This window comes from Ursus americanus, chromosome 17 (genome assembly GCF_024610735.1).
Source record: "Ursus americanus isolate L20-20 chromosome 17, mUrsAme1.1.p, whole genome shotgun sequence".
Lineage (NCBI taxonomy): Eukaryota > Metazoa > Chordata > Mammalia > Carnivora > Ursidae > Ursus > Ursus americanus.
Genome location: NC_142143.1, coordinates 7,963,249 through 9,075,347, shown reverse-complemented (window position 1 = coordinate 9,075,347; position 1,112,099 = coordinate 7,963,249). Strand labels below are relative to the sequence as shown.

The window sequence follows — 1,112,099 nt, the reverse complement described above, 5'->3', positions numbered from 1 at the left end:
CGCAGGGACATCCGGCCACACCAGGAGTCCCGTGGACACTCGTGAGCCGTCTTCACGAGATTTGCTCTCTCGCATGTCCGGCCTCCATCCGGTCCTCTAATTGTCACACACGGACCCTGCAGCTAAGCTGCACGAGGCTCTTGGCGGGTGTCCCCACCGGCGGTGGCATTGGTAGTGAGACCTGTCGGGGGCCGTTGAGGCCCCTGGAACGTCCTCGGAAAGGACTCTTGACATGACTGACTCCTTCCTGTCGTTCAGGCCTCGGGGCAAATGCTAGAGGGAGGCTTGCCCTGGTCCCACCCAACCGCATCCCGCCCCATCTCCCTGTGAAATCTGCTTCACAGAAACCACCTGACATCTCTTGCTTGTTTATCTGTGTTGTCTGTCCCACCTACTAAGATGTCCCCTCTATGCCGGGGGGGGGGGGGGGGGGGGGGGGGGACTTTGTCGGCTTTATTCCATTGGGTCCCGGCCCCAGGGTCAGTGCTAGCCACAGAGTAGCCCTCACGTACATGTTAAATGAATGGGTGATGAGCTGTGTGACCTTGGACGAGTTACTTGACCATGCTGAGCCTCCGTTTCTTCATCTTTTCAAAGATTTTATTTATTCATTTGAGAGTGAGAGGACGAGCAGGGGGAAAGGCAGAGGAAGAGGGAGAAGCAGACTCCCCAGTGAGCAGGGAGCCTGATGCGGGGCTCGATCCCAGGACACTGGGATCATGACCTGAGCTGAAGGCAGTGACTTAACCAATGGGGGCACCCAGGTGCCCCCACAACCAATTTCTTAATGAGATTGCCCGACAGGCCTGAGTGCCCATAGCTAGGAGAGGTAAGAATTGCATTGCCCTACAGATGTGTGAATGGACCAGAGCGTGAGCTCAGATTTCTGCCCCTCTCCCCCCACGAACCCCCCACACATACACTCCGAACTCCTGTATACTGAAGGCTCCACCCGGGGCCTCCCATGGGGCAGGTATACTGGCAGCTTCCCCCAGGAACCCAGACGTCGGGGAATGGGTGTGTGCGGCTTGCCTCATCTCGGCCAAAGCCCAGAGGGAGGCGATCCGCTGGGCTCCTAAGCGTTTCTTCCAACAAGGGCATCTTTCATAATTTTTCCTTCTGGGCCCCCTATTTTGAAACCAAACAAGGACGCAGATCACTGCCAATCCAGACAGGCTCGGCATGAGCACGCGCTTTGTTCCCACGCAGAGGTGATGTCAGCCCCGAGCAAAGACAGGCACTTGACATTTCCACGAGCCTGGGCAGCCTCCTCCAGGACAGACAGTGTCTGGCAGCCGGCTCTGAGGAATACGGACACCAGTTCACAGACTCCACTCCTGCCTTCGGGACCCCCAGAGCGGTCAGAGGACCCCAGGCCGTGTAGATCGTTGTTTGTACCTTCCTGCCTTTGTTCCCCCAGGTCACCGGGTGGGCTGGGGCAGGGACAGGGTGGGCCTCGGTGCTCCACCCATTGCCTCAAGGCCACAGCCCCAGACCGTCTCCACACCTTGCGTGATCAAGCTCCTATGCTTGTCACCTCAGCAAAGCTGTCCTGTGGTCCAGACAGGGCTGAGCTCAAGAACTTTCCATAGCTCCAGGCTCCAGCTTCCCAGCACCTGCTGTGTTGGAGTCACTCGTGTGCTTGCTCCTTCCTCTCCCCCAGCCATGAGACCCCCCCTGAGCCCCCTCCACCTGAGACTCTCCTCCAGGCATCTCAGGAGCCCGGGGCTAATCCCTGGGCGGAGTTCAAGAAGTCTCAGAGGAACATGGACGGATAGATGAATTGCCTGGAGAAGGGCTTCTGGAACTTTAATGCAGGAAATGTCATTACCTTATAGAAAACTACTCCTATCCCAGCACTCCCAGAGTTTTGGGGGGTTCTAAGAAATCAGGTGTCTCCATTTATTTTGAATATTGAGGTGAATTCTTCAGTCAAATTCGTAATATCAAATGGGTTTTTTTAGTAGAAAAGCAACATTTTTAAAAATATACGTTTAGCATTTAAAATGACATTATCAAGTCACTTGCTTTAAGAAGTGCACCACGTCAGCCGTGCGGACCTGTCGAGCTCGGCACACCCCAGGGAACCCAGTGGTGGCCAGGCTGAGGGGCTCAGGAGGCCCTCTTAAGACTCGCCAATTGCTGAGTGCCAACTGGGAACTTTCAAGGCCTTCATTCCCCAGGGGGGCCCTCATTGGCTGCCCTACACACCCAGAACCACTGGGCAGGATTTGTGTCTGAAGGTTTACTGGGTCCTACAGTTAGCCCCCCCGTACAGATGTGGAGATAAAATACAGACAGGTTAGGGAGTCGGGGCAGAGATTTGGGGAGACAGATGTCTGCTCAGGCCCAGAAAGAGCCTCCCAACAGTGTCTGAGGTGGACATGGTCTCGCTGGCTGCCTGTGAGAGGTGAGGAGCTTCCCGTCAGCTCTGGTGTGCGAGGAGAGGCCGTGCCGCCCAGCACCTGAGGGGCTGGGGAGGACCAACCCGCAGGCCCCAGCCTGGCTGCACGTCAGGGCTGTGGGGCGACGAAGACCAGTGTTTACGACAAGGACAGATTCCTTGGCCTCGCCCTTGCCTCGGAAATCAGAACCTCCCGAGGGAGGCCCGTGAGTTTGGGATCTGACGAGACTGGAGGCTCTTGACCGGAGGCTCTTGACCGGAGGCCGGGCTGGCCACCCTCTGCCATCCTGCCTCCTCCATGTGGCCTTTCATGATTTGGTGTTTCTGGAAGTCCCGCCTCTGTGTGCCCCTGGACAACCTTGGATGAGGACCAGAAACTCCAGAAACTCTCTGATCCCAGTGTCTTCTCCAAATGGAGGTTTACAGCTCAGCTTTTTGTAAAAACAAAAACCACGACCACTACTGTCTAATGAGTTCTCACTATGTGCCAGGCACATGCCTGACACGCAGTGTCTCCTGTTGCAGTTAACAGCTCAGCAAGGAGTAGATCCCAGAAGCTCCCCCGAGAGAGAAGGAAACCCGGACTTGGGACAAGCAAGCTGCCCAAGATCACGTGGGATCAGGGACTTGAACTCAGGACTCTTCTCTCTGCACCACGATGCTTCCTCATGATTTTCAAAGGCCCTTCCTGGGGTTTGACGGGGAAGTCTCCATGCCAGGTTAACCTGATGGAACATTCTAACACCCCCCAGGGCAGGAGGGAAGCTCTCACACCAAGGGCCCTCTGAGACCTGAGATCGTTCTGGGGTTTTGTCACCCGATCTGACTTGTCCCTTGGGATTGGGGACAAGGGAGGTACTAAGCCTTTCCCAAGCCGTGCCCCTCAGCTGCAGACCCGGCAGGAATCAGCCACAGCCTGTCCTGAGGAGCTCACAGCCCGGGGGTACCCCTGACCAAAACTTGGGGGGCTCCTGGAAGGTTGCCAGGAAGAAGTGGAGCTGCATCTTGAAGAAGGAGCAGGAGTCGCCGGGTGAGGGAGGAGAAGGCAGCCCCTGATGACAACGAGAAAGGCAGGAGCACAGCCTGGGGGGTGGAGGGCCTGTGGGTGGCAGGCAGGGGGGCTGGCGGGGCCATGGGATTCAGGCCATCCTTTCTCCAGAGGCTCGAGGGAGACGGTACACTTTGGTGGGGAGCGACAGGGTGTGTGGGAGGGACCTGAGAGGGCAGTCAGGCGGTGCAGATGGCACAGGTGGCTTACCAGTCCCTTCGGAGGGGACCGGCCCCTCGGACTGAGCCCCAGCAGGACCTGGGAGATGTGCGCACCAGAAGCTTCTATGACTTTGAGGAAGGAGTATGATGCTGACAGGCATTTCAGGCACCAGGAAGAAGCGTTTTCAGACTGTGGGGTGGTTCTGCCACCAGGTCCTTTGGCCCCCACCCCCAAAGGACCCCAGCCCCCAACCTGCACCCTCCTGGAGCCAGATCAGCTCTCCCCAGCCTCTGTGAATGGGCCAGACCCTTCATGCATCTCTTGGCCGATGCTTTCCCTGGTGCCGGGGAGGCCGTTTCCCCAGGGTGAGAACTATTCATTCTTCAGGACGTGGCTGGTATCCGCTCCCTCTCCAGGCATGCCTTCCCCTGCTCACCCTCTCCCAGGGCATCCCTGCCTGGGGGCGGCGGTATGGACCCATGGACACTGGTCTCGGGGTGCCAGCAATCTGCGCAGGGCTGAAGGGAGCAGGACCCAGCTGTCCTGAGGGAAGGAGCGGCACCCCACTCGGAGCGGCCAGGATCTCAAGCAGGTGGTCGACCCTGGGCTGGGGCAAAGCCACGTTGTGACTTTGGTGAGTCTCTTCTACCACAAAATATTAGACATTGTACTTTACAACTGCTGTGGTATCAAGACACATGGATTAATTATTACATAGTAAAGCATTTTCTTTGAACCAAAAGTTAATCTTTCTCTTCTGATTGGAAAGGAAGTAAACAATTTCTGCAGGCCCCTAAGAGTATGGTGGGTCTGAGGCGCTGTCTGCCGTGAAGTGAAATCAGCACAGCCACGTGGGGCCAGCAGGGCTCAGTCACGTTGCCCCCAGTCAGGGGGCCTGCGACTGAGTCCCGTCCCAGGCTTGCTGAACTTCCGAGCACCCCTGGGGGCTCAGAGCCAGGACAAGGGGCAGAGAAGGGCCAGAGACCTGTGGCAAAGGAGACATGGAGATGAAAGGGGAGGATGTCCCCTCCCCCTCCCTGATCCTCATCTCCCGGCCTAGCCCCAGTCTCTATCTCCTTCCCCACCACGTGTTCTTCCCTTTCTTCTCCAGCAACAAAGTGTGCTGGGCAGCAGCCGTGTGCACCTTGGGGGGCTGTGGCTGGGAGGCAAAGACAGAGGAGGTGACCAGAGGTGACGCAGCTGACCTCCTGCCCTGGAGGGGCTCACAGTCTCTGGAGATGACCAACCAGCCCTGAGCTCCGGCCAGACTGAGTCCTGAGACCCAGGCTGAGGGGGGACCCTCCTGGAGCTGGCCTCCGGGAAGCTTCCCCAAAGTGGGGGGCTGGAATATTTCTAAAGGACACAGGCTTCGTGGGACTGCCTGGCTAGTCTTGGCCCGACAGCTTGGCTAAAGATGGCAGATTGAACACATGCACCGAATGTACCCCCTCCCTGAACCCCAGGAAGACTACGGAGAGTGTGTCTTCTTCCTTTTGTTCTAAGGTGTAGACACAAGAACGAGTAAGCAGGACAGAGACCCTATCTGTGCAGGGCTGAAGCCGGGGAATTAAGTGAGTGTAGAGGGGGCTGAGTTCGGGGCTCAGAAGAGCCATGTCCCAAAAGAGCTGGGGCAGGGGGCTGAGCCCCAGCGTGAGGAACCCCACACAGCCAGCAAGGGCTCAGCCCCAGCTGGCAGCCCCAGGTGGGGATATTGGGTGGGGCCAAAAGAAGGAGCAGTCAGACTCCCAAATCCCCTTCCAGAAGGTGACGGCTAGGCGGTCACCCACCCCAACCCCAGTGGAAAGCTGGAATTATGTCTGCTGATGGTTAGCCAGCTGTCCCTGGCCTGGGGGTGGGGCATCGTTCTGAAAACAGGGAGCCAAGTGCCAGGGCTTTCTGAGTGCTGGGGTCTCGGTCCCCTGTCCCCTGTCCTACTCCCAGCGGCAGCCAGGCCTTTACCCCCCAGGCAGAACCCTGAGGGTCCTCTCCAGAGAGTCAGATCCTCCCAAGAATAAAGTCCTAAAAATACTGACATGCTGGGGCGCCTGGGCGGCTTAGTCAGTTGAGCATCTGACTCTTGATATCAGCTCAGGTCAAGATTTCAGGGTTGTGGGATCGACCCTCGCAGAGGGCTCTGAGCTCAGCGGGGAGTCTGCTTGTCCCGTCTGCTTGTCCCGCTCCCTCCGCTCCTCCCACCCCCGCCTCTCACAAATAAATGAATATAATCTTCAAAACAAAAATACCGACATGGGGCGTCCCCCACAAGTGCCCCACCCTGAGCTCCCTTCAGTGGTGCTCAGGTGTCCATGGTAACGCACCCTGAAGACCCAGGTGACTCCGTAACAACGTGTGTCCGGAACTCTGAGGCATGATGAAGGCAAATGTTAAAATGACAAAAAGAACCAGCCATGACCATGTGACTCAGCAATTCCAGCCCCAGGAAACGACAACATGGAACCACACAGAAAGTACATGCAAATGTCGGCATTGGCCTCACTCAGGTAGCCAAGGCGGAGACAAGCCAACTGTCCATCCGCGGGGTCGGCAAGCGGCGGTGAACCCACCGGCACGACGGGGTTGTCGGAATGAGGCTCTGACACCAGCCACAACAGGGATGGGCCTTGAGGACGTTGTGCTCGGTGAGAGAAGGCAGACATCAAAGGTCACACAGTGTCTTATTCCCTTTAAATGAAACGTCTGGAATAGGCAAATCCCTAGAGACAGGAAGCACATTAGCGGTTGCCAGGGGCAAGGGGAGGGAGGGTGACGAGTGATTGCTTAATGGGCGTGCTTTTCTGGGGCGATGAGAAACTCGGAATCTAGACGCAGGTGGTGGGGACACAGCGCTGCGAAAGCGCTCAGGCCCCCTTGGAACTGTGCACTTGGAAATGGTTGATTGTATGTTACGCGAACTTCACCTCAATTAAAAATAACCAAGAGAACAGCCAAGTCTTCCGAGCCCTAGGCGGCTCCTCTAGGCTTGGAAAGCACCTGTCTGGATTGACCTGCTAGGTTAAGCATCCGACACAAAACAGGCGAGCCAGAAATGCCATGTTAGATTCGCCGGCGGTCGCATTTTAAAAAGGAAAAAGGAACAAGTGAAATTAATTTTAATGCTATTGTTTCTTGAACCTGGTACAGCCAAAGCGTGATCATTTCAGCATATAATCAACATAAATCCTACAAACAAGATCAGTCCTTCAAAGTAAGTCTTTGAAATACAGGTGTATTTCCCCACGCAGGACACCAGAATGCAGCCAGCCCCGGCCCGGAGCTCATGGCTCGTGCTCACCCCACCGGACGGGGATGGGGCAGCTCCAGGGTGTCCCACACCAGAGTCTCGGGACAGAAGCTGCAGAGTATGAGCGTTTAAAATTTCGTGGGTGTTGAATCTGTGAATTAAACATAAATTGACCATAATCCTATTTAGGGTCATCTGAACGATCACTTTAAGAAATAAGTCCATATCAAACATACAATTACAGTGTGATTCAGAGATCGCCTATCTGGGTATACACCCCAAAGAAGTAAGGACAGGAGCTCGAAGAGATAGTAACGTTCACAGCAGCGTTATTCAGAATAGCGAAAAGGTGGAAGCAACCACTCACTGATGCCCACGGAGGAATGAACGAATGGAAAAGCCAAATGTGGTGTATACATACAAGAGGATGTTATTCGGCCTTAAAACGGAAGGAAATTCAGGGGCAGCGGGCTGGCTCAGCGGGTGGAGCACCGGACTCTTGATCTTGGAGTCGTGGATTTGAGCCCCACGTTAGGAGAGTTTACTTAAGAGAAAATAAAAGCCAGGGAACTCTGACATCGCTACAACGTGCGAACCTTGAGGATGTTAGAGTAAGCGAATAAGCCCGGCACGAAAGGACAAATACTGTAGGGTTCCCTCATACGCAGAACCTGGAGGAGTCAAGTTCACGGAGACAGGAAGTGGAATGGTGGTCGCCGGGGACTGGGGGAGGGGCATGGGGAGTGACAGACGGGACTGTTTCCGTGTGGGAAGACGAACAAGTTCTGGAGACGGGTGTTGGTGCTGGTCGCATAATGACGTAATAACGTACTTGATGCCGCTGAACTTCACCCGCAGAAATGGTTAAAATGGTAAGTTTCATCTTGTGTATATTCTACCACAATTAAAACAGATACATCCCGCCACTGACCCCATGTGTTTGGGGTCGCGTTGACCAGCGTGGTTGAGACTATAGTCACTGGTGGGGAGAGACGGTGCACAGCTGAGGGGACTGCGCGAGAGCGGCTCAGGCGCTGACCCAGCCGGGGCCCCAGAGGGTGGGGGACAGGGAGGTGATCAGAGGCGGCTCAGGGAGGAGTGAGAAACCCCCCCTTCAGAACCACCCCATCTGTGCCGAGACCCAGCAGGGTCCTCTCCTGTTGTCAGTTTATTTTTCTTTTTAAGATTTTATTTATTTATTTGACAGAGAGCAGGAGAGCACAAGCAGGGGGAGCAGCAGAGGGGGAGGGAGAAGCAGGCTCCCCCCTGAGCCCAATGCGGGGCTCAATCCAGGACCCTGGGATCATGACCTGAGCCGAAGGCAGTGGCTTCACCAACTGAGCCACGCTGGTGCCCCTGCCCCTCTTCTTTATATTCGGTTCTGTAACTTTCCTTTGGTTTTAATGTCGGAGGCCAACATGAGCGTGGGAGGCTTACACCTGGCTCTGTGTCTATGCATAATGAAGAAACACTGTAATAAAGTGATTGAAGACAACCCCAGGATCCATGAGAAATACTCTCTTTAAAAGAGCGTTCATGCTTTGCCTGGTTTCGAGTCATGCTGTGACTTGGCTTCTAGGTTTGTGTCCCTTGAGGCACGGTCATCTCTGCATCTCCATGGGGCCAGCACCCGGGCCAGTCTCAGAACTGTTTCCTGAGTGAGCGCGTGAGTGTGTGCAAGCATAGAGGAAGGAGGACTTGGTGGGCAGGAGGAGGCAGGGAGCAGGAGAATCAAGGAAGGCTTCCAGGAGGTGGGGGAAGGAGGAGTGGAGTTTGAGGAGTGGAAGATGGGGCGAGGCCGGCATATCTCAGGGCCAAGCACCAGCCCTGGCCCAGAGAACGTCTAGGGAATGAGAGAGGGCCCCAGCCCTGCCCTGCGGCGATGTCATACCTGGGACCCAGCCTGAGCCCAGCCGTCAGGGGTGGTGGGCCAAGGGGACCTCCTTCCCCATCACATACCCCACCAGGGAGTTGGCCCCCAAGTCCCTCCTCCTCCCCCACACCTGGACAGTATCACCTCCTCTTCTAGCCCCACCCCACCTGGCCTTGCCTCCGTCACCCCTGGGACTGGCCTCCAGCTGCCCTACTCCACGGCCATTCATTCTTTCAGTAAATATGCCTCGGGTGCCTGATTAGAACTGCATAGATGAGGAACAAAGCTACGGCCCTGCCCAGGGAGAGAGAGCAAACGAGGAAATAGCAAGTATATCATATGACAGCGAGCAGCAACAAGTGCGGAAAACAAAAGAAACCAGGGCAAGGGTCCTTGTGCCACCTTCTCTGGGCCTCGTCCACAATCCAGGCCCCTCCCGGGATGGCTGCCCCGCTTCCGGAGGGCCTGGTTGGGCCTGCTGTGAGCCGCGCACCTCGCCCACCCGGCAGCCTGGGTGAGAAGAGAGCCACGCTTCATGTGGCCACAGGGAAAGGGAGCCTCAGGGAGGGCAAGGGTGATGCAGCTTAGAGGGGTGTTCCTGGGGCGTGGACCCGGGTCTCTGTCCCCACTTGGCAGTCACATACACGGCGTGGCTTCAGAGCCTCAGCATCTCCTGCAGGATGGGCTCAAGGTTATGGGAGAGAACACTGCAGGGATCAGTGGGGCCCAGCATCCCCTGGGGCAGCTGGAAGGGGGCGACCCAGGGAGGGAGGAGTGACTGTCATCCCGGCCTGATGGAGAAGCAGCCTAATCCCGGCTCCAGCACCGGACACCCAAATCTCCCAGGCGTTTGCCAACACGAAGGTAGGAGGCCTGGCCTGTGCCCACCTCCCTGTGGGCCAGGAGTCCAGGTAACAGACGGCCCCTCTATGGCCTCAGGGTCTGCCAGGTGACCCTCGGTGCTGCCTCCTGCCCACGGGGCCCAGTGCCTGTAGGACTAGAGGTGGAGGGGACAGACAAGGCTGCTTCATCGATTGCAGAATCTCCCTGCTCTGAGCTGAGTGCTGGAGGAAATGGGGCAGGAAAGCAGGAGATCTGGGACGCCTGGGTGGCTCAGTCGATTAAACGTCTGCCTTGGGCTCAGGTCGTGATTTCAGGGTCCTGGGATGGAGCCCGGGGTCGGGCTTCCTGCTCACTGGGGAGTCTGCTTCTCCCTCTCCCTCTGCCCTCCTCCCCCCCGGCTCGTGCTCTCTCTCTCAAATAAATAAATAAAATCTGGAAGGAAGGAAGGAAGGAAGGAAGGAAGGAAGGAAGGAAGGAAGGAAAGAAGGAAGAAAGAAGGAAAGAAAGAAAGAAAGAAAGAAAGGAAGAGGAAAGAAAGAAAAGAAAAGAAAAGAAAAGAAAAGAAAAGAAAAGAAAAGAAAAGAAAAGAAAAAAAAAAGAAAAGCAAGCAGGCGGTCTGAAGTTCAGGGCTGGCTCCATACGGGCCAGCTCCTGGTCCTCCAAACCTCCCCGTGGCTCAGTTCCACTTCTATGAAGTGGAGCTGGTCCTTCCCATGGTGGTTGGAGGAACAGATCACGGTGGGGAACCTGTCCTCTGTGGGTATGAGTGGGTTTTTTTTTTAAGATTTTATTTATTTATTTGACAGAGAGGCAGCAAGAGAGGGAACACAAGCAGGGGGAGTGGGAGAGGGAGAAGCAGGCTCCCTGCTGAGCAGGGAGCCTGATGCAGGGCTCGATCTCAGGACCCTGGGATCATGACCCGAGCCGAAGGCAGACGCTTAACTACTGAGCCACCCAGGCGCCCCTATGAGTGGTTTTAAAGTTGGTGATGATCTTGGTGGCAGTGGAGAAGTGGCCCCTGGAAATGGGGGGTGGGTCGCCGGGGCCATGTCACATCCTCCCTTAAGCCCCAGAGAAGCCATATTTCCTCTGTGCCGCTGAGAACGTGATCAGGAAGCAGCTCTGGGGGCCTGGGGGCGGGGCCTAGCAGGATGGGATTCCAGGCTCCATCCATCGCTCTCCTGCTGTGTGGCGTGGGCAGGTCACTACTGTCTCTGGGCCTCGGCTTCCTCTTTGGGGTCTGGTGATGAAGATAGCTCAGGCACCCGGGCCCCCTAGGGGCTAGCCTGAGAACCCAGTTGCTTTGACCCACCCACCCTCCTGGGGCGAATGACAGAATCTGCTTAGGCAGCCCTGGCACCCACCCAGTCACCTTCCTGTGCAGAGATGACCAACAAGATAAAGCGAGGCCAGCGTGTGGGGACACGGCTTCCAGGAGACGGCAAGCAGTGAGCAGCGCGTCTGTCACAGGCAACAGGAAGGAGGGATGGGGGATGGGCAGGGCAAAGCTGGGCACACAGGTTGATGTGCCCCCTCCCCCACTGGGGACAGACCATCTATGGACAGCAGTGGTGGTGGCTCCGGGGTGGTCTTCGGGGGGTCCTGGTAACCCCCCATCTCTATCAGCCCCAAGTAGACCAGCTCACTATAGAGGGCAGTTTAAGAAACATGCCTTCCAGGGGCGCCTGTCTGGCTCAGTGGGTAGAGCATGCGACCCTTGATCTCAGGGTCATGAGTTCGAGCCCCACGTGGTGCCTAGAGCTTACTTAAAAAAAAAAAATACATGCCTTCCTTAAGATCACCCAACCCTGCACGAGCCCTTGGTCCCACAGTCCCCTGGGGGTGGACCGCATGCCCCACTTTCTGGCAGTTTCTCCATAGGAGAGCCAGAAACAGGCTGGTGGGAGAAGGGGAAGAGCCCAGGGAGAAGGGGGGCGGCTGTGGGTTGGGTGGTGCTCTGCTCTGGGCTGGTGGGCTCCCAGGACCCTGGGTTCTGTGGACTTGCAGAGCCCGTCCACACCTTGCCTCACGAAGGTGACCCCAGCGGGGGACAGGTGGGCAGCAGGGGTTTGGTGGCGTGCGCCGCCCCTCGGCCTCGGCTGGTGGCCGCCACTGACTCATCTGTATCTGTCCCAGAGCAGGAAGGACCAAGGTGGGGTGGAAGGAGGACAGGTGTGGAGCCTCCAGGGCCAGGGTGGGTCACCTGGTGTCTCCAGGTCCCTGGAGATTTCGGCCCCCTGGGGAGGGGTCTGCTTGATTCAGTCCTCGAACACTCGTCTACTCAAAAGACCCCAACTCCAGGCACCCGATGACTCCCCTGAGATGGGGGAGAAGAATGGCCTTCTGTGCCGGCCACACTCCATCCACCTCGGTGGAAAGCAGTAGGACCGGTCACAGCACCGTCAGGACGAGGCCATCATTCTGCGGGGCAGGGCTGTTGGCCCAGGGGCCCTCCGGGGAGCCAGAGGGGCCAGGCCTCCACTCCTTGCTCACGTGTCTCAGGCACGACCTCTGGGGCCATGCCGTGGTCTCTTCTCCACACTCATTCCCTCTGCACCCCGCCCCCGTTCCCTGAGTGTCGGTATCCCTGCTCGGGGAGACCAAGTCCCAGTGTTCCTTGCCCAGAGCACCAGCGGAAGCAGGACTTGAACCTGGTCTGGCATGTTGCCTGACCCTAAGATTGCAGAAACAAGATTTCATGACTTAAGTGTCATCAGTTAACTGTTGCAGAGTCGTAGGGGGCGCCCCACCAGCCTCCCTCACGTGCCTGGGACTGCAGCAGGCCTGGCTCGGCAGCCAGGGGCGGGCAGGGCCTCTCTCCTCCCTTCATGGTTTCTAGGGCTTCTTCAGCGTGGCCTTTCTCTAGTGAGGTCCTCTTACTTCCTTATGTGGCTCTGGCTTAAAGCTGGAGGAAATGGATGCTATCAAGCCTGGAGTCTCTCGGTCACTTCCAAGTCATCCTCTCGGTCAACGGACATCACACACAGGCTACCCAGACACCAGGGGAGGCAAGACGGTGGACCGCGTGGCTGAGTTAAGGGGTGGGAGGCATTGTTGGCAGCATTCCTCCACCCAAGGATCCTGTCCTCAAAGTGGGCCTCTGCCTGCTGTCAGACCGCTGAGTTGACGGTGACCCGTGGGGACGCAGAAGAGGGAGGGCCCAGGAAGCTCCAGGGCCTGGATGCAGGGGGACGAGAAGGCAATGCTGGCCCTGCCCAGGCCCAGGGGGCCCAAAGGCCCCAGAGCCCTCTCTCTACAGGCCTCTGGGTCTTTCCCTCCTTGGCCCTAGCTGCCCTGCTCCCCAGCACCCGCCCCAGGGTAAGGCGGCTGAGCCCCAGGGGGGAATGAGGCCGGGCCTGCTCACCTTGTTGGTGACAACACCCGACAGGCCCTGCCTGCCGTGGCCCTTGCCTTCCGCCCGCCCTGCCCTGGGCCTTCCTGATGCGGAGAAACTTCCTCCCAGCCCCACCCCAGCCTCACGGGTTCTGAAAAAATGTGGGCTCTGGATAGCAAGGTTCACTGGCTGGAGCGGAGGAGGCCATGCAAATCCTTGCCTCACCTCCGCCCTCCGCCCTCCGAAGTCCTCAGGAACGGCACCGTGGCCGCCCAGCGCCGGCTCTGGAGTTCAGTCCTTGCCCTGCCACTCCTGAGCTCTGTGATCTTGGGAAAGTTCCTTACCTCTCTGTGCCTCAGTTTCCTCATCTGAGAAATGGGAAAAGAGAAAGGCAGGCGTGACCACTCTGCCACTCTGCGCGGGCTGTGCTCCAAGCACTTTCCATCCAGCAGCTCAGACAACCCTCCTGACAGCCCCGGGGCCGGGGTGCGCGCCTCTCCTAGTTCACTTTACAGCTAAGGAGTTGAAGGCACAGAGAGGTCAAGGACTTGCCTCGGGTCACAGAGTTAATCCCCATTCCAGAGCCCACACTCTCTCCACCCCCAAGTGCCTGCTCCCCACTTCCTAATTCCTTTTCCTAATCATTATGGTAAAATACACGTCACGCGAACTTGACCCTGCGCAGTTCCGTGGCGTGCGCAGTTCCAGCCCTCTCCAGAGCTCTTCGTCTTCCCCAACTGAAACCATACCCTTTATTTGTTTTTTAAAAGGTTTTATTTGTTGATTTATGTTAGAGAGAGAAAAAGAGAGAGAGCACGAGTGGGGGGCAGAGGCAGAGGGAGGGAGAAGCAGACTCCCTGCTGAGCAGGGAGCCCAATGTGGGACTTGATCCCACGACCCTGAGATCATGACTTGAGCGGAAATCAGAAGTCGGACACTCAACGGACTGAGCCACCCAGGTGCCCCAGAAACTGTACCCTTTAAACAATCATTCCCCATTCCCCGGCCGTCACCGTTCTTCCTGTCTCCATGAACTTGACTCCTCTAGGTACCTCGTGTAAGTGGAGTCATGCGCTATTTGTCCTTTTGTGACTGGCTCCTTTCGCTTTGTGTTACATCTTCGAGGTTCGCCCGTGTGGCGGCACGTGGCAGCATTTCCTTTCTTGCGAAGGCTGAATAATATTCTGATGTATGGACCGTTCACCCTTGGGCTGGTGGACCCTTGGGCTGCTTCCACCTTCTGGCTATTGTGAATAAAGATGCTATGAACATGCGTGCATCAGTATTTGTTCAAGACCCTGCTTTCAGTTTTGGGGTGTATGGACCCAGAAGTGGAATTGCTTTATCATATGATAGATGCGTCTATGTCTTATTTTTTGAGGAACTGCCATACTGTTTTCCCCAGCAGCTGCACCCTTGTACCTTCCCTTTGGCAAGTCACAAGGGATCCTGATTCCTTCTTGTACCCCAGGGGAGCTCCAAGCCCTAGGGAGCCCTGGCAGCCCTGGTGGGTGCCTGGCAGGGCTGGAGGTGGTCCAGCAGCTCCTGGGGGGCATGCAGGGCAGGGCAGTGGTGCTGGGAATTCTGGTGGGCACCGAGACAGCCTGGCCCGCGGCATCCCCTCCCATGGACACTGAACTCTGGCCTCTGTCCCTGGGCTCTGCCCTTTCCCATCCCCACTCTGCCAGGACAGGCCACCCTGGGGCAGGAGGGATGAAAGGGTCCAGTGCAGGGCACTTGTCTGCATTGGCAGGCTTAAGGCCATAGGACGGTCAGACCTCCGGGGCAGGAGGCTCCCTGCACAGCTGGGCCCCACCCTGACCTGCTGTGTGCCCTCCACCATCCCCCATCCGAATATCCCCTTTCCCTGGCATGGGTGACCTCTTCCCCTCCCAGGAGTGGCACGACTTGTGGGGACAAGTTCAGAGAATTGGCTTTGTGACCTGGGAGAGGCACCCATCTACTCCGAGGAATTCCCAAGGCCAAGCCCCTCATTGTACAAGTGACTCAGTGAGTCAAGGGGTGTGGACTGTTCTAGAACCCTGGCTCCTAACTCCCACCCCAGCTTTCTCCACAGCCTGCCCATGCCACCAGCACCCCCCCAGAAGGTATAAAGCCAGCAGGCCCTACAAAGTCTGGACTCACTGAAGATCCTTGTCCCAAGCTGAGCATGGGTACTCTGCCCTCCAGAGAAGGAACCAGAAGCAGGGTGTCTCTTCTGCACAGGCCCCAGCCCTGGCAGGGCCTCTTCGCATCGTGGGGCCCCAACCTCTGTGGCCCCAGCCCAGGCTAGAGGCAGGGGTCAAACATGCTGAAGGATGGCAGTGCCAAGCCTAGGCAAGTGGTCTGGGCCTCAGGGCCTTGGGCCGTGTGCACAGCCATGGTTGAAGGCCATGATTACGGGTCTTGTGCTAGTAGCCAGCTTCTTATGGTCCTGGGCAGACCCCAGCCGCTCTCTGATCCCTGTGTTCTCACTGGTGCCATGGACTAGCCTGGAACTCCATGGCCTTGGAGGGAGTCTCCCAGCAGCCAGTTTCTGGGCACTGAGCGCCTGTGAGCAGAGCGGTATGTGGTAATAATGGCACTCACTATGTCCTAAGCACTGAACACGTCTGAACTCACTCATCCCTGACAATAATCCCACCCGGGAGATACCCTTCCTCTTCTCCTGATTCCAAAGGAGAACTGGAGGCACAGAGAGATGAAAATGGCCCCAAGCAACAATGATAGTGGAACTCAAGCCCTGCTGTCTTTATCCGCGTTCTAATCCACAGTCTTACACCGTCACGTGGCTGAGCTGTCCGTAAACCAGAACTTTCTGAGCACCTGAGCCTCTCCAAGCAGCGAGTGCAGCCGCTCACAGGAGGTGTGCAAGGGCGGCTAGTCAGCCCCACCACAAAAGCCAGTTGCATAAACTGGGGGGCAGGCCGTTAGGGGCCGCGGAAGGCCTTCTGTGTGTCTGTGCTAGTCAGGCCACAGCGAGGGGCGGACGGGGAGAAAGGGAGTGCAGCGGACATGGAAAGGTCTGGAATGTCTGTCACAGGAAGAGTCACTCAAGAACCTGCGAGGAGTGGTGGAGTGACTCCCCCCAAATTTCTGCAGGCCCGCGGTGCCAATGGAGACACTGGCTTGCTCTGACCCGTTCCAGGCGGCACGATCCAGGATCTCTCGCAGCAGAAGCTGTCCCAAGGTCCGTGTGCACCAGACGCCGCAGGAGATGCCCTTGGGGCCCCACCCAGGTTACGGGTGAGGCTCAATCCGCCACCTCGGGTACTTCCCACAGCCTCAGGCCTCGACAGTAGCTGGGTTTTGCTGGTGGACTTCTCTCTTCCTCCAGTTCCGTCCAACAGCCGGGTTGCAGCCACACAGCCTTGACCCTGACCGAGGCTCCCGGCAGCACCCTGTTGTTCAGATTTCTGGCTGTCAGAAGGACAAGACAACCTGCTGACCCGAGGCGCCTCCCAGACCCCTAGTGCGGTCAAGGGCTCAGCTCAGCTGCGGGGTGGATGGAAGCTCGCTGAAGGTTCCCAGGAGCCAAAGCTGCTGTAGGATGGACAGGCCGTGACTCAGCATTGCTCTGCTCGTGCCTCACGTCTGTTGATGGCGTTTCAAGGCCCCTTTGCAAAGGCAGGTGCAACGGGGCGCTGGGAGGCAGGAGGAGGGTTCTGGGTGGGCCGTGCTTTGCCCTGCCCTCCATGTGGTGGCCCTGTGGAATGTTCTCCTGTGAGGTTGTGGGGAGTGCCCAGCGGAGCTTGTGGGCGTAGAGGCGTGTTCTGTGTGCGTGCACGGGGAGTGTGTCTGTGGGTCTGTGTATACGAGGCTACGGGTGCCTGTGTGTCTCCCAGTGGGTGCTGTCGCCAGCAGATGGGGGCCTGCCCCATGCACGTGGGGGGTGTGCACACGCCTGTGGGTGTGGGTGTGTCTACATGTCTCCCCTGGTGTGACCCAGCCCCGAGCCTCGCTCCAGCAGGCCACCGTCCTGGGCTGGCCGCAGGCTGCAGTGGGGGGCACTTGCCCAGCTTTCACCTGTGTCCTTGGAGCTTGTGGGAGTCCTAAGTCTGAATTACTCCCTACACACACACACACACACACACACACACACACACACACACACACACATCCGTCTCTATTTTCTAGCTGTGACCCGTCCCTTCCCCACCCATTCTCATCCTGGATGCCCTTTCCCCTGTCTTGTGCTATTTCTAAATCTGCCCCAACCTCTGAGGCCTGGCCGAGGCTGCCTCTCTGGCTCATCCACTGGTCTGGGTTCCCCTGGGGGCAGGGGAGAGTTTGGTTCCTCTCTCCTGCTGCAGCCCGGAGCCTGGAGCTTGGCATACAGTAGGCGCCCAGTCAGTGAGTGGCTGTAACACCGCCCCGCCATGTGCTCGCCTTCCTCTCTCTCTCCGTGGGGTTGGCTGTGGTGAGGGAGATCTGGCAGAGGGGATCTGGCGCCTGACAGCGCGAGCACTGGCTCTGGGGTCCAGGTCCTGGCTCTGCCTCCGAGCCATTGAGTGGGCTGTGTCGTTTCCTCACGGGGAAGGAGGAGGGCTTGCAGACAGAGCAGCCTCCGGAGTTTCTAGGAGAGGTTGCCAGGGCCCAGCCAAATGTGCAGCTCATGGTACCAAGGGCGACTGGCGTCCTGGGTCACATCCATTTGCAACTACGCAGCGGTCCTGGCCCTGAAAGGAAGGATGTTTCAGTCTCAAGGTCTCCCCTGCCTGGAAGGCCGGTGCTGTGCTCTCTGGGTTCCCGCCTCTCTAACACCCCCCACAGTAGACACTACCCATGCGGGCCAGGTGGTCTGAGGCTTATGTGACAGTATTTATTGAACACTTTCTGCGCGCTGGCCTGTGCCAGGTGCTGGGGTGACAGGACAGACAGATCCGTGCCCTGGTAGGGGTTATGTTCTTGGGGGGCAGTGGGGAGAAAAGCAAAAGAACAAGAAACGTAGGAAGTTACCTTACATGCTAGATGGTCGGAAGTGCCACGGAGAAAGGAGGGCAGACAAAGGGATCAGGGAGTTGTACCCAAGGGCGTGCTTGGGGAGGCCCTGCATTTGCACTGAGACTGGAAAAAGGAAGAGCCCCATGGTTACCTGGGGGGAAGAGAGGTCCAGATGGAGGAAACAGCCAGCACACAGCAGGCCGATAGCACAAGGACAGCGTGGAGGGAGAGGGCCAGGGAGGCACCGACCTAGACCGGGCAGGGACTTATACACCCCCCAAGGCACTCTGACCTCACTGGGGCTGAGATGGGAGCCACAGCGTGATTGAAGCAGAGGAGGGAGGTGATGGGATTTGTGCCTTCCAGGGTCACACTGACCGCTCTGGGAGGGGAGCAGAAGCAGGAACAGGTGTGGCGAGGCTACTGCAAGGACAGAGCCCAGAACCACGGAGGGCTGACTGGAGTCCCCACTCAGGGAGGAACACCAAAGAATTGTGCAGGAGAGCCTGGCAGTCCCTTACCCGGGTCCTGAACCCTTTGAGAATCCAATAACAAGTGCAGACCCTCTCCCAAGAACCATGCATGTGTGCGCACACACGTTCACACAAGCAAGTGCACGATCCCATCCACGAGTACATAGGCTAACACCCTTGTTTATACGTGTGACACGTGCCATGCGACGGGGAATCTCAGGAGATTCCTGGCCCCCCCTCCGTCTAATCCATCCCCTCTACTTGACGCGTGTGGAAACTGAGGCTTGTAGAGAGATGAATTGTCCAAGGTCACCCAGGCAGCGGGACCTGGCCCATACAAACCTGGAGCCATCAGGGACCCCTGCCTTAGAGCCCTCTGTCTCCCAGCGCTGAGCGAGGCGCTAGGGCAAACCCCATCACTCCTTGTGCCAACGAGGCCAGGCTGAGAGGCTGGGATCCTGAGCGCTTCCTGTCTGGTATCCTGGCCTCCTTGTGGGGCCTTTCTGGAAGCACTTTGGCACAGGATGAGATGGGGTTTGCCCTGGAGGCTGGGATGGATGAAATGAGTACTTAGAGATGGGCTGACAGGGTGGGAAGGGCACTGCAGGCAGAGTCCAGGGGCAGCAAAGGCCTTGAGGTAGGAACTCCCCAAATGGGGCATGAGCCAGCCCTCTGGGAACCAGAAGTCACAGTGGCCTCTGGGGGGAGGACACACCTGGGTTGGGTCTTGAAGGATGAGTAGAAGATTTGCCAGAATTTCTGGGCAGAAAGACTAAGATATGCCGAGGTGCAGGGCGGGAAAGGTTGGAGAAAGGGCAAACATTTCGGCAAGCATTTCTGAGGGCTGCCTGCGGTGTGCTTCTGGGAAGGGCTCATTCATGAATGAGTGGAGGGAATGCAGGTGGGGGAGGGCAGGACAGGCTGCCAGGTCTGGTGACCTCATCCAGCAGGTGAGAGAGAAGGGAACCAGAGCCCTGCTGGCAGGCCACATGCGGTCAGGCAGCCACCCTCGAGCCCATTCTGCAGGTGAAGACACCAAAGGCTTGGAGCCAGCTCACCCTGCCTACGGCAGCGCCGTGCTCCCTGCTTGCCAGGAGCCTTGGCAGGGCTGGTGCTTGGCCCTCGGCAGGGGTCAGGGACTCCTCTCCTCGGGGACCCAGGGCCAGGAAAGAGATGACCCAGGGAGGGAGGAACGGGGCTCCCATGGGCCAGGCAGCAGCTGCGGGAAGGGATAACAGACCTAGCAATTGTTCACGGAGCCAAATCAGCCCCACGTGAAAGAGAGCTTGCTGGGCTGTAAGGTGACGCCTCCTGGGGCTGGCTAATCTTGTATCGGGGCTGCTTTCAGCTTCCAGGCTCTCATAGCTTCCTCGTCAGGCAGTGCGGCCCTAGAGGAGGGGGTGGGGAAAGAGGGCCACCTACCACCCCCCTCAGCCTCCCCCACATCCTCTCTGGCAGAGAGGACAAGAAGTGAGTCAGGAGGGAGAGGTGGGAGGTGGGTGATTATTATGGGCGGTGATTATTCCTATTTTACAGAAGAGGAAACTGAGGCTTAGGGACTTGAAATCATTGGGACACGCAGGGGAGCTGGATTAATCAGTCACGCCAGTGTCCCGCTTCTCCACCCGCCGAGCACCTGCTGTGCCAGACTTCTGTCACTGCTGGAGAAGAAAGAGCGTTGTCTCTGTGGTGGGCTCCCCGTGTTGGGAGGGCGGAGGGGGGGGGCCCGGTGTGCAGGCTCTGCCTGAGGCCCGTTGTGCGTGTGACTGAGCAAGTCCCTAGTCATCTCTGTCGGGCTGGGAGGGCGGGCTGGCCGCGCACACAGCCCCCACCCCTCGCTGAGATTGCCGGAGGGCAGACGGAGGCTGACTTTGGTATGGCCCTACCAAGGCTGACTCCCTTGTGGCCTCGCAAGAAGCTTGGAATCTAGAAAGGTCAGGAGAACAAAGACCTGAGCAGTGGGGGGAGGGTGGAGCACAGTAAGCGGCCCCCAGAGTTTGCCTGCTAGCTGCAGGCAGGGCAATCCCACACTTGCCCCTCTACCCAGCTGCCCTGGCGGCTGCCTTAGCCCTGCGTGGAATTCAGAGCACCCACATGTGGGTGTGGGTCTATCCCCACACATGAGGGATACAGGATACAGCTCCCTGAAGCAGGGCCTTGGGAACACAGCTTTCCTCAAGGGGCCATTTTCAGACAGGTTGAAATGAACAATCGCTGTGTTTTTGAATGACAGGTAACATGACTCAAATGGCATTAATAATTTTTTTTTCATGGCCAATATTTATTGGGTGTCTCCCCCCGGACCCAGCTAAGGGTGCTCAGGAGACAGTGGCCCTGCGGTCACCGTGCCGGCTAAGACAGCCTGGCTGGTAGCCCTGAGGGGGGCACCTTATGGACAGGGACCCATTTCACCCTCTGGGGTACTTGAGGAGGGAGGCTTTCTTATCCCCATTTCACAGATGAGGAGACTGAGGGGTAAGCCACTTGCATGAAGACCCAGACCCAAGCCAGATCTCTCTGGTTCCTGAACCCAGTTACCCCCGAACGGTGGGACCCTCCCCACAGATCCTTACTTTTCAGTCCATACCACAGGCAGGGCCTGGAGGCTCAAGGACAAGAGAAAACATCAGTTTCACACCTTATTTTAAAAAACCAAAAGGGAGACAAGCTATAAACGTAATGGTTTGGTTTTTAGGTCACAACAAAATGGCTTCACATCAGATGAACTGCATCCAAAAAAAAAAAGGTCATGAAGGAAAGTGGGTGCCCGTGGCTGGGGCTGGGAGCTTCCTTTCCCCTGGACATCTTTCAATAATTTTCAGATTTGTGCTGCGTGTTGCTATTATCTGCTCACCCAAATCAATTAAAAATTTTCAAGGGACAAAAACGCGTATTTGTGGCTCAGGCCTTGATCCGGACTTTGTTGGCTCATAGCCTTGGGAGCCAGAGCTCATCACGGGAAGAGAGAGTACACACTGGGTGAGAGATGAATGCTACTGGCTGCTCCCTGTGAGCACCCCAGCACAGAGAATGAATGAGAGAGTCCCGCAAACCCAGGTTTGAGTCCAGGCTCCAGGGCCTCCCAGTCTTGTTACCTTGGGCACCCTTTGATGGGAGTGGTGAAAATGGAGGGATACGATTTCGTTCCCAGTTTGGTGCTCATGGGCCAGCTTTGAGGTTTCCAAGATGCCCAGAGCAAGCCAGACCTGAAACAGTGCCTCTCTCATGAGCCAAGGGATGCCCAAGTTGGTGCAGGAGAAGCCAGGGGAGGAAGGGCAGATTCTCCCGGGGAAGTCAGGGTCCAGGAAAGTGTCTCTGTCTCTGGGTTGGCCCTTTCCAGATGACAAGAGTCCCCAGGCAGAGAGGCACAGGGAGAGGCAGGAGAGACGGAGGTGAGCCTGTGTGAGCAGGAGTGAGGGTTCCCCTGGGAACCTTTTCCGCAATGGAAAGAAAAGGGCAGAGAGTCAGCTGGAAGAGCAGGTAGGTAGGGAAGAGGACGCTGACATTTGGGGGTAGAATAGATGGGATTTGCAGGGAATGACAGATACCTGAGGCAAGTGAGTCATGAGGATGTTACTAAGGGTACAGGGTTGTGCTTAGAGTGATACCAGCTGGGAATGATTTTTTCATTTTCAAATAATTAGGAAAAGCAAAAAAAATAAGGTTTCACACACAGGAAAATTACATAAAATTCACACTTTAGTGTCCCTACTTTAGTGTCCCTAAATAAAGTTTTATTGGAACAGAGCCATGCTCGTTCCTTCACATACTGTCTGTGGAGGATTTTCTGCTGCAGGGGCAGAATTGAGTGGTTGAGACAGAAACCCTACAGGCAGCAGAGCCTAACATATTGACTAGCTGGCCCTTACACAAAACAGTCTGCCTACTCTAGGCTTAGAGGGAGTCTCCATGGAAAGGAGGGCTGAGGGTGAGGCTGGAGAAGAGACAAAGTCAGGTCACCAGGGCCTCCTGCCCTGCCCAGGCACTGAGCTTAAGCTGAGGGCAAGTGGGAGCCATTGAGGAGGGGGGCGGGAGTGACCAGCTCAGATGAACGTTGGAAGAAGGGTCACTGACTTCTTGGCAAAGAGAAATGAAGGTGGGCAGGGGGCACCTAGAGCAGGAAGCCCAGCCCAAGGCAGCTCCAAAGGCCGAGCAAAGGCCAGTAGGCCTCCTCCTTGAGGACATTTGCTGGGACCTAGCGGTGAGGCGTCTCGCTGCCCTCCCCACGCACCTTCGCCTATAGTTCAGAGCCGAGCTCACTGTATACCCAGGGTGCCCCGCAGCCGGGGCGGAAGTGACTGCCTCACCCGGGAGTCCCCGAGCGGAAGGAACTGCCAGAAGGGCGGGAAGCACGTGGAGGCCACCTCAGAGCCCCAAGCAAGGTCAGGAGGAGCCAAGGTATGAAGTGGTGGGCGCTCGGAGAACCACTGGTGGCCAGATGGCAGGAGAGGAGGCTCAAGAGGTAGGCAGGGCGTGGACCTTGGGGCTTTGAGCGCCTGCTGAAGGGCGTGGGGGAGGGGAGGTTTCCGCCCAGATGCCCCAGGATCGGAGTCACTGGAGCGGGCCTGGGGGGAGAGCGCACAGTGGCTCTGGGCTTATACATACATGTACGCGTACGGGAGGGGGTCGGAAGGATACAGGCAGACAAAGGCCCGTGGCCCCAGGTCGGTATACACTGGCCACCTACGCAGACACACAGACCGGTGGAGACTCGGTCAAAGGCCTAGTAGCGCTGTGCCGGCACCACAACAGAAGACCAGGCCTCCACACAGGATCCTAGATGCGTGGACGCATAAGCACAGCGGCCCAGAGTCACGCACGCACACGAGCCCTAGGAGCCCCTCCACATGGTCTCAGATACGTGCACACAATCACGGTCCAGGTACACGCGGGCACAGCCGCCGGATTCACACACACACCATAACGCAGATGTGCACGCCCAGACCCTCCCGGGAACTGTAGGTCACACAGCCCCATGCACACTGTAAAACACAGACGCACACGTCCACGCACGCACAGAACCGGCCACGCAGACCCATGCACACACCAGACAGACACACACACTCTGACCCGCCCCGCCTCCCATCGCACACAACAACCGCCCAGGACGCACCGGGCCGTGGGCCGGCGCACGCACGGTCACAGGCAGGGGCGCGCACACACACACATTTGATCGCACACGCGGGAGGCGCGGAGCCGCGGCGGCCCGAGACTGCAGCCCGAGGCGCCCCCGGCCCGGCGCGGCGCGGCGAGCGGAGCGCGGCTGGCGGCGGAGGGGAGGGGGCTCCGGTGGGGGTGGGGCGGGGGCCGGAGCCGCCGAGCCGGGCGGGAGCGGGCACCTCTGCGCGCCGCGCTCGGGCCTCGCCTCCGCACCCCCCGCGCGCCTCCCGGGGGGCCCTCCCCCGCGCCCGTCCGCTCGCCGGCCCCCAGCCGCGGCCCCGGGGTGCAGCCAGGCGGCCGCGCCGGGCCCGCGGGACGGGGTGGAGGTGGGGGCGGGGGGCGGGGGGCGGGGGGCGGGGATCGGGGCCGGGCCGGGGCCGCGCCGCCCGCGATGCCGGGCGCCCGCCGCAGCCGCCGCCGGAGCCCGGGATGGGGCGAGAGGCTGCGGCGGACGCCAGCATCTCCCCGCCGGGGGCCCCGGGGGCCGCGGAGCCGCCGCCGCCGCTGCTACCGCCGCTGCTGAGACCCAGCGGGCGATGGGTGAGTTGACCCTGGCGTCCCGGGGGCCCGCGCCGCAGCCCCGCCATCCCCGCACTCCCGGCCCTCCGCCTCCATCTCCGCGCCGCCGCCTCCGCGCTCGCGGCGCCCCCAGTCACTGCTCCCACGGCCCCCTCCCTGAGCGTGACCCTAGGGGCGGGGGCGGGAGCACGGGGCCGGGTGGGGGGGGGCTGGGGGGCCGAGATGGGGGGCGGGATGCCGGGGCGGCTACTCCGCGCCGGCGCCCCCTCCCCCAACCCGGCTGCTCCGCGGAGCTTTCCCCGGCCCCGGAGGGCAAAGCCTCATCCCTGCGATCCCCTCCCCCGGCCTGGGCGGGGGGCGTCCCCGAGGCGTGGGGCTCGAGCGGCGCTTTGTGAGCTGTGCACCCCCCCTCCCCTCCGCCAAACCGCCGGCGCGGCGAGGGGCTGGGGGTGGGAGGCCTCCGCGCCCGCCTTCCCCACCCCCCCGACCCAGGGCTGCGGCGGCGGAGGCCCAGGCGCGGTCCGGGAGCAGGGCGGGTGCGGGGGCTGGGACTGGCTGCTCGTGGCGACCAGGCAGAGGGGAGTGGGAAGAGCACCCCCGGTTCTTTGTGGGGGGGGCTCCCGCTCTTTTCACTGCACTGCCCAGGGCGGGGGAGGGAACCTGGTTGGGGGAGGGCGCTATAAATATCTGCAAATAGTGAGTTCTGGAACCGGGGGTGGGGAGGGGAGCGCGCTTGGGTGTAAGTGGGAATGGTGCTGCCTGAGCTGGGGTGCTGTGAGAAGCAGAGATGGGTCTCAGCCAGCCCCGGTGGCCTGAGGTCAGGTGACTCTGCCAGCTCGGGAAGACTCCCTATAAGGTGTGTGGGCAGGAATACTATCCCAGAGAGACCCCTCCATGGTCCCCCATGAAACTGGCACTGCCCCCATCCCCGATGGTACTCCTTCTCACTCCTAGGACACCAGTCCAGATCTGCCCCGATGGGGAGTCGCGGGCACTGGCGCCTCACGTCCTGGGGCAGTTACTAAAGACCCAGGCAGGGGGCCTCCGAGAGCTGAGGAGATAGGCCCAGGGTCCTCTGGAAGTTTGAAAGAGGTGCTGTCAGCCCAAGGAGGGGAGAGAACTTGCTGGAAGAGTTGGCTTGCTCAGGAGAGGAGGAAAGGGCGCTCTAGGTAGGGGGAATGGCAGGAGCCGCAGCTCGGAGATGGGAGTGCCCGGTGTGCGTGGAGAGCCGGAGGGCGCTGCTGGGCTAGCTGGGTGAGGTGAAGAGGGGAGTGCCCAAGCTGAAGGGAAGGAGGGCCGGTGAGGTGAGGTGGCAGGCCCTACCAGGGAGCTGGCGCTGGCTCCTGAGGATGGTGGGGAGAGGATGGGGCTGGGAGTGCTGCCATCTGGCTCGGCACCCCGTCCTGAGTCTGCCCGGTTCCCCTGGTGCGGTCACGGCTGCCTGACCCACATCTGGGCTCCCTCTTACTGTGGTGGCTGGGCCGCCGCAAGCCAGTCCGCTTTCTGAGGCTCAGTTTCCACATCTGTCAAATGGGGAGAGTCCGCCATGGGATTGTGGAGAGGTGTGAATGAGGTGGTGAGTTTAGGGTGCCCAGCGCCTGAGGAGTAGTGGGGAAGTCCCCTGTCTGCTGTGTCAGGATTATTACCTGGAAACCAGGGACACTGATGCATGCCGGTGGTGAGAAGGATCAGGTGAGGGCCGGATGTGACGGGGGGGGGGGCGGGGGGGAGTAAAAGGCCGGGGGGAATCGCATGTCCACGTCCTCACGTTATTCTGGGAGTAGAGAGGAGCAGAGGGCATGGCTGGAGTGGGGTGGTCTGCACAGCCAGCCTATTCTTGTCCCCACGGGCACGTTAGCCGTGGCATTCAGCAGACCCTGCGGTGTTCCCCAAGGCCAAAGCCTCCTTGTTCTCTATGCTGTACCCCCTCCTGCTAGCCAGCTTTAGCCCTGCACATGGGGAGCAGGGCTCCCTTCCAGAAGGTTCTCCAGACATTGAGACCAACAAACACAATGACCTCCTGTGAGGGGCAGTGTCATGGGCAGCCAGGTGGAGAGGACACAGACCTTACCCCCAGGAGAATGGGATCTAGCTGGGCAACAAATACCACTGGGCATCCATGGTCTCTTGCCTAGCCCTGTCCTGGCTGCTTAGGGGCAGGGGGAGGGTGGCAATGATTGCACCATGGGACAGTCAAGTACAGAAGTTAAAAGCAAGGATTCCAGATCCAGTGGCCCAGGTTCAAGTCTTGACTCTGCCACTTCTTACTGTGTGACTGTAGACTAGTGATTCTGCCTCTCTGGGCCTCAGTTTCCTTGCCTCTGAAATGGGAATGATGCACACCATTGCTATTGGAACAGCGTGGTTCCGTTTCTAGTGAGCATTCAGAATGAGTCTCCTGGTTCACCCCTGCCTCCTTGGAGACAATCCAGCCTGCTCGGGAGATAGGTGTCTCCCTCGCCGTTGTCTTCCTCTTCTGTCTGTGAGTCCCTCTAGGGAGAGGCCTGCCTTTCTGTGTCCATTGCTGGGGCAGGGGGCAATGGTATGCTGGCAGCAGACTCTGGGAGAAAAAAGGTCCCTGATGAACAGTATTGGCAGGTTTCCGTGGTGTAAATCTTCCAGCAAGGCCCGCTTGAAGCTATACCAACAGCTTATCCGTGTCATGGTGGGAGCTGGTACCTGCCAATTTCAGCACCCAGGCATTCAGTAGGTGCTTAACAAATGGCGGTTGAATGAGGAGAGAAGGCTGCAGAGACTGTTGGTTGGGTAGACTTGGGGAGCTACCAGGCCATACTGTAGCTGGGCGGGGGTGGGGGGGAGGGCATTGGACAGGTTGAGGGCCAGACCAGATCACTCTGAATAAGGACCCACAGTGAGATGCAGGGCAAGGGGGAAGGAGGGCTGGTGCCCCCCTTCCTGGGAGCCTTCACACCTCTGACCCTGCCTCACTTCTGCTCGAGCTCCCCTTGACCTTGGCCTGGTTTGGGCTGTCTGCACAGAATGACCCAGCTGGGTCTCCAAGCTTCAGCGTGACAGAGCTCTGAGATACGGTCCAGATAGGCCTCAAATGTCAAATTCTGTTCCTTTGCTTATGCTGTTCCCTCTGCCTGAATGTCTGTTCCACCCACCTCTTCCAATGTCCCCTGAAACTCTGTCACCCTTCACAGGCCGCCTCCATGGTGCCAGCCCTCCACCCCAAATCACACAGACCCTTGTCCCCTTCTGCCGTCACCCCCGGCCTTAGAGCCCCTCTCGGGCACACTGTCTACCCATCAAAATACCAATACCTGACATTTATTGCGTCTCTACAGCAACCCATGACAGAGGAACCGTGATAATCCCCTTTGCAGATGGGGAAATCGAGGCACAGTGTCTTGTTAGTGATGACCCATCCTTCCCGTCTGCGCTGAGCGTCCGTTGTGCAGGGAAGCTCCTTGCTGTGGGCCGGTGAAGCACATCTGTCTCATTGATGTGTTTGCTTTTACGTGTTCAGCCAGGCTGTGAGCTCCACGTCCTACAGGAGCTCGAATGAATGAATGAATGAATGAATGAATAAGTGAATGAATGATTGTCAGCCTCAGGCAGTGGCCCTGTCCTTCTCCCTGTTCTTCCCCTTTCTTCATTCCTGTTGGAGGAGACTGACCCTCAGGAGGGCAGCCTCAGACCACAGAGGGACCCGCTTATCCACACCTCCTGGAAGGGGAAGTGAGGCCCTGGGCGGGGCCGGAAGCAGGCATGGTGGAAAGGCAGTGGACCACCCTCCTGTGGTCTAGAATGGGGCCACACGGGCCCATGGCCCTGCTGGGAATCCAGGAAGTGAGCAGGGTCCCAAAATACTTTTTCTTGCACCGCCTCAAGTGGAAAGTCCCCTATGGGCTCGCTTACTTTCATCTTTTCTGTACAAATAAATTTGGAACAATGGGAATCATTCACGTACCGCATTACTCGGTTGTTTTACGAACTTAGAGCTTATTTGGCTCAAGACTGTGGTTCCCGCTGAAGTAGGAGTCCCCGGGGAGGGGCCGGGCGAGGGCCAGGACAGGAGGCCGGCGCCCTGCTGACACTGGGGCCTCCTCCGGGTCTGCCCTCCAGCTGCCCTCTCTGGGCAGGCTGGGAACTTCCCAGAAGGAGCAGCCCAGATGGGGGTCTGAGCGAGGGAGGGCGGCCAGAGGCAGTCTCCAGGATTCTGGCTGACACAGACCCGTGATGGATGACTTCCCAGGCTGTGCTACCCCACCTTGACCTCTGAGTCAGAATCAGTGCTGCTATTTATCGAGCACTTACTATGCGCCGGGCGCTGGGCCAAGCACTTTGTCTGCACTATCCCAGCAACACCTCCTAACTTCCCTAGAAGTACGTACTATTATTACCCGCATTTGGCAGTTTGAGGGTGCCTGGGGCCCGGGAATCAGGGCCAGGAGGGGGCAGGGCTGGGATCGTATCCAGCCTGTAGGACCCCAGCGCCTGACGGGGCTCCGAGTCTAGGCCCCTCAGTCGCTCGGAGGAGAACGCTCTCTGAAGCTTGGACACTCGAGACAGCCACTTCGTGTGCTGGCCTCCAGGCCACCGTCCTTGTAGCCCTGGCACCACTCCCTTCTTTCCCATTGTCCTGGGGCTCTGTCTCTGGAAGCCCTGCTCAGCCTCACCTGGGCCGCTTGGGGAAAATACATATTTCCCAGGCCCCACCCCAGCCCGCTGAGTCAGAATCCCACCGTGGGAGGAGGGCTGCAAACCCAGTTTTTAAAATGCTCTCCTGGGGCTACAGAGGTCTGTGGACTCCGAGAAGGCCTGCCCAGCCCGGTGGAGTCCAGGCCTCTTCAAGAGACCCTCTTGCCCTCAACCCAGATTCTTGGGACCCTGCTCCCCGACCTGTGTTCTCAGCCTCTGTTCCCTGTTACCCTAACCCAACTCTGCATGTACGACATTGACCCCCCACATCCCTCTGTCCAGACACCTGCTGCCGTTTCTTCTGGAGACAGGTCCCAGCTGGCCATGGACCCCACGTAGCTTGCTTAATACTCTGGACAGATCACTCACGGCCCCACTCTGGCTACCCCGGGCCTGGCACACAGCCTGGGTGAATCGTGGCTGAGGGACGGTGGCCGGGGAAGGAGGAACAGGGAGGGCTGCTGATGGCAGGGGAAGAGCTGGGCTTCCAGGCTGGGCCACACAGGCACTCTGGAGGCTGGCCCCTTGCCTGGCATGGAAAAGGCATTTGATAAATATTTCTTAGGTATTTGTTGAACGGTGATGGTGAGAGTGGCAGGTGCAGGCCCCTTCCGGAAGCCGCGCAGATTGGCGGGTTTAGGAGACAGACTGAGGGGGCGCCTTCCCAATCATCTCCTAGGACTGTGATCGTGAATGGTCGGAACTCATTGACGGCTGTAATGGGAGTGAGATGCTGGTGCTTCCTTGCGTGATTTCATTTCAGTATCACAGGAGCCCTGGGCAGTGGTGCTCGTTGCGTTGTATGGAAACTGAGTCGTGGACAGGGCCGGGCAGGCGACTTGCTGGGCTCACAGCCAGGAGGTGGTTCTGCAGTCTGGAGCCTTGCCCTTTGAGCTAAACAACCAATGACTGTACAGCTCTCCGTCGTGTACAAAGCACACACCGCATGGGCTCGGTTGCTTCCAGCAGTGGCTTGGAGCTTTGGCTCTAGGTTTTCAGCTATGCCCGTATCCCGGAGTCAGCAAACCTGCCCCCGAGGGGCTGTCTATATCTTGCGGGGTAGTGGTGGGGCGAGAGCCCTCCTCCAGGCCGGCGGGAGAGAGAAACAAAGAGGCGTGTGTTGGGGGCTCTGGCACACCGAAGGTGTTTAGAAGCCCCTTTGGTTAGTGAAGGCAGAGCCAGGCTTTTGGTCCCATCTGGTCCTTGGAACAGTCCAGGATAGGCCGAGGCCCATAGAGTGTGGGTGGCTGGGAGGTTTGGGAGTGGGGCAGGCAGATTCTGGCTCTGCAGGAGGGACTGGCCCCAAAGGGCCCTCAGGCAAACCCCCTCTTGGGTGTCGAGGGCTGCCCCTGGGGCCTGGCATCTCACTGCTGTCAGAAATGCTTGGGGCCACACCTGGGTACGGGCAGTGGCCCTGTACTCGCCACTGGGGGGCACGTAACAGAATCCGTGGCCCCTGCCTCCGGGCACTGGCAGCCCCACCTAGACCGGAAATCCAGGTGCTAGCTTTCCTGGCCTTTGCCGAGGCTGTCCCTCTGTCTGGAAGGGCCTTCCCCTCCTCTCCTGGCAGATGCTGGCTTATCCCTAAAGAGCCCCCCCCCAGGAAGCCCTGCCTGACCCCCACCCCAAGGGCTCGAGGCTGACCCTCCCAGCCCAAATTTCTATCTGTCTGCTCCACAGGATGCTGAGAACCTTGAGGGAAGGGCAGTCTGCCGAGGGCCTGGTTAGGTGCAGGGCCTTGTCCGAGATGGCAGTGGAGGGGACAGAGAAAGCTGCTGTCAGGTGCAGCCCAGCTCAGGTGACTGTCACCTCAGCCCAGACGAGGGCCAGGCTGAGGAGCCTTGAGGCCATGTAGCCAGCCAAATATGCCCATTTCAGAGAGGGAACATAGGAGGCCCCAGGTGCTTGGGACTGACTGAGGAGTACCCCAGAGAGTGGCTGATAGTCCCTTTGTGGCTCGAGAAGGAGTAGAGCCCTAGGCTGTGTGGCCGCACCCCTCCCCCTCCCCAGGCTGGAGTGTTTCTCTCCAGGATCCAGGTCAGTTCTGGGCGGAGGATGGGAAGAAGCCCAGGAGAGCAGCCTCCCCGGGAATCAGGTCTGCACTCGCTCTTCCCGTGTGGAGGACCAGGCTCCTTAGAGGAAGTGCTTGCTGTCCCAAACTCGGCAGGAAATCCATGTGGATAGTTCATTCCAGCAAAAAGGTGCACAGGAAAAAAGGTCTGTGAGAACTTAGGCCCAGAGGTTAGCTCAGGGGACGGTGGGATGGTGGCTAATATTGTCCTGTTGGCTTTCGCGGTGATTTTCTCAAAATTTCCAGGACCTCTGCGACACCTTTATCATCAGAAAAAGGAAGTTATAATCTGAAGGAGGGAGGGCTAAGAAAAGATGCCCTGAGAACTGCCAGCTCCCCATTTGTTTGAATCTGGGGTCACCACCCGTGGGTGACTTCCAGAGGGACCAGTGGGAGCTGCCCGGCCCAGGCACATCCCCCGGAACAGGGTCACCTGGGTGTTTCTCGAATTCTTGCAGAGGGGGTCAGTGAGAGAGTCCCGGCGTGGGGCTTCTGGGATGTGGCACCCTGAAAATCCCATTCAAACCTCTGACCTCCTCCCTACGGTGCCTCGGGGCCCTTGCCTTCCCACCTGCCCCCAGCAAGCCGGCCCACTCCACGCCAGGTGCCGAGGTCCGCCTCCCCCAGCCGGAGGTGGCCCCGGGGTGTTTGCTTCACCTCCATCCCAGTGCCCCGGGGTGTACATCACTGTTGACTGCCTTTCTTCCTGACTTCTGCCCCTAAGCGCCTTTCCAGGGGTCCTACCTTGTAGAGGTGATATCTGTCCTCACTGCTGAGCCCTGATCCTGGGTGAGGATGTCATCGGTCTGTCTCTCCCCCAGGCCCCTGCCCCTGTGCCCGGTACAGAGCTCTCATGCATTCGTTCAGCTGTGCCCGGCCCGGGTGCCAGGGACACAGATCTGCTGACTTCAGGGTGACCGCGTGTGTGTCTTTGCGCGTAGGTTTTGTGCACGTCCCCTGCCTGTACGCACAGCGTGAGCAGCTCCGTTATATGACCTCTCGTCCTTTCGGCGGTGCCCGTATGTAATCTGCCCGTACCTCCGGCCCACCGGTTAATTCATTCAGCAGGTGTTTATCAGACACGCGCTAAGGAGGTGCCAGGCCCTGAGCCTAAAGAAACGTGACCCAGGGTCTCTGTCCTTGGGAAGTGCTGTCTTGGGGGCTGTTGCAGTGCAGACTGGTGAGGGCCCGGGCCAGCAGGGCCAGGGGTGGTCGAAGTGCCGTCCTGGAGAGACGGGGGGCAGGGTGGGGCAGGGCGTTCCTGCCCAGCTGTGGGTACGTGCTCCAATCCCCTGCAGCCCTGGGATCTGGGGCCTGGGAACAGCGTTCGGGCCCTCCTTGCTGCTTTTGCGGCTCTAAAGCAGCCCTGAGGGCCGACGGAGTTGGAGCGCAGGCTCCTGGGCTGTGAGTCGTCCTGCTTCTGCTGGCAGGCAGGAGGACCTGGGGTGCAGAACTTTCTGAAAGAGAACCTGGGGACCAGACCCCAGAACACAGCATCAAGAAGGTAGCACCCCTCGATTCAGACCAGAGAAGCTGGGTCACGGAACTTAGAGGAGGAAAAGGGAACAGCAGGCCTTGAATGCAGCTCTTCCAGAACCTGGGCCATTGATGTCAGCTGGAAGCTGGAGGGTCGGATCCCCCAGTGGTCAGTGGGGAAACTGAGGTGGTCCAGGGATGGAGAGGTCTGGAGCATGGGTAAGCGTCGTACACGTCTCTGCTCAGGTGCAGGGCCTTGTCTCTTGACGTACAGTCTCTGCTGAGCTGGGCCCTCCCCATAGCTTGCTGCTGCCTGACCTCGGGCGAGGCCTGTCCCTTCTCCAAGCCTCAGTTTCCCCATCTGTGAGATGGCTGTATAACAAGTGAGATGAGATGGAGCACTTCACTTGGGAAGGGGGTGCTGCCCTTGGTGCCCAGGCTCTTCCTGGGAGTTCATGGTGTGCTTGAGGCCCAGACCCTGGCCACCTGCCTCCTGGAATGACCCTGTCCCCTGGTGATGATGGGCTGCTCACTGCTGTTGCTTCTCTCCTTCCCCACACTCAGTGGGACATTTAGGCACTCACGGGCCTTTCTTGGAATGGCCTCTGGATCTAGCAGGTGGGAAGGACTGAGTGATCAAAGGAGCAAGAACAGATTGGTGGCTCCGTATTAAGGAGCAGGGGCCCGGTGCCTGCAGCCCTACATGGTGTCCCCTGCCATTTGGTGGGGGCTTCCTGAGTGTCCCCAGTGGAAATGGTCAGGGCAGGGGTGGGCCGAGATTAATCAGGGAGGAAAAAGAGAAAGTGCTTATGTTCGCGCGGGCTCCCCAGGTGCCCAGAGTGGCAGAGCCAAGCAGCTGTGCACCTGCTCCGGCCCCTGCACTCCCCCAGGAGGGGGCTTGGGCTGCTCCGTTCCCCGAGCTCTGGAGCTGCAGGCTCCGGGCCAGGAGCAGCCGCGTCACCTCCCCAGATCCCTGCGAGGACCCTGCAGGTGGGTGTTACCAGCCTCCCCTTATATGCCTTTGAGAGAGTTGGGTCCTAGAGCTCTGGGTGGCAGAGCCGAGGTTCCAGTCCATTCTTTAACTCAGCAGCGGCTCGTGGCGCCCCTGCTGCATGGCAGGCATGGTGCTAGGCGCTGAGCACCCAGGGGTGAACTGCACTCCCTTCGTGTTTGGGCTTCCTCCTCCCCGGGCTGCCTTGGGCCCATCAGCCATTGTGTTGCTCTGAAGGCTGGAGTCCTTTCCCGTGCCCCCCCCCCACTGCCCTCGCATTGCAAGGGACCCCATCCCATTCATGTAAATGAGCCACCTTATCTGGGTGTGCTTTGCGCAGGCCGATCTAGACTTTTCCAAGCCCCAGCCCAGGCCTCAAAGCCCCACAGCGCAGCACGGCCTGCAGGTGCAAGTGTGTGGGTTTGGGGGGAGGGTCATGTATTCATTCAAAAAGCCAAGGTCAGCACCTCCTTTGCATCAGGCCCAGAGCTGGGGCCCCAGGGGAGTCAGGCAGCACTGCCCAGTGTGGAATGAGGAGCCCTGGGGGGCAGGCCAGGGGCGCCTGGAGAAAGTGCGGCTCAGCTGAGCCCACCTGGAGACAGGGAGTGAAAGATTACACAGGAACTGGACCCTCCTACAGGATCTGGACTTTATCCGAGGGCAGGAGTTCCAAGCTGGGAGGGGCGGCGTTGGATGTGGCTTTTGCTTGGTTCATGGGGACCAGGCCAGGGGCCTGCCGGGGAAGGCCACTGCTCTTGTCCAGGTGAGCCCTGATGGCAGTGCAGCCAGCATGGGATGGCGGCGCAGGCGGACAGGTGCAGTGAGAAGTATCAGAGCATGGAATAGATGCGCCTGGCGATAGACGTGTGAGGTCAGCAAGGGGGAGGATTGAGGATGACTCCTGGGCTCCTGGCCTGGGCAGCTGGGTGGATGGTCACATCACACTGAGGCCCAGGAGGAGGAATGCTGGGAATGCCCGAAGTCGTCCCGGCGTCCTTGGACGCCAGGCTCAGGTCACAGGTTATCAGCTCAGGTTATTGGGGCAACTGTTTGAGTGAGTGCTTTGTGCCTGGTTTTGCAGCCATGGGTTCCAGGCAGGATGAGAGCCGACCCTAAGGCCAGGCCGCTGCCCTCCCCTCCCCTTGGCCTGGCCCAGATCCCACCGGGTCTGCTCCTTAACCCGTGGCACTCTGGGCTCTTGAGTGCAGTTGGACCCCCCGCCTGTGCCCTGTACACAGGGGCAGGAACCCATGAGAGCACCTTCACTGCTGCCTGGGTACGCGGGACGGACCTCTGCAAGGGCACTCCCCCCCCCCACGCAAGGGCATTTCCCCCCACCCCCTACTCCCCAAGGTCCAACTCTGGAACAAAGCCTATCTACGCTGTGGCTTGAATCTGTGGCCCTCCTGGTTCCGTGCAGAGAAGGCCCCCATGAAGACAGATGAGGCGTAGGGCACATCCTCCCTTCCCTTCCCCCACCCTTAAGCCTCCGGGCTGGAGATGGAGCTGAAGCTCCGCACTGAAGTGGCCCTTTGTACATTGTCCCCCTGGAGGATGGGGGAGCCTGGTGGGCGGGGCTGGCACTGCCGGACACCCTGCACTGATCTCAGCAGGGCTGAGGAGCGAGATGGGGCGTGGGGGGGGGCGCTTTCTCTGGGCCTGGGAGCAGGACAGAGCACCCTGCTAGGTATGGTAGGCACTGGCCAGGCCTGCGGCCCCAAGCCCCCCAGACTAGACGATTCTTGTCGCTCAGTTTGTCATCACTTGTCTTGAGAGTTCGGTAGTCACGCAACAGCTGTTTCTGGAGCGTCTGCTCCGGGCCAGGCTTTGTCCGAGGGGGTGGGGAGCAGCGGAGACCAGTGACCGGTGACTGAGGCTTACGATGACCCTGCTCTCCTGCTGTTGACATTCTGAGCGCTTGGGTGTGGGTGGGGGAGACGGACCACTAACATGTAAACAAGGAGACAGCTAGCTTCCGCAGTGGTTGCGGGGGAGCAGATGACCTGGGGAGGGGACAGCCACTCTAGCTGGTGGGGGGGGGGGGCTGTCTCTGAGTAGGCAGCTACATTCCAGCCAGAGGAACAGCCGGGGGGCGGGGGAGGACCCTGAGGATGAAAGGTGGGGACTGTGGCCAGAGCCCCGTGGACAAGGGAGTCGAGGGCATCCAAGATTCAGGGACCAGATTGGCAGGGCCTGTGGGCCCAGAGAGGAGTTTGGGTTTCAGTTTGAGCCAGAACGGGGGGTGGATTGGGTGAGCATAGGGTCTTGTGGGATGGGGTTGAGCGGGGGGTGGGGGGCATGTGGCCTGACGGGGACTTTGCAATGACAGAATTTGTGGGGCCCAGTGCCAAATGAAAATGTAGCGCCCCTCATTCAAAAAGAAGGCCGGTGAGGAGGAGGAGGCCTGGGGCTGGGTCCTGAGAGCAATTGGAGGGGGTGCCAGCAGTCCTTGCCGTGCCCCCGCCGGGCACATGGGGAGGCTGTGTGGGAGGGGCAGGGGATGAACTTCGGCTCAGGATCTCAGAGGACTGGTCTGTGTCGAGGCTTTCTGGATGCGACCCTGTTTAGTCCTCATGGGGTGAGGGGCTGGGATGGTCCCACAGTGCAGAGGGCGACTCTGAAGCCCAGGGATAGTCAGTGACCCGGAAAGCACTCGGCCCAGTCTTACAGGCCTTGCTTTTTTCAAGGTGATCTCCATTCCACGGATGCGACAGCTGAGGCCGGGCAGAGCTGCCCTCCAACCCTGCCCCCTGGGCTTGTCTCCTCTCACTTCCTGCTCTGCTCTGGGTGGGCTGGGGGGGGGGTTATTTGGGTCTGGAAGTACAGCAGTCTCTGGGGAGCCTCAGGGGGCTCAGGGTGAGGGGGGCAGTGTAAGCGATAAGCCTCCATTGGGTCTGGGTCAGTCGGCTTCGTGGAAGGACTGGTGGCATATCCTTTTATGAGTTAGAAGAATCTAGGTTCTTCTCTTTCCTCTACGTTGGCTGTACTGTTAATGATTAATAATCTGCCTGATTAATAGTCACAGGCTCCGGCTACCCCTCTGGCTTCCTCGGCCCCACCCTGGCTGGACCCTGCTTTCCTCTTTCTCCTTTTCCTTCCTGGCACCCCAGACCCAGCCCTGCCCCCCTTCCAGCCATAGACCCCAGCCAGCACCCCCGTAGAGATTATAGCCCCCCCCAATGCCCTTAGGCAGTCCTTTCAGCCGGGCTCACCTGGGCCTTCAGCAGCGCTGCCGGGTGGGCACCTGACACTCGCACGCACGCCCTCACCACACTGACCTCACCGTCCTGCACCGGGAGCAGGACTCAGGCGCTCATACCTGCAGGGCAGGCAGCCTGGCCGCCAGGACGTCTCTCTCCAGGCTAACAGGGCCTTCTGAGTGGGCTGGGGTGGAGAGCAGCTCCCCAGGGGAGGCAAGGGCTAAGCTGGGTGTGCAAGAGGAGTCCCCCAGAGACTCCACGTGCATCCCCCGACCCAGCAGTATGGAGGCTGGAAGCTCTGTCCCCAGCCCGCTTCTCTGCCGGGATCCGATTTATGTCTTCGCTCTCGTAAGAAGGAGCCGGGAGAGGGTAATTCCCACCACAGGAATGAATGCCTTGCTCATGCTGACTTGGGCATGGGGCCAGGCAGTACGGTGGCTGTTTGGGGGGTCTCCTCTGGGCCCCCAGTTTCTCATCCATGGCCAGCCACACAGAGTTCAGCCTCTGCTGGGGCTCCCAGAGAACCCTTCACCCCCAACTGTGTCCCCCCCCCGTTGCCCCCCCATTCCCCCCCCCCCGGAACCATTGAGTATGGAGCCCACTGACAGATGAACAGTGCAGGGTCTCTGAGGGGCAGTCAGGATTCAGGCTCCTCTCGCGGCCCCCCACACCCCCACTTTGTGTGAGACACTGGGTCCCACTGGAGAGACTACTTCCCAGCTTTTCCGCCGGTACCACACTCCTCCCATTTCCCCTCCGTGACCCACTGAAAATGCCCAGCGGTCCCTTGGGAGTCTGGGAACAGTTCAGGGTGACCTTCCATCTAGCGAGGGAGGAGGCGAGGCTCCAAGAGGAGGTGGGCACGCGGTTTACCAAGCGCCAGGCACTGACAGGCCCCCTCACCTGGAAACTGAGCGCGGACACCCACGGCCTGAGCACCTGGCCCCAGGGAGCACTCCAGCAGGGTGGGGCTGCTCTCACTCCCACCGGGCTACTTGTTTCTACCTGGGACAGATGCACTGCAGCCCCGGGAGGTGAGGTGACTCAGCTAGGAAGAGGTGGGGCCAGGAAACTTGCCCAGGTGAAGGCCAGAGCTGGTGCCAGGCCAGGCTGTCCATGTAGCCACCTAACTGCCACCTGTGCTTGGCCCGGGGGGCAGGAGACAGCCTCCAGGGAGAAAGCCACTGTCATCAAGTCATAAACGCCAGACACAGGGTTGCGGCAGCTGGGAAGGGACACTGTGGGGTGCCGCTGCGGGGACGCAAGGCAGGTACCGGGTCAGGTGAGGGGAGGTGGGCCTGTGGGGGTGGAGTGGTAGGGAGCAGGGGGCCCTAGGATTGGGTCCGACACCACTCACAGGGTGAGCCAGGCTGGTCACTCGGATCCCTGAACTGTTCCTCATCTGTAACGACAATGGGGGCCGGCGTAGGGACGCAGTTAGAGAAGGGGGCTGAGGCAGTTAGCACCCTGCCAGAGGGCAGCTGTGGGACAGGCCTCAGGCACCCGCTCCTCTTTCCCCCATTTTTTTTTTTTTTTTAAAGATTTTATTTATTTATTTGACAGAGATAGAGACAGCCAGTGAGAGAGGGAACACAAGCAGGGGGAGTGGGAGAGGAAGAAGCAGGCTCATAACGGAGGAGCCTGATGTGGGACTCGATCCCAGAACGCCGGGATCACGCCCTGAGCCGAAGGCAGACGCTTAACCGCTGTGCCACCCAGGCGCCCCCTTTCCCCCATTTGGTGACAGGCTGATGAAGGGCTGCTGTGGGTGGGGGCGTTCGCCATCCCCAGGCCATGCAGCTGGGCCCAACTGGCTGGAGGCCAGGGTCAGGCTAACAGCAAAGTACACAGAACCCCCCAGAGCGGTGGGTGCAGTTGGTGCGGGACCCTACCTTGCTCATCTCAGAGTTCCGGGCCAGCAGGGCTGGGGAAGAAATAATGGGCCCAAGGAGAGCAGTACAAGCATGAGCCAGGTCTTCCGACAGACTGCAGGCCCCCTAGAGCCTCCTGAAGTCCAGGCCTCACCAGAGAGGGTTCCTGACTTCTTGGAGCACCAGACCCTGAGTATTGGAGATCCCAGCACCAGACCCCATCCAGGGTGATCTGTCCTTACTGGCATCAGGTGGGAAGGGGCTCTGGGGTTCCTGCGGCCTTTCAGGAACCCTGGGCTCTGTGAAACGTGGTTTTATCGCACTGTAATCTGGCCTCAGAGAGCGCTACCCTGGGGGGCTCACACCATTACAGGTAGAGGGCAGCCTCAGACAGCGGGGAGTGTGGCCGTGCAGCTCTCCTGGGCACAGGGCTCTTGAGACTGGTCACCTGCTGGGGGCCAGGGAGGTGTATGACACACAAATGGCAAGCTGCGGGTTCCTGCTGGGGGCCAGGGTGGAGGCGGGAGGGGCCCTTGCCCTGGGCAAGGCTGAAGGCAGCAGCCTAGAGCTTGCCCCCTGAATGAGGACCCCTAGAAGTGGTGAGTGGATGTGAGTCCCAGGCAGGTCCCTCAGCCCGTCTCTTCACCACCCCATGGCTGTGAGGAGACCTAGAGTAAGGCACACAGTGGCTGGCAGCCGGGCCATTCAGTAAGTGCCCGCTGCCATGAAGGTGATGATGATGGAGGAGTCGCCTTCTGGGAGGAATGCTCCAGACCCACTGCTCCCCAGACCGGTCTAGCCCAGTTCGAGGGTTTAGCTGCACCCCGATTACTGACTCAGGAAGGTGGCCCTGAGATGGAGTGCCCAGGCTCCTGCCTAAGCCGCCCCTGAAGTGTGGGCTGTCCTCACCAGCCCCGCTAGGCTCCACAGACTCAGATCCACCCCAGCCCCTGGGTGCCTTCCCACCACCCCCCCCGCCCCAGCCCCCAGCAGGACAGCTACAGCTCTCGGTTCTTCATCCGGCAAATCCATGACTGTATGTGGCCCTGCGGACGGGGACACAGCCAGATCCCTGTGCCCAAAATTCCACCTTCGTGCGCATCCCTTTGGCTTGTCTCAGACATTTCGCTGCATGTCTGGGCTGGGCCCCATGCTGGGCGCCGGGAACACAGGGTCAGCCTGGCTTGGAGAATCACAGTGTGGGAATGGAATGAGCCCGACCGGGACAAGGCCAGTCGCTGATGAGGTTTACTGCGACGGGAGCAGAAGCGGGGGCTGGAGGCAACATGATCTCTGGCTTGGAGGCTGCCACCCCCTCCTCCCACCTCTTCCGCAGCAGCAGGGACGCATCCACATTCCCTCCCTGGACCACTGAGGGGACACAGGCAAGAGCCACGGCCCGCTTCTGGCTTGGCTCTTCCCCAGGCCCCGGCTGTGCGTGTGAAGCCATCGGAGCCCTTACAGCCCTTCTGAAATGTACGTCCACCTCCGCCCGGCTGGGGTTTCTAGATCTTTTTTTAGTATAGAAGTTTTTCTGCAAACAGAATCTTAGGAGAAGCTCTAATGTATGAAATTGAAAAGCTGAGAGCATCTTTTTGATGGTTTGTGGGGGGGCTGTCCCAGGCCTCATTACCTCTCCCCGTTGTCATCTGGTCCCAGGAGCACCCTGGGGGTTCCCCAAACCTGGTTTGGGGACACCAGTTCTCAGTGCCCACAGAGCCCTTTCCGTGGGATTTTGGTCTGTGTGAGCATGTAGCCCCTCTTCCCCTCCCCAGAGCCACCCACCACGAGTCTCTGCTTCCCCCTCAGATGCCTCAGTCTCCCTCCTGTGGCAAACATTCCTCACACGCCCCTCACCAGATACTGTTTCATCCCTACCGGGTGGTCGAGCAGCCAGGCAGTGTTCCAGACACTTTAAATACACGAAATCCTCCCCACAGCCCTGTGAGCTGAACACCACGGCTCTGCCTCACTGCCTCCAGCTGCCTCTGCACGGTGCGGCCCAGCCCCCTGCACCTTCAGGTGCTCCCCCCCCACCCCAGGGCTCGTGCTCAGCAACCTGTGGCTCTGCTTCTCCCCTTCCTCCTTCCCAGACCTTCCCCAGCTCCCACCTCTTGCCCCTGAGGCTGGGACCCTCCTTGCGCTCCCTCCCTCTGTCACCAGTGTTTAAGGAGCATCTCCATAGCAGCTCACTGGCATTCCCCACCCTGGCCCTCTGTCCCAGGCTGGATGCCCCAGGCTGCCTCCTCGCCTTCTGCACCACAGCTGTCCCGATGCATCCTCCCCTCTGCTCCTGCTGCCTCCTCCCAAGCCCAGCCCCACCGTTCCCACAGGGCTGGGGGCTGTCAGCCCAGCCCCCTGCCCCCTCCTCCCTGGTCCCGTCGACACCTGCGCACTCCAGTTCAGCAGCAGCTAGCCTGTGTGGCTATTAAACTGGAATTCAAATTCAGTTAAATTATAAATGAGTTCTCCATTTCCCAGTCCACATCAAGTGCTCAGTAGCCACGGGGGGGGGGGGTGGGGGGTGGCTAGCGGCTGGTGTGTTGGACAGCGCCACGGAGCTGTTCCCACCATCCCGGAGCGTGCTGCTGGCGTAGGGCTTGGAGCTGGTACTGGCTACCCTCAGGCCCAGGCTGGTGGGGTTGCCGCGTGGGTATGCACAGGTGAGCAGAGGTTGCTTTGCCCTCTGAGCTTCAGTTTCCTTATCTGTAAAATGGGGATGAGAAGTCCTACCTCCAAGGATGGCTGGGAGGGTCAAGTGTATGTAAAACATTGCCGACATCTAAGCGCGTGATGAATGGGGGCCGTGATATTAACATGAATGAGGCAAGGTAGGGGCAGATCTCAGGAGGCAGGGGTCACAACAGCCATGAGCCTCTGTGCTGGACAGTGGGAGCCACTGCAGGCTTCTGAGCACAGCCACCCCATTGGATGATGCCTGAGCGTGACTAATCTGTCAGCCTCCAGCACTGTCCAATAGAACCTTCTGAACTGGTGGAAGTGTTTGTTTCTTCACGACCCATGGGCCTCTGGGGACCAGACGCTTGGTGGGCCAGTGGAGAGCTGAGGGCAGGTCCCAGCCTTGGGAACCAACTTTCTCAGGCACATGCTAACCACTCTGTGGGAAAGTTCTCAGGCAGCTGGCAGGGGGCTGGAATCAGGCGGAGTGGGGAGGGGTTTGGAGGAAGGAGAGAGGGCCAGGGCACTTGGGCTGGTTGTGGGGGAGGGGGAGGGGTGGGGCTCACCATGGAAAGGGCTCCTGGGCATGGGCATTGGGCTGAAGCTTCAGCCAGGCCCCTGCCTTAGAGCTAAGCCAGCAGAAAGAGTAGGGCCCAGATCCTTGTGCCCCAGGGAGTGGCCTGGGCGCCCCATCTGGCTGGTCTAAGAACTGGCTCCTAGTGTAGCTGTGCCTCTCCTTTGGGCCTTGGTTTCCTTATCTGTGGATGGGAGCAGCAGCAGCTCCCCACCTGCCCCATGGTGAACAGGGTTTGCCAGGACTTTCCAGTTACTGGGCAGCTGGGGTCCTTGGCCAGGGTTGGCCCTTTAAGCTGACTTCTCTCTAGGGATTGCCGCGGTGCAGAAGTCCTGGGGACTGAGGGTCGGTACACCAGGCCCTCCCTCAGCCAGGCCGTTTGTGTTCAGCCTGGGGCAGAACCCCCAGATCTGCAGCCCTGCTGGGACCCAGGTCTACCTTGTTGGCAGGTGCAGGGTGTTTGGGGAATCTTGGTTCCCATCTGCTTCATTCCCACAAGCCCTCTGTAGCTGAGCGAGTAGCTTAACCTTGAAGTGTCCATTTCCTCATTTACAAAATGGAAACTCACATACCTTCCTCCAGGGTGGGCCCCAGGAATGGGACCCTAATTTCTCCAGCTGTTTCAGGGGCAGTGCCTGGCACACTGCAGGTTCTTGGGACATGTCCACCAGTAGCCTGGGTGATGCGCTGGCTGGGCGGTGACCCCCACGTGTAGGCTTGACCCGTATGGAGCTCTGCCTGATGGATAGGAGCTGAAGGAATGAATAAAATGATGAGAGCTAAAGAAATAAACACAGGGTCAGTTGTTTCTTTCATCTTGCCAGAACTCTGGAATTGGTCACTCCGTAGCTGCCGCCTCTTCCCACCTTTCTATGTGGGATCGTGGAACCTCACATTAGAAGGACCCTTATTTAGCCTCAGAGTCTTCTGATTCCTCAGGCGCTGACTTGCTCTGCCTAACCCCAGGGAAAGACCCGGAAGCAGTAGTGGAAGCTCCAGGGAGGCTGATTTAGGTCAACAGGAGGAAGAATTTCGACCAGCCCAACATGCTTGGAATGGGTGGCACTAAGACTTGGACAAGCAGAGGCCAGATGGGCACTTGGCAGGGGCACTGGCCTGGGGTGAGAGTTTGGACAATATTCTTACTCCTGGGCGCTTCAGACCCTGGGAAGGAGTTTGGACCCTCTGTGGGACTCCAGATTCCCTGGGCTCTGAAAGCCAAATGAGTCATTGAGAATGCCCTGTAGGGTGATGGGTGCCAGTCAGTAGGAAGCAGCCTTCCGGTTGGCTGAGTCCTTTAACAACGTGGTCCAGCTGCAAGGCCTGGTGTGTTCAGTCATGTCATCTGCATTTGGTTGCCTGGCAGGAAAGGCAAATGGAAGGAAAGAAATGCATTTTTTAGAGCCATCTACCAAGTGCTGGGGTGCATGCAGGATGCTTGGATACCGTGGCTCATCCAGATCTCCCACAGGACTGCAAGGGAGAGGATATCTTCCTTCTGCATCTAAGACTGAGGATCAGAGAGGCTAAGTAACTTGCCTGAGGGCACACAGTAAATTACAGCACTGGGATTCAAACCAAATCTTCCTGACTTCTAATGCCAATGAAGGCCAATGTTCACTGAGCACCTACTATACGCTTAGGCACAGTTACTAGTCTTTTGCATGGATTAATTCATTTGTTATACCTCCATTTTACAGAGAAGGGGAACTGAAGCTGGGAAAGGTAGGATAACTTGCCAAGGTCAGAGGCAGTGTTCAGATCTGACATCGCAACCACTGTGCCTACCCTGTGTCTTAGGCAGAGTTTGCTGCAAAGATGCACTTCCTGCCTGCCTCACGGAGATGGGCAGAGGCCTTGGGTCATATAGGATAAGACTGGAATGGGGTGGAGGTGAGCACAGGGAGGCAGACTTGAGCTCAGAATCAAGATTCCCTTCCAAGCAGATGAACTGATTAATGGACAGAGAGGTAGTGAGGGTGTGTTCAAAGGTGCTCCCAGGCTGGGAGTTGTAGATGGGCCAATTCCTGCCCAAGAGTAGAGATAAGGTGAGCTGTGCAACCTCCAGGATTTCCCCCATGGACATTTCCAGAGCGTCCTGACCTCTTTGCTGCCAGACACAGACCACAGCTGGTCCCTGCTCCCAGTGTAGGAGTTGAGTGCCCCATGGCTGTTCCAGAACGGAGGACACCAGGGATTAGGTGTCATGAGGCAGGCACGGGAGGGGGCCAGAGGATGGTGGGCAGGGGGAGTGGCCATTAGGACATGAGCCACGGAACCACGGAGGAGGCTGGCAGGGCCAGTGAGAGGCTGGTGGAGGGCATTCCCAGGGCTGAGCTAGGACCCTGGTCAGCGCCGCCTAGCTCAGGACCATGGAGAGCTCCCCAGGAGCCTCCTGTCACTCCGCTGACAGCTGTCAGGGTGTGTCTGCATCCACGAGGCTACTGCCAGCCTGGCCAGGCCCACAGTCATAGCCTGTGGTCTCCAGGGAGCACCTGTCCTCTCTGGCCAAGAGCCTCCACTGGACTCAGCCTGAGCCCTGACCCCGAGATCATGGATGGGTTGTCGGGTTTGGGCTCATTTGCTTTCCTCTCTCACCCAATCAACCTTCAAAGCAGAGCCCAAAGAAAGAGGGCACAAGGGGAAGAAGGAAGAAGTAGGAAGAGGGAGGGAAGGAAGAAAATCTGCCCAGGGGCACCTTCTGGGACATGGCCACAGCCACAAGTCAGCACAAGAAGAGGAAGCCCAGTGTGGGCTGATCCTGCCACCATCCTGGGTCAGGATCAGCCTTAGCCTCCCCCATCCCTGAGTATCTGGCTACCAGGAAGCACCCAGCCCATCCCCCACCACCTTCATGCAGGAGACCCAGGCCCCTGAGGTTGGGTACAACTCATGGGGAATGTGTGTGGCGGGGGGGGATTGGGCTGGGGAGGCTCCTAGAGGGCCTGAAAGTTCTTCCTCCTTTCCCCGGCGCCCCCAGAAGCAGGGCACCCTTCCCCAGCCCCCCCACCGTCAGGCTCGGGTTCTGCCTAGGCTTCATTTGCTGAGCCCCCACCCTGCTCCTTGCTCCTCTGAGACAGGACAGCACCCACCAAGGCCCAGGCCTTGCCAGTGGCTCAGCTCCAAGCCTTTACTCCTGCCGCGCCTCCACCCAAAGGTTCTCTCTGCCAAGCTGGGATACAGCAATAGGAGTAAGAAGAGTTGAAGTTTTATTTCGTACTCACTATGCGCCAGGCTCTTTACATGGATTATTGAACTCTTGTTTTATAGATGAAAAGGAGGAGGAAAGTTGTGAACTTGCCTAAGGCTACACAGATAGGAGGTGACAGAGCCAGGATCTGGAGTCTTGTTCGAGAGTCTGTGTGCCTGGAAGTGATGGTGAGCACATTGAGGAGGCCCAGGGCAATACAGGGTTCTTTGTTGAGCACCTGCTGTGTACCGCTCCCTGCCCCAGGGATCTGGTAGTCCAGCTGGGGAGATGGACATCAGGAGAGGTGAGCTCAGCATGGTGAACATTGGGAACAGGGCAGGGCTATAGATTGGGCTCTCTGATTTGGTGTCTCATTTGAACAGGAATGATTATACCCATTTTATAGATGGGGCAGTTGGAGCTCAGAGAGGCCAGTCTTGAGACTCAGGTTGACGGTGGCTGTGTAAACCCAGAGGCTGATGCACGGAGTCAGGAAGAGGGTTGGCAGAGTTCTGGGTGGTTCTTCCAGGTCCTAACCTGGGGCAGAAGCCACTTGGTTTCAAGAGAGGCCAGTCCTGACACAAAACAAGCACCAGAGAAATATTCAGTGACTTTTACTGAAAGGAGTAAGGGCTTAAGTATGGCCTCTGAGCTGCCTAAGGTCATCCTCAGCAGCAGGAAGGACCCGGACAGGGGTTTTGTCCTCAGGGAGCTGCCTGCCTAGGCCTTGGAGGGCAGTGGGCCAGCTCATTAGAGACCCCAAGTCCTTCCTCAGCTAACCTTGCTTCCCCAGGACCTGGGGTCCTGAGTTCCTGGAGGGGCTCAAGCTAATGCATGCCAGCAAGCAGGAGTAGGGGGTGGAGAATGGTGAGCTGGGCAATGCCCTCCAACCCAGCTCCTTCTCCCAGAGCCCACAGGGGGACGTCAGAGCCGAAGCATTGCTCACCCCACCCCCATCCACCCTGTGAAGCTTCTAGACCAAGCGTACTGTGGAAAGGACATGAGATTTGGATCTAGAGACCAAAGTCAACAGCCAGACTCTGCCATTAGCCGGCGATGCGAGTGGCCACGCCCCTCATGCAGCCTCAGTGTTTGCACCTGCTGCGAGGGCCCGCAGAGACGGCCTGACTCAAAGCCCAGCTCTGCCGTTCATCATCTCCACAAAGGCTGCTGAGGGGCCGCCCCCACCCAAGTCAAAGGCTTCTCCATCCTTCTAGGTCCTGACTCCTTGCTTACACTTCACGTCCAGGTCTTGAGCAAATCCAACAGAACCTGAGCACTTTCTGCACCCCCCCCCCCACTGTGGTTCAAGCCTCCCCCACCACACCTGGAAGGTGCTGGGGCCTCCTCGCCGCGCTCCCTGCTCCACCCTGCAGGCAACCGTGTACTCTCCACAGAGCAGCCTGAGTGAGTCTGTGCAGACCAGAGTCTGGTCATGTTCCTCCTCTGCCCAGAATCCTCCTGTGAAAGCCACGTTTGCTGCTGTGGCCCCAGGCTCTGCGTGATCTGGGCCTGTCCCGTCTTTCTTCCTCCTGAGCGCTGGCTGTTCCTTATGCCCAGAACCTTCTTCCCCTGCCCCCTCGTTGTCTTCAAGTCTCCGTCTTCTCAGGGAGGCCTGCACTGAGCACCCTGTTTGTCACTGAACCCACTCCGCCTCCTAGCCTTTACCCAGCTTTTTCTCTGGAGCATGACTTTTTCTAATGTGCAGTGCTACTTGACTCACTGATTTCTAGTTTATTGCAGTCCCTTGTCCCCCCACCCCCGTGTGTGCTGCATGGAAGTGGGAGTCCTTATCTGCCTTGTCTGCTGGGCTCCCAGGGCCTGGCACAGTGCCTGGCACACTGCCTGGCACACAGTGGGCTCTTGATAAGTAGTTGCTGCGTGAGTGGATGATACGGGTCAGGTGAGCACCCTGTGGGGTGTTGTGTGGGTCAAATGTGATGGTGGCTGTTCCATCCTCTGGGTTGTCTTCCCTGGTCACCAGTAGACTCTTTGTGGATGTCACCCTGCTTGGGTTGAGCGTGGCAGACGGAGGGGCTCAGGACAGGTTTGCCAGTGGGGGAAAGCCCACTGTGGACCCCACAGAGTCTGACCCTTACTAATTGTGTGACGCTGGGCAAGTTATATCATCTTTGTGGCCTCGGTGTTTTCATCTGTAAGATGGGGATGACAGTGGTACCTGCTTCGTGTTGAGAGGATCCAGTGAGGTCTAGTGTGGCATGTGCTTGGGACAGTCAGTGGCTTGTAAGCGTCAATGACCGTCAGCTTTATTGTTACACTTGATGGGTTCTAGGCGAAGCTTTATCATGGAGGTAGATAGAAACTGCCAGCTGGGGCCTGATTCGGTTCCGCGGATTTAGCGCACAGCGGGGCCACGCGGAGGGATGCATCTCAGCTGTGAGGAGGGGGGCGGTGCTGGCACGGGAACAGAACTATCCTCATGGCCTTTGGGAAAAGTCTCGTCATCTTTCTGAGTCTCCGTTTCCCCGTCTGTAAAATGGATGGTTGCACTAACCTCGCAGGTGGGTGAGATTTGCATGAGACCTCAGGAGCCAATGCTTTGTTTACTCAGTTTCCTATTTAGATGCCACTCAGTCAGAAAAAAAGTATTTCAAGCACTTATTAAAATACATGAAGATAAGATAAAAAGGGATCAGGCCCAGAGGAGTAGGAGTGAAGCTCGAAGTGACAGTGTCCCAGAAAATCTGGCCTGGGAGGCACTGAGTTGCTCCCGGCCGACCCCCTCGCGTTTCAGTGTTGCCTGAGCAGCCCGAGTGGTGAGGGAGCCACACACACTTCCTTGATCGTCTGCAGCCAGCCAGGCTCGGGCCTCATCAAAGGGCCTCACTCTGAAAGCTCCAGTGAAAGGGGGATCCCGGGCACTGGTGAGTCTGTCCTCCGAAGGGCACATGTGGCCAGGTGCTACCAGATCCTGAAAGCCAGCCTGCTAGGGCATCCAAGGGGCAGCTGGGTCAGGGTGACCCCGGTAGGGGCCCTTCACACTCAGCAGGGCCACTGCTGCTTGGGGAATGAGTGGCAGCGGCAGCCTGGCCCTGCCCTCCACCGCTCATGGGCCGGTTCAGCCTAACTACGGCCAGAATTGGGGTGTGCTCCGCAGGGGCAGGTTCCAAGTGGGGAAAAAAGAGGCTGCCAGAAGGATCAGGGCTGCCTTTCTAAGTCCTCAGGGCCCTCTGGCCGGTCAGTCTGGAAGCTTCTGCTGTGCTGACCTTTGTCTGCAGTGTTGCTGATGCCTGGTCTCTGCCACAGCAGGAAGTCCTATCTACCCGTCTTTATTGAGCCTCACCCCGTTGCCCCTCCACTCACCCCGCTGGCCTGGTCTGTGTGGTCTCACTTTGGCAGAGTAGGGCTGGGACCCATTATAGAGAGAGAAGCAGCCCCTCCCTCCCGCCTTCCCCAAAGCTGGTGTAGACAAGCACCCCCCCCCCAGCTGACGTTCAACAGAGGCCAGACCCCCAGCCCCCATTGTCCTGCCTGCCTGCCGGCAGTCAGCTGTGCCAGCCACCCTCGGGCAGGCTCCCGGAGTACTGGGCATTCAGACTGGAGGAGGTGGGTCCCTTGGACCTGGTAGTGCAAGTACCCTGGCTAGTGGGCTTGGTGGCGACTCCACTGTTCCTCACCACGTTGCTCGGGACTCCTCACCATCATCAGGCAGGGAAGGGGCTGGAGCACAGGAGTCAAGCCACCCAGGTTCCTGCCCCAGCTTGGTAACATCAAGCAGGTTCCTGAAGCCCCCTGGGTCTGGGTTTCCTCCTCTGTAAAATTAAAAGGTTGGCGGAGGTGGTTCTTAAACTTTGTTCTAGATCAGATGTTTCGTCATTCTGTGCCTTATGACCAATAGCTTAGAGAAAATTATGCTGGAATCTTCCAGCCTTGAAAGGATGGAAGTTTATTGAGCCACTGCTGCCCACCGGGAACATGATACCCATTTCACGGGTGTAGAAACGAGGTTTAGAATGGTCAGGAGCCTTGCTTAAGGTCACAGAAGTTTGAAGCCAAGTGTGCATCTTTCCACTCTCCCCTGCTGTCCTCGGAGTTAGGAAGTGGATGGGAGAGTATGGCAGCAGGGCACCCAAATGACCCAGAGAAGTAAGAAGCCCCAGAAAGGAACATGTGAAGGGAAAGAATGTTCTACGTGGAAGGACAGTGCCTCACTCACGGGGATCTATGGGAGGGAAAATGAAAACACCAGACACCAAAGGCCGGTTTCTGTCCTAGTCCCTCCCGAGACTTCGGTAGATCATCCAACCAGGTCATTGGTCCTACTTGGCCCAGTGGGTGTAGCCTCCCAGCCTGCCTGCCCCGCTCCCTGGGCTCTAGGACAAAAAGAGCTGGAGTATTATAATCCGAAGCGCATTCTTGCTTCATAGGTTCATTCATGAGATAAATAGCACATATGAAATAGGTATAGACTTTCGTTAATAGTAATGTGGCCATTTCAATTTTCCAGTTACGACAAATGTACCGTGGTGGTGTAAGACATCAGCCATGGGGGAGACCAAGCGAAGAGTGTAAGGGAGCCCTGGGTTCTACCTTTGCAACTTCCCGATACGCTACAAATACCCTACAATAGAAAGTTTACCTAAATTGTAAAAAACAATATACAAGGCTCTCCATCCCACAGCTATAAGCTAATTGATAAATCGAACTGTGTAAGTGAGTAGAAAAAATGGTTATACTCAGGAGTCACTCATGAGTAGAGAGTGATTCATTCAAAATACCCATGGAATAGTGTGTGGGATTTAAAAGGAAATGGTAGATTTATTACTACTGATGTGAAAATCTCTTTAATCTATCATTGATTGAGGAAAACAACTTGATTGTACCTAATATCCAATATGATATTTATGAAAAATATGAAATCAACAGAAATATTGCATATAAACCCAGCAACACACCTCAAACAGATCAAACTATTTATGCCTGGAGATCGCTCTGGTAAAGGGGTAATGAAGGGGAACTTTTCTTTTAAATATGTTAGAATTAAATGGATTTCCTTGAGACCTGTGAATTTTTTCAGTAGGAATTAAAAAGATTTGTCAGGGGCATCTGGTGGCTCGGTTGGGCATCTGCCTTTGGCTTGGGTCATGATCCTGGGGTCCTGGGGTAGAGCCCCGCATTGGGCTCCCTTCTCAGAGGGGACTCTGCTTCTCCATCTGCCCCTCCCCCCTGCTCATGTGCGCTCGCTCTCTCTCAGATAAATAAGTAAAAATCTTCTTATTTATTTATCTGAGAGAGAGAGAAACAGCCAGCGAGAGGGGGAACACAAGCAGGGGGAGTGGGAGAGGAAGAAGCAGGCTCCCAGCAGAGGAGCCTGATGTGGGGCTCGATCCCAGGACTCTGGGATCACGCCCTGAGCTGAAGGCAGACGCTTAATGACTGAGCCACTCAGGTGCTCCAATACATAAAATCTTAAAAAAAGATTTGTCCACATATCCACGAAAAGGGGGGGGGGAGGGAGAGAGAGAGAGAGAGAGAGAGAAGGAAGGAAGGAAGGAAAGGAAAAAGGAAAGAGGAAAGCACCCTGGGAAGGGCGTGGGGGGGCCCCCCGGTGTCTGCAGTCTGCAGCCCACTCTGCCCCTCCCTTGGGGCACGTTCTGCACTGCGGAGCTGGGCTCTTCCCAGGCTGCATTGTTCCTGGATCAAAGTCTAGCGATAAAGCTGAAGCTGGTCTGGGCCGGGTAAGCAGGCCAGGTGGAGAGCAGGCTGCAGAGGGGGTGGTGTGGTGACCTGGTCCTCTCTGAAGGGAAGGGCTGCGGGAACAGGGAAGAGGATGACCTGAGCCAGGAGGGGAATTTCCTTGATGCCTCGCCTTCCAGGGGTACTTGCTACAGCAGGTTGGACTCACAGGCTGGACTCCGGGGACCAGGAGGTGACTTCCTGCAGGGGTGCCAGGCCCTGGCCAGGATGTTCACAGACACGGTGGCGGCAAAGGCCTCCTCAGGTTCCCTCTCTTAGGAGAGGGCCCTCCAGCTCTGCTCACGCGGGTCTGCAGAGCCGTGACCAGTGTGCTCTATCCCTCTCTCCTGCAGGATGAAGATGAGACGCTACAAGCTCTTTCTCGTGTTCTGTATGGCCGGCCTGTGCCTCATCTCCTTCCTGCACTTCTTTAAGACCCTGTCCTATGTCACCTTCCCCCGAGAACTGGCCTCCCTCAGCCCGAATCTCGTGTCCAGCTTCTTCTGGAACAATGCCCCCGTCACGCCCCAGGCCAGCCCGGAGCCGGGCAGCCCCGACCTGCTGCGAACGCCGCTCTATTCTCACTCGCCCCTGCTCCAGCCGCTGTCCCCAAGCAAGGCCGGCGAGGAACTCCACCGGATGGACTTCGTGCTGCCCGAGGACACCACGGAGTATTTCGTCCGCACCAAGGCGGGAGGCGTCTGCTTCAAACCAGGTACCAAGATGCTGGAGAAGCCCCCCTCGGGGCGGCCCGAGGAGAAGGCCGAGGGTGCTGACGGCTCGTCGGCCCGGGGCCCGGCCCGGCACCTGCTGAGCGCCCGCGAGCGCCTGGGGGCCCGCGGCCCGCGGCGCAAGTGGGTGGAGTGCGTGTGCCTCCCGGGCTGGCACGGGCCCAGCTGTGGCGTGCCCACCGTGGTGCAGTACTCCAACCTGCCCACCAAGGAGCGCTTGGTGCCCCGCGAGGTGCCGCGGCGGGTCATCAACGCCATCAACATCAACCACGAGTTCGATCTGCTGGACGTGCGCTTCCACGAGCTGGGCGACGTGGTGGACGCGTTCGTGGTGTGCGAGTCCAACTTCACGGCGTACGGGGAGCCGCGGCCGCTCAAGTTCCGCGAGATGCTGACCAACGGCACCTTCGAGTACATCCGGCACAAGGTGCTCTACGTCTTCCTGGACCACTTCCCGCTGGGCGGGCGGCAGGACGGCTGGATCGCCGACGACTACCTGCGCACCTTCCTGACGCAGGACGGCGTGTCGCGCCTGCGCAACCTGCGGCCCGACGACGTCTTCATCATCGACGACGCCGACGAGATCCCGGCGCGCGACGGCGTGCTCTTCCTCAAGCTCTACGATGGCTGGACGGAGCCCTTCGCCTTCCACATGCGCAAGTCGCTGTACGGCTTCTTCTGGAAGCAGCCCGGCACGCTGGAGGTGGTGTCGGGCTGCACGGTGGACATGCTGCAGACGGTGTACGGGCTGGACGGCATCCGCCTGCGCCGCCGCCAGTACTACACCATGCCCAACTTCCGCCAGTACGAGAACCGCACCGGCCACATCCTGGTGCAGTGGTCGCTCGGCAGCCCCCTGCACTTCGCCGGCTGGCACTGCTCCTGGTGCTTCACGCCCGAGGGCATCTACTTCAAGCTCGTGTCCGCCCAGAACGGCGACTTCCCCCGCTGGGGGGACTACGAGGACAAGCGGGACCTCAACTACATCCGGAGCTTGATCCGCACCGGGGGCTGGTTTGACGGCACGCAGCAGGAGTACCCGCCGGCCGACCCCAGTGAACACATGTACGCCCCTAAGTACCTGCTCAGCAACTACGCCCAGTTCCGTTACCTGCTGGACAACCCCTACCAGGAGCCCAAGAGCACAGCGGAAGGTGGGCGGCGGAACAGGGGTCCCGAGGGAAGGCCACCCGCCAGGGGCAAATTGGATGTGGTCGAGGGCTAAGGCTGCATGATCTTACAGGGCCAGTGGCAGGGTGGGGGGTGGCGGCTGCCCCTCCTGATATTTTTCTGCCTCCCTCTGCCGTCTGGCTGGTTCTTGAGAAGACCAGGAGTGCATGGGTGGAGGAGTCTTCCCTACTCGGGCCCTTGTGAATCAAGGGTCAGGCCTGTGAGCTCACAAAACATCCTTCCTCATCAGGAGAGGGGAGTCCAGCCCTTCAGTCCACCAAGAGCCCTGTGGCCGGGAGGTGCCAGCCGGGAGTGCATGATGGTTTCTGGGTAGCAAGGGAGGGCGGGCAGGTTGGGGAAGGGAACCTGCAGGAGCTCCCCCAGGGCCACCAGGGGGGAGCTGCGGCCCCTGCCGGGAAGAAACCTACCATTTGGCCTCCTGGGGCTTTGGACCTGTGGCGGAAAAGTGGACGTGCCAGGAGGTCCTGGGGCTCTGTAAATAGATGCTTTTGGGTCCAGGAGGAAAAGGGGACACCAGGGTGGGAGGGGATGAAAAACAGCAGCCAGCTGGGAAGACTTGCGGTGTCCTCAGAAGAGCTGAGCCAGAGGGAGCTGAGAGCTCTGTCCCATGGGTCACCCCTGTGCTGGATGGCACCTGTGGGGTAGGCGGGGATCTGTGGAAGCCCAAGGAGTCTTCCTTTTGGTTCCAAACCTGGCCTTGACATTCCTTCTTTCTTTTTATATTGCTATTTTGTGGGCTGCCCACTCAGCCCTTGCAAGGCCAAGAGTCCAGTTCTCAGGGTGGGATGGGAGCCCGAGGCTGGACCATCAGCCAGCCTAGTAGGTCGGGCCTGGGAGGGGGTGTGGGGGAGGAGGCAGTTCACCATCACCCCTTCCCACTGAAACGCACAGCCGCAGCTCCCCACCGTCTCTGGTCGAGTCACCCTTGTGCCCCTCCTTGGGGCTGGCTAGAACCGGGAAGGGCCCACGGGGCTGCCCTGGGCCCAGAGGGACTTGAAGGCCAGCTGTATGTCGTCTCATTCCTCTTTGCGATTCTAAGCTGCTTTAATTGAGACCCCAAAATACAGTGGTTTAAGCAAGACAGGCTTGTTTCCAGCCTAACTGTTAAGAGAGGGATGGTCCAGACCCAGTAAGGCAGCTCTGCTTTCCTTCACGTGCACCTTCTGATTCTGGATAGAGTGGTTGCTTCAGCTCCCACCATCACATGTGCATCCCAGTCCAGGGGAAGCAGAGAAGGGCAAGAGAAGCACATGCCCTTTCTTGTTAAGGGCCTGAGCTGGAAATGGCATGGTCACTTCTGATCGCATCTCACTGGCCAGGTCTTAGTCACATGGTCACAAGTAGCTGCAAGGAAAGCTGGGAAAGGTAGTCTTCAGCCACATGCCCGGCCTCAGCTTGAGAGTTCTCTTAGTAAAGGAAGGAGGAGAGAATGGAGAGAGGAGACAAGGAGCATCTCTGGCACAGAGGAAGGGGGATGGGGAGAGAGTATAGGAATGACTAACGAAGTCCTAGGATGCTACTCTCAGTTCAGAGCTCCTAGAAGCACCCGCTCGTCTCCCCACTCACTGCCAGCCCAGGGTTGGAGGGCAATTAGAGCCTGTAGTTGTAGGAGGGGTGACACAGCCCCCTGCCGAGGCCCCGTAGATGTTCACCCAGTGATGCCAGGATGCAGAGGCTGCCCGTGGAACGGTACATGTTTGTGCGTGTGTGTGTGTGTGTGTGTGTGTGTGTGTGTGTATTTATGGGCATGTGTGCATGCTTGGTGTGTACTTGTACATGTCTGTATTGGGGTGTCCCTGTAAATATATGCTAATGTATGGATGTGGGGGCAGGGCCCAGGCCTCCCCTTCCCCAGGACCTGGAGCCTGCGGCCACACCTCCTTACAACTCCCCCAAAGTGACTGAGGCAGAAAGCCCTTGGGGAGCCTAGAAAGCAAGGCTAAAGGGGGTGCGGGGTCTGTCTGTCTGTTCGTCTTTCAGTCCAAGGAAGGAGAATCCTCCTGACCTGAGGGCTGAACAGCTGAGAGCTCACTACCTCCCCAGCCCATCTTGGTCCCAGCCATGTCCTTCCAATCCATCCCACCCAGCCTCCAGCCTGAACTTTCTCTGGATGTCTTATTGGGGTTTCCTGATGGGCCAGGAGAGACGGTATCTCCCTTACCATAGCTCTGTCCAAGGAAATGTTGTGTGGGCGTGGCCTGGGGAGCTGGCTGCAGAGCAGTCTCGGTGGGCAGGCATGAAGCAGGTGGAGGGGGCTCGCTGGCCTCCACTCTCCCTCCCCAAGGGGGTCTGTGGCGTGCCCTGAGGGAACTCCTCCCTTGGAGTTACAGCAATTGCCCTCCCAGTCCCTGTTGGAGCTGAGAAGTGGCAAAAGAGGTCAGAATGTCCCTGTGGCTCTGGGCCAACCCAGGCCAGGGCCTGCCTTTCCAGCCACCTTGCTCACCTCCTGGACCAGCATTCTGGGGGCTCCTGAATCGTGCCTCAGCCCCAGCCCAGGGCGGGCTTCCTCGTCCCTTCCTCCTGGCACCCTCAGCTGTCTGGGAAGCCCCCTCCCCAGGCTGGTGGGGGTCCCTGGCCACCAGTTCACCAGCTCCAGGGCAGGGGAAGGAGAAGTGGGGGAGCCCAGACCTGCCAGGCTCCCCCTTCCCTCTCAGACCCAGAGCATGGTCGTGGTCACTGCCATGGGGAGACCTGGCCATTGGGTAGAGAGGGCAGCCATCGGGGAGGGGGGCAAGCCGTGGAGTTGAAGAGTTTCACTTATACTCATATCATACACTGGGAATTTTGGGGGGGCAGGGGATCCCTGGGCCACTCCCCCAGTATGAAAGGAAACCAAACTGTGAATGGGAGTGCGGGCGCACTGCTAGCCCTGTCGCCATCACCAGGTGTCTTTCCCTGGGAACCACTGGCCCTGTGACCTCTAGACTCAGGAGGCTCAGCCCACTCAAGGTCATGTCAGTTCTCGAGGGCAGGTTTGCAGGGGCGGATGTGAGAGAGCTGTGGGGGCAAAGGTGACAGGTGGGGAGGGGAGACGGAACTTCTCCAAGCAGAAGACGGGGCCCTGGGAAATGTATAATTTAAGGATGCCAATGATAATAGTATTATTTTTTTTGTAAGGGAAAATCAATATGTACATTCTGAAATCATTTTCTCTGTAAATGGTTGGATTTCATTTCACCCTTAAAGGGATGCTCTAAGAAAAAGATAATATTAATAATAAAAACAGCTACAAAGTCTGAAAAGTACGCGTGTGGGGCCAGTTTGGGGGTGCTCTGGGTCAGGGAGGGGTGCAAGGGAGTGGTTCTGGTCTTAAATACTGCCTCACCGCCAGGGCTGGGCCAGTGGGGTGCGAGCGTCCCCACGGACCTGATGGCTGCTGGGGAGAAGGGGGACACGTGGAGCCCCTTCACTGAGGGATGCAGTCTCACAGGCACGCACGCACGCCGCCAGGGGTGCGTCCTCCCCCACCCCACCCACAGCTGGGGGAAACGCTGGACGGGAAAGTGCTAGGAGGAGGGCCGCAGAAAGAAGAAGTGGGCCCAGGACTGGCGACATCCACCCTCCGGGGTGGGCCGGTCCCCCTTGGAACTCCAGTGAAGGCTCTGCTGTCTCTGCCCAGAGGGGAGCTCTTCCCCCTAGTCCTGCTCTCAGGGCATCCAGACAAGCGCTCCTGCCTCAGCCTATCACAGGTTCCTTTTTTTTTTCTTAAAATTTTATTTTTTTAAGCAATCCCTACACCCAACATGGGGCTGGAACCTACAACCCCAAGATCAAGAGTCACATGTTCAACCTACTGAGCCAGGCAGGTTCGAAGGTCACACAGCCACTGGCGGGCAGAAGAGGGACCGCACCTGGATCCCCAGCACTGGTCCTGTCGCCAGCCCTTTCGGGTGGATGAGGATGGCAGTGTCTGTCCTGTGGACTTGTGCTCTAATACTGCCTGGGGCCATGGAAGGTGGGGGGCTTCCTGGAGGCTTCCTCTAGGCCCATGGGTAATGGTATTGTCCTGGGGAAGGAACCCTCTGGGTATTTTCTAAGGAAAGTCTCAGAGATGGTGGGAACGGGCACACTTTGACCTCTGCCTCGGTCCCCTGTGGGGTGGCTGGGCAGCTACCCTGTTAGATGGGGAGACCGAGTCTGGAGACAGGAGAGACACTGTTGGTGGCCATAGCAGGGGCCAAGTGTCCTCTGAGCACCCACATGCCTAACTCAGACGCCTGGGCTCTGGCCACACTCCCAAAGCCCAGGAAGGCGCCTGCTGCAGGTGCTTGGGGTAGGGGGGTGGGAAGTGGGATTCCACAGGACTTCGGGAGAGTGGAGGAGGTGCAGACATCCACGGAGCCAAAAGAGGGTGATGGGACCCCTCGCTATTTGAGATCACGTGTCTAACCGTTAAGTCACGTCCCAGAGTGAATCATCCTCATCATAGACGTTTACCGACATTATTTATTAGGTGCCTATTTTGTGCCAAACTCTAGGCTAAGAGACTGCCCATTTGACAGCTGTGGAGGGAGGCTGGGACACGTTAAATAAGGCGGTGAATGCCAGAGTGCCCTCCCTGCGTCAGCACCCACGGGGGAGGCGGTGGGGTGGGGGGAGGTGTGGACGTGGGGGAGGTGGAGAGGATGGCAGTGAGGCCCGTTCTCACATTCAAACACCATCCGAGCTCTTAAGCCAGGCAGGGTGCCGGGTCAGGGGACACAGAGCGAGGCCCGTCCCTGCTCTCAGGGACCACCGCCAGTGGGGAACAGCAGCTGGCCAGCCCACCTCGGCACGGTCAGGTGAGGGCTGCCGTGAAGTCATCAGAACCCAGGAGCTTGGCACAACTGTCTCCCTCACCTGGCCGTCCAGGAAGGTGTGGGGGTACTGACAGGCTCCGTGGCCTTGGGGGGGATGCATATTCCCTCCAGATTCAATCTCCTGTCTAAAATTGGTCCATAGAAGCTTTCAGAGCTTACCATCCAGAGGGTAACAAAGTACAGGGAAGGGCTCTGCAGACTGTAAAGCCCCATCAGGATGGGGGAGACAAGAGCTGCAGTGGGGACTGTGGTCAACACCCATGTGGTTGCTTTCCAGCTTGGGGCTTGAGCTGTGGGCAGTGAAAACCCCCACATCCTGAAGGCCCATCCTCCTGGAGCCCATTGGGAGTTCCCACCCAGGCACCCCAAATCATGGACTCTCCACAAATTTCTGGTTACAGTTCAAAGCAGTTGAAAAGCCTTGCCCGGGGCCGGCCCCCTGGGCAGCATCCTTGGCCCCTCACATGCTGGTCTAGTGAATTCCCAGGCACTCCCTTGTAGCAGGAAACTCACTCTTGTAAATTGCAATAATTGTTAAAAGTTTTATGTCTCAGTTTACTCCATCAGATACTTACTGCTTCAACACGAACCACCCTGAAATTTAATAGATAAAACAGCAATTTATTTGCCGACAGTGCCACAGTTTGATCCGGGCTCAACTGAGTGGTTCGATGGTTCTGCGCAGGAGCACGTGGGCAGCCGCTGCAAGGATGTGCCCACCTGCTCAGGCCTGACCTGGATTACTGCTGACGAAGGGATACAGCGCAGAAGAACGAGCCCGTCAGCCGGTCAGTGATCGCACACCAGACGAGGGGGACATTAACACAAACGGGGCCCCTACCTCCGGCCTCACAGACTCACTGAGGTGAGACGCTGAGGACCTCACGTCACCTCTGAGGTCTCCCACTAAAAAAACATTGCTTGAATCTAATCTCAAGGAAGCATCACACAAACTCAAGTTGAGGAACAATCTGCCCCCAAACCTGACCTCTCCGTGCTCCTCATTTCCTGTAACCCTGTCCTGCAGAAAAAGTCCCACCCTACAACGGTACCACAAACCACCTTCGAACACCTAGACTGCTGAAAGCTGCTAGAGACAAACCGTCAAGGGCAGTACAAGTCATTGCCACCGTGGCCTCGGCACATGGCCTGGTTGTTCCCATCACCCCAGCTGACCACCATGGTGTGTGAGCCCACCCAAGACCAGAAGAGCTTCCCAGCCGAGTTCAGCCTAAACATTAACCCTAAACAAGAGCTCAATTGCTTTGGCCACTGGGGGGGTTTGTTACACAGTCTAATTGTGGCCGTAGGATGACTGACAGAGTTTGCTTTCAGTTAGTGACAGAAGTGAGGAAAGCAAAGAAGAAATTTATCAGCTTGCTCACAGGTTAGCTTAGTAACAGTAAAGCCTTCAGGTACAACTCGAGGTGGAGCTCACTGTCACATTGTCATCCAGCTCTCTCTATGGCTCAGCTCAGCTCTACTTCCTATCTCATGTGGTGCCTATTCCCAGACAGCCTTAATCCTCATGCCTGCAAGATGGCTGCAGCAGCTCCGGGCCTCACAGCATCTCATCTTGTGTCCTTAGCACAGAACAAACAGAGCTCCTTTCCCTAAAAGTCCTGGGCCTGCATTTCAGTGACTTAGATAAAGTTACGTGGTCGTCACTGGACCAGTCAGTGAGACTGGGGAAGGCAGAATATGCTGATGAGCTTAGATCTTCCAGAGGAAGGAGGATGCCCAAAGAAACGTGGGGTGCAGAAGTCACCACCAGCACAACCTCAGCTGCCTCCACCAGGTCTTTCACCAGCCCTCGGCCAAGTCCATCTCCTGCGTGCTCAGCTGCGAAATGAAGATCTTCATGGGACAGGCCTGCGGAGTGGTGGTGAGTGTGCTCAGAACTTGGAACAGAGCCCAGGGCAGGCGGAGAGCCTCAAAACTGTGAGGCATAATCATGACTACGGCCTTGCCCTCTGTTCCCTCACGTGGTGCGTCTCATGCAGGGCCACTCATCCCTTCTCCACACTCCCCCAGCCTCTGCGGCTTCCTCTTCTTCCTTCCTGATGGTCCTTCCTGGTTGCCTTCCTGGGATCCTTTTACCCCATGCACCCCTTCAATAAGGGGGCTCCCCGGCTTAATCTTGGGCCTACTGCTCTGCCTACTCTTCTTGATTCTGGCCCAGGTGGCTCTGACTCAGTCTCTCCAGGGAGTCCTCCCTCCTGAGCGTCCAGCCCGTGGATCCCACAGCTTGTTGGATTAGTCCCCAAGGTGCCAAGGTCGCTTCAAACACCATGCAACCAAATGAATTCAGCTCCCCCCCCCCACGGCTATTCTCCCTGTTCCGTATTGGTACGGAATGATAGTGTACCAGTGCCATAAATGATACCTCATCTAGGGATGCAATAGCTGGAAATCTGGGAGTCATCCTTGAATTCTCCCCAATAGTAGCTACCATTTATTTAGTGCCTACTGTATGCCTGAAACTCTGTTAGATGACCACCCACGGTCCAAATCCCAGATCCCCACTTGCTAATCCATGACCCTGGATCTGTTCCTTAGAATTAAGCCCTCATTTCAGCATTTGTAAAGTGGAGGTGATGACTCCTACTTCGAAGTATTGAGGGCTTAAATGACGCATGAAAAGCAGCAAGCACAGAGCTGGGAACACAGTAGGCGCTCAGTAAATGCTGGCTGCCACGGTCATTTGCAGTCACTCTTCTCGGGATCTCTTCCGACCAGAATTTCTTAACTGTGCATTTTGGCGGGATTAACGCACACACACACGGATGTGCACACTCACACATGGACGCACGCAGCTCCTGAGGTGCCCCGAATGGCTACACCGGTTGGTACCCCCACTGCCTGGTCAGGGCGACGACTTCAGGGATGGAGAAGTGGCCCGATCCAGGCTAGTGGTAAAGAAGAAAAAAAATGGCTGGAAGCTCCTGGAAAAGTTCTTTTCTTCAAGAATGATGGGAAAAGAGCCCCACCACCAGAAGTAAGAGGGAGGAGCATATAGCTTATAGCATCGGCTGCTGGGGGGCGCCTTACCCCAAACCCACAGTGAGCACTTGTCAATTACGGGAGCCCATAAATTCCCTTCGTGAGACACACTTTGAGCTGGGTTTTCTGCTACTTACAACCAAAAAGCCTTCTCACTTCTCTAAAGAAAACCTTCCTCTCTTGAGTTCATGCATGCTATTCTCTTGGTCCAGAGCCTTCTGCCGCCATTGTGTACCTAACTCTTTTTCACTTTCAGGCTCCACTCACGTGTCAGGTTCTCCAGGAGGCCTTGCTGGGAAGGCCCTCACCTCTGCCTCCCCACGCCCAGGTTAGGTGCAGATCCTCTGTGCTCCCGTTATGCCTAGAATGTCTCCAGCACTGCCCTTTCCACGTGGTTTTAGGATCGTCTGCTTTTGTGTTTGTCTCCCACACTTGGGAGTAAACAGTTCCTGGCACAAACTCAACAGCTGTTTATGGAATAATGCTGCTAGTAAGGGAAAGCCCTGGGATTTGAACCCAGGACCGTCTCCTATGCCATCCAGTACCCCCCACTTCCCAGATACCCTGCTCTCTGAATGCCCCACTCTGCCTGACCGAGTGCTGGGCGTCTGTCACATACAGCGTACCTGCCCACCCGCGGGCAGGACACATTCTAGGACCCAAACTTCCTCCTCTGTAGGGCTCTGCCCACAGAATTAGCTGCCCCCCACCCTCGGCTCAGTTACTGGTCCAGCCTGGCCAGGACTTGCCATTTCTGTCAAGTTGTCACACTGCCTCCGTCCCCATGGCATAACGAGAACCTTTGCAGTGTCCTGCCGGGCAGCCTTTCTGAAGACCCAGCATGCCTCACGCCAGGCCCCAGTTTCTATGCTCTGCTTTCTAGAGATTCACATGGGGTAAGGGCGGGCCCTCGTCCGCGTGACTGTCCATCACATAGTCAAAAATAACTGTCTCCATTCCCTAGTCAAAAATAACTGTCTCCATTTCCTGATCTGCTCTGCCGTTCGGTCCCCTGCTGTCCAGTAAAGGGACTTATAGACTGTTCACTATTTGGCTCTACGAATACTGGCCAGGGTCTGGGGTGCAGGCTGGTGGTGGGAAGGACACACAACATTCTTGAGATTTGTAGGAGGCAGAGAGCCTCCTGACTCAGCTGTCCAGCCCATTGTGACGTCCTGGAGCAGAGGCCTGAAGCGGGGGCACTCGGTTCTATAAAGCTCTCGAAGGGTCCCCTTGATCACCAGCATTTAAAGCAGTCTGATGAGGATGCTCAGAAGAAATTTTGTTTTCGCAAATTAAATTCATCTCTCAGGAAGCCCCCAGGCTAATGCAGTTCGGTGCGTGACCCCACTCTACGACAATTAGTCTTTTTGGTCTGACACCACCCCCACCCCCACCCCCCGTATCCATGCCACCTCTTGCCAGTACTTACCTTTCAGTTCGACCCTGCACTCACTCACTGACTGTGCACCGTGACAAGCCCCAGGGAAGATACAGAAGTGAAGACACATTTTCTGCCATCTAGGAGCTCAGAATCGATTGTGAGTAATCGATTGCGGTTTCTCGACCTCAGCACTAGTGACAGCATGGCCAAATAATTCTGTATTGGGGGGGGGCTGTCCTGTGCATTGCAGGATATTAGCAGCATCCCTGACCACTACTTACTAGATGAATCCACTCCCCCAAGTGTGACAACCAAACATGTCCCCAGATATTGTTAAATGTCCCTGGGGGGAGGGGAATAAAATCACTCTTGTGGTTAAGGACCACTATAGTAGCAGTATACAACTGTTAAGCACCTACTGTATACACGACAGGCACTTTGCATACATTACTTTGTGTAATCTAAATGGTATTTTGCCGGGAGGGGGGGAATTCTTCCTCTTTACCAGGCTGCAAGATCATGGAGGTGGCGAGGCAAGGATTCGGGGAGATGAAGGGTAGAAGTAAATTGCTCAAAGGCACACAGCTCCCAGTGGGAGTTCGGATCGGGGCTTCCGCCAGCCTTCTCACGGTGCTGTGCTGCCTCCTAGTGGGAGAGCCAGGAACGTCCACAACCAGTGGCGTGAGCCCGCCCGCTCTTCTTCCCTTTGTTCCCGCTGGACAGCGGCTGGGAGTTGAGGCAGCATACGCAAGCACACGCCACAAAAATGGAAAGATGTATATAGCTAATTAGAATCACAGAAAATTACGAAGAGAAAAGAAAACCAAGACTAGGAAAAATACACAATGACGAGGGCAATGCTAGGGGAGCATGCCAGTGTGAAAGGCGTGCAAAACAGAGGCGTGAGTACTGTTCTCCCCTTTTGCAGCCGAGGGGAAGGGCCCGGAGCTTGCACAGGATGTGGCGGAGCGTGGAGGGTGAACACCTCTGGAGCAGCTGCTGCGACACAGCGGGGCTGGGCGTGTTTTCCTCACCTGTGTGTCCCCAGCACTAGGCCTGGGCCCAGCAGCGCTCACCGGATCCCCCTGAACTGTCCCGACCCGGTGTGCACATAACCACTCACCCTTCCCCGGGCGGCTGAACCCCAGACCCCACTTCCGTTAATAGTAGATGGTGATATCCACCCCCTGGCACATCCCCAGTCGGGCTCCAAGACCCTGGCACTCTGGCAGACCGGGGCTGCCGCCTTCCTTAGTCAGGGTTCTCCTGTGCCCCTCCGAGTCACCCAGTGTGGAGGCCCACCACTCTGCGACAATGGGAGACTTTGCCAGTGTCATCAACACCCTTAGAATTTACCGAGCACAGCCCAGTTTTGTCTCATTGATTGGTAAGAGGGGCCTCAGGCCTGCTTGTTGCTGCCTGCTCTTCCAGATGGGTAGATGTTTCCTCCCCTGCCCATCTGATATGAGAAGGTTGTGAGAGCGGCCTCCCCGCTGGGAGCCATGTTCAGAAAGGGTTCCTCCCATTCTCTAGCCTGTGCCGGGCTGCGGGGTTGCAGAGACACCCGGGGGAGGAAAGAAAGGCTCTGCTGCCGATCAGTGAGCATGAGGACATCGGGGGGTCAAGTTCGAAGACTCAAAGGACCAAGAGCATGTATAAACATCACAACTCATCCTCTAAACCGCAGTCAGGGTCATCCCAAATTCTGTGTATCCGCTGGAATACATCTTGTTTTAGTTACTGTGTCGCCATATGCCCCAGACTCTGACCTGGAAATGCAGAAATCATGCCTTGCCCTTCCTTCTCCCTCTTCCAGTCTCCCCTGGCCAGTCCAGCCTCAAGACAGGGCCACTGCCAACCCATACAGGCTTCTTGCAATCTGGGAAAGGCATCCCTTCCCCAAGACATTTTATTTCCACCTATTGGAAAATTGCCATAATGTACTGATTTCATGAGAACAAGACACTTCACTGCCTTCTGCCAAAGAAATGTCATAGGAAACATACAACTCCACAAGGTCTATGATGTGAAAGGTGCCCCTTGGATGTGGTGCCTTGTGCAGTGTGTAACGTGAACAACCAGACCCAGCAGCCCTGTCTGTACCTTACAGATCTGATCCTATCACCACCCGTTCCCAACTTTAAAATAGTCTATGGCTCCCCATCACCTCCAGTGCGAGGTCAAAGTTCTTGATGTAGCTCCAGGGAGTCTTGCTATTTTTCATGCTTCCTTGTCCCACCTGCTTGGACAGGGTAGAAATCTTACTGAAATTCACCTACAGGCTCAGCAGCTCTATTCATGACATGGCTTGGTTTGAAGAGGTGAGCTGGGCCAAATCAGAGGAAGCAGGTTGGAAAGGAGACAAATGGCACAGGTGCAGAGAGAAGCAGCCATGAGATCAGCCTCCAGGAACTGGCACTCGTCGTCCCTAGGACAAACCCAACCTGAGTTGGTCTCAGTGGAGCTCTGAACCCCCAACAACTCAGAGAAGCCCTATCAAAGCTGTGACTTGGGAGAGGTCACACCGACCCAGGAGTCAGCAGATTTGAACTAGTCATAATATTCTGAAGACCTGAAAATGGGGTCTTCAAATACACACAGGAATTTAGCATATGATAAAGATGACACTGGGGGAAAGAAAGATTATTTCATAAATATCTGACAGCCATTGAGAAGAAAGACTACAATCCCTACCTCACTCCTTACAACAGAGTGAATTCCAGGTGAATACAGCAAAGATATAAATTTTTATTTTTTTATTTTTTTTTATTTTTTATTTTTTTTAAAGATTTTATTTATTCATTTGACAGAGAGACAGCCAGCGAGAGAGGGAACACAAGCAGGGGGAGTGGGAGAGGAAGAAGCAGGCTCCCAGTGGAAGAGCCCGACGTGGGGCTCGATCCCAGAACTCCAGGACCACGCCCTGAGCCGAAGGCAGACGCCCAACGACTGAGCCACCCAGGCGCCCCAAGATATAAATTTTTAAAAAGTACGATCTGGCCAGTCTCTTCTCTTCCTGGGTGTCTGTACAGCTCTGTGTGTGTGTGTGTGTGTGCGCGCGCGTGTGTGTATGCATGCACGCATAAGTGCAGGTGCGCTGGAGCCAGCAGGGAGGGGCTGAATGGATAAACTCTCAGGTGTCTAACAGCTGTGACCCACAGGAGGCCTCAGGTCTCAGAAGACTCAGCAGACCACAGGAGCCCAATGGGTAATGTAACGTAAATGAGAGAGCACCCGTGGATGAGACAATAGGGCATAGTGGCGATTGGGGTGAACTGGGGAGCTCAAACTCTGTCCAAAGGTGGCAGCTGCTCCTCAGCATAAGTTGAGAACCCAGTGCTGCCAGATTATGAGTATTTGAGCAAACCTGGAAAGCTGTCTTTTGTAATTTTCTGGGTCTTGCAAAGCTCTTTGTGGATCGAGGAGAACAATTCTTGGCCCAGTCCAGCATGTAGGCCTCCAGTTTGCCCCTGGAGGAGGTGGAGGCTGTAGTCAGCTTGAGTGGTGCTGCCTCATTGGTAAAGTGGGGACACTGCTATCCAGCCCTCGCAGGACCACAGTAGGGATCAGTGGGTATAAATAAAGGACGGAAAGGGACATTGACGACATTCACAGAGCAACTGCTGTGGGGGGGGGGGCGCACTGTACTCAGCCTCACCACTCTCCTGTGTTCTGAAATTCACAGAGGCGGCACACGTGGGCAGAGGAGAAGCTGGGATCTGGGCTCCAAGCCTGCACATCTGCCAGCCCCGGCCCCGCTCCTGCACCTGCCAGAGGGAGGGTATTCAGTGAATGAGCTTACCTTCCCCGTGCCCTGTTCAGCACCACCTGGCACAATGTGGACAGCAAAGCTTTCACAGGCTAATTGGGGAACCTCACTCCTATCCAGGGATATCAGGTTTTAGTCTGGTGAATACAGGATCGATGACCTCTGATGACAGCAAACTCCATTAGGAGGGAGGCAGCTCTCTCAGAGTGATTTCCAGGTCCCTGGCCAGCTCACATCCCGGAGCTTCGCTGATCCGGTTACAGCCAACTCTTCCATTACTCCATCAGCCCAGGGAAAACAGTCTCAATTTTATAAGGCATGCTGCTGGGCAGAATAAAGAGCATAAGACTGGTAAGACCCCGGTCACAGGGACTCACCCTCTCTGCCTTCTGCCCGGAAGCCTGGGGCTGCCCTTCATGCCCCCCTTTTCCTCCCCTCGCCCCCTGGGTGAGCAGCATCTGTGACTTCATTCCAGGGAGGGCTCACTCTCTCTGGGGCTTTCAACTCCTCTGCCTCCCCGCCCCTCCTCAGGCTGGAACAGGTACCAGCCCACCCCGACCCCACCCCACCTACTTTTCCTCCCTCCAACTGGCCTCTCCTCTCACCCCTTCCCCTCCCAGCGAAGTCACAGTCTCCCTTTCCACCCTCCCATGTACTCTTTCACCCCTGTGCCCTCACTGAAGTGACACAGTCTGGGACCAGGCCCTAACTGGGCAAGGCTGGTCTCAGACTGGCGGGAGTACTGGGCTCTGTGGCCACATCCTCCTCTCCCCAAGCCTCCAGGACACCCCTGTCTTCTGCAGTGTCCTCTGCTTCCTCGGCCTTAGATGTCAGTGGCCCCAGATCTCCCCTTCTGTGTCCTCTTCCTCCACCCTTGCCCCAAGTGACTTCATCAACCCCGGTGACCGTTTAAGCCCTACAGCGGAGTTCAGGTCCTAGTTCTGCCACTTATGGCTCTTCAAGCTCCTGTCTCCTTGGATGTAACTGGGGCAGTGACAGCCTTATCCCCGCGCAGCTGTAATGGGGGTCAGGCGATTGTGCGTGCACACAGCATGGGCACTCAGGAAGAGCCGTGCTCGCTCCTACTGTCTGCTGAGGGCTCTCTCAAGGGGCGCCGCAGTGGCCTGGGGACCGATCTGCCACAGGTCTCAGCCCATCAGTCTAGTCCCTGTAAAGGCACCAGGCTGCCCTTTCCCAGATGGAAGTCTGAGCCTGGCACAAACTTCCCCTTTGCTGTTGGCTCAGGGTCAAATGCCTGCTGGGGCCTGCTGGGGCCTGCCTTCCTCCCCAGTCTCACCTTAGGCCTCTCCTTCCTGACTTCTCCGGCTCTCGTTCTTTGCAGTGGGCAGAGACCCCATCCCCTGCCTGGACCACTCCTGCCCCCGTACCATCACCTGAACTCCCCAAGGCCTCAGCCACAGTTTTATTTCCTCGTTACAGATATACCCTTAATACATACACAGATACACACGGCTTCACTCTCACTCCACTTAGTTAGCATGAGTGGCATTTCAAGGTGATATCACTTAGGTACTTTAATTAATCCATATATATATATATATATAATTTTTTAAAAAGATTCTATTTATTTATTTGACAGAGAGAGAGAGAGACCATAAGCAGGGGGAGCGGTGGAGGAAGAGGGAGAAGCAGGCTCTCCACTGAGCAGGGCGCCTGACACGGGGCTCGATCCCAGGACCCTGGGATCATGATCTGAGCCAAAGGCAGACGCTTCACCAACTGAGCCACCAAGGTGCCCCTAATTAATCCCCATTTAAACTAAGACTCAGAGCAGTTGAGAACCTTGCTAAAGGTCCCCCAGCTATCAGGTAGCAGAGCTGGGATTCAAACCCATGACTGACTGCAGACTAACAGTGCCCGCACAACAGCCCAAAGCGCACCTTGCTGGCTATCATTTCCTTCCCGGGAAACCTCAGCAGGCTCGCCATCCAGCTTTGGGTCTCATCCCTTCGCCTTCGCCTCCCTACCCAGTTGGTGCCCACCCAACCCTGCTTCTGCACTGGATCACAGGATCTTCTGGATCCCACAGCACCTGCAAAGGCTCCTCTCTGAGCACCTGTCTGCACACCTGTCTGTGCACCTGTCTGTGCACCTGTCTGCCTCCCCCCGGACCCTGGCCTTCTAGAGGACAGGAACTGCATGTTTTACTTCACATTCCCACCTCTAGCCCTGGCTCACGCTAGGTACTCACTACATGCTGAACGACAGACTGCTTGGGAACAACAGTGTCGATTCTCATGGGTCGTTCAGCAAAAATGTTTTGTTCGTTTCATGCCAGTATCCTGCCTTAGCCCTCTGGGGCCCAGACCCTTGACCACGGAGGCTTTCCAGGGCCGGAGGGTCACAGCTTGAGACTCCCCGAGTTCCTGCCCTGGAACTGATATCCTGCGTTTCCAGAGTCTGCTTGTGGGCCAATATTCCCATGTACCTATCTGCTCACGAGGGCGGGGGGAGCTTATAATAATACAAGCCTCCACTTACTGTGTGCTCACCAGGTGTCAGGCTCCCAATGACACCTTGCACGCCCTCTCACATTTAATCCTCAACAACCCAAGGAGACAGTTCTTTTACCTCCATCTCCAGCTCACAGATGAGAAAACCAAGGCACACGAAGCTCAGGTCACTTGCTCCATGCCCACCACCGTCCCACTGCCTCTTTCAAATTCAACTGGATTTGATTGGCCTGACTTGGGGAAATGGTCCCTCTTTCCCAGGCCCTGTCTTTCTGGAAAACATTCATTCATTCATTTGTTCATTCCATAATTAAATATCTACTACTGGAGTGAGTCACCGCTCTGGTGAACAAGGGCTTCCCACTCGCCCTCCATCCGTGACCCCATAAGATGCCATCGCCAACATCCAGATGTGCGACTGGGGGTTACACCAAAGCTGCAGTATCTGGGAGATCCCAGAGGGTCCCTTGTCCCATCCGCCCGGCGGGGCCCTGACATTTGGGTCAGTGTTCCTCGCCAAGGATCTTGGGCCTACAAAGGCACCATGGATGCACGTGGGTGCCAGATGCTTGCCTCACTGCCCTCCCCCATTGTCATGGGAGCACTGGGAGTAGGAATGAGTGCTGTCAGTCTGAAAGTAAAGAGAAGACCCAGAAGAGTCTAGGGGGAGCTGATCTGAAAGGCAGGCCCCCAGGGAGCCTCTCCCCTTCCCTCCTAAAAATAATATTCTACAGAGCAGGAGGGTCAGGAGGGATATGAAAGGTCACCTGGTCTTCCAGCTGGAAATGTCACCAATTAGATTTATTTGGGTCACAAAATTATTTCTTTATCGAGCAAAGTAGGGCAGCCTGGAAGGGTGGAAAGAACACGCGTTTTGGGTTAAGACAGACACAGGTTCTACGGTGAGCCTCTCAGTTGCCTAGCTCAGAGTCAGAGAAATGGGTAAACCTCTCTCAAGTCTTGGATTTCCCATCTATAAAATGGGGATAAAGATGCCTACCAGACAGGACCATTGAGATTAGACGTAATACAATGTTTGTAAAGCATTCAGTCCCGATGTGTGCACACAAGAGGTGCTTCCTAAAGACAGCTGGAAGTGCTAGGTGCTCCCATGCTGTGAGTGTGAGGGGAGATGATTGCTGAATTTCATCCTGGTCTCCCCATGCCAAGCTGGCCCTGGGGGATTGAGACCCTAGCCTAAGGGCCCCGACTCCACACCACCACCAGCGCTCCTAAGTCTTAAGCCTCCCTCCTTGAGGCGCCCAACTGGGCCCTCCCTTTCCCAGAAGCCCTAGGGGTTCACCACCTCTCCAGTGCTGCCGGGCTCCCTCTAACACAGGGAAGTCGCCCCTCATCTGAGTGGAGACCTGAGGCCCCTGGTCTCAACCTTCGGCTAGCAATCTGGAACACTTTGAACAGGCCCCTAGTTAAGCTGCTGGAGGGAGGCAGCAGAGCCGCGGCTCAGGCAGAGCCCTGAAGCCATGGTGACCCTTCTGTCTCACACCCCACAGGAGCAGTGGCTCTCCCTCCAGAGACTTCCAGGATCTGACTACTTCCCTGCACTGCCGCCTCCCTGGTTTGAGCCCCTGTCCTGTTCCCCAACCCCACCCCGCCCCGGGGTTCTGTCACAGCTTTCTGACCAATCTCCCTGCTTTAGCCCTTGATGCATTCCGTCCTCCAGCCAGACTGATCCTGTGGCAATGGAACTCAGGGACCCTTTGCACAAAGATGGAGCCGAAAGTGAAGAAGAAAGCTCCTGCTTGTCCGAAAGCGGAAGCCATAACAAAGGCTCTGAAGGTCAAGAAGGCAGCACTGAGGGGCGCCTGGGTGGCACAGCGGTTAAGCATCTGCCTTTGGCTCAGGGCGTGGTCCCGGCGTTATGGGATCGAGCCCCACATCAAGCTCTTCCACTATGAGCCTGCTTCTTCCTCTCCCACTCCCCCTGCTTGTGCTCCCTCTCTCGCTGGCTGTCTCTATCTCTGTCGAATAAATAAATAAAGTCTTTAAAAAAAAAAAAAAGAAGGCAGCGCTGAATGATGTCCATGGCCACAAGAAAAAGGGAAGATCCACATGTCACCCACTGCATGTAAGACAGCCGCCCCGTCCGCCCCACCACACTCCCTTCATCCCATCCTCTCACCCAGCGGCGGTCCTCCCAGCTGGTTTGACCTACTGTGTCAGCCCTGGCTAGAAGACAGAACTCCATCTTTCCTTGCCCTGCAACACCTGTGGCAGTGCTTGGCCTATTAGAGACCCCTGACAAGGATTTGTTGCAGGAATCAATGAAGTGGCGGGGCAACTGCTCCCTAAGTGCCCACCTGCCCCTCTAGATACGTTTTAATTCTCAGGAGTCCCAGGCTGAGGTTAGGGAACTTGGCAGAGGGCAATCCTTAAGTGGTGGAGCTGGAACTGGGAGTCTCCAGGGGCCAGACTCCAAACCTTCCTTCCTTGGCCTCACTGGGCACCATGGAGATGCTGTGGGGAGGGGACCTAAGGATTCCGTAAGACCTGGGTCCTGCCCTCGAATCTAGTGAGAGACAGAGAAGCAAATGCATAAATTAAATAACAGTGCCTGGCACGTAACTGGTGCCAATAAATACATTTTGTTGTTGAAAGGGTTAGGAGCCCCAACAGCAGTGTGCAGATATTTCTGCGCAGCCCTAAGGAGGGGACCGTGTCAGACACCTGATGAGGAAGGTGCTGGAAAAGTCTTCCGGAGGGAACATTTGAGGTGGACCTTCAAGACTAGGAGTTTGTCAGGAGCCAAAGGGTCTGGGGAGCAGGAAAAGCACGGAGAGATGAAAAGAAAGCGAGCTGAGACAGCGATCTGGACTTGGAGGAGCTTTGAAAGCTAAGACAGAGGATATTATTAGTGTCAGAAGTCCCCAGGTACCCCCATGGCCCCAGCCCGAGCTCGGCAGTCGGTGCTGGGGTCTGGCCTGAGCCTCCTGACCCCGCAAGGCGGGCAGCAGGTGGAGGCCTACCTCACACAGTGGCCAACCCGGGTCCTCCGACACTCTGCCCACTCCCGCCCACCGCACCGCCCCCCTCCCGCAAGGCAGGACCCGAACGGCCCCCGAGGGCCGTCCTTAGTGACGTCACACACGGAGGCGGGACGGAGCCCGCCTGAGGGGGCGTGGCCCGACGAGGCTCCAAGCCCCGCCCCGAGAGAGGTCTCGGCGGGGAAGAACGGAAGTCCTCCCGCCTCCGCCCGCCCCCACGCTCCCTTCAGTCCCTCCCCTCAACTCCGTGCGCAAGGTCGTGTCCCGGAAGCGAAAGGGCCATGTTGGTGGGTGACCCCGGGAGAGGTACCGGGAGAGAGGCGAATCCCGAGGAGTGGTAGCGCGCGCAGTCCGCGGGTGAGTGAGGGGAGGAGCGGGGCCAGGGGTCCGGAGCTCGCCGAGCCTCCGCTCAGGGCAGCGGCCGGCGCCCCCCAACCTGGCCACTGGGGGTCTCGCCTCACACCGCTCTGGTTTTCCCCTGGGAGGCCGCTCTGTGGTCCCGCCCCAGCCTCCGGAGGCCACCAGGGGCCCCCGAGCCGGCCTGCCCCAGCTCGGGGTCTCCCCATCCCGCCTCGGCCTTGGCCCCCCAGGGTCGAGGCAGGAACTGGGAACCGACCAGGGCTCAGTCGCCCAATTGCCGAGCGACCTTGTAGTAACAGCCTTCGCGTGACAATCGCCTCAAACCTCATAAAGCACTTTTCCTGTTGATTTTCTGGATTCGTCTCTCCCACTCCGGGAGGCGCTTGGGGCCGAGGGGAGCTCTTCTACAGTTGAGGAAAAAAGGACAGGGACGGTGGCTTGCTCAGGCTCGCGCAAGAAGTTAGGCCGGACCCTGGATGGTAACTTGACTTTGGGCCCAAAGTTCAGATCTTTTTACCAAACACCTACCCCATTCAGTCTCATTCTTTATATCTGAAATAGAGGTGATCATTTCTTCTACATAGGGACGTTGATTCTTTCATCCAGCTTATTTGGGGGGGGGGGCTTATATGTGCTGGGAAAGTTTGTAGAGCACCCGAGCAAATGGTTAACTGTCCTTACAGAGGCAGGCAGAGTTGGGGTCGGGAATGCAGCTCTCAGTTCCAGCTGTGCGCCTGTGGGCAAGTTACTTCCCTCTGGGAGCTTCAATTACCTCCACTTAAAATGGGGATAATGACACTGGGCTTTCTAGATAGAATGAGATAAACGACATTCTGTGGATGTTCTTGGAACATGCGTGGTATATAGTAAACACTCAGTAAGTGTTCATTGTCATTGTTCGGAGCCTTGAGTACCCCATAGGTTCCTTAATTTAAATGTGGTAATGGATGACAAAGCATTTTATAAATGACACTCTGTACATGTGTAAAGGTTTATGGTTACTGAAAGGAGATGGTGGCAGGTTATGTGTAACTAAATCTAGTATTTATTGAGTACTTAAACCAGGCTAGGCCCCACTAGAAATAGCTAACCCTGATCAAGTGCTTGGTATGTGCCTAGCACTGTTCTAAACACATTTACATATGGGCAGAATACGGTCTTAATCCTCATTTTACAAATGGAGAACTGAGGTGAGCACAGAGGTTAAGAAACTCTCGTGAGTGGTGGTGCCACTCTAGACCACCCCTTGTGGTGAAGTTCTGTTATAGATGCTTTACGTGGGTTATCTCACGCAGTTCTCAGAATAACCCCAAGCAGTAGGTAGGTACTCCTTAACATAATATCATCTTCATTTGACAGCTGAGGAAGCTGGTGCTCAGAAGGATTAAGTACTTTGCCCAAAGTCATACGGCTGGTCAATGGCAGAGCCAACATTGAAGCCCTGGCCCTTCAGCATAACCTGTACTTTCCCAGAAGAGGGGATTGAGAGGCTGGGGTCTACTCCGAGACCTGCCCCTAAATCATGGTGTTACCTTGTCAGGTCTCTGAGACCCAGATTAAGAATTCCTGCATCTTAGATAGTCTTTATAGCCCCTTCCACCATTAATTCTGATTCTAGGCTTCTGTTTTTTCCCTTCTGCTTATAGCTTGACGCCCAGCCACTGCCTGTCCCCCATGGCCCCATGGAGCCGAGAGGCGGTGCTCAGTCTCTACCGGGCCCTGCTGCGCCAGGGTCGAGAGCTTCGCTACACTGATCGAGACTTCTACCTTGCCTCCATCCGCCGTGAGTTCCGGAAAAATCAGAAGCTAGAGGATCCTGAGGCCCGGGAGAAGCAGCTGGAAAAGGGCCTGGTCTTCCTCCACAGCAAATTGGGGGGGATTATTTAGGATCCCCTCCTTTCCTCTCTCATCCTAATTCCAGGGGAAAGAGGACAAAGGTGTCTTCTGTAGACACTCCTGCTCTTTCCCATCCCTACCTCACAGATGCAGTAAGAAGCCTCAGGTGGGTAGACACTTAATCCTATAGGTGTCTTTTTTTCTTTTCTTTTCTTTTCTTTTCTTTTCTTTTCTTTTCTTTTCTTTTCTTTTCTTTTCTTTTCTTCTCTTCTCTTCTCTTCTCTTCTCTTCTCTTTTCTTTTCTTTCTTTTTTTATGCAGGGGCCCCAGAGAGGGGACCCTTTCTTTTTAGTGACCATAGTCACTAGAAATCAATGGAGGAAATACAGACGTTAACAGAAGTAGGTTTCCTTATTGAGAAAAAATAGGCCCTGAGTTTCAGGCCCCACCAGAACAGAATGAGTATCACCATTTTATTTCATGGAACATTTTACATCTAACATTTTACGAAAATGTTAGAAAAGATATTGGTTAAAACTATTAGAGTTCAGTTCTAGGCTGGCTCATTTTCCAGTGGATTCAGTTACCTTGTGGGTCAGATCATACTCCCCAGGCATAACTAGATTCTGTTACAGCACGGTCTATAAAGCAAGCATAGCGTGTAGACTGCAAAGGACCGTGTCTGGGTTCAAATTCTGGCACTGCTGCTAATAGCTGTGGGATTTAGGGCAAATCACTAGACTTTTCCAGGCCTCCATTTCCTCATTTGTAAAATGGACAGAATGGTACCTTCTTTGTCCAGTTATTTTGAGAATTAGATGAGACTGTGCTCACACAGCACTTAGAATGGTGCTTAATAGTTGGTATGTTAGTTCTGTTTGCTCCTGATAGTGTTATCAAGAAGTCCCGCTCTAACCTAATGAGTATATTTAATTCAGCAGCTTTTTCAGAGGGCCTTCTATGACCCTGGCATTGTGGCAGGCTCTGAGATAAAGACGAATGGTATGGCCCATCAGGGGACTCGGTCTAATGTGGAGATGAACAGGAAGTAATTCCAGTGGGAGCAGCTCTGTAGCAGAGGGTCATATAAAGAGCTTGGAGATGGGGCTGAGGACAGGATTCTGCCTGAAGTAGGTTGGTGGTAGGGGGATCATAGGTGGCTGTAGAAGAGGGGACGTTTGAGGACTGCCTCAGATGAGAAATAAAAGCTTTCCGGGCCGATGGGCAAGAATAAGCAAATACGGCGGTGGAAACTGCACTTGGTAGTCTGGAAACTTGAGTCTGCTGTGGCTAGAATGGCACACCTGTATGGCAAGTGGCTGGAGTTGAGGCTGGGCCAAGTAGGCAAGGACCCTGACTCCCCTATTGAAGAGATGGGGACCGTCACAGCTTTGGGAAGCAAGGGAAGGGCACAGAAGAGAGACTGTGGCAGTAGCAGTGTGGAGACATTGGTAAGAGACACTAGAGGCAGTAGATCTGGCAGATGCCACAGAGCAATGGAGGGGGTGGGGTGGCCTCCGGTCAGTACAGTGTGCGCAGCAATGCGGCTTGGTGACCAGGTGACTGAGGCTGGAGGAGGAGAAAGGAAAATGAAGACTGACTGAGGTGCAAGGCTTGCCAGCTGGGTGAGGGTGCTGTTTTTGATGGAGAGGGCTAGTGGGCGGGGGGAGCGGGGAACCTTACGTAATGGTGTTTGGTTCGCTTCAGCCACTTAGGTCAACTGGCAGACTGGCCTTCAGCGGTGGGGACGGGGGAGGGCTGATGCCCATGGGAGCCTGCCTGCACAGGGAGGGGTAGCGGATCTGGAGGGAACTAGTGAGGTATCGAGTCTTCGTGTTCTTAATCTAGTGTGACTGTGAGTTGGGTTATAGATCGCCATCACCGTCTCCTCAAAAAACCAGAAATAACCCCATAGGGTTAATAGCTCATTTGTGCAATGACCATGTACAATGTGTCAAACATTGCTGGCCCTGGGGACAGGGCAGTGAGTGCCAGAATGCCTCCAAGAAGTGTGTGGTCTCCTGGTTAATAGGAGATGTGAGCAGCTGGGGTTGCAAGAACAAGAACTGTTCTGCTCATGGAAGCACCCTCCTCTCGCAGGTCAGCAGGTCTTGACATCGCCCCGTCCTTGGATGTGGGGAGCACATCGCGCTAGAGGAGGATGGGCCTTCTCCAGTCTACCCAACTTACTAGCTTTGGTCTCAGGCCCAGAGTAGCGTCAGTGTGCGTTTTAGAGGTCATTCTTAGCTCCAGCTCAGAAGGAAAAATAACTCAGGATAGTCTGGATTGCCGACTGCCTTCTGGAAGTTGACCTTTTGTCCTGTGGATAGAAATTGTAAAAGGCTTAATGATACCCAGTATTTGTGGAGTACTTCTACAGTTTATAAAGTGTTCATGTACAGTATTTTTGTAGATGTTTTTTTTTCTCACTACAACCTTATGATTCAGGCCATGCAGGCATAATTATCCCCTTTTCATAGCTGAGAGGTGGAGTAATTTAGGAAGTCACCCAGCTAATAAGTTAGGGCCCAAAGACTCATCCTCAGGATTTCCGGCTCGAAAACTCAGGCTCTTTTCTATTATGCTACATCACTGCCTGGTTCTTACCAGTCATCACATGGGTTCAGGGAGGCCCAGTCATCCAGGCTGTTTCTGGCTTTTGCTTTGGGGGGGGGGGTGTGTCCTGGTCCTGCTCCATCCCATTCAAGGAGGTGCCTGCATCCAGGGGTTTTCTCTCTTATAAATATATCAGTAAAGGTTCTCTTGTTGTTTTAAAAAAAAAAAACAGTGGTCGTTGTTACGTGTGGGGAGCTGTGTAAAGTTCTACTTTGTCCTGATTGGATACTCGGCCTTGGCTCAGTTTGATCTGCCCCGTCTCTCTCTCAGTGGCCACTGGAGGGAGGGTGAGTAGCATTTTCGCCTGACCCCACCTGTAACATAGTTGAACTCTTCTCCCTGGCCTTGCTTGCTCTTTGCATATTATGAAGTGGGACTGTATTTCAGTTGGCCAAGTAGTCTTCCATTATGTCCCTAAACCTGAAGCTTCTACTGACTGTAAGAGGTAGAGAAAAGTGCCACCAAGGTTGTGAACTCTAGTTAGGGAAAAATATTTTTGGACTCGACAGTAACTCTTCCTTAATAACTCAGTTGCTGGAATAAGTAGAGTCTGGAATCTTTCTTTCTTTCTTGGGGAGGGGGAGGATAGAGGCAAGGGGCAGGAGATGTGAAGCCAGCAATACCCATTTGCAAGGGTATTAGAAAGAAGGTTACTTACACGAAAACGCACCTAGGTATCCCGTCTGTCTCTCCTCCCATTCTGGGTGTGTTGGGACTCTGGCTGGCGTACAGCTGGTTTTCCCTGTGTAACTCCTTGTGAACTGGCCACAGGAGGTAGGGGGGAGAGTAGCAGTGGTGAGAACAGTACTCAGATCTGAACCACTTGGCCATCCTTTATCTGTGTGGGGCCCAGGGTTCTAACTTGCTGGGAATCGGGCTTGTTTGGGGACGTGGGGAACTTCAGTCAGGACGACTCCATTGTTGCTGAGGGGCACAGGTGCGCTCCCCTTGCTTGAGCGCTGGACGAGAGGCCAGCCTCTTTCGTATGGAGCCCATGAACTCCCTTTTAGGTGACCGCGTTTTTAGTTTATTTTCCAAGTGCATTTGGGCATTTGGGTTTTGTTTGTTTTTTCCCCCAGTTAACAGCCAAGTTTACAGTGTCCTTGGCATTTATTCTCGGTGTCACAGTGCCAGCCTCCCCTAAGCTTCTTGTAGCCCCCTGGACACTGTCCCCAAGAAGCAAAGCATTTGTCAAGTGGGAGTGTCCAGAGAGAGTTATTTTCCCTTCGGACCTTTCTCATGTATAGATCTGCGGTTATGTCTCTGTGTGTAGTGGTTTGGTCCATGTTATTTCGTGGTTTGTTTGTTTTTTGTTTTTTGCAGAAAGTAGAATAGGAAAGTTTGCGGTGGGTAACTGTGATAAACGTGATAAGCAGCTGGGAGTTCTGAGTTGTGGAGATGACTGTGCCGTTCCCTGTGGCTAGGACCTCTGGCGAGTCACCTCCCTGTGTGTGAAGTGACAGCATGGACGTGGACGAGCATCTTCTATCCTCACCTAGTAGATGAGACCTCCTCACATTCACCTTATAGGAAGTAGTAGCCACAGGATCAAAACATGATCTACATTATCTGATGGGAAGGGAGAGGGTTGAATTGCACGGTCGGGTACTTCGTGCTACCATAAGAAGGGACCGACAGTGAGCTAAGGCTTTCTAGATCTAGAATCTTAGTAGATTGGTGGAGAGGTTTTTTCACAGTTAGCGTGATCCATTCTTCCCCCTTGCATGCAGATATGTCATGAGACATGGTGTCTCTGTCTTGACCCTAGAGCCTGCAGTGCTAGAGGCAGGAGGATTTGGGTTGCTGGAATTCACAGAACACCCTGTATGTGTTGGGAGCTGGCCTGATGGGGGAGAGGGGGAGGGATGGCTCTCGAGGCCCCATGTGGTGATGGCTGTGTTCTGCCTTTGTCCTCAGGTGAGCGATGGCAGGCTCTGGTGAGCGCAAAGGCAAGAAGGATGACAATGGCATCGGCACGGCCATTGATTTCGTGCTCTCCAACGCCCGGCTGGTGCTGGGGGTGGGTGGAGCGGCCATGTTGGGCATCGCCACACTGGCAGTTAAGCGGGTAAGTGCGTGCAGCTGGGGCCAGAGGTGGGCGAGGGGGTGAGGCTGCTTCTCCAAAGTGGAGCTGACCTGGAATGAGGCTCCAGTGCTGCCAGTGGGAGCGTGAGCTGGTCATGTGGCATTATAAGATGAGCCTTTGGGAGAATTCCCTAAGTCCGCTTCTAGGACTCTGCCTTACAGAAATCGTTGGAGATACAAATAGGTCTATCCCAGCGAGTAAAAAATGGCAAATAACTAAAATATCCTTCCTTAATTACTTTATTTAAAATAGCAACACTCCCACCACATATGCACTTCCTAATTCCCTTTCCTACTCTATTTTTCTTAACATTTATTTCTGCATACTTCACATTTAACTTGTTAATTATATATTACCTGTATCCCTCCACTGGACTGGAAACTCCATGAGGGCAGGGTTGGGTCTCTTTGGTTTACTGCTTTATCCTGTGTGCCTAGAACAATGCCTGGCACATAGTAGCCACTCAATATCCATTAAATAAGTGACTCCGTGTCCAATGTTATAGTACATTCATAAGGTACAATATTGTATAGTCAGGAAAGGTACCGTAATATTGGACCCTGGTTCATTTTTAGTGGCATGGGGAAATGATAAAAGTGATCAGTGAAAAAAATCCAGTTCCAAAAGTATATATAGAGTCAGATCCTAATTTCTATAAATGTATATTTCCAGAAAGAACTAAACCAAAATATTAACAGTTGTCTTTGTGTTGTGATGTTATGGTAGATCAGTTTCTTATTTGTATCATTTAGTATTTCCTAAGATTTTCTGCATGTAGCAAAGTATTGCATAATCTAGGCTAAAAGTTATTGAAAAATAGTAGTTGAACTCCCGAGGGCAGAATTGCTGAGAAGAAGGAAAACGGACAGGAAGCTACCTATGCCGGTCCTCTGCTGTTTCAGATGTATGAAAGGGCGATCAGTGCCCCTACCAGCCCCACCCGCCTGAGCCATTCAGGGAAAAGGAGCTGGGAAGAACCGAACTGGATGGGCTCCCCCCGGCTGCTGAATAAGGACATGAAGACAGGCCTGAGCCGGTCCCTGCAGACCCTTCCCTCAGACGCCTCAGCCTTTGACACGGGTGAGGAAAAGGCTGTTGCCCCCCTGGGACTTCTCTCTGGGCTCTCAGTGCTACGTGTGCCTTCAGCAAACGCTTCTCGAGCACATGTGTGCCAGACACTGTGCTAGCACCTGCCTGTGGTGCCAGGCCCTCCTCCTTTCCAGGGCCAAGGCAGCTGTGGATGAAGCAAGCATGGGAAGAGCTCACGTGCCTCTCTCTCTTGCCTTGGCAGATACATTCTGCCCGCCCCGGCCCAAGCCATTGGCCAGGAAGGGCCAGGTGGACTTGAAGAAGTCACGACTCCGCATGTCCCTGCAGGAGAAACTTCTTTCTTACTACCGGAACCGGGCAGCCATCCCTGCTGGCGAGCAGGCTCGGGCCAAGCAAGCTGCTGTGGACATATGTGCCGAGCTCCGGAGCTTCCTGCGGGCCAAGCTGCCCGACATGCCACTTCGGGAAATGTACCTGAGTGGCAGCCTCTATGATGGCCTGCAGGTAACAAGGCAGCTCCCACGAAGGGCAGGGTTTGGTGCTGACCAGGCTGCTTCTCAAGAGCATAGTTGGTATGAAAGATCAGCGTCCCAGGCTTGCCACAGAGACCGAGCTCTTCCTGCTTCTGAATTCTGCCCTCTGCAGTAGCACTCGTTGGGTCTTGTTCTTTTTTCTTCTTCTGACGGACGTGGGTTTTGTTTTGTTTTTGAGATACTATTTATTCATTTGAGAGAGAGAGAGAGTGAGTGAGTGTGTGCATGAGTCGGTGGGGAGGGGCAGAGGGAGAGGGAGAAGCAGGCTCCCTGCTGAGTAGGGAGCCCAATGCGGGACTCGATCCTAGACCCCAGGATCATGACCTGAGCCGAAGGCAGACGTTTAACAGACTGAACCACCCAGGCGCCCCTGACAGACGTGGGTTTAAATCCTCACTCTAGGGGCGCCTGGATGGCTCAGTCATTAGGCATCTGCCTTTGGCTCAGGTCGTGATCCCAGGGTCCTGGGATCGAGCCCGCATCGGGCTCCCTGCTCAGTGGGAAGCCTGCTTCTCCCTCTCCCACTACCCTCTGCTTATGTTCCCTTTCTTGCTGTGTGTCTCTCTCTGTCAAATAAATAAATAAAATCTTAAAAAAAAAAATCCTCACTCTATTTGAATTGATAACTGTGACATGAACAAATTCATAGTTTCCTTTATTGTTGGGGGTAAATGTGATGGTGGGACCTGTGTTTGGGGATGCTTGTCTCTTGAGCAGATCAAGTCCCTCAGAAGCTTTTTAATTCTGCCCAAATAGGTGGTGACAGCTGACCACATCCAACTCATCGTGCCCCTCGTGCTGGAGCAGAACCTGTGGTCTTGTATCCCTGGTGAGGACACCATCATGAACGTCCCTGGCTTCTACCTGGTTCGTCGTGAGAACCCAGAGTATTTTCCTCGTGGTAGCAGTTACTGGGACCGCTGTGTTGTAGGGGGCTACCTCTCCCCAAAGACAGTGGCAGACACGTTTGAGAAGGTAGTGGCTGGCTCCATCAATTGGCCAGCCATTGGGTCCCTCTTGGACTATGTCATCCGACCAGCACCACCCCCAGAAGCCCTGACTTTGGAAGTGCAGTATGAGCGTGACAAGCATCTTGTCATTGACTTCCTGCCATCAGTGACCCTTGGTGACACTGTCTTGGTGGCCAGACCACACCGGCTGGCTCAGTATGACAACCTCTGGCGGCTGAGCCTGCGTCCCGCAGAGACGGCACGCCTACGGGCTTTGGACCAGGCGGACTCGGGCTGCCGATCTCTGTGCCTCAAGATCCTCAAGGCCATATGTAAGTCCACTCCGGCTCTGGGCCACCTCACTGCCAGCCAGCTCACCAATGTCATCCTCCACTTGGCCCAGGAGGAGGCTGACTGGTCTCCAGATATGCTGGCCGACCGATTCTTACAGGCCCTGCGGGGACTCATCAGCTACCTGGAGGCCGGGGTCCTGCCCAGTGCCCTCAACCCCAAGGTGAATTTATTTGCAGAGCTCACTCCTGAGGAAATAGATGAATTGGGATATACTCTCTATTGCTCATTGTCTGAGCCGGAGGTGCTGCTGCAGACGTAGGGCAGGTGAAGGCCACGGTGGGCCTCAGGTGGTCAGACCCTGGCTTCTCCGTTAGAAACACGTGGCTGCATAGTTGGTGCCTCACAGGGTCCCTAGGTGCCTCCTATCTTGCTGGTCATCGCCCCGTCACTTCATGCTGATCAGAATGCCATCTCCTTGTCTGCTGTTTCCTCAGCCGACCCTTTCTGTTTTGGTTACCAAACACCGTGCTCCTGCCCCTCCCCTCCCCCTTGCTCCAGGCTCATTTTTCTGGAATGAAAGGAGATGGTGGAGCATTGGCCGGAGCTGGTGTTTTACATTGTGGCCCAGGTGTTCTGTCTGCCCTGCCCTTTGGCCTGTTTCTTTTGTGTCTTCTCTGTCTTTTCCCTTGTTCACGCCTTCTGTTCTGCTCTTTCGCCTGGAGCGGATCTGCCTAGTCAAGATGTTGCCTTTTTGTTGAATGTCACCGAAGAGTTATGAACGCACGTTTCGGAGCTGAGCTCTGCAGAGTGAGTGAGTGCCCAGACAGTATTTAGAGTTTCTGGGGGTAAAGCGGGCAGAAGAGCCGGCCTCTGACCCAGATTCCTGGAGGAGAAGCCCATTTCCTCCACCTCCTGACCAGCTCCAGTTCCTAAGCGCTGAGGTCTCACGGGAGCGCTGTTACTGACCCATGCGCAGCAGTGAGGCTCAATATAAACTGGGTGCAGCGTTGCCAGGAGATTGTGTTCTTTAGTGGCCACCAGTGAGTGCAGTGGGGACGCTGGCGGTGGTGAAGAAGGCCTGGAGAAGGCTGTGCGCGCCTTAACCCAGATCAGCGCTGCCGCATGAGCAGCGAGGGGATGAGGAGGGAGGGAGGGGGCTGTCCGGACAGCACCTGTGCACAAGTGCTGTTGTTCAGCCCCTTCGTTGCCTTATTGCCAATTAGGATGAGGCCTTCAAAGACACAGCCTTTGTGCTAGAGGTTGAAGGGAGGTTGGCAGGTGGCAAACACTGGCTGAACAATCCAGTCACCAGTTGAGGCGTGGCGACCATATTTCTTCCCTGTGAGACCCTGCCTTTCCAGGATGTTGCCTGAGTGCAGGAACAGGCCCACAGCCAGCCCCTCATTCCCCAGTGTCCGCCATAGGAATGTGAGAGGGCGTTTGCTGAACTGTCCAGGCACCGCCAGAGGCCAGAGGGTGAGCGAACGTGCGCTGACCTCTTTCCCGTCCTGTCTCACCCCACACCTAGGGAGACTGGTGCTACCCAGGAAGAGCGCGCATGGATAAGACACATAGGAGAGGGAGATGGGGCCTCCTACGTTCCGCTCAAACTGCACTGCGTGTTGCAACGTAAAAAGTATCCTGAGGGTGGGGAGGAGGGTCTCATCCACATCGTCAGCGCATCTTCTTGTTCTGTGCTTTTTTCCTGTTCGTGGCAAGAAGCCAATAATAATTCTGTTTCTGATCTGCCCATCCAGTATTTTATTCTCCCATGAAGTTTTATTTTTTCTCTTCTTACTACCTCTCCATCAGTGAGATTCTGGTGAAGCTCTCCGCAGCTGTCTCATTCCTTCCCAATGACAGCAGCATGAAATGACTCTTTAAATAGCATTGAAACCTCAGCTACCCTTTGAATTTACGGTAGAGATTCCTGTCCCCTTCTTGTCATGGATTAGAAGGTTGCGAACTAGGGTTAACTTTGGCTGTATCTGGAAAATTTTCCTGCTTCTCTCAGAGATCTGCCAAGGCTCCTTAAAGTGGTTCAGTTGTTCGTATGAAGCTGTTGAGAGAGAATGAAAAATAGAAAGCCCAGAACCCTGAGAGATTCTCCATCCTGGCTGTTCACCAGAATCAGATTCGAGTTTAAAGAAAATCTCTGTGCCTGAGCGCTATCTAAGTGACTGGGACAGAGGGCACGGGGCGGGACCCGGCATCGGTGGTCCCGTACACCCATCTGGTATCCATCAGAGGGAAGGGAGAGGGGAGGTTGCAAGAGCATGGATTAGTCTTCATTGAGATAAAGGATTTGGTTTTCCTAATTTATTATAGGACCTAGTTTTCCCAGGCTGGCATCTCTGACTAAATTCCATATAAAACATTGGAAGGAGAGCTGAAAAAACAAATGGTTTTAAAGACTAAGTCCCCAGTTATCAAAGCCAAGTGTAATTGTGATTTGATTTTATCTCCTTTCTTAAAAAGCATCTTCCTAAGGGCGTCTCTGTCTCTTAACCATGTTTCACAAAACCCAAAACTGTAATTTTTCCATTTCACAAGCAAGAACCACCTGGAAGTCCTCAGAACTAGAAGCAGTGGGAGTTCTTTGCCCTGGTCCTGGTGGGTTTGCTGACTGAGGCTGGGCCAGCCTTGTAAAACATGGAAGATAGTCCAGTGCTTGGAGATTCTTGGATGGAAGAGGGCAACATTCTGCCCCAAACCCGACCCCCAGCTCCGCCCCCCTCCGTCCAAATTTTTTAATCTTTGAGGAAGGACGTTGTGCCTTTCCCTGCCATTCTGCCTTTCTACTCAGTAACTCCCACCTCTGCCTGAAGTAATGGCATCTCCTACTTCTCCATCTGGACATTTTTTTTTGCACCATCTAGGTTAGCAAACCATGAGTTAGCCTAATGCTTAAAAAATAGACTCATTGTCTTGAGAAGCCTAATCAATTCCAAAGCATATTTTGGTTTTTTCTCTGTTGTCCCTTCCTAAAAAATGAGTTCAGGATAACAGTATTTTATATGGTTGGTTGTGACTTTTTTTTCCCCCTCAAATAAATAATCAAAAACTAATGTTTGGAAAAGCTGTGTTGAGGCCTATAATCTTTCCTCCTCGGTCTCAGCCCCTGGTGGCCACCTTGTTCACACTCTAGATTAGCTGACATTGCCACCTTGTACTCCACTCAAGCTGAGAACTCACTTTTTTTTTTTTTGTATAAGATTTTATTTATTTGAGAGACAGAGCACAAGTAGGGGGAGGAGCAGAAGCAGAGGGAGGGGGATAAGGAGACTCCCTGCTGAGCGGGGAGCCCGATGTAGGGCTCAATCCCAGGACCCTGAGATCATGACCAAAAGCTTTTTTTTTTTTTCTTTTTTTTTAAAGTAGGCTCCACCCCCAGCATGGAGCTCCACGCAAGGCTTGAACTCAGGACCCTGAGGTCAAGGGCCAGATGCTTAACCGACTGAGCCACCTAGGTGCCCCTTGAGAACTCACATGGTTTTGATAAGGAATCAGCTTCAGGATCACAAGATCCTGGAGAGGCCCCAGGAGGGGTTCTGTAAGTAGGGAACCCCCCATGTGTCTTAGTCCTCTGCCATGGCACACCTTCCTTGATACTGTGACCCTGGCTGAAAACTGCTCACAGGGTTGGTCAGCACTGTGCCCTTCCTGCTAAAGCTCAAGGCCAAAGACAATGGTAAGGACACTTGGGACTAGAGCTGTCAGGCTGTGGCCCTTTTACACACCACTGATTTTAAGTGGCCAAAACACCAGATGTGGGTTCTGAGACTGTGTCCAGCCGGTTTACCTTTTCATTCGGATCACCTTGTAGTCTTTAAATCCTTGGTCCCTGAGGCCGAGTCCACATCTTGCCTTCCAGTCACTTGCCTGCCGCTCAGCAGCAGTGGATGCACTCAGCAGGTAGATCTGGAATCCGTCACCGGTTTCTGTCCCACCTTGGCTAGGTGCACCTAGAAGCAGCTGAGCCCTGAGACCTGGAGAACTATCTTTTTTCTCCTTGAGGGAGGAAATAAAGCTAGGGAATGTGAGGACCTTCCACAGCATGGAAAGAAAAAAATAAAAGTCACCTTTCCAACAGCTTTGACTTCTGTGTATGGTATGAAACATTTTCTTACAGGGGTGATCCTGCTTCTCTATTTTCAGCCAGGAGAGCCTTTGAAGTGCTTGATCTGGGTCTCCACGATAGAATGGACGGGACAAGCTGCCACTGGAGTCATTCGTCTGTGACCTCTGCGGTGTCAAAACTGGGGCGATGTTACTTTCTTTAATTCTCAGCCTTCTGCATGGTTGTCTGTAAGGAGGCACTGGCAGGTCTCCTGACAACAGCAAAAGGAGGATGTGCCCCATGGGTCCGGAGTTACACCTTGGAAGACTTGTGTAATGGCTCAGGGATACTTAACTGACTTTGCACTGAAAGTCTAGACAACTTCGTTATATCTTGACATGCGTGATTCTCCAAGGCAGTAGAAAAACCATTCTTGTCCCAGTATGCAGTGTACTTTGCATGTACCAGTTGTTGCTGCTTTCAACTCAGTCAAGAATAGAATAGAAGGCCCCTGAGGATGATGTAAGGGAGATGCGGAGTGGGGAGCTCAGGATCAGAAGACCTGAGTTCTAATAATGGTAATAATAGGCAACCATTTATTAAGCATTTACCAGCACTTTGCTCCGTGCTTTCCATATATGACCTTCATTCTAAGGATGAGGACACTCATCATTAGCCTCAATTACAGATGAGGAAACTGGCTCAGCAAGGATAAACCGCTTCACCAGAATGTCTCAGCTACTAAACAGAGGAGCCAGGAATCTTGGGTTTGCCTCTAAAATCTGACTTCTAAGTCCTGCCATGTGTGTGTGACTTTGGGCCACACACCTCGTCCCATTAGTTCTCAGTCTGGCCTAAAGAAATCTTTGGACTAGCTAGACTGAATCAAAGCAATGGATGGTCTGAAACACATCAAAGACCGTGTTTTCCCAATTTTTTGGCCTCACAGCCCTCCTACAGATACTTCTATGGCCCACTGAAATGGAGGTAGAAACTCAAGGTTTCTGCCCCTACAGGGCCTGACTCTGAAGGAGACAGGAGGATGATGGAGACCTTTCTTGGCACTCCACAGCTCCCCAGTAGAGAGCAAGTTGCAGGCCTTGACCTGGACTGTTGCTTCCAAATACACGAACCTCCGCAAGTGGGCTTGGGTTCTCAAGCTCCCCCCACCCCCATATTAGCGCCATTAGGCGGACTTGCTGGGAAGTGGTTACGATACACCTGCCAGTTGCAGAATTGGGTGACAGATACCAGTTTAACAAAATCTGTTGGCGGAATTGCATCTGCATACACCAAAAGAAGTTCCCTTCTGATAGACTGCATACTTTTAATAGAAGAGCAAACATTTTAGCAGGCTGGGTATGTAAAAATACCCTAAATTGGGCTAGAGATTATGTATCTTCCCGACTGGACTTGAGAGTTCACGGTAAGGATGCAGACAGAGGTGGCCCTTGATAGTAGGTGCGCACGGAGCGTTTGAGGACCCGACTGAGGTCGTCGGTCTCACCCCTTTCAGCTACTTAAGGACTTGCCTGTGGTTAAAACGCACACGAAATGCCACTTCCTTTTGCCTAGTTTCATCTCGGGCCTTAACTTGGTCGCTAATTCGGAGCTTCACGGAGGGCAGTAGGAAGGGACCACAGGGGCCGGGGCCTGAAGCATCCCGGGGAAGGAGCCAGGGCAGTCACGAACGGGTACGGGTGTGCCGAGCTGAGGAAGTCACCGCACAGGGGATTCACCCACACGAAGCCATAGAGGACAGAGCACAGCGGCGGAAACCGCACTGGCCAATCCGCCTCTTCCCGCTCAGACCAGGCCTCCCTTACTGAGCAGCCCGCCCACCTCGGGGACCGAGCCAATAGAAAATCGAGATATATATGACTCACCATGGCTAACCAATCAGCTCGACGCTCGCGCTCCGTCAGCAACTCGCGCGATAACCGGGCGGCCTGGGACTTCACAGTAAAAACCTTCCTTGAGCTGAAAGACTTCTCTCCCCGCCCCCAAGCTAACACCGGAAACGAGGTGTGTCTGAAGAATCCCTCCGCGCTCTCCGGCGGCAGAGGGAAGACTGACTCTTTGATCTTAATAGCCTTGCAAAGTAGTGCGCCTTTCTCCTTTCTTGAAACCTTGAAAAGAACTCCTGTTCTCTTCACAGCTACAACCTGGACATAAAAGTCGCGGGTTGGACACGGTAGGGGGATCTGATAGAAGAAAACTTGTGGGTGGGAGGCGCGGGTCACGTGACCGTGGCGGAAGGATGTGCAGTGTGATGCGTCCTCGTAGAGGCAAAGTCTATAAAGGACCCTTGGACGGCGCGCAGCAGCCATTTCTCTTCCTCCCGCCCATAAATGTAGTTCTTCTCAGCAAGTGCGCCCCTTCCCGCCTCCAGTCCCCCCAGGGTCCGCGGCCGCCATGGCGTATTAGAGGCAGCAGTGCCTGCGGCAGCATTGGCTTTTGCAGCGGCGGCAGCAGCACCAGGCTCTGCAGCGGCACCCTCCAGCGGCTTAAGCCATGGCGTAAGTACCGGGACCGGGCCGCCCCGGCTGTGCTCCCCTGGGTCGGCGAGGGCAGTCAGCTCGCTTGGGCGCGGCCTGCGGCCGGGCGGCGTCGCGGAGGGGGAAGCGGTTTTACGAGCGCCCGGGACGCGTGACCCCTGTTTGGGTGTCCTCGAGACGCCGACGCTTCTGGGTAGGGAGACCGCGGCCCGGCGCCGGGGAGGGAGAACCTCCTTGGCGGCCCCTGAATCTGGTGGCGTCCCCACCCCCTCCCGGCGCCCCGCGAAACGTGGCAGGGGCCAAGATGGCGGCGGGGCAGGACGGTGGCGGCGGCAGCGCGGCGTGAGTCACGGGCGGGCGTGGGCGGGGCCGGGCAGCCCTGGCCGTATTTGGACATGAGCAGGGCGCGCCTTCCTCTGGCGGCGGGCGGGGGGGGGGGCGCGGGGAGCGGCTCTGCCCCGAGGGCGTCCATCTTGTGCGGCCTGACCGGGCCGTGGGAAGGTGGACGCCATGGCTCTGGGGCCACGTGTGCCGGATCCTCTCCTTCCAAGGGGAGTTCCAGTTTCGCCATCCTCGCCCCGGGACGGGGAGATGACCTTCCCGGACCGGCTGATGTCTAAGGGGACTTGGTTTCTCATTCCTTGTCAGGCTTCTCACGGCATCCAGCAGCAGCGTTGCTGTAACCGACAAAGACACCTTCGAATTAAGCACATTCCTCGATTCCAGTAAAGTCCCGCGACATGGCCGAGATGAGTTTCCTGAACAGCGAGGTGTTGGTGGGGGACTTGATGTCCCCCTTCGACCAGTCGGGTTTGGGGGCTGAGGAGAGCCTGGGTCTCTTAGACGACTACCTGGAGGTGGCCAAGCACTTCAAACCTCATGGGTTCTCCAGCGACAAGGCTAAGGCGGGCTCCTCCGAATGGCTGGCTGTGGATGGGTTGGTCAGTGCCTCAGACAACGGCAAGGGTGAGTGAGAGTCCTTCCTTCCTGGGGTTTGGTCCAGGGGCTTGTGCCGCAGTGTACGTCTGACTTCACTGGTTCTGTCTTAAATCTTTTGCAGAGGATGCCTTTTCCGGGACAGATTGGATGGTGGAGAAAATGGATCTGAAGGAGTTTGATTTTGATTCTCTGTTCAGTATAGATGACCTGGAAACCATGCCAGATGAGCTTTTGGCCACGTTGGATGACACGTGTGATCTCTTTGACCCCCTAGTCCAGGAGACGAATAAGGAGCCCCCCCAGAGCGTGAACCCAATTGGCCATCTCCCAGAAAGTTTACCAAAAACAGACCAGATTGCCCCCTTTACCTTCCTGCAACCACTTCCACTTTCCCCAGGGGCCCTGTCCTCCACTCCAGATCATTCTTTTAGTTTAGAGCTAGGCAGTGAAGTGGATATTTCTGAAGGAGATAGAAAGTCAGACTCTACTGCCTACATTACCGTGATCCCTCAGTGCATAAAGGAGGAGGATGCCCCCTCAGATAATGACAGTGGCATCTGTATGAGTCCTGAGTCCTATCTGGGGTCCCCCCAGCATAGTCCCTCTACCTCCAGGGGCTCTCCAAATAGGAGCCTGCTGTCTCCAGGTTCCCATTGTGGTTCTGCCCGCCCCAAACCCTATGACCCTCCTGGAGAGAAGACGGCAGCAAAAGTAAAGGTCGAGAAACTAGATAAGAAGCTGAAAAAGATGGAGCAGAACAAGACTGCAGCCACTAGGTACCGCCAGAAGAAGAGGGCAGAGCAGGAGGCCCTCACTGGCGAGTGTAAAGAGCTGGAAAAGAAGAATGAGGCTCTGAAAGAGAGGGCAGATTCTTTAGCCAAGGAGATCCAGTATCTGAAAGATTTGATAGAAGAGGTCCGAAAGGCAAGGGAGAAGAAAAGGGTCCCCTAGTCGGGGTAGTCAGGAATGTGTGTGCTTGTACATAGGCTTGCGCTGAAGCTGTGTGTGTAATAAATTATTTTGTAGTGAAAGTACTGCTGAACTGCTTGCTTGTTTCAGTCCACCTTAGCCTGGTGGTTGTGACCAAGGCGAGGAGGGTGGTTCAACCCTGTTGGGCCATAGGTGAGGACCATTGGTGCTTCTGTTGGACTTGGGGGCTGGAGAGAGTTGGACTTCGGGCTCCTGCAGGTGGTGTGCTATGGGGGTGGGGAACTTCACCCTGAGGGAGCTGGGTGACCGGGAACAACAGCTGAGGCTGTGGCCTGATCAGCATTGTGACTGGTTTTCTAAGTTCCAGATGGTGGTGCCACCTGAGTGCATAATGTGATTAAATTTCACTTCTGATTTTTACAGTTAGTCCTTCCCGGAACTGTAGAGAAAAGTAGGTCTTCCGTTTCTGCTGGAATGAGCTGTTGAAAGAGTTGGGATTGAAGGTGTAGCTTGCGGAAGTTCCTGGCCAGAGCTGGGTTCAAAGGCTGGGAGACGGGTCCATAGGTGATGTCAGGACAGCACCAGGAAGCCTCTGTCTATGCATCCTGGGACTCTAAAGTCAGATAAAGCAGTCGTTTTGTCTTGAGTCTGGGCAGGTCACCTCTCCCTTCCTGGCCTGTGGGGCTAGCTCTCCAGGGAGGGCCCGTTTAGTTCATCTGAATGGCAGTGCAGACTCCCCAAGAGTGTGGCCCCAGGCAGTGTTTGTTTAAAGCACCCAATGTGCATTCTCATAGTCCCTGTGGTGACCTCGTGCGCCATTTCCCCAGTGGGAACTAGGTGCCCGAAGAGGCCTGATCCATTTTGCCTTTTGAACTTGGAAGCACATGGCCTGTGAGGTCTGCAAGGGGTGAGGAGGCCCACATGGCCCTGACTTGCTTCCCAATGCCCAGTGTGGAGAGTGGGAGAGCCCTTCTGTTCAAATGCAACCAGGTGTGACCCGGATGAGAATATTGTTCAGGCACCAGAGGGAGTGGAGGTCCTGCCCTGAGATTGTAGAGTTCATCTATGTGGGGATTTCCTGGTTAGAAAAACATCCACTCAGCTGCACACATGGTGTTACGAAGTTCTATTCAAAATACTTTATAGGGGCGCCTGGGTGGCTTAGTTGTTAAGCGTCTGCCTTTGGCTCAGGGCGTGATCCCGGCGTTCTGGGATCAAGCCGCACCCTACGCTAGGAGCCTGCTTCTTCCTCTCCTGCTCCCCCTGCTTGTGTCCTCTCTCTCACTGGCTGTATCTCTGTCAAATAAATAAAATCTTTAAAAACAAAACAAAAATATAATAAAGATTTTAAGTGAACACATACAATGTGGGACTCAACCCCAAGATCAAGAGTCCAGCAGGTGCCCCCGCAAAATGCTTTTCCAAAGACTCCCCTCATGGCCATTTTACAGATGAGGGAACTAAAGCTTGGAGAGATTGAATAACCTGCCTGGGGGCCAAGTGGATTCAAACCCAGCCCGTCTGACTCAAGTGTGCACCTAGTGTGGCTGCAGAATTGCTTACAGGGAGGATTATAGGGGGACCCTGGACACATCAAAGCTGGGGGTTCAGAGAAGGCACATGTGGTTGCTCACGTGGTGTTACGGATCAGTCACAAATGTGGAGCTTTCGTACGATCACCTCAATTCTCCACGCAGCTCACAGCTGGTGGTTTGGGTGAGGAGCTGGAGAGAGGAAGCCCATGGCCACTGCTGAAGGCCCGCACGTGAGCACGACTGCCATCTGTGATCCCTGCTCTATTCCTCACTTCAGTGTTGGGACCTTAAGAGTCTTTTTTTTTTTTTTTAATCCAAGATAGGAAATAAAAATCTACAACCACAAATGCTGCTTCCTTCTGCCCACCCCCAACAGTGTCATGCTTTGCACAACGGGCAACTGCCCGAGCCTGGGGCATGTGGGCTGGGGGCAGGAGGACATGGAGAGTTGAGAGGAGGTGAGAGAGACCACAGCCTCGGAAGTGACCCAGCCACTTTGATGCATCTAGTGCCAGTGGCCCTTGGGAGACAGTGGCCCTCTCCTCCATTTGACAGATGGGAAACCTTCCCCTGGGGTGCCCTGAGGGGCAGTGCCAGCTGGAGGCCCAAGGCCAGGATGCTGAGCTATGCCCCTTCCCAGGCCCCTGTGGCTAAGGACTCCCCAAACCCAAAAGGCAGGGATGGGATGGATAGCAAAGGTCCTTGTGGGCATGTAGGCTCAGACCACACTCAACCTTAACCCTCCTTCACTCTTCGCTGTGCTCTAGCCAAGATGACCTTCCTGCAGTTCTCTGCTAAGCTCATTCCTGCCTCAGGGCCTTTGCACTTGTTCCCTCCGCCTGCAAGATTTTTCCAGGGCTGCTTTCCTCTCATGCAGGTCTCATATGTCACCCCAAAGGCCTTCCAAGATGACTCTGCTTCAGCTAACATCCCAGCCCCTCTGCTTTACCGTTTTACTTTCTACATAACCTTTCTCTAGTTGAACCTATTTGCATATATGTTTGTTTTCTAGTTCCCATTCTCAATGACAATGTAAGGTCTTTGATGGCAGAGATCTTGCTGTCTTGTTCATTCCCATATTTCCAGGACCTACAACAGTGCCTGGCAAGTAGTAATTACAACTGACAGTTACTTAAGAGCTCTGAAGCATGGCTCTGAATTCTTTCTGGTTGTTGGCTCTTAATCCGCATTAGCCACGGTAAGGAGGGTCTTACGATTGCACCTTTTGTAACAAGGCAAGCCTGCAGGTGGACACTGGCCCAGGGACAGCTGTATAGACCATGACAGAGGCCTCGATCAGCCCCAGTGCTTGAGAGCGCCACACAGAGGGAGTGGAATGAGACTGAGGTCCAGCCCCACTGCTGTGGGGCCTGCTAGGCCTTGGTCAGCCCCAGGGCTGGGCTCTACCCCTGCTGCCCTGGGGGAGGGGCTGCTCCTGGTTTAGCGCCAAGCCCTCTGCTGCCCACACCTGGAGGCTGCGGCCGCTCTGCTCTCAGCACTGCGTGCCTGTTTTGCCCTGAGATCAGGAACAGGCCTTCGTGTTTCTGCAAGTATTCATGAACACCTGCTGTGGGCTAGACATTGTTCTGGGGCTGAGGATTCAGTGGTGAGGAAAACAGACAAAAATCTCTGCTCTCGTGCTGGCAAGGGAGACCGCCAACAAGGCATCTAGCGTGACACGGCAGTGGGCACGCTGACTGCTGTGGTGGGGGGGGGGTTGCCCAATTAAGACGGGTGTTTAGGGAGGCAGAGCCGGCAGGAGGCGAGGGAGTAAGCCTTCAGTGTCCGTGGCGGGGGTGGGCACATGTGGTCCAGGGCCTTGTTGCCTGTGATGGGACTTGGGGAGTCCCTGCAGCAGGAGTGATAGACTGGTTGCTATTTGAAAAGGGTTCCTCTGACAGCCTGTGACTGGCCGGGAGGCAGGGACAGAGGCCCGGGCTGGGCTCAGCACAGGTAGTGAGGAGAGCTGGTCAGGAGGGCCTGGATAGATTCTAAAGGTCAAGCCAGCCCGGCTCCGATGGCGGGTGTGAGAGGGGAGACAGAATGGTGGCTGAGCAGCTGGAAGGATGGAATTTCCATTTCTTGAGATGGAGACAATCAGGCGAGGAGCAGGGTTTTCATTTCAACTCTCAGACGCTGGCCGAGGGCGTGTCTGGTCCTGGCAAATCTCTTCAACACGCAGGTGGGGACGAAGGGGGCAGCGGACTGCAGCAGACTTCGAGGCCAGAGACCAGGAGGTCCAGCTGGAGACACGAAGCCCCCGTAGCGGCACCTGAGTGCGGGCACACCTGTGCCAGGCACCACGTGGTGAGGGGAAGGCAGCTCAGGGTCCAGCGGGGGGCCACAGGTGGGTGCTCACACCAAGTAGAAAGTGACAGCTCCAGGAGTCAGGACTGTGAAGCTGGGTGACCTCAGTGGAAGGAGCAGGGAAGGACTCTTGGGTAGGAGGTCACAGCAGGCTGCCTGGAGGAAAGGGTGCCTGTTCTGGGCTTCAAAGGATTGGGAGGCTGTGAATGTAGAGAGCATGGGGAGGTGTCCCCAAGAAAGCTGGCCCCGCAAACCAGCAAACTCACCAACAGGCACGTGCCATGAGTGCCACAGTCCCGTCTACCCATCCAAGAGGGCTCCCCGCCCCAGCTCTGCAATAGGAAGTCACCTATTGGGGACCCACCCAGCTCCTGCAGGAACTCAAGCCTCTGTCCACACAGACTCTGGTCAGGCCTGGTGGGCAGGCCCGTGGCTGCGCCCTAGCCAGGTGCCACGGGGCAGTCCTGCCCCACTCTTGCCCCGCCCCTTGGCCAACCCTTCCAGTCGTAAAGCACCAGGAAGTGCGAATGGCTCAAATGGCCCACGCCACTGGGGAAATCACAGGAGCCTTGGCTGGGCCCTCCCACTGGCCACCAGGTGAGTTCCTCCAGCTTTGCTCAGCGTGGTCCCAGTCTGTCAGCTGCCCCAAACCATGGCAGACGCAAGTGCTTCCAGGTGCCTTGTACTCACTCACAATGTCTCCATGGAGAAAGGCCTCTTCCTCCCGTCTTTTAGACCCGGCGTGAATGTGGCAACTCAGTGTCCTCTTATTTGAGCCCTGTCCCTTCCTTTCCTAGCTGGTCCATCAGTCACCAGGTCTTGGAGCTCATGGTCAGAACCCCCCATCCTTGACTTCTGCACACCCCTCCCCTAATGATGGCACCCCCCCCTCCTCTGGGGCCTCTACCAGCCTCTCCCGGGCCCTCTGCCACCTTCTAAGCCCTTGCACCCGAACTGTCCAGGGTGACTGTTTTCTCTTTTTTAAGACTTTATTTGAGAGAGCGAGCGAGAGAGCGAGCGAGAGAGCGAGAGCGAGCGAGCACACAAGCCGGTGGGGGGGGGTAGAGGGAGAGGGAGAAGCACACTCCCCACTGAGCAGGGAGCCCGACGCCAAATTTGATCCCAGGACCCTGAGATCATAACCTGAGCCAAAGCCAGACCCTTAACCAACTGAGCCCCTGTCCAGGGTGACCATTAAAAGTAGGTCCCAGAGTCCTACCCTGACCTACTGGACCAGCATCTGAGTGAGCACCAACTTTGGTCACTCAAGGGGAGCACGGACAGCCACCTTACTAGTGCCACACAGTACAAACGGAACGTTAAGAATTATTGGAAACCCACCAGCAGAGAAGTGGCAGAACCCTGCTCTCACACCTGCAAACTCCCTGCCCCAGAGCGGGGCCTGTCACTCTACACCTGGAAAGGGACACCTGTAGGTGATTGGGAACAGTAGGCGTGTCCTTGTCAGTGAGGGGCCCTGGAGCTCAAGGGCTGCTCAGTGCCGTTCCAGGACAGGGGAGCCGGCTTCTTGCTGAGCAGTGTGGATGAAGGGACGGAGCCTCCCAGCACATCCACGTTTGCCTCTCCCCCCTCAGCGGTCATGAAAGCTCAGCAGGCAGGAGCGAGAAAGTGAGAAATACCCTTTCCCTTCTTTGGAACAAGCCCATCTGAGGAAGGGGGGTCCGTAGGGGTTTGGAGTCACAGCCCCCTCCTCTCCTGCCCTGCTGGCCTCCTGGATGGATGGTCCGCTTCCTGCTGGGATGCAGGACACCTGCAGACAGGACGGGCTCCAAGTCTGCCTTAGCCAGGTCCACGATCACCTGCTGTCCCCACTAAGGATGGAAAGCTAGTTAACAACCAGGAGCAGACCCCCGGGGCAGTGTGTGGGGGTGTGGAACCTTCTCCGCTCTGGCCAGAAGGACCCACTGTGGGGTTGGCAGACTACAGCTCCCCAGCCGGCCCAGCCACACAGTGAGCAGAGAGTGGGATGGAGCTGCCCGAAGGCATCCAGGGCCCTCTTCTCCATGCAGAAGGGGCTCCTGGACTTCCAGAACTTGTCGTCTCCTCCACACTAAAGACCCATCCAGTCAGCACATGCGCTCACCCAGGCACTCGCTCACCGTGTACCCGTCCCTGGCACGTGCCTGCTGGAACGGGGCCAGCCTGCCCTCTCATGGTGGTGGAGCCCCGACCCCAGCCCCAGGCACAGATCTGAGCGTGATGCTGTTTCTTGAGGGCACCTCCTGAGTTGCTCCCCTACAAGAGCACAAGCCTTGGGTGGCAGGGCAGCCGCACCCTGCTTCCTGAACCCTGAGTCGGCCGCCCTGGAACAAAGCCCCAGCCGCAGTGGATACTACTCTGTCCCAAGGGCTGCCTTGTCAGCTGCGGCCAGCACGACCAGGGGAGGAGGGCTCCTCTAAGTCCATCAGTAGATGCTGGGTGCTCTCTAGGGGCTCAGCTGCCCTGGGGCTGGACAGGAGGACTTCTGACTCGGAGCCTGAGGAACCATAGGGGATGGCGAAAAGCCCGTTGGTGTCAGAGGAGACAGGAGACACCCCATAAAGCAGATCGGCAGCACACACACTGCTCTTGGGTCCACGTTTATTAGAACCTGGAAGCCGGCCCAGCAGCCTTCCTACTCCTAGGGGTGTGGCCCCGAGGGCCTAGTAACTGGCCTCTCCTAGCGAACAGCCCAGAGGCCCTACTTGGGCCAAAGCAAACAAAGCACTCAGAAATGTTTTCTAGCAGGTAGATGGCTCCTCCTGAGCCTGCAGATGTCAGCTCTGGTCCGAGTGCATATCCTCCCTTGGGGTTCCGGCTCCCCAGCTCCACACCAGCCACGCTGCCCTGGCTCCTGGAGCCACCAGAGGCTGTGAGGTCAGAGGAGACTGGGCCTCAGTGCCTTTCCCACTGTGTCTTCCTGGGAGCCTAGCTGCCGAAATATTCCTGCTGGAACTTCTGGAAGTCTTCCTCAGTGAACACAGTGCCCTCAGCCTTCTTCTTCTTCTTCGTCTTGGCTACAGGCCGGTCACAGGCCTTGCGGCCTCGGTTCTGGCGCACGATCTGGGGATGGGGTGTGTGTCAGGATCCCTGGGTGGTATCTTCTGGCACATGAGGGACTGCCCCTTGGGGCTGCACAACCTAGCAGACCTGACTAAGTGCTACCCTCTCACAGCACCCTCGAGGTGTCCTGGGAGGCAGGGTATACCATTCCCACGCACAGAGGAACAAACCGAGGCCCACAAGGGTCACAGGGGAGTAAGGCCAGGCCCAGCTTCCCAACAGCCCTGCTCTGCTCTTCGCCTTCCAGAGGGGTGGCCCAACCTCTGTGCTTAGGGCAGAGACTCCCATGGGTCCCAGAAACAGCCCTGGCTCTCCCCACCCAGGTTCTGCCCCACAGCCCGCCCCTCGGACAAACCTGCCGGGTGACTGACTCTGCCACCGTGGTCCTCGCACTGGTCATAAACTTCAGGTTTACTCCCAGGTAGCCTCGATGCTCTCGCTTCTGGAACTCAGCTGTGGATGGCAAGCAGGGAGGCATCATTTCAGAGGGACTCCCTGGAAGCCTCTGGGTCCCCTCCCGACAGCTCTTTCCCAACCCCCCACCAGCCCTGCCAAAGGCCCTGTGTCCCCTGACTAGGTTAACTGCAGCACCCTGGGCTCTTTTCTGTCAAATCCACTCTCCATTCGATCCTACTGAAAGCATCCCCACCCCCCCACCCCAGCCCCCGGCTCCTCGATGCTCAAGCGACTTATGCAACAAGTCACAGTGTCTGACACTGTTCTAGATACAGGGCATACAACAGAAAACAGAGCAGACACTCCTGCCCCGTGGAGCTTACGTTCCAGAGCCAAGAAAAACATGGTAGACAAGGTAAATAGTATTTGAGAGAGTGATACGTTTTATGAAGAAAAACGAGAAATGAGGAACAGCAGGGACAGAGCTTGCCATTCTAAATAGGAGGGTCTAAGCAGGCTTCAGTGAGATGACGTCTCAGCAAACACTCCTGGGAGAGTGTGCGGCTATGGGGGGTGGGGGGGAGGGCATTCTGAGGAGAGGGAACAGCCAGTGCAAAGAACCTGATGAAGTGCGATTAATGTGTATGGAGAACAGAAAATGGCTAGAATGGGGAGGGGAGAGCAGTAGGACATGAAGATGGGGGGGGGCAGACCACGTGGCGCCTCAGTAGGTACCGAGTCTGACGGAAGCCACTGGAGGGGGTGGCGCCAGGAGAGACAGGTCCGACTTACTGCTTCACCGGAATCACTCCGGCTGCCGCGGTGAGAACAAGATTACCGGTGGGGCAGTGGAGGTTAAGAGGCTTTTGAAATAATCCAAGCAAGAGAGGGCACGGCTCACACGGAGGTGGCCAGAGCGTCCCCTCATCATCCGTCAGGTAGCATGACAGGGTGTGGGGACAAGGGCTGGGATGCGGGAAGTGACACCTGGCATCCTATGCCCCTGTTTCACACCAACATCACTGCTGCTTACACGCGTCTCCCTTTCCTGCCTCCTCACTGTTGCTCACACTGTCTCCTGCTTGGAATTCACAGTTCTTCCAACAAATACCTCAACACCTCTTATGTACCAGGCTCCAGGGTTCAAAGACACACGAGGAGCTCACCGAGCCCCGCCACACGTCAAAAGACCTCACCATCCAGCCCACACCTGTCCTTCCTCAAGTCTGTCCCTCCCGTTATGAGGTATCCTATTTTCCAAGATGCTCTGCTAGAAACTGGGCTCTTCTTGGTGTCTCCCTTTTCCTCCATCCTTGCAGCCAATTCACCACTGAAGCCCAGCAATGCTCCCTCTCTTCACCACATCCCCCCCTCCCCCACACAGGTATCCCTGAACCATCGCTGCTGCCCAGGCCACAGGGCCTCCCACCCGAATGGAGTAGGTAAGAGCGAATCTCTGCAGACACACTGACCGGTTTCCACCTGTGCTATCGGGCCAGTGCCTGTTTCTGCATCTGATAAATGGGGGTCATAATAGTACCGACCTGACAGGGTCGTGTGAGGGACCAAAGGAGGGTACATTTATTTATACAGGGTTTCGAACAGCACCAGGCACGCAGAACATTCACGGCTTGTTAAGCGCTTCATCTCTGACTCCCGTCCACTATGTCACCTTTTCCAGGTATCTTTCTGGCCAATTCTCAAAGCAACGAACTTCTTCCTAACTCTGCACGAGCTATTTTCTCTAGAGCGCTCATTCCCCTGGCTCACACTTCCTTAAAGTATGGGTTTAAATGTCGCTTTCGCAGAGCCGGCTGATTTGGCTTTTTACTCTAAGGTCCTCCCGGAGCACGCCCGTCTTACTCCACAGGCCTCATCACACTTGGCAATGACTCTCGACCTCCGAAACTCTCTGGTGCTTGTCTTCCCACTAGGGCAGCAGCCCATGAGGGCCGGGACGACGTGTTTCGTCCACCTCCGTACTCCCAGGACCCGGCTCTGCGCCTGGCGCACACCAGCTCTTCCAGAAATGCCCGGCCACCCTTTCAAGCTCAGCCTCCAGGGCCCCCTCCTCCAGTGTGCCGCCCCGTCCCCGAGCTCACCGAGCGCGTCCTTAGGCACCTTTCCCTTGGCCGAGTTCCGCAGTTTCTGGGCTTGGGTCGCCTTCGCCTTCCGGGTCCGCTTTGCCGGGGCCCCGCTCGGCTTGGCCTGGCCTGGTGCGGCCCGGGGGGCTGTAGGGTAAGAGAGAGAGGAGCGGACCCGGGTCGGAGAGCGCACAGGGTTTCCAACCCACCTGGGCCAAGCCTGGCTTGGATCGTCCCGTACCCTCTGGGCTCCTGCCCGCCGCCCCTGCCGTCCTCCGCCCGTGCTGCGCGTCCCAGGCCAGGCCCTCCTCACCCTCCGGCGCCCCCAGCAGCTCCAGGCCTCGCCGCAGCAAGGCGGCCGACATGACTGAGCTTAACTCCGCCCACACACTCACGCTACTTCCGCCTTGGCCGCTCTCGCCCGTCGTCTCGGCGGAAACCGGAGCGAGAGCAGAAGGTTCCGGAGTAAGCGGGCGGAAGTGCCTGCCTGCCTTAGGACGCATGCGTTTGGGGTCGCCACTTTACCACGGAGAGGAAATAGGGGCGGGAACTGGGGGCGGAGCCAACCTGCAGAAGGACGTATTTGTTATCCAATCCCAACCCAACCGGCCTCTTGCTCAAAGGCCCCTCCTTCTTCTAGAAGGCGTCCATAACGAGCCCTGGCTGGTTGGTGAACCGTCCGGAGTCCCGCAGCTCCGTAGTGGGCGAGGCCGGGGGCGGAGCGAAGTGTTCGTATTATCAATTTTTTCGAAAAATGGAAGTGTATAACCGGATTTTTTCACATACATCAACATATCGCACAGGTCAAGTATGGCATGAGAATCCAGCTGTCTTCCATTAAGTCAGACATGAAAGACATTTGCAAAAAATGCAAAACCGGATCAGTGTTTTCCCGCTATTTTGTTTTGTTTTGGAAACTACAGCTATTTTCATTTGAAATATTTAACATAGAGCAGGCAAAAAGAGCATGTATGACAACGTCACTGGGCTATAGGGTCCCCCACGGCCCTTTATTTATAACATGAAGTGGGTTTGCTATTGTTTTAAAAAATGAATTAATAAATGTATTAACTTACTACCTTTTAAAAATGAAAGATTCCTCAGTTTTAATTTCTAATATGGTAAATATCAGTAGGTATTTACACATGGTAGAGCTCTTTGGGATCCGGAACTTTTGTAAGAGTCTCAAGAGTTTCTTAGACGAGAAAGTTTGAGAACTTCTGGCCTAGAAATTGCTCTTCGTACAGTGGGGAAGAATCCTGCGTTGTTCACAGTTCCATCTGCAGCTAGCCCAGTACCTGGCATGCAGAAGGCACTCAATAGATGTGTGGTGAATGATGAGGGATATGATTTAGGGCCTTTGGTATGGCCTATGCTGTTGAGGGGGGCATGGCAATGACTCAGCTGGACATTCCTGGATGAACCTCACTGTCTAACCTCCATGAGCTAGTCCTGGGGGTAAAGAACATCTAAATAGACGTTAATCATAGCACAGGCTCTGTTAAAGTACTGTTTACATTTGTTAACTCATTTACCTCCCACCACCCCTAACTCTGAGGTAGGAGCAACTGTTCCCCTGTTTTACAGATGAGGAAACAGTGGCACAGAGCCAAGGAACCTGTCCAGGTCACACATGTTGGTGCTGGGACTCAAGACACAGAGGCCGAGTGTGTGCGCGTGTGTGCTGTATCTTGCACCAGCCTCCCAGGAGAGAAGTGCGGCGGTGCTGGGTGGGGCCTGACAAGCCCACAGGATCAAGAGATCTCCGGAGAAGAGGAGCAGCTCATGTGGGTGGGGTGAGTCCCAGGAAGGAGGACCCCTTAGTGAAGGCACTTTCCCTGGGACAGGAGTGGCCCCAGAGGGGTGAGCAGGGAAGGGTGGGAGTTTTTTTTGTTGTTGTTTGTAAAGATTTTATTTATTTGAGAGAGAGAGAGAGAAGCGCTCCCGCAAGAGCAGGGTGAGAGGCAGAGGAAGGAGCAGACTCCCCGCTGAGCAGGGAGCCCAATGCGGGGCTTGATTCCAGGACTCAGGGGTCATGACCTGAGCCCAAAGCAGGGCTTAGCGAACGGAGCCACCCAGGCACTCCAGGGAAAGGTGCTCTAATTTGCATCCAGCTCCATGAATTTGCCTTAAGGACTGTTGGGGGTCATGCAATCCAGTTACATTGTCAGACATGCTCTTTTTCTCTGCTTCTAAAATAGTCAGATTTTCTCATGCTTATTGTTGATTGCCTTTCCCCCCACCCACACCCCACTGTAAGCTCTACAAGGGCAGGACTTTTGTTTTGTTCATAGTTGTATCTCTAGTTCCTGGAACATATAGTAAGCACTCCATAGATGTACGAATCAGATGGATGAAGGCGGAGTTTGGGATGACTGTGGGAGGCTAGGTAGAGAAGTACAGGTGATTGTAGGATGTGTGAGTATGTCTCTCAGGATGGCCAAGCACCAAGCTCTATCATATTCCCTTCCTCCTCCCGATCGGGGATGGTCAGCACACGGTCCCCAGGGTGGAGGAGTTCTTTGTATTCCAATGTCCCAGTGAACAGGGACGCCACGGGGGGGGGGGGTGGATTGAGTTCCTGCAGCACCCTCAGCTCAACCCGTTGTTCAGCGGACTGTGGAGGGGCCAGGAGCCCTCTTCGGCCACTAGGTGGCGCTGCAGGACAGCTTTCTTGCGCCGCGCGCCTCCGCGATCCCCGTTGGGCTTTCGAGGTAGAAGTGTGGGGTGGGGACACCCTACGGCCTCAGCTGGCTCTTTGCAGCCAGCACCGCGTGGCCCCGGCTTCCTGCCACCTCTGCCTTGCGGCCTTCCCAGACGGGGCTGGACACCCCTCGTGGGCCTGCTGAGGTCCAGCCACTAGGCTGGGCCGGGCAGTGGTGGGGGTCGCGCGGGGCGGGGGGAGGGGGAAGGAGGAGGAGGCTCCCCTTTGAAAAGGGGTGTAAATGGCAGCAGGTGGGCACTCACTGTGGGGAAGGCTTCAGTGACCCTAGCTAGGCATTCCCTTAACAGAGAGTGCCTCAGTTTCCCCATCTGTTAAATGGGGTTTAGCTCCCTAATACGGTGGGAGTGTGGAGCTGGTAGATTAATACCGGTGAAGCATCCAGAACAGGGACTGGAGGCTAAGAACCTAGCGACTATTTGCGGTGAATTATTACAGAGGTGCCCTCCCATTCTGGGCAGGAAGGAGGCACCCAGGAGGCCTTCCTATCCCCTATCACCTACTTACCCCATCCCTGTCTCCTTTCTGGCCTTCCTGGAACCAGCTTCATGTCACCAGGCTTCAGGGGGACCAAAGGCTCAGAGGGAGGTGAGGTGTTCTGCAAGGTCACACGGCATTTCAAGAGCAGAGGCAGGACTAGAACCGGGGTCCCTGAGTCCTGAGTAAGAGTGCTTTGACTACGTATGAGTGTGTGTGTGTGCAAGTGTGAGTGTGTGCTGGGGGGACACCTGGCATCCTGTGCTTTGCTTTTGCTTCTCTCTCTCCACCTTTTTTCTGTCTCTGTGTGTCTCTCTCCTTGTCCTTGTCTCTGGCTCTCGTCCTTCCCTCTGTGCCTCCGTCCTCCCTTCCCTGTCCCTGAGTCCTCTCTCCATCTCTCCCTCCCCCCCCAGCCCCCAAGCTCCTGGCCTCTCTCCACCTTCAAATTGAAAACCCAAATTGGAATTTCCAATTGCCTTTTCTGAGTGGTGATTGCCAGTCTCTGCGTGTCCAGCCCTCCCTTGTCTGTGCCGGCCCTGAGTTATTGCCAAGTCCCCTCCCTCTCGCCTCCGCCTCTGACTCCTGCCCTCTGTGGCTTTGAAGTGTGTTTACCTGAGAGCTCCAGAAAGAATCCATTTCTGCCCTGTCTGGGTCTCAGCTGATGTGTGTGTGGGGGGGGGGGCGCTTCTTTCAGGCTCTCATCTCCCCCGTCCCTCTCGGGGTCTCTTGGGCTGTCTTTTCTAAAAGGTGATGGCTTGTGTCTCATATTTCGTTCCCTCCTGACCACGCTGTCACCAGGCAGTCACTCCTCAGTTTCTCAGGTCAAGGGCAGAGCTGGGGGAGGGAGCGTCCCCAGGTGCCCGAGGCTGACAGGTCTGCTCTAGGTCCCACAGACTGGGCTCACCCCTTCCTTCTCTGGGCCTGTTTCCTCCTCTGCGAGTTGGGCTTGGAGATGTATTGTCCAGCCCTCCTCCCAGGGCTGAGGGCGGGGCGGGGCCAGAGCGTCTGCATTCCTGGGTCCTGAGGTCTGGGGGGGAGCTTGGGTTCTGGAGCCGGGCTATGCAGGTTGGAATTCTGGCTTTTCCACTCACTAGCTGTGTGACTTTGGGTAAGTCGCATAACCTCTCTGTGCTTTGGTTTCCTCATCTGTGAGTTGAATGTAATAATAGTTCCTACCTCCCACGGAGGGTTGCCATGAGGATTGAGTGCAAAGAGCTTAGAAAGGAAAACTGGGCACAGAGTAAGTGCCATATGTTTGTAAATAAATGATGGCTGTAGGTGCCAGCAGTGTGTTTTGGGGACCTGTGCCCACGTCCGTGTGTATGACCTGCGCAGGTGTGTAGCCGCTGGACCTCCGTGCTGTTGTGAGCAGCACAGGGGGAGTCTGGGGCTACAGAGAGAAATGCTCAGGAGCCTGGAGTCGGCAGGTGTGCGTTCAAACGCAGCCTTTGCCACTTCTCAGCGTGTGGCCTGGGGAGGCTACATCATTTCTCTGAGCTTCGTGGGGTTTGTTGGGACTGGTGGTGCCTCTCTCCAGGTCTGTTGGAGGGTGCAGTGAGGGGCTGCGTGGAAAGCTCAGCGCTGGGCCGGACCCTTAATCATCTGTTCACTCAGCAAACACTGGCTGAGCGGTAAGCCCCAGGCGGTGTGCCGGGGGTGGGGGTGGGGTTCCAGGTGGAGGAGGGGCTGGGTGACCTCACACATTCCTGTTACACTCTTAGCAGATGCCCCCTGAGGGTCTGTGTTTATGAGCCCAGGGTTTTCAGGGTTCAGGCTGGTGGCCCAGACACAGGCTGGAGGGACAGCAGCCCCATCTGGGGAGTCCAGGCAGGGGTAGAGTGGCTTCTTTTCAACGATTTGAAAAGGTAAAATTGTTGACATGACCGATGTTAAGAACTTAGTAGATACCCAGGAAGAATCTGCTGGAAATCCACCATGGAGATCAGAGGTCAGACAGCGAGTCTGGGTGGGGGTCAAAGGTCGGGTGTGTTGCCTATTAGGCTTGATCCTGACCCATCAACACAGCTCTGCCTCTAAGTTGCTCTGAAGGCTTGGTATGTCCTTCCCCACTTGGGCCTTAGTTCTAGGTAGGAGGGTCTCCCAGCCCTGCCAGGTCCCCAGGGCCGCTGAGATGTCAAGAAGTTACAGGGAGAGGAAGGGTGAGCTTGGAAGACTCAGGGGAAGACTCGAGTGGTCTTCAGCAAGCCAACACCCCTTCCCTGGCCAGCTTGTACCCTGAGAACTCCCTAGCAGGGACGGAGTCAGATGGTGGGGGGTCCCAGAGGCGGAGTAGATGGAGCCCAGACTCTGGGAACTTGGCCTCACTGTGAGACCATGAATAAGTCCCTTCTCTCCTGGGAAGGGGGTGGAAACAGGCTCCAGGAGAGCCGAGGTAGTGAGTGTCAGGGCAGGGCTGGGCAGAGAGGGTTGCTTTCGGGCTCCCAAGGGGAAGGGCAGGGTTCTGTCCCTTCAAGCCTCAGCTTTTTAATTCTAATTACATCTCCATTAAAATGCAAATTCCCAACAAATGCAGGAATGGAGGCCCTGTTGTCATGGCAACTGGAGTCTGGGGGTGGGGAGTGGGGAACCGGTCTTCATCTCCATATCCTTCCTGACCAAGCTGGGGGTCCCCCAACTCGCCCCATCAAAATCAGTGCCTCACCCACAGCTTAGGGGTCTCCTACCCTGAGGCTGGGTCTTCAGGGAAGAGGAGCTGGGTAACTGCACAAATCATTTCCCCTTCTTGGCCTCAGTTTCCCCATCTGTGAACTGGGTATAACATTATAGGCTTCTCTTGTAGGGTCATCCTGGGAATTCACTGTGTAGCAGGGGTGGCTGGGTGGCTCAGTCGGTTGGGCATCTGCCTTCGGCTCAGGTCATGATCTCAGGGTCCTGGGATGGAGCCCCATGTGGGGCTCCCTGCTCAGCAAGGAGCCTACTTCTCCCTTTCCCTCTGTCACTCCCCCCTGCTTCTGCTCTCCTGTGCGCTCTCTGTGGCAAATAAATAAATAAAATCTTTAAAAAGTCACTGTGTAGGACATCAGGGAAGGGGGAGATGCTGTTTAGGGTACTTGATGAAGGTACCGGACCCTTCCCCGTGTGGCTCAAGGTGTGTCCTGTCCTGGAGTTCTGGCATCTGTTCCATCCGGGCTCAGGGAACCTAAAGATGGCCTGGGAGTGAACTTCAGGTGCCGGGTAGGCTCCATTCTTCAGGCTGAGGCGTCCCCGACACCAATCCTGTCGCCATTTGACTTTATGCTGTTCTTCTCTTGTGCAGGCGATAGGGATACCTAAAAACAGAGGGGTGTGTGTGGATCTTTCTGCCCTGATTGACTCTGAAAATAAGAGAGGATAAAGAAGGGAAAGGAGGGATGCCTGGGTGGTTCAGTCGGTTAAGTGTCTGCCTTCCGCTCAGGTCATGATCCCAGGGTCTCAGGATCCAGTCTGGAGGTGGGGCGGGCACCCTGCTCAGCTGGGTGTCTGCGTCTCCCTCTCCGTCTGCCAGCCCCTCTACCTGCTTGTGCTCTGTCTCTCTATCAAATAAATAAGTAAATAAAATCTTTTAAAAAAAAAAAGAAGGGAAGGGAAAAGAGAGTTGGCAAAAGAAGTAGGAAGGGTTGAATGTATGGAGGATGAAGTGATTTCTCTTTTTGCCTCTGCAGCTAAGAAGCTCGAACTGAATTGTAGGATTACTGTGTTACTGTGATAAATGCTATTGGTTACATTATTGTCTTACATTACTATATTATTCAACTGTAATAAATGGTTATTTTAACTTTCTAATACATTTAGTTCCCTTCTGTTCCCTAAATTATTTCTGATCTCTTATTTTACTTTTTAAGAAATCCTCTTTAGAAAAAGCTGGGAATGTAAATTATAAATTAACAATGTTGACAGAAAGAATGAGCATGGGTTGTTCTTTGCAAACCTTTCAGTCTCTAAACCTCTAGGTGATTGTGGCCTTGTGCTAAGTGCCAGGAGGGGACGGGTGGGGATGGTCGGGTGTGGCTGTGAAATGGGGCCGATGATTGATTTTGAGTTCTTCACAGGAGGCTGGGGATAATCCATCCCAGCAAGAGCAGGGGTGGGGTGAAGGGGATGGTCTTGGAGGGGCGGGTTATTGAACAAGGTGGGGGCTTAGTTCCCAGATGCGGCCAGAGAATGTGCATCAATTCTCTCACCACTCAAGACAGGGTAGTACTCTGTTTCCCCGTCTCCCCTCCCTCTGCCGCAGCTTCCTTTGCTATTAGGCAGGGCCAGAACCAGCTCTCGCTGATGGAATGTTGGTGGAGGGGATGACGCCACTCTGGGCCTGGCTTGGCTCTTGAAAGCATCCCTTGCAATCTCCAGCTCATGTTTCTTGCTACCATGTCCCGGGTACAATGTGCGGTGGATGGCAGGCCACCATCCAGTGGGACTATGGCACACATAAGCGGTAAACTATTGTTCTGACAAAGCTCTGAGATTTCGGGATCTATTTGTTATGGCAGCGTCGTCTGTGGTATCCTGACTAGAACACCTACCAGTTCCCCTCCTGAGAGTCCCCCGGGACCTCCCAGGAGGCTGGGCTGGGGCTCTGGCATGATCTGTGTCATCCCTTGTTGATGTAGGAAAGATGTTGGGGTTTGGAGCCGATGGCCAAGAAAGAATTCTTGAGACGTCTTGGGTGTAAAGGTTTTATTAAAGCATGGGGGCAGGACCCGCTGCCCTGCAGTTGTGAGGAGTGGCTGATTATATAGTTTCAAGTTGGGAGGGGCTTAGGGAGAGCATAAGTCTTTAAGGAATTTGGAAACAAGGTTTCCAGGATCTTGAGGGAGTTAGCTATTTTTGGGAAAAGGTCATTTATTACTGTCTAATAAAACCTTAGTCATGAGACCCTTCAGATGTATATCAGTGGGTGTTATGTTTGGGGGATGATTGCCAACATGTATCTTGGGGTTTAGAGATAAAGGAAGTTTCCAAAGGAATTTTTCTATGTTAAAGTAGACTGACAGGATCCTGGGGGTCAGGCTAAGATTGCCTTTTGCCCTTCGCAAAGTATTAACATCGAGGCAGCTGAGTTCCTAGATGAAGGTCACTCCCTGTTTCAAGGACTTGTCAGTGGACTGTAGGGAGGAAGGAAATTTAATTTTTCTTTTGCCTTTATTTCCCACATCACTGTGAACGCCCCAGTCCCCTGAGGGTTCAGGCTTAAAGATTGCAGAGGACCATGGAGCCTCGGCCTTGGAGCCTCTGCTTCCCTGACCAGGAGCTTGAGCCCTGTGGGTGTCCTGAGCCTCCAGCCAGGCTGCTGGGTCTTCCTCAACCACAGAGGAGGAAACCTGAGGGTCCCAAGATGGCTTGGGGGGCATAGAGAGGAACAAGGGTCAGAGGCGGGGGCTTTCATCCTGGTCCCGCATGTCCAGAACAGTCAGCCCTCTTTGGGCCCCCTTTGTCAACCTAGAGAAAGCATGGAAAGGTCTGAATGTGTTCACCCCACACTGGTGGAGTTGAGGGTGCAGGGGACGGGGCTGGGCAGGTCGTGGGGACTTCTCTGGACCTCAGGGCCCCTAACTGGGTGTGTCCTGAGAGGCCACGTCTAGGTGAAGACCAGGAGTCAGGAGGCAGCCAGGGGGAAATCACAGGGTATCAGAGGAGGAAGCGGAGTTAGAGACTGCACTCAAGAGGGGCCAACTCCTTCCATCCCACCCTACCTGGTCCAACCCAGCCAATAGTCCCTGAGTCTCTGCTCTGTGCTCACCCTGTGCTGGTCTTTCGAGACACAGAAGAATTGTTCTGTCCCTACCGTCAAGGAGTCTGGTGGGAAGATTGGCCAACAGTACCCCTTGAGTTGGTGTGATGAGGGCTGGCAGGCAGGAGGGAGAGGAGGGCAGGGAGGAGGCCATCTGTTGGAGGCCTTATTTCTCTGAGGGTGAGACTGGCTATATATTTATAGAGTCCAGTGCAAAATAAAAATGGGGGGCCCCTTGTTCCGAAGTTACTAAGACAGTGACAGCAGAGCATTAAACCAACCATGAGGCCTTTTGGTGTGTGTGTGTGTTGGGGGGGGGAGGGAACCCTGTGTGACTGCACCGGTCACACCCCACTGATGCTGTCCTGCCCCGAGGCATGGGGAGCCTTGGGGTTTCAGCTTGGCTGCACATCCCCCACCCCACCCACCCCACCCCAGTTAACATGCTGCTGCCAGCACAGCCTGTGGGGCCACACAGTCTGCTTCAGAGCCGGCTGGGACCAGGGGCCAGAGACTTATGCTGCCTGTGCCTCAGTTTCCTCATCTAGAAAATGAAAAGGATAATAGCACCCGCCTTCAATGGTTGTTGTGAAGATTGTTGTGGGCTGATGCTCCTGTTCGGTCCTGTGTCTTGGGCCTGGGGCAGTAATCACTGCACAGGTGGGGGCTATTTAAATTATTGCCCCCCCCCCGCCCCTCCATGCTGCTCTTCTCCACAGAGCTTAGAGAGAGCGAGCACAAGCTGGAGCGGGGGTGGGGGGGGAGCAGAGAGAGAAGCAGACTCCCCACTGAGCAGGGAGCCCGACTAGGGACTTGATCCCAGGACCCCGAGATCATGACCTGAGCCACCCAGGCATCCCTTACTTCTTATTCTTATGTATTGTCTGTCTTCTCAATCACAATATAAGGAGCGCAGGGCTTCCATATATCTTGTTCTCGCTGTAGCTGTGGAGCCTCCAGTGCTTTCTGGCACATAGTAGGTGCAGACAGATGTTTGTTGAGTGAATGAACGAATGTCAAGCCATTTGTGTAGGCAAATAATGATTGAGCCCCTACAAGGTGCCAAGGATCTTCAGGGATTTCAGCCTGAGCGAGGTTCGAGACACAAAGTAGGGGAGCAGGGGTGCAGTGTGCATGAGAGGTGGTAAAGCCTGGAGGGGCGTGTCAGGGAGCACACACAAGGTGGTTGCACAACCACGGAAGGTTGGTTGTGTGTCTGTAACCTGTCACAGGGAGCTCACTCTTCAGTGGGGAGCCTGTTCCCTGGCAGATTTGGGAAGTTCTCCCCAAAGCTGGGGTGCAGGCTGCCCTCAGTGCCTATAGTGTCCACCAGCTTCTGTGGTCAAGTTCATGTCCCTGGAATTGCCCAGAGGGGAGGCACAACCTGGTCTGAGGACAGTGCACCTTGGCAGCCTTGCTCCAAGAGGGAGTCCTAGAGCGGCCACCCCTTGCTGGGGCCCTGGCATGCTGGACACTGGCAGGAGATGTCCCAGAGGATCCTGGCAGCTGGACTCAACTCCTCTCCTGAGAAACAGGTACAAAGAGGACTGGTGAATCCACGGCTGTTGGTTGAGCCACCCAAGGCTACATAGCCTCCCTGTGAGCTCAGACCTCCCTAGGCTCTCCATGGCCTCCTGGGCATGTCCTCCTGCTCCTGTGTGTCCCACAGACCTCTCAGCCTCAACTTGTCCCAGATGGAGCTCGCTCTCCTCCCCCAAACCTGTTCCTTCTCTCCTTTCCTCTGTCTCACCCCAGCCAGAAACGGGGGTGCCATTCTCCCTTTTTTCTTCACCCCACATGAGAGGAGTCATCTGTCCTGTAGATTCAGACTTCTAAATCACCCTCCAGGGGCTCCTGGGTGGCTCAGTCGGTTAAGCATCTGCCTTTGGCTTAGGTCAAGATCCCACAGTCTTGGGATGGAACCCTGAATCGCATCGGTCTCCCTGCTTAGCCAGGAGAATCTGCTTCTCCCTCTACCCCTCCCCCCTGCCTGTGCACTCTCTCTCTCTCACTTGCTCTGTGTCAAATAAATAAAATCTTAAAAAAAAATAAATCACCCTCCAGACTCTCCCATCTCTTCACCCCAGGACTATGTCACAGCGCAGATTACCAGCCCTTCCCAACACCGCCTCCCCTCTGCCATCAGGCTTGCCTCCTTGAGATATCTCCTCGGGGCAGGAGTTGCTGGGAGGTGCACTTGGGGGGGGGGTAGCTTTTCCTGCCCAGGTGGTGGTCCATGCGGCCTTTGGGGCCTCTGCTGCCTCATCTGCCTGCCTTCGGGTTGGTAACACCCCTTCTTCCCCATACAGACCAATAGTGCTTGGAGGCCCACGTACAGACAGGCTCACGGGCCCCATCAGTCCTGAGGGTGGGAGGCTAGGCTGTGACCCCACCCAGGTCTGGTCCCAGGATCAATCCTTCTTCTGACTCTGCCCTCCCTTATTCTTTGCCAGATGACCTCCTCCTGCGTCCTCCCAGGCCTGCGTGGTCCATTGCCTCCCACCTCTTCCCTGATACTCCTCAAGGGAGAAAGCAGAACATGGTGGTTAAGGGCCTGACTATGGAGCCAGCTGCCCGGGTTCAAATCCTGGCTCCCCCATCTATGGGCTGTGCGACCTTGGACAAATTACTTAAAACTCTCTGTGCCTTAGTTTCCTCATCATAGCGTTGTGCTTAACGATAATGCCAACGCTGTAAGTTATTGTGAGGGTTAAATGAACATATTCTAAGAGCTTTATGAATGTAGCTATCATGTTTTGGTGCCCATCCATTCACAGAGCATTTTTCCAGTTAATATCTGGTCCTCACATTTAATCTGTGACACAGGTGTCAGACCCATTTGAGAAATGTGGAAATTGAGATCCCCACCTACTCAGTGCAGTGGGGGTCAGACCTGGCTGTGAGTTCAAGCCTTGTCATTTCCCACGTGTCTTGGGGGGCCTCCCCTTTTTGACTCTGTTTCCTGATCTTTAGAATTAGGGTTATAAGCCTTACTTTGCAGGATTTTGAGAACCCACCAGTTCCTCACTGCATGACCTTTAGCCAGGTTATTTGCCTCTCAATGCTTCAGTCTCCCCATCTGGAAAATGGGTCTAAAGCTGTTGGGAAAGTTAAATGAGTTAATATGTGGAAGTACTTCGAATGGCGCCTAGCACAAAACAAAGACTCCATGTTTGCTATTACTATTATGATTATTACTCATTGAGGAAATTTGCACATGAGCACAAGATTTCCTAAACATTTCCAGGAGGTTCATCCTGGAGTGTCAGCATCTTGGATTAGACACCCCCTGGGATTCCTTGTCAGAGATGGGTGTGTGTGTGTGTGTGTGTGTGTGTGTGTGTGTGTGTGTGTGTTAGAGACCCCTGTGGGGGTGGGGCTTGTGGGCAGGGGCTTCAAGACAGGAAGAGCACTGTTGAGTCCTGGTCATGCCTTTTATCTACCTTGTGGCCTTGGGCAAGTCACTTCCTCTCCTTTGAGCCTTTATTTCCTCTTTTGCAAAAAAGCAGAGGGTAAAACTGTGAGGTTAAAGTTAAGTCAGATAAAGTGTCTGAGGAGAGAAGACCTTCAAGAAGTGATCACTATAATTACAATGCTCCAGTACATGGTAATCCACAACCAATTCCTTGGCTGTGTGGATGAGGACTGTCTTTTAAAATACCAGGAGGGGGCTTTCCTCTCTGGCCCTTGCTTCCTCCCCCAGCTGCCTCCCTGACCTCTGCCCAGCATCCTGCTTGTCCCAAAGCCCAAGTCTGATGGAGGGATTCCCTGCAGGGGAAGTAGGAGGCACACACAGTCCCAAAGGAAAATGGGACCCTGGCTTCTCCTTCCTTCTCCAAAACAGGAAAGGAAATCCTCTATTCCTCTTGGGAACTACTGAGCATTTCCTCAGACTCCAGCTCAAAGCTCCTCAGAGACCCAAAGAATTAAAGATGTAATTAAATTAGGAATCGTTCATTATTTGAAGGCTGGGAGACTCTGGCAAGTAGAGTTGTGGAGAAGGGGAGGTGGGGCCATCTTTCTGCCAGGGCCAGAGAGTCTCTCCTGAGGGGCCTGCGTGGCCAAGCTGGGGCCTGGGGTCCTGAGAGAGAGAGCTGGCCTTTTCCCCGCTTGCTCCCACTCAGAAGAAGCTCCCTCCAGTCTCGGGCAACTTCAGGAGGCTCATGATCTCTTTGAACAACCTAGCACAGATCCCTCCCCATTTTGTCTCATTTTGCAGCCTCAATTTTCTCATCTGCAAAATGAGGCAAAGTAGGAAGGGAAGATGATATTAAATGGTCTTTAAGGTTGTCTTAGGTACTAAGTTTCTATCTAAGAAATTGGAGACTTCTCCCTCTGAACACCTGTGATACACTCCTTGCTCAGGGAGTAAGTGTGCAGGGATGAGACAAGTGTAACTGGAGCATTGGGGGGCAGGTGTGTGCCAGGGAACAAGGCTCCTGAGCCTGGCATGTGATGCGGAAAGAGAGGGTTAGAGCTGTTCCACATTCCCAGAGGAAATCAAAGATTTTGAAATTGTCAGAAATGTGATGTAGCTGTGAGGAGTCCATGAAACAGCTACGCACCCTGGGAAACAAGTCACGGCTGTTTGTTCTGACAGTGTGAAAACTCACAGCCTTTTCACCAAGATGGGTCATAAAAACACAGGAAAACTAGAAGTGCTTTGGTTCAACTCTGCTGAGGATGTTACTCCCAGCCTGCCCAGTTTCCGCCCTCTGGCCTGGATTCATTTGTGCGTGTCAACACTTGCCGAGCTTTGCAGACATCTCACTCCGCCTTGGTTCCTCAATTTGTCAGCCATCTTCACTTACGGTGTTCCTCTTGGTCACTGTGGTTATTTGAGAATGATGTCAAAGAAGAAATCGCTCTCTCTCCCTGAAAACCTCTGGCTGGGGCCACTTCCGTCACAGTCCCTCTCCTTTGTCTCCTTCTGCCCCCTCCAATCCAACACCACCTCCCCCTCCAACCCTACTGGACTGCTGGGAGAGGTCTGGGTGGGAGCCCACACTATCTAGGCTGGGGAGAGGCGGCGGGAGGTTCAGCACCACGGACAGCGACATGGACGCGCTCAGCAGGAGGTGACACTTCCCGCTTATGACTGGGCCGGGTGGGTGGCCTTGAATGCTGACTCAGGAGGTCGGGCGGCCGCATGGAGCTTGGCTGGGGGGCTGATGTTGTCAGAGTAGCTGTCCACAGGCCCAGAGATTATTTTTCCGATGGAACTCTCGCCTTTGTTCCTCAGACTCTTGACTATCCCATTCCGCATCCTCCCCCAGCACACACCCAGTTCCATTTCTTCCTTGCTCTGCAGGCCTCTGCTGTGCTCTCTCTCCCTCCCAGCCCCACTCTTCCTTCTCCAGCCCCCAGCCTGCCTGCCCCTGGGCACTCGGCCCCACCATCCCAGGCCCCCACACCTGGCTCCTGGGGGAGTTTCTGGCCTGGCAGTCACAGGAGGATCTGGTGTGGCTCATCTGCTTGCATGCTGTGTGACCTTGGGCAAGCGTTCTGCCCCCGCCCCCCAACCTGACCTCCTGGCTTCAGAAAGGGGCGGTTTAGACCATGTCGTTTTTGAGCTTGGAGCCAAACCCCATGGTCAGCTCTTGGCAGCCACTACCCTGGTGGGGAGAGCTGTAGGCAAGGGCAGGATGTGTGCTGACTGCTGCAGGAGGACGTAGACAGAGCCCAGAGGGCTGAGGAGAGGGAGAGGCAGGGGCTCCAAGGGTGTTTGTGTGTGTGCTGGGGAGGGGAGGCGAGGGCGGAGGGAGAGCGCAGAGAAGCTGCTGGACTAGAACAGAAGAACCCCTTAGCCTGTATATTTAGCTCATCGAGGTATATAAACAGAAACCTGGAGCGGACTCAATGCTCCCCCCCAAGCGTGAGTCATCAGTGCTGCTGCAGCTAAAGTTAGGCTCCAATCACAGGCTCCCTCCCCTCTCCCCTCTCCCCCTTCCCCTCTCCTCTTCCCCCTCCCCTCTCCCTCCCCTTCCTCACACCATCCCCTTCCTGCCTTCTAATCTCCTTATCTCTTCTCCCTATCTCTCCCCTCCCACCTTTCTCCCTAAATCTCTCCTCCTGGATGCTTTAAACTCCATCCCTCCCTGATCTGCCCTTCCCCTTGCATGCTCTCTCTCTTTTCCTTGATTTTTCCCCCATTTTCATTCTTCTCTTTTTCTTCTTCCTCTATCTCTCTGACACTTCAATATGTCTTTCCCTCTTCCTGAGTGCATTTGGGAAAGGGTATTTTTACTCTTGCATTTGTGTTTGTTTGAACTTAGTAATAATAACATGCATGTGTCTGTGTGTACTTGAGAGGGGGTGTGCATGTGTCTGTGTGAATTTGTGCCTTGGCGAGAGGGTGTATTTAACAAAAATGGCATCTGTTTGGGTGTACGTGTGAGGGTGTCTGCGGTGTTTGTGAGTCTGTGTGAATGTGTCAGTTTGTGTGTCTGTGTGAGTGCACACATGGGAATGTGACGATTGTGTGTCAGCGTCTCTGTGTTTCTTCCCTTTTTGGGGAAGGGCAGCTCTGTGCCCCAGAGATAAGTGCGCAGGGTGAAGTGGAGAACCCCTTCCCCAGTTTCCGCCGGGGTCTGTGGTGCAGGAGGATCTCTGGCCCTTATAGACTGCAAGCAAGGCGGCTGCAGGCTCTAGGTGTTCTAGAGAATGGACCCAGGCTTGGCTTTTGGGCCCTGCCACTTTCTACTGTGTGACCTTGGGCCAGTCTCTTGGCCTCTGTGGATCTTGCTTCTGCATCTGCCAGAGGAACGTAATGACCCTGCTCACCTCGCCAGGCTGGGGACAGGGAGCAAGGGAATTCATGGGTGCGGAGGGCAGGAGGATGGTGGTGAGGACAGGCTGGTCCCTGGGAACCCCAAGGCCTCTGTGATAGGTGTATGCTCTTCTGCCTCAATGGGGCTCATGCTGCCTCCCCAGACTTTTGAGACAGAACTGGAGGCTGGATGTCCCCTCTGGAAGTGTTCCCCCATCTTAATCAGTGGATGTCCACTCCCACCTACCAAACACATCTTGAAAGCTGCTCTCTGCAGGGAACCTCCCCAGATATCTGTTGAGGTGGACATCTGCCTCCTCCATTGCTCCGTGGGCCCCTCTAATACCCTCACCATCATCCGTGTCTCTGCCTGCAACATGAGGATTCCTGGAAAGGATTTACAAAAGGGAAGAGGCATGTACTTGTCAGTGTGTGTGCTCTGGGGGTGGTGTAGGAGAGGAAGGATGAGAGACAGACAGCAGGGGTGAGTAGGGGCCGAGTGGCTGGTTGGTCTGTTTTAGCCCCGGCTCTGCTCACCCAGAATGGAGAAGTGTCTGGGCCTTCAGCTGGGTCAATTCGCTCAGACTTTGGATCGGGTTGAGAAAGCCAGCAGCTAAGGTGGGGACTGATGAACAGCGCCCCTCCGGGTGCATTCTCTCCCAGGCAGCCAGGCTGATCTGTCACCACTGCAAATGACTCCATCATCCTCACTCCCTTCGTAGGGAGTGAGGTCTCCAATGCTTTATTTTTCTCTATAGGTTGATCATCAACTGATGTCCTATATATTTCATGTATTTATCTTATGTTTTTTCTGACTCACCTAACTCCAGTATAAGCTCCATGTGGACAAAGACTCCATTTTCTTCACTGCTTTGCCCCCCAGGGCCTAGAATTGTGCCTGACACACAGTTGGGGCTCAGAAGGAGCTGCTGAAGGGGTGCCTGGGTGGCGCAGTCGGTTAAGCATCTGACTCTTGATTTTGGCTCAGGTCATGATCTCAGGGCTGTGAGATGGAGCCCCGTGTCTGGCTCCCCGCACACAGAGAAGAGTCTGCTTGAGATTCTCTCTCCCTCTGCTCCTCCCCCAGCTCCCACACACATGCGGTCTCTCTCAATAAATAAGTAAAATCTTAAAAAAAAATGGAGCTACTGAAGAGACAAAGATGCCCTGCCATAGCTTCCTGTGTGATAACCATTCATTCATTCATTCATTCAGCAGACCTCTGGTACCTACACTGTGCCCCACTCTTTTCAGGGCTCCCAGCCTGGCAAGGGCAGAGCAGAGAGGCAGGCAATCAAGACTGGGCGGGGCAAAGGGGAGCAGTGGAGTACGGGACCCCTGACTTGACCTGGTGTGACCCCAGAGGAAGAGGAGGCAATGTCTCAGCTGGGCTTGAGGATTCGAAGGCACTCTCTAGGTGGAGACATTTGATTATGGCTCTTTCTATCCATGCCCCCCACCCCCCACCCCGTCCCGGCCCCAGACCACTGCCAAACAGAGGGCAGCTGGGGATTATTCTTTAAAACTCAGAGTTGGCATCAGCACAGAGCAGGCCTCACGCTGGGGAACTAGTTCCGTGATCCTTAGCTCTGTGATCCTTCCTGGGGGTATGGGGTTGGGGGGGGGGTTCCAGTTTTAACAAAGATCAAAATCCGAACAGCCCTGATGGTGAAATTTCTGGCACTCTGAGAGGCTGAGGGGCTGCCTACCCTGCCTCTGGGCAAAGCCAGCCTGCTCCCCAAAATGCCCATCCTGAGCACCAGGGGTCAGAAGGTTGCAGAGGCCAAGGCCAACCTGGGCCAGCCTCTCCAGCCCTGAGCCAGCTCGCACCCGCACAAACCCATACTCTTCTCTCCTTGATGGTGACATTGAAGGTGGCTTCCTGAGGCTGGACTGCTGGGGTGCCAGCCTTTGTCCAGCCAAAGAGAAAAGGAAGAGTTGCCTGCTCTATTATTCTTTCTCCAAGCAGCGGGAGCAGCAGAGAGAGAGGGCGTGAGAGCACGTGCACGAGCGCGAGAGACACACAGGCACAGAGCATGAGGACAGGGAGTGGGACAGACAGGGAGCCAGACACACTGGGGGACAGAGGAGTGAGAGAGAGGAGGGGGATGGAAGAAGAAAGATGGAGAGAGTCAGAGAAAGGAGAAGAGAGATAAACAGCCCGGGAGGAAGGGAGCAGCCAGGAGGAACAGAAGAAGGAGAAAGACACCCACAGAGGCAGAGGGAAGAAAGCAGCGGGTAGGGATGCCCAGAGCTGAGCTGATTTCTCTCCGTGCCTCCCCTCTCTTGCTCCTTGGGGCTCCACTGCTCCACCCTGCCTGAGCTCAGCTCCCTTCACCTCCCCTGTCCCCCCCTGTCCTGTCTCATGCTTCCATGCCTCCCTGATTTCTCTTCTCTCCCTCTCTATGCCCTGTTCACCCCCGCCATAGCGTCTGCCTTCCCAGGCTGGGGAGTTTCTGGGAGCCAGGCTCTGGGAAACATCAGACACCACCATCCACCCAGAGAAGGACCAGAAACCAGGGCCCTCCCTCCTTCCTTAAGTTTCCAAGTCCTGTTCTTCTGCCCTCTGAAACATCCCTCAAATCTGTCTTATCTCTCCCATCAGCAATACAGCCAGGTAAATGCAGACCCCCATCTTGCCCTCTGCAGTCAGCTCACACAGCACCCAGGCAGGGCCTCCTCAACAAGCCTGGCCTCGCCACGCCCCACCCGCACTTGCCTCAGCCTGGCAGTCAGAGACTTGGCCTGGCCAGGAGGGACTTCCCCTTGTCCCCACAATAAGCCTTGCTCCTTCGTAGCCCCAGGCCTTTTCTCCTGCTGTTCCCCCTGCCTGGAAGTCCTCTGATGCTCTTACTTGCGCACGCCCCACCCTCCCTCCAAGCCTTCACGCAGCAGTCACGTTACTGTGTGACGTCTTCTACGACCTTCCCACGCCAGGAATGATGGTTTCCTCTTCTACTCCACTTAACCTGGGCTGTCTCAACATGGCTGTTCCCCACTGGATTGGGTTTTGTCATTGCTGTATATCCAACACCTGGCACATAGTAGGTGCTTAATAAATGTCACTGAGCAATCATCCGGGGTGACTGATGGCATGCTGCATCACCTCTCATGACCTCAAGCTCCTCAAGTCAGTAAAATGGACCTGAAAATGACTGCTCAGAGCCCTGGCATTCAAGAAATGCACTCAGCAAATATTGAGCACCTACTGGATGCCAGGTCCATCTGTAGGCCAGATGTTGGGAGGCGCCAAGGGGATGATGTGCCACTGGTCAAACACCAGTCAAATGTGATGGGGGCTTCTGGTGTCTCTGTCTGCGGTGGGAGTTTGGGCGGTTCCCCGTGGCAGGTCTTCGTCTGACATTCATGCTGGAGTAAACCCGCTGCCGCTCCATCCTCGTCCTTGCTGGGTGTAGGCTGCCGGGGTATCAGCACCCTTTCCAAATGCGCCCAGACTGGATGCTTCAAGCCCCATCCAGAAACTTCTAGGGCATCAGTGGCCTTCTTTGGCTGAGAGTCAGGGACCTCCCACGCTGCAAGAGCCTGAGGATCCTGTGATCTACCCCTTTCCTTCTGTTTGCCTCCAGCCGCCTTCCTGGGCAGGTACGAGAAGGATCTCTGTCTCTGTCTCTCTGTCTCTCAGTCTCTCTCTCTCTCTCTCTCTCTCTCACACACACACACACACACACACACTCACTCTGGCATGGAATCCTGCATCTGTCGCTCATTAGCTGAGTGACCCTGGATAATTTACTTAATTTCTCTAGATTCTGGTTCTCCCATCTATAAAACGAGCTTCGCGCAACCTCTCACCCAGAACTGTTGCCAGGATTAAGTGGGCAAATGGAGTAAATAGGCACCGGGCAGTGGGGAGGGAGGCTCCCCCAGCTCCTTATTTGGGTAAGAGGCCCCAACCTCACCCTTCCTGCCTGGGCAGGATTCCTGTGGCCACAGGACCCTGCCCTGCAGGGAGGCTAATGTCCTCCTGGGCTTCTCTGATTTTGACTTTGCTCCTGCCAGCCTAGTTCAGTTGGGGGATGGACTGGCTGGTCCCAGGGCTGGTCGTCCACATCGGCTCCGATCTTGACATCCACAAACTGGACATCCACTTGCACTAGGGGTGTGTGTGTGTGTGTGTGTGTGTGTGTGTGTGTGTGTGTGTCTTGCTGACTTTCCAGGGGGTTGGCAGGGGGAGGGGAACCAGCTCTCCAGCCATGCAAGCTGCTCACGTCGGAGTCCTCCATCCCTTTCTGGGGGGCCCCCTTCTGTGTGACCCCCGCCTCCTCCATTTTGCAGGCTCTCCTCCCCTCTCCCTTCACTCTCCACACTTTCCCTCTGAAACTTCCTTTCTTCTCCCTCCGCCAATTCAGCCACTACTCCTAGACTGTGCTCTTGGGCTCTTGGAACCCATCCCTCTGCATCCAAACCCCCTCCCTGTTTTAGCTACAGCGTTTCTGGACCTTTCATCTCAAACATCCTCCGGCCCTGGCACAGGCCTGGTACCCAGTACACGCTTGATAAAGGCTTTCAGAACATTGAAGTTCATTTTCTGCCATTGGTTTTCTCCTCACAGTGGGCTGCTCCTGGGGCCTGGTCCTCACGTAGGTGTTCAGTTGCTGCTGGGCGCGGAGAGCAGTCCCTTCCCACGCCCTGGGGGGAATGTGTTCTGAAGGGGAACAGGGTGGCCTACATGAGGGTATCCCTGGCCAGGTCCCTTTCGACTCTGAATGGTGGGGCCACTCTGCCAGTTTGGAATCCTGGACACTTTAACTCTTAGAATTTTTGAATCTTAGAATTCAGAACCCAAGTTAGGAGCCCAGATTCTGGAGCTGGATGCCCTGAATTCAAACAGCAGCTCTGCCGTTTACTGGCTGTGTGATCTTGAACAAGTTACCTGACTTCTCTGTGCCAGTGGCCCCTCATCTCTGAAACAGGAGTGACGATTTACACGATTGTGGAAAGAATTAAATGCGTTAATATTTGTCGAGGGCTTAAACCAGGGCCTGGCACAGACACAAGCTTTGTGTTTGAGAAACAGATCAGTGTGGATTTGGAGGCCATCGGCATCTTTGTCTCTGTGTGCTTAGGGTCTTTGCTCCTGGAAGGGACCTCATCTCGCGTCCTGGAGCAGGAATTCTGCCCCAGTTTTCTTCTGCCCCAGCTTGCTTACCCTCCTTAATAGATTCTCCCGACCCTTCTAGCCACTTCCATTGCTGGAAAGTTCTCCTGGGGATGGAAGTGAGCCTGGGCTGCTCCCGGAGTAGGGAGGGAGGCCCTGGTTGGTCTTTGGTCCCAGGGGCGGGGAGGGGGAGGGGATGGGGAGCCTGGCCCAGCTGTCAGCTCAGGTGGGTGCACGAAGGGACTCCAGGCCGGGGTCCACCCTGCTGTCCTGCAGGCCCCTTGCTCCCAGGGCACGGCAGGGCCTAATGAGTATGTGCGGCTGCTGCAGCCTTCTGCAAATACCAGACACAATATAAATAGCAATAATGAATAAATGAAGCTCCTGCCGCCAGCGAGGGCCTCTGGGAGGGACTGCTGCAGCCTCGCCTCTGGCCGAGACCTGGAGGTGCAATCCCGTCCGCCAGCAGGTTTGAGGGTCGCCCCTCATCCCCACTTCTTCTATGACCTTTAGTCTGTCCACAGCCTCCCTGCGCACAGAGCTCACCTCTCCTGAGGCCAGAAGAATGGAGGAATGAACAATGAAGGCGTCAAGTATTTCGGGTGGACATAGAGCGGAACTTTCTGCTAGTGTGGCTGCTTGAGGGTGGCTGGGGAGGGGTGGTAGTCCTGTGAGGACCGGGGAATGCACTAGAATCATGGAGGGAAGCAAATTTCTCCTTAAATATGAAAGAGGACTTTGAACGATCCAGAGGTGCTCAGGGAGCAAAGCGGCTGCCCGGGGAAGTGGGGAGCTCAGTGTCACCCCGGGTATGCAGGCAGGGGCTGGGCGGCCACTTTGGGAGGCTGGAGCTGAGAATTCATGATCTGGCGGCTTCTCAAGGTCCTGTCCAGTCTTTTGAACTTTATGAAAATGTTGCCAGAGGACAATGGAGAGAAAGTGAGCAATGTTTGGTAGCTTCTCCCTGACTTGCTGTCCGATTGCTGTCTGCTGTCACTCTCCCGGGCCTGGGGCTTTCTGCTGGGCACTCAGTGGGTCAGGCCTGGAGTGCCTGCCCCCACCACCTTGTTTTTTACCCCCATGCCTTTGCTTGTGTCCTTACTTCCTCCTGGAAGCCACTTCTCCACCCATCACCTCTCCTCTTATCTCAGTGCCATACGAGCATTCCAGGCGCAGCGTGAGCCTCTTGCCTTTGGTGAGGTTGTCCCTTGAAGACTCCTGATCTGATGCCCACTCCGTTCAGAAATCGCCCCATAAATGGACTCCTTCTGGCCTGCTTACTCCATATGATGAGACGCCTCCTAGCGTAGGCGTGCCTACAACACCTTTCACGGTGCTCTGGTGACAGAGGTTTGTCCTGTCTCCCTGGACAGATTAAAGGATAGGAAGAGACGACTGTTCGCTGAGCACCTACTAGGTGCCAGGGATGGTGCTAAGCCCTTTATAGACTGTTCTTCTTCTGCAAAGTGTGAACTTTTATCTCCCTTTCGCAGATGAGGAAGCTGAGGCTCAGAGACTTGAAAGGGCTTCCTCAGTGAGGAAGCCACAGAGCTGGGATCAAATCTGAGTGCCCCTTCCTCCACAGGTCTGCCCATCTCCCAGGCCAAGTGGCCCCAGGGCAGGCCTCAGTAACGTCAGTATCAGCACCCTCCCCCATCCCCAGGCTAATGCAGGACCCCCTCCCCCCCCAATTTTCCAAGGAGGTGAGGTGGAGTTGGAGAGGGCTGAGCTGAGTGCCTCTTATATGCTTCAGGCTCTTGTGACCCAGGCTCCCCAGGGGAAGTGGAGAGGCTAGGGGCATTTGAAGCTGGAGAATGAAGCCTCTGTTCTACTTGGGAGCCCTCTTGGAAGCCTTCCTGGAGGAGGTGACCTTTCAGCCAAGCCCTGAAGGTTGGGAAGAAGCACTGATGCAGATCAGCGGGAAGCTGCCTGGGCCGAGGAGCCACCTCTGGAGTCCCATCGTAGCCTGCTCCACCATTTAAGAGCTGTGGCCTCAGCTGGGCAGCGCCTCTGTCGGGCAGTGGGGGAGCCCCCCTCCCCCAATCTCACAGTACCTCAGTGAGAATCCAAAGTGTTACGTGGATAAGCAGGGACCTGGGACACAAGGGTGGTCAGTAATGGGCGTTCCTCCCTTTTTACGCATGACGCAGCCCCCTCGATAGGACCCTCCTCCAGGCACGACCCTGAATTTTAAGGAGGTGGCCCCAAGGCTTGGGGCTTCCTGCCCTCTGGGGAGGAGCGGGGGCTCACCAGCCGCTGCCGTGAGTCTGTCTGTCGCCTCCACGCCTTCCCCCTCCAGCGTCCCGCGCCTGCAGCTTTCCCCGAAGACATTTGGTGTCAGTATAAGGACGGCTTTGCCTCGCACGCGGCGCGGCTCGGTCTCGCCGCCGCCGCACGTCCCCGCACCGCCGGGCGCTCGGGCTCCTCCGCAGCCCCCGCCGCGCGCAGACCCCGCGCCTCAAGCCCGCGGCCGGAGGCGCGAGCCGAGCAGAGCCGGGCGAGGGACCAGCCCCAACCCCGCGCCGCCGCCGCTTGGTCCTCGCCGGCCGCTTGCCGGCCGCTGGATCTCCGCAGCGCCCCCGCCCCCGGCCCCGGAGCGCCGCGCTCCCGCCCGCCCGCCGCGCGCTCCAACTCCGGCGCGGTCCGCCGCTCGTCCGCGCCGCCGGCTTCTCGCCGCCCGCCCCAGCCTCGCCGACCCTCCGCCGCCCGCCGTCTCCTCCCGCCATGGCCCGGGCCCCGGGGCCCGCCGCCCACCGCCCGCCGCCCCGCGCGCCCCAGGGGCTCAGCTGATCCTGAATTGGCGGGGGGGGGGGGGCGGCTGGCGGGGCCGGGGGTCCCCCCTCGATTTCCGGCTTCGGGGGCACGCGGCGTCCCCGCGTCTCTAACCCGGACGACCCCCTGCTGCCCTGCCAAGTCCATGCCAAGGTAGGTGGGGGTGGGGGTGGGGGGGAAGGCAGGGAGGTCTCCGCTCTGAGGCCAATTTCTTCGAGCGGGTGCTTTCTTTACTGAGGCGTTTATTTGTTTATTTCTGGGGACCTGTTCCCCCCCCCCCCCGACACATGCGTGCCCATCAGGTCGGCCCCCATCGCGTGCTTTCGGGCAGGTGCCTTGGGAGGAAGGACGGGAAACTTTGACCGGTCCCTTCTCCAAGGCCACGAAAGTTCTCTCGGTGCCAATGCTGAAGCCGGCAGAGCCAGCGCTGCAGAAATTTATTCAACAAGTCAGGCTGCCGGCCGAGGGGGCAGTCTGTGTCTGTCTGTCCCGCTGCCCCACCGTTGCTGCGGCTTTGCGGCCAGCTGGACCAGGGCTGGTGTCAGTGTCCAGAGGGCTGAGCTGGGAGTATTAGCAAGGGGAGAGTAGCAGCAGGGGGATTGAATGGGGGAATCCCAGGGAGCCGTTAACTTTCCTGGAGCCAGAGGTGGTAGTGGGCCCCCTCCTGGGCCAGCACCCCCCCTCCGGGGGTGCTCAAGGCTTCGCTGCGTGAAGCCAGGCCAGGGGCTGGAGCCGGGACTCTAGGGGGTAAAAGGAATCCTCAGCAGGTTGGGGCTGGTTATATAATGAGTGTTTATGATGATTGGGTTTTAATTGTGTGCTGGGTGGTGATGGGGGGGTGTGGGGGGCAAGAGGCCTTGACAGGGAGTGGGGAGGCCTCTTGGGGGGAGGCATGATGTCTGGGGGAGGGGGCTTTTGGATGGGCCTAGGCTGAGGCACCAGTCAGCCCCTCTGCTTGTGTCTTTCTTCTTCTTTCCCGGGTCCTGGGGCCTCCTAGTCGGGGATGAGACTGGCGTGTGGGGAGAACCCTGAGCTATATTCTTTTGGCTGTGCGAGTCTGTGTTCTGGGTCCAGGTGTGTGTGTGTGTGTGTGTGTGTGTGAGAGAGAGAGAGAGAGACAGAGACAGAGAGACAGAGACAGAGAAAGCTTGCTTGCGTCTGTGCCTGTATGGTGTGATGGGGTCTGACACGCCATGTGAGGAATGCCCTAGGGCTGGAGTCTCAGGTTGGCCTGAGCAGGGAGCCAGTCCGTCCTTCTGTCTCTCACCACCCTGAGGATTCGCCCAGCAGATGCTGGCACCACCCAGGAATGGGGACGCTGTGGAGACAGGGATGTGGGTCCATGGGCTGGGCCCGTGGGAAAGGGTCTGGCCCAGGAGTTTGGGCCTGCTTCCCGAGGCTGCGATCTTCAGGCCCTGCCCACACTGTCAAGTCACCTCTTGGATCAATATTTCCCCTCAGCCCCAAGGACTGGCTTTGGAAACTCTCGTCCACCCTTCAGGATAAACTTTTTGTTCAGACTTCAGGACCTGGGCTGGGCTGGGGACAGGGTGGGGAGTCTAGCTACCTCCCTGTCTCCTTCCCGCCTCCTCCATCAAGGCTGAGCCAGAGGGAGGGGATGCCAGTGGGTGACAGGGTAGGGCGACACAGAGTGGGGACCAATTCTGAGGCTGCAGTCGGGGGAGGAAGAGGAAGAGGGAGGAGCACATCCTGGGAGGTGGTGCTGAGTTGGTCTGGCACCAAATTCACAAGCCCAGGCACACACACACCAGGAGGGCCTGGGCGCCACACCGAGTCCCTGCACTCTCTTCCTGGCTGTTCAGAGCAGCCCAGCCTGCCCCTGGGCACCCTGAGGGGCAGCTCTGGGGAGGGGCTACAGGCTCTGCAGAAGGCCCCTCCTGGCCTCCCCCCCATTCCAGGTGCTTCTGAGAGGGCATCTTCTAGGCCCACCAGAGGGCACCAAGCAGCAGTACCTGAGTCCCTGTGCCCTGACTCCCCTTGACCTTGGGTGGGAAGGTGGGGGCAGAGAGTGAGAACCGCTCCTCTCTCACCCTCTTTCACGGGCTCCAGACAGACTCCCCCAGAAAGCCCACAGCCAAGCTGGGAGCAGTTTTAGGGACTGCTGTGATCGCAGCTCCGCAGCTCCTCTGTGTCCTGGACCCGGATCCTCAGGGGCGTCGCCACCTGTGACTCTCCCAGGCCCCTTCATCATGCCCCCTCCACTGCCGGCTCTGCCGCCCTCACCCCACACCCCAAGTGGGACTCCCGGGGGCCTCATTCCTCCCAGGAAAGTCTGTTTCTGGACACCACTCGGTTCTCCCCCACCATGGAACAGCTCCCGCCCCCAGGCAGCTTCTGAGTGCTTTCCAAGGTAACAAAGCGGCTCTTGTGGGGCTCCTGGATTCCCGTCTGTCTCCCCCTCTGCCTGCTTGTTCTCTGAGGTGCCCAGCCCCCAGCTCAGGGTGCTCAGACACTACGTCTGGAAAGATGGGATGCCAGGCTGGGTGTGGGGGGCCCAGGGAGCCCCTACTAGGCTGCATGGAGAGCAGGGTCCTCCTTCCCTCTTCTCCATCCCTTTTCCTCCTCCCTGCTTCCTTTCTCTTCCTTCCTTCCCCACACCTCCTTTCTGACCCCTTCCCTCCCTCCAGTTCTTTTCTGCAGAATGCTTTCTTCAAACACGTTCCCAGGATCTGCTCTTGCCTTGTGCCCGCAGCTGAGGGAGCTCTGCGTGCACAGGCCGTGCGTCCGTGCCCTTGGTCTATGGTCTGGGGCTCTCTGTAACTATGCGCGTGTGGGTCTAAGGGTCTGCAGATCTGTGGGCGTATGTGTCTGTGAATCTGTGGCTGTGTGGATTTGGGGATCTACTGGTCCGTAGGTCCGTGGGCCTGTGGATCCTGATATCCAGGAAGGTGTGGGCTGAGTCTCTCCCCCTCATGGCTGCCAGCTTGAGGAAGGAAGAAAACATGCCTGATTTCCTTTTCTCTCTCTGACATTTATTAAACACCTACTATGTGCCAAGCCCTGTTCTGGTTACTGGGGGACATAGCAGTGAACAAAGGGGAGCAGACCAATTCTGTCCTATTGGAGTTCTGTGCCCCTGAGAGGGGGCCCGGGGCTCCCCTCTGCTGGGTGCTGTGTGGGCATATGGCGACAGGGCCTGGCTGTCTCTTGTGCCCTTGCAGGGGATAATGGGGCTCTGTGTGGTATGTAGGTGGGCAGACTGTGGAGGGCTTGAAGGCACCAGGTGTTGGGATGTCCTTGAACAAGCGTGAGGGGCTTGGAGGGGGGCTCGTTGAGCAGGAGAGGATAAGAGGGAAGTGGTTTCTCCAGGTTGGAGGCCATGGTCTTTTGGCGCTGGAAGTCAGCACAGACCTGGCCCTGCCTCACGAAACTTCTCCCTTCTCCGAGGCCCTGCTTCTGCCAGTTCCCCCTCTTCCTGAACTCTGGCCGTGGTGGTCTCACTGATGATGCATTTTGAGAAGAATGTCAGGCTTTTCTCTCCTCGTCACTGACTGCAGGCCCTAATGAGCTAGTTCTCTGTTGGTTCTCCCTGGACCACTCAGCTCTTGTCCCTGGGGAGGGGGGGGAGAGACATGAGCACGTTCTCGATCATGGGCATGGCCCAGAGAGGGAAGGCACTTAGCATCATGGGGGGAATCGGCTTCTTGTACAAGGGGGACAATACCGTCCACCTTAAGGGATTTTTGTGAGGCTTAGACATGTCTCTGCAGTGCCTCCGCATGGGGCCTGCTATAGTGAACCGAAGCTGTTTTTTCTCGTGAAGGTACTTTCCAGTTCTTTCCCCCTATTTGCTATCCCTTTAGTGAGGTAGCGAAGGAGTCCCGTTCTGCATTTTATACAGGAGGACACGAAGCTTGGTGAGACCGTGACCTCCCTCCAGGGACCACATTCCCTCTTAGTTTTTAGCTGAAGTAAGACCCAAGGCCCTCGTTACAGCAGAATGAGTAAAAAATGATCAGCAGAGTCGCCTGCTGGGAAATGTTCAAACACACTGATGGAGATTCAGATACAGGCTCGCTGGCTGGCACTAGTCTAAGGCTGAGAGCTGGCAAACAGTGGCGAGGCCTAGTGGCAGGCATGTGGACAGGCGCCGGGGGCGGGGGGTGCGCGTGCTGTATCGTCCTGTTCTCCGCCTGGTCTGGATGACCCTTTAAAAGGTGACATGGATTTGGGCCTTCCAGAGCCAACTCTTACCTCTTTCACTTAGTAGCCCTGGGAAAATCCCTTAGCCTCTCTGTGCCTCAGTTTCCTTACCTGTAAAGTGGAGAGAGCAAAAACACTTACTTCGCTGGGTTGTAACGAGGTGCCTGGCACACAGTATGTGCTCAACTAATAATGTCAGCTGGGACTCTTGGCAGCCATCACGGGAGGGGCTTCCGATCCACTCGTCCAACACTGCAAAGCTGGGAGGGCTGGCTGTTGATTTTGGTGACAGGACCAAGATGACTATGCAGGCTCGGTGGGGCAGATCAGAGGAAGTTTTAAGTCAGGTCGTGCATCTGGGGCCATACTCGAGCCATTCATCTTTAGGCTAGAGGAGACTTGCTTTGGCTGTAGTTTCTCTGAAGAGGATCTGAGGGCTCCAGTAGACCACATGCACCCTAGATGCTGCAGTCTGACTGGCTTGCCAGCCAGGCTCTGGGGCTCCCAGGCTGCATCAAGAGACGGCCCCACTGCAGAATCAGGCGGGTGACCTCTCTGCTCTACTCCGGGTTATTTGGTGTCGATCTGGTCCTGCCCTTGCAGGGGAAAGTAGGCAAACTTGAGTCTGACTGGGGTTGGGTCCCAAGGAGTAGATGATCTGGAAATGTCACCCAAGGAGTGGTTGAGGGAGCTGGTGACAAGAGGCCCGGGGCAGATGAGGCTCCGGGGTGGGCGGGCTGTCGTCATGCATCTGCAGGGCTGTCATGCGGAAGAGGGAGCAGACAGAGGGTTCCAGGGGCTCTGGGATGCTGGCTGGAAGATTCTGGGAGGCACGTTTCCCGCAGCCTCACAGACTTCTATAGGCCGCCAGATGCAGGTTCTGCATCGGTGAGCGTGTGTGTGTGAGTGTGTGTCCGTGTGAATATGTGAGCGTGTGAGGTCTGTGTGAGTAAACACTGTGTGTCTGAGTGTGAGAGTACATGTCCGGTTGTGTACATCTGTGAGTGTGTGTGTTCGTGTGGGTGGATGGGTGTGTGTGAGTGTGAGTATGCCTGTGAGTGTGTGGTCGTTGTGCGGATGAGCACGTGGTGACCAACTACGCCCCTTTGGGGATCCCATTCTTTTCAGAGACTCCCTGCATGGAGATCTGGGGCCCGTAAGAGGCAGGCACTGTGTCTTTGAGTCTCTGAAGTTGTGGGATTCTGGAATTGCATGGCGACGGCACTCACAGGCAAAGGAGACCGTCACGGGGCCCGCTGTGCGCCAGCCCAGTGTCTGGTGGTGCGGCCAGTGCTCCTGTGCGTGTCACCCCACTTCATCCTCTCGGCAGTCCTGCCACAGCACAGTCTCACCTTCACTTTATAGTCAGGGTCACCACGGGCCACCGCCAGGCTGAGTGGGGCGCCAGGGGGGACGTGGTTTCAGAGCTGGCACTACACGTCAGGTGTGGCCTCCGGCCTGTGCTCTGAAATGCCTCGCTATAGAATCCGAGGTTATTGTAGAGAATATGTTGGGCCTTTAAGGTTCTGGCTGATTTGAAGATACTCTGATTCTGAGATTCCTAGATCCTAGTGTTCCCAGAATGAATTTGTTGCTTATTCTCCTAGCTGCGACATTTAGCTGATATGTGGTTGTTGATAAAGGGATAAACAAGTTGTCTGCCTGTGTGTGCTGGTGAATACACAAAAACACACATGTGTGCATATGCGGGCACACACACACACACACATACACACTCGCGCGCACACACACACACACACACACACTCACACACACACTCGCACAGGGCCTGGGGTGACCATGCGAGGCCTCACGTCTTTCTCCATCAGGGCTCTGAGCTCTGCAGACACAAAGCTTCTCCCCGCCACACTCCTAGGGCTCTGGAAGATTCTGGGAGTCAGATTTCCCCACAGACATGGAGGGTCTTTGTCCACAATGGGGCTCTCGGCTGCACCGGCAGCTATATCAGCACTGTCTGGGGACTCAGCTTGGGACGGAATGTCTGGTTCCAGGGCATCTTTCCCTGTCCCAGGGTGGTGTCTGTGAAGATTCAGTGCTTAGGCCCGGGAGTGGCAGACCTGAACTGGGACCTTGATTCTGCCCTTTACCAGCTGAGTGACGATGGGCACTGCTGGACTTCTCTGGGCCCCAGTTTCTTTCTCCATAAAGTGGGAATAAGGATGGTTTGTTCCTTAGGGGGCTGTGGTGGAAATTGACATAAATGATGCATAGAAAGCCCTTTGCTCATTGCCCAGCACAGAGTCAGACTCAGTCAGAGCCTCTGTGATGCTGTGGTGGTGGTGGTGATGGTGGTAGTGGTGGTGGTGATGGTGGTGGTGGTGGGGGTGGTGGTGGTGGTGATGGGGGTGGTGGCAGTGATGGGGGTGATGGTGATGGTGGTGGTGGTGGTGGTGGTGATGGTGGTGGTGGTGGTGGTGGGGGTGGGGGTGGTGGTGGTGGTGGTGATGGGGGTGGTGGTGGCGGTGGTGATGGGGGTGGTGGTGGTGATGGCGGTGGTGGTGGTGATGGTGGTGGCGATGGCGATGGTGGTGGTGATGGTAGTGGCGATGGCGGTGGTGGTGGTGGTGGTGATGGTGGTGGTGGTGATGGTGATGGTGGTGGTGGTGGTGATGGTGGTGGTGGTGATGGTGATGGTGGTGGTGGTGATAGTGGTGATGGTGGTGGTGCTGGTGATGGTGATGATGGTGATGATGATGATGTTGGTGGTGATGGTGATAGTGGTGATGGTGGTGGTGATTATGGTGATGATGATGTTATTGATGGTGGTGATGATGGTGATGGTGATGATGATGATGGTGGTGCTGGTGGTGGTGATGGTGGTGATGGTGGTGATGATGATGGTGGTGGTGGTGATGGTGATAGTGGTGATGGCGGTGGTGATTACAGTGATGATGTTGTTGGTGGTAATGGTGGTGATGATGGTGATGATGATGGTGGTGGTGCTGGTGGTGGTGGTGATGGTGGTGGTGATGGTGGTGGTGGTGATGGTGATGGTGGTGGTGGTGATAGTGGTGATGGTGGTGGTGCTGGTGATGGTGATGATGGTGATGATGATGATGTTGGTGGTGGTGATAGTGATAGTGGTGATGGCGGTGGTGGTGATGGTGGTGGTGGTTATGGTGATGATGATGTTATTGATGGTGGTGATGATGGTGATGGTGATGATGATGTTGTTGGTGGTAATGGTGGTGATGATGGTGATGATGATGATGGTGGTGGTGCTGGTGGTGGTGATGATGACTATGGTGATGATGATGTTGTTGGTGGTGATGGGGGTGATGATGGTGATGATGATGATGTTGTTGGCGGTGATGGTGGTGGTGGTGGTGGTGGTTGTGGTAGTCATGGCAGAGAGAGGGCTGGGGTGGCAGCCTCTGGGGATGGCATAGGTGGTCTCATGCATGCTTGGACATCTACCTTCATGGGTCTTAGAGAGCCTTCCCATCCATGTCATGTGGGGCCCACTGACGCAGGCAGGAAGAGGGCTGAGCTTTATGGAGAGAAAGGCTGAGGCTCCAAGAGGCTGGTGGAGTCAGGAGTGGGGGGGGGCGTGTTTCAGACACAGTGAGGTTCTGCTCCTGCGCCTGCACTTGCTCACGGAGGCCAGTCCAGTCACCACACCACGGCCTGGTGGCACCCCCCCACCCCGCCCCGGGAGTACTTAGAGGGAGGAGGCTCAGAGTGTGGAAGCAACTCAAACTCTGGGGCCAGAGGGACCTGAGTTTGAATCCATCAATGCTGTCACCTAAAGCCAGTCCTCTCATCTCTGTGAGGCTCCATCTGCAGACAGGTTGGAGCCCAGGGGGGCCCTGCTGCCAACCCCTCAAGAGCTTCCAGCCATAGGCAGCGGGGCAGCTGGGGACAGGAGCAGGGCTTCAGGCACAGGGCAGAGGGGATTGGGACCATAGGGAGCAGGTGAGAGGGTGGCACCCTGAGTGGGCACTGGGGGAGCAGGTGAGAGGGTGGAGGCTGGTGGGCACTGGGGAGCAGGTCAGAGGGTGGAGGCGGGATGGGCATGGGGAGTGGGTTGGGGGTGGTGGCCTTGGCAGTGGTGGTCTTTAGGAATCCCACAGTGAGGCGAGAGAGGTGTGAGGACAAAGGACTACAACAGTGTGACACCCTTAAACAGGGCCAAGTGATGCAAAAAGCAAGTTAGGACAGAGTGGGCGGAGCTGAGAGCGAGGAGAGAGCCGGTCATGGTTCTAGAGGCCACGGCAGCTCTTTGCACCCATGCGGTGGCAGGAACGGTTTGGTGGTGCTGGACGGGGTGGCATCGGGGCCAATGCAGGGCCAGGCTTTTCTGCCTCCAAAATATGCCTCAAATCCACCCCGTTCCTCCCCTCTACCCCAGTATCCCAGGCCAGGCCAGCCCGTCCTTCCCGGCTCCTTTTGGCCCTCCGTGCCCCACCCCTGCCCCTCCACTCACTCTCCCTTCAGCCCTCAGAGGGAGACCGGAGCTCAGCACTCCCTGCATTGAACCTTCCTGTGGCCTCCTGTTGGACTTGGAGTAAAGTGCAAACCCCTTCCATGGGCTCACAGCGGGGGACAGCCAAACACTCCCCTGCACCCCTCCCTGCCCTCGCCTGGCACACTGGCCTCATTTCTCTTCCGCATAGGCACCGAGCTTGTTCTCTTCCCCATAGGCACTGAGCTTGTTCTGGCCTCCCCGTCTCTGCACATGCTGTGCCTTCTGCCTGGAGTGCTCGTCCTGCAGAGCACGCGTGGCTGGGGCCTTCTGCTTCCTTGTTTATCTTCGGGGTCTCTTTCCTTCGACAAGGTGCCTTCCCGCCTTTCTCCCTCGTGTGTTTCCTTCCCAGCACATGTTATTAACTTCTTCAACAAATATTTGCTGAGCACCTCGCGTGTCGCAGGCACTGTTCTAGGCACGGGGGGGCGGTTTACGAAGCGGACCACAGTCCCTGCTCTCCTACAGCCTTCTTTCAGGTTGGGCAGACAGGCGCGAAATCATAAAGATATAAATACATAAATTATACGGTATGTTTGGTGGTGATAAGGGCTCTGGAACCCAGAGGGAGAGAAATTAATTGACTGGCGTGTCTCTGTCCCTCGCTGGAACGTCAGCCGATAGGAGGCCGGCGCCAAGTCTGCCTTATTCACGGGCGTGGCTGCAGCGCCGGCCCGGTGCCTGCACGCAGTAGGCGCGCAGCAGCCAGTTCCTGGACAAATGAGTGCGTCGTCAGGCCTGGGGGAACGGCGCGGGAGAAGGAGGAGAGGGTGTTCCAGGGAGAGGGGACGGTGTGAGCAGACGTCTGGAGAAGGCAGCTGGTGCTCCAGGGCCTGAGGAGGTCCGGCGTGGCAGAGCAAGGGGCCGGCAGAGGCACGGTGGGCGCAGAGGCTGGCCCTGCGGGGGGGGGGAGGGGGCAGGCCGGGAGCCACCCCAGGGGGGATGTTTTGCAGCCCAGGGGTTGACACGTGGCAGGCCAAGTCGCCTGCAAGCTTATGTAAGGCCCATGGCTGTTTTTTCTGGAACTCAGAGCAAAGCCTGGAGCTTGGGAGAAAACTCTGCCTCCCTGACCAGCCGGGTAAAGTGGCAGGAGGTGCCAGCTCCCGCCTGTTGCCCCTGGGAGCCAGAGGAATGTCCAACCGCATCAGCTCTGGGCAGCTCAGCAGCCGCAGGCAGCAGTCTGCTGAGCACCCGGAGCTTAGGTTCCGTCTCCCACTCCCGTTGCCCAGCCGGGTCCTGTCAGGGTCCTAGGGCCCGGGAGACCCCCGTGCGGGATGATTTGGGGACGGCTGACCTCTCGGATGGGGTGGGGGAGGGGGCAGGCCATGACGAATGGCTGTCCTTCCTTCTTCGCTGTTGGCCGGCTGTGTAGAGGGGGCCACGTGAGGCCGTGGTTAGTCGTCACCGAATCTGGAGGGCCAGTGCTGGGACTCTGGCGTCTAAGCGTGCCCTAGCCCTGGTGCGCCACTTCCTTCTCTGGGTCTGTTTCTCCCTCTGCATAGGAGCGCTCTGGGGTTGGTGGGAGCGTCAGACGAGACCGGGATGTGGGAGGCCCCCTGAGCTGAAGTCAGGAGCCGCTATGTAATTGGCCGAGCTCATTGCCAAATGAGAACGTGGGGGCCCCCTGATCACAAATGATGAAGAATTTCAAGTTGGTGACAGCCAAGCATGAAACCCAGAGCAGGGCCCTTCTGAGCGTGGAGCCCTGAGTGGCCGCACTGGTCACACTCCCAGGAAGCCAGCCCTGGTGGCGTTCTCCCTCTGCTGTCACCGGGCTGCGTGTCTGTCCTGTCCCTTCCCTTCTCTGGGCCTCAGTGTCTCCAGCTGTAAAGCAAAGAGGTGGGTGTGTAAGGTCCCTGAGTTCTCACCTTTGTGAGGTGGTGGGTGGGATCCCTGGGCTCCATTGTAGGTCTCAGCTCAGGGGTCACTGCCTCAGGGAAGCCTGCCCTGATTCCCTCCTGGCTTGCCCAGCTCCCTTGGTGTCTGGCTCCACAGGCTTCCCACCTCTCCTTTGTTAATGTCTGTCATCCTCGCGATGATGTCTGACTTTACAGTAACTTCCCTTCATTTCTTGCAAATTTTCTTGTCTTCGATGATGTAGTAAATATACAACTGTAGTCTCATAAAAACGTAACAAAACCCGACTAATATCACAACTACATTCTAGGTAGGTTTTATTCTTCTCACTCTTTATCTCCCCAAACTGAGGCTGCAAGAGTTGACCAGACTTGCCCCAGGACCCCTCCCTGGAAGTGGATTCCGACTCGGGTGCCTCGGGGCCCTCAGCTCTCTCCTAATCCTCGTGGCAGAGTAAGGGCGAGGGGCCGATGGGGCCTAAGGCTGCCCTGTCTGGGCTGCGTGCCCTGCGGGGGGAAGGCGGGGTGGGGGCGTGGGTGCCTGGCAGCCCCTGCCACGTGCCACCCTTCTTCCTCCCCCAGGGCTCCTTGCTCAGCGCCGACATGGCCGAGAGCTCCCCGCCGCCCTGTTCCTCTGCCGCTGCCCCAGCAGCTGAGCCCGGAGTCACGGAGCAGCCGGGGCCCCAGAGCCCCCCTCCCTCCCCCCCAGGCCTGGAGGAGCCCCTGGATGGAGCCGATCCTGAAGTCCCTCACCCGGACCTGGCGCCTGTTGCCTTCTTCTGTCTGCGACAGACCACCAGCCCCCGGAACTGGTGCATCAAAATGGTGTGTAACCCATATCCTTTGTGTGGGGGGCCGGGCTGCTCCCTGATGGAGCCCTGCCTGCCACCCCGTCCTCTGGTTCGGAGGCCGAGCTGGTGGTGGTGGTGGTTGGTGAGCTCAGATGGGGGGTCTGGGGGAACATCGGGGCACGGAGGGCGGGGGGACGGATGAGGACCTGGCGTCCCGCTGACATGAACATTCTGGAAGTTGTTGACGACTGTGGAGTTTGGCTGGCTCAGAAAGTCCTCAGGTGTGTGCCCCAGGTCTGCGCTGGGACAGGGGTTGCAGGGTTAAGTCAGACCCTGACCCAAGGCTCAGCTCCCAGGGACAGAGCCATTTGCCTGATGGTGGCCATAAGGGTGATGAGAGCCTGATGGGGACCCTGTGAGCGTGGACCCCGAGGCAGCGGTAAGCAGCCTCCTCACAGATCTCCCTGCCTCCGCTCGCTGCCCCTGGACTGCTGGTGTGGGCCCTGCCTCAGACCCTTCGCAAAGTCCTAGCCCAGCCCACTGGGCCACCTTACTTCTTACCAGCTGCTTCCCCTGTGTTCTTCCACACCTCAGGGCTTTCTCCCAGGCTCTTCCTTTTGAAATGCTTTTCCTTGCCTTCTTCACCTGGTAGAATCTTTCATTGCATCCTTCAGAGCACAGCATGTCACCCCCTCAGGGCAGCCTGCTCTGATCCCCCCTCGGCCTCTCCATTTGTTGTCTCTCCCTAGCTGTGGCCTTCTGCATGTAACATCTGCCTCCTCCAGGGGCCTGTCAGGTGAGCAGGACATGGACCGAGCCTGCCTCGTTCGCTGCTGGACCCCAGCCCCCCAGCCCCCTGCCCCCCAGCACGGTGCCTGATACACTGGGCGTGCTCCTTCAGTGCTCACTGGGCACGTATTGGCAGTGTCTGAGCTGAGTCCCCAGTATTGAGCGGTGGTGGAGAAGACAGTGGGGAGGAGGGTACATCAGGAGCAAAGGCCTGGAGAGAGAGCATCCGAGGCCAGTCTGTTGTGGTTGGGGTGGAGGAGGGAGGGCCAGTGTGGGGGGGGGGAGAGGGAGGCTCGTGGGGCTGAGTGAGGAGCTGGCCCACGTTCTCAGGGCAACGGGACCAGGCAAAGTTTATAGCGGGGTGTGATGTGGAGTGATCAGTGTTTTAGAAGGACTGACTGCTCAGTGTGGTGTGGAAATGGATCTCGGGCTGAGCTGGGGGCTGGGGGCCGGGGAGGAGGAGGCTTTGGGACCCAGATGTGGTGGCCCCTGGGTTTGGGGGCCTGCCAAGCAGAAGAGTCTCTGTCAGTGCTTGAGGCCACACAGGGTAGTGCCTGAGCTCAGCTCTGGACACCTGGGCTACCTGGGGTGCAGGCTGGGGCGGCAAGGTGGCTCCCAGAAATGCTGGGGAGGCAGCCATACGGAGCACTGGGCTGCTGGCCTCCCTGCTGTGGAGGGGGCTGGGTGATGACCTTAGAAACCGGATGGTCTCTGTTGGAGTGGGTGGAGTGTGGGTCTGGGTGCCCTTAGCCGGGTGGAGGGCCAAAAACCAGGTGTTCCTTCTGTAGGACGGCCCGGGTTTCAGGCATGGTTAGAGCGTCAATAACTTTGTTCACCCAGCGCTCACTGACATCAGCCCTGGAATGTGGAGGACCGAGAAATACAGCTCGCTGCTCTGCCCTGAGGGGCTCCCAGGAGCGGGGCGGGGAGGGGGGGGACACGCAGGCACCATCCACAGGAACACTAGTTCTTTTTTTATAATATTTTATTTATTTATTTGAGAGAGAGAGAGAGAGAGGACGAGCAGGGGGAGCGGCAAGCAGAGGGAGAGGGAGAAGCAGACTCCCCACTGAGCAGGGAGCCCCATGTGGGCCTTGATCCCAAGACCCTGAGATCATGACCTGAGCCGAAGGCAGATGCTTAATGGTTAAGCCACCCAGGCGCCCCAGGGACCAGTATTAATACAGTATGTTGGGGAAACCTTAGGAGCCTATAGCATGTGAGCTGGGGGTGGGCAGGCCAGGGAAAGGGGGACCACGGGAGCTTTGGGCCTGTGAGGAAGAGAAAGGCTCACTAGAGGACCAGGGACACAATGGAACCGTGTCACAGGGACTTTGCCTGGGTGGGACTAGGCTTGATTCTGGCTCTGCCATTTGGGTGCTGTGTGACTCTGGGAAAGTTACTTTACCTCTCTGAGCCTTGTATGGTCTAGACAGTCAAGACCTAGGCTGGGCTGGAGGCAGAGGCATGGCTCAGATGACCTTGGCCTGGGAGTGTGACCCAGCTCACTTCTGACAGGCCCTGGCGCATCTGGCTGGGCAGAAGCAGCACAAAGCTGGCCCCAATGTCTCAGAAGCCCTTGGACGGAGAGCTCATCTGAGTCCCGTCTACCATAAACTGGATGTGTGACTTTGGGCAGCTCCTTCTCTCTGAGCCTCAGTGCCTCTACCTAAAAAGAAGGATGAGATGGTCTCCTCTGGCCCCGGGAGCCTGGGGTGCTAGCCATACTTGCCCTTCCCCCGTGATCTCAGGCACTCTGGGCCCTGGTCACTGAGCAGCCCACAGAGACCCTTCCAGGTTGCCACATTTCTGGTGTGTTAGGCAAACAGTGTCCCCGGGGTCCTCTGGCCTTTGTCCTCACCATCTGTCTGGGCTCTACCTTCAGCGCATGTGGGAGCCTGGGGTTGGGAGCCGTCGTGGGGCTGGCCCCCGGAGGGGAGGGAAGGGGTCCTGCTCCTGGGCCGAGCTGGGCTTGGTCCTCCTCTGTCTCAGGGAGAGCCCTGGGTCCAAGTGTGTGGAAGCCACGTGGGGGAGGAGTGCTGCCAAATTCAGCCCCCTCCTTCGGGAAGGACTCCCCAACCCTGGGAGCTGCTCAGAGCATGTGGGGCTCCCCAGGCCCCGTGACAGGCTGCTGAGGCTGGGGTGAAGGGGGCAGGTGATTCGGGTCTCTGCCTGAACTGGCTGCCTCGCTTCCAAGTTCCCTTCTGGACCAAAGAGCTGATGACTCCGGAGTGGAGAGCTTCTGAAGTGGCAGGTCTGGGACTCTCAGACTTGGCTTCTGTGATTGTGTCTCAGGGTTCAGAGTTTAGATGTAACGCTCGCTGACAATGAAATTCCAAGCCTCTGTGATTCAAAGCCTGTAAAGGTCTGTGTTTCGTGTTTTATTTTATTTTATTTTATTTTATTTTATTTATTTATTTGACAGACGGCACATGTACAAGCAGGGGGAGCGGCAGGCAGAGGGAGAGGGAGAAGCAGGCTCCCCACTGAGCAGGAAGCCTGATGCAGGACTTGATCCCAGGACCCTGAGATCATGACGTGAGCTGAAGGCAGATGCTTCACTGACTGAGCCGCCCAGGCGCCCCAAGTTCTGTGTGTCAAAGAGGGTGTGAGTCTAAGATTTGGCGGCCTCGGTGGTTTGTGTTTGGAAGTCCAAGGACCCGAGATTCTAGGCTTTGTGAATAGGGTGGTTCAGCGCTCAGATTTCATAGCCTGAGTTGGGCCCGTGGGAGAGAGGCCAAGGCCGGTTTCTGCACATGCAGGCCCAGGTGACCTTGGTCGGTGTCATTAGGTGCCCTGGATCAGAGCCTTGACCGTGGCTACGCTCAGGCTGGGCTTTAGGGTCTTGGGGTGTGTGTGTGGGGTGTCTTTGATCAGGTGCTGAGGGCTCTAGGATTCTTCCCTGGCCAGAAACTTCCCTTCCCCGCCTTCTCCTTGGGAGGGAGCTCCGGGAAGGGTCTGCGCTTAACCGGGTGCTCCACGGTGGGGACCCTGTTGGCATTTTGGGTGTGGCACCAGTTTGTGGTCCCAGCTGTCTTGCATATTACAGGATATTTGGTGTTCTTGGTCCCTAAATATTAGGCGGTAGTGGCTCCTCATCTTTGTGACAACCATAAATGACCATTCCCGTCTCCAGACTTGGCACGATTCTGCTTCCCATCAAGAACCCAAAGGAATGATGGACGTGTCCGCGTCAGGGTCAGGCTGGCGGCAGCAGCTCTCAGGCCCAGCAGGCCAGGGCAGGGCAGGACGGCAGGGTCTGCTCAGAAAGACTGTCCCGAGCACTAGCGTCCCTGGTGCGTGAGGGGCCCTGGCTCAGAGCCAGTTGTCCTTTGAAACCGGGTGCTCCCTGACTCAGCTCCTCCCCAGCCCGGAGCTCAACCCTGAGTCGCCAAGAGGCTGCTGGGACTGAGCTGGGCGGGCTCGCCAGCGGGTTGGGAAAGGGCCCCTCCCCCAAACGTCAGCACTGCTCCCTGCAGGGCCTGGGCCTGGAGCAACGCATGCCAGCCAGGGTTTCAGCAGGGAAGTCTCCAGGTCTGAAACGTCGGGGGCATTGGTCGCACTGTTTGACTCATGGGTAGGTGGCATGTGGAAAATGCTGGGGACCTGAGTCAGACAGACCCAGGGGCTCATTCTGCCTCTTATTTGCTGTGTGGGCATGGGCCAAGTTTTTTTTTTGTTTGTTTTTGTTTTTAAGAATGTATTTATTTATCTGAGAGGAAGAGAGAAAAAGAGCGCGAGCAGGGGGGAGGGGCAGAGGGAGAGGCAGAAGCAGACTCCTCGCTGAGCAGGGAGCCCAACATGCAGCTCCATCCCAGGACCCTGACTGGGATCATGACCTGAGCCGAAGGCAGGCGCCTCACCGACTGAGCCACCCCGATGCCCCCATGGGCCAGTTTTTTAACCTGAGCCCCGTTCTCCCTGCTGTCAAATGGGGGTGGTGTACCCCCTTTCAGGTGTGCAGTACCTGAGACGAGTGTGAACGTGGAGTTCCGTAGACTAGCGACGCTGCCGCCCATGTCGTTATCACTCTGCTCACCTGCGCTCACAGGTGGACGGGGCCTCGCGGATAATAGAGCAAACGCAGCAGATGCAATGAGTCGTTAGGCATCAAGCCTTCAGGGGATGTTGTTTCCAGGGAAAATCAGATTCGATCTCTGTCACTTAGGGGAATTTGTGCCAGTTACGCCGCTGGCCGTCACGCCCTCATCCCCGCACACGTTGCCAGTAGGATGCCGGACCCTGGCAGCACGACCCATCAGCTGGAAACCTACCTATTTCCTCCCCCGGCGTCGATGTGGGAGCCCTTCTTGGGAGCCGACCCGGCTGTGTGTGGGAGAAGGGCCAGTGGTGGGCTGTATTTGCTCTGGTTTTCCCGGCTCTGTAATGGACGATTGCAGGTGTTTGGAGATGACTCCTTGGAAGCACCCAGCAGTGTGTCCAGCACAGAGGAGGCGCTCAGGGTGACAGTAAGGGCTGGCACTCCTGGTGCTCAGCGCTCTGCTGCCTTGACAGCTGTAGCCACCCCCAGAGGGGCTGTCACAGCCCCCTTTCACACACAGGGAAGGTGAGGCTCAGAGAGGCTGAGTAACTTCTATCCCGCGTTGCACAGCCAGGATGTAGTAGGGCTGGGATGAAAACCTCGATCTCTCTGAATCCCCAGCCTCAGCTTGTATCCAGGACACTGAGGCCACCTGCCGAGTCTGGAGAAGTGCCCGGTTCTCCACGCTCCCCCCGGGGCGGGGAGATTTGTCCGCAGTCCCAGGAGGCAGCAGGGAGGATCTCCCTGGGTTTTAGCATCTACATCCGGCAGCCGCCTCTGTGGCCTGCCGGGGGCCATCCCCAGAGGGGCGTGCAGCCCCCTTCCCTTTGGGCTCGCTCCAGGGCCGCTGCCTCCCCTGCACCTGCCAGCGCTGAGCCAGCCCTTCTGCTGTGGGGCGAAGCAGCCATGCATGGTGGGGAAGCCAGTGGGCCGTGAAGGCGGCCTCTCTGCTGGGCAGGGCTGGGAGGAAGGAGACTTGGATATGTCACCCCCACCCCACCCCCCGACCCTCCGTCTCCCTGTCTGCAGGATGGGAGAGTTGGACAGTGAGGTTGGGAAGGGGCTGGTGGGGAAGCCACTTACGGCCCTCCTCCGGAAGCATCTCCGCGGTGTCTGCGGGGAACACCTGGGCGCTGTGTTCCTTGTGGGTGGGCCCCCTCGCTCTGTGCTCATGGCTGTGGTCCTGGCTCTCATCCGTCCCTCCGGCCCCCTTCTGTCTGCTTCTGCCCCCCTGCCTGACTCCAGCCCTCTGCTTGCTCTTGCTTCGAAGTCCACCTGGCTGAGAACCCCTCTGACCTTGCCTGTCACTGGGTAGGATGAGGGCAGGGCCCACAGTCTCATCATAACTCAAGCCTTGTGCTGTTCGTTCTGGGGGTTCAGCATGTTTGCTGGAGGTGAATGGGCTCTTGTTCATCTCTCACCCATTCGTGAGATCATTTGACAAGATCATTCGACAGCTATGACCATTTTGTGCAAGGGAAGGTGACTCCGACTCCGTGGGAGAGACGTCAGTCCGAAGCCCCTCCAGAAAAGGCACCTGTGGGACGGCGATGAGGAATGATGGTGACCCAGGGCGCCGGCGGGGCCTGGAGAGGGGGGTCCAGGAGCAGGTGTCTCTGCCTTGGGATTGGAGTTGGGAGAGGGCTCCAGTGACCCCAGCGATTGTGACTTGCAGGAGTGTGAGTGCAGACCTGCTCCTGGCTTCTTGGCCAAGAGGCCTTGGCCTTTGCTGAGCCTCTGTTTGCTCATCTGTGAGGTGGGGCCACAGCAATCCCACATTGGGAATGTCAGGGGGTTAAGTGACAATTCTAGGGCAAGCGCTGGCTAGACTCCTCCAATGGTTAAGTGCCAAGCAGCAGCTGTGGGCACACTGGGGCCAATGGGGGGAGCTGTGAAGAACCACCTGGGGTGGTTCAGGACAAGGGTCCTGAAGGTGGTGGCAGCTGCACTCCCAGTCTTTGACGATGGTCTGAGAAGCCTGTGGGCCTGGCTGCCAGGGAGAGAGGTGTCAGTGGTGTGTGTGTGTGGGGATGTGCTGGCTTCTGGGGGATGGAGGGCACGATGGGTGGGCAGTGGGAGGAGGAGAAAGCCTGGGGAACCCCAAATGTGGTGGAGGAGAAAAGGGGGTGTCACCTGCAGGAAGACCGCTCCCATCACTCTGCTGTGCCCCATCCAGTCACTTGGGCCACCCCCCATCTCTGGCCATGCTCCCTCTCAGTCTCGCTGCACCAAACGGGGCCTCCGGCCCTCCAGATCAAGGCCTCTAGGACCCTTCTGAGGGTTTTTAACCATCAGGAAGCCCTGCCTTAATCTAACCTCCATCCCTCCCGGCCTGAGCCCGTTCCCTCTGCCTGGGTTGTTGGGAACATCTGAGTTTTCCCATCTCCTTCTGTCTAAACAGCCGGCTCCTGGGATCTCACCCCAAATGCCCACTGACAGGGTGGGCATGCCCTCCCTTCCCCGCACAGCGAACAGAGCACCCACCGGGGGCCTGAAGTTGTGCGACGTGGCAGTCACCCCTGCCCTGGACCCAGTCTCTCCTCCCCCCCTCACCTTCCTCCTCAGGGCCTCCTGGGGCTCCCTTGCGTGCGTTTGTCACCCACAGAGTGCTGTGTGCCCAGGAGGGGCCGTTGTCTCCCTCCCTGCCTGCCTCCTTTCATTTGTTTACTCATTCTTTCCTCACTCAAACACCTCCCATGGCTCCCTGTCACCCCCAGAATAGTCTCACTTGGCCTGGATTTGGGTCCCCCTGGGCTGTCCTCCAGCCACCTTCCTGCTCTTTCCCTTCATGCTTCCTGTTTCCTGACGCGCCTTCCTTCCCTGCCGTGGCTTCTGCTGGGTCTGCGTCCCAGATGCCCTCTCCCCGCCTCCACGGCTGCAGATCCCACCGGCCCCCCAGGCCCAGCTGCCTGGCCCCCAGCTTCAGGAAGTGTTCCTGGATCCCCAGCTTCTGCCTCTCTTGACCCTGCAGCTCTTTATCCTACAACTTTCTTCCTGCCTCAGGGGAATGGTTTGTGGCTGGCTTTGTCTCCTCCATCCAGGGGAGGCCCCAGAGGGCATGGCCTGGGGCTCTCACTGTTTACTCTGTGGCCCAGCCTGGGCCTGGCGCTGATGGGCTCCTGCCTCGCTTTCCAGTTCATTCACTACTTCCCTGCCCGCCATGGCCTCTCAGATTCTCTTAGCACCTTCCGTGAGGGGGCAGGCCGGGAGTTTGCAAACCCCCGTTCTACAGCTGGGGAGACTGAGGCCCAGGAAGGGAGCATATCTTGCCCAGGGGCACATGTTGAGATCAGAAAACCAGGGCAGACTAGGGCCCCGCATTCTAGACTCTGAGGCTGGGGCTGTACCTACCTGGCCTGCTCATGGCTGAGGGAGGAGCTCTTGAGGGGAGGGTATCCCCTCCTCCTTTGGCCTGGGGCTAATGGGAATGCCCAGATGGGTGGCCAGTGTTGCTAGAAGCGGCAGCACATGTCTGGGAAATTGTTTTCCCCCAACTGGTGTAGAGAAGGTTTGTTTTTCTCAGAGGTAAAGGTCAGCATCAAGCTGTGCCCTAGGGATGCTTCTGGCGACCAGAGTGGTGGTTGCACTCTCGACAGGTCAGCAAGGTGGGCCGGACAGCCAGTTGGAGGAGTCTGGCTGGGCCAGAGAGGGACTGACCCTCAGGGGGAACCTCTGGCAGCATCCCATGGAGATTTCTGTGCAAAGAGAGCTATGGGCGAAGAAGCTGCCCCTGATCCAATCTGGGGGCATTGGTGAAAGCCTGCCTGGAGGAGGGGGCATCTGGCCTCGGTCTTGATGCATGAGTAGGAGTTTTCCAGAGCACAGTTGAGGGATAGTGTTGCAGGCAGAAAGAACAGTATAGAGGAGTGAGTTTAGTGTGGCTGGAACAGGGTGAGGCACGTGCTGGAGAGCAGGTGTCAGATGCCAGTTTAGACTTGTTCTTGACCTTGTGGGCACTGGGGAGCCATTGGTGGGTGTCCAGCAGGGATGCGATATGAGTAAATTCATTTGTTAGAATGGGCACTCCTGGAGCAGAATGGAGGATGCTTGAGGGAAAGAGAGGCCTGGACACCAAGCAGGAGACTTCTGAAGCAAACGTGGGTTGGTGATTGTTGATGGATGATTGATCGATTGATTCAGCAAGTGTTTACTGAAGCCCAGCTTCACAACAGCATTGGCCACTGTTCTACACTTGAGTGGAGGTGGCCTCGGGCTGTTTAGCCGTGTTGGGTGGAGCCTCGGACTACCAGGCCCGGATCCTCAGTGGTGACTCTGAGGAGTCCCTAGCCTGACGGGCGAGGCACAGGCCGACCCACATTATACTCCTATGAAGCAAAGTGGGCTATAGGCTGGGTAGGGGGACCCTCGGGGGGCCGTGGCCACCAGGAGGGGAGAGTGGTCAGTCTGTCCTGACTGGAGATGCCGCAGGACCCTTCTGATGAAGAAGGAGGCCCCCAAGCCAGGGCAGGAGAGTGTCTGATGGGCGAGAGGTAGAGGGAGGGGATGGCATCCCCGCTGAGGAAAGTGCTTCCTCAAGGGCTCTGGAGTCACCCAGGATGCTTTTAGCAGCCTGGTGTGTGGGCTGGGAGAGGAACGGGGTGGGAGCTGAGCAGGAAGGTCATTTGGGGTCCAGATTTGGAGGACAAAGGGGGAGAGTGCACCGGGAGGGCACTGGCGTTCGCTGAAGACCACCTGTGTGTTGTGAGCATTCCACCTTCCCCGCAGCTCAGACGGCTCTAGGAAGCCCCAGAGAAGTGGAGTGTTCCTCCAGAGCTGGGGTGGCTGAGGGGGCTTGGGCGGGAGCCCAGGGCGTGCGCAGCCCTGTGAGACCGGACCGCAAGGCTAGTTGTAATTGAGAGCAAGCAGGAGAATTAGAAAGAGGGCTGGCTGGCTAATGAAGTGTCAGCCCCCTCCTGGGGCATTTAAAACATGATTGGGTTTTTATTCGTCCATCCTGCCCGGGCTTCAGTGTCTGTGTCAGAAGCCAGCTTCGACCTGCCACCTCCCTCGGACCGCCTCGCCATCCTGTTGGGAGACAAACGGCCCCGTTTGTTTCTCTCTGAGAGAAATCGATCCGTCTTTTTAATCAGCCAGAATGTCTCCCTGCTAATCTGTCTCCAGCTCTCCCATGGGGCTGCTTTCCACACTTCTGGCCCCGTCTGCCCTGCAGAGCTGTGCTCTGGTCTCCCCCTTTTCTCCCCAAGTTCAAATCCCGACACTGGCGCTTCCTGCTGTGTGATGCTGAGCAGATAGCTTGACCTCTGTGCGCCGCAGTTTCTATCTGTCTGAGAAAGCAGGAGGAAAAGACTTGGCTGACTACGAGGTGCTGTAGGAATGTGAGGGCTTGGGGTGCTGGCAGGGAGGGTGCCCAGGGTCTGCACCTGGCTTCCCCTGGAGAGTGGCAAGAGAGGCTCTCAGCTGCACCCCTACGTTGAATGAGGAGATGATTGGGGTTGACTGTCCCCCAGGGTCCAGTCTGGGTTCTGCCAAGTGCAAGCTCCATGACCTCAGGCAGGTCAGTCCTCCTCTCTGGGTGTCAGTTTCCTCATCTATAAAATTGTGGGGTGCGGGAGGTTAGGCTGTGTCAGTGATTTTCAGTTGGGATGATTTTGCCCATAGATTTGGCCATGTCTGGAGGCATTGTTGGTTGTCACAACTTGGGGAGGGTGTGTTACCAGTTTCTAGTGGATAAAGGCCAAATGTCCTACAATGCATGGGACAGCTTCCTGCAACAAAGAATTATCAGGTCCTAAATGTCAATAGTGCCAAGGCCAAAAACCCTGGCCCAGGGGGTTCCTGGGATCTCCTGCAGGAGTGAAAGTGTGGGCACAGCATGGAGCCCAGGGCCTTGGGGTGAGGAGGGTGGAGACTGAGAGGGGGAATCTCTGAAGGAGGAAGAGAGGACAGTGCTGAGTCCCAAACTGAAAGCTTCCTGTGGTCATATAAAGTTGGGTTTGAATCTAGGAGCTGCCATATACTAGAGTGTCATATTTCCGACCATCTTCCCGTACACCCACCTGTCCATCTCCCCCACTCACCAATCCGTCTGTCCATCCATCCATCCATCCATCCATCCATCCATCTTTCCATCTCTTCATCCATTCATCTGCCCATTGACCCATCCTCCATCTATCTAACCTTTACAGTCATGCGTTCATTTCCCCCTTCCCGATCATCCACCCATTCAGTCATCCATAGACCCAAGGCCCCACCCCCACGCTCCTATCTATCCATCTATCAACCCATCCACTCATCCATCCATTCACTTGTTTGGCAGATACTTGTTGATCAACACCCCTGCCCCAATCTCTCATCCACCCTGCCACCTGTTCAATGTCCAGTCAAGCCCTCTTCTTGTACTATTTACAAGGCTTTTTGTACCTGACTTGTTCTCTTCACCTTCTAGACTGTGAGTTCCTTGAGGACAGGCTCCATGTTCCATTAATGCCTGTCTCTTCTTAGGCCTTGGCCCTCAGCTTTGCACATAGTAGGTGTGCAACAAAGCTTTCAGTGAAGTGCATCCTAGCAAGTAAGGTTGGACGTGGAGGTTGTGTGCACAGAGATGAGGCCGACCAAGAGCACTTACACAAAGAGCCTTCAATGTTAAGCCAAGCAGTTTGGAAATTCTCCGGAAGGCAGTGGGGAGCCACGGAAGTTGCTTCTGGAGGAACCCTCTGGTTGTGCCTGGAGGTTTTCTCAGAGGAAGCAAGGCTGGAGGAGGAAGGAGGCTGTTTCAGAGTTGGGGGTGAGGGAGTACAGCCTGCCCGGGTGGAGATGCAGATTTGTGGATGGAAGGGAGAGATTTAGGTGGTGAAGTGGACAGGTCTCTGAGCGGGACAAGGGGATGAGAGGGAGGGAGTCTCTGGAGGGTTCTCATCTGGACAACTTCCAGCATTGGTGGGTGGTTGGGAGACATCATTCACTGGGGGTGGGACATGCAGAGAACTTGGTGACCTGGGGAGAATATGACCTACCCCATTATGATGAATTTGAGGTTCCCAGAGACATCCTAGGGAGTGTCTGTGTTGCTCGGCAGTGAGTGGGCCTGGGGCTGGGACAGATTCTGGACCTGGTCAGCTCGCCCACCACCATCTTGGTGCAGTTGGGGCCATGGAGCGGAGAGGGGAGACCAGAGGGTGGGAAGCCTGCGTTTGAGGGACTGAGCCAAGAAGTAGGAGGAGGACCTACCCAGGGCCTGTGGTGTCCCTGGGGCCCAAGGGGGAAAGAGTTTCTAGAATAAGGATCTTTGCCTGGGGTTCGTGAACTTGGAGGGGGACAAGTTGCACATTTGTTTTCACTGGTGTCTGAGTGAAACTGAACGTTTCTTTCGATCGTGAACAGAGGTGACAAACCACGGTGTGATTAGTGGCAGTCGCTGGGACTCACTAGTCCCGCTGCGGTGGTTGTGCACCTCCTTGCTGCTCCACAGCCACACATGCCAGACCTGCCACTGGCTCTGGCTCTTCGTCGTGTTGATAATGAATCTCGTGTGGTGTCCATCCCAAGTTTTTGTGTGTGTGTTTTTTTTTAATGTTTTGACAACTATTTTAACATAACTGGCTTCCTGCCTTTCTAATTCGAGGCATTAGAAATATGTATGCATTAAAAACATGATTCTGAGAAGGGGCTCATGAACTCCCCCAGGGGGTGCGGAGAAGCCTCGGAACTGCATTTGCGGGAGAGTGGGCTGGCCGTGGCTGGGGCGGCTGGCCAGATGGGCGAGGAGGAGGGTGCGCATGCGTGATAGCACGTGCAGGTGCCGGAAGGGCCGTGGTGCTCCGTGGGAGTGCATCTGTGCACCCGAGCTCGTGTGTGGTCACTGGCAGGCGGGGAGACGGGTGATGGAGGACAGGCCCCCAGGAGACCGAGGGAGAATGTCATCACCCTCTGTCCGTGTCTCCACGAAGTGTCTGCCTGTGGGTGTTGGAGGGCAGGCTCTGCATCTTCTCCATGTGGGGTTCCCAGAGCCACTGTGGGCCAGACAGGGGGTCTCGGTGAGGGGGTGCCGAATAAAATAATAGTGAGTGATGGATGTTAAAAGGGAGAAGAGGGGGGTTCAGGGTGGGAAGGGAGGCTGCAAATCCATCCAGCACAGAAATCCCTCCTTAGGCTCCTTGATACCTCCAGGTGATGGAGACCTCACTCCTTTCGGAGGCTGCTGTGCTGCTGAGCACAGGTAGGGCTCTGGGCACAGAGGGATGGATACCCTCTGCCCTGGGACAGCACAGCCTGGTTGGTGGTGAGAAGCCAGGACACACCACACTCAGTTCGATAGCTGATATAAGGGGGGGGACATCCAAGACATTGTGAGGGCCCAGGGGAGGCATTTGTACCCCCTGCCTAAGACTCCAGGAGGGTTTCCAGCAGGCACACCTTCTTTGGGGGTGGGCTCTTGAGGCTGGGTCAACCCTCAGACGGTGGGACCCTGGTCCCCAACAGTCTGCCCTGCCCTCCCCTTTTCTTCAGCAGGGGCTGAAGCCTCCCTGGCTGGAGTTCCCATCCCATGGACCATCCGCCCTGGGTTTTTTTCCAAGCTGGCAGCCCCTGTTCCCTCACCTCCCCCACTCCGGCTGTCTGCACTGGGCACCGAGGCCTGCTGGGCATCTGGGAATCAGAGACTTCGGCCAAATTCAAAGAGTTCTCAAATTAAGGGGCCTCTAAGAAGTGAGATTGGGGGCAGGGACTAGGAAGGAAGGGAGCACTCACTGCCTCATCTCGCCCCTGTAAGGGTTCTCAGCCCACCAAGACTCTAGCATAAAAGCAGAACCAGTCTGGCCCAGGGAGGGCTGTGTGTCATGTAGGGAGCTCCCCACTGCTGGAGGCATGTAAGCAGAGAGGCCTAGGACCATCTACCCAGCAAGTCTGTCCACTTTATGGAGCAGCTTTCTGTCCCAGCTCAACCAGCGGGTGACCTTGGGCAAGTATCTGGACCTTCATTTTTGTGTCTGTAAAGTGGGTGTAATAACCTCTGCATTGCCTGTCTCCTGAGGTTGCTATGGGCATGGGAGGAATGAATCTTTCTTTTTAAAGAGAGGGAGAGAGAGAGATTGGGGGAGGGGCAGAGGGAGAGGGTAGGAGAAAGTCCCAAGCAGTCTCCCTGCCCAGCAAGGAGCCCGACGGGGGTCTCACAACTTTGAGATCATGACCTGAGCTGAAATTGAGAGTTGGATGCTTAACCGACTGAATCACCCAGGCGCTCCGGAAGGAACAGATCCTTAAATAAACAGGAGATAGGATGGTGTGAGGTTCAAAGCCCTCACTAGTTGTGGCCTCAGCACGGCAGTCACACTCTCCCTTGCAGGGCTGTGATGAAGGTTGACTCGGCGAGGGGGTGGGGTCTGTGACAGTTACCCTCCAGCAGGTGCTTGTGTGGCTTTAATTGTTGCATTTTATTTTTCCTTAGAGCAGTTACCTTTCATCATTTTCTGTTGTCCCCAGCTCGGGGCTTGAACTCATGACTGAGGTCAAGAGTCGGCAGCTTAACTGACTCAGCCGCCCCGGCGCCCCTGTGTCGCCCTGTTTATTGAGGTAAGGTGTACTGGCAGTAGCGCTCGCAAGTCTTTGTGTCCAGCTCAAGGCGTTTTCCCATATAAATACACTCCAGTGACCGAACTCAGGCCAGCAAGAACATCTCCGAAAGATGGAGAGCGCCCCGGAAGCTCCCTGGTCCCCCACCCCTGATGGGTGCTCCCCCGAAGTCACTGCTGCTCTGAGCTCTTTCGCTGCCAGGTTAGCTTTGCCTGATTTTTCGCTTTATAGAGTTGGATTCACACACTCTTTGCTCTTGGGTGTCCAGCTTCTGTCACCCAGCGTCATGCCTGTGAGCTCCGTCTCTGCTGTTCTGTGTGTCAGTGCTTTGCTCTTTGTCATTGCTGGGGATATGCCACCCAACGGACGTGCCGCCAGCCTTCTCAGCCTCGGCCCTGCTGGCCTGTGGGGCGGGTAGTTCTTCATGATGGGGCTGCCCTGTGGCTTGTGGGATGTTTGGCAGCGGCCCTGGTCTCCACCCACTGGATGCCAGTGCCCTGCCTCCCCGTCCTGGGGCAATCAAAAATGTCTCTAGACAGGGCCACATGTCCCCTGGGGGTGAGAATCATCCCTCCGTGAAATCTGCTGCCCGACTCCTCCTCCCGGTGATGCACACGGGGTTGTTCCCAGGTTGGGGCCGTTATGAACAACACATTCCGGCACAGGTCTTTTTGTGGACTTCTGTCAGAATTTCTCCAGGGTAGGCACCCAGGAGTGGCCTGGCTGGCTCCTAACAGGGGCCTCTGTTTCGCTTTAATAGATGCCAAGCAGCTTTCCAGAGTGGCTTTTGCTCATAAAAACAAGTCAAATGAATACGTTAATGAATTAGTGAATGGATATGCTCTTTGAAGCGAGGGTCTAGAGTATAGTTCACATTCAGAATGGTAGCCGCACATCATAGCTGGGTCCTAGGCCAAGGACGTGCTCTAGGTACCTCCAGGGCAGGAGTAAGCCTGGTTCATCTCAGAGCCCTGATGTACAGGCCAGGTATACAACAGGAGCTCCGTGGATGCCTGTGGACCTGGCCTTGTAGAGGCCATCCTAAGAACTGGGATCGGGAACCTCAGGCCCCAGCCTTTGAAGACTGGAGGCCTGAGCTCCTTCCTGGGGCTCACTGAGGACCAGTAAGGGAAGGACCCCCCACGTCGGGGCTGGCTCACCTTCCCTGCCTCTCTGGTCCAGGAGGATGCAGCTTCCAGCCCTTTCTTCCACTTGATTTATTTAGACAACTGAGGTGCACCCTGGGAAATGGATCAGATTTCAGATTTGACAAAAATAAAAACAAATTTGGCTGCCTCAGCCAAACCCAGCACTTCTGCCCCCATCCCCCCCCAGCCCTCCGAATTACAGAAACTGTGACTGTCATCTGGGCCTTCAGCATCGAGGGAGGGTGGTAGTCACCATGGTAACCGTGCTGGCCTCCGGCTCTGGCTCCTGGAGAGGAGGCTGCCCTCAGGGGCCTGCTGGGGCGTCAGGCACGGTCCCTCCATCCGGTCACTCTTTTCTCTGGGAAGTGGCAGGTTTGGGGAGGCCCTTGACCTGGTTGGCTTCCCAGGTGACCCTGTCCTTCCAGTTTTCAAGACAGCAGCTGGGACATGGAGTGGAGTGACGACTCTGGTTCAGCGGGACTTCTTACTGCCTGGGGGCCTTGAGACCAGCACCCTCCCCTTGTGGGCTTCCCTTCCCATTAGCTCCTCCTGGTGGGATAGTCCCTCCTCCCAGCCATGCAGGGGTGTCGTCTTTCCTGACTCCCAGCCTGCGGTGACCCCGGCCCAATCAGGAGGAGACGATGTGGGCGAGAAGGAAAAAGCAAATATTCCACGGAGCACATGCCAGTCGAGGGCCTCTCGTGTTCCAGGCTCTGTGCCTGGGGGCGGCAGGGCACGTTGCTGGGAACATGGGATTAGGAGTCAGCAGGGGGCAGATTCAAATCCTGCCGCTGTCACGTAACAGCTGTGTGACCCAACGTGGCTGCGGCTGGAGCCCTTGGAGCCCCAGCTCCTTCTCAGCTTCCTTATCTGTCAGATGGGGAAAATGGTAGCACGTGCCAGTTTTAGGGGACTTTGCTGAAGTTCGGGGGGCAACTCTGCATTGCCAGGCCTGAGCTGCTTGATTCTTTTGAAAAGGCTGTTAGTGAAGATTCAGCCCTTGGGAGGCAGACAGGGGTCCGAAGGGCTGTGGTAACATCTCTTCTTCTTTGTTCAAGGTCATACTAGGGAGTCAGCAGGTAACGTGAGCAGGGGATTTCAGTTCTCTGCTGGTGAGGTGGCATCCCCCCTGCGCCCCCCGCCCCCCCAACAAAGCCAAAGAATGGGAGACTCCGGGCCCTGTTACAGGAGAGGCTGACCAAGAGAGGGCTTTCCCTGCTGCCCAGCACGTGACGAGCCCTGGTCCCGAGTCCACGGCTACACAGGCTCTGTGTTCTGCGGGGTCTGGGCTCCGACCCTCAGGGGCTTGCCGCAGGGTTTAAATGAGATAGTACGAGCTGTGGGACTGGAAAGCTCCTTGGCAAGCAGACATTCGGGAGCACTTGAGAAGCGTTTGCCGGTGTTCCCACAGCCACTGCTGCTAACCTGGGGCCTGGCACACAGCAGACGCTCAGTATATGCTCTTCGCTGCTGTGCCGTGAGGCCCCGAGGACCACGGGAGGCAACGCCTGCAGAGCATGGGGGACGCGGTGGGGGCTGGCCTCCTGGGGCTGAGCCTCGTCCTGGGGCCGGGGGTGGGGTGGTAGTGTGTTGGGGGGTGGCTCTGCAGCCCCCAACAGCCCTTTGTTTCTTTCTTCCCCAGCTGAGGGGCGTCTGGGAAGGTTTTGTCTGCCAAGGAAGCTCGGTTGGGTCACCATTGATCTGTTCCCCCATCCCCGTTCCTCAGAGGTGCCCGTGGCTGCCCGTCTTGGGTCAGACCCCGTGGCCGTGCTAAACAAGTACTACACAAGCAGAGCCTGGACCTTCGGGGAAACACGGGGTGTTTGGTGTCTGTCTGAAATCCAGCCGCGGCTCAGGGACCCCGTGCGGGGGAGTCTGTTGTCCGAGGGTCCCTTCTGCTCCTGGCTCCCTGTGTTGCAGGCAAGGCTCTCTGTCCCTCTGTTCCCCAGCTGCGCGGTGGGGATTGGATTAGTTGCTTCCTGAGGACCTTGGTGGGATTGTTCTGTGACGGAGGTCACTCTGGCAGGAGCGAGGGTCTGGCCAATGAAGCAGGCAAGGTGACGGGGTCCCCGCTGCACGGGCTCAGTGCCAGGCAGGTGGCTTTGAGCCTCGCCGTGAGAGGCAGTGAGAGCCACTGAAGACGCTGCCCTCGTGGAACCAGCGCTCAAGTCTTGGCCTGCCTTGTTACCTAGAAATTCTTCCTGCCCTCTTGGGGCCTCCGTCCTCCCTCAGATGGTCCCAGAACCCCGGAGTTATGCCTGACTGTGCTCTCAGAGTTCCTCACTGCTTATGACTAATGGTGGAAACATTAGGCAGTGGGCCAGGCCATGGACTTACATGGCCTGGAGACCTTGACTCCCTCTGACAGTCCTCCTTCCCCACGCTGCGTGGTCTGGTTTGGCTTCAAGGAGGGCTGGTGCCTTTGATCCTTGAGCCAGTGGGGAGTATGTCAGGAGCTGTGGGCAGCAATGCCAGCTCTGGCCTGACTTCTGAGACTCATGGGCTCTTGGAAAGGGCCCAGGCTCTGCCATCTGGGATTTCCCCGAGTGCCTCGGGGCAGGGCTGGGACTGTCCACCTCTGAGTGTCTGAAGCTGAGCAATCTAGAGGTGAAAGCCACTCCATCTGCCTCCTCGAGGGACTCAGTGCCGTAGGCGACAACAGAAGCAGCACTACACAGTGGCTCTGGGCACCACTGAGTCAGGTCCTTTGGGCTGCTTACTGGCTGTGTGACCTTGGGCAAGTCACTCCAGCTCTCCAGGCCTGTTTGCCCATCTGCCCCCAGTGAGCTGTGATGAGAGCCAGGGCCATGTCCCTAGGGACTTGGCACACAGTAGTCATGGTTACTGCCAAGTTCATTCCTGTGGTACAAGCTAGACCATGTGGGTAGGGAGCACTTCCAGGGAGGAGGCTGAGCCACCACCTTGTGAATGGGGAAAGGTGCTTCAAGGGAAGTTTCAAGAAGAAGGGACAAATGAACTGGGCTGTGAAGGATGAGTAGGAGTTTGCCTGGTAGAGACAGTAGAAGGAAGTGCATGCAAAGGGTATGCTTGGGGGCAGCAGGAAGTTCAGAGCATGCCAAGGCCAGTGGGTGGGAGATAAGGCCAGAAGAATTCATTGAGTTAAGAGTGTAGGCAGCCTTGGGTGTCAGGCTCAGGAGGGTGGAGGAGCCATGGAAGGTTTCTGAACAGGGGAAAGGTATAATCAGAGCTGCGTTTCAGGCAGATTAATCTGGCGGTGGCCACATGGCTTGGGGGCAAGCAAAGCAGGCTCTGGTTCTGAATCTCAGCTCTGTCCTTTTCCAGTTGGTGACCTTGGGCAAATCAGGTTCCCCTTTGTGTCTCAGTCTCCTCATTTCTCGGTGGGACTTAGAAACAGCACTCTGAGAATTAACTAAGGTGACGCTTGCAAAGCGCTCAGATGGTACTGGGCACACAGCACTTGCCTGGTGATTACGTGGGGGCAGATTGGAAGGGCAGAGACCGGAGCAGGAGGCTGGGGGCTGCTGTGCAGGGTCCAGGTGAGAGACACTGGGGATGGTCTGAGGCCTCGGGGGAGGGAGGTGGAAGTCACAGCAGAGACAGGCCATGCATCATGGAGGAGAGCACTGGCCTTGGAGTCCAGCAGGCCCGGTGTAAAGGTCAGCTCTGGTACTTCCCAGGTGTGTGACCTAGGTGAGACCCTTCGTTTCTCTGAGCTTCTTTTTCCTCATCTGTATAATGGGCCTGCTGACCTCCATTACTCAGGGCCCCGGTGAGGAAGAAGTGGGGGTTTCCGGCTCCTGGGAGATACCTGCTAAGTGCACTTTGAACTTGAAGCTGGCAGGGAGGGCAGAGGGAGCAGAGGAGGCAGCTGGGAGGAGAGAAAACGTGGCAGGCAAGGGGAAAAGCAAGGGGGGTGGGGGATGTTCACTGGTAATTAGAATGCTTGAACTTCAAAAAAGTTAATTAATGACAAAGCTGCTGCTCAGAGCAGTGTTCAGGCTGGAAGGGGCCTGGCAGAGACTGCAGTTAATTACAGGCTGTGGCGGGAGAGTGGTGGTGGGGTGGGAGGGGGGGGGTAGGAAGGAGCAGGGCCGGGCGAGGAGGGTCTGAAGGAGAGGTAGGAAGGAAGGCAGCATCCCAAGGTGAGCAAGGGCCCGGGGATGATAGGGAGGCTGTTGCCAGGGAAACCAGGTCCCATGAGGCAAGAAGAGGTGTTCACCCCCAGGGGGTGGGGTCTGGCGTGTGGCTCCGTCCCAGCTTATAGCAAGGGGCCAGGGTTTTCGTTTGGAGACACATGAGAATCACTGGGTGTCAGAGTGGGCAGGACCCATGGAGATTTACTTATTCATGCAGCAAATATTGACTGAGCTCCTACTAGATGCCTGTCACTGTTAGAGGTATGAATGCAAAACCCCTGTCCCCTTGGAATGGAGGTTCTAGCTGTGGATAAAGACGACGAGCATGCCAACAAGACAACTTTAGACACAGAAGTGCCTCAGAGGCCCTGCCTAAAGCTGGTGGCTGCGGGAGACTTTCTGCCTGGCCAGGCCTGTGGAGGCTGAGTTCCATCCCTCTTGGTGTAGAGGCCGGGAGGGCCTAGGCTCAGATATTCCAGAATCCGGGGATGAGTTCTAACCCCAGCCACGGAAGAGGAGGGAAGGACAGAGGTGTCCAGCCCATCCCAGCCACACTGCACGGGCGCTCTGCCAGCTCCAGTTCCAGGCCTGGGGCAGACATGGAGGAGGCATAGGTCAGGGGAGGGGAGACGTGGTCAGAGAAGGGAGGCAATGACAGACAGAGGGGTGGACAGGCAGGGATAGTCCAGAGATGGCCGGTCAGCTGGGCCTCTGTGGACTTCTCCCCTCCTGGCTCCAAAGGGAACACTCAGGCTGGGGCAAGGAAATGGGGGAGGGGTCCTTGCAAGCAGTGGCTTAGAAGGATTTGGGTTCGCTGGTGACTCTGGCCCTGGCAGCCATGTCTGTTGTGAGGTGGGTAGGCTGGTCTTTGGTCTCCAAGGTCTTTGAAAACTTGGGCATATACCCACTCAGGGGAGGCATCTGGGGGGGAATGGGGTGTATGCCTGTGTTTGTGGTGGGTGGGGTGTAATATTCCAGGGTGCATTCAGCCCTCCCTTGGCTACAGTCTTCCCGACTGTTTTGTCCTTGACTCGGTGTGCACATGGTTTGAATGTGTCAGCATGCTGGTGATCCTGCTGAACTGCGTGACACTTGGCATGTACCAGCCCTGCGACGACATGGACTGCCTGTCCGACCGCTGCAAGATCCTGCAGGTGAGGCGGCCTGCCCTGCCTGGCTTGCTATGCCCCGCCCATGTGGCCCCGCCCCACAGCCGTACCCCTCCCACCTGCCCCACCCGCCATCCATGCCCCGCCCACAAGGACCCGCCCCCACCAGCCATGCCCCACCCCGCCTGCCATACCTCGCCCTCCATGCCCCACCTCACCCTCCATGCCCCGCCCCGCCCTGCCCGTCACACCCCGCCCTTCCTGCCATATCCCTCCCACTCGCCCCTGCCCCACCGTGCCAGGCATACCCCTCCCACCCACCCTGCGGGGCCATGCTCTCCTTGGCCTGTTCTAGTTCAACTAGCTGTCCTGTTCATCACTCCCAGCTGGTCTTACCCATTCCCCTTCTTGATTCTCTCTCCCCTCCATCTCCTCTACATTTTGGAGGCTCTGCCCTAGTCTAGGCCCCCATCTGTCCCCACCAAGTGCCTCCCCAAGCCTTTTCCTGCTCACCCCAAATCCAGACTGACCATACTGCCCCATGCCAGCAGAGTGCCAATGACCCTGATACCCTTCTGCCCAGAGCCTGTCCTTAGCTCCCTGGTACTCTTGGAATAAAGCCCAAGCTCCGTAACTTGCTGTCAGTTCCGGTCAGGAGCCAGCCTCCTGTATCTCTCCTGTTTTCATCTCCCAGGTCCAGGTGGGGGCCTAACCTTGGGTACCTGACATGACCCCATGCAGCACTGGTCTACCCCTAGTGCAGGGTGTTAGGGTTATACCCATTTTACAATGTGTATAAACATCCTCATCCCATGTCCTGTTCCTGGGCAAGCCAGATTCTTCCTGGGAGGAGTTGCCCTCTCCCTCCTATGTTCCCACAGGACTTAGCAGTTCTGAGCAGCCCCTGAGCAGCCCAGGGTCTCAGAACCCCCTGGGGCACTTGTTAAAGATCCAGACTTGGCTCATCTCAAACCTGGAGAATCAGAATCTCTGGGGTGGTGGGTCTTGGGTCTGAGAGGCTGACAAGCTCCTCTTCCAGCCTCAGGCCCCTGGGAGGAGTGAAAAACGATTAGCCTCAGTGGGTACCAGGCTGGCTTCCCAACTGGTTGGTGAGTTTATCAGGGACTCTTTTCTATGTTGGTGACACCCAGCCTCCATCCCGGCACACAGGAAATGGGCCCATTGATTCTGGAAAGAGGAATTCCACCCAGGCCCTGTCCTCAGGAAATATCTACTCACCTGAGCCCATGCTTAGGGACACATGTGGGGCCTCCTTTCTAAACAGAGGAAGGCAGCCCCGAAACCTGCCTGGAGGGGTGTCAGGTCTGTTTTGAGAAAGCTCCTTCCGTGTGGGCTTTGGAATCAGATAGACTTGAATGTCAGTTCTGGTTCTGCCACTTATCTTCTGTGTGACCTGGGGCAAGTTGCTTGACCTCTCTGAGTCTGTTTCCTCCCCTAAAATGGGGCTATCCATGGGGTTGCTGTGAGAATTAGGGAAAAGAATGCAGGTCAGATATCTAGCCCAGTGCTTGGTCATTGTTATTAGGGAGAGCCCTTTGCCCTGCCCCCATCCGGGTCTCTTGTCAGTAGGCCTGACTTTTGGGAACAAAAGAGTGGGCTGTATGACCTTGGGCATGTTCATTCCCCTTTCTGGGCCTCTGTCTCCTCATTTGTGAAACGACTCCATTGGACCAGGATCTCTGAGGTTCTCTTCCTGCCCAAGGGGAGATGTTTCCAGGTCTTTTCCAGGTCCCTCGTGTCCATGCCTTCATCCCCATCCCACACTGTGGCTCAGAGCCTGAGGTCCTGCTCCAGAGCCTCATCCTGTCCCTTGCTTCTTGCCTTCCTCCTGCCCCTGCAGGTCTTTGATGACTTCATCTTCGTCTTCTTTGCCATGGAGATGGTGCTCAAGATGGTGGCCCTGGGCATTTTTGGCAAGAAGTGCTACCTTGGGGACACATGGAACCGACTGGATTTCTTCATTGTCATGGCAGGGTAAGTAGTGCACATCCGACTGGTCTTAGCCTCTGGGGCACACCAGGCATAATTTAATTAATCTGTGGGGCTTCTTGGTGATAATAATGAAGCTGCATTGGGTGGGGCCTTCCTGGACCCCTGGGGTGGGAGGAATGATGGCCCTTTGCTGAATGGCCCCGACAGACAAACTTCCTCCCCTCTCTGGTAAGACGCGTGTCCTCCTGCACTGTCAGCTGATAACTGGGTCTGTTTCACACTAACTGCATGACCTTGAGAAAGCCTCAGTTTCCTCATCTATAAAATGGGGATAAGTATGGCTGTATCAAATTGAGCACCCGATCAATGTTAACTATTATTTTTTTTAAAGATTGTATTTATTTATTTCACAGAGAGAGAGAGAGCACAAGCAGGGGGAGCGGCAGGCAGAGGGAGAAGCAGGCGCCCCGCTGAGCAAGGAGCCTGATGCGGGGCTTGATCCCAGGATCCTGGGATCATGACCTGAGCTGAAGGCAGGCGCTTAACCAACTGAGCCACTCAGATGCCCCGATGTTAACTAATATCGTATTACCCTAAATCGCTCAGCAGGTCCGAGGTAGAGCACAGACTCAAGCCCTTTATGAGTTAGCCAGGTTACGACTTAGCCCATTGGGTGCATTTTGGACCCTGCTTTGTGCCTTGTTCCTGCTTTCCTGGGTCCAACCGGGCTGGTGGCGACTCACGCGTTCCCCTAACAGCCAGGGCTTGAATGAGGTCCTCTGAGGCATCAGCACTGTCCTGGGTACGGGGTATGAAGGACAGCAGACGCAGAACAGGCCTTGTCCTTCCCAGCTGCTGTATGGGGAGAGGCATGCAACAGCTCTGGAGGTGAACATACCACACACACAGAGACAAGGCTCTGGGAAAAGCGCTGTGGTTTTCTGAGAGCATCTCTGAGCCAGCGTGGCAGCTTTGGGGCTTGAGGACTTTCCTGAGGAGGTGACGCACAAGAGCTGAAGGACAGCAGGTGTCAACCATGCCCAGTAATGGGTCAACAGAGCAGCACTGAGAAGGGGGAGAGACAGAGAGGGAGAGGGAAAGGCTGGAGGCCTGTGGGTGTGCATGTGAGTGTGCCTGGGTCTGTGACAGTGCGAATGTTCATGTATGTGTGTCAGTGTGAGCGCGTGCGTGCGCGGTGCCGCTGAGAAGGGCCAAGGACGGAGGACGGCACGCGGCCGAGGTGGGAAGTCGGTACCACCAAGTATACGCTGAACTCCTCAGGGATGTTCTGAAATGAGATGATTTGTCCACTAGCATTTAAAAAAAAATGTTACACCTCACCTCTGCTAAGCACCCTTCCCTAAGAACAGAGTTCAACTTCACTGTGTATTACGTGGACCTCGCTGGAAGCTGTGCTGGGTTCATGTGGTTTCTTGGGAACTGTGCCACTCCCTTTGTCAAGTCCTTCATTGTCCTTCTCATTCTGCTTTGGCTGGAGGCTGTCCTTAAGTCATTTTTGTTGTTGTTGTTGTTTTTTTTTTTTTTAAAGACAAGGTGTTTGGATAGTGTCATTTTTCAGTCTTGTCTGTCCAAACCTACGTTCCTTTGATCTTCTTGTGCTAAAGACAGTTTTTTTAAAAAATATTTTATTTACTTGTTTGATGGAGAGAGAGACAGCCAGTGAGAGAGGGAACACAAGCAGGGGGAGTGGGAGAGGAAGAAGCAGGCTTCTAATGGAGGAGCCTGATGTGGGACTTGATCCCAGAACGCCGGGATCACGCCCTGAGCCGAAGGCAGATGCTTAACGACTGCGCCACCCAGGCGCCCCCGAAAGACAGTTTTTGTCTGCACTGCTCTGGAGTCATAATTTCTCTCCTCAGAGCCCTGCGTGTGGTCTCATTCAAATCCACAAACTCGAATTGCGGGTGAGTCTGGGACAGGTCTGACTCTTCTTCCTGGCTTTCTCTCTGCCAGAAGCTTGTAGGGTTTTCTCCTTACCATCAGAATTCGGACAGTTCACGAGGGCAAGTCTAGGTATAGGATTGCTCCCTGGGGGGCCTTTAGAACTGGTATTTTCCTTCTAGTCAGAAAAATATTTCTTTCATTGCTTTTTTGGTTCTTGCCCATTCTGCTCTGCTGTCTGCTGGCAGTCCCGTGAAGTGGATGTTTCCCTTCTGTAGCTATTCTCTGCGTTTTCCCTCTTTTCCCTCCAAGGTTTCACCTGTACTAGAGGAGAATTCCTCGGCTTGTCTTCTGAATCACCACTGATGTCCTGTTCTCCAGTTGCTGCCCCTCCTGGAATCGTCCATCTCCCCTGCGTCTTGTTAATTCCCAAGATCATTTCTTGTTCCTGGGTTTCTTGGACCCGTTCTTGTTTTATGGATGCAATATTCATTCGACTCTCATCTTATAGATACTAAGTAGGCTTCTTGACAGTCCTTTCCTGACCTCAAAGTCAAAGTATAATTTCCAAGGAGTTAAAAAAAAAGTGACCTACACACAAATCTTAAAAGGTACGTGATTTACTCACCTCATTAATGAGGAACCAGCAGGATGGTAATCAGCAGAATTAGGAAAACAGGTATTGGAGAGAAAACGTGGTGATGAGAGAGTTAGGTTGGAATCAAATCTGGTTAACGACCTACAGGGTCATAAGACCATAACTTCAGGGGTTATCTTTTCTGTTGCACAGAAATCACTTACAAAACTGTAGGTTAACGTGATTTCACAGCAGCCAGACCTTTAATTAACAGTAAATAGTGAATGAAACAGAAGTATATTCCCCTCGATAGTGAAATAATCTTTAGCTGGGTCTGTTAAGTAGTGCTCCAAAATGACATTGTGAGAGATACTGCCCTCCCTGGGCCTTATTTCCAAGTTTTCGGGTAATTTTTCTTGACTCTTGTTTTGGGGAAGGCATTTGCTTTGCTGGTCCCACTCCATGCCTCCTAGGAGCACCCCCACTCTGCCCTTTTGACTTGAAGAGTCTCTGTTGCTTACCAGTTCCCCCCTCTGCCCATCTTTAGAGATTAAGACAGTGAAGACCCAAGCTGAGCAGAGTGAGGATTGGTGAGGGCTCTGGTATCTTCTCTCGGTGCTTGGGTTGGGGGTCCATAAGCCAGCGTACCCCTGGGGGTGGGGGTGGGGATGGGGTGAGCAAGGGTTGCGTGCACGCGCAGTCACATAGGGCCCCGTGCCTGACTGAATGCTCTGCTATCACCGTTTTGAAATTCTTAAGAAGTTTTGAATGAGGGCCCTGCGTTTACATTTAGCACTGGGTCCCACAAATTATGTAGCTGGTCCTGGTTGGGGGCAGGTTCAATGGAGACTTTTTTCCTTGAGTCATGAATGCACTCAGGTGACCCAGACCTGTCTTATTCTCAAGGTCCTCCTGGTCCTATGTGCCTAGGGATGGTGTGGGTGCAGAGGGCAGGATGGGAAGCCACAGACCGAAGCTCCTGAGCCCAGCCCCCCAGTCCCAGCCCGCCTTGGTGCTATAAATGTTATGTTTCCTGAGTAACGGGCCTGACATCCCAAGGACGTTTTCTTCCTTCCTGCTCCTCCCCTTCCCCAAATTACTGTCTCCTTTTTCAAGCTGTGGAGGAGACAGTCTCCACGCTGGAAGGTTCCTTCGAGGTCAGAGCCTTCATCTGCACATCCAATCAGCCCCTGCTTGCGTGCTGCTGCTGTGGGGAACTCACCTGGCAGCCGATCCCAAATGGGGACGGCCTGATGTGCTAGAAAATGCTTTCTTTCACTGAGCTGAATTTGTCTTCCCATAGCTCCCATCTGATGGGAACATTCATTCGCTTATTCGTTTACAAAATCAGCATTTATTGAGCACCTACTACACGCCAGGCCTTGTGCTGGATTGGGGGAGGGCGTCTGGGTTGAACGAGACAGATGCCATTGTGATCTCATAGTTTAGAAAACAGATATAAAACAGAGAATATGATTCTAAGTAAATTCTAGATTGGGGTCAGTGCTGTTGCAAGGAAGTGTAGAGGACCTTGAGGTTGTGGAACAGGGACCTGATTTACATAGGGGGGTGGCGTGTGCTCCCTTAAGAAGAGAGTCCCGGGGGTTGAGTAAGAGCTGAACAGGCAGAGGGTGGGGGTAGGGTGTCTCAAGGAGAGGGGACAGCATGCAGAGGGCCTCAGGGGCTGTTTGGGGAAGGGGCGTGAGGGAGATGTTGGAGTCTAGGGATCCCCGGGGTGGGTGGGTGCTGAAAGATGAGGACCGAGGGAGGCAGGGGCCTGATCGCACAGGGGGCCCAGGGCCTACAGGTGGGGACGTCTCTGACAGACTCATGACAGTCCTTCAGAATTTGGAAGGCGGTTCCTTTACTCCTTGAGGCTCCCTTTCATTTTTCTTTTTCTTTTTTTTTTTTAAGATTTTATTTATTTATTTGAGAAAGAGAGAGAGAGGATGAGTGGGGGGAGGGGCAGAGGAAGAGGGAGAAGAAGACTCCCTGCTGGGCAAGGAGCCCAATGCAGGGCTCAATCCCAGGACCCTGAGATCATGACCTGAGCCGAAGGCAGATGCTTAACCGACTGAGCCACCCAGGTGCCCTCCCTTTCTTTACATGAAATGTCCCCAACATCTGCCACCATTTGTCAAAGGACAGGTGAGGCAGCCTTACCTGCTGGGCTCACTTGAGGCTGCCATGGTGTCTGGCTGGAGGTAGGTCCTCAGCCACCCAGTGATGACTCATGGGGCAGAGAGAAGGGGCTGTCCTTGTCCCAGTACCACATGGTGACCTGTTGAGTGGCTGTGCTCCCTGCCACCCCCTGGGTTGTGTTCACTTTCCAAGCCACGTCTCTCCCACCCTGGAACTAAACACAGTTGACCTTTCCTTAATCCAAGTACCAAACTTTGCAATTTTTGCTATTAATTTCATCTTACAGTGATCTCTTGGAGTCCTGATTGAGTCACTCATTACATTTACTTCCTGTGCTCCATCAGCTCAGGATAGTGAGTCCCGTGGCAGCTCACTAGAGACTTTTTCAGTGTGTGACAAACCTCCAGTAAGCATTGGGTTATAGTTGAACTCACCTCCCTGTCTTATTTAAACTACACTTTTCTGCTTTTGTCTATTAGGGGGTCATGAAATATTCAATGGCATTATTGTTGAACTTGAGATATTCTTTATTTCTGTATCTCCCTTGGTACATTAGACTGGTAATTCTACCTCCTCCCCTCACCAAAAACATGAATGGCCATTGCCATCTATGGGGAGGGGCCTGGGCACTTCTGTTATAAGCTTCCCCAAGAATTCCAATGATGATTCTCTTAGGTGAACCAGGGCTGGGGGACTGGGCTGCAGGGACCTTTCCAGAATGAGGCTGAGCCAGAGCCTTGCCAAGGGCACGGCTGGTGTGGACCCCGCCTTGAATGAGTGCAGGGAACAGGAGCTGCCTTGAGTCGGAAAGCCCTTGAAAGCTTCCCACACTGACGGCATCCCAGACAGCGCCTCGGTGTAAGAACGTGGAGCAGCTAAGGGGTGAGTATGAACAGACCAGAAACGGGCAGCCAACCTCTCCACTCCTCAAACGTGCACAGCTTTGCACCCCTTCTCAGTGTTCCTGAAAATTCAAGGAGCAACAGGATCTCTGGGATACATGTTAAAATGCAGATTCCCGGGCCTCCCTCCAAGGATCCAGACCCAGGGAGTATGGAGGGCCTAGGAATTTGCATTTTAACCAAATGCCCTGGTGGCCCCGATGCAGGTGCTCTCATTCATTTGACCCTCAAGATGCCCTTGACTGGGAGCGCTTCAAGTGGAGATGACGATTCCCAGTTCTGGGAACCCCAGAAAGGGGACGAAGCACAAAGAGGGCCCCCTCTCTGATCTGGGGCCGGGATCTGAGTTAATTCTCATGACAGGTAGACGTACTTCGTGAACAGAACTGTGAGGACTCCCCCTAAGAATTTCTATCATCATTAAAAATATTAGCACAAATAGCAGTAATGTCAGTAACTTAGCCTCTCAGCCAGGGAGCGAGAAGGAGGGGCTGGCCAGTGTCCATCATACCCTGGGAATCTCTTCTCCTGAGTGAGTGAGTGCACACAGGGAACAGCTTGCCCACCCTGACTTTTACAGACTCTCGGGAAACAAAATGTCAATAAGAATTGTTCCTCAACCCTGGCCTGGAGCTTTCTAAAAAGAGCAGGCAGCCACGTCCCCTCTGCAGTTGCTTGCTGAGAGTTCCTTTTGTCCGAAGTGCCTGTCTGTGGTTCTTTAGAAAGCAAAGGGAATTGAATCTTTCTAGGCTCCATCCAGGGGTGTGATTAAAAAGTAAGAGCATCTACTGTTGACTGAGTACTCACTGTGGGCCCAAGCTGTGCATTATCTGGCTTAATCTTCAGACTGGCTCTGTGAGGGACAGACCGTGGTCAGTCTCATTTCCCAGATGAGGCACGGTAACAGGGAGAGAGACCTGCCCACTCATGAGCTGGAAAGGGAAAGGGCCAGGAGGTGAACCCAGGGAGCTAGGCTTCAGAGGCTGGGATTGAGTCCTGGGTCTGTGTAACTTGCTGGGATGCATTTGGCTGCAAGTAACAGAAAACTCAACCAGTGGTGGCTCGAGCAAATCCTGGGGTGTTTTTTCCAACATAACATGAAGTTCTGAAGTCAGTGGGTGCTGATGATGGCTTTGTAACCTGGGGGCTAACGTCTGTGATTTTCCAGGCCTTTCTTTCATGGTCACAAGATAGTTGCTAAAGCTGTGGCCCCATCTCTGCATGGAAGGAAGGGAGGATGAAAGGGAACAGGGCTATGCCAGCCACGCCCATCCACTTGGATCAGGAATATGTTTTCTTTTCTAGATCCTTCCCCCGTGCTAGCACACTTGGCCAAAATTGGGTCTTGTGGCCATCTTTAGCTGCAGAGATAGCTAGGAAAATAGAAAACATCATTGAATTTGGCTCAGTCAACCCAGAATTGTTCCCTGGGGCCAGGCAGGATTGGAAGAAGAGAGAGTACACATTACACGGGCAACTTTCAAGAGTGTGCCACATTCCTCTCCTAGGGCCCGAGTTTCTCTGTTTGCTCTTGGCCAAAGCTGTGGCCCTACCATGTTACCAAGCCTAGTTGGAGCCTCCAGAGCTCTGCCTGGGCTGACAGGGCAGGGTGTGTGATCCGTTGAGAAGTGTAAAGTCAAATCCAACCCATGCAGGCCGTGCAGAGGCCTGTCCCTGCTCACAGACTGGGCTGCGGTTATGGGTGTCAGAGTGCCATCATTGTGGCTGTTTCCAGAAGCCTTTGGAGCTGGCCTCCCTTCTGCATGACTGTGTGCATCATCTGTGAGTCAGGGAGTCATTCCTTACGTCAGCAAGGCCAGGGCACCCTCCTGGGCTTCACGTCTTTACATCTTGATTTATCCTGGGCTCTACAGGTCTGTCTGCTCCAAGCGCTGGGTGCTCTGAGGGCAGGGCTGAGGCTGACTCATCATCCCAGAGTCCCCAGAGCTTGGCTCTGGGCCAGCATGGAGGGGGGGTCTCCGTGACTTGTTTGTTTGGAATCTGTTGTGCCCAGGCACTGTGGAGCTGCAGGAGGGGATATCTGGGGCCATTTTCTTTCTTTTCTTTCTTTCTTCCTTCCCTCCCTTCCTTTCAAGATTTTTTATTTATTCATTTGGGAGAGAGAGAGAGCGAGAGAGAGCGTGAAATTATGAGTAGGGGGGAGGGTAAGAGGGAGAGGGAGAAGCAGACTTCCTGCTGAGTGGGGAGCCCAACGCCAGGCTCAATTCCAGGACCCCAGGATCATGACCTGAGCCCAAGGCAGACGCTTAACTGACTGAGCCACCCAGGTGTGGGGCCACTTTCTTTAAGCTGAACTGGTGTTGGGTGGGTGTGGACCTGGGAAGATTCCAGTGGGAACCTTGGGGTGGATGGTTTTCTCATTTGCTTGTGGAGTAGAGTGGATGAGAGCGATGATAACCACTCAGGTTTGTTTCCATGGAAACAGGATGCTACGTGCTGTGAGGGGTGAGGGCTAAGTCACCAGAGATTCTCAGGCCACAGGCTGACAAGCCAGACACCAGTCAATCATGAATCAGGAAGGCCTCTCTCGGTTACATGGGACAGAAACCTACTGATCCTGGTTTAAGGGAGTTTATCGTTTCCTTTGCTGAAGTCGCGGGGTCTCGGGCTTCAGGGCCCATTTGATCCAGAATCCTGGAAGAGATCACTAGACGCTGTGTCCTTCCATCCTACAGCTCTTCTTCGTTACTCTCTGCTGACATACGCCCCGGCAGCTTTCCTCTGGGGGTGCGGGTGGCAGAGGGCAGCCCAGGCTCAGAGCCCACTCTCTTGGATTCACTGGAAGGGGACCTTCCCTTTCACAGTAACTCCAAGGAGTGTGGAACGCAGCTTCCTTGACTTGGATTGGCTGGCGTGGGTCATGTGCTCATTCCTGAACCAATCACTGCGGCTGGGATGAGGCTGTGCTCTGATTGGCCAGAGCTAGTCAGGGCCCACCCCCTGAAGGGGGTGTGAGTCTGGTCCCACCCATGCCGCGTGGCCCGAGAGTGGGGAGCATAGACTTTGTAAAATGCCAGGACTGCTCCCCTAAGAGTGGAGAAGAGAGCTCCAGGTAGGCAGAAATCAGCAGAAATCAGTGGTTTACCAGAAGTACTGTTTACTGACTGCGCCGTGCTCTCTTAACGTCCTCGCAATCCCGAGAACTTGGGGGAGGGGGTGGTTAACCCCATGTTGCAGATATGGAAATGGAGGTTTAGAGATAGCAGCAGCTGGCCCCAGCTCGCACAGCTCGTATGGGCCAGATCTGGGATGTGCTCCCATACGGCTCGCCCCAGATCCCGTGCTGACTCATAGCATGAGGGGTTTTACCTTTTCAGAGGCCAAAATATTCCAGTCCATCTGCCCCTGAGGACATGGGCATCTTCACCAGCCCTCAGAGGGCTGCCGGGTGAGTCCTCTGAGAGGGACATTTACCCCCAAAGTCTGGGGGAGCCCAGAGTGTCTCTGTCTGGTTCCCAGCAGCTGTGCCCACTGGTCGTACCCAGACTATTCCGGTGCAATCATGCTAAATTTCACGAAGAAGACATCGTGAGGCATATTTGGGACCTATACTTAAAAATGATGTGTGATTGTTTATCTGAAGTTCAGACTTAACTGGGAATCCTGCATTTGTGTGGCAACTCTACCCAGTGATAAAGTCACTGGAGTGTTGTCACCTGAGTGGAGCCTTGTCTAGAGAAGATGTGGGATCTCCGGCTGCTGCAGCCCCTAGGGCTACCCCGGATCCCACCTGCCTGGGGTCTGCGTATGCAGCCTTTCCTTTGACTTTGTGGCCCCAGATCTTTCCTTGACTCTGAACTTGGCCTGAGTTGGCTTCAGAGCATCAGTTTCTTTAACAGTCAAACGGGCTTAAAAACCCGTTCTCTGGTTTTATAGGATTTGTGTGAGGATGTATGGGCGGAAGTGACCCGTAAGTCAGAAGAAGGTGCTGGCCAAGGTCAAGGGTTAGTGTTATTGCTCCCTAATTCTCTCTTTCCATTATTTCCTCCCTCCCTCCCTTCCTCCGTCCCCTGAACACCTACTATGTGCTAAGTGCGGGGTCGCCGTGTAGGCTGGTGATCTAGTTCTCCACTAGAGCAAGCCTGAATCATCACAGAGCTGCCTCCTGACAGATGATCTGCCATTTCCAGCATCTCAGCTTCCTTTCCATTAGCTACATCTTAAATTACATTTTAAGAAAGCCCCCGTGGGCCCCTTGCAAAGATTGAGGAAACACCCTATTTTTAACAGCAACACACAGAAATCATCTCCTGGGAGGGGTATTTCCTGGAAAGACGTTAAATCTCAGTCATTTTATGTTGCTTCTTGTCAGCTCCGAGCTTTTTTTTTTTTTTTTTTCCTTGATCTTGTCCCTCAAGTTATGTGTTTGACAAGCGGGAGTGGAGAGCCTGCCCCTAAGCCAGGTCCTGAGCTGGACACTGGGCACCCGGCTGGGACTCTGAGCCAGCCCCTGCCCTGAGGAACCGGGGCACAACAGAGCACAGGTCAGAGCCAGAGGTGCCCTCCTAGAGGACAGTGGGACACAAGGCAGGCGAGCTCAGTTCAGGGGTGGGATCCGGAAAGCACAGAAAGGCCCTCCAGGTGGGACTGGCAGGTTGCAAAGGCAGGCAGGCTGGAAAAAGCCCGGTGCACTGTGGGAACATGAGATGTGCAGGTGCTCCTGGAAGCCGTGGCAGACAGTGCTGGGGTCATGTCAGAGCTGCTGGAAGCCCTTCCTGCCTGGGCTTTCTCAGGCAGGAGGTGGGGTTCAGGGAGGGGTTTAGGCAGGCCCGGGGGATTCGTGCCAGAATGAGGCTGTGACAGAGGAAGGAACTGCCGGCGCTTCTTTGGCTTCTCCTTGCGCCAGGCCCTGTTCTTTTTTTTTTTTTTTTTTTTTAGATTTATTAATTTATTGGAGAGAGAGCAAGAGCATGCGTGAGAGAGAGAGCGAGAGTGTGTGCAAGTGGAGGGGGGTCGGGGGGCAGACAGAGAGAGGGGGGAGAGAAACTTAAGCAGACTCCCTGCCGAGCGCTGAGCCTGACATGGGGCTCGATCTCACAACCCTGAGATCGAGACCTGAGCTGAAACCAAGAGTAGGACACTCAACCGACTGAGCCACCCAGGCGCCCCGGGGCCAGGCCCTGTTCTAAGCCCTGAATCCATATAGGAACACATTTCATTCTCCCCACACCCCTGGGAGGTCAGTTCAGGGACTTGCCCAGGGTCACATGGTACACTAGCAAGAGTGCTGGGGTTGGGATCTGGGCTCCATGCTCTAACCATTGGGAGAAACTGCCCCCAGGGGTGCTGGCCCTATTCCATGTCCCACCATGTGTGGTGGGCTTCCTGGCCCCCTGACTGGCTGAGGGGTTGCTTGGGAGCCAGAAGGCGGCTGGCCTGTTGCCTGATGAGGAGGGGGGTGGGCTGGGCAGAGCTCCTGGATCCCACACTCCCTGGCTGTGTGACCTGGGCTCCTCCTGAATCTCAGCTTCCAAATCTGCAGTGGGGGCCATAATCCCACCATGGGAAGATACGTACAGTGCTCAGCACATAGCGCTCAGGAACCCCTGTGAATCTGCCAGGACTCAGAGTCGTCAGTGAGAGAAACCGAAGGCAAATGGGGCCCAAGCCCCAAAGGGAAGGTATTGGCTTGCAGAACTGGAAAAAGCAGAGGGCAGAGCTGGGATTCGGATAGAGGGAGTACTCAAACCATATGGTCAGGATCCTGCCTCTCTCCAGCTCTGGACTCAGCCTTCTTTTCAGTTGGCAGAATTCTTCGGCCACCATGGAGGCAAGATGGCCCTTAGTGCTTTAGCGTTTCCAGGCGGTGGCGTAGCCAAGGAGAGCCCTCTTCCCTGTAGTCCCAGCTCAACAGCCAGGCTGCCCCTCATGGCTCACCTGGGGTCCCACGCCCGTCCTGAACTAGTCAGGGTGTCCACCGGTTCACCTGGCCTGGGTCTCGGGGCCTCTCTTGGGGGCCAGGGGATCTGGGGGTGGGGGAGGGAGGCTCCTTAGCAGGAATAGGTAGCATTGTGCCCTGGGGAGCGCGTGTCTACTCTCCCCGCCCCCTCTGGCTTGGTTGCACCTGAGCCCCTCTCCTCAAGGACAAGCCTGGAACTGGGTTCAGCTACTCTCCTGCTGGGGTGATGTCAGGACAGAAGTGTTCGCTTTAAAGCAGAATTACTTACCTAATTAGGCGCTTGGGAGCTGGCAGGAGGTAGTGGGGGTTTTTGTTGATTTTTTTTTTTTTAGACTTTTAGCACTAAAGCTGTGTGATAAAGTAACTGTGTAATTAGGAATTAATTTCTCACTCCCATAAGTGATGTCTTACTTGGGGCCTGGGGGAAGTCAGCCCAGTGGTTATTCACCCATTGAATGACCTTCTCTTTTTTGGAGGGGGGTCTCCCACAGCTGTCGTCCAGGGTGGGGGGAGGAGGAAGGAGGTGGCGTCTTTCGTCACACGCGTTATTCGTGCTCAGTAGATCCCTGAGTGCCTACTGTCTGCTGTGTGGGGCTGGTGCAGGGGTGTGTCTCAGAAGGAGGGGGTGCATGGCCAGCCCGGCACCCCTGTGGTCCCATTCTGAGGCTCACTCCACAGAGTCTCTCAGGGGGTCCCGATTGTGCCCCAATTGTCCACAGCAGTGACCCGCTCACGAACAGCCCCTCACTGGCTTTTCTCTGTTTCCTCCCCTCTCTTGCCACACACCTAGGGATCACCTCTGGAGCTCTTGGCTCAGGGTCTACTTTGGGGGAACCCACGCTAGACAGGAGGTATGAATGGAGTGTGGAATAAGCCAGAGCAGAGAGGGGTCAATTCAGCCTGCGGTGTATGGAGGGGGTGAACAGGGGCTTCTTGGAGGATATGGTCTTGAAGGAAGGCTGGGAACAAGGGGGAAGGGGCACTGAGCAAAGGGAAGGGGGCAAGAACAGGCTGTATTGGGGGAGCTTGACAGGCCTGGGGTGATGATGTCTCAGATGTATGGAGTAGGAGCAGGGGTTGGGGGAGGGGAAGGCCAGAATGGAGGGCCTTGTAGGCCATGGTCAGGGGCTTAGACTTTGTTTTGAGGACAGTGGGGAGCCAGTGAGGGTTTAAGTCAGGGAGTGGTACAGCTAGATTTGAATTTTAGGAAGTTTTAGCTGACAGAAGAAGAGGTGTGGGGGGAGGAAGCAAGAGACAGGAGAATAGTCAGGAGGCTGCTGTGGCTGTCAGGAGAGAGGGATGGTGACTGGACTAGGGCAGGGGTCGGGGAGCTATGAGCAGACTGTCCCAAGTTGGTGCACAGAGTCACTGTCAGGACGATGTGGTTCCGGGGGATAGACTTAAACCTACGGTTCCACTCTCCTAGCTATGTACTCTGTCCGTCTCTCTCCATCCTGTCCAATGTCCCCCTTTCTATCCTCTTCCCTCAGAGAAGAATGAGAACTCCTGGATTCTCCACTGTGCACTTACTATGTGTTCTTTATCACTGAATGCATTTATACCCTGTCTTGTTCCCCCGGACAGGAGACGTTGGTGCAATATTACACCCCCAAGTAGACATATAGAAGAGAGGGTTGAACCTGGGAGAAATGTTTAGGCAAATGGATTTCCTGGAAGGATCTTTCTTGCTGCTAAGAACTCAGTAACTCATCACCTTTCCCTTTTTGACTGGACTGCCAGGAAGTCCAGAGCTAAGATCCTAACACTAAATTCTCCAAGAAATTTCTCACGGGAGGTTTTTAGTGGACACCCTGAGGGCTGCAAGGGATGAGGTCTCAGGGGTATTTTTGCAGTAGACCGCAGAAGGTGTGTTCCCACACTGAGGACCTGGAAGGTCGGGCAGGGGGAAGGGAAAGGGTGGGCCAGTGCATCTCTCTGGGCCTGGCAGGCAGTGGCTGCTTCAGCCCACTTCAGAGACGGGCATGAGTCTGCTCAGCCTCCCAGGAGCCGCTTGGGATCTGAGAGGTGCTCAGACCCTAAAGCTTCCTAACTCTGGCTACTCTCGGGCCTACATCCTGTGCCTCGCTCAGAATCCAGGCGCCAGTCCCCTTCTTGTTTTAGAGAAACACAAAGGGAGAGCTTGAGCCTGCCTTCTCACCCCGAGGCCGGGCATCTGCCTATGTTTCCTATGCTTGGTCCCGGCCTATCCCGGGGCAGGGTCGGGACAGGGGGGCAGCCTCACGAAGTTCCAGTCTCCCACGGGTTCTGCGGGGGGGGGGGGGGAGGACATGGGGCCAGTGGAGCAGCGTGAGGCAGGGCCGGGGCCAGGCAGGGTTGGCCTGAGGGCGCCCATCCTGGGGAGCCCTGGTCCAGGGGAATGTGGGGGAACGGTGTGGTAGGTTCCAAGCAATGGGGGTGGGGTGCTCCAACGGCCTAGCGCAGGTAAGGAATGAGAACTGCCTGGCAGGCAGTAGGCCCTCAAACACCGTGTGCTTTCCTCTGTCTAGCCATCCGTCTGTGAAGCATCTCTTTATTTTTATTGTGAGACTTCGTGGGGATGGGAACAAATCCTGGGCTGTCACCTGCCAGGGCTCAGCAGGTGTGCCCTGGGGCTCCCGAAACAAAGGCTCTGAGTGTGTTCAGTCTGGCAGAGGCTGGGAACCCCCACCCCAGCCTCCCCAGCAAAGCATTCACTGGGCCTTGGGGGCCCAGCTGTGCCCAGGGCATGGGCACCCTGCTGGCAGGATGGAGGGAACGGGGAGGAAGGAAGAGGGCGAGTGGGGGAGGGGCCGGGGGAGGAGCTGGCTGGAGCTGGGCATCTCTCCTAGGCCTGGGGTGTGTGTGTGTGTGTGTGTGTGTGTGTGTGTGTGTGTGTGCCCGAGCCAGTGTGAGCGCCTGTTTGTGTGCCTGTGTGTGCCGCCCCCACAGTGCCTTCATCACACCCGTCTCCCTGGCTGCCTGGAGAGCTCTTTCTACAAAATATGAAAATGACAGTTGGCTCACCCACGCACGGAATCCTCATACAGCTCCACTCCCGCGGTGCCCCTTCACACATCACCCTCTCTCCTCACCCACTGCCCCTGGGCCGGCCTCAGCCTGCAGCACCCTCTCTACCAGGCTGCTGTCCCAGCACCCCTCCCTCCTCCTCCTCCCCCCTTCCTCCTCACTTCTGCCTCTTCCTCCTCCCTCTCTCCTCCTCCCCTTTTCCTCCCCTCCCCCTCCTGCCTTCTCTTCCTCCCCCTCCTCCCCCCCCAGTTCCTCCCCCTCCCTCCTCCTCCTCTACCCCCCCTCCTCAGGTCCCCCAGGTCTCCGTCTCTAGTTCTAATTCTCTGTCACTTTTTTTTTGGTCACGCCCCCTCTTCTGAATTTGGGCTGTGGTAGGAGTGTGTGTGGATGAGGGTGTCCAAGGAGTGAGTGTGTGTGTGCACCGACGGTTGCGTGCAGGTGTGTGACTCTGCGTGTGAGAGAGAGTGCGCATGGGAGCCAGAGCCTGTGCCCCAGAAAGCTGGGGGAGGGATGGAGGCATTTCAGGCAAAGAAGCTTTCACTCAATTATTCTTCAAGCAGCGGGAGGGGGCGGGGGCTTCACAACAGTTGGACAGGTTTGCATGGCGTGTAGGAAAAGCCTTCACTTCCCCACTGATGGTAGTGACAGGTGGAGCTGGCAGCCATGCTGGGGCCCTGGCGGGGAGGATGGGGGGGGCGAGGAGGGGGAGGAAGGGTCTGGTGAGCGGCACCGGGGGTGTGTGTGTCTTTCAGAGGGGGAAAGCAGGGACAGGTAGCAACTGAGTAGGTAGGATCTGGTAGAAGCCAGGAAACCAGAGGGGACCCCAGAGATCTGTCTCCAGTGGAGATCTGGGAAGACTTCCTGGAGGAGAAAAAGTGCCTCCAAGGCGGTTCAGGGCCGGTTGCATGTGGAGGGAGAGGCCCTGAAGGAGAGAACTCTGGCAGCCGTGAGGGCTCCGGTGTCGTCTTTGCCTTTGGGTCTTTCCCTGGCTCAAGTGGGTACTCCTGAGTCTTGGGGCCAGCTCTGAGTCATTCTTGGGCCTGTAGCACCCACACTGGCTTGGCTCATCGCGGACTCTGGTGTGGAAAAAGTTCCAGGACATTAGGGGCATCTGCCAGGATCTGTGAAGCATGAGTCGGGTTTCATGCACAGAGATGGGAGAGGCGGCACCCCAGGCGGAAGGGATGGTGGGTGCAAAGGCCTGGCGTGGGGGGTGCAGTGAGCCCATGAGGCTGGAGCCTGGGTGCCTTGCAGGGAGCGTGCCCAGGAGAGCGTGGATTTTTCCTGCAAGCGAAGTACAGTGTGTCTGTCCCATCCCCGGAGGTGCAGCCTGGGATACCTGGACTGGGTGAGCCCGTGGTTGGGCTCAGAGGCCTGACAGGGAGGGGCAGGTGTGGTGTGAGCCTGGCTGGGCAACCTGGGACATGTCGCCTCTCTCTGGCTCCTCTTCTCATCTGCAACTCTGAGCATCTAAGCCACTCTTGCTGGGGGCCTGCGACTCCGGGAGGTACAAGGACTGCGGGCTCGGCTCTGGGCCTCTGCCGGCAGCCAGGACTTGACACTAAGACTATGATCTTGCCGTCTGGTCATCACGGGGCTCAGCCAGGGGTCTCCCCGCGCCTTGGTTCTCCCCTGCTAGCCTTCCCTGGTCCAGAGGCTGCTGGGAAGCAAGGGCAAGAGTCATCTGGCACCGTGCTGGGCACTCAGTGGGGACCCAGGGCTCCTCCGTTTGCTCTGCCCCTACTGCATTTACTGGAATCCCCAGGGCGGTAGGAGGCAGATGCCACCAGGTCCCCTTACAGAAGAGGTGACAGCCCAGGCCACACAGCTGAGTGGGCCATAGCAGGGATTCTGACCCTGGATGCCTCTCCCCTCGAGGCAGCTGTGGGCACAGATGGGCCCTGAGTGTCCCTCCTGCTGTGTCCCTCACTCTCCCCCCTTTCTCTGCAGGATGGTCGAGTACTCTCTGGACCTTCAGAACATCAACCTGTCGGCCATCCGCACCGTGCGCGTCCTGAGGCCCCTCAAAGCCATCAACCGTGTGCCCAGTGAGTTGGCTCCCTGACCCTTGCCCCTCCCCCCCCGCCATTCCTGCACGAAGACAAGACTGACCAGCATCTCCCAGTGTCTGTGCTGGGCATGGGGTCCTTCAGTGACTGCACAGATGTGGTCCTGCTCCCACCAGGCTCACGGGCCCGTGTTTGGGCCTGAATGCGCTGGAGGGCGGTCCTGGCACCTCTGAGCCCCGAGAGAACTTGAATGGCAGCATCCTGGGGAGACTGGCTTTCCAGGGACAAGGCTCCTTGTGGGGGGCGGTGGTTAAGGGGGACACGCGTGTGAAAAGAAGCTGCTTGGTTTGAGAGAGAGCATCATGCCACCTTTCACTGGGGAGGGGACTCCTCACTTGTGCTGACTTAGAACCCAAGCTCCATCACCCGACCACGTCAGGACCCACCCATCCATCTGTCTGCCCACCCCCCGGTGTTGACAGGGTATGTTATAACAACAAGCCCTGACGTCTGCCCAGATTCTTAGTTTCCAGAGCTTTTCCATCTCCATGGTTTCTCGTGAGCCTTATAATCCCTCCGTGAGGGCGGTGGGCTGTTCTCATGGAAAACTGAGGTGAAAAGACCGAGACTTAGAGACACAAAGTAACTTGCTCTAGAGGCCTCCTGACTTCCCAAGCAGTGTTCTTTCTACTGCCCTGAGTTAGGAATGGGATGGGGGATGGGGGAGGAGGAGGAGGGAGTGCCCGGCCTGCATGGGACTTCAGCCCTGTTAGGGAAGGACAGGAAATTTTTTTTTTTTTTAAGATTTTATTTATTTATTTGACAGAGATAGAGACAGCCAGTGAGAGAGGGAACACAAGCAGGGGGAGTGGGAGAGGAAGAAGCAGGCTCATAGCGGAGGAGCCTGATGTGGGGCTCGATCCCATAACGCCGAGATCACGCCCTGAGCCGAAGGCAGACGCTTAACCGCTGTGCCACCCAGGCGCCCCAGGACAGGAAATTTTATGAGTACCCGCCCACCTCCTGTGTAGCATTTGACGTACTGATGGCTGACTTAATCCTCTCGACAACCTGGGTGAGGCTCAGAGAGGTGAAGCGGCCTGCATGATGTCACACAGCAATTCAGTGGCGGGATAGGGGTCTGCGCAGAGTTCCATGTGCTCTGAGCCCATCTCTTTCCCTGGCTCTATCTGAACCCCTGCTTCCCTTCCTTGCCCGAGCCTCAGTTTCTCTGTCTGCAGAAGAGGGGAGGTCCCCTGGCACCTCTTCCTCCTCCACAGTAAGAGTGGTCCTCATTCCCCCAATTCGCAGCCCTGGGGCCTTGGAGATTTGTCAACTGGCCCACCCAGCCAACCTCTCCACAGCCCGTGCACGGTGAGTGCCTGTGGGGCTGGCCTGACTCTGGGCAGGCCTAGTAGGGCAGTGGAGACCATGCTCCAGGGGATTTGTGGAGCAAGATGGGTGGTCAGACGGTAGCTTCATTCTGGGCAGGTCCGGGCAAGGTACGGAGGGGGTCCTGGGGGCGCTGGGGTCTCAAGGCCGCACATACAGGGTCACCTCCCCACATATGAATGTTGACATGATAGGAACCCTGAGCGCTACCTTGAAGGTCCTGAGGGAAGTGTGGGGAGGCATGGGTGGGGTAGGGGTGGGTGATGAGGAACAAAGCTGTGGGGGGTGTGGGGAAGGAGCAGCTCAGCGCTACCCCCTTGGTCCCCTCCCACTGCCCTGGGGAGACTCCCTTGGGGGCAGGGCAGGGAGGTACCAGCTTCTCTCTGTCCTTCCCACCCCCACCAATCCCACAAGGCTCCTTAAAGATAAGCTAGTTCAAAACTGTCTTTAGCCCATTGGACAAATGAAGAAAATGAGGCCCAGAGAGGGCCGTGAGCAGTCCAGGGTCACATAGCAGGCAGCTTGGAGCCCAGGTGTCTAACCAGTACACCTGCCACAGTGTGTGTTCCCTCCCTGATGCCTCACCACCCTTTACTGGGGAACTGGCCACGAGATGGACTTCCTTCCGCCCACAACTATGCCTGGTACATGGAAGTCGCTCAGAAAATATGTTACGTGGACATACTGGGCAAATGTATTGAGCAGCAGTCCTGTGCCAGGGCCACGGTGCCATCAGTGCTCAGACAGAGAGGTGCCCAGGCATTGTGGACCATGCGGGCACAGTGTGGAGAGGGCAGGGGCTGGTGGTCTGCGACAGTGTCCGAACTGAGACCCAGGGCAACCCGGGGATTAACTAGGCCAGGAAGAGCTTTGGAAATGCCTAGCAGGAGTGAGCAGCATGGGTGGGGGCAAGTTGGCCCTAGAACGGCTCCAGGACTGTGCGTGAGTGATGGCTGGGACCAGACGGGGCAGGACTGAGAGAGCACATGCCTGGAAGGCCCAGGCCTCACCTTGGGGAGTTATGGGGGAAGCCTGAGCAACCTCAGAGGGAGGGCATGGGAGGGGCCACATTTCTCTTGCCCATCGCTCCCCCCAGCCCTCCCCATTGCTGTCCCAGGGGAAGCAGGGCCAGCTCTCAGGAGGCAGCCACCCTGTGTCCACTGTCGCGCCCCAGGGCACAGAGCCCACAGGCTGGGACCCCTTCCCAGAGACATGTATGCAGTGCGGGGGGCATACACAAGCGTTTGTCCACCATCCTGCATTCTGAATCTCCAGGTCTCAGGAACAGTGATGTGATGGGACATTTGAGAAGAGAAGGTGGGGGGGGCAGGGTGTGGGTCTCTCTCTATGGGGGGGTTCTGTACATCCATGTGTGTGTGCATGGGGGTATGAGGGTCTCTGTGACCACAGGAGACCACGTGTGTGTACATGCGTGTGCGTGTGGGGTGTGTGGCACCCGTGTCTCTCCCTGGCCCCCCTCCTCCCTCTTCCACAGCCCTGAGTGAGGAGCTCATTAGGCAGCTCCTGCCTGTGGAGGTCACTTCCCGGTCCCAGCACCAGCCTCCCTGGTTCTCTGGAGAAGGGCCGCGAAGGGCCCTGCGCTCCCGAAGGCTCCAATTTTGGAGGCTGCTTGGCCCGCAGAGCCCAGAGAGGGGTTCGGGTCCTTCCTCAGGGGCCTCCCGCCTGCTAATAGGCGTGACTGGGAGGCCCAGGAGGCCGGAGTTGGGGAATAGTTTCCTGCTTGAGCTGACTGCACCTCTCAGCTGACAGAAAGAATCTCACGGTCTCAGAGCCTGGCCTGGGGGAGCGTTGGGAGCACAGACCCTCTGGGAGCCAAAATATACCCAGTGCGTCCCCTCCCCCATCTTAGAAGCCACCCTGTGCTTCCCTTGGAAAGAGACCTTCAGATCAATTCGTATGGATGAGGAATTTAACAGGAGCCTCCGGCTGCTAGAGCAGGTGGTTTGGTCCATCCCCTTCTTTATGGGAGGGGCAGCTTTGGTCCCAGGTCCCACGTCCTCTGCCCAGAGTCACCACGGAATGGTGGCATGGAGAGGGGGCATGAGTTCTTAGAAGTGCCTCCTAGAGAGATTTGGTTGGTTGCCTCCTTTCTTTCTAAATGTTTCCCTGCCCTGGGGACTGGCTCTTTTCAACAATAGCCTGTAGCTTTCAATGGTGCCACTAGATGGCAGGCTAGAGAGCCGGGAATAGTGAAATGATGGGTTATTAATTGCAAAACCGCGGAGAATGGGTAGCTCCTTGCAATTGAAAAAGTATAGCAATGGCTGCAAAGCCTCAGCACGATCTGCCAGGAAGACGTAGTTGGGTTGTCAGGGAATGCAAGTTCTGGTTGTTGGCTCTGCCAGGAGCCTGCTGTGTGATCTGGGAAGTCCCTCGGTGTCTCTGGACCTGTTTCTCTACTTGCACAAAGCAAGAGGAGGACTGGATTCGATGTGTTGTTCTCAACTTTGTCCAGGATGGATGGGGCACCTGGGAGTCACGGTGCTGTTTACAAACCTAATAAAATATGTCCATCCACCCTACCATGCAGGTCTCTGTCCTGGCCACTCTGCCTTTGATGGATAAAGGGTAGCACAGCGTGGAGGAGAAGGTTGGGGAGGGAGGGAGGGAGGAAGAGAGGAAGCACCAGACTGTGAGCCAGGAGGCTGGGTTCTGGCTCCTTGCTGCGGCCTTCATAAGTCACTGTCCGTTTCTGGGCCTTGCTTGGCAAGATGGGGCTGATTATTTCTAAAAGAGCCCCGTCCTGGCACCAGGCAACTCCAGGCCTGCGCCCCCGGTAAGTCGGTTGCAGTGCCTCCCAAAGCCCCTTGGCCACACCATTTAAGTATAAAAAGTGCCTTTTTTTCTCCAGTAAGAAACTAGGGCAGTTACTGCTAGGCTCTGAGCGAGCTGGGTCTGAGCTGCGGGCCCACATCTGTACCTGACTGACCACCATGCACCTCAGCCCAGGCTGTGGAGAGGGGTGGGAGGGAGGCCTGGGGAGCACGGGGGCAGCTGCTGGGGATGCTGAGCCTGGCCTGGGCCACTGCCCGTCCACAGAGCCCTGTCCAGCTCACGGTCCCGGGTTCAGCAATCACCCACGGCTGTGCAGGGGCCTTTGGGCTGCGCCCGGGGTGGGGGCGATGCAGAGAGGTGGGGACACGCTCCCAGGGCAGGGCCCATGGACAGGGAGGAAGCCACTGTCAGGTCCCAGCTGTGGGACCAGGAACTGAAGCTTTGCTCTACACCGACAGGCCCAGGTTCGAGTCTCAGGCCTCTACTTGCCCGTCGTGGGACCTTGGGCATCCATGCTCCTCTCCCGGCCCCCATTTCCCCAACAATAAGATAGGGTTAATAATACTGATTTCTATACAGTTTTGTAAGAATGAAATACTATAATGTGCGGAAAGAGTTTAGCACAGAGCTCGGTGTGCAGTAAGTGGTCAGTAGGCGTTACTATTGGGAAGATGGTGCTGGAACACTGAGGACAGAGGGCAGGGGCATTAGGGCATCTTTGCAGAGGCTGATTTGGGGAGACAATCACCAAGTGCACAGAGAGCTGGGGAGGGGGTTTTTGGCAGATGGACCTGCAGGTGCAAAGGTGGAGAAGAAGGGCTGTCTAGGACATGTCGGCTGGGCAGGGGGCTGCAGACAGGGGCAGGTGGGAGGTGAACTTTCCACATCCTCTAGGGATTGACCAAGAATGATAAATGGCTGAAATCCACCAAGGGCTTTCCGTGGCTACTTCGTTTTGTTTCCTAACAGCCCTAGGATGGTGGTACCGTTACGATGCCCACTTTACAGATGGGGTAATTGAGGCACAGGGAGGTTGAATAAACTGCCCAGGCCACGCAGCTGGCTGGGGGCAGAGGTAGGATTTGAACCTGTGCTCACATGATCCCCCAGGCCTTTTTGCTCCTTTCCACCACCCCCTCCCTCTCCCCGGAACTTGTAGGTGCCCCAGTCAGCCACCCCGTCTGCAGGGCATCAGGGAAGTCCCTGCCCACATCCACGGTCAAAGCAGAAGTGATGTCCTCAGGACCCTTCCCGAACACCTTTCATTGGCAGAGCACAGAGCTCCTGGGGTGCGGGTGCTGTGGGACCTCACAGGGACAAGTCCAGCAGGAGGCAGGGAGGCACCGTGGTTAGTAAAGAGTGTTGCTGCCAGGATTCAAAGCTTGGTCCTACGTTACTTAGCTTTGGGATCCTGGGAAAGTTCCTCTCTTGCTTCGGTCCTCTGTCTGCACAGTGAGGATGGCACATAGCACCTCCGTGTAAGTTTGTCTCCGCACCAGGCATTGAACAGGTGCCCAGCCCCCTCCCTGCTTCTCTCACGGAGGGAGGTTCCCGGTGTTGGGGCTACAGATGGCAGCATCCAGAGTAGTGAGACCGGGGTTTGCGCCTGGGATCTTGGCCAGTGGCTCCACCTCTCAGACCTCAGTTTCCCCATCCCTGAAATGGGGTCCCAGCCCTCCTTTGCTAGACCGTGGGGCCGCAAGATGTCCACACAACATCTGCTTCTGGGAGGTGCCCGTACCAAACATTGATTGTGTGGGATTCTTATACCCTTGGGATCTTGGAATTAGCCTTGCTGACGGAGAATCTTAGACTCATCAAGCCTCAGAATCCTAGACTCTTGGTTTCAGGGATCCTCAGAGCCCTGGTTTCAGAATGAGAAGTCTTTGAATGATCTGGTCTTGCAGGCACGTCTTCGATTGCCTGTCAGGCTAAGGGGCCCTGGACTCATGGCTGGCACCTTGCCCCTTACCCCAGGCCTGCTGTGGCCCTTTCTGCCCAGGCTCATGCCCAGCTGGGTCGTGGTTAGGCCCGCAATGCTGAGGATAGACGAAGAAGGCCCCAGGATTCCTTCTTGGACCCTGCCTTGCGAGACATCTGTTGGAAAGGAAGCTGGGAGACTCACTTGGAAACAGAGTTTGCATGAAAATCTCAGCAGTTTCACCGAGAGTGTGTGTTTACTTGGGCCTTGGGGATAGCTGAAGGAGGCTCCCACCCCAGGCCATACCTTGGACTTCAGGGCTGTCTGTCCTTGGCACCCACAGGGCCTCCCAGAGAAAGTACTGGCAGCCCCCATGGGGAAGGTAGGGAGGGGAGGAGTGTGGCAGGGGACAGAGAAGGGAAGACGGGTGGAGGGGCCCGATTTCCCCGGGGCTGCTGCTGTCTCAGAAGAGATGGAGATAGGTGGGAAAACATCTGGCCCGAACATCTAGCGAGAACCTGACTTGAGAACAAGAAGAGAAGCCAAGTGTGTGGAAGGAGAAATGCTTGGGGGTGGGAGCAGGGTGAAAGCTCTTCTTTCTCTCCCCCAACATCAAGCTCGAGGTCTACTCTACAAATCAGGAGGGAGCAATTCCTGGGGAGGATACCAGGTCAAGGGAGTGGGCTACTATGTATTCATTCATTCATTCATTCACTCACTCACTCATTCATTCATCCAAAGTAGCACCTACTAAGGGGCCATGGAGGTTTAGACGCAGCCCCTTCTCTGCAGGCAGATATTCAAGCCCGGATCTGTGGGCCAGTGGGACAGGTGCTCTGATGGAGGCAGCAGGGGGTTGGGGGAAAGGGTCACTAACATGTATTTTGAGGAGGTTTTACAGAGGAGATGGGGACAGGACATTTGAAGAATAAGTGGGAGTTCTTTGGGCCATAGTGGGTTTGGGGACCTACCATGCGACAGGGGCTAGGACCACCCCCTAGGCGTGAGCACTGTCCTGGGATGGAGGGTGTCGGGGTGGCATTTGTTTGCAGCTCAGGAGTGGGCACTGAGGGCCCCTCATCGGCCCCTAGGCTCCTTCCCCGCTGGGCTGCGGCCAGCAGCTGTGTCCTCAGCAGCACGGCCGTATGCTGCCTGGCCCGGCCTCCTCAGCGCCCACTGTGCCCCTGATTAGTTGGCGGTGGCGGTGGCAGGCACAGCAGACGGCCTCTCCCGGTCGCTCAGCACCCTCCGCTGACCTAGCCAGACCAAAGAGGGGGGGAGCCCCTGGGCCAGCCGCAGCCTCGGCCCCTTTTGCCCTCAGCCCGGCACCCTTTCTCCTGGCTGCGGGCTGTGCCCCTGGCAGAGGCTGGCGCGGGTCCGGCTCTTTCTGCTTGAGCCGGCCTGGCAGAGCGGCTGCGCTAATCTGGGCTGACAGCTCCTGTCTGCAGACAGCACCCTGGACCCAGGGGAGATGCCCGTCAGGAAGCGCCGCCCTGTCCCTCTCCCTCCAGCTCCCCCACTGCCACCAAGGGCCTCCTGCCCGGCTGCTGCCCAGCTTCCCTTAGAGCAGGGGGTCTGGTCGAGGGGTTCCCGGTGTAAAGGGGTGAAAAGCTTGAGCAGCTCCATCAGTTTGCCCACCTGCCATCTGTCTCCTGCCAGCTCCCAACTCTAAGTGCCCCCTAGAGAGTGTACCCCGAGGCCGCCCACCCGATAGTCCTAGGCCATACTCCTCTCCCCTAACCCCAGACCCCACGAGCTTATGAAATGCCTTCACATAGATGTCCACCAGGCACTCCAAACACCCCGTGTCCGAACGGAGTCCCGTGTCCCCGTGACGGCGGCTCCATGGCTCTGGCCGCAGGCCCCAGACCTTGGAGATCCCCCGACTCCTCTCTTCCTCCACCCCCACATCCCATCAATCGCTTGACCGTCCGAAAGCTCCAGCGTTTAGCCGTATCCCCAGCCTCCACTGTCACTGTCATCTGGACCCAACCAGATGCGGATTATCGTCATGGCAGGTGAGCCATGGCTGGGGAGGAAAGATGGACGGGAGGCACAGTCCCCGTGACACTCACACAGGAAGCGGCGTCTGGTAGGGAGGACATGGGGACGGCACGAGCAGAGCCACGTCTCCTAAGGGCCCCCCTCAGCGCTCCCCATTTCTGTCTCAGGGGAAGGGCTGTCCTCAGGAGGCAGCCACCATATGGCCACTGTCACATCCCCTGGCCTTGGAGCCCGCAGGCCGGGCCCCCTGCACCGAGATGTGTGTGCGTGTGCCAGGGCTCACACACGGGCGATCGTACACCATCCTACAGGCTGTCCGCTTCTAGGTCTCCAACTTCCACCCCGGCCCCCCAGAGTCCATGCTGCCCTCACAGCCGGGGGGCCCTTTCAAACCCTCCTCAGACCGTGTCTCCCTTCTGCCCGTGACCCTTGGGGGAGCAGAGGCTAGAGTTCTCGCCCCTGCGGGGCAGCCCTGCTCCACGCCCCTCTTGCTCACTTCCCTTCAGGCACACTGGCCTCCTGGCTGTTCCCTGACCATGCCCGCCTCCTCCCCACCCCTGGGTCCTGGCCTGGCTGCTCCACCAGTGCCTGGAGAGCTGTGCCCCAGGTGCCCGTGCTGCAGACTCCCTCAGCTCCTGGGAGCCTGTGTCCTGTATCCTCTCGCCAGCCAGGCCTCTCCTGGCCTCTGGTTTATACTGACCCTATCCCTGGCCCAGCTTGGTGCTCCCCATCCCTTTCTCCTCCTCCGCCTGCTGTTTCCATAACACTTACCACCCAACAAATGAGGAAATGGACTTATTATGTTTGTGGTTTTCTGTCTCCCCCTCCCCCATCTAGCATGTCCACCTCTAGGGGGCAGGGGACTTGGTCTGTTTATCCATTTGTTTGTTTTAACTGATGCATATCTAGAGCCTAGAACAGTGCCTGGCATGTAGTAGGTCCTCACTAAATATTAGCTGAATGGCTCCTTCTGCCTACCCATCACTCCTTTATGGCCGTCCTTGCGGGGTACCACTCTGTGCCAGGCCCTGGGCTGGATTAGAGGATGCAGAACACCCCTTAGGGGACTCGTGCTCAGGACACTGTCCATTTTGGGGGGCGTGGGTAGAGCCATGAACTGGGGAAGGCCAGGAGCATCAGAAGTGCTGTGACAGAGGGAGGGCGGGGGCCGTGGTGTTCATTGCAGGGGTATCAGCCCAGCCTGGGGACCAGAAGAGATGACCACTCAGCTGAGGTCTAAGAAAGGAGGAGGGATGGCCTTGTGAGTGTGTGTGAGGGCTTCCCAGGGGCTGGCGGGGGATCGGCCTGGCTGTGTCACACCAGCCTGGGGCCCTGCGGCCCTGGGGAGTGGACCCGACACTATTGCCCAGTAGTAACAGGAACCCTCGTGGTGGACGTGGGGTAGGGCCATGTAGGTGGGGGCACAGTGTGTGCAAAGGTGCGGAGTAGGGACGCTGGGGCATCGGCCAGTCTGGCTGGAGCAGCAGGTGTAGGTGTGGCCTGGTGGACAGAGGGAGGCGTGGCTGGGGGGAGAGGCTGGGGCCTGTGAGTAGGGGCTGGCGGGTACTTTCCCTGTGGGGGTGGATGGACTGCCGGCAGTTTCTGCCTTTGGGGGCTTCTCCTCTGAGGTATCCTGAGCCTGTGCTTTTCTTGAGAGGCTGGCTGGATTATCTTCTGTAGGTGAGGCCACTGGGGTCCAGAGAGGGCAAGCTCTGTCTCAAGGCTGCCCAGCCAGGACTGACACCCACATATCCTGTCCTGGGTTGGTGCTCTGGGGACTCACCAGAGTAGAGACTGCACTGGGTTTCCTGGGGACTCTGGGGTCCTCTTTCCTTTCTTGGCTGGGGGATCAGAGCCTTCAGCCATACTCATGCAGTTGCCTGGAGCCTGTTCCTGGACTCTACCCCAGGCTGAAGGTCCAAAAAGTCACACTAAGCAGGCAGAACCAGATAAGCTCATCCCGAGAGATGGCGAGTGAGAGCCTGGGGGAACTGGAGGCAGGAAGGCTTCATGACTAACTGGGGGTGGAAATCAGAGAAGACTGCCTGGAGGAGGAGGGCTGGGCTGGGGATAGGTGTAGAGGGACATGAGTAGGAAGGATGGTCTGAGGCAGACGTCTCTGTCTCCGTCGCTTTTGGTCTCTCTTTCTCTCCATTTCTTGTTCTCCCTCTCCTCTCTGCCTCCATCTCCTGTGCCCAGTGCCAGGGGAACTGAGGGCAGAGAGGAACTGTCCCACTTGCCTTAGCTAATTACTTGACTGCGGGTGTAAAAGGAGGATTAGCCGGGGTCTCGTGGGGTCCTCCCTGACTCCCTAATCCTGTGGCCCCTTTTCCCTGGCACGGAAACGATGGATTCGTTCTGAGTCCCTAATTAGCTAATTATGCCTTGGCTCAGTGGCCCTGGGACTCCCTGGGCCCAAGGGAGGGCTTGGAGTGAGCTGGGGCCTGGCTCGGCAGAGGGAAGAGGGGAGGGGGGATGGGCTGCCATTCAGGGAAGCAAGCCTGGCAGGTTTTGAGGAGCCTTTCAGAATTTCAATATCCTGGAGAACAAGGGAAATGTAATTAATTGAGCAACAAAGGCCGGCCCAGGGGAGCAGCCGGGGAGCAGCCAGGCTGGGACTGTGCAGAGCCACCGGCTTCCTCGTGGCCTTTCTGACCCAGCCTCTTCTCACGTGGCTGCTGGCCGCCAGTGCTTGCATCCTGCCTCTGTCCCCGTCCTCTAGTGCCCCGTCCAAGGGCTCGCCTGCTCAGAATCTGCCCATGGGCCTCCCTGACCGGCCACCTAGCACAGAGCCCCGCACTCCTTAGACTCCGCTTTGCAGTCACCCCCAAGCATGGCCGCGATGCACTCTCTGAATGGTCACATACCCTTGTGCCTTTGTCACAAGCTCCTGTCATCCTGCAGGGCCCAGCTCCAGTCCCTCCAGGAAGGTGCCCAGAGCTGCCACCACTTCCCAGGCTTGGTTGTGTTTCCCAACAATGTGGTTCCCCCGTCCCCCCGCTGCTAGACTGCAAGCTCTGAGGGGCTGAGATGCGGGAGTGTTCATGTTTGGATTCCCCCGAGCCCAGCACCGTGCTGGGCACGGCATTGGGAAGTGTTCTTTGGGCGAATGAACGATGGGGCACCAGGAAGGCCTGCAACTGGCTAAGGTCACATTTGGGTGGGTTTGGATGGATTGCAAGGGTGCTTGGTCTGTTTCCTTGCTTCCCTCCCCTGCATACCCTTGCCTACCCTGTTGGGGGTGGGGGTGGGGTATTGAGCCCTCACTAGCCCTGGCCTCCTCTCAACTGGAAGCCACAGCCTGCAAGGGAGCCCCACGCCCTTTCCTAGGAGGAGGCTGACCTAGTTTTGTGGGGAGGGAGGATGGGGTAGGCATTAATTATTGATTGGAAATCACGCCACACAGAGCTCGTGATGTAAATCCCAAATAATTACCCTCGTTAACAACCACCTTAGCATCATCCCTGGAATAAATAAAAATCCGGAGAGGGCGCCTGTTCTCCTTGTCACCATCTTTTCATCCTCCCCTCTCCAGTCTTCCATTCTTTCCTCATGACTTATCACATCATTCAGCAAATATTGGCTGAGCCTTTGTTCTGGGCTAGGACCCGCTGGGTTCTGAGAATGCTGACCAGACACAGGCCCTGCTCCCAGGAGCTTACAGCCCAGTGGAAGTGGCAGGAGGGTAAACATAATTATACACTAGGGCTAGAAGATTACCTAGTGAATGGGGCCTCCAAGGTTGTGCAGTATGCAACTTATACAACTGTACAAGGCAGCCTAGGTTAGGTCAGAGGTGCTGAGATTGCCCAAAGCAGAAGAGAGAGGGATGAATTCCACCTGGGATGCAGTGAGAAGGGGTAGGGGAAAGCTTTACAGAGAGAAAGTAGAGCTTCAACTGGGCTGTGGTGGGTGAATAGGGATTTGCCAGGCATAAGAGACATGGAAAGGTGTTCCAGAAAGAACAGCATGAGTAAAAGCACGGAGGTGTGAAATCCCATGGTATATTTAGGGAACTTCGAATAATTTGGTATTGAGAGAGAAATAGGCATAGGTGAAAGAGAGAGAGAGAGAGAGAGAGAGATTAAGCTGGAGAGGTAGGAAGAGTCAGACCTCACAGGATCTCAGAAGGTAGGCATTCAAGAGTGATATACCAGCTCCTGACCCACTTTGGGGCCACAGACATTTGTGTGGACCTTCTCCCAAGAAAAATTCATGATGTCGTACTTGTACATTTTATAGCAATTTCATAAGGTTTATGGACCTCCTGCAGTCCTTCCAGACCTTTCTGTCCTGGGTTCTGTTTTCCTCTGTTTTCTGTCTTGGGCTCAGGAATCGCCCCTGTTCTGTCCTGGGCTCTGTTTTCCCTGGGCTGGCTTCAGTCATAGGCAGGTGCTGCCCTGCTAAGGCAGGATGGTCCCAGCAGCGGTCCCAGCAGGTCCAGGCGTAACTCTTCCTGGTTTGCAAGCTCTGCAGAAAGTGAGCGTTTCCCTCCCCATGTAGTTCCAGCACAAGACTCAGGGCGGACCCTTATTGGTCCCGGCTGGGGTCACATGCCCATTCTGGACCAACCCCTGGGGCTAGGGGAACAGAATGTGCTCATTAGCCAGGCTCAGGTCATGTGATCTCCATGGCAGCCCAGCCAAACCACAGGGACTGGAGTGGGGGAGTGGGGCTGTTTTGTTTTGTTTTGAAGATTTATGTATTCATTTGAGAGAGCAAGATAGAGAAAGGGTGTACCAAGCAGGGGGAGGTGAAGAGGGAGAGGGAGAAGCAGACTCCCCACTGAGCAGGGAACCCAATGCAGGGCTCAGTCCCAGGACCCTGAGATCATGACCTGAGCCGAAGGCAAATGCTTAACTGACTGAGCCACCCAGGTGCCCCACGGGGCTGTGTTCATAGGACCGGGAAAGGAGGCCGGGCCAAACCACAGAGGTGACCCATCTGCCTGGGGTTTGTACTCCTGTGGATTCTCCAGTTACTGGGGTGGCTGGATCTTCCTCTGTGGAGCCAAGGGGGAGTGGGTGGCATACAAACAGCTAATGAGGTCATGATGATGGATGACATCACCCAGACTTGAGAGAGCAGGTCCGTTTCACAGGTGGGGGCTGGGGGTGGGACTGAGCCTGTGGAAAGGGAGAGGGCATGGAGGGTGTGGATGGTGGTGTGGATCAGCCCAGGGCAGGAGGGGCAGAAGGGCAGGATGGGGAGGTAGATGTGAGGGGTGCTAAGTGTGTGGGGGTGGGGCTGCAAGCTGTGGGGTGGGAACACCGGGGTTTGCTGAGATTTGGGTGTAGGCCTGGAGCTGGGGGACTTTCTCAGGGTGGCTGCTGTCTTCTTGGACCCCTTTGCTGAGAGGCCTTGTCTACCAAGAGGGGAAGGGACTGGCTCAAGGTCTCATGGCCAATAGGGTAGGATTTGAACCTGGATCTGTCTAAAAATCAGAGACTGCATGCTTTCCACAGGCCTTCTATTCCTACCTGCCGGGTTTCAGGATGTCAGGCCCCTCCAGGGTATAACTGATATATTCTGCTCCCCTCCCATACCTGCCTGAAGCCCCCCTCAGTCACCCTGACCTCCCCCCCCCAAGGGACTCCTGTCTCCATTCCCATTACCCCTTTTCTCCTTTTCTTGCCTCTGGCTTGGCTGATTCTTTGCAGCTGTTCCTCAGGAAGGAACGGCGTCTTCTGCTATCAGGCCAGATCTGAGTCCACCGCGGGCTGGCTCTCTGTAGGTTGTCCAGGAGCTCTGCCTGGTTCTATCATGGGTGGGGTGGGGCAGCAGAGTCGTTCTGGTTGGCTGGTATGACTGTATCCTGGCATGTTCGGGGAACCAGTGGCTGCCCCAGCGATGAAGAACATTTGGGAAGCATTCATTAGGCACCTACTGTGCTCATCTGGGTGGGTTATGGGCAGAGTGAGATGAGCCAGCCTCGGTCTCAGGCTGCCAGGTAACTGAGGGTTGCGGAGGGAATGCCAGGTGTGGTGTCAGGACACCTGGTTTAAATCCAGACCCTGCTGCTTCCCAGCTGTGCGACTCTGGGCAAGTAGCTTCAGTTCTATAAGCCTCCAGTTCTTCTTCTATAGAATAGGGGTAATATCACCAGCCTCACAGAGCTGTCCTGAAGACTGAGGGAGATTACATTTGTCCATTCCCAAGAAGAGAGTTTGGCATATCAGTGGAGCTCCATAAATAAATAGCTGCTTATTCATCCAGAATCTGGCGGAAGTGTGGTGGGGTCCAGAGCCATTTCTGTGGCCTCTGCGTGGAAGGGCAGACACCAAGGAGAGTGTCTGTCTAATGGCCACTGAGCAGGCTGGGAACAGTTGGGAGCCCCTGCCCGTGTGTCCCCACCTCTCGTCCCAGTGCCCCCTCCCTGTTTCTCTGAGCCTGCGCTCCCCCTCTGCCCTTGGGCCCTCTGCTCCCAAGTCTGACGGTCTCTCCACCCTCCCCCGCTCACAGGTATGCGGATCCTGGTAAACCTGCTGCTGGACACGCTGCCCATGCTGGGGAACGTCCTCCTGCTCTGCTTCTTTGTCTTCTTCATCTTCGGCATCATCGGCGTACAGCTCTGGGCGGGCCTGCTGCGAAACCGCTGCTTCCTGGAGGAGAACTTCACCATGTGAGTGTAGCCCCCGCCCCCCATGTGGGCAGGCTACCCTCAGGGCAGCGACTGTCGAAGCCGTCTAAACAGAAGCCAAGCTTTGGCGCTTGGAGGAGTTGGGTTGAGCTGTCTGAGAGATTTGGCATCTCCAGAATCTCCCGGGGAGGGGAGAGCCGCATCTTGGAGTGTACACACCTACACAGATGCGTTTGGACAGGAGCGGGCTACCAATTTACCGTGCGTTAGCGCGTTCCTGCCCGGCACCGGGCCCGGGGAGACAGAAATAGGGGAGTGTGCTCATTCAGCCTCTCACTCGGCAAAAGCACTCAAGTGGCTGCTCTTGCCAAGCCCGTGCTCAGCGCTGAGGCCCCAGCAGAAGACGGAGTTGCTGTCCTTGGGGAACGGGGCACAGATGCCTCTGCGAGTGGTTCTCGTGGACCGAGGACGTCTGCCGGAGGCATGGGGGCACTGCCCCATGGCGTGGGCTGAGCTTTCTCCCTCGCAGCCTGTCAGTTACGGAGGTGAAACTAAACCCGAGAGCCGGGGTGAGCACTGGGGAGGGGCCTGGCTCTCCTGCCCATTGCTGTGGGGACCGGTGGGGTACCTGGGTAGACCAGAGAAGGGGCACCCTTGTGGGAAAGGCCCTGTGGGAGGCGTGGGGGGTCTACACTTGTGTCGATCACTTGGAAGAGGTGGGCTCTGAGGCAGCAGGAGAGAGGGGCACCTGCTTCTCCTGGTCTCGGCGTCAAAGATGGAGATGTGCAGGTGTGAGCTCTCAGCTTTTGGGGTTCAGGACACGTCCAGACCCCTCTGTCCCACGTGGATCTTTCCCTTGGGCATTCCGTGGCCACCCCCGTTCTCATTGTCCCACTGCAGCCCCAGTGTCACCACCCTGCTGGAGGCCTTCCCCCCCCCCCACTGCCCCCCGCTCCCAGACACTCCATTGCCTTATCCTGCTTGATTTCCTCTTGGCACCATCTCTGTCTGAAATTACCTCCCTTGTGAGTTTATTCTACTTGGTTGTTGAGCGTCTCCAGACTGGTTTACTTACTTGGTTAACAGTGATGAAGTGCCCAGCGTAACAGGTGTGGTTGAGGTAATGCTTAAATTTGACCCCATGTGGAGGCCAGGCGACCGAGGTTAAGAGCGGAGTATCGGCTAGAATTTGAACTCAGGTTCCCCCGCCTGCAGAGCCCGCTGTGACTGCCCCTGGTGAGCCTGCTCCAAGCATCCCTCCAGGCGCAGAAGCTCCTGGGGAGACCCCAGGTGGTCGTTTTGGGGGTTCTTGAGCTCCCAATCAGGACAGTATCGCCCAGCTAGGAAGTGGCAGGATCCAGAATGTGAGCCCAGGACTGGTGTCCTCTGCAAAGCAGCTGGTCCCTTCTTCCAGATTCTGTCGAAGCATTAACATGCATGCACATGACCGTTCACATCCCAGACAGGTTTTCAAAATGCGAATTGCTCTGACAGTGAGGCTTGAGGGTGTTTTCACACCAGTGTTTCTTACTCCATGGATAAACAACAGTTCGTCTCGCCAGCCCCTGTTGATGGACCTTGCATGGTTTCCAAGGTTTGGCTCTTGCGTAAAAGAGCGCATCACGCACACGTGTGACCCTTATATGCACACGTGATCAGTGGCTAGGCTCGTAATTGCTAGTCAAAGTGTATGTCTATTTTTATACTTCTTTGGTGAAGATACAAATTGCATGCGGTAGTGGGCACAGCTATTAAGCGTACAGCTTAGTGAAGTGTTCCGTGGGTCTGCGCCAACGTAAGGCCACCCGGGGGGCCCCCTCCTGCCCCTGGCCGCTTCCCGTCCCTGTCACCCCAAAGTAGCCACTATTCTGACCTCTCTCACCATAGATTTGTGTTGCCTGTTTCTGAGGTTTCTTTCAGTGGCGTCTTTAACACCTTTGTGTCTGCTTCTTTGGCTCAGCGTAACGTCTTTGAGATTCACCCACGGGCTTGCGGGCGGCAGTCGTTTTTTTGGTTTTCATTGCTGTGGGTAGATATTGAGCAAATATACAAGTACTTATTTTTTTCAGTCCACTGTTGATTTGGGCTGTTTCTGGGTTTTTTGGCTCTTGTGACTCATGCACATTCTTGTACATATCTTTGGTGGATAGAGCTGTCCTTTCTTTGGGTAAATACCCAGGAGTGGAATCACCAAGGGTGCACGTACGTTTAGCTTGAGCAGATTTTTGTCAAGCGGGTTTCCAGACTGGCTGCACTAAATGTCTGCTTGCAAAATCTGAGAGTTCAGGGGCCCGGCATCCTTAGCAACATTTGGGATTGTCAGTCCTTTTAATTTTAACTATTCCAGTGAGAGGGCAGTGGTATCTTATCGTGGTTTTAATTTGTACTGCCCAGATGTCTAGTGAGGATGAGCCCTTTTTGCGGGCACACGGGCCATTCATGCATCTTCTTATGCAGGGTCTGCTACGGTCTTTGGCCATTTTTAGCTTGCGTTGTCCTTTCATTATAAGTTTGTAGTGGTTGGTTCTTTGTATTCTGGATTTGTGTCCTTTGGTGGCATATATATATATATATATATATATCAGATATTTTATTCCAGCCTGTTCCATTTTCACTCTCTTCATGGTGCTGTTGCATGAACAGAAGCTCTTAGTTGTGATGAAGTCCAGATTATCAATCACTGTTTTAATATTGCTTTTCGTGTCCAGTTTAATCCTTTCTTAACCCAAGGTGATGAAAATATTCTCCAACGTTTTCTCTTAGAAACTTTCCCATTTTATCTTTCACATTTAGGTCTGTATTCCATCTCAAATAATTTTTAGTATGGTACACGGTTGGGCTCCAGAGTCCCTTTCTATAAGGATGCCCGACTGTCCCAGCACGTTGATTGAGAAGTCCATCCTTTCTCTGTGGAGTTGCCGTGGTGTCTTTGTGACCGGCAGGTGGCCATTTGTATTCGGGGTGGATGCGTACATGTTAATTGTTGGTGGATGTTGCCAAGTTGTCTTCTAAAAAGGTTGTATTCCACCACCAGCGTGTGTGCACGTCTGTTTGCACTCGCTCTTTTCTGCACTCAGTACTATCAGCCCGGAAACATTTCTGTTTGTATGTGTGTAGAATGATCTCGATGTTGTTTTTGTTTGCATTTTCCTGTCATTAGTCAAGTGATCATCTCTTCTTATATATTGGTATATTGGCCCCCCCTTTTTTCAAGTACATTGGCCATTTTTATTTCATTTGTGAATTTTTTTTTCTTTGCATTTTTATGTCCTTTTTTCCCTAGTGGTTATTTTTCTTTTTCTTACTGAGTTACAGGAGATTTTAATATGCTGTAGTTATCTTTTATTTGTGTTTTTTTTTTAAGTTTACTTATTTATTTTTTTTAGTAATTTCTGTACCCAATGTGGAGCTTGAACTCACAACCCTGGCATCAAGAATCGCGTGCTCTTTCGACTGAGCCAGCCAGGCGCCCCTCTTTTATTTGTGTTATATGTTCCCAAGATTCATCCCAGAGGAATGGCAGTCGCTAACTTGTTTTTGTAAATAAAGTTTTATTGGAACACAGCCATGACACTTGTTTAACTATTTCCTATGACTATTTCACATTACAATGATGCAGTTGAGTAATTGGCACAGAGACTATATGGTCTGCAAAAAATATTTTCTTTCTTTCTTTTTTAATCCTTTATTTTGACAAGTACTTTTTTTTTTTAAGATTTTATTTATTTATTTGACAGAGAGAGAGGTAGCGAGAGAGGGAACACAAGCGGGGGGAGTGGGAGAGGGAGAAGCAGGCTTCCCGCCGAGCAGGGAGCCTGATGTGGGGCTCGATCCCATCATGACCGGAGCCTAAGGCGGATGCCTAACAACTGAGCCACCCAGGTGCCCCTGCAAAAAATATTTTCTATCTGGCCCTTTGCACAAAAACCTTGCCGACCTCTGCTTTATCCCAGTTTTTTGCTTATCTTTTTACTTAGTATGCTCTCTTTTGTCTCATAGAAATTTTACATTTGGGACTGCCTGGGTGGCTTAGTCACTTAAGGGTCCAACACTTGATTTTGGCTCAGGTTATGATCTCAGGGTCGTGAGCTCAAGCCCCACATCAGGCTGCATGCGGGGGCATGGAGCCTGCTTAAGATTCTCTCTCTCCCTCTCCTTCTGCTCCCCGCCCACCTCCCCACCCCCACCTCCTCTCCTTCTCTAAAAATAAAAAAAAGAAAAAGAAAGGAAGAAAATTTACATTTATATATAGTCAATCTTGACCTTTTCCTTTGTAGCATTTGGATTTTGTGTATTTTATCCAGAAGGCCTTATATATCTTGAGTTAACAAAAATGTTCCCTGTTCTCTTGTAATATTTTTGTGGTTATGTTTGTTTCATTTATGATTTTTAATCCACCAGAAGTTTATTATTTTAAATTATATAATATATTTTACTTAACCTAATGTAACCCAAAGATTATTATTTTCTTTCTTTTTTTTTTAAGATATATTTATTTTAGACAGAGAGAGCACAGCAGGAGGGGCAGAGGGAGAAGGAGAGAGAATCTCAAGCAGACTCCGCGCTCAGCGCAGAGTCTGACATGGGGTTTGGTCCCAGGACCCTGAGATCACTACCTGAGCCAAAACCAAGAGTCAGACGTTTAACTGACTGCACCACCCAGGCACCCCAAAAGATTATTATTTTCAATGTGCAATCAATATACATAATTAATGAGATAACTTACATTCTTTTTTTCTTTTAATACAAAGCCTTCAAGAAGTTTATTTTTATATATAGTGTGAGGTAGGGATGTGGCTTTATTATTTTCCAAACAGATAGCAATTATCTCAACACCATTTATTGTTTAGTTCTTCTATTCCCCATGGATCTGAAAAGGTGTTTCTGTAATAGACTATTCTGTTTTATGTGTGGGTTTGTCCCTGTGCTCTGTGGTGCTCCACGAATCTTTCTGTTCCTGTTGCAGTACCACACTTTAGTAATAATTGTAGTTGTATTTTGCTCTCTTGTCGGGTTGGACTCCACTCCTCTTTCTCCTTTTAAAAAATTGTCTTGACTCTTCTCCCATCCAGATAAATCCTAGAACCATCGGGCCAGACAAAAATACGTTGGGATTTTGATTGGATTGCAATGAATCATTGTTTAACCCCACAGGATGGGTAGGGCAGTGATTGTCAACTCTGTCTCACAGAGGAGGAAATTGACAGTCCAAGAGAGGAAGTTAACAGTCCAAGGTCACACAGATGGGAACGGGTGGGCCAGGCAGAGGGTCAGCTTCTCATCTGTTGGATCGGTAAAAGTCAGCATTTGTGGATTAAACACGTACTCTGGCCTGACCAACGGTGTGTGGGGACTGGGGAGCCTGAGACTCCGTCCTTGCCCTAACAGAACTGCAGCCTCCCAGAGAAGCTGGGTGCGTATGCCCCAGGAGCAATATGGGGGTGTGTGCAGGACACAGTCCCGCGACAGGGGACCAAGGACTAGCCCTTAGGGAAGGCTCCCCAGTGTGGCCGGGGTTGGGGGGGCACCCTGGAACTGAGCACACTGGGTCAGTGGGAGATTTTTCGACCCTGGGGAAGGGTGTCCTAGGTTGGGGAACAACATGGCAAAGGCCTGAAGGCAATGACAGGACCTGTTGGGACAGTTCTGCCATGCTACGTCGCCTCTGCCCTTTCTGCTCTGCCTGGTGGTGACCCGTCCCCCTTCTCCCCTTTTTCCCACTGTCCCCTGTGGGCAGACGAGGGGATGTGGCCCTGCCCCCCTACTACCAGCCAGAGGAGGACGACGAGATGCCTTTCATCTGCTCCCTTTCGGGGGACAACGGCATCATGGGCTGCCACGAGATCCCCCCACTCAAGGAGCAGGGCCGTGAGTGCTGCCTGTCCAAGGATGATGTCTACGACTTCGGGGCAGGGCGCCAGGACCTCAACGCCAGCGGGCTCTGCGTCAATTGGAACCGCTACTACAATGTGTGCCGCACGGGCAGCGCCAACCCCCACAAGGGTGCCATCAACTTTGACAACATCGGCTACGCCTGGATCGTCATCTTCCAGGTGAGGCCCCGCAGGCCTGGCCCCAGCCCCTGTGCCGCGGCCTGGGAGACCCGAGTCCGGTGCGGTGAGGGGTGGAGCAAACAGCTTCTGGCATGGAGGGTTTTGTGCTAGGGGTTTCACTGAAATCTGCCCAGCTTGCTGGCACACTGGGCGTTATCATGCCCCGATTACAGACAGAGCAACTGAGGTTCGAAAGAAAGGAAGCAAGCTGTTTGAAGATCCCATGCTATTTAATGGAGAATCGGGATTTTTAATCCCGGTCTGAATGACCCCAAAGCCTGTGCTCTTTGTGGAATCCCAGGTGGCCTGGGGGCAGATGGATCCCAGTGGGGAGGTCTGTTTCTAGAAGGGAGAGGCCCGACTCACGCCTTGTTCGAGGGGCTGACCGGGCAAGGCCCATGCTCAGGACCTGGGGGCAAAGACATTCCTGGTGGAGGTACTGCTCCAGCAAAAGCCTGGGTGCAGGGAAGCCCTGGGGTGTGCAGAGAGCACCGAGAGCTGTTTGTCTATTTGGGCAGGGTCTCTTGGACGGTTCTTTTGATCAGTCAGTAAGAAATACATTTTACTCCGTGCACGTGGAGACGTACGCTCACAGAGCAGCGTTACCGTTACTGCGTGTATAGGGCTTTACTGCCCTGCGTGGCCCCCGTGTGCTGCAGAGGACAGGGATGGGCTATGTGGAGGGAAATAGGGCTGTGGGACCTTGGATGCACTGCTTGATGTCTCTGTGCCTCAGTTTTTCACCTCTAATGTCGGAGTAATGACTGCTCTGAGAAGAAGCCAGGTGATGTGAGCAGAGCAGTCAGCCCAGCGTGGAGTGAGTGCTTGGTCAAGGTCACCTTCCTCTGCCCTCAGAAGGAAGAACAGGGCTGGAGCAGAGGGTGGTGGCTGAGAAGCCCCGAGGAGACGGGAGGGCCTTCCCCATGGTGGCAGCTCTGTGCGCTGTGCTGCTCTGTGGCTTTGCTCTGAGGAGCAGTGAGATCACAGACTTCAGAGCTGCAGGGTGTGATGTGATGTGAACACAGCCCGGCGGCTGTGTTTGGAGACCCTTGGCCCCGAGGGGGTGAGTGGGCTGCCCAGGGCCCCCTGCTTCCAGCCCTCCTGCCTTGGTGTGGGAGACTGGAGAGGGGTGGGCTCTGGAGCAAGAGGCACCAGGCTTAAGCCTGGCTGCCCGCCTTCCTGGCTGTGTGACAGTGGGCAGAGACTCTAACCTCTCTGAACTTCCGTCTCCTCACGTGTGTACCGGGGTAAGGCCGGCTGGCCCACGGAGCCTTGTGCAGAGTCCAAGAGGGGATGTGGACCAGGCAGCCCGGCACATAGTAGGGCGTTGGCCTGGGGCGCCGCCCCCCGTCTCAGGCCCGCTCCCCGCTCTGGCTGCAGGTGATCACTCTGGAAGGCTGGGTGGAGATCATGTACTACGTGATGGACGCTCACTCCTTCTACAACTTCATCTACTTTATCCTGCTTATCATAGTAAGTGTCAGGGGGCTGGGGCTCTCTGGGCACGCTCCGGGACCCATGCACCAGGGATGGGGTTGGGGGGTCCCCAGGGAGCTGCACAGAGCCAGGAGAGCTGAGTGGGAGGGAGCAGGAGGGTTATTTTTTTTTTTTTTTTCATTTTATTGTTAAGTAATCTCTACCCCCAGCGTGGGGCTCAAACTCACAACCCGGAGATCAAGAGTCTCGTGCTCCGCTCACCGATCCTGCCGGGCTCCCCAGGAGGGGCAATTTTTCAATGCCTCCGAGCACGGGTGATGAAGGGACTCGTCAGGGCGGCGGCGGGAAGCATCCGTCACTTTCTGTTGCTTTCATTCCTCATTTCTGGGCAGTTAAGTCCATCTAGTTGCTCCTGCTCGTGTTTCTCTGCCTCGTGGTCGCTGGGAATGCATTCTTCTCCTGACCTTAGCCAGGTGCGGCCCCTGGATGGGAGCTTCTCTAGGGCTCCAGCGGACTCCTCTTTTTCCTGGGGTGGGAAGAGGAGATGGGGGGGCCGCTTCCTCAAGGGGCGTCCGGAAATTCTCGGAGGGTTTCCTACCTCTCTGCCTTATGGGGGTCGCTTGGCGGTGGACAGAGCAGGGCCCTCCCCCGCTGGCAGCCCCTCCTGCCTCCGCCCCCCCCCGCAGTCTGTCCAAAGCGAGCTCATCCACCTTGTCATGCCCGCCTGCCTGCAGCTTCAGCCCCAGCACAGTCCCCCAAATGTCAAGGTGATTCACTCCTGGGAGAGTCATTGCTGGCTTCCTGCTGTTGTGAGGCTGGGTTTTCTGGCGTCCTGGTGGTGGGAGAGGGCACGCTTGGCTCTCTGGGGCAGCACCCCTTTCTGAGCTGGTGGGACCTTGACCTGGGGGTTCAGGACAAGCTGGCAAGTGACCTGAGACATACCTGCTGTTGGCTTTGCTCTGATGCCTTCCTGGGGAGGCTGGGGCTTTGGACCCCTAAGGAGACAGCCAGATAAAAGGAGTGGGGTCCGGGCTTCATTCAGCATTGCCGTTCACCCACTGGTCTGTCCATTGCCCCAGCACAGCCAGGGAAGCCTGCGCTGCTTGGAGCCCTGAGCTAAGCACTGGGAACTGAGCAGTGAGGTGGGCCTGGCTCTGCTCTTGAGGAGCTCAGTCTGGGGGCAGGGGCTGGGGGTGGGGGCGGAGATGGGCTACAGCTGACAGTGACCAGACAGGTTGTTAGGAGCCATGACAGAAGGAAGCCTGAGAGGCTGAGGGAGGACAAAGGATTTCTCTAATCTAGCTTGGAGGAGGGAGGGGGGAGTGGGAAGCTTCCCCGAGGAGGCGATACCAGGATGGAGCCTTAACGGCTCAGGACAGGCGGCCGGAGGGGAGAACATTCTGGGCAGGGGGCTGCGTGCAGAGACCTTGAAATGGACAGGAACCCGGGGGGGGGGGGGACCTCAAACCACTGGGGTTGCTAGAGGAGCCTCGAATTTCAGAGAGGAGCTGGAGAATGTGGTCTGCCCCTCCGGATGCAGTTAGGGGTGGGAACGTGGGGTTGGCGACTCCCAGCGTGACCCAAGTTAGGCCCCTTAGCTCCCCCGGCCCGCAGTAAGTGGGGGACAGGGATGGCACCTCAGGCTTATGGGCTCTCAGGAAGATTGGAGGAGACAGAGCCTGCGGCCCGGCACACAGGAAGCGCTCAGTAAGTGAGCCCTGCTCCTATTACCACTGCTGTTATTGGGTCCCAGGTGGCCCTGTCACAAGAGAGGGGCCCTGGCAGGGGGCTAAGGATGCTGAGTTCTCCAGGAGCTGGGAAGGGCCCTGAGAGCAGAGCCTGAGCGACCGTGCTGTCATTCTGCCCTCACAACCCTGGCCCCACAGGGCCACCAGCCCACTCTGTTCCTCAAGTGAGGAGCCCCAGTGAGGCAAGAGGTCCTCAGCCCTCAGACTCAGGTCCCCAGTGCTCCCCTGTTTGGAAAAGTCTTAAGCTTGTCTTTCCTGAGCCTTCAGCTTCCTAGATGGGAAAATGGAGGTCCAGAAGGGATGGGGGTGGGGGCCAGGGCCATAGGGCAGCAGCTGTGGAGACAGGCTGGGTAGAAACCTGACAGGTGTGAGCTCCCCGAGGGAAGGGGCTGTGCCCTCTCCTTCCTCGTGACCCCTGACACAGGCCTGGTGTGGAGCAGGGCCCCAGGAGATGCTTGTGGAAGACGTGACCAAGAGAGCCAATGAGGGACATCTTACCAGGGAATTTTTCCAGAGTCTTCCAGCCAGGAAGGCCTCCCCTGATAACCCGGGAAGCCCAGCTTCCTATCTGTGGCCTGGGGGACAGGAGGGAAGGTTGAATCAGTGGCTGGGGCTGGGGCCTGGAGGAGGATGAAAAGCCATTCCCCTTGCTGGCAGGGCCCGTGGATCCCGTTCAAAGGCTCAGCAAAGGCCAGGGGAGGGGCCTGCCCTCTGGAAACCAGGGCAGGAAGGCTCCGCTCCCTGTGGTGGGCACTGGACCTGGGCCCTGAGTCATGAGGTGGCAGGATTCCTAGTGCTAACGAGGTGGCCTCTCCCCACCTCCTCCATCCAAGCACGGATAAAGCCATACAAGTAAATGCTTTCTGAAGGAACCTTCTCTTTTGTCTGGATGCCCAATTGAGGCCAAAGTCAAGCCAGAGTGAGGGCAGGGCTGGCGTGGGACTCAGGGCCTGGGTTGCCTGATTGGGGCTCGGCCTCCCTCCCTGGCCTCAGCACTGGTGTCCCAGGTGGGAGGGCAACCGTGGCCCCCGGGGCTGAGGGCCTGGGGAAACGGGCTTGGAAGCAGGTCCCAGTGGGGCCTGGGGAGCTGCCCAGGTCACCGCCGTCCTGGGGCCCTGGCCTCCTGTCGGAGCAAGGCCTCAGCAATCTTTTCCTGTCCCTATCTGTGCCCGTGCCTCTCCGTCTCTCTGGGCCCTCCACCCTCTGCTCCTCTCTCTCCCTGCCTCCTCGTGCCCCGTCGCTCTGTGTCTCCCGTGCCCTCCGCTCCTGTACCCTCTGAGCCTGTGTCACTCCCTCTCGTTGTTTCTCCTGTCGTCTCTCTGTACTCCTGGCCATCTCCATCTGCCTCCTGGCTCTGTCCCGTCCCTGTCTGGTGTCTCGGATCTGTCCCTGCTCCACCTCCTGTCTTCCTTTCGGCCTCTGTGTCCCTCTGCTTCTCGCCCTGCCTCTGTCACTCTGGCTCCACCTCTGTCCCCCCCCCCGTTTCTCTTTCTCCTTCTCTTCATTTTCCTCTCCCCCACCTCTGCCTCCCCCCACCCATCCGTCCCCTCTGTTCCTGTCCCTGTCCTCTCCTCCCGTTGGTCACAGGTGGGCTCCTTCTTCATGATCAACCTGTGCCTCGTTGTCATAGCGACCCAGTTCTCGGAGACCAAGCAGCGGGAGCACCGGCTGATGCTGGAGCAGCGGCAGCGCTACCTGTCCTCCAGCACGGTGGCCAGCTACGCGGAGCCCGGCGACTGTTACGAGGAGATCTTCCAGTACATCTGCCACATCCTGCGCAAGGCCAGGCGACGCGCCCTGGGCCTCTACCAGGCCCTGCAGAGCCGGCGCCGGGCCCCGGCCCCAGGGGCGCCCACCTCCGCCAAGCCCGGGCCCCACGCCAAGGAGCCCAGGCTCTACAGTAAGTGACCCTGCCCCCCATAGTCCCCCCACCACGGCCTCCAGGCCAGCCACTCAGGCCTCGTGTGCCTCCAGCCGGGGACTCAGAGACATGCCCCCCGCCCCATCTCCTCAGGGCCGGCAGAGCTGTCCAGCAGGTGCAGAACCCAGGCCTTCCCTCGGACTGCCAGTCCATGCCCCTTGTTCCCTTGTCCTCGCTTTCCTGACTGCCTGCCGGGGCCTGGCCTGAGCTGGCCTGGGGCAGTGGCGGGGTGGGGGGAGCTCAGCACCCCACCCCCTGGAGGAATTCCCTTCGGATCCCAGTGTGTGGTCTCATGCACTCAGGCCCCACCCCGGGATTCACACTTGAAAGAAATGAACACTTGTCCATCCTGGCTGGTAAAACTTTGAAATTCCCCTCCACTTGGCCTGCCTCTCCCCCTACGCGGGTTCCTGTGGCCCCCCCGCCCCACGCTTGCTAGCACACCAGAGCAGTGACAACCGGCCACCTGGAGTACAGGGGCTGTGGCCCCCACCCTGCAAAGGCGTGGCGTGTTAGGAACACCTGTGCCATTTTGTGATCTGTCTCCGGGCTGTTAGGCTCAGAAAGGGCTCTCCATTCATTCGCTCGTCTGTTCTAGAAAACAGTCCTGAGAAGGGGGCTGAGCGAGTAACAAGATCCCGTTTTCGGATGGGAAAACTAAGGTCCAGATAGATGAAGGGAGTCGCTTAAGGTCACACAGTGTGTCAGTGACAAAAACAGCATCAGGGATGTCAGAGTTGCGTTTGCTGAGCCCGCCTCCGGAGGAAAATTAACGCTCCCACTCCCGCAGAAGGCAGTGAGCTCCCCGGGAGAAGGGCCCCAGCCCCAGCTGGCCCCCCCCCCCCACTGGTGCTGCAGAAGTCAGCAGGGACTGGACTGGAGAGCAGGTGAACGCTGTGTGACCCTGGGCAGCCTGGGCCCCTCTGTGGGCCTCAGGCTCCTGTTCTGTAAAGTGGAGGCTGAGGGCTCATGTGCAGTGGGAGTCAGCCACCCCCAGGCCCTGCTCCTGCAGCTCTGACGTCCTGGGAATCTGAGATTCTTGGGAGGCAAGTGGAGAACTGGTGCTCAGAGCTGCCGCCCACCCATCCTCGGGCGCCAGCCGTCCAGGCATGGTCTTGGAAGAGGCTCCAGGTGGCCCGTGGGCTGGCCCAGCACGTGGACGGGGGAGCCAGGGTCTGGGCAAGGCTGGGATGTGGTGTTCCTGGGTGACGCAGGGAGGGGCTTCCTGCTACTGCCCCCACCTTCTCCAGGGAACCTGTGTGGAGGGAAGTTCAGGGGGGTGTCTGGAGGGAAAACTTGTCCCCTGCCCTGGGGCCTCCGTGCCTTCCCCCTTCCCTGGGAAACAAGTTTCAGGGGGCCCAGCCCCACGTACAAGTGGGGCTGAGCAGGGCTTTGCTGGGATGGGACCGACCCCTGCGCTTCTGGCTGCCTTACCCCGGCTCCGGGGGGATGAATCAGTCCGAGGGCCTCGTCTGGGGCGTTGGGAGATATTTGGAGGCAAAGTCTGGAAAGGAAGGGTAGGCATTACATGTTTTTCTTTCCCTTTAATGTTATTTATTTATTTATTTATTTATTTATTTATTTATTTATGGCTCACACAAGCGAAACACCTTTATTCTAGGAAAATATAGGCAAACATAAAGAAGAAACCAAACCACCCAGAAAGAACCTCCCTGACACTTCTCTGAAATGGTTCACAGATCACAGAACTGTAATCCAAAACCGGCCCAGGCTTCTGAAACTCTCCCTGGGGCAGCAGAGGGGATGGAACCTTCTGCCCTCCACTCCCTGCTGTGCCTTCTGCCCCCAGGAGCCAACCCCGACTCTCAGCTTGGGAGGAGGGACGTCTCAGGGGGCTTCTAGAGCAAGGGTCTGCCCCTGCCCAGGGCTCTGGCCTCCTTTCCTCCCCGGGACACAAGCCCCACCTTAGGGTGGGAGAATGGAAGATGGAGAGGCCACCTAGGCTCCCATGAGGGGCGTCCATCCTCCATACCAGCCTGGCTCTTCTAGAAGCTCTTCCTCAGCCATTTGCCCAGCTCCGATGTCAGCAGGCAGGATGGTGGGAGGGCTGGGCCTCGGGCCGGAAGTGATGGCGCGAAGAAGGAGCACAGACAGGCGTGCCCCAGGTGCTGTTCCAGACACACCACACGCAGCCGCAGTGGAACCCTTCCCACAGCCCGGCAAGGAGGTGCTCCTAGTCATGGCCTTACACGGGGCAGACAAAGCCCAGAGAGGTGAAGCCAGTCCCCCAGGAAGCACAGGCCCCTCGGCCTCCTGCTGGGAGAGCAGAGTCTGGAACCCAGGAGCTTGAAGCACACACAGGGCTGTGTCCCAGGGTTAGGTTGGGGCCTGGTGTGGGCAGAGACTGCTGCCCCTGAGACCCTCCAGCCTGTGCGACCTGAGGCAACACCCCTGCCTTGTGTTTGCTTTGCAGAGCTGTGCCCTCAACACCGTCCCCTGGACCCGACGCCCCACGCGCTGGTGCAGCCCATCTCCGCCATGCTGGCCTCCGACCCCGCCAGCTGCCCCCGCTGCCAGCAGGAGGCGAGCCGGCGGCCCTCGGGCCTGGGCAGCACCGACTCGGGCCAGGAGGGCTCGGGCTCTGGTGGCTCAGGCGGCGGCTCGGAAGAGGCCGACGGCGACGGAGCCCGGAGCAGCGAGGATGGGGCCTCCTCAGGGCTGGGGAGGGGGGATGAGGAAGAGCAGGCGGATGGGGCCACCCGGCTGTGCGGGGATGTGTGGCGGGAGACCCGAGCCAAGCTCCGAGGCATCGTGGACAGCAAGTACTTCAACCGGGGCATCATGATGGCCATCCTGGTCAACACCGTCAGCATGGGCATCGAGCACCACGAGCAGGCCAGTGGCGGCGGGCGCCGGGTGCAGGGCTGGGCTCGGGTGTGGAGGGAGGGCTGGGTGCTTGGGCCCAAGCCGGCCTCACGCAGCCCGGGGTGTGGAACGCCCCCTGTGTGTCTGTCTCCCAGCTCACGGGGACTGGGTCCTTAGTGCCCAGCCCCCGGCCCAGCCCAGAGGAGGAGAAGCTCTGGGTGTCTGCCCAGCAGGTGAGCGAGTGAGCGAGTAAGCGAGGGGAGCCACACTAGTACTGGGACTGCGGGGTTCGGCTCCAGCTCCTTTTTCCTGAGCAGCTCAGCCTGGACACCAGGCACCCACGGCCTGTCCCCTGTCAGCTCCTGCCAGACCTGACTTCCAGCTGTCACCTTTCCCAGTGAGCCCCCTGTCCATTCTCCCCCAGACAGGTGGAGTGAGCCCTGCCCCAAACTGCCACAGCTCCCTGTTGTCCTTGGCACAAAATACAGACCTTTCTTCTGACAGCCAAGCTTCCTCTGGGGGCAGTGCCTTTAGCCGGTAGGACATCCTTGTGTCCCTGACACCCCCCACTTAGTCCACCCTCCACCCAGCCCCAAGATACTGAGAGTGGCCCCGAGGTGACCGTGCAAGGATTGTCCCCTGTCTCCCTCCTCCACTAACCCCATGGTTTCTTCCGTCCTCAGCGCTGGGTATGTAGCGCGCAGAGTGGGTGTTGGCTGAGTTGAATTGTGTGTCCCAGGCCCCTTGGACCATCGGGGATACTGCTGGAGCTTTGGGGGTGAGGGCAGTTCAGAGACAGGGTCCCCATTTGTTAGCTAGTGACCCTGAGGCCTAGAGAGGGGATGTGACTGACCTGAGGTCCCACAGCCAGTGAGGAGTCAGATCTGCACCCACATCTTTCTGTGGCAAGACTGGCACCCCTGCAGGGCTTAGAATGAGGTCCCCCTTTGCTTCCGTGCCGCCTTCTTTCTGCGGCAGCCCTCCACCCGCCCGCCGCTGCCGCACCCTGGGGTGGGCCACACTCTCATTTCCCTCTTCATTAGCTCTCCAAGCGCTGGCTTCATTCAATTTACTTAAATGCGGCCCCTGGGGCTGCGGCGACACTCTGTTCAGAGCTGCTGGTTTGCCAGCCATTCTGGCTTAATTAAAAAGGTCTCTGGGGAGGACTGGGGGAAGGCTCTCTGCAGGGTAAAGCTGGGGAGATAGGCAGCCCAGACCCCCCTCGCCTAGGGTTCAGACTTCTGGCCTTTCCTGGCCTAGGCATGCCGGGGGCGGGAGTGGGGGCAGAACCCTGGCGAGACCTGCGGTCCCCAGAGGGGGGCCCCGTGGGGGACGAGGTGATGTCGGGGCGCTGGCTGTCACTTCTGAGCGGGTAGCAGAGAGGGACTTATCACAGTGCTCCTGCCGTGGAGCCTGGGCACTGTTCCCACCAGGCCTTGTGGGAACCGGCTCGCGAGAGCCAATTTTCTAACACTCAGGAATGTCGAAATCCTGTTTTTAAACAGTTGGTAGCTTGAAATCGGCCATGGTGGGAATATTTACACCACGGAAATCGGCATACGCTGCGGATCAGGGCAGTTTGTCAGAGGCCTGCTTGTTGGGGTTCTCTGAGTCACTGCCTCTCCCCCTATCCAGTGGCCCGACCTCAGGGGCTCCCTGCCCGGCCTCTACCCCACATGCCTCCTGCCACCCCCCGCCTGGGCTCCTCTCCTGGTTCTGCGACTGGCCAGCGAGGGGGCCTTGGCAAGTCCCTTGGCCTCCCTCAGCCAGCGGCTCCATCTGGAAATGGGCGCATGGGCCCTGGTCACAGAGTGGCCGGGGGATTAATCAGGAAGCCCGGCACGTAGTCGATGCTCACTGATTTGCGACCACTGATGACTCTTCTGTTCGAGCCTCACATCACCACCCTTGGGGTGAGGTTACCTTCTGCTGTCTGGGGCCTCGGAAAATTAATTAATTAATGAAAAAGCGAGGGGGAGGGAGAATTTTTTAAAAAATGTTCTTTTTAAAGCAGCCCTGAGTGGCAGCCATTGTTCTGCCGAGCTCTGCGCAGGGCCTGCTGTGGGCCCGCTGGCATTTCTGCTCCACTCCCCTCGGCGCCCAGACACCGCTTGGCGGGAAACGGTCCGCCCCCGTGTTTATTTTGAGCAGCCCTGTCTGAGGTGGTGCCTGCAGGGAGAGGTAGCCCAGGGCCGCTGGGAGGCGCGGAGAGCGGGGAGGAGCAGGAGAAGGCGGGTGAACGCACACAGCCCCTTTCCTGCAGGGGTGGTGACCGCAGAGGGGTGGCATCGCTGGGGCCTGGCAGGGAGCCTGGCACGGCTGTGGGGGTGCTAGAGAGTGAGAATGGGGCAAAGCCTGGGCATTGCTCTCCTGCTCCGTCTGCCATCCCTGCCTCCGCGGTCATGGCCGCTCAGACAAGAGATAAGATTGTGGGTGCGCCTGGCCTTTAGGTGGCCGTGGTTGCCCCAATCACAAGGGATCCCAACGTCCCAGGTTCCTCATGGGCAAAGACACTGTTCCTTGCAGGGACTGGCCTGGGAGGAGGTAACTGGTAAAAGGGGCATCATCCAGGCAGGGGCCTGCTTGTGACCCAGGAGGTGGTCAGATGGTGCTGAAGTCTGCTCTCCTGAGTAGCCCAAGGGAAGAGAGGGGACGCCCAGAACGGTCTGTGACTGAGGCTACATGACAAGCGGGTGGGTGGGGTCAGCTTGGGGGGGGGCGCAGATTCCTCCATCACTACCTGCTGTCATGTGTTGTCACATCCCCCCCCCCGTTGTGATCCTCATGGCAGCCCTATGGGGCAGGCAAGGCCACTGTCTTATAGCCACTGAGCAGATGGGGAAACTGAGGCCTGCCCAGATGACACAGTGAGCAACTGTCAGAGCAGGGCTCCAGGATGCTGAGACAGAGGCAGAGGCTCCACAAAGCGGATAGGAGGCAGTGGGAGGCCTGTCCGGGAGGCCTGGCTCCGGTGGCAGCTTCTCCCTCTCCCGGGACTCACCTGTCCAGGCGCACGACTCCTCCCAAGCTGGGCAACCTGCTCTCAGCCCATCCCGTCCTGGAACTGAAGGGTGGTCACTGAGCTGGACAACAAGAAACAGAGGGTTAGGCTGACTGGGCGGCAGGGCTGGGGTGCACACAGCCTCCTAGAGCAGGCTGGGGCATGTCCACTGCCCCTGCTCCCAGGGGACTGCATTCCAGGCTTCTAGATCAGTGGATGGCTCAAAGCAATCTTTATTTTCCCTTCTGCAGCCAGTCTGGCATGACTCTGGGTAGAGGAGGATGGGCTGGCTTAGTGCCCAACATTCCAGCTCTGTGGGGGCTTAGGGGAGAGAGCCAACATAGGCTGCAGTCATGGAAGGCTTCCCAGAGGCAGTGGCACTGGAGATGGATCCTGAAGGTTGACTAGGAGTGCATCAGTGAGACGAGGAGGGACAGGTACAGGGACCAGGAGCACAGGCATTCCCCCAAAGGACCCTGAGCCCTCAAGGAGGATGTGCGCAAAGGGCAGGAGACAGCCCAGGAGGCTGGAGGTGCTGTCCATCTGCAAAGTGTCTTAAGGCAGGCTTTGTCCTCAAGGCAGTGGGGAGTCACAGAAGGCTTGTGAGCAGGGCAGTGACATGTCTGTATGCTGAACTGTAGCCTCAAGTCAGAAAAGTGGGGCAGTTGAAGCTGTCAGGGCCATGGGGGGGGCAGGCCTGAGGGAGAATTCCTTGATTCAGATTGAGATCCGATTCTATCACTTCCTGGCCCTGGCCCTGGCCCTGGGCAGTCACTTCCCTCTGAGCCTCAGTGTCCCCGTCTATAAAATGGGGATACTGTGGCGTAAAGTTCGAGGCCTAGATGAGATAATTCATGGAAAGAGCTTGGTGCCGACTGGTGTGGGGGGAGACCCTTAACACCAACTGCCATCACCAGCATGGGGTGGTACCGGGCTCCACGGTGGACAGCCGAGGGGCCCCTGCCCGGCAGGATCCTTACTTACCCCTGCAGAAATGGCCAGAGGCTGGGCAGCCTCGTGCCTCCACGCCTGGCGTCAGGCCAGGAGGAGCGGGGCCCCTGACCCTCTCCCTCCACCTTGGGCCCCCAGGTTGCAGCCCCTCCTTACCTGCCCTCTTCCCTCCTGCCTCCAGCCTAACGTGGTTTTCTGCCCTTTGTCGCCTCCCTCTTCCACTGGGTGGGTCTCTGCCTGGCTGTCTGTCTGCCTGCTGTCTCTCACGCTCCTGGCTCCTTCACCCACTCCTGCAAGGTCCCAGTCTTGGTCCTTCCTTATGTTTTCATGTGTGCTTTTCCTTGTCTCCTCTCTCCACACCCCCCCTTTGCCTCTCACTCCCCATGTCCATATTTGTCTGTCTGTCCACCTCCCTTACGGCTGACCCCCTCCCTCTCCACACACCCTCCTCCTCCATCTCACAATGCAGAATAGTCGGTGTTCGTCCGTGTGTCTCCCGCTCGCTGCCTCTCTCCCAGAAAAATGCTTGCGGGAGTGATGGATGGTCCATTAGAGGAAGATTAACAGGTGTGCGCTTGACTAGAGAAACAGCTGCTGTAATTGGGGGGGGGGCGGGGGCGAGCAGGTGACCTTTCGGGAGAGCGGTTGCTCCCCGTCAGTTGCGGGCGGGAGGGTGTGTGGCCCAGAGCGGGTGATTGTCATTACGGACTGTCAGCAGCCCCGTTTTCCATCTCTGCCCGCGTCGTCGTTTTGGCGGGCTGGGAAGTTGGCGGCTCCGAGCAGCGTCTGGGCCCTGGCTCAGTCACGGCTACCAGGCCCGACCCCTCCCCACCGAGGGCCCCTCTCAGGGTCCCACTCCACTTTCAGGGCCGTTTTGTGAGTCAAATGTAATTACAGATGGAAATGGGGCCTTCTCCTTTTCTCTGGGCTTGAGAGGAGCTGGCAGTTTTATTAGGTTTCCCAGGCACTGGTCGGAAGTGGGCGGTTAGATTGGTTTTTCCCCCCCTCTTCTCCTTTTAACCCAAATGGAATCACAGTCAGGCCCCGGAGGCACCCTGTTGCCTGGTGGAGGGGCTGGGCTGGGGGTGGGGGCGCCGATGGATGGCAGCTCTCTCACCTCCCCGCTCTTCCTCTGGCTGCTCCCTCGGCCTAGACACCTTCTCTTCCCCTCCCTGTCACTGCCCCCCCCCTCAGCTTTGGGGTCTCTGCTGAGACGTCACTTCCTCCAGGAAGCTGCTTCTGACTGCAGGATTGCTGTCCCTCAAAGCACCCTCGACTTTTCTCTGTTTTTAGCACCCACCGACTGTTTGTCAGCTTGGGTGCTGGGCTTTGCCACCAGAGCCCGCGCTTCCTGGGGGGCAGGGACAACGTCCCGATGCACTCACCACTGGCCGCCCTGGGTAGCGCACGCCCGGCCCGTAGTGACCGCTCAGCAGACCTGTGGCACGCCTGAACTGTGGGAACGGGTGACGGCACAGATGGATGCGTTCTGGTGGGCTCTGTGTGTGTCTGGGGATGGCGTCTGACTCCGATGTGTCTGATTCCGTGGCTCTGCCTCATTCTGGCTGGGTGGCTCAGAGCAAGTCCATTCACTTCTCGGAGCCTCCATGCCCCCCTCTGTGAAGTGGAGATGCCAACAGTGGCCTTGCAAATTGTCCGAGGGTCAGTAATTGTGTTGGGTGTCGAGCTCAGCATGGGCACGCGGTCAGGCCTAAACAACGGCCCTTCCGTGCTCGGTGACTCAGGCAGGAGCATCGTGGCTCGGTGGTGAGCAGAAACCATACACTTCCCAGTGCTAGAGGGCTCGTGGAAGAGGGGCTGGAGCCCGTAAGGCGCTTGGTGGAAAGGTCCGGAATCAGTGTCATCTTATTTCACCCCCTCGTTTCATGGATGAAGAAACTGAGGTGGGGGGGTGCCCCTGGAACCCTGTCTTTAAGTTACGGCCCAGAATGTGGCCTGTTTTATACACAGCAGTGCTCACATGGTTCCATTTGTAGGGTGTCGCCTGCTGCTAAAAACCAGGAACTAATCATCTTTGGGGTCAGGGGGTGGCTCTCTGGTCAGGGGTTCTAGTCCCCTTCTGCCTGCTGGAGACTCTAACCCCTGACCTCCAGGGCTCTAGTGTCTTCCACTGAGAAGTGTGTGAAGTAAGGCCCCTCGACCAGGGTGCTCGAGTACAGGAAAGAGCTGGCGTGGCACACAGTAGGTGCACGGATTCTGTCTTCTCTTCACAGGGCACAGTGCTCTCCAGCCTCCCACAATCCTGAGCTGACCATTGCCGGGGAGGGGGAGAGTGGGGGAGGGCTCAGTAGGGTGGTCTGCACAGGCAGGGGTGAAGGGCGGGAGCCTTGGAGCCGGGCTTCCTGAGTTCGCATCCTGGCTCTGCTCCTTCCCTGGCCTTCTCTGAACCTGCCTCCTCCTCTGCAGAATAGGGTCTAGTGCGGGATGAAGGGACACGAGGCCTGTCAAGTTCAAAAACAGGTCCTGCACGTGGGAAGTGCTTCCTAAATGGGGTCACGGGCAAACAGGGACTTTCTAGCAATGGCTGGCCTGTCTTCTTGCCCTGCTCTGCATCCAGCCACGTGACCTCAAGTCGGCTTCTGAGCCTGTTTTCTGATCTGTAAAATGGGTGTCACGATGGCTCCCTCGGTGCACAGTACTAGCGTCATTTCCAGATGCGTGGAAGGTCAGCTGGTGGGGTCCCACCATCTCAGTGGACCCTTAGGACAGCGGAGACGCAGCTGGGTTGTAAGGTTCTCGAGGCCGTTGTGCTCCAGCAAGGACTCTTCCTGCCTCCCTGGGGGTCCTGGAGCCCAGGGGCATCCAGAGACAATCCGTGGCTGTGCTCTGGCCTGACCGGGTCCCCGTCCCCTGTCCCAATGCCTCCACAGCCCGAGGAGCTGACCAACATCCTGGAGATCTGCAACGTGGTCTTCACCAGCATGTTCGCCCTGGAGATGCTCCTGAAGCTGGCCGCCTTCGGGCTCTTCGACTACCTGCGCAACCCTTACAACATCTTTGACAGCGTCATCGTTATCATCAGGTGCTGCCCTGCCCCCCACAGGCTGCGGGCCCAGAAGCCCGGGGTGGGGGGTGGGGGACCTAAGGCACCGACCCCGGCCGGGAAACAAACCGTGTAAGAGCACAAAGGAAACCAGTTACCCCCAAACACAGTTACCAAATATTTAAACATCTGTCCTTCAGTAATATACGCACTTCTCGATTCATGCATGAAATAGCAAGATCTCGCGGCAGGTCTTGTGACTCCATCGTTCCCAAGAAAGGATGAGTATAAGTGATATTTGGAGATCTGTCCATCAACGGTTAGAAGATACAAAAATATCAGCGATTTTGACTGGTCAGAAAGTCATAGGGACTGCTAAGTTGTCTGTGGCTTGTTTACATTCATAACCAGAAGATGGTTGAATCTCAGAGAGAGGTCAGTGGGGAGACCTCCTGAATTCCAGCCGTAGACTTCTCGTGGGGGGTGTCCATGGACTCCGGGTCAAGAGCCCCTGACTTAGAGCATGCCCTGGAGCAGCAGTGACCCGTGAACCGTGTTGTTCGTGGGATGAATGAAGGAATGAATGGAAGCTCTCCGTCTCTCCGTCCTCCCCGGCCCCCCCTTTGCCCTCCTCCCCTCCCCGCCCTCTGTCGATCCCTCCCGCCTCTCCCCCCCACCCCCCGCCCCCGCTTGCCCCGCCAGCATCTGGGAGATCGTGGGGCAGGCAGACGGCGGCCTGTCGGTGCTGCGGACCTTCCGGCTGCTGCGGGTGCTGAAGCTGGTGCGCTTCATGCCCGCGCTCCGCCGCCAGCTCGTGGTGCTCATGAAGACCATGGACAACGTGGCCACCTTCTGCATGCTGCTCATGCTCTTCATCTTCATCTTCAGGTGAGCCCCGCCCGCCCCGGCACCACACGGCGGGAGCCTGGGGGAGCATGGCTGGGCCGGCTTCCCCGGGAGACACCCTGCAGCTGGGTGTGAATCCCGACACCATCCCTTAGTCCCCGACGGCCCGGGGCGAGTACTTGGCCTCTGAGCCTCAGTGTTTGCGTCTGTAAAATGGGGCCGGTGCTGCCCCCTGCCATGTTACCGGGTGGTTGTGAGAATGAAACGAGGTGGGTGGGCCCCTTGAGCCGCCTCCATTCCTCCCCCAGCATCCTTGGGATGCACATTTTCGGCTGCAAATTCAGCCTCCGCACAGACACGGGAGACACGGTCCCCGACAGGAAGAACTTTGACTCCCTGCTCTGGGCCATCGTCACGGTGTTCCAGGTGAGCGACAGCATGTGTTCCTGTGTGTCAGGGGAAGGGGCTTCTCCCAGGACCGCTGCTTCGATTACTTTTCAGAGGTGGCCCCGTGGGGAAGCCAGAGAAGACGGGTGACCTGCCAGGGAGGCCCCTCAGTTCTGGCCTCCAGCAGACAGGTCTGGGTGCGGGGTCAGGCTGGCATTGCACTGGCTCTGGGAGCCGGAGCGACCGCCTGGTGCCCATCCCTGCCCCTCCACTCCCGCCCCAAGACTGGGGCACCTTGGGGTTCTCCTCCGAGACTATTTCCCCACATATAACCGAGCCATGACTGAATGAGTGTGCGCATCAAGGGCTGGCACACGGTGCGGGGGTGGGGGCAGGAGGAGGAAGGGTGGGCTCGTGCAGGGGCCGGGGGTAATGAGCAGATAGTGTGTGGAGAGGATGGGGCTGTGGGGAAACAGCCAGGAAGGACACCCATCAGTGGGGAGCGAGAGTCAGGGCAGCAAGTGTGGGCTGTGTGCGAGCTGGGGCCCGTGGGCAGAGCAGTGGGTGTGTGAGCGAGGGGCCAGGTGGGCGCACTGCCAGCTAGGACCATGTAATACAAGGTCCCTGGCCGTGCCCAAACGCGTGTAAGAAGGTGCTGTAGGTGTGCGTGGGCTGCACCATGCCTGTGGCTCTGCCACCCTGTGGACTCCATCTGCCCTCGGGTTGGGCTGGGGCTTGGGGGTACCCCAGGGCTGAGCTGTGTTCCCCCTTCCCCCACAGATTCTCACCCAGGAGGACTGGAACGTTGTCCTGTACAATGGCATGGCCTCCACCTCCCCCTGGGCCTCCCTCTACTTTGTCGCCCTCATGACCTTCGGCAACTATGTGCTCTTCAACCTCCTGGTGGCCATCCTGGTGGAGGGCTTCCAGGCAGAGGTGACTGCAGCCCTCGCAGAGGAAGCACCCCCATGGGGCCTGCACCAGACTGGGTGTGGGGGGGGGAGGGCTGCGACTCAAACATTGATCGGGTAACAAGGTCCCAAGGAGGGGGTTGCCAATTAGGTGGTGAGCTTTCTATCACAGGAAGCATGCAAATGGAGGCTGCATCTCGGATCCCTGCCTCTCCCCCAGGGGTGTAGGACTAGGTCTCTCCATTTCTGAAATTCTAAAGCCCCTAAGGTCTAGATCCTGCCTCCTCCCTTCTCTGAGGCTTAGGGGATACCTGCAGTCAGGCAGATGCGGGTTTATGGCCCAGGTCCTCGTGAGCTTCTTGCTTTCCTTTTCTGAGCCTCAGTTTCCCTATCTGTAAAATGCGGGTGAAACACCCATTGAAAAATTCTGGAGGGAGGGAAGGGCTGAGCCAACCTGCATTCCAACAAGAGGGATGTCTCCCAGGGTGATGCCAATCGCTCCTACTCAGACGAGGACCAGAGCTCATCCAACATGGAGGAGTTTGACAAGCTTCAGGAAGGCCTGGATGGCGGTGGAGGTAAACAGGTCTCCACTGGCACCTAGGGGACCAGGACCCTTCCCCAGAGTTTTGGGTGGGTGAAGGGCACAGCATCGGGTTTCCCCTCAAGCCCAGGGTCCCAGACTGCTAATTCTCTGTGGTTCACTTACCTTCATAATGGAAAGAAACACGCAAACCCCCCAGAAGAGGTCAGTGACATTCATAGCCCTCCTGAATTCTAGCCACAGAGGGAGCCGCAGTTCACCGTCACCCCTCCACAGTGTGGCCTGTTGGGAAGAGCCCCCGGGCCTCAGGACACTTGGATTCTGGTCCTGTTGGCACCACTGGGGAGCTTGGAACAAGCCTCCCCCACCCAGGGCCACTGTTATCGTTGGTACGTGGGCGGGACCGTCTTTGCCTTGCTTCCTGAAGTGGGCCCAGGAGTGAGGTTCCCAGGCTGGGTGAAGCTTGGGGCTGGCACTGAACACAGGAGACAAGGGATCCGCTCATCCAAAAAGAAAGCTGACGTGATGAGCTCCGAGGAGCAATGTAGAGAATCGTTGAGTCGTTCTGTTATACACCTGAAACCACTATAACACTGTATGTTAACTATACTGAACTAAAATAAAAAAACTTAGGAAAAAAAAAAAAAGCAAGCTGAGAGCTCTCCAGGAAGGGTGGAGGAGAGGCACATGGCATGGGGTCCAACCGGGAAGGTGAAGGAGGTCTCCCCAGAAAGACTCCATTTCTGTTCCCATCCCTGTCTCTTTGTCTCATGACTTCTGCTCTTGTTCTTTGTTTGTCCCCGCTTTCTGTCTCCATCTCACCCCTCCAGATCCCAAGCTCTGCCCAATCCCCATGACCCCCAATGGGCACCTGGACCCCAACCTCCCGCTGGGTGGACATCTGGGCCCCGCCGGGGCAGCCGCCCCCGCCCCCCGCCTCTCGCTGCAGCCAGACCCTGTCCTGGTGGCCCTGGGCTCCCGCAAGAGCAGTGTCATGTCACTGGGCCGGACGAGCTATGACCAGCGCTCCCTCGTGAGTCCTTGTGGGGTGCTCTGGATGCGTGCTCCCTGCTGGGGTGTGTGGTGAGGGACCCAGGGGAGAAGTGCCTGTCAGTCCAGCCTCAGGCTGGTGCCCAGGTTTAGGGGACCAGACTCTCCCGTTAGAACTAGGCAGGGACCATGTCCGTTGCATTCCTGGGTACTCAGTGGCAAAGTAGGATGCGGCAACAAAGAATGAATGAGTGAGTGAATGAATGAGTAGTGCCAGTAGGTCCCTTATGGAGAATTAGGTTTGTATCTTGGCCACAAAGTGCAGATAAAGAGCTGGGCTTTGGGTCAGGCATACCAGAGCTCAAATCTGGCCTCTGCCATTTTCAAGCTGTGTGACCACGAGCCAGTTACAGCCCTCTCTGAGCCTTTTTCCTTACCTGTAAACTGGGAAGACCACCCTAACCTGCTGTAGCTTTCTCAAGGGAAGTGAGGTGGTGGGAGGAGATGTGGCCACATCCTAGAGGTGCCCACATGTCTGTGAGTGAGAGCCAGGCAAGGAGAGGACCCCTGGGGCCTAGCCTGTTCTGTCACCCACTCGCCAGGCCGGTGGCCCTCTTAGGGCCTCAGTGGGTGTGCAGGCTGCCTTCAGCCCCAACAGTGGCTTGTGCGTGTGGTGGCTTCCTTGCAGTCCAGCTCCCGGAGCTCCTACTACGGGCCGTGGGGCCGCAGTGGGGCCTGGGCCAGCCGCCGCTCCAGCTGGAACAGCCTCAAGCACAAGCCGGTGTCGGCGGAGCACGAGTCCCTGCTCTCGGCGGAGCGCGGCGGTGGCCCCCGGGCCTGCGAGGGCGCCCGGGATGAGGGGCCGCTGCGGGCCGCACCGCTGCACGCTCCGCACGCCCACCACGTGCACCACGGCCCCCACCCGGCGCACCGGCACCGCCACCACCGCCGGACGCTGTCCCTCGACACCAGAGACTCGGTGGACCTGGCCGAGCTGGTGCCTGCCGTGGGCGCCCATCCCCGGGCGGCCTGGCGGGCGGTGGGCCCGGCGCCTGGGCACGAAGACTGCAACGGTAGGATGCCCAGCATTGCCAAGGATGTCTTTACCAAGATGGACGACCGCCGGGATCGCGGGGAGGACGAGGAGGAGATCGACTACGTGAGTGGGGCTGGGGGCCAGGGGCCAGAGACGAGGGTCGAGGGTCGGCGGGGGCGGGGCCCGAGGGGCGGGGCTAGCGCGGGACAGACGCCCCCCCCCACGTGAACCCCCACCCTCACCCCCAGTAGAGAGCCCCTCCTTCCCTGCCTGCCCTGGGTGGGGCGAGGGTCCTGGCCTCGCTGGGAGAGTTCGCAGGTCATCCAGTGGCCCCAGTTTGGTGTATGGCTGGTGTGGGCGGAGACGGGCAGCTCTGCGCAGTGTTGACCTGTCTGCACTCCATCCTCGCCTTGCCAGACCCTGTGCTTCCGCGTCCGCAAGATGATTGACGTCTATAAGCCTAACTGGTGCGAGGTCCGCGAGGACTGGTCTGTCTACCTCTTCTCCCCCGAGAACAGGTGGGCAAGTCCAGGCTTGGTGTGAAGGCAGAGTAGGGGGCTGGCATGGCTGGGAGGGAGAGATTTCTGCCAAGCCAGGCAAAGCTATTGGTGGAGGGTGTTCTGTACCCCAGAGGACCCTCCTGGTCCAGTGGAGGAGGTTCTGCCAGGGAAGGGGAGGATCTATGTGTTCTAGATCCCTAGTCTGGGCCATTCTTGTGCTGGCACCATGTTGGACAAATCCTCACGTAGCCTGGGGTGCTCCCATCTGGAAGGGGCATCAGTAGGCCTCCTGGAGGAGGAGGCCTTTGTGCTAGGTTTTGGAGGCAGAGAGCATTCCAGTAGGTGAAGCAGGGGTTGTGGTCCAGGTAGAGGGAGCAGTGTGGGGGAAGGCCCTGGGGGCAGAAGCAGAGGGTATCAGGGAATGTGTGTCCGAGTGGCTGGAGGTTAGGGCTCGGAGATTTGCAGCAGTGTTTGGAAGGCCTTGAGTGCCAGGGCAAGGCGGATGCCCTTTCTCCTGCGGTGCCGGTTTTTGCCGTGTGCTCAGGGGAGGCCGCTCCAAGGGGGCACCCTGAGCAGCCACAAAGTCACCACCTGTTGTGTGGCCAGAGAAGAGAGATGTCAGCTCCGCTAAGCCATCCTAGTCCCCATGTGTGCCTGGGCCCTCTGCCTTTTTCCGGCTGAGGCGAGGGGCAAACTGACACTCACGTGATGCCCACCCCTCCTCGCCCAGGTTCCGAGTCCTGTGTCAGACCATCATCGCCCACAAGCTCTTCGACTACGTCGTCCTGGCCTTCATCTTTCTCAACTGCATCACCATCGCCCTGGAGAGGCCCCAGATCGAGGCTGGCAGCACCGTGAGTGGCTGCGGCCTTCGGGCAGGGCAGGCGACAAGGCAGAGGGGCAGGCCCCTAGGGCCTGCCTGGGATATTGTGCAGGGCTTGGGGGGCTGGGAGAGCTCAGCCAGACCCAACACCAAGCACCATGGACGGAGGTGTGGTAGGAAGGAGCTTGCCTTGGGGCGGGCGGGGGGGACGGACGCCTCCTGAGACTGTACAGCAGGGTGCCCCTTGGCTGCAGGCTAGAGCCTGAGCAGGTGGCAGAGCAGCTCTGGGAGCCCCTGGGCCCACGAGAACTCTCTTCTTTCAGGAACGTATCTTCCTCACTGTGTCGAACTACATCTTCACAGCCATCTTTGTAGGCGAGATGACGCTGAAGGTAGCTCCCGGCTTCACCTGGGACCCTCTCCCACCCCCGGCTTGGGGACCCTGGTTCTGGACGAGCCTCTCCAAAAGCTTGTCACTCACCTGCCCATCAGCCACATTCCGCGGGGGGCCTGGGAGGCCCATCCCTGTTAGGTGCCAGCCCCTGGGTTGGGCTCCAGGGACCCACAGGGTGTCAGCCACGTCCTCACTCTGCAGGAGCTCACATCCTGCGAGAAAGGCTCATGTAGGAAAACATTTACCGTGTAATGTGGGTACCTGCTGGAGGTGTGGGGCGCAGGGGAAGGATTCCTTTCCGGATGCTTCCCAGAGCGCCTGGCTTTGAATTGGGTTTGCCAGATGTGCGGGCAGCAGGAAACGGGGTGGCCCGCTGGGCCTGTGTTTCAGGGGGTGGTGGGGCACGTGTCCCCTGCCAGACCATCTGCCCAGCCCTCTGCCTGACTGGTCCCCTCCAGCCCCACCTGACCTTGCCCCGCCCACTCGCTGAGGCTAGCCACACCCCGCCCCGTCCCCAATCACCGAGTCCGGCTGACTCCGCCCATCGCCCCGCCCCCAGGTGGTCTCGCTGGGCTTGTACTTCGGTGAGCAGGCGTACCTGCGTAGTAGCTGGAACGTGCTAGACGGCTTTCTCGTGTTCGTGTCGATCATCGACATCGTGGTTTCCGTGGCCTCGGCTGGGGGAGCCAAGATCCTAGGCGTCCTTCGGGTCCTGCGGCTCCTGCGCACCCTACGCCCCCTGCGGTGAGGACTCCTCCCCCGCGGATGGGGAAAGCCCTGCACAGTCTAGTGAAGCCCCCCGGGGGTCTAAGTGGACCCCTCGCTCCGGCCCTCCTTAGCCGTTCAGTCCTCTGGTAGCACATGCCAGATTAGCGGGGACAGGGACCAGGCTGTTGATGTTGTTCCTGGGGGAGGAGCCTGGAGACCCTGGCAGGAGGAGGGTGCTGGAAAGGCGGGGCTGAAGGTAGCCCACAGGACTGCTACCCACTTTGTGTGTGTCCCTGGGTGGCTCACTGCCATCTCGAGCCTTCAGTCTCCAGATGATGGTGAGGTGTGGACCCCCAGGGGATGGAGTTAGGGCATAGTGCCCTGCTGTACATATAGCTCTGGGGTTTGGGGTTCTCTGCCCTGGTGACTCTGGGCAAAGTGGGTGCGATCTCCAGACATGGCTGTGGGCTTAAGATGCCTCTGGCCCCTGTCTGCCTCCAGTGTCATCAGCCGAGCCCCTGGTCTGAAGCTGGTAGTGGAGACCCTTATCTCTTCCCTCAAGCCCATTGGCAACATCGTCCTCATCTGCTGTGCCTTCTTCATCATCTTCGGCATCCTGGGGGTGCAGGTGAGGGGTGCTCAGGCTGGGCAGGCACTGGGGTGAGCTTCGTGGTCAAGGAAGAGGCTCCACATTCCTGTTCAACTCTCCCGACCTTGTGTTGACCAACCTGGGGGCTCAGGTGGCCCTAGTAGAGCACCCACGACCCTCCCAGCCTCGAGCTCCCAGTCCAGGGAGCGGGGCAGACACAGACTTCAATGTCGGAGTGCAAAGAAGGCTGGGTAAATGGGATCACAGGGGTCCAAGCTACACAGAAACACAGGGCTGGGCTGGGGGCGAGAGGAAAAACATCCTGGAGGAAGTGGCCTGGGCACTGGGCCTTGAAGGAGAAGTGATTCCACACTCTGTCTGCGGGTGGAAGGTGTTTCAGGGGAGAGTGGGCAGATGTGTGGGGGTGAGCTCAGGAGCTATATGGCTGGTGCAGAGACGGGAGCCAGACGGTGGGCTGGGCCCCAAGGTGGGAGAGACCTGGAATGGCAGCTAAGAAGTTGGGGCTAGTTTCTTTGGGGGTAGAGACCATGGAGAGTCTCTGACACAGGCAAGGCCTTGAGCTAACTGGGATTTTGGCTTGGAGCCAGGAATAGGATGGGGCCTTAGGGCTAGACAGGGAGGAGGAATGAGGCACATCATAAAAGTGTGTGACGGGGGGATGGCCAGAATGACCTGGGCCCTCTGGGGTCTGAGCTAAGCTGAGACCTTCCTTTTTCTTGTCTGAGTCCTGAGCTGAAGCCCCCAGGCTCCTCGCCTGGCCCTGTGTTCGGGGTGGAGTGTGGAGGAGCTCTGGGCACAGGTGTCCCTTGGGGCTGCTGAGAGATCTGTAATAGCCACCTGGGCAGGAGGGCTTGACGTGACTCCATGTGGACAGTGCCCCTTCCAGGCAGAGTGCTTGGGTCCCGAGAGAGGGTCCCTTTACTTCTCTCTCTCACCCTTAGGGATATGCAGGCAACTTTCTCCCGTGGAGTCCCTGCCCACATTCCCAGTACTAAGGTTTGCGAAAGAGCCCAGAAATCAGACAGACCTTCCTAAACCTCATACGACTTTGGGAAAATTACGTAACACCACTGGGCCTCAGTCTCCTCATCCGTGAGATGGGCTGAGAGTAGCCCTACCTCACGTTGGGGAACTTGGTGAGATGGTGTGGCCCAGGTTACGGCACAGAGGAAGTGGGTCCCTTTTCCGACGTGCATCCCCTACCCCTGGGAGCACTGGCAGATGGATCCGCTAACCCTGTGGTCCTTCCCCCCAGCTCTTCAAGGGCAAGTTCTACCACTGTCTGGGTGTGGACACCCGCAACATCACCAACCGCTCTGACTGCGTGGCCGCCAACTACCGCTGGGTCCACCACAAGTACAACTTTGACAATCTGGGCCAGGTGAGCGCCGCCCACATACCCCTGCCCTGACCCCGCCCCCCAGCGGATGGGGGTACAAGCTCTTCAGCGCCAACAGCCCGGGATCACAGATCAGGCTGGGGTCCTGCTCTGCCAGGACTGACCCTGTGACTTCTCCTGTCCAGGCTCGGTTTTCTCTTCTGCAAAATGGGTGTGGGTGGAACTCACTTCACAGGCAGCGTGAGGCTTAGAGATCCTGAGTGCAGTGTCTCAGAGTACATGGGCTTAGGAGGTGCTGCAGTGAACATTGGTTCCTGGCCCCCACCCCCTACCCCGGAGACCCTGACAGGAGTTCTAGAGACAGCCAGACCTGGGTGTGAATCCCAGCTCTGTGCCACTTACTGTAGGTGTGGGCTCTCTGAGCCTCAGTTTCCTTGTCTGTAAAATGGGAATGTGATGGCCTGTCAGGCAGGCAGTGGTAACAAAGTATAGCAAGCCCCTGGCCCAGGGTGGGTTTCCTCCCCCAGCACCCATCTACTCTGCTCTCCACCTCAGTGGGTGGTCAGACCCCCTGCCCAGTTCCTGCCTTTCCCTTGGTCCCCTTTCCTGGGGGCCTGCTGGGTGTGGCCCATCAGGTAGTGCCCTGGATAAGAACCCCCAGCGGGCTGTCTCCAAAGAGCTTCATACCCCCCGCACGTCCCTCCGCCCCACAGCTGCTGTTTCTTGAGGGCCCGGCCAGGTGGCTGGGTATGATCAGATGGGGAGTGCCTTCCCCAGGTCGCACAAGGAGGGAACGGGATCTGGGTCTGTGGGACCCCGGGCCTGTGTCCTGCTCCTCTGCCGGGGACCCTCTGGCTGGATGCCATGGGAACTCTCACCTCACATGGCCGGGGGTCCCACTCCTCATGCCCCCTGAAAGAGGAGCCATGGGGCCGTAGAGAAGCAGCGAGTGGGCAGGGAAAGGGGGTCAGGAACTGGGACACAGAAGCTCCCCCAGCCCCTCCGGATGTTCCAGAAGCAGTGCCTTTCAAGTTGTTAACGACTCAACGGTTGATAAAACAGAGGTTTAAAAAAGATGATGTTCCAGGAAGCTGAGGGAAAGCCTGTGGGGGCATTTTATGAGCTTGTTCCCGACTCCCTGAGCTCAGTGCCAGGCCCCGGGCCCTGTTCCCCTGGAGCATCTCTAGCACTTTCCCATCCCGGGTGTGCTTGATGCCAGGCTGACGCCCCTGGAGCCAGAGGTCAGGTGTTCTTAGCGCATATTTGGGGGAGTTACAGCACGGCCCAGGGCCTTTGGCTGCTCGCTGGGCCACTCAGGCAAGTCGCGGTGTCTGCGGTCCGGTGCCCTTGTCTGCAAATGGGGAAGCGATAGCAGCGGTGTGTGCCCCGGGCCCAGGCTCTGCACTTCAGGCCCCTGTGATCCAGAGCCCACAGGAACATTTGCCCCTTGGCATGTGAGGGCCTTGTGTCCCTCCCTGGCCACAATGTCTCCTTCTGTGTCCCTTGCTCTGATCTCCTGGGCCTGAGCCCTTTTCAGGCAGCCCTCAGCACCATTTCCAACTGGAAGGGGAGAGGAGGACTCTGTGCCCCGGGCACGGGGAAGGAGGGGCCCGTGTGGGGCAGGAGACCCATCCCAGAACCCCACTTCGCTTCCCCGGGGCCCTGGGCCACAACCAATGAGCGAGTGTGCTGGAAGTTCCAGGGAGCTTCTGGAGTGGGGTGTGTGACCTCTGGTCAACCGCTGGTGGTCGGGGCTCTGCAAGAACGGCACTGGTGCCGTCTGGCTCAGGAAGCCTTTATTGAGTACCTACTGTGTGCGAGGCACTGTGCTGTTGCTATAGGACCAGCCCATAGTCCTGTTGAGGGGACACGAGGGTGCCTTGGCCTGCCATCTGTGTAGGAACCTTCGCCAGTGTCTCCTAGGCACTCCTCCATTTGAAGTCTCGCATTAGTTTGTTTACAGACAAGGAAGCTGGGGCCCAGAGAAGCTGAGGAACTTGCCCCACGTCACTCAGCCCGTGAGTGGCAGAGCTTGGGCGGTGCCCATGGCTCCTGACTTCTCTCGTAAGCTCCTGTTTTCAGATGCTAGAGGCAAGCTTGGGGTGATGGTGCCAGAGCCCCTCATGTTTGTCAGGAACCTTCTAGTTTCAAGTCTCAGCAGACCTGGCAAGCAGGCACTTAAGCATTAGTTACATTCTGTGGGCGAGGGGACAAGAGCCCATGAGTTTTCTTGAGTTCATTTTCAGAACCGAACCCAGGACTCCTGGTCTAGTGCTCCTCCACCCGTAGCAGTGTCCACAGGGTATGTGGCAGGCACATAGTAGGTCCTCAGGAATGGTTTGTTGTCATCTCAGGGAAGGCCTCTTTGTCTCTCTGCCTCTTGAAGGCAGAAAAATGGAGAGCTGTCTGCACCTACCACCCCAGGCCCTCCCCTTCCTGTGTCTTCCAGGCCCTGATGTCCCTCTTTGTCCTGGCCTCTAAGGACGGCTGGGTGAACATCATGTACAATGGACTGGACGCTGTTGCTGTGGACCAACAGGTGGGGGGGGGCTGGGGCCTGGGCAGAGGGCAGTGGGGGAGGGACATGGTGTCTCTGAGGCCCAGTTGTCTAAAACTGGCATCAGCGGGACCTACAGCCCAGTGTCTCCCCCTGTCAGCCATGGCCCATCCCTCGCCATCCTAGCCTGAATCCTCCACCATTAAGGTGCTCTTGGGTAGCGTAAGTCAGGGTTGCATTTGCTTCACAGATCCCCCTGCTGTGCAGGAGAGCATGCCACGCTGGCTTCTGCAGGGAGGGTCAGAGCCTTGTGGGTCTAGAACCAAGTGCAGGAGGAGGAGAGGGGCTGAGCCAGTTGGCAGAGGGACAGCAGGGACAGGCCCGAGGTGAGAGAGCCCCACGTTCAGGGAGTCGTGAGTCGAGGGCAGGAGGTGGTGGAGGGACTCGGCAGGGCTGGAAGGTCAGGAGGCCCTTGTGTGTCCAGAGCAAGGGCTGGAGTTGAGCTGAGGGCAGTGAGAGTCAGTGAGCGTGTTACAGCCGGGGTGGGCTTGTGGGAGCTCCCCGAGGCTCAGCACCGCGGCGCCCCACCGCCTGCCTCACCCCCTCTGCTCCCCGCAGCCCGTGCCCAACCACAACCCCTGGATGCTGCTCTACTTCATCTCCTTCCTGCTCATCGTCAGCTTCTTCGTGCTCAACATGTTTGTGGGCGTCGTGGTGGAGAACTTCCACAAGTGCCGGCAGCACCAGGAGGCCGAGGAGGCGCGGCGGCGCGAGGAGAAGCGGCTGCGGCGCCTGGAGAAGAAGCGCAGGAGTGAGTGGGTGGCTGCGGAGGGCGGGGCCTGCCCTGCCTGCGCCTAGATCCTCACCCTCCCAGTGCAGCGGCCAGGGGCCTGGGTCTGACCCCAGCCTCTGGGCCTCGGGGGCTGGAAGGGAACAGAGGGTCGACTCTGGGCCCCTGGCTCTGCCCCTTCCTTCAGCATCTGCCTGTCCAGGTGACCTGATCCCCTGTTGCTGTCCACGAGTCCACTGGTAACCCCCTGGTGGCCAAAGGCTTGGATGCATAGCCCTGAGCTGTGGGACCCCCGTTTTCCCCCCAGCAGACCCGGAGCCCCTGCCATGGGCATGTTTGGGGTAGATGGGAACAGTCATTGTCCTGTCCTCCCCCACCTCTTATCCTTTCGCCTTGTGTGTCCCCCACCCCCTGGCTGGGCGGAGGAGACCTAACTCTGATTCTCAGGGCCTGGAGTGTTCTGACATCTCTCCCCTTGCTTCCTCCCTCCCCTGTGCTGTTCCATGTGCTCTGTTCCCCCACCTGGGCCCCAACCCTCTGTGGTCTGTGCCATTTCCCCACCCCCTGCCTCCCCCACAGAGGCCCAGCGGCTGCCCTACTATGCCACCTATTGTCCCACCCGGCTGCTCATCCATTCCATGTGTACCAGCCACTACCTGGACATCTTCATCACCTTCATCATCTGCCTCAATGTGGTCACCATGTCCCTGGAGCACTACAATCAGCCCACGGTGAGCCCCGGGCCCAGCCCCACCCTGAGGTCACATGGTAGGGTTGGGTCCTCAGTAGGCCCCAGGGACAGGGTGAGGCAGGAGGGTCTGAGCAGCACCCCCATTTGGGGCCCTGTGCTCAGGAAGCTCATGGTCAGGTAGGACAAATGAGAGAAAGGGAAATGTCACTTGTTCCTGGTGAGTGGGGAGGTGTGTCATTTGGGCCCAGCCTTGAACATGGGTACCAGTGGTAGTGATGTGTGCAATGTGACACTTCAGGACAACACAAATATTAACTCTAATGCTCACAGCAACCAAAGTTGGGGGAGAAGCCTTTCTACAGATTTTGTAGAGGAAGAAACTGAGGCTCAGAGGAAATAATGCTGCCCAGATTACTCAGCTTATAAGTAGCAGAGCCAGGACTAGAACTCAGATTTGCATTTAAGGCCTACCACGTGGCCTCCACTACTGCCCGGGCGTATGGAGCCTGGGGGAGAGGCATTCCTGTGGCCAAACCATTGGAAGCAAACACTGGCATGGGGGAGAATGACAAGTTCCCAGCAAGTTGCCTGCAGCACTTGTGAGGGGCATGTAGGGACAAATGCATTCTAAAAGCTTCAACATATTAGAGCCGGGTGAAGCAGAGCCTCCAGGTGAGGAATTGGTATCTTATTTTAAATGACAGGAGAGGTGTATTATAAATGCAGGGAAAGGAAGGCAGCCATTAGCAGAATAAACAGTAACGGTAGACCTTCCAAATTAACATGAAGAAGTAGGGTAACAATACCAAATATTTCTTGTGTGCCCAGCACTGGACTATTACTTTACTTAATTTGTACAGCAACTTTTTGAGGTAGGTAATGTTATCATCCCCCATTTATAGATTTGGGAACTAAATCCCAGAGAGGTCAAGTGACTTGCCCAAGGTCACCTAGTGAATAGGGAGTGTGTGCTGGGCCAGGAGTCATATCTAAGTAGCCTGGTTCTTAACCGTGACCCTTAACCATTGCCTCATACTGCCTCCAAAGAGGGCTAACTGGACCAAATCAGCAGATATAGGGAAGAAGAAACAGGAATGTAAAACAAATAGTGCACATTAATTAAAATAGAGGGAATTAAAGCAGATAGAGAAGCCATTGCATTAAATGTGAATGGACTAAATTCTCCCCTTAAAAAGCAGAGACTTTCCGAGTGGAGGAAGGTGGGCGGCAGGTCATGGGGTCTGGATCATGCTTCTCTTTGCACTCCATAGTCCCTGGAGACGGCTCTCAAATACTGCAACTACATGTTCACCACTGTGTTCGTGCTGGAGGCTGTGCTGAAGCTGGTGGCGTTTGGGCTGAGGCGCTTCTTCAAGGATCGGTGAGCAGCGTGGCTGGGCTAGGGCAGCATGGAGTGGCCTGCGGGATGGGGAAGCAGTCCTGACCCCTGGGGAAGCCTGGAGCATCCGGAGGGGGGGAACCAATACATGGGCACTGACGGCGAAGGCCCCCAGGTGCTGCCTGTAGCTCTGAACAGGAAGTGATTATGGTCCCACCAGGTGGATGCAGGGCATTCTCCCACCTCTCTTCAGCTCATCTCTCATGGGTCCTCCATAACTCACAGGCAGAACAGGGCATACCTCATGCTAGTTCTTTTCAGAGGAAAAAGTGAGGTTCAGAGAAGTTGATGGACTAGACCAAGGTCACATGGAGGGAGCAGCTGGCTCAGGATTCCGATCTAGAAGTCATAGCTCATTCTTCCTCCTCTGCAGAAGGCCAGAGATGTTTATTTAGCCTAGTTAGCTCTTGCTTCAGGGACTGGAGGCTGTTGGGGGCAGAGAGGGAGTCAGACCCAGTGGGGTCTGGTGGGGCTAGTAGGGAGGGTGGCCACACATCCCCGCGGGGCATAGTAGGAGGGTGGAGACCTGGGATGCTCCTCCCAACCTAGGCATTTCTAAACCAGAGTACCCCTCACCCTGCCTCCCATCCCTGCCCTCCTCTGCCCGGCCGAGCAGGTGGAACCAGCTGGACCTGGCCATTGTGCTGCTATCCGTCATGGGCATCACGCTGGAGGAGATTGAGATCAACGCAGCACTGCCCATCAACCCCACCATCATCCGCATCATGCGGGTTCTGCGCATTGCCCGGGGTGAGGGGCAAGGGTGATGGGGTGGGGGGCAGGCAGGGGGAGGGGCATGTGGGCATGACGGGCCTCCTGCTGAGCAGGGAGAACAGCAGCCAGGAGGAGCACTTATCAGACACACACACTTGCCCCCTGTGTGTACACACTCACGTGCCCTTGTCCACAGACCGCTCTGTCCAGCACACCGCCCACTGTCCACACCCGCCTCCTGTAACACCATGACCCATGTGGACCAGTCTCAGGTTGGGATGAAAGGAACTCAGGGCATCTGGGAAGACACCGGGAAGTAACTCTAGTTCCTCACGGGCATGGGTCCAGCACTGGCTGGGACGCACAGTCCCCAGTGCTTCTTACAACCTTCGCTTCCCCCTCACCCCAAAACTGGGCCTCTGCTCCTTTCACAAACCTGCCTCAGTGCTGGCACGGGTGCCTCTTGCTCTTCTGCTCCCCCACCTGCAACAGCTTATCGCCTCCAGGCTCCCGGGGCGGGGAGGGGGGGTGCGGAGAAATTCAGCACGGAACACTGGAGCCCTCTTTAGCCAGAGGGAAGGGAGAAATGTGGGCACTCGGGCACCGTGGCTCATCTCGGTGAATTACGGGCTCACGGACACACTTCGGTCCCACCGTGTGTGTGTGCCGTCCTTCTCTTGGACACATTCACAACAACATCCGCACCTTGTGCACGCGTGTCTTTGTGCACACCCGTGTTCAGCGGCACCCACCTACGTATGGTGCGGCATCACAGAGCGGTCCCCTTTGCTCACACGCTCCTCCGGCGTCTCCCTTCTCCTCCTCACTTACGCACGCGCACCCGCGCACCCCCGCTGCCCTGGGCTGAGTGCGCGGGCGGGGTGTCGCCCGCAGTGCTGAAGCTGCTGAAGATGGCCACGGGGATGCGCGCCCTGCTGGACACCGTGGTGCAAGCTCTACCCCAGGTAAGAGTCCCTCCTCCTGGGGGCCCGCCAGGCTGGTGCCGGTGTCTCACAGGCCCTGACTTCCCTTCTCCAGCTGGCCCTGAGCCCGGGGCTGTGATAGAGGGAAAGGGCCCCCTCTGCCTCTTTCTTCCTGATCAAGGGCTCACAGTGCCCGCTCTGTTCCTGGCCCTGAGCTGTGCGCTGAGGACCCATATGCGGCCCTCAGGAGTCTCCAGGCTGCCTCAGGGCCGTGTGGGGAAGGGGGGGGGGGTCCTGACACTCCTCGGGGAAATCAGGGAAGACATCAGGGGACTTTGAGCTTGACCTTGCAGGGGGGCTTGGCAGGAGGAGGTGGTGATGTGAATGGGAGGTTCAGATATGACATGTTTGGTGGGGACAGTATGAGACCCTGACCCCGGGTGGAAACCCTAGGAAGTAGGAAATCACACCCCTCCCCCCACCTCCATCCCATTGGCCAGTGGAAGGGAGAGAGGGTCAGGGCCACAGAGGGTGCGTGTTTCATCCTCTGGGGAATTCCGCAATCCCAGTGCTCCCTTCCCCCACTGTCCTGGCTCCTTAGGGCCCCCCTCCTCCCTCCCCCCAGGGTGGCCTCTGCTCTGAGGTGAGCCTCATACACATTCATTTATTCATTATGACTCATCTAGTCTTCAGGAATTTTAGGCATCTTACAAAAAGGGCACGAATCCAGCACGATAAAAATGAGGATAAAAGATTAACAGCCCTGGGAAGGCGGGAGCAAGGCTAATTGTCTCAGGGACAGGGGCTAAGGATGCTAGAGTTCCGCTCTCAAGTTTGCTGTGGGCGTCCCAGCAGCCCCCTTACACAGGGAAAGCAGCGCGGCTCTCCTCAGGTCTGGAGGGAAAGCAAGCAGGGGTGTTCATTCGAAAAGGTGTGGTTTTTCCTAACACGAAACCCCTTCGGAGGAATTTGTCACATGGAGATGCCCAGGAGGTCCCAGCTTCAAGTAGGAAACATAATAGTAATTACAGTCACATCAGCACTTGAAGAGACACACGTGCCAAGTACCACGTAGGATGGGGGACTCACCCTCCAAATGTATTAGCTGCCATATAGACATTGGACATTTTCTCCGTTCTGTGTAAAGTGCTATGAAAATGACACTTCCCACCAGGCTCTGCCCCATGCGGAGGGAGGAGGCAGCAAGGAAGGCTCCTCAGAGGAGGTGACCTGTGACCTGGGCTTTGAGGGATGGGGCAGAGGCATTTACCAGGTAAAGCCAGAGAGAAGGTGTTCCCTGTAGGGAGAACAGAATATGCAAATGTGGTCTGGTTTCCAGCTGGCCGGAGTCTGGGGTGGGAAGATCAGGCTGGGAGGGAGTCCAAGGGGCTAGGTCACAAAGGGCTTCGATGCCAGGACAGCAGACTCGGGCTTTATCCTGTGGGCAGTGGGCATCGTGAGAGGTTCTGGACAAGGGAGGCCTCCAGCAGAGCTGCCTTTTAGGAGTGGGTGGCAGGAGAGGCTGGAGGCAGGGAGGCCAACGAGCTGGCTCTGGGAGACGCTGAGGGTGAAGGAGGCACTGAGGGGGAAGGTGAGGTCCTTCCTGGTTAAGAAGCGCTGCTCACCTGGGCCTGCAGAGGGTGGGAAGCCGCCCTGAGGGCCAGGGCCACGCTCACTCCCTTGCTCGTAGGTGCTCGGTAAGTGCTTGTACTGCTAACGAGCGAGCATCTTTTAATTAGGCACAATTGGTGTGATTGTACAACAGCTCAGAAGGAAATCCTCCTCTGGAGCAGAGAAACATTAGGAGGTTGTGGTTAACATGGTTTAGTTTTCAACAATTAATGCAAACCCTCTTCTGATTCTATTCATGCAGGCCTTCTGAGGGTTCCAGGAGATATTCCATTTCTAGGGCAAGGATACGTTCGAGCCTTATCTTATCCATAGCATGAGTTACAGGCGGTCTCCAGCGTATGGATGGATTTGAAATAGGTTTATAATCTGGGGTATTTTGTTCCCACAGGAGCCGTGGGATGGGGGTGGCTGGGTTTACAGGAAGCTTCTGGGGCTCACAATCCTGCCTGATTCCTCTGCTCACTTCCCTCCATGGCCAGGCCCTGCGCTGGCCGGAGAAGGCAGATCCGACTTAATCCAGTCATGTCCCTGCTCTCAAGGACAGAGCATGGTGACAGGGACACACGGGTTACTCTCACACTGTCAGACTGCTTCCTGGAGGGATCCGGGCAGGCGTCGTGGAGGAAGCAGCATGGTTGCTGAGACACACACCCCCCCCCCCCGCTGTCTGCATGCATTCGTGGGACGTGACCTACCACACGCGTGTGTGGAAGAGTGATTGTGTGCACGGGGTCAGCCTGCTGGGTTTGAATCCCAGTCCTCCCACTCACTAGCTGTGTGACCTCGGGCAAGTCACTACACCACTCAGGACGCGTCTTTCTCATCTCAAGAATGGGGTAGCATGTAGTTCATAGATCACTGCGGGGAGTAAGCGAGCTAATGCATCAGAAGTGCTTGAAACCGGTGGCTCAGGGGAAAGGCTCTACATGCATTTTGTTACTCTGCCCCGTGCTGGACCTGGCCTCCCCCGGGAAGCCACTGCGGGGGTGGCAGCCCTGGGCACAGAGCCTGACCCTCAGGGTGGCCCCGCCCCCTGCTCTCCCCCGCAGGTGGGCAACCTGGGCCTTCTCTTCATGCTGCTGTTCTTTATCTACGCCGCGCTGGGCGTGGAGCTGTTTGGGAAGCTGGGTGAGTGACTCCCGCAGCAGGCCTGGGCTGGCCAGGGGGCGGAAGGGCCCTGGGGGAGGGCCTTAGCAGGGTGGAGAAGCTGGAGACACCGGCAGAGTGTCACATCAGGGTCTTTGTATCGGGGAGATGCCCCCACAGCAGGCCTGTGGGGGGACGGGGGGGTGACCCTTGGCCATTGACCCCCTCCCCCGGGGTGGGTAGTGGCCTCTGAGTGATGCCAGCCTGGACCCAGCTGCATACCCTCGGCCTGTGCAGTGGACCCCTGACTTGGAGACCCCCAGCTGTCTGACCTCCCAGGATGCCCCCTCTGGCCCCATGTGCCAGTGGCCGTCCTGAGCCAGCACCGCCCCAGTGAGCAGAGCGGGCAGGGCCCAGGCCGAGGGCGACACAGCTCATGCCGAGCCAGCCCTGCACAGGGTTGGTTTCAGAAAGTGAGGCTCCCTTAGGGGCTGGCCCTCATCCCTGCATCTTTTCTCTCAGGACCTGATCCACAAGTGAGGGGAGGAGCCAGGCTCCCCAGAGTCTGAGGGCCAGCTTGCGTGCCCCTCCCTGAGCCTCAGTTTCTCCATCTGTGGGCTAGACACAATCTACACGCACCTCTAAGGATTGGGGATCCTGAGATGAGGCTGGGAGGCCCTGGTGCAGGGCAGGCTGGGCAGGGGCCTCTGTAGTGGGACAGGGCTGACCTCTTCTCTCCGTTCAGTCTGCAATGATGAGAACCCATGCGAGGGCATGAGCCGGCATGCCACCTTCGAGAACTTCGGCATGGCCTTCCTCACGCTCTTCCAGGTCTCCACTGGCGACAACTGGAATGGGATCATGAAGGTACCTGTGGGCAGGCTGGGGAGGGAGCAAGCAGGCTGGGTTCTGGGGGTGAGGGTCCTGACAGCTAGGGCTCCCACCCAGTACTCCACTGCATGCAGGAGGGGAGTGCAGGGCTGCGGGATGCCCAGGGAGCTGCCTGGGGCTCTGAAGCCCAGCGAGGTGGAGATGAGCCCGGAAAGCGTTCTCCGTCCACCCCCAACTGCTGCTCTGGGATCAGTGCTCGGATTCTCGGGGACACGACTCCGCCCAGGGCCAGAGGGACCTTGGGGCCCATAGCCCAGGGCCGGGGGCTGCAGGCACCGCGCGTCCTCGCCCGGTGGAGAGCCCTGGCCTGGGCGGGGCTCACGGAGGGCAGAGGTGAGGCCGCGGCCCTCACGGAGCCTCGCCCCGGGCGCAGGACACGCTGCGGGACTGCACCCACGACGAGCGCAGCTGCCTCAGCAGCTTGCAGTTTGTGTCGCCGCTGTACTTCGTCAGCTTCGTGCTCACGGCCCAGTTCGTGCTCATCAACGTGGTGGTGGCCGTGCTCATGAAGCACCTGGACGACAGCAACAAGGAGGCCCAGGAGGACGCCGAGATGGACGCCGAGCTGGAGCTCGAGATGGCCCACGGCCTGGGTCCCAGCCCGCGGCCGCCCGCCAGCTCCCCGGGGGCACCTGGCCGGGGCCCAGGCGGGGCGGGCGGTGGGGGCGACGCCGAGGGCCGCCTGTGCCGGCGCTGCTACTCTCCGGCCCAGGTGGGCAGGGGTGCAGAGGGCGGCACCACGGGGCTGGAGGGGCAGCCGGGCTTCCGAGGCCTCAGGCAGAGACCTGGGTCGTTTTGGGCCCCGCCCTGTTCGGCTCCGTTGATGGGGTGACCCTGTGATGAGGGGGCTGGGCCCCGCCCACCCCGCAGTCCCCCTGGACCCGGCCGATAATCCCGCCTGTCCCCACCCCGTCCCCGTCCGCCTAGGAGAACCTGTGGCTGGACAGCGTCTCTTTAATCATCAAGGACTCCTTGGAGGGGGAGCTGACCATCATCGACAACCTGTCCGGCTCCATCTTCCATCACTACTCCTCGCCGGCCGGCTGTGAGAAGTGTCACCATGATAAGCAAGAGGTAACAGCGGCTCGGAGGGCGCTGCGCCTTGTGCTGGGTGCGGCGTGGAGCCTGGTAGGGGCCAGCCCAAGGGAAGGGCCTGGGCCGACTTGACCGACGCTGTTCAGCTTCAAGGGGCAAGTGGACCAGCTTTGGAGTTCATAGTCCATGGCGATGAGGCTGCCCTCGGGCCGGCCCCAGCCTAGCACTGTGCCGACGGTGACGCCATCGTGTTATCCCCCACCCCCTGTCCAGACTGGGCCCCCTGTGCATGGTGGCATAGCGTCCGCGCTCAGCAGATCTCTGCCCCTCTAACCACGTGCCTGTGTCTTTCTGGAGGACCGGGCCTGCCCCATCCCAGCCCGCGGGCTGACCTGAGGCGGCCACTTCTCCTGCAGGTGCAGCTGGCCGAGACGGAGGCCTTCTCCCTGAACTCAGACAAGTCCTCCTCCATCCTGCTGGGTGATGACCTGAGTCTGGAGGATCCTGCAGCCTGCCCACTCGGCCCCAGAGACAGCAGGGTGAGCAGCCCCAGTGGGCTAGTGGGGCTGTCTTTGCAGGCTGACGCTGCTGCTTCCCAACGCACCAAAATGTAAGCGGCACCTTCTGAGTGACGGGCCCTCCTCTCTTGTCGGTCAGTGGGGCTCAGGGCAGTGGGGCTCAGAGAGGTGGAGCGATTGACCTGAAGGCCCACAGCAGCAGGCCCAGCCAGGACCCCAGTCATGGCATTCAGCGGCCTCAGCTACTCCTTGTTTCTTTGGATATTTTTTATCCATTTAATAGGGGTTGTTCCAAGCAGGACAAACTCATGGTGGGGGGTGGAGGGGTGCTCGAGGCTGAAGAGGATGGAGGAGAGGGGCTCCAGAGACAAGCACCTACTATGTGCCGGCTTGCACTCAGTTTGTCTGTGTGCCAGCTGTTGGCATTAGGGATGACTTGGCCCATTTAGCACTTGAGTAAATGCGGGGGCTCTGAGCAGTGAAGCGGCTTGCTCTCCTCACCCAGCTTGGTCCCCAAGCTCTGCCCCTGAGATGGGCCATCTGAGGAGGCCCAGAGACCCGGAAGGGCCATGGTTCATCTGGCAGACTTAGGCAGAAGTCTGCCGCTGGGCTTGTGACCTCAAGGCCGAGAGCAGCTGTGGAGGGAGAGGCACTGCCTGGACTGAGGTAGGGATGCGGCCCTGCCTGTGAGAGCCTCTTTTCCCTGGATTGCAGGGCAGCCTGGGTCTGGCACTACTGTCCCCCTGGGCCATCGTCCATCAGCTCCGGCTTCCAGTCCCCTCCCTGCCCTCTGCATCCCCTCCCTAACTCCTGTAACCCCCACCACCCCCACTCAGCCCCTTCCTGCATCTCCCTGCACCCCTGTGCTGCTCTCCCACACAGGGTGTTGGGGTGCACTGTTTCTGGGGCCTGACTGGGCCTCGGCAGGTGTAGTCGGGTTTTATTCTAGGCTCATAGAGCAAGTCATAGGGGGTCCATCTGCCTTGGAAGGGGGCCCTGAGGCAGCTCTGGAAGGAGCTTGCTGGGCAAGGGTCACCTTGGGCTGCAGGCCTGAGCAAAGGCTGGGCCCAGGGAGTGCCGGAAGGACTGCCAGCCAGCTTCTGAGTGCCAGACCCAGGAAGGAGGGCTTACTCTCTCATTTATGGATGTGGACGCCGAGGCTCGGCTAAGGGAAGGGGCCTGCCCACGATCCTGCTCACAGGGAGGCCCCTGCAGCCGCTTGACCTGTCTTCTGATACCTTCACCAACTTGGACTTGACTTTTGCACTGCGCCCGGGTCTGTACCAGGCGCTTGGCTGCAGAGACAAGGAAGACCCTTGGGATCTCAGGGCCAAGCAAGGAGTGAGCAGGAAACTGCAACCTGCCTGGGACACCAGAGAGGGCTTCCTGGAGGTGGGGCCCTTTCACCTGCGTTTTGGAAGATGACCATCGTTGGCCAGGTGGAAGAGGCGAGGAGAAGGCCATCTTGGGCAATGAGAGTGGCCCGAGCAAAGGGCTGTGGAGCAGGGGCATAAAGGCAGCTGTGGCAGGCTCCTGTCCACCACCCTAACCCGCCTCTCTCTCTTTCATGCAGGCTGAGCCAGACATACCTGAGCCCATGCACGCAGGAGAGGTGGGCGAGTGCTTCTGCCCCTTGTCCAACACGGCTGTCTCGTCGGATCCTGAGAACTTCCTGTGGGAGAGGGAGGCGGTCCCGTCCAATCCCGTCCGGTCTTGGCTGAAACAGGAGAGCAGCCGAGGTGAGGGGGGGAGCCCCCATCGGCTCCCTACAGCCCCGATCTCTGGCGACTGTTTCAGAGGGGCTGGCTGAGTGTTTTTCTTAGTGTCTCTGCCCAGACAATTATATTGAGTCCAGAAAGAACCAGACAGTTAACGGACAATAAAAGATGGGACTCTCAGGTCTGATACAACAGTGATAAAAGAGCCAGATAATACAGAGAGGTGAGATAATAATTATCTGGCAACCTGGTCTAATGGGAGATTCATGCTGAGCTCCTAGGAGCTGTGGTGAAAAGGGAAACGGGTCACACATGGCTGTTATTAAGCAGAAGGAAAGCTGCCAAATTATTGCGGTATTTTTCTAGAGCTGAATTTGAGAGGTGTTTATCCCACAGATCTTCAGATAAGGTGATTTCGAACATCGGAAAGCCCACTGTAAAGTGTCCTGAAATTTTTCCTTCCACCCTACCCTCAGCGTCCTGTGTTCATGCTTTGGGCTTGTGGCTGGGCTGTGGGCAGAGGACAGAGGACCTAGTTCCCTTGTTCGTCACTCGGGCTCACCTTCACCTCCAGTCCTCTTGGAGGGTGATGGGAATCTGGTTCCACAGCACTGGCTGGGGAAGAGGGCAGAGAGATGAGCCCAGCCGTAGAGAGACCCCCAAGACCCTGAGCCCACCCCAGATACTTTCTCAAAGGCCTGGCATCGAGCTCATTGCAGGAGCTGAGGGTGGAGTGATTTTTGTAAGGACTCTCCCTAAAGCCAATGGCCTTGATGGCCGAGCTGCCAAGACCCCAGACTTCCTGGACCAGAGTCAGGGCACAGGACCCAGGAGCCATTCTGGTTGAATAAAATCCCATCCCCTTTAGTTAACCGTTTGTGTATTCCTTAAATAATAAGACGGCAAAGCATAGGAAGCCCTCCTCCCCCGCTGGGACATTCAAGCTGTCCAGCCCGGGGTCCCTGTCTCGAAGAGGAAGGAACTCAGGGATCCTCGAGCCTGGGTCCACTGGCTCTGAAAGCTTGTCTTTGCCCAGTGGCCAGGAATCAGAGCGGCTGGCTGAGTGTTTCTTTCTGGCTTTCGCAATGGACACACCGACTCTCAGAGCGGGAGACTTGCCCTCGGTTCCACAGCCAATTTGTGAGGAAGCCCTCTGCCTGCTGGCCTAGAAGGCACCCTCCAGGGGCCCACCAGCTGAGCCCACTCCCCAGCCCCCTCTCCTCCCTCCCCAGCTGCGCCTCCGAGGCCCTTCTCCCCGGATCCCTCCAGCCCGCTCCTGCCCATGCCTGCGGAGTTCTTCCATCCTGCGGTGTCTGCCAGCCAGAAAGGGCAGGAGAAGGGCCCTGGCGCTGGGACCCTCCCCAAGATCGCCCTGCAGGGCTCCTGGGCATCCCTGCGGTCACCGAGTGTCAACTGTAGCCTCCTCCGGCAGGTATGGGCACCTCCCCGTCTGCAGGAGCTTTCCTGCTGGGGGACATCTGAGTCAGGGTGGAGAGGGAGGGGCAGGTCTGGGGGATGGGAGGTCTGGCTGGTAGGATCACCTGTACCGCACTGGTCAGGGCTGCATCCTGGGCATGCAGAGGGCACGGAGCACAGGGCAGAAAGGCCACGCTGTTGAGGGGGGTGGGGTACCAGGGTTTAGGGAGAAGCAGGAGCCGCCCCGGCTCCCACAGTGTGCTGGAAGCAGAGCTGGGCCCGAGCTAGTCCTGCTGCTGGTCCCAGCTAGGTGCCAGGCTGTATGCGCGGCTCAGAGGCTACAGCGGGCAACAACACGAAATCCCTGTCTCATGGCTTACAGTGTACTGTTCAGTGTATGTGTTGCAGGGGTGCGAGACGAGAGATGGTCCGCCAAAAGAAATGCATAAAACCCGTAGTCTATTTGGGAGTGATACATGCTAGGGAGAACATCGCACCAGGAAGGGGTTATGGGGGGAGCAGTTCAAGGCTCTGGGAAGGTGGTGAGGGGTGAGGTACATGGGTGTCTGGGGAAGGGATTTCCAGGCAGCAGTGGCCAGGGGGGAGGGGTCCAGGGGGGAGGGGGAGATCGAGGGGGAGGAGGGTGGGAAGAAAGTTCCCCAGAGGGCTGGATTGGGGTCCTCAGGCCACCGTGTGAGTGCGTTTAAGTAAGAGGACTCTGGTTGACAGCCGAGGACCCAGGAACGGGGTGGGGCAGGGAGTGCAGTCCGAGGCCACTGCCAGGGACCACCATGAGGGCCACCAGAAGCTGGGATGGGTGGTACTGTAGTGGAGGGGAGAAGCACTGCCATCCTGGGTGTATTCTGAAGGGCGTTCCTGAGGGATCGGAGGGGCTGCATGTGGCCGCGTCTCTGGGATGGGCAGCCTGCCCCAGCCGAGGGACTGGGGACACCCACCGGCCCTCAGCCCTCGTTGCCACCCCCCTCCCCAGGCCACAGGGAGCGACACGTCGTTGGAGGCCAGCCGCAGCAGCTCGGCGGGCAGCCTGCAGACCACGCTGGAGGACAGCCTGACCCTGAGCGACAGTCCCCGGCGCGCCCTGGGGCCCCCCGCGCCCGCCCTGGGCCCCCGGGCCGGCCTGTCGCCCGCCACCCGCCGCCGCCTCAGCCTGCGGGGCCGGGGCCTGTTCAGCCTGCGCGGGCTGCGGGCGCACCAGCGCAGCCACAGCAGCGGCGGCTCCACCAGCCCGGGCTGCACGCACCACGACTCCATGGACCCGTCGGACGAGGAGGGCGCGGGCGGCCGGGCGGGCGCGGGCGGCGGGGGCGCGGGCAGCGAGCACTCGGAGACGCTCAGCAGCCTGTCGCTCACGTCCCTCTTCGGGCCGCCGCCGCCGGGGCTCACGCCCGCGCGCCGCTTCAGCAGCACCAGCAGCCTGGCCGCCGGCCCCGGCCCCGGCCGCCCGCGCGCCCCCGCCCGGCCCCGCCGCCTGGCCCGGAGCCCCTCCTGGGCCGCCGAGCGCCGCAAGGACGCGGGCCGCGCCGCCCCAGCGCCCGAGCCGCAGCCGGCCCCGGGGGAGCGGCCGCCGGGGGACGCGGCGGGCAAGAGGAAGAGATGAAGGCGGCAGGGGCCGCGCCGGACGCCCCGTCTCACCTTCTTTTACCTCAGGAGCCCGGGGGCAGGCAGCAATACTTGGGCCGCAACCTGGGCGTCGCGCAGGGGCCCGCCGCGCCAGGCCGCCGAGAGGGTGGGCTTGAGCGGGGCCTGGGTTGGCCGAGGTTCGGCCGTGGCCCCGGCCGTGGCCCCCAGCCGTGGGCCTTCCCGTGCATATACATATACATATATATATGCATATATAGAGAGAGAGACAGACATATATATTTATTTATTTTTTTTACTGAGAGCTTATGATTTCCAGAAAGTGCTAAAGTTGGGGGGAGGGGGGTGCGGGCTGGCGCCTGGACGGGGCTTTTGCCTGATGCTTAGGACCCGGGCCAGACCTACCCCAGGGCAGATGGTCCAGCTGGGGTGTCAGCAGCCGGGCTCTTTGGTATCTCCCCTGGGCTGGGAGTTGCTCTCAGGCCTCCGAAGTTTCTGCGCCTGGGGAGACAGGCTCAGAAGAAGAGGTGAAATTCAGGGTGCGTTTTTTTTTTCCTTTAAAGAAGAAACGCCGCTAAGATCCTCCCCCCACGTATTGGGGTGTCTGTCTTGTTCCTGACTGTCTAGTTGTTGTGAGCAGTCTTTTGTAGACGCCCCAAAACACACTTTTAGTCAACCAGTTAGATGTCTTTCTTTAGGAAAGTCAGGGGTGAATAGTCGTAATTTCTTAGGGCGGGGTGGGGGTGGAGGGCAGCTCCAAGGCTGGGCAGGGGCCTCAGCCAGTGGACAGGGCACTTCCAGGGGTGGGGTCTGCCGTGGCTTTGCCCCCCGGGGAGGCCGAGGGCAAGCATGGAGGCAGCAGGAGAGAGGAAGGGTAAAGGGTATTGAGCAGGGCATGCAGACGCTTGGAAGCCAGGAGTCCCCGCCTGGTCTGTGCTGGCCAGGCTGCCCTGCGGGTGCCCTGGGCTAATGCAGTCAGTGGTGGCCGTTACTTACCACCTTTTATCTGTCCTCCAGGTGGGCTCTGAGCCATGGTCATTCCAGGAGGTCGTGCTCCGCCCCCCCCCCCGCGCCCCTGAGCTGCTCTGCCCCCTCCAGTAGAGTTCAGGGGAGAACAGGATTCTAAGCAGGGGTGGGGGCACCTGCCTAGCCCTGGGACCAGCCTCGCTCTCCTGCCCCCACCACTTTCCCAGGCTCCAGATCAGGTTACACTCTAGCAGTGCTTCCCAAATGGGTTCACAGTCGGGCATTTTTTCTTTGAATAGATATGCATTTATTTCAGTATTTATTAGGAAATAAACAGTACATTGAACCCATGATTCCACAGACATTGCTCAGGTCGAGGGAAAGTCTTCAAAAGTGAGTGGATTTAAGGTCTCTTTAAAGAAGACGATTGGGAACGTGGTGGTAGAGGCGGTCTGCAGACAGGCGGAGTCCTGGGGTGGAAAATGCTGCAAGTTGGGGAGACGCTACACTTCCAGCAATAACCGGGCCCTTTGCCTTTGTGAGCTCTCAGATGGCTTCAGCAGGGCCCTGCGGAGGGGCCCTTGTCCTCGTTCCCAGACCCTGAACTTAAAGAACTTGACTTTGGGCCAGGCTGGCAAGTGGTACTGGGGGGTTGGCTGCTTGGATGGGCTCTGGGTACCTTCTGGGCGCTTGGGGCCTGGGCACTGCAGCAAAGGGAGGAGGCGGCGAGCGACTCAGGCTTTGCGGTCTGCAGAGCCCTGCCTTTCGGAGCCGGTCCGGGGAGTGGAAGGGTGGGCAGGCCCACTTCCCACATGAGGAAACTGAGGCCTGGAGAAGTTGAAGTGGCCAGCTCAGGGTGCCTCCGTGCCCTAGAGTTCTGCAGGGGGCCAGAACCTGGGTATGTGGGGTAGGGAAGAGTGCACCCAGTGGTCAACAGGAGTGGGGGCCAGAAGGCGGAAGCTGCCTGCGGGTCTCTGCTGGCACCATGGAGTGGGCCAGCGCGGTGGTCAGACCCGAGTCAGCCCTCTGGAGCTTGGCTCTCCCCCCCTCGAAGTGTGGATGGTGGGCCGCTGTACGGATACCAAGGTGATGCCCAGGCACTGAACCCCCTCCCAGGATAGCAGCCCCCAGCGGGATGGTTGTCTAGCTTCCCTCTCAGGGAGCAGCTGGACCTGGGGTCCTGCCCGCTGCTGCTCCCAGCAGCTCTCAGCTGGGTCGGGGGAGGCTGGGCCCAAGTCCCAAGCTGCCTGCTCTGGCGAGCCTTGTGCTGGCTTCCCTTGCTTGCTGTTTTGGGGTGGGGGTGCTCATCTGGGGAAGAAGAGGGCCCAGGTGCTCTCCCTCTCTCTCCCTCCCAGCGTGGCGCTGGGCCCGAGCCACCATGGCTGGAGGGGAGGCCGCACGCACATTAGGTGTGCATGCCAGCACGTTCCTGGAGGGACGTGGGTGCTGGAATGCTGAAGAGGGATGTGGGACCTGGAAAGACCCAAGTAGAGGATGGATTGGGGTTCAAGGGGTTGGCCTCTGACACCTGTCAACAGCGTCCGTTTTCCGGGCCTGCGTGTCATCTTCTTTAATCTTCATGGCAGCCCCGAGCGGTGTGCACTGCTCTTTCACACACAGAGAAGTGACGTTCCGATGTCACCAGGTGATAGGTGCCTGGGCAGGGAACACACCGTGGTGTGTCTGACATGAAGCCATCCCTTTATCCTCATCCTTGCAGCCCCGGAATGAGCAGACACATGGGGAGGGCAGTCTAGGCAAAGGGACTGGCCCCAGCGAAGCCGGGCAGGACAGAGCAGGGTGTGTCTAGAGGTGGGAATAGCTGAAGGTAGAGGCTTGCTCAGGGGTGGGAGGGGCTGTGGTCGTGGGAGAGGGAGCTTATTCCCCGGGGGGCTCCAGACGCTGTTCCCAAGCACTGGGCTTTGTTCTGGGAGCTACAGGAGTTAGGGGATCAGGGAAGCCGTGATCGGCTGGCTGGGACAAGCCAGAATGGGCGAGGGCGGGCTGAATGGCCCCTCTGCCCTCCTGTTCCTGTGACCCATTCATCACAAAAGCACAAACGCGCCCTAACGCACACGGATCTGGCCCCAGGGAGAGTGGGGAACTTGGGACGGGACTCCCCAAGCCGTCTGTTTGCAGGGCTGTACGGAGTGGTGGCTGCCAGGAACCTTGGCATCTGCGCACATGGACCCAAGACCTGATGGGGCCGTGGCCTACCCCGGCCGAACCCTCTTCCTGTCCCCTGCCCAGCCTTCTTTGCACCTGGCAGCTCCCTAAAGGATAAAGCGTGCACAGTACCACCCCTTTGGCCTGTCTCCCCCCGCCCCGCCCATCCTTCCCCTGGAGCCTTTTGTTTCTAGGGCCATGTCTGGCCCTCTTTGCTGCGCTGTGTAAGGGCTTGGGGTCTTAGAAGCCGCTCTTTAGCCCAGATACACATACTCTTTTTGTCTTTGTGCAATAATCAGTGTTCCTGGTGGAGCCTGGGCTTGGCTAGGGCCTGGGGCGGAGGCGGAGGTCGCTGCCTCCAGGAAGCCCTTGGCCCGGCCCTGCCGCTGTGACTATCGCACTCTTGAGTGGCTGTACAGTTTCTATGGTGAGAATGAACTTCCCTCCTAGTTGCTGACGGCGCTGGTCCCTGCAGGCCCAGATGGCCCAGGCGTAGAGAAACCAAGTGGCAGCTGCCACCATGTTGTTTTGAATAAAAACCCAGAAGCCTATTTCAGAAATTTTCCGTGTGCCTGTGCTTTTCTTTCTTTTGCAGGGTGGTGCTGAGCTGGGGGTTTCCCGGGGTGGGGTGGTGAGAGGTTCTCCATCAAGCTCGAGCTGTGGGGCTTAGGGCGTGTGGGACCTAGAAAAATACCCTATGGGAGGGTCTTCTCCCGCCTGGGGTCTGCTGGGCCGCGAAGGGGGTGGAGCCTGGCTCTCACGCTCTGGTTCTGTAGCTAAGATGCTGGGCCTGCGTGGGAGGGTCACACAGGAGAATAATCGATTCACCTTTGGCACTGCTAATGGAATTCCTATCATGGGTATTAGGATTCTCTTGGCTGCAAAGGACAAAAGCCCAACCTGAATGAGCTTAAGAATAAAAGAAAAAGAGAGAGGGAAGGAAAAGAGAGAGGAAAGAAAAAAACAAGGAGCAAACAACTCGTGGTTCAAGAGATGGAGCTAGCTTCAGGTGTCGTTGGATCAAGCCCTCCAACTATGTTACTAGGACACAGGCTCTCTTCAGCTCTTGGATCTGCTTCCTTCTGCATTTACTCCCCTCCCCTCCTAGTGGCCACCAGCCGCCCAGGCTTAGGGGCTGTCTACCCATCCCCCGAAGAATGAAAGCTTCCCTCCCTGACAGTCTGGCCAAGTCCCAAGTTGGCTTGGGTATGTGCCATGGAGACGCCACGCTCTGATTGGTCAGGCCTGAACTCTGGGATCCAGGGGATGGGGGTGGCACACCTGCCTAAGACCAGGAAAGGGACACACTGCCCGAGAAAGATTGCTGTGCACTTGCTGGGAGGAGGGAATACACCGGGCTGGGGTTTTGTCCCTGGGAAGGGTAGCTGTCATTGCTGCCCTCTTAGGTGAGGCAAGAGGCCCAGAGAGGTCCAGAGACTGGGCATCGACAGGCTGGGAGAGCAGAACAGCCAAGCTGGCGGCTAGAGGGCCTGCCCGTTCCCATCAGCCTCATCTGGGCCTCTTCTTGTCCCCCTTATGTGTCCTTTCTCTCCTCCTCAGAGGCATGGCTGGGCAGGGACACGGGGACCTCGGGATCGGGTATGACCTCCAGTGCCGCACCTCCATCTCTGAGGCCCCGCCCACTCTAGAGAATGGGGTGAGCCAAGGCCACCCTTTGTCCTCTCACCCCTGTGCTCCCCGTTTTTGTCTTGTGATCCCTTTCTGGTGGCTGCTGCCGCTCTTGGACCTAATCGAGAAATCATCCAGGTTCCTCAGAGGGACCCGGACACTGCGCTCCAGGCCGACCGTCCACCTGCTCAGAGCCCTGCACTTTCCTGCTCTGGGAGTCTCGGGGGGCTCCTTAGAGGCCTTTCAACCGGGGGAGGGGGGTGTCTGCCTCCCTGTCGACAAAGCAGTGGGGCCCCGGGAGAGAGGGCCGGGCTGAGGTTCATGCATGTACACATGTGCCCCTGAGTGTAGGACCCGCACTGGCCACGGTGCCTGGATCTGTGACAGCAGGCCTGGCCCCGGCTCCTGGGCCGCCTACCCTCTCCAGACAGGGATCTTACCCCCATTTTCACATGACAAAGCTGGGTAGGGCTCGACAGAGCAGGCCTCCGAGTCCAAGGGAGGCCCAGGCCTGTCTGAACCATGTGGCCCTGGGCCGGCCAGCTGCCCACCCTGAGCCCCACTTCTCACCTGTGAGGCCTGGGTTAGCCGCCCAGCTGGGGATCTTGGGCCAAGAGGTCCCCACGGAACCCGGGCTCTGGGGGTGATCCCTGGTTCCAGCCCCTCCTCTCCCAGCCCCTTGAGACAGAGCTGCTGGACTCCCCCACCTGGCACCTCAGCCTCCACAGATCCCAGATCCCTAGATGGCCTTCGCCCATCTCCCAGCCTCTGCTGAAAACCAGGGCGCTGGCCTTGACTCCTCGCTCTGCCTCGGCCGCCATCGACCCATCCCCAAACCTGCCCTCCTACCTGCCGTGAGCCTCTCCGGGGCGCCCTTTCCCCTTCTCCCCACTCTGCTGCCTGCTAAAGTCTCAGCATCTGGGGGGACCGTGTCCGGTCACAGACCTCCCAGAGCCAAGGCCAGCTCCTCCGGTCCACAGCCCCCAGCAGCCGGCACCGTGTTCCCACGGGGCCCAGTGGACCCCTCACTTCTCCACGGCCCTGGGCTGCCCGTGAGATAACATCCTGACCCCTCGGCAGGTGTACCCCCATCACTGCCTCGTTTCCTGCAGCTCCCCTTCCAGTCTTTGCTCCTGCGGTGTCTGTCCTCACCCTGCCATTGCCTCCTTGTTCCAGGACGCTGGCGGCCAGGCCTGTCCTCGGCTGTCCTTTCCCAGGCTTTACCCTCCCTCTGAGGGCCACCCGTGCGCTGCCCACCCCACAGCTCTACCCCAGCCCAGGCCTCTCTCTCTGCCTGTGACCTCTCCCGGCTGCCTGCCAGAGGGAGGGCCCAGGTCTGGGTCAAGAGGGGCAGGTGAGCGGGGCCCCGCTCAGCTGGCAGACCAGAGGCCTCAGGCACATTCTGGCTCCTTTCCCTCCACTAATCCTTAGGAAGATGACAAGGTGACTAACAGCAGCTAGTGGGTCCTGCCTGAGCCGGCTGGGCACTGAGTCCCCAGAGAAGATCCCAGTATGGCCCTGCCTGCGGTTCCTTGCACGTGGGTCCCACCCACGGTGCCCGGGCCCTACTGCTGGTGTGACCAGTGTTGGGGGACCCAGGCCTCGTGGTGGCCACCCCTTGGCTGAGTGGGCACCCTCTTCCCTCTCTGTCACAAACACTGCCTTGGCCCTGAACACCTGAGCCTTGCTCTGTAGGACCAGGCCCACCCGCTAGCCTCACCTGTTCCCTTTCTCCCCTTCCCCTGGGTCACTCTCACTTACCCCTTCAGGCCTCATCTCAAATGTCACTTCTTCCAGGAAGCCTCCCCCCGCTGCTCCATGGCTTTGTCTGTTTCCTGACTGAGTCCCAGCTGCAAGGCAGTGACCACAGCCCCTCCTCCCGGCCCAGAGCTTGGGGCCAGGCTGGGCCTCAGCAAATGTCAGCTGCGTGCCTGTGTCTTGGAAGCAGACGCGATTTTGAAAACCAGCTAAACCCTTCCCTCACGTCTCTACCAGAGGCAACGGAGGCCCAGAGAGACGGAAGGATGTGCTCTGGGTCACACAGGGAGGCGGTGCTGGGGGTGACTGTCACCTTTGCCGCGTGGCTCCCTCCAGAGCTGCTGGGGCCCTTGGGAGCCCAGCGCTGCTCTGCTTTCCCCTCCCTCATCCGTTAATAATGGGATTAAAAGCAAGTTGCTGCCAAGGAGAGAGACTGACTTAAAAACAAACAAATGACACCCAAGAATACTTTCAGGGAATGAAAAACTTCAGCCACCAGCACTTTTTACTTTGACCTGAATTCATGAATTTTAACCAAATAAGCACTGGCACGTCAGGTATTCACGTGTGTACCATTATGCGAAACCACTGTTATGGCTGTGATGAAAATTAGATTCTGACTCGGTGGTGGTGTTCCCGGAGGGAGGCCTCCTCTGGTTTCCAGCGCTGTGACCTCCGATTGCCGTTGCCATGGGAACGTGGCTGCCTCGGGACTGTGTGGACAGGAGGCTGGTCCTGTGGGGAAGGGCAGCCGACAAGGTTGGGCTGGCCTGCGTCGGACCTGCAGACCCCATATCTGGGCCAGGCCAGGGGCAGCTCTGTTTCCTGGCGAGGCAGCCCTGAGCCTCAGAGGACAGTGGACGAGTCGCCAGTGGGAGGCGGCAGGGTGGGCAAACATGGCAAACCCACAGTGCCCCCAGACCACCCACATCCTCCGGTTCCCCTTCTCGACTGCCCCCCCCAGGGTGACACCCCTTCTGTCCTTCAGAAGGTATTTGCTGAGCACTTGCTATGTGCGAGGTCTGTGTCAGGTGCTGGGGTGTAGGGACAGGTCTGGGCCCCCGTGAGCCAGCATCTCAGTGTGGGGGACGTTTAATGAAGAGCAAACAGACCCATGAGCAAGGCTGTCTCAGAGCCCGGCCAGTGTCAGGAAGGCAATGGAGCAGGCGATGTGTGTGACGGGGAGGGGCTGCGGGAGGGGGAGGGTCCTTCCACCCTAGTGGTCAGGGACGGCCCCCCAGAAAAGAGTCCAGTGAGCCAAGGCCTGGAGGAGGAGAGGGAGACGGCCATGCAGAGGCATCAGCGACCCTTCACACAGTAGGTTCGACAGATAATGTAGGACACATGGTTAAATTTGAATTTCACAGTTAAATTTTAAACTGCGAATAATTTTTTAAGCGGAAGTGTGCAATATTGGGGACATACACTAAAAAGTAATCTGTTATCTGAAGTTTGAATTTTTATTGGCTGAATCTGGCAAGCCTGTCAGAGAAGGGAAGGGACTCACCTGGGCCATGGGCGGTAGAGGTGGGCTGCATCCCGCCCATACACCTGCCTCGGTTGCCCTGGAAGGCTGCTCATGGTCTCCCTGCCATGTCCCCTCTGACTCTGCACCCAGAAACACTCTCTGATCCTGTCTGTGCCTGCCCCACCCGTGCAAGGCTCTCTGGGTGCTCTGGGCCTCCCCCCCAAACCAGAGTGGCTTCCTATCCCATCCCCCTCCCCTCTGCCTCCTTCACTGGGCTCTGTGGACTTCAGCCTGCAAGCCCCAACTTGGGCGTTGTCACGCGGGGACACGTCCTGCCACTCCAGGCTGTCCCCACGCCCCGCCGACTCTCACGCAGCCCCTCACTGTGGTTTTTTTTTTTTTTTAAAGATTTTATTTATTTATTCGACAGAGAGAGAGACAGCCAGCGAGAGAGGGAACACAAGCAGGGGGAGTGGGAGAGGAAGAAGCAGGCTCAGAGCGGAGGAGCCTGATGTGGGGCTCGATCCCATAACGCCGGGATCACGCCCTGAGCCAAAGGCAGATGCTTAACCGCTGTGCCACCCAGGCGCCCCCTCACTGTGTTTTTAAGTTAGCCATGCATGTTTTTGCATTGTGGTAAAAGTACACCTGAAACTTACCATTGTCACCGTGTTTGAGTTTACCCCCGAGCGGCATTAGCACTCACGACGCTGTGCCACGGACACCACCATCCGTCTCCAAAATTGTTCGTTCTCCCAAACTTAAACTGTGCCCGGCAAACAGCATCTCCCCGCCCCCAGCCCGCTTTCTGTCTCTAGGAACCTGACGCCTCCAGGGACCTCATCGAAGTGAAATCACCTGGGGATCGTCGTTTTGCGACCCGCTTACTCCAATGAGCTTCGCGGCCTCAAGGTTCACCCGCGGCGGACCACGGACCACGGGTCCGTGTCCTTCCGTTTTACAGCTGAGTGATCACTGGCCGGACCAGGTTCTGGGTCTTTGCTGAGGGACACCTGGGGTGTTTCCAGCTTCCCCTGTGAGGCGTCAGGCTGTCATGGTCACGATGGGCAGACGTCTGCTCGCGTCCCTGTGCTCAGTGTTCTGGGTGCGTGGCCAGGAGTGGGGCTGCTGTACCGCGTGGTCAGTCCATGTCCAGTCGTTCGAGGAGCTGCCCTGCTCTTTTCTGCAGCCGCTGCACCATTTTAGACCCCACGCAGCTCCTGGCTTGGATGTGAGGCCGGGCAAATCCTGGGAGAGCTCATGGAGAGCTCATGGATGGGGTTTTGGCCTCCTTCCCCCTTTCCCTTGCCCTCCCTGACTTTCTGGCACTCTCCGGCCTCAGGGGAGCTGTGTCGCTTTCCCTGATGGTTCTCCACACTTCCTGGGTTTTATTTCCAAAAGCCCGAAGGGGAGCTTGGTGAGTTTTCGGGGAGGGAGGAAGACGGGGGGAGGGGCGGGGGGCGGGGGGCAAGGCTGGCCCCTCCAGCAGATGAGTCCTGAGCTCCATGCGTGTGGGGACTGGGTCTGTGGTCTGACCCCAAGAGGAGTGGCCATGGGGAGCCTCCTCCTGGCCAAGAACCATCACTCTAGAAGGCCTGAGCTCGCGGGCCCGCAGGCTCAAGGGGCAGAGGATCTGCCTGGCGTGGGGGACAGCCCCAGAAATGACCGGGTCGATTCTGGGAGAACAGAGAGCTCCTGGGCCAAGACTCCTCCTTCCACCCTGTTGAGCTGACACGTCCAGACTGAGGTGGGTGGCAGTGCCCGCTGGGCTGTGCCCTCTTCCCAGGGACTCAGGTCTCATCTCCCCCTGTGCAGCTGCCTGGGGACCCCGAGCCAGCTCCTGCTGCCCGTGGCGGGGCAGGGGGCCAGGTGGGCAGCTTCTGGGGTCTCCTTATCTTCAGGCCAAGATGTAAGCCCCTGGAGGATGTGGCAGTAGGGGCGGGGTGCTGGAAGGAGGCCCCCCCCCCCAGGTGCTGCTGCTGCTGTTCTGTGTCCCCTGCATTTCAGTCTCTTCCTGCCCTTGTCCCTCAGTCATCTCTACTGTTCACTCCTCCCTCTCTGTCTGTGTCTCTCTGTCCATCTGTCTCTCTGGTTGGTCCTCTGGGCCTCTGCTGTTTTCCCTGGCCATTTCCCTCCTATTTACAATAACAGAAATCACACCTCAGACCAAGACAAGCTCCAGGTTCCAGGGAGGGAGACTGCACTCCTCTCCAGCTAAGCCAGGGGCGAGTCACAGAGGGGACCTGGTTCTGTGCTCTTTGTCCTCACACGGTGCGTTTGTCTCTTGCCTCCTGTGTCTCCGGTGAAGTTAAGGGCACTTGAGACAAGAGTCTTTCCTGCCATCAGCCCTCTGGGTGACCATGGCCCAGAGTCACCCTCCCTGGGCCAATGAAGGGACAGCCCACCGTGCTGGTGCTGAAAATGACGAGTAGTCTCCTGGACAAATGGAGCCATCAGGACTTGCCAGCTCAAAGTAGGAGGAGGTGAGCTCCTCACCCCCACCCTGGGGCACCCATATTGGGGTGTTCCCCATAAGCACTTCTTCCTGGGAGGATGGCAGAGGCAAAGATCAGGACCTCAAGGCCCTGGTCAGCTTCGGGTGAGGGAAGAGCACCTTCCTACAGGGGGCCTTGGTGAGGGACACAGACCCAGGTCGGCCACCGGGGTCATCTCCCAGAGCCAGATGTGCGTTTGGAGAGAGCTGCCAGGAAGGCCGATCTGGCTGGCAATGGGCAGGCCATGGTGTCCCCCCTGAGAGTGCTGTAGGCAGCTCCTCGGCTGGTTCACAAGGATCCTGCCTCCTGGTCCCCAGGCCCGTGTGTAATGACCTTCTCTTGCATGTGGGCTGGACCTAGTGACTTCTTCCCAATGAATAACAAATGTAATGGGAGGTCACTTCTTCAGCCTAACGCTCTCCCACCTGAGCTAGTCCAGCTGGGTGGCAGGGCTCGCTCCGGGGACGTCACTTCTGAGACTAGGCCACAAAGAGCTTCTGGCTTCCCCTGAGCAGGTGCCCTCTTGTCCCTTGTCACTTACTTCCTCTGGTGAGAACTGGCGGCCGTGTCATAAGAGGCCGCCTGACAAGCAATTGAAAGGTGACTTCCTCTGGCCGACATCGGGAGGCGGGGTATGAGGCCCCCAGTCCTACAAGCTCCAGGGAACCGAGCCTGCCAACAGCCGCTTGACTGAGCTTGGAAGCAGGTCTCCCTCTCCCGAGCCCGGAAGCCAGCCCGCAGCCACAGCCAACAAGCCGGTTGCTGCCGCAGGAACCAGAGGGCCAAGTCAAGCCTTCAGAAACAGTGAGACCATAAATGTGTTGTTTTAAGCGGCTGGACTTTGCAGTGATTCGTCACGTAGCCTTTGGTAACGGGTCCAGGTACGTGCCGCGCTGCGTTATGAAGTCGCATCTTCAGTAGGTGAGATTCTGCTAGAGGCAAACGACTCCAACGTGGAAAAGACAATCAGGACAGTGGTCGCCTCCGGGGAGCAGAGGCAGGACTGACTGACGAGGGTCACAGGAATCTTTCTGGGAATCTTTCCGTTCTGCCGGGGGTTTATGCAACACGGGGATACGCCTTTGTCAAAATTCAGGTGACTTTCAAGATTTGTACATTTCATTGTATGTAAATTTCACATCCAAAACAGTAAATGCTAAAGGATTTAGGGGGAACTGGACTGATGTCTTCGATTTGCTTTGAAATGCATCAAAAAATAAATGGATCTGTGGGTAGATATTGATAAAGCAAGGATCATTCAATGTAAATGGCAGAATTCTACCATTGAGGTATATATGAGGGTTCACTAAAATTCTTTCAAGTTATGCTGTGTGTGTGAAATTTTCATAGTAAAATGTTGGGAAAAATGACTTATTTAGCAAATACACAGTGCTTCACGGGAGAAAATTCGAATAACAGCATTGTGGCTGGATCAAGGTTGGTTTTGTGCGAGGTGCCCGATGGGGCTCTTTCACGGGCATGACTTCATTTCATTCTTACAGCCAGTGCACAAGAAAGCAATGATGCGTCTGAACTTACAGATGGGGAAACTGAGGCATGGAAGAGCTACTCCATCAGGGTTGTGCAGTGAGCAAGCGGCAGAGCTGCGATTTCTCCAGGTCTGAGTGCTCAGAAGGGTTGAACTGTGTCAGCCTAGGGATGTCCTTTCTCTCTGTGCCTCAGTTTCCCAGTCTCTGATGCAGAGATGCAAACTGCCTTGTGGGTGAAATCAGGTAACAGTGGCTGAGTATTTCGAGGCTCTGTCCTCCAGGCTCTGCGGTGTAGCTGCGGGAAGCTTGTGGACACTTAGGCACGTGGACTTCACCTCTGTGCCTGGCTTCCTCCATGAGAGCAGATGCACAGCCGGTGTGGCCGCCACGACTGGGAGGCACCATTTGGCTCAGCCTGCCCTCCCTGAGAGGCGGGACTCCTTTCTTCTGGGTCAGTGGCTCGGACGCCTGCCCGGGGCTCCTGGGTGCCTCACTCCCACGTGGTGGGGTCCCACATGTGGAGGCGAAGATGCCTCACCACCGTCCTTCCTTTCACAAGACGAGGGCTGCTCAGTCCATCCGCAGCCCAGGCCGGAGAGGAAGACCTCTGGGTCCCTGCTCCTGAAAGTATCGATGAGGCATAGGAAACCCTTCCCTGAGTGCCCCAGTCCCCACAAATATGCATTTTTAAGCTGTTTCGGCCAGTTCAGAGAAGCAGGAGAGGACAATAGCATGGCCCATGACTCTGGTGTGTGCCCCTACCTGAAATTCTTCTCCACCCCTCACACCCCCAGAATAACGTTCGTTGTTACGTGCCCCATGTCCCCACAAGCTTCTCTAGGCAAGGACAGAGGAAGGGACAAGAGCCCAACCAGTAGGTGCTGGACCCACGGACCGGAACCTGGTCACGCACTTCTGGTATGCCTGGGGCTTCTCAGCCCTTCGCCCTCATGTCAGCCTGGAGAAGTGGATGTCACTGTTCCCACTTCTGTGGTCAAGGAAGCAGAGGCTCAGAGAGGCAGAGTGACCTGCCCAGGGCCCACCGCCAGGACTCCAGCCCTGACGAGCCTATGCTAAAGGCTGTGTTCTTTCTGGTTGGCTCTGCAGGTCCTAAGGAGAATGTAAGTGAAAATAAACTATCCTTCCCGGGTGTCTGTGGGCTTCTGTGTATTCATAACAGCTTCCCCACTGCTCTTTAATCCTAAAAACGCAGAGGCTCTACTCCAAACCAGGGTAACCGGAGGAGGAACAGTTTTTTTCTGGAGTGTGGGGTGGTGACCCAAGTAGGTCCCCGTCCAGGTCAGAGGGCTGGTCCAGGCTGCGGGGAATCGGGGTGTGGCAAGGACTCCGTGGGCTGACCCCGTGCCCCAGGGACCTCCACGGGCAGCAATGGATGGAGCTGGGTCCACAATCCGCCCCCAAGCTCAGACCTCCTCCTCCCTCTGGGATTTACGTCCTGGGGAACGTGGGGAGGGCAGGAGGGGAGGAGGAGATGGTGGGTTTTTAAGGGGCACTTTGTTTCCCCAGAACCTGGCCTCCCGGGTGGGTAGTCATGGAGTGAATGCTGGTCAGGCACAATCCACCAACGGTCCATGTCCTGGGGCGGTTCGTGGTGCACGGGGAAGGTTGCAAAACCTCTCTGCTCTGCCTCTCTCAGCTGGGCTCTGCCGGAGAGAGGTCGGGTGCTGTAACGTTCCAGAGCAAAGTGCAGAATCTCAGCTTCTCTCCTCAGCTTCACCCTCCCTTTCCCCCAACACTGCCTGGTGGCCCTGAGCACTCCCCAAACTCACCAGGGCCTGTCCCAGCTCCCTGCCTTTGCCCGTGCTGTCTTCCACCCTCTGAGCAGGGTCTCCGGCCCCTCCTTTCTGTCCTCAAGTGTGCAAACCCCCGGACCCAGCTCGCACAACACCTGCCCTGAATCTGTCCGTGGAATCAGCCACACCCTTGTCTGGCCCCATGGCTTTCCTCCTGTCCTTCTCCCCGGGGACGCTCCGAGTTGCCATCTTATAGGTGTCAAAATCTCCCGAGAGAGTGAGTGACAATCTGAAGGAAAGGGACTGCCCCTCAGAGCTGGGGGACAGAGCAGCTCTCGAGACTGTGGTCTGGTCTAGGAGGCCAGGCAGCAAGTGAGGGAGGGCAGTGTGCCTGTCAGCTCCCAGCAGGGACCCCTCCTTGTCCCTGCAGGCCGTGCCCCGCCCAGGGTAGGGGTCCCGATGCCCATCATTTGGCCTGCCGCGTCACTGTAGACCCTGACCCGGGAATGTTGCCAACTGCTAGTTCTCATTCCTGGAAGGAGACTCTGCCGTGATTCGAGGTTTGTGGCCTCTTGAGGGCATGTCTGCACAGTGGGTGGCCCAAGGACTCCAGCAGCGGTCAAGCAAGGTGCCGTCTGTGGAGATGAGGTAGGTCTTCCAGCATAGGGCAGGCCTCGACGCGCTGCCAGCTGGGGCCCCTCCCTGCCAGGTGGGCCAGGCTGCCCCTAGAGTCCCCCTTGCCTGCACTCAGAGCAAGGCCCACCTTGCTCTCTGCCCCAGTGTGCTTGTGGGTACCGCTGGTCCAGCCCAACAGGCTCTGGAAGCTCAGCCCGAATAGGCTGCTGCCTGAGTGGCCACAGCCCCTGCCTTCACCCCACTGCACCTGTCATCCCCTTGTCCTGGGGTCGCCTGTGTCTGCCTCTATGTCCTCAATACCCAGGGCTTCCCTGAGAGTCGGGCCACATCTAAGTGGTCTGGGGACTGGGAAGGAGGACCAGGCCATTATCTTGTTCGCAGTGCCAGTGAGCCCCTCCGTCTCCGTGACGGGCAGTCCTGCCTCCTGGGAGCGGGGCCAGATAAAAGGCTTGAAGTCCCTAAGCCCCGACAAGGTGATGTGTGTAACGGCGAACTGCGAAACGATTGTAAGTGGGGCATGAATTCTGGCACCCTGGTGGACTGGTGTGTCGGTGAATAAAGCTAACTGCGAGGTGGGTAAACCCCTCAGTCCCCGCTCACGGGGCATCTGCGAAGGTCGACCGTTCTTCCAGAAGTGACTGGAGAGGCGGGCTCACCCATCGTGGGGCTCCGCCATCCTCACTCCTAGGGTCGTGTGGGAGGTTTTCAGGGGCCTGCCCTGAAACGGTCACAGTGTCCAGAACACAGTCACGTGACCATGCTTAGCTGCAAGGGGTAGGGGGCTGGGGGCGGGGTCTAGCTGTGAGCCCCAAAGGAAGATGAAATGGTTTGGTGAAGAGTTCTGCTACAGTCCGATCTGTTGGTGGCGAGGGGGTGGGGGTACCGGACACTCTCTGGCTGTAAAACACCTAAAATGCAGGAACAGTTACCACAAACCCTATTCAATGTGTAGCTAAGTTTGCAAGGAAGGAAGTTCCTGAGCCAGACATGACTGGACAGCAATCGGAAGCAAATGCTGACCTCTGGGGACCCCCAAGGCATTTGCCCGAAACAGGAGCCTAGAACCTTGGGTTTTAACCACAACCCAGGGAATGGAAGACCCTATTTGGTCTTGAGCTCATAAAAGATCGAGAGTAGGAAGTGAGACCCTCACCTGAAGCTGGGACCGTCAAAGTGGTGCGCTCAGTGTAAGGGAAGCCTCTAAGAACCAAACTACCAGCAAAGAGAGACAACAAGGACACTCACTCGTCCTGGCGTCTGCAATAAATAAAGATACCTTCCTTCCTAAGGGTGCGTCAACTCAGGTTAACCTTCACTGGGGACAGGGGTCCAAACTTGTCCACTGAGTGGTCCAGAAAACCCCAAGCCAATGAACGACCCTTAATTGGTATTGGGTTGGCAGACTTCCCCGCACACAGCCTGGGCACCCTCTCCTCTTCTGGGTCCTCCCGGGTCCCCGAAGTGCAGCATCTTGCTCGAGGTCTCCAAGTGCAAAAACCCAGAGGCAGACAATCCATGATGAGTTCCGGTCAGCCCAAACCACACCTGCAAAGCCAGATCAAAAGACTTCAGATGTTCGAATGATCTGAACTAGAATAAAAATAAATGAGTTAGAAATATTTAAAGAAAGAAGGATTGAGACCATGGATAAGGAAAAAAAAAAAAGACTATGGAAGTTATCAGAAAGAGATGAGGAAGAGCCAAGTCAAACTTCTAGAAGTAAAAAATGGTATAACTGAGACATAAAACCTGATGGACGGATGGGTTGAATGGCAGCAAACGGACCCAGCTCAGGAGGGAATCAGGGATGCCAAGATGGGGTGGAAGCAGCGACCAGAATACGTAAAGCAGGACAGAAGAAAATGATACTGAAAATATGAATCTCGGGCCAGGAGGTGGGAGTTTAGAGCAAAAAGAAATGGGGCCCATCTATCTGGGGTTCCAGAAGGAGAAGAGAATGGACGAGAGTCATGATTCAAAGAGGTCATAGCTGAGAATGTTCCAGAATTAATAAAAGATGTGAATTGCAATCCAGGAAGCATAATAAATCCCAAGTGAGGGATAAAGAAAAAAATGCCACACTCGGCTCCATCACGGTTGCAGGACAGCAAGGAGAAGACTTGTCAAGAAGCCGGAGGGACAGACAAAATGAACCACACCTAAATGGAGGACAGGCTGGAACGTAATTATCACCAAAGACGAAAACAAACAGAACGGTTGGCCACCTAGATCCGTATCAAGTAAAAATATCTTCCAAGAACGGGAGGAAGTCACCTTCAGACAAAGACAAGTGAGTGCAGCTGTCACGGCCCCTCGCGAGAGTCCCATCTGAAGCCCCGTGACTCCTGGAGGAGGGGGGGATCCCAGAGGCAAGAACGGGGAGCAAAGGGGAAGTGACTTTCTAGAGTAATCTCCAATTGGGGGGATACAATGGATAAAATGTCAATGAGATGCTGATATTTCTCATGATGATTATTTTGATGCTTTTTGAAGAAATACGAAATAGCGAATTTATTCACAAATGTTTCTGCTTTGCCTGCTCCCAAACGCACCCTGCCAGCCTGCAGGGTGATAGAGCCCCTGGACAGACCCCGGGAAGTGCTTCCAGGCCCCACACTCATGGCCAAAGGAGACAATTCCCAGGACGTTGGCTCCCTTGGTGTGGGAACGCACCCCAGCCCTGTGGGTCTCACCGAATCACCTGGGGGGCTTGTCGCCGGCCGCCTGGCCGAGGCCCCACCGCAGAGTGGCTGATGCATTCCGAGAACCTGCATTTGCAACAAGTTCCCGGGTACTGCTTGTCCCAGACCGAGGTTTGAGGACACTGCTCTAGCCTACAGTCTCCGAGTCTCTCCAGTCTGTTGCAGGGTTAGCACGCCTCCTCCAGGAAGCCTTCCAGCATGCGTACCTCATCAAGCAAGGACTGTGTTTTCATCGTTACCTGTTCAGAACAGAGCAGATGCTAAATCAACTTTAGTTGGATACCTAACTGACTTTATGAACCTGAAAGAAATCCCCCCAAGAAGTCAGTGACATACACGCACCTTACACACACCCACACCTTTTCTCTTCGCCAGAGTTACTACATCTTCTCCACCCCTTAGTAGGCCTTCCTGAGCGCTGCCTGTGTGCCAGGCTTGGCGCTGGATGTCAGTCGGGCCTGTTGCCCAGTGCGCAGGACATGTAGGGCTCCCCAGGGACTACGGCCTAGGTGTTATCTCTAGGTATGGGCTCTTTGGCCCCGGGATGCTTCTAACTGCCCCCCTGCCTCCAGACCCCCGATGCACCCTGCTCCTGTCTCCACACTGAAGGCCATGCCCCTTAGGGGTTGGTGTAGGGTCCTGAGACGTTCTTCTTCTCCTCCTCTCCACTAAAGCTGTCAGTTGCCTGGCAGGGGGAGTGAGTGGAACGCCACGGGCAATTGATCCCAACCAGCTGAAGACGTCCCCGTTCCAGGAGAAGGCCCCGCTGACAGGAGCACCAGCTGCCAGGCTGGCGGGACTCCTGGAGGAGCAGCTGTGAGCCCCTTGCCCGCCAAGGGGGAGGGAGGACAGTGCTGGGCACGTTGGGGGAGCACGACTCCCCCCCACCCCTGGGAAGGGCTACAGTTTCTGTCCCTGCCCAGAGATGTGCCCAGAGGCTTCAGGGGTCGGGGGCGGTGGGTAGCCTGGGGGTGCCCCGGTGGCTGATTTATGAGGCCAGATTAAGAAGACTGGTGGCCTGTCCTTCGCCAAGAAAGGAGTCTCTTTGCCGACCTCTGAAGGGCACGACCGTGGAGGAGGAGGAGCTCCGCAGAGCGCAGTTCAGGGGAGTCATGGGGAGTAATGGCTTGAAGCAGCTGAGTTTCAGGAACTGATACCTTGGCTGTGAAATCTGTCGAGGCTGGAAGCCAGCTCTGGCAGGAGGAGATGGGCCCACTTTCTTGGATGCGGGGGATCTGGCCGGCGCACGTGGGAGAGGTGCACGCTGGGGGGGCTCATCGGATTCAGCCCCAGACCGTTTCCCTGAAGTCCTAATTGTGCGATTGGCCCCCTCTCTCTGGGCCTCCTAATCCCCACCGGCGCTGGGAGGGTTAAAGCTGGGGCAGCAGCGGCTGCTGGGGGGCCTCGAGCAGCCAGGGGGCGGGGACCCCATAAGCGACACTTGTCCTTGTCCTAGGCCACTCCAGCGCAGCGTGGGGCTCCCTCTCCCCTGATGTCCTTTGCCCATGGGGGGCCACGCAGGCACCACAGCAGATGCCCAGCAGGGCGGGCGTTCAAACAGGGAGCAGGGTGACGCCAGAGCCCAGCTGTTCAGGGTCCCTGACGGACTGACCCGTGCGGAAAGCACTGGTACGCCGACCTTGCCACCTTGCCACGTTTCCAGAAATCTCTGAGAAGCACCCCGGAGCCTGAGGAAGTGTGCTGCCCCTTAGGACTCACAGCTCTCCTGGGTGAGCCGTTTGAGCTTTCCTAAGCTAATCACCGGGCTTCCCGGTCCCTCGGCTCCCTTGGCGGCAGCTGCTGGCCCACGCAGGGTCACTTGCTGAGTAACTGGACGGCGTGTGCGGAGGAGAGCTTCTTCGCTGGAGGAAACAGGCCTTGAGTCAGGCTCTGACTCAGTGCCCAGCCCGAGGGGGCACAGGCTGTGCTGGCCGGGGACGCCCGGGGGAAGGTGCAGGGGCCTGGGGAGCAGGGGCTGCAGGGCCCCGTGCAGGGCCTCCTCCCACCTGCCAGCTTCTGGGGCCTTTGCTGTTTCACTGGGTCTTCATGAAGCCCCTGAGGCAGGACCCGGTTCTCCCCATTTTGCAACGAGAGGGCCGAGTGTCCAGGGAGCTAAAGTTATGTCAAACACTGGGTCTGGTTTAGCCCTTAGTAGGTGCTCGTATGTGCCCCCTGTCTTCTGAGGACCAGCGGACTGTTTCCCTGGGTCCTGCTGAGACCGCTGGGCTGAAAAACACAGGGGTCCTCCTCCTGCAAAAACCTCTCCAGGGAGGGTCCCTATGGGCCCCTGGCACAACTCACTTTGATCACTGTCTCCCTGGACAGTCTGATCTGGCCTCCTGTCCTGCCCACCTCCAGGCTCCTCCCAGAACAGCCGCCAGGTCCTGCGTCCCCTCCCCCTCCTGCTGCCCGCCCCCCCCCCGCCTCCCCCACTGCCCCCACAACTTTCCTGGCCTTCAGAACAATCTTTGGAACTTTCTTGCTGTCTGACAGCAGCGTTTGGAATGTGAACTATTCATTTGTGGGATTTTTATTCGCCCATGAAAATTAGTGTTCAAGGGACAGGGAGTGAGAAAGAAGTACTCAGAGCAGGTCTCAGCCCTGGGTTCCCGGGATGAGCTTGGGCTCCACGGAGTTCTAAGCGGATCTGGGGGTAAATTCCTCAGCTGCATAGCTGATGGGCGGGCTAAGCAGCCCCCGCCCCGGGAGATTTGTATTCAGACAAGGCTTTGGGGGACAGTAATAAAAAATGGGGGGTTGGCGGGGGAAGTCTAACACGTCCAAACAAGATTTCTCATTAGTTTGAAAGATGGACCAGGACCTAGGTCTGTAATGGAGAGAATGGATTGTGTCCTGATTAAGTTGTCTGGAACGCGGAAATAGCTCGGCAGCTCCTGTCCTGACCTTCACAGAGGTCCCCAAATACACCACGCTTAAGCGCGAAGTCGCTCTGCCCAGTGTGGGGTGGCTTTAAGATCCCCCATTAGCCTCGCCCAGCCAGCATCAGGCCCCTGGAAAGGAGGGGAGGGTGCTGGGTGAAGGGGCCCCACCGTCTGCCAGTGGGGGTGCAGCCAGGGCTGGCCCGGCTTCTCTCCTGGCCTCGGTGTCCAGCGTCCCCGCAGTCGGACAGCGGCCATCATCAGATCAGCCTCCTGCCCCTGGAGGGAGGAGGCTGCTCTCAGCCAGCACCCCTTCCTCCCCTGCCTGCCCCTTCCCTTCCGGGAGAGCAGCTGGCTGCCTGCTGAGCGGCTGAGTGAGTCGGGGAGGCCTGGTGCCTGCAGGCCGGGCAAGGATGCCCTCACCCCAGCCGGCCCGGGCGCCCGGTGCTCTTTTAATTGGAGCGGAGAGCATCTCTGCCTGGATCCTGTGGAGTTGGACCACGTTGCACAAGAAGTCATTTCTCAGCCCATGCCCGTCTTCTTCCTGGAGAAAGGTCTTGAAGTGCCTAATAAGCAGCACGAAAGCTGCTCAGGTGGTTCCAGTGCTGCTTTGTCGGTGACACCTGCTACATAAAAATGATAAGGGCCATGTATCTTCTGTCTTTGGAACATGAAAGCGGACTCTTAGGACTGCTGCTCTATGTTAATGGCATTTCTGTTACCCGGAGCTGAGTAGCGGCACCCTACAGTCCAGAGGCAAGGCCTCTGGGGACAGCCTGTAGTGATCCTTAGAGAAGGTTCCACACGCTCTTCAATAGTAACCAGGTTTAATAGCTGTGGGGGCCTCCCCTCCCCCTGGCTCTGAGGGTGGGGCCCGCATGGCTGCCTGCCTGCTTTCCCCAGGTCTCCTGCCCTTGGCTCTCCACGCTGCTGCCCCTGCCGGCTGAAGCCCACCTCTGTTCTGGGACCTGCCCTGGCCTCTACTTCTCTGTGCTCAGACCCTGAGCCAAAGGGAACTGAGCTTCAAGCCCTGAGAATTTTGCTTCCTGCCTCCTGAACATCTCTGATGTCCTTCCTCCCTGACATCAGCTGCCCTCTGCTCACTCTTCCAGCCTTCTCTCTGCTCCCTATTTCGAAAATTCACGCTAGCTACAGTGCCCCACACGGCTCATTTTGTTCCTCTTCCCACCCTTCCTTCTGCTGGTCCCTCGGCCTGGACGCCCTCCCCTCCCCAACTCCCTGGGCTTCGCTGAATGAGTGCCTACCAGTTTTATAAGTGTCTGCGGCGTTTCCTCCTCCAGGAAGCCCTCCAGAAGCTGCAAATCAACCGGCTCTCAGCACACTATGTTTTGTGATTGCTTGTTCTGGACCCGCCCCCGTGTCGAATCTCTGCAGGAAAGCTACTTCTACCCAAACACCAGCCCATGAGGCTCCCTGTCCCTGCCACTCCCAGGGCCCCTGCTCCAGATAGACCCTGACTTCCGTCCAGATGGAGCCTCCAAGCCAGTGTGAGAGGATTGTCCAGCAGCAGCTGGGACCCTGAAGGAGGGTGGATGGCCCGGAGAGCTCCCAGGGACGGGCTCTGCTGTCTCCCTCCCTGGAGCCCAGCTGTCCTGAGGGAATGAGGGTGTGGTGCTGGGCGCTGGGCTCAAGGGAAGGGAGCTGAAGCCCACCTTGGCTAGCAGCCCTTCCCCCCAGATCCCACTTGGTTATGGCTGCTCTCAGCTGGCATCTTTTCTTTTTTTTAAGATTTTTATTTATTTATCAGAGAGATAGAGAGTGAGAGAGCGCTCAAGCAGGGGGAGTGGCAGGCAGGCAGAGGGAGAAGCAGGCTCCCCGCTGAGCAAGGAGCTTGATGGGGACTCTATCCCAGGACCCTGGGATCATGACCTGAGCCAAAGGCAGACGCTCAACTGACTGAGCCACCCAGGCGCCCCTCAACCAGTATCTTCTTACCCACTGGAGAGGACCACTCAGCTCCGAGAGTCCCTGTCCCCAGCACACCTGCCTGAGAGTCTCATCATCTTAGTTTTCATCACATCATCTCATGGGGGGGCCTGGGAGAGGCCCCAGGGGCACCAGGATGCAGATCCATCTGGAACCCCCTTGGGCAAGTAGCCCCCAGATTCTCAGAGCCCATGAGCGGTGAAAACAAGGCTCCAGATGGCGTCCCTGAGCACAAGGGTCACATACGTGCCTTGAATGCTCCCATCTTCCCTGGAGGTGTCCCGGCACCTGTCGCAGTGATGGGCAGGATGAGGTTGAAAAATACCAGGTTGGGAGAAAACCTTTTTATTTTCTAACTGATATAAGCCTCAGCCACAATGTGCCCCTCTAAGACATGCTGTTCCCTGTTCCCACACTGCAGAGCCGCAGAAGGATAATAAACCATGAGCATTCCCCAGCGAGGCTGGGCTGTCGCCTCTTCTTCATTACCCCATTGCCTCGAGGTCCCAGCAGGGGACTGCAGCCTGGTCCTTCCTGTGTTCCTTCCATTTCTCAGAATGCTGCTGGTGCAACCCCAAACCACCCCACTGCTGAGACCAGAGGGGCCCAGGGTGCACACTTCGTTCTGGGGGGTTGGACTGGGGCTTCGAGGTAACTCGATACAAGTGGAGGGGATGTGGGATTCGAGTCAGTAACATCGGTGTTGGCCTCAGTGGACTCAAAGTCAAGACCCAAGGTGACACCCAACCCTGTCATTTCTTGGCAAACATTGGACCTCTCGGCCTCTGTGTCCTGATTTCCAGGGGACCGTGGGCTTGGCGCTTCCCCACAGGGTCCGGGTGATGCTCCTGCAGGGGTGGCTGTCAGCACTGGGGGGTGAGCAGAAGGGGACAGTCGGTCTGCGCCCCAGGAGCCCACAGCCAGGTGAGGGAAGCATCAGAGTCAGCGTGTTGGATCGGAAGGAGCAAACCTCTCTTGACCCAGTTTAAATAAAGTGCGTGTGTGGTCAGGATCAGGGGGACAACCTGGAGTTGACTGCAAGGAGAGAGGGCATCTCTCCTGGCCTCTCTCTAATCTGCCCCAGCCCCTGCCCCTCTCTGCACGCCAGCTCCACACCCACGCGACAGTGCTGTTTCTGTTCTCCTGTGACTTAGCCTCGCGTCTGGCTTTGATTCTCGGCTCCAGCTCTATACCCCCAGGACCAGCACCGTCTCCCCGCCGCCTCACTGTCTCCAGATTCCCGGGATGGGCGTCCCTATAGCTCTGTGGGACTGGGGTGGGCAGGGCCTCATCTCCTGGAATGGAGGGAGGACTCCCTTTACCACCAAGGGCACAACAAGATCTGTTCGGAAGGTGTGTACGTGCATCTCGAGTACAGACAAAGAGACATGCAGACAGTTCATTGTGGGAGCCCAGGAGCAGCAGAGGTCCCGTGTGTGTGTGTGTGTGTGTGTGTGTGTGTGTGTGTGTGTGTGTGGCCCAGGGGTTTTCACAGAAGCTTTAACCTGAGATCACAGTTCCTGAAAGCTGGACCAAGCCTTCTATGAATCCCTAGCACCAACACCAGGCCCAGCCGGAGGAGATCACGAATGAATGAATGAATGAATGAATGAACGAATGACAATCAGCACATGGGTAGGCTTGGTGGTGAGGCCTTCATGGGGTTCCTGGGGACAGGAAAGTGGACAGGCCAGGCGGGGCCAGCCTCCAACACCCAGTAGGCTGTGGGCTGACTCAGCGGGGAGCAGAGAGCCCATATGACCTTTGACCCAGCAATTCTACTTCTAGGACTTTACTCCAAGGAATTACTTACTTGCACAGATACACAAAGCTGTTTACTACAGCATGGAAGTCACCTAAATTTCCATCACAATGGGATTGAAACACTGCACACCGCAGGGCACTCCCACAGTGGAGCACAGGCAGGCACCGTGGAGAGGATGGAGCGGGTCTGCGTGCCTGGGAGGGAGAGGCTGCCAGATGCTTTGTGAAATGACAAACAGCTTGTGTAGGAAAAGCGGGGGCGGCGGGGCGGGTGTGACCTCACCCGGGTGCAGAGAGGTTTTCGGGGAAGAGGCTGGGAAGCTGGGGAGGCATTCTAACTTACTGTAAACCTTTTTGCTTTTCCTCTTTTTATTTCTGCCTCTGTTAAAAAACAGTTATTAAAAACGGACTAGAACAAAAACAAAGCTTGTGCGGCACCTTTCTGGAGGGAAGGACAGGCTCCTGCCCTCGAACACGCAGGCACACGGGTCAGCATGGCCGTAGAAACAATCGCACGACCACCAGCGGTTGTGTCCTGCAGGCACCGGGCCCGGGTGTGGTGCTCGGCCACCTTCACATGCCAGCTCACCGACTCCTCCGAAGATAGCGGGTCACGAGCACTGCCAGGATCCCCATTGTACAGACAAGGAAGCAGAGGCTCGAGGGAGTGGAGCCTGGGGTCTACATGACATGACGGGCGGCAGCAGAAAAGGGACTTGGAACCCAGGCCTGTCTGATCCCAGTCTGTGCTGGTTCTCGGAGATGCCGAGGGCCCCAGATACACAGTGGACACTAGGACGAGCCGGTGTGGGCCGTGTCTCATACCCGGTCACCCACCCATGGGGGCTGGAGCCCACTGCTGCCTGAACCGTGGCTAGCCCTGGACCCCAGAGCTGGCCACATGGGGCCTGGGGGAGGCTGGGACCGAGAGCTTGTATTGTTTCCACCCAGGGGAGGCCTCAGCCTACCCTCTGCTCTGTGACTCGGGGGCACAGAGCGCGCCGAAGCTAGATGCCGGCTCTGGTTAGGGATGGTCATGGTGACTCCTCGCCAAGGCCTGCCTGGTGGCATCTGCGTCTGGGGGACTGAGTCCTAAGGGAATGTCCTGCCTGTGTGTGGCCTGGGAGGTGGTGGCTTTGCAGAAAAGATTTGCTGTTTCCTCTAAATGTGTTTTTACCACGCAGAGGCAAGGAACATAACGAACTTGCTTGCTAGTTGCCCTTGAGAAACGAGGGGTCCAAAGGAAGCAAGGGAGGGGTCTGGGGAGAAGGCCTAGGATTCTCTCCCTGGGAAAGCCTTACCTGCACCCCACACTGGGCCATCGGCTGGCTGTGGCCAATTGCCTCCGTGTCCAGCAGACACGACTGCAGAGGCGGGCTTGGGGACTGCATGTTGAGCGGGGTGTTTGCTATGGAACCGGGTCAGAGCACGAGCTGGCGGGACTCGATTTATTTAGAAGAATTTGGTGAATTCATGGTTTTTAATAAAGGTAAGTGCAAAGCAGGACAGACATGAGTACTTCTGTTCTTCAGGGCTTGTGAGTTACCTGTGAAAACACGCGGGACCGTCTCCCCCCTCTCCCTGCCCGTGGCCGCCCCACGGCCCTGAGATGCTGGGGCGTAGTTAAGCAGGGATACGTAATATTTATTTATTTTTGTTGGCTGGACTTGGTTGGATTTACCACATTCAACTAATATTTCTTATTGGCTACCACCCAGTCCTCCCCTTCTGTTCCCCCTCAACCACTCTGTCCGCCTGCCTCCCCCACATTCCACCTTCCTTCTGGGCCCCATCCGATTGCTGTGACTTCGAGAAGCAGGGCCCTGCACCCGGGATTTTGGACAAATGAGTGAGAGGGACTGCTGCAGGCTGGCCTGGCTCTCCGTGGGGCAGGTGCCCCCTCTGGGGTCTGAGGATCCAGAATCAGTCTGGCAGCTTCTTGATTGAACACCCTTGCTCAGCAGTCAGCTCATATTCTCTGCACACCAGATCCTGTGCTCGAAGGTGGGGAGGGGGGAGCAGTGAGCAGGAACACGAGCCCGCCTCCTGCAGTCTGGCCCAGGGGGCTGTGGTGCAGGGCTTGGCGCCCCTGCAGGCCTGAAGGCCGAGGAAGGCAGGGCTGGTGTGGTGGACACTGTCGTTGACTTGGGCCACCCAAACCCAGGCCTGTGGCTACAGGATGCTGCACTCTCTCTCTCTCTTTTTAAAGATTTTTATTTGTTTATTTGAGAGAAAGCGAGTGAGTGAGAGAGTGAGCGCAAGGGTGGGGGGAATGGCAGAGGCAGAGGGAGAAGCAGACTCCCTGCAGCAGGGAGCCCAACATGGGGCTCGAGACCAGGACCCTGAGATCATGACCTGAGCTGAAGGCAGGCACTTGACCAACGGAGCCATGCAGGTGCCCCACGCTCTGCGCTCTTGAGTCTCAGTGGGGTAGGGTGAGAAGACCATCTCCTCTAAAGGAGCTGAAAGAACTGGAAATTCACTTTTCCTGCTTCCCGTGCAGCTGGGGGCCCCTCTCTCCCTGGTGTCAGTCGTGTTTGCTGCAGAAAGTGGCCTCGGTGTGACTACAGGGTCTCCGGATCACGGAGAGCAAGCTCCATGTTGGACCAGCCCAAAGGCACCGTGTGGAGCAGTGTGGGTGTGCTTCTGGAAGCTCCCCCCCTCCTAACAGTGCTCTTTCAACACGACTATTTCCGCTTACTAATGCAGAGTCAGTTTCTGTGCTTACGGCTAAGAGCCCTGTTGGCACCGGGGCTGGTATTGGCTCGTTCCTGTGCCCTGCCCCTACCTACCCTTGTCCCAGCCTGGCACGGGGCCTTGCGCCCCTCAGTCCTTGACAAATGTATGGGCTTGCTTTGCTTGCTTGTTTGGTTTTTAACATTTATTGGGCACCAACCAAGGACCACAGCCCGTCTACACACAGGATCCCGTTCACACGTGCATTCTGCGTCCACACGGGGTTGTTCTTCCTACTGAGCTCTGGGGAATGAAGTCATCCCTTTTGGGTAAAGGGCAGGGGAGAGCCTGTGTCCCCGGAATGGAGAGGGTGTCCCTAAAGGTGAATGATCGGGAGCAGCGCGTATCCTCAGAAAACCGGAACTCAGGAGGCGGACTTTCTCGAGTCTGCGCTTTTAGGAAGGTGTGAGCTCCTAGGAGGTGGGCTGGGATGGACAGGGAGCTGGCAAGTTGGAGAGAACTTCCCAGCACGCGTGCACACACACACACACACACGTGCGCGTGTGCATGATCTTTACCTTTTAATTGAGGTAAGTAATATATACAGGGAGGGATGTGAAGTACAAAGTGTACAAGTCTCAAACAGCTTACATATGTGCACACGTGTGTAACCATCGCCTACATCAGCACATGGGACAGCTCCCCACATGGCCGCTCATGCACTTCCCGGCCAATCCCAGCCACCCCCAGTCCAGGGAACTGCTGTTCTGCTGCTCGTTTTGCCCATTCTTGAACTTCCTATGAATGGAATCATGCAATGTAGTCTTTGTGTCTGACTTCTTTCACTCAGCCTCATGTCTGAGATCCAGCCACGCTGCTGTGTGCCGTCCGGTGGTTCCTCTTCATCTCTGACGTGTTCTTTGCTGTCCAGGTAGAGCACAGTTCTCCTATCAGTGACATTGGCCCATTTCTACTCTTTGTCGATTACGGATATGGCTGCTATATGGACCTTTTCCTCTTAGGTATAGATCCAGGAGAGGGGTCGCTGGGTCATAGGGTAGGCATGTGACAGTAACCAGTGGCGTGCTTGTAAATGTCTAACCACCAGCTCTTGGGGGAGAAAAAAAAAATCACGATTTGTAGTGTTGGCCAATTTCCATGGTGCACATAATTTTATGGCTGATTTTAAGCTACCCACATGAGGTCATCACACCCAGAATTGGAAAGAGATGCAGGCCACCAGATTTTGGGGTCCATATGAATTGGCTCAAGAATGCCACTGAGCCTCTTCCTTAGGAACTCGTTCTAGTAGCACAAGGCCTATGATCCAGAGACAAGTCTGCGCAGCGTAACACGGCCCATGCAAGGCATGTCACACAGTACGCTTCCATTATTTTCCAGTCGTCACACCTGCCCATGCTTTGGGCAAAAGGGCAAGGGTCCGCCTCTCCCTGGAGCGTTAAATGGGGAAATGCGCTGAGGTCAGTGTGCCTCTGGCGACAGGATCAGGGAACCAACCATCCCCAAGGTGAAATGTGGTGAAGAGCTGCTCCCCTCCCCCAGAAGAGTCCTTTTGATGCCAAACTTGGAGGATCTAGGTCTTATCATTATGAAGGAAAGTGAAAATCCTTATAAAAACCGAGGCTCAGAGAGCTTAAGGAGGACAAGAGGGGGGCCAAGTTGAATGCCACCTCTACAGCTGGGTGCTTGGGAAGGAAATACCTAATGTCAGAGGAATGAGTCTCTCATGATGACATTTCAGGCTCCCCTGCAGGCCGGTCAGGCAGAGAATGGCTCTGCACCCCTCAAATGACACCCCAAAGCTCTCCTGCTAGGCTGGGCCTGGCCAGCCAGGCCTTTCTGCTTCATTTGATTCCCCACTGTGCAGCCCCGATGGTATTTTACGGGCGATAAAAAGCCAGCCCTCAATCAGCTGGAGTGTGCAGAGACTTTTCAGCCCAGGCTGTTAACAAACTCGCTGCACAGAGGACCTGAAGCCGCCACTGAGGACACATCTGTTCCCCAGAAGCACTCCGTGATGGTCTTCCATCTCCTGGCCCTCTGTCTCCGCCTCGGTGGGGGGTGGGGGTGGGGGTGGGGCTTGATTGAGTGCTCTGTGTCTTCCCAGCCACCTCCCCTACCGGCACGTCTTCCCCCATTCCCTGTGGCTGCCCAGCAGCTGCTGACACGCCCCTTGACTCCCCCCCAACTTCCAGAACTGTCCTGGCTTCCCAGTGCCTGCAAGAGGAAGTCCAAACTTCTGCATGCGTTGTCTTAAAGGGTCTTGCAGATGGTGCATGTGCCTGCTTTCCAGCACATCTCCTGTCACTCAGCAGCTGGCCCCTTCCCCCAGACACTCTGCATCGATGCACCCCCCGCCCTCCGCCCCGTGCCCTCTGTCTTGTGGGGGCTCCACCAGCCTGTGCTGGCCCCACGTCTCACCTGCTGGAGCCCAGCCGGGAGGACGCAGCTCAGACAACAGCTCTGCTGTGAAGTCTTCTGGGACGTGCCAGCCGTCTCCCTGTCCCTGGCAGAATTAGTCACCCCACCCCAGTGGGGCATGGCTGACTCTAGAACAGTCCACAGGGTGCTAACAGGAAGGAACTGTCTTTAGTCTGCGCTCAAGGTCACAGACAGGTTACCTTCGTCTTGGTGTCCTTGGGGCAGAGCCTTGAGCCTGGCACTTAGAAGCACTCAGGACACGTCCCTGGTTTATTTCAATTCAGTGACAACATATCCCTGTGCTCAGGACCACCGTCAGGACGTTCCTGCCTGAAAGCCGTCCAGCAGAGGGCACGGGATGGAATGCCAGTCAGCATCTTGTCTCCGAGAAGGTGTCCCCAGGCTCTCCCGCGGAGGCAGCAGTAAAAGGAACTTAGTCACGGGTTCCAGCTGCACTTGACCCCCATGTAGAAGCTGAACTTCTAGAACGATCTCCTTTCCTTTCTCTGTCCCACCTCGTCCCACTGGATGGCAGCGGGGCCGTGTGCTGAGGGAACTTCACAGCCATACTCATCCGTGTGGCTTCCTGCCTGTGTGATTGCGTTTAGGATGGGGCGGACTTTCCCCTCCTGTGGAGACACTGGATCAGAGGGCCTGGCCCACCCTAGGTGCTGGGCCAACAAGGGCCTCTGTCACTTCGCTGGCCCTCTCTGGTCCGGGCCTGATGTGCTCCTGCCCCGGCTTTGACACTGTCTCACCTGAGTGCTTCACATGTAAGTAAGAAATTTCCTTCCGTCACATTCTGATCTCCTCCTACAGAAAGGCCAGGAGGAGTCAGACTTGGTGGTTCACAGTGGGGAGATGGGGCTTTTTTTTCCTTCCTCTGTCTCAAAGTGGGTAAATGTGACTATACCACTCCCCTGATCTTGTCTGAGCCGCTGCTGGAAGCTGCTGGATGCACACAGGCGGGGAACGAAATACAGTGGAAAAGTGAACAGCAGCCTGAACAGCGGAGGAAGTCCTGCGGTTCGCGTTGGCCACCAGGACGTCTCGGGGCGGTGGCAGGAGGAGGCCGGCGCTCGGGGGGCTTTGGTCCTGTTTGTCCCCCCAGGAGCCTGGCCCAGGGCAGTCCCACCCGCCACACCAGGTGTTTGTGCTGATTTCCAAACGTTGTTGGAGGCTCAAATGAAATAACGTGTGGAAAAAACACTTTTCCATCGGAAAAAGACGAACACTGCATGATTTCACTTACAGGAGGTCCCCAGAATAATCAACTTCACAGAGACAGAAAGTAGAACGGTGGTGGCCAGGCGCTGGGGGAGGGGGTGGAGAGTTCTCGTTTAACGAGCACCGACTTTCAGTTTGGGAGGTGGAAAAGCTCTGTAGGTGGACGGTGGTCACACCACGATATTGAGACAGGGAAACGGAGGGGACCCCATGAAAGACTGCGTTTTTTGCTGCCTCTTCTTGCTGGGACCTGCTACCCCCACCTCACGCACACCTTGCAGAGCATGGAGTGTCCATCCTCCTCGTAAAGGTCAAGGATTTAATGATTTCCTTGGGTTCTTCCAGCACAACAGATAACATCCAAGCAGTGACCAGGCAGCGTCGGCACGAACGTTTTCCAAGACCGCTGACTCACCAAGACCCCTGGCTCCGGGCGTCAGTGACTTGTGGGGACACCTCAACATCCGTTCCTGGATGCCTGAGAAGACAGGGCACTTGACCATCGTCCTCAATACCAACCCCAGACCCCGTGCAAAGACGAGACTCCCTCTTCTTTCCTTCCTGAGGCTCCCAGATACTCTGTATCTACTCTCTCTCTCTGTCTTCAGTAAACTCTGCTCTCACTTCGTCTTGGCACGCATTTGATTTCTATCCTGTGCGAAGCCAAAGACCACCTCGGCTGGCCCTGCGGGAACCCCTCTGGGTCCTCGGACCCAGCCAGCCTGCATCAGTATGAAGGTATTTAATGCCACTGAACTATACACTTACAAATGGCTAAAATGGTCAGTTTTATGTTATGTATATTTCACCACACACAAAAAAAGTGTGACAGCTGCTTTGGGAGTAAAAACGGAAGGGAGGAAACATACACTTTATTTCTAGGGGGGAAAAAGGGGTGTGTGTCTGTGGGTTTCTTTTAAACAGATGACAAGTAAAATAAAGGGAAATGAGAAAACTTTAGAAGGAAGGTTGCCAGCTTACGAGGTGGTTTTTATAGCCTCTGGGTCAGTGTCCTTCACTTCGGAGAAAAGCTGATATTGCTTGTAACATTTTTAAAGGTCAAAACCAAGCAGAACGTCAGCCCACTGCCTAAATGCATGATAATAGCAAATTTAAAAATTAATTACAGGGTCTCTCCTGCTGACACCTGGCAATGGCTCAGTTGGTACCGAGCCGAGAGGGGCCACTCACAGGTGCCGCACCGCTCGGGAAGGCTTTCACTGTCTGCTTCTATTCTCAGGAGCAGCTCAGCTCTGCCTCATGACATTGTTCCCAGACAACAATACATTTTGAAATGAAAAATGTTCTAATTGGACACAAAGGAGACACCTTCCAGATTCCGAGGCCAAACGGGAATAAAAACTCTACTTAGCTGAGGGCAGAAGGCAGAGCAATTCAGGGAGGGCGTCTGGGGAACTCTGAATCATCTTCAAACTTCCCCAGGCTACCCAGGCACCTTTGAAACACAGCATTGGGGAAGCAGGTAGAGCCCAGGGCTGGGGAAAATGCACCGTGGGGCACCAAGGACTTTTCCAAGGTCACCAACTTAAGTTCTCCCAAGCACCTTGTGGGTTGTTACCATCTCTGTTTTCCAGACAAGCAGCACTGTGCGTTCAGGGGCTCACAGAACCTGCCCAAAGTCATCAGCTGTAACCGACAAGCCCCGCTGGATTCCATCCTCGCATGGCCTGATGGGAAGCGGCAGGAAGATCCAGGTTTCACTTCAAGCTTCTATCTACAGAGCCTTGGGTAGGTGTGTGTCTTCGTTCACTCATTCTGAAAACGGGGATAATTTCTATATCAGTTCAGCTAGGCTCTGCTGCGGGGACATCCTCAACGCATGCCAACCAACACACACCCAGGTTCGACGCGTCTTGCCGGCCAGCCTGGGACTCTGCTCCACGTCTCCTTCTTCTGGGACCAGGGCCAGTCCATGGCAGGGAATATGGCACTTGTAACGGAAAGGCTTCGGCCATGTTTTAAGTGACTTGGCCACACCGAACCTCTGGAGATGGGGGGTAGGAAATGCAGTTTTGCTTCCTGCTGGGGAGGTGGGGAAGCAGACTTACTGTGCGTATCACAAACTTGCTTCGCTAGGTCGCTGTTGGGACAGAGAGGAAATTGTATATGATGCATTTTGTAAACCGTCAAGTTCTCTATAGCGCCAATTACACACTTAAAATACAAATGTAAATTACAAATGTATGATAATTGTTGTTGTTACCGATCTTAAAATCCTTTGTCTTTCACGCCATCCAAAAATCAGCCTTGATTGCCAGCGCCAAGTCGTGGGGGCCGTTCTCTCCCCATCAGGATAGGAGGCGCTGAGCAGCCCTGGGGGCTGGGACCAGGCTCGCTGCATTCGACTTCTGCTGTGCTGTCTGTCATTAGGTTTTTTTCTTCCTCTGCTGAAGTTTCTATCATTATCCAATCCCACAGCCTCAGAAGCATCAGAATTTTAATAGACTTGGGCCCCAGAGCCTGAGAGCAAACGCTGCGATGCACAGCTACAGATGGAAAGTGCTGGGTCTGTACCTCGTCACATGAACGCTGTGGCGCTTACACCATTCCCCGGGACCTCAGGGCCCCACAGGGCGATTGAGAAGTTTCTGGGAAAACATCCGGTGGTGGGGTGCCCGTTTAATTGGCTCTGTTTTGCTGTCCCTGGTCCTGTCCCAAAGTTACGCCATAGGTTGGATACCAGAGCTTTAGAAAAAAACCATCGAGAAAGATTTTGACAACCCCTAACAGTTTCCAAACGTCTGTCCAGAGGCTTGCGTTTGCAAATGTGGTTTTTCTCTCCCTCCACACAATCCCCTTCCCCCGCAGCTCTTCCTCCACCTTTCCAGCTGACGTCTTCTTATCTTTCTCATTGCGCTCCCCTACGCACCCCACCCCCAAGGTTCTTCCTCTTTGCACCCCTGCTCTGAAAGGATGTGTAGTGTAATGTAGTTACGAGCACGCTCCCTTGGCTTCAGGCCGACCCAGGTGTGATTCCTGCCTCGGACTCTTACTGGCCTTCCTTCTGCCTTTGGGCCATTCCTTAACCTCTCTGAGCCTGATTTCCTCACCCCGGCGTCGGGAAGGCAATGCTTAGCTCACAGAACTTGGTGTGACTTTCAGCCTTCCCTCTCCCTCCGCCTCTCTCGCTGGCTGCCCTGGCTTGAGGCCCACACCCCTGTCCTCTCTCCTGGTAGCTCACCTCGCGGGGCGCTGCTCAGTCCAGCACCAGGAGGGCCTCACTCCCCAGAGTCTCCCTCTTCAGCATCCCCTGGCAGTGGGGGATCTCCATCCAGCCTCAAGAAGGAGGAAGAAGGAATGAGCTAGAACCTGGCATTGGGGTGGAGCATAGGGAGTCGTGGGGGGGTTGGTGCTGGGACTTCGGCAAAGGAGCAGCCCAGGAGCAGTACACGGAGGACGAGGGACCAAGGAGATCCAACGGGTCCAGCTCAGGATACACATTGTATCAGCTTTAAGAATATAAAGGTAAATGAGAATTCCTTTTTTATTTCTTTGGCTCTTTGGATTGGGCTTCTCGCCTGTGACTCTAGTCGGACACCTGACCAGGTGGGCCCACGAATGATCCTCAAGTTAATGTTTAGTCCACTGTGTGCAGCCCCGTCTCCGACCCTGGGTCCTCTGTGGGTCCCGCCTGTGGGAATGGAGGGAACTCTCCCCAGTCCCCCCTCTGCTGGATTCTCCGTTGCATTTACGGCTTGGACACAGCACCACACGGCCATTGCTCAGAAGGGCAGTGGGCTTACCTTCACTCCAGGGCCTTCCAGCTTTCTCGGACGTCTCCCTCCTGAGCCTGACCCCTTCCCAGCCTTCTCTGAACCACTGGGGAATCTGGACTTGGGGGTGTGGGCCTGCTCTGCCCCGTCTCCCCCAGCCTGCTCCCAATACCCCGTTGCCTGGAGACCTTGGGCGGGAGGGGCCGTGCTCCGCCCCCACCCTGCTCCCCACCCGGGACCCCCAGGAAGGCCCCACTGAGACTCACATCCTGGCTTGCAGCAGGAGGCCAGCCCAGGCGTCCTCCTTGCTCCTACCAAGTGCTGTTTCACTGCAGAGGCCGTGCGTCTTCGGGCCCCCCAGATCTTAAACGCTAGGATCTCGCAGATCACTAGAAGGGAACGTGCTAGAGCCACGAGAGGCACCAGGACCCTGAGGAAACTGCCGAGTCTTGTCTCCTATTCCAGCTCATCCTGAGGCCCGAGTTCACTGTGTTACTTACATTCCTCTCTTCCTCTCCTCACGAGCAGGTGTGGGTGAAGTATGTTTGTGGCTGGCGTTAGATGTACGTGTCCCACGTGACCCCACTGTTTGTGGGCAGGGAGATCCAGGTCCCCAAAGTGAACGTCCCCCTGGAATCCAGGCCAAGGTCAGCGGCGGCCATGGTTTGGAGGCCGAGCTGACGGTCATCAGCGCACAGTGGATGGGATGGCTTTAGCCCGTCCCACGCCGTGATTTGGGGAGAGCTTATTTATAAGAATAAAGTACGTCTCTAGGTCATCAGAAAGGAGCCGCCGTGAAATGTAATATAAAATCAGCAGTAATTTTGGAAATGGTAACAAGTCACGGAGAGATACTGCACTGCGAGAAGTTTCTAGGGGCCAATGAGGAATCAAGGAGAATCAGGAAGAAGGAACGGGCAGAGCTTCTGCAGTCCCTCCAGGGGCAGGGGAGCTCTATCTGTGGTGTGGCCATTGTCCCATCCTGATGACTACTCTTTCTTGCTTGATGTTTCCTGACCCCTCCTGTGCCCCACGCGCTGTGCCAGGTTCTGGGGCCCCTGCCTCTCCTCCAGCTTCCTTCCGTGTGGGTGCCCACGGTGCTCAGGACACCCTGGCCCGACTGGCCTTTCTGTCCCTTCAACAGTCCAACTCATCCCTGCCTCAGGGCCTTTGTACACACCACCCTGTCCAGGATGCCGATTCCACTCAAGTTACCTCTTTCTTGATGACTCTCACTCACTCTGTACCCTGTTCTTATCTATTCTGCTTTATTTTCTTTACAGCTCTTGACCACTCTCTGAAATTCTTATTTAGTTGTTTATTGTCTGTGTCTCATGAACTGGAATGTAAGGTCCACGAGAATAGGAATGTGGCTTGTCTTGTTCGCCACTTGATCCTAAAAGCGATCCCAGCATCAGAGCTCCTGCACACGGCAGGCGATCAGGAACTATTCACTGATGAATACAGGGCCGCCACGGTCGCTGGAGCACCTGCTCTGTGCCCCGCAGCGTGCGAGGCACTCAGAACTGAAGGGAAATGGACAATTTGCTGTGCTGCCAGGCGTACTGGACTTCACGTCATCTGTACAAGTGCCCCATTAAGAGGAAACTGATACCATTTCCATATTGTAAACTAGAGGATGAAGCCCATAAGCGCAGAGAGGCTGCCATAGCAGATGGTATAGTTGTTGCCCGTTATTTGCTGCCTTCACTTGAAAGCGTTCCTCCTTCCCGGCCCCAGTCACAGCAGGCTTGGCCAGGTGGCTCACAAGGGAAGGAGCCCTTAAGGTTCAACAGTCATCGAGTTTCCACCATTGTTCTTTCCCTCCACCGAGCGAGCCTGTCCTGCTTCTTCAGCCTGGATCTCAGGAAGAGGATGGCTTGAATCAGCCTTGGCCGGTTGGCAGCTGATGTCTAACCCGGGTGACAAGTAACCCGTGGTGGTTGTAAGCCACTGGAAACCAGGGTTGTCTGTCACCACTGCATAACTTCGCGAGTGCGGATCAATGCACCGGCTGTGAAAGTTTTAAGAAGGGAGAGCTTTCTGGGGCAGGGCACATCTCTGGTTAGCTAAAGATGGCCTGAGGGAGAGATGGGAGGAGTTTATAAAGACCAAGACGCTGGTGTCTTGTTTTCCTGTGCCCACCATGAAAGCAGGCATCTGGGAAAGTCACTTCATCTGCCCAAGCCTCGATTTCCCTGTCTGTAAGAGGGAGGATAAGGGGACCGCTGGGATTATTTTAAGGCTCAAATGAGCTGACGTGGGAGAGTGCCCAGCCCTCCGTGTAGGTTTGCTGGCTGAGTGAACGAATGAACAAATGAATAAATAAACACTTGCAGTCTGGTGCCCAAGGATGATCTGGCTTATAAAACAGTCTCTTTTGATTTGGGTTATTACAAAGCAGTCTCCTCAGGGTTGAGCGCCTCTGCGAAAGCTGATAAAGTGAGCGTCTCTGAACCCGTGAGATCGCGGCGGTGGTGACCCCGGCAAGGGGCAGCCCTCCCACCAGCATCATTCTGCAGCGGGCTCCGGCCTCTCCCACCCGAGGCAGGGACACAGGAGCGGGTGGCAGCCAGAGCCCCCGAAAAGAGAGAGGCAGGCTCCAGGGCCCCTGTTCTCTTCTGAATGCTGTTCCTCGGGATGCAGGCTCCCAGGAACAGGGCAATTGATCGCTGTATGGCAGACACAAAGGCCCACGCGACATGGGAGCCGGAGAGACGCTGCAACAGTCCATCAATGCCGGGCATGGTGCTCGACCTGCTTCCTTTTCAAAGAAGGCAGCCCACCAGTCGGCTTGGTACCCCTTGGTGAATTCTGAAAACCCGGGCACTGAGAAATACTTCTTCTTTTCAATTAATTGAACCACAGATTCAGCTCAAGGAGCACAAATCTGCTGCAGAATTGCCTGTATAGCAATGTCAGGTCAACCGACAATCCCAGGACTCTGTGCAACGAACGGGAAAGGTGGAGATGGGCTACTGTTTACTGAGTATCTACTATGTGCAAGGATCTTGTAGGCATATCTCCATTTATAATAAGTGCTGCAGCGACACAGGAAAGGGACAGAGGTGTGGGAGTCTGAGTATCAGGCCAAGGGCAGCGGAGCCCAGAAGGGGCAGAGCCTGGACTCGGATTAGCATTGTCTGATCCCCGGAGCTGCCTTTCCCATGCTGCTGCTCCCCACCACCCTGCACAGCCGCCCAATGGTAAAATGGTAATACCAGGGGGTTGGCTGCAGGTTCTGCTGGGTCATTCTCTTGGGACGGGACTGGATTGAGCCAGGTGGGTGCCTGGGGAGGGGGGCTGCTTTTATTGAGATGTTTGTTCACATGTGGATAGATGAGAAGTTGTTATGGGCTGAATTATATCCCCTAAAAGTATATGTTGGAGAGTTTGCCCCCAGGACCTCCCAATGTGATCTTATTTGGAAATAGGGCCTCTGCAGAGATAAGCATATGAAAATGAGGTCATTACGGCAGGCCCTAACCCCATATGATGCGTGTCCTTGTACAAAGGGGAAATCTGGACACAGACACGCAAGAGGGGAGACATGTGAAGAGACCCAGGGAGGTGGAGGGGGAGGACTGGAGGGAGGCTCTGTAAGCTAAGGAATGCCAAGGACTGTCAGAAACCACTAGAAGCTGGGAGAGAGGCCTGGGGGAAGAGCCTCAGAAGGGAGCAGCCCTGCCGACACCCTGAGCTCAGACTTCTGGCTTCCCGAACGGTGAGAGTATGCATTTCTGTTATTTTAAGCCACCAAGTTCATGGTACTTTGTTCTGGCGGCCCAAGGGCACTAATATAGGGACCCAGGAGTGGCTTCAGCTTCCCCTATCTTGTTGGGGCATTCCACTTAGCCCACTTCCTCAGCAAAACCAGAGCCCTGCTGCTTGAACAGCTTGACCTTCGTCACAGGGCTTTGGTGACAACCAGTGACACTGCTATTCCCCCTGGAATCCGCCCCCCCCCCCCCCCCCCCCGCCCCCGGGAGCTGCGCTGCCCCAGGGAGGGGTGGGCCGATGCTTGGCCCCAGGCTCTGCACCCGCTGGCTTAGGGACAGAAGAGAGAGGCCACAGAAAGGCGCATGCTCACTCCTAACTCTCTCCCGTTCCCTGGATTATTAAAATCTCAAAATTAGGAATTTTAATTATGAATCAATTGCTTATTAACATTCAAGCATCTCCGTTTGCTTACTTTTTCCATGTGGTGAAGACAATGGGCTGAGCGGCTGGTGGGTCCTGTTTATGTTCTAATGTCAAACAGCAGAAGAGGACCGCGCTGGACCTCAGCATGTTAGTCCTTGAAATTCACCCTTTCCACGATTGTCATTTAGGTGTCTAGACAAAATCAGAGCGAGAGCCACCCTCTCCTCCTTCAGCTCATCTCAGAAATGGGAGGTGTTCTGGTCTTGGTGTAATATTGTTTCCAACAACTTTGGCTTATTTTAGGGGAAGAAGTGGGGATTAATGAGCCACATGAAAACACCAGTTTCCATATATTAGGGACGTGAAATATGTTAATGGCTTAAATGAAGCTAAACTATAAGATTAAGAATACAGAAGACAATTTTAAGGGCAGAGACTCCATACCGAGTTTTCGGCAGCTGATTAGAATCCTGAACCTTCCCTGTGTTTTAGGAAAGAGGCCAAAGGCGGCGTAGCTGGCGGGAGAGGATGGGTCTGGCATCAGAAACCTGAGGGAGGTGTCCCAGCCCTGCTGTGTGACCTTGAGCGCTGACTCAGCGTCTCTGAGCGCGCGCTCCACCCCCCCCCCCCCATTTCTCCTCTGCCTCGCTCTCTGAAGCTCCGTGAACAGACATGTTCAAGGGCTGGCCGACTGTAAAGCGCTCCACAAACGTTAGGAGACACGAAGCCAAGGGGGTTTGAACAGACCGAGCCATGGAAACCTCGAGGTAACCGGGAAGCACAGCTTCCTAAAACACTTTAAAAGAGGTAACCTACAGGCCTCAGGGTGAGGCTCGCCAGCCAACCCCTGGCCACATGGCAGGTGAGAGAAGCTTCGGACCTTGTGTCCCTAAGCCGCCTGCCATTACCGTCCCCGACGGGGCCCACACTGGTCAGGGCCAGTCACGCAGCCCTCCCCTTCAAGAACGGGGACCACCGAGAAGCCACGTTAGCAGGGCCGCCGTGCTCAGCGGTGCTTCTCGGCAGACAAGCAAGCAGGTGCAGATCCGGGAAGCTGTGCTCAGGAAAGGAGCGGAGCTCTGGAGGGCCACCTGCAGCCCTGTCCCATCCTCCCCACAGGGTCCCTTGGCCTCCGCAGGCTCCTGCTTCTGTGCGGGCATACCCGCAGATCTTGAGGGGGGCACGCCAGGCTTGTGCGCCTTCTCTAAGGTCTCCTTGCCTCGTGACCGCAGGCCGCTTGGCTTTCAAGCTTGGGCGGGGACAGTGAGAGTCCCTCTTCTGGAGCCATGCCCTCTGTCACAGCCGCCAGGATGGCACAGTGTGCCCGCCGGTAGCCGCCTGCAGCCCCGCGGGTCCCACCGAGGCAGCCAGCCAGGCCTCCCTGCCCTCCTTGCAGACCTCCCATCCTTCCTCCCGCTATCGTTAGTGCCGGGATTAATGAAACTAATCGTGAAGATACATGACGAAGTGCCCCCGCCACATGTTTTTTTTAAGAACTATGAACATATTACTGCTACATGTAACCAAATTCAAAACCGAATTTTCCTCTAGTTGTTGTTGGCTGTTTCTGGGTAGCTCTGCGTGGTTTTCAAGTGTGTATTACGTAGTCCAGAGGCAGAGACCCTGGTAGTAAGTGGAAGCTCACCGCTGCTGGGGAACAGTCCCCGTGTAAATCAGTGTGTGTGGCTCCATGATGTTTCCCAGCTTTAATGAAGTAAGAAAAAGAGAAGTCGGGACAGTCTTTTCAACTCCAAACCGGCTCTTAACATGTTCTAGCTGCCCCAGCCTCCAGACGTGGGAGAAGTCAAGGGCCGGCTGGGGAGGGGGGTGGAGGCAGATAGCTTTTCAGAAACAGGCAAAGCAACCAAAGAATCTCCAGAGGGTCTGGGTGGCAGCTTCGGCCACGCGGTCCTCGGAGTTAGGGGGTGACCAGCCGGAGAACGGGATGTGAACGGGGAAGGCAAGTGAGGAAGAGAGGGGCTCCAGCTGCCCCCAAAGCTGCAGACAGACAGGCTGGACCTGCCATCTTTCCACTTTCCTGTCCCAACCAGTGCTGACACAGCCCACCTGGCTACCCTTCCCTTGGACTGCGAGGCCGTGCGGCCACCTGGTGACACACACAAACTCGATACCAAGGCAAACCGGGGCTCAAGGGGTGGTATGGACCCTTACTTCTTTCTGTGTGACCCTGGGCAAGTTCCTTAGCTTTTCTTAGCCTCTGTTTTCTCATATGCAACGTGACAATACTAGAACCTTCCTGGTAGGGTTGTTGAGAGAATTAAAAAGTGCTTAGACCATTGTTAGCGTTCAATAAATGTCAACCATTATTAGTGTTGTTATTATTATTATTTTTTTAAAGATTTTATTTATTTATGTGACAGACAGCCAGCGAGAGAGGGAACACAGCAGGGGAGTGGGAGAGGAAGAAGCAGGCTCCCAGCCCAGGAGCCCGATGTGGGACTCGATCCTGGAACGCCAGGGTCACGCCCCGAGCCGAAGGCAGACGCCCAACGACCGCGCTAACCAGGTGCCCCTAGTGTTGTTATTATAGTACTATTAATAACAAACTAGAATTCTGGAGCTCATCCTTGATGCATTGCTGTCTCAGGCCCTATGTTTAATTATATCAGCAAGTCCTAGAACGTCTGCTTTCTGCGTTTTCCTACTGAGTTGTAAGAATGATGCGGTACACAGTAGCGGGGACAAGTTTTCAACTGCAGCACAAGTGAACACACAGATCATGATGTTTTATAACGGAATTTCACTGAATGGCTGCGAACGCCTGAAGCCATAATTCTGCAATAATTACCATATCTTTGAGAACTTTCTGCACCATCAGTGAGAAAACAGAATTTGAAATTACCAAACAAAATCATCTTGAAAACCTAGTTTCTTCTGAGCCAATTTACTGTTTCCTGAGCCCGCCTGCTGATAAGAAGCGGCACATATATTCTGGCATAACAATAATATGCTTGGCCTCCTCAAATTACTTGTTCTGCAAGAAAGAAAAATCTCTCAATTCCACATATCTAAATCCTTTTATCACATCTCAGAATCCACTCTATTAAAACTACAGTGAGACCTCGAAAACCAGTCCCCAGTACATGAGCATGTAACTGACCCCCAGACTGCACTCAGGACTCACCTTCTCTCCAGAGGGAATGCACACGAGGACATCGCTCCTTGTACATCCAGAGCAAACCACTGTCACAACCGTCCCATTTGTGCGGAACATGAGTCACCAAGGTTTCCAAAAAACCCCTGTAAAGTCTATTTTTATCAGTTTGTGAATGGATTTTAGAAACTCCCAAATTTTTAGGAGACTTCATTTCCAAGAAGATCCGTTTACTCGTCATTCAGTCCTTCTCTGCTACTCAGTCGGTTAATACTACGTAATACTATGTAACCATCATGGTGTCTCTGCATGAAGGGAAACCACGGCACTCAAATCTCTGACCCACCTGCTTTGTCCCATTCTCAGTCTCACCTAGTTCCCTCCTGCTTCCAGCTTTTGTAACGCCGTTCTCTCTCCATAGAAAATTCTCTCTCTACCCTCTCTTTGCTTGACGAGCTCCTGCTTATCCTTCAGGATTCACTTTGGACTTCATTTTCTCCAGGAAGCATTCCCTGACCCTCCCCTAAATCAGAGCTGGTTGCCCCTCTTCACTAGGCCCTCCCACACTATCCCCTGCTTCCTAAACTCATAGGACTCACATATCATACTCTGCCTATGAAACGGCAACTCTGAGGATAGGACTGTTCACCATTGTGTCCCCAGTGTCTAGCAAATTGCCCACTCATAGCTAGTGTTTAGTAAATATCTAAAGGATGAACACATCAGTAATTTGACAATACGTAAACTGTACAATATTTTCATAACTGCCTTATAATAAGATCCTCAAGTTTCAAATAAAATACTTAATAGCATTTAATGACGTATTTTTAATCTGAGACAATTACAAAGTCAATCAGAATGTACCCGTTCTTAATTTAAGCCAAGTTTGCTCTATTCATTTAATGGAGTTGGCTAAATAGAAACTCAAATAAATGCTTGTTAATTATACTAATTAAAAAATGGTTGAATTAAAATATATGAGCTGCGTAAAACCTAGTTAAAATCTGAAGTTACTATGTGCATGCAAGGTAGTCTCTCAAAGGGATAGCTTTTGTTGCCTTGGTTATTTGTGGGGTTTCTCTGAGTGAATTTCAAGATATCTGAGGCGACACCTCTTGGTAATGGGGGAAGCGGGGGAGGAGTGCTGTGTCTCTGGGGCTTTGTTTCTTCTCAACTCTTTTTTTTTTTTTTTTAAGATTTTATTTATTTATTTGACAGAGATAGAGACAGCCAGCGAGAGAGGGAACACAAGCAGGGGGAGTGGGAGAGGAGGAAGCAGGCTCACAGCAGAGGAGCCTGATGTGGGGCTCGATCCCGCAACGCCGGGATCACGCCCTGAGCCGAAGGCAGACGCTTTAACCGCTGTGCCACCCAGGCGCCCCTGTTTCTTCTCAACTCTTAGCAGTGTACAACTACGAAATTTAAGGCCAGTAAAAAAAGGAGATGCTGTATCCTACTATCCCTTAAGAATCCATTTGTGGGTCTCCCAGATGTATGAAGAAAGCCAACAGAAGATGTCTTAAGATTTCATTCTTATTTTATGCTCTGTTATTTCATAAAGACGTTGACTTGCCCCACATGTCATTAGTGGCGCTTACTTCAATAATCCTAGAATTCATATTTTAGCCCAAGTGACTTCCTTAGATAAGCTTTCCCCGAACCCCTTGCCAGCTAGGTCAAAACCTACATTTCCTTTCCCAGAACCATTAGATTTTACAGTTTTTTAAAAAACAATTTGATTAATCTATCAAATTTGTCCAGAACTCTAGAACTCAGTTCTCTGTGAGGACAGGAATATCTGGTTTTGTTCACCACTGAATCCCCAGGGCTCGGAACAGAGTCTTGTGTGCAATAGATACTCAAAAAAACCCCAGAGACCTGGTAAGTAAATGATCACAGACACCACTTTCCCCTAAGGGCATTCGTTGAGTTCAACAAATGCCAACTTTCCTTTCGACAGCAATAGGAACAGAAATGAGCTCACACAGGTGGGAAGTCTAAAAAGACATGCTCCTTACAACAAAGGGGAACCCAACGGCTACGCAATGAGAGTGAATTAGAAATGAGCCATCCTTTATGAGGGATTTCAGTCTGGGATTAACCTACCTGGGTATTCTAGAAAACTTCAAGCCATGACCTTCATTTACCTAACCAGTATGGGGGTGCAACAGCACCAGGCACTTGGCAGAAGCAAAAACAAATTCTTGTATTAACCATACAAATTAATTTTCAAGTGTCATGACCAGCACACAGTCAAAGATAATTAGGTACACAAGGAAACATGACATCTCGAGCACAAATCATTGCAGGGCAATAGATAACAAAAACAAAAACTTGAGATGTTGGAATTATTACAGAAAAATTGCTGGGAAGCTAAGAAATATACTTCTATACTTCCTCATGACAGGAATTAGAATATTTTTTGAGCCAAAGGACAACGAAAACAATACATACCAATCCTCGTGGTAAAATGGTGAGGCTACTTAAGAAAATATCTTGGCAGCTCTTCAAAAAGTTAAACATAAGAGTTACCATATGACCCAGAAAGTCTACTCCTAGATGTGTATCCAAGAGAAGGGAAAACGTGTTCACACAAATACTCATAGCAGCATTGTTCATAGTAGCCCCAAAGTGCGAACAACCCAAACGTCCCTCGACTGATGAACAAATAAACGGAATTAGCATATCCATACAATGCAATATTGTTCAGACATAAGAAGGAATGAAGAACTCATACATGCTACAATATGATTGACCCCCCCCATTATGCTAAGCAAAAGAAACCTGACAGAAAAAGCCACATGATTCCATTTATATGAAATATCCAGACTAGGCAAATTCATGGAAACAGAAAGTAGATTAGAGGTTGCCAGGGGTTTGAGGGAGGGGAAAATGGGGAGTGGCTGCTAATGAGTATGGGGTGTCTTTTTGTGGTGATGAAACTGTTTTAGAATTAGATAGCAGTGATGGTTGTGCAGCCCTGTGAATATACTAAAACCAGTGAACTATATACCTTAAAAGGGTAAAGTTAATGGTATGTGAATTATATATCAATTTTAAATTTTTGTGGGTTGCAGTAAAGGGAAATTTATAGCCTTAAATGTATATATTCTTGATAGTTTGCTGGTAAGAATACTCTCTAGTTTACCTATTTTTCTTACTAGTAAGAATTCTATACTAGTTTGCTTAATACTCTTACTAGTAGAATTATGCTTGAAAATATCTTCAAGAAACATGGACCTATGAAAAGTTTTTAAAAAGAATCTTTTAAAAGAGTTTTAAAGAACCAAGGAGAATTCTAGAAATGAAATGAGTAATAACTGAATTAAAAACCAAATGGGAAGATTTAACAGCAGATTAGACACAGCTGAAGAGAGAACTAACTGGAAGATCGGTTGGAAAATAATCACCCTGATTCATGTAGTAAGGTGCAGTATTCTGTGGTGAAGTGTCAGGATATCTGGACCTTCCTTTCAAATGGTTCAGCAACACGTGTGTGTGTCTACCTATTTACCTGTCTACATAATGTGTATGCAGATATAAACATGTTTAGCAAGGGAGGGAGATACAGCGAACATGGTAACATATTAACTATTAGTGAATCTTGATGGAGATTTAGATTTCTATCAACTGTTACGTTCCAAAATTTAAAAACTGGCAAAAAGGTAGCATTTACAATAGCACAAAAGTATCAGGCATGAAAGGATTAAGTCTTTAAAATAGAAACAGAAAGCCTCTGTGGGGGACATAATGAGTTTACTGAAGAAAACTAAGAGAACACATAAATGAACATAAAGATATACCATGCACATGGATTGGCAGACGAAACATAAAGCCTTTTATAAGAGGAGACCCATAGAAACATACAGATAGACATGCTCCTAGATCAGAAGATTAAATTTGTAAAAAAATTCCCTAAATTACCATATGGTGCACCTGAAACTAATATGACACTTCATGTTAATTAACTGGAATTTTAATAAAAACATTAAAAAAATCTAATAGGATTTGGAAAGAACTTGGAAAGGCGCTTTTGAAATGCATATGGAAGAGGCAAGGGCGAAAAAGAGAAAAGCACTGTAGGCTCCCAAACACTACACACTGTACTGTTTTGTTCCTACCTCAGTATAGCTCCTTCTCAGCCCCATTCATTGATTCCTCAACTTCTTGATCTTCTTCTGTTAGAATGACCCAGGGCTCAGGCCTTCAACTTCTCTCCACTATCACACTCACTCCTTTGGCAATTTTATCCAGTCTCATAGCTTTAAATAACCGCCAATTACTAAACCCCAGCCTCCATTCCAGTCTAGATCTCTCTCTCAGACTCAGCTCCCACATCCAATTGTTTACTTGATATCTCCACTTGGGTTATCGAATACACATCTGAGATTTAACCTATCTAAAACCGAATGCCTCAAAATTCTCCCTATCTGCAACATTCCTCATTCCAGCTGATGGCAAGTTCATCCTGAATTTCAATTGCTCAATCCAATACCTTGGGTTTAGCTGTCACTCTTCTCTCTCATATATTTTATCCAAACCATCAGCAAATCCCTAAATGAATCACTTCTCATGTACCTTCACTATGCCTACCCTGGTTTGGTTCACTATCCGCTCTTCTATGGATAATTGCGATAGCCTTCTAATTGTCTTACCTGCCTCACCCCATGGTCCTGCCTCCGTCTCTCCCCCAAAGCCAACATGATCATTTAGAGCCCTAAGATCATCTTTTTACCCTAAAACCTTGTCACAATTTTTATTTCATAGAGTAAAGGCCAAAATCTCTAACAAAGGTCTTCTAGAACCTATGTCATCTGGCACTACTCCTGCTCTTTCCTCTATGACCTCAAATCCCCTACTATTTTCCCCTTTCCTCACTTCACACCAGCCACAGTGGCTTCCTTGCCCCTCCTCGAATATGTCAAACCTCCTCCCACGTCACAGTCTTTCCTCTACCAGTTTCACTAGCAGTTCCCTCTAGTTCTTAAACCAGTTAACACGGTGAAAATCAGTTTTGGCTTGGGAAGGCAGCCAACATTAGAATATTTTTGAAATGTCCCATATTTCTTCAAAATAATCAGGAATTATTTTAGCTTTTAGTTGGTAATTGTCGAAACTGAGTGATGGGTACATGGAGCCCTTGCACTGTCCTTTCAAATTAATGCAGAACAGAATAAAAGCATCTCTGGTGATTCTAATGTGCAGTAGGGTTGAGAAGCACTGGTCTATGACCCCCAAACTAGATCATTTTCCCATAAATGTAAAAATTGAGACATTTCTACTTGAAAGCCTGTCTTAATGAATTAAAAAGATACATATTAGATGAAAAATATCAAATTTATTTTTCCAAATACAAGAAAAAAGTATGCATTTGAATTCACTTTGCAATATACATTAACAATAAAAACTCCTTCCTGTTCCGTGTCCTACTTGTCTCAATGTAACCCCCAACCAACAGTGGCAGCCACTAGAAGGGAAAGATTGCTGGCCCTTGGTCTGAGGAATCTGAAACTTGGCATGAGACCATAGGAAAACTCTACCCCAGGCTGTGAAGGGCTTCTTACTGCCGCTTATCCCAAAGCTCTAGACCAGCCATTTGCAGTTTAAGGTCTTCCCACAACTTCCACTAATGTTTAACATATTTTGAGGTAAAGTCCAGAGAGTGGAAGAATGAAATTCTCTTCAGTTTCAAAGGAACATTAGTTCATATCTAAACTGATAATATTATAAAAGGCGATACCTTTTCTCTTTAAAAAGTAAACCAAATGAGTTTATTGGTTTGAAAGAGATTTGTTAATGAGCCTGACAAGGAAAAATCAAACCACCACCCTATTTTTGCCATAATAATGAGAATCTATAGGAGGTTAACTTAGTCTTTGGGAAGTGGAACCACGTGAGTTCTACCAAAAAAGACTATGGAGCTTATTAGATGTGATCTGAGTTCCCCTCAGAAGACTGGGGAAGCTGTGAAGACTGGCTTAGTTGCAGACTATTCCCGCTCATGCTCACCAGACGGCTGTTGATGACATGAAGCTCCCGTATCACCATGCTCAGGTCTTCATGTAGTTTGACTATGGCATTTTTTACCTCCCCGAGGAGAATTTTAACAGAATTGTTTCCTTCAGGCTCTCCTGGCAGGCCTTCAGTTGTCTGAAAACTCGGACAGGACATAGAGGTGAAGTGGTCTACCTTTGCGGTGGAAAACTCTGCCCAATTACTGCCAGAAGCAGGACTTGGGTGCTTCCTGGCCGACTCAGAGTTATCCGGAACACGTTTCAGTAGATTGAGGTTGTCATTTTCCTCGTCATCAGAAGACACTAGGCCCCTAGGAGCTAAGGGGTCATGAGCCCTGGCTATCTTATCTTCATCCTTACAGGAGACAGAAGACTGTTGATGAGACAGAGTCCAGAAGGAAGGTCCAGCCAAAATCGGGTGTAAGAGATGAACAGACTTCTCTGAAGAGGCTGAATCAGGAGGTGACATGGATAAAGTGGAAAAGGAGGATGTTCCTTCAGAGGTGGTTGAGACTAAAAGGTATAAACGGGAGAGAAAGATTATGCAACATACAAACGAGAATAATAGCTAAAATAATTCTACCATGTAAAAGGCTGTGGGCACGGTCTCAACATAAATATATGACTTATAATGTTATATGTTAAATATTCATAATAAGCCTAAATAAACCCAAAGCTGGAGGTGGAGAAAATCTAAAGGCGTATCATACACCAATACCGCCATGGAAATGAAACTAACATGTAAGTATCAATACTCGCCTTGGCTCTGAACTGTGTCCGACATATTTTTACACTACACTTACCAGAGAGAACAGAAAAGTAAAGTATTACACCCTATTCTACTGGCTGGTGGCATTTTAAGTTGGCATTTAAAGTAGACGGTGTGAGAAAGCTGTAACTTAGATTCCTTCATCTTTTTTTTTTCTTCTACAGAGAATATTATGGCAAAATGAACAACCAACTACAAGTACCCAAAAGCTGTGAAACAAATCTCTTTCTCTAACTGCTCAAATACAGTTGAGACTGAACTCCAGCCCACCTGAGATCTGGAACATTTGAGTACACATATATAATTTTTTTTTCACCAAGAAACAAGTAAAATAAAAAGCATTCTAAACTTGTTTTTTGTAAAATTAAAAATTTGATAACATTTTAACTTCATTTCAGGCAAAATCATACTAACTCTCTTCTGCACTTCACTCTAAATCATTATTTCCCAACCTGAGGACTGTTCTGAGGAATGCTGTGTTCCTTACGGTGTAAAGATGTTTCGTGAAAACGGGATTGTAAAGTCAGAGAAGACTGGGCAATTGCATATTGTGCCTCTCTTTAGGAGATTAACAATGAACATTAGCACACTGAAGGTTCTGAGAAATCTACAGTAATTTATTCAAGTGGTTTCCAAACTTTCTTTGACACAGAACTGTTTCTTGTCTTGGGATGGCTTTTTACACGCATGTGTGTATGAGGTGGTATGAACTGGCAAACTCAGGTTCCAACGTCGTCGCAGCTAACTAGACTTGCTACTCTATAATAATAATAAGAAGAAGAAGAAAAAGCTGAAGTCATAGAACAGGGAAATTAATGCTGACCCCTTAGCACACGTGACTTATATATTATTTTATTTGCTTTCCATCTGCATGTCCCTTTAAACTAAATTGAATCTCCTGTTAAAAAAACACGGCTGGGGCAGGCGGCTTCTATTTTCTGCTTCAAAGCTCTCTGAGGCCCGTCTCCAGCTTTTAGGAAAAATTCCAATCACAAGACATTTTGGGGGTGAAATGAGTATTCTCAGCCGCCGCAGTAGCAGGACACGAAAAGGAAAACAGGAACTTCATCGGCACATGGTCGAGGCAAGAGGAGCGCACAGAAGAATCTAGGTCAGCCTTATCCTGACGCCTGTCCTTGGACTGAAAAGAGGGCATGATGGTGACAGGCGTGCTAATGATGAGAGCCTCAACGCGTGTGCATCCTGAGTTACTCCGCCGCTCGGTCTGGCTGTGCTCTGTTTGGGTCACAGCTGTCACCTGACACGTCCTGCACCATCCCCTGTGTTGGTTGTCCTGTTCTCTATATCCCATGTCTCCCTCTTTCTTGGCGTACGCCCGTTCTGGGGTAGCACGTTCTCCGGCAGTTCACTGGAAAAGGATAACACAGTTGTGGTCGTCGCATGGGTGTGACGTGATGAAGATAACCTGGTTAACTTGAACCTGGTTTCCCTTGATGCCAGTGGTTCTCAGAGTGCGATTGCCGAACACGCGGCAGCAGCACTCGGGAATTTGTTAGAAATGAGGTTCTTGGGCCCCATCCCCTTAAACGAAATCAGAAACTGGGGTGGTGCCCAGGAAACCGAGGTTCAGCAAGGCTCCGGGTGCTTCTGCTGCCCGCCAAAGTCTGAGAATCACCGTGTCCTCCTCTCTGTCCACCTTTCCTTCGCGTTGTAGCTACAAGTGCTGACTAACTGGCTTATCGTTGTTTACAGTTGTGTGGCTTCGATTCACAGGCGTTTGCTCATAAAAAGCCACTCCATCTCTAATTGCCGCACACCAATTTACTTTTGTTTCCAAACACACCACAGCTGTAGCAGACACTTCAAGCTGTACTTCAGGGGCCTTTCCTGCCCGTTTTGTTACCCTGCTCCGGCTCCCGCTCGCTCCAGAACGTATGCGACTATCTCATTAACGTTCATCCTCTTCCTACAGTGTACCCACCAGAGCTGAAACGCAGCAAATACGCGGCTCTAGTTGTAAATGTAAATTTTTCTGTTAGCAGCAGGTCCTTGGTCAACTAAACACTTCTAACTGCTCACTGTAAAACCAAGGAACTTTTTATTCTTTGTCCAATTCCTCCCTCTCAGTTTTCCTGATATATAATGACTGTTGAGTTAACTATACACATGAATTAAAACAGTCTGATTTTTGTTCTGTGATGTAAAAAGTAACATTTTACATAAATGTCCATAGCAAAATTATTCACAATAGCTAAAAAGTGGAAACAACTCAAATAACCACCAACTGATGAATTTAGGATAAATAAAACGTGTTTATCTCTACAGTGGAATATTATGCAGCCAGAAGAAAGAGTGAAGTACTGATTCATGCAACAACATGGATGAACTTTGAAAACACTGTGTGAAGTGAAAGAAGCCAGACACAAAAGGCACATGTTGTATGATTCCATAACATGAAATGTCCAGAGCAGGCAAAGGGAGAAAGTAGATTACTGGTTAGGGGGAGCACCAGGGGGAGGGAGGAATGGGAGTGACCACTAATGGATGCAGGACTTCTCTGGGGTGATGAAATGTTCTGGAATTAATGGTGATGATTGCACATCTCTGAGAATATACTAAAACCCACTAAATTGTACACTTTAATAGGGTACGTTTTTTGGTACATGAATTAGATCTCAGTTTTTAAAATATAATATTTGAAAATTTACTTTAATGTTATTATTATAAATAAGCTACATGAAAGCAAAAGATTTAGGAAGAACATAGGGTTAGAGAGAAATGCTAACGAGTCTGCTCCTAATCACTAATACTAAATTGTTATTGGGACGATTGGATTATTGGATTAATGATGACTTTTCTCACTTACCTATGAACTATAAATGTGGTTTACTGAATTAAAAAAATCAAACCGGTGTGTCGTTTTGTCTGCAAGAAGGCAGGCAGGAGCTGCACAGCTGGAGGGGTTGCTGGGGCCGTGTCTGGGGGCCGCGCAGCCGGGTGCTGCCCTGACCTCCCTGCCGGGTATGATAGACCCCCTGCCACCCTCCACTCTGCTGCTGCTTCTGAACCAGCCTGACCGGGAGCTCAGGGTTAGCTGAGACAGTTTGCAGAGCTGTTTTCTACCATTTCCCCCATTTCTTTTTGGGAAATGTTCATCATTCTGGCTCTGAAGCCTTTATAGACAAAAAGTCAAAGAACGTGCGTGCACGCATGTGTGTGCGTGTGTGTGCGTGTGATGTTTGGTTTCTTTCCTTAGCGAGGATGAGCTGAAAAGCAGCTCTACCGAACAACCACTACTGAAATGCAGAGCACAAAAATGGAATCAATGAGATATAAACAAAGGATGGAGCCAGTGAGAATGCTCACCACCATCCCAGCATAAGAATGTATAGATTTTTTTTCCTCCCTCCAAATTAGAAAGTGAAGTCCAGCACAGTCTAACACACTCGCCCAAACTGTGGCTCATGAATATTATGGTCTGGCTCCTGTGCATCTACTGGCTCCTTTCTTCTTTTCAGTGTGTGTGACAAACGATCTAATGACTTAAAGGAATAGTCTGACCTCCAGATAAATAACTTTAAATTTAAACGGAGGAGGAGAAGGAATGGACTGTTCTAGGAACAGAATTATTTAGCATCAAAAGGTCAAAGGAGGTTGCTGCAGCAAATCTGTCATTCAGTGAAAGTATCAGAATGAGAATATTAACGTGTAATTGGTGGCTGCCTTGGACAGCCCCCTGACGGCTGGAATCTGCTATCCTGTGAGTGTATAAATCTTATTAAATGTACCCAGCTCATTATCTCCAAAGTGTTTATACCACCAGGCATGGACCCTTCATAGACACAAATACTTCTTAAAACAATAAAATAGAAAAAGCAGAAAACAGATGCTATCTTTTCTAGCTTCGATCATCCAGTGTCCATGGAGACTAGTGGTACATCAATCCTACCTCATCATTTCCTGAATTCCTCAACCAGAGTCACCTTCAGCCACTCCTCTGAGTACTTCCTAGAACACGTCATCACTCAGAACTGCCCTACTCTGAAATCCTGCTTCCAAGGTTACCTTTTCTTGATTGCATCCAGCCCTCTCATTCCTTTGAATGCATCTACACTTTGGCCTCATCGAGACAGTAGATCCAATGATCCTTTTATTTTCTCTCACTCCATCAGTGCCCACCTGACTCTCCTTTCTTGTCTAGTCTAGAATCCCATTATCCATCACTTGAACCACTTTCTTGCTCCACTCCCCCCATCACTCCCTGCCACGTTCTCTGCTTTATCTGCTGCGAATTCCTAATCCAGGAGTCAGCAGACCTTTCCTGTCAAGGACCAGATTGCAAATATTTTAGGCTTTACGGGACATACAGTCTCTATTGCAACTACTCAGCTCCGCTGTTGTGGCACAAAAGCAGACAAAGGTTACATGTAAACCAGTTACTGCGGTTGTTCAATAAAACTTCATTTAGAAAACCAGGGAAGGGCCTTGTTTGGCCCCAAAGCTATGGTTTGCAAGTTTCTGTCCTAATCCCATTTCAATTCAAATATCTACCTTTTTCATTCCTACCCCCAGGCTGCTCAGCACTGTTGGAGAAAAGGATCCTGCAAATTAGGATTCCTATAAATTACCACTCCTGGCTCCTTCAACGAATCGGTGTCTTACGGCTCCTTCTTCCATTCTCTGGAGTGGCCGTTCTAAATCTTACTAGTCCTTTCACCGCACTTCCACCACTCCAAACCCCTCAGTCTGGGCAGGCGACCTCAGACAGTAAGAAATGGAGGCCATGACATAACGTGTGGCGCACGAAAACTCAATACATCTTAATTATTAAAAACCACAAAACCCTTCCCTCACATCTGTTAATCCTTTCCCCTCCTTCCATAGAGGCCCTCGGGATGAGGTGAGTATTTTTTCTGTTCTGGATTCTAGCCCACTTGCCCCGGGCCATGCCCCATCTCAGGCTAGCCGCCCTCCCCTTTGCCTGCTTGAGTCTTCCGTCTCCCACCTGGTTTCCTTCCCAGCAACAGCCTCTGCCCGGCTCCCTGCCCCAGTTTCCCACCCTCCGTGACAATCCTCCACATTCCCTGACACAGTAATTTTTCTAAAACACATTTAAAAAGCCACTCACCCGGCCTAACACCTTTAGTGACTTGCATTCTCTTCAAAATAAAGAAAGTCCAAGCTTCTTAACCTGGCACACACAGCTCCTCATTATCTGTCCTGGCATAATTTTCCCAGTGTTTTCTTCTGTTACTTCTTCATGCACACTTTCCATCCCTGCTTTACTAGGTTGCTTTTGATTCACTTATTAAATATTGGGAACCTATTATGTACAAGACACTGTGTTTGGTGCTGGAGATACAATAATAAAACAGGCAGACATGGTCCCTTCCCTTAGGAAGATGCCATTCCACTTGGGGAGTGGGGGAGACATTAAACAATTCAATACATACATAATTCTGTTGAATTAGAATATGGGCTAGAAGGATAATTATAGGTACTAAGACAACATATAGTGGGAGGGGGATCTGAAATAATCAAGGGGCTCATGAAATATTGCAGAAGTGCTGTTTGAGCTGACCCCTAAAGGAGGAGTAGGAGTGAACTGGGGGAGGGGGGATCAGAAATGTTCTGGTCCAAGGGAACAACAGTACAAAGGTGGTGAAGCAATTTGGTTTACTTGACAAACAGAAAGAACACCAGGCTGCTGGGCGAGGCAGGAGCTAGACCGCACAGGGTGCGGAAGGCTATGTGATCTCTAGGAACACAGAGAGAAGTCTGGGGTTTCAGTGGGGAATATGAGCCCTCATGTCATCTGGCTGCCCTGTGGAGAATGAACTGGAGCTCCCTAGAATCCCTTTGTTCAGTCACAACTGTGCATTATTCCTCAGGCTGGAATGCCCTTTCTGGAAGCAGAGGAGTTTCCTCGTTCCTGAGAATAAGCAGGGAACTCCTGGGTACTAATGGGAAATAACCAGAATGGATCTGGAGGGTTAGGAGGGGTCTGAGGGCTTAGAGCTTGAAAAGTGGAACTAAAAATACAGACACTGGAGTAACAGCAAACTTTTCTATGGCATTTGCCTGCTACCAGATCCTGCCCGGATCCATTTCATGTTTGTGAATTCATGCACCCCCTCCAGCAGCTGTGTGTGGCAGTGCCAGCCCTATCCCATTCTGTAGATGAAGACACTGATGCATACGGGTCACGCGGCCAGTGGCTGGGCTGAAACCATGAGCCCTGGCGGTGCGGCCCCAGAGACTGAGCCCCTAACAGCTCTGCAATTCAGCCATTCTCTGTGCTATGTTGGAACCTATACTCCATCTCCATCTTTTAGAACCCAAACACAGTACGAAAATTTTGCCTTAAACAATCACATGCATTAAAAAAAATCAGAATAAAAATAAAGTTTATATTTACCCACATATTTATAATTTCCAGTGCTCACTTTTTCCCCCCACCTAAAGCACTGGGGTCTTCCCCTCTATGTATAGTTCGTCAGTCAAGGATTCAGGCAGAGTTTATATACGGAATGTGGGGTGAGGTTCACCCCTCCCAAGTTTCCCTCCCTGTTGGGATTTCCGGCAGAACTGCCCAGCTCCTCTGCCAGGACCGAGGCTCTCTTTTGATACCTCATTTGACTGAAGTGTGCCCTCCAGGTCTTCATGTGGGCTACTGTACTTTTCAGCTCTGGAACTTTCATTTCATGCTAGTATTCTGATGAAATTCTCCATCTTTCCCTCTGTGCTCTTTTTTTTTTAAAGATTTTATTTATTTGACAGAGATAGAGATAGCCAGCGAGAGAGGGAACACAAGCAGGGCGAGTGGGAGAGGAAGAAGCAGGCTCATAGCAGAGGAGCCTGACGTGGGGCTCGATCCCATAACGCCGGGATCACGCCCTGAGCCAAAGGCAGACGCTTAACCGCTGTGCCACCCAGGCGCCCCTCCCTCTGTGCTCTTGATCCTATTAATCACAGTTATTTTAAAGTACCTATCTTATAACATCAGTATCTAGCTTATCTGTGGGTCTGTTTCTGCTGTCTGTTTTTCCCCTGAATTTTAGATGCCAAAAATTTTGCATGAAAAACAATAGGAGCTCTTAAGAAAGGATTGCGTTGTCTTCCAGAAGATAGACGGGATATGAAGCAATGACTTTGCTCTCACTGGAGTTGGGTTTCAGCATTCGTGGGGGCTGTTCTGGTTCTGGTTTACCCTTCCCCCTAGACGGTAGTCCTGGTGCTCTGGGTGGGGCCTGTGGGAGGTGCCCGCTGAGAGCCCGGAGCACTCACCAGAGCCGCTACAACCTGGCAGATCCGGAACTCCAACCTCTGTCTCCTAGTCCCATGATCAGAATCTCTGCTTAGTGTGTTGGCCCCTTAGAGGCTGCTTCGCACTGAGTGTCTTGGCACCACACCCAGAATGTGGGCAGCTTTAGCAGGAGGCAGATGTTCCAGTAGGAAATTACACAAAGACTTTTGGGCCTTCTCCTCTGTGACTTCTTCTCCTCTGGAATATTGACCCCTGGAGTGCCTGCCACCTGGGAAGCCCCAAACTCCAGTCCTATCACCCAGGCTCAGTGAGATCGTGGAGAGTCCAAGCCTCTGACTTTCCCTCAGTTTCTATCATCCTGCTCTGCTAAGAGGCAAACGATCCACGTTTAGTTGGGACCCACTAAAAGTAAACTAGTTTCCTATTTTATTCATATCACTCTGATACCAAATGTGTGGGTTTTACACACAAGGATTTCTCTCATTCTCTGTATGTGACACCAACTGGGTATCCTATAATATAACTCCATTCTGACACTACCCAGAGTTAGTGCAGACCTCAGAGATTAAGGGCTCAATCCCTTAATCTCAAGACTCAGGTTTCAAGATTGCCATCCACTTTAGATGCCAATCAAATTAGGCCTCCCGTATTTCTGACTTGCCGGCTATAAATTGAGGGATCCTATGATCCCCTCCGTGGTTTTGATGATTCACTACAATGGCTCATGGAACTTAGGAAAGTGCCTTACTTACTATTACTGGTTTATCATAAAGAATACAACCAGAACAGCCACATGGAAAGGATGCACAGGGCAAGGTATGGGGAAGGGGCCCAGAGCTTCCAAGCCTTCTCTGGGCATGCCACCCTCCCAGAAACTTCATGTGTTCACCAACCTGGAAGCTCTCTAAACCCCACTGTCTAGGGCTTTTCATGAAGGTTCCATCATAGAGACATGACTGATCAAATCATTGACCATGGGCGATTAACTCAATATCCTGAGAGGTCAAGGGGTGGGGCTGAAAGTTCCAAACCTCTAACCACCCGATTGGTTACTCTGGCAACCAGCCCCAACCTCCAAGGGTCACCTCGGGAAAACACAGGTATGGAAGAAAGGGGCTTATTACAAATAACAAAAACAGAACTCTTCTCGCCCCTATCATGCAGGAAATTCCAAGGGTTTTAGGAGCTCTGTGCCAAGAGCCAGGGATGAAGACCAAATATATATTTCTTGTTATATCACAACATTCCAGTCCTTTTCCAAAGGATCTTGACCCATTCTGTGTTTTCTACCTTGGTTGTTTTACAAGACTTCCAGCTTTCACTAGTATTTGTGGTGGGAGGCTTAGAGCAATACTACCTGCTTCATTATGAAGAGAAGCAAGTCTCCCTTGCTAACGGGCTTTAGAGGGGCTTCCAGCTAATTTTTATATCTAAGTGTACTTGGTATACAGGCAGCGGCCAAAAACTCTGTTCAATAATCTTTTGGGGGGTATTTGTGAAAGAAATGAAGTCAAAGGAACAACTTCCCAGGGGACAGCCATTCACCGAAACCGTCACAGTCACCGTGACCAGTCCTGTGTGGTTTCCGCAGTGGCAGTCTCTGCAGAACAGTTAATTTGGTGACTAATCTAAGAATCGGTTTATTTTTAGGCTATTTTGTCCCCCCAAGTTCTGGGAAGGGCAGGAAGGAGAATCTGCTATCATTCACTGACCTTACTAACACCAAGGTAAATCTCTTTAGCCTCAACACGTTGGCTTCCATTGTTTGTACATATACGGCACTTTGGACCTGAGTTTGAGGCAGTTTAAAATATTTATATGAAACACTTTATGTTTATATGAGTTAGTCGGCATTATTATACATAAAAACCAATAACTACAAAATGCATGAGCAAACAAATTATTCTTTTACTAATTGACTTTAAAGAAGAAAGCATAATTATACAATGGATTTGGTAACTGACAGCCAACCACCTGGATTCCCAATTGGCTTTATCCTTTACCACCCAGGCTCAAGAATATTGCAACCCCTTGGATGTTTTATAGGACAGAAAAAGGCAGAGATTCTCCACCACTGTTTTGCAGTCAGTACACAACCCTTTAAAAAAAGGCCGCATGAGCACGCACGTGCACACACACACACACACACACACATTGTGTGTATACACAACAATACGAATAACTAATTCTTTTTAATATAGTTTCTTAATAAGTAACCTAAATGCCTAACAGGAAGCTCTTATTTTATGCTAGTTCTTTCTAATTTGTTCAGCATTCCAATTGCTCAGAACCTGTGCTTCAACCAAGCACCTGGAGCCCGCAGTGACGAACCGCCTCTCAGGTCTTCAATAAAAGGGATCCCTTCCCAACTGAGAAGTCCCTCTCTCTGGTGTGTACCTTTTAATACCACTGGATGGAAAGTGAAAGTAGGGAACCAAAAACAGAGGCAGAAAGCACAGAAAAGTAACAGAAGAATGCGCCAGAAGAGGGGTGTGTGTGTGTGTGTGTGTGTGTGTGTGTGTGTGTGTGTGGACTCACCCCACGTGGTCACAGGCTTGAGGTTTTCCTCATCCATCGGAACAATGCTGGATGGTGCTGGCTTCTGAAAGTTCTTATTGCTCACAATCTCCTTCACGGGGTTAAATGTTTTAAATGAGGGAGAGACATAGAGAGTCTCTACAGAGGCCTGGTTATAGAAAGTAGACTCTGACTTTGACATCCTTAAATTAGGGCTGATAAACTCTTCTTTATCCGATGACCAAAATGATGGTAAAGCTGTCAACGTTTCAAAACTTTTTGCAGCTGACTGCTTTTCTAAAGGCATTTGCAAAGCGTGTTCGGTTACAGTGTTTGTAATGGTACTGTCTGATTTCTTGTCCAAACTCACATTTGTCTGCAGAGATGGGCTCTTTTCTGAGGGAGCAGGGACGGCATCTGTAAGATAACAAATAAAAACTATGATCAAAAAATACAACTGAAAATATTCTATTCCAAGTCCTTTGCAATTTTATTTATTTTCTATTTTTATTTTTTTAAAGTAAACCCTACACCCCGCGTGGGGCTCGAACTCATGACCCTGAGACCAAGAGCTGCATGCTCCACGGACTGAGACAGCCAGGCGCCCCCAAATCCGTTACAATTTTAATAAATCCGATTTTTTAATGCCATAACAGGATTCTCTATTTAGTTGTTTCTCCTTTGTTACTATGTTTCTCTTCTGCCTATATAAAGTATACCCCGGCTATTACTGATGCATTAGTCATTTGGTGGCTGTTTCTCTCTCTCTCTGCACTGAAGCACAAGGCAAGGAAAGCTTCAAATAACTTGTCTTTAAATATTTCTCTCTTCACCCACTTATCTGTCTCTGAAACCACTGTATTTTTAGTACCTTCAAACATTCATCTTTTAAAGATAAACTAGAGAAAATATGCCACATCATATTGGTCTATCCCTAAAGAACCCCCAGCTACAAAAGAAGTCTTTTCCCCCTATATATAAAAAAAAGTCTTCTTGTCCCAGTGTCTATGCAAAGCCCATGAAAGAAAACCCTACTTTAGGTAGCAGCCTAATTTTAATAAACCCTTTGTCTGTGTAGGAGAGCAATCTTTCAGAGCCGCTGTGAGGATTACCAAAACGTAAGTTCCATCAGGTCGGAATCTTTGTCCATTTCATTCATCACTATCACCACAGTGTACCCAGACTATAACAAAGTACCTGGAATGTAACAGACAAGTAATATCTATTACAAATAGAAGGAATTGAAGGGAACAGATATTTAAGGTGGGTCTGATATATGAAGATCTATTGAATCTATAAATTATGAGCCTGGTCCAAATTTCTAGATGTGAATTGCTATCAACACTCAGTGCTAGGGCTTGCCCTCAAGTTGTTTTACCTGAAGTTGGATATGGAAGGAAAGAGAATTATTTTAAGAGATAGAGTTGATGAAATGAGAGGCATAACGAGATGAGAGTGGGCAAAAGGAAGATGAAACCATTTGAGCTCCTAGAAGAGAAGAGGATACAGGAACTGTGTAATCTGCTATCAAGGGCTGACATATCACAATGTACATCATAACCTAGTTACAACACACGCTTATATGCTGTCACCGTCACTGTCAGCCTCGGAGTTAGTAAAGAAAAACAAATTTCCTGTGACTCTAAAAACCTTCCTTCCCCTTTTCATCCACCGTTGGAGGCCATGCTGGGCAAAAGGGCTGCTGGGAAGCCACAGCATTGGACCTCACTGTCTCTGTCAGGAATCCCACTTCTTCCCAACCCTCTCAGCTGCGAGCTTTCTCATCTTTTCAGACTCAATTCAAGTTTCACGTTCTCCTGCCCAGATCCTTTCCTTTTCTTTCCTTGCCCTATCCTGTTCTTGTTTTTCTTAACCACACCCTGTTTGGAGCCCTGTGGGTCATCATTACACTTCATCTCGTTTCTCACCGGTCTGGCCCCTACCTGAGAACAACCCTGAGGAGACCTTAGTGGGGGTCCTGTCTGTGCCCCTTAACAGCGCGGCCCCTAGGATGTGCTCAGTAAATGCTTGTTGAGGAAAAGGACAAATCAAAGCACAAGGATAAAGAAAAAATAAAAATAAAAAATAGTTTTCCTTTTGCCCACTCTTACCTCGTTATGCCCTCATTTCATCAACTCTGTCTCTTAAAATAATTCTCTTTCCTTCCCTAGGCCCCTAGGATGTGTTCAGTAAATGTTTGTTGAGGAAAAGGACAACTTGAAGCACAAGGATAAAGAAGAAGTAATGCCTTTGTTTTTTAAAAAGCAAATATAGTTTACTAAATAATAATTAAGAGAAACAGCAAATCAGTAGATGAAAATAACTTCTAAAATATTTCTAATTTGCATATGACCGAGTTATATCTAGTTGGTAAAAGGTTCTGTTAAAAACACTAATTTACTCCTGGTAGAATAAGCTAGATTTACGGTATTCCCAAGTACATGTGTACATCACCATATTTACATAAAAGCATTCCTTAGAAGTGAATTGTAGTCAAAGATTTCTCCATTGATTTCCATTTTACATCTGAGAAAAATGGGGGAAAAGCATTTTTCTTTAGTAACAGAATCATCTTAAAATTTAGCAATATATAAAGTAAAATAATTCAGAATGACAATGACTTTCTGATGGAAATATTCATAATAACACTCAATCTAAATCTTAAAACTGGGATGTATAAACTCATCTGTATAGCCATCATTTTACTTTATTATTTATTTTTTTAAGTAATCACTACACCCAACGTGGGGCTCCAGCTCATGACCCCGAGGTCAAGAGTTGCATGCTCTATCAACTGAGCCAATCAGGTGCCCCTGGTCATCATGTTAATGTTAGTACAAAAGCTTAAAACTACAAAAGAAGACATTATCTTAAAATTCAATGAGACAGGGGCGCCTGGGTGGCTCAGTAGGTTAAGCTCATGATCTCAGGGTTGTGAGATGGAGCCCTGCGTCGGGTTGGGCATGGAGTCTGCTTGGGATTCTCTCTTTCCCTCCCCCCAACCCCCCACTGGCTGCTCATGCTCAGTTCTCTCTCTCTCTCAAAAAAAAAAAAAAAATTCAATGAAACAAACCAGACTCACGTCTATCTACCCTCTTTCCCAATTGTCCAGGAGGAACAGAACACAGTCTTCTGATTGCTTAGGCTTTCTGTTCGTTTGTTTGTTTTAAAGATTTTATTTATTTGTCAGAGAGGGGGAAAGCACAAGCAGGGGAGCAGCAGGCAGAGCAGGCGGAGGCAGAAGCAGGCTCCCTGCTGAACAGAGAGCCCGATGTGGGGCTCAATCCCAGGACTCTGGGATCATGACCTAAGCCAAAGGCAGATGCTTAACCAACGGAGCCCCTCAGGTGTCCCTAGACTTTGTTTTTTAGATTGGAAACTTTTATTTTTTTTTTAAGATTTTATTTATTTGAGACAGAGAGAAAATGAGCTGGGGAGAGAGGCAGAGGAAGAGGGAGAAGTGGACTCTTTGATGAGCAGGAAGCCTGATGTGGGGCTTGATCCCAGGACCCTGAGATCACGACCTGAGCTGAAGGCAGATGCTTAACCGACTGAGCCACCCAGGCGCCCCTAAACTGTAATCTTTTTAATGAATAAAACACTATGATCTGAAAGAGGAAAGTATGACAACTCAAAAATAATGATTTTAAATGCAGAGTAGATGACAGAGGAAAATGTTTACTAAACTAGAAGGTGGAAGAGGCCTGAAGAGTCTAGAGAGTGAGCTGTGCTGGGGGCCCCCGCTACCTCCCTGCTCCACCCCTTCTGTGTGACACACCAAACGAACCCTCTGCAGTCCAACCACTACTTTATTTGTAGTTAATATTCACAAATACTTCAAAAACTCCCTCTTGTTTCAGGGACAAAGTCTAAATTCCTTGGGTTTTAAAGGCCCTCCATTGTTGATTCTTTTTTTTAAATTCATTTTTCCTTTTCTTTTCTTTTTGATTACTGTCACTCCAGAAAACTAATATACCTGCTAAGGCCTTTACTGAGCTAAGAAACTCTGAGCCACTTGCATCTGGCCCTCCATGGTCTGGAGGTATCAAGTGTGGGGTGTCAGCCATACTGCAGAGTCAGGCTAGCGCTAAATGCAAAGTGGGAGGTGGGAGAGTTAAGATCTTGCAAATGCTCTCCCAGCAAATCCTTCCAGTTTCTGGAGAGTACGACCCTGAGTAACAGCTTTAATTCTTCATCAAAGGACCCTGAACACCTTTCAACTTGATTTCCACTTATTTACACATTATCTAGAAACCTCTACTGCCTTTCAACTTTTAAGAACTTCACTTTTTTTATTGTTTCTTCTTTTTTTTAAATCGAGCTACAATGGACAGATAACACTGTGTTAGTTTCAGGGGTACCCATACGGATGGGATACGTGCCTATACCGTAAGACGATCACCACAGTAAGTCTCACTAACATCCACCACAGTCACATATTTTTTTTCTTTTGATGAAAACTTTTAAGATCTACTCTCTTAGCTGCTTTCAAATACACAAGACAGCGTGGTTAACCTCAGTCACCATGTCGTACATTCCACCCCCAGGACTCATTTTATAACTGCAAGTTTGTACCTTTTGATCACCTTCACCCATTTCTTCTTTTCCCATTATTGTTACTCTATTGCTTCTTTTCTTTTCTTTTCTTTTCTTTTCTTTTCTTTTCTTTTCTTTTCTTTTTTTTTTAAGATTTTATTTATCTATTTGACAGAGATAGAGACAGCCAGCGAGAGAGGGAACACAAGCAGGGGGAGTGGGAGAGAAAGAAGCAGGCTCATAGCGGAAGAGCCTGATGTGGGGCTCGATCCCAGAACGCCAGGATCACGCCCTGAGCTGAAGGCAGACGCTCAACCGCTGTGCCACCCAGGCGCCCTCTATTGCTTATCTTCTATTGCTACTCGACAGGAAACTAACTTCTGGTCAGGTCATCTCTTCCTCACTCACATATCCCACGTTCATTAGGGTCCCATTAGCTTCATTCTCCATGGTTCTTTATCTTTACTACCATCCATTTCTCACCCTGCACTCCAACACTGGAATACCCTCCCCTTCTCTGTCTATTTCAACCCTACCAACTTCTCAGGGCCCATCTCAACCATTTCTGGAAACTATTTCCAATCATGTCTACCTAATCCTTCCCTTCTCTGCACAGTAAATATTAGTTTCTGTAAATCCATTTTTCGGTAAATTCATTTTTTTCACTAATTATGTGCTCTGTAGAGCCTGTAACACAACATACTAAGTTCCCCCCTCTGACTTTAGAGCCTCCACCATGCTTTTGCATGTAGGAGGTATGCAAGTATTTGTTTAATAATTTGTAAATTATCTAATATAACATACGTTATATGTTGATTTTGTGTATAATAATATACACTGTATGTGAAGGCTAAAAGGAAGAATGATCAATCAAGGAACACTTGCTGAGCACCTACTGTTTGCACTGGACTGTATTAAACTCTGGAGCCATACATAAGTGCAAGTCATAGTTTCTACTGTTGTCGAACATAAGATCAAGTGTGGATTTTATATAGGTCGATAGGTAGAATATATATACATACTTGCATATACATATGTATATACATACAAGTATATGTATGATAAACACACAGAAATAACTATAATACAAGTTACCAGTTCAATTTCATAATGTCTAAGAGATTGTAGCTTCTCAATCCGTGAGTGAACATAAAGAATACATTTGTATAATACAGTAAATCGAACATGTTTCAGATTGGGTTCCTCGGGAAGCAGACTCTGAGGAAGAGACTTGGCTGCAGAGAGCTGATCTGGCCAGCCATCCCAAGAGCATGTGTGAAGGAGTGGGAAAAGTAAAACAAAAAAGGGATAAAGTCAATAGAGTGTGTTAATGGCCCGATGACCATTGTGGCCAAATGAGGTCCGAGCCTGCTGGGCGCTGCAGAGCTGTCCTTTCAGGAACGGGAAGGAGTCTCTTGCCTTCACTGGTTCAGTGTTGCCCCCATGAGTAATCATCTGTGGCACTTCTAGGCTGTCCTGCGCTTATGCTGAGCAAGTCTCCAGGCTCCAGAGGAAACTCTGGTAGAGAACTTGGGAGACGCAGGCACTCTCGGGGTGTATGGGAACCAGTCACTGGGACTGCAGGGGTCCGCAGAGGCAGGCAGAGAATATGGGGTGGGGCATTCACAGCGTTGCTGCAAGACAGCTTTCCTTTCCCAAAACCCTCTGGAGTGACACGAATGGGACAAAGAGGTATAAATCTAGAAACGCAAATAGAACGGGAGAGAAGAGAGGACAACAGAAGATGAGAGATGTCGGCAAACTGTTAGAAAAAGAACAGCTGATGGAGTAAGGAAGCACACCCCCAGACACCTGGTGAGGGGAAGCCAACGTGAAAAAAATCAATTCCTACCACAGAACTCCAGAAGGCTTCAGGAAGGGGAGGGTGAGGCACCTTGGAAGGCTGGGGATTTCTGCCTCGTTATTTTGGGGAGAGGATCTGCATTCGGACAAACAGGGAGAGATGTGTTTGTTGCCCGGATGCTGAGTAGCCAGTGGATGGGCTGGGCCGGTTACGAAGCTATTGTCTCCTGGCTTTGTGACACCGGGGACAGGACACCACAGACCACACCTCTGCTTTGCTGCCTCATTTTGTAACACATTCTTCCTAAAACTGTCTGATCCTACTACGCTTAATTTCTTTCAGTTCTTCGAATTTACCATGTTTCCTCTTTGTACCAAGCTTTCACCCTTGCTGTTTAAGTGCCTGAATGCCCTTCTCCCTCTTTATGTCTGATTTCCAGTTTCCACGCTGATGTCCATTGGATAGACACACATTTGCATATCTCTGTTTTTGCTCACGCTGCTCCCTCAGCCTAGAATATCCTTCATCCCTACCCTTCTCCTCTATCAAAAATGGTTTCATTTGTCTAAACTCAATTGAAATACTACTTCTTTTGTGAAAACTTTATCCTCCAAGCTAAAATGAATCTTTTCTTTGTTTTTGCATAATACAATGTGGATATTCATATTTTCCACTTACATCATTATTTCAAATATTAGTCACTCATTTGACAAATACTTATTAAGTACAAGGACGTGACAGGCACTATTCTAAGCTCTGTAAGAGCAGCAAACAAATTTGTTGTCTATCATTCATTATAATCTCTTGTTTACGGATGTGTTACCTCCAGTAGACTGCAGACTCCTTCAGGGCACACATCTTACCCAACCTGCTCAACCCATAAGTGACCAGCAGAATATGTGACAGTCATTTGATAAATGTTTGGTCAACAAATCATTATATGGATGGTCTAGTCATTAAAATAAACTCAACTGTCGAGGAAAAAGTCATGGGGGACATCCTAATTCAGTCCCTTTGCGATATACATGAGAACTCGAGACTTCCAGGATCGGGGGGGCAGGGTAGAAGCTCAGATTCTTGAATTCTAAATCAATGCTCTTTTTATTAGGGGCATAGAAGAAGAAATAAAAAATGTGGTAGAACCAGCTGTACTGAGTACTTCTTCACTGACAATTCTTCTAATGGTTCCTAACTGTGAAGTGACTGAAGTTCACCTTGGGGTCACTCCTGTTGTCCCTGGTGCCACTTTTACAGATACAGGACCATGTGGAGGAGGACTGAGTTAAGTACACAATTGGCCCATGTATCTGTGCCTATTTGCCTCCTCCCAGGAAGGGCTTTGGGGTAGATGTTTTCTTGGATCCATATAAAGAATGCATAGAATTTATGGAACATTTTCTGAAGCCCATGGGAACTCCTGAGGATTTGCTGGAAAACAGCAATTAATATTATTTCTATATGGTTGAACGTAAAGCACATAAATGTATACTGGGTAAACACTAAAGCAATTGTTTCATGAGGGCTTCCCAACTTTCTCTGGGAGAGAATTTCTCTGAATTCCACTAAAAAGCAGAGAGGACTACAGAGTGAATTAATTTGGTTGGCTTGCTTTATCTGGTTTCTCATTTTCTTTCAATTTAAACCTGAATGTCAAAGAGCTTTGTTCTCAAGTATCTATCTGGCAGACTCCTGGATGAGAAGCTCAGTATTAAATTATGAGACTGTACCCAGTTTTCTTTATTGTACAGTGCTTTACACCTGCCAATATACTTGATTAATGCAAAACAGGACCTTGAAACATCGGTCATTGTAAAGCTGGTTTGATTACTCTTGATAGCTACCTTTAGGAAGAAGCTTATTCCCTGTGTAAGACATCAGACTGTAAATTTAAATACAGACTAAGATGCCTGAAGTAAGGGGGGGAAAAAACCCAAACAACACCTCTCCATGCTTTGAGCCTAAGGACAAAAGAGAAGAGCTATGCTGTTGAAGGTACTGAAAATGTTTTTGCTCCTTTGGAGACGATGATGAAATAATTTTTGAAAGGGTACATCAGATTTAATTCTGAGTTAAGAGACTTTGCCTACAGATAGGAACATTCTATACTGGTAACTCTTTTTCATTTTTCAGTAATTCCACTGCCTTATTTCAGGTACTATAATCATCGCATATTATTTTATATTCCATTACATGGTGAATCTAATAATGGGTGTTAATTCCAGCAGAGCTATCGCTGTGATCAATTCTCCTGTTGGTCTGATACATTGTAACCAATTACAGCTACAAAGCACAGAACTGGCAAGCCTGACAAAAGAGGGGTGCCAAAATATGTCTTTCTGTAGTTTAAAAATGTGTAACCCAAGTAGCTTCTATTTTGCAATTATGTTAATCAAAGGAAATAGGATCTGACGATAAGAAGTCCATTTTGCTAAGATGCCACAGTTATAAATTATTAATATCGAGGGATGATTTGAATTGCTCATTAATATATTGGTTTAAAGTAGATAGAAAGCTACTAATTTAAAATGGATACTGAAGGTGAAACTTGAATAACATGTTTGATGTGACATTCTTAATATATTTTCTTACAGTATATGCATAAAACCCCAAATAATCATGTTAGAACAGCTATAATCGCCCTCTGATCTGTGTTAAGTATGTGTGTGTACCTAGCTGTAGGTTTTGAAAATTTCACGTCATCATATATCATTACATTTAACTGCAGAATATATTGCACCCAAGTTTTAAAAAAGGAAAATATCTTGGAAAATGTGGCTATGAAATATGGCAAGTATATTTATCACTTCTTTCAATATAAATTTGAGATGATCGTTTAACTTCTCATAAGAAAATAGAGATATGCACACGTTTAAAGGTGCTTAAAAAATCTCTTCAAGTAGGGCAGTTGAAGACTTTCAGGCCATGAAAATGGATCACAGTGAATGGATTATAAAATAGGTAACGGATACTCATTATTAAATTTTATATCCTAGTTATGGCTCCATCAACAATAAAAATTGTAATTTCCCTTAAGAGATTATCACTATAAAAACTGAAGCTGAGCATGTCTTTGGGAAGGTAGTGACCATTACCTATCACCATGTTTCCTGTTGTGTAGGCTGGGGTTGAAACGGAAACTGATCTCTGGCACATGAAGGTCTCCTGCTTTACAGAGCGTCCTCCAGGCTGAAGGAGACGAGCAGGTGGCTGATGGCACTAACGTCTGTGACCATCAGACCAAACCTTAGCATACCAATAAAAGCCTACCTGGCACCCTAGGAGAATAAGAAATTAAGATAAATTGGTCAGAGGTTCAATTCTGACATGAATTAAACACAGGAAAAGCTTGAAGTGGTACCTAGCACACGGTAAACGCGACATAGGTCCTGGGTATTGTCATTATAGAGCAGTCTGAAGGAGGGGATGGAACTCCCGAGGCGTTCCCGCGATGGCCGTGACTGGAAGCAGACGGACACTGGCCCGCACCAGGTACTCTCCCTTCCCCCTGGAAACTCCTGGATACACAGATGGCAAGTGTGATGCGCGGTCCGCTGTGCCCACTGTTCTTAGTAGGCAGTATTTGAGACCAAGAGAACTGATGTTCTATGGAAAGGTGACGCTGAGATGAAGACCTATCATTCTCAAACATTTTCCTTATTAGATGTACAGACCAGTGATTAACCTGGACTTCAATATGGCATAAAAGTCATGTCTGAGTCTGCAACACTGCAACAAACCTGAGAATATCATTTAAATTGTGAATTCAGATGAAGTATTACTTCTCATGAATTATGAATGCTCTATTTACAGCAATAAGCCAAGGAAAAAACTTCACCTATTACAACTCCCTATGTTGTACAATATACGTCCCTGTGGAAAACACCTTCCTGCATACCTAAGAGGACATATACCATTTCTCTTTCCCAAGCACAGTCCATGTACGGTCCTCGTTCTTAGAGCCCTTTGCTTATATTTTTATAATATGGCTTACGGCACTGTACTGTAATTTACCTAATAATGTTTCATTTGCTCTCTTTATTCCAGCACCTTCCACATATTTTCATTCACTATCATTTATGCAACAAATATATCGAGGATGGACCATGTACTATGCACTGTGCCTGAAAGTGCAAAAGCCACCAGAATTATACCAGCAAGATCTTCCAACATGGTAATTCATTTCAGTTACAAAACACAGAGGATAAAATAGCCATCAATATACTTAATATGTTTAAAGAAATACAAGCTTGAAAATATGAGTGAGGAATAAGAGATTATAAAAACAAAACCAAGTAGAAAATCCAAGTAGAACTTCTCAAAATGAAAAATAAATAACTGAAATTAAAAATATAATTGGTGACTTACACGGCAGATTAACTCCAGTTAAGAAGAAAACTGGGAACTGGAAGACAGGTACAAAGAAATATTTAAAAATATAGCACAGAGATCACAGAGATCAAAGTGAAAGAAAATCCAGGCATTGAGTTGAGACAATATGGCGGATGGAGTGTTTTCACACTAACGCCATGTCTAGTCAGAGTGCAACATTCCTTCCGGTCTCTAGTGACCCACCCCAACACATGTCAGCCATTCCGAATCACTAGAAAGAGTCCCCACACACCTGGTACCATCATACCTCTGGGCTTTTGTGCTGGCTGCTCTCCCTCCCCGGCCTGCTTTTACTTCTCTTTCCCTTCTCTCATCTGGAGGTTGACTTTGACCTACTTAGGGGACAAAGCTCCCTCCTCTGAGCTCAGCTCTATTCAGTGTCAGAGCAGAGACAGGGGAGTGAGAGACAAGTGCCTATCTCTTCCTCATCTGGCCACTGTCCGGTCAAATATCTCTTGGTTGCTACTACTGCTTTGGCTAATATGGCCATCCACAGGCTCCCCACAGCAGGCACCCAAACACTGGCTCTCCTGTGGAATGAATATGAGAGTTCTTCAGTGCACCCTGTGGAGCACCTAACCACAGCACCAATCCCTAATATGGGGCTTCCAGGTCTGGTCCAACCATTTCCCTGCTGTACCCTCCCCACAGTGACTTTCAATGTTTGCATCTAGCACCTTGGGCCTGGCACATATTTGACTCCCTTCTTCCTCTCCTCTCCTAGTGTCAGGAGCTAGTTGGACAGTTAGGGAGTCAGGGACAGGGTCCCCAACAAGAAAAGGTGGAGTCAGGACAGCTAAAACAGCACTGACGTCCTGCCTGCAGCTTAGATGGGACAGCGCTAACATTCTGCTTCGCAACCTTTGCAGAAATGACTTCTACAAAACGTCCTATAATAAAACAATTAACCACAAAGCATTTGTCACCATCACAGGCAAGGGGGAGTTAAGACATAAGCCCCCAGACGTCAGCCAAAAAGGACCATCAGCGCGTAGACATTAACCTAATTGGTAGACAAATACGTGACAAAAGCCCTGATTGGCAGGACTCAGCACACCCTGAAAGCTTAAGATAGTTCTGCAAGAGAGCTCATAAACCCCCTAACCTTAGAAACTCTGAGGGCAACCCTCTCCAGCCCCCCTCCCTCTCCGGGAGCTTTCACTCAATAAACTTCGCCTTGCTGCCCACCACTCTTCATCTGGTCTACCTCTTCGTTCTTTGAAGCAGTGTGACCAAGAGCCATGGACACTAAGGGGACAAAAAATCCTGTAACACCAGGTGACTGACTGCTCCTGGGGAAAAGTCACAACTGTTAAGTTCAAGGTCTCCAAGCCCCATGCGTACTCAGGACTGTCCATGAATCCTTTTGTTTGTCCTTTGCTCTCCCATTTCTCTCAAAGACAATTCCAAGCCTTCACTGCCCTCCTCAAGCACCCTTGTCAACTGCACCTTTTCTTTCTTGTTTTTTAGGAGATGATCTTCCCTATTCCTCAGGAAAAGAGAGGCTTTTCAACGATCTGTTTCAGCTTCTCATCCTCCCGCCAGCCAACTGAATTACAACCCACAACTACTCCTCACTCCCTTCCCTTCAGTCTTGAGGGTCAGAAACCCTTCCTATGACTGTTCAGACCTGTCCTGCCACCTGTGTCACCCAAACACCACCTAAGTCACCTGCCGTCTTAATCTTCAGCTCCTTTTTGTTAGCTTTCTCCTCTCAGCTGACAAAGGTGCCTGGTCTCTTTTATTTTAAATACTTCTCTGGGCCTCTCTGTTAGTGTTTCTCTTGCTCCCCTCACCCAAACACACTGAAAAACAAATGTCCCCCCACCCACTGAATTCATTTCTGTCTTTCCTGTTTGCCTCCTCAGACCACTACAATCTGGCTTCCATTTCTACTCCTCGACTGAAGCTGTCCTCTCTGAGGACCACTGACCTTTTCATTGCTAATTCCAATGAACACTTCTCAGTCCTATGTCATAGGACATCTCTGTGTCATTTCAGCTCCATTAGCCTCTCCTCCCTCGGCACCCCTTCATTTTATACACTTTCTCATTCAGAAGATATTTATCAGCCAGTGTGGCACACACCATCCTAGGAACTAAAAATAAAACCGTGAACAAAATCACCAAGTCTGCCCGGAGCACAGTTACAACATGCATTACAGGGGGGAATTGTTAACAACCAAAGATTCACACACAGTATGTCGGACGGTGATGAATTCTGTGGAGGACAATGAAGTGGTCGGGGGCATGGGGAGGGCCAGGGGATGAGCAGGCCAGCGGGGGGTGGGCGGGAGGTCTCACTGTGAAGGTGGTGCTTGAGCAGAAAGCTGAAGAAGACGGGAGACAAAGGCATGTGGAGTAGAGGAGGGCAGCATTCCAGTCAGAGGGAAGAGTCACTGCAGGACCCAGAGGCACGAGGGCGCCTGGCAGTCCCCGGAACAGCCAGGGGCCTAAGATGGACATGGCAGAATGAGCAAGGACAAGAAGGGACAGGAGAGGAAGTGGAAGGAAACTGGGAGTCAGATCGGAGCTACTCTTGTGCGAGGTAAAAGTCCCTGGCGGGTTTTAAAGCAAAGCGATGATAGGACTTCTTTAAAAAAAAAAAAAAAAAATCACTTTGTCTTCTTTCTGAAGAAAGGCCAAGGGGGAATCAGGGGAGAGGGGAGGTCCCAAGCAAGGAGACCACCGCAGGCCCCGTGTGAGCAATGACTGTAGGCAGGACCAGGACCAGAGGTGGAGGTGTCCCGTGTCTGGGTGTGTTCTGAAGGCAGAGCTGCTATGAGAGAAAGCTGGGGGGGTGACTCCAAGGTTTGCAGGGATGAGCACCCCTGTCCAGCAGCCTGTTCATGACACCGTCCTCACGGACCTCCAGCCTCTTTCTGCTGAGCTCTTGCTGTCCTTCAGGCAGCCCTACTGGACAAGACCCAAGATGACCACCGTGGCTTTCTTCCCATATGGCATACATCAGCGCAGCAATAACCCTGATCAACTGTGGGGCACAGGCCAGGCCCTTGTGGCCTGACCTCCAAAGCTGCAGGTCAGCTTGTCTTTCTCCCAGGCCAGAGTCAGATCCCGACTACGATCTCAGGCATGGGTCGGGCACTGGTCCTCCAATTCCAGGGAGCATATGTCAAAGCCTCTCTCACTGGGGCTGGGTGTAAGCAGCAGTGTCCCTGCTTCCCCAAAGAGGGTCTGGGTATAGCCTCAAAGCCTGGCAACAGTCCTCCTCCCCAGAAATCTCCTCACTAGATTCTTCCTGTCCCGCCACACTGTCCCCTTAAAATCTTCCAAACTCTATCTTTCTCTATGTGTGTGTGTGTGTGTGGTGAAGGCGGGGCTCAAGAGTTACAGAGCAGGTTTTCATCCATTTTTTAAAAAATCTCCACAAAAGGATTGGATATCCGGCATCTATTTTATTATTAGCACCTGAAGCAAAAGAGAGTCAGAAGAGTCCCATTGAACGTTAATACACATACGTAGCCTGGCAGAATCTAAGGTTAATATAGTAACCTAACTCCTGAGTTATTATTTGGAGACATTTAGAACCTGTAACTCTAACCTACCCTCCCTCAGTTGCACGCCATTGTTACCCAGTATTTTAGTTCTAGCACCAAAATTAGATGTTATAATTAATTGTAAAAGACTACATTTGTTTAGATTTATGTACATATTTACGAATTTCTTTTGGGGGATGAGAGGGGCAGAGAAAGAGGGAAAGAGAGACTCCCAAGCGGGCTCCATGCCCAAAGCCGAGCCCGACGCAGGGCTTGATCTCCCAACCCTGAGCTCATGGCCTGCAGCAAAATCGAAAGTTGGATGCTCAACCGACTGAGCCACCCGGGCGCCCTGACCAATTTCTTTGTTCGCTATTCCTTCTCACACCTCAGACCTTCCTTCCCAAATATTTCCTTCTTCCTGAAATAAAGGTCTACGAGTTCCTTTACCGGGAATCTGTGGTGATAAACTCAGTTTTTGTTTATTTGAAGCCTCTTTCTTGGAAAATATCTTCATTTCACTCTTGCTCTTAAATGACTACCCACTTTGGGTTGGCAGATATTTTCCCTGCGAAAGCAGATGATATTCCCCGTCTTCTTGGCTTCTAATGTTGCTGTTGAGAAGTCTGCTCTGTTATTCTTTAATGGATAATCTGCCTTTCTATCTCGGGTGTTCTAGATGTTCATTATAACATGTGAGTTTGCAAGTTTTTGTAGTTATTTATCCTATTTGGTATATATTATGCTCCCTGTATCTTTGTTGTTGTTTTTTTTTAAAGATTTTATTTATTTATTCAACAGAGATAGAGACAGCCAGCGAGAGAGGGAACACAAGCAGGGGGAGTGGGAGAGGAAGAAGCAGGCTCTCAGTGTAGGAGCCTGATGTGGGGCTCGATCCCATAACGCCGGGGTCACGCCCTGAGCCGAAGGAAGACGCTTAACCGCTGTGCCACCCAGGCGCCCTGCTCCCTGTATCTTTGAATGCATGCCTTTCATCAGTTTTGGAAAAATGATCTTCTATTATCTCATCAAATATTGCCTCCAATCAGCCATACTAAACTCATTTATCATTTCTGTCTCGGCTTTTAAAAAATATTTTCTACCTTCTTGGCCTCTTTACTACATTCTGGGGAATTTCTTCGGATACACATTCCAATTCAGTAATTCTCACTTCAGTTTTATCAAATCTAGTGTTGAAACCATCCACATCCACAGAGCTTTTACTTTCAGTTTTTTCTCTTTCCAAAAGTTTTATTTGGCTATTTTCCAAATTTGTCTAGTCATCTGTCCCCTACTGATGCCATCCTTTTTTTTTTCTCTTTAAACATTTCATAGTCAGCTAATACTGTGTAGCTAACAGTTCATATCTGAAATCCTTGGAGGCTAGATCTGCTGTGTGTGTCCCTGTGCTTTTGGCAATCACGGATTGTGACACCATGTTTGGTTGAGGTTAATCTGTTAATCTTGGGTCTCAGTGGGGTCTCCAGAAAGCGTCTGTATTTTTGTCAGGAGCTGGGACGACACCCCTGAAGCCAGGGCAGCCCCCTCCCGTGCTCCCCTGAAGGCCAGGTCTAAGGCTCCACGTCCTCCCCACCGGCTCAGGGAGGCGTCTGCGTGTGTGCCGTCAGGGAAACCTGCCTTCAGACTCCTTCACACTCACAGCTCCCTGCTCCAAAGAGGTTCCAGGTCTCAGGTTTACACTGCACGGTTTTTGTTCTGTTTTGCCCTTCGAGATTTCCTTTAGTTCCCATGAACCCAACAATGTATTAAAAGGTATCTTTCATCCAGAATCTAGGTTGTTGGGGTTTTTTTTTTTCTCCCATAGCAGGAGGCTCTTCAGAGCCTCTAGTCCACCACACTACTGAAAAATGTCAGGAGTACAGTTTTTATCCTGTAGATAATGAAAAGCCATTAGAGGCTGTTTTGAAGATTTGTGTGTTAGATCTCTGTGGAGTTTATGTGGCTGATAGGAGCGAGGTTCAGGCACAGAGATCACTGACAAAGGTATCTTAATAGTGCAGGTGACAGATGACAAGAGTCCCCAAAGTAGGGACAGAGATGACAGTTAAGATATGATTGTCAAAGAACTCACAATTGAGTGACTGAATATTTCTGAATAATTAAGCTTCTCCCAAGTTTGTAGGTAGCAAAGGACTGGTAACTATATTAGCAAAGCATTAAGTACTCCTTTCTGGGTTTTTCTTTTCTAAGTTAAATGAATCAAATACCTTCAAGGAAGCAAAATGCCCTTTTAATCTATATTTATTCCAAGTCTTTGACCTTGGCATGAGCCACATGAAGCTATCAAAATTTGGAACTGCTGTAGCCCTTGGCTGATCTTGTGGCAAGGCCATACTGCGCGCTGATCTGAAGTATAAAAGAAACACCTGCGGCCAAACTCCAAGCACTTCCAGAATACCTGTGTAGTGCAGTAGTGCTACCATCTCTATCTCTCTCTCACACACACATGCACACACACGTGCGTGCACACACACACACACTATAAAATCTTTCAAAAGGAAAAAAGGACATTTGCAGTAGTCTAATCAACCCATCAGAAAGTAGGTCATTCATTGTCTACTTCGCCCAGTCCTCTAAAGCACCCATACTCTGGTGTATGGAGGACAGCAACAGGAAGAGGAAAAATCAAGTACCACTATTTATATTTGGTGAAAACTGCTAGCTTCAGGGAAGGTGAAGCCGTGGTTTGAACACATAGGGCACGCTGGGCTGAAATCAGTAACGAGGGCAAAGAGACGAACAGCTAGATTGCTCTCAGAATTGTATTAAGGGATTGGGCATGTCCAGTGATGACCTACATTTGAGGTTTGTGGTGCCTTTTTTTTTTTATATATAGTAATGGAATGCTCAGATCTCTGAAATGCAGAGCAGACATACAACCAGCATCCCGAAAGCACAGTTAGGATTTTTTTTAAAAATTAGGTGTCTCAAGGAAAGAGAAACTGATTCAATAAGTAGGAAAACAATCATCTAAGTTCCAATTTAGTTACTTTAGTGTACTGATATTCAGTATTTCCAGAATACAGGAATTTAGATGGATGTCTCACAGGCACCTCAAACGTAACATATCGAAGCCACAGCCCTTGACATAATCCCCAAACTCGCTCCCTCCCCACCACCTTCCCCTTCTCAGTAATGCCATCACACACACACACTTCCCAATGGTGGAAAACTATGGCTCATCCTCGTTTCCACCCTTGTCCTCACTCCAAGCACCAACCATCAGGAGTCCTGAGGGCTGAAATCCAAAACGAATCTCCAATCTGTACACCTTTCTCCATAGCCACTGCTTCCGTCCTCAGTCTACCCATGTTCTTCATTCATCTTTCTGCTTCTGTCTCTCCCCACAATGCCTTCTCCCCCAGTTTAGATTTAGGTAAACACAAATCAGATGATAGCATTCCTGTGCTTTGAGTGTTCCCAGTATGCTCAGAATTCAGTCTGAAACCCCTCCCTGTAACTGCACAGTCCTGCGTGACATGGCTCCTGCCTACTGTTCTCTGATCTCTGCTCAGAACACTGTCCCCTCATTTCCCTGCAATTCTAGGAGCAAGCTAACCTCTTCTTCCTGCCCCTGGGCCTTTGAACTTGCTGTTCCCCCTGCTTGGAATGTTCCTTCCAGGCCTCTTCATCCTTATCTTACAGGGCACCATCTCTGTGTAGGAGCTTTCTCTTACTTCCCTAACAAAAGCGTACAAGCTTGCATCACCTCACTGAAGCTCCTGTGCATTTCCTTAATAGTACGTGTTACACTCAGTAATATGTTATTGGTTTATGACTGGTTACCTTCACCAGAACAGAAGTTCCTTGAGGCAGGTAGGGCCTGCTCTGCTCACGGCCGTATCTCCCTGCCTACCACCAGTGCCTGACACATGATAGAAACTCGATAAGTGCCTGTTGTATTAAAACCAAATTTCTCAATCTTCCCTTCTAGAATTTTACTCCTGTTTAGCAACCAATACCTAGTTGTTGATAGCCATTTCAGTTCATGCCTATAAAAAGCTGGACAATCTCTGGGTTTGGCTCAAATTTAGAGAGTTAGTTTACTAAGCTGGGGTCTAGGGAACACCTGGCATTACAATCAGTAAGAATTATAGCAAAACTCCTCATTAGTATTAAAATGAACAAATCGTGTGTCTTTGTTGAACAGAATTCTGTTTCAGCAAAGAATTGACGATATTGAGCATTCTTCTAGATCTCATTCCATCTTTACCCTGAAGACCCCCCCGCCGCCAAGCTTCCACTCTTCTCCCTTCAATATCTCAATAATTTCTGACTCATCAAGTATTCAATTCAGTAAAGATGAACTGAGAACCCACTCTGGGCCAGGCACCATGCTAGGAACTGGGGTCACAAAAGTAAAAAGATGATGGATGAAGTACCAACAGGCAGCATCTCCCTCTCCACAAACTGAATCCCCAAGGCCCTTCACCAAGCAGATCCCTAAATGCGAAGTTCCTGTGCTCAGGAAGAACTGTCTTGACGAGTCAGAGACAAAGACTTAGATTAGAAACAAAAGCCAGAGTAACTTGTCACAGAGGGAGTTTGGGGAGAATATCGCTTCAGCCTGTCTCGCTGCCCCACCCCTCTAAGCACCCACCTCAGACTAAAGAGCCTCTGAGGGAGGAGACAAACAGAAGCAACAAGAGTTAGATCCTGGCCAGGAGGTCTTGTGCCCTGAGTCTCTCCAGAGCCCAGTCGTGGGAGCTGAGGAGACCAGGGAGAGGCCAGTCATCCCTCTACCTACCAAGTATTTCTTGGGCGCTTACTGTTGGCTAGCCACCCTTCTAGGCCCTGCACATTCAGCAGGGAAGAGAATAGAAAAACATTCTTTCCCTCATGCTGCTTTCATTCTGAGGATGAAGAGGATTTCTGCTTGTTCCCCCAGGTGGAGCCTGGAAAAGTGACACTGAGAATCCCTTCACCTGTCTTTCCCTCAAGCTAGTGGCACAGGATGGAAGCAGCCGAACAGAAATGCAGGTCGGTGGGTCTGGGAAGAGGGCATCTTGGGCAGTCGTTCAGGGGCCCCTGCAACATGCGAGAGGTGTGGGAGAGCATCCAGCAGGCCCAAGGCTGAAGAATCAGCTGAGAGCTGAGAGAGTCAGTGGCAGAAGTGAGAGGGCCTCACTCGTGGGACAGAGAGGATGCCGAAGGTATGGCCTCACCACCTCACACCAGCAGTGCTATTAAGATACCAGTGGACTCCGGCAGAAAGAGATGTAGACAATTAGAGAACAGTGGGCTATTTCCTCTCAGCAGAAGTCAGTGTGAAGAGATGCCCATCCCCAAAGTCATGATGCTAAGCTGGTCCCTGGAGCTTGGATGCCGTCCTCGAGAGGAGGAAAGAGAAAAGGAAGTCCTGAATTAATGGAGTTTAAACCGGAAATGACTGAGGAAACAAAATAAGCTTATATTTTCTACCATCAGGAAATCTAAGACTATCCTGAATTGTAGAAAAATACAGCTACCCCTTTTGGCGCACTGGAGGTCATAGCTTGAAAATATCATGCCGATGACTCAAGGATGAATAAGACCCACCTCTGCCTTTGAGGGGGCTCTCCCATCTCCCAGAAAGCCCTTGGTCTTGCCTCCCCACCTCGTCCCCACAAAGAGCTGCTGAGCTCTCTCTCTGCCCTCCAACTTTCCTCCCTCTACAACCCACTACCTTGAGTAACACCATCCAGAAACTGATAAGAAATCATCCATGCTGTGTCTCTGGGCTCCTGCCACAACAGAGACAGATCCCGGTTTCAGACTTAAAGCGCTATGAGGGGCGCCTGGGTGGCACAGCGGTTAAGCGTCTGCCTTCGGCTCAGGGCGTGGTCCTGGCGTTGTGGGATCAAGCCCCACATCAGGCTCTTCCGCTGTGAGCCTGCTTCTTCCTCTCCCACTCCCCCTGCTTGTGTTCCCTCTCTTGCTGGCTGTCTCTATCTCTGTCAAATAAATAAATAAAATCTTTAAAAAAAAAAAATGAAGCGCTATGAAAGGAAAAGCTAAATAAATAATAGCTGGGCCAACATCAGTGCTCATGTGTGTTCCCTCTTTATATCCTTGAACATGATTTCAAATCGTATGTGTTTTGAGCACTTCCTCCTTTTAAACAGATTCTCCTTTGACTAATATAACAATCAAGTGTCAACCAGGGATGAGGAAAATTCTACAAAATTTCAAAAGATGACTCTGCTGGTAGTGAAACTCCTCAGTGAACTTGGAGTGCACCCATGTGCTGCTTGTGCTGCTCTCCTTTTACAAAACTATGATAACTCTTCTCTGAAGACACTTTTAAAGGACATGCAAAAAATTACAGAGAGAGCACCGTGAGGATGACTGTCTTCAATTTAAGGGCACTTCAAATGACACTTATTTAGCCAACAAGTATTTAGTGGATACTTAACTATGTGCTAAGCCCTGGCTTAGAGGCAGAGAATAAAGTGATGAACAAGACGCAGACCTTCTCTCAAAAAAAATCATAGTCAAATCAACGGAAAAGAATAGAGAGCCCAGAAATAAACCCACTCCTACAATGGTCAACTAATTTACTACAAAGCAACCAAGAATGTACAACGGGGAAAGGACAGTCTCTTCAGTAAATGGTGCTGGGAAGACTGGACAGTCACATGCAAAAGAATGAAACTGGACCACTATCTTCTACCATACACACAAATCAACTCAAAATGGCTCAAAGATTTCAAGGTAAGACCTGAAGCCATGACACTCCTAAAGGAAACATAGGTGGTAAGCTCTGTGACATCAGTCTTGGTGAGGACTTTTTTAATTTGACACTAAAAGCAAAGACAACAAAAGCAAAAGACAGGAAATAACAAGCTTTGGTGGAGATGTGGAGAAAAAGGAATCTTGTACACTGTGGGTGGGAATATAAGTTGGTGATCGCACTGTAGAAAACAGTGTGGAGGCCTCTCAAAAAATTAAAAACAGAAATACTGTATGATCCAGCAGTTCCACGTCTAAGTATTTATCTGAAGAAAATGAAAACACTAACTCGAAAAGATATCTGCACCTCCATGTTCATTGCAGCATTATTTACAATAGCTAAGATATGGAAGCAGTCTAGTCTAAATGTCCATTGATGGATGAATGGATACAGAAAATAGGACACACACACACACACACACACACACACACACACACACAGGATTATTTAGCCGTAAAAAAGAAGGAAATCTTTCCATTTGCAACATGGATAGAACTTGGGCGCATTACACTAAGTGAAATAAGTCAGATAGGGAAAGACAAATTCCATATGATCTCACTTCTATGTCGAATCTAAAAAACAAAACAAAGCCAACCAACCAACCAAACAAAACGAGCTCATGGATATGGAGAACAGATTGGTGGTTGCCGGAGGTAGGGGTAAGGGGTGGGCAAGATGGATGAAGGGGGTTAAAAAGTACGAACTCTTAGCTATAAAATAAGTCAGTCAAAGCGATGTAATGTATGGCATGGGGGCTTAGTTAATAACACTGTGTTGTATATTTGGAAGTTGCTAACAGAGTAAATCTTGAGGATCATCTTGTATTCTCTGCACAAGAAAAAAGTTTGTGACGATGTACTGGTGATGGCTGTTGACCAGGCTTACTGTAGTGATCATTTCGCAATTTACACAAATATTGAATCATTATGCTGTACACCTGAAACTAATATAATGTTATACATCAATTATATCTAAATTTAAAAATCATGGTCTAGTTGGTTTGACAGCAGGGAGAAATAACAGGCAATTACAAGGCAGCATCGGCGCTGGATCTGGAGTATGCACAGAGTGCCACGAGAGCCCAGAGGAAGAGCAATAACCCATGCCTTCGGCGTGTCAGGAAAGGCTTCCAGGGAGAAACAGTATCTTAGCTCAATCTTAAGGATTCACACAAATGAATTCGCACCTGAGGGGCGGGGCTTCGCAGCCGAGGAAGTGGCATATGCAAAGCACTGGAGACAACGTGGCGTGTAAGGCAAGTAGTTCAGCATCCATAGCTAGACCATCATCCCATGTGGCGGGGAGAAGGGAGGCGATGGGGAAAGCTGGAGAGAAAACCAGGAGCTTGTCTGCCATGCTAAGGTGTTAGGACTTCATCCGAGGGGAGCTTCTCAGAGTTGTGACCTGATTAGTGTTGCATTTTAGAAATGTCTGAAGTCTCTTAACTCTGTTTTGACCTGACTGCTCTTTCTAACTTGCCTCCTCCAATCCTTTCTTTAGACTACCTCCACGGCCACCTTCTTAAAGCAAGGTTGTATCACGTCCTTGCTTGAAACACTTCAGAGGCTCCCCATTGTTATTCAGACACAACTGACAGCCCTCAACATCGGTCATCAGGAGACAGGGCACACAGGACGGTCTTAGTCTGTGATGGCTGTGATAACAGAATACCACAGACTGGGCAGCTGATAAACAACAAAAATTTATTTCTCACAGTTCTGGAGGTTGAAGTCCAAGATCAGGGTGCCAGCACAGTCAGGTTCTGGTGAAGCCTGTCTTCTCAGTAGCAGACTGCCATCACTGTGTACTGACATGGTGGAAGGGGCTAGGCAGCTCTGTGGGGTCTCTTATAAATCACTAATTCCATTCACAAGGGCTCCATCCTCATGACCTAATCACCACCCAAAGGCCCCATCTCTTAATACCATCACCTCCTGCATGAAGTTTTTAGCATATGAATTTTGGGAGCGGGGCACAAACATCCAGATCCCAGCAATGCCACTTTGCCTAGGGGCTTCAGCTTTACATCTATGATCCTGGCATAATTATTCATCGTGCTGCCTTTCACATCAAAAGTGTCCTGGTCCGGGGAGAGTAGCTCAGTTGGTTAAGGGTCTGCCTTCTGCTCGGGTCATGATCCCAGGGTCCTGGGTTGGAGCCCCACGTCAGGCTCCCCACTCAGTGGGGAGTCTGCTTCTTGGTCTCCCTCTGCCCCTCCCCCCAACTCATGCATTCTCTCTAATAAATAAATAAAATCTTTTAAAAAATAGAGTGTCCTGGTCTGGACCATAAATTACATGGTCACTTTTATTACTACGACGACAACTTTGCTTACCTTTCTCGCTCCATCTGGTACCTCTCCTGTCATCCACTTAATCCTACGGCCCTGCTACATTTCTGTTTGTTGTTCAAACCTGCGGAGCTTCCTCTTACCCCACACCCCTGGGCTCTTACACAGTGTTCATTCTGCCTAAGATATTCTTTTCTTTTCTCCTCACTTGGTCTGGTTCCTTCTGCATAGTGGGCAAAATAGTGTAGTAAACTGTTTTTCAAACATTAGTTCATTGTGAAATCAAATTGTGGGTCGCATCCAACATTTTTTAAAAAAGTAAAACTGTGGGGCTCAGTCAGTTAAGCATCTGACTCTTGATCTCAGCTCAGGGTCATGTGTTTCAGCCCTGCACTGGACTCTACACTGGATGTGGAACCTACTTATAAAAAAACCCCAAAACTGTCTAGAATAAAACAGAATCGATTAAAGTACATTGCCAAAACTATTGTTTTGTGAAGCTACTGTTGCAGGTGTGTGTGAGTCCACGTGTACTGGATCATGGCATAAAAGGAATTTCTGACTTGATCACAGTCAGAAGGTTTGAAACACATTGGCGTAGTCCCTGGGGTCAGATTATTTTGGTCTAAATCCTGACTCTACCCCTTCTAGCTCTGTGACCTTGGGCAAGTTATTTAAACTCTGTAAGGGTTTTTCTCATCTATCTCATAAGATTGGTATGAAGATGAAATGAATTAAAATGCTTGAAAGTATACTCAGCACACACAGTGTAAGTGTTGGCCATTTTACCCATCCTTCAGGTTCCAGTCTCGACATCACTTTCTCCAGAAAGCCTCTCCTAACACCTGAAGTCAGGGATAGGCGCCCTCCTGGGTGCTTCCCTGTCCTCTCCCTATGCTAACACCTACCTCTCTTGTCCGACTAGACTTGATCCCTGGGCTGGGAGCTACAGAAAGGCAGGGATCTTGTAAATCACTGAATAAAAGCAGTTAGCACCATGGCTGGCACATAGTAGGTGTTTGGGCAATTTTTATAGCACAAATAATTTACTCATTTTTGGAAAAAGATATACAGTCATTTGTTTCATTCAAATAAAGTCCACTTGGGACTTACATATCTGAGGGGTCATTTTGATGAAGAATCCGTCACCTTACTTTAGATTAATTTTGGTTCTCCTAATTTGGAATGTTGGGAGTGGTTATGTGACATTTTTATAATACATACACTCGTTGGCAATGGAGAAAAGGATTTAGGTTGGATGGTTTCTTGACCTAAAATTCATAAATAATTCAGAAGTCAGTATCTCTTAATATTTCTTTTAATCATCAAAATGATGAAAACAATTGGCCACTGTGTGACAACTAAAAGGTGTCATCTTTAAATGCAGTTATATCCTGCCAGCCTTTTATTTGATTGACTTCTACAAATGATTGTGATTTTGCTCTATTCATTCATTTCAATGGAAGCATTAATAGTTTCATTTATGTCTGTTCTTCACATGTGAATCATGTTTTCTTATATTTTTGAAGGAAAAAAAGAGGGAACAATTAAGTTAAAGGTTTTAATTGGATTTCTTAATACCAACCATATAATACACAGTTGCTATGTTGATAACTTCTCCAATCTCTATAGTCCTGTAATTCAAAGCATGCTTTGTAATGCTCTGGTGATTGATATAAAGACTCTTTCCGAGAAATGTGAAAGCATACAGCAACTGCCCTCAAAATGGAAGACACCAGTACAATGCACCCAATTCATGAGCAACATACAAAAACAGTATGCAACTGCTTGAAAAGCGTAGTATATACCTGAAAGTGGCAAAGAGCAGAGCCCAGAGTCAATGCTCCGCTAACGGCAGATTCACTATGATACCCGTGGGTGGTCTGGGGAACTCCTGGATCAGACTAGTCTCTGCCTAAGTCAAATAGATGCATGCTTCAGATGACGATTAGTGTTACTGAGAAGACAGAGTGGGGACAAGGCACAGGGAGGGCCGGTGGTGGCGTGTCAGTTTTTAATAAAATGTTCAGGAAAGCCTTCCAAGACTCTAACATTTCAGCAGAACGGGGAAAAAAAGGGGGAGAGAGAGAGAGAGAGAGCGTGCCAGAGAGTGAGCGCACACCATGTACAGGACTCAGAAATGGCCTTCAGAACAAAAGGTCCTTCCCTGGCACGTGGAAAGGAAGCCTGAAGGCTCCACAAGGCAGGACTCCTGGGAGGGATCTATTAGGTACGACACGCTCAGCCATCTTCTAATTGTCCTGGAGGATTCTTGCTTCACCAAGGCTTCAGAATGTACTGTGACAGGGCACCCACGTCACTGAAGAGCTTTGTCGTGCTGTCTTCTCTAGGCTCAACATGACCCCAGGGATGATGCAGAGGTGACAAGACTGGTGACAAAGAAATATGTGGATGGACCTCTTGGGATGAATATGTGAAGATATTCACGTCCCACAGAAATGCCTGCCATGGGACATTCCCTATGGAAGAGGTTCTCAAAAAGCAGGTGGGCAAGACACTCTGTTTGCTGGCCGCCAGTCATCCTCTTCCCCTGGTCACTCTAGTGGCCGTCCAATAGGCTTTGACCACGTGGTGGGGATGGAGGCGATGCATGGGCTCCCTGACATGAACTCCTCCTGACCAAGGTGACCTGGCTACCCAACTGCTGAATGCCTAAGCTGTCAAGAGTAGATAGAGCTGACTGCTACATCCCTAGCATGGTACCATTTTCCAGGGAAAACAGTCAGTCACGTGGTGTCGGCTGGGTTATACTGGCCCTCTCCACTAGAAAGGGAGCAGCGCTTTGCCCTCAAAGGCACGCACACATTCTCGGGGCAGACTTGCCTTCCCTGCCTGCAGCCCTTCCATGGCACCATGAGCGAACTTACACAAGACCTTATCTATGTTGGCATCAACTCACAAACAATTCTACACACACTGGAGTGTGCAAAAAAGAGGAAATGTTTCCAACTCTTTTTATGAGTCTAGCAAAATCTCAATATCGAAACGTGACAAAGAGAATATTAGAAAAGATAATCCCAGTTAACTTCACTCCTAGATGTAGAATCAAAACCAAACAAAACATCAGCGAATCAAAGCCAGCAACATATCCATAAGATAATACAGCACAGCTAAACCGAGTGAATTCCAGGAATTCAAGGTGGTTTTAATATCTGGAAATCAACTACTTTACAAATTAATAGCTCAAAGGAGAAAAACCTATAACCATTAATACAAATGCTAAAAATGGAGAAAATTCAACATATACTCATGAGAAAACTGTTAATGAATTAGGAATGGAGATCTGCAAAATACATACAGCAAATCCGTCTTAATGGCAAAATGCTGAAAGAATTCTCTTAAGATACAGACCAAGTACAGGAAGCCCACGATCACACTTTCATTCAACACCGCATGGTTCTACTTCGCATGGGGCGGTAAGAAAACAATACGAAGGATACAGTTTATAAACGAAGAAACAATTTTGCCATCATTCACAGATGATATAATTTTCAACATAAAAAAACCAGAAGAATCTACAAGTAAATCAGGAAAATTGGTGAGTTAATTAAGCAAGGTTGCTGGCTACAAAATCAATATACAAAAATTAATTCTACTCCTTTTCACCATCAACAGTTAGAAAATGCAATTTATAAAATATCATTTATAGTAGCAACAAAAATACATAAATACCTAGGACTAAATCTCACAAAAGATATAGAAGACCTGTATGGGAAAAAACTATAAAATATATTAAAGAAGACTTAAATGAATAGAATGATGTGATGTTGTAAAGATGCTACTTCTGGAAATTGATTTAAAGATCAGAGCTAGCCAGCAGGGACGACCTTAGGGACAAGTCCCTCTGTACCTGGGACACTCCCTGTTGGCTGTTGTCACTTCTCTTGCTTAGCAAAGCACCAGCCAGGGAGCGAGCCTAGACAGGTTGAAACTAGTCCAAGACGTGGTGGCCACCAAATCTGACTTTTCATCGACTTTCCCTTAATTATAATGCTAAAAATCACGCCCAGAGATGGAGACTTAACATGCAAATGAAACATACAATGTATGAAGAAGCTTATTCTGTCACTGCGCGCCCAATTCCCTGTACTATCCCACCCCTACAAGGTTAGATGTCGCTCCTCGCCCGTCTTAGGTCCTTTAAACTTTCCCTGGCTATTGTTAGGTCTGGCTGCTTTGTCGTGGCTGTGTTTCCCTTCAGCTGCAGCTGTTGCCCCAATTAAGCCTGGCCTGTGCCTTTAAATTTGGGGTTCAGCCTCATTTCTACCGTTGCTGGGTCCCAGAACCCAGTCTGTTAACAGACTCACAGTGCCTATCAAAACTAATAGGTTTTTTTTCCAAAGAACTTGACAAGCTTTTATGTGGGAAAGCAAAGGACCAAAAAGAGACAAAAAACACTCCAGATCAGGGAAAAGTCATCAAGAATTATTACAGAGGTAGGGTTATTAAAACTATTTGTTGGTGCAGGGATAGTCACATAACTTCTGGAACAAAATAGAGTCCAGAAACAAATCCATACATACGGGTAAACTTGCTTTAGGATATAAATAGCATCACAGCTCAGTGGAGAAAAAGCAGACTTTTCAATTAATGATGCTGGGACAGCTGGTTATCCATTTAGCAGTAAAACTGGACTCCTGCTTCAACCACACATAAAAACCAATTCTAGTGGTATTAAATTTTAATTGTGGAAAGCAAAACTAGGAAAATTTTAGCCACGAAAGAAGTAGGCTATACGGTCTTGAAACAAGACCGAATTAAAAAAAATAACAAGATACAAAAATTACAATCCATAAAGAAGAAAATTGAGAATTTCTATTATTCAAAGGACTCCTTACAAGGTGAAAAGACAAGTCACAAACTGAAAAAACTTTACAAAATGAAATGTTTGGCTTCCAGAATAGATACAGAATTCCTACAAATCAATTAAGGACTAAAAACCAAATAGAAAAATGGCCACAAGACACGAACAGACATTTCACAGATGAGGAAACATGAATGAACCACACACATATGAAAATATGCTCCATTTTGTTATTTAAAAAAAAACCAACACACACACTTTAGAACAAATGCTATACCAATTTTCACTCAGTAGACTGGCAATTTTTCTTTTTCCAAAAATGACAATACGAAGGCTGGGTGAGGCTACGGGACAGCTAGAACTCTCGAAAACACCTGGGCATTATCTACTCAATCTGAAGGTCTCTATGAAGAACCATCAGCAATTTCACTTCCAAATGGTGCCCCAGAGCAACTCTTGTTCATGAGAAGGAGTCTTATGAAAGTATGTTCATGAACAGCACTGTTCTCAATAATGGTACTGATGATAGTGGAACAGAATAAATACACCCAAATATATGCATATACAGTAAGGACTGAACAGCATTTGTGAAAACAAATGACAACCATATACACGCATACATGAATCTTAAGAACATATTATTGAGTGATAAAAGGAAGTCACCAAAAATAAATTCAAAATGACTCCATCTAGGTAAAGTTTAAAAGCCTGTAAAACTAAGTAAAATATGTAAAACTATAAAGAAAGCAAAGAATGATGAGCACAAAATTCAAAAGAGTGGCCACTCAGGGAGTGAGAAAAAGGGATGGGATCAGTGGAGCCCTACTAGACGGAGGGCTAGTGTGGGTGTCAGTACCCCACATGCTGCAGGCCGTGTGAACAGCAGAGCACTATGTGCCCAAGCAGGGAGAAGGCACGGGAGAAGAGGCTGTCGTACAGAATGACTTTCCTCCTTTATTTTTGCTTTGGGCTGAAGTCGCCAAAATCATAACATGAAAAGTAGAACCATCTGACGACAGCATAAGTTGTGAACTGGACAGAATTTATCAACAGAGGTTCAGAATAGTGTATTTAAGTTTCTGTATCAAACTGTGAAAAAATAAAATAATAATATAAATAATGATGAAATAAATAAAAAGCCTACTTTATTTGAGAGAGGAGAAACATGTCATTTCATCATCATAATAGTAAAAATATGGAAATAAGTAAGTTACCATTAACGTAATACTGGTTAAGTAAAATAGAATCATTCATACCATGGCATATTATTACAGTAGTTAGAAAAAATTAAACAGACCAGAACTGGAAGAATGGATCAACAGAACAGAATAGAGTTGTTAAATAGATACTATTTAATACAGGTTCAAGAGTCATTTTAAAACAGTAGAGAAAAATGAATTAGTTAATAAATGTTCTTGAGACAACTGGTTGCCCACTGATCATATCTAGAAACAATCACAAATACTTTAAATCCAGATAGAATAAAGCACTAAAACAAAATAAAAAATGGGTGAATATGTACTATGAATTTGGTGTAGGGGAAGCCTTCTTTAAAACACACAAGGGGGCCACTTGGGTGGCCCGGTTGGTTGGGAGTCCGACTCTTGAGTTCAGCTTGGGTCACGATCTCAGAGTCCCGGGACTCAGTCCCATTTTGGGCTCCGTGCTCAACGGGAAGTCTGCTCGAGGAGTCTCTCTCCCTTCCTTTGCCCCTCTCCGCCCCATGCAGGCACGTGTGCATTCTCTCTCATTCTAAAAGAGCCAAAACAACACACACACACACACACACACACACACACACACACATACACACACACACACACACACGTATGGGATTTGTCTTTCTCTACTTATTTTACTTAGCATTATACCCTGTAGGTCCATCCATGTTGCTGCAGATGGCAAGATCTCTTTCTTATGGCTGAATAATATGCCACACACAGGAATATTATTCATACACACACACACACACACACACATACACACACACACACACACCACATCTTCTTTATCTGTTCATTTATCAATGCACCCTTGGGTTGCTTCCATATCTTGAACATTGTAAAAAATACTGCAGTAAACATAGGGGTTCAAGCATCTTTTTGAATTACTGTTTTTGTCTTCTTTGGGTAAATACAAGCAGTAGAATTACTGGATCATATGGTATTTCTATTTTTAATTTTTTGAGGAACCTCTATGTTGTTTTCCACAGTGGCTGCACCAATTTACATTCCCACCAGCAGTACACACGGATTCCTTTTTCTCCACATCCTTGCCAACACTTGTTATTTCTTGTCTTTTTTATTCTAGCCATCTGACAGGTGTGAAGTGATATCTCATTGTGGTTTTGATTTGCATTTCCCTGATGATTACTGATGTTGAGCATCTTTTCATGTGTCTGCTGGCCATCTGTGTGCCTTCTTTGAAAAGTTAGACCAAAAAAGACAAATACCATATGATTTAACTCATATATGGAATCTCACTGTTCCTTGGACTCCGAAATGAAATGAAGGAACAAACAAAGAAACAGAGACAAACAAACAAAGAAAAAAACAGACTCTTAAACACTGAGAACAAACTGGTGGCTGCCAGAGGGGAGGTGGGTGTGGGGATGGAATAGATAAAGGGGATTAAGAGGTACAAACCTAAAAAAAAAAAAAAAAGAGAGATACAAACCTCTAGGTTATAAAATAAATAAGTCACGGAGATGAAAAGTACAGCTCAGAAAATATAGTCAATAAGACGTAATAATGTTGTCTGGTGACAGATGGTGACTACACTTATCGTGGTGAGCCCTACTGAGTAGTGTACAGAATTGCTGGATCATTATGTCGTACACCTGAAACTTACATAACACTGGTAATTACACTTCAATATAAAATAAATTTACAAAAACACAAAGAACAAAAGCTCTGGAGGGAAATAATAATACATATGACTACATAAAACATAAAACTTCTACAAAAACAACAAAACAAATATCTTCTATAAAGAAATCTGAAAGACAATTCATAGCCTGGAAGATGATATTTGCAACATAAATAATTTTCAGAAAGGATTAATAACTGTAGAAAATAGTAACCTGGAACCCTCACTAAAACGAAGTCTGGAGGTTTCCCCAGGGGAGCTCTCACGCCCTCCCACTCTAGCCAATTGCAGGTGCAACAGGAAAAGTTGGAGCTGACCTTGCACGTGCAGACACTTTCCTAACCCCCCCCCAACAACAGCTCAGCCAATGAGAAGCCACTACACTTGGAACTCTCAGTTTACTCCAATGCACATGTAGCTTGTGACAACCTTCCCAACTACCCCTTTTCTCCTTGAGAAAGTGTACCTCTCCTTTGTTCCTTGGACGTGCCTATATTTTGCCACCATTTGTTTGTCCTGGATTGAAACTGTTTTATTCCCAAATAACCCCATCTTTTGCTGGTAAAATAACTGGCAGTTTTTATTCTTAAGGTTAACAACATATATAAAAATGTAACAAAGTCATTTAATTTAAATGAACACAACACACAATCTAAAAGAAAAACAGATTAAGGATATAAGCAGGCAATGCACAGAAGAGGAAATACATGGAAATATGCAAATTATACCTACCACGCAATGCAACCTTTTCCAAGTGATAAAAATATAAGACTTGAAAAATATCAAGTGATGGTGAGGGTATGAGTGAATAAGTACTCTTATAAACTGCAAGCCAGTGTAAAAATTGGTATTGATATTTTGAGGGGCTATTTGGCAGTATTAACTAAAATGAAAATAGGCATAAATTATGACCCAGGGATTCCATTTCTAGGAATCCACCCTAAAGAAACACCCACATATGTGCACAGAGCTATTCACTGAAGCATCATTTGTAATACTGAAAAATATAAAACACCAACTATCTATCAGGAGGGAAATAAACTATAATATCCAGGCAATGTAGGAGTTAAAAAATATATATGGTAAATCTCTAAATATTGACATACATTGAAGGACTGCCAAGTGATATTGCTTTAAAAAGTTCCAGAAAAATACAGAACATTCTAAGTCAAAATAAAGTCAGTTCTCCATACTTTTAAAGGTACAGGTACATATACAAATGCACAGAGAATGACCTGGAGAGTAACCAACAAATTGATAGTAACAGTTAACACTGGGGAAGGAAAGGGACAAAGAGGATTTTGACTCTATATTGCTTGAATTTTAAAAAATAAGAGTATATTCACTTATTATTTATCTAATTAAAAATAGATAAAACTTACAAAATGATATGCAACTATAAATTCATATTTAAGGTTATAGGCAAAGTCCCATGGGAACACAGTGAAAGGAAATATTGTTATGTAGAAAAGATTTTATAGCAGTAGTGACATTTGAGCTGGGCCTCACTGTTTGCATACGATTTTGTCAAGCATCCATAATTTGGTGGAGGACTGTGGCAGCTTGTATTTTCCAAAGATGACTGTACTAACACACACCATCCTGTATGCTTCTCTTTCAATATGACATTGACACTTGTCCATAGAGGGGTGGGGGGTCTACATTTCCTCCCCCTTGAACTTGGGCATGAGTTTGTGATTGCTTTGATGAACTGAATGGGAAGGAAGTACCACAGCATGATTTTTGAGATTGTTCAGCTTCTGCCTGGTCTTTTCTTTTACAGGATGCTCACCCTTGGAACGCAGCCACCATGCTGTGAGAAAGCCCAAACTAGCCCATGTGGAGAGACCACATGAAGAGGCTCATGTGGAGAGAAACTGAGGCCCCCAGCCGATAGTGGGCACCAACTACCAGACACATGAGTGAACGAGCCTTCAGATGATTCCCGTTCCCAGCCTTTGTGTTCCCCGGGCCGAAGCCCAAACATACGTCATGGGGGCAGAGATAAGTCATCCCCACTGTGCCCTGTTCTAATTCCTGACCCAGAGAATCCATGAGCAGAATAAATGGTTATTTTATGCCACAAAGTTTTAGAGCAATGTGTTACACAGCTGAAGTAACTGGAACGAAGACTTTCTAAGGAGAAGAAACTATAAGTAATAGAACAAGTAACAGAACATCACAGAGCATTGTGAATATGGGCAGTATTGGGTGGTGAGGTCACGAAAAGTCTCGTATGACAGCATAAAAAAATTAGACATCCCATTGGCAGCGGAAAACTGTGGACAGTTTTTAAGCTGGGAAGTGAAATGCTTAGACCTGCACTTCAGCAAGGTATCTCTGAGATTGGTGTGAAGGAAAAACGGACTCAAAAATAAGAAAAGCTCCTCCAATTAAGATGAGTTCCAACCAAGTAACATGGTGGAATCATCCCTCACTCGACCTGTTCTGTGACTTTTCTCCTCTTAAGGGCTGCCTCTTAGGCTCATTAACATTCCATTTCACTTATATTACAATGTTGGCAGGGGAAACTTACTTCCACACAAAAACACGCGCATGGATATTTACAGCGGCTTTGTTTATAATTGCCCAAACTTAGACACAACCAAGATGCTCTTCAGCAGGTGAATGGATAAATACCCTAGAATATCCGATTCAGCACTATAAAGAAATGGGCTATCAAGCCATGAAAGGATGTGGAGGAACCTTAAATGCATGCTGCTGAATAAAAGAAGTCAGTCTGAAAAGGCTATATCCTGTATGATTCCAACTATATGACTTTCTGGAAAAGGTAAAACTATGGAGACAGTTAAAATATCAGTGGTTGCCAGGGGTTAGGAGGAAGGGAGGAATGGCAGGTGGAACACAGAAGTGTTGCAGGGCAGTGAAATACTCTGTATGATATTATAGTGTCTTTATACACATGTCCAAACCCACAGAATACACAACACCAAGAATGACCCCTAATGTAAACTGGTCTCTGGGTGGATGATAAAGCATTAATGTAGGTTCGCTGACTGCAACAAATGTGAGGTGTTGGTAGTGGGGAAAGTTGTGCTTGTTTGGGGCCAGGTGTATATGGGGAAATCTCTGTACCTTCCACTCAATTTTACTGTGAACCTAAAACTGCTTTAAAAATGAAGTCTATTTAAAAAATGTTGGGGGGGAAATATGAGGGGACATCAGATCACAAAAAAGTTTTCCTTACCATTCTTCTTTCAAGCTTCTGGATCTGGATCAGTTTACAGAAAGTGTATTCTAAGAATACAGCGCAAGCTGTCTTAAAAATGGTAACCACTTATAACTAATTATCCATGTGAGTAATACCATCCTTGTACTACAAATATCACCATAATCCACAACCTCGTGGGATATTTGTTCCACGTTTATTGAAATATCCTCATCATCATTCTCACGACTAGTTTTGTAAGAAAATTACATAAATGTGAACCTGTAAAATAAATCTATTCTGATCAACTACAGTTTTTATATTTTGGATATTGGGGATCTATATATGGAGAAAATCGCAGAGCGAGGCCCAAAGATGAGGGAGAAGATGAAACTCAGAACATAAGGAGCCACCTCTGCAGTGAGGGAAAGGATGCCTGGACGGATATAAAAGCAAAGATAAATGAAGGGATGAAAGCTACTAATGAGAATGTTTCATTCTCATCTTGGCAGAGGGTCCTGAGTCCTATTTTTTGAGAAAAGCAAGAGGAAGAATGTATTAAAAATTGAGAGTTTCTGAAGAATAGGGACAGTATGGAGTGGCTCCTCTGTGAATCAATCAGATCCTGAGTAGCAGCGGAGCCCAGGTGGAATTGGATAGTGTAATTTATTGGAGGCCAGTGTGTATCATTTTATATTGTACCTTCTCTAATGCTAATTATTCAAGAGGTGATTAGCCAATTTGTGGGATGCCGTACATCTTGCTTTTCACATTTTGGTCTAATGCTTGCTTATGAAAAATGTCATAATAAGCAATTTAAACTCTTTATCGAAGAGAAGTTAATACAAATGAAAAAAGGAACTCTAATTTTTCTGCATTTTAAACCATTCATAAGAGATTTGAGGTTTGCAGTTAATAATTTTTGAAACAACGAAAAAGAAAAAAAAAAGCAAAATAGAGGGAATAAAGCCCCACTGAAACAAATGGTAAATAAGATTACAAGGTCACGTGTGGGTTGAATTCATCCACGCTGGTCCCATCCCTCAGTACTGAAGTTAAAACCACTGCTGTCATATTTCACAAAACAAAATCTGATTCCTGCCCAATGTTTCTTATTCATGTTTCTGAGTAACCTTTCTATTCTTTAACCAATTTACCTGCATCGCAGAGGTTACAAACGTCTGCTGGCCCTTCTGATAACCATCTAGTTGACGAGATAATGGAAGGAGGAATTGTCAGCAAAAGTGGCTTTGGATCATCCTCATAAAATAACATCAGGTCCTTAGAGAAAACAGGAGAGCACATGAAGGTTGAAAAAAATAATTGATCCCAGTGCTTCAATTTGTTAAAGTAGATGGACAATTTATGGAGATACAATGTGTCTATATGTGCTAACATAAACACATTTTAATTGAAAGAATTCAAATATAAGTTAGCTGTACAGTCGGTGTCCACTGAGTACAGGGTGGTCTTCCACCCTTGGAGGTCCTCACTCCTTGATGAAGCCAGCTGGTGTAGGCAAGCAATGATTTAGTTTGAGGCATTAACTGCCCCTATCAGTCCTTGAGCACCCTTAGAGCACACTAGCTCAGAAGCCAATTTTTCTGTTTTACTGGTAATAATAAAGCCACCTGTGTATATCTTTTATTCATATTTTAAAACTTTAACTTTTTAGCATGGAGTAAAAAAAATAGATGATAATCAATCCAGTCATGTAGGTTAAACAAACCAGTGCACGACCAGTCTTGTTTCATTTATAACCTCCCACTCCATCCATTTTATTGTGAAGCAAATCCTAGATACATCACTTATTTCGGTATATCTAAGTGACAAAAACTCTTTAACATAATAATTATTATTTTATACCTAGAAACTTCACAACTCCTTAATGTCATCAATTATAAACTCATCTTCCCAATTTCTCCTAAGTGCCATAAATAGGTTTTTCTATAGCTTGTCTAAGAGAGGATTCAAATAAAGTCTACACAGTGGGATCAGTTGACATGTCTTTTTTCCCCCATGAGCAGAGATTCGTTCTACAGTACTTTAAAGTATAATTAACACAGAATGCATAAACCTTAAGTGTAGACCTCAGTAAGTTTTAACATCATGTGTATACCTATGTAGCCACATTTTTGTCATTCCAGAAAGTTCCCTCAAGCTCCTTTCCAGTTGATACTACCCACCCCCCCGCTACCAGTACACAGTATTCTACCTTCTACCATAATCAATGAGTTTGCCTGTTCTTGAGCTTCCTATGAATGTAACCATATACTATGTGCTCTTCTGTGTCTGATTCCCATTGCTTAACATGTTTGTGAAATTCATCCATATTTTGTGTGTATCAGTTCCTTTTTTTTTTTTTTTGTAAGAAGTATTCCATTGTATGAATATACGACAATTTGTTTATCCATTCTCCTCCATATGGACATTTGGATTGTTTCCGAATTTCAGCTACTATGAATAAAGCTACTATGAACATTCTTATGCAAATCCTTTTATGGACAAATGTACTCATTACTCCTGAATATTTACACAGGAGTAGAATGGGTAGGTGATAGGCTAAGTTAATTTTTTAACGTCATTGAAACTACCAAACCATTTTCCAAGTGATTTGCCACTTTTTATATTTTCAACTTTTATTTTAAAGTCATTGTAGATTCATGTTCAGTTGTAAGAAATAGTACAGAGCGATCCTGTGTATCCTTTACCCAGTTTTCCCTAAAGGTAATATCTTAAAAAGTGTAGTACAATATTATCCAGGATATTGACATTGATACAGTCAAAATAGAGAACATTCCCATCACCATAAAGATCCTTCCTGATACTTTTTATTACCATAGCCTGCCCCCCACAACTACTAATCTGTTCTCTATTTCTATAATTCTGACATTTAAAGAATGTTATATAAATGGAATCATACAGGATGTAACCTTTTGGAATTGGCTTTTTTCACCTGGCATAATTCCCAGAAATTCATCCAAGTTGTTTCATGTATTAATAACTCGTTCCTTTTTATTGCTCTGTAGTATCCATGGTATAGATGTATCACGGTTTGTTTAATCTGTTAAAGGAAATCTGGATTGTTTCCAGATTTTGGCTATTATAAATAAAGTTGCTGTGAACACTGTGTACAGGTTTTTGTATGAAAATAAATTTTCATATCGCTGGGACAGATGCCTAAGAATGCAATTGCTGGGTTGTATGGTAGATGCATGTTTAGTTTTATAAGACATTGCCAAACTGTTTTCAAAGGAGCCATACAATTTTACATTTCCACTAGTAATATTTGAGCGATCCAATTTCTCCACATGTCCACCAGCATTCGGTGTTGTCATTTTTCATTTTAGCCATTTCGATATTTCATTATGTGTTTAAATTACATATTCCTAATAGGTAATGATGTTGAACATCTTTTCACATGCTTATTTGCCATCTGTATTTGCTGAAGTGACTGTTCTTGTCATTCGCCCATTTTCTAATTGGATTGTTTGGTTTTTAACTGTTGGGGCTTGAGGGTTTTTCAATTTTTAATTTTTTAAAAAGTAGGCTCCACGTCCAATGTGGGGCTTAAACTCACAACCCTGAGATTAAGAGTCACATGCTTTACCGACTGACCCAGTCAGGAACCCCAAAGTATTTTTTTTTTTTTATGCTCCAGATATTAGTCCTTTGTTGGATATGTGGGTTGCAAATATTTTCTCCCAGGCTGTAACTTGTGTTTATACCCTTGTGTGATGAAGTCTTTTTTTTTTTTTCTTTTAGGGATCATGTTTTTGGCCAGCCCTAGATCCCAAAGATTTTTCTCCAGTATTTTTAAAAAGCTTTATAGTTTTACATTTTAGTCCATCATCCACTTGGACTGAATTTCTGTGAGGGTTTAAATTGAGGTTCATGGTTTTGCCTATGAAAGTCCAATTGTTCCAATATCATTTGTTGAAAGGTTATCTTTCTTCCATTGAATTCCTTTTGTTCCCCTGTTAAAAACTGATTGGCTATATTTGTGTGGGTCTGTTTCTCGGTTCTCTATCTTGTTGCACTGACCTAGGTATCTATCTCTCCACCAATACCACAATATCTTGATTATAGTAGCTATGCAGTAGGCTTTAATATCAGGCAGAGTGATTAGTTCCACTTTATTCTTCTTTTTCAAGATGGTTTTAGCTATTCTAGGGCCTGTGCCTTTCCATATACATTTTATAATAACCTATTGTCTCTGTATCAAAAAAAACAACCCTCTGGAATTTTGATAGGAATTGCATTAAACTTATAGAGTAATTCGGGGTATCTTTACTATGACAAGTCTTTCAATTCATGAACATAGTATGTTTGACCAATCCTTAAGTTCCTTCATCAGTACTTTATAATTAATTTTATGTATTTTATAATTTTCAGCATACTGATTCTATACATGTCTTGTTACAATTATACCTAAGGATTTCACTTTGGAACATTAATTGCAAATTGCATGTGTCTTAATTTCATTTTCCACATGTTCACTATTAGTATATAAAAATGCAACTCATTTATGTATTTTGATCTTGTATCCTACCACCCTGCTGAATTCACTTGCTGGTTCTATGAGGGTTTTGTTGTTGTTGTTGTTGTTTAAAATTTATATATTTTAGGGGTGCTTGGGTGGCACAGCGGTTAAGCGTCTGCCTTCGGCTCAGGGCGTGATCCCGGCGTTGTGGGATCGAGCCCCACATCAGGCTCCTCCGCTATGAGCCTGCTTCTTCCTCTCCCACTCCCCCTGCTTGTGTTCTCTCTCTCGCTGGCTGTCTCTATCTCTGTCGAATAAATAAATAAAATCTTTAAAAAAAATTTTATATATTTTAGAGAAAGCATACGCATGTGGGGGGAGGGGGGAGGGAGAGGGAGAGAGAATCTGAGGCAGACCCTGCTCTGAGTGCTGAGCCCTACATTGGGCTCGATCCCATGACCACAAGATCATGACCCGAGGTGAAACCACTATTCAGATGCTTAATCGACTCAGCCACCCAGGTACCTGAGGTTTGTTTTTGTCATCTCTTTGAGATTTTCTATGCATACAATCTGTAAATAAGGACAATTTTATTTTTTTCTCTACATTTTACATACCTTTTTTCTTACTGCAGTGACTGGAACTTCCAGTGCTATGTTGAATAAGTCCTGGCCTTATTCCTGATCTTGAAAGGAAAGCATTCACTGTTAAGAATGATGCTTTGTAGGTTTTGTGTAGGTAATCTTTAACAAATTAAGGAAATTCCCTATTTCTAGTTGCTGAGTTTTTATCATAAATGGGTGTTGAATTTTGTTAATACTTTTCTGCATCAATTAACAAAATCTTATTTTTCTTCTTTAATTTGTTGATATGATGAATTGCATTGATTGACTTTCAAATGTTGAACCACACCTGGATTTAATCCCACTTGGACCTGGTGTATAATTTTTTTAATACATTGCTGGATTCAATTGGATAATTTTTTTGAGGATTTTTGCATCTAATTTCATGAGAGATAGTAGTCTATATTATATATATAGATTTTTTGTACTGTCGTTTTCTGGTGTTGGTAACAGACTAATACTTGGCTCATAAAATGAACTGGGAAGTATTCCCTCCTATTTTTGAAAGACATTTGTGTAAAAATAGTGCTAATTCTTATTTAAATGTTTGATAGAATTCTCTAGTAAAACCATCTGGGCCTGGAGATTTCTTTTTCAGGAGACTGATATTACAAATTCACTTAAAAAATGGTTATAGAACTATGCAGGTTCTTTTTCATCTTCGTTGACTTTTGGTAGTTTGTGCTGAGAAGCTGTTCTAGTTCTTCTGAATTGTCAAATTTATGAGTATAAAGTTGCTGGCAGTAATTCTTTATTATCCTTTCATACCTACAGGAACTGCAGGACTACCCGATTTCATCCTGATATTGGTAATTTGGGTCTTCTCTCTGTCAGTCTTGCTAGAGGCTTATCAATTTTATATTTTTCAAAGAACTGGCTTTTTGTGTCATTCATTTTCTCTGTTAACAGTTTTCTTGCTTTCAATTTTACTAATTTCTGTTCTTTATTATTTTCTTTCTTCTGTTTCATGTAGGTTTATTTTGCTTTTCTTAGTTTTTTTAAAGAAACTTAGATTATTTATTTTACACTTTTTCTCTTTTCTAATATAAACATTTGGTGCTATAAATTTCCCTCTCACCACTATTTTACCTGTATCTCATATATTTTGATATGTTGAGCTCCCTTCTCATTCAGTTCCATGCATTTTAACATTTTCTCTGAGACTTCCCCTTTGACCTATGAATAATTTAGAAGTTTGTTTATTTTCCAAAAAATTTCAGGTATAGATTCTTCATGAGTTTATACTGATACACTTTCAATCCAATTCAGGTCTATTAGGTCATGACAATCTCTTCTTACATTCATATCTCCTTTCCCCCAGCTGAGAATCCCCATTCTCAAGGACACCAAAGATGATACAATTAAGAGTATCACATTTGATTCATTTCACATTATACTCACAATAATCTCGGGTCAAAAATGACAACATCTTAGAATATAAACACCAACTGAATGCAAGGAATATTTGTTTAATTTCATTTTACATTTTAAAGGATTACCTTCTTTAGTATAATCTTGTTTTATAATTATGCAAAAATATTTCCAGGATTCCAATGACAAATCTAAAAACATGGTATAATCAAAGAAATCTAGCTTCTCCACCTTGTTCCCCTCTTTCCCTTTATGAGTAACCTCTTCTTTTTATTTTTAATGTTATAGCTGATCTTTAAAATGGTACATCTTTAATATAAACAAATGGAAAATCCAAGAATGGACCTAAGCATAAATGGGAATTTATTATGTAATAGAAACTACAATTCAAGTCAATGGGGAAAAGATGGATTGTTCAACAAATGACATTGAGACAACAGATTATCATTTGTAAAAATACAATTTAAAAGGTGGATCTTGACCACTCTCCATTCATCAAATAAATTCTTGATGGATAACACTTAAATATATTTTTTAAAGCAAAGCATAAAAGAAGTAGGGTAGTTTTTTACAAAACTAAACATATGCTTATCACACAACCTAGCAATGGCACCCCTTGGTATTTACACAAAGGAGTTGAAAACTTACGTCCACACAAAAACCTACATACAATTGTTCACAGTAGCTTTATTCATAATTGCCAAACGTTGGGAGCAATCAAGATGTCTTTCAGGAGGTGACTGGGTTAATAATCTTTATATCCAGACAATGGCTTATTATTCAGTGTTAAAAAGAAATGAGCCATCAAGCCATACAGCGACCTACAGGAATCTTAACTGTGTATTACTAAAGGAAAGAAGCCAATCTGTAAAGGCTACATACTGTTCCAACCATATGACTTTGGAAAAGGCAAAACTAAGGAGACAGTAAAAGGATCAGTGGTTGCCAGGGGTTAGCAGGAAGAGGAACGAATAGATGGAGCACGGAGGATTTTTAGTACAATGAAATTATTCTCTGTGATACTATAATGGTAGATATGTAACATTATACATTTGTCAAAACCCAGAGAATACACAACACCAAGAGTGAACCCTAATGTACACTATGGTCTTTGGATGGTCATGAGCATTGATTTAGGTTCACTGATTATAACAAACGACCACTCTGGTGTGGTTGGTAATAGTGGGGGAGGTTATATGGAGCAGAGCAGGTGGGGGTACGCATAGTGTATATGGGAAAGCTTCTTGCTTTCCACTCTCTTCTGCTGTGAGTCTAAAACTGATCTAAAAAATAGCTTTTTAAGATAAAAAACCAGGGTGGGGTGCCTGGGTGGTACAGTCAATTAAGCATTCGACTCTTGGTATTAAGTGTCCAACTGTTGGTTTTGGCTCAGGTTCTGACCTTGGGGTCATGAGATCAAGCCATGCACACAGCCTGCTTGGGACTCTCTCACTCTTTCTCTGTGTCCCCCCCCCCTTTATGTATTTACATAAATCTTAAAAAAAAAAAAGGCCAGGGTGATATTTAATAAAATCTTAGATTACCGAAGGTCTAAGAATGATTTAAAATCTAGAAGCCATAATGGAAAGGCAATTTTAATTACTTTTTAATAAAAATTGAAGACTTCTTTAAGGCTGTGATATTGCGATTTATAATAAATATATATTTGGTTTTTGTCCATGGTTCCTGGCACAGAGCTCCTAAACTCTTATAATTTCCTAAGTGATAAAAGCACTAGGAGCATCTTTTGTTCTAATATTTGGTCTTTGACTCCCTTTTCTGACACAAAGTTCCTAAATCCGTTGGAATTTTCAGGGAGATGAGAGTGTCTTTTGTTCTATGAGGTGACTCTTGGTGGGCTCCTAGATAGCTTCAGGATGGGGACTGGTCACCAGAAAGAGCAAGCCATGATTAGAAGCCTGGGCCTTTCAGCCCCACATCCTATCCTCCTGGAAGGGGAGAGATACCAGAGATGGAGTAAATGATCAATCATGCCTATGTGATGAAGCCACCATAAAAATCTCAAATGTCTGGGGTTTACTGAGCTTTTTGGGTTGGTGAATACACATACATGCCAGGAGGGTGACATAGCCCAAATCCATGGGGACAGAAACTCTTGCACTTGGGAAACTTTTTGGCTTCGTCCTGGGCATTTCTTCATTTGGCAATTCACCTGCATCTTTTCTCATATCCTTTATTATATAATAAACCAGTAACTATAAGTAAATATTTCCATGAGTTCTGATGATTGGGAACCCCAATTTCTCGTGGTAGGTCAGAAGTACAGGTGACAACCCGGGACTTGCAATTGGCATCTGAAATGGGAGGTGGGGGAAAGGGAGTTTTGGGGACTGAGCACTCAGCCTGTGAAATCTGATGCTATCTTCAGGTAGAGAGTGTCAGAATTGAGTTGAATGGCAGGACACCCAGCTGGTGTAGCAGAGAATAGCTTGGTGTGTGGAAAGCCCACATCTCTGCTGTCAGAAGTGAAGTGTGACCACAGTGTGAGAGGAAAAAAGAAACAAAGGAAGAGCAGTGTGTTTTCCCTTCACAAAGGCCAAAAAGAAAAAGAAGAAAAAAAAAAAGAAGCCATAAATAAAGTAAAAATTCAAATGAAAAACTGAAAATGAATAGACAGTTAAAGCAGCAGACAATGGGGTAATCATTTAAAAGCCAAATAGCTCTTGGAACCTGGTAAGAAAAAGATGAGAAACCAAAGAGAAAAAATGAGAAAAGGACATGAATAGAGTTAATAAGAAAAAAGAAACACAAATTCCCAATAAATGCATGAAAAGTTGTTCTAATCTGACCTATAATTATCATGGAAGAAAGTAAAATAGACTCCCACCTCTCAGGCTGACAAAAATGTACAAGATGATAATCCTTAGGATTTGCGAAGATGAAGGGATACATTTTTGGTGGATGTAAATTGATGCAACTTTGGGGAGGACAATTTAGGAGGACTTTTCCAAAAGAAAAATAAATATAACCTTTGGGTGATTCCACTTCTGGGACAGCATCATATAAAATATGTATCAGAGCGGTTATTACAATATTGCTTTCAATAGACAAAAACATAAAAATATGCCTAAATGATTACCAACAGGGGATGGCGAAATAAATGAAGATTCATTCATGCATCAAGAATACAGCAGGTATACATATTGATGGAGAAAGGTATCCATAATCTACAGTTTAGTGAAAAAAGATTTGAGGCAATATACATTAAATGACTGCACCGATTACATAAAAAGATGTCCAATATGTATTGCTTAGTTCAAACCACGCTGCAGAGCAGTACATACTGAACTTTTTACCCTTTAGGTAAAAGAAATGTATGGACACAGAAAATTGCCCTCCCAAATCTCTAAGAACCTAGTTAGGAATGGATGCCTCTGAGGAAAGGAACAGAAGATGTATAGAGAAGTAAGAACAAACTTCGTTTTTCACTCTTTACCCTTTCTTATTGTTTAAACTTTTCCCCATAATTATCTTCCAACTTAAAAAGAATAAAAATACAAACATGAAAATAAAAAGGACTTTTAAGCATGAAGTAATGACGCAGAAAGGAGTACAGGGATGATGGATTAGCATGATTAGAATAGGTATGATTTCCATTTCCCTAACAGCTTTGATGAGTTCAGATTTTTGCAAATATAATAAACGATATGCTAATAAGCCCGAGGATAAAAACTGTTTACTCTTCATTTAGCAAAATAATAAACAGAGGCAATAGGAAATAAACATTTATCTTCCATCACTAGCAATTTAGCAACTCACAACTAGACTGAAGGCTTTGGTCAGCTTTAATTTTGTGTGAACCAATTCGTAGCATCCCTATCTGTTGCTATAGAAACAACTGTGACAAAAAAAAAAAAATCATAACCCTTATTGTTGAATCTCCTCAAACAGGAAAAGAGGAAGGTCTTTCGAGGTGGTGAAAAGCTACATATAACCTTATTAATTAGCAAATTTAATAATAAAGACTCTGGACAATAGGCAGAGAGAAAACATATCCGAGTCTAAGTGTCATACATTTGCAGGCTTTTCTTAGTTTGGGAAGTACCACAGGCAAGCACTGTTCTGCTTCTGAAAGCCCTATTCTGTTAAGAATTTTGTTTACTGCTTTTAGATCATTCTTTCATTTGTAGAAAGAGAATAAAGGGGTTTCTATTTAAAGTTTTGAAAAGCTATTTTAAGCACCCCTCATCTGCCTAAGCAATCAACAGTATTTCTATTTCATTCTTATTAAGAACATGAGGATTTTAACGTAGATGTAGTACATTTGGCAACAACAATTAGATTTGACTGTTCAGCTTGGTAGGTGTTGTCTTCTGCCACAAAAGCAGATTTCTGAAGAGGACATACTGGGCTGCATCAAATGTTCCTGACAGTAATAAGAGGAGATGCTTGTCAACAGAATGATGGAATCATGCCATGATACGGTAGTAAGGCACCGAAAAAGGAAAATCCAGCTTTAACTTCTTTTGAGAGAAGGGCACCATTTTTTGCTAACTGATATAAGATGCTGAATGATACAAATCAATTACGGTGGGTTCCTCTCAAGTAAGAAAAAACAATAATAATGAGAATTTGAAGACTGATACAAAAAGCTCGGTGGCATTTTATGCCTTTGTTAGGGTCCAAAGCATATAAGATTATTCAACTCTGTTTTCTCCCCTAAAAGCCAGCAGCAGCAAATAAAACTGATTTCAAATTAAAAAATCATTTTGACTTAATGTCATATCTTTTAAACTAATCTGATACAGGAAAGACGTTAGGGTTTGAAGCCAACAGCCAAGAAAGAAACCCTGAGACGTATTTGGTGCAAAAAGGTGGTTTTATTAAAGCATGGGGAACATCGCCAGTGGGCGGAAAGGGCTGCACTGGGGTGGTGAGGAGTGGCTGATTATATACTTTCAAGTTGGGAGGGGGTTAGGGATAGTGTAAGCCTCCCAGGTATTTTGGAAGCAAGGTTTCCAGGATCCTGCGTGGATTAACTATTGTTGGGAAAGGTCATTTATTATTGTTTAGTAAACCCTCAGTCATGAGACCCTTCAGATGTATATCGGTGGGTCCTATGCTTGGAGGGTGATTGCCAACATGTATGGGGGGGAGGGTAGAGGTAAAGGAAGTTTCCAAAGGAATTTTTATATCTTAAAGTAGACTTACAGGGTCCTGGAGGTTGGGCTAAGATTACCTTTGGCCCTTGGCAATTATTAACATCTAGGCAGAGGAATGTCACTCTGCCTGTTTCAAGGTCTTGTCAACGGGCTGTAACTAATAAAGAATTAAATAATTTTTCTCCTGCCTTTGTTTCCCACATCATAACCTACATATTTTCAGTCTGTGGGCTACTATGCAATTAAGGAACAGTGAAATTTTAATTTTAAATACTTTACCGAGCTGCTAGAAAATCGGGTAAATCCAATACCTAACTGGGTTCAGGAAAAGGGTTGGGAACAGAAGGTCGATAAATAATTCCAGCCACTCTCATAGGAACGGTGGCAGGGAACACTAAAAAAGCTCTCCAAGCAGGAGACCAAACAAGCCTCTTTCACAAGAAAGGGAGAGAAGGAGGTTCATATGGAGTGTCTAGTATTCAGTTATTTCTTCATTAACAAATATTTGGCAAATGAAGATTGAGTAATGAATAAGACTAAAATGGTCTCTATGCTCAAGCAGCTTTCCTTAGAACAAGAAGCACACATAAAACAGAAAAACAAATGAGTGAATGAGATAATTGCAAATAGTTTTGAGTGGAACAGATTTCCACACTTTGGGGATACCATCCTTTCCCCCACACACAGCAACGACAGAGCAAATACAAATGTGAAAGTTAAAGACACAGGTCATGCTCAGAAACAAGATGAGTATCTTCATGGATGAGAGCATGAATAGAAACACAATGGTATCCAGAACATACAAAGAACTCTCAACACTCAGTGGTAGTAAGCAGTCCAATTAGAAAATGGACAAAAGACCTGAACATGTATTTTACCAAAGAGAAGTTATGATGGTACAAATGAGCACATGAAAAAAGGCTCGACATCGTTAGCCACTTGGGAAACACAAATTAAAACCACAATGAGATATCACCACACAGCTATTCAAACAGCTAAAATAAAAACGGTAATGGCAAAAGCTGGCGAGGGTGCAGAGAAACTGGATCTCTCATACACTGCTGGTGAGAATGTAAAATGTTAGAGCCACTCTAGAACACAGTTTGACAATTTTTTTTACCAAATTTAGTATGCACTTACCACACACCCCAGCAATCACACCCTTAGACATTTATCCCAGAGATATGAAAACTTCACAACCTGAATGGATCTCAAGAGTATTATGCTGAGTGGGAAGAAAAAAAGAAAAACTTATCTCAAAAGGCTACATATTGTCTATCTCCATTTACATAACATTCTAGAAATAATAAAACTATAGAGATGGAGAAAAGATTACTGGTTGTCAGGGGATGAGGTGGTTTGGGGGTGGGGAAGAGATGGGGTGGATAGCATGAGAGACCTCTTTTGTGTGGACATAACATTCCTGTATCTTGATTTTGGTGCTGGTTACCTGAATCTATACTTGGAATAAAACTGCATAGGAAACTGCCCCCCCCCCACACACAAAGGGGAGTTAAAAAATTCAGTATTCACTGAATTGAAAATTTGGAAAATTTGGAAACTGAACAAGGTCTGTAGTCAGTCAGCAGTGACATACGGACGGCCATCTCCTTGTCTCGATATTGTACTAACGGTCATAGAAGATGCCAGCAGGGGGGATGCTGGATACTCGGTACGTGGGACTCTGTACTATTTCTGCAGCTTCCTCCAAGTCTGTAATTTTATTTCACAATAAAAAGGTTTTTTTAGAGGAGGAGAGAAAGATGGACTGTTCAATAAATTAAATATTGTTTATCCACAGGGGTACAAAGACAATAAAACCCCTACCTTTTTTTTTTTTTTTAAGATTTTACTTATTTACTTGACACAGAGAGAGAGCACAAGTAGGGGAAGCAGCAGGCAGGGGAGAGGGAGAAGCAGGCTCCCAGCCGAGGGGTGGCGGGGAACAGATGCAGGGCTTCTTCCCATGACCATGACCTGAGCCAAAGGCAGACGCCTAATGACCAAGCCACCCAATGACTGAGCCACCCAGGCACCCCAATAAAACCCCTATTTCATACTATACAGTAAAATTCTAGAGGGCACAAAAATTTCATTTAGAAGAAAAAATAAGGGATCTTTATTATATTAGGATAAAAAGAATTTCTTAAATAAGATGTTTTTAAAAGCATCAGCTATAAAGGAAAACTTTGATAATCTAATCTTATTCTTATTTAAAACTGTGTAACAAAAGACAACAAAAACAAATTTCAAAGACAAGCACCATTTCCCTTAGAACACAGGAAGCTGAAGCTGGGAAGGACAAGGAAACAAATTCTCCCCTCGGGGCCTCCAGAAAGGAATGCAGCCTGCAGCCAGACACCTTGATGTTAGCCCAGGAGAGCCGCGTCGGACTTGTAACCCACAGAACTGTAAAACAGCGCACTGCTGCTGATTTAAGACACTGGCTGGGTGGTAACTTGTTACAGCAGCAACAGGAAAACTGCCACAAGTGACTTACCTCTGTGGATTTCCAAGCATTAATCTTGACTGGTAGTGTTTCCTGGGACAACACATTTCCACAAGGCAACTGAGTATCTTGGCACTGCTCTTGTTTCGATCCTGCCTTGGAAGTGTTTTCTGTCAACAACATAAAGCTAAGATTTCACTTAGGCAAAAAATAGTAATGTGTTTACATTAGATCACAATTTTTGAGTTAATTACTTCTGAAGATCCATTCTGTCTGCCACATACACATCATCCACTGATGGTCACTTTAATATATCCCTTTACAATAATTGACAAATTCAGGCCAATTTAAAAATACACCTTTGATTCTAGCCTTTTCTCCCATCAACAATTTTATTGTATGCTTTATTATTTGAAACATCTTTTTAAAAATAAGGCACAATACAGTGTAGAAAACTATAGTCTGAAAATTACCCTTAGCAAAGGAGGAATGACAACTAGAATTATTCTAATTAATATTTAAAAGAACTCTATAACGGCAGTGTGGATCTCCTGTATTCACATGTATGAGGTATAGGTTGTATGATGAGAATGCACTTTTAAACAAAATTTTAAAAAATTTAAACATAAGAGAAATGCTAGTGAAAACAGAGATTTCTGCTTGTATGTTTTTACTGAATGTAATGGTTTTGTAGTTGCCATTTTCCTCTTTTTTTTTTCCTGGGGGGGGGGAGGGGCAAAGGGAGAGGGAGAGAGAGAATCCCGAGCAGGCTCTACACCCAGTGTGGAGCCCATCATGAGGCTTGATCTCAGAACCCTGAGATCATGACCTGAGCCGAAATCAAGAGTTAGATGCTTACCCGACTGAGCCAGCCAGGCGCCCCTCCTTTCTATCTGAGTTACTGTGTAAACGAAGTAATAGCACTATCTCTCAGCATATTATTGGGTACAATAAGAAGTGTAAGAAAGCTATCTTCAAACTGGTGTTTGCACACCACTGGGGTAGGCTTCCCAAGGGCTAGGTGGGCACAGATAGTTTTAAAGGAATCAATGCCGACATCTGCCGCTTTTATATACACTCTTTCCAAAAACTGATCTGCCTGAGAATGCGACTGTGTGGCAGCATCAGGCTTGTTCTTCCCTCTTCCTCTCTCCTAACCGATTTCCTCCACTTGACAAAGAAAGACCCATCCTCTACCCATCTTATTATGGTCATCTTCCTTTATGCTGTGAGCATAAGAACCGCTAAATGCCAAACAATAGTAGAAAACACTAGTATAGGGAAGCCTCCTTCAATCAATGCAGGAAAAATCCAAAGAAAGCTCCAAAATTTGTCTTGTTTTACACATATTTCTCTTAATGGCAAAGCATGGCATAAATAACAGGGTATTTTGGTCCATACTGGGATGTTTGGTACTCAGATATACTACAGTATGGAGGAGCAGAACAGTTGACAAGTTTCATTTAATGTCCTGTGCTTTTCATCCCCCAGCTGTTGTCTAAGAACACATCATTTCTGAGGATGGGTCCTGCGAGAGGACAGAAGGAAAGCACCACACGGGAGACAGGGCACCTTATTTCATCAATGCAACAGACTTAGGACCAGGCTCCATGCCTTAGCCATCTCCCTTAGGAATGTGAGCACAACCACAGTGATGCTTATTTGAATAAAGATGTTTTCTGAAAGAAAGTTGAAATCTGATTTGGCAGACCGTTTTGACAACAAGGGCCGGCTTTGCCAACTAGGTAAATATGGTCATTATTTTCCAAAAATGGGATGAACCAAATCTGTAGTTCTGAAGAGTTGCTGCAACATAGTTCATAGTTAAAGCATATGAAACAATAAAATGATTATCTAGAGAATTATTATACTGACAGGTATAAAGCAATTAATGTTTTTCTTTTTCACACTTTCTGAGTATATTGGGTTAAAATGTAACTGGCAATAATTAATAATCATCTGATAAATTTTAGTAAAGGTTTTTTTGATGTTATTCCCAGAAATTGAGAAAGTCCATTACTCCTAATGACTGTTCAACAAATCTTTTTCTAAGTGGGTTGTTTCCAATTCTTTGCTTTCAACAACACTGAAGACAGACCTAATCAAGTCAAAAGCTGACAAGATATGAAACCATTTTTATAATAAATTACTATATAAGTCTGGAATATTACTTAAAAGGAATTCATAGAACTGACTGACACTGCTATAATAAAACACCTTCTATTCCCACCTACAATTTTACGTGAATAAGTCTTCTCAGCATTTCCATCCATAAAAATGTAAAAGAGAAACAGAATTTATGCTGAACCCTGCTTATTTCCAGCAATAAGTAGTATTCATAGGTGGGTAAACAAGCAGTTCCATGTATCTCATAGAAACATGTATTTCCAATAAAATGGTATTCTTTATGTTTAATGTGTTTATAAAAATTTATAATACACTTATGTGGTTTTGGTTTTGATCAATTGTGTGCTAAAAGTAATTGTAATGATAAATCAATCTAGAAATAATATTTTACCACTTAAAAAAAAGCCTCTGGTCCTAGAAAATGTAGAAAAACAATTTCAATTTATATACATGTTTGATGTAGAGAACACTTTCAGGCATCAAAATACTTTCTATTCCGATGAAATCCTGTGAGGGATGTGGAGTGGAAATATGACTTCAAGGAGAAAAGGGAATTACATGATGTAAAGCTTCCAACGGTTAAAGACTGTGTTCTTTCAAATGAATGGCTGCAGGTAGCAGTCACACAGTGCTTAGTGCTTAAAAGTCTCATGGAACTGTTTCATTTTGTTTTCTTTTATCCTTAATGTCAATATTTTGAATTATGTCCTTTGCAGGGACTTAGGATACAATTTCACATGTCAACCTAAAAATGCATCAGGAGGGATGTAATTTTTCAAATAATTTTAGGGGCTATGCAAGGAAAATAGCTTGAAAACCTATGGTATAAGACCTGGTAGTCCTCGCCTTCAGAAAGTTTACAGCCTGACTCGGGAGATAAGACTGACATACAGACTTAAGGGAAACAATCAGAGGAAAACAAGACCATGCAAACTTTCTTAAATTATGTTACTTTAGGAATAAACATTCTAAGGAGGGAAAAAACGGTGCGCACCAGAGTATCACAAAGTGCCTCAAATAGGAAATCAAATTCGAACAAGGCTTTGAAGGAGGGCTAGGATCCTGATAAATGTAGAATGAGAAATTATCCCAAGTAGAAGGTACTACGTGGGCAAGAGGAGCGAATCTGATATATGCCAAAGACACGGAAGAAAGAATAAGAACTTCACAATTATGGCTCTAACTTTTCATCTTCTCCTAATGTCACATGAAAATGAATAATTAAAATGAGCTTATTTTGGGGCCTGGAGATTTTATAATGAATACTGGTAAACAGTAGTGGCTTGAGGCTTAGATCATCTATGTACTTTCATGTGATTCATCAGGAACTACCTTTATGATCACGCTTTGAGTATTCGGCAACAAAATTATCCTTGGAGTGATAAGGACTTAGGTTTAGACATCACAGAGATAGATTAATAACAATTGCAGGAAGTCAACTTTGAAGTGAAGTGTGAGGAAAACTGAAGGATAGCAAGAACTGTGAAAGAAAAAAATATCTTGAGTATTTAGAGACACATTTTAGGCTAGAATAGCTAAAATATTCTAAACCTGTATTAAATAATCTTCTAGGGGCAAGAAGGAGGCAGTTAGCACAAAGTGAGTCTATGGAAATTCATCTGAGACTTTTTTTTAGCATCAGCACAACACTGGAAGTGAGGTGTCCTTAATTAAATTAGGAGATTACACAAGATTTATTTCTGGATTTTCACAAGCAAATGGAAGGGGAGAGCACACGTTCAGTTTCTTGGTGGAAATGAAGTCCCTTTGGTATCATAAGCTATTTATCAGCTGAGACGGTGAAGTCCCAAGCCAGAAGGACTCGTGTGCAAATGTGAAACCCCAAAGGGAAAAGTGAAGGCGCTGAGGTAGTGATGCTATCGGGTCATTCGAAGATGAGAGGTTAGATACCAAGGCTGGAGATGCCGGGAGGAAACCATCGAGAGAGAGGCTGTAGATTTCACGGAGCCTGTACAACTCAGATAATACTGCAGAGCAGAACTACAGACCCTGTGTTTGTTTCTTAGAGGAGATACCAAACTGACATTCAAACCGTCAGACATTAACAAGGCAAGAGCACGCTTTGGAATGAAATGCAGCACAAATTTGGTAAATTCCCAAACTGCTCCACTTATTATACAGTACCTAATAGATACTGTTGCTATGTATAGGGTCCTTTCAGGTGTAGTGTAAATAAATTAAATCATTTACTTAACCAAATCAGCTTTAAAAAGAAAATGCATCCACCAAAGAAAATACTCTGTGGGCTAATGAACTGATAAGATATGGAAGTCTCATAGTGATTATCTTTATATCTAACTTGTGCAGCATCACGAGTTTGGAACCTTAACAACTTCACTGTCTTAGAGCATAAATGCACTTAAGCATCTTCAAGTAATTGAAATTTGTCCTAATTTTTTAAACTTCCATTTTGTAATAATTTCAAACTTATGGAAATATTGCTGCAAGAATAGTACACAGAACTCCCATATACTCTTTATCCAGGTTTACCAATTGTTAACATTTTGTTCCATTTGCTATATAATTCTCTTTCTTCACGGACATACACATATTATGATACTCCTATATTTTAAACCTTGAGGAAAAGCCACTGTCATAGGTTGGGTTCCCCAGGAAACCAATCCCAAGGTTCATTTTTGTATAAGGGAGATCCATTAGGCAGTACTCTCTGGAACAAGACCGGTGAGGAGCGTGGAAGGCAGGACTGGGCCAAGGGAGAAACTGATCTGTAATATGGCTGCAGCAGAGGCCGTGACGGATGCTACCAGGAGCTGTGGAGCTGGGCTGGCTCTTCACAGTTGTCCTGCCTTGAAGCAAGGGAGCAGCCCAGCCACAACCACAGGTCACTGGATATTGTTTCCCTCAGGAAGGGGCTGTGACATTGGGCCAAGAGGTTCTCTTCAACTGTTGGGAATTCCCAGACAAGGACTGAGCTGAGATTCCTCACTGGCCTACCCTCCCAGCAGCCAAGGGAACGAGTGCCTTGATCCTGAAGGGGGGGTCCGGGAGGCACCACAACGTTCACCATAGACACCATCTTTAGGCTCCTATTTACTTCTGAGAAATGCTGCGGAGGGCCTGGAGGTAGAGTGTGAGCCCTGTAAATCTTTTTTGAAAGATGAATTTTGAGATTAGTGGAGAAAAGCCTTTCTCCCCCCAACGAAAACAAAACAAAACAAAAGAATAAGAAAGTAGAGATGTTTAAGCAACTTTAAAAATTAAATTTTAAATAGATAAGAAAAGGTGAAAAAGGGGGCGCCTGGGTGGCACAGCGGTTAAGCGTCTGCCTTCGGCTCAGGGCGTGATCCCGGTGTTATGGGATCGAGCCCCACATCAGGCTCTTCCGCTATGAGCCTGCTTCTTCCTCTCCCACTGCCCCTGCTTGTGTTCCCTCTCTCGCTGGCTGTCTCTATCTCTGTCGAATGAATAAATAAAATCTTTAAAAAAAAAAAAAAAAAGAAAAGGTGAGAAAGGACAGACTTCTGTTGTAGGAGATCTTAAAAAGGGAGTTGAGGCAATTTTATTTCTGTGTTTTGCTAACAATAGCATAGGAAATTTGAGACACTGCCAGTAGTTCTGACTTAAGAATAACAGGGAACAGGAAAACGCACAGACTGTGTTAAGTGCTCAGCCGGAGACGAGGCACATACAGTCACTACACAGGCAGGATTAAGTAAGTATTCAGGGGCTGGCTCCTAGGTTAAGACAGTACATGGAAACTGCAACACATCTTTACTACCTGCAAAACACACATTTCCATCACTGAAAATCTAAGAAATTAAAAAATGTAAAAGAAATTTAAAAGAAATTTTTTAAAAAGTCAAAACTAATCCAAAAAAGTTTACAACGGCAATCTAACATTTTAAATTTAAGTTTAAAAATCTAAAAAATTTTAAAAGGAAAATGACTGGGGGCCAAGGAAAGTATCCCCTATCCCCCGAATGTGATAGCGATGAGGTGATAAGATTCTGAGATTTCTCATCACTATCCACATGTCTGGAACAAGGGGAACTGAGCAGACAATCCTTTTCTCACTCCTTATGACTGAGAAAAGGTGGAAATTGGTAAAGGGGAAAAAAGAGGTGTACCAGAGTGCGTAAATACAGATGCTGGCGCTTTAACGGAAGGGAAAGCTACAGTTTCACACTGAATGGGGTGGATGATCTGAAGTTCAAGAGCATCTCCCCACCCCAGGGCAGCAGGACACGTTTCCTAGCTGGACAGGATGGGCAGGACCCCGTACAAAAGGCTCAGAGGACGGAGCAGAGTCCAGGTATTCCAAACAAGATCGCATATGGCCCCCAAGGCTCCCATTCCTCATGGCCGCAGAAAAATGGATAAAATAAGAAACAGCACACAAACTGCAACTTGGTGAAGAAAACAAACTGGTCTCAGACATGGTGGGAGGAGTCAAGAAATCACTAAGTGTATCTGAGCCAGTAGCTGCCGAATATGATGGTGCCGTCCTACATCACCTCTTTTACTTCTTACGACAACCCTGTGATAGAAACCATATCTCCCCATTTTACAGAAGATGAAATTGTGGCACAAAGGCTTGCATGTCCAAGGGCACACAGTCCACACAGCCTGAGTCGGGATTCAAGTCCGGTCAATAAGGTGCGAGGACCCAAGAGATTAACCCTTACTCGTTACTGCCTTCAAAACACAGCGCCTGGTGAGAGCTGTCTAAGCGTCAGCAAGAGGGGAAGAGAACAGGCAACTACACGATCACAGTCCAGGGGGAAAAGAGGAGGAGGAAGGGAGGGGGAAGCGAGAGAGCGAGAGAGGAATATGCAAAAAATAGACTCCAAATGTACAAGAGAATATACTTTAAGGAACAGAAGGATGTTCCTCACAATATGGCATTAAATGGTTCTGGAAGTTATTGTAAATTGTGTATTTTCATATATTTCATTTTAGAATTGTTGCTACTATATAACAATACAAGGTTGAGCATTTAAAAAAAATGTTTCTTGGCCTTACATGTTTCCTCCTCTTTTTTTAGGAAATGCTTTCCATATCTCCTTCCTATTTTTTCCGTTGGGCTGTCCTTTTCTCACTGATTTGCAGAAATTCTTTATATATTCTGGATAATCCTTTGTCACTTACATATGTTAGAAATTTTTCTCCTAGTTTGGGACTATCTTCTTCACTTCTTATAGGGTGTTTTTTAACAAAGAGACGATTCTTAAATTTAATATAGTTTTAGAAGTTTTCTATTGCTGCCAAAAATTACAACAAACTTAGTGGCTTAAAACAACGCCCATTATATTATGCCACAGTTGTATAGCTCGGCAGTCCAGGCAGGTTTGACCGGGTCCTCTGCTTTGGGTCTCACAAGGCCAAAATCAAGGTGTCAGCCAAGCTGGACTCTTCTCTGAAGACTGTGAGGAGCAATCCACTTCCAAGATCATTCAGGCTGTTGGCAGAATTTGGTTTCCTTGTGGTTGTAGGACTGAGGTCTCCATTTCCTTGCTGGCTGGCAACCAGGGCTCACTCTCAGCTTCTAGAAGCCACTTGCATTCCTTATTACTCCATTTTCAAGGCAGTAAGGGTGCATCAAATCCTTCTCAGACTTGAAATCTGTGACTTCGTCTTCTGCCGCCAGCTGGGGAAAACTCCGCTTTTAAAGGGCATGTATGATTGGATTAAGCCCACCTGGATATTCCCTTTTTTTTTTTTTTTTTGAATGTTTAAGTGACTTTATTAGAAAGTTTAATTGAAAATGACTATAAAATGGTAAGCGTTTTACACCAGTAAACAAAGAATATCCATTATTTTTATATTTATTATTTATTTAAAATAAATTAATTAACATATAGTTATTATTCGTTTCAGAGGTAGAATTTAGTGATTCATCAGTTGCATATAACACCAGTGCTCGTTACATCAAGTGCCCTCCTTAATGCCCATCACCCAGTTACCCCATCCCCCACCCATCTTCCCTCCAACAACCCTCAGTTTGTTATAGTTAAGACTTGTCGCTTATAGTTTGTCTCCCTCTCTGATTTTATCTAATTTTATTTTTCCTTCCCTTCCCCTATGTTCATCTGTTTTGTTTCTTAAATTCCACATGAGTGAAGTCATATATTTGTCGTTCTCTGATTGACTTATTTCGTTTAGCAAAATACCCTCTAGTTCCATCCACGTCGTTGCAAATGGCAAGATTTCATTCTTTTTGATGGCTGTTTTGACATATAATGTAACATAATCATGGGAGTGAGAACGCTTCCCATTCACAACCTGTAATGCCCACCTCTCAAAGGGGAAGGGATTACATAAAGACAAAGTCATTGGGGCTTATTCTCAGAATACTCCCTACCACAAGAGTTAAACTTACAAATGCTTTTTTAATACTTGGCACTTTTTCGGTTACGTTTAAGAAATCCTTCCCTATCCCAATGTAAAAAAGATATTCTCCTTTATTTTCTCCTAAACATTTTGATGTCTTTTTTTTTCTCCTTTAAGTCTTGAATTCCTCTAGAAATTGTTTTTGTGCATATGAGGTAGAGACCCAATTTCACTTTTTTCAAAATGAATAAATAATTGCCCCAGCATTATGTATGAAGTAGCCCATCTTCCCCCCACCAATGTGGAACACCACCTCTGTCATATACGACGATAACCCCGCTGCACAGGTCTGTTTGCTGGCATCTAGTTTGTTCCGTTGGCGCACGCGCCTATCCCTCCTCCGTCCATACCACACTGTTGTGATGACTCCTGCTTTAGTCATGTCATCCAGAAAGGCAAGCCCTCCACTTTTTCTTCTTCAGGAATGTTTTGGATATTCTTGACCTTTTGATTCTTCCAGATAAATTTGGGAATCAGCCCATCAAATTCAATTTTTAAGATCCTTTTTGGATTTTGATTATAATTGCTCTGAATCAGTGGTTCTCAACTGGGGGCAATTTTGGCCCTCAGGTAACATCTGATAATGTCTGCAGACAGTTTGGGTTCTCACAACAGGAAGGGATGTGTATTAATAGCATCTGGTGGGTAGAGGCCAGGGATAATGCTAAATGTCCTACTACACTGCACAGGACAGTCCCCACAACAAAGAATTATCTGGCTTCAAATGGCCATAGTACCAAGCTTGAGGAAAACCTCCACTAAATTTGTGCAATTTGGAGAGAACTGATATTTACATTTTTGAGTATTTCTATAAACAAACATGAATATCATTCTATTGATATAGGTCATCTTTAATGTATTTCATTTAAGTGTTATAATTTTCAGTGTACAGGTCTTGTACATCTTTTTTTAAGATTTATCCTTAAGTAGATAATGATTTTTTGCTATTATAAATGGTATTTTTAAAAAATTATGTTTACTGCTTGGTGCTGATAATAAAAAGATAATTTGATTTACATATTTTGATATTATAGTCAGCCATCTTGCTAAAACTCTCTTTATTTCTAATATGTCTGTAGATCCTTTCAAGTTTTCTATGTGTAGATCCTATCACCTGCAAATACATTTTTCTTCCATTTCTAGACTTTTCCTTTCAATTTCTCTTATTTTACTGTGATTGGTTAGGGACAGTATAAAGCTGAACAGAAGCAAGGAGAATGGGAACATATTTTTCTACCTGATTCTAAAAGGAGTACTTCCACATTTAAGTGTCTGAAAAATTAAATTTACATTTTTAAAATTCAAACTTACATTTTTGCTAGAAAAAGTGGTCTGTGTAATATAGAGGTTTTGAAATGTTAAGACTTTATAATCAATTATAAAATCCATATTTTAAAAAGATGTTTTACTTACTTGACCTATCAATAATTAAGAGAGAGACTTTAAAATCATTACTATAATGGGATATGCTTCAATCTCTTCCTATAGTTCTACCATTTTCTGCTCTATGTACTTTGAAGTTATTTTATTCAGTATACTCACATTTAGAAATGTTATGTCTTCCTGGGGATTTAAGCCTGTTATCATTATCCTTAATAATGCTTTTGGCTTTAAATTCTACCTTATCTGGGGCGCCTGGGTGGCTCAGTCGTTAAGCGTCTGCCTTCGGCTCAGGGCGTGATCCCGGCGTTCCGGGATCGAGTCCCACATCGGGCTCCTCTGCTGGGAGGAGCCTGCTTCTTCCTCTCCCACTCCCCCTGCTTGTGTTCCCTCTCTCGCTGCTGTCTCTCTGTCACATAAATAAATAAAATCTTTAAAAAAATAAATAAATAAATTCTACTTTATCTGATATTAATATAGCTACACCAGTTTTCTTTAGTATATGTCTGGTTTTTTTCCACCCATTTGCTTTTAACCTTTATGTGGACTTATGTGTGCCACATATATCTGGACTTCTTTTTCCCCAATTTGATGATCCCTGCCTTAAGATGAGCTTAATCCACTGTTATTTATCATGATTATTAATATATTTGGCCTTATTTCTAACATTTTACCTTTCTTATTTCCATCTATCCCACTTTATCTATGCTTCTTGCTCTTTTTTTTTTTTTTTTTAAGATTTTATTTATTTATTTGACTGAAAGAAAGAGAGAGAGTGCACACAAGCAGGGGGAGTGGCAGGCAGAGGGAGAGGGAGAAGCAACATCCCTGTAGTGCAGGGAGCCCAATGTGGGCCTCGATTCCAGGATCCTGAGATCATGACCTGAGCCGTAGGCAGACACTTAACAGACTGAGCTATCCAGGCGCCCCTATGCTTCTTGCTCTTTATAAACTTTGATTTTCTCATCCTATTTTTTCACTACTTTGGAATTTATGCACTCTACTTCTCTTCTTTTGGTGTTAATCCTTTCAAGTTTATCACGCACATTTACTTTTAAAAGTTGAGGGTTGGGACACCTGGGTGGCTCAGTCTGTTAAGCATCTGCCTTCCGCTCAGGTCATGATCCCAGGCTCCCAGCTCAGTGGGGAGCCTGCTTCTCCCTTTCCCTCTGTCTGCCACTCCCCCTGCTTGTGTGTGCCCACTCTCTCTCTCTGACAAATAAATAAAATCTTTAAAAAAATTAAAATTAAAGTTGAGGGTCAGATAATATCCTTACCCTTCTCTCAAAAAATATAAGGATCTTAGAACACTGAGTTCTGTAGACTCACTTCCAACGTACATACCATGGCTACCCATGATTTTAGTTGTTTTTCACACTCAAAAGTTAGACATTACTATTTTACACAGAAAGTGTTTATTTTATATACAAGTTTATTAGTCGTTAGTCACTCCTTCTTGCATTTCCAACCATTCTTCCAGAATAATTTTCCTTCTTTTTGAAGTATATCCTTTAACGAAGGTCTCTTGGTGGTAAGCTCTCCGGTTTTTTATTTATCTGTAAGTGATTATTTCACCCTTATCTCTGAATGACAGTTTTGCTGGGTACATAATCACAAGCTGTTATTTTCTCTCAGCACTTTGAAAATGCTGTATCACTGTCTTCTGGCCTCCGCTGTAGCTGAAGAGAGAGGTCACCGGCAGGGTAACTGTCATTCCCCTGCGGATGTGTCCTCTATGTCTTAACACTGCTTTCGTGTTTTCCTTTTCCTTTGGACAGATCCCCTAGGTTCACTAAATTAAGTTTTTGATTTCTGTGGTTTTTCTCATTTCTGTAAGTGTCCATTTTTCAAATTCATATATGCATGCCTAATAATCTTTTTTTCAAAAGATTTTATTTGAGAGAGAGAGCACAAGCAGGGGGAGCAGCAGGCAGAGGAAGAAGCAGACTCCCCGCTTAGTAGGGAGCCCAATGTGGGGCTTGATCCCAGGACTCCAGGATCATGACCTGAGTCAAAGGCAGCCACTTAACCAACTGAGCCACCCAGGCACCCCATAATCTTTTCTTTTCTTTTCTTTTTTTTAAGTAAAACAGTTTTAACTTTTAGAGTTTGGTTTGGCCCAAGGAGCCAGGCGATGACAGATATAACTGACATTTGAATAACTGGATTAATTTAGAGAAAGATAAATCCAGTTTTGACGCTTTTGCTTGTGTGTTAGTCTTTTTAATTTAAGACTTTATTTTTCAGAGCAATTTTAGGTTTACAACAAAATTGAGAGGGAAGAACAGAGATCTTCCATATACCCCTCCCTGGCACATGCATCAGCTCCCCCCATCAACACGGTGATTAATCCTTTATTTATTTAGATATTTAAATGCCTAGCTATTCTATATCACGTATCTGACCTTTCTACTATCTACAATCTCTGGGGGGCTACTCATTTTTTCCTGGGTTGGTGATATGGATTGTGAGCGCACTGCCTGATTTTAATTGGTGGGAACCCTATGGGCCTAACCTGTGAACTGACCTTTATTCTTGCAGAGAAAACTACTTTGAGTCACTTCAGCCCCACCTTGAGTGTCTGAGTTCAGCACAGCAAACCCAGGCTTTCCTTCCCAATGCTCAAGTCAGGACCAAAACCACTTTCTTAACTATTGACAAGCACCCTTAAACAATTCAACCCCAACAGGTACCTGCGGTGTCCTACAGGCACCAGCTCCACGTTCCTCTGACCCTAGTTTATATGTCCTGTCCTTATTTTGTTTATTTAATTAAGTTAATTAATTAATTCAAATTTTTGGAAGGCAAGATCTTTGGAGACTTCCCATACCCCTAGCAAGGCCAGAAATGTCATGATGGTTCGTCATTTACAGTCTTTGGTTACTATGCAATAAAGGAGTTTCTTGGAGCCCCTAGTAAGTCTCATCACTAGAAGTAGACTGAAAATATCTTTTAGGAAAAAATGCATCTAGTGCAATGCCATTTTTATAAAAATAAGTTCTCTCTAGTTATCCGTTTTCTGTATGTATATATGCACAGAAAGATGCCTAGAATTTATGCTCATCTGACATGAATTATGGCTATTTCTGAGTGATGAGATTGGAAGTGATTGATTCTTTACTGTTTTGGAGCCTGTATTGTTTTTATAAGAATAGAGTAATTTTTCTGAAACAAAAAAAAAGAACGAAATTAAGGGCACTCCGCTGGCTCAGTTGGTAAAGCATGTGACTCTTGATCTCTTGATCTTGGGGTTGTGAGTTTGGGCCCCCTATTTGATGTAGAGATCACTTAAAAATAAAATCCAAAAAAAAAAAAAAAAAAAAAAAGAAGGAAAAGAACCAGACTGGAAGTGAATATTCTAAGATGTTAATGGCACTTGGTTTAGGGTGATAGAGATTGAAGCTACTGTTATTTTCTTTATTGTACACTTGTTTATTTATTTATTTTTTTTTTTAAAGATTTTTTTATTTATTTATGTGACAGAGAGACAGCCAGCGAGAGAGGGAACACAGCAGGGGGAGTGGGAGAGGAAGAAGCAGGCTCCCAGCGGAGGAGCCCGATGTGGGACTCAATCCCGGAACGCCAGGATCACGCCCTGAGCCAAAGACAGACGCTTTTTTTTTTTTTTTTTTTTTAAAGATTTTATTTATTTATTTGACAGAGAGAGACAGCCAGCGAGAGAGGGAACACAGCAGGGGGAGTGGGAGAGGAAGAAGCAGGCTCATAGCGGAGGAGCCTGATGTGGGACTCGATCCCGGCACGCCAGGATCACGCCCTGAGCCGAAGGCAGACGCTTTAACGACTGCGCTACCCAGGCGCCCCATACACTTGTTTATTTTAAGTTGAAAAAAATCACTGCTTGACATTCATCAGTGCAGATGTTTTAGTAGGAACCTCCACTTGTACCATAAGCCCTGCCATCTAGACTGTGTGTGACACGGCAACCAAGTATGACTCCACATCAACTCTGTTAGTACAAGGTTCACCGTAGGAAGTAACATTAACACTGGTGTTTGTGCTTATAAAAGCATGACAACTACTTGGAAGTTTTACTTTTGGTCCAACAGGAAACATACATGATTTTTAGGGAAATATTTCCCTGATATAGAGTGCTACAACATTTAACATAGACCAGAATAATCCTTCTCTAATACAAGTAAAGTCCCATTGCAAAGAATAATACCGCTAAAGAGCTCTTTATGGAAGATCAGATGACCAACAGAGGTAATGCTTGGCTGGTCGGGTTGTAAGCGACGTCTCTGGTGATAGTTTTTATAATTATCACCTCTAAGGAAAGGGTGTGATGCTGATGCTTACGGCTCAGAGAAGCAGAGTTGTAACCATGCACATATAGTTTTTGTGTGTTTCTGCTCTCTTAGAGGTTATATCTAGTGATAGCTTTCACTCTGTTTTAAAAAATAGATGTTCAAAAAGAGTTTTGGTGAATGATGGCATCGTGGAAATGTTTGTCGTGAGAGCACATGTACATCAAACAACTATCGTTCGGTACATCTCTTACTTCAAACAATAGAATCACCTAAACAAAAACCTTCCAAGCCATCTACCACAATTAAAACTTGGGGAAAACATCTAAGAATAGAAACAAAGGAGTAGCGGTAGTAATGTGTGTATAACACCTTCTCCAAAGTACTTTTTCCCCTTGCTAATTTACCACAAAGAAGCGGGGCACAGCTGTTTCAGCTCTAGATCCTAAAGCCTGGGAATCAGATTTCTAGCAACGCATTCAACTTTACATTTCAATGTAACTAAGTAATTTAGAGATGTCTTTAAATACCTCCTGATGGAAATGCACCTGTGTAATACCATCACTTGCCTCTCTGAAATGTTAGTTGTTTTCAATTTCTCTTTCTTCTCCAATTCATCATCTACTTACCCCATTTCCTCTCTATATTCTATCTCTACACATTACCTTTCCCTCATTTCAATGACCCTAGAGCAGGATGCTGCATTGAAACAACCATCTCTTACAGAGCTTCCCTCCAATTCGTATCGCCTTCATTTCTACACAAAGCAGTAAGAATTATCTTCCACCAACAGCTGTTTTCAGTAATAAGAAAGCTAAGTTCTGTGACTAAGCTAAGCATCCCTTCTGTTCTCCAAGGCCTACAGTGGTTCCTAGTTGCTAGTGGTACTGAAGTGAAATCTCCAAGAACTGCTCATTATGTCCTTTATGAACTCTCAATGACCTGTCCACATTTTTGACATATTCAAATTTATGTTTTTTTATTCCATTTAGTCTGACAACCATGCATTAACATGATTAATTTGTTTCTTGTTTTCTTTGCCACTACAGTAGCGACTATTTATTCTCCTGTATATTTATTCTCTCCTTCCTTAACAATGGATCCTCTAACTTTAATCGGGACACATGGCTATCCAGGATAAAGACCACATTTTTCAGCCTCTCTTGCGGTGAGGAGCGTCATAACTAAGTGCTAAACAATAATATGAAAGCCAAAATGTTATAAGCAACTTTAAGAAGGGGAAGGAGTATTCCTATTCTTTTTTTTTTTTTTTTCAATTTTATGTATTTATTTGAGAGAGAGAGAGAGTACAAGCAGGGAGAACAGCAGGCAGAGGGAGAAGCAGACTCCCTGCTGAGCAGGGAGCCCAACGCAGGGTTCCATCCCAGGACCCCAGGATCATGACCTGAGCTGAAGGCAGACAGTTAACTGAGCCACACAGGTGCCCCCATAATATTCATATTTTCAAGCGCTCCTCCTTCCTACTGGCTAGAAGGGAGATGTGATGGCTGGAGCTCAAACAGCTATCTTGGATCATGAAGTGGAAGTTACGTGATGAGTTTGGTGGAGCGACAAGACAGACAGATCCCTGGGTCCCTGATATCATGAAGAGCTGTATCAGTCCTAGAATATCTAGTTCTGGATTATTTTTGGAAGAGAGAAAAAATCCTATTATGTTTAAGCTGTTAACATTTTTGTGGCCTCTTCTATCACTTCTGGGAACGCCTGATTCTAATTGATCCACCTATCTCTGAGTTTTCATTTGCTACTTCTGTCCCACAAAAAATGTTCCCCCAATTTATTTTCTTATCTCCCTCAGCAACCCCCCCACACACCAAATTGTCAGTTTTCTTTCTTCCTTTAAAATACAGCTTCTGGGGTGCCTGGGTGGCTTAGTTGGCTAAGCACCCAACTCTTGGTTTCAGCTCAGGTCGTGATCTCATGGGTCGTGAGATCCAGACCCACATTGGGCTCTACGCTCAGCAGGGAGTCTGCTTGAAGATTCTCTCCTCTGCCCCCCCACCGTGTGCATACGCGCGCTCTCTCTCTCTCTAAAATAAATACATAAATCTTTCAAAATAAATAAAATACAACTTCAGATTCAAATGCCTATGTGGAAATGGTTAGTATTGCTAAGCTTGATATAATTACTCTTTTTTGAACGCAAACACACACATCTATGTATCTAGTATGTATGTGTATATATACAGAGTGATGGATAAATGAAGTTTTTAAATAATTTAACAAATTTACCAAGTTTTTACATCTAAACATTCACTATTCACTTTTAAGTAGTACTCTTACTATAAATTCATTTTGATGATGCCATCATTCACCAAAACTCCTTTTTTAACATTTTTTTTTAAACACGCTGAAAGCCATCACTAGATATAACTTCCAAGAGAGCAGAAATACACCCAATTTGGTTACCAGTCCTGGAACAGTGTCTGGCATATAGTAAGTACTCGATATATGTTTGTGATAGGAAAAAAAATTAATTGTAGCAAAACTTCATTTGAAGGTAGACTGACTTTAAAAACAGTCAAAAGTCATTCCAAGCTCAGTTTGGTGAATAAGATGTGTCATAAAGCTAGAGAATATCATTTGGAGTTAAAAAAACAGTGACTATAAAGCAATAAACCTGATTTCCTTGTATCAATCATAAAGATGGCTCAGAGCTGAGCTACTTCTTTGGCAATTTCAAGGTTCATTTCTTAAGCTTACAGGTAAGTACGCCAAGCTCGCTCCAGCTTGCACTGGGAGTTCCCTTTGCCTGGAACAACCCACATATACATGGATTGTCCCTCACTTCATTTGGGTCTCTGTCTAAATTCCCACGTCCTCCAAAAGGCCTTCCCTCACTCCCTGACCTAAAAGTAAAGCCATCCTTGTCACTCTCTGTCCCCAATACTGCTTTCCTTTTCTTTACAGGAATTGTACCTAACATAATATTTTATATCTATTTTGTTTATGTGTGAATAGTATCTGTCTCTGTCATTAGAATATTTGCTCCATGATGCAAGGGACTATGTTTTACTCACTGCTATAGCTCCAAATTTCTGCTCGATATGCAAATTTCAAATAAATTCCATAAATATAAGTCTATAATGAAAGAGAAAGCAAGAGAGAAAAGCAATGGAGGGAGAAGAAGAAAGCCAACAGAGAAGTAGCAAAAGGAATGAAGAAACTCTGGGGTGAGTTATAGTTGGTGATTTTGCTCTGTAACTCTTTTTCTGTATTACTTTGGACTGAAGGCTTCCATGAGAAAATTTTGGAATGAGTCTCTTATCACTCCTGGAGATTTATTTCAAAATAAAATGGCAACCCTAAAGAAAGAGGTTATGTTTAGAAGCATATAGATGGCATTTACTGTCTTTTACAGTCTTTCCATCTCTCTAGTCCACAGAAGCACAAGCTGAGTGAACATTTGAGAACTCTTGACTGAGTCAAAGAAGTACTTTCGTGATTTTTAGCAGGATTGTTCCATGTTGGTATTACTATTAACATTCTTAATTTCCATATTGAACTGACATTTGGAACATCTGTTCATACTGAATACCTGCAGCTCTTTCAGGATCTTGCTTAATAGAGTTACATGATAAAGCTAGGAGGCAAACCTCTGAAAATACTTTTAACTCTCTGTTCCTCCTACTGTGTCCCTCACTTCCAGCACAAAGTTTAGTTCCTTTCAAGGGACAGTGATTCGAGTCACATTTCTTTAATGTTTTTTGCTTCCTCAAACTGTCCATTCTTTATACAAAACTTATCAACAGGGTTTGTGCCAGAGAATACAGAGCACAATGACATTCCTTTATATTTTAGCAAATTTAATAGAAAAGATAATTGCATTTTCCTAATGATTTCTGTAACATTACAAACAAATCCCTTTTTGAAAAAGTTCAATTCATACTTAAAATTTCAGGCAAAGGAAAGAGTTATATAATACAAGGCACTGTCGTCCTGTAGGAGTTTTAGAGACTTTCAGAATTCTGAGGCACATTTAAGAAAATGTTGATTTCCTGATTGGCAGGATCAAACAGCACAAAACGCACAGATACCCAGACCCTGAGTCTCACATTCCACTTACGATTAAAATCTTAAAATGAATCATGATGACAAATAAGTAGTCACTACTTTAATCCCATTTAAGCTCAAAAATCCCATTTTATTTGAAACCCAGATAAACTGCATCTGAAAATAGTCAAAGTGTTCTGCTATTATTCTTCAGCTTTGTTTTGTACAATGCAATGCCTAACAAAGTAACAGGAGTACTAGTATAGTATTAATATTTCACTACCAAAACCTAATGTTTTATATATATATATATTTTTTTAAAGATTTTATTTATTTATTTGACAGAGATAGAGACAGCCAGTGAGAGAGGAAACACAAGCAGGGGGAGTGGGAGAGGAAGAAGCAGGCTCATAGCAGAGGAGCCTGATGTGGGGCTCGATCCCATAACGCCGGGATCACGCCCTGAGCCGAAGGCAGACGCCCAACCGCTGTGCCACCCAGGCGCCCCTATTTTTTAATTGTTCTTAAATGATACCTACTACATTGTAGGCCAATGTTCATTATACGTACTTTTATAACGTAGCCTTGCAACCTTAAGAAGCTTACGTTTCCTCTCTGAAGCAGGAGTTTCTGGTGTGTGGGCAGAAGCACATGCTGTTGGTGAGTTAGCTGTACCAGGTAATCTTTTAGGAAATGTCACAGAGTAGGAGGTACGCCGTCTTGTCCGACATGCTACTTCCCTCTCTCTGTGCAGCAACTGTTCATCCATCAGCAATGTTATGACTTGCTTAGACTTTTCCCGGATATAATAACCTGAAAAATACATTGAATTTGCATAGGAAGGAAATATTCATTGAGGGTCCAATTTTTATTCTAAAGAAAATTAGGAAAAAAATGTAAGCAATGTAACGAAGTGAAAAAATCTGTAGCAAGTGAAAGGGAAACCTGAGTTTCATTGGAGTTGTCGATAAGTACTCCTTTTCTTATACTTTAAGAAGTAACTAAATGTATGATGAAATCATATCACATATTGACATGACATTTTTCACTTTAAATATGCTGTTTCCTTTTAAAAGCAATACATATCCTGCAATAAATTAAACAATAAAGGCATAAAAGAAGAGGAATAAATTAGATCTAGATATATGACCATGACATATAGCTAAAGATTTTGGGTAATATGGTATCATTCAAATCAGTAACGCACAGGGAAAAATCAATCATTATATATGTACACAGGGCAGAGAAATACATGGGTAGATGGATGGATGGATGATGGATGGGCAGGCAGATGGCCAGCTGTGTCCCCATAGCATTGTTAATATTGGCTACCTTAAAGGAGTACAGTTGGGGTGGGACAAGAGTAGGGAGGACAATTAGATTTTCTTTGACCTAAATCTTATCAAAACAACTTGATGCCATTAATAGAGTGCCAGAGCACAGTCTAAGACCAGAATCCTAATGACAATGCTGTCCTTAACCATCTGTCTCATTCTGATATGTTAGGTGGTCTGTCTGGGCTTGAGTTTTTTATGTGAAAACCAGTAGAAGTATAACTGTTCAGTGTAATTCACAGATATAAAAGTGTACTCATTCAAATATATAGTAGTATTATTACTATTCTCAATCCCCTCCCACGAAAAATGGTAAAGGAAAACCACTTCCCTCTCCACATCTTGGGACCAACTCATAACATCTCATGTTTTCCCAAGCCTTTTTACAAAAGTAAAATGAAAAGTCTCTAAAGATCCACTACTATGTTCATTTTGGGCTTAAGCATGAAGAATTAAAGCATGAATATATGCAACTATAACTTACTAGTAGTGGAAGTAATGAGAAATGGTCAAATGTAGGGCGCCTTTAGACAAAAGAGGCCAACATGTTCTCTGCCAGTCATTTCATAAAGGACTGCTACGGACAGTGACAGAAACCTTTGCTCAAGTTGCCATCTTTCCCAAGATTATTTTATCTACTCTTAATTTCATTTCTTAATCACCTCCTCCTTTCAAACTTCTTTTATAACTGCAGTGAACCGTATCATTCTCGACACCCTTAATTTCCTATGAGTAATTTGTAGTCCATAAACAAAAAATCCCGCAGTGTTTTAGGTTACCACTCGGTGTTGCCTGATAGAAGCCTGCTGTGACTGTCAGTCCTTGGGGACAAAGTGCCAGACACTACTTTTCCCTGGAAAACTGCTATAGCTTGGTTTGGGGGAAGGGGTGAAAAACTTGTTTTTCCATTTCTAACTTTACAAAACCTCATCTCCTGCTTCCTCTCTCTCCTTCTACTCTAGCCATCCCGACTGCCTTATTCTGTAATCACACCAGGCTCTCTGTCTCCTGCAAGCTGTGTGCTAGCTGTTGCTTCTGCCAGGGACTCTGCATGGCTAGGTCCCTAATTCATTCAAGTCTCTACTCAAATGTCACCCCCTCAGAGAAGACTTCCTTCTGCCCACCCTCTCTAAAATTGCCCCATTCCCATCACTCTCTATTCCCTTACCTATTTTATCACTACCTGCTATTGTTATATATATACACATATGTGTGTGTGTATATATATGTATAAATATATATTTGTGTGTCTATATAATCATATATATACGTAATGTATATATAATAATATATAATAAGAATAAGAATATGTATACATTTGTTTACTTGTTTACTGTTTGTTTCCTTACCTACAATACAAGCTCCATGAAGGCAGAGAGCCTCATTCCCCCAGTATCGCCAGTGTCTGCAAGAATGATTGGCACATAGGAAATAATCTTTACTGAGTAAATGAATTGATAAAGGAGCAAATTACAAAAAGTCTCCATTTTCTCCTTGACATAATACAAATGGAACCAGATGGATGAAAGATACTGAGTGCCAATTTACAATGTAGCTGCCTGAGAAAGTTGCCTGGCCTGAAAGAGTTTCTTGCAACACCCTTAATTACAAGAGGTCAGTACTAGAAATTACGGGACAGATGTGGATTATTTCACTTGGAGTCTGCATGAACTGGTGGGACTTGAAAGCAACTACAAAAGTTCAAAGGTCCCAGCAGGTACATCAAGGAGAAAGCCAGCCACAATGAGGAAGCACTTCTCCCTGAAATATCAGGGCTCCTCCCTGAGGGAGCTGCTGACAGCATCGGGAAGGTCAAGCCACAGTGGTTTACTTCTCGCTCCATTGAAAGTGAAAAAAATCCAAGAACCCAATAAACGTGCTTCAAGGATGAGTTAGATAATAACAATAGTACTAACAAGATGGCGTCTCCTCACTGCTAAGGAATATGTTTCTGAAAGGAAAGGAGGGACATAGCACTAAAACGGAATTGTACTGGAATAGAACACATGTTAGGAAGTAACTGCTTTGTATCTGAAAGACAGAAATAAAAAGGGGGGAAGACGGTGGGAAGGAGAGAGAGAGAGAGAGACAAAGGGAGGGAGAAGAACATGGATTCTTTGAAATGAGAAATCAAACTATGAAACAGATTGATACCCAAAGATACATCAAGACGCAAAGCCTGTTATTGAGGTGAAGGGTAAAGTAAAAATTAACCTATCTTCTGCTTTAATTAGGAATCTTTGGGTTAAAAGTGACAGAAACTTATATTGAACCGGCCATGGGAAAACCAGAGGTTGCAACTGGGCCTCAAGTACAAAAGAGGCAGAGACTAGAGAACTACTGGGACTCCTTTTCCCTCTCCCGGCCCTTCTTCCCCCTGTGTAATGCCTTCATTTTCTCCTCCTGCAGATTGGCTTCCTCCATCTGAATGTGGGCTGGCCACAGACAGCTCCAGGTTCATGCCTCACACTCTGCGACCTGAGAAGCCTCTCTCTTCCCTCAAGCAAATTGGAAAAATCCAGGAGAATGACTCAGCTTGGCCCAGCTTGAAAGTCACATGCCCACCCCCTTGGCCAGAGGGTGGGATGCTCCCACTGGCAGCCCCATCAGAAAGGCCCAGTAGAGTGAGGGGAGAGTCAACAAGATAGAAAAATGAATGAACAGAAAGCCAACTTGAGGAGGCTTTCCAAACTCAGACGAAGGACAAGGACCTACAAATCACTAGAGCAACTATGTGCCAGACCAATATCCAAGGACACTCACTTATTCACTTAGGCAGTCATTTGATCATTTTTTGAACAATTAAGTTTCAGGAATTGTTCTAGAAGCACAAGTAAGGGGAAAAAAGACAAGACCCCTACCAAGATAATTTCAGAAAAAAAATAAATGCTCTGGAGGAAAATAAAGAACAGTGAGGTGCTACACATCTTGAACAGCGAGAAGAAGCCAGCGGCTCAGGCAGAGGGAAGAGCTCGGACTTCACATCTTCATGAAGGCTCCCGCTGAGAGATAGCAAGCCCTTCCCAGCTCCCCCTGCACACGCATGGTCAGGCCTGGTTGCCACACTTGCGGGCACCTGCACTCGTCTCTTACAGCACTTCCACAGGCTGTAATTGCTTATTGATTTGATAAGTGTCTTTTTCCTCCATTACAGTATAACATCCATGGAGGCCAGAATTATACTTGTTCACTTAAGAGATACTTCAGAAATGTCTGTTAAATAAATGAAGGAACATGCTGAGAAAAAATGTCCCAAATGCAGGGGAGGAGTCTCTGTAAATGCACAAATGAGCATCGTGTGAAGGGATCTGGAAATATGGTAAATTCAAAGATGTTGGGCAATGAGATGTGCCAGCAGCAAAGACACACACCAGACTTCTAGAAAAATATGTATTCAGCTTGAAACTGTGGTCATAAAATATCCTAACACCCCTCCCTCCATACCTGACCCACTAACCAACCAAAATTTACTCTTCTTCCTATATTTCTTTCTCAATGAATGTTATCTCCTTTCTTTTTTTTTTTTTTTTAAGATTTTATTTATTTGACAGAGATAGAGACAGCCAGAGAGAGAGGGAACACAAGCAGGGGGAGTGGGAGAGGAAGAGACAGGCTTCCAGCAGAGAAGCCTGATGTGGGGCTTGAACCCAGAATGCCGGGATCACGCCCTGAACCGAAGGCAGACGCTTAATGACTGAGCCACTCAGGCGCCCCAGTTATCTCCTTTCTAAGCCTGAAATATGAACATTCATGGCCCCACACTTAGATGGTACCAAGTATCTTTTTTTTTTTTTTTAAAGATTTTATTTATTTATTTGACAGAGATAGAGACAGCCAGCGAGAGAGGAAACACAAGCAGGGGGAGTGGGAGAGGAAGAAGCAGGCTCATTGCAGAGGAGCCTGATGTGGGGCTCGATCCCATAACGCCGGGATCACGCCCCGAGCCGAAGGCAGACGCCCAACTGCTGTGCCACCCAGGCGCCCCCCAACTAAGTATCTTCTAAATCCATCCTCTCCTCTCCATCTCCCCTAGTTGAGACCCTGCTCATTTTTTGCCTGTGGTGTTCTGAATTATTTATTTATCTCGAGTCTCCCTTATCCTCTATCCTCTATAGTGTCTCCGGAGGTGAGGGTGACGGTGAGGGTGGGGTGGGGAGGGAGGGGAGCAGTATGTTCATGCTAAAAAACCTTCAGTCAAGTTGGCATGGTAAGTCCATGCTTCAAAGTACCCCTCTGCTCTGCTCCGAATACATAGCAGTGACAGACATCGCCAGTCTCGAAAACAAGATAAAAACCTTCACAAGCCAGAAATATATGAGAAATGAAAAGGCAATGAGCAGGGCTAAAGCCCCAGGGCTGCTGGGCTCTTGATCCGGCAGCCACGAGTTTGACTCCGCAGCTGTTACGGAACGAGAGCTGGTCTCACTCTGTGATGTTAGGGGGTATCTGAGTTTGTGAGAAAAGGCTGAGAAGAAAAGAAATAGAAGGAAAAAAACCCACCTGCTAATTGCTTCCTGGGCTGTCACATATTTGTAGCTGTGGGTCTAGAAGCTAGAAGACACACGTGCAGCCTTAAGGCTGGGAACTACACCGAGCCACCCACCACCTCAGTGACTGCATCTAAGACACTCTGGTTCTATCACAGGGCAGGAGCCCTGAGGTGACTTTATAAGGGCTGTACTGGAGGATCTAAGGACCTGGGTGGCAAGAACTGAAAACCAACATAAAGGGGTGAACACAGATGGAGGAGGAAGGATCCTCCAGTCAAAATAAGACAGAAAACTAAAATTTTAAAATAGTTTTATTAAAAAATCTAATGCTTAAGAAAGATGGCTGATAAAAGCAGCAATCAAAACACAACTTCACTCCAAATGAAGTCAATGTTCTATAGGATTCTGTAAGATCTTCCATAAATCAATATTCTATATTGTTAAAGACATAAAATCATAAACAAAGATTTTTATTTTTATGTATTTATTATTTATTTATTTGAGAGAGAGAAAGAGCACACATGCGTCAGGCAGGGGTGGGGGGAGGAGGGGCAGAGGGAGAAGGAGAAGACAAAAACCCAAGCGGGTGCCACGCCCAGTGGGAGCCCGATGTGGGGCTTGATCTCAGGACCCTGAAATCATGACCTGAGCTGAAATCAAGAGTCAGACACTTAACCACCTGAGCCACCCAGGTGCCCCCTAAACAAAGATTTTTTAAGTAAATGCGATTAAGAGAGATTAATACAGGAATCATATCCACAACAAGAAATATGAGATTATGAAACAAAACAAAAATAGGCAGACATGAAATAAAAACAGATGGGTATGAAAACAGCCAATTAAAAATCCTAGAAATGAAAACTATAGTCAGTGAGATTAAAAAGAAAAAAACTCTCATCCAAGATAAACTCCAGAATTTAACAGTTGAATAGAAAATTGAAGAATAGTATTAAGGAATTCTTCCAAAATACAGCGCAGAGAGGCAACAAGATTAAAAAGAGTAATTAAAAGTCATAAAGGACAGATTGCAAGTCCCGGTATTCACTTGGAAGAAGTTTCAAGAGAAGAAAATTATGGTAATCACAAAAAAGCAATATTCAGAGCAAAAGGGGCTGGAATTTTACAGAAAAGACATGAATCCTCACATCAAAAACGATCTCCAAAAATGAAGCAGGAGAAATAAAAATAAACCTGTCTGCAGAAACACTGTAGAAAAACAGAAGAGCATTTAGGATAATGAGAAGCTCGTAAAAGCTACCAATCAAAAAAAAAAAAAAAAAAAAGGCTACCAATCCCTTCTTGGACCTACAGTAGCCCACTAGTCAGCTGTACAGTTAGCAAACATTTATTCGGCATCTCCACCAAACTGTGTGAAAAAACAGAGGTACCCTCCAAACCCCACAGTCCAGTGAAGGAGACTGACATGTACTTGGGTCATAACAGCAGCGTGCTTCAGCAGATGTGTGGGCAAAGTTCATCGGATGGGCAGAAACCGCGGAAACAGAGCAGTGGCAAAGCCCTTCCCAGTGAATGGTTGCACTGGACGTTATTTAGACATGAACATACATTGCAGGAAATAGAAGTAATAAAAGTAAAAATATGTCAAGGATTAATAGTATTAGCTAATATTGACTGATGACTTACTAGGTGCCTGCCTTTCAGACATTATCTCCAATCCTCATGAAGTCCATTTTACAGATGAGAAAAGTAAGTTTAGGGGGAGTAAAAAAAGTTTCCCCAAATCATAAAGTTAATAATAAGCTAGAAGGTAGAGACTGGCTCTACAGAAAGACCACAATATAGACTTTAATTTCTTTGACTGCATTTAGCATACAAATGTAAGCTTTTTTATTTGATGAGAACCTTGAGAAGAGAACAATTGTGTTGACACAGCACCGAAGTGCTAAACTGGTTATTCTCCCCTGTTTGTTTGTTTACTGTGCTCTCCTGTCCACGGGCCACAATATGTAAAGAGCAACGTGGGAAGACTGCCTGGACTAGCACACTGAAGTCTAAACAGATTCATGGTTTGTTTCTTGCTGTCATGATGACCAATGACTGTATTTGTTCAAAGGAACAAAAGGTGATCAAAAATACTCAACTGTTTTAGGTACAGAGGTTTTCTTTGAACTCACAGTAATATAACTTTAAAGTAACTCTTAAAATAACAGAAAACTGTTAACAGTAACAGAACAGGCTTATGATGACCCAAAGCCTGTATGTTTGTTTAAAGGAAATTCATTTGTTCATCAAAACTATAAGAATGTTTGTTACAGGAAATCACATTTGTTCAGCAGCCTTGTGTTAATTAATCCACCTCTCTGTAAATGAGCACGTCTACCTTGCACTAATGAATCCACCCACCACCTTCCATCAGGTGGGTTTGATGGTTAGAGAATTCCGACTACAGCTTTCTGACAGCTATACAGAGAAAATCAAGCCTAATGCACTGGGAAGCTAGATTCTTCCCACAGTGCTTAGCCACTACCCCACATGCCTGGGAAATGCCTGCCTCACACCTGGCCCCCCATGTTCTGTCCCTCCTGTAAAAGAAGGAATACCCTCAGATTTCAGTTATTCAGCTTTTAGAGTCTTAATACAGCTAACCAACATCTAAAGCAATTCTTTTGCACTTTTAAGTATTTTCTTTTTCTTGAACTCACTCTTTCCAGATATCTTGGCTCTGTTTAATTTATTCTAGTCACCTTGAAAGGGAAATTCCAACCATTCCTTTTTTCTCCTACTTGCCCACGTTCCCTCTTTCTCCAAACCCTCTCAGGGCCCAAATGCCTGGTGTTTTCTCCCCTTCTGTGAGAACCTAAACTCAAAAAAAAACCTCTTACTCCTCAAAAAAAAAAAATTGATTTTAATAACTTCTAAACTAGTGTAAAAATATAAATGTATCACATCTTCCAGAGTCCTTGCTTTTTTCTTTTTTTAAGATTTTATTTATTTATTCGACAGAGATAGAGACAGCCAGCGAGAGAGGGAACACAAGCAGGCGGAGTGGGAGAGGAAGAAGCAGGCTCCCAGTGGAGGAGCCTGATGTGGGGCTCGATCCCATAACGCCAGGATCACGCCCTGAGCCAAAGGCAGACGCTTAACCGCTGTGCCACCCAGGCGCCCCCAGAGTCCTTGCTTTTTACATTTTGATTTGTATCTCTTAACTCTGGCTTATGAGGCTTACTTCCTACTCTAAGACATTAAATGTCAGTGAGCAAATGGGTAGGTGATTGGTAAGGGCCAATCCTGGAGGCAGAGAGGCAGTTTGTACAAAATCAGCCATGGATATAAGTGTGAAGCGCCTAATTCCCCAAATTAGATGACTGATAATGACGGTGGAAAACTAAAATGGCAGTAATGTCACCACTGCGCACTAAGTTACTTCTACTTAAACTACTTAACATACCTTTTTTTGAAAATAGATTTTATTTATTATTTTTTTAATTGTATTTATTTATTTAAGACAGAGAAGAGCACAGGGGAGCGGCAGAGGGAAAGAGAGAAGCAGACTCCCCACTGAGCAGGGAGCCCAATGCGGGACTAGATCCCAAAACCCTGGGATCATGACCTGAGCCAAAGGCAGATGCTTAACCGACTGAGCCACCCAGGTGCCCCAAATTTTATTTATTTTGTTTGAGAGAGAGAGAGAGTGTATGAGTGAGAGAAAGCAGGAGCAGGGGGGAGAGGGGGAGGGAGAAGCAGACTCCCCACTGAACAGGGAGCCCAATGTGGGGCTTGAACCCAGGACCCTGAGATCATGTCCTGAGCCAAAGGCAGACGCTTAACCAACTGAGTCACTCAGGTGCCCCAACATAACTTTTTAACAACACTGAAAATTTGTCTTTTTAAAATGTACCTTTTCAAAGAAATCTATCTTTAAGTGAGTGTACGTACATATAAAATGGCCCATTTAAACAAAATTAACTGCAATCTCATGACTTACCTAATTGAAAATAAAGTAGTACATAAATTTATAATGCACACATTTCCGAGAACCTGGATTGGTTTTATAAAAGGAATACCATAATTTGTATAAATAAATAATCTGATCGTATGAAACATTCAATTGGGTGTTTTTCAGACAATTTTAATTAAGTTCACTCTAGTAGTTCAGTGAAACTTCGTTAGGATATTTTTAAAAACTCAATTAGGAGAGGCTGTGTAGCATAATAATAGAATAGGACTAAATAGTATTAGGATGTATGAGCTTTAATCATGTTCAGTCATTAATTAGCTGTGCAACCTTACCTAAATAACTTAATCTGTCTGAGTGTTAGCTCCTCATCTCTGTAAGAGAGATAACACATATTCTTCATACTTCTAAGATGTTGTAAGGCTCAAATGAGGTACCGTACATGAAAATGCTCTATTATTAAAATCTAATAACTCAGACAACTAGATGCCTCATGGAAAAGAATGAACTTTACTTCTACCTCACAATAGACACAAAAGTTAATTCCAGATCAATCACAGACCTAGATAAAACTGTAAGGTGTCTGGGGGCGCCTGGGTGGCACAGCGGTTGGGCGTCTGCCTTTGGCTCAGGGCGTGATCCCGTTGTTATGGGATCGAGCCCTACATCAGGCTCCTCCGCTGAGCCTGCTTCTTCCTCTCCCACTCCCCCTGCTTGTGTTCTCTCTCTCGCTGGCTGTCTCTATCTCTGTCGAATAAATAAATAAAATCTTTAAAAAAAAAAAACTGTAAGATGTCTGGAAGAAAACATAAGAGAATTTCTTCATGGCCCCGGGGTAGGCAAGTTTCTCAGACAAGACACAAAAGGCATCAGCCATAAAGGGAAAAAACACACTGCACTTTATCAAAAGACATTAAGAAAGTAAAAAGGCAAGCCACAAACTTGGAGAAAATACTTGTAATCCATGTATGTGACAAAGGACTGATATCCGAAATGTATAAAGAAGCCCTACAAATTAAATCAAAAATAAGCAAAAAAAATTAAAAACTGAAAATAGGCAAAACACTTGAATAGGCAAAAGATGTTCATATGCCCACTAATCATACAAAAAGGTGCTCAACAACTTTTCAGGGAAATGGAGATTGAAACAACGCTATATACCCATCAGACTGGTTAAATAAAAAAAGAATAACAGTATTTAAGTACTCACAAGGATGTGGAGCAACAAACTTTCGAACACTGCCGATGGGAGTACAGCATAGTAAAAACCCCTTTAGAAGACTTTAGTCGACTATACACCTGTTCTATGACCCAGAAATACCACTCCTGAGCATATGCCCAAGAGAACGGAGTATGTATGGCCACAAAGACTTACATAAGAATGTTCATAATAGCTTTATTCTTAATAGCCAAGAACTATATACACACCAAATGCCCATCAACAGAAGATGGGCAAACAAACTGTCAGATGTTCATATAATGGAAAAGGACCTACCAATAAACAGGAATGATACTACTGATCATATGTAACAACATGCATGAGTCTCAAAATCATTAGTGGAGATAAAGGAGCCAGAGGCAAAAGAATACATATGCTTCCATCTGTATGAATTTCAAGAACAAACACAACTAATTTATGCAGTAGAAGAAATCAGAATAGCAGTTGCCTCTGGGAAAGAGGGAGAATTGACTGGAAACGGGGATAAAAGAAATTTCTGGGATGATGGAAATATTCTTTATCTTGATATGGACGACTGGTTATACTTACCAACATTCATCAAACTGTACACTTAAGATCTGTGCATTTTATAGTATATAAATTATATCTCAATAAAGCACTGTTAGCATTAAAAATCTATTTTAAAAAGTAATTTATAGTAAAGAGATGGAAATTTTATGGTTAAAGGAGTCAACTTTGACATTTGTATTTTTTATATTCCTTCAAGAAAGTCAATTGTTATAAATCCGCTAAAAGTATAGAAGTATTAAGGTATTAGTCATCCATTCATCTAATATCTATTGAGTGATCCCACTCCGAGGCAATGGAGTAAGTGCTAGGGATGATGTTCTTGCCCTTTAGAAATTCACGGTTTTGCAAGAAATATGGGCATGTATATAAATGTGCTCTGACAGAGGCATGACAGAGGTATAGAGATGTTATGCACACAAGAGGGAGAATGTTACACCCCACCTGAGAATGTCAAGGAGATTCAGGACTATCAGTTGGAGACCCTGAATCACCTGCAAGAACATGGTACCCTTTCTGATGAGTTTGAGCCTAACTTGTAACTGGCCCTAAAACTGAGATAAAAGAAACGGGCCCAGCCGTGCCAACTGTGTCTAGCTATTTGTCCAAGACCATAAAATTAGTTAGATTTGAGTGAAGGACATTTTAAGTCATGACTGCTGCAAGTACAGAGTATTAGGTATACATTTCTTATACCATCTTTGGCCTAAAATAACTCTGAAACAGATGAAATAAAGGATAAGCTTCTCAGTTCCTGTCCCAGATTAATGAACGCAACTAGTTCAGTTCTCGGGTCCTTCCTACGTGTTCAACCGTCCTGTTATATGTAACTAGTTAAATGCTTGGTCAAGTCTGGAGACGTGACACGTGTTGACAGCGTGGAGTAGAAGAGCTAACAGCATGAGCAGGATGGGGATAACATCATTCATTCATTCAATCATTCGTTCAACAATATAGTAGTTAAGAACATGGATTCTAGAGTCAAAACGTCTAGATTATAATCGTGGTTCTGCCACTAACTAACTGTGTGAACTAGCTATTCAACCTCTTTGTACCTTACTTTCCTCATCAGTAAAATGGAGCCAATACTGCAACCTGTTTCAAAGGGTTATTATGAAGATTAAAAGAGTTAATACACGCAAAGTGTTTAGAAGAGTCTTTGTCACGTAGTTAAATGCTATAAACTTGTTTGCTAATACAGGGGGTCCAAAAAGTTGGGGAATACAGAATAAACTTATTTTTAAACAGTATGTTGGTTACATTTTAAATTAATATGTTCAATGTTTTCCTATAGATTCTAGAAACTGTTTCAGGTAAGGAACCTCTAAATTGAAAGCAATGTGTTCAATTGTCAACCTAAAAAATTTCCAAAACTATAATACAATACAGAGTGTCCCCAAGATCTGGAAACATAATGAAAATCATGTATTTATTGTAAATTTTTTCAGTTTAATAATTAGACTCATTGCTTTAAATTTACTTCATCTGAAAAGCTGCCTGGAGGTTGAAGAAAAGCATACTGAGAACCTTATTTGCAATGTTAACTAACGAACTATTTGAAAACAAGTTTCTCCTGTTCCCCAAGTTTTCCGAATTGTTTTCTCAACTTTCCCCCCTATAGTACAGTTGCCTCCCCTTAGTCGTGGGGAATACTTTCCAAGACCCCCAGTGGATGCCTGAAACTGGATAGTATCAAACCCTATATGTGTTTTTTTCTACACATGCATACTTACAATGAAGTTTAATTTTGAATTAAGCACAGTAACAGATTAACAATAATAAAATAGAATTATAACAACATACCGTAATAAAAGTTATTATATGAATGGGATCTCGCTCTCAAAGTATCTTATTGTACGCCACTCACTTTTCTTCACATGATGATGTGGGAAAATATGATGTCTATGTGACGTGATGACATGAAGTGAATGGCATAGGCATTGTGATATAGCACTCGGCTACTACCAACCTTCGGAACAATATGTCAGAAGGTAGATCATCTGCTTCTGGACCAGGGTTGACCACAGGTAACTGAAACTGTGGAAATCGAAACCACAGATAAGGGAGACTGCTGTAATGCTTCTATTAATTACCGGGCAGGCACTGTGTGATAGGCACTGTCGTAATGTTGGAGATAGAGCATGGACAAAGCAGACATAAAATAACCCTGCCCTCATGAAACTTACGTTCTAATAGAAAGAGAGAGAAAACAAATAAATAATAAAACAAAATATGCCCTATGTCAGAAAAGAAAAGCTATGAAGAAAAATAAAACAGAAGATGACTAGGGGTTTATCAGTGCAAAGAGTGGGGTAGGGCTGATTTTTCATAAATAGGGTAGATATAAGGGGCCTCACTCATAAGATGACTGGCTCAGCAGAGATCTGAAGTGTGGGAGAAAGCAGTGCAAGTATCTGGGGATGAGCACTCCAGGCAAAGGGTAAAAACCAATCAAGGAAACAAACAAAAACGGGTCTTCTTCCTACAATTTCTTCTGCTTTTATCTTTTTTCTTGGTCTCTTTTTCCTTTTTTTTTTTTTCCTTTGTCTCTTCTTGATAACCTATATCTCAGGTAGGATCCAGCTATAGATTACCTGGATCACTGCAATTTCTCTTTCATTAATTTCTCAGTATAAACTTCACTCTCTTTTTTTCTTTTCTGATTCAACAAAATCACTCTTATCAACTAGTTTTTCAATGATCACATTTCTCACCTCAAGTCTCTTGCTTTTTTTATGACTTCAATAAAAATTTACTGATGTCTAGTATGTACCAAGGTCTGACGGTAAAAAGATGATTATCATATGACACATACCCTCAGAATCTAGTCAGGGATATATCTGTACGTATATATGTATACATACACATGCACACATATATACATGCACATATATGTCAAATGGATATACTGTAAAAAACACCACACTCATTAGTAATGAAGTGCTGCAACAATTAATGCTGCCCAGTGAGAAAAAGAAGAGATAGTTGGAGAAAGAGAGGAAAAGACCTCTGAGCTAGGATTTGATGACTAAATAGGAAGCCAACAAACATATAGCAAGAAATGACTATTACAAGAAGATGAAACATCTTAAGTATCAGCACAGAGAGGTGGAAGCAAATAATATATTAGTAATGCTAGATGCAATGTATTAGATTGAAGACTAAGGACATAAGAGTAGAAAGGTGAATTGGGAGCATGCTAAGGGGCCTGACTTTATCCTGAGAGCCAGTGGTTCCCAAATTATTTTGACTGCACACCCGATCAGGAACAAATTTTTGTGCATGCATCCACCCCCACTATATACACATTTGTTTATGTATAAATTAAACTATGCCAAGAGCTACTATTCTAATATGTTACACTCTGTAGAAAACAAACACAAAAAGATAAATGTGTAAAAGATAAAAACGAAATAAGTAATATTATTTTTGCCATATTGGTGCTATCAAATCATCAGGAGTATTTACAAAGTCCAGGATAGTATACTTGTGCTTACTTCTTGGATCCTAAGCTCAACTGTTAGGAAACTAAAAGACCTTTATGATAGTGAATTTAAACATATCCAAATATACCATACTTTGTACATATAAAAGGTATAAATAGATAGATAAGCTTGTTTGCTTATAATTTCATGCTTACATGAAATTTTTTTTTTTTTAAAGATTTTATTTATTTATTCGACAGAGATAGAGACAGCCAGTGAGAGAGAGAACACAAGCAGGGGGAGTGGGAGAGGAAGAAGCAGGCTCATAACGGAGGAGCCTGATGTGGGGCTCGATCCCACAACGCCGGGATCACGCCCTGAGCCGAAGGCAGACGCTTAACCGCTGTGCCACCCAGGCGCCCCCATGCTTACATGAAATTATCTCAAAATAACTCATAAACTTTTTAGAGCAGGGGCTGATCCTCTCTTTCCACTTAAAAAAAATCATCAAAGGGCTTAGTACAGTGATAAAATAGCTGCTCTGTAAAGTAAAAAAATTGATTATATTCCATTCACTATCATCTAAAATATTATGCCTTTTTAAAGACCTAATTCTTGGGGATGGCAAACCTTAATTAGTATTTTATTTCCATTTTTAATAATAAATTTAATCCTCATGGAAGTTGATGCCTTTACAATTTCTAGATTAAGAAGCACAGCATGATTGAAACCCAAGAAGATTTTCTCCAATTTCATCATTAAACCTCAAACCTGGGGCGCCTGGGTGGCTCAGTCGGTTAAGCATCTGACTCTTGATTTCAGCTCTGGTCATGATCTCAGGGTCATGATATCGAGCCCCATGTCAGGCTCCACGGACAGTGCAGAGTCTGCTTGTGATTCTCTGCCTCTCCCTCTGCCCCTCCCCCTTGCTCATGCTCTCTCACACTCTCTCTAAAAAAATAACTAAACATCTTTAAACCTCAAACCTGACCTTAAGTAAACAGTTCAAAAAGAAAGAGGATATATATCATGACCAAGTGAAATTTATGCTAGGGATGCAAGGTTGGTGCCCATAAGGAAATCAATCAATGCAACATACCAGATTAAAAGAATGAAGGGAGAAAACACATAATCATCTCGATAGATGCAGAAAAAGCACCTGACAAAAGTCAACAGGCTTTCCTCATAAAAACACTCAACAAACTAGGCAAAGAACTCCAACAACCTTACGATAACAATCATCTATGAAAACCTACACCTAACATCATACCTAATGGTGAAAGACTGAAAGCTTTCTTCTTAAGATCAGGAACAAGACAAGGATTTCTGCTCTCACTACTTCTATTCAACATTGTACAGGAGGTTTTAGCTAGGGAAATTAAGCAAAAAGAGAAATAAAAGGCATCCAGATTGGAAAGGAAAAGTAAAACTGTCTCTATATGCAGATGACATGATCTTGCGTTTAAGAAATCCTAAGGAATTAAAAAAAAAAACTATTACAGCTAATAAATGAGTTCAGCAAGTAGCAGGACACAAGACCAATATACAAAAATAACTTGGTCAGTTGTATTTCTATACATTAGCAATGAATAATCTGAAAATGGAATTAAGAAAACATTTCCACTTACAATAGCATCAAAGAGAATAAAATACTTACAAATAAATTTACTAAAAGAAATGAACCTGTGCACTGAAAACTATAAACATGTATAAAAAAAATGAAAGGAGACCCTAAATAAAAGGGAAGACATCTTGTGTTCTTGGATTGGAGGAACTGATGTTAAGATGGCAGTATTCTCAAAATTGATCTACAGATTCAATGCAATCTTGATCAAAATTCTAGTTGCCTTTTTTATAGAAATTGACAAGTTAATGCTAAACCTGATATGGAAATGTATGAGACCCAGAAAGGCCACAACAATATTGAAAAAGAACAAAGCTGGAGCACTCAACTTTATTTCCAAATTTACTACAAAGCTACAGTAATCAAAATTGTGTGGCACTGGTGTAAGGATAGACACAGAGATCAGTAGCACAGAAATGAGAGTACAGAAATAAACTCTTACAATCTATGGTCGACTGATTTTCATAAGGCTGCCAATATAATTCAATGAGGGAAAGTATAGTCTTTTCAACAAGTAGTAGTGGGACAACTGGATATCCACGAGCAAAAGAATGAGGTTGGATTTCTACCTCACACGATACACAAAAATTAACTCAAAATGGATCCAAGGTCTGAATGGAAGAGCTAAAACTATATAACTCTTAGAAAAAAAAAATAGGTATGATCTTCATGACCTTAGATTAGGCAATGATTTCTTACATATGGTACTTAAAGCATAAGAACCAAAGGAAAAATTGATAAATTGGACTTCATCAAAATTTAATAAGAAAGTAAAAAGACAACCTATTGAATGGGAGAAGATATTTACAAATCACACATCTGGTAGGGGTCTTATATCCAGAATATACAAAGAACTCTTTTTTTTTTTTTTTTAAGATTTTATCTATTTATTTGACAGAGAGAGACAGCCAGTGAGAGAGGGAACACAAGCAGGGGGAGTGGGAGAGGAAGAGGCAGGCTCCTAGAGGAGGAGCCTGATGTGGGGCTCGATCCCAGTACCCTGGGATCATGCCCTGAGCCAAAGGCAGATGCTTAATGACTGCGCCACCCAGGCGCCCCCCAGGATATATAAAGAACTCTTAAAACTCAACAATTAAAAAAAAAAAAACAGTTAAAAATGGACAATGGATTTCTACAGACATTTCTCCAAAGAAGATCTATAAATGGCCAACAAGGGCATATAAAGATACTCAACATCATTAGTCCTTAGAGAAATGTGAACTGAAACCACAATGAGATACTACTTTTCACATTCAGTAGAATGGCTATAATCAAAAAGATGGACAATAACAAGTGTTGACAAGGATGTGGAAAAACAGGAATCCTCTTACATCATTGGTAAGAATATAAAATGGGGCGGCCGCTAAGGAAAACAGGTTACTGGTTCCTCAAAAAACTAAACAGAGAATTGCCATTTGATCCATCAATTCCACTCTTAAAGATACACCCAAAGGAATTGAAAGCAGAGACTCAAAGTGACACTTGGATGCTTTCGTTCGTTGCAGCAATACTCACAATAACCAAAAGATGAAAACAACCCAAGACTCCACCAACTGGTGAACAGATAAACAAAATGCAGTATGTTTATACAACGGAATATTCTTTAGCTATAAAAGAAATGAAGTTTTGATACATCCTACAATACAGATGAACTGGAAGACATTATGGTATGTGAAATAAGCCAGACAGAATAGGGCAAATACTGTATGATTCCACTTACGTGAGGTACCCAGGATAGGCAAATGTATAGAGACAGAAAGTAGATTAGAGGTTAGCAGGAGAGTCATTGCTTAATGGTTATGGAGTTTCTGTCTGGGGTGATGAAAAGTTTTGGAAACAGATGGTGGTGATGGTTGTGCAACACTGTGAATGGAATCAATGCCACTGAATTGCACACTTAAAATGACAAATTTTGTTACTTACATTTTATCACAATTTTTAAAAACTAATAATATACCTAAAGCCAACAGGGTCGTATACTTTAAATGGGTGAACTGTATGGTATGTTGAATTGTATCACAATAAAGCTGATTTTTAAAACATGAAGAAAAAAAAGAAAGGCGCTCTGGGGCTATAAAAGGACATGGGAGAATCTTAAATGCATACTGTCAAGGAAAGAAATGAGTCTGAAAAAGCTACATATTGTATGATTCTAATTATACAACATTCTAGAAAAGGCAAAACGATAAGGATAATAAAAAGATCCGTGGTTGCCAAGGGTTCTAGGCAGGGGAGAAAGAACCAACCGGTGGAGCACAGGGCATTCTTGAGGCAGTGAAACCATGCTGTATGACACATTCCAGAATGGTACATACATGAGAAGCATTTTTCAAAACCCACGAACTGGAGAACACAAAGAGTGAACCTTAAGTTAAACAAAGGACTTTAGTTACTGGATTAATAATGGTTCGTCAGCTGTAGCAAACGCACCACACTAATGCCAGACGTTAATAGGAGAAACAACGCATGGATAGGGAAGGGGATGTGGAAACTCTGTTCTTTCTGTGTAATTTTTCTATAACCTAACACTGCTCTTTAAAAAAATCTATTCTAAAAATGTATACTTAACACAAAGACTACACTGAATTTTATCCTCTTCTTATGATTCATGAGACTATTCACTTTAAGTACAAATTATAATTTTACATTAGACGAGGAGGAAGTGCTGATTCTTTTAGCACTGTAGATCCCAGACACTACCAAATCATCTCAGTTCAGTGTTCCACACACCCTTCCCCTACTTCACCTCCTCCTCCACCCCCGACAAGATTATTTTATGACCTAAATTTTTGTATTCATATAAGTACTTCTATCTAGATAGTCTTTGAACATTCTGTAGTCTTTGGAAACACTTCCTTACATTTATGACTGAATTCCAGTCTAATTATGATTATGAATTACAGTGACATTATCATACCAAGCTGCCATGCCTCCTGTTTTATTCACTTTGTTCATTTTCTATGAGATATCATTTTATCAGGAACGTAGGTGTGTTAGTTTTACACCTCTTTTTGGGAAAAAAAAAATTGTTCTCGAAGACCCTCAAGAGTCAACACAAAGGGAAACTATAACTATCCCAGAAGAAAGGTGGCTAATACATTTCAGAACAGCTTTTCCCCAGCTCCTGGTTTAAAATGATCCCCTCCCAAACCTCTAATCTTTATTGGCGCATTGTAGGCATTTCATTTACCTTGGTCTTTTCCAGCTTCATCTATGTGTTGAAAATCTTTCAGTGTCTGAAGGTTACAGAACCCCTCTCTGCAATGCTGAATAACTTTCTTTGATCCATTCTTGATGAGATAATCCATTAGTGTAAGGGATTTATACACATGGCGCCAGTTCTTCCCGTGATCTTTGAGTCTCTGCCATAGCATATTCATAATCTCTGACAGAGAAATTGTATTGAAAGTCAAGTCACTGATATCTAACATCAGAGAACTCGAAGGACCCCAAGGGTCATTAGAAGTTGCTTCTCTGACTTTTATTTCAGCATCTGAGTAATTTTTCACAAAGTTTTTCACTTGCCTCCTGAATGCCATAGGTAAGACAAGTTTGAAGGTGAGATGGGGATGAGAGAAATGGAATAGGAGTTAATATAATTGGTTTATAAAACTCTTGAGAGGTAATTGGTCCCCAGTTCTGCTGCTCCCAAACACAAATGATTAATCTCCATTTTGATGAGGCATCAATTTCCTGCAAAGCAAAGCACAAAATATATATATGTAAGTTAAATACTTTTCGAAATGTCCGTAGAAGACCAAGTCAGTCTGAAAAATCTAGGTTTACTTAGAAATCAGCCCCTCACTTACATCAGCCAGAATTAAGGGCATTATCTAAATTCTCCTAGCAGAAGTATGGGAAAATCATTCGTAAGGGATTGGCCTATATTACTTAAACAAATATAGGTGGCCTTTCTAGTCCTAAAAATGTCTGCAGAGAATAGCATTCAACCTCTTTGGCCAGGAAAAAAATAATTTTAAAGCATTACAGGACAGTGGGCAACTTAGGAGAAGAAAATGGGACTTGTACTCTGAGATCTCGTGCGTAAGATTTGTTGTCATGTATAAAAATAATATGTCCTGGGGCGCCTGGGTGGCACAGAGGTTAAGCGTCTACCTTCAGCTCAGGGCGTGATCCCAGCGTTATGGGATCGAGCCCCACATCAGGCTCTTCCGCTATGAGCCTGCTTCTTCCTCTCCCACTCCCCCTGCTTGTGTTCCCTCTCTCGCTGGCTGTCTCTATCTCTGTCGAATAAATAAATAAATCTTTAAAAATAAAATAAAATAAAATAAAATAAAATAAAAATTTAAAAAAAAATGTCCTGAAGGTAATTAGGATGGTAACAACTGAATCTTGGAGTCATCGAGATGTTGTAGTCTTCTTAGAACTACGAGTCACTAGAATCAAATCTAAATATGTTCTACTTTATTGTTAATCTGAAAGTAGAGAGGGTTGTCAACTATTAACACAAGTAGTTGCACCACAGGGGACCCCACATCTAACTCATGGTACCCTTGATCAGTATTTTAGTCCTGGTAAGTTTAGTAAGTTCGGGGAAAAGGTGAAATTACTTTCTTTACTGGGCCTTAGAGAAGGAAGTATGCATTTAGGAGTAAACAATGTCAATAGTATGATTCAAATCCGGTAACAATTTCCCTAAAACCTGGAGTGATCAGCATGTATCTGTCATATCCCAAAACACATGCACACAAAGAGAGGCCCATTTAGGTTGATACAAAATATATTAAAACCTAAAGGAGGTCTGCAGCCCCCAAACCTATAATGATGCTTATGAATGAATGATCAATTCACAGTTCATATGAAACCATTCCTTTCCTTCTTTTTCATTGCTTCGAATTAAGGTGGGTCAGTTAGTTTGCAATTTCCCTGGTGATTCACCCTGACAGCCACCACGATAGTGTACTAATTGATTTCAAGCCCTGACAAGCATCCAGACCCAGTGAAGCCTCAACGATCTATAATCAGATTTTACTAGAGAAACTGCACGCACAAAAAAGATATTAAAATCCATAACAAATTTGTCTTGTTTTCAGTTTTGTTTCTCTTCCTTGACCTTCGCAACTCCTAGCTCAGGTCTGATTAATTTCTGTGTGTGTATTTAAGGATGACATAAATTTTCAGAAGCAAACTAAATGAGCTATTCTTTCTTTTTCAAAAAAATAAGAGAAGGGGTAATTAACCTTTTTTTTTTTTTTTTTTGGTAGAAGTACAACACATCCTCAAATAAGCAAGATGGAAAATGTATCAGTTTAATTAACATTTCTCAGAAAGAGACTATCATCAACCTTAGGAAGAAAAAGTGAAGTTGTGTGTCTTTACAATTCTCTGATTTTCTCTCGTTTGCACTTCAAACACAGGCATTTTTATCTGACTCATTCCTGCAGCGAAAACCAGATTTATAATGTGTTTCAATAAGCCATTAAAATTTTCAATCATGAGGGTTTTCTTTTTCTATTGTCCTTCCTTCCCCTTCTACCAAGCTCACGCAATGCAGAGACGCACTGTGACACTGGCTTAGAGCAACAAATATCGATCTGTTTCCTCACACGTCTATTAAAAAAAAAACAACCTGTTAGAATCATAACCTGCTGGAATTGAACAACAGTCATCAAAATGCTATTTTTTTCTTTTTTGGCAAGCTACCTATCTATTTTGGAGAGACAAAATTCTAATTTCTAGGTTTTCCTATATTCTCTATCTTGTATTTAAAAAATGTTTTCTTAAATGAATTTTCTGCCCCAGGGAAGTATCAAATAACAGGCTTCAATCCAATAGGGTAGCTTAAAATGGATGTGTTTAACATCATACTGAAATTAAATACATGCCCAACCATTAGAAAAGCCACGAAGTAAAGAGTCTAGACGAGTGAATTAATACCATTTACTAATGCACGGTACTTTGTGACATGACCGTAGAATACGTAAAACACCATTCTACTATTGTTATCTTTTCAGATTAACAAGGAGTTCAGTTGGTGTTAGTTGTAAATTATATGTTGGTTTTATGTGTTTTAGACACCTGACTACATGCAAATGTTCAGTTTACTCATATCATCAGAAACTTGAAATTGTAATTACAGTGATGTGACATCTGAGACAAAAGTGGTGCCCAAGAGTGTAAATATTCACACCTGAATCTTGGTTTTCTGGCTACCCAAATCCCTAGAATATTTAGAAACGGAGGCAAGTTAAGATATTCCATGTCACCAATCTGGGTCACCTCCTCCGAGAGGCCTTCAGCTAGCACACTAGCTACTTAGATCTTCCCAACATATTCTTTGTGCACCTGATTTATTTCCTTCACAGCACTTACCATGATCTGCGCCTGTATATTTGTCATTTGCTTTCTTCACCACCAGACCAGAAATTCCATGACAGCAGGGACCGTGACCATCTTATTTACAAAGCAGTATAATCCTATTGCCTAATAAGTGCCTAGAACATAGCACGTACTCAAGAAACAAGTGTTGAGTGAATGCCCGAATGACTGAATGAATCTGCCTAGGATAAACCTGCAATGATTCTACAGCTTTGGATTATAAACACGACATTTTAAAACTACATTCCAGCCCTGTAACTGTCAAGTAAAATTCTGGAGTTTGGAGTAAATATTTTAAAATCAATCAATAAATATTTCTTGAGTATCTACCATTTGTACCGCATTGTGGATGATATAGGAAATATAAAACATGATTCTAACATTCAAAAACCAGTGTTTGATTAAGGAGCTTTCTCCCTTAAATAATTCCAAAATAAACACATGATGAGGTAGAAAAGGTCTCTTGGCGTCCTTTCTAGACTTACTCACTTCCACAATGCTTTGGCAAAGGCTGTTTCCTCCCCCAACTTTACCTTAATCATAACAGAAATCATTTAAGTTATCAAGTGACATTGTGGAATTCAAACTCATTTTTTTCAGACTTTTGAAGGGTAACGCAGTGCCTATACTGTATATTACATGATACCCACAGTAAGGTGTGAGGCCGCTCTAAACAAGCAAGCAAACACATGAACGTGACTGCAACAAAAACTTGTAAATATTTGGAATAAGTAAAGACAACTGCCTCGCTTCAATTCAGGTCTTCCTGCCAAAAGAGTTGGGAGGAAAACTGGTCTTCAAAATTCTTTGGATATCAGCACTGAGAATAAGGAATGGGAGCTGAACTGACTTTACCCAAAGAACTAGGACAGTAACAGCGGCATCTTAAGAGGCTGAGTGTGAGAAGCATCTGGAAAGATGCATTTAGGGTAGAGAGCAGCTTTCCTCTTTGTACAGGTTCTGCCTATAGACTTAAGTTTACTCAGGAGAAAATAAGCTCTGGCCAAGATTGTTGTGGGAGAATGATTATAGAGAATACCATGGCATTAGGAGGTGTTACTGTTTGGATGGGAAGATTACTGCAAGGGGCTGAGAAATCAACTTTTTGGAGCACTCCTGTGTGTTCATTAATGCATTCAACTATTCTCTAGAGTTCACCACGTGGCAGACTCCATTCTAGGAAATGGAGAAACAGGTGCACAAGACACAGTCCCCATCCTCTGGAATAAAGGGCTACTACTCTTTTTTTGAATGCTCACAATGTGCTCACACCTAGGCATTCAGCTACCTCATCTCATTACTTTAATTAGTATTCCAAAGGCATGGACTTGAGGTCTTGCTCTGCCATTTCCTAATTAAGGTTTAACAACTTCACCGAGCCTCAGTTCCCTCATTCGCAGCATAAGGAATAACCGCCATATAGAAAAAACAGCTGAGAGGAAGAAATGAGATGCTTGACAAAGAATTTTGAACATAAAGGGTGAAGGCTGAGAGAATCGACTTCCTGTAGACAGGGTCTTTCCTTGGCATCCATTTCTTCAGAACGACCACTGTGTACAAGGCAGGCCCCATGCCAAGCCCGGAGCCACACAGATAAGCCCGACCACCGACTCCCCTCGGAAAGCACGCAGTTTACTTGGAGCGGATGGCTGGGCCACACAGAAGCTTCTAGAAGGAGGGAGTGTGACACGACGGCGTCACACAATGGGGACCTTCCCTCACGCAGACCGTGGTATCCTCGGCCCCTTCTCGCCCGCACCCAGTCAGCGACGGCACTGGCCTGGGACAAGAGGCGGGGAGCAAACCCCTCTACGCCCGCCTGCACCCCCAAACAAGAATCTACTACCTGAGGGGAGAGTCCAGCCACGGCGTCCGGACCTTTTCCCGCTCAAATTCAAGTCCCTCGGTCCTAGGCCGACCGCCTCCTGCAGCCAGGCCCAAGCGCTCACGCCCTTCCCCACTTCCGCTTCCTCACTTCCGGACCCTCACTTCCGGCCTCTCCGAGATCAGGTGTCCACGGCTCCCAGGGCATCAAGCAAGAAGGACGCGAGGGGTTAAAATGACTCAGCTTTGGCGGGCGGCGGATATCAAGTGGAATGAAGGCACATGTCTTCGTTTAACAATCCTTAGGGCTGCGATGCTGCCCTCATGCACCTTTCAAAGAAAAATTTTACAATTTGTGTTACTAATGTATTTTAACTGACTGGAAACGGCGGCCGCAGCTGATCTCCGCCTCAAAGCATAAAGAAGGTAATGGTAGTTTGCAGGATAAAAAAAGTGGTGTGCGTGATGGGCAGTGACAGAGTGCCTCCAGGGAGGGCCTCGGGTACTCTGATGGGTTGTCGTTGAAATATTCAGCTGATCTTCGGTGAGCAGCCCCTCTGTGCCAGGCACCCCACCAAGCTGTAAGGACCCAGAGATAAAGCATGAGTCTGAGGCTGCATGAGTTTACAGGCTAGTGGAGGTGACAGGCACCGTCACGGAAGATTGTGACAAGATATGTATCTTGTAATAAGAGAGGAGAGAGCATCTAATTCTGCCAAGGAGCATTTAAGGGCAGGTTTCAGAGAAGACTTTACATCTGTATCTTAAAGGATGACAGGGAGCTCACTGGATAGACAAAGTGGAGAAGGCCATTAGAGGCAAAGGACACATCATGTGTAAAGGCTTCAAAGCTGAGAGATCCTATTATCTTGGTAAAACTACAAGTACTGTAGTTACTATGGCTGTCTCAAAGGCTATTAGTGGAACAGCAGAGGGAGAGGAAGTGGCAGAGGAAAGCCGGATCATGAAAGACCTTGTCCGTGATGCTAGGTGATTTTATCTGGTAGGCATTGAAAATATAATCAAACCCATGTTTTAAAAGCACATGGCTAACTGTGTGGACTGTGTCAATATTCCTCCAGGGTGGAGGGAAAACACTTAGACAATAGAAAAACTCTTTATAGATGAAAGTGACATTTGCTTTTAGCTCCTACTACTTCAATCATAATAATTATTATAACAGATGTCATGATCAGTACTGACATGTAGTTAGGTAATTATAATATAAAATGGTGGAAGATGTGAAAGAAGTTGGTGTGTTTGAAATACTACTTAGCTGGCTATCATATAGAACAGTGGGCAAAGTAGCCAGAGGGAAATTAAAAAGGTGGCCTGGAAACGGATTGTTCAGGGCCTTGAATGCCAGGCTAAGGTGTTATTCTATAAAATAGCGGGGAACAAACGACAAGTGTTTTGTTTATATAGTGAGTTATAGTTTATGAAGATGTTTTTTGAGTTATAGCTTATGTAAATTTCAAAGGAACTCTGAAAAGTAGGTATAATTATTCCATTTTACAAATGAGGAAGCTGATTTGGGGGAACATGCATTCATTCTACATTATTGAGCACCTGCTAAGTGCCAGACACTATGCTGAGCTATGGGAATACAAAGAAGTAATAGTCTAATTAAAAAGACAAAAATAAATTAGCAATTATAATAAGTTGCTGTGATAAAAGTGCTTTGGGAGTAAAAAGAGGATTTGTCTAAATCTACATAATTATAGAAGTCTTCCTGGAAGAGGTGAACTTGAGCTGAGTTTGAAGGAACAAATAGGTTACGTGAATTGCTCAGAAATATTCACCTAGCAAGCAACTTAGCTAAAACTTGACCCAAATTTGCAGTGTCCAATTCTATGCACTTTCCTCTACCTTAAGGACCAATTTTTGGTTCTCGATGCTGAGGTCCACTGACATTCTTTTTTTTCTTTTTTAAGACTTTATTTTTAAAGTAATCTCTATACCCAAGTGGGGCTCAAACTCACAACCACAAGATCAAGAGCCGCAGGCTTCACCGACTGAGCCAGCCAGGCACCCCTCCGTTGACATTCTCAGTCACAAATCTACCTGTTGTATTTTGAAAACATTGGAGATCCCAGTTTTTCCTTTTTAAACCCATTCATTTCCTCCTTTTAGAATGAATCTTTGGGTGTATCTGAAAGGATGTTGACTAGGCTCAGCAAAACTGTAAAGTGTTACCTACTTAGTGGAATTAGCTTCGTTAAAGTAACATTGTGTGAGAGGTCCTTCTTCTCTGCTTTCTTCCATTTGGGGGCACCATAATTTAGTTGCACTCACCAAATACAGACATTGTTTTACAGTCATAACTTGGTGTGTTTTTCCCCTGAACTCAGAGTTTGATAAAAGTGAACAAAGTTTTCTTCACTTGGTTTCCAGGAAACCATTGCTCCTTCTCATCTCCTTGGCTGGTTTCTTCTCATTTCTCTGACCTCTCAACACTGAAGGGGTCTTTTCTCTATCAATATTCATTCCCCGGGTGGTTTTATCCAGTTTCATAACTTTAAATAACCTTCTCTCTGTCTCTCAACAGCACTCAAGTTATCTCCAGCCCTAACCTCTCCTGACCTTCAGACTCATATCTATCTTAACATCCCCACTGGTATTTCTCATAGATATCTCAAATTTCATATGCCCCAAACCAAACTTCTGATCTTCCAAGCTTGTTCCCCCGTCTCAGTAAGGACACATCCTTGCTTCTAGCTTCTCAGGCCATGAATCTTAGAGTCATCATTGGCACCCCTCTTTGTCTCTCAGACTTCACATCATATAATCAGCTGGCCTTTCATGCAGGGTGGCCACAAAGTCTGGGTAAAATATGTGATAGGTGATAAATGGTTTATTGATGCCACTTTCTAATTCATGATAAAATAATAATATTTATGTTTCCAGACTTAATGGTTACCCTGTATATTCAGAATTCAGTCATTTCCCACCACCTCCACTTTCCACCACCTGTCCTAAGGTGCTGCCTTCTCCTGCCAGGGCCATTGCAGTAGCCTTCTAACTGGCCTCCCTGCTTCTGCTCTTGCTCCCTTACAATGTAATCTCAACACAGTAATCAAAGCTATTCTTCTAAAACCTAAAACCCAAATTAGATCATGTTCAAAATCTTCCATTGGCTCCTATCTTAACTCAGAATAAAATCAAAGACCTTGCCAATGGCCAACAAGGCGCTATGTGTTCCAGCCCCTGCTCCCTCTCTGACCTCCATCATGACTCCTCTCTCCTCATTCATTGCATCAAGCTTGCTTCCACCATAAGGCTTTGCATTTGCTAGTCCCTCTACCTGCAAACTATTTCCCCAGAGAGCCATCTAGCTGGCTGCCTCACTTTGTTCTGGACTTAGCTCAAATATCCTTTGATCTCCCAAGAAAATCGCAACCCCCCACCTGGGCTACACTTCCTCTAACTCTTGCCCCATTTTATGATTCTCTGTAGTAGTACAACCATCTGACATACGTGATTATTTCTCTCTCTGCCAGAAGGTAAGATCCAGGAGGGGAAGGACTATGTTTTGTTCACTGCTATATTCTCAGCACTAAGAACAGGCCTAACACAGAATAGGTATTCAAACATTATTTACCAAATGAATGAAAAGAGAATGTCTGAATCTGTACTTTGAATGAAAAGTACACATTTTACCATAAAGGTAAATTAAACATAATTATGTACAAGAGATTCTGATATTAACAATGACCCCTCAAAGGAACTTGCTGAAAAATTGCAAATGAGTTTGGTTTTAAAAGAAACTTCCCTATTATGAGTAAGTCCACATTTTACAGATTCTTGAATCCTCACAATTTTGCTGATATTTTCTGAGTGTCCCATGATTGTGAGGACTGAATAATGGCATTCTCACATCAGTCTTTTTTAAAAAAATTGTTTATTATGTTCTGTTATTCACCATACAGTACATCATTAGTTTTTGATGTAGTGTTCCATGATTCATTGTTTGTGTGTAACACCTAGTGCTCCCTGCAATACGCGCCCTGCTTAATACCCTCCGCCAGTCTAGCCCCATCCCCCATCCTCCTCCCCTCTGAGTCTTTATTCTTAGGTTCTAGCCTTTGTGCTTGTTCAAGTACAGAGCATCCATGAAATAAACCACTGGAGTGGCCTCTCTCCCCTGTCAGTATGCTCTATAACACATCTGTTGATCATTACTTGATGCCAAAATAACTTCTCTTTGAGATTTTCCTGCATTCTGTCCCACACTTATAGGGGGGTGTGGTGGTTCCATTCTGTCCCCTGGGGGGATGGTACCCTGTGGAAAAGTAGCTTTCTCATTAAGGTGCAAGATGAAAACTCCATGATACTTCCTATAGAACAGTGTTTATCTTTGCTCCTTTCTTTACACTCTCCAGCCGTGGGAGTTGAGGGCCTCACTGTTCAATCACTTCAATACCACTGACTTGGAATTAGGACTGTGGCCAGAGGATTTCAGTGTCTGGCTATAAAGCTGCTGGGCGTAATGATGGGATCCAAGAATGTCCTTAGACCATGAAGACTGAAGAACACTGAGGCCCACATTAATATGTTTATTGTTTTAAAGTCAGGGACACGCTGTTACCTTTAAAATTCTATCTTTATAACATGTGGAAATAGTGAGGACCCTGTTCAGACACAACTCGGATTTAAGAAAATTGAACAAACTTGCATTAATAAAAAGAAAACCCTGGATTAAGGAGTTAGGAGTAGCAAATTCCTCCCTTTAACTCATTCAATAAATATTTATTGAGCACCTACTGTGACCAAAGTACTCTGATGATTCCAAACCAGATTCTTCTTTTCTATTTCAATTAAAGTATTGAGCAATTGTCACCGGGGAGAAATAGCCTCCCCCCCCCCACAAAAAAAGGAAATTCTGAACAAGATTTAGGTATAAAGGAGGTGGAAAGATTTAAAAAAAAAAAAAGTATCATTCATAATGTAGAATGAGTTTAAATTTTAGAACTCCAAACTGAGTCTTCCATGATGCCCTCCTCCTTAGCCTTTAAGGGATTAATGCTGGGAACATCCTGTGAGCCAGCATTTCCCTCTTGGGCCCAGACTCTGACTGGCACCATTAGCAGGTAGCAACGTCTCTTATTTTGTGCAAAAGATGCATCGTTGGCAATCCATTTCTAGTAAAAGCAAAGAGAGGAAGAGGCCTTCACAAGTTGCACTTGGTATGGGAACTAAAGGGGAAGGAGGGTTTTCACAAATTTGAAGGTAAGAACTGAGGAAGTTGGCAGTGACCAAAATCTTAGCTCAGTGAAAAATCTTTAAATCCCAGAAATCCTTTCGCCCAAGCAACTCAGGAGAAAGGGAAATCCCCAAGATCTAAGGAACCAGTCCCCCCTCTTCCCTGGCTGGCAAAACTGGGGTTAGAAGTCATCCTGGCTCAGAGCTTTTCTTCTTTTGTTTTTTGTTAAGGGTGATGTTACGGACTAAGAGTAATACTGAGTGTACTAAGAAAGCATTGTCTCTGGGATTTTGGCTTTGTGGGTGATCCCAGGGTGGTATTAAATACGTTCCCCGAAGAGGTCCTAATTTTTCTCTGGGTTCTTGGATGTAATAAGAGAAAATGAGAGTTATCCTTCAGAGCAGCAGCAGATTGTTGATGGATCATCTCGAGGATTAGAAATTTTCTTATGTGAACAGAATCATTCAGGGGGGAAATTGTTAAAATTGAAACCAAGCATAAAGAAGCAAAAGTGTTTCAGAGAACCTCCTGCATTTTAGTTCAACTCCGGCAGCAAGAAAACAAAACCACACAATCTAAGGCTCACGCCCAACTCTCTGAAGCCCGGTTTCTGCTAGTTCCTGTGTGGTTTGCCTACAGACTGCAGGGCTGACTGGGGGTAGTTTGGAGGAGGGAGTAAGAAGTAAGGCAGGAGGAGGCACTATTAATGAATCTGTGAACTTGTACCCTGTTTTAGTGTGGTCCTTGGAAGACAGCACAAGGTGGATCTGTTCTCTGAAATGCAGTCATTTTGACGTTTGACTTTGTCTTCCTTCTTGGAAGAGAAGATACTATTAACTCGGTGTCAAAGCCAAGACATAGACTCAACCTCTTCTCTTCAAAAAGGTATGTCATTATACAACATCGGGCCATATGCTCTAGAGATCTTGAACAGTTCTATAATTTGCAGAATGTTCTCTATGAGTCAAATGTAATTAAAATTAATCCCATGGTTCTCTAAATATTGCTTTTCATATTTTGGTCCATCTGTGAAGGTCTATAAATCTTTTGCCGTAACAATGCTTGTGGGGATGGGATTCAATGTCCAGCAAAGGAACTTGTTCCTTATCCAGCCAGGCACACAAAATTCTCTGCTAATTGGCTCCTGAGCCATCCCACGGAGACACTTTAGACCCATTACAGAGATGAAATCCCGCCTCTCCATAGTCAGCATTGAAACCCAGTTGAGAGTGGTGTGAAGGTCTGGGAAACTATGAATGAAACATTGGCACTGTGGGGCCAGGATTGCTCTCTTACTTACATTTCTACTTCTCTTAGTATTTAGGGTACCTTTACAAAGAACACCACTTTGGATTTCTTTACAAAAAGAGAACTTTTTGTTGAAATACATTTTGAGAGAGTATTGTCTATCTTTGTCTCTTTATTAATAATTAGCGTCATGTCCCTAAGATGGTGTCCAGTTCAGGCATTGAGCCTGAAGACAGCTCCTTTATGCTCTTTGCCCCAATTATTCCTGAATATGAGGGTTGAGTATACCCACTCAGGACTTCACAACTTAAAAATACCATGTTTATGCACCTGGAATAAGGCCTTGTTAATAAGGTATACGTAACTTAATCTGCACATTACTGAAAATACTCATCCCCAGATAAATTAAGAGGGAAATGTTTAGGATCTAAAAATCCAATGGGAAAGATTGCATGGGCTCATGTTATGTCATCTGAGGGTGGGAATCCTCAAGTTGAAGCATCTTTTGTTCTATACTGCTGCATTTACCATAGACAGATAAGTTCCTTAGTCGGGTCCCCCTTTTTCTCTTCCTTATTTTTGGTTTCAGAAAGAACATTTACTATAAGTAAACTCTGCTTGAACAACCCAGTATTGTTTATAAAACCTCGCATTCATAATATAATTTTAAGGCAAACCTCTTTATAGAAAGATCCACTATTACATCTATGTAAATATAGAACCATCTAAGCGCATTTAAATTTCAAGTTTTAAAAATTATGATTTGTACTCTTTTCGAGAACTTTGTTTTTCTGTAAAGAGAGAAGGCCTGCATCATTGAATAAAACTACCTTTTTAGAGTGGACTTGGAATGTCTCCCATAGAGTAAACTGCAAGCTTATTTTCCTTAAATTGTAATAGGTTTTATTTTTTTTAATGACTTATTGAAGCAGAGGAAAGGGATGCTATCGATTTGCTGAATATTGATTTGAGTAATATCTCTATTGCTAATATGATATCCCTTTGAATATCTTCCACATCTTACGTCCTGATGAAAATTCCTTTTATTCTTTTATTTCAGTTGTTCTATGTCTACTTCACAGGGATACTATGAGAATAAATGAGCTCACACAGATATGAAGTGCCTTGGGAAAAAGACACTATGAAAATGCAAAATTGTGTCATTATTAATTATTTCTTTGGATCTTGATCATTTTCTTTCCACTTTTATACAAAATATAACTCACTTACTGCCTGAAGCCACCTCTTTTAGAACCATCGCCTTCTGGAAGAGTTGAAAATGATCCCCATTCCCCCAAGTTTAGTGATTCTCAGAGAATAACACCTGCTGGTGTTGGTGCCTTTTGGCACTCATGCTCAAACTTGAGCAGAACTTGCCTCTTTCCCTGGACCAAGGAAAAACCCACCATTGTCCAAAAATGTGTCATTAAGTGTGATTCCATCAGGAATTCTTAAAGAAGTTACAGTTGCTGCTGGATTAGTCCAAGGGCCAGATTCTTCATTTTCAGGCTCTCCTAAAGCAATTCAAAATGTGGTCAAGAATCTTTGTGACCTAAGTTATTTGAATCAAATGATGCAGTTGATTGGCCCCCATTTTGTCCATCCCAAGTATTTGCTAAAGCATATCTTGATCTGCAAAGGCAGACCGCAGCCTCATCTATCTCTTTCTTTCCTCTTTCTTCTTTTTTCTTTTCTTTTCTTTTTTCTTTTCTTCTCTTCTCTTTTCCTTCTTTCTTTTTCTTTCTCTCTCTCCTCTTTCTTTTCTTTTCTTTCTTTCTTTCTTTCTTTCTTTCTTTCTTTCTTTCTTTCTTTCTTTCTTTCTTTCTTTCTTTCCTGCAACCTTTAAATTCTCAGGAACAAAATAAATTTAACAAATAAGCATTTATAAACATTTATTGGGCATTCATTATGTATTGGGCCCTGTATTAGGCACTGAGCACTCTTCAACGTTACTATTAGGTTTCAATAAGGTTGAGCCACTAAAAATTCAGTAAGTGATTTTTAAAAATTTCTTTTTACATGTGCATTCGCAGACAAACATTTTAGAGAATTAAACGAAACAATTACTAAGTACTTGAAGATAAAAGTCTCATATGCTCTCCAAAGAAGATGTAAGACATTTTGTGAAGAAAATGTCCAAACAAAAAAAAGTTGAAATATTAGTGCAATGAATACCCCTATACTCACCTGTTAGGCTCACCGACCGCTATCTTTCTGCCATATTTGTTCTCTTTGTGTATTTCTTTCTGAACTACTTGAAAGTTACAGACAAAGTGACACTTCACTCCTAAATAATTGGATACACATCTAAGAATAAGGGCATTCTCCTATAGAACCACACCACCATCATTATACCTAAGAAGACAGACAGTAATTCCTTAATATGATCTAATGTTTAGACCATATTTAACCTTCACCACCTGACCGCCCCCCCAAAGTCAGAATCTAGACCTTTAAAAAAAAAAAGTAGGATCTAATTTTATAAAGCAAAGCACATTTTTACATTTGGGCTTTATGTCTTTTTATTCGATAATTGGATTTTTTTTTAAAGGGTTAGGCCAGTTATCTTGTAGGATGTCCCATGTTCTGGATTTGTTGTTGCCTCATGGTGTCATTTAATTTGCTCCCCTACCCCCTGTATTTCCCGTAAACTCCCAAGTTTGGCCTAAGCATTGATTAGATTTCGAGTGAACGTTCTTTATAAGGTGCTCCATATTGCATCTCATCAGGAGGCGCAAAATGCCAGGTTGTCCCTCTATTTGTGACTCTCGGTTTGATCATGGCTCGAAGTCGTGTTCTCACTCCAGGGAGCTCTCATTGTGAAGGTACTTTTTCCGCTTTTGCAATTAACAAGTTCTCCGAGCGGGTGACACTTTGGCACTGTGGTAGTACCTTATTTCCCAACAAATGTCACCTAATGGCTTTAGGTGATAATCCTTGCCAAAATCGACTGTTCCATTAGGGATCATATACATTTTTTATACACTTTGAAGAAGGATTAGACATACAAATTCATCATTTTTAGCAGCAATAGCAGATATTATTGAGTGTATAAATTCAGGAAATAACTCCAACAACAATAATAAGTAACATTTATTGAGTGCTTGCTGTGGGTTTGAGGCCAGTCCTCCAGCTAGTAACTGGGCCAGATGGGACAAGTTAGTCTTTCTGTGCCTTAGTTTCTCAAGCTACAAAACGAGGGTAATAATGGTATCTATCTTATATTGTTTTTGAGACTCAATAGAGTTGACCCTTGAACAACGTGGGTTTGACTGTGTGAATCCACTTACACTCGGATTTTTTTCTATAAATACAGTGCAGTATTATAAATATATTTTCCTTATGATTTTCTCTCTCTCTTTTTAAAGATTTTATTTATTTATTTGAAAGAGAGAGAGAAAGAGAATGTGAGGGAGGGGCAGAGGGAGAAGCAGGCTCCCTGCTCAGCTCAATCTCAGGACCCTGGGATCATGACCTGAGCTGAAGGCAGACGCTTAACCGACTGAGCCACCCAGGTGCCCCTTTCCTTATGATTTTCTTAATAACATTTTCTTTTCTCTAGCTCACTTCATTGTAAGAAGACAGTATATAACACATAGAACATGCAAAATGGGTGTTAATTGAGTGTTCATGTTATTGGTAAGGCTTCTGGTCAACAGGTGTTTACTAGTAGTTAAGTTTGGGGGGAGTCAAAAGTCATACACAGGTTTTTGACTGAACGGGAGTTGGGGGCAGAGGGTGGTGCCCTGACCCGCACCTTATTCAAGGAGCAACTGTAATTTATACATGTAAAGTCCCTAAAATGGTGTCTGTGTCTGTAGTATTTGCCCAGCACTGGTCTATTCCTTTATACATGTGAACTCATTTGCTTTTCATAAGGGCCCAATGAAGTAAGCGCTATGTTATCCTTCTTTTGCAAATGAGGAAGCACAGGTGCAGAGAGGTTAAGAAACCAACACAAGGTCACTTCTAGTATGTGGTAGAGCCCAGATTTGAACCCAGGCAGTCTGACTCCAGAACGTTCTCTCCGAAGACTCGCACTTGTAGTGAGAAATGACACAAATGGAACTGAATGGGAAGCAGTAACAGGACCTCAGGCCACCACAACCCAGGTTTTAAGTCACTCTAAGTTATGGAAAATCTGTGACCGTTGCTACCAAAATAGATTTTGGGTTTTGTTCATCGGAATGATAGCACTACGTTAAGCATGGGTGAGAGCACTCACTGCGTTTATATAGCTTGAGGCTCTGTACGAGAAACTTCAAACAGAAGATACCACTAGGAACTGAAAAATATAGAACTATGAAGGAATAGGAAGGAAGCAAACAGCAAGGAATAAAACAAGAGGGGAATCACGAGTCCTCAGAGCCGTGGGGCAGGAGGTGATATTTTGATATAGTCAAGAGGGAAAAAAAAAATTCCTCTCATTTTTCACATTCCCGTACTGTATTAAGATTTTACCACTAAAATGGAGGAGTATAGCCGTTGTCAGATTGATAAAAGACCCCACTGGATTTCTTTATGGGACGATGGATGAGTCTGCTGAGTAGGTAACTTCTCTGGTTGGTTATCTCATACGCTCAGATATTCCAGAAGTCAGTCTCTGCTTCGGAAACATGTAACTGTGTACAGAAAAGGCCTTACTAACCAGTATCCGTCCCTACCCCTTCGTTAGCATTACAAAAGGTTTCCAGTGCTGTCTTATCCACTCCCTCAAATGCTGTTACAGAAAGCTCTCAAGTGTAATTTTCTAAACAGAACTAAAAATAAATGAGGAAAAAAAATCCAACATTAATAATGTTTTTATGCACTTCGAACACAGTCATTGCTAAATTGGTTCTGCCTTTTTATGTTTTTTAATGAAAAGCAGCCTAATTGATCAATTGGTCATGAATAATACTTTTTCATTTGTTTTTCTCCACACCGCTCAGCCTTCTAGAACCACAGGCATAATGTGGCAGCCTACAAATGGCTTATGATTTGTGTCTTTTGTCTAGTGCTTTATGGGAAAATACTGGAAACAAAGTGCTGAGAACTCAGTAGGAACTCAGTAAATAATAAGTAGATAGTTCTCTTGTTAAATATGACTTTAAAGAAATCTCTTTCAGATAACCAGGAAATATTACTAGGGAAGTACACAAGTAGGAAACAAAAACCCTGGTTGCTTTGTAACTTGAAATTTCTATTCATATTTTATAGGCCATAGATTTTTAGTCTTTTATGGAGCAAGACAGGAGGTCAGATTAGCTCCCCTCCCCCAAATAAATTTATGTTGTAAAAACACAGGTTATTGAATCAGTAAAGCCAGCAGGAAAATCTCAGCCATACATTCAATACACAAAAACAGTCATATTTTAATACACCAGCCTTTTAAGTCAATCATAAATATGTTGATATCCATAGTGCATAGATTCTTACTGGCAGTCGTGTGGTAGGGGTTGGAGGAAAATGTCAGCCACCCATTTAGGAAGCTCACAGAAGCTATAGAACCTCCCGGGGGGGGGGGGGGAGGGGGAAGTGTGGCTAGCTAGCACTCATCCACACACACATTTATGCAAAATTTCCAGTGGTCCATGAATCCCCTGGAGTCTACCCGTATATCCTTGACAGGAAAAATTTCCTTTATCTGAAGTTATTTCACCCTGAACCTTATACAGGCTTTCAAAAGACTTTTCACACATTATCTCATTTGATCTTTGAGGTAGACACACCACATATTTTACCTCTCGTGTTGCAGTGTGGGAAAAGCAAAGCTCGAGAATTTACGTGACTTTCTCGAGGTCATTTTGTTAACGTCCGCCCAGACTTAAGACCAAGGCTGTGAAGTTGATACTCAGGGCTCCTCCTGCTACACTAGTCTGGGCACTGAGCTCTGAACACACAAGAACCCTTGATGAGCTTCTGGAAATCTGAATTTGGCTGTCCTGGAAGCTCCCTGCACAACTCTAAATAAGACATTGTAATCTCTCTGGGCCTCAGTTTCCTTCTTGGTCAAGTGAGAAGTGAGACCGTAGGTACTCGGAAGCCTTTTTGGTTATGTTGCAAATTACTTAATCCCATGGGGTCTGAGAACAGAGAGAAATGACCTTTTCTGTGATAGAGGACAGGACCTTTTACCCTTCCCTGTAGGTCATAAAAGCTGGTGTCCAGTTCGTGATGGGTTCCTTTGTGAGGTCCAAATCCTGTTAGAAGATATAAATGTAATAGTGCTTTTGTGGGCTGCTTGTGTGTGGTTCGGCTGGTTGCTTCATTTTCCTGCAGGGCTGACGGCCTCACCGTGATTTTGCTGTCTGTGCTCCGCATTAGACAGACATACCACGATTATTTATTATCCATCTTGGGTAGTTCAGAGTGGAAATAAATGAATAATATGGAAATAAATAAAGATGATGGACTTATTTGGGGCTGATAAATCTTATCCTTCTATAAAGATTATTCCTCTTGAAGGACCTAAACCTTCTATCCGATTTTTCATTATTAAGAGTTATTTCCTTTAATGTCCCTGAAATGTGTTTGGAAATTGGGAGACTCATAAGAGGGTCTGCAAGCTCTGAGCACAGACACCCTGAAAGAAAAAACGATGTGACCAAACCCTTCATTTTGGGAGCTATCTGGAGAATCTTTGGGTCAGCATAATTAGGATGAATTTGTTTCAGATTTATTAAAAGTGTCCATAGCTTATGCCGTCAAGTACTCAAAATCCAGGACCTAGTCCCAGCTTAATTCTGAGTCTCTCTGGGAAGCTAAAACAGGCAGAAAAATTCTCATGCTCTGTATGTCAGCTGCCAGATAGAGCCCCAGAACCAAAGGTCTGCCCCGCACTGCAGGAGCCACCCTATTCTTGGCCTTTGTACTAGTCTGAGCCAAAGACTATTGGCAGGGACAGGCTGGCTACTTCCGTAATCAGGCAGGTTGCCACAGATCTTCATTTGTGATTAATAGCCAGAGATATAAAATTGGGGGCCCTGGTTGCTCCGCTCTTTTGTTTTGTGAATTTTCCAGATGAACTTGAGGCTGGCGAATGGAGCTATAACAACTTCTTAGTTGTTAGAGAAGCATATAATTTGCTCAGTCCCTTGTCAGGTCGTTGACTGTGGGAAGAAATACTGTCCGCTGATAAGAACAACAGAGCATGCACTTAGCTCCTATGTTCTGTGCTCTTTCCTCAGCCTTGTGGATGACTCAGTGGGCTCCATTCCCTCTTCTGTCCTTGAGTGGAACAATACCATTCTTTAACCTGCTGCACAGCACACTTGGGAAGAAACATGCATTGTTACAAGCACTTTTATATCTTTGATGTAATAGAAGGATGCAATATCTCATTTATAAAATGCATAGCGTGGTGCATTCTTTTTTAGCCAAACTCATTTTGTGGCATTTCTGTCTCTTAGACCAATATTGTTAAACAGACTACTAATTCACTTTATCAAGTAGATACTGTACGATGTTGTGACTGGACACTGGTTCCCTGTAAATATTCGAATAAACAAAGAAGAAGAAAGTGTGAAGTCAAAAAAAATCCCCTAGCTGGAGAGAGGTTCCCAAGACCTGGAACAAGGCAGGTGGAGCTCTGCCATAGTAAACTTTGTGTTGTTGCTGTTGCTGTTCTTGTTTCCAACACGGATACACAGTTTTTATTTTAAAATGCAAGTTGTAGGGAAAAGCAAGATTTACTACACAGCCAACTTTGTCAGCTCAAATTATCTCATAAAATGAAGGGTCATTTAGGTGCTGTTATCATCAAGAGAGCACACTATAATGCTCTGTCATATAGATGCTATAAAAAATTACCCATTTTTGTTACTTTAATTCATTTTTGGGCTACCGTCAGCAGACATCCCCTCAATCCCTAACTCACGGTACCCAGATGTACTGAGAACACTTAGGGTAATAAAAACAAAACCAAAATGGATCTTTTCCCCCTAAGGAATGTACAATCTATTAGGGAAACAGGACAGATGAAAACTGCAGTGCACAGCTCATGCCAAGGAGATTAACAGAGCAAGTGGAGCAAGGACGGCTTCCTGGAGGAGGTGCCCCTGCAGGGGAGGGAGGTGGCTTGACAAAGAGACATAACTGCATCCACAAATTTGCATCCTTCACAGAAATCATAGGAGGAATAGGGTCGTCTTTGCTGATGATCTGTTTATTTTCCAAATGCCAAGATTTGAGAAGGCTCTGTGACTTTTTTTTTCCTTGAGGAAATCAACTTCTGCCGCTGGAAACTGCTCCTCAAGCTCTTTTCCCAGATTGCCTGCTTTTCTCTCACTTCCATTTATGTCCCCCTCTAAGTCTTCTTCTTCAAGCATAAATATCCTTGGTTCTTTTAACCACTTTCCTAAGATGGGATCTTGCATGCTGTCATCATTTTAAGTGCTCACCTCTGACGGACTCCAGTTTAAGGTCCTGCCTGGACCATGGTGCCAAGAATGGGACAGAGCTCTCCAGAATACCATGGAGTTGTTGCCTCTCTTCCTCTATGCTTTTTATTTCTATTAACATGGCCCAAGGTTGCATTAGCCTTTTTGGCATTCATGTCACAAGGCTGACTCATACTGAAATTGTGGTCAGCTAAAACCCTTGAGTTCCCATGCGTTACTATTAAGCCAGATCTTCCTTATTCTGTACTTAATCATTGATTTAAAAACAAACAAACAAAAAACTCTAGGCACAGAGGTTTAAATGTAGAGAAATTTATCCCTATCATACTAAGTCATATCGATAACAACTTACCAAAATATTTCCAAGCAGGGCACCTGGGTGGCTAGGCTAGTTAAGTGTCTGACTTCGGCTCATGTCATGATCCCAGGGGTCTGGAATTGAGACCCACGTCAGGCTCTCTGCTCAGGCAGAGCCTGCTTCTCCCTCTCCCTCTGCCTGCCACTCTGCACACTTGTTCTCTCTCTGTCAAATAAATAAATGAAATCTTTAAAAAAAAAAAATTTCCAAGCTAGTGACTTAGTTCTCCCTCCTAGCAGGTTACTATTTATTTGTGGCTGAGGGCATAGCTAGTCTCATGCTGGACCCCCCCGGAAGAGGTCTCTGTGGGGTCAGGACTTTATTATCTCCTTCCTATCTATAAATTGTCTGCAACCCTGGACAAATCTACATCTTTATACAAACAAGTGAGCCTCGATCTTTCTGGCTATAAAATAGGAACAAGTATAAATGGCCATTTCCTTCCCAAGGATATGCAACAATGAGTCAGATGTCTGCAAAGCTCTCAATAAAAGTTACTCAGAGGCACTATTATGTGAGAGGAGGAAATTTTGTTTCAGGCTCTCAGCAGCTTTTGGAAGATTCGATTATGCTTACCACTGTATGCTGTAGTGAATAACATTCATTTTTGCAACTGTTTTAAACCTGTAGCTGAGTGATCTGATTTGGGGTTAGAGTAACATCATGTGATGTCAATACAATGTCAATGAACAATTTGTAATTTGAGTAAACATTATCAGGTATATCTGTTTCATTGCAAGGCCTCATTTAACGTGATTCTTCTCTCTCCTTCCCCTCCCCCAGCTGCATCCTCAGCCCTAGCCTCTTCCGTTAGTAAAATAAGGACTACAAAGACCTTGAAGTTTAGGTTTCTGTCAGATCTTTGGAAACCCCTAAAAGTCTTGCCAAAGTAGCTTAGCAGTTCATAGATTTTCTTTCCCGGCCAAAGCAAAAAACTCACAGCTAACTTTTATAACTTTTATAACTTCAAGCTAATAGAAATGTCACATTTCAAAACCCATTCTTGTGAGCAGTTTTGTTCTTATAGAAAGGTTCAGGGAGCATCCACATTTTCCTAATCTGTCATTGTGATGCAAATTTTAATGTTGCTCTCATGACCTTGTAATCCTCAAGACTCAAAGATTCCCCCCCTCCCCCTCCCCAGTGATTTTGGTCTAGGGCCTCCCTACTCAACTATTCAACCACCACTCCAGCTGCTACTACCCATTACAAATGAGGATCTCAGACCCTGCCTCAAACCTACTGAATTAGAATCCAAACTTTTAAAAGACTCCCCTGGTAATTCTTATGCACACTAAAATATGAGAAGAACCGACCTTAGGTGCCAGGTTTTCATCCCACGTTACCCAGCATCCATCTTGTGTCATAATACAATTCTAAAATTCCATTTGGTGTTAAGAGCTTAGAGTTGTTAGTTAAAATTTTACCAGATTTAAATACTTTATATACATCCAGCTATTTCTCAAAGTCTATATAACTGGCTTTAACATACTCTTGACTTTCTGAGTTCTTGTAGAACAGGGGTCCTCAGCGGAGAGAGATTTGACATCCCCTCCCTGCCAGGGACATTTGGCAAAGCCTGGAGACATTTTTAGTTGTCACAATTTGGGGTGGGGGGTTTTACTAGCATCTTGTGGGTGGAGGCCTACGGTGCTGCTAAGGACCCTACGATGTATAGGACGGTCCCCGCAGCAAAGACTTAACCAGCCTCTAATGTCAATAGTAAAAACGTTGAGAAACCCTGTTACTGAGGTATATAGCTTGTAGAGAAAGGTTCAGAGGTGCACCTCTACCCCGTTCCTGATTATAGAACACATTAGGCCGGTGGAGCCTCGTGGCATGTCATGATATGACCAAAGAACAGATAGGCTGGCAGTGGCCTGAGTGATGATGGTAAGGACATGGGAGGAAGGGGATGGTAGGGACATGCAAGGAAGGGAGTGGGGGATCCAGCCACAGGTGAGAGGAGACATCTAGGGCAGACGGTCACCAGTGCTCTGTGCACAGACAGTCAGCTCTAGGGAACAGGGATGGGATTCAGAGACTAGACCCTAGATATGAACTGGGCGGGGAGGGATGGGCTGGAGACACTCAAAGCTTCAGTCCTAGAACAGATACTAGATATGATCCCAAAATCATGTTAGGCCTGGAAAACAAGAAAGGATTTCAGGTGTTAGCCTGGGAGTACACAGTGGATTTCAGGTAAATCCAGTAAAACAAGGACTTAGGAGCAAGACAAAATCCCGTTCGCTGGAACTGGGACACCTCTGAGCCAGGGCAGCAGCAGGGGGTGACCTGATGTAATGTTAGCCAAGCGTTCAGTCACAGTGAACGTCTTAAATCCCTCCCAACTGAGAAAAGGCTTAGTGCTAAGTCTACAGTATGGTTGACTTGCAGGAAGGGGTCAGATGCCTCCAGCTATGGAGAAAGGTAGGCGAGAATCCAACCAGGTCCTGACATTGGCTGGTGAAAAATCATGGGGTCAGAACTGGAATAGAGCTTATGAGGTTCTTGGGTCATTTACCTGCTGTACCACAGCTAAATCATTTCAGAAAGATTATCTACTTTTCAACTGTAAAATTTCCAGGGAAAGATTCTTAAAGATTGTGTCGATGCCTTATAATCCAGCTAAGTTGAGCCTTCTTCCCCGTTCCTGACCCCAAATCCTCTTCCTAAAATGTAAGTTGACTCTCTTTCATCCCACCAGGGAGCCTATGTGCTTTCTAACATTCAGCGATGATGAACAACCCCAACGACCTCCAGAATGGCCACACCCAGCCTTCCCCTTTCTGGGGCAAAGAATCTCAATTGCATTAGCACAGCCCCAACCTCTTCATCCCTTTGGTGTTCTCTGGACCTTCTCCAGGCCCTGCCCGCTTGTGATAGTCACCACCAAAATGTATTTATTAAACATACACTGTGTGCTGGCTGCCCTTTTGACAGTGGAGGGCAGAGAAGAGAGAATCTACAAGAATACACATGGTTTTGTTGGTTTCTATTAGTCTCTCTTTTCTCTCTCGAAGGGGTTGTTGATCTTTGCTGAGTTCATAGTCTAGTTGAAGAGACAGTCCTTAGGCTAAGTGCCATTGTCACATTCTGGTTGTCACAGAAAGCAAATGCTTTCACTGTGAACCTCACCTAAGGACAATAGAGTACGCTATCATAGGAAACAGCTCTATGTGAATTTAGCTGTAAATAAAAGTGGGATAAATGCATTTGCTCGGTTCCAGAGAAGGCATTACGCTGCCATGTGGGGTTTTTGTTTCAAATGAGCTGCAAAACAAAGTTCTTTTCCACGGAAAGGGATTTATTCAACTGAATTCACTCACTTTGCTGCAACTGGATTAATTTCATTTCACATCATGTCTCTAAGTAGAAAAGTAAACTGATTTGCATCAGGCTAAATGGATATGTTGATGTATCCAAAGTCAGTAAGGCTTATTCCAACTAGATTACAACCATCACGGTGTCCTGGCTGTTTTAGCTTCTATCAAGTAGTTGCAAAAGTGCACCGAGTCGATATGTGAAAAGCAGTTTATAAAGTTACCATAGATGGAGATGTTGCAGGAGAGAGAACGTAGATGTGTCAAATGAGATGAGCGTTCCTCCCTTCCTCCCGATTGAACCACTCTCTCACTCCTCAGTGTTATAAAAAAATATTCATTTTATTCTGTACCCGTGTTCCAAAAGTCACCATTTTATATTTTGAATTGTGCTGCTGGCACTGCTTAAGATGCATACCCAGCCCCACTTATGGCTGAACAGGTATTAACTCTGGGCTTGCTGAGGGCTCAGTACTGTGCTAAGTACCACCATCCCCCCCCAGCCCCCTGCAGTGGACCACCACGCTGCACCCTACACTCACCCCATCTTCTACCTTCTGCATCACTGTCGTTTCCAAAACCACAATCCTGTCGTCCCCCTGTGACTCTCAATCGCTATCTCGGGACCCTTTCTTTCATTTCTCCCAAATTGCTGACTTTATCCTGGTGTGCACTTCTAACACAATAAGGCTGCTAGTGGAAATTTTTCTGATTTCTATAGCTAGTAGTTTCTCTAAGTAGTAGTTACTTTCAAAGGAAATAGCTTGCGGAGATGAGCCTGTGGTGTCACGGGGCTGTTATATGGATCAAATGTAATCATGTGTATAAAAAAAAGCCATTTATAAATTGTGACATGCTCTCCAAAGGTAAATTATGACTCTATTACATGATTTGAGGGTTTAAAAAGCAGCTGGATGATATATAAAAATTCAGTAAGACTTAGCAACTCGGTAGTTGGAAAAGGAAATGAGAGAATTTAGGGCACTGACCCCTCCATCAATAAGCTAGAGGCCCTCAACGTTTTTTTACAGCCAGAGCATACCCATTTCATTGAGAGCATACACTTGGTTCCAAGGACCACATGTGCTCCACATTCTGGAATAAGGCCTTCCCTCTTCCTCGAGCTTCCCCATCCCCCAGATAGGGACCTTCCTAAATCCGAGCCAACCTTGAAGGGCTAGGCCCAAACCTACCCCCTCCTCAGACAGAATTAATCTCTTTCTCCCCAGCACTCATGTCAGCCTTATGTTAGAATTATTTATGTAGGCATCAATCCCCTCGAAGGGAGTGTGATGTGCTGAAGGGCAGAGGCCCTGCTAGCATCTGCCAGGCCCTCCCCTGCCCCACCAGTAACGGCTCAAGGGGGAGTGGCCCAGAGGAGAGAAGAGAATTCCATGCACCAAAAATGGCCTCCCGAAAGGTTTTATCCCCAGGGGCTGGTCTCAGACACAGAAAGGTTTTTACTTGAGCAACTTTCGGACCCCTCTGAAATAGAACAGGGTCTGTTACAAAGACTCATAAAAACTCTAGGAGTGGTGGGTATACATACAGTCCTTTTCTTCTTCTCTGTACTTTTCTGTACATTTGAAAATTCTATTTAAAGGTTACTGAGTTAAGTCACTTTTATTGTCACTTGATTTTCAGCCCTAAAATTTCCCTGTAATTTAAATTATAAAAATCATCCTTCAGTTTCCCAGCTTAGTTGTGTTTTATCTCCTGAACATGGTCCCCCTGAAATGGTTACTTCTTAGACTGTGATTCACACAACGCCAGATTGCATCGCACCCTTATTGAAAGGACCTCCTTGTGCAGAGTGGGGGGCTCTTGGAGGATGAAAAACACCACTTTTTAGCACATTAAAAAAAAATCCTTGAGCTGTTTTGTTATTTTAATACTTTATCTTTGGCAGAGCAGAAAGTCTTTTTTAGGAATCTTCTCTAAAACGATTAGCCATATGACCATTGCCAAGTACATAATAGGTGCTCAATAAATATCTTAAAAATAGGTTAAAATGCTATGCACTTTAAGTGAAAGATAACGTCAGTCATTTAAAACAGAAAGCAATGGGTATAGTTTCCAGTTGTTCCTCTTTTGTGCTCATTAGAAATCATAGAAAAATGGGAAGATGGGGAAATTTTCCGACACTGTTATGGAAACTGCATTGACGAGAGCAGATTGTAATTTTGTGTTTAGTGGTTTGATGCACAATTATTCGAGGGATTTATTGTTATCATGGTTCAAAGCCGTGTTGTTACCATAATAGAAGATTGGCCCGGGGCCCTCATCTGATACCAACGCTCCAACATCACCTCTGCTTTTTCATCCGCAGTCCACACCCCCTCCCTTCTCAAACTCTGTGCTGCAGCCTTGGCACAGACCCCTAACCTAAAACTCCAGCCAATTCCTTAACAACACACTTTCTCCCCTTCACCTGCCAGATGCTTCTTGTTCTCAGACACTGCTCCCTGAAATCAGGAGCTTTCGATGAGTTAAAAAGGGAAATCTAGAATTACCTAGCCCGACCAGTGTTTTAAGTGTTCTTGTAGACTTAATGAGAGCTCTTGTACAAAACCACTTGAACTCTTTCTTAAGATATGCTCATTTTTTTTTTCTCTCTTTGATTGAACTGTTGACCTTCTGGATATAGGACTAGTTATTACCTCAAGTATGTTTGGAACTACTCTTGCCCAAACCATTCTAAAATGTAATTAGCATTAGGACATTATCGCGGGAGCACATCCCCTTGGGCTGGGATCTCATTAGACAGCACAAACCGAACAGAATATTGTACCTGCTCTACGCTCAGAGAAAAAACTCTCTAAGAAAAATCTGTGGCACTGGGTGAAAAGTTAAAACTGGGGGTTCCGTGAGCCCTCTTTTGCTCGTTTATTTGATTTGTCTAAGGATCCAAACTGAGCAAGGATTGTGGTTCTTCTGTTTGAAAAATGAAAGCAACTCTTTTCTCAGAACTCTGCTTGTGTAATGTGGCTGTTCTCACAGCTCCGGGTCAACCAAAACCTAAATAATCCAGTTTAGAGCTCTAGCTCTTCCCCCTAAGAAACGCATCTCACTTTGAGGCACAGTGCCATTTACCCTGGGAGCAACAGATGTGATAGAGAATGAATATTCTCCAGGAGGTGGTGGACCAAGATGGGGAAACTGAGGCCTGAGCAGGTATGTATAACTCATGGATTATTCCTGCTCCTTTTTGAACATGCCCCTTCTCTTCCACCGTAGGAGAAGTCTTTCATTTTCTGAGTTGAAAACCATTTCAGGCTGCCTGCTCATTTATTTCAATATGTGTTCCTAACTCTTGGACCAATCCCAACTGTTATGAAACCGTCTATGAATAATAATGAAGCTCTTCATTCCTGGGGTCCCAAAGGTTATCATTTCTAGTTCATTGCGGGGCACGTTGGATGCCCCAGTTGATCCCTAAATGCTTGGAACCTTCAGGAGAAAGCTTGCCTGTTCTGCCATTCACCTCCTTTTTAAGTCTATAATGTGTTTTAATGTGCAGAGATATGTCATGTAAACAGTAATTTCTCATTATTATCACAACATTTTTCCTTAATTGCAAAACTATATCTGACCCGAATTTATTCTTGTCATGGCTTGCGTGCACAAGCAGAGTCTCGTTTGCCTCTACGATATATTAATAATGTATTAATTAGCTTCCCGGTGCTGCCCAAACAAGGAACAGAAAGGATTTATCTAAATCATGAAACATGGAATGAAGCTAACACTTTGTTAATTATATTTTAAGGGCAGTCTCAGCATTAGGTAGCGGAATGAAATTTAGGCCTAATTTTTGAGAGAAAATAACAGAAAACAGCACTCAATTAAAAAAACATTTGTTTAGTACCTACTGTGCACAAATTCTGAGAGGCAAAAGAGGCTGAGGCAAATATAATTGGCCCATTTAGTTCTAGAGTCATAGTTAAAAGGCTAAAATATAAAGGGCAAGGTAATATAAGTATTTTTATTTAGTGTTAATTAGCTTAAATATATTAGATTGAACCATATGAAATTGACAATGTCTGACCATTCTCACCAAAAGAAGTGGCAGTTTCATATAATTCAACCTAATATCAATGTACTCTTAAACCGCACCAGCTCCTAAAACATTATATTGTTCATTTTCTTTCTATTTTCTCAAATTATTCATTTCAAGTTGAAGCTGTCATTATTAGAAAATCAGTACAAGGTAAATACAGGTCAGAGATTTGACTCCTGTTTTTTATATTTATTTTTGTAAACTCAAACTTAACATATACTTCGCAGCTCTAAAATGTCTGATTATATTAGGTATTTTTCTTTACTTGATTGAGAATCACAGACCCTGCTACCTGTCCCTCAATTCCTCAACTCAGGTTTTCATGCCATTCCCATTGTGATCTTCATGCAAAACCATCGTCTCCGTTCCCTTCTTTTCTGCAGAGATAGATGTTTGATTGCAGAACACTCTGCTTTTTTGAAATATTTCTCTGTAGGAGATTAAATCTAATGTCTGGTCTGCCCCCAAATTACAGGTTACTGAGAAGTCAGAACAGGTTGCCATACATGTATTTCACTAAATCCATTCTTTTAATTCCTTCAACATTTAACAAATTTAACAACATTTAACCAAGTACCTATTTTGCACAAGCATTGGAATTGGTCCTCTGCCAAATATGAGGTCATGTGAACAAAGATGTATGCATTAATATGAACGCAAATTTCATGCTACCCAAATACCAGGCACTGCTCCAAGCACTTGACACATACTCATCTATTTAACCCTAACCAGTGGGGTGAGTACCATTGTCCTATCCATTTTAAAAGTGAGGAAACTGAGATTGGAAAGGTTAAGTGAGCTTCTAGAACCCAAACACTTAACCGAGTCACCAATAATCTATCTAGTCATTGTGGGGGACACACGGTTAAAAAGCAAGTGCTTCTCCCAGACTCTGGACTCAAAGTCTGACAAATTTGCAGTATCTGCTGATCCCCTAAAATAGTAAGTACCAATCCAGGCTGATTTGTGTATAATGTCAGAAAACATTGTCTCCCTGGGTCTCCTTCCGCTCAAGACACTAAAACATGCCTCCTTGAGGCCCTCAGCACACACCGGGACATGCACGCTGACCTACACATTCTTGCAGAGTCACATCTTAACCCAAATCTTATCGCAACCCTGCCAAAGGCCAGGCACTATGAAAAAAATGTTCACTCATCTTCTTCCCGTTAGGCCCCATGTGTGAACACTGATAACAGATCTAAATTCGAAGAAAATCAACAGAAGTCATCTCAGTCAACCTGAAAGGTGTAGTGACTCATTCACACCCTTTCACAGGGCTCCTACTGGGCTGCCCTGGTTCCCTCGAACCAGCCTCCGGCCTCCTGCAGCTGGGCAAGCGCAGCACGGGGCTTGATCACTCTCTCCTCGGAGGACCAGATGAGCCTTGACTTCCTGGTGCTAGGCATCTGAGCTGCTCAGCCAGCTGCCCCTGTTCTGTGCTGACGATGACCCCACTGCTTATGTCCCCAGGGCAGGCTGAACAAGGTTGCCTTGGAAAAAAATAACAGGGAAGAAGATGCTGACTTCTCAGCCCCCGAGAGCATATTCCTTCACTCTGGAGCTAAAATCATAACATCTAAATTTGACTCGACTTATGTCCGCTCTTATAAACCGTGCATGTAGACTGCTGAAACCAAAACAACTCAACATCTCATTATGGCACAGCGGTTAAGCGTCTGCCTTCGGCTCAGGGCGTGATCCTGGCGTTATGGGATCGAGCCCCACATCAGGCTCCTCTGCTATGAGCCTGCTTCATCCTCTCCCACTCCTCCTGCTTGTGTTCCCTCTCTCGCTGGCTGTCTCTATCTCTGTCAAATAAATAAATAAAATCTTTAAAAAAAAAAAAAAAAAAAAAAAAAAAAAAAGAAAGACAGGAGGTGGTAGGCCAACTCACTAGAACAAAGAAAAGAAAAGCATGTTTTCGAATTTCACCACATGTACACACACACACACATGCACGCATGTGTGCACATGCATGCACACACACTGGTGTAGTGAAGCCCATGAGACAGCAAGTGGCCCTGAAAATGAAGGGCCATTTACGTATTCAATGATTTTCTTGTTCAAATTTAAATGAGCCGCAGGAGCTTAACTGAGCTAAGCTTCAGGTCTCCATCCTGAGAGGAAGGTGAGCAGAGTAGGTGAGAGCAAGGGCTCAGAGGCCAGACAGCCCTGGCTGGGATCTCAGCTCCACCATCTTCCAGCTGCAGGGCCCCGGGAGTGACTTAACCATCAGTAATGGTGCCTCCACTTTCTCACGGTAAACGGGGAGTAATACACCTGAAACTAACCTGCAGGGGTTTGTCGGGGGGCTTGGAGGGAAAGAACAAATGGGGAAAGGTTTAGAACAATGCCTGCCTCTGAGTAAGCCCTCCACACATGCCAGTTATTTGTAAGAGTAACTTGAAGTGAGTTCCTATAACCCACTTGAAATTGAGTTCTTTTTTGTTTTTGACTTAAATTTTGTAGCGCGATCTCATTTTTTTCCTTCTTTTGTGTGCATGGAGAAGGGGGCTGTTTAGCCGTCCTTGGAATACAATCTTTCCTTTCATTGAGAACCATTATTAAGTCTCTTCAAGTTCCTCTCCTGCAGTAGCTGATCCAGATTACTTAACGGTTCTGCTTTACGTGTTTTAATCATTTATTTGAACTTTCAACCATCCAGAGTTAGTACACATAGAAATATCATCTAGGAAACTTCGAATTTGAAATTCTTTATCATCTGCAGTCCATGAGCTCAAATGTTTAAAAGCCATTGTTCGGAGTTCTTCACTGTATTGGTCAGCAGGCTTTCCTCTGCTCTTCTGCCACAGTCCCCTCGTTTCCGACTGCATAGCTCAGCACAAGCCAAAACAGAGGAGACCGTATGTCATTCACTCATTCATCCAGTATTTATCAGGGGCCTACTATAGGCCGGGCACTGTGCTGTGTGATAAAATTACAAACAAGACACTCCCTACTTGGAGGAGTTTACAGCTTGGGAGGGAAGACACAGAAGTAAACAAACCATTGCCAAAATCTTCCATGAGGTGCTGTCCTTGATGTGAGAAGGGAGAAGGGAGGGAGAACTCAGCTCTACTTGGTGGGTCTGGGAAGGTTACACAGAGAGGGTGACTTTGGAACCACATTAATGGGTGGCAAGGATTGGGGTGAAGGAGGAGGAGAGTCTTCATGGAAGAAGGGACACCTAGGAACAATCAGCACGTCACGTTGCCAGAGAACCTTCCATGGTGCTGTTATGACTGGGGCCTGGGGTCTAGAAAAGATGCAGAGACGTAAGGCTGCCCATCCTTTTGAAAATCAGCAGGGAATGTCAATGTCACATGTAAAGAGCAATATATATATTCCTTACTAGTTATTTTTTAAATACCCCTTTATATATGACATATATGAACTAAGATAATATTCATGGCCGAGTCTTCTTTTTTTTTTTAAGATTTTATTTATTTATTTGACACAGAGAGAGAGAGAGAGAGAGAGCACAAGCAGGGGGTAGTGTCAAACGGGGAGGGAGAAGCAGGCTCCCTGCTGCGCAGTGAGCCCGATGCAGAGCTCCATCCCAGGACCCCAGGATCATGACCTGAGCCAAAGGCAGACACTTAACTGACTGAGCCACCCAGGTGCCCCTTCATCTTTAATTTTCTAGAAATTACTTTGTCAAGTACAAAAAGATATTCACATCATTTCCATATTCATGCCTGACATCCTGTATATCTACTTCCTTGTTAACTCATTTATTATCTATCTCCCCTTACTAGGAGACAATCTCCATGAGATCAGGGACTTTGCCTCTTTTGTTCAAATCTGCATCCCCAGCACCTAAAACAGTGTTTGACTCATGACAGGTACTCAATAAATATTTGTGGAGTAAATGAATGAATTTCCATGTGGGTAAAAAGAAACAGTCATACCCTTACTAATGAGGGGGGAAAAAAAAGAAGGAAAGAAACCTGGACTTAAAACAGTTTTTCGTGAACAGATCCAATTTGCAAAAATGGAACTGAAGTTAAAAGCTATTTTTCTTCCTGAAGCTCTGCTTCTGGGAAAATCACAGCTGCCAGCTTCGAGGGTGGCTTTAACTGCCCAGTTACAGATCCTGCACAGTTGTACATACTGGCAGAGCTCGGCTTCCTTAAATGCTCTCGGATCAGTCAGGACATGGTGATTTTCCGTATTGATTTAGTGCCAGTTCCTCTTCTGTGAAAAATCCCTTGTGCTGCTCAACGGAACACACACAATAAAAACTGAACACTGGGGGCCAAAAATTAAGTAAGTCACTCATGCTCCTCTTCAGTCGTGTGATGTTAAACCATTTCTACTTTTGAGCTGGAGTGTTCAATGATCCTCCCCTTTAAATTTAGCAGAGTGATTACTCCTCCTGGTGGAATGTGCATATGCTCCTTTTGATCTGTGCAATAGCTCATCCTGGATGAACTGGAAGCTCTGGAGGAGGGCCTCTGAAATATTGTTTAGGAATCGTCGGAGAAATGTTTCACATTCTTTTTACTCCAGAATGGTTACAGCAAACCACTCTCTCCGAGGTTCCCATTTTCCAAGAAGTCGGAAAAAGAACTTTGGGCCACAGCACTATGATGACACAACAATAATTCTACTTCCTGTGGATTTTACTCCGTGGTCTTCTAGAGGCTACAGTGGAGGAAAGGCATCGTCAGCAATTATTTACCATGAGCAGGATACTGAGCTAGGTCCACAGACTACAAAGAGGGGTGAGGCTTGGTTCCTAGCCTCTGGAGCTTACAGATTAGCTGGGGAAGTAAGACACAAACCACAAAGTGAAATTCATAGTCACTAATGAACAACACAGTAAGTGCCACACAGGATGCCAGAGAGGATGGGGTAGCCAGACAGCCTTCCTAGAAGAGATGGTCTTGAATTCGAGTTGGACCTTTAGTGGAGGGCTGGAGGGAGAAAAGACAGAGCAGTAGGAATCTTCATGGACGCCATTGCCTGGGGTCCCACCTGGCTGACGTGGAAGTTGTGGCGGGTAGGGTGGGGGATAGATTGAGGATGACCTTGAGTGTCACTCTAAGAACTCGGGGCTTGAGTCTATAAGTAAAGAGGAATCAGTAAGAGTTTTTGAGCAGAAAGGATATAAGCTCAGCGGTGCTTTAGAGAAATGTAATCAAGCAGCGATCCGTGCTTTGAATTGAATTGGGGGTTCTTCAGCATTGAGATAAGGAGACCCTGACCCAGGCTGAGGACAGGAGGGTATCTCCATCATGCGGCACGTTCTGGTGAAGACTTCTTAAGGGCTTCTGCTGAACTGCACTCAGTATTCCTGCCTAGGCCTGTGCTGGAAGACGGTGACTCTGTGATACCATGTGCCGCTCAGGAGTGGCCTCGTGCCTTCAGAGCCCCACAGTTTTCACAGGGGACAGGCCCAGGTGTGGACTGCACACAAACCTCGGAGACTCTAGGTAGCTTACCATAGAGAAGCCAGGAAGGGTCCTAGAGCCTGCAGAGTCCATGTCCTCAGTTTACTCTTACAGAAGGCAGCCCTTGCTCGGGTTCACACGGTTCATCAGTGACAGGTGCAGTGACTAGCAGCACGTCGGCAGCGTTTCCAAAGCAGGTTCAAGTTCTGCTTTGCGGTGTGCGTGTACACAGTCTAGCACAATCCGGAAGAATTTTAGTTCTAACCAAGGTAGTTGAAGCTCCTTTCTTTACTCGCCCCAGGCCCTCCTGGCCAGAGCCAGTCCCCCGCCTGAGCCCTCACTTCAATTTTGTCAACTCCTTGCCTCAGTGCTTTCCCGAACACCCTCGGGCTTCTAGATCTCCACACACACCCTACTGTTTCTTGTGTCCTGCCATCGATTATGCTACTCCCTTTGGAATGCTTTACAGCCCCTGCTTAGGCATCACCACCTTCAGAGACCCCTCTGCACACATCATGGCCTCAGCCCCTCCCCTAGGTAGACTAAGGTCTCCCTCCTTAGCTCCGTGTTGCCTTGCACAGGCCCTCTCCCTGTGTCTCCACGATGTCCTATCATTGCCTGTTTATGTGCCTGCCTCCCACCCTTCAACTGTGAGCTCCTGAGGGCAGGGACTGTGGGTGTGCACCACTGAACACCCAGCATCTAGCACGTTCTAAGCCACATACTGTACATACCAGGCATCCACATGTCTGATGAATCAATGAATGACATTTGCCTTCTTGGTGCATTCATTTATTTAACAAACGTTTATTAAGCAACTACTTATGATCAGCACTGTGGTAGTCGCATTTACACGTCAAAATATACGGAGGCACTCAAGTTCCAAATTCTGTGTGCAAAAATTATGCACGTGGAACGGTAACACGCACACGCAGCAGAGACCGCATACGCATCTACAAATACCAAATCTAACAAATGCAGTAAACTGCGTGCCAGATGTCCTTGAAATTTACAAAGAACCAAGCACCAAAAATGACAGTTGGCTCCATAAGGCCTGTAAAAGAAAAAAAGAAAAACGTAAAAGAACAAAAGAACCTCCAGCAGAAGGAAGTGGCTATGGTTTTTTTTCTGTGCACTAGAGCTGGGGGTGGGGAAGATTTATAAAATCATTCTATGCTGGGCAGGTTCATGAATGTCTGAGTTCCTCAAGGGTTGGCTCTTAGGAGCTGTTAGGAAAATTCATTGCCATGCACGAGTCGGGGGACTGTTTTTTATTCCTCCGGAAATTGTTAATGGGGACTGCATTAGTGGCCCCTTATGGCTTTGCCTGATAGAGAGACAGCGGGTTCACCCAAGCAATTCTGGAGCCCTGATCACTGCCAATTAGGGGAGCATTGTCTGGCTGCCATAATCAAGTGAGTATAAATATATTTATTGTGACTGGAAGGGGGAAGGGAGACAGCAGAAAGATAAAGGCAGAAGCTGCCACCCCTTGCCTATCTCTCGCCTGGATCAGACTGGGTATAGCTGTCGCCCGGGGCTCAGTAAAAGTGGTCACTGGCTTTCTGAGGTGGAATGCACAGTTGAGAATTCAAGACAAGAATTGTTTTTCCCAGAAGGGGCCCTGTCTCTCCTTTTTTTTTTTTTTTCCTCGCTGCTTCCTCCCCTTTTCCACATTTGCTTCCGTGGAAGCTGAAGAGAGAAGAGAGACCAGATGCCACGTTGATCACATTTTAATTCTGCCCTTTCTGCCCTGCTACCCCCCCCCCTTAGCTTCCCTACAGCTCCGAGTGATCGCAGGCAGGACTCACTCCCCTCGCCGCCTGCCCGAGTGTTCGAGTCTGTCTGGCACGGGGTTGATTTCATTGTCGGCTGTGGAACTTTTGCAGGAATATCTGTGATGTGTCTCAGAGCTGGGGTTGAAAGACCCTGATAAAAATAGTTTCCTGCAGCGGACTGATATGGGAGGGATTTCTCACATTTAAACGGCTAAAAAAGGAGGCACATTTAGTCACATCTGGTGGCACTCTTGTCTGACTGGAGAGCGGGGTCTGTGTAAGCATCCGCACAGATTTAAAAATGCAGGCTGCGTCTAGTCAGCCCCAAACAAATGGCTGGGTCAGACACAAATGGCCGAGCCACATTGTCACGGGAGAGGTCAACGACAGAACGGATCTCAGGGCTGAATTTCAAACTCTGGTCAATGCAGGGCCAGTCCATCAAACACATGACTGGTTTTCTCACCCTTGACTCTTTGATAACAGCTTTGATAGAGCCGAGTTGATTTCAACTGTTTTCCTCCACCCTCATCCCGTGAGTGCTGCTGGGTCTCAGCACCTGGGGGCAGGAGACCCTTCCCATGGCGACCAGCGTCAGGAGCCCCCTTCCCCCTTCCTTGTGTCCTGTTCCCTTCAGCCTATAGTTTGTCTTTCCAACGACGAATTGCCCTCAGCCTGTCTTCTCAAATTGGACACAAACTATTTTATTACCGGTAGCACAGCTATGGTATGTGACAATATAAGGGAAGGTGTAGTACACAAAATAAATTTCTAGAGATCACTCAGCCTGGAGGCATCTGACCACCCTTCTCCAGCATGTTCCTGCTAAATTGTTCCTTCCTCACCTGCTCAGAAATTGTCAAGGCCAGTTGTCAAATTCCTTTCACCCAGCTACCAGAAATGAGTATTTTGCTGAATTTTTAAGTCTTAATGGACGAAACACTTCATTTTTCTGTTTCCCACCTCTTGCCAGATATATTGTTTTTTGAGAACTAGAGCTCATTTATCTCCAAGGGAGGAAAAAGTCATTCCATATTTACTGGTTAACAAATTACCACTTAGAGGAAAAATACAGAGGAACTCTCACTGTTAATAAGTGGGTTATTTGCCTTGGCCAGACCCTGGCTGGTGGACAGCCACTGTTCCCTTCAAGTTGGCTTAATTTTCTTTCATTGGTTTTTGTTTCCTTGAAGCAAAGAGATGTCTTGATTCTTTCTCTGTTTGATTCTGCTTTTGAGGAATGTGCCTGTGTCCTTTGGGTCTGTTTCTTTTGTAAGCTGGTTCAATTAAACCCTTCGCATTTATTGAGGAGACTGTCGTATTGGGTGCTGTGTGTGCCTCTGAAATCATCCCAGATTAAACGGGGGACGGAGTCACACATCTGAATGCTAACGCCCTCCTAATCCATTGGTTTTCTGCTGTGTAGAGGAGGGCATGAAATAGCCATCTAGCAAGACACAGTGCCCTGTCGGAAACAGAGCCTGGGTTCGGTAGTCAGTGAGATGTGGGTTGTAGGGCACCTCCCTTTCTCTTCTGAGTCAAAGAGTCCTCATTACAGCTCCTGACGGGGACAGCAGGGCCGTCTGTTCTGTTCTTTGCTGTTCTCTGTACCAAGAAGCCAAGCAGACAGTGAAGAGTCTGGTCTGACCACATAATGCTGGTACAAGTTACAGATTGCTGTAAGAAGGTATTGAGCATTGAGGAGGCATTTAGGTGTTGTATTTGGTGCATGTCATTTAGCTACAGGGATAAAACCTCTTGAACGTACATAAAGCTCTGGACCTGGTTGGACATTACATCTTACCTCATTTTGATTCTTTTTACTCAGGGTGCTTCCTGGTAAGAAATGATAAAAGAAAAGATAAAGGTCCGGTTAATAGTATCGTACCGATGTCAGTTTCCTGGTGTTGATGCTGTACTGTGGTGATGTATGGTGTCACCCTCGTGGAAAGAGGATGAAGAGGACAGGGAGACTCTCTGGACTATTTCTGCAATTTCCTGTGGGTCTGTGATTATTTCAAAATAGAAAGTTTAATGTGAGAGAGAGTATGGCATGGCAATTGGGAGAAATGAGTGCTCATCCTTGGTTTTGCTTCCCGGGGCTGAACAAATATTTACATTTTGTTTGCTTCTTCCTCCCCTTTTTGCATATCGATTTTGTGAGCAGTCAGCTATAAAAGGGCTCAGTTTTCTATGGAAGAGAAAAAAAGGAGGAGGATAGCCAAGAGAACCCTGCCAACATCAGGTTAGAAGGCCTACTTCCTGTCTCTCTTCACCCTCTTTACCTACACAAACTTACCTTCTGCACTCACACTCACTTTGTCTTTCCTTCCTGTTCAAGGGGAGATGAGATACCTACAAATGAATTCCTCTACCTACCCAAGGCATCCATCCCTTCCTTGTGTTTCCAGAGCTCAGTCCTTGAACATAATCGCCCCACGTGAGTTCCTTCCAAGCCTGTGTTTTAATAACCATCTCTATGGGAATAGCTTCCAACTGTATATGTCTATCGGATTTCTATGCTGAGGTCCACACCTATATATCCAACCCCTGCCTAGGAATCTCTACCTAGATGTTTTTCAAGCATTTCAAACTACTTCCAAATTACCTTTTCTTCCCATAGTGCCTTATCTCTGAAAATGTTATCACCACCTACCATATTGTCCATAGCAGAAAGATGAGAGCCATTCCAGGTCTGTGCTGGTCAATATGGTAGCTGCTAGCTACCTGTACTATTCTTCAAATATGGTTGGTCCAAATCGAGATGTATTATAACTGTAAAATACACACCAGACTTGGTTGAGAAAAAAGAATGCAAAATATTTCAGTAATATTTTATATCGATTTCATGTTGAAATGATAGTATTGGGGATATATCATGTTAAATAAAATAAATTATTAAAAATAAATTTTTTAAATATGCTACCAAGATATTTAAAGTTACATGTGTGGCTCACATTTGTGACTTGCATATTTCTGTTGGAAAGCGTTGCTCTAGACTGTTCTCTGCCTTTTAGCCATTGCCAGTTGGCCGAAGTAATAGACAAGGCATGATATTAGTTAAGTGCACAGGCTGTAGTTGTGGCTCCAGCACGTTTTGACACACGTGAACTTGGACAATTTTTTAAACCTCTTTGCACCTCAGTTTTTTCATACGTCAGATGGATAGAACAAGAGGTCTTACTCCTCAGGATTTTGCAAGTGTTCAATCAGATAACATAAAGCACTTACTATTGAGCCAAAAGCCCAAGATCAAGGGAAGAAGCAAGGTCTCTCGCTGTCATATTTCAGGCCCCCATCATTTCTGGCCAAGACCGCTGCAGTGGTTTCTTCCTCTCCAGTTTCACCCTGCCCCCCAACCCTTCATACTGCTCCCAGATTAAACATTTCCTAATGCAGAGGTTATCAACACTTTCCGTGATTCCCCCTCACCCGCGACATGAGGTCCAATGTCCTTGGCATGTTGTGCAAGATCCTCCATGACTTGCCCCCACCCAAACCACCAAGCCCAACCCCTGCCAATCCGTGATGGTTATAATGAACCAAATGGGCCCCGGAACTCCTATTTACACATATCATTTGCTCCATCAGTGATGTAGTGCCCTCTACTTGTCCACAAGACTCAGTTTCTTTGTCATCTCACTTGGGAAGCTCCCCTCAGCGTCTCCTGCACCTGTACTCATCCCAGGCTGGATTAGGAACCACTCCTCTGGGCTCCTCAACCACTGAGGTTTGGCTCTGTTACTACATGGATCTCATTTGTTTGGCCAACTTGTCTGTTTTTCCTTCAAGACCGGGAACCAGCTGAGGTCTAAGACTGCTTCTCTAATCCACTCTGGATCTCCAGGTGAAGCATAATGCCTGGCACAAAGTGGGGCCCAGTAGATAGATGTCTGCTGAGTGAATGCATAAAGCATAGGCGATATTCCTGAGAGAGATAAGGAGAATGAAACCCCTGTGAGGTCAAGCAGCAGAAAATGTGAGGACCAGACCGAGGAGAAGTCAGTACCGTTTGACCATGCAGGCAGAGTTGGGAGAGGACAGAATCTGGACAAGGAGTCAGTAATGAAGGATTTGAAATGAAAGAGCATATAAAAGAGGGCACCTGGGGGGCTCAGTTGATTAAGTGTCTGCCTTCGGCTCGGGTCATGATCTCAGGGTCCTGGGATCAAGCCCCATGTTGGGCTCCGTGCTTAGCGGGGGGGGGGGGGAGGGTCTGCTCCTCCCTCTCTCTGTGTGTGCGTGCACTCTCTCTCTCTCAAATAAATAAAAAGATCTTAAAAAAGAGAGAGAGAGAATAAAGAAGAGAAGATCTTAAAGGGGACAGAACCACATCAGGTATTTTGGGGGTTCAGTAGCTTCCTCTACAGTAGTTCCAGGAAGAGGCGAGGCTCTAGAAAAGCACAAATCATATTTAAAAATTTAATAAAGGATGAGGTATCAGCAACCAATTCAAGGATTATTTGTCATCGGGACTAGGGACACAGGTAATGCAAGTAACTGTCAACCTGGTGACTATGTGATGGGACTACTAATAATTCACTGGGGCCGGTGCCCAGGAGTTTTGTTTTGTTTTGTTTGTTGTTGTTGTTGTTGTTGTTTTTAACTGTGGTGCAAATGCCAAGCATGGAAAAATTTGACAAGTTATAGATATGAGAGCGCAGATAGTGAATTTGAGAATAACGATGTGAAATGCCAGAATAATCGTAAGAGCAGCATCTGAATAAGTAAGAAGGCTTAGAAGATTCCTGCTTTACCACGAATACGGATTACAAGAAAATTCACTTACAGAAACAGGAATTCCAATCTATCAAACCCACTTATCAAAACCCGTAGTATTCCAGAATGCTTAACAGGAAAAGCATGCCTTTTGGCCCACACCATGTGAAAAGTGGCAAATAACACACAAAAAGCAGAGAAGGTGGGAAGTAGGACATTTTGTGGCTCCCAGCACATATGAATGAGAGAATATTCACTTCCACATGCAAACCATAACCTTCACAGGAACACCTGCATTTCCAAGACCTCGAGTCCCATGTCACAAATTGGCCCACCCCCCAGTTTTTATGTCGGGGACCCTTTGTGTGAGATGAAAAGCAGTGGGCAGAGCAGAGAGGACAGGGTGGAAATGACTCCTTGCCATCATTCCCAACAACGCACCATCTATACCCCTGTGAGATTTTTGTGGACAAGGTACACATGGAATATACTTACGCTAGAAAACTTATGCTAGAACTTTTGTCTGAAATTCAGTTGAACTGGGCATTCTCTACTTTATCTAGCAACCCTACCGAGTGAGGGGTACATTGTCTCACTCATTCTTCCTAAGAGCCACAGCACGTCTCAGTCATTGGTAGCTGCCGTGGAATATGCATAAAGTCGCAGTAGCTAGCAAGCATGAAATGCCCGCTGTGTGCCAGGCACCATACTTAAGTGTTCTAGATGGATATCTCAAGCATTCAAGTATCTTCACAAGAACGCTAAGACAGGTACTATCATTTGTATTCCTGTTTTAAAGATGAGAAAAATGAGACTCAGGTGAAATAACTTGCTCAGGGTCACCCGGATAGCTAGTGGTACAGCCAGGATTTGGACCCTGGTAGCTGGACTCCAAAAGGCCAGGTGCTTGCCCGCCTCACTTAACGTGGTGGCAGCACCAAGCAAGGGATAAATACATCGAGTCCCACACGAGAATAAGAGAGCATGAGAGCATAGGGTATGGCAAGGGCAGACCCCGAGTAAGGCTTAGAAGGGGCAGTCAAAGTTAGACCCGATGCCTTTGTTTACGTTAGAAAAGTGTGCCCCTAACTTTAGGCAGATGCAGCCCCACATTAGGACTCAAAGCTTGATAGAAGATCACTGGTTGGATTTTAGCAACCCCCCCTGCAGCCTCAGTCGCTGGCCCTTGTGCAGTAAACAACCTGCGTGACTGTCCCTAGCAGCCTGGGTTAGGTGGCGGAGGGAGGACCAGTGCAGAGGTGAGGATGCAGAGGGAATGCTTAGAGAATGTTGAGAAGCCATCCTAAGGCACGTTTGCATGGGTGTGTGGTATTCTGAGGTCTAAATTAGAGAGACATAATGGGGAAGAGATTGCTAAGGCCTGAAGTGGCAATAGGAGTGGATCTGGGAGGTAGCATGACAACATGGCATTGATGAATTCTAAATAGGAAAATGACTCTCAGAAAGTGTGCTCCAGAAAGCTTCAGCATTCAGGAGTCCTGGCTCCAACAAGCAAGTGGGATGGAGGCTGGAGAATGGGGGTACGGGAGAGAAGGTGATAGCAGCCTATTTAAAGGACATAAAAGGAAACTCAGCAAAAGACTGGAAAAGTGGAGAAGGAGTGGGGAACAGAAGACACGAAAGAGGAAAAGGGAGTGAAAAGACGAATTTCTTCCACATTGCGTTTCTCCAAGCATGATCCTGAAAAAGTTGCTGACCCTGTTCTGGTTTATGTTCTTTTCCTATAAGGTTATTAGGCTGACATTTAAGGAAAGGGCCACAGGCATGGCCCAGTTTGATCTCAGCGAGGCATTTGGTTGATTTTTCATGAGACCCTGGAAAAGAAAATGCAGAAAAACATGGCAGAATGATAACTGCTTCATCTGGTGGGTTTGGAGCTGACGCTCAGAGGGTGCTGATGAGTAAGTTCGTGGAAACCTGGAGGGAGTCATTCAGAAGAAACTGAGTTCTGAGAGAACCAGTTCGCTTAGGATCACACAGCTGGTGAATGAAGGAGCCAGGGCGCAGGCCCAGCTCTGCCTGACTCCAAAGCCCACGTCCCATTTATTATGAAATAAAGACCAAAAAGGCATTAAGCTTGCTTGTGAGAAAAGAGTCGGGAGAGAAACCAGAGAGGAGGAATACAAATCCGTGCCCAGAGGAACGGTGATGAATTGAAGAACTGGCCAACAGGGAGGACCAAAACAAGATCAAAATCAAAAAGATTAACTTTGAACCTCATACTTCGGCTCTCAAAAGTCTCTTGCAGAAGCGAAGTGGAGGGGCCTGGAGTGACCCCTCTTCGCGCTGGGGAACATTTGTGCTTTTGTCCCATTGCTAGCTGTCGAACCCCGAATGGCCAACAGAATAACATGTTATTAAAACTCTGTTGTGCAGAGGAAGTGATTAAACAGTGCCCTTCTGCTGAGCCCAGCTGAGACCGTTTCTCAAATACTGGGTGGGCTGAATTCTAGGTAACACATTTTAAGAAAAACATTGACAAACTGTGACGTCACCTGAAGGAAATGACCGGAAGAGCAAGGAGTTGGAGCCTCGTCACACGGAGGGTGGTGGAGAAGCCGGGCATAGTCAGGCTTAGAAACAAGAATTGGGGACTTGGGAGCGTCATCATCACACAGTCAATTTTTTTTTCTCCTTAGGGCAGAATTCAGACTGAAAATTATAGATTTGATTCAATAGAACCAACTCGCCAAGCTGCTTCCAGTTCCTCCTTCCCTATGGCCATCGTCCATCAGCTCAATAAATCGGGAAAGACAGGTCCAACTTCCCGGATCCCCTCCAACTTGGAGAACCTAAGGTTTAGGGGATCAAGACTGGCAGTTAAAAAGGAAGAGACTACATTGAGCAAAGAAAATACAGGTGTTCCTCAGTTCAAGAGAACTCCAATTATGACCAGAATTTCTGAAAAAGATAAGACTATCATAACTGTTCTTCTGATGGAGGTAATGAGCAATAGCATCCCTTCTATCGGCAGCTTTCTAGTACCTTTATGGGGTGACTTGATACCTAAAAATGTAATTACCTCCAATGTCCGAGGGATAGACTTACCGAATGAAGCCGAGTAAACTGTTGTGTGGGTTAACATCCACTTTGGCAAGCTTTGAGACCAGTGAACTAAAAAATGACCCACGTTCCAATAATAAGAGGGGACTTGGGAATATAAGGAAAAGTGACAAGAAGATTGAAGCCGTCGTGGTCACAGAATCATCTACTCTCTGCTTTTGTGCTTTGCCCAAATAAGAATTAAGGTAGCACAGGGTGCAGATGGGGAGGGAAGGGAGAGAGGGTGCTGAGCGGACTCCTCACATTTGGGAGTGATATTACAGCCCTGGTGGTGACAGGGCAAGAAGATGGAGGCTTTCAAATATATATGTATGATAAACGAGCCAAGCGTTCAGAGCCCAAATCAATAAACACAAACATGAGGTGAACAGACGGGAAGAGAAGGAAAAAAGAACACGAAGGCTCCATAAAATCCTGGTGATATATTTGAAGAGAAATCATGATGTGAATAGAAATTAGAAAGTGAAGGAGGGGAGAAAAGAAGCCTGGGGATTTGTAAGATGTCTGTCTGTCTGTCTGTCTCCTTCCTGCCTCCACTCATATCCACCGCCACCCTCTCCTGCCCTTCTTGTAGGGCTCATTGAATAATTTCTGATCGGGGGGTATGTGTATCTTTAATGCTTCATTCTTGTTTGGATTTCGCCGGCAGGATTCATGGTGTTTTTGTCGACAATTGTCGTTGCTTTAGGGAACAATCAGGATAGCACAAGAAAATGGCAAGTGGTATCTCAGTCTGGCGGCGGCAGAGTGGGGCTGGGTGGGCTCTTCCTGTGTCATTTCTGTCGCTGTTGTTTTGGATTGATGTTTTCATGGTGTCAATAAGAAAAGTGTAGGAGATGTAAAAACAAAAAGACTTGAGGTGCACTTGTTCTAACTAGATTCGTGGTAAGTCAGTGGCATTTAGAGGAGAAAGAAAAAGGGCTCCGAACAAAAGCAGACTAGATTGTGAGGAATGTTGATGCGGGGAGAGGTTAGAAACCCGTGACCTCGAAAGACAGAAAGAGAGAGTGAGAAAGGAACAGAAGGGGAAGGCAAGGAGAAGAACAGCCGCATGGAGGTTTATTAACTGAGATTGCTTCCATTTCGGCAAATGGGCTTAAAGCACATGATTGCTTGGGCTGAGGTCAGCCAGGTTTATTGCAGACTTTGCCCTCTTAGACCAAGGAATAATGGGCTTGGATTCTGTGGGTATGTGAGAATTGTGCCCATCAATTTCTTGGCTGAAGGACAGCCACGCAGGAAGGTGCAGGGGGCCCTGAGCTCGTCAGTGCTTATCCTGACCTAGTGCAGGACTTTCATGTTCGCCAGTGCCGGCAGTGCCGCTAGCGCCAGCAGAGGCGGCGTGGTGAAGGAAAGAGCACGGCCTCGGGGGTGAGCAGACTCCGACCGTAATCGCGCCCCTCTGTTTCCCAGCTATGAAATGGGTGTGGCAGTCATGGTCGTAGTAATAACGATCATAATCGTAATCATGTTGCAAAGTGCATGTGAAGCCTGTGGCCCACGATAGATCATATCAATACATGGAGCTTAGTCTCCGCTGGTTCTTGGCTCTAGACTTGGGTGAGGCAGGCAGACAGCAAAGCTTAGAAGCCAGATCAGTTTTCTGTTTCTCAGCCTTCCACCTCCCCATGGCCTCTTGGTTTGTGCTGTCTTTTTTCTCTACTTACGGGATTGTCTTGATGACGGATACGTTTTGTCCTGCCTTCTGAAGTCGCTGCAGCCAGGACTCCACAGGGAGTAGAGAGAAGCTAGCGTTCCCCTGGGAAGGGCATATATGCTTGGTGCATTTTTGAAAAACAGTTTTGAAACTGTTTTCTCTACGAGAAAGGAGAGTAGATAGATGAGGAATGGTTGGAGAGACACTGAACTGTCCAACAGCGAGATTAGTGGGACGTTCCACACCCTGTCCCCCGGCCACTCTGGGAATGAGCATTATTATCTGCATTCTTGATGCAAAACCTGAGGCACAGGGGAGGTAAGGTTCCCCAGCTAGCAAGGAAGCAGCAGACCTGAGATCTGAAACCAGGTCTGTCTGGCAGCCAGGCCCATGCCCCTCCTCTGTGGCTGGCAACCCCACTTTGCAGAGAACGGCAAGTTAGGGAAAAAAAGAATAGAAGTTGGTTGAGTTTGATAGAACGTAGACATTACACTGAAAGAAAAGGATATTCTTCTTACAAAAAGTTTGAGGACAAGTGAAATTTTATGTGATGTGCTTTGAACTTGGGGAAAAAAAAAAAAAAGGGCACCTGGCAGGCTCAGTTAGTAGAGCATGCCACTCTTGATCTCGGGGTTGTGAGTTTGAGCCTCATGTTGGGTGTAGAGATTGCTTAAAATAATATTCTTTTTAAAAAAAAGAAAGTTTCATTTGATATGCTAGACTGGTGTTGATTACAGAAGAGTAAGATGATAAGTAACCAGAAGAAGGAAGAGCAAATGACCCTCTGTCTTGGGCATCACTCAATTTAGAAGGCAGGGGAGGGCAGGGGACCTGCACAAGCACAGTCCCCTGATTTGTCCCCACCCTCTTCTACTCCCTTCTCCTTGCCCTCCCACCCCACCCCAAAACAAAAAACCTTAAGCAGGAAAAGAGGAGCTAATTAAAAAAGAGGAAAACATCCCTGAGACCGGTGGACCCCCCTAATCCACAGTGACAGGCAGGGACCTACAGAACAGCAATCTGATTAAATGAGGATATAAGGGATTTAGAGGGACACCCCAGTTGTGTCAAGTTTGCCTGTACGTCTTTGAAATATATTTATTTGGCTTCCGAACCTAAAAGCAAGTGCCTTCCAGCTGAGGAGATGATTCCCACTTAGAAAATAGGGAGACATCTCAAGGGCAAGGCCAAAGGGTGGACCAGAACCCTACGCGGTTGGCAGAAGGTCAGCAGCAGGTGCGCTGGTAGAGACAGCGTCCCAAGGTCAGGGTGCGTAAAGGCAGCCTCAGCGAGGGGGTTATGGGCTGAACCTGAGACCCCTCCCAGCCTGGGAGGAGAGAACAGTACTCCTCTCCTGCCCACGTCTCAACTCTCGCTCGGGGACCCACTGGCCATTCATGACCTGTCATCAGAGACAGCTCTGGTGCTGCTTTCTGCAGAAGTGAGGCAGCCAGCGGATGATTGTGATGTGGGAAAGACACCTGCAGGGGAGATGGAGCGTACCCTGAAGGCTTCTTCCTAAGCCACTTCCTTGCGTCCCCAAGACCACATCAGCAGATCAGCCGCTGAGGAATTGCTATTCTCGGCCAGGCTGCGGAGGGCCCCTCTAGTTTCCCATGTTCACCCCTGCTAGTAGTGCCTGGGGAATTTATGCTTTCCTGGAGCTTTGGAGGGGGAAACAATGAGTCACCTAGGGACAAGAGGAAGATAAGAATGTCTCATATGTGCAAAATCATGTAAAATGGACGCTTTTAGAGGGTACTAAAATCTCAGCCAACTAGCCAGAAATGGTTTGGTGGGCATATTCCACTTGTCTTTGCTTACTTTGGTTGCAGTAAAGTCAGAAATGTTTACATCCCATGGAGAGAACACCTGTGGAAACAGGCCAGGTCCTTCTGAGAAGGCTGCTTATTCCCCTGAGATCCTTAACTTAAAAGAAATGGTCCTGCATCTCTGACTGGGGAGGTCCAGTAAGTGTAGGAGCTGCTGGTTGTAAATCTGGGAAAGCAGAGGCCTCTGATAGCCATTCCCAAGGCCATGGCTGTCTGCAAGCTTGGTGCCGCCGTGATCCAACCCCCACTTCACCCTCTGCACGTGGCCACAGATCTGAGTCTCCGGAGAAACCAGAAGGAGGGTCTTACTAGACTAGGATTTGAGGGTTTCTATTTTAAAGGCTCCAGGGATGAGTTAGAAGTAATTCAAGAGCAGGCTCAGTAAAGAAACGAGTACACCATGTTAGACATTCAGCAAGAAGGTTAACATTGCCAACATGGCCATCTGATTGAGAGATATTCTGTAAGCAGGGATTCCGCTGGTGTAGAAGAGAGCAAAAATGTTGCCATTTGAAAGCCCAAAATGAAGAAAGGCCAGCCCTTGATCTCTTGGCCATGCTCAGCCTTTTTCTTCCCCTTTTTTCACTTTCTTTTCCAGAATCGATTGATTTGGGTTTCTGGAAGAATATTTAAGCAATAGCTGACGGGTGAATTATAGGTAGCTGTCCATCCTAAGTGTACAAATTTTCAAGAAGGGCCACCTATGACCTTTCTCAGTGTCCTGTTCCTATGTCTAAGGCCCAGGAAAGGGTGATAAATAAACTAAGGCCAGAAGTCTCCAACGGCAGCTCTAGGGTTCAGATAAAAAGAAAAACATAAATCATTAACCTAGAATCAAAAGCAGGAGGTTTCAACATAAATCATTAACCTAGAATCAAAAGCAGGAGTGAGGGACTAATCACTTTGAGATGAACGGGACCATCTTTCCAGGATACTCCGGGAATTCAAGCAGCGGAATATGAGTAGGAGCCAATGACTTCCGATTCTTTCCCAGCAAAGTCATTCTGTATTGTATGGGCTTTAGACTCCTTGAAATGTTAAAATATACATGCCTTAAAACACACAAGAGACAAGGAGGACAGTGGCCAAACCTGTCGAGATAAAGGTTGTGGGGACTCAGGATGCAAAAAAAAGAAAAAAAAGTTACAGGATGGAACTGCCAGTTTGGGGTGCACCATTGCCCTCTGTTGGATTAAATAAATCAGACCATTTCACGTGGGTGTGTGTTTTATTATCTCTGGCTGAGTTTGCTGAGAAGTCAGGGCACCTTTGAGTGGGAAATTAATTCATCCTTGTAAATGGGTCCTCTGCCTTCCCCGAGGAAATCAATTATAATTGTAACTCTGATGGCAGGTCGCTGATCACATTTTCATTCACTCAGCATATACTGAGTGCCTACTGAGCACTGGTTCGATATTGTAGGGAATCTAAGAGTCAATAACACCAGCCCCTGCCACCATGTATGGAATGCCTACTGTGTGCCAGAGCCTTCATGCACATGAACACACAGCACCCCCGTGAAGCAGATGTGGTCACCCCTAGTGATAAAGAAACAAGACACTTGGAAAGGGAATGGCACATCTTGGATTTAAATCCAGGCCCATCTACTCCTAAGCCCACATTCAGTTCACTAAGCTCTAGCTCTTCCCCTCAGGAACTTTACAGACTACTGGGGAAGCAAGATATGGGTATAAGCATCTATACCAGGGGTCCACAAACTGCGGCCAGAAGGCCAAATTCCACCCATCACCTATTTTTGCCCATGAGCTAAGATGGTTTTTATATTCTTAAGTGGGGTTGGGGGGAAAATCAGAACAGTAATACTTCGTGGCATGTAAAAATTAGGTGAAATTCCAACTTCAGTGTGTTCATAAATAAAGTTTTATTGGAACCCAGCTACACCCGTTCCATACTGTTCTCTCTGGCTGCCTTCCCAGCTGCAGCCGCCCAGTTGAGTGGCTGTGGCAGAGAGGATTCAGCCCGCAAAGCCCAAAACATTTACTCTCTGTTCCTTACAGAAGAGGTTTGATGACTCCTATTCTATACTCCAAGGTGGACTGTTACCTATCAATAGGAGAGGTTTTTTAAAAAGCGTTCTGGGAGTTAAGAAGAGAGGAAACTAACGTTTATTTAACCCGTGGTGGGAGGTGCTAGAAGGATATACAGGTGTGCTCTGTTTTTAAGACTCATAGATGCATGAAAACCCAGATTTTAAAACAGATAAATTAAAAGGTAGTCATTTGCATAACAAATTTTCCTTTTCATTTTGTAAAGGGATGCACCGTGGGGTTCCTTTGTAGAGTGAGCCTCTAAAATGCTAATATGATGCCACTTACAAATACTCTATCCCTAATCACTTTTCAGAAACATAGCCATTGTGTACAGCGAGGCTTAGCTGTAATCCCCCCACCCCCCACCCCCCGCAGGGGAAGGTTTCCTGCTTCGGCAAAGTAATGGAGCTGACCTCGTCATTTCAGGGCAGGGAGTAAGCACTCCGCCTTCTCAGTGACTCCAGGAGGGGCTTTGCCTGACAAATAGAAAGGCTGTGGGTTCCAAATGGCCATGTTATGTGAAGTTAAACTGCCTGGAGAATTTTACATTTTTAGCCAAGCTCCTCTTGGTAGCTGCAGTCAAAGTCCTTTCGGGTAAACTCCTCACTGTCCTGTCACTGCATTTCATACACAAGATAAATTTATAAAAATTACGTTTGTCGTTACCGTCCTGATAAATATGCTAAAGCAATATTTACAAAGAGCAATGTTTCTCTATTTTTTAAAAAAAATAGCTTAACTGAATTATAGCGTAAACTGGTGCAAGCCACATAATATTTAAATTAGAGTTCTCCGCAGCCAAATACGAAGCGGTGTTGCCGATTCGATTTAGGACCCAGCTCCTTCTTTCTTTGGGTCCTGAGCCTGAATCTTCCAACAGCTTTGTGATGTTACGCAATTGCTCTTTTTAAGAGATGCATAAAACGGAAGCCTTGGCTATTCATAGCCAACTTAGGAGGAGCTGAAATCTTTCAAGAAGTTTCTTGCCTGGTGCGATTTTTGAGGGTAACTACGTGTTTCTGAACGTATCCAATTAATCTGGATTTCACATGGCGGCTCTTTTAAAGAGCTGTCTTGTTCGGTGGTGACTGTATTTTAGAAGTAGACAAACATTCCTGGTATATAAGCCTGAATATTTTTCAGGGTTTTTGTTTTGTTTTGTTTTGTTTGTTTTGTTGGTGGTAAAAGAAGCTTAAATGGAAATACAGGGGCAGAGAAAATCGTGCCTGGGGAAGTCCTGTGCGGTGCTGCCAAGCGGCGTAGCAGATCTGTGCCCCGGGGCTGCTCGTGGGTATTGCACGCAGTTCATACCGGGGCGAAGCCAGAGAGACGCAGAGGGATGGGGAGAGGCAGAGCCAGCAGTAAGGGCAGGAGCCCTGCATGGTTCTGCAGTAGGATTCCTGGACAAATGGCATCCTCAGCGGGGTCGGGGTGGGTGGGGGAGGCTGCAGGAGCGGCTTGACTGCCCCTGGACACTGTCACTTGTCATTCACGTTCCATAGCAGGCAGCATTTCAGCCATTTCTGAAACTGATCACTGGACGGAAACGCACATTTAATCCATCCCTGAGGTTCTTTAAAGAGATGTCTCTCTCTTCATCTCCCCCTGAGGTCAGGAACACTGTAACCGCGCAGGGCAGCTAGAAGGCTCCACTGCGTTCTTGAACTCTCGAGCTGGCTGCACTTTCTCCCCTGCCCCTCCTCCCCCTTTCTCTTCGGTCTTGAAATTGTTGCTACCATGTTTTTAATATAATATGTATAATAATATATATATAGTAGAAGGTACAGACTATAAAACAAATGGATAAATACTGAACAAAATACTTTAGTTCAATTTTCTTTTTCCCTGGTGGTAGTTTAAAAGTTTTTAAAATTAAGACTAATGGATATAGAAAAATGGGATATAAATTTTGGTGCATTTTTATGATCAAACAGAAGACGGACCCCTGGGGTTGCACTGCTATTAGGGAAGCAGGGAATGGTAAATTCAAGGGGAGGATTGCAAAGCCCTGGCTTTGGAACGAAAATAGAATATAGCCCACTCCCCCCTGGACATCTCCCTCCTGCCAAACAGCATCTGAGCGGATTCATTTCACAAATGGAAATGGGAAGCGGGACGCACACACATTTTTTCAAAGTGATTTCATGAAGAGTGGGCCTGTTTAATTGGGTTTTTGGAGCCAGGATTAATATTATAAGCTGGGGAGTTCTGTGATGTGCCCGTGAAGTTGGCTTTGCCATACCACCTGCCTCCTGGGGGAAGGCAGAGAAAAGGGCCGTTTCTCGGAAGCAGTGCTGCTCCTGTCTCGGCCTTCTCACTGAAGTAACGCGCCGCCAGCCTGGACCCAGCACCCAGGCTGCATTCAAGTTACATGTAACGTAGGAAAGATCTTCCCAAGCTCAAGGTCATATCTAGAGCATGCCTTGGATGTTTTTTCATCCCTAATTTATGTGATTTTCTAATATGTTTAGCATTTGCCCTCCCCTTGTCTCCATCCTGCTTATTAAGGTAAATTTGCATAGAAATGGGATCTTGGTTTTCAGGACCATTCACCTGACACTTGCTCTCCTGAGGTGACCGGTAACTGCTGTGGATACCATGACGGTGACCCACAGACATCACATCTTCGTGCAAACTCAAGGCAAGGCCTTAATTAGGGGAGGCTTTTCATGTTAAAGCCACGGGGTGAAGCAAATGAGCAAAAGCATTTAGCACTCACCCAGGAGGGCAGAATACTCCTTCCTGTCGAGTGGGCCGCCCTAGGTCACGATTTTAATTTGCCTTAGATGGACAGATCCTGAAGAAAGGGTACAAAAAGTATATATACTTTTTTGTTTGGAAATAAATTTTGGCTAGTGATAAAGCTCAAACAATTAACTATGACATTTTACTCTGGCTCCTGAAATATCTTTTGCTTAATATCTATACCTTTGGGATGGGTAATCGTCATCTCTACAAATCGCCTTTGTAAGACTAAGCAAATGTGGAAAATCAGAGAACTGAGCCCCTTGCTGTTACCACCAGGGCAGTTGGCTTTTATCTCTGATCTCGGCTTGCTGCACCTCCCACCGGCAGCCACCTTCCTCATTTACCCAAATCTTGTCACTTGGGTGGAAATTCCCGCTGATAGTGTGATTGTGGTCCTGGTTTACTGGTTACTGAAAGCCATTAGGTGTGAGGTTACTAACCTAAAGGGTTTCAGGCTTAGCCAAACTCTGATAAACGTAAATGCCAAACAACAGCTTCCACGACTAACAGCAAACCGTCTTAGCAGAGAACCAAAGGATTTGCGGGTCATGGAGAATAAGCATCAAATTTCAGAGAGGAAAGTTCATAAAAGATGGGAGAAAACTCAGGCTGCTTTTGGTCAGGCTACCTTTGCTGAGGATAAATTCATTCTATACAATTTTTTTGAGGATTATTTATTTATTTGTTTGTTTAGAGAGAGAGCGCACACATGCATGCAGGGGGAGGGGCAGAGGGAGAGGGAGAGAGAGAATCTTAAGCTGACTCCATGCCCAGTGCGGAGTCTGACTGGGGGCTTGATCTCACCACCACGAGATCATGACGTGAGCCAAAATCAGGAGTCAGGGGCTCAACTGACTGAGCCACCCAGAACCCCCTATTATTAGTTGAATATTATGATCCCCATTTTACAGGTGAGAAAACTGAGACCCCAAGAGGTTTAGTTACTGCACAAGATCATATAGCTGGTCACCAACAAAACCAGGACTCTGCTCTATCACAGCCCCAGCGTCTCCTGAAAACACAAAACAAAACAAAAACAAAAAACGAAAACTCAACTATATTTCTTTTGTAGGCTTTTTTATTTTACATAGACCTCGTGCATTCCTGGGGGAGGGGTGGGAATAATATTTTAACTTGATTCAGAAATATTAGAATGAAATTTTTCAAAAGGTACTTGGCTTACACTCTAATAATGAAATAAGGAATCTGACTAATCCAGTCCCCTGCCTCTAGAACCGGAATGCTTTCCACTCTGAAGCCATGTGGAAGGACGCTGAGTTCCCCGCTGGCCGATGCTGCCTAATTCTCTTAAATGATTCAGATGTAAAAGAGAAAATGGCATCTGTCTAATTAACACTGCCTGGTTAAATATAGCCGCCAAGGGACAGCCTCAGGGCGATGTTTACAGAGCAGTCTTTCCAGGCCCTCGGGCCTCAAGTTAGAGATGATAGCGAGTCTTCCATCCTTATCAACCGGAAACAGGGATGCCCTCAGAAAGGGCGACAGGCCAGGCAGGCAAAGGGAGATGAAAGGAAGGGGAAAGGCCTCGGTTCCCTGCTCCTGGCACGTGGGGATTCAGGGAAGAAAGGGAAGCACAACCTACAGGCTCCCTCCCACAGCAATTCGCTGGAAACGAAAGCCCTCCCTGTGGGCCTGGGCCTCCCTCTCGGGGCTGGAGGCCTTGGACCAGGCGTCTCAGACTGCTACGTGGCCTGCTGCTCTGCTCTGTTCTCTGGACAGAAGGGCATAATGAACACATTACTTCTCTTCCAGCTTCACGTCACGACATGGAAGCCATTGCCAAGTTTGACTTCACCGCCTCAGGTGAGGATGAACTGAGCTTTCACACTGGAGACGTTCTGAAGGTAGGTGACATGGGGGGCCCTGGGGAGTTTGGGTTACTCTGGTCTGGTCCCCGAGTTCACCTAACAACCCATGCCTTTGTTTCTTAAGAACTACACACAGTTCCTTTCAAAAAGAGAAGTTCACCTCAATCAAAAGGGTTCCTTCTGAGTCCCCTCCTCCCGCCCCAGGTGCCAGTTGCCAGGCTGGGTGATGGAAAGAAGCCACCATCCTTGTCCTGAGATGCTCATGGTCTGGAGTGGGGGAAGAAAGCCATCCAAAGGGCTCTTATGGATATTCTTGTCTAAGTGCTCAGGGAGCACAGGTGAGGGAACAAGTGACCCCAGCTTGCAGGATGGGGTTGCCGGAAGGAGCGGCAACATTGGTTGTCAGGGAATGCAGGGAGCGTGAGTTGGACTTTGACCTCAAGCTTGGCGATGGGGGTGGGGGCATTCGGTGAGCATTGTGAGGAACTTAACAGCAGGATGCAGCAGGTGGGATGGCCTGAGAAAGACCCCTGGAGGGGGCATGGGCCAACAGAGGCCATGCACACCTGCCCCTCAAGGACGCCTTGAAACTTGCCTGACACCCGCACTTGAGCTGTAGTGGCTGCTTGCAGGGCTGAAGAGGCCTTGGGCTTCCACATTCCATGCACTGCACTTACAGGCTTAGCCCCTGTTTTGAGCAAAAGCACAAGCCCTTAGGCCCTTCGGGGAGTCTGTGACGTTAATGACCCCCCCCCCGCCTGGCCTCAGAGCACCCTCAGAAATCCCCATCCCTGGTCCTCAGCAGCCCACATGGCCCTTCTCAGCACGGCAGCCCTGAGCCCAGGCTCACCACGGAGAAGAACGCTTGCTGTAGTGAGAACCTTGTCATTACGTGACAGGGTGACTCAGAAAGTGTCCATGGAGCACAGACCAGGTAGGACAACTTGGTTTGGAACTTGAACACCCCCAGGACTCATCCTTCTAACTGTCGTCACCTTGCAAAGATCCAGGAATATAGTTGCGAAGAGGGTGCTTTCAATCTTGCAGCTTCTCAAGGTCAAAGTGTTGCCTGGGTCGCTGACCCAAGAAAAGGTGACCTTCACTTCTGTGAGATCTTACCAAGGTCACAGAGGGATCTGCCACATGGTGGGCAGCCCCTCCCTTCTCCATGGGGTATTGTGACCATGTGGTTATCAACCGCTATAGACTGTCCTCACTCAAAAGAGGCCGGCGGCCAACTCCCACCCCTCATCTCCCATTGCAAACAGAACCTAATATCTGGCCTGAGTGTTTCCTATTCCTCAGGGGAAAAAAGGAAAAAAAAACAAAAAAAACTTCCTCAACTCTGCTTCTCAACCTACCTCCTGATTTCTTTCCTCTCCTCTGCTACCAACACTGGGAGGAGTTCTCTGTGCTGGTGCCTCCACTTCCTCACTTCCCATTTATTCAACTGGAACATTCTGGAATCTGCCTTTTACCCCCAACCCTCCCTTTAGTCCACCAGTGATCTCTTTAATGTGGAATATAATGACCCTACTAACGCGTCCGTGGAATCCGACACTGTTAACTGTCCCTCTTCTGGATCTGAATGGAGTTCGGCCTCACTCCTACACATGTACTCTGTCCTGACTATTTTTCTCTCTTGAGGTCTCTTAAGCAATCCCCTTCTTTGCAAGGGAGGAGTCTGGTGTAGTAAAACGGAGAAGGAATTTAGAGCCAGATAAATCTGAGTTTGAACCCCAGCTTACTAGCTGTGCGTCCTCGGGTCATTCTCCACCCCAGGAGCTTCACTGTCTTTACCTGTAAGTGGAGATCATATCCATTTTGCAGAGTTCTGGAAAAGGTTAACGGTAATGGTCCCAGCTCAAAGTGAATGCTTCATAAATAGTTGCCATATTTCAGTATGACCCATTCCTGCTGCCAGTCAGACCACTGCCACAGCCCCTTGACTGATTTCATCGCCTCCTGTCTCTTCCTCCTTCAGTCATCCTACATACTAGTCTCAGGAGGATCTTTCTGGAAGACAAGTCAGGTCAGATCACTTGCTTACTCAGAAGTATTCAATGGTTCTCCATTACCAATTGATTGAAATTTAAGCTACTTCGTCCCAGCCCACTCCCTAACCTCATCAAGCTCTTGTCTATGAAAATGCACACATACGCACACGCCTGCACACACGTGCACACCTCTGTGTACACAATGGCCAGGTCACACTGCAGTATACGCACCGAGCTGTGTCAGGCTCTCCCCATACCCCGAGTGTCCTTCTCCTACACACACGTATTTGACCACCTCTGCCCGGGAACCCTCAGGAATCGTCTACACTCCTGATGGCCCCAGCAAAATTAATCACTCCCTCTCCAGCTCTTCCACAGCATCACGCACACTCTTCATTCAAGGCGCTGTGGAGCTCACCTCCCATGACGCTCACTCCCGAGCAGCCAAGCCTCCGTGCTCTCGCGCACCGTACGCCCATATCTCATCACTGCCCTCGCCCTGTGGAATTCTGATGGCCGGGTCCGCCTCAGTGTCCAAACCAGCAGAGGGTTGACCCTCCCTACTATTTGATGAATGAATGAGTGGTTGGTTCCTCCGCTGGTCTGTGAGCTCCCTGAGAGCGGAGCCATGCCTGGTTCATCTTTGTGTCTTCCCAGCAGTGCCCCACACAAGTCCTGGCCCCAAATAGGTGCTCAGTACAAATGGCTTGGATTGTTAAATTGTGTTTCTGCAGGCTCGTGTAGAATTTCACTAGAAGGGCAAACCTCTCCTTCTTTTCAAATCCTGGTCCTTGCAGCTTAGCAGTGGAAAGGAAAGTGGAGAGGGGCCTGTTGGCTGAGCCCCACAGCATGTCTGCTTCGTGGTGGTTCGTGCCCTGTCCGTGGGTCTCTACGTACAACTGCAACCCCACTCCACCACTCCAGAGACGGGTCATGAGCCCCAAGATCTTGCAAGTGCTTTCAAAGGCGTCTCTTGACTACCCCAGACTCTACTCCTGGGGTGTTCTTTCATCCTGGGCTTTTCATACTAAAAGACTAACCAGACTTTCTCACTAGAAGGTACAATGTCTGACTAGCTCACCACCACCCCACCCATTCTAGACTGTGACTTCCCCAGGACGAAGGCCTCAGCTTATTCACATCTGTATTCCCAGCACCTAAGTGCAAACAACAGGTGCTCACTAGATGCTGATGACAGGATGATGAACAAGATGGTGGGCGGGGAACTCTGGCCAAATGACTTGATCCCATTTCTCCTGTGAGAGAAACATTTGATGTCAGGAGCCGGATGTTTCATGTTTGCGCCTCAGCCCCCCTCCCCCAACCTGCAGCTACACACAGCACCAGACTTCTATTTCCCTCTGAAATTTGCCAGTGGTTTTAAAAAAATGTCTCTTGACCCAATCCATTTCTACCCGCTTCTGTAACGTGTCTAATTCAACCCATCTCTTCCCACTGAAACAGAGACCTGAAAGCACTAAGAGTTAATCCTATGTCAATTAACTTCTCTAATATTTCAGATTTCTGCTCTGCCTCTAAGAGCTATAATTCCATCCAATTTTAAAATTCTCCCAACTGTACATTTTGTCCTCTTCCCACGTCTAACTTATTCTCAGGCCATGTAACCCAGAAAATTATTTTCGTAGGCAACATTATAAGAATTAAGACACTGTTAAGTGAAGTCTAAAACCTCATGTGCTCGGGCTGAACCCCTTGCTTGGGTTTTCATGATGGGGACAAGAGATAGGGGGAACCGAATAGGCAGAGAGATGAGAAGAACAGGAAGTATGGGGCCCTGGGCCAACAACGGCAGGAGGAAACCACCTCCCCTCAAACACTCTTCTTTGCAGAACATGAGATTCATTTAAAACCTTGCCTTCTATACACCATAAAAAGCCTGTAAATTCACCTCTCTGGGAACACCATCTCAGGCAGACGGAGCACCAGGTGGTGGCGAGAAATGGCCGGCATTGCAGGATAATCTTTCAGTTGCTACGGGAGGTAGATGGGTGTTCGCCACAATTACTAAAATGACAGCTGGTTTCAGGTCAGAGAACTAAGTACAAAGTTGGTTCTTACCGTGATGAGCCAATTTCCAGTTGGTCTCTATTACCTTATCCCTGCTCACCTCGTACTTGACATTGGTACCCAGCCCAAACTTCGCACTCCCGTGTGATGGGAGAAAGGAATTCCAAAGCCACAAATTGGGGGTGGAGGACGAAGGCATGGAGTGAAATGTCCTTGTGTTCTTTGTGTGCCGAGTTTCCTAGTTCTTTTTCTGACCTAGATTTTCTGCTCCCCCTGCCACCGCACCCCCCTCGGCATACACATACCCACGCGTCCTTAGTGATACCAGCAGTCACATTTGATGTTAGACACTATAAAGTTTTCTGTCCTCAGCAATTCTAGAACTCAAATATGGGACACACTTTTATTTCTTCAGAACAAGTGATTAAATTCAAAACATACACATATAATACTTTGAAGAACTTATAAACCCTACCATGTCCTTCAGAGCTGAAGTCCTCCCTCCTAAGAATACCACACTTTGCAGAATTGTATTTTTAAAAACAGCCTACACTTTCTGAAGGACTTCGAGGTACCAGGGCTCATGTGATCCTCACATCAGCTCTGTGAGGGATGAGCTGGTTGTTACTGTCCCCATTTTTCAGGCTAATTGACTTGCCAAAGGTCATACAGCTGATGACAGGGCCAAGCTAGAAACCAGGTCTTCTCATTCCAAACTCAGAGTGCTGGTCCCTTTCTTCCACCTCGGGGGTGATATTAGAAATATCAGTTACTCGGCTCTCTTCATCTCTTCCCATCTCTGGAAGAGAGAAACCCGTAGGACCCAGACTGCAACTCCACCTGCTTTGGGAGGACTCTGAAATCCCGAACGCCGGCCCCAACTTCTCTGCTGAGTCCAGACACACACCTCCAGCTGCTCACTGAACTTTTCTTCTCAGACGGTCCCAGGGGCAACTTGGATTCACCCACACGCAATCCGAAGTCCATGAGCCCTCCCCCAGACCTGCCCCTCCTCCTCTACTTTCCGTTTTAGCCAAGACATCACCACCCACTCAGTCTCCCAAGGCCAATTTCCAGAGCCCTCCCAGAATCCTCTTCTCCTTTGGTTTGGAGAACAGTCACGCAGTCCTGCACACTTTGCTTCCAGGTTCCTCTAAAATAGCCCTTCGCCTCTCACCGGCATGGCTACACTGCCTTCCTAGACTTTCCCCCTCCAATCCGTCTTCACACTCTGATACAGGACTCTTTCTTGGCTCTAATTCTTACTGTGTTACTTTCCTGCTCAGAAACCTGTAGTGGCTTCCCATACATTTCAAGATAAAAGTCCAGACTTTTCAACATGGGCCACATGGCCTTGTGCCTCTGGCTTCTCCTCTCTCTGCCCTGGGGCCACAGGCTAAACTCCCACTGGACCAAGGCCTTTCGTTCCCAGAATGCATCCCACTTCCTCCCATCCCAGAAGCTCCTGTGCCATCAGACCTGGCCTGGCTAACTCCTTTCGTTGCCTGGGCAACACCAGGGTCTCTCCTCCAGGCAGTCCTTCCTACCCATCTTCTGCTTTTCCCTTCAGCTTAGCACTTCCACCGTCAAGGCATTATCAGCCACAAGAAGCAGAAACTTGAATACGGCTCAACCAATAATACAGATTGATTATGTCTCCCACAAAATCCAGAAGTAGGGGGGCTCCTGCACAGCTCACTCAGGGGCTCCATGACATTGTCAAGCTTCTGTTTGCCGTTTGGCTCTGCCATCTCCATTATTGTTCAAGTCCATGCCACATACTTTAGAAACATTCTCTGTGGGGGGTGGGGACAAACATTTGTCTTTTAATAGTGAAACATTTTCTGAAATAACCAGAAGCCACATAGAGCCAAGTCTGGTGAGTCATATGAATAATCAAGGGAAGTGATAACATTTGGGGTCACAGTCGACAAAGGACCATACAGTCATGAGACAGAACTTCTGGCTTTGCTTGAGATCTGGCACTAAATGCAAGTTTAGAAAAGGCATCCCAAATATCTTGAGTTACGTCCAAATTGTTTGTGAAACACATGGAGTGTGAACACAAAGAGTGACTGTTTTCAAAGCTGGCCCCACTGGGTGTTTTAAGTTTTAATTTGATTGTTTAAGGAAAGAGGAACAAATTAAATTTTTAAAAGGTTCCTGGTTACCTGTCAGAGAAGAAATCATGGGGTGGCCACTCTGGCCTTCCCAGCAACTGCTCAGACGAGGAGCTTCAGGTGCTGGCATCTGGGACACATGAATTTCCAAAATATAAAGAGAAAGGCTTTCAGAGAATCCCCCGAATGCTGAATCGGGGAGGCCATGCCATGGTGGGGTCCCACGTGTGGGTGGGACCAGTGGACAGAAATAGCTCAGGGCCAAAGAAGCCGAACTCCAGAGAGAAACCTGTTGCTCCCCCACTGGGGCACCTGTGTGGTTTCCTCGGCATTTTTTCCCCTCTAAATCCAAAAGGGTGTTCTTTGTCCTGCCCCTCTCTTTTGCTTCTTGGTGTCCTCCCTACAGTCTCTGCCCTTCCTTCTCTTCCATGTAGATCTTAAGTAACCAAGAGGAGTGGTTCAAGGCGGAGCTTGGGAGCCAAGAAGGATATGTGCCCAAGAATTTTATAGACATCCAGTTTCCTGAGTAAGTATTTCCAGCCTGCTGACATGGGCCTACCCACACACACTCCCCTTACTTTTTCAGCAGTCACTAAAATTATCTATGCATACCCAAGATACTGTCAAAACTGGTTGCCTCTGGAGAGGGAACCACGCAGCTGAAGGCCAGGGTGGGAGGGAGATTTGCATTTCACTGCATTCCCTTTCGAATTTTATACCATGTGCATGGATCACCTATTTTAGGTTTTATAAGCTCAACTAATCTATAATCGCAATCACAGGGTTTCCACGAATTCCACCCGGGGCGCTGTTGGCCACCCCACAATAGCTGCTTCTTAAGGGCACTTCTCCATGACCTCCCAACGTCTTCCATCCTTACCAGGGATCCCAAACAGCTCCCTGCTTTCCCTAAACCGTGCTCATACGCTTGAGAACAGTCGGTGGAGGGAAAAGAGGAGATTCCCTTCATCAAGAGGAAAAAGAAAAATAGAGATTGGGTCTCGTTTGTCTCAAGAATTGACCACAAGGGTTAGATAGAAATCTCATCTCCGAGAGTCATGGTCTAGCTCAAAGAGCACAGGTCTGTTAGAAACCCGAAGTGGTCTTGGTGACTCTGGTGAGGTGCAGGAGTGCGCTCACTGTGAACCAGGACTGACCACTGAACCGACAGAATGACCACCCACCTCAGCCCTTGATGCTGCCCTGTGATCTTCTACTTTTTTTTTTTTAAGATTTTATTTATTTATTTGACAGAGATAGAGACAGCCAGCGAGAGAGGGAACACAGCATGGGGAGTGGGAGAGGAAGCAGCAGGCTCATAGCAGAGGAGCCTGATGTGGGACTCGATCCTAGAACGCTGGGATCACGCCCTGAGCCGAAGGCAGACGCTTAACGACTGCGCCACCCAGGCGCCCCTCTTCTACTTTTTTTTTAAAGATTTTATTTATTTGAGAGAGAGAGAGAGCATGAGCAGGGGGGAAAGAGAGGGGAAGGGAGAAGCAGACTCCCCACCGAGCAGGGAGCCCGATGCAGGGCTCAATCCCAGAACGCTGGGATCATGACTTGAACCGAAGGCAGACGCTTAACCCTGAGCCACCCAGGGGCCCTGCCCTGTAACCTTCTAGATGACCACCCCACACCTTCTTGCTTCTCAGACCTCCAGCCCCTCCCCCACAGCACTCGTGGCTCAGGGCCTTGCTTCCAGGGTCACTGGGACAACGGAAGCCACCAGAAAAGCCCCTCTACCCCGCCCCCCCAGCTGACTCACTGCATCCAGCCACGTCCTGCAACTGCACTCAGACAAGGGTGCCTTTCCTGCAGCTGTTCGGAAGGAACTGTCTGTGCTTCTAGCAGAAACTCCCTCTCCCTCTCTCGCACATCAGTTCCCAATCTCTCTCTCTCTCTCTCTCTCTCTCTCTCTCCTGGGGCATTCCCATCAGCAAAGATACTGCAATTTCTCCCATCTTACCAAAAAAACAAAACAAAAATTCTTGATCCCAAGTCCCCTTCCAGCTACCACTGCACTTCGTCGAGAGAATTGTCTGTCCCATCATCTCTAACTCCTCTCCGCCCCTTGGAACCTTTTTATCACTGTTGCAGGGACCCACCGGGCCCACTGGTGGGGTCTAGTGTCTCCGCATGATAGAATGTAAGCTCACGGGGGCAGGCCTCCTGGTCTGCTCTGCTCACCCCTGCACGCCCGGTGCCCAGCAGAAGGCCAGCACAGAGTAGATGTTTGATAAAAGATGGTTGAATGAACGAATGAGCAGCTTTGGGACAGTAGGTAAAAACATAACCCTGCCCGCTTGTTTCATATGTAGTGTGCGGACATTTTTGCCAGTCTTGGAGTCCCATATCAAACTCCAGTGCGAGGACGAATGTGTATTTTCTAGACGATCCCCTAACCACTCGCGGCCTCGTCCGAAACAGCTCCTTCGACGTCTGGCTGCCATGGAGCACACCCTGGTCCCTCACGCAGCCCCATCACGTTCCCTACACAAGGCCACGCTGTGGTGGTCGCTTGTTCCGCCCCGTGGCCAAGTACGGCGGACGCTGTGGCACCATCTCCAGGCAGCTGGCCGCCGGAACCCCTCTGCTTCGAGCCCCTCACAGCCCAACCGTGCTTCCCCTGCCGTTCCGGGTCGGAATAAGGGCATCCGTCCTGCCACCCCTGTCTGGAGGCCAGGTTCCTAAACGCCGAGAGCCCAGGGGATTGCTCACCAAGGAATCCAAGGCGTGTCGGACATTCACCCTAAAGGGACGTATGTGCTGACCTTCCAGGGGCGGCACTTGGGCAGCCACCTTGGAGGGATGGGACCCGTCCCACTCGGGGCTGCTGAGTGATTGCAAACACTCATTTTTGCTCTTCTGTGGTCGCTAGGTTTCTGGGCGCCTGCCCTGAGGCCGTAGCCTCCGTTTGGCAGTGCTTGGCCTTTTGCGTGTATGCTGTGCCACCGGCCACAGCACTGCCAGAGCCTGCCACCCTCGCTGCTCCCCGGAAGGAGGAGTTCTCCTCCGTTCCTTCATTTCCACGGTCAAGATTATTTTCCTGGATTTGGGGGAGGGCCCAGGAGCTGGCTGTGTAGACGCCGCTCTCTGGAGGCTGCTAGCCTGGCTCCACACCACCCAGATCTCCAGGGCCCCTGGGCTCTGAGGGGCCCCCCTGAGCTCTCAGCCTGGGCATGAGCCCAAGGCTTCCCGGCTCGGGCCCCCCAGCGCCCGAAGGGGCTCCTGTCCTCCTGGCGCATCATCTGTCCCCTGAAGTTCTTTCCCAGCGACATCCCTCCCAGAACTGCCAGCAGGCGGCTGCTTCCCGCAGCGAGTCACTCCCACACTGTCCCATTTTGGTACAGTGGCACATTTCCATGATTCAGGTTTTCCGAGCGCGAGAGAGACTTCTCCTGGAGGGAAGGAACAAAGAGGGGCGCGTCAGGCGAACACTCACTTGCCTTGCCTGAAAACTGCCGAGAGCATACCTTTGGTTTCAGAGGCCCCCGCCCCTCCTCAGTCTCTTTCTGCGCTCTGCCGACCAGAGTCCCCAGCCTCCGTCCCTTTGGGTCATCTCTTCTCCCCTTCCCCTTCCAATCACTCTGGTATCTCACCAAGATTCTCTGGTTTTCTCTCATCCAATAGGTGGTTCCATGAAGGTCTCTCGCGACACCAGGCAGAGAACTTACTTATGGGCAAGGAGGTTGGTTTCTTCATCATCCGGGCCAGCCAGAGCTCCCCAGGGGACTTCTCCATTTCCGTCAGGTACCGGCCATTCCCATCCCAGACTGCTAAAGCCATGAGGTGACCTCTTGAATGTGACCTGTCGCTCAGGAGCATGGTGGCCAAGGGGCCCCAGCATCTTATCAGCTGGGACGCCATTCATTTCCTTCCCACGACACATTTATATAACTCCTCGGGACGCTGGTTTGTGGCCAAATTACGTATATGTTCATCTGCCTCCCCCTCTACCCCAAGTGCTTCTGGAAGGACAGGATCTTAATCGATTTCGCCTTTGTGCCTTTAACAGTGCCTGTACCCAGCAGGCATTCAGTGAGTGTTTGGGCAAGGACGTGGGGCAGGAGAAGAAAGGAGAATTCCCACCTGTTCCCATCTGTCTTGGGGTTTCAATCTGAACCTCTTCTTCTACTACTGATATATGTCTGAGGAAGGCTCAGAGGAAAGTTAAAATGCCAAGTCATTGTTGTAGGTGGCTGCATGAGAAGAAGGGCCAGCTCAGCACACCGAAATGCAGCAAACTGACAGCGACAGATCCGAGCCGAGGAGGGCCGGGGCGAGGGACCGCAGCAGCACAATCTCGCTCGTGTGCAGCAGCAGGGAGGAAATGAGTCAGTCGGGGCCTAAACATGACACAGCCCCACACTCCGAAACCCCAAGTCTGGGCACGGGGCACGTGGTCAGCATGTCTGGGATCGCAAGTCACACAACAGGCACGGTGACCACATGTGAAAGTGCACAAATTAATGCTGATATCCGTACAGCAGGCGACGTGACAACCTGTACAGTGGAGCCTACTGTCAAGTTCACTGACAGGAAATGTTGGTCTGGATTATTCAATACACGGTGAACGGCGTGTAGCTTCAGGGCTTTAAGTGCGTAAATCCAGTCTCGGGTCATGAACTGAGGCCACTTCACTATTTAGGAAGAATGGCTATTTTAAGGAATAGGTCGGGAGGACTTAGCGAATAATGGGTCGACCATTTGTATGCACTCCGCAGTGCTCAAAAATCGCTGGGTCTCACGAGCACTGCCCTCGCAATCTTGCTTAACATTGTCCTTAACTGAAACTTTGTTTATTTTCACAGCTTAGGCAACAGGAAATTTTAGCTCAGAGGCCAATACCGATGTATCACAAATTCTAAATTTGTTAGGTCTTAATGCAATTTTGCTCTATTAATAAATCTTACAGTCAACACTCTTTCTTAAGGGCCCTGATTACAGATTGGACCAGGTAAATGGTTGCGTCGAAGGGTATCTCTTGGTGCCTCTGGTTTGCATCAAGTGCACTGTGGCTTTTCAGCTAGGAATTAGGGTTTGTATTTCCTCCGTGAAGGTGAATTCTCCAGAACGGTCAGCCTTGACTTCTGCCACAGTCTCTCCCTGCTCCTGGGGCGTTGCAGTTTCTTGGGGTTATTACCATAATCGTTACTACATCCTCTGCAGAAATGTAGCCTAATATATTCCAAAGCAAATAACTTTTATTTATTTATACATCTGCCTTCTGTCATGCAAAGATAATTAAGAGCTCATTGTAGTTCTATCACTTAGCATTCGTTAAGGGTCTGAAACACCAGATTTTAGAGTCCGGAGCCCTGAGTTACATCCTTTTCTGTTCTTCTTGGAGCTTGAGACAATGGTGCAGCCACTCTCTCTCTCCAGGGGCCCAGAGGACCGGCTGCAAGCCTGACATCCATCCTCTCAGCTCATGAGAGAGAGAGAGGGTTAATGTTTCTCACTCTGAGGTCCTTGACTAAGAATAATTATATCACAAGAATATTTCCTCCTCCACACACAGATGTGAGGAGTAATGACTATGAATTAAGCCATGTGTTGTTAGAGTGAAGAAAGCATCTGTTAGTGGCCAACACCAAGGGAAAGACCATGCAGTGATTGCGAATGTCGGTTCATAGCCCAGAGCAGTCAAGCAGAGGTCCCAGTATGGGTTCCCCTGGCCATGAGCAGAGCCTGGCACGTAAGATGAGACTGAGGATCAATCAAAATTCTCATCCCCTCCCAACACAGTCTGCTGAATTCATCCTTAAGAAACCTGCGCTAACTGTCAGAGGTATCTTCACTCCCCAACTCTCCTTAAAATCTTGACCTTTCTGTTGACTCAGGCAATTGGTATCATTAGTTTATTTTTAGATATAAATGTATGTCTGTTTGACGAATAAACTTGACATTGAAAAGAGAATGCGTTGGTGATGGGGAAAGACTGGAGCTATTAGTAAAGGCCAAGCTCCCCCTTTCCAGATGAATAAAATCCAATTTCTCCACCCCTGATACAAATATTTCCCATCACTGGGATTCAGCTGGTGTCAAAAAGTGCTGATCTAGAAGCAGTTGGTGTGTGTACATGACATGACAGGCTCAGTTCACTGGGCTGGAGTCAGAAAGCCAGGGTTCACGCCTCCGCTCTGCCAATCACTCACGGTGACTTTGGCCAAGCCCCTCCACCTCTCTGAGCCTCCGCGTCCTCATCGGGAACATGGAGATGAGGCTAAACAATCTCAGAGGTCCTTTCCGATTCAAACACTGCATCGCTATATAACACCTTTCTCCCCAAAAGTTCAAAATACTTTGTAAACTTATTTATGCAAAACATAAACCAAGACCAAGAGATCTCCATTAGGTAGAGAGCCAAGTGTGACAAATTTCTCAAGATGGTCTCTTACTGTCCAGAGCTATTTTATGGGCTTAAAAGAGCTGGTCCAAAGTATTTCTGAGAATAGAAAGATAACAGGGGTGAAAAACCTCTCCCTTCTGAGTCTTGGCAGAGTGCTAGGCCTTGTACAGGCTCGGGGGTTGCCATGTTTCAAACAAACATTGTGAAAAAGTCCTTGACCTGGTAGTCGTTGAAGCGCTTGGACATTTTTTTCTTATGAAAGGTTGGCTTCGGTGTCAGAAGACAGATTATCTTCCGCTGATGTAAAAATCCCTTCTAATGCTGCCTGTGTCCTGAGCGGTCCCTCCCACCAATCTCCCCCTAGAGTTTGACTGAGCCGGTCCACCTGCCCTGTGATGGGCAGGCACTCGCATCCCCGTTCCTGCCCCAACAGAACTCCAGCATCCCTGGATGCGGTCAGCCCTGCAGGTGGGGACATTGTCACCATGTAATATACAATTTGCGTTCGCCCTGATCTCTAGGCATGAGGATGATGTTCAGCACTTCAAGGTCATGAGAGACAACAAGGGTAATTACTTCCTGTGGACAGAGAAGTTTCCATCTCTAAATAAGCTGGTGGACTACTACAGGACGACTTCCATCTCCAAACAGAAGCAGATCTTTCTGAGGGATAGAACCCGAGAGGATCAGGTACGCCTCAGGCCGCGATCAGCCCCAGTCTGCAGATTTTAGGCAGCATGAGTCCTATGTGACCCATCAAGACAATGCATTTGATGGGCATGTCCTCTGAGTATTTCGGAAGACAGAAGAAGGCCAATGTCAGACCTCAGCTTCAGTCATCTCTGAACACTTCCCAGCCATGTGATTTGGGAAAGTTGTCTGATCCTCAGTTTCCTGATCCATAATATTGAAATGATGGTGATACCTAGCTCATAGATGGTGGTGAAGGTTAGAGAAGATAGTGTATCCCCTTCCCGAACACCACTCCTAACAGTGCTACAAGCACTCCGCAAACATTAGCTCCTAACCGGGGGTGCTTTGTTTTGTTATTACGGATAGAACTACAACACAGTTTCAGCCTAGCTGCAACTAGCCTAGAGTTGCCCAAAGGTGAAGGCCAGGGGGCCACACACAGGGATGTTGGAGAGCGGCCTAGAGTCCAGGACTAAGGCAGCAGATAGAGCTTCGTCACAGAAAGGGAGGTTAGGGGTGTTGGAGGAAGAAACTGGACCTGGAATTCTTGCTCTTGAAACAGTGTGGAATGTAGAGTATTATGTTACTTGAAAATACGTCAGACAAACCTAGTTTTTTTTTTTTTTTTTAGATTTTTTAATTTATTTTAGAGAGAGGGAGAGCACTCGCTGGCAGGGGAAGGAGCAGAGGAAGAGGGAGAGAGAGAGAATCTCAAACAGACTCTGAGCTGAGCACAGAGCCTGAAGCAGGGCTCGACCCCATGACCCTGAGATCATGACCCTAGCTGAAACCAAGAGTCAGACACTTAACCAGCTGAGCCACCCAGGCACCCCCAGAAAAACCTAGTTTTTAAATCCTTATTTTATCACTAACTGTCCTTATTACATAACCAAGTTAAGAAACCTTTCTGAGTACCAGATTTCTCATCTGGAGAATGGAGAGAATATAATACCTCCCTCGCTGGGCTGTTGTAAGAATTAAATGAGATAATATAGCGATAGCACTTGCCATAAAGTCTGGACATAGTAGGCACCAAGGAAATGCTAACTTGCCTCCCATAAGAAAATTCACACACACACACACAATATATATATATATATATATATATATATATATATATATATAATATCTTTCAAAGGAAACAACATCGTTATAAGAAAGAAATGGGTATTCTAGAAAGAAGCATTCTCTGGAATAGTTGAAATAGTTGAAATCCCTGGAACAAGGTGAGGCTTTCAAAGCAACAGGTGCTCTGGGGAAGTAGAGAAAACCATTTCAGGTAATTTTGTTGATTGTAAGCCTGAGAAATGACAGTCCCAGCAAGTGCACATAAAAGTTCAGAAAGAAAAACAAAGGTTAACTAAGAATTTGTGAGTTATTTTAACCAAGAAACAGAGGTATTAATTTATCAGGATGTGCGTGCAGAGAACAGAGGTAGCATAAAACGCATTAAACTGGATTAAACGAGTTCATATTTGTAAACCACTTCGAACAGCGCCTGGCATATAAGAAGCCCAGGCCTGTGTAATTGTTTGTGAAATTAAAATAACAAGAAAGTACCTCCGAGTCACAAGGTTGTGGTACCAGTAAGCAGAAAGGCTGTGCTCCTTCCCAGCCTGCCCAGCAGCAGGCCCGGTTTCCATGGGGCCGCAAGAGGGCTGCTGTTTGGGGCTCTATCACCGGGCCATAAATGACAGTTCAAAATCAGGCAAAGTCAGTGGCAGAGCTTATCAGGAGGGGAGGATGTCCGGCGGTGTGGCAACATGCGATAAGGAGGAGTGGCATTGTGTTAGCAAAATAGAATATTCAAGCTTGATTACAGAGAGTAAAACAAGCCCACTAGGAAGAGACTTAATGGGTAGCACGTGGAAAGTGAACCAGAGACCCAGAGTCCCCAACCCGGGAGAATCTGAGAACGTGGAGACCATTTTTGAAACCACGAGGGTCCAGACCATCGGCTCTCTTGAGGCTGCCCGCATGCTTTCGGCTGTCCCTTGGAGAGGTCGTGGGCAAAGTCTGGAAAGCTGCCAGAAAGCGGGGGGCAGGAGTTGTGGGAGAAGGATGGACCAGCATCCTCTTCGTCATTCTCTCCCAGGGTCACCGGGGCAACAGCCTGGACCGGAGGCCCCAGGGAGGCCCGCACCTCAGTGGGACCGTGGGAGAAGAAATCCGGCCTTCGATGATCCGGAAGCTTTCGGACCACCCGGCACCCCCTCCCTCGCCGTACCCGCCGGCGCCCCCAGCCCAGCAGCACCGCTACCTGCAGCACCCTCATTTCCATCAGGTAACCCAGCAGGATGAATGGGCACTGTGAGGTCAGGAAGAGGACCTCCCCAGCCCGGGGCTCAGGCCACCCTGTCCCCGCGGCCACTGAGCGTGTGAAAATCCCTCACGATGCCAGATGCAACCAGAGCCAACAAGTGCTTGGGGGTCTGTTGTGGTCCTGGGACTGTGGGCCGGGGAGGAGCGTCTTGGGCACCCCCAGCCTCGTGAGAGCTCTCAGAGTTCGTAAAGAAGACCCCGGACCTCCCAACTGGCAGAAATAGGGTAATATGATACGGGAACTGCTCTTGGCAAAGAAGACCCTGTGAATTCACTGGCTCCCTGCCTGAACGCTCACACACACACACACACACACACACACACACACACACACACACACACGTTCCTACCCTGAGGATTCAGTGAACCGTTGCTTCATTTTCCTGTCAGCACAATTCCAGATCTATCCGTGCCCCTTAACCCCTCTGGCTGTGGAGAGCCGCAAGAAAAACAGATTTACACCGCAACAGAGCCTTGCTTATTTATTTATTTATCCCCTGCCCTGTTCCAGATGGGATTTGGGGCCACATACTGAGATGGACAGTACGGCCAGACATCATCCCTAAATTCCTTAGTAGGGCACCCAAAGCCCTTTGTGAACTGCCCTTATCTGTTTCCCCGGCCTCATCTCCTGCTGCCTCTCCCTAGACCACCCGCCCGCCCTCCACCCTCCACCCTCTCCACTCCCCGAGCAAACACACATTCCAGCAACGTTGCACTATCTTTAGTTACCAGAAGGGTCTATTGTGTTTTCTCTCATAACTTGGGGGCTTTTTATACCCTATTTTCTCTGCCTAAAATGCCCTTTCCTGGCTGATCCTTCTCCTCCTCTAACCTAGAGTTCAAGTATCACCTCCTCTAGGAAGCCTTCTCTGATTACCCTGGCGGACTGAGACATTCTCTCAGCTCGTGACCACTTAAACGTGTATGGTTCCCACTCTGAAGTGACGATCCACAAAGACAAGGACCTTTTCTTTCCAGCTACCCATCCCCAGTGATTAGGACGGTACTAGACACATGGCAGGCACCCAATAAATATGCTTTGAATGAATGAAATCTGGCATCGTCTTCACAATCGAAGGTCCCTTTGCCATCCTTTCCCCCTCTCTCTAACACCTGGGGCGTGTTGTCGTCAGCAGCAAGTATTCTTGGAACACCGGCTGTGTCCATGGCATCTGAGCAAGGCACTGGGGGGGGCCTGACAGGGATGTGGTGTGGTGACAGGTCCTCTGTTACGCGTGTCTCTAGGAACGCCGAGGAGGCAGCCTTGACATAAACGACGGGCACTGTGGCCTGGGCGTGGGCAGCGAGGTGAACGCCGCCCTCATGCACCGGAGACACACAGACCCTGTGCAGCTCCAAGTGGCCGGGGTACGTGAGCTTTCCCCCCGGGTTCAGCGAAGGCGGCCAGGGGGGCACGTAGAGAAATGGTTGTTCCTCCAGGACAGAGGCGAGCTGCTCCCAGCTCAGAACCGAGGTGGTGGGAGCCCAGCGCGTGATGGGGGAGGAGTTCCCAGGCGGAGCCGATCCCTGTCTGTTGATCTTTCTGGCCCCCGGGCCTTGCCCTGTCCTCCTAGTTTTTGGCTCTGGCTCTGGCTCTGGCAGAGGGAGATCTGTTGCCTTTTTCCTTGTGCTGCATCTGCCTGGGCCGCCCTAGCACCAAGGGCTGGCAGTGTGGGCACGCTGCCATCCTTTCTGTCCCTGGAGAGAGTGAAAAGACCACCTATTGCTGTAGGGAGAGTAGCTGGCAAGGATTCTCGTGGGGCCTTGGAGAATCCCATCTCTGTCGATCATAGTCCTGAGTCTCTAGGGCGGCTCAGACGCTCGGGGCTGTGCAGCGGGCTCTGCTCTCTGTCGAAGTGGAGTTCGGGGGGTCTCTGGAGAGCCAGAGGTCGGCCTTCAGGGCAGGCTGCTCACTGAGGACTTTGTCTTGGTGCGGGAGCCAGCAGGACCCCTCCTGCGTGACAGCAGCTCCGAAGCCCAGCCCCCCCCCCCCCCGGCCCTGGCTCAGCGGGACCCCTCTGTGCTTCCCCCAACAGCGAGTGCGGTGGGCCCGGGCGCTGTACGACTTTGAGGCCCTCGAGGACGACGAGCTGGGATTTCGCTGTGGAGAGGTGGTCGAGGTCCTGGACAGCTCCAACCCATCCTGGTGGACCGGCCGCTTGCACAACAAACTGGGCCTCTTTCCTGCCAACTACGTGGCACCCATGATCCGATGAGGCCCTTCCGGGGGGTCAGAGGCTTTTGTCTGAAGCTGCCTGCACGAGAGGGGCAAGGAAGAAAAGCTGGAACTATCTACACATACGTATATATGTGTGCGCGCACACACACACACACACACACACACATCTATGCCTGTGTGTACACACTTTTATAATAGTAATTTATTGGCGATTTTGTTGGTTACTTAGTTGATATGAAAGGAAGTCAGGTGGAGAATTATATTCATACTTGTTTTTCTGCTCCCCTTCAGCGGTGTGTGGAAGGCAGTGGGAAAGCTGGCAAGGGGGGCGCAGGGACATGAAACTCAAATTCTTCCTGTCTTTAAGATGGCGCTGCTTCCTCCTGGCCTTGGGAATGTTCCCTGAGAGTAGCGAAGCAGAGATCCACACCCCGGGGTTGGACGCCGAGCAACAGGGTGGGGCGGGACTGCTCGGGGCACGTGTCAGCTCACCTCCAAGCCTGGGTGGGTTTGCAGCGCAGCTTCCCTCCGGTTCTACAAGGGTGGGCGCTGCTGGGTTGGAAATAAAGGTGTGGCCACACAGGGCTGAGCTGGGAGCAGGAGGGGCCGTGGGGGCAGGACTGGAGAGCAGGCGTCCTGAAGCCTGGGCAAGGCTGGCCTCCCGCTCCCCGCTCAGCAGAGAACTTCCTCCGCGAACCCTCTTCCCTGTGGCTGACCGGAGAAACAGAGACCCCAAGGAGCCAGGCCCTGGGAGATGGAGGGATTTTCACAAATGCCCAGTGGCTTACTTGGGTGTAACCTCTGTCTCCCCGGATACCAAGAAAGCAGCGTCGGAGATTCTGTAAAATGCTTAGAGAAGCCCCCGGCTGAGAAAGCTGGATTTTTGAGTCGTTGTTTTCTGGCTACAGGGGTGTCTCATTGGGTCTCTATTTCTTTTCCTGTGTTTTGAGGATGCTTTGCCCAGTGGCACAGAGAGAAGCCCACGCCACAAGAGCATCGACTAGCTATTGTTGATGGGCTGATTGACTGAGCATGACCCTGGGTGGGAGCCGGCTTTGCCATGAGCTTCCTGTTGGATCTGGCTGTTGGGTCACTGCTGGCAGCCTTCACCCCCAACACACCCCCCCAAGACCTGCACGTGGAGCAAGGGACCCCAATACCACTGTCTCTCCTGCCACCTCAAAACAGAATTGTATTTCCCCTGGGGCTGTGGGTGTGAAGCACGGACTGGCCAGGCCGGGGAGAAGAGACACCGGAGAAGGAAACTCAGTGTTTTGGTGGAGCCCGGGAACAAACACGCATGCACCGAGGGCCCTGGGAAGAGGGTGTGTGTGTGTGTAATGAGGCCTAAATGAAAGGGCGGGGTGCCCACGTTGGCAACGGAGCATGGGGGTGAGGTGGGCCCCTTCCTTTATCATCTCCCCCAGCCCTTCTTGCTCTAAGGAGTGACAGGGGCAGCCATTATCGGGGGTGATAGGAGAAGAAGAAAGAGTTTCTGACTCAGAAGTAACTGTCAGTGTAACATAGGCTGTGTCCCTTTGACTCTGAATTCTATGATTCTGTGATCCCTGTGTTGCCTTTAGAGAGGAAGGGAAAAAGAAGGCACTCTGCGGTGAGTCTTGGGACGGAAGAGAAAATAGCCCTGAGAGGTGGGGGGGAGTGGAGCGAGAGTGAGGAGCGTGTGGCTGCAGCCTTTAGCAGTGAAAGCACGGAAAGGGAAAGGTAGCAAAGACATTTCAAAAGATCAAGGAGCAGCGCGAGAGGCAGAAAGGAAGGGAAAGGAAGCAAGATGTTAAGTGGAGCAGGTGAGGAAGACATCGGAGTAGGAGTCCACAGGCAGACAAGCAGGGGAAGGAGGGAGGGAGCAGGTGGGGAGGGAGGAATTAGAGCAGAGACATGCGTGCTGGGGAAGGCAGGGGTGAAGAGGAAAGAACAGGGAGAAAGGAAAGCGAGGCAAAGAAGACCTAAGAGCTATTTTGGTGCTAGGTAATGGGAACAGTTACAGTAAATAAAAGCCAAAAGTGATGTTTGATTTTACAGTATTTACAAACCATATGCTTTAAACAGCCCACAAACCTCATGCATTTGTCTGATTATGTGGGAGGACCAGCCCCAGTGAAGAGAAAGGGAAATGATTTGGTTCTGGCCTGGATTTCGTGCCTTGAAACACTTCTCAAGAAAGCAGTGATACGACAGGCGCCCGTGTTTTTGCCAGGCCGTGTGTCGTGTCTGGGAGCGGGGCTCACTGGCCTGGGGAGGCCTGCCACACAGTGTGGGCAGAGCTTTTGAAACCCCTGGAACTGGATGTTCTGTTCCACCCAGGCTGTCGGGGGAGTCTGGTGCTAAAACAGCCTTTCCCCTCAATTCAGGAGGACACGACTCACCCTAACCACCCATGGAGACCTAGGGTCCTTAGGGACCAGGCGGAGAGGACAGGGATGGAACTGTCCACACTTGGGGGGTGTTGGGAAGTGGCTCTGCTGGGCCTCTGGTGCTCTCCGGGGGAGCACATGGGAAGTCGCTTTCCACCCGACAGCATTTCAGCGCCAGGGGCCCTCCACCCAGAGCTCCTCCCAGCTGCACAGTCAGGGAAACAGCACGGATGTCTGGACTCCAGCTGCATGACCTGGGGGCAGGGAACTTCCAGAGAAAGCCCAGGTCCTGTTGAACCGGTTTGTTTTCCTAACCCCTTGCGGAGGCTCACTGCAGTATCAAATCTCTGGTCCCTGCCACTGCTCACCCACTTTTAGATAGATGGCCTCAGGGTGGCCGAAGGCAGGGCTGCTCAAAATTCAGTTGCCTATGGAGCGCCTGGGGAACGTGTTAAAATGCAGATTCTGATTCAATCCTACGTGTCCACCAAGCTCAGAGGGGATGATGTTCGTTGGTCCACGGACCAGACTTTGAGTAGCAAGGGCACAGAACTTGGCAGGGAGCTAGAGAGCCACAAAAATCAGATGAGATCCCTTTTCTAGGGGTCTTCAGGCGCTTTCTCTGTTGCTCACAAATGAGACATGATTCAGAGCTGCCATTATGACGTCATCCACATTTGATGGCCCGGGCGACCGATTACAGCGTCTCGGACTCCATCAAGAATCAAGAAACTTGGACACCTGGCTGGCTCAGTCGGTTAAGTGACTGCCTTTGGCTCAGGTCATGATCCTGGAGTCCCAGGATCGAGTCTCGCATCAGGCTCCCTGCTTGACGGGCAGTCTGCTTCTCCCTCTGACCCTCCCCCATCTTGTGTTCTCTCTCGCTCGCAAATAAAATCTTAAAAAGAAAAAGATTAAGAAACTTTAGGGTGCGAGGCATTCCGATAAAGTACAAACCGGGATTTCCCAATGGTGATTATTTTAAAGATAAGCAGAGGTTGCAGAAGTTGTGGAAGCTTTCTCGGGAAATCTTTAAACATAAAAAGCTCTCGAGTCGGGGGTGGTCCTGCTTGGAGGCGAGGGAATGGCCCATGTCCCTGGGGCACCATTAGGTCAGCTAACCCAGAGCAAAACAGGCCACAGGCCAGACAGACTGGCCTGGGCAAATACTTGCTGTTTGCCTTGTCTGAAGTTAATGCTTCAGCCTGTTTGTACCAAAACAAGGACACGGGAAAACATGTTGTCCCGGTTCTTGTAGGCCCTTCTCAGGTTCCTCCGCGTGTCTCCACTGCCATAACCGTGCCACCGTATCTCTTCCCTGGTGACTGAGTGAGCCTGGACATGCTTCTCCCAGCTGTCCCCAGTGCATCCTCCACGCAGAGGCCAGAACGATCCTTGTACAACACCAGCCTGATCACATCATCCCCTGCCAGCCACCGCACTGGGATTGGAATCCGAGTCCCGATGTCACCGTGTGAAGTCTGGCCCTGCCTCCCTCTCCAGCCTCCTCTGTGCCTCTCCCCTCCTTGCTGCCACGCTCCTGCCCGCTGGCCTTCTCTCAGCCTCCAGATTGGTTCCCAAAGCCTCCATACCTGTTGTTGGCTGGCTACCTGGCTAACTCCTATGCATCTTCAGGTCTCAGTTTAAATGTCACTTTCTCAAATTATCCTTTCCTGACCCTAATCTAAAATCCAACCCTTCCCGTTGGACTGTCTGTTGGTTTCCAGTGCTTTTCCTGAAGAGCGTATGTGCTGGTCTGTTGGACTATTCGACTGTAAGCTCCCTGGGGGCAGGGATCATCTCTGTTTTGTGAACCATCGTCTGCCCAGCATGTAGCACTGTGTTTGGCACACAGAGGCTCAACAAATATTTGTTTAATGAACGAGCAAGTGAAACCTGCCTCGTGTCACCTATTATTCATTCTGTAACCCAAAGGTCCCAGGCTTTATGGACCCGCAGGTGCAAACAAGGTGATATTAACATCGATGCCCAAGTTACAGTAGCTTTCAGCTGCGTGCCCTCAAGATCTCCAGTTACTTCGGGAGTCCAAGACAGGGAGACTTGTATCTCCCGTGTGTTTAAGAGCCAGTCCACTCATGCCTCCTACTCTGGCCATGAACGTCCCCTGCTGACAGCATCTTCCCTGATGCTGCTGACCCGCTGTGCGTTGCATCTGTATGTTGATGAAATACCCCCGTCCTTCAGGAAACCAGCTCTGCCCTGCAGTCCGTGTGGCCGGGGGTTGGGGAAGAGGAGGGGTGGAGAATGGCCTGTACCCAGTTCTGAGTCGCCCCTGTCTCTGGGCCCCAGAGAGGCACTACCTGGGTCAGTGGTCCCCCACAGCTCATTCCCTCCTCACTGGAGCCCTCGAGGACAGAGGAAGTCCCCTTCCCCTCCATCTCTCTTGTCTGTCTCTCTCCCTGTTGCCCCTTCCTCCTTCCGCTGAAAAGAAATGCTCTTGTACCTCTTTGTGCAAAAGATACGACCCACGGTGCCAGGGGGATATGCTCCCTGTTGTACAGTCTGGGCTCAGCTGTAATTCATTCACTAAATCAACAACTATACACAAAGCACTTCATAGAGGCCAGACGCAAAGAACCAGTGGGTCATGCACATCTCTCTACTCCCTCTGCATCTGTGCCACAGTCGCTGCCTCATTTCAAGCCTCCCTCACTGCCCCGCCCCCGCCCCCACAACTGCAACAGTCTCAGAACCCTCCCCAATCCAGGCTGGCCCCTCTGATCCAGCCCACTGACTACCAGAGAGACCTTATTAACATGCAAAGCTGATGACATCAGGCTTCTGTTCAAAAGCCTCCGGGGGGCTCCCATTAGCTTTCAGGCTAGAGTTTAAACTCCCAGGCTTGGCACTAATGCCATTTTGCGATCCGACTCTTGCCTGTTTGTTCAGCCGCAATGCCCAAATCCCCCCTAGAATGAGTCATGTTGTCTCAGAGCACTGAATCTTTCCATGGGGTTCCTTCTGCCTGGAATGCCTTTCCCCCATTTTTTGGTCTAGATCAGTGTGGCCCAATAGCACATTCTGTGATGGCGATGGGAAAGTTCTCTATCTGCTCTGTCCAATGTGGCAGCCTCCAGCCACTTGTGGCCACTAACTCTTGCAGTGTGCCTAGTGTGAGTTCAACAGCGAGATGGGGCAAGTGGCTACCTTATTGGGCAGTAGGGATCCATACAACTACTCACTTTGAAATACTTAGCTCAGGGCTCAGGTTCTCCACTGTGAAGCCATCCCAACTTCATAGCTGCTGTCGATGTCCCTCCCTCACGTTCCTGTTGCATCCTTGTTCTGCCTCCATCCCGATAATCAGAACTCTGTATAGTCGCTGATTCATTGAGCCTGCCTCCCCCACAAGACTGAACATCTTTGAATGCACGAACAGTTCACCCTATAAATGGTTGGTGCACACGTGCGTTGGTGTGCTGCTGGTGTGCTGTGCTGGTCGTTGAACAACAACCCTCTGAAGGAAAGCCCCGATTGTCACATGTGCCAGTTCTGTGGTGTAAATATTCCTGCCATGCATTGAGAGAATGAGAAGACAAATCACAGAAGGGGAAAAGATATTTGCAAAAAGCCTACCTGATAAAGAACTGTTACCCAAAATAAACAAAGAATTCTTAAAACCCAATGATACGAAAATGAACAACCCAACTGAAAAATGGGCAAAAGGCCTGAACAGACACCTCACTGAAGAAGATCGAAGATCACACGTAAGCACATGAAAAGATGCTCAACATTGCATGTCATTGGGGAAATGCAAATTAAAACAATGAGATACCATTACACAGCTCTTAGAAAATCCAAGGACCGAAACACTGACAACACCAAATGTTGGCAAGGGTGTGGAGTAACAGGAATCCTCATTCACTGCTGGTGGGAATGCAAAATGGTACAGCCCTTTGGAGATGGTTTGGCAGTTTCTTACAAAACTAAACATAGTCTTAACATATGATCCAGCAATCATGCTCCTTGGTATTTACCCAAAGGAGCTGAAGACTTATGTCCATGCAAAAACCTGTACATGAATGTTTATGGCTGTTCCATTCATAATTGTCAACACTTGGAAACGGCTGAGGTGTCTATCAGTGGGCGAATGGATAAATAAGCTGTGGTCCATCCAGACAATGGAATAGTCTTCAGTGTTGAAAAGAAATGCGCTCTCAGGGCGCCTGGGTGGCTCAGGCAGTTAAGTGTCTGCCTTCCCCTCAGGTCATGATCCCAGGGTCCAGGGATCGAGCCCCGCATCAGGCTCCCTGCTCAGTGGGGAGTCCGCTTCTCCCTCTCCCTCTGCTCCTGCTCGTAATCTCTCTCTCTCTTTCTCGCTCGCTCTGTCTCTCAAATAAATAAATAAAATCTTAAAAAAAAAAAAAAAAAGAGCTCTCAAGCCATGAAAAGACACGTAGAAACCTTAAATGCCTGTCACTAAGCAAAGGAAGCCCGTCTGTAAAGGCCACATACGGTATGATTCCAACCATATGACATTCTGGAAACAGAAAAACTATTGAGACAGTAAAAAGATCAGCAGTCGCCAAGGGTGAGTTGGGAGGGAGAAAAGAAGAGGTGAAACACAGAAGATTTTTAAAGCGGTGAAACTATTCTCCATGATGCTCTAATGGTGGCCACATGTCATTACACATTTGTCAAAACCCAGAGAGTGTGCAATACCAAGAGTGACTCTGAGGTAAACTATGGGCTTTGGGTGATAATGATGTGTTGATATGGGTTCACCAAGTGTAAGAAATGCACCACTCGGGTGGGGGATGTTGATAACGGGGGAGGCTGCGCGTGTGTGGGAACAGGGAATATAAGGAAACTCTTATCTTCTGCTCAATTTTGCTGTGAACCCAAAAGTGCTCCCAAAAAAACGAAGTCTATTAAAACAACAACAACCACCTCCCACCATGGCTGATTTCAAGCCACCAACATGACATCAGTGAACAGGGAGTGGAGAAGAGATGTGTGCATAATTGGCTCTCGCAAGCAGGAAGGAATCAGTCTCAGCAGGATGCATGAAGGAAGGAAGGAAGGAAGGAAAGAAGGAAGGAGGGAAGGAAGGAAGGAAGGAAGGAAGGAAGGAAGGAAGGAAGGAAGGAAGGGATGGGGGGCGAGTCTATTCAACCTGTAAGGAGTTAGTCCTGCAAGTCCAATTTCAGTTCCAACCTAGGAGACAAAGGACCAAGGAGTCATATCTTTGACTTATTCAGGAAGAGGGACACTTGTCTCCTTTGGGACTTTTACTTTTAATGCCAAGCCTTGTCTAGACATCTACTGAGCGCCCCACTCGGACTAGTGGAAAGTGAGGGAGCCTGAGGCCATGAAAGCAAGAGTATCCACCAGGAGGATGAAACCCTGACCCAAAGGATTTCAAGCAACAAGGGGTTTGTGGTATCACATTCGAGAAGGCCAGAGATAGGGCAGTCCCTGGCTTGCTGAGGTCAGTGATTCAACAACGCCCTCCTCTAAACATCAGGGGTGTCTCTTCTTAGCGGCTGTTCCAGTCCCAGACATCCTGTGCAGACAGACAGTGTCCAGTGAAAAAGATGCACATTCTCTCCCAGTTGAAATTTGTGAGAGGGGTGCCTGGGTGGCTCAGCCAGTTACATGTCCGACTCGGTTTCGGCTTGGGTCATGATCTCAGGGGTCGTGGGATCGAACCCCGAGTCAAGGCTCACTCTCAGCAGGGAGTCTGCTCGTCCCTCTCCCTCTGCTCCTTCCCCCACTTGTACACTCTCTCGAATTAATAAATAAATAAATAAATAAATAACCTCTTTAAAATAAGTAAATAAATAAATAAATAAATAATAAATTTGTGAGAAAAATCTCTCCCAGAAGTCATACAGCAGCCATGCCCTCGGATCCCGCTGACACGACTGGATCACATGCCGTTCCTAAACCAGCCCCGCTAAGAGAATGAGACCACATGACTGGCCACAACCAGTGGATGGGACCGTACAGGAAGCAGAACCTGGCCACCCAGGCAGAGCCCAGCCCTAAAGGAGGAAGTGGGTGGGGAAGGGCGACAGTGGGCAATGGCTACCAAGACCCAATCTACAGGAAATGTTAGAAGAAGGTGCACGAATTTTAGGAACCAGGCCATTCCATAAACATTTCTTGAGATAGTTAAGGAGCAAGAAGGCAGGGTGAGGCAGCATAGCTCCCTGGCTTTCCCCTCAGAGTGGAAATGCCTGCATGGACACACGCACACACGCACACACTCGTCCTTCAGCCTGCCACAGGGGATTCCCACACGCATATTAAGACAGCATCTGGGTGGGGACAGCTTCCATGCTGTGCACAGAAAGCAGAACTGTACCTAGTGAGGCTCTGTGTCTGCTGCGGGGACAGAGGCCCCAGCCTGTCGGGTCCCAGCAATCGCGCTGAGCCTGGCGGGAGACTCCCCTACACGGGTGCTTCCAGGTATGGCTCCATCCGGGTCATTCGTGGCCATGTTCTGACGTGGGCAATCCCATTTCGACAGCACCGAATTCCCCAGGGTGGGCAGCGCATGGTGCCTCCCTCCCCCTGCTCTGACCTGGTTATGGGGAGTTGCTAGGTAACTGCCACGCAGCCTCCGCTTCCCACGCTGGAGGAGGCTTGGTTACCATGGCAAGTCCAGATGAGGTGGGGGATACTGGGGAGATGGAGCACTGGCTGGGGAGTCCATAGACTGGACTCTGTCCTCACTGTCTCTGGGCCGCCGGACCTTCGGGAAATCTCTTCACCCCTCTGTGCCTCATTTTTCTTAGTAAAATAAAGTGCTCGAAACCGCTGATGCATGCAGACGGCATATACTAAATAAACACTGATCCTCAGACTCCTCTTAGGTAAGAATGACTCAGGATGGGTGCAGAAAAGAAATGGATTGAGTTGTGTTTAAAATAAAATAGAAAAACTAGCCAGCCAGTGTCTCTAGTAGGGCACATAAAAGTTATGGAGAGTCTCCCTTCTGTTGACAGAAATTTAGCTTCTGGAATTGATACTCAGGAGTCCCTGGGGCTCTCTGAGTCCTTTTCTGAACCTAGACTTCCTAAGAAAGTCCCCTTAAGGGTATGTTACCTTAGGATACGGGGCTTGCTAAAGGGTCTACCCTTTCCTGGGCTCTGCTGGCCCTTCTGTCCCCACTGGAGCCATGGCACAGGCCCAGCGCCCTGAGGCCAACTCCTGACTTGTGGGGCTCTGTGCCAGCCTCTAGGATTGCCTACTTGATCCTACCCTTGATCGGAGCCTTGGCCCCAGTCTCTTCCTTCATTCCTGCAGTAAGACCTCGGTGCTGGAACGTCTGCAGTACCCAGGCCTCGGTGCTGGGACGTCTGCAGTACCCAGCTCCTCCCCTCCCTTCTCGTCCATGCCAGTCCCCTTCCAGAATTCAGGCCCCTGCTGCTGGGGTCTGCTAGCACTGGCTGCCATCCTGCCTGTCTACCTGCCCGAACCTTCCAATCTTGTGGGCTGCCGCTCCCTTCCCCACCTGTGCTTCACACCCCCGCCCCCGACACTCCCTTGGCCTCATGCTGGAGCCCCCGATGCTGTTGGCTTCACAGTACCAGCACCACCTGAGGCCCATTGTCACCGGTGGCCCCTGTAGCCCCCAAAGAGAAACTGGACCCTACCCACCCAACCTCCCATAGCTGATCTGCCTTCCCCCTTCCTCCTTGGACCCTGCCTCCAGTTCTAAGTCTCCGCAGCTCCTTATCCTTCCCCCGCCATGTACCCATGGCCAACAGGGTAATGTCTGAGTGTGGCCCAGTATGCTGGAGTCATATCAGGGAACATTCTCCACCCCTACTCGATAGCTGAGTTTCCCCCTTCCTGGCGGGGAGCCAAGGGAGGAACTCACACCTTGTACATAAGGTGTGAGAGCCAGTAGCAGGTGTTAGGGCCGGCGGCTTCTCAGCGGCCAGCTGTGATATGGGGCGGTCTAGAAACCCTATAGAGAAAGCCCAGCCTTGAATCATGGACCCCAGCGCCCCCTCCTTTCTAGCTATCCCCTACTTTCCCTGCAGGCCCTGTGGAAAGAGTGGAGCGAGCACTCTGCCACTGAGTCTGTGAGCCTGGACAAGTTGCTTGACCTCTCTGAGCTAATGGAGAGAACCAGAGACAATAGCGCTAAGTCGTCACGAGAAGTAAACAGAATTACAGGAACCGCTTGGTGAGGGCCCAGCAAACAGAGGGCAGCCCCACTACACCTTCCACTGGGGCAGAAACAGCCTTCTGCTCCCCACCCACCCCCAGCGACGTGTTGTCGCAAAGGCCTCCTCTCCTTGGAAATTCACCTGTCCCGTACTCAGCACCCCTCCGGGTAAGTCTCCGCACCTACCACGCTGATAACCTGCGGAGGTAGTCAGCTCCCCTCCCTGGGCCTCTCCCACCCTCTTCCAGGGGACAGCTGCCCTGTAACGGTGGCCTGCAAGGGACAAAGTGCTGAGGGTGTTGGCCAAATAAAGGAGTGATTCTCGGCGGAGGATGGCAGGCTGGTCCTGGAGCTGCCATTACTTCCTCTGACTTTACACATCACCCACCCAGATGGGGCACTTCCTCTATAAAAACTTGCCCCCTACTATGCTCCCAGTGGCGGGGGGGGGGGGAGGGGGAGACACGACCTCTGGGCCACTCTCCGTCCTGCATATTCCTCCTTTGGTGACTGGGCAGTGCCTCTCTATTGCCCTCTATCCATGTCCCAGCCAGCCTGCAAGACTGGGGGAATGCCACCTAGTTCATGAAGTCCTCCTTGATTCCACACTTAGAGAGCAATTCTCCCTCTGTGGAACCATCTCCTGACACTGCTCTTCTGGCCTCACCCTGAAGGGGTGGGCGGGCAAAGGGCCTGTGCCCTGTGGCCTAGTCCCCAAAGACAGGGATGAAAGAATACTAAACACACAATTCCAGCCCAGGTCCCTTAGTTGGGGCCCTGCTATTTTAAAATTTGTCTAAAAATGTTTCAGACACACCCCAGTTTCCGGCACTGCTGGCTCTTGGGAAGGGGAGGGCATTCATTAGCAGCGCTGTGCCCTACGGGGCTGAGCTTGCTCAAGCCTCCGTGTGCTGCCCGCTCTGCCGACCAGGGCACACCACTCCAGAGCTCTGCTGCTACCAGGAAGAAGTGAGAGAAAACTCCATCCCTTCCCATGACTTCCTTCTGAACACCTCCCCAGCCCCAGAACTGGAGCAGCCAGCTTTCTCGAACACTCAATGCTGTCGGAGCATGCCAGGGGCTCTCTCTGCCTCTGGCCCATCCCCTGCCCTCTGCCAGGGACATTCTGCTATTTCCCAACTCACACACCCTCCATGGCTCCCAGCTGCCAACAGAGCTAAGTTCAAACTCACCGCAGAATTCAGAGATTCGAGAACTTTCGTGGGGCAGCAATTCTGTTAACCCACCTGGCCCTCGAGTCCCACAGATCCGGTGGCAAGTGGACTTAGGTTTGAATCCTTAGCTGTGTGACCTGGATCAGGTTGCTAAACCTCTCTGAGTCTCCGCTTTATCAGTTCTATCATAAGTAAATGTAATACTTTATGTGAGGATGAAATGAGCCAACGTATGCCTGGGGCCTGGGGAATGATTTGGAAATTGGTTGAATCTGAATTTTTATCTCTAGAAATTAAATAATTATTTGTGGATTACAAACCTGGACAAACTGTTAGCTTCAAGTCAATATGGTTGAAGGTTTTAGAATATGTTCAGTTGACCTGAAATAACGTCAAATTCCTGCCTCCCTAGCAGCTTCAAGGGAGAGTAGACAGCTGTGGAGACAGGAGGGCTTGGGAAACCCCTTTGTTTTCTGAGCCCCTTTGGAGCTGGGAGTGGGTCCAGGTATTTTTCTTAAATCCCCTACAACATAGGGTTCCATGTATGTTTGCTGATAGAAAGATTGTTTTCACTGAGGATATTACTCAGAATTCAGCTATAGGTATTCGTTGAGTGGACTCTGGCTGGATACGATGGGAAACACAAGGCAAACCACACTGGTTCCTAACCTTGGAAACGTAGTCTACTGGCGGAGGCAACACGTCTGCTAGCTGAGTGCTGCCCTCTGACTCCGCGTGTGCGGAGCGTGCAATGGGGACCCTGCGGGCTGGCAACGGGCACGTCCCAGGGCAGGAAGAGAGGAGAGGCACTAAGGCCGGGTTTGGGACCTGAGGTTGTCTCCGTCCATCTCCGTCATGGTCAGGAGTCTTCTGGTACTGAATCAGCAGAAACAGAGCAATGGCACCCAGTGCAGAGAGCAGAACCCTAACTAGTCTACCACAGTCACCTCTCCAGTGCCAGCCCTTGCTCTGGGGCACTGCACCCCCAGAACACACAACAGGCTGACTCCGACACGGGACCCAAGAGACCGCTGCAGCTGAGCACCTGCGGGAGGGCTGGGGGAGGAGCCTCCAGGTGAGGAGAAGCACCGGACCCCTGGGCCTACTCGTAGGCAGGCCTTTGGTTGGACTCTGACATCTGTTCCCTTTCTGGTCCTGGTTCCCCTCCCCCATCTGCCCTTTGGTCTGGGCCTCCCAGGAGGGTGTGGGTGCCAAAATCCCTCTTTATCTTTAAAGATGATAAAAAACATCCACCGTGGGGTGCCTGGCTGGCTCCGTCTGTAGGGCCCATGACTCTTGATCTCAGGGTCATGGGTTCGAGCCCCACGGTGGGTGTAGAGCTTACTTTAAAAAAAATGTCCACCATGTCCTGTACCTACCACAAATATCAAATGCTCTCTCTCTCTATCTCTTTTTCTTTCTCTCTCTTTCTCTCTCTCTCTCTCTCACACACACAGTCACACAGTCACACACACACACACACACACACACACACACACACACACACAGTCACATTGTGAAACCACACGGCTAAAGAAAGACTCCCATTCGGCTGAATTGCCTTTTGCCTTCCAGGCTCTTATTGTCATGTTCTTACCGTTCGCCAGGGGACATGAGAAAATCCTATCCGGTTTTAAGAAGCTATTCCGAGTCAGTCTGAAGTAAAATGGTGGTGGAGAAGGGGAAACCAGGCCAAAAGTCCAGCATGTAAGGTGCAAGAGCTGGGAACACCTCGATGAACAAGACAGTCCTGCCCTCAAGGAACCTACCACCCGGCGGGGGTGACAACCGCCACCACACAGAGCTCGAGTTACACTAGGGCTAAGCATGAAGCGAGGGCACCGGCCAGACCTGTCAGGAGACACCACGGAGGAAGTGACCAAACGGAGGATCAAAGGACTCAGAAGAGTGGCTGGCGGACTGGAGGGAAAAGCATTTCAGCCGTGGGAGCTCCCTGAGCAAAAGTGCCACATGTCGAGGAAGGGGGAGGACACAGAAGAAACCGAATAGGACCATAAACGGCTGCGAGGTGCTTGCGCGTTGGTGTAGGGCTAATGGGGACCCTGGAAGAGTGCTCTGCAGGGAAATCACACGCTATATTCGCATTTTAAAAGGGACTGGGGGAGAAGATCCAGTCAGGACGCTCTTGCAACATTGTGGGGGGGGTTGGCTGGGAGGGAGTGGCGGCGGGGATGCGGTGAAGAGGACTAACGAGAAATGTCACAGAAGGAGCCTCGTCTGGCCTGGTAGCCATGAGGGAGGGACAAGAGTCAAGACGCGTGCCCACTTGGGCAACCAGGCAGATGGTGGTGCCATTCGGGAGCGGAGAGACCCAGGAAGAACAGTGGTGGAGTGGGGGTAGAAGAGAGGTGGGTGTGGTTTCCTTTTGGGACCTCCCTTCCGTGGAGCTGCCTGGGGGACATCCGAGTAGAGAGGACCAGTGGGCAGCCTGATGAACTGGTATAGAGTGGAGGAGAATGTTCTGGAGCTGAGAAGAAAGCAGTGGCAGAGTGGTTGGGGAGAGGAACCTATATGCTTCCAAGGTTGCAGATACAACAAGGTCCCCGAGTCTGGAAGGTCTGGGAGGACAGGAACTTGCCTACTACGTAATCCGGGCCCCAAGACCCTTCATGAATAAATAGACGAAGTTCCGGTAAGTCATGGCTGGCGGGGGAGAGACCTGGGTGTATTCCCTCCTCGCGGCCAGCAGAGCCGGTCAGAGGAGACAGCCTTTGCCCATCTGGCTCAGTCCTAGGGTCTTCACCCTCCTGCCCCCGGTGCCAGCTCCAACCACCCCTCTTATGCGCTCATCCTCTCTAGGGCTAGGCAGCAGGCACGAAGAGTCCCCAAAGTTTTACAACAGGTGCTCACGACACAAATTCCCACAGAGGAGAAAAAGTCAGCCCCGGGACACGTAGCTGATATATCATGAGGTGGGCTATTTTGGGACTCGAATTACACAGGAGGGCCTGGGAAAATAGACGTGCTTGGAGATGAACCCAGTTACAATTAGCATGAACTACAAGGTGTCATATCTTCATTGCACACACAGCAGGCAGCATGCCCTGGGGAGAGAAAGGTGACCAGGAGCCAAGGACCCGGGTGGGAGGAGGCAGCTTCTGCTGAGGAGGAGGCCCCATTTCTCAGGAAGGCTCAGTCACCTTGGGCAACGTGGCCTCCGAAGTTGGAAATGCAAGCAGGATAGACTCCACCTCACTCCGGGAAACTCCAGACCCAGGACTGGAGGGACTGGTGTGGGGCCAGAGGCTTCCTCCTAGGGTGTCACTGCCTCATGGAATGTCCCCAGATGCAAAGTAGATAGAGCCTGTGCCTGAAAGGAAACAATTTCCCGGTGGGTAAGGCCAGGGCGGTGGAGGGCGGGAGGAGGGTTCGGGCTGCATGGACAGGTGCCCCCGCATTTCCACTTGCCAGCAGCTAACCTGGAAGGGGTCCTCCCCGGGAGTCTCAGTTTATTCCTTTTTAACCCCTCCCTGTAATCCCTTTCAGAGTCTTCTTCACCAGATTAGGGGCAGATCGAATTGGATAACTGTATGTTAAAATGACTCCATAGCCCGGAACCTCTCGGAGAATGCCAACGCCGTCACGTATCCCCGGCTTTGTAAGGACAGCAGTGGGCATCCAACTCCCAGCTAAACTAAGGCGGCCCCCAGGGCAGCCAGCTACCGCGTCAGATTCCTCTTTTTTATTCCCAGGGGCAAGCGTGTTACCTAGTAGACATCAACCTGCTCAGAAATGGTAGTTGAATAAATAAGTCCATGGTACCTGAAGGGGAATATTACAAAAAGACCACAGTGTGTGTTTCCTATCAGTTACATCTAGGCGAGATCTTTTCCAATGTCAACTGTTACTAAAATATTCTACTCTGATTCTAACCTTCTGTCCAATTCCAACTTATGTCCCATAACATGTGTGCTTCTTGAGAGCAAAAACCATGTCTTAATACTGCACTTCAGTGTGAGCTCCACGTGGACCAGGACTCGGTTTGGCTCTGAGCTATACCACGGCCACTCGAGTGGAGCCCTGTGCTGTAGTAAATCCCAATAAGGATCCCTAACTACATGAATGAATGGTTTCTAACCCGGAACGCCATGCTAGGCATTCGGCAAACGTTTGTTGAATGAATAAATTAGTAAGCAAGGGGAACACTGCCTCTCACTAATGCCCCTTCCTAACATTCTCAACGGAGGCAGCATAGCAAGATGGGTGGGTGGGCAAGCTCTGGAGTCAGATGATCCAGGTTTAAATCCTGACTCTCGTACTCACTAGCTGGGTGACCTCGAGCACGCTACTGAACCTCGCTGTGCTTCAGTTTTCTTACCTATAAAATGGGGATGATAATAATGTTTAAAATAGGGTTACATGAATTCATTTGAAGGATCCCTAAAATATTCAGCACAGTGCCAGGCACATAGTAATTACTGCTATTGTTTTATGACCATATCAGTCTCTTAATAACCTTCAGTGCCTCCCCTCTAGCTACATGATAAGATCTAAAATCAAGGTCCCCACAATTTGGCCCCAGCGTCCCCCTCTTTCCAGTCCCATTTTCCCACACTTTAACACTAACGACCCTTTACTGGCTTCTCTGCTAGGCCAGACACTTCACAAAGCCCTGTAAGGTAGGATTTTTTATTGCCCACATTTCACTGAATTCGTGACCAAGGCCCAGAAAAGGGAAGTAACTTTCCCAGGGACACACAGCTTATCCCAAGAAAGTGAGATGCATTCCAGGACTCCCTGACACGAAAGTTGATGCTCTTCTTCCCTGGCCTCTGAATCCTTGCTAGGCAAAGTGCGGTCTATGGGCCAGCACTACCAGCCTAACCTGGGAGCTAGCTAGAAATGCAGAATCTCAGGCCTCCCCTCAGACCTACTGAATCAGAATCCGCATTTTCACAAGACCCTCCAGGTGATTTCTGTGCACAGGAAAGTGTTGGAAGCAATGTTGCAAGCCAGTTTCTACCAGCTAGACACAAAAGCTAATTAAATCAAACACCAGATCTCGTTCAATCCCTACAACAATCTGGGAGGCATTAGGAAATTGGCATCGTTATCCCATTTTGCAGATGAGGACACTGAGGCTCTGAGGGTTAAAGATCTTGACCTGAAGCCTCTTGTGCCTGATGCCAGCCTCATGCTCTGGCCATTTCCCTCTGCCTGGAGTGTCTTCACTCCCTCTCTCCCCTTGAAATCTTCTCATCCTTTAGGCTCCACTCAATATCCCCTCCTGCTGGGTGAAGCCTCTCTTATCCACATCCCATTGGACAAGATTAATTGTTTCTTCCTTCACGGTCCCCATGGCTCCCTGCACATACCTTTCTCTTGGCCCTAATTTATTCTGTTTTAAAGAACTATGTCCTAAGTGCATACTGTGTGCCAGGCACATAGTGGGCGTTGAGTAAATGTTTGCTCCCAAAGCACCGCTGCTTGAGTTTATCAGAGCACTTTCGTCACACCTGTGTTACCCCCCCCAACCTCCCTGGCTCCTCTATGCCCCCAGGGCATAGTCTGGCATCTCTTAGGGCCTCAAAATCTTTAGGAAGCAAACTAAATGGTCTCCATTCCAAGATGAAATTAAGAGTAAAATGTCACCAGAAGTGAGGAGTTGCAAGTCCTAAGGGTGCCATGGTGATAGGGATCTCGCTGCCCACCACCCCTGATCTTTGGGCTGACACTGGGTGCCAGGACTGACTACTGTCACAATAGTCGCAAATATTTGACAGTCTAGCCCTCATTTTTTTTCCACACTGTCAAAGGAAGGCCCAGAAATAGTAGGCAACCTCTTCAAATTCCCTGGGGTTTAAACTCAGTTCCCCAGTAACCTTCTGTCATTTCACAAGGAGAAAGGGCAAAGGTGGCTGAGATGTAGGGCAAAGATCGCTGAGACACAGAGAACTTAATTGTCCCCATGCACCGCCTCTCCTTTTGTGGGAGGCCCGGCTAGACCACGTGTCTCAAGGCCTCAATTTCCTCAGCTGTAGAATGAAGGGGTTGGACTAGTTTCTAATGCTCCTTCCAGCTCTGAGATGCTGTGCTATAAAATGGGAGAAATGTGAACCTTTGGTTGCTATGATCCGAAAATATTTTGAATGTGGAGAATCAACTTGTACAGTAGCGCATGAACGAAATAATATGTTAATGACTAAGAAGATTGTATTCAATCCAATGGGAAACAGCAGAGCAGCCGCTGCTGGTGAAGTGTGTGTGTGGCTTCTTTCCTTGAGCTCAAACATGTACTTTGAATCACTAATAGAGTAATCAGGCCTCTGGCAGCCTATCTTGCCCAAACACACACACACACACACACACACACACACACACACACAAGTCAGTTCAAATTAAAATGGGGGGGGGGATCATACCACTGCAGCTTACGTCCTTGCTGTATTTGGATTTTATTTACTTATTATTATTATTATTATTGAGAAATTTTATCGTGGTGAAGGTGCTGTATTGACAGCTTCTGGAGCCCTCTGATCTCAGAGCTGGGACGTGCGGGCCGGGAACTGAGGGTTTTATTAGCATATTCGCTTTTGCACAACCACCCCATCCCCCAACCCTCACAATCCCATCTGGCAGCAGGGGCCCCCACACCCTCAACGCAGGGAGTGGTCAGATCCACCACGCCGGAGGCACCCCGACCAAAGCCCGTGCTCGGGCCATCCCCGCGGGGAAGATGAACGCGCGCCGGTACGAGGCCGGCCCTGGCAGGCCGCAGGAAGGGTTAGATCGCCACTGAAGGGTCGGGGCCGGGAGGCAGAAGCCGGCCAGAGGCCTCCGGTGCGTCTAACTAGGACCCCTACTCCCACAGCCACCCCCACGCCCCCCCCCCCCCGCCCCGCAAGCTCCTGCCTACGCTGGAGCCCCCGGGCCTGGCCGGGCCCCGCAGGCCTAGGCCCCGCCGCGTCCCCCCCCCTCCCCGGGAAGCCCCCCCAGGCGGCCGGCTCGGCTCGCGGCCCCGGGGAGGCCGAGGGCGCGGCCGCCCCTCCCCGCCCGACGGCCGCGCCCGCGCCCCGGCCCGCGCCGATTGGCCGACCTCGCGGCCAGGTGAGGCGCCCCGCCCCTCGGCTCCAGGTGCGGCGGGGCGACAGCGGCCGGGGTCGGGACCGGGACCGGCGGCCGGGGCGCCATGGCCGAGTCCCAGCTGAGCTGCCTGGACGAGGGGCACGTGAACGAGAGGGTGACCGAGGCGCAGGCCGCCTTCTACTACTGCGAGCGGAGGCGGGCCGCGCTGGAGGCGCTGCTGGGCGGCGGCGAGCGGGCCTACCGCGAGCTGGTCAAGAAGGAGAAGCTGCGGGACTTCCTCTCCAGCCGGGAGCAGCAGGCCCTCCGCGCCGCCTGGAGCCCCTACGAGGATGCCGCCGCGGCCGCGGCCGCCGCCGCCGCTCGGGTCAAGAGCAAGGCCAAGGCCAAAGCCCCGCCGCAGGCCCCGGCCGAGCCCTGCGAGTCCCTGGCCTACTGGCCCGACCGCTCCGACACCGAGGTGCCCCCGCTGGACCTGGGCTGGACCGACACGGGCGTCTACCGCGGCGTGAGCCGCATCACCCTCTTCACCCACCCCCCCAAAGAGGAGAGGGGGCCCCACCTCAAGCAGGTGGTCAGGCAGATGATCCAACAGGCCCAGAAGGTAGGCCCCACCCCCCACACCGGTGGGACCCCCACCTCGGAGGCAGGGCCTGGGGCAGGACTTCCTGACCACTCTGGAAAATGGGCCCAGGAGCCCTCCCTTAAGCCCGGCCGTTGGTGAGGTCCCTAAAGAGGATGGATGGGAACGTGTTTGGCAAGTCACAAGGTGCTGGGCGGTTGTTTGTCATTATTACAGTGTCCAGAGGGGCTGGCTTTCCTCTGCTCGTGCTTCTTTTTCCCTGTCAAGTTCCTCTCTGTAGGGAAGAGTGGGGGCTGTGGGGCTTTGTGGTAAAATGGGCCACCGAGAGGTCTTGGTAACAACCCATGTACTGCCCAGGGATTCACAAAACCCACCCCGGAATTGGGTGGTGGGACTTCCCCACCCCTACCCCAGCCACGCTGTGCTTAGGAGGCCCCCCAGAGTAAAGACTGCACTGGCATTCACACCCCCTTGGGGCCAGTACTAGAAGTCAAGCAGCCTGGAATAAACGAAGAAATGTATTTTGAGCACCTACTATGTGCCTGGCTCTGTGACAAGGCACATCACTGGACTCAACAGCTGGGGTGGGGCGGGGAAGCTCTCACTTACTGTGTGTCTCTGCTTGGGGGTTGAAAGGAGGGGATGTTTCCAGAGTGGCTGGTCAGAATACTGATGGACCAGTAGGTTGTGGGGCAGGGGGGAAGAATTTAATTTTTACTCTATGCCCTTGGCTAGGGGCACCTTGCATAGCGTTTCCAGATAAAACATAGGATATCCTGTTAAATTTGTTGTTTAACAAATAATTTTTAGTGTTAGTGTGCCTCAAACATTGCATGGGGCATGCTGCTGCTAAGATGTTCTCTGCTGTTTATCTGAAATTCTAATTTAATGGGGCACCCTGTCTTTTTATTTGCTAAATCTGGCTCCCCCACATAGAAATTTATTAAGAAACACCAGCAGCCTTTAGTGCCTGGTGCAGAAGATACAACAGGAGTGGCTTGGGTTCACCCTTCTAATTCAGCTCAGTGGATGTGGTTGAGTCCTGTTACCCCTGGAGGGAAGACCAACCCAGAAAGACCAGTGGTGACGCTCCTTTCCTGGAAGGGGTGATGCAGGTTGTTGACTACATTGGCTGCCAGAAGGAAGGATTAACTTTCTTTTTTTTTTTTTTTAAAGATTTTATTTATTTATTTGACAGAGAGAGACAGCCAGCGAGAGAGGGAACACAAGCAGGGGGAGTGGGAGAGGAAGAAGCAGGCTCATAGCAGAGGAGCCTGATGTGGGGCTCGATCCCATAACGCCGGGATCACGCCCTGAGCCGAAGGCAGACGCTTAACTGCTGTGCCACCCAGGTGCCCCAGAAGGATTAACTTTTCACTGTCCCTATTTCCACCCTCCCTCTGTAAGAAATTCCTCCTTATTTGCCTGAGCTTTCTTTGTATATTGCATTCTGCAAAAGAGAAAGGCGAGTTTGAGAAGAGGAGGAGAAAGGACAAGGATGACAATACCAGGCAGCTGGGGTAAGGGGTCAGGTCTCACGATGCAATACTAAAAGCCTTGATTTGTTAGCACTTCATATGTGCCAGGCACTGTGCTAAAAATTTACTTTCATCATCTCCTCTGCTTCTTACGACAACTAGGTGAGATGGGTATTTGTCTTCTTTTTTGATTCAGAACAGTTACTCGCCAAAGGTCACACAGCTAGTAAGTGGCTGCGCCAGGATTCGAAAGCCGAAGTCCTTGCTCTTAATCACTGTGCTGTCCTGCCCTCCTGTCTGATGATAGTGCAGCAGGACTGAACCAAGGGCCTTGAATGGAGCTAGCCTGGTCCCAACCCGGGGTACAGGTTGTGTGCCCCTGTTACAAAAGGGGAGAGACAGGACCTCTGCCCACAGGGGCTGCTAGTCCCAATGTTCCGAGTGCAATGTTTTTAGTTCTTTAAATATTTAACAACAGAAACTTTAACAGTTGTGAACGAGTCTATACTATGTACATATTTAACTAGTTGTTACATCCCGAGTGCCCACTGTGTACCAGGCACCAGCCATAGAAGGATAGAAGCTGTGGTTTTTGCCCTTCAAGAGTTAACTCAAATAGTGCGGGGAATGTGCTGGAAGGAAAAGCGTTTTTTTTTTTAACCTAATCTGGGAGGGCTTCCTGAGGGAGGTGAATTGCACGGTTGAAAGGGGAAAGAGAAGGAAACTGGAATGGACAATTTCTCTATTAAGAGACTTGGGAGCAGGAGCAAAAGACTTTTCCTTCAAAACAGCAAGCAGCTTTGGGGGTACCTGGGTGGCTCAGTCGGTTAAGCATCTGACTTGGGCTCAGGTCATGGTCTCAGGGTCCTGGGATGGAGCCCCAGTGTCATCTGGCTTCACACTCAGCAGGGAGTCTGCTTCTCCCTCTGTCCCCCACCCCCACCCCCGCAGAGGCAGCCTCTGACCCTGTCTATGTCCACTCAACTCCCAGGCCTTCTGGGCCCCACCCTTACTCACAGTCGCTCCCGTCTCTATAGCACCGTCTTCTCGGACCCCAAGAAGGAGGTCGGACAGAGACATTGACCTGTTTCACAGGTGAGGCATATGTGTCCTATCCCACTATGAGGGGGACTGTGGTGGGGAGGCAAAAGGACAGACACACGTCCAGCTGTGTCCCAGAGAGTTTCGTTTTTACCTCATTTCATCTTCAGTAGAACCTCATGAGGAGCTGTCGTTTTACTCCTGAATGACAAACAGGAAACTAAGGCTCAGGGGAGTGGCCGGGACTTACCCACCGTCGCAGACCATCGAGGGCTTCGAACCTCAGGGATCCAGAGAGAGGAGCCCAACTAGGGGGACACTTTGAAAATCTGGGCTGGAGGGAGGCAGAGGGCAGTGAGGAAAGAGCCCAGCCGATGTGGCGGTGGGAGCTGGTGGCCTGGGAGGAAGGCCTTGGAAGCAGGCAGTCGGGTCAGCTGCTACCTCGGCCTCTGCAGGTGGCAGCAGGCCGTGCAGCAGTGCTGGCTGCCTGGCATTCAGACACTCGGCCGTGTTTGCTTGTGGGGTGTGTTTTTTTTCCTGCTGCCTTTTCCCCCTCATTTCAGTGTCACTGAATGACGGACTTTGCTTACAAACTGCAGGCAGGAAAGGTGTCTTCAGGGACCGAGAAATGAGTCCCTGGCCTTTCCCACGCAGAGATGAGCAGGGGAGGGGACTGCTAAGATCATTGTAACCGCAGAGGGCTGGGGGAGGGGTGGACTTCAAGTGAGATCACGTGTGGGCTGGGAAACTTTGGGATCTTACGTACAAGAGCAGAGGGGAGGGCCCACAGCAGCAGTTCGGGCGGACTGGTGATTTGGAAGGAGACTGTTCATCTGGTCACTGGACAGATGTTTCGAGGTTACTGTGTGCTAAGCACTTCAGTAGAAGACAGACATATAAACCACAGCATGGTCTGCTAAACCCTTCTTAGCACACAGCATGCTGAGGGCCTGACAAGGGCGCGGGGCAGAGGCATCAACGCAGACCCGGGTTAGGGAAGGACTTGTGACGCTGAGGATCTGGCTCCACGCGGGTCCGAACGCAGCAGGAAGGCTGAGACTCCCCCCATCTTTGCACCCAGACTTCCTTGTGCCCAGTGGCCTCTGTTTTCGAGGCTCCTGTGTGGGTTTAGTGAGGTTGCCTAGAGAATAGGAAACTTGCCCCCTACCTCAAAGGCTGACCCTTGACCCTGCACTCTGGGCCCCATACCCACGTACACTTCACTGCCTACTACACGCTGCCCCATGTCCTTTGAGCCTCAATCACCATGCGAGGCAGAGTATTATCTTCGTTTCTGCGAAGAGTCCTCTGAGGTCCAAAAGGGTGAAATGGTTTGTCCTTAGACCAAGGGCAAGGAGATTATGCAGCCTCCCCAGGTCAGAATCACCAGTGCCCCCACGAAGGCCCCACAGCCCAAGAGAGGGAGGCTGGTGGACCAGGCAGCTTTGATTAGCCAGGAGCCCTTCATTCCTGTTGAAGCGGAGACCCTGGTTGATGGGGGACAGTGGGGTGTGGGTAGCAGGCCTGGCCCTACCCCTCCTCTGCCTGCTGATGGCTTTGTCTCCTTTCTTTCAGGGCCCAGCCCAGGGCTACCTCTTCCTTGGCACTTTTATCAAGTATTCAATTCAAAAGTGACCATTTTGGAGGCACCTGGGTGGCTTAGTCAGTTAAGCGTCTGACTCTTGATTTCAGCTCAGGTCATGCTCTCAGGCTCGTGTGATCGAGCGGCACGTGGGGCTCTGCACTGGGCGTGGAGCCTGCTTAAGATTCTCTCCCTCCCTCGCCCTCCCCTCCCTGCGCCTGCTCTCTAAAACAAACAAAAGTGACCTTTTTATTGTCAGACGTGGCTCCTTGTTTCTTCCCCCTGTGAGCCTGGCACACAGCTCACTTTGGGAGAGCCCGTTTTATCCTCAGAGACTGGCAGCTTTGGAAGAGTGAGACCCCACCTTACTCCTCTGAGCCTCCTTTGCAAGGCCCTGGTGGCCACAGGCAGTCAGTGATTTGGATAAATGGTTGGAGACCGTCTCCAAATGGCCATCCGGCTCTCTCCATCCCTCTAGAGAAGCAAGTGTCTGGAGAAGTCCCCTTTCAATGTGTTGAAAGGCACATTACCCAGGGGACTCCTTTAATCTCCGTTGTAACAAACTGGCCGCAGAGAAAAGAATGCTGTGAGCTGGGGGAGGGGCAAAAGGATTTGGGGAAAAGCACCAGAACAGGAGGCATGGTTTGCCAGATTAGCAGCTTGGTTCGAGGTCTGGGCGGTTGATGGGGGTGCAGAGCTGGGAACACGGGCACAGGGGCTACGGCAAAGTCTTGGAGTCTCTGGCTCGCCGTGCCAGGAGACTCACCTTGCAGGTGGCAGTGTTTGCCACGGAGTAGAGCCCACTGTCTTCCCCGATTAGTCGCAGTCAGCGTTCCCCTCATTCAAGGCCATCCCACAGATAGTACCGAGCACTGTCCCTGTACCAGGCCCCGTCCCTGTACCGGGCCCCATGCTGAGCATTGAGATAGTGACTTGCGGCAGATACAGAAACAAAAAAAAGTCTGATCCACCTTACCCTTCTTCCCTGCACCAGTAACCTTCTGGCACTGACTTTGTTTCAGAGGCACAGGGCAGCTCCAGAGTCCCTGTCCCATTGAGCCTTGTGGGTAATGGTGCAGCTGCAGCTCCAGGGACCCAGCACTGACAGCCCTTCCGGGATCTTGCCCCAGCCTGTCCCGGCAGCACCCCTGCCAAGCCCCGAGCTCTCTGGCTGCTGGATTCTGAGCGTCTCTCCTTTATGCTCAATCACTGATCCCAGGAGCCGGAATTTCTGAGCAATGGAGACCCCACTTCATGTCAAGGTCAAGGACAGGCCTTGAAAGACCTTGAAATTGAAAGGTGGTTTCTGTCCAGATAATGGCCACTCACTAGCTGTGTTCCTTTGGGTAAAGTACTTCCTTCTCTGAGTCTCCTGACCTGCAAAATGGGAGGCTGATACCTAGATTTCTGGATGGTTTGGAAAAACAAGGAGGAAACTACGTGGGAAAGCTAAGGATACCAAGAAAGTATCCCACAAATGTCAATTGTTCTGGAAAGTAACTGCTGCCTTCTCTGTCCTCTCTCAGAGCAGGGGAGGGAAGTGTGGCGGAATTGCCTCCAAGGAAGTGGGGCTGCTGCAGCCAGGAGATGAATTAGGGGAGTTAGGAGTCAACTTCTCATTGCCGGGGGCTCTGTGCAGGTGTATTTCCTTTTTCCTCCTTAGAGAGAGTGAGAGAGGACCAGCTGCCTGTTCCCCCCAGCCCCACCTGTTGGCCTTGATTAGGTGGTAGCTGTTTGTCCAAGGGGCTGTCTGCCCACCTCCGCTGTCGGCAGGGCTGTGGCATCTGAACCCTCAGCCAAAGGTCTTCTCTAGGATCTGCCGTGGGCAGAGACAAAACAGGAAGGCACAGAGGGCCCCGTTCCTAAACTGGGCATCCCCGAGGGTGTTCCCCTCACGCTGTCATCCAGAAGGGCCTGCCTGGCTGCAAACCCAGCCCGAAGAGCCTGAGGGCAGTCTGGAAATACTTCTCAGGAACTAAAGCTTTCATAGGTGGGCAGTGGGGCGCAGGGGGGCCGACCGTGTTTCTCTCTTTGGAGGAGAAGGAGGCCTACGCTCGGTTCCTCTGAAATCTGGCACTTTGGATCCCTGAAACTCTGAGGATGGGTGTTTCCCAGGGAGTTCAAGTTCAAAGATGGGGGCCTTAATAAAGGGGTGACTTCTTCCTGACCTTCTCTCGGTTTTGTGGGGGGCAGATCCAGGTTTGTTGGGCTGTGGTCTCAGGAGACCAGGCCACTGCCAAGGGAAGTACACAGTCGGGAGCCAGGAGCCTGGGGTCCTCATTCTCACTCAGGTTGTCTCTATCCCCGCCCACTTGGTGACCTTGGGCAAATCATTTGACCCTGCTAGGCCTCCATCTCTGCATCTGTAAGCGGGGATAATTCTTGCCTCTTGCTTACTTTCACAAGTCTGCTCGGAGGCTGTAACGCAAGACTAGGAGATGGCACTTGGAAAAGATGAGTAACGTATGCAGATAAAAGGGCTTTCTATGAAGAGAGGCTAACATTGTGGAAAGGTGGGAGCTATGCTATTTCCTTTAATCAATCCAACCCTCAGCACCTCACAGGGGAAGTGCTCTCCTCCCAGAGGCTCGGGGAAAGCACAAGGTCACAGAGCTTGTAAGAGGCTAGCTGGGGCTCCCCCCAGGTTTGAGTCCAGGCTTGTGTGCTTCTGCTACAAATGCCCTTACTCTTGGGGAGTGCCCTCTGGGGCCACCTCTTCCTCTGAAATCTACAGAAACAAAGTGTATTTGTTGCCAGCCAGGCTCTGGGAAGCTCACAGTTTGGAGACGGACAAGTACACGGCACCTAGCTGCTCGGATCTGTGCTGAATGGGTGAGAAGAAGATTCTCTCTACTTGGAGACGTTGGGGCAGGTATCACCTGGAAACTGAGTTTCCGGGGACCTACCTTGCCCTCTGAATGGCCATTTTCTGGCCCCCCTGGGGCTTGTGACCTCACTGACAAGCTGAGACCTTGGGATTCCCAGCCACCACCCCTAATCCCTCCATATTCTCAGTCTCTAGGATGCTGCCTCACCTTGACTGGTGAGATCCACCTCCCTTTCCTCACAGTGTACAAGGCAGAGCCTGTTCTTGGGCACGATTCCACCTGGCGGGGGGAGGTGGGGAGCAGGGCAGAGAACAGTCGAGCCAGGGTGGGTCCTGGCTGCCTGCCTGCCTGTGCTCCTGGCACTGTCCTGAGCAACCCCCACCTCCCTGAGTCACTCTAGCTATCCCCGCTAGATCCCTCCCCCACCGCACCTCACCACCCCAGGCGCTATGACCAGTCAGCTTTAGCTGCAGCTGCTGCCTTCCCCAGTTCTGTTTTTCCTTCTCTGAAATTCGTGGAGTCTGTGGACTTGCTAATGATCCCATAATCTTAGCGCTGCAATAGAGTCTATGGCTTTTCTAATTATTAGTCTCCCTAGACCAGGTTTCCAAAAATCCGTAAGCTCATCCCCGCACAGCTTGTATGGTGGTCCTTATTCTGTGGGACCCCTCGAAGTACTGCCTGGGTAGGTGGCAGGTTCTGCATAATTTTTGTTCTCTTTTCTAGCAGTGACTCTGCAAATGCTTGGGGCGGTGGCAGAGACCAGGGTTCTTTACTTTTTGGTGGGTCTCTGAGGACAGGCTATGAGTGTTCTTAACATCCCCCCGTCCCCTGAGGGTTCCCAGACTGCCTGGAGATCCCACACATTTGTTCATTCATTCAACATGTTATTGGGGACCTATTATGTGCCAGGTTCGAGAAATATACAGTGGAATAAAATGTGGACCCTGACCTTAAGTCTGACGGAGGTAAAAAGAAAAGAAACAGCAGGGCATTTGGGGGAGGGGGTCGATGGCTGCTCTTGTCAATGCCAGACGTGCAGGTGCCGGCCCTTAGAATATATTATTTCATAAAATTTTCACAACAAGCCAGCAACTTCCCATTTTATAGATGAGGCAACAGGTTCATAGGGGACAGGGTCACACCACTGGTCACTAGTGGAGCTGGATGGAACTGAGTCTGATTCCCATGGAGCCCCAGGGCTATAGCAGAGGCCTCCCAGGAATGGAGAGCCAGAGCAGCCAGTGTGGAAGGGAGGGCGGGGCTGTAGAATGTACTAGGCCGGAGGCCAGGGAGTGCAGAGATTCACCTTATTCCTTGCAACCCAATGCCCTCCGGACCACCTTCCCCAACTGCACCCCTCCCTACACTCTCCTCTCTGGGGAAGCCCTCCCAGGTAGCATCACCTGGCAGTGACCACGAAGTTGTCCTTTCGGCTTCTTAGAACCTCCCGGGTCAACTGCCAACCCCAGTTGTCTTGCCCTGGTGGGTCAATCCAGAAATACCACAGCAGGTACTTTCCGACTCCCACCTTGCTCTGCCCACGGACTGTCCAGTGCTCAGAGCACCAGGCCAGCAACCCAGACAAGCAGCCGATCCTAAAAGTCATCTGTGTATCTTCATCGGATTTTTTTTTTCAGCAGCTGATTTATCTTCCTAATTATGTGTAGCTTTAAGCTAATGTTAAAATGAGCTTGCATTAGATAATTTTCACTAATCAACACCAACTTAGTGCAGGGAAGTCATCCCAGAAGCCTGCCGTGGGGCACGGAGAAGCTGGCCTAGGATCTTAAAAAGAATTGCTATGCTTAGTCCCTAGCGGGTCACATATGGTTCTTCATGACTGAACGAGCTGACCTTGCTCACGTGGCTACAGTCTGTTCTCTTTCTCGGGAGAGCCAGCCTGGGTCTCCTTTATGTTGTCCCCTTCATCAGCCTACTTTGGGGTGTGGGTGTCAAGGGTCAGATGAACAGGGAATGAGTCCCAGTGCCGCACGGCAGGGAGACGTGACCTGCAGGGTCAGGGGCAGAGCCTGGCCCAGAGGCCAAGCCGTCGGGAGAGGAAGCAGCCTGGCTGGGCGGAATTGGGCTCCTGCCGCGGCTAGTGCGTCCTGGGAGCCTAGTGTCTAATGATGTCTAATTAGTGAGCTTGAAACAACGTAACGTGGCTACAGACAGCCCGGAAGCCTCCGCTGACAGAGCACAGATGTCTTGCTGGTGGAATGGGGGCAACTTGGCCTCCAGGCAGAGAACAGGACTCCACGGTCTTAGCTCTGCCCTCTTGGAGGGCCGGGGCTCTGGTCCAAACAGCATCCTCAGCATCCCAAGGGAAGCCCCTACTGCCGAGGTGTTCTTTGAACATTTACTGCGCGTCACGCTCTGGAGAGGAGGGAATGACACGTCTCTGTCTCCACCCCTCAGGTGGTCAGGACAGACACAGGCCTGAGCAGACAAGCATCCTGGGAAGGGCACACACTGCCCTCAGGGCTGGGGACAGAGAATGATCCTGGGACAGCCTCTGGGAAGAGTGAAATAAGCCCTCAACAGAAAAGGGCCTTCCCATCACCATGGGGATAGGGTGGTGGCAGCATGAGTTAGGACACAAGGTGTGTGTGTGGGGGGGCTGCTGCTCATGTGTTTGGAGAACACAGAGTGATCTCGTGTGGTGTGAGTTTATTGTCAGGGGAGAGAGTGGGTTGGAAGCCCATGGAGGGTCTACCGCTGGGCGAAAGGCTCGATTCTGTGGGCAGCCTGGGGCCAGAGTGTTTGAGCCGGGGAATGACGTGTTAGGGTCGTGTTGCTGGGTCCGGCTGCCAAGAGGGAGGGTGTGTGGCAGGATTTCTCTGCCTTTAGTGCCCGCAGCTCCTGCTCACGCCGCTTCGAAGAACGAAGAGGTAGACGAGACGAAGAGCGGTGGGCAGCAAGGCGAAGTTTATTGAGCGATAGTACAAAGCTCCTGGAGAGGGAGAGGGGTGGAGAGGGCTGGCCCTGGAGTTTCTAAGGTTAGGGGGTTTATGAGCTCTCTTGCGGAGCTATCTTAAGCAATCAGGGTGTGCCAAGTCGTGTCAATTGGGGCTTTGGTCACATATCCCTCTACAGATTAGGTTAATGTCTACACGCTGATGGTCTTTTTTGGCTGACATCTGGGGGCCTATGTCTTAACTGCCCTTTGCCCATGATGGTGACAAATGCTTTGTGGTTAATTGTTTTATTATAGGACGTTTTGTAGAAGTCACTTCTGCAAAGGCTGCAGAGCAAAGTGTCAGTGCTGTCCTGTCTCAGCTGCAGACAGGACGTCAGTGCTGTTTTAGCTGTCCTGACTCCATCTTTTCTTGTTGGGGACCCTGGCCCTGACTCCCTAACTGTCCAACTAGCTCCTAACAATTAGGACTGCATGAGCTGGTGTCCCATCAAGCTACTGCTGAGCCCCTACTGTGTGCCCGGCACTGTCAAGGAGAAAGGGCAGAGCCTGGCCACGGGGGCAGCCACCATACGAGGGTCTGTGGAGGCGCCACTCATTTCTGGGCTTCCTCACGGAACCAGGAGGCAGCTTCACTTTACAGGTAGAATTCAGAGGTCTTCCCACCAGCGCGGAAGGCCTGACTCCGAAGTCTGCTTTCCCCACCGCGGTAAACTCTTGGACGGGGGCTTAAGCTGAATGAATCTGGAGCCCAGGGTGGGATGTTGTGAAGGGGGTGGGGGCAGGGCCAGGCGATGTTCTGTGGGCGTCCTCCCCAAGGGGGCTGTGCAGACCTCCCCTGTTGGCCCTCCTCTCCTTTCACCCCAGGGAGCAGACTCGGAAAGCTTTCTTACCCAGTTGCTCACACCCTACCGGTGCAGGATTGATGATAACTCAGAGGGACCCTTGATGACAAAAAGTCCGGTGTACCCGGAGCGCTGAGAGCCCCCACCCCCGAGATGAGCTGTCTCCGTCCTCCAGCAGCAGCGTGCTGGGCTCCAGTGGCGGCTGTGCTGGTGAGGTTCCCGCGTCTACGTCGAGGTCCCCTCTACTCCGGCAGCCGCGGGCTGACTGCGTGCGGCGGCTTGGCGTGCAGGTAGCGACGCCCAGCACCGCTCGAGGAACAGTGTGTTGTACAGACTCTTCACTTAATTGAGCTGCCCTTCCCCTCAATTAGTTCAAGTTCTGACCTTTCTGTGAAGGCGTGTTGTCTAGGCTTTAATCACCACCCCAGGCTGGGCCTGCTGGGCATGGTACTGAACAAAGGAACAACATCTCCACCTTGATGTCCGAGCCTGCGGGCGGCTCCCAGCCGCTGGCTCCCTGGGAGCTTGGCGCCCCCTCCCTGGCTCTCTTTCTCTGTCACCCCTCCTCTGAAGTGATGGTCCCTTCGTTCTGCGTTCAGTCTCTGAGAGGACAGCACCAGCCTATACCCACTGCTCACCCCAGGCCAAGCCCCGAGCTCCTGCACCGCCCGCATGACCTCACTTAAAACCCAGAACGCTCTGTGAAGGCATCACCTCCCCATCTGAGGAAACTGGGCCTTAGAGGAAATGACTCACTCAAGGCCACACAACCAGTAAGGCTGTCCGCTTCTAGAGAGTGTATTCTCTTGCCCACACCAGTCAGGACTCGAAGTGTGACCCATCCACCCCCTGCATTCAGATCACCTAGGGGGAAGGGAGCTGCTAAAATGCATTGTTTAAGGGCCTGCTGGATCAGAGCCTCTGCAGACGGGACCCTTGAATCTGCACACTTGGCAGGCACACCCTCATCCCCAACCCACCCCGGATGATTCTTCATACACTGAGGTTCGACAGCCAATGCCCTGTAGACCTTGATCCCTCTCTGCAGCGATAAGGGGAGACTCCTGGCTGGCTGACCCAGCACTACCCTTGATGGGAAAGGGAAGGACTGCTCTCTGGTCCCAGACAAACTGACTTCCCTGGGCTGCCAGATAGATGGCCAGCTGCTGCCCTCCCTTCCCCCAGGAACCTTAGGGCTCACGGTGCGGGGAGTTAGCCCCCTTCACCCATATAGGGGGTCACCTTAATGACCCCCTATAACCGTACAGGCTTTTCATGGGATTTCATGAGCATGACCTCATCTGAACCTCCCAAGAGCCCTGGGAGGTGAAAGTCAGGCCCCAGAGTCACATACGCAATCAGCGGGAAGCAGGCCATGGAACCACTGCTGTACCTGGGTGGGCTTTCTTCCCTTCCTCTCTAGAAAGAGGCGACTGTCAACCAGTACCCTGTGATAAACGGGCTTGGCCTGTGGCCTCTTGCTTTTCCCCACCATGGAGCAGAGCGCGGGAGGGGTGGATCTCTGCCAGCAAGGGCAGCCACACCCGCCCCGGTGCATACGTCAGCGGGGAGCTGGGGAAACCAGTGAAGGAGAACATGGTATTGTCCTGCTCTACCGAAGCAGCCTGGTTTTGTGTGACCAGAAGTGGACTGGGCTCCTCGCCAGAGTAGATCTGGGCCCAGAGCCGCCCTGTCCCCATCACCTGGGGGAGGGTGACAGGTGGGTATTCTAGGGAAGCTCAGGACGGGAGTCAGAAGCCCAGGCTTTAGTCCCACCTCTGCCCAACAAAGTAAATTAACCTTGGGGCTGGGCTCCAGCTGTGAGGTTTCCTCCCACTCCTGAGATTCTGCGCATCTGGACGTCCTCCGGTGCAGGGGCTAAGTGCTGAGGTGCAGCCTGTGCCCTGCACGCGGGCACAGCCGAGAGGCTTTGTGGGGCTGACATGCAGCCCATGGTCCACTTACTGCCTTGCAACCCCTCCCAGGGAGGACGGGCTCCCTTTTGTAATTTTCTCGAAGGTGCTTGCTATAAGTGCTGGTGGCAGCCCTGCCTCCTGGCCTTTGGTTAAGTACTGTCCTCACGTGAGGCTGGCTGCTTCTTTAAGATCTGGGGTGGGTAGAACAGAGGCAGGGAGACCAGACCTTTGAGCTGTGGCTCAGGCGCCAGTCCTAAAAGGCACCAACTTCATTTCCCTTCTGTGTACCCTCAAGGAGGAACTTCAACTCTTACCTTCCAGCGAGACAATCTAGCCAGGAATCTTGCTCAGTATTATTTTTTCTCTCCACCCCAGTGCCTTGTCATTAACGAAATAATAGAGAAAACTGCAAAGCTACAACTGCACCCCACAATGTATGTAGACATTCATTCCCCAAACACAGAGAACTGACTATGTGTAGAGATGTCCCCCGAGGGTGGAGACTGAGACGAATCATATGGTCCCTGCCATCCAGGAGTCCACAGCCCAGTGAGGGACAGAGCTGTTCAGCAGATGTTACTTACAATACAGCATCAAGGACCTCGCACTCGTCTGGAATACACCGTGGGCAGGAAGCAGGGAGTGGCGAGCACTGCTGGGTAGGGGTAGGGAGAAGTTCAGGAAATTCTTGGCTGAGCTGGAAAGCTGCATGGGAGTTTCACCAGGGTATGGAAGGAGTGGGAACAAAAGGGCTCAAAACCGCCTGATGTGCCTCGAGGTTCTCAAAGGGGAGTAGGGGGGTTGGTGCAATTTTGCCCCCGGGAGACATTTATCAATCATGTCTACAGACATTTTTGGTCGTCACCACTCGGACTGGTACTACTGCCATGCTGTTAAACAGCCTGCACGGGACAGCCCCCCACAGCACAGAAGTACTGGCCCCGAGACGTCAGTAGAGCCACAGCTGAGAAACCCCATGTTAGGGCAACGGTAGGTCATTCTGTGTGGCCGAATGCAAGGGACAGAGGGCATAGGGCCCAAGATGAAGCTGGAGAGGCAGAAAGAGGCCAGTCAGAAGGCCCTTCAAATGCTAAGCTAAGGAGTTTGGCTCTCTCTCGAGGGCCCTGGGACTCTCCTGGTTCATGAGGCTGTTGTCTGGGGGGATTGCTGCTATGGAGAATGAGTCAGAGCACAGAGACTAGTAGGAGAGACTAGTTAGGAAGCCATTCCAGGAATTTAGTAAGAAATGAGGGGGCCTGAGTGAGAGTAGCAGTACGGTGGGAACAGGAAAGAACTGATCCAGGGAAGGTGCACGGAGCAGGTAGGACCCACTGGACTTGGCAACCAATCAGATGTGGTCAGTGGGGGCATAGGAGGAGGCCAGTGGACTTGGGCTTCTGGCCAGGGTGACCAAAAGGATGTTGATTTTGGAAGTGCCCGTGGGGCAGACTGGTGAGATCCTCACCCCAGGTCTAGTCTGGGTCATCCAAACACGCTAGGGGTGGTGGTCCCCGGCAGTCTGGAGCAGAGCTGCCTTGGAGTACACGGGGAAGGTGGGAGTCCTTCGGTTATTTTTCTATCTAATGGCAATTAAGGAATCCAGACAGAGAACCTGAAAAGCTGGCAGTGTAATTAAAGGTAAATGACAGAGGGAAGTTCTGAGGCTTCCTAACCCCCCCTCCCCCGCTGCCCCTCTGCCCCTCCGCCCATGCAGGATATCAGAGGAGGAGATGTTAAGCTAACCAAACACCTGGTGAGAGGTATTGCAGCATGATGCCTGCGACAGCTTCTAAAAACCCCTGCCGCCTCGAATTAACCTCTTCCCCCCGCCCCCCGGGCACCGCACATCAGTGGGTAACCAGGTAAAGGACACTGGGAGCCTGCTGCTGGGAGGGGGCGGGGGCGCTGACTTTTCTCTCCTGACAAAATCTGTCTCCCCGGGTTCTGAGCCTGTGACGTCCTTCTTTTCAAAGCTCATTTTCCATTTGCACCGGGAGTCTCGAAGTTGGGTTTGGGGCGGAGGATCACGTGGCACAGTGAACACCACGGCAGAGGGAGCGGCGCAGGGAGCGGGAGCTGGTTTTCCTGGGGCTGAGGCTGCCGAGCTGAATGTCAGGCAGTGCCCTCCAGAGACCAAAGCCGAGGGTAATTATCACTTCTCCTCCACAACGAGATCACAGGAGTCAGAGAGCAATTGATTTCTCTTCCGACTACAGATATTTCACTGTTTAATTGGTAGTGACACAGATGGCTGGCTCTCGCTGGGGTGCTGCAGACCAAGCCTCCTGAAAGCGGGGCCCTCGGGACTCATCTCTCCCTCTGGCTCCAGATCCGTTTTCACATCACATCCTCCGCCAGGTGGGGCTGGGTAGGGGTGAGGGCGGCCAGCTCCCTGCTTGCTTTTGCAATTGTGAAAGGAAAGCAAGAGTGTGAATCCAGCAGCGCCTTGAGAGCCAGCCAGGCACTCCCCAGCAATAAATACACTGAGAGTTGACTCTGACCCGGACACTGCAGAGTATTTGGAAATGAGCAAACAATGGCCTCTGGCCTCAGACAGCACTTGGGAGGGAAGGTATCAGAAGCCCTGCGAGATGGGGGGAGGGGTGTGTGCTCTGATGCAGTGGAGCCCGAAGCAGCCAGCTAGAACCCTCCATGACCCAGCCCAACCCCGTTGTCCTCACTACCCTGAACTGCTCTGGGCGGCTGGCTTTGGGTGTGTCTGTTTGCTTTGGACCTTAAGTGCAGAGCTGATTGCAACCCTCCGGTCATGGGCCACTGCCCCCATTCACCGACAGAAGGCCCCTCTTGTTTTATTTTCTCCTTCAATTCCTTTCTCCCTCTACAGGCAGACACCCTAATGTGTTTAGTATATGTCCCTGCACATGCCTGTAGCCTTGAAAAACATATGCAATGTTATTTTATGTCGTGCGTTTTTATTTACTTAAATGGTATTAGGCTATAAATCTCATTCCCTGACATTTCAAATCAAACTCTCCATTTTCAAAAGAACTGTTCAGGTTCTGCCCTGGAAGTGGCACATTGCTTCTGCTGGCTACCAAGCACTCTGCGATGTACGTTCCTCACATTTTCCTTACCCGTTCTTCTAGGCATGGACATCTAAATTGTGGCCAACTCCGTGCTATGCCAAAGAAAGCTGCAGTGAATGTCTTTGTTCCTGCCCCCTCACAGACTGTTGCAAAGATCCAAGAGGTTCCCTAGGTGCACGGCCAAGGGTGGCACTGCTGACTTGAGCGATGCACATTCTTGAATCCACTGAGCTCTGCCCACTGCTGAAGGGAATAGCGGCAGCAGTGTCCCCTCCCACCAGCAGTGCACGCGGGTTCCCCCGCCCTCACATTCCCGCATTTGGGTGGGATTAGCCAGCTTTCTCAATTTCAGTGAGTCTTAGAGCTGTAAGGCGGTATCTCTCCCTCTCTCTTATCTCTCTGCTGTAACTTGAATTCTTCTGATTACTAATGAGGTCTGCTTCTCTTTATATTCTTATTAGCCTTTCAGGTATCTCCTCTAGGAATCGCCTATTCATATCCTTTGCCCATTTTTCTAATTAGTTCCCTGTCTTTTTCTTGCTGATTCGCAGGGGTCCCTTGTATATTATTAATTCCTTTTGGTTGTACACATTGCAGATATCGTTTCCTTGTCACCAATCAGTTGCCTTGATCCACAGCATCCTCTGAACAGAAAATCCCTAATTTGTCAAATGCATTATTTTTTTTAAGGGTTTTATTTATTTGCTTGAGAGAGAGAGGGAGAGAGAGCATGAGCGGGTGAGGGGCATAGGGAGCAGCAGACTCCCCGCTGAGCAGGGAGCCTGATGTGGGGCTTGAACCCAGGACTCCAGGATCATGACCTGAGCTGAAGGCAGACACTTAACCGACTGAGCCACCCAGGCGCCCCAAATGCATTATTTTTTTAAGTTTTATTTGCCTTACGTCTTATGCTTTTAGACTATTTTATCAATTCCTGTATTAGTTTTATCTTTCACATGTAGGTATTTAGCCTACCTGAAATTCACCTTTATATATAGTGTAAGGCGGGGATACACTTCTTCTCTCTATGGTATGACAATTTCCCGCTAACATCGGCTAAGCAACAGTCTTTCTCCACTGAGCTGTGATTCCACCTCTGTCAGACTTAAAGTTCTATATGTTTATGGCACATAGTTGTTTCTGGTCTCTGTTCTGTTCCACTGGTTTGTTTTCCAATTCCTTCTGCCTCAGTACCACAATGCTTATTGCATTGTAGGAAAAGTGTCCCCTTCAGCTTTTCTTTTTCTTTTCTTTCTTAAGATTTTATTTATTCATTTGAGAAAGAGAGAGAGAGCACACGCGGATGGCAGGGTTCGTTCCCAGAACTGGGAGATCATGACCTGAGCCGAAGGCAGATGTCTAACCGTCTGAGCCTCCCAGGAGCCCCTCAGCTTTTCTTTTTCAAAATTGATTTAGCTATTATAGATCTTTACCCTTCCTTGCATCTTAGAATCATTTGAGTTCCTCAAAAAAAATTACTGGACTTTCATTGGAATTGCATTGAATTTTATTAATATGGGGAGAATTCAATTTTTCAAATATTGAATCATATTATCCATGAACACAATTTATCTCTTCATTTAGTCACATATTTTAAAATATCCTTGAACAGAGATTTCTAAATTTCTCCATAAAAGTATTAATTCTTAAATCCTATGTGCTGAAAATTGCAAAGTTGATCTTATTTTTTCTCCCCTTTCCCCCTTTTTTAGGTAATTGCTACGTAGCAGAAGAATGCTATTGGCCTTTGTTAGTTTTCTTGTATCTGGCAATCTTGCTGAATTCTCCTGTTCATTCTGATAATGTTCCTCCGAGTTTTACTGGGTTTTCTATAAAAATATCATCTCCAAGGGTGCTTCGGTGGCTGTGTTGGTTAAGCACCTGACTCTTGATCTGCGCTCAGGTCTTGATCTCAGAGTCATGAGTTCAAGCCCCGTGTTGGGCTCCACGCTGGGCATGGAAACTACTTGAAAAAAAATCATCTCCAAATACTAGTAGCTTTGTTTCTTCTAATCCCCCCCCCCTCTCTTTCGTCATATTGCATTGGTCAGTACCTCCAATACTTTTTTCACCACAGCAGTAGTGAAAGTATTTTTGATGTTCTTGAGACTTAAAGGGAATGCATCTAACATTTTTCTGTTCAGTATGTTTCATGTGGTTTTTTTGTAGGTAGCCTTTATCAAGTTAAGGAAGGTCCCTTCTATTGCTAGGGTTTTTTTGTTTTTTGGGGGTTTTTTTGAGAATTTTAATCACAAACAGGATCTCATGTTATCAAATATTTTTTTTAAACAAGATTTTATTTATTTGAGAGAGAGAGAGAGTATGAATGGGGTGGGGAACAGAGGGAGAAGCAGACTCCCCACTGAGCAGGGAGCCTGATGTAGGGTTCCATCCCAGGACTCCAGGATCATGACCTGAGCTGAAGGCAGACGCTTAACCCATTGGGCCACCCAGGCACCCCATGTCATCAAATACTTTAAAAAACCTATTAAGATAATATATGACTTCCCCACCTTGACCCCATAAATGTTATAAATTAAAAGGACAGATTTTCTGATGTTGAATCATCCTTACGTTTCCAGGATAAACCTTACCGGATTATACTGTATTATGTTTAATTTGCTTTTAATGACTTAACCATGTAATTCTCACTTTCAAATTCATCAATGTGTAAATAGTTCTAATATTCTTTTCGCCATTTTTAATATTTCTTAAATAGCATGATTCCCTAAAAAGTAAGTATATGTGTAGTTATTTCTGTTTTTACTCAGCACTTTATCTGCATTTCCTGTTTTTGTCAGAAGTTTGTCTATCCTGTTTGGTCTTCTTAAAGAACCAGCTTTGGATATCATGTTTCTAAAATACCTTACAGAGTCGGAGAGACTTGAGTTCAAATCCCTGCTCTGCTACATGCTAACTGTCTGACCTTGGACACATCATTTAGCCCTTTTGCATTTACTTCCTCATCTGTAAAATGAGAACAGTCCTCCTCATTGTGAGGATCAATTTAGAGAATTTACCTAAAGCATCTGGAACAGTGTGGAGCATATGGAACGTGTGCCATGCATGTTAGTGCCTGTCCTCAGTGCCTTTGTTTATGATTTGTTCTTTGCCTGAAACGCCCGCCGCATAGCTTCGGCTAGCCCATGGGGATGCTGTGTGCAGATTAGAAAAAGCTGTCCCTTCCTCAGGCAGGCACAGCTTCCACTCACCCCCTCAGCCCCAAGCCCATGTGCAGTGCACAACCTGCGTACCCATGCATGGCAGCCCTGCCCACTTGCCTGCTCAGTTTTCCTCCCTGTTCAACTCTTCTGGTCCCTGAGGCTGCCCATTCTTCAGGTTTTAGCCTCTCTGATGAAGCCTTTCTTAAGAAGTTCTCCTTTGGCCAGAAGTAATCATTCAGTCTCCCTCCCTCCTGTGCCCCTCCTCTCACCCCCCTTCCGACTTTGGAACTCACATCACATGTCATTTGTACATCTCTTAAAGCATGTATCTCGTTTTGCCTCCTTGCGTCTTATTTTGTGCAAATGTCTTATTCCAACGGGATTAACCCCTGGAAGTTAGGGATTAGAGTTTATCTTTAGATCCTCCCTCTGCCTGTGGGGCTCAGTAAATGTTAACTTGTATGGATGATTGAGTATGAAATGTAGGCGCCAAGAACAGTTGTGAATAATATTGTGTGAATGAGGGTGGGGTCTGTAGAGGCAGCGAGATGGTAGAGCACGTGTGTGAGGGTGGTGGGGATGGAGGACACCACTGCTGAGCTTACCATGTGCCGAGCACTGTGCTAAGTGCTCTCATGGTTTCTCTCCCTAAGCCTCACAACAACCCTTTGCGACAGGTGCTGTTGTTAGCTGGAGCACTGATGTGTCAGCGGTGGAGCTGGTACCAGGCCTGGCCTGAGTTCAGGATTTCAGTTGCAACAACTAACAGAATCCCTCAACCATACAGTGATTACCATTTATTTAAGACTCCTGAAGGCAAAATAAAGGTGCAGGATAAAGTGGATCCCCACTCTACAGATGAGGAAACAGAGGCTCACCAAGTTTAAGTGATTTGCTTACGGTCACATACACAGGAAGTCGTTAAAACCAGATCTGTTGGGGCGCCTGGGTGGCTCAGTCATTAAGCGTCTGCCTTCAGCTCATTGCATGATCCCAGGTCCCTGGGATCAAGCCCCACATGGGGCTCCATGCTCCGCTGGAAGCCTGCTTCTTCCTCTCCCACTTCCCCTGCTTGTGTTCCCTCTCTCACTGGCTGTCTCTATCTATCTCTGTCAAATAAATAAATAAAATCTAAAAAAAAAAAAAAAAAAAAACCCAGATCTGTCAACCCCAAAGTGTGCCCTTTCCTCTGCATCACACACACAATGCTTGGGACCCGCAAGAAAACCCTGCCACTGGAGCAGAGGAAGGTTTGCATAGGCAAATGGAAAAAGCTAAGGTCAGAAAGACAGATCTGCCTCAGGCTGCAGAAAGCCTCATCTTCCAGGACAGATCTTTAGGACGGGCTTTTGGAAATCAGGAGTCCTAGGCAGTAAGCTTGACTTGAGGGTGCTGTGGGCTGACATGGCCACTTGGAGGCCGGGGGAGTTTGAGCTAACTGGAGCTCTACCTGAATCCACACCAAGGGGAGTATGGAACTTTGCACAGCTCTAGGGAGATCAAAGCAGCCGGGCCTGCAGAGAAAGGGGTTTGAGCAGATTTGCAGGTGGTAGAAATGAGTCCATCCCATGCTTCTCAGTGATCTCATCTTCTTGAGCCTACTCATTTCCCTAGGCCACTAGGACCAACTTTCCTCAGCCTCCTAGATCTCCTTGATATGGCTTCTGAAGAGCTGTTGGAGAATGCCCAGGGTGGGGTAGTGGGGATTTGTCAAGGATGAAGTACAAGTAGCACAGCCTGGACCTCCAGGCACTTCTCAGAGCAGAGAGGCCGTCTCCAGGCTCAGATGTGCTCAGAGGGGGGCGGGGACATGGAGAACCCAGGAGTGGTGCAGATGGGGTGTGTTTGACTCTTGGCCTCCAGTTACATGGCCCAGCCGGTCCTCTCTGGGCCACAGGGTATCACTGTAGATATGGAGTCACCATAGGCCTCACTAGTGCCCTTCCCCATCCAGGTCATTGCTGTGGTCATGGACCTCTTCACCGATGGCGATATCTTCCAAGACATTGTGGATGCTGCCTTTAAGCGCCGGGTCCCAGTATATATCATCTTGGATGAGGCGGGTGTGAAGTTTTTCTTGGAAATGTGTCAGAGCCTAGAGCTCACCGACTTCCGTATTCGGGTAAGTTGGATCCCTGGGGTAGAGGTGGAGGGTGGGGAAGAAGGGCAGGAGATGAGATGGAGGCTGCCTCTGCCCCATCCTCTGCCAGTTCAGGTGCGCGGGTGAACTTCAAGAGCTCAACACCTTTCTGTCTAAAACCTGGCCTTGCGAATTGATAACCCTAAATGACATGCCCAGCTTAAATTTTATCTCAAGACTATTGAGGCTGAGGGGGCAGCTGTGGCCCAGTCCTGGGGTGCTCACCCTGCAGAGTCACTGTCAGGATCAAAGCTAGGGCTGTGGTCCTCTTCTGGGGAGCTTTGGGAGCAGGCAGGAACCACCCTGGGCTCATCTATGAGCAAAGCAAGATTTGCTCACTTCCTCTTGCTCTCCAAATGGGGTTCCACCCTACGGCTATAGGAAGCAGAGTCTAATATAGACAGGAACCAACAGGCAGGGTTCCACGGACAAGACGGTTCCTCCTCTGCCCACACAAAACTTGGCTCGGAGCCTCATGAGTGACAGTGCCTTTCTCCTCTTCTCAACAGAACATCCGTGTCCGCTCTGTGACAGGTGTTGGCTTCTACATGCCCATGGGGAAGATCAAGGGGACCCTGTCATCAACGTTCCTAATGGTAGATGGTGACAAAGTAGCCACTGGATCTTACAGGTGAGTTAGGCCAGGACAGAGAAGAACCCCAGAGGCCTTTAATTGTGGTAACAAATGTACATGGTCAGGAAGACTCTGGGCCGGAGCCCCCACAGGCATGAGTTTAAGAGGTATTAGCTGATCTAATGGCAAAGAAGAGCCTCCTGGCCAGTCCCTGCCCTCAAAATTTCTGGCTACTGGATTATTCCAGAAAGTGGGTGAACTCCTACTGGGCATTAAACGTGGCTTGCCTTTCGTGGTCCACAGCAACTGGTTGCATTTTGAGGCTAGTTATTGGGTGGGACAATCAGGAAGCAGAATGGACCAGATCTGGGAAAGAAATGTGAGGGTGTGGTGTCTTTTGCTCAGGCCTGTGGTGCCAGCAGGATAGGGAAGTGTCGTAGTCCTCATACTGCCAGGAAGCTCCATGGCCAACAGATCAGAAGGGGCATGATACACAGTACAAGGAAACCCCTTTGGGCACAGCCCTGAGGGCCAACCCTTTGGGAGGCACTTCCCATGCAAAGGGAATTGTGCTGGGAAAAGCAGGGGTTGAAGTCAAGCAGCCACATTCTGCCATCAGGAAATGTGTCAGGGTCCAGCTGATCAAGAACGGCAAAAAAGTCACAGCCTTTGTACCCGATGATGGTTTTTTGAGTTTTACTGAGGAAAAACGATGAGGTTCTGGTTGCTGGATTTAGCCTCAAAGGTCACGCTGTCGGTGCCGTTCCTGGAGTTCGCTTTAAGGTTGTCAAAATAGCCAATGTCTCTCTTTTCGCCTAATACAAAGGCAAGAAGGAAAGACCAAGATCGTAAGCTTTGATGGCGAAAACATGACAATAAAAAAATTTTCATATGCCAAAAAAACAAAAAAATATAAGGGTGTGGTGTGGAGGAAATGTGTCCCGAATTCCGATTCAGAAGTCAATTACCAGGAACACGAGAGACTGTATATCTGTGCGGTCTCTTCCTCCAAGTAAACCAAAATCTAGGTGAGGCAAGAGACCTGGGCCTGTGAAACAATCAGGAAGTGGCAGAAGTCCTCTGACGAGGCTAAAGTGTGGGGGTTCCCAGACACCGAGTGCTCTCAAGACTCAGAGAAGAGCCACAGAAATGACAGCAGCAGGGCCGCCTGCTGGCTCAGCTGGTTGAGTGTCTGCCTTCAGCTTGGGTCATGATCTCCGGGTCCTGGGATGGAGCCCCACATCGGGCTCCCTGCTCAGCAGGGGGTCTGCTTCTCCCTCTCCCTCTGCCCCTCCCCCATGCTTGTGCTCTCTCTCTCTCTCTCTCTATCAATAAAACCACCACCAGCAGCAGCCCCATCCCTACCTATTCATATTCAGTGTGTGTCTGCGCCACAGCCAGAGCTAAATGTTTTATGTGTGGTGTCACACGGGAGCCTCACAACACTTTTGTGACGCCCCATGAGCCCCACTTGACCAGGCGTACAAGGGTAGAAACCAGGTTGGAATCCAGGCCTGACTTCTCATGCCCTTGCCTGCTTTCTGCGTGTGAGGCCAAGACCCGGGAAAGAGGGAGGATGTGGGTCCAGGCAGCGAGGCATCCGGCCTCCGTGGTAGGTGAGGTGGGGGCGGGGGGAAACGGGGTGTGGAGATGCTACGGCCTGGGGGGGCTGCCGGCAGGGCGAGGCCACAGGCCGGGCCTACGTGTCGTGCTTTTCTGTCCCCACGTTCCCAGGTTCACCTGGAGCGCCTCCTACGTGGACAGGAACCTTCTCCTCCTCCTCACAGGGCAGAACGTGGAGCCCTTCGATGTGGAGTTCCGGGAGCTGTATGCCATCTCGGAGGAGGTGAACTTGTACCAGCTGCTCAACCTGGCCGGGGGCGCCGGGAGGCTGGGCCCCCACTACTCCTCCACCGTGGCTCGCAAGCTCATCAACCCCAAGTACGCCCTGGTGTCGGGCAGCCGCCACCCGCCCGGGGAGATGATGCGCTGGGCGGCGCGGCAGCAGCGGGAGGCCGGCGGCGACCCCGAGGAGCAGGGGGAGGGCGGCAGAGGCGGCGAGACGGACCGGCGCCTGCAGAGCTTCCTGGACGACCTGGTCACGCTGGAGCAGGAGCTGCCCCCCGTGGAGCCCCTTCCCGCTGGCGGCGAGCTGACTCGGAGGGACGGCAGGATGGTCTCTCACCTGCGCGTGGACCTGAAGCCCAGACCCCCGGAGGCGCTTGTGCGAAACGGCAAGGGCGAAGCTGCCAACGGGGAGGCCACCGCGGCCAAGGAGGGCAGGCGCTTCAGCAAGAGGCTGTTCGGTCGCGGGGCCAAGGGTCCCCCCGCGCCCAACGGCATGAGCGGCTCCCTCTCCGCCCAGACCTTCGCGGAGGTGCAGTTCGTGGCCGGGAGGAGGCCCGGAGAGGGCTCCAGTGCCGACATCTCAGGTGAGCCCCCCGCCCGCGGCCCCGTGCGCGCCAGACCCCCGTCCTCACCCGGGAGCGTCGCCTCCTGTCTGCAGAAAGGCCACTGGCTGGCATGCGGAGAGCGCGGGCCCTGCGGTCCGACGTCCTCCGTTCCCAGCCTGTCCCGGAAGGTCCCCGTTCACCTCCCCTTCTCCAAAAGGCAGAGGGACGCGGCGCCTGGGTGGCTCCGTTGTGGCGGAAGCGTCTGGCTCTTGGATTTCAGCTCAGGTCATGATCTCAGGGTCTCGAGACTGAGCTCCCGCGTGGGGCTCTGTGCTGGCCGTGGAGGCTGCTTGGGGTTCTCTCTCTCCCTCTGCCCCCCTCCTGCTCGCGCTCTCTCTCTCATTCTCCCTCGCTAACAAATAGATGCGTCTTTAAAAGTAAATAAATAAAAGGGGAGAAGGGCACCTGCCTTGCCCAGCTGCTCTGAGGATGCGAAGTGCTCAGAACACTGCTGGACGTGGAGCAGTCGCAGAGCGATCGTCACTACTGCCGGAGGCTTGGAAACGTTCTCCTTTGTCAGTGAAGAAACAGACAAAGCAGCCTGAGTGGCCTGACCCAGCCTTGACCTCTGCCTCTGAGTCTAGGGCTCATTCTAGAAACCTTGTTCCTTGCCACATCACCTGTCATCACGATCCAACCAGCTCAAACACACCCCACCCTCACCTGTGCCCCACCAGTGCCCTGACCCACTTTCCTCATTTCTGTTGGAGTTTGACTTGGTTCTTCCCTGTGCTTATTTGTTAAGTGGTGTTTGCATTCAGGAGAGGTTGTGCCTGGCGGTGGTGTCTTTCTGGCTGTCACTCTGGGAGCCCCTGGAGGTCCGGGCCTTTGTCTCTTTCTCCGGGGCGGGCCTTTCCGGAGGCTGGTGGTGACAGCGGGGCCGCCGCTGGCGCCTTTCCTCCCGGCGGCAGCCCTCCGAGTGGAAGGGATTTCTCCTGTGGCTGTGGCACTCGGCAGCAGTGAGACTGGCCTGCCACCTGGCCAGGGAGCTGACGGTGGGGCCTTGCCCTGGGCAGCCTGAGTGCTTCCAGGTCTCCGGTGGCCCCCACTGTCTGACCCGACAGTGGCTCGAGTGCAAGGGTCACGGCCATCTTCCCGTCCGCGGGTTCCCCAGCCGGCCGCAGAACGCCGCGCGCTCAGTCTGTGCTTCTCCGACTTAGGACAGGCCTGGGGGGCTCTGTGGATTTGGGACACGGGGTGCCAGTGCTGTACCTCCATTTGGCCAGGAAGCATTTCTCGGGCACGTCCGTGTGCCAGGTCCTGCACAAGACGCTCTCTCCCACTTTCCCCTCGACTACCACAGAGGCGGCTGGTAGAAGCTCGGGGAGGTGCACCCCGTGGTCCCAGGACTCAAGCCCAGGCCCGGGCCTGTGTCCTGTCAGGGAGGGGTGGTGGCCCCCGGTCCTACTCCCGCTGGGCTCCCTGGCTCCCCAACACCAGTCGCTCTGCCACGTGCACCTCTTGTTCGGAGGAAAGGTTGCCATGGTGAACAGCTGGCAGGGAAGGCCGGGGGTGGGGGTGGGGGGGTGTGAGCCCAACCACGAAAAGGCCCATTTCCCAAGTTCTGACTGCAGGTGAAGTGGGAGCTCTCGCTCCTTCAGCCCCTCACCCTGAGGTGCTGTTTCCATAGAAACGAAAGGTCCATTGTCTTGTCCCTTCCTGCCGCCTTTCCTAAGTCCCTCTGCGTGGAGGACTTGGCTGGTCGCTGCCTCTGCCGCGGCCCTCTGAGCATTTTCGGACGGTGCCCAGCAGCCAGCCAAGCGCATGGGGCTGCGCCCCGGGGAAGCTCTCTCCTGAGTGCCGGGCACACCGGCACAGACAGTCAGGATAGGGCCCTGGGGATGCCCAGCAGGATGCTTCTCCATTCTATTCCTTCTCCGTCCCTTAGAAGAAACAGAGAGGCCTCATCCAGCACAGCCTCTGCCACCAGGCTGGACATGCTGTTCCCGAGGTCCAGATGGTCAGGTTGCTGATGAGCCCTTTCCTCTCCCTGCTCCCGTGTGCTTCCCTCAGAGGCAGGGGCAAGAAGCAGGACCCCTCTCCCCACAGGCCCTTTTCTCGGCCTCCAGCTTCCCAAACGTCTGACTGCAGCTGGGCTGTCCTGGTGCCTCATCTCAGGCAGGAGCTAAGTCACCACGACTCTGTCTGACAGAGGGTCGCGTTCCTGATGGCATGGGGACCCCAAGGTTGGAGCTAGTAATTCCAGTACTCTTGGAACTGTCGTCTGGGAGGAAATCACTTTAACTACTACGTTAGCGCCCTCATCTAGGGAAAGGGTCCTTTTCCTACACTGAACATTCAGAACATCATCAGAACAGACATGATGCGGGATCTCAGCTTCCAGCACTTTGCTGCCCATACCTGGACCCATCCTTTCCCCTCCCTAGGGCTGACTGTTTGAGAAGAGGAGGAGCTGAGCCAGAGAGGGTTTCTGAGGTCCTTTGAGCTCCTGATTCTGACTCTGTCCTCTCTCTGCCTGCCGCCCTCTTGTCAAGGGAGAGCCTGGGCTGATGGATAGGGTGGGTGGAAGAGAAAAATAGAAAAGCTAAGGCTGGCAGCCTGTAAAATTGCTTGATAAGAAGTATATAGTTGTCAAGCAGCATGCAAATTTTTGCAGGTCCAAGTGTGGCCCTTGGGAGAACCTTCGGAAATCCCTTCCTTTAGGTCTGGGGATGGTGGGGTGGGTGTCTTGTCAGGGTTGGTGGGGGGAAGGGGGGTTGCCTGGTGGTTTGAAGGCTCACTGCCCCCTCTACTGGTAGAAGCTGAGCTCGTTTCCTTCTGGTTTTTCTTTCAACTGACACCTTGTTTCTGCACTGTGTGCACTTAGCATCTTTCCCAAGACTGCCACCCGTGTCCACCCAGGAGATTGGGACAGGCCCTCTGGGTCAGAGATCCCAATTTCAGGGAGCAGCATTCACTGGAGAGCCTTGTTAAAACACAGTGAGGAGTCTGAACCGCTGGGCTGGGCTCGGGAATCTGCGTTTTAAATAAGTGTCCTGAGTGTTTCCCACGTAGGGGGTCCCCAGAGCAGTGGATTATGACGACACTCGGATAAGGCCCTATTCTCACGGGGCTACCAGGCTGGGGGGGAGGAAGTTTCAGGTGATATCCTGGAGCCCCTCCCCATCCCCCCAGGAAGATCACTGGGAAATGGCCAACACTCTTGACCATGGTCAAGGGAAGGAAGAAAGGCACAGACATTCCCTGAGCAGGTGCCGGGTGGACCCATGCTAAATGCTGTCGCACAGAACTCACAACCACCCTGGGGATGCAGAGAGGCACAGAACTCACAACCACCGATAGGGGATGCAGAGAGGCAAGCCTCTGTGTCCATGGGCGCACGGGGAGATAGGCAGCATGGTGCCCCGCCTCCCAGGGCCCTGCACAAAGTGTTGTGGCTTTGTCCAGAAGGCTAGGGTTAGTGCCATTTCCTTACATCTTCAAAGACTGTTTGGAGGGGCCAGAGGCTTCCTACCAATGGACTCTCCCCCTGGTATCCCATTAGTGGAGAGGAAGCGAAGAGTGGCCATTAACACCCCAGAGTGCCTCTGAGTCTTGACCTTCCAAGGTCCGCTGGGCCCATGCTTTTCTTCCCGGACTTCTCTGAGGTGACTGCAGTGACAGTTGCATTTCCAGAACTCTCCTGGGTTCCCTGATTCGTGCATGGGGGGCCACCCTAACTGGCAGTGTGGTCTGGCTCCTAGTGCTGTGGCCACTGGGCGCCTGGATTTGGGACTTCAGTCTCAACCTATGTCATCCCTGGGGGCTGGCAGTCTCAAATCTCTCTTGGAAATCTGGGCCCCTGTCTGGAATGAAAGGTTGGGGAAGTGCTTCTAGGGTTGAGAGCTCCCCAGCAGGCCTGTGGGCCTCCAGGTCCAGGATAAGTCTACTCAAGAGCTGTCTTGTCAAGACAGAGTTTCAAAATTCAGTGTCAGTCTGAGCATCATGGGTCATGCCCCAGCTGGCGTTGGAAGGTCTGACTTGATAAAGCCAAGCACTGTTACCAGTCGGGGTCCCAGCCACACAGCAAGATGAGGGGAGTTGAGTGAGCACCCTTGGAGACACTGATCCCACCCGGTTCAGCCAGCGTCCTTATTCTCATTGGCACATGTCATAATCCCTCTGCCCTTCTGGGTTCCCCTGGGCCTCGCCAGGGCTTTCATCACCATCCGGGGTGAGTGAGGGCATGTACGTTGCCCAGCCAAGATCTGTCGATGCTGTTATTGTTGTTAGTATTGGTATGAACCTTTAGGTCGCTTGCCACTGCCTGATCTTCCATTTCGCTCAACAAATACGTATCTTTGCAATGTCTGCTCTGTGCCAGGCACAGTTCTAAATTCCTGGTACAACGGCGAACCAGACAAGCAAAGCCCCTGCTCTTACGGAGTGAATACCGTACTGGAAACAGAAGGGCAGGGGAGGGCAATGACCCTTTTATAAAGGGTGATCGGGAAGGCCTCTGTGACAAAGGGACAAAGGGGCCTTTGAACAGAGACTTGAATGTTGGGAGGGAGAACGCTGTCTGGACATCCAGAGGAAGAATCTTCCAGGAAAGGGGACTCTGAAGTCCTGAAACCCCTAGGGAGGTAGACCCCATGGTCCTTGTCTGGCATCCCAATCAGCGTCCTTGCCCTGACGCCCCAGGTGCCTCCACCAGCTCCCACCCCAACGTTGGGTCTCACTTCAGTGTTCGCTCCCTTTGAAGTTCGGCCTTCCCTCAAATCTCCCTCGGGCTGCCCATGCCACATATACTTTGTTTAAAAAAAAAAAAAAAGGCCATTTATGTCTTCTTCCCTGGTAACCTGAACAGGTCTGATTCTCCCCAGTCCTGCCGAACACCTCCGCATGCTGGCTCTCAGTCAGCGAGCGCTGAAGGAGTGATGGCACACAAAGAATGTGTCCTCAAACCATCTCTCATCAGAGGCATGGAGAGGAATCCTGAGGCTTTCACGGCCGATGGAACGAGTGGGAGGCACACCCTGGCAAACCTGGGCTCTCAGCACTGCCTCTCCCAGCTTCCCCAGGCAGGAGGGCAGGAGCGGGGGCAGAACGCAGGCCTAGGAAGCCGGCCCGCCCTTCCCACCCCAGAGCTACACTCCATCCCGGCTTCGGGAAGCAGAAATTGAGCTGCTTACCTGCCTCTAAAGTGCTACTGCCCCCGGGGAGGAACTCCATCTCTGCTCGGCAGGCCGAGCAAATAGAAGAAGCCACTAAGGAGAGGAAGCGGGGATAGCTGTGTCCCTGCAGCAGCGAGGGAACTGCGGGACAACAGAAGTCATCACCAGAGAAGCTGCGTCAGAGGCAGCCTGGCACCACCGTGGAAGATGACCCAGGCCCCTTGACCCTTGGAGCCCTCCGGGGATGGGGGGCACAGTCATCCAGCTCCCCTCCCACCTTCTCTAAGCCTTACACACCGTCGAGCTTGGCCTCTTGTAGCAAGTCCCGAGGAGCGAGTTCAGTCTGCCCAGACAGGGTGGTGGCGAGCCGAGCTTGGGGGGGGGGGGTGTTCCACTGGAGCCTGTTCAGCTATTCAGTGTCTCCCTTACTAATGGCCCAAGAGAGGAGGCAGCCACCACAGTAATTAAATTCACAGCTGGGGTGATACGGGAAGGTGGTGTGAGTGCCAGGGAGGTGCCCCTTGCGGTTGTAGAGACAGACCGCAGGAAGGAGCTCAGCAGCTTGCACCTGGGAGAAAGGCAGCCTGTGCCCAGGAGGACGGAGGCCCAGCAGCCTGACGCCTGGAGGGCCAGAAACGGCAGTGTCTGCTTCACAGTTCTCCCCCTCCCCTCCCCTCTACAGCTCCCGGAGCAGAAATCCGGCCAGAGAAGCCACTGGCCTCCACTTGGAGTCGAAAGGAAGTGGAAATGGATGGAAGGGCCTGGGAAGAGGAGAAGCGTGTTCCTTTGGCCTGGGGAAGAACAGCTTTCTCTCCCCCAGCTTTCCCCTCAATGAAGTGTGCTCCCTCCATCCTCTGTCTTAAAACTACCCCCCTAAGCATGTGGTCTGAGCCGCGCTGCCGGGCCCTGCATCAGCCTACTGACCCTGGTGACCCCTTCCCTGGGGTGCCTGCACGGTAGAAGGAGCTGAGCCTGGATTTGGAAGGCCAGGTGCTGGAGCTGGTGTTGACTGGCTCAGGGAGCTGGTGGCCCCGCTGGCCTCAGCTCTAAGGCAGGGCTAATGACAGCTTGTCATGGTGCAGCGGCTGCCCAGGGGGATTAGCTGAGAGAATGACTGGCTGTGCTTTGTAAGCTGTGAGGGAGGCTGCATACAGCATCAGCTACTGGTACACCACCTCTTGGCAAGACTTTTTCAGTCATCGATTATAGCTGTAGATTGGGATTCTGGATCCTTCCCCCCAATGCTGCTGAGGTCAGGAGGTGGCAGATCCCTTGATATCCCAAACGGTCACTGTCTTGCTGAGAGTATCAGACAGGAAGACCCTTTCCTTTTGCTTTCCTGGGGGCCCTACTGACTCCAGCTCGGCAGCGTGGGAAGGAGACAGTGACCCCAGCCCCTAAATTTGAGGTATGGGCGGTGCACAGGAGAGGAGCGGGGGACGAGTCCGCCGAGCACTTCACTTACGTCTTCCTTGCCTGTGTCACTTGTCTCTGCAGGTAAAACAAGTCCCAGTCCTGCCAAGACCAGCAATTGTGTGATTTCCTGAGCCATAAGCCAGCAGTGGGTAGGACCTCTGGATGCCTCCAGCCCTGTCCTGTGGAGAATACAGGTCAAACCTGCACCAGTTTGTGCTTCGGACCCTCACTCGCTCCCTGCCCGACAGCCCCCATCCTGGCCTCAGGGACCCTCAGTCCCAGACGTGAGAGTCTGTAGCGTCTCAAGACGACCACACGCCCCCACAAGACTGTCAGTGGCCGAGCAGGGGTCACTCCTTCTTGTTTACATGAAGTGGAAGCTTGACTCACGTCTGCTCTCCTTTATGCCAGACCCCCTCCCGGGTCCCCAGATGGGGTGAGCCCATGTCTTTATGCCTAATGTGATGGGGTCTCCAGGGCAGCTCCAGCTCCCTGACTTCTCCTTCCCTGGGCTTCCTGGTGCTTCTGGTCCCCCAAGAGGTTTGGTGGGATAAAAGGGAACAGGACGGATGGGGCTCTGGGCCAGGGAACCAGTCTTGACCTAGGCTCTGAACTCAAGATGGAAGGTGCAGTGAGGACAGCTAGGACACCGGCTGCTGTGGCCTTCCTGGCCCGGTTCCTACAGGCTCCTGTGCTAGACCTAGAGTGAAATGGGGGGCAGGCCTCCCTTCAGCCAGTGGCAGAATCTGACCCTGCCATTCTGAGAGCCCTCGTACTGAGATCCCCTTCCCGCCCCCGCCCCCAGCCCACCATCTTAGTCTCCGCCCCAGGGGTCCAGACCTCCTTGGCTGTTGCCCACTGCAAACACATATGGGGGTTCTGGTGCCTTTGCCTGGGGCTGCTCCCTCCCTTTAAAAAAGTGCCTTGATGTGCAGCCCAGGGCAGGGAGAGAGAGCTTGGCCACGGGTGCGGGGTTCAAGTGGTATGGGAGGTTGAGCCCTGCAGCCAAGGGCATTTGTCTCCCCCCTCACCAGATGGCCCTCAGCCCCCTTCACCTGCCAGCACTTCTGTGCCTTCTCTAGTTGCATTTCAGCCAAAGACCAGCCTTTGCCTCCCGTTAAAAGTCAGGCTGCGTCTAGGAGCCTTCGCCTCCCCAAAGGGGCCTGGCCTGATTGCCACAATGCCAGGCCAGGGAGAGCAGCCTAAAGTCTCACGCTGCCCCTCCCCACTTGTGTGATCAGAGGGGTCTGAGGAGAGATTTCTTGAATGGACAACAGAGAAACTGCCATATTGCAGGCTCCGCCAGCCTAGGCTGGGGTCACAGCCGCGGGGGAGCCGACAGGCCGAGTCCCCCAGTGGAAGCACCACCAGGCGGCCTCTTCCGGCCTCTTACTTCTGAACCCAATTTGTCTTTTTGTCTTTCCTTCTGCAAAAACCCTGGGGCACCAGCAGCACCTGGGGGAGGGCACTGGGGGCACAGAGGTGAACCAGGAGGTAGGATGGTGTGGTGCTGTTGCTGGGGGGACAACCTGGTCTCTGGCGGTGGGGAGGAAAGGAAGGGTGAGCCTGCTTCCCAGGGGCTCCTCTCTTCATTCTGAGGCTAGCTTCAAGGGTGGGGGTGGGAGGGCAGGGGACCCTGACCCACCTCGTTGAGCTTCTCTGAGTATTAAACACTTCCTGGGAAGTGCTGGCAATGTGGGAAGTGCTTGTTCTAGAAGGGAAGAAAGGGGGAGGAGAAAACCAGGTGATGGAGCGTGTCCCCTCCGCTCGAGGCCATCACCTTGACCATATGAGACACGGTGGGCAAATGGCAGTGGGGGAAAGAGATCACCCTTGGTGGGGAGAGTGGACCCCTCTGGGTACAAGGGAGGAGGCCTAGGGAAGGGACCAGCTCCAGGGTTCTTCCCAAAGGCTTCCTGTGCCTCCCCTCCCAGAGAAGCTGGCCGCCTGTATCCCCTTCCCCTCTTCTGACCCAGAGCAGGCCCAGTTCCTCCCCAGCCCTGACATGTAGGAGGATCCAGACTGAAAGCGCCAAGTCACTGCAGCGTTGAGCCAGGCCTGCCTTTCTGCCCGTTTCCCCAGGTGCCAAGATGGGGGTTTTGCCACTTTGTTCATAAGAGCAAGGGGGCGGGAGACCATGACGGAGCAATGCTGTGTAGTGGGAGGAGTGCTGGCTGCCCAGGCAGGTCACCTCCCTGCCCGCCTGTTTCCTTATCCCCTTTAGAGGTTTGGACAGGATGGCCCCTGGCCCCCTCCAGCCCTGAGAGGCTCGGGACAAGACAGTAGCACTTGGGACAAGAGGATCTTGAAGCACTAAGCTCCAGCCCGCTCCGTCTGCCTCTGGGCTTCTCAGTTTTTAGTACGCCCGCCCTCCGCTCCTGCGCTGGCATACACGCCGTGAGTTTCCTCTCTCTCATCAAATCTCAAGGGTACACCTGGCATTCTCGGATGGATGGCAAGTTTAGGGTGGATGCCCTTGGTCCCCACGCAGCAGGCAGCTTCCACAGGGCCGGTAACGTCAGAAGGGCTCCCAGAGGGGCAAGGATGAAACGGCGCTCTCGTCACCCATCACCACCAGCAAGTTGCCCACTCTGGGTCCGGCTTCTGCAGGCTAAGTGCCAACCACTGGCACAGCTCCTCGGGTGGGCTGACCTCCGATGAGCAGAGGCAGCTGAGCGCTGAGACCCTGGGGCGGCTGCCACCTGGACCTTACCCCAGAGGAGCGGGAAGTACAAGATTCCTGCATGGGGCTGGAGGCCTTCCCTTGATTTGGCAAAACTTCCCCGTCTCCTGTGTCTTCTGTCCTCAGGGTGTATGGTTAGTCCTGTCCCTGATCATTCAAGGGTGTTTCGAGATAGCCTCTGCTAACGCCAATGCCCTCTGCCTGTAGAGAACTTGATAGAATGGACAGGCAAAAAAAAAAAAAAAAAAAAGGTGGCCTTTACCCCAAGAGACGGGAAATGGGCCTTTTTGGATTTTACTATGATGATGTTCTCTTTGGTTTATTGAGCGCCTACTATATGCCAGTGACTGTGTTATGTACTTTAGTCACCTGCAGTTTTCAAACTAAGAAAAGCTCAGGAGAGAGCCCTTAACAGTGTTAGAAAAGGCTTTCCTGGACATTTGGGGATTGAGTCTCACAAAGTTGTGTGATGAGCGGCTCAGGGCTTATTGTCCCCACTTTTCAGATGAGGAAGTGCGCGGCTCTCCCAAGAGCTAAGCCTGCTCCTCTAGCCCGGGCTTCTCGCCTTCAACGCTGGTGGGGACGTCTGGGAGCCACAGAGTCTCTCTTGGGGGAGATGCTGTCCTGAACATCGTAGGGTGCTTAGCAGCACCCGGGCTTCTACCTACTAAAGGCCAGCAACACCTCTTCCAGTGAGACAACCACAAATGTCTCCGGATGCTGCCAAACGTCCCCGGGGGGTGAAGTCACGCCAGCTGAGAAAGACAGTGCATTGCAGGCTTTGAGCCCCCGGCTGCTTCCCTGAGGCGCTTTCCTGTGCAGCCCCCGTGCAGCCGGGCTCTCGGACAGAATGCTGTGGTCCAGAGACGGTGGCTGATTTGCCAACGATTTTGCTTTCTGTGACTGACATAATAGCATCTTCCGTCTTGTTCTAGTTACCTTGCTTAGCTCTTCACTGCCTGGTACTCCCCGGAACAGGTGTGTTTATGTGCACACATCTGCCTTACTCCACAGAGCGCCCTGTTACGGTTCCTCCCAGTCTGTTCGCCTTCCTTTACTTTGAGTCGAGCCCTGCGTGGAAAGCACCTTGGACAGACCTGTGTGTGCCTGACAGCGTCCTCACCCCCAAAAGGCAGCCAGGGCTGACGGCAGAGAAACTTCCCCGCTCCTCAAGCCAGGCCAAGTGAGAACCGCTCGCTGGAGTGTCACAAGTCAACGTCGGCAAAGCCCCCTTAGCGGCAGGTGAGCCTCGCCCTGCACCGCGGCTGTAGTCTGTCAGCGGGCTGTGTGCCACGGTCGTCTCCCTCTATCCCCCGCCCGGAGGGCCAAGCAGCTGTCACTGTAATCGTCTTCCCTGCTGCTCCAGTGGCAGGAGGCCTGGTGCACAACAGGCACCCTGGGCTTGGCAGGCTGAGCCAGACCAAGGTTGAGAGGATGGGTGCCTTCGAGAAGGCTGGAAGGTGGCAGGTGCACATGGGACTGTGTTCTTAGGCTGAGTAATTGCTAGATCAGCCGGAGGCTGAGAGGTACCCATTCTGTCCTTGGGGTACCCATTCTGTCCATCACCTGTCTGGGTCACTGTTGTATCCACAGTGTCTACTTAATGCCTTTTTGTTAAATGATTGAAAACTTGACAGCCACTTGATACAGACGGTAAGCCAGGCTAATCAGCATGGGTGGTGTCAGAGGCTCTGGAATTGATCGCAACCCTTTCAATCTTGTTCCCGACTTCTGAGCCCGTAGGTGGAGGCCAAACAGGACTCTGCTGTCTGCTACTTAATTTCCTAAGAACTGAGTTATCAAAAGTCCTTCCTGACCATCCTTTCCTCAGGGGAGACTTCTCTTTTCGGCGTGTGTCCTTAGTGAACAGTCTCCCTCTCCCAGTTGCTCCGGACTGGGTGGGCCCAGGCCTCCAGGCCTCTCTGGCTGCTCAGGGATGATTTTGCGTGCTTCCTTTCAAATTGCTAACACAAAAATGGGATGAGGAGGTGAGAGCCTTGCTGTGAGGAAATGTCTCCAGTCACCCAACAAGTCACAGGAAGGGTTAGAATCTAGTTATCTGGACCCATCTGGAGCACTACCCATGGCCTCTCCAAGTGACAGCCAGTTGGAGACCAGTTTTCATCCAGTAAAGTAGCTAGAAGTTAGGCATTGTCTGCAGCCACGAAAAAACAGCTCCAGAAACAGAAGTCTGCGTCATAGGAGACCGGCTAGGACCTGTCACAGAAGCAGCAAGAGCATGAGCCGTGTGGAGGAGAGAAGGAGGAAAAAGCAAGAGCAGGCGGTATGCCTGCTGTGGCCACGGTCCTCTGGGCACAAGCAAGGGAGAAGCACATGCCATCCTATGCTAAGAACCGAGAACCATGCCTGGTGATTCTGCTTTCCTGAGTGCAGCTTGGACTCCCTGGCTCACCTCTTTCTGGAAGGTCTTGGAAGTTGGCTGATTGGACAAGGAAAGGCACTTCACGGCAGGATTTGGAAGGCTTTGTTCACTTGTTCCTTCGATGCATAATCACTGTGAGCTAGGCCTGCGGCTGAGTGGTGAGCAAGGAAGGCCCTGGGTGGAGCTGGGGTCTGTAGGGTGGTGCTGGGGCATGCCAGGACCTTAGCTGAGGCGTTCGGTGGCCAGGCTAGTCCTCAGGATGGGCAGTGTGGGGCTGGATTCCCCTCTCAGCCACATACCAGCTAAGTGACCCAGCAAGCTGCCTCACACCTGGAACTTGGGTTTCCTTTTGTGTAAAATGGGGATAATCGTGGTGCCACTTTCCAGAGGCTGTGGGGAGTAGAGCACTCAGCACAGTGGCTAACGTTTGGGGAAGCTTAGTTACCAGCCTGTGTTTCCTTGGTGTGCTAGAGCGAGGGCTTCACCATTTCCCTCTTGGGACATTCTCTCCCTGCTCCCTCCCTCTGTGTTTGCCACTTTCACAGTGAGTGGGCACACGGGGCTAAACGCCCATCCACGTGGAAGAAGTTCCAAAGCCCAGGCTTTGAAAGAAAGGTACAGAAAACCTGCCAGGGATTCCATTTGTGGGCCACTTTGCCTGGCAGGACCCCATGTTCCCCAATGCACACCCCACCTCACCTCAGCTCTGCGGTCTGGTTGGTTCCAGGCATGGAAGAGGGCCACAGTCTTATCTGGTTGTGAAAAAGTCCCGCAACTTTTCTTCATGGATAGTTTAGAGTAAAATAGACAATTTTAGTTTGTTTGGAAAACTCTTCATATATAAAATACAAAGTAAACCAAAACCAAAAAACCAGCATATCCAGAAAAGCCTGCCTACCTGCCCCAAGCCACTGGCCTTCCCAAGCCAGTCCTGTACCCTTTGAGTGGGCTCCAGACTCTCTCCCTAACTTCTAGCTTTGTTTTTTTTTTTTTTTTTTTTTAAGATTTTATTTATTTGAGAGAGAGAGAGTGAGAGAGAGGAGCATGGGTTGGAAGACGGAGGGAGAGGGAGAAGCAGACTCCCTGCTGAGGAGGGAGCCTGACATGGGGCTAGATCCCAGGACCCACGGATCATGACCTGAGCCAGAGGCAGATGCTTAACCACTGAGCCACCCAGGCGCCCCTCTTCTAGCTTTTAAGCTCTGTTGCTCTCCACAACTACCACCAGGCTGGCTCCCTAGTGGGACTGGGAGTTGCTCAAGGGCAGGCAAGGGCCTGGGGCCCAGAACCTGTACTCCTGGCGGTGGTTCCTCGGAGGAGCCCATGCGGCTGAAAGCACTGTGGTGAGATGCTGCCACCTTGTGGCCAACTGGCAGCACGTTTCTTTCCTCCTCAGGCTAGGAGTTAAGAAGGCAGAGGCCCGGGGAGGGCAAACTTTTTCTGTAAACGGCCAGATAGTGAATGTTCTAGGCCTTGTGGCCACGTGGTATCCGTGTCTGCTGTAACACTAAAGCAGCCACAGACGATATACAAATGCGTGGGCGTGACTGTATTCCAATGAGACGTTCTGGATTTCGTTTAACTTTCATGTGCCATAAAATACTACTCTTAATTTTCCCAACCATGTAAAAACTGTAAAAGTCGTTCTTAGCTTGTGGGCTATGCAACAACAGGCAGTGGTTGGATGTGACTGGCAAGCCCTGGTTGGCCAACACCTGGCCCAGCACACTTTTCTTCCATGCTCCCAATGCCAACTCCCCACTGTCACACCGGGGATCCTTACTTTGTCATTATTCTGTCAAGAGGAACCAACCAGATTTCTGCTCTAACTCGACTGCTGCCACTAAGCCGCCTTCTTTACAGAAATTCTGGAGTTGTTGGTTTTCACTCATTTGATGTTTACATAAGCATCCATCAGGGGCCTAGCCCCGTGGTGAGAGCCATTAAAGAGCCTGGAGTTTTAACCAACATGTATTTTAAGATTTACTTTTATTAATTCATTTGTTCAAACTAACTTATGAGAACTTAGTGTGATCTAGGCAATGTAATAAGACAGACCAGGTCTCTCCCCTCAAGGTGTTCATAACCTTGTTGGAAAGATGGACACAGGGAGGCAGGCATTATGATGGGGAGGTACAGGGGGTACGGAAGCCCAGAGGAGTCACTTAACCCACAGGTGGAGGTCAGGGAAGGCTTCCTGGAGGAGGAGGTGATCTCTAAGCTAACACATGAGGAGTGAATGGGAGAGGGAAGAATGAGGCAAGGCATTCCAGGGAAAGGTCCAGAGCCTAGAAAGAACTCTTTCAAGAGAATTATAGGCATCAAAGATGTAGTAAAGATTCAGATACAGCGTTTGCCCTCAAGACCTCCCAGTCTGGTGGGTGAGGCAGGCTACCATAAGCTGTTATAAGGTTGTGGAGAGAGATTTAAAGAAGTTTTCTCTCTAGCCTTGTAGACTTGGTTATCAGTGAGCCTCAGGACGGTAAGCAACGGACAAGCGACACTACACAGAGTACTGAGTAACTCTGAGGGAGTAGAGTTATGGGCCTGACTTCCCTGCTCCAGAAGGGACAGGGGGCTCGAACTGAGCTGTGAAGGAAGTGTAGACCTCAGTACAGAAGAAGGAGGGAGGGGCACGGAGGGCTACATACTTACTGAGGAAGGGATGGGTGTGGCCCAGCTGACGGGCCACCAGAAGTCCTCCTGAGGGGCCTCTGGGGAGGAAACCATCCTTCACTGCATGAATCTCATGACAGACCCAACCAAGGTACTTTCCTCAGTTTCACCAACTAAAACACATGACCTTGGACGGTTACTTAGCCTCTGTTTGCCTCAGTTTCCTCATCAGATTCTACGTCTTAAGGTTGTTATGAGGACTGAACAAGCTAATATATACACAATTCTGAGCATAGTGCCTGGCGCTAGGGCTGGCTTCATGTGCAGCCCACCTCCGCAGTCCCACAGGGCCCCACGCTCAGAAGGTGAAGGGTCCCACACTTGGTTTGATGCTCTGCTGTTGCCGACTTGAAATTCTTAATGATTTTAGAACAAGGAGCCCCATGCTTTCACTTTGCATGGCTGCAAATTATATAGTTGGTCCTGCCTGGGCATGGTATGTGCCTAGAAGCTTCAGACTTTGTCATTATTTTAGAGTCTAGAAGAGAAAACCTGATTCAATATATTCATTCCAGAGGGGGGGAGACGGACACTCAGTGTATGTGACTCGCACAAGGTGAACAGCAGGCGGGCTGCCCAATGAAGGCTGGAGACAGGTGAGATGAAAATCGCCGTCTTCGGGGTGAAGGCAGGACAATGACCAGCTCCCCGCCCCCACCCCATGCCCTCAAGAAGGCAACATAGGAGAGAAGAGAAGACAGACTCCTTTGAAGGAGCTTAGAGAAAGAGGTGGTATGAAAAAGAGCATGAACAGTTGTAGAGGTAGGAGGGAAGCTGGCTATTTTGGGAAGCCAAGAGAAGATTCTCAGAGTAAAACGTAGTGATGAAGCCATGGAAACAAGAGCTGAGACAGGCTCTTGGATCTTGGCCACAAGAGGTCACCGATGAGCTTGGAGAAATCGTGTCAGAAGAGCGTTAGGACCAGAAGCCAGGTTTAAAGGAGGAGCGGGCACCGGTGGAGACGGCCTCAGGTCGTAATTTAAGAGGCTGAGAAAAGGAAGTAGAGGGGAAAAGGGCAGGAAGAAAGGAGGCTGCTTTGAAGGGGGTGGGAGGAGAGCCAGTTTCCAACTGGGATGCGGAGGAAGGACCACCGGAGGCAGTAAGCTAGTCAGGAAGAGGCGCACCTCTCTCCCTGAGTCTGGGGGAGAAAGGAGCTTGGAGTTGAGCTAATGAAGGCTATGAGGGCAACTGTTCTTTGGAGGCCAGGTGTCTCCCCGGCGGCACTGTGGCGTTCTCAAGGCACATGTCTGGGGCGACGTAGCAGCAAAGAAGAGAGCTTACTCACTGGAGTCAGAATGTCTGGGTTCAGCTGTGAGGTTATTACCTGTGGTGACCTGGGGCAAATTCGTCAGCCCTCAGTGCCTCGGTTTCCCTATCTGGAAAATGGGGATAACCAAGGTTGTGAAGATTAGCTGCTGCGATCTGGGTAAAGCCTCAGTGTAGTGTCTGACACACAGCAAGCCAGTGTTTGTGAAAGGGTAGCTATTATTAACAGCCACTTCTGGTTCTCTTGCGAGCCTCCTGTGGGTCTAACGTTGGCCAGCAAATAGGAGGAGTCCAATGTTTGCTGCTTCACAGGGAGCTTTTCAGGAAGTGTGGTCATAAGAAGAGAGATGATTTAGAAGTGGCATAGCGTCTTTCACAAGGGCTTTGTTCTACAATAAATGCTACCAGACATGTAATAAATGCTTATAAGCGTGTCCTCTATAATCAGCACCCTCTAGAAAGTTCCCCTCCCCCACTGCTCTTGGCCCTGGCTCTGGCCATACCCACCACCCCAGTGAGCAGTATCAGCTGTCAGCAGGCTTCTTGTCTTTTGGATTAGGTTCCTTTACAGGGATCTTCCCATGGTTATTGGAGAATGCTTTACAAACACTTCCAAATGTCTCACAGCAATGAGAGGCCAGTGCGAAGGGTGGACGGAGTTCTGTGCCACAGAAATCAGAGTTGGAGCAGATCCAGCTGGCTGTGTCACCCTGAGCTTGTGGGTCATTGCAGAATCGTTCACAGAAATTCCCGTTGCATTGGATTTTGTCCAGGCCAATGCAATGTGTTCAGGGATCACAGAGCAATCTCTCAAGGGAAAAAAGGAAGGCCTGTTGCTTGGAATGGCTTAGAGCACTTTTGGTAGCTATCCAAAGCAGCTATCACTCATCAAATCTGCCTTCCCTTCCAGCAAAAAGCCAACTGTATAGAACCCTACATATAGAGCTCTAAGAATAGTATAGCACTCCAAGAACATACTGCACTTGGCCTAAATAAAATTGTGCAGGGCTTGACGAGTTTTTTTACTCTCAAAGCTGGGTGAGTTGGAACAAACAAACAAAAAATATTTTCCCCAAGTAGCACGCAGAGAAGAAATGAGAAAGACGGCATAGGAAAGCACCCTAGCATGTTATTCTCTGACCTGGGCTGCCTTTTCAGGGCATGGATTGACTCCACAACCACCAAAGCAAACCCATAAGCCCTGGGGTAGTGGGCAGCAGACCCCCCCCCCCAGTTCATTGACTTTACACTAGCCTGAGCAAGCCCCAAAGTCCTGTAACAGGTGGTAATTTGTCATTTGCTGCAACAGGAATTTGAAACCATCATCCTCCACAATAAACATTTGGTTGATTTATTGGCCTCCTTCCCATAAGTATAGAAAGTGAGGACTGGTTCCACCCAAAGCTGCAGTTCTGAGCAATGAGAGCTCTCAGGATGCACACGTTAAACCACACCCCACTATTTATGGGAAGAAAAAAATCTACGTGTGGGTCTATTCATGAGGAGTCTGGGAAGATACTCACTTTAACAGGAGTTGGCTCTAGTAGGGATTAGACAGAGCTTTTATTCTCTACTTTAAAACTCTCTGTACTGTCTGAAATCTTTACTCAGTGTTACTTTTATTATTGGAAAAACAGCAGTTTTATTTGGAAATTATTTTCCTATTCTCAAGTGGGCAAACACGACAGGGGTTCCAGCTTCCTACTTTCTCCTGGGGACGGAAAGTACAATGAGGTGGAGTGGATAGATAGCTGAAAGCCCTCCCAAACAAAGATTATAGGAAGAACGGGCTTTGGCCATTCCTGGATAGTCCTCTCTTGATCCTTGACCACAGAGAGCAAACACTGCAGGTCACCACACGTCATCAGCCCCTTGACCAGCTAACCGCATTTCATCCTTTAGCTCTCCTTGTAGATGTCACTTCTTCTGGGAAGCCATCCCTGTCCTGCCAAGCTTGAGTCCTGTGTTCCTCCTGTGTCCTTCCAAGCCACTTGCACTGTGATGATCTTTACCTTTTGGCCACCCCCACTAGACCTGAGGTCCCTGAAGGCAGAGGTGTTTTATTTATCTGTGTAGCCCTTGTTCCTTAGAAAAGTGCTGACAGACTCAATAAGCATTTACTGAATAATTATTTGTTTGGGGCCTTTTATAATCAGAACAATTTAAGGGATACACAGATGAAAAAGAAACCATTTGTTTTCAAGGAACTTACAACTAAGTTGGGGCAGACAGATGTGTCCAACAATTCACTATAAAACCAAGCACTGGTTTGTGGGTTAAAAGAGTTACAAAGAACCAATCTGTAGATAGGGAAGGTTTTGAACTCTGAACACTTCTCATTTATTGTGTCTTCTGATTCCGAATCCCCATACTGGAATGCTAGGATGGGGTATGTGCATGTTCTTATAAGGGTTTGAGTTCTTAGGACCTTTATTAGAATTTGACTCATGATCTTTCTTCTGTCCTTCTGCTGGCAGTTGCCCTAGGAATGAATACCTGCCACTTAATCTTAATGGATGTTTGTGAAATGCCCTGTCTTCCTCCGCTGAAAGTCTGTTAAGTGTTGAGCATTACAGTGTTACAGTGGTTGTTTTATTACTAAAGCAGTGCCAACAAGGTTACACAACAGCTTGGATCAGGAAGTGAAACAAGGGCGGTGATCCCACTGAAGCTACAGGGGATGGGGATTTGGGATGGTAAAATGTTAATTACCCGAGACGGAATGCAGGCTGGAGTCCAGAGCTGTTCTCCTAGAGATCATTTCAGTCCCAGAGGCTGGGGCTGGCTCTTTGGCAGTGGGTCCTAAGCATCCTGCCCTCCCCTGGCTGGAATGTTGGATTCACTTCATTGAAAGCTGCCACAGAGAAAGAATCTAGTGGCAAGGAGCCAGGAGCACACGTCTCACACTGTATCAGGGGCCACTCTGGAAGCTTCCCAGGAGCTGAAGGGCTGTTCCATTTGCATGTAATAAATTATTTATTTCTAAAGCAATTTATTCTTTCTCTTTAGATTCTCTTTCTCCTTGTTTCTGGCTCTTGAGGTCTCTCTCCAAAGAGTGAGCTGGAGATCAGTGAGGGTTGAGGAGGTAAGCTTGGCACACAAGGATGGTAGAAATGTTCATTTATAAAGCTGAGAAAATAGGGCCGCCTGGGTGGCGCAGTCGTTGGGCGTCTGCCTTTGGCTGAGGGCGTGATCCCGGAGTCCTGGGATCGAGCCCCACATCGGGCTCCTCCCCTGGGAGCCTGCTTCTTCCTCTCCCACTCCCCCTGCTTGTGTTCCCTCTCTCGCTGGCTGTCTCCGTCAAATAAATAAATAAAATCTTTTAAAAAAATAATAAAGCTGAGAAAATAAACACAGACGTAGATGGGCTTCTGGTCAGGAAACACCAAGATGGTTTACTTTAGGGTGGGGAGGAACGGGTGCCAGAGAGGAGAATGAGGTGGCGGCAATGACAACCTCTCCATAGCTTTAGTCTCCCACAATGTCACCTCCAGAAACTGATGGGGGAACTTGCATTCGGAATGAAATGTTTTTAAGATGCTGTGTTGGCTGGCAGGTAAGATTCCGGACGAAGGGAGAGGCACCAGTAAAAAGAGCGAAGGCTCAGAAGTCAGACAGTCCTAGAACCAATGCTGGGTTCACCAATTTCTTTCTATCTGGGTGACCTTGGGCAAGTGTCCTAATCTCTTTAGAGCCTTCGTTTCTATCTGTAAAATTTAGAGAATGTGAAACTCACAGGTTGAACCAGAAAAATCCCTGCAAAGAACTCAGAACAGTAGTTGGCACAACGTAGGCACAAAATAAACGACAGTCATTATTATCGTCAACGGGCCAAACGACCAGAGCCATCCAAACTCCAAGCAAACAATTAACCCTAGCAAAGAGACTCAAGACCTGACTGACGCGCCTATTTACCCAATAAGGTACCAGGAAAGAACTCTGTGGAGTCAAACCAATGGCACTAGTCCTTGTTGTTGGACGGGTTTTCTGGACGTTGCACCAATAGCTTGAAGATTTGACTAGGGAGTGACATTCTGACAGTCCAATGACGCACAGCCAGCCCACACTCAGCACTTTGAAGGGGATAAATCAAGGAGCCGGCGCGTATAGAGTCCGTTATTAGGCAACACTGGATGGAGAGAAGAGCTCAGGGGAAACAGCGCGAGGGCGAGACATCAATGAGCTAAAAAAAGAAAAAAGACGATGGTTGCGCCAAGTGAGCTCGGCCGCCATCATGCTCTAGTTTCCCCTTCGCCTCTCCGTGTCCGCGACCAAGGAAGCGGCCTCTGGGATGCTGAGGGGGTGTGTCCCCGAATGATTGGCGCAGGCAGCTCAGCCAATCCTAGCTCGTCAAACGGGAAGCACTTGACCAATGAGGGGCGACAGCAGCGGCGAGGAATTGGAGGGGCGGAACCGCAGCTTGATGGGCACAAAAGTCAGCCAGTGAGAGCCGGAAGCATCCTCCCTGCGGCCAATGGAGTGGGGCTCTGGGCGGGCCCCCGAGTGTTTGTGTTGTGGTTTTGGGGGAGGGAGGCGGAGGGGAAAGTTTGTTTATTTTGTTTTTAGTTTCTGGGGTCCCCGTGTTTCTGGGAGGTGAAGCGGGAGGGAGTGACCCCCCGCGCCCCTTCAGTCCCCCTACTACGTCGCCTCCATAGCCTGCGGAGAAGCGGGGACCGCGCACATCGCAGCGCATCGCCTCACAGCGGAACGCCGCGCACTCGGAGCCGGCGCGGCTCGGCGGTGAGTGAGGACCGACGGCCACTGCCGCCCTTCCCCTCCCCCGCGCACCGCCCAGTCAGAGCTGGGCAGCCGGGTGGGCGAGGACGCCCGCGGGAGCGCGCGGCGCGGGCCGGCCTGTCAAGCTGAGGCGCAGCGTGTGCGTGTCCTCGCGAGTGAGCGCGCGCGGCTGGGACAGGGCCGGAGGGGGGGCGGGAGCGCGCGGGCCCCGGCGGGGGCGGCGGCGTTGAGCTCGCGCTCCGTGGGGGCGGGCGTGTGGTGGGTTTGACCCCCGGGCGGGGAGGGACGCGGGTGACGTCCCGCGCGCAGGGAAGGGGCGCCCCGAATGGCAGGGCCGGGGCAGGCGGGCGGGCGCGCGCAGCTCCGGGCGTCACGCGCCAGCAGGTGTGAGCTGGGGGAGGGCTTCCGGGTGGGCTGGTCGAGTCGGGTTCGCTTCCCGTCGCTGGGGGCCTCCGGGGTGGGGAGGCGCTCCCTGTCGCTGCGGAGAGCGGGGGCCCGCGGAGGCGCGTCGGGCCCCCTGCCTGGCGGGGCGGGGGAGGGGTGGAACAGAGGAGGTGTCAGGCCTCCGAGCCTCCCGGTCCCTGCCTGCGCGGGACCTGCGTGACAGCGTGAACGCGTACCCCTGCTTAATCCAGGCCGGGAGGGGGGGGTGGGGGAGTGTCGCACCCCTCACCCCAGAGCCCTGCGGCGTGGCCACCGTCGAGAGGCGATTCAGGCTTTCCGCGAGGAAATGGCACGACACGGCACGAGGAGTGTTTTCTGTCTCCCCCTGAGCCGGCGCCCCTTAGGTTCAAACTAGCGGGTTTGTTAATCCTCGGGGGACTAAATACTCTACAGTGGCTGAGGACACCCAGTAACCGTAGCTTCTTGTTAGGTGTCTTAAGTAAGGACCAGCCCATCCTCAATTCTTTAGGCACAGTGTATCGGTCTCAGTCTTTTAAGGTTCCTTGCTTTCTCATGTATCTTTTGGCTGTTTTATTACTCTTTAGCGTCTATGCTAGAAATTGTGCGAGGAGTAAGACGAATTTCAAAGTGGTCATTTGTATTACAATATAAGCAAAATTATGCAACAAAATTGGCCAGAGATGTTTCCCCATAGTGAATAAAACGTTATTGGTCGCCTTCCTCCCCACTCCCAGGAGTTAAGCGTACAGAAATAAAGTGTATAAAAATCTTGCGTCCTAGCATTTTGTGAAAGTTTAAGAATAGAGGCTATTTTCTTCATTGTTGTGGGGAATTTCAGTGGACGGTAGCTTCCTGTTGATTTGGAGAGGCATCAGTGATCTTGGCTTTGAAACTGTATTTATTGTTTTAGTAGTGTTATGTAAATGCCTCTTTAAAAGCAGAACTTTTAGCACGTTGTCTTGCACCTCTACGGCGTGCAGTATCACTGTAGGTAGGTCGTGGGAGGGATATGAATGTAGTAGGTCCCTACGCTAAGGGATCCAGAACACAGATCAGACTGGCTTGTCCTACTTGTGGCATAGCAACGATAATATCGCTGCCTTTATATTTGCTTCGTTCCTGGCCGTTTTTAGGTGCTTGTCCCAAACATCATTATTTGAGCAGAATAGTTTCTGATAGGACTTAAGAAGAAAAGATCAAGCTGCATTTCTAAGGTGGTATATAAATGCCATGCCCTTGAAAAAATAATTTGTTTCTTCATTCAAATAGAAGCACTTAAAAGTATTTTAAGTCAGAACACTACCATTTGTTCAAATGATAGTAAAAATGTTAACTAACATTTATTGCATTCTTCTAATATGCCAGACTCTCCGTATTTTTTTTCTAGTCCTTACCTCAAGCCTGTCATGTAGGTGTCATTACTGTTTTGTGGCTAGGAAAAAAGACCCTCCAAGAGCCGCACAGCTAGCAACTTGAAGGGATAGATTTAGTCTCAAGTCAGCCTGGTTTCAAAGCCTGTGCTTATCCCATTTTGCCTCCTAACTTACCCAGAGGAAGAAAGGCAGAAAGGACATTGAAAAGTAGACAGGAAAAGAAATGAGAAGTGCCACTGACGATGAGGCTGCCCATACCTAACTTAGGAAGTTAATATTAAACTCATTCTTAGTTTTTAGGAATTAAGAACATTTTTACAAAATTAAATTCCAGCTTTGTTTTCACTTCTTACCTGTTTGATTTTTATAAAGATAAATAAAAATGCATTTGATTCAGGGGGTCAAGACTTTCAGAGCCCTTTGTGCAAATCTCTACTTCAGTACCTTGTTGCTGTGGTAAATCCTGTGTGCTCTTCCAGGGATCAGGCGTTACTCACTTTTGTATCTAGGACAGTGCTTGGCACATAATAGGAACACAGTGAATGTTAGCTAAGGAGCAGAGTTAAAAATGTAATGACTTCAGGTTTGTTTTAGCAGTTTTAGTTTAATGGGACAATAAGAAAGTCAGTAGTGCATGTGCAAAATGCATGCTCTAAAAGAATACTGGAATGGAACCACTCGTGGTGTGGAAGGTTGGCTCTGCCAGTTTGCTAGATCTCCCAGTTCCCCTTATCTGTTTGAGCTATGTGCCATTCTGTTCTTCCTTTCACCTCCGGAGTTCTAAAAGAGGAGGCTGTACTGACTGCTTTCCTTCACTGCTCTAGTTATTCTTTGAACCTTTGCAGCTTGGCTTCCGACCTTACCACTCACTGAGGCTTTTTCCAAGGTTGCCAGTTACCTAATGGTGAAAATTCCCAAAGCATCTTTTCAGGATTTATCCTGTTATGTCTCCCTGCAACAGTCAGTCCTTCTGACTACTTCCACCCCTTTAAAAAATAACAGTTACATTAGCTTTTAGTGTACAGTTCTACGAATGTTAACACGTGTATAGATTCATGTAACCACCACCACTATCAGGATACAGAGTGGTTCCATCATCCCCCCCCCCCCCCGAAAACTTCCTCATACTATATTCCTTTTGATTCCCTTTCCTCCCGACTTCTATCCCAGAGATAAACAAACACCAAGGGTCAGACTTACGCTCCTTTTGTTGTTGTTGTTTTATTTTTCTCTGTCTCCTCCTGGAAAGTGTTATTTACTTTTGGCACTTAAAACTATCACGTTTTTATCTGCTAGCCTAACATATCCATGTCTGACCTCTCTTCTATACTCCAGAACAACGTCAATATTTACCTGCTGGCATACTCAGTATGTTTAAAGTTTTGTTTAACTTTGCCTCCTAAACCAGCTCTTCCATCAGATTTTTCTCTACGTTTTGGTGTTGCCATCCTCCTCCCTGCTTGCAACCCTGGAACACTTGGAGGGCCTTATAATAAACTCTCTTATCCCAGACCTGGAATCCTGCTACTCAGCTACAAATATTGGCTCCTGCCCCTTTGCTGCCGAGCTGGCTCCCATTCAGTAGTCTGAGCGGAGCATAGGTAATTGGAGTACTTAGAACGCCATCGGGATTGGACGACTTCTCTGGTCAAAACCCCTTATGGCTTCCCATTGCGCTGAGGCTCTTTTGGGTTTTTGTTTTTCATCCTTTGAGGCTCTGTAAGATCTGGCCTCTGCCTGCTCTCCAACCTTCCCTCATTTCTTTTTTGGTCCACCCCCCTTTCGGATGTCCCAATTATTCAGTCTTTCTTTCTTTCTTTTTTTTTTCCCCTCCTTTTTAAGATTTCATTTATTTATTTGACAGAGAGCATAAATAGAGGGGGGGGCAGCAGGCAGAGGGGGAGGGAGAAGCAGGCTCCCTGCTAAGCAGAGAGCCCAATGTGGGGATGTGGGGCTCAATCCTAGGACCCTGGGATCATGACCTGAGCCAAAGGCAGACGCTTAACCGACCTAGCCACCCAGGTGCCCATCAGTCCTTCTTTCAATGCCTTGAATTACCCAAGCCTTTTGCAGGCTTAAGGTTTTTGTACATACCACTCTCCTGGTTCGGACTGTTCTTCCCCTGCTTCCTCCCTAATCTTAACCCACCTGACTTCAGGGTTCAGATTAAATTGTCACTTCTTCAGAGACTCTTTCCTTTATGACCTCCCACCACCCCCCATCCACCCTCAGTCAGGTCTTTCAGAGCTCCTGTTCCTTTTTCATAGCTCTCACCACAATTTGTGATTCAGGACCATGTCTGTTTTGTTTCCCATGTCTCCAGAGCCGAGCCAAGTATCAGGCGTACAATAAACTCCCAGTAAATATTTGTTGGCTGTGTTGTGAGTCCGGATTTTGCTTTATAATTTATTACTTTCTTGTCATTTCTGGTAGCCTTGCCTTCTACATCCTACCTTCTCTGGGACTTGATCTCACTGCTGGAAGTCCTGCCACACAGAGATCTGAAATTGCCGAAGAGACACTGATCGTGTTCTTCTGAATTGTACCTCTGCCTGGGAGCCCTTACCACTGAGCCATACTAGATCTAACCTAGACTGGCAGAGCTTGCTAAGTCCACTGAGCTGTGCACCTTGGTTATCCGTGCTGGGGCCAGCGCTTGCAGCTGTTACTCTTCGTTCACCAACCCCTGCTCTTGATTTCTTCTTCCTCTCTCCACCCAGCCTGCAGCGTCTAAAGACCTTGTCTACTTTCCGGCTGAGCCTGCTTACCCTTTGACATTTGCCAGCCTTTTGACATTGACAACTGCCTCCAGTGTCTTGACCCTACAGATTGCCCCCGCACTAATCTTCCTGAAACAGTGCTTGTTTATGTTTCCTGCCCCCTCCCCAAATCTACCACAGACACTTAAGGTTGAAAACCTTCGGTGGTGTTGCATTGCCTAGAGGGCTTAACTTCTGTTAGCTTGTTATTTCAGGCACTTTGGGCTAGCACTGTCCAATAGAATTAGAATGCAAGCCACAAATGTGAGCCACATATGTAATCGTAAATACTCTAGTACCCACATTTAAAAAGTAGAAAGGGTGAAATAGATTTTCATAAAATCTTATTTACTTCAATATATCCAAAATATTTTATGTAAACGTGTAATCTGTAAAAAAATTATTGAGAAGTTTTACATTTTTTTCCATCTTAGGTCTTTGAAATCTGGCATGTATTTTTCACTTCATCTCAATTCAGACTAACCATTTTTTAAGTGCTCAGTAGCCACCTCTGGCTAATGGCTACCATGTTGGACAACAGAGCTCTAAACCACGTCCTCAACATAGTTGGAGAGCTGTACCTAGGTATACCTAGGTAATTCCAGCAACTAGCCTTTTGATAACTGTATTCCCCTTATCTACAACCAGCTCCTCATCCAAATATGCTAACCTTCCTTACTTGGGAATCCCAAGGTATCCCTAAACTTCACTTCTCACCATTTCCTCTGACCCTTTAACCTAATTTTTGTGTGTGTGGGTGTTTTTCCATATAGTAATTACTTAGAATATTTACCAGTTTGCATTATTCTCTGGGGTAGAGTTAAAGTATTTTAATAACTGATATTTAACAAGGCATGGGCACTGACCGATGGAAATAAGTGCCTGATGAATTAGAACTGATGGCAGCTCTGCACAGCCTCTGTGTTCTCATCTGTGTGAATCTGCTGAATTACAGCTCTTATTGTCCTGAGTTGTGTATGGTTGGCTCCTCATAAGACTGTGAGTTCCTCGAAGGCAGGCTTTTGTCCTCCTCATCTTTGCATCCCTTACAGCTCCTGTCCTGGCCTGTAGTGGGCAGTCTATCAATATTTTAAATAAATGAACAAATGCTACCTTATATCTTGTTTTATTCTATGCTCAATATTTTATCTTTCCAAATAGAAACTAAAATAGAAGTCCTCTCAGGACAGAGATCATGGCTTATGAAAGAGTATATGGGATGTTTTCTTGATTGTCTTCATAGGAACATTTTTTCTGAATGAAGATTTGCTTTAAAAAAATAACTGTTGGGGGGTGCCTGGTTGGCTGGCTCAGTTGGTTAAGCATTCGAGTCTTGATCTCAGATTCATGAGTTCAAGCCCCGAGTTAAAAAAAAAAAAAAAAAAAGATATCAAGAAAATAACTGTTGGGTGCCTGGCTGGCTCAGTCAGTGGAGCATGCGACTCTTGATCTCAGGGTTGTAAATTCAAGCCCCATTTTGAGTGTAGAGAGTACTTAAAAAATAAAATCTTTAAAAAAAATTAAAATAACTGTTAAAGGGCACCTGGCTGGTTCAATCTGTAGAGCATGTGACTCTTGATCTTGGGGTCCTGATGTTGAGCCCCATGTTGGGGGCTTAGGGGTTACTTAAAGTTTGTTAGTGCCCATTGGTGATGGTTAAAAAGTTGAATGAAGATTTAAGAAATAAAAACTGTTTAGATATTATTATGGGTTTTCAGGCTGGGTCAGAAATGAGGTTTGGCTTTAATTTAATGAGACTTATTTTCTTTTGTGGTTTTTAAACTGGCTCAGAGAGCAGCTTCAAAAGAGCTCCTTGGAATTAATGCATACTTTTCCAAAGTTAGGAGTGCAGCTGGTTTTGGAAAGGCTCTGCACCAGGAGTTAAAAGTCCTGGGTTGCTTTGTGGTGCAGACATTTGCTTGTGTACGTATCGTATTCCAAGCACAGGAATGAATGAGAATTCAAAACTATAGTAGTATGAAAAAAAATGCCCCTTTAACACGGAGACAAAATGATTAATTCTTCCTAGGAAGATTTAATTTTTCTCTGCTCCATTATATCTTACTCATTTCTAGCATGGACTACACTATATCATGTTTCTAGGTCTGTCTCACTAGATCGAACTTTTCTTTAGCAGAAGACTCTTGGATTCATCTCTGCTTCCCTAAGCACACACTGTACTGTGCTTGCCGTATTGTACGCACTCAAATGTTTACTGAATAAATAACCTCAAATAAGTTACTTAGCTTTGCAGAACCTCAGTTTTCTCTTTTGTAAGTAGGGAATTCTGTGCCTCAGAGAATTGTTGAAGCTGCAACAAGAATAATCTTTTAAAACTATGTATCTGTTCTGTATATGTTATACCCGAAATGTAATTACTCAAAAAATAAGTGTAAATCTGATCATATTTGTCCCCTATTTAAAACTGTTAATGAGTCCCAAAAGCCTTGGATCTGCCTTTCGGAATATAAACTTCACAAAAAGAAATAACTGGTCTCTCATGTTCACTGACTACCCAGTGAAGGCCCTGCCTCATTTCCTGTCACTCTCCCATTTGCTGCCTGAACTCTCACCACACTGACCCTCTTCTGGTTCCTGAAATGCATATTTCTCTTCACTCAAGTTCTGGAAGTCCACCTACCTGACCTTAGTTGATGCCTCTTCAATCCCCCAAGCTCAGTTTATATGTCACTTCTTTAGTGACTTCCTAATCATCCCCACCCCAGATTAGATGTACTTCTTTTTTATTTTTTTAAGGTTTATTTTTAAGTAACTTCTATACCCAACATGGGGCTCAAACTCACAATCCTGAAATCAAGAGTCACATGCTTAACCAACTGAGATAGCCAGGCGCTCTTAGATGTGCTCCTTTTAAACACTCAGAACACTTAACAGAATTGTAATTAAGTAATAATTTAATTTGTGTAGTTTCTTTGCTAGAACATAGCTACGTGAATAAAAATACCTTGTCTGATTTGTTCATGTTGGTATAACCAGTATCTAGCACTATAAGTTGTGCATAGTAGGTCCTCATAAATATTTTCAAATGAGGTTAGGAAAGAGAACTAAAAATTGAATTTAAAAAAAGTAGCCATTAAAAAAAAAGTAGTCATTCTAACAGTTTAAATAAATATATGGGGACAGGGAGGTGCTTTCCTTTTTAAATTGTCTCCAAGTTCTTTTTTTTTTAAATTTCTAGTTGAAATTGGTAAACATTTGAAGATTACAGAAAGAATATTGTTCTTAAACTTTTTAATTTGTCTGAAAATCTTACTTATTTTAGAGTTTAGTGAGTATCCTTTTAATCCTTATTAGTAGAAATGATCAGAGTGGTTATTCCTTTTTAAATCTTATGGGGCACCTGCCTAGCTCAGTTGGTGGAACATGTGACTGTTGCTCTCCGGGTGGTGAGTTTGAGTCCCACGTTGGGTGCAGAGATGACTTAAAAAAAAAAAATCTTTCAAAAAAATAAAGAAATAAAAATAAAATCTTTTTTATATGTTTGGGACTAGGATGACTACAATTTCACTGAACATTTGTGTGTGTACTATGTGCTGAATGTTATTAGAAGCTTGGACTACAAGATGGGGCACCTGGGTGGCTCAGTCGATTGGGTGTCCAGCTCTTGATTTCTGCTCAGGTCATGGTCTCAGGGATGTGGGATTGAGTCCTTCGGGGAGCGGGGAGGGGTGCACCTCTGTGCTCAGGGGGGAGTCTGCTTCTCTCCCTCTCCCTCTGCCTGGCCCCCTGCTTGGGTGTGCCCTCTCTCCCTCTCTCTCTCTCTCTCTCTCTCTCTCTCAAAATAAATAGATCTTGAAAGAAAGAAGAGAAAGGAAAAGGAAAGGAAAGAAAAAGAAGCTAGGACAAGAATGGGATGAGAAGAGATCTTTGTTCCCAAGGATTGCACAGCCATGTGGGTGAGGCAGACTTGGACACACATGAGTGCCATTTGGTGTAATCAAAGCTGTGATAGACATTGCAAGGACTGGGACGGGGGCGGGGGGCGGGGGGGAAGGAAAATCATCAATACAAGTGGAGGTCAAGAAAGCCTTTCCAGCATAGGAAACACTCCCAGTAAGTCATGGAAGAAAAGAGCACTTCAGGCAGCAGGACCAGCCTGTGCAGAGTCACAAAGGAGCACGTGTAACGTAGGGAGAGGATGGCTAGCACAGTGATATGCTTCATAAAGCTGGTCTGGGGGTACAGGGCCAACGGCTGACTTATAGGCTATGACATGTCAGACTCAGACTCTTAGATTATGTTGCATTTCAGTACTGGAAATGATCTTAGAAATAATGATGTGATTCTGTATATTTGCATTCATAAAGGCATTATAATGTGCCATTCAGTGTCAACTATACTAAAAAAACAAAAACAAAAACAGTAGCATTCAAAGATTAGTCGTAAACCAGAATGGTGCTTGTCACTGTACCTATAGCTATGCAAATGACATCAGATGGAGCTAGAAAGTGGTGACTCACTGAGCTTATCTGTAGGAGCCGAGAGAGTAAAGGAAGTGACCTCTTGCTTGACTCCCTGAGGTGAGTGTAGATCCATCTCTCCAGGCATCTCCAGATGTTGAACCAGGGAAAGGAGCACCCAGAAGAGCCTCTGGGTGCGTGTACATTTCTACAGCTTGAAGGTGGTTATGTATCTATAAATCTCCAGTTGGTTCACTGAACTAGCATTAGTTTAATTTGATTCTCGACCCAAGTTGAAGAAAGGAAAGTTGTTGACTGGAAAACTAGCATATTTTCCTTCATTTTACTCCTCTTTAGTTCATCAGTTCTTTGCTTTCTTGTCACTTCCATACCTCTTTCTCAGCCCGGTTACTCTTGAGTAGCACCTCCTTTCCCTCAACCACCCCCCTCATCTCTTGCCATCTTTCTTTCCATTATCACTAAGCTGTTTTCACTTGGAGTTTTGGGATGCCTGTACTTTGTTGGCTAACCAGTGTTTCTCAGCTTTGTGTGTTCAGAGCTTGATACTTTCAGAATGAAAAGAACTGCTAAGCTCTGGTAGTGCTCGTGACACTCAGAAGATGTTAACTGACCCATTGCACTGTCAGTTGCTATAAATTCTGTGCGTTCATTTATGAACCTAGATCGCAAGGGGTGAAAGAGACAATGGATGGTAGGGAGAATGATAGCAGTGAGTGTAGTTTATTTCAAGATGTTTGGAAAGGGGCACCTGGGTGGCTCAGTTGGTTGAGCGTCCAACTCTTGATTTTGGCTCAGGTCATGATCTCAGGGTCGTGGGATCCAGCCCTGTGTTGGGCTCAGTGGGATGTCTGCTTGAGATTCTCTCTCTCTCTCCCTCTCCCTCTGCCCTTCACCCTGCTCTCCTTTTCTCTCTAAAATAATAAAAAAAATAAATCCTTTTTAAAAAGACGTTTGGAAAAGAAGAGAAGGAGACAATGAAAGCAGGGCAAGGTGGAGAAGACAGCAAGTTAAGGTGTGATAGAAGATCTGCTTAAAGGTGTGTAGCAAGGACCCAGGAGAGAAAGAAAAATTGAAACTGCTTGAATGAAGGTCGCAGGTAATCCATAGGGCAAGGCCACCAGATTCCTCTCAAGGGCATGGGTGGAGTGATAATCCTTAGAAGTTCCTTGTAGTTCCTCAACTAGAGAAAAGGGAGAAGTCGGGGTTCTTTCTTGGTACCTTGAGCTCAAAACAAGTTTATGCTGCACTGGCACCCAACAGAATGATTTGCACATAATAGGTGTAGACATTCTAAGAGATAAATTCACAGAATGGAAAGAAAATATTGATTATAACTTTGAACTTGTTCTAATTACCTGATCACACTGTGTAGTTTATGACAAATGAACATGTTTATTAATAACATGCTTATTAATCCTTTACCTATTGAATAGGACAGGTTATATTGTATTCTTTCCCTAAAAGTGTTAATTTATTAAATGTGTATATTTAAAATATACCACAATTTTTATAATGCTGTTTTAGCATGTCCTTATTTTAAAAACAATACTGAGAACCTCAAAAAGTGGAAGTGGATCAATCTTCCAATTTTAGGCCCAGGTCAGTATATCAAGAGAAATGTTTCGAGCATCTGCTGGGTTCTGATGTGGGAGGAAGGAGATAGAAAGTAAAAAGATGAAAACTGAGGCCCTCCAAGGAGCTAGATATTTTTCCTCCTGTGAAAGTCTTGTAGACGGTGTATCATGCTCAGTGGTATCCTCTTCATGAGGAGATCTTTTACCCCGATGTGTATCTCTCTCTCTGTGGAACTTCTGAGTAAAGAATCTCTACCCTTAGATGTACCAACAGATTTTAAAATAAATCTCTTCCTAACTACTCTTTTGTCAACCTTTTCACTATAAAAGTTCTATATTTTTATACCAGAGTATTTAAAAATGTATGATGTTTGTATTTTGCAGTTTGGCTCTAGCCCCTTAAACAAGTGGACACACTACTGATTCTCACCTAAGCCACGCAGGTGGGTCTGTGGAGGAGGTCTTTCTATGCCCTCACATTCCCGTTCCTGAAACACAGACCCAGAGGGGAAAACATTACTTTTAAAACTCCAAGAGAATTAGTGAAAAGGCTCTTTGTAGAAATAACAAAAACAAAACAATAGAGTGAAAATGCAAAACGCATCACATTTCAAGCCAGTAAGAGCTGGTTTGAAAACTTTAAAAAGGGGACCCTGTGCCCCACACACAGCTTGTGAGTCGGCCTCAGCACATTGTGACACCGCCCTACGCTTCCTGAACCTGCCAGAGCCCCGGCTCAACACTGATGTTTTGTGTTTGCTTTGGAAGCGGATGCTTGCTAGACTTCTATTTACTGTACTTAAAAATGCGTATTTAATGTCATTTTCTCTTGTGTTCCTTTAACCTCCCGAAGACTTGGGAATTGTCATTCAGGGTGCTTTTAAGGCAGGTCACTCTGGAGAGGGGCCTCTGCTTCCCCTCCCTTAAAAGTTGTTGACCCTATTGGGTGCATCACTGGTAACCCACCCTCCCAATTCCTGAATCTCAAAATCCTGAAACATTGAATCTTGGACTGTTGTCATATTCTTTAGCTCCTTTCTCTGTGGCTTTGGACCTTGAGTCTCTCCCTTTTTGTTTCCATGCCACCATCCTGATTCTAAGTCATCCTCAGGCTATGGCCAGATTATTAAAATAGCTTCCTGTCAGTTGTTCTGTTCCTAGTTTCTCCCCAGAAAACATTTCCTACGTGTTATTTTCTTATCAACCTGTGCGTTCTTGTTCTATGAAATCCAGACACCCGTGTCTGAGCCCACCTCCTTTACTGCTTTCATCCGTCAACTGTCACTCTCTACTTTTGAATCTTTGCCTTCTCCCATACAGTCTTTTCTCTGTTTTCTGTATGATTTTCTCCCTTTTGTCCTCATACTTTATGAAAGGCTATTCCTTATGTAAAATATTCTCCCAGTTTTGGGCTTCCAAACCATATTGCTTCTTAACTCTCAGAAAGCGTTCTCTAAGCTTTTCTTCCTGAAAGCCTTTCTTCATTAAAGCTCTCTTTCGTTTGGACACAGTTTGTTTTCATCAATATGATTGAATGAACTGAACAAATAAACTTTGCTAATTTCATCATTTTTAGTGGCATTTTTGTTGGTTCTGTTGTTGTTGTTGTTTTTACCTGTACAACTATATCGTTTACAAAGAAAGTCAGTTTTACTTTCTAACCTTCGAGTTCTAATTCTTGCCTTATTGTGCTGGCTGGGACCTCAAGTACCAGGCTGAATAGAAGTATGAATGGGCTTCCTTGCTTTTTTTCCCAGTCTTAGTGGGAAAGCATTATACCATTAAGTATGATGTTAGCTGTGTTTTCCCTAATTACTTAGTTACTACTCAGCTGAATACTAGGGAGGTCCGCCTCTCTGGAGTCCTTCCTCTGTGTAGCTCTTTCCTCTCCAGTACTGTACGCTGCAAACCCTCACTGCCTTGTCTTTCCCAGAATCTCAGCTGCATCTCCTCAATTAAGGGAGGTCTCTAAGTTCTACCTGGGTTTCTCCTCCCTGCTTGGTGCCCTGGAATCTTTCCCTAGGCAGCAAGCTAGGGCAATTGCAAGGGCTCACCTTGTTTGTTGACCATCTCTTAGGGATCACTGTACTTCCTCGCCTGATGTCGTGTTTTGAAAACTGTTGTTTATATGTTTTTTCTTTTTTTTTTTTTTAAGATTTTATTTATTTGACACAGAGAGAGACAGCCAGCGAGAGAGGGAACACAAGCAGGGGGAGGGGAGAAGAAGAAGCAGGCTCCCAGTGTAGGAGCCTGATGTGGGGCTCGATCCCAGAACGCCAGGATCACGCCCTGAGCTGAAGTCAGACGCTTAACAACTGAGCCACCCAGGCGCCCCTGTTGTTTATATATTTCATCCAGTTTTTTAGTTGCAAAGGTACATCTTACCACTGTTACTCCACCTTTTCTGAAAGTGGAAGTGTCCTTCCTCTTTTTAAAACATCTGAAGAATTATTTAGGAGTTGCTTCCAGAGTGTGAGATACTCTTTGGAATTTCCGTAGGGGAAAATCTTCATTCTTTTAGGGTGGATTTGATTTTGGGGAGCAACCAAGAACTATTTTGCAGGTCTGGTTAAATGATTTGTCTGGGCAGTACTAGTTGGGGTCCAAAATGAGTTCAAAGTAATGAAGCAGATTTCCTTGTGTGTGGTTTGTAAACTGGTTTGGAAGCAAAATAGGAGTTGCAAAGTATTTTCAGTGATGGCAACCTGATTGAGATAAATACCTATAAAACTTCTTAGAAGTATGTATCTTGAGGGGCACCTGGGTGGCTCAGTCGTTAAGTGTCTGCCTTCGGCTCAGGGCGTGATCCCGGAGTCTTGGGATCGAGCCCCACATCAGGCTCCTCTGCTAGGAGCCTGCCTCTTCCTCTCCCACTCCCCCTGCTTGTGTTCCCTCTGTCGCTGGCTGTCTGTCTCTGTCAAATAAATAAATAAAATCTTAAAAAAAAAAAAGAAGTATGTATCTTGAAAAATAACTTCCTTTTGAATGTTTCTGTATATTGATTGGTATATATTTAATATCAGTTTATATTTACAACTTGGACTTAATTGCTTCTTAGTAAGCTTTCTTAAATTGTTCTTATGTGATACTCTCTCTCCCACTTGATTATAAACTCAGAGACCTCTGGATACTTACGAACATTGTCTGACTATGCTGTACTCAACTGTGGAAGCTCCTTAAATCAGGATAGTTAACTAATCTGTAAGGAAACTAAGATCACCCTGTCAGAATACATTGCATGGTATAAAGAATGTAAAATTGGGTTTTGATACCTGTGTAGCATTATTAATACTTTCATAATTTAAATTTGAAGTTATCCCTATAAGATACTGAATTCCAGTAGCATGAACACATACCTCTATCTGTCTTAAGCAGTAGGAATTATGTGAATGACCTAGTTCAAAGCGATGCCTTGAATCTGGATCTGTTACGTAATTAACCGAGGACTATCCTTAAAACCTACTGACTGGCATATATGCTGCATTTTGTGCAGTCTTCATCACTGAGTAGAATTCTTTTCCCACGGTCTTTGTTTTCTAGCACCTGAAGGTCCTGTTAGTCCCACTCCCAGCTCCCATTAAAAAATAAGGGCTTTTAAAAAGTATTCTTAATGGATTAAATTCTTAGATTTTTTAATTTTCAACATTGACTTTCTTTAATTTCCTATTTTTAGTTAACTGACTTTATAGCTTTACAGTTCTTTTTTAGTAAATCTCGTAGTAGAGAGTTGGTTATTCTTACTTACTTGGTGTCCTCCTGGCTTGCTCTTTATCCTTGATATTCTCATATTTAAATTCTTATATATGACATGGACTTTTTATATCCTAATTTACCCTGAAGTTTTTAATTTTTAGTTTTAATTAATGTAGAATTCTACGTATCAGTGATGTTCTCATATATACTATTTCTGAGGGCTGTATGTGTTTCATGGATAGTAAAAACTCAATTTAGTAAATAATAGTGGTAAAGAGAGCCTCATCCTTCTTCTCTAGGATATAGCAACACCCAGTTTTGCTACTAATGTTGCTTTAAGGAGTGTTTTATTTTTTGGTCTTTTTTTTTTTTTTTTTTTTTTGAGTATAACTTTGTGAGAGCTTCCTTTAGACAGAAATAATTTGGGGTTCTTCTGTATCCCACACATTTATTAAAAGAGGTTTTCACTGCTTTCATGTCTCCTGGTTGTGAAATAAGGTTCCTGTTTGGTTGCATTGTTTCTAGCATTTGTTAGTTGTGTGAGAGTGGGGGAGGGAGGGAGGATTGGTGTAGAGTTAAAAAAAAATTTTTACCGATTTTGTTTTATGTAGATACAATGGTTTAAAATATAGTACTGTATTTATGTTTATTAAAATGTTGATTCTGTCCCTATTTTTCATATAAAATCTTCTAAATTACCCTGCATTGTAATTAATTATAGGTTTTTAGTAGTCTTATGTCTTAGTTCTTGCTTTAATCTGGTTTTTCAGTTTTCTTTCCATAATAGAGACCTTTGAGTTTTGTAGGCTTTGTTATCATTTGTCATTTAGTCATATATTATAATAGAAATGATACGTAACTGGGCAAAAATATATAATTTTCCTTAGTTGTGGATGTTCTATTTCTTGACTTTTATTTTGTGTTCTATTCCTTGATAACTACTTGGACTATGCGACTTCATTTTGATTTTGATTCTTTTAATGATTTGAATTGGTTACTTGTTCACTTTTAAAATCTGTGTTCCTCTTTGATACATTAAAAAAATCTTATGCCGTTTGTCTTTTTTTTTTTAACATAGAAAAAGCATATTGACAGAGGTCTGCTTTTTTAATTTTACTGTCTTTAACCCATTCTGATACCACCCTCCTGCCAGAGATGATACCACCCTTCTGATTTTAATGCTGCTTTCAGAGAGAGGTTGGTTTAAAGTAATGTTGGAGTGGTATAAAATGTTCTCACTGGGGTGGTTGGGTGACACAGTCCGTTGAGTATCCAATTCTTGGTTCCGGCTCAGGTTGTGAGATGGAGCCTATCTTGGGCTCCACGCTCGGCAGGAGTCTGCCTGAGATTCTCTCTCCCTCTCTCTCTCTGCACCTGCCCCCTCATTGCTTGTGTGGTCGTTCTCTCTTTCTCAAATAAATAAATTTTTTAAAATGTTCTAATAATGCAGTTATAGGTTTACAGATATTTGAAGTAGAATATTTTTAATAGTGGTAAGTTTTTAGAAAAGAGAAATTAGTTCAAATTATAAGACTATTTTCAGGAAAAATTGTGTATTTCAGTGGAGGCTGACAGGACCATTTTAATAAAAAGCCATTTTTGGGTTTGTAGTCCTTTATTGGAAACTGTAAGGGCCATCAGTATTTTAGAATTCAGATTTTTTTTTTTAATTTTTAGAACGCTAATAAGATGCTTTACCGTAATTATGTAATGGCCCTGCAGAGTTAGGGGCAGCACTTCATAGTCAAATACATTAATATTTCGGCAGCCAAAGCTATGACTGTTCTGACTTTAGTGGGTAGACTATAAATAGTCTCATGTCAGTTCAGGTCAGATATTGCTGCCAATTAAGTTCAGATCAAGTTTTTCTTCCAGATGAATTACAAAAAACTGGTGGTTTTGAGAAGTTTTTGGATTTGGTAATTGTGGCTAAGGGATTATGAGTATTTACTTTCCTAGCTCTAATGTTTGGTTACTTTTGTTATCTTCAGAAAATGAAACCTGCTGGGCGCCTGGGTAGCGCAGTCCTTAAGCGTCTGCCTTTGGCTCAGGGCGTGATCCCGGCGCTGAGGGATCGAGTCCCACATTGGGCTCCTCTGGTAGGAGCCTGCTTCTTCCTCTCCCACTCCCCCTGCTTGTTCCCTCTCTCACTGGCTGTCTCTCTGTCACATAAATAAGTAAAGTCTTAAAAAAAAAAAAGAAAATGAAACCTGCTTTCCTTTTTTTTCTCCTACAGGATATGAGATTACATCTGTTTTCTACAGGCCAGTTAATAGAAATTAGGACACCTCTTCACAAAGCTTGATCCCTTAGGCGGCTGTCACGGTCACGTGGCACTTGTACACTTCTCTGGCTTTATGTTAAGAATCTCCTAGTTCCTTTCCCCATTCTCCTTTCATAAGTGCTTTGTGGTAATAAATAGTAAAGTAAAAGGATTTAAAATGTGCTGTACTTCACATAAAATATATCCTATCTCGTGTAATAAGGTTTCAGACAGGCTTTCTCTGAACCGACCTTTCCTACTATCAGCTAATGTGGTAGCTTTAAAAATAAATCTAGAAGGAATCCATGCTTATGGTAAAACAAAAATCCAATGTTAACAAAAGTGTAAGTAAAAAGTAGAAGCTTTCTCCTGTCCTGTGGCATTCCTCACCCAGCCAGTTTTTGACCACTTGTTTTATAGCTTTTCTAGGGGTTTGGATCCTTTTTGGTTTGTTTGTTTTATTTTGTTTTTGTTCAGACATTCCAGAGGACAGTTCGGGAAATTCCGATTAGGCATTATAAGCCCACTTGGACTGAGTTTGTGTTCATGATGTGTTAAACCGTGGAGATGGCCTTTTCTGTTCTAGCTGGCATGTATAAATTTTATTTCTAGAGCTGTTTGTTCAGGGCGCCTGGGTGGCTCAGTCAGTTAAGCCTCTGCCTTCAGCTCCAGTCATGATCTCAGGATCCTGGGATCGAGCCCCACATCAGGCTCCCTGCTCAGCGGGGAGCCTACTTCTTCCTCTCCCTCTGCCTGCCGCTCCCCCTGCTTGTGCTCTCTCTCTCTCTGTCAAATAAATACAATCTTTTAAAATATAGAGCTGTTTTTTCAAACTGCATCGTTATGAAATGTTAATTAAATACATTTCTTAATATTGTTTCAAATTGAGAGTATCTGAGTATGACCTATATGCAGAAGTAGAAATAATGACTTATTGATTTACTTAGCAAAAAATGATTTTTTAAAAGTCAAAAATCATACGTTATATTTGACAATGCACACTTAATTTTAAGGAGCACTTTTAAGAAGTGGCATGTTAGCTCATTTGCCAAGTTGGTGGTTCTCAAGGTAAGCATATGAGCAGTGGGATGCAGATGTGGTCCCAGTGATTATTCCCAAGAATATTATTGAAATTGTTTATGGGTTTTGTTTTGTTTTTTGTTGTTTTCTTTTGTTTTGTGTGAGAGGGAGAGAGAGAGAGACGGAGAGGAAGAGAGAGAATCTTAAACAGGCTCCACGCTTGGCCTGATCTCACAACCCAGACTGAGCCACCCAGGTGCCCCAAAATTGTGTATGTTTTTAAAGCCAGGGTAAATATAAGCATAATGCATCTAAACATATATGTCCTCCTGGGGAAAGTGTAATTTTTGTTTTATATAGAATCCAGGTTTGTTTGTTTTTTTTAACGATTTTATTAAGTAATCTCTATACCCAACATGGGGCCCAGAGTCACAACTCCAAGATCAAGAGTTGCACACTCCACCGGCCAAGCATCCAGGCACCCCTGGAATCCAGATTTTTTTATTCTTTAGTTCAACAAATATTGATTGACTACTAATGCTAACTATGTGAAGAATTGGCTTAGTAAAGAGAGAATGTTGGGACATTCCAGGGGACTGTCCAGAGATTGCTAGAAAAAAAAGCTGAGAACCACTTTTCCTAAGTCATAATGAGGCTTTTTTTTTTTTTTTTCAGAGGTACCTTTTTAAATGAGGGTGTGCCTAATAAGTATTGGCTGAAATGCATTCAGCTGAAGGACATTCAGTCTCAAATTGCTTGGTCCCGATTCCCTAACTAGCACTTCCCCCACAGTACCCTATCTCACCCCTGTTGGCCCCACACACATAGGGCCTGGGTTTTTTTTTCCAGTCCTTGTACCTGGCACCATGTATGTGGAACAGTAGAAATAAGTAGTCATCAGTGTTCCAGGTTGCCTGTTTGCCAGCTTAGAACTTTCAGATTTCTTGTTTTTGCAGTGTGCGTATAGACTGTTTTTTGTTGTTGTTAAGTGAAGGTCAGGGACACCGTCTTTGTCCTCTCCTCCTGAAGCCTTATTAAGATTCAGCACTGCATTGAACAGGAGCTTCTCTGACGTGGCTGGGAATTGTGGGAGCTAGAGATTTCTAAGGACTTTATGGCGAAGTTTTGGCTGATAGAATGTAAGAATCTAGGGCCTCTTTCCTTTTAGCGGTATTTTGGAGGCGCTGGAAACGCACACAGGCCTTTAACATTACAAAGAGCCTCTAGTCATTAAATGAAGTTAAAAATGCCTGTTGATGAAAGGAAACTTGACTATAAAATGTAGTAGAAATAAAACTATTAAGTGGGACCAAGTCAGGCAAAGAAAATAATCTCAAGTCATAAAAAGCCAATTAGCAAGTTGAAGAATAAAAACTATCAAATTAAAAAATACAGCTGATTATTTTAGGCAGTAAGGTAGAACTTAGAAGAGTAATATAAATTCTCCTATGGGGGCGCCTGGGTGGCACAGCGGTTAAGCGTCTGCCTTCGGCTCAGGGCGTGATCCTGGAGTTATGGGATCGAGCCCCACATCAGGCTCCTCTGCTATGAGCCTGCTTCTTCCTCTCCCACTCCCCCTGCTTGTGTTCCCTCTCTCGCTGGCTGTCTCTATCTCTGTCAAATAAATAAATAAAATCTTTAAAAAAATAAAAATAAAAAAAAATAAATTCTCCTATGATAGGAAATGGTAAATAAGTCAATCTAATAATTTAAGAGTAAATAAAAGATTTAAATATGGAGAAACTTTAGAATATTTGAAACCAGTATATTTAAAGATGGTGGAATATTTGTTATGAATTTCAAAAACGATGTTAGTATATTAAAAATATGCTTTGTAGCTAATGTAGATTCTAAATTTTATGTGTATCATTAAGCTATTCAGATTTTCTGTTTTGTATTAATTTTAGAATTTATATCTTTCAAGGAATTTTCCTATTTTGTCAGAGTTGTGTAGTTTATTGCCATAAAGCTCTTTATAACATTTTTTTATTATATTAATGCCCATAGGATTTGGAGTGGAATGTCCTTTCCTTCATTTCTGATATTGGTAACTTATTTTCTTTCTTTTATTCTTTGGCTACAAGTTTATCAATTTTATTGATCTTCTCAAAGAACCAGCTTTGAGTTTCATAGGTTTTCTCTGTTGTCTTGCTGTTTGTTTTCTGTTGTTGATTTCCAGTTTTTTCTTTATTGTTTCATATTATTTGCTTTAGATTTAATTCGTTCTTTTTCTAACTTCTTGGAGATGGAAACTTAGGTCATTGATTTCAAACCTTTCTTTTTTCCTTTTTTTTTTTTTTTTAAGATTTTATTGAGAGAGAGAGAGAGCTAGAGAGAGAACACGAGCGGGGAGAAGGGGAGAGGGAGAAGAAGAATCCCCACTGAGCAGGGAGCCCGACTTGGGGCTGGATTCCAGGACTCCGGGATCATGACCTGACCCGAAGGCAGACACTTAATCTACTGAGCCATCCAGGTCCCCACCACTTTTTAAAAAAGATTTATTTATTTTAGAGAGCACACACACACACACACACACACACACACACGCAAGTGGGAGGGACAGAGGGAGAGGGAGAGAGAATCTGAAGCAGACTCCGTGCTGAGTGCAGAACCCAACGTTGGGTTGGATCCTGGATCCCAGGACCCTGAGATCACGATCTGACCCGAAACCAAGAGATGGCCGCTTAACCAACTATGCCACTCGGGTGCCACAAACCTTTTTTGTTTTATAACAGAAGCATTTAATTCTATAAATTTCCGTCTATGTTTCACTCATTTTAATATATCATTTTCAAAATATTTTCTAATTTGGTTTGTGATATCTTCTTTGAACCATGTGTTACATATAAATTTATTTCTTAATTAATGTCCAAATATTTCTGGATTTTCCAGATTTTTTTGTTACTAATTTCTGCTTAAAAATTCTCTTGTGTTCATAGGACACATATTATGTGGTTTCAGTATTTTGAGATCTATTGAGACTTGTTATGATTGTTCTATGTGTATTCGAAAGAAATGTGTGTTCTCTTGTCCTTGGATATAGTGTGCTATTAATGTCAATTAAGTAAAGTTGGTTGATAGTGTCATTTAAAAGTCTTAACATGTCTTTACTGATTTTATTTCTACTTACTAATTTCTGAGAAGAGTGTTGACATTTCCAACTATAATTGTGGATTTGTCTATTTCCTCCTGCTTCTCCCTCTGCCTGCTGCTCCCCCTGCTTGTGCTCTCTGACAAATAAAATCTTTAAAAAAAAAAAAGTTAAAAAAATATGCATCTTTAATACTATTGCCTTAAAAGAATATGCTGCTTTATTTACAGTGTAAAAACTTTATGGAGTATACTTTCATTTTCCTCACTCTTCAGGCTGTTGTTGTCATACCTTTTACTTATGCATATATAATAAACCCCATAGTTCATGTTACTATTTTTGCTTTTAATGAAAAAAGTCTTTTGCATTTACCCACATATTTGCCACTTCTGCCCTTATTAATTCCTTTGTTTAGGTCTAAGTTCCTATATGTATCATTTTTAGTTTAGCCTAAAAGCCTCAACATTTCTTGTAAAAAGGTCCATTGGCAATGAATTCTCTCATATTTTGTTTGTTGAAAAGTCTCAATTTCTCCTTCATTTTTGAAGGATATTTTTGCTGGCTATCAAATTTTAGATGGACAGTTTCTATTTTTCTGCATTTTAAGACACTTATTTATTGTCATCTATCTTGTGTTGTTTCTAATGGAAAGTCAGATGTTCTTCTTAACATTGTTCACCTGTGTCTAGTTTGCCTTTTTTCCTCTGGCTGCTTTATATGATTTTCTCTCACTGGTTTTCAGCAATTTGATGATGACTGTGTGCCTTGGGTAGTTTTCTTGGAGTTCTTGGGTCTGTGGGCTTAGATGTTTCAACAAATTTGGGAAATTTTTAGCCATTATTTCTTACGTACCCCCCCCCCCCAAACACACACACACACACACATACACACACCCCATACACTTTTGGGGTCTGAAATTACACATAAGTTAGATTATTTGATATTATCTTATAGGTCACTGAGACTTTGCTTTTTTTTTTTTAATTAATAAGTTAATAGGTCTTTTTTCCTGTAGCATCTGTTGTGCTGTTAGGTTTAGCCAGCAAAGTTTTCATTTCAGTTATTGTGTTTTTCTTCTCTAGAACGCGTGTTTGATTATTTTTCATAGCTTTCATTTTTTTTTATTTTGTTGCTTTTCTTTAAATTTTAAACATATTTATAATGTTTTAAAATCATTATCTGCTGAATCTATAATTTTCACCATTTTTGAAAAGATTTTATTTATTTATTTGAGAGAGAGAGAGGCAGACTCCCCACCAAGCAGAGAGCCCGACGCGGGGCTCAATCCCAGGACCCCGAGATCACGACCCGAGCTGAAGGCAGATGCCTAACTGACTGAGCCACCCAGGCACCCCAATTTTCACCATTTTTGAGTCTGTTTCTATTGACTAATATATTTTCTTTTAATTGTGGGTTACATTTTCCTGCCTCTTTGCATATATAGTAATTTTTTGTTGTTTGCTGTATATTGTGAATGTTGCATCATTAGGTACCTTGATCATGTTGTCTCTCTTTAAAGAGGGTTGAGTTTTGTTTTGGCAAGCAGTTAAGTCACTTGTGGGTTAGATTGATTTTTTTCTAGGCTAGTTTTTAAACTCTTAGGGTGGATCCCGAATTGCCTTTATTTCAAGCTTCTGCAGTTAGCCCTCTAATAAGACATGACCCATGTAGGGTCTCTGCTGACTGCATGGAGTATTCATTGAAGTCTCCATGTGGGCTGGTAGGAGCTCAAATGTCTCCCATCTGGTTATCGACTCTGAAATTGTTTGGTTTCAAGCCCCCCAGTTGTTTTTTTTCCCCAACAGTTTAGCTTTGCGTACCCTCGTAGAATTCTGCCTGACAGGCTGGTATAGCAAAAGACTCAAGGGGACCCCTACACAGAATTTTGGAGCTCGCTCTTTCTTTCCTTCTTTCCTTCTTTCTTTCTTTCTTTCTTTCTTTCTTTCTTTCTTTCTTTTCTTTTCTTTTCTTTTCTTTTCTTTTCTTTTCTTTTCTTTTTTCAGATTTTATTTATTTATTTGACAGAGAGACAGCCAGCAAGAGAGGGAACACAGCAGGGGGAGTGGGAGAGGAAGAAGCAGGCTCATAGCGAGGAGCCTGATGTGGGGCTCGATCCCAGAACGCCGGGATCACGCCCTGAGCCGAAGGCAGACGCTTAACGACTGCGCCACCCAGGCGCCCCTGGAGCTGTTTCTATATGTACTCTGCCCTGGCAGATTCCAGCCTTCTCAGGCTCCCTAAACCCTGAATTCTGTCACCTCAACCTGTTGAGCTCACTGGGCTCTGCTTATGGTCTTTTTCCTAGTGCCACAGTATAGAGAGTACCTCCAAGCAGAGAGCCAGAGCCTTCATAGGACTTACCTTTGGCTCCCTTCTTTCAGGTATCACAGTGCTAACTGTTGTTCAATGCTTAAAAGAGTTGTTTCATATATTTTGCACAATTTTCTTGTCTTTTATTTTTAAAGATTTTATTTATTTATTTGTGTGTGTGTGTGAGAGAGAGAGAGTGCACGCGCACACACGAGAGCCTAATGTGGGACTTGATCCCAGGACCCTGGGATCATGACCTGAGCCGAAGGCAGATGCTTAACTAACTCAGCCACCAATGTGTCCCTATTTTGCACAATTTTCTAGTTGTTTATAATGGGAGGACAAGTTTGTTACTAATTGCTTAATCATGGCCTGAGCAGAAATTGAGAGGTACTGTTTTTATCTTCAATTTATAGGTAAGAAACTCAAGGCTACAGATGATTAAGGAATTCTTCCTCCTATACTCCTTTCACCAGATGGACAGTCTTTATGTTTGTCTCTTTAGAGCCATATAACTCGCTACCACCCATATTGAGCCTTATCTGCTCTAGACTTGAATTTAGCTAACTTTTCTTTTTGCAAAGGTCCAGATAGTTAGTATTTTAGGCTTTTTGGGTCACATAAGGTCTATGTCACAAATTATTCTTTGTTTTCTTTTACAACCTTTTAAATATGTGAAAACCATCCTTGGCTAATGGCCACACAAAACAAGGCCATGGCCAGATTTGGCCTGTGGGTCATAGTTTACCACCCTGTTCTAGACAGCACCTTAGGATCTTGCACTTTCCTAGGCCCCCACTTGTTCAAAACTCATATATTCCCTATCTTATTCTCTAGGGTCTTGCTAACAACAAGATTTATTCACCTTTTGGTTTCAGACAAGCATATCCAGCATTATGTCAGTTTTCAAATGAAGAAACTTTGGCATAGAGAGGTTAAGTCCTGGACACACAGTAAGTGGCAGAATGGAGACTTTTAATTTAGACTTACATCTGTCTGATTTTAAAGACTTTCTCCCCTCACCATCCCAAAACATTTGAAGCTATATGCTATACTAGCTCTGGGACTGACAGAATAGCTAATTAGGTTTAAAAAAAGTTCATGCTGAGATTTTAGTGGTTAATAATGGCATAACATTTTTCTCATTCATGAGAATTACAGAATCATAGCCCTTCAGGGTTGGAAGAAACACTAAATATATCAAGTTCAGACTCTTGCTGAAACTGGAATCCCTTCAACAGCATCTTTGTCAGCCATGCTACTTCATTTAAATACCTCGACTGCCGCTGTGAGCAGCCATTAGTTTTGGTCAAGCCAGTTCTCCACATTAAAGTTCTTCAAATGCTCTCCCTTTCATTGTTAACCAGATTTTTTCAATGATTTCTCATAGAACCTGGCTTCTGTTCACCTCATGGCCTAGTCTCTTTTCTCTTTATCTCAGTTTATCCATGGTCTTATTAATACAACACTCAGACAATAGAAAGGAACAGACTACTTATACACATACCAACGTGGCTGAATCTCAAAACCTTGCTGGGTTGAAAGAAGCCAGAAGCCAAGAAAGTACAGCCTGTATTATTCCATTTATATGAAACTCTAAAAAAGACAAGTCTATAGTGACAGAAGGCAAATCAGTGGTTGCTTTGGGGGCTAGATGTGGAGTGAAGGGGATTGACTGGTATGAAGCACAAGGAAATTTGGGGGATGATTGGAAGTGTTCTGTATTTTGATGGTGGTAATGGTTACATGGGTGTATAAATTCATCAGATTTTATCATACTGTACACTTCAGTGGGTACATTTCATTGTAGACACATAACAATAAAATTGATTTAAAAATGTAAAAATATGGGGGTGACTGGGTGGCTCAGTCGTTAAGCATCTGCCTTCGGCTCAGGGAGTGATCCCAGAGTTCTGGGATCGAGCCCCGCATCGGGCTCTCTGCTCTGATGGGAGCCTGCTTCTTCCTCTCCCACTCCCTCTGCTTGTGTTCCCTCTCTCACTGGCTATCTCTCTCTTGTCAGGTAAATAAATAAAATCTTTTAAAAAAAATGTAAAAATACGTGAAAAATGGTGTTCAAGCCCTGGTTTTACCAGTATAGAATATAATAGAACTATTACTTATTTCCATCTGAATACTTTGCATTCCCTTTTATTAATTTACCTGTCTTGGGGTGCCTGGGTGTCTCAGTTGGTTAAGCGTCTGCCTTTGGCTCCAGTCATGGTCCCGGGGTCCTGGGATCGAGCCTGGCATTGGGCTCCCTGCTCAACAAGGAGCCTGCTTCTCCCTCTCCCTACTACTCCCCCCTGCTTGTGTGCTCACTTGCTCGCTCTCTCTCTCTTTCTCTCTGATAAATAAATAAAATCTTTAAATAATAATAATAATTTACCTGTCTTAAGGAGCTCCTTCATATTGTTGATATGTACTAAAATCATACTTCACTAAAACCTCTGTCGTATGTGTTATGATCAACCTTGATACAACTCCTTTTTCTGCTTCTTACAGTTGATTCTTTAAATGTGTTCTCTGTGCTCCCAGGGCACTTTGATCATACACAGCACTGTGATAATAGCATTTATCTTGTTGTGGTTTTTCTATTCAAGTGTCTGCCTCTCTGATTAGACAGTGAACTTCCCCTGCAGAGCCTTAGTCCCTTTTGTATCCCTGGATCCCAGTATAATAATTGGGTGTAACCAGCACTCAGTAAATGTTGTTTGGTTGAATGCTAATGAATGAGGGAATACATTTATTCTTCATCTCAGATATGTGTCTTCCAACAAGTGTTTCTGATTTTCTGCTCCTCAAAGCTAGGTTAGGTGTTTCTGCTGGCTGCATCACCAATATTCTGTACTTATCCATCACATTATATGTTACAGTGTTTTCATATTCAAGGATATTCACTGCACTGCTATTTATAGTACTATAAAATGGGAAGCAACTTACCTAATCTAATAACAGGGAAATGGTTAAGTTATGATTCATTTTAACAGTGGAATCTAAGCTATCATTAAAATCATATTTTTAAATAATTTTTAAAGATGTGGAAAAATGTTTTAAAAGCAGTAATAAGAGAAAAAAAGGACACAAAAGACTATATTTAGATTCCTGGTTTTAAGAAAAGTAAAATGTATATATACGTATATACATGGAAGAAGACCAGTTGATCATACATGTTAAGAGTGCTTATTTTTTCATAGGGGATTATCAGAGATTTCTTTTTCTTCCTCTTTTTTTTTTCCACTTGCAGAAAACATGTTACTATAAACAGGAAAAAAATAGTTATTAAAAATGTAATTAGAGGAGACAGAGATGTGACAACTAAGTGTAACGAGTGGTTATGGAACAGAAAAAGGACAAAACTTGGAAAAAGTGGCAAAGTCAGAGTAAAGCCTGTAGTTAGTGTAGTGTAGCAATATTAATTTCGTAGTTTCACTGATTGTACCTTGGTTACATAAGGTGTTAATATTAGGGAAAGCTGGGGGAAGGTGATATGAGAACTCTCTATGCTATCTTTGTAACTCTTCTGTAAGTCTGAAATTATATCAAAATAAAAAATATGATTGTTAATAGGATTCTAAACTCCTTAAGGATAGAGACTGGGTCTTTTTCATCATGGCACACCTTGGGTTGTATCAGGCATATAGTAGATGCTTATAAAATATGCATGTGTTGAGGTGAAATTATATATTTTCTCCATCTCTGCCATCCCAATTATTTTGACTTAGGCTTCAACCTCCTAAGGTGATACTGAATTTCTAGTGTGTCATCATCCATTCATATGCTGAATTTTTTTTTTTAAGATTTATTTATTTGAGAGAGAGAGAGAAAGAGATTGGGGGAGGGACAGAGTGAGAGGGAGGGAAGCAGACTCCCCGCTGATCACAAAGCCCCCATGTGGGGCTTGATCTCATGACCCTAAGATCATGTCCTGAGCTTAAAGCAAGAGTCAGACGCCTGACTGAGCCGCCCAGGAACCCCTTCAAGCTGAATTTTTGTTGAGTATTTATCACGTTGTCCTCAGCCCCACAAGCACTCAAAGACAGTCCGCTGGCACTTGTGAGGTCATGAGGAGCCAAGACATATATAGGCATTTATAACATAGGGTGACTGTGTTAAGTGCTCCACAAAATATTATGGAGGTGAAGAGTCTACAATGAGCATACCCACTTGGGAGATTAAAGTGGTTTACCAAAGGAATGCTTATTCAAATAAGGGGAATTCTGAATTTATGGTAAAATTCTACCACCATGTTTTAAGAAGAAAGGTAAGTACCTTTATATTTAAAATGTGGCCTTTGGGGAGCCTGTCTGGCTCAGTTGGAGGAGTGTGCGATTCTTGATGTTGGGGGTCATGAGTTGAGCCCCACGTTGGATGTAGAGATTACTTAATCAATCAATAAACTTTAAAATGAAATGTGGCCTTTAATTGAGATATTTGGAAAGAGGAGACCCTTTCAATGACTTGAGTCATGCAGAGAAAACCAGCCCTTTGTTTTCTGTTTGTTCCTGAAGGCAAGGACAAGGTGAGGAAAGAGGTGGAAAGGAGGAGAGGAGGAAAGTAGAAGGAGAGGGACAACCTTTCCCTGGGACTCGATTGCATCCTGATATGTATTTTAGAAGCCTACAGAGTGTGGATTACAGGCATTTAGAGACAAATCTGTATCCTGTAGTTCCAGTGGTTATTATAACTAAGAGTTGGTGGGATTTTTTGTAGTGTTCATATATATTTATAGATGTGTGAAACACTTACTGTATATGGTGTATTCATTCAGTCATCCTACAAATATTATTGAATGGTTTATAGAGGAAGATGATCTCATTCAAATCCCACTGCAGCCTCCCTGTGGGAGGGGAGTCTAGGATTATCATCATTTTCAGTCTACAGGTGATCAGGTTGCATATCAGAGGAGTTAAGTAGCCAAGTAAGTAGTTTAGCACCCATAGCTAGCTGCTATGTGGTAATTTCTGGAACCTCTGTTTTCTGCCTCCAAATTAAGTGCTCTTCCCAGTCTGCCTAGTAGTTGCTCAGATATTGTGCTGAGCATGTATGTCTTTGAGTGCAAAGTGAAATATTAAACAGTTTCAATTCTTGGCCTTATTTTTTTTTTTAAAGATTTTATTTATTTATTTATTTATTTATTTATTTATTTATTTATTTATTTATGTATTTATTTATTTAACAGAGAGAGACAGCGAGAGAGGGAACACAAGCAAGGGGAGTGTGAGAGGGAGAAGCAGGCTTCCCGCTGAGCAGGGAGCCCGATGCGGGGCTTGATCCCAGGACTCTGGGATCATGACCTGAGCTGAAGGCAGACGCTTAACGGCTGAGCCACCCAGGCGCCCCCAATTCTTGGCCTTATTGAACCCAATCAAGAGGTTAGACCAAGGAAATTCCTTTCCAATAATTAATTGCTATTGAAAATCAATGGGTATTTTTTTTTAAGTGAAAACTTTCATTAAAGAAAGTTCTCTCTTTTAAGCCTTTCCCTTAGCCTAGAAGCTGTGGTATGCTTCTGGAGGTTTTACAAAGCTCCCCACGTAGTTCTGACTAGCAGAAAGGTGCAGGGGGTGCCTGCTGGTGCATTCGGTTAAGCGCCCAACTCTTGGTTTTGGCTCTCGTCGTGGTCTCGGGGTCATGGGATCAAGCTCCACATTCGTGTGGAGTCTGCTTGGGATTCTCTCTCCCTCTCCCTGCCCTTCCTGCTTGTGCCCTCTCTCTCTCTCTCTCTCTCTCTCTAAAATAAATAAATAAATCTTAAAAAAAAAAGGAAAAAAAATCTTTTCCAACAAAGTGAACTTGGTAACTTTCATGTTGGTAAGCAAGTCACATTAGTCTGCCGTTAGAACAAAATTCCTTTAAAAACAAAAACAACAACATTCCTTTGAAGTCTCCTGTTTTAACCAAAAAATTCTTATAGAATTTATATTCTATTTCTTAAAATACTGTTTTGTTATAAAAAGATTTTTATGGTTCTGTTATTTATATATTTAATCCCAAATCTAAATGAATTTTATTTCCTTACGTGGTATGAAAGAGGGGGTCCAACTTGATTTTATTTTCCAACTGGATAACCAGTTGTCCCCGTGGCATTTATTAAATCATATGTCCTTTCTTTACTGATCTGAAATGCTACCTTTATTCTGCACTGGATCCCAATGTTCATATGCATAGATCTGTTTCTGGGTTATATAAGACCATGCTCTTTAAATAACTGTGGCTTCGAGGCATTTTTGTTTTCTAATCTTACAATCAGCAATGATGTTGAAGATCACATCTGTGCCTAGCTGCCAGCCTCGTCTCTTGCTGTCGACCCGTAATCCACTCCCTCCACATCTGGCCATATCCAGTTCTCACGGTTCCTCCAGTGTTCCTTGCCTCATCAAATGGCCATGCCTTGTGCAAGTCCCTCTCTTTGCCTGCCCTCTTCTCCTAATGTCCCCAGTGTTGGTTCCTTTTCTGTGAATCCTTCCCAGATTCCCCCTAGGCTGCAAGAAGCCTTCCTCCTTTATGCTTTTATAGTGCTTTATGCATAACTCTCTCGTAGTATTTCTTCTTTTGTTTCACATCCACAGCTCCTAGCACAATGGTACTCATTACGCTCAGTTGTAAAAAAATAAAACAAAGGAACCCTTGGAAGCATCCTAGGTACACAGTGCGCCTTCAAGCGCCTGCATGCTTTTTTTGCACATACTCTTTCCTCAGACTGCATTGCCTAGCAATTTCCTGCTTAAACTTTCAGACTCTGTTTCATGTCACCTCTGAAGGAGCCTTTTGGCCCTTTCTAGTCCTCAGAGTTCTCTGCTTCCTCCCATTGCACCTTGTGCATGCCTGTGTTGGAATGTTTTTCCTGGTGCTGTTGAGGATCGTGCACATCTGGAAGTGCGGTGCTATTTCGTGGCTTGGCTTTACGACTGAATAGCCTAAGTTCTTTTTTTTTTTTTTTTTAAAGATTTTATTTATTTATTTATTTGACAGAGAGAGAGACAGCCAGCAAGAGAGAGACACAAGCAAGGGGAGTGGGAGAGGAAGAAGCAGTCTTCCAGCAGAGGGGCCTGATGTGGGGCTCGATCCCAGAATGCCAGCATCACGCCCTGAGCCGAAGGCAGACGCTTAACGACTGAGCCACCCAGGCGCCCCTGAATAGCCTGAGTTCTAAACCTGACTTTACCGCTTTCCCAGCTCGTATCCTGCTACCAGTGATTTAACCTTTATAAGCCTGTTTCCTTAGGTACAAGATGGGATAATAATAATCCCTTCCTCGTGGGGTTGTCGTAGGACTAAATGAGACAGTCTGAAATGCTTCAGTTTGTATCCAGAACATGGGTGGCCCTGAATAAATACTACTTGTTATTATATCTGTCCCTGCTAGACTTTGTATAAGACTTTCTCTTATTTATCTCCGAAACCCAACACCTAGCCCAGAGCCTGGCAGGGAGTAGACTGATAAATAAATTACCAGCTGTCCTCAAAACTCTCCCCTCCTTGTTTTGCTTTTCTCAGTGGTGTCATCAGTGTCTTTAGTGTCATCTTCAACTTCCCTCTCATTCAAAACAAACAAAAAAAATGTGTTTGGTGTTTATCATGAGCTAGGCACTCTGCAAGGCTCTGGATGAAAAAGAGAAAAAGATACAGTAACTGTTGGAACTTATAGTATAGCAAGGGAAGTAGCTAAAATAAAAATACTAGAATCTATGGGCTCATTACTGTTTGCTCTACTTTTGTTTATGTTTGTACATTTTCAAAATATGTTTTTAATTAAATGAATAAGTAATTATAAAATGTTACGTGCTGTGAAGAAAATGAATAAAGGCTGCGTTTCAGGAAGGACAATCGTAGATGGTCTGGGGAGTTTACATTTAAGCTGAGACTGGAAATGGAGACGGAGCCAGCCAAAGTAGAGGGAGTTCCCAAGGGAGGGAGTAGCGTGGAGCATGCCACAGGAGAACAAGTCTTAGCATAGTCACCGAAAGGTCAATGTGGCTGTATTCAAGTGAGGAAGATTGGAGAGAGACGTTGGAGGGCAGATAAGCAGAGAACATATCACTTAACGATCTTGAAGACCGAGAGGAGTCCAGATTTTATTCCTCTTACAGTGCAGTGCTGTTGAAGACTTACAAGCAGGGAATCGGCTGATTTCGTTTTCTGTTTTTTAAAGGTGCATATCAGAAAGATCAAAGGGAGACAAAGATGGGAGCAGAGAGGCCAGCTGGGAAACTATTTAGTAGTTTAGGCAAGAAATGATAATAGCAAGAGAAGTGGAGGAAAACAAACACGTTTGAGATATATTTTTGAGACAGGCTTGGGAGCTTGCTGGTGGATTAGAAGTGAGAGAGAAGGGAGAGAGAGGAAACCAGATTATTGGCTTGAGAGCTGTATCTTCTGTTATTTACTGAGATTTACTATGGCAAGAATGTTTTGGAAGGAAAGTCAAAAGTAAAAATTTGATTACATTAAGTTTGAAATGCTTTGAGGCGTCCAAGTGGAAATGTCAGTTAAGTCATTGAACACAGGAGAACCAGAGTTCTGAGGACAGTTCCAGGCCACAGATTAAAAGTTGGATGTTTTCACTATAAGGATAATAATTAAAACCATGGAAATGGATGATGTCATTTAAGGAGAGAATAAAGAAAAGGAGACTTGGTTGGTATTAAGTTCTGAATTACTTAACATTTAGAGACTAGGTCAGAGGAGGATGAAGATGAGAGGTAAGAAGAGTGAAAAACATAGAAGTGAAACCAGCAAAGTGAGGGTTCACAGAAGCCTGTATCTGCAGCCTGTGCCTAAAACCGTACCTGGCTGGGGCTAGAGTTCAGTAATCACTGGCTGAATGAAATCTAGAGATTATTCCAAAGAAGGAGGGAACGCTGCTGGGAGGCCCAGTAGGATGAGGGCATAAACTAGTTATTGGGTTGGCAGAATGGATGTTGCGGTGATGGAGGCAGAAGTCATACTGGAATGGATTGAATAGAGCATGCACGGGAGGTAAGAAAGTGCATGCGCGGGAGGTAAGAAGTGCAGATAGCATTTTTTTTTAAACCACTTTAACAAAATTTGGCTGTGAAGGGAGCAGAGAAATGGAGTAATACCCAAAGGGGGATAGAGGGGTCAAAAGAGAATTTTTGTTTGTTTCTTAAGAGAGTTTAAATATACACAGATGGGAATGTCAGGAAAAAGTGTGTAATGGTTGATGGAGAAAAAAGAGGGGATAATTACAAGATTGGAGTTTATAAGTAGGGAAGAAGGGATGGGATTGGCGCATAAGTGGAGGGATTGTTCTTCAAGAGGAGACAGTCACTTCTGTTGAAACAAGGGAAAGAAGGGAGAACGGGCGTGGATTCAGGTAGTTTTGTACAGCTGGTCATGAAAAGATGACAGATTTCTAGGTTTAATTTTAGGTTTTGTAGTTTTTAATGAAGAATCAAGTACACTAGCTAAAAGGGACATAAGTGTTGTAGAGGAGGGAAAAATGAGTAAGAGAGAGCCTTCTCGAGGAGGGGAAGAATTCGAAAGCCAGTTTACCAGTGAAATCTAGTGGGATTACTAGTTAAGACTGAGTGCGCATTTAGTGACCTTGAATTTATGGGGAAAGTATTTTTGGTATGGAGAGGGCAGTTTCTTGAGTTCTGGCACTATGGAGTTTGAAAGAAAGAGACCTTGGAAGAAAGTTGAGGGTTCTAGCAAGGAAGTGATTATAACTTTAAGTATGAAATCTAAGCTAGATAAAAAGAAAAGTGGAATCTGGAGAGGGAGGATGGGGTCAAGGGATTGAAGGTCTCATGGCAAATGAAAAGTTGTTTTCATGGGGCACTTGAGCAAGTGAACTAGAAGGATCAAACATGGATTGAGTTTGGAGGAGATGCAAGACGGCTTGAGTTTGGTGTGACAGTGCGAGTGTGTGGTTGAAGCAGAGTGAAGGAAAAGGTCCTTGGAGTGGAGCAGTGTACAGAACAGAGAGGCCAGCGTGGCTGGTAGGTCACCCGTTTGGATGTTGAAGTTATGTTGAGTGTGATGACTCATTGTGCTGAAGAGTTTATCACTGAGCCAGATGTTCTAAAATATCAGATAGTGAGAAGTGTTGTGCAATTGGGTTCTGGGACAGAAAAGGGATAGACAGCTCCTTCAGACTGGGTGGCCAGGACAGGCCTCTCTGAGGAGGTGATATTATGGTTAGATCTGAATGATAAGATGGTGAGTGGAGGGAATAATCCAGGCTGAGGGAGCAGCTAATACAGACAAACCCCTCACCTTTGAGAAACAGAAAGGAGGCCTGTGAAGTAGAGCTTATTGGACCAAGAAAGAAGAAAATGAAATGAGGTTGGAGTGCAGTAGGAGCCAGATGAGGAAGGGTTTTGAAAGTCACTATCAGGAGCTTAAGTGCCATGATGTGGTAGGCAGCCTCCAAGATGGCCCTGATGATCCTCACCTCCTATTCATGCCTTCGTGTGATCCTCTCTCTTGTGAATAGGGTTGACCTGTATAACCAATGGGATATTGAGGTGACAATGATACATGATTTCCGGTGTGAGTGTGCAGCTTCTGCCTTGCTCTTTTAGGCCACTCACTGTGAGAAGGCAGCCTGTTGTACTGTGAGGATATTGAAGTAGCCTGTGGGAAGGTTCGTGTGGAGAGGAACTGAGGCCTCCAGCTAACACCCAGTATGGGAGGGAGCCCTGTGGAAGGAGATCATTCAGCCCTAGACAGACCTGTAGACGACTGCAGCCTCTCACGTGTACTTCATTCATAAATATTATGGTGTGTATCTCTAAAAGATAAAGACTCTTGTATCTTTGGGGTAAATACCCAGTAGTGCAATTGCTGGATCACAGAGTAGCTCAATTTTTAACTTTTCAAGGGACCTCCACACTGTTTTCCAAAGTGGCTGTACCAACTTGCATTCCCACCAACAGTGTAAGAGGGATCCCCTTTCTCCACATCCTCTCCAACATTTGTTGTTTCTTGCCTTGTCAATTTTTGCCATTCTAACTGGTGTAAGGTGGTATCTCAATGTGGTTTTGATTTGAATTTCCCTGATGGCTAATAATTTTGAACATTTTTTCATGTGTCTGTTAGCCATTTGTATGTCTTCATTGGAAAAGTGTCTGTTCATATCTTCTGCCCATTTTTTGATTTGATTATTTGTTTCTCATGTATTGACTTTGAGAAGTTCTTTGTAGAGCTTGGACACCAGTCTTTCATCTGTAGTGTCATTTGCAAATATCTTCTCCCATTCCGTGGGCTGCCTCTTAGTTTTTTTGACTGTTTCCTTGGCTGTGCAGAAGCTTTTTATCTTGATGAAGTCCCACAAGTTCATTTTTTCTTTTGTTTCTTTTGCCTTTGGAGATGTGTCATGAAAAAAGTTGCTGTGGCCGATGTCAAAGAGGTTGCAGCCTATGTTCTCCTCTATGATTTTGATGGATTCCTGTCTCACATCGAGGTCTTTCATCCATTTGGAGTTTATCTTTGTGTATGGTGTGAGAGAGTGGTCAAGTTTCATTCTTTTGCGTATAGCTGTCCAATTTTCCCAGCACCATTTATTGAAGAGACTGTCTTTTTTTCCATTGGATGTTTTCTCCTGCTTTGTCAAAGATTAGTTGCCCAGAGAGCCGAGGGTCCATTTCTGGGTTCTCTATTCTGTTCCATTGGTCTATGTGTCTGTTTTTGTGCCAGTACCATGTTGTCTTTGTGATCACAGCTTTGTAGTATAGCTTGAAATCTGGCAATGTGATGCCCCTTGCTTTGTTTTTCCTTTTCAGCAATTCCTTGGCGATTCAGTGCCTTTTCTGGTTCCACACAGATTTAAGGGCTGTTTGTTCCAGCTCTTTGAAAAATGTCATTGGTATTTTGATCGGGATGGCATTGAAAGTGTAGATTGCTCTGGGTAGCATAGACATTTTAACTATGTTTATTCTTCCGATCCATGAGCATGGAATATTTTTCCATCTCTTTGTGTCTTCTTCAATGTCCTTTGTGATCAGTAGTTTCTAGAATATAGATCCTTTACCTCTCTGGTTAATTCCGAGATAATGTATGATTTTTGGTGCTATTGTAAATGGAATGGATTCCCTAATTTTTCTTTAGTCTCATTGTGCAATTGCACTACTGGGTATTTACCCAAAGATACAGACGTAGTGAAGAGAAGGGCCATATGCACCCCAATGTTCATAGCAACATTGTCCACAATAGCTAAATTGTGGAAGGAGCCGAGATGCCTTTCAACAGATGACTGGATTAAGAAGATGTGGTCCATATATACAATGGAATATTATTCAGCCATCAGAAAGAACGATTACACAAAATTTGCAGCAACATGGATGGGATTGGAGGAGATTATGCTAAGTGAAATAAGTCAAGCAGAGAAAGACAATTATATGGTTTCACTCATTTATGGAACATAAGAAATAGGAAGATCTGTAGGGGAAGGAAGGGAAGAATGAAGGGGGGGTAAACAGAAGGGGGAATGAACCATGAGAGACTGTGGACTCTGGGAAACAAACTGAAGGCTTCAGAGGGGATGGGGTGGAGGATTGGGATAGGCCTGTGATGAGTATTAAGGAGGGCACATATTGCATGGTGCACTGGGTGTTATACGCAAATAATGAATCATGGAACATTACATCAAAAACTAAGGATATACTGTATGGTGACTAACATAACATAATAAAAAATTATTATAATTAAAAAAAATAAATTTGAATCACTAAAAATAAAAGATAAGGACTCTTAAAAAAATATAGTACAGTTATCACATCTAAAAGCTTAATAATTCTTTAATATCACACCAAAAAATCAATATTCAAATTTCCCCTTATTTTATAAAGTTGATTTGTTTGTATCAGGGTCCAAACAAGTACCAACTTACTGTTTGGTTAGTATGTTTCCCAAGTCTCTTTTTATCTGTAGGGTCCCGTCTCTTCATTTGCTTCTCAAGTTATCTTAAAAATAAACTTGGCCATCTGTCTTGTAGTTTCTCACCTTCTAGATTTTGCTAATTGCATCCCCGTGGTATGCAATTTAACATGTTCTTCTATCTTGTATTTCGTGTAAACCGATAGTTGTATCTAGAGGCTTGATCTAGTTCAGGTTCCTTTTGTTTGGCAAGAATACTTCATAGGAAGTGGTGTTTACTTCCGGCGGGAGGCACGTAAGAGCAATTGCCTCATTTTACTGTGATGTTAACAGGTATTAAAGATCAATGCCTAGCTCTGTTAATTTATGTTGCAAAATGGTGGTGTTCTAATTTTGTTATTTCTCTCTCTTAATTAGCTAGAGAAACTTTCCTATATCAGTTCTGTAGTTAATCTGAGGTATACTTCATTCAGGAAAGGCAGGTTAAATGCTTGATTCTTTCCCTTTACTTACCAGTTTTCATAATAATAACATGATTCCTAGCATTGATGGTCCAAAGGAGAACAATGGTATTTTTTAAAAAACATATCATTATGGACTTAAGCATTTTTAAGATATTTAACAGATGTGAGTCTGTGGCAGTGATTTTTTTTTTTTAATTGGTGCTTCACATTGTCCTGTTCTTGACTAGTGGGAGGAGTCTCTTCAAGTTGACTTCTGAAGATTTTTTATACCATCCTTGCTTTTTGATATGGCACGATGTTTAGACTTATCTTGTACATTTTCTGTCCCAGTCCTGCATCGGCTGTTTCTTCAAGGAGCTCTGGTTCCTTTCAGTGGGAAAGGCTGTATGTGAATTCTGGGTGCTTGTGGTCATATACAGCCGACTAAGTAGTTGCTTATCAGAATCTATATAGAGTTCAAAAAAGGTGTTCTAATGGGTAGAAATTTTATTCTTTTTCTTAATGTATGAAAAGGAACAGTGTTTTTGTTCATTTGTTTGCAAGGAAATAGGAAAATGAAGGCTTTAGGTTTTTTTAAGGTTTTATTTATTTATTTATTTGAGAGAGAGAACACAAGCAAGGCAGAGAGGAGCAGAGGGAGATGGAGAAGCAGGATCCCCGCGAGCAGGCAACCCGACGCGAGGCTCGATCCCAGAACTCTGGGATCATGACCTGAGCCGAAGGCAGACACTTAACTGACTGAGCCACCCAGGCGCCCTGAAAATGAAGGCTTTAGATAGAAAAAAAATTAAATGAAGTTTTAACTTCCCTTTTAAATTATGTGCCCTCTGTCTGCCATACTTTATTCATTATGTCCACTGAAGAGAAATACCAATAAGCTTTTCGTATTTCTGGCTGTATAAAAACCAGGTAGTGTTTAAAGATTATCATTATAGCATTTGGTTGATATATTTCTTAAGTCTCTTTTATATCTAGATTCTACCTCCCTGTGGGCCTTCTTCTTGGCATTTTTAGGAGGCTGTATTATTTTATTTTGAAGATTTTTGCTTCATCATAATACCCTCAGCTTATGCTACATCATATGTAAAAAACCTTAGCTTTTTGTGACAGGCATAAGGAAGTGTTGTTTTTGGACATTTTGATTGCTAAAACTCACTTTGTTACATAGAGAGGGGGAAATACATTATACAATTTGAATGTTTGTATATTTAAATTATAAATCAAGTTAGAGGGGAATGGAATAATGGCCCCTTATAAGAAGACTCTGGAATGTAGATTTTTTCCCCCATGTTTAACAACTTGATCCTTCCCTCTTTCCGGTATTCAGGATCTAGTTCAACAGTTTTATATATGATGTGTAAGTTTTTCATTCACCCAACAAATACTTATTGAGCACCTGCTCTACACTAGACAGGGTACTAGGAACTGGGGGTAAAGAAATAAGCAAAACACGTGCTGACCTCCACAGAACTTTCTACCTACCGGAATGAAGTCAGTCAAACAGTTATATTACTGCATATGTAATGCCAAACCCTGATAAATGCCTTTGAGGAAAAATACAAGGAGCTGTAAGAGTAAATGATTAGGGGATTTGATTTAGTCTGGGAGGTGAGGAAAGGCCTGTCTGAGAAAGTAACATTTAAGCAAAGATGGGAAGGAAAAGTAGGAGTTGACCAGATGATCATGTGGAGCAGGATCGTTCTGGCAAAGGGACTAATTGTAGAGGTGCTGAGGGAGGAAAGAGCTTGAAACCTTGGAGGAACTGAGAAAAGCTGGTTTACTGGAGACAGAAGAAGAAGGCAGGGGGATGAGAGAAAAGCTACAGATGCCGGCGGGGCTGGGTCTTACGGGGCACCATCAACCTCAATTTCCCTTAGAATTCAGAGGTATGGCCACTTAACTGTTGGTGCCCCAGACTCCAAGGACAGGACCCCTTGGTCCTTCTCCTGGGGAAAGCTTAACCTGCCAGGAACTCTTTGACTTCAGCTTCTCTCCCCCTACTTCTTGAAGGTTCTTTCTTAACAAAGGAATACATTATACCTGCTTATTTTTTTTTAAGATTTTATTTATTTATTAGACAGCCAGCGAGAGAGGGAACACAAGCAGGGGGAGTGGGAGAGGAAGAAGCAGGCTCCCAGCGGAGGAGCCCGATGCGGGCCGATCCCAGAACGCCGGGACCACACCCCCAGCCAAAGGCAGATGCTTAACGACTGAGCCACCCAGGCACCCCATACCTGCTTATTTTGTACCTAAAAGAGATTTTTATTATAAACAGAATTATTTTTGGCTAATCTTCAGAAGCCGTTACTCCAAGAATGTATTCATATATAATTGTACCTTTAAAAGATTTTGATATTTTATCTGATCCTCATAGCAACTATATAAGGTAGATATTTATTGCTTCCCTCGTGATACAGAAAAGGACATGAAGCTCTGAAAAATTAGATAATTCCCCAAGGTCCACTAATAAGTAGTGAGATGGCAATTGGACACTACGTCTTCTAACTACAAACCAGTGGTCTTTCTGCTCCGTTCCTCCATTCGCTTTGAATGCAAGAGTTTCTAGCATATTTTGATAGGAGATGACAGAAGGGAAATAGGGTGGAGGGGCAAAGATAGGAACTAGACTGCTTTAAATATAGCTTATTTGTAGATTCGACTTCATGCAATGATTTAAATGATTACAAGGCAAAGTTAATTTAATTTTTTAAAAAAATCAATCTTTAAAAATTGAAAATAATAAGAAACAAAGAACCTAAAATTTTAAAACTCAGTAATTTGAGCTTTATATCCTTAGTGGTATATACTGTAAGGATAAAAAAAAAAAAAAAAGAACTGCAAAAAATGACAGGAACAAAAACAAAACCCATATATTATTGGTGATGGTGTCGGGTATTATTATTCTTTAGTCCAGGATTGCTGTGTGTGTATTGTCAGATAATATGTGTGAGTAATTGTGTGACATTTTATCATTTCCTGTGTTGTTGAGACCCAGAATCTCAACATGGGTGAAAGGAGTTACAGATACAAAATAAAAGAGGTTAATTAAAACCCTGTTAACTTGATTTTTTTAATAGACTATTTTTTAGAACAGTTTTAGGTTCACAGTAAAATTAAGCAGAAAGTACAGAGTGTTCCCATATACCTCCTGCCCCACCTTCCCCAGCTGCCCTAGTGGTCAGCATTCTGCATCAGAATGGTTCATTTGTTCTAATTGATGATCCTACATTGACATTTCACTATCATACAAAGTCCATGGTTTACATTAGGGTTCACTCTCGGTGTGGTACAATCTGTGTGTTTTGACAAATGTGTAATGATGTATATTCACCACTATAGTATAGAGAATAGTTTCATTGCCCTAAAAATCCGCTGTGTTCCCCCTGTTCGTCCTTCCCTCTTCCAGAGCCCCTGATGACCTCTAATCTTTGTACTACCTTCTAGTTTTGCCTTTTCCAGATGTCATATAGTTGGAATCATATAGCACGTAGCCTTCTTAGATAGGCTTCTTTGACCTAGTAATATGCCTTTAAGTTTCTTTCATATCTTTTCATCACTTGATAGCTCATTTCTTTTTAGTACTGAATAATATTCCATTGTCTGGCCATACCACAGTTCATGTATCCATTCACCTTCTGGAGGACATCTTGGTTGCTTCCAAGTGTAGGCAGTTATGAGAAAACCTGCTTAAGTATCAGTGTGCGGGTTTTTGTGTGGATATATAGTTCCTTTGGGTAAATATCAAGGAGTGTGATTGCTGGATTGTAAGACTGTTTAGTTTTGTAAGAAACCACAAACCATCTTCCAAAGTGGAAGATATTCCATATTACATTCCTTCCAGCCATGAGTGAGCATTCCTGTTGCTCCACATACTCTCCAGCATTTGATATTGTCAGTGTTTTAGTTTTTGGCCATTCTAATAGGTGGCTAGTGGTATCTTGCTGTTTAATTTGTGATTCCCTAATGACATGCAAAGTCGTTGTATGTCTTTTCATATACTTACTTTCCATCTGTATGTCTTCTTTGGTGAGATGTCTCATTTGGGTCTTTTTTTCTTTTTTTTCTTTTTTTCTTTTTGAGAGAGAGGGAGAAAGCATAAGCAGGGGGAGGAGCAGAGGGAGAGAAAGAAGCAGACTCCCTGCTGAGCAGGGATCCTGACCCTGGGCTTGATCCCAGGACCCTGAAATCATGACCCAAGCCGAAGGCCTAACCGACTGAGCCACCCAGGCGACCCCACGACCCCACCGTTTTTTTTTTTTAAGCTTTTATTTATTGTTGGAGATAGAGAACAGGGGGAGGGTAGTGACAGAAAGAGAGAGAATCCCAAGCAGACTCCACACCTGGGGAGCCCAATGCAGGGCTTGATCTCAAGACCCTGAGATCATGACTTGAGCTGAAATCAAGAGTAAGTCACTTAACAGGACTGAGCCACCCAGGCGCCCCCTTTTGTTCATTTTTTAACTGAGTTTTTTGTTTTCTTATTGTTGAGTTTTAAGAGTTCTTCATATATTTTAGGGGCGCCTGGGTGGCACAGTGGTTAAGCATCTGCCTTCGGCTCAGGGCGTGATCCCGGCGTTATGGGATCGAGCCCCACATCAGGCTCCTCTGCTATGAGCCTGCTTCTTCCTCTCCCACTCCCCCTGCTTGTGTTCCCTCTCTCACTGGCTGTCTCTATCTCTGTCAAATAAATAAATAAAATCTTTAAAAAAAAAAAAGAGTTCTTCATATATTTTGGATAATAGTCCTTTATCAGATAAATCTTTTGTAATTTTTTTTTCTTGTTTTGTGGCTTGTCTTCTCATTCTCTTGATTAACTGGATTTTGGATTGGAAGTTTTAGTGTGAACTCTTGATAGATTTTATCTTTAAAAAACTGCCTAACATATTACACTAGACTTAGAAACAATAACCAACCCAGTTAGCAGTATGTAACCCTAAGGCCCAAATTTTTATCTTGAAATACCAGTTCTCACTGAAAGAAAGCAGTATTCCTTGGTTAGCTGTTCCAGACCTGCAGCAGGAATTATACAAGATAAACATAGAATTTCTTGTTATAGTGGATAGCAAAGAAGTCATCAAAGACTATGACAAGGGTCACATCAAAAGGACGCAAGAGCACACACACGAAGAGATTCCCTTTGGCCAATGATGAGACAGTTAGAATACCAATAAAAACATTAACTGAAAAGTTTATGAGTTCATAATGATACTTTCAAAAACTTTTTGTTTAAAAAACAAAAGCTTATTGGTTGCCATTAGCTAGTGCTACATTAAGCATGTGCCTTCCTTTTCCAATACAAATTGATCTGGTTTCTAGATGGGGTACTAATTTATAAGAATTACAGAGGACAGAACAACATATTTTACTTTCATTTCTTCAGAAGTGAATGTGAACTACAACTGAACTGCCCTTGATAGGGATTAAAATTTCCCACATGGTGATTACTTAAACGAGAAGTATTCTTTAGCATTGGATTGGTTGGCACTAGCTTGGAAAGGCCAGATGTTGAGTGTAGAACATATCTGATAAAGGAGGTTTAACATGCAGCTGGAATACTAGCATTCTTCTGCAGGTGTTTTTGAAATGTTTTCAATTTTCTTTTCCACTCTGGGTTTTGATTACCACTTCCATGTAGTTGAGAGGAGATTATTGCTAATTTCATGTGATCTTGGAGTTAATCTGTTTTAGTTGGTCTTAGTGCTGATAACACTGCAATGTGTGTCAGTGCTGTATAAGCATCACCACTCTTTCCAAACATTTTGATTTGGTTAGATAATCTCAAATCACTGTTGAGCTGCTAGCTAGAGTGCTGTCGTTTAGTGATATCATACACCCTAGAATTATTTACAATTATATTATCACAAAGAAAAAGAAGACTATACTTATTCAGTTATTTGAATAAAATTGTTGTTCTTTGGATTACTACAGTAGCCTCATAATTCTTCCTCCAATGGCTACTTTTATCAATTTAGGGACAAATTAGACTACATGTAACGGAAAATCCAAGTTTGCTTGAACCAAATAGAGATTTATTTTCTCTTAAACAACATAAAATTGAGAAGTAAGTAGTCCAAGGCTGTTACAGTCACGCCACAGTAGTGTTAATGTCTCGAACTCCTTCTACCCATTCTTAGATGTGTCTCTCTTGATAACGGCGAGTTCACTTCTCTGCTTTCCTACCCTCCTCCAGCCCCTAGAAGAAGGAGGAAGGGTGAAGTACAAAACGTCTGCCTCATCCATTGACCAGAGCTGTGACACTCGGCCACCTCTATTCATAAGAAATTTTGAGAAATCTGAGTACGGAGTTACACCCAACCAAATCTGGATGGCAATAGGAAATGTAGGCAACTACCAGCTTTTGCCATGTGCCCCTTTATTGTGTGATGTATATTTTCTTAAAGCATATGCTTCACTAATTTAGCAAACATTTACTGAGTACTGCTCAGTACTCAGTGTGCCAAATACTATGAATGCAAATATGAGTAAAGTACCCCATTCTTCCCACGGTTGGTAGGGGAGATAGACATCTAAACAAGCACTGTACCTGTACAAGCTCTATAACCTGTAACCTTCATGTTCATGGCAGATGTCATGGACAGTTACAGTGGCTTATCCATGCCATTACCAGCTTACTGACCTAGAGACTTTAGCTTAGGCCTTCCATGTATTCTAGCTCCTTTACACCCCTCTCATCCCTAACCCCAAGTATTTGTATTTTATCAAGCTGATTGTCTTAGAAACACAAACATGACTACCATACTGACTTCAGAAAGTACTGTCTGTTGTATTGAACACATTAGTATCCATAATAGATAGTCAACCACTAAGTGCCCTCATCATGGCCCAAAATTTTATAAGACTTCATATTCCAGATCTTTAGACACAGGGTACTACTGAAAATGGTCAGTTCTTTTTCAGGAGGCCTGCAAGTACACTTGTTAGCCAGAAGGTGTGGGTTAGAATAAAGCTGATGTTACCCAGCTAGGAAGTCTAGGAAACCCTTGTTGTTATGGATGAGCCGAGAAGAGGCTCTGTTAGTCATAGTGTTGTATTTTTGAGAGGCATCCAGATTTCCTGCAAAGACTTGATTTTTCTGTTAATGAACCCTGACTCAAACTTAGGCTGGCATGTGGGTCGTGTGATATCACCATACCTCGACAGTGGCGTGAGTTGGGCTTGCAAGATGAACAGTGGGACTGGGTCAGGGTGTTGTCTGAGTACTCGGTGGTCCTTCCACATTGCATCCCAGCCAAAGAGATCACAAAACTGACTCTACCGCTTGTGTCTTCTAAGAAATTTTGTCTCAATATTCTGCTCCAGAACCATTATAACTGTCGTATCCATGTGTTACATAGGATGGGGGATATATGCCAACAAATGGCTATGAAAACCAAACATTGGGGTGCCTATGTGGCTCAGTCGGTGAAGCCTCTGCCTTCGGCTCAGGTCATGATCCTGGGATCCTGGGGTCCAGCCCCAAGTCAGGCTCCCTGGTCAGTGGGGAGCCTGCTTCTCCCTCTCCTTCTTGCTCATGCTCTCTTGCTATCTCTGTCATTATCTCTCTCTCTCAAATAAGTAAATAAATAAAATATATTTTTTTAAAAACCCTAATATTATTTCTTAATATTTGTTAGCCAAAAAACATGTTACATTTGGTTTTCAGTGGTGGGGTTGTATTGGTCAGCCCATACATTAGCTCGGGAACTTATTTTCCTACAAAAGCAGCTGAAGGAATCTATTAATTTATTTGAACAGCTCTGTCATCATTGTTCTAAAAGGAACAAATTAGAATGCCATTCCAGTGTACCTATCACAAGAAAAGCTTTGATAATGGCAGGAAAGGTTATCAGAGGCGGCACCAGACTTCATCAGGGATACAGTGAAGGAGGGAGAACAGACACCCTGCCTAACCTGCCCCATTAGGGGAGTTCATCCTGGTGACGGATAAAGGTGTCAGGTGACGGATAAAGGTGTCAGGTGACATAGCTGGACCATCTTGACATCTGACTGAGAAGTTTGGACCCATATTCTCTATGGGCTGGGAGGCTTTAGAACTTTCGGACAAAGGAGTGACATCAGATTTACTTTTTATTATAAGAGCAATTCATGTTCCTTGAAAGGAAGTTGAAGTTTATGAAGTTGAAAATGGAAAAGTCCCCCATCTCACTCGTCAACGTGCCTGTCTTTAAAGGTCGTTGTATATCTTGCCAGAATTTTCCCCTATACTTTCATGCTGGTTTATAATGTATATACATTACATATACACATATAGTATGTGTAGTATATATTTATGTTATATGTATACAGTTGGCCCTTGAACAACACAAGGGTTAGGGACACCAATCCTCCATGCAGTCAGATGTCCATGTATAACTTTTGACCTCTCCAAATATATAAATTTATTTTATATATATGTTATATATTTTTATATATATTTAATTTATATATTTATAGTAATTTAATTTATATATTTATATATGAATTAAATATAATTTATAATTTATATATTTATTTATATATATTTAATTCCAATAAGGAATTAAACTATACATGATGTTTTATGATGGCTCTTCTTTTAATATGACAAGATGTTGTGAACATCTTCCATGTTACATTGCCTCCTTCTTTGTAATGGCTGCAGAATGTTCTTTTCCTTTTATTACTAGTCTCCAAGTGGTTGACATTAAGACATTAAGGTTGTTCAGGATTACAGTTCAGGATTGCCAATAGTACAGCAGAAGGAGCAATGAACATCTTTATACAAATATATTTGTACATTTTTGAGAATTCATTCCTAGAAGTGGAATTGCTGTATGAAAGAAATGCATATTTTACATTTTGGTAGATGTTGCAGTTTATATACTACGATCAATATGTGATAATGCTGCTATCCCCACACCTGGCCTTGTAAATCTTCTTAATCTTTGCCAATTTGCTAAGTGGAAAAAATAACAAAAAAAATAACAAAAAAACCCCACAACACCCAACTTTTAAAAAAAGTATTAGATTTATGTCTTTTATATCCTTTGTATTTTTTCTTTTGTGAATTGTGTTTCTTTTCCTTTGAACAACTATCTAATTAGGTTTGTTCTTTTTTTCTTTAAGTTTTATTAATTTAAGTAATCTTTTACCCATCATGGGGCTTGAACTCATGACTCCAAAATCAAGAGTCATATGCTCCACTGACTGAGCCAGCCAGGCGCCCCGTGTTCATTTTTTTCTTAAGAATATGAGAGAACTCTTTACCTGTTGTGCACTACAAATGTTTTCTTAGTATATCTTTTTATTTTATGATCTTTTTTTAGCCATAGAAAAGTTTTATATAGTAAAATTTATTAGAAATTTCTTTTAAGTCTTCTGGGTGAAATTATGCTTTTAGGAAGACCTTCTATTGAAGATGATAAAAATATTTTTATGATTATTTCATCTGCTACTTTCATATTCCTTTTGGTTTTTTAATTAAAGTGTTTGATTTACCTGGAATTTTATTTTGGTGCATGGAGTAAGATGCACAAATGGTTTTCTACCCTCCATTCCCACAACTAGCCAGTTCCTCCAAAATCATTTATTGAATAATAATTCATCTTTTCTTTTTTTTTTTAAGATTTTATTTATTTGAGAGAGAAACAGTGTGCACACGAGAGAGCACGAGCAGGGGGAAGGGCTGAGGGATAGGGAGAAGCAGACTGCCCGCTGGGCAGGGAGCCCGACTGAGGCTCAATCCCAGGACCCCAGGATCATGACCTGAGCTGAAGACAGACAGTTAACCAAATGAGCCACCCAGGTGCCCCTTATCTTTTCTCCACCAATTTCAAGGCCCCCCCTTCTTTTTTATCATAATTTGCCATATATGGTGCATTTCCTCTCTTCCTGACTGCCTAGAGCCCCAACTGTGGAATCAACCAGATTAGTATATTGGATGAGGATTGGTAGAAGGGAAATTGAATGTAAGCAGTGTAGAGGGTTGTGATAGCAGAAGTGAATAGCACTTGAAAGAGCAGTTTGGAGAACAGTTCTTTTTGGATACTTTGGGTTGGAGATTGGAGGGACATTGTGGTGGAAGTTCTCAGCCATTCTGAAATTCTCTCATCTTGGTCCATTCCTTCGTCTTCTGCTCTTTCTATACCACTAACAATCAAACTTTAGCCGACATCAGAATCACCTGGAGGGCTCATTAAAAACAAGTTGCTGGTTCTGCATCCAGAGTTTCTGTTTCGATACATCTGGGTAAAGCCTGAGAATTGACATTTGCATCTAGTTCCCAGGTGATGCCGAAGCTAGCTGGTCTGGGGACCACACTTCGAGCACCACTGCTCAAGACCAGGTCCCCCTTCACTTCCATCTTAGATATTCTAATGGTCTCTAGTTTGACTGCTTATCCTAGTTTTCTTGTCCCTTACCGCTTCCTGACACCAATTAGGATTGTAGTGGTGAGAGTAGAAGTGGAGAGAAAGGAATAAACCTGAAAGACATTCCAAAAGAAAGGTTAATGGTCTTTGGAGACTGAACACATGTGAGGGACAAAGGAACAGGAAGCAAAAGAGGCACTTTCTAAACACTACCACCAGATTTACTCTTTCAAAACCACTTCTTTCATCTTGTTATTTTCCTGTTCAAGAATCTGCAGTGAGATAAATCTAAAATGAGAGTTATCTGAATAAAATACAGCTGACAATTGACACCCAACCAGTGTGGTTTCTCCTGCTTTGTCTAAGTCAAATCTCATTATGACAAATGACGTTGCAAATAGATCTCTGCATTACCAAATACTTTCAAGCCCGAGCCAGTGACCTACTTTAAGCAATATCCAATTTAGCAATTCCAGTTCAGCAAAATACTTTGGATAGGATTTTAGGACTTCTTGTAGAATTTACTCTGAAGTACATTTGTATAAAGAACTGCCTATTTCTGAGGGTTAATTTAAACTCTATTTAGAAATCCTGTTTATCGTATGTATAACATTATTTTTTTAATCTCATTATACGCTATGCTTTCTGAATTTACCTTTTTCTTATGTTTGCCATTTGGCTGTAAGGGGTGTGGGGCATCGTGCCAAATATTCCTGTTTGCAATTATAAATGCAGATGAGGCCAGAATGTGTGTTTGTACAGGTGGGGTGAAATAAACAAACAACAGTGAAAGCCTGTTTATCAAGATCATTGTTTTGTTGCTGCTGGATTGGAAAATAAGGAGGTGGCACTTTGGGTTTTTTAAGATATTTAGACAGGACATTTAAAATTTTTTTGTTTTTAAAAGCTAACTTTTTTGTTATGCTTTATGCTTGTGTTCTTTGGTCCCATGTGGGGGTGAGATTTTAAAGATGTGAGAATTATAGCTAGCTGTACAAGAGTGCTGAACAGATATCTCTCTTTTTAAAAAATATCTTTGTTGGGGTATGATTTACGCACCACAAAATTCACCTATTTTAAGTGTACAATTAAAACGTTTTTAGTAAATTTACACCGTTGTGTAATCATCACCATGACATCATTTTAGACATTTCCGTCAGCCCAAAGAGACCCTTCATACCCATTTGCTGTCTTTTGTTCCCACTCAGCCCCAGGCAACCACTAATTTACTCTCTGTCTCTGGAAATTTGCCTTTTCTGGACATTTCATGTGCGTGGAGTCATAGAACGTGAGATCTTTAGTGAGTGGCTTCTCGCACTGAGCGCCACGATTTCGAGGCTCACCCCACTGTAGTTCGTATCAGTAGCTTGTTCCTTTTTGCTGCTGAGTAGTTTTCCACTGGGTGGATGTACCACAGTGTTGATCCATTTTGCAGCTGATGGGCATTGGGTTGTTTCCACTTTTTGGCTATTATGAATAATGCTGCTGTGCACATTCACATGGGCAAATGTTTGTTTTATTACCTAAATCATTAATAACCAATTGAGAAAATTGGGGGAATTTTATTGCAAAATATTTTAATCATTACTGCAATATATGCAAATTATAATTAAAAATAAATATTTAATGTTTATTTTTAAAATAAAGATCTTATCTCAGACCATATGAGATTGCATTTTACATTATATTAATTCCTTATTACTCCCTAAAGCCCTTTCCAGACTTGCAACTCAACAATAATCCTGTTATTTTATTAAGGCAATAAAACCTCATATAATAGAGCGTCACACTTAAAAATATATTTTTTCATAGTCATTATCATTTGAGACTCACAAGAGGTAGATAGGACAAGTATGACTGCTTGTCCCCCATTTATTGCTACCAGGGGGTGTCTACACCCATATTCTCAGGTAATTGCTGTAGGAATCTGTCAAGATTATGCTTCCGGTTTGTGGCATATACAAGGGTAGGGCACCTTTCAGCACCAAAGGACTACTTTTATATGTGATATAGATACCTGTTTGGAGTCTTGGTGGCTTATTCATTCCACAGATACTCACTGAGTATCTACTACATGCCAGGCACTATGCTGTGCTAGATGTTAGGGATTGAGGGGTAAAAGATTTTTAGCCCCTGCTTTCAAGGAATTAATTGTCCATAAGGGGCTGTATAGAGGAAAATAAACTGTAATACTGAGCCATGGGAGCCCAAAGAAGAGTATCTAATGTGGAGGGGGTTCAGGGTATAGGCAGGAGGTTATCTGAGTGTGTTGATAAAAATCTCATAGTAGCTAATACCTAGTTAATATTAGGTAATAATAGGATCTAGTACTTAGTGCTTACTCTGTCTTACTCTGCATATATTTACTTATTTAATCCTCAAGCTACCCAGTAAGGCAGGTAATATTTTTATCCTATTTTACAGATGTGGAAACTATAAAACTGAAGTTTGGTAACTTGACCAAGGTCACAGAACTAGAAAATGGCAGATCTAGAATTTGAACCAGGCGGTGTGTCTGTAGAGTGTGTGTCTGCTAAAAAGATTTCTCACAGGAGATGATACCCAGGCTGTGTCTTGATTGACAGTTTGTACTTAGTCTGGCAGAAGGGTGATTGGGGTGTGCCTGCCTGGTTTTCTGGACAGAGAAACATCATGAGTACATGTAAAGGACACACCTGGTTGAGAGTGAGTGGCAAGAGATGAGGCTAGGAAGAGAGGACTTGGTAATGAAGGGCCAGGATGCCTTCTAAGGAACTTGGGTTCTGTGATCTAATTTTTAAATTTATACAAAAGATACCACTTTTCCCTTTGTATTAGTTCTGTTTGCATTCATTCTTGCTTATTGTGAAATACATTACACAGCCAGAAAACTGCATAGAATACAGATGTAAAACTTAATGAACTATTTATTTTTAAATAATAATTCATTCTGAGGTCAAGAAGTAGGACATTACAGGGATGCAGCAGCCCCATCATAGTGACCTTTGCTAATCACAGTCCTCCCTTCCTACTTACAGGTAACTGCTCTCCTGATTTCTTTCCTTTCTTTTTCCTTTACCACCTGTGTACCTCTAAACATTATAGTTTTGGCTGATTTTGAACACAGAGTCACATGCTATATGTTCTTTTGTATCTGGTCATTATGTTTGCAAGATTCATCCATGCTGTTGCGTGTGGCTGTTGTTCCTTCATTTTCATTGCTGTATGGTATTCCATTGAATGAATATGCTAGAAGGTATTTATCTATTCTACTACCCAGGGTATTTGGGTTGTTCCAGTGGATAGCTATTATGAATTGTGCTGGTCTGAAGATTTTTGTGTCTTTTGGGTGCACGTGAGCATGAATTCCGCTAGGTGTATATACCTGGGAGTAGAATTACTGGATCACAGAGAAGAATAATGGTGAATTGTATTCCAAAGTGGATATAACAATTTACATTCACACAGTCAGTGTAAGGCAGTTCCTATTATTCTATATCCTTGGTAACACTTGTTATTATCAGACTTTTAAATTTTTAGCCATTCATGGGGTGTCTGGCTGGCTCAGTCAGTGGAGCAGGTGGCTCTTGATCTCAGGGTTGTGAGTTCGAGCCCCACCTTGGGAGTAGAGTTAAAAATAAAATCTTTAAAAAAAATAATAAATAATCAAGTAAATTTTTAGCCATTCTGGTATATAATGGTATATTATTGTGGTTTTCCTTTGTATTTTTCATTATGGTTTTATTTTGTATTTTTTTTACTTCCTATTGAAGCTAGACACCTTTTCATATGTTTCGTTGGCCATTTAGATAATGTAGTTTTTTGTTTTTGTTTGTTTGGTGACATGCCTCATCTAGTCTTCTATCCATTTTCCTATGAGTTATCTTGTTCTTTTTCTCTGTGTTGGAATTCTTTGTTATTTTGAATACGAGCCCTTTGTTGGTTTTATATATAAAGCTTTTTCATTTTCTTGAGGGTGTCTTTTGATGAACAAAAATTCTGAATTTTCATGTCAAATTCATCTGTTTTTTAATAATAGGTGCTTTTTTGTGTGCTGCTTAAGAAATCCTTCCCTACCCTTAGGTCATGAAAACATTATCCCATATTATCTTCTAAAAGCTTTATTACTTATTTTTCATATTGAGTTATAGAGCTGTCCTGGATTTGATTTTTGTGACTAGTAATTCTTAATTAACTTGTTAATGCCTCTGCCTTCAATATATTTTTTACATTTTGTTCAGATTTTCTGGCTATCCTCAGCAGGACGATTGGTCTGAATTACCTAGTTTGCCATTCCCAGAAGCAAAAATCTTTTAAAGTTTTAGTTTCACTTTGACTTAAAAAAGATCTCTTCTGGTCGGTAAAGGGGCCTTAAGAAATATGTTTACTAAAAAAAAAAATAAAGACTGAAAAATTATATAGATTCATTGTTGTTTTCATATTTTTTTTGAGAGATCAAAAAGAAGCTTCTGTTTCATGTGTGCTTCTCTCAGTTATAAAATACTTGTAGATAACTTAAAGCTTGCTGTACAACGTGAACAATTATACCCACTGCAGGATAGTTTTAGAACGTTAATCATAGCAAAATTTTGCATTAAAAATATATATACAATCAAACATTGACTTTGATGATAAAACAGTTTAACCGTGGTAATGGCCACCCCCCTTTCTCTGTCTGTCCATATATTTAAACCTCTTTTTTGGCCAGAGATGGACTGTATGCAAACCGCATCCAGAATGCTTTTAGTTTGTGCCACAAAATATGAAGAAAATGTTTTCAGTTTATGGCAACTAGATCCATGACATATGACGCTCCAGGAACTGTTTTTACAGTGCACAAGATGCACGGGAACAGAATCGCAAACTCACATGATTATTGGCAAGGAAAAAACTGGCTACGTGGCTGATGTTAAATTTGCTTTTTAAGACAGCCAGATCAAGAAATGTCTGAAGGATTTGAGACTGTAGCAGTGAGATGATTTTGCAGTTAGTAAACACAGCCTCGGGAAGCCATGGCAAGGCAGTTTCTTATGAGCCATTTACAGCTTCTAGGAGGAGAGGAGAGTGTGGGCGCTAGAGAGGAAAACCTGACGTGGCCTCCAGGGAATGTTGCCGGGGGAAGTAGAGCCTCTCCCGCGTGCACTCCCGCGTGCGCGCTCACACACACACACACACACACACACACACACACACACACACCCGGATAGTGAGGGAGAAGCTCCTTGTCCTGCTGTCACGTAGCACCCCACCTGGCCCTCCTGATTCTGTCTCTGAGGTTCACAGTGGAGGAGGTGAGCTTGGTTGTAGCCAAGATGTTAGGAATAAGCATTGCGTATGTGGAAGTTATGGCTCCTGAGCCACACACTTCCTTCCTGCTTATACCCTTATACCATTTTCTTTCTCTTTTAAAATTAATAGCTGCTCAAAGTGTACTCCGAGGATCCGCCTCACTCCCCATCCAGATCCTTTCAGGGAGTCCATGAGGTCACAACCATTTTAATAATACTGACATGTACATGCCTTCAAACTCATTCTCTCACAAGTGTACAGTGGAGTTTTCCAGAGGCTTCATGACATACGATACTGCAAAAGACTGAATGCAGAAGCAGATAGGAGGATACAGCTGCCGTCTCATAAGCCAGACATTAAAGATATTTGCAAAAATGTAAAACAATGGTATTTTTCTCAGATTTTTTATCCTCTAAATATTATTTTTAATTTAAAAATGTTAACATGTAATAATAGTATATTAATATTTTTAAAAAATATTTTATTTATTTATTTGACACAGATACAGCAAGAGAGGGAACACACGTAGGGGGAGTGGGAGAGGGAGAAGTAGGCTTCCCGCTGACCAGGGAGCCTGACGTGGGGCTTGATCCCAGGACCCTGAGATCATGACCCGAGCCAAAGGCAGACGCTTAGCGACTGAACCATCCAGACACCCCTGTATTAAAATTTTTAAATGGATATTTATGAATAAATATCTTAAATTTTTCATAGCTTTAATTTTTAGTATGGGTAAATATTGATATTTATAACCCACATAAGCAAGAGCTCTTTGGGGTCTTTAATAATTTTTAAGAATTGTAAAGAGATCCTGAGACTATAAAACGTTTGAAAGTCACTGCTTTACATCCTGTCAATTCTGTTGGAATCCTAGTTTTTCTCTGAAGGCTGTCCTGATTGTCTAGCCCACTGTTCTCTCTGCACTATCCAAGCTTCTGTGCCACACAGCTTAGTACTTTCAGTTCTTGTGGAATTGCTTGCTGTGCTGATTTTCTTCTCCTTATCAATAGTGTAAGACCTCTGAGGACAGGGATTATCTGTTAAATGAGAGTTTTTTGAGGTGTCCATGATGTAAATTGCTGAGTGCAGCAAAAATGGTGGTTATTGGTTAATGGTTATTCATATTGTTATCATCTTCAATATAAATATTAAAACTTCCCTAACTCACTGTTTTTATTGGTGAGCCAATATGCATTTAAAATTTTGTGAACTTTAATAGAAATAGGTATTTGATTTAAAAAAACCTACAGAAAATTAATATACAATATGGAAAAAGAATAAAGGCTTTTTGATCATGGGTCATCAATAAATTGGGTACAAAAGCTGAACATGTTAATCTGTTTAATTCTTATGTGATCAACAATGGCAGTAAAACCTGGCCATAGGCCCTTGCTCTGAAAACACAAGCATCGCGCTGGGCGCTTAGTAAGCATTCAGTAAAGCTGGCTGCGTTGACTCTGCTGTTTCAGGAGCTGCCTCTGCTGTTCCTGTAGCCAGCAGTCATCATTCCCTACCATCCCCACCCCCACCCCCAAGTGGTTTGCCCTTGTGTTTTGGTCTTTAGAAGGTACTTTCTGAAGCCATTTCTGTTACAGAATTGACAGGTCATCCTGGACTAGGGTAGAAGGCATTAGTTGACCAAACTGAATAAGTAGCTGAAAGTGAGTACATACCCTTTTCTTTATCTCTGCTTCAGACTGAGTTTGTTTTCCTTAGGCAACCAACCTCTACCTACATGAATAAATGTAATATCTTTGTGCCAGGGGCCTGCTCTCAGTCCCAAAGTTTCCTTCACAGCTTCTCTCTGGCAGTCCGGGGGTCCCACTCAGGTAGCACTCTGCCCTGAGAGGCCAGCATTACTTTACCATGGTGTTCCTTAGAGCAGCATGATACCTGGCAGGTGGCTCATTGCTGAATGAATGCATGCATGCATGGAGTCTATACTGTGGCCTTGGATATACTATTATAACTGATAAACAGCATCCTTACTGGAGTAAACTAAGAATGTTGTGCTGAGTAGACCTTATTTTTTTCCCAAAAATGTCTGTGTTTATTCCATCAGAGTTTATCAGAATGTCCTTTGCACTAGCACTGTTTTAAATGATGATACAGTAGTAAGACTTAGACCCTGCCTTCAGTAGTCTATGTACAACATAAACAAGCCTGGTGGAAATATATACCAAGTATAGTCGCTAACTCAGAGGAAGGACCCATCCAGACCGTGTGTGGGAAAGAGAGAGGCATTAAGAAGGGCTTCACAGAAAAGGTTTCCCTACACCTGCATTTTGAAGGTGGGGAAGAAATTTGCCCTGTGAGTAGGAAGACAGTCCAAGTAGAAACAGCATCTACAAAGTTACTGGCACATGAAGCCATGTGGTGTTTAATGAAAACTGAAAGCAATGTGATTTTGTGAGATGAAGCTGAGAGGTGAATAGGTACCGGGCTTTGTATACCATGTAGTGAGAATTAGATTTTATCTTGAAGATGGACGGAGACATTGCAAAGGCTGTGTGGGATTGCACGTTATAAAGGCAATTCTGACGGGAGTGGGGGTGGGAGGGTCTTGAGGGTAAGAAAACCAGTGGAAAAAAAATAGAATAACTTGAGCGAGAAACTGCCAGAACTAAAGCAGTGGCAGTAGGAATAGAGAAGAAAGTACCTACTGAAATATTTGGGGATTAGAACTGACAGAGTTTGGTGAGAGGAAGATGCTGGTGATGGTGCCGGATTTTTTATTTGAGTGGGATGGTCGTATTCCCAAGTGAGGCAGAAGGGGAAGAACACAGTTTGAGGGAAGATTAGTTGGTTTTAGATGTGTTGCATTTTAGGAACCTGTGGAACATGAGGTGAAGTGCATTGACATTAGGCAGTTTATAGAAAGCTTTGAAGATTGTAAGAAAGGCCAGTACTGGAGAGATTTGGGAGTCACCAAGGCATAGATGGTAGTTGAATCTATGGGGGAAGATAAGGACAGTGTATATAATTGAAAGAGAATAGGAAGGGTGTAACTCCCAAGGAACACACCAGTAATGAAAGGACAAGCAGAGAAAGATTCTCGAGTAAGAGTCTGCAAAGAAATGGTCTGAGAGGTGGCACAAGGAATGAATTTGGCTCCTTCTGTAGGGTAAAGGGGCTAGACATGATCCATGACAGTTTGGGCATCAGAACTAGGCTCAGCCCTTGAAGCCAGGAGTTGAGTTTGGTTCCCTCACCACAACCCATGTCCCCCCGTTCCCCATGTACAGAGGCAGCAGATCCTCACCCAGCACCACTTGGCTCATTTGTGAATCTGGAAATCAACAGCGTTGACAGAGGCCTTAGGTTGGCTGCAAACCCAAGAAGACAGGAGGACCCAGACACAGCTAAGAGACCAGCAACTAAAGCAAGGTGCCCCTGGCTCAGTGACTGGATCTGCAGTGTCTTTTTTAATTTTTATTTTTAAAAATTTTACCTTTTAAGTAATCTCTACATCCAACTCAGGGCTCAAACTCACAACTCTGAGGTCAAGAGTCTCATGCTCCATTGACTGAGCCAGCCAGGTGCCCCTGGATCTACAGTATCCTTGATACCAAGATAGGAAAGGAGCAACCAAAGGATAAGACTTTCAGGTCATTCTGATTTTTAAATGTGAAAAAGAGGTTAAAACAAAACAATTGAATAATAGCCATTGTATTTGGTACCGGGATTGATAGGGAAAGATATCATATTGCAATGATTAGTAAGTGAATGAGAGGTAAGGGCATTGTGACCACAAATATAAACTTAAACTTGATTAGGACAGGAAAGGGGAGGGAGGGCACAAAAGCTAGAGGAGATTTTGGGATTAAAGGAGATGGTTTTTGGAAAGTGCAGACTGGAACATTTTCTAGAACTTGCAAAGTGTTGAGCTTAAGTAGAGGTGCCCTGAAACTGCACAGGTAACGTTTCCAGATCTTGGAACAATCATAATACTTGTGTATTGGCAGCTAAATAGGCCCATCTGCCTGTAGTGAGGGTATCTCCACCTGTGCTGCTTGGGCTTTCAGTAGTATTATTTGTGTTAATTAAATAGGTTCCTTCTTGCCCACTTGGGCTGGGTGCCCTGCTTATAGAGCTGGACGTGTGGTACCCTCCTGTTTGCCCCAGTTCTCCTGGCATCCATGCTCGCCTCCTGGAAAGGCCTTCCCAGCTCCCTTGCTGGTGTTTTGCTCCACCCTCACATCTGCTGCTTCACTTAAGATGCCTCTTCCTGACATCTTGCTTGAAGTCAGGCCAGTTGCCAATGACGTAAGCAGTCATGGCTTTCAGTGTTACTTGTGACTCAGTTAAAAGTTTATAGTCTGCTTGACCCCTGAGCAACACAGGGATTAGGGGTGCCTGACGCCCTGTGCAGCTGAAAATCTGTGTGTAAGTTTGGACTCCCCCAAAACTTAACAAATAGTCTATTGTTGACTGAAAGCCTTACCAATAATATAAGCAGTCGATTAACACATATTTTGTATTTTATACGTATTACTTACTGCATTCTTACAATAAAGTAAACTGGAGAAAAGAAAATGTTTTTAAGAAAATCGTAAGGAAAAAAACACATTTATAGAACTGTCCTGTAAAAAATCTGCATAGAAATGAGCCCACACAGTTCAAACCCATGTTGTTCAAGGATGAGCTGTGTATTCTTTTTTTTTTAATATTTTATTTATTTATTTGTCAGAGAGAGAGCACAAGCAGGGGGAGTGTCAGGCAGAGGGAGAAACGGGCTCCCCCCTGAGCAAGGAGCCCAAGGCAGGACTTGATCCCAGGATCATGAGCTGAGCTGAAGGCAGATGCTTAACTGACTGAGCCACCTAGGCATCCCTCTTTTTTTTTTTAATATTTATTTTATTATTTTAGAGAGACAGCATGCGTGAGCAAGGTGGGGGATGGGGCAGAGGGGGAAAGAGAGAGAGAGAATCCCAAGCAGATTCCCCACTGAGTATGGAGCCTGACGAAAGGCTTGATCCACGACCCCAAGATGACGACCTGAGTTGAAACCAAGAGTCAGACACTCAACCAACTAAGCCACCCAGGCGCCCCTGAACTGTATATTCTTAATAGTCTGCATCCCAGAATTATGCCTGGAGATTAAACTGATAACAATGGTGAGTCCTGGGTGAGGATGGGGGAGAAGGGACCGTGATCAAGGGCCTTATCCGTATTACTTGAATTTTTTAAAATGAGAATTAAAATTAAGCCTAAAAGAATCAGGCTGAATAATCAAGTTTCAGAATTAAAACAATGCCATATTAGAGTAGTAAAATGAATATAATTTATTGGAAATGTCCTTCTTTCAACTTGCCATATTTCCTAGGAAAGATGTAGGTTTGATTCCATCCCATGAGTTAGATCAGGTAGTGCGCTTGGAGGAGCTCTTGAGGTCTGCTTGCAGTTTAGCAGGGCCTAGTAGTGATTTAGTCCGAGACCCACGAAACTTCCCAACCGCTACGAACCCCAAGGCCGGTCTGGTTACTCTGCAAGAGAACGGAGAAAACTGGAATGCTTTAAATAGTTTACTGCTATGGCTATATACGATCAGATGGTAGGATTACAGTGTAGTTTGGAACATTTCAAAATGACGTTTTGAAGGAATTTGTCATTACTCATACCTTAGAAGGAAGATAGTGCTGTAGATAACTTCAACTAGATAATTCCAAATGTTGATTTTAAAATCAAATGTTATGTTTATCTTGAGTACAAGTGCATCTGATAACAGAGGTTCACAGCCCTGCAGAGAAACTAGGGAAGCTGTTCTGTAAAAACTGGTTTCCAGAGTGCTTGGAAATTGCCCAGTTTCCTTCGCCTGCCCCTCCTCTGCTTCAACTCCTTTTCACCTCACTGAACACAGGCAAGTGTCTGAGCCCACTTGCCAAGCAGGCAAAGGACTGAGCTGGCCACTGTGTCCTTCTAAGCTTGTCTATTAACAAGATATATAATGATGGGCTACTTTATGAAGTTGATACAGAATTTAGACAACTGGTAAGTCCACAGAAGTCATGTTTAGCCAGGGCAGAAACTAATCAGAATAGAGAACTGAAAATTAGGGTCGTTCTCTTGATAATCTGCAGGTGACAAAAAATGAAAGAATTGAATCTTTCTCAGAGGTACTGAGAGTCACACATAACCACGTAGCTCACATTCTCCACAAGGGCCAGACCCATCTGCAAAGTTTGAGCATCTTCAGCTTTCCCTGGTGCCATTTAATGGGGAAGGCTCCACACTGAACTACTGAGTTATCAGGAGCATGTCAGGATTCAGTTCAGCTTGTTTATTGAACTCCTGATGGATACCAAATTCTAAGATGGGTAAGACACAGAGAGCCCTTGTTGTCAAGAAGCCCCTGTTGAGTGTAGAAAGCAGACCCTCAGACACTACCAGTATTATGTGGTATATCTTAGAGGAGGGATACTTAGTGCAGCCAAGGAGGGTACAGAAAACTTTCAGGAGATAATTCCTGAGGCCGATCTTACAAGAGGAGTAGATGGGAATTAAGCCAAGGGCCCTCAGCAGACATCAGTGCGTGTATTTCAGGCAAGGAAACCACGCATAATCCCCATGAGAAGGATATGAAGTGATGATGGGGCTAGAGAGATCTTGAATTTTACCCTGAAGGTAATGGGTAATTATTGACTGAATCTTGGCAGCAATCTACTCAGAGGTCACGTTTGCTTTTTAGAAAGGAAGATGGCTGGGACAACGGTGTGTATAGTAGGAGGATAGGGATAATAATTAAAATATCACTAATACTCATCACAGTCCAACCATCTGAGATTTATTTATCCAAACACTGTTAAAAAATAAGCAGAGGGAGAGGTGATGACAGATAAGAGGGCAACAAGATGCTTTCAGGATTTCCCTGAAGCACCCCCTCAAACACTAAGACATGATGTGGAACTAAAGCTGTAACTCATAATCTGCAGCTGTGGGGAATGGAATGTGCTTTCTTGGACAGAAACATTAAATTGATTGTGAAACTAAGGGCCCAACTTCCAAATAGTGACAGGCTTTCTGACAGCAGTACGGACGCTGATCACAGATGAGTTTCTGTAGGGCTTGTCCAGCATTGTTTTGACCACTTCTGCACATACACCGAGGTCCAGCCTTGGGCAGGATCTCCTTCTGGCATTTGTTTCTGCCATTGTAAAATGAAAGGACTGGCTTGGGACCTCTAGATGTCTAATATTAAGTGCCTTTCATTTCATATATATTCGTGTATCTGTATGTTCACATATGTAAGTACGTATTTCATATATATAAAGAGAGAGACATTCCATCATGAAACAAATACAGTTTTCACTGCATCTATTAGCAGCTTGCTCTGATCCGATTTGATTTTGAAAAGGCCATTCCAGCCATTATTTGAGAACAGACTGGGGAGGAGCAAGAGTAGGGGCAGGAGACTAGCTAAGAGGCCTCCACTAGCAAGGAATGATAATGGCAATGGAAGTGAAAGAATTCATATGCTGTGAATCAGAAATGACAGGATTGCTGGTGGGGCTGTGAGAGGCCTGGGATAGGGTGAGAAATCCAGGATAAACCCAAGGTTCTGACCCAGGCAACTGGGCAGGGATGGTGTCCTTGATAAGGCAGGGCGGACGGGAGAATGAGGTCCTGGCAGGGGATGAAGAGTACCATTTGGGATTTATTGAATCTAAAGTGATTATGAGACATCCTCATGTCAAATGGAGAAGCTGAAAAGGCAACTTGGCATTTTTCTGGTAGAACAGATAAGGTAAAATCAATAATAGAAGTTTAATATAGGTTTTAGTGTTTCTTCAGAAGGTATTTCAGTTCACATTGTTTGGGTTTTTTTTTTTTTAAGATTTAATTAATTAATTAATTAATTTGTTTAGAGCTTGAGCATGGGGAGGGAGAGGGAGAGAGAGAATCTCAAGCTGACTCAGCACTGCTCATGGAGCCTCACAACCCTGAGATCATGACCTGAGCCAAAATCAAGAGTCGGACGTTCGACCGACTGAGCCATCCAGGCACCTCTCAGTTCACACTCTTAATAACCACTCACCTTTATTGAGCATGTGGTTGGTGCCCTGCCCTATACTGTTTTATACATATTCCATGTAAACTTCCAAAGAACCCTATGAGGAAGGTGCTGCTGTTGTTTTAGGTGTTGAGTGAGGAAGCTGAGGCTCCCGGAGAGGTTAGGCCACTGGCCCAACAGTCAACAGCTTCTAGACGGAAGAGCCTGGTATTTACTAGGCTACCCGACGCAGAACTGTGCCCCACCGCTTCCCGTGGCATCTTGCTATGAGTGCCCAGCTCATTGTGATTTTTCTCTCTTTTCAGGGTTTTGGTTTTTTGCACTGAATGTAGTCTAGACTCATCATCACGGGCTTGTGTTGCCCCAGGATACTGTCAGAGGTAAGTTTTTAAAATTTCAATTCACTGTGTATTGGCAGTGAAATGGGAGAGTCTTCATCTTAAAAAGAAGAAAAGTACATTTTGACGTTATTGCCCCTTTCCCAAGTTGTTCCACGAGGGTGTTTAAAGTGGCCATCACATCAGCTCTTTGCATTTCTACTTCAGTAGGTCCCTTTAAAAAGCACATCAGTCCAAATGATTGAAGTGACATGTGGCGCCTCATCCTTTTATAAAGCTAGAATTTGTTATTAGGGTTTAGCAATTCCACAGTTTTCTGTGAGTGTATTCCTAGCTTCTCTGCCTCTGGTCTGTCCTGACTCCAGGCTGTCGTCCACATTACTGCCAGGACGAGCTTTCAAGATGATGTATTTACTCCTGTCACTCCTTTACTCCAACAGCTCTCATGGCTCTCAGTTCTGCAGATGCCATTCTACAAACTGCTTGAGAGCCTCATTCCAGTCAGTGTTTCTGGCTGCTTTTCTAGTGCGCCCCTACCTGTTGTACGCCATACCAGACCATTTTCTGTTTCCCAAACATACAGTTCTTTTTCGTACCTTTGTGCCTTGGTTGATGCTTTTCTCTTCACCTGAGGTTTGGAAGAGGGGAGAAGAATGCAGCTATCAGTGCTCTTTCTCGAATCTTACCTGTTGTCCCCTCCTCTAGGCCACCTTGGCAGAATTTCTTTCTCATCTGTATTCTAGGTGCCCCCGTTACTATGACCATAATAAGGCATTCAGTATTTTACATTAGAGTTACTTGTCTCTGTCTCCTTTACTAGTCTGTAAACCCTTTGAGACTTCTTGGGAAGGAACTCACAGGTTTTTTAGTGCCCGTTGGCTGCTCCTGGACACCTTGCTGAGTGCTGTGCATATATTATTTCATTTAATCCTTATAACACCTCCTCCTGACCAGTTTTATGGATGAAAATAATGAAGATTAGAATGCTAAGTGCCCAAGATTACACAGCTAATAACTGACAAAGAATTAGGAATGAATGACTCCGTTCCTTCAAAGCCAAAGCTTGTTCTACTACAGCATTCTAGCCGAGCACCATCTGGTGTGTGGTAGGAACCCAGGAAATAGCTATTGAATTGATTATCTATTGTAATTTAAATAAAAAGGACTTTAGTTGATTAATTCAGTCATTCCTACATAGAAATTTATTGACTATTAAATTCCAGGTATACAGTTCTAAGTAAGCTGTGAATGTAGACATTAACGAGATACAGTGTCTGGTGTCAAAGAGTTGACAGTGTCATAAGGGACGCATCTATGTAAGCAAGTGAAGCCAGTAGAGGGTTACAGATCATATGATAGAATTCAGACAGGATCCACTGGGGACACTGAGGAAGGAATCGCCAGTTCTGCCGAGGGATGGATCAGGAGATACTGTGCAAAAGCTGAGTCTTGAATGATAAGAATAGGGTGTTCTCTGGTGGTACCAGGGGAGGGAAAGGCAGAAGGAGTAGTATGAACAAAAACATGGAAACCAGAAATAATCTGGCATATTTGTGAAACTGTAAGTAGTTCGTTGTGACTGGAGCAAAGAAAAAGGGGTCTGGTCAGTGACACCGGAGAGACAGGTGAGGGCTAGATCCTGGAGAGCTTTGAAGATACGAATATATTTGCCAACTTTTACGGAAGACCAAGCACAGTATGATGTACGGTTTTACTCATGTTTGTCGTTAACATTTGTTGAGTCCTGTTCCGTGTGTGCTGAAGCTCTGCCAGGTCAAGACTGCAGGCCACTTACCACGTACGGCAAGCTGGTGATAGCTCTGAGGTGGAATCATGTGCCGGAGCAGAAATCAGATGCTTGTGTTGTCACATCATCTGTGACAGCTTTACTATCACTTGTTCGCCCCCTCCAGTGAATTTTCACATAAGTGGACTTTGCCTTGATTTTTTCATCACTCTCTTAGCACTGATACGCCGGCCCCTTTGTCACTTCCCAAGTGGAACCCCTAGCTCAACCATATACTTTTGCATGGCCTACTTTATCCTCCTTCCGTTTTGTCAGAAGCACAGTAAAATTCACTTAGACCCTTAGACAAGTATAAGCTATGGCTTCACAAGAATGTCATCAAGGCTTTTTCAAGAAACACCTTAAAAAATATTAAGAACAGTTCCAAAACCACACACACACACACACACACACACACACACACACACTCACACAAATAAGGGCAAATTAAAGAAAGGACAGATAGAAAAATAGGTATGATATGACATGTAGTAAGTAGGCAAACTATATGGTATTAATCAGGAAAGATTTTTAGAAATAAAAATTGGATATTACAAGGATAGAGACATGAATTGGTGGTGAGGGGAAGCGCTTTCAAATGGGTATGAATTGCATAGATAGAAATTAAATTTGAAACTAATAATACAGTATATGTTAATTAAATTGAATTTAAATAAAAAAATTTTAAAAAAGAAATTAAATTAGCAAATTGTGTGGAGAGAATAGAGAGAAGATTTGCCTGAGTGAAGTGGGGGATAGTGTGTGCATGGGGAATAGCTAGAAATAGAGTTGAAAAGATTATAAAGTAAAAGTCTGCTATTCGTATTATGGTAATGGGGTAATTGGGAAGATAAGACTGATGCAGAAAACTTAATTCTGAAGAGGAGACGTTCCAGATATAACCTGGAATTGAAGAGGACCTGATAAAAAACATTTTCTCCCCTGAGCAAGTTCTGAACCACATATATATCCTATATATCCATATAGGATAAAGGAGCAAGGCAGGTGGAGAACAGATTTTCACTTTTATTACTAAGTTAACATAGAACTGGCTTGTGTCTAACAGCAGGTCATCTTTCTGATATTCAGTTCTGAAACTTAACAGGTTTCCTCGCCCAGCAGTACTAGCCAGGGACAGACCCGCCTCCTGGAAGAAGGAACCAGCAGAGCAGGATAAGTGCCCCACAGGAAAGGAGTTGGGGGGTACTGGACTATGCAAGTCCAGTTTCCCCTTCCAGACTCACTGACCGGACAAGTCACTGCACCTTGACAGCATGTGTCAGGAATATAAGGCCAATAGTAGTGAAGGGATATTGCCTCACATGGAAGGAAGCATCCAGAGTGGGCAAGTTTTCCTCCCCTAACACGCAAGGGCTCTTGTCTCCTAGCACATTGGTCTTAAGTAGTAATCCAGGTCACATTGGGTGTGTCCCTCCCCTCTAGGGCAGAGGGCGTCTCAGGACAGTCCTGCTCCCACTTTGAAGAGGACGAACCCCCACTACCACCCACTCTTCTCTTGGGTATTTTCTTTGGCAAAATTGATCCTAAAATGGATCAGAACAGTATATAAATTATATGAACTCCAAGGCTAAACAAAACTGTTTCAGCACTGTCCCCATAGCCTACCAGATTCAGAAAGTAAGCCTACCTCCTGCCCATGAGCAGTAATTTCTTTTTTTTTTTAATATTTTATTTATTTATGTATTTATTTATTTATTTATTTATTTATTTATTTATTTATTTATTCGACAGAGACAGAGACAGCCAGCGAGAGAGGGAACACAAGCAGGGGGAGTGGGAGAGGAAGAAGCAGGCTCATAGCAGAGGAGCCTGATGTGGGGCTCGATCCCAGAACGCCGGGATCACGCCCTGAGCCGAAGGCAGACGCTTAACCACTGTGCCACCCAGGCGCCCCCCATGAGCAGTAATTTCTGATAAAAGTATGTTCTCACAACATTGTACTCAGTCTTGCCACGTTGGTATCTGACGGAGGGAAGATGGGTGAGGTCCTCTTGGTTTGAGCCTCTCCAGGATACTAGTTAGCCCATGCCAGTGTACAGAATTCACGACTTGGACACTTCCACCCAATTTGGAAAAATCTGCCAGCAGGAGGTCAAATTTGGAACTGGGCCTTTACCGTATCTCGAAAAAACCCAACCAATGTACACTGTCTTCTGCTTTAAAGATTAATACTTGAAGTATCACTTTCTTTTTGCAATATTTAGGGATTTATACTAGTGGCAGCCTCAGTTACCAAGTTCCTTCCCTTCCTCTGTAAGTTCCCTGCCTCCCTGCCTTCTGTGAGCATAGTGAGACACCTCTTTAATTTCCATTTCCCATTTGGATTGCCTGTGTAAGCCGAGCACAAACAATTTAAACATAGAACTTCACTGGTTCTGTAGCAAGCGTGCTGTTTGAAATTCAGCTGCCTTGTAGCTTATGTGCAGCAAATAATTGTTTCACTCATTAATATCTAAAAGGCCTGTATGAAGAAAGTCTCTTTTCCCTAAAGTCTAATCTTTGCCTCAGCCATGGCTGCTTAGGAAAAGCTGTGCCTGCAGAATTCAAGGTCAGGCAGCAGCCTTCTGTACTTTGAAGCCAACCAAGCCTGCTAATGCCCTATTCCGTTTGCTGAGGCCAGCACAGCTGACATTTGCTTGCTAGGCCAGAGTGGCCGATGTATGCTGAGGCCACTTGCACAGCTGACATTTAGATGAGCCTTCAGTACCACCACCACCACCACGGCTGCCACCACCACCACCACCGACTGTTGCTTCTTCCCTTGCTGTCGCCCGCAAAGCCCCCAAGCCTGTGCTAAGCCTTGTGTGCCTGGTGTATTCAGTCTTGTTTCTATAGAAACAGCCACTTACCTGAAGACAAAGTTACCATAACTACAGTCATCACTAATGTCAAAATACAGTGTGGCCTATGGTTTATAAACTTCTAATTCGGCCTCAATAGTGTAAAGCTGGTGTATGACCGTAAAAACTCATGCGGCCTCATGTAAATCTCTGCAAGATTGAAACGTGTTGCTCCCTCGCTAAAGACCAAAGCCCAAAGTCCTGCCCCAACAGAAGCCTTATAAAGTCCACATGCATTTTACCCCCCAAATTTTCCTTCATGTATATTTATTAAAATGGTAGTCTCATGTACCAGATATTAGGGTCTTTGGGATACTCAATAAATAGCACTCTTTGTCCCTTGACTGAGTTCTACACCAATTGAGAAATAAAGGAGTAGGGCATTTGAGAGACCAAAATATCATCTGTCGTTAATTAAGCTATATTGGAGAATATGGCTTACATCTGTAGACAAGTGAACTTCCTAGCACTGACCTCAGTATTCACCGGGCTTACCTAGTCCCAGGTAACTGTGAGGGACCTGCATTTAGAGCAGAGGAAAGGGCTGTGCTCACATGCCTTGTTTCTCCTTCTGATCTCCCCATTCGGAAAGGATCCTCCAGGGTGGAGCTTGTGCATATAGAGAAGAGCCAGGACAGAAGCCTCAGGAGAGGTGAAAGATGGTTCCTCTTTCCTAGCACATTCAAATGGAAATGGCACAGAGATCATTGGGGTGACTTTCTTTGTCCACTGTCCATATAATGCGTCATTTATGAAATACGGTCTCTATTTCTGTAAAGTAGAATGAGAACTTGAGGATATTGGTGAAGCAGCTTGCATATGACATCCTTCTAGGTAGCTTACTTTTTCTAGTGCTATCAACTTAATTTTCATAGAAAGAGCAAGTTTATTTTTGCACAACTGTCATAAACGAATGAGGAGCAAAACCAGCTAGAGAAAGCCTGTTTTCCTTGCTGTGAGCATCTGCTTCAGCAAGAATGGGCAGTGTCATTTCATCTGGAGCGAGTGAATGGGGCTTGATTAACAGAGCTTCCAGTGTACCAGTTTTACATTTCATGTCACATAAATACACACTGGTTCCCAAAAAACCTCCATTAGGTGAGCACAGTACATATTTTGATACTCCTTTCCCGCCCAGCAGATGAGGAAACAGATTCCCACACTAGACCTCCAGGCTGCTGCGTTTATAAAGAGATTCTCTGCACACACACATCCTGGCAAGCATCTTTTTTAGCTTTTGTATTTTGTAGGTATGAACCTTTTAAAGTATTAGAAAGGTTTTAAAACATTGGTTACCTGTAATATAATGGAGATCCGTTTTGTGTCAGTTTGAGTAATTATTCCTCAATAATGACATATCAAATGAAAATTTGAATGTTACATATACTTTTAGTAGTTTCCTTTTGGTACATTTTAATTCATAAAATTTTAACTAACTTAACTCATTTTATTCTTGGGGGGAAAATTACTACTTTTTATTGTTTTGCCCTAGGACAGCCTGTTCTCATGTAAAAATGAATTAACTGATAGTTTACTAAGCAAATCCTCTTGAAAAAGTGGGATCCGCCATGAGTGTGTACTGTAATTTCAGTTATAAAATAGACCACAAATATTGAACATAAATGATAAACCCAGGAAACCCAGCTGGTTTCAATAGCCTATTGTAATATGCAGGCAGTATGACCTGCTGCAGCGTAACAACTGGCCCACTGCTTCCATAGGTGGGTGTCCTTTCTGACGGATCACCGTTTGTACCGTATGCGTTGCTAAAGATTTTCGCTGTCACCTGTGCCAAAAATCAAGACAAAAAAGGAAAGAAATCTAGAACTGTTTAATACCCTGATGTCTTCAACCTTTCCTAACTCTCCTCCCTTTAGGTAGGGAAAATTCCCTCTTACCTCCTCCTTCCTTTCCTACTGAAGATGCGTGTACACACACACACACACACACACACACACACACATACACACACACACATGTTACTTAAGGTCATCGCCTTGGTGATCCAGTTTCAATCCAATCTTTGAAAAACTGATTTTTGCACTGAATTCCTTTTTTTTCTCTCTCTTCTTACCTCTTTTAGGCAGTATTTGTGTGTTTCTGCAGAGTTTTGCACAGAGTCTGTTCCCATGCAAACCAATGAGGGAGAAGTGTCGGAAGAAAGCAGTTCCAAGGTCAGTGAATTACTAAAGATGCAAACACTTTGGGTGGAAATTAAAAACAGGCAGTGGATGAGTAGAGTGGGTGTTTTGTTTTAGGTGAATTTAGAAATTAGCTTGATTTAAATGAAAACCTAACCTAAGGTTGAGAAGATTTTTTTTCTTCTTGATAGTCATTTTTGTTATGCTCCACGACCGATTTAAAACAAATTTTACTGAACTCATAGAGAACTTTATGCTTCATTTGTGCAATGTTTTATTGTGCAAGTTCTGTATTCTTATTTTAAGAAATTAAAATGAGTCAGAAGTGTATAAGGTAAAAAGTAAAAATCCTGTCCTTTATTCCTGCTGCACAAAGACATTATCAATAATTTTTAGACATTTTTTATTAAAAAATTTTAAGTGGTAATTTGTTTGGTTTGGGTTTTCAAGCTAAGGCTTGAATGAATGTTAACCATTGTCAATCCTGTATATAAGTTGTTATCTGTGTGTTTATGTATATCTCTGTATCTGGCTCCCATGTCCTGACACTGCTCGGCTCTTTCTCTGCCTGGTCATATGGGACCCTCAGTATCACCTTCATGTCACTCTCTCCTTTCAAAGTTGTTCTAGTCCTTCCTGGGCTCTCTAAGGATATCTCACACTGTGTCCTGGACAGTGCCCAGTCTGCTGCCCTGGACCTTCCTGAGGGGAGTCTTTTTGCTGCTACCAGTGCTACTGGTGCTCTCTGTGGGAGGGCTTTTGTCCCCTGGTCACTAGAATGCAGTTTTGTATGACCTAATCACTTTCTCGCAGAGCATTCTGCTGTTTTAGTCGAAGCCGCTATTGTAAATACTGAAGGAAGACAAGTTGACGGAGTTAGTATTAATGTAAAACTTCAGAAGCCCTTGAATCCTTTGGAGACACAGTGACTATTCCTTATATTTTTCCCAGGGACCACTTCAGGGCTTATTTAATTTCCCTGCTGTGTACGTAAAAGAGAAAATTGAATAGCACTAACACAGTTACCCATGAATCTGCCTCATTGTTCCACACTTTAGAAGTTAAATATGAAAATTATGTGCTGTAAAAAGTCTTTGATGATATATCAGGAAATCCAAAGGCGAGGATATGGACTTCGTTGGCCTGGTTCCCTTAGAAAGAGACTCGTGTGATCTAATTTATTTAGTATTTATGTGCCTATGTTGTCACGCTGATCTGAAAACAGATACTATTTTGTCTGTTATATGTGGCTTTGACTTATTGAATGCAGTGATCAGTTTTCTTAGTGCCTGGTCTAGCTAGCTATTACACAGTGGAACTGTGCATTACGAGGGAGGCTCCAGTTCTAGTGTGGATTTACTGACGCATCTTGGACTATCGCTGATTATTTATGCTGTCTCTTTTATTCTTTTAAATTGTGGTATTATAGAAAAATATACTTTTATAGTCATTCAATTAATTATTTAATTCACAAACACTTATGGGGCACCTGGTATGTGTTGATGGTCCCAAGTATGGCATGCAGAGTTACATAAGGCAGGGTCTCTGCATGTTGGGAACTTGTAGTCTAGTTGAGGGAGGTAACCATACCATAAGGGCAATGATAGTGGTATTAACTGTGTGGTATTGAGAGCTAGGTCAAAGCAAAGAATTCCTTCTGGATGGAAGCTTCATGATAGAGGAGGTAACACTTGAGTTTTGTTGGAACAATAAGGTGTTTTTGTTTGTTTTAATTGGTTGATTGGTGAGTGGGTGGGTGGAGGTGGGAAGGGGATTATAAGCAGAATGAAGCATATGTCCCATATATAAATGGTGAAGTCTAACAGGAGATGATGAAAAGATTTGAGTGTATTTCAGATATTGTGCTGTGTATTAAGCCATGCCAAAAATTAATGGTTTAAAATTACTATCACAATCTCTTGGGCAGAAGAATTCCAAATAATTTATGTAGATACTTCACCCTCAAGGATGTGGAGCCTAACTCCCCATTCCTTAAGTGTGGCTTCACCCAGTGGGGAAACCTGGCAAAGAGCATCTCGACCAGATGGTCAAGGTCTACATCAATGGGAAAAGTCATGTTTATAATATGTACCCTTGATGTGATGGGCTGAAATGGTACCTTACCTCAGTGGTCTTCTTCCCCAAAACCCGTTGTCCCACTCTGATCATGAGAAAAACATCAGACAGATCCTGAGAGAGGGATGTCCTACAAAACACCTGACCAAGACTACCCTCGAAACTGTCAAGGGAAAACAAGATACGTCTGAGAAACTGTCACAGCCAAAAGGAGCCTAAGGTGACATCATGACTAAATGTAATTCAATATCCTGGATGAGATCCTGAAATAGAATAAGAATGTTAGGTAAGAACTAAGAAAATCTGAATAAAGTATGGATTTTAGCTAATAATGTGTCAATATTGGTTCATTAATGGTGACAAAGGTACTAAGATAAGATATTAATAATAGAGAAAAAAATATATGTATATATAAGATCACCACCACAACTTTTGATTATCTCTCATGATCTGTGATTCACTGAGCTCTATAGGGCACTTCCGCTCCAAAGTGTTATTGGGAGGGGCCGCAGTCATCTGGAGGCCCAACTGGCCAGAAACATCCAGAATGGCTCACTCACATGGCTGGCAGCTGGCCATTCAGCTTGAGGCTGTTGACCTGAGCATCAAGGATCTCCTCCATATGACCTCTGCACATGGCTTGGGTTTCTCACAGCATGGCGACTGGGATCCAAGAGGGAGTACTGCAACCATGCAGAAGCTGCAGCCTTGGAAGTCAAACAGCTTTCCTTTCCCCACCTTCTGGTGAATTAGAGCCAGTCCCAGGACTACCCCAGATTCAAGGGAGGGAGAAACAGATTGCACCTCTCAGCAGGAGGACGAGGAGAAAATTTGAGGTCATCTTGTAATAGTGATTAGAGTATTGGGTGCCGGCTGAAGAGGAGGGAGTGATGGAGACCATTACCTAAGATTATCTCTGGCTAAGGAGTTTTAAGAACAGGCAACAGATTTCTAAAGCATGGAGGTGAGATGTGCATTTTACTTTATGATTTGCTTTCATAACAACTAGTGTTAATGTAGAGGATACACTAGAATGTCTGCATCTCAACACTCAAAGTCACAAGAAAGAGAGTCTGATTGGCCTAACCCAGCCTGTGGCCTGATTTCCATTAGGTCCTGAGTTCTCAAGTTGGGTAGCAGAGACCACAGACAAGGAAGTAGATCCCATGAAAGGACATATGAAGCAGGAAGCAGCAGCCAGCACTCCTGGGACAGTCTCCAGTCAATGCTGATATAATCTTCCACTATATTTTTTTACCAAGGATGGATCAGAATTTTTAATTTCAACTCCACAGCTATTTCTCACTTTACATTTAGTATAATTTAGGTTGATATTCTAAACGAGTTGGTGTTGGCTTACTAGTTGTAGAGATTCTGCAGCTATAGGCTTGGAATGTTTATTTTTTAAGTGAAATCTGGCAAGCATAGTAAAAATTATCATAAAACTGAGCAGTTGAGTGTTTGTGATCTCATTCTCTGTACTTCTTTGTATAGTTAAGCATTTTATAATAAAACAATAAAAACAAATAAGCTCTAGAGCTTAAGAATCATAGCTATGGATTTAAGTGCCCATGTGTCTTTATTAATTACCATAATAAAAAACGCTTAATGAATCAGGAAGCAAACATTTTAGCTATAGTGTTCTCTATTATTATCGGAGGTAATAAATGAATAACCATAGTCTTTGCAAAGAATAAGGTGATCTATTGATTGACTTTACATCAAAGAGTTAAATGAGATGATTTGGACTAAGTCTTTTGCTTTTTTTTAGAAAGGGGGCCAGTGGAGGGGGAGGGATACAGGGAGAGGGAGAGAGAATCTTAAGCAGGCTCCAAGTCCATCATGGAGCCTGATGTGGGGCTCGATCTCATGACCCTGAGATCATAACCTGAGCTGAAATCAAGAGTCAGATGATTAACCGACTGACCCACCCAGGCTTCCCAAGTCTTTTGCTTAAGTTTAGGATATCTCTATCTGAGGCTGAATCTGATTTAGCAAATTACAAGATTTTATGACTTTGGTATTTTAAGAATAGACTGGGGAAGAAACTATGCAGGATAGGTATTTTTCCCATTTGTTTTCATAGCTGGCAAACAACATAAATTGGATTGGATTCCAAGTCTGACTTCCAAAGTCCATGGTAAGTTCAGTCCTCCACAGAGTAATCGATTCTGTTTACTTGTATCAGAGTAACTTCTTAGAAAGGTTGCCTGGTATAGAAGAATGCATACAAGGAGAGTGGGTGCTTCATGCATATGAATAATGCTGCTATGAACATCATTCCTTATATGGTTTGGTGCAGACACATGCCTTCATTTCTCTTGAGTGAATAACCAGGAGTGGAATTGCCAGGTCATATGGTAACTTTGTGTTTTATTTTTTGAGGAACTGCCAAACTGTTTTCCAAGTGGCTGCACCATTTTATATTCCCACCAGAAGTGTATGAGGGTCTAATTTGTCCATATCCTCACCATTTGTTATTGTATGTATTTTTTATTCTAGTGGATATGAAATACTATCTCACTGTGGTTTTGATTTGTCCCCATGGCATGCTTTTTTAAATGTAAGGAAAAAATTATAGGAAAGTAATAATAAGATGAAGGTGACCAGGCCCCACTCTGGACTTACTGAAATAGAATCTCAAGAGTTGGGAACCTGGGATCTCTGTATCTATTTTACAAGTGCCCCAGGTGATCCCTAAGCCAGTAGTGCACAGACCACAGCTGAACTAAGGAGCACTCAGAGGAGGCAAAACCAGTGAATTCTTAAAGTTGTCTCTGAAAGTAAGACATACATAAACTTCAGAGTAGGGGTGCATCTGGGGAGGGAGCAAAAAGATTGGGTTTGGAAAGGGCTGGCTACACAGGGGGCCTCAACTCTTCACTGTATCTGTATTTGTATTTCTTTAAAAAAGAGGGGGAAATCTGAAACAAGTATGATAAAGCAAATACGTTAAATCTGAGTGGTTACAGGGGTGTGTTTGTTATTTTATTCTCTGTACTTTTTTCTATATCTTAAAAAATGTCCCTAATTTATAAAAATAGAAAATTCTATTTTCTCTCCAGCCTGGACCATCACGTTTGTATTCCATCTAGCAAAAAAGAACTTGTTTCTTACCTTGAAAGACTTTATGAAAGTTGCACGTTCAACTGTGCTTTTATATTTCTTTGATCAGAATTTAATAACATGACCACAATAAACTTCAAATGATGTTAGAATATGTGTTAGCTAAAATTTACAGATTCTGTTGCTAAGGGGGAAGTGCTTCTATGTCTCAAAGTCAACCACATTATCCAGTACGCTGCTGCTATTATACTGGTCTTGCCCATCCTATAGATGTACAATTGATTCTTTTAAACCCGGAATTTTAAAAAGGGTTTTTCAAGAGACTAACGTAATTCAATGAGGGAAAGGAAAATCTTTCAATAAATCGTGCTAGAGCAACCCGATAGCCATATGGAAATACATGAGCCATGATTGCTATGCCACACACCATACATAAAACCTAATTGCAGATAGATCAAAGACCTAAATCTGAGGGCTAAAACTGTGAAGCTTTTGGAAAACAACATTAGAGATGTCTCTATGAAAAAAGAGAGAGAGAGAGAGATATCTCTATGACCTTAGGTAGATTGCAAAAAAGCATGAACCATAAAAAAGAACAGTTGTTCAGTTGAATTTCATCTCAAAAACTTTAAACATCTGCTGATATGCTGACAGCATTAAGAATGTGGAAAAGCTACTTGTAATACATTTATTTAATAAAGCTTTGTGTCATATCTAGAATATATATACAATTCCTAAAAATCAGTAAGATTAAACAACTGAAAAATATGTACAAAAGATATAAATAGTTATTTCACAAAAAAAGGACACAAAATAGGTTTTCAACATTATTCATGAGGGAAATGCAAATTAAAACTAATGTGATATTACGGTGCTTGGGTGGCCCAGTTAATTAAGTGTCCAACTCTTGGTTTCAGCTCAGGTCGTGATCTCAGTGTCATGAGATGAAGCCCAATGTCGGGCTCTGCCCTCAACATGGAGTCTTTTTGGGACTCACTATTCCTCTCCCTCTGCCCCTCCCCCACCTAAAATAAACAAATCCTAAAAAAAAAACCTAATGTGATATTACATACTCACCAAAGTTTGAAAGACTGAACATACCAAGTGTGGCAAGAATGTGGAGCAACTGGAACTCTCATACATTGTTAGAAAGAGTATAAAATGGTACAACTACTTTAGAAACTGTTTCTCAGATCTCTAGTAAAGTTAAACAGGAGCACCTGGTTGGCTCAGTGAGTTGAGCATCTAACTCTTGATTTTGGCTCAGGTCATGATCTCAGGGTCCTGTGACTGAGCCCCACATTGGGCTCCATGATCAGTGGGGAGTCTGCTTGAAGATTTTCTCTCTCTCTCTCTGCCCCTTCCCCTGCTTGCACACACTCTCTCTCTCTAATTTAAATAAATAAATCTTTAATGTTAAATGTGTGGGGCGCTTGGGTGGCTCAGTCAGTTGAATGTTGGACTCTTGATTTTGGCTCAGGTCGTGAGCTCATGTTGTGGGATGGAGCCCTGCCTCAGGCTCTGCACTAAGCATGGAGTCTACTTGTCCCTCTCCCCCCATGCTCTCTCTCTCTCTAAAATAAATGAATAAATAAAATCTTAAAAAAAAAAAAAAAAAGTTAAGCATATACCTAACCTATAACCCAGACATTCCACTTCTAGGTGTATACCCAGTACATGACTGCATATGTTCACAAAAAGACTTAAGTGAGAACATTCATGGTATCTTTTTTGTAACAGCCCCAAACCAGATATAGCTTAACTCTCCATCAACAGGTGAATGAATAAATAAATTATAGTATGTTTGTTCAATGAAGTAGTACTAAGTTTAAAAATTAGACTCTTTTTAAAAAATTTATTTATTTATTTATTTATTTATTTATTTATTTATTTGACAGAGCACAAGCAAGGGGGGGCAGGACAGGGAGAAGCAGCCTCCCCGCTGAGCAAGGAGCCCCATGCAGGGCTCAATCCCAGGACCCCAAGATCATGACCTGAGCCGAAGGCAGATGCTTAACCAACTGAGCCAGCCAGGTGCTCCTAAAATAACACAATTTTTAAAAGTTATTGGGACTTCTGCTGCTGAGCAAGATGGAGTATCAGAGACAGAATTCACCTTCCCACTGGAAATAAATCACTTAAAAATAGACCAAAAAAAAAGAATCTATGTATCTGAAACAACAATTTAAAAACATTGGGGGCGCCTGGGTGGCACAGCGGTTGAGCGTCTGCCTTCGGCTCAGGGCGTGATCCCGGTGTTATGGGATCGAGCTCCACATCGGGCTCCTCCACTATGAGCCTGCTTCTTCCTCTCCCACTCCCCCTGCTTGTGTTCCCTCTCTCGATGGCTGTCTCTATCTCTGTTGAATAAATAAATAAAATCTTTAAATAAATAAATAAATAAATAAATAAAAACATTGGACATTAAGTCGTGAAGGGCAGTGATCACTGAGAAATGGAGAACAAGTAAGGTGAGTCCTCTGACTACGCCAGCATACTGGCTTGCAAGAGCTTACAGGCTGCAGAGCAGGGAAGAGGAGCCCAGGCAAAGCCCAATGGACCCTCTCAGTTGAGGCAGCCCTTCTGAGGGTCTGGAGAGACTACAGCACCTAGAGATCTGGCCAGCATACTGGAAAGGGAAGAGTTACACACAGAGAGAACTCTGGAGATCTGTCTAGGGTTCATCCTGAGTATTCAGCAGAATACTTTTGGGCACATGCATGTGAGGAGACTATTCATGGCTGCGGCAGGTGGGGGGACCCATCCAAGAGGATTAAAAGAAACAGTGTCCATAATATTGCCTCTTTCTACACCCTGGGAAACCTTATAATTCATGGAACATTAGATAGAGCCCTCAGTAGTGGTACTAACAGGGTCCTCGCCTTATTGGTAGGGAATAATTAGTCCTGAACTAAACACTACTTTGGTCCAGCCTAGCATATCCTAAAAGCAAGATACAAAAGGAACAGACTGTTTCAAAGTAATCTAACTGTGCCCCAGAACAAAGCTTAAAAATATTTATAGGAATCCAGAATATTCAGTACTCAGCAAAGTGAAATTCACAATGTCTGGTATCTAAGCAAAGATTATCGGACATGTAAAAACCAGGAAAACACAGACCATAGTGAAGGGAAAAAAAGTCAATTAATTGAAGTCAACCCACAACTGACACAGATTAAAATTAGAAAGGAATATCAAAATACTTATTATAACTATATTTCAGATACTCAAAAAATCACGTAGAAAAATGAAAGATATTTTTAAGAAGACTCAAATTTCTAGAGTTGAAAACTATAATGTCTGAGATGAAAAATATAGTGGATGAGATTAGTGGCAGATTAGACATTGCAGAATAAAAGATTAGAGAATTTAAAGTCATACTAATAGAAAATATCCATCACAAAACATAGAAAGAAAAAAGAATAAAGAGCAAAATATGGAAAGATGATCAGTGTGCTATAGACAACTTCAGGGAACCTCATATACATGTAATTTTAGTCTCTGAAGAAGAGGGAAGGGAGCAGAAAAAAAATCTAAGAAATAACAGCCCCAAATTTGACAAAAACTGTAAGTCCACAGATCCAAGAAGTTAAATGTTCCTGAAACATGAAGAAAACTGCACTAAGGCATATCATAATCAAATTACTCAAAACCAGTGATAGAGAAAAATCTTAAAACCAGAGGACAAAAGACACTGTTAACAGAGGAACAAAGATAAGGATTTGTCTTTGGAAACAATGCAAAAAAGAAGACAGTGGTCTATAAAGTACTGAAAGAAAAATTTAACCTTGAATTTTGTAATCAGCAAAATTTCTTTCAGGAATGAAGGCTAAAGTCTGTTTCCAACACACAAAAGCTGAAATAATTCATCATCAACATACCCTTCCTTACTATAGGAAATGTGGAAGGGAGAAGGAAGGGGATGCCAGATGGAAATACGAATCTATGCAAAGAAATGAAGAGCAGGAAATGGAAACGACATGGGTAGATACGGAAGACCTATTACTTAAATCTCTTTAAAAGAGAATTGATTGTTTGAATAAAAGTTATACAAATGCATTGTGGGTTTATGTCTGTGTAATGTACACTAATATCCCCTTAAAGGCCAAGAGGGGGAAGATGGAAGAATACTATCGTAAGGTTCCTATGTTATATGTAAATTAGTATAGTTTCACTTGAAGAGAAGGGGATACTTCCCAACTCCTTCTGTGAGGTCAGCATTAATTTGATATCAAAACCAAAGACATTGACAGAAAAGAAAATTACAGAATAGGCTCTCTCATGAAGTAGGTGCAACAATTCTAAACAAACTTTGAGCATATGATAATACATGACCAGGTGGGATTTTTCCCAGGAATGCAGCGTTGGTTGAGCATTCAGAAATCGATCAGTATGTAATTCATCACATTAACAAATTAAAAAAGAAAAACCATATGATCAACTCAACAGATGGAGAAAAAGCATTTGACAAATGTCACATCCATTCCTGATAAAAACTGTCAGCAAACTAGGAATAGAAAGGAACTATTTGACCCGTTAAAGGGCTTTTATGAAGATCCTACGGTTAAACTTAATGGTGAAAGACTGAATGATTTGCTTCTAAGATGAAGAACAACTGATGTCTGCTGTTCCCCCTTCTATTCAGCATTGTACATACGCTGAAAACCACAAAACATTGCTGAGAGAAAATAAAGTCAGCCTAAATAAATAGAGAGATATACATGTTTGTGTGTGTGTGTGTTTTTAAGATTTTATTTATTTATTTGACAGAGAGGCAGCAAGAGAGGGAACACAAGCAGGGGGAGTGGGAGAGGGAGAAGCAGACTTCCTGCTGAGCAGGGAGCCGGATGCGGGTGCCCCAAGATGTACCTGTTTATAGGTCAGAAGATTGAATACTGTTTAGATGTTGCTTCTCCCCAAATTGATCTATAGAGTCAATCCCTGTCAAAATCTTAGCAGCCTTTTTTTTTTTGTAGCAGTGAAAAAGTTGACTTATAAATCCATATGGAAATGCACAGGACATTGAACAGCTGTATTAGTTTGCTAGGGCAGCTCTGACAAGTACCACAAACCGAGTGGCGTAAACAGCAGAAATGTATTGTCTCACGGTTCTGGAGACCAGAAGTCCAAGACCAGGGTGTTGGCAGGGCCTTGTTCCATGTGAAGGGACTAGGGGAGGGTCTTTTCTAGGCCTCTCTTCTAGCGTCTCGCTTCTAGCTTCTTGGCTTATCTCAGCATAACCCAGTCTTCATGTGGCATTGTCTCTGTGTCCAGATTTCCCCCTTTTAATAAAAGGACACCAGTCATATTGGATTAGAGCCTGCTCCAATAACTTTATGATTACCTCTGTAAAGACCCCATCTTTAAATAAGGTCACATTCTGAAGTATTGGAGGTTAGGACTCCAGCATCTTTTTTAGAGGGGTGGGGGGACACTATTCAACTTGTAACAATAATCAAAACAACTTTTGAGTAGAACAGAGTTTGAGTGCTAATACTACCTGATTTCAGAACTTTTTATAAAGCTGCAATAGTCAAGACCCTGTAGTACTGGGAAAAAGATTAGACCAGTGGAAAAGAAGAGAGATTCTGACACTGACCCACACATATATGGACAAATGATCTTTGAAAAAGGCCATTTTGTGGAGGCAATTCAGTGGAGAAAGGATATTTTTTCAACAAATGGTGTTAGAGCAATTGGATATCCATATGCAAAAAAAAAAAAATGAACATAGATCTAGACCTCATAGCATATATAAAAATTAACTGAAAATGGATCTTAGATCTAAATGTAAAGCTTAGAACTGTAATGCTTCTAGTAGAAAATATAAGAGAAAATCTGTGGTTAGGGCAAAGATTTCTTAGATACCACAGCAAAAGCACAACCATTAAATTTTAAAAATTGATAAATTGTCTGGGGCTCCTGACTGACTAAGTCATGGAGTGTGTGACTCTTGATCTCAGGGTTGTAGGTTTGAGCCCCACATTGGGTGTAGAGATAACTTAAAAATAAAATATTTGGGGGGCCCCTGGGTAGCATAGTCGGTTAAGCATCTGACTCTTGGTCGGCTCAGGTCATGCTTTCAGGATCATGGGATCCAGCCCCATGTCAGGCTCCACAGTCAGCATGGAGTCTGCTGAAGTTTCTTTCTCTCTCTCTGCCCCTCCCTGCTCGCTCTCTCTCTAAAGATAAGTAAATCTTTAAAAGAATAAATAAAATCTTTTTAAACTAAATAAAAATTGGTAAATTGTACTACATCAAAATTAAGAACTTCTGATCTTTGAAAGATGCTGTTAATGAGAATGAAAAGATAAACCACAGACTGGAAGAAAATACATGAAAAGCATCTACCTGAATAAGGACTTGTATCTAGAATCTATTAAAAACTCTCAAAGCTCTGTAATTGGCAAAAAACCAAATTTAGAAAATGAGCAAAGAATTGGAAGACATTTATCCAAAAAAGATAAACAGATGGCCAATGAGCCCATGAAGAAATGCTCACCATCATTACATTAGGGAACTACACACCAAAACCACAGTGACATGCCACTTCACACCTGCTGGGATGGCTGCTATCAAAGGGACAGACAATAGCAAGTGTGGGTGAAGATGTGGAAAAATTAGAACCTTGGACACTGCTAGTGGAAATGGAAAATGGTGCAGCCACTTTGAGAAACAGTTTGGTAGTCCTTCAAAAAGTTGGACATAGAGTTATCATATGACCCAGCAATTCCACTCCTGGGTATTCACCCAAGGGAAATGAAAGCATGCGTCCACACAGAAATTTGTACACAAGTGTTTATAACAGCATTATTCATAATAGCAAAAAAGTGGAAATAATCCAAATGTCCATCAGCTGATACTGTAGATAAACAATATGGTATACCCGTATAACGGGGTGGTATTCAGCAGTAAAAGAGAATGAAGTACTGATACATGCTACAATAAGGATGAAACTTGAAAACATTATGCTTAGGGAAAGCAGACAAACACAAAACAGCACATAATGTATGACTTCATTTATACACGAAATGTTCAGAATAGGCAAATCTGTAGAGACAGAAGTAGATTGGCTGTTATCTGGTGCTGAAAAGGAGGATGAAGGGAGGGCAAAATGGGGAGTGACTGCCAGTAAGTACAAATTTCCTTTCTGAGAGGATAGAAATGTTCTAAAATTGGATTGTGGTGATAATTGCACAATTCCGTAAATATATTAAAAGCCATTGAATTGTATACTTTAAACAGGTGAACTTTATGGTATGTAAATTATAGCTCAGTAAAGGTACTTGGGGATGCCTGTCTGTCTCAGTTGGTAGAGCATGCAACTCTTGATCTTGGGGTTGTTAGTTGAAGTCCCATGTTCAGCATAGAGCTTACTTTAAAAAAAGAGAGAGAAATAAAGCTGCTTAAAAGAATGGTCAAAAATTTGAACAGCACTTTACCAGAGAACGATGGCAAAGGAGCTCGTGAAAAGATGTTCAATGTCAATGTAATTAAAGCCACAATTAGAATGGGTAAAGTTAAAAAGACTTACCATAACAGGGTACCTGGGTGGCTCAGTCGTTAAGTGTCCGAGTTTGGCTCAGGTCATGATCCCAGGGTCCTGGGATCGAACCCCGCGTCAGGATCCCTGCTGAGCGGGGAGTGTGCTTCTCCCTCTCCCACTCCCCCTGCTTGTGTTCCCTCTCTAGCTGTCTCTCTTTCTGTCAAATAAATAAATAAAGTCTTAAAAGGAAAAAAAAAGACTTACCATACCAAGTGTTGGTGGGATATGAGGAACTGGAACTCTCATACACTGCTGGTGGGGGGATAAAATGCTGCAGCCACTTTGGAAAACAGTCAGAGACTGTTTCTTAAAAAGTTAAAACATACAGCTCCATATGATCCAACTGTTCCACTGTTAGAGGCTGAATCGTTTTCCCTGTCCAGCCCCTGCCCCCAAATTCGTCTGTTGGAAGTCTTAACCTCCATGACCTTGTTTGGAATTAGGGTCTTTGCAGAGGTAATCAAATTAAAATAAGTCATTAGGGTGGGCCATAATCCAGTGTGACTAGTGTCTTTTTTAAAGGAGGAAATTTAGGGGCGCCTGGGTGGCTCAGTCGGTTAAGCGTCTGTCTTCGGCTCAGGTCATGATCTCAGGGTCCTGGGAATGAGCCCCACATTGGGCTCCCTGCTCAGCTGGGAGTCTCCTTTTCCATCTCCCTCTGCTCCTCACCCTCACTTGTGATTTCTCTCTCTATCTCTCTCAAATAAATGGGAAAATCTTTAAAAAAATAAAATAAAAAGGGAAATTTAGACATAGAGACACAAACAGAGGGAGAATGCCATGTGAACATGAAGATGGCCGAGGGGAGAGGCCTGGAACAAATCTTTCCCTCACAGCCCTCTGAAGGAACCAATGCCCTTCTTCATATCTCACTTCTAGCTTCCAGGTCTGTGTAACAGAAATTCTTTAAAAAATCTGAAGTATTGGAAGGTAAAGTTAAGAGAATCTCCAGAAAGTAAAAGAAAAAAATCAGAAAGATACAAATGGAGACAAAAGAAGAAAATTCATGGATCAATGCCGAAAATTCAACACTGAATAAGGAATTCCTGGAGGGGATAAAATTATCAAATAAGTAGAGAAAATGTCCTAAACCTGAAGAACCTGAGTTTCTAGATTGCAAGACCTACTCAGAAGCTCAATAAATTTAAAAAGAACCATGCTTAGTGGTTTGCATTTGTGGAACACAGAGGAGAAATAAAAGACCCTAAAAGTTTCTGTAGAAGAAACAGGTTCTATCTAAAACATTAGGATTTGGAATACTGTCAGATTTCTGTATTGCAACTCTGGGAACTAGAAGACACTGCAGCATCACTTCAAAATTGTTGAGGGAAAAAGGTTTACTGACTTGAACTTCTAATTCAGTTATGTATGTGGGTAAGAAAAAAATTCTGTATGTCAGTTATATACATGGATAAAATAAGGACATTTTAGTCATTCAAGATCTCAAACAATTTACGTCCCATATACCTTTCATCAGGAAATGACTGGAATATATGCTTCACCTAACTCAGGGAGTAAACCGTAAAAGAAGAAGGCCAAGGATCTGGGGAACAGATGCTCCAGGGTAGGAGAGAGAGCCAGGAATTTCAGAGATGAAGGGGAAAAGACATCCCTGGCAAAGTGTCAGCTCTTTAGTGGCCTAGAGAGCAAACAATCTAGACTGAAACAGGAGAAAACCCCTGAGGAATGTCTCTAAGACTGAAATGAAATTGATAGATTACCTGAAGTGTTTGAATTTATTAAGAGGAGATTTACAGCTCTGTTGAAGAGTTTGAGGATGAATTAGTGAAAAATACATAATAAATACTAAGCCCCCCCCCACCCCCCGCCAAATTGAGAAAAGGAAAAAGTAGTTATTGTTAGTTCCAGGGAAAACAAAAAATTGTACAAGAAAAGCAAATTTAATTATACTATTCCGTATGATTCAGCTGTATCTGTTATTTACTTAGTAATAGCACTATTAGCCCTGAATATCGATTTGAACAAATATGGGACTTATATTGGGAGGATGGGGAAGAAGAGGTCTGTGGGGGGGAGGGGGGCTCAGAGGAGAGTGCTGTTTTTGTTTATAAGCCTGGTGGCATTATTTGACTTTTAAAATTCTATAGGGGTACCTGGGTGGCTCTGTCAGTTAAGTGTCTCCCTTCGGCTCGGGTCGTGATCTCTGGGTCCTGGGATGGTGCCCTGAGTCGGGCTCCCTGCCCAGCAGAGCGTCTGCTTCTCTGTCTCCCTCTGCCCTTCCCCACCTCATGCGCATGCTTTCTCTCTCTCTGATAAATAAATAAAATCTTCAAATTTAATCAATCAGTGTTTTATCAGATCATTGATGAGAACATGGAAGTAATGGAGTTTAATTTATTCTCTTAATAATTTGGATAGTAAAGGGAAAGGTAAAAACAGGAGGGTATTTGGAGAGTATCACAAGGCCAAAAATAATTTTTCAGAATAGAAGAGATTATAAAGTATTTGTCAGTTGAGGGGATGGATTTACTGGAAAGGACGAAAGATTTCCTTAGATAGTAAGGACCCAGAGGAGGTGGTGTGCTGTAGGTCATGCATTTAGAATGCAGATGGTGGGGGGAGTCAGGCAGAAGAGTAGAGTGGAGGAAAATGGGTGAAGATGCAGATTTGTGTGAGACAGGCTTTCAGGATAATCTTCAGAAATGCCAGGTAGGGAAGATGCCTGATGGATGGGTTTGGAATCTTGTAGAGTGGAAAAGTTACAGAATGAATGAGTGAAGAATGTGGTGTAGGTCAGACATTCATTCAGTTATTCAGCCCAGTGCATAGCACACAGAAGGCATTCAGAAGGTATGTTGAATGAATGAGCAACAAGAAGGGTTGTGTTAGATTCTGGGATGCACAAAGATTGCATTGTTTCTCTCCAAGGCTCACCAGCAGAGGGGAAATGGGTGAACAAAGGATCACAGGTGCTTGCTGGGCCTTGCAGGGTAAGTGGGAAGGAGCACCTTGGGAGGCTCCAAGGAGGAAGCGCTAGTTGTCAAAAATGCCTCCTAGAGAAAGTAATGATTGAACCAGTCTTCGAAGACTGAGTAGAAGTTCATCAGAAAGACAGGATGAAGAAGGCCCTTCCCGGCCAGGTGCTGACATGTGAGCACTGAGTGGAAGTTAATTGGCATACAGTTGAAAAGGAATCAGTTTTGTAACTTTCTCCAGCTATGCTCTGTATTCCCGGAGCAGAAGAGAAAAAGTTAAGGGATTGGTAGGACAGAAATATCCTAAAAACAAGTTGGTGTTGAGCAAATCTAGGGCACTGAGGAGAAAAATTACTGAAATGCCTGTTAGGGGAGCCTCTAAATGGACGCTGAGGACAAAAAGCAGAACTAGAAGTTAGAGTGACTCTTCCCAGGTTCAGATGGAGCGAGGGAGTGCAAAAGGAAGTTTGTGGCCTGAGTTGTATTTCAGAATTGAGGGACCTTGATGTGGAGCACTTGGGGTCCTGCCCGTTCCCTAGCTGAATTAGGAAGGAGGAAAGTCTCCTGCCTACGGTTGGTTTAGTGTGTCTGACTCCTTTAGGCTGTGTCAAGCGCCCTTCCTGTATCATTGCATTGCTTTCTCCCACTATGGTCGTGTTTTTTTTTTTTATTATTTAATTGGAGTGTAGTTGACACACAATGTTAGTTTCAAGTGATTCCACAGGTCTGCACTGTTATGCTACTATGCTCACCACAAGTGTAGTTACCATCTGTCACCATACAATGCTAATAATTGACTGGTTTTTGTTTGTCTTTCTCACTGATCTGCAAGCTTTTTGAGGGCAGAGACTATCTTCTTCATCTTTATCTCCACCCAGCACCTAGCGTGTAATATGTGCTGAGTAAATGTTTGTTGAATGAATGGATGAATGGGAGTGAAAAAGGTGAAGACGTGGTATAAATTTCATGTCTAAAAATCTTGAAGGGCACCTGGTTAGCTCAGTCGGTTAAGCTTTCAACTCTTGATCTCACTCAGGTCTTGATCTCAGGGTTGTGAGTTCAAGCCCTGCATGGAGCTCCATGCTGGGCATGGAGCCTACCTTAAAAAAAGAAAAAAATCTTGAAACTCCTGAAAATGAAGTCAAGGGGGAGGAGGGGTAGAGATCATCAAATTAAGTCCAAAAGTGTTCATAAAATTTGTAGGAAAAAAAAAGAAACAAGGATGTGAAGGGACTGGAAGTGGACGTGAGAAAAACAGGAAGTGGCGATAAGGAGCAGTGATCTTTCTAGACCATTTTTATTGCCTTCTGAGATGACGGAGACTGAGAAAAGTTGTGAACACTGCTGCAGGAGATGGTGTCTTCTGGGGAAAGGCATTTGAATTGGCACTTAAAGGAATGAGTAGGAATTTGGACTGTATGTGGGCAGAAGGCCAGGGCTTCTAGGCAAGAGCGAACAGTACATGTAAATTCTCAGGAGGTTAAGGAGATGTGTGCTCCTCCAGGGGTCCAGAGTGGGTGAGGCAGAGGCAGATGAAAAGATTGTTTAGAGAAAGGAACTGAACTTTTATCCCTCAGAGTAAGTAACAGAGCACCCGCTGAAGAATTTCAAGGAGAGCAATGCAATCAGATTTGCATTTACAAAGCCCACTTGATGGAAGTGGTTTGGAGGATGTATTAAAATGAGATGGGACCCAGAAGCACAAAGACCAATGAGAAGGCTTGTGTAGTCGTGAGATTTAGAGAAGCTGGCTTTTAACTATGGCAGTTAAAGAGAATAAAGAAGGGGTGATGGATGTGAGAGCTATTTAAGAGGTAAAACCACAATACTTGGTGATTAATAGAATGTGGGGTTAAGGAGGGAACCTTAGATTCTTGTGTGATGACAGGCTTCCCCTGCTATCTGAAGGTAGAGCGTTCCTGTGAGATCTTTCATAAGTCCAAATGTTGCATGAAACCAAGAAACAATGACCATTTCTTTATATGGGAAGAGTTGGATCATTCCCAACCCCAGAAAATAACCTCTCCTAGCTTTTCTGATACTTTAGGACACATTTTGCTAATGGTTGCACAAAATAACCTGAGATAAAGCACAGATGCTCACGAAGTTCAGAGCTCTGGCAGCTGGATGCTGAGATGCTGAGTGTAGTAGGGAAGGAGATTGGTGGTGCCCCTCTCGCTGCTCAGGGTGCACTGCCTCTATAACGGCTGGCTGCAAAACCAATGCTGAACGCTTCTTTGTTTTTTGCCTTTTTTTGTAAAAAAGTGAAAATACTCTTCAGATTTATTTATTTATTTATTTGCAAAAATAGGTATTAACATAGACCTTTTGTAAAAGTGAAGTGGTATAACAGACTTTTGAAAAGTGCAACATACCTGTATAGGTTTCCTCTTTGCCAATCTTAGTGAATGATGGTACCATTTGCAGACATAGGGGATATAAAAAGGAGAGGAAATTTGAGGACAAAGATGATGTTTCATTTTGGAACTTACTGGGCCATCCAAGTGGTGAAGACTAGTATGCATAACCTGGCGGCTGGAGTTAAAGGTTGGGAGCCCACATAGAAGAGATTGTCAAAGCTGTGGGTTCTTCGATCTTCTCATTATTGTACCTAACTAGAAATTGATTATAGATAAGCCTTTTTCAAAAAAAAAACTAAGCAGAGGCTAAGGTGCACAATTTAGAGCTTTTTTTTTTTTTTTAGAGCTCTTTAATTGGAGAGAATTTTTAAAGGTGAAGGATCAAGAAATTTCTGTAATACATATAAATGAGAGAATAGTCATTCTTTAAAAAAATGATCAATGCTTGCACTTGCAAGAAGCTTAACAAACTTAAACAGTTTGTCACCTGTTTTTCCTAATTAAGGCATAACATTTATTTAGTTAAGTGCATAAAATGCACAACACAGTGATTTTTAAAAACCTCCGTAGACACTCTTGTAACACAACCAGGTCATCTCTAGCTCCTCATAAGGTTCCCTCTGCAATCCTGTTTTTTTCTTCTAGAGTTTTTACATCCTCTCCTTGGCTAAGTCCCGTAGGCTGCAGAGTCGGGAAGTTCCTAGGAATAAAGTCAAAACCTGGTTTGAATTTTACAGTATGCATAGTATGTGTCTTTATTATTCTTGTGTATGCTTCCTCCAATTTCTTTAATAGAAATTATGAACACTTCTTAACTTCTGTCTGTTTTGAAACTTAGCTTCTTAATATTGTCCCACCTTCTCTAGCATTCTTGAGAAATGAAGACTGGAGAAGATGACAGAATTGGAAAGCCTTTTGTTTTCTTTGGGTTTCATTGTGGTGTATGTGTCTATGTTACTGTTGTCTGTCTTCCAGATTACTAGGTCGTATAACTATTTTTGTAGGTTGGGAATAGTCCTATCTACTTCCTTGAATACATCTGTTTGATTTTTTTAAGCTTATGCCTTTTGGGAGAATTTTCGTAGGACTGACAGACAATCACCATTTGTGGAGGTAGCTCTGTCTCTGTCATTGACCTTCCAGATCAGCTGTTTGGAATAGTAAAATGCTTTTTTTCCCCCTTGAAATTTGTACTGAGAAATAAACTATACATATATAAAAGAAAGAAATACATTGTTAAAAAATAATAATGAAACAGACACCCATATACCTACTACAGAGGCCAAGAAATAGACCGCAGGCATACCACAGGACCCTGCATATCACTAGCCTAAATTCTGTATGTCATTCATTTTTTAAAAATAGTTTTTAGGGGTACCTGGGTGGCTCAGATGGTTAAGCGTCTGTCTTCAGCTTGAGTCATGATCTCAGGGTCCTAGGATCAAGCCCTGCATTGGGTTCCCTGCTCAGCAGGGAGCCCGCTTCTCCCTCTCCCTCTACTGCTCCCCTTGCTTGTGCTCTCTCGCTCTGTCAAATAAATAAATAAAATCTTTTAAAAATAATAAAATAAAATAGTTTTTTAAAACTATGTATGCACACATATACATCTATATACACATACATATATACAGTTTTAAAATGTGTATATTTGAACATTATATAATGGAATTATACTGTGTGTGTATTCTTTTGTGATTTGCATTTTCACCCAATATCGTGTTTTTGTAACTCATCTAGGCTGCGGTGTGTAGCTATAGTTCATTCATTTTCATATAGTATAGTATTCTGTTATCTGAAAACACCACAGTATATTTATTTATTTTACAGTTGGTGGATGTTTGTTCTGTTGTTTCTTTTCTGTTAAAAATAATTCTACAAAAAGTATTTTTATATATGTGTAAAAATTTCTCTAGAGTATTTATCTAGAAGTGCAACCACTATTTTGTTCAAGTAAATACATAGTCAATGTACCAGATAGTGGCAAACTTTGAAAAATGGTTGTACCAATTTTTTCTTCCCCCCAGGAATAGATGAATATTGCTATTGCTTTGTGCCCTTGCTAACACTTGGTATTGCCAGACTTTTAAATTTTAGCCAACCTGGTAGTTGTGAAATGGTATCTCTTTGTGGTTTTAATTTGTATTTTCCTGGTTGACATGAGATTGAATATCTTTTCATTTGTGCATCCCCTTCAGTAAAATTCCTACTTGATTATTTTGTAAAATTTTCTGGTACATTGTCTTTTTCTTCTTGATTCATAGCAATTCTTTATTATATTCTGGATGTTAATTTTTTGTTACAGTTGTGTGAGTTGCAAGTCAACATGCTTCCTTTTCTGTTCCACAAATCTAGTCACGCAAAGAGAGATGCCTTGAGCAAACCTGGAGATTGAAAGTCGCTGGCCCAGGCTTCTGTACCAGGCAATAGAGTGCAGTGGCCATGTGGTTCTGCACAGGGCAGGCTTTGGAACTTTGAGTGAGTTGCATCTTCATTACTGACTACTGCTGACCTGTGGTGCTTGCCTTTGCAGGTGGAACAGGAGGATTTTGTAATGGAAGGGCATGGCAAGACTCCACCTCCTGGTGAAGAAAGCAAACAGTGAGTCACAGTTTATTTAAAAAGGGTCCTATTACAGATCTTCAGAAGTACTTTGGTTAAACATGCGGAGAGCGTGTTTGCAGAGCATGTATACGTTGGGCACATTGTGGAACTCACCAGTTGCTTTGGTGGCTGTTAATGCATTGCTGCTATTTATAGACAGACTAACTGGAGGGACAAGAAAGTTGGCTTTGTAGTTTTTCACACTTGGCTAATCAAAATTTATGTTGCACTTTAGCAAAGGCTTTAAGGCTCAGGATGTTCCAAATTGAACTAATTCAGTCTGGTTGATTTCCAGAGAAGGTTTAAAATGGTATATTCTTTTCTTAGCTATGTCTTTATGAAGTGCACTAAATGAATAAACTGTTACCCTGCATTCCAAGTGTGAATTTATTTGAATAGTACTTCCTGAAATTCTATTAGTTATTTATACTTCTGTTCTCTGTTTAAATAACAAATTGTTTCCCTAAAGGAACGGGAATCATAAATAATATAACTTAGCCAACATTCTAAATAATTCAGGGTCTCTCCCCTGACTTCCTAAAGAGTGATCAGTTTTAAATCTGAAATTGGGAGTCCTCGGAATAGCTTTTTGGTGACAGTGAGCGGATTTTTCTCCTCCCTTTGCCATAGAACTTGAAAAATTGTGTTGCAGAGAAGACTGGTGTTTCATATGCCCTTTTAAAGGAAACACAGTTAAGGCTGGCCTGAAGTATGGACATAACTTCTTTTATTCAGACAGTAGTCTCCTAAGCTAAATGGGACAGCAATTCGTGGAATTTACTGAAAATCTGTAGAAAGAAACTCCTCTCTCTCATCTTTTTTTTCCCCTAGAAAATAGTTTAATTTTGGTCTGTCTTATGAAAATGATGTCTCCAAAACCCTTAGGAATGAATTATGCAGAATATGCTGTGCTGCCACAAGGCCAGGTTCATTAACGGAGAATGTTTGTCTTGTATTTGTTGTGAATGGAAACCAGGCTATTTTCACAGCTGGTTTAATTTGCTAACCAGGCAGTTTTAAAAATAGCTTACAATATAAATCCTAACTTTGCTGTATTCTGTCAGATGCGCTTATATTCTACCTGGGCTCATGGAATCATTTCATCTTTAGCAAAGTAGAATGCCAAACATCTAGTCCCGGTGGAATTATAGAACAGTTCAGGTATTTCTCTCCATCCTCTTGCCCACTTCCCCCAACCCCACACTCTGGTCAAAGGTCTTATAATATAAAAATTATAGCTCCCATTTGTTGAGGGTTTTCTGTGCACAAGGTACTTTGCTTAGATGCTGTGTATGTTCTCTCCATTCATGACAGTGTACCATTTTACTCAGAGATCGTGGTAGGTAACTCGTCCGTGGGAATGCAACTTGAAATGGAAGTTAGGATTTGAACCTGGATCTTTCTGACATTAAAGTGTTTTATAATATCTCCTGAACCCAAATCCTTTGCCAGCCTTAGCTGAGTTCCCCCAGAAGTACTGTGGGTAACAAAACCATGCCAGTGTTAAGATCAAAGTCTCATGGGTAAGAGGGAGTTGGGGGAAGCAATGAAAATGGCATTAAGCCTATTTTTAAAGCACAGATGAAAGTTCTGTTCTCCAGAGGGTATCCATTTCCCAAACAAACCAGTCTTTATCTTTAAAAACCTGCTCCAGTAACCCCTATCCTGTATCAGCCTCTTTAGGTATTCAGAAGGCATCGCTGGGGCAGATTCTCCCACAAGTTTTATGTTATACAAATGGTGCTTCTTTTAAAGAGCCTCAGACAGCCCCGTGGACTTGTGTTTTGTGTCCTTAACTAGTTTTGTTTTCATGAATCTCAAACTGCCTTTTCACAGATGAATCCTGTTTTGTTTTATTTCTGGTTTGGGTTTGTTTTACTTCCTGAGCCTGGTCTGCTGTCATATAGTGAAATGATAAAGCAGAAATGACTCTTGTCACTAGATGCTCCTCCCATAGACCTGTCTAGCTCTTCTGTGGCAGTGGGGAGCAAAGGCGATGTGTTCTTTTGGTTGAGGCAACAAAAATAAAAAGATGATGATGACGATGATGATTTTGGTATCTCAGAACTGCGGTTGGCAGAGGATGGTTGAATCCTGGATAGTAGGATCTAGGAACTGAATACCACATTCTAGATCCTAGAAGTGTACACATTGCCAAATGACTTACTCTTACTTTCCACTTACTCTTTTAATTTTTTAATTATAAAAATAATGCAGTTGGTTCTTGAACAACACAGGTTTGAAATGTGCAAGTCCGTTTATACATGGAATTTTGTTAAGTTTGTTTATTTTTAGTAATCTCTACACCCAACATGGGGCTCAAACTCACAACCCCAAGATCAAGAGTTGCATGCTTTTCTGACTGAGCCAGACAAATATGGGACAGTGCCGTAAATGTACTTTCTTTTCCTTATGATTTTAAAATATTATCTTTACTAAATTCTACTCTTGAAACCAATATCACACTATGGTTTTTGTTTGTTTTTGTTGTTTTTAAGTAGGCTCCATACCCAGCATGGAGCTCAATGCGGGGCTTGAACTCACAACCCTGAGATCAGGAAATGGAAACTTAACTGATTGAGCCACCCAAGTGCCCCTACGCTATATATGTTAACTAACTAAAATTTAAATAAAAACTTGAAACAAAACAAAAAATAAAATAAAACATTTTTGGGGTGCCTGGGTGGCTCAGTTGGTTAAGTGTCTGCTTTCGGCTCAGGTCATGATCCCCAGGTCCTGGGATCAAGCCCCACATTGGGCTCCCTGCTCAGCGAGGAGCCTGCTTCTCCCTCTCCCTCTGCCACTCTCCCTGCTTGTGCTCTCTCACTCTCTGTCAAATAAATAAATGAAATCTTTAAAAATAAATAAAACATTTTCTTTAGCATACTTTATTGTAAGAATACAGTATAGAATTCATATAACATACAAAATAGGTGTTAATTGACTGTTTATGTTATCAGTAAGGTTTCCAATCAACAGTAGGCTCTTCATAGTTAAGTTTTGGGGGAGTCAGAAATAATTCGCAGATTTTCAACTGTACGGGGGAGTCGGCGCTCCAACCCCCATGTTGTTCAAGGGGCAACTATGTGCTTGTCATAAAACATTCAAATGGTAACTGTAGATATAGAAATAAAAGTGAGACTCTTCTTTTACGCTTCTTCCCCTCCTAATCTTTGTAAACACTGTAAACATATTTTATTTTGTGTGTGTGTATGTGTGTGTGTGTGTGTGTGTATATATATATATATATATATATATTTTTTTTTTTTTTTTAATTAAGTAAGCTCCACACCCAACGTGGGGCTGGAACTCACAACCCTGAGATCAAGAGTTGCATGCTGTACCATCTGAGCCAGCCAGGAACCCCATTTTCTGTATATCTTAAAATAACTAAATAGGGTTTTTTCCCCCAACATAATTCTTCTGTGACTTGCTTTTTTTTTTTTTTTAATTTTATTTATTTATTTGACAGAGATAGAGACAGCCAGCGAGAGAGGGAACACAAGCAGGGGGAGTGGGAGAGGAAGAAGCAGGCTCATAGCGGAGGAGCCTGATGTGGGGCTCGATCCCAGAACGCCGGGATCACGCCCTGAGCCGAAGGCAGACGCTTAACCGCTGTGCCACCCAGGCGCCCCTGTGACTTGCTTTTTTACTTTGGCATCTTTCACAGCCTATTTCATTCTCTTGAGCATCTGCAGAACATTCTGTTGAATGGATGGACTATCATCATTTCTTCTCCAGTAGATATTTTGGAGCTCTCTACTTCTTTGATTATTACAAATAATATTTTATTGAACATCCTTATTCTTATATCTTCATTCACAGGTGTATTTCTGTAGAATAAATTTCTAGAGATGGTGCTGTGGGTTCATGGGATTTTTTTTTTTTTTTTTACATGGAGGTAGCTGCTAGCAAGTTGCCTTCTAAAGAAGCTTTGCCCATGATGCCTTCCATCAGCCGTGTATGAGAATGCCCGTTTCTCCTCACCTTGGATGACAATAAAATTGTTTATCCTTAAATTTTTGTCATTCTAATATTTTGTGTGTGTTGTTGTCGTTGTTGTTTTATTAAAGTAATCTCTACACCCAACATGGAGCTTGAACTTAAAACCAACAAGATCAAAAGTCATGTGTTCCACCGACTGAGCTCGCCAGGCACCCTTAATATTTTATTGTTTTAATTTGCACTTTCCTGCTTACTGAGATGAAATATCTTTTGTTAGTTTATTGGCCATAGATTTTAAATTTTATGTATCACTTATTTGCATATTAGTCCCATTTTTCTATTGGATTGTTTTGATAGCTTTGTAGGAGCCTTTTATAAAATGTATATATTAACCTTTGTCTTTTGAGATGTTTTCAATATTTTCTCCCAGTCTTTATCTTTTAGCATTGGGGTATTTTTCATACTAATAAACTTAAAACATTTTTATGTGGTAAAATCAATCAGCCTTTATAGCTTCTATATTTTGTGCTTGCTGAGAGAAGTTGTCCCTACCCTAATGTAATAAAATACCTTAGTTTTCCCGCTTTATTTTTTACCTTTACAGCTTAAAAAAAATTTTTTTTAAGATTTTATTTATTTATTTCAGAGAAGGAGAGAGAGAGAGCACATGCGTGAGTGGGGGTGGGGTGAGGGGAGGGGCAGAGGCAGAGGGAGAAGCAGACTCCCCATTGAGGAGAGAGCCCAGTGCAGGGCTCAGTCCCAGGACCCCAGGATCATGACCTGAGCCGGAGGCAGACACTTAACCAACTGAGACACCCAGGCACCCCTTTACCTTTATATCTTAATTGAACTGGTACTCATTTTTGTGTATGATGTGAGGCAGAGATCTAACTTAATTTTTTTCCAAATTGATTTCCAAAATGGCTCTCATTCATTGGTCTCAGTTTGTATGAATAGCCTGTTTCATTTATGGAGGAAGATGGAACACAGGGATAATAGAATGTCAAGGTCATAGAGCAAATTCTTGTAAGGATTAAGACTAAAATTATTTTTATTAGCTGATCTATGCCACTTTCTTTGCTTCATCATTTAACATTTTTACCATAGGTGCTAGAAGTTTTGAAAAAATTATTTTGTTTCCGTGATGTTTATTTCAATGGAACTAAGTTCTGTTAACAGGCAGATTAGGGTAGCTATGCATGTGGAAAACCCTCTTAAAAAATAATTGACTTTTGATATTGAGAAATATCTGTTAATATTTAGATCAGTTGTACTAAATTCTGATGTATGTGTGAATAAGGTTTAGTAGAGTATATAGCTTTAAACACATTGTGTATATATATTGTTTCAGTATTGTTGCTTTTTAATGAGGTTTATGAACTATTAGTATATCTAATATAATCATTTTTCTGAGGATATTTACTTTACGAGCTACTGTAACAAATCTGACAAGCTAAGTTTATTGCCATATAATTACTACATTAAACTCACACGGCATTAATCACATAATGTGTTTAACACAGGGTAAATATAAGACTATAACAGCTTTTCAAAAAGCAGCATAAGCAGATAGTTGCTCATAGATTGTGTTTGACTATGCTTATTGAAAGCTCATTTTATATAAAATGTTTCCACCCAAGACAGGCTCTTGATTTGATTTCATTTATGAGACAAATGATGGTCTAGGTGTTCGTAGGCAGATTATTTGTTGTAAATTATTTGCAGCCAAATATCAGTGTTGGTGTACAGTTGACCTTTGAACAACACAAGAGTTGGGGGTACTGACCCCCACACAGTCAAAAATCCACATATAACTCTCTATTCCCTCAAACTTAACTACTAATAGCCTACTGTTGATGGAAGCCTTACTGATAACATAATCAATTGACAGCTATTTTATATGTTATATATATTCTGTGCTATATTCTTATAATAAAATAAGTTAGAGGAAAAATGTTTTAAAATCATAAGGAAGAGAAAGTACATTTACAGCACTGTATTGTACTTACTGAAAAAAATCTGCATTTAAGTGGCTCTACACAGTTCAAACCTGTGTTTTCAGGGGTCATCTGTATTAGTTAGTTTGGCTTCATTTTAAGTTCTTTTTTTAAAATCTAGTTTACAAACAAGTCTAAGCTTTAAATCTCCATGCTTAAATTGACTCACATTCTCAAAAGATATTGCCTTTAACATACTACAGTTACTCAGTTTTTCTAGTAAATCTTTGTTGATTGAATTTTCTTGAGTCTTTTGGTTCATTTTATGAAAATTCAGCATTAAAAACAAATCTCTCAAAGTGGGATCTCAAAGACATATTTGCACACCCATGTTCATTGCAGCATTATTCATAACAGCCAAACGGTGGGGCAACCTAAATGTCCATTGACAGATGAGTGGGGGAAAAAATGTGGTATATACCCACGATGGGATATTACGAAGCCTTAAAAAAAGAAGGAAATCCTGTCACATGCTACAATATAGATGAACCTGAAGGGCATTATGCTAAGCAAAATAAGCCAATCACAAAAGGACAAATACGGTATGATTCCACTCACATCAAGTATGTGATGTGAAAAATCATAAAAGCAGAAAGTGAAAAAGTGAAGATTGCCAAGGGCTCTGGGGAGGGAGGAGAGGGAATCAGTGTTCAATGGGTATAGAGTTTCAGTTTTACAAGATGAAAAAGTTCTAGAGATCTGTTGCAAAACAATGAGAATGTACTTAACACTACTGAACACTCTTAAAAATGGTTAAGATGATCAGTTTAATTTTGTGTGTTTTTACCACAATAAAAAAATTAGCAACCAAATTTAAATGTACTTTAAATGCAAAATGCAGCCTGGATTTCAAAGACTTAGTACCCAAAAAAAACAAGAACGTAAAAAAAGTACCCAAAAAAAAGAACGTAAAATTAATAACTTACATTGATTTTATGTCGAAATGATAATCTTTTATATATGTTATATTAAATAAAGCATACATATTTAAATTTTTAAAAATCTCATTTTATAATGTGGTACATAGACAGAATCCCCTTTTTAGGATTGTTGGTAGAATTAATTTTATCAATTCCTGTATTTCAACACCCTTGGGGTGCCGTCTTTCTTGATTTCCCTTTTTAAGGGAGAATCTGTTTAGAGCTTGCATGGGAGACCTCTATGGAAATCAAAGTGTTGAAGATAGTTTTATACTGGTTTGGAGAGAAGAATGTAATTTATGGAGTCAGCATTGCTCTTTTACTCTAGTGTGGGGTAATATGGCTTTGCACTTGAGGGGCTATTTTTTAAATGTCTTAACTCCGGTGTCTTGATTAAATTCTCTTCTTACTAATTACATTCTTCCCAACTTAAATGTCTAGTTATAAAATGCCCTTTTAATTTTTCTGAATTATTAATTATACAGACCTTTCATTAATTCTAACAGCTTGTCCTTACCTTATCTTTATTTCTGCTCTTCCTCTGACTCATTAACTTACAGCTCTGTCTTCCTCAGGTTCATCTTACACTGCAGTGCAACGTTTAAAAGTTTACTCTTCCCCAGTCTCTATACTAAGGATTCCTTTTATTTGGATATTCCTTGTTTCATATTTAACCACCAAATTTAACACTAAGTTCTTTCGCAACCATTGTTTTGGGTGCTTGTTTAAAAAAATGGGAGCAGCTCCTATAGTACTTCCTAAATGCACACACACGCTCGTGGACACACACACACACACACACACACACACACACACACGGCAGGGTGGGGCGGTGGGGAGAGAGAGAGAGAGAGAGGGAAAGAAAGTATTTCCAAGTCACTTATTTTATACGTAATTGTCTTCATAACACTAACCTTGGTATTCGGCCATAGGAAAGAGGTGTTTTTATTTTAACATTTTCTGTGTTCTACCATCAGTTTTTCACCAGTTTTTTCTTCTTTAAACCATTGAAATATGTGCATGTTGAAATAAACTTACTAAGAAGTACCAAACTGAACTCTGTGTAAACTCAATCATTATTACACGGCAGTAAACTGGACATTAGAAGAATAGTTGGATTTCTATATAATCTTCTTAGATTGTTTTTAAGAGAAAGGAAATGAGTTTTATTTTCAAGTTAATTGATATTTTGAAAATGCCACAAAGTGGTTCAGTAGATGATAGTTATGCTCATGGAATTTGGCTGCTGGGAATTTTAGTATAACCATAAACATTTCGTATTAAGTCTTTGGGAAACTGTCAGTTGCTAATAAATTTTGTAATTTGAATTGAAGTGATTGAAAAAAATTTAATTCTCTGAAAACATCTTTTCCCCCCCAAGTCTCAGAATCATACATAATAAGTTCTGAATTCTATTTCATGAGGTTTTTCTTGGATGTTTGGGCCATGGATTAATTATAGTAAAAGTAACTTCAGGAGCTGGGTGTTTCATAGTTGAAAATGATAGAAACTGCTTGGGTTGCCACTACTTATAGGTTTGAGTGGTGACTTTAACCAACAATTAATAGGGTAGATCATGCAGTTCTTAGAAAACTGAAGTTAATTTTATAATAGTCTTAATTATTTAGCTTATATTTTGCTGGTGGACAAAATAACTGCCTTTATGGAAAAACATTACTCAAAAGGCAAGATGTATTTGTCTGGCTCCTTGTAATTGGTGTTTTAAGGCTTCTTTTTTGGAGATGTTATTATTATCCTGTAGTTGTAAAATGGTTTGAAATGTTTTAAGTAGCGATTACAGTAAAGAACTACAAGTTCTGCTGCAAGAATCTCCATGGGTGTCATGAAGAAAAGCTAGTGTTTGTTTCCCCAAAATGTTATGATCACTAGAGGGTGTGGAGACAATCTCTGCCCTGAACACTAGGCCTGGGTTTCCATTCCTGCTGGGAATGTCCGTGCCCTGAAGTTCGGGCTGAAGAAAAGGTGAAGAGTGTGGTAGAGAGGAGGCACACGATGGCAGACAGGCTGAGGCTTTTTGCTAGATCTTCAGCTCTGCAAGGACGGAGACCCTTATCAGCTTGGTCACTGCCAATGACACATAGAAAATGTCAATAAATATACTATATTGAATGAATGAAGATGCCTGAGTGCTAAGAATACCTGTTCTGTACACTCACTTTGAAAACCTGAGGTGGAGTGATTAAAAATCCTACCTTCAGAATATTTTATTTTTTATTAGGAGAAGGGAAGTGAATTGATAACATACCATGTTTGACTTTATATTCAATTCTTTCTTAAGTATATTCCAACAGACCTGATTTTGTCACTATTCTTTAAGCATCTCTACCTATAAGCCCATTGTTGATTATTGTTCGTTTAGCATAAGATGCCTTTCTATCCAAGTCTGAGCTTTTTCTTTGCTTCTGAGGGCCTCCATTAAGTGGCCTTTAGCCTACCTATGCATATTTTTTTCTATTTAAAGGATCTTGGTGTGCCTGGCTGGTTCAGTTGGTTAGAGCATGTGACTCTTGATCTCGGGGTCATGAGTTCAAGCCCCATGTTGGGCATAGAGCTTACTTTAAAAAAAAAACAAAAACCTAATTAATCAATTAGCTGATTAATTAAAGGATCTTTCTGCACCCATCCAGTGGCTCTCCATAAGGCCTTCCATGCAGTCTCATTTCCTTCCCCACTATATGCCTTTGTTCAGGCAAAGAGACCCTTCTTTCTGACCAGGAGTAAATCAAAGTTTTGTGGGAATGCTCTTTAAGAGCATTAATTTCAAATACAAGTTGTACAAAGTGAACATTTATTTACAGTGAGGAAAGAAATCACAAAAATGGCAACTTTTAAGAAGTTGACAAATAGAAAATTCAGAAAAATAGCAATAATATTTGTATTCACTGCTTAACATATCACTGTGAAACTTTTTTCTCTGCCTATTTTGGCTGTATAGTCTTTGCTGCCCTTTCATATTATAGCAATTCTGTGATATTTTCTAAAAAGAGAATAGAAAGGTAAATCATTGTTTATTATAACATGGTTGACCAGAATATGATTTTTCATATTGCCAGATTAGCAAAGTTCCTTTCAGCCTCACAACTTGTTATGAATAACATTATATAAATTTTTAAGATTGTTATCCACTTGGGGAAATCTCTATCAAGTATCCTTTATATTGCAAGGCTTCATTTTTTTCTTGTACATTGGCTACTTTGAAATATTCTTTGAATTGACACATTTACATCATGATATGGTCTGGCCCTGCACACTTCTGTCATGCTGCAGAGTAAGTTGGCCCAGTAACATATTTGTATACAAGGATGGTTAACAATAACTCAACCATACACAGAAGTGACTGAGAACCACATGAATATATTCCACTAATCCCAAAATGAATATATCACCAAAAAGCTTTCTTTTTACAGATCCCTAAAATGCCCACAGCCACTCTAACTCTACTGACAGGGGGGAATCATGATGAGGGAAAGTTGAGATGGAAAGAGGCTGTGGTTTTAACAGTATGGGTTAAGAGTGATGAAAATATCTTGTCTTTGCACACTTTTTAAAAATAATTGGTCATTTAGAACAAAGTCAGAGTAGTCACACTTCCTAATTTCAAAATATATTACATAACTACAGTAATCAAAACAGTGTGATACTGGCATAATGATAGGCAAATAGACCAATAGAATAGAATAGAAAGCCAGAAATAAACACTCACGTATAAGGTCAAGTGATCTTTGACAAGGGTGCCAAGACCATTCAACAGGGAATGAAGGAGAGAGTCTTTTCAACAAATGGTTTTGGGAACACTGGCTACTCACTTGCAAAAGAATGAAAATGGACCCTTGTCTCATACCATATACAAAAATTAACTCAAAATGGACTAAAGACGTAAGCTTTAAGATCTAAAACTATAAAACTCTTTGAAAAAACACAGGAGGAAAGCTTCATGACATTGGACTGGGCAGGGATTTCTTGGATGTGACACCAAAAGTACAGGCAAAAATAGACAAATGAGACTACATCAAATTTTTAAAATTTTGTGCATCGGAAGACACAATCCATAGAGTGAAAACGCAACCTACAGAATGGGAGAAAATATCTGCAAGTCTTGTACCTGGTAAGGAGTTAATATCCAGAATATGTAGAGAACTACAACTCAACAACAACAAAAATATCAAATAACCTGACTAAAAAATGGGCAAAAGGCTTGAATAGACATTTCTCCAAGGATATATAAATGGCCAGTAAGCATATGAAAAGACACTCATCATCGCTAATCATCAAAGAAATGCAAATCAAAACCATAATGAGATACTACTTCACATACATTAGGATAACTACTATCAAAACAAAAACAAAACCCCAAAAAACCAGAACCCCAAAACAAAAACACCAAAATCAGAAAATAACAAGTGTTGGCAGAGATTTGGAGAAACTGAAACCTTTGCATGTCATTGGTGGGATCATAAAATAACGTAACTGCTATGGAAGACAGTGTGGAGATTCCTCAAAAAATTAAAAATAGAAGTACCACATGATCCAGCAATCCCCCTTCTGGGTACGTAGCCAAAAGAATTGAAATGTTTGCATACACATCTTCATAGAAGCACTCATCACAGTAGCTAGAGGCAGAAGCAACCCGAATGTCCACCGGCGGATGAGTGGATAAACGAAAGGTGGTATATACATACATACCGTGGAGTATTAGCCGTGAAAAAGAAGGAAATCCTGTTACATGCTACAATGTGGATGAACCTTGAGAATATTATGTGAAGTGAAATAAGCCAGTCACAAAAAGACAAATACTGGATGATTCTACTTAAATAAGGTATCTAAAATAGATTTATATAAATAGAAAATAGAATGGTGGTTACCAGGGACCGGGGGAGAGGAAAAAGGGAAGTTATTTAATGGGTATAGAATTTCGGATAGGCTGGTGATGGGTATTAAGGAGGGCATGTATTGCATGGTGCACTGGGTGTTATATGCAAGTAATGAATCATGGAACTTTACATCAAAAACTAGGATGCACTGTATGGTGACTAACATAATATAATAAAAAATAAAGAAATATTTTATTAAAAAAAAGAATTTCAGATTTGCAAGATAAAATAGCTCTAGAGATCTGTTTCACAACAACATGAATATACTTAACACCACTGAACTGTACAGCTGGTTAAGATGGTAAATTTTATGATACGGTGTATTTTACCACAATTTAAAAAAAGGAGAAAAAGAAAAAACAATTTGTAACAGAAAAAAGGAGAGAGAAAGATCATTTGGGCGCAGTGCTGGGACCCCTCCCAGGGCTTTGGGAGAGCCGCATGAAAGTGACGGGTCCTGCAGCTTCAGCTTCCCTGGCCTCATACTGAGCATCTGTTGTGACCGTTCTGGTTCTGTCCTTCCTTTGAAGTCCATTTCTACGGATCTGTAGTGCCTCTGTTTTCTAACTCCTGTGTCTCTTAGGCTAGAACCTTGCAGTTAACAGGTTATCTTACCCTTCCTTGTTGACTATCCTATGTACGTGTTTTATCTTCTTCCAGTTAGAGGTTTTTAAGTGTTGTCTTCTTTTGCACCCTGTAAATGCTTAAGTATTTAGGTTCATACTGTTCATCCATTTACTCCTTTGCTTATTCGTTTGGTCCTTCATCCAGCAAACATTAATCGAATTCCTTATATGTACCAGATCCAGAAGTAAAAGCCACATAGTCTGCCATTAAGAAGCTCAGAGTTGAGAAGGGGAAGTACGAAGTAAATGGGTGACAACAGCAACAGGGCATGAAGGTGCCACCCAAGAGGTGTTTATGGGGAGCCAGGAAGCACAGAGGAGGACACCAGGCTCAACCTGGAGTATCAAGGAATTCTTCCTCTAAATGCAAATTTGATTTTTGAAGGTTGGTTCTAAAGAAGTTGAGAATTTTTTTAATGTTCCCTAAAATTAGGTCTGCTAGCATTCTAATTTCTAAATGTAGTAAGAGTATAAATGCTAACAGTCTGTTTTCCAGCTAGAATCCAAATATTGGGATTCTAGTTGCGTTGGAGACTCCAATGTAGCTTTGGCTACTATTTCCACCTTCTCATTTTGTTGGGATTAAGAATCCTGAAAAACTTAACTCTTAGGTTTATATTGTTTCTCGTCAGCCTTCATGTTTGCCAACATTTGATAGTACTGGAAGTTAATAAACTTAGAAAATTGTGACCTTTTTCATGTTCTCTCCATGGCAAACTCCTACTCATTCTAAAAACTCTGTTCAAAATCTCATATCCCCTGTGAAATCTTTTGTGACTCTCCCTATGTCAGTTCTTTGTGTTTCTATGGCATGACTATCGTCTGTCTCTGTTCTTTAATTATGGCACTAGGGACAGGAGCCTGGGTGGCTCAGTTGGTTAAGTGTCTGCCTTTGGCTCAGATCATGATCTCAGGGTCCTGGGATCCAGCCCCACATTGGGCTCCCTGCTCAGCGGGGAGCCTGCTTCTCCCTCTCCCTCTGCCTCTCCCCCTGCTTGTGCTGGCTCTCTATCTCTCTGTCAAATAAATAAAGTCTTTAAAAAATGTATTTAAAAAAATAAAAAAATTATGACGCTTACCATGCTATTTTTTTAAAGGTTGGGTGCAGAGGGAGAGAGAATCTTAAGCAGGCTTCACTCCCAGTGCGGAGCCCAACATGGGGCTCAATCTCACGACCCTGAGATCATGAAAAATCGTGAGCTGGACACTTAACCACCTGAGCCATCCAGGCACCCCTACCATACTATATTTTAATTATGGATTTGCATGCCTCTGTCCTTGAGGGGGTTAAAAAGCATCTTTGCATCCCCCAGTGCCTTATTCTAGCACAGTATATAATATATGGTGGATGCTTTAAAATTCAAACAAAAACCAAAAAGGTTCTTGACTGTATGAATGAATGGTGAGTCCAGAATTTGGAGTCCTATTTTTGAAAGAGTTGATCGGCCTTACTATATTTCATGGTCACAGATTTTATTCATAACAACAACCATTTATCTTATGATAGAAACACTTGTATCTTCTAAATATATTCTGTACTTTTCTCCACTGCTCCCACCTCCACCTGGTCCCTCCCTCACCTAAATGGCCACAGTTGCCTTCCAATTTGTCTCTCTGCTTCTGGTCTTGGTCCTCTATAGTGTGTTCTCCATGTATGAGCCAGGATGAACTTGAACACATAAATCTGATCCCATCTCTGCTAAAGTGGTGGTAAGAGTTCCGTGGGTCCTTATAATGCATACTTGGGGAGGGTTTGAAGACTTTGCCCCACTTTATAGGAAATCTATTAAAAGGTACCCACGTCCATATTAAACGTGCTTTTATTTATTTTTGCTATCACATGTTTAAAGAATATTAATAATTTTGCTACTGAAATTCTTTGGCTACAAATAACTGAATTTATAATTACCTAAGATTTTTTAACAGTTAGCATTTTTCAGAAATTTTTGTAAAGTGAGAATTATTTTCAAATGTAACAAAAATTTCATAAATCCTAAATTTAATGATGAATGAAATTCCTGGGTTTGGGGCACCTGGGTGGCTCAATCAGTTAAGCAGCTGACTCTTGATCCCGGCTCAGGTCTTGATCTCAGGGTCATGAGATCTGGCCCCTGGTTAGGCTTCATGCTGGGTGTGCAGCCTTCTTAAAAAGAAAAAGAAAAAAATAATCCCGAGTTGTTATATTTTGAGGACATTTAAGCATTTATTAATTTTTATGGTTATAATTTTCTTTTTGTATTTTTGACTTGTAAATATATTTTTTCAGATCCGAAATATTTTCCTCTGCCCCTGACAAGCTGGTTAGACTCTAGTCATTAAGTGGAAAATGAGTAATGGATAAAATAGTGCCATTCAGTCTCCTGCTTTAAAATTCTTCTGTGACTTTCCAGTGTTCTTAAAAGAAAATCTTTACTGTGGCCTGCAAGACCCAGTATGATCTGCTCCTCCTGCCACCTCAGGTTCATCTCACACCTTCTCCCCTCCTCACAAGTCCTAGCCTCCTGATCTTCCCTCTTCTTTTAAAAACTCAAGCGGGTTGCTTTTCAACTCAACTTAAACGTCCCGCCTGAGATAAGCCTTCCCTAACCACCTTATCTAAAGTGAGCCTCGCACAGTTATTCCGTGTGCCATCAGAACGCTTCATTTCCTTATCGGTGATTTCCTTCTCCTGTGAGGATGTTGGCTCCATATGGACAAGAACCCTTCTGGTATGGCGTACTAGCTCAACTAATGCGGTGTCAGGCACACAGAAAGCGTGTAGCCCATGCTTGTTGAAAAACGAAGTTATGTTAATAGATTTTGTAATTTAACCATCCTTACATTGTTCGTATAAACTCTCCATCGTCACAGTGAACTATTCTCTTAAAACTGCTGAATTATTTTTGTTGATATTTTACTTAGGATTTTTATATTTGTCTTCACAAGTGAAGGTTGATCTATAGTTTTATTTTTTGTACCATCTCTGTCCAGATGGATATCAGGAATATGTTAGTCACATGGAAGAAATTAGGAAGCTTTCCCTTTTGTCTCCATAAGTTTGGAAACAGTAGGGATGACATGAAAATTATCTGTTTGATAGAAGTTTGGTGGAATTCACCCAGAAAACCATTTATGCCTGATGTAGTTTTAGTGGCTACTTCTTCGAATATCTTTCAGATTTCTGCTGTCGGTTTTTGTTATTTTCATAATTTTTCTTGAGTTGATTTTAGTAATTTTTATTTTCATTGACTATCGTCCATTTTGTTTAATCTTCAAGTTTACTGATGTGAAGTTCTGTGTAATTCTCTTACAATTTAAAAAATACTCTGTGGGGCACCTGGGTGGCTCAGTTGGTTAAGTGGCTGACTCTTGATTTCAGCTCAGGTCATGATCTTGGGGTCATGAGATCTCGCCCCATGTCAGGCTTCACACTCAGCAGGGAGTCTGCTGCTTTCTCTCCCTCTCTGCCCCTCCCCCTGCTCACATACATGCTCCCCTCTCTAAAATGAATAAATCTTAAAAAGAAAAATACTCCCCAAATCTGTAGTTACAATGCCCTTTTTCTGAGCCCTAATGTTAATTTATGACTTCTCTCTCTCTCTTTTTTAAAATTTGATCAGATTTTCCAAAGGATCATCTACCTATATTTTTTAGAGCAAAAAAAGGTGTTGCTTTGATTCAGCCTACTCTTCGTTGACTATTGCTTTATGTATATGCTTTTATCATTATAAATTTCTTTTTGGTTACTTGTTTTCTAGATTGTTGAGTTAAATGTTCAGTTCTTTCTTTCTTTCCTTCTTTCTTTGCTCTTATTAGAGGTTTTATTTATTTATTTGTCAGAGAGAGAGAGAGCACACAAGCAGGGTGGGGGGAACGGCAGGCAGAGGGAGAAGCAGGCTCCCCACTGAGCAAGGAGCTCGATGCAGGATTCAATCCCAGGACCTCAGGATCATGACCTGAGCCGAAGGCAGACGCTTAACCAACTGAGCCATCCAGGCATCCCTATTTATTTTGTTTTTAAGAGACAGAGAGAGAGGCGGGGGGAGGGGCAAAGGGAGAGAGAGGATCTTAAGCAGGCTCCTGCTTGATCTCATGACCCTGAGATCATGACCTGAGCTGAGACCAAGAGTCAGTCTCTTAACCAACTGAGCCACCCAGGCGCCCCAGTTCATTATTGTTTAATCTTGCTTCCTAATAAAAATATTTTAGTATATTGTCACCAAGGTGCCAACTTTGAAAGATAACACACATTTGAGTGTATGAGTTCTGTTTTGTTTAAAAAAGTAAACTTTTGAGGCACCTGGGTGGCTGAATTGGTTGAGCATCTGCCTTAGGCTCCGGGGGTCAGGTCCCCCATCGGTCTCCCTTCTCCGCGGGAAACCTCCCTCTCCCTCTGCCTCTCTCTCTGTCTCTCATGAATAAATGAATAAAATCTTAGAAAAAAAACTTTTTTGTTACTTTGTATCCTCATCTTGTAATGGTACAGTTTAAAAACACTGTTTAATGGTTAATATGAAAAAGTACAACAAATAAATCACAAAGTCCAAAATGTCTGGAAATACAGTGAAAATGTGTTTATTTCAGCTATTTCTTCAGAGGAGCAAGTGGACTAATAGCTTTAAGGTTGGGAGTATCTCACGAAACAAAGCTGTCTAGAGGTTGAAGAAAAATATTGATCATATTATTTGAAAATAGAATTAATATTTTGCTTCAAATGTGTGTGTGTTTTCTGGCTTTTCATGCAACTTGTTTAACACAAGGTAACACACACAAATATATATATTTGTACAATAATATTCTGCATTGGGGAATGGAGACTTAGCAAAACTATGAAGAAACCATGTCCATCACAAATTAAAACAAGGCAGCTGTACAATCTCCATGAATTTTAACATGTGGAGCTTGCTCCGCATAAGTAAGCTTTCCGTAACTCATCTGGAAGGTATTGGAAGGATAAAAATAGACTAAATATTCAAAATTTCCATCCAAGGAGTTTCCTGCTTTTGCCTACATCTCAATTGTCAGTCTGAGTCCTGGCCTGCTCCACTCGGGAGCTGCGAGAAGACAGTGGAAGCCTTTTACACCATAAATATTCAAGCCGCCCGATCATTGAGGCATTGGCTCCGCCTGCCCTGAAACAGCTCCTTTCCTGTTCTGTCGGAGTGGAAGAAGCAAGGGAGGAAGGCTGTATGAAGACCCAGAAGCCAGGATGACAAATGTGTGGGATTTAGGAAGGGTTCATAGGTTCCTTTTTTTTTTTTTTTAAGATTTTATTTATTTATTTGACAGAGAGCACAAGCAAGGGGAGTAGCAGAGGGAGAGGGAGAAGCAGGTTCCCCGCTGAGCAAGGAGCCCGATCCCAGGACCCTGGGATCGTGACCGGAGTTGAAGGCAGTCGCTTAACCAACTGAGCCACCCAGGACTCCCCAGAAGGGTTCATAGGTTCCTTTTCGAGGAATGCCGGGCTTACGGAATCCATGGGTTCTCTGCTGGGTGGCATGTCAGAGTACGCTTGGTCAGCCTCATTCATTTGGGAGACTCATACTGTGGATCCCACTTTTTTTGTTTTATAGAGATAGATGGAATCTTGACAGTCACAGGGCACTTTTGCCTGCTCTCTATCATTTTAGTTACTTTATTTCCAAAGCAGTCCTTAGAACAAATAGATGGAGGTGAGTTTCTGGGAATGATGTGATTTCCGTTCTTTATATTTGCGTGGCAGATCTCCTGCCCAGCACTTCTGAATGGAAGTCCAAGTAATTCATTCATTCATTTATTCACCTACTATGTGGGGCCTCAGGGCAGTGAAGGAAGATGAGGCGTTTGTCCTTATACACACTGACAAGATCAGCAATAGGCAAATTCTTACGCAAACTATAAATTGCGATTCTGACCAATGTTATAAAGAAGTAGTAAAGGAGGTTATGGGAATGTTGAATAGGAAGGCCTGGTCTGGACTGGAAGGGTCAAGAAGGCCTTCCTGGGGTAATGACTGACTTTTGAGATGGCAAGGATAAGATGAACAGAACTGCTAAAAGAAAGAAGCCAAGTGTAGAGTTTCCAGGCGGAAAGGAACCAAAGATACTATCTAGTATTGTCAAGTCTTTACATCCCAGTCAAAATCTGAGCCTGGGGAGGTAAAGGGATTTGCCTAACTAAGCTTGCACAGCCTGTTTGCCCCAGGGCTAGAGACGCAAACCCAGCGTGGGTTTCTTAGGTGGGTATAAACTGCGAATGCCTACAGCCGGAAGAAGGGACCTAGGGATGGGGAAAGCAGGTAGGTTTTAAATTTCATGCTTACTCTTGTCAGCTGTAGAGCTACTTTCTCAGGTGGGAGAGGGGATTACAGGGGGCTGGAATCTGCCGTATCCTAGAGGAAGTCAGCTTGCTAACGCTGTAGCATCATTTTTATTTGGGTTTGGGGGAGGAGGTATCAAACATACATAAACCCAAAACAATACATGTGGACTTCAGTTGGGGAACCAGTCCCTGTTCTGCTTCTGTCTAGCTGTGTGATTTGTTTTTTGTTTTTGTTTTGTTTTCTTTTGCTTTGTTTTTCATTGGAGAAAATGTTTAATGATTTCCAGAGGCACAGAGAAAAAGCAATTTCTATATATATGTATATTATATTTATATATAAATATGTACATATATACAAACACTCGATTCAGTATTCTGTAGGCAAAAGATTTCCCTGAAACACTCTCTCAAATGAATATATGCTATTTGCCACAGTTAGTTGTCAAATAATCTTTCTCTTTTGTTTGTATGAAAAAGCCATTTAGTGAGGTATTATCTTTAGCTGTGTGATTTGAAATAAGTCACTTAACCTCTCTGAATTGCCAGTTTCAGTTTATACGTGGGTATATTTCCTTTTAGTCTTCTCCTATGCATTTTTGGAGCTTGTCAGAGATCAGTTGTGCCCTGTATTTCACCTTAATCTTTAAAAACTAGTCTCTTGTTTGGCTAAAGCATTGTTTAAGCCCCCTTTTAAAGAGCAGTTTGCCAGCCCATGCTTGCCCAAACAACTAGAGAATAACTATAGCAAGCAAGCCAAGCTCCAGGATCTGCAAGAATCGTTAGCAACTGAGCATATTTCTATAAACCAATAAAGGTTTTTATATTTTGTTCATCTGTTACCCTTATGCTGTTGCCACTTTCACATTCAGTGTGTGTAGGCGGAGAGTATGAGATAACAGCCTTTCACAAATGAAAGTGAGTGGAAAAGGGCTGCTTTCCCTTTAAGGCAGTTTCAACCCCAGCTCCCTCCCCTTTCCTGATTGACAAACCTACCCGAAGTCACATGATCCGCCTCTATTTGAAGGTCACAAAAAGCTGCTTCCTTTAGAGACAGAGGGGGAGAGAGAGAGCAAGAGGGAGAGTGAGTGAGAGAGAGTTAGTTCAAGCCAAAATGGCCGACAGAGTCTCTGCTGGTTTCTGAATATTTAAAATACAAAAAAAACAGATAGACAAAAAGAAATCATTTTTTGGACCTTTTTTCATTTCCATTTCTACCTTGTATGCCTCAATTTGCTGGATTTAAGCACTGCTGCACTTTATGAGGTTGGTAAATATTTTCAATTTTTTTAAACCAATTGATTTATATGGATCTTGTCTAACCGTTTTCACTAGTGGTGTTGCAAATGGACATTTGTCTAGCATGGAGACTGGCTTCAGACATTTCGTGAATCTGTGTAAATCAGACCCGTGATGTACTTTTGGTTCGGCATTTTAGAAATGGAAAAGCCTTGGTAGAATATTTAAATTTTGAAGTGATTTAATTGCACTTTTAATTTATATACAGATTTTCATCATCATTTCTGTCTTGCAAATAAATGAAACTGCGAGTAACTGGAAATTTGATATTTAGAAAGAGGTTTTTAAAAAACACAGACCTCTCCCTGCCCCCTTAAATCTGCTGCAAAAATTTGCATAAATATAAATGGGTTTGCATTCTTTCGGCTGCTAAGGCCGACAAAGGATCTGGGAGGGCAAGCACTACCACGGGAAAGCCTTTTTTTTTCCTTTTTTTTTTTTTTTTCCTCCCTTAAAGCTAGGCCATCCTTCCTAGAGAGATGTAGAACCTAAAATAAGACCTGATACATTTTAAACATCAGGCTGGGGGCGAGTGAACACCAGGAGGCTTGGGGTTTGTAGATTCCCCTGCTTGAAAACCTCCCAAGCAATGTGTGGATCACCCCTCTCTTCTCTGCGCGCGCTCATTTGCACTGGGTCTCTGTGTGTGTTCTCAAATGTGCAGCCAGATGCGCTTTTATTTTGATCGTGGTTTGAACCAAATGGTAGGACTGTCTTGTAAACATGGTGTTTTAAAGATCTAAACAGCTATTCAGCCCATTAGGAATGAATTCTTTATCAGCTTCTCCCTGTAGACTGGCCTTCTCCATTTCTCACGGGTTACAATTTTTGTTTAATTTTATACAGACGAACGGGGCTTTTCAGCACAAATTCAGCATCTTTGTGTGTGTGTGTGTGTGTGTGTGTGTGTGGTTGCCTCTTTAGGCCATGTATCCATTGTTGAAGTGGTCATTTAGGGTCATATAAATAGGTAGCCGTACGTATGTATGTGTATGTTAGTTACCCCCGAAACCGTGCGGTGCCCTCAAGTTAAATTCCATTACTCCCAGTCCGGGATTCTAGAAAGCTTGGGAGCAGGGAGGGAAGAAAGCTGAAAACTTGCTTTCTCAGAGCCACCTCCCCCTATCATTGTAAGAGTGTGATGTAATGCTTCTCGTCTGGTGGGCTGAAAGGATCGTAGTTTGTGATGTGGCGGGGAAATTGCCCCCACCCCTGAGTAAATTACCCCACCCCCTCAGCACATCCCTGGCTCTGAGAGACCTTGTTTTCTTTTCTTTTTTCTTTTTTTTTCCTAATTTGTATCCTCCTGATTTATGCGTGGCATACTGGCATGAGAAAGCGACTGTTCTTCTAAATCTGTTACAAAGTATAGTTTAGAAAGGCATTTAAGATATGCAAATGGGTGGAATTGTCATATCCCCATCATTAAATATGTAGACTTGGATTAAAGCTAATTAAGCATAAATGGAATAATTTTGATCAGAAGGGAGCTGTGTTTTTGTTTCCTTTTTAATTAATCTAATTATAAGATGCTTGCTGGGCCTGCAAGTGTTAAAAAAAAATGGAAGAGATGCTGGCCCGTTTTGAAAATTTGACAGTCTGGAAGAGGGTGTGTAGTGCTTTCAAAAGCTTTATTCACTGTTCAAATGGATTGGCCCCTTGTGCTGAAAATGGCCTGTTTCTTTGGGCCAATTGTGTGTAGATGAAGGGACTTTCACGCTAATTTAACAAAAAGACTCTACATTTGAATACATAAAGATAATTAAAGTTCTCCACCTCTAAAGAGCAAGTATTTTATTATTTTTCTAAAATTAATGTTATATTACTAATGGAAATAAGCAGAGAAGTGACAGTTTAAATTCCATGTACATCTTTTGGTGATACAAGTTCAGCTTTTGTGTAAGGGGGATTGGAAACATATTAAAGAGGTAGTCTGGAACAAATTTGTCTCTTTTAAAAATTTTTTTACAGCTTGAATTTAAAGGAAAAGACATAGAAATTACCATAGTGATACGGAGTGTTGCTTTGTGGTGGCCCTCAGGAAAACTAAAGCTCTCATTATTGTTGTTTTTTCTGAAAATGAAAGCGCTTATTTGGGGCTTGTTAGATGATTCATTTTACACCCATTTCCTAAGTTGGCCTTATAGGAGAAGAGTGAGAAAAACCTAAGCTTTCCATATTTTGCCATTAGCTTGTTTTTGTGGACTGTGTAAACATGTGAATAGCAGGTTAATTCAGTTTGTGGAGCGGAGGAGCCAAAGCAGGGTGCCTGTTCTCCCGCAAGAAGGAGGGTGATCTAATGAACGTGAACAGAATGCCATCTGAGTCTTTGAAATGTGTTTATAAATATTCTTTTCTCCTAGACAGGTTGAAAAGTGAGATAAATAAGACCTGGTTTCACGTATGTTAAGCGTTATGGCTCTGGTGAGTTTCAGAAGCTCAGCTGCCATTTTGGATCTAGTTCCTGCAGAGCCAATCCTGATGGCACACCAAAACTATGGTAATTCGGAAGCAAATAAAAATGAGTAGTAAGTCAAGTGTGCAGACGGGTAGTATTTAATTTGTGCCTTTTGTTGAAGTTTTCTTTCTGTTGATAGTGTGAAACGAAGCTTTAAAAACTTTAGAGATGTGGCTGATGTTACGAAGAGCAGAACCCAGGGATATTAGAACATGCATGTTATGGTTTTTAAAAATGAGACGGCGTATGCAGAGGAAGTTTCTTGCTGGAGAAAACGAGTATGATTCTGACTTAAGACGCCCCCCGCCATCCGTGTTTCCTTATGCTGGGTCTACTTGTGATACTATAGTAATGTCATTATTTACAGTGCTGCTCTGTCTCGGAAAGAAATGTCACAGATTCATTATTAAGGTTTTACTGAAACATCACAAAAATTGGTAGCGCTAATCTATCAGAAGTGGTATCTTATTTTTAAACTGTTTCTGTCCTTCCATCTGGGTGCCAGAAAGGAAGCATCGGCATCTTTGATATTTAGTGGCAAGCTCAGCTCTTGTTCAGCTTTGAATGGCCGTTTGTTCGTCACCACTAGGGCCATCGTTTAAAAATAAACTTCTAAAAATTGAAGCAGAGACTTCTAAGGCTTTTCCAGTTCTTCACCTATGCAAGAGACACTGAAAGAGTGATGTGTGATGATGAGGTCTTCAGGTCCTACAGAGCAGGCCCAGTAGATAGCAGTAGTAGTGGGTGGGCCTCACGTTACCCATATGCCCCGTGCCGGAAACGTTTTGGAGAAATTTAATTTTTCTAACTTAGCATAATCATGGTTCTTCATTTTAAACTGGACAAGGCCCTGAGGCAATACAGATGAATGTCCTTTGTTTCTGCCCTCAAGAAGTACCAATCTAGCAAGGAAGATACTCAGGTAAAGAGGCCATCACAGCTTGGTGCTGTGGGTGCCGTCCTTAGAAGAGGTACCTGATACAGAAGTATCCTGAGAACCTGCGTTAGGAGAGCCCTATTTAAAGCAGCTAAGTAATAACTCACTTTTAGTCATCTTTGGATGTTAGATTTTCATTAAGTGTAACTTGTGATTTAAAGATGGGGTTTCCGACCATCTTTGGTTGGGGAGGGGGCAGCATATGCTAATTGTTTCCTAGTACAGTATTGTTCGTGGATTTACGCCAGTCACCTTCTCTCACCCTGTTCTCGTGGTTGAGGCTGGTCGTGGAGTGGGCTGGGGTATATTGAAACCAGTTGGCCTGAAAAGGGATTTAACCCACAACAGTGACATTTTAACATTTTCTTTTCTTCCTTCCTTCCTTCATATATTCATTCAGCAGTCATTTATTATGCCCTGGCGTGTGTTGGGTGCTGTTGTAAGTGCTGGGGGATCTAAGAATTAATTTGGTCAACCCATGCTTCATGTGGAAATATTCGCCATCTGGTAACTATCTAACCAATTGCTTTGGGTTAGGACTAGGATAGCACTATAGCTGCTTTCACCTCATAGTCTCTTTGCTGAGAATCACGAAATGAATGGTAATTCTGGTAGCTCCAGAGATTTCCATTTAAAGTTGGAGAAGATAGTCACTTTATTCTCCATTTTCTTTAGCCATGCAAAAATATCTCCTCAAAATTGTCTTTTAAATGATCCTCACAAACCTCGCAACCTAAGTTGCCTCCCTGGTTACTCTACCTCACTTTTACTATTTTAATATCCCTTAATTGTGTCACTGTCTGAAATTACATTATTTGTATATGATGCATCACTCCCCTCAAAAGCATCCGCTTTCCTGAGAGCAGATTTTGTTTTGCTTGTTGCTCAATCCCCTGCATCTAGGACTGCACTTAACAGGAGTAAATGTTCAGTAAAACCGTGTTTGAGTTAGACCGGACTATAAGGTCACCAGGACCAGCTATGTGACCGTAAGTCCCTGTTTCTTCATCGGTAAAATGGGGATAATACACTGTTGTGAACCATAAAGGAAATGTATGTAAGAGCTGGCACCTAGGTGTCTTGCTTAGTAAGTATTTCCTTCCCCTTTGCTCTATCTCCCTTTGTTAAATAAACCAGAGAGACTTTTATGGCCCCACAGATCATGAAATGTGTGCACTGATTGCACTGAGCTGCAGCCTGGATAAGGACAGGAGTAGTGCTGAGCCTTTTCTTTTTATTAAAAAGTCCCTACCTACATTCCTAGGGTCTGATGTCGTCTCTTCGTGCTCTCCAGTTTCCTGCAGGCTCTGCCTCTGTGATGTATCCACATTTGCTTGGCCGCTTTTCATATATTCTGTGTTTTGCATCAAAAGGTTCTCAACAGTTTCAGATGAGTTCGTCCCAAGTTTACAAGACAGGAGAGAACATAAAATACATAAAATACAGTGTTTTTTCCTTCATTGTATTATTCTGAGCCTGTACCTGTAAATTCTGTTTATTTAATGAAACTATTAATAGGTTTGATCCAAAAGACAGATAAAATAAAAACTTAGGTCAGTTGCCCACTTTATACAATGCTGTCAAATATGGATGTCCTAGAAATGGCTTTCATTCATTGACTTGGGAATTTAAAAAACTTTTTTTTTTTTTTAAGATTTTATTTATTTATTTGATGGAGAGAGAGACAGCCAGCGAGAGAGGAAACACGAGCAGGGGGAGTGGGAGAGGAAGAAGCAGGCTCCCAGTGGAGGAGCCCGATGTGGGGTTCGATCCCAGAATGCTGGGCTCACACCCTGAGCCAAAGGCAGCCGCTTAACGACTGAGCCACCCAGGCGCCCCCAAAAAACTTTTTTTTTTTTAAGATTTTATTTATTTATTTGACAGAGAGAAAGAGCCCGAGCAGGGGGAGCTACAGTGGGAGAGGGAGAAGCAGGCTTCCCCGTGAGCAGGGAGCACCAGAGCAGGGCTTGATCCCAGGACCCTGAGATCATGAACTCAGCTGAAGGCAGACACTTAACCAGCTGAGCCACCCAGGCACCCCTGGAATTTTTTTTTTTTTAACTCAGAGAACTTTTATCTGTTTACTCATTCAGCAAATAATTATTGAGTACCTATTACATGCTGGATATTGGGATAAGTGCTAGTGTAGTAGTGTGAAGATTTTCTCCAGGTACCATTGCTGAAGTTAGAAAGAATAGAAATGCAAGGAGGCTGGCCAGTGCTCAGAGTTTTGGATGATTACAAGGGAGGGACATCCAGCCCAAGTAGAGGGACCAGCTTGTGCAACGGCCCTGCGGCAAGGGAGGACATTGGTGTACTTGGAGAACTACATATAGAGTGCTTGGACATCGTTGGAGCGTGATGTACATAAGGAAAGAGATGATCAGGAAATGAGAAGCAAAGCTGTAAGATATACATTGGCCAGATGCAGAAGGTCTGTAAGCCATGTTTGGAAGTCTTGATCTTAAGAACAATTAAAGGGGTCTTCAGTAGGAATGTCACCTGTTCATATTGGATTTTTGAAAGATGACTCTGGTTGCACTGTAGGAAATGGCTGGAGAGTTGAGTATAAGACCAGATAGTATTGCAGGCATCGTAGGTAATGGTGGCCTGAACTGGCAGCAGAGTTGAGATGAAGTAGGTAAATCCAGAGACATACAGGAAGAAGATTTCATAGGACCTGAGCACAGAGTATGGGGAAATTAAAGGTGATGCCTCTGTCTCTGGTCTGGGCTACTGATGGATGGTGGTATCATTCACTGAGTAGGGGTGCCCTTCGGGAGACAGGTGTGGGGTTGAAATTATGAGTTCAGTTTTGGAGTTAATTGAGTTTTGAGACATCCAAGTGTAAGTCTGGAGCAGTTAGATATCTGTCCGAAGATAAATATTTGAGAATCGTCATTAGTCCCAAGTCCTCCAGCATTTTCCTTTTTAAGTTGATTTCTTCGGTAAGATGTCCAGAGATGGCAACGTGCAGTGCAAGGTGCTGTTGGATGATGTTAAGGGGACACTGTTTTATAAAAAGGATAAGACTGCATACTCCCATTACCATGATGGTTGCCATTAGAAATACCAAACGAGTTTGAGGGAAGAGAAGGACTAATTTTGGTCAGATTGATCATTGAAGCCTTTATGAGGACGTGTATTTAAGCTAAGCCTAAAAGGGTGGTCAGAATTGTGTAGAGCGTAGAGCAGTCTAGCTAGAGGATTAGTTATGTCCAAGGAGGATTGATGGGAGCTCAGAGATGTATAGGGGAGCTGGGACACCTGCCCAGTAGTTTGGATTCCTAGTAGTTTGGATGGCAGACAGAGGACTTGTTGAAAATATGATAACTGTGTGATCAGAGTGGTTTTTGAGAATGCTAAATGGTAACGGGCAGAGGACTGGGGGCTAATTTAGAGTCAGGCGGGCCAGTTTTGGTAAAAAGGGACTAAGAAAGGGTCTGCTGTAAGACTGCTGTGGTGTGGCTAGAAGAGGGACCAGGGCTCTGGGATTTCAAGGTGAATGGTGGGAATCTTCAGGAGGAGTGAAGATGTACTCCAGGTCAGACGTCCTGAATTTAAGAAGGCAGTGGGACTCCCAGAGGCAGCTGTTTAGCAGACAGTGTGAAGCTGAAGCTTGAGAAAGAGGTCAGAAGTGGAGATAAAAGATTGGAAGACATCCACATAGACATGATAGCTGATGCTGAGGGAGTGGATGAGCTCACCATGGAAGTGCAGAGAATGGAAAAGAGAACTGAGAATAGGTCCTTGGGGACAGGAAGAGAAAGAGAACCTGGGAAAGGATTAAAAGGAAAGTGATTATGTAGGACAGTTTGGAATCGTTGCTGAAGAGGACGGAAGGACTTCTCAATCTCAGATGTGGTCAGCAGGAAGAACAGTATGTGGTTACGGCAGCATTCCCAAACCTAGTGTTGGGAGGTGTTCCAGTGGGAAAGGTTTGGGAATCAATAGGTTACTCCAGCAGGCAGCATCCAGTAGAAGTGGAACGTGAAAGGCACCTGGCTGGCTCAGCCAGTAGAGCATGTGGCTCTTGATCTTGGAGTTCTGAGATCCAGCCCCATGTTGGATATAGAGATTGCTTAAATAAAATAAACTTAGAAAGAAAGAAATGGAATGTAAGTCATGTGTTAGTTTACATTTTCCAGGAGTCACATTAAAAAAGTAAAAGCAACAGGTGAAAATAATTTCAATAATGTATACTTTATTTAACCTAATATATGCAAAATATTATCAATTTAACATGAAATCAATTTTAAAGTATTTAAATATTTAAATACTTAAAATTAGATGTTTGACATTCTTTTTTTTTCATACTAAGTCTTTGAAATCTGGTACGTATTTTATACTTACAACACATTTCAGGTTGAACATGAAATTTTCATTGGAAATACTTGATCTGTATTTAGATTTCATAAAATTTACAGTTGAAATTGTACAGTTGAAGTACACCTACATACCCAAGTTTTTCTAAACATACAAAAAATTTTCCAGGAATGGAAATGAGTATAAACTTCAAATTTTAAATACTTGAACTAATAGACAATTGACAATTCCATTTCTAAGTCACACCAGTCTTACTGCAGGTGCACACTGGCCATGTGTGGCTACCGTATTGGACAGCGCTGGGTTATTGCAAAGTAAATGGGTTACCTTGCAGCTAATGGGCATTTTGAAAATAGCCAAAGCATCATAAAGCATTCTTACCATCACAAAGCATTTCATAGGACCGGTGTTTCTTAGAACACATGGTGGATTCTGCTAGTAGAATTTTTAGATTTGGAAGGGTCAAATGCTATCTTTGCATGTGAGGAGATGAACTTTTTATTTTTATGCGAGTGCACAGGTTCCAAAATTTAAAACAAATTTTACAAAATTGTTTTAGCTAAGGTCAACAGGATGGTATATTGGTAGAAGTTCTTAAACACGCCAATTTGTGTCATATTTCAGAATTGCTAGGTGCAGAGACTTACATTGAAAAGCAGATTCATTCAGTTGAAGAGATGGGAGTCCTCCTGCCCCCTTTTTGACCTTGTCGAATTTTGGAGTTAGTGGGTTGGTGGTGGCTCCAGGCAGGGCGGTATGAAATCAGAATTTGAGTGTTCTTGGAAGCTTTCAGTCATTGGTCCCAGCCATCTAGCGTAGGTAGAGGTGTTTGAGGGGGGAAAGGAGAGCCAAAGGGCTAATATTTTGTGCGTGTATCTCACTTCGGTGATAGGCAGGCTGTTAGGCCTTAATCCTCTTAGACTCATTTTGTATTTCTTGCCATCCTGGGCTAGTGTAATATTTACTAAATATGAGTGGTTTGTAAAAAGCAGGTTCAACGATTTTTATTTAATCATCTCATTGATTTAGATTGCTTTGTAGTTACTAATTAGACCTTTTAAGTAATAACCAGTAAAGATAGAAATTATCTTGAATTGCGGTTGGAACCAGACAAACCTTGCTCACACTGGAGAGTAAGCAGTGGTTTTTGGTTGCTGCAGTTTCATTTCAGCAGACATAAGGGAGCTTATTTTTCTGTGAAGTGCCGTGTAAGAGTTTGAGATGTCAGCTATTCTGTGAAGCCCTGTGTTTTGTTTTGTTTTGTTTTTAATCCATATGGAAATTAATCCCTTACATTTTTGTTTTCCTTTAGAAGTGCATTTCAGTTATCCGTTTATGCCTTTGTGAAAACCAGACTGAACAGTGGTGGGTTTAAGTAATGCCTTAGACTGCTGTAATAAGGCCAGAGACCGAGCTGAAGATCCCTCCCCGCTCCCTCCCAGGAGCCCAGAGCAGCATCTTGTACCTCTCGGTGCCATTGTTTCTTTTACTCCTTTGCTTACAGAAAATAATTGCTGTTCTTTTTATGCCAAGAAGTTCCTATTTATAAGTTGAAGTTAGATAGATAATTAGGTATCTTGAAACAGTGGCTTTCAAACTTTTTGTTTGGCTCTGCAGTAAGAAGCACCATTTGCGTTGAGGCTCTGTACATACGTGAATGTATACACAGAAGCAAAAGTATTGAGTTCCTGCTACTATGTGTAATGTATTCTGATGTATTCTATTCAAGTCTGTTTTGTTAAAAACAAACGAACAAACAACCCAGGGGTGCCTGGTTGGCAGTGGGTTAAGTGTCTGACTCTTGATTTTGGCTCAGGTCATGATCTCAGAGTCCTGAGATCCAGCAGCAGGGAGTCTGCTTGAGATTCTTTCCCTCTCCCTCTGCCCCTCCCTCTGCTTGTGCATTTTCTCTCTCAAATAAATAAATAAATCATTTAAAAAAAGAGAGAGAGAGAGAGAAACACCCCAAGCCAAAAAAGCTGATCCCAACCCACTAATTTGATTTAATGATCCACTAAGGGTTGTCTCACTGAGGTTGGGAGAGGTTTTAGGGAACCACATGTGAGACATCGTATTCTAGTTTTGCTGATTTTGAGAATCAAACATCAGTTCACTCAGTTATCATACCAACCATATTCATAAGCGATTTTTTTAAAATGTTAATTTGTTACTTGAATTTGTTACTTGAAGTAACAAATGTGTGGGAGGTGGATTTTTTTGATGACCAGAATGTTGGCCTCCCTGCCCAGAGCATTCCATTCAGATCAAAAAGGAGTTGACCATCCATACTGAAGAATGGAGATATGATTTTCCTCTAGATTTTAGAGAAGCTTAAATAGAAAACACCCTTTTACCAGATTATATATTCTCTCTTGGAAAAGCCCCACAGAAAACACTGCCATACTCATCTTTGGAGGGGGCAGGGGACACTTCCCTGCCCCCTCTCCAGGTTTCATAAAGATGTATTTCCGCTATTAACACATTCTGTTTTCACACACGGGTTAATACATTTTATAAGTTCAGGATTTCCCACTGTTTGTTGGGGTACTAGTAGCTTTGCTTGCAAGAAAAAATAAAAAGTTCTTTCCTGATTCTGAATTAAACTGGTTTTTGCTCACTATAGGACTTGGAGTCTTTAAAATGCTAATGTACATTGGGGAATCTTAAGTAATGTGTATATATAAAATCTTAAAGTACCAGGTTTTTGGTTTTTGGTTTTTTTAGACACAGTTTGAACAAATGCATCATTAGCTTTCCGTTTTAGTTATTCCTTTCTAAAACTATGGCCTAGTCACACAAGCTGTATTTGGCCCAAGTCCTTTCAGGCCCTCTCTCATGGTGGTTCCCAGACTTGGGTTGCAGGGAACTGTAACATAAAAGCAGTAGTGGGAGCCAACATGTTTACCAGTTTTAAATTTGCCAGGTAAAGGCATTTTTTTTTAAACTCACCATTTATTACCATTGTTTCAAAGAAAAAAACATTTTAACAAACAGTTGAATGGAAGGTCTCAGAATAAGAGACATCTCATTAAGTTGAATATAGCTTTATGAAAACCATTACATAGGAAATATATATCAGCACAGGTACTAAAGTTCAGCGTTTGGGAACCACATCCTAATTATAGACCATCTCTTAACATGTGTTACAATTAACTGTGTACTTCCTGGTTTTTATTAGCCTCACTCACAGGAGTAAACCTTACTTCAAGTTCTGGGACTGCCTTCCTTCATTCTTATTTACTGGCTACAGTGGTGATGATTTCATTGACTCCCACTTTTTAAAAAATTACTTTGTTCCCTCGGCATATACTGTAAGCAAGTAACCATTCTACTTTAAGAAAAGAAACCAAGCCAATTCTATTAGGTGTTGAGCAGTTGTAGAATCTAAAGTAATCAAAACCTGTAGCAAAGTTTATCTGATTTAATGAAATATACAATGATGGTGATTATGTAAAAGCGGCAGGTGGATCACAGAACTAAATAATATTACTTATGTACATTTTTGTCAGCCTGTTGGCTCTTTATCAGTTATGAATAATGGCCATGACACATTTTGCCCTATTATGTACATTTTTATGTTCACCATCCCACTTGTACATTTTAAATGACCAAGACCTTAAATCTGGCAGCCCCACATCAAATGTCCCCTCTGTCTTTTCTTCAGCCAGAGAAAGTGCTTCTTAGGTGCACTTTACTCTCTAATCAAGGGGTGCATGGCCAGCAGCTCACTGGCCCTGCTTGGCAGTGATAATGCTATCAGCTGGTTGTGGGAGTGGCAGCCCCAGCAAGGGCTTTGCCTCTTCAGCATGGAGGAGGCCTGGGGTGGGCGAGGATAAGGGGAGAGGCTGCTGTTAACAGTGGAGGGTGTTTGGGAGCAGTAACGTGGAGGGCGGACTTGAGTTTGAGCAGGATATACTGCAGGTTCTATGCACATGCAAGAGTTTATTACCTCAGTGTTTATGTGTCAGGCACTGTATAGTGCTGGGAATACAAAGATAAAAACAACCTGACTTATCTTTGGGACTCAACCAGGGAAGCTGCCTGTAATAAAGATAAAAGCATGATGCCTGGGGACCCTGGAGGATGGGAGGAGAGGCCTTGGGCACTGGGGAAGTCCCACCAAAGAGGGAGCATTTGAGCTGTGTCTTAAGAGGTAATTAGGAACCACTTGGTGGAAAGGATGGTCAATAAATCAGGGGCACTGTAGTGTAGTGGTTAAGAACTCAGGTTCTAAAGTCCGGACAGCCGTGTGGTTAGGTCAGCCCAGTGTTGGGCAAGTATTATCTGTATGTCTCAGCTTTTCTCACCGGTAAAATGAGGAGTAATAATAGCACCTACCTCAAAGAATAGTTATGAGGATTAAATGAGAACACATTTGAAGTGTTCAGCATATTGCTTGGAGTCAGTGTTAGCTACCGTTTTCATTAGTTTTATTGTCAGCATTTTAGGCAGAGGAAAGAGCGTCAGCAAAGACAAGGAGTTAGGGACTGGGCGAGGGTGGGAGATGGTGAGACACTAGCAGGACACAAGGGCAGGCTGTCTGGGTGAGAGTGGAAGGCTTGGTTGGCCTTTGAGTATTCTAAGAAATTTGGATTTCATCTTGTAGAAAGCAGTTAAAAAAATCAGCTGTGCCTCACTTGATCTCCAGGTTGAGTATGTGATAGAGGGGGAAGAGATTGTGGCCAGTCAAAGCAAGAGGAGCAATCGGAAAGTAAAGTTAAGGCAGTGATAGTAAAAGTGGAAAGACCAGATTTTGGAGACACTTCTGAATTATAATCCATTGAATATGATCAGAAACGGAGGAGTTGTAGGTAAGGCCCACGCTGGGAGAATGAGTGATGCCATCAGTTGGCGTGGGTGTTCAGTGGATAGAGGAGGGGTTTTTAGTATGTAGTAGGGTGAGGATGGGGTCTGAGAGGTTGTGGTTTTGATTTGGACATAGTTTAGGAGTTTACTGGACAGTTAATATAGCTGGGCAGGTAGAAATAAGGGTCTGGAGCATGAGAGAGTTTCCCAGACATCAGCTGACATCTAGAGATGGTCATCTAAGCCATGAGAGTGAGTGTTCCCTTAGCAGAAGGTCAGAAGAGTGGGATGAAGATAGGAAAAAAGGGTGCTGCAAGAGAAACCCAGACAGGAAAGAGTTAGGGAACTGAAGGATAGTCATCAGGAGGTCAGTCGAGATAAGCCCTGAATCTGGGTAGCTAGATTGGCCTGGAGGAGCTCAGTGCATCAGGTTCAGGGCTCCGTTGAGCCCAGCAGCCCCAGCACATTGTCATCCTGTTTGCCCCTGTTGTCACATTGAGGAGTCTCCCCCATGTGTTTGGGGGTCTTTTTCTGTCAGTACAGTGAGCAGCTGTGGGCCAGAAACTAGTTGTGCTCCCTTCTAAAACCCCAGCACTGTGACATGCAGCAAGTGGTCAGTGCACTTTTTTTTTAATTGAAATATAGTTGACCCACAATGTTGTGTTAGTTTTAGGTACAACGTAATGATGTGACAAGTCTATGCGTGATGCTGTACTCACCATGATATGTGTCGCTACCATCTGTCACCATGCAGCATTATTATAAATGTTATTGACTGTGTTCCCCGTGCTATACATTACATCCCCATGACTTACTTATTTCAAGCTGGAAGTTTGTACCTCTTAATCCCCTTCACCGATTTCACCATCCTCCTAGCCTCCTCCCCTCTGGCAACCACCAGTTTGCTATATTTATGATTCTTGTTTTTTTGTTTTGTTTTGAAATTCTACGTATAAGTAAAATCATGTGGTGTTTGTCTTTCTCTGTCTTATTTCACTTAGCATAATACCCTCTAGGTCCATCCATGTTGTCACAAATGGCAAGAACTCATTCCTTTTTTTTTTTTTTTAAGATTTAATTTTAAGTAAACTCTGTACCCAATATGGGACTCAAACTTACAACCCCGAGATCAGGAGTCACATGCTCTACCAACTGAGCCAGCCGGGTGCCCAAGACCCATTCTTTCTTAGAAGCTGAGCAATATTCCACATTTGTGTATATGCCACATCTTTATCCACTCGTCTGTCAGTGGACACTTAGGTTGCTTCCATATCTTCGCAGATATGTAGATAATGTAATTTCAAATTAGTGTTTTTGTTTTCTTTGGTAACATACAAAGTAGTGGAATTACTGGATTGTAGTGTATTTCTATTTTTATTTTCTTGAGGAACCTAATACTGTTTTCCACAATGGTTGCACCAGTTTATATTCCCAGCAGTGCCCCAGGGTTCCCTTTTCTCCACATCCTCGCCAACACTTGTTATTTCTTGTCTTTTTAATACTAGCCATTCTGACTTATGTGAGGTAATACCTCATTGTGGTTTTGATTTGCATTTCCCTGATAATGAGATATGTCTTTTCACGAGTCTGTTGGCCATCTGTAGGTCTTTGAAAAAATGTCTATTCAGGTCCTCTGCCCACTTTTGATCAGATTATTTGGTCTTTTGCTTTTCCCTGAGCATTTGTTGAATGAAGAAATGAATCAAGAATGACTTGGATTGGGGCGCCTGGGTGGCTCAGTCGTTAAGCATCTGCATTTGGCTCAGATCATGATCCCAGGGTCCTGGGATCGAGTCCCGCATCGGGCTCCCTGCTTAGCGGGAAGCCTGCTTCTCCCTCTCCCTCTGCCCCTGCTTGTGTTCCCTCTCTTGCTGTCAATCTCTCTGTCAGATAAATAAATAAAATCTTATTTAAAAAAAAAAGAATGACTTGGATTAACTCAATAAATACCTATTGAGTGTGAGTGCCTGATGTATTTTAATAGCTATGCTAGTCTCTATGGATAAAGCAGTGAGCAAAATGGATAAAAATCCCTCCCCTTGTAGGACTTACATCCTAAAGCATGATTCAGAAGGCTAAGGAGAAGGAGCAAGTGGAGAGGTAATGATTGAAAGTGTAAGATGAGCTCTGTATCCTTATCATCCACAGACTGAACTTGGCACCGAGTAGGCCTTTGGTACAGTTAGTTGACTTGAACATGGGAGGGAGGGTCTAAGAAGAGAACTGAGATGTGGGAGGAGATTTGCTGCGTATATGACAGGTTAGCCTTGGAGAGGGAAGAGTAAATTTGGAAATAGAAGGAAGAATATTTGAGGGAGTTCCCTTGAGAGACATTCACCTCTGAATGGGAGTCACTCCTCTCTGTAAAACAAAAGATGAAGTCTGAGCAGATAAAGGGGAGCATAAAGAGATAAAACATTTGGAACAGCCTTCCCACCCCCACCACCAAAGAAAAGGAAGAAAACCATGAAACATCTACCAGCTCTTAGGACTTTGCTGAGAGAGAAACCCTTCATTTATGATTGCAGCGATCTTTGGCCTTGCAGGTTTTTTCCAGCCAGTCATGGTGAAGAATGCAGTTGGTTAGGGTTCATTTGAGGCTGAGTGAGGACTGGCCTAGAAAGGTAGTGTGGGATAACCAGGGGTGAAGTCTTTGGGGGAATGCTGGTGACTGTTGGTGAATGTTCAAGAGTCCAGGCTCCGTTGGGAGTAAGATGAAACCAGAATGCAGCAAATGATCTGGCAGAATAGGCAAAGAGAGGGTCTGGATGGGAGGAGGTGAGAACTTCCATACTGGAAGGGAAAGAGGAGCGCCTGGCTGGCTCAGTCAGGGGAGCACATGATTCTCTATATCAGGCTTATAAGTTTGAGCGCCACATTGAGTATAGAGATTAAGAGATTTTTTTTTTTTAAGTGGAAAGATAAAATTACTTGCTGTGTGCTTCCTCTAAGGAATGCCAGGCACACTGTCTAGCCTTCCATATGTTCACTGAGTGAATCTTCATCAGGACTCTTCAAACTAACTACAGAGAGGTTGAGTGTCTTGCCCAAGGTTGCACAGGTAGGACGAGTGGCCCAGACAGCTTTGGCTGCTGCGTCTGTGTGCTTAAGCAGTATGTTCCGCTGCCTTAGGGGGAAGCCAGGTGTGAAAGCTTCTCCCAGGCCACGTAGCTTTGCAATAGCTTCCTGAAGTTGCTGCGCCACCCTTCCTTCTAGGAGAAATATTTGGGGTGGCATGGAAGGGTGCAGTTGACTCTTGCCTCCCTTTTTAAAAATAAGTTTCTGTATTTTAGGCAACAGTGTATTTTATGTGTAGAACTCTCAGTTTTTTCCACCTGCCTTGCTTGTGCCCAAATATCTTTTAATAGGAAACAAAGATGATTTCACAATTAGAGAAGACTAAATGCCTGTCAGTCCATGACTTCTCCGAGCTGCAGCACCTTTATGCATCTGTACTCTTCCCCCCATTAAACTGAGGAGAGCCAGACCAGATTGAGGGATGCAGAGACTGAAGAAAAGCTTGGCTGATGCGCAGTGCTTAAAGGGAGGGGAATCTGGCCATTTGCCTCTTGCCGAAATAGTGGTAGTGTCAGCAGTGGTTTGGCGTGGGGTGAGGAGTTTGTAGTTCCCAGTCTGACAAACAAGACTGTGTTCTTCTGAGGGAGAGTCCCCTTGTGTTTTAGGGTACATTGGCTTTTCTGGGTAACTAGTTGGACTTACATTGGATGAGGAGTTTAGTCCCTGGCCCTGAGCCTTCCACCTGTGTCTGAGGTCTGTGACGTATCACTCAGAGCCTGGGCCCTTTGCAGATCCAAGGGTGATGCTCTTTGACCCTTGCTTGGAGGCTGTTAGCAGCACAGAGGCTTTGCAAATGAAACATGTAGACCACTTTATCCCTCTCTATGAAGAAGGAATTACTTGTGGAAGCAACAGTGCGTATTCATGGTACCTCAGCTTTTGGTTTGCATTCTTTTAATATCTGGCTTTGCTCTGGAGGCAGTTTGGAAGGAAGGCCCTTATATCTTCCATGTCTTCCATGCAAACAAATTTTCATGATTTTAAAAGAAATGACACAGCAAAACCACATAATTTTACATACCAAAAGCTTAGATATTTCAAATATTGAACATACAGAGAAATAGATCATGTGGCATTATTTGCTAGCAATTTTTAGAATCACTCCTGATTCTAGTGTTTTATGTTGAGGCCATGTGTTTGAAATGTTTAACATACTGGGATCTTTGCAGTTCTGCTCGGTTTGCTTCTGGGGACCAGCTTTTTTTTTTTTTGTCTTTGTCTTTTTGGTTTCTTTGAAAAACACATCACTAGGCTATCCCATAGTGCATCACATTATTGACACCTGTAGGTGGTTGTTGTTTTTAAGATTTTATTTATTTATTTGAGAGGGAGAGAGCACCAGTGGGTAGAGGGGCAGAGGGAGAGGGACAAGCAGATTCCCCGCTGAGTGGGGAGCCTGACACAGACATGATCCCAGGACCCTGAGATCATGACCTGAGCCGAAATCAAGAATTAGATGCTTAACTGACTGAACCACCCAGGTGCCCCAGGACCTATGGTTTTTAAAAATTGCTTACCTCTAATGGATTTTTATTAATAAGATCTTCTTTTAAATCCTAATATTTAGTCACTGGTACCTGACAGAGATGGTTAGGCAAAAACCAGAGATAACCCTCAGGCCAGGATCAATTGGGGTCTCTAGACTAGTTGGCATCTTTATTTGGAAATCAAAATCGAAAATACAGCCTATTTATTTCTCATTTCTTTCCCCATGAATACCAGTACTATTCTCCTGGGTAAGGGATAAGTTGGCTGCTCATTTTTAGGTCATAGAACTCTTGTTGGTATTTTTTCATGTTTCCCTTGTTTTGGTCAGGGGCAGACACAATTTAAGAAGGCAGTTATGGGGGCACCTGGGTGGCTCAGTTGGTTAAACGTCTGCCTTCAGCACAAGTCATAGTCTCAGAGTTCTGGGATTGAGCCGCATGTCGGGCTCCCTGCTCAGCGGGAAGTCTGTTTCTCCCTCTCCTTCTGCCCACCCCCCCCGCACTCATTCTCTCTCTCTCAAATAAATCAATAAAATCTTTAAAGAAAAAAAAAAAAAGGAAGGCAGTTATGACCCATGTTCTTCTATAGGTTCTCTCTAAGGTTCTGTGTGACCAAACTGGAAAACGCTGCTCTGAATGATACCAAGGTTTTCTGTGAGGCTTCGGGTGGGTTGTGGGTGGGGGTCATGAACTCGTATTCATTAAGTGCCTGTTATATAGCAAGTACTTTCCATTACCTTATTTAGTCCTCATGACATCCTGATGTGGAGAATGGTTTGCTTTTAAGAAAGATGGCATGCCCAAAGCTTGGTAACTGGTCTGGGGCCACATAAACAAGGACGTGGAGGAACGAGGTGCTGTAACCTCAGAACATGTTCTCTTCCTAGGGGCGCCTGGGTGGCTCAGTCATTAAGTGTCTGCCTTCGGCTCAGGTCATGATTCCAGAGTCCTGGGATCGAGCCCCACATCGGGCTCCCTGCTCAGCGGGAAGCCTGCTTCTCCCTCTCCCACTCCACCTGCTTGTGTTCCCTCTCTCGCTGTGTCTCTCTCCATCAAATAAATAAAATCTTTAAAAAAAAAAAAAAAGAACATGTTCTCTTCCTAAGCCTGTGGGAATGCAGTACAGACTAATTTGTTAACTGGATGAATTCCTGTTTTGTAAAGTGCAATGTCCTATGGACTCAGAGGATGGGGGTCCTCAGCACTGCATCCATAATAAATAATGGGGGACAGCAAGGCAAGGACTGATGGCACGCAGAGCAGGAGATTTAGGGGGCAGTCCTGGGTGGTCAGTGAAAGGCATTTTCTTTTCTTTTTTTTTTTTTTTTTAAGATTTTATTTATTTGACAGAGATAGAGACAGCCAGCGGGAGAGGGAACACAAGCAGGGGGAGTGGGAGAGGAAGAAGCAGGCTCATAGCAGAAGAGCCTGATGTGGGGCTCGATCCCAGAACGCCGGGATCACGCCCTGAGCCGAAGGCAGACGCTTAACCGCTGTGCCACCCAGGCTCCCCGGCATTTTCTTTTCGAGCAGCATGATAGGTTAACTAAAAAAAGAGAAATCACTGAATGATTAAAAACCTGATTTCAGATGATTAATTTAAAAGCCAAATTAATAAAGAGACATTTTAAAAAGCAGTTTAACTTTATCAAGTTTAAGTAGTACTTCTTAAAGTGTAATCAAGTAGAGGAGTTATCAAAGCCATAATGAAGAAAATAGAAATCATTTGTAATTAGATAATAATTAAAGGCAAGTACATGCCCAGTGATTTTAAAGTGCTTGAAAACAATTAGTTTTCTTAAGTAGGTTAAACATCTGGGTTACAAGCTTGTTTACACTATTAATTTACTTAACAAACCTGTTCTTCATAGGTGATGCAAAAGTGAACTTCAGCTTGGCTATCTGATTTACAGCAAGTTCCATTTTAATGGATAGTATTTTTTAAAATTATATTTTTTAACATTTAATTTTTAAAAATATTTTTCTTTTCCTCTTTTCCTTCCTGAACAATTCAGTCGTGAGGCCAGTAGGTAGACCGAGAAGGTCAGTGCCCAAGCCCAAGTAGGAAGAGCAGGCCTTCACACACAGAGAGGGACTGGTGTGTTGTAGCGGAGCCAAAGAGAGATGAGAAGGGTACCCACATAGGGCTGAAGTGGCAGCCTCACTGGTAGATTGGTCAGATTGTATGTATCAATCAGAAGGATTGATCGGATAAGTATGTTAAGGATAATAGGAGCCAGCAATTCTCAGTGTCAGAGAAGAGAGTGTCAGATGTTGAAAAGGAAAAAACTAGAATAGACCCTGTGATATTAGATTGGAATCAGAATGTTGGTGTGGACTCATGGGTTTTAATAAGTATTGATAAATATAAAAATACTATAGATGTAAAATGCGTATTTTTTTAAGATTTATTTTTTTTATTTTTAGAGAAAGCAAGTGAGCATGGGGGTGGGGGCAGAGGGAGTGGGAGATAGAGAATCCCAAGCAGACTCCCCAATGACTCCCCACTGAGCCCGATGCAGGCCTTGATCTCACAACTCTGAGATCATGACCTGAGCCAAAATCAAGAGTCAGACACTTAACTGACTGAGCCACCCAAGTGCCCCTTTACATGTGTATTTATACATACATGCATACATACATTTCTTAGCTCTTCCCATAGAGAGGAAGAGAGTACCTGGGAGCAGCAATACCCCAGCAGTGAGCACATCACAGGCCCAGAGCTTGGCTTCTAAATACCATTTTCTACTAAAAGGAATCCCAGCTTCTGGAAGAATGGCTGATTATAGGATTAAAGCAGGAAAGTTTTAAATGAACCTGGAATATCTCGCGCTAGATGTTTTCATAGAATGATGGAGACACTTCAGAAGGACCCAGAAGCCAGTTTGAAGGGGCTCCCACTGGGCCAAATCTGGGGTAATTTGATTATCAAAATTTAAGATGTCAAAGTCATTGATTAAAACCTGTTGAATAAAAGTAAGGGTTCTCACACAGTTTCACCTACTTTGCAATAAAACCTGTGTATGGAGATCTAAATAAATTCAGAGTTCAAGGAATGGGTTATTTAAATTTCAAAGTACCTTCCCACAAAATACCTATTGAATACAAAGAGGAAAAAGACGACAGTGGAGAAATCTGGCAGACACCACCGTAAGCGAGTGATCTGAGTCAATCTCATAGAATGGGACAAATTGAAATTGTGTCACATGATAGGATGCAGTGAGAAGACAGCATCGCTTCAGTGATATTCGTGCCAAGGTACATGACCTGAATCTAATCATGAGAAATATCAGACATACCCAATTTGGGGAATGTTCTACGAATTAAGTGGCCTGCAATCATCTTCAAAATTGTCGAGTCCAAGCAAAACTGAGGAACCATTTCAAACTGAAAGGCACCGAAGAGACAAGTCAGCTAAATGCCACATGTTTCTTAACTGATCCTTTGCTATAAAGACCACTGCTGGGACAGGTGCAGGGGCCTGAAGATTAAATGGGAGGAACATATCAGTATTAATATTCCGATTTTGATAGTTGTGTTGTAGTTAACACAGAAGAATTTTTAAAAGAAAAACATATTAAAGTATTTGGGATGATGAAGCATGAGACTGACAACTTACTCTCAATGGTTCTGGGAGAAAGAGTTCTTTCTTTGTACCACATTTGCAACTTTTCTGAAAGTTTGAAATCATTTCAGAATTTAGAAAGTAATATTCTTGCCTAACAGTCAGATCATGAGAAGTATATAAAATTATAATTCCCCCATTTCTCATTTTAAAATCCCTCCCCACTCCCCCTCAGTTCTACTCCCTGTTAACAACTGATGCATATTCTTCTAGGCATTTTATTTATGTATATAGAGCTGTGTGTATAATATATATTGTAGATTATATTGAGTATGATGTGCCAGGCATGCTGCATTCCTAGGAGTTACAATGGTCAGCAATCAGAAGGCACAGTCCTTGCCCCCTGCCCTGCACCGCCTCCCCCACCATAGTAGCTGTATGGGTGCTATTGTTTCTTTAAGCTCCCTGTCCTGAGAGTCAGTGCGGTGTTGTGGTGGGGGCTTCTGCTCCAAATTGGGATCCCAGCCCTCTGGCAACTGAGAAATCTTACTCATCTTCACTGTGCCCCAGTTTCTTATCTGTAGATTGGAGATGTTACTAGTCCCCATCTAAGAGAATTCTCATTTTGAAAATGACTTGAAACATGCAGTTACCCACACTTATGTGCGGCACGTAGGAAGCACTCAGTAAACGTTAGCTGTTCTGAATATTTAGGTTATTGGTTTTTTACTTTTATAAATACTGCAGTCTTACAATTGCTTTAAATATATTTTTGCATACTTAGCTTTGGAAACTTTTGAAAACCTTTGATTACCTTTCTACCGTGAAGTTTTGCTTTTAATGGATTTGTTAGAGTGCTGTAAAAAACGAGATAGAGTGTGGGTGACACTTGCCTGCAGTTCTCTGCCACATGCATCTGGACCTTGAGCAACATGGAATATGAAATATTGGCTTAATTCCAGATTTCTCTCTGCTCAAGTGTCTCTACTAACATTGTTGCTTTGGGGTTTTTTAAAAAGATTTTATTTATTTATTTGACAGAGAAGTAGGCTCCCCACTGAGCAGGGATTCAATCCCAGGGATCATGACCTGAGTCGAAGGCAGACACTTAAACCGACTGAGCCACCCAGGCAACCCTAACATTGTTTTTATATAGAAATTTCCCAGTGTTCAAATAATTTTAGAATAGTTAGATGAGTTTTGCCCAAATTTGAAAGGATCATTTAATGCAAATCCCTAAGAAGTGTTGTTACTTTTGTCTCAAGTAGTATAAGCCAAGAAAATATTGTATGCCAGGTTTTGAAAAGTTTTCCTAGTGGATTTTGAAAGTCAGAAAATTCATACTTGTTTTAGTTTAGCTAAAGTCACTTAATTTGATGTTTATAGTCCTATATACCCTGCTGCAAATGCTGCTTTAACAACCAAAATAGGCTTTTAAATCCTCCAAATGACTTTTTTTTCTTTTTTTTGCCTCTGGCAGACTTATTTTACAAATGACCAACTTTCTATTAGGAGTTTTAACGAGAATATTTCCACTTATTTGTTACCTTCACATTTGAAAGAAATAACTTATTTTTAGGGCATTATAATTGTAAATGGATTGTGATTTTCCTGCACTCAGTGAAGGAATGTGAGTGAACCATTGCTACCTTTGAGTATGTATAAATTCGTGTAGGAGGAGAAATATGCTTAAGGACTGTGAAGTGGAGGGAGTCTATCTTTCAAAAGGAAAAAAATCATTTTTTAAAAGATTAGTCTGATTTATGTATTGCTTCAAGGTTATGAATGACTTGTTTCTCAATTTGGGGATAGTAGCCACACTGTTGGATAGTCACCCTCATGGCTTTGTGAAGACGGGGGCGCCTGGGTGGCTCAGTCGGTTGTGCCTGGGTGGCTCAGTCGGTTAAGCGTCTGCCTTCAGCTCAGGTCATGATCCCAGGGTCCTGGGATAGAGCCCCTATTGTGCTCCCTGCTCAGCAGCGAGTATGTTTATCCCTCTCCCTCTGCCCCTCTGCCTGCTTGTGCTCTCTCTCTCAAATAAATAAATAAAATCTTAAAAAAAAAATGTTTCCTCCATGTCCCTGGCCCATATGGATCTCAGGTTCTTACACATGTATTGAAGGGGCCCATACGTAGAATGCCTGCTGGAATAGGAACAGGAGTAGACTGAGTTGGGGGGCCTCTGGTCTTCTGATTATTCATCCGGGAGTTGGTACTGCTGCATATCTCCAAAGTTATAGCCCATCAACCTTGCTTCCATCCTGTCTTTCTTCCCCATTCCTGATGTCTTTTCTTGCTTGCCCTTTTTTTTTTTTTAAGATTGTATGTATTTATTTGACAGAGAAATAGTGAGAGAGGGAACACAAGCAAGGGGAGTGTGAGAGGGGAGAAGCAGGCTTCCTGCTGAGCAGGGAGCCCAATGTGGGGCTCGATCCCAGGACCCTGTGATCATGACCTGAGCCGAAGGCAGACGCTTAAAGGCTGAGCCACCCAGGTGCCCCTCTTGCTTGCCTTTCTTGGCCAGATTTTCACTACCCTTTTCCTTTAACAAACTTTTGAATTTAATGAGGAGGATATCAGGCCCGTTTGTTCATTGCCTTAGACTGTGATGAGGCCAAGGTCTGTGTTGAATGAGCTTCAGTTTTGCAGGTTGGCATTAGCTTTCTAGCAGGTTTCAAAAAATGTTGGCCACTGATTATCAACCTGTCTTGTTAAGTATAGTAGAACTGATTATTGGTGTTGACAATGTTGTTTAACAAACTTCACCAGTAGCTAAAACAAAGCACGTTTTTAGTCCTGAACTGTTGGTGCTTCCCAGCCAGCTGTCAGGGCAGTCTCGTGCATCACAAAGACTTCACATGTCACAACATGCCAGGTTTTCCCCACTGCCCAGGTCTGCCTCACCCTCTTAATGGATTCCCATCAGGATTGCTTCTGGCTGTATGACCCACCTTCCTCTTTCCATCAGTTCGTGTCCCACCATTTGCCCTTCCATAACAGAAATCAGCTTCATGAGAATACTGTTTGCTTCTACTTTCATCTCTTCCAGGTATGTCATAAGAATGCAAAAATATACAAGTATGCAATGAAATAGACAAAATTGGGAAGATAGCCCAATAAACTCTTTAATGATTACTTTAATCAGTGCCACTATGGAAAATCTTTATAGTTACAATAAGTTCTGTATTTGAGATAAAATTTTGATATCCGGTATCTTCTTTCTTTATATAGCCTTAGGTTCAGCCATCAGAATATTCTCATGTGGTGAGGCCTTCTGCTTCTGCGATTTTATGTTTTGTTTTCGTTTCCTGCCACATGGCAGGTGCAGCTCAGAAGTACCTCCAGAAACGGCTGAAAATTCTGGTCCCATCTTTCTGCAGGGAGTGATCTGGAATCCAGAAGGGCTGTTAGTCGCGGGTTGGGAAGCTAGTGGCTAGCCTCAACTTGGACTCCTGTCTTGTCTCTGTTGCCTATTATGATGTACCTCTCTCCACTTTCCTTTCCTTCCTCAGTTTGCCTTCTTGCCCTCTTCCCACACACATAGTACTGCCTTCTTCAGCCCTCTGCATCTCACCGTTACCCTAAACGAAAGGGAAGGAACGGAAAAGAGAACATTCTAATACAGAACGTTGGGCAAAATCCTTAACTCTGTGTCTTTATGTGTTGCCACGTCTCTTAAGTTTTTAGAGAATATGAATACTCTTTTGTTTTTCATAAACCACTGGTACTGTTCTTAGTCTCTGGGTTCTTGGTTGTTTAATTATAAGAGAAGGAGGTATGGGACAGGATCTTTTAATGCAAATTTTGGTCAGTCCTGTGAAACCTGAGAGTCTACTATTTATTCACAGACCATTAGGGTAAAGTGGGAGCACAGGTCCAATTCTTTTCCTTCTGGTTGAGGATGCTGTGGTTGGTGTCCAGGGCCAGTCATTCCAGAATCACCTGCTGCCACTTTGGTTCCCAGGGACTGGTGGAACCCAGGCGGCGTACATCTTCCCCACTGGTGACCTGCCCTTCTGCTTCCTCTGTTCCACCATATTCAGAAAAAGCCTCCAGGGGCGCCTGGGTGGCACAGTGGTTAAGCGTCTGCGTTTGGCTCAGGGCGTGATCCCAGAGTCCTGGGATCGAGCCCCACATCAGGCTCCTCCGCTATGAGCCTGCTTCTTCCTCTCCCACTCCCCCTGCTTGTGTTCCCTCTCTCGCTGGCTGTCTCTATCTCTGTCGAATAAATAAATAAAATCTTAAAAAAGAAAAGAAAAGAAAAAGCCTTCAAGTGATGAGCTGGAGTAAATGTTATGTGTTGCAAAGCAGTTTGTGGAACTTGGATCTTAATGCTTGCACCACTGTTTGTAAGCATGATGTCTCTCTGAATGATAACATGTGTAACCGACCCCAGGGGCTACCTGGCCTCATTGATGCTCTTTTGTGAGAGTAATTGACTGCAGAGCAACTGCAGAGCTGCCTGCAGCTATCTCGAAGCTCTGCTCTACTTACACCAACCTGCTATTGTTCTCTCTCTGCCGCCGCCGCTGCTGTGCTTTTTATTTTTAATAAGTTGCCAATTACTGGGGTTTTGTAGGGATACCAATAGTTCACTGAAATGGGCATAGGAAAAATGCCATTGCTTTTTAATCTTTATTTTCTCTCATCCAGTGAAATTATTGATATTAAGAAGACTCTAGGAGCTGTTATATTGAAAATACTGATGCATTTTTATCTTACCAAACAGCACTGTCCAATTTATCCATTTTGAAAACAATGTGCAGGCATATGTAGCAAAGGGTACTTTGCCTAGCATACATTAATTTTGATGACGGTGTTAATATCAGGTGTACTGCACACATGTGATTTAAATAGGCTGGTTAGCTGTTCCCAAGCACTCCCGAACCACACCTGGAGGGTGCTGGGCCTGTGTTTTTGTTTTTTGTTTTTTGTTTTTTCCCCAATTGGTTGGCTTGTTCTCATAGGGAAAATTGTCAATGTGTTTTGTTTGTTTTGTTCAATGATGTGCCCCAAGTGCTTGGAAGAAGTTTAATAAATATTTGTAGCATCACAGAACACAAACAGATGTAATTAAATAAGTAGATGTCATTCACGGATTATTTGTTAACATAAGGTGAGATCATGTTTTTATGCGTTAAAAACTGAGGATTCTTTGGTATGGACTGGAGGTCAAAAGATTACTGGCACTCCGATATGCTGATTCTGTGACTAATATATTAAGAAAGAATTTACGCATAAAACAGTAATGTAATCACCGAAATCACGAGATTAGTCAGATGTTGGCTTGCCCACAGAAGTAGTAATAATCATCAGCCTAGAAGCTCTAGGGTCTGAGTGAGGTCCATTACTGAATCTTGAAAGAGAGTCAGTTAATTTGAAAATTGACATTTAAACATTGAGAATCTCTCTTTTAAGTAATTGAGTAATTATCTGAAAATTGCCCTTGTAACAAACAGAAATAACATTGACTTTTGTGACGTTCTTGGTTTACTATATTTTTTAGTTGTTTTTTAAATGTAATTGTTGAAAGTGTTGAATGTTTATGTCTATAGAATATTTTCTTCTAAATTAATCAGAACAGTAGTTTTGAAACCCTGAATGCAGTATCGATGCTATTTTGATTTGGAAAACCCATCAAGTGAATTTGGGCAGCCTGAGGGGATTTTGATTATTAGGAAATAATAATTCTTCTTGGATTCTGAGGTTAAGGTGGATTTTATTCTCATCTACCACAATACAGGAGACAATACAATGGTTTTTAAGAAATTACGCAGTGGAATCAAATACTGGTTTTTATTTCCAGAGCTACCTCATTGGGTCCTTATCTCTTTAAACCAGTTTCCTCACCTGTAGAATGAGGCTAACAGAATTTAGTGGAGGTTTGAAGATTACATATTTAGGGCAGTGTTTAACACATAATGAGCACTGAAATAGTAGGTATTAATATGGTTATTAAAATGTCTGAGTTCTGGAGGAGATTCTCAGTCAAGAGGTTCCTGACATGAGTATACGATGAGGAACTGTTTCTAAAGATCAGTGTTTCATCTTTTTTATTTAAATGAGTCCCTGTTTAAGAATATAGTTTTTTAAAGTATCATTAGAGTAGCAAGAGAAAATAAAAGAATTTTGGGACTAAACCTAGTAAGGCCTCCATGGAAAAAAAATATTAGGAGACATTAAAATAAGATCTAAATAAGCACAGGGCTTTGTCATGATCGTGGTAAGAAGGCTCAGTAATTTAAAGGTGTCATTTCTCCTCAGATTGGCATTTAAATTCAAAGCAATTCCAATAAAAAGCCCAATAATTTTTTTCTGAAACTTGATAAACTGATTTTAAAATTTATATGGAAGAGAGAACAGAAATAACAAGAGGACTTGCCCTACACATCACTTAACACAGAGCTGGAGAATTAAGGCAGTGTAGTATAACTGTACGGTTAGAGATGGACCAGTGCATCGAGAGTGAAAAGCCTAGATTCAGACTACCACATGTGTATGGAGTCTGTGATAGAAATGGCCTTACCAATCAGTGGGGAAAAGTGACAACTGACACTCAGATTAGCAGAGAGGATGGGCTCTTCGACAAGAGGTGCTGGGATCCTCCATGTGATTGTCTCTGGCAGCTGCCCTAACAAAATCACAAACTGGGTGACTCATAACATCAGAAATGTATACTGTCACTGTTCTCAAGGCTGGGAGTCCAAAATCAAGGTGCTGGCTGAGTGGGGCTCTCTCTGGAAGGCACGGGGAAGAATCTTTCCTTGTCTCTTCCTAGCTTCTGGTGTTTGCTGGCAATACTTGGGCTTTCTTGGCTTGTCACTATAACACTATAATTTCTGCCTCCATTTTCATGATCATTTCCCCATGTATAAGGATCAAATCAGACACAGTGTATACAAAAATAAATATCAAATGGTTTCATATAAATATGAAAAGATTTAATATTTACAGAAACAAATATAGAAGAATATTTGTGATCTTGGGATGGGGATGTTTAAACACAGTGCAAAAGCACAAATCAGGAATGAAAAAAGTTGTTTCATTCATATTTTTTGTAATTAACTTGCATTCATTAAATGACACTGTATTGAAAGTATCTAAGGGAAAATATTTTCAGCACATATTATCAGAAAAGGATTTGTATCCAAATTCATAAAGTACTCTTACAAATTGATAAGAAAAAGATCTAGTAGAAAAATAAAGAAATAAATTTCATGGTAGAAAAAAACCTAAATGGCCAATAAATGTAGGGGGAAAAAATTCAACTTAATTGGTAATCAAGGAAATGCAAATTAAACCACAATGAGATAGCATTTTGTATTCCTCAAATTAGCAAAAACTTAAAAGATTGGAAAATACTGTACCAAGGATTGGTGAGGATATGGGGCAACAGGAATTGTTACACTCTTCTGATGGGAGAGTAAATTGTAGTAATCACTTTGGAAAACAATAACAGTATGCAGTAAAGTTGGAAAATGGACAACGGGTGACCCAGCAGCTTGAGGTATCTGCAATTAACCTGCCTCACTGAAGAACTCTTGTATATATGCTTGTATAGGAGGCGAGTATCTGGATGTTTACACTGTGTGTAGCAGCACCAATTGGAAACCTAAATGTCCATCAAAAGGAGGATGGATAAATATGTTGTGGTACGTTAATGACGGAATTCTGTACAGCATTTACATGAATGAACCGTACACGACATAAATTAATTTCAGGAACATAGTATTGAGTGAGAAAAAGCAAGTCACAGAAGAATAAAATAGTACAAATCCTTTTATAAAAATATATAAAACGAGGGGCGCCTGGGTGGCACAGCGGTTAACCGTCTGCCTTTGGCTCGGGGCGTGATCCCGGCGTTGTGGGATCGAGCCCCACATCAGGCTCCTCTGCTATGAGCCTGCTTCTTCCTCTCCCGCTCCCCCTGCTTGTGTTCCCTCTCTCACTGGCTGTCTCTCTGTCAAATAAATAAATAAAATCTTAAAAAAAAAAAAATATATATATATATATATATATACATATAAAACGAAAAATATGTTGTTCAGGCTACAAAGCATAGTTAAGGGGTGGTTAACTCACAGGGTAGGAAGGGGTGAGATCATAGAGCCATACAGGGGTCTCTGAGTACTGGGAATGTTCTGTGCTTTAACTGAGTGGTGGGTGCACGGGTGTTCTTTTGTATGCTCTAAATATTTAACAATAGAAACTTTTAAAAAATTACCCCCAGAAGTTTTATTGTTTTTAAGAGTGGAAAAATAACAGAAATGTCAAGTCTTCATCCAAAAAGTAATTCAAGTGCTGAATACTTATTTTTACATGTGTTTTGAATTCTTTGTAGATGAGAGATGCTTGAAACAGGGAGAAGGGAAAGGCAGGCCCAGCAATCTTTGTTTGTCCCATGACTTTGTCATTGGGAAAGCTTGTGCTGCTGCAGACGTGACATTGTGTCCCAAGAGCTGGTGGAAGGGGGTTTTGGTAGCATGTGAAAGCATACTCACACGTTTAGCAAAGCAACAATATGCCCATCTCCTTTTCATTTTCTTTTTTCTTGGCATCTAAGTAATTGAACCAGATGGAAAAATATTTCTTTCCCACTTTAGGTTCTCTTTCAGCGCGTCAGCCATTAAATTTTACTGTCCCTAATCTCCTGTTGATAAAACTTCAAAATGTGAGTAGCTAAGAGAGCCCTAGTTTATTCTAGTCAAAGCTGATCGCAGCCTTCCTTTAGAACGTTCACTTTCCCCCTAAGTTCTCCAGCACAGAAGCTGTAATGACAGCTTACTCTGGTCCTTTCTATCCAAATCATGTACTTAATAGAAAATAAGAAGAAAATAAATGAAACCAACTTTTCCTTTCTTCCAGCCGTGTTTGGACGTGTAGTCATCTGGCTGGTGAGAGAAAAAGCCCAAACCCTCATCTTACCAAAACAGTAGAGAAAATTCAGTGTTAAGCAAAAGAAAAAGAATAAATGAAGAACGTGGGCTTGGGCATTAGGCAGACGTAGGTTTAAGCCTCAGCGCTGCCATTTACTATGTGTAAAACTTTGTAATTTACTTAAAGTCTCTGAAACTCAAATTTCTCACTTTAAAATGGGAATAATCATAGTCCCCAGGGCGTAAAGGACTGAAGGTCTAACACATCTAAAGCACCCGGACGGACACTCTTGTTCTAGGACTGGTCCTAATTTTCATTAGGGACCAGCTATTCCTCCCGCCTTCCTGGCTGCCCCTCAGGTTTCACAGGGCATGTCTCTTTTCCTGCCATTTAAGTAGTTATGTGAGCATGGCAAATCACAGAAAATCTTTGAAATGGTTTCTTCAACCCTAACACAGAGATGGCAATATCCGTATGACAATTTCGCTATGCAGATCAGTCAAGTGAGATGAGACAGCAGGCATGAAGATGCCATGTCCTCGCTGACATACTCAGGGACATAGGCGCTGAGAAATGTTCTCCCTACCTAGCACCCAGCACTGTTCCCCGTCCCCCACCCCCAGCAAGCCTGTGAATGTTGTCTGTTGAACACACAGAGTTTGGTCTTTATAAAATAGCTTTGAAACAGTCTTTGCTTAAAATTGGTAAGGGAGTTTGTGGATCCATTTCTGCTTCCAGATTTATTGAGAGCTAATAGCATTTTGGTCAAAATTATTTTCTCTAGCATTTGTCAGGCATTGCTTTCAGTGGTTAAAACGAGTAGATGAGTCGGACACTCCCTAAATGTTCCTCTTTGCTGCAGTAGTTCAAGTTATAAATCAAGGTGAGGATTGGGAACCGTTAACCTACTGTTGGTAACAAATGTCCTTTCATACGCACCTTTCCTCGACCTTAACGCAGTTAATTACAAGGAAGATGTAATAGTTTTAAATGCTGTGGTTTGCTAAGATTTATATCATCCTCGGCTTTGTCCTTTGCCATCCTCTCTTCATGCTCCCTGGATAAACTTATTACTCGTGGGACCTGGGTTTTCACCTTGGCACTTTGGGGCTCCTGACTCCTGTTACATCTCGACCTCTCCTCTGATGCGTTTCCAAGCTCTTACTCAACAGGTCAGTCTGGGCACCCCATGGGCACACAAGTTTTACCACATCCCAGTCTGAACGCGGGCTCTCCTTTGCACCTCCCCCAGCCCCAGACCTCTGTCCTTCCTCCTGTGTGCTCTCTCTTGATTGATGGCCTAGTCTTACCCAGTCACCCTAGTCTGGGAACCTGGAAGCCATCCTAGACCACAGTTTCTAAACCTCAGAACTGACACTTGAGGCCGGATAATACTTTGAGGGGCCAGCCCCATGCGTTGTACGGTGTTGAGCAGCTGGTCCCCACCCACTAGATGCCAGTAGCACCCTGTCCCCATGACAATCAAATGCGTTTCCACACATCAGCAGATGTCCTCTGGCTGGCAAAAACACCTCCTTTGAAAGTGACCATCTTATACCTTTCTTTTTCTTTTTTCCTGTTTAGTCAATCATTAAGCCTTTTTTTTTTTTTTTTAAAGATTTTATTTATTCGACAGAGATAGAGACAGCCAGCGGGAGAGGGAACACAAGCAGGGGGAGTGGGAGAGGAAGAAGCAGGCTCCTAGCGGAGGAGCCTGACGTGGGGCTCGATCCCAGATCGCCGGGATCACGCCCTGAGCCGAAGGCAGACGCCCAACCGCTGTGCCACCCAGGCGCCCCATTAAGCCTTTTTGATGATTGCTCCCTGAATATCTTTCTAAGATTTCATCTTTCCTCTTCATTCTCATTGTGCCTGCCTTAGTTCAGGTGCTTTTCTCTTGACTGAACTATTTGAGTAGTACTGAGAACACCCCCTGTATTGAGTACCTGACATGAGTAAGACAACGTGTTCCGCGCTTCACATGTGTCCTCTGTAATCCTGACCACAGACTTTTTGCAGGGAACCTCAACCCTGCGCAAACCTTTAAACCGATAGAGGAACTGACTGGCCTGTGTTACTGGGAAGCCTGGGGCCCCACCCTTTTCTGTCTCCCTAGGCTGTGCTTTTGCTTCAGTCTGACAGGCTCTCCGTGCAGAGCCACCGGAGGCCCTGGCAACTCCAGCCCTGCCTTGTCCTTGCAGCCCTCCGTCCCAGAGAGGACAGCAGGGGGATGTTGTCAGGAAAGCTCTGGCAGCTGTCCTCCGAAGAGGCCAGTCCCTCGCCCCCAACAAAATGTGTAGGGAGATACCTCTTTATGTGAAGGAAACAGGGACCAGGACCCGTGTCCAAGGTCGTGTGCTGGGTGGAGCTGGCTGGGCTCTGAGCCTGAAGTCTTCCCTTACTGTGTGCTGCCTTCTGACTCACCTGTCCTTCTGTCTGTCTCTTCTCCTGCCAGGTAGCCTTCCTCCACATGGAAAGCTTGCTTTCTGACATGGAAATGTGGTTGTTTCATTACTTTGCTTACTAGATTGCTTCAGCAGTTCCTCACTAAGATAAAGTTCAAATTTAGCCAGAGAGACAAAGCCCTTTGTACTAGCCCCTGCTTATCTTAGACTTATCGCCTGTCATTTCCCTCATTGTACTTAAGACTCCAGCCACTCACTGCCTCAGATTGTCGTGCTTTTGCAGTTTCCTCAGTCTCGTGGTCAAGATCACTGGGAAATAGACCTGTGTTTGAATCTTGGCTCTCCCACCTACTAGCTCCGTGACCTTGAACTCTGCCTGGAATGCCCCACTCACCTTGTCCCCCTGACTGAAGTCCGTTCCTTAAGACTCTGAACATGTCCTTGCTGGAGAGGCCTTATTGGCTTCTTAATGTCTTCCCTGTCTTAACCATTCCATTCTTAGCCTCTGCACATACTGCTGTTGGCACTTTCATTAGTGTCGTCATTGCCAGCATTTATGATTTTTTTAAAAGCATACCTTTGGGTACAGATTAACTTGGGGTTTTTATGGCCTTTGGGTATGGACACAGGCCAAGGTTGTGGTCTCTGTCTGCTGGGTTTCTACATGCTTCCAGCATGCATCAGCTTCCCTTGTGGCTGTGGCTTTGCTCCTGCCTATGTGCCTTGCCTTTCACCAGCTGGATATTTCTCATTTCTTTTAAAAATAGTCTTTAGCAGGGCTGTCCAGTAGAACTTTCTGCAGTGATAGAAATACTCAGTATCTGTGCTGTCCCGTGTGGTGCCCTGTAGCCACATGTGGCTGTTGAACATTTGAAATGTGACTGGTGCAACTGGGAAACTAATTTTCACATTTTATTTAATTTTAGTCAATGTAAATGGCCACGTGTGGCCAGTGGCCACCATATTGGGCAGCTCAGGTCTTAACTGTTAATAGCTTAACCCTTCCTATTAAATGAGACTACGTCTTCTCTCATTTATAACTTCTGATATTTCCTTCTCCAGCTCTATGGAAAACTGCTGTATATTTCAATGCCTGCTGCATCTCGAGTAATAAACTTGTGTTAAAACTGAATAAAGTACTTAATGCCACTGAACTGTATGCTTAAAAATCGTTACAATGGGGACGCCTGGGTGGCTCATTCGTTAAGCGTCTGCCTTCGGCTCAGGGCATGATCTCAGGGTCCTGGGATCGAGCCCCACATCAGGCTCCTCCACTGGGAGCCTGCTTCTTCCTCTCCCACTCCCCTGCTTGTGTTCCCTCTCTCGCTGGCTGTCTTTCTGTCTGTCAAATAAATAAATAAAATCTTTAAAAAAAAGAAATCGTTACAATGGGGGCGCCTGGGTGGCTCAGTCGGTTATGCATCTGCCTTCAGCTTGTGGTCCCAGGGGCCTGGGATCAGCCCCACATCAGGCTCCCTGCCTAGAGGGGGGGTCTGCTTCTCCCTCTCCCACTCCCCCTGCTTGTGTTGTCTCCCTCCCTCTCTCTCTCTCAGATAAATAAATAAATCTTTAAAAAAATAGTTACAACGGTGAATTTTATGTCACAAATTATTTTTCACAGTAAAAAACAGAGAGTGCCTACATGGTGAAGGGACGCGAAGCCTGCAATGAAGGACATCACGGAGGTTTTGCTGAGGAGGCTGCACCCTGAGTCTAAAGTATGAGGAGTGGTCCAGGGGAAGGAGGTGGTCAGTAGCTTCCTGCCCTGGAGGTGGAGAGGCAGGAGAGCCGCCGGTGCCGGGCCTGGAAGAGCTCCGAATGGCAGGCTCCAGAAATGAGGCTTGGTCTGGAAAGTCGGAGCGATTTTAAGCAAGCAAAGGCATGTTTGGATTTTATTTTTATAAAAATCACTCTGGCTGCTCTGTGAAAAAAGTGTCAAAGTGGGGGCAAAACCAGATCATGGGAGACATCATCAGGCTAATAATACCAATTGCAAGGATAATAATAATAGCAGCTAACATTCCATGTTGCAGTGATTCAGGAGGAGAAGGGGAGAACCTGGGAGTGTAGGGATCATACGACTAGTATATGGTGGGGTTGTAATGCCATCTCTTCCTTGAAAAATGAGATTTCCTTTTCTGGAGAGGTCTTTACCCACTTGGCAGTGGATTACTGTATAGGAATTGCTAACCCAAAGCCAACTGAGGTACCACATTCTTTAATTGCTCTTCAAATACGGAAGAAAATTCAATTCATATGACAAATAATGATAGAGTAATATATAAGCTCTTTGTCTTAAAAATAACGCAGAGAGGTATTGGTAAGGGAGAGAGGTGGCCGTGGCTGTGATAGGGTAGCATGGGGACTGTCGTGGTGGAGCTGTTGTGTACCTTGGCTGTGGTGTGATGGTTGTAGGAGTCCACATCCAGCAAATGGCAGAGAACTAAACACGCGCACACAAACGAGTACATAAAGACTGGTAAAATCCGGGCACGTTTGGTGGATCACATCAATGCCGGTTTCCTGTGTGTGATGTTCTACTGCGATCATGTAAGATTTGCCCCTGGAAGGAACTGAGTGAATGGTATACAGGATCTCTGCCTGTGAATCTGTAGACCTCAAAATAAAAAGTTCAAACAAACAAATGAAGTAAAGCAAATCCCTCTTAGAGCTCCTGGTTTTCCATATTTCCCTTTTATCTGGTTTGTTCAGTAATAATTTTCTACAAAAATGACTTGTTTTGATTAAATTTGGCATATTGCTAAAGAATACTTAGTTGTTTTGTCTAATTCTGAGATATACATTTTTTTCTTCACCCTCTAACATCTTTGAAATATGCGTGCATCTTAAAATTCACGGAGACTTAGCATTGAGTGTGTCTAATGAGAGGCAGTTTTTCTTAGCAGCACCTAAAATATTGGTGTGTCTTAATGATCACTAGTGTCTGAGATTTAATACCTTTGGTCTGTGAGTCATCCAGCTGTGTTGGAGAAGACCAGTGGCTGGTGCAGGTTGTGTTAGGCACCTTCTTTGTGGTCTGTCAGTTATTAAGTGTTTGTTTCTCAGCTCCAAGCTCACCCCTCTCTACTCTTGGTGTTGTTAAAGCTGAGATTGTGCCGCCCGCTTCTGGCTCTGTTAGGCATTGTCAACAGGGGTGTGCAAGGGCCATTGCAAGGCCAGAGGAGGAAGAAGGAACTGGCTTCTTCCTGTCTGCTTCCTCTTCCAAAGAGGGTCCCTTGAGCAATCCCGCTTTGCTCCAGTGGCAGCAGTTCCTTCCTGTAGCAGCAGCTGAATCTATTTCCCAGTTTTTCCGATACATACAGGACCGGCTTTCCTGCACCCGCTGAGGCGCGGACACCCCACCAAAGCCCCCTACTCAGAGGTCCATGGCGGAACTTCTTCCCTTTGTTCCCCAGCCTGGGACAGCTGCTCTCTCTGCAGGGCATTAATGTGAGCTCTCTTTCTCTCTTTCTTTTTGATTTTGCAGTGACTAGTCAATAATTTTATACCTAGTTAACCGTTCTTTATTAAAACCTCTTCTGTTAAAATGATGTGTGGCCTGTTTCCTGCAAGGACCTTGACTGTACTAGTAAAGGTAGCAGACCCAGCAGCGTGTGCATGGACTGCATCTGAGCTCTGCTCATACACGCACCATTCTCTGCTTCCAGTGACCTTTTTGAAATAGAAATCTCCTATTCACACTTAAACCCAGCAGCGATTCCCACGCTCTGCAGAAAAAGAAGAAACCTGTGCACAGGGCCTGCAGGGTAGTGGCTGGGCGGGCTCATCTGCTACTCTGTCTTCTCTCACACTCCACTTCCCCTGTCACACTGGTCTCATTTCAGTTTCCCAACAACCAGGTTTCTCCTGCTTCATAGCCTTTTCCGATGCTCTTCCCTCTGCTTAGAGCCCTTCCTTCTCCCACCCCCTGCATCCCTAGCACCTCACTCCTTTAGTCTCAGTTTAATTATAACTTCTTCAGGAGCACCCCTCTCCCTCCCTGACAGGTCTGCATTCCCTGCACATGCACACACAGTAGTTCATGCCCCTTACAGCACCTGCTGCAGCCTCGGGGATGTTTCCATGAGTTTCCCTCTCATGAATGTCTCTTTCCCCAATTTCGCCTAGCTTCACGAGGGCGGGACTAAGCCCATGTTGGGTTTTTTCCTTCTTTCTTTTCTTAGTGCTGTGTCCTCAGTGCCTGGCACATTGTATATGCTCAGTAAATAGTTGCTGAATGAACAGGGGTATTGTAAAATAAATATTTGTTGAGCGTAGGAAGGGACCACTTGTTGATATCTTAATAGTAAGTCGATTTTTATTACAAGGTAAAAAATTTTGAGAAAGTGAGTTAGGTCACTTGAGTAAAAATACTGACAAGGAGCCAAACCATGAGAAAAGATCCACTTTTTTTTTGGAGAGAGAGTCTTTTTTTTTTTTTTTTTTTATGATTTATGTATTTGAGAGAAAGCAGGGCAGGGTGTGGGGCAGAGGGAGAGAGAGTCTTAAACAGACTTCCCGCTGAGTGTGGAGCCTGACCCTGGGCTTGAGATCATGACCTGAGCTGAAATGAAGAGTCGGACACTCAACCAACTGAGCCACCCAGGTGCCCCAAGGTTCACTTATTAAACCGAAAGTCATGGTACGTTAGATTGTTCCCTTCTGTATTGCTTGGATGAAAAGCATGTGAAAACCCCTTTGAAGCCTAATTCCTATTATGGTTTCTATATTACCACCCCTTCCTTAAAAGACAAACATGAAGTTATTTCACTTTCTTTCTTTCTTTGAGTTGCCATTAGTCTCAAATTGGAGATTTTGCTACAGCATGAACATTCTAAAACTTCCTCTTACTTAATTCACTACAGTGCCTTTGCCTGCCTTTCTGCTCGATCGTCTCAAGCTCTCTGTCACATGGGTGAATCTTTCTGCCTTAGCTAGGTAAACCCCACACATGTCCTTTCTGGGAGTCCATTAGCATACTGTGAAAATTCCTTCTGACTATGGAAGCATTTTATTTACTGCTTCTTGTCTCCCGTCACTGCGTTATTGGCATCTACCTTTTTATAGTTAACAATAAAAAGTAGAGCCTGTTTCTTTATACTTGTCCCACATAGTATTTTGCAAATTATTCTTTTATTGAAATTGGATTTTACTAATGCTCTAAACTCACCATAAAATGTTAGGGCTGAAGGGAACGTGACATCATCTAGCCCAGTTCCCTCTCTCAGAGGTGTGATCCGGAGCCAGGTGAGTGGCCTGCCGAGGGCTCTAGACACCCTGCCTTCTGTGTCAGTGCCAGTGACGACTGTGAACCTACTGTGCAGAAGACAGGTGCCAGGAAAGAGCGCACAGTGTGACTGCATTGTTTCTTTCTAAGCCTGTCCTCTGGAACGTACCCATCCAAATCACTGTTGCTTTAAGAAAGCAGACTGCAGCTGGGTGCCTGGGTGGCTCAGTCGGTTAACCCCAATTCTTGATTTAGGCTCAGATCATGATCTCTGGGTCGGGGGATGGCGCTCATTGGGGAGACTGCTCGAAGATTCTTTCCACCTCCCTCTACCCCTCCCCTCACTCATGCGTTCTCCCTGTCTCTCTCTTTCTCTCAAATAAAAAAATCTTTTTAAAAAATCCTACCACATAGTGCCTTACTGATTACTAAGGGAGGGTGAGGACTAGAATGCTGAGCAGGAGGGGAGGTGCTGCCAGGGAAGCTTCTGCAGGCAGGAGACTCAAGTTCCCCGCACGTGCAGGTGGATGTGCACCCCCTTTATTTCTGCTTGAACGCCATTCCTGGACGGAGCGTGGGGGGCGCAGGGGGGCTGGAGAAAAGGCATGAGGTGTCCGAGGTGGCAGTGGGTTCTGGTAACTGGAATGAAGAGGTTTGTACAGGGAGCTGTAGTAGAGGAGACGGATGTAAGCTGAGGCCACATGAACAGCAGGCTTTAGGAACCAGGCTCAGGAGTGGAGGCTTGATCCTGATGGGTAAGGCAAGCTCATTGTCCAAACTGGGACACTTTTAAGGAACAACAGGCTTAAACTCGACCCGGGACTTCCAGGAAACAGGTTTACCTGGCTCTTGAGTTTTCCGGCTGATCTGGGCAGGTGACATCCTCTGCACCCACAGAAGAGTTAAGTTGCTGTCAGAGGCAGTTATCTGATTAAAAGTCAAATGAACTTTGTTGTTACAATTATCCCACTGTGTAGAAAGTGTGTGTTTACCACTTCCTCTCCCTGGAAGACCAGGCCAAACCCCTTGAAGGCAGAGCCTGTGCCTAGATCACCTCCATATCCCCAGGGCAAGGATAATGCCTGGCACTTAGTAGGACAGTCAGTATTTGCTTAGAAAAATGACCAAGTGCTCTGGGCCTTCGGGAGTCCTTCCATTGGATCTAACAGGAAGGGGGAAGAGGAGGTGAGACTTGAACTGGGAAACTGCAGCCGGAGAGGAGGGGATGCGAAGGAGCAAGAAGGGCATTTCTGGAGGTGGGGATAACTAAGCAGAGGACCAGGCTTGGGAATGTGGACGGAAGACCGAAGGTGCTTTGTGGTAGGAGGACAGGAAGAGCCCCGGGCGTGGTGGCAGGTTTGTGTCGCTCAGGCATTCTCCACGAGCTCCCTCACCCCCAGTAGCACCTCCTCTGGTAACTGCCATTCACCTCGTAGACTTGGGCTGAGTACGTTGGTGTCAAGAGTGGCCACACAGACCTTCTCACTGTGCCTTTCAGACTGGTTCTTCCTCCTCCCTAGATTGCTCCTCCCCCACCCCACACCCTCAATGGCTTTTTTTCCACCATTCAGGCCTCAAATGTCACCTCCTCAGAAGCCTCCTTCTCCTTTTCTAAAAGAACCCATTCTCTGCCCTGTCCCATTACCCTGTCTGCTTAATGTTCTTCACAGTACTGATCATGACTATAATCACGCTACTTGTTGGTCTGCTGGTTTACTGGTTGTTTCCCTTACTGGCGTATAAACACCATTTCTGTCTTTTTCTCCTGTATGCTGAGTCCCCAGAAGAAGGCATGTCCTTTGGGGGATGCTGTGTGAATGCAGGGGAAAAGATACAGTTTATTACAGAGGGAGACCCTTTATTTTTAAAAAATTAGCGGTAAACTTAGGAACTCGATTAGCAACCAGTTGTGATACAGCTTACAACGATGGCATTGAGAAGCTGCCACGGTAGGGCATCTAGCTTGAATGCGCTGACCTCCTGACCTCTGCCGCTCTATACCGGCTACTTGTGGGTGATGGAATGTGTAGTAGGGAATCCTTTTTGAAGAATGCCCAAACTCTTGATAGCTGTGGACAGGCCACAGGGGTCCTGGAGCCGAAGCCAGCGTCCTGAGTGTGAGCAGGAGCGAAGATTTAGAGTATGCCAGCGGGTATGTGTTCATATGCGGTTTCTCTCCCTTGCAGGGAGGGGTGAGGTTTGAGCCCCCTTCTCTCATCACCCCCACCTACTGGGGAGCCTTTGTCACCCTGTCAGCTTTAGAGCGACTTAGAAGAGGGAGAGAGAGACTCTTTGAAGCTACCCTGCTGGAGGCAGTGAATGGTTTTGAGTATGTGTGCACACAACTTATTGTTCAAGTGTTCGCTTAAATCATTTCATCTTCCTGGAAATTTTTTTTACCTTTTGCTTATAGCACCTTTAAGGCTTAGTTGTGGTGCTCAGCGTTTCATGTCCCTTCTCCTTTCATCTTATTTTTTTTTTTAACAAAAGATGCACATACAACAGTGCAAAGCTTAATTGCGGAAAACCCAAGTTGGCTAAAAGAACTGGCAGGCATTGTGAACACGCTCTCTTTCTTCACTTTCCCTTCCCTTTTAAAGGCTTTGTTTTAGGAAAAGGAAATTGGTGTGTTTGGAGAGCAGTTGTTAGCTTTTCAAGACTGGACTTGTTGGTCTAATTTGGTAAAGGCCTGGAGCATGTCATATAAAATGAATGAAAAAGGTAAAGCTAAGGCGGGCATGTAGGGGAACGTGAACTGTAAATTTTAACTCAAAAGCCCCGCGTAATGTGCTTTTAGCAAAAAGGCCTGGCTGTTTCTGGGAATCTTTAGGTTTCCCGACAATGGTGGCATCCCTCTAAAGTGTCCCATTTCCTGCCCTTCCCACCCCATGCATCCCTCCCCCCCCCCCGGTTCTGTTGACACCTGTAGCGTTCTGTCTTGTGTTCCAGAAGATTCTAAGTCTTCCATTCCCTGTGACACACCACAGCATGTAGTTGTTTCCTTCTCTCAGGTGTATGAATTATTTGACAATAGTTCTTACCTGTATTCCAAGTTAGGTCTCCAGAGTTCAGCTGGATGTCTCAGGAGCCATATTCCTATACCAGTTGAGTGCTCAGAAAATCTATAAATGCAAACTTGTTTTAGTTGCTAGTTTTCTCTTGGAGATAGTACAGTTAAGTGAAGATTTTGGCCAACTTCTTACCCTGTTTACTGACTCCTCCTGTCTACTTTCCTGCTGCCCCTTGCTCTAAGGTTCCCACTGGACATTCTGCCCAAAATTGTCCTTCCTCTAGGTGTCCTGTGTGTTGCTTGGTGAGCGTGGAGTCCATATAAGGGGTGATTTAGTGGAAGGATTTCAATGGCTAGCGTCCTGAAGTTAAGGTGTCCTGGCCCATCCATTTCTTTTCCCATTTTAAGGTGTAGCCAGGAGGCAGGATGACTCATATCTAATAATCCAGGCACTTTCAGCCCCAGGGGAAGTGGAGAAAACAGTTCTTACTCTTTGGAGTCTCCCCTGACCACCTCTCTTACATTCTGTCTTCACACCATCTCATAGCCCCCTCGCAGAGGTAAAATTAGGGAGTCCCTGAAACCTCGTAGTTGTCCATTTGTAGCTCGTTTCTGAGGATTTTGTTCTACTCTTATGGCCGATCGGGGCAGCTTGCATCTTCATGTGTGGTTCCCTCTGTGCCATCACACAAAACACGGAAGTGTCAGTGATAAGAAAGAGGTTTAGAGGGAATGGGGAGCTGACCCAGGGGAAATTTCTTGGCTATTTGAAGGCCTGATTAGAACCAAAAGAAAGAGAGAGGATTTGCATTCCAGGTGTGGGAGCATATGGACCAGAGGAGCAGAGAGGAATGGGGCTTGTCTGGGGAATGGGGGATCTCACGGAGCAGTCAGAGCTCCTGTGGTGACGCCTAACAGTGTGATCTTCTGGGCTCAGGATAGCATCACTGCCTTGACCACGCATTTGGCTTCCAGATCCATTTCACATTAGTTTATTCAAATAAAATAGGTTATTGGTTTTTTTTTTTTTAAGATTTTATTTTTAAGCAATCTCTGCACCTAATGTGGGGCTCAAACTCACAACCCAGAGATCAAGAGTCACATGCTCCACCGGCCGAGCCAGCCAGGTGCCCCAATTATTGGGGTTTTTTAACTTAACCTTCTTATTTTGAAGTAATTGTACATTCACGTGCAGTTGTAAAAATAACATGCTAAAAAAAGGGAAAAGGGGAGCCTGGGTGACTCAGTCAGTTAAGCGTCCCACTCATGGTTTCAGCTCAGGTCATGATCGCAGGGTCCTGGGATAGAGCCCTTTGTAGGGCTCTCACTCAGCAGGGAATCTGCTTGAGGATTTCTCTCCCTCTCCCTGTGCATCTGCCCTCGCTTGCTCTCTCTCTCTCTCTCAAATAAATAAATCTCAAAAAAAAAAAAAAAAAAGGAAAAAGGCAAACCAAGAAACAGACTTTTAACTATAGAGAACAAACTGATGGTCACCAGAGGGGAGGCGGGTGGAGGGGGTGGGTGAAATAGATGATGGGGATTAAGGAGTGCACTTGTCATGATGGACACCAGGTGATCTATGCAAGTGTTGCATCACTGTGTTGTAAGCCTGAAACTAATACCAAACTGTATGTTAACTAAATGGAATTTAAATAAAAACTTAAAAAAGGGTTGTAAGAAATAAGCGTGTGTATCCTTTACCGTTTCCCTTGCTGGTAACATCTTGCTGTATTATCTTTTTTTTAAACCGAATTTATCTGGCCAAAAAAGTATACGATTGTCTTACAGCCACCCAGCTTTTCCTCCTCAGACACAGCAGTATTATTCATTTTTTGTGTGTCTTTCCAGGGAGTCTCTATTAATATATTAAGAATTGCATATAAGCCCCCCTTTTTCTTACACATATGGCAACATAAAGTACACGTCTTTGCATCTTGCTTTTTAAATTTAATGATATATCTTGAAGATCTATTTTCATTAGTACATAAAAAACTTCCTTTTATATATGCAATTATATGCGCTTGTGTGGATAAGCTGTAATTTATTTAACCAATCTCCTAATTGACGGACCATTTCCAATCTTTTGCCATTACAAACATGTTGCAACGAATATCCTTTACATAGATAATTTTCCTCATGTGTAATTATTTTCTTGTGATATGTTCCTAGAAGTAAGATAGCTGGGTCAAAAACTATGTGCACTTTAATTTTGGTAGGTTGCTGTCCAATGGTTCTCTATGAAGATTGTACCAGTTTATATTCTCACCAGCCATATATGTGAATGCCTTTTCCCTGACCCCTTTGATGGCACTGTGTTTTTACCAAATTTTGTCTTTGACAGTTTGGTAAGTGAAAAATGGTATCTCAGTATAGTTTTAATATGCTATTCCCTTGTAGGGAATGCAGTAGGTCATCTTTTCATATGTTTAGAACTTTTTATCTCCTCCCCTGTGAACTGTTCATTTCCTTCACCCACTTTTCAATTGGATTGTTGGTCTTTTCCTTACTGATTTGTAGACGCTCTTTATATATTATGGGAAACCTAGCTTTTGTGATATAAGTTGCTAATCTTTCCTCAGCAAATACTGATTTGTTACTGGTAGGTTTATCATAATAATTGTTTTGAAGTTTTTATATAGCTCTATCTTATACAGATATAGCCAATTACTTTTACAATCTGCATTTTATACAAATACAGCAACTGTTTATGGATTTAGAAAGTCTTTGGGGGCACCTGGTTGGCTCAGTCAGTAAAGCATGTGATTCTTGAGTTGTGAGTTTGAGCCCCATGTTGGGTATGGAGATTGCTTAAAAAAAAAAAAATCTTTGTTCACTCTAATTATGAAAAAAACAATTAGCCACAGTTTCTTCAAGTGCTTTAGTTGTCTTCCTTCCTTCCTTCCTTCCTTCCTTCCTTCCTTCCTTCCTTCCTTCCTTCCTTCCTTCCTTCCTTCACATTTAAATCTTTTCTCCATCTGGACTTTATTTTCATTTAAGGTGTGAGACATGGATCTAATTTTATAGAGAGTCATGGTGGTTCCTGAGCCTCTTCTCGGAAATGATGTGTGTCTCATACCTCTTTGTATTACCCATAGCCCTTCTCTGGTGCTTTATGCATCATACCCGCTTGATGTGCAGGAGAAAGAGGAGGACACCGGTGCAGAAGCAACAGCAACAAGCAGCCCATAGGCTGGGTATTGTTAGGTGCTTTCCATCCATGTTCTCTAATCAGCACAGCTGCTCTTCAAGATAGGTAGTATACCCCCATTTTATAGATACGAAAACTGACTTAGAGGCCAGATAACTTGCCCCAGTTCCTGCCATTAGTGTCTGAGGTCGAGGATACATACAGTTGATCTTAAAACTGCCAGACTTCCAAGTCTGTGCTTTTTTTCTCTCTACTGGGCAAACTTGGTAGAAGGCTCTGCTTGTTGGAATTTACCATGCTTGATATGGAATTGTGGGAGGTGGAATCAAAAGAACTTTGAAGAACTTGTTGGAAACTGAAGGCGTTAAAACAAAGGAATACAGAGGAATACAGAAATACTGCATGAATTCAGAGAATCTCTAGACTCAAATTATATAAAGTATAGTTCTTAGCTACAAAAGATCTTGAAACCTTAAGAGAAATTTAAGTATTCTCTCAGAAAAACATAATAGTTACACATAGCAATTACTGAGATTATCTATTAGAGATTGCAATGTAGATAGAGCATTCTCTAAAGATTTCCCTCAGGCTGCTTAAGTAGAAATTAGGTACAGGGGCGCCTGGGTGACACAGCGGTTAAGCGCCTGCCTTCGGCTCAGGGCGTGATCCCGGCGTTATGGGATCGAGCCCCACATCAGGCTCTTCCACTATGAGCCTGCTTCTTCCTCTCCCACTCCTCCTGCTTGTGTTCCCTCTCTCGCTGGCTGTCTCTATCTCTGTCGAATAAATAAATAAAAAATCTTTAAAAAAAAAAAAAAAAAAAAAAAGAAATTAGGTACAAAACTGTATACAGACACTTGAATATCATCTTAAGTGGAGTTAGGCATCCGATATTTGATCCTGAAAAGTTAAATACAGGTCAGTGGTGGGTTATTTGTTATCAAAAGGCTATTTATAAATCATATTTTAAATTTTGAATCATTTTTGCACAGGTGTATAATTTTAAAGAATTGGGTCATGTAAGTTCATGAGTTAGCTTTACTCTGTAGTTGGTTACTTATTAACATTAAACGTGCTTATCTTTCAGAAATATACATTTTCCTCAAGGTAATTCAATTATTATCTTTCAGCTTGCTAAATTTAAATGACAACTGCTGGCACCCAAGAACACGACTTTCCATTTTTACTATTCTGAAAATAGAGCACAAATTAAGAGCATTGAGAAGTAGGGTACGACTGTCACCTGTGGAATCCTGAATTCAGAGCTGATTTCCTTCTCTGCTAATTTTTTCAATACCAAGATAAGTGTCACAAATAGCACCCTTTCTCAGAGGATTTCCAGAATTAGAGTAACAGGCACAAACTTAATAAAATGGTAGTAATGCAGAATAATCAGGAAGCTTACACACTGCCTGTCTCCCTCACTGTTTGCAGTAGATACTGTGTGATCTCTTAGGAAAGTCCATACCTCTTCCATTTAATTCCTGACATAAAATGCTGGTTTTTTTCTAAGGCAGAGTCTAAAAATGTGTGCAACAATCACTTTCCTTGTAGGGCCTGCATTATGACAACACCCCTCCTGCCCCTCTGACCTTGTGAACACGATACTGTGTATACATCAGCCCTAGACATGGTCAGAGGAGAGCCAGTTGTCTTATCGTTTGGATTCTCTCTTTATTCCTTAAATTTGAGGAATGCTTTTAAAGATTTTTCGTTTAGCCACGTTTCTTATGTGTATGGTATAGCCTCGAGGGAAAAAGTAGCTTGGTCAGTGAGAAAGGAGTGTCCAAAGCCTGAGGATAATGGCTCCCAGTTGAGGGCACACCCTACCCAACTCCCTTCCCCTGTTTTGGTGGGCAACAAACCTCCCAGCACCTTCCAGAATCTGCTATACCGTCTCCACAGGGATCTGATCCTCAGACTGAGGCTTCCACATCAGCATCTTCAAAGATGAGGCCCTGGTGTGGATGGACACTGGTAGAGCACGTCAGACATTCTGAGTTAGTCCTTGATGTGTCTGGATACCACCTACTCTTACAGTCATATGTCACACTCTAATTCCTTTAAAACTGCCTTTTAATAGAGTGTCAGCGTACTATAATTTTGGTTGAATTGCTAACAATCTTACTGATTTCAAAGGTCAGTTATTATTCTTTTAATATAATAATTGTGTTGGACCAGGCATGGAGGCAGGCAGAGAAGGGGAAAAAACAACATAAAAACAAGATCACCTAAATGTTTGTGAACACAGCCCCCACTGTACTGCTAATAAGTTGTCAGTTCTAAAAACATGTGCCTCAAAGCTGTGGATTCTGATTGAGAAACTCCTTTTCTTCTCTGCTAAGGAACCCTTTATCATCACTATTCTGTAGTGAATAGTTCTTTGCAAAGCCCTGGCGTAGACTCTTCATTTCTTTTTGCTTTCTTTGTTATTGAATGCCAAGGGTAGAGTGCCTGTCTGGCTTTTGTGGGTTTGTCTGGCCCTTAAGGTTTTAAACATGGTTTTTAGTGGTTCCAGGATATAAATATTAGAGTATGTGGTATAGCCCTCATCATGGTGTTGCCCCTTCACCTGTTGGGATTTTTGTAAAACAACTGCTAATTTCAGGCTGTCTTTAGGAGCCTGGCATACTAATTGGAGTGTATGGGAAAGTACTTTCAGGAGTAAAATGTTGTTAATAAAGATTTATTCACCAAATTAGCACATTAAAACCTAAGGGGTGCTTTGAGCTTGAGGAAGCTAAGTTTAAAGGCAAACAAAACCACAAGAATGGCTGAAAAATTAGCCGATTTGACCCAGAGTTACAGCGTGAGCACACCATCGGGTGTTACCAGTGAAACTTCAGGAGAAAATACAGTGAAGGTGCTGGTAGTTTGCAGTGATCCAGAATGTTAAATGAAATGTAAAGATAAAGATCTAGAAATTCAGACGTTGACTTACTAAGATTTCTTTCATAGGAGGTTTCATTGCATTTAAAAATGAAACTTTATACCCATCGTAGGAATGTTATCCATACAGAAGCTCCCAATTTAAAGATTTACTGTTTTAGGGAATAGTGTGCACAGCCTGGGTGAAATTTCAATGCTGAAGAGATCTCAGATGGGTGTATCAGTCAGGGATCTGTCAGGAAAATGGGGGCCATTCAGGGTATTCCATGCAGGAAAGATCTTTTCTCCCGTTTCTTTTCTTTTTTCCTTTTTTATTTCTTTAAAAAAATATTTTTTTTAAAAGATTTTACGTACTTATCTGAGAAAGCAGGGGGAGGAGCAGAGGGAGAGAGAATCTCCAGCAGACTCCCTGCTGTGCGAGGAGTTGGACGAGGAGCCCGATGTGGGGCTCCATCCCACGACCCTGAGATCATGACTGAAGCCAAAATCGAGAGTTGGACACTCAGCCAACTGTGCCACCCAGGCACCCCTCTTTTTAATTTTCTTTACAGCCCCTTACTGAGGTATAATTGACATACAATAAACTGCTTATATTTGAAGTGTTCAGTATACGTTAAATTTTGACTTATGTACACAAAAGATAATAAATGTATCCTTTATTTCCCAGAGTCCCTTTGTGACCATTTGTCAGTACTCCTTCCTATCCTTTTCTGTCCTTCCCCAAGCCCTAAGTAGCCACTGATCTGCTTTGTGTCACTATAGATTAGTTTTCAGTTTTTTGCTTTGTTCTGTTTTTTTAGAATTTTATACAAATGGAACATGTAGTACTTATTTGGCTTCTTTCACTCATTGTAATTTTGAGGTTTGTCCATGTCATGTGTATCAGTAGTTTATTCTTCTTACTGCTAAGTAGTCATTCATGGCATGCTCTGCCATAGTTATCCATTCATCTACTGATGGCACAGTTGAGTAGTTTATACTTTTCAGCTATTACAAAATATTCATTTGCAAAGTCTTTGTGTTGGATGTATGCTTCCTTTTCTCCAGGGTAAATACGCAGGTGTGGAATGGCTGGGTCATATGGTAGGTTTATGTTTAACATTGTGGAAAACTGCCAAACCGTTTTCCAAAGTGATTGTACCATTTTACATTCTCACCATGAGAGAGTTCCAGTTACCAAAACTTGGTAAGGTCAGTCTTTTTAATTTTGGACATTCTAATAAGTACGCATGTGGTAGCATCTCATCGTGGCTTTAGTTTGTTTTTTCTTAGTGACTGATGATGTTGAACATCTTCTCATGTGCTTATTTGCCATCTGTATATTTTCGTTGATAAAGTGTTCAAATCTTTTGCCTGTTTTAAAAATTGGGTTGTTTCTTATTACTGAGTTTTGAGAGTTCTTTATATATGTGGAATATATATGGACATCAGTTCTTTATCAGATGAATGATTTGCAGATATTCTCTCCCAGTCTGCAGTTCTTTTCATTTTCTTAACAGCATCTTCTGAAGAGAAAGAAGTTCTTAATTTTGAGTCACATTTATCAATTTTTTTCTTTAAGGATTTTGCTTTCAGTGTTGTACCTAAGAAATTATTTGCCTAACCCAAGGTCATCACAAAAATTTTCTTTCCTACGTTTTCTTGTAGTTGAAGGTTCTATATTTAGGTCTGTTATTCATTTTGAGTTAATTTTTATATATAGTGCAAGATATGGGTTGAAGTTCATTTGTGTTTTTTTTTTTAAATATGTTCAGTTGTTCCACCTTGATTTGTTAGAAAGCCTGTCCTTTCTACACTGAATTGCTTTTGCACCTTTTTTTTGAAAATCATTCTTCTGTATCTCTGTCCATTTATTTTTGGAATCCATCACATCCTAGTGAATTTTTTGTCTATCTTGATGCCAGTACACCACCGTCTTGATTACTCTTTTTTTTTTTTTTTAAGATTTTATTTTCAAGTAATCTCTCCACCTAGTGTGGGGGTCAAACTTAACCCCAAGATCAAGAGTTGCATGTCCCACCAGTAGTGCCAGCCAGGTACCCCGATTGCTTTATCTTTATAACAGGTCTCGGTGTCAGGTTATGTAAGTCCTCCAGCTTTGCCCTTTTAAAAGTTGTTGGCAATTCTGGGTCCTTTTGAAATTTTAAAAGGAGCTTGTAATTTCTATTTAAAAAAAAATACCTGCTGGGATTTTGATAGGGATTGTGTCAAATCCATAAATTAATTTTGGGAGAATCAACATCTTAACAGTATTGAGTCTTCTAATCCATGAATATGGTACACCTCTTCACCTACTTAGGTTTTTAAATTTTTCTCTGAGCAATGTTTTATAGTTTTCAGTGTGTGGGGATTGCACACTTTTTGTCAGATTTATCCCTAAGTGTTCGTAAGTTTTGATGCTACTGTAAATAGGGTTTGTTAAAATTTCAATTTCTGATTGTTGCTAGTATATAGAAATACCATTTATTTTATATATAGATTCTGTATCCTAAAACCTTGCTAAGGTAATTTATTAATTCTAATACCACCCCCCCCCTTTTTTTTTTTTTGCTAGAATCCACTGTATATTCCACGAAGGAAAGACTTTAGGGAATTAAAGACTTTCACAACCATTTAGAAAGTCGGGGGGGGGGAATTCAGAGCATGGGGGCGCTGTTATTGTTGATGAAATTAGAGTGCCAGGTTCCCAGGAAAGTAGTGATCTCAGCTGCCTCCTGCTCCTGTATGGCTTTAACTCATCTGGAAGCTGCTGTGAAAGTGGAAAGTCCGGTCTCCTGCTGCCTGTGTGCCTGCTTGCAGCTGTTTTCAGAGCATATTGACTTCTGTCTTCCAAATCTCACATGGGTGTGCCTCACTTCAGCCCATCTAACCTAGAATAAATGGAGAATGGGCTTCTGAGAAATGTAGTTTCAGACCTTTTCCTGCAATGCAGGGAAGACTAGGGGGCATCAATGCTAGGCCGACAGTCTGGCACAGAGGGCATTAATAGAGATACATGTAAGATGCTGCACTCAGTTGTGAAGTGACTTTGCAGTACTGTGAAAAATAGGGGTGTTAGATGGTTGTAATTCAGTAAGATGTGATTTCCGAGAAGGCACACAGGCTCTTTGACTGTCCTGGCAGTGGTATATTTTCTGGGACGAGGAAGTGGCAAGGCCTGCTCTCGTGCTGCCTTGCCCAATAATTGGATGAGTATAGACAAACTCGAACATGTTCTGGGTATAATGACCCCAGTGTGAGGGGATAGAGAGCCAGACCACACAGGCAGTGTTGGAAGGAACTGGGAATGCCTTGGGGCTGCATGATGGGTGACCACAATGTCTAGAGGACTTGCTCTGTGCAGCCTGGAAAGGAAGGCTTAGGACCAGTGGGCAGAAGCTGCAAGGAGACTGTTTCCAAAGCAATGTAAAGCATTTCTTGCACAGCTGGACTAAGATCGAATAGAAGGTCAGGAGAAGGGGTGCCTGGGTGGCTCATTCGGTTAAGCGTCTGACTTCAGCTCAGGTCATGATCTCAGGCTCCTGGGACTGAGCCCTACGTCGTCGGGCTCTGCACTCAGTGGGAAGTCTGCTTCTCCCTCTCGCCTTCCCCCACCGGTGCGCGTGTGCTCTCTCTCTCTCTCTCTGCCTGATAAAATCTTTAAAATAACAAAAACAGAAGGCTAGGAGTTCCCTTTATTCAAGATTGCTGGGCTGCCTAGCAAGAGTATATGTAAGGTATACTAAGAGTGGTTTCAAATTAGATGTTTTTTAGGCTTGTTGGTTTTACAACTTTTTCCACGTGGAATTTCTGAAAGTGAAAACAAGTTCTTTTAAATATTTTATCTTTATTTAGTTTGCCTAATTCTAAATAAGCCTATTCCTTGTATGTGTCTCAAAATACAGAAAGTGGGAAATCTGTGAGAAGCTTAGAGTCAGAGCCTAGGTGTACAAAAATCTTCTTGCCGTGTTTCACTGATTCTGAAACTGGCATTCTTTCCATGCTTGACATCTCCGAAATCTACGTGCAGGTGATGGCACTCTTCAACTACTGATGGCGCAGATTTGCGCTCATCCAGATTTTTTTTTTTTTTTTTTTGCATGTACAGTTTTGGCCCTAGCAATTCCTAATGTCATTTCGGTGGAGTTCCATACATATTTAGTACTCCATGAGTTTAATTGCATTTCAATATAACTTTGTAAAGATTATGCTGTAATTTGGCACTGAAACACAGATGGGAATAAGAAGGCATAAGTTTGATAGTAATGAGGTTAGTATTTATTCTTGGAGAAATGACTACAATTCCATATTTTCTTGGAAAGAAATAACCAAGTGTATTGTACTTGTGCTATTCAAAGGCAAGTCCAGGGACCAGCAGCTTGTTAGAAATGAAGAGTTGTAGTTTACAACCCATACCTACTAAATAAGAATCTGCACTTTAATGAGATTCCCATTAAAATTGGAGAAGCATTGCTTTGTATAACTTCATGTAAGAAGATAACCCATATGAAGAAGGAGCTCTGTTAAATTTTGTTCCTGAGATACAAAAGAATTGCCAATCACATGTCACATGATGCATTTGAAGGCAGGAGACATTTCTATATCCCTCTAAATGAAAAATGCATTTACCTTAATTTTTCTAGGTTTAATGTTACCATTTTCTTCGCATGAGCCACTCAGTGTTAGAATGATTTTTATGCCTCAGTACTGTTTGGTTTTGTCTACTAATTTAATATCATGTGCAAATTACATTAGCATCCCATTAAATTCTCTCAGTCAGAACTAACAAATGAAAAAAATGTTAAGAATAGATCCAATAAAGATATTTGGAGTACCCTAGTATGTAATTTCCTCTGCCTGAATGGATATATTCCAACATGCTTGCTTTTTGTATGCATTTTTAATTAAAACACTCTAAATGGATACTTTGAGCACTTTGCTTGACTCTTTCATGGAACTTCTTTTGTTAATTTTTTTTTTACCCCAGATACACATGTGGTATCATTAATTCTTAATTGGTTATGGTGGTTAATGATTTGGGATCTAGTTATTTTCTTAATGTTTTATAAATTGCTAAGATAACCATTTGTCTTTTAAGGAAATAAATATACAAGCCACATATATGAGACGTGCTTTGGAAAAACTCCATATAAGTCTGTGTGTGCAGACCGCAGAATTCACTCTCACAGGTGCCAGGGGGTTTATTTACTGGTGACACTATCTCACGGATTCTTGGGAACCACACGTCGGAACTGGGGAGGGCCCCATGGGGGCATTTTCCTCTTCCTGCACATTCAGGAAACCGTTATTACAGGTGTGGGCTCTGCTCCCTGAGAAGATCTGTGCCCCGAACCCCATCAGTTCCCTTCTAAAGTCGTACACAGGCACACCTTATTGGCAGAACATAAATCACATCTCGGTCTCTAGTTCTGAGGGAAATAGGCCCAAGGGAGCTTGGAATTGGAGTTGACTGAGCTGTTGCACATATCCACACAGAGTCAAACAATAGCATATATTACTACGTTATTACTAAAATTCTCAGTAAAAGAATCGTATGATGAATTACATGGTAGAGGAAGATTTTTAAAGACACCTGTGGTATCATATTTATCATGTATCTAATGTACTCAAGACCAGGAACCTTCATTTTTACAACAATTTGAACATATTAGAGTGAATTGTAAATTCTAGAATATTTTTGGGAATGCATTTCTGGGAATACCAGGACTAAATAATTTCTATAATTCTTTTTGATTCTTACATGACTTTCAAAAAGAACTACTTAAAAATGGTTTAAAATAGAAGTCCTTGGAAAAAATTTTAAATGGATGAGTCAATGTTGAAGGTTTTTTTAAATTAAAATTTTAATTGAGATAATTGTAGGCTCACATGCAGTTGTAAGAAAGAGATTCCGTGTGCCGTCTGCCCAGCTCCCCCTGATCAGTAGTTTCTTGCAGATCTGTACTACAGTATCACAACCGAAGTATTAACATTGATAGAACTCACCAGTCTGAGATTTTCCGGCTTTACTTGTACCTATTTGTGTATATTGTGTGTAGTTGTCTATAATTTTACCACATGTAGGGTCACGTATTCACCACCACTGTGAAGATACAGAGCCTTTCCATTACCACAGGGATCACTAGTGTAACCACACCCGTCTTACTCTGCCGCACCCCCTTGCAGCCCCTGACAACCACGGTCATTCCAGAAATATTATATAAATGGAATCATACAGTATGTAACCATTGGGGTTGTCTTTTGTCGCATAGTATAATTCCCTGGAGACTCATCCAAGTTGTTGATGTATTAAGAGTTGTTTTTATTTTGTTTTGTTTTTTACAGTATTGGTTTGCTTCTGGCATGTTTCACATGTTGGGTGGATGCGTTGTATCCGTTCACATCTGTCTGCCTCGGTTCTGTGGAGTTGGTAATGAACTGCTACCACACTTACCACAGAGCATCAGGGATAGGTGTGTGTGTGTGTGTGTGTGTGTGTGTGTGTGTGTGTGTGTGTGTTTTAGATTTATTTGAGAGAGAGCACGCACGCACGCACATGCAGAGGGGAGAGGCAGAAGGAGAGGGAGAGATGACCTGAGCTGAAATCAAGCGATGGACGCTTACCCAATTGAACCACCCAAGCACCCCAGGAATAGGTTTTGATGCTGTTTGATGGGCAGGTGTCCAGACCGTAATGAAAAAGAAAATGCTCCTTATTTTAGAGGTGTTTTCCTGTCAAGATGAACCCTGGCTGTTTATGTGAATCGAGGTTCTTAAAATCTTTTCACTGCAGCAGCATCTTGGTGGTTACTGCTTTCAAGTATGAAATTGTCAGCCCTGCCTCTACTTGATGTTTGAAGCGTGATGGGCTTGGGCACATGAGTTCAGGAACCATTGGTCATGATTCTAGTTGTGGAAAAAAGATGATGAAGTAGGAGATTCTCGTTGGTGGGAAGAAGTTGGTCTCTTACCTGGATTATCAGAGGCCATGAATTCACATGCCCAAAGTTCTGGTACTTTCAAAACACCAAAGAAGCTGTGAGCTGTTTTCAGACGTGGAGGGCAGAGCATGAAGAACACAGGTTCCTGCCCTAACAATGTTGTCTGGGTTGTAAGGGGAGGAAGATACAGCTGTTTGAAAAAGTTAAACTGAGAGGCCAGGGAAGGCAAGCAGCACTGCATTTTGTTTGCTGCTGAATTCTCGGCCTCTAGCCCAGTGCTTGGCATCAAGCAGGCACTGAAAGAGAGAAAGAGAAGGAATGAATGAGGTAGAAGGGAAGCTTTAAAGAAGTAGGCGTCCTGTTCTTTTGGTGTGAGTGAGGGCTATTACATCTAAGCCCAGAAGACTCTGATGGGTGCGTGGGGGTGTTTGCTGTAAGGGGAGGATAGAGGAGGAGGAGGAGGGGGATTCGCCCCCACCCCCCAAAATGAATAAAGCCCCAAACTATGCACTTTCCCATCTCAGGGCCCTTCTACTTACTCTGCCTGGTTGGTCACTCCCCTCCAGATAATTTTCTTCCTTTAGGCCTCTCACTGCCTCAGAGGGGCCTTCTGTGAACATTTTGTATAAAGTAGCCCACTCATCCTTTCTCCCTTGGACCTCTATAGTCCCTTTCTTGCTTTATTTTCTTCCTGGCCTTGTTTGTCTGTCTGTCTCCCATCTGGATTGTCAGCTTTCTGAGGGTAGGGCCTGTCTCTCTTTCACCCGCTATTGTACCCCAGTGCCTGGCACATAATAGTAATTCAGTGTATGGTAAATGATTTCATTAGTTGTTTGGAGGATTTTTTTTTTTTTTTAACACATGTTCCTCCAAGGGATAGAAAAATTTCCCTCACTTTGTAATCATGGATTTTGGTAACGTTTGCATGGTGGGCCTGATGTGTCCCTGGTATTTTTTTTGCTGGGTGCATAAGAAGAGTAAGGTCATTACCCTGCATTCAGAGACTTCATAGGTAGCAAATGCAAACGTATTCAGCTAACCTTTCTGCAGTGTGATGGGCACTTTGAGGGAGGGATGCCAGCCACCTCTGAGGCCGGAAGCCTCAGCTCTCCAAATGTTGACACCTGAGAGGAGAGGTGGGCTTTTTGATTGAAGGTGAGAAAAAGAGATTTTGGAAGTGGTGGTCGTTATTCAGTTGTGAGAAGATAGGTCCCAGTTAATTTGAAAAATGCAGTCATTCTAAGAAGAGCCCCTGCTACCTGTCCTACCTCACCCACCACTTTCTCCTTCCTCCCTCTGCTCCAGCCTCCTTGTTTGTTGTTCCTCAGACACACCATCTCATAATGCTGTCTCCCAGATAGCCATGTAATCCCTCCCTTCAGTGGGATTCTTAGGCCACCTGATCAGAGAGGCCTTTTCTAACCATCATATATATGTAAGATGCTGTCTTCCCTGCCTGCCATCTCCATCAGATTACCCCACCCTGTCCTGTCCAGGCCACTTGTTGCCACCCGAAGTACGTGTTTTATACGTAGAGTTTTGTTGTATATCTTTTTCGTTTGTTGCCTCTCTCCCCCACTGGAATGTAAGCCCCCTGAGAGCTGGGGTTTGGTTTTATTTCTGCTTTATGCCCAGTGCTTAGGAAAGTGCCAGCTCGTGTTAGGCACCCGTAAGTGTCTTTTAAAGGAATGGATCCATTCCTGGGCATCCCGGTAGAGGAGAGGTGAAACACAGATGAGCCCCAAACCAATCTCTGTTGCCAGGGCCCTCCCTGTTCAAAGGTGCCATGCTGTAGAGAAGCCGTTTCATGTGCTCTGATGCTGCCCGTGACGGATAGCCACCAGCACCTCGGGGGCCAGACGACAAGCCAGGGCAGGGGTGGTGGGGTGTCCAGAGGAAGGCACGTTTTCTGTGAATTGGAGTTGAAGTAGATGGATGTTGAGCCAAGACTTGACCACAGGGTAAGGTGTGACTGGGCCACAAAAAGGAGGAAGGTTGTCAGATATGTAGAATGAATGAGGAAAAATATGGAAGTTAGAGCTGTACTGTGGGGGGCGCCTGGGTGGCACAGCGGTTAAGCGTCTGCCTTTGGCTCAGGGCGTGATCCCGGCGTTGTGGGATCGAGCCCCACATCAGGCTCCTCTGCTATGAGCCTGCTTCTTCCTCTCCCACTCCCCCTGCTTGTGTTCCCTCTCTCGCTGGCTGTCTCTATCTCTGTCGAATAAATAAATAAAATCTTTAAAAAAAAAAAAAAAGAACTGTACTGTGAATGATCTTGAATGTGAGCTCTAGGGAGGTGTCCAGATGGCACAGCTCTTAACTTGCCCTGTGTGGTCTTAGCCACGTGGAGCCTTTGAATGTGTGATGTGGTGGGTTTTTAGGAATGTTAGCACAATCGCTCTTCAGTGTTTTGAACTTGTGAGCAGAGCAGGAGTCCTGCTCTGCCTCAGCTCAGGTGAATATCAGATATTTTCCCCTTTATTCAAGTACTGCCTTTCTCAAAAAATAGTTACTTCTACTTCTTTCAGTTAATGGTTATTAAAATAAAGAAAAAAATGCTGTTGTATTTTTTTCCACCTTAGACATTCTTAAAAGTAGTTTTGGCTTTTACTATTCTAGGTTTATTCTAGATTAGTGTGTACACTTACGTCTGGCAGTGTAGTTAGAGATGGGAGAGAATGTGAATGATTTCTTTTGCTTTCAGACTAAGAAGCAGTTGATGGTTAAGTGGGACCCAGCTAGTCGCCTGGCACTTGTATTTGGTTGCTGGATGAAAGGTTTGATTTTTGAGGTATAAATGCCTTTTAAAGTGTAGGCTTAAACAGAAGAATTTAGAGTAGTGGTTCTCTCCCCAGAGATTCCTATGTACTTGATTTGGGGTGCTACCCCGATAATGGTTTTTGTTGATTTTTAAAAATTTTGTTTTATTTTGAAACAATCTTGAACTTACAGAAAAGTTGCAGTATGATGAAAACAGCAACAGCACTTTTCCTGAATCACTTAAGAATAAATTGCCGTCCCAGTGTCCCATCACCTGCATCCCTTTCCCCTGTACTTTAGTATATTTCTAAAAATCAAGAACGTTCTCCTATTTAACCACAAAACAACTATCAGAATGAAAAAAAACAGTGATACATTGCTACCATTTAATCTTCAGCCCCTACTCAGGGTTTGACACTTAGCCCAGTAATGGCCTTCACAGCAAAGAATCACACTTTGCATTTGGTTATTTTGTCTCTTTAATCTCCTCCTGTTTCCTTGAGGTTCAGTGATCCTGAAACTTTTGAGGATTGCAGACCCACTATTTGGTAAAATGCCTCTCAATTTGGGGTTCTCTGACATTTCCTTATGATAATATTCAGGTTATACATATTGGAGAGGAATATCATAGAAGAGATTCTGTGTTCTCAGAGCATCTGATCAACTCACAATTTCAGTTTTTCCCGTTATGATGATGTTCATGCGTTTTACTTGATTAAGGTGGTGTCTGCCAGGCTTCTCCTCTGTGTACTTACTACTCTTTCCTCCTTTCTGATTAATAAGTATTTTTATGAGAACATACCCTAAAACTATGTGAATATTCTATTTCTTTCACTTTTAACTTACTCATTTACTTATTTCTATCTGTATGGACTCATGTTTTCCTGTTTTATACAATGGCTTATGATTTCTTACCATCATTATTTTTATGTGCACACTGTCCCAGATTTAGCTAGTAACTAGGAACCCCTTCAGATTGGTCTCTGTAACCATTGGACACGCCTCATCATTTGTTGAACATTTCCTTGCTTCTTGGCCACAAGCATTCCATACTCATTTTGTACGTTCTTTGCCCTAGCCCCAAGTTAGCCCTTTTCAGTTCTTCTTAAAAATGGTAGGTAGAAGCCACAGTCTGGGTACTAGGTATGTTCATTGCTGTTTGGGTGTTGCTTGTTCCCAAGTCCTTTCAGTAATAGAGCTAGGTGAGTGAGTGAGTGTGTGTGTGTGTATGTGTGTGTGTGTGTGTGTGTGTTTGCATACATGAAGGAATATATGCATGTGTGGGCTAACAAAAATCACATCTATGTTTATTGTTTTGTCTGTCTCTATATGTTAAAAACCATGAGTTGATGCCAGTAACTAATTCTGATCCAACTCCACAGGACTCTCTTGAGCTTTTTCCCTTTCCATTTCGGTAACTCCTTTTTCAACAGTGAGAAACCTGGTTGTCATCGTCATTAACATACTTACTGATTGATCAGTCCCCCTGTATGTAACCACCTTCCCTGCGTGGATGCCCTCTTTGCCCTCTTGGGTTCTGGCTCAGCGTGGGGATATTTTAAAGCTCCCCAATGATACTGATGTGCAGCCAGGATAGAGCACAACTGAATGAGAAGAAAGGTGAACTCTGTACTTTTTGATTCATTATTAAGTAAATGGCAGGTTTTTAAGTCAGGTTTGGTGTGGGGAAAATAAATTCTTCCTAAGGAAGTGAAATCTAAAGAGAAAACTCAATTCTACCAATATAAGCAGTAAAAGATCAGGGTGAAAGCACAGCCTGTCTCCTGGAAAGCTTTGAAAAATGTTTATTTTGGAAATAAATCTGCTTGTAGTGAACATGAATTTCACTCCCTTTCCCTGAATTACCTGTTTATAGGAAAAAATACTTGAAAAGTTTAGTTGTTTTTAAGAATGTGGTTCATTAAAGACTTACTTTGCTTTTTTTTTTTTACATTGCGTTTTTAAAATAAACTTTTTAGAATAGATATAAAGAGAAATTGCAACTCACTGCTCTTTAAAGCATTGAATATTTAAACAGATTTTCAGACTGTGTTGCTTTCTCAGTAGTCCGTTGCGCTTTAAAATGCAGGAACCAAGTTACAGTAACTGGGTCATGAGGAATTCCATCTTCTCCCACTTGCAGCCAGAGGAAGCAAGAGGCTCTGGGAGCCAAATACAACAGGCTCTCTGGCCAGATGGATGGTCAACATCCATCCTGCCAGTTTTCATGAAGCCATGATCTTAGAGTCGTGCACGGCTGCAGGTGGATTTTCACCAAGAGCTTCAAACTGGGACTGAGGTGCGCATAATCTGACTCCAAAGAATTCCAGCGTTCAGCCTAAGGGAATTACAATAAAATCTCTTCCTTGATGGTATTTGTAAAGCTTTCATTGAAGTTACTTTTGGGGTGTGAATTGTGCACCTTAGGCTTTCGTATATTTATGCCAGAAGCACCGAAGGAGAAAGGCCAATATTTGTGAATAGGGACAGAACCACAGAAAGCTTGGCATGTAGGTAAAAAACACCTTTTTTTTTTTTTTTAAATCAGTGACCATTGTCTATAAATGAAGCATTACTTACCTAGTCATGAGAGCCGGCTCCAGTGTTGATCCTCAGTTCTTTGTACAGGTTCAGTGGTTACCACTCCCCAGACTTGAGTCCTTCAGGAGCTGTCTTTGTGATTTTTGCCATGTCAGCAAAGATTTATTTACTTCATGTTTGTCTTTAATTTGTCTGTCTTTTAACTTCGCATTTTTCTAGATGGTATCTGTGAAGCCATGAGTTTAATGTGTTGGATCACCTAAAATCACAAGTAATCTGCTCAGTACTCTGGGGGAGCTGGGCACTAGATCTCTAAGTCTCCTAGCTCTGCCATTCAGGCGGCGTGGCGTCTGGGTTTCCTGCCTTGCTTGAGCTTTGAAGCAACAGCAGTAGTTTCGCAATGCATTCTTCCCATTTGATACAGAGAGTAAAAGTTGGCAGCTTTCTATATACATCATATTAGAATATATATTAGAATATGTTACATAATAGAATAAGTACTATGTTCTTTTCAGATGTGAGGCATCAATTACATTATCTTAATTTCTTAGGATTCAGCCATTTCTTCAACTAGAATGTTTAGTATTGTGTATCGTTTTTGCTGTCATTGAGGGGAGCAAAGCCTGGTTAATTCAGGTGTACAGGAAGATGCAACTGGGAACTCATTTAGTAAGGAATACGTGGATTTATAGGACTCTTGATACCTGCCTTAAAAACACGAGTAGAAAACATGTAAAACCTACAGTATTAATAATGTAGAAGAAAAAATATGAAATGTAGAACATAGAGTTTTATGTTAACCGTGCTGGAGATGTCATGGAAATATACCTAAATTGTGATAAATATCTGTGTATCATAATTAAATTAATATATTCTGTATTATTTGTGAGGAATATTGCCTATCAAAAATTTTTTCTTCGACATTATTAATCCTGTATGTTTTATGTGCTTTCTACTTGTGCTTTTAAGACCAGGTACTGAGTGTTCTATAGCCCCACGGATTCCAGGAATATCCCCAAAAGCTGACCAAACGTTGTCATATATTCAAATCAGGGTTTTTGCTGAGTGTGTGTATGTGTGTGTGTGTGTTTTAGGAAGATATTTTAAAGCTCACTTTAATGGGCTTCTTTGAAACCAGACTGTCATATTTTGTAGAAGGAGTAACAAACCAAAATATGGGGATAACTAAATGTGGTGAGTTTTATGCATCCTCTTAGTTTAAGTAAAATACCATGTTCTGCTCAGTCACAGAGATGGAATGTTTGCACACCATCTACAAGCACTTCATTTGCTACACAAATAGACTGAATATAGATGTTAACCTTTTGGTGTGACATTACTTTAACAGAGAGAAGGAGCAAGAAAGGGAAGAACAGTTAATGGAAGACAAGAAAAGGAAGAAAGAGGATAAAAAGAAAAAAGAAGCCACTCAGAAGGTGGGTTTAATCACTCAAGTCTGTCTTGACATCCACCAAGCATCTAGAAGAAGTAACTGCTTTGGGTTGGATACCTGACAGCTCAATAATGCTGCTTACTTAGTTTACTTGAAAGTTTGAAGATCTGAAAGTGGGAGAAAGTTGAAGACCTACATTTGTTTCCGTAAAGTAGATATTCAGGAAGGTTGCAACTGATTTAATGAGAACCTCAGCAAACAATATTGAGAAAGGCAAGGGAGTCCCCAACACTTAAATTCTTACTGAATTTCCTTATTCATACCATAATTAATCTCCATTTTCTTAGGTCGGCTTATAAAGTAACTTTTAAAGGCTTGTTAAGTTCACCCCAGTGTTCTTCTTTTGGTCCCTCTACAGCACTGTCATTTGTAAGAGTCTGCTTAGAGCTTTGGGGGAGATAATATTGCATGGCTTTGAGGCACTTGCTTGGGGAGGAAGAGATGCTAAAACAAAAGAGACACAGGCCTCACCTCTGTTAACTGACAAGTCTTAATTGATGTGCTTGACCTCAGCGCTGTCTGAGCAGAGACCAGTGGGCCCCACCCCCTCTCCTTCAGTGTGTGCCCCTCTGCCCCTTCCCTGGTCTGATACTGTTTCCCCCACCTCGCCATTCTTCAGCATTGCCTACTTGGGCTCTGGTTCAGCAGGGGTGTTTTGGTGCCTTTGGGGGAGGTAAAGAGTTTTGCCTCCAGTTCTTGTTGCTACTGCCTAGTGCACTTGGGAAGCAGGACCTCACTGTGAGGCAGGTTTGAGGGTCCTGCTATAGGGCCAGGTTATTGAAGCTAAGTTTAGGGAGGTAGAAACTGTTACAAGGTTCAGAGGGAACTCTAGCTTTAGAACAGACTCAAGGCAGTCAGACACAAACCAGTGCAGGGTATAACGGAACACCACAAATTTTCCCCGCATTACTGTATATAATGTATATTCCCATGAGTCAGTCTGAATTTTTGAAATAGATCATTTATGAGTGCCAGGAGAAAAAAACGATACTGGAAATATTTTCTGAATTGGATTGCATATGACCCTGCCACATTAAACATATAAAGTACAGTTTTATCTTTTCTTCATGACTTAATTAAAAGGAATATTCGTTATTGTTGGTACTATATTATAATAGACTGCTGTGCGTGCTCATTAAGGTTTGTCTGCCTTAATTGTGTTTCTGTTTCTGTTGATAGTGGTGTGCTCACCACACATCCTCATGCTATCAACCTGCTTCTAATCTGAGCTCGTTAGAATTGTCTAAAATGTCAGTAAAGAGTCTGAATAAAGATGTCAGATAACAACCCAGAGGTTTTTTTCATACTTGCCTTTGGAGGCGCAGTCGCATTCCACATGTTGAGGTTGTGATAAGCAGGTCCACCAGCGAGAGGGCGTCAGGGCATTGCCCCTCTGCATACTGACCTTCCAGCTGGAGTGATAGAGAATAAACGGCAATGAAGGCTTTCTTTCCTTTAGGGCATTCACATTTCATCAACTAAATTGGTATAAAAATTGGATTTGCAGTCTGTGGGAATGAATGGTTAATAGGCTGGACACTGGTGAACTTGAGCAAAGGCTGGTAATAAGATAGCAAATCGAGTGATTATTTTAGGCAATAGATGGTCTGTCTTCATTCTTCACATACGTAACAGTGTTTCTCAACTGGAAAATATCAGTATCTGGAAGTGATTGATAAAATATGCATCTGTAAACTTTCATTGTGGATCCCACTAATAAAAAAATGATTTAAAATACAGGGTGGTGTGGGTTTATTCAAGAGCGAATTTGGGATTTATGCAGAGAATGTCGTTTATACAGCTGGACAATCGCATCTGCATTAAGAACCAGTTCAGAAGTTATGGCAAAGAAGAAAATCACCATAAATAAAATTTCAAATGGTTAATTATGAACAATAAAATTCAGTCATTTTTGTTCAAAAATCTTCTAGATTGGCTGACGCAGGATCCAGGTCAGCACATGGCCTTGGATATTGTTGTATCATACCGAACCGTTGTGTAATTCCAGAATTCTGATTTAGCAGTTTTAAGGAAGAACACAAAGCTTACCATGTGATTGTCTTAGTGGCTTCCAACCTTATTGTAGAGACAGCGCCTCAGCGAGGTGGCATAAAATGTGCCATGATGCAAAGAATTGTAGAGAATGTGCCAGAGGTTCTATTATGTGGTCATTCATTCATTCATTTAGCACTGTTGACGGTGTTTCCACATCCTTCTCGCTGCTTACCCTGTTGTTTACAATCATCTCTTCGTGTCTGTCTTCCCTTTAGACTGACTGTTAAGTTTCTCAAGGTTTTACTCATATTTGTATTTCCGGGAGGTTAAGGCAGTGCCCGGTACATAAGAGTCACTCAGAAATGGTTTAATAGATCATTGGTTAAGAATAAGTGCTGGCAATGTAATTTTCTTGAAGAATGTGCTTTTACTTAAAGCTAAATGATTTCCACACAGACATTAAACTTGAGCTTTTCTCATGAGCAGTTTGCTCTTTCTAGAGCCATCACTGAGTAAACTGTTAGATTTCCATTCATGAGAAAGGTGTCAAGGAAGGATTCCGTTCACATTCGTTTAACTGTTGCTGCTGAAGGATCATTGTTTAGTGTTGGCAGAACACATGCTTTGATCATCCAGCTTTTCACCGTCTGGAGGACAGCTCTTTTAACAGAACTCACGCTGTAAGACACATGTGACATTATTTGGGTTTGTTGCTTACAGCAGGGGAAGGCATTGACTTCCTGTATAACTGATCTTCAAAATGGCATTCTAAGAAATATTTATAATGTTATAAATTTAAATTGCTTTAAGGAATTGGTATGTATACAGGTCAGTTCATTCTTGGTGAAATGGAGTTTTAGAAAAATTGCACAGAAGACTTGAGCTCTGTAACAGTTAGTACAGGGAAACGCAATTTTCAAGTGCTGTCTAGTACGAATTCAATAGAGTAGAATTAGCTTGTCTTTTAATGTAAGAAAGTAAGGAACACTCCAGGAGGTCATACAACTAGGGCATTTAATTCAGATGCGGTCTCTGGCATTAGTGTGCTGGAGTCCACTGTGAAGCGGGTTGGTTAACTATAGGACATACACCCCAAAGGTGAGCATGTTTTCATGAGCACCCACAGTGGTAGCTTGGTATGATTATCAGCCACAAATAACCAGACATCTTCATTTCTATTATAAAGTCAGAGAACCATTAAAAATGCTTTAGAAGATAAACATTTGGGAAAAGGGAGTCAAAATCATGCATGATCTCAATAATAATAATAATAATAATAATAATAATAATAATAATATAAGCCTATTAGAATTCTGGCATATTTCCTTTTGGATGTTTTTCTTATGCATGGCATTTTGTGGTTTTTTAATATTAGAGGGCATGTATAATTAGGTGCCCTCCTTTGTTTTCCTCTCTTCATAGCAGAAGCAGTTTTCCATGTAGCTCCTAATCATCGTTTCCAAACTCTCTAAAAACCCATTATTACATTCAGCCTGTCCAACCTTTTAGGTTAATCACTTCCATAGATGTATTAGTTACTATATAAAGAAGTACTTTCAACAAAGTTATCTTTATTTGTCCAGAATTTACACGTTTCAGTCATTGCTGTATTTCATACTGTTTTACATGAACTTGATTAAAAATAACAAACATTTATTGAGCATTGGCAGAGGATATCCGATTTAATCCTTGTAACAATGCTTTTTACCGAGATACTATTATTACTAATCTCCATGCAACAGATAAACAGAAAATTGAGATCCCACAGCAGGAAGTGGCATGGCTTGGTTTTAAATCCTGCCTTTCTGCCATGGCCTCTGATACCTCTGATGATGGGCCCCTGGACTTTTTGCTTTCTAGATTGAGATCGAGTGTGTGAGTCCATATCATAGGGTGATCTTTTTGTGTCTATGGCTGATTTAGTTTCTAGGCTCCACCCATTTGCTTTTCTCTAGTCATAGCGTCAAAATGACAAACAGCATTCTCGGTACAGGTGTTTCATCATTTAATAGGAATGGGATGCTTTTTGTTTTAATTTTTAGTGTCCATAATAGTGGCCATGTAAGTTATAACTGGACATATGGCCATTGTCTTTACAGAAGGATGTCTGAGCTCTCAAGCTTTTTTTCTGGGTCTGAACTATGTCTGCATGTCTGATAGCTTAAGTTACTTAAGTCATTAGAATTACAGTACTCTTATAATACCGAACTAGAAAGCAAACTCATTCATTTATGTCTGTTCATTGTTTTTCAGGTCACGGAACAAAAAACCAAAGGTAAGATTTTTTTTTTCTTTTTTCAGTCGTTGGAACCTTCTGTGCTTAGATTTTATACCCTTACTGACTCAGCCTCCAATCCACTTGATTAGTGAGAGTGGGTGCGAGGTAATTAAGTTGGTTGTTTGCAGCCACTGAAGAGCAGTAATGACAAATTAAAAGTACTTGTAGTAGTGTTTCTAGATGGCCTTAAATTTTTAGGAGGCAAAAGAGATTAGAAAAAGTGATACCTTGTTTTGAAAGTATATGGGTCATGATTTTAACTGAATCTTTTTCAACAGTAACAAAAACAAAACTCTAGCCCCTAATTTATAGATGGGAACTGCAGAGGATTGTTGACCATCTTGATCCATGACATGCATTGTGTCTGAAAGGGAGTGTTATGTCTAGGATGGTCACGTGGTCCTCTGGGCTAGAGCCTGGAATCTGCTTTTTCAAAAAATAATACATTTTAACTCTGTACAAAATAGTGATGTGTTATAAACAGAAGCAGATGTCCTTCAGGTCATCCCCAACCTTATGGTCTATGTACTTTCAGATCTCTCATCTGTTAATTTTGATTATGCAGTCTTGTGCATAATCTTGAGCGATTTTTATTATGCAGTCTAGTGATGGCCACACTTTTGGTCGGTTCCCTTTTAGAATGGTAGACTTCATTCCTTGAGACCAGTGTTCTAAGTCCTATCCTTGCCCACTTAAATATGTGGTTCTCAGCTAGGGTATGTATTAAAATCATTTGCATAGACTTGTTGAAATACACAAGCATGGACCTCCTCCCAAACCTTCATGGTCTCAGGCCACAGCCCTAGCAGATGTATTTTGAGAAGCCCTATAGGTGATCCCAGTACATGTCCCAGGTTGAGAACCACTGCCCCAGATGAAAGGAATCGCATAGGACTGTGATAACTTGGAGGAAGGTCCCAGTGAATGAATGGATAGGCCAAGATGTGATGGGAGGCCCTCTTTGGACCACCAGGCCAAAGCATGTCATACAGTGATGGAAAACTAATAAAGACAGTGCTAGTTTTTAAGGGAACGTAGTTCTGGAAAACAAATTCTCAGAAGACTAGACATTACTGTAATATATTTCTAATCAAAATGCATTTCAAGGGAGGATGTAGTCTGGGACCTTGTAGTGATTTATAAAATAAACTGATAAGAACCATTATAATTATCTTAATTAGTTAGAATAGTATTCTCCCCTTGTACTTTCAGCCAGTACCAACCCAGAAGTGGGCTTTATTTGGAAGTATCTTTATAATTATATGTTTGAAATAGAAGTTATACTTACCATAAAAATAGAGTTGTTGATAGTAGTACAGTGTCCATATTTTCTAAACCAACATACTATCTAGGAAAGGATTTAGGCACATAGTATTTATATTTATAGGACTTTCTGATGATTTATCGGGACAACAGATGAGAAAATTGGCATTTTCCTGGAAAATCCAGGCTCTGTGGTTGTTGAAACATGGTGGTTAGGTTCCTGGGCCTGGCCACAGCTCTAATGCTCATGAAGCCAAGTACCAACTGAGCTATGGAAACAAGCTGCTCTGTATGGTAAGTGGTGTTCCTATTGGAAAATTGAAAATCCATTAAGACATTCTTTCTTAGATTTTTTTTGTGTGTGTGCTAAGGTCTGTTCTCAGAAATACATTCCTCTTCCCTCTGCCAAAATCTTAAAAATCAAACTTAGTTTTCTACTTACTACTGAATTTTCTTTCCAATTAGGATTTTTTTCTCACCTACCATGAAATGGAATACAGCCTCACAGTTCCATACTCGTCCCATCCCACCCCCCATCAAAAATTAAAGTAAAATAATCCTAAAGTGAGCTGAAAGCCTGTTTCAGGTCTCCTAAGGAAGTTACTTAGTAGAACCAGGGAGAAAATAGAAGTAAAAATAAAAATTATCTCTGGAGTATGTTAGACCATAAGTAGAGAGAGGGGGAAAATGAGAATTCTGGAGAGAGTACAACAGGATTTCAAATGGAGGTTCTATGAAGACAGGGCCTAGCACTGGGCCTGATCTTTCTGGGTTTTTGCCCTACTTTACAGCCACGTTTTTATCTTTGTTCCCAGGAGCCTGTCTGGGCACTCTAAATCCCATTCTTCTCTTCTCTCAGCTGATGTTTCTGGGTCCTGTTCCTGTTCCCAAATATGGTGCCTTCCTTGGTCTCCCCGTAACTCTGAATCTGCCCCTCTTTTCCCAGTAGGCCCTATAAGAAAAAAGACTGTTGGTGCCAGGTCTCTGGTTGTACAGAGGACTGAAGTAAGATTTGTCCATATTTCAGAAAAAAAAAAATAGATTCATTATGTGTTCTGTCTTTATCTTCCATTATTTAAAAAAAGAGAGAGAATTCTGGAGAATAGGATAAGATTTCAAGTGGAGATTCTGTGAAGACATGGCCTAGAGGTGGGGCCTGCTGTCCAGTAGGTAGACAATACAAAGCACTTAAGGTAGAAGCTGATGTCCCCCTTTGTTGGATATTGGACTTAGAACCGGAAGAGTCTGTGGGATTGATGTAATAGACCATATATAACAGGGATGAAGGATAAGGTGTTAGGACTAAAAAGGGGCACCTGGGTGGCTCAGTTGGTTAAGCGTCTGACTCTTGATCTCAGCTCGGGTCTGGATCTCAGGGTTGTGACTTCAAGCCCTGCACTGGGCTCCACACTGGGCCTGGAGCCTACTTTAAAAAAAAAATGATTAGGGCTAAAAAGATAACTGCAATGGAGGAATTTGGACATAGCAATTTTGCCTTATTAAAAAGATGTTAGGGTCATGGTTGGCTTAATGGTGTAGTTATCAGTATGAAATGACTGATTTATAAAAACTAACATGACCTGGGACATCTGGGTGGCCTCTGTCTCTTGGTTTGGCTCAGGTCATGATCTTAGGGTCATAGGATCTAGCCCCATGTAGGGCTCCATGCTTAGGGCAGAGTCTGCTTGAGATTCTCTCTCTCCCTCTTCTTCTGCCCCAGCCCCCACTTGTGCACGTGCTTTCTCTCTCAAATAAATAAATAAAATCTTGGGGAAAAAATGACTGACATGACCTTAAGCACCATTAGTAGAAATACAGTATCTGGGAAGGGATTTGCAGTTCCTGCAGTAGGCACCACACTTTGTAAAGAGACAGAGATCAACTTCTGTGGAGCCTGTGGCGTTTTGGCCAAATTGGTCAATGAATTTGAGCCTGCATCGCCTTTGGAGGGGTTAAACATGTGGAGATGCTGCTTAACCCCCAGTGGAAGGCTTACCACCTGGGGAAGCTCAGGTAACAGTCTTCAAAGATTTGAAGGGTTCTGGTGCCTGACACTTAGCAGTCCCTTGGCAAATGTCTGTTAGGTGTTTTGTTCAGTGAAACTTATTCTGATAGCAAAAGTACTGATGGTGAGAGTCAAAGCAACAGGGAAAAGCTTCCAGCTCAATAGAAGTTGAAATTTTTATATACTATCATTCACAGCAGCAATTCATGACCTTTACCCAACCTGGGACACAGCTAAAGGACAGCACCTTCCCATCAGCATACCTGGGGTGATGGACCACTGTGGTACACTGGCCACAATGCTGCCTTCTGAGTCTACCCCAGAAAGCATATTTAGTAAATGCATGTTGATGGTTGGGATAACCTTGAGTCTACTCTAATTTATTAATATTTGAGGTGCATTTTTCCCCCCAAATAAGTAATTTACAAACTAAACTGTTTTCAGTATGTGTCACACCTTGTAGAAACACCTGTGTATTCTAACACTGGTGGGAGCCATTTATTCAGAGATGGAACTGACTGCCTCTAGAGAGTGAATGAATGTGAGATATAGTATGGTTCAGATAGATGGGCATAGAATAGTCCAGGTGGGAAGTAATGAGGACTTGAACCTGGTTAGGAACAGTGTGGTGGAGGAAGGAAGGCTATCGGAGAGATGCTTTGGTTCATTGGAATATAATGACGATCGGATAATGATGCACAGGAAAAGAGCGAAGTCTAAGACACCTTCCAGGTTTCCTACTGAGGAAAGCTCAGGCTGGTTGGGTGATGACTCTGTTCCTTGAGCTAAGAGATAATGGGGAGCTGAGGAACAAGTTGGAGGGTTAAAGGGAAGAAGGGTGGAAGAGATCTGAGTTGGAGGTAGTGATGTGAGAAGCATGCATAAATGTTGAAGTCTGAGAATGGGGGAACTTGTACTCAAGTAACTTAAATGTGGGAAACGTGTAGGTCCCACCTTCACGTTCAGGTTTTTTAAGAAGACACAACTCGTGGGCACCTGGGTGACTCAGTCGGTTAAGCATCTGCTCAGGTTGTGATCCCAGGGTGCTGGGATCGAGTCCCACATCGGGCTCCCTGCTCAGTGGGGAATCTGCTTCTCTCTCTGCCTGCCACTCCCCCTGCTCGTGCGCGCTCGCTCTCTCAAATAAATAAATAAATAAATTTAATAAAAATAAAAAAAGACACAACTTATGACCAAATTCAACTGCCATCTTACAGCTCTGATTAGTGGGTTGCCAGCTATGACCCTCTGGGCAAATCTGACTCCCCTCCTGTTTTTATACTTCCCATGAGCTAGGAATGTTTGTTTACATTTTTTCAATGGTTAGAAAAAATATAAAAGAAAAATATTTTCTGACGTTGAAAGTGATATGGAATTTACATTTTAGTGCAGTAAGTGAAGTTGTATGGAACATAGCCCCACTCATTCATTTACACATTGTCTGTAGCTGCTTTTACCTACACATGAACAGTTGAGTCATCACAACGAAGACTGTATGGCCAGCAAAGCCTAAAATATTCACTGTCTGTCCCATTACAGAAAAAGTTTGCTGACCCCTGACCAAGAGTATGAGAACCCATAAAGGAAGAGAGAAAGGAAGAGCTGAAGAGCTGGCTGGTGTGGGTCTCAGAAGCTCTCACAAAAACAGAGGGAAGAAATGGCCAGTAGTGTTAAAAGTTGCAGGAAAGTCAAAGAAAAGGTCCAGCGGGTGTCCGTTAGACTGGCAGTGAAGATCACTAGTTGGGTGAGGAGAGGGATTTCCAGGGAGATAGATGTTCAGGGCAGAAGCCAGGGCGCACTGAGTTTGAGGAATGAGTAGAAGGTAAAGAAATGGAGACAGTGCTTAGAGGGTACTGAGAGTTCTTCAGTGCATGGTGACCACTGTCTTTGTGTCCCCAGTCTTTGAGAGTTCTTGGTATTATTGCATTGTAACTGATGATTACTCGCCAAGAGATTTTTCAGTTGAAAATGTCTTTTTTGTTGTATTTTAATTACTTAAAAACATTTCTAGAAGCTTTTTTATGTTTGTGCTATCAAGATATTTAGAGAAAATAGTAGTTTGTATTGGTCCTGCCTGTTCAGGATTTTCTTAAAGAATACTTTCATCTGAGGGGCGCCTGGGTGGCTCAGTCCATTAAGCATTTGCCTTCAGCTCAGGTCGTGATCTCAGGGTCCTGGGATGGAGCCCAGAGTCAGGTTCCCTGCTCAGCGGGGAGCCTGCTTTTCTCTCTCCCTCTGCCCCTCCCACCTCCAACTCATGCGTGCTTGCCCTCTCTCTTTCTCTCTCTCTCTCTCACACACACACACACACACAAATAAATAAAATCTTTTAAAAAAATACTTTCATCTGCAAAAGTAGCATTTTATTGAAGTTTTTCAGAAATAGAGGCAATTCAGAATTTCAGACTATAAGATGAGAATAACGGTGATAGGGAAAGGAAAAAGATTCAGTTCCTGGAAGCCAATGAAAAGAAATTAGAAAATAGGATACCCAGCATTTTTCACAATGTCTTTATTTTCCTTTGATGCAGAGGTCATGTTTAAGCCACAGACCTTTTCTGTGGAAAATAAAGTATGCCCGCATTTTGAGCAGCTCATTTTTAGAAAGATTTGCCCTAAAACCTACAAATCATTAAGGTACAGAAGAGAAATGAAAGGGTCTGAAAAGTAATTCCTACTGTATCTTAATTTCCGTCTCCTCTGTTAGCACCTGATGTCCTGGAGCATGCTGTGAGGCACACACTGACTCTGGGATGTCTCAAGTTTGGACTTCGGAAAGCAGGTTGGATCGGGCATCCTGCCTAACAGCCACATTGCTCTCCAGTTAGTGTCTAGAGTTCTTTTTTTTTTTTTTTTTTTTTTAAGATTTTATTTATTTATTTGAGAGAGCGAGCGAGCGCACAGCAGTGGGGAGAGGCAGAGGGGGAGGGAGAAGCAGGCTCCCTGTGGAGCAAGGAGCACAATGTGGAACTCAATACCAGGACCCTGGGATCATGACTAAGCTGAAGGCGTGTGCTCAACCAGCTGAGCCACCCAGGCGCCCAGTGTCTAGAGTTCTGATTTGCCTTTAAATGCTTAAAATTCTTGAAATCACAGAAAGGTGTGAGGAAAAAATCAAATAAGATTTCATTCCAGTTTTGACACATAGTCTCTCCAAACATGTACCTCAGTCTTTTTCTGCGTCCCAGAGTTTTGAACGACTCTCAGAACAGAGCACCATACTGGAAGGAAAGTGGTTGAAAGGTGGTCCGATTTCAAATGACTTTATTGTTTATGATCCCCTCTATCTCGGATGTGGTGGGAAAATGCCTGAGGCACTTTTGTAAGGAATCTTGAACAATATAGGGTACCCACCAAGTTTCTTTGGTTGTGCTGTGAATATTGTAAAGTTAGTCAAACTGATGTTCAGACCTCAGTGCTGTAGACTGCTCTTACTGTGTCTTATCTCATTTTAGGGAAATGAGTCAAGGCATGTAACAGACATAGTTAACTTAGAGTGAAGATTCTAGCCCTTTTATAGAAGGGCAGCCTCTCAGAAGCATAGCTCCTTCCATCCTAAAAACCAGTTGGGAAGACTCCTCCCAGCCCTTGCCAGCTTTTATCCTCATAATAAGAGGAAAGGGGATTGGGAACGGATGCCATCTTCTATGGGAATCTTGTGGGCACAGATAGAAAATGTATCACTAGAATAATTCATCTTCATTTGTCAGTTATTTTTATCTATCGGCTGTTATAGGTCATGCAGAGCCTACTATATTGATAATATCAGGCAGTGACCAACTTACTTTCTCAAGAAATAGGTTTAATCTGCTCATAGGTTGTGGATCCTCTGACCTCCCTTCTTACTGGGAGGCCCAGGACTGCCTCATGATTGGCTTAGATTAGACCAGGGGTTGCCTTAAAGTGACTTCAGGCTCCTGCTCTTTGTTCTTGTTACTCAACATTGCTCACCAATGTCCAGTGGGAATAGACGGGGCCCCCTGATTTCTGATGATGCCTCTCTCTCCATAAAGGAGCCAGTTCAACGAGCAATATGCTGGCCCAGCATCATTTCAGCAGTCCGAGCAGTACTGCCACCAGAGTTGGCCCAAACATTCCTCTGGATGTCAGGGATTTGGGCCTCAGAATCATCCGAATTATCAGGCTCAATGGTTGTTTCTGTAACATTGCCAGCCGCTATCTGCCAGGTAGATTTTCTTGGAAAGGGTGGCAGTCTTTTGGTAGGATGAAGCAAAGGAGGTACAGAAGAACATTCTCTGTAGGGTTGAGGGGATAACCAAAAGGTCCTGCAGAGTATATCTTCATGGTCATCCTGCACATTCTAGACTTCCTATTTGCCATTTTTAAAAGTAAGGTGAAACAGTACATTCTTTTTGTTTTTTTTTTTAAGATTTATTTATTTATTTATTTGACAGAGATAGAGCCAGTGAGAGAGGGAACACAAGCAGGGGGAGTGGGAGAGGAAGAAGCAGGCTCATAGCAGAGGAGCCTGATGTGGGGCTCGATCCCATAACGCCGGGATCACGCCCTGAGCCGAAGGCAGACGCTTAACCACTGTGCCACCCAGGCGCCCCGAAACAGTAAATTCTTAAAAATAAGTAGGAAAAATACCTACATTTTGGAATTTTTATTTTATTTTATTTGAAAATTTTATTTTACTTTTTTTTTTCTTTTTTAGAGAGGGAGAAAGAGAAAGTAATCTTAGGCACCATGCCCAGTGCAGAGCCTGATGCGAGGCTTGATCTCACCACCCTGAGATCATGACCTGAGCTGAAATCAAGAGTCGGACGCTTAACCGACTGAGCCACCAGGCACCCCTGAAATTTTTATTTTAAATAAAGAGTTGAAATAGATACACAAGGTACCGTTAAACATTTTTTTGACACGAGCAAAAGAATTTATAATGTTTCCAATTATTTATATAGAGTACGAAGCAAGTGTTTGAGTTCAGGTAGCTATAGATACCAAAACCCAGTTGATTTTGTGATTCTCCAGGGCTGAGATTTCCTGTGGGGGTCCACTCTGTGCCGGGCCCTAAGAAAAAAAGATGAAAGGTGAGTCCTTAGCCTCGAGGGACTCTTGGCCTGGTGAGGGCAAGGAGCTTGTAAATGAGCATTTCAATATAATATGGTAAATTCATGGTAAAGAAAGATGGACAGTGTGTTCCAAGAGCACAAATGAAAGTGCTTTGCCTACCTAGTCCAGGGACTTCAAGAAAAGTTTCTCTGAGGTAGGTCTTTAAAAAGGTGGATAAAGGGCAAGGGCATTCCAGTTGAGAGCCTTGAACCTTTACCAAGGGCTTTCCCTGGGGCCCATATGTATCCTCAGACTTGCTGGGGAGCGGATGGTGAGTGCTTCCCCCTCCCCCTTAATTAATGGAATGGAATTCTGTGGTTTTGCTGTTTTTGGGTCCTCTTCCCATCACTCCCCACCTCTTCTGTACCTCCAGTAAACCAAAGATGCAGGGAATTTTAGAAAGACCATGTCCATCCACAGTACGATGGAAGAAGAGTTGTCTTATTGGAATTGGTCTCATGTAAACCTTCTTAAAAACAATCTTTAGAAAAATGTATTTGATTTCAAAGACTGTTTCCCAATCTCTCTCTTTCAGTGCCCGAAGTGACGAAACCAAGTTTAAGCCAACCAACGGCCGCCAGCCCAATTGGCAGCTCTCCATCGCCACCAGTCAATGGTGGCAACAATGCCAAAAGGGTGGCAGTGCCGAACGGACAACCGCCAAGCGCCGCCCGCTACATGCCTCGGGAGGTGCCGCCGCGATTCCGTTGCCAGCAGGACCACAAAGTGTTACTAAAACGTGGGCAGCCCCCTCCACCGTCCTGCATGCTCCTCGGGGGTGGGGCAGGGCCTCCTCCCTCCACAGCACCTGGAGCAAACTCAAACAACGCACAAGTGACAGGAACGCCGCTGCAGAGTGACAGTGGGACTGCACCAGGTGAGGGATCAGTGTTGGGAATGGATTCCATGGCAGCTTTAAGGAGAGCGAGCACTTCTGTATTGCCTGGTATAGAGTCCACAAAACCCTGAATTAGATAGAGTCTTGGGGTTACTCAAAAGACAGGAGAGGATCCCAGGATGAAATACGTACCAGCACTTCTCTTCTGAAACTGGGTTTTAGCGTCCAGTGTGTGGTCTTGGCATGAGAGGCTAATGTGGCTGCTGTTCGTCATTACCATTTGGGACCTTTTTTTCCTTTTCAGACAAGCACATTATAAATTCGAGCCTCCGTAGTCCCAGCTGTCACCACAAGTGTGTGCTCCGGGTTTGATTGGGGGTGGGGCTAGTGCAGCGGCTTGTTCTGAATCTTACTTGCCTGTGTGTATGTTCTCAGAATGCTGGGGGTCTAGAGAGAATCATCTCTTAGATTATTGTGGGGGGAGATATCAAATAATATCATTCTGTAGTTTTTAATTAGATTTTTAAAATCATTGTTCCTTGAGAGGATTTTGAGCTTTGTTAAAAACTGCACGTAGGGGCTCCTGGTTGGCTCAGTCAGTAGAGTGTCAACTCTTGATCTTGGGGTCGTAAGTTTGAGCCCCACATTGGGTATAGGGACTACTTTAAAAAAAAAACCAAACTGGATGTAGATATAAGGGATCTTTAGCAGAAGGGCTCTACAAGTTTTGAGAGTTTTTAATAGATGAATATTAAATCAGCTAACAGCTAAGAACCTCCAAACATCATCTCCTCCCCCCTTAAAGCTTATTAATAAATTTCTGCTTAGCTCTTAAAATGTTTTTTGAGGCTATACTGAAATTCAGAGCTTGAACCTCGTCAAGCCTTGACAAGAACAACGACTCGGTTGTTGTTAACTATAGCATGCTTTATTCTTGTTCCGAGTTTGAGCATAGAATTGCCTTAGAAAATTCTATCACCGTCTCCTGTGCAGAAGAAAGATGGAAAGAAACCTCGCAGTTTCGCAGGCTTTATGCAGACTTTTCTGTGGTGGCTGTCAGGCCAGGCCCAAAGCAGGCAGGGAAAAGCCTATTGGCCCTTCCTTCCTGGCCCCTCATAAGCAGTTGCAAAAGGAAGTATGTGAGGGGCGGTTGCATCGGGTGTTTCTGCAGCCAAATCTAGCCAGGCCTGGATGTAGACATGAGTGAGCGTGAGTACTCTCTCATTTACATTCTTGAAACTAAGGAGACCCCTAAATCTTAAGAGTTTGAGATCTCTGCTTTCCTACTTTTATATGGCTCTATGTAATATTTTTTCAACCTTATATTGATTTAAAGCTTTGGTTAAAATAGCTAAGATAAGTTTAGAAGAAATTACTGGGTTAAAAACATGTCATTTTTCTCCCCACCAAATATGATAAATTCCACCAAATATGTGCTGAGCCAGACTAATTTATCAGACTAAGTTCCTTGGGCATACTGACTCATTCATGCTCGTCTGCCCCAGCATCTAGCTGGGTGGGCATTCATCATTCATCAGATGCTTACTGAGCAGCAGTGCACTGGCCACTATGAGGAATTCAAACGTTAGCAAGATAGGGCCTCTGCCTAAGAGGGGGAGCTCTTTGGGGGAGTCTCTGTGCTAATGCGGGGGAAGGTAGACGTGAACACAGTACCACAGCACTGAGCAAAGTGGCTCTAGACAGGGAATGGTGATTTTCAGGTGACGAACAAAAAAAAGAAAAAAACACCAGATACCCTCATAGAAGAAATGGCACCTGAACTAGGTCCAGAAAGATGGATAAATTTCAGTATCTGAATCCAGGAGGGGAAGCCAGTAGCTGCCAATGTGGAATCGTGCCAGGGTGAGAAGGCACAAGTTGTGGACTATCGAGTAGTATGGAATATAGGCATCTACATAGAAAGTAGTACAAGATAAGACTAGAAAAGTCCATTGGTCCCAGGTTGTGAAGCATCTTGATCAAACTCCAGGCCAAAGAGTTTAGCTTTGTTCTTGTTCACGAAGAAACTGTTGGAAGCTTCCCATACAGCAATGATCTAATTGAAGGTGTGCTTCAGAACAATTACTCTAGCCGGGAGTGTTTAGAGTAGATTGGAAATAGAAAGCAGGTTCAGCGTGTTACTGCATTATCTCAAGATATAAGGAGGCCCTTCTCTGTCAATAGGAATGACAAGCGGACAGCTTTGAGAAATGTTGTGGAGTAGCAATACACCACCCCGCAGAATGAAAGAGAAGAGATGACTAGCACAGGTGGCACAGTTAACCAAGACAAGCAACTGGGTAGAGAAGCTAGTTTGTGGGGAAATGTGTTGATCTCCCTTAGGGGCAGTTTGAGCTTTGGGCGTTAATAGAGCATGCATGCACAGCTGTGATTGATAAGATACTCTCTTTCCCAGAGTCAACCCTTGGAGGTGCTGCTGCTTCAAATTATGCAAATTCCACTTGGGGCCCGGGAGCCTCCTCCAACAACGGCGCCTCCCCCAACCCAATTCACATCTGGGACAAGGTGATTGTAGACGGGTCTGACACGGAAGAGTGGCCTTGTATTGCCAGCAAAGACACTGAGTCTTCTTCCGAAAACACCACCGATAACAACAGTGCCTCGAACCCTGGCTCTGAGAAGAGCACTCTGCCAGGAAGCACCACTAGTAACAAAGGAAAAGGGAGCCAGTGCCAGTCTGCAAGTTCTGGGAACGAATGTAATCTTGGGGTCTGGAAATCTGACCCTAAGACTAAAGCTGTTCAATCTTCCAACTCTACTACAGAGAGCAACAATGGACTAGGAAATTGGAGGAATGTGAGTGGTCAGGATAGAATTGGACCTGGCTCTGGCTTCAGCAACTTTAACCCAAATAGCAACCCATCTGCCTGGCCAGCGCTGGTCCAAGAAGGAAATTCTAGGAAAGGGGCATTGGAAACGGATACTAGTAATTCCAGTGCACAGGTTAGCACAGTAGGTCAGGCATCCAGGGAACAGCAGTCAAAGATGGAAAATGCGGGTGTTAATTTTGTTGTCTCTGGCAGAGAACAGGCTCAAATTCATAACACTGATGGACCAAAAAATGGAAACACTAACTCCTTGAACTTAAGTTCACCAAACCCCATGGAGAATAAGGGAATGCCCTTTGGAATGGGCTTGGGGAACGCCTCCAGGAGCACTGATGCCCCTTCACAAAGCACTGGAGATCGAAAGACTGGGAGTGTTGGATCTTGGGGTGCAGCTAGGGGGCCTTCTGGAACTGACACAGCCTCTGGACAAAGCAATTCTGGAAACAATGGGAACAATGGAAAGGATAGAGAGGACTCCTGGAAAGGAGCTTCTGTTCAGAAATCATCTGGGTCAAAAAACGACTCTTGGGACAACAATAACAGGTCTACGGGTGGGTCCTGGAACTTTGGCCCTCAGGACTCTAATGACAACAAATGGGGTGAAGGGAACAAAATGACATCTGGGGTCTCTCAGGGAGAATGGAAACAGCCGACTGGGTCTGATGAGTTGAAAATTGGAGAATGGAGTGGTCCAAACCAACCAAATTCTAGCACTGGAGCATGGGACAATCAAAAGGGCCACCCCCTCCCTGAAAACCAAGGCAATGCCCAGGCTCCCTGTTGGGGAAGATCTTCCAGCTCCACAGGAAGTGAAGTTGGAGGTCAAAGCACTGGAAGCAACCACAAAGCAGGAAGTAGTGACAGTCATAATTCTGGCCGTCGGTCATACCGGCCCACACATCCTGATTGTCAGGCTGTCTTACAGACTCTTTTGAGCCGAACTGATTTGGACCCCAGGGTGCTCTCAAACACTGGCTGGGGCCAAACTCAAATTAAGCAGGACACAGTGTGGGATATTGAAGAGGTGCCAAGGCCTGAGGGGAAATCTGACAAAGGAACTGAGGGGTGGGAGAGCGCTGCCACACAGACCAAGAACTCAGGGGGCTGGGGAGACGCACCCAGCCAAAGCAATCAAATGAAGTCTGGATGGGGGGAGCTCTCAGCCTCTACAGAGTGGAAAGACCCCAAGAACACAGGAGGCTGGAATGACTACAAGAACAACAACTCTTCCAACTGGGGAGGCGGTCGACCAGATGAAAAGACATCTTCCTCTTGGAATGAGAACTCCAGCAAGGATCAGGGGTGGGGAGGGGGACGCCAGCCCAATCAAGGATGGACTTCTGGGAAGAATGGTTGGGGAGAGGAAGTTGATCAAGCGAAAAACAGCAGTTGGGAAAGTTCTGCAAGTAAACCTGTGTCTGGGTGGGGTGAAGGAGGGCAGAATGAAATTGGAACTTGGGGGAACAGTGGGAATGCAAGCCTAGCTTCCAAAGGCGGGTGGGAAGATTGCAAAAGGTCTCCAGCATGGACTGAGACTGGCAGACAGCCCAATTCCTGGAATAAACAGCACCAACAGCAGCAGCAGCCACAGCAGCCACCGCCACCACAACCAGAGGCTTCTGGTTCATGGGGAGGCCCACCCCCACCACCTCCAGGCAACGGACGACCTTCCAATTCCAACTGGAGCAGCGGGCCACAGCCAGTAACCCCCAAGGATGAGGAACCCAGTGGTTGGGAAGAGCCATCCCCGCAGTCAATTAGTCGGAAAATGGACATCGATGATGGCACTTCGGCATGGGGAGACCCTAACAGTTACAACTACAAGAATGTGAATCTGTGGGATAAGAATTCCCAAGGGGGCCCAGCACCTCGAGAACCAAACCTGCCTACCCCGATGACCAGTAAATCAGCATCAGGTAGGCAATGGCTGCTTCTTACAGGTTTGATAAAGAAAAATCTAAACCAGGACATTTTTATTAAGCTGCATTTATTCAGCTTGGCTTTGTTCTGGAAATCTTTCTACATTAACCCTACTCTACTGTTAACAGCAGCTCTCTTTTTATAAAATGATAGTGATAACAGATGCTGGTGGTACATTTTAATGTTCTTTCTTGGCAAAAGGAAAAAGACGCCATCCCTATGTTAGTCTCCCAGAGTTGTTATTATTTTTTTTTTGTAATTGTATTGGTCTTGCAGAATCCAAAAAATGTAACTTGCTAAACAAACTATGCTCCACATTTAAAAATGAAGAATTAAAATAGTAGCAGAAATAGACCTGATTTCCATTCAGTTTCTACCCGTGGACATATCCTCTTGTGTTTCTCCTTTCCCAGCGAAGGGAAGTATTTTATGTTATTCTCGAAGGGGCCATCGGAATGCTTAGCACAGCTGGGATCTGCAAGCTTTCAGTCACTTTCCAGATGACTTTTAATGATCACCTCTGGAAGTGGAGTATTTCATATAAGAAACTGTTTTTGTGTGATAATCAGTTGCCCAGAATTAAACTTTCTTCCCCTATTTGAATAGAAACCCCATACCTGGTAAATTGAAAGTTGTGCTAGTAAATACCATCTTCGGCATTGTCAACTGGCACGCTCCCATAAAGCATATAATTCAGCAGGTTAAGGGGATGCACTGTTGAGGTGGGGATTTTGTTTTTGTTTTTTAGGTAGAATTAATATTTAGTTTTCCACTCCTTAAGTAAGCGTAGTTATGAATGCAGTTATGGCCACTTAGAAGATGATTGCTTTTAACTAGTTCTTTTTTTTCCCCCTCAAATATTGAAAAGCATGAGGAAGGAAATAAAGATTGCTCATTAATTCCCTGTCCATCATAAAACCTGCTAACGTGAAAAAAATTATTATCCATATAGGAAAGAGCTTCAAACTGTACAGAAAAGCAAAATATAATAAATAAAAGAATCTTAGCCCCTAGGGTCTCTTCCCACAGGTAATCTCTTAGAGTTTTGTGTCTCATTCAAAAATTTGGTTCATACGTATAGCAAAATCTATCTATCTATCCTTTACAGATTTTACACAGAAGGGACTGTACTATATACACTGGTCTTCACCTTGCTTTTTTCATCATACTTTAAAACTTGCCATGTTAGCACCTACACTTTTGTCTTGTATTTGCTTCGTGTACAGCATTTATTTCATGGGTGACACAGTTGGCCTAACCAGTCCCGTTTTGATAGATATTTACGTCATTTCCAAATGGTTTCCAACAGTGATACAGTGAGCCTTGTTGTACATGTAATTTTATGTACTTTACAAGTATATCTATGGTATAATTTCCTGCAGTGGAATTACTGGGCCAGAAGTTAAAGTGACGGGATGCCAGTTGCCTCCATGAGGGTGGAACCCGTTCGTATTTCTGCCAACAGAACACAGGAGTGCCTGTTTCTCCCACCTTCCCACCCCCCACTCCCGCTCCCTGGATATGAGGATGTTTCCTTTAACAGATCATTCTTAGAGACCCATTTTCTTTCTTTGCAGTCTGGAGCAAAAGCACACCACCTGCTCCAGATAATGGTACTTCAGCTTGGGGTGAGCCAAACGAAAGCAGTCCTGGGTGGGGCGAAATGGATGACACAGGAGCATCGACCACGGGCTGGGGGAACGCACCCTCCAATGCTCCAAATGCCATGAAACCTAGTAAGTGTACAGCATTATTTGTGAGGGAGTCTCCGTTAGTTTGGGGGCCAGACATTTTGGTGAGGGCTGTTCTGATGTTTAAACTGTTCTTTCAATGAGATTCAGGACCGTGCACCTTTAATAAATGATTAGTACCAAATGGCAGTGACTTAGCTTTGCATATGTTAACGTGTTTACAGTTAACTAGAAGTCATAAGTTAATTTTGTTGATTTTATTTTAAGTTAGGTTTCGTATCTGGCCAGAATTGAAATGTTGACGTGGTACTTTTTTTTGCCAGTAACTTAAATATTGCTCACCATCTCTATTTTGCATTTCTGCCCCTTTGTTAGTATAATTTAAAAAGACTTTCCTGGCTTGTACTGTGGAACACAGTCTCTGCCGCTCAGTGACTTCATCCTTCTGTTTCTTCCTCATCCCTTTGTCTCTCCTCTCATACTTCCACCCACATAGGAACATTTAAGGTTTCTTGAACCAACAAAGATTTCTTCGTTTGAGTTTTTTATACAAAGCACGTCACACTTATTCATAATCGTTGAGAGTCTAAGCTATCCTTGATCCAGCTGGCAATGTGTAGTCACAGTAATTTGCACAACTTTGTAAACTGATGCTATGGAATGTCTTGTTGGATGTTCCTCAGTTGCAAAATTCAATTTCAAGTGCCCATTTTCACTTGTTTGTCGTTTTCTTAAAAAGTATTCCAACATCTCTTTTCTGCCATATTGCAGACTTAAGGAATTATCTTTTGATTTAAAAATGTGGTCATACCGAATGCTCAGAATTTGAACGAGAATAATAAATTCTGTTGTCAACTTTATTGTATGATATTTATGACTCTTGTAGTGCCACATGAAGAAGTACAATCTTAGCTATATTCTAGAAATTCATTCTTATGTCTATAATTTGCATCTTAAAAATTATGACTCTCCTTCACTTCATATAAATAGCTTTATAAAAACCATGATTTCATCATGATTTTCACTGTAAAATTGGTTGTATCATCATGGGAAATACCACACTGTAAACTTGAAATAGTTCCAGAATGGCTGTTGGAAGACATTAACCAGACCCTTGGCACAAGGAAATACTCAGCATTACTGTCAGGAATTTTCCATGTCTTTCCCAACCTTAGAATCACCCTTCTTCCATCACAAAACCTTCACAGTTTAAAAATGTCTTCTCTTCTTCAGGATTGTCTACAGTTAAAGCTATAGTTATACCTACCCTTTGTCTGGGTAAGACGAATGTGGAAGGGGCTAGAACATTTGCCTCACCATGGATTAGATAAGATGACAAATACCCTAAAATGCTGCGTTCATGAGGACTGATCATTGTGGTTATTGTCATATATAGCTATTGCATACGGTTGGTCCATTCTTTTCTTAAAGATTCCAAATCTATGCAAGACGGCTGGGGGGAGAGTGATGGTCCAGTGACGGGAACTCGCCATCCCAGCTGGGAAGAGGAGGATGATGGAGGAGTCTGGAACACCGCCGGCTCTCAGGGAAGTGCTTCCTCCCACAACTCAGCAAGCTGGGGACAAGGAGGAAAGAAGCAAATGAAGGTAGCCCGCTTTAGAAATGTTCGTTCGAGCTTTTTTCTTCATTCTTAGAAGGCAGAACTGAGAATTTTCTAATGGAAGGAGTCCCTGAGGTCCTAAGTAAGGGGGACAATATTTTCTTAAGAGCAAATAATTACTTCCTCTTTACTCCTCATCTTCCTTCCCCATGATCTTGAAACCTTGAACTACAGAGCTGTTACTGTGAGTAGTGGAATTTTCAAAGACAGGAGATTTTTTTCACTTTTAGTTTCCGTATGATAATAATTCTTTGGAAGCTTTCAAGGCACACTTTATAAATGTTTTATGCTTTTGCATTCTAAAGCCAAGGAAGTCCTTAGGGTGAATCCCCATGATATATAGAAGAGAAACCAAAGAAAGATACCTTCTCCAGTGGTGACACACATGACTGGTTTTTATCCGATTCGGGAAATTCCAAAACTGAGAACCAGTCTTCCAACAAAGTGAAGTGCCAGTGCGAAACCCTGCTGTAGCAACCAGATGGTTTATCTATATCCCATACTGGGTTGTGTTCTAAAGTTGTTGGTTTCCGGAGCACCTGAGTGGTTCAGTTGGTTAAGCATCCGACTCTTGATTTCAGCTCATGGTCGTGAGTTCAAGCCCCACATTGGGCTCAATTCTGGTCATGGAGCCTCCTTAATGAGAAAAAAAAAGAATAAAGTTGTCACTTTCCTTGTCTTAGAGCAACTCAGTTTCTACTTTGATTTGCATAACTTGATGAGGACTTTGGTTTCATCCTAGAACAAATCTTTGAACTTGAACCACTCTCTCAGCAGAGGCATTCTTTCCCTTCTGCAGATAAATTGATGGAAATAAGAAATGGGCATCATATATTTAATTTCAGTGTAGGAGCCTTGCTGCCCTGTGAAACACTTCACAGTGAATATTGTCCTGGTTTCAAATACCAAGTACCCTCCTGGAAGGTCTTCAGTTGGCTAAGGGGGCTGTGCCTTCATCCCCTTTGCTATAGGATATTAATTTTGTTCTGAATACGGTAACTCAGGAGCCTAAGAACACAAGTAGTTCCTATTGGAGGCATCCTGTTTAAGCAGCCAGTTAGTTTCCCTTCTAAGGACTTCTGTTTCCTCACCCTAGTCACAAAGGAATTGTTCAGCAAACTTCTCAGCATCTTTGTACTCTCATGTTGTCTGGCTTGTTGTGGCTTTGTTTTTGTCATTTACAAATTCCCAATGAGACAGAATGAAAAGGCAATCGAGGGAAACTGCTGACTGACCGGAAGCGAGTGAGGGAAAGGTGCTGGCCCACTCAGGCGGCCCTGAGACGCAGTTGATCCAGCTCAGTGGGAATTCAGTGTTTCTGCCCCATGACTGACAATTCTGACCTTTTGTATCCACGGGCCTTTTTTTACTGATTGTGACCAAAGACAGATAACGTAAGATTTACCATTTTAACCATTTTTAAGTGCACAGACAGTTCAGTAGCGTTGAGTGCATTCACACTGTTGTGCAGCCGTCACCACATCTCGCCACAAAACTCTCATCTGCAAAACTGAAACTGTTTACGTTAAACAAAAACTACCAATTCTCTCCTCCCTCCAGGGAGGGCTTTCTTGACCTTAAAACCTATAACTGAACTTAAGTGAACTTACTCACTTTCAAGAATAAAAAAATCAACGTAACAAATGTCATCAAAACAGAGTTTTTATTTGTAGAATGTACAAGTGCACAAAGCCCCATCACTCGCTGCCCCCACCAAGTCCTCATCACAGTTCCACCTGCCTTCTCTGTAGACATACAAGGGGAGCTGATATTGGGTGTCCTGTTTAGGAAAGAAACTAAGTCCCTTAAGAAACAAAAACTCAGGGGCGCCTGGGTGGCTCAGTTGACTAGGCACCTGCCTTTGCTTCAGGTCATGATCTCAGGGTCCTGGGATTGAGCCCCACATCAGGTCCCTGCTCAGTGGGGAGTCTGCTGCTTCTTCCTCTGCCCCTCCCCCCTGCTTGTGCTCATGCTCATCCTCGCTTTATCTCAAATAAATAAATAAAATCTTAAAAAAAAAAAGAAGAAACAAAAACTCAGCGTCAGCCTTACTTTGCAGTATGATCAGTGATGTCTTCTGCTAGGACTCTTTCCCACTGGGGACCCCTGTCGTTTATTCTGTGAAACAGGCAGATGAAGGGTACTTGGATGAGTCCCCATTACTCCACAGACTAATGACCAGTTTAAATAGCCTATTATAATATATTTATTTTCCAAATAACAGGCACTAGCATCGAACTCATTCTTTTCTTCTAATACAAACCGGGTTACAAGGAGATAGTAAAAGGGAAAGTACTAGCATGCAAACATTGTATTTTAGAAGATCCGATATTGACCTTCTTCTCTTTGTAAGGTAAAAACACCAGCTGACCTGGGCACCTGGGTGGCTCAGTTGGTTAAGCATCTGCCTTCGGCTCAGGTCATGATCCCGGGGTCCTGGGATCGAGCCCCACATCAGGCTCCCTGCTCAGTGTGGAGTCTCCCTCTCCCTCTGCCATTCCCCCTGCTTGTGCACTCTCTCTCTCAAATAATTAAGTAAAATCTTGGGGCGGGGGGGCAGCTGACCATATATTTTCCCAGTTACTTCTAATTCATTGTGATGAATAAAATAAGAATGAAAACACAGGTAGAACTACAGCTTATTGATCTTTCAGACTAACGGATAAAATATCAAAATAACCATAGTTAAAGAGGGAAATTTGGGCTCAAAAAGGTAAACTGTTGGTTCTGAATTTTCAGTCAGTACTTAAATGCAACTCAGATATGAAGTGAGATAAAATAATTTGGTTCTGAGGTTGCATATTTCCTTTCTGTAGTGCTCACTGAAAGGAGGAAACAATGATTCATGGATGAATCCTCTTGCCAAACAGTTTTCAAATATGGGATTGCTGGTAAGTTTCATTTTCTTATATGTGTAATACAGGCCAGCTTTTACTTTTAGTACAAATGCTAAGACCGCTACCACATAGAGTACAACATTACAGAGTTAGAAACTGGTTGTTGAACAGTGTTTCTGATTTGGATTAAGCAATATTTGTCCTCTATTCTTTTATTCTTAAAGAAACACTCCAATATTTTAAGGTTACGGTTTTTGAATTTGTAGTCCTTGTATCCTTTCCCTTAGGCGATTAGAGGAAGAAAGAGCCAGGCCTTAAAACTTACATAATTTTCCCTGACTACTACTATACCAGTTTTAATGTTACAATTTTGAAAATGGCAGCAACAGCAAAATAACTAGAGGAAGTATTTGTAATTAATTATATAGGGAATTCTTGTAGGATTTCTCTTTTTTTTCTTATCCCTTGGGAACATCGTGGGGACACCCCGTCCCTGGTTGCCAAAAGACAAATAGCTTGACTTGGCTGCACATTTCCAGATTTGATGACTTGACGAGTCACGAGAAGAAGTTGTCATCATTTGGCTGACACTCGTGGAATTTGATCCTGAGCCGACTGGAACTTGAGGACAGGGTTTTATTTCTCTAAGCAGCTATTTAGCTATTGCTCTGTGCATAGAATTACTGAAGCTAACTAATTCTGTGTGGAAAATTGAATTTAGGAGTATATACACCAACAGCAATCAAATTAGTCGTATTCTAAGTGAGCTTGTCTTCATCCCAGTATAAGGTTCACGTCAAAGAACTTTGAATAGTGCCCGTAGGACACCGCAGCTCTCATGTAAATCATGCCAGTTTTTTCTCTGATCCAGACATTGAATTCAAACCTTTAATCCTCCCTTCCTGTTGCTTCTTTTTCAGAGTCAAACTGAAGATAATCCAGGCAGCAAAATGGATTTGTCTGTAGGTGTGTATCACTCCATTAATATGAATGGAATATATTGTTGTTAATGATGCCATGTTGGATCCCTGCTCAGTTTGAGTTGGGATGGGTGCTGTTCAGCAGACGCGAAGGACCATCCTAGGCACTAGGTAGGGGTTGAAAACTCAAACGGCTGCAGGATCCAGGAAAGTCACGTAAAGGAGTGGTGTGTGCCAGGTGTAAGAAAGTGGGAGTTGGAGGCCACTGGTTAGCTGTGGGGGTCACGTGTACCATGTAAGGGATAAAGGACTCAGCCTCACTCGGCCCTTACAGTTGTTGCTCTGGAGGGTAAAGGTTCAGCTTTGTCAGAGCTTCCAGTTTTCAAGCAAGGCCAGAAATTTAGACATATATTGACAACTTGATATTTCAATATTGGGAACTACTTCAGATTTTATAAACTGTGGTGTGTGGCCGAACAAAGTATGTCTGTGGCCCTGTCAGCCTCTGCTCTCAGGTTGCTAGTCCTGTCCGTACTGGGGTTGTTGCATTATTGATGAGCTCTCCCCCTGCGAGTGGGGCGGGTACGGTGTCAGCCCTTAGCCTGTGGGGTCGTCCCCGTGACGCTGTTGCTTACCTTGAGGAACTTAAAAAGAATCAAACCAAGAAGAAAGGAAAACAATCCTGGGTCATAAGGGAAATAGTCTTTGATCTATGATATTTTAAAATCTAAGAATAATGAAAAAGTAAGCTTCCGGGGGCACCGATCATGTTAGTGTATAATAGCAATTTCCAGAGCGAATAAAGGAGGAATAATCATGGTACCTGGGAAATCACGTCGTTCACTTAATGTGTTCGACTCTTAAGTTCTAAATTCAAGGGAACAGCTGTGCCTCTTAGGCCTTTTTATTCCCAATAACTGTGTCACAGCCCCACCCATTTATCTAGCAGGTGCTAAAAGAGCAAGAGACAAATGTTCTCCCTGAGCACGTTTGAATTTATGAGCAAGTGATAGTCATCAAACATCAATAACCAGTGGAAATACTTTTTTAGTCAGATTTTTACCAGGTTGGCCCTAAGTCTCTCTCTCAGTCTTCACTGAAAACAAGCTACAACTGGTACGAGTTTTTAAAAAAGGAACAAAGGATCCACGTGTGCTCCAGGGAGGGTCCCCAGCAGCCTGAACCAATGAGATCCCTTGTGGTCTATACTCAACACCTCAGGGAGGAGAGTGGGGCTAGTACTCCTCGTCATGAGGGAGACATTGGTCCTTAAAATGTTCACTTCTTCTGTTCTTCTTTTCAGGGAGCCTTCCAGATAAAAAATTTGACGTGGACAAGCGAGCGATGAATCTCGGGGATTTTAATGATATCATGAGGAAGGATCGATCTGGGTTCCGTCCACCTAATTCCAAAGACATGGGAACCACAGATAGTGGGCCTTATTTCGAGAAGGTGAGTCAAATCCTTTGTTTAAGGTAATAATTCATGTGAACCACTTTGGTTCCCATTTGTTCTTTCAATAATCAATTCCAGGAGGAAGCATAGAATTACTGAATTAATTAATGAGCCAAACGCAAACATCACCTGCGTTTAAGTGGTGACATAAAAACATTTGATGTCAACAGGTGATTAGGCAGAAGCTAGAACCTTAGTATGTGAATATTGTGACTATTGTGAAGGTCTGAGTTCTTAGAAATTTTATAAAGTTTAGAAGGGGGAAATGAATGGTCTGACTTTTTACAGTAGGGGAAATGCACACTCGAAACGTAGAAGAAATTTTAGAGACAGAGTTATTCTGAATTCTTTGTTCTGCTGCTATACAATGAGAAATTAAATTTGGGATTCTTGTGCAAATAATCCATATCTCCCAAGGCCTTGCCTTCTAGCTTTGTCAAGATGGCCCAGAACTTTCTCTTGTGTTATTTCTAAGAGAGTTCCTTTGTTCTTTCTCCATTTCCCTAGTGACCTATTTTTAGTTACAATGGTATACTGTCCAAATTCTCAACTACCTGATTTAAACAAGTCGTTTATACCGATTTGTTTTGATTTTTGCATTCCTAATGGAGGAAATAATTCTTGATTCAGAATACTGATTTGCCATGGCCCTGGATCTTCAGAAAGCGGTTAAAACCAAAAGTGTTAGATCTGGCGCATTTTTGACACCACTCATGATGCTGTTGGAGGAAGCAGCAGATTAACGAGATTACTCTGGCTTCTATTTCAGCAGCGACATAGAGTAATCGATATTAGATGCATAAAAATAAAGTGTCTGGCAATTTTTATCCTAGTGCAGTGGACAGAATGTGTTACTGACTTAGAGGATAAGAAAAAATCCGTAGCAGAGATGACAGATGGTATCTGTTGGGCCAAGTGTGATGACTCTTATCAGATCCAAATTCCATCCTCGTTTATTGCTAATACACTCTAACTCTGTTTGTTCCTAGTGTTTCTCTCTTGTCCCTTCTTGCATTCTGTTGCTTCACTAACCAACACTCATTGTGATTGGCTAACTCCTACTACTTTTCAGCTGACTTTGCCTTTCTCCAATCAAGATGGGTGCCTTGGGGATGAGGCTCCCTGCTCTCCCTTCTCCCCTTCTCCCAGCTACAAGCTGTCTCCCTCTGGTTCCACACTACCCAACGTCAGCCTTGGAGCAATCGGCACAGGGCTCAACCCCCAAAACTTCGCTGCTAGACAAGTAAGGAGGCCTCTCAAATTTACAACTGCTTGGCTGTGGCCTCGCCTTGGCCCTGGTCTGCAGTTCATTGCATCATTTGTCTGTCTTGGGAAATTTGTTGATTACTGAATGCACAGAATGATACTAAGTATAGGCTTTAGATCTCTCAGCCCATAGAACCCATCTCTCCATATTTTCTCAACGTGGATTTTATTTTAAATCTGTTTCTTTCGTATTCTCATTTTTGGTCATAAGTTCACATTTAAGAGTTAACTAAGTTCTAAGTTAAGCTGAGTTCCTAAGAACTAGCTTAGGAAAATGTTACGGAGGCTACATAAGTACCTTATGTCATCTAACTTAGCAACGAATTTGCCGTTCTTACCCTTGGATTGAATGGCAAGTGATACTTTTGAAGTCCTTTCGATTTAGTGAAACTTCTAATTAGAAAATAGCAAAACTGGTAAGAGTAAATACTTGCGCATTACAACATCTTAAAATCTAGTGTCTTTAAGTGTAAAATATAGTAATTACCCAGAGAGAGGTAATTTGATAGGAGAGAATGAAGTTTTGGGAAGGCTGGATGTTGCTCAGATGTGACGGCCTATTTCCTAGGGGCGGGTCTCAGTCCTCCCAGGAGGAGCTGTGCACCGGGAGTGAGACTGGCAGGGCTGGCCCCTGAGGCCCCCTCACCTCCGCAGGCCTGACACAGCGAGGCGGGCCTCTGTCACCCCACAGCACCTCCAGGGTAGTTCTAGGGGAGAAAACCAGGAATTTGGAGACAATTCCCCTCTGACAGTGACTCCAGTGATGGTATTTTCCTAGCCACAGTTCTGTGACCACTTACCTGTCACTGTGACTCTCACCTCAGGATGTCATGGAACGACATTTAATTATTATTGTACTCATTCTGTTTCCACATGCTGACTTTCACATACAAATGAAAGGATGTTATAAAACACCTCTCACACCATAGTCCTCCAGTTGCACACAAGTCTTTCATAGGCTTTCTAATTATTGCTTTAGCACGTTTTATAAAATGGATCGTATGATATCCATGTGTTCAGTTGGTTATCTCTGGTTTGGGAGTTATGGGCAATTTCTTGTTTTCTTTTTTTATATTTCACTGTTTTTCTTAATGTTTCCACAGAGGACATAGACATGTATTGCTTATATAAACAAAGAAGAAATAATTATATCAGTGGTTTGGGGCAGCTCTTTTGTTTTGGACTGAGGTATAGAAAATACAAAATAGTCCTAACAGTCTTGATTAATGATGATTACAAACATGCCTACAGGATTGCACGTTTATCAAGAGCCATTAGTATATAATTTTTAGTATAATAGACCAGCCGAAGTAGCTGGCACTGGACTCTAAGAAAAAGTCATTCCTCTTTGGGTTTTTTTAATCCTAAAAATGGAATGCTACAGAGTCCATTGTGAATCTGGTAGATACACGTTTTATCTAAATATGGTCATGGTTCTTTTATACCATTTTCATGTAGATTTAGTATTGTTCATAATTAAAAATTAAAATGTAAGATTTTTATTTTCAAATCACAGATTTCAGTCAGCTTGGTAACTTTGTTTTTAATTTATATGCCTTTCTCAGTTAAACACTATAGTTGAGGCAGCTGTCACCAGTAAATACTAGGACTCCGGTCATCATTAAAAGCCTTATATTCAACAGTGAAGCTCTAGAAATAACCAGATAAATCGCCATTAACATACATATAAGCATTTGATGACCATTTTCCTAATTTCTAAATACAGTCTTAAAACTATGTATGATTGCCACTAAAGATAGGACTCTGCAAAATAGCTACTTCTGAGCCAAGAAAATGAGCAGCAATGCCAAGTTTCCATATTTAACAAGAGGGAAGGTGTTTTTCGATAGACTCCCGTTGACTCTTCTATACCATGATCCATATCAGATGTGTCACAGGGCTTGATACGGCTTTAGAGACACTTGATAAAGCAAACCTAAAACCTCTGGGTGGTGGGCCGGGGTGGCATCTGTCCCCTGGGAATGTGCAAATAGGGCCTGATTTTACAAAAACGAGAAAAGGCAAATTCCTTCTAATATTTCTTACCAGAAGAGAGGTTGGAATTTAAAGCAGTTTTGAACTTTTTAGAACATGGATTCTGGCAAGGACTTCAGCTACCAGAAACCCCACCGTGCAAGGACCCAACCATGAATAATTAGCATCTAATAACAAGGTCATTACTTTTATGGTAAAGTGTGAGAATGATCTTAGCAGAATATTCTCAGTGAAACAGGTGTTTCCTGTGTTGTTGAGAATGATCAGTAGGTAAGCTACCAACTACCACGATCTTGGAAGAATTAGAGCCAAACCATGTCACCTCAGAGTATCAGTTTGGTAAGACGGGAAGTGGAGATGTTACAGCTTATAGAATTAAAGGTCTTTTCATGTTTAAACAGTCTTTTGGGAGATTTAAAATTCATGGTGGATCTTTGATTTTCTTTTATGAGATATACATAGATTTCGATTGCCTTTTCTATGTTACGTTCATAGCCCTTTTTATTTTCAGTGCTTTTAAGTTCATTAATTTCCCGGTAGCAGTCCCTTAATCTATTTTGAATCATTAAGCCATTGAAATATCTTTAGTGTTCTAGAACTTAATGGTGCTGTTACAAAATTCTTCTTTAAAATTACCTTAATCCCCACTGTGCCAGGGAGAAGATGATGACTTCAGTTCAGAACACACATACTTGGTATAAGCAGTGGTACAGCTGTCTTCATTAAAGATATTCAGTGGGATGTTGTCAAGTAAATGGAATTGGTGGGTCATGATGTTTGCAGCCTACAGACTAGGACTTTATTGAGTTCTGGGAATACAAAAGGGAAGTATTAAGATGGTGGTGGAGAGACAGAATGGAAAATTAATATGACTGGCTAATGGGTGCTATCAAAGAGTGTTTAAAGTGTTTTGAGAACATAGAGGCGGGCTTAGTTAATTTGAATGTGAAATGAGGAGGAAGGTTTGGGGAAGACTTCCTTTATGTGGATGACCTCTGAGCTGGGCCTCAAAGAGGCCACGTGCAGATGGTGTAGAGGCTTTCCTCAGACGGAGGGAACAGTATCAAGTTCTTTACTGAAGGGCTTTTCTCGGCTTAGAACAAGTCAGAACAGAAGGACCATCATATAGCCCAGTTTCCTGTAGCTCTTTGATTGGAATAGCTCCAGTGAGTTGGAATGAGAATTCCAACTGGAGATTTCCCTCCAGAAATCAGGAAATTAAGCTTATTTTTAACCAGACTAATGTTCATACATTGGAATGAGAAGTTACAGGTGAGTAATGGTTTTTTGGTGTCCCTGTAATGGTTTTTCACTTTTTCCCTTTTCTTTTTTTTTTTTTTTTTTCTTTTTTAATCTCACTCTTGATTTAGATTTTCTCATCTAGCAAAGAAGGGATCAAGCAGACCCAAGACAGGAAAGGGTGTTCAGATCTGGAGGAGGGTTCTCATGGAGCTGGGCTACGGTTTGGTGGCACTGATTCTATGACTGAACTAATCGGTTCAGAGGCATTAATGTCCTAGTGTTGTTTGACAGTTGATGTTATTTAGAAGCCTGCATTTATACTCAGGTGCCTTTCAAGATGGAGCTCAGATTATTGACTTGAGAATAAATTTGGTAAACCAATCTTTAAAAAAAAAAAAGAAAAAGAAAAGAAAAAAGAGTAGTTGAAATAAACATTATATTGCCTATACCTTTCAATTACAAAAAAAAAAAATTAGTGCATTTTTTTTAACATTTGACCGAATTTAACCCTTTTGGTTATAGAGTGCATCTGACTGCAGGGGTGGTGGTGCTATGTGCATGATTTGGTTTGAATAATTTTCCCAAGCATTCCAAGACCAGGAACTTTTCAGTTATAAAATTCTGTGATTCCATGGAACACAGGATATGATTCTTCTGAGGGATAGAAAACCAGAACTGTTTCTTTTTGCATTTTCTTACGTTAACAAAAACCCTTACTGTTGCCGTTATGTTTGCAGGGTGGCAATCATGGTTTGTTTGGAAATAGCACAGCACAATCGAGAGGTATGCACACGCCAGTGCAGCCACTAAATTCTTCTCCTAATCTCCGGGCACAAGTGCCTCCCCAGTTTATTTCCCCCCAGGTAAGCAATTTTGTTTCCACAATTCAGCAGTAAAGCCTATCCAGGTGGTTACCAGTCGCCAGCTGACAGGTCTGGCATAAAAGGAATAATAGTTACCTGACCGTCTAAAATGTAAAAAATCCAGATCAAGATTGATTGATTGATAAGATTTTACTTATTTACGTGAGAAGAGAGAGAGAGAGAGAGAGAGAGCACAAGCGGGGGGGGGGGGCAGGAGGAGAAGCAGACTCCCCGCTGAGTTGGGAGCCCGATGTGAGCCTCCATCCCAGGACCCTGAGATCATGACCTGAGCTCAAGTCAGGTACTTAGCTGACTGAGCCACCCAGGTGCCTCCAGATCAAGATTTTCAGAACAAAATGTTACACTCATTTCTTTATTGTATCAACATACAGTTTTTGCATGAAAAGCATTATGATTATATTCCTTTTAGATGTCTCTATATTTTTCTAATAGTGTACTGATTGTTTTAATTGCATGTAAATGAAACTACTTTATAAATCCTGGTGTGTCAGCATTCTGAAGTTGGTTGCCCTTGAGGATTCACCTGCAGATAAACGGGAGAATAACCAGGTTCTGGGTTACTCTGAGAAGTTTTGAAGAGATGGGTGCTGAAATACTGACTAGGTGCTCTGGGAGGGGGGTTTAGAACAAATGAAGTGGCAGAGGCTTACACTTGGAGCAGCTCTGTGTTGTGGGGTATAGTCTTCTGGGAAACCTTTTGGGTCCATTTCTTAGTAGGAGATGTGTAGTGAGTTGTTTGCAAGGTATAGGGGAGAGATTTGTGCCACCAACTGTCACTCATACCTCTTTGTGAGAAAATGGGTCTGAGGAACAGTAGAAAAGCTGATGAGCCCGTTTAAGGATTCAGTGTGCGTGACTTAATCTCCTTAGAATGTTACTTCAGTGAACTAAGATAAAGAGCTATGAGTCTGTCCTATCCTATAAAAGGGGGTGGGACACCTGTTAGGGACAACGAATAGGTTGTAAAGATTTTGTTGCTGTTTTGTTTTTTGAAGTATCTTGTAAGACATGGGCTTAAAATATTCATTTGAAACCATATCCTATAGATTTCAAATTCTGTGTTTGGCACTGAGTCTGTAACTATCTTAGTAGGGGAGGAAATGTTCATCGCCCTGCCCTCTCATCTCCGTGGTCCTGCACCAGGGGTCTGGGAGTCCTCTTGTTGTCTCTCCTTCCTTGCCCCTCTCTCTAAAACTCCAATCATCCTCCAGACCCCAGGTAGCGGTCTGTCCTCTAGACAGAGCTGCTCCCGACTCCCCCAGCGCACCACAGTGGCTGTGTCTTCCTAACTCCCGGAGCACCCTCCAGCATGCCTGGTGTCAGGCCACGGTCCTGTGGTTATCAAACGTCTGCAGTGTACCTGGTGGGGGTGTTGGCCTTGCCAACACCAAGGAACTGCCATCTCCTGTCATACCCTCCTGGAGTTGGTGGGGATGATGGCAGAACAGTCAGCAAATAGGCAGCGTGATAAATGTTACATAGGAATGTTTAACACAGTTTAGGAACTAGGCAAGGCCTCGCACTAGGAGTGACATTTAAGCTGGGTCTTGAAGAATGAGTCAGAGTTTGCTGAGCACCTCCGGGTTAAAGGTGCCTTCTAAGCAGCACGAGCAGCTTGGACAAGGAGCAGTAATATCTGGAAGAACGTGGTATGTTTGGGAAAATGCAGTTGATTTAAATAATTAGTTTGAGCTTGTTGAAGCATATAGATGTTGTCTAGAGTGGAATAGGAAAAAACCAGTCAGGAAGTTTGGCACCAGTTTTGGAAAAGCTTTGTTTGCCTTGCGAAGGAGTTTGGACTTTGTCCCTTGTAACCGTTATCTGGGTTGCTACTTAAAAATACGGTTCCCGGGGGCGCCTGGGTGGCACAGCGGTTAAGCGTCTGCCTTCGGCTCAGGGCGTGATCCCGGCGTTCTGGGATCGAGCCCCGCATCAGGCTCCTCCGCTATGAGCCTGCTTCTTCCTCTCCCACTCCCCCTGCTTGTGTTCCCTCTCTCGCTGGCTGTCTCTATCTCTGTCAAATAAATAAATAAAATCTTAAAAAAAAAAAAAAATACGGTTCCCGGGTCTCCCCCAGTCTACTGAGACAGAATTTTGGGAGTTAGGGCCTAGTCACCCCCTGGTGATTTTTATCTGCACCCTAAAATTTAGCTGCTGCTGCCATAGATAATGTAGTATTGGGCAAGATTTTTCAGCTGAGTGGTAATGCAGGAAAACTTATGTTTTAGAAAAATAACATTGACAGAGATGTAGAGTACATGTTTGAATGGCACACATACTAGAGCAGAGGAGTCCGGGTAAGGCGGTGGCAGTGAGAATTCAGACGGTGTGAAGGTCCCAGATGACGTTTGTGTTGTGGAATACCCTGGTCTGTTTTCCAGTCTCTTCTTACTTGGCGTATCAGCAGCATCTGACGTAGTTGATCACGCCCTCCCTTCAGAAGCTTCATTCATTTGGCTTTGGACACCTTGTATAGTGGTTCTCCACCTGCCTTTCCTTGTCCATCTCCTTTGCAAGCTCCTCCTTATCTCCCCAATATTAAACCTCAGAGGGCCCCAGTCTGAGTCCTCTACCCTCTTCTCACCATCTGCAGTCACTGCTGGGTGATGTCGCCCAATCAGTGTCTCTAAATACTGACAGTTCCAAGAGTGTGTCTTCAGCCCAGATCTCTCTTCTCAATTCCACAGACTTCTGGGCATCTCTGTGAGGATGCCTTTCAGGCTCTTCAAGTCAACATGTCCAAAACAGAGCTTGTGATTTCATCCCATACTATTCTTCGAAAACATCCTCTTCCTCCAAGTAAATGGCACTCCCATCCTGCAGGCGCTCAGGCCACAGACCTCAGAGTTAGCGGGGAGTCCTGTCAGCTCACATTCAGTCCATCAACAAATCCCCCTTCAGAACCCTGTCCCGGATCTATTTCCTGTCACCTCCGATAACGTGACTCATGGCAGGCGACCACTGTTTCTCTCCCAGAAGTACCCTCCTGACTGGTCCCTCCCTGCTTTCTTCAGCACCTGCCTGCCTCCAGTGCCTTCTCCACCCAGCGTTCTGACGATCCTCTAAAACCACACGGTGCAGGGTGGCCCTTAGCCACCTGAGCATTTGAAATGTGACCGGTGGGGTGGAAGAACTGAAATTTTAATGTTAATTGACTTAAATTGCCACACCTCGTTGGTGGCTGCTGAACAGATACTGTAGATGGGAAGCTTTTCTAGCATCACAGAAAGTTAAGGGTAAGTCATGTTACCACTTTATCCTCACAGGGCTCCCTCTCTCACTGAGAATACAGAGCCAGCTCTTTACTGTGGGCTTTGATGCTCTTGGTGACCTCCCCACCCCAGACACCTGCCACTCTCCCTCCTGTTAGTTCTGGCCTCTCCAGTCAGCTCGCCCTAGGGCACCAAGCGTGTTCTGGAAGGCTCTTCTTTCAGACTGCCACAGGGCTCCATCTGTACTTCCTTCAGATCTCTGCTGCTGTGGCCCCTTCTCAGAGAGGCTCGCTCAGGCCGGGCTGTGTACAGTACAGCAGCACCACCACCGTCGCTGCCCCCCACCCCTGGTGTGTCCTAAGCTTCACAGTGGCCAAGGCTGTGTCTGCTTCGTTCACTGCTGCCTCCTGAACATCTACAACTGTGCAGGGCACGTATTTAGAGTAAATACATGTCGAGTCAGGGGAAGATGCATTTCAGAATGATTTAGAAAGTGGAATTGTTAGGAAAAGCACAGTTAACGTAGTCTAAGAGACATAGGGGCTGCCAGTCTCCTTATGACCAAAGTATCTGCTCTGTGTGGAAAAGAGAAGTATTTGTGTTCCACATTTCTGAGATTTGTTTCTTTTTTTTTTTTTTAAAGATTTTATTTATTTATTCGACAGAGATAGAGACAGCCAGCGAGAGAGGGAACACAAGCAAGGGGAGTGGGAGAGGAAGAAGCAGGCTCATAGCGGAGGAGCCCGATGTGGGGCTCGATCCCAGAACGCCGGGATCACACCCTGAGCCGAAGGCAGACGCTTAACCGCTGTGCCACCCAGGCGCCCCTGAGATTTGTTTCTTTAGCAAAACGTGGTTAACGTTTATTTGATGCATAATGGGGGCAGAATATTAAATAATGGAAACTTCAGTTTTTTTCCTCGCATTTCTATATTTTAAAAAATGAAGTTGGGTAGCTCTATTTTTTTTTTTTTTAAGTAAAGGCAATATAATAACCACACTGAAAGCTTGGATAATGGGGAAAAAATTCTTCCAGGAAACCCTGATTCAGATGCAATGACAGGGATTATTTTTACAAAATCCCCTATTCAGACTGTTCATGTACAGGCATGCTTTTCACATAATGACATTCGTGGTCACTATATCCTGCTGTTTTTGTTAACTTTGGGTCATACCTATATTTAGTCTTCCTGTTGATCATCCTTAATGAAGAAGGCATAATGTTCCATCAGGTAGATTTACTTTGATTTCCTGAAACATTCTCTTCCCCATTATTGGATATTAAATTGTTTCTGATTTTTCACTGTTATAAATAATGCAATAGAGAAACTATTATCCATAGATCTCTTTTTTAAAATATTTATTTATTTGAAGAGAGAGAGAGAGCATACATACAAGCAGGGGGGAGGGACTGAGGGAGAGGGAGAAGCAGACTCTCTGCTGATCAGGGAGCCTGAGTTGGCGCTCGATCCCAGAACTCTTAAGATCATGACCTGAGCTGAAGGCAGATGCTTAACCAGCTGAACCACCAGGCTCCCCATCCGTAGATTTTATATGCAGTCTTAGACATTGATCTGTGCCCACATTATTTCCAAACTTAGTTGCCCAGAATGAAATTTATGGGTCAAAGGACATGAACACTTAAATTTTTTAATAAGTAATATCAAATTTTATATCCATTTTAACTGCCTTATAAGGGCAGTCAGTATTTAATGTGAACATAGGAAGAAGACATTGAAACTCATCTTTAAGATTTGCTACAGATGTTCCAGGTCTTGGGTGTCTGCCTTGCCTTTTTCCTCCTGTTACTCAAATATTCAGAAAGTAACATACTCTACCAGGCTTTTGTCTTGCTTTAAATTGCTGTCATTTTGCACCTGCAGTGCTTCGTTAAATGCCATATTGACTCCAAGTAGATCTTCCCTTTCTCTAGCCCAGCTGGAGATTGAAGGGCTTTTAAGCCAGAATAATTAACTCCCTGCTACGGGAATGTGCAAACCTGCACTTTAATTACTCTCCAACCCAGGCATGAATAGCCATTTGCCAGGAGCCTCATGGTGCTTCTCTCTGGTCCTTTTGTATTCATTGGAGAAGGACAGTGCGTGTGTAGTCTGGGCAAGTGAAACGTTGGGCAAGGCTAGACAGGAAGTCCTTGAAGGTAACCTTTTTAGTCTTTATGACTGTCAATTTATGGCACATATGAGATGCTGGCATTCAAATTAAATTTAAAGAATAAAACACCTTGTGTTAGCATTTCTTTATAGTCTTTCCATATCTGTCTATCTTTAAACAGTATAGTTTGATTTTGGCTTTTTTTGAACTTTACAGAAACATGCAGTACGTAGCCTTCTCTGACTTTTTTCACTTGATAGTGTTTTTAAGATTTCCCCGTGTTGATTTGGGCAGTTGTGGTTCATACAGTGCTCTGTTATGTGAGTATACATCGGTTACTTACCTCTTCCACTACCAGTAGACATTTGGGTAGTTTCCAGATTGCTGCTATTATGAGCAGTGCTGCTATAAATATTCCTATACTTGTCGCCCAGGATGAATTTGTTTCCTAGGGTGCTGCTGGATCATACGCATGTTTTACTTTGAATGGTGGTTTCTTTAGCTAATTTCAAGGGATAGGAATATTGGAGGTGGTGGGACGCATGGGCTCTTGGCAAAGAATGGCATACATTCTCAAGACTGAACAGAAATGGGTTGATCAAGAGACTAGCTGATTTGTTCAGTAGAGCTTTTAAAACTGAGCAGAGAAGTGGGAAGAAAGGAAGGCTCAGACAATGGCTGTTTATTTTGGAGGGCAGCAGGTTGGAAAACAAAATAAGCAGAGTAGATTTCCCATGAATCATAGAGTCCTTTCCCTTTGGAAAGGAAATTAGAAACAATGCTGATGGCCTAGGAGCAGCACTGTCTCGTAGAAATATAGCACAAACCACATAATATAAAGTTTTTGGTAGCCATGTTTAAAAAGACAAATAGGTATAATTCATTTAATAATATATACATTCTTTAACCCAGTGTATCTAAATTATCATTTCAACCTGTAATCAGTGCTTAAAGATTATTATTGAAATGTTTACTTTTTTTTTTTTTTAATGCCAAGTCTCTCATGCTGGCCATAAAACTGGTACAGAGGCACAGTGCACAGGAGTGGTATGTTCACTCTGAGCTCACATCTGCTAGGCTTCCAACTATCAAAATAGAAAATCAAACAAGTGTTGTCATTGGTTGGCAACCTTCAGCATCTCTTAGAGAGTAGAGAGGAAACAGCTGGGAGAACTGTTACTTTAATCCAAAATACTTCCCAAAATGACAGCATTGATAGGTTAAGTGAAAGTGGCTGAGATCTTAGAAGAAAATGAGTTGGTGAGCCCCGGACAGGAAACTTGAACTTAGATGTTTCTAGACTAGAAAGTATCAAAGGAAAGGTAGGCAGGTATTCTTGAGAATGTGGCAGAGAGGGTGACTCAGAAGCATTAATTTAACTTTAACTGTTATGCTAAAGAAAGATACAGTGGGAAGACCCAGCAGGTCTTCTGATGAAAGCTTTCTGATGACTCAGATTTTAAAGGGGTGTTTTCAAAAGTTGGAAAGTAAGGGTAGCAAGCAGGGATGAATATGTGTAAGAGTTGTGTTGGGGGATTGCAACATAAAATAAACAGACTTGCAAAACAACAGGCAGCTTGAAAGAGCCTTCAGAGTTTGGTTTGGTACAGTTCTGGTGACTGGGAAAAGAATGATTGCTTTGGACTACTTGTATTTGTATGAAATGATTAAATGGAAATTAAGTTAAATTAAGTGAAAATAAAATTTTTACTGCTTTTGTCTTCTCCATTAAGAACAAAGATGTTCAACCAAAACGGTTAAGACAAATTAAATCCTACAACAGAGAAAGAATTTGTGAAAAGAATTGCCGAGCCCTTCTGTGATCTTTGAGGAAGTCTGGGGATCTTCAAGGGGAGTTTAATAATGACAACTCCTCTTTCTTGCACAAATCCTGAATTTTTAAGACAAGATGAACGCATGTGGGGTCAGAATATCCCCTTTACTACTGAGAAAGCTGATCTTGGAGAATGTGAGCTTCCTAATACTGAATTACAAACTTAGCCAGCAGAAACTGGAATGGGGCAACCCTCCCTATAGGTTTGCTGCCAGAAAGAAAGGGCAGGAGGCCCAGAGTGCTATGAGCAAGGTGGGCACCCCTCCCTGACAAGGAAGTGAGGAGAATGGGGAAGTTTTTAAAATAGTTTTTGAAACAATAAGGGAAGTGGCTTAGACTGATGAACTTGGTGCCAATCCTAGGCAAGATTCTAGACTAGATAGCAGAATTACGGCTTTGTGAGCACCTTTGATAGGAAATCAAGAATCATAAATTTGCTAACAAGTCTTAACTGATTTTTTTTATTAATTAGTTTAAAAATCTTGGATTATAAGAATGATACAGTTGTTGTCAAAACTCTCTATTTTGACAAGCCGTTTGACAAGCTCTCTCTTTGTTTTAGACAAGATGTATAAATATAAGTTAAATGCTAAAACAGTTGTGTGGATTAGTAAATGATTGGCTGTTCCCAGCCCAATCACTGTCGGTTGGAAGGAAGTTTTTACTGACATGCTGCTAGATTATCCTTGGCTCTATCAAGTTCAAGATTCCCATCAATGGCCAGATAGGGAAACACAAACTGGGAATAAGTGGAATAATAGGTTAGAAAAGAATTTGGTGGAGTGACTGTTAGTAAGTTAAAATATAATATTCATGGGGTACCTGGCTGGCTTATTTGGTGAAGTATGCAACTCTTGATCTCAGGGTTATGAGTTCTAGCCCCACACTGGGTGTAGAAATTACTTTAAAAAAAATTTAAATCTGAGGCTTCTGGATGGCTCAGTCATTTAAGCATCCAACTCTTGATTTCAGCTCAGTTCATGATCTCAGGGTCCTGAGATTGAGCCCCTAGTCAGGCTCTGTGCTGGGCTTAGAGCCTGCCTAAGATTCTCTCTCTCCGGGACACCTGCGTGGCTCATTCGGTTAAGCATCTGCCATCGGCTCAGGTCATGATCTCAGAGTCCTGGGATCGGGTCCCACATCGGGCTCTTTGCTCAGCCGGGAGCCTGCTTCTCCCTCTGCCTCCTGCTCCCCCTGCTTGTGCTCTTTCTCTGTCTCTCTTTCTTTCTGTTGATACCTGACAAAAAAGTAAATTAATAAAATCTTCTAAAAAAATTCTCTCCCCTCCCCCTCCCCCTTGTGCTCACTTGCTCTCTCAAAAAAATTAAATCTTTTAAAAAATTAAATCTTAATAAAATATATTCATTCATTTAATAGCTATTTATCAAGCATCTACTATGTGCCAGGCACATAAAGGTAAGATCCTAAGATCAAATCATAAATTAATACAGTTCAACTCAGCTGCTTAAGTACTACATAGGAGAGCAAAACCTATTTTAAAATATTGTAGACTTTAATTGACAGTAAGCTTAGTGTGTGAGTTGGGAGTTAGGCATTGTTAATAGAAGTCTGGCTTTTAACAGAATGGTTAGTGATGGCCTGGTCTACTTGGTACTTGACTGTTCTAGAAAATGGCTTTCTGTTCTGGGCTCTGCATTGAGAAACTGGATGAAACACGCATGAAAGAACTGATCATCTTTAGTCTGAAGATGAGACACAAAGAACTGTAATTGTCTCTAGACATTTGAAGAGCCATCCCTGTGGAATAATATGAGCATTTATTGAAGTGCATTTCTAAGCCTTGGATGTGGATTAACTCACAACATGCTCAATCACTAAAGTTAATATTATTATTCTAATTTTGGAGATAAGGAAAATGAGGCTTAGGAGGACTAAGTAAGTCGTTTGCCCCAAGTCACACACCTTAGAAATGGCAGCCCATGCAGTCTGCCTCCAGGACTAAACACTGGACCAGTGTGTGACTTGCCACACATGGAGGATGAAGTTTGTTCTCTGTGGTATCAGCTGATTCAATGGGTTCAGAGAATAAAAATGCTGGGAAACTCATTTCAGCTTAGTGAAAACATCTTAGACCAGCAGTCCAAAGGTGGAAGGGAGTCTTTTCCCTGTCTGTTCTACAGCCCAGCCTAGTTCACTCCTGAAAACCATGGAGACGGAACAGGTTGAGTCCTTTGACCTTTTAGGCTCCTTTGCTCTGCCTCTGCGACTCCGAGTGTTTGGTATGAGAAGTCATGAATTGAAACTCCAGTGTCTCTTACTTACAGGTTAATATATATTTCGTATTTGTATAACAGAAATACTTCGTTTAGGCATTTATTTATTAGCTTTATGAAGTTTGATATATTTTGTTTCCATTTCCAGTAAGAATTTCTCAGGCAAAAGTCATATTGTCATTAAAACGTTCTGTCTTGCAGAAGTCTTCCAATTGTAAATTCATAATTTTTATTGTAGAAAAATTGGAGAGCCTAAGAAGAAAATTTAAAAGCTCTTTTTCTAAAAAAAAGATTTTATCTTGGGGCAACTGGGTGGCTCAGTTGGTTAAGCACCTGCCTTTGGTTCAGGTCATGATCCCAGGATCCTGAGATCTAGCCCCGCATCCAGCTCCCTACTCAGCCAGGGAGTCTGCTTCTTCCTCTCCCTCTGCCTGCTGCTCCCCCTGCTTGTGCTCTCTCTCTCTCTCTCTCTCTGTCAGATGAGTAAATAAAATCTTTTAAAAAATTAAAAAATAAAATATTTTATATTTAAGTAATCTCTACCAACGTGGGGCTCGAACTCGCAACCCCCAAGATCAAGAGTTGCATGCTCCACTGGCTGAGCCAGCCAGGTGCCCCTAAAAGCTCTTCTAATCTCACCGCTCAGAGATAACCATTGTTAACTTTAATGTATTTCTCCCGATCATTTAATATTTTTCACAAATATTTTTCACGAAAAACCACTGATGCTTGCTTTAGACCTATTAAGACCTTTTTACAGGGAAAAAAAATGTTTAATTTTGGTAAGCTCTAAAAGCTGCATCTTTTTTTTTTCTTGCTAGGTTTCTGCCTCAATGCTCAAGCAGTTTCCCAACAGTGGCCTGAATCCAGGTCTTTTCAATGTGGGGCCCCAGTTATCTCCTCAACAAATTGCCATGCTGAGCCAGCTTCCACAAATTCCCCAGTTTCAGTTGGTGAGTAGCAGATTTTCCTCCTATAGCTAAAAAAAAAAAAAAAAGGTTATTTGGTTTTTATTTTCCTTTAACTTTGATTTGCATGCATGCTTCAGGGTTAATGTATCAGCTCAGCTGGAGGTAGATGTGACCAGTAGACCAGGGACTGGGTGGTCTTTCCCTCCTAGACGCTTGATTCAGCCACGCACTTCAGTGCACGACCCCCTCGAGCGTCTCAGTAAGTCCAGCTTAGGAAACTCTGCTCCTCTCTCTCCTCCCCCGTTTTGTAGGCATGTCAGCTTCTCCTGCAGCAGCAGCAACAGCAGCAGTTGCTGCAGAACCAGAGGAAGCTTTCTCAAGCTGTGCGCCAGCAGCAAGAGCAACAGGTACGCGGGATTGGAAGGGTCCCTCTAGTGCTCTGTGTGAGGACTGCAGGCCTGCCCTCTGAGAGCAAAAACATGAGCCACATGCAGTCTTTTCTGGGAGGTTCAGGGTGTTCGCTTATCATGTGTCCGTCTTCCCTCCGGTCCGCTTCGCTCTGGCTCCTGGCCTCCAGCTGGCTCGGATGGTGAGCGCTCTCCAGCAGCAGCAGCAGCAGCAGCAGCAGAGGCAGCCTGGCATGAAGCATTCGCCCTCTCATCCCGTTGGGCCCAAGCCACATCTGGACAACATGGTACCCAACGCTCTGAATGTGGGGCTCCCAGACCTTCAAACCAAAGGGCCAATACCTGGATATGGTTCTGGTAAGTGGTCATTAGTGAAAATCACCTTTAAAAAAATCCACCAGTCGTGTGCGGAGCCTCTGGTAGAGATCAGTCCTTCGTGACCCGCTGTTTGCACAGCAACCACACAAGAGAGAGAAATATGCTTGTCCCTGTGTTACAGCTGCTATCCTAGAGTTTTGATGGTTTTCCAAAGCTGATGACACGATTAGTAAATCGCAGAGCTGTGCCTCCAACTTCTCTGGGTCCAAGGGAGTCCTTTACTATTCAGGAATGGCAACCTGCTTCTGCCACCAGGAATTTTTAAAAGCCAGTTAAAAGATTTGTACGCACTCTGAGTGCCACCTGAGTCTGAAGTTATAATCTGTTAAAAATATGTACAAGCTGAGGTGTTTAGCTCTACTGATGAAATTTCCTTCTTATGGAAAAATGGAGAACTAAAATGAAGCTTATGAGGCAAACTGATAAAATTCTTCTGATATTAGTATTTCATCTGATTTAAATAGAATTAGCACAAGTAAGGTTATACCTTTGACATTCATCAGGAATTTGTTGGCAGGCAAATGGTAGCTCTTTCAGACCCGGGGAACATGTTGTAAGCAGAATCCAATCAGTGAGGCAACAGTGACTTAAAAATAAAATGTAAAAATTAAAAAGGTACCACACACCACAGTGGATTTCTTCTCAGAATGACAAAAATTAGGGTTTTATTTTGGCAAAGAAGTTACTGTTCTGTTCAAACTCAAAAATAAGAGTTGGGGAGACCTGAAACCCATGCTCCTAGGGAAAAAAAGTGACCCTGGATACATGGCCCAGCTCTCTGCTCTAGTTCTGTGGGGTGCCCACTGGGCTGGGGTGCCCACTTCCTGCTGGGGTGTCCACATGCAGAGAGGAGCAGAGACTTCAACGATGCCTTGATCCTGATCCTGGATAGTTTTAAGGGAAGTAATTTCTAGATCCACCAATGGCACTGTTTCTTTAAAATGATCTGCCTGAGAACTGAAATTCAAAATAACCTTTCTTCCACTTGATGTAAAAGAAGAGCAAACTCTCCACCATCTCTTGTCCTGCTAAGGCATGCCCATCTTGGGTGTAGAAATCCACGGTGCTAAGCAAGGGGGAAGCCTCCCGTAATGACTAATGACGGTGTCATTAACTCTGTATTTCCAGGCTTCACCTTCTTAATCATGTTTTCTGTTAAGGATGAAACTTGCCATAAGAACCTGGGTATTTGGGGGTGTGTCCAGTTATTGTGAATTTAGACACCACATATGATAATAAAGGAGGGAGCTTTCCTTCTTCCATCCCCTTTTGTCAGAGAGTGCATGGTTCTCAAAGTAGAGTCCAGTCGTACAAAGCAAAGTGAACATCTGGAAGCCCCCGGCGGCTTTTCCACGGGTGCGAATGCACTGTTCTTTTTAGCTCTTCTCAGTACTCATCCCCTAGGGGCATGTCTCAGGTGGAAAGAAAAGTATTTTCGAACAACTTGAGCAACATTTAGTGACAGACACTCTTAAATACACATTTTTCACAATTTATCAGGTAAAACCTGTGAATGGACCTTTTATGTGCCTTTCTTTAGGCTGGGTGTACATTGGTCAATTAGTTGTTAAAAACCTAACATTGTGATGTATTTATTCCAGTGACAGTTCTTACAATGTCTTTAATATTTTCTGCCTTTTGTTTAAAAGTAAAATTACAGGGAGGTGAGGGGAAAAGTAAAATTGTATGCTGGCTGTGAATCTGTTCGTTTTTAGCAGCATACCTTCTCATTTATCAAATATATCGAAAATTTTTTATCATAATGTCTTATTAAATTAATGGTGTGATTTCTGATTATTGTACTGGAGGCACAACTTTCCCTGATGGCTGAAGGATCAGAGTTCAATATACATACATACATACACTGAAGAAATGGCATGTTTTTTATAATACTCTTTCAAAGTAACTTATAAATTTAACTGTGCATTATATTCCAAATTAAGTAAGGAGAAAACCATGCTGACTTGCTAATTTATTTCCATTTGGTAACTTATGAAACAGTAGCTAAATTTTATTAGGTCTTTATCATATTAATTGTAATTGTAATTACTTACGATCTGCCTTACAAGATGCATTTTGCAATTTATTTCACAGTTTAAAATGTCCTTAATTCCTCAATATTATGACATTAATTTGAATTGAAAAATACATTTTGGGACTGAAGGTAAATCCGATTTGGCTGCCTGTTTTGAATAAACTATAGCTATAAGATTTTGATGAAAATGTATTTAATGCATAAATTTTTTTTCAAAAAATATATAGCAAAGATGTGATAAAATGAGTAGTATTTCAATTTTCCTGCTGCTGAATATTAAACTAAAAAGACAGCTGTAGGTAAAAGAGGAGCAAGAATAATTAAAAGTCTCTTAGTAAGTCCTAATAAAGGCTCTTTTGGTATATTTTCTCAAAATTAAAAAGTTGAATGAGTTTAAAGACTGCTTAACTGATCCTTGACTGATTGTTTTTATAAAATAGATGGTTTCTCATTCTCTGCTTTTAGCAGAATTGAAAATAGACCTAACTGAATTGTCTGGGGATGGTGACCTATCTAAATATGATGTTTTAGCATCTATGTTATTGAGCTGGGGGGAAGGGAATATAGCCTAAGCGCGAATTCACAGAAATAGGTGATGTTATAACAAGACTCCTTCTTTTCCTATCTAAATACTTATATAAGATTTCTGGTGCTTTTTGTCTATTGGAATTTAAAAAATAGGAGTAGTGTGAACTCCATCTCATATCTCTCATTCATAGATATCTAAACCAATCGAGAAGTAAAGTCCCTCGTCTTATTAGAAAGTGTCCCAGGGCGCCTTGGTGGCTCAGTCGGTTGGGCGTCTGACTCTTGATCTCATCTCAGGTCTTGATCTCAGGGTGGTGAGTTCAAGCCCCGAGTTGGGCTCCATGCTGAGTATGGAGCCTACTTAAAAAAAGAAAAAGAAAATGTACTTCCAATAAAATTTTACTTTTCGTGTTTAAAATTTATCAAAATTTGGGGGCACCTGGCTGACTCAGTCAAGCATGCGACTCTTGATCTCAGGGTTGTAAGTTTGAGTCTCATGTTGGGTAGAGATTACTTTAAAAAAAAGTGTGTTAAATGGGTAACTGTGGGTGACTTGTTTCTTTTATAATGTATTTTTATTATAAAAGCACTGATTTGTTTTTTAATCTATAATAAAAGGAAAAGTGGGAAAGAAAGACCTAATACAGACAATGAGCGTGAAAGAGGAAATCCCAGTTTCCTCAAGGAGGTGACAGTGAGCCAAGTGGTAATGATGTATAAATAGACAGTGAAACAGCATGTGTGGCAAAGAAAGTAATTCTGGCCAGGACAGATAAGGGAGGCCAAGGGCTGGATTTATAGGAATGATAAGATAGGTAAAAGGGATGTACTGGGGAAATGAATCTCTGGGAGAGCAAGGGGCATGTCTTGTTTCTGTTTGTCCCTCAGCTCCTCACAGAGCCTGCCACAGATGAGGCTTTCCATGAGTGGGCACTGAACTGAACTAAAGCATTGTTTAATTTGAGTTCAAGTTCTGTGTTAGTGAGCTGGAGAATTACAGGGAGGCCACTTGGTGGACCAAGGAAGTGTGGTTTGGTGAAATAGCAAGTACAAAAAGGTCCGTGCTTTGCTGGGCTTTGAGGTGTGGCAGCTCACAGATAGTGTGTGCCAGTTACTACGGGGCATCGAAGAAAGACACAGAACCATGTACAACCTTGCACTGATTCTTCCTCTCCTGGTTGGGTTCAGAGGTTAAACCTTTCAAGGCAGTTTTATCTCCTGTTCTCCTCACACCCCTCCAGGTGTTTCCTTACCAAACTTTGCTACTTAGTTACGATGCTGCCCTGCTTTGGTATTTGATCTCCCACCAACAACTGAGCCAGCCAGGCACCCCTATCCTATGGTTTTTAAAGCAGTTTCACGTGAAAACAGGGGGATGCCTGGGTGGCTGAGTCAGTTAAGCGTCTGCCTTGGGCTCAGGTCATGATCTCAGGGTCCTGGGACCGAGCCCCACATCAGGCTCCCTGCTCAGCGGGGAGCCTGCCTCTCCCTCTGCCATTCCCCCTGCTTTGTGCTCTCTCTCTTTCTGTCAAATAAATGAATGGAATCTTAAAAAAAAAAAAAAAAGAAAGAAAAAAAAGAAAAGAAAAAAATGTGTAAGGAGTGGTTCTTTATCTTCTTACTAATACTCACGTTCTTCTTTCTAATTTTCCCCAGAATCCTAGGTTTTTCTCAAAAGCTCTTCCTCCATGATTGGAACCAAGCTTTCAAATAGCCTGGAATCCAAGCACCTTGGGCTGGTTTTCTGTCAAAGGTAGAGGTGCTACTTGCCTAAGGAGCAACCCACTTGGGCCATTAAAGCTTCTGTCAGAGAAAGCCCTTACTCCTTTCAAACCTGCTGTCCTCCAGTCTCATTTCATTTCAACTACATAGGAGAAAAGAAAATACCTTAACCTCTTCTTTTTAAAAAAATCATTTAATTTGAAATATTTCCAGCTCATTCCAGGAATTTCTGCTCCTGGCCCCCACCCTCTAGGTAATCACAGGGACTAGTAAAGTTGCTTACAAACAGTGTGAAGGAGCAGTGTTCTTTATATTAATAGCAATATTTTAAATATAGGTCAAGGTGTTAGAAATGATTTGAACTGGATTTATTATGCATTTATAAAACTGTCTCTGGCAACTCAGAAGCACAGGGAGAAAACGTGACCTGGGCCGTCATGGGCTTTGGATACATGGAACCTCAGAGCCATTGAGGTACCACCAGATGGTCGGAGAGTCAAGTGGGTACAGCGAGGAGTCTGGCCTGGCTGGAGTGGCACATCTTCTCAAATAACAGTAGACGGGCTTTTGACTCCTACAGCCACCTGAGCTTTGGGACCCCTGCTCACCTCCCTGGGATGGCTGTTCTACACTCACTGCAGTCCATCCTCATTTTTACTCAGGCTATTCATTGTTCTTCCCCTCCTCTGTTTCATTCATTTGTTTTAGTGCTTTATTTTCCCTTTTTTTTTTTTTTTTTTACGTTAAGTACATTCTGACCCACAGTGGATGGTGGGACCTGTGAAACCCCCATCAGCAGGCCTCTCATACAGGATCTCACCCGTCCAGCCCTGTGCAGTGGAAAGACATGACCCACCTACATTCCTGCTAAAAGCCTGACACCCGAGGCTTACCTGGGGCTCATGGCAAGTAAACTCTGAACCTCTCCGTCATTGTCTATTCGAGCTTGGGGGTCTTCATCATTGCATAAAGATTTCTTTCAAATTGATCTCTTACATTTTGCCTTGACCTCCATGTACCCCATTCTTACACTGCCAATTTCTTTTTCTAAAATACAAACTTTAAAAAAAAATTTACTTGCTTTTAGTAATCTCTACACCCAACGTGGGGCTCAAACTCACGACCCCGAGATCAAGAGTCACTTGCTCTTCCAACTGAATCAGCCAGGCGCTCCCTAAAATACAAACTTAGTTATCTCTTTCTTTCACTTGTTAAAAAACTGCTTTTTCTCCTGTCTTAGAGAAAAAGGCCCAAAGTCCTTGGCTTGATACCCAAAGAACCCTACACAACATGACTCCTCATTTCTCCCCCATCTCCTGTCCCTCAACCTCACTTCATCCATGGTTAACCAAGCACTGGAGTCACACTGAGCTCCCCACTCCCTAAATGTACTGGATTGTCATCAGTCAGAGCTTTGTACTTGGTATCCTTGACTTACTCTCATACCTGCCATCAGCTCTAAATCAAATGTCCCTTCTTCTGCAAAGCCTTTCTTCCCCCAGACACCCTCACCACACCTCGTGGCTGTTGTTCTACCATATTAGTTTGATGTGTGGAGATTGCTCTCTGACTTGGCAAATTCCTGGCTCCAGGATTCTGCTGGCACAGGTGTTAGCTAAATGAATAGGTGAAGGCACAGGTGCACTGAGATGTTCTCAGTGAGGTGGCAGTCCTGCATCTTGTCATACCTGCACAGAGTCATTGGTTTCTTTAGCAGGCAAGAGCCAAGATGAGCGTTCTGAATCAAAATCTGTTTCTGAATGAAGAAACTTCTTGTGAATTAGTCTTTAAATGACAAATGAAGCTATCATTTAGTTGGTTCTACCTCAGATCTCTTGGTTGCTGATACTAGAAATATATAGGAAGTTGTAAAATGTTCTCTGTTTTAGGCTTCAGCTCTGGCGGCATGGACTATGGCATGGTTGGTGGGAAGGAGGCTGGAACAGAGTCTCGCTTTAAGCAGTGGACCTCCATGATGGAGGGACTGCCCTCTGTAGCCACACAGGAAGCCAATATGCACAAAAATGGTAAGAGCAAGCAAAGCCTTACAAGTTGGAACTGTATGACCCACACAGGCCTTGATGATGTATCCTGTAAAATTATATTAAAGCACAAATCTTCAGCTTTTTCTTAATCTCTTCATTTTTTTCCTCCAAATCCTGTGGTCACCTATGAAGAGAGTAAGATTGGGGTTGTGTATATTTCAAATTATAAGAAGCTTAAAATGCCGGTTGTAATTAATGGGGGCAAAATTTCCCACCTGTAATGGGATTGAGAGCAGTAGCAGTGAACTTGAGTACCCATTAGGATGAAATCCTAATATATTGGCTGAGAAAATAGAACCCATTTTTTTGAGGTGTAAGAGATCGCAACAAATACATATCATGTTGATTATTCAAACCCTTTAGTCTCCAAAAGATAGATGACTAATAGTACATGAGATTATGAGATTTGAACTTTCCACAAAGCTTTCTTGTTCTCTTTTTTTTTTTTTAGCTTTCTTGTTCTTAATGAATTATAGTGTCTGCGGGACAGCAGCTGAGGGGCATTGCAGGCTTTGATTGTGAACGGTGGGCCCTTCATTTCCATCATTCTCTGTAAATATTTCTCCGTGTCCGTATAAAACAGATAAAAGGTCTTAGAATCTTCCTTCAGCCTCTGTTTCAATGTTTATTTCATTGGACAGTAATTCAACCGAACTTAACTGTAGCCTTGAGAACCAAGTATAACCGGGTGTTAGGCTGGTCCTGCCGCAGTTTCCTGGCAGACCTTAGCCCCACAGGTGTGAAAACTTTCAGGGTTCCTTTATAAACCACTCATGAATGTGTCTGAGAGATGGTAAAATGGCCACATGGAGCTCTTCCCTGCTATCCCTAAGCACTATCATTTGATTTCATGCCACAAAATCAAGAATGATTTATTGAAACTATAAAATCTATCCCTAGCCTGAATAATTCAAGCCCAGCATTTGTAGCTGTGGGCACTTACCCTGCTTCTTTAGGCTGGTGATTCCTCAGGTCCCCTTGTCCCCGAAGACATGATAGGTCATGATCACAAATACGAAGTGTCATGAGAGAGGATATCTTGAAGCGAAAATATCCGCTTGCCTTTCCAGAGCGTATAGACACTGTGTTCCCCATTTCCTTAGCAATCCCCACAGCAATTGAGCTTTTCATTTCCTACGACTTCACTGAAATGTGCCCTTGAGTCAGATTTCTGTCCCTGGCTCCGGAAACGCAAATGACTTCTTAGCCGAGCGTGGAGGTGGTTTTGATAATACTCCTGCTGGGCCAACCCAAGCAGATTACTTTAATCAATATTTATGCAAATATTTTAATACATCATCCTGGCAATGATTTTATCTGTTTATAAACAGCATCCTAAGGGTAGATCAGGTGACACAATGCAGCATGTAAAATTCATTTGAGAAATAAGTAGGGTGGTATCTCACAGAGGCCCACAATTTTTATTTAAAATGAAGATGATTTTTTGTTAGGTTAGGAGAACTTTAAGCTTTTAATGTTCTTCCTGCCCCATAGCATCTAAAATGCATTAAAGGGGCACAGACAGAACTGCTGAAATGCTCTCAGGAAGACAGTTACAAAGGATTGGCTGTTCTTCGTGTGTGTGGGGCCACGGGTCTCAGAGCTGCAGAGCTCCCTGCTGATCTTGTGCTGGCAGAGACCCTAGGCGGGAATTCCATCTCATTGCTTTGGAATTCAAAGCAATGGCAGATGCTTTTCTCTCTAATGGGCTCGCTCTATTTACACTGCTGCTTCCAGCTTACCGAGGTCTGCTCAGCCCTAAAGAGCTTGGGGGTTGGGAGCATCAGTACAAGTGTCGTGAGAACACTGCCTGTGCACTGCAGATTGTATAGTATTTTTCCTGTTTCTCATTCTTGAGTCATTAGTATAGAAACTGGGGATAATGGTATGATTCGTCGTTGATGAAAGTTTCATCAGTTTCTTAAGACCACGGAATTTTAAAACTGAAAGGAAGCTTCAAGGATGAGAACAGTGCAACAGTGCTGTGTGCCTCAGTGAGAACCCAAGAGGCTCAGGAAGGTGAAATGGATCATTCCTACTCATTCTGCTTGTGAATTAGATACTGGCTCTCCAAGGCAACCTCTCGTTCCAGCAGTTTTTTTGTTTGTTTGTTTGTCTGGGGTTTGTTTTTTTTTTTTTTTACTGCATAAACATAGGAATACTGTTTTTTGTTGAATAAGAGATTTGACAAGTTCTGTTCATAGGAATCTCTTCTGGGTGTGAATTAATTTCCTCTCTCTCCTCAGGCGCTATCGTGGCCCCTGGTAAGACTCGAGGAGGGTCACCATACAACCAGTTTGATATCATCCCGAGTGACACACTGGGTGGCCATACGGGTCCTGCTGGTGATAGCTGGTTACCTGCCAAATCTCCACCAACAAATAAAATCGGAAGTAAATCCAGCAATGCCAGTTGGCCTCCAGGTATTGTCCAGGAAATGTTTTTTTCTGGTGTATCATTTGTTTTTAATTCTTAATTTTTTTTTAAAGATTTTATTTATTTATTTGACAGAGATAGAGACAGCCAGTGAGAGAGGGAACACAAACAGGGGGAGTGGGAGAGGAAGAAGCAGGCTCATAGCAGAAGAGCCTGATGTGGGGCTCGATCCCACAACGCTAGGATCATTCCCTGAGCCAAAGGCAGACGCTTAACCGCTGTGCCACCCAGGCGCCCCTTAATTCTTAATTTTGGCAAAAGATTGCTTTTGCCAGTTACTAAGGAACTTACTTCATTTTTTCATTTAGTAATTATTTTCTGATAAAAGCAAGGCCTGTACAATGCTATGGGAAAGATAGGAAATTAGATTAGATGGGGTCTCTGCTCCATCACGTTCAGTCAGGAAGGTAAGGTGTGGACACCGATCACCTGCAAGTCAGGTAACTGTGATAAATACTGCAGAGGCATAGACAAGCTACAGGAAGTCAGAGGAGTGGAATTTGAACAGCAGGTGATGTGGGAGCTGGACTTGGCATTCGTCCATGCACAGGCTGCCTTGTAACATGGGATCTTCTGAAGTGTCCATTTAATCGACTTGTTTATTCATGGAGCAAGTATTTAGTACCGGTTAGGTTCCAGGTATGCAGTAATGGTGCAGTGAGGCTCTTTGTCACTTTTTTCCTCTCTTTATATTTTGATATAAGTAATTTATTTTCATTGTAGAAAATTTTTAAATTTAGTTAAGCAAAAATTAAAAATCGGTATTGTCTTTCTAAAACCTCTTCCTGTACAGGTGTATTTGTAATATGAATATGTTTAGTTTCCTTCCAGTAAAGCCGGCTCATATAAGCATATTGGTTGTGTATGATACTGTGTTACTCTCCATCATGATTGGGAGAACAAAAGCTTGTTAATCCTATTGCATGGCTTTGAATATGATTTAAATTAACCAATAAAAAATTGTAAACACTGAGCGTATTCTAGGCTTTCTCATGATAAGCCAGCTTATTCCTGCTCTTTGTCCATGGATGGTCCGGATAATAGTGGTCATTTGTATTGTGTTTTCTCTTGTGCATCTGAGCCAGTTTCCAGTGAAATAAATGGGAGAAGTCACGCATCTCCAACCCAGATTTTCTCCCAGTTCTTGTTCTGGATGCCTGGACAGTTCTCCTGAGCACCAGGTTACTTCTGCCTTTGCTGCCCTCAGCCCCAAACTTCCTTGGGAGCAGGAAAAGCAGCAGCCAGGACCAGGCACTGATGAGCTCTGCCTCAAAGCCACAGAGAAATGGAGAAAGTCCGTGTGCTTGATAATGGAGGTGCTGGCACAGTACCTGTTGAGGCTGAGTTTTTTATCTTTAATTTTATGATAGAAATCTGAGATAAAATAGACTCAGTATTCTGCTTTTTACAGATCTATTTCTTGTATCTAAAACTAACTTGAGGGGCGCCTGTTTGGCTCAGAAGAATATGCAACTCTTGATCTCAGGGTGTGAGTTCGAGCCCCACATTGGACATAGAGATTACTTAAAATTAAGGGGGTGCCTGGGTGGCTCATTCGGTTAAGGGTCTGCCTTCGGCTCAGGTCATGATTCCAGAGTCCTGGGATCAAGCCCCGCATCAGGCTCCCTGCTCAGCTGGGAGCCTGCTTCTCCCTCTCCCCCTGCTTGTGCTGTCTCTCACTCATTCTCTCTCTCTCTCAAATAAATAAATAAAATATCTTTTTAAATAAATAAAATTTTTTTAAAAACTTGATTTTTATCATTTTTTGAACAACCTCCTACATCTAATATCTGTTCTCCTTGTTTCAGAATTCCAACCAGGAGTGCCGTGGAAAGGTATCCAAAACATTGACCCTGAATCTGACCCCTATGTCACCCCAGGAAGTGTGCTGGGGGGTACAGCCACATCTCCCATTGTAGATACTGACCACCAACTTCTGCGGGATAACACCACAGGTAAATGAGTGAGGCATCCTTTGTGTTTATTCAACACCCAGCATTTTCGTGTCTGTCGATCTGTGGCTTCATTTGTACCTTCTAATAATCTAATAATTTAACCAGAAAACTTAAAAATCTGTAGCTTTTCAAGGTTTTTTTGGATACATTTTTAGATATATTTTAATCTTCCATTGAAGGCTAAAATACAATACTTAAGGTTTCACTGGTTATACCGACATCTGCCTGCAATATTTTCATCTTGTTCTTCCTGTGTCACCCAAAGGGTCTAATTCTTCCCTCAACACCTCGCTGCCTTCACCTGGTGCCTGGCCCTACAGTGCCTCTGACAACTCCTTTACCAACGTTCATAGCACTTCAGGTACAAGTATGACCTGTTTGTTTCCCTTTGACTAGCACTCTTCCATCAGGTTCCCTTTTACAAAGGAAATGGGCATTTATTTCTTAGGGAGGACTTCAACAGAAGTTGAATGGCTAGGTCAGCCTGAATGGAGGCACACCTTTTCTATTGGTCATGTTCTCAAAGAGCTTCCAGTGGCCCAGAGACAGGATGAGACATACAGCTTTAGGACGGGGCAGATGGTGACATAATTGCAGGGAGCCTTGTGGGTATTGAGAGGGCAGAGGTTAAATCTTTGTGCCACAGTGCTTTTCTTGAACCGGCCTGCCAAAGGAATCACGGGCCACGGGAAGAAGCAGGGGAGTCCAGGTTGTTATTCCGAAGGCAGCCAATTATAGCTTGCTTTTCTACAAAAAAATCCTTCCACTTATAGACAAAGGCTACAGGCAGATGGCCAAGGGGGAAAAAAAGAGGCCCTTAATTAATTCTACGAACATTTGTTGAATTCCTTATGTGTATGCGTTTTTTTTTTTTTTTTAACATGATAGGGAATAAAAACTTAATGGATATAATAAAGCCTTTGAAGTCACTCACTCAACACACTGCCTCATAGATTGGGAGAGAGATTCTTTGTAATTGGCACCTTGGTCTTGGAAAAGTTAGACCTCAAGCCATTAAAGTCATTAAGGCTTCTGTTCTGTGTCCAAGCAAAAGCAAATGGAACAAATCCTCAGCTACGTTCTAAGGCACTGTAGGTGAATGGCCTTACAAATTGTCTTCTCTTCTTTTTCTTTTCACCTCTGTGTCCTATTGACAGGGTCATAATAACCTGTCATTTAGTAAATGCTCCTGGAGACCAGGCAGCATGCGGAGCCTTCAGCATGAATTCTTACCTTACCTTCACCAAAGTCTGGGAGCAGGTCCTGGCCTTCTCCCCATTTTGTAGGTGAAGAAACTCCGACTCAAAGAGCTGATACAATTTGCCTCAGGTCTGAGTGAGTGTGTAAAGGCGCCAACTCAGTAATCCATGTTTCTAACCACCACCCTACATTATACTTTTGTGGGACTTCTTCCTTTACATGTAAAAACTCATTTTTCAACCCAGCACTTTTATTTCGGTAACTGCTGTGTCTTCAGTTGAACTATTTTATCTTTTTGTCTGCAGTTGGACATTCACCTGAGAGATGACCCAAGAATCACCTCAGATGTGTCTAAACTGAATGTATACTTTTCTGCACCCCCCCTCCCCACATTGTTTTTCCTTCTTAACTAAATCTTTTTCTTAACGATGCTTCTGGCATCACTGGGTCACAAAGTCTCCAGATTTTTCTCACTTACTACCTGGGTCCAGATCGTGAGGATGTCTCCCAGGGTGTATTCTGCAGCCACATCTCCCACCCATTTCTTCTGCTCCATTCTACTTGCTGTCACCCAGGATGAGAGCCAAGTTTAAGCACTACATGCTCCGTCTACTGCAAAAACTCCTAGTAGCATCCCCATCGGCCCCCAGCCTACCTTTCTGGCCTTCTGTACTGCTGCCCCTGTGAAATATTGTTCAGCCAAAACTGGGGGAAACATATTTGGTACAGATTGAGTTCAGATTGGTTATTGGTCTATAGTCTCTGAGCCCATCCATTTATATAAATCTTTCCAGACCTGTCTTTGCAAAGCCTTTGGTGATGGCCGAGCAGTGTCTTCTCTGTGTATTGAACATATGTGATGATGCCTGGGGTTACCAGTTCTCTTACTCATCTGTTCTGTCTTCCCATGTGAACTTGAAGTTCTTGAGAACTGTTTATATTACCCATAGCTTTGATTTAGTACCTTAAAGCATAGTACCCTTAGCAAATATTGGTTGATTGTTCTTTAAAAATCTGTTTGAATGTTGGGGTGCCTGGCTGGCAGTCACAGTAGAACATGCGACTCTTGATCTCAGGGTTGTAAGTTCGAGCCCCCATGTTGGGTGTAGAGATTACTTTAAAAAATCTTTAAAAAAATTTTTGTTTGAATGTTGATAGCTACTAATCTGGATCAAGAAGAGTATAAATTTCTAGTGTAGTTTCCATTCAGTCAATGAGTATTTTATAGAATAGTTTTACTAGGGTTCACATTCTACTGTATCTGTAAGACTCATGGTTTTAGGAATACTTCCCTTGAATTAATCTTCCCTTTCATGTTCCGTTTGGCTAAGAAAGTAGTAGAGAATTAGTTATCATATTAAATCTTTATGTGTTGTCAATTCAGAGTAATAGTCATTGAAATTTTTATATTTAATGAGCTCAAAGGGCAATGTTACTTTGTATTGCTACTCTCAAAATGTGTAGTTATTTTTAGAATATTATTTATGTGTATACACAAAATTTATGTATATTGACAAAAGTGACCTATCTAACCTTACTCCTTCCTTAATTTTCTCTTCTTTATAGCAAAGTTCCCTGATTACAAATCAACATGGTCCCCAGATCCCATAGGACACAACCCCACTCATCTCTCCAACAAGATGTGGAAAAACCATATTTCCTCAAGGAACACTACACCGCTGCCCCGCCCACCTCCCGGTCTGACCAACCCCAAACCATCATCTCCCTGGAGCAGCACAGCACCCCGATCAGTCAGGGGGTGGGGGACACAGGACTCACGGCTTGCCTCGGGTGAGAAGGATCTGCTGAAAGGAGCTTCGTTGTTCAAACACAAGGGGTTCACGTTAACACAAAAAAAGACATGAAGTCTTTACAAGAGAGAAAGTCTGGTAGGGGAAAGAATATCTCTTGAGTGGAAAGTTGCAGTCAGCCTAGGGCAGAGTGATCCAAGAACTCGCAAGGGACTGATGGAGTAAACATGATGACCAGCAGAGGGAGAACATTAGGAGGAAAATGTCTTACCATTGAGGTATGAGAGTGCACAGGGTTTAAGGTCTAGGAGACGAGAACTGGCCATTCAGTGACAGGATGAAGGGGGTCAGAGGGAGGTATAAAGGAGAAGACCGTTGATAGAAGGAGAAAGAAACGTGGGCTATGTGAAAATGTTTCTCACTCGTGGCTGTCTGAATCTTTTTATTGCTCTTCCTAATTGTTTTTCTGGTTGCTTCAGCCTCTACCTGGAGTGATGGTGGTTCAGTTCGTCCCAGTTACTGGCTGGTTCTTCACAATCTCACTCCGCAGGTAATCATGCTTCCTTGTAATTTTCGAGACAGGACTTGATTGTGTTGAGAGAGAGAAACCCAGGTGTGGAATGTCAGCAGATAAGAAAGCTCATTAATTTCCCGCTAACTACAGAGAGGTCCAGCGTGCAGGGGTGGGTCTCCCCACCCAGAGGCTCAAAGCCTACTCCTGAATGGGGAGTGTTGGCCCAACAAGGCTTAAGGTTCAATATCAACTATTTTTATGCTTCATAAATAATTAACCATCTATCTCAGCAGAAGGAATCTGTCAATTTCATAGCTTAAATGCCACATGGGTGCTTTCAATTTTCCATCTGTTATTCTCTTCTTTGTAGATGGCATTACTAATTTGCTCTCTTCAGAACATGCCCCCTGGGTTGTTTTTACAGTGATGGGTTTCATTTGCCCCAAGCCACTCTGTCTGTCACCTTGTTTGCTTGGTAACTGACATCCATGCGGCAAGCACTGTTACGTTGAACACGCAAATGAAATTAAATGAACCCACTGAAACTGAGCCCATGACTTTCACTTGGACTTGACAGCACAACCTTTACAACACCTTGTTAAAAGGAGTCAATTATGCCTCCCTCCCTTTGACACATAAAATGAATTGTCTAGCATTTAATTCATAAATGGATTCGTGCGCACTATAGTAAGCCAGCATTTTCTAGAGTATTCCCATGGGATATTAATAGGTCTCTGGCCTAATATGTTTGGAATATATACTTGATTAAACAATTAAACAGGTATTTTCACTATGAGATTTCTTAGACCCTTTAATATGCTAACGTGTTACGATCCTCTGCGGGGAAATACAGCTTCTCTTAAATTAACTTGCCCAGTGAATCTGTTTATGGGGAGTGTACCCAGCGCTTGTATTTCAGGGTACATGTTGAGAAAGGTCGTTTCATAAATACAGTTAACATGAGGAAGAGTCTGGGTTGGCTCTTAATCTCCATATCAACTCAGCTAAAAGCCCCAGATGTTTTTTTTTAGCTAATAATTGACTGAAATATGAAGATTTTATATGACTGTACTCAAAACTGTATGTGCCTCCTTAGAATTTTTTTTTTAAAGATTTATTTATTTGAAAGCAAACATGAGTGTGGGGGGGGAGTCCAGAGGGAGAGGGAGAAGCAGATTCCCTGCTGAGAGCCCAACACAGGGCTCGATCTCAGGACCCTGAGATCATGATCTGGGCTGAAGGCGGGTGCTTAACCAACTAACCCACAGAATATGACAACATTCTGAAAGTTGTCGTTCAGTGTGGTCGGTATATGGTTAGGATGAGAGAGACAATAATGGATACGCTGTTTTGAAAGGAACCCGGGGAAGCTAACCAGCTGTTCACTTCTGTTTTATCCTGTGCAAAATAGTGAGTACATGTGTATATATATGTAAAATGAATCAAGGGGTTGGCTGTGTTTGTATTAAAAAGAATTGTTTAATTTTAAAGCTCAAAACTACCTAATAGACTAAATCATAGCTTAGAAGAAGATTTTAGGGCAAATCTTTGGAACTTGGATAAATTTACTTTCATCACCCAAAATCTGTTTTAGAGGGCATCTACACTGAAAGGTCACTTGTGGCGTACTCTAGGCCATGCTCATACAGTTGCTTATCATTTTCTGTAAAGAAATTTGGTGAGCTTGCTGGTTTCCATCCTATAGGGTTTCCATGGTGAAACCACACGATGTTTCCACTGCTGCCAACAGTAACACAATTTCTGAAGGCTGTTTCGATAGTAATCTGTTTCCCTTCCAAAGAAATGAACCGAATGTTGGACTCAGCAGCCTATCTCAACCTAGTTAAGATCTTGATACGAATAAATTGATCAGAGTGAATAAGTACGTTTGTTCATCCAAGTCCTGGGCGAGAGAAACTGTCTCGAATCACTGGACATCAGAGTCTGGCTAATGCGAAGCCGAGGGCAGCACAGTCCACAGAGAAGTAGGCAGCAAGCCTCACCCTGAGGTGGCCAACATGGGAGTCCAAGGACCCCCGCGTGGTCTGCGGGCTAGGTCAGCCAGCAACGTCCTAAACCGTCAGATGTGGTTGGCAGTGCTTTCCTTGTGTGTATCTTCCTCCTTAGCTCTCTGTGAGATTAGTAACTGGGGGAGTGGGGAGCACTGCAGTAGTAGTGATGCCAAGAACTTGGACTTGGCTTGTTGTCTTAAGTTCTTACTCAGGTGCCATCTTATTTCTGCTTCCTGAAGTCTCTAGCACATCAACACACATTGACTTGTTTACCTCTTAAGGAAAAGAGACTGCAGGTTGAATCGTACGATTTGTTCTGAGCTGTGTTTTTAGAAACTTTTTTATTTCCAATATGGGCACATTAGATCTCAGCCCAGTGCCTTGAATATCTTAATTTGCCTTTAAGACTTCTATTCAGTGCACTCATTCCTGCTTTGAGTTCTTCCTTTCTCCAAGACGAATTTAGTGCTGATACCATTACTTACAAACCAGAAGTCCTTCTCCTTCTCATACGTAAGAACAGCCACTGGAGTTCCATTCACACCCCACCTCCAGGTTTTAATCTCATGAATGTCGTCACTCCTCAGATTGATGGGTCAACGTTGAGAACCATCTGCATGCAGCATGGCCCACTGCTGACATTCCATCTGAACCTAACCCAGGGCACCGCCCTGATCCGATACAACACCAAACAGGAGGCGGCCAAGGCCCAAACTGCACTGCACATGTGAGTACCCATCGTACGCTCACTGAGACAAACACGCGTGAAGAAGCACACGTGAGTATTTTGCCGCCTGCTCGATGAAACACACATGCACAAGAGCATGCACAGAAACGGCATCATGGCATAAGCACTTGCTTGCTACTGAGGTGACTGATCTTTTCTACCTACCTAAGCGTGGATTGTCTTGTGTATCGCATAGGCCACTAATCAGAATTCCAAAACTAAAGAATTTGTGAAGTAGTGAAGCAGTGAGTAAATCTTAAGTACCATAAAACAAAGCCAGTATTTATGAGAATGTGAAACATTGCAAGCGCTGTCACTTATTGTAATACAATCTAGCAACTTACCTTGGCTGCTTTGTCAGTGAAGATGAAACGCCGTGGTCTGGGTGGGTAGCACTGGTGTTGTCTAAAGTCAGTGGGACTGGATCACACCAGTTGACCGTGCCCCCTCCCAGCTGCTGTCACACTGGGAGCCAGCAGATGACACGGCAGAAAGCTACAAACAGAGCTAGCAAGCAGTGGTGAGGCTCAGGCAGTGAGCCCGGCCCTAACACAGAGCAGCGACACCTCCAGATGTCTAAAGCTGGGTCACCTTGATGCTTGCGGTGTGACCTTTCACCTCCCATGGGGGAAAAGAGAGGTGACGTTTTTCTCAACACACAATTCCATATACCAAAAGGTTATCGATACATGGTACCCTCTAGTAGTCTTTGGATGTCTTGAGATTTAGTGATACCTTATTGCTTTAAAACGGTGCGTCTCGATCACCTGGTCCGGTTAAAATGCGGGTTTTGATCCTGTAGGTCTGGGGTGGGGCCTATGATTCTGCATTATAAAAAGCTTCCAGGGGATGTGGAAGCTGCTAGTCAAAGGAGCACACTTAGACTATCGAGGACTCAAAACCCTCAATCCCTGTGGGTGCTTAAGGATTTCCCTCAAATCCATAGCTCTTTCCCTCCCCTTTTTTCTAGGTGTGTGTTGGGAAACACTACCATCCTGGCTGAGTTTGCCACCGATGATGAAGTTAGCCGCTTTCTGGCACAAGCTCAGCCCCCTACACCTGCAGCAACCCCAAGTGCACCCGCCGCAGGTTGGCAGTCGCTGGAGACCGGCCAGACCCAGTCAGATCCCGTTGGACCTGCTCTGAATCTTTTCGGTGGGTCCACAGGGCTCGGGCAATGGAGCAGCAGTGCTGGTGGCAGCAGTGGGGCCGATCTTGCTGGCGCTTCGTTGTGGGGGCCCCCAAACTATTCTTCTAGCTTGTGGGGAGTCCCAGCTGTGGAAGATCCCCATAGGATGGGCAGCCCTGCTCCCTTACTACCTGGTGACCTTCTGGGAGGAGGGTCGGATTCAATCTGAACTTAGAACTTTCAACTCTGACCTCGTGACCTTTTTTGGAACAGCAGCAGCACTAACTTGACCTTTTCGTTTTTTTTTTCAACTTGCAATAAATACATTTTTAAAAGGAAAAAAGAAAACGGAGAGAGAAAAAAAGGTGGGTCATTGACAGACTGTCTGAGCACATAGTTGCCTCCCTTATAACTTCAGTTTTTTCGTTTGGAATATGAATCCAAAAAGAGAACATATCACTCTTGAAATACTTGAATCATGAACGCCAACCTAGAAAGACAATGTGAAGCAAGTACACATACCATTTAAATTTAAACACAAAAAAATTAAAAAAATTAGTTTCTAGTTTTTCACTTTTTTCATGTTATATGGAAGTTGTTGCTAAGAAACATATATACTGAAAAAAAAATAGCTTTTTAACTTTGTTTGCACTGGGTGTGTTTCCGTCCTTAGGTCTACCACGTTTGGGAGGGAGGGGAATTCAAAAGAATTGTTGGGGTGGGGGGGGGAAGACTTGACGGAGCCTCACTTTAAAAACAAAAACACAAAAAACCTAAAAAAAAAAAAAAAAAAGGAAAAAATTTGTGATTGGCTGGTTGATAAATACCAGTGTGTTCTGGCACATGTAACTGCCCAGGCATGCTCGTTCTGGTATGTGTGTGCACGTGTGTTCATGTGCATTCGCGTGCATCCTTCTCTCTGTCTCTGTGTGTGTGCGCCCGTGTCCTCCCCCCCCCCCCCCCCGATCTCTCAGAAAGCTGCATTGCTGACAGTCTGCAGGCTGGCTGGCCGGCCATCTGCTTTTTATTTTGTTTTATTTTTTTTAAACGATGAGCACACACAAGCACGGGGAGCCACTGCTTACTAAAGCAACTCCGTTGGGCTGCATTAAGATGAACAGAGTGCTTTTTAATGATTTAAGCAGGGAGCTCCTTTCCAGTTGCAAAGTAGCCTGCGTGAGTTTTCTCTTGCTTTTCTTTTGACCTAGCAGTAGAGCAGAGCACTGCCAAGTCCAAAAAAGTAGGAGAGCAGGAGGTACCTCTTGGAGCAACTGTGTGTTTATTTATTTCTGTTTTTTTTTAAAGTAAGTGGCCACCAGGCACATCTGACTATCTGTTAAGTTTTATGCAGGCCTTTTCTTTCGTCAGTCTGAATGGGAACAGACGATATACGAGAGTTTTTACTTACGCCATGTCTCAAAAGCGGAAAAACCATGTTCCCCCTTTCTTGTGTCATCAGGTATGAGGAATTCATCAGAAAGTCAGGTAATGCCGAATTAAAGACTTCCATTGGTTCTCTTTTTCGTTTTACGAAAACGGAAACAAACAGGTTGTGAGCAGCCTCCTGAAAGCACCTGCAGCTTCTCCCTCTCTGCTCCTCTCGCGCTGAGCGTTACCTGTGCCAGGCCATGGCGTGTTACAGCACCAGGCCATCACTGACAGAAACGTTTACTTAACGAATGTTCTTAAACCAGTGTGTACTTCAAGCGTTTCCTTTTGTTTCTCTGTGTTGTGTATTTCCTGTGTATGTGGTTTTGCTTAGGCAGGTATAACTTAGCAAAGACTTTTAAGTATTGCACCTTTTTTTGGTTTTGACCTCTTTATTTTTTTTTCCTTGTAATGTTGCTTTTTTTATTTCGGTATTTAAAGACTTTTTTTTTTTTAAAGCATCAGTGTAGTAGTACTCTGGGCCGACTAGGGGGCAACTTTTAATCCACAGTTATCACCAACATGTATGTACTTATGTTGGAATCAACATGTATCAAACTGCTTTTTGTGAAGAGTTCTAGCAGACCCGAAGGGTTACCCCTTTATACAAAGCAGATGGCTGGTGGGGCGGGTGGGGTGGGGGGAGGGGAACGTATGCCGGTAACGTGCTAGCACTTGTGTGGACATCCCAGTCTGCATTATACTGTTTAACATAAAGTGCCGACATTCTGTACCAGCAAATACCTGCCCATTCCAACCCTTGGTGGGAGCAGACCTCTACTGTCCTCCGTAACTTGCTGCTAGTGAGGACAAGGGAGTTTTTCTTTCTTTAGCGTCTTCAGTGAAGGATACAACAATGCCTAATGTATTTGACTTTTAGCTTGTGTCTGTGTGTGGGTGGGTGGGTGTGTATAGGAAAAGGCAAAAACGAATTATTTGCATTTAAGTGGTTTTATGAGACAAAGAATGGGAATTCTGTAGTCCTCTGGCTTACCCTGTTGATTATAAACCTAGCCTCAAAAGAGATTGACATGCATAATTCAAGTGAGCGATCGCTCATATGAGTCTTTATGCACCCTTTGTGGGTAGGTGGTCAAACTTGAGTCTCCAGCGTTGGTTCGGTCCCATTGGATGCCTTGTAGAAAACTAACCGTGCCCTCTTCCTGCTCTCCGGTTTTCATCACCACCACCATGCCCCTTCCATCTCTGCCCGTGTACAAAATGTCTCCTCCCAGCCCCCTCTGCCTGCTCTCTGTGTGTGGAGCAAACCCCTGTGGTGTGTGGTGACGTCCAGGTGGAGAGCAGCTGTGTTCAGCCATCTACAGAAGGCGCAATCTTGGTGGCCCTGGGCCAGGAGCATGTCCCGAGGCTCCCATGAGCCCGTGGCGACCCTGTCCACTGCCATGGTTCCCTGCCGTGTCCTGCCCCCCCTCCCCCCCCCCCACCTGCTGGTTCCTTGGCCTGCACTATGGGTTAGTTGAGTTCCTTACGATACTACGGTGAAAGCCGGGTGCTAGAGCCCCTCTTGTTTACAAGACATAATGAGGGATTTGAAATATGTAAAAATAAACATGAGAAGCTCAAATGTTCTTCCATCTTAAGCTTAAAGGGAAAAAATTAAAAACTTAAAAAAAAGACCAAAAAGTGCGTATATATATACATATAAATATATATTTTAGATGAAGACTAACTCTGGGAGCATTTAACAGTGTTTTTTGTTTTTGTTTTTAACATTTATTTTCCTGCTTTAAAATTTGCAAGCATTCTCAGGAATTCTAGGGTAGGAAGCCAGTTTTTTGAAGATGGTTTATTTAACCGTATCTTATCCTAGATAGACGGCTGTTTCTTTCCTGTTAATAAACTTTTACAAGTTCCTGAAACTTCAAAAAGTTTAAACAATTTTTACTTAAAAAATGTAAAAAGAAAAGTCTCCAAACATTATTGTCGTACTGGGGATCACACATTTTAAAACACATAGAAATAAATATTTTTTAAAAATTATCAATTTAGCAGCAACAGGTCAATTCGTTATCTTAAAAAATACGGGAGAAGGATTAGCTTTCTAAGAGCTTTATCACAGATTTATTTGAAATTGTGTGTCATTTAGTGGGAGTGTTTGTTTGTATAAATGGGAATGCCATCAGTTTGTTCCTTTCCATTAAGAGTGAACTGACATCTCCCCTAATGATTTTTATTTTTTTTTTAAGGGAACCCTTCTCCCTGTCCCTCAAACCCCAGCAACAAAAGAAAGAAAGATAGAACAACTTAGAAAAAAAGAAGTAAACTCTTAATCTGTAAAATAGTACGGTTGGATTGCTGAGAATCTATGTAAAGAGCTAGGAAATATAGGTTAATAATTTTTGGAACAAATTTTAAATATAGGCATTACTAGAGGAAAATATCTATGGACTGTTCTATTAATGAAGAATGTGTCTGTCTTACCTCCCTGCTTGTTATGGGAGGAGGAGAAACTAAGAAGAATCTAATAAGGAACAAGTGATTTTACTTTTTAAGCTCCCAGCTACTGTTGTGCTCATTTTAATTGCTCTTTTGAAGATCTGCTGCTTAATTATCCCCATCCCTCAGCTGGAGATGTGGAGTATTTCCTTTCAGTTTTTCGTGATGTCGAATTCTCCTTTTGTATTCCCTCCTGGGGCCAGGGGTCAGAATTCCCAAGCATGACCACAGCTTCTTTTAAACATCTAAGCTTCCCAGTGGGAAAGAAACTCCAGCTCGACAGGTACCCGGGAGTGGGTGGGGTTGCTGCCTGCAATTTCTCTAAAACCGCTTTAGTGCCTTCGTACATACACCCAGACATCCTAAGCAGGGGGAGCTCGTGTGTATGTGCATGTGGTCCAGTCACTCCACAGACATTAAGTACGCTTGGCCATTAAGGAAATTGGAGTGGTTCTGGACAGGCCCCAAAGGCAGTGGGCTAAATTTAAAATAAATAAACAGAAATCAAGGAAGTTAAATATGCTTTCATGTCTCGGTAATGTGGAATGCCAGGGTCCTGCCTTGTGTTATTGCGCTCATTACTGTGCACTGACTTCTCCAGGTGTGTCATTGTGACAACTACATACAGTGATTTGGAAAGTCTGTTTGTGTTGGGCCAGTAGAAAGGGGTTCCTATTTTTCTGCTCTTATCCTTCTTTGTCTCCTCTTCCCCCCCTCAACCTCCTCCCCCCGCCCCGTTTTTTTTTTTTTTTTTTTCGTCAACTTGCTGGAAGCTTTGCTTTATTGGTTGGCAGTGACCTAAGAACAGGATATAGTGAGGATATAATGGAAGAGAAAAACTCTTTTCTTTCCATGGTATTCTTCGGCAAGAGCCATGTCTGCTGAGAGGATAGGTGGCTTCCATAACACTTAGAAAGTTCGGTGGGAGCGGCTTCTCTTCCACCACATTCTGGCATTTGTACAGAGGTTTGCTGGTCACCTCTCATTATGTAGATTTATTTTGTAAACATTTTGATCATGTAAATTTGAGCGTTCCAATTTTTACTAGTTTCCTTTATTTTTTTAAACACTCGATTACTAGTGGCTGGAGGTGCCCATCTTTCAAACATCACAAACTTGGTTTCGGTCTACCACATGAGTAGCCAAAAGGAAAAAGCGCTCGTGGGGAAGAGACGTCTTCCATCAGACTGGAGACCTCTACTGGCAATTGAAATCCAGTGCCATGACCTAATTTTAGGTGTTTAAAAAAAAACCCAAAAAAACAACAAAAAAACACAAAAAACAAAAAAAAAAAAAAAAAAAACAAAGTTCAGATCTCCGAGACACTGTGAAGAAATGGATGGCCCATATGGCATCTCTGACCCCTCCGTACCTAGCCTTGATCTCTTCCATTTACGACATGCACAGAAGTTAACTTGGTAGTGCTGCATGTTAAGGTTCCAAACCAAATTCTTTCACCAGTGTCCCCCAGTAAATCAACATTATCCATTGATTGCCATTCGATCAGTTTTATTTATAGCAGCTTAATTTTCTAGTCATATGGCTCCTGTTCTAAGAACTTTCCCACCTCTTCTGATATGAATGTAGCATAAATTAGCAGTTGGTTCTTCCAAGTTCCTGTGGGTTGAATGCGGTATCTGAGATATGCAAGAGGAAAAGAGATTCCTACCTAAGAATTTGGAAGAGCTTTTATTAATATATCTAGCAGAAACATTTCACGGGCTATTGACTTTTTGCAAATATTCACTTGAATTTTTGCCATGGGGGGGCAGTTTTTGTAGGGTTAACAGCCAGATTCCATATCGACCTCAGATGCTGTGTACTTTTTAATTTTATTTTTTTATATTTTGCCATCTTGACTCTTCTCTTAAACAAAATGAAGATGTCTCTGTGCTGAGCAAAACGCTTAAGCCAAGCCTGTTTTTCTCTGCAGTGTAAACAAGATGTTTTCAGCAGACTTGGCTGTAATAGCCATCTCTAAGATTAGGGAACAATTGAGTCTTTATGTAGAAAAGGTCCCCTTCTATCCCATCCTCAGAGTTCAAATTCAACATATAACACTTAGTAGGTTATTGTTTGGATTTGGGGTTTTTTCTTTTGTTTTAGCTATCTGTAAGGTCTTTTACTAGGAGTAGAGATGCATTTTTAGCTGGTTAAAAAAAAAAAATCAGACTTTTTCTTCTCCAGTGTTTTTGCCAAGTTTTGTCACACTTCATGCCTATGCATTAACTATGCTTCTTAGTGTTACTGCAAAAAGAAATCTTATTCTTGAATTGTTTTCCTTCCTGTGAGTGTCCAGCTGAGGCTGCATGTGATGGTGCAGATGAAAATATTCCAGCCCATGTGTCTGCAGTGAATTATCAATCTGTAGACCTCAGAACCCATTCAGAAAACAGGATGCCCTTACCCTCTGCTGCACGCTGCACCACACTCTCTTAGCTTTCTTACCTACAAGTATAGGGTGTCCACATGGTCCAGAAACAGGCATATATACATAATGTTGTCAAGAACATCATCAATCTATTTTAAAAAAAAAACCCACATAGAAAGTTCTCTGTATTTCCAGAGTTAGTGCGTACCCTGTAGTAAGCTCTGTAGGTTTACGGCCGGTGCCTGAAGTGTGTGTATTTTCAGAGATGGCCCCACTTACTAACGATGGTGTTCTTTTCTTGACCTTGCATTTGACAGAGGAGGTACTGGCATCACATTCTTTAGATTTAAAATAATTATCAACTTCAAGAACCTATGAACATAGTAATAACAATAAAAATAGAACAGTGACCCTCCCTGCCCTGCCCACAACGCCTCCCCATGCTGCCTGCTCCGCCAAAAGAAAAGAGGCCGTGAACGTTTACAGGATGGCGGAGGGAACACCGGTCAGGAAACAGAACTACTGCCCACAGGCCGGGCGCTCCTGCTATCCTTCGGTGTGTGGTCACTTGAACTAGATCTGAAGGAAATACCAAGTATTCTAACATGTGAGTGGTTTTTAAACTGTCAATCTCTTGTGGTATCCTCCTACACCACCACTTAAAAAAAAAACAAAAATGACAGAAGCTGCCAGTGTTTGCCGCACAGAATTTAAATAGTTCTTGTCAGTTAGTCACAACCTGAATTTGTTTTTAATGAGAAACTCTGCACACCAGAAATATTGGTACCACCCTGACCGAGGGGTCTCTGCCAGACTCCCATCGTGGGGTCTTCATCGTGACAGACGCTTGTTTGGTCCATGAGAGAGGAAAGTCAGATGAAGGCAAGAAGTGTTCTGTTTTAAATAAAGAATTAGGGTTTCCCTAAAGCACTTTGCGCCTCGGTTCAGTTTTCACACTATCAGTCCTCACTTTCCAGTCCGCTGGCCCATCTCGAGCCAAGGTGAATATGTTGAGACTGTCTCTACAAAAAGAGAAATTCCTTTTTGCTGCTAATGGGAACAGCAAAAGAAAAATTGTGATGGTAGTTTACAATATCGTAGCAGAGATGTGAAACGAAGTGCTTTTCTTTCCCTTCTCCCCTGCTTTCTGGGACCTCGCACTGACTCTGGCCCGCCTTCTCCCTGGGCTCCTGGCAGGTGTGCACGGTTCTCCGAGGGCTGGGTCGTAGGAGGTCACTGGAGGTGAGCTGGAGCAGCCTTACGGCGGGACTAGCCTTACAGCGGAGCTTCATGGAAAGCAAGAGTCTATCCTAAATGTGTTCGCCAAAAATGAACGGGGGGGGGGGGGGTCTTTTTACAAAACAAAGCAAAAACCTTTGGAATCCTTGAAGAAGTTAGGTACCTTTTAAAGGTAGTATAGTTTTTCACCAAGTGATGCATTCAGTATGACACTTCTTGCCAGAAATTTCAGGATAGGTTGGAATAAATGTGTTTAAAACACCCCCCACCCCCCTTTTAATTTTGTCCAAGGAATTAATTACTGAAGTGTAGTATTTCTGAATGTGCCTTTGTGAGTACAGAGACCGTCTGTTGAGGAAGTAGCTATCCGTGGGATAAGACAGAAGGGCGGTCAGCGTAGTCTTTAGGGAAGTCAGCGATTCTCCTGGCAGTCCCCAGGGGCAGCTCTGGAGGTGTCATTAGCATCGATATTGCACAGTGTAGAGTTGTGTGGAAGAGATTCTGGGGCTCGGGAGGGAGAACGAGGTGATGGCGCACAACGACAGAGACCCAGGTTCGTCCAAGAGCGCAGGTTGAATTTAGCTATCTGCAGTACCTAGTTTCCTTCGTGTGTGTGTGTGCGCGCGTGGCTGTGGCTGTGGCTGTGGCTGTTTTAGTTTTTGTTTTTCTGTGAGCACTGGAGAACTGAAATATGGTGATGTTTGTGACACATTCATGCATGTCAAGAAGGCGTTTTCTAGCTTCTGCCGTGTGCGGGGCGGGCGGCGCATTTCCACCGTCTGAGTCTGTGTCCTGAGAAGGCAGTTACTTTCCTCACATCATGTTGCTGTTTATGCGAACAGGGTATTACACGCAAGGAAAAAGCTTTTGAAAGATTAAGATGGAAGTGTTTGAGAAAGAAAAGAGAAAAATCTGAAATCATATTTTATTTCTTCGGAACTATTATAGTTAAGCATAGAAATCTGCAGTGTCTCTTCATTTGTTTTTGTGCTTGTTTTAAACGATTCCACCTCTTCTCCCCTTGCCCTATCTTCTAAAGAAACCGCAAGTGAATGCTAAGGGCCATTTCCATAATTCCTCAGAACTCCCCAAAGAGGAAAACCATCCCTCCCGCAAGATTCCTTCAGCTTTATTCAGGAGACAAAGGGAGGAGAGACGCGGCTTTCTGTGCTTCTCTCTCATTCCTCTCTAATGGCCTTGAAATGTATTATTATGCAAATGTGAATTTTGATACTGAATTTAAGAAGAGGTTGTTGGGTTTTTTTCTTTTTTCAAAAAAAAAAAAGGCCCCATATGTGGTCATCATTGCTTCTTTATTTTGTAACGTGAATTGTAACTATGCATTCTGCAAAAAGGGGGGGGAGGGCAGAAAGGGGAAGGAAGTAGCTTTGCATCCTTGTTCTATGGTTTCTGTGTCCATGGTATCCCCACGTCCTGGCGGGGAAAGGGGAGTGAGAGCGAGAAGCAGTCAAGTCGGCCCGTGAGGTAGAAAGAGACCTGGAGTCCTCCCCGCAGTCCCGGGGGGCCTGCAGTTCCTGTCAGCTGGTGTGGTACAGGATTCTCGGCCCTAGCCGCGCAGTGTTAGCCCAGGGCGACAGGGGGCCCCAAAGGCCCTAGTGTTCTCTGGGAAAAAGTACTCACCCTTTCCTGAATTCAGAACCCTTTCAAGCTCAGGAAACCATGCCTCATTCGTGCTGACCTTCAAGTTACTCTTTCTGTCGATTTCCAGAACTCCTCCTCCTCCTCCTCCTCCTCGTTCAGTTAATTTTTCTTTTTTCTTCCTTAATCCTTTTTAAGTGAACTTATTTATAAGGAAACTGTCCTGCTCTGCGGGGAAGAGGACTGTTGCTTGGCAGGCAAAAAGAATTCTCTTCCTCATCCACTACCCCTCAGCCAAATGTAATCTCTGCTTCCTTGCATTTATTCCGCTAGAGAGCTAGTGAGCAGTGAGGTGCTGGCCACAGGAACGCCTACAGCCTCCTCCTTGTCCGAATGGAATTCCCTTGTTGATTTTGCCTGTGGTGAATCCTGCACCTGCGTTGCTCTGGTCTAGGCGTTACTTGCAACCTCCAGTATCATAAGACAGAGATTGTTCTGCCCATATTCAGTGTTTCCATGCAAGCAGTTTTTGTTGTTGATGTTCACAGTACTGTAATGAGTTAACAGACTTGATCACAGTCTCCTCGTGCCCGTGCAGGGCTGTACAGGCACGATCTTATCAGGGTTCCAATCTGTTAGATTGCCTTTAGACAAAAAACAAAACAAACAAAAAAATAAAATCCTGACGTTTCAACTGTCTAAGACAAAACGATACCTCGAGGAACATTCCCCCTGCAGTGTAGACCCTTAACTCCCCTCTCCTTTTCTGACATCAGTGGGTTATCCTTTTAAAAATATGAATGTGTAAATAGTGGGATAACTTTTACAATTTTTTTCTTTGCTGTGAAAGTAGCCCTAAAATATGATATTTTGCCATTTTTTTTAAAGCCATCTGAAGTTTCAGATCTTTCATGCTTAAGAAGAGAAAGCAGAACAGGTCAGGGGAGTGGGTGTGCATTTGTGGGGTGGTGGTCGCCTCTCCATTGCCTCCCACACACAGTGACTGCCAGCCCGTGTCTAAACCCTGTTTCAAAGAGATGCCATCTGTTCTGGATCTAGTTCCACGGTGGGGAGTGTCTGACTTTCTCTCTTCCAGAAGATCCATCCCCTCCAGGCACTCCAGGATGTTTTTTAACCTGAGACCTTGAGCTCTCAACCTTCTTGCTTCACACACAGGCTCACTTTTTGAGTAACTGAGTAGCACTCTGTAGTTCATAGAGGGACTTAGTCCCTGGCATTTCAGTATGACGCTGTAGAATTCATAGATTTGTCACTTTGCAATGCTCCAGAAAGGTATTGATTTCTTGCTTAGAAGGAAATTCATCTGAGATGTGCAAACAGCCTTCCTGAAAGCTGTGGGCACCTCAGGAATTCCTCTGAATGCCTCTCTACGTGAGGCTTGAAGCTGACATTAGGTAGAGGGAAATAACGTTTAACAAATGCTGCTTGTAGGGAATCCGTCAGCTACTGCTTTTCTAGATTTGGCCACCCACAAGGCAGGGTCAGAATGACCGTTTTGAATAGCTTCTTCACAAACACCTCTTCCCCCAGCACCCCATCTTAAAGATAAACCCTGTATCTGTCTAGAGGCCCTTTTTAGTTTGAGCTCACCGATCTTGTACAGTGACGACTTCCTTCGAGCGGAAGAAGCTTGAGAATAAATGCACACCTATTCACCACCCACTTTCTGATTTGGGGCGCTGTCCACCTTTGGATTTTATCTCCGTTGTTTGGAGGCCGCTTTTCTGTTGGTCTCCTTCCTCTGGTCCCTCGTAAGTTCTTACTGCCCTTATATCCATCCAATGATGCTCCCAAAGGGCTTTGCTGATCTCTGCACTTCTTCCCTGGGACCCTCTCCCACCACCACCCTTTGCACACACCAGTGACCAAAGTGTGTCCAGTGATCTCACAGAAGTCATCAAAAATGGTGCCTGCACCACGAATGTGCTCACAGAGACACGTGCACAAGATTCTGCACCCTTGGCCTTAACCTCTGTATGACTTAAGGTGCAGGAACATTTTTAACAGGTTATTTAAAAAAAAAAAATCCTCTGGGAGGGGGAAAAAAAAAAAGCAGACAAAACAGCTCAATTGTGCCCACTCCTAACTCTGCTATTTGCCTACAACTTAATTCTGTGCCCACCCCAACCATCCCTGTTTTGAGTAACCAAAAAGAGACAACAAAAGCAACCTGAGGAGAGGTTTCTGGACTATTTTATCTTTTCTCCATTTAGCTGGAGATACAAATGCTGCTTTGGGTTCCATAATCCTAGGGGCTATGTTTACATAGTAAAATATATCCTACCAAATCAGGAAACAAGCATGGGAATCTCTGCAGTGAGAGAGAGCTAATTAGGTCGCCGATGGTGAACAAGAGAAGTGAGGGGATCTGGGGGTGGGGGACACGGGAGGGAAGATGGAGAAGTGCTCCCCTCCTCCCTTCTCCCTTCACTTCTCTCCTTGCCCCTTTTCATCAGAAGGCACAGAGAAGGGCATCAGAAAGAGGCTGGAGTTTTAAAAGGCAGCTTTCCAACTTTGCACACAAACAGGTTAACAGGAAGGTACAGCAAAAATCCTCTCATCTGAAACACTCAGCAGAAACAGAACCTATCAGCCTGACTACACAGCTGCACATAGTGACGCTCTCTGCAAGTTACCTAGAAGTGTTTTGTTTTTCTTATACTTGAAATAGCTTTTACAATGTTACTTTGGCGGCTTTCTTTTCTCTCTTGTGGCGGGCAACAGAGGAAGCGGATGATGAGATTCAAGGAAGTGTGAGGGGAGAAAAGGGAGGATATGGCATTGTCTTTTTTGTGTGTGTTTCCTTAAACATAGAGAGGTTTAATCAAACTCCCATGTGTTGAAATTGCTCCTCATATTACTGGTTTTACATGGACACAGAAACTAGGCACTTTAGAGGTGCACTTGCATGGCAGGCTGGGCCCCCCTTTTCTCTATTTTATTTTACTTTTTTAGTATAGTGGTACTTAAAATCACTGGTTCACTTAAAGAAAAACCAACAATAAAATGTTAAACTCTACTAATGTACAAATAAGCTGAAAAGTTGCATTTTATGTGTATTTTTCGCCATAGCAGGTACTGTATTTCTCATGCTGGATTTAAAAAAAAAAAAAAAACTCAAAACCAACAAAAAAAAACCTAAAGGGTGGTGTTTATTGGATTGTGACAGGTTGCATACTGAGGAACTAAGTCGCCGTCATTTCATTAAAACTGAGAGATGATGTAATGCATATATAAGAGTTTTCTGAAGGGTTTTTTTGGGCTTTTAAACAGCTTATTTTTGTTTTGTTTAGTTTTTTATTTTATTTTATTTTGGAAAGATATGATTGTATTATGTGCAACTCAGTTGCTTACATTATAACTACAAAATATTTTTGGGTTCCTGGAAAAAAAAAAAACAAAAAAGAAAAAAGACTAATAAATGTGTTTGGCTGCTAAGCATTGATTGTGGTTTCCTGTTTTATTCTGCCGATTTAATTTGCTTGTTCGTTCAAGGTTTATATTTTGTTTCTTCTCCCTCCCTGCTCCACACACGGAAGCACCCCGAATTCAGCATCTGAACTGGGCCTCCGTTATGTCTGTCTCGCCCCGTGTGGTTTTGTCTGTTGGGGTGGTCAGCTGGGCCGGTTGGTGGTGGGCCCGTGCTCCTCGCTGCCTGCCCCCAGTGCGGGGTCCACAGTCTCGAAAAGAAACTGATGGTCTCCTTCTGCCTCTTGTGGTCTTTAATCCCTACCTGCCTTTGGAGTGAGAACCACTAGAGCGGAGAGAAGTGCCTGGCGGAGGCTGTGCCGCACCCGGGCCGAGAACCCGCCAGCCCGCTGTTCCCGAAACCCAGGCGCGCTGTGCCCCACCCTGCTCTGAGCGCCGCCCCCAGCCCAGCAGCCTCTTCTACGTGCTTAGCTGCTAAAACAGAGACTTGTTAGACACGTGGCCACGAAGCGCCTCTAGAATGGCAGAGGGGAGGAACGGAAGGAAACGAACATTTTCTAATTCCCAGGTACTGTTGTCTGACTTAATTCTCAGAATGCTGTGCCAAACAGATGGCAGCGAACCCATTTCATGAGGAAGCCGGCCCAAAAGAATTTAATAAGCTAATAATAGGGAACACTGATTGATTGCTTACCATAGACTGGGCGCTGCTCTAAGCGAGCCACATATATTCACTCATTTAATTGAAACTCGGCTCAATCACTGGTGAAACCGTAAAAGGAATCCAGATAGGATCCAAAAGGTACCGGTGCCAAAACGCCCTCTGCTGTAAAGCACCTGAGTTTCTGAGAAAACGTTCTGAAGCGAGTCTGTTGTAGAAAGTGAGAAGCCGTACACCCTCCAATTCTTGGGTCATAAAATGCGTCCACGCTGGGAAGTGTGAGAAGAGGTGAATGAAATGCTTGAGAACACCTTGAGGGCCCGCTTGTTCCAAGCAAGTGCTATTTCTGAGGAATAGAGATCGTTGCAGAAACTCTGAAGACCCGTATCACCAAAGCTTTATTTTAAATTTGGGGTATTTTAGAAATGCATCGATGGCCGGTGGGGGGGTGTAGAATGAAAGGTAGTGGTTAAGACTTTAGCATCTGACTCAGCCTTCCTCACGCCTACGGGCCCTGCCATCACCTTAGGTGACTCCCAAGTGTCCACATAGAAAATCCCCCCTAACAGCCAGGCTTCTTTGTTCCTTCCTCCAGGCCACCCCAGCCACACACTCTCATAGTCACCCCAAATCGCTCCCCTGCAGAATCACTAATTTTAGCATCCTTGACCGTACCCTCATGTCCTCCCTACTGGTCCCCACTCCTCTGTGTTTTAAAACTCATTAGCCACTCCAGGACATTGACCTATTTACTTTCTTCCAACCCATCGGCCCTCCCTTCCTTCCTAATGCAAGTTAGGTTTTATAGCCCATAATTTCAATAACATGGTTGCTAACACCTCTAAATTCCCTTGCCACCCCTGTTTTGACAACCGCGTGACAAAATCCCCACTTTGGAAACCCTACTCTCTATTTTCTGCCAGTATCCAAGAGCAGCATTGCTCAGAAAATAAGTCACGATGGGGCAAATGAGGACTCCTGTCCATCTGTAACCAGCCAGCAATGAGACCTAGACGCCACTCAGTGAGCATCCTAATGCACGGAGAAAGAAAATGAAAGGTGTCGGAAAATCCCCTCAATTACTACTTCTAAAGTATAATCAGAGAGAGGTGCTTCCCCCTTCAAGTGCTGCTTCCTCCCGTGTGTGGGACCCTTTCCCTTCCAGCCTCCTTGGGTACGTTTAACTTTCCATCATCCATTCTCTCTTCACGTGTTCGGCTTGGAGCCCTGGCCAGTCGGTGTACTCAGTCCATGCCATTGTAGACACGCTCCTGTGGGCCCCTGTTCCGACCCCTGCCCCACTGGCTGCTGTCCCATGTTTCTTCTCAAGAAGCTCTCTCTCCTCCCCCTCCTGGGTCTCTGCCTCTATCGTTCCCTAAGGTCACTAACAACCTCCCTAGTCCAGTGGACATGGCCATGTACCTCTTGATACCACAGCCCTTGGATTTCTTTCTGTGCTCTAACGTGTTCCTTTACCTCCTCCATCTCTCTCAGCCTCTCTTGCCTTGGCCAGGAAATGTTGGATTTCATCAGTGCTCAGCCCCAGACCCCGCCTTGTTCTCTGTGCCATAATCCTAGGTGGTGTCCTTCTCACTGGCCACCTTTCTTAGTCCCCTTCTTCCTCTGACTGACCTCTAAATTTTACATTTTGGAGTGCCCCTGGGCTCAGGCCCAGTCCTGAACTTTGCTTTCTAGTCATGTTGCTCCTCCTACATGAGATCAACCAGCCCTGTGCTTTAAAATACAACACATGTCCCCATCCGGCCCAAATTAGATCTCTAACGCTGGCCTTTCTCATGTCTTGTCTATCCAGCTGACTCATTGCCTGTCTACTTCCAAGTCTAATGGACAAATCCCTCCATCTTCCTCATCAGATCTGCTTCCCTGGTCTTAACCATCTCAGTAAATGGCACCACTGTTCACCTAATGGTTCAAAAGCACCGATTCTTCACACCACTGATTCCGCCGTCAGGAAGCCCTCCAGTTGTAGGTGAAACATACTTCCCCACGTGGTCCACATCTTCCCACAGGCAACTTGGGTCCAGCCACCACTGCAGGAGCCCCTCCCCATCTGCCATCCTCCCCTCATGCCCACCCCAGACTTCTCTGTTGGTTCATGTCACTACCCTCCAGGGCTTTCTCCTTAAAATTAAAATCCAAACTCTATACCATGGTCCACAAACCCCATACTCAGTCTCATTCCCTGTGATTCTCAATCTCAATCCTACACAACCCCTGTTACCTTTCCTTTCTCTCAGTCACACCAAACTCATGCCCACCTCAAGGCATCATATTTACTTTTCCACTGCCTGCAGTGCTCTTGTCCCTGCATCATTGTGTGGTCTCTGGTCAAATGTGAAGTCTTAACCTGCTTATTCTGTCAAAAATAGCTGTCACTGGGGGTGCCTGGCTGGCTCAGTTGGAGGAGCATGCGACTGTTGATCTCAGGGTCATGAGTTCAAGTCTCACATTGGGTGTAGAGATTACCCAAATAAATAAACTTAAAAAAAAAATAGCTGTCACCACCCTCCCCCCATCCCCACTCTAAGTTACTCTATGCTCTTGTCCTGCTGTATTTTCTTCCAAGAACTTACCACTTCCTAAAATTATCTTGTTTATTCTTTATCATCTGTCTCCCTCACTGGAATGTAAGCACCACACAAAAGGCAGAATTCTTTTTTTTTTTTTTTTTAATTAAGTAGGCTCCATACCAAACCTGTGGCTTGACTCAACAACTCTTAAGATCCTGAGACACAGTCCTATGCCAGCCAGGCGCCCCAAGGCAGAATTCTTTACTGTCTTGTTCATCAGCTCCAGGGCCTAAAACTCCTATGGTTTTAATTACCATCTATGTGCTAATGACCGCTAAATTTATATTTCCAGTCGTTACTATTGGGCTCCAGACCTGGATGTATAATCATCTGCTTAACATTTCAAAACACCTAGATGTCTTAACAGCACTGCAAGTTCAACACATCCCGAACGGAAGTCTGTCCTACCTGCTAGCCCCTCCTCCCACCCCACAGTATATGGCATTATCATCCATTCAATGATAAAACCTAGAGACCTAGGAGCATCCTTGACTCCACCCTGTCCCTTACTCCCCAGAACGAATCCATCACTAAGATGGGTTGAGTGTACCTCTTAATCTCTCCCCTTTCTTCAGTTCCTCTGCACTTACTTCTCTTATTCAGGCTAGATCACCTATACCCCTAGGTCTTATCTAGTCCACGGCATTAGCCCAACTGACTTCTCACATGTTGTTCACCCCAGTTTCCCTGCCCCCCATCCATTCCACACATGACAGATGGAATATTTTCAAAACACATCTCTGATTAAGTTACCCTCCATTGTTAAAGCCTTTTAATGATTTTCCGTTGCTTAGAATAAAATCCCCAAATAACGTTTCTAACAAGGGTCTACTGGTCTGGCTTCCATCTACTTCTCCAAATTTACCTCCCTCTCTTCTTGCCTTTGTCCCCTCCACTACAGCCTCATCAGCCGACCACTGAATCCCAAGGCCTAGTACAATGCCTGGCACACGGTATGCACCATTGCAGAATGAATGATCCTAATGGGTAATAGGACATTACATCAAGAATTTGTTTAAGAAAGAAGGATAGAGGGGCGCTTGGCTGGTTCAGTTGGTAGAACATGCAACTCTTGATCTCAGGGTTGTGAGTTCAAGCCCTATGTTGAGTGCGGATCCTACTTAGAATAAAAATTTTTTTTTTTTAAAAAGTAAGACTCCTGATCTAGAGATGTTGATTTAGGTAACCGTGACGACCAGCCGGAAGTGTCTAGGTGGCTTTTGAGGATCAAGAACCAAAGCTTTGGAGAACCCACAGACTCAGAAGGCAAGCCTGCAGATGTGCAAGCCCTTTCCAGTGGGAGGAAAAGTGGGTTAAATCTTGAGGAAACTCCCACTGCTTCCTTTTCCAGGAATGAGAAGGGGGGATGTTAGCAAAGAAAGAGCAGTCAGAAAGGGAGGGGAATCAGTACAGTTTTGTTTTGTTTTCAAAGCAAGGGGAAGGGCTTGTCAAAATTGCTAAGCGCTTCAATCAGCCAGGAGGGGTGACTTAGTATAGGAAACAAGAAACACTGTTGGACTCAAAAATGAAAATGACATAAAGATGTACATTAGGAAGCCGGCTTCCAGTTCTTTTCCTGCCTATTTCATTCCCTGCATGTCCCCCCAGAACACAGACTTTATTAGTGATTCTTTTTTTTTTAAATACTGAAGTATAGTTGACACAATGTTACATATTAGTGGTTCTTCATGCAAATATAGGCAAATGAATATATTATGGGAAAGGGCCTTTTGTTTACTACAGGAAGTTATCGGGAATCAATGAGTGTGGTTTGGAGGAAACCAGAGGGCAGAGGTTATATCACAGTGCTAAGGAATGAGGCAGGGAGGGGAGCACATTTGTTCAATACAGGAGTCCCGGACAGTACGTGAGCTGGGAGTCAGCTGCTATTCTTGCCTTTGCTTGTCATTGTACACCTGGGGCTCATCAGCCACATTCTGCAGGTGAGAAGACCCAGGTGCTGAAAGATTAATTGCAAATCACACGGTGCCAGGAATGGTTGGTGAAGATGCGGCCAGAAAGAGAGGTTTCCATGTTAAGGAAGTAAGAGAGCAAGTGGAAATGTTTCTGTAGAGGGAGAGACCTGTGCATTTTTTTTTTTTAAATCACAAGAAGGGAGGCAGAACTACAGAGATTAAAGATTCAACATAAAGTAGTTGAAAGAGCCTTTCCTGAATGAAGATCTAGAAGACTGGAGGCAGAAACTCATGTTGAGGGGGAAACTGACAGCAGAGTGAAGCAGAGGCAGGAGAGAGGGCTGGAAGACTGAGGAGACAGCTGAGTTTGCAACAGTCACAGTGGAAAGTGAGAACAGTAAACTCATCACACACATCAAAGCAGTGACAGCGCTGACACACTCTGCGAAGAGTGGGAAGTTCCCGGAAGTAAATTCATCTTCTAGAGTTGTCTGCCTTCACCCCCAACACCAAGCCTCTGCAGCTCAAGAGGGGATGTAGACTTGAGTGATGAGCCCAGGTGGGTTTCTCTGATGGTCAAGGTATTCTGGAATTAGTGCCGCAGTCAATTTTGGCTGCTGATTCTGGAGTCCAGGTGGAGGCATGAAGGATCCCTGGAATGAGGACATTGAAGAAATGTGAAAGGTGGGGAAAGAGGAAGTGTAGTGTCAGGATCTAACTTGTATCTTGCCTACCGTGGGCCTTATTTCTCTCTGCTAGACACCTTTGGGCAGCATTCATTCATCCAGCAGACATTTACTGAGCACCTATAACCTACACTATGCTAGATCCTGTGCTAGGTGCCTGGGACACAGGGACCGAGATGTCATGATCTCTGATCGTGATGACATGATGAGATGACATGATCTCTGCCCCCACCGAGTCTGCCATCCTTTGGAAAGGCAAAAACACTGAACTCTGAGGACACCTGGGTGGCTCAGTTGGTTAAGTGTCTGCCTTCGGCTCAGGTCATGATCTCAGGGTCCTGGGATCAACTCCCACATCGGGCTCCTTGCTCAGCAGGGAGCCTGCTTCTCCCTCTGCCTGCTGCTCCTCCTGCTTGTGCTCTCTCTCTCTCTCTGACAAATAAATAAAATCTTAAAAAACAACAACAACACTGAACTCTGGTGAGAGTTATGAGAGGCCTATAAGAAGCCGGGAGGTCACTCGTCATCTAGGAGATCCCACAGGTGTGGTCCATAGGGTTTTGAGTGAATCCATGAACAAATGAAAGCAGAAATGGAAAGGTGACAGAAAAAGAAACTGTTGTCAAAAGTAAGATCTTGAAGCTTTGAGACCTAATCAGCAACTTTTTTTTTTTTCAAAGTAAGCTCTACACCTAAGGTGGGGCTTGAACTCATGACCCTGAGATCAAGAGTCGCATAATGACTGGGCCAGCCAGGAGCTCCTAATCAGCAACTTTTAATATCCCTGAAGTATCATGGTTACTGGCAAAGGGGAGTTCACTTCAAACAAGCTGGGACTTCAAAATGGAATTCCCCTGGGAGGTCTCCTCCTCCTGAGGAACTCAGAAATAGGTTATTTCAAAGCAGCACAGTGCCTGCTACTGTACCATGAAAGAAGGGGTACATTTGGAGCTGCTAAGAACCAGGTGTCTGGAGCCTGTCTGCCTGCGTTTAACTCCTAGCCCTCCCTCCACCACATGACTACTCAAGACGCTCAATCCGCCCACGCCTTTGTTCTGCCGCCTCCAAAATGGGGATCATGATAATGGATAGCATTCACTGAGCACTTACGCAGTGCGTTGCACCAAGAGCTTTACTTGTATTCTTCTTTTTTTAAAGATTTTATTTTTTTCAAAGATTTATTTATTTGTTTTAGAGAAAGAGAGCAGCAGAAGTGGGGGGAGGGGCAGAGGAAGAAGGGGGATGGGGGGAGAGAGAGAGAGAGAATCTCAAGCGGACTCCTCACTGAGCGCAGAGCCAGACACTGGGCTGGATCTCAGGGCCCTGAAATCATGACCTCAGCTGAAACCAAGAGTCCCACGTGCTTAACCGACTGATCCATCCAGGTGTCCCTAAGATTTTATCTTCAGGTAAGCTCTATACCCAATGTGGTGCTTGAACTTAACACCCCGAGATCAAGAGTTGCATACTCCAACTGAGCCAGCCGGATTAAATGAGATCACGTGTAAAAAACGACTTCCTGATACCTAATAAGACCTCCATAAATATTAGAGGTTTTTATTATTATTGGCCAACCAGAGGAAAGAGTGGGATCATGAGGGAACATTTTTTGGACTGAGCCTTAACTAGGAGGTAGTGAGAAAAGAGAGAGGTGTTCCAGACGGAGGGGAAATGCCTTTACCAAGTCGTGGGGTGACAGGGCATGGCATGTGCTGGGAACTATACAGCATAGTGGCTAAGACTGCAGAATCTGAAGTCGGGTTGTTCACTTACTAGCTGGGTGACCCTCAGCAAGTCACTCAACTTCTGGGAGTCTCAGTTCCAGCACTGGCTGAAATCCATTTTTACTGCAGTTTCGTGCTGGGGTCTCATTTGTAACTCAACAAATGCTGACTTCCCCTGGACATCATTTCTCCTCAGAACCGCACTGATGCCAGGCACGTAATGGCAGTGAAGCTGGGGTGGGCGACAACTATAATTAATAATAGCAAACACAGAGGCATGTGGGTGGCTCAGTCGGTCGAGCGTGGACTCTCGATTTCAGGGCAGGTCATGATGTCAGGGTCATCAGATGAGCCCCTCATCCGGCTCGCGCTCCGCGGGGAGTCTCCCTGAGATTCTCCTGCCTCCCGCCCCGCTGGAGCGCTCTCTTTCTAAAATAAATAAATAAAATCCTTAAAAAAGTAATAGCAAAACACATAGAGGGTTTTCTAAGTGTCCCAGACATCGGTCTAATACTCTAACGCCTCACGGCAATCTTAAAGGCAGGCCTTAATGTACCTTTTTGCAGATGGGGACACTGAGGCACAGAGTGGCTAAGTAAATTATGAAACGCTAATCACGTTTCTTGTACACGATGAGAAACTCGCCAATCCTCAGCAGCGGGCAGCCCAAGTCCGACAACTGGGAGCTCTCGCGTCTCAGGGGCCCCGGGGCTGGACCAAGTGGAGGAAGTATCGCCCCGAATGGAGGAAGTCCCGCCCCCGGACTTCCGCTCCCGCCCTCGCTGGCCCTCCCTTCCCTAGCAGGTTTTCGTGTTCGGGATGGCGGAGAGAGGTGACGGCGGCGGGCAGCAGGCGGCATGCGGGCACGACAGCTACCGCACGCCGCTTGCCTCCCGCTACGCCAGCCCAGAGATGTGCTTCGTGTTTAGCGACAGGTACAAATTCCGGACCTGGCGGCAGCTCTGGCTGTGGCTGGCGGAGGCCGAGCAGGTAACGGGCCGCGGAAAGGGGCCGGGCGGGGAGGGGCCCCGCCCCAGCACGTGCGGGGCTCGGCGCCGAGCCTAGGCCTGGCCCCTGGGGGGAGCTGCCCCGCTATTTTCGGCCGAGTATCCCTTTCCTAAGGAGCTATGGCCCCAGGAAGGTCAGGGCAGAAGGCCCGGGAGCCGACACCTGTTGCCTCCCTTGTTTTGACTCATGGAGGGTTAGACACGCGGAGGAGGCGGCGAGAAATGCACGCTCCGGTTTTAAGGATTTATCTTAGCCATTCCTGCAGGAATACTCTGTTGACCACGGACACTGAGCGCTCGTTACGTGTTATTGTGCGACTCTTAATTTCTTTAAACATCTTTTCCCATTTAACCCATAAACTCTGCAAACTCTCCACATTATATGGGAGAAATCAAGCCTCAGTGATACCCAAGCGCGTTATTTGCACCTAACCATTAATTGCTGAACCGGGGTGTGAACCTGGGTTCAATGCAGAGCCTGAGCACTCAGCCACTTCGTCTTCCACAGTGCCTCAATGTAGTTAGTGACAGGAGTGTCACTACAAAATTCGTGTTTCCTCGCCATTGTTTCCGCTCCAATCGGCTGTGTTTTGCTTTTCTAAGGAGGGAGAATCAGGGTAGGGGGTTATTAAGTGGGATTTCTGGTGTCTCTTACAAGAGCTGCATGTAGAGCTATTTAGCTCAACGCTTTGAGAAGTAGCTCCAGAGGGGCCTTCCCAGAGGAGTTGAAGGAAACTGAAGGTGATCCAGAGAGCTATAAAGTTTCAGAGGAAAATGCCACAACAGGCAAGATGACAGTGTCCTCTCAAAGGGCATTAGGAAACTTGGAAACAATCTTAGCACTGCCTGGGACCCAGGGACAGCGGAACTCCCCAAACAGGAAACTCTTCCCTAGATTTTTCCCCTCCCCATCACTGTCCTCAAGATAATTAAGCGACATAATAATAGTAGACACTTTTATCATGCCTACTATGTGCCAGGCACTGTCTTAAGGCCTTGCATATTAATGGCTCATTAACCCTCTAAATAGCTCTGTATGGTTAGAACTATTTTACAGATGTTTGACAGATGACGGAACGGAGGCACGGAAAGACTTCATAGAATATTGGCTCAGATAACAGGAATGGGTAGAAGAGGACATTAATAGGGTGGTGTGATTTATTATGTACTGGCCTGTATTCTTTTCTCTTTCATATGCTGCTCCATTATGTAGTTGAGGGTAGTGGCATTCAAAGACTTTGCAGGATCACCGTAGCTAGTAAATGTCTTTTAGTTGGAATTGCAATGTAGAGTCCTATGAATATGCATTCTTTCCTCTGCCCAGTCAGCACACTGCCCGAAATGCATACGGTTTTGGTATGATCTCCTGTGTTTGGATTTTCTGTTAAGGTGTCAAAATTAGCATAAACTGTGCAATAATTTAGTAGTTAAGGGGAAAAAATTGAATAAGAGATTAGGAGGAATGCAGAAAAGCAGGAGTGGGGGAGAAATTTTAACAAGATGCATTGCCCAGGGGATTGGAAGCAGTTTGGCCACACTGCCCCCTGCTGCTTTGCTTTGAGAGGAGCCCTGAGATAACTCTCTACTGTCTAACAGTCTGAGGCAGCTTTGCCCCTGTGGCTACTGAGCTTTTGAAATTTGGGTAGTGTGACTGAGGAACTGAATTTTTACTTTTTAATTTCAATCAGTTTAAATGTAAATAGCCACATCTGGCAAGTAACTGCCATCTTGAACAAGACAGGCCTAAGATGCAAGATTCTCCCCAGGGCCAAGGCTTGGGAGTTTCAAGTGAGTTTGAATGAATTTTACCAATCTGTATAATTCTGCACTTGAATCCAGGGTTCTGAGCTGCCTGTGGGCTGCAAGCTGTTTTTTGCCAGCCAGATTTTTCCAGTGATGGATGAATGTAAGATGTTTATATTTTTCTCAATAAAATCCTGCAGTGGTTTTCAGTTTTACTGAATTTGCTGTATATAATTTGTTGGCAAAACCACTAACAATGATCTTAATTTTCATTTCTCTAAGTAAATCCATCTGGGTCAAATGTAAAGTTTTGGCCTGGATCCCGCACTTGGGGCACTTACAGGCCAAGCACTAAGGGGTAAGCAATAAATAAAACAAACTCTCCTCTTACGGAGTATACATTCTAGGGGGAGGGACAGGCTAATGCATTTGTAAAAATGTCATGTGGTGATAAGTGTTGTAAATAAATTTAGGTTAAAGGGATAGATGAATGGTATATAAGAAGGATGTTTAATATTGGAGTTGGGAAAGACCTCTTCGAGGAGATGACATTTGAGTCCAGAGACCAGAACGTGTGAACCAGGCAGAGATACAAGGGCAGAGGGAACAAAGATCAGAATTATATTGTATATTTTGGCATTTACTTAGAATGTGATCAACATTATTCATTAAGAAAATCATGCCTTTGGGCGCCTGGGTGGCTCAGTGGGTTAAGTGTCTGTGGTTAAGTGTCTGCCTTTGGCTCAGGTCGGGATCCCAGGGTCCTGGCTCACCTGGGAGTCTGCTTCTCCCTCTGCCCCTCCCGCCACTTGCACTCGCTCCAGTGTGCTCTCTCTCTCAAAAATAAATAGATAAAAAAATTAGTTGGAATATTACCCAGCCATCAGAAAGAACGATTTCACAACATTTGCAGCAACATGGATGGGACTGGAGGAGATAATGCTAAGCGAAATAAGTCAAGCAGAGAAAGACAATTATCATATGGTTTCACTCATTTATGGAACATAAGAAGTAGGAAGATTGGTAGGAGAAGAAAGGGAAGAAGGAAGGGGGGTAAAAAGAAGGGGGAATGAACCATGAGAGACTATGGACTCTGGGAAACAAGCTTTAGAGGGGAGAGGGTGGGGGATAGGCTGGTGATGGGTAGTAAGGAGGGCACATATTGCATGGAGTACTGAGTGTTATACACAAGTAATGAATCATGGAACTTTACATCAAAAACTTGGGATGTACTGTATGGTGACTAACATAATGTAATAAAAAATTACTATTAAAAATGGATAAAAAATTAGAAAAAAGAAAATCATGCCCTCCAGGGTGCCTGGAGTCGGTTGAGCAACTGACTCTTGGTTTTGGCTCTGGTGGTGATCTCAGGGTAGTGGGATCGAGCCCTGTGTGGTGCTTCACACTCTGTGCAGTCCCCTTGGGATTGTTTCTCCCTCTGTCCCTCCCCGTGCGCATGTGTGCCCCCCAAAAATAAATAAATAAAATCTTTTTTTTTTTTTTTTTTAAAGATTTCATTTATTTGAAGGAGAGAGAGGGAGAGAGCATGAGCTGGGGGAGGGGGAGAACCAGACTCCCCTGCTGAGCAGGGAGCCCGATGGGGGCTTGATCCCAGGACTCCGGGATCATGACCTGAGCTGAAGGCAGTCGCTTAACTGACTGAGCCACCCAGACACCCCATAAATAAATAAAATCTTAAAAAAGAAAACATGCCTTCTTCCCCATGTACTTTTAATTGCCCCCAATTTTATTTTTATTTTTTTCTAAAGAATTACTGATTTATTTTAGAGCGAGTACTTGCGAACCAGGGCGGGGTGGGAGTCAAAGGGAGAAGGGAGACAAGCAGACTGCCCCGCTGAGCAGGGAGCCTGTCCCTGAGCAGGGAGCCTGTTGCAGGGCTCAGTCCCAAGACCCTGAGGTCATGACCTGAGCTGAAAGCAAGAGCTGGCGTGGCTCATCCGACTGAGCCACGCAGAGCCCTGCCACAAATTTTAATTTAAGAATTGGGAGGTGGGGCGTAAATGCTAGTATGAACCAGTTTTTTTCTTGGCGTCACTTCAAGTCGTTGTTATTTTATTTTGTTTTGCCTGTTCTGCAGACGTTGGGTTTGCCGATCACAGATGAACAAATCCAGGAGATGAAATCAAACCTGGACAACATCGACTTCAAGATGGCAGCTGAGGAGGAGAAGCAGTTGCGACATGACGTGATGGCTCACGTGCACACGTTTGGCCACTGCTGCCCGAAAGCTGCTGCCATAATTCATCTGGGCGCCACCTCCTGCTATGTTGGAGACAATACAGTAGGAATCTGTAGCGTTCTGTTTCCTCTTAGGACTCCGTTTTCATAATGGGTTTATAAATCTTATTTGCTTTTATCTAATTTTAGGAAGTGACTCCAGAGATCTTTAGTTTTAGGGGTATCTTAAACTCAGGAATTTTCTGCTTTTGTTATTCTTCTAATCTAAACCATAAGCCCCTAATGACCTCCGTAATATAAGACCGGCAGATGCAGTTTATGCCTTGGTTGGCTGGACATAAGTCAAGGTCTTAGTGTTTTAGGGGCAAGGTAATTGTCCAGAGGGATTTTCTTTCCAAAGTCCTTTATAACTCTTTGCTGTAACTTCTGAAAAAAAAGAAGGGATTGCATTATGATTCTTACACAAAACTCTTAATCGGCAGAGCGGCTTACCGTCAAACATGAAAAAGTAATATCGCGTTTTCCTGAGTTTACTAGGTGCTTGGCAGTATTCTGAGCACTTTGTATGTTTTACTTCATTTATTCTTCACAACAACCGTAAGAGAGGTGCTTTTATCTCCATTTTTCAACAGCTTCTTGAGGTGAAGTTTACGTACTATAAATTTCCCCATCTTAAATGTGCAGTCCAGTGAGTTTTAGTGAATTGATACTGTTCAACCTTCACTACGCTCTGGTTTTATGGCACATCCCTCACTCTGAAAAGTTCTCATGCCTGTTTGCAGTCAGTCCCCACTCCTGCTTTCCAGCCCAGACAACCGTTGACCTGCTTTCTTTCTCTGTAGTTTTGCCTTTTCTCGTCATGTCCTATAAGTAGAATCAAAATGTGTAGTCTTCCGGATCTGGCTTTAGAATCCCCGTCTCTACGGGTGAGGACACTTAAAGAGAGGTTGAAGAACTTGCTTAATGTGACACAGCTAGAAAGGATACAAGCCCAGGGAGAATGGCCCCAAACCTGTGCTCTTAATCACACTGTGCCCATGGGAACAGAAATTCCATTCCAGATACACTTCCAATTCAGAAAGAAGCCACTGATTTTTAAGTTGCCCCAAATACTTATTATAGTCTCAAGTGGTACATAATTAAAGGCATCTGTGTGTAATTGGTGACTCAGATAACAGAAGAACAACAATCCCCTCTCTTGGAATATACTTTTTTTTTTTTTTTAAACAGTGTGTAGTTGGACTCCTCAATTACTATCTCATGCGAGTTGCCTGAACTACATCTCCTATTTCTCTCAAGAACAGCTTCAAATTTCCTAAACCTTGATATTCTGGTTCATGTCGTTTTTTTTTGTTAGCAACGATAGACGTGAACAAAGGAGGGGGGAAACTAATGGAATGTTCCCCCTGGAAGCTTCTCAGAGACTCGGGCACTCCTCTTTGGGAACATCTAGAGCTTGTTGACCTGGACGTCTTCACAGTATTCAGGATGGGAATTTGCTCCGTGACTGTTCTCCACTTGTTTTAGTTACCATGTACATTGGCCTTTGGAGGTATAAGGGTTTTGTTCCTTGGAGATCCCAGAAGTACTGCTCTCCAGGTTGATGTGCTTTTAAAACAGTATTCTGAAAAGAACCACTTCTGTTAGGATCTTCTGGCTTGCATGGAGGGTTGCTAATAGTGAGAAAGGTGGTAGCTGAGAAGCCCAGTTATGATGGCCAAGAAGTGTTACGTAATATTATTGTTTGGGCAAAGCTGTTTAAGGTGAGACCACTGCATTTTCCTTTGCAGGACCTGATTATTCTTAGAAATGCATTTGACCTGCTTTTGCCAAAGGTAAGGAGTTGGCAACAGTTTCCTGTCAGCCCTGGGTTCCCCATGATAGGAGATGGGCACCACTTTCGAATAAATCAATGCAATGTGAATATAAATAGATTGTCTTCTGTTCAGATGAATGATTCTGTATCTGGTCTGTAGAACTAATTCTCTGTTTTTGGGTTAAATCACTCTAAGCAAATTCTTTTTAAAACATAGCCTTTTAAATGAAGGAAGTTAACCAGCAGCTCGTTGTTGGAATATGTTGGTCAGATTTGTGATTTTGTCCTGTTTTTATCTGCATGCGCATGTAAGTGGTCTTAAAATTGTGCAGAAAAAGTTCATGACTCTTTAGGTAGTCAACTCAGTTTTCAAACTTTGGTTGCCCTGAACTCATCAAGGCACTTTGGGATGCAAAGATGGAAAGATATGCCTCTGCCTTCCTTAGGCGGGAGATGCAATTTTATATTAAATTGTCTAAAAGTTTAGTTCCTGATTTATGTAACAAGCTCAGCTGAACTCATTCTTCACTACGTGGTCTTTCTTGCAGCTTGCTAGGGTGATCTCTCGGCTTGCTGACTTTGCTAAGGAACGAGCTGATCTCCCCACCTTAGGTTTCACACATTTCCAGTAAGTGATATGATTACTTCTTGGGACTTGGGCGAGTTTGTGTGCAGTTGGCTTTCATTTCTTTCTTCCGTTTCCCTTCTCTGTGGAAGCCTGGAGGTGAAGAATCTCAAAACATAGCTTAAGCAAATAAACTTGGGATGCTTATGAGGAATGAACCTTGTCCCTACCTAAAAAGCTAGAGACTTGTAAGAGTTCATTTGGGGAACATTGGGAAATATGGATCAAGAGCCTTAGAAAGTATTCATTCTCCTTGATTCAGTAATTTCATTTTTAAAACTCTAGCCCAAGGAAGTAATCTAAATTATGCAAAAAGCCTTATGTACAAAGATCTTTATTAAAATATTGGTTTTGATAGTAAGCATTGGAAACAATCTAAACGTGCACAATAAGAGAATAATTAAGGTATAGCATATAGTATATTCATAGGCTGGAATAATACGCAGCCATTGAAATCATGCTCGTAAGATTAATATGGAAATATGCTCAGGTTAATGTTACGGGATACAGACAACATATAAATTGTACGAAGATTGGAAAAAATTACACCAAGATGTAAATACTGATTTCTCTGGTTTAAGGATAATAGGATAATTAAATTTTTCCCTATATTTTATATTTTTGATTTTTAAAATGCACAAGTATTTTTATGATTATCAAATAAAATCCTTTTCAAAAGCAGAGAATGTCATTTTTGGAATGCTAGTAGCAAATTTCTAATGATGATATTTTAGTAGTGGTGTGTTAGCATCGGCCTTACATTTTGATGGGGGTATTACTATAGCAGCAAGGGTATTATCTCCTATAATTTAAGAAAGGCTGTTGAGTTTAATCTTCTTCAAAGTTAGGGCCTGCATTTACTGGTAGCAGAAGCCTGAAGAAATTGTTCATGAGGAGTCCGTGTGCAGTATGTCGGGGTTGACCATGACAAATGCCTTCTGCTGGTTCCCTAGCATTACCTGAGTTGCAGCTCCTCTTCCTCTCCTGTGAGCACTGGGGAGTGCCCAGAGAATGCGTGCATCCCAGTATTCCTCTGGGTGCAGTGTGACGAGGGCATCCGCGGCCCCAGTTAGCAGCAGTAGGCACTGCTGGTATTGATGCATGTATCTCCTCGGTATAGGTCAGTTCCTGGGCATCTGGCTGGCTCTCTCAGGAGAGCATGGGACTCTCGATCTCAGGGTTGTGAGTTCAAGCCCCGTGTTGAATGTGGAGCCTACTTTCAAAAAAAAAAGGGGGGGGTGTATGGGTGGCTCAGTTAGTTAAGTAGCTGACTTGATTTTGGCTTAGGTCATGGTCTCAGGGTCCTGGAATTGAGCCCTGCATCAGGCTCCCTGTTCTATGGGGAGTCTGCTTCAGGATTCCCTCTCTCCCTCTCCCCCTCGCCCTGCCCTCTCTTTCCCTCTCTCTTTTCCTTCTCTTTCTCTCAAATCTTTTTGAAAGGGGAGAGGGGAAGCAACTTTATTGAGATATAATTCACATACCATAAAATTCACCCTTTTTTAAGTCTGCAGTTAATGGTGGTTTATGGTTTTTTTTTTTTTTTTTAAAGATTTCTTTATTTTAGAGAGCATGAGCTGGGGCAGGTGCAGAGGGAAAGCTAGAGAGAATGTCAGGCGGACTCCCTACTGAGCGCAGAGCCTGATGTGGAGCTCAATCCCATGACCCTGAGACCACCTGAGCCGAAATCAAGAGTCGGATGCCCAACCGACTGAGCCTCCCAGGTGCCCCTAATAAGTGGATTTTAGTATACTTACAGATTTACACAGTCACCTGTATATAATTTCAGAATATTTCCATCACCCCTCAAAAAAACCCACACCCATTTAGCAGTCATCCCACTCCCCCCTTACCTGTCCCCTGGCAATCATGGTCTGTTTTCTGTCTATGGATTTGCCTCTTCTGGACGTTTTATTTAAGTAGAGTCCTTCAGTATTCATCTTGTTATGACTGGCTTTAGTCACTTAGTATAATGTTTTCAGTGGTCCTACTGTAGCATGTAGACTGCTTCATTTCCTTTCATAGGCAAAATGGTAGATAGACCAGATTTTGTTTGTCCGTTCTTCACTTTATGGACATTTGGGTTGTTTCCACTTTGTGGCTGTTACGTACAATGCTGCCATAAACAGATCCAACAAAGCCGTCCATTTATTTCTTTGCTTGGACCAGTAATCTATCAGCTAGAAAACTACCATGAGATTAATTGGGGGACATATTATGGCTCGTGGTGTGCCTTCTTGTTGCCAGCTGTCTGTGTCATTCGCCTGGTAGGAGAGAAAAGCCACCTGGCATGAGCTAGGTCATCTGTTAGAGCTGCAGCTTTATCGCAGTGTATTCGTAATGATATTTTACGTTCAGAAACGGACCTGCAGCAGGTTGGTTTAGACTTAGGGAGCAAAGCCATCAGCTGTTACGTTAGAGTCCTTTGGTTATGTGTGTGTTGGGGTTGTTCTCCACAGCATGGCTACCCTCTCATCAGATCTTGTCTCCTCGGAGAGGGCTTCCTTTATTGACAGTCTGGAGTAGCACTCTCCAGTGTCTTCATCATTTTGTGTTTTCATATTTCTGACAAAAAAAAAAATCAATAGTTACTTGGTTTACTTGTTTACACCACAATGTGAGTTCCATTGGACAGAAACCTTGTCTATTTTATTTGCTCTTTTTTCAAAACCAAGAACACATTGGATACTTGGCAAATGTTTGTTACATGAGTGTATTTGACTTGCCAAAGTCTGGGGACAAACAAAACAGACATTGTCCCTGCCCTCATATTGCCTCTTGATGATAAAGAAAGAGCTATGTTAGGAGACCTTTAGTTTTATAATCACTGAATATTTATAAATGACATTGAATTTCCTTAACCATTATTTGCTCAAACTTCTTAGCTCTGGTTTTGTCTACACCGGTTTCTCTCTTACTTTAATTCTTAATGCTTTCCAGGGGTAAGCAGTGATTGTTTGAAGAAGCAGTGAAGCTTTTATGAAGTAAGTCCTTGGTTCGAGACTTCTCTGTGTCCTTTTTGGGTCATTTTCAGGCCTGCTCAGCTGACCACAGTTGGGAAACGTTGCTGCCTTTGGATTCAGGATCTTTGCATGGATCTGCAGAACTTGAAGCGTGTCCGAGATGACCTGCGCTTCCGGGGAGTGAAGGGCACCACTGGCACTCAGGCCAGCTTCCTGCAACTCTTCGAAGGAGATGACCAGAAGGTATTCCGAGAGCAACTGGGGACACAGAAACTCAGTGGTGAGAGCACCAGAGACAGAGCTGACCTCCAGAATGGGAGGAGAGATTGATCTTGGGATGAGTGGAGTCTCTGGACTGGAAGGAGGTTGAAGCCTGGGCAGGATGTTGAGATGTCCTCATACTGGTCACACCTGGATTTCTACAGGGATGTCTTTTTCTTCCAAGGTAGAGCAGCTTGACAAGATGGTGACAGAAAAGGCAGGATTTAAGAGGTAGGTAAATGGGAAAAGTGTTGACTTCCCTATTAAGTGATGGAAGGCCTGTGTTCAGGGTACCTCTTGATCTGACCTTTTCTTCTTTTGTTCTTCTGCCCATTTTCTTTTATCTCTGGCCTGGGTTGTTTTTCTTTATAGTCTAGATTCTATTTTTTTTATAGTCTATAAGGAATAAGCAAAGTGTTTACTTCTGAGATTCTTTTGAATAGTCTCACCCATGTTGAGGTCCTCTAGTGGTTTCATCTAAATCTGACCATTTCCACTGAGGGCCATCACGCTTCAGCATGGCTCCTTGTTCTAGGCATTTCCATCAGGCTGTGGCAAGATGTGGGTACCACAGGCCCACACTTCCTTCTCAGGTCTGGGTGTTAGTAAAAAGGAGAGAAAAACAGTTTGTTTCAGAAGCATATTACCAGTGAGGTTGTCTGGGCTCAGTATGACTTAGTATACCAGTGAGACCAAGCTCTTGCTTAAGGTCTGTTTTTGCTCATTTGTTTGACAGTCACGTTTTGAAAAAGCACTTTTTCCCTCCCAGATTTTATTTTTAAATAATCTGCGCACCCAGTGTGGGGTTCGAACGTAACCCTGAGATTAAGAGTTGCGTGCTCCGCCAACTGAGCCAGCCAGGCGCCCCTGAAATATTTTCACTTACGACTCTCTTCAATTTATTTCTAGGGCTTTCATCATCACAGGACAGACCTATACACGAAAAGTGGATATTGAGGTGCTGTCTGTGCTGGCTAGCTTGGGGGCATCCGTGCACAAGGTGAGTGGTGGTAGCAGTTTGTGGGGGTGGGCTGAGAGTTCTGCAAACCACAGACAGATGGAATTCGCCTCGGACTTTTATTATAGTTACATCTCTCAAGAGACGTCAAGCTTCATTTTCACCATCTGGGGTCTGTAGGTGACACCTCTTAAATTAAGGTGCTCTAAAAGACAGACTAGCTCCAGAGTTCTCATTAAAGCTCGTCTTGCATTGTCTTTCCTTGCTATCGTCAGTAATGTTTCACACAAGTGTTTCCATGCTCCCTTATTTGTTATCCCTGCTCTTCAGGAGCCAGGAGAAGTCTGAGTGAGGTATTCTCCAGGAACTCTTAGAGAGGTCGTGCTCACCTCCTTCATCAGTCTAGCCCCTGCTCCCAGAGTCCTGCGCACCAACAGTGCGGGACGTTGCCTAGCCCTTTCCCCCCAGATTTGTACCGACATACGACTCCTGGCGAACCTCAAGGAGATGGAGGAGCCCTTCGAGAAACAGCAGATTGGTGAGTGTTCTGTGAAGACATGAGAACACCGCAGAGATGCTGAGAGGCCTGCGTGCCTGCGTTAGTAGCTCACCCAGCAGTGTGCTCGGGCACTCAGTGTCCTCTGAAGTCTCTCTGCTTTTGTTTTTCCTTGTACGGGGCAGGCTCAAGCGCGATGCCATACAAGCGGAACCCTATGCGCTCAGAGCGGTGCTGCAGCCTTGCTCGTCACCTGATGACCCTTCTCATGGACCCACTGCAGACGGCATCCGTGCAGTGGTTTGAGCGCACGCTGGATGATAGTGCCAATCGGTCAGTAGAAGGGGGATGCCACGTTCAACAAGTTGGGGGAGGACCAGAAGAGGAGCCTGGAAGCAGAAGGATGTTTTGAGCATCTGTGTATTTTCTGTTTGTCCCCGCAGAGCCTCGAGTCTAGCAGGAAGGCAAGAACATAGAACAGTGTGATGTGTGTTAGGGTCAGAATGTATGTGAGATAATCTCTGTGGGAGCTAGGATGGGGGAGTAGTGGTGGAGGAGTCAGGGAAGGGTTCACAGAGAAGGCGATGCTCTAAGACTCAAGAAATATAGGCTTTTTAAAAATTTATTTATTTATTTATTTGAAAGAGAGCGAGAGCAGAAGCAGGGGGAATGGCAGAGAGAGAGGGAGAAGCAGGCTCCCCACTGAGCAAGGAACCCGATGCAGGGCTCAATCCCAGGACCCTGGGATCATGACCTGAGCAGAAGGCAGATGCTTAACCAACTGAGCCACGCAGGCGCCCTTTAAAAACAGGCGTTTTTAAAGACCTTTCAGCTAAGATATAGGGGCACCTGGGCGGCTTAGTTGGTTAAGGTCTGACTCTTGATTTCAGCTCAGGTCATGATCTCAGGGTTGTGAGATTGAGTCCCGTGTCGGGCTCAGTGCGGGGTGTGGAGCCTGTAAGATCTCTCCCTCTGTATAAGTAAATAAAGATAATAGGTCTTTAAAAAAAAAAAAAAAAGACAAGTTTGGAAGCATATATGAAGGCATAAAGGCAGGAGAAAGAACAGTTAGGGAGTTACCAGCAGTCAGGTAGCACTGGGGAGTGAAGTCTGTGTGTGGCAAGAGATGAGTGGGACAGGATGACGGATCACAGCTAGTTTATGAAAGGCCCTGTAGGCCCTGAAAAGGAGTTTAGTTACTGTGCTGAAGGCAGGTGTAGTGTCTTGGGACAGTTACATGGTGATTAGTGATGAGATGCGTCAGAAGTAGCGTGTAGGTATGAATAAGGTACCAACATGCACGTGGTTTTCTGCTTTACGTTTATACTTAAAGATTTTTGTTTTGGGGCAACCCTGTCAGGACCCCTCTCACTCCTGAGAGGTTTTTCTGTATCCTTGCTTAATAAACATCTGTGTTGGCTTCATTCACTCAAAAAAAGAAACAAAAAAAGATTTTTGTTTTTAAGTAATCCCTACACCCAATGTGGACCTCGAACTTACAACCTGAGATCGAGTCACACGCTCCACTAACTGAGGCAGCCAGGTGCCCCTATATGTATACTTTTTTTTTTTTTTTAGATTTTTTTTTATTTGAGAGAGAGCACGCACAGGAGCAGGGATGGGGGTGGTGGAGGGAGAGGGAGAAGCAGAAGCAGACTTCCTGGTGAGCAGGGCGTCTGATACTGGGCTTGATCCCAGGACCCTGAGATCATGACCTGAGCTGAAGGAGAGCCTTCAACTAAGCCAGCCAGGCACCCCTATCCTGTACTTTTTTTTTTTTTTTTTAATATTTTATTTATTTATTTGACAGAGAGACAGCCAGCGAGAGAGGGAGCACAAGCAGGGGGAGTGGGAGAGGAAGAAGCAGGCTCCCAACGGAGCAGGGAGCCTGATGTGGGGCTCAATCCCAGGACCCTGGGATCATGCCCTGAGCTGAAGGCAGACGCTTAATGACTGAGCCACCCAGGCGCCCCATCCTATACTTTTTAAAGCAGTTTCGTGTTACTGTGGTTTGCTTGCATTGTACTGGGATCTGAAAAGGATATATAGTTAAAGCTAGCTCTCTGGGATCTGTGTGTAATCCAGGGAATAAGACATTGATGGAAGTAAGATGTGTGAGCTCATTCAGAAGTCAGCCATTGAATGAATACTCAGCAGGGCGTGACCTAATCAGATGTGCCCGTTCAAACACCCTGTAACAATTTGGAGAATCAGTTGTAAGGGGACATGGATCTGGTCAGAACAAGTTAGGAGGCTTCTTTAAAAAAAATCCAAGTCCACGCTGGCACAGTGGCCATGTGATCAGAGAGGAAGGATATAAGTAATAAAATCAGGGGCAAATTGGCTGGCCTTGGTGGTGGACTGCAGTGAGAATTAATTGGTGATGGTGTGCTAGTCCCATTTACTGAGACAGGAGCCACAGGGAGAAGAAGAGTGGGTTTGACATGCGAGCAGGAAGCAGTGGAAAAGTGGCTGAGTCCAGTCTGGGGTTTGAGGTACCTACGGATCAACCAGGCAGAGCTCTCCAATGGGGTATGTGATCTGGCACGTAAGCAGGTGGCCTGGACAAGGGGTGATAGATTTGAGGGTCATCAGATATTGGGGTAGCTGAAGTCATGAGATGAAAGGAAGTTGTCCAAGTAGTACATGTGGCGTGACAGGTCAGTGAGGCAGCTTCTTGGGACACACCCTACATTTCACTCAAATTGATATTTGTTTAAAGAGATAACTGAATTGGCTGTTTGTTTTCCAGACGTATCTGTTTGGCTGAGGCATTTCTCACTGCAGATACGATATTGAATACGCTGCAGAACGTTTCTGAAGGATTGGTGGTGTACCCTAAAGTAAGAAACCTCAATAAAAAAACAAAATATTAGGGAGGGCGGTTGGCATGTGGGAGGGGGAGTGTAATCTTTTCCTGCTCTGGAGTGAGTATGTTTGGGGAGCTGCATCCTGGTCCAGTAGGAGGAGTTCTTCCTAACCAGAGCTCATTCCTAAAGTTGTGACATAAGCTCTAGAGAGCTAATCCTGGAATCTGTAGACACGTTTATAGAAAAGAGAAAAGGAAGTACTTGAATGGCTTACGCTCTTTATGAGCATGAATCATCAGCTCTGGTGTGACTGGCAGAGCAGACGATTTCCTTTGCTGGTTTTTAAGTACCTGAGGCAGATGGGTTCATTTCCATTATATACTTGGCTCTTGAGGTTGGGCACTGAAATTTTAACAAAGTTCAGGTTTTAGAAATCTTTCCAATGAAGCAGCTTTTAAAAGTTTATTTAAATCAATATTCCTTTTTTAAATCAAAATAATACTTTGGATTAGAAAGGAAACTGAAAAATACAGTGTGGATGAAAACGATCCATTCTGCTCTCTGTCTTCATAAATGTAATAGTTCCTGTCCTTGTGTGCATTTTTTACTGGTCTCAGTGGCTCTCCTGCTGTGTGTGTGACTTTGTGACCTTGCGCCATCTTAGCCCTGCATTCGTTCTTCTAGGTAATTGAGCGGCGCATTCGGCAAGAGCTGCCTTTCATGGCCACGGAGAGCATCATCATGGCCATGGTGAAAGCTGGGGGTAACCGCCAGGTTTGTTAACCCCTCATGCTCCGGGATAAGTGGAAAGTGCACCTTTAGTCCTGTTCTCCCTTATGGAGGATGAAAGCATTTCTGTCCTCACCCAGTCTTGGTAGTGGTACAGAGCAGTGACCGTATTCTGCCGTAGAACAGGCTTGTCTCTGGAGGGTGACTGTGGTAAACTTGGTTTGTTTAAAGCGAATCACTTAGTCACCTGTAGAAAACGTCCACTTTTAGTGAAGGAATTCGGGCTGAATTTCCAATAGGAAATGACGGGAAGAGGGCAGGACACAAGAGCACAGGGTCCATGAAGCTTTAGAGGAGCCAGAGCAAGATGGGCGTTAACTTCATTTTCATCCTAGGATGTGGTCAGGGTCAAGATCTTGGTGGGGTCCGACTGAGGGGAACCACCTCAGCCTGGACGGGCTTTGTGTACCGACGTAGACAGACAGCATGGAAGTGTGTTGGATGGCTTCTTACGATGTCCAAATGCCCTCTTAGTAAATGAACCAGCAATACCGCACTGTCTTCCCAGGATTGCCATGAGAAGATTAGAGTGCTTTCCCAGCAGGCAGCTGCTGTGGTCAAGCAGGAAGGGGGTGACAATGACCTCATAGAGCGAATCCAGGCTGATGCCTACTTCAGTCCCATTCACTCCCAGTTGGACCATCTACTGGATCCTTCTTCGTTTACAGGTCGTGCGTCCCAGCAGGTAAGCACGAGAACACTTCCATAGCGCTGTAAGCCTCCCCAAATGCCCTTTTTTTTTTGAATTTTAAAATTTTTTTTGAGAGAGAGAGTGTACAAGTGGTGGGTGAGGGGTTGGGGGAGAGGGAGAGGGAGAGTATTAAGCAGGTTCCTCACCCAGTGTAAAGCCCAATGCTGGGCTTGATCTCACCACCCTGAGATCATGACCTGAGCCAAAATCGAGTCGGATGCTTAACCAACTGAGCCACCCAGATGCCCCCAAAATGCCCTCACTGCTGGGCTGCAGATCCTGGAATACTCTCTTTAATGTTTCTACTTTATAGGAGGTATGCTGAGAATGAGGCTGGTCAGAAAGAATTCAGAGCAGGCTAGAATGTGAAGATCTGGTTGTTTTGAGCTGCCTAAGTATTTCCCCCTGTGGATCTCCCTGAATTCTGCTCTGGAGCATGTGATATAACGGACAAAGATTGGGTTTTACCCTCAGATCAGTCAGGTTCGTTCCTGACTTCTGGCTTTCACTGGCTGACAGGATAAGAATACATGTCTTACAGGCTGGTGGTTATATGGATTAAAAAGCCTAGCATAGTACTTGGTGCATAGTAGGTATTCAGTAAATGTCATTTTCCCTCTTGGCCTTTCAGAGACTACACTCGTAATTCAAAAAGGCGTACGAGTGCAGACCAGGTGCTCAGTATGTATTCGGATACTGCGCTCATTCTGGGGCTCAGAACTTAGTGATGAAGGCTTATAAAGAGGTCATTATAATACCAAGCAGTACCTGCAGGAATTGCGGGAAGCATGTCCTTTGGGACCACAAAGGAGTAGAATAGCCCTAAAATAGGAGAGGTCAGGAAAGGCTTCTTGGAAGACTTGACATCTGAGCTGAATCTTTGGGACAAGTAGGAGTTGGCAAGTACATAGTCCAACATGGGAGAGAAACTACAATTGTTTGCGTGTTGCTAGAACAGCAAGTACAGAAGTAGGTACAGGTTTTCAAGTTGGAAAACAAACTGGAGGTGGAAGACCAGCAAGGAAGCTGCTGCAGGAGGCCGCGCAGTAGATGAGGCCGTGGAGCCAACGTGGTGGGAGATCTGGATGAGGGGGAGACTGCGGGGCTGTTCAGGAAGTTAGTCACTTGGCAGGTGGTCGAATGAGGAGGGAAGAAGCAGTGATGGTTTTAGATTGGGGAACGGAAAGAACAGGCTGGGCTGGTTTGTGGGGAAGCACGTGTGGGCATGGTGAGTTGAGCTGCCTCGGTCTAGGGACAGATTTCTGACAGGCAGTTGAGAAAAATAGAAGTTCAGTGGTGGAATAAGAGCTTCATCAAATTATTTCTCAGTGATATAAACTGACATTGAAAAAAGCGTTATCAAACTAACATCTTGACGTTTTCTTTTGTCTTACATTTGCTTTCCTCTTTGGCAGGTGCAGAGATTCCTGGAAGAGGAGGTGTATCCCCTGCTGAAACCATATGAAAGCGTAATGAAGGTGAAAGCAGAATTATGTCTGTAGACTTGGAAAGAATTAAACAAGAAGTCATTGGCTTCATTAACCTTTATTGCCGAGTCTTGGAAAATGTTATTCTAATGCCTTATTTTACCTCAAGACCTGTTCATTTCAAATTGATACAGCACTTTTCTGTTTGCATGGTGCTTTCACATTTCTCAAGGTTTACAGTGCAGAAATAAATTACATCAGGGCGCCTGGGTGGCTCAATTTGTTAAGTGTGTCTGACTCTTGATCTCGGCTCAGGTCACGATCTCAGGTTGTGAGATTAAGCCCCGCATCAGGCTCAGTGCTGGGTGTGGAGCCTGCTTAAGATTCTCCCTTTCCCTCAGTCCCTCCCCACCTCTCCCTGCTCTCTCTGTCTTAAACAAAGAAAAAGAAAAAAATTATGTTGAGTTGGACTCTGTTTTTTACAGCAACACAACCTGTAGTTCATAGTTTGCTCTTTCAGGCATGTTGTCCAGCTAGCCTAGTCTGTTTCACATGCTCACTTGATCATGAGGGAGTAAGTGAAGTCCTGGTCCTCTCTTCTGAAGGTAAATTTGATCTGTGTCTAGCAAAATAGCCAGGACTTTGATTCAGGATGGTTGGATACCTTTGGTATCCAGTTATGTTTTGCCAGAATGTATAATGAAAGTCAGAGCTACAGCAAATTCTCAGGCTTATTCAGCTCAAGTTGTACCCAAGCTCACTTCATCTTTTGGTAAAGCTTATATATCAGAGAAATGCTAATTGGGTCTATAGATTTCATCAGGGCATTTGACAATCTTGAATCCTGGTTACACAGATTGATTGGTAGTTGAACCAGCTGTAGCCAAAGAAGCTCATTAGGAACTGTCCCCCACCTGGAAGGGGAGCACTGGTATTAGTCCACAGACCTCCATCTTTAGCCCTGTCCAGTTCCATGTATTGTTTCAGCATAGATGAAAATGAAGAAAGTGTATTTATCAGATTTGCACGTAACACGAAACTAGGATAATTAACCAATACATGGATTTGGTAAGATGACTAAAATTTTATCTAACCTGAAATAGATTGAAATGATGTGACCAAAACTAAGAAGAAAAAATTAAGATAAATGTAAGTAAATTAGGCTTAAACTCCACTGTAGTCCTACTCTTCTACACCCATGGTATTACGTTCCATTTGGACACCCAGTCTGAGGAACAGAGATTAACTAGAGAGCCAACCTCCAAAGGAAACCTTGTCCTAGGAGGAGTAATGAAGGAATGTTAGGGCACTTGATCCTATAGGAGAAAACTTGTCAGTGCTTCAAATACCACTTTGAGGAAGAAGAGTGACTTAGGTAGCTGTGGCCCCAAGAGACACAATTTTTTTTTTTTTAAGTGTTTATTTGACAGCAAAACCAAGAGGAGTGGCAGGCAGAGGGAGAAGCAGGCTCCCCTCGGAACAAGGAACCCAATGTGGACTTGGTCCCAGGACCCTGGGCTCATGACCTGAGCCGAAGGCAGACAGACGCTTAACCGACTGAGCAAACCCCCAGGAGACACAATTGAGACCCATACCCATTGTTGAGAGTCAGGCTGGTTTGGGCCCAGTGAAGCTGCTATGAGTTAGTAATTCTCCTACCCCACCTCATCTTTTCCCTTCAAGTCAATCAGAAGCCAGACTACCTAGTTGTCAGGAATGGGAATGTTGAGAGAGAGGAGAGGCTGAGTTGACTCCAACCATATACAATCAAAGGTAGTCCGGAGTAAAGAGCTCAACCAATTGGAAAGAATAGGAGACAAACCTTGAAACCAAATTCTAAATGCAGTTCAATGTAGCAGGTGAGCTTGGAGAGCATGGAGCCACAGAAAGTCTCAACTCTTTCAGAAAGTTTATTATTCCTCTCGTGTGAATCTTTTTTTTTTTTTTTAAGATACTTATTTATTTGAGATAGCAGAAGCGTGGGGGTGGGGCAGAGGGAGAGGAAGAAGCAGGCTCCCCCCTCTGAGCAGGGAGCCCAACATGAGGCTTGATCCCAGGACCCCAGGATCATGACTGGAGCCGAAGGCAGACACTTAGCCAACTGAGCCATCTAGGCACCCCCCTCTTGTGTGAATCTTGAGAGGATGTTTGCAACTGCTAGGTCTGCTGCAAGGAATTAACTCCTTGGGCACCGATCGGCATTCTGTCTACTTCCTTCTCTGGTATAGGCCACCTAAGAGGAAGTAGCTACTATCAATGTATCTGTAATTTGAGGACTTAATGTTACATACCAGACACACTGGGGATACCGGACACCAGGGATTTTACTTAAATTTTCTCACAGAAATTAAGGAAATAAGAGAACAGTCTTGTGATGATTGTTAGGCCTCTTATCTCTTGTAATTGGCTTGGCTGGTTTTTCTTCCTGGGCAATTTGGGTGGGTTTATTATGTCTTCTTTCCTCTTCTAGTCTTTTGTTTTTATATTAACATACTTAAGTTATACTATCAAGTGTAATGTTATCTGCTCTTATTTTCCCATTTAACATGAAAAAAATTAAAAAAAAATTTTTTTTAAGTAATCTCTACTCCCAACGTGGGGCTCAAATAGGACTCCAAGAGTCACATGCTCCACTGACTAAGCCAGTCAGGCACCTCCCCATTTAACATTTTAATTAAGGGCATTTGGGTGGGCTGCAGGTTGGCTGAGGAAAAAAAACACTCAGGCCTTCTCAAAAATTAGATTGAATTCAGTTACCCAGTGATCTGAACTCCAGGATCTGAATCATCCAGAAATCGGGATCTGGGCAAACTGAGGTAATCAGCTTCTGTTCAGCTGCAGTCAGACACCCAGGTACTTACTACTGCTGTCTTCCCCTGGCTGATGGTAGATTTCGTTCGATAACCAGGAGAGTCTCATGTCCTTTAGTGGAAGCACAGAGGTTAAGTGCCTCCAGATTGGTGATGTAAATCCTGGATGGATGTGAGGACTGGCTGACTGAAATTGCATAGCGAAGGGTCTGACGTGAAGAAGGTGCTCAGGAAATGTCATCTTCCTTTCTGAGCCTGGGAGAGTTCACCGCCCAGTCAGGGAGCAGGCCAAAATTTGAGGAGGATGCTGTTTTGGTTTGCCTGCCACGGAAGAGAGTACATTCTGAACTTGAACCAAACCAAAGAATGGGGAATGAGTCAGCAGAAAAAATAAATAGGAAAAGTTGGGGCACCTGGCTGGTTCAGTTGGTGAAACATAGGACTCAGTCCCGGGGTCATGAGTTCATGCCCCATGTTGGCATAGAGTTTACTTAGAAAGTAAAAAAAAGAAGTAAATAAATTTATATAATGAAATACTGTGTGGTTTCTTGGGTGATGAGTTTAAGGTGGTTTTTAATTTTCATTTAGTTTTTGTGTATTTTTTCAAGGTTTTTTTTTTTTTTTTTTTAAGACTTTATTTATGTGAGGGTGAGAGAGCACAAATGGAGGGAGGGGCAGAGGGAGAAGCAGACTTCCCACTGATCAGGGAGCCCAATGCGGGACTGGATCCCAGAACACCGGGATCATGACCTGGGGCAAAGGGAGACATTCAACCAACTGAACCTCCCAGGTGCCCCTTTTTTCAAGTTTTTAATGCAATTTTTATTTAAATTTTAGAATATTTTTATATTGCAAAGATAGTACAAAGTTTCCATACACCCCACACTTGATGTTCCTTATTAACGTCTTGCATTAGTATGGTACAGTCATCATAGTTAATGAAACAATATCCATACATTACCAAATAAAGTCCTTAGTTTTTAGCTAATGTCCTTTTTTTGTTCTAGGATTCCCATATAGGACAAATACATTTAGTCATAATAGCATTTTTAAGTACTGGGATTTGTATATATTATTTACAAGGTATGTTCTTTATCAGAGGTGTGGTCTAATGGACACACAATTTAGCTCAAATTTATCTAATCTGGAACATAACCAGAAGTCAAGACAGAATTTGGGGACCATGACTGACATGAGTGTTTCCATCCACGAATGATCTAGCCTTTCATTGCTGTGGCTCTAGGGTCTTGAGAAGTTTAAAACCATGGGAAAATGTTATACCTCTCCCATGGTTTTAAACACTAATTGTTTAACTAGTAGTTTAGCTTTAAACTTTAAAAAGTTGTAATTAGGATAGTGACAGTTGTAGAGCAACTTTATGTATTTAAAATACATAAAGCAGGGGCACCTGGCTGACTCAGTCAGTGGAGCAAGTAACTCTTGTGATCTCAGGGTTGTGAGTTTGAGCCCCACGTTGGAGGTAGAGATAACTTAAAATCCTTAAAAAAATAAAATATATAAAGCAGAAATGCAAACATAAAGAACAGATCTCAAAGGGATTCATTCCATAGTTCTTAAAGAAGTTACTCATTTCTTTCAAGAAAGGGGTTAATTCAGGGATGCCTGGGTGGCTCAGTTGGGCATCTGCCTTTGGCTCAAGTCATGATCCCAGAGTCCTGGGATCAAGTCCCACGTTGGGCTCCCTGCTCAGCGAGGAGTCTGCTTCTCCCCCTCCCTCTGCCTCTGCTTGTGCACTTGCTCTCTGACAAAGAAATAAAATCTTTAAAGAAAAAAAAAGGGGGGAGTTAAATTATACTTCACATTTAGAAAACATTTCTTTAGTGATAACCTGGAGGAAATAGGTATTTACAAGATACTCTGTTTCTGGTCCAGAGGTCATACTTTTTTTTTTTTTTTTTTAAGATTTATTTATTTGAAGGGGTGAAGGGGGAGAGGGAGTGAGAGTCCTAAAGCATATTCCTCGCTGAGCGTGGAGCCCAATGTGGGGCTAGATCCCAGGATCTCGAGATCATGACCTGAACCGAAATCAAGAGTTGGCTGCATGGGGCGCCTGGGTGGCATAGCGGTTAAGCGTCTGCCTTCGGCTCAGGGTGTGATCGCAGCGTTATGGGATCGAGCCCCACATCAGGCTCCTCCGCTGGGAGCCTGCTTCTTCCTCTCCCACTCCCCCTGCTTGTGTTCCCTCTCTCACTGGCTGTCTCTATCTCTGTCAAATAAATAAATAAAATCTTAAAAAAAAAAAAAAGTTGGCTGCTTAACCAACTGAGCCACCCAGGTGCCCCCAGGTTTCATACCTTAACACATTTTTTTTCCAGCACCCTTGTGTATTGGGAGTACAATGGTGAACAAGCCAGTCCACCCTCCTGGAGCTTACGAAGTTGCCGAATGGCTCTTCAATAATGGGACATACACCATTTAACATCTGAACACATGTAAAGTTCATTAAGCACCACTGAGAAAGGGCACTCTTGAGATGTAACTTCTACAAATCCACACCGCTCCCTTGGTTTTATCATTTTGTAATCTACCCTTCATCATGATGCAGATGCTGCTTTTCCTGCCAGCTTGGTGCTTAGCTGGATTTCTTCAATATACCTGGCTCCATCCACCCTTCCTGTGGCACAAATTGAGAAGGACTTTGCCTTGAGTGTTATCCTAGGAAGGTTTTAGGACTGTGGCATTTTTCTTTCTCTTTTGTTCTCTGTCTAATGGAGATGAAATGTGTATATAGAATTCTCACACAGCACTTACAAGTAAGAAAGTTTCATAAAATTGTTAGCTAGTCTACATTTTTTAAAAGGGAAGCACTGATTTTCTATCTCCTGTGACTATTGGACCTACCCAGTATTTTTTTTTTTAATTACCTCTGCACCCAATGTGGAGCTCGAACTCATCACCCCGAGATTAAGAGTCACATGCTCCACAGAATGAGCCAGCCAGGTGCCCCTGGCCTCCTCAGTATTGATCTCTGATAAATGTTCCACTGGAATGCCGGAGAAGGGCTAGAAGCTTTATTTGGCAAGTGTTGACAAGTCCTTAGTTCCCTATTAAGCGTGTAGGGAAAGTTAGCAAAAATGAAATGCTAATGGTTTATTGCAAAAACCTAAGGGGCCCATGCTGAAGCTAGCATTACTTAACCATTGAGTTTTGACACCTCAGCTGACGTGACAACTGTCTCAAGAAGTTGTGTTCCCCCATAAAGATAAACTTAAGAAACATAGCCCCTGCAACAGTTGTGAGATGAGAGAAAAGGATGTTACCACGCTAAAAAGGCTGGAATTCATTGCCCTAAGGCAATGGTTTTTTTTTTTTTTTCTTGGTGGGGGGGATTGTTTCGTTTCTTTAAGTAGACTTTGGGAAGGAAAGTGAACTTGGCCCCAGAAACTGGGCTCAGATCTCTGCCCTGCCACTTACTAGTTTTGTCAGTGTACTCTGTAAAATTCAAATGGTAAAATTCACCCAGCTTTCACAAGGATGTAAATAACATGAAATTGCTTCGCAAAGCGAGCATAATACAGTGAGGTCACAACTGAGATTGCCTTGCTGTCTGTGTAGACTTTGCCTATGGTTCCATTCCTTCACCCAGGCATCAGCCCCTTGGAACACCATTGGGAGCCCATCCTTAGGTGAATAAGCAGCTCTAAAACTAAGTTTATCTCTTGTGGGTAGGAAGAAATTTCTAGGAGAACACTCCTGAAATACTATTGTAGCTTCTGATGACCTTCCTAAAAGGTGGTAAGCACATTTTCTTTTCCTTTTTTAAGGTTTTATTTTTTTTTTAAAGTAATCTCTACACCCAACGTGGGGCTCAAACTTCCATCCCAGGACTGAGTGGCATGCTGTACGGACTGAGCCAGCCAGGCACCCCAACACATTCTTTTCAGGGTAGAATCAGACGTCTACGAGGACCTGGATAGCAAATGGAGATGGTCCTGCTACCTTCCTGTACGGTTCATCTGTACTGTGCTTTAACATTTTCTCAAACAGCATCTAGTTCTCATAACCGTAAGTTCACAGTATCATTTTGTGGATGAGCTGAGTGTTAGCGTGGTTGAGTGACCCAAACACAGCCTTCTGACTACATCCACTGCATTATGCATGCCTGGAGAGTGGATTTTTCCGGCATGCCCTCAACCAAATTTGTTCCAATTTATGGCTCCTTACAGGGCTTGTGAATTGAGTAAGAGTGGTTCAGGCTGGTCTAGGGCTGGTTCTGCACACCTGTGAAGAAGACACTTAAATATTTAGAAAATGAACATCAGGTAAGGGACGCTCTTTTCCAGAGTCCTGCCGCGTCTACCCCTCATCCCAACCGCTGGTCCACCCCGTATTGCCCTGAGCTCCTCGGGCTGCAGGGCAGACGAAGGCCAGTGGGTATCGCTGAGCTAAAAATGGGCTTCGAAGGACTTCTGTGACCCACCCCGTCCGCCGGGGGACCGGGTGTAGGCTCGGAAAGGAGGCTCGTGTGTGGGGTCCCGGAACGCGCAGACCCCAGCGCCGACGCAATCCGCTGGCCCCGAAGGACTACAGCCCCCAGCATGCTCAACGGCACCTCCCCTCCCGCTCGGCCCGGCGCGCGTGCGCGGGGGCGGCACCGAGCGCTGACTTGGGTCGGAGCAGTGAAGCCGCGCGCCGGACTCGGGTTGGCACTGAGGTGGCGGGGAGTAGCGGCGGCCGGGCAGCTGGACATCCCGCGCCGGGCAGGTGAGCGTGGAAAGAAAGGTCGGCGGAGACTCGCTGGGTCTGTGGAGCCTCGCGCCCACACCTGCCCCTCAGGTGGGGTCGCGGAGGCGGCTGTGGAGCGACCGACTGACGGGCAGACGGGGCAGACGAGGGGAGAAGCACCGCCGCGGCCGGGAGAGCCGTGGGGCCGGACCTCGCAGGTGCCCGCGTGGGATGGGGCGCCGGGCGGGGGCGCCGGGCGCGGGCTCTGGCGGTGCGGGTGCGGGGCCTGCGGGGCGGCGGCGGGGCTCGGACCCGCGTGTTGCTGCGCCCCCGCGTCCCCGCCCGGGGCGGGGGCGGCCTCCCGGGGCGGCCAGCGGGAGCGGGGGCCAGCGGCGCCCGAGTCCTGGGGGCTCGAGCCCGAGTACATACCTCCCCCCTCAGCAGCTGCGAGCGGTTTTACAGAAACCGCACCTCAGGCGGGGTGGGGGGACGACCGTTCTCTTTTCCTCGGGCACATTTAAGCTGCGGGCTCTTCCTCAGGTTTAACTTGTGACTTGACGTTGAAGATTCAGGTCCGGGGTCAGAACACAGGCGCAGATTCAGGCCGAGATTCTCTGTAATGTGTATATTTTAACATGGGGAAACTGAGGCATGCATTAGCCGAGATCACTCAGCATGGTTAGGATTGGAATTCCGAAAGTTATTCTTGTACTTCGTTTAATGGTCCAGGATGCTTTTTATATGGATGTAGAAAAGATGTTTTAAAGTTTCTGTGACGGGTGACTGTCATAGTTTCCAGTCTTGTGCTGCACGTGAAATTTGTGGTGGGTTGCTGGCTTTTTGGGTTTTAGTGGGTATTAGAGGTGTCCTGGAATATTCTTTACCCTTCTTTCTTATTCTTTCTTGGTAAATTCAAGTTCCTAATAAGGCTCTGATTCACAAAACCTGCATTTCCAACTTTGACTTGTTTACTTGTAGCTTTTAGTTATTTAGATTTTATTTATTTGAGAGAGAGAGCGAGCGGGGGGAGGGATGAAGGGAGAGGGAGAGAATCTGAAGCGGACTCCGGCTTCAGCACCGAGCCCTATTTGGGGCTTGATCCTGGGGCCCCAATATCACCACCTGAGCCGAGACCCCGTCAGGCGCTTAGCCTACTGAGCCACCCAGGTGCCCCTGCTTGTAGGTTTTAGTGATTATGTTTGTGATTCGGTCTGTAGGTACACATACGTTTCCTACTTCTTTTCTTCCTCATCTTCTTTTCCTTATTTTCAGTTTTCTCTGAACTCTAACCAGTAATTATATCATCTTCTTTTTACATATTCATTTCTGTTCTCCTTGATTAATTTGTAATCAATTTATCTTTCCTGTCTTCCAAGAATCCTAGCTCTACGTAGCCTTTTCATCACTGATTATCACAGTAGCCTGGGCTTTAGTCCTCTTCCCTGTGTCCCTTTTTAAGCATGGAGATGTGTGATATGGTTAGGAGGGCGTGAGATGTTTCTGTTGATCAGGTCTGGGTAACAGGTGAACATGACCCATGACCAGAGCATTTACTTTAGTATATGTGCTGCTGAAGTGAGCACGAGAGCATTAACTGTAAAAGGCTGTGAACAAAAATCATTTAAATATAAAAAAGATACTAATCTTGTGAATTTGGAAACTTGTCAGATGACAGAAAAGTTAGTGAACTGGAGTAGCATCTCACAGAAATGAATCTGACATGAGGGTGAAATATTGAGAAAGGAACTCAGGAGAGAACCATCTCTCTCTCTTTCTCTTTTTAAGATTTATTTATTTAAGAGAGAGAGAGAGGATCTGAAGCAGACTCTGCACTGAGTGCAGAGCCCCACGCAGGGCTTGATCCCACAACTGTGAGATCACGACCTGAGCTGGAACCAAGAGCCAGACGCCCAACTGACTGATCCACCCAGGTGCCCCGAGAACCGTCTCTTTTATCATACAGCCGTCTTTCTGTGCCTGGGGTGGATGCTGGGAACACCTAGTTGGCTTAGGAAGTTAAACAATGTTCTGTGTGTTTGTGTTTTCGGTTTCTCTCTTCCTAGTTCTCGATGAGTTTTGGCAGGAGCCCAGAATCTTGTACATTTGATGATTTAACATCAGTTTCATCCGCCTGTTCTCTAGATTGTCTCTATTTCCTCAGCTGGTGACATCAGTAATTTTCCAGTAGCCATTTCCATCAGTAGCCATTCATGAGCTCATGCAGACTGTCATGAAGAAGTGGAATAGCACAGAGGGTGGTACACACAGAAGAATTAAGGATCCTGTTTCTTTGCCATCACATATCACACATAGACTGAGATAGGGAATCTGCACTGAAGGACAAGCTATGTAGGAGGGGTTAGAACACCAGAGTCCAGACTTCTGCATGTAGTAATGGTCATCGATACCATGTACTGGATTTCTTCTGTTTGCCGAATGCTGTCATTGGCACAGTGAGGTGTGGGTATTATCATTCTCTTTATTTATGTATAAGTTGAGCTACAGAAGTTAAGTGATTTGCCTACAGACATAGTAAGTGACAGGGCCAGAATTCAAATTCAAGCCTATCAGACTCTGCCATTCCTGCTCTTTCTACTGTGCTGTAGTACCTTGCCAACAAATATGTTCAAATCTTTCTCATTCCTAAAAAAATATAAAACTTTCCTGTGATCACATTTCTCCTTCACACTACTTCCATTTCCCTCCTTTTCCTTTCTCGACTTGTTCTTGAAGAGCAAACACTGTTTCCCTTTCTTTCTTTGACTCTTTAGATCATTGCAGTCTAGCTTCGATTCTCTACTCTGTTGAAATGTTTTGATGAGCTTCACTTGGCTATTTATTGAATATTTGCTGTACCATCTTCTAGACATATAAAGAGGCCAAGACATGGTTCTTGCCCTGAGGGAGTTTAGGGACTAATGAAGGAGAAAAATAATTTTTTTTAAGATTTTTGTTTATTTATATGATAGAGCACAAGCAGAGGGAGTGGCAGGCAGAGGGAGAAGTAGGCTCCCCGCGGAGCAAGGAGCCAGATGTGGGTCTCAAGGCCAGGACCCTGGGATCATGAACCAAGCTGAGGGCAGATGCTTAACTGACTGAGCCACCCAGGCACCCCGAGAAAAAGAAATGAATACATGTCAGTATGATGTGTTAAACTGCTGACCAAGCAATCTTTGCTCTTGGGAGTTGGGGGAAGAACAGTTCACTGAGAAAGTGACACTGGACTGCCAACAGAGAGGAACCCTAAATTGTTGCAGACAGGGCTGTCAGGACTGCATCGTTAGTCGTGGACTTTTAAGAGAAGCTGTATCTTGCCAGTGGGAGATGATACAGTTGAAATATATAGTGTAGGTTTTAGAGTCTAACAGACCAGGGAACTGAGCCTCAATTTCTTTTTTATAATACCTGCTTATAATATAAGCTCTATGAGAGCAGGGCCTTAATCTTTTTCATCACCTCAGCTCTGTCTTCTAGAACAGTGGTAGGTGGTCAATAAATATTTGTTGGATGAAGGATGTTGTATTCCGAACAGGGTAGTACTCTCAGTACCATACGACTGAATGAAGCTTACTTTTAGTGTGGATTATGAACTGATTTTAAAGACACCATTGTTTGAATAGTATATATATAATCACCTCCCCTTCTTTTTGAACATTTAGGTTTCTTGATGGTCATAATTCATACATGAGGAGTGACATTTATCTTTATTTGGTAGGCACAGTTAACTGGGTCTTCTAACTTTATGCCTCTCTCACAGTTATAAACACATTTCTACTTTTTCTCAATGTGATGCAGGTATTTTAAAAATTTTTTTTATTTTTTAATTTTTTTATAATAACTTTTTATTATGTTATGTTAGTCACCATACAGTATATCCTTAGTTTTTGATGTAGTGTTCCATGATTCATTATTTGCATATAACACCCAGTGCTCCATGCAATATGTGCCCTCCTTAATACCCATCACCAGCCTATCCCAGTCCCCCACCCCCCCCATGAAGCCCTCAGTTTGTTTCCCAGAGTCCATAGTCTCTCATGGTTCATTCCCCCTTCTGTTTACCCCCCCTTCATTCTTCCCTTCCTTCTCCTACCGATCTTCCTGCTCTTTCTTATGTTCCATAAATGAGTGAAACCATACGATAATTGTCTTTCTCTGCTTGACTTATTTCACTTAGCATAATCTCCTCCAGTCCCGTCCATGTTGCTGCAAATGTTGGGTAATCATTCTTTCTGATGCCTGAGTAATATTCCATTGTATATATGGACCACATCTTCTTAATCCAGTCATCTGTTGAAGGGCATCTCGGCTCCTTTCACAATTTAGCTATTGTGGACCATGCTGCTATGAACATTGGGGTGCATATGGCCCTTCTCTTCACTACGTCTGTATCTTTGGGGTAAATACCCAGTAGTGCAGTTGCTGGATCAGAGGGTAGCTCTGTTTTTAACTTTTTAAGGGACCTCCACGTTGTTTTCCAAAGTGGCTGTACCAACTTGCATTCCCACCAATAGTGTAAGAGGGATCCCCTTTCTCCACATCCTCTCCAACATTTGTTGTTTCTTGCCTTGTCAATTTTTGCCATTCTAACTGGTGTAAGGTGGTATCTCAGTGTGGTTTTGATTTGAATTTCCGTGATGGCTAATGATTTTGAACATTTTTTCATGTGTCTGTTAGCCATTTGTATGTCTTCATTGGAAAAGTGTCTGTTCATATCTTCTGCCCATTTTTTGTTTTAATTATTTGTTTCTCATATATTGACTTTGAGAAGTTCTTTGTAGAGCTTGGATACCAGTCTTTTATCTGTAGTGTCATTTGCGAATGTCTTCTCCTATTCTGTGGGCTGCCTCTTAGTTTTTTTGACTGTTTCCTTGGCTGTGCAGAAGCTTTTTATCTTGGTGAAGTCCCACAAGTTCATTTTTTCTTTTGTTTCTCTTGCCTTTGGAGATGCGTCATAAAAAAGTTGCTGTGGCCGATGTCAAAGAGGTTGCAGCCTATGTTCTCCTCTATGATTTTGATGGATTCCTGTCTCACATCGAGGTCTTTCATCCATTTGGAGTTTATCTTTGTGTATGGTGTGAGAGAGTGGTCGTTTCATTCTTTTGCATATAGCTGTGCAATTTTCCCAGCACCATTTATTGAAGAGACTGTCTTTTTTTCACTGGATGTTTTTTTCCTGCTTTGTCAAAGATTAGTTGCCCAAAGAGCCAAGGGGTCCATTCTTGGGTTCTCTATTCTGTTCCATTGGTCTATGTGTCTGTTTTTGTGATGCAGGTATTCTGTGTGTGTTTTTTTTCCTCTGCTAATGTGAATTGTTTTGGGAAGTTCTTTGGAATCATTAAATAACTTTGTCAATAAGAGTAACTTTAGAAGTGAGATAAAGGGGTGCCTGGCTGGCTCAGTTGGTGGAGCATGCAATGCTTGATCTTAGGGTTAAAAATTAAGGCCCCACGTTGGGTGTAGAGATTACTTAAAAATAAAATCTTAAAAAAAATGAGATTGAAAGCTCTAATCAGAAGACCTACCCTTGGGAAGGGCTTGATTTCCAATAGGGCTAAGAGAAGACTTTTTTCCTTAACAAAATGATAGTATTATTCCTGATCTTCTCTAGATACCTGGTTAGGCTTCCAGCTAATATTCTAAAGATATGTATTAGCAGTTCATTTCCCTCTTCTTGTGTTTGAGTTTCATTTGTAAATATCCTTAATTTGTGTGACTTGAGTTTAGGGTTAAAGTCCAAATACCACTTTTTTTTTTTTTCCACCTTCGAAGTCTGTGGAGTATATTACAGGAGTACCTACAATGAAGTTCAAATTCTGCTCTACCACTTTAAACTTTGAAAACTTAATTCAAGTGCTATAACTTCCCAATGCCTCATTTTGCTCATTTGTAAAATTGGGATAACTACTACTACTACCACCAGTCACAGTAATAGCTAGTATTTATTGGGTGTTTATTATATACTAGGCATAGGTCTAAGATTTTCACTTATATTACCTCATTCTTCACAATCTCCCTCTATATTATTAGAATTACCCCCACTTAAGGTGAGGAAACAGTTACATGCTAAGTAACTTGTTCAAGGTCACACAAATGAGTGACAGAGTCAGGATTTGAACCTGGGTTGTCGGACTCCAGAGTTTGTGCTCATAACATTTTACTTCATAGGGTTGTTTTGAACATTACATAAAATATTCTGTGTCTGTGACAGGCGGTCAGTAAGTGTTGGCTACTATAGTTAGCTTTGAGTTTATAAAGCTTTTCACATACGTTTTCTTATTTGGTTGCCACAAGTACAACAAAGTGTTGCTGTGACCGTCACTGTCTTACAGGTAGGAACTGAGGCAGAGTTTGGTAACTTGCCCAAGGTTCATACAGCAAGTGTGGGGGCAATACCTTGGCTTTGCTCCTCCTCCACATCTGATTCCTGCGTGGTTTTGAGGGATCACATTTTGAGAGAGTTTAGTGTACGTAAGTTGTTTAGGCCTGCTCAGCATCCAGTCTAGGTTTTTCTGGGAATAGCAACTCAGTTTTGCTTTGAGAGAATAGTCCATCCCTGACCTCATAAGTGGTGGGCACATGACCGGTTTAGGCCAATAGATATTAGGCAAATAGATGTGTTTCCTCCTTTCATTTGAATCTTAGGTTGAATGACACAGCGACAAACATCTTTCATCACAACCACGGATTAATTCCTAATATGTGGATACTGGAGCTGCTCTTTGTTGTTTCCAAAGAGCTGATTCTTTAGCTTTTCCTCAGTTCTGTGTCCTACCTCGTATCTTTCCAGTAAATCCTGTATTACATAAGTTACCCAAAGTCAGTTTTCCAGGCTTGCATTTGAGACTCCCTTAACTTACTGTTAAATGACATAAGGCCATGTCACTTAGAAAAGAATTAAAACAACTGGTTAACTTTAACCTGAAAAGAAGAGAAATATGAGAGAAGCTTTGAAGGTTATCTTCAAACATCTGAAGCATGTAGTTTACAGAGTATCCCTAAAAGGAATAAAGAATAGACATTACTAGAAAACAGATTTATGTACTAATTAAAGTCTAAAAGAGGGCTGTTCAAGGATGGACAGGCTATCTTGGTCTGTGGAGGTAGATAAATACACTAAAATTGTTCAAGCTGAGGCGCCTGGCTGGCTTAGTCGGTAGAGCATGTGGCTCTTGATCTTGGGGTGGTGCATTCAAGCCCTACATTGGGTGTAGAGCTTAACTTTAAATAAATGAATAAGTAAGTAAGTAAATAAATATAAAAAAATAAAGTAGTTCAAGCCAAGACAAGATGGTCACTTGGGAAGAGTAGTATGGGTTTAATAATCTAATGGGTAGTTGTACTAAATGACCTATAAATTTCCCTTCAATTCTGAAGTCAGTGTCTCCAGACTCTGACACCTAGAGATCAGTCTAGAACAAACCATTCTTACCTTTCCCTACTCTGCCACCTTGGTCTCCTCTGTTCCTGCCTCACTACAGCTAATCTGCTGTTCTTTGCTCTGCCCCGGACCTCTGCTTCACTCAGCCCCTCACTTTCTTCAGGTCTAGGCTCAGACTTCACCTTCTCATTGAGCCTTTCCTGAACCCCTCATTTATTATTTTTTTAAAAAGATTTTATTTATTTGAGAGAGTGAGAGAGAGAGAAGGAGCAGGGGGAGGGGCAGAGGGAGAGTGAGAAGCAGACTCCTCGGGCCTCAATCCTGGGACTCCAGGATCATGACCTGAGCTAAAGGCAGACACTTAACCGACTGAGCCACCCAGGTGCCCCTGAACGCCTCATTTAAAACAACCACTTCCTGGAACTGCCTATCCCTTTTCCTGTTTCCTTTTATTCTGTAGCACTGATCATCACCTGGCATACAATATAGCTTCTTATTTATTTTTTTCATTACTTGTTTCCCCTCTAGAATGCCAGATTCTAGAAAAAAGGGATTTTTATTTGTTTTGAGCACTGTTGTATCCTTATCACTTTAGAGCAGTGCCTGGCACATAGCAGGCACTCAGTAAATGTATGTTGAATGAGTGAGTATTTCCTCAACACAAAATCACTGTTGGGTCTGCTTTGTGTTCTGGAAACACACCTCATTCTGTCAACTTGGGATCTTTTTGAGTTGCTTTCCTTACTCTCTGGTGCCTTTTTCTTTTCTTCTCTTTGGATCACAACACTTCAGGGTTAGAAATCTGAGATCATCCCCTTCATAAGGACTAGAGATCCCAATATCATACAGCTCATTAATGACAAAAATGGAGGGAGGGTGGGGATTGACAGTTAATCTCCTTGTCAAACTGTAGTGCCTCTACATCTTGCTTAGGTCAGGCCCTTATAGTGCCTAGTGCAATGTATACATATCCCTCAATGAATTATTAAGTCAGTAAATAAATATGTCTCCTTTATGAAGGCTTTTCCATATCAGCCTGTAGTTATCTCTTTATTTCTTTGAACTTTGATTAATATTTGTGGTTCATTCTCTTATTTTTAACTGGCCTTGTGTTTGTCATTTCATGTGTGCATTTGTGCCTGGACAATGGAATTGTAATCCCATGGACAGAGACCAGATGTATGCACTACAAAACCCTGTCCCTGGGAGGCAGTATAATAGTGAAACATTATGCAGTAGAACTTCCTTTGATGATGGAAACGTTCCTGTGTGATTGCTAACATTTTCTTTATGCGGTATGTGTGTGAGTGAGAGAGAGAGAAAGAAAGAGATTAAGTAATCACACGAGTGGGAGGGGCAGAGAGAGGAAGGAAGAATCTCAGGCAGACTCCGCACGCAGCCCAGAGCCCAATGCAGGGCTCGATCTCATGACCCCAAAATCAGGACCTGAGCCGAAACCAGGAGTCACACACTCAACCAACTGCACTACCTAGGCACCCCTGTTTATTTTTTATAATCTCTACACCCAAAATGGGGCTTGAACTCATAACCCCAAGATCAGGCATCGCATGCTCCTTCAACTGAGCCAGCCAGGCATTCATTTTTTTATTCATTTGTTATTTGTGAATTTTCCAGCTTTTCCACAATGAGTATCGATGACTTTTCTAACTGGAGAATATAATAGTGGATTGTGTGAGTGGTTTTTTTTTTTGGTGTGTTGGTTTATTTTTGTTTTGAGATTCAAGAATAGGTAGAAAATGCTATAGGCAAATAAATAGGATAGTAAACTTTGGAATTGAGTTAAAGTTCATTTTTTAAAATAAATGTATATTGCAGAATGCAAATGTATTTAATTTTATGAAGTATGTATATTCTTTAAAAGTTGCTACAACTTTTAGTTTTGTAAATTATATTTTCTTTTCACATATTGAGAAGAACCAGTTGCTTGGGGAAAATTTACAGGAAAATTTTACTAATCTATATAAGCCATTAGGAAAAGCACAAGTATTTTAACAACACAAGACACTGCATTTAGGAACTGGAAAGTACAAACTAAAATATTAATTATACAAAATTTAAGAGGTGAATCTAGAAGCTTACTGATAACAACAAAAATTTCCCAATTACTTTGATAAAATGAATGATTAAGACCTAATGAAGGGACCTGGGATTTATAGAGTTACTTGGCCACCATGGCCAGAAAGATAACAAATGCATGAGGCGCTGTTCAGAAACGTTTTGGAAACAAAACAAAATATTATTCCATCGTTTATTTTAAACTGAGATGGCTCTGAGTACTTTGCGCTTTTCTGGTAGAATATAGATTCCTTTAGTTTCCAGAAAAGGACAAGTAATAAGCATGAGAGCCGTTATCACTACCTAGCATTATATATAAATTACTGTGTAATTTATTAAATTACATTAATAATTGTTATTTGACATTATGGATTCATTTGGCCATCTCTCTACATGACTAGGCTAAAAACTTCACAGGGCAAGGATTTTGTTTTGTTCACTGTTCTCTTCCAGAGTCTAAAATGGGGCCTGACCCCAGAGTAAGCACTCATTATGTTAAATGAAAGAACGATGCTTGCCATGCGAGGTTACAGTAAAAAGATGAGGTCTTGTCAGTTTGAAAAAGTAAAGGGTGGGAGAAAACTGGAATTTACGGTAGCATTATATTAACAATAGCTGGTTGTAATTACCAGTTCTTTATCTGTTGCTGTGTAACAGTCACCCCAGAACTTAGTGGCTCAAAACAATAATCATTTTTTTTAAAGATTTTATTTATTTATTTATTAGAGAGAGAGGAAGAGAGCACAAGCAGGGGGAGTTGCAGGCAGAGGGAGAAGTAGGTTCTCTGTTGAGCAAGGAGCCTGATGCGGAACTTGATCCCAGGACCCCGGGATCATGACCTGAGCCTAAGGCAGACGCTTAACCAGCTGAGTCACCCAGGTGCCCCAATAATCATTTTTTTAAGATTTTATTTATTTATTTGAGAGAGAGAGAGCACGAGCCAGGGGGTGGGGTGGAAGGGGAGGGGAGGGGCAGAGGGAGAGGGACAAGCAGACTCCCCGATGAACAGGGAGCCTGTCAAAGGACTCAATCCTGGGACCCTGGGATCATGACCTGAGCCAGAAGCAGCTGCTTAATGGACTGAGCCACCCAGGCACCCTGATGGTTTTTTTTTTTTTTTAAGATTTTATTTTTAAGTGAGTTTAAAACTGTCTCGGTAGAGCGTTTGACTCTTGATCTCAGGGTCATAAGTTTGAGCCCCACATTGGGCATAGAGCCTACTTAAAAAAAAAGAGCACGTAGGATAGGTTATACTGTCGTGGCCCATCTTTGGAAAATATTTTCTCTATGCTAAGTATGTGTAACTGTGCTAGGAGTTCTAAGTACTTTCTCAGTACTTTAATCTGCAGGCACTATACTGTAATTTACTGATAGGGAAACTGAGGCTATGAGAGATGAAATATTTTACCCAAAGGCCACACAGCAGAACAAGTTGTCAAACCTAGGACTTCTTGCTCCCACTGTACCATGTATAAATAAGGTGAATATAGATTTCTTCACCAAATCCGAAAATACGAAGGAAGGTGTAGTCATGTCACTTGGCAAACATGTATTGAATCCCTATTAAGTAGTAAATGCTAAAGAGGATTCAGTCTTTAAGGAGCTTCCAGTTTATTAGAGTTATGGTAGACACAACTAGTTAAAAATGAGAGAAATGTAAGTATGTGGCATTAGATGGGTACAAGTAAATGTTGAGAGAAAGGACTACAGAAAGCTTCGCAGAAGTGGCATTTGAGCCGAGCATTGAAAGTTGGATAGAATCAGGACATTCAGAAATGGGAAGTGGCCTTTGAAGCAGGAAACAATATGAATGAAGATCTGGAGACATGTTGAGATAGCAATGAGTAGGCCAGGTGGCTGAAGCATTGGGTACGTGCAGAGAAAATAGGAGCTGACTCAGAATGTAGATTGCAGGCCACTGAAGATGAGAGAACCCTGTAATTAGAGCTGTGCTTCAACAGAGATTAATCCAGTGTTTATTTAACGTGAATGGAAAGATAGTCTGGAGACACAGAAGCCTGTCAGGAGATTTACCGTAACCCAGAAAAGTGTCAGTGAGGGTCTGGATGAAGGCAGTGGAGATAGAGATGCTTAGAGATACTTTTAAACATAAAATCAATAGACTGCAAGTGATTCAGTGTGAAAATAAGACAAAAGTAAGAGCCAGAAATTACCCTAAAAGCTTAGAATCTGAGAGTCTTAGAAGAAGAAATAGGAAAATCAAAAAGAATCATCTGGACTAGAATAAAAATAGATTCATGTGAGAAAAACAGATTTCGATGTGTAATGGATTAAGTCAGCTGAAGCCATCCAGCAGGAAGTCGGAAATCTCAGGAGTGTTGCCATGGCTAGAGGTGGAGATTTGTGGCATATCTGTATAGCAATGATAGCCAAATCCCCCTTAGGAACAGGAACGGATTCCCAAGTAGGAATCCATTAGGAGTGGATTGAAAAAGAGAAGTCTGATTTGGGGGATGTCTTTTTTGGGGGTCAGGGGGGAAGAAAAGGAGTCAGCAAAGAAGCAGTTAAGTAGAGAAGGAAAACCAGTATGATCAGTGCCCTCAGAGTCATAGAACAGTTTCAAGAAACTCAGGTAAGTCAGCAAATGCTGCAGGGAGTTTAAGGAAATGAAGCCAAAGGGAGAGGATTCCATATGGTGACAAAGAAACCATTGGAGACTTCAGAAAGTCTGGGTGCAAAGGGAGGAAGCTAGGTGGTTGCAGGATTCGACTCTGCCTTTGAAAATGTGGCAGGGAGGCAGAAGAAGAGCTGGAATGGTAGGAGGTTTGAGTGGGTCCAGGTTACTTTGTTTGGGTTTGTTGTAATTAAGGATGTGGGCGATGTGAACGTGGGCACTGCACTTGAAGCCAGGGAGAAGAAGCTGGAGATGCAGTCAGGAAAATGGTGGAAGGTTATTATGGGTGGAGGGCTTAGCCTGTGAAGGAAGGAAGGAGGGAAGGCTACTTCTTCCTCTGAGAGGTAGATAGAAAGAGAAAACAGTGAAAAGATGGGGCAGTTTTGACAGGAGGAGGAGGAAGTTGAGGAAGCCTAAGCCAAATGACCTCAGTTTCATTAGGGTGGAAACCAGGTCATCAGCTGGGAGGTAGTAAGTGGCAGCAGAGGACAGTTGGGGGTCTGAAGAAATAGGTGAAAAGCTTGAACGTATCACTGAAGGAAACATGATAGTCATTTAGAAAAGAATGAAAGTCCAGCTGAGCAACAGCGAAGATTAATAGCATGGAGCTTGTTTCCTGACTTTGTCCTGGAGTTAGTGGGCTAAGAGAGCAATGAGCAGTGAGAACTCACCTGGGGCTGGATGTGGCAGGAATTTCAGTGGTTAGTTGAAAATGGTAGTGTCATTCCTACAGTGTGGAGGTTTTAGCTGTAGACCTGAGTGTTTTAATCAGCAGTGTTATGTATGAGATACAAAGAGCTAACCAGAAACAGTAGGTCTGCCTAATCCCAAGGTTTACAGCTGCAGGAGTACAACTTCCCATAACATCTCTCATCTCTCCTGGGATTTCTGTTGGTAATGATGCTGGTCTGAGTGTGATCCAGTTTGCCTGTTCCCATATTTTTTCCCCTGAGTATTGCGTTCAATTTTACATTGGCATAGTGGAAATAGGACACTTGATTTCTGGTCTGGCTGTGTTACCTGCTCACAGTATGGCTTTAGATAACTTTTTTGACCTCTTTGGCCTCAGTTTCTTTTTTTGGGGAAAAAAAAAACGAGAGGGACATAACTAAAAACATCCTTCTAACTGTGTCATTCATGACTCTGTCATTCATGGCTGTGCCAAGTGCCTTTGCACTGTACCTGGTATTGAAGAAGCTAATGATCTCTATAGGTGCAGGTCTGTTAGAGAAATTCATTTGCTCCTGTAATACGGGAATTTCCCCCTATTTATCTGCTTAATTTGTCTGCAAAAATTATGTTTCTTAATCCAGCTGCTTGTGTTATGGTTTGACCTGGTCTCCACTGGGCTCCATACCCCAAGCCAAGGTGTCTTGTTCTCACACACCCACAAGTAGCTTCATGGGCTTCCCTGGAGATCGTGCTGCACAATTGCCACTGACAGCTGTGCTGGGCAGTGTGGGATAGAGGGTCAGCTTAGCACTCAGTCCTGACTCAGTGTGTGACATAGGTGAGATGCTTAACCCTGAGCCCTGGTTTTCTCTGGTTTCTTTTCTTTTCTTTCTTTCTTTTTTTTTCTTTCTTTCTTTTTTTTTTTTTTAGATTTTATTTATTTATTTGACACAGAGACAGCATGAGAGACAACACAAGCAGGGGAAGCAGAAGCGGGAGAGGGAGGGAGAAGCAGACTCCCCATCAAATAGGGAGCCCAACATGGGGCTCGATCCCAGGACCTCGGAACCATGACCCGAACTGAAGGCAGACGCCCAGCAACTGAGCCACCCAGGCGCCCCTTTTCTCTGGTTTCTTAGCAGTATGGTAAACAGTCAATAAATACATTATTCCTCCTTTAATTGGTACCTCCCTTCTGTTACCTCCATTCACTCACTGCCACAGAGTAAGTAGGCTTGGATTACCATACTTCAGAGTTATTATGTAGGTGTTTTTGTATCTGCAATGAGAAAGTCCCAGTAATTATTTAAGTGGTCTGGCCAAATAAATGACTTAAAATAGTTTGTTGACCTCTGTAGTTTAACTGTATGAGGAATAGGGACTTTGTTAACTATCTGTCTTGTTCCTTTTAAGTGCCATACGCTCTAGTTATTATAACATTTTAAATACAAATTTCTCAGGGGCCTTTTTTGACAGCCCTCAAGGAGCTTTATTTCCTAAAAAACTCCCATCACTGCTTTTCAAAGCTACCCGGGTTGCAGTTGCAGTTGCCTAACCATTATTTGTTTTACTCCTGAACGGGTTGTTGCCCACCACCTCTGGTAGTGGTGCTGACCAAAGGTCCATGTAGTACCTTGCTTTTGTTTTCCTTGTCATCATCTGGGTACTGCCAGGCTGTAAATCTTAGGCAAATGCTCCTAAAAGGGACTCAGGGAAGTGACCGGACTGCTTCGGATGATTAATTATTTTATGGAGAGACCTAGAGTGACTGAGCATGGGTCATAAGTCTGCACAGGAGAGCTGCATTTAACTGGAACTCCGTATGTGCTGGATTCCAGGGTGAGGTTCCTGTTTCCCTGCTCTGTGTTTCCACAGTCTGTGCTCTGCCTTGCACAGTCACACTTTTTGCCTCAAGGAGTACCCTCTCTCTCTGGTCACAAAGAAAATATTGACTCAGAGATGGGAAAGCAGTCCCAGCTGTAAACCTGTGGGTGCAGGAGTGGAGAATTGATTACTGGAGTCACCGCTCTTCTGCTGATGCCAGTTTGGGGGAAGACAGTTGAGAAATGTAGATGGTAATAGTGGGTTTTCACTTCAGATGTCTTTGGCACTAAGGGAGATAAAGGGTGAGGTGAATTTTTTTAAAAAGATTTATTATTTGAGAGAGAGCGTGCAAGTGGGAGGAGGAGCAGGGGGAAAGAGAGAGAGAGAGAGAAAGAAAATCCCAAGCAGACTCTCTGCTGAGCATAGAGCCTGACACGGGGCTTGATCTCACAACCAGTGAGATCATGACCTGAGCCGAAATCACAAGTTAGAAGCTTAAACAACCAAGCCACCCAGGCGTCCCGAGGGCGAAGTGAATAATACACATGTTTTCAATAAGAATGATTGGATGACTGGGGTAGGGAGCCAGTTTAGAAGATCAGCAGCTCCAGCTGCCTTATCAGGGTGTTTGGTGGGGCCCAAGTTTCAGGACTTTTTTTTTTTTTTAAGATTTGATTTTATTTATTTACTTGAGAGAGAGTGAGCGAGCGAGAGAGAGCACAAGCAGGGGGAGCGACAGACAGAGGGAAAGGGAGAAGCAGACTCCCCGCTGAGCAGGGAGCCCTATGTGGGGCTCGATCCCAGGACCCTGGATCATGACCCCAGCCGAAGGCAGACGCCTAACAGCTGAGCCACCCAGATGCCCCAGGACTTTTCATACTGCCAAGTACTTGTTTCATTTAGCAGCATGCTTTGAGAGAAAGCAGAGGATTCCAAGGTCTGAGAGAAGCATGTTCTGGCTGGAGCACAGAGCATGTGTTGAGAGTGAGTGAGAGGTAGGTGTTGAGTTGAGAAATGAGGCTGGAATGGTGAGCAGGGACTATTAGGTCATGCAGGGTCTTGTATGCCAAATTAACAAACTTGGGCTTTTTCCTGAAGTCAGAGGGAAGAAAAAAGATTTTATTTATTTATTTATTTTTAAGATTTTATTTATTTGACAGAGAGAGAAACAGCCAGCGAGAGAGGGAACACAGTCAGGGGGAGTGGGAGAGGAAGAAGCAGGCTCCCAGTAGAGGAGCCTGATGTGGGGCTTGATCCCAGAACGCCAGGACCACACCCTGAGCCGAAGGCAGACGCTTAACGACTGAGCCACCCAGAAGCCCCTAAAGATTTATTTATTTTACAGAGAGAGGGCAGAGGGAGAGGGAGAGAGAGGCTCAAGTAGACTCCATGCTGAGCCCAACACAGTACTCAGTCTCATGACCCTGAGATCATGACCTGAGTCGAAACCAAGGGTTGGACGCTTAACCAACTGCACCACCCAGGTGCCCCAGAAAAAAAAGGTTTTAAAAGGAAGGAAGCGATCAGTTGCATTTTAAAGATTTATTTATTTTATAGAGAGAGGAAGAGAGCAAGCACATGCGAGTAGGGGGAGGGGCAGAGGGAGAGAATTTCCAGCAGACTCCCCGCTGAGAGTGGAGCGGAGGCAGGGCTTGAACCTAGGACCCTGAAATCAGGACCTGAGCCGAAATCAAGAGTCGGATGCACAACCAACTGAGCCATCCAGGCGCCCCCTGATCAGTTGCATTTTAAAAGGATTTCTCTGGCTGCAGAATAGAGAATAGATGGGGTGTAGCATGGAGGGGGTAAGACTGAAGGCAGAGATCCCAGTTGAAAGACTTGTAAAAACCATGATGATGAGAAATGATGACAGCCCCAACTGGGAAATAGCACAGGTTGGAGAGAAAAGGGAAGTTTGAAAAAACATTCAGAAAGGCCTAAGAGTTGAGGGGTGGAGGTGGGAAGATGAAGGAGAATCCATTAACCATGAGGCCCGATTCTGACTTAGAAAAGTGGTAGATAGATTGTAGTGCCAGTCTTCTGAGATAGGGGCCACTGGAGGAGGGCAGGGTTCACAGTGCCTTAATTTGAGAGCGTGGTATTTCGAGGAATGTGGAGGAGTGGCCCAGTGGGCAGTTGGACATGTAAACCTGAAGTTGGTAGAGAAATATGTTGTGGAGATAGAAATGGGATCATCTGCCTGTAGGTATAAATTGAAGCCATGAGAGTCAGTGAGAGTGCAGGGACCTGGAGGAGGATCTAGAACAGAACATTAAGGCATTTTAAGAACCGGCAGGGGTGGGGCACCTGGGTGGCTCAGTTGGTTAAGTGTCTGCCTTCCCCTCGGGTCATGATCCTGGAGTCCAGGGATCAAGCCCCACATCGGGCTCCCTGCTCACCGGCGAGTCTGCTGCTCCCTCTGCCTTTCACCCTGCTCGTGCTTGCTTGCTCTCTGTCTCTCAGATAAATAAATAAAATCTTAGGGGGAAAAAAAAAGAACCGGCATGGGAGGAAACTGGGAAAGAGACTCAGGAGCAGCCAGCAAGGCAGGAGGAGAACTAAAGGGTCACGACCCTTGCACACTCTGTATGGTAAGAACTAGAGTGTTGTCGCTGGATCTAATGAACATCTGCTGTGGATTGACCTTTAGTAGACCAGGCATGTGCTGAGGGCGCTAATAAAGCAGAGGCACAGAATACAAAGGGGAAATGGAAAGAACTCGGTATTAGACATTTCATAGAAACATAGCTGAAGTCGTTTTGGAGAAAATCTAAACATTGGACTTCCTCATACTTATTTTTATATTGATTAAGTAGGGGGAGCACCTAATCTTTCTTATCCTACGGCTTTCTGAAGGTCTTTAAATTTTTTTCATGCTTAACTTTGTTTGAATAGGTAATGCATTCAAATACTTCAAAATTCAAAAGGTATTAGGTAAAAAGTCTTTCCGCCACCCAGCTACTCTCACATGCAGCCTTCTAAATTTTATGTGAAAACTTCCCCTTCTTTGTACAAATGTTTACTATTCTTCTCACTGTTTTGCTTCTTGCTTTTTTCACTTAGCAGTATGTTTTGGAGATCATTCCCTATCAGCACATAAATAACTGACCCATTGTATTTTGACAGCTGCACACCGTTGCATAGATGCTGTGTAAGTTATTTAACCAGTGACTATTGAGGTTTTCTAATATTTTGCCATCACAAACAATGCTGTAGGGAGTGTCTTTCTATAGGAGTCATTTTGCTGAAGTGTAGGATAAATTTCCAGAAGTGGGAATGGCCTGACAAAAGGACCTCTAAAGATATATTTTTTAAAAGATTTTATTTATTTTTTGACAGAGAGAGAGCACAAGCAGGGGGAATGGCAGGCAGAGGGAGAGGGAGAAGCAGGCTCCCCGCTGCGCAGGGAGCCCTATGCACGGCTGGATCGCAGGACCCCAGGATCATGACCTGAGCTGAAGGCAGACACAGCTACTGAGCCACCCAGGCGCCCCAGGAACTCTAAAGATTTTAATCCAACTCTGCTTATTAGAGTTCCTGGCACTTGGAAAGCCTGCAGTGAATGGTAGCTATTATTAAGATAAATATGTTATAGATAGATATGTTATAGATGGTATATTAAATGTTATATGATATGTTATAGATAGACAGGAAGAGGGGCACCTGACATAAACCTGGGGCAGCAGGTGTGTCAGAGAAGGCTTCCTCGTGGAGGAAATGCCTGGGCTGAGCCTGGAGAATGACAAGTCAGGTAAAGTGGGGGGCCTTACAAGCGGAAGCAGCCCAGCACAGGAACTTACAAAGGAGCATGTTGTACATGGGGATCTTCCGGGAGTTTGCTCATATAGTCAACACCTGCCACGGGTCAGGCACTAGGCTAGGCACCAGATGTAGGGCAGATCTGTACATATGTAAATTACAGTCTAGTATGAAATAAGGAACAATAGGAGCATGTACAGTGATTAGTTTTATCAGAGAATGGAGGTAGGGGACATGGAAGTTGGAAGGGGAAGGTGTTCCAGGAAGTCACATCTGAACTAGAATTTGAAAGAATGGTCAAAGAGTAGTTTAGCCCAGTGGTTCTCAAAGTGTGTTCCCTGGACCATAGCAACAACGTCACCTGGGAACTTGTAAGAAAGGAATAGTCTTACTCTACTCAGACCTTCAGATTCAAAAATTGAGCCAGCACCTGGCTGGCTCAGTCAGTAGACCATGCAACTCTTGATCTTGGGGTTGTAGGTTTGAGCCCCACATTGCGTATAGAGATTACTTAGAAATAAAATCTTAGGGTGCCTCGGTGGCTCAGATGGTTAAGCATCTGTCTCTGGCGGGGGTCATGATCTCCAGGTCCTGGGACCGAGCTCCCAGCTCAGAGGGAAGTTAGCTTCTTCCTCTCCCTCTGCCTCTCCCCCTGCTCGTGTGCTCTCTCTTTCAAATGAATAAATCTTAAAAAAAAAATAAAATAAAATCTTAAAAAGAAAAAATTAGCTTTTTGGGTTTTAAAAAGTCCTCCAGATGATGATTATGATGCACTCCACAGTTTGAGAACCATGGGTGAGATTATTTAAGGGAAAGGGAACAATATTGTGAAGTTAGGGAGCCATAAACTCCACAATATTGTTGAACTGTAGCTTGTATTTTTAAAAAGTAGTTATTTTATATACAAATCTAAGGAAGTGAGATAAAATTTTTGTGTTACATAATCAGCTGAAATCCCTTATCTTGAAATTTTAATAAAATGGACGCAAGTTCTGTCAGCCCACGTCACGTGAAAATTCCAACACCCTCCCCCGGATTTTTCAAATTTAACTCATTTAGTCCTCATAACAACTCTGTACAGTAGGTATTATTATCTCTACTTTTAGACCTTTTATTTGGTTTTCCCCCAAACCACCTTCAAGGCTCTTACAAGATGCTGGCTTTACTGAAAATAAGGGATGGTAAAGGGATTTTTACCCTGCAACAACACAACTTCATTTGGGTTTTGGATTATCCTGTTCTCACCCTCCACGCCTCCCTACCCTCAGTCACACGGAGTGTTAATGTCTCATAGGTCACTTTGTTCCAAAGGATACATCTCCTCATCTTGATTTTGGACTTCTCTTCCCCTCCTCTTTATGGTCCAGGCCACTTGTAGTTCTGTTCTCCCCTGCATCCAAATTTCTATTCATTTCTTTTGCTAGGCAGTTGATCTCTTTTTTCTTCTGTGCCTTCAAGGTTTACCTTCTGCCTTTAAGGAGCTTATCAGAGTATTTTCCAGAACAAAGATAAACACCCTCTCTGGGAAGCATTCTGGAGCCAACTATTAAAATAGTAATTCCTCACTGTGCTATAATTATAATATTGTAAAATTTTAAGTGTAGGGGTCATTGGGTTAATTACCTTACTTCAAATGGCACTACATTAAACTCTAATATCAATAATCTGTTATTAACCTAATCTCACCCTTTGATTTCTTTTTATAAAGCTGACACTTTAAAGTAGAAAAAGCAGATTTTCAAAAATCCAAATCCTCTCCCCATGAGACAGATTTGTTAATTTCATTTAAAAATTTTTCAAAGGGAGGGTTCCTCACAACATTGTTTTTAATGCAGATATTGCTTCTAGGTTCTTAAATGTATCAACAGATAACTAGATTGGTCATTTACAGACTATATCGCTATGAAAACTGCACAGTTACTGGGGACAATGCTGATTACTTAGTGTTCAGTAGAGAAAAATATTTTAAAATCTATAATGTTAGATTATATATATATAGGGAAATACCAAAAGAGAACATAGGGCATATATACGGGAAAACCGAAAGAGAACATAGAAGGGAAGAAAATGATTTATTGGGGTGGCAGACTTGTGGCAGAATTTTTTTAAATTCTGATTTCCATTAATATTGCATAAGTACAAAACTCAGGGAAGAGTGCAGAACTTCCCTTCCCATGAGAAACCCAATAACTGTGTTTATACCCCGGAGATTTTCCTCTGACCTGAAGCTCAGATTTATCCTGCTATGGTTTATCATTTGTGTTTGCATCTTACTCTCTTCTCAGTGGGAAAAGAATGATCTTGTGCAAAATGTTCAGAGGTGTTGGAAAGAAGCGCTCCTGAGCCTTGGGTTCTAACAGCCAGTGTCCCACCTGACCCAGCTCAGGTTGTGGTGCCTGAACTGTGGAGAAAATTCAGGGGATAGGGAAATATTTCTGTAAGAGTTTTGGATGTGGAAATAGCATTTTTCCCTTATAGCCTATCTTGTAAATTGCTGTAGTTTTCTAGTCTCCTGGTTTATAAGCATCTTTTTTCCTTTAAACTGCTTTCAGTGGCTTTGCCTTTGGAAAGAAAGTGTTGCACTTGAATGTACTAGAAAGCAAGGCAGCCCCAAGTGGAGTCAGACAACTGAGGATTTGGTTTATCCTTCAAAACAAAACAAAAACAACAAAAACAAAAAACAAAAAAAACAAAAAACCCTGGTGCCTTGGAAGTCTGAATTTTAAACTATTGTCAGTTGTTTTTCCAGTGATTACTTAGATTATTGGGGGGGAAAACTTGTTACAGTAACTAGAAAGATGACAGACTTTACCTTTTAGCAGCTTAGGGATTTCCTAACTTCACAGGTTGCTAAGATGCTAAGATGTCAAATTCATGCTGAGAGGTGGGAGTCAAGTGTTAGTTACAAATGAGAGAGAAAGGGATTCTTTTCACAGTTATAGATAAGCTATTTCTAATAGTTTGCACCTTTTTTTTCATTTTTGCTTTTTATGGTTTTGTGTAAACATTAAATCCCTGCAGAGATGGATATTTGAGGTAATAAGTAGTATTTCTGTTGGAGGAAGCAGAGGGCAAGATTTAGAGAAGCTACATAGCTGCTGTAAGTTCAGGGCTCCGTTTGTGAACCTCAGAAAGAGCTCATGGAGGACACTTCCTTGGTCCTCAGTGTTCCACTATACAAAATTGTAATTTAAAAATTTGAGATATAATTCATTTACCATAAAAGTCACTTTTTAAAAAAGATTTTGGTTTTTAAGTAATTTCTACATGCAGCATGGGGCTTGAACTCATAATCCTGAGACCAAGAGTCACATGCTTCACCTACTGAGCCAGCCAGGTGCCCTAAAAGTCACCCCTTTCAGAGGTTTTTAGTATATTCACTGTGACGTGCAACCATCACTGTTGTCTAATTCCAGAATATTTTCATCACCCCCAAAAGAAAACCCCCAGTCACTAGCAGTCACTCCCCATTTCCCCCTCCCTCCAGCCCCTGGCAACCACTAATCTACTTCCTATCTCTATGGATTTGCCTATACTGGGCATTTCACATCAGTGGAATCATACAGTACATGGTCTTTTGTGACTGGTGACTGAATTCTTCCACTGAGCATGTTTTCAAGTTTCATGTTGTAGCCTCTATTGGTACTTCATTTCTTTTTATGGCTGAGTAATGTTCCATTGCGTGGATATATCCATTTTGTTTATCCATGCAGCCGTTGATGGACATTTGGATTATTTCCACTTTGTGCTGTTATAAATAATGTTGCTATAAATGTTCAGATACAAGTTTTTGTGTGATATAATTATTTTTAAGCAATACCTCTGTATTTTTTCAAAAAAGAAAATATTAAAAATTGAGACCAAAAAGCCCCATACTCCTACCACCTAACCCAGCAATATTCTTTTTTATAGTACCTTCAGCATGTAGCTATTGTATTTTAAATGGGTAAAATCATGTACCATCTTGATGCTGATGATTCCACTTTGCTGTCCTCTCTACAGCTCACTCCAGTTGGACTTTCACCTTCACATTAAAACTTAAAACTCTTGTCAAGATTACCAAAAACCTCCAGCTTGCAGAACCACCAACCCATTCTCTGTCCTTTCATCACTTGACCTCTGGGTGGTACACGGCACTGACGATCACCTCCTCCTCTTGATTTCTGCAGCACTACACACTGCTAGTGTTCCTTCTACTACAACGGCCACCCCTCAGATTTTATTTCCTGTTCCTTTTCCTGTCTAACCTCTAAGTATTGGAATGTTCCGAGATTTGGTTCTAGCCCCCCTATTCTGCATTCTCTGCTTGGCCATGACATCTAGTCCTAATGATTCCCAGATATAGTACTGACTTCTGTGAACTTTATATTCATATATACAATCGTCTGCTTGACATCTCCACTTAGAGGTCTAATAGGCATCCCAACTTAGCATGACCAAAGCAGATCTCTTGATTCCTAACCCTGAAACTTGCTCTCCCCCGAGTCTTCCCTCATCTTCGTTAATACACAAAACCCAGAAGTCATCATTGATTTCCTCCTTTATTCTCTGTTATCCACCTCTGTACCTCCAGATTATATCCGGAATCTAGTTACTTGTCACCACCTCAACTATTTTAGTCAGAGATATTGTCTCTCACCTGGACAACTGTGATAGCTTCCATCCTTAACCCATCTGTAGTTCATTCTTCACACAGTAGCCAACGTGATTTCTTTAAACCTAAGTCAGACTGTGTCATGCCCCTGCTCAAAGCTCTCCAGTTGCTTCCCATTAAAATAAAATCCAGCATTTTTGCCATGGGTGGTAGGCCCTCTGTAGGCTAGTTCCTGCCTGCCTCTCTAGTGCTGTCTGCTATGTTCCCCTCATCACTCTACCTCCAACACACTGGCCTGGTACTCCTTCAGTGTAATAAACTCTTGTTTTTTAAGACCCTTGCATAAGCCATTTCTTCTGCTTGGGCTGTCCTTCTAGGTCTCTGCAGAGCCGGTTCCTTGTCATCTCTGTGGTGTCAGCTGAAATGTCATTTCCTCAGGCCTTCTCTAACTACCCATCAAAAGTAGCTCTTCTGCCCTTTTGTGTTACTCTGAAACCTGTTAGTCTGTGTTATTTTCTTCATAGTATATATCGTTACTCTGAAATTACTTTATTCATTTATTTACTTATTGTCTGTTTTCTGTCACTAATATTAATAGCTGGCATTTAGTAACCACATATGTGCCAGGTATCGTGATAAGTATTTCTTTACATTTTCTCATTTGTCACCCCCTTTTACAGGTGAGGAAACTGCAGGTTCGCGGGAGTAAGAATTCTGTCTGTCTTGTTTTATATGCTAGCACTTGTTCACTCCCAAGCACATGGAACAGTGTCTGGCACGTAGTAGTTGCTCAGAAAAGTTTGTTGGTTGGATAGATGAATGAAAGACTCCCAAATTTATCTCTTTAGTTCTGACAGTTCCCTGAAGATGTACACTTTTATATCCAGTCACCTACTTATTGTCTCCAATTGGATATCTAAGAAATATTTACATTATCTCTCAACTCATAATCCCTTCTTCCTTCAAACCTGTTTCTTTTCCACTCTCCTCTGTATAAGAAGTGAATGGCATCCTCATAATCCCAGGATTCAAACCAGGAACCTAGGCCTCACTTTTGCTTGCTCCCTTTCTTTGTTCATCACATCCTGCCCAGTAGTAAGGCCTGTTGGTTCTTCCTCTGATTCTATTCTGAGTCCATTCACTTCTCTTCATCTCTACCTCCACTGTCACCACTCTCATCTGTTTCCTAGATCTTGCCCTTCTGCACTTGTCTCCCTACATCTATGCTTGTCTCTCCATAAGCCATTTGCCACACAACAGCCACATCTAGGGCCCTTTGTGAATTCCCACTGTCCTTAAAATCTAAATCCTTCACTGTGACCCCTTAGTGATCTGGGTGCCTCTACCTCTCCCGTTTCCTCTTACCATTGCCTCTCTTGTTCATTGTGTTTCAGTTATACCGGGCTTCTTTCTGTTCCTCCAAGCTCTTACCCACATCAGAGCAGAGTGTTTGGATTTGTCATTCTTCTGTCCATGACTCTCTACTCCTAGATTTCCAGGGCTGGTTTCCTGTCCTTCAGGTGTCAGCCCAAATAGTACTTCAGAGATTCCTTCCCTGAATTCTATATCACATCAGCCTTTTGTATTATTCAGAGTACCTCCCACACTCAGGAATTCTCATTTATTTGTCCATCTGTTTATTTGTTTTCTGTTTGTTTTCCCCTCTAGCTTGTAAGTCATTGTTGCCCTAGCACATAATATGTGTTGGGGAAATATTTGGGGAGTGAATGACTGAAGGATTTATGCATTTCTGTTTTCACTTAATGTTAAATGTTTTCACTTAATGTTAAATAAAAATAGTATACACATTTCTTTATTCCCCACAATTGGAATTTTTATAGTCTGTGTCTGGCTTCTTTCACTAAGCATAATGTTTCTTTTCTTCTTTTATGTTTTTAAGGTATAATTTACATATAAAATTCACTCCTTTTAGTGTACAGTTCTGCAAGCTCTGACAAATACATACTGTCATGTAATTACCAACTATCAAGATATAGAACAGTTCTCTCACCTCCCAAGATTACCCTGTATAGCTAAGTAGTTAACTCTTCCTCCTACCCCCATCCTGTAGAAACTAGTGGTCTGTATTCTGTACCTATAGTTTGCTTTATCCGGGGTGCCCTAAAGATGGAATCCTGCAGTATGTGTCTTTTTCAGTCTGACTTCTTTTCCTTAGCATAATACATTTGAAATTCATCTGTGTGGTTAAATGTGTCAGTAGTTGTTTCTTTGGGTTTTGTTTGTTTGTTTGTTTAACTGATTAGTAATCATTATATGGATGTATCACAGCTCTTTATCCATTTACCGGTTAAAGGACATTTGGGTTGTTTTCAGATTTTGGCGGTTATGGATAAAGATGCTATAAACATTTACATACAGATTTTTGGGGTAAACTAAAGTTTTCGTTTCACTTAAATAAATATACCTAGGAGTAGGATTGTTGGGTTATATGATAAGTTATGTTTAGCTTTATAAGAAACTTCCAAACTCTCTTCCAAAATTGCTGTACCAGTTTGCATTCCTACCAGCAATGTCGGAGAGTTGTAGTTGCTCTGCACTCTCATCAGCACTTGATATCGTTAGGTTTTGTTGGTGGTAGTGTTTGGGTTTTATTTTAACTATTTAATGTGTGTGTGGTAATATCTCATTGTGGTTTTAATTTGCATTTCCCTAGTGACTAAGTGACGTTGAGTATATTTCTGCACACTTGTCATCTGTATATCTAATTTGAAAGTGTTTCTTTTTATCTATTCATTTAAATAATCTCTGCACCCATTGTGGGGCTCAAACTCACAACCTGGAGATCAAGAGTCTTACTCTCTTCCAGAGCCAGCCGAGCACTGCTGAAAATGTTTCTATTTGAATCTTTACCCCTCCCTTTGTAAATTGGGTTGTTTTTTTGCTTACTGAGTTTTGAGAATTCATAATATTCCAGATACATATCCCTTATCAGATATATGATTTAAAAATATTTACCATCTGTGGCTTTGATTTGATAAAGTCCAATTTATCAATATTTTTCATTTATATATCATGCTTTTAGTGTAAAATCTAAGTAATCTTTGCCTAACCAAGGTCACATTTTTTCCTGTGTTTTCTTCTAGAAGTTTTAGTGTTCAGAGAACCTGGCTGGCTCAGTTGATAGAGGATGTAATTCCTCATTTCAGGGTCACAACTTTGAGCCCTACATTGGGCTTAGAGCTTACTTAAAAAAAAAAAATTAGGGGCACCTGGGTGGCGTGGTTGAGTGTCTGACTCTTGGTTTCAGCTCAGGTCTTGATCTCATCGTGGTGAGATCGAGCCCCGCAGTGGGCTCCATGCTCAGTGCAGAGTCTGCTTAAGATTCTCTCTGCCCCTCCACCCTGCGCCCTCTCTCTCTCTCTAAAATGAGAAACAAACAAATAAATCATGTTAAAAGTAGAAGTTTTAGTGTTAGGTTTTACATTTAGACCTGTGATCCATTTTGAGTTAATTTTTTGTATATGGTGTGAGGTATGGATTAAAGTTAATTTTTTTTTGCAAATAGCTATCCAATTTTTCTAGGACCATTTGTTGAAATGACTATCTTTGCTCCCTTGTTTTGCCTTTATATTTTTGCTGAAAATTAATTGTAATCATTTCTAGGGCTGCCATTGTAAAGTATCACAGACTGGATGATTCAGAATGACAATAATATTTTCTCACAGTTTTAGAGGCCAGAAGTCTGGAATCAAGGTGTCATCAGGGCCTTGCTCACTCTGAAACCTGTAGAAGAAAGATCTTTTCTTGCCTCTTCCAGCTTCGGGTAGTCCCAGATACTCCTGGCTTGTTACAGTGTAGTTCCAGTCTCTGCTTCCCATGGTATTCTCCTGGTGTCTCTAACCATTGTCTTCCCTCTGTATATGTCTATGTCCAGATTTCCCCTTCCAGTTCCCACGTGGGAACTGGAATTAGGGCTCACCTTAATGATGTCCTCTTAAGTTGGTTAAATTACAAAGACCCAATTTCCAAATAAGGTCATATTGGGGGTTGGGACATCAACATATCTTTTTGGGGAAACACAATTCAACCCATAATGTTAATTAGCAATATGTATGGCTTTATTTCTGAATTGCGTATTCTCTTCCATTGTTCTGTATGTCTGTTGTTTTGCCAGTGCCACACTGTACTGTAGTTTTATAGTAAGTATTGAAATCAGGTAGTGTCAGTTCTCTAGCTTTCTGCTTTTTCAAAATTATTTTGAGTATTCCAGTTCTTTTGCTCATACATTTAAATTTTGGAATCAGATTGTCAGTTTCTCCAGAAATCCTTCTGGGATTTTGAAAATATCCTTTACTTGTTTCCAGTTCTTAGGGGTATGGCATTCAGTCTTTCATCATTAAGATTTTTTTTTAAGGGTGCCTGGGTGGCTCAGTTGGTTAAGCACCTGCCTTCAGCTCAGGTCATGATCTGCAGATCCTGCTGCAGATCGAGTCCCACTTGGTCATGATGTATTGTTCTTTTTATGCATTGTGGAACTTATTGGCATAAAATGTTCATAATATTCTTTTATTATCCTTTTAATGTCTCTAGGATCTGTAGTGATATATCCTCTTTCATTCCTCACTTTGATAATCTGTGTCTTCTCACTTTTTTTCTGGTTCACTCTGTCAGAGGTTTATTGATTTTATTGATCTTCTCAAAGGAGCAGATTTTGGTTTCATTGGGTTTTCCTCTATATTTTTGTTTCCACTTAACTGATTTCTGTTGTCTTTGCTACCTATGATATTTTTTTGTTCTTTGCACACTTTGCATTAAATTCACTAATAAATTCAATGACTTAGATAATGGACAAATTCCTTGAAAGTGCTCAAACTACCAAAGCTCACTCAAGAAGAAAAAGACTATCTGAATCACCTTAACTCTATTAAATAAATTATACTTGGAAACCTTTCCACAAAGAAAACTCCAGGCACAGAAGGCTTCATTGGTGATTTTTACTTAATATTTAAGAAAGAAGTAATACCATTCTATAAAGCAAACATTGTCCTGATACCAACACCAAAAAAAGGCATTACTTGGAAATAAAACTAGAGATCATATGTCCTTCATACATAGATGTAGAAATTCTTAACACAGTTTTAGCAAATTGCATTCCACGGTATGTAAAAGGGAGAATGCATTACAATGACACAGTGGGATGAGCATCAGGGATTCCTCATGTTCCTATCAGGTGTTTCTTTCCCCAACCTTGGGTACATTCCTCACACACATGCTCTGACCAATATTCAGATAAAGACTGGGGATACCCTCTGCAGATTTCTGAAGTTCTCTGTTTGTGCAAGCCTCCCTTCTCCATTTCTTTTCTACTCTGGCCTCCTCTAGCTCTTCACTCTGACTCCTGGGCCAGCCTGCAAACTCTCCCCATGTGGGAACTGAAATGATCATAGGGTTCACCTCATTTGTTTTCTCTCTCTCAGGGTTCACTGTCCTGTCCTGCCTGTCTTCCAGTGTTTGGAAACCATTGTTTTATGTATTTTTCTGTTGTAGGTGTTGAAGCTGGGAAAGTAAATCCAGCCCTTGTTACTCCATCTTGGCGAGGTGCGGGAGTCCATGGTTGGAATATGAAGTGATTGACTCACATTTTATTGTGTCCCTATCCCAAAATTTGATTAATTCCCCTATGTTTGACATTTAAATTATTTTCATGTTTTTTCATTTTTCATATATTTTCATATTTACTTCATGCTGAAGTAAACATTTTCATGCACATACCTTTTTGCTTCTACTGAATTATTTCCTTAAGTTTCCAGGAGAATAAACAATTCATGAATGAACTAATTTTCTATCACAAAACTAGTTTTTACCAGCACTGAGTATTTTATTTTATTCTTTTTTTTAAATAGGCTCCATGCCCAATATGGAGCTTGAACTCATAACCCCGAGATCAAGAGCCTAATATGCTCTACCAACTCAGCCAGTAAGGCATCCCAAGAATTATATTTTAAAAAGCAATTTTATGTATGTTTATATTCATGTATATGTAAATACATATAATTATACATATGTATGTACACACACATTCATATGTGTTCATATATATATATATATGAATATATATATATATGAATATATATATATATATATATATGAATGCTTCCATCACCAAAGAGGCTGACCTCCACGGCTCTCTGGGTCTCTTTAAAACCTCCAAGAAGGGACTCGTTAGGCCCATTTTGGGAAAGGTGCTCATGCCTGGTCTCATCGTGTTCGGCAGTGGCTATTGAGTGTTAATGATTGGTCCAGTTCAAGTCTGTGTTCACCCAGAACCAGTCAACTAGGCTCAAAGAGATGAAGTCATGTAAATGTAAACAGCTTCCCAGAATTGTGTACTCAGAAAGAGTGAGTAGGGGCACCTGGGTGGCTCAGTCAATTAAGTGTCTGCCTTTGGCTCAGGTCGATCGAGCCCCCACATCAGGCTTCCTGCTCAGAGGGGAGCCTGCTTCTCCCTCTCCCTCTGCCCCCCCTCAAACAAATAAATAAAATCTTAAAAAAACAGAGTAAAGGAAGCAGTCTCAAAAAGTGTGGGGTCAGTGTGGTAGGGAGGTTGCTGTTTTCCAGACACCCAGAAGAAGGGAGATTTGGGGTAAATAAAACACCAGTTAGATTACTGTGGTGTGAAATGTGACTTTTATTTACTTTTTTTTTTTCATTTGCTGATGTTCATTCATTTGTCTAATTTATCTAACAAATGCTTATTGAGAGACTTCTGAGTGCAGAAGGGAAACAAGATGCAGTTTAGTCTTGGGGAGTCAGTTGGCTTAAAAAGAAAAAGGGATAAAAATGCTATGAGGTAAATGCTGTGATGGACTTATTCATACGGCCATATAGGAGCATAGGGAGAGAACCTCAACTCAAGGCAGAGAAGAGTCACTTCAAATGTATATTAGCTATCTTTGATGCATAACAAATCACCCTAAAACTTAGTGGCTTAATACAGAAATAATCATTTATTATCTCTTTTTTTTTTTTAATATTTTATTTATTCGACAGAGATAGAGACAGCCAGCGAGGGAGGGAACACAAGCAGGGGGAGTGGGAGAGGAAGAAGCAGGCTTCCAGCAGAGGAGCCTGATGTGGGGCTCGATCCCACAACACCGGGATCACGCCCTGAGCCAAAGGCAGACGCTCAACCGCTGTGCCACCCAGGCGCCCCCATTTATTATCTCTTAACAGTTTCTATGGATCAGAAACTCAGGAGCATCTCAGTAGGGAGATTCTGGTTCATGAGAGAGGAGAGTCTCTCATGATGTTGCTGTTGGATGAATTAGTCTGGGCCTGCAGTCAGGCTTGGGGCTAGGAGATCTACTTCCAAGGTGGTTCAGTGAAGTGGCTTACAAAGTTGGTGCCTCTCCATTGGGCTCCTTGAGTGTCCTTACAGCATGGCAGCTGACTTCCCCCAGAGCGTGTGATTCAGGAGACCAAGGTGGAAGCTGCAATGCCATTTGTGGCCTGTCCTTGAAAGTTACACATGGTCACTGCTGCCATAATTGGTCACAGAGGTTAGCTGTGGCTCACTGTGGAGAGGGCCAACACAAGGGTGTGAATACCAGGAGGTAGAAACATTTGGGGCCATCTTGGAGGCTGGCTACTGTAGAAGGCTTCTTTCTATGACAATGTGTTATTTCATTTGAGTCAGTATGAATAAGAGTCTACCTGACAAGTAAGAAGACCATCAGAGACTAAAGAATGGAGACATGTGGGCAGATGATAGGAGTAGGCCAGCGTCACTGTAGCGTAAGGTAAAGGTGGGGATGATGAGAGAGGGGTAGAACCAGGTCGTATAGGACCTTGTATTGTTAGAGAATATGGCCCTTATTCTGGGTGTGAGTTAATAAGCAGGAGATCAGGGAACAGGTTTGCATTTCAGAAAGATAATGTTGGCCATAGGAAACAGCTGGAAATATTAGTCTGGAGCTTGGGAGAAAGGGGTTATCAGAGGGAAGAGTGGTTGTGAAGCTTTTTTTTGTTGAAGTATAGTTGACACACAATGTTCAATTAGTTTCAAGTGCACAACATAGTGATTTGATAAGTCTGTATGTTATGCCGTGCTCACCACAGGTGTAGCTACCAACTGTCCTGTAAAGCTGTTGCACTACTATTAACTATATTCCTCATGCTGTACTTTCATCCCCATGACTTATTCATTCCATAGCGGGAAGCTGGTATCTCCCACTGCTCTTCCCCCATTTTGCCCACCTCTGGCAACCATCAATTTGTTCTCCGTATTTATGGGTCTGTTTTTGCTGTTCGTTTGCTTGTTTTGTTTTCTAGAGTCCACATAAAGTGAAATCATGTGGTATTTGTCTTTCTCTGAGTTATTTCACTTAGGATAATACCCTCTATGTCCGTCCATGCTGTCAAAATGGCAAGACCTCATCCTTTTTATGGATGAGTAGTATTCCAGTTGTGTTTGTGTGTGTGTGTGTGCGCGCGTGCATGCAAGCACACACACGCATATGCACCTGCATGTGTCTGTGGGTGAACATTATGTCTTCCCTATCCATTCATCTATCAATGAACAGTTGGGTTGCCTCCCTGTCTGTAGTATAGTATTTCTCATAATTTTTTGAGGAACTTCCATACTGTTTTCCATGGTGACTACACCAGTTTGCATTCATACCAACACTGCACAAGGATTCTTTTTTCTCCACATCCTCTTGTCTTTTTGATTCTACGAATTCTGACAGATGTAAGATGATGTCTCATTGTGGTTTCGATTTGCATTTCCCTGATGATGAGTGATGTGGAACATCCTTTTGTTTGTCTGTTGGCCATCTGTATGTCGTCTTTGGAAAACTGTTTGGGTCCTCTGCCTATTTTTTAATCAAATTATTTGGGGTTTTTTGGTGTTGAGTTGTGTAAATTCTTTATATATTTTGGATACTAACCGTCTACTGGATATGTCATTTGCAGATGTCTGCTCCCATTCAATAGGTTGTTTTTTTGTTTGTTTCGTTGATGGTTTCTTACCTCGTGCAGAAGCTTTTTGTTTTGTATAGTCCCAATAGTTCTATTTTTGCTTTCGTTTCCCTTGCCTCAGGGACCTATCTACAAAAAATGTTGCTAAGGCCAATTTCAATTTACTGCCTATGTTTTCTTCTAGGAGTTTTATGGTTTCAGATCTCATATTTATTTATTTTTAAGATTTTATTTATTTACTTATTTGAGAGAGAGAGAGAGAGAAAGCACAAGCAGGGGGAGCGGGAAGGGGAGAAGTGGGCTCCCCACTGAGCAGGGAGCTCAATGCAGGGCTCAGTCCCAGGATCATGACCTGATTATGGGATCATGACCTGAGCCAAAGACAGATGCTTAACTGTCTGAGCCACCCAGGTGCCCCACAGATCTCATATTTAGATCTTAAAGATTTTAATTTTTTTTTTTTTTTTTAAGTAGGCTCCACGCCCAGCATGGAGCCCAACGCAGGGATTGAACTCTCAACCCTGAGATCAAGACCTGAGCTGAGATCAAGAGTCAGACACTTAACCAATGGAGCCACCCACATGCCCCAAGATTTTGATTTTTTAAAGCATTTATAGTAGTTCCATTATCATCTTACTCCAGCCTTTCTTGAGACTCCCCTGGCTTTGTGCGTCTCTCTCCCAGTTAGTTATTATCAATAGTTTTCTGTGTCCTGTCATTTTCTCACAGAGAAAAACATTTTTTAGGATCTCAGCCCTCTTAGAATACTTGTGGTAACCCTGCAGTATTGTCAAGAAAATTAGAATAGTAGGTCAAAAGTGGGTGAAGGATAAAATCTCCTTGATCTGTAGCAAGAGCGAGCACCCCCCCTTCCCAACACACGCACATTTACAGCGACATCGGACTGTCTTTGCTTTGTGAACAAAATTTGCCTTACAGGAAATTGTACGATTGGCAGACTAGGGAGAAATATACTGGCGGCAGAGTAAAAAGATGCCTTTAAGCATGTAAATTTAATTTAAAAAATTCTTTCTGTAGCACCTCAGAGTTGCTTGTGTTGATCCTTGTTTTCAAAAGTTTGCATCTCAGTACCCCGGTGACAACAGCAGGGCAGCTGGTGACGTGGCTAACTCCTTAGCTGCTTTTACTGCCTTCCAGACGACTGCTTTCGGGCAGGTTTCCATAGCGACCAGAGGCAGGAAAAACCTGCCCGCCCAGCTTAGTAATATCACATCCGGCTCCTACTGGGAACTTGGAGACTCAGAGCAGTCCGTGGGAGATGTGACACATATATATGTGTGTGTGACCATTTCTTGCTGGTCCCACTGTAGCAAAGTCAGTGTCATTCCCACCAATGTCACCGGCAAGCCTCCTGCTTGCAGCCTTCTCTGCACAGCAGCCAGAGAGCTTTTAAAACTTAAGTCGGATTCAGGTTCACCTCTGCTTAGAACCCTGCCGTGATGCCCACCTCACTGCGAATAAGATCCAAAGTCTGCACACACGGTCAGGCCTTCCGTGACACCTGCTGTGTCTCCCACCGGCGTTTGCTCTTGTTCTCCTCATTCCCAATCCGCTGGCCACCTTGTTGCTGCTCCAGCATTCCAGATATGTTCCTGCCCCAGAGGCTTTGCACTTGCTCCGCCTTCTGCCTGGATCCCTCTTCCCTCAGCCATGTGACTTGATCCCTCACTTCTGTTTTGGTCTTTGCTCAGATGCCACCTTATCCTCAGAGGGCTTTTCCTGACCACTTTATGACATATAACCCCTCTCTTCTGTACTCTCTATACTTTACCTTCTTTATTTTTCTTATGTACTGTAGTTTGTCATGATCTGACTCAGCTATTTTTATGTTTATTGTCTGATTCTCTAATGTAACACCTGGGACTTTCGATTTTCACTGTTGCATCTCTGCTTGGATTGTGGTAGCACTCAGTAAATGTTTGTTGAGTGAATGAATGAGTGGGGGCAAACCGAGATTTGTCTTGTTGGCCCCCTCAGTTCTCCACAGCTGGAGACAGCTCGTTTCCTCCACTATCAGCAACGCCTGCTTCCTTCACACTTTCTCTGTCCCTCCGGAAAAAACCACCAAATCACTACCTTTGTGGCATCAGTGATGAGGATGCTCGTGATGATCTAGCTGGTGACTGTGTGACATCGGTTCACCAGGCAGGATGGGGAGGTAGTGGGTTTTGTAGGAGGTACATTGTTGGGGTCTGTTTGGAAAACTGTACGTGGGTCTCTTCTAGGCTTCTTCTGTATAACTAGTAGAGGTATCTACTTCAAAATGCGTGATAAGGATTGAATGATGACGTGATTTTAAAAGTTCATTCCCTTTAATGTAAAAATATGTATTGTTCCATCAGCACAAGATTCTCATTCAAATCTGGCCCTACAAATCTGTTATACTGAAGGAAGACATTCTTTTTTTTTTTTTTAGGATTTATTTATTAGCGCATGCACGCACACAAGTGGGGGCAGGGGCAGAGGGAGAGCATCCTCAAGCAGACTCCCTGCTGAGCACAGAGCCCCATGCAGGGCTCAGTCCCAAAACCCTGAGATCATGACCCGAACCAAAATCAAGAGTCGGACACCTAACCACTGAGCCACCCAGGTGCCGGGAAGACACTCTGTTTTCATTATTATCCTTAGGCAGAACAGAGACAAGCCTAGGATGGCTGACCTGTTAGGGAAGTGGATTCTGCTATCTGGCTCTCAGTGGTTCTTGTCTGGAAGTAAGAGGGAGCAGCTTTCCCAGCTGGGCAGCAAGGCTTCCCTGATGGGCATTTAGGCCAAATGTGGCATGGTTGGGGTGTGTCTGAGGCGGGAGTGCAGGTTGGTGACCAGTTGAACTGCCCTTACGAGCTACAAGAGGATTCTTTTGCCCCCAAGTTTGCAAATGTGTCTTTAAAGAGAACAGGGATTTCTTCACATGCCCACTGTGAATATATGCTCAAGTTAAGGGTCCATTAGGTGATGTTTTCCCAACACTCCCTTTGATTTTCCTTTTTTGCTTCTTTGTCAGTCACCTGACCCTTCTGTCTACCAGAATTCTGTGGCAGAGGGCGTGGAGACGGTGAGGCACTGCTGTGGGCCGGGACAGCAGCAACCCCCTGAAAAATGGCAGGAGAAGACGTTTCTTTAGGTCTTGATCTGGAAGAACATGATTTCAAAAACTGGAAGGCAGCTTGCCCTAAAATATTTCAGCCACATCGCCTTATTGCTACCTCTCTCGTTTCTTTCACGGAGTCCAAGCCTTTCATTCCACAGTTGGAAATAAAAGGCTTAATATTCAGAAAAGGCTGAGGAAACTGGTTCAGAAACTGCATTTCTGCTGAAGCTCAGGTAATAACAGCTTCTTTCTAGATCTACTAGGAGCAGGTTAGAAATGAGAAGTTAGAGAGTTAGAGGACACCCCAATTGGTGGCTTTTTCTTTCTTAAAATTAAGATATAATTCACATGCTATAAAATTCACCATTTTTAAGTGTGCAGTTCAGTGGTTTTTAGTATTTCATACTGTTGTGCAATTATTACCACCATTCCATTCTAGAACATTTTTTATCTCCTCCAAATGGAAACCCTGTTAGTGGTCACTGCAGTCCTGTCTCTCCCAACCCTTGGCAGCCACTAACCTACTTTCTACCCATGGATTTGCCTCTTTTGGACATTTCACTGAAATAGAATCATACAGTATTCACCCTCTTGTGAGTGGCCTCTGTCACTAAGCATAATGTTCTCAGGGTTCATTGATAGAGCCACATGTATCAGTACTTCGCTCCTTTTTACAGCTGAGTAATTTTCCACTGTATGGACAGTCCAGACATTTTGTATATCCATTCATCAGTTGGCTTGTTTCTCCTTTTTGGCAATAATGAACAATGCTGTGAACATTCGTGTACAAGTTTCTGGGTGGATGGACATGCTTTCATTTCTCTTGGGTGAGTAACTACAGGAGTGGAATTACTGGGTCATATGGGAACTCCATGTTTACCTTTTTGACAAACTGCCAGACTGTTCTCAACAGCAGCTGCTCCATTTTATATTTCACACACCACCAACAATGTAAGGGTTCTACTTTCTCTGCATCCTCGTCCACACTTAACGGTCTGTATTTTTGATTATAGCCATCTTGTGTGAAATGGTACCTCACTGAGGTTTCAATTTGCATTTGCCCGATGAATAATCTTTTTACCTGCTCATTGGCCATTTACATGTCTTTGGAGAAATGTATTTGCCCATTTTGTTTTTTTACTGTTGTCATTTTTTGAGAGGACAGAAAAGGGAGGGAGGCAGGAATTTCAGCGGCAACAGGAAAGATCTGGATCAGATTGAGACCTGGTTTCCCAGCTATAAGGCTAGTGGAGGATGTGGTAGAGTGGACGGTTTGGTGAAGGGGAAAATGTCAGTGTTGAGGTGAATTCCAGGTATTGACTCAGAGGCTAAGTTGTATAATCTAAATGGTTCCTCAAAGATTCTAGCTCAGGGAAACCTCTTCATGGAGGTTTGGCTGGTTTTTCTTTTCCTTTTGAAGAAGCATTTGCCTGAGCCTAGGGCACCAGGAAGCCTGTATGTGTGACTCCCTCCTTTCATAAAGGAACTGAGAGGGCACTCCCCTTGGCTCGCAGAGCGGTTAACATTGGTTTTGTAGCTTCTTCAGAGTGCTTCATGTATCCTCTCCCAGACAAAATGTTCAGAATAGGAGACATTTCTTTCAAGTGTGACTTTTCCTTCTCACTGCCCCTTGGCCAGCAAAATCAGAGCAGTGAATGGAAATGACTCCTTGGAGAGGGGCTGCATTATAATGACTTTCCCCTCTGCTTTCCTACCAGGGCAGATGTTTCTGGACCAGATGAAGCCTGAGGAGCTTTCCAGCTGTAAGACAATAAGCTAGGAAGCCTTCTGAGTGTGGATTTGCAGAAGACTTGCCCCGCCTCTCCACACAATGTCAGGTGGGAGGCAGGCCCTGGGCTGGAAATGGGTGAGAGGCTGTCCAAAAAGAGGGGAGGGTCTCGCCCTGGAGGGCCCATCCAGTGGTCCGGAAGTAGGACAGACCTTTGAGGATAAGAGTGTGAGAAAGGAGGAGGTCCTCCTCCCTGCATCCAGGGTTACCACAACTTTTCATGGCTCAGATCTCTAGGTTCCCTGAATCTCTCGTGCTCTCCCCTCCCTCTAGCCTGCAAATCCTCACACTTGGATGAGGGAAGAAGCAAGGAGATGAACTTTGGTTATGTTTTGTAACATGCTGCTTTTTTTCTTTTCCTTCCTCCAGAAGGTTGCTCATTTTTAGGTCTCTTCCCCTTCCCCATCCATCCCACCTTTAATGGTGCAGTCCCTTTTCTGCCAAGGCCCTTTTTGGGAGGGGGAGTGGGGGATGCCGCACCTTGAATTTTCCCCCTGAATGCTCTGCACTTTCTTAATTTCCATTCCTGGTCCTCCTTGATTTTAGGAAACCACATACCTTCTGCCAGTGGCCCCTTCTCAGCCCTGACTCCGAGCATGTGGCCCCAGGAAACGTTGGCCAAGTACACGCAGGTACAGCTCTGTACCCAGGCTGTGGTACCAAAGGGAACCCACTGCTTTAGACTTCCTGGGGGTGGGTAGCCACCCCACTGTGTTCACGTGGGCTCAGAAGCCACCATCAGAGATGGCATCTTAGCTCCACGTCCTCTGGGAATTAGTCATTAGGTTGGAGGAAAAGTATTAGGCACAGTGTGCTCAGTATTATTAGGACAAAGAAATGCATAAAATATGTTTCTTACCTTGATCTTACTATCTTTGACCTCTGAGGAGAACAAGGAAAATGCTGGGCCAGTTTGAGAAGGTGGTGGCCCTTGTAGCTGAGTGATGACCACAGAGGCTTCAAGGAAGGGGTGGCTTTTGATCTGAGTCTTGAAGGCCGGCATTTCAGTTTCAGCAGGCAGCAATGTGGGTGGCATCTTCTAGAATCTGTGGTCCCAGACTGGTGGCCATATAACTGACTCTTCCTAATCCTGGTTCTAGAAGGAAGAGTCAGTGGAACCACCAGAGTTCCGCTACGATGAGTTCGGTTTCCGCGTGGACAAGGAAGGTAAGAGGGAGCCCCTGGTGTGTAATCTCGCTGCTGTCCCCACGTGGGGAGGACTCCAGCTCTGGTGACTCTCCATCGTGCCGCCACGACTTGGGCTCTGGGCTTTCACCTGCTCCTGAACCGGCCTAACAGTCTCACCCTCAGAGGCGGCTCTAAGTATATGGAAACCTCTGGTTTTTTAAAATGTAGGTTAATTATATTGATCTGCATATGATAATAGCAACAATTTTATTGTAGTACAGTTGAGAAATAGAAGGAGAAAAACAAATTAACCCGTAATCCCACAACCTAAAGATAACTGCTGACATTTCAGTTTGTTCTTTTCCTGGCTGTGTGTGCATGTGTGTGTGTACTTTTCATAACTAACATGTTATCTACACATTTTTATATTGCTCTGTGTCTCTTAACATTATTTACCATGAGCAGTGCTTCTGTCAGTTAAGACCCTTTAAAAGCATATTTTTCAGTGCCGGTGTAAGATGCCACTGTAACGGATTGATGATAATATTGTACAACCACTCTTCTATAACTGGGCCTCCAGGCCATTTCCATTGCTTTCTACTCTAAATACACTTGCTGGTTTCCATATGGGCTGTCGGGAAAGCTGTCTGCCAGAACCCAGGGCAGCCTGTCACCGGGATGGAACTACGACTCGCAGGCTTTAATGGGCTGAAACCCGTCCTCTTCAGGTTACTCATATTCCAGTTCTGATGGAGGTTTTCCTTGCTCTCTGCTTTGCAGGCAGATACCTGGAAGTTAAAAATCTGGGCCTGTGAGGAACACAGGGAACTCTCTAGCATAATGGAAATATTTTCTGTCTCGATGGGGACAACATTTAGACATTTATTTACTGATACCAAGTGTACGCTTAAAATTTGTGCATTTTACTGCATGTAAATTCACTAAAGGTGGAGTTTTGCAAAGCCGAGGCTGAGGGCATGGCTTTTGGATGAGTAAGGACGAGGATCCGTGTGAGGCTAATGTGCCCTGATGTTACCTGGTGGTCACAAGAGCTCTGTCGGTGTTCATGCCAGCATTTCAGGGGCTGTCTCGGGTTGTCCGCTCTCCACTGCTGCATCCCCAGGACCTTGAACAAACCTGAAAGTGGTCTTGGCTTTCTGGAATTCCCAGGCAGTGAACAAACAAATATATGCCGGGGGCAAGAAGAGCTATGAAAAAATTCAGAGCTGTGGAGAAGAGGGGAGGTGGATTGTGTGCAAGGTGATACAGGGGAAGGCCTCTCAAAGGGGAGACACTTGGATGGAGACGAGGAGGAAACGAGGCAGTGAGCACAGCTGGGGGAGGGGAGTAATCAGTGCAGGGGCCCTGAGGTGGGAGTGGATTTGGTGAGGAGCAGCTGGAGCCAGGGGAGCAAGAGGAGAGCAGTAGGTGATGAGGATGGAGGAGCCAGGCTGAGAGGACATGGTCGCAGAGCCTTGTAAGGCCTCTTGTGAGAGTGAGCCGAGTGACGTGGTCTGACTCATGTCTGAGAAGGGGCATGGTCACTGCTGGGTGAAAGCCCTGAGGGAGGCAGGGGTGCACACGAGTGAGAATGACTGTACCATGACCCAGATGGAAGTTGATGGCTTGGTCTGGAGGTGTAGCGGGAGGTGGTAAGAGCGGTAAGAATCTGCCAACAGGACTTGCCTGGGGGCTGAATGTGGGGGGACAAGTGGAGGAGGAGCCAGAGGGGCTTCTGAGCTCCAAGCCTGGGTGTCTGGAGAGTGGACGTGGGTCTGTGGATCTGGGAGGGATTGGGCAGGGGCAAGTTTGGGGCAGAAACTCAAGAGCTTGCGTTCGCTCATTGGTATGTCTGCGGGACATGTGGCTGCAGCCGTGGGAAGCTGTTGGAAATGTGGCTCTGGATTTCAGTGGTGAGATCTGGGCACTGGACTTAAAGGCCACAGCCTGGCCCTGCTCACCACTGCGTCTCCCGGCTCTCTCCTGGCAGACGGTGCCAACCCCAGTTCCAGCAAGCTGCCAGGTGCGTCTCTGTTGGAGGACCCTCCACAGAGGCTGCGGTGGCAGGCCCACCTGGAGTTCACCCATAACCACGATGTGGGGGATCTCACCTGGGACAAGATTGCTGTCTCTCTGCCCCGCTCTGAGAAGCTTCGCTCCCTGGTGCTGGCCGGCATCCCGCACAGCATGAGGCCACAGGTGAAGCTGCGAGGGACCTCCAGGGGGCCCACAGTGGGGGAGGGGTTCAGGTGTCCCCCTGAAGGCTCATGCCACCTCCCCCCTGCAGCTGTGGATGCGGCTCTCCGGGGCCCTGCAGAAGAAGAGGAATTCTGAGCTGTCCTACCGGGAAATGGTGAAGAACAGCTCCAATGATGAGACCATTGCTGCCAAACAGGTGAGGCTGGGCCGGCACCAGGGGCCCTTCAGAAAGCACTTTCTGGTCAGGAACCGTGTGTGGCCTGCAGGAGGGCAATGAGCTGCCTGGGGTTACAGGAACCCGCCCTTGTTGGTGGTCTCTCCTTGGCAAGGGTGGCCCGGGAGAGCAAGCAGCCAAGGGGTTCCACACTTGTGTCTGGAACAAGCCTGCACTTCCTGGGTCCTCTGTAGGCAGCAGGGACCATTGTCAAAAAGATCACCAAACCTGGGTGTACATTAGTATCACCTGGAGATTTTAAATACAGATTTCCAGGCCTTATTCCAGAGATTCTAAATTCTGTAGCTCTGGCTTGAGGCCCAGGGATCTATAATTTCATTTTTCTAAGTTCCCCTGGTGAATCTGGTGGTATCAGCTACACACTAGCTGACTCTAATTCTGAGGGAAGGCGGGTAAACTTTGACCCAGAGCCTTAGGAATCCTCATGCCTGGGTGAAGAGCTTGCCTAGGGTTCGTCCCACACAGGGGCCTCCCAGCTTCCCTCACAGGGTGCCTCCGGTGTCACCAGCGTGGAGGGTGGTGTGCGCCTCCAAGCGTGTGGCTACGTCTCATGGGGGCTCGTTGGGGGTGGGCTGCTGGCAGATTGAGAAGGACCTGCTCCGCACCATGCCCAGCAACGCCTGCTTCGCCGACGTGAGCAGCATCGGGGTACCCCGCCTGCGCAGGGTTCTCCGAGCCCTGGCCTGGCTCTACCCGGAGATCGGCTACTGCCAGGGCACGGGCATGGTGAGCATAGCCCAGAAGGGGTAGGAGGCGTCCCCCGGGGTGTTCTCCAGGCCTCCGCTGGTGACCAGTGCCATCCAGGGCAGTAGGATGGGTGGTGGGGCTTGGCAACAGGAATCCCCATGGAGGGCTGGGGCTGCCAGATACGTTGGTTCCAGCTCTGAGGAGAGCATGTGTCTATGATGTGACCCTCGGGGCGGGGGGTGGGGGTTACCTCTTCTAATTCACATGGAGACCTGGGTACGGGCCCTTTGTCCCCCTGCCCCGGCCAGGTGGCTGCCTGCCTCCTGCTGTTCCTGGAGGAGGAGGACGCTTTCTGGATGATGTGCGCCATCATCGAGGACCTGCTTCCTGCCTCCTACTTCAGCACCACTCTGCTGGGTGTCCAGACAGACCAGCGGGTCCTGCGCCACCTCATCGTCCAGTACCTGCCCCGCTTGGACAAGCTGCTCCAGGAACACGACATTGGTGAGGGGGCAGCACCCACCCTCTTCTTTGGGGTCTGGGGGTCCTGCGACTCCAGCTCAGATACTGCAGGTCTGAGGCCTCCGACCCAGCCAGCAGGGGACGGGGGCGCTGGCTGTGTTGGGAAGAAGAAAGGCGCTCACCTGACAAGGCCAAGCCCTGAACACAGCAGCACACACGGTCTTCGTGGTGCTCTCGTTCTCTGATGTTCCCTGACAGCCTGTCTCCTCCCTCCTCTTGCAGCAGGCAAGGCCGCTTGCTGCTTTTTGGGAGCAGCCTTCCCCCTTCTCCCCAGCTTGTGTACCAGGGGAGTGCCCCCCCTTTCAGGCTGCCCCATGCTGGCTGTCCCTGGTTGCAGCCACAGAGGCTCTGGTCTGTATGCACAGAACTGTCCCTGATCACGCTGCACTGGTTCCTCACGGCCTTCGCCAGCGTGGTGCACATCAAGCTGCTGCTGCGCCTCTGGGACCTGTTCTTCTACGAGGGCTCCCTGGTGCTGTTCCAGACCACGCTGGGCATGCTGCGGCTCAAGGTGCTGTGGGAGCCCTGTCCCACCCGGGGCCCCTCCTCTGGGGGGCGGCCGTGGGGTTCCGCCATCAGCATCGTGTGTCCTGACCATGGTGCTTCCAGAGAGGCCCACAGTGGGGTGGGCTGGGGTGCCCTGGGGCCTGAACTCCTTGTGCTCAGCTTGGTCATCGGGGAGGTCGCACGTGCTTGAGGACGGTGATCTGGGTCTGCTCCCAGGCCTGGCATTTGGCAGTGATGCCCCCTCCCCGTACTCCTTCCCTTGCATGGCCCAGGAGGAGGAGCTGATCCAGTCCGAGAACTCGGCCTCCATCTTCAACACGCTGTCAGACATACCTTCACAGATTGAGGACGCGGAGCTGCTGCTGGGGGAGGCCATGCGGCTGGCTGGCTCCCTCACGGACGTGGCTGTGGAGATGCAGCGCCGCAAGCACCTGGCCTACCTCATTGCAGACCAGGGCCAGCTCCTGGGGACCAGTGCCACCACCAACCTCTCGCAGGTGGGCCCATGAGGGAGCAGTCCCCACCTCGCCCACAGGGTGGGGCTCCCTGAGGAAGCCCAAAGTGAGAGAGGCTGAGGGGAACCCACCAGCCCTTCCTTGCTCTGCTGCCCCCTCCCTCGCCCGGCCCCCGTGGCCCGGGCCAGTCAGACCACAGCTGTGCGGTGACCCACTGCCCCGGCCTTCTGTGCATCTCTGCTGTGACCTGCCCTGTGTGGGTGTAGGACACACCTGGCTTTGAACCAAACACATTTCCGATGCTCAGAACCGGCCACAGAGGCCAGATGAGGTGGCATGAGACGCTGGCCCCAGGAGGAGCTCTGTTAGCTTCCTCCAGTGCTGGGGTGCCCGCCACCCCACCTGGCTACCACTGACCTGCTCCCTGCCTGCAGGTGGTGCGTCGCAGGACCCAGCGGAGGAAGTCCGGCATCACCTCCCTGCTCTTTGGTGAGAACTGCTGTGGCAGCCGGTGCTGGGCGGGGTACAGTGGCTCCTTCCCTGCCAGTGAGTCCCAGCTCACAGCGCTCCCCGCCCCAGCTGGTGGGGTGGGGATGTAGACCAGGGGGAATCTGTCCACGGACCCTGGCATGGACCCTCAGCTTCCTTGGGATTGGAGGGGGAGGCTGGCCAGGGCCATAGCTGCCATAGCTCTCTCGGGCTCCCAGGGGAGGACGACCTGGAGGCACTCAAGGCCAAGAACATCAAGCAGACAGAACTGGTAGCTGACCTCCGGGAAGCCATCCTGCGCGTCGCACGCCATTTCCAGTGCACAGACCCCAAAAACTGTAGTGTGGTGAGTTGGGGGCTCCACTTGGGGGCTCTGGCTCCCCAGCCTCATTCTGAGGCACCGAGGCCCTAGCGAGGAGGCACCTTCCCCTCAGCAGGCCTTTCTGGCACTTGGGCAGGAGCTGAGCCCGGACTACAGCATGGAGAGCCACCAGCGGGACCATGAGAACTACGTGGCATGCTCACGCAGCCACCGGCGCCGGGCCAAGGCCCTGCTGGACTTCGAGCGACATGACGACGATGAACTGGGCTTCCGCAAGAATGACATCATCACGGTGCGTGGGGCCCGGGGAGCAGGCACCCCTGGGCTGTCCCACCGCATCCCTGTTTCTCTCCCACCCGCCTGGCCGAGGGTGCAGCCATATGGCTGCAGGCACAGGGCCTGGGCAACCAAAGCTTTGCTTCCTCCCCTTTTCCGCCAACCGACCAACCGTGCAGATCATATCTCAGAAGGATGAGCACTGCTGGGTCGGGGAGCTGAACGGCCTGAGAGGTGAGGCCTCAGTCTGGAGGAGGGGCAGGCTGGGCAGTGAAACTGGGAGCCTGGGCCACCCTCCCCGCGCCCTCTGGCCTCAGCAGGAGCTGGGCTTTCTCAGCCAGCAAGCCTGCCCTCGCACGGCCCTTACGGGGTGGGAGGTGTGGGGACGCTGGCCGGCTGCTCCTCACAGGGCCCTGCTTCTCCCACAGGCTGGTTTCCAGCCAAGTTTGTGGAAGTCCTGGATGAAAGGAGTAAAGAGGTGAGAGGGTGCACAAGGCACGGCTGCCCCTGGGAGCTGCTGCTGCCTGACCTTCGCGTGTGCTGGCTTGTGGCAGTGGCTGTGGTGACAGGGAGGGGGTGGCTGGCGCCTCTCAGACCCTGTCCCCCACCATCAGTATTCCATCGCGGGGGACGACGCTGTGACAGAGGGGGTCACGGATCTTGTACGAGGGACCCTCTGCCCAGCTCTCAAGGCCCTGTTTGAACATGGGCTGAAGAAGCCGTCCCTGCTTGGGGGCGCCTGCCACCCATGGCTGTTTATCGAGGAGGTAAGTCAATGGCCGGACCCACATCCCCCACCATCCTTTTCCTTGAGCCGCTGGGCCCCGTAGAGCTGGCACAGGAGCTCACGGGGTGGCAGTGTGCGCTCAGTTGGACCCTGTGGCTTTGACCTGGTGCCTTCCCTGTTGTCCCTTACACTCACCTTGACCCTCAGGCAGCAGGCCGGGAGGTAGAGAGAGACTTCGACTCGGTGTATTCGCGCCTGGTGCTGTGTAAGACGTACAGGTAACAGGCCCCAGCCCCTTGCCCGGCGGCCTCCTGGCAGTCCCCATGAGGGGAGGGCACGGCCCGAGCTGCGCTTACTAGGGCGGGGCTGGCAGCTTTGATCCCTCCCTCAGGTTGGATGAAGATGGCAAAGTCCTGACCCCAGAGGAGCTGCTCTACCGGGTAAGCGGGGTGAGGGGTGGGGCAGGCCTCCTGGGTTGGCAGCTGGAGCCACCTGAGTGACAGCTGGGCCCTCCCAGGCTGTGCAGTCTGTGAACGTGACCCACGACGCTGCACACGCACAAATGGACGTCAAGCTCCGGTCCCTCATCTGCGTGGGGCTCAAGTGAGTATCTCTGCCCACCGTGGGCCAGTGACAGTCCAGTCAGACGAGTGGTAGCCTGGGCTGTGGCTCTGTGCGGCAGCGGGGTGCCTGTCCAGGACCTGGACAGACAAGGCAGCAGGGGTGACTCCCAAAGGCCTTCCTCCAGTGCAAGACCGGCCATCATTTCGTGGGCTGGGGAAGGCACACTCGCAGGTTTTGTGAGGCGCAGATTGTAGCAAGGTGCCCGGTGAGGGGACTTACCAGAAATGTGGCCACCACAAGCTGGGGAGGGGGCACCCGCCTGTAGGGAGCTTGGGCATTTGTGAGGCCCAGACCCGGGCCAGCGTGTGTGTGCTTTCTCCATTCGTCACCCAGTGGAGGGGACAGCCTCCAGGAGACCAGCTCAGAACATGGCTGTGGGCTTCCCTCCTGGACTGACCAGCAGGTGGTGGCCGAGTCTCAGACACAAGAGGGGAAAGAGCTGGGACGGGACTGAGGGGAATGGGGGCCATGGGGACAGTGGGCCCGAGTATCTCCCAGTGGAGAGGAGCCAGAGCCAGGCCACGCTGCAGAGACCTGGCTGAGAGTGAAGGTCGGTCACCTGAGGCAGTCACAAAGCGGAGGGAAGGGGCTGTAGTGGGGCAGCCCACTCTTCCTGTCCCCAGCGAGCAGGTCTTGCACCTGTGGCTGGAGGTGCTCTGCTCCAGCCTGCCTACTGTGGAGAAGTGGTACCAGCCCTGGTCCTTCCTGCGCAGCCCTGGCTGGGTCCAGATCAAGTGCGAGCTCCGGTGAGTCCCCTGCCACTGCTTCCAGAAACCCTGCCCAGTGGTCTGGGGTGGGGTTATGGGGGCAGAGCTGACCTGAGAACGATTGACCGCCTCCCCGCTCCCTTCCTCACCTCCAGCGTCCTCTGCTGCTTCGCCTTCAGCCTCTCCCAGGACTGGGAACTTCCTGTGAAGAGAGAGGTGCGTGGGTGGGGTTGGTCCTCGGCTCTGCAGCCTGCCATCCCCCCGTGGGGGCTGCTTGGGGTGGGGCAGGCCGGGTGTCTGTGCTGGCAGATCACCCCAGACACTTCGTGGGTGGCTGAGGCAGGCCCTGTGGGGAGCCTGAGTGCTGACCTCACGTGGTACACGAGCCACTCTGGCCCGTCACCTCGGGCTGCCCATGACAGAGGCTGTCCCTGTGTGCAGGAGGAGAAGAAGCCACTGAAGGAGGGTGTTCAGGACATGCTAGTGAAGCACCACCTCTTCAGCTGGGACATAGACGGGTGATGCTCGTCCTCCGGTGGCCCTGTCAAGCCCAGGCCTCCCCCAGCCTGGTGGCTACGGAGCAGCCCCTTCCTCAAGGAGAGAACAGCACAGTCCTGACCAGTCTTGGGCCTGCTTTCGGATGGGGTGTGAGGTGGCCCGGGCCCACTCCAAGCTGTGGGGGTCAAGGGAAAGAGACCCTGGAGCTCTGGCCAGGCACCATGGCACGGTAAACGGGGACACCACCTGGAACGCCCAGTAGCATCACTAGAGGACGGTGGGTGGCAGGAGCAGAGGCAGGGCTGAGCCGGCTTCTCCCAGTGCCTAAGGGATTGCTCTGCCCGGGTCTTTAGAGAGGCCCTGGGCCCCAACTTCACAGTTTGTACCAACCAAAGACCTTGTGAGGAGGAGGAGAGCCAGCCATTTTTGCTCAGGAAGGGGATGGGGGTGGCCAAAGGCTCGTTGGCCTCTTTGGTTTGTCAATAAATTGTGTCCTTGGGAAAGCACCTCCCGTCTTCTGTCCAGCCAGGGCCGTGGAGCTGTATGTATGTATGTCCAAGGTTCTGTCCTTCCTTGGAATGGCCTAGAAAACCTAGGAACCAGCCATACCACCCGCCTCTTCTGTGGATTGAACAAAAATAGACCCAAGTCAGTGTTTTTGTTTTTATTTTAAAAAGTCCACACAGCTTCCCGAACCTCTGTCCCAGCACTGGTTTGGTGACTCCATCCCTAATCCCCTGTTAACGATAGTGACAGGCCAGAAGGGAGGCTGGGCCCCGAGGCAAGAGGAGGCCACAGCTTAAGGGCTGACACCCCTCCTGTCCCAGGGCCACGGTGGCTGCAGTGAGGCAGCGGGACGGAATGTGGGCGGGTGGCCAGGAAGCACCTCTGCCCTCATGGCACTAGTACGGAGCGGGACACAGGTGGGGCACAGGCTGTGACAGGGTGTCTACATGTCAAACACGCGTGATGGGGCTGAGGTAAGCTGCGTCCAACCCCAGGAGCGGTGGTCTCCAGGCCCTTCTGTATTGTGCACAGGATGGGAGGGAGTGCCAATCCACCTCCCAGCCCCCCAAAATAGATGTATACATATGTATGGCGATATAGAATATAGAGATATATACACCTGTACAGAAACCGTTTGCCACCAGCCACTAAATGGTCACACTACATGAAGACATTAAAATGGCAAGGGGCTCCCCTCCCAGAAAGCCTGGGACCCTGGGGTTGGCATCACGGGGAACGGGGAGGTAGAGGCCCATCTAGTTTCTTCCCTCACAGGGAAGGGGGAGAGAAGGAAGGAGTTTCGCCCTGGGCCTCGCCTGCCTGAGCAAACCGCAGCCAGACTGCACCTCCGACCTCACAAAAGGAGGTCAATAGAATGGCCCTGGCCTGTCCAGACCTCCTGAACTCTGGGCTGAGACCAAAGCTGCTCCTGGGCAGCTTCTCTCCTTGGTGAGCCTGAGCCAGGTGGCCGCAGGGCCTGTGATTGTCAGGACTCATGACCACGTAGAGGTGGAATCAGGCCGAGAGAGGGGAGCTCCCAGGAGTTCCCGAGGCTCCCCAACTTCCAGCCCCTCCTGGCCCGGCTCTGCAGCCCGAGAGCTACAAGCAGGAATCCCAGTGGAGTTGTAAGTCGTGACCATCAAGGAAGTCTGTGGAGAAGAGGCTGGGCGCGGTGGTGCTGAGTGGGGCCAGGCTGAGCACAGGGCCGCCTGACGACAGCTCCAGCCAGTCCATGCTGTCCAGGTGGCCGTCAGCCAGGTCCAGGCCCACGCTGCTGGGCTCGGGGGCAAAGTGCAATTCCGAGGTGTCCATGGGTGAGGGGGGGTGGTCCAGGATGGCAGAGCTGCTCAGCATCTGGCTGTGGAGGTCGTCGATGAGGGAGAGGGGCTCTGGCCCCTCGTGCCCGCCGGTCAGCAGGGGCAACCCCGTGCTGCTCTCCAGGAAGTCCTCCAGGCGCCCAGGGAGGGCGGGTGAGCCCGAGGGAGGTGGCGCCGCCTGGGGGAGCTCGGCAGAGGGCGGGGACGGCGTGGCCAGGGGCGACCCGCAGGTTGCAGTTGAGGTGGGCTTCTCTTTCCCTGGTAGGGAGGGTGGTGGCTCCTTGAAATCTGCTGAGATTTCTGGCAAACAAGAAAGTGAGTGTGTGTCAGAACCAGGCCTGAAAAGGACCCGAGGCTGGCCCTACTTTACACCACATACAACAAGTTAACTCCCAATGGGTCAAAGATCTAAATTCAGGAGCTGAAACCACACAACTCTTAAGAGGAAAACGGGAAATCTTCGTTGGCTTTGGTAATGATTTCTTGCTTGTGACACCAAAAACATAGACAACAAAAATACATTAATTGGACCATATGAAAATTTGTAAGTTTTGTGCACCAAAGGACACCATCAAGTGAGCAAAGAAAACCCACGGAGTGGGAGGAAATGTCCACACACCATGGATCTGATGGTTCACATCCAGGCTAAAGAGCTACAACTCAACAACAAAACCCAACAGGGAGAAAGGGCAAAGGACTCCTCCATTTCTCCAACAAAAGATCTGCAAATGACCCGCGGGGACAGAAGATGTTCAGTCTCATTAGTCATGAGGGAAATGCAGATCAAACCCAGAAGGAGACACCACCTCACGCCCAGTAGGATGGCTAGTGGTTTTTTTAACAATTGGAAATAAGTGTCAGTGAGGATGTAGACAGATGCGTGGTGTGCACCAACAGTGCAACCGCTACAGAAGACGTGCAGGGACTCCCAGCAGGTGCGAGTGTGCCAGCGTTCACGGCAACATCACCTACAACAGCCCAAGATGGAAACTGCTCAAGTGTCCCTCATGAGATCAGCACAAGGTATTCTGTCCCTACAATGCGATCTCACGTGGCCATAAAAAGGCAGGAAACTCTGATACCTGCTACAACACGGATGAACCCTGAGGGCGCTGTGCTCTGTGAAGTAAGCCAGAAAGCAAAGGACAGGCACTATAGGATTCCACTGGTGTGGGGTCCCCAGAGCAGGCAAATTCAGAGCAGAAAGAACAGAGGTTCCCCGGGGCTGGTAGAGGGGAGACGGGGAGTTCCTGCCTAACAGGACTCCAGCGTCAACGTTCTACAGATGCATGGTGGTGGCGGCACAGCACTGAATATTTAATGCTACTGAATTTTACATTTGAAAATTATTAGAATGGCAAATTTTACGTTTCTTTAACCACAATAATAAAAAAAAAAATACAGAAATAAACCAGGCTTGCTTCCCGGCCCTCTAGGACCTGTCCTCCCTCCCACTCTCCTCCCATCCCAGTTTGACACGCTTGCCCATCTCACCAAGCTCGGTCTCCCCAGATGCCCACCCCCATTCAAATGCCTTCTTGGGACATCTGTGCCACCTCTCTGGCCAGTTCGGTGTTCCTTAGGGGGCAGGTAGCACCCCCCCCCCCAAGCTTTCTCTGCCATGGCTTCCCTGCTAGTGCTCAAGGCCTGGCCTGCTGGCCTGCTCCCTCTGTTTCTGGCATCTTTTTTTTCCTCAGGAAGCCCAAGCCCTCTCAGTTTGGGTTCCTGTCTGGACACCAGGAACTCCCTACGTCTGCACCCAGGCCTCTCCTGGGCTCTACACCAGCTTCTCGGACTGCCCGCGAGCGCCGCCCAGCCCAGCAGCCTCCGCACCATCTGTGCTTGTTAGAAATGTGCCTCGGGCCCCACTGCGGGCTCCATAAGGTCAGAATCTGACCTTGAGGCTAGTAACATCAGCTCCTAAACTCTGTGGGGTTTCTTTTTTGAGATTAAATTCACCATTTTATTTACTTAAAATCTTTAAAAAATAGATGATCCCTACACCCTACATGGGGTTCAAACACACAAACCCAAAATCAAGAGTCAAGACTGAGCCAGCCAGGTGCCCATAAAATTCACCATCTTAAAGTGTACAATTCCATGGCTGAGCTCTCGCTTAACCTGTACCATCTTGCTAATCCTCTCCCTCCCGCCAACAGCAAAGCACCCCGAGAACTTCCACACACTCTGCTTTCTTGGCTGCTGCCACCAATGAACTCCCTCAGCTCCTACCTGATGCTAAGGCCCCCTCACCCGCCCTGCGCCCTCCCTGCACTCAGGGACCTCCTCCACCAGCATGCTAACAGGATGGCTCTTTGCCCCTTTGTAGGAAACCCTCTGCAGAGAGCTATCCAGACTTGCTGGCTCCTGCACCCCCCAGGCCCTTGCCCGTGGTCCTGTAGCAGCACCCTGGCTGAGGTCACCACCAGCCAACCACAATGCTAACCCCATGACCAGATCTTGGTCACTGTCACCCCTGGCCGCCCAGTGACAGGCCTGCACTTTAGGACTTCGCAGTCTTGAGGGCACCCTCCCACTCTCTGTCCACTGCTGAGCATCATCTGCTTGTGCCCCTGGACTGTGCCTCCCCCTCCTCTCTGCTCACCCAATCTCATGGCTCCAAATGTCAATCTAGATGCCAACAACTCCCCTGCCTGCCTTCGCATGATGCCCCTGCTTAGCTGTTTCAGGACATATCAGCCTGAGGCTACACGGCTACACACATCTCCAGTGCGCCCCCTGGAGCTCCCCCTGGCAGTCTTGCAGCTGCATCCGGGTAACTCAAGCTGAACCCTTGGTAACATACATGGCGGCCCTCCTGCTGTCTCGCCACATCACATGCCTAATCCATAAGGAAATCGACTGGCTCTCTAAAATATACCAAGACTCAGGTCCTTCTCTGCCTCCCTGCTACGGGCTGGCCCAGACCCCCTGGGTCCCCACAGCTGCCTCCTGGCTCCTGCCCTGCCAGCTGGAACAACCCTCCACTCAACTTCATCCCGGGTCCAAGCCCTTCCGCCATGCGCCCATGAGGCCTCGTGATCTGCCCCGACTTGCGACTTCTCTCCCTCCTGTGCCCACACCACTCCTCCAGCATACCTGGCCCCACAGCTGCCCCCCAGGGAGCTCAACAAGGTCAATCCAAATGCCCCACATACCTACGACTCTCCCCTCTCCCTTCCCAGTTTTCTGTAATATTTACTCCTCACACATGATACAATCTACTTCTCTGTTATTCATCTCCTCACACTGGACTGTGCAAAGGCAAACATCTCTGTTTCGCTCATCGCTACACCCCAGGCCGTGGGGACAGTGTCCACCATGCGGTGGGTGCTGGATAAAGCAATCACTGCTAGAAGGCTGCACCCTGCCCTGGACATGGTACACGTCTCAGCTGTTGTGACATCCGAACTACAAGGCCCATCGGCCCCTAAGTGTTCCATAATGAAACAAGAATCAGTAAATCAAGCACCCCAGGTTCAGCTGAACACAACCTATGGAGCAAGGAGGAGGTTGGCTGGGGAGTCAGCTCTGGAGTCTGGGCTTTACCTCCACTCTGAATAAGAATGTCAAACAGGTCATCCATCTGCTGGCTGGAGGAACCATTCTCCTGTAGGACAAATATAGGGAAGGAAAAAAAAGGGTGAAAATCTAGAACAGGAGGCCCCCAGCCTAGCTCAGGGCAGAGCCCCTTCCTTCTACCCTTGAGCGGGCAGCCAGACCCACAGAGCCCACTGGCCTGGGCTCAGGCTCCCAGAGTGCACTCCTCTATCAGACCAGGCTCTGGCCAGTCTGTCCATAATGCCCCCTCCACCCCTGCAAGGCCTCCTCTGGCCCTATCTTCCAGCTGGCTTGGTGTGTGTGTGTGGGGGGGGGGCTGTGGGAGCCCAGCCTAGCAGCCTAGGCAAACGCCCACCCTGGCCAGGCCCCAGTCTACCTTCTTCACCTGCTGTCTGGGCTGCTGGCTCACGGCTTCCTCATAGCCAGGTGGCTCCTTCTTCAGCAGAGAAGTAGGGGTCCCAAAGAGGGGCTGTGATGGGTGCTCTAGGTCCATCTGGGCTGGTGGGCCAGGGGCTGGAGAACCAGGCTGGGACAAAGGCTGGACAGGAGAACCGTGACAGAACCGGTGGTTGGGATGAGAGAAGCAGGCCTGGGGCCAGCACATTCCACGAAGGCAAGGCAGGAGGCGCCTACCTTCTGGGCCAGGACAACCTGCTGCTGCATCGGCTTTTAGGAAGCTTGCATGGAAGCCATTGGGGAAGAAGGGATAGGGAATGGGGTAGGCCCTGCTGGCCTCTGACCCTGCAGAGTGGGGTAGGCATGGGGCAACTGGCTGCCTGGGTTTGGTACAAGCCAAATGGGACAGGGAGGGGCTCTGGGCTGATTCCCCTCTCTCCTCCCTTTCTGCCAGAGGCTGCTCAGGGGCCCTGGTCTCCCATCCTGAGGTGCCTGGTTCTCATCACTATCCACTGTCCCCTCCTTCAGCCCCGAGTTCTGCAGGGTTGAGAGGCCACACAAGGCCTAAAGCAGCCTCACCTTTGGACCAGGCTGGGTGGAGGGTCTGGGCTGTGAGGGTGGCAGTAGCAGGGAGCCAGCTGCCAATGATGGCGTGATGGAGGATAGCTGGCCTCTCCCAGGTAGGGGGCTTCCCCGACCCTCACCAGGGCCTGTCCCACCCGCATGGAGCAGAGGCAGGCCTGGGTGGGGGCTGCTCAGGGGCCCTCTGCCGGGTACACAGATGGGCAGTCCCTGGTGGCTCCACCCTCACGGCTGTGGGGTCTTCAGCAGCTTCCTTAATCTTCCCAAGTCTTAGTACCTCTCCTTGGTGACACGGGGATGGCGATCCCTCATTTCAGAGGATTGAATGGAAGTTTAAAGAAAGCGAGCACAACCTGCCCAGCCATGGGGGTGCTCGGTAAACGGGACGGTCACCCTTAGTCTCCGCACGCTCTCCCGCAGCCCCTGCCCCTCCCACACCCAGGTACCTGCTGGGGGCTCCCGCTGGCCAGGCCGGGGCTGTCTGCATTCTTATTGGTCACGGTGAGGACAAGGTGGGTCCCTGTGGAGTCAGTGATGAGGGTGGGAGGCGTGACCCCCTTGATGAGGCTGGGGCCCTGGGGGCCCAGAAGCAGCTGGGGAGCGGGGGCTGGCTCAGGCTCTGGCAGCGCGGCTTCCTGCTTCACGACCACAGCTGGGGGCACCAGGGGACAAGTGTCTGCATGGTGGGCAGTGGGGGCCGCCAGGCTGGGGCTGAAGGGGTGAGCAGGACCCGGGGGCTGCCGGCTCAGCTGGCAGCTGGAGAAGCTGTTCTCCTGCTTGACTGGGGTCCCAAGGGGGGCGGGGGCCGGGGCCGGCTGCTGGGCCCGCTTCTCTTGCTCCAGCTGCAACCTCAGCCACTCCACGAGCTGCTGTTTCTGGCGCAGCATGCGGGTCAGCTCTTCGATTTGCTTGTCCTTTTCCTGCAGCATCTGGTCCTTGTCACGCCCCTCGAGTTCGGCCCGTACCCCAGGGCTCAGGCAGCAGGACCCGGCCCGGGGGCCCTCCTCCTTCACAAGGATCTGTAGTGGTGAGGCCTGCAGGGTGAGCTGGGTCAGTGGCGAAGTCACCATCTCGCCAAAGGTGTCCCCGGGTGTGGAGTTCTCATCGCCAGTGCTGAGCAGTGAACGCTCTGAGGGGGTGGGAGACACGGGGGGTGTAGAGCCCGTGCTGCCAAATTTCACCACTCCGTTACTGGTCACTGTGGCCACCACCACCTCAGCTGGGGCCAGGCCTGCTGCCACCAGGGCAGGCCCTGTGCTTAGCCGGGCAGCCGGGAAGGCGACCACCACCTCACCAGCCTTGGGCAGGATGGAGGGGGCAGCAGGGCCCTTGGGGGCTCCTGGGGCAGGGCTGACTTGTTCTTGGTATGCACGCAGACGCTCGATCAGGTCTGTCTTGGTGCCTGAGACAGGCAGTGATCGCAGCTTTAGCTCCTGCTTCAGCTCTGCCACCTGCAAGGGGGCCAAGAGTTAGCGGGGCAAGGCGACCGAGAGAACTGGGTCTCGGCAGGAGGGTGGTCGGGAAGGTGGAAAGGATGAGCTCTTTGTTCGTTAGGCTTCATCTATCGGGGTCCCACTGGTCCTTCAGATCCACGAGCCCTGACCCTCCCACAGCCCTGGAGGGTAGGACACATGTGCCCTGAGCCTGGCCTCCTCCCTTTCCCCATCCTCACCACATGAGGGGCCTGGTTAAAATGTTTGTTTTCCACCATCTGGGCATAACATGCCCTCAGCTGTCCCCAGCCCCAGCACGGTACCTGGTGCTCAATTACTTAAAAACTTAACTGAATCACCTGGATTTTATAGATGAGAAAACCGAGCTCACAAAAGTAAAATAACTTCAAGATCACCGCTAGTGAGCAGCAGAGCTAGACGTTAAATCCAGGTCTGATGGACTCTGAAGTGGCCCAGCTACCCACCCAAGGGCTGCGTCTTGCTGGGGTCAGATCCTGACTCAGGAGGAGCCGGTCTGCTTCTGAGGAAAAACTCTCCAGGGAGAATCTGATCTGTTCCATCTTCTGATTGGGGCAGAAGAAACAGGCCAGGCTCCAGACATGACCCCCCCTCCAAGGCCACAGGACACGAGCAGGGTCTGTGCCCCAAGCATGGGCCACTCTTTTCCCAAGCAGATGCAGCAAATTCAGTGGGGCATTAACAAAGTGGAAAAGGTTGGGGAGTTGAAGTAGACAGCCCCAAGTCTGAATCCTGACTCTACCACCAGCCCGGTCTGAGACCTTAAGCAAGCCTCTGCTCTTAAGCAGGGGTGATACTTCCTGTGTCTCGTGCTGCACAGCAAAGGCCAAGGAGGAGAAGTTGTAGAGAAGGGGTCGGTAGGCCCCAAGGCCCTAGACAGACGCTGGCTGCTGTAGTTAGTGGTTATGACTACGAAGACAAGGCAGATGTCATAGATGACAGGGCCAGGCAAGCCTTGAAGCAGGTTCCAGGGGCCTCCGCTGGAGGAGATGACAGTCTGGAGCTCGGCTCTGCCTTACGTGGCCATGTGTCTTGCACTGGCTGCTTTCCCTACAGACAAGCACGAGGCCAGCCCCCGTGGCAGATGAGGCTGGCAGTGGTTCCAGTGGGAAGGGGCGCCCACCTACCTTCATGTCATCCAGGTTGGCAGGCAGGGCTCCCAGCTTGCCAGTCAGCGAGGTGCTGTTCTGACGCGCCAGCCCACTGGGCCCAGCAGCGCCTGAGCTGGAGCCGCTACTGGTAGTGGAGAGGCTGCGCATCGGGGGGCCCCCACTGCTTCCCGGGGCCTCACCTGCTGGCCTGAGAAAAAGAAAAGGTAGACATGAGCACCTGGCCAGCATCATCCTCGGGGAAGAGATGGGTGTGGGGCAGGAGGATTCAGACCCAAGGGTCCTTAAAGATCTGGGGTTCCCCCACACCAGGCCTGGCATGGGACAGACAGGGGGGGCTCCTACTTTGGTGGGGCAGGCAGGATGGTCTGGTAGTTATAGTGCTGCTGCTGCTGCTGGTTGAGGATCTGGAGCTGGAGGAAGAGCTGCTGCTGCTGCAGGATCTTGGCATAGGAGGAGTCCATGGGGGGTGCCCCCTTGTCCTGCTTTTGGTCCGGGGGGATGTATTGGTGATACTTGAGTTTCTTCACCTTTGGCTTCAGCTCCTTGGCTTTCTTGCTGCGTTGCGACTTCTCACTGGCAGACTTGGGTTGGCTTTGCTGAGGGCACAGGAGACAGAGGGCGCCATCAGGGGGCAGTGTTGGGCTTCTAAGAAGGCCCCGTCCTCCACCCTGCCCAGTTCCACTCTCCCGCTCCAGGACTGCACCCCTCCCCCAGCAGCGGCCTCGTCAGCGCCTGCAAGTGTGGCAGGGCTGGGGGCACGGGCTGCCGGGGGGGCTGTGTACAGCCCCGCTTACTTAAAAGAGTCTCTAGCCTGGAGAGAAAAATCAACCAAATGCAGATGTCACCACGACCTCGAGCAGAGCGAACACGACAAAGTAACAACAGCCGGTTGATGGAGCTCCTGCCCTCACACCAGCTACCTGACAAAGGCCGTGTCACACAGACCTGCAGTTCAGTGCACTGGGGGGGTTGCGGAGCCAGCCCGCGAAGGCTGAGGCATTACCCGGAAAAGAGGAAGGGTACACGGATATATTTACACTGTTCTTTCAAATGTGTCGTGGTCGAAGAAAGGCACCAGTTGTGTTACAAGGAGCAGATGTGAGGGAGGATTTGGGGGGGAAACACTTCGACATCTGGGGCCAGCCAGGAACACACCACAGAAGCCAAGAGACGTGCCCCAATGAAGGAATCGCCTGGGCACTGGGACACCAGGAGGAGTGGCTCACTGCCTCCTCTGGGACAGAGAAGCCACAAAACTTGAAATTTCCTGCCAGCAGCAGGGCCTCAGGGCCTCACAGAGATGGTGCAAACAGGGAAGGCCTGGGAGCAGGGGCGCCACCCAGGAGGGCACCAGGTAGCCCCACAAACAGGTAGCAGCCAGAGGCCCAGCGAGGGCTTGGCTCCATCCAGCAAGGGACGGAACCAGGTTCCCCCGCTGTGAGCAGCAGCAGGAGCGGCGCCCGGCTGGCCGAGGACTCCCAGCCAGGGCAGGGTCTGAGTCGGGGGCAGACGAGCAGACAAAAGGATGAGACAGAAGCAGGTGGGGCAGGAAGGAAGGGAAGCTGCCCGGTGGGAGCAGGGTGCACGCGTGGAGGCAGCAGTGGGCAGGCAGGCAGGGGCTAAGTCCCAGAGACCCTGGAGGCAGGAGCTCTGGGGGCAGGGGAGGCAGGGGCACTGGCTCTCGGTGCACTTAATTCACCTCAGTGCCCGACACAGTGTCCCCCACACAAAGGTGGGCATCTCACGGGCGGGCAGTAAGCCTTGCCCCTCGGACATGTTAGGTCAGGCCTTGAAGGAGAATAAAAAATGCCCAAGGGCACCTGGCTGGCTCAGTCTTGATCTTGGAGTTCAAAGATCAAGCTCCATGTTGGGTGTAGAAATTACTCAAAATAAAACCTTAAAAAAAAGAAAATGCCCAAAGTGGCCCTTGTGTGACCTCAAGTCCATCATTTCCCTTCTCAGTTTCATCACTCACAGAATAGACTATTACTGCCTCATGGGGTGTCAGTGGACCAGAGGGGTCGTGTTGGCTGTGTTTTCCCGGGGGGAGGGTGGAATAAGAGCCAGAAGACCCCATCCAGACCCCCGCGCACTGCGCTCAGTAAGCGGCAGCTGTGACGTGGCGGCCAGCGTCCACAGAGAGAGCATTACCTCAGTGACCTGTGCTGGTCCATGACCGGGGGAAGAGATATGTACCCCACTCCCTGCAGTTGTCCCCCTCCCTGGGACGAAACCACGGCGGGGCTCGGAGCAGCCCCGGAAGGGGAAGGGAGGGCCGTCAGCTGGGGACCTGTACCTTGATGAGCGTTGGGGTGGGCTTGGCCGCGGGGACTGCGGTTCCATTGGTGAGGCTGGGAGGCAGAGGCGGCTGCTCTGCCAGGAGAAGTGTTTCTCCGGAATCCGGGCCCACTGGGAGTTGAGACACAACCTGAGAGAAGGCGGGGGGTGAGGACGGCCTCCCTTTCCGGCTGCCCGGAGGGCGCAGCCGTATCAGGCAGGGGGACATCCCTGCCCTTCCCTGTACAGAGGGGGCTGCAGGCACCTCCAGCACCAGCACTGCCGGCGGGGGAGGGGGGGCAAATGGTGGGAAATGGTGGGCAAAGACGAGGGGGGTGAGAGGAGCAGTCCCGGGGGGGGCAGGGCAGAGGGAAATGGAACTTGGAGACACAGAGGGCAGTGAACAGGTCACTGAACTGAACGAGGGAGAAGTAGGCAGGTCTGAGCGGACACAGGGCAAGGCCAGGGAGCCTCAGGGATCTCACTGGGAGGCAGCCCCAGCCTGGGCTGGCGGGCTGGCTAAGGCAGCTGAAACGGGGCCCACTGCTGACATCTCTGCACTCCCCACCACAGGGACTCAAGCAGCCAGGTCAGGAGTTAACCAGTGCAACACCCCCGGCTTCCCCATCCCACCTGGCCCAGGTGAGACCTCACTCTGGGCAGCTCCAGCAAGTCTGGGGCCCTTGGGGAGCGGGCAAAGCATCCGATGGGGCAAGCTCACCTGTGTGGGGGATACAGAGGTGGCACTGGGCAGTGGCTCGCTGACTCGGGCTTCCAACGGTGACGGCACTGAGCCCTGGGACTCATGGCTGGCAGGCTGCTCAGGGGATAAGGCGTCACTGCTGTCCTCATCGAAGGAAGAGCTGTCCGCTACTTTCGGGTAATTCACCTGGCCCACTGAAAGCCAAAGTCGGCGTAAGACTCCACCTCCCGCCCCCACAAATCGGAAGAGGTGCTGTGCTCCCCAGCCAGGGCCTGTCCCAGCAGGGTGCCTGCCCTGCCCCCTGACCTCCACCCCAGCGAGGCAGACAGGAGAATGACCAGCTGACCTGCCTCCTGGGTCCAAAAGAGCTGCAGGAAAGCTCACCATCATGACCCAGAAACAAAGGCAGAGGAGTATAACTACTAGGCTGTCGAAGTGCTCCCTTGCCTTTGACTCTACACTGTGTCCAGTCCTCAGAGTCAAGTTCCACGCCCCCGCCCTGCAGCCTGTAGCCTCCTCCACCTCCTCTAGATGTTTCCCTGCTGTTAAAGGCACTTCATGTCCATCCTGTGGTGGCACAAAACTCTCCTCTTCCCCCGAGGCTTGTGGACCCTGCAATGAAGGCTCAAAAGGACCCACAGCCTGAGAACACGGCTCCTCCCCTGGGCTGCCTCAACCCCCTGAAAGGCAGGGACAGGCTACGGGCCTCCTGGAAAAGGTGCGCCTGCCTGGACAGGTGGAACAGGATTACTGGACGTATGGTGACCTCCTTTTAGTGGCCTGCGACTCCCAGAGACGCAAGAGCTGGCAGCGCCAGCCAGCAGAAGAAAATCCATCCCACTGGCTCGAAGTGCCTTGCCCTGCTGCACGTCCAGGGTCCTGGCTGGGGCCACGCCAGGAAGGCGGAGCAGGAGGGCCAGGGCCCTAGTGTGGAAATCCCAGGACACAAAAGGAAGGAAAGGCAAGTAGGATATTTGGAAAAATTCACATCACAACCACCTGCTCGGCACTGCTGGGGGAAGAAATTCTGCCCCGGTCCACTGTTCACACGGGAGGAAGGGAGGCGGGGGTCAGGGTAGAGGTGAGCCGTCGGGCGTGCCTGGGGAAATCTGCTGTGGTGGGAAGACCGCATAGGGAACAAGAACAAACCAGGAACCCTCCAGCAGACTCTTCCTCTCCAGGGCCGCGACCTGAGGCTCTCTCCTGCCCTGGGACCAAGGAAGGACACAGCTAAGCTCAAACCTCAGCTAGCCAACAGCAGTGATGGAGCCAGTCATGCCCACTGCCGGGCTGGCTCCCATCCTCCAGCAGGGCTGGCTCCTACACTCCCTCTCTGTCCTGGCAGGGGCATGAATGTGGCACGCGGGGGGCAGGGGACTCGATTACTGCCATGTACTTCAGGCCACAGACACATCTAGATTTCTCCCAGCAAGGAGACATGCCACGGACGGCAGCCACACGGCACACGGGACAGTGGAATCTGGGATGGAGGAGCTCAGGCTCCTCCCCAGGGGGCAGTCCATCTAGAGCCAGTGGCTGGCCATGCTGGAGAAGCCCAACGAGCAGGGCGGGCCAGGGTCCCCGATCTCTCATTTTGGTCCAGCCCCCTCTGCTCAAGGGAAACACAGATCCTTTGGAGACGCTCGAGGAAGATTTCCTGGAAGAGGGGTCTTGACATGAATCTTACTGGGGGTGGCCTGGAGAAGAGGGCAGCGGTGTGCTGTGAGTGGCTGCGGGGAGTGTGTGGGGAAGACGGTGGGAGGTCAGCCTCTGCAAAGCCCCCGTCAGGCCCCCATCTTTATCAGGGCTCAGGACCGCCTCGGCCCCCTCCCCAAACTCTCCACACCCAGGTTCACTCTCTGCCCCCTTCTCCTCAGACCTGGCCTGAGTCTCTCCCCTCCCAGGACCCATCTCTTCCTCTGACTCCTTCCTCTCAGCCACAAAGCTGCATTTCTACCGGCCTAAAACTCCTTCAAGCCCACCACCTCCCTCTCTCTTCCTTCTCCACTCACTTCTTAAACAAATGGCCTTGCATCTGCTGGCAACACTTCCTTACCGCCTACTCATTCCCCAACCCACATGATCTGGCTTCTGCTGGCAAATGCTCCTTTCTCTCAGGTCACCAATGGTTATTACCTGCTTACCGAACTAGACTACTTCCCTATCCTCAAACAAGCTATGCTCTGCCACACCTCCAGGCCACTGCCCACGTGGTCCCCTCTGCCTGGAATTTCTTCTGTACCTTCGCCATTGGGCAAAGGTGGACCCCCGTTGTGTCATACTTCTCCGGGCCTCCCCACTGTGCCCATCTCTGAGAGAAGCCTGTGTTGGCCGAGCTCACACTGCGCCTGACACACCATGACCCCCGGTCGTCCACTAGAGTGCCCACCCCCTGGTCTGTAACGAACAAGACGGCAGCAGCCCTTCTGTAAGTCTCCTGAGGTGCCCAAGACCACCAGGCCCTTTACAACCATTATTGCCTTGGGGCCTGCAGCCTGTCCTGTGAGCCACGTGACTCAGCTACTATGTCACAGGACCGTGGCCTTCTCACTACACAGCGCTGGCATGTGACCAGGAGCCAGACTCAGAAATCGCTTGTTCCCACGTCAGTCTTCTCTCATTGTGCTGAATCCTTTGAGGGCAGCGTCATATTCTGTGCATCTCTGTAAACTGCAGGACTTCACACAGGGCCTGTCACCATGCCAACTCTCACATTTTGGGTGGCTGGAGAGTCCAGAGCTGACCTTGGCCTAAACACAGGCCTGACATTAGGGGCCACCATGGAATCTGGTGAGGGTCAGGGTAGGAAAACATGGAGATGAGGTAGGACGAATGCCAGGGCAAAGCAGGGAACTAAGAGGGCTACTGGCACCAACTGGCAAAGGGGCTGTTAGGGCAAGCTGGCTGCCTCCTACATTGTCGAACCACTGTCTGCAGTGCAGAGGCCCTGGAAACCAAAGTCTCCTCCCACCCAGGGCTCACGGCCCAACTTGGCCTGCTCTGGGGTCTGTGGTTCCCCCCTGGTGCCCTGCCCAGAAGATCTAACTCCTTATAATGGAGGGAGCAGGTGAGCCTCCATGGCTACCTCCCAGGGGTAGGAACGCACGGCCTTGTCCAGGACCAGGTCTCAGGCCCACCGTAGCCAAGAAGGCACACCTGTACCAACAATGACCAAAATCTAAAGGAATCCGGTCTGAACACCTGCCCGTGGCACACAAGGCCCTGGCACGTCCTGGACTCTGCCCACCTCCCACCTCCTGTCTCAACACCCCCTCTTCTAGCTCCATGCCCAGACTTCTCCTCACCCTGCATGGCTCCCCCTCCCTGGAGCCCATAGTGCCTCTCTCCCCATAGGTACTTTAACTCTGACTCATCCCACAGCCCCAGTCTCAGCCATCACCTCTCCCAAAGCACTCCCCTGGCAGGGCCAGGATGAGGACCCTCCTCTGTGTGCCCAGAGCAGCCGGGGTTCCGTCCGGCACAGCGCCTGCCTCTGTCTAGCAGCTGTTTACCTGCCTGCATCTGCTCCTAGGTGTGAGTTCAATAAGGGTGAGGGGCTTGCTCTGCTTTGTGGGGCTGTAGTCCTAGCACCTGACACACCTCTTACATCAGCTGATAACTGTTGAGTGAAGTATCTGTGGAAAGTGCCAGGCTCCAAGAAGAGATTTCACTAATGAAAAGAAACAGTAAGGAACAGACTTCTAACTCCTGGCATCTCCGCAGGTTCACACGCACCAATCCTGACACCTAGCTACCCTGTGGGAGAGGAACAAGCCTCTGAGTGTACAGAGGAGACAGCAGACAGAAGCCCCTCTGTTATTTAGTTAGTTATTCTGCCATGATCCTTGAGGCGCTATGGGCTAACACAACCTGTTTCTCGGGCTCTCACCCTCTGCACCTCAGTTCCCCAAGTCAAAGAAGGAAGTCAAGCGGCAAGAAGCCCAGAGCCCCTTCCTCCTGCATCCGGCCTGCATGTCCACACAGGGTGTTCGGGGCCTCCTCACCAATGATGGCTTCTTTCAAGCTGGACTCCACAGGCAGAATGTTCTTCTCAACCAGCTCCATGGGGCCCGGCCTCTGTGCAATCTTCTCGTTGAGGTCATCGGCCAGTCTGGCTCTCTTCAGCTTCAGCTGCTTGGCCTGGAGGGAAGGCTCGGCCGAGGTCTCTGCCCGTGGGAGAGAATGGAGTGCAGGAGGATGTAGGAATGGACCTGGCTCTACCCTGGGAACTCCAGAGCAGCTCTCCTGCCCTCTGGGGAAGGAGCAGAAGCCATCAGGATGCAGAGAGTGTCCCAGGCAGAGAAGAGCGGCCCCGCCTTAAGTTCTACAGGACACAAGAAGGGGCCCCGACTGCACACGGAGTGCGGGGACACCCAGCCAAGGTCACTGGGCACGGGGACTACAGAGCCGAAAGCGCAGCAGACAATGGACCACACCTTGCCCTCCCTCAAGCTTTCTGGGTTACAAAGGCAACTCAGTCCCTGCTCCGGGTCTCAGTGCCTCTGTCCACACAATATGGGGCTCAGACTAAGGAAGTTCTCTCCCAACGTCAAGTTGACTCAAAACTAAAAACAACAAAAACAAAACGGATAGATTCACACGGCTTTCAGCAGCCAAAACAGTTCCTTCACTAGAAGGTGGACAGAAGTGTGTGCCGGGCCAGGCAGACACACCTAGGATGAGCTTACTTGGGTGTCACAGGTGCTCACATGAATGCTGAACGGACGTGGGAGTGAAGGAGTGAATAAACACAGAAAGGAAGTGCATTTTTAGAAGATTCTAGAGAAAAGGCCTTCACACCAAGGGATGACAAGATTCAGGGCCACCATGTGGCCAGAGGAGAAAAGGGCAAGCCAACCCAAGAGAATGTGGTTGTGCTGCTCTGGGAACTCGCAGAACCAGTGGTGTGACCACCGCTCTGCTGCTGAACTGTGTAAGGCTCGGAGAGAGATGGGAGTGATCAGAAACAGGGAAAAAGAAATGTGGGTGACGCATGGTGGAGACAGCAAGGGCAAGGGGAGGGAACATTTCCAATCTAACACACCTTCCAAGATATGCATCCTGACCAGCTCCGATCTCTCCGGCCGGGAGCGTATCTTCCGTTTCAGATAGTCCTCTGTCTACAGAAAAAACATACCAGGAGGATCTCAAATCCAGGATACAAGTTATGGAATAGAACCTCTGTAACCCCCTGGCCCCCCATCTCAACCTAGAGCCTGCAGGGTTCTGAGGAAAGGGGAGGCCTGAGGGGGCCGCATCCACTTCCAATGTACCTGCCCAGGGGACCCCCCGCCAATCTGTCAAGACTATTCGTTTCTCTGAAGATGAGCTACTAATGTATTTCTTAAAAATCTATTACTTGTACTATCATAAAACCAATATATATCAAAGAAAATTTAGAAAATTACTAAGTAAATCAGTAATAAAAAATTTTAATCACCTACTGCATTTTAGGATATTTATTTCTAATCATTCTTCTATGCAGAAGATGTCTAATTTTGCAGAGTTGTAATCACAGTGAACATAATTTTATTTCTTGTTCAAAAAATGTAGCACTGTATGATCTCACAAGCATTTTCCATTCATTCTGAATGGCTGCGAACGGAATACTAATTCTGATACACGGTGCCATAGCCGCAGCTCCTTCAAGTCCAATGCCCTCGTTTCTGCATTTCTGAGACTCCAGGTGAACTAAAGCATTCCCTGACCAGTCTCAGCACCAGCCACTGCCTGGCGCTTGTGTTACGACGCCCAGGAGGCCACAGGTCTATGACTCCAGAGTCTGTGCTCTTAACCGCTGCACCAGATTTTTTCAAACCACAGGTCAAGACCATGAGTAGGTCAAAACCAGCACAGGACAGGATAGGACAAGGTAGATTAGCAACACAGCAGAGCACACTGCCCGTGGGAAAGGTAAAGCCCTGGCGCTCGCCTACTGCCTCGGTGCTCTGACTGGGCAGCTCGGTGCCCGCCCGGGGGCAGTGTGGAGCCCTGCAGGAGCCGGCTCTGGGTCTATCGCTCTGCCCCCTCTGCAGAGGGCAGTGGTACTGCCACAGCTGCTGTAGAAGATGGTAGAACAGGTGTCGGACACCACAGGTCTTCATGGGCATCAGAGGGAGGCGTATTTTCTAAACCACCTGACATCCTGAACTGTGGCCAAGGATGAGCTAGAATGCGGCGCTAACTAAGAAAACACTGGAGTCCACAGACCAAGGTCTGAGTCCCAGCTTTGTCACTGACTGGCTGGACAACTTAGTTAACCTCTCTTAGCTGCAGCTACGACAGGAAGAGAAGAGCACCTAACTCATAAGAGCCGAAGTGAGCAGAAACGAGAGAACGACAGCACTCTGCACACGGAAGGACTCGGTAAGTAACGGTGGTTCTGATTAGCTCCTTGCCTACTTGGGAAGCAATCCAGGTAATGGCACCGAGTCTTACAACAGGGTCGGGGGCCCAGACAATGCCACCTCCCCTCCCCCCGCTGTATTCGCCACTCCTCCCAGGAACTACAACAGCGCGGTTTGTTACTGCTTGGTTCCCGGTGTCCATGACCTCATTCTTCCCACTCACTCTAAGAATTAATCATAATTTTCCTTAGAAATTTTTAAAAAATAAGAAAGACAGTAAGAAAGTCTCAGAAGTGAATTTTTCAGTCTCTGAAAGAGCTGGGGGTCTTAAGGAGCCCTGACCTATATGGTCTTCCCCTGGGGAGGTTCTCTTTCCTTGTCTTTTATGTAAAAGAAAAAAGTGAAGGGGGTGGAGGGGAAGCATGTTCTAGCGACTTCCCCATCTCTGCCCACACTGGGCGCAGAATATCCCCCTGAGGCCCCTGAGGGAACTGAAACCAAGGAGGGACAAGGCAGCAGGCCAGGTGCTACAGCAGAAACCAGGGCTCAAACCAGGGGCCCAGCTTCTGCATCCACTGTCTCAAGTGGACACTGGCTACACAGGGCACATAGAGACTGGTGAGGTTTCCTGTCCCCTCAGAATGCCGTTGCTGGAGAAGTATGGGCAGTGCAGCCATGGACATGGAAGACCAGCCCTCACCAAGCTTCTCCATGGCTGGTGTTTGTGTCCTAACATCTACAAAAGGTTAAGTGTAATTAAAGATGGGGAATTACCAGCGGTCTCCAAAGCAACAGAAGGGAGGACTGCCAATCATCATACACCCTTAAATGCAGTAAAGGAGAAATTCTGGTCACATTTCACATCATGCTGTGGGATGGCTGGGGGGAACACAGAACAGAAAAAGGCAGTGCTCTGTGTCTGGAACTGAGGTGTGGGCTGGCCCCTCCACTAGGCTGGAAGGATCCACCAGCAATACAATGGGCTCTGGAGGCCCTTGGCGGAAGAAAGGCCTTACCCTGGCCCGCTCCAAGCTCCTTCTCTGTTCATGAAACGCAGCCGGACTTTTCAAAGCTGTTGGGAAAAGAATCATAAAAGAATTACTTTTATAAAGCATCATGTGTACAGCTACAATTTACAGTGGAGAAGGCATTTTAATTCAAGTTCATTTTAGCAATACTAATTCTTATCAGCGCAAGTGAAGAAGAACACGGCACCTGAGTAAGCATGTATCTTCATGGTTCAGCTACCCCATTAAAACAGTTTTGGTTACTTCATTCCTATTGAGAATAGTCACTGCCTAAGCTCAGGCTCTATAAAGTGCACAAATGGAATACAACTTAAAAAATATCCTGGACCCGATACTAGACCATTAACTGCATAATCCTTATTGATCAGTCAACCCTCCAGGAAAGCGCGCTGGGCCCCACCTCACTCTGGTGGAGAGAAGGACACAGAGAGGAGCACAGCTGCATGTCGGGTCTACCTTACTTCTTCAACCTAATTAGGAATCACAAAGTGACCAAACTGAATGGGGCACTTATACCAGAAAGACATATGTCTGCTTGGGCGCCATTTCCTCCTTCACTTCAGCTAATATAATAGTGCTGCTAAAATTACCTTGAATTTTATCTCTGAGGACTAAATGAACTTCACAGTAACTGTATGGTTGACCCTGGAGCACACAACCAGCCTCTGACAGGAAGGGCTCACTGCAGACCCTGCAGCCTACCACCACGCAGACCACAGCTCTCGACTCATTAAACAAGACCAGACCAGGACCACATCTCAAATGTGGCACAACGAAGAGAGTTTCGGGTCTAACCCTTTGCTATAAAGACGAAGGATGAGTTGGGACACCCTGAGGGTAAGAGGGAAAAAGGCCTGACTCACTTCAAGCAGGGAACAATAGCAATAAGAGAGAAATTTAAAGACAGTGGTCAGTTTCACTTCTGCTGCCCTAGAATTTCAGAACAGCTGTGAAACTGTGTGTGGAGATAACTTTTGCTAGGCTGCTGGCTGTGACGGGAGCGCAGGGGAGAAGCTAAAAGTAGCAAGAGCACAACAGATATGACCCTATCCTGCCTGGGCCTTTGTGCTTCCTCCCCCTATCCCGCTCCTGGGGGCTGGGCCTCAGCCACAAGAGTCCCAGCAGAAAGATCTAAATGTCCCAGCAGTCCTTATTTAAAAAACAAACATTTCTGAAATCTTAGGATAAAAAAGAATCATTTAAAAAGACCAGTTGAGAGCCCACCCCATCTTCTAACAGCAGGGGGAGCTCTAGATTTAACAAATAATCTCTAAGAAAAACCAGCACAGCCTCCCTCCCCACGAAGCTACCAGAGCATTCCAGGGCACTATGCAGGCTATCCCAGCCCTAATCTGGGGAGGTCTTGGGCAATTCAGTGGGTAAGCAAACCGCTCCTGCACCTGCTTCTACTGGATAAAGATGGTTCAACTCCAAAACCAGTCTCCAAAAGCCCCGGTATGCCAGAATCTGGTTATAGGGTGTGATGGACCACTCTCATGGGGGAGACCGTAAATACAAAGATTCACCCCACCCCACCCCCAGCTTCCTTTCTGCCTTACTCCTCTGCACAGCACTCATCACCATCAGTCACTCTTTCTAACTGGCTGATTGTCAGCCTCCCATTAGGACCTGCTCCCTCCGGGCATGACTCTTTCCTTTGTTTCTGACAGTACCCCTGGTGCCTACCGTGCCCAGCACAGAATGCATTCACTGAATTAATGAATATTCTGTAAGAAATGGACACAAGGTGTACCCTAGTGACAGGAAAGCAAGAGGGTTCTGTGGCAGAGCTCTAAACTTTCTAAACTCTCACTTGCATGGCCAAAATCTGGGCTCCAAACTTCACAGAAGTCCCGGATAGAAAAATCAAGGCAACTGTGGCGTTTTCCTGGGTTCTATCAATCATTACTAGCGTGACACACAGAACTGTGGTCTACAGGGGGACTGCAGTCTGGGTCTCATTTTCTTCTGTAGAGTGAGAATCGCCCTGCCTCTTAGGACTCCTGTGAGAGTCAGATGAGAGTGGAGTGCTCTGAAGCAAGCGGAGATCACAGATGAACGTGACGCACGCCGTCACCAGATGCAGTGATGTAGCTGAACCATGGGTTCGAGTCCCACAGTCTGCCAGTGCTGGTACCACAGCCACATACCTATCTAAAACCCCTCAACAATCTACCTTGGGTGTCCCAAGGGGTAAGGCACAAATCCAGTTTCTGGAAAACCAACTCACAAAGCACAGAATTTCTAGATGGAAGGGGAGTCTATCACGGATGATGCAGCACCAAGGGGGATAAGAGGCAGGAGAACCGGCTGCCGCACATGTGACTTCTGCTTGGTAAGGAATTTTCACGTAACAGCAAAGGAGAGATTAATATTTATGGAGTGCCTACTTATGTGTTAGGCACTGTTCCAGATATTTTAAACATGTTCTCTAATATTCCTAGTGGTAGGTAATACTCCAATTTATAGATAAGGACAGGCTCAAGAGGATAGGAAAGGCTAGCAAGTGGCAGAGTTAGGAAGACAACCTCACTCCATCTCACCCTCAGATCAGACTTCTTCCCATTCCTCTGGGTCAATTTCTTAACTTCGGAAAGTAGAGAAGGATGACCCTATCGGATGGGGAGGCAAGGAGGCTTCAATTACATGTACTGCTTGAATGGAGGGGCTGAGTGCAGGCGATTGGAAAGGTCGGCTTGACCACAGTACTGAGTACAACAGGTGTGAGGAGGGGTTCAAAGTGACCGCAGGCACAGAAAGCCACGGTTTGAAACCTGGGGCTCACCATGGAGCTTAAGAGTATCAGCACTGATACTCGGAAACAAGTGGGAGGGGTAATGAGAGACCAGAGGAATTCATCAGCTGCTCAGGGCCTAATCAAGAGAACCAGAAGTAAGGACAAGAATTCAAGACAGTAATTACCAATCCCACAAGACCATTTCATTTTATAACATTATAATCACGCTGAATCCTCTTACGAACCCACGACGTAAGGACCCTTCTAATTTTATACATGATGAAGCTAATAGCGCAGTAACCTGCGACGTCACTCGAGTGGTGGGTCTCAGCCCAGCTCTAGTTCTGTCTGCCTTTTCTTCTCTGGTCTCAACCTTGTGACCTGTGTGTTGGTTTCTCCCAGTCCGTGAGGAGCACCCTCGCTCTATGCTACTCTTTCCCCATTGCTAACTCTGCTCTCTGACAGCAGGGTCAGCAACTTCAAGAGCTATTTCCAACAGAAGAAGGGAGCAACGGCCCTCTTCCTCTGGGTTTCTGTCAGGATTCCTGCAGGGCGCTCCTTGGGCTTCCGTGGGGAGACTGGAGTTGGGGCAGCCAGTGCCCTCCACGCACTGGGGCTTGGGGTGGAGTGGGCATTCCCACACGCGTCCGGCCAGCTGTGCCGTAAGCCACCTTGCCGCAATAGGGGGGAAGCTAGTGAAAGAGACGAAGGGCTACCAGTAAAGCCCCGGGGGCTCCCTCAAAGGAGTGAGCAGCAGTGTGTAGGCAAAATCACCTCAGGCTTCACACGCAAGCGCAACAAAGCAGAAAACAGTTTTCAAAGTTTAGGCCTCTGCTAGTTGTGGAAAAACCCTAAAAGACTCAGAGTTAACCCATAAATGTGTGTCCAATGAGGAGGGCTACATTTGCCTTGGGCTTCCATCTCCCTCCTCCTTGCTGTCTTAATGGCTTTACCACAAGAGTGAGGATGTTACTCAGAAATTTCATTTCCCCAGAAACTCCTAGAAGACAGTTTTTGAGAGAGAAGCCCCCCAAACCACTGCACATCCAAGAGCTGTGCAGGTGGCCCTCTAGCATATACATGTTTGGGGTGGGAGGGCAGCTCTTGACCCTTTACTCCCACCGTCTGGAAGCTGGTTCCACTGGGACACTTTACTGCTTTGTGTGCACAAAGGGAAGCGTGCAGCACAGACCGAAAGGAAAAATAACCAAGTGAACAGAAGTGGCTAAGAGGTGTGACGTTCTTAATCACAGTTTCAGTTCTAGATGTGGGTCTCGCCCCTGGCTGGCTATAACCACCAATTTATATTCTGTTCCCTCTCTCCAGTGCCCATTTTTTTTCTCCCCTTACATGTTTGCTGCCTTAATTAAATGAGGGCCTTGTGAACTAAAAAGAGAGAAATGGTTTTAATTTTTAAAAAAAATATGCTGCCATCAGGTTCCAAGGGGGAGTTCAATGCTTGCTCAGTGTGTCCACTAAGCTTTGTGGCTTACAGTACAGGAGCACAGGGGTCGAACAGTCAGGATTTAATGTAGCACTAGAGAGTAAGTACGAGGACCCTTAAAAACCAATCTATAGCATTAAATTAGGACATTAAACCAGCCCCAGATTTACTTAAACATGTAGGCAAGTGAAAGTCTTCTAGGATCCACAAAACTGTTCTTTCCTTGCATCTCAGCAATTAGCCATCAAGACTCATTTCATCATTATCATTAAGGAGTATTTATTAAGTTCCTGTGTCAGAATGTAGGTTTATTAGGTGCTGATGTAATAAAAATGATGGTTCCCATCCTCAAAGAGATACTTCTGCCTGAAGCTCACCATCAAGTCTATACTCAGAGGAACTCAAAGGCTATGGAACACAGTATAGCTAACAGGAGTCAATGGAGGGCCATAGTCCGAGGAGGCCTTCGTTCAGAGAAGCCTGCTAGATTTCTTTTTCCACTGTAGAAGTAGCAGGCAAACACAGTGGATACATAAGTTGGGGGCTTTGATGGGTGGGGGGAATAAGCACATTTAATAACCCAGGTGGGAAATCAGAAATACAGTCATCCATCCCTCTATCCAGTAAATAATTCTTAAGTAACTATTATGCAAGTCACTGAGGACAAGGATAAACAGAATAGGGTCCCAGCCCTCAAAGGCAGATCATGGTCTGGTTAGAGAAAAAGACAAATAATTACAATACAAGAAGTACAATGATAGCGGTAATTTAAAGTGCCCCATAGGATAGAACATGCAAAATTCAATCCAAGGGAAGAGTGTATGAACTGTCCAGATAGATTTCACCGAGAAAACCCAAATGAACAAAACAGAAACAACACAGACAGATAAGAAAGGGAGTGGGGAGGTCATCTGAGGCTAAGAAGGCAAGAGCATGAAGGTACGAAGAAGCATGACAAGTTTAAGGGGCTACACGTAGTTTGATATGGTGGGACCAAGGAGGAGGTCATGTGGGGATGATGAGGTTGGACGGGAGGCAGAGCCCAGCCCACGAAGACCCTTCATGTGCTACTGCAGGGACTTCTGGATCTGGGAAGATGGGGCAGACACACTGTTCTCTACTCCTCTCACTAAGTACAACTAAAAACTCTGGATGTTACAAATAAAACAAACGTAAGTAGGGGTGCCTGGCTGGCTCAGTGAAGGATCATGTGACCCTTGATCTTGGGGTTGTGAGTTCGAGCCCTATGTTGGGGGTAGAGTTAATTTGATTAAAAAAATAAATAAAACAAACAAACCTAAGTAGGATCTGAAAGGTGAAGAGAAGAAGGCAAACTGGCTAGGGACCTTGGGATCCGAAGAACAATGCGGTGCTGAGTTCCCTAGGTTTCTTCTTTATCGCATACATCCCAGACTTGGAGCTAAAGAAGCCAACAATCTGGAAAAGCCAGTGGAGGCAGACCAAAAAAGCCACAACTAAACCTACTCTCACTTGCCAAAGGACCAGAAAAAGGGCAACCTAGCCAAAGAGAAAACTTTTAGACAATAATCGTTTTATTCCAGATAGACACAACAAACGGTGGCCTCACCCCCACTAGGACTCTAGACTCCCCACCCTTGCAAGGTTAATATACTACAGCTCTCCAATACTCCTGACCAGAGGTGTCGAAGAAGGCCAAGTAGGAAGCTGGGGCTTTCATTCTCACCAGCCAGTGACAAACACCCTCCCCACAACCCAAGGAATAAGTGGAGACCAAACAGGGAGCCTGGACTTATAACCCCACCTGGAAGAAATAAGACACCCCACCCCTTCCTGCTGATGTCAGGGAAGGGCTGGTGAAGAGTCAGGATTTTCACCATGGCTTGGTGATAATATGGTCACCCCTACCCATAAAAAAAATCTAACATCATATCATCCAAGCCCTGGATGAAGAAGAAAAAAGGTGGGTTGAAAAAGTACTTAAATAAATGGCTGAACACTTCCCAAATTTGGCAAGAGACCTAAGTCTACAGATTCAAAGGCTGAGCAAACCCCAAAAAAAGATAAACCCAAAGAAATTCATGCCAGGATACATCACAATTAAAACTTTTGAAAATGAAAGGAAAAACCTGAAAGCAGCCAGAGGGAAAACAATTTGAATGACAGCAAATTTCTCAACAGAAACCAAGGGGGCCAGCAGGAAGTAGCATATTTTTCAAGTGCTATTAAGAACTGTATCCGGAGATCCATTATGTAGCCACCACATTAACCAAAGGAGTGACATAAACAGACCTGCACAGTAGGGGGTGAGGGGTTGGGGGTACTTCTAACTTGACGTTTTATATGAAAAAATAAAATGAGCAAAAACACAGCTGGTAATTGGTATATACTCACTTCACCCCCCATGTCTATACTCACATGCTCCCCCTTCCTTTCATCCCCCCCCTTTTTTTTTTTTTTAAGATTTTATTTATTTGACAGAGATAGAGACAGCCAGTGAGAGAGGGAACACAAGCAGGGGGAATGGGAGAGGAAGAAGCAGGCTCACAGCGGAGGAGCCTGATGTGGGGCTCGATCCCGTAACGCCGGGATCACGCCCTGAGCCGAAGGCAGGCGCTTAACCGCTGTGCCACCCAGGCGCCCCTCCTTTCATCCCCTTTTAATTCTGAATCTATCAAACCTACAAATACACTGGAAGAATAATGAACAGCCCTGTAACTCTGACCCAGATCCACCAGTTACCTTTCAGCCGTACTGTCTTCTGTCTCACGCATACACGCACGCACATACACACACATGAGATCCACCAGTTATCTTTCAGCCGTACTGTCTTCTGTCTCACGCATACACGCACGCACATACACACACGAGATCCACCAGTTATCTTTCAGCCGTACTGTCTTCTGCCTCACGCATACACGCACGCACATACACACACACGATTTTTGTTTATAGAATCACTTGAAAGTTGCACATATCAATCCAGACATTTCATCCCCAAATTCTTCAGTGTGTGTTTCCTGAGAATAAAGACATTTTCCTACAGAACAAAAATACCTTTATCACACCTAAGAAAATTAACACTGATTCAATAATATAATCTAATTTACAGTCCATATTTGAATTTCCTCAGTTGCCCCCAAAATGTCTTTTATAACCCTTTAGATTTTCTCCTTAATCCAGGACTTGAGAACCACGCACTACATTTGGTTGCCATCCGTTCAGTCACAATCTAGAACAGTACCTCTTGCCTTTTTGGGTTTCTGTGACACTGACCTAAGTATCTAAGCCATCTGTCGTGCAGAAAGAATGTCCTATATTCTGTATTTGTTTCCTCATGATTAGATTTAGGTTAAACACTTTTGGCAAGGAGACTACACAGGTGATGTGTAACTCTTAGTACAGAACACACATAATACCATGTTGCCCAACCACTGATGGTGCTAAAAGTTTGAAAGGTGACAGGAGATGTCTCCATCTTAAAAGCAGCACTTCCTCCTTTGTAATTAATATGTAACCTGTGGGGTAACATTTTGAGGCCATGTGAAAATCCTGTTCCCTAACCACCACTTACCTCATTGTTTTAGCATCTATTGATGACCCCTGCCTGAAATCAAGTATGACACTGGAAATGGCAAAATAGTAAGACCTATATCTTTACAAGATTGTGTAGTAGTGACCAAGGTCATTTAGAAGAATAAAGTGGAATGACTGGGTGAAAGGTTATGCCAATAACACTCCCAGACTGGGGATACAGGAGGAGTAAGCTTGGGACAGGGTGGGAGACTGTGTTAAGGGCATGCTGATACGAATTGGTCATGAGATAGCCTATTAAGAGATGTGCAAGCATGTGCATGTGTGTACATGTGTCTATGTGTGTGTGTGTGTGTCTCATGTCATCCAAAGACAATGTGATAGGTTATGTAGAAACAGAAGAAAATCCTTGCCAGGGTGAATCTTAAGAGAATCCCAGAATTTAAGTGATTCAATTCATCACTAAGGATGATGAAGAAAGCCCAGCAAAGGAACCAGAGGCAGCTCTCCAAGGCAGGAGAGGGCCAGGCAAAGCTGATATCAGGAGTAAGCCTCAAGAACGAGAGTAGGTAGAAGAGGGATGGCAGCAGTGGGCAGGTTAGACAAAGTAAGGCTTGCACAGTGTCCAGAGGATTCCTGACAACTTGGAAGTGGCCCATGGTCTTGGAGCCAGGCCAGCAGGCTGCTGGGGCACACTAACCGCACCAGGTGGAGAAGTCGGAGGTGATGAAGTGGGGTCCGGAGGTTTCTGTCCCCTAAGAGGTTAAGATGTGCTAATAGTTAATTACTCATTCTCCCAATAAATATTTACTGAGAGCCCACATGTCAGACTCTGTTTCGGTGCTGGATATCCATGTTCTCCTGCAGCTTACACTCCAGTGAAGAATGACACATAAAACAAACGAACGTGTAACGCCATCGGAGGTAATGCGTGCCATGAAGAAATACAAAGCGGGAGGTGAATGACAGCCAGTCTGTGGGGGCAGGAGCACTTCACTCTGCAGAGGGTCAGGAAAGACGTTCTGGTGTGCCGTCTGAACAGAGACCTGAGGAAGACAGTGAGCCCTGCATTCTGGGTGGGAACGTGCCTGAGTGACAGAGGGCATCCAGGAAGCCAGGGTGGCAGCGCAGAGTGAACAAGAAGTGGCAGGATGCGGAGAAAAGGGTGAGAGAGGGGTAACCACCAGGGACTCGCAGGACTTCAGGCTTACTCTGTTTTCAAGTGATACTAGAGGAAATGACATGGGGAGAAGAAATAAAGTAGGACTGTGTCTGCCAACCTAGCTATGGACAAAAAGGCTCCTAAGAGTAACACAGAGTTGCTGCAAATGGCTTCCCTGCTCTCCCTGATGTTTGTACAGTGTGTTGGGAATTACCTTGAGCTTCTTGGGACTTACTATTTTCTACAATTCATACTGGATAACCGACTTGCCTGAGATCACATCCTAATCAACTACAGAATGGAGACTAGACTTTGGTTCTTCTGATTACAAAATTCTGATCTTTTTATTTGTGTATATTTCAGCATAACAGAGGTAGGAGGAGGGGATGCGGATGGGGACGGTGGACACAAAAGATAATCTCTGATCAAGTACCCCCCCCCAAATGTGATAGTTACAAAACAAAACAAAAACCCACAAACAGAAACTTCAGTGATTTTAATCTGATCCTTCGCATTTTGCTTTCTTCTCCGGGCTATTCCCTCTGGAAAGAGATGCTGCCTTGTCCTTTTCTCTAATGTTGGCAATGGGACAGAAGGGAGGACTTCAGATATAACCTCAAAAAATGTCAGGGGGACACACGTTCTCCCATTCCTTTTCCCTCCAGCCCTCTCTTGAAGGGGCCAATATAGCAGAAGGAGTCACTATATAACCAAACTCCTTCCAAAGTTAATGGAGCCTTTTGCCACATCCCTTGGCCTAGCACAGAAGTCTGTCATACCGTTCCAGGCAATTCGTAAACTTGGCCGAATGGACCACTGACATGGTATGGGGTCCCCAGCACTGGAGACAGGGGCTCCTAAGCTGTCCAAACCCAGTCATTCCATAAGCAGTAGCCCGAACTGTCCTAGAAGTCTATCATCAACTCCTGAATCACGCAGACAGGCTATCCTCTACTTGAGAATTCCTGAGAGAAGACAGTAACAATGATCTGTGCCGCCACTAAAAATGAAAAGGGAAAAGATATCAGCAGCCCTTAGTCCAGTGCCCCTCCAAGTGCAGCCGGAGAGTCACTGACATTAGCCAGTCTCTGGAGTGCAAGACTCTCTCTGGGATGCAGATTCCTGGGCTTTCAAGACTTTTACTCTTTATTAAGCTCTTTGAGGATTTTGGTGCCACTAAAATTCAAAACCCACTGTTTCCCTAAGTCCAAAAGGCAGAGGAAAGGTGTCACCAGATGAGAAAGGATTTTTATTTGCTCACTCTCCACCACTGGGGGCTAAGCAACCACAAAGTACACCTTGTAAGGACTTGGTAACTTTTTTCAACAGCTTAGTCCAAAATCTCAACTCTGTTAGCTACGTAGGTGCCACCTATTAGTAGAGTTTAATCTCCTGAGCCCCTTTCAGGATCATTGCTTTGGGCTGCAAAGCATGCAGTTTTGAGAGTCAAAAGATCAGGGGTTTTTGCCATTCCCCTCACACCTGGTGAGGGCCTAGTTCAGCTGAAGTGGATTCCACACCCTGCTGCTTCTATCTAGAGCCTGGCGATCACACTCAATAGAAGGCGGCTACAGAAAGGCAGTGCCAGCAGCCCAGAGGACTGCTGGAGTCAGGGGAGGGTCAGTCACACACCTGAGTGATGAAAGTGCAGAGCTCAGCCGTGTCACTGGTGTGTAATCGGAATCTTCGAATTCTGTATCGAGGCAGAGCAGGGGCTTTGAACTGTGGCACACTGTATGCTGTGAGCATCTATGAATCCCCGTAACTCTGAGCTGAATCTCAGGAACCTGACTGGGCAACTGTGCGGCGAAGGGACAACGTAAGATTTTTTAAGGAGCATCAATGGCACAAGAGAAATCAAGAGGCTCTGACCTAACTAAGGGTTATTATGACAGAAGTGGAAAGATGCCCCAGCCTTCAAACCTCACAGCCAGCAGACTGGAGCAGCAATTTGGAAGCAATTTTACTGGAGGAAAGGGGGGCTCAAAAATGAAGGGGTTACTCTCACCCCTACTACCAACCTTCACCTTACCTCAGTAACTGTGGGTCCTGATCTGATGCTATTTTCAACTTGAAACTGCTGGCTATCATCATAAAATCATAAAATTCCTGTCATTGAGAACCACTACTCTGTGACCTTCAGGAATTAGCAGGGGCTTTGGAGCCGGGAGACCAGACTGGCTCTGCTTCTGTCTTTCAGTGGTGGAACGCCAGTGTGCTCTGATCTAACGAAGGATTAGGAATTCTCAAGTCACATGACCCCTCTGAGCCTCCGTATCCTCATCTACAACACTGGACTAAGGGCTGCTGATATCTTTTCCCTTTTCATTTTTAGTGGCGGTACAGATCATTGTTACTGTCTTCTCTCAGGAATTCTCAAGTCACATGACCCCTCTGAGCCTCCCTATCCTCATCGACAAAATGGCAATTACACACATGACTGCACTGATGACTGTTAGCACTAAATACAGTGAAAGTGCTCTGCCAGCTGCTAAAGACTCTGTTAAACTTGTCACATTGATACTGCTCAACTTTTTTCTGTGCCACCCTCCCGCACGAAATGGCATGCATGTGGAATCAAATGCTGAGAGCTAACTGGGCGCAACCTCCATTTTTTGTCTTACTATTTTTAGCTGCCATACCAAAATGCCTACAGTAATATCCCACAACAAAGACATTAACTAAAGAGTTGTGTTGACAGTTCCAGGGACCGGCCATGACAGTGAAAACCAGAACTCCGTCCATGGGAATCGAAGAACCAGCTGGGGTGGTGGAATGTGGGGAAGGGATCGCACACCCTGGCACAAGCGAGAATCCAAACTAACAATCAGAAAACGTGCTCCGTGCACATCCTGTTTTGGTACTCAGACCTGCCACCACCCCTGTTTTGGCACCTGGGTTGTCACCCTCACCCAAACCAGCAGGAAAGCCAACGACCAAGAGTAAATGTAAACGTGGAGACTCAGGATGCTGAATCTTTTCCTTCCCAGAAGTGCAAGCTGCTCCAGAGTCTCGCAACCTTGACCCCATGATAGTGAAAGACACTTCAGACGGGAAAAAGGTCAGTATGCAATCTTACACAGATGAGTATCAGCAGGTATGCTGAATTCTAAAAGGTTAAAATATGAGGGGCCAAAGATTGTGCACTTGGTCTCCTGAGCTTCCCTCTGACATCTATGCCAGCCACATTTATATCGAGCTCTCACATCACAGCCCAGCCTAACGTTCTGGATCAGTCGATTAGCATCCCTGTGCACGCTCCCTGGTGAAACACACACACACACACGCACACCCGCCCAAAAGCTGCTGCCTCTTACTGAAGTCCCATAACCAACAGGCTTAAGTCATCTGTGTAGACAAAAGCTCCAAATCACCTTTGCCCCTCTGCAGATCGCATCCCACTGGGCTGAAAATGTTCAATCACCACATCATCAGACACTATCAGCCCCCTGAGTGTACGATTCTTTATGTCTGTAATTGTGCAGGTAAAATCTATGAGTAGCTTCAACAAGTGACTTTATAAACTCCTTCACTCCATTTACTACCTTGAAAAGAAGCTGGCCTTGGATATCTCAGGCACTTCAAGAATTGTTATTTTTAAAGACTTTATTTATTAATTTATTTGAAAGAGAGAGAGAGCAAGAGCAGGAAGGAGCACAGGGAGAGGAACAAGAAGACTCTGCATTGAGCACGGAGCCTGACACAGGGCTCAATCCCATAATCCCAAAACCATGACCTCAGCCAAAATCAAGAGTCAGACACCCAACAAACCGAGCCACCCAGGTGCCTCCACTTCAAGAATTATTAAATAAAACTGAATGCCTACTGTACTTTTTAGATATTCAATTGTATCAAGAACTCGTATCAAGAAGACCACTTCTGATGGCCTATTGAACAGCGCTCCCTGTTGGATTCTTCTTTGGATTCAACAATGACTATGCTCAGAACATGAACATACAACTCACTCTGAGTCCTATTTTGGGATTTGTTACCAACTGGCCAAGAAGGAGGTTTGATGCTAGTCACTGACCACTGAGTTGAATACACCTCACGATAGCAGGGAAGAGGTCGCTGATATCTATCAGAAATGTAACATATAATACCTGGGAGTGACACACTCAGCTGGTCTTCTCCTGAGATAAAAGACAAGATTTCTGAGGCCACGTGCCTGACACAATTTTCTCTGGGCTTCAGATCTAGCATCAGGTAGCCCCAATCCTACGACACAAGTTTTACAGTGGTATTTCTCAAATGCCATGTCGACTTGGTATTCAACTACCCTGAAAGGGTCAGATTTCTGGACTAAAGAAACATCATCTCAATTACGCAGGGTTCTCAGCATCTTAAAAAAAAAAAAAGCTATATTGTACACCTGAAACTAATGTTAATTATGTATCAATTTTATTTAATTTTTAAAATATTTATTTTTTAAAGTAATCGCCACACCCATTATGGGGCTCAAACTCACGACCCTGAGATCAAGAGTCACACACTCTTCTGATCCAGCCAGCCAGGTGCCCCAATTCTATCTCAACTTTAGAAAAGAAACAGGCAATTAGCTCTTTCATACAAAGATATCTATGTATCTAAAAGAGCCAAATGGATCACAGGAACACTGTGAGGGTCAGCATCTGAAGAAGTGCGAGCCTGAGTGGATGGACTGGACCGGAGGGAGTGGGCAACCTGCAGGGTTTGGGGGACACCTTTTCTGGGCTCCTACTGAAAAGAGATGTGGGCCGCAGAGACTACCACAGAGCTTCTAGCAACTCCCAAGTAGACTGGAGCAAATGGGAAATGATGGAAGCCTGGGTGAGGATCTGCTCTCACCCCAGCCCCCACCTAGACAAAGTAGCCACTGGGGCCTAAGTCTTTTTTTTTTTTTTTTTTTTAAAGATTTTATTTATTTATTTGACAGAGATAGAGACAGCCAGCGAGAGAGGGAACACAAGCAGGGGGAGTGGGAGAGGAAGAAGCAGGCTCATAGCGGAGGAGCCCGATGTGGGGCTCGATCCCATAACACCGGGATCATGCCCTGAGCCGAAGGCAGACGCTTAACCGCTGTGCCACCCAGGCGCCCCATGGGGCCTAAGTCTTGAACACTGTAACACCCCACTTAAAACAAGACAAATGACATTTCCTTGAAGCCTATGATTTTGTCATCTTAAATCAAAGTTTTAGAAGAAAAGGGCAATTCAGCCTCAAACCAGACCCCAAACCAGACCCTCCCCCACCCTGGAATCACCACTGTGTCCCCACTGGTGAACATTTCTGTCTCTCGGCAAGGTGCCCAGAAATTAAAAAAACAAAACAAAACACATTATGACCAACCCAGACACTTATTTGTTTTGTTTAAGAGAGGCTAAAGAAGAAATATCCACTGCCATGGAGAAAGCAAGCTAATAAAATGATAGCCCTGTTAATATATGACCAAAATAGGAACAATCTTAATAAAATAGGAACAGTCTTAACAGAACACCATGTTGTCCAGTAGTCCTCTGACTCTTAACCATTCTCAGCAACTGTTTTTTAATCTGTGGATAGGGAAAAATGGAAAAAGAATTTTTACTGAAAAATAGTTCCTGTTCCCAAACTCTGGTTTTGAGAGAAATTAATGAGATATATGGGGGGGAGGTGGTAGATCCCAGCTAACGCTCCTCTCATTCTTGAGAGTAATACTGCCTGTATTTCAAAAGCATGAACAATATATCACCTCATTTATTTCCAAACTAACTCTGTAAGGTAGGTAAGAAGGGTTATTATTTTCTTTTTATAAAAGCAAAAGTTGAGTTCAGAAAAGTTAACGAAGTTGCCCAAAGTCACCTTGTTCCTAAGTGGCACAGTAAGATCTAAAATCCCACTAATACAATGGCCACCAGTCACACGTAACTACTTAAATTAATTAAAATTAAATTAAATTATAAATTCTGCTCTTCACTCAAGCTAGCCACATTCTGAGTGCTCAAACAGCCCATATGGCTAGTGGCCAGTGTTACAGAGTATTTCTATCATTGCTGAAAGTGCTATTGGACAGGGCTGGTCTTATGGCTAGTTCTTTTGTTTTGTTTGCTTTTATTTTTATTTTATCTTATTTTTTTAGTGGGGGGGGGGCAGCAACAGAGGGAGAAGGAGAGGGAGAGACAGAATCTTAAGCAGCTCCACACTCAGTGCAGAGCCTGATGCGGAGCTCAATCTTACAACCCTGAGAGATCATGACCTGAGCTGAAATCCAGAGTCAGATGCTTGGGGCACCTGGATGGCTGAGTTAGTTAAGAGTCTGGCTTCGTCTCAGCTCATGATCCCAGGGACCTGGGATTGGGCCCCATGTCGGGCTCCCTGCTCAGTGGGGAGCCTACTTCTCCCTCTCTGTCTGCCCCTCCCCCGGCTCATGCTCTCTCTCTCTCTCTCAAATAAATGAATTAAAAAAAAAAAAAAAAGAGTCAGATGCTTAGCTGACTGAACCACCCAGGTGCCCCTGTTTGTTTTTAGCTTTTAAAGATTTTATTTTTAAGTGATCTCTATACCCAACGTGGGGCTTGAACTCACAACCCGGAAAAGAGTTACGCACTCCATCAAATGAGCCTGCCAGGTGGCCCCGTAGCTAGTTCTCTGGAATTCTAGTAACCTGGGGACAAGATCCCATGCTATCCCCAAGTTACTAGAGGTCAAAGTTAAATTACTGCCTCTTTCTTATTACAAGAAACTCTGGGGCTTCAGGAAGTTGGTTTATCCTCTTGGGGATTACAAATAACAAAAATCAGTTTTAAAGGAGCCATACCAAAATGGATCTGATCCATATATACTAAGGAAAGAGAATATGGAAGCTCAGTTTGTACATTTGGTGAAGAATAATATAAGTACTAATTCCCAAGTTACAAATAAAAATATCATTAAGAAGAAATCTAGCTTTAGAAGATAAGGGATAATAGTAATCAATCCTAACACTTCAAGCCATTAAATAACTTCTTGTCAGAGTTTGAAAGAAATTTCTTCTTGGTGCAAAAATTGCTATAATCATATGAACAGGAGGTTCTCAGCTAACGCTGGAGCCCCGTAAAATGACAGAGTAGCTACGAGTGCTACAACTGGGCCACACTGTCTCTACATAGCTCACCCAGCTAACACTGAAGGCTGAAACATGACAAAGGGATCAAACTGCAGAACTAAGGGTCAGGGAATCTATAGCCAAGTTTATTAAAAATACAGAGTGGTGGGGATTCATTACATAAAGCCATTCTTTACAGTTTCAATGTGAGATAGGCAGGGCCTATTTGTAGACCTACGAGCCAGTCAAAACTAGCTGACCAATCTGTTCACTTTTCCACGTAGCAACATGTTTGAGCCCCTCTCAGTGGCTAACCCCTCTGTGAGTCTTCTGGATTGACAGCAACTGCCCTCTCTGAACTATGCTGCCCTCACACTCTGGGTTCTTCCAACCATTCAGAGGTTAAGGGTCACCAATGGCACCAGCTGGGTGCACAGAAATGCCATTTAAAGTGAAAAAAACAAGCTCACTCAAGCAATGGAGCAAGGTCCTTACAGAATCTATCGGGCAAAACTAATGATTTCTTCACGAGCTTGCCAAGGTACCAAGGTGTTTTCACTACACGCACATGGGAAAACAGTGAACTGAGGGTTAACGGTAGAACAGAAACACGCAACTCAGGGCGCCTGGGTGGCGCAGCGGTTGGGCGTCTGCCTTCGGCTCGGGGTGTGATCCCGGCGTTGTGGGATCGAGCCCCACGTCAGGCTCCTCCGCTGGGAGCCTGCTTCTTCCTCTCCCACTCCCCCTGCTTGTGTTCACTCTCTCGCTGGCTGTCTCTCTCTCTGTCGAATAAATAGGTAAAATCTTAAAAAAAAAAAAAAGAAACACGCAACTCTTACGTTTTTCTCAAGGATTCACAACGGAGTAACAAAAGGCTGAGAAGGAAGAGACAGACAAGGTCCTTCTTTCATATCCAGAAAGATTACAGGAGACTTTTCTCTCATTTGTCTGGGTCAGAAGAACTTTCATGTTTTCCTATAAAAGGTTATTCCTCTGAGCGCTCTCACTGCCAGAACATTTTTCTTCATTTTCACCTAAACCTTATGACCTAGTACACCTTTAAATGTCAAAGAGAAAGGCTATGGTGAAAGCTCTGTTTGAGAACAGAGTGTACCACACATGACCCGTGTCTTCTATGAGTCTTCATTCTGGGTACAGCAGCATTTCTGGTCTTAATCTTTGGGCTTAAACACCAGCTTCCTATCTGTGCCATCTTTCCTCTCCCTCAAGATATGCAGAGCTTCAGACATTATTAAAGAAAGCTCAGGGCCTGGAATATGTAATCCTTTGCTATCTGGCACTCTGTATTTGGTAGGGTTTATATAGTGTTAAATTTGAGACACATGTTTACATGAGGAGAATGACAGATGCTGGGAAATGACCCTGTTTAAAAACACATCAGAAACCAACTTCCATACCCCACAGTTTAGATGCCATGAACAGAGCGTATCAAGCAGCAGAGAGGGGGTATGTTGGAATTGGGAGATTCTTTAATCCCCTGCACTTTATGAAAGGCCATACCTCAACTCTGAATGACATGCAGAACATGAACAACCCTGAAGGCAAGGGAGCCACTGAAGACAGAGTGTCCTACAGATATGCTGTCACAGCCGAAAGCCAGTCCTACATGGGAATTGTGTAGGAGTATTCTGGAAGATGACGTGGGTGGGTTTTCTTCCCAGAGCTATAAATAAGATTGGAATGAGAAGAATTTGATAAAAGATATAAACAGAGAAATGATGAGGCAGGATACAGCCATGACTACCTCACTCCTTTCCCCTGTTCGGAGGCCTACCTACATCCTCAGTTGTACAACAAACTTACATATAAATGCACTTCAGAGAAAACCCTCAGGCCTGCAAGATGGGAATGGAAGTGGACCCTTCAAACCAGATGATACTTTTGTAGGCCTCCAAATCTCCAACAATCGACAACTTGCTGGTCACTTACAAGCTGCTTCCAACACTGCTCTATTTTCTTTGGAAGCTGTGGCATGGAGGGTGAGAAGTGGGGCTGGTGGAGGATGACAGGTGGTGGGGAGGTCAGGGAGGCTGAGGGTGTTGGAGACGACAACAGGATAAGGGTAGAGAGCACAGGGCTGTGATGAAGAATTTGGTCACAGGGTGCAGGGTTGACCAAAAAAAACAAAACAACAACAACAACAACAAAGAGCCTCAGGACCTCCTCCATGTACCACCTGGTATTTGGATGAACAGGGAATTTCACACCTGAAACTACTGCCAGGCGTCAACACTGTCTCTCAGAATCTAAGAGACGGCTACCTACTTCCCTCACTAGACAAGCTGAAAACCAAGCCTGTGTCCATTGCTGAAGGTGGCTCTTGGTAGGAGGAAGATGCAGTATTCTCACAGAAGCGGATAATTTCTATTCCTATAGAAGGGCAATTATTCTCACTTCACAGATACAGAGAACAGTGCAGAGTATACAATTAGGTATTCAGAACATTTTAGAACCTGGGCTCCTGACAGAAGTGTTGTTCCAAATTCCATGTCCAGAATTCCAAGTTTGCAAGACAGTTGTATCTGTTCCTGTCTGTCTATCATTCACATACACACACATCACACTTCACAACTGGCTGTCTTCATTCATTCATTCAGTGCCAGGCACTGGATAAGATACTTTCTCAAGGAGCTCACAGTATGGCTGGAAGGAAATGTATAAGCAGATAACTCCAATAATGGAAGCATCATCTGTCTTTTAACAACATAGAACATGACAAGAAATGCTGACCAGGGAGACTGTACGCGATCAATCGTATTAAGCAGTGAGCTCTAGTAGCCCCTGGTACGAAGTACGAGACAGGCACAGGAATGCAGAGCCTTCACCCTCTCTGCAAGGCTTCTAGACCCTGAACATCTCACGGATCTTGAGAAATAGCATTACACTCTCAGAACTAGTACTGTAATTAGTCAGCACCCTACAGGATGCTGAATTGCTCTTTATTTTGTATTTGGGTAAATTTTAGCTCCTCAAAAAAACATTAAATATCTGAGGGCATGTACCTTGTCTGATATTTCTTTAATCTCTCCAGGACTAACTACTCTAGGCACAAAGTAGACATTAAACACGTGATATCCTTGGTGAAAGGGACAAGGAGCTGAGACTCTAGGTGGCTTGTTCCTCCACAAGGGTTTATGAAGAGGCAGATCGGGAGTGCTCTGTAAAGCACGAGAGTGCCCTACCCAATCACATCCCTGATCACAGAATCAGCCTGCTCTATTTGACTCTTAAGGGTTGGGGCTGGGAAGTCCTTCACCGGAAAGCCAGAGAAGGTAGCAGCATCGTGTGGGTAAATGGTTTGGAAGTTAACTACAGTAAATAAAAAGCTGAATTTGAGACTTAAGTTCCTGGCTGATGCTTAGGATAGAAACAGACCTCAGATTCCTTCCACCTGCTCTACAGTTCTAGAGATGGACCTGCCATCACCATGTGAATCAATCCCATCCTCACTTGCTTAAAAGGCTTCAGTGGCTTCCCGCTGTACCTAAAATAAAATCCACCTCTTCTGTGTAGTTGCTAGGCCCTCCTGCTAGCCCCATCCATCCTGCCAATCTTAACTTGGCCCCGGGCTCCCCTCAGTCACCAGGCCCCAGCCACACCGGCTTCCTTGATGTTTTCAAACACGTCAGGCTCTTACCTGCACCAGGCCCTTACACTTTCTCGCTTCTCCCTGGCCCTCCGCCTGCTTCTGCAAGGCTGACTGCATCTCATCCTTTAGACCTCAGCTCAGGGTCTCAGGCTCAGGGCCTCAGGGAGGCCTTTCCTGATCATCTTATCCAAAGTGACTCCATCTCATTCCTATTACTTGTTAACACACCAACTGGTTAATTTACTTTGTAACAAAAGACCATATTCTGAAGTTATCTTGTCTCCTTGTTTACTATCACTATTCTCCTTTTAAACATAAAACTCCTGAGAGCAGAAGCTGGATTTTTCTTGCTACATCAAGGGCACACACCAGGTTCTCAAATATTCTGAATGAATAAGTGAAAGAGGATTAGGAAAGCACAGTGGCAGTAGGTCAGCACTGAGTTAAGGCGAAAAACATCAGTTCTCTCACTGTGAAGCTAGAAATTGTATGACTTTTTTTTTTTAACTTCATAGGGTGTGTCCAAATAGTAATAACACACAAGAGAAAAGAAAGAAGAGGGAGAGCCTAAGCTCTCCACTGATGACTTAAAAAGAAATGTCAAAAAGAGCAAAACTTGCTAGCTCCAGCTTCCACACAGTTTATAATGCTGTTAGTATTGAAAGCAAATTTTCTTACTTCTAAGAGATTCCAGTGTTGGTTTCATTTCTCCCCAAGTGATATAGTTGTGCACCTACTAAGCGGCTCTGCGATAACCCATCAAGCACACTCACACCCGTGCCAGCCGCAGGGTGTCTGAGAATCTCACTCTAAATAAAACTGCAGTGGATTCAAAATACCAGGTAGAAAAGGGTTTTCTCTTCCCAAGAACCTGGACATGAAGGCAAAACACATGCAAGAAGTGGGTTCTTTCTCACAATACCCCAGCTCAAGATTTGCTCCTCCTGTAAAGGGAAGTGAGTGTAACAGGGAGTAGAAGCCCCTGAAAAGTGCAATTCAAAAGCGAAGGATGGTTCAATGGCAACATTCAACCCAACGCTGTTGTTTCACTGAACTTAGTAAGGGCAGTATCTTAGCTATTAGTGATTGAAAGTCCTTGAACTTAGAAAAGCACAGGAGAGAGAGTGACAAATGAAACCTGCCGCCCTTGCTTTCTGTTAGATGCTTCCCACGGCACACCAGGCACACACGCCATGTCGAAAACACAGCTCTATGAAATGCTGAGAGACAGAGGCACTTACGCGGCATGATCCCTTGGCTCACCAGTTCTTCTCGCGTCCGGCGCTGCTGGAGCTTCAACTGCAGCACTGCAGGGCGGCAAAGAGAGAGGAGAGACCGAGGCTCAGTTGGGCATTCCACCACACAAGACACATTTTCAAATACAAAGAAAGTCTCAGAACAGAAGGGTGTAGTGTGAAAGAGGGATCCCTTTAATTGTGACTGTCTGTAATTGCAGAAGTGGCCTGATACAGCAGGGTTTCCGTATTCTGCTGTGGGCGGCGAGAGGAAGTTGCGAAGGGTCTTGCAGGGCGATAACAATCCACAAAGTACCAAAGTCTTGCCTCTTGCTCAAAACCTCCTACAACACTGTATCCTCCTCCTAAGACTAAAAAAACACAAGTTCTTAACTCAAAGGAAATATAATGAGGACCAACACCCAGCAGGAAAAGCTTTCTAGATGTTCTATGCTGTCTTCCTGGCTGCAAGTGTTTACCATCATGAGTGTAGTGAATGATACAGTGCTCACATAGATCAGGAAGTATTGGTTATTTGTAAAATCTTGACTTTTGTATCTAAAAATTATACCTATTTTCACCAAACAATGCATTTCTCTAGACCAGAAAACATTTTACCATCAATACAAGTCTTTTCTTCCTCTTACTGTTCACTTAGAGCTTTTTTTCTGTTGTGAAACCACAAGGGACACGAGTCAAAGCACACCCAGGACAGGCGAGGGTGACCAGTATTTCTCCCATCTCCACTCTGGCAACACCACTTAATGAAACACTCAGTAGGAATTTTTCTAAAGTTAAAAGTCAGCGATCTCTATTTCAAATGCCAGTGAAATGTAAAAGGCATTACCACTGCACGCTGTGCAGAATGACCATGGCACGGCCTGCATTCAGAGAGAGGCTAACTGAGAAAACATTCAGAGAAGGAGTAGGAGCCAAGGAAAAGTCCCCTTATGTGGTAAGTCTTCAATTATAAGGTCTCTGCAAGTCATATCTGAGGGAGACCTGCATCTATTAGGAATCATGTTATCTTAGGTTACCTGCCTGTTCCACTCATAGAGCAGTTTTTAAGGCCTCCGAGAATGGCAGAACCATAACTAGGCTCCTGACTGCATCTCAAATTCAGCAGGTCCAAAGTAGAACCTGTCTTTCTCCCAAAAACCTAACCCACTTTCCATCCTTCTTATCTCTTTAAAAAACGGAATCACGATCTGCAGTCCCCGCACCCCCCGACTTCCAAACTAGTACTAAAGTTTTGGAGCCAACTTCAACTCCTCCACCTCCCTCACGCTCTTCCTCTCACAAGTTTCCGGTGCCACGGTTTTGCCATGTTGCACAGACAGCTCCCTGGCTTGCGACCCACTGTAAATGCCCCAGTCAAGGCTGTCCAGCTACTCTTCCTCAAGTACCATGTACTGGCCCAACTGTTCATTCACTTCACTTGGAAATGCCTACCCTTTGCACCTGATCTTCCCGACTCCCAAGCATGCACAATTACTCTAGACCTCCTGTGAGCTATCTTTTATCTGTTATAAAAAGTGTAGTAGTGTTTCACCCTGTGTAATAGTTACCCCCTGAATATAGTGCATCTCTCCTACCCGTTTATAAACTCCTCGAGGGCAGAAAATGTATCTTATTAATACACGCCCTCCATACCACTCAATACACAGTAAGCATTTAATAACTGTTTCTTGAACTGAACTGTATCTCAAAATGATAAGACAGTCTGAGAGATCTTATCAGGAAGTTATAACTATTACTATTACTTTTTTTTTTTTTTTTTTTACAAATTAACACTTAAAAGAAAAGACTTGCAGAATAAATGGATAAAACAACAGCCACACTAGTGGCTAACATTTATAAAAGATGTGCTTGGTGCCAGACACTGTTCTATGTACTCTCATGCTTGAACTCATTTAATCTAACATCCCTAGGGAAAGACATGGACATTATTCATCCCATTTTATAGGTAGAAAAATAAGGCCCAGAGTGATTCAGTAATTTACCTAAGATTTTCCCACTAATAAGAGGTGCAACAGAATCTGAACACAAACATTCAGATTCCAGAACGTGGGTTCCTTACTCCTCTGCTTCTTCAGTGTCTTCTGGAACCTGTGCTCCTGAGACAACAGGCATACAATGTGACCACCTGAAATGGTTCTCTGGTGAGACAGAACAAGGGACTGAGGAAAAGGGATATGGTTCAGGCCAGGGTCAAAGGAGTCTGAGTGATACTTCAGTAAAATAAATTTAAACTAACTGAGGAATTTGATTCCAGATAAATTAGAGCCACAGATTAGCAGCAACACTAATAATAACAGTAAGATGCAAATAGTTAACAGCTAGGAGTCACTGAGTGTCGCTATGTGTCAGGCCCAGTGTTAAGTGATTGACATACTTTTTAAAAAGGGGGGGCCCTATGAGGATGGTACAATTATTATCTCCATTTTACACATAAAGAAACTACGGATCAGACCTTTAAAAATATGCCTTGGGTCACACAACTCAAAAGTGGTGGCATGAGAATTCATACCCAGGCCTTTGTGATTCTAGAATGTGGGGCACTTAATATTATGACATACGCCTCCTTGGAGGAAAGAAAGTAAGAGGCAAAAAGGGAAAATATTTGTCATCTTTTATATGTAGTTCATTCTTTCTTTTCTTTCTTCTTTCTTTCCTTTCTCCTTCCTTCCTTCCTTCTTTCCTTTCCTTTCTTTTTCTCTTTCTTCCTTTCTTTCTTGATTTTATTTATTTATTTATTTATTTATTTATTTATTTATTTGAGACAGAGAGAGCACACAAGCAGGGGGAGTGGCAGGCAAAGGGAGAGGGAGAAGTCGGCTTCACGCCAAGCAGAGAGCCCAACGTGGGGCTCAATCCCAGAACCCTGGGATCATGACCTGAGACAAAGGCAGACGCTTAACAAACTGAGCCACCCAGGCACCCCTATATATAGGGTTTCTAAAGCCCAGTGTAATATGAGCTATTAGAAAATGATTAAATATAACAAATTGATTTGATTTCTGAGAACAGAGAAATCTAAATACAATTCAGTAAGTCTCAACACTTCAAAGAAACAATAACTAATGAAAACTCTGGCTATTGTCCAAAAATAATTTTGAAATACCAATCAGCAGCTCTCCTAAATAACCCATCTACAGATAGGGCCATAAGGGATATTATGCAAACTTCTTGACTTAAAAACTTATTGCCTCATGAGAGCAAACATTGAAGTCTATGATTCAAGTTTTTTTATGGAGTACACAGTAAAGATTGATTTAGCCTTTGTTTTTCAACAGGTCTAGCTCAAAGAGGAAGGTTTATTTAACAAATCTTTCCATCTGTAAAACTAAATAAAATTAAAGTTCAGTTATCTGAAAATTCTATCCTCTGCCCTCTCAGCAGTGAACTCCAAACTCTGTGCTTATCTGAAATCTGACCAAGTTCCCCATTCACATAATAGAATTCACTCTTTATCAGTAGTATCTTGTATTGCTACAACCTGACTGCAGGCATGTACTTTTTTTACACTGCAAAACCCTCTCCTGCTAACTCAGACAATGTTTATAAGGAGGAAAAGAAAAAAAGACCTAGGCAGTAAACTCCAAATTACAGCTGTCAGCCTCTACACTATTTCACTTTAGAATGGATCTGTTTGGCTGTGTATAGATGCAAGGATCCTTCCTCTAAAATTTTCATCTACAAAGAAATAGATATTTATATGAATTTCCCCTTTCCTTAGTCTATCTTCATTCTTCTTAATTCTAAGCATGCTAAATAAAATGCCTTTATGTTTCTAGACTTCAGGGATTATCCATTTTATTTTTTTAAATTCAATTAGCCAACATACAGTACACATCAATAGTTTCAGATGTAGTGTTAGTAATTTATCAGTTGAGGAATTATTCATTTTAGAAGAAACCATTTAATAACTCACTTTTAGTACACAGCAGAAGAGCTATATGTGCTGTATCCACTACAGAAGGTACCCAAATCGGGAGTACATTTCAAAGGCCATACATTTAATGCACATCCACCCTCAACGAGAAGTACCTGACACCAGCTCAGACAGATTATACTCCTAGACGGTGCTCGACCAAGGAGATTCAAGAGAGTAGGAATTCAACAAGATCTCTCTATTCATTATACCCACTTAGATTTCCTCTCCACTCCCCAAGTAGATAAAAACTAAACAAATATACTTATTTGTGTACATGCACGAGTCTTTATACTTTCACTGTTATTGAATTCCACAAATTTAATATCATCTCTTTCTAAATGGATCTGTGCAAGCAGCCTATATATAGATGAACAGATGTCTTTAAAGCTGATGAATGGTGAATCGACTGAGTTGCCTGCCAGAAAAAAAAGACTGAAATAAAAAGAACCCAACCATAAAGTGGGAAACCCTAGGTTCTCCACTCCCCACAGAATTAATCAAGTTTTCTGCCTGTTTCAAACAAAGGTGATCAATCAATTGCTGTTTGAATAACTGGCTTCTTGGGAAATCAAAGCAAAGGAGTAAACTTCACATATTTCTGCCCTGTAAAGACCACAGAAGTATGTTGATGGCATTCAAGAGGTAACGCCAAAGAAATGGACACATCAAACAAACCGATCAATCAGGATCGGAAAGAAAAAGCCAAAAATAAGTGGTGTGTCTTCAAGCCCAGCTCTGTGGCTTCCACTGGTCGACAGTCCTGGATTTCACCCGGGAGGGAGATGTGCAGCTTGGCATGTTGTTCGCACCTTATTCATATTTATCCATTACTGATTCCACAAAGGCTTCTAGAATAGGGAGATGAAGTATTTATGAGGGAAGTACAAAAGAACAGGAAGGAGATTTGTATGGGAATGATAGCAAAAGAACAAAATCCTCCCTTGGCATTATCCTTTGCTCAATAAGACCTCTTCAAGGAAGATTCTAAATGGCAAGGGCATTTCCAAAGCCTGATCTCCTAATAACTCATCCATTGTTTTCTCCTCAATAACCTTTAGGTACCAGTCCTATAATAAATAAGCAAACACAATTTAATTCAGCAACAGACACCACTACCTCTACCTTCAAACTGGAGAATCTGTTTCACCGGGAAGATCAGAGAAGAAACGGGGTGGGTTTTATCCTTAGGTGAAGCTTACCATGCTAATAATTCAAACACTCATCTTTGTAGTAGAGAATTTTATGTTATTTTATTTATTTTATTTATTTATTTATTTATTTTATTGGTGTATTTTGTACTTCGGTTTATTCTATATGCCTTAAAAAATCATTTAGTGACACCCAATTGATAAAATCACATCACCTATCACTGAGAACCAAAGGCTATTCTCCGAGTACTCACTAGTTTCATCCTTAGAATATATGATTAAAAGTAGGTGAAGGGTACTCTCAGAAGAGGGTATTACCCCACATGCTCTGCTGCCTGGGATACTCTACAGCATCATGACCAAAACACAGACTGAGAGTTGGGACAGGGGGACGGTTCTCCATTCATCTAACAAATGTTTACTAAACAACTAATGTGTGTCGGGCCCTGTGCTAGGTGCTGGATACACCTGTGGTCTCTGCTCCCATAAAGCTTTCAGTCCAGCGGGGAAATAGACAGCAAACCACATATAAGTAAGTACAAGTTGTGATTAATGTTTTACAAGAAAAGAATGAAGGATATGACAAAGGTCAGACCCTGGCATTCAGAGCTTCTCCTTTATATATTCTATAATAACTAACTTTTCACATTTCTTCTTTACTACTATATATAGTCAATTGTTTAAGATACTAAAACTCCTTAAAAAATAGAGACCTCAGGGTAAATTATATTAAAATAAGTAAGCTGAGGCACACAGTGTCATCTATCCACTTTATGTTTATTTACTTAGTTGCTCTACGGTTCGTATACTACTTGGTAAACACACCAATTCACCTCATATTCATGCCCTCTTCAGGTCTTCCTCAGTTTCTTGTCAAAACTCTCCTTAGGCATTCACTCAAGAAATATGAGGCTTTACTATACATGCCAGATACTTTGCTTGCTGCTGGGGATACAGCAATGACCCAAGCCGCTGCCTTCCATGGTTTACGCTTTCATGGGGAAAACGGACATCAAATAAGTACTTGTAAAAGTAAACAGTATTTTCAGAGAAATACTCAGACACCACATCCCAACTAAGCAGTTAGACTGTTCCGTCATTCAATTCATCCATTCGAGATCTTTTGCACTCTCAAAGCCAGGGTTTGGTACTAGAATACTGGGAATTACATATGTGAATAAGACGTGGTTCTCACTCTCATGGAATTCTTACTTCTAATAGGAAAAAGAGACTCAAAATGAGTAATTGCGATGCTACAAGAAAGATATGATGTCTGTAATCTAGACTTTTACTTAAAAAGTCATAGGAAAATGCAATTTAGCTAATACACATGCCCTACTCTATTAAGGGTCCCTGCCGAATTCAGTCATCTGGTCTTATGTGTGATATACACGTATGCATAAATAATAAAAAGAAGTGTTGGCTTCTTAAAAATAATAAAAATCCAAGTAGTTACGTATTTTTTTTACGTTCTATGAGAACGTAAAGGTGATAGTACCCAACACTGGAAGTCACAGAGAAACAAGATCTTTCCTACGTCAGTTAAGAACAGTGAACACACACAAACGGGGGCTTTAACAATTTTTATCCTTGTGATCAGTTTTATTAAAGTTTCAAGTAATTTCTTGATGTTATTCCCAAAAAGTAATACACTCTTCTCGGTCTGTATTTATTGTAATTCCCCACAAGCCTTTCCTGATAGAGATCAGAAAGATATACAAAGGGAGTGAGGCGTCTGCGCTCCCTTATCCCTTCCTGTCACCACTCCTACGTTCTGGTCTCAGTCTCTACTCTGTCCTCCAGCATCCCTGGGACTGTTCCCTTCTCCTGCAATTTACGTAGGATTTCCTCAAGCTTTCTGAAGTTTCTGAAGTTTCTCTAGACCCTTTCATGATTAATTTTCTTCCTTCAAGTTGGGAAACCAACCTGAATGGGTTAGCACAGTGTACACTGCACCAAAAATGTGTTTCTGGCTTGTGCTTTTAATATAAACAAGAGCATTTTTAAGGCCCCAATGTATTCTATAATTAGCCCTACCCTTAGCCAGAAAGGGTTTACCGTCAACCAAACTATAATTTCCAGGGAATGGAGCAAGCGATGCATATTGGGTAGGTTATATGAATATTTTATAAGCTCCAAGTGAATACAATACATTTACAGAACTGACCTTTAAGGGAAGAACAAAGAACATCAGAGAAAGACTCAGAAGACACAAGTGCTAATCCTGGCTCTGTTGCTACCTAATCAAGTCACTTAACTTCTTTTAGCCCCAATTTTCCCACTATAATACAATTTGTAAAAATAATTCTTGTGCTTTGAGCTAAAAAAAAAAAAAAAAGCAAAAAACCCCAAAACAAAAAAATGCAATGTATGTGAAAAGTGCTTTGTAAAACCATAACACAGAATATAAACATTTCACTAGAATATAAATCTTTATCTCAGCTAGCTCTTCTTTAGGACAGGAAGAGACACTGCTAGTAATCTGGTACCACACCTCCAATGACACGTTTTATTTTGAAAAATAAAAGGGCCTTATATCAAAACATCCTTATTTAAAATCATATCCTATATTGTTCTGGGGCAGGGGGAACCAGGAGGGAGCTGCAGTTGGAGAGGAGTAAGAGAAGGGAAGGAAAAAGAGGGGGGGAGGGGGGAAGGAAGGGGAACAGGGAGGGGAGGGGTAGGAAAGTGTTTCCTTTTGGAAGGCAGTTCTGACAGTGAAGAAGCACCCTCTATTCCCAGACTCTATTCAATCTGGTATGTCTAAAGGGCAAGACCCAGAGAAAGGCAGAAGGATCAGTACTCATTCATTAATAAATTAAATATATGATGAGTGTTCAAAGCATGCTCCTGAAATTCTAAGCTGTCAATACAGAAATGGTGGTTAAAAGACCCATAAAGGTCACCATCTGTTGACAGAGAAAAAAAGGACCTGCAGAAGTTCAGATCCAGAGTTAAGACAAAAGGAAGAAGTGGAGGTAAGAAAAGTAAAGGTAATTCTCTCTGGGATCTTAATGATTCACCATCTAAAAATCATATGCAATGTGGTATCCTGGATTGGATCTTAGAACAGAAAAAGAAAGTGGGAAAGCATATGAAATCCAAATAAAGTTTGGAATTTACTTAGTAGTATACCAATGTTAACCTCTTAATTTTGACAAATGTACCACAGTTATGTAAGAAGCTAACATGAGGGGCAACTGGGTGAAGGGTATATGGGAACTCTCTATACTATCTGTGACTTTTTTGTAAGTCTAAAATTATTCCGAAATAAAAAGCTTCTTTAAAAAAACCCATGGATTTGACTCTCCCTTCAGAAAGATTTATGCATCAAGTACTAAAACATATTAAAGGTCAGGTTTTTCAAATGGAAATATTACCATCTACTGGATAGACAGATATTATGATTCCTATAAATGACTAATTAATTAAGGATGATAATGGGGCTTCTAATAAATTCAAAATATAAAATTATTTGTGGCATAAACAAATTCAATGAACGACAATGTAATGCTAGAGAGAGAAATCGCTAATTCTATTTAAAATCACACATATGAGGAGCGCCTGAGTGGCTCAGTTGGTTAAGTGTCTGACTTCAGCTCAGGTCATGATCTCAGGGTTGAGATCGAGCCCCACTTTGGGCTCCCCGCTCAGGAGGGAGTCTGCTTCCCCTCTCCCTCTGCTCTTTCCCCCACCCCAACTTGCACACCTATGCTTTCTCTCTCTGAAATAAACAAATAATCTTTAAAAAAATAAAATCACACATGCAAAAAACCACCTATGAGATTTCAAATCAGACTGTTTTATCAATATGCTCAATCATTCAACCTTTTCACAATCCTATAAATTTCTATCTCTGTATATATTGTATAAACATGAGTTAAATTATCTCTCAAATAATCTGCTTTAGATATCAGAAGTCATACCAAAAAAATGATAAATATTATCTATTTAACCTGAATACTCTCAGAGATTCAGGCAGAGAGATGAGGTATCTTCCTGGGCTGGCAAACCTGGGTTACTTATACATCTACCCTGACATGTATTTACAAAGAATAAGCTTATGAAAATCTAACTCGAGCCACTGAAATATGTACAATAAAAGGTCTCTTATTGTGAAATAATAGTGAAAACATGCAGGTGCCATCTTATTAAATTCTTTTTTTTTTTTTTTTAAGAGAGGGAGGGGGAGGAGCAGAAGGAGAGGGAAAGAGAGGATCTTAAGCAGGCTCTATGGCCAGCTCGGAGCCTGACATGCAGCTCAATCTCAAAACCCTGAGATCATGAGCCGAATTCAAGGTCACTTAACTGAGTGAGCCACCTGGGCACCCCATCTTATTCAATTCTTAAAACAAAGCTATGTGGAAGGTGCTATTATTATACTATTTTGTAGCTGAGGAAATTGAGCATAACACAGATTAAGCAACTTGCCTAAGGTCACCTAGCTCCATTTCCATCTACAGCCAGAGCCCTTAGCCACTATTTTTTTTTTAAGATTTTATTTATTTATTCGACAGAGATAGAGACAGCCAGCGAGAGAGGGAACACAAGCAGGGGGAGTGGGAGAGGAAGAAGCAGGCTCATAGCGGAGGAGCCTGATGTGGGGCTCGATCTCATAACGCAGGGATCACGCCCTGAGCCGAAGGCAGACGCTTAACCGCTATGCCACCCAGGCACCCCCCTTAGCCACTATTATATGTTGTGTTTCTCTTCCTTCATAAAACAGACCAGTTCCTCATGTTTAAAAATGACACTATTAACAGCACTTTCTGCATGATGTGGCTGGAAAAAAATGATCTATCTACTTACTAACAGGGAAAATCCAGGTGATTTCAGTGAATAGTACAGGGCATTTCAGAACTCTAGAATCTAAAAGCCTCCTTATTAAAATTCCAAAAGGAATAGAGCCTAACAGGATAACAGTGGCCACATGTAAAGGTCATTCAAAGGGGCTCCTCTCAGAGACAGGAAGCGAAGGATACAAGAGAACTTCACAGGCCTACTTCCCATTTGGCTCTCAATGCAGAAACATTCACACTGAAAAGCAGAGAGCACCTGCTTCCTGGTACAACTTCACCCCTGCGTTCTGCCAGGGGTTTTTCCCTGGTATTACAGAGATTCTGAGTTCATTCATTCATTCATTGAACTGATATTTATTATGCACCTACTATATGCTAGGCACCATTCCAGATGATACAGCAGTAAAATGGACGGATGAGGTCCTTGCCCTCACAGAGCATATGTTCTAGTGGGAGTTATTTATAATTTCTAATGGTACATTACGTGACATAAAGTACAGCAGAATGAGAGAACAGAGAGTGACTGGGGGTGGTAATTTTACACAGAGTACACAGGGAAGGCCCTTCTAAGGAGACAGATGACTCTTATACAGAAACCTACATAATATGATAAACCATGAAAAGATCTGGAGAGTGTTCCAAGCAGCAGAAATAGAGCCCACACAAAGGCACTGAGTGAGAAGAGGCCTGTCTTGAGAAGGAAACTAAGATATAAGAGATGAGGAATCTAATCTGTTGAACTCTGTGGGATGTACCACTACAGTGACTCATTTCATCTCAACAGCTATTTGAGTTATGCTTTACCTCCATTTTATAGATGAAGAAACAGCAGTTCAAAGAGGTTAAGTAACTGTGTGTACAGCTAGTAAGAGGTAGAGCCAGAGTTCAAACACAGGTTGGGCTGATATCAAAGCCTATGCTTTTTCTGCTATATCACATTTAATGCCAGAATCATAACAACAACAAAATAATAATTATGTATAAATAAATAAGTAAATAAATCAAACACTTTCCCATATCCTCAAAATCTGGGGCTCACCATTTCATCTGGGGTAGCTGTTCATCTCCCCCTTGCAGTAAGGTCCTTCTTTAACTGCAGTAGGCAGATCTCAAACTGGCAGCTACTTCAATGTCATCAGTCTCTTTCCTGAGGATCCGTAAGGCAATGCTCAAACAACTAACTCCATCACACAAGATCTGACCATAACACGTACTTGCAACAAACATCTGAATGGGGTGGAGATACACTGGGAATGTGCTTCCTTTAGACTGGCAGGGCCATCTGAACAAACCCTTCCAAAGTTAAAGGCACCAGGAACAGTGTTTTCCCTGCCGCATTAGTTCTGCACGTTCACCCAGGAAATGTGGGCAGCCTTGAATCTCATTTGCTATTCTCTGTGGGTATTACTGGTGCTGACATTTTGCACCCAACTTTGTGGAGGGTAGGTGACAGGTGAACAGATTCAAAACCTGGAACACAGTAGTAATTCCACAGCAAGCCAGAAGTGACAAAAATTCTTTCCCTTAAAACTATATTAGACTATTTATTCTTTCTAGATCTTTAATAATAATGTGGACCTGAAAAACATAGCATGGTAGAATACTCAGGACTAAAATAATGAGGGAGGGCTGTATCCCCATATAAATTCTGTAAATACTTAGAAAGTTAGTTTTTTTCTATCAAAGTATTTCAAATTCTCCCGATAGGAAGAAGCTAAATAGGATAAGCCTATTTTTGAAATTAACTTTCAGTGTTTGCAGTAATTAATGACAGCTCATTTAACAGACATTTTGAGGGAAAAAAAGGTAAATCCTGATTTTTTTTCTTTTCTTTTCTTTCTTTCTTTCTTTCTTTCTTTCTTTCTCTCTTTCTCTCTTTCTCTCTCTCTCTCTTTCTTTCAGGAGGCTGCATGTCCAGTGTGGAGCCCAATGCAGGGCTTGAACTCACAACTCTGAGATCAAGACCTGACCTAAGATCAATACTTGGTTAAGCATTTGCCTTCGGCTGAGGTCATGATCCCAGGGTCCTGGGACAGATCCCCGTATTGGGCTCCCTGCTCAGTGGGGAAGTCTGCTTCTCCCTCTCCCTCTGCTGCTCCCCCTGCTTGTGCACTCTGACTCTCTGTCAAATAAATAAATAAAATCTTAAAAAAATAAATAAAAATAAATAAATGAAAACAAATTTTCTCTAGGGCAAGGATCAGAAAACAGAGAAGTGATTAGAAATGAGAAATTTGGACAAATGTGCCCAAAATACACACATACAAAATCTGGAAGTTCTTAAAATATTTATGTGTAAATTTCTCTATGGATATTTAAGGGAAGAAAGAACAGTTTCTCCCCGTAAGCCCTAGGTGATGTAAAATTTTATCCATTTGTCTCAAAAAAATTAAAGGAGTATTTTAAAATTAATTTTGGTAAAAGCTACAGCAAAATTGTTCTTTTCTGTAGACAATGGAAAGGCAGAAAAGAGGGAAAGTTAAATTTCATGCAGCATATGAAATATGAAAGCTCTAAGTCTATCAGTTAAAATTGTTGCAAGAGTTACAATTCTCAAGATCAAACACATAGAGGAAAAGCCAGTCTATCAAAATACAGCAGCCCATTGAACTACTGAAGCATTTTCCTACTCCCCATTCCCCAGGTTTAGTCGAGATATCTCAGAAATAAATGTATATGCAACTGTAAGGGAGTTCATGTTGTTTGAAGAACTGCAACTTTGTATTTCCTGAAGTTTGTGTGGTTAAATTTGCAAGTGGAACATTTCATTACTACAGGTTTTGCACAAAATTTTACGAAACAAACCTACATTAAGTTAAAGCAGAACTGCCATCAATGCCTTTTGTGGCCACTTCAGGAATGATTTCCATATATTTTCCTATCACAAAATCCTCCTTTTCATTTAGATGCTTGACTCCTTCAACACACACATGGGTGGAGGGGACATTCCAGCTCCAAAGCTACAATGCAAGTAGAATGCAGAGGAATCAAACAATTACCCAGTTACCACATACCACATTTTTCTAGCATAATTTTGAGGGATGCAGAAGGTGCCACACCTATCAGCAGAATGCTTATTTTTAAAATGTCCCAGAGACTAGCTTGTAGTTTCCCTCCTCCTGCATTTTCAAATCATCCTGGTATTAACATCCCTCTTTAAGAAGCCTCACCCTAGTTGCTCTGAAAAAATGCATTACATTTGTCTGACACTCTGTGCGATACACAAGCAAGACCCCTCTTTCTCTGGCTCTTCTGCCTCATCAAAGCATGAAAACAGCCAGAACTACAGCAACAGCTGGGGATCATTAAACCGACAGAAATAGCTTAGGAGACTCCATTGGTGTGTGAGTGGGGGGAGGAGAGGCTCAGTATCAGATTAAAAAAATCAAAAGGGCAACAGGAAAGGGGGGGGGATAAGGAGAAGCCTAAGAAGTATATCATACCCAAATTTCCTTTACACAGCCAAAGGGATGCACTGAAGCCAAAGAACGGAGAGGTGACTGCAGCTTATCTTGCCTAGCCCCCACCTAGTCTCCTATGGAAGGCGTAGTCAAACATAAAACTGTGAGTCAATGAAGACAGGTGGGGGTGGGAAGGTAGGGGAGTCGTGGCATCTCAAAGGCTAACCCTGGGTCATCCCCAGTCTGGAGGAATGTGAGTCTTAGAGGATGTGAGTCACTTCTGGGGTTGTGTCGACAACAAAAATCAACTCCAAGAGGGGAAAGGGTACGGAAATACAGGCCAGTCCCTAAATGGACTCGGGGACCTACCCAGTCCCAAGGCATCCCTTCAACTGGGGAGGACCAAATGCTAGATGAAATGCAGGCTGTCGGGGCTATTCGTGTCAGAGCACAACCACGCCTCCAATGCTAGCTTTGTAATCTGCCAGGCCTCCGAAGGTCAGTACAGGAATGTGCCATCTGCCTGGCCCGCTGCCCGAGTGTGCTCAGCACATATCTGAATGCCCTACGGGAGCTTTATTCAGATCACTCCATGCAGTGGGCTTGAATATTCTGATCTCTACGCCTTAGTCTGATTAGTTGTGGGATCCTGGGGTATCCTCTCCATCCTCACACTTTCCAGGTTGTCATTTAATATCAAGGCCTATCCCACCAAGGCCCCTCCTGCATAACTAATCTCACAGGACTGCAGTTTCAGACAGTTTCCCACCTGCAAGCCCGAACAGGAAATGATTCGATTGCAGATATTACAACTGCAACTCTCTTTGGCAAGAGTGTTTGGTAACTGTGGGATTGCATGAGCTTCAGCTAAACATTTTATTTGATGCATCTAATGATTTACTAGAGAAGGCTCCATGCTGATGGTTGTTTTCAGCAAAAGCAACCACTACACTACCCTCTTCTAGAATGGCTTCTTTCCTAGCTCACAAACCTGCAGCAAAATATACTCATGCATATTTCCAAACTACACCAGTTTTGGCTAAATAACTGTATTTGAACATGGCTTTCAAAGAAAACACAATAATTGGCTTATTCTGAATATTTTAAGTTAATATTAAGAAGGTAGGAGATCTATAAACCCAGTCGAGGAAACTAAAAAAGAGTTTATATACATATTTAGTTTATACACACATATAGATATATCTCACGTACAGTTCATTTTAAGGCTGCATGACACCAAAGGACAGGATATGTGTCAACCAAACTACTGTGACTATAATCACTTCTCAGTGTGTGCAGCCTAGGTGGGAGCAATTGTACTAATCTATCTCTCATCAACCTTTAACAGAGTACATTCTTTACAGAAAATATAAAAAAAAGATGTCATAAATATTTATAATCAATCACTTACTATGTATAGGCCTTGGTACTAGGTAAACAGTAGGAACTGAGAAGAAAAATAATAAATATAATAAAAAGAGCTACTAAAAATAATATATAATACTTTACAAAGCTACTTTCACACATATGATCTTACTTGACTCTATGAGTTAGGATGGCAGACATTATACCCATGATACAACGAAAGAAACTGGTTTGCCAAGCTTAGAGCAATTTAGCCAAACTCATATTGGCAAGATCAAACCAAGAACTTCAGGTTCTTGACTATCAGTTCAGGGCTGGAACACTAGCTGCCTACCACAAAAAGGCTTTCGGCCCTCAAGGAATTAATCTCTGACACCTAATGCCTTGGCCAGTGTTTCTCAGATGTACCAAGTTTCTTCCCAGTAAGAATCTTACCAATCTCCTGGACCAGTGTCATATTCTGAATTTAATTGAAGACAATTGTAGGGAAAGGTTATTTATTAATATCATTGACAATTAAAAGATCTGAGGGTTCATTCGGTTAAGCCTTTGCCTTCAGCTGGGATCATGATCTCAGGGTCCTGGGATCGAGCCCCACATCCGGCTTCTAGCCTGGCAGGGAGTCAGCCTCTCCCTCTGCCCCTCCCCCCTGCTCGTGCTTGCACTCTCTCTCAAATAAATAAAATCTTAAAAAAAAAAAAACGGGTTTCTTCCAAAAGCTAGAATTATTAATATGAGATACTGAATAAAACTGAATTAGGACAGAGTGCTCAAAATTTATCTGTCATTTAGGATGAACACATTTTTGCTTATGGGCATGATACTGCCCTCTAGTGCCAGGAAGCATAATACCCTCAGCAGACTAACTCAGCTAACCCATTATTAACCGCCTACTGTGTATAAACACACTTCACTAATAAGCACTTTAAAGGGGGGGGGGGGAGAGAAATGGTTACGCCAATCACACACATACAACCATAAAAACTATATAAGCCCCTCCAGGAATTTATAAATATAGTAGAGAAGATAAGAAATGCAAAACAAATCACTGTAATCAAGGACAGTGTTGTAAGTGCTTGCAGAGAATAAATCCCTAGAGTACAAAAAGGATCAGGCAAGCTTTGTAGGAGCAGCAGCATATAAACCATCTCTGGAAGACTTCATACACTAAATATGAGCAAAACCCAAAAACTAGATAGGAGCCAAGACCTAGAGGTAGGAAATACTATAAGGTTAAGAACCTAAGAAATATGTTACAATTTAGATGGAGAACTAAATTTGTGAAACAGAGCAGAAGGGAGCTGGAAGGCTGGCGAAGGTCAGACTGTGAAGGGTCTGAAACTATGTTATCCAATATGGTAACCACTTGCCACATACGCTCTTCAAATTTAGTTAAAATTAAGTAAAATTAAAAATTCAGTTTCTTAGCCACTCCAGCCACATTTCAAGTCTCAACAGCCACATATGGCTAGTAGCTATCGTACTGGACAGTGAGATGCAGTACCGCTGTACGAGAAAGGTGTATTAAAACACAAGACATCAATCTTTCAAGGCTTCATCTAAAAAATGCAGTTCTGATCCTTGCCAAAGTCTTAATAAAGAAAACCACAGGTCCTAATGCCATAAGGGGTAAATAAAACTGTGGTCCCTGTCCTCGTAGGCATTTCCAACTGTCAACTAAGACAACAGGAAAAGTATCACACATGGCCTCTTAGAGTCCTAAACAATTCTCTTTAAAAATGTGTGCCAGCTTTTTAGATTTTTTTTTAACTTAGGAAAAAGAAAACACAGAGCTAAGAAAACTATGAAAGAAGAAAAAGATTATCATCAGACATTAATCTATAATAATAAAACACAAGACTGAGAAGAGTCACTTCCACTGGGTAGTTTTTGAGTATTTGAAGGAAGAACTATCTTTATTCCTCAAACACCTGCTTCAGCCTGAAAGGAGTAATACTGGACATCCTTTATACTTTCAATATCTAATACACAATCTATTTCTTCTGTGCAGCTTATAATATGACAATCATTAAATAAAAAAAAAACAATGTGTACTGGCAGAAAACATAATATGAGTCCTCTCAAGATCCAACAGACAAAGAATTCTAGACACAAAGTTCCAAAGTACAGTCTAAAATCAGAAAAACATATAGTCAATTGCTTTGGCTAGTTGTCTAAAGTTACCATTCTGATCCTACTTATGACAAGTCTGCATCTTTATTTCCTATACACTGCCACATTTGAAACAAAGATATTCTTAATGTTCACACTGGGAATCTGAAACACTATAATCCTCTGGTTACAAAAAGGCAACAGTAGCAGCCCAAAGCTTTAGGTCCTAAACCATACTGTCTCTCTGCCTTTCAAATAATCTTCTCTGAAATGTTACTGTGGTGTTTGACACTAGTCTATAACACTTCTAGATATTAAAAACAAACAAACAAACAAACAAAAAAACCCAACCGCCTCTCAATCTGTTTTTTAAACTATTCTCTTTGCAAACTGGGCACTGATAATCACTCATCTCCTCATCAGTGGATTCATTCACTATTGATGCCACAAGCTGAAATCATCCTGTTAAATGTTAGTAAAGTCCCAAAGAGATCTTAAGAATTCAAAAGAAATGTCTGTTTTTTAGAAAAGTAGCAGTTACATAATCAATAGTGGAGATTGTGTATAAATTCTGCTAATGGACAACAGAAAGTTTTCCAAGGTAGGAGACAGAAAATGTTGACAACTCGTTTCCATTCTATCTGCTAGAATTTGAATGAAGTCCCTATCCCCCCCTTTTTTCATAACTTAGAGTTCTTCTGAAAGAATTACTGAACTTTCTGCAGAACTCAAATGTGTCCATTCTACTCCCAAAGAATATTTTTCCAGCAGTTTCAAAATACAAAAGAGGGATGTTCACAAAGGAAAAACCCTTCATGGGTGTTAACCTAATATAAAGAGTTTCCTGCTATCTTTCATACATGTGGATGTAATTCTAATGTAACTCTACAATTACTAAAAAGATTGGTAAGGCCAGCCCAAACTGTTCACCCTAATCCAACCTAACATGCAGTATAAGTAAAAAGCCTTCTAAGTATTATTTTATTTTAAATTATGATATCTTAGTGTTATGAGATCTCAGAGGTTATCTATACACTTTCAGTATTTAACACAGAGAAGAAACTGTCATCATCACTAGCTCCCTATTTGTATAGAACCTATGGGGCCAGAGTATGTTTTATTGATAAAACACTACATTTGACCCACATAAAGGGGAAGAATCCCACCTTATAAAGTTTTTTCTTCCTTCTTCCATAATTTAGGCTCAGTACATGAGCTCTGCAAGGGTGGAAGGAAGGGAGCAAGAAAAACATCCTAAACACTGTCCCCATCAGGTCATGAAGTACACCCTATGGTACCGTGCTCAGTTGTCTACCTGCTGAGGGCTCAACAAGCTTTAATAAAAACCCTGGGAGAGTAAACCACCCAAAGTCAAAGCTTGGACGGCTACAGAGGAATAGGGAGGAGATAAAAAGCCTGCAGTAAATTAAGGAGGAAACAAAAGCATGCAAATCCCAACAGGATAAATATGCCAACCTTCCCGAAAACTGTGATAAGGGGCCAGGCACACTGCTGAGTAGCTGTCCTTTCCCGGCTCCAGGACAATCCATGAAAGTGGCAGAATCCTGCAGGTGGGTTGATGAATCCTGGCCTCCTCCAGCATGCTGGGGGAGATGTGAGGCTCCAAGGGCCAGTGTTGCAATAAACCTGTCTTCCTTACCTCACTCCTTAAAGAGGCCATTTACTATTTGCTGAAAATCTGATTAGCATTGCTCTTTAGGTTAAAGTGGATACTTCAATTCTGCAGTGCTAAGGGTTGTAAGAACAGCTAGATCCCAAGTTTACTTAGGGAGTGGGGCATTAAAAGCAGTGACAGCAGAAGGTCAGAATCAGTAAGTCTCCTGGAAAACATTTCTTCCTGTCAGCACTGGGCCTGGACACAGACACCTCCCTCCTCTACCCAAATGCCAAAAAGCAGGACTGGGATGATTTCAATGTGTAGAGCTGGAAGAGAAGAGGGTTCCCTTAGAGAAAATGCTCGTAGCAACCAACCAACCTCATTCACCCAAAATAGTAAACAGTTGGTTTCTCTGCTCAGAACCAAAAGGCTTCTGCCAGACAAGCAGTATCACATGACCAGGTTCCCTCTTCTCTCCTCTGCCTCCCTCCCTTCCTGTGCAAAGTCTGCACCAAAGTGGAACGAGGACCTATAACACCGTACTATTTTATTTCACTTGACATTTGTTTTTAAAATGTTTGAAGATGAAAGATACCAAATTGGGAGGAAGGGCAGTACCAAGGGAAAAAATCAGGAAGAATTTACTTTGAAATAAGCCACATCACAGCAACAAGAAGGGGTAAGACAAACGTAATGGTTAATTGGCAAATGTGCTCAATGAATTAATAAATGAGTGAACAGACACTTTTTAGCAATTTGCAGATATTTTGGTGACAAAGTCTCTAAAAAAAAAAGATACAGCTCAGTACATATTTGACTTTTTCATTTATAAAGAAAATAAAAGCCTCTTAAGATGCTAGCTAGTGTCAGAGACAATATACTGCAACAGTAGCAGCCCACCAAAAATTTGAGATTCATACTCTTATTGACCTCAACTTACCTCACCATTTGATTCTACTCCTTAGACGTCATAGTCCCATCATTCAAACCACTGGGTAGAAAATTGGGGCAGTTACACCAACAGACTAAATTGAAAAACCTATGCAGCTAATTATGGAAACAGCTGCCATCATGACACTCACTGGCATTTTCCCCTAACGTGTTTCCATAAGCCTGGCAGCACAGCTAGAGCCAGATGTGCCACCATATCCTTCTCCCCACAAGGGTCCCCAGCACTTGAAAGCTGAGCAAGGCATAAAATGTAGAGGCATGGAAGCAAAAACCTCTAGTGGAGCAATTTGTTCTAGTAGGAAAACAGGTGAAGTACAAGAATCAACTGTGTCACCATCATCTGCCATGGACCCCACTCACAGGGCCAACCAAGCAGCCTTGAGGTAAGAGTTGCTCATACTCATCCATCCCGTTGCGCTGTAAGATATTCAATAAATATTTGTAACATGGAAAGGAAAGAGAAAGAAAAATGAAAAAGAAAAAAATATATCAGAAATCCTTAATTAAGTTAAGCAACACCTTTTCCCCTGAAAGACCATGTGAAGATAGTAACTTGTCCAATGTCAGAATACAAATACTAGCAATAAAGAATTTGCTGGTGAGGATGAGGAGCAACTGAAACTCTCAGACATTACTGGGAAAATACAAAATGATGATTTGGGAAAATAGTTTGGAAGTCTCTTATAAACTTAAACTTGGATTACCACACAACTCAGTAATCCCATCCCTGAGTACTTAAACAAAGGGAAATGAAAACATATGTCCACATAAGGAGCTGTACATGAATATTCACAGCAGCTTTATTTTAATTGCCCAAAACTAGAAACAACTGAAATGTCCTTCAACTTGTGAATGGAATAAAAAATGGTGGTACATCCATACGACTGAACACTACACAATGAATAAAACACATGAACTACAACTATAGACAACAACATGCACGAACCTCAAAAGCATTATGCTAAGCGAAAGAAGCCAAATGCAAAAGGCTACGATACTGAAAGACTGCATTTATATGAAATTCAGGAAAAGACAAAACTATAAGGACAGAAATAAAATCAGTGGTTACCAGGGCTGGGGAATGGGGGAGAAGACTGTCTTACAAGAGGCACGATGGAACTTCTTGATGGAAACATTCCATGTATCTTGATTATGGTGGTGGTTTGCTTTTTATCAAAACTCACTGAACTGTACCTGTAAAAGGGATGACTATTACTGCCTATAAACTGATCTCAATTTTTAAAAGAAAGCAGATTATGAAATAATATGCACAGAGGCAGAATGAAATAATAGCTAAGAATACAGGATCTGGAGCTAGATAGCCAGGGTTTAAATCTTGGCTCTACCACCTACCAGCTGAGTGACCTGAGATCCTTTACATGCCTGTGTCTCCATTTCCTCATCTGTAAAGTGGGGATGATAGTATTTACCTCGTAGTGTTGCTGTAATAAATGAGTCAACACATGTAAAGCACTTAGAACCGTGCCTATCCTGCAAGCGTTCAGTAAGTGCAAGCTGTTGTCATCACCCAATCATGTAGTGCACACATAAACACGTCATTGTGCACAGAAGTGATTGGAAGGATGGTTACCATCTGGGTGGTGGGAACAGGCTGATTGTATTTTCTCTTTTTCTCCCTTCTGTTGTCTATATCTCCCAAATATTCTACATTAAACGACTATTGCCTTTGTAATAAATTAAAAAAAATATTTTTTCCTCAAAAAAATTTTTTTTCCCCCAAAACAAAAGAAAGAACACTGGGCTGGGACTCAGGAGTTCTGTTTTTCAGCTGTGCTGCTAATTATTTGGTTGTATGACCTCAAGGTATCACCTTCGTCTCTAAAAAGGAGGGGCTAGAGCACATAGGGTGTCCTCCATCCCTAAAATGGAATGGTTCTCTAAGATTTATGATGGGACTGGGCAAGCTTTTATTTTGTTTCATTTTTCTTTCCATATTTACCGTCTGCCTGCCACGTGTCAGGCTGTGATACAGACAGATGAAACACCCAAGCCCTTGCCCTCATGGAGCTTACAATAGGCTCGTAAACAGAGACAAACTGGTACCCAATCATACAGTCTGTCAGCACGATAAGTGCTCTGATGGGAACTCAAAAAGAAGACCTAGCTGGGTTGGGAGGAGTCAGAGAAGACACCTGACCTGAGACCTGGATGGTTTAAAAGGAAAAAAGAAGTCAAACTGAAGATGGGGAAGGGACCTGCAACCAATGGGAGAGGAGCATATAAAAGCAAAAGGTGTGAAAATAACTTCTTGGGGAACAGGATAGAGAGAAAAGAAACAGAGAGAGGGCATTCTGACAGCAGTATGGAAACAAAGAAGGCCAACCCCAGCAGAGGGATGTTGGTCAGGAAGAGGGAAACAGGTACTCAGACTGTTGATAATTTCCAGAAATTATATGGGACTATAAATGGTTTATTCTTATTCAAATGTCTATATATGCAACAAAGAAACCTGGTAAATACTAGTCTAAGATGTACTTTACTATACTTAGAAATATAGCACATACTTATAAAAATTTTACAAACAAAAAGTCAGTTCACTTCCATATTCTATGGTTAATTGTACACCTCGTTTATTCAGTAAATAGTTATTGTGTGTTATACATATGCTAGGTGCTGGGAGACACAGAAAGCAAGAGAACCAGATTCACTTTTTCTTCTGTCCAGGACCTACTGAGTTCTTCTACCTCTCAGAAGCAGGACAGAAGCAATGTGACATAGTGGCTGAGAACTCTGACTTGGAAATCGAAAGATCTTTGTATAAATTCTTGCTCTTACCACCTACTACCAGTCTGGCTTTGGGTAGGTCACTTAACCTCACTGAGCTTTCATCTCACCTGAAAATGGGAATAACATTACCAAATTAGTACGGTTTAGAATGAATTTAATGAAACAAGCAATAATCAGTATGTCAGCCACCCAAAAAATGTTCCAGAAATGGCTCCTTTTACTAATTTTAATTTTCCATCTTGGGACAGCCCGAGATCTCCCACTATATAGACACAAATACACTTACAGGGTAGAAAACAGGGGGAGTAAGGTATAAAGGTCTATTTAACATTACTGAATTTACATTTTAGTGAATTCACAACTGTTTTCTCATAAAGATGACATGCTTGGAACTAACATTCCTGAAGGATTTCTCAAACTGTTAATATCTGCCTATATTACATGACCCAGGAAATTAAATAAAAACCAGCACCCAAAATAGGGAGTCAGTCACAATCTCTTCTGGGATTCCTCATTCTGACTCTGACTAACACTGAGTCATTTGAAGAACTGAGACAATGCAGAGTACTGATAAGCAGTCTGAACACAACTGTGGAGCAGAGGTGCCCAAGCACAAGGCAGACCAACGGTTTACTGCAAGCAGACCTTCTGAGACAGAAAAACCAACATGGAAGGAGAGCTTTCTAACTGGCTGCACCTTTTAGTAATCACGTCTTTCCGGAAAAAAGAGGCACAGCAATTAATGTTTCTCAACTGCTGCCTCCCTATAATCGCACATACTCAAAAATACTTTAGCCACCTTTTAAAAATGTTTATTTCTTACAAATGACTTCAAGAACTAGAGTGGTCATTTTAAAATTTTAAAAGCAGGACATGCCACACAAAAAGAAAATGTCTTTGTGACGTTAGAGCTTAAGAGCCAAAATGATCCTATTTAAACTTCCCCCCATAAAGTTTCTTTTGCAATGAAACCAAGCAGTGATACTTCAGTCCAAACAGAAGAATTTAAGAAGCAGAGGAGAACCTGGACAGGATTTGCAAGTACAATTTTTCAAGTCTACAATTTTTTATATGTAAGTAGAGTCTATGCCTATAAGCAAAAGAACACCATCCTTTTATATCTCTCTCTCATTACTGTACAATCTCCTTTATAAAGATTAGTCTCTGCAGAGAATCCTCATGCTACCAGGGAACCCCGGGATCTTTCTGCCTACCTAATCCTACAGAGGACATCCTGCAACTCCCCTTCACTCTCCCTCCTGTCATCAGTCCACAAGGGAAGCTGGCAGCTAGAGATGCTTCTGAACCACCCAAGCATCCCTGCTCTGCTCCACTCTGCTTAAAGGTCTCCAGCACTGTGCACTGGCAAGAAGAGCCTAAAGAAAACACAAAGACAGGTTCTTCCTTTTAGGTGCAAGAAAGCTGAGCTAATGAGGAAATCTGTTCATCAGGGCTTCCCCATAACCGCTTGTGACAGGCCCAGAACATACTACTGTTTGCTCTTTTTCAGTGATCCAGGTGGCGCCAAACAAGCTCTCCACATAATGAACTGGCAACAAAATTAGAAGCGCACAGTTTGCGGGGCAAAACTATCAGATGGTGTCAAGCTACATTTCTGCTGGTTCTTTCTCATTACTACATGGTCTCTGATTCCTCACATCTTTCAAAGTTGAAAGCTGCTAGAACTCCTCTAGCATAAAGCGATCCCCTCTCACTCATCTCCTCTGAAGCAAGAGTACTGCATGCTGATTTTTCTGCCAATCCAGATATTCTCCCTAGAAATCAGGTTGCCCAGCAGTCACTTGTTCACAAGGGTTACACATTTTGCTTCACAGGTATCAATGCTCTAGTTCACATTATACACAGAAGCTCCAAACTGAAAACAGTGCAAACAGGAGAGTCACTTACCTACACAGTGTCTGCAATCTGGAAAGTTTTGGCCCTTTAAGATAATGAGTTTATTGAGCTCCCTAAATGTTCTGTACTCAGAGAGTCGGTTCCTTTGGAATGCTTCATAATTTTAAAAAGAGTGGTGTCCTTCATCACACATCTTAACTTGAGACTCTGATACTATTCAACAGCAACAACATTTTTTTTTCTTTTAAAGTAGGCTCTATGCCCAGTGTGGAGCCCAATGCAGGGCTTGAACTCGCAACCCTGAGATCAAGACTTGAGCTGCCATCAAGAGCTGGATGCTCAGGGCACCTGGGTGGTTCAGTTGGTTAAGTGTCTGACTCTTGGTTTCAGCTCAGGTCATGATCTCAGGGTCCTGGGATCAAGCCCCGTGTCGGGCTCCACATTCAGCAGAAGTCTGCTTCAGATTCCCTCTCTCCCTCTCCCTCTGCCCCTCCCCATCCCCCACTCACACTCTCTCTCTCAAATATATAAGTGAATCTTTAAAAAAAAAAAAAAAGCGTCAGATGCTCAACTGACTGAGCCACCCAGGTGCCCCCCACTCCCGCAAATTTTTTTGATCAAGACTGTACTACAAAGAAGGTACCAATTTCCCAGGACACTTTAAGAAAAATAAACTACCTAAGACTGCACAGGCCCATTGTAAAGATTCAGTGAATTTCATAGTTTTAAATGGAAATGGTGAACTACTCAAATTTGGACTGGGGATAATGAAACTTCTTTGTAAAAGTTCATTATTTTAAGAAAACAAATATATTGTTTTATAACTGAAAATTGATTTTAAAAATTAAAAAAGTGACCACCATTTGCTTTGCAATTTTAAAAAGTTAACTTAGATTTGCCAAATTTCTTAGGTCTCAAATTCTCAGATAATCTCAAGATAAATGCTGCATCTACTCAGAATTCAGGCCATGGTTCTGAACACATCAATACATCAGCTTTTCCGTTAGGAAACAGTAACTTTTCTGATTAATAAAACTAGGTGAATGGTAAGGAACAATTAAAATTATCTTTTTTTTTTTTTTAAGATTTTATTTATTTATTCGACAGAGATAGAGACAGCCAGCGAGAGAGGGAACACAAGCAGGGGGAGTGGGAGAGGAAGAAGCAGGCCCATAGCGGAGGAGCCTGATGTGGGGCCCGATCCCACAACGCCGGGGATCACGCCCTGAGCCGAAGGCAGACGCCCAACCGCTGTGCCACCCAGGCGCCCCAATTAAAATTATCTTTAACCCTTATATTTTTATGAAAAGTAACAGAACCAAAAATTATTTTCTGAACCCAGATCTTGTATTTAAACTTCATCCCCACAAATTTAAGCAATCAAAATGACAAGGGGAAGCATAGCAAAGCAGTCACTTTAAGGAAAAGCCTAGAAAAGAATCTGGTCAAACAGAATCTTCAATTTAGAAGTGCAAGATGTGTGATAAGGGACACTGCACTCTTTTTAAAATTGTGAAACATTCCAACTTGGAATTGACTCTCAGTATACTATCTTTAAGAAACACAGATCTGCCACCTGTTCATGTCCATCATCTTAAAACCCTGGCTCGAAACTTACCTTTTCCAAGAAACTTTCCCTAATTAACCTCAAAAAATTCTGGTCACTCCACCTGCTATACTTTCAGCATAAAATCTTCTCTTATTTTGTAGCATGACTACAGCTATCTCCAACTGAGTGTTAAGCTCTTTGAAGAAAAGGATTAGTATCTTCTTTCTTATTTTATTTTGCCACAAAATAGGGCTCTACCTACCACAGGGCTCTACCCAATGGATACTCAATAAACACTATCAAGTACCCACAGCTTCCAGTCCACTATCTTTCAACCAGTGCTCACCAATTATCAAACATATAGTATTATTATTTTGTTGTCAGATTCTAGGGAAAGGGAAGTGGAAAAAGATCATACTCAAACTAGTCCCTGGGTAATGATAATGCCTAGATGGTGGTGGTCTATTATTTATGTTAAAATAAAGCTTAAAAATTACACATGAGTCTTATCCAAGCTCGTCCATACTGTATCTAATCCAGAGACTGTATGGTATTAATAGGCAGGTGCTTTGAAGTCAAAGGTGTGACCCCTACCTTCAGCACTTATCACTAGGTTCCAGTTTCTCTCAAAGTTAAATTTTACTTAATCTGAAGGATTGCTGTTAAATGAGATAACTATTTAAAGTACTAACTACAAGGGGGGGGGCTAGTCAATATGGGGTAGTTATCATACTGTTAAAATTATGACTAATTATAAGGCTAAGAAAATTATTCATAATATGAACGGTACTACATTAAAGTGCACTGTGGCATCAATTCTCTGGTTAAATATGGTACATAAAACATAATCCCTTCTCGAATGTGATCTGCTTACCACTGTGATAAACTTCCCCAGAAAGTGATCTCTGCTACATGGTAACTTGCCAAAGATCTGGGGAAGAAGGTTTTGCACAGATGCAAAGACATATTTCCCAGCAAAACTCAGTTTTATGGAACATTTTCATATTAATAGATGCCTTAAAATCTGAATGCCAGCTTTTCACTGTTAACAAACTACTGCATCTGTCCCCTGATCCCTTACAATCCGGCTACAGCGTCCAAAGAGGCTGGGCTTTCATATGGCTTATTCAGCAAACTTGTTAAGAATCCTAATTAAGGTCCTGATTGGAGAAAGATTAAAGTTAACAATGAGCTATCACTTCCCACCCATTAGACCAGTCAAAAATTGAAAAGAGTTTATAACACCTGTATCTAGCAGAGAGGCGGGGAAAATGTTACTCTCAAACATGGCTGGTGGAAATGTGAAGTGTCATAATCTTTTAAAAAGCAATTTGGCTACGGCATCTAATGAACTTGAAAACACATATTCTCCCTAACTCATCAGTTCCATGCCTAAGAATATGCACCACAGAACTATATACATATGTAAAAAAAGATGTTTATTGCAGCGTTTTTCATCGTGGCAAAAAAGGAAAGAAGCAAAATGAATATAATATCCATAACTAATAATACAGTCATTAAAAACAACTAATTTGAGCTATGTCAGATGATGCAGGATGCCATTAAGTATTGTTCAGTGAGAATAACAAAAGGTTAAAAGAAAAAGCACGCAATTTCATTTAAAAACAAGTCAAAAGCAGAAAAGAAAAAAACACTGTGTGTATGTGCATATGGATCTGTAATAGGATTATGTGTGTGCAGATAAAATATGGAAGGATATACACTTGGTTGGTTATATGTCTGGGGGGTAAAGACTCACCAGGGTGGGGGGAATGATGAAGAAGGAGAGGGAATGCTAAGCAAAAAAGTCTGCACTTAAAAAATAAGGATGCAAATTTTCAGATTTATGCATCTATGTAAAATTATATTTACATGCAGACTGAGGTATAAAGACTTAAGTAAATTTTAAAAATAATAATAATCCCCTAAATGGGGAGTGATGAATCATGACTTTAAAGAATTCATCCAATTATCTCATTCTGATTGCTGCATCTGACAGCTGATTTTTTATACCATGTCTCTAAAATTAATGACCCCCCATCTATCACCACCTTCAGAGCTCCCACAGCAGTAAGCACCATTAGCAAACAGCTAATGCACTGCACTAGCTACCAGAAAGCACAAGTGATACAAACGAAAACTTACTTTATAAAATATAGCCATGAAACACTGTTGAGTACACTATTACTTCAAATCTTTAATGGCCAAATACAATAAATACTGATCATGCTTATCATGGCTGGTGAGTTCTGACTAGAATAGATGTCGGCCCCCATCAGCACCTTCTTGAAACCTACCGTGTACCCAAGAGAAGCACACTCTCATCTTAGGAACAGAAACGTGTCCCCAAATCTCAGTTAGTATAGAAAAAACTATTACTAATGTTCCTCTACCTTTAAACAGACTTCCAATTGAGATACATCAGAAGGCATTCCATCCACAGAAAGTGGCACTGTGCAGATATAAATCTTATTGGGAATAGACAAAATATTTTTTCACACTCCATCAGCAACTGTGCTTTATTTTTAAGTTTCTCTTATTTACCTAATCAAATGGGAGATGAAACTGCCCTCAGCTGCTGCTAGGAGAAACACTGTTCCCTAGAAGCCACTATGCTAAAGTTAACAACAGTACATGTGCTGGTGACCGTTCTGTTTCACACATATCAACTCCTTTAACCCTCACAAAAACCCAGTGATTCTTAACTCAGGGCAATTTTGCCCCCAAGGGCACACACGGCAATATCTGGAGACATTTCTGCTTGCTACAGCTGGAGGGTGGCTACCGGCATCTGGCAGGCTCAATACCCGACAACACACAGGACAGCCCCAGACAACACAACCCCAGTATCAATAGTGCTCAGGCTGAGAAACCCTGCAGTGAACCCATGAGGTAGTTACTACTGTTGTTCCCATTGTTCAGATAAAGAAACTGAGGCACTGCGAAGATAAGTAACTTGCCTAAGGTCACAGATCTAGCAGATGGCAAAGCCAGAATTTGAACCTAAGAGCAAAATGAATATAATATCCAGAGTCTCTCCTCTTATCCTTTCATGAGAAAAAAAGACGCTAATTAGGACACTTACCTACAACCTTCTCTCCCCTCCCTAGATTTCAGGCTTGTTTGGAAGAATGATTTATCTGTACATTCATTATAAATTCCGTCTATCTGACCACTTATCCATTCAACAAGTATTCACTGAGCATCCACTATGTGCCAGATACAGCTCAAAACAATTCTAGGTGAATAAGATCTGTCCTGTGGTACATATGTTCCTCACTTATATTCACTCCCCCACCGTCCTTATTAGACTCTCACCATCCGTGTCTCTTCCCTTTCTTTTTCTTTAAGATTTTATTTCATTTATCTTTTTAAATTAACATATACTGTATTATTAGTTTCAGAGGTAGAATTTAGTGATTCATCAGTTGCATACAAAACCCAGTGCTCATTACTTCAAGTGCTCTCCTTAATGCCCATCCCCCAGTTACCACACCCCCCTACCCACCTCCCCTCCTGCAACCCTCAGTTTGTTTCCTAGAGTTAAGAGTTGCTTATGGTTTGTCTTCCTCTCTGTTTAGGATTTTATTTTTTTAAGTAATCTCTACACCCAATATGGGGCTCGAACCCACAACCCTGAGATCAAGAGTTGCACACTCCACCGACTGGCTGAACCAGCCAGGTGCCCCTCTTGCTTTATTTTTCCTAATAACACACATCATTCCTAGTAATCTGTTATACATTTGCTTGTTGTTACTTACCTCCCTCATGAATAGAACTCCACGAGAGCTGTACGTGCAGAACTGAGAAGTCCACCTGGCACACAATAAGCATTCAATAACTAGGTGTCGAATGACTAAACACATGTCTTTTCAATCTAACCCTTTATTTCCTCATGACTGCCACCTCTCACCTGGACTTCTGCAACTGCCTCTTATTTGGTCTCACTGCCACCGTTCTTAGCCCCTTTCAATGTATATTCTACACTAAAACCAGAATCATCTTTCTAAAATGCAAATCTAATGCCACACCTCTACTCAAAATCCTTTAATGACCTCCCACCGCTTTTAGGATGAAGTCAGAACTCCTAACATGGCTTTTAGGCCCCCCTTGAATCTCAAAGTTATGTTCTTACCACTCATCTTCTCAAATTTAATTGCTGTAGTCATGGAAGTAGCAGTAATAGTTAACATGTACTGAGCACCTGCTGTGTACCAAGCACTAATCTAAGGACACTGTATGTCCTAAATCATTTACTCCCAAATTGAGGTTGGCGTTATGTCTATTTTCAGATGGGGAAACTGAAGCACAGAGAAGTAACTGTAACTAGTAACTGGTAAGGCCAAGATGTAAACCCAGGCAGTCAGGCTCTGGAGCCCTCACTCACGTCCATGATCCTATGCTCTCTATACAGACTGCGACAAAAGTCCCTCAGCTCCTCGAGTGCGCTATTTCACTTCATACCTCCAGGCCTTCACATCTCTCTCTCTGCTGGAACATCCTTCAGATCACAGCTTAAACATCCCTTCCTTTGCAAGGCCTTTCTGTGATGTTCCCTAGCACTATTTGGATCTCCCTGCCCTGTTCTCCCAGGGCATTCTGCATTTCCCATTATAACCCCCATTCTATTTTATTATAGTTATTTGTTTTCACCAGTAAGTTTCAGGCTGCAAAAGGACAGAAACCATGTCTATCTTGTTCAGCACTGTATCCCCAGCATCTGGCCCATGCCCTGGGACACATGAGGGGCTGAGTGAATAATTCCACACGGCACCAGCACCATGAAGCCTTTCCTAACCACCTTTCAAAAGTCACTCGTTGCTCTAAGAACTCTGCTCATATGACATGTTTCATGCTTCATATTTTGTTATGTATCTATTAAAAAGGATGTATATACATATTGGTTTTCTGTATGTCTGTGAAAAGCAGGTTATCTTATACATTGATGAGACCTTTGAAGTGAGTTTCACAAACTTAGCACTTAAAATATTGTGTACAAGGGACGACTCTATTATTTCTTACAACTGCCTGTAAATCAACAATTATCTCAATAAAAATGCCAATTTAAAAAGTAATTGTAGAAAGAAATTGATAAATAATTACTCAGTAGCTTAAAATGCCCCCCCCCCCCAATCTGGTGAAGGACAAACAACATTCAGGGTCCTCAATAATCCAGCTCCTTGTTGCCTATTCAACCCAATCTTCCCTTGCAACTACCGTACACCTCCTATTCTAACCAAGTGAAAACCTCACTCTTCCTCATATACCATGCCTTGTCTAGTTTCCAGATCCTGTCTTAGGGTACTCTTCCTATCTGAATACCATCTGATTGATCCTTCCCTCTTCTGACTCCTCTTGCCTATCCAAACTGCACTTTTCCCCTAAGGTCCAGCTTTAATCTCACCTCCACTGTCAAGTTTTCTTGACCTCATTTATCTCTTGTTTCTCTGTACCCCTGTATCTCCAATAAGCATATAAATTTCCTGAGTTTCAGAATCATTCCTTCCAATTCTTGGGAATCTCCCAGAGCACCTATCAGAGTGTTAAGTATATGATTCATAATTAATAAATACTTGCTGATTAAAGTTAAAGTCTCACACTAGCCATGCATATTATCAACCCTCAATCATCCATGCTAATGGTAGAGCCACTGCACAGAAAGACAACCTGCTGGAAGAGTCCAACTATCTTTCAGGGTGGGAGGAATGCCGGTATTTGAATTAAGTGCTGTGTAGTTGTTTCCAATTTTCCAGGAAGTTGCAAAGTTGCCACAAATGTCTAACTGCACAATTCTCTTGTCAGGGCCCAGAGCCTGCTCAGCTTATCGTTCCATACTGGCAAACAACTGTATAACTTTTTCTCATCTGTGACACAAAGATAAAAATAAGCAGAGGTAGTCATATTCTAAACATTTGCTGGTTCACACCTTCTCCTAATAGGGAGATCATTGTTTGGGCACAAAAGATCAACTATTCTAACTCTTACTGGGCAAATATCTTATTTGTATCAACAAAATGCTTTTGTAAATAGAATACAGTGACAATATCAATAAGAATGTGAAAGAGAGATTTGCCAAAGAAAACCCCTGTGATGATCTACTATTAGGAAAATCAGAATTGATAAAAAGCCAAATTCTTCCCATAGTCCATGGAGATTTGCCTCGGCCTACAGCTATTTTCCCTAAGTGAGAGTTTCTAAACTCTTAAAATTCTTTCTGATTTGCTTCTCTTTCTCATCCAACTGGTCAAATTTTCTTATAACAACATATCCACAACTGAAAAGCTAAGTTTCTCAGCCTGAATCTTTGTTTATACCTGGTAGAAGCTACAGTTTTCTCCCAGAGGGATTTTAAAATGTCTGAGCTTATCTCCAGAAAACTCTTCAAATACTTTCAATAATCTAATGGCAACAGCTTTGCTACTAAAAAAAATTTCCCAACGTCTTCCTCTTTTGGCAGGCCCTGCTGAAATCCCCCTCCCCATAAGGGGGAATCTGAGTAAAAACACTGCCAGCTTCAAGTTCCCTTAGGCAAATTTCCAGCCTCAGTCAAGGCCATGAGGTTAAACATTTCTCAATGACGCAGGCTCCCTCAGAGGGAGGAACAAGAAAAAAAATCAGAACTAATTCTTCCCAGTGCAGTAAATCAAGAGGTAGTGACCAAGTCCTAAAAAATTAAGTGTAAGTTAAACTACATACTGTTTGCTCTGCTAAGACCCCCAGTAGGAGCCCAGAACTGGGATGAGAGCTGTGGGATGGGAGAAAAGGCAACCGCAGAGCCAGCAGTCCAGCCAGATTGACAGACAAACCTCTAGGTTCCCTAGAGAATCTCTAGAATACTAATAATGTGTATGTTTCCAGTCATGGTATAATTTATGATAACTAGAGCAGCTAAAGCAAAGTGACTGAATTGGTGGTATGGGGTGAGGAAATGGAGTCCTACATGAAACAAATCATTATTCAGGACTCAAAGGTGTATTAGGTAGAAGGTGGGAAAAACGAAAGAAAAGAACACTTGGGTAAGGACTATTGGGCTGATCATAGAGAAGGCAAGCTCATCTGAGGGGCTGGTAGGGCTCTTGGACCTCTGGCCACCTGCAGAGATAAAAGAATGAAATAAAATCAGAACCGGTCCCCCAGAACTGATTTATAGATCATAGAACTTTAGAGTTAAAAAGGGTCTAATCCTTGGGTGCCTGGGTGGCTCAGTTGATTAAGCATCCAATCTTGATTTCAGTTCAGGTCTTGATCTCGGGATCGTGAGTTCAAGCCCCTTGGGCTCCGCATTGGGCATGGAGCCTACTTTAAAAAAAAAAAAGGGTCTTATCCTTACAAGAAAATGCCAATGATGAAAATACTGTTAACGTTTGCACAGTGCTTTACTTCTTAGAGTGCCTTTCATTCATTCAGTCCTTTTAAAAACTATTTTGTACCTGCTGTGTGACAGGAACCGGGGATACAGAATTAAGACAGCTCCCTTGCATTCAAGGAACTTATTTCTAATGATGAGACCCACTAGGAATAATTATGTAATAATCACTCTGATGATCTGTACTAAGTGCAGGGAGAGCATAGGAGAAGGAGCAACTAAGTCCATCTGGAATGAAAGACCACATGCATCTTTTTTTTTTTAAAGATTATATTTATTTATTCGACAGAGATAGAGACAGCCAGCGAGAGAGGGAACATAAAGCAGGGGGAGTGGGAGAGGAAGAAGCAGGCTCAGAGCGGAGGAGCCTGATGTGGGGCTCGATCCCAGAACGCCGAGATCACGCCCTGAGCCGAAGGCAGACGCTTAACCGCTGTGCCACCCAGGCGCCCCTAGACCACATGCATCTTAGAAGAGGCAGCCCTTGCTGGGACTTGAAAGATGAACAGTTAGGCTGGCAAGCAGAAAGAGGAATGGTCAAGGCAGCGGGAAAATTATATGCAAAGGAATAGAAAATTAAAAGAGCATAGAATGTTCTGGAAACTAAAATCAGTTCAGCATTGCTGGAGACTCTGAAGTTAGAAGTGATAGGAGATGACTGAATAATTAGTCAGAGGCCAAAGAGACAAATGTAATAGTTTAAAATTTTACCCCATAAGAAATGAAAGAAGGGGCGCCTGGATGGCTCAGTCAGTTAAGAGTCGGACTCTTGATTTCAGCTCAGGTCTTGATCTCAGAGTCATGAGTTCAAGCCCTGCACTGGGCTCCACACTGGGCATGGAGCCTACTTAAAAAAAAAAAAGAAAGAAAGAAATAGAAGAAGTCTGAGAAGATTAAAATCATTAGAAGTGATTATTAGAAAAAAGCATGTTGGCAGCTGTATGCAGGATAGATTAGAGAAGAGTCACGCTATAGGCTGGGAGACCAATCAGAAGACTACCGAAACCACAGTAAGAAACAAGGGGAGTCTGATCAAGGAGAGAGAGACAAAATATGAGAAGTCAAAGCACAACTAGCATCTACAGAACTCAGAGATCAAACAGATGCAAGGAATAAAGGAAAAGAGGAACTGAGAATGACTCCTAATTTTCTGCTTAGGTAACTGGTACCAAGTTAGGAGATGCAGGGGTAGTCCTGGGGAATGGTGACATCATCTTCAACTATGTAGAAGTCTGAAGTGCATGTGAGTCACCCAAATGTCCAGGTGGGAAGAATGAGTGGATTAAATGAACCCAGAGCCCAGGAAGTAAGTTGGGGTTAGAGATACAGATGCAGACATCCTGAGTAAGTGGTAGCTGAAACCACACATTGGGATGAGAGTGCTGGGGAGAATGTGCAAATTGAGGAGAGAAAAGGGTCAAAGACTAATCCTGGGAAATCCACTTAAGGGACAGAAAGAAGAGAAGACTGCAAAGAGACTGAATAGTCTACAGAGAGGCAGAAGGCAAGCTGGAGAAAGAATAGTATCTATAGTTTAGCTGCCCAGGATCTGAATACCTTTCCTATTTGGGGTAAATTCCAAGATAGGGGGAAGGCAGGCCAGCCCCTCTTCCTAGTGCAGAAGCTGACGAGGAACAGATAGTCTCTCTCAGCATCTTGGCCTCTAGCTCACAAATATAACCCAAGTCTGGCCAAACAGACCCTCCCATCTAGAACTTTGAAAATTGGGGGAATGACACAAAGGTTGAAAATACAGCCAGAAATTATTCATGGCACTGTGGCAAGTGTCTACTGGTGGCAGTGCCAATAGCACCAAGTGTTTGTGGGAGATCAGGAGAGCAGCAGTAACAGAGAAGGTCCAGTGAGCAGTGCCAGTGAGAGTCCTCAGCAGACTGGTCCCATGACATGTTCTTCTCTATGTGCTGCCTCGTTCAATTTCTGCTCATTTTCTGACCTTTGTTATTCAGCTTTCTTCTTAAGGCTGTGTGCTATACATACTCTTCCCCAAAATGTATTTTATGCTTAAGTTAACCAAGATTACACAAAGAACCCTGAATATAGAAAGAGGAGAGAGCATCAAATAGGGTCAAATGGTAAAGAAAGGTTGGATAAGAAGAGGCCTCTTGAACATGTGAAATTGTTCACATCGTATGACACCTTCTGACGAAAATAAAGCAGGCACTACATCTTTATTTTAATGATAAAAAAAATGAGGCTAAAAGACACTAAGAGGATTGCTTAAGGTCATACAGTTCTTTTAATTATCCAAGGTTGCCCTTAAGAAAGTTATTTTATGAATGTTCATGAAAGGAGATGTTAAAGGTCTATACTAATTCTTTATACTACGTGTCAACTGACACAGATGATGACCACATATAGTTCTCAATCCTGGACTTCAGCTTCTTTAATTTTAGTAATATAAGAGGATCTCAACAAAAGCACTAGGATCCTTGTAGACAACTACCTGGAAACATGAGGCTTCTTACCATCATCCTTCCACAGCTCATTCAGGGTGCTGTGGCCACTACTTAAAGAATACATCATCAGCTACAAGGAGTCCTCAAGTGGAAGAAGGGATCTTCTATCCCTGACCATGAGAACCACTGTGGGAATGAGAGGTTGAGAGCTTTCAAAAGAAGATGATTATTTCTCAACTTCATTCCTTTGGGATATGTCACAGCCAGGAAGGGAGAAATTGGAAAAAGCAGCTTTCACAAGCTGCCAAATCCATGTCCTAGTCCCAGGGGATAATTAGCCAATGAGGTTTTGTGGAGTTGATGTAATGTTGGCAGAGGCTAATGTTTTATGGTTGAACATGTAGCCTCTTGATATTTAGCTACAGGGCTAAAAGGATGACATCCTGAAAGGCCAAGAAACTCAAACCCGTAACACCACCACTTAGCAATCTGCATCTTAAAAGTAACTTGTAAACTTTAACTGACCCATCTTTTTCATGAATAGTTTACAAGAACATTTGTTAAACTGTAAATTTTCTAAATCTAAACTTCTAAACCTAACTCTTTTACTAGGAAAAGAAAATTTTAAGCACCTCCAAAGAAGAAAGACAATTTAGAAAGCTTAAAGTAACAAAAGAAAGAAATTAGAAGAAAGGAAAGTTTTCCAAGAAACAAAGTTTGTTTGTGGTACTTTAATCCCACTACCAGCATACCAAGTTTAAAGCTGTCTGACGTCCTTATGAAAACAATTTTTGAAACTGAGACACTAAGCCAAGAAGAGCTTTCAGGAGCACCACATATCTCCACCAAAAATTGTCAATCTTCACCTTAAAAATATTCTGAGATGCAGAAATCAGTGGCAGGGAACAGAGCATACAGACACTAACACTCTTGGTTTGAGCCTGAGCTATTAAATTTCAAAATGAACACTTGCCATTTTAATGAAAATTGGTAAGTTCTTTGACTTAAATATGCCACGATGATCTTCCAAAGCCTGAGACAAAACTAGTACATTAAAAGGAAAACATTAAAATCTCTAAGTAATTAGTTGAAACATATAGTGCTCCCAAATATGTACTAGCTCCTTACTTGAAACAGGAAACGATTTTTGGTTCAACCCCAGGTAGATGTATACCTAGTGAAAGGGGTATGAATACTCTCCCTAGCTCATATATTTTAACATTTCACAAAAATTGAGAATGACTTTTCTCAAAATGAACGAGGGAGAGGGAAGCTGGTACCAAAAAAAAAAAAAAAAAAAAAAAAAAAAAAAAAAAAACAACAACAAAAAAAAACGACGGGTTGTCCCTTAGCAGGATGGTTTGTCCTTGCTCTACAAGAGATAGGGTTGGAGCACCTGAATGCTGAATGTGCCAGGAGGGGTTTTCTTCTTCCCAGTCTCTCTAATATTTCATGTTCATATCATTCATTCATCAACATACATTTATTCAGTACCTATTATGTATCAAGCTAAACAGATGCTGGATATAAAATAGTAAAACAAAATTAACAATAACAGGGGGAGCCTGGCTGACTCAGTTGGAGGAGCATGGACACTTGATCTTGGGGTCATGAGTTCAAGCCCTGCGTGGGGTATAGCGATCACTTCAATAAATAAAAAAAATTAAAAAAAAAAAAAAAACAGTAACAGGCAGATATATGCCTTCATAGAGTTTATAATCTAGTGAGGGAAATACACACCGAACGAACAAAAGAATCCCATAAATAAACATATAATCTCAAAGTATAAGTGCATGAAAAAAGAAAGAATAAGAAATAATGAAAATAACCAGAGAGGGATGGGGGGGTAGCAGAAGAAGGGAGGGAGGGGCAGGGCATTCGCTGAGACCTGTGGATAACGGGATAATAAATAAAGCAGACGGGGAAATAGGAGGGAGGGAAGGAAGGAAAGGTAGATAAAACCCAGGAAGCCAAAAGGAAAAGGGGGTTAAGGAGGTAAGCAGGTAAAACTATTCACACTGGGAAACTTATTATTCCAAAGTACAAGTGTTGACTGCAGGACTAGATATTACCTAAGCTCTTACTCTACCTAAAGTAGAATATGATCCCTACGCAAGTGGGGACCTTATGTTTTTCTAGATTCTCAAACACCTTTCATGTAATACCTAGAAAATTCTATGAGTACATCAAAAATATACTTTTTTTTCAAATTTATCAAGGTTTTTCTTTTCTTTTCTTTTTTTTAAGATTTTATTTATTTATTTGACAGAGAGCTAGCCAGCGAGAGAGGGAACACAGCAGGGGAGTGGGAGAGGAAGAAGCAGGCTCTTAGCAGAGGAGCCTGATGTGGGGCTCGATCCCAGAACGCTGGGACCATGCCCTGAGCCGAAGGCAGATGCTTAACGACGGACCCACCCAGGCGCCCCTATCAAGGTTTTTCTAAAAACATTCATACTGCCACGTTAGTTGGGATTATACATAAAGTTAGCAACACTGAGTCGGTTGATCAAAAGTCTAACTGCAAGGGGATCTTCAGGATAAAGCTACTGGAAGATTATTTGCAAACATCTCATGGACTGACTTCAGCAGATACTAAAACTCAGCTTTTAAGAAGTCCTAAAAGTTCTGTACTACCGAGTTCAGCAGGAAAGGGAGAAGGAGGCAAGGGACCTTTTTCTTAACAGAGCCAACAAGGACCTTCACATGGAAAATGTTCCTACTCTAAAGATATACAGGTTTAAATTTACTTCCTACCCACAGAAACTATTTGCTACATCGGAAAAAATTTCTAATGCACATTTATGGCAAGACACTCAAGAGGTTTTGCTTAGTTTCAAACATGTGACACTAGTTTTCTGGCCATGGGTGTAGAGTCAGAAATCTTACTACACTGTAATTCAAAACAGCACCCTTTCTAACCTTCATGAACAGGTACAAGACTCACTGTTAAAAGCACGGAAACTTCAAAAATAGGGTTAAGTGTAGAAAAAAGGTCATCCCTATGCAGAAAGGAAGTCTAGGGCAACAGAATTTAAGATAAGTATTAGAGGGGTGCATGGGTGGCTTAGTTAAGTTACTCGTCTACCTTTGGCTCAGGTCATGATCTCAGGGTCCTGGGATCAAGCCCGATCTGGGCCCTGCTCAGTGGGGAGTCTGCTTCTCTCTCTCCCTCTGCTCCCCCTTCTCCCGCTCATGCTCTCTCTCTCTCAAATAAATAAAAATCATTAAAAAAATACAAATATTAAATAAAACAAAGAGGTTAAAGGTTTTTTGTTGTTGTTTTTAACGGTTATGACACAGAATTCTGGGGAGAGGGATAAGGCAGGAAGAGAAGGGGGCAAAAAATATAGGTAGGCAATGTACTGAAAGAACAGGACAAAGGAACTTAGACAAGTTGGGTAGGCTGTCAGGAGATACCATATACACTTGGAGGATAAAAGGATTTGAAACTCACGTGGAAAACATATGATGCGGTGCTAAAGAGCACAGTTTCTGAAGCCAGACCACCTAGATGCAATCTAAGCTCTACCACTCACCAGGTGTGTGGCACTGACCATGTCCCTTTTCCACTTTGCCCCTCAATTTCAATATCTGTAAAATGGGATAGTAAGAGCATCCATCTTATATAGTTGTTGCAAACAGTAAAAGAGTTAATATATGTAAGGAGCTTGGAACACTGTGGCACATGGTAAATCCTATTTAAGTGCTGGTTATTATTATTATGTTATTTTGAATATATTTTTGTTGGAATTCTCACAAAATCCACTTAGAATTCCATACTCTAGAAATATGCCTCTTATGTTTTGAGATTTGTCTTTGCATTTTCCTATTTGGTCTCTACTAGTTTTAAAAGGTTTGTTTTTAAAATATAAGGCTGTCTCACAGCAATGAGACAAGAAAAAGAAATAAAAGGCATCCAAATTCGTTAAGGAAGAAGTAAAACTTTCACTATTGGGACTACATCAAAATAAAAAGCTTCTGCACAGACAAGGAAATAACCAACAAAATTAAAAGTCAACCTGCTGAATGGGAGAAGGTATTTGCAAATGACATCTCCAATAAGGAGTCAGTATCCAAAATATGTAAAACAAAACAAAACAAAAAAACCCACAAAAAACTTATAAGACTCAACACCCAAATAATCCTATTAAAAAATGAGCAGAAAGCATAAACAGACATTTCTCCAAAGAAGACATACAAATCGCCAATAGACACATGAAAAGAGGCTCAATATCACTAATCATCAGGAAAATGCAAATCAAAACCACAATGAGGTATCACCTCACACCTGTCAGAATGGTTAAAATCAAAACACAAGAAGTAACAAGTGCTGGCATGGATGTGGAGGAAAAGGATCCCTCACGCACTGCTGGTGTGAATACAAACTGGTATAGCCACTGTGGAAAACAGTATGGAGGTTCCTCAAAAAATTAAAAATAGACTCACACTATGATCCAGTAATCACACTACTGGGTATTCACCCAAAGAATACAAAAACACTAATTTGAAAAGCTATATGTACCCCTATGTTTGTTGCAGCATTATTTAAAAATAGCCAAATTATGGAAGCAACCCAAGTGTCCATTGACAGATGAATGGATAAAGAAGATGTGGTATACATACATACAATGGAATATTAGTCAGCTGTATAAAAAAAAAGAATGAAATCTTGCCATTTGCAACATCATGGATGGATCTAGAGGGTATAATGTTAAGTAAACTAAGTCAGAAAAAGACAAATACCATACGATTTCATTCATATGTGGAATCTAAGAAACAAAACAAAAGAAAAAAAAGAGAAACAAAAAACCAGGTCTTAAATATAGAGAACTGGAGGTTCCCAAAAGGGAGGCTGGCAGAGGGATGGATATAGGTGAAGGGAATGAAGAGGACACTTTTTGTGATGAGTACTGAGTAATGTATAGAAATGTTGAATCACTACGATGTATACCTAAAGCTAATATAACACTGGATGTCAATTGTACTAGTATTTAAAAATATATATACATATATATGGCTATCTTGGTTATGCTTAAGGAAAATAATAGAAGATTTGTCTACCTGTAGAGCATAGTTTTCAATAGGAAACACCCTTCCCGGAGTTAGGTATTGTCAGGACCAAGAACTGAGTGAGGGCAGGGGAAGGAAACTTCAGGAAGAAAATTCAGAAGCCACATAACAAAGCCGGTTTTTCTAACTTACAAATTATCTCCCAACACTGTTCCCTTGAAGGGTTTTGTGTAATACAGCACATTTCATAGCAAGAGATCAGGGACTGGGAGACAGAAATGGTGTAGGTGGGAAAAATGTTCACACACTTCTTTGTTTTTGTTTTCAGCATTACCTAGCAGTGCTACCACCTTTTCTCCTTTTGCTTACTTGCCTCAAGAGTGATTTTAACTACAATCTCCTGGTGCCCAAATTAGCTCTGGGTACTCCAGAGTGGAGGTGAAATGCAATCAATCTGATATGTTACACCCAATGGAACATTCTTCTGTTGCACATAAAAGGAAAACAGCAGTACAAACCAACAGAATGTTCCATAAACTTAACAAAAATTAGAACAATTACACCCACTCATAGTTTTGAAAAGAAGAGCAACAGAATCATGCTAGTTCAAAAGCACAAGAGCATAGTCTGACCGAAACTGATCAATGTAATTTCACTTTGTAAATTGACTAGATGGAAAAGGGTGAGAGAAATTAGCAATAAAAGTCAGAGTCCTTGGGTCAGTTTTTCTAACAGTTGTTAGCCTTATAATAAGAGATAAGCTAAAGATCACTTTAAGCTTACAACAATTAGAGATAATTTTATAAGTTTTAAAAATCAATTTTAGTTTAATTTAGATACAATAAACTTCACCCAGTTTAAGGATGCACTTCAATGCATTCTGACAAATGCCTACACCTGCATAACTACTATGACGATAAAGACATACACTTTCATTCCCTACAGTTCTCTTATACCCTTTTGCAGTTAACTTCTCTACTTCCGGCCCCAGGCAACAACTGGTCTGCTGTCACTCCAGAGAAACCTGTATTTTTTTCTTATACATTTTTTTATGGAGATATAATTCACCCAAAGTGTATAATCCAACAGTTTTTAGTATATTCTCAAAGGTGTGCAACCATCACTATCTAATTCTAGAACATTTTCATTACCACCCCCCAAACCCCATCCCCATCCATACCTCCAACTCCAGGCCCTGACAACCAATGGTCTATTTTCTGTCTCTATGGATTTGCCTATTCTGGACATCTCACATAAATGCAATTTTACAATATGTGGCCTTTTGTGTCTATCTTCTTTCACTTGGCATAATGTTTTCAAGGTTCATCCATTTTATAGGCTTTATACTTCATTCCTTTTTATGGCTGAGTAACATTCCATTATAAAGATCTAGTACATTCTGTTTATCCATTTATCGATTGATGGACATTTGTATCATCTTCATATTTGGCTAACACCACTATAAACATTTGTGTACAAGTTTTTGTGTGGACAAAACTTTTGATTTTCTTGAGTATACATCTAGGAGTGGAAGTGCTGGGTCACAGGGTAACTTTAATTTTTTGAAAAGCTGCCAAACTGTCTACATTTTTCAAGTAAACTTTTTATGTTGAGGTAACTATAGATTCATATGCAGTTATAAAAAATAATACAAAGAGATCCCATGTTTCCTTCACCCAGTTCCCCCCAATGATAATATCTTGCAAAACTACACTGCAGCATTACAACTAGGATACTGACATCGATAGAGTCAAGATACAGAACATTTCCAACACTAAGGATTCCTCATGCTGACCTTTTAACCACATGTACTTTCCTCTCAGCCCCACCTGGTCTTTAGCCCCTGACAACCATCAATCTGTTTTCCATACCCATAATTTTATCATTTCAAAAACATCATACAAATGGAATCATACAGTACATAACCTTTTGGGATTGGTTTTTTCACTCAGCATAACTCTCTGGAGAGTCATCCAGGGTGTTTTACATATGAATTGTTGGTCTATTATTATTATTATTATTATTATTATTATTATTACTATTATTATTGAATAGTATTCTACAGCCTGCATTTTTAAGAATATTATATAAATGGTATAATCCAGTATGTATTCATTTGAGTCTAGCTTCTTACATTCAGCACGTTTCTGAAATCTGTCCATGTTTTTGAATATATCAGTAGTTTGTTCATTTTTATTGCTAGTAATTTTCTACTTTATGGATATATCACAATTTATCCATTCACCTGTTGATGGATATCTACGTTCTTTCCAGTTTGGAGTCATTAAGAATAAAGCTGCTATCAACCTTCATGTGCAAATGTGAATATGTTTCCATTTCTCTTGGGTTAAGACTTAGGAGTAGGACTGCTGGGTCATGTACTAAATATGTTTAACTTAATAAGAAATGCCAAATTGTTTTCCAAAGTGATTATACCATTTTACATTTCACTAGCAGTGTATGAATTCCCACTGCTCTATAGCCCTCCCTGTCAAGACTTGGTATCGGTCAGTCTTTTTAATTTTAATCATTATAGTGAGTGGGTAGTGGTGTCTCATTGTGGTTTTAATTCGCTGATGGCCAATGATGTAGAGCATCTTTTCACGTACTTATTGGCCATTTGCATATTTTTTGAAGTGTTTTTGAATGATTGAGTCTTTTCTCATTTTTTTAATTGCGCTGTCTTGTTGAGTTCTAAGAGTTCTTTATATATTCCAGATACAAGTCCTTTGTCAGACACACATAAACATTTTCTCCCATTCTATGGCCTGTTTTTTAATTTTCTCAACAGTGTACAAAGTAGATAAAAAAGTATTTAAACTTGATAAAGTCCAATTTAAGAGTTTTTCTTTTATAGTTCATACTTTTTGTGTCCTTTAGCTTTCACATTTAGACCTATGACCTGTTTCAAGTGAATTTTTGCATATGGCATGAGATAAGGGTGAATTTTTTTTTTTTTTTTTTGCATACAGATAGCCAGCTCTTTTAGCATTCTTTGTTGAAAGGTATATTTCCTGATTTATAAACTTTTATTTAAATGAGAGATATAAAGAAAAATAACTACTTTTAAATACTCAAAACCACTGCCATTCTCAGCAGAACAGAAGATTCCCACACCTTTCCCCACACTCCTGCACCTTCCCACTTCAGAGAGTACAGGCCTGTGCAGCAAGCACCCCTGGTTCAGAGAAGCAGCAGTTTAACTTCCAGACAACAAGCAACATCTTTTTCTGAAGCTATTCATGAGTTCACAGAAAGGAAAGGAGAGAGTAAGCCCCCACCATTTTCCCACGATGCTGTGAGGGGTACTGGATATATTCTCGTAATTGTTCGGTATGGTTTCAACCAACATCAACAGAAACAACTGACATAGCTTTCGGCAACGCAGATGGGTAGCACAGGAGGTATAAAGAGCAGTGCTTTGAAAGTCAGGACATGGGGAGTCCAAGCTATGTGATCTTAGGTAAGTCACTTAACATTCTTAACTCCCAATTTGCTCATCTGTAAAATGAAGGATCATCTCCAAGATCCCTTTTCAGGTAACATTCTAGAATGCCAAGGAGAAACCTATTTGTTCTCTCAAAAGTCAAGAAAAATGGCTAAGAAAGTGTCAAATTGTGAACATTTCTCAAATGTAGAATACTATACTAGGAGCAAGTTTACTTCTCTTTTTTTGTTTCCTATTTTATCCAATGCTTCCACACTAATTAGACATCATATAATTTTTCCAACCACTGCATTCTCATTTTCTCACTTTTATCATTTTGAGCAATGCTTCCGATCCAGGAAATACACCAAGTCATCTTTATTTCACCTGTTCAATTCAAAAACAAAGTCAATAAAAATGTCTGTTGGAACAATACTTCTCAACTTTAACATGCACCTAAAGACCCTGTTCAAATGAAGATTCAGACTGTACATGTGAGGGGGAGCCTGAGACTGTGGATTCCTAACAAGCTCCCAGGTGATACAGATGCTGCTGGTCTTTGGAACACACTTTGAGTAAGAAGACTCAAAAAGTTAGAAGACTGAGGTCATAGTTTCTCTTTGGGCAGCCTAATTAATGTTAACACCGTAAGTTTTCAATACTCTCTACACAACCAAATATTTTATAAATTAGTCTTACAGGACTGATTTGAGGAATGTAACGTAAATGATTCTCAAGACGGTAAACTAAGATAACAGTTCACAAAATCAAGGTCAATTTAATTAACATTTTAATTCTTCAACATAAGGGCTGCAGGTCCTGTTTACATAATAAAGATGATGCAATATGAGTTTTGCCTTTCTGATAAAGAACAGATATCGTCAAGAGGACTTCACGTGTACCCTAGGGTCAAAGAACAAAATACATAATGAAAATGTACTACCAAATAATTAAAACATTTTATGCTAATGCCATTATTTTATGCCTAGGAGAACTCAGATTATTCTTACCGATCAAAAACAAAAAAAATAACTTAGTGTGTTTTTGGTTTATAAAAACTTCTGAAAGGTTCAGCAAATTGAGAGTGGTTAAGTGTGCACAGGAAGGATCTATAGCTCTGCCAAGAACATGGCCTAACACAAACACTGGAAAGATAAATTTCAATAAATCTTACAAAATAGAAACAAAGACAAAAATGTAAAACGGATTTATACAAACTAGACTGGTCAGAATGAACAGCTTAATGGGATGGAGTGCCTCCTCATGATGCGTTGTTTGGTCAGTGGAGTGCTCTGATTGCAGAAGTCCCAAATCAACAGTTTTACTCCAAATCCAAGATACTACACTTCAGCCATTTTCTCCCTCTTATAACTAACTGTACCTACATGTACACACACCTACACACACAATTAAATATGGCTTTTATCTGAATACAACAGAAACGAATGTTTATGATAGAAAATTACAGACATACAGGAAAACTCAAAAAAAAAAAAAAAAAAAAACCCTTACGAAATCCTACTACCCAGTGACAGCTATTAATATTCTGGTATATATCCTTACATCCATTTTTTAAGGACTAAATGGATAAATAGTAAACACTTTCCCACATCTTTAAATAATCTCATGACTACATTAGTTTCCAATCACATGAATGCACTATAAGTTACTTAACCAATCTCCTGTTAAAATTTTGGTTTCTGTTTGTTTTAGGGTTTTTTACTACTATAAATAACACTGCTATAAACATCCCTATACATAAATCTTATATATCTTTTATAATTCCTTAGAACAAAATTCCCAGAAGTCTTTCAAGTTAAAGAAGAAACATTTTTTAAAAAGTTTCTAAAAGTTGCCAAACAGTTGTGGCAAGTTGTCAGAATAAAGAAGAAACAAGAAACTATCTGCATTTAATAGTATTCAAAATTCCAACAACAAAAGACAAAACTAACCACAATAACATAAAAAAAATATAAAGCGCTTACTACGTGCCAGAATCTTTAAAACCATTTTACATATATTAACACATTTAATACTTAACAACAACTATCTGGGGTTGGCACTATTACCATTACATTATTATTACTGCTTTACAGATGAAATAACAGGCACAGGGAGGTTAAGTAATTTGTCCAAAGTCACACAGCTAATTAGTGACAGAGCTGAGAAACCTGGATTCCATAGTCCATGCTCTTAAACACTATACCTACTCTTCTCAAACTCTGATGTCACAATTCCTTTACCCTTTTATACTTATTGAGAACTTCAAAGAGTTTTTGTTTATGTGGGTTATATTCATCAGTGTATCTCAGATAAGAAATTAAAACTGAAAATTTTTAAAATATTTATTATGTCTTTACAAATTTTTAAAAAAGATTTATTTATTTGAGTGAGAGAGAGAGTAGGGGAGGAGCAGAGGGAGAAGGACAAGCAGACTCCACGCTGAGCTCAGAGCCCAACACAGGGTTCGAGGATCCTGAGATCAGGACCTGAGCCAAAATCAAGAGTCGGATGCTTAACCGACTGAGCAACCCAGGCAACCATAAAATATTTATTATTTCTTTAAAAAATAACAATAAAACTACTGCATGTTAACATGCTCCTATGAAAAATATGATTATTTTCCAAAATAAAAAAAAGTAGTAAAAAGAGTACTGTTTTAACATTTTTGCAAATCTCTCTTATGTATAATTTACTAAATAATGTATCATGTATAGCTGAATTTTCATATATACTGCGTGCATTCTGTTGAGATATCATACACCACCGTAGCTCTGGAAAACTACAGCGTATACTCATGAGGACAAAAGTAAAAAAAGGTACATAATATTTTAATATAAATATATAAAAAGGCTTCACTTTGCACCTACAGAAAAGGTCTCAGGGACACCTAGGGGTTTCCCAGACCACACTCTGGAAACCACTACACTAGTTAGTACAGTGCATGCTATACAAAATAGCTGAAAGGCATGGTCTCAAGAACATATTTACCTAAGGGCGGTCAGGGAAGGTCCAAGTAAGTGACATGTGAACAAAGATCTGAAGGAAGTGAGGGAGCAAGCCATGAGGCTACCCAGTAAAAAGTGCCCCAAGTAAAAGGAATATCATCAAGGACAGAAGCCCCAAAACAGGAGCATTCTCTAAGGCATGCAGGGACAGCAAAGAGAGTGGTTAGGCTGGGACAGCTCAAGCGAGGGAAGAGGAGCGGGTGCAATCTGAGAGTTACAGAGCTGGGGGCAGATCATGCACTCTGTAGGCACTACAAGGACCTGGGCTTTTCCAGTGAATAAGAACCACTAGAAGGTTCTAAGTGAGAAGAGAGCTGATCTGACTTTCATTTTAAATGGAAAATGTAAGTCACTAGTGCTTAAAATAAAAAACCTGATTGTAAACATCAGTTCCATCTCTTACTGTATGTCCCGAAGCCTCTCTGAGCCTCAGTTTCCTCCTTTGTAAAATGTGAAGATACAGATACCTCAAAGAGTTGTTGTCAAGATCAAATAAGATAATTTACATGAAACACTTTAAAGTTATAACACACTACAAACACTTCACGACTAAGTTTATTTTCGCTATGTAATTACCATGTATTCCTCTTTGCTAGGCCCTCTATATTTACCCAATTGCTTCAGCCACCAAACCATTTATGAGACTGCCGTGAGATTAAAGATGCCCCAGACCCCTAACACATGAGTTCGGCCTGATGATGCCCTTGAGCTTGTTGAGAGAAAGGCAGAGAAAGTTATTTTTTGTTGTTGATGGCAAAGCAAGGGTTTTTAGTATTTTTTCCTTGTTATAAAGAAAACCCTTTCAAAAACAATGCATGTGGTAATCATAAAAATGAAGTTCCAAAAAAACAAGACTGTATGAAACTCATCTTTATTTCATTTGGCACTGATTTAATAAAGCTAAAACTGTGGCTCATGGTCTTGACAGCTTGCCTCATACAAAAGGAAACAAAAGGGAGGAAAAGAGGATAGAGACAGACAGATGAATTCAAATTCCTTTGATCTGGGTCCTAACTCTAAGGGGATCCCAGATAAATTAATGAGTCAGAGAAAAGGCAGGAAGATGTAATCCAGAATACTGATGACAACAGCCGTCTGTCTGCCTACCTGTCTTCTGAGCTCACCCTCAAGGTATGAGATCATCAACCAGGCCAGAGAAAGCAAAGCAAGATGGAGACAACCATTGGGGCCTGTAGTATCTGACTCCGCTCCTCAGGGGGAGGAGCTAGACACTCAGGCACTGGCTTTTATCTCCACCTCTTAAGATGTGAGTCAATCTGAGCAGTGATAGAAACGTGCAATGGAAAAACCCAAGGAAAACCAAGATCTCCTGGGAAAATTATAAACAATCTCACACATCAGAGGTCTCTGATGGTTTCTTGTAAGTATGTTACAGCACGAAGAGCACTGTCATGAGAGTAAGGAAATAAATTCTCCTTCCATCTCTGCCACTAATTAATTATGTCACTTCAGGAAATAAATTATCCTCAATGGGCCAATTTCCTCATCTTAAATAAAGGAGAGGACAAGAAAATACCTAAGGTTTCCTCAAGCTCTAAAATCCCTTGAATATAAACAAAAATGTGTTTTTTAAAAGCCCACACTAATATTTAGATTATTAGGAGATCCAAAAGGTAGGTATTGCTGAAAGTTCTGAAGTTTTTCACCAGCTCTACAGATCCCTGAGTGACACGAACCCAAATAAGGGGCCCTTCCTTGTGAATGGGAGTTAACCCATTACTAAAAAGGGCAAGAGTTATTTATCCGCCATCTTCCTTCAACCTTATATTTATGAATTACTACTTCCCTCTCTCCAACCCGAACTATTATAAAATACAAAGTTCAGAGGCAAATTGTAATCATCGGGGAACTAGAAGTTAAAGAAATATGCAAGAATTGAGTAGAGGTGCCTGGTTGGCTCCTTTGGTTAAGTGTCTGACTTTGGCTCAGGTCATGATCTCGGGGTCCTAGGTTTGAGCCCCACAACAGGCTCCATTCTCAGCGGGAAGTCTGCTTGTCCCTCTCCCTCTGTCCCTCCACCCCCCACTCGTGCGCGCTCTCTCTCAAATAAATGAATGAAATCTTTAAATAAAAGAATTAAATATATAAACATCAAGTGATAAGGGTGTAAATGGACTGAGGAATGCTTTTCAATTAATATTTTTAAATAGCATGCATGGGTACAAAATATGAAAGATTCAAAAGGCAGATACAGCTAAAAACAAAGAAAACAGTTTTCCAAGGGATAAATCAAAAAGGGCACTAAGAGGACTTCAGTGCATACTGTGCTCCATTTCTTAGGTTGGGTAATGTGCCCAGGGGTTTATGTACTCTATGTATTGTTGTAATACACACTCTATATGTTCTTTCATATTTATGTGATATTCCATATCGTAATAAAATTAGAAAAGAACTCAACTGTTCTGTGAAACAAAAAGGCTCTTCCATCCCAATCCTCCAGCTCTCCATTCCCCTGCCTTGAGGTAGTTAGTCACGGTTACCAGTTTCTTATGATCCTTCCAGAGATAACCTATACATAGACAAGCACTGGGGTTTGTCCAGGTGCAGTGTATGGGGGCTGGGCTGGGGGATGCAAACATATGTGCACAAAAGAGACAGAAAAAACAGACTCCCTAATTCTGCCTCATCAAGATCAAGTGTATGTCAAGGGACCAACAAAAACCTAGGGAACTGCCTCAATCCCTTTCTCTATAAGGGAACTCTGTCCCACTGCTGTACAGTTAGAAACTAAGAAGACTACACAGACTAGATACAGGGACAAGGCCTGCTTGGTCAAAGTCTTACGTATTAGTTGGCAAGAGCTGGGCCCCAGCATTGGTGTTATGCCCCCAACACTCCCTTACTCTTAACTTCAGAAATCCCAAATATCCATCTCAGATCATTAGTTTTCTAATCACAGTCTAGATAGGGGATTAAAGCATCTATCACCACTGTGGAAACCTAACTGTGGCTTGATCAGAACACTCAGATTTAACAATACATATCACAGGAAGACAGGGCACACTGCACATCCAGAGATGTGGAAGAATTTCAGTTTTGAAAGGTATTGGGTCCTGGAATCGAGCCCCGCATCAGGCTCCCTGCTTGGCAGGGAGTCCACTTCTCCCTCTGCCTCTGCCCCGCATTCATGCTTTCTCTCTCTATGGTGTTCTCTCTCAAATAAATAAATAAAATAAATAAATCTTAAAAAAAAAAAAAAAAGACCATCAGCAGTGAGATGGAGGAAAGTCTTTATATGCAAGTATATCTCACCAAAATTGCTAAGTTCCAAATACTAAATGAAAACTGTTGGGGTCCCTGGGTGGCTCAGTCGGTTAAGCATCTGCCTTCCACTCGGGTCATGATCTCAGGGTCCTGGGATAGGACCACTGGGCTCTCTGTTCAGCAGAGAGTCTGCTTCTCCCTCTCCCTCTGCCTCTGTTCTCTCTCTCTCAAATAAATAAATAAAATCTTTTAAAGAAATGAAAACTGTTAATAAATATACAATGCACCCTGGAACTTTGCTACAATATTCAGTATCCTAATGTTTAATATAGGGTAAAGACTTTGCATCTTGAATCTTGTTTAAAAGAGTTTATTTTTAAAATCTCATTAAATAGTAGTTTCACCTATAAAGTATATATTCATGGAAATCCAAATATGGTATTGCTAGAATAAGCTATGGCTCATATAGTCTAAACGTCTTGACTTTTAAGAAAGAATGATTGGCTTTTAGCTTATCAAGGCTTCATAATGTGCTTTTTCATTTCTTATCATAAATATAGCTGTCATATTACTGTTACAATCCAGCATAATGACTACAGCTTCAGAAGCACACGGTATCAATTTTATAAAAATTTTGAGCATTGAGAAACCACAAGTACTAGAGAAATCAGTTTGCTATACCCAGTTTCTCTCTTTTGAACATAGGCAAAAGAAAGAGGTACACACACATGCTATTTATCCTCTGCAGACCTTTCATTCTACCTGTACCCAACACCCTTGCCAATTTTATCCATACTTGTCTTACATACTATTATCCTTTGAAAGTTTTATGAAGTAGTTGGTCCAACAGATGGGTGGCTAGCTCTGCCCAACATATGTCATAGGAAAAACAGCTCTTAGGCAAGACAAGTAAGTCCCTTTCCCTTATCCAGCTGGGAACCAGTGAGACCCCCCTTAGGGGAAAGCAAATAATCTTTTAACCTTTATTAAGAAAAGTTACTAGACTGAGATAATCTGTAAGTAACAAAGCAATCAAAGAAGGGGGAGAGAGTTCAAATGCTAACTTATACTCCCTAAAATAAAATATGCACTTGCCCAGATACAATAGACAACTAGAACATAGAGAAGGGAAACAAAACAAAATAAAACAAACCCCAAGTCAGTTTAACTGGGAGCTATTTCATCAGAGACAGGTAGGAAACAATCAGATAATACTATTTTGGTTAGACAGGTAGGAAACAGTCAGATAATACTATTTTGGTTAGACAGGTAGGAAACAGATAATACTATCTTGTTTAGAGCTCAACAGATATGGGGGAGGAAAAGGAAAGGCAACAACCTCAAAAGTATAGCATATATGAACGGAAGAACTCAACTAATAAGTGACTCGTCATGGTCTTATTTGTAAAACCAGACAGAACAGAATGGTAGCAGTATCTTTCCTCGTTGCCCTTCCCTGTCCATAAAGCTTAAGCTGACAGCATCTGATCCTGTCTTCAGATGGATATCTGTCTCTTTCAACATACTAAGTGTTCCCCAAGGAGAACAGTAAGACCAATTCTGCCAGAGACAGTATCTGCCAAAACCAAGGAGCCTATCTCATTCTAATGAGTGAAAGCCAGTGGATGGGAAGAGATCCGCAAATGCCACTCGTATGAATCTTTCAAGATATGCTCTGAAACAGGAAAACACTACAGACTACATTTTAGCAGAAGTCTAAAAATAACAAAAGAACATTCCCTATTTTTAGATATCTAACTTACAAGTTTCAAAACACTAAAAGTAAAGGAAACCATTAAAAACAAACTGGAATTTTAAACTGTTGTAAGAGACACTTTTGAGTTGAGAAAACTGTTTTTAGAGACAGAATTTTAAAAATCCTACATTCTTTCTGTTGACTACTTTCTTGCTCAAACTTCCCCATCTCCAAAACTTAAGAGTCTTAATCTTCTGCATTATCGAGAGCTTTTTCAAGAACCAAAAGATGATTCAGAAAGGTTATACCACAAAATGAGAAAGAAAGAAAATTTTAGAACATGCTTTCACTAAGAGACATAATAATACAGTGTAGATTAGTGATCAAAGACAGTAATGTATAAAACAGCAAAAGCAATTTAATTATCCTACATTAAAAGCAGTGTTACAGATAATAATACTGAACTAACGGGAAAGGTTTTCTTCCCCTCACTGAACAGTCTTAAGGCAGTAAACATCTAAAGCAAAGCTCTGTCTGAATAACTAGAGTAACTAGAGTTTGCAACTAGAAAAAAACTATTAATTTTTTTTTTACAATAGAAACCTGAACATGCAGTACATTCACTGGACAATTTATGTTTACTCCCATCTATCTTCCTCCCATCTCTATCCAATCCTAGAACAGATATACCCAACCTTATTAAAGAAACCTGTAGCAAATAGAATCTGCAGGAAATACAGAATTACCGGACTGCACAGCCATCATTAACATCTCAGGTTCCAGTAGAGTCATGACAGATTCTTCTCAGAAACCGCAGCCCACAAATACAATGAAAAAATTCAAAGTTACAGAAGATGTTGTCTTCAGAGGTTACCAAAGCTTTCATAAATTCAGTCTCGTGCCTTAGGCTCAAATTCACTCCCCTTCTCAGTGCAGTTACCAATTTATCCACCCTTCAAGTAAGTCAAGATGGCACAGAGTTGAATTACTGACGACAGGAAACCAAAAGGCGCTCAAGTTAAGACCTATGAAGTGTGGTTAGAACAGTGAGTGAGCTCCTCCTCCTTGCTGTTGGTCTCTGGGGGGAGGGGAGACACATACAGAAAGGGACCTTCAGAACACAGATCAACTGCTTTTTCCCCCTCTTTTCAGGAAGAGAGGATGAGGTTTTGTTCCAAACCTTTAGTATAAGGGACTTTGCTGCTAATGCAGTTTAGAGCAACATATTAAACACAATCCAAACAACTCAATCTTTTGAAACAAACAGCCCAATTACTACCATTACTGGGAGGCGGGGATGGGAATTAAGCACATACACACACATGCATACAGATGAATGTGTATGGCGACTTCGTTTTCTGAAAAAGAGTTCTAAGGGCTTTTTCATCTGTGATATTTATAGATAACAGGCTAAGGAAGTTGAATATTTAACTACAGAAGCGCAACTACTTCTCCACCCCGACTCCAATTAAAATATCTGTTTCAAAAAGTCATCTGAATACATTCCAGAGCTGTAATCTGTCTTTCAGATCTGCCAATCCCCTGAAAGAGCCCCTTAACTTGTTCCTGTGTGAGAACATGTGGGCTGTCAATAGACAGTTTACTGATGCTATTTTTTTCTAAAATGCGTTATGACCTTGCTAGATGTACGGAACACATAGGACAACACTTCAAATATGTAACAATTTCCCTTTCCCGATAAACTTCAATTCTTTTTCCACTAGCACGGAGCAGGCTCTTCTGAATAAAAACAAACACGGGCATTTTACCTTCCAATGCAAACACAAAAACAACCCAAAATCCGTTCAAATCACAGCAATTTCATTTATCTAAAGTGAAAAGCTCATTCATTTACTTTACAGTCCCTTCTACTAACTGATCGTCATAATAAAGACATTAAGATGCCTTTTGGCACATCCGATTGACTTTTAAACAGCTGAAAACTAGAAATCCATGTTTGGTATGTTTAGCTAGAACTCCTCAATCTTTCTGGTTAAGTAGCAGCCTGTATCTTGAAAGCCTGCTGCTGCAAATGCAGCCCAGCGAATGCCAAAATGCTCAGAGTCAAACCAATGATAAATGAAAGCAGTAAGAGACCTCAGAAGAGAAAACAGTCTCAGAATGATTGAGGGCAATATTCTGTTATTAGAAAAAAGAAAGCAATGCAGATTTAGGGTGGGGGAGATTTTGTGGAAGAGAGAAAAACTTCCTTTCTTTCTCACTCCAAGAACATCATGTTTAAAAGAAAAGCCAGAAAAGCTCTATATAGAACTGTGGGAATGACTCAACAGGCAACCCGAGCGGCAGCCAGTGTGGGCTAAATGCTGCTCTGGGAAGGCAGAAGCATTCTCACTGGCCCCTTCTGGCAACAAAATTCTCAACTGTCTTATGAAAAATGGGTAAATTTCAATTCTCAGACTACACACTACTCTGGTCAGAGGTTAGCAACTAAGGGAAAAGCATCTTTAAAAGGATGAATCATTCCTTTGTCCCTATGTGGGCTGTACAGTTTGCTGTGTGAGGGTTTTTCAAATTAAACAAGTTCTCACAGTTCTGTACTTACAGGAAAATAAATACAAATCATAAGATTCCTGCACAGAGGATGGCAAGAAGGGCAGAAGGCTGTGTCCTTCCTGCCAAAATGTCTCTCTTGGCTGTAGAAGAGTGCCAGAAGGCCATGACTGTCAATACTGCAGCCCTACAGAGATACTGACACTCGTATGGTAGTGAGAGCAGTAAGGCATCACAGTGCAACTGATGGCTAACTTTTCCTGGCAAGTCCGCTCCATTTATCTCCTCTACTATTTGGAATAAAAAGAGCTAAAGAAAAGGAAAACAATTTTTAAGACAGAAATCTAAAAAATTAATCTTTAAAAAAGTAAACAAGCCACATAATCTTTGCCTACTGCTAAGATTTTGCATTTACCCTGAAGAGTATCAGCACAGCACCAGATTCACTGTGAAACTGGCTTTAAGACAGGTTTCACAATTCTAAAGTCTAAACTCCTATGGCAGCCTCAGTGCCACTATCTTTTGTGCCAATTAGCAAAATTTCACAGAGAACTAAAGTAAACTTTGATAAGGTCTTTGTACAAATGAACATGATCTCAAATTAATGGCACCGGTGGAATGAAGGGTAAGGATCTTTATTTCCAATTAAATGAAAGCTCTTTTGCTTTTAATCATAACTCTCTAGCTAATCAACACAAATATGCTATAGTCTCTATTAATCCACACTAAAGGGACTTGGTAACTTCAGAGTATCAATATAGTGTATTCACAAAACTTCCCCTCCACCCCCACAGGCGCCCCAAAGGCCTTAATATTTAGTTCATAATCAACAGGAACTAGACAAACTCTTATCCTACTTGACCTTCCTACTGGATTTGTCATAGTTCTTATACCTTTCTTGAAACTTCTTATTTCCTTGACTTTCTTAAAAATCGTACTTTCTTCCCTCACTGACCTCTCCTCTCAGAATCCTAATTAGCTCTCTCTCTTTTTCTGTTGCTATCAGGGGCACCCCTTCCCTCTTCTACATATTCTCCCTGGGCAATCTCATCCTTTCTTAGGGTTAACTACTCCCCACATTCTGATCCACATCTAGCTCTGACTTTACTGTGCATCTCTACCTGGCTATCTGAAACTCAGTATGTCCCAAAACAAGCACCCAATACCACCCTGCACCAAAGCCTCAAGACACATTGCTTCCATTTTCCCTATCTTAGGTAACAATACTCAAGTCCCAAACCATAAACTTAGACACCCCTCCCTCCAGCCCCAGACATCTAAGTATAACTAATTGTGTCATAACTTATTCCTCAAACCTATCTTTTTTTTCATCCTTACAGCCAGTGCTTTACTTCAGGTCCTTCAAATTTCTTGCCCAGAGTATAGCAACAGCTTTAAAAAAAAAAAAAAATTATAGAAACATTCAAACACAAAGGTAGAAAGAATGGCATAATAAGCTGCTTATGTACCCCCATCACTTGGCTTCAAAATTTGTGGCCCTTCTACCCTCCCCACCCCACTCCCACCACACACAGCACCCAGCCCACACTGGATCACTCTGGGGCAAATTCTAGTCATCATCTCATTTCATCTTTTTTCTGTATGCCTAAAAGAACTATTTTTTTAACATAACCACAATATTATTGCCACCCAAAAATTTAAAAATCCCGTAATATCAGCAACTATCCAATCAATGGTCAGATTTTCCCAACTGTCTCATACTCCAAATTTTTTAGTGTTGATATATTCAAATTAGAGTCCAATAGGGACAATATATAGCATTTCACTGATGTCTCTTAAATCTCTTTTATAATCCATAATCCCTCCCTTCTCTTTTTTTTTTGTAGTTTATTTGTTGAAAATCCCAGGCTGTTTTCCCACATTTGGGGCTTTGCTAACTACAGCCCCATGGTGTCATTTAACACGCTGCCCCATCCCCTGTATTTCCACTAAATTAGTACGAGTTAAATACAGAGGCTGATCCAATTTAGCTCAAAGCTTTTCACAGAAATATTGCAAAGGTGGTAGTGTGTACTTCAGCAATAGCTTCTAAACTGTGCTCCTTGTCTCCAGCGTAGCCTTGATTAAAAACCATGCCTGCTACTGAATAATTCTTATTCATCTTTCAAAACTTAGTTTAACTGCTGCCTTCCGATAATCCTGGCACTCTCCCCACCCTCCTCACACTCAGCATGGATATGCTAAATAACTCTCGGTTATGCTCCCCCAGAACCTGTGCCCACCTCTATTACTGCTCTTTACCACATGGCTTAATGCCTCTGCATTAACAGATGGAGCACAGTGTCTGACATGTGACAGCATTCATAAATGTATGCCAAATGGAATGTAAAGTCCTATTTAGTGCAGAAAATTCTAATCATATGGGAAAAGTTCATAACAACTAAAGAATCCCTACCTACCCAGAAAAGGGAGGTAGTCACAATTTTCATTAAAGCACATGCTGAAGGTGCTATTATTTGGAACACTACATGAGGAAGACTAAAACTATCCATAGCATTGAAGTATAGAGTTAACATAAATAAGGACAACCACAGTAATGCCCTTAGGGATAAGTGCTAATGACAATGAAAATGCCCAAGCTGTAGGGAATGAGTGGGAGAAACCAAAAAAACAGAGAGCCTAGCTCACTACAAAATAAGCAATTCTTTAACCATCAAAAGCTGTCAACTGGGGCGCCTGGGTGGCACAGCGGTTAAGCGTCTGCCTTCAGCTCAGGGCTTGATCCCCGCGTTATGGGATCGAGCCCCACATCAGGCTCCTCCCTGTGAGCCTGCTTCTTCCTCTCCCACTTCCCCTGCTTGTGTTCCCTCTCTCACTGGCTGTCTCTATATCTCTGTCAAATAAATAAATAAAATCTTTAAAAAAAAAAAAAAGCTGTCAACTGCACCATAACTGATTATTAATCAATTAATTAATTTCTATGATGGAATGTAGTATAGACAGGTACTATACACAAAGTTAACAAATGCCTTTTTATGATCTCTGTGGGATTTCAGTACACTAAAATATAACCTTGTTCCTATGTCCATAGCTGACTTAGATTCTCACAAGTGCATGCGGTTTACTGAGGTTCCGCTCTACAAAAATCTATCATCACAGTGAAATTGTACAGGTCCCAACCAGTTAAGTCTCTCCCCCGGATACCTGGTTTTGGGCAAAGTGGAAACACCCAATGATAACATAACCCAACACCTAGGCAAGTCACTACAGGTCCTGGGCAGCCTCCATTTCCTGTGACCAAAATCTGCTACTGATGAAAAACCCAGTCAAGACCTGCAGACCTGGGAGGATCACGCATTACCATAGGTATGCTATTCCTTGGCCTCAGGATACATGAAGGCACTATTTTCAGGTAACTTTTCAAAGAATAGTAAATGTTTAAGGGTTGTGATAGCTATAAATACAAACAGCCAGGTCATTCATACTTAAGTCTGAACTACTGTCCTCAAGCCAGTGGGGCACAAAGACAAGGGTGAAACAGACTGACACTGTCTCTGCTCTCAGGGCCTTCCTTATAAAGAGGTAGGATAGAAAATCTCTAACCAACAATTTAAAAAAGAAAACTGAAAAATGAAGTACCAAATAAGAGTACAAACGAGCTGCTAAACAAATGTGAAAAGAGGCAGCAATTAGTTCTGGTTACAAGAGACCTGGATTGCTTCTTAGGGGAAAGATGATATGAGCTGGCTCTTAAGAAAATTAAGGGACTAGAGTTTATCAGTTTCTTTTTTTTTTTTTTTTTTAAGATTTTATTTATTTGAGAGAGCATGGGGGGGGCGGAGGGAGAAGCAGGCTCCCCACTAAGCAGGTGGCTAGCCATGGGGCTTTGGTGCTTAACCAACTGAGCCATCCAGGCGCCCCTATCACTTTCTTTTTGAATTCCCAACTCCACAGACTTGTACACCCATGAACCATAAAATAGCAAAGCCAAAAGAAACCCAGTCTTGACCTGATCCAGCCCCTTATCCAATTATATACTGAGTGAGAGACATGTAAAAAACTCTTCCACAAATTCCCGACAAGCGGTCCCCAGTCTGTTGCAACAGTACTTTTGGAAAAACGTTAAAAATAACGTTTTAATGGACAACGAAATGGTCAAAAACAATGAAAGACCCACTGGCTACAAATACTTGGGAAAGGTTCTTCCTCACTAGTAACCAAAGAAATACAAATTGAAATGAAAACATTTCATTTATCACGTTAGCAAAGCCTTTCACAAATGAGATAATCAATGTTAATAAGTGAGCCGGGCACTCATGCAGGGCTGACAAAGTATAAACTGGCAGGTCACTTGGAATGAATGGGACAAGGTATTTCTCAAGAACCTCAATTCTTCACGCGTACAAAGGCCTGTGTGATCTGGCTCCTATCTACGTACTCACTTCACATCATTTTCTCCTCTCCAGTGACATACTGGTATTCTTTTAGTTGTTTTGTGCCAAGTATTCCCCAACAATCCTTGCCTGTGCCCTGTCCCCTTTCCCACTTCCCCATCTTCCCAGCCTTAACACATGCTATTCCCCCTTTCCTTTGTTTGGCCAACCACTACTTGTGCTTTGGCTGTTAGCTTAAACATCACTTCCTCAAAGAGGCCTTTCCCAACCAACCCCCACCCCTCCCCCACCTAAATTAGAACCATCTCTATGAGATTTGCTATTCAGTTATAATATCTTACGTTCCCCCCACCAAAACATTTACCGAAGTTTTTAACTATGAATTGGTTTGTATAACTCTAATTTTTCTTTCACTAAATTCCATAACAATGTGAACTTTATCTGTCCTGTTTCTTATTGTCTTGCCAATACTTAACATACAGATGGTGCTCAAAAGACACTGAATTTTTCAACACTGAAATGGTGCAATTATTTAAGACAATATTTCCACTTCTAAGGAAATAATCCAAAATGCAGAAGAAGGCTTTAAAAGATTTTCATCTGGGATGCCTTAGTGGCTCAGATGATGGTCTCTGGGTCCTGGGATTGAGTCCCACGTGCAGGGAGTCTGCTTCTCCCTCTCCCTCTGCCTCTCCCCCTACTCATGCTCTATCTGTCTCAAATGAATAAACAAAATCTTAAAAAATAAATAAATAAAAGATTTTCATCTGAATACTAGAATATGTGTGAAAAATAGAAAATGATTCAAATGTCCAATGAGGTTTGGAAAAATTAAATAAATGATGGCACAGAATGTAATGTTACACACCTATTATAAAGGCTAATTATAAAAACACTTCAATGATATCTGAAAAATCTTAAGCTGTAATGCTAAATGAAAAGAGCATAATATTAGTTATTTTTAAAATGTACACTTGGAAGAAGACGAGGTAAATAAACCACACACTAACAGCGATTTACTCTGGGAGATGAGATCCATTTGTTTTTGTTTGTTTCACCGTGCTTTTCTGGTTGTTGTTTTTTTTTTTAAGATTTATTTATTTATTTGAGAGAGAGAGAAGGAGTGCATGTGAGCAGTGAGGGGGCAGAAGGAGAGGGAGAATCTCAAGCAGACTCCACCCTAAGTGTAGAGTCAGACACAGGTTCCATCTCAGGACCCTGAGATCATGACCTGAGCCGAAACCAAGAGTCAGACACTTAACCGACTAAGCCACCCAGGCGCCCCTCTGTTTCACTGTTTTAAGAGGGAGAGTCTATCTGATATCTGTTTTTCTCCAAGTAACCCAGAACAACATTTGATGAATACCTGAGAATGAGAAATTGATTATTTCTAAATGCTGAGATGAAGCAGGCTGAGAAATTCTCTAAATCACATTTTAAACAGAATCATTTAATGAATTCACATACTTAAGATTTGGGCATTTTCACATTAGCTGGGAGACCTAATCTAGAAAATCCTTGACAACCAGGCTTCCTGAGGCACATAAGTAACAAATCTCTTTCCTTTCCTCAAGAAAATACTGTAATTTAGATCAGAAACAGCCCACTCAAAATTTTTATTTCTCTCAGCAGTTAATTAGTACCTCCTGGCAACACTAAAGATTGAAAGGATACAGTGCGTACCCTTGCAGAGAAAGAATACATGATCTGTCCTTTCTTCCAAAGGCACACACTTATGAGAACAAATGAGTACTTCCTAAGCTTTACACAAAAGAGGAGAAAAGCCTATGAAAGAGGACCTCATATGTTCCTTCCACTGCCATTCTCTCCTGCTTACTTCCTGTCCCACCCAGCATGGCAGATAACAAAACTCTGTTATTCCTTTAAAAAAAAAAAAATTGGGGATCAGCAACAGTGAGAAAATAAAAATGTTTCAAGGATAACACAATAGCATTAAAATATATGAAACGTCTAAATATAAATCTAACAAAAGATGTGTAAGACCAACACACACAAAAAATTATAAAACCTCATCAGGAGACCTCATAGAAAATCTAAATAAATGGAAAAATATATCATGTTCATAGTATAATACTCTAAAGATATTAATTCTCCCCAAATTGGTTTATAGAGCTAATGCAATAAATCCTAATCAAAATCCCACAGTGATTTAATAATTCATATGGAAATGCAAAGGAAAAAGAATAAACCAAGAAAGACACTGTTGGAAAAAGTATAAGGTGGGAGGACTTACTTCTCCCACATAACAGGGGTTATTATATAACTATCATAGTTAAGACTGTGAGGTCCTGGTGCAGGCATCAACAAACAGACCAATGTAAACAGTGAGCTCAGAAACACACCCACACATGAGGTAAGTCCTTGATATATGAAAGAGGTAGCTTTGCTGATCAGTGGGGGGGGGGGGGGAGTATTTTCAATTAATGAGAGTCCATTTAGGAAAAAAAAAAAAAAATTAAGGGGCACCTGGATGGCTCAGTCGGTGAAGTGCCTGACTCTTGGTTTCCGCTCAGGTCATCATGTTGGGGTCCTGGAATGAGCCCCACATTGGCTCCACACTCAGGGTGGAGTCTGTCTGAGATTCTTTCTTTCCCCCTTCTTCTCCCTCCCCCTCTGCTCCTCCCACCCCACTTGCATGTTCTCTCTCACGTAAATAAAAAAATAAAATCTTAAAAAATAATAAGTTGGGCCTTACCTTACCCCATACAAAAAAATTAAAACACAAAACTCACTAAAAGAGACTCATAAATCAAACCAATTAAATTTAGAAATTCTTCATCAAAAGATACCATAAAGAGAATGATAAAGACAAATCACAGAGTGGAAGAAGGTATCTGTAACACATTTAAGCAGCAACAAGCTAGTATTTAGAATATATAAAGAATATAAAAAATACATGTATATATATAAAGAAAAAAAATGACAGAAGATTTCACTAGACACTTCACAAAAGAAGAAATCCAAATGGCCAATAAATAGAAGACGAGATATTTAACCTCATTAGAAAACGGTGAAATGAAAATTAAGAACATAAGATATTTATATAAATAGAGTAGTGAACATTAAAAATCTAACAAAGCCAAGTGCTGGCAAGGCTATGAAGCATAAGAACTTTCATATATTGCTGGAAGATATATACACTTGGTACAACCACTTTGGAAAACAGTTTAGGATTACCGAATGATTTTATATTACTATGCATACTACAGGAAATTCCACTCCTGTGTACGTATGCACATCTTCACGCACCTGAAGAACATTCAGAGCAGCACTGTAATAGCCTACACCTGAAAACCACCCACACGTTCAGCAGCAGAATAGATTTCTTTTTTTTCTTTTTTTTTTTTTTAAAGATTTTATTTATCTATTTGACAGAGATAGAGACAGCCAGCGAGAGAGGGAACACAAGCAGGGGGAGTGGGAGAGAAGAGGCAGGCTCATAGCAGAGGAGCCTGATGTGGGGCTCGATCCCATAACGCTGGGATCACGCCCTGAGCCGAAGGCAGACGCTTAACCGCTGTGCCACCCAGGCGCCCCAACAGCAGAATAGATTTCTTAAAAATTATGGAGTACTTTTCCACAGGCCCATCCACTATACAATAATGAAAATGGATGAACTAAAAACTATATACATAAATGAATACCATATATGTCGAGCAAAAGAATACAGAATTCCATTCATATAAACTTCAACAAAACTATATTGTTTAGAACTATATAATTGGTAAAACAAATGATTTTTAAGAAGTCAAAACAGCAGTTACTACTGAAAAGAAAAGATGGGGTTGTGTTCAGAGAGGAACATATAGTAGGCTTCCTTGGGGCTCACAATGAGCTGCTGTTGAGTAGTGGTTACACAACTCTTTGCTTTATGGTTATTCTGTAAACTACCCTATGATTTATGTACTTTTCTCTATATATGTTAGTATCTTTCCCCCCCAAAAAGAAAAAAAACTTAAATGGTAAAATATATGTCACCAATCTAATTTCAAGGTGTGTGATGAGTATAAGAAGCTTCTTCAGCTCAGCTTCAGCTTCAAATGTTCTATCCCATTGTTCTCTAAATATATTCATATCTGTTGGATCATGCTTCAGAAATGAATATTCCTAATAAGTAAAGATATGTGCAACCTTTTTGTGAGCAGTATTTCAAGTCTTTATTTATTCAATCCTTGGTGAGTTGGAAAAAGTCACTTTCTCAATAATGAGAATGAGACCTCCTTCAAAGCGTAAAAATTCAAGTCCTATAAATTTCTCATCAGCTTTAATATTCAAACAAGGATTCTTTGGCCAGAACACAAGAAGTGCAGGATAGCTGCCTTACGGAATGCTCAGGAAGGGGACAAGACAGGACAGAGGAAAGGTAAATCTCACCATTTTCTTTTTCTTTTTTTTTTTTTTTAAAGATTTTATTTATTTATTTGACAGAGATAGAGACAGCCAGCGAGAGAGGGAACACAAGCAGGGGAGTGGGAGAGGAAGAAGCAGGCTCATAGCGGAGGAGCCTGATGTGGGACTCGATCCCATAACGCCGGGATCACGCCCTGAGCCGAAGGCAGACGCTTAACCGCTGTGCCACCCAGGCGCCCCAAATCTCACCATTTTCAAAACGGTTGCCCGGTATTCAACCTCTATCCATGTCCCAAAGAAATTATCCCCCATAAACAGACCACTAGCCCCAAATTTAGTTTGTAGCACCTAAAATGGGGAGGGGGGGGAAGAAATTTCACACCGATTAGCTCTGATATAAGAGCTACTGGTTTGTTCATTAAAGGAACAGGAAGGAATAGAGCAAAAACTGGTAACTGGTACAACTTACTTCTCTTTATAGCTTTCAATGTCTTTCTAAGCGTCTCACTTACTATAGGCACTTTATAAATATCTGCTGAATACTAATTTCCATAGTGGTCATGGCAGTGAACAACAGCAGAATTGCAGGAAGGTACAAATGACTGTTCTGAAATAAAATTTTAAAAGTCAAGGACAAAATAAAAGGTCAAGAATATAGTCTCCCAAATACAAGCTTCCTCTTAGAAACCTTTATGAACTTGTCATCATTAATTTATCTAACTTTTGTCTGCAGTGCCTTCTGAGTAATGCATTCCAGCTAATTATTATTCACTGGGTCTTAAATCTGTGATTCCCAAACTTCAAGAGGCATATCTCTTACGATATAAGCAAGTCCTCAACTTAAAAATGGATTATATTCCAAAAGTCCATTTGTAATTTGATCATGTGGAACATGGAATGCACTTTCCAACAGAAGCCTTGAAATACAAATTCTGGCAAAATTCCCATGCTTGCCCACAAAATCTGTAAGATAAGTGAAATGCAATATATTTGTAATGAGAAAAAAGAAGCAAAAGGTATCTCAGCTCCCATCCTAGAGGCTCCTGAAAATAAGCCTTATACAGACTCGGCCAGTTCTGAAACTCATATTTAAAAAACCAATAATATCAGATTAGTGTTAAGAATAGGTGGACATGGAAGGACAGCCAAAAAGCACCATGCCATTAAAGGAAGAAGCAAAGTGAAACTTAAATTTCCGTTTGGATAAACTCATTTAACATATGCCAGAACTCTTAGTTGGAGCCAATGGGGTTAATCATTAAAAAGGTACTTCCAGGCTTCTCCAAGCCCAGACTGGAGAGGATCCACAGGTAGATCACTTTTATCTTTTTTTTTTTTTTTAAGTGGGCTCCAATATGGGGCTTGAACTCAAAATCCTGAGATCAAGACCTGAGTGAGATAAAATCAAGAGCTGTATGCTTAGCATATAGCCAACCATGCTCAATTTTATCTTTCAGATTAAGTGCTTGGCCTAGAAGAAAACAGAGGAATAATATTAAAAAATATTTTAAAATATACCTTGAAACTTCTCTATTCACTTTTTCCAATTACGTTAATAGGGCTGGGTTAACAAAAGGCACCTCTTCTCATTAGGGCTCCCACTTCCTCTGTTTAGGAAATAGAGGTATCAGGACCTTCACTGTAAGGACCCTTGCTAAATCACTGAATTTTTATATAAGATATGGTTCTAAATGAAATCAATCTGGGAAGAAAGAAATTTCTCACTCCATTCTTCCAATACACAGTACACCATCCATGAAAAAGCACCTCCTAACTCTAGAATTTATTCTGCTCTAGAACTCCACACTTTCCAATTTCACAGTCTTCTTAAGGATTTTCCATTTCTGGGGCACCTGGGTGGCTCAGTCATTAAGCGTCTGCCTTCGGCTCAGAGCGTGATCCCGGCATTATGGGATCGAGCCCCACATCAGGCTCCTCCGCTATGAGCCTGCTTCTTCCTCTCCCACTTCCCCTGCTTGTGTTCCCTCTCTCGCTGGCTGTCTCTATCTCTGTCAAATAAATAAATAAATAAAAATCTTAAAAAAAAAAAAAAAGGATTTTCCATTTCTGCTTTTACCTTTACCTTCCTATAAGCAGCCATATAAAGAAGACCTGGCATAAAATATAATGATGATCTCACTGGTACATACAGCCTCTTACCCCTCTTGACAGGAAGAAGCACCATTAAGGTGCACAAGTAGAAGGCCCTGCAACTAGACACTGACAATATTGCCCCTGTCCAGACATTTAACTGGCGGCTGCTAGATGGAATAAAAAAGAAACTTGGTCAATATTTCCTATTTTCTCCCTATAATAACAGAATCTGATTTTAATAATTAGTGATTTTTGCTAAGCAATTAGTATTTCCGGTCACTGGCATACATTCTATCATATAAGTTATTTGGTAGTCATCAAACTTCTTACAGAGTATTTCTTTATTAAGCCCTTCTCCTCCCCTTCAATATTGTTCTAATTATCAGTTTCCCCCCTCCCATTTCCTTTCCAATGTTGAACACAATCTCACTTTCTTCGATTTCTTTTCTCTTGCCAAAATGATAACTACGTTGTACACAACATCATGTTTGTTAGTTTCAAGTATCCATATTCCCTTCTAAGCACGATCAGAAGTAATCAGTTTGGGACGCCTGGCAGTTAGGAAACCATTCAAGCAACTGAAGAGGCTGTCTCTGACATAGCTCAAATTACGGGAGATAATGTGATCCAGATCAGAAGTTTTCAACTTGTGCTTTTTCAAGAGTTTCCTGAGGAGCAAGAAGGATGCCAAGTAAGTGGGGGTCTGGCTTCTCCATTCAGGTTTCATTCAACCAGAATAGCTGTTTTACACACTGGGCTTATATTAAAAAATTTCAAATTTGGGGGGCCTGAGTGGCTCAGTCGGTTGAGCATCTGACTCTTGATTTTGGCTCTGGTCATGATCTCAGGGTACTGCGACTGAGCCCCACATCAGGCTCCAAGATCATCACGGAGTCTGCTAGAGATGCTCTCTCTCTCTCCCTCTGCCCCTCCCTCCGCTCACATGCACTCTCTCTCTCAAATAAATCTTTTTTTTTAATTTCAAATTTATAGAGATCAACTTAAAAAAATAGTTAAAACTTGTGATCTAAATGTTCTATCACTAATTAAGAGAATAAAAGAATTATTCCGCAACACATTTCACCTATACAGGAGAGGACTCAGAAGTCTTTCTTCCAAATAATCTAAACCCTGAATTAAACTGGGTTTTTCCCCTCTGTCCAGCAACAGAGTTAACAATCACTTTCTTAATTGCTTAAATCTAAGAAGTCAATGTTTCAGTGCGTTATTAGTTTCCGTTTCACCATGTATTCATTTGCTTGTACATTCAACAAACACTCATCAAACACTTACCACATTCTAAGACTTTGCTACTCAGAGTGTGGTCCTCCAGACCAACAGTACTGGCATCACCTGCATGCTGGTTAGAGACGTGGAACCTCAGGCCTTTCCCAGATTACATCGGAGTCTGCATTTAACAGGCACTCTAGTTGATTCATCAGCACACTAAAATTTTTGTCTAGGCACTAACGATACCACAATAAGTAAAACAGACATAATCCCTGCATGCAGAAAGGTTCTCTTCTAGCCAAATCTAATAACAAACAGGTAGGTATTACACAGAGGGTAGTTTGGAAGAACATTGAAAGAACAAACCCCTAGCCCAAGCTGGCAGTCTGAGGAAGAATCCTGAAAGAAGTGGCACCTTCCCCTGATTCTTGACTAGATGGAAATGGCAGGAGGAGAAAGGTCATTCAGGGAAGGGGAAAAAAAAAAAACAAAACAGGACATGAAGTGAAACTGAGATGTGAAAATCTATCTCTTTGGGAAATCCCAAATATTTTAGTTTGAGTGGGAAGAGATGAAGGGTGGGGCAGAAGCTGGCTCTGAGGACCTGGTTTACCATTCTGAGGAGCGCATAATAAGCTTTACCCCGGAGGAAAGGGGAACTACAAAGTGATTTCAACCAGGAGGACCACATTCATCATTTAGAAAAATCATCTCAGTGGCCACAGGGACAAGATTAGAAACAAGGTGAGACCAGTTAAAAGGCCATCATTGCAATAATCAGAGAAAGGCATTATTATAAGAGTCTGCACTAAGCGGCAGTTGTAAAGATGGCAAGAATAGAGTGAATTCAGTATATATGAATGCTGCAGAATGTAAAAAAGGTGGTACTGGTGCCTGGAAGAAAGACAGGAAGCAGGTAGATGGAAGATGGAATAAAAAAAAAATTACTTCCAAAATTAGCATACTATCATCTTTCTCCGGGACAATTTGGAAACACTGACTTAAAGAAAGTAAAAACTTCACACCCAAACATGTTACTTTCACAACAAGAAAAGGAAAATCTTCTTTATGTCCGTATCTTGTCACTTAACTTCTGTAAGTCTGTCCTATAGTTACTTACACCAAGATTTATATACCAAGATGTTTACTGCAGTATTATTTATAACAGAAAAAAATAAAAACAATTAAGAGTCTCATAATAGGAGACTGGCTAACTGTTATATATACACAATTCAATACATAATTTAAATATGAAGCAGAAGAAAAAATGTTTTCTTCGACCACTGAATAATACAGGAAAATCTCATGAAATAAAATTACATGAAAACAAGTTATACAGAGTACATGTAAGAATAAATAAATGAACACAAAAAAGCCGACAGAAAAATATATTAACTGCTGCCACTGGCTATCACTGAACTGTGTAACTATGGGGGAATTTTTACTTTCTTTTTCCTACATTTTATCTGATTATAAAACAAAACTCTTAGGGGCGCCTGGGGGGCACAGTCGTTAAGCGTCTGCCTTTGGCTCAGGGCGTGATCCCGGCGTTATGGGATCGAGCCCCACATCAGGCTCCTCCACTATGAGCCTGCTTCTTCCTCTCCCACTCCTCCTGCTTGTGTTCCCTCTCTCGCAGGCTGTCTCCCTCTCTGTCAAATAAATAAAATCTTTAAAAAAATAAAAATAAAAAAAATAAAACTCTTAAAGTCTCCATTTAGGAAGAAAACAAAATAAAACAACCCCTTATTTGAATGTCTAGGCAGAGGGAGGTGCCAATTCCTACAAGAGAACTCAGCAGGAACTGCAGGTGGATGAGGAGTTGGACTCCGAACATACGGAGTCCCCGGCACAGCCTACAGAGGTGCTGGACAGATGAGCGCAGGAGTCTGCAGCTCGGGGGAGAGACCTAACCTGGAAATGTAATACAGGCATCAATCAACAGCATATGATGGTGGCTAGAGCCAAAGTTCTGGGGGAAATCATTCAAGATAAAAATACAGAGTAAGAAGTAAAGGAGCCCTAGAACTCAACACTGAAGAGCAACAAAATTTAAGAGGTGGGGAGAGAAAGTTGGCAAAAGGTCTGAGCAGAAAAGGGAGTGGCTATAAAAGCAGACTTGGAAAAGCCAAGAATGTTAGTGGAGGAAAAGTTGCAGGTCAGAGGGAGTGGCCAATCATATCAATGCTACAAAAAGGTCAAACAGGAGAAGAGTGCCTATTTGATCTACAAGAACACTAATGATTTTGGCGATGGCAGTTTCTGAAGAGAAATAGGGATAGAAGCCAGAACACAGTGAAGTCTCTGGAATGTGGGAAAGTAGAGGGAGAGTGATATAACCTGCTCTTTCAGGATCTTGGGAAGGTTAGAAACTTATTGTTCAAAATAGGGAAAAAACTCAATTGATTATATGCCAAGGAGTTGAGAGAGAACGGCTGAAGATGCACCAACACCTCTGCCCCAACAGCAACAGCTGCTCTTGACTCCCCTGAGACCATCACAGCTGTCAGCATCAATTTCCTCCACTTCCTGCCCAAGATTTTAGCAGTTTGCTGTTTGCTGTCTGTCATCACCTTCACTGCCATTCCTCCTACCCCAGAGGAATCATGGCCCTTACCCCTGCTCAAGGCAGAGCCAATACCTTTAAATCCCATCCTCTCACATCTCCTCAGTTATCCTTTCCCCTTTTCTGTCTTCAGCTTTTCCCCCCCGACTAACTCTTTCCCCTTAGTGTATAAATAAGCTGAAGTCTCTACCATCTTGGGGAAGAAAAACAGAAATTAGAAATGGGAAAAGAACATCAAAAAAATGCTTGAGTGTCCATTATTTCCCAAAATAAGAACTGTTTGAGTTTCCATTACATTTCCCACTATGGATGTAAAAACAGAGTTCTTGTCTCTGGTGGAACAAACAAGTAAACCATTCATCTCTTCATTCGACAAATATTTATTGGTTGCCCACTGGCCTCATGAAATATACTATCAACGGAAGGGGAATATAGACAATAAACATATACACACACATATACAAACACACATACATCATAATAATAAGTGCTTAGAAGAAAAAAAAAAACAAAGGAGGATAGAGAGTAATGGGAGGTGCTATATTAGATAAGACAGGCAGGGAAGCCTTCCCTGAGGAAATGACATTTGCGCAGGAACTTCAGTAAAGGCACAGCAAGTACCAAGGCCCGAGACAGGAGCATACTTGATGTGTTCAAGAAACAGCAAGAAAGTGTGGCTAAAGCAGAGTAGAGTGGGCGAGGGGACAGAGGTAGGAAAAAATCAGGTCAGAGAGGATACCAGGCCCACGTCATTAAAACTATGATACTGGGGTGCCTGGGTAGCTCAAGTGGTTGAATGGCTGGCTCTTGATTTCAGCTCAGATCATGAGCTCAAGGTTGTGAGATCGAGCCCTGCATCAGGCTGCGCACTCAGCGCGGTCGTCCGCTTAAGGATTCTCTCTCTGCCCCTCCCCCCACTCGCGTTCACACTCTCTCGCTTTCACTGTCTCTAAAATACATAAATAAATCTTAAAAAAACAAAAACCAAAAAACTATGATTTCATCATAACCCTCACAGGAAGACACTGAAGGGTTGTGTGAGAAGTGTAACAGGATCAGATTTCAGTTTCCAAAGGCTCACTCATGCTGCTGACAGAAGAATTTCAATTACAATATAGTGATGAAGTATACCGATAAATGGTAATTGGCAAATCGAAAGAAGGGCATCTAACACTGACTGAGTTAGGACAGGCTTCTCAAAGGGAGTGATGCCTGAACAGAATACTGAAGGACAAGAAAGAGTTGGCAAGAAGAGTAGGGACAGATTGGTATCTCAAATAGAGGGCATAAACGTAGAAAAGTCATGGGAGTTTTTAAAAAGTCTGGTATTTCTATTCCCCAGCATCAAACAGTCAGAAGATATTTTATATAAACATACCACTGATAATGTCTACCCCCCCCCAAAAAAAAGATACCTGGGAATAAACCTAACAAAATATTTACATGACCTTTATGGAGAAAATTGTAAAACTCTGTAGAAAAAATCAAGAAGACCTATTTAACTGGAGAGATAAAACTAACTAAAGGACAGATAAAACAAACTAGTACCCAATATGTAAAATGTGTGTTCTCCCCATTTACCTATAAATGATATATTTCAAATCAAAATCCCAAGTACACATATACAAGGATTTTATAGCATGATTCATAATAGCCCCAAACTAAAACCCAAATACCTACCAAAAGTAAAATAGACAAATTCCACTATATTCATAAAATGGATTAATTATATAGCAATGAAAATAAACTAGAGCCACACACAATTCAACACAAATGAATTTTAAAACAAGCCAGCAAAAGAACACATACAGCATGATTCCATTTACATCATCTTTAGAAATCAGCAAAACTAATAATTCATAGTGTTAGAAGTCAGGGTGGTAGTTTCCTTTGGGCAAAAAGAGGGAATACTGACTGGGAAGAAACACGCGGGGTGGTTATGGGGTGCTGGGAATATTTCCTAACAAAGTAGCAATTACACGTAGGTGTGTTCGCTCTGTGATAATTCAACAACCAGGACACTTAGAATTTGTGTGTTATTCTATATTAATGTTATATATTTCAATAAAATGAAAGTGTGCCAGTGTCTGCAATTTCCTTGAAAATGCATCCAAAAAATATGATGGATTGATAGACAGAGGGATAGATAGATATGTTACAAAGCAAGTACAACAAAATGTTAATGGTAGAATTTAAGAGGTGGACATAAAGGTATTCATTGTAAAACTCTATCATATACTTGAAATTTTTCATAATAAAATATTGGAGAAAAAAATCCCAATGAGGTTTTTTATTTTTTGTGTTTTTTGCATAACTCCACAAGCTGATTCTAAAGTTATGGAAAATTAAAAAGGGCAAGAACAGCCAAGACAACTGTGGAGACAGAAAAGGCAAGGAAAGACCACCCTACCGAATAACAAGACTAATCATTAAGCAATAGTAACTAAGATGACGCAGTACGACACAGAGACGAACAGAGACCAGTGAAGCAGAACAGAGGGCATAACAACTCATGCACACTAAGAAACAGATAAGGCTGACACTGAAGATCAGTACAGAAAAGTAGGACTATTTGCTAAATAATGATTCACAGATTAGATAAGATGAACTTGTAGAATACCTTTAATAACTCACAGGAAAATAAATACTGAACAATAAACACGAGTTGCAGAAGAATACATATAATTCTCTCCAATAAATATATATGTGATATAAAAATGAGAAATAATATTTTACAATTATTAGGAATATATTCATATGTTTAAAAAAATACAGAAACACTTGGCAATCAAATATCAAATTCAGGGCAGTAGTTACCCTGGGGATGGATGGAGATCCATGGAGAACAGTACATAAGCCAGATACATGTGAGTACATAAGTATTTGCTATATTATTATTTACAGCTTTTCTGAAATCTTAAGTTTTTATAACAAACTATAATATTTTTTAACTAACAAAAGTTTGAAGCAAGACTGCATGCTTTGTAAACAGTACTAAAATGCAAAAACTGGGGCGCCTGGGTGGCAAAGTCAGCTAAATGTCCAACTCTTGGCTTTGGTTCAAGCCATGATCTCAGGGTTGTGGGACTGAGCCCCATACAAGGCTCCACATGCTCAGCTCAGAGTCTGCTTGAAATTCTCTCATTCTCCCTCTTCCTCTGTGCCAGCGCCCCCCCATGCCCACACACGCTCGTTCTCTCTCTCTCTCTCTCAAAATAAATAAATAAATCTTTAAAAATAAAATAAAAAGCAAAAACTAGGGGTGCCTGGGTGGCTCAGTCGGTTAAGCATCCGACCTAATTTCAGCTCAGATCATGATCTCAGGGTCGTGAGATCAAGCCCCGAAATGTCAGGCTCTGTGTTCAGCAAGGAATCTTCTTGAGATTCTCTCCCTCTCCCTCCGCCCCATCCCCTGCTCACACATATGGGTGCGTGCTCTCTAATAAATAAACCTTTTTTTTAAAAAAAGTTTAAAAAGTGAAGACTAGGAATGGGGGAATGATAAGAGAAGAAGCTAATGAAACACAAAGAGACCAGACCCTGCAAGCCTTGTAAAACATGGCTTTTGTTTTTATCCTATAGAGCAGTCACTGGAAAGTATTAAGCTAGGGAGGTCTAAAAGATTACTCTGAAAAAGTATAGGATAAGTTTCCTAATGACAAAGGCTTATTTATCATTTAATCCCTAATCTTAGCACAGTTTATGATAGTGATGTTCAATAGATATTTGCTGAATTAATGAACTTACGGAAGGAGTTGGGAAGGAGAAGCAGAGAAGTAGAAAGACAAATCAGAAAGCAGTTGTAATAATCCAGGCAGGAAATGTTGGGTTTATAATGATCACCTAAACTTACTATTTCTCTATTTCGTAAGAAATAATAAGATTAAAGAAACTTTCAAGAGACATGAAATAAAGTAATAATCTATAACATGAATATGAAGACCTTGGTTCAAATTAGGCAATGCAAGAATTCTGTATGTACTCACCATTCTTCCGCTCACTAAGTGGAGGCAAATTGGGATTCCTGCCAGGGTGGAGGCCTAGGGTCAGCTCGGGCTGCAAGGAGAGCTCCTGCAGTTCATTGGCAACAGCTTCACTCTGGGGGCTGGGGGCCGCAGACAGGGATACCAGCACTGGTTCATCATCATTTTCGCCAGCCCCTCCTCCGTCCAGCCCATTCACAGCAATGACGGAAGGGGGCAGGCACACTACACTGGAGAAATCCACCTTGGCTTTCGTGATGGCAACCTGGAAATGGAAGGGCAGACAGAAGTTTAGACGTCACTGTGAAGAGACAGACTCACTGGACATATGCTGAATACTATGCTAAATTATATTACTGGCAAGCTACCACTAATCTTAAACATTTTCTTGAAAGTAAGTCAGAATTATTTTTAAATTAATATTTACTGGGGCGCCTGGGTGGCACACTCAGTTAAGTGTCCTACAATTGGTTTCGGCTCAGGGTGGTGAGATCAAGGTCCAGGATGGGGTCCATGCTCAACGGGGAGCCTACTTCAGATTCTCTCTCCCTCTCCCTCTGCCCCTCCTGCTTGTGCTCTCTCTGTCTCTCTCTCTCTAAAATAAATAAAATAAAATCTTTTTTAAATTAAGTAATTAATATTTACTATGCTCACAGAGTGCATGTGATTTCAAGTCTGATACTGTCCTCAACTACATCACTCAGGAAGACAACATACAATTGAAATAAAAGCAGCACACACAACGTATAATGGGATAAAAGGAAACAATAGCCAAGGAGAAATAGTTATGGAAGAAATTTTATCCTCCAACTACCAAGGGGAAGTACCTTGAGAAGTAACACTTTAATGAGTATCCAAAAGGTATTAAAGTGTAATAGTGTAGCAACATTATCTGGGGCCGAAAATTTCTTCAAGAAAACGATTCCCAGGGGCGCCTGGGTGGCACAGCGGTTAAGCATCTGCCTTCGGCTCAGGGCGTGGTCCCGGTGGTCTGGGATCAAGCCCCACGTCAGGCTCCTCCGCTGTGAGCCTGCTTCTTCCTCTCCCACTCCCCCTGCTTGTGTTCCCTCTCTCGCTGGCTGTCTCTATCTCTGTCAAATAAATAAATAAAATCTTTAAAAAAAGAAAAGAAAAGAAAAGAAAAGAAAGGAAAAGAAAAGAAAAGAAAAGAAAAGAAAAGAAAAGAAAAGAATAGAAAAGGATTCCCAGGGCAACTGGCTGGCTCAGTTGATAGAGCATGTGACTGTTGACCTTGGGGCTGTGAGTTCAAGCTGAGTGTATAGCTTACTTGAAAGAAGAAGGAAAAAAAAAATGTCCAAGCCATTAGATTTCATTAAAAAATATAGAGATGTATGTTTGATGATAGATATTTGCCCAAATATTTTAACTTACATGAATATTTAGTCATAATACCCAGAAATGTGTTATTAAAAATAAAAAAACCTGGAAACATAAGAACAAGATCTTTAAAAATGATAAAGAATACATTATAACATCAAAATCTTTTCAATAGCATCTTTTCATTAAACCACAGCATGGATTAATGGTTAAGTGAATTAGGAATATATTCATTCACTGACTCCTACTATGCAGTTAAGAATTTTTAAAAAGCATTTAAAGTATGGAAAATGCTGATCTAATGTGTAAGAAAACTAAGATATGAAAATGCATACTCATATATAAAAATATTAACCAGAGGAAAAAGAGATAATAAGGAAATACACCAAAAACACAAAACGGGTTTTAACTGGACTATGAACAATTTTCTTTCTTTTTACTTTCTTTAGTTTCCAAATTTTCTCTAAAACACATATATATTGTTTGTATAATGAAAAAGCTACAGTTCTTAATCTAGAAAAAGGACCTAAGAGTTTCCTGCAGACTTCAGTGAACACTTTAATCTAATTTGGAGATGAGGAAACCAATAAAAAACTGAAAAACCATGAAATGAAGAAAGGCATTGAAAACTAAAAAACAGAAAGACCATCATATTCTATCTTCATATAAGGCTATAGTGTGCCCAAACATAATCATAGTTCTGACTGATAATGCCTCATAAATATAAAATGGATTGGAAAGGATCCAAATAAGAGCAATGAAGATGGGGGGTTGACATTAAGAAGAACAAAGATAGTAAGAAGGACTCTCTACTCCAAAAATGCTGGAAGAAGACTTGAGGCAAGTTCAAAAGAAAAAAAAGTTAGGAATTCAATACTAGGAACTTAATGTTCTAAGAGGTAGTATGGGCAAACAATTGAAAAGGATTTTTTTTAGGGTTTGAACAATTTCAGGAATTACAAAACAACAAATGTCTACGAAAATCCAGAACCTAACCTTCAAAGAATTTTTTTTCCATCTTGCCTATGACTTAACCATTTAAGCTGTGTCTCTGTGTGCACTTGAGGAAAAAACTGTTACACATGATTAATCAATCCATCTGGTTCAGTACTCTTTGCCACGGACTCTGAAAGAGCATGTTTGCTTTCCTTAACAGCAGCCTTTAAAGATGCAATTTTATGATATTCAAGGATCCTTTGAGACCCAAACTCCTTAGGACAACAGTCCTCAATATCCTTCCCCACCCTGATACGTATGCGTACACGCTCATACACGCACACACACATGCACATGGATGATGGTGCTGAGATGTGTGTTTTTTAAAAAACAAAAGCTCGTGAGTCCTAAAGGAAAGTAGGACAGTATCAAATCTTCAGCCCTAAGACCTAGGAAAAGTAGCTTCACATACAGTAACAAGTTTTGTATAAACAATTGTTAATATACAATAAAATACCATTCAGCCATAAGGAAAGAAGGAAATCCTGCCATTCGCAACAACAGGGATGAACCTGAAGGGCCTTGTGCTAAGTGAAATAAATCAGACAGAGGAAGACAAATAATGTATGATCTCACTTAGATTTATGGTTACGAGGCAGGGGGTGGTGGGGAAATCGGATGAAGGTGGTCAAAGGTACAAACTTCCAATTAAAGATAAATAATTACTGGAGATGTAACAGACAACATGATGACTACTGTTAACACTGCTGTATGGCATATCTGACAGTTGTTAAGAGAGTAAATCCTAAAAGTCCTCATCACAATGAAAAAAAAAAACACCTTCTTTTTCTTTGTTTTTGTATCTATATGAGGTGATGGATGTTAAAACCAAACTTACAGTGGTAATCATTTCACAGTATATGTAAGTCAAATCATTATGCTGTACACTTTAAACTTATACAGTGCTGCATGTCCATTATATCTCAAGAAAACTGGGGAAAGAAAGTTGTGAAATCTCCTGATTATAAGTTCATACCTCTCACTAGAAAACTGAGAAATTTAGCTGAGATGGTAACAACTGCGTATGAGAGACCCTATGAAATAGTATTTGCATATTAAGTAGTACTCAATAAATACCTGTTGGGGGCACCTGGCTGGCTCAGTAGGTAGAGCATGCAACTTTTGATCTTGGGGTCATGAGTTCAAGCCCCATATTGTGGACAGAGTTCACTTAAAAAAATAATAATAATAAACTATCTTTAAAAAAAATAATAATAATACATACATACATACATACTTGTTGTCTGAACAAAGACAGAAGCAAATGAAAGATACCTAAAGATACTCTGGGGACCAAGACAGGGAGTTTCTGAGGAAAAATCTGAATGTGTATAAGGAAGAATACATGAAAGACACAAAACATTAAAAATAATGCTTGGAAGTCAAGGGCAGGAACCAGCAAACCTTATTCCATTTAAGTACTCCTGTTAAATTGCTGGGCTAGAATCACAGTTTCATATAAAAAGTTCTCCACCAAACAGCAAAACCCCATAATTTCAGATTTAACTGATATCTGTGATACTAAAACTTGAGACTAAGCAAAATTTTATACTGCTTTTTGGGAAGGGGTGATAGAATGAAAGAGTACCGGCAATTTTATAGTGTTTACCAGATTAAGAGAAAAACTATGGGGTGTCTGGGTGGCTCAGTCAGTTGGGCGGCTGCCTTCAGCTTGGGTCATGATCTCAGGGTCCTGGGATTGAGCCCCTCATAGGTCTCTCTGCTCGACGGAGAGTTTGCTTCTCCCTCTCCCTCTGCTGCTCCCCTGAGCTCACATTCTCTCTCTCTCTCTCTCTCTCAAATTAATAAATAAAGTCTTGGGGGGGGAGGGGACTTCTCTAGCATGTTTAAAAAAAAAAAAAAAGAAAAACTAAAATACTGCCTCATAACGTATAATTCTTTACATGATTACAAAGAAACAAACATACTGATGTTATGTAAATAAATATTTTTGGTTTCAGATGAGTTATCAGTTCATTAAAAATGGCTTGGCAATAGTACTTACTTGGTATAGAGTTTCAGTCCTTTGCAAGATAAAAATTTTCTAGAGATCTGTTTTACAACAATGTGAATTTACGTAACACTACTGAGCAGTACAACACTTAAAAATGGCTCAGATGGTACATTTTATGTTATATGTATTTTACCACGATAATTTCAAAATGGTCTGGCAAGATCTCTGCTCAAAAAGTAACCTACTAAGCTAACTCATATTATTCATTGAGCTTGAAAGAATAAAAACCATCTATTCTTTAATTTAGGTCTAATTCAGAACAACCTTGCCGAAATTCAGAGATTCGATATTTATGCATGTTACTATTCAAAGGACAATAAAGATCCCTCACAGAATACCAACCTTTTTTTAACGAAGTCTGAATTTATTTATTTATTTTTTAAAGATTTTATTTATTTATTTGACAGAGAGAGAGACAGCCAGTGAGAGAGGGAATACAAGCAGGGGGAGTGGAAGAGGAAGAAGCAGACTCCCAGTGTAGGAGCCTGATGTGGGGCTCGATCCCAGAACGCTGGGATCACGCCCTGAGCCGAAAGCAGACGCTTAACGACTGAGCCACCCAGGCGCCCCCAAAGCTTGAATTTAAATCGCATGAGTCTGTAATTCTGGCATGCATTTAATGCACATAACCAGTACTTTCAGAAAATATTTTTAAAAATTGAAGTGTGGGAAACAGCCCCCAAAAGAAAGTCAATCCAGGTCTAGTGCTAGGCATGAAGGGAAAAACTAAGTTTAAAAAAAGTGATTTTCTTAGAACACATACATTTTTAGGGGCGCTGCAGTGGCTCCGTCGGTTAAGCGTCTGCCTTCGACTCGGGTCATGATCTCGGGGTCCTGGGTTAGAGCCCTACATCGGGTCTCCCTGCTTCATGGGGAGTCTGCTTCTCCTTCTCCCTCTGCCCTTCCCCCCTGCTCGTGCTAGTGTTCTCTCTCAAATAAATAAAATCTTTTAAAAATATATAGATACATTTTTAATAAAGAAAGGAGTGGCAAATTCTGTAGTGACGCAGTTACGACTGTGCCTGTCAATGTCTGGAATGAAAGAAAAAGCAATCTGAAAAACTGCTTTATTGAGCATTCCATTCAGAATTTATTTTAATAGCTTAGTAACTGATTAAGTTCCATATTTATGGGATCATTAAGGGCTTGGAGATCACTTAAAATTTTACCACATACTTTTATTGAGTAAATTACATGCTATGGTGGTATCTATTAATGTTTTCAATGATTACTGATTTCAATAATGAATGATTTCAAAAGTTTCAGGATAATCCTTTTAAAATGTCATTATTAAACTGTATTACAACAAAACTCTTCCATAAAATCATGGGCGAGGGGATGGCGTGGGGGGTTTAGATGAAACAAGAGTGGCAGAATGTTGGTAACCACTGAAGCTGAGTTCTGGGTACATGGAAACTCATTATACTATTATTCTCTCTCCATGTGTTATGCTTGATAACATTCTTATAATGCTTTTTAAAAAAATAAGATTAGTCCATAGAACAAAGTGAAGACTTGGTAAGACATAAAGCAAGATGTCCTCAATCTTGACCTTAGAAAATAAGCCAAACAAAAGTCAAAATCAAGCACTGACAGAAGAAAAGAATATTTAGCATAAAATATATATATATATAGGGAAGATTTATTTCTCTAGAAAACATATTACTTTCTACTCATTTGTAAACAGCCCACAGAAAAAAGTCCTAGTAAACTCTGACAATCTAGAGACAACATCCAAAAATGTGGAGGTATGGTCACCATGTATTAAAATGTCTCCTCTACCAATTCCTAAATACTCTTAAAATTTTATTTACTGTATAACCTGCATGAAAAAGAACCTAAATGTATAATATTTATCTCAGATTATATGTATAGTATTTAGAAAAACATAAAAGCTGTGTCTTAAAATACATTCTGAAATGTCTCAGAGGAAAAGTAATTAAAATAACCAAAAGAAAAAAATCTGCGTCATGTTTTAGTGTTGTAAATTTATAATTCCACTCAGTCCGAGATCAAACTCTTTTTCATCATAGATCACCAACTCCAATCTCTTGGCTGCTGATTCGCATATGATCAGTAGCAGCCAGAACAAAACAACACGGGGGCAGGGTCATCTCCCACAACCCATCTGTTTCATTCTCTTGCTGGCTTGATTCCGCCTCATCTTTTCTCCACCCTACCCCTTTTTGGGCTGCATGCCTTCTGCTGGTGCAGAGTGGCATGTGTAACTAGAAGCAACAGCACAAAATGTGTTAGAGAAATGGGAGAGCTCAGGCAGACAGCTGATAACTCTCACAAAGTATACACCAGCAGGATTTTTTTGTTGTTGTTACGACCCGTGACAGAGTTCATTTCATGCAACCAAATGATATGGTTCTCCTGAAAAAAAATCTTTCTGTATAAAACCTACTTTTAATCAATTAATGAACTTTCTTTTAGATGGGTAGGTTCTTATTTTCCTTGATTTATCTTCAATAGTAGATAAACCAAAATCTTACTAAGCAGACATACATATACATATATACAGACAAATCTGACACAAAAGGAATTTGAGAACAAGTACTTTCTGAGAGCTTATTATGTAAGTATTAGGCACTGCCCTGGGTCCTACAGGAAGTGAGGAAAATATCAAGTCTTGATATTTCTCTATCTTTTCTCTATCACCCCGTCATCTTCAGAGGTCTTAAAAACTACTCAGACGTCTAGGGATGGCGCATAAAAGGCCTTTCTGTTCCCTCTCATCTAGAAATCACAGAAATCATCATAGAAATTATCTAAAACCAAGGACTACAAGAAACAGAAAAATATAATATCTATCTAAAAACAGCAGAAGGCACATGGAAGAGTGGTGTGGCTGTAAATTCTCTGATACTTGTCCCATTGAGGTAAGGTCTACTTCCCCTCCACTGAATCTGAGCTGGCCTGACTGCCTTTACCAACCAGAGTACAGTGAAAAGATGCTACGCCAGTTCCAGGTATAGACTTTTGAGAAACTGGTAGCTTTTAACTTGGTCTCTTGGAGCCCTGTGTCCCCATACAGAAATCTAACTACTCTGCTGGGGAGACCACAAAAAGAAGTCTAGGGGTGCCAAGCTGGCTTAGTCAATAGAGCACGCAACTCTTGATCTCAGGGTTATGAGTTCAAGCCCCACGTTGGATGTAGAGAGTACTTAAAAATAAAATCTTTTAGAAATGTTAAAAAAAAAATTTTCTAATCTTAAAAAAAGGGAAAAAAAAAAGAATTCTAAAGACTATCCTGAAAAGAACAGGGATCCAGTTGAGACTAGTCTTCTAGACATCGCCACCAAGGTGTTGGGCATTTACACTCTTGATCCCTCCAGACAAGCCCAGTCACTTGCTGAACGCCACCATATGGACCCAAGTTAAATGTGGAGCAGGAGAATCCCCAAGCTAAGCCCTGCCCAAACTCCTCACCCACAAAACTGTGAGATATAATAAATGACATCAACACTGGAAACTGAGATAGTAAAGTATGGCTTCAAATTCTGAAAAGAGAAATTTATTTTCGAATGAGAATTGCTTATACAGCCTATCAATCAAGTGTGTGAAGACATTCCAAGCAACAGATGTTTTATCTCCCAAGTAATTTTTTTCGGGCAGCTCCATGAAGCTATGGCCTTTGCTCACTTCAGGTTTTCAGCTGTATCTGGTTATTCAAAAGGGTATCAGTCATCCAAGTTTTCCCTCTTCTCCCAACAAAATGGATAATGGTAACAATATAACACTGCCTCTTCATTTAAAACAGTATAAGGCCCTTCAGAGTAGTTGTTTCACTTCTCACCACTTCTCTCAAGCACCGTCTGCTCCAACCATATGTACCTGTTATGATGCTCTCTACATGTGACCACCTAGAATTGGCTCTTCCTCCCTAACCTACCCCCATCTCCCTATATCTATCCCCTTCTTATAGATCCGCTTCCATACGATCCCAGGCTTGCTACTCCTACTGCTTACTTTTACTACTATTATAATGGATTAATCTTCCACTAGATACTAAGTTTATTGAGCAAAGGAATTTGATTCCTTTGTCTTTTTAACTCAAGTACCCAGATATAATACTTGACACAGAATAGGAACTCAATAAGTATTTGTTAATTTACTGACTATATTACCCTCACAGCAACCACATCACATATATAATCAAAGTCAGCACTGATACAGAAAAAAGAGGGAAGAGGGATGCCTGGGTGGCTCAGTCGGTTAAGCAACTGCCTTCGGCTCAGGTCACGATTCCAGGGTCCTGGGATCGAGTCCTACGTTGGGCTCCCTGCTCAGCGGGAATCCTGCTTCTCCCTCTCCTCCCCACTCATGCTCTCTCACTATTTCTCTCTCTAATAAATAAATAAAATCTTAAAAAAAAAAAAGAGGGAAGAAAGTTTTGTCACAGGTAGTTATTTATGTTTAAACAGAAATATACAGAAGATCAGAAAAGGCTTCCTGAGAGAGGTAATATTAATATTTGAGAATAGCCATAAAAAATGAATAGGATTGACAGGTTTCACTTACTTTTCATTTATTCTTTCAACAAATATCTACTGAGTACCTACTACATGCCAGGTATTATTCTGGGTTGTAGAGATACTACAGTGAATAAAACAAAGGTCCTGTCCTCAGGGAGCTTATGTTATCCCAGGAGACAGAACAGCATGAACAGGAACACAGATGTGAGAAAGTGTGGATTTATGTTCTAGAAGGGCAGTCCAGGTCAAGTACAAGTTATAGGAGATGTACCTGGACCAGCAAGCTGCGTTTACACCACCAAACCTGCTTTAGAGAATTAATCTGGCAGCGGGGTAAGTAGTGGATTGAAAAAAAGGAACACAAGACTGGGGAAAAGTTCCGAAGCTAGTTCATACCTGGCACAGAGGAGGAACTCAGATCCTTGTTGAATTAATGTGGGACGAATGAGACAGAATTTATATGTGTCAAGGTATGTTTGTGTTTGGTTGCAGAGGGTGAGGGAAAGGAAGGTGTCAAATACGACTTCATAGTTTTAAGCCAGAGTGACTGCTAGCAGGGAAGAAAGGAGAAGGAATCTTATCTGAGGGGATGATGAATTTGATTTTGGATGTTGGGTTCAGGAGTCAAACCAAATAAAGGTTATCTCCCAGCTTTCAAAAGTTTACATCATGACACTTGCTTTCATGAAAAACCTAACATTAACTCCTGTTTTTGCCGACCAAAAGAAATCTGAAGAGGATTGTTGCTTTTAGGAAAAAAGGCAAAAACTGAAAATAGCGCTCAACGTTTGTTTTACAGGCAGCCCATACTCAAGCAGGAAGAGCAGCACCGCCAAGCTCCTTCCCTGGGACCACACTGGGCATCTCAGCATCCAGCCACCACAGCTTTGAACTCTGTCTGTGCACTTTGTACTTTACCTCAATTTATTTTGTGCATCCATTGGCAAAATGTGTCCTAAGGTATCAGAAAAGCCTAAGCAAGGTTATTTTTTGGGGTCTGGGAATGCTAAAAAATTTTCCTACATAAATTCATTGTTTCTTCACTATATGCTATTTTAGTTTACAAAAGTTTTCATAGGAACACTCTACTTCCAGAGAGCAGGGGAAACCTGTAATGGAAACATATCTGAGTTTCCATTAGGTACATGGGAAGGAAAATATGGAAATGAAGGTAGAATGAGAGAAACAGAAAAGAGTACAAGAAGAGGAAGTGAACAAAAGGAAAAAAGTAGGGAGAGTAAGAGAAAGAGGCAGAGGTACGGATGTAAGGGAACGATAAATTGCTATCACACCCGACACCCTTGGTAACTCAGGAATTCCTAGTCTCAGATTGCCTACTTCGGGTCTTAGACCATCCCTCTGCCTACTAAAATTATCATATACAGCTGAGTATCTAATTATGTATCAGTACTTTCTACTCATACTATTTTAGAAGAAGCTCAATAAAGCTGTAACTTTATAATGCTGAGGGACAACCAGCTGTCCCCAAACTTAAAGACACAAGTAGGCTCAAGGGCTTATATGAAGGGACATGAACTTACCAGCTGGAAGCAGCAGAAATAAATAAAAACAGAAGATAAACAGAATACGTATTTTATCCCCAGGCTCAACTCTTTTTCTTTTTTATTTTTTTTAAGATTTTATTTATGTATTTGAGAGAGAGAGAGAGCACGAGCTGGGGAAGGGGAAGAGAGACAAGCAGACTCTCCACTGTGCACAACTTGGGGCTCAATCTCAGGACCCTGAGATCATGACCTGAGCTGAAGTCAGATGCTTAACCGACTGAGTCACCCCGGCATCCCTCAACTCTTTTTCTGTTGATGATCTCTACACCATTCTTGATAAGCCCCTTCCAGATATCTGTAGCTAGAACATAATCTAATGGTGCTGGGTATACACGGGAACATCTTCCCTCAACTGAGTGGCCCAAACTGCCTTTCAGTCTTAGGTCACCTAAGAAAACCTTCTGGGGTGGACTGGACTTGCATTAACTCACTCGATAAATATATATTGATCAGGCACTGTTCTAGGCACTAGGACTGCAACAGATAGAAAACATCCCTGCTTTCATGGAGCTAACATTATGGTGGGAGAAACATAAAAATAAAAGTAAATAAATATACAACAGAATAATTTCAGATAACTAAGTATCATGTGTAGGGGGCAGGGTGGCCAATTTTGATGAAATGGTCAAGAAAGGTCTCATTTAGGAGGTAATATCTGAGGCGACATTATTAAGTAATAGCCAACATTTAATGAGCACTTACTATAAGTGAGACACTTCATGTGTATATATTCAATTTTTATAACACCAAGACATTTACTTTTATCATCCAATTTTTTACAGTTGAAGAAATGAAGGCACTGAGCAGTCACATAACTTGAAAGTAGGCAACTGGGTTTCAGAACCTGAGCCCCTAACCTCTACACAATCTGGTGCTACCAGAATTTGGTAAGAAGCAGCTAGCCATGCAGAGGAAATAAGTTCAAAGGCCAGGAAGCGGGAATGAGCTTGGCATCTTCAAGAAAGACCAGCATGCCCAGAGAGCAGAACGGGAGGGGAGAACTATATTCTTCAAAAAAGTGGAAGACACTGGGAGGTTTTTTAAGTAATAAAGTGATATGATCTGAAGTATGTTTTTAAAAGATTACTCTGGAAGCTGTGTAAAAAAACCTCGGCCTGGGGGCACCTGGGTGTGCAGTAGGTTAAGCATCCACCTCTTGGTTTCAGCTCAGGCTGCGATCTCAGGGTCCTGAGATCGAGCCCCACATGGGGCTCTGCACTAAGCTTGGAGTCTGCTTGGGATTCTCTCTCCCTCTCCCTCTGCCTCTCCTCCCCCGCAAGGGTGCAGTGCACACACTCTCTCTCTCAAATAAGTAAATAAATAAATCTTTAAACAAAGCAAGAAAAGTTTAGCCTGCTGCCTGACTTTGAGTTTGGTATATAATTTACCATTTTGCTGGGCCCCTTAGTATTTATTGCAATAATGTTGTTTTTGGGAAAAGTTATGACATGTGATCTGTATCTTAATACATCATATTACTGAGTGGTGATTTGAGCATATCTCTGAATAAAATTTAAAACTCTGAATAAAAATTAAATTGTCATCCTGCCCTGTTATCTTAAAGGGTCTTATGGGAAGTTATTCTGAAAAGTATGAAGAGTTTAACTACAAGGTGGTATTTCACTGGAAACATTAAACAGAAATTTGATGATTTGCCTTAATGCCTAACCCAAATTCCCCCTTCACCACAAAAGGGCTGCTTGAAACTGAAAGCACTATTTTGACAAGGTAACTTGCTACATTCCTTGAACATGCCCACAAACACTATAGCTTTCCTTACAATTCCTAATTCCACCTTTATGGTGTTCAAATACACTCCAATCTTTAAATGTGGAATTATATTTTAGAGATTCCTTCTCTAAGAGAAGTGATGATGGACGTTTAGAAGCCTACATGCTATGTCTAAAAGACCAGAATACATTTAAATATGATCTGAACACATCGTGTGCAGTCATCTCCAACGTCATGTAATTCATCATGCGACAAGCCGCGAATTTTTTTTTCCAAGTTAGCAATTCTTTGGTTACTTCCACTCTTGCAACAAAAACATACTCCAAGAAGCCAGGACAACCTGAAATGTTGCCAGGCCACAATATAGAAAATTGCCATAGTTATGCTGTTCAGGTATGAATAATAATGAAAAAAACTATAGTTGACTGTTGAACAATGCAGGGGGTTGGCATGCCATCCCCTACGTAGCTGAAAATCCACGTAAAACTTTTGAATTTCCAAAAACTCAACTATTAAATAGACTACTTTTGTTTTGTTTTGTTTTGTTTTTTAAAGATTTTATTTATCTATTTGACAGAGAGACAGCCAGTAAGAGAGGGAACACAAGCAGGGGGAGTGGGAGAGGAAGAAGCAGGCTCCCAGCCAAGAAGCCTGATGTGGGGCTTGATCCCAGAATGCCGGATCACGCCCTGAGCCAAAGGCAGACGCTTAACGACTGAGCCACCCAGGCGCCCCTTAAATAGACTACTGTTAATCAGAAGCCTTCCGGATAACATAAACAGTTGATTAACACATATTTTATATATTATATTTTACATACTGTATTCATACAATAAAGTAAGCTACAGAAAACGTTATTATGAAAATCATAAGGAAAATACACTTACAGTACTGTATTTATCAAAAAAAATCCACATGTAAGTGGACTCACACAGTTCAAACCTGTGCTATTCAAGGGTCAACTATAGTTATTTTTGAACATACTAACTTTGGAATGAAAAACTTGTTGAGACAAACCTCACCTAGGATGAAGACATGCAGCAATTGGGGGAAAGGAGAGACATTTACAGTATTGTGCTTTGTTTCCACACTACAATAGAGTGTTTGAAGAGAAGTCCTATATTCCAGTGCCAGAGCCTCCTATCCTTAGGTTTCCCAATGCACTCTCCCCCTATATACCAATACGCTCCCTCCTTATAAAAGGAGCCATGAATATTTTCCTGAACTCTTTATCAAATACTTTTAAAAGATTTTACTTATTATTTACTGAGAGCACAAGAGCGAGCAGGCAAGTGGGGGGAGGGGAAGAAGAAGAGGGAGAGAGCAGACCCCGAGAGCTGAACACAGTGCCCAACTCAGGGCTCAATCTCACGACCCTAAGGTCATGACCTGAGCTGAAACCAAGAGTGGGATGCTACACCGACTGAGCCATCCAGGTATCTCCAAATATTTTTTAACACTGGAGCTGAAATATCTTGCCACAGAAAAGAAAAAAAATCCAGAAACTGTTGCAGTTTTTAGGAAAATCCAAACACAGCAACCTTCACTCTGAGAAAATGTCTACTTAAGACTAGCATGCCTGTGGGTCAAGCAGAAAAGGCCAGGCTACAGCTCCTAGGCACGTCCTGGTGCCACAATGAGGGACCCTTAGGACAATGCACATACCTATAACAGCAGCTTAGAACTCAAATACCAAGGTATACCAGCATACTCATCAATTACTTTTCTGAATAATTATAAAAGCAACCTTATTATTTAAAGGAATCTACTCTGGCAAGATCGGTTACCATACAAAAGCACTGCCTCTTTACGTTACATTCATGGTATATGGTGCAGAGATTGTGTTTAAAAATGCATTTTTAGGGGCACCCGGGTGGCTCAGTCAGTTAAGTGTTCGACTCTTGGTCTCAACACAGGTCTTTATCTCAGGGTCATGAGCTCAAGCCCTGCACTGGAGCCTACTTAAAAAAATAAAAACAAAAATGTATTTTTAGATTCTCACAGTTATTAAAAGATTTCAATCAAGGTAAAATCTCTGGAAACATAATGAATCTCAGCAAAACTTAAATAAAAACAACTCTTTTTTTTTTTTAAGATTTTATTTATTTATTTGACAGAGACAGCCAGCCAGGGAGAGAGAGAACACAAGCAGGGGGAGTAGGAGAGGAAGAAGCAGGCTCCTAGTGGAGGAGCCTGATGTGGGGCTTGATCCCAGAACACCAGGATCACACCCTGAGCCGAAGGCAGATGCTTAACGACTACGCCACCCAGGAGCCCCGATAAAAACAACTCTTAAGGGGAGCCTGGGTGGCTCAGTTGGTTGAGCGTGTCTGACTCTTGGTTTTAGCTCAGGTCATGATCTCAAGGCTGTGTTCGAGCCCCGCCTTGGGCTCTGTGCTCAGTGCAGAGTCTGCTTCAGATTCTCTCTCCCTCTCTCTCACTCACTCTCTCTCAAATAACAACAACAACAAAAAAAAAAGCTCCCAAGTCATAGGTCATTAATCTTCCCTTCCAGTAGCCTCTTGCTTCAAGTGTATTACTCTCAGCCAATTGTTATTTCTAAAAGAGGTGCTGAGTAAAATGTAAAACATAACTAAATACAATTTTAACTTCAGTACAATTATATTTAAAGGTTTAAAATAAAGAAGGGAGAGAAGACACAAAGAAATTCATTTCCCAAACAAAGCAAGAAATAACAAAAATTTTCTCCAAAGCACTGCAGGAGTTTCCACATTATAACTACATGTAAAAGCAATTACTGGCGAATTTATAAAATGCTAAGACGTATAGCAGCAGCACTCAGTGCAGCACATTTTGAAGGCATCTGTACAGGCAACATGCATGATGTGGGTAGCAAAAAAAGAAAAGGTAAATGCATACCAGCATGAAAACCTTCAAATATCTTGTTGGTGGCATATCTTAAAATAGCAAGGTTCTAAATCAATCAAGGACAAAGAAAGCACACTGGTGATCTATATCACAGAGAGAAGAAAGCATCTGAATACAGTAACTCAGAAGTCTTAGATGGCACGAAAAAAAGAATACAATGGGAAGAGAATTATGAGCGTTTTTAAATATCAGAGACTACCAACCTGGATGACTGTGGCCAGCACCAGAGGTTGTTACCAAATATCCACGTTCCCCTTCTTCCTAGTAACACAACACCTGAACTTTAGCTAAATGCATGGCAGAACAAAGACTGCATTTCCCAGCCTCTCCTGCAGCTAGGCCATGTGACTGAGTTTAAGCCAATGAACAACAGTAAAAGTATTCAGGTGATTCCCAGGAAATATCCTTAAATAAGTTGTGTACATTATTCTTTGGACCCTCATCCTTCCTGCTGGCTGGAACATGGATGAGGTGTTGGATTGCAAGCAGCCATATTAGATTATGAGAAGAAGCCACAGTTGAGAATGGCAAGGCAACAAAAACAGAAAGAAGATGGTTCCCTGACATTATAGAGCACCGCACCAGCCCTGAGCTACCCATCTCTGGACCCCTCTTAAAAGACAAAACGATAAACTTGTATCATGTTTAAAACCACTATTATTTTACTTTTTGGGGGTCACAAATGGTTGGATATAATCCTACTGCAGAATTTGGTGCTATGAGTAAGATGCTTCATGAGAAACAATATAACATATGTGGCATTGCTTAATAAAATAGTAAGTGGTGAGCACTCACAATTGAAAACTGAAAAGCTACTGATCATTGTTACGCAATGGCAAAACACCTGGTCAAACCATTGCCTGATTATACTGGAATGCTACTATTTTAAGGGAAACAGTAGGAAAAATTCAGAATGTCATATGTGTTGTCTGCTTCTAGTAACCTTCAACAAAATTATACCGGAGATGGGGCACCTGGGTGGCTCAGTTGGTTAAGCAGCTGCCTTCAGCTCAGGTCATGATCCCAGGGTCCTGGGATGGAGCCTTGCATAAGGCTCCCTGATCACTGGGGGGCTCCCTTCTCCCTCTCCCTCTGCTACTCCCCCTGCTTGTGCTCACTCTCTCCCTAATAAGTAAATAAAGTCTTAAAAAAAAAAAAAGAGCTGCTTAAAAAAAAGTTATACTGGAGAGGTAAAACTCAGACTAGGACTAATCTCAGTTAAACAACTTAACCTAAAGGAGCTAGAAGAAGAACAAAACCCAAACCCAGCAAAAGGAAGGAAATAATAAAAATGAGAGCAGAAATAAATGATATAGAAACTAAAAGAACAATAGAACAGAGCTAGTTCTTTGAATAGAACAACAAAATTGATAAACATCTAGCTAGACTCATTAAAAAAGAAAAATAGAGAGAGAGAGAGAGAGAGGACCCAAATAAAGAAAATCACTAAGAAAGAGAAGAAGTAACAGCCAACACCACAGAAACACAAACAATTGTAACAGAATATTATGGAAAACTATATGCCAACAAACTGGACAACTCAGAAGAAATGGATAAATTCCTATAAACATATCAACTACCAAAACTAAAGCAGGAAGAAATAGAAAATGTGAACAGACCGATTACCAGCAATGAAACTGAATCAATACTCAAAAACTCCCAAAAAACAAAAGTCTAGGACCAGATGGCTTCCCAGGTGAATTCTACCAAATATTTAAAGAAGAGTTAATACCTATTCTCAAACTATTCCAAAAAACAGAAGAGGAAGGAAAATACCCAAATTCATGAGGCCAGTATCACCCTGATACCAAAACTAGATAAAGACACCACAAAAAGGAGAACTAGAGAACTACAGGCCAATACCTCTCATGAATATAGATGCAAAAATCACCAAAATATTACCAAACCAAATCCAATAATACATTAAAAAAATCATACAGCATGATCAAGTAGGTTCATAGCCTTGAAATGGCAGAGCTCCAGTCTCATTCCATTTGGCAGCCACTGCACTTTGGAGTGCAGTGGTTCCCTTTTTCTACTCTATAAGGCTTCGAAGCAAGAGGCTTTTAGTCAACTTAGGTTGCAGGCCACAAGAAAGAGATGTATTAGCAAAGATGTATTCCTTTACATCTCTGCTAACTGACTGATTAGCTCTAGTCTGAGTTTTACCTCTCCTGTAAAATTTCGTTTAAAGTTACTAGAAGCAGACAACACATATGACATTCTGAATTTTTCCTACTGTTTCCCTTAAAACAGTAGCATTCCAGTATAATCAGGCAATGGTTTAACCAGGTGTTTTGCCATTGCATAACAATGATCAGTAGCTTTTCAGTATTCAATTGTGAGTGCTCACCACTTACTATTTTATTAAACAATGCCGCATATGGATGGGAGGATGGGTGATACAGATGATAGGGATAAAAAAGAAAAAAAGATAAAATAAAGGCTACGCACCTAACTGCCAAAACAAAAGTATGAGGGAGGGGGTTCCTTAGGGTGGCCTTCTCACACAAGCCAACTGTTTCAGATAGTCTCACTGTAATAGCCATTAAGCTAAAGTGTGGTAGAAATAGGTGAGGCATGGAGGTAAATAAATACCAGAGTAATCAAGCTTAAAAACAATGCTTAATTCAGAAATTTATTCCTTTGCCAGGACAGAAGGTCTTCAAATTTCTTATACAGGAACAATTTAATAATTGCTATGGACTTTTACATATTATTAATGCTCTCCTTTTCTGCATAGTAATTTTTTATTGCTATTATTCTATTTCTATTACACCTATTATACATTAATTGCTTTGGGAACAGTTATCTTGCCAGAAGACTGCACACTACTCAAGACATCCTGGGCTTTGAGCTGAAGGCAGTAACTAAATGAAATACTGGAGTAGTCTCTATTAGGATGAGGTAAATGTGTCATGTGTGTATAAAGAAGGGTAGTCGTGTATATTAGAACAACCAAAGGGGTGGACTATAGTAAAAAAATAAAATGCTAATTATATCCCCCAAACCATTCTTCTTTTCTTATTAATAAAACTCTCAGGCAAAAGGCAACCCAAATTAATGACCACAATTCCCAGACTCCCTTGAAATTAGGAGTAATCATACGATAACATTCTGGCCAATGAGCTATAAGAAAAGTATCATATACAACCTCTAGGAAGTATAGTTCAAGAGGTAAGCATGTCTGCAGCCCATCTTCTGTTATGCTACCTGGAATACAGACTATATGGCTGGAGCTTGAGTGGCCATTTCAGATTATAAAGTAGAAAATGCATGCTGGGAAAAAAATGCATGCTGACGATAACAAAAAAAAAATTATCCCTGTGAGGAAGCCCCAACTTTGGATTTACAACTATTACAAAGATCTTAATCATTTCAAATATGTTCAAAAAGCTAAAGAAAACCATGCCTAAAAAAACTAAAGGAAAGTAAGGGAATGATGTCTCAACAAACAGAGAACACCAATAAAAAGAAATTATTTTAAAAAAGAACTAAACAAATTCTGAAAAAGTAGAATAACTGAAATGAAATATTCACTAGAGGGATTCAAGCAGATTTGAGGACGCATATTAAAAACAACAACAACAACAACAACAACAACAGTGAACTTGAAGATCAATCAATCGAGGTTACCCAATCCAAGGAATTGAAAGAAAAAACTAAAGAAAAATGACAGTGTTCCTCAGAGATCTGTGGGACACCATCAAGCATACCGACATAGGAGTAATGGGAGTCCAAGGGGAAGAGGAGAAAAAGGGCAAAAATAACATTTGAAAAAATAACAGCAGAAAACTTCTCAAAACCTCTTTAATGAGAAACATTAATCTACACACTCAAGAAGGTGAATAAATTCCATGTAGGATAAACTAAAAGAGATCACACATAGACACATCATAATCAAACTATAGAAAGACAAGAATGAAATCTTGAAAGCAGCAAGAAAAAAGTGAATCATCATATACAAGGGATTCTAAATACACTTAACAGCCTATTTCTCATCAGAAACCAGAGAAGCCAGAAGGCAGTGGGATGACATATTTAAAGTCCTGAAACCAAAACAGCCTGTCAACCAAGGATTCTATATCAAGCCAACTAACTTTCAAAAATGAAGGAAAAATGAAGACATTCTGAGAAAAACAAAACTGAGACAATTTGTAGCTTGCAGACCTACCTTACAATAAATACTAAAAGTATTTAAGATAAGACACTAAAGAGTAACTCAAATCCACCTGAAGAAATAAAGAGCAATGATAAAGGAAACTACATAAATAGAAAAGACAATATAAATTATTTTTTTCTTTCCCCTGTCTGAAAAGACAACTGCATAAAGAATTACAAATCTGGGTTGGTAAGTACATAATGTATAAAGATGTAATCTGTGTCAATAACAGCAAAAGGAAGGAGGAAAACAGAGCTATACAGGAGCAAAGTTGTTGTTGTATTCTATTAAAATTAAGTTGGATTAATCCCAACTAGAGTGTTACAAGATGTAAATGATAGAGTTCCACTTCTGGAATCTTAGCATAAGGGGCTCCCTGGACATACTCCCCTGGAAAACAAAAAAAAGCTGCTGAAAAAATTAAAAAAATTTTTTTAAGTCTCTGGAAATGGCCCTAAAGTCATATAGCAAAAAAAAGAAGTAGATTCAAGAGAGTCTACTAAAACTCAGTAACAGTGAACATCCGAGGCATCTGAGCCATGAGCCACTCCACAGCTTCATGGAAGCTTCACTCCAGGTGGGTAGAATGCTAAGAAAGCATTCCTTCTCTCCTCAGCTCCCAATCAATCACCAGAAGGAGCAGGCTACCAGCACTTCTCATCTCCCACAACCCAAGGTGAAGAGGCTAAATTCCTGCTAAGTGGGAAGAGAAGATCACGGGCTCCTCCTCCACCCAGCCTCCATCCATAGAACAGAGGCTCTATCCAAGGTGCAGCAGTCCGAGAATACTGGGGCCTTGATCATATCCTCCCCAGCTCATAAGGCAAAGGTTCCATGCCAGGAGAAACAAGCCAAGAAGACCAAAAGCTACCACCCTGGCCAAGAGCCAGACTAATAACTCAGAGGTTTTGTCCAGGGAAGAGAGAGTCCATAAGAAAAGAAAGTTCCTGGGGTGCCTGTCTGGCTCTGTCAGTAGAGCATGCAACACTTGATCTTGAGGTTGTGAGACTGACCCCTATACTGGATGTAGAGATTACTTAAAATCTAGAAGGGAAGGAAAAGAAAAAAGGAAAGGAAAGGAAAAGAAAGTTCCAATGCTCTCCACAGAACTGACTTTATTTGAGACTGTGAAGAAATTCAGGACTAAAGGGGTTCTCAAAAAATAGCTCCTCTTAATCAGAAGCAACAAGCTAACCTGCAGGCCAGGTAGCTCACTAGTAAGAACCAGGGAAAGAGACAGCTAAAAGCCTCTTTTGGGGTCAGAACAAACCGCTGGCCTAAAAAATTACTCCAGCTCAACTAGATCAGACTGATGAACAATTAATGTCAAAACAATTCAATGGGAGAAAATAATCTTTTCAACAAATGGTGCTGGGACAATCAGATATCCACATGAAAAAAATGAAGCTGAACCCCCATCTCACACCGTATAAAACATTAACTCAAACTGGATCAAATGTAAAAAACTCTTACAAGAAAATAGGTGTAAATCTTCATGACCTTCAAGTAGACAATAGTTTCTTAGCTATACCTAAACCAAAACCAAAGGGCAAAAACTAATAAACTGAACCATCAAAATTTTAAAATTTGGTGTATCAAACGATACCATCAAGAAGTGAAAATGAAAACCTACAAGAATAGGAGAAAATGTTTACAAAGTATATATCTGATAAGGTATTAATACTCTGAATATATAAAGAACTCTTAGAACTCAACAATAAAAGACAACCCAATTTAAAAATGGGCAAACGATTTGATTATACACTTCTCCACAGAAAGTATAAAAATAGTCAATAAGCACTTAAAAAAATGTTCAACATCATTAGTCATTAGGGAATACGAAATAAAACCACTCCACACCCACTAGGAAAGCTAAACCTAAAAGAGAGATTATAAGGATGTGGAGAAACTGAAAATGTATGAAATCATATTATATGATTCCATTCATATGAAAGTGCAGAATAAGGAAATCTATCAAAAGTAAATTAGTGGTTCTTTATTTGGAAAAGGGGAGGTAAGGGAAAGACTGGGAGATCATGGTAACTAAATGGTACAGGTTTCTTTTGAGGTGATGGAAATGTTCTAAAATGACTGTCGTAATGGTTGCACATATCTGTGAATATACCAAAAATGACTGAATTGTATACTTAAAATGGGTGACCTGTATGGCACTTGAATTATATATCTCAATAAAGCTGTTTTTTTTTTTTAAGAAATAAAGTAGCTGCTACAACATGGATGAACCTTGAAAACATTACTCTAAGTGAAAGAAGCCAGACACAAAAGACTACATGTTGTACTATCCCATTTAAATGATGAAACTGTTTTTCAAAGATTTTATTATTTTTAAGTAATGTCTACACCCAATGTGAGGCTTGAATTTACAACCCCAAGATTAAGAGTCACATGTTGCACTGACGAGCCAGCCAGGTGCCCCTAAATGGGGAAACTACCTTTTTTTTTTTTTTTTTTTTAATTTCTACATCTTGGAGCACTTGGGTGGCTCAGTAGGTTAACCATCCGACTCTTGATTTTGGCTCAGGTCATGATCTCAGGGTTGGGAGATGAAGCCCTGAGTTAGGCTCTGAGCTGAGCGCGGAGCCTGCTTAAGATTCACTCTCTCCCTCCCCTTCTGTCCCTTCCCCCACACCTACTCGCACTCTTCTCAAAACAAAAACAAAAAAAACTACATCTCTGGATGGCCCTAAAGGCATGGCAAGTAAAGAAATATTTATTCAAGAAAATGTACTCACTTATCTGGAATAACACAAAATAGGAAAATTCACAGAGACATAAAGTAGATTAGTGGTTACCTGGTGGTGGGAGGATGGGGGGGGAGATGGGTAATAACTGCCAATAAGTATAGGGCTTCTTTCTGGGGTGATGAAAATGTTCTGGAGCCAGGGCGCCTGGGTGACTAGCATCTGACCAGGGATCAAGTCCTGCATCGGGCTCCCTGCTCAGTGGGGAGTCTGCTTCTCCCTCTCTCTACCCCTCCCCCCTGCTCGTGCTCTCTCTGTCTCTCAAATAAATAAATAAAATCTTAAAAAAAAAAAAGAAAGAAAACAGAACAAGAAAATGTTCTGGAACTGGATAGTAGTAATAGCTGCACAGCCTCATAATATGATAAAAACCACCGAAATGTACACTTTTAAAAATATATCAGGGCACCTGGCTGGCTCAGTCAGTAAAGCATGTGATTCTTGATCATTGGGTTGTGAGTTCAAGCCCCATGCTGGGTGTAGAGATTACTTAAAAATAAAATCTTTTTTTAAAAAGTGCACAATGTGTGATTTATGTATATGTGTAATTTATAGCTCAATTTTTTTTAAAAAATGTACACTAGAGGGTCCAAATTTCATAAAATAAAATAAAAGTTTTTATTGCTGCATCAAGCACACTGGTAAGTGAAACTACTTTTTTCTCACACTGCAAGTGCATGGCGGTAAAAAAATGCAATGACTCTTGAGTGCAGTTTGGTGCCACTCCCTCAATTCATGTTAAGGTGCCAGCAATCTTTTCCACCACTGCTTTTGCATCATCAGTGCATATATGAACACAGTAAAATGAGCAATAACATCCTAATATTATTATAAAAATCGTTTTGGGGGCTCCTGGGTGGCACAGCGGTTAAGCGTCTGCCTTCGGCTCAGGGCACGATCCCGGCGTTGTGGGATCGAGCCCCACATCAGGCTCCTCTGCTATGAGCCTGCTTCTTCCTCTCCCACTCCCCCTGCTTGTGTTCCCTCTCTCGCTGGCTGTCTCTATCTCTGTCAAATAAATAAATAAAATCTTAAAAAAAAAAAATCGTTTTGAACTTGTGACTTCCTGAAAGAGAATCAGGGACTCCCACCAGTCCACCTGTAGAATCCACTCTGTGAACCTACACTAGATTATACACTCCTAGAAACAGGGAACACATCTTAAATTTACACACAAGAAAGCACAGATGAGTCAGAAAAGGAGCATAGGTCTTTTTGTCAGGCAGACTTGGGTTCAAATTCTACAACTGCCATTTAGATTACAAGAGTTTAAATTCTCTATGCCTAAATTTCCTATGCTATAAAATGAGAACACCAATCTAGCAGAATTACTGTACAGATTAATGAGATGATGATATAAAGTAATCTAAAACCATCTGAAATATAACAGGTGTTCAATAAACGTTAATTTACTTCTCCATCTTGCCCAGTTCCTTGTACACAGAAGATGCTCAGTTGTTCACTAAATACTGGTAGAATTTAGTTACCTCATACAGATCTATGTAAGTCAAAGTTCTAAGATGAAATTTAAATGCTTGATTTAGATACTTTGGGATATATTCAAATATTTTTCACAAAAATATTATATTCACCTTACAGTAAACTGAGAAAGTGTTCCTCTTTAAAAGTAGTCCAATTTTTAAAATTAATTGTTTTCCATGTGATATAAACAATCTATAGTAACTTTATTAAGCCACTATGGTAAAGAAGAGCATAAGTACTTCAAAGAGCCTGATTTTACATGCCTACACGACTACGTACCAGACTATGTGACCTTAGTTTAATTACTAATCCTCATGAGGATAACAACTCTCAGACTTACTGTGAGGATTAGATGAGATAATACATGAGAAGTATTCATAACAGTGCTGACACAGAGTAAGAAATCAACAAATATTATTTTTAAGCAATTTTTTTTCTAATTTAAATACATTATAATCCAGTGATATTATTTTGTATAATTCTCATATAGCATCCCAGCAACACATATAGATCTAATTTAAAAAAAAGAAAAGGGGCACCTGGGCAGCTCAGTTGGTTAAGCATCTGACTCTTGATTTCAGCTCAGGTCATGATCTTAGGGTCCTGGCATCGAGCCCCATGTCAGGCTCCGCGCTCAGCACGGATTCTGTTTGGGATTCTCCCTCTTCCTCTCCCTCTACTCCTCTCCCCACTCATGCTCTCTATTTCTCTTTCTAAAATACCTAAAATCTTTTTTAAAAAAGTAATAAAGAAAAAAGGTACTGTTTGATAAGTTATGGATCTCAGTAACTTTCAGGTGAATGCCAATAAACCTTTTATGGTATAAGTTTTCCATCTATACTATAAATTTACTTTCCTCAACTTTCAGCAGAACAATCCAAGAGATTCTAAATGATGGTATTAATCTGGAATTCCTTAGATTACTTCTTTAAGAAGAGAACTATGTTCCCAAATCAGGCTTTGGCTTCAACTTCAAATTATTCCAAAAATGGGGTTTGAGGAGATTACACAAATTTTCCATGCACACCAGCAGATCCCTACCTCCAATGTGTCAAGTGTATCTTTAAAAATACAAAATTGTCTACTGGGGAAAAAAAACTCCAATATAACAGTCAACTAAAGTAGTTTGTTTTCTGTCACCATTAAAATCATAATGAAACAGAACAGAAGACTACAGCTGAGAAGCCCAAACATTCCTTACATGAATATGTTTCCAACTTGAAGGACCTGACTTTGGAATGGGAAAGAGAACATCTTTAAAGAACGTTATGTACATAGTAGACATTAGTGATTTTAGTTGGTAATGATTATATGCAGCAAAATAAATACATAAAAAAAAATACCATCTTGGCCCCAAACATGGCATGTTTGTGGAAACACTTCTAGACATCTCCAGGGTACTACCCATTTCTGACATGACTTCAAAAGCTAGACAGAAAAGGAAAGAGCAGGGACAGAAAATCCCTGTTCAACCTAAAACTGATTTCTTTAAGTTACTGAAAAACTCCTCAGAGTTCATGATCTTTTCAAGAGCACAACTCAGCCCTACCCACATACCCTAGCCCAAAAACACTGCTCTAAAGGAGCCAAAAAATAAACAGTGAGGAAAGAAAAGTCTCTCTTTTTTTTTTTTAATGATTTTTTATTATATTATGTTAGTCACCATACAGTACATCCCCGGTTTCCACGTAAAGTTCGATGATTCATTAGTTGCGTATAACACCCAGTGCACCATGCAATACATGCCCTCCTTACTACCCATCACCGGTCTATCCCATTCCCCCACCCCCCTCCCCTCTGAGGCCCTCAGTTTGTTTCTCATAGTCCATAGTCTCTCATGTTTCATTCCCCCTTCTGATTCAATAAATCGTACTGGGAAAACCAGACAGCCACATGCAAACCAATGAAACTGAACCACTATTTTACACCATATAAACAAATTTACCTAAAATGGAATCAACACTTGATTAAGACCTGAATACATAAAACTCCTAGAAGAAAACAGAGGCAATAAACTCCTTCACATCGGTCTTGACAATGATTTTTTGGATTTGACAGCAAAAGCAAAGGCAATAAGAGCAAAAACAAACACACAGAACTACGTCAAGTGAAAAAGCTTCTGCACAGCAAAGGAAACCATCAATAAAATGAAAAGGCAATCTACTGAAAGGGAGAAAATCATTGCAAATCATGTATTTTTACAAGGGGTTAATACAAAATATATAAAGAACTCAATAAGCTAAAAAAAAAAAAATTGAACTAAAAAATGGGCATAGAGGGGGAGCCTGGGTGGCACAGTCAGTTGAGCACCCAACTCTTGGTTTCGGCTCAGGTCATGATCTCGCCATTGTGGATCGAGCCCCACATCAGGCTCTGCACTCAGTGCAGAGTCTGCTTCAGATTCCCTCTCCCTCTCCCTTCTGCTCAAACTTTCTCTCTCTCTCTCTCTCTCTCTCAAATGAATAAATAAAATCTTTAAAAATATGGGCAGAGACTCTGAATAGACATTTTTCCAAAGAAGATATATAAAGGGCCAACAGGTACATTAAAAAAAAAAAGCTCAACATCACTTATCATCAGGAAAATGCAAATCAAAACCACAATGAGATATAACTTCACACTGTTAGGATGGCTATTATTAAAAAAACAAGAAAAAACAAGTGTTCGCAAGGATGCGGAAAAGAGGGAATGCTTGGGCACTGTTGGTACAAATGTAAACTGATGTAGTCATTAGGGAAAACAGTATGGAGATTCCTTAAAAAATTAAAAATAGAACTACCATATGATCCAACAATTCTACTTCTGGGTATTGATCCAAAGAAAATGAACACACTAACTCAAAAAGATATATGCATGTCTGTGTTCGCTGCAGCATTATCTGCAATAGCCAAGACACAGAAACACGTGTCGATCAATGGATAAAGAACATGTGATACACACACACACACACACAAATACTATTCAGCCATAAAAAAGTACGAAATCCTGTCATTTGCAACAACATGGATGGACCTTGCAGGCATTATGCTAAGTGAAATAATACAGAGAAAGACAAATATCATATGATCTCACTTACCGGTGGAATCTAAAAAAATTTTTATTTTTTAAAGATTTTATTTATTTATTTGAGAGAGAGAGAGAGAGAGAGAGAGAGAATCTAATTTTTTTTTTTAATTTTAAAAGGAGAGTGGTGCCTGGGTGGCTCAGTCAGTTGAGCAGCTGACTTTTTTTTTTAATAGATTTTATTTATTTATTTGACAGAGAGAGAGGCAGCGAGAGAGGGAACACAAGCAGAGGGAGTGGGAGAGGGAGAAGTGGGCTTCCCGCCGAGCAGGGAGCCCGATGCGGGGCTCGATTCCAGGACCCTGGGATCATGACCTGAGCAGAAGGCAGACACTTAAGGACTGAGCCACCCAGGCGCCCCTGAGCAGCTGACTCTTGATCTCAGCTCAGGTCTTTATCTCAGGGTCATGAGTTCAAGACCCCCGTCGGGCGTGGAGCCTACTTAAAAAAATTTTTTTTTAAAGGAGTTTATAGATACAGAGAACAAATTGGTGGCTGCTGGGGGGGGGGATGGGACAAATGAGTTAAGAGGGTCAAAAAGCACAAACTTCCGTTATAAAATAACTCATGGGATGTAAAGTACAGCATGGTAACTACAGTTAATAATACCGTTTTACATATTTGAAAGTTACTTAGAGAGTAAATCTTAAAAGTTCTCATCACAAGAAAAAAATACTATAACTATGTACGGTCATGGATGTTATCTAGACTTACTGTAGTGATCATTTTAAAACATATGCAAGTTATCAACTCATTATGCTGTGCACCTGAAACTAATATAATACTAATGCCAATTAATGTCAATTAAAAAAACCACTGCTCTAGAGGAAAGTCTAACTTGAAAGCTCAATCTAAAATATCAGGGGCACCTGGGTGGCTCAGTCAGTGAAGTGTCTGCCTTCGGCTTAGCTCATGATCCCAGGGTCCTCGAATGGAGCCCCATACTGGGCTCCCCGATCAGCAGGGAGTCTGCTTCTCCCTCTGCCTGCCACTCCCCTTTGCTGTGCTCTCTCTGTGTCAAATAAATAAATAAAATCTTTAAAATAAATTAATTAATTAATTAAATATTAAAACTCAGTCATTTCTTGGGAAAAAAGGAAACTAGGAAGGGAACATTTTCCAGAGTAAACAGAAGAGATCCTAGTAACATCCTTTCCCCTAAGAAAGACAGAAAGGAAACTGATAGTATTCGGGAGAATACTCAGAGCCAAGTCTGTTCTTTAAAAGATAAATACTAAGGAATCCCCAAGTCTTATAAAGACATGCCTATCTTGTGCTAAGATCTGTTTAAGATGAGTAGCTAAAATAAATATCATCCCTCATGCCACTGTTCAGTTCTGAAAAGTTCTATTCCAAGAAGCTCTTCAAAAGCACACTTTCATATGGTAATTTACACTTTCTTATTATAAACAATAAATGTTTATTAAAAATATTAACAGCAATAAACTTTAAAGTCGTCAATTTTTTAAGTGACTGCCAACACTATACTTTGATTTAGAATCAAAGTGTGTAAAAGAATCTGAAGGGCACACTTGCTGGCAGCATTCTCATATCACCATCAAAAGACACAGGTGCTCGCAGAGAGGAAAACCCAAGTCCTAACTATAAAACATAAAAACCTGTGTATGTTTAATAAGAACTCAATCATGCCAATAACACAATGTATTCTTGCATTGATCATGCCTTTTTCAATCAAGAAAAAAAATAATGGATGTGAGGATTTTAAAATAAAAATATGATATAATCCACAGCACTTCTTCAAAAACTAATGTTCATGACCTTTAGGATGAATTATTTCTATGACAGTAAATATGAAAATATCTGAGGAAAAATGTATAAGCCGATTGGTTTTTTAAAAACCAATGCCATAAGATGTTTTCACTTTTCCTTTTTTTCATTTTTAGTTACGAAAGAATTTAAAATTCAGAAAAGTGAAATAACATAACCCAAATATAACAATTATCACATATTGCCATTTTTGCTTCAGTTTTTTTATGAAATAGAAAATTCCAAGTTAGTTGGTTCCCTGCTCATTCCACTGTCCTCTCTCTCCCCTTTCAGAAGTAAAAACCCTAGTGAAATTAATGTATCTTCTTCTAATCCATGGGTTTTTAATAATAATTTTGCAGGGGCGCCTGGTGACAGTAGTTGAGCATCCAACTCTCGGTTTCGGCTCAGATCGCAATCTCAGGGTCCTGGGATCAAGCCCCACGTCAGGTTCCATGCTCAGCACAGGGTCTGCTTGGAATTCTCTCTCCCTCTCCCTCAGCCCCTATCCCTCCGCCCCTCCCACTCACTCAAATAAATCTTTAAAAATAATAATTGTTTTGCAACATACATGTATGGATCCATAGACAACACAACACTGTTTTGTTTTTAATATTCGTAAGTGGTATCACGTTCAACTTTTTACACCTTGCTTTTTTTTCCTCAACATAATGTTTCCAGGATTTATCTATGGTAGACACACACAAACCTGATTTGTCCATTCTGTGTTATAGTAATAAATTGCATTAAAATACTACTGCTGCTTATCCATTCCTTTAAAGTTGGATAGTTTCCAAATTTTTCCTATTACAAATATAACAAATAAAAATGCTAGTACATGTTTCCTGCTGTATAAATCCAAGGCACAGGGCACCTGGCGGGGGGCTCAGTCAGTTAAGCGTCTGCCTTCAGTTCAGGTCATGATCCCAGGGCCCTGGGATTGAGCCCAGCATCTGGCTCCCTGCTCAGGGGGGAGCCTGCTTCTCCCTCTCCTCCTTGCTTGTGCTCTATCTCTGTATCTCTCTCTCAAATAAATAAATAAAATGTTAAAAAAAAAAAAATCCAGGGCTCCTCTGTAGGGTATATATACCTCAAAAAATCTTGCCAAAAATTACACATCCTTCAACAGTGTATTAGGGTTTCTTTTCCCCATGGCCTTAACAATTGGTACTATTAGACTTTATGAAATTTGCACAAATTGAAGTGTTTGAAATAGTATCTTGTTATTTAAGAATGACCCAATTTAACAGTTTTATTAAACAAATGGGCTTTCTCTTTGTAATATTTCTATTTCTAGATTACAGATACGCAGTATACAACTTATTCCTTTCTTGTGTTCACCCATAAAGTCATATACTATAGAATTTTAAATCTCGCATTCAATCTTTCAACAAAACAAAATTTTTTCTTTATAATTATGATTTTCAAGTTGGCATAAGCCTTTAGGAAAATGATGACATACAGTAATTAATAAAGGCATCGCCAGGACTCCTGGGTGGCTCAGTCGGTTAAGCATCTGCCTTCAGATCAGGTCATGGATCAAGCCTCCTCATGCTGGGTGTAGCAACCTGCTCAGTGGGGAGTCTGCTTATCCCTCTCCCTCTGCCCCTCCCCTTGCTCATGCTCTCTCTCTCATTTGCTTGCTCCCTCTCTTTCTCAAATAAAAAAATAAAAAAAATCTTAAAAGAAAAAAAAAAGATACCCCATGTTTCAGATTTTCATACTGTTCTGGGGCTCCTAGCTTGTTTATTTGGTAGAGCATGCAATTCTTGATCTCAGGGTTGTTAAGTTCAAACCCCATGTTGGGTGTACAGATTACTTAAAAATTAAAACCTTTTAAAAAAATTTTCATACTGTTCTACTCAACAAAGGAGGTAACTATCTTAGACAAATAATTTAGTCCTTTCTTTTTTAAATAACAGTTTTGGGGATATAAATCACATACCATTAATTCACCTTTTAAAGTGTACAATTTCAGAACATTTTCATCACCCTAAAAAGAAACTCCATACCCATTAGTAGTCACTCTCCATTATTCTCCTCTTCCAGCCCCAGCAACCACTCATCTACTTTCTGTAGAGAAATTCATCAATATATTCTTAGTCTGAAAAACTTCTTTGGGTCATTTCCTTCGATTAGCCACTGAATAGAACTTTTAACTGTTACACACACACACACACACACACACACACACACACACACACACTTCTTTACTATTATGGAAGGCAGTCTAACTTAGACTCCCTTAGAAAAAGGCAAAATTTGTTCACAAATGAGGGGTAAAACCTACCTAACAACATATGAATACCATTAGCTCCTTTGATATTACAATTATATTTGCCCAAAACTCAGTTCATTAGTTATATAGCCACGCAGTATGCACAGCACTATTCTTTCTTTTGAAAAAGGCTGATGGTAATCAGGCCATGAGTACAAAGGCATGAGCTAAACACAATGCCCTACAACACAATGCCCTGCAATGCCAAGTGCCTCACTGGACTGAAGCAGCTCATAGAGTTTAGGGCAAATGTTCTATCTCTTTTACCAAATGAGATTTTAAAAAAGCCTTTAACAAATAGTGCTGAGAAAGAGCCCGAGGAGTCTAAGGGCCACTGAACAACTCTATCCAATTAAAACACCAGAGCCTTGTTTTGCCTATTTTCACAGGGCTTTAACAGATGTCTGCCAATGCTCCCAAAAACCTGAAAGCAAATTTAGTCACAAGACAGCTCACCAGCATCTCAGAAAAAGAGCTACCATGTCTAGGGAAGAACAAAATGTGTAATAAGGAAAACACGGCTCCCTCCATGACACCAGGGGCCCAACTCACAAACAAGGCAGCCATAACTTTGGTAACCTTATCTTTTCTGGTGCTTAATCTCCCTGCAAAACTGCCTTGGGATGAAAGAGGAAGGTTTCCAACCCTCAAAGCAATGAATTCCCCAGCTTTACTACCTCTGGCTGAATTACACACACTCAAGGCACAAAACATAATACAAAGAGAATACTGCAAGAAACTAGTCTTGCAACTCAAGGGAAGCATAGAAAAGCACAGCCCCAAAAGTTCTCTAAAGTGGATCTTGAGACAGAGCAGTTTGCAGAAAGTACTCAGGAAGGGACTGCTTATCTACATTTTTTCACACCCCGCACGGTGGTACATAATCATTTGTCATCTGCATAGTACTTTATTACATGCCAAGACTATTTTTATAATCACAATTCTGGAATTACTTATCACAATAACTGAGTATGACAGATTAAAATTTATTTTCCTTTTTCTAGGTATTTAGATTACAACAAATGGGAGAAAATCAGCATGGCAAAATAGAGAAAGACTTCCTTTGTCTCAAAACCCTGTCAAAAAGATGGCAGAATTGCTGAATTTTAGGGTTTGAGGAAACCTAGAATATCCAATGATTTCAGATGATGAAGAAAGTAAAAGCTCAGAAGAGTTATAAGCAATTTCCTCAGTCAGCAAATTAGTGGCAAAGGCAAGAGGAGAACCCTGGCCTCCTGACTTCCAATTCAGTATTTCCATACTAGCATATTCCATTTCTGTAAATAAATAATAAAATAGGTGAGAAAGATTCTGGGGTATTTGGTTCAGCACACTATCTTGTCCTTTCTCTTTTATTATTTTTTTTCTTAAGTTTTATTTAAGAATCTCTACACCCAACGTGGGGCTGGAACTCATGACCCCAAGATCAAGAGTTGCATGTTCTTCCAACTGAGCCAACCAGGAATCCCAGTCTTTTAAAATGCCAAATCCTTCCTCATATTGGCTTACCAAAAAAAGTTACAAAATCCAGACCTGCTATCATTTCTGCCAATCTGAAAGGAAGAGCTCAATAAAACAGGCCAGGCAATGCACTGGAATATTATAGCAGGACTGTACAGAGAGGAAATGAAACAGAGTTAAGAGATTCTGTGTAGGCCTCAATACTACTGAGCAAGAAAGTTCCAGGGTGTAACTTGTTCTAGATACCTGAGGTCAATGATTACTATTTAAACTTTTTATTTTTAAATTTTTATTAAAATATTCTATAAACCTTTTTTAATCACATAGGCTAAATTTGTAACAAAAAAACAACAGGCAGCATTTTAAACCATCATTTAGACAGCAGAAAGGAGGACAGAGCTGGATGGGAACAAAGCATGAGAGGAAACCCGGAGTACAATTAGGATGCTATTGGAGAAGTCCAAGAGAGAGGTGAGGGTGGCTTAGCCAAGGGCAATAGTGGAGCAGATTGTCAGAAATAGTCAGACTTGCTTATCCCTGCGATACAAAGATAGTTCAACATATGCAAACTATATAATATGATGGACTACATTAACAGAATGAAGGGTAAAAACCACATGATCATCTCAGGATGCCTGGGTGGCTCAGTCAGTTAAAGCATCCGACTCTTGATTTTGGCTCAGGATATGATCTCAGGGTCCTGGGATCCAGTCCCATGTCAGGCTCCCCAACCAGCAGGGAGTCTGCTTTTTACCTCTCTCTCTGCCCCTCCCCCTGCTCACATACAGGCTCTCTCACTCTAAAAATAAATAAATAAACCTCTAAAAAGACCAAAAATGAACAAACAAAAAAAACCCACATGATCATCTCAATAGATGCAGAAAAAGCATCCGATGAAATCCAACACTCTTTCATGATAAAAACTCTCAACAGGGCGCCTGGGTGGCGCAGTCGTTAGGCGGCTGCCTTCAGCTCAGGGCGTGATCCCGGCATTCCGGGATCGGCATTCCGGGATCGAGTCCCACATCCGGCTCCTCTGCTGGGAGCCTGCTTCTTCCTCTCCCACTCCCCCTGCTGTGTTCCCTCTCTCGCTGGCTATCTATCTCTGTCAAATAAATAAATAAATAATCTTTAAAAAAATAAAAAATAAAAATAAAAACTCTCAACAAACTAAGAATAAAAGGAAATGACCTCAACATAAAAAACACCATACACAAAAAAACCCATCACACTCTATGGTAAAATACTGAAGCTTTTCTACCAAGATCAATAACAAGTTAGTGATGCCTACTCTCACCACTTTTACTTAACATACTGGAAGTCCTAACCAGAGCAATTCAGCAAGAGAAAATAAATAAATAAATAAATAAATAAATAGCATCCAAATCAGAAAGGAAGAAGCAAAATTGTCCCCGTTGCAGACACAACATGATCTTATACACAGAAAACCCCAAAGACTCTACAAAAAATACTGTCAGAACCAGTAAATGAATTCAGTAAAGTTACAGGATACAAAATCAACATATACTAATAAATGAACTGTCCAAAAAGGAATTTATTAAAGGAATCCCATTTACACAACAGCATCAGAAAGAATAAAATACTAAGGAAAAAATTTAAGGAAGTAGAAGACTTGTTCTCTGAAAACTGTAAAACCTTGATGAAAGAAATGAAAGACACAAATGAACGGAAAGTCATCCCATGTTTGTGGACTGGAAGACTTAATATTATTAAAATGTCCGCACTACCCAAATCGATTAACAGATTAAACGAAATCCCTATCAAAATCCCAATAGTATTTCTCATAGAAACAGAAAAAAAAAATCAAGTCTAAAATCCATATATAACAAAAAACTCCATATAGCCAAAACAACCTCGAAAAAGAACAAAGCTGGAGGCGTTATATTTCCTGGTTTCAAGAAAACTAGATATCCACATGCAAAAGAATGAATTTGGGGACGCCTGGGTGTCTCAGTCGGTTAAGCATCTGCCTTGGGTTCAGGTCATGATCGCAGGGTCCTGGGATATAGCCCTGCACTGGACTCCCCACTGGCACACTTTCTCTCTCTCGAATAAATAAATGAAATCTTAAATAAAAAAAGAAAGAAAGAAAGAAAAGAAAAACAAAAACAAGATCACCTTTAAAAAGAAAAAAAAAAAAAGAATTTGGACCCTCATCTTACACCATACATCAAATCAAAGTGGATTAAAGACTTAAATGTAAGACCTGAAACTGTAAAACTCCTAGAAGAAAACATAGAGGAAAAGCTTCATGACATTAGTCATGGCAATGACTTCACAGATATGATACCAAAAGCACAGGTAACAAAAGCAAAAATAGACCAATTGGACTATACCAAAGTAAAAAGCTTCTGCACAGCAAAGGAAACTAATAGAGGATAAAGGCAAGCTACAGAATGAGAATAAAGTATTTGTAAACCACATATCTGATAAGGAGTTAATCTCCAAAATATATTAGGAACTCCTACAACTCAATAGCAAAAAACGTAATAACCCAACTTAAAAACAGGCAAAGGACTTGAATAGACAGTTCTCCAAAGAATAGCACAAAACCACAACGAGTTATCACCTCATACCTGTAAGGATGTCTATTATCAAGAAAACAAAAGACAACAAATGCTGACAAGGATGTAGAGAAACTGGAACACTTGTACACTCTTGGTGGGAATGCAAAATGGTAGCTGTCGTGAAAACAGCATGGAATTTCCTCAAAAAATTTTAAAATAAAACTACTATATGATCCGGCAATCCCACTTCCGGGTATTTTTCCAAAATAATTGAAGTCAGGATTTTGAAGAGGTAGTAGCACTACCATGTCTGTGCAGCACTGCTCACAACAGGCAAGATGTGGAAACAACCTAATAAGATTAATGGATTTTTAAAAATGTGGTACATACAATGGAATATTATTCAGCGTTAAAAAAAGAAGGAAATCCTGCAATATGCAATAACACAGATGAACCTTAAGACTTTATGCTAAGGAAAATAAGCCAGTCAGTCACAGAAGGACAAATACCACCACAAATACCACAGTTTCACTTATATGAGGTATCTAAAATTGTCAAACTTGGGCTCCTTACTGGCTCAGTTGGAAGAGCATGTGTCTTGATCTGGGGGTCATAAATTCGAGCCCCACATTGGGTGTAGGGATTACTAAAAAAATAAACTTTTTTTAAAAAAGTTGTCAAATTCATAGAAGAAAAGGAAAAATGGTGGTTGCCAGGGGCTAGGGAGAAGATTAAAGAGGAAGCTACAAATCAATGGGTATAAGATTTCAGTTATGCAAGATGAGTAAGTTCTAGAGATCTGCTGTACAACACTGTGCATACAGATAACATTACTGTGTTGTACACTTAAAAATCTATTAAGAGGGGCGCCTGGGTGGCACAGCGGTTAAGCGTCTGCCTTCGGCTCAGGGCGTGATCCCAGCATTCTGGGATCGAGCCCCACATCAGGCTCCTCTGCTATGAGCCTGCTTCTTCCTCTCCCACTCCCCCTGCTTGTGTTCCCTCTCTCGCTGGCTGTCTCTATCTCTGTCGAATAAATAAATAAAATCTTTAAAAAAAAAAAATCTATTAAGAGGGCAGATCTCATCTTAAGTGTTCTTATCATAATAAAATAAATTTTAAAAAGAAAACAAAAAGTCACAATTGGGATAAATTTTAAAGCCTGGGTTTGAATCTCATGAACATATATCCTAAAGCAGTATTTTTCAAATTGCAATTTGTAATACACTGGTCACGTAATCAATTTAATAGACCAAGATCAACATTTTGCAATTAAATAAAAACTATCAGATTGTACCACGTGTAGTAAGGGTATTATTTCATAAAATTTTTGTTTCAGGTATCTATATACTTATTCATACAACTGGGTGCCAATATAAAATATGTCTCTAATTATGAGTCATAGCCAAAAAACCTTGAGAAACGTTGCCTAGAAGCTGAAATACTTATCTTTCCTACTTCATTAGGCTCAAGTGAAACAAGCTACAACAAGTTTAATTACATTTCTAATATAATCTTATTGATCTGCCAAAAAATACATCATTTGGTCTTTGGAGAAAAAAAAAAAAGAAGAATACAAACAATATTCAATCATCACTAGAATGCTAGGCATAAATTATGTTATTTCTACCAATCATGGAGATACACAGATTACTAAAGAAATAAAACAGTAAATTTCTTTAACCATCACACCATTTTAACCATTCAACTACTCCTAATTTTAGGGATTAAACACCACCAATGTATATTCATTTTCTGAATTTTCAGGAAAATACTTTACTCTCCAAATGAGAAAATATGGCCTAATTCTCCTTGAAGAGTACAGAGTATACACTACAGCTCTGAAATATTTCTTCAGAAAACTTCCTGCCTTAAGCAATCTTTTTTTTAATAACTGAGATAAAATAAAACTGTATCTACCAATTCACCAAGTCTTTAGGATCAAGTAGCTCAGTCTCTAAGCAGTGTTACTGGCATGTGGGGTGGATAATTCTTTGTTTTGGACTGTTATCCTTGGTCCCTGACCACTAAATGCCAGTGGTGTACCCTCCCTCCTCCACAGTCACTGCGACAACCAAAAACGCCCCCATCCTTTCCAAATACCCTCTGTTGATACGGTACCTTTGCCATTAAGAACCACTGAAAAATTTAGCTGACACTCTCCTTAGACCAACTGATTGCCGCAGAATGAATTGTGACCTCCAATTCAGGGTAGAGATGTCAGTCACCTCAGTGCCTTGAATTTACCTATTTCCAAGGTAGCATGAAGACCATATGGTCTAAAGTAGACAGAACACTTGCCATTTTTTTCCTAGCACAAGCAGTCCCTGGGTGTTATTTTTAAAATGGTATGCAGCAAATGTAAACATCCAAGAAATAAAAGGTTAACATATGGATTCTACATGTATTCTACATTAAATGTTTATCTCCATTTCCCCCAAGCTTCACAAAAGAAGGATAGGACAGAGAGAATTATAGAAGAAATGTCTATTCCCTCGAACAAAGTCTACAAGTACATTTATACTTTATGTACACATGTCTAGCGCACAGATTTAAGGGAAAAGTCATCAACAATACGTGACAAGTTTTATCAAATTGAAAAGAACATATAACACTTACTAAATACTTGTGACCACAAAAAGTAGCCACTGCTTATTCAATCCTTGCAGCAAACTTATGAGGGCATTATTATTTTCCCCATTACACAGAGGAGAACACTGAGGTACAGAAAGGTTAAATAACTTGCTCAAGATCACCTTGTGATGAAGTGGCTGAGCCAGGGTTCAAACTCAGATTAACTCCAGAGCTCTCACTAAGAGCTGTACTTTTCAATGCACACATAAGAAGATGGGAGAAGGAGATTTTAAAAGCAAAAAGAGGGGTGCCTGCATGGCTCAGTCAGTTGAGTATCCGACTCTTGATTTCAGCTCAGGGCATGATCTCAGGGTCAAGGGATTGAGCCCTGCTCTGTGCTGAGCATGGAATCTGCCTAAGATTCTCACTCCCTCTTCCTCTGCCCCTCCCCCACCCAAAAAATAAATAAAAAATAATAATAAATGGGAAAAATAAATAAAAGCAGGAAATAATTTGTCTGAAAACTATGAAAAATAGTAATACTCCACTACAGTGCAACTATGGAAAGGTTATCAGCAAAAATTCCTATGACCCAAAGAAACTAGATTTTCATCCCAAGGCTCTTCAGCAATTATATTTAAACTCTGCACTTGAAAATTCACATTACAAAGAAGCTCAAATTAAATGAACTGTGAACTCCATTTTGTACATATCACCTTGCACATAATACTCAACCTTTCAAAACTGTTAGCCTGTGTAGTTCGTTGCTTAGGCGGCATTTCTATTGTGATAACCACATGGTACTTCTGTACAAAAGATATTTAAAAAATCAGTATTACTCTAATCAATTATGTATTACAAAGGGGAAAAGGCACCTACACAACGGGCAAACCTGGCAGACAGGAACCTAACCAAACGTGAGATTTTACATCACCATTAATGAAACTACCATCATGGGCCTCCTGATGTTTAGCATTAAGACAGACAAAACATCCTGCCCACAATATTTATCCTGAAGCAACACAAGAAGAAAAAGATATATTCAAATTGAAGGATGGTCTACAAAACAACTCATCTCTTAAAATGTCAACATCGTGAAAGACATCTCCCTTCCTAAAACGGGGCTTTAGAAACTGTTTTGGGGGTAAAAGACAGGACAACTAAATGCAATGTAATTCTTGACTGAATTCTAGGTTTCAAAGCTTTAAAGTAAGGTTTAAAAGACATTATTAAAACCAAGGAAATATACAATATAGATGGTATATTAGATGACAATATATTAACACTAAAGTTCCTGAGTGTAAAACTATACTGTGGTTGTGTAGGAGAAATCTCCTTATTCTCTGAAAATGGATGCCAAAATAATTAGGAATAAAGTGTCATGATGTCTGCAAGTAACTCTTAAATGTTTCAATGTATGCACGTGTATGTGGAAAGAGAACACAAAAATGGGCAACATGTTCAAAATTGATAGATTTAGTCAAAAGGGTATATGGGTGACCACTGTATCATTCTTTACGTGTTTCTGAAGGTTTAAATGTCATCAAAATAAAAGGTTGGGGCAGAAAATAATACAAGACACAAAAGTCAGGAATCTCAATATAAGTATTACCCAGGGATTAAGGAAGAATAACAGAATCATTCTCTTTGGTGAGGCGCCTGGGTGGTGCAGTCAGTTGAGCGCCTGACTCGGTTTCTCTTGATTTCGGCTCAGGTCGGTGATCTCAGGGTCATGAGATCAAGCCCTTCGTTGGGCTCCCCACTCAGCGGGGAGTAGGCTTTAGATTCTCTCTCTCTCTCTCCTTCTCCCTCTGCCCCTCTGCCCCCACACTCGTGCTCTCTCTCCCTCTCTCTAAAATAAATACATAAATCTTAAAAAAAAAAAATCATTCTCTTTGGTAAATGTTGAAAAAGAAAAGAAACAAGTCAAGAAGCAGAAGTCATGGAGCAAGAGAGGGGTTCAGACCAGTGTGACTCAAACCTCTATCTTCCTATCCTTATAACCCCAAGGACAAATATCCTACTGGCAAGAACCAAGTAAGCAAAGCTCTGTGTGCAGAAACAATGAATATTCGCTCACCCACCAATATTTATTAAATATCTATGCGTCAGACTCCATGGCAGCAGCACAGCAATATAAATAAGAACACAGACTCTGGAATCAGAGCATGCAGGTTCAAATCCCAGCACTACCAAATCCCAGCTCTACCATTTGCTATCTGTGTAACTTTTACCAAATTACTCAATCTCTTTGTGCTTTAATATCTTCGTTTTTAAAGGTTAGATAAAAACAGTACCTAATTTAAAGGGTTGTTATGAAGATGAGATGACATAACAAATGTAAAATGTAGGGCGCTGGGGTGGCTCAGTGGGCTCAGCAGGGAGTCTGCTTCTCCCTCTCCTTCTGCCTCTCCCCCCAGCTTGTGCTCTCTCTCTCAAATAAACAAAATCTTAAAAAAATAAAAATAAAAAGCTCTTGTATTATTCTTGGCTTCCTGCTTATTATTTTTTTTTAAAGGGAATCATTTACCTGGTTATTTCTCCTTGTGTATATATACAAGATTAGATATTTATTAATTGGAGAATTCTGCTCTGTACATGAATGTTCAGATGACTGGTAAATAAGGTAAATGAATATTCTAGTACACCTGAACTTTTAAAAGGTTTTTTTTTTAATATATTTTTTAAAGATTTTATTTATTTATTTTTCAGAGAGAGAGCACAAGCAGGGGGAGTGGCAGGCAGAGAGAAAAGCAGGCTCCCTGCAGAGCAAGGAGCCCAATGTGGGACTCAATTCCAGGACCCTAGGATCATGACCTGAGCCAAAGGCAGCCGCTTAACCGACTGAGCTACCCAGAAGTCCCTGAACTTTTGAAAGTTTTTTTTAAGATTTTATTTTTAAGTAATCTCTACACCCAACATGGGGCTTGAACTTATAACCCTGAGATCCAGAGTGGAATGCTCTACCGATGGAGTCAGCCAGGCGCCCCGAACTTTTAAGAGTTTTGTTGGAGAATTAGGTCTCTATTTCAGCATAGTAAACTATTCTAAAATTCAGCAGCTTAAAACAATAAACATTATCTCATATAGTTTTTGTGGCTCAGCAATATGGGAGCAGTTTAACTGAGTGATTCTGGCTATAAGGTTGCACTCATAATGTTTGCTGGGACCCTGGTTATCTGAAGGCTTGACTGGGGCTGGACGATCCATTTCTAAGCTTACTCACATGGCTGTTGGCAGCAGGCCATGGTTTCTCACCGGCTATTGCTGGAGGCCTCAGTTCCTTACCAGATGGACCTCTACATAGGATTGCTTGAGTGCTGTCATGACATAGCAACTGGCTTCCCTCTAGAGCTTTCTGTCTCTATGGATTTGCCTGTTCTAGACAATTCATATAAATGGAATCATACAATATATGCCCTTGTGAGTGGCTTCTTTCACTCAGCGTAATGTTTTCAAGGCTCACCTATGTTGTAGCAGGTGTCAGAAGTTCATTCTTTTTTAAAGACAAATAATATTTCATTGTATGGATATACCACATTTTAAAAATCCATTTGTGTTATTTCTACTCTTTGGCTCTTACGAATAATGCTGCAATGACCATTTGTGCACACGTTTTTGTGTGGATGCATGTTTTCGTATTTCTTAGGTACATACCTAAGGGTTGAAGCCTGCATAGTTTTGTTGTTTAGTTTTTTTTTAAGATTTTATTTATTTGACAGAGAGAGACACAGCGAGAGAGGGAACACAAGCAGGGGGAATGAGAGGGGGAGAAGCAGGGAGCCTGATGCGGGGCTCGATCCCAGGACCCTGGGATCATGACCTGAGCCAAAGGCAGATGCTTAACAACTAGGCCACCCAGGTGCCCCTGAAGCCTGTATAGTTTTATCCCTCTGTATGACTGCAGTAGAATTCTAACTAGACTTGTCACCTCTTTAATTTACCTTTCACTTTGCTATCCAAGTGATCTTTCTGACATGGAGATTTAATCACATCTTATCTCTATTTCTGTGTTTTCAGTGGCTCCTTGTAGCTTTCAGGGAAAAGTCCAAACTCAGCTTATCACACAAGCCATTTATGATCTGGCTCCTGCCTTCCTTTAAGTTTTTCCTGCCATACTTTTCATTCTTGTTCACTTAACCTCAACTGATGTCATGCTTTCGCCCATTAAGGTTTTCATGTTTCTACCATTGTCTCGAATGGTTTATCACTCTCTTTGAATGGGAAAGAACTACTTACTCTTTAGAAATCAGCTCTGGTCCCATTTGTGATAAACTTTATTACCTTTAATTAATTTTAAGATTTTATTTATTTGAGAGAGAGAGACAGTGCACAAGCAGGGGGGAGGGGCAGAGGGAGAGGGAGAAGCAGAAGCAGGCTCCCCACTGAGCAGGGAGCCTGATGCAGGGCTAAATCCCAGGACCCTGGGATCATGACCTGAGCTGAAGGCAGACAATTAACCAAATGAGCCAGGCACCCCAATACAAGACCTTTTATTGCAAGGCCTGAAGCATTATAGAATAAAGTTTTTCAAGGAAAAAAAAAAAACTTCAAATAAAAGCTAAAGCCACTCTTTAAGAAAGGTTACACTTTTAAGGGTGCCTGGGTGGCTCAGTTGGTTAAGCAACTGCCTTCGGCTGAGGTCATGATCCCAGGGTCCTGGGATCGAGCCCCACATCGAGCTCCCTGCTCTGCGTGAGAGCCTGATTCTCTCTCCCTGTGCCTGCCGCTCCCCCTGCTTGTGCTCTCTCTCTGTCAAATAAATAAAATCTTTAAAAAAAGAAAAAAGAATTTAAAAAAAAAAAAGTTACACTTTTTAAAAGTGGTAAGAAAATGGAATACAAGTGACAAAAGGGTAAATGTTTGACCTGCAATAAGCAACTAATATAAAAATAAGGGGGGGAATAAGCAATGGGAAAGCTTTGTAGGAAGAAGATTAAATCTGATGCAGAACTTAGCAAAATTTGTAGAGGACACATAAAGCTAGAAAGTAGTGTTTACACGGGAACTCTTTTTTTTAATTCAATTAATTAACATATAGTGTATTAGTTTCAGAGCTAGAGGTCAGTGATTCATCAGTCTCATATAATACCTAGTGCCCATTATATCCCATGCCTCCTTAATGTCCATCACCAGTTACCCTATCCCCCCACCCTGCGTCCCTCCAGCAACCCTCAGTTTGTTTCCTATAATTAAGAGCATCACAAGGGATCTTTTGGGGGAGCTGGGACTGTAACACCTGAGTGTAGTAACAGTTGCACAACTCTACAAATTTACTAAAAATCATTGACTTGTACACGTCAAGCAGGCAAATTGTGCAGTATATAAATCACATATCAATAAGGCTGTTTCTTAAAAAGTGGTATTTGTTTGCTGAAGCAAGAAGGGAGAATTTCATTATTAGAGTTTCTCTGAAGAAAGGATGCAGCGAAGAGGAAAAGTACAATAATTCATTCTACAGACAGGAAAATAAAAATGAAAATTGCCACAGATTCAGAAATATTAAAGTTTCCATTTCAGCCCAATAAAGGACAGTACTGTGTCACTGGGTTCCTCTCTACAACCTTGCTAAGACCACAAAAGCTTACTATCTTAAGAGTAAAAAGACAATAGATTTGGAGACGTTAAATGTGGAATCAGCAGAAGGAATACTCTGACTTAATTTCCTATCACCTAGGAGAGATATAACAGTTTATTCTGATCCACATTATTGCATATGCCTGAGATGTAGCAATGGTACCTCCCATCAGAGAAGAATTTCAAGTGGAAATTTAAAAACAGAAAATCAAATCTAGAATCATCTTGAAAGAATGTATGACAATTTCTTTACCAGCAAGATGACAACAGTCAATTCCCTCAGCCAACAAAACATCCAAATGGGGTATTTTTTGGTATTTTTGGAGAAGATTAATTTGCATTGGTTCAGGGGCTTTTGCAGAAGCTGCCCAAGACAACAGCACTATATTTTACTTACCCATGTGCAACTACAGAGATCAAGCGAAACTGCACTTATAAACAACCACAATTCACATTTGCTTTGAGCTATGAAAATATTAACCTACTCTGACCTCCCCTGCACCAACTTCAGCAAAGCCTGGGTCGAGTCTCAACTTCCCAAAACAGCACAGGTGTCTCTAATTTCAGACCTGCTAGTCTCCTTTCTGTCTTTGGCTAAATCAGTACCAAGTCTGTTTTTATTTTCTAGATAAAAACAAAAACAAAAAATTCCACTAACTCATGTAGGTATTTTTTTTTTCTTCAAAAAGAAGGTCTAGCAGACATAAATGAAGTAACATGTATCAATATCTAATTCTTTTTCCTCTAAATGGCTACAATAAAGGTCAAAATAGCTCAAGGTGGTGATATCCATGATGTTATCCACTCAGACTTGAAAAAGTGTAATATCAATGAACTTTATATATTTCAATAAAAGAATAGCATGCCTAATACCATTTACAGTAGCATGCCTAATCCTTAGAAGACGTCTGTTCAGTAAATTTTAGTTTCTTTCCTTTCTATTAATTCTTACAGTATTTCCATAAAATAGTTTCTGTTTATTACTACCCCAATAAAAAGCAGGAAAACAGAAAGAAGAGAATTTCCTGACTAACCACCCAGACCAGACCCTGACATTTAGGTCTCTAGATGATAATGAAGGGGATCCATCTGCAGAAGTTAAACGTTCATCAACCCTCCTTACCACCCTTCCTAGGCAGTAGTGTCAATTCCAAGGACCATGGTTCCCTTTCCTACATAAAGTAGCTCAGTGGTACACCTGGCTGGCTTTGTTGGTAGAGCATGCAACTCCTGATCTCAGGGTTGTGAGTTCAAGTCCTACACTGGACATAAAGCTTACTTAAAAAAAGAAAAAGGTAACTCAACTGTTTTTCCTTGTAGCAATGTATTTATGGTAACTGTTCTTTGTGACTGAGAGCAAGCTGTCTCTAGATCTTTTACTGTTCTATGTGCAGGTGCAACAAGAGTCCAAGGCTGTCATCAACCCACAGAACCCTATATACAAGTTCATAGGATTCTTTGTTGGGGAAACTGTAGGGAGTAGTGTCTTTTTTTTTTTTGGCTATCAACTTTATTCTCTGTGCGATGCAAGTTTCCTGCACCAATGAGCAATGGGTACCTAAGACCACAGAAAACTAGAACTACATGAACTAGCACTACCTTACTTTGACAGGAAATGCTCTGACAGAAATAGGTTTGCAGAGCTGTGTGAAGCTGCCATCTATAGCTTTTTGTGGGCACCTGACACAAGACAGATATAGGAGCCCAAGCCATATCTGGTGTACTTTTGTTTAGTCCAGAGCTTAAGATAGGAACACAAGCATGTTGTGTCAAATCCAACTCTACTGGTTGCAGATAGACAGATTCTGTCATCAGTAACAAAATCTGTAATTGCCATGATGGCCTGGCTACTGTCAAAACAGGCCCTTTGTTGCATTTAGTCTACCACTCACATAAGCTACTGAATGTTAGAGTGATCAAAAGACTTAGTTAGCCTGTCACTAGCCATTATCCCAAGCTGGTTAACATAATGGCTCTAATACAAGACTTCTGCCTTCCAAGGACTGGATCATGGTTTGTATACACGTGTGTGTGAATTCATGGTTCTGTTCTATAACCACCAAAATTTTTAACTGGTTGTGCTGGTTCTTGGCAGTCAATAAAGTCTAACAAGATACGAGACGTAGTCCACAACATTAGATAAACAACGATGACAGACCATCATGGGGCTATGAGAGTGCTTCCCTAAACAATAATCAAATCTGATCTACTCTAGCTCAGTAGAACTGAAAATACTAACAAAACAGCTTAGGAAAGGAGCAGAAAAAGTAAATAAACCTGGGACCTACCTTGTTTACAACTCCCACAGACAGATGAAATTCAATTCCATGCCAACCATACCCCTCGAACACTAAAATACAAACAGAAAAATAAAAGTTCATGCAATATAAGCAGTTCTTCCAGTTCCTAAAGAGCATTTGGTTTCAAAGGTATGAAGCTGTTTGTCTCCTTTCTATCTTCTTCATGCCTACAACGGTGGTTGAGCTCTGTCACTGGCAAAAGACCCAAATAGGTGGAGTTAAATAATAGCTGACACTTGACTGAGCACTTACTATATATGCTAGGCACTGTTCTAAGTGCTTAAATGTACTAATTGAATTTCAACAACCCTATGAGATAATTACTCTTATGAAGTCATTTTACATCCAAATCACAACTGATCTATACCTTTGAAAATTGCCCTTACTGGTGTTAAGAAATGGCTTTTAAATAAATGTAGGTGATCTCAACCACTGTAGCTGGGCTGTCTCAATGGCTGATACATCTACAAATGTTCCACATTCATCCACTCATTATGTATTTCTTGAGTCCCCACAACGTGCTGAGCACTATACCAGGTGCTAAAGAGGATTCATCCTCTGTCCTTTACGAGAAACTAGTTGGGGAGAACAGACTATACTACAAGAAATGGTTCAAGAAATGGAATGCCCTTTCATGAGGTACACTCTTGTACAATCATTCGGTAAAATTAGTAAGCTTTGAGAAAAGGGGAGGAAAGCTTCACATAAAAGCTGGACCTTTAAAAATAGGTACATCAGCAAAGAGTGGAGAAAGGCTTTTCAGGCAAGGAAATGAGAACAAAAACATGGTGGCAGGGACAGACACTGTGTATCTGAGGTCCTTCATAATCTGATTCCACCTAGCCACTGATCTCCCTCCCCTTCCCCACTAGCTGTACCAAACTTCTTACTTCTGGGACATACAATCCTTGACAGTTCCACTGTTTTTCTACTGCATAAAATGCTCTTCCCCCCCTTTCCCTGGTAGGTAACATTAACTAATCTTAGTATACAGTACGCACTCAATACAATATAGCCAATTAGAAATAATTTTTATTATTAAAGACCCAACTGAAATATTTTTCTAAAGCCTTTTCCAACTCCCCAGAGTTAATCTACTTGCCTCCCCACCACGCTCACGTGGCATTTGTCCATTTTTCCATTAGAGCGCTAAAACATTTTATTGTCCCCAGGTTTCCTTTCTTCTTTTTCTCTTACTTGTCTGAACAGAAACCATCTTTCATACAACTCAATGTGCCCTAAGAGCTAACACAGTGTCTGGCGCATAACAGGTGCCCATTATGTTCTTGTTGACTGAAATACCAATTGACTCAAATTTACAAAATAAATAATAATAGGATTCCTCTAAAATGTCAGCTCCTTTAGTACATTTAAATGATTCAGTTTGTCAAAATCTAATGCACTTTTACATTTTTATGACTACACCTGCCACATAATTATGCCAACAATTCAGGTACAAAAAGTCAAAGTGGATTCACTAAAAACTACCAGGCTCACTAGTTTTTGCTTGACAACAAAATGAGGTCCTCATTCATGCCAAGTGAGACAGAAGAAATTAACTGAATTGATAATTTAGATATTGTGGCTGGAGACCATACTCACTGAAATAGTGCCACGGCTTTGTATGCAGTCTGTATGTTTAAATAGGTATTTATATTGGCTTTAGTCATGGATCGTACAGGTTACATATTTAGAAGTCCAATCATAAATCCAAGATTTATTTATAGAAACTTTCCATATGGTAGGAGTTTTAAGAAGTAAAACAGCAGCCTTTTTGCCTGCCGAAAGCAGAGCGCCAAAGGAATAAACCCTCTCCTGACTCTGCTCTTGGCACTGTTTAAAGCAAAGGAAGAAATGTGCAGGGCAAGCAAGAGCCTTACTGAAAATCAGTCACCCAGGGCAACAGGCATTTTGAATGTCTGTGCTATTCAAGGCTTAAATATTAATTTTATACATGCCCATGTTCATTTAAAGCACAACTTGTGGCTTGGAACTTAAAAAATGTTCTAATGTGCTAGTTTGTCCACATATTAATGGAGTCAGCCAGGTTTTAACATGCCAAACTTAAAATACTCTCTAAATCATTATGCAAAGGTATGAACTAAATCCTTTATTCTCAGGAAAAGGCACTTAGGGGAGAAAGACTAAAGCAGTAGTATTTCAAGGGAAGCCATAACAGAAAAAGTCAACTCCTACAGAGTGATGAGTTATCTTTTAAAAACAGATGAACAGAAAGAAGATAAAAGATAATGACAAATTACTTACAATTATTAATATCAAAATGAGATCCAGGATTTTTAGTTCGATGTTGTCAGAGAACGTATTTTGAAACTGGTTTCTACACGAGACCATCTTATAAAAAGGTTGTTTTAGTCACTCACTGACTCAGCCTCTTTAGAATCCAAGTCTTATGTTACACTGAAATGAGTTATATTTTTATGTGAAGAGTATTATAAGCAAAGTTTTTCTAATCTTTTATATTACTGGCTTTAGAGAAATGCCAATAAAACCTAGAATGACTAAAACTTTATAACTAAACCTTGGAAGCTTATACATCCAGTCCCTTCATTCTCAGTTGAGAAACCAGAGTAGAAGAGCTTCAGTGACTTGATAACAGAAACACTTGGGCCAGAATCTGATTACTAGTCCAGTGTATTTATCCTACTATACACTATGGAACACACTGCTTTATTAAGACAGAAAATGTTTTGGAAATTACAACAGAAGAAAAATTTAAATACCTACACTCTTTCCCTAACTTTTGAAAAGAATTTAAAAATTAGATGTGTGTGCCCTGAAGTTTTGGAAAGGCTGTTCCTTAAAAATTTAGGCATTAGAAAATTCTAACAGTTATTTTCAAGGCTTTTGGCTCAAAACATGCTCACAGAGAATCTCTACTGGAAGTGCAGCTTTAAAAAGCTTCCCTTGGGGCGCCTGGATGGCACAGAGGTTAAGCGTCTGCCTTCGGTTCAGGGCGTGATCCCAGCGTTCTGGGATCAAGCCCCACATCAGGCTCCACTGCTGGAAGCCTGCTTCTTCCTCTCCCGCTCCCCCTGCTTGTGTTCCCTCTCTCGCTGGCTGTCTCTATCTCTGTCAAATAAATAAATAAATAAAATCTTAAAAAAAAAAAAAGTTTCCCTTACAGTCCAAAGGAAATGAGAATAATTTTTACGATCTAAGTAAGATGACATTGTCCTCATCTTCTCAAGTATAAACTTCACAGACACAAAAATAAGCAATTTCATAGAATTCACGGTCTTCTTTCAAACAAGCAGTTCATCTGAAAGAATGCTACTATCTCATTTGGGGAGAAAAAGATGCAAAGAATAAAAGGAAAGTAATTAAAAATGGGATGAAAGGGGAAAAGGAGGAAAGAGGAAAGAATATCAATATAAACGTTTGATTCCAATATCAAAAACGGAAAAGAAAAAAAATTCCTAATTAAATGAATGAACTGCAGTTTGTAAGCAATCAGCCTTACCAAGGTGTGGTCACATACCTCCTCCCTCCTCAAACTGAACATGTACAAGAAAAACCTTAATCTCATTCTGCCTGATTCCCCTACTTTCTCTTCCACTTCCAAAGAAAGAGCAGTAAGTGGACTGGGCCTCCTGGAGGAAGAGAAGGAGTCAGAAAGGTCAGCCCATGTAGCCCCTCAGAGTCCTGGTACTGGATGGAGCTATTAGAGAGTCTCAAAAGGAGAGAGTCAAGAGAGACCACTATTTCCGGAAAGAAGTGTCCGTAACCTCCTCTAGAAGAAACTAGAAATCTACAAGCAGCAACGTATTCTGCTGCCTTTCACACCCACCAAAAAGCTTTGCTTTTCAATTATCAATTTAACTTCGAAAGAGATTTTAAAGAACAGTTAATAATCACTGATTAAGGTGACAAGAGGAAAAAGGAAGCAATTCTATATATACTATAAAGGGAGAGAGGGGAGGAAGGAAGGAACAAGGACGACCTACACGGCCACGCTCATCAACCCAGCTACAGCATTCAACCTAACAAACGTTCAGTAAGTCACTACACACAATACTTAAATAAAAAACTAAAATTTCAAACCTTCCATTCATAAGAGTTTCAAACTCTAACAAAGCTCCCAGTTTTGCCTTCCTCTGCCAGCACCGCATAACAAGCCATGGCAGCACCTCCCATTCCTCGTGTAATTAAGACTCAAATGTCACAGCTCCAGACATGCAGATACAGCTATCATTTTTTGAAACTGCAAAACAAAATCCACTTTACAGTTTTCAAGTATTTGAACGTCTACTCTATTAAGTGATTCTCCTAACACTGTAAAGTAGTTATTTGCAGAGATGATGGGTGGAGAGCAAGCCCCAGCAAAGCCTCTATTGTAAGTGTAATCACAGGAGTAGGAGCTTGTTTGTCTATCAGTGTTATAAATAAGAGGGGAACTCGACCTCAAACCTGACTTGAACACCTCTGCCCTTGTCTTAAATAAATGTGCACATCCCTGTTTTCTCAAACAGAATAAAATGGACATTTTTTAATATTCCTTGTTTTTCCCACAAAAGATTTTTTTAAGATTTTATTTATTTATTTTACAGAGAGAAAGAGAGAGAGAGAGAAAGAGAGAGAGAGTGTGCGCACACAAACAGGGGGAGCAGCAGAAGGAGAGGGAGAAGCAGGCTACCTGCTGAGCAGGAAGCCTGATTCGGGGCTCAATCCAAGGACCCTGCAATCATGACCTGAGCCGAAGGCAGATGTTTAACTGACTGAGGCACCCAGGCACCCCAACCATTTTTAAGCATACAATTCAATGGCATTAAGTGCATTCACGGTATTGTGCAACCATCACCACTATCCATCTCCAGAATTTGTCATCATTCAAAACAGAAACTATACCCATTAGACAGTAACTCCCCATTTCCCCTCCCTCTATTCTACTTTCTGTCTATGCATTTGCCTATTCTAGGTGCCTCATGTAAGTGGAATCATACTAATATCTGTCCCTTTGTATCCTGAATCTTTCACCTAGCATAATGTCTTCAAGGTTCATTCATGTTGTAGCATGTATCGGAATTTCCTTTTTGGGATTCCTGGGTGGCTCAGTTGGTTAAACGTGTGCCTTGGGCTCAGGTCATGATCCCAGGGTCCTGGGAGTCCCACATGGGGCTCCTTGCTCAGCTGGGAGCCTGCTTCTCCCTCTGCCTGCTGCTCCCGTTGCTTCTGCACGCACTCACTGACAAATAAATAAAATCTTAAAAAAAAAAAAAAAAGAAAAGAATTTCCTTTTTAAGGCTAAAAAACATTCTATTGTATGTACATTACCACATTTTGTTTATCCATTCATCAGTGGAGGGACATTTAGGTTGTTTCCACCTTTTAGCTATTGTGAATAATGCTGCTGTGAACACGAGTGTACAAATACCTGTTTAAGTCCCCCCTTTCAATTCTTTGGATATTACTTAGGAGTAGAATTGCTGGATCCTATGGCAGTGTTATGTTTAACTTTTTGAGGAACCACAAAATTGCTTTCCATAGTGGCTACACCACTGCATATTCTCACCAGTGATACACAAGGGTTCCAGTTTCTCCTACCGTTTTTTTTTATAATAGCTATCCTAACAAATGTCAAGTGGTATCTCATTGTGGTTTTCATTTATATTCAAAGGAAAGGGTCCTTCTGCCTATGGCTTTAAAGCATTTTGTTTCTGAAGGTGTTCCTATGGCACTGGTCCATCTCCACTCCCCAAAGATGTGTCTTATCTTCTGGCTCTCCATCATGGTTCTCAAGAGTCTACCACTCATTCACTGCACTAGTCACTTCAAATCTTGTCCATTATGACTACCACTATACTCTACTCTGCTTTCTCTGCTTTCCTTGCACATCCTTTCACCTATGTTTCTCAAAAAAATGTTATCTATTTATAACCACACACCCCCAGTTTCATCAACACACTCCTTCAACTTCTGGAAGAACCTACTACTCCCAGCACTTTTGGCACTTTAAGTCTTCTCAGGAATTGTCAACAATGCTCAAAATTTCTTTCTTGACTATCTAAGGCACTTGCTTTTCTTTTTCTTGGTTTTAGGTTCAGCACTCTTTTGGATGCTTGAAAATGACAGACAGGTCTATAGATAACCAAAGTTTTGTCTAAGTCTACCTGCATTTAAGCAGAGTTTATAGATAAATAAAACAAATACATTAAACTCACTCTCAAGGAATAAAAAAGAAACTATATAGATCTTAAAATATAATGAATGTTTTAGGGGAAAAAAAGGTAGATCACAATAAAGGGAATCAGAAGTGTTTGAGGCAAAGGAGTTACAATGTTTACATAAGATGATTAGGGTAGGCCTCACTAAGAAAGTGACATAAAAGCAAGATTTGACAGTGATGAGAATTAGCCATACAGATATGTAGAGGAAGAGCACAGGGAACAGCCAATACAGAAGCCCTAAGGCAGAAGCAGGACTGTCCAGTTCAAGGAACAGCAAGAAAGCTAATGTGGCTGCAGCAGAGTGAACAAGGGGGATTCGGTAGGTAAGGTCAGAAGGTTAATAGAAGACCAGATCAGATAAGGCCTTATGGGTATTTCCTCAAGAGTGGAATGGAGAGCCACTGCAGGGCTTCTAAAAGAGGAGTGACATGATCTCACACAGGTATAATGAGAATGATTCAGGCTGCTGTACTGAAAATAAAGGAAAAAGTAGCAGCTGAAAGATCAGTTAGGAAATGCTACAATAATCCAGGCAAGAGAGGATAGTGGCTTAGACCACAGTGGTAGCAAGAGACACGGTGAGAAATTGTTGATGTATTCTGAACACAGATCTGGTAAGTTTTCCTGGTGCATATGGGGTATAAGAGAAATATAAGGTACAAAGTTTTGACCAGAACAACCAAAAGAGTAGAGGTGCCATAAAATAAGACAGGGAAAACTGCTGGTGGGGAAAAAAAGCTTAGAGGAGGAAAATGAATCATTTTAATTTTGTATATGTTGAGTTTGAGACACTTCCAACTTTCCAACAAATAAATACAGTCAGGTTGATGAAACAATGGTTTTTAACATTTCTCTCTTACTATATCGTATTAGATAATAAATCATAGGTTTAATTTGGTGTAGATTCTACAGTTTTAAAACAAATTAATTTCAGCAGTTACCACATACATGAAAAAAGAAATACTCATAGTTTGGTGCCAATGAATTCCCAACGACTGACCTCATCCTTAAAAGCTTGAAGATCAAGACTGAAATCTACTCCACCTCACAGTCATAGATATGGGGTCAAATCTCAATAAATGAGGAAGAATAACAAAAGAGAATGAGCTCCCGGCATCTGTTATCAACACTGAATTCTTCATACTGACTGCAATTGGAGGACCCCAGTGATCCTAACATATCAACTACAGTCTGACACAGTCCTCTTGTTCTAAACACAGATTTTTCTCTCCTTCTGTTCACTGGAAGGTCCCAAAAGAAGAGAATGGTTCAGAGTCTGAGAACAAACACCATTTAGGAAGAAAAACAATTCAGAGAGGAGCCTACATCAGAATAGCATTATTCCCATATTCTTCTGGTCCAGGCCACTGGAGAAATCACAAAATCATAGCATCTCAAGGCTGGAAAGGGCTCATCATGTGTCAACAAATATTTTCCAAGTGATCATGTGCTAGATGCTAAGGATACACAGATGATTATGACAAAATCCCTATTCAAGGCACTGTGTACTAAGTACTTTAATAGATGAATTACCTAACAGTTATGGGAGTATAAAGACAGGAATAAAAGAGTGGATTTTCAAAATAAATTGCCAAGAATTAACTTGGGATGATCACTACATCCAATGTCTCCTACCAAAAGACTCACATGGTGATTCAAGCTAAGGAGGAAGCAAGGCTGCAGTCCTAACAGGGCTGGGACTTGCAGCCTCTTAGAATCAGTCTTGTTCTCTTATGTGACTGGTTAAAGAAAATAGTTAAAGGTGCTTATGATATTTTCCATCCCCGCTTCATTTCTTTTCCACAAAAAATTGGGATCATGAGAAAACACCGTTCTAGTCCAACCATTCACTCAGTGCCAATCTTCGAATTTTACAAGAGAGTACTTAATCCTTTAAAATATTTGCTAAAAGAAGAGTGTCTCTCTTCCCTTCCCAAAGGAAATGTCTTTTAACCTAGGCTATTTACAGAGGTCTAGGCCACAAGTTTAATTTCTAGAATAAAACTAACCATAACCACTTTCAATGCCATGTGACTTTTCCTCTGGCCCAAGTTCTAAACCCTCAACCTTCCAAGGCTTAGAAGTCTTTCTAGCTGAGTCTTCTGACACCCTTACTTTTCATTTTATTGCTAATTATGACTCTCAGGAATTCGCTCACAAAGAACTACAGGAATTTACTCTATCAATCCACAAACCATATTTCATGTTCATTTTCCAGACAAAATCTCAAAGGCCTATAATGCACAATGTCAGAAAGTATCATCTGTCTTTATACATCTCCAAAGTTATCTCCGACATATGAGTTTTTACTTATTGGTAACCTCTCTCTACCCAAATAGAAACAACCATGATAACGTATTCTAACAAACTGCTATCTCAGCAATTACAATGGAGTGTATGCTTTCAATAGTGAGTCAAGCCTTGGGAGTGGTTTAACACATGGAAATTCACCAGCTGGCATCTACAATTAGATTCAAGGAGACAAATGGAATTTTTGTATTAGGTTTTTCCAAGAGTTAACTAGTTCTTAAATTGATTATACTCTTCTGAAGTATTTACAGATGAAATGATATCATGTCTGGGATTTGTTTTAAAATATTGAGGAGGAAGGGGGAGTAAGGTTAAACAAGAATGGTCATATGTTGGTAACTGTTGGAGCTGGGTGATACACACACGGTGGTGGTTTTATTATTCTCTTTATTTTTATATGTGTTTGAAATTTTCCATAATAAAGATTTTTTAAAAACTGATGTCATGATACTAAACTTGAAAAACAAAGAACAAAGTAATTCTTGGGACCAATGAGCTCCATAACCTACCAGTGTAAAAACTGTGCTTTTCCTAAGAAATACCTCAATTTTAACACTTATTTCTCACTGAACCAATATTTATTGAGCACAACCACCGTGTGTCAGGCACCAGTCTGAGGGCTGAGGATACAATGATAAACTAAATTCTCTCTCCCTCAGGGCATCTAATAGGGAGTCTATTGTTATAAAAGGCAAGCACATGGTATCTAGACTGAACAGGGAGATCTAACCCAACCCTGGCCAATCAGGAAAAGCTTCCCAGGCACCATCTAAGTTAATTCTGGAAAGTACAACCCAAAGAAATAAACACCTGGTTGGCTTAGTCAATGGAGCATGCAACTCTTGATCTTGGTGTTGTGAGTTTAAGCCCTGCATTGGGTGTAGACATTACTTAAAAAAAAAAAAAAAAAAAAAAGAACCATATCATTTTTTTTGCCCATGTTGACCTTTACCATTTTATAGACTGTCAGATCAACAAGTAAATGACTGCTCCTTTATGAACTAAAAAGTTATCAAATAAATCATTCACTCAACAAATATTAAATACCCAGCATGTGTCAGCATGTGCTGGGATAAAACATGGTCTCTACCCTCATGGGGTTTATAATCTTAGAGCATAGGAAGACAAAAACAACAAGCAAACAAGCCATCAAGCAGAAAACTACAGTTGGACCTTGAACAACACGGGTTTGAATTGCATAGGTCCCTTCATACACAGATTTTTTACAACAAATACAGTATAGTAACATAAACATATTTTCTCTTCCTTATGATTTTCCTAATAACATTTTCTTCTAGTTTACTTTATTGTATAAATACAGCAGTTAAAACATATAACATACAAAGTATGTGTAACTATGAGGCTGTATGTTATCAGTAAGGCTATGTTATCAGTAAGGCTTCTAGTCAACAGGCTATTAAGTTTGGGGGAATTAAAACTTACATGTGGATTTTCAACTGCACAGGCTCAGTGCTCCTAACCCATTCGTTGTTCAAGGATCAACTGTAATTACAAATTGCTCTAAGTTATAAAGGAAACAAAGGAGGGGCTTTGTGGGCAGAAAGTTATTTTTTAGATATGGTGGTAAAGAAAGTTGAAAGAACTAAAGAAAAACCAACTGATGATGATAGAACTGATTGAAGAGGAAAGAAATATCAAAGAAGTGGTGAGAGCAGTATAGATAAAGCACGCATACAATGTAAGTCATGGGAAGTAATCTGGATTTTATTCTAAATGCAACAGGAAAGCATTGGAGAGGAGGGTTCTAAGCAGAGAAGTGACATGACTCAGCTTGTTTTTTGCTTAGTTTTGTTTTAAAGATTTTATTTATTTGAGAGAGAGAGTAAGGGAGAGAGACATCACGAGCAAGGGGGAGGGGCAGAGGGAGAAGCAGACTCCCCACTGAGCAAGGAGCCCAGCGCGGGACTGGATCCCAGGACCCCTGGGTCATGACCTGAGCCAAAGGCAGCCACTTAATGACTGAGCCACCCAGGCGCCCTCGCTTATGTTTTTAAGATCATTCCTGCCACTTCGGGGAGCAGGGACTGAAAAAGAATAATAATTTTTACCAAGAAGAACTGTAGATAAGTAAAACCAAACACCAAAATTTTGGCCAGTGGAAATCATCTCTGCAATTTCATTACCAACCTAAAACCTTTTAAAGTGCTACTCAGTCCAGGCTTCACCTACAGGTTTTAGGTTTTTTGGTTTTCTGTTTTTTAGTTTTTTGATGCTTACAACTAATGGGTCATGACCTCTGCGATCTCTGGAAAACAGAAACAAGCCCAGATGCCTGGAGGTTAGCATTCTTCTCATTCTCCAATTGCCAAAGTCAGATTAATTTTCATTTTTTCATCTCCTATTCCACAATCAGCTTCTTGACTGAAAGGAAGGGAGTAGGGACTTCCTCCAGTGTTTCAGGCAAAAATATGCTTTACCAAACATCTGATAAAGAATGTATGTAATTGCACAACCTTTCTTCTCACTGCCAACTATGTTCCAGGTAGGAACTCCACTATGAAAACAATTCTAATTTTCCTGTCCAAATTTGCCAGATCTTAGAAAGCCACCTGAAGCAAATCCACTTAATTCTGCTTTAAAAAAAAGTTTTCTCATTCCAAAGTCTGAACAAGAATACACTAATAGCATTTGCAATTGATAAGGAAAGAAAAATAAATTCCATTGTCAATCCCCAGGGCATGTGGCTAACAATCTTAAAACAATCTTAATAAAAGCACTAACAAACTAAGTCATGTGCCAAGGTATTTTACTCAGTTATTTAAAAGTCAGAATGGAAGAAGTGAGAGACAGTACCAACATCTGTAGAATACCCATGAGATTTCTTCACATAATTTCACTCAATCTTGATAACATCCCTACAAGATAAGTACATCTCCATTTTGTTCATGAGGACACAGGCCCAGAGAAGTTGACGCTAGAGCCAGGTCACCCAATGTTAAGTGGCTTCCAATGGCCCATACACTTTCCATTAAACAAATGTTTAAAGATCTAAATTACAAAAATTTTACCACATGACCAATGTACTAATAGATAAAATAAGTTTATACACGTATATGTATGTGTATGTGTTTCATTTGGAGGCCTAATCATCAACTGTAATATCTTTCAGTGGTGAAAGCATGTAGGATTCCTACTTAGACCACCAGAAAGCATCTCCGAAGAGATAAGGGAGTTTGTGGCAAGCTATCATGGTTATTTGCTTTTTTTTTTTTTAAGATTTTATTTTTAAGTAATCTCTACACCTAACATGGGGCTCGAACTCACAAGCCTGAGATCAAGAGCCCCATGCTCTTCCAACCAACCCAGCCAGGCGCCCCAAGTTATTTGCTCTTAATGAAGCCAAAGGAGCTCCTCCTTAAAGGCAGCATATACTTTCTTAGGGCTACAGTGACTGCAAGGAGTCCCTAACAAAAGCTATAGAGAGACTCATGCACAAGGACCATTCCCAAGTCCAGGAAAGTCTGTAAGTGATTTAGGGTTGGTGACAATGAGTAACATGTATATACAAAAACAACCATTCTGTCAACAAAATCAAAGATGGCATAAATGAAAGCACCCAACAGTGGTTGGCAAAGAAATACTTAATAAAAACTAGTTTCTTCTACTCTCTGCTCCAAGTTATTTGTATAAGAAATAATAATACTAACTGTGCTGGATGGAGCCATAACATCTTACGTAGCTGGGCAAACTGGTGAAATGTTCTTCCTCTCAAACCCAGACAACACTGAGCTTGCTTACCGGGTCCCACATTTGCTAATAAGAGCAGGGACACAACCAGCCACATCTCAGAAGTTGGAAGTCTTAAGGATTATTTTATTTCCTCCATCAATCAGCACAGCAAATGGACAGAAAGGTATCTTCAAAGCAAGTCTCTCTAATAAGCGAGTACAACACAACTCAGCAAAACCACCAAGCTATCATTGCAATCTACATTAGAATCTGTGGCTCAGTCGGTTAAGCATCTGCCTTCCGCTCGGGTCATGATCCCAGGGTCCTGGGATCAAGTCCTGAATTCGGCTCCCTGCTCAGCGGGGGAGCCTGCCCCTCCCCCTGCTCGTGCTCACACACTCGCTCTCTGACAAATAAAATCTTAAAAAAAAAAAATCTGCATTTCTCTACTTTTACGCCCACTGAATCATACACAACCCAACATATTAAATCATTACTAAACACCTTTCACTAAAGCAATTATTCTTTCACTAAAGCAACTTATTCTTCAACTATTTCAATGATTTAATTTTTGAAATGAAATGATCTTTTCTTTTAAAAAAATTATTTTAGGGGCGCTTGGGTGGCTCAGTCAGTTAAATGTCTGACTCTTGATTTCGGTTCGGGTCATGATCACAGCAGGGTCATGAGATCGAGCCCTGCTTTGGGCTCTGCGCTGGGCGTGGAGCCTGCTTAGGATTCTCTGCCTCTGGGGCGCCTCAGTGGCTCAGTCCTTAGGCGTCTGCCTTCGGCTCAGGTCCCAGGGTCCTGGGATTGAGCCCCATGTTGGGCTTCCTGCTCAGCGGGAAGCTTGTTTCTCCCTCTCCCACTTCCCCTGCTTGTGTTCCCTCTCTCGCAGTCTCTCTGCGTCAAATGAATAAATAAAATCTTAAAAAAAAAAAAGGATTCTCTGCCTCTCCCTCTGCCTCCCCTCTAAAAAAAATAAATAAAAATAATATAAAGTTCTTTTAAGTTAATTCTACCATTTAGATGCTTCTGAGATTCAGACTCTGGGATTAACGATCTATTATAATTAAAGTTGAGATACTATAAAGTGGTAGTTATTGCTGGAGTGAATACAGTCACAACAGTAAGGATCAAATGAAAATCACAGGAGGGCGCTCAAGGTTCATCTAACTTAATACTCTTACTTTACAGAGGAAAAAAACCCAAAAAACTCAGGCCAGAGAGATTAGACAACTTGTTCCAATATTATATAACTTATTAGTGACAGAATGAGGATCTTTAAACCCCAAGCCCACTGATGCCCTGTTGGCCTCTAATAATATTAGCCACCACTTATCAGATAATTACAATGTGCCAGGTGCTATACTAAGGGTTTTACATGTGTGATCTCATTTAATCTCACCACAATCCTATGAGGAAGGCATTATCAAGCCTATTTTATACACCAGGAAATCAGAATTCAAACCAAAGTCTGTCTAATGCCAAGTCTTTGGTTTTAACCATTACACTATGTCCACATTCCATTCATTCATTCATTCATTCATTCATTCATCAAATACTCACTAAGTAAGTGTAACATGTCAGGTACTATCTTAGCCCCAGGGATAGTAGTGATGAAAATGGACAAGGTCCCGGCCATTACAGAGGTTTATGGTAACAAGTAAAAATAATAGTAATAAGCACTTCAGGCATGACTGGTAATTGCTGTGGGGAAAAACAGTCATGTGATAATAAGAGACAACACTATGCTACCTGTCATACGTGAAATCACTGAACATGTACAAGACTACCACCTCACACCCATTAGGATGTCTACTAAAGAAAGAAAGAAGGAAAAGAAAAGAAAAGAAAAGAAAAGAAAAGAAAAGAAAAGAAAAAAACAATCCACACACAAAATAACCAGGATTGGTAAGGATGTGAGAAGTTGGAACCTTTGTGTACTGCTGGCAAGAATGTAAAATGAAAGTATATTTAATCTTGGGATAGTGAAAATAACTAAACAAGATCCTGAACCCACCAAAGATAAGAGGTATTTGAAACAGGATATTCCGAATGGCCGATAAACGAATGTCCTTCTTTAGTTTAGTATTAATTCTAACTTGGGCTTAAAAAGAAACAGTTCTGTCAGAGAAATCTGTCAATGAGGATAATAGATTCTTTCAGATTAAACTACCAAGATTACGCACGTATGCAATTTCAATATCCATTTCTTCCCTCATTCCTACATTCTTGTTAAATTTCTCTCAGTCCCTCTGACGTCTCAGCACAGAGACATACTCTGACTACTGTACAGGTGAAGGCAGTTCATTAAGCTCTTTCACTGGACTCAGACTGCTTCTATGGGAACTGCCTCCTCTTAAGTTTCTGGGCTACTATCAGTAGAAGCAACTCTTAATCTCCCTGGGTTCCTTTTCAGGGGAATGTGCCAAGGAAAAATGAAGGAGAAAAGACCTGGGTCCACAGTTATCTAAAGTACTATACTTTCATCCATCATGGACTTTATACTGCATGTTATTCAGCTTCGTGCTAGAATTTACCATCAATCTTCTTTATTTACTAAACTCACTTGGTACAGCTCTTACAATAGATACATGAAGAAGAAAACAGTATCAGTTAGGTGCAGCTACTATCCCTCAATGAACTATGATATTAACAGGAAGAAAAGGTCTTAATGAAAAAAAGAAATATGACACTGAAAAAAGAAAAATTGGAAAAGAGCACGATAGGGGAGGAAAGTCTGAAAACAAGTTTGAGGTCAGATGACTCATTGTATTAATCAAGGAGAGTTGTTTTGTAAAGGAGTTAAGCCTGAGGCTAACTTTAAAAATGGGCAAGGATGGGGGCTCCTGGCTAGCTCAAAGAGCACACGACTCTTCATCTTGGGGTTGCGAGTTTGAGGTCCACGCTGGTTGTAGAGATTACTTAAATAAGTGACTAAAAATAAATAAATAAAAAAATTCCAACCACCATTAAAAAAAAAAAAAAGGGCAAGGACACAGTTTGGAGAATTAAAAGAAGAAAGCTGTTCAGAGAATTCAGGGCAGCCTGATCACAGTCAAGAAAGTAACAATTATCAGTATAGAATGATAACCAGTGTTTTTTAAAGTTCTGACTGAAAAAACATGTAATAATTCTGCTTGACCTATGAAAGTCTCCATAATCAAGTTTGATGAAGACAGCACACAACTACAGACTAACTAAAGACCAAGAAACAATGTGGCAACCGAATTAAGTCAGATCACTCATCCTTCACAGACTATAAATCAGAAAGGAAGAAATCTGCCATTTTCTATAGCTACACCAGAATGATATTCTGAAACGTTTTCCTTCCTCTCATTTGAGAAGTTATAATGAACGGAGTCTATTATTAAGCCCATGCTATTTTCCACAGATAGCAGTGTAAATGCACAAGACAAAGAAATGGTAGCTGAAACAGATTCTAAGCAAGAAGAGCTTATCCAGCCTTTGTTTTTTAAATTGAATGTTAATTTCACATATATAATCAAGGGACATTTCTGTAATTCTTCAGAATTAGCAATTACTTTATTTAAGCAGGGTTTTACATATGGTAGATGCTCAGCAACTATTTGAATGAATGAATAACCTAATTTGTACTCAAGGTACTACTGCCAAGAGAAGCCAAAAAAATTAACTCTAAAACGACTGAAGCTGGAAAACCACAGGAGGATGAAGAATGGGGTATTTTCTTGCAATGGTGCTGCAATTATTCGTCCACCCACTCATTCAACAGAAATCTGAAGACCTATTATGGGCCAGGCACTTTTGTAGTGTGCGCATGTGTTGGGGTGTACAGATCAGCTGTTAGATACTGGCTGACCTCAACCAAATTTGGCACACAAACATCTTGTGTTTCCACAGAATGTTGACCAACAGTATTTTTTTAAATCAACTTTGATGTGTAATTTACTTACATTAAATTGTCATTGTAAATTGTACATTGATGTATAATTTATTTACAATAAAACGCACCATTACAATAAAATGCTCCCATACATAAAATGTACAGTTCCAACGAGTTCAATGAGTTCTGACAAATGCACATTTTTGTGTAATCACCACTCCCAATCAAGAAAAAACATTCCCACCACTCATGTCTTTTTGTAGTCAATCTTCCCCCCCCCACCCTAGCCATAAGCGACCACTGATCTAATTTCTATCACTATAAATTAGTTTTGCCTATTCTACAACTTCAAAATAAATGAAACCAATATGGAATGCCTGGGTGGCACAGTCGGTTGAGCATCCAACTCTTGGTTTCCACCTGGATCACGGTCTCGGGGTCGTGGGACCAAACCACAGTTCGGGTTCCACGCTCAGCATGGAGTCTGCTTGGGATCCTCTCTCCCCTCTCCCTCTGCTCCTCCTGCTCATGCTAATAGATAAATAAATCTTCAAAAAATTTATTTAAAAAGTGAAACCAAAATAAATGTTACTTCTCTCAATGTACTTTTTGAAATTCATTCACACTGTTGTATGTATCTTTAATTCACCATTTATCCACAGTTTGTTTACCTAGTCACCTGTTGACAGTATTTGGGTGGTTTCCAGTTTTTGGCTATTATGAATGAAACGGCTATGTACAGTCACATGGTCTTTCTGGGAATATATGTTTTCATTTCTCTTGGGTAAAAAACACCAAGGTGGAGGATGGCAAGGTTGCATGGTGAGTATGTATTTAACTTTACAAAAAAACCTGACCAGTTGTTGTACTTTTCATACTCCCACCAGCAACATACATGAATTCTAGTGTTTCACATCTTCACCAATACTTGGAATTGTCCATATGTTTTTTATTTTATCTATTTTAGTGGGTTTATCTACTCTAGTGGGGATGAAATGGTATGTCATATAGTTTTAATTTGTATTTCCCTGGTGACTAATAATGTTGAGCATCTTTTCACATGCTTTTGGACATTCAAATATATTTTCTTCTATGAAGCATCTATTAAAACCTTTTGCTCATTTTTAATTGGGTCATTTGTCATATTTTGAGTTTTAAAGTTTTTTTTACATATTCTAAATATAAATTCTTTGATGAATCTATCTATAGATATCTACATATATATATAACGAAATTATATATATGTGTGTGTATATGTGTGTATAAATATTTTCTCCCAGTCTGTAGGCTTACATTTTCATTTTCTTACAGTGTCTTCTAAAGAACAGAAGGTTTTACTTTTGATAGGTCTGATTTACCAATTTTTTCTTCCATAGTTAGTATCTTTGTTTCCTAAAAAATCTCTGCCTACCTCAAGGTCACAAATATTTTCTTATAATTTTTTCTATAAGTTTTATGGTTTTAGTTTGTATGCTATGGCTATGAGCCATTTCATATTAATTTGTGTGTATGGTGTGAGACAGGTACTGAGATTCATTTCTTTACATACAAATATCCAATTGTTCCAGCAACATTTGTTGAAAAGACTACCCTTTCCTCTACTGAATTGCATTTAACCCTCTGTTGAAAAATCAACTGACCATACATGTGTCTATTTCAGCATTCCCTACTGTGTTCCAAAAGTATCTATTTTTACACTAATACCACACTGTCTTGATTACGCTAGCTTTATAATGTCTTGAAATCAGGTAATTTAATTCCTCCAAGTTTGTTCTTCCACTTCTAAATTATTTTGGTTATTCCAGATCCTTTACATTTTCATGTGAATTTTAGATTCAGCATGTTTCTACAAAAAAGTCTGCTGAGATTTTGATTGTGAACACACTGAATCTTTATAGATTATTTTGGGAAGACTGGACAGCTTTACATTACTGGGTCTTTCAAGCCATGAATGTGATAAATCACACATTTAAGTTTTCTTTAACGTCTCTCAGCAATGTTTTGTGGTTTTCAGTCTAAAGATCTTATATATATTTAACTAAATTTGTTCCTAAGAAGCTTTTTTAAAGATTTACTTACTGATTTTGGAAAAAGAGAGAGAATGAGTGGGAGGGGCAGACGGGAAAGAGAATCTCAAGCAGGCTCTGGGCTGAGCACGGAGCCCAATGCAGAGCTCGATCTCATGACCCGAGATCATGACATGCACCAAAACCAAGAGTCAGATGTTTAACCGTCTGCACCACCCACACGCCCCAAGAAACTTTTTAAATTTTAAATTGGTTGCTAATATTGTAAAGTAGAGAAAATTTACAATTAAAAAAAATCCAGATTTCTGGCTTTCCTTGAAAAAAATCAAGGGATCAGCAATTGTGGGCCTACACCCTCACATGTCAGTAATATCCTAGAACTAAAAAGTGGCAACCCTCTTTAGACAGGGCATGTCCTCTCCAATTTGCCACAGTCTTACCACTCCTCATTAAAAATCCCTGATCTACACAATTCCATTCATTTTAAATTACCTGCTTGGAGCCTATATCCAGTGAAACAGGGGAAGAGGCAGGAGTATAATATAATTATATTTGCATTTTAAAACTCTGACTTCAGTGTGGAGAATTGATTAGTTAGGGTCAGAAAGAAGAAGAGAAATAGTAAAACTAGGTAAGAATTTATTGATGTGGTCCTGGAAAGTGCATAACTTGGACTAGCTAGAGTGACTTCGGTAGAAAAAGGATATTGACAAATAAGATTTGTCAATATTTCTGGAGTGATTACCAACCGAAACTGATGATGGAATGGATGTGAGAGGACAGAGGCAGATGTCAAAGACAACCTGTCAGATTTCTGGCTTGTGTAACCAGCTGGACAGAAGTGCCATTTACAGAAATGGGGCACGCTGGAGCAAGAACAACTCTGGCAGCAGGAAAAGAAGGCTAAGAATTCAATTGGGAATATAAACTTGGGATGTCTATGAGACCTCCAGGTAGAGGTGGCAAAATGACTTCTGTTCAAAAAATATGGAAATAAACATTTGGGAATCATTATCAGACAAGTAGTTTTTAAAATTATGGGACTAGATGAGATATCCTACAGATAGACAATAAGAGGGCTTGAATCTAAGTCCTGAGAAGGTTCCATACTCAGAAGCCAACATGAAGAACAGCTAGCAAAAGATAAAGAAAATATAGCAGGAGAGGCAGAAGGAATGAACAAAGTATTAGATGAAAAATTAGAATAATGTCATACCAAGGATATAAAATGGCTTTAAAAAGGTGATCAACTATGTTAAATAGCACATGAGAGGTAAAATAAGAATGAAAATGGCTGTCCCTACATTCAATAATCTGCTCAAAAATATTTATTAAGCACCTAAAATATGCTACGTACTGCTGGTGTTGAGGATACAGCAGTAAACAAAATCCTTGTCCCTGTAGAGACTATGATTTAATGGGAAGAGACAAACAAAAACCAAACATATACTGGGGCACCTGGGTGGCTCAGCTGGTTAAGCATCTGCCTTTGGCTCAGGTCATGATCTCAGGGTCTTGGGATCAAGCCCCGCATAAGGCTCCGCACTCAGCAGGGAGTCTGCTTGTCCCCTTCCCGTTCACTTTGCCCCTCCCTCCCACTTGTGATTTCTTGTTCCCGCTCGCTCAAATAAATAAATAAAATCTTTGGGGAAAAAAAATGTCAAGTCCTGTGGAGAAAGGGACACAGAATAAGGGAAATAAGGACTGCCTCAGATTAAGGAGTAAGGTGGTTTTTTTTATATCTGATGGTCTCTCTAATGAGACATCTGAGCAAAGATCTGAAAAAAAGTGAGGAAGTAAACCATGTGGAGATTTAGGGAAAGAGTATTTCACGTGGAGAAAAGAGCAAGCACAAAGACCTGGTATGATCCAGGAACGGCAAGGAATCCAGTGGGATTACAGCAGAGTAAGCAAGGATGAAAGTGGCAGATCATGGAACTGACCCTGGAAAACAGATCCTAAGATCTATAATTTATGTGGAGAGCAGATCACAAAAAAACAGAACAGAAACAGAGAATTCAGTTCAGAGGAAGCTACTGCAGTAATCCAAGCAAGAAATAATGATGATTATGTGATGTCAGTTGTATGGATCACTTGATTACGCTACCGTCCCCACTTGTTTGAACACTAAGTGTTGCTGTGAAGATATTTTGTGGATGTGATTAATATTCATAATCAGTTGACTTTAAGTAAAGGATAGGGTCCTAGATCATCCAGGTGGGCCTGATTCAATGAGTTAAAAAGCCTTAGGAGCAGAACTAACATTTCCCAGAAGAAATTCTACCTTTGGATAGCAAATTCAGCTCAAGACAGCCTAGCCTATGGATATCATACCTGCTCATCCAGCCCCTATATCATGTAGGGAATAAATCTTTAAAATACATCTCTTAATGTATATCTCCTACTGATTCTGTTTCTCCAGTTGAACCCTGATATAGATTTTGGTATCTGGAAGTGTTCTGTTTAAATACTTAAAAATGTGGAAATGGGGGCGCCTGGGTGGCGCAGTCATTAAGCGTCTGCCTTCGGCTCAGGGCATGATCCCGGCATTCTGGGATCGAGCCCCACATCAGGCTCCTCTGCTGGGAGCCTGCTTCTTCCTCTCCCACTCCCCCTGCTTGTGTTCCCTCTCTCCCTGGCTGTCTCTCTCTAATAAATAAATAAAATCTTTAAAAAAAAAAAATGTGGAAATGTCTTTGAAACTGGATAATGGGTAGAGGCTAAAGAATTTTGAGAAGCATAATAGAAAAAGCCTAGGTTGCCTTCAACAGACTGCTGGTAGAAATATGGACATTAAAGGCACTCCTGGTGGGAGCTCAGAAGGAAGTAAGAAGCACAGTAGGGAAAGCCTACATTGTTTTTAGAGAATACATATGTAATCATAAACAGAATGCTGGTGAAAATATGAACATTAAAGGTGCTTCTGGTAATGACTCAGAAAGAAATGAGGAACATTATTGGAAACTGGAAGACAATCTTTTTTATATAGTGGCAATAAAACTTGGCTGAACTGCATCCAGTGGTTGTGTAAAAGCAAAATTTGTAAGTGATAAACTTGAAATATTTAGCTCAATTTCCAAGCAACATGCTGAAGGTGCCAGCCCAGCTTCTTCCTGCTGTGTACAGTAAAATGCAAGAGGAAAGATAAATCGATTGGTGAAATGTTAAGCAAAATAAACCAGGACTTGATGATTTTAGAAATCCTCACCTTATCTAGACCACAAAAAACACTAAAACAAAGAGATGCATTATTTAAAAAGCACTGCCGTGGAAAGAAAGCCAAAGATGTGGCTGGACAACCTTTTACTAGTGCTGACGGTATTACACATACAACTGGGGGATCTCCTCAACCAACCATCTAAAGAGAAGCTACGAACAGAATGCTATTCAGGAAATATCTATGGAGGACCCTCTCGTCTAATGATAAGAATCCCCAAGACATACAAAAGAGACCCACAAGGTTTCTGAAAATGTTATGTCAGCAGAAACACTGCCAACTTGGCCTGACAGAGAAAGAAAGAGAATGAAACTAGAGAAAGCTACTGAACTACCAAAATTCTACAGGCAAGAAATAGGCTAATAAAACTACTCAGTTGCGAACATGTACTATCCTTTGAGAAGTTAAGATAGACACTAAAAGCAAAGGCAACAAAAGTAAAAATAAATTAGTGGAACTACACCAAACTAAAAAGCTTCTGCACAACAAAGGGACCCATCAACAAAATGAAAAGGCAACCTACTGAATGGAGGAAAATATTTGCAAGCCATATATCTGATACAGGACTAATATCCAAAATACATTTTTTTTTTTAAGATTTATTTGACAGAGAGAGAGACAGCCAGTGAGAGAGGGAACACAAGCAGAGGGAGTGGGAGAGGAAGAAGCAGGCTCCCAGCGGAGGAGCCTGATGTGGGGCTCCATCCCATAACACCAGGATCACGCCCTGAGCCAAAGGCAGACGCTTAACGACTGAGCCACGCAGGCGCCCCCCAAAATACATTTTTAAAAAACTCCACAACTCAATAGCAAAAAACCAGTCTGATTTAAAAATGGGCAGAGGATCTCAAGAGACATTTTTCCCAGAGAAGACATACAGATGGGCAACAGGTACATGAAAAGATGCTCATCATCACTCATCATCAGCGAAATGCAAATCAAAACCACAACGAGACACCTCACATCTGTCAGAATGGCTATTATCAAAAAGACAAAAAATAACAAGTGTTGGTGAGGATATGGAGAACAGGGAACATTTGTGCACTGTCGGTGGGAATGTAAATTTGCACAACCAGGATGGAAAACAGTATGGAGGAGGTTCCTCAAAAAATTAAAAATAGCACTACCGTATGATCTACCACTTCTGGGTATTTACCCAAAGAAAACAAAAACACTAATTTGAAAAGATGTATGCACCCCCATATTCACCGCAGCATCACATACGATAGCCAGAGATGAAAACAATCTAACTATCCACTAAGGGATGAATGGATAAAGAAAATGTGGTATATATAAATATTATTCAGCCAAAAAAAGTGAAGGGGGTCAAAAGGTACAAATTTCCAGTTATAAAAATAAATTAGGCATGGGGATGTAATGTACAGCATGGTGACTATAGTTAACAATACTGTACTGCATATCTGAAAGTTAGTAAGAGAGTAAATCTTAAAAGAAGAAAAAATATAACTATGTACAGTGACAGATGTTAACTAGACTTACTGTGATTTTTAATTTAGATTTTATTTATTTGTCAGAGAGAGAGAGAAAGTATATAAGCAGGGGGAGAGGGAGAGGGAGAAGCAGGCCCCCTGCTGAGCAGGGAGCCTGATGCAGGACTCCATCTCAGGACCCTGGGATCATGACCAGAGCCGAAGGCAGATGCTTAACCAACTGAGCCACCCAGGTGTCCCTATTGTGATCATTTTGCAATATAAACAAATACCAAATTATCACAATGTACACCTAAAACTAATAATGTTTTATTTCAATTATAACTCAATTTAAGACAGAAAGAAAGGAAAAGAGAGAAGAAAACTAGAGCTGAACCTTGAGCCCACAAGCTAGAGCCCTGGGCCTAGAGCATGGAGTCTAAAGCCACACAGGATTACTCCTAGGCTTTGAAACGTTAATGGAATTATCCCTGCTGGATCTTGAAATTGCTTGGGACCAGTGACACACTTATTCCTTGTGTGTCTTTACCTGTCCCACTACTGTATTTGGGGAACATATAACTTGTTTTCTAGTTTCACAGGTCCACCAATGGAAAGGATTCTTCCCCAAGATGGATCACACCCAGAGTCTCATGTACACCTAATCTGGAGAATTTATACGATGAGATTCTGCACTTTTGAGCTGATGACATGTAGACGAGATCCTGACCTTGAGCTGATGTTGCAGTGGGTTAATATTTTTGGGAATGCTGGAATGGGATGAATGTACTTTGCATGTGGGACAAATGTGAATCTTTGGGGGCCAAAGGACAGACTGTGGTTAAGAATGAAAAGTGGCTCCCTAAAGATACCAACATTTCCCTGGAACTTGTGTTATCTTAAATAACCAAAAAAAAGGGGGGGGGGGTCTTTGCAGATGTGATTAAGTCAAGGATCTTGAGATGGGGAGATTATCCTGGATTATCTGGGTGAGCCCTAAATGCAATCACATATGTTTATAAAAGGGAGGAAGAGAGAGATTTCACAAACACAGAGGTTTAAGAGATGTACACAGAGATATGAAGATGCTGCCCTTGCAGACTGAAGTGATACTGCCGCAAACCAAGGAATGCTGGCAGCCACCAGAAACCGGAAAAAGTGAGGAACTTACTCTCCCCTAAAGCCTCCAGAAGGAATACATCTCCGCTGGTGACACCCTGATTCTGGCTCAGTGAGACTGATTTCAGACATCTGGCCTTCAGAACTTTCAGAGAGTAAATTTGGGCTGTTTTAAGCCACTGGGTCTGTGGTGATGTTATAGTAGCCAGCCATGGGAAACTAAACTCATCTGATGGCTTGGACAAGGATTACAGTGGAGGTGGTAAGAAGTGATCAGATATGGATATATTTAGCAGACAGCTGGATTCACTGATGGACTGGATATGAAATGGGAAAGGAAGAAAAGATGATGCCAAGGTTCCTGCCTGAATAACTGTAAAAGTAACCATTTTACTAAGCTAGGGACAACCCACTGGCTCACCAACATGCAAGTCAGTGGTAGCCTCAATGAAAACTGTTTTGGTAAAATTTGGGGCTGGACATCAGATTACAGACGGTTAGAAAATCCAGAGTACTAGGATTTTATAGTATTATAATTTACTTTGAATATTGTTATGCTGTCTTTCTGGTTGTTATTCATCTGTTTATTACCTTCCCCTTTACCTAGCTCCAGTCATTAATGGATCAAATAGTATTAATAAAAAGTTAATTAATTCTCAAGTGGGCCAAGAACTAAGTTTATGACACTGTCCTTTAAGGCAAGGGAGGACAGGGAAAGGAGAAGGGGTGGGTCACTTTCATTCATTCAACAAGTATTTATTGAGCATCTATTATATCCCATGCCAAGCACAATGCTAAATGCTGAGAAAATAGCAATAAAGAGACAGACATGGTCCCTGCCCTCATGAAACTTATAAGAAAAACATAAGTAATTACACAATTATTTAGCTGTAATTGTAGCTACTGCTACAAAAGAAAAATTCTGGGTGTTAAGAAAATTAACATGCACAGAATGATTATGTGCTAAATGCTTTATACGTAACTTATTTACCTCTCACAACTAAACTATGAGGAAATAGAGATTTGGCAAGATTAATTCCCTTGCTCAAGATTACACAGCCAGTGAGTAGTAGAACCAGACTGAAAACAGGTGCATTCAACTCTGAACTCATCACTACTATCTCCAAACAGTAGGAAAATCTGTGCTTTTACGAAAGAAAACAAAGAAGTGGCCAGAAGAGGTAGAGATCATGCAGGTAACGTTTTGAGGATCCTTGCTCTAGAAAGAGCTTTCTAAGCTCACTTGATGAAGGTGAATTTTGGAGGGTATTCAAAAATCCCTTAACACTCTCCAAATAGAACAAAAGGTTACACTATAATTAACTCAGTTTTATTTAGGCACCCAACAGGTTATTAAACATGATGAAAATAAAATGTCATTAATACCTTGCCCAAATTGTACAGGTCATGCCCAGTTTTCATACAAATTGTTTCTGCCAGGCTCACCTTCAGAATCAGTTTTCAGTAAAAGTGGTAATAAATAAATAAATAAACAAACAAATTAAAGGGGTCAATTTTGCTACAGAGCGACTGATTTAGGAAAATGACTAAGTAGGGGCGCCTGGGTGGCTCAGTCGTTGAGCGTCTGCCTTCAGCTCAGGGCGTGATCCCGGCATTCCGGGATCGAGCCCCGCATCAGGCTCCTCCGCTGGGAGCCTGCTTCTTCCTCTCCCACTCCCCCTGCTTGTGTTCCCTCTCTCGCTGTCAAATAAATAAATAAAATCTTTAAAAAAAAAAAAAAGGAAAATGACTAAATAATCATTTTACTCAATGTATACAAAGATGCATAACAGATATTACACAAATGAGCCACACTACCCTATGATGTTCTACTGCATAAAGGAAAGCTTCAAATTTATTTAATTTCAAGTCAAATCACTAATCTACGATCTTCATTGTATTCTTGGTTTCCTATTCCCACCATTCCAGGTCTCCCCCATTCTCCCTTGCAAAAAAAAAAAAAATCTGAACAGAAAGAAAATGTCAACAAGAATATAAAATGATCACTGAATCTACAAAATGGAGAATTTAAAATACCACCACAGCTTTGCCTTCCATGCCACCTTATGGCATTAACCTGGAATATTAAAGAGTGGAAAGCTCCTGCCTGGAAGCTTTAGTTCAACTGATTTTCCATAAAAAGTGATTACCCCAAGTAACAGAGATAAGAAAGAAAATGGTCCTTGCCTTTCATTTCTAAATTGTTTTGAAAGGCCAGACAATCAATACTAGGCAAATGTAAAAAGACTACTTTAAATACAGCCATCATATAGCGGCACCTGGCTGGCTTAGTCAGTACACCAGGTGACTCCTGATCTCCGGGTCATGAATTCAAATTCCACGTTGGGTGTAGAGTTTACTTACTAAAATAAATTCAAAAAATAATCTTACCAAACAAACAAAAAAATACATCCATCATATAACTAAATACAAAGTCAACAACAAAGCCAGTTTCACCACAAAATCGTAACACCACTCTCAACCCAAATCAACATGGTGTGTCCTAAAATATGAGAGGACAACTTGCCAAGTTCCTGTAAATTCTGTGGTAGTGAAAATATGTACAAATTAACCACGATTAGGAGACTTTGGCATCACTTATGCCATTTACAGTTACAAAGATAACTGAAACACTGACGAAATATGTTTAAAATTCGGACACTATAGTATGTCCTTATTTAGTATTTATTGAGTAATTTAGGATGTGAAATCGCTATTATAGCTTTCTATTTCGGGAATGGCAACAAGATACATATAAGGAATACTGCAAAGAATACTTTGAAAGCTACGACACCTTGATTACAACCATAAAGAATTCTCAGCATACTAAATTTTCACAAACTATGCAAAAGACAGTGAACAGGATCAGACATTTACTGCAAGCAAAGTTAGGCACTTCATACCCATTATCACAGGGAGTCAGTATCTTTTAATTCAAAAAACAGACAGGGATGCCTGGCTGGCTCAGTTGGTGGAACATGTGACTCTTGATCTCAGGGTTGAGAGTTCAAGCCCCACATGGGGCGTGGGGGGCCTACTTAAAAAAAAGAGAGATAGAGAGAACTTGGTTTGTTGCAGGTTCTTCCTAAATTAGTGAATCTCTCCAAGCTTCTCTTTCCTCATCTACAAAATGGAGCTAATACTACGCAGAGCTGCTGTCAAAATTAATAAGGTAGCACAACAATGAGTCCACTGTGACTCCATGATCCTTATAACAACTTCATGTTGTAAGAATCATTAACCCCATTTTATAGATGAAAAAACTAGTCACAAGAAGGTTAAAGTGGTGAGTCTATGGTTACACAGCTATTGTCAGTACCTAGCTCTGTTCATGACCTTACACTTGACATGTTACTTCACTAGTTATTTTACTCTCTCATACTACGGCGTTTATAAATTTTTTTTCCAGTTACACCCATTATATGTTAAATTTTGATATCAGAATAAAAATTTTTCAAAGAATAAAAATCACCCATAATTCCCCCTTACATTTTAGAGGTCAAAGACCTATAAGTATCCCACCCATCTTCAAATTCAGTAACAGGGTATACATTCCAGATTTCAAAAATGAGCTATCCAAATTACTTGTTACCAGGACTCATATAAACAGGGAATGATTTCTAAAAGCATATGAATAAAAGTGACTAGGAAAGCAAACAAATCAGATATACCACAAAAGTAAATATTTTTACTAAAGTACCTAAAGAAAAGACATTTTCACAATGCTCAATCTTCCAAAGATTCTGCAGATCGTTACTACTACGTGAGCCAGTCTTAAACACAGGGTGAAGAACTTGCCCAAGCTCAGCCGCTAGATTGTTGTGGAACCTCAAACCACTTACTTCCTCAGTGCCTCTGTTCAACTAAACAATGAGAGTTGGACTGAAGTCCCTGAACCGCAGAACTGAAGGCAACTTAGGCATTTAGCTCCACCCAAGGCACCTGGCAAATCACCCAATTCCTGCTTTAACACCTGCAGAGACATGGAGTTCGATGATCTTCCCTCTTCACAGAAGTGACAGACTTAGTGTGAAGAATCTCTGAGGATTCTTTTGTGACTCAAGTGCTCACTCTGGTATTTTTACCATGGGTCCTGGTTCCACCACTCAGCTCTTCTGAAGATGCACCTGTAAGTACTCCTTCTGGCTAAACCCATTCTGCAGACAGAGGGACAAGAGAATACAAGATATCCTTCACAGGCAACTGTGCACCTCCTGAGGTATTGTTGTTAACTGTGGAGTTCAGCTAAATAAAATCACTGGTTCACTCTATTTGTGAAATAAAAATTATCTAAACATAAGTACTCAAACTGGAAAAACTAATGCTGAAGCAGCAAATGATTACATTTAAATGACTGACATTTAAAAGCCTCTGAATACTCTTATCATTCCACATTCATTCATCTCCGACTTGAATCTCATTCACCCATGGTCAGTTCTGTGCTACTGCCCAAAATGAACAATGATGATAATGATGATACATGTGAACCTGTTCCAAGGACCTGGCATATTTTTAACTTATTTAATCTTTATAGCAGCAATATAAAGCAGCCACCATTATTATCCCCATTTTATAGTGAGTTACCAAGAAGATGTGGTTAAGAGTATCACAGTCACACACCCAAGGTCACACAGCTAGCATGTAGTAGAGGTAGGATTCCAGCCCAGGAAGTCTGGCTCTAGTATTTATGCTTTTAACTGCTTCTCTATCACTCTGACAAGTTACTGATCTCCTCAATAACAGAAAAATTACTCCACCTTCACCTTACACACAGAGATTGTTTGTCCTTAGTACCAATGCTGGCCTAGACTACTTACAACATTTCATACAGCCCCAATTCACTTCCACATATTAGCCTACCATGTTGAGGGCACACAGTAAGCACCAAATAAATACCTGTAGGTATCTGTTAAAAAGAGTTAAATCTTTCCCGGGACGCCTGGGTGGCTCAGTCGATAAGCGTCTGCCTTCCGCTCAGGGTGTGATCCCGGCGTTCTGGGATCGAGCCCCCCATCGGACTCCTCCCCTGGGAGCCTGCTTCTTCCTCTCCCACTCCCCCTGCTTGTGTTCCCTCTCTCGCTGGCTGTCTATCTCTGTCAAATAAATAAATAAAATCTTAAAAAAAAAAAAGAGTTAAATCTTTCCCAATTCCCTCATTTTCCTAAAGGTAACCTTTCCCTCCTCTGAATCCTTCCCTCCTCTCCCCCAGCACTTTGTACCTTCTTCCAACACTTTTTCTGTTCTAATCTACCCACTGTGGTAGCCAGCCTCCAATATGGCCCCTAAGGATTCTCACCTCCTAGTATTCACACCCCTATGTAATCCCTTCCCACAATATGTGACCAACAGAATACTGGAGAAATGATGGTATGTGACTTCTGAAGCTAGGTCATAAAAGACAATGCAACTTGGTCTCTTGGATTACTTGCTCTGGGGAAAGCCAGCTGCCATGCCACGAGGGCATTCAAATAGTTCTATGGAGAGGCCCACATGGAGAAGAATGGAGACCTCCCACCAACAGCCTACATCAACTTGTCAACAATCTGAGTAGCCACCTTAGAAGAGGATACACCAGCCTCTCTTCAGATGACTGCAACTCCAGATGACATATTAGTGCAATCTCTTGAGAGACCCTGAGACTGAACCACTGCTCAAGCTGCTCCCAAATTCCTGACTCACAGAAATTGTGAGGGATAATAAATGTTTACTGTTATCTTAAACACTAACCTTTGCGGTAACATGTTACGCAATAGATAGCTAACGCACCTAGTCTCTAAAACTCTAAGTTCCTTAAGAGCAGAGACTGTTTCCTTGATTCTCAAAACTCATTAAGGCTTTAAATAAACAGTGCCTATATCTGAATGGTGTCAGTGGGTCATTCCCTTTATTCAATGTTCCTTTTCTTCCAACGCATAACCATTCTATAAACTACCTATATGGTATATGCCTATGCCGCTTCATCTGTAATCTGTCAATGTCCTCCCTCTTTTCTTTCAAAGACCTTCTGACCTCCTGACCAAAATTTTTTTTCAGACGAAAATGTTCTATGCCAATCAATTCTAACTATCGACCCTAGCATTTACATAAACACAGCACTCACTGTAAATATATATTCACATTCATCTTTTCTTCAACAAGTATTTACTGAGCATCTACCATGTCCCCCCAATTTTTTTTTTTTTAAGATTTTATTTGTCAGAGAGAGAGAGAGAGCACGCACAAGCAGGGGGAACGGCAGGCAGAGGGATAAGCAGGCTCCCTGCTGAGCAAGGAGCCCCATGAGGGACTCAATCCCAAGACGCTGGGATCATCACCTGAGCCGAAGGCAGATGCTTAAGTGACTGAACTGCCCTGGCATCCCCCAAAAATTGCTCTTGAAGCTGAGAATAAAAGAAACAATTTGCCTTTGTGGACCTTACAGTTCACAGTGGTCTCGCTTAAATATAACAATATCTGTTAGTATGACTTCAAAATTCTAATTTCCCCTTTCGTAAAAATTATTCAAAACCCTTTTACCCTTTTCATTTTCTATTTAATTGGCCATACATCTGCACATCCCTTTATACACTTGAATAAATATTTAAGCTACTGTCTCAAGAAAAGTCCATACCTGTTTAACAGCTTTGTTAAGTGCCCCATATAGAATCTCTATGTATCAATGTCTTCCATTAAATGTTTCCATGAACCACACTTTTTAGCAAATGTCACACTTACAAAAGAAATACCATTTGATAGCCTTTATTATACAAGTTTTAGCAACTCTAAATCAAATATGAACATTTATTTCACAGAAAGTAATTTGTAACTGATGTAGTAAAATGACATATATAGCTGGAACTGTCTCACCTCATTTATATTTATTTCTACAGAGTGTTCAAAGGAAAAGAGCATTCACACTTCAAGTCAGAAATTCAAGTCCTGGCTCTGTCACTAACTGTGTAACCTTAGACAAATAACTATGCTGAGCCTCAGTTTTCCTGTCCTAAAATGGAGGTAAAATCTACCTCATAGGGTCATTGTGAGAATTTAGTGGTAACATTAAAAGCCCAGCTTAATGCCTATTACATAGTGGGCATCAAGAAATGTCAGTTTCCTTCCCCCTCCCTAGGGCTTATACCTGCTGTGAAAAGATCTATCAGGAAACCTTCCAAGCTCAGTTACTTCTGTTTGGAATGATCTTCCTCTTCTCTTCATATAATGAGTAAAGATTCAGCTCAAAGGCCACCTTCTCTTTGAAGTACAAAGGGAAAGCTCCCTTGACCCTCCCATACAGTTCTGAAGTTTATTTCAGTGTGTTACAATTATCTGTCACTTTCTGCCTCTCACACTAGACTGTGAGCTCCTACAAGCAGGGACCATACCGCGCTTATTCCTATTCCGATAACCTTGGCTTTTAGAAAAAACACCTGGCAAGGCACCTGGGTGGCTCAGTCAGTTAAGCAGCTGTCTTGGCTCACTCAGGTCATGATCTCAGGGTCCTGGGATTGAGCCCCACGTTGGGTTCTCTGCTCAGCGGAGAATCTGTTTTTTTCTCTCCCTCTGTGCTCTCTCACTCTCAAATAAATAAATCTTAAAAAAAAAAAAACAAAAACAAACACCTGGCATGTTTTGGCCAGGAACAAGTTTATTGAATGAATGAATGAATGAATGAATGAACGAACGAATGAAGTCATTACTTAAGTAGTACCCAAAGCTAGTACTGAGTAACCCAAATTTCATGGTTTTGCTCTTTATGGGCTGAGATGCTGTTTCATACCTCTTTTGAATCCCTTCCTCATAGCACTCAGTAAGGGACTACGGATGTGGCAAGTCTGCAATCAATACTTTTGGATTATGGGATACATCTTACTCTCCCATCTCACAATTTTACCCTAAATAAAAAACTTAACCAAAGAAACGTGACTTGTGAAAGCCTTTCTAAACAGGGTCTCTTCTTAACAGTTACTGGCAAAGAACTGAAGCCAATACTAGAACGGACTACAGTTTTTCTTTGCATGTGTTTTTGAAAAAAGCAATAATGGCTTGCCTGTTTCTAAATCACTTCACTAAGAAACTATCATAAAACCCTCTGATTCACTATGAAAATGCAAATGACATTAGGCAAAACTTAATTTAATAACTTTCAGCCAAGAGCTCCCCACCCTGCAGTCCCGGGGCTGTGTGCCAGCTGGCTGTACCACCTCACTCCTGGGAGGTGGCTGCTTTTCAACAGTAAAACTGCTTAAGTGAAATTTGTGGAGTTTTTTGGGGTCCTCTAACATAAAACACGTGAATTTCACTTTTTACTGAAAATAATGAGTATGCTACAGGCTTTGGCATCAGGTAGAAAAGATCTTGAAAAATCTCAAAAGCTGACGACCTGGGGACACTTCAGACTTCTTATGGACTTCAAAGTCTGTAAAAACACATAAAGCTAGGTGCAATTTCTTTATTACATTTCAGTGATATCTTTCACATTCCTGTATACACACACCTCATGCCAAGTACAGCTGGTAAGTAGTCAAGTGTCCACCAAACTGCCTTTTAGTTACGCTATCTATATAATAGAAAACAGAGATCCTGACAAAACCAAGTTGGGATGGTGCTTAAATACAAACTGATCTACCCGTCGTTCTCAACTCACAACGACCCCCTGTAGTAGGCATTATACCCATTTTCCTGATAAAGAAACTGAAGCCCAAGATGACACAGCTAGCGAATGACAGTTTGGAGAGTCTGACCTGAAAGCTCCAGCCCTAGCTACTCAGAGAATCAGGGTTTTCCTGCGGTACCGGCCATGGTGGGAGGGGTTATCAAAGTATCCTGACAGACACTTTCTTAGAGGGTCAAGTTCTTGGCCGTCAAGTTTCAAATGTGCCAGAGCCCTTACACCTGGCGGCACTCCGGTTGCTGACACAGGCATCAACAAGTCCAGGTGAGGCTCCCTTGCCTGATAATTCTAGGACTGCACATGGATCCTGAGGGTCTGCACAAGATCCCGGGGAAAGCGCCCGACACCGGGTCCCTACAGTCAAAACACACCCGGGTGTAACGGGTGTGGGACACCACCCCCTGCAACCCCACCGGCACTGCCCGGCCAGACGGCTCACAGGTGCACAGCCGCGCCCCGTGCCGCCCGCCCCGGCTGGGCGACCCCGGCCCGCAGGGGAGGGACGGGCAAGGCGAGCGGCGGCGGGCTGGAGGCCGGGCTGTGAGGCCCGCTCGGCCGGACCCCGAGGGCGCGCGGCGGGGTCGCGAGGAGAAAGGATGCTCGGGGCGGGGCCGCGGTGGGGGAGGGGTCCCCTGCCCGGACTCTCACTCACCGCCTCGCGCTCCTCCCAGCCCGGGCTCCGCGGCGGTCCCCCTCCGGCTCTCACCGCGCGCCTTCCCTTCCGAGGCTCAATGTCTGGCCAGGGCGCACGGAGCTGGGGAGAAGTCTGCGCAAGCGGAGGCCGTGTAGCGAGCGGAGCCGAGGGGGTGGGAAGGATGGAACGGTTGCTCTCGCCGCCGCCTCGGACACCACAGACACGGCCGCCGCCGGCTCTTCTCAGCCACGGAAGCTGCGGCCCCTCCCACCACACCCGCCTCCCACCTCCCACACTGCCTGCTGGAAGAGTGACAGTGGCACTGACCAATCAGAGGCCTTGTGGAGGCTGGGCCCAGAGGACTAAAGGGAGGGCGGGAAGGGAGGGGTGCGAAGGAGATGAGGACGGCGGCGGGACTTCCTGTGACTGACGGCCCAGCGCAGCCAATGAGAAACGAGAAGATGACCTCATCGCTAAGGGAAGTCTGGAACTCGCCAAGCTGAGGCTAAGAGGTGGGAGGAGGTCGGCGACCAGTCGGAGGCGGGGCGCTGGGGCCTTAAAGAAACCGAAGCCCATTGGTCACCCTGTCGAGGGAAGGGCGGCGGACCCGGCTCAACCTCGACAAGTTGCCAAGGGGTCAATGCCGCGAGCTCTTAACTGCATTAATCCTCCTGACCCAACCGGATCCTTCTAGGGGGCTAAAGGGTCCTCGCCTGGGGCGGTAAATTGATTACTTCACTTTCACGCTTCCCAAAAAGAGGCACAATAAATTCCACATTGGCCCAGAGCCCTGAATTCCCGTTACAGCCCCCGCCCCACCGAGACTCGTCGCCTCGTTTCTCTGAGTCAGTTTCCCCTAGGGGAAAAGGGAGGATACTGACACCTACCTCCCCCTCCCTACCTGCCTAGAATGTTGAGGTCATCAACAGCAGAAGTACTTTGGGCCTCGAGAAGGAAAGGGACTGAATGAACCCAAAACCTCTCCGGAGACTCCAGGAAGAGCATTTGTAAAAGAGAGGGTTTCGCTACGTGACTCCCGACGACTCCTGCAATTGTAAAATTCTAAAATGCTGATGTCCTACTCTTTCTGGCACCCACTCATGTAGCAAAGGTGTGTGTGTGTGTGTGTGTGTGTGTGTGTGCGCGCGCGCGCGCTTGTGCACGCGCGGGTCTCCTGCATTAGGCGCAGAGGCCACACATGGACCTGGTCCATGACTTCAACAAGGAGAAAGCAAACCTAAAGGAAGAGAGAAACAAGTAAAGCTAGGTCTGCTGTGGGAAGTGCCTTGGTTCAGGCACTTGCTCCCCCTCCTCCTGCAATGGGAGGGAGTCCAGAAAAGGAGAAATAACTCCAACTTGGCGGGTGGAAAAGAGGGGGAAGTGCTTTCCCGAAAGCTTCCTGGGGGTGGTGTCGCTGGGCAGGGCTGGAGGGAGGAGTAACAGTAGCTAGAGGAAGAAGGGAGCTAGGACATTCTTCCAGGTTTGGGGAGGAGCAGTGCCAAGGCACAAAGACTGGCAAAGGGCAACTCACTCTCTGCTCCAGAGTAAACTCTTACTATGAACTCCTGATCTCCCCCAGAGCTCTTCCACGACCGCCTATTGGTGTAACTGTCAGAGGGAGTGCAGGAGAGAATGCCTCCTTCTCTCTCCTCCAATAGCTGCAAAAGCCAAAGTGGCCCTGGGTATTTCCACTTATTCATCTATAAGTCAGCTTCAAGTTCAGTGCCATGTACTGGTCACAGAATCTTGGAGTTCAACATGATCCTTGTGGCCCCTTAGTCACACACCTTACCCCCCAAGGCAAGAATCCTTCCACAAAAGACCAGATAAAATTATTTATTCAGCAAATATGTCTTGAGTAAGACACTGGTGCTTTCACCAAACTGGGGGGAGTTAAGGAGATGATGAGGTGATTACAACACCAGGCAGCATATCCGCAGTGTCGTGATTAACAAGAGGACACCAAGGTGCTCCTAGAGGAGAAAGTACTCTGGTTTGAAATTGTTGGGGTGGGGCAGATTTCCCCAAGACAAGGTTGGGGTGGGGCATGGCAGATAGTGTCTACCTAGACACAGCCTTTACGAAAAAGCCAAAGCAAGAAGGAAGCGCGAGCATATTTTATTAGTCATGGTAAGAGTGATAAACCTAATCTGGCTTCCCAGGCATGGCAAGCTTACCACCTCTCAAATAGGTCTATTCCTTTTCTGGACAACTTAACTTGTAATTCTTTTGTATCTATATGCATGTACAAGCTACTTGTTTATTTATTTACACCTATATGTTTTATGGATAATCTACATCCCTCTAATCTCTGAACCTAGGTCCTGTTTATCTCCTAAAGCTTCACAGAACATGTCTAATCCCTCTTCATCATGACAGCATTCCAAATATTTGAAGATGACAATTATGACCCCCTTTCCATACCTTCTGCCCATCCCCAAAACAATAAGGATTAAGTCGCTTTTTTTTTTTTTTTTTTTGCCAAATTATGGTTTCCATCCTAATGAGTTCATGTAGACATCTTTCAGTTTGTCAAGATCTATTGGGAACATGTGTTATTTTTGTCCTTCCAGCAAACATTCTCTTTCTTCTGGTAAGAGGGGCCTTATTTCCTTTAGGGAACCAGTCCTTCCCACTGTCTGTCCATATGGCTGCCATGGGGCTGATTCACTACTCATCTTTCCAGGGACAGCACTCTGCCAGTCCTGACCAATCAGAGCACTATTCCCTCCTCCCTATGCTCCCCCCACCACCATTTGCAATGATTGATTTAGGGAAACGCATGTGGCTCAAGGCAGTCCAATCAGAATGAGTCCTGGGACCTTCGTTGGCACTACCCATATGGAGAAGTTTCCTTTACATTGAGGCTGCCGAACTCTCTGGCTCATCCCCTGGAGTTGACCAGGAGGACCATGAAAGAACTTGCTCGAGAATACATAAAACCAATATGAAAACGAATATCAGAGCTGAGGTACAGATAAAAGCTACAACAGACAATGACTCTGAAAACCTGGATCCAGCTGTTTCCTGGCTATTTGCTTTTGTAGATGTCTTTCATCAGGATCCTTAGAAACAGAGCCTGGAAGGGAGATCTGGGAGTGGTATCTATTTGGGGGGAATAACCCGTAAGGGAGGGAGTTGAGCAGCACAGGAAAAAAGAAAGAGTGAAGCAAGAATCAGCTTGATTTTGCCTTGGCCTGATCCTCCACGGAGAGCTCTGGCATAAAACCACACCAAGGAGTTATCTCCCCATGAGGCATCGGGCAGCTTTGTGTACCCAAGCATGAGTCAGCCACTGGCTGTAAGCCATCAAGGAGTTAAGGTCTCCAAAGCTGCTCCCTTCAGCTGAAGGCAATTCTCTGGAATTTCGGGCATCTGGGAACCCTTAGCTGCCAACACTCACAGCAGCTGGGGGATGGGTGCACTGGCCCGTTAAAGAGATCTACGTGGGGCACCATTTGTGCCTTCTCTGTAGGCCTGTACGTTCTCTTCCCGATTGGGTTTCTGTTCCTTGCCACCAAAATGGGACCACCTAAAATACTCAGGTGAGATCTGACCACCAGAGCACAGTGAGACTTTAGCCTTCCCTAATCTGACTCCTTACAATCATGAGCACACTAGATGGTTGCCTTGGCAAATTTAGAGACTGCACTGACCCTTTGGTTCAAATGGACTTTATAACCATTTCCTACTACCCCTTTTCCTTTAGAGCTTTTTCCCTACAAACTGATACTAAGCAAAATTCACCCTTTCTTGTACTTCTATAATTAATTCTTGGCCACAAACACAGGATTTCAAGCTTAACCCTGCTAACAATGAGCAGCTAGTGGTCATTTTGTCCATTTCCATCCTTTGCTGCGCCTTGCTATAAGCACATGCTGATTCAACTCTGTCACTGCTGAAACTGGCTACCACTTCTCATTCTGTTGCTATTGCTGAAAGGGGCAAACTCAATGACAGAAACCTTCAGCAAACTTCTAGAGACCGATTTTCCCCTCCTTCCCACCTGCTAATTCATACTCTTGGGAAATTTTCTCCACTTGTCTCCTCTCTCTCTTCCCGGAGAATCTCTCCAAAGGTGTTTCCTAGGACTTGGCCGGCCCCAACCTCAGCACAGCCTGCTCCTTTGTTTCTTCTTAAGTCTTCATTCAGGTTGGCCCCTCTGCCTAAATGTCTTCCCTTTTCACTTTATCTAATCAAATCTTGGCTCACATCCCTCTTGGCTCACACACTCCAGGAAGCCCGCCACTATTCCTCCGGCCTAAATGGATCTTTTCTTTCTCTGACAATCCATAGTTCTGCTGTGCCAAGCACAACACTAAGCGTCCTATATGCATTGTCTTATTTAATCATTGTTGTGACCCTGAGGTGGGTGCTGTTACAATCCTCATTTTTTGATGATGAAACTGAAACTTAAGGAGGTTAATTAGGAAAATACCACACAGGGGTGCCTGGTTGGCTCAGTCGGTAGAGCATGTGACTCTGGGTCATGAGTTCAAGCCCCACAGTGGGTGTAGAGGATACTTTTTTTTTTCTTTTAAAGATTTTATTTATTTATTTGAGAGAGAGAGAGCAAGAGAGCACAAGCACAAGGGCGCTTCAGAGGGAGAGAAAGAAGCAGGCTCACCACTGAGCAGGTGGCCAGACACGGGGCTCGATCCCAGGATCCTGGGATCATGACCCAAGCCCAAGGCAGACACTTAACCAACTGAGCCACCCAGGGACCTGGGCATAGAGCCTACCTTAAAAAGACACACACACACACATCACATAGCCACACAGCTACAAACTAGCAAAGCCGTGGTACAGATACTAAAATTAGAGTATTAGAATTTTGGGTGTAATACCGTAAACATGTGCTGGCTACACACAAGGAACTGGAGGAAATATAAAAAGTGAAATAGACAATCCTTGCCCACAATCAAGAACAGGGTTCATAAATAACACCAATATGAACAATGCTATAAAGTCAGTAAAAATGAAGTAAGCGAGAGTCCATGTCTTGCAGAAAACCCAGTAAATTCACATGAAGGAGTGTATGTTTGACAGGAAGCAATGAGGTGGAGCATTCCAACTTAAGGAACACTGAGTAATAGAATGGAGGGAGGAAAACATGGGACATGTTTAAGCAAGGGAGTTGTCTGGTTTGGTCAAGAGATAAGGCTTGAAGTTTGGTTGAGGCCCTATTGTGAAAAGTAAAGAATGCCAAGGCAAGGTAGGTACTGGGCTTCTGAAAACAGGATCCAAAATGTGTTTTAAGATTTACCTGGTAGTCAACTGATTAGATTGGAAGGAGACTGAAATGGGGTTGGGGAAGTAAGTTAGGAAACCACTACAGTTTTCCAGACTGGACGACATTAGGACCTATGAGGGTAAATGCAGCAGGCTTGGATTACTTTTCCCCCCTATATTCTGTAAACACTTCTGTCTCTCTTTGTCTGCTAAAGATCATACTATCCTTGAGAAGTGTCGATCATTTTTAAAAATGTGCCCAGAACCACTAAACTGCTAACAATCTCTTGATACATAATTAGCACTCAGCAAATGTTTTTGGATTTGAATCAAATGCATGAGCAGAATGATCGAAATGTTCAGGTCTGTTTAAATGGTTTTATAGGAACTCAGGCCATGCCTGCAACCATCTACAGTATTACTTGATAACAAAACTAAGCTAGTGTTTTTTTCAGCACCTGTTATGCACGTCATCATCTTATTCAATTCTCCCCATTGTAGGTACTGACATTTTTTCCATTTTACAGATCAGGAAAACTGAGGGTGACCAACCGTCCCAGTTTGCAGGATGGAGAGGTTGAGCTGCAGGATTTTTAGTACTAAAACCAGGACAGCCTCAGGCAAATCAAGAAGGTCTCTTACCCTACCAGATACCTTGCCCCACATCGCACAAGCCAGGGTTTACACACAAGGCTGAACTCAAACCACCATGGGATTTTTATTTTGGCTTTCTGATCCTTGCAGTCCATATAAATATCTTATTTGGGTACTTTTGAGATAGACTCCAAGCCTATTCTTATATTGAATTTGGCTCATGTGTTTGGGGCCTACTTGGGACTGGAGCTATGAAGAGGCAGAGAATCACAAAATGGATGGGTTTTTGTCAGAGAAAAGGAATCCAGGCTGGGCAACGTCTTTCCTGGAGGACGACCTTAGGAAAGAATTCAGCTTTATAAGCTGTTCTTTGGCGCCCTCTAGTGGTTGAGGGCTGGAACCCCTTCTTTACTCCCTCGACTAGAAAACAGGCAACACTGGTAACCGGTGAGCGGTGGAACCCAATGCCAAGCTCTTACTGCTTGCAGAGCATAAAGATTTTCTTTTAGAATAAAAACTAGCAGAGCCTTGGGGCTCCTGGGTCGCTCAGTTGGTTAAGCGTCTGCCTTTAGCTCAGGTCATGATCTCAGAGTCCTGGGATTGAGCCCCATGTGGGGCTCCCTGCTCAGCAGGGAGCCTGCTTCTCCCTCTCCTGCCCCCCACTTGTGCTCTCTCTCTCTCTCTCTCTCTGTCAAATAAATAAATAAGGTCTTTAAAAAAAAGTATATGTAAAAAACTAGCTGAGCCTTTTTTTTTCCTTCAATGAAAACCGGCCACACTGTCATCATTAGGGTAAGGACAGACACAAAATTTAAGTATACGCCAAAACCAAACTCAGTAAGATAATATTTCAATGCAGTATTTCCAAAAAAATATTCAAAATTAATGCCCTCCAAACATCATGATGAACACAATATCAAAATTTTAAATACAGGACAGGAGCTGACCCCGCGCTTGACCTCCCATGCCTCACTCGCCTCACCCTGAACCTAATCACGTGAGCAAGGGCACAGGAGCCTGAAACCTTGTCCCATCACAGAGCTCCCTGGTGGAGGCGACACCTCAAAACCTCACCCAGGGGAACCGGACACAGTGCTTTTCAGACTTTTTCACCAAAGAACCTTCGTAGAAAGGAGAACAACCCCTGCCAGCCTACCCAGAAGGCCTGCATCTTTGAGCCTCTTGTTTAGGCATATTTTGAATTTGACTTCATAATATATCCATTTTCAGTTTTGTTCTGTTACTGAGGTATATATACTTCAAAAGTGTACAGAAAAGTGCACATATCATAGCTGTAGGACTTGAAGAATTTTCACAAACAGAACATACATGTTTAACCAGCACCCAGATCAAAAAAGAGAACATTAGCAGGACCCCAAAGGGTCCTCTCATGCTCCCTTCCATCCACTAGCACCTTGAGGTACCCCTTTACTGATGTCTCACAGCATAGATTAGTTTTGCCTATTTTTGTTCTTTCTATGAATGGAATGATACAATCTGAAGTATTTGGGGGGCCCAGCTGGCTCAGTGGGTGGCACATGGAACTCTTGATCTCAGGGTTGTGGGTTCAAGCCCCGTTTTCGGTGTAGAGATTGCTTAAAAATAAAAATAAAAAAATAAAAAATGAAGTATTTAGAGTTACGGTTATTTTGTTCAAAACTCTGTAAGATTGGGCCATATATTTGCGTGTGATTATAGTTCGCTTCTTCTCATTGCATTGTATGAGTACAGTATGATAAATTTATCCATTCTACTGATGTGGTTGTCTTCAGTGTGGGTTATTACACATAGTACTGGTATAAATATTCTTCCGTGTGTTTTTTGGTTCACATACATGCATACGTTTCTGTTGGGAGTGCATTTGCTGGGTCGCTGGGGAGGCCTATTTTCTGCTTTACTGTCTACTGATAGCTAGCTTTCTAAAGTAATTGTAGCTGTTTACATTCAGTGAAAATTCCTCTTGCTTCACATCTTCCTCTAAACTTGATATTTTCAATCCATTTTATTTTATCCAGTCAAGTTGGAAGGATAGCATGTTATAGTCTATTTGCATTTTCCTGATGAGTAATGAAGTTAAAAGTCTTTCCATATGTTTATTTGGCATTTGGAGGGCTTCTTTTGTGAAGTGTCTGTTCAAGTCTCTTGCCCATTTTTCTGTTGGGTTGTCTATCTTTTCCTTATTGATTTATACAAGTTCTTCTAAAATTCTGAATTTGAGACCTTTATCAAATATATGTATTGAGGATGTCCTACCCCATTTTGTGAGTCGTCTTTTTACTCCCTTACTAGTGTCTTTTGATAATCAGAGATTCTTAGTTTTAATATAATACATTTAATAAATTATTTTCATTTATGATTAACACTTTCTGTTTCCTGTTTGTGAAAGATCTGCCTATTCCAAAGTCATAAAGATGTTCTTCTGTGTTTGGTTCTAAAGACTTTATTTTCTTGAAAAAGTATAATTTTTATTTTATTTTTTTATTTTTTTATTTTTTTTAAAGATTTTATTTATTTATTTGACAGAGATAGAGACAGCCAGCGAGAGAGGGAACACAAGCAGGGGGAGTGGGAGAGGAAGAAGCAGGCTCATAGCAGAGGAGCCTGATGTGGGACTCGATCCCACAACGCCGGGATCACGCCCTGAGCCGAAGGCAGACGCTTAACCACTGTGCCACCCAGGCGCCCTGAAAAAGTATAATTTTTAAATTGCATTTATGTTCTATATTTTCTGAGGTTACTATGATAAACTATAAGACTGTGTTCAAATTTTTTCGTTGAAGTATAGTATACTAGAGAAGAGGGCACATAGGATAACTACGCAGAGTTGCCATTATTTTTATTTTTTATTTCTTTAAAGATCTATTTATGTATTTATTTGAGACAGAGAGCATGCGTGCGGTCCGGGGACAGGGCAGTGGGAGAGAGAAACTCCAGCAGACTCCTCACTCAGTGCAGAGCCCTATTCAGGGCTTGATCTCATGACCCCAAGACTATGACCTGAGCGGAAACACAGAGTCAGTCGCTCAATGGACTCTGTCACCCAGGGGCTCCCAGAGTTACTTTTGATGAGAAAAACAAAGCCATTATTTTAAAATTAAGCAATTTAGGTATACTTTTTACCTACTCTTGTTCTGCAGGACTATAAGCTTCTTATAAGACTCAGTAGAATATAATGGAAAGATATGACCAGATGACAAAAAAGAAAGATCAGGGAAAATATAGAGCCAGAGAGCTAGTCTAAGAAGCACACGCTGAATGCTGAGAGTTACAGAGTGGTTGTTGCTCCTTGGAAAGAGTTGCCCCCATTTCTCCCACTGACACTACAGCACCAGGAGGTAGAGAGGAACCTTTCCATGTTGCTAATCTTCATGCAACTAGTTCCTGGCCTTCTGGGTGTCTGGCCTCTCCTTTGGCTTCCCCAGACCCCATCTCACTTCCTGCAGCCCCTGCCCTGCTAGCATGACCTGTTTTCTGCAGTCTCTTCCCCTCTCCAGGGCAGGCTGGATCTGGCAGAGCCTTGTGAGCCTTGATTAGGAACTTGGACTTTGTCTTGTGGGCAATGGGGAGCCACTGAAGGATTTTAAGGAGAGTGGGTAACCTGACCAGATGCACAGCGTTAACTTTTTTTTTCATAACCTTTTTCGATTATAAAATAAAATGTAGATACAGAAACCCACATACAACAAACATTGAGCATGATGAACTATTATAAAGCAAATACCCCGGAAACCACCTTCCAGGTCAAGAAATGGTGCTTGGTCAGGCTCCTTAGTGGCCCTTCCGTACGCCCTGTTCCAAGCACAGCTCCCTCACTCCCTCCAAAGTCACCACTAGCTTCACTTCTATCAAAATCACCTCCTTTAAAAAAAAATCACTTCCTTCCGTTTCTTTAAAGTTTTATCACTCAGATGTGTAAATCTAAACACTAGAGTTTTGTCTTGTCCATTTTTAAAAGTGTGTCTTTTAAATCTCTTATTTTTATAAAAATTGGCTTTATCGAGATGTCATGGACATATAACATTTTGTAAATTCAAGGCTTCAAGCCATACGATGTGATGATTTGATATATGTGTATATTGTGAAATGATTACCACAATAGGGTTAGTGAACATCCATCTATCAACTCACAGTTACCTTTTTGTGTGTGGGGGGGTGGATGGTGAGAACTTTTAAGATCTACTCTCTCAGCAATTTTCAAGTATACAATACAGTATTGTTAACTACAGTCACCATGTTACCCCCAGAATTTATTCATCTCTTCAAAAAAAAATTATTTTAAGTAAGCTCTACACCCAACATGGGGCTTGAACTTATGACCCCAAGACCAAGAGTCACACGTTCCACTGCTCTGCCCGAGCCAGCCAGGCGCCCCCAGAATTTACTCATCTTATAACTGGAAGTTGATACCCTTTGACCACTTTCATCCATTCCCTGTACCTCCCCCAACTCCTGCCGCCCTCTGAAACCTCCAATGCACTCTCTTGTTTCTATGAGTTCTGATTTTTTTAGATTCCACGTGGAAGTGAGATCATACAGTATTTGTCATTCTCTGACTTCTTTCCCTTAGCATAATGCCCTCATGTTTCATCCATGTTGTCAAAAATGGCAGGATTCCCTTCTTCTTTATGTCTGAATAATATTCCATTTTGTACTATCCAATTTCTTTATTTCCTACATTATTTTCACCCATTCACCTGTGGACAGACACTTTGGTTGTTTCCCTGTCTTGGCTATTGTAAATAATGTTGCAATAAACAAGAGGGTGCAAGGACATCTTTGAGATAGTGATTTTATTTCCCTTGGGTATATACCCAGAAGTGGGATTGCTGGAACAGGTGGTAGTTCGATTTTTTATTTTCTAAAGGACTTCCATATTATTTTCCCTTGTGCTCGGACCAATTTACATTCTCAACAGTGCACCAGAGTCCCCTTTCCTCCACATCCTCAGACACTTCTCTCTTAGGGCTGCTTTTACTGCATCCCGTAAGTTGTGGTATGTTGTGCTTTCCTTCCTCCTGGTCTTAAGATGTCTTTTAATTTCCCTTCTGATTTCTTTTTTGGCCCATTGGTTATTCAGGGGTGTGCTGTTTAATTTCTGCTTTATTTGAATTTTTCAGCTTTCCTCCTGTTACTGATTTCCTATTTCATACTATTGTGGTCAGAAAAAGATACTTAGGGGCGCCTGGCTGGCTCAGTCAGTAGAGCATGTGACTCTTGATCTCGGGGTTGTAAGTTCAAGCTCCACGTTGGGTGTAAAGCTTACTTTAAAAAAAAAAGAACAACTTAATATAATTTCTATCTTCTTGGCTTTGTTGAGACTTGTTTTGTGACCTAACATTTGAACTATCCCAGAAAATGTTCCATATGTACTTGAGAAGAATGTGTGTTCTGCTGTTGTTGGACAGAATGATCATGTATCTCTGTTAGGTCCACTTGGTCATAGTGTTGTTCAAATCTGCTGTTTCTCTATGGATTCTCTTTCTGGATGGTCTATATTGTTGAGAGTGGGGATAAAAGTCCCCAACTATTAATGTATTGCTGATTATTTCTTCTTCCTTTTTTTTTTTTTAAGATTTTATTTATTTATTTGACAGAGAGACAGCCAGCGAGAGAGGGAACACAAGCAGGGGGAGTGGGAGAGGAAGAAGCAGGCTCCCAGCGGAGGAGCCCGATGCGGGGCTCGATCCCAGATTGCCGGGATCACGCCCTGAGCCGAAGGCAGACGCTTAACGACTGCTCTACCTAGGCGCCCCATGATTATTTCTTCTTTTTGCTCTATTAATCTTTGCTTTACTTTATTTAGGTTCTCTGATGTTGGGTGCATAAATATTTACAACTGTTATATCTTCTTGATGATTTGACCCATTTATCATTATACTGACATTCTTTGTCTCTTGGGATCATTTTAACTTAAAGTCTATTTTGTCTGACATAAATATTAACTACCCCTGCTTTCTTCTGGTTACCATTTGCCTAGAAATGTCTTTTCTCATCTCTTCACTCTCACTTTACTTGCATCCTTTTTTTTTTTTTTTTTAAGTAGGCTCCATACCCAGCATGGAGCCTCATACAGGGCTTGAACTCACAACCCCGAGATCAAGACCTGAGATCATGAGTTGGATGCTTAACTGACTGATCTACCCAGGCGACCCTATGCATCCTTAAACCCAAAGTCAGTCTCTTGTAGGCAGCATATCATTGTGTTAACCTTAAAATAGAAACTGCCACTTATTTTACCAGCAAAAAATATTTTTGGGGGGGAATAAAAGAGAGTTGCAATCAGGGACCAACAAGCTGTGGCAAAACCGTAGGCAAGTCTGGAGAACAAAAGGAGAAGTAACGCTTTCTATGGGGAAAAGGGATAAACTGGGAAGACTGTGAAAACCAAGTCCATTGGAATACACTGGGAGTTCAAAGTATAGTGGCTTCTCATTGGCTGAGCTGTTGTGTGTGGGGGGGGGGTGTTGGGGAGCAGGAATAAGGAAAGTGTTTCTTTCTCCAGCTGGGATAGTAAAGTAGTAACCACATGCAAAGTCAAGTTCATCGGCAATTGACCACAAAGGTGGTAGGGTATGAGAGCGCCCCTGCCAAAACCTCCCCACTCCACCAGAGGTCTCCTGTAATTACTTTTGGATCTTGTTTTTTTATCCAGACATTCTATGTCTTTTGGAGAATTGTATCCACTTACATTTAAAAATGAGATGATTTTGATAATTATAGAATTATAATTATAGATCTGTATAATGTCTACATAGATATGATATATATAATATATAGATATCTATATATCTATATAAATATACTCTATAGAATTATTGAATTGTATAAAATTATATATAGAATATATAATTATAGAAGTATAAAATTTTGTTAATTATAACAATTTTTAAACTACTGGTAATTATTGATAAGTGTGTGGACTTACAGTGCCATTTTGTTACTTCTTTTTCTTTTTTTAAGATTTTATTTATTTATTTGACAGAGAGAAAGACAACGAGGAAGGAACACAAGCAGGGGGAGTGGGAGAGGGAGAATCAGGCTTCCCGCTGAGCAGGGAGCCTGATGTGGGGCTTGATCCCAGGACTCTGGGATCATGACCTGAGCTGAAGACAGACGCTTAACAACTGAGCCACCCCGGCACCCCTTGTTCCTTATTTCTGACTGTTCCATAGATCCTTTGTTCCTTGCTTCCGCTTTTGCTAACTTCCTTTGTCATTTGATGACTTTTGGTGGCAGTATGCTTTGACTCCTTTATAAGAATCTTTTATGTATCTACTACAGGTTTTTCCTTTGTGGTTACCATGAGGCTTACATAAATATTTTATAGTTATAACATCCTATTTTAAACTGATAGCAATGTACTTTGTTAGCATACAGAAATTTTATACTTTTGCTTCTCTTCTCCTTGCATTTTAGGTTATTGATGCTTAAATCTCTTAATCTATATGTTCTCCTCCCAGGGAGAAGAGTAAAGTGACCTTCATGGTTGGCTCCATTCCCTCCCTGAAGTGTTTGTTCTAAGCCCATTACAGTCATGCCCCCAGTCTCCTGGAAGTTGCTGGTTTAGGAATGGGGCAGTTGCCCAATTCTGGTCAATGAGGCATAATAGAGCTCCACTGGGTGGGGTGGGGTGGGATGGAGTAGGGAAAGGTTTTCTTGTGTGTAAGAAAGAGACTGATGATGTTTCAGTCTGACTGAAACAGATCGATCACCAGTGTCCCTGTTGCCAGGACGTGGCACACATAACATCAGGTGGGTGTATTTTGTCAGCCCAGTAAACCTTCTGGAAAACAATCCACACCTATTCCTCAGAAATCCTTCTCAGTACATGTGATTTCAGTGGGTTTGAGTCCTCCTCTCTACTGCAAGGAGGCCACACGATCAAATTCAGACCAAAGTACTCCATCCCCCTGAGATAGAGATATAACCCAACCAGGCCAATTGGAGGGCTCCCTGGGACTTTTGCTGTAGTCATTGGGAAAAGATGCTCTCTCTTCTCCTCTAACTTCATAAGCTATGAAGACAATGCGGGCTTGGAACTGCCAGGGGCATCTTGCTGTCACCTGGCAAGAGAAGACTTGGGGAGAAAGCCCACGAATGACAAGCAGGAGCAAAAAGTGGAGGAGACAGACAAGAAGGATCTTCATGCCAGCATTCACACCTCTGTATGGAGCTTGAAGCCCTCAGCACTTGGGGGCAAATCACAAAGTGGGGAGAGATAAGGACTCCAGCAATCAGCTGGAGTTCTATTTGTGCTCTGCGTTGGCAGAACAGGTTATACTGGTTTCTCTCCCTACCAAAGTTCCAGCTCACTAGAACAATGCTCTGAAGTAATTTTTCACATGCCTGTATGTGCCCTGTCCTACAGACTTTTTTTTTTTTTAAGTAGTCTCCGTTCTGCGGGGCTTGAACTCACGACCCTGAGATCAAGACCAGAGCTGAGATCAAGAGTGGAATGTCTAACCCACTGAGCCACCCAGGCACCCCAAACGACTCATTCTTAAGTTGTTGTTGTTGTTTTCTTGCCTGAGTGGACAGGGATACTCACTGCCCCACTGCCCCTAAGTCTTAGAAAAGTAGAGTGTGGTAAAAACCGGTGGGGGCAAAGACACTGATCAGAGTCAAGCTAACGGATTACAGTCCACTAATGGTGGCAGCTCCCTGCGGGTGAACAACATGAACCTCATGCTAGCAGTAATAAGGTGGTACTTCACAAAAACTCACAGCAGAGAGAGGCAGGGCAAGCCTGGTTTCAAAGCCTGGCTCTGCCCTGCTAGCTGGGTGACCTTAGGTAATTTACTGGGTGTCCCTGAGTTTCCATTTTGTCATGCGCGAATTAGGCATCACATTCCTTTTGTAACTAATCTTTGGGCCCCAGCCCTGCTATGAGGCTCAGCTTTCTTGGACACATCAAGGGAGAGTAGAAGTTCTCTCTCAAGTGTCCCCTCACTCCCAGCTCTGTTGGGGGCCACCCTGCACTCTGGTGTCGGATACAGAAATTCAGGACCTGGACTCTTGGGCCTGGTCTCCTCAACCCATGTTGCCTCCTTCCCAGAGGCCCCAGGCCAGAGGTGTTTCTCTTTCTCACCTTGTGTCTGTTTCCCCACACCACAGAATAAAGAGAATTACAATAAAGAACTTAAAGCTGTGGCCTAAATCTGATGGTAATGAGCATGTGACCTTGAGCCTGTGACTTTAACAGAACTTTTGCAACCAGGGAGTGATAATGTCTTCCAGTGGGTACAAGATGCACCAAGAAAGAAAACACACCAACTGCATTATGACAACACCTCTGACCAATAGTCTTGGGACAAGCCATTAACCAGTCACAGCGACTCGTTGCTTTGAAAGTCTCCTCATCGCTTCGGTGAGATTCACAGTATCGCCTGCCTTCAGCTGCTTTGTTAGATGGAATACGAGATTGAGCCAATCTCCCCCCCATATCTTAGGAACAAAATATAACACAACCTCTGCTCCTGGTTTGCCTTCCTGTCTCAGGTTCTGCAAAGCACTTGCTGTTGCTTTGTAAGAAGAAAGCAGTCATTCCTCCAAAGAGAAAACTAGGTTTCACTAATATCAATTTCACTCCCTGTTGCTCCCATATCCCTGCCTTTCTCTTCACATAATCCCCTTTCATCGGAATGCTGAATCACAACATGATTCTTTCTGAAGACATTTGAAACAGCATTAAATTCAGTACATGCAGTACCAACAGTGCATTTAACTCAGTTGGGGTGAAAACACTATGAACAGCTGTGCTCAATCTCTCAAATTTGCGAACAATGATGGCTCCATCAGGATGCTACCACTGATTGTAAGATATGCTTCTAACATCAGAGATGTTAAAATGTGTGTGTGTGGGGGGGTGTATGTCTTAGAATTAAATTAGTTGGATGTGGTGATAAATATTAGTATTGATTAGTGACAAGCGGCAAAAAATTCAACCTAGACTGACTTGAGCCAAGGGGTATACTGATGCATAGAAGTTCAAAAGTCCATTATTCCAGCTTCAGGTATGGCTGGATCCAGGACTCCAGGAGATCACCAGGACTCCGTTTTCTCTCCATTTCTCTCTCTTCTACAGAGATGGCTTTGGCCTCAAGTTTCACATGGTTATCAAGCTGGAGCCAGCAGCTCTAACCCCCACATCCTCTCAGATTTAGAGTTCAGCAAAAAGGAATGAGTGTCTTCATCCCAAAATTTTTTTTCCATTTTTAAAAAAGTAAGCTCTACACCCAACTGGGGCTCGAACTCACCACCCCAAGATCAAGAGTCCCATGCTCTAGGCCTGAATCAGCCAGGGGATCCCAGACTTTTTTTTTTTTTTTTAAGATTTTATTTATTTATTCAACAGAGATAGAGACAGCCAGCGAGAGAGGGAACACAAGCAGGGGGAGTGGGAGAGGAAGAAGCAGGCTCACAGCAGAGGAGCCTGATGTGGGGCTCGATCCCATAACGCGGGGATCACGCCCTGAGCCGAAGGCAGACGCTTAACCGCTGTGCCACCCAGGCACCCCTGGATCCCAGACTTTTTGACCTGAGTCTCAATGCCTCTCATTGGCTCTGACAGGTCGCATGCCCAGCCCTGGACCAATGAGCGTGGTTACTAGACTGGTTACTCCGCACCTGCTCTGAGGTGCCTTGTTGGGAGCCCGGGACTTGGGGGGGGGGGGGACTGCTGGGTCTCCAGAGGGGAGGGAAACAAGGAAGGAGAATGGACATGGGGCAGCAAAAACAGTAGATGTGATTTATAGGTGCGCTGCGGGGAATTAGGTGAGATTAACCGTGAGCATTACCCAGTGCCTGGCCCGGGGTGAGCCTCTCCCCAGAGCAATGGGGCCTGCCCCTCTGGCTGCTGCGTGTGGCTGGAGAGGACCTCTGCTAGGACCCACAGGCTGCATCTGAGTCAGCCTTGCGCAGACTCCCTCCCGCGCCCGCCGAGATGCACTGACTCAGCTCCTACGTGAGCTGGAAGCTGCCTGGAAAGTTAATAAGCCTTTGAGGCAAGACGTTCCTCCGGTGACGTGGGCTGGTGCCACGAGTGGGTGGGAATGAACGCGAAAGAGTGGGAACACCGTGGTTCCCAGAGCGTTTATGAAGTTAAGACGTACAGAGAGAAAGCGTGAGGGAAAAGTCAAGAGCGGCGATCAGAAAAGGCCGCCCACCGAGGCTGTAGGTGCTTTCTGCGATGGGTTTCACGCTGCCCAGTCCCCCGGGTGAGCTGAGAGCTGCCACCACCCCTCACTGACACCACTTCTGCCAGGGAGGGCAGCCCGGTGGCTGGCACGGCCCTTTCTTTCAGGCTCCCCTCCAGCTCTGCCCGTCTCTCTGTTTCAAACCCAAGTTGCAAGAAGGAGGACAGGGGGAGTCTATCGCTTTGTCATGGGGTGGGGGTGGGGGAGGAATAGAGCGGGGACACCCAGTTAGAAGGGGACCCTAAGGGTGAGGAAATGTGGAGAGAGGGAGAGGCAGGAAGGCAGGGACGGTGCAGAATCTCATGGTGTGCTATTTACAACCTCTCAGAAGCTGGATGGAGTTCAACACCGAGCACCTGCTCTCTGCCCGGCCCCCCACCAGGCCGTGTGGACCCAAAAATAAAGAGGACGTTATCCCTGCCCTCAGGAAGTGCAGAGTCTAGTCTGGGAGACAGTGAGAAAATCCTTAATTACAATGGAATGTGAGGGCAGGGGTTTGTGGAAGGAAAATACCCCTGAGGGAGGAGCGAAGCAGGTCCGTGAGGGAGGAGCTGCCAAGCGGAAATTCTCAGGTCACTCCAGCCTTGGCCTGGTCCAGAGGGTTTGGGGGGGAGGGAGGCTTCGGACACAGCTGCAGGGTGGAGTGGTTCCCCTTCCCTCTCCTGCTCCCGGCTTTGGCCGCCGGCTTATGGGAGTCATAACCTCCTTGGCAAGGAGGCCCCTGTCAGCCAAGATCAATTCTCCCCCCAAGGGGGACACCTGGGGAAGCTAGGGGTCCTTGGAGCCAACACTCATAGCAGCTGGGGGTGGGTGCATGGGCCTGAAGAGCGACATGGGAGGGCAAAACCTGCATTTATTTGCTGCAGTGTGTGCCGGGCTGGATGTTGGGTGGAGGACAGGGTAAGGAGCAGAAGGGAGGGAAGCGGCCAAAGAAAGATCCAAGGGGTCAGTGTCTGCAAAAGTTGTAGGAGCACGCAGTGCTTTCTGGAAACACTAAGATCCTTGAATAAGACACTGGGCATAGAGTGGAAATAGGAGGTGGTGGGAGATGAGGCCTGATAGCTGGGCAGAGGCCAGATCATCAAGGGTCCTGTGTGCCACAAGAAAAAATTAAGCATTAAATTTCTTTTAAAAAGAAATGGATTCTAGGGGCGCCTGGATGGCTCAGTCGTTAAGCGTCTGCCTTCAGCTCAGGGTATGATCCCGGCGTTCTGGGATCGAGCCCCACATCAGGCTCCTCCGCTGGAAGCCTGCTTCTTCCCTTGCTTGTGTTCCCTCTCTCGCTGGATGTCTCTCTCTGTCAAATAAATAAATAAAATCTTAAAAAAAAAAAAAAAGAAATGGATTCTAGGGGCACCTGGGTGGCTCACTGGGTTAGACGTATGCCTTCAGCTCAGGTCATGATCTCAGGGTCCTGGGATGGAGCCCCTCGTTGGGCTCCCTGCTCAGCAGGGAGCTGCTCTTCCTTCTCCCTCTGCTGCTCTGCCTACTTGGGCTCTCTCTCTGTCAAATAAACAAATAAAATCTTAAAAAAGAAAGAAAGAAATGGATTCTCATTCCACCCCCACCGCCATCCGTTCTGCGAACATTTCCTCGCTGTCGTGGGGCAAGTCAGCACAGCCCTGTTCAGTTGGGCGAAATCAGGACCCAGATGGTGTAGAACTGAGTGGAGAGGATGACCAGAGAGGGGCCGCCTCCAAGAGATTGAGGCCAAATGAAAGCGAAGTTGTTTTCTCAAAGGCATTCTGGAAGTAGAGAGAATGTGTCATCACAAGGGAGTGCCATGGGGAGGAATGAGTGGAGAATTTGGAGTCAGAAAAGCAGAGGGCCTAGGCTTGGGGCCCAGCTCCACTGTGCCAGCTGGTTGGCTCTGGGAAAGTCACCCAACTCTCTGTTTCCACATCTGTCACTGGGGATCACATCTGTTTCCCTGGGTTAGCAAAGAGAAGGCACGTGTGTGAAGAAAAAAAAAAAAAAAGAAAGAAAAAAGAAAAGCTGTTTAAATGTTAGTTGCTCTATAATTTTTGCCTCAAAAAACATATCGATACAATCCCCAGCAAGAGAATCCCGAAGCCGGCCCATTTTACTCCAGTTACCATTTGGCACCAAGCAGGCCGGGGACTTACTGGATGACACAGCAAGTCTGCAGCAGAGCCAAAGTGAAAACTCACCCAAATCACTGACTCCAGCATCGTCAGCAGAACCAGCCGTGACCCAACTTCACACTGCAGCTCGATGTCAGAGGCCTTCCCACAAAGTCCCTTTCAGCACGGAGCATTCAAGGCGTTTGCCAGCGGCTCGCCTCCTCTAAATGGTTGGCAAGATGTAGCTGGATGAGGTTCCCAGGAGACAGGGCACAAAGGAAGACAAGGAATAGACATTTTTCCCGAGGACAGGAGAGGGCACTGTGTAGTTCTCAGGACTTCCTACACCCGAACCCCCACCCTTTTAAAAACACATTTATTGAGATATAATTCACATACCATAAAACACATCCTTTCCAAGGGTACAATTCACTATGTAGTTGGTTAGGTTTTTTTTAATTAAAAAAAATTTGTTTTTAGTAGGCTACACGCCCAGCGTGGAGCCCAACACGGGGACGGAACTCACTACCTGGAGACCAAGACCAGAGCAGAGATCAAGAGTTGGACGCTTAGGGGCGCCTGGGTGGCTCAGTGGGTTAAGCGTCTGTGTTCAGCCCAGGTCATGATCCCAGGGTCCTGGGACTGATCCCCACATCAGGCTCCTTGCTCAGCAAGAGCCTGCTTCTCCCTCTCCCTATACTTGCCATTCCCCCTGCTTATTCTCTCTCTCTCTCCCTCTCTCTGTCAAATAAATAAAATCTTAAAAAAAAAAAAAAAAGAGTTGGATGCTTAACCGACTGAATCACCCAGGCGCCCCCTTAGTTAGTTATTTTTAAAGTGAGCTCTATGCCCAGTGTGGGACCTGAACTCACGACCCTGAGATCAAGTGTCATATGTCATACTGGCTGAGCCAGCCAGCCCCCCAACCCCCAGTAATTTTTAGAATATTCAGTGGTTACAAATATCACCACAACTAATCTTAGAATATTTCCATCACCTCATAAAAGGACTCCTACCCATTAGTAGTCACTCCCTTTCCCCCACCCCCACAGTCCTCCTCCCCTAGGCAATCACTATCTACTTTGTATCTCTATAGATTTGCCTGTTCTTGGCATTTCACATAGATAGAGTCGTAAGATGTGTAGTCTTTCTGATTGGCTTCTTTCATTTTGCATAACAATTTTGAGGTTCATTCATGTTGTAGCATAAATCAGTACTTCATTCTTTTTTTTTTTAATTAAGATTTTATTTATTTACTTATTGGAGAGAGTGTGCGCTAGCATAGTGAGGGAGGACAAACAGGTTCCGCGCTGAGCATGGAGCCTGATGTGGGGCTCGATCTCACGGCCCTGAGATCACAACCTGAGCCCAAATCAAGAGTGTGATGCCTAACCAACTGAGCCACCCAGGTGCCCCATTACTTCATTCTTTTTCATGGCTGAAAATAGTTTATTGTAGGGATATACCACATTTTATTTACCCAATCAGCTTATGGACATTTCACTTGTTTCCAATTTTTGGCTATTATGAATAATGCTGTCATGGACATTCATGTACGGGTTTTTTTATGAACGTGTTTTCATTTCTCTTGGGTATAGACCCAGGAGTGGAATTGCTGGGTCACATGGTAACTCTATGTTTAATATTTTAAAGAAATGCTAAACTGTTTTCCGAGGTGGCTGTGCTATTTCATATTTCCACCAACAAAGTATGAGGATTTCAATTTCCCCACATCCTTGCCAACACTCATCATCTCTCATCTCTTTCTTTCTTTCTTTCTTTCTTTCTTTCTTTCTTTCTTTCTTTCTCTTTCTTTCTTTTCTTTCTTTCTTTCTTCTTTCTTTCTTTCTTTCTTTCTTTCTTTCTTTCTTTCTTTCTTTCTTTCTTTCTTTCACGTGCCTGCACAGGGGTAGGGACAGAATGGGAGAGACAGTCCCAAGCAGACTCTCCAGCAAGCACAGAGCTTGATGTGGGGCTCAATGTCATGACCCTGAGATCAAGACATGAGCCGAAACCAAGAGTCAGTCGCTTAACCAACCGAGCCACCCAGGCGCCCCTTCCCTGTCATTTCTATTCTAACTATCCTAGTAGGTGTGAAGTGGTATCTCATTGTGGTTTTTTTAAATTGTGGTTTCTTATAAATATATGTATATATATTTATATCATTTTAACTATTTGTAAGTATACAATTCAGTGGCATTAAATACATTCCTCATTGTGGTTTCAATTTGTATTTCCCTAATGGCTAATGGTGTTGAGCATCTTTTCATGTGCTTATTGACTGCATATCTGGAGAAATGTTTATTCAGATTCCTGCTCATTTTTCAATTGGATTATTTGTCATTTTATTATTGAGGTACTATAGGAGTTCTTATAATCTAAATCCAATTCCCCTATCAGATAGATGGTTTGCAAAATGTTTCTCCCATGCTGTGGTTTGCCTTTTCACATTCTTTTTTTTTTTTTTAAAGATTTTATTTATTTATTTGACAGAGAGAGCGACAGCCAGCGAGAGAGGGAACACAAGCAGGGGGAGTGGGAGAGGAAGAAGCAGGCTCCCAGCAAAGGAGCCCGATGTGGGGCTCGATCCCAAGACCCTGGGATCACGCCCTGAGCCAAAGGCAGACGCTTAACAAGTGAGCCACCCAGGCGCCCCAACCTTTTCACATTCTTGACGGCATCCTTTGAAACACCAAAATTTTAAATTCTAGTGAAGTCTATCTATTTTTTCTTCTGTTTTGCTTTTGGTGTCATGTCTAAGAAGGCTTTGTCTAACCCAAGGTCATGAAGATTTACCCCTATATTTCTTATAAGAGCTTTATAGTTTTAGTTCAATTAGTTCTATGATCCATTTTGAGTTAATTTTTGCATATGGTAGGCGTCCAACTTCATCTTGTGTGTGTGTGGATATCCAGTTGTCCCAGTGTCATTTGTTGAAAAGCCTATCCTGTCCCTCACTGAATTGTCTTGGCACCCACATCAAATATCCCACAGCCCCTTTTTAAGGAAAGTAGGCCTTAAACAGTTCTTTGTAATGCAGTTGTGCAACTCTTATGACTCCTGAAGATGAAGCCAGCTTTTTGCCCCTGGTCACAGGCACCTCAGATCAGTGCCTGTGTTCTGAGGTGACTTGGTGTCTTAATACGTGATAGGGGGAAAAATTAGATTCTCTCTTGGATAGCACAAGGGCTGGGTGCCCACAAGAAATCTGTTCTTCAAAGATGTTACATTGCTGCCCCAGGCCTCCATGTGGCCTGATGTCTTAGAATCTCTGGGGCCCAAAGTAGTGGTGCTGGTTTTAGTTTTTCCATGTTTTATTAAGAGAAAATATTTAGGGGCATCTGGGTGGCACAGTCAGTTAAGTGTCTGACTCTTGATTTTGGGTCAGGTCAAGATCTTGGGGTCATGAGGTCGAGCCCCATGTCGGGTTCCCCTCTCACCAGGGAGTCTGCTTGGGATTCTCTCTCTCTCTCTCCCACTGCCCCTCCCACTTGTGCTCTCTCTCTCTCTCGAATAAATAAATTAATCTTTAAAAAAAAGAAAAAAATACTTAATTGAACATGCAGCAGAATTGCAACTTAGTAAAACTGTGATTTATAATAGGCATTTGAACTCCTGTAAAAACTCTTGAACTGATTTACTGTGTTAACACCCTTTTTTTCTTTTAACTCTTTAACATATTTTTAAGTTGTGGTAAAATATACATAACGTAAATTTTACTTTATCTGTTTTTAAGTGTTTGGTGGCATTAAATACAGTTACATGGTTATGCAACCATCACCACCATCCATCTACAGGATTTTTTTCATTATCGCAAACTAAAGCTCTGTCCCCAGTGAATAGCAACTCCCCATTCTCCACTCTCCCAGCCCCTGGCAAATTCCATTCTACTTTCTGTCTCTGTGAATTTGACTACTCTGGGTACCTCATGGAAGTGGGATCATACATTATTTGTCCTTTTGTGTCTGGTTACTTTATTTAGGATAATGTCCTCAAGGTTCATCCATGATGTGGACATATCAGACTTTCATGCAAGTATTTTTACTTCAGCTCCTTTCTCTTGCTCCCTTGCGATTTCCATGAATCCTTACGATGAATCTCTATCCCTGAAGGTGATCTTCTTTGTCTTTCTCACAATCAGAAAGAGTCTGACTGTGGCCTCTGGGTTACCTCACAGCTGAGAGATGCCCACTGCCTGCTCACAGGTGTGACCACTGCTGCCATATTGGCCATGAAGCGCTGGGGCTGAATGGAGCCTTGGGGAAGGGGAACATGGACAAAAGTGCTTGTGTTTGTCTCTCCTCTGCCCGCCTCCATTCTCGGGGATTCCCCGTATACTCTTCTATTAGTCATTTATTCATCCAACATTTGTTGAATATCTATAATGTACCTGGCATTGTGCTAGGCACAGGAGATACAGGGAGGAATAAGACAGACTTGGTCTCTGCCTTCATGGAACTTATAATCTAGTGAGTGGAAGACATTCAATAATTAGCATGCAAATAAATAGTATGATTACAATTGTAGTGACTGCTATGAAGGAAAAGTGCAGGGTACAATGTAAATGTCTAAATGGGGGGACATCAGCCTGGAGCTGGGGTGTATTCAGAATGCATTGACTGACATGGTAGCTGTGTCTGACACTAGGGTAAGAATCACAATCCCTGTGCTCAAGGCACACCAGGTCCAAATGGTCCCAACCGAGAGGACTGGACTCCCCTTGGCTTTGTAATCCTAGGACCAGTCTGCTCTCTACCCTTTGGGGAATCACTGTCGCTTTTCCAACTGTGTGTCTCTGGGGGCCCCTCTTTTATGGTAATGGATGTCAGGTAAACTGTTCTTTACTTTGGAGGGAAAATCACGACATGTTCAGAACACTGGACCCCAAAACTTTTACTGAGATGTCAGGCCTTTGTCTTTTCATGGGATTTATATCATAACCACCTAGAGCACCTGATCCTTTCTGCTCTCTAGGCCCCAGGAACAGGGTGTCATCAACATACTGGAATAGCATAATGTCCAGTGTGATGATGAAGTGTTCAAAGTCTGAGAATTGGAGTGGTCACAAGAGACAACGAAGGGGCACCTGGCTCAGTCAGCAGAGCATGTGACTCTTGATCTCAGGGTTGTAAGTCCCACACTGAATATAGAGATTACTTAAAAATAAAATCTTACGGGCGCCTGGGTGGCTGTCGGTTAAGCATCTGACTTTGGCTCAGGTCATGATCTCAGGGTCCTGAGATCGAGTTCCACGTCCAGCTTCCCGCTCAGTGGGGAATCTGCTTCTCCCTCTTCCTCTGCCCCTCCCCCAGTTTGTGCTCTCTCTCGCTCTCTAATAAATAATAAATATATTTTAAAAAACCCAAAAAAGTAAAATCTTAACAAAAAAGAGAGAGACAGAGACAGACAATGAAGTCCTGAGGCAGGATGGTGAAGGTTCACTGATGAGCCTGTCACATAAAAGCAGGATTCTGATCTTTTCTGTCTTTTGGAATAGAGAAAAAAAGCATTTGCCAGATCAATCACTGCACACCAGGTGTCAGGACTGTCTTTATTTTCTCCAGCAATGATACCACATCTGAAATAGCAGCTGCAATCGGAGTCACCCTGTAATTAAGTTTATGGTAATCCACTGTCACTCTCCAAGGCCCATCTGCTTCCTCACTGGCCAAACTGAGAGTAAAGGAGGAGTGTGAGAAAATCACCATCCCTGCATCTTTAAAGGCCTTGATGATATTATTAATCTCCCCAAGTGGTACTCTATTGCTTTTGGCTTATCGCTTGGTAAGGAGGGATTTCCATTTGACTTTTCTCATCATCAAATCCCTTCCTCTGCCAATCCAAAAGCCAATACTCTAATTCTGCCAAATGGCTGGGGGTATCTATTCCAGCTATATAATTAAGGGCAGGGAGCTCCACACGGCCTATGGTGACGTCTTCCTAGTCAAACTCCGCCTATTACTTGACCCACCTCAACTTCCACTCTGGCCAGTAGAGCCTGATGGAGTTCTGGGTCCCCAGGAATTAATATTAGCTCAGAGCCTGATTATCACCCAAAGGTCTGAGTATTAATTTTTTCATTGTGCGCAGTCTACAGACTGGTAGATGGCTTCAGACCCCTCTAGGGAAGGCTGGAGGCAGACTCACAGCACATACTTGTCATGTTACCGAAGCATCGCTTCTTGGGAGTACCCATTCCAGCTTCCACTTCCTCCAAGGGTCTGGGTCAGTGACTGACTCAGGCTTGGGAACTGGGTTAGAGACTGTGCTGTCAGTCCTGGTGGCCAAAGTCAGACTTCTGTCTACCAAACCAGAAGTTTTTTTCAGATATACAAATCCAGTAGAAACTTAGTGGGTAAGCTGCTCATATGTTTTGGTTTTAAACACTCCATGATTGATTTGCCACATCAGTCTCTGCGGGTCAGACATCCTGGTAACTCCACTAGCCCTGTCCATTATAGTAACCCTGCCCCCTTTCCTTTGGAAATTAAGTGCCGCTACTTGATTTCTATAGCCCCAGGGTCTGCATCCCCATTGAAATAAGGAAGCTTTTCTCACCAGCAGCTATTTATAGGCGCTGGCACTTCTCTTTCCAAAGAATTTCTCAAGGTCTGGGTTTTCTGGCGATTAACTTCTGGGTAGCCCCCCCTCCCCCAACCAAATGTCATGTCCATTACTTTCTGTTAGGGGGTTAACTTTATTTTGAAAGCAATTGGGAGCCACTAATGTGTTTTCAACAGTGGAGCAGGGGGATGAAATTTACATCTTAACAAGAATACCCCTGCTGTTTGGTGGAGAGGATAGAGGAAGAGGCAAGGCAAGAGTGAGGGGAACAAGTGGAATCCTATGCAGTGACCCCAGTAAGCCTTCAAAACATGCAGATGGCAGCCACATCCTGAAAAGTATAGGACAGGGGATCTCAGCACTGGGGGAGTCAGGGAGGTACACCAAACCCTTAGGGTGTCCTGGGTAGGGCATGGTGAGTGGGGACATGTGCGTAAGAGAAAAAAGGATTTATCGTTGCATGTAGACTTGATCTTCTTCATGACTATGCTTGGGCAGAGCGGAGCAACAGTTCAGAGCCAGATGGCTGAGAGAGGAGTAGGTCGAAAAATCTGTTCAGCGTGGCCTTGTCTGGGGGTTTTCGTGATACTGACGGAAAAGCTCTGAATCCCAGAACCTGGCTTTGGGGTAAGATGTGGCCTGTGGAATCAGCTTGGATTCTCTCGCTTGCTCCATGCCCAACTGAGCATGGGGATGAGGAGCGGAGTGTGGCTCAGTTGATGGTACTTGGCTGCTTTCAAGTCAGTCTCAGCTTTCAAGCAGGGTTCACACTCTTCTTTGAGTGGCTCTTGGCCACTCAGCTGGGCAGGGTGGTGGACAAGGGTCCTGCTGTTTCCACCCAACGTGGGTCTGCTGTACCTGGAGCTTCCCACAGGGCTGTAGAGCCCTTGATGGGCCTGCCTCACAATCTGTGTCTACCCTTCCCAATGCCTGTCCCTTTCTTCCTTCCCAGGGGTCATCTTGCAATAAATGTTTTACACTCCATCTCCATCCCAGAGTCTGCTCCCAGAAAACCCAACCTGTGGAACTCCACTTCCTCATCTATCCAAGGAGGAGAATTAAATACCTAGTTGTTTCAAGGATTAATAACAAAATGATGTATATTAAATACCTTGTCTCAGCTCCAATGCCTCTCCCTGGGTCAGTGGGCTGACTTTCTATTTGCCCCTTCAAATCCACTCTCTACCCTTATCCACCCCACTCTGGGCCTCCACAGGCAGAGAGATCAGTGAGGTCAGGTTATTTCTTCCTCTGGCTCCTTCTTTGCCAAGTTGCTGTGGGCTGGTGGCCTCCTTAACCGAAGGCCACAGCTGCTGAGGCAGCTCTCGACAACTGCTCCCTGCCTCTTGGCCTTCGGTCATTTCTGCTGCTGCTTCCCTGGGGCACTCCTCCACCATCCCTTCTCATTTCCCTTAACGGCTTTCAAACCTTGGTAAATAATCCCTTTATTAAACACTCCTCCACTTCCCTATGTGAATTCGTTCTGGATTTTTCCTGATACCCTGATTGATTCAATCAATGAGGATACTTTCAACGACTGCAAGTTCTAGAATTCACTGCAAATGCTCCAAGTGTCATGTCCAGGCACAGCAAAGGTGAGAGGAGGCACAGTGGGTCCTCTCTTTCTGTGCCCTCTTTGTAAGAAGAAGACGCACTTTGACAAGTGCCTCCCACCATGACACTCCTCCCCTTTACCATTGGTAGGAATGAGCCACACTCCTTAGCCTTGGATTCCCGGAAAACAGAGCCAAAGTATGAGTTTGGGTGTTTGACTAGAAAGCGTGATTATAGGAATCAGAAGTGAGGACAGAGGAGCACAGCAGAGGAGCAAGGAGCCCCGTGTAAAGATGTTGAGTTGGCCACCACTACAAGCGACAAGTTGCCCTATCCCTTGGAACTACTGAGAAGCCATATGAAATGTGTCTCAGGACCATACAACCTGGGAGGAAAGGAGAAAAGCATGTTTCTATGGCTTCCACCCCCCACCCTCCATTGGTTACAGTTTCACCCTAAGGAGTGTTAACTCTCCCTACACTTCCTGGTTGCTCACATGCAGGCACTTTCATGGTCCCCGTATTCTAAGTTATGAAAGCAACAGAAAAGATGCGGGACAACGGGTAAAAGGCACAGAGTGCAGGCCTGAGACACAGTGCCATCGAGTCACACCTGCACCTGAACTAGGACCTGAAGATGGTCAGGGACTGTACAGAGTGGGTCACTGAAGCAATGGATGGAATATAAACTAAGTGTGGCCAAGAGGGTTTGAAGAGGTGCACACGGGCAACCAGTAGATATGCTCATTCCTAAAATGGTCACTGGCAAGGAGAATGAGATTGCTGTGGCTGGTTTAAATTAATCATTTGTGATGAATGGATGCTCAGGATTCCACCCAAATGCCTCCACAAAGAAGGTGCCCTTAACCATCCTCTCTAAAGGACCCCAGTCACTAAAGAACCCATCACTCCCAGCACCCCATTTATTCCCTTGACACCTACCACAATGAGTAATCAGCCTGTGTGGCTGCCACTGCGGAATGACTGGCTCAGTGTTCACACACACTTACCACCTCAGCGTGCGAAAGCTAGAAAGATACAAACCTGCCCTTGCTGATTGGTCATGGTTTAAATTCCTCCAATCAGGCAGAGTCATTTTGCTAGTGCAGATGGTGGAAGGGGTAGCATAATTTTGGAGCCAGGCCTTTTTACAAACACTTAAATCCCTTCATGATGTAATTACCTGGACTCGTCTGGATCTCAACCATGAAAACGACATCTTGTTTACTTATTAGCTTGCTCGTTATTATCTGCCTCTCCCCACTTAAGTGGAAGCTCACTGACACCAGACACTTGTTTTTCTTTACTGTGTGGACAGTGCCTGCTACATAGCAGGAGCCCAAGAATAATGTGTTGGATGGGTGGATGGATAGATGGATGGAGGAGGGAAGACCGTGGCAGGTGGAAGAAGGGGAGACAGTAGATCATGACGCTCATTTTCCCCACCCAGTAAGCTTTCGGATGCCCGAGGGCCAAGTCCTCACGACTCCTCTGCACGCACCCGCACTCCCTGGGTGAGCTCATCCAGGGTCATCAGTCTAACAGTGTATCTCCAGGCATGACCTCCTCCTTGAACTTCTGACTCCAATCTGACTACCACCCAACTTTTCCACTCAGATGTTAATAGGCATTTTGAATAATGGATCCAAAACAGAACTCTTAATTTTCCCTCCAAATCTTCTCCTCCCCACAGAATTTCTTATCTCAGTAAATGACAGCTGCATCTTTCCAGTTGTTTGGGCCCCAAAGCTGGGCATCACCCCAATGCCTCTTTCTCTCACACATGTCTCATCCAATTTTTCAGCAAATCCTCTGGGCTCTACATAATATATAGAAGCCCACCATTTCTCCCCCACCTCCACCTTCCTGATCTGAGACAGCATCCTCTTTCAACTGGATTATTGTAGTAGCCTTTTATATTGGATGCTTCGGGTAACTCACATCGCATTGCCCCTGGTCACCTCTGACTTCACCTCCAGCTGCAGTAGACAGTCGCATATGAGCTCAGCTGATCCTGTGCGTATGTCTTGCCTCCAGTGCACACCTCGTACCTGTTTGCCTTCTGCTCTGGATTTCAATGCTGTCAGAGTCCTTTTGGTTCCAGCACAAGATTTACTCGCTTCTCGCCTCGAGTGTGAGCTGCACATCTCTTTGCTCTCTGCCCCATTAATGCTTGATGCTACAGGAGTCTGCTTTACCCATGCACCCAGAAAGTGCAGAGTTAACACCCCAGGGGTAACCTTGAACCAGTGGGGGACAGGGTAACTGGATAAACATTCCTGCCTCCCATCCTTCAGGCAGGTAATTCTGGGAAAGTCTGTGCACTTTTTAAGGATCCTGGTAAATTCAAGCTCCTGCCCACAGCAGCAACATTGCTAATGTACCCTTAGGTTGGCTTTTTCTCCTTTCCTGTCTCATTGTCCCCATTCCCTCGTGCCTGCTTCTTGGGTCATCTCTCAGAAAAGCTCATGTGCACATAAGTCCTTGTCTCAGGCTCTGCCTTCAAGGGAACCCAAGCTAAAATAACTTTTTTTTTCTTAAAGATTTTATTTATTTATTTGACAGAGACAGGCAGCGAGAGAGGGAACACAGCAGGGGGAGTGGGAGAGGGAGAAGCAGGCTCCTAGCAGAGGAGCCTGATGTGGGGCTCGATTCCAGAACGCTGGGATCACGCCCTGAGCCGAAGGCAGACGCTTAACAACTGCGCCACCCAGGCGCCCCTAAAATAACTTTTTAATTGCTATCCAGCAGCAGACTAATCCTTTTATTTTCTTTTTTTAAATTTACTTATTTATTTTAGGGAGAACAGGAGAGAAAGGGGCAGAGGGAGAGGGAGAGAAAATCCCAAGCAGCCTCCGCACTGAGTGCAGAGCCCAGTGGGGCGCTTGATCTCATGACCCTGAGATCATGACCTGAGCCAAAACCAAGAGTTGGACGCTCAATCGACTGTGCCATCCAGGTGCCCCCAGACTGATCCTTTTAAAATATGTCTGATTGGGGCGCCTGGGTGGCTTAGTCGTTAAGCATCTGCCTTCGGTTCAGGGTCTGATCCCAGAGTCCTGGGATTAAGCCCCGCATCAGGCTCCCTGCTCCGCTGGGAGCCTGCTTCTTCCTCTCCTACTCCCCCTGCTTGTGTTCCCTCTCTCGCTGGCTGTCTCTCTCTGTGTCAAATAAATAAATAAAATCTTTAAAAAATTAAAAAATTAAAAAATAAAACATGTCTGATTATGCCCCTCCTAAGCTGAAAACTCTCCGGTGACTTCCATTTCACCTAAAGCAAAAGCCAAAGTCCTAACAATGGCTGACAAGGCCTAACAGAATCTGCCCTTCCCGCTGTTTCCTCTCTGATGTCATCTGCTAATCTTCCTTTGCTCTATGATAGCCAGTATTATCATTCTTTGCTCTACTATAGTTCTTCAAAGACACTCAGCACACTCCTGCCTCAGGGCCTTTGCACTAGCTATTCCTACTGCCTGAAATGTTCTTCTTCCAGCTATTTCCAAGCATGCTTCTTCACTTCCTTCAGGACTCTTCTTAAAACACTTCCCAGAGAGGCCTTCCTATGTAAAATAGCAACCTCCACTTCCCCTAGTGTTCCCTGGCCCCCTCACCCTGCTTCATTTCTCATAGCACTGATCGCCAACCTCAGAAATTGTCTTTTTAATTTTTGGTATATTTTCTATCCCCCCCCACCTCATCCCAACGTGAACGTAATCTCCATGAGGACAGGTACTCAGGGACTTTATTTTTTATTCATTCATCTATTTTTTAGTAGGCTCCATGCCCAGTGTGGAGCACAACCTTGGGCTTGAACTCACAACCCTGAGATCAAGACCTGAGCTGAGATCAAGAGTCAGAGGCTTAACCCGACTGAGCCACGCAGGTGCCCCTATTGGTTTTTTTCACTACAGAACCTAGAACAGTGCTTGGCAAGTAGTAAGTGCTCAATAAATATCTCTTGGATGAAACTCATTCATAAATAAGACTGAAGAAGTGAGTAGGGATCAGACTGTGGTTACCTTGAAGCCCCTGCTCTGGAGTCTGGCAGTAGGACTGGCAGCTCTTGGCTGTGAGGGCACTGGAGGCTGGCGGCAGGGCACCTCGGCCAAGAATTCACTTAATGCTTTGCCCTCTAAGGCTGTTCCTGGTTGACAACTTTTTTTTTGGGGGGGTGCTATGCTCTGATATTTGTCTCAAGAAGTCCCAGGTACAACCTGGAGGACCTCAGAGCATTTAGGAAAATAAAATCTCTGTAAGCTTAGTCCTCAATTCTGTGGAGAGGGTAGTTTGTTCCCTATTGGTCCCTAAGACCCTGGCCATCACCAGCATAGAATGACCTGTGTCACCTCTGAGTGCTGGTCGGCACCTCGGCTGCCAACAACTCTGCTTCTGGTGGACGGTGGCGGTCTAGCCAGGGAGCTGGCTGGAATCCAGCAGGGCACTGGGAAGGAGCTGAGGGTGGCCTGGGGGACAGGCATGCTCTGGTCTGAGCCTGCCATCTTCAAGATCTGTGAAGAGTTACCCCTAGCCCTTGCCACATGGCCCAGCCACCCACATCTGGGGTTAGGGACTAGGCCAGGCTTGTTCTGTCCTCTGGAGAAGGAGAATTCTCTCATTTGTCTTTGCAGGGACCTGGATCCTCACATGCAGCAAGCTCCCGTGAGCACAGGAGACACGGCCCCACAAGCACGTGGGAAGGAAGCCCCCCTCCCTGATAGGGTTGCCTGAGCCCGGCCCCCCCCCCTCCGGGCTCCGCAGGCAGTCAGAAGTGGGGAGCTGCTGCTCGGGACTGAAGAGGTTAATGTGCATCTGCTTCCGAATGTTAATGTGTCTAGGTGATGTCAGTGGGAGCCGAGGAAGGAGGGAGTGGGGAGACAAGCGGGGCTTGGAGGCGGCAGAAGCTGCCAGACCGCCAGGAAGACCCCCTTCCGGACTGCAGGGCTCGTTCTCTGGGACAGGCGGGCGGTGCTGCCGCAGCCTGCGTGGGTGGACGGGAGAGCAGGCGACGGGCAGCGGCAGGATGGACCTGGAAGCCTCGCTGCTGCCCACTGGCCCCAATGCCAGCAACACCTCGGATGGCCCCGATAACCTTACCTCGGCCGGTGAGTAGTGCTGGAGGGGAGTCCTTCCTCCTCTGCGCTGGGGGTGGGAAATGGAAAGGTTTCACCTCCTAGCCGAAGTGCTCCGGAAACTTTATTACAGTTCTTGGGGACTGCAGTCTGCTTTGCCCGGAGGGGAAGGGGAGAAGGGGGCGGGGCAGGCAGGGGCAGAAGGGACAGGAACAGAGAAGAGGGCAAAGGTACGTTCAGAAGTGGCAGGGAATGGTGGCCCGCTGGCGAGGGAGACAGGGGAAGACTCACCCATGAGTTCCAAATGCTTTGCAGAAAAAATTCCAGGCTGGAAAAGCAAGCAAGAGAAGCCAGAGGATAGTATGTGAGGAGACAGCTGGAAGCTCACTCATTCACGGATCCCCTTGTCTTTTTACTGAAACTGCAGTAATGGGATCTGAAACATCCTTCCTGACCCCTGGGAAAGGCCCTGGGAAGGGCTAACTCACAGAGCCATGAGGGGATTAACTTTCCTGGTGAATGAAGCTTCCTGACATTTCCAGAGCTGAGATGCCCTGAAATTCTAGCTCCTCAGAAGGAAAGGAAGGAAAAAGAGGAAAGGCTTGTGTGCAGAAAATTCTCAGGCAGCTAGGCTGCAACACACAGTTTCAGTCTCTGCTCACTTGGGAAGCCCAGGCTCAGAAGAGACAGACCAAGGAATTCCCTGATAGGAACCCAGAAGAAGGGTTTGCAGGCCTGATGGACAAAAGCCTCCCTCCACAAGACAGTAGCCCACAGATACGCCTAGGAATCAGTGCACAGCTTCCAACTAGTGATTTCTAAAAAGAGATGATCAGGGCTGCAAACAGAAGAGAAAACACATGCATGCGCCCATCCGTGAATGCACTTGCTCACCCACATGGGCTTGCACACACACATGCACTCGCACGCACACACACACACACACACCACACACACACACACACACACACACACACACACACACAATTTCATGTCCTTCTGGCTATGCTGATGAGGTTTCCTGGTGAAGCCTACGGGCCCACAGAATAATTCTCTGCAGACAGCTGTGGTTCTTGATTCTGTGCCTTCTGAGAAAATGCAGGAAGTAAAGGACTGGGTCCTTCCACTAACAGGTGGTGCGGGAGAATCTGGTAGGATTAGCCAGGGAACTGGTGGAGGAGGGCAAGGGGACAGGATTAGCAACAGTGTGGGGAGGGAGAATGGTAGGAAAGAATACCAGATGAATGGTGAGCCCTGAGCTGACAGGGAAAGAAGATATGAGGTAGGCAAGTACGTCATTGCTAGAAGCTGAGCACGCCAGGAGGATGTCAGCCCTTAGAGAGGAGTGCATGTCAAATGGTCAACATTTGCTCCTTTTGTCCCCAGGGCCACCTCCTCGCACAGGGAGTGTCTCCTACATCAATATCATCATGCCTTCTGTGTTCGGCACCATCTGCCTCCTGGGCATCATCGGGAACTCCACGGTCATCTTCGCAGTGGTGAAGAAGTCCAAACTGCACTGGTGCAGCAACGTCCCCGACATCTTCATCATCAACCTCTCAGTGGTGGACCTCCTCTTTCTCCTGGGCATGCCCTTCATGATTCACCAGCTCATGGGCAATGGTGTCTGGCACTTTGGAGAGACCATGTGCACACTTATCACGGCCATGGACGCCAACAGTCAGTTCACCAGCACCTACATCCTGACCGCCATGGCCATTGACCGCTACCTGGCCACTGTCCATCCCATCTCCTCCACCAAGTTCCGGAAGCCCTCCGTGGCCACCCTGGTGATCTGCCTCCTGTGGGCCCTCTCCTTCATCAGCATCACCCCCGTGTGGCTCTATGCTAGGCTTATCCCCTTCCCAGGGGGCACAGTGGGCTGCGGCATCCGCCTGCCTAACCCAGACACTGACCTTTACTGGTTCACCCTGTACCAGTTCTTCCTGGCCTTTGCCCTGCCCTTCGTGGTCATCACAGCCGCGTATGTGAGGATCCTGCAGCGCATGATGTCCTCGGTAGCTCCCGCTTCTCAACGCAGCATCCGGCTGCGGACAAAGAGGGTGACTCGCACGGCCATTGCCATCTGCTTGGTCTTCTTCGTGTGCTGGGCTCCCTACTATGTGCTCCAGCTGACCCAGTTGTCCATCAGCCGCCCAACACTCACTTTTGTCTACCTGTACAACGCAGCCATCAGCTTGGGCTATGCCAACAGCTGCCTCAACCCCTTTGTGTATATTGTGCTCTGCGAGACATTCCGCAAACGCTTGGTCCTGTCGGTGAAGCCTGCCGCCCAGGGGCAGCTTCGAGCCGTCAGCAATGCCCAGACAGCCGATGAGGAGAGGACAGAAAGCAAGGGCACCTGACCCTTCCCCTGCCACCCCGGGCACCTCCAAGTCAAGACAGCACAGCAACCGTGGGGAGAGACATTGAGAAAAACCCAAGACCCCTCTGGGAGAATGAAGGAAGGCTGGGTGGTAAGGGGTTGTGGCAACTAAAAACCTTCCACAGGGTCCACAAATTGCTGGGGAGGCTGAGAACCAGATTTGGGGGCTTCAAGCATCAGAAATCCCCTTGGGAGAGTAAGAAGAGACCTTTGGATTGAACAGAAACAAGAAGAAACTTTCGGTTTAAATGTTCACTGGAGCCCTACATCTCTTAGCTCCCATATGCCTTTTTCTCAATTGCTGGTTTATTTGAAATCTGGGAAGGCCAGGGTGTGAGTGGTGCAGCCCTACTACAGGGTCCAGGGGAGATGGGAAAGTGGTATGGTCTCAACGCTCTTTCCCATCTCTCACTGGTGTGATGGAGGGCAGCCTTTCTCCCAAGCTGGAGGATGATGAGAAATGAAGCATGCCATCTCTCCACGTTCCAGCATCCTGTCAATCTTCCTGTATCTCTAGGGGATGCATGCTTATTTTGGGGGTGGGGGTGGGGCTCTGAGCGCACAGGAGTAAAAACCCAATTTGTAGGAGATGCACTTCCTGAGAATGACAAGGCTACCTGGGTGGGTACGGATAGAAGTTTTGAAATTAAGAAAAATGGGGAGGACTAAGGGGGCTTTTGCAGCTGCGGGGACATTGTCGTCATGAGGCACATTTGTGAATCGCCAGATCCAGAGTGGGTGCCCGTCAGGGTCTTGCATGTGCAAGGGTCATTCTAATGCCTGGTGTGTTGGCATCATCTTTTTGCTCCAGCCCTTCCTCTCCAAAATAAAAATGAATAAAGGAAAATCTCCACCCACATCTCTTTGGATGCTCCTGCAGAATTGCTTTGGCTTGGGGGTGGGGGTGGGGGGCAGAAAAGGGAAAGAGGGGTCACTCGGCTGGGGAATCTAGACCTTGGTCAAGCTGCATCATAGGAAGCAAGAAGCAGGGGAATCTCAGCCTACAGGAAGGATTCAGCCCCACAAACGGAATTACTGTGAATTCATTAGATTGCAGTTCTGCTGCTGGCCTTGTGCTCAGGACTCAGCTTCCTGTCTTCTGCTCAAAAGCACTCGGTTGTCATCCGTGCTGGCCCCTCAGGCCCCAAGTCCCACCCGCCACCTCCCCCCGCTGAGTCACCAGTTGCAGGGCTGGCTTCTGGGGCAGCCTGAGCCTGCCTCCTGCTGCTGCCAAGATCTGGTGTTGAGCAGGAAGATTACAGATGGGCCGCTGGGCGGCAGCCAAGGCTGCTGCTTCTCAAGCTTCTTCACCGAGAGGAGATGGGAACCAGGAGTCCGGGGACAAACTGCTCAGCAGACGTTGAGACAGTGGCAACAAATCGTGAGCTTCCAACTTGTTCAGAGGCTTCCGTAAAGCAGGTGCACCAGCCCAGCCCTTCCTTGCCAGTTACTTTTCACTGCAGAGTTGAAGCAGGTAGCCAGCTTAGCAAAATTCAGGTCCCAACCAGCTCTTTTTTTTTTTTCTTTAAGATTTTATTTATTTGAGAGAGAGAGGTGGGAGGGGCAGAATGAGAGGGAGAAAGAGACTCAAGTAGACTCTGCACTGAGTGCGGAGCTTGACGCAGGGTTCTATCCCATGACCCTGAGATCATAACCTGAGCTGACACCAAAAGTTGGCAGCCAATGAACTGTGCCACCAAGGCACCCCTGGGCAGCTCTTTTTATCATGATCATTAGCTGTAGTATTTTTGGGCTTGTGTTCCCCTCCACCTCAGTAGCGGGGTGGGGGAGGCAAGAAGCTGATGGTTAGTTTTCCCTACTCACTAACAGTGGGGTCTCTAGCTGCCACAGGTAAGCTCCCAATCTATTTCGGATGCACATCCAACGAAGAAAAAAGAATCTTAGGGGAATCTCGAGGCAACTCTTACCCACTGGTTCCAGAAAAGGAGGTTTTCTTGCAGCTGCTTTGCCTGTGAAAGGCTTCCTGGGGGTCTGTTCAGCCCCTTCCCCTCCAAGGAGGAGTCTAGGAGATGAAATAGGCCAGGTGGCCTCTCCTAGGAAATGCAGGTGATGGGTAAAGGAAGGTCTAGCAACCCCTAGGGAAGGGAACACCCCTTCCTTCAACTCTCAACCCCAGTTAAAAACTGACATTGAAGCAAAGTAGGTTGAGACAGAAAGTGAGTGGGTGGAAATGTAAACAGAAGGGAGGGGAGAGGATTGGGGGAGAGTTGGAGAAGTCAGGAGGAACGGGGTGGGGGTAATGCAGAACGAAGGGAGGCAGGGAGATTATAATAGGGGTAGGGGAACTGTGCCAACACATCCTTTCCCAGCCCAACCCTGCAGGTGCCACTGCTTAAGAATAAGCATAAGCATGTGCAGAGGGAAGGGGTGGGTTGCTAGCAGGACCGTCGTCATGACATCACTGGTGGAAATGGTGAGCTGAGGGTAGGGCTAGTCGCTGGTCTGAGGAATGAGTGGAATTTTCCTTTCTTCCTCATTCAACCTCAGGCTATGAATAGCCCCAACTTCAGGGAACTGTGGGGGCCACTGTGAGGTACAGAGAGAGTCCAAGAAGTGGGTGAAGAGTACGAAATTGATCTCTTTGCTCTTTTTCCCCTTTCCATACCTAACAAATACTGTCTCTCTCATTGGGCCCCATCGTGCCATCTCCCCAAACCCAGTGACTGCTTCCTACACTGCTCCTTCATCTATTCCCCAGAAAATATTTCCTCTCCAACTGTGAGGATTAAGTCTCTAAAGTCCCCTATGGTGGAAGGATTCCAGAACAGGGGGACTCAGGACCTCACAGGTTAGGCAAACCGAAGTTGCAAGTGACTGCAGGGAAACTCTTCTGCATATTGATATTCTCTAAAGTAATACCAATAAGAACACCAAATAAAGGGACTAGCTATGATATTTTTTGTTTATTTCCTGCATTATCAGTTGTTTTTTTTTTTTTTAAGTAGGCTCCACTCCCAGTGTGGAGCCCAACATGGGGCTTGAACTCATGACCCTGAGTCAAGACCTAAGCTGAGATTAAGAGTCGGATGCTTAACTGACTGAGCCACCCAGGTGCCCCATCAGTTTTTATTTTGTTTTTTATTGTGGTAAAATATACATAACAACTGAATTATACACTTAGAAATAGTCAAGATGGCAAATTTTAATTAGGTGTATTTTACCACAACAAAAGATACATAGATATAAGCATTTTAACCATCTTTCAAGTGTACAATTCAGTGGCATTAAGTAATTCACATCATTGTGCAACTATCACTACTACCCATCTCCAGAATTTCTTGGTCATCCCATACTGAAACTATACCCATTAAACCAACTCCCCATTCTCTTTCCCCACAGCTCCTGGCAACCTCCATTCTATTTTCTATCTCTATGATTTTGACTGCTCTACGTACCTCATTATAAGTGGAATCATACAGTATTTGTGCTTTTGTGTCTGGCTTATTTCAATTATTATAATGCTTTCAAGGTTCTCCATGTGATAGCATGTGTCAAAATCTCGTTCCTTTTCAAAGTTGAGTAATATTCATTGTACGTATATATCAGCTGTTGTTTATCCATTCATCTGTCAGGGGACATTTAGGCTGTTTCTACCATTTAGCTATTGTGTATAATGCTGCTATGAACATGGGTGTACAAATATCTGTTTGAGATCCTGCTTTCAATTCTTTTGTGTTGATAGCCAAAAGTGAAATTGCTGAATCATACGGCAATTCTATGTTTAACTTTTTGAGGAACTGCCATACCGTTTTCCACAGCAGCTCCACCATTTTACTTTCCTTCTGGCAATGCACAGGCGTTCTCTAATTTCTCCACATCCTTCCCAACAATAGTTCTTTTTCTTCCTTTTTTTTCTTTCTTTTTTTCTTTCTTTCTTTCTTTCTTTCTTTCTTTCTTTCTTTCTTTCTTTCTTTCTTTCTTTCTTTCTTTCTTTCCTCCCTCCCTCCCTCAGTCCCTCCCTCTCCTTCCTTCCTCCCTCCCCTTCCTTCTTCCCTCTCCTTCCTTCCTTCCTTCCTTCCTTCCTTCCTTCCTTCCTTCCGTCCGTCCTTCCTTCAATAACAGACATCCTAATGAGTGTAAAGTAGTCTTATTTTGGTTTTGACTTGCATTTCTCCAATGATAAGTGATGTTGATGCTGAACATCTTTTCATGTGCTTATTGGCCATTTGTATATCTTCTTTGGAGAAATGTCTGTTCAAACCCTTTGACCATTTTTTAAACTGGGTTCTTTTTTATTGTTAGCAATAATATTTTACTCAACTCAAATTAATAATAATTGATTCTTTATGCCTTATTACTAAGAAAAACGATTTTTTTAGCTAGGCTTTTTCTCCCTGCTATTCAATGAGATATTTGTCTTTTTTTTTGTCTCCCATTGAGCATTTGGATGGAAAATCACAAATCCCCCAAAACCTCCTCCTTCTCCCAGCCCTATGATTTGCAGTGAGTCAAACTGATCCAGCAGCTTGAGTTGAGGTCAGAAAAAGCAAGGCATCATTCCTTCTTGGAGGATGGTTGGTAAGACCAGGCTAAATTTAATTTTACAGTTAGCAATGACTTACTAATTATACCTAAATTCTGAGACTGTAAATGGGAGGGGAGGGTTATGCTGATGGAGGAGGGGAGGGGATTCCTCTTTGAGGTGGGGTTTCTGTTTGAACAGTGATGGGCAACCTACCCTGAGTGCCCCAACCTCATGTCTAAATCTCAGAGGACAACCAGGGGAAGAACTTTCTAGGTCAGAAATGGGATGGAAAAATCATTCACTTAATTATCTGCAAAGCTATCTCCTTGATTAGTGGTGAATAGTAGTGATCTCAGGCTACACAGAAGGGCAACATCCTTTGCTAAAAGAAAAAAAAAAGAGTAGCCTCTATTTTTTTAAAGATCATTCTTGTGCTAAGCATGATGCTCAGTACTATATTTGTTTAGTAACTTATTTAATCTCCCCACTAGCATTTTATGGTAGACAGGACTTTATGCCCTTTTGAGATGGGTCAGTTGTGACTTAGGCTAAATGACTCACCCAAGGTCACAGAGCTAGTGGCAGTGCCAAGCTTTAAATTCAGGTATGCTTGATTCCAAAGTCCACATACTTTGGAATATACCACATACCCCAGCCTCATCTCCCCCCACCCCAATAATCGCACCCTGAACCTCACACCTCTCTGCCTTTGTACATCCCTGGCTTGAAGAACCCCTTCTCCTCTCCCAGGTGGGATTCTTGCTTGCCCTCTCGTATAAGTTGAATTGCATCCCCCAAAAGGAGGTATGTTGAAGTCCTAACCCCAATGCTTCCGAATATGACCTTATATGGAAATAGAGTCTTATGGATTTACCCAAGTTCAGATGAGGTCATCAGCGTGGGTTCTAAGGCAATATGACTGGTGTCCTTATTAAAAAAGGGAATTTGGACACAAACAAACTCACACTCAGGGAAGATAATGTGAAGACACAGAGAGAACGTCATGGGAAGATGGCAGATTGGATTGATCCATCTACTCAGCCAAGGAATGCCTGAGGCCACTAGCAGGGGGGAGAGAGTCATGCAACAGACACTTCCTTCCCTGGCATCTTCAGAGAGAGCATGGTCCTGCCCAACACATGGGCCATGGGCTGTTGGGATGATTAAATGAGAGGTCACATATGCAACCTGAGGGATTCTCAGGGTCACCTTGACCTGAAATATCCTTATAAACCAATTTAACATCTCTGTCCTTGGGGGCTACAGGCAGGCAGGTGCTCCCTCAAACATCTCTGTGGGTGGTTGCAGGCAGGTCCTTCCTGTGTGCCCCCAGCTGCCTCTGGCTCAGATCACCTCTGCCTGGCTCTCTGCAGGTGGCTTCACCCCAAGGCAACCAGGGCTAGCTCAAACCTGTGACAGTGGGGTTCAGAGATTGCCAAAACAGGGAAGGACAGGAGGGAGAGCCCACATCAGAAAGGACTGAGTTGACTGGCAGATCTCAGGATTCTTGTCGTTCGTCTGTCACACCACGTCACGGGGAAGCCCTTCTGCCCTCTCCTTACAGGCTTGGCCTGCTGCCCTGTTTCTGAGCCATGGACACTGGACCCCAGCCCTTTCCCCATCTCCTTCTTCCTCCTTCTTTTAGGGTCTCCAAACCTCCTCTCCCCTAAAGAAAACTCACAATCCAATGTAAAACACAAATTTTTTCCTGCCAAAGACATATTTTACTATATTAAGCAGAGCAATGTATTTCTCAATCTATCTCATTGCAGCAAGGGGATGAAAAGACACTTTATCTTTGCAAGCCCCACCTCCTAACCCCATTAAGCGCTTCTCAAACTAAACTATGATTAATTTTTCTAAGAGTTTTCTGTCCATGATCCTTGGAGCAGAAGTCAACATTTGGCTGCTTGAGGAGCTGCATCTGACCCACAGATATGATTTTCTGTTTTTTGTTTTGTTAAGATAAAAAAAAGTTTGCGAATTAGTTGCCAACTTTAAAATTCCTAGGTTTATTTAAAAATCAGAATGACTGAGCTTCTCTTGAAATATCAGAAGATCCTGCCAGAGGTTCTATCTTCTCACAGGCCAACAATCTGCTGGACTCGAGAGACGATACTCTTCCACAGGCATACACTCCACAATTTGCCACAGTCCCTGCTCTTACCATTTTCCTGACTTAGCTAGTTTCATTTATTTAAGTCACTCACCTGTACCCTATAGACATTTGATTTTATAACCCTGGGCCCAGCTCACGCAGGGCATTGTGAACCATACCAATGACTTTGTTCTTTAATTTTAATTTTTATTTATTTGTTTGTTTGTAGGCTCTTTGCCCAACATGGGGCTTGAATTCATGACCCCAAGATCAAGAGTTGCATGCTCCGCTAACTGAGCTAGCCAGTTTGGGTTTTATATCCAATCTAAGAGAAACCATCAAAAGGCTTTAAACATGTGAATGATATGCTTACATTTGTATCTGAAAGTCATAATCCTGGGTTCTATGTAGAGAATGGATTAGAACAAGGTAGAGAATAAAAGCAAAGGGACAGTCTACAGGAGTTATCCGGGCGAGTCATAGTAATGGCCTGCACTGGGGTGGTGGTGGTGGAGATGGACAGAGGTGGACACATGTGAGATATATTTGTGGAGCAGAAGCCACAGGGCCTAGGATGAGCTGGCTGTGGAGGATGGAGAATGAGTTGATGATATGGATAACTGGGGGGATGGGGGTTCCATTTATTGAAACAGGGGACCGGAAGGGGGTGCAGATTTATGGGAAGACATCGTAAGTCCAGCGTGGGGTTTGTTCATATGTGAGACGCTCAAGTATCCCATTGATTTCAGAAGATCCAGGCTGGAAATATGAAGTTGAGGGCCACTGGCCTACAGATTGATGGGACGGCCCCAAGGGGGAGTAAATGCAGAGTCAGATGAGAAGAGGCTTGGGCCTCAGTCCTGGAAACTTCCCATGCAGACTTTGAACAGAGGAGGAACAGACAAGCCAGCAAAGGAATCTGTAAAGGAAAGGCCAGAGAGGTAGAAGGGAAAGTGAGTAAGTGTGGCATCATAGAAGCAAGGAAAGAGAGTAGTTTAAGGAGGAGTGGTGGGCTGCCTAGGAGGTCAGGTCAGTGAGGCATAAAACGGTCCATTGGATTTAAGATCGTGGTGGTCACTGAAGACCACAGCTCACTGGGGCTGACTGATGGCCCCTTTTAAAGGAAGCGAGTGCTCCTGAGTTTGCCACAATCCCTACTACTCCCCCCCATCCCATCTAACACTTGGCCTGAGTCACATTTTTGTCCAGTTCCTGGAAGCATTTATACATCTGACCCTTTTCCTGGAGCAATAAGCATAATTTTAAAACGGTGATATTTCTTTCTCTTAACACAAAAAAGCACTGAACACTCTGCCTAGCACTTAATAAATGTTAGTTGTTAATTATATCACTTTTTCCTGTCCTGTCCTCCATTAACCTCCACAGAATGCTCCAGACTCTTTCTCTTCTTCTCTGGTTGATTGCAAATAACTTAAAAGCACTGCCCCTGCCCTGTGGTTTCCTCCATCGGATTTGACCTCTCCTCCCCTGTGCCTACTTGAATCCTACCCACCCTTCTGTTCCAGCTCAGTTTCCTGCTTCTCCATGAAGCCTTCCCAGGTCTCCCTAGCCTCCAATGAGTTAATCATTCTCTGGACTCCGATAAAATGTCCTAGCGATGCCACTTATTAAATGATTAATCTTGCTCTATCACGTGACTTGGATGGTTATTTACTTGAATTATTGCCTTGTCTCTCCAATTTAATTGTAAACTTATGGTTAGGAAGGCATATTTCTTCACATCCCAGCAATTTTTACACAATGCCTTGCACACAGTAGGTCAATACGTAATGGCTGATTGATGACTTAACTGCTCCTTCCTTGAAACGGATGCCTATTGCTTTGTCTGCCAAGTTCATCTTCCTTTTCTGGAAAATGTCCACTGTCCCTCTACGTCCCCGTTCCATCTTCATGGTGACGATGGAAACATTATGTCTTTACCATGAACACCTGCTGCCTCGACTTCCCCCACCCCGAACCGCCCATTCACTCATCTCTGAGCCTCAGACAGGAACATACAAAGACGTCTCCTCAAGTTCCTAGCAGAGAGCTGCAGTTATGGCCGACATTTATCGAGCACGTGTCCGAGACGGTTTCAAATGCTGTACAAACTTTTTGTTCAGGTTCATTAAACCCATACAAGATCCCTACAAGTAGAGAATATTATCATTATCCCCATTTTATGGATGAGGAGAGTGAGGCAGACCTCCCATCTGTTCCGTTTCTCCTGTGTGGAAGCTGGGCTTCTCACACTCAAAGCTCTCTGCTGTTCCATTGCGTCTCCGCTTTACTCTCCCCCACCACCTCCACGGCACAGTCCAGGTGTTTCCTAGCACCACACCTTTCATTGTGCCAATCTCTTTGCCTGGGAACACTATCCCCCCCTTTTTGGCCAAGTAACTCCTACTTCATCTTTAAGACAAATCAAGCGGTGCCTCTTTCAGGAAGCCCTCTTTAAATAGCCTCCTCCCTCCCAGATGGGAGAACTGCTGTCATCTCGCCACCGTGCCCTGGGCTGCCCTCCAGGATTGTATTCACGACATCGCAATTCCATAGTCTGCCGACGTATCTGTGCCTCCACAGACTCTGGGCTCCTTGCCAACATGGACTGCAGGGTCCGGCACTGGGCCTGACACAAAGAAAGCACAGAGGGAAGGCAGAAATAGCAGTTCTCCCCCAGACCACTGTATCACAGCTTAATGCCACCAGTGGATAAACCAAGCCTCCTAGGCCAGCCTCACCGAACTCTGGAGGAGTGAGGGCCCCAGAAAGCTTCAGTTCAACCATGTGCAGTCACTGGGATTAAAATGACACAGAGTTACTGCGGGACCCAGCAATTCCACTCCGAGGTGTATACCCAAGAGAAATAAGAAGTATGCATACACAAAAACCTGTGCACAGATGTTCGTAGCCACACCCTCCACAATAGCCAAAGGTAAAAATAACCCAAATGGCCCTTCACTGATTATTGGAGAAACAGAATGTGGTAAATCCACGCAACAGGAATTATATGAAGCCACCAAAAAGACTAAAGTACTGACCATGCTACGTCATGGCTCAACTTGAAAATATGATGCTAAATGAAAGAGGCTGGTCACAAAAGACCACATGTTGTATGATTCCATTTACATGAAATGTCCAAGAATTGGCAAATCCATAGAGACAGAAAGTAGATGCATAGCTGCCACCTTTTGAAGGTGATAAAAATGTTGTAGAATGAAACAGCAGTGGCAATTGCACAGCCTCGTGAATGTACTAAAAACCACCGAATTACACACTGCAAAAGAGTACATTTTATAGTATGTGAATTATATCTCAATTTTAAGAAAAGTGGTGGAGTATGCAAAGCAGAGGAAGGTAGAGACCAAAGGAGGTGACAGGGAGGACAGGACAGTAATAATAATAATAATAATGGCTAGCAGTTATCAGGTGCTGGCTACGGGACAGGCACTAGGCGAAATGTTTAATATGAATAAACTTTCCTATTTAATTCTCACAGTAACTCTGTGAGGCAGGTTCTGTTATTACTCCCATTTTATAGATGAGGAAAATTCAAGCCCTGGAAAGGTTAGGTCACCTATCAAGGGCACATGTGGAAAGTTCTAACCTTAAGGCTGTGCCACAGTGGGATACTGACTCACACATGTGACCATCCACAGGACAGACAGAATGAAGTCCCAGAATAAAGGTAGAAGGTACATCTCACTGGGGGTTCGGGGCATTTGAAAAAGATTTTGAAGGGCAGATAGGACTTTGACAAGCAAAGATGGAGAAGAGCAAGTTTCAGGCAGGTGGAAAAAACTTGAGCAAATATGTAGAGCTGAGAAAGTTTGAGTGTATTTAGAGGGTTCTGCCTAACAGTATCAGTGCCACCCCTCAATATCCATGCTCTCTTCTTCCTCAGTAACAGAATCCTCAGGTGATGGATCATGATTAGTCTAAGGCCATTGGACAACACTGTCTCCTGCTTTCCCAGCATCCCTTGCAGCTAAGGGTGCATATGTGATCCAGTTTTGGCCAACAGCACCTAAACAGACGTCTGCTGGGAAAAGTCTGGCTTTCCTGTTTAAAGTAAACAGACAAACTTCATACCATCTGGGCTCTTCCTCCTTTCTCCCTGCCTTGAATGCAGATGCATTATCTGGAGCTGCAGCCACTATCTTGGGATCATGAGATGACAAATGTAAGAATGTAAACCAATGCACTGAGGTTGCTGGGGCAGAAAGACAGAAAGAACAAGGGCTCCTGAGGGTATCACTGACTTGCTGAACCAACACCATCCTCCAGACTTCTTGTTGTGCAAGAAAAATAAATCCCTGTTTGTTTAATAACTTTTCTGTTAACCCTCCTGATAATACACTGAACTTCTTCCCTTTTTTAAATTAACATAAGGGGTACAAGTCTATGATTCATCAGTCTTACACAACACCCAGCGCTCACCACAACACATACCCTCCCCAATATCCTGAACTTCTAGCCTTGTGGTTTACAAAGGACTGACCCTACCTCCCAGCTCCAGGGATGAGCCCCAGCTGGCCTTACCCAATCACTGTATCCCATCTCCCTGGCCACAGTGGTTCATTCAGGGATGCGACACTTTGATTTTAGACTTCTAGCTTCCAAAACTGCAGAAAATCAATCAGCTTGAGCTGACTGAGACAATCAGTAACAATTTTTTTGGTTGGAAATGATGGAACTGTAACTCCAAATGATTTGAGAAAAAAAAGGGGAATGTATTGGCCTCTCAAGTAAAAAGTTCAGGGCCAGCTAAGACTAAGTCATGACTGGAGGGGCTCTGCCATTAGGGCACACTCCCCCTCTTATTCTTCCTCACAAACCCCTCTCTTTCCATCACTTTGCTCAGTTTTGCTTTCTGTCAACTTCATTCTCAAGGGATGTCCCCCCACCCCCCGTGTGGTAGCAAAGATGGCCACCAGCAGGTGTGTGGGCTTGCACTGTCTTCACAGGCATCAGCTCCAGGCTTAGCTACCACTTCTGCCCATCACCCCCTACGATCTTGACCCCCAACACCTGTTTCAAAAACTGAAAAAGGCCCCGATTGGTCCCTCTTTACAGTCCTTCCCACTGTATCCAACCAAGCATGAAAACTAGGCAACTGGGACACTCCTATTGGCTACTACAGGTCACATGTTCACCGTAGTGGGACCATTTCACTGGACATCCCACTGAGTGTGTGCGGGCATGTGCATACTTTTTTTTAAGAGAAAAAAAGAAAAAGAACATTTATATGACATCAGGTAGAAAGATGATGGGTGTGTATAGTGTAAGACTGATGAATCACAGACCTGTACCCCTGAAACAAATAATACATTACATGTTAATACTTTTTTTAAAAAGTGATCAATTAGAAAGAAAGAAAGAAAGAAAGAAAGAAAGAAAGAAAGAAAGAAAGAAAGAAAGAAAGATAGGAAGATGATGGGAAGACAAAAACAACAGATATCCCTCCAGTAGGGTCTCAAAAGAGAGGAGGGCATGGAAATTCAAATGGGCAAAGGAGGGAGATTTAGAGGACAGCAAGGAAGGCAATTGATTGCTGTTGAGGATTTTGCAAGGAAGGAATCTTTAACCTCAAATCTCCTGAAAATCTGGATTCTCCCCCATCCCAAATGCACATTTGTACTTGTACAAAAAATACTACAAATAAGGAGCACTTGGCTCTGGCTCAGTTGATGGAGCACGGGACTCTGGATCTCAGGCTCGTGAGGTCAAGCCCCATGTTGGACATAGAGATTACTTCAAAAAAAAAAAATACTGCAAATAAGTTTGGAGGGTTTATAACCTCCTCCCCGATGTTGGAGGAAGAACCCTTGGTAATGGAGTAATACCTAGAGGTAGAATCTAGATGTCTGAGAGCAAAGTCAAATATAAGACCTGAGATGGCTTGTGGTCAAGTGAGCAAGCACAGTGCCTGCAGTTAGAGCTGGGCAGGGTCCCGGCCCTGGCGGAGCTTCAGGCCCCAATGGGGAAAGAAACATTAATCAGATAATCCCACAAATAAATGTAAAAATTATAATTGGGACTCTACGACAGAGAGGTATGGGGGAGAATAAGTGCCAGGGGACAAGGATAGAGCTGAAGAAGTGACATTTCACCCACCAAGCTGTAAAGGATAAGGAGGGGAGGGGGCCTTCCTGATAAAGTGAATTATCCATGCAAGAACCCTGTGTTTGGAAGAAGTTGAAGGGAAGGCTGATAGATGCCCTGATGTGATGAACCCACGGATCTCAGCGGGATACATACTGTGTTCTCAGGTCCTCCCGGGGTTTACTTTACAATGTGTAACAAGAAAGAAATGAGGTTGTAACTATAGTTGTAACAGCATTCTGGGGGCAAACCATTCATCGCAAAAGGGAAAAACGAGAGAGTTTGGTTCATAGAGGTTCTGCTGCCTTTCCATCCTGGTCTCTCCTGGATCTCACTAGGAAAAATAAAAAGGCTAAAATCCCAAATGCTACCTCCATTACCACCAAAACTTGGTAACGCTCTGGTTTTTCAGACAAATGGATCTTTAGCACAAACCACCCTGCCGCCACCATTGCTTGGTGCTCCCTAGGTCAGCTCCCCCGCCTGCCACCAGTCATCTGAGAGCAGCAACAGCGCTCTACCCTGGAATCAGGTGAGCAGCTGCTGCTCACTGCTGGCTTCTGCCTACCCTCACCTGGCTGCATGCCAACACGAGCTTTTCTGGAGGACTTCATTATTTCTGGTGGCCTCCCCAGCTCTCCTTCCTTCCTTGGGAAATGGAGTTAAGAAGAAGAAATCAGGGGCGCCTGGGTGGCACAGTGGTTAAGCGTCTGCCTTCGGCTCAGGGCGTGATCCCGGCGTTGTGGGATCGAGCCCCACATCAGGCTCCTCCGCTGGGAGCCTGCTTCTTCCTCTCCCACTCCCCCTGCTTGTGTTCCCTCTCTCGCTGGCTGTCTCTATCTCTGTCAAATAAATAAAAAATCTTTAAAAAAAAAAAAAGAAGAAGAAATCAGAAATTAAGCAGCTATCTTCCTGCAGGAAATGGGGGATGGAACAACACCTTTCAGATAAAGCAGGTAAAGCATGCCCACAAGTCACCAGTCACGGCCTTTGTCCTCACCTCCTTAACCGGTTGACTACTCCCCCCTTTTTACTGATGCTCCTTAAATCCTTGGCTCCCTTCCTGACCCCCCAGTCCAAGAATCCCATCTGTCCACATGCATCTCTATCATCCCAGACTCAATATGATGGAAGTCACATTTTTATAATCCTCCTGCCACTTACCATCACACTCTCTCTCCAAAATCCCCCCTCCCATTTTTCCCCAGAGCATTATGTCCTTTGCTCTTTTTCATCCACTATATCTGTTCCATCATGAAGTCCCACATGATTTATATTAAATTATTTCACAGATTCATTCCTTCCACCTAACTTCTAGACTCAGAGATACATGGGTTTATACCCTAGAATGGCCATTAACTTGCTGTGTGACCTTTAGTAAATCACTTAACCTCTCTGGGCTTTTTAATCTATAAAACGGAGGTAAGAATATATTCCTTTCAGGGTTGTTGTGAGACTTGCAGCATATATAAAGCGGCACACAGTAGATGCGCCATAAAACACGAGTTCTCTTCTGCCATCTCTGTCTCTCTTGGTAGCATCCCAATCTAAGCCCTCCTCATCACATACTTGGATTACAGCAGAAACTTCCCAAAGGTCCCCAGTTTTCTAATCTCCTTCTCCAATCCAATACATTCGAACACCAAGACCAGGGAAATTTCAAAATATTGTGTTCCTTTTTGCCACTCTTCTGCCCCTGTAATATTCCTTTCCCATTGTCATCAGGTAAAGTCGAAGATCCATTCTAGTCCTAAAATCTGCAATACCATGACCTCATACATCCCAGGATGATTCCGTTGTGTCTTGTCGAGGACCTTGGGAATGACTGTGATTGCCTGAGGGAGACTGAGAGAGGAAGAAACTTAAGAACAGGACAGAATCTTAGGGATGTTAGGCTTTCTAGGCTGGGAAGAAAAGGAGCCGGTACAAGAGCTTGTGGAGGACCAGCCAGAGAAGTAGGATTGGCAACCAGGAAAAGATGGAAAAGATCGTTTCTAAGGGAAAGTGATCACGAGTGTCAAGTGTTGCAAAAAGGTTGAGAACCGAAAAAGGTGTGTCATGAGTTTGGATAGTGTCCTCCAAAAAGATCTGACCAAATCTTCACCCCCAACACTTGCAAATATGACTTTATTGGGAAACTGGGTCTTTGCAGATGTATTAAGTTAAGGGTCTCAAGATCCTCGATTTAGGGTGGGCCTTAAATCCAATGACCGATGTCCTTGGATGTTTAGCAAAGGAGAGGGACACAGGGACATAGGGGGCAAGGTCTGTGAAGACTGAAGCAGAGGCAGGAGTAAGGTGTCCGTGAGCCCTGGAACACCAGAAGCTAGGAGAGAGGCATGGATTTCTGGATTTTGGTTTTCTGGCCTTGGTAAGAGAATACATTTCTCTTAAGTTTTTTTGTTATAAGCTGCCAAGTTTGTGGTATTTTGTTCCAGCAGTCCTAGGATACTAATAAAGGGTGCCTTGCATTTAGAAATAAAGTGACTGTTGCCTTACCTTGGTGGGTTCTGAAGCACTAGTAGCACCTTTTCCAGGAAGTGTTACTCTAAGGGTGAGGAGAGCAAAGGCAGTAACTAAAACTATGTCACCCCAAGAAAAGGTCTTTTTTACAAAATACTGCTCATAGGAGCTCCTATCTCCGACAATGTGGAAAGGACAGAATTCACAGATTCACAGGATTTCAGGGCTGGAAGGACCCTTAAACATTCCTAGTCATCAGTGTGGACTGGGGAGAATATCTGTTGAACGACATTAATGTGCTTTTCTCTTGTGTACTCCATTTTTTGTGTAATGGTCCTCCTCTGCTGGAGGCGTCTGTTTGCCTTGGAGAGGATTAGGAATGCAAAGAGAAAGAGGAAATTGGTGCTTAGCTTTGGACATCCAAAAAAATACTCCAGACCATAAAGCAAGGGAGTAGCCTTGAAAGCCAGTCTTCGCCAAGAGAGAAAAGATTTTCTAAATAATTTAAACGCACATTAATATATCAAGAACCAGGCCTGGTGGACCAGGCCGCGGAGTTTTGTTATGAGCCTGGCATGGAAGGAAATCAGGATATGACACCTGGGTGTGGCCCCAGGACAACCCGAAGTAAGGCCATAAGGCCGAGGCCAGGGACACACATGGTCTTAATCTCCTCCTCCAGGCCAAAGCCAAGGGCGGAGGGAGGGGCCTGTGAGAAGGTTGAGGGGATAGCTAAAAACCCTGGGTTCTTGGCCCTCTTTCCTATTTGGATCTCGAGGAGGGGACCCATACTGGGCTAGACACTGTACAGAAGTCAGAGGGGCAAAAGTGCAACACTGAGGTGGGGAAATGACTAAAAGACTCTGCTCCCCATGGCTGCAGGGGATCCTGAAATTCCTCTGGGATCCTCCAAGGGAATTGGGGCACTGGAGGGACTCAGAAACCACTCTGTGTGGGGTTCTCATGCCCCCGGCATGATTCTAGCAGTGGATGTCACCAGGACACTTCAGAAAGCCCATGGGTGACCAGCCGCCCGGTGGCCCTGGCCACCACCATCATGGATTGTGGCAGTAGAAAGAAGAGGGAATTTAAAGGACTGAGCATTTACCTACAGAAACTGAGTCATCCAAGAGAGACTATTTAAAATGGAAGACACTGTAGCACCATGAACTGGCAAATTGGGTTTCTTTTCTCCTTCCCCAAAGCTGGGGGGAGTGGGGGAGAGGGACTCAACAGATAAATTAGAGGAACTAGAAAAGCAACATTGTCCTTGCATTTTTCCTTGAATGTGTGCACCTGCTACCCAAGCCACGGTCACCCAGGCCATGCTCTGAAGGCTGGGAAGCACAGCGTGCCTGGGGCAACATTTCAGAGGCGGGCTGGAGGGGGTGGGCTTGTGGGGAAAGGGTTGCTTGCTGGCCTGGAACGTGGAGACTATGTGTGTGAGTGGGACAAGATTCTCCTGGGAATGGCTCCGGGGATGGTTGTCACTGGGATATGATGTAGAAAAATCAAATTCAAGGGTACAAATCAATACTGTCATATACCCTGGAGGCTAGGGAAGCACTTCCCACAGGAGAGGCTGTGTAAGAGAAAGTACGAAAGGCTCCCGAGCCACTGGGGGCAGATCTGGGCTGTTTTGAGTTTAACAGAAAAGTCACATCACAGGATCCTTCCTTCTCAGTTCACTTAATCCTCCCCACATAAATGTTCTCATAAAAAACAAACCGACAAAACCCAGAGAGCCGGTTTCCCATATTTCTGTTTTGAGGCTGGGGTTCAGGGTCAGGATCCACAGCTAGTATAGATTTGAACCTCCACACCCCCATGTTTTCCCCACCAGAGCTCACTGCCTGATTAGGGAGGAAGGTAGGGGTTAAGGAGGAGGGGACCATCACGTGAGGGGAGCAGGTGAAGCTGGTGGATCAAGTCCCCACAGACCTCTTCGCTGTCTCCAAATTATCTACTGCTTGGGGGTAAGGAACGTGACCTTGAGACCCAGGTAGGGCCAGGTTCATAATTTCTGCACTGAGATCTTGGGCAAATTAAGCTTTGGAGCCTCAGATTTCATTCTCAGAACCATGGAGATAATAATTCCCATCTTACTGAGAGTTAAAGGATCAGACGAGGGCATGCCCACAGTGTGCCTAGCACAGAGCCTGATATGGGGGAAACAGGTCAAAACAATTTGATTTAATTCTGCTCTGTTCCAATCAGCATTTTCAAGGTTAAATGCCCTGGAGAAAGTAGAGCAAAGTGATTTAAACCAGGGACTGGTTTAAGAGGCCTGCTCAAGCAGGCTTCCCTGAACTTGACCTTTGGCATTCTTAAAAAACAAAATCTAGAAAACCTTTTCTTGTGAAGGGAACAGAGCAGTCTCCCTGGGAGCCTGGCCCACCTGCCGCCTCCGAGGACTGTAAGTACAGACAGTGCAGGTCAGTGGGGCCCATCACTCAGTCCGGCGTTTGGAGCAAGAGACCCAGGTGCTTCTGTGTACCACAAGAACGGGGCTCAGCCAGCTCCTTGCCTCCAGAGGGTATCTGAGAATCACATTTTGTCAGTGACAGGGTGGTCCCTGTCTGAAAATGTGCACTGACCTCAATAAAAGAATGCCAAACTCTGTCTTTCTTTCTCAAGTCATCTTGAGAGGAGGGGAGCTCCTGCCAGGTGCAGAAGAAAGAAGAAAACCCGCTTTTGGCAGCAGGGGAATCAGGTTGCCATGGCAACGAGCTCCTTCCCAAGTCCACTCATTATATGGCTTTTGAATTAGACTTCCTCCTGTGTATACCTCTAGTAGCTGGATTCCCATCTCGCCACCAGCCAAAACCCTCAGGCTTCTCCCCAGGGAAACCACCACGGAAGGGAGCCACTGACCCTCCTTTCAAAGCTGGCCCCTCCTGTCCCTGGGATGCGACAGTATTTACTTGGTTTACATTGGGAAGAACTGGAGAGCAGCCCTCTCATCTTCTGCGGGTGGGAGGGTAACTGGTACAACTTCTTTGAGCAGCAATTTGGCAAAATGGAAGTATATACTCTCTGACCTCGCAGTTGTGGGGTTTAACGTGGCACCGCAGCGTTTCTGTAATAGCAGAAAACTGGAAGCAACTTTCATCTCACTGAGAGGGGACTGGTTAAATATCAGCTGTAGCTCCTGTGGAATACTGTGTGGCTGTAGGAATAATGGGCTAGATCCCACAAGCCCACATAGGAAGACGTATTAAGTTCAAAAAGCAAGTTGTTCAAGCTCATGGAAGCAGAAAGTAGAATGGTGATTGCCAGGGACTAGGGGGAAGGGGAATTGAGGAATTGTTTAATAGGTGTCTGGCTTCAGGAGCGCCTGACTGGCTCAGTCAGTGGAGAAAGCGACTCTTGATCTCGGGGTCGTGAATTCGAGCCCCACGTGGGGTGTGGAGATTACTTAAAAATAAACTCCAAAAGAAAACAGGTGTATAGTTTGTTTTGTAAGATGAGAAAGTTCTGGAGATCAGTTGTACAGCCACATACATACAGTCAGCACTACTGAACTGTAAACTTAAAAACGATTAAGACAGGAGGTGCTTGAGTGGCTCAGTTGGTTCAGCATCTGCCTTGGGCTCAGGTCATGATCCTGGGGCCTGCTCAGTGGGGAGCCTGCTTCTCCCTCTGCCCCTCACCCTGCTCATGCTCTCTCTCTCAAATAAATAAAATCTTTAAAAAAAAGAAAAAAAAACCCGGTCAAGACAGTAAATTTCACGTTTGCATGTTTTACCACAATTTTTTTAAAGACTTTATCCAGTTATTTATTTATTTACTTACTTACTTCCTTATTTAGAGCACGCACACGAGGAGGGGGAGGGGTGGAAGAAGAGGGAGAGAATCCCAAGCAGACTCAGCGCTGAGGGGGGAGACCAATGCGGGGTTCGATCCCATGACCCTGAAATCATGACCTGAGCGAAAGCAAGAGTTGGATGCTCCACAGACTGAGCCAACCAGGTGCCCCCGTGTTTTACCACAATATTAAAGCAAAGCAACTTGCAGAATAGAATCGATACTGATAGCACAATCTTACGTGTGTGTGTGTGCGTGTGTGTGTGTGTGTGTGTGTGTGTGTGTGGAAGGGCAATGCAGTACAGGAAGGAGACAAAACAGAAAGTTATCAGTGGTTACTTTTGTGGTGGGAAGGAATCAAGGAAGAAAAGGATGTTAGTTTTCATTTTCTTTCTCCCTGCAGAGTTTTAAAACATATATAATTAGCATTTATTATTTCTGTGACTTCAATAAACCTGTAAACAGGTGGCAATGATGTTAATATACCTGATCTCCAGGAAGCCACTGCAAGTCAACAACTGTTTATTGTTAACCTACTGCCAACAGGCGCTGTGTGAAGTCTGAGGGAGAGCTAGCTCGAGCGCAGGAACTCTGTCCCTACCCTCCTGGGGTTTACACTCCTGTGGGAGCCCGTCCTAGCCACAGCTGGGGACAGTCACGGAGAATACTGGAAGGCAGGAGCTGCATACCCCATTTCGTCTCACACCACCAAGGAGGTGATGTTTATGCCGAGACCTGAAGCTTGAACAGGAGCCAGCCAGGGGAGGAAGGAAGGGCATCTGGGCACAGGAGCAGAGGCTGCAAAGACCTGGATCCAGACGAGAGAGAAGGTCAATGTGTCAGGACTGAGGGCGGGAAGGAGAGTGGGGGGGGGGGTACTGGCTGCGAGGAGACTGGGGTGCGTTCCCAGGGCAATGGAAAGTCACCACGGGATTCTAAGCGAAAGAGTGACAGGATCTAATTTATTTTTTAAAAAGATCACCATGGTTGCTGGGGTGGGGAAATGGGATGGAGAGGTGGCAGGAGTGGAAGTAGACAGGCTACATTATGAGGTCTTTATTAGCTTCCTGCTGGATGACTTTGACGAGCATTTGGCTTTAGATGAGGTTAGAAAATTGCAGGTAATTACTGAGAGGTTAGAAGAGTGTGCTTTTTAAAAGGCTCTCAAGCACACAAACCTGGGGACACTTGTTGTCTTGGCTGGGGTCGGGGAGAAGGAGGGTTGCTGCCAGCTTTTCACACTTCCAGGTGCCTTGAATCCGTGGGATCCTGTTAAGTGCAGAATGTGATTCAGCAGGTCAGGGTGGGGGTGGTCTGAGACCCTGCCGCTAAGGCCAAGCTGGGAACCACACCTGGAAGAGCAGACTAAGGAGGACTTTCATTTTCAAAATTCCTGTGATGTTCGCCTTCCTTTTTTAAATGCATAATTTGCTTTTGTGCTGGAAAACAATAACAATTATAAAGATATTTTTAAAGGGCCCTTGACACAGCCTGCTTGAGATGCAAGCAGACAAAGCAGAAGGATGGATTAGAAAAGGACATCTCTGACCCAGGCCTCCGGGAGGACAAGGTCACCTCCCAGGGAAGTCTCAGAGCCCAGTGCAAAACAAAGAAGAAACAATCTTTAAGTAAACATTAAACACCTATTATCTATCAAGAACTGTGTTTAGTGCTGGGATATGGGAGGGAAGAGTTGCTGGCAGAGGAGCAGGGAAGACAGAGCGATAAACAGAGAACCTCAAGCCAAGCCCAAGGTGCTAAGTACACTGATGGAGTTACAGACCACGTGGGCCAGAGGGCAGCTAACTGGGGAAGGGGTAGGTGGGGCTGCCAGAGAATCACCTAGATCACCTCTGCTAGAACTCACCTCCCAGGTCAGCCGGGAAACCGGCTGAGAGGCTCAGACACCATCCCCCCACCATGCCAGAACTGCCCCAGGACCTTTGCAGGCAAGTCGCAGAGCCCTTAAGGGCACAGACTCTGGGGCCGGATTACCTGGCTTCACATCTCAGCTCCGTCACTCACAAGCTGTGTGAACTTGGGCAAATTACTTAAGCTCTCTGAGCCTCCGTTTCTTCCCCTGAAAAATCGGGATAATAATAACTAAGAGTGTTGTAAGGACTGAAGGAGTTACTTGTATGTAAAGCACTTACCATGACCGGTGGTATGTAATAAGAGTTATTAAAGCACTAGCTATTATGACTTAATCCTCAACCACTCTGTGAGCCCAGTCATGTTAAAAGCCCATTGTGTAAGTAAAGATGCTGAGAATTGCGAAGATCAAACTCAGCTCTGGAAAAGGTCCAAGCAGAGAAGCGCTGGGAGAGCAGCGCCCCGGGTGCATCTCTGAGCCCTGAACCCCTGAATCCCATTTTCCATAGCTCAGGTGCCCCATGCCCACCCCAGATACTGCAAACAGACCTGGTCCTCTCTTCTTCTGACTTAGAACAGCAGTCCTGTGCAGGAGCTAGAGGCCACTCGGGAAGGGCCCAAGGGTGTTTCCCCTTAGACTGCAGTGTTCCCAAGCTGGTCACTCACCCTGTCTCTCTAAGGCCGATCAACCACAAACCTGAAACTCAGCCTGCAGGGGCCACATTAAAACAAAACTGCTCTATCTGCACGGAGGCCTCTGCAAGATGAAAGGGGTTTCTGAGATGAGAAAGCAGGCTACCTCCATCTATCTTACTTAATCCTGCTGGCTGGATGCAAATTGCTTTCTCACATTGAGGCAAAAGAACACTGGTGGGTGGGGTGAAGTGGGCAAGGAGCTGAAAGATGCGTGAGGAAGAGGGACGCCTGCATAGCAGGACCCCAGAGCAGCCCCTGATGCAGGGCAGGGTGCAGCCCCTGGGAATTCTCTCCTCCTTCCTTGTTCCAGGGAAGGGTTTATGTAGTGTGGAAGTCAGGTTTTCTCCTCAGCCTTTACCCGGGAAAACAGGTCCTGGGAGCATTTTGATGGACCAGCATAACTCCTGGAGTAAGGCTCCTGGGCCGAAGCAGGACAGCTGGGGGACCCTCCCTACAGAGGCTCAGGGAGGGGAGGCCTGTGGAAAATACTAGCTAGGACGGCTGAAGAGAGATTAGGGCTGCTTCTAGGTGTTCAACCCAAATTCGTATTTATGTATGATGGATATATTTAGGTTTATGTTTATTTATACCCACTTCGTTATATAAAGAACTTGAGATGGTTTGCAAAAATCTACACAACGTCAAGGAATAAAACAAATAAGCTCTCGGCACTGAAGTGAAAGGAAAATAAAGGGAGGGAAAATAATGGAAGTAGGAGTAAGATTAGTATCCACAAATGGATAATGAGTAGTTCTGTACAGTTGCTAACAAGGCCCAGACACTCGGTTCTAAGAACCTTAGCAGCCAAAGCTAAGAGTGACCAACAATCTGGTACATGAACCGGAGTCTACAAGATGGAAAAAACCCAGAACTCAGAAGTATCACCTTAACCCTGGTACAGAAACTCGGGAGGAATTCCTCCTCTGTCCACCTAAAGGTGACCCTGAGACGTCAAAAGCAATGGACACTCTCAGGGGCATCTCGACAGCAGAGATAATAACAGCCATTTCTCAGAACGTTCCTTAAGGTGAGCTGTGGCACTGAAATGCCGTTCAAGAGGAATCCTAATAATCGTTCTGCACCGTTTGTAATATCAGAAATTGGAGACAGTCTCGATGTCTATTAAACACATTAAGGTACAGACATCTGATAGAGTACTACATCGCTATTAAAAAGAAAGAGGAGCGGGGTGCCTGGGTGGCTCAGTCAGTTAGGCTTCTGCCTTCAGCTCAAGTCATGATCCCGGGGTCCTGGGATCAGGATCAAGTCCCACATCAGGCTCTCTGCTCAGCAGGGAGCCTGCTTCTCCCTCTCCCTCTGCCTGCCGCTGTGCCTGCTTGTTCTTTCTCTCTCTCTCACACACACACAAATAATTTTTTTTAAAAAAGAAACAAATAGGAGCAATTTAGGTACTCATACAAAACAATCGCCAAGTTATATTGGGAAGTGGAGAAAAGCAAGGAGTAGAACAACGCCTATAAGTGGAAAAAAAAAGAAAAGAGTGTCTATACTTAAATGCTTGTATCTATCCTACGTCATTTCTGGTGGAAGGAATCTCAAGAGGCCGCTGATTCTGAGGATGGGAACCGGGGGGAGGGTGATAAAGGTAAGAGACTGACTTTTCACTATATGGCCTTTTGTACCTTCTGAATTTTGTACCATGGAAGTGCATTATATGTTCAACTAATTAAATAATGCATTACAGACATGCAAGCAAAAATAATCAAAGAGTGGTTACACATGAGGGGCTCTATACAGACCGTCCTTTATGGTCAGGCTTAAGGGCAACGTATAGATTACCCAGGAGAATGCAAAGCCCAGGCATCCTTCAGCTCAGTTCTCCATGGAAGTCATTTACGCAGCGTGTTCCTGCTGAGACTCCCGGTGGGTAGAAGATTTACATTGCTATTTAAGATCCATCGCTTTCCTCTTCAACTGGAAAATTAAAAAAACCTTCCCTTTCCACCAAAACAACAACAACAAAAAAACGCTGTTAGAACTAATACATTTAGCAAAGTTGCAGGATGCAAAATCAACACAAAAAATTGGCTGTGTTTCTATAATGAACAATCTTAAAAAGAAATTAAGACAATTTACAACAGCATCAAAAGAATAAGAAAAAATAAAATACTTTAATCAAGGAGGTGAAAAATTTACATGATGAAAACTGCAAAATGGGGCGCCTGGGTGGCTCAGTCAGTTAAGCATTTGCCTTTGGCTCCAGTCATGATCCCAGGGTCCTGGGGTTGGGCTGGAGTCAAGCTCCCTCCTCTCAGCAGGGGGTCTGCTTCTCCTTCTCCCTCCACCCCTCCCCCTCTCGTGCACACTCTCTTTCTTTCTAATAAATAAAACTTTTTTTTTTATTTTATTATTTTTTTTTAATGATTTTTTATTATATTATGTTAGTCACCATACAGTACATCCCCGGTTTCCGATGTAAGGCTCGATGATTCATTAGTTGTGTATAACACCCAGTGCACCATGCAATACGTGCCCTCCTTACTACCCATCACCGGTCTATCCCATTCCCCCACCCCCAATAAAACTTTTTTTAAAAACCTGCAAAATGTTGTTGGCAGATGTTACAGAAGACACTAATAACTGGAAAGCCACTTTTTTTTTTTTTAAGATTTTATTTATTTGAGAGAGAGAGAAAGCTCACAAGCAGGGGGAGGGGGAGAAGCAGGCTCCCCAAAGAGCAGGACCTGGGATCATGACCTGAGACAAAGGCAGATGCTTAACCAACTGAGCCCCCCAGGTGCCCCAGGAAAGCCTCTTCTTGTTCATGGATTAAGATGTCAAAACTACCCAAAGTGATCTACAGATTCAATGCAATCCCTATTAAAATCCTAACGTTGTCTGTAAAAATTGAAAAAAATCCATTTTAAAACTTGTATGGAACCTCAAGGGACCCTGAATTGCCAAAAAAAATCTTGAAAGAGAACAAAACTGGAGGACTCACACTTCCTGATTTTAAAACGTACTACAAGATAATGTGGTCCTGGCATAAAGACAGATAGATATGTGGACCAATGGAATAGAATAGAGAGCCCCCAAATAAAGCTTTGTGTATATGTCAAATGATTTTCAACATGGGAGCCAAGATGATTCAATGGGGGAAATGACAGTCCTTTCAACATAGGTTGTTGGGAAAACTGGGTGTCCACATGCAAAAGAATGACGTTGGACCCCGCTTGAATGCCATATACGAAAATTAAGGCAGAGTGGACATCTTTTTTTTTAATTTTTTAAAAGATTTTATTTATTTATTTGACAGAGAGAAACAGCGAGAGAGAGAACACAAGCAAAGGGGGTGTGAGAGGGAGAAGCAGGCCTCCCGTCGAGCAGGGAGCCCAATGTGGGGCTCGATCCCAGGACCCTGGGATCATGACCTGAGCTGAAGGCAGACGCTTAACGGCTGAGCCACCGAGGCATCCCCAGAGTGGACATCTTTGATTTGAGGTAGAGATTCAATAAATATGTGCCGAGAGACAGACAGTGTGTCCCCTCTTGTCCCCATCCTCCCAACTCTGCTTGGGAAGGTAGAGATGGAGCTATACTGGGTGCCTGGGTACAGACAAAAGTTGAGTATCCTATGCCAACCGTGCCATGGAAGTTTCTCCTTTACACACACACACACACACACACACCACCACCACCACCACCACCACCACCAGGAGTGGTCTAATTCAGGCCCAGCCCGATGTAGATTGAGAACAGGAGAGCTCCTGTCAGATCCATTTAGAACATAAAAATTTGCCAATTCTCTATGTATACATTTCCCCCCAACTGCCCTTGCTCAATAAATATTGTGAAATTCATAAGTAATCAATATGTGGTTCTAGGGACTCCAGGAAAGCCTGCTCCTCCCTACTCCCACCTTCCATCTCTGCTGCTCACTGCCCAACTCCACAGTTCTTCCCAGGGGAGCTTCATTTATCAGCTTAGTACCCTGATGGATGTAAAAAAATAACACCCTCTTTCCCCCAGCCTGAGGGAGAGCAAGACTGCTATTAGCCATGTGCACCTTAGTATGAACAAAAGTATGAGGGAGACAGGTGAGCATGGAGAAGGGCATGACTCCTAGTTCGGGCTGGTTACCAATCAGGTAATCAGATTACTGGAGGCAAAGACATGGGTTGGGGAATCAGGGAAAAGGCATGGAGCTCTGCAGGGTGAGCAGAGAGGGAGAGCACAGAGGGACATCTGGAGAGATGTGTGGGCGGGTGGCATCGTGAGGGAGAGGTGGGGGACTGTATCAGCATTTCATGGTTGGCCTCTGGCCAGCCTCGTCCTTACTTCCATTCCCCATGAGATGAGAACTGAAATTGGCTGGCTCCCCAGATCATGGAGGCAGCAGATAAAGTAGGTGAGAACAGATGAATAAGTGGGGACAAAGAGCGCCAGGCCAGCCCTGAAGGAGCGCCACAGAGGGACTCTGCACCGTCCCCAAAATCAGTCTCCCCAAGGACTGTCCGGTGCTATGGACAGAGCCTTTCTCCTCTCCCGTTCTCCCACTGCATCTCATTTTGCTGGTTTCCAGTAGAGGAACTTCTTCAGCCCCTGACTTTAACCTTGATGCCAGAACCTTTGTTTGGTTTTATTTTTGAGTCATAAGGATGGGAAAGGAGCAGAGCATCCCATCATTTCAGAGAGTCGAGGATGTGCTCCAAGGACACATGGGTCCTCATGACTTATTAAGAAAACCTGCGCTCATTAATTGATCCAAATCTTTTGTTAAAGATATTTTGATTTTTAGTCAAACTTCCGTGTAAATAATGAGTTTCAGAGGAGGAAGAGGTCAAGGCTGTGTTGTTCTTGGAACATTGATTATTAAACAATGAAGAATTCTGCCAACAGCACCTTTTCCCCCTGCCAACAGCCCCTGCCCCACTCCTCCAGAGTCACACTAGGAGATACCTTAATTAACTTCTAGTGAGTTTCTTCGCCCCACCCCCACCACCTCAGCCCCTCCCATCACTACATGAACACACACTGTGCACACACTCAGAACACCCTCAGATGGGCCAGTGTGTGGAGCCAGGATTCCTTTGCGCCAACACCCCTTGCCTTTTGGGGGGAGACCACCTCTGTGGAGCAGTTATGCTCCAAGCTCCCCACAGGGTCTGGCTGAGTCTGGTCTTCTCCTGAAACCCCATCTTTCCTCAGCAACTTCCTTCTCTCGAGAGCTCTCCCTCAATAAATCCCTTGCGAGGATTTGCAAGGGCCACAGTCTCAGGTTCTGTTTCTCCTGGGGCTGATGACGTGCTCATCTGCTTCCTTTCTTTATAAAATGGTGGGGTTTCAAAGGGTCTCTCCAGGCAGGATTTTGGCTCTTTTCTCCTTTTTAGCTGTCAGTTCACTTTAGAAACAGGCCTTCCAAGCAGAGTTGTCTTCTCCACCGTGATGACTATCTCACACGTGCACAAGAAGGCTCTGGAGTGGGGATGTGAGTGTGGATGCTATCAATCTGAGCACCCCAAATGGCTCCCTCGAGATCCTGTCTGTGGGGTGGTGTCAATGGCAAAACCATGCTCCCAGATGCATTGCCCTTCTAGGGCTGCTGCAACAACGTACCACAGCAGGGGCTTAAAACAACAGAACATCATTGCCTCATAGTTGTGGAGGCTAGAAGTCCAAAATCAAGGTGTCACGAGGGGCACGCTCCCTCAGAGACCTGTAGGGAAGAATCCTTCCTTACCACATCTAGCTTCTAGTGTCTTCCAGCAGTGCTGGTATTCCTTGGCTGGTCGCAGCATCAGTCTGATCTCTGTCTCCTGCTGTCACAACTGCCTTCTCCCTCCTGTGTCTTTTCTCTTAAGGACACTGGTCATATTTGGTTTAGGGCCCACCTTTGTACAGTTATCACCTCATCTTAATTACCTCTGCAATGAACCTATTTCCAAATAAGTTCATGTTCTGGAATATTAGGGGTTAGGACTTCAACGTATCTTTTTTGGGGGGTCACAATTCAACCCATAATACCAACTCTAATACCAATACCAACCCAAATACCAATGCCATTTGTTAGCTGTGGGAGGCCACCACTCAGCTAATGTCTTTGGGCTTCAGCTTCCTTAGCTGTAGGAATGACCAGGATGATATGGCCAGAGAGAGGAACGAGTGTGGTCATGTATGTCCATTTGCGCCACCATCATGCCTGGTGTATGGAGGTAGATCATTTTCTTTTCTTTTCTTTTTTAATATTTATTTGAGAGAGAGAGAGAGAGTTTATGATTGGGGAGGAGCAGAGGGAGAGGGAAAAGCAGACTCCCTGCTGAGCAGGGAGCCTGACAGGGGCTTGATTCCAGGACCCCAGTATCATGACCTGAGCCAAAGGCAGACGCTTAACTGACTGAGCCACCCAGGTGCCCCACAGAGGTAGATCTTTAACAAATGGTGATGTTCTCCTCAGCGGGGCTCTGCTGACTTCCCAAAGGCTAATTGTTACAGTCCCTGCCCTCCCCCAGACCTCACCAAGCAGCTTCCACAGAGGAAAACTCAGATCTGCCTGGAGATCTATTGTGTATCATTGAAAGATTACTGGAGCCTTTCAGGAACTGAGGCTTCAGGGCCCATTATTTAAGTGCCACTCGTGTGACTGCTTGATGAGCAACAGGAGTGCTAAGAATATATTGGGTGGGACAACCTGGGTGAGTGGAACACTCAAGAAAGGCTCAACACACAGTCCTTTCTGTCTAACAATGACTTCGCACTATGCGCAAATCAATCTTCCTAAGGCAATTTCCTGTTGCCAGGACAGAGCTGTCTGCCTTCTTCTCACCCTCCTGCTGCACTCCCCTTCATGCTGGGCTCCAACAAAGGGGTGAGTGTTCAGCATTTCTCTTAATTGATGCTATGACAGGTCCTTTGGCTGACATACCCTGGCATCTGCCTGCCTCATTCAGGGCAGCACAGCATTAACCTGACATTGTCAGCTGTTTCCAGAATAATCAGTTCTCTTCCTGATCTGAGTCTCAAAGCTTGCATTGATTTTTTTCAGTCTAGGATGCGTGTAGGTCATTTCAATAGGCTGTCTCCACCCTCCACCCCCACTCCAAGCTCACCAAACAACAAAGGAAATGAAAAGGCCAACTTGAACTTCAGATTCTTTTGCCCTCTCCTCTTGCAGAAGCTTTTCTTAACAGTCATTAGTGCTTCTCAAATTTTAAGGTGCAAATGAATCACCTAGGATCTTATTAAATGCAAATTAAGATTCTGTAGATCTGGGTGAGACCTGAGATTCTGCACTCCTAAGGAGCCTCCATGTGATTGCCCAAGGTGCTAGTCCACAGACCACACTTAGAACAGTGACACTTATGTGCATGGTCCCTCTCCACAAAGGTCCATAGGTATGCCAGGGATATGACAGGTGATATGACCAAGGTTTGCTCTGGGTGCTAGAGGAGTAGGAGGGACAGAGCCCCTAACTGACTGGGGAGTTAATGGAGACTTCCAAGCAAATGTAAGCCAGAGTGAAGAGAGGCCACATGATCTGTGCTTCTAAAAAGTTCGCTCTGGGAATGACCTGCTGTGAGGAGAATGAAGAGGAGCCAGACTGAAGGCAGAGAGGCCATGAGGAGACTCTTGCAATAATCAGGACAAGCATGATGAGGTCTGAGGTAGGATACAGGTAGCGGGCTAGACAGGAAGGGAAGGGTTACAGGCGTGTGCCTGGCTTGGGGGGTGATGGAGAAGGAGGATGCAAACCCCATCCCCAGACCTCTAGGTCTGACAGGTGTGGGGAATGAGAAGTAAGCTTCCTAGCCAGCTGCCAGGGGGAGGTGATCTTGGGGAGGAGCCAGGAGTGGAGGAGATGTTCAGGGGGAAGATGAAGAAGGGGATGGTTCACCACTGAACAAGGCTCCAACGAGGAGTTTGTGAGAGTGGCTTTCAGTTGGAGACAGGTGGGAAAAGAAGCAGGGGGCAGCTTAGAGAGCCCTGGTGGGTGGCAGCAACTGGGCCTCTTGGCCGGGAGTCAGTGTAGCCTGGCCTGCTGGTTCATCGCAGGGAGCCCCAGGCCCCAAGGGCAGCAGTCTGTGACCAGACAGATGGTGTCCAGGACCCCCATTACATGGGACAAAGCAATGGCCTCTGATGAATGACCCAGGCCTCTGCTCAGATCCATGGTTTAGTTACTGTTTTTATTTCTACCACTACCTTCTTTCTCCTGTCTTTGAGTTTACTGGGGTAGACATTTATCTCATGACTTTTATCCTTTCTTCTCTTCTAATAGAAGAATTTAAGGCCATCAGTTTGCTTGGAAGTATGGCTTCTATGGCATCTCCCAAGTTTTAATATGAGGCATACTCATTATCATTCAATGCTAAATAATTTAAACATCCATTAAGACTTCCTCTTTGACCCATGAGTTGTTGAGTGAGGTGTTTTTAAAGTTTCAAATAAATGTTTTAAAATTTCTCATTTCTAACTTATTTGAATGATGGACAGAGAATATGGTCTGTATAACACTGATTCACTGAAATTTGTTAAGAATTACATCACAGCCTTGTATATAGTTAATTTTTGAGGATGTTCCATGTGTATTTGAAAGAATACATATTCTCCAATTTTGGTACAGAGTTCTACATTTTCATTCATGTGCTCAGCAAATTACTGAGTGCTTGCTTTGTACCAAGCACTGTTATAGGTAAAGGGGATAGAGCACCGCAAAATAGATAAATATCCCTGCTCCCAAGACTTTCATTCTAGGAGGGTAAGGCAGGCAATAAACAAAATAAGTAAGTAAAGTATAATAATAATAATTGTAAAAGCTTATATAGTCTTACTATCTGCCAGGCATCATTCTAAATACTACACTAATATGGACTCATTACTTCTCATAACAACAACATGAGATAGGGACCATTATTATTCCCATTTTAGAGTTGTGATAATATGGTACAGGGAGATTAAATAATTTGACCAAGGGTTTACACCTAATAAATGGCAGGGCTGGGATTCAAGTCAGTCAGATACTAGAATATGAGAATCAGAATGTAAAATAACCATACATGAAATTTTAAAAAGAGACAGAATGAAAATGAGAAAGAGACTACTGAAAAGTAAGAAGGCAATTTTAAAAAAATAACTAATAAGAACTTTTTTTTAAAGTAGGCTCCATGCCCAACCTGGGGTCTGAACTCATGACCCTGAGATCAAGAGTCATATGCTGTACTGACTAAGCCAGCCAGGCTCCCAACTAGAACTTTGTAAAATAAAAACACCTGTGGATGGGTTAAGCAGATTATAATTTTTTAAAAGGTGTATTTATTTATTTTTAGAGAGAGAGAGAACACAAGTGGGAGGGGCAGAGGGAGAGTGAGAAGCTCAAGCAAACCCCCTGCTGAGCATGGAGCCCACCCTTGGTTTGATCCCACCACCCTGAGATCATGACCTGGGCTGAACGCTTAACCAACAATGCCACCCAGATGCCCCTAGATAATCTGAAGAGAAAATTAGTGAGTCAGACCTGAGGCTATTGCACAGTGTACAACACAGAGACAACAAGATGGAAATATCAAAGACAGTAGTAACCTCCCAAAGTGAAAGTCTAGTATATGTCTACTTGGAGTCCAAAAAGGAAAGATGGAAAAGAATGGAGAAGAGGAAATATTTGGAGAGATAAAAGCTAAGAATTTACAGGAAAATGCACATAAACACGTTTGTGCAAATGTTTCCATGGATACTCCTCATAGCTCTCTGGAAGTCCATGGAGCCTAGCTAGGTTAAGGAACCCTGTGTAACAGGCACTGCTAATTGCCTATTCACATTCTTTTTCCTCTTCTCCTTTAACGACCTCAAGTTTATTTGGAGTAGCAGCTACCTTGTTCCTTGGGATGCCCATGGGACTCAGTTTTGGACAATGAGATAAAAAGCTTAGGGAAAAGAAATAAACTCAGTTGACGTGTGTCTTTTACCTTTTACCCTTCACCATCCTGCTTGGAACTTGAAGGCAATGCTCGGAGGCTTGGCAGCTATCTTATGACCATGTGGAGGGAAGTTTATGCTAAAGATGGTCAAATGGAAGATAGGAAGCCCAAATGCTCTTTGTGGGTTGACTACTTCCAGATTTGGTGTATAAGGACAATAACTCCCTTTTGGTAAAGCCACCATGATTAGGTTTCTACTAAACAAAATCCTCCCTGCCTTCCATTTACCCACAGCACCAGTCTCCAAGCCAGGGAGAGGTAGAAAGTTACAGATCAGCAAATATTTGTGTTCACTTTAGACCTCAGCCTTTTAAGAAACAGTCACTGTTTCTTGTTCCATGACACCATTCTCAGCCCATAGAAAAAGCAAGAATAGTGAGAAAACCATTTTAAAAAGGAGCTTTTTCTTTACCACCATAACCCCTGTTTTAGAATTATATTCTTGTAGGAAAATGTTCTCTTGCCATCCTGGATTCCTTCTGTTCCTCTAACAGTACCCAAACCACAAAGCGCAGACTGAGATACAATACTGGGATATGGTAAAGGCCTGTGCTTCCTTCTCCCTAATGTCTGATCTGTTTGTTTTTTCCTTCCTTCTCCCACCCTGCGCTTTCATTTTCCTTTTCCTCTTTGCCTTTCTCTCTTCCGTCCCTGAACCCCACCATCTGAATGCTGCTCAGTCCAAGTGAACATATGGCTGACCTCTGGCTCTGAGGCTTCTGGTGAGATTGGGGCAAGGAATCATCTCAAAGCCTCTCACTGCTGCATCTTGGAACTTACCCAGTGGTGGCCACCAGGCTCAAGGAGACAAGCCAGAACTTACCCTGGGCAAAGAGCCATGCAAACGCCTTTTTCAAAATGAGTAATTCACCTACCATACTGAATAAGAGCCTCCAGATGTCATAATATCACAGTGCAAACAATGAAGTCTTCATTTTCAAATATGGCATTGAAATGATGGTACCAATCTTTTTCTTTTCTTTTCTTTTATTCCCTTCTCTTCCCCTCCCCTCCCCTCTTCTTTCTTTCTTTCTTTCTTTCTTTCTTTCTTTCTTTCTTTCTTTCTTTCTTTCTTTCTTTCTTTCTTTTCTTCTCTCTTTCTCTCTTTCTTTCTTTTGTGTGCAACAGTAGCAATCATTTTATTCTCACTTGCTCCAAGAATTGCCCATGAAGGTATTAGGTGAAGTCTCTCTCTTTTAGGAAATCTGACATTGCATAAATCAAAGCTTCTAGCCATGCAACATATATCATGAAAAACTCTTGATTTTGCAAATATGGCAAAGGAATCTGCTTGGGAAGCAGATGTATCTGTCCTCCTCTACTTTCCCGTTTATATGAAGGAAGGACAGTGAAAAGTAAAGAACACAGTCCAGTGTTAAGATGAGCAGGCCCCATAAATGAGCAGGAAGTTAGGGACTTTCAGCTACTAATGGAACATGGAAGGAGTGCTCTGGAGATCCAGCTGTACTAGTAAATTAAACACCTCTGGAAATTGCCAGTGTCTGGATTAGAAACAGTCATAAAAGCTGCTGTGCCACGCTGAACTAAGTGATTTCTAAGCTAAGACCAACTATTAAATTCCTTTGAAGAAAGGGAAACAATGATTATTTTAAAAACAAACGTTGTCTTTACAATTTGGAAAGTCGGGTGGCACCTGGGTGGCTCAGCTGGTTAGGCATCCAACTCCTGATCTCAACTCAGATCTTAATCTCAGGGTCGTGAGTGTAAGCCCTGTGCTGGGCTCCATGCTGTGTGTAGAGCCTACTTTAAATGTGGCAAGTAGGATAGTCAGTGGGGTCCTTAAATCTAGTAATCCTTCCTTCTCCCAGGATCTACCCTCACCACAAAGCAAAGAAGCATAGAAACACCTGCCAAGGGGCACCTGGGTGTCTCAGTAGGTTAAGCGTCTGCCTTTGGCTCAGGTTGTGACTCCGGGGTCCTGGAATGGAGCTCCATGTGGGGAGTCTGGTTCTCCTTCTCCTTCTACCTGCCCCTCTGCATGCTTGTGCTCTCTGTGTGTCAAATAAATAAATAAAATCTTTAAAAAAAAAAGAAACACCTGACAAAAACAAGTCAATTATTCTGAAAATGAATTAAATTATTTATGCCCTTTGAAATAAGCATTTCAAAGGGAAACCTAGAGAAAGTCAATTAGAAGCCATGGTACTGAACAGCTTATTGGTTAAATCAGGTTCCTTGTCTTTCTGTTTTGCTAATGGTGCGGACTTGTGACTTTCATAATCATTAACTTTGGCTATCGAGGGAGATCCCATTGGACTTGATTTTTCATACTTTTCTGAGTGACATTTCCCCAGCTTAATGGACTAAAAGCATAATGAGGTGAATGAATCACAAGTAATCATAATTTTAAAAATCTAGTCAGGAACACAACTGGACTCATTACCATGAAGAAGTAGCATTCTGATGAGGAAAGAAAATCACCCAAGAACAGGGGGAGTCGGTAGGACTACATAATGACTACCACATAGGTGTACTGGTTACTATACGCCAGGTACTGTTCTAAGCACTTACATGTATTCACTCATTTAGTCCTACTAAAAACATTTTACAGAGGAGCAAACTGAGGCACAGAGAGGTTAAGTAATTTGTTTAAAGTCACCACACCTAGGAGTGGGCAAGTTGGTATGTCACCAAGACAGCCTGGCTTGAGGCTGGACTTGAGCTTGGACCTTTCAAGGAAGGGGAATGGGAAAGTCATGGAAAGAAGTTAAATGTACATAAAGAAAGGAACGTTATTATTTCTAAATGCACATTGATCAGTGTATCAAATAACGAGAGACAAGGTTTAAAACAATGGACATTTCTTCTCTTATGGTTCTGGAGGCCAGAGTTCAAGATCAAGGTGTCAGCAGGACCATACTCCTGGTGGTGCTAAGGGAAGACACTTCCCTGCCTCTCCCAGTTTGTGGTGGCTCCCAGTGTGCCTTGGCTTGTGGCAGCCCAACTCCACTCTGTCTCCTCCTCTGCAGGGCCCGTGTCTCTCCCCTAGGTGTGTCTCTTATAAGGGCACCTGTCATTGGTTTAGGGCCCACCTGGATAATCCGGGATGATATTGCCTCAAGATCTTTAACTTAATAACACCTGCAAAGATCCCTTTCCCAAATAAGGTCACATTCACAGGTTCCAGAAGTTACGATGTGAACATATCGTTTTGGTGACCCCCGTTTAAACCACTATGGTCAAAGAGGACTTCATGATGTTGTAAGAAACAGAAAACTCATCTCCACCTGGCTGAACAAAGCAGATCTCTTGGCTCACTTGGCTGAAAGGTCCAGGGGAGGTCTAGCTTCAGGTCAAGTGTGCAGGGCTGGCTCCATTCTCAGGTAGGCTCTTCCCTTACCGTCTGAAAGGGCTGTCAGCGGCTCCTGGGGACACATATTTCCTGTTCAAGTCCACATGGATGAGAGTAGCTTCTCCCTCCCAGAAACCCCAGTCCATGTTCCCGTGCCTTCCATCAGCTCTGCCTAAGCTACGGGCCGTCGGTAGACAGTATCCCTGTGACTGGGGCAGGGGAGCTACATCGGCTGGCCTAAGACAACCAGGAACCACGCCTGGGGGTAGAGATGGGGTTCCCCCCTCAGGATGCGTGGCTGCCAGTGGGAGAGTCCCCAACTTAAGGTACTGTTAGGAGAGGACCAACCAATGTCCACTCTGGGCCCTTGGTCCTTCCTTTGACTTTCTCAGGAGAGTGTGGCTTCTTCCATCTTACAAATGTTGACATGAAGGTTCAGAAATATGGGCTAACTTGGTCAAAGTCACTAAGAAAAGGGGCCGAAGCAGGCCTGCCACTCCGCTCTGCTTGGCGGCAGGGTCGTCCCCTGCAGGCAGCCATTGCCAGGGCCGGGTCTGCCCTCCGCCGCCCGGCAAACCTCAGCTGGTCTCCTTGCAGCTGTGCCAGGATGGGTAAGGGCGGCTCAGCAGAAAAAGAAAATGAACAAATGTCAAGGAGACTGACAACGACCACATAGCTCTCCAGAGAACTAATGGAAGGGTCTGAGAGAGAAAACGAGAACCACAACCCAAAAATTAAATACTGCCTCACCTTTTACTAAGGTTGACGGCCACTGACAGGTTCATTCCCCAAGCTGTGAGTCTCCTCACGTTCTGACAAACTTCCTTGAAAAGCCGCGTGCAGAGAGCGGAAGTGTCCTGTCTTCCGGCCTCTGTGGTCTCGGCTGCGGACACGGGACGACGAAGGAGACGTGGTCGTGCGGAGCGCGTGGCAGTGAGACCCACCTGCTGTGCCGCCGCCGGGGCTCTAGCACCCTCGGGAGTCGGCCTGGGGCAGACGGGGCGCCGCTGCCCAGCCAGAGAAAGTGCGGCTGGAGCGCCCAGCCTGAGGTGAAGCACCAGGGGCGCCAACCTGCGGCGCCCGAAAACCGTGTGCGCGCGCATCCCCGCGTGGCGCCTGGGAGGGAAGAACCCCTAACTCGACCCGCAGCTCTCCGCATCCAGTCATCTCGAGGATTTGCAGGATCAGTCGCACAATAAATGTGCTGGTTAGAAAAAAAAAAAGTGATATTCAGTGTATTCATTTCTGCCCTCCCCATGGTATCAGTGAGAAAATTCTCTTCAGGACTCGCGGAGCCTGGCTCCCTCGCCATTTGCCCTCACAGAGGCAAGCCAACCATTCTGGTGTCGCTGGGCAAGAGAAGTGACAGCAGGATGCGGTCCTGGAGAGGGTGGGGTTCGCCAGCACCAAGGAGTGGTGAGGTTTATCAAACCTATTATTATAGAAGGAACGCTAAAGGGTTTCCAGCTCAGGGGCGCCCGGGTGGTTCAGTTGGTTAAGGGTCTGCCTTCGGCTCAGGTCATGATCCTGGGGTCCTGGGATTGAGCCCCTCATGGGGCTCCTTGCTGCGTCTCCCCAGTGCTCGTGCTCTCTCTCTCTCAAAATAAATAAAATCTTTTTTTTTAAAGATTCTATTTATTTATTTAGAGAGAGAACAAGCAGGGAGAAGGGGCAGAGGGAGAGGGAGAAGCAGGCTCCCCGCTGAGCAGGCCTGGATCACAGGACTCTGGGATCATGACCTGAGCCGAAGGCAGCCGCTTAACCGACTGGGCCACCCAGGCGTCCCAATAAATGAAGTACAAATTAAAAAAAAACAACAACAACCTTGTCCAGTTCATCCATTTACATAATATAGGGATCCCCTTTACTTCAGGCCATGACATTTTGAATGTATGTAATACTACTGAACTGTACACTTAAACATTGTGAAGATGACAAATTGTTATGTGAATTTTACCACACACACACACACACACACACACACAAACCGCACAAAAAAACACGGAAAATATTTTTTTGTGGAAGTTTTCTTTCTGGGCCAAACCTGGACTAGATCATTGCCTGTTGCCTATGGCAAAGCAAAATGGATGTCATAGGATCCTTTAAGAGTGTGTGAACCAAAACAAGTGTCTGTCTTATTCTATTATCCTGGAGTTCAGAAGACACAATTACCTACAAATCAAAAAAATGGGGAGATGGGTGTGGCAGTTGAGGTCCCACATTAGCAGGTCTCTTTTCCAATGTCACCCAGAGGGCTGGGTGAGCTCACAATCACATGCTTCCGGGGAGCTATAGCTCCCTGCTCCAGGCACTTGGTATAGTGAGCTCTAATCGACTGTATAGTGCTCTGTCTCCCCTCCAGAATGGGAAAGGAGAGGGCAGAGCCTACCTTCAACCCCTGGCGCTTGGTCCACAGTAAGCACTTGGTATGTGTTTACTGAATAAATGCATGAATGAATATCCCTGCCCCAAGGCAGAATGTACTATTCTAGCGACCACAGATTTGGCATCTCATCTCCCTTGGTTATAGCACTGGACAGCTTTTTGTTGTCCTTTTCCTCCAGTGCAAGTAGAGAAGTTCCTTCCAGGCACGTAGTCCTTCCTCAGCTCACCAGTGTCATTTATTAGACCCTAGCTTGCTTTTTTTTACATTCTGTTTAGTCTGACAGAGACGACACTCCTATAGCTATGATTAATTCCAGCAAAGTTCTGCTTTGATTTAGAAGACACCTCTTCCCTGAAGGAGTGGGTCTAATCTTAACCCATTCGGTAATGCTTTCACTAGTTTAAATCCTCCCTGGGAACCTCGATCTTTCAGTTCCGAGGGGCCTCCACCCCAGGAGGAACTGAATGTTCCTAAGAGGAGCTGGCAGGGGGGAAGTGTTTGTGAGGCAAAGGATGGGTTCTCTGCCACCTTTGTCCCTGCCGTCCCTAACTCAAACCCTGGCCAGCACAGGTGTCATGTTGCCATCTCTGTCCCCCTCAAGAAGAAGGTGTGACAAATCTATTCATACTTGAGTGATAGAGAGTGTGTTACAGCCTCTTAAAGAGAGGCATTGTCATTTTGCAAACCTAACTAATTAATTAGTCTAGGCAATTACCATCAGTGGCTGCTAACATCACAAAGAGAGAGATAATCAAGCCGAATAGAAGAATAGCGCTACCCAATCTTGACAAAAGAATCAAACCTGAATGTGATCAGGCCTCTATAGCCAAGTAACATTTTACAGAAAATAAAGGGGACAGAAGAATACATTCAAGTGCCACCGTGGGGTGCAATCAGCACAGTCTGTACCATGGAAAATGCTACGGGACTGATGAGCTAGTTCCTTAAATAACAGGGAGAGAATCAGACATGTCAACCTATCACAGTGCATGGGTCTTATTGATTCTGATTCAAATAGTTTTTTTTTATTTAGGAGCTAACATTGATGGAAATTGAACACTGACTAGATATTTGATAATATTAAAGCATGACGGTTCATTGAGAGGGGTGAAAATAGCATTGTGGTTATTTTTCTAAAAAGAATCCTTATCTTTTAGATAGATACCCTGAAATATTTGCAGATGAAATGACGTGAAGATCTGAGATTTGCTTCCAAGTACACTGGGGCAAGGAGTGCGGGTGGGGGTGGGGGATGCCTACATCCAGTTAATTATTCATTAAGCCCTGTACATTATATCCTTCTAAATATTCCTCAAATTCATCTTTTCATTTCTCCTTGAGGCCCCTTCTAACAGGTTGCCTGATTCTAATCTTAAACCCCTGATCCCTCCTCCTCTAGCAACTAGATCCAGCTATCTAAAATGACCATGCCACTCTCCTCCTTAAAACCTTCCAGTGGGGGTGCCTGGGTGGCTCAGTCAATTGAGCATGCACTCTTGGTTTTGGCTCAGGTCATGATCTCATGGGCCGTGAGATGGAGCCCCTCACCCCCCACAGGCTCTGTGCTCAGCGGGAATATGCTTGAGAGTCTTTCCCTCTGCCCCTCCCTCCACTTGTGAGCACGTGCACATATACTCTCTCCCTCTAAAACACACACACACACACACACACACACACACACACACACACAAACCTTTGGGATGCCTGGGTGGCTCAGTTGGTTAAGCATCTGCCTTTGTTTCAGGTCATGATCCCAGGGTCCTGGGATGGAGTCCTACATTGCCATACCTCCTGCCAGCACCACCCCTTTCCACCTTGCCTAGCTAACCCCTTTTCCTACCTCTCTTACAAGCTCAGTGTAGGTGTTACTTCCTTCAGGGAACATTCTTTGTCTCCTTTCCTCATCTTCACCTTCCACCCTAGGCTGGCTTGGGAGCTCATCCCCTGTTTATTTCCACACTTGAACTTGAACTTACTACATGGTAATTATTTGTTACACACTGTGAGCTCCTTGATGTGAAGGACCATGTCTTACTTATGTATTCATCTCTTTGTTCCAATAACTAACACAGGGCCAGGTGCATAGTAGGTGTTCAATAAGTATCTGGGGCAGGATGATACTTACTTAATACAGATGATTCAGCTTCTGGTGGGTGACTTTAAGACGGTAACAAGGAAAACTGATAGGAGATGTCTTCCTGGTGTCCTTCAAAATCCACAGGCTGTCACCAACCATGCCTAAGTGTACAGCCTGCCTGGCAAGCAAGTGTTAAACAGCAGAGGGGTCGCTGGGATCTGGAGGCTCAAGGACCTGCCCTGGTTTTATTTTTTATTTTTTTTTATTTTTTTTTTTAAAGATTTTATTTATTTATTCGACAGAGATAGAGACAGCCAGCGAGAGAGGGAACACAAGCAGGGGGAGTGGGAGAGGAAGAAGCAGGCTCATAGCGGAGGAGCCTGATGTGGGGCTCGATCCCATAACGCCGGGATCACGCCCTGAGCCGAAGGCAGACGCTTAACCGCTGTGCCACCCAGGCGCCCCTCAAGGACCTTCCCTGGTTTTAGTACTTGGAGTAGGAAGGTGCTTCTCTTGAATTAGTTGGGGAAACAAACTCATCATCTATGGGAGTTTGAGTATTTCCTTAGGCAGGTATCACCAGGTAACAAATGGAGTTTACAGTCGATTTCCTTTTATGAACCTGCTTCTTAACCCATATCCCAGCTCCTACAATTCCCCCGCACATTCTATTTATTCTTCATATTGGAACAAGAGTGACTCATTACATGTAAGTCAGATCCTGAAAGGATATTAATTACTTATACCATCATAAAATCAAGGCACAGTGTAAAGACATTATACATTTTATCATTTCACTGATACTCTTTTGATATATAAAAAGTAGTATAGGGGCGCCTGGGTGGCACAGCGGTTAAGCGTCTGCCTTCGGCTCAGGGCGTGATCCCGGCGTTATGGGATCGAGCCCCACGTCAGGCTCCTCCGCTATGAGCCTGCTTCTTCCTCTCCCACTCCCCCTGCTTGTGTTCCCTCTCTCGCTGGCTGTCTCTATCTCTGTCGAATAAATAAATGAAATTCTTTAAAAAAAAAAAAAAAAAAAAAAAAAAAGTAGTATAAGTCAGAAGACCAGGTACCAGTCTCACCCATTATAATCACTTTCCTGCTGGGTGACCTTGGATAGGAAACTTGGCCTCTCTGAGCCTTAGCTTTCTCGATAATAAAATGAAGCTGCAATTTTTAAATTTTTAATTAATTAATTAATTTAGAGAGGGAGAAGGAAAGAAAGAAATGGAGGGCGGTGGGAGGGGCAGAGGCAGAAGGAGAGAGAATCTTAAGCAGACTCCATGCCCAGCATGGAACCCATACAGGGCTCCATCTCAAGATCCTGAGATCATGACCTGAGCCAAAATCAAGAGTCAGATGCTTAATCCACTGAGCCACCCAGGCAGCCTTGTAGTTTTTTAAAAAGCAAACTCTAGGCCCAACGTGGGACTTGAACTCAACCCCAACATCAAGAGTCACATGCTCCACTGACTGAGCCAGCCAGGAGCCCCTAACATGAAGCTGTAATTTTAATTTTGATAACATTTTAGAGTACTTCCAAGTCTAAAAATTTAAGATTTGATGGCTTTGATTCAAAGTCGAAAGCTTTAAGAGCACTAATTCTTGTGGTCTTGAGGTATAAATCCCCATGTGGTACCAATCCAGAGAAATAGAACCAATAGCAATTGGTTCATGCAGTTACGGGGGTTGGCAAGTTGGCGATCTATAGGTCAGATTGGCAGGTTGGAAATTCTGACAGGAGTTAATGTTGCCTCTTGAGTTCTAAGACAGTCCAGAGGCAGAATTCCTTCCACCTCTGGGGACCTCAGTCTTTGCTCGTAAGGCTTTCAACTGACTGGATGAGGGTTATCTGCTTTATTCAAGGTCTCCTGACCGAAATGCTAAGCACATCTAAAATAATATCTTTACGGCAACATCTCGACTGGTGTTTGACCAAACAGCTGGGCACCCTCGCCTAGCCATGTTGACATAAGCTTAACCACTACACCGATACAGCCTTCAGGTAGAATCTTTGTCCTCTTCTTTCCATCCTCATGAAGACCCTGTCCTTGTCCTTCAGGATCTCCCAGTCCAGCTAGGAGAAGGCTCCCACAGACTCCTGCCACTGAATGGAGGAGTGCATTGGACTGCAGGAGCCCAGATGAGGGGCCTTGGAAAGGTGTAGTCTTCTCCTCTGCTGTCCCTCTTGGTCCCCCATGCTCCCAGGAAATGCAGAAAATGATTCTCTGGTTAATATATTATTCTCTTGTGAGTTTGGTTTGTGGCTCAGATGAGCCAATCCTCAAAAAGGGCCAAATTAATTTTGTGTTAAGCATATTGCTAAATATATAGTATGTAGTCAAAAATATGGAACTGGGCAAGTAAACCAACAATTTATTATTTTTTTTAAGATTTATCTATTTGAAAGAGAGCACAGAGGGAGAGGGAGAAGCAGACTCCCCTCTGAGGCAGACAGCCCCATGCAGGGCTCAAGCCAGGACCCCGAGATCATGACCCAAGCCAAAGGCAGATGCTTCCCTGACTGAGCCACCCCGGTGTCTTGCAAACCAACAATTTAATAGAGGGTTCTGAGGAAACAGGTTTGGGGGTGGGCAGAATCTCAAGAAAGCTCTCTAGAGAAGGTGACCTTTGAACTGAATTTGGAAGGTTAGATAACGAGTTATCCAAGTGGCAAATGTTTGGAAAGGCATCTCCTGCAGGGAACCAGCAGGTGCGAAAGAAGGGGCGAGGAGCACATGCCTGGCCAGCTAGACCATGGCTGTATGTTCCCACAGAGTTCTAGCATATCCCTGACCAACCCTTTCTTAGTCATTTGCTCCATGTCTATCTCCCCCACTGAATCACAAGCACACAGAGGTCATTTATTTCTGTATTCCCAGCACTTAGAGGGGAATATGCCTGGCACGTAGTTAGGATACCTAATAAATGCTGATCAAAGGGCACTGGGTTCAGGTTCAGATTTTGTCATAGTGTGGGTTCACCTCTAACCCCTCCCAGACTTTTGGCAAGTCCTTGCAGTCCACAAAGAGGACTGAGAGAGAGAGGGAGATCATTCATCACAGCTACTCCCTCTTAACTGTGAAAAACAAAGTGTATATTCTACCATTGGTGCAAAAGTAATACCAGAACAGTTTTTGCAAATATGGATATTATAAATATGTTTACACTCAACAAACTTTTAAAAAAGTGGGGGTGGGGGGTGGAGGGCCTGGCCATTTCAGTCAGAAGAGCGTGTGACTCTTGATCTTGGGGTCGTGGGTTTGAGCTCCACGTCGGGTATAGAGATTACTAAATCAAAATAAACTTTTTTAAAAAAGTAGCCTCCACATCCAGCATGGAGCCCAACGTGGAGCTTGAACTCTTGACCCTGAGATCAAGACCTGAGCTGAGACCAAGAGTCAGACACTCAACGACTGAGCCACCCAGGCATCCAAAAAAAAAAAAAAATAAACTTAAAAAAAATTTTTTTTTAAATGTGTTCACACTCATCTGAAAGCCATCCATTCAGTAAGTGTTTTTTGAAGACATAAATAAGCATATCCTGATGGCCACAAGGTGTAGGTGCTATGCTTAGTGCCATGGATCATTTTGGCACCAGGGTATTAAAACATGGAGCTCTCTCTGTGCTGTCTTCTTTAGTTTTACATCTAATGCCTTAAAAGGACAAAAGATACTGTTGGGGATCAGGGGAATCAGCTCTCAATAATCCCAGCACTGTCCCAGGGGATTCAGAACCACAGTGAAGAAGAGAGAAACCAACAGTCAGCACTGCCCCTGCCTTCTCCACGCCACGGGCCTGGAGGAGATTTCAGTTACTATAGCTACAAGCCTGTCTCTTAGGAAGCGCAGCACACCACGCGGTAGGCTCCCTAAAAAGGCCATGCTGGTCACATGAGCTGTAGATCTCTGCCTAAATAGAGACGTTTTCTCTTGGAACTTATAATTAATGAAGTGACACTCAGTAGTGTGCACATGACAGAACAAGATACAGTAAAAATAATGGGTCTGTTTCCCTCTGATGGAAATAAACAGGCTAGTCCATTATGAGAGCTGAGAGGAAACAAAACGCCGGACCCTGTAATTATCTGTTCATTGTGAAACATCTTCGGCTGTAGGACATGGCATGCTTCTGCAACGCGCGTGCAGGAGACACGTTGGGGGAATCAAAAAAACCCAACCCCCTTTCAGAACATGGTACTCCATCTAATAAACAAGAATGACATATCTATACAATGCCTTTTAATTTCTACATTTTAAAAAAACATTTTATGTATTTATTTGACAGAGAGATAGAGAGAGCCAGAAAGCACAAGCAGGGGGAGCGGCAGAGGGAGGAGAAGCAGGCTCCCCACTGAGCAGGGAGCCCGACGCGGGACTCCATCATGACCTGAGCCGTAGGCGCCCCATATAACATTTTCTGGAGCTACTGAATTTAATGTAACCCTGTAACATCTTTCTGGGGCTGGTAAGAACAACACCCACTCCCATTCACACCAGATGTCCCTTTAAACCCGAGCTTCGAAGATGCCATGTGGTTTGCCCAAAGCCACCCAGACGATCAGTGCAGGGACTGAGGAAGCAGCTGGGACTTGGACCCACATCTCCCGACCCTCCATCCAGAGAGCTTGCTCTTGCATCCAGGGATGATTCAAAAAATAACTCTTTCCCATCTGAATCCTTGGAGAAACAACTTAGATGAAATGATTTTCTAGAAGCAAATACCATGGATGTGATCACAGAACTCACAGAGATGGCCGCATGAGAGGGTTTTACAAACTGGCATCTCAAAGCTCTGTGGCGGATTTATCAAGAGGAATCAGTCTTTTGGCATTTTTGAGGGAAAAAATTAATCATAGCTAAGTTTGTGAAAGGATTTTCTTCCCTGACTCTATTTCTTCTCCTTCTGAATTAAATTTTAATATTCACACTGAAGCAACACATTTGTTCCTGAGTAAAATAAAGGGCCATCTAAAGGCATAAAAACTGTTAATTCAGAGCAGAGGCATACAAAATAAAAATACTGCAGTCCCCTAACTTCCCTGTAAGACCTCTGGCCATAGCTAAGAAAAATAGTCAGCACTTACATAACACTTAGCACATACCAGGCACTGTTCTGGGCACTTTACATACATTAACTCATTCAATCCTCCCTAAAACCCTAGAACGGAGGAACTGTTACCATCTTGACTTTGTGGATGAGAAAACTAAGGTGAAGAAGTTTGCCTGAGGTCCCACAGCCAGTCTGCAGGGTAGCTGAGCTTGGAGCCTGAGCCGTCCTGGGGCCAGTCCAGGTCCTAACCACAAGACCGAGTCTGAGATGTATTTGACTCTTCTTCCTGAGGGGAGCAGTTTGGACAGAAAACTTCTGGGTTTTCTCCTTACCCAGACACTGGTTCCTAGTTTGTGAGATGTGGAGAACGCCAGCACTCACTGGGCTACATTAACAATGCAGGGGGCCTTTAAAAATCATGCTTGCCGACCATGTCATAACAGGGGAAGCAGGAGTAACCTGATGTGCAGTAGTAAACATAAGATGCAAATTCTACACTCTGATGTAGAACTGTACTCATGTACATCTCAATCTCAGCTTTACACACACACATACACACACACACACACACACACACACACGGATACGAAGACAAATAAATGAGAAATAGACTGAACATGAACACTGGCTGTTTTGTGAGGGGGGTAGAAGCCTGGGTGATTTTTTTTTTTCTTTATCCATTGATCTAATTGGCCCAAGTTTTCTTCCGTCAGGAAACCTGTATAATGAAGGTATAGAATTTTAAATCATGTCACAATTGGGAGTAATACAGGTAAAACTCCTCTGGGAGTAAGGAGTGTCGACTAGAAACAGTTTCAGGGATGCCTGGGTGGCTCATTTGGTTCAGCGTCTGCCTTCGGCTCAGGTCATGATCCCAGGGTCTTGGAATCGAGTCCTGCATCAGGCTCCTTGCTCAGCAGGGAACCTGCTTCTCCCTCTGCCTCTGCCGCTCCCGCTGCTTGTGCTCTCTCTCTCACAAATAAATAAATAAAATCTTAAAAAAAGAAGGAAGGAAGGAAGGAAGGAAGGAAGGAAGGAAGGAAGGAAGGAAGGAAGGAAGGAAGGAAGGAAGGAAGGGTTTCAAAGTTCAGGTTGCCATGATGGGATTGGTTCTTGAACTTGGCATTAGATGGTGGGCTAGCCTGGGAAGAAAGCATAATAAGGGGATACAGGGGTTGCACACAATCCCGCTTGCCATTCAGAGGACCACACAGGTACCACACTGGGGGGTGTTGCCAGGTGTCACCACAATCCCACCTGAGCCAGAGAACCCAGTTTTCTTTTCTGCTGTTCGGTTACACATGCTGAGACAGGGAGGTTTCACAGGCACCAGAAGGGCACATCTCTGACTCTCACAGCTGAATCCAAGGATTCCTTGTCACTTTCCTGCCTATTTGGCTGCAGTCAGAGGGAAGGGAAGAGGAAGAACATACCTATGCTCTGCAACTGGTCCCATTCTGTTCTGTTCGTACCACCTCCTGGTAGCGCACAAAGTCCTCCCAACAAATCTCTGACAACTGATGCTCTATTCTTTTTCAGATGAGCCCAACTGTTCATTGGAGAGACAGGCTTAAACTCAGGAACATTATCTTCTGTACAACTCAGCATCATCCTAATCCAAACGGAGCGCTTCTCCGTTGGAACATGTGATGAAACATAGGGTACAGTCTCTGTTCTCCTGGAGCTTACAGTTCAGCTGCATGAAGAAATGGCACTACAGGAAGATTTATAGATACTAATTTTAAAGTAAACAACCTTGTGTTGCTGGTTGTCTTCCACAATGTAAGCTTCTTGGGCACTGGGATTGTTTTGTGGTTTTTCACACACCCTGTGGTGTCTCCAGAATGCCTTGAATACAGTAAGGCTATTTCATAAATGTTTTGGACTAGAAATTATATGTCACTCCTAAATGTATAGCCGGCAGGTGCCTCTATCCTAAGGAAGGTGAGGTGCTTCCTCTCTGAAGATGACAAAATCAAGATGACCTGGCTACTCGTGGACTAGAGAAAAGCAGATTTTCATCACTCTTTGGAAAACAAGGACTCAACGTGAGGCGAGTCCTGATTGAAGTTAAAAGAGCAGTACCTTCCAGAAGCCTCTTCTAACTTAAAATGTCAGGATTCCTTTTCCTCAGAAAGGGATATTTTTTTAAAATGTGCCTTGAAATTCCTCAATAAAAAGGCTAGGTGAACATTATTTAGGGAATAAGGAACTGAAAACATTGGATGACTATGAAGAAAATAAGTAGATTTAAATTCATAGAAGGGAATTGTTGGGTCATATGGTAACCTGTTGATGGGAGTTATTTTTGGGTGGAAGGCATGTGAAAGGCGTACATTTGTATTGTTTGAAGCCTGTACAACCAGAATGTATTCATGTATAAGTTCCGCCAATAAAGAAGAAAAGAGAAGAGGGAAGAGGATAGTGGGGAGGAGGAGAGGCTACCATCATCGGTAAGGAAGGGCAGGAAATGTGTTATTTAACTGGGTACATGGTCATGATTCAACAATACAAGGGTTCTACTGCTAATGACGGAAGAGGAAATGCTCTTAGTAAGCAACTGAGCAATCTCTGCTTGGGGGAGGAAAACACATACGGAGAAAGGGAGTCATAGGTAGCACAGTGTAGCTGGAGGGTTAGTTGACATAAAGAAGCAATGCTTAGAGAGGAAGGCAGGGATTAGATGATAACCAAACCAGTAAGTCCCTGTACCCGTTGACCAGCCACTTTCAACCTAAGCCTATGTGATTCTGAATCTACTGGCCTCTGGTAAGTCTTAGGATTTGCTTTTTCTTTAAGCTTTCCAGGTGAATCTGGTTTAGATTGACTTGCTCTAGGGCAGTGGTTCTCAACTGGATGGTTTGTACCCTTCAAGGGCATTTGGTAACACATGGCTATATATTTTTTTTAAAGATTTTATTTATTTATTCGACAGAGATAGAGACAGCCAGCGAGAGAGGGAACACAAGCAGGGGGAGTGGGAGAGAAAGAAGCAGGCTCATAGCGGAGGAGCCTGATGTGGGGCTCGATCCCATAATGCCAGGATCACACCCTGAGCCGAAGGCAGACACTTAACCGCTGTGCCACCCAGGCGCCCCGTATATTTTTGATGTCCACTAAGGGTGGGTACTACTGACAGGTAGTGTGTAGAAGCTAGAGGAACTGCTAAACACCCTACAACACACTGGATGGTCTCCCCAACATGTCAACAGTGCCACTGCTGAGAAACCTTGCTCCAGGCCTTAAACTGTTAAATAATACCCAGTCACTTAAATACCTATAAAGTGGTTTCTATGAGCCAGGAACTGTTTTAGGCACTAGGGATACAGTGGTGAACTAAACAAAGTCTTGCCCTCAAGAAGCTAAAACTAGAGGAAATAGACCATGACAAGATAAACAAATAAATACATAATAAAATATTAAGCAGTGATAAGTGCTATGCAGAAAAAAAAAGCAAGCTAAGGGAATAAGAAGTAGCTGGAGCTATTTTATTTTTTTAAAAGATTTGTTTATTTATTTCACAGAGAGAGCATGCACGTGTGGGGAGGGGCAGAGGGAGAGGGACAGGGGGAGAAGGAGATAAGCAGATGCCCCACTGAGCAGGGAGTGTGACACAGGGCTCGATCCCAGGACCCTAAGATCACAACCTGAGCCGAAATCAAGAGTCAGAGGCTCAACCAACTGAGCCACCCAGGCACCCTGGTGCGATTTTAGATAGAGTGGTCAGGAAAGGCCTCTGAAGATGACACCTGAGCAGTACTGAGTGAAACAACAATGTAACAAAGTGACAGAAGGACTGGCAAGTGCAAAGACCCTAAGTCAGTAAGTTGTTTGAGTCTGGTGAATGTGGCCAATGTGGCTGAAGTTGTGTGTGTGTGAGTGTGTGTGTGTGTGTGTGTGTGCCTGCACATGTGTGTGCACAGGTGGGATGAAGCTAGAGAGGTAGCCAGGGGTGAGATCATGAAGGGTTTTGGGGGACATGCAAAGGATTCTGCACTCTATTCTGTTTGTTGGAAGTCATTGTAAGGATGAGAGAAAGAGAAAAACAGAGTCCAACTTACATATAAAGGGATCTTTCTGGTTCCAATATGGAGAAGAAAATTTGTGGGGAACTGTAGAAGCAGTGGGATCAGTTAAGAAGCTATTGTTGTGGTCTTAGGGTGCCTGGGTGGCTCGGTTGGGAGTCAGACTCTTGGATTTGGCTCAGGTCATGCTCTCAGGCTTGTGAGATCAGGCTCCACACTCAGTGGGGAGTTGGCTTGAGATTTGCTTCCTCTCCCTATGCCCCTCCCCACTCTTGCTCACATGCACACATACACACTGTCTGTCTCTCAAATAAAAAAAAAAGCTATTGTTGTGGTCTAGACAAGAGCAACGGAGGCTTGGACTCAGCAATAGAAGTAAAGGTGAGAAATGGTAGGATTGCGATATATTCTGGAAGGATTTGTTATAGTGGAGCAAGGAGGAGAAAGAATGGTTCCAAGATTTTTGTCCTGAACAGCTGAGTGAATGGTGATGCTGCTCATGGAGGTAAGGAACACTGGGAGAGCAGCGGATTCTTATGTAAGAATAGAGACCAATTTTGGACATGTTGAGTTTTAGAAGACCACTAGGCATCCAAGGGGAGATCTCTATTGCCTGTTCTGCCAGGCTCACCAGTGTTTTCTATTCCAATAAATGGCACCACCATCTACCTGGATGAAGTGGTCATCCCTCAATCACCCCATTTGGTCAAACCAGATATGTGACTCACTGGACACGTGGCAGCTGCCTTTAAAAATTAGAAGTGTTGTCACCGAAAGAGTAATATGTCTTTTTGGTTCCAATGGACAGAACTGGGACCAGAAGATAAAAACTTCAGTGAGACAGATTTCAGCTCAATATGTGACAGTGAACTGCTTTAAGTGTTCTATGTGTGCTTGAAAATGTATTTTCTAATTTGGGGGTGAATAATTACTAGATATGGTTCAAAAAGTCTTTAGCCTACCTAATTTTCAGGAAGGAGGTATATTAAGATCTCCATGTGCTTGTAGGATCTGTCAGTTTCTTTTTATAATTCTGATGATCTTATGCATTTGAGTCTACTATTAGGTGCACCTAGGTTTAGGACTTTGACCTCTTCCTGGTGATTTATCCATTTTACCATGACCTCATTACCTTTCCTATCCTGCAAAATGCTTTTTCCTTTAACATCAACCAGATTTCCATTGGTTTAGTATTTGCTTGGTATATCTATCTGCACCTCTTTACTTTCTACCTTTCTACCTTATTTTAGTCATGTCTTATGGCCCCTATCCTCCTCCCTAAAGGTAAAAGCTGTCTTGACTTCTAACACTGTTTTTGCAATTTATATAAATGTAATCATGCATTAAGTAAAATTTTATGTCTGGTCTCTTTTGTACAACGCTGTGTGATTCATCCACGTTGCTGAATATAGCTCTAATTTGTTCACTTTCATTGCTACAAAATATTCTATTGTACTAATTAATATGACAATTATTTATCTGACATTAGGTTGTTTTGATTTTATGGCGATTATGAATAAGGCTGCTATGAACATTCACATACTGGAGGAGTAAGAGAAATAGGGGAAGTTCAACTCATGAAAACTGACTAGGAAGAGGGATGAGGTGGGGGGAACTAGTACAAGCCTCTAAAAAATAATTTGATATAGAAATACCTCACACCTGACAATGATTCATTCAGAACAGAACTGAGCACCTAGGAAATGAAAGGCATTTAACGATATAGAAATACCTCACACCTGACAATGATTCATTCAGAACAGAACTGAGCACCTAGGAAATGAAAGGCATTTAACCAAACAAGGTATTGGAAAGTTCATGCACTTAATTCACAGAATTTATTCCTCAGTTTATTTACTCTTATTTTACAAAATCTTCTAAATATTTTGGTTGTCTGGCAGCCTGGTCCTCAGGAGATTAGAAATCGCCTATCAGAAGAGAATGTTCTCAGAGGCAGGCGTATAAGGTCAGAAAAAGTGCCAAATTAACAACTAGGGACAGGACAATCTGTATTTATAAAAAGCAGACACAGATACTCAAAACGTACAGCAGTTTGGATACTCTTTGAAGAGCCAAACTATCCAATAATCTCCCAAAGGCAGCCCCATGTTATTAGCTAGCACGGTAATACATCACAATTATGTCCAAGTTTTAAAACAACAGTTGAATTATATGTATTTATTATATAAAATATTTATTATATATATGTATATAATATTTATTATAAACATACGTATATATTATATGTATTCTATTATGCTTAAAGTAGCCAGGAACATTTACCATTTTAGAAAGATTTCTGCACAAATGATTAAGACAAAACAAAGCAATAAATGAAAACATTTTAGTTCATAGAGAAGTAGCATTGCAAATGATGCTAGAAATAGTGTTAGCGTCCTATCGCGTGTTTCTGAGAATAGCTAAAAGTGCTGAGTGCTCAGTCCAAGCTTAACGGACTGATTGCAAGTAAAGAAACAAAGAAGGGAATCTACAAAAAAACCACAGTTAACATCATTCTCAGTGGTGAAAAACTGAACGCTTTCTGTCCAATATCAGGAACAAGACAAGGATGTCTGCTTTCGCCATTTCTATTTGACATTGTACCGGAAGTTCTGGCTGAACAATTAGGCAAGAAAAATTATTTTAAAAAGGCATTCAGATTGGAAAGGAAGAACTAAAAAGTCCCATATGCTCAGATGATACACTCTTGTACATAGGAATCCACTAAAAACCTGTTAAAATCAGTAAGTTCAGCAACGTTGCAAGGTATGAGATCAATATACAAAAGCTAATTGTGCCCACTTTGTATAAATACTCTCTCTCTCTTATAGGGACACTGGTAACTAACATATCTGTTAAAGCATGTTAGGTGAATATGTTCCCTGCATTATGCCCTTTACAGCACTTATCTGTCCCAAAAATCACCTTACTGGTTTAGATGGTCATCGTCTGTCTCCCTCCATTGCAATTCAAGTCCCACAAGAGTAGGGATCTCATCTGTCTTATTCACAGTGTATCCTGCTGCTTAGCAAAGTGGCTAGCATATGGCAGATGCTAAAAAATTGTTGACTTCTCAATTAGCAGAGTATCCTTGGTATAAGCAACAATACTTCTCAAGCACCATTATTAAGTCTCACTGTTAGGTCCTGGAGTCACAAGAATGAAACCTGCACTCCAGGAACAGGAGCACTAGACGACCAAATAACATAATGTGATAAGGATGATGTCAGCCTTCTTGCTTTAATTACATTGTATTTTTTTTTGCTTACAAGCTCTTAAGCTATTAATTTACTTCTCAGCTCCCTTCTGCCTGGACACATCCCGCACTTTATTCAGTTCAGACTAAGGTAAGCGTGCATGTACCATATTGTATCTAATATGATGAAATTGCTAAGGCACCCAAATATTAGGGAAGTTATGTCTTACTTTTTGGTCAAAATATATATTATCATAGGGATTGCAACTCTAGGTACTCTGGTTTAGAAAAATCCAAATTCAATACTATGTCCTATCTCCCTCAATATATAAATCCATTGGACCAATAGTCACAGAGTACCATTAAGTCCTAGGATATAGTAATGGTGATGAGGATTTAGGGTTAGGGTTAGGGTTAGGGTTAGGGTTAATCTTAATCTATTGAGGGAGGTAGGTAAGTAGAGAGAAATACAACTTAGTGCAGAAGGTACTGGATAGAGCTCTATGCAGGGTATTATGTTCCAAAAACAACTAAAGAAATAAAGCATTTTGTGTGAGGGACAGCCCTACCCCAGCTTGATACCCAAATGTGGGCCTGCTTTTTTGTTTTGTTTTGTTTTGTTTTAACATGGGCATTACTACATAAACCATACCTCAGGGAAAGATGCGGGTACTCAGAGACCTGAAAGAGTTAAATTCTCAGCAAATATGTCAATCAAGTAGTAAAAAAGAATCTCCCTTTTTCCCCATTGCCTGCATACTGAACTTACCCTTCCATTTTTGGAAAAAAGAGAAAGAGTACTGGAAAGTTTTTGAACTTATTTTCTAAGTAGCTTATTTTACTAAACAACTAAAACCATTAAGTAGCTATAATACACCATTTTCAACCTTGAGTCCTTTGGTATATTATACCCCTCAAGTCCTCCCTGGAGAGTAACAGGCTCACTTCCTCCAGGAAGACAGCATGGTGCTGTGGGAAAGGATGGGATTTGGAGTCAGAAGACCTCTTTCTGTTCACATCCTACTCTGTCACTGGTTGTGTGTCTGTAAGTCATTTAACCATTCTGAACCTGTTTCTACCCTTAGAAAATGGAGATATCATCTGCCTAATTCATCCCAGACGTATGAAGTGAATACTAACTAAGATGGTAGATGCCAGATTGTTTTACAAACTACAAAGCAATATATAAGGAAGATTATCGTATCTGCATGCCAGTGCTTAGCAGGTGCCTGGTATGAATGTACTCCATAAATGTTTGTGAAATAAATTAATATCACAGATCAATGAGAGCTCCGGCTGGCTACAACTTAGAAGCCTCAGCAGTTACACTTCAAACAATGTGGAAAGATTTCCTTGTTTACATGAAAGCCCCTGTTTAGTAAGGGTTTGAATTGATTTTTGAAGTTGTGGGTTATCAAAATGCCTTTTACCTCTTCTCCCTCCTGCTGCCTTTTAATCACTTTCCTGCCTATTGGCACTTCCACCAGATGGTGGACAGAAACAAGGGAGTCAACTGTGGATCAGTCAATTTTGCAAGTTTTTATTAGTGTCAATAAAGACCAGGAAAGCGGTAGATGCTACTGGCCAAAAAACTATCCTTTGTTTCCTTGACTTCAATTTCTATTGATATTGAGAGCTACTGGCTTTATTATCTGGCCAAGAGAAGATTATAAATTATGGACGGCAAATTAGAAGTGTTAGGCTTATGCTTGGTGAAAGGAAAAAGTAAAAGAACATATTTTCAGCAAAATACCTCCTACTCCATCCCTTGCTTTTATAGATAAAAAAGGTGTTTCAAGGTAGAGGTCCACCAAGTTCAAGCCACAGTTCCTATTCAGATTGCTAAGTGGGGCTAAGAATGCTTCTTTTTTTGGTTTAATTGAGACCAAATTTCACTAAGCATCTCTTGACAGCAGTGATTTACAGTGAGGATGACTGCAAGGCCCTCTGGTGGCCTGAAGATTTTTTTGCATCTGCAATTGCAAAATGAAAAGAAACCCAGCCATTTTCTATCAAATAGGAGCTTATTTATAAATTAAAAAGTCAACAAAACAGATGGAGCTAGAATGTATTATGCTAAGTGAAATAAGTCAGTCAGAGAAAGACAAATACCATATGATTTCACTCATATGTGGAATTTAAGAAATAAAACAGATGGGGAAAAAAGGGAGGCAAACCATTAAACACTCCTAACTATAGAGAACACACTGAGGGTTGATGGAGGGAGATGGGCAGGGGGTGGGCTAGATGGGTGATGGGGACAAAGGAGGGCACTTGTTGTGATGAGCACCGTGTGATGTTTGTAAGTGATGAACCACTAAATTCTATTCCTGAAACCAATATTCCCCTGTATGTTAACTAACTAGCATTTAAATAAAAACTAGAAACATTAAAAGTCAACACAGATAACTTGAAAACTCGTCATTGATTTCAAAACTTTCATAATCATAAAGCGTTTCTATAGAGACCCCAGCCCAATGTAACCCCATGTTTATGGTAATTCACAAAATGATGAATAGCAAGTCCCTGCCCCCTGGAATTTGCCATCTAACAAAGGCACAGGAACTAGGATGCAGACGTAGAAACAAAGGTCAAAGGGGAGAACTATAGAAAGTACATGGGCTTGGGGCACCTGGGTGGCTCACCTGGTTAAAAGTTGGCCTTCAGCTCAGGTCATGATCCCAGAGTCCTGGGATTGAGCCCCAAGTCGGGCTCCCTGCTCAGTGGGGAGTAAGCTTCTCCCTCTCCCTCCGCCCCTCCCCCTGCTTGTGCTCTCTCTGTCTCTCCCTCTCTCACAAATAAATAAAATAAAAAAAAAGAATAAAGTATGTGGGCTTTGAAATCTTTGTAGGGTTCAATACGATAATAGATGCAAAGCATCTACTACGGCACCTGGTGCATAGTAGATGCTCAATAAATGGTAGTTATTATTATCGTACTTAAGTATGTGACACGTAAGTCATCTCAGCTACCTGCTGCAAGAACTCTAATTTTCAGCTCTAAACTCCTCTAGAACTTTTGATATACCTCATTTAATTCTGTATTTCATAGAATTAAAATGAAAAGCATCGAAAGCCCACCCTGTGGCATACAGCACTTCTTCCCTGTCATACTCCAAACGGAATTTCTCTTGCAGCTTGGCCAAGTAGAGGTGAAGGGAGACATAAAGTGTTTATATAGTCCAAAGTGACAATGAACATAAAGGAATAGATAGGTGAAGTTTTAATTTAATAATATAATGTCACAGTAGGTATACCTTTTGACCCAGTAACTGGATTCCTGGACATTTTTCTTAACAAAATAATCAGAAAAGGGCAAA

The 1,112,099-nt window shown here is 46.5% G+C and overlaps 14 protein-coding genes, 1 long non-coding RNA gene and 1 pseudogene across 38 annotated transcripts; 13 read left to right on the top strand and 3 right to left on the bottom strand.

The window, feature by feature from the left end:
- The first annotated feature begins 23,856 nt into the window (after positions 1-23,856).
- Positions 23,857-55,590, top strand: MGAT3 (beta-1,4-mannosyl-glycoprotein 4-beta-N-acetylglucosaminyltransferase). 4 transcript variants are annotated; one of them, XM_087868695.1, is made up of 3 exons: positions 25,725-33,970; positions 44,802-44,909; positions 50,772-55,590. In XM_087868695.1, the coding sequence occupies exon 3, from the start codon at positions 50,773-50,775 to the stop codon at positions 52,372-52,374; it is 1,602 nt and encodes a 533-aa protein (XP_087724821.1). In that variant the 5' UTR covers positions 25,725-33,970; positions 44,802-44,909; position 50,772; the 3' UTR covers positions 52,375-55,590. The 4 variants fall into 4 exon arrangements, with proteins under 4 accessions (XP_087724820.1, XP_087724821.1, XP_045635611.2 ...); XM_087868694.1 differs by lacking the exons at positions 25,725-33,970; positions 44,802-44,909 and adding an exon at positions 23,857-24,022; XM_045779655.2 differs by lacking the exon at positions 44,802-44,909.
- Positions 55,591-71,002: 15,412 nt separating this feature from the next.
- On the top strand, positions 71,003-73,018 carry MIURF (mitochondrial elongation factor 1 upstream open reading frame). The gene is made up of 2 exons (XM_045779651.2): positions 71,003-71,128; positions 72,778-73,018. The coding sequence occupies exon 2, from the start codon at positions 72,806-72,808 to the stop codon at positions 73,016-73,018; it is 213 nt and encodes a 70-aa protein (XP_045635607.1). The 5' UTR covers positions 71,003-71,128; positions 72,778-72,805.
- Positions 73,019-77,506: 4,488 nt separating this feature from the next.
- MIEF1 (mitochondrial elongation factor 1) lies at positions 77,507-86,716 on the top strand. 2 transcript variants are annotated; one of them, XM_045779648.2, is made up of 5 exons: positions 77,507-77,650; positions 78,571-78,748; positions 78,960-79,222; positions 80,008-80,715; positions 84,654-86,716. In XM_045779648.2, exons 1-5 carry the CDS (start codon positions 77,507-77,509, stop codon positions 84,735-84,737), a joined length of 1,377 nt encoding a protein of 458 aa, XP_045635604.1. In that variant the 3' UTR covers positions 84,738-86,716. The 2 variants fall into 2 exon arrangements, with proteins under 2 accessions (XP_045635604.1, XP_045635603.1); XM_045779647.2 differs by lacking the exon at positions 84,654-86,716 and having other exon boundaries at positions 80,008-84,587.
- Positions 86,717-86,889: 173 nt separating this feature from the next.
- On the top strand, positions 86,890-89,026 carry ATF4 (activating transcription factor 4). The gene is made up of 3 exons (XM_045779649.2): positions 86,890-87,074; positions 87,702-88,019; positions 88,114-89,026. Exons 2-3 carry the CDS (start codon positions 87,794-87,796, stop codon positions 88,941-88,943), a joined length of 1,056 nt encoding a protein of 351 aa, XP_045635605.1. The 5' UTR covers positions 86,890-87,074; positions 87,702-87,793; the 3' UTR covers positions 88,944-89,026.
- Positions 89,027-95,351: 6,325 nt separating this feature from the next.
- On the bottom strand, positions 95,352-98,741 carry RPS19BP1 (ribosomal protein S19 binding protein 1). 2 transcript variants are annotated; one of them, XM_045780044.2, is made up of 4 exons: positions 98,621-98,741; positions 98,326-98,454; positions 96,183-96,280; positions 95,352-95,827 (listed from the first exon to the last, which is right to left on the bottom strand). In XM_045780044.2, exons 1-4 carry the CDS (start codon positions 98,670-98,672, stop codon positions 95,693-95,695), a joined length of 414 nt encoding a protein of 137 aa, XP_045636000.1. In that variant the 5' UTR covers positions 98,673-98,741; the 3' UTR covers positions 95,352-95,692. The 2 variants fall into 2 exon arrangements, with proteins under 2 accessions (XP_045636000.1, XP_045635999.1); XM_045780043.2 differs by having other exon boundaries at positions 98,549-98,701.
- A 34,262-nt stretch (positions 98,742-133,003) lies between these two features.
- Positions 133,004-237,662, top strand: CACNA1I (calcium voltage-gated channel subunit alpha1 I). The gene is made up of 36 exons (XM_045779846.2): positions 133,004-133,239; positions 153,862-153,973; positions 155,790-155,923; positions 172,281-172,378; positions 186,915-187,074; positions 192,770-193,085; positions 194,466-194,558; positions 197,858-198,170; positions 200,626-201,047; positions 207,861-208,012; positions 208,676-208,861; positions 209,128-209,245; positions 209,987-210,142; positions 210,602-210,695; positions 211,492-211,694; positions 212,340-212,810; positions 213,105-213,205; positions 213,918-214,041; positions 214,334-214,402; positions 214,964-215,148; positions 215,614-215,740; positions 216,978-217,103; positions 219,511-219,600; positions 220,177-220,369; positions 220,928-221,079; positions 222,311-222,420; positions 223,055-223,188; positions 224,047-224,117; positions 226,757-226,835; positions 227,539-227,660; positions 228,058-228,396; positions 228,612-228,758; positions 229,136-229,258; positions 230,811-230,976; positions 232,188-232,387; positions 233,363-237,662. Exons 1-36 carry the CDS (start codon positions 133,007-133,009, stop codon positions 233,987-233,989), a joined length of 6,546 nt encoding a protein of 2,181 aa, XP_045635802.2. The 5' UTR covers positions 133,004-133,006; the 3' UTR covers positions 233,990-237,662.
- Positions 237,663-280,392: 42,730 nt separating this feature from the next.
- Positions 280,393-377,881, bottom strand: ENTHD1 (ENTH domain containing 1). Its single transcript, XM_045779545.2, has 6 exons — positions 377,533-377,881; positions 358,377-358,619; positions 339,700-339,818; positions 326,757-326,880; positions 291,511-291,906; positions 280,393-281,488 (listed from the first exon to the last, which is right to left on the bottom strand). The coding sequence occupies exons 1-6, from the start codon at positions 377,879-377,881 to the stop codon at positions 280,887-280,889; spliced, it is 1,833 nt and encodes a 610-aa protein (XP_045635501.1). The 3' UTR covers positions 280,393-280,886.
- Positions 377,882-388,386: 10,505 nt separating this feature from the next.
- On the top strand, positions 388,387-452,063 carry GRAP2 (GRB2 related adaptor protein 2). The gene is made up of 8 exons (XM_045780078.2): positions 388,387-388,593; positions 430,117-430,208; positions 436,752-436,843; positions 439,951-440,070; positions 443,194-443,362; positions 445,461-445,649; positions 446,936-447,058; positions 447,727-452,063. The coding sequence occupies exons 2-8, from the start codon at positions 430,131-430,133 to the stop codon at positions 447,904-447,906; spliced, it is 951 nt and encodes a 316-aa protein (XP_045636034.1). The 5' UTR covers positions 388,387-388,593; positions 430,117-430,130; the 3' UTR covers positions 447,907-452,063.
- A 14,589-nt stretch (positions 452,064-466,652) lies between these two features.
- Positions 466,653-510,712, top strand: SACK1F (scaffolding CK1 anchoring protein F). 2 transcript variants are annotated; one of them, XM_045779769.2, is made up of 5 exons: positions 466,653-467,210; positions 487,965-488,132; positions 488,660-488,781; positions 490,512-491,156; positions 497,792-510,712. In XM_045779769.2, the coding sequence occupies exons 1-5, from the start codon at positions 466,713-466,715 to the stop codon at positions 497,793-497,795; spliced, it is 1,437 nt and encodes a 478-aa protein (XP_045635725.1). In that variant the 5' UTR covers positions 466,653-466,712; the 3' UTR covers positions 497,796-510,712. The 2 variants fall into 2 exon arrangements, with proteins under 2 accessions (XP_045635725.1, XP_045635724.1); XM_045779768.2 differs by having other exon boundaries at positions 490,459-491,156.
- LOC123780899 (small ribosomal subunit protein uS12 pseudogene) lies at positions 488,836-490,314 on the top strand (annotated as a pseudogene).
- A 202-nt stretch (positions 510,713-510,914) lies between the features above and the next one.
- Positions 510,915-752,713, top strand: TNRC6B (trinucleotide repeat containing adaptor 6B). Of its 9 annotated transcripts, none has more exons than XM_087868691.1 (26): positions 510,915-511,161; positions 571,629-571,703; positions 578,392-578,482; positions 598,964-599,031; positions 678,772-678,859; positions 683,125-683,146; positions 692,029-692,370; positions 694,748-697,096; positions 698,678-698,836; positions 700,223-700,398; positions 703,229-703,303; positions 704,170-704,215; positions 705,473-705,621; positions 706,697-706,867; positions 710,865-710,990; positions 721,225-721,356; positions 721,626-721,721; positions 721,892-722,078; positions 728,274-728,411; positions 730,676-730,852; positions 732,674-732,820; positions 733,086-733,181; positions 735,587-735,811; positions 736,251-736,321; positions 738,885-739,024; positions 739,995-752,713. In XM_087868691.1, the coding sequence occupies exons 1-26, from the start codon at positions 511,091-511,093 to the stop codon at positions 740,380-740,382; spliced, it is 5,805 nt and encodes a 1,934-aa protein (XP_087724817.1). In that variant the 5' UTR covers positions 510,915-511,090; the 3' UTR covers positions 740,383-752,713. The 9 variants fall into 9 exon arrangements, with proteins under 9 accessions (XP_087724817.1, XP_087724811.1, XP_087724813.1 ...); XM_087868692.1 differs by lacking the exons at positions 510,915-511,161; positions 571,629-571,703; positions 578,392-578,482; positions 598,964-599,031 and adding exons at positions 635,799-642,695; positions 643,027-643,059; positions 673,254-673,258; positions 689,125-689,199; XM_087868685.1 differs by lacking the exon at positions 706,697-706,867 and having other exon boundaries at positions 739,995-751,330.
- LOC148108624 (uncharacterized) lies at positions 662,067-669,277 on the top strand. The gene is made up of 2 exons (XR_015727086.1): positions 662,067-662,921; positions 663,149-669,277. It is a non-coding gene; the product is annotated as an uncharacterized LOC148108624 (long non-coding RNA).
- Positions 752,714-761,039: 8,326 nt separating the features above from the next.
- On the top strand, positions 761,040-778,181 carry ADSL (adenylosuccinate lyase). The gene is made up of 13 exons (XM_045779780.2): positions 761,040-761,265; positions 765,127-765,330; positions 767,018-767,062; positions 767,592-767,671; positions 770,700-770,871; positions 771,074-771,120; positions 771,799-771,889; positions 772,316-772,385; positions 772,529-772,676; positions 775,096-775,186; positions 775,838-775,927; positions 776,451-776,627; positions 778,049-778,181. The coding sequence occupies exons 1-13, from the start codon at positions 761,095-761,097 to the stop codon at positions 778,133-778,135; spliced, it is 1,473 nt and encodes a 490-aa protein (XP_045635736.1). The 5' UTR covers positions 761,040-761,094; the 3' UTR covers positions 778,136-778,181.
- Positions 778,182-785,485: 7,304 nt separating this feature from the next.
- SGSM3 (small G protein signaling modulator 3) lies at positions 785,486-832,211 on the top strand. 3 transcript variants are annotated; one of them, XM_045779742.2, is made up of 22 exons: positions 785,486-785,595; positions 822,262-822,381; positions 822,879-822,964; positions 823,433-823,499; positions 825,451-825,659; positions 825,748-825,855; positions 826,477-826,620; positions 826,890-827,085; positions 827,469-827,614; positions 827,883-828,107; positions 828,500-828,554; positions 828,773-828,900; positions 829,013-829,168; positions 829,332-829,386; positions 829,581-829,630; positions 829,767-829,919; positions 830,087-830,157; positions 830,271-830,319; positions 830,397-830,482; positions 831,127-831,249; positions 831,366-831,426; positions 831,652-832,211. In XM_045779742.2, the coding sequence occupies exons 2-22, from the start codon at positions 822,375-822,377 to the stop codon at positions 831,730-831,732; spliced, it is 2,256 nt and encodes a 751-aa protein (XP_045635698.1). In that variant the 5' UTR covers positions 785,486-785,595; positions 822,262-822,374; the 3' UTR covers positions 831,733-832,211. The 3 variants fall into 3 exon arrangements, with proteins under 3 accessions (XP_045635698.1, XP_087724810.1, XP_045635699.1); XM_087868684.1 differs by having other exon boundaries at positions 785,498-785,595; positions 822,267-822,381; XM_045779743.2 differs by lacking the exon at positions 785,486-785,595 and adding an exon at positions 785,602-785,774.
- A 146-nt stretch (positions 832,212-832,357) lies between these two features.
- Positions 832,358-1,022,855, bottom strand: MRTFA (myocardin related transcription factor A). Of its 8 annotated transcripts, none has more exons than XM_087868682.1 (15): positions 1,022,613-1,022,683; positions 989,453-989,514; positions 944,500-944,761; positions 871,759-871,824; positions 850,998-851,053; positions 848,679-848,754; positions 847,639-847,800; positions 843,653-843,828; positions 842,951-843,082; positions 840,997-841,250; positions 840,670-840,841; positions 838,517-839,521; positions 837,469-837,630; positions 837,081-837,141; positions 832,358-833,831 (listed from the first exon to the last, which is right to left on the bottom strand). In XM_087868682.1, exons 4-15 carry the CDS (start codon positions 871,763-871,765, stop codon positions 833,314-833,316), a joined length of 2,781 nt encoding a protein of 926 aa, XP_087724808.1. In that variant the 5' UTR covers positions 871,766-871,824; positions 944,500-944,761; positions 989,453-989,514; positions 1,022,613-1,022,683; the 3' UTR covers positions 832,358-833,313. The 8 variants fall into 8 exon arrangements, with proteins under 8 accessions (XP_087724808.1, XP_087724809.1, XP_087724806.1 ...); XM_087868683.1 differs by lacking the exons at positions 944,500-944,761; positions 989,453-989,514; positions 1,022,613-1,022,683 and adding exons at positions 838,068-838,161; positions 838,348-838,349; positions 889,991-890,545 and having other exon boundaries at positions 837,478-837,630; XM_087868680.1 differs by lacking the exon at positions 989,453-989,514 and having other exon boundaries at positions 1,022,613-1,022,855.
- A 31,852-nt stretch (positions 1,022,856-1,054,707) lies between these two features.
- On the top strand, positions 1,054,708-1,058,118 carry MCHR1 (melanin concentrating hormone receptor 1). The gene is made up of 2 exons (XM_045779745.2): positions 1,054,708-1,054,918; positions 1,056,272-1,058,118. Exons 1-2 carry the CDS (start codon positions 1,054,837-1,054,839, stop codon positions 1,057,249-1,057,251), a joined length of 1,062 nt encoding a protein of 353 aa, XP_045635701.2. The 5' UTR covers positions 1,054,708-1,054,836; the 3' UTR covers positions 1,057,252-1,058,118.
- Positions 1,058,119-1,112,099: the final 53,981 nt, after the last annotated feature.

Excerpts from the sequence above, each read along its gene's own strand:
- MGAT3 (XM_045779655.2), top strand. The coding sequence starts at position 33,738 with ATGAGGAGCCCTGGGGGGCAGGCCAGGGGCGCCTGGAGAAAGTGCGGC. Across the intron at positions 33,971-50,771 it reads AGGCCACTGCTCTTGTCCAG|GATGAAGATGAGACGCTACA; the intron begins GTGAGCCCTGAT and ends TCTCTCCTGCAG.
- MIURF (XM_045779651.2), top strand. The coding sequence starts at position 72,806 with ATGGCCCCATGGAGCCGAGAGGCGGTGCTCAGTCTCTACCGGGCCCTG.
- MIEF1 (XM_045779647.2), top strand. The coding sequence starts at position 77,507 with ATGGCAGGCTCTGGTGAGCGCAAAGGCAAGAAGGATGACAATGGCATC. Across the intron at positions 78,749-78,959 it reads CGCCTCAGCCTTTGACACGG|ATACATTCTGCCCGCCCCGG; the intron begins GTGAGGAAAAGG and ends TTGCCTTGGCAG. Across the intron at positions 79,223-80,007 it reads GCCTCTATGATGGCCTGCAG|GTGGTGACAGCTGACCACAT; the intron begins GTAACAAGGCAG and ends CTGCCCAAATAG.
- ATF4 (XM_045779649.2), top strand. The coding sequence starts at position 87,794 with ATGGCCGAGATGAGTTTCCTGAACAGCGAGGTGTTGGTGGGGGACTTG. Across the intron at positions 88,020-88,113 it reads TGCCTCAGACAACGGCAAGG|AGGATGCCTTTTCCGGGACA; the intron begins GTGAGTGAGAGT and ends AATCTTTTGCAG.
- RPS19BP1 (XM_045780043.2), bottom strand. The coding sequence starts at position 98,672 with ATGTCGGCCGCCTTGCTGCGGCGAGGCCTGGAGCTGCTGGGGGCGCCG. Across the intron at positions 98,455-98,548 it reads GGCGGGCAGGAGCCCAGAGG|CCCCCCGGGCCGCACCAGGC; the intron begins GTACGGGACGAT and ends CTTACCCTACAG. Across the intron at positions 95,828-96,182 it reads CAGAGTCAGTCACCCGGCAG|ATCGTGCGCCAGAACCGAGG; the intron begins GTTTGTCCGAGG and ends CCCCATCCCCAG.
- CACNA1I (XM_045779846.2), top strand. The coding sequence starts at position 133,007 with ATGGCCGAGAGCTCCCCGCCGCCCTGTTCCTCTGCCGCTGCCCCAGCA. Across the intron at positions 226,836-227,538 it reads GGAGCTGTTTGGGAAGCTGG|TCTGCAATGATGAGAACCCA; the intron begins GTGAGTGACTCC and ends CTCTCCGTTCAG. Across the intron at positions 227,661-228,057 it reads ACTGGAATGGGATCATGAAG|GACACGCTGCGGGACTGCAC; the intron begins GTACCTGTGGGC and ends CCCCGGGCGCAG.
- ENTHD1 (XM_045779545.2), bottom strand. The coding sequence starts at position 377,881 with ATGGCATTCAGGAGGCAAGTGAAAAACTTTGTGAAAAATTACTCAGAT. Across the intron at positions 358,620-377,532 it reads TGAAGCTGGAAAAGACCAAG|GTTATTATATCCGGGAAAAG; the intron begins GTAAATGAAATG and ends TGTATTTTTCAG. Across the intron at positions 339,819-358,376 it reads TGCAAGGCTACGTTATAAAA|AAAACACTTCCAAGGCAGGA; the intron begins GTACGTATAATG and ends TGTTGTTGACAG.
- GRAP2 (XM_045780078.2), top strand. The coding sequence starts at position 430,131 with ATGGAAGCCATTGCCAAGTTTGACTTCACCGCCTCAGGTGAGGATGAA. Across the intron at positions 440,071-443,193 it reads GACTTCTCCATTTCCGTCAG|GCATGAGGATGATGTTCAGC; the intron begins GTACCGGCCATT and ends CCTGATCTCTAG. Across the intron at positions 445,650-446,935 it reads AGCACCCTCATTTCCATCAG|GAACGCCGAGGAGGCAGCCT; the intron begins GTAACCCAGCAG and ends GCGTGTCTCTAG.
- SACK1F (XM_045779768.2), top strand. The coding sequence starts at position 466,713 with ATGGCCGAGTCCCAGCTGAGCTGCCTGGACGAGGGGCACGTGAACGAG. Across the intron at positions 488,133-488,659 it reads TCACCGACTTCCGTATTCGG|AACATCCGTGTCCGCTCTGT; the intron begins GTAAGTTGGATC and ends TCTTCTCAACAG. Across the intron at positions 488,782-490,458 it reads GTAGCCACTGGATCTTACAG|GTTCACCTGGAGCGCCTCCT; the intron begins GTGAGTTAGGCC and ends CCACGTTCCCAG.
- TNRC6B (XM_087868691.1), top strand. The coding sequence starts at position 511,091 with ATGAGGGGCGACAGCAGCGGCGAGGAATTGGAGGGGCGGAACCGCAGC. Across the intron at positions 599,032-678,771 it reads CCTGGTGAAGAAAGCAAACA|AGAGAAGGAGCAAGAAAGGG; the intron begins GTGAGTCACAGT and ends TTACTTTAACAG. Across the intron at positions 721,722-721,891 it reads GCCAGCAGCAAGAGCAACAG|CTGGCTCGGATGGTGAGCGC; the intron begins GTACGCGGGATT and ends CCTGGCCTCCAG.
- ADSL (XM_045779780.2), top strand. The coding sequence starts at position 761,095 with ATGGCGGAGAGAGGTGACGGCGGCGGGCAGCAGGCGGCATGCGGGCAC. Across the intron at positions 771,890-772,315 it reads TGGGGGCATCCGTGCACAAG|ATTTGTACCGACATACGACT; the intron begins GTGAGTGGTGGT and ends CTTTCCCCCCAG. Across the intron at positions 772,386-772,528 it reads CTTCGAGAAACAGCAGATTG|GCTCAAGCGCGATGCCATAC; the intron begins GTGAGTGTTCTG and ends TGTACGGGGCAG.
- SGSM3 (XM_045779742.2), top strand. Across the intron at positions 823,500-825,450 it reads TTTCCGCGTGGACAAGGAAG|ACGGTGCCAACCCCAGTTCC; the intron begins GTAAGAGGGAGC and ends CTCTCCTGGCAG. Across the intron at positions 831,427-831,651 it reads AACTTCCTGTGAAGAGAGAG|GAGGAGAAGAAGCCACTGAA; the intron begins GTGCGTGGGTGG and ends CCCTGTGTGCAG.
- MRTFA (XM_087868683.1), bottom strand. The coding sequence starts at position 890,195 with ATGGCCTCTTTAAGGAGTGAGGTAAGGAAGACAGGTTTATTGCAACAC. Across the intron at positions 851,054-871,758 it reads GAGCCAAGGGATCATGCCGC|CTTTGAAAAGTCCGGCTGCG; the intron begins GTAAGTGCCTCT and ends TTTTCCCAACAG. Across the intron at positions 839,522-840,669 it reads CCAACCTGGATGACATGAAG|GTGGCAGAGCTGAAGCAGGA; the intron begins GTAGGTGGGCGC and ends GCCCCCTTGCAG.
- MCHR1 (XM_045779745.2), top strand. The coding sequence starts at position 1,054,837 with ATGGACCTGGAAGCCTCGCTGCTGCCCACTGGCCCCAATGCCAGCAAC. Across the intron at positions 1,054,919-1,056,271 it reads CGATAACCTTACCTCGGCCG|GGCCACCTCCTCGCACAGGG; the intron begins GTGAGTAGTGCT and ends TTTTGTCCCCAG.